This window comes from Copidosoma floridanum, unplaced genomic scaffold, assembly GCF_036245765.1.
Source record: "Copidosoma floridanum isolate Cflo_tuat_1 unplaced genomic scaffold, Cflo_Japanese_pri ptg000004l, whole genome shotgun sequence".
Taxonomy (NCBI): Eukaryota; Metazoa; Arthropoda; class Insecta; order Hymenoptera; family Encyrtidae; genus Copidosoma; species Copidosoma floridanum.
The window spans coordinates 27,599,788-28,670,666 of record NW_028321881.1 but is presented as its reverse complement, the minus strand read 5'-3'; the positions used below and the strand labels follow the sequence as shown (position 1 = coordinate 28,670,666).

General features: G+C 33.7%; 5 protein-coding genes and 2 pseudogenes across 6 annotated transcripts; 4 read left to right on the top strand and 3 right to left on the bottom strand.

Annotated features, from left to right (window-relative positions):
- The first annotated feature begins 68,480 nt into the window (after window positions 1–68,480).
- Window positions 68,481–70,013, top strand: LOC149375799 (uncharacterized). Its single transcript, XM_089596586.1, has one exon. The coding sequence runs from the start codon at window positions 68,481–68,483 to the stop codon at window positions 70,011–70,013; it is 1,533 nt and encodes a 510-aa protein (XP_089452712.1).
- A 150-nt stretch (window positions 70,014–70,163) lies between these two features.
- On the top strand, window positions 70,164–70,601 carry LOC149375798 (uncharacterized). Its single transcript, XM_089596583.1, has one exon. It carries the CDS (start codon window positions 70,164–70,166, stop codon window positions 70,599–70,601), a length of 438 nt encoding a protein of 145 aa, XP_089452709.1.
- Window positions 70,602–71,152: 551 nt separating this feature from the next.
- LOC149375797 (uncharacterized) lies at window positions 71,153–72,376 on the top strand. The gene is made up of 2 exons (XM_089596578.1): window positions 71,153–71,604; window positions 71,935–72,376. Exons 1-2 carry the CDS (start codon window positions 71,153–71,155, stop codon window positions 72,374–72,376), a joined length of 894 nt encoding a protein of 297 aa, XP_089452704.1.
- Window positions 72,377–142,166: 69,790 nt separating this feature from the next.
- LOC149375796 (U2 spliceosomal RNA) lies at window positions 142,167–142,346 on the bottom strand (annotated as a pseudogene).
- Window positions 142,347–143,724: 1,378 nt separating this feature from the next.
- On the bottom strand, window positions 143,725–144,477 carry LOC149375795 (uncharacterized protein T26G10.4-like). Its single transcript, XM_089596565.1, has one exon. The coding sequence runs from the start codon at window positions 144,475–144,477 to the stop codon at window positions 143,725–143,727; it is 753 nt and encodes a 250-aa protein (XP_089452691.1).
- A 5,522-nt stretch (window positions 144,478–149,999) lies between these two features.
- Window positions 150,000–1,039,071, bottom strand: Tdg (Thymine DNA glycosylase). Of its 2 annotated transcripts, none has more exons than XM_089595813.1 (11): window positions 1,037,962–1,039,071; window positions 935,168–935,226; window positions 860,773–860,993; window positions 787,258–787,595; window positions 665,507–665,648; window positions 553,061–553,130; window positions 421,582–421,731; window positions 309,012–309,154; window positions 308,678–308,924; window positions 241,863–242,789; window positions 150,000–151,815 (listed from the first exon to the last, which is right to left on the bottom strand). In XM_089595813.1, the coding sequence occupies exons 1-11, from the start codon at window positions 1,038,114–1,038,116 to the stop codon at window positions 150,965–150,967; spliced, it is 3,303 nt and encodes a 1,100-aa protein (XP_089451939.1). In that variant the 5' UTR covers window positions 1,038,117–1,039,071; the 3' UTR covers window positions 150,000–150,964. The 2 variants fall into 2 exon arrangements, with proteins under 2 accessions (XP_089451939.1, XP_089451945.1); XM_089595819.1 differs by having other exon boundaries at window positions 241,863–242,750.
- On the top strand, window positions 765,543–775,629 carry LOC149375794 (uncharacterized; annotated as a pseudogene).
- Window positions 1,039,072–1,070,879: the final 31,808 nt, after the last annotated feature.

Sequence of the window (1,070,879 nt, the reverse complement as noted above, 5' to 3'; positions counted from 1 at the left end):
TTTTTTTAATTATTGATTAATTTTATATTTAAAAAAAAAATTTGAGGTTTATTGCATTGACTCCTTTTAAATACAGCCCAGATCTAGCAATTTCAGATTTTCTTTGTCCTTTAGCTTTCTGTCCCGTCAAGGAACAGCATTTTAATGTATGATTTGTAAAGCAACCATTAATAAAGCTTTTGCCAAAATCAGTCTGTTTTTATTTCAAAAGTGTTGACGTAAATGTTTGATCCTATCAGTTTTGAAATCTGTTAATAAAATAAACATACATCATATTTGATTTTATAATACTTGACTTCAAGAAAGCACGGTATATTAACAAGGAAGACACGTTATATACTTTTTTACAGCCCTGGATTTCGAGTTGAAAGAATTTAAAAAACAATAAAAAAACTTACATTCTTTTTAATTATATGAGTATGTCGTCTTAACGTTCATTTATTTTTTTCATTGCTGTATTATTTTTTTGCGTTTCTGATTTTAACGGCTAGCTAAGACTATTTCTAACATTGCTGATACCTTTACTTTTTTTAAAGATTGGTAATTTTCTTTGAATTCAATATTATCGTGATTCATTTTCTTGCGCAGTGCCTGAAGACAAAATTCAATTATCAAAATTCTTATATTCGATAGAAAAACAGTATTAATATTACACAATGCTTACTTTATAAGATAATTTAATTCTCACTACAGATTGACTAAAAAAATTATCTTTGTCGTCAGAAGAATTAATGATTAAGTTTTTGATAATGGATATGTCTAATTAAGAAATATTTAATTGTTAGTTGTAATTTAAAATTTGTTATAGCATTATTCAAGAAAAAATGGAGCCCACATTTAGAATTGAACCTTAGTTTCTTTCGCGTTGCACCATGAAAATCGGGCAGCTCGCACGAATGTTATGATAAATCATTATCTTTTGTGTAAATATTTACTTTCTTTACTCGATCTATATTATTTTTTATCATGGATAATTGCTCATTAAATAAACATAAAACTGAGAATGGAAAAAATTAATTTAGTTATATCAATTTCGTCAAATTTGAAGTTTACATGACCATCTTAATTTGTCTATCAAATCAAAAGATCACTTACCTGCATTTGGAAATTCAGGACCCTAACATTAACGAGATAGTTAATGTAAATCCAAGTATAGTTCCTCATGCAACTATTTTCTGGTGTAAAAATAGGCGATACCTCGACATAACTTGATGGCGAAAAGGTAGTTTCATTAGTTGGACTTCTGACTTTTGGTAAACTCTTATCGGTCATCAGTGATTTAACAAAATTCAGTTTCAGTGAAATATTTTAAAAATTAGTACAAAAAATGATAACACGTATCGACATATCGTGCAATCATTAAGTAATAAACGTAAATTTTCTTACATTCGTGATTTTTTCTTTGATGCAATCTCGCTCTGTTTCAACTTCATATATAACAGTCTGTACAAAATCTTTCATCCAGAGATTTTCGTTAGATTTTTTATTGCCATTACTGGGGCTTGGACTGAGATTTTTGTTCTGTTTTACATCTAAAAAAATCTCTTTTTCTAGCATGGCTGCTGGTCACTGCCGTGATTAGGTAGATTTCTAAAATTTTAAGCATAAATTTTAGATTATTTGTCAATAGATGTTTTCAATATTTTACTTACCTTGTTTCATAAATCCTTCAATTCTTCTCAATGTTACCTTTCTATGCTATCTATTTCATTTAAGAGCACATTCTCATCATCTAAATAAATGTAATCAATAAAACACATATTATGAAATTGATGATTTAAAGTGTTCTTTAAACTAAATGAAATTAATACGTACATAGACCCAGTCACGGTCCTTACACTCGAGTGGTGATTAAATCACGAAACGAGAAACCGTTGCAAAACTACTGCGCTACAGTATAGAGTGCAATTGGGTCCGTAAAAAAAATCATCCGCCATTTAAGTTACGAGCTGCGTACAATTTGTTTCCTTTAGCAGATGTTGTCAATAATTTTGATGCCAATCAATACATGCATTAAATATTATTACAATACCTATCTTAATTGACATACGGTTCAGCAGTTCAGCACTTGTACGTAAGAATAAGTAGCCGTTAACAACAGTAGCAACTATGGATGTACTTACACTTTCAGGGGCTTATCGTATGTAGACTAGTATCGGTAGCTGTGGACAATCACCAGATTAAAGGTAAAAGGAAATCATAAAAAAATCGACAACATCACCACACAAACGTTGAAACAGTAGTACCGTAATGCACACCCTGTCCGCTGTTGACAAAGAATTAGAATTACATCATACTAGGAAATCTGAGAGTCTAAACATCAAGACGATAGTTGAATTGTGCGATAAAGGTGAAGGCTCACACAGGACTAAGATCACGTACACTCAAAGTTTCAACTTCATCTGGAGATTGCAGTAAAACGCTAAGAAAAAGAAACCTGTGGACAGTGGGTGCTTGGATACCCAAGAATGAAGTTATACTTCTATAAAGTTATATGGCAAATAATATAATTATAAATATAAGTATACTTCGTATAAAACAGTATTATGTACAAAGGTGGTGCAATTATCGTTAGAATAAGTATACCTATGTTAGTTGGGTGTAGTTTCAATAAATATTTCAATATCTAATAACAAAACGAATATCAACAATATTTTATGGCATAATACAATGTAAACGATATGGCAGCTGGCCAGTACAATACTGTGCTCTTTCATCGAATCTTCCGATGGTTTCAAAAAATCTTCCTTAGAAAATAAGAAATACCCTTATAAAATAGCAGATCGTTTAACTGTACCTTTTTTCGTATGTTTAATTTAAGGAATTTTCAATTTAATATGTAACCTGTAACCATTTAAATGTAAGATCTGTATAAAGCTCTTATTATTTTGTTTGTATGAAAGATTACTATTCGATAAACCTGTTTCATTTCCAAAAAGATATATATATATATATTAAAACACTAACAAAAGGGGCCAAGTATGCGTAAAAGCGTGTATGTAAGTTCATCCTTATGAGAAAAATAATTTCCAGCGATGCAGCATGTATTTGCGCTCCTCCTACCTCTTTAAATTTTGTTCTTAGTTACAAAGGAAAAATTGTAAAAGAAAAAAATACAACAAAAATCACTTACTGTATTTTTACAGTATGGAAATTTTTTTTTTTAATTATGAAAAGTCTGAAAAAATGTGGAAAAATTGTATGAATAATAATTCATTTATCTTGAAAGTAACAAATTAATTATGAATAAATGAAAGTTCCAAATAAAAAAAAACATGTACGAAAAAAAAAACATTTTGTTATACAACCTGTTTATTTAATGCAAAATACAACCAAAAGAATAAATCCACAGTAAATAAAAATTTACATTAAAAATACGTTACGAACTGGAAAACAAAATGAAGTAACTGGTTTTTATATGCTGGGCTCGCTCGTAGCAGAGTGAGTGAGGGCTTGTCAGTGTACAAGAGGACGGGGGTTCAAATCTCCTTGAAAAATTTTTTTTTTTTCAGAAATTGGTTGAAAGAAAAAATCAGTAAAATTGAAAATGTGTTGTGTGGTGTGGTGCAATGATGTTGTGTAGTGTTGTGATATGACATTGTGACGTTGTGAGGTATAGTACCGGAGACCGGAAGAACGTAAAAAGGGACAGGGCGAAGGGGGAGAATCAAAGTAAAATCCACTTCCATTACACTTTTTCTCAAGGTCACCAATCTGAAATCGTTGATTTACTTCGTAGGGCACAATGCGGGCAGAAAATTATTAACGCTCTTATGTATTAAAAAATAAATTATTAAATTATTCGTTTGACAAGTCAGATCAACACCATGTTCCAGGTAGTTTACAAAGAAAATGAATAATAACAAAGTGGAAGCTGTAAAAAATCTTATACTTCAAGATCAATGAAAAATACAAGGTAAAACTTTTTTTGCACTGATGAAAGAAAAATTTTAAAAAAATGATAAATTCGTATTACTTATTCTTATACAATTTTATATGTGAAATGAAATTAATGGAAAAGTCTTACATGAAAATAACAGAATATGTTTACCACCTTATTTATGTGAGAGGAAATTGTAAATAAGGTTTTTTTCAGTGTTAATGTACTCTTTAATAATTTGCAATGCACAATTTATATACAATCTAAATCTAGACTATGCATTCTATACGAAGTCAAAACAAGAAGTGAGCACAAAAAATTATATAAAATTATTATACAAACTGTATAATATATTTTCACACGGAAAAACGTTGATTCTATGCTTGAACAGCTTCATTAATGCTGTTTGTCTAGGAGGTTTCCTGTAAGACTTGATATTTTGCGTTGTCCATCAACATTTTTTTACAAATTTTTCTAATAATAAAAATCATGAATATGAGTTGTGTAATCACTTTAATTATCTTTTGAATGTCCGTTTGTTAAAAAGCTGTCGTCAGTATAAGATTACAATTCATACTTGTTAACTATTTTGTGTTTGCGCATGTAAATAGTGTTAACCAGTTTTAAAAGTCATGTTGTATTCGGATTGTAAGAATACGTAACTGGAGGGCTAGTCGTAAGACCTGTAGTAAAAACTATGATTTTTTGCCATGGTAACAATATTAAAGGACCCCGCACAAATCCTTATGTTTTTGTTTATCAGTCGATTTTAATAAAATTTAAGTATGTTGTGGTTAATGATCTCCTGAACAAAAGTTGTTATGGCCGCAAGCTCCAAAAAAAGACAGATTTAGAGAAAATAATTATTCAACTTGCGCATTTTAGTCAAGGTTACATGACAGGCGATGCAGGATAGTAAACATATATAGTACGTTTCATCTACAGGCACATTGTATATGATGTTTTGACATGTAAGTAAAAAATAACCTGATTGTCTACTGTGGACAGTATGTCCCATTAGACTTAGGTAAAGTAGTGGTGATCTCTTATAGATATGATATTTATATAAATATAACCTTAAGTAATTGTTCAACTATATTGTCTCAGAATGTCCAAGTATTTGTTATTAAATAACACTGGGTTCCATATCACCTACAAAAAAGGCCACAATCTAACCTTGGAGGACGAATTTTTAGTGATAGAATCTTCAGGTGCCTTTACTCCGTCCCAACATTGTAACAGCAGCAATTAAGGTGGCTCCAGCGCCTAGTGCCGTATTAAAATGGGGAGACTAAAAATTAATCATTATTTTCTTTGAAATATGGTATAAAATTATCGTAGAGACTGTTGTAATCCATATTTTACATTTTATCTGTTACTTTAGTGAGTTAATATAAAAAAACAAAAAAGTTTTATGGTGCCCTAATTGATGAACTGTTGCGGTACGCTCCTAAGTTCAAGAGTAGTTATACCTATATATATGTACTCTGCAGAATGCAGACAGCTGAGAGCTGACTTGCACTCACAACTGTATACTAAGTCTCCGCTTATTTAAAGATTTTGTTTGATAACAAGACACTTTTCTCATGTCATCGAAAACTGCGTAATAATATATACAAGAAAGTATGTTTTTTACACCTTACGGGTTATTTATATAAGTGCAGCAGTAGGTTGTATATCGCGTAAGCTTGCATTTCCTATCTAACCCGTCTTAAAACTACGATTTTGTAAGCATGATTTCTTACAATTTTCATCGTCAACCTTAATTTTTTTTTATACGAATAAAAAGATGGGAATTCAAAAAATGTAATTCAACTTTATTAACCACGGTTAGATTAATTATAATTTAAACATTGAGGCCACTGGAGACACCTTAAACAGCCGCCTTCTCAACCTGAGAACGAGGCGTAAGAACAGGAAATCAGGCCGCCTTCTTCTCATCCTATAATACGAGCAACCGCTCAAAAAACGACTTTTCCTACAGTGGGGCCTAGAACATTAAGGGCAATTGCGCATGGTGACTTCTTCTCATCCCAGCTTCAACGCCACGGCTAAAAAAATACCATCTTCATGCCTCCAACCTAATGCAGTAATGCCCATATCTCCTTCTCCTTATATAATATCCAAAGCTTAATTACCTCTAAAACCAACTTTTTCTCTTTCTAGATCTTTTGCAGCATAAGAACAGTTGCCTTCTCTTTACCCCATCCATGGTCCAGAAAAACCACTACGCAGGTCACCTTCTCCCCGTCCTAGCACTATAGCAGTGGCTTAAAAGACACCTTCTCTTTATGTAAGGCTCAGTGCATAGAGACAAACACCCATGTAACCCTTTTACTAACCTGTAGAAGTGTTGTCAAAGTAAATTATAAAAAATATGTCATAATGCTGTAAAAACAGACGCTAGTGTTATAAAATTGTTTTGTAAAAGTCATAATCAGAGATGATAATCAATAAATCTGAAATAATTGAAATATTTCTGTATATTCATGTTAAATTGTCACTCAGAGAATTTTTCGATCGTCAAAAAATACTTTGGTAAGTTCTCGTTTGTCGTAATGATTAGAAAAAGCTCTTGATACGTCGTCGAAGGCACTTGAAAATATGCTTTATCATTAAAACGCGGTCCATATAGCTGTTCATCGTCATGAAGCACTCAGAAGAGTTTTTAAATGTCTAAGAACGCTCGGAGGAGTTCTCAATCATCAAGAAGCACTCGGAGAAGTTATATCCCATCGAAAAGCTTTAGGAAGAGTATTTTTTGTCTAGAAACTCTCAGAGGAATTTTGGATTGCCGAGAAGTACTCGGAGGAGTTTAATACTGTGGAAAAGTGCTCGGAAAGGCTCTTCAATGTTAAAAAGTACTTAAAAGTATGTTATGGCGTAGAAACAAACTTAAAAAAGTTTTCGATTCCCTAGAATCACTTGGAGAAGAACTCGATCGTCGAGAAGCACTCAAAGGAGTTATTGTTCGTCCAAAAGCGTTCCGCGGAGTTCTCGAACGTCAAAGAGCGTGTAGAAAAGTTTTTCATCGTCTAGAATCACTAAGAGGAGTTCAATATCATTAAAAAGTACTCGAAGGAGTTTATAATTGTCAAAATGCACTAGGAGAAGTATCAATCGTCGAAAGGCAATCGGAGGAGTTCTCAATCGTCGATAAATGCTTGTTAAAGTTTTCAATCGTTAAAAGAAAGCCAGAGAAGTTTTCAATCGTCAAAATGCACTTGGAAAAGTTCTTGGTCGTTGAGAAGCACTTGAAGGAGTTCTAGGTAGTCGATAAGCGAACAGAGTAGTTCTTGATGGTCGGAAAGCACTCTGAGGAGTTTTTTAACGTACGGAAGAGCATGGAGGAGTTTTTGATCGTAGAGAAGCCCTTTGAGGAGTTTTTGATCATTGAGAAGCAATTGAAAAAGTTCTTGGTCGTCCAGAAGTGATAAGAGAAGTTTCCGATCGTCAAAAAGCACATGAATGAATTCTTGATCGTCGATAAGCGCATAGAATAGTTCTTGATCATTAAAAAAGACTTTGAAAAGTTCTTCATCGTCGAGAAACGCTTGGAGAAGTTCTTGATCATTAAGAAGCACTTGGAAGAGTTTTCGATTGTCGAGAAGTTAGGAGCACTTGAAGTAGTTCTTGATTGTTGCAAAACACTCGGAGGAGTTCTGAATCGTCTAGAAGTTAGGAGCACTTAGAGTATCTCTCGATCGTCACAAAGCATTCGGAGTTGTCCATCGCGTGATGCACTCGAAGAAGTTCTTCATTGTTAAGAACCACTTTGAGGAGTTTTTGATTGTCGAAAAGCACTCTGAAGAGTTTTTAATCGTATAGAAGAGTACGAAGGAGTTTTGGACCGTCGAGAAGCACTTGGAGGAGTTCTTGATCGTCAAAAAGCACTCAGAAAACGATTATTAAGAAGCACTGTGAAGAGTTCTCGATTGTCGATAAGTGAGGAGCGCTTGAAGTAGTTCTCGATCGTCACAAAGCACTCGAAGAAGCTTCTAATCTTCGAAATACACTTGTAGGTGTTATTGATCGTATAGAAGCAAGAACTTGGAGTAGGTTTCAATCAGCACATAGCACACGTGAGAGTTTTCCGTCACTAGATGCACTCAGAGTTATCGATCGCCAAGAACCACTCAAAAAATTTTTTAATCGTCAAAAAGCACTCTTAGATATTTTTAATCGTATAGAAGACCATGTATGAGTTTTCCTTCGTCAAAAAGCACTTGGAGGAGTACTTGATCGTTGATAAGAACTTGGAGGAGTTCTCGATCATCGAAAAGCACTCGTAAGAGTCCTTATTGTCGAGAAGTGAGGAATGCTTGATGTAGTTCTCGATCGTCACAAAGCACTCGGAGGAGTTTTCGATCGTCACAAAGCAGTCGAAAGAGTCTTCGATCTTTGAGATGGACTTGGACGAGTTTTTGATTATCGAGAAAAAAGGAGCACTTGGAGTAGTCCTTGATTGTCGCAAAGCACTCGGAGAAGTTTGCCATCACGAGATGCACTTGGAGTTTTCGATCCTCGAGAACCATTCGGAAGAGTTTTTGATCGTTGAAAAGCACTCTTAGATATTTTTTGTTGAATAGAAGACCATGGATGAGTTTTCCTTCGTCGAGAAGCGCTCAAAGGAGTTCTTGATCGTTGATAAGCACTCGGAGAAGTTCTCGATCATTGAGAAGCACTCGATGAAAAGCACTTTTAGAAGCGCACGGAGAAGTTTTCGATCGTCGAGAAGCACTTGGTAGAGTTTTATATTGTTAAGTAGCACTAGGTAGAGTTATTGATGGTCAAGTAGCTCTTCGATAAGTTTTTGATTATTCAATAGAACTTGGAGGTGCTCTTGACCATTCATAGAAGTATTGTTCCACAAGAAGATTATTACAATGGTGAATTTTTTAAATTTATATTACCTAATATGAAATTATTTAAAGTAGATTTTCTTGCTGGCAGAGCATTCTATAGGCAGAAAATATTAATATTAACGATTTAAAAAGTGAATTTAATTACTTGGAGAGGTATAAAAGTAAGTCATGTTAACGGCATGTTGTATTAATTAAAATTATTTGATAGCTAATAAGATTTAAGAAATTGTATACATGGCATTTTGTTTTACTGGCAGATTTATAAGATTTTATTTTTATTTGTAGACAAATAGTTGTATTTGATTCTTTTTTGCGCAGATTATTTTCATTAAAATCACTATACAATTTAATTTATTTACACTATTTGACCGATGAAGGAGGCATTATTTTACAATTACAAATTTAATAATAATAATCAATTTATCAAATTCAAACATTTTTGTTCTGAGAAACAATTGAATTTATATTTGTTTCGATGAGCATCCCCTTTAATGTGCTGCTGAGCCACGACGCTTGTATTTTTCGCCACACCTATCGCAGGAGACATCTTCTCCTCCTGGGACACAGGTTTTCTGATGCCGAGATAATTTTCCAACTGTTACTTTAATATTACAACGATTGCATGCAACATCTACCGGTTTCTCATCTATCCTATAAATTGTTTTTAAGTGCCTCATTAATGTAGATGTAGTTGAAAAATACTTATGGCACAAGGAGCAGATATTGTTGTCTTTATTAAAGCTTTCCTCGTTGTGCTGGTGTGCATGCAATAAAGCGAAGTATTTGTTTTTGGCGGTGTATGCACATTGAGGCTTAGAGCAGGGACAGTTCTTATCAACATGAGTTTGCACTGCTGCGTAGATTTCTGGATTACCCGGCACCCATAAAACTGCCGTACCTGAGCAAATACAGGTCACAAACTTATGCGCAGATGACTGCCAAATTAGATTCCCAACATTCTCTGCCTTGCATAAGTTCACGCCAGTATTAATTAATTGGTGGTAAACGTAGTCGCACAGATATATGAGACAGCCAGGGAGTTAAACGACTGTCTCATACGGCAGTCCTTGAGATGCGATGTATGCCGGAGTCAATGCAATATTTTTATGGTGCGTTGGTGTGGTACACCCTGCAATCCACGCACCTCAGTTTTCACCAGAATCACGCAAGTTTTGTATGGATTTGCTCACTTTTTGACTCCATTGGTATGAGTATTGAGGGTGAATAAACGTCCACAACTTATATGCATTGGGTCACCCCCAATGCATAATATTGCATGAGTCTAAAAACTCATCCTCTATGTGCATTTCCGTAATCGAATATTTACCTGCTATGTAAAATGATGGTATGTTTACACCAGCAGATAATTCTATGTCTCTATTTCATTCAATAGAAATGTGAAGAGATATCTTTCCTAGTAACGAAGGGGTCATTGATCCTCGATGAGCCATGTTCATGCAATAAATTGGTGTTAATTGCCCTTCACCGATCGAGTTCAACACCCAATTTACTTTGGCATCAGCTTTCGCTCTGTCAAAGGCATCTCATTCGTTATCTTTTGACCCTAAAAAATAGATATTCTAATTATAATATCAATTCTTACACTTTCTCCTCCCACTACCTTTCCTAATAATTTAATTATTTTTTTGAAATATCATATAATTCGATTTAGTATGTATTAGTTCTGACAAAAATTATTTTTATAACAAATAGTTGAACTTGCCAAAGTAAAGTATTTAAGTCATATCCTAAAAAAGTAGTAATCAAACTTGCTGGTCATATGTTTGTCAAAAAGCCACGAGACACGTTTAGCCTAGAGCACACGTATATGTGTATGTATTTGCTATGTTAGTTGCTGCTAGCCACCTCTAGTGGTTTGAAACGGGTTGAGCTCTCGGAAAAACCATATAGTTCTGTATATAGAATTAGCAAAATCCGTAAGAATGATGTTGCTAAAATCTTAAAGTCAAAGCGTACTTTTGACTAACAATATTAGTGAAAGTTGCAGATAAGAAAAAAATAAGTTTATACGGTCGAAATTAACGAGCATGTATTTATTAATTATAATTTTGTACATGATGATTCATGTTACCAAAATAATGCCTGCAGAACTTTGAACTGACATAAATTGCCCTTGCGCTGCAGATGACAAAGTGGTTCTCAAAGATGAAGAACTCCTTCGAGTGCATCACGTGGTGGACAACTTCTCCGAATGCTTTGTGACGATCCAGAACTACTCTAAGTTCTCCTTACTTCTAGACGATCGAGAACTCCTCCGAGTGTTTTGTGACACTCGAGAACTATTCCAAGTGCTCCTGACTTCTCGACAATCGAAAACTCTTCCAAGTGCTTCTCAATGATTGAAAACTTCTCTAATCACTTCTCGACGACCAATAACTTTTTCAATTGCTTCTCAATGATCAAAAACTCCTCAAAGGGCTTCTTTACGATCAAAAACTCCTCCGTGCTCTTCCGTACGTTGAAAAACTCCTCAGAGTGCTTTCCGACCATCAAGAACTACTCTGTTCGCTTATCGACTACCTAGAACTCCTTCAAGTGCTTCTCAACGACCAAGAACTTTTCCAAGTGCATTTTGACGATTGAAAACTTCTCTGGCTTTCTTTTAACGATTGAAAACTTTAACAAGCATTTATCGACGATTGAGAACTCCTCCGATTGCCTTTCGACGATTGATACTCCTCCTAGTGCATTTTGACGATTATAAACTCCTTCGAGTACTTTTTAATGATATTGAACTCCTCTTAGTGGTTGTAGACACTGAAAAACTTTTCTACACGCTTTTTGACGTTCGAGAACTCCGCGGAACGCTTTTGGACAAACAATAACTCCTTTAAGTGCTTCTCGACGATCGAGTACTTCTCCAAGTGATTCTAGAAAATCGGAAACTTTTTTAAGTTTGTTTCTACGCCATAACATACTTTTAAGTGCTTTTTAACATTAAAGAGCCTTTCCGAGCGCTTTTTAACAGTATTAAACTCCTCCGAGTACTTCTCGGCGATCCAAAATTCCTCTGAGAGTTTCTAGACAAAAAATACTCTTCCCAAAGCTTTTCATTGGGATATAACTTCTCCGAGTGCTTCTTGATGATTGAGAACTCCTCCGAGCGTTCTTAGACATTTAAAAACTCTTCTGAGTGCTTCATGACGATGAACAGCTATATGGACCGCGTTTTAATGATAAAGCATATTTTCAAGTGCCTTCGACGACAAATCAAGAGCTTTTTCTAATCATTTCGACAAACGAGAACTTACCAAAGTATTTTTTGACGATCGAGAAATTCTCTGAGTGACAATTTAACATGAATATACAGAAATATTTTAATTATTTCAGATTTATTAATTATCATCTCTGATTATGACTTTTACAAAACAATTTTATAACACTAGCGTCTGTTATTACAGCATTATGACATATTTTTTATAATTTACTTTGACAACACTTCTACGGGTTAGTAAAAGGGTTACATGGGTGTTTGTCTCTATGCACTGAGCCTCACATGAAGAGAGGGTGTCTTTAAAACCACTGCTATAGTGCTAGGACGGGGAGAAGGTGACCTGCGTAGTGGTTTTTCTGGACTATGGATGGGGTAAAGAGAAGGCAACTGTTTTTATGCTGCAAAAGATCTAGAAAGAGAAAAAGTTGGTTTTAGAGGTAATTAAGCTTTGAATATTGTACAAGGAAAAGGAGAGATGGGCTTTACTACATCAAGTTGAAAGCATGGAGATGGCATCCTTCAAGCCGTTGTGTTGGTACTAAGATGAGGAGGAGTCGCTGTGTGCGCTCGTCCCTCTGTCCTGGGCTACTTTAGAAGACAAGGTGTCTTTCGAGCTGCTGCTTCGGTACTAGGACGAGAAGAAAGTGACCCGCATAATTGTTCTCCTGCACCATGGATGGGATAAAGTGAGAGCAGATGTTTGCCTGCTACAATAGATCTAGGAAGAGGGAAAGTTGGTTTTAGTGATATTTTAACTTTGGATATTGTATGAGGAGAAGAAGAGATGGGCAATACTGCATCAAGTTGGAGGCATGGAGATGGTATCTTCTTAGCCGTGGCGTTGAAGCTGGGATGAGAAGAAGTCACCATGCGCAATTGCCCTTAATGTTCTAGGCCCCACTGGAGGAGTCGTTTTTTGAGCCGTTGCTCGTATTATGGGATGAGAAGAAGGTGGCCTGTTTGCCTGTTCTTATGCATCGTGCTCGGGATGAGAAGGCGGCTGTTTAATTGCTGCTGTTACAATGTTGGGACGGAGTGAAGTCACCTGAAGATTCTATCACTAAAAATCTGTACTCCAAGGTTAGATTGTGGCCTTTCTTGTAGGTGAGATGGAACACAGTGTTATTAAATACCAAATACTTGGACATTCTGAGACAATATAGTTAAACAATTACTTAAGGTTCTATTAATATAAATATTATATGTATAAGAGATTAACACTACTTTACCTAAGTCTAATGGAACATACTGTCCACAGCAGACAATCAGGTTATTTTTTACTTACATGTCAAAGCATCATATACAATGTGCCTGTATACAGAACGTACTATATATGTTTACTATTCTGCATTGCCTGTCATGTAACCTTGACTAAAATGCGCAAGTTAAATAATTATTTTCTCTAAATCTGTCTATTTTCAGAGCTCCCGGCCATAACAACTTTTGTTTAGGAGATCATTAACTCCAACATACTTAAATTTTATTAAAATCGACTGAGATCCTAAAACATAAGGATTTATGCAGGGTCCTTTAATAAAAAGTCCAAATTGCAAGCAGGGCCTGCAGAAGCATATATTTATGAGAGGAGAAGTGATGAATTAGAAGTATACATACATTTCTACTTTTTAATATGCGATAATTACATAAGCATGCGTAAACATATACACACACACACACGAAATAAGTACATGAATTGTATGTTTCCAATATTTTTTTAACATGTATACTAGTTTTTTGCATTCCTTAGTTTCTAGCACATACCAGATAATGAATGGATGCATTAGTGCTTTCAGATACAAATAAAAAAAAATTTCTTTCTTCTATGGTTTTTACGATTTTAGTACATAGTAAAAAAAAAATAATAATTTTTAGGTACGTACCACACAGTAACTTTTCATTCTCTAGTATTATAGATAAAAGCTGACAGTTGACCAATCAGAAATCATGGCTGACAGATAAATCTTCATTACTCCAAGTCGAGTAGATGGCTCAACCAAAGTGCTTGTTTTTAATCTATTTAATAATTAAATAATAACAAAACTCGGTGTTTAAGATGTAAGAAAAGTGTTTTAAAAGATATAAATATAAATGTCAAGAATTTTCCCATTGTTTTATGTCGAAAAAAAATTTCGATTTTTTACATTTAGTTAAAAAAGTCCTGAAATTATTACATATATTTTCAAAAATACTCATTTACGCACGTTTTGCACTGTTAAAAGATTTTTTGTCGCTATTTAGTAGTCAAGGATAGATTGTTAACAAAATAACCCTTTGCAAAAAAAGTTTTAAACCAACTTGCTGCCTAGGTTGATCAGAAAATATTTCTTGAATATTGGGTTCAGAAAACAATTTCAAGTAACATTCTAATAATTAAAACTGATTTTAACAATGTGTTGCAAAAGTAAACATTAATTATTGTTATAAAAATCAATATTTATACGAATAATTAGCCATAATTCTCTAAGCCAAAATAGGACTGCTTTCAAAATAAGTAGAGTTTATTCTTTTTATGCCCACAACAACATGTCGTAACTTTTAGCATAATGACCATAAAAAATACCGTTTAATAAATAAATATACGTAAAGAAAATCATATATTGAATTTTAATGAATAATTGGCTGTAAATTTACCACAAAAATAAGAGAAATCTCAAATTTTGTAAGCGTCATTACTTTGTAGTGTACATCAATCCCTTGGAACTTTTACGCTTACAGAAAATTATTGATTCTTATCATTAAATAAAAAATCGTACATGACCAGCCATAAGTAGACTAATTTTACCAATAATTGGCTGTAAATCTCTAAGTCAAAAAAGTATTAATTAAAAAATTGCTCCCAAAGCTTGTGAAATTTTTTTATGTTTCATGTATTACCATTCCTGATGAATTTTAGGTCTGCAAGAAATAAAAGTTTTTATTAATAAATAAATAATTAGAGATGCCTACAGATAAATTTACAAATATAACAAAAATTTGATGTTACCCTTTGAGCAAATATAAAATGGCTACAGAAATTCATGAAGCTCATTTTTTAAGGCTATACATATAGTAACTTTTACGTGGAAAAAAATACTGTGAATTGCATCACTTAATAAATAGTTATTCATAAAAAACAAGAATGCCTAATTTCGATAAATAAACAGCTGTAACTTCTTTTGCAGTCATAGGATTTCTTGCAGATTAAGTGTACTATATTTATAAGTATTGTAAAATAATCTTTAACTTCTTTTACGTTAGCAAAAAGTTATTAATTTTTATTACTAATTGAACAATTGTATATGACTAGCTGTATGAGTAGACTAGTTTAATAAAAAATGAGCTGTAAGTCTTAAATCAAAAATAGGATTGCTTTTAAAACAATCAAAGTTTGTCCTTTCTAAGTCCATGAAAAGAAGTCTTGCAGAATTATTAGGCATGACAACGTTCAAAAAATAATCATACCTGGAAAAGAACAAATACCTGAATTTTATAAAAGATCAGCTGTAACTTTTTCAAATAACCCAATTCCTAGTAATTTTCACGTCTCAAGAAAATTATCAATTTTCATTTCTAAATAAATAATTGGACCTGACTAGCGATAAATTGACTAATTTGACAAATTATGCACTGTAACTCTTTAAGCAAAGATAGAATTGCTTTCAAAATAAATTAAGTTTATCCTTGTTAAGTCAACAACATATTATAACTTTTTCATTTATAGAATCATAATAAAGAACAACATTTAATAAATAATCATGAGCAAACAACAAAAAATTTTGATTTTTTATGAATAATCTGCCGTAACTTTTTTTACTATAAGACTTCTTCTGAATTTTGTGTACCATGTTATTTTGTAGTGAACAACTATCTCTTGTAATTCCTACATTCGCAGAGAATAATTGATTTTTATTATTAATCAAATACTAAACTTTGTAAAAAACAAAAAATTCCTTATTTTGAGGATTAATCAGCTGTGACTTTCTTACAAATATATGATTTTTTCGAAATGAAGTAAAACTAAGAACACGAATATTTATTATCATTTAATGAATAACTATAGAAAGCCCAACCAGAAATTGACTTATTTGATGAAAATTTTCGCTGGCAGCAAATAAATACTTAATATTAATAAACAAATAGTCAGACTCAATTAGAACTAAATTAACTTGTTTAACTACCAACCCGCGTAGAAAAATCAAGTTTAATAAGCTTTAAGAAAAGTTTTTTTCTTCTTGTTCTGAAAAAGTTTAAAAAAAGTTTTTTCTTGAGACAGAGCGAAACTTGGTCAGAACTTTAAACACAAGTTAAAAAAAAGTCTCTTTGAACTTTGTAAAAAATTTTTTTTCTAAATTAGATAAATTTTTTTGGCTTTTTGTCAATTAACTTTGTCTAAGTTATGAGCAAATGCATCTAAAAAAAAAAAATAATTAAAATTTTATATAAAGTTTAAATAGAGCTTTATCAAAGCTCATACTAAAATGTAAGTGAAAAAAAAGTTTGAAAAAACTTCATTTTAAATTCCAATGGAATTTAATTTGCCTAAATAAATACTCTCATAAAAATTTTTCAAATTGAGTACATAATAAAATTAAAATAGTATTTTTTCAGATCTCTTTATTTTATTCTATTTCCAGATTATTTAACTTTGTTGTTAAGTTCAATTTGTGTTTAATATTTATACAAAAACATATATTTCTGATAATTTTAATTTGAACATCAATCAACTCATTAGTTCTTTGAAAATTGAAAATATATGGAACATAATCATTAAGTTCATGACAATAGAAAGCTTTTTCTACAACGCCCTTTCTTGCAACAGCATAACTTTTACATTCTTCTATGCAACTTTCACAATTAGAAAACTGTGGGCATTCACAGGCAAGTATAAGATTATTTAATAACCCATAATAATAAGTATCATTAATAATAAATGTAACACAAGAAGAAAATGTTTTTTTTTTCGACGCATATGCATTAGTTTCATAATAAATTCCCGAACTCAATAATCTATTAAACTTATAACACTTATTGTTATCAAAAGGGGTGTTTCTCCTACTTAAAAAATTGAAAACGTCCTCTGAAACAGCTTCATTTACTGGACCTATTACATGCATGTCATGGCCAATTTTCTTTAATTTTCGTCTATGTGTGCCTCTCTTTTCAATACTTTTGCAAAAATAATAAACATCAGTTTTATCTTCTAATAGTTTTTCTTTCATTTCTGTAAAATTTAGATGTGTAATAATAGAACAGCAAACTTGAAGCTCAGGACTATTCGAACCATGAACGTACGTTTTTAAAATTCCATTCAAATTCTCAAAAGGAAAACAAGTCATAACCCAGGAAGGACCAAATTTTTCTACCTCGCTAGCTAAGTGAAGTAACGAATACACATTACACGTCATGCTCTTTGGTTCGAACAAGTTTTCAAATTGTCTTATGAATTCTGATAGCAAATTTTTTGCATCATCTATCATTTTTTGGCTTATACTATATGCATTTAACAGACTGATTCCGACAACTAATAAAATGAAATGTTCAAAATATTTTTTCGACATTATTCCTTTGAACAGAGGCAGACTATACGCTAGTAAGAATAATTTCAATTCTGATGCTTTCCAATATTTATAATCATTTACTTGTCTAGGAATTCTTTGAATAAATGATGGCATTTTAATTGTTTTCATTCTAGTAATAATTATGTCAATGTAAACATATAGGGAAGAGGGATGCGTGCAACTTGTCTCATCGAACCAGTAAAACATTAGTTTTTTTATGATCCCTTGCTGTTGCAATGCATCTCGTCGATTGCCGTTAATTCAACATAATTTTTGACAAGTAAGCTTAACGGAGAAGGGCCTTTTATTCCATGTACAACATTTCCCGATTCGTGAGCTTGTTTTGCAAGTATTTTTGTCTCCTCTGTAGTCCTACAATTTAAGTTTTCAACAAATGGATACGTCTGCACATTTTCAACCCTTATAGTTTCAATTGTACAGTTTTGACAGCCATTTTTACCGTTGTATTGCGTCATATTTAAAAATAAAGCCTTAGCTGGTAAATCACATGTGCCACTGATGATAATTTCTCTAACATGAATCGATTTATTACCACGAGGTGTTTTGAAGTAAACGCCATTGTATAATTTTCTTAAATTGTCTTTGAAGACAGATGTAAATAAAACAGGATCAGGTTTCTTTGCACCGACCCAAATTCTAGCAACGATAAAATTTTCTTTTTTAATTCGGATATCATAGGATAATTCGTTAATCATTAATTAAAATGTCCAAATACTTAATTTTGAAGATTTAAATATTGGAATGCCGTCACTAAACCATGTAAATGTCACATTGTTGGGATTTTTTGAAAAACTCTCCGGCAAAGATTTGTATATAGAGCCATCAAAAATATCCTCATAATTTAAATCAACCTCCTTTTGTCTCAAAAACCTGTAATTAAAATTTTGACAGAAATCTTCAAGTAAAAATTTTTACAATAGTAGTGCCGATTGAGGGGATAGTCTATACTAGCGAAAAATTTTTTCAGTTTGTACACGGTTTTGACGCAATTATTCAGCTTAATGTAATGCAAATTTATAAGTGATAATATATCAGCTAAAAGCGATCCCGTAATTTTATGACGAATGAATAACGTAAATATCGAAATAAAACTTTCCCCGAATGTTTTTGGTGCTCCAGCGTAAATCAGTTCGTTTGATTTGTCGATTTCTTCGTCATCACTATCATCAATGTCTGATTCTTCACTTTCGCTGTCGGTCGTTGTTTCAATTGAATTTGATGAAGAGCTTTGTGTTGAAGAGACTTCACTGTTTTCTGTTACATTTATTTATTGATGTAAGAGAGGTAGATCAAATTCGTGGGAATCACTGTCACTGCACGACCCTCGCTCATGCGTTAAATATGCTGCATTCCTCGTAACTTGGTTACTTGGCGTATCCTCATTGTCACTTGTCTCATACTGGTCAGATTCATTTAAAATTAAGTCACAGAATTAAAAAAATGTTATTTCAACACCGAATAATTTTATGATAAAATTTGTATTCTGCATTGCGTGCATTGAGTGTCAGTTGATTAGAGCGTCTGCGTCAAGGAACTGGCACCGATTGGATATGTCGCTCGCAAGCCACTCGGCACACTGCAATAAATGTAAATATCGACACATTGGATTTTGAAGTTGGCTAGCAAGCCTCTGCCATGGCCCCGAAAAGACACTGCGATAGAGCCTGAGCTTTGTGTTGCTCACACGTAAATATCGGCACGGTGGAGCTTAAAGCCAGCTAGCACGCTTCTGCTGAGGCCCCGCAAGCACACAACCTGCGGATAAATTGGCGCGTATGGGCACACTCAACAGAGCTGGAGCTTTGTGTTGCTCATATGTAACTGCCAGCACGGCGGAGCTTGAAGCCGGCTAGCACGCCTTTACCAAGGCCCCGCAAGCGCACCTAACCTGTAGATAGATTGGCGTGGATGGACACACTGCGACAGAGCCTGAGCTTTGTGTTACTTATACGTAACTGCCGGCACGGCAGAGCTTGAAGCGAGCTAGCACGCCTCTGCCGAGGCCCCGCTAGTACACCTAACCTGCGGATAGATTGGCGTGGATGGACACACTGTGACAGAGCCCGAGCTTTGTGTTGCTCACACGTAACTGCCGGTACGGTTGAGCTTGAAACCGGCTAGCACGCCTCTGCCGAGGCCCCGCAAGCACACCTAACCTGCGGATAGATTGGCGCGTATGGGCACACTGTGACAAAGCCCGAGCTTTGTATTGCTCGAATGTAACTGCCGGCAGTGGGGAGCTTGTAGCTGGCTAGCACGCCTCTGCCGAGGCCCTGCAAGCACACAACCTGTGAAAGAATTGCTAAAAAAATTCTAATGCAAGTAGATGTAAGTCTGCACATACCTCTTGAAAGTGTATCAGAGCCACTACTCATGTCACTGCTTTCCAAGTCACTTGGCTCATTAGTTTCTCTCTTCCATTCATTTAGCAATCGATATATATTCGCCCTGAACCATCCATTTAATGGACGCTTGCATTTCACGCTCATCTTGATCAAATTCTATATTGTGAGTAATAAAAATATTTTATTTTACGTACGATTAAAATTTTTTTTCGAATCATATTATAAATGTTGTAAAAATTATTAAAGAAAAACTTACTGACGTTAAACAATGCTGAATGACGAAGCGCGAATAACGATAACGCACAACCGCAAAAAATAACGTATGCTGCTGCCAGCGCATGAGGGATCTTTGTTATCGATATCAACATTCAATTTTTTTAAACAAATTCTGAGGTAATCAACAAACTTTTTTATTGATCGCCACTTCAGAACAAAGCCGTCAGTGAGATGATAAAAATCGTTGTGAATTGAAAAAATAAATGTTGAGTTACGCATTAGTTTTGTGGGAGGAAACAAGGGAGATTAGCACCATCCCAGAAAGCGACGTGTGACAAGGAAAAGGAAAATGGGGAAATGGCTAGTATCCGTGCAAGATCTTAAAGACTAGCGGTAAGCTTATTTTTTCAAAAAGGTTAAGAGTGAAGGCACTGAACGGTATTATTTTAAGCTCAAACCATTTTACTAAAAAAAGGCAAAAATGATCGCCAATAATTTTTACTGAATCTAAGCAAGAGATGCATTTTTTTGTTTTTGACATGTACAACTTTTCAATAGGCAGTATATATAGTGTCTAAGACAGCGCCACAGCCAAGGTGATACTTGCGGGCCCTATAGTTAGTACAGTGTAAGCCACCGTGCCTTCTACACCTTTCGTCGGTTCTAGCTTTGTTTTCTTTGTTCGTTTGGTCAGTTGTAAGTCTGTGAAGTCTGTAAGCTATATCAGTTGTGTTTTACGTCGGTCAGCAGTCTCATTAAATAAACTTTTGTCTTACTTGAAAGTACTCGTTTTATTTTTTGTCGCGCCCCCCCTTTACTCACACCTGTTCAGGTTACGGGCCCCAGACTCGCATCACCGCGCGTGATCTCTTCTTTATTTTTTTTGTGTGGGTGAGTGTGACAAAAGGGAGGATGGTGGAAAGGGCTAAGACAGCAACGGATGGACAAGAGAGTCCGATCGAGGAAGCGGCCGAGAGCGTGACCCCTAGTGACCAGGCCGAGTCCGATGTCGACCAGGCGTTGTCGACGCCGGTCGAGGATAGGGGAGCAACTTTGGACGCCGGAACCAAGATCAGCGGTAGGTCAACATTTTGTTTTTTTCGAGTGATGCCTAGGTTGGACGCTACGACGTCAGGTAAAAAGGGGATTTCTTGTGCATTCTGAGAAATGCGTGGAATTCCAAGAAACACGTGACGTCGGTAGTGCGACACGCACATGCAAGAGTGGGGCGGATTGAGAGGGGGACAACAGATTGCGGCTGAGGAGAGAGTTCGGTCTCTCTCTCTCCCTCTCGTGATGACGCGAGGCTTTTTGACTGAAAATATAGTACGAGGCCGTTTATGTTTTGTTTTCGTGTTTTCTTGCGTCTCTTGTTCTTGTCGCCTCGACTGTTGCGTGCGCGTTACAATATAAATGTCTGAACTGGGAAAATTTGAACGTGTGTCAGCAGAAAATTATATATGTCCTTTCCCGGTGCTTTTAATTAATTGAGCTCTAGGCAATAAATATTCAAGGCGATTTTCAGATTTAGTTAGAAAAGGCTGATATTTTAAAAGTTTACATTTTCTTTTAGACGAGCAAACTATCAATGCTCTGTTGAGAATATGTCGGGGAATTTTATCCCAAGTCAAGTCAGAGGGGTGACAACAAGCTGCCATCTTGTTGGTGGATAAAAGAGGAATAATGGCATGTGTCGGGCAAAGGGATATTCCCGTCAAAGGTGTGTAGACGAAATTATTTTCCGTGTGACTCGCACAGTCACGTTAGACTTGTGTTCAGTCGCGCACGGCTGTGTTAGTGCCCAGCGTGAAATCGTGCTTTGTGTTCGTGCATGAGAACACGCTTCGGGCCACGTTGACTAGATTCGGCTTGCATTCGGTTGATTTCTGGTTGACTCCCTGAAAACAATGTCCGTCTTTTGTTTTAGATTACCTGATCGGTGACGATTACAAATACATCGTTGAATTTCTTTGTAAAAAGGGAGGCAAAGTGACGTTCCCAGAAAATCTATTCAGGGAAGACGGGGAAAGCGAGGAACCTGCTCGTGATAAACCCGAGTTATTTGAAAAGTTGGTCGATGTGTTTAAAATGTCAGATGAGAAAAAGTCCGAAATGTCAGAAGTCCGAAACTTTGATGAGATAAATGTAGACAGTGAGAATCTTTGGCAGAAATTAGGCGGAAATTAGTCTGTACACGAAGCACCCCCCTTTTCCCCGTCGCGCACACCGGAAAATACCCAACTTAAAATAAAGAAAGTGCAAACCATTAAAAACAAATATAAATGGATAAACGTCAGCAAAACGAAGTTGCATATGGAAAAATAAAAATTTTTCAGAAAACATCATGCTGGCCAGGTTCGACTTAATGATGGCTGCGATTAGTCAGATGATCGAAAGGCAGGAGAAAGCAAACGAGGAGGCAAGAAAGGCAGAGGAAGATCGGGCAAGGAAGGCAGAGGAAGAAAGGCAGGAGGCTGAGAGAACAAGGGAGGAGATAATTCTGGTCATGCGCAATTTTGACCAGAGGTTGTCCCGGTTGGGCGAGCGGGTGAACAGGGTCGAGTCATCCGAGACCCAATCGTCAACCGGGGCACCCCTGCAGTCATCAACTCCTCGCAACGACAAAACACGGGTGAGTCTGCAAGACAAATTAAAAACGTTCTTGAATGACACAAAAAAAAAAAATTTGTCAAAAGGCAGCGCGGAACTTCTCGCGACAACCATCAGTCAAATACATAAATTCGGCCGTGATACTCAACACATATACAATTATCATATGTCTAAAGATATGAAGTTCGAAGTTTTCCTCGATAAATTTAAGTCTGAATTCCGGTCTAAAGGATTATTATATGTCATTGATTCTTCGATTAAAAATACGGAATTTATTAACGAAGACATGATCAAAGAAGACAAATTAAAAGTCAGAGATATTTTATTAAGTAGAGTAACGGAAAAAAATCATTTAAGAACTTTTCGTCTGCAAGATCCGGTTGTAATATTGGAAAGTCTGAAAGAACTTAAGAAGGGGAGACGCCCCTTACAACGGCCGCGATTCGTAAAAAATTGCATGAAATTAAATTTTACAAAGGGAAGGTATCAGTTGCCAAATTCATAGAAAAATTTGAGGAACTGGTCTGAAATTATGAGACTATAAGTACGTCTGGTCCTATTTCTGAAGAAGAAAAGCGAGATGCCTTTTATACTGCCGTAATCAGAGCGGTACCTAGCGTGCAGGTGACAGACTTCACGCTTAAAATGCAAAGCAGAGATGAAAAGGGTATGACATATGAAAACCTCATGTCGTACATGTTAAAGGTCGAGTCAGAAGGCCTAGCAGAAGCCACTGGAGGTCGCCCCACGAGGGCAGCTTTGACTGCCTCTTGGCCCCAGGACCGCCTCCGCTGCTTCAACTGTGATGACTAGGACCATATGGCTGACAAGCGTCTGAAGGCAGGTATCGGACTCAGGAAGTATTACACGTGTGGCACGTTCGTGCATGATATCCCAGCTCACAAGAGATGCAGCCCGAGATGTGGAGAGCAAAATAAGTCTGATTCATGGGATTTTAAAAGGCAGGGCCGTGGAAGTCAAGGGAATCGAGGTGGCCGCGGTGGTGGCCGTGGCAGTGGCTAAGGCCGCTCCAATTCCCGAAACTTTGGGCAGAAAAGGGACTGTAGCAACGTCAGGGACGAAAAAGATCCCAAAAGGCAGAAAGTTTCTGACCAGGGCCAGGAGACAAAGGGAAAACGAGATGCTTCAGGGTCAAATAAAGGTGAGTCTCTGACGTTGATCGAGCCCCCCAATACTCTGTTTTTAAACTCTGCAGGTTAGGTAAATAATTCAGAATCGGACGAAGAAAATAAAATTAAATTTGTCGCTGATTCGGGAGCGACTTATTACTTTGCAAAGTCAGAAAAATTCTTTACAAATATTGACAGAAACAAAATTGGTAAAATAAAATGTGCAAACTCAGACTCATCCGCAGACTTGAAAATGGAGGGAGTGGGAAATTTGCTGCTTAAAAATTGCAATAACGACGTTGAGTTGCAGGGAGTGGTGTGTGCTCGCGACTTGATCGGGAATTTGTTGTCGCTGCGGAAATTTGCTGATATGGGCTTGTCGATCTATTTAGATGACAAGGAGATTAGTATTTTCGATCCTAATACTGAAAATGTATGGATATCGGGAATATATAAAAAAGCCTATTGGATGGTTAAATTCGTTAAGTCGGACAACAAAAGAATGAAATTCTTGATGGCTGAGTCAAAAGCACACACTTTTCCTGAAAATTCAACTGCAGATATAAAATTAAATAATAAGTCGGAAAATTTAGAGAGCTCGGTCAGTAAGTTAAATAATGACAGTTTTAAAAATGTATTTCTAATAAATGACAGAAAATTTCATGAAGTCGGAAAAGTCCTGACCAAAGAAATAAAAGACATTCAAAGTCCGTTTAGCAAAAATTATAAAAAATTCAAAGATAACAACGGGGCCATGCTGTGGCATGTCAGACTGGGCCATGCTTCGTTGGGGTATCTAAGGGAACTGCAGGAAAACTATCCAGAAGTAAAAAGTCTGAAAGAAGCCGTATTTGATGATGTGATTAAGACTTGTGATGTGTATTTAAGAACAAAATCCCAAAAACTGCCTGTCTCTTCGGTACGTGAACGAGCATTCCAACCTCTGCAAATAATTTATTCAGATACAATGGGAATTACTAATCCACACTCTTACCCAAAAAGATACAGATTTATTTCGGTATTTATTGATAATTATTCCAAATTTGCAATTGCTTACCCGATGAAAAACAAAAGTGATACGGGTGAATGTTTAGATAATTTTGATAAAGGCTGTAGAAATCTTTTTGGGTTTGAAGCTAAAGTGTGTTATCTAAGGTCTGATCAGGGTACCGAGTACACAAGAGGCTCCGTGCGAAAAATATTAAATGACCTTGGAGCTGAACTCCAACTGAGTTGTCCGGATACCCCTGAACATAATAGTACGTCAGAAAGGCTTAACAAAACAATTCAAATGAAAGTCCGAGCTCTGATATGTGATTCGGGACTCCCGGAAAATATGTAGGACTTGGCACTAAACGCAGCTGTATTTGCGTACAATTGTACTCCGCATCGCTCAAATAACATGAAAATCCCTTTAATGAAGCTGGCTCCGAATAAAAGGACAGACCTAAGTCAGATGAAAAGATTTGGCTGAATCGCGTATTTGAGAGTTCAGAGAGACCGACAGGGTATTGTCTGCTTTGTCCGGATGAAGGAAGGTTTTATGAAAGTTGGGACGTCAGATTTAACGAGCGCTTTGTGTATGGAGACGTTTTCGGTAAAAATTTAATTAAAAACTGGGAAAATGTGACTGTAGATATTAAATTAGATGAGTGGTTTTTTGAATTCGAAAAGGAAAGAGAAGAGACAGTGTCATCGGAGGAAGTGCCCCCGGTGGTACAACGGAAAAGAGGAAGGCTGAAAAGACTGATAGATACAATGGAGGCCAACTTGGTCCAAGAAAGTCATGTAAAGGACGTCAGCTTTGCGGGCCTAGCTCTCGGAGAAGAAGTAACAAAAGACCTAATTTTTAAGAACGGTGATACTGAAACGTCAGGAAATAACGCCATGTATGCGGAAGATCTAGTTTACCACTCTTTGCTGGCAGAAATAAATAAAGATCCAGCTTCATATAAGGAAGCAATGAAAGCTGTAGATAAAGAAGGCTGGAATCAAGCCATCCAAGAAGAACTTGACTCAATGGCAAAGAATCAAGACTGGAAGTTGGTAAACAGACCTGCAGGACTGGTAAATGGTAAACGTATAAATATCATCGATTCTCGATGGGTTCTTAAGAAGAAGGTTGATGCTCAAGGATGTGATAAATACAAAGCACGGCTGGTAATACGGGGTTTTAAAGATAAAAATGAGTATGATCTTACGGAGACTTACGCCCCGGTGTCAAGACTGACTTTAATAAGAACTGCTTTGGCTGTAATCAATAAATTAAATTTAGATACATGTCAGCTTGACGTTAAAAAGGCATTTTTAAATGGTACTCTTGCCGACGAGATATACATGAAGTTACCAGAAGGTTTGGTCTGTTCCGATCTGGAAAAACAAAGCAAAGTATGCAAGCTTCAGAGAGCCCTCTATGGCCTTAAAGTCAGTCCAAAAAAATGGCATGAAAGATTCTCGGAGGCAGCAACGAAAATAGGTCTAAGATCTCACATCTTGGAACCTTGCCTGTTTACTTGGCATGAGGCAGATAAAATCCTGATATTGGTTCTCTATGTTGATGACATGCTTATAGCAAGTAATGATTCTGGCAAATTGAAGCCTGTGAAGGAAAGACTGCAAAGTGAGTTTTAAATGACTGACCTAGGAGAAGTTAAATCGTTTTTAGGCATTGAAGTCAGAAGAGACAGAGAAAACCAAGTTCTTACTTTAACCCAGACCAATTACATAAATAAGATACTTAAAAGGTTTGGGTTTGATGATTCTAAGCCAGTGAAAACTCCTATGGTCACAGGTCACGTGTTAAATCGACAAAAAAAACAAAGAGAGCAATCAGAAAGGCAGATTGACTTGAATAAGTCCAGATCGACTGAAAGCGTTCCCTACCGGGAGGCTGTTGGGAGCTTATTGTGTGCTGCCAAGACTGTACGTCCAGATATAAGCTATGCAGTGAGCGTGCTGAGCAGGCATCAAATAAGTCCGACTAACAAAGACTGGAATGTGGTTAAAAGAGAGTTTCGGTATCTGGCAGGGAACAAATCTTATGGTCTAAGATATTGTGGAAGGCAGCAAGGGCTGGAAGCATTCTACAATGCCAGTTATGGTGACTATTAAGGGTCTGTAACCACAAGTGGTTACGTAATTAAAATCTTTGGAGACTCAGTGTCATGGAGAACTCACAAACAAACGTATGTGTCTTTGTCAACATGTCAGGCAGAGTATGTGTCACTGAGTGAAGCATGTAGAGAACTGATGGCAGTTGATAATTCCATTAAAATCATACTGAATAATACTTTGTGTCCAGCAGATCTATGGTGCAACAATAAGGCAGCTGAGCAAAATGCTAAAATTATAGGTAGTGGTAAATTAAGACATATGACAGAAATTCATGAGCATTATGTTAAAGAATCTGTAAATTATGGCAGAGTAAACGTCGGATGGCTGAATACTAAGGAACAGATGGCCGATATATTCACAAAACCTCTACTGATCGAGCTTCATGAAAAATTTGCTAGCAGAATCGCGAACAGCTTCTGCGACTCTGACTGGTAACTAATAAGTTGTCTCTGTTTCAGATAGGCGATAAAGGAGCCATGGACCGACTCATGGACTACTTGGGTGCATTCCCAGAGCCGTGGAGCCAAGTCAAGAACACACATTTATTTATCTATTTTACAAAAAAAAAAAAAAAAAAAAAAAAAACAATTGTTCTTTGTATCTATTTTATATTATAATTTTTGTTTAATATACTTAGCTATCTTGAGTCGGGAGGAAGTGTTGGCATGTACGACTTTTCAATAGGCAGTATACATAGTGTGTAAGACAGCGCCACAGGCAAGGTGATACTTGCGGGCCCTATAGTTAGTACAGTGTAAGCCACCGTGTCTTCTACACCTCTCGTCGGTTCTAGCTTTGTTGTCTTTGTTCGTTTGGTCAGTTGTAAGTCTGTAAAGTCTGTAAACTGTATTAGTTGTGTTTTACGTCAGTCGGCAGTCTCATTAAATAAACTTTTGTCTTACTTGAAAATACTCGTTTTATTTTTTGTCGCGCACCCCCTTTACTCACACCTCTTCATTTATTAAAGTAAAGCAATTTCGACTCTCCACTTTCGTTTCCTTCTCTTCCGTTCACTTTCCTCTTTTTTTACGCCAGCTTGGCGGTTATTTTTATTTTTAACAGAAAAATGAGATTCTGATTCAGTTTTTCTTTACATGTAAGATTTTTTTTCGGTTTTTTCGTACATCAGTTTCGATTGGTCACTCTTTTTCTTTTACGTTCCACTCATACGTTAAAGAGAACATAGAATGTTCTTCTGTCAACATTGAATTAACAGGGAACAAAGAGTTACTAGACATCTACTTTGTAACCACCGATGGAGATGTTCTCACTGCCAACGACGACTCTTTGAGTACCTCGGTTCTTTTGAACAGAAAAAAAGAAACCTGAACTGAAACCTAGAAACAGAATTAAATAAAAGGAAAACAGAGCAAAGATGCACATCAACAAATTTTAAATGAAAAGCCTGATTTTGAATCTGATGCCTCTGATGAAGATAATGAGAGCTTAAACGGAAGTGAAAAAGAAGATGAAGAGGACAGTGAAGAAAAAAACATTGATCAAGTAGACAGACAAAAAAAAATGGAAAGCATAAGAAACAAAATTTTGGTGGTAATACTGATAAAATTGAGAAAAGTAGCAGCGAGAAGGAACAAATAAGCGATGACAATACTCATGATTACGCAAATCGAAAAAATCAAAGAAGTCAGACACGAATGAGATAGAAAGAAAAGCGAACACGTTTTTGAAAGGCAAGGACCAAAACAGCACACTTTCGGCAAAAAATGACAAGTAAGAAACATGCAAGTGTGAAAAATTGTTAAAATTTTCTAATGAAGACATCGGAAAAATAAGCATGATTCTCGAAATTGTACGAACAATAAAAATAGAGGACAAAGAGCTGCAAGAAAAAATAGTATAATAAGAACCTTGATAAACTCCAGCAGTAGCAGCAGCAGCAGATCTCCGAATGATGACAACGATAACGATTATTCTCATTCGACTACAGAAAAAAGCTCGGTACCATTGGGAGAAAAACCGTCGACTAGAGTCATGAAATGGAAGCTCGACATGTACAAGCTATCGTACTTCAAAAAGCTGCGACAAACGGTTCGAAAATTAATGGATGACATTATTGGCAAGGAAAAGTTAAGAAAAATGTCACCAACGGAAAAAAACGATTGGAAGCTGATACCAGAAGATATTGATGACAATGTTTTTGAATTTGTTACAATAAACACCAAAATGAAAAAATGAATAAATAGAACAGAATATCGACAAACGTTAACATCATATTGCGCCTCTAAGAAACAAAAAAGTCAACATCAAAAAAGGAAATTACGTCGAATCAGGAGATAAAAATGATGGTGAGGGCCAGCAAAAAAAAACAGGTTAAGTGACAAAAAAAACATTAATTAAAGTCAAAAAAACGTCACAAAAAAGATAAGGGTTCAAAAAAAGACTAGAGTTCATTGGAAAGAAGCGATGATTTCGAGATGGCAGAAAAAGAACTGGATAGAAAAAAGATGAAATAGCAAATAAAGCTTCAAGAAGAGCTTGAGAAAATTTAAAACATGAAAAAAAAATCTAATAACAAAAAATGCAGATGGGGATGAAAGGAGTTTAAAAAAAAAAAAATAACTTCAAGTAATACTGTGTTAATAAAATGTATCACATTAAATAAATATATTGTTTATTTCATAAGTTTTAGTACAAACTTTAATAAAACTCCATTTAAACTTTGAATAAACTTATAAAAAAATTTTTTTTAACTTTTTTCTACGCTACATTTTAGTATGAGCTTTGATAAAGCTCCATTTGAACTTTATATAAAATTTTATTTAACTTTTTTTTTAGATACATTTGCTTATAACTGAGACAAAGTTAGTTGACGAAAAGCAAAAAAAATTTATTAAATTTAGAAAAAAAACTTTTTACAAAGTTCAAAGAAACTTTTTTTAAACTTGTGTTGAAGGTTTTGACCAAGTTTCACTCTGTCTCAAGAAAAAGCTTTTTAAGAATTTTTTCAGAACTAGAACAAAAAACCTTTTTTTAAAGTTTATTAAACATGATTTTTTTACGTGGGAATAAGCTTTAACTCTCTTTACAGACATAGTATTGAGTCTTAATGATGTATTGTTTATCTTTCAGTGAAGTAAAAAACAGATGGACTTTTACTTTCAGTGTAGTACAAAACGGAATGCCAGGAAACCAAGAATTTTGATTATGCGATAACTCATCAAAAACTTCTAACAGTCCAATGACTAATTCGACAAACAATAAGGTGTCAGTCTTTAAGCAGACATAAGATTACTTTTAATTTTGATGTCGTCCAGCGTTTTCAAGTCTTCAACAATATCTGATAACTGAAATATTGGCAAAAAAATTATAAATAACAAAACTCACAAAATATTCTTATGTGAAAAACAACAAACCCTAAATTTTAGTTAAAAATCCACTGCAATTTTTTTTTACAACCATTTGCTGAATAACCGATAATTTCTGTTAACAAATACACAATTAAACACGATTAGCAATAAATTGAATATTTCGACAAACAACTGGCTAGATTTCTCAAAGCAAAAATAGAATCGCCTGAAAAATTGGTAGAATTTATCCTTTTTGAATAAATAAATGATACTTAAAAACTTTTACTATGGCAGAAATATAATAAATATCGAAATTTGATGAATAATTATACGCAAAGAACAAAAATAACTTAATTTTAACGATAAGTTTATTGTAAGTAATGTCTTAGTTATAGGACTGCCTCCAAACATCCGATGGTTCATTTTTTAATAGCGTAAAACAATTCCAATTCATCCTTGTATTGACTAAGAACCAGTATTTTTTTTTATTAAATAAATAAACAGACGTAACTAGTGATAGGCTGACATTTTAGGAACACTGGGTTGTAACTCTCTCGGCAAAAAAAAGGATATCTTTGAAAAGTCTTGAGCAAGCCTACTTTTGTGAAAAAAGTTACAGCTAATTATTCTTGAGATTTGAGTATTTGCTATTCTTTATGTACAATCACTTATTAAATATTGTTATGTGTAATAATTCTACCAATGTTAAAGTTATTAGGCGTAGTTGTGAACTTAAAAAGGATAACATCTACTAATTTTAGAAGCAATCCTATAGTTGCTTAAAGAGTAAAGGCCAATTTTTTGTCGAACAATTTAACTTATCGCCAGTCCGGTCTTATTATTTATTTAATAATAAAAACAAATGATTTTCTTATAAGGGTCTGTTGTACCCTACAAATAAAAAAAGTTCACAACGTTTGAGAGCAATCCCATTTCTATAAAAAAGTTACAGCTTATTATTCCTGAGAATTTAGTATTCGCTGTTCTTCATGTACAATTATTATTGAATGTTGTAACCTAATAACATATTAGAAAATAAAAATTGATAATTTCAAGCGAAAGTTTTAAGGTATTCTTATACACTACAAAAGACTGAAGAACATGAAATTTGACAGCAGTCTTATTCCTGTGAAGTAAGGTACATGTAATCATAAATCAAGATTTAGTATTTGTCAGATTCTATGTAGGATAATTTGTTAAATGTTGTTATTTACAATTATTCTTGTGAATTGAAAAAATATGAGATATTGTAGACTTGAGCAAGATAAACTTAACTTATTTTGGGAGTAATCCTGTTATTTCTTAAGGAGTTACAGATAGCTTTCTATCGAATTAGTCAAAATTTTGCTAGTCAAGTCTAGTAATTCGTTTAATGATAACAATTAACAGTTTTCAGCAGACGTAAAATATATTGGGGCAAGTTGTGGAAAACAAAGAAAAGAGATTCATAAAATTTGAGGGAAATCCTATCCCTGTAAAGAAAAATACAACTGACTACTTGTTAAAATAAAGTATTTGTTGTTTTTGAGGTATAATTATTTATTAAATTTTGTTACGTACAGTAATTCTACTAACGTACAGGTATTAACTGTTGTTCTAGACTCAAATAGGATGAAGTTGACTTATTTTTGTGGTTATACTATTTTTGCTTAGACTTGCAGCCAATTACTTTTTTAATTAGTCAACGTACCGCTGGTCATGTATAAGTGTTTGTTTAATAATAAAAATTAACGATTTTTTGCCAACGTAAAAAATGTTAAGGATGGTTTTACACTACTTAGAAATAAGGAACATTTAACTTGGTAGCAATCGTATTTTTTTTAGAAAAGTAACAGCTAAGTAATGGTCGAAATTGAGTATTTAATGTTCTATACGTCTGACTATGTATTAAATATTGTTATTTATAATAATTTTACTACTGTCAGATTTATAAAATGTTGTTGTGAATATAAAAAGGATAATCTTTACTAATTTCAACAGCAATCCTTTTTTGGCTCAGAGAGTTATAGCTGATGTATCATTGAAATTTTAATTTTTTGGACTGTAATTTATGCTTATTTATGCAATATATTGTTAAAAACAGTTTTTTCAAGTCTGTACTTGTAGAGATATATAACATAGCTCTTAAATAACAAAAATAAGGGCGTTTGGGTCATCTACTGAGCTTCTAAGATTTTTACTACTTCTAAAAAAGTTTCAACTTTTTATGACTGTACTTACTTAGAGTATAGTCTTAAGCGTGTTATTTTAATGTTATTTGTTTTTATAGCGTCACAGCAGGTAAAAAAGGCCTTCGGTTAAATTAGGTTGACCAATGAGTGATGTTCTTGTAAACTGCGTTGACAGCAAAACAGTAGGCTTGCACGATGATGTTTTCATATTATTATTTCATGTATTAAGAAATAACAATACAACAGTACCAATCGCATTTTTCTGACAAGTGCGATTGAGTTTTTTGGATCAGTGATAATGAAAGCTCGCATCAGCTACAAAAGAACGCCAAATACAAGTACAAGTGTGACCTTAAGTTTACAAATTTCGCAATTCATCCTTTTGGGGATTTTGCAATCAATTCTGAGTGTTATGAAATAATGTGTTAATTACAATTTTTAAATTAGTATACATGATTAGAAATGAACAATCAATGCGCAAGTAAACTATTAATTCATACATACAATACGATTTATGCATTCATACATGTTACGTACAATTTCAATACATATATCCATTCTTACAACGAGGCTGGCCATGTTATATGTCAGCATTTTATGAAACATTCACCTTAAAGGTAATACACACACACGCATATCAGTGACGTATGAGTTCCAATTGTCATATGAGCTTACTGTACATACACCATACGTCTTGTATGAATTTTACGGATTAATTACGTTTTCATTTGTAATATGATTTATCTGTATTAGCTCAGGATGTAACATCTCCCTTTTTAGATAGTTGGTGCCCTTGGAAACTATAGATTAATTGAGAATTCAGGCGAGGTAATGAGATGAATTATTACAATATCGTTTTAAAGATAAATCCTGCTTTTTTTTGATGGAAAAATGATTGATCAATTATTTTGCACTCCTGCTTTAATCGTAAGGCAGTGTAGATATTAAGTTGTTAAATAAAAATGCATGCGTTAGGTCATTATTACGTGTTATGTTTTCTCTATATACTGTATACATATAAATTGTTTTGTAAGTTTAATGATTTAAGTTCTCCATTTATAGTGTAGTTACAATCTTTTTTAGTAACATGCAGTATATATATCAGTGATAACATTTGCTAATACTGTAGGATTGTGGTTCATGCACTGCTAAAGAAAAAATTGTGACAGTGAGAGACCGTCGAGCCGCTAGCGGGAGGGTAGGTAGGTAAGTAGGAAAAAGGGGAGAAAAGAGTTAAAGGGACTTAGTAGAAAAGGGGTAAGGAAAAGAAGGGGAAAATAAGGAAAAGCCGAGAGAGCGGCAGATTAGCTTGGGCCTGCAAGTGCCTGTAAAGCGGTTTTGTTTTGTTGTTGTTACGCGAGAAGCGTTTTTCTTCGTTGTGGTAGTGTTTGCGGCAACTCATGATATTCAGTGATGACTGCGAGAGTTGATCTCATCAGAGCGGGCGAACCACCACGGGAAATACCCCGGCACTGAGCGGCACCAGGTCGAAGAGCTGAGAAACGACCCCAAGTGATAATTAGCCTTCGTCAGCAGGGACGCCTGCTGAATTGACTTCATAGTCCGTCTTAAGCTCCTCGACGATCAGAGGTACCAGTGCTTTAGTATAGTGGCTGTAAATACCCACCAACAGACAATTGATTGTAAAGGGCAGCGGCCCTTGTTAGTCCACGTACTTAGTCTGCTCGTGCCGAGATTTTGCACCACAAGCACGTCGAGCGCGATTTCTTGACGAGAATACACACACAGATATACACTTACACTCGCGAACTTCGTTGTGTTTTTGTTATATTTATTTGAAATATAATTTCTATTATTTTAAAACTACTCGCGAGAGCTCATTCCTTCGTGTGCCTTATTTTCCCCTTCGTGTTGTGTTACTAAAGTCGTCGCGAGAAGTGAAGACACCTGTAGCCATAATATCTAATCCCAGCGGTGTCTCGAAAGGCGAGACCCGCGTATATACATATTACAGGAAGTGTCACCGAGGGTATCCAGGCAACGCAGGCCCTATCAAGATCTAAATCTCTGCTTCGTTTTTTCGCCTCAGTTGCACCCAATTACAAGGTAAAGAAAAGAAGAGGAGCGATGTGACTAAGTTTCTTCTAGCCGATTTCCTTGTAGACTTTCTTGGCTTGAGATCCAACATTTAAAGTAGTTCTGAAAAATTAATATGGTAATAATGACATTTATCAGTACTGAACCTGTAAGTAAATTTTTTTTTTTTCACGAAATTGATGAACGATGTATGTACGAGAATGACGCTACTTTTGACGAGAGTGTTTGTTTACTGTTTTTGATTAGATATTTGATGAATTAATAGTGACCTTGTACCAGCAAGTAGTCATCTGTTGTTCCATCGAAAATTAGTGGTGCTGGATTTTTCACAATTTTTTGTACTGTTTTTGGTGTATTATGTTGCGCTATAAAAATTTGAGGCTCATTTGATCTACTTGGTTGAGCTTTATATATGAATTGTGGTTAATTAGTAGACTTCTTTTTTAGTTCTACAATGTATGTTACTAAAACTAAAGCAATGATTATTCTAATAGATAAATTTACTATTAGGCTTCCAAAAATCATTGCTGTATTTCGATGATTTAGTTCTGATCCATAGTAGTAAGACTCTGTCAATTCCAGTGTTATAACTTCATACTGGACGTAGCCAGGAGCCTGAGTAATGCAATTACTGTTGAACGTTAGTATTCCCAAACCTTTTAATTTAATTTCAGTTGATTATCTGGTTGATGGGTTATTTTCGCGTAATACTTATGTTGTGGTAGTGTTTAGTGCAGAATATAACTATTGTTTGGTGGTTTTTATTCTTATCCAATAAATTTCTGTGGACTTATATAATTCTATTTAACAAGTTTTCAATGCTTTTGTAGATGGGCTTATAAATAAAGAGAATTCGCAAGAATTATTTATATTATCTTTAAAATTAGGCACATGAGGTCAGCAATATGTAATTTTTTTGTCTTTAATGAAATTACTTAGGAAGCTTTTGTTGGTAAGAAAATAACTTTGAAGATTGCTTACAATCGGGTTACTATGTCGGAGCTCAGTGCTGACATATCATTTCAAATCTAAGTGTAAATTTCTTGGAACTGGAATCGAGTGCATGGCATAATTATAAAGTTGTTCTTTACCTATCAGTGGAAAATTAAGTATAACTGCTAATCTACCTTCTGTTAGTACTGCATTTATTTTGGATAGTGCGTGCAGGCGTTCAAGTATTACAGTTGAATCTTCCCAAGTTAGCGTATGCTTTTTTTTGTATGAATTAATTTTATCACACATTTTTAATAGTTGTTTGTTTTGTATCATAAGCAGATGTAGGGGTCCTTGTGACGTGCTTTCCACTGCACTGACAACGCTTTGTAAGAAATTAGTATGAAGGATTGGGATTGTTCAAAGGAGTAAGTCCACTCTAACACTTATATTTTATGTTTAATTTTTCTATCTTTATTATCAAATCAGCATGCTTCTTCAGTTAAACTTTCCAATCTCTTTTTTACTTTCTTATTAGGTATTTTTTTTCTAATTCTATATGTATTTTTTGAGATTTAAGCGTACAATATGAGTCTGTTTTGCTTCTAAATATGATATTGTTTGTGTTGAGTTGTAGGGATTATTTATATCTGTATTTACCTTATCTTGATCATCCGTATCCATAGATCTAAATATTTATTTTTAAGACCACCCCACAAATTCTAATGGTGCTCGTCTCATTATCATGTGGCTAGGAATAAATTTTACTATATTGCTAGAGTTCGTTACTTTACTACGTATTCATTCTTTAGGTGCAAAAAATAGTTTTAAATCGTTATATGTTAATTTTCTTACACGTAATATATTATTTAACGTGCATCTAGGTATTTAATTTTTGCATTTTTGATTTCCAATTACTCTGGTACATTCCTCGAACATAGTATCCAGTTGTATATGGTATAGTTCAGTTTGGTCTTTTATACTACGAAGATCTGACATAATAGTAATGTGTCATTTGGTACGATTTAGTCTCACTTTGTTAGTGTTATCATAATACATACCTAAATTCTTTACTAAAAGCATGTTGTCATAAGATTTTGCAGGTATCTTTTTCTCAGTTTCTATAATACTAGGCCTTAGTGTAAGCAAAAGCAGAATGGAAATGTTTTAAGTCAATATGTCAATTGGATGAATCTGCAACAATAAAATTATTTTCAATAAAAAAAAATTACCTATATTACTTTAAAAAAAAAATTAATGAACATTTTTTCCATAGGTTGCAGCGATTTACTTTGTCAATATGTTTGTTAATTATTTTTCCATTTCCTGGTTCAAACATGATCTTACAATTGCTATGTATTTCTTTAATTTTAAAAATTCCGTTATAAAATCTATCTAATCTTCCTTTCTTGGATTATTTGAGCACATAGACTGTCATTCCAACCTCCAAGTTCTGTGGCTTTGACTCGTTGTCATAACGTGTTTTTGTATTTTGTTTTGATATTTTAAGTGTGTCACGAGCTATTTCTTGCATTATACGTAAACAGTGGGTAAGGCTACTAGCATATGAGCTGTATGCTTCTAATTTGAATTTGTCTGGAAGTGGATTCGGAGAACGTGACTTTTTCCCAAAGACAAGTTTATAAGGTGTAAAAGTACTATACTTACGCATTGTAAAGGAAACCGCTTTACCCCAGGCATTTTTATTTTTATCGTTAGTTCTTAAAAAATTTTTTAACAAAGGATGGCTTCTTTCTAACAAACCATTTTATTGTGGGTGATTTGTAATAGTAAAAGTTTGACGGAATCCATATATTGCTGAAACGTCTGTCAATACTTGAATAATGAAACTATTTGATCTGTCCCTTAGAATAATTCTAGAAATGTCAAAAATTAAAATAAAATATTTTGACATCACATCGGCAACACTAATTGCCTGTATATAAGAAGCAAGGATGGCAATAAGAAATTTTGTAAGTAAGCATTGCATAGTTAGAATGTGCTTATTTCTAGATGTACGTTGTAAAAAAAAACTTGCTGTATCTATAGCAATTTTATAAAATACTTCTGGTGGTGGGTTTGTAATAACCATAGGTTCTCTGGTATTTGTGTGGACTTTTTTTTCATGGTAAATTTGACATTTTTGTGTGTTTTCAGTAATGTCGTTGCAATAATATTTTTCTCTAATTCGTTTATAAGTTTTTACTATCTCCTATGACCTCCAAATAAGGTCGTATGACATTCAACTAATTCTTCCTTTTTGACTTCTCGGGTTAGATAAGAACATGCACCAAAAAAAATTTTTTCTATAAGGGGGAGATGACGTAATTCTTTGTATAAAATTGATGACATTTCTTCTCTAGGGAAATTATTAATCACGTCTCACTTTTTCTAGATATACGAGATAAACAGTGTTAACTTTCTTCATTGATATAGCATTTGCAAAATTTTTTAAGCATATTTGTAGAGTGCTACGTTTCATTTCGTCCGTAAAGTTTTTTTTCATGACTAGTGAAAATATGTAGCGATTTTAATTTTTTATCCTAATAACATCCTCTGATTTTGATTAAACATCTAATAATTCTTCTTTTAATACGACTCCTATATCTGATAGTAGTTTATTCTTTATTAACTTTAAACCTACATTTTCTCAAATAAATTTGATGTAATTATTCTTGGTATAAGTTAAATTTTTACGAGTACTAAAGAATGTTAATTTGTTTGTTTTTTGAGTTACATTAAATGGATTTTTAACAGGGCTTATATTTGTTGTTACCTTTCCGCTTTGAGCCAAGTTGCAATTTTGCTGTATGGGTTCTAACGCTGCTGTATAGTTTACTTGCAGTAAAATATTTTGATTAAACGTTTTGTTGGTTTCGTAATCCGTTTTATTTCTTATATTTTCTACATTTTCTATATTCTATGATTGAGATAGGTTATCGTCTTTTTCTTTACCGCTGTTTTGTATAATAGGTGATGAAGTTCTTCTGTACAGTTTATCATTAGGGTTTTGTAATTAATTCTGAGTAGGATCATTTCTGTGTAGTTAATTTAAAGATTTTTCTCTTACGAGATTTTATTTGAAATGTATCAATCCATTCATTTACTGTACTAGAAGAGAGTGAATTTTAAAGAGACGATGAAAGTGAATTTGTTTGTTTTTGATTAAAATAACTGCCATCATGATGTTCGGTAGGGGATTAAGGTTAAGATTGTATTTCTGCAAGAACGCTGTTAGTTAATATTTCATCTTTCTCATCGTCACTATCCCGCCATCATGAGTTTTGATTCCATTCTTTAATAAATCTTTCTCTGTCAGAATCTTTCTCACTGTAAGTATTAATTTTTAAATTAGGTAAGTGTTCTTTATTTTTATTTGTATTGTTTACTTAATTTTGTACGAAGCATTCGAAAATAGATTAAAATTTTGGTTTCATTGTAATTAAATTTAAAGTTTTTTCGACGGAACAAGTAGAGTCTTCGTCCACTTAAAATATTACAGATTTTTTATAAAAATCATTAGCTCAGGATGTACTAAGTTTGATTAAAATATTGGTTTGTTTTGGTTACATTCCCACATTTTTTAAAATATTTATTCAATTTCGCTGATTTCTAAGGTTTCATCACCTGAGTTCTCCGTTATATTCTAGAAGGTCTCTTCTGTAAGAGGATTTATTAAACTTGGCTTAAGTGATTTTTCCTGTAATGTTATTGACGCGTTGGATTGTGGGTCACTAAACTGTAAAGTTGACGTGGTGTCAGGTTCAGATGACAACTCTTTTGTTTGGACTCTTAATGTTTCTTTTTTTCGTCTCGGTTTAAATTTTTCTGCTTGTGTGGGTGCATTTAATTTGCCTTGTTCACCTTTGATATCCTGAGGTCCTTTTAATAATGCATCTTTAGGTCTGTTTTTTTTAGTCTAGATGCTGATTGTATACTTTTGAGTGTATCAGAATAAGATTGATTGATTTTAAAAATATTTTGGTGATTCATTAAAATTTTCGTTTTTTTAGGTGTTATTGGTAATAAGGGAGCTTTTAATGATACTTCTTTTTCCAAAGAATTATCTTTATCACTTTCGTCTTTATTTAATTCTATTACAATTGGATTCCTGGATAAGGCGTCTGCGTTAATATTTAGTCTACCAGGTTTATAATTTCAAATATAGCTATAACCTCAAAGTCTTGCTCTCCGTCTATTTAGCTTACTCGTAGGATCTTTGATAGTTTCAATCTAAGATAATGGTTCATGATCTCCGCAAACCGTTAATTTTCTGCTTTATAAGTAATGTTAAAAGTATTTGACAGCTACAACGGCTGCTAAGCATTCTTTTTCGTTATAGAATAATTTTTTCAGCTTTATTTAGAGTTTTTGTCATATACGCAATTAGACGGTCTTTTCCTGGTTCGTTTTGGCTTTATATAGCTCCAATAGCTATATGAGGTGCGTCTGTTGTTGTTGTGAATGGCATATTTAAATCGATGCAAGATACTATAGGTAATTTGCACAATGTTCTCAACTCTTCACAGCTGTTTTGCTGAATTTCTCACAAAATGACGGAAACAGTTAGCTTATCTGTAAAACTGTCTAACATTCGCTTAATTCTTTGGTTTCGAAAATTTTTCCACAGATTCTAATTTTTTTAAAACTAGTTTGACTCCATGACTCTCTATTTTATGTCCTTAATAAATTACTTTGGGCACTAACTATTCACATTTGTTAAGTTGTATCTTTAAATTTGATATCTAAGGTTTTTCAAATACATGAGTAATTTTTGTCACATGATATTTTAAAGTTTTTGAACGTACAATCATGTTATTAAGAAATATCAATAACTCAATGCCTTGCAGTCCTTATAAGATAACGTCTATTGTTTGTCAAAATATTGCAGGTGCATAGCATAGTTCGAACGGCATTCCTACATATTCATAGTTACCATTAGATGTACTAAAAGCAGTTTTATGTCCATCTGCAGAGTCAGCTTCTATTTGATGGAATTCACTGGATCAAATACGGAGAAGTTACTTAAGCCTCCAAAGTGCCTTAATATTTCAGTAATGTTTAGTAGTTAATAAGCATCAGGGATGATTTTTTCATTTAGTTAACGGTAATCTTATAGTAATCTGTATATTTTAGTTCCATCAGGTCCTTGTTTCTTGGGTTCTATCCAGAGAGGACTACTGTGAGGGTTGTTTAGTTTTATGACTGTACCGTCTGCTAATAATTTTTCTATCTAAGTTTTGATTTCTTGATATAATGACTAGGTGTAGTAGTATTGTTTGACGTATTCAGGATGGTCGTCAGTCGTAGGTATTAAATGTGTCATAATACAAGTACAAGAAGTCAGCTCACCTGGAATGTAAAATAGGTGATTGTTGTTTACTACAGTTTTTTTTATTTCTGAGAGACCAGCTTTTGAGTGATCGGGTCTTTTGAGCTTATCGATTGTAAATAAATGCGATCTTTTTATGTCGTTTAAATCATTTCCTTCAAAGTCAATGTAAAAAAAGTCCTTAGATTTCATGACATTAAAAGGCTAAAGTTCTCGTGCAGGAATCTCTCTTTTTCTCAGCTCATCTCTTGTATTTATAGCTATTATATAACAGTGACCATCTTTGCAATCTACTAGTACCTCGCCTATATACACTCTGGGTACGGTAATAGTTGTACGGAGATAAGCATGATCGGCGATCTTATTTTTAGTTAGTTTTGAAAATAACTCTTTCCTTATTCGACATTTTTTTTTTTTAAATATCCATCTGGAATTCAGTATGTTAGTGTCAAGTGGTCTATCCATTACTTTGAAAACTTTATTTTTTTCTTAGGACAGTTTCTCTTCCTCCATAAATCTTTCTCAAAAACTCTTGTTTTTGCTTTGTCTCTTTGTAACTGCACGGATCTTCATTCGCTTTAGCCAGCATTGTATGTCCCTCTTTAGGACTAACTTTAAAGGTCTCTCTGCTAGTTGTCTCTGTAGTATAAACAACTATTTCATCTCTCGTGGGTTTTGTGGTCTCGAGAATGTTCCGATTTTTTTATCTTGAAGGTCTAAGTTCCTTTGATGATTATTCAAGTTTAGTTTAAAGATTCTTAATCTCTGGAAGTGTCTTTTCTGTGAGTATATTCTCTTAAGTCTCTAGCTCATTTTGTTTTAACTTTCTTTTATTTGATTGTGGTTAGTATCTTTATTTAAATTATTTGCTTTGTACACATCTTTGTAAGCTAAATTTTCATAAAACGTAATGTTCCTCGAGGTTGAGAACTTGTTTCTTGATTCCCTTCAATTTCTTAATTCAGTCTAAATGGATTTTTACTCTTTATTTTAATTTGTTCAGTGGGGTATTGAAATCAAACAAAAGATGTTGAATACAATAAAAATTGTAACTACACGTTAACAATTGCGACAAATCATACAATTGCAACACAAAAAATATGAGATTGGCTCTTGATCTAATTATTTTACTTTTAAATAAAATTTTTCATTTATGTAGGATTAGAAGTTCTTTGGTAAGTATTTACTTCTTTTGTAAGATTATAAAAAAAGCACTGACTCAATTAAAATTTTAGATTTCATATTTAACATAAAAAAAATGTGTTCAACTGTCATATAAAAAAATAACTTATTTAAATTTTGCTATGCTAAAGAATAAGTGTTATTATAAGTCATTAAAAGGCTGCATATTGCAAAAAAAAAAAAAAGATTGCACACTAATAGTGCAAAATGAATAACAACCATATGTAACCTTAAACTGCAAAAACCCTGACGATAACTAACATAATTCACGATCGACAACACTAAGAAACAGGAGTTTTAGTGACTGCTGAAAATAAACACCCTTCGAGAGTCCTTACTAATTCAAGCACGATGAATTTGTTGCCCTTTTGAAAAATGTCCTATTTCGAAATAGTATTGAAAATCATCTAATCTTGCAATAATATTAATAAATCAACGTGTTATCTTGTATAAATATTTATTAATGAAAGTCTTATCTTAATTTAATATATAATTTTAACTTGACATGAAATAATTAAAAAATGAGCTAATCTCGAAACAGTAATAACGTAAAACACGCTTTAATGAGATAATTTTTTATTGATTTATATTTTTTCTTTGCAGTTTTATAATTCGTCGTAATTGTTAACTTGCAGTACACATAATTTATGTTAAATATGGAACGTAAGATTTTAATTGACTATGCCTTTTTTATAATTTCATAATAGAAGTAAAGTACTAATATGTTAATGAGTGTACATAAATCTTGTTAGTGTCCTATTAGTGATTACACATTTACAGCTCATGCGACCAATTAACATATTTAACAATAAAGGAGACATCTAGAAAATCAATAATAAAATAATTAATGCTAAAAAACTAATGGGAGTGCATGTATTTTAGTGTATTTGAACAAGATATAACTCAAATTATAAAAAGAAAAAAAATGAATAAATAAATAAACAGTTTTAGTCTTGAAGTCAGTTCCATCGGATCCCATGCCGTAGGCAATACCATCTGAGCTAGTGTATAGCACAACAATGAACGTATTGTATGAAATTGACATATACTCAATGTACGTACGTGAGCTTGTCCATCACATCATTATGTGTTTGACGATTAAATTTGATTGGAAGTTAATATTCTTAAAATAGTAGTTTATTTAGAATATCGTCATTGATTGACTTAGCACTAATAAACTTAATTCTAACTGATTTTTTACAGGTATTCCTCATTTTGTACAATTTAGTGAAATATTTTACGATGTGTCATAGTTATAATGTAATCCCGAAAATTCAATGTGATCTTAAAAACTCTAGAATATTTAACTATCCATCGTTCTAGAGTATATTCCTTGTTCTTTTTAGTCTGATTCAGTCCATTCTCACTCGTTGGTACTCTTTATTCCCCATAGACCTCACAGCTCACTTCATGCATTTGTCTATCTTAGTCCACTTGATAGTTCTCTTTATTCCACGTACTCATCGTTGGTACTCATTTAGAGATTATCGCGGGTGAGATCCCCAGTGCTCAAGGGTGGTGAAGGTACAAACCAGATCTTGGAATGATTAGTCAAGACAAATCACTGCGTTTTTATTTAAATACTAAAAACTGGGAGGTAACTGATAATTCGGCTCACTCGTCGTCAGCGAGACGCGTGACGTCGTCATCGCTGGTCTTGTTTTGAGCTTCGGCTGAGACCTGACGCCACTGGGACTCCCCCTCAAGTGCTGTTTGCAAGAAATGGGCAGAACAAGACATGTGTGATGTTCGTAGATGGTGATGCTCCAGGTGTGGGTTGGGTGGGCAGAGAAATAGATGGGCCGGACAGGGTTGCAGGTGGGGGTAAGGCCCAAAAAATTTACTTTTGTTTTAATAATATTATTAAAAATAAATTCCAAGAATAGTATTTTTTTCAATTAAAAAATATGGGTGCTTAATATTTTTATGCTGTCAGCACATTGATATTAAGATTATATCAAATCCTACAGTTCAAATTGCACCAGTGGCTTTGATAAATGCATGCAATTTTTATAAGTTATTAAAATTGATACATCAATGTCCTTATTTTTATAAAATAAATATTAAATAAATAACTAATGTATGTATAAAAATATTTTTTTTACCTGAATAATACAACAATCTGCTTAAAAAATCAAGAAATTGTCAAGAGGTATGACAACCTCAAAAAGCTACGACGATTTTTTTTTTCCAAGCCATCGTAACAATATGAAAAAGTAATCTTTCTGAGTCCTGAATCATTGACATCAGTCGAAAAGTCTGAGATCACACACATGCAAGCCTACGAATATGCACATAAAGATTTACATGATCTACCAAGTATTAACTTAGTTGTTAATGTTACTGTCATTCAAATTATTACCATTGAAATTATGAATTAGCCTTGCCAGTTATAACTATTAACGTAATAAATTATTTAATAGTCAGTTGTTACGTAGGATTCTATATACGTGACACAGTTTAAAAAATAAAATTTTTTTAACGTGCACAAAAAAAGGTGTTGATAATATTCATAAATTAAAACAAAAGTTACAATAAGAAATTGAAACAGAATACTGAATTATATTAAAAAAAAAAATAAAGAAATCTGATGGCAATCAGAATTAAACCGCAAATTGCCAAAATATGTCACCGAAGGCATAAGCCCTAGCCATCTCAGCTATTCAAACTTCGGATCTCATACAAGCCGAAGTCACATATGTTCATTGGTACCCTCCGGAGCTTGGCCTACAGTTTATAGCGATTATAAGTAAAAATAATAATTTATATTTCAGGTGCTTATAGCCATACTAACGTACTATGAATCTAAAAAAATATTTTAAGCTAAATATTCTTTCAACGTTCTTTGATACGCAGTACTATACAAAAATCCAAAGTACAAGAAGAACTAAAAAATAAATGCCTTAAAAGTCTGAGCTTCCAATCGCGTAAGCATTTATTCGTATGATTTAATTTTCGAAAAATAATATGGCTAGCCTCTCTTCAACATTTATATATTATAGAGAATTGTAAATTAAAATAGGTTTTTTATTTTACAAATATAAGATGTAAAATCTTTTTTTTTCTCTATGTCCCCTTCATTTCTAAAACCTTATTTAAGAAGTAAGTATAGCGAGAAAGACTCGTCACTTTCTTTCGCTATGATATACGTGGTCATATAGTTATATAGCTGTAGTCGGCATTTCTATGCACCACTCCTCTCTCCGTATAGGCACATATTCCGTATACCCCTTCCACGCGTCTCCAAAGCATGTGCCTATATGCCCATTTCCGCACGAATTCGTAGGCACACACTCGGTATATCCCCTCCACGCTTCTCAAATAAAATAAAAAATATGTGCACCTGGTTTGACCGCTTGGCTGCGACAGGGAGCTCGAAACAGTGGCCAAAAGTGAAGTCGCGCCGTAGTATTGCAGTCAGCAATCTCTCTACTAATCTCTGTCCGTGTGACTGCGGATGATATGGCATCGTCCAGATGCGTTTTAAGCCATTCATCTTGGCCAGTTTGGCAAAGAACGCCGATTTAAACTGAGTTCCTTGGTCTGAGGTAATGTTGAGCGGCGTACCACATCAAGCGATCCAGTGTTAATAGAGAGCTCTGGTGATGATCGAGGCCTGCTCATCCAGAATCGGGGCTGCAACTGGCCACCTACTAAACGACAGTCCAACGGTATTGGTTTCTCTTGGTAAGTGAGAGCGTGATGAGGTCAATATGGATGTGATCAAAACGCCGATCCAGTTTGTTAAAGTCACCGAGGGCTAAGTGGTTGCACTGGTGGACTTTGGCACGAAGGCAGGGCTTGCATCAATAAAGAAATAAAGGAAACTGGCCATTTTATAGTGATTGCTCGTGTAGATGAACTATTTGTAAGTGAATCTACGATCTTTAATAAAAATTTAGTATTTGATGCTAAATTTACAAGCTTATAGTCATTTTTTATGTGCAAACTCTTCATCTTTTGTGTGGCTTACGACTTGAAGTGCTATATGTGAAAAATTTTAATCTGAACCAAGTATCTGCTTTAAAGTAGCATAAAGTTTTTAATATTTGCAGTAGAATGCTCTATATTTAAAAATACTTTTTGGTATAAGGTATTATCCATTTGAAGGTATTCTCCAGGCCCACTTTCTCCACTAACTATGAGCGGTTGGTTATCTGAGGAACGACCTGAAGACGAGATATATTTTGGTCAGTGGCGTATCTCCCTAATGAACGGTCTCCGTACACAGAGACTCCGAGGGTAAGAGTCAAGCTATCCACAGCTGGCTCTTAATCATCAAAAATAATAATAAGGAATAACTGTAAATTTCACCACTGGCCTTTTTCCAGGCCAATATACGTATTTACGCTCACTACTAAACCATTAATCTCATCGGTTCGTTTAAGGGCCATCTGAATTCAAACTACCTTGCCAACAAATGCATTCCTACTACCATTTCCGGAAACATTATTCGTCAACTTAAAGACCATGTGAAGCCGGCCACTATAAAACCAAGTCAGTCATTCACTGGCCGACGTCACGAGCAGAGTTGCTCGTTGCAAGGCTGGAAACCCTGGTGACCGACCACCCTATCTTACCCTCTCGACTCTAAGCATTTAACCAGAAATCACCGATCTTCTCCTGCGCTGGGCAAACCTAGCAACCGTGAAGGAAAAAAAAACTTGAGCCAACGGGAGTCTCCAACGGGCAAGCATCACGAATCAATCCCTACCAATCTCTCCACCTTAGATCATCAAAACAACTGAGTCTGCAAGAAAAAGGTGCTTTAGATACCAACGTGTTCGACTTCATACCAGGAGACGTTGGGAAAAATCTCTACAACTAGCTCCAAAGCTTCGGACATTGTAATTTTTCTCCCGATCAGTCTGGGACTTCAACAGCAGGCCAGAGAAGATCACCCTTAATTATCTAGGCAGTCACAACGGCTGTAAACTTTGGTCAAAAAAAAGTTTACTTAAGAAGCTCATCAGTCTTTTGTAGGGCAATTGAACGTCAAACTACCTTGCCAACAAATATATCAGAACTTCACAAAATTGACAGAAAACAGCCTTTTAGGGTCACAAAAGTCTTAATTATGCCAAAAGTCGCAAAAAGGTGAATTAGAAGGAAAACTTTAAATGTATCTAATGAATAAAATCTTAGGCGTCAAGAAACTGACGCAGAATATTTATCGAGATTGAAACAGCAACATCAAAATCGACAAAGTAAGAATCCATAACGTGAGAGATTAGCTTTTCATTTAACACTCACAGTAATCTCTTGAAACTTTAAGGATTTAAATTCAAATTTTTAAATAAGAAAAAAATCTATTTGTATTTTTGTGGCAATAAAAAATGTAGAGATTAAGCTCCAGGACTTTGTTGCTCTGGTAATAAAGTTGTGAGATAAGAGACAAAAAATTTTTTTCAATATGTATTTTTTGGGAGTTTAAAATCTTAACAGCTTTTGAAAATAGCCCTTTTCGTAAATTATATGGGAGAAACTGCAAATTAACGGCTTCTTATGGCCAACTATTATTTTACGGCATAAGGAATGCACGGTACTTTTCAGCATAGTTATATTTTTTTTTTAATTCTTACAGCTCACTATTTGACCACTTAACTGTATGAATTGTGAACAAATATGTTTTTAATAACAAGATTTTTCGTCTAAGGAGTAACAGGAATAAATGTAAAATTTCTAACTGAAAACTTTTCACATTACATGTCAACACACTACGGTGTTCCATTTAGTAAGCCTCGGGTGAAGCCGAGACGGGGGGCCGCTATTAAGTACATTTTTGAATGATTAGTATTATAACAATCTAACATATAGTTGCATGAGAAAAACGTTTGTCAGTGTAAATGCAAAGTTTAAGTAATAGTTGGAAAATATTAGATAAAAAAAGTTTAAAAATAGTTGTATATTATTATAACAAGTATATTTATAATAAAATTCCATAAACATAAGTTCCTTTACCATTAAAGTTTCAGCATGCACTGGTGCGTTGCACTATCTGTGGTCAACTTCAGACGGGTGGATGTATATGTCACGTAAGCAGCTGAGTTTTTCATTCCTATCACAGGTGTTTTAGTTTTTAACAAAAAAGACTGATATGACCTTAAAATTAGGTGCTAGTTTTGTAATACGTATAAATATTCTGTAGCGTGGGAAAGTTTACGTTGGTTATCTGAGATCTCATCCAGGTCTTTCAATATTTCGCAAAACGCTGCAAAGTGGTTGATTATAGTAGACGACAAGGAAAATAAAAAAGTCAGGGGTTGGGAGTATTGTACGATGAAGCGCGTAAAATTTGCAAACTATTTAAAAGTAAAGTAAAGATTGAAAATACGCGAGTGCTTTGTCTTTCCCCCTGCATTCGTAGGTACTGATGCTATTGAATTAATTAGATATAATTTCATAAATTAAAAATGAATATTTTTGGTATTTTATCATTATTTATTGTATAATTGTCAGAATAATACTAGACAAATTTTAATGTTCAATGACAACGATTCATTTGAAATACAAACTATGTTTTAAAAATATGTGTGTAATGAACATCAAAAATTTAACTCATACGAAGTAGAAAATGAGAGTACTGTATAAGAAAACCGTGGCGTTTTAGTTAGTAGCTTTCCACTGCTTATCGAGTATGGTTCCTACTTATTTAAATAAACTGACAGATGCACTATTCAAATCTTAAGAAACCTGTTAAAATTATAATTGTAATATTTAAATTTAAATATAACTTTAACGAAATTGTATAGAATGCCTCATCAAAAGAATTAATAATACCAAAAAAAAAACATTATTACCAAAGGTTCGTACGGAGTTAGAGTGCTGAATTTATAATTTGATTGCACGTCATCAGTCGAAGTCACATATTGCTTGGAGTTACGAATTGATTTGTGACATTAAGGACAGAGACCGAAAAGAAGAAAATGAAGGTAAAGGTATGTTAATATATACATTTCACAAACACCAAATCTTATCTCTCTTCTTTCCCAATACACAAGTAGATAGTAAGACACTCTGCTAGTCTCACGGCTGTGCCTGAAGTGTGAGACTTAGATTCACAAACATCCATTTTTTACAGGATGATATGGTTAAAAAATTGTAGTTAATTATTTTTGAAAAATGAGAGCAGAGCGTAGTAAGACTGTAACTATTTCTTTGCTTATTATATGTTCTCTTATTACCATTTACAAAAAAACCCCATATAGTGCAGTGTGCGCGAACATGTGTATGCTGTGCTATTGCGGAGAGCATAATGTATGCAGCATTTCATTATAATTTTAACAAGAAATAGATAAATAAAAAAATGATAATAGATTAGTAATTGTACAAGAAAAATTTACCGTTTTACAATTAAAAAGAAAAATATAAGATAATATTGTGTACTGAATGATAGTAGAAAAATAAAAATAGTGATCTCTTATACTACATACATAGATACACACCTTAACATCAATTCTGCTGCTAACTAAAGTGGTCTATCTATTCCTACCCTGAATCTGCTCGTCTAAGCAGTTTGTTTCCTAAGTCCTGCTTCAATAGCAGATATTCTAAACCCAGGGTCTGCTTATTAGAGCGATTTTTTCCTAATTTAAAAAATACAATAACACTGTTAATAAATAAAAAAAATATGTATGTTAAGTGATGGCTTACGTAAATAAATAAATTTTTATTCTTATCGTATTTTATTCACAATAATGAAATTTTAAGACTCTTAAAAGAGTCATACTGGATAAAAGTCGTCACCTAACAAAGCTGACTGTGTACTTCGTGGCTCTCGGAAGTGTCAAGTGACAACCGGAGCGAGCCACAAAGCCTAAACACATGAAGTCAGCAAGTACCAGCCCCATAAAAAGTAAGAAAAAGAAGTTTAACTCAAACTTTGTGTAAGATGCATTTCCTTGCGCAACGTTTTTAGTTAGTAGCCCGTTGCCACTCATCGAGTGCAGTACTTCATTAAACAGATAGCTTGCAAAACAGTGACTGACTGTTTTTTTTCTCTCATCACCTTGTATGATCAATTTGTATCTGAATTAAATAGAAATAAATCACTTAACCACAAATTAAATAAAGTGAAAGTAAGTAAAATTATTAAACTAATTTACCAGAAGCGACTATTAATAAAAAAAGAGAAAGAACCGCCGGACGACGCGACGGACTGATAGCAACGAAGTCTAATACAACCAAGGAGAATAAAACCAAGTATTTGACTTTTTATTATTCTAATACGCACACATCTTTATGAACAAATTTAAGATCACATTACACTAAAGAAAGTAGACAACCAAATAGTTGGACATACTGCTGGTCCTGCGGCCCATCAGGGAGCGTGAGACTTAAGTCTACAAACATCCAGCTATCACTGGATGATAAAGTTAAATAATTACAATTAAGTGTTAACAAAAATTGGTAGCAGAGCGTGATTAAGATCTCTAGCTATTTGTTTGTTTATTAGAAGTTCTCTTAGTGCTTTTTTTAAAGAAACAATAAACACCATTCGAAAAAGCATGTTCATGAATGATGCGTAACACCCCACATAGTGTAGTGTGCGCGGACACGCATACACTTTGCCCGTGCGGAGAGCTCGGCATATGCAATACTTAGTTATAATTTAAAATAATAAAAAAAGTAAAAAAAAAAAAGAAGTAAAAAAAAAATTATAAATTTCAGTACGTTAATAAATTACTAGTAAAATAAACAAGAAACGGTAGAGTCAAAATCAAAAGATTTTGTGTTTTGAATAACAGTAGAAAAATAAAAAAAAAATTATCTCTTATACTAAACACTTACAAGGCAGAACAAATACACTATGCTTATCGTGAACCTGCTAAACAGATTGGTTCATTTCCTTTTGTCCTGCTTGAGTAGTAAACATTCTTCACCTAAGATCTGCTAACCAGAGCGATCTTTCTATTCTTACCCTGAATCTGCTAACCAGAGCGGTTTATCACCAATAGTTCTGCTGAAATAGTGGACACTAGATTTGCCTAGATTTGCTACTTAAAGCGATCTATTAAAATAACACATACATATACACAAATATGTTCACACTTAATACTATTCGTTGTTGAAGAAAAATTCTCAAAAATTGAGTAAGGAATCGATATGAGCTAGTCGTTTGACTTATATACATACAATTATTTATAAAATAATATTAAAGAAAACCCCCACCACATAATTGTGCGAGTAATAAGAAAAGTGAGAGCAGTTGTAAAAAATTGTTTGTGCAGGAGCTTACGAGAGAGAAAAATGTTTTAAAAAAAAGATTGGAATCAATTAATGATTAAATACAAAATTTTTATAATTGACACGAATTAAATACTGACTTATCAGAAAGTGAAATTAATAATTTTGAAGCAGAAATCAACAAACAATTCGACAATTAAAACATCTTCGTGGAAAGTAAACTTTAAAAAATAAAAAAGGGAAAATAATAAAAAGTCTGGAAATTTACTAATAATTCGAGACTTCTAATAATTTTCCCTTGCCTTATTCATGATTCATAGGTACATAAATTGTGCGTCGCATATACAGAACACTTAATATTATCCTGTATTAGGTCGCAGTGCATATATTTTAGTAATGTATAACCATAGGAAATAAAAAAAAAAAAATGTGACCAAACACCTTATATGAGCAAGCATATGGGTACTTTGTTAATACATACAGTATTGTTGGCATTACGGCATTAGCGCTTGCATTATCACATACTCTTATAAATGCGTAGAAATACAAGTACAGATACATACACTGTCAACAATACATATGCTAGTCAGTGGCTGAGAGTGAATACAGTGATAGCATATTTGATACGTTCATTCAACGCAGAGAGAGAATTTTCAATCACGCCCTACACGAGGGTGGCGTAACAATTAGGATACATAGCTGCACAGACCATATGAGAAAACCCTGCACCGTATACTTCCTTGCTTATAGCAGATGATATTGTACAAGCGCGCTTGATTACACTGTTTCCCTTTACACAGAGAGTTGGTTTCCTGTAAGTATACAGTGAACGAAATTCGTACACCTACAGATGGCGTGCTGTCCTCACGAAATAGAGTGAATGTCCAGCGTACACTGAGATTTCTCGTGCATGCACCCTACTACTGCGCGCTCGTCTGTGTTCACTGAGATTCCTCATGCATGCACCCTACTACTGCGCGCTCGTCTATGTTCACTTGGATTTTTCGTGCCAACGACTGTGTTCACTGAGATTTCTCGTACACGCAATGACGTAGTTAGTGAAGTAGTGAGCCCGAATAGTTATTCATGAGTTTAGTCGATCATAAAACAGAAAGATTATATATGAATTTTTTTGTTCAAGTATATGTTCAAGTTAACGTATAATTTTGTATTTTTAAATAAATTTTTGTGATTGAATTTTTATGAATTTTATTCGTAACAATAGCCCATAATTTTTTATATTTTATAGTGCAAACGAATGAAAATACGAGATACGTAAGATTCACAAAAAACGATGATACGTGCCAACAGTATTTCACAGCGTTTACGAGAAATCTCAGTGAACACAGTCGTTGGCACGAAAAATCCAAGTGAACATAGACGAGCGCGCAGTAGTAGGGTGCATGCATGAGGAATCTCAGTGAACACAGACGAGTGCGCAGTAGTAGGGTGCATGCACGAGAAATCTCAGTGTACGCTGGACATTCACTCTATTTCGTGAGGACGGCACGCCATCTGTAGGTGTACGAATTTCGTTCACTGTATACTTACAGGAAACCAACTCTCTGTGTAGGTTCTGGGCATACCCATAGTACACTTATCGTTCCGTCGTCAGGCATATACCTACAAAAATTGAAGCAAACTCATTGCACACGCATGCGCCAAACAAACGTTGACAATAGACACACAAACACACGTGTATACATATATATATATATAAACTAGTAAAGCTAACACGCCCCTGCGCGCTCTGCACGCCAACCGCCCATTAACAGATTGTAACGCCATTACTCGTGTATTTATCAATGCAGGCTGATAATTAGTTGACAACAGCAAAATACGTGACTCACAAAGGAGTTTATAAAACATTTAATAACATAAAAATTTATTTTCCAATAGTATTTTCTAATAATATCAGAGAACGTCTTCATTGACGTGAATTAAAATTAAAAATTAGTGCTATAGTACTGTTAATAAGAAACTGAAGTATATCAGTCGGTCTTTGTAATGGCACAAGGTTTAAAATAACAAAATTGTTCAAGTATAATATAAAAGTGGAAATAATAGCATGAAAAAAAAAATCAAAGCTTATATTCCTAGGATAACATTAAATACTGGCACCTTATTATAATTACCTTTTGTCTTCTACAGAAAACGGTTTCTCTTTGTATTAGCATGTTCTATGTTTAATAACAAACCAGAAAAACAAAGTTTCGATTCCTTAGGATTGTATATTAAGAAACTTTTATTCTCTTACGGAAAACTATACGTTGCTTTATGAAGATGTAGGAATCCAAAAAGAATTATTATTCAAATTGAATCCGAGAATAAATCAGAAATTAAAAATATTGCTTAGCAATAAATTTTTCAGTAATTCGAAAATATGTAACTTTGAAGATTGTCACATTTAAACAGACGTATGGTAATTAATAAAAACTATGAAAAACAAATATGTGAGAAATGTGGAAAGGGTTTGAAAAGAACAGATGGGTTAAATAGTCCGGTAGCTAAAGCAATCAATAAGGAACAAATCGGAGATAGCGTCCAAACTTTGCAGATCGCTTCGTATTATGGTCTGTAAACATGGAAAAATAGTTTTGTCCAACCAAACCACGGGCTTCAATTGTTATTAAACAATTAGTAAAAATTTACCATTTTTTTTCTTAGTTTTTCTCATATAACTTTTTTTGTGGCTGTCGGATTGCAAAAATAGCTAGAGATATTTTGTTCGTCATTTAATTATCTACCAATCTGTGTAAATTAGATCATTGGAAGACTTTTTTTCGCGAAGTTATATTGCAAAAAAGTGCAATAATCGTCGTTATAAATTGTCATTTTGAAACATCCATAACTTTTATAATGTATAATGAAAATGCTTTAAAATTTGGTATTCGATAGCTCTTATAAAGATCTTAAGCCATGCTCAAGGCTTTTCTTGTATTATGAAAAATAACGTAAATAAACTATAATTAATAAAAAAATCCATTTGATTGTCCTGATCGTTAACATTGAGCTAGACTAAAACTTTAAAATGGATTTTATTCAGAATACAAAGGACTTCAATACTGTAAAAAAAAAAAATTTTTTTTTCAATTTTTACCCCGATTTTTTTACAAAATTTAATTTTGCAATATTAACAAATTAACATTACTCGATCATTTTTTATTGTGAAGAAGTAGAACTAGTTTCATCTAATAGTGTATATTTTTACACAAAATTACAAAAAAAAATTTTTACGATATGATGTTTTTAACTATAGTTATTAACAATTTAGTGTTTTTTGCAATTGTTTAATTTCTATCGGTTTTTTCGATTTGAAAAAAATATAATAGTATCTACATAGCATCTGTTGTTGTAATATATGATTTACAGATTTTTTAACAAATAATTGAAGTTAGAAAAAATTACTTATTTATACAGTTTTACGTGCGATAACGGCCTGCGTACGGCGGATTGCATATTTCAGGCGTTTCCATACCAGTTCGAAAAATCATATTATTTGATCTTTTACTTTTATTATTGTTTTGTAATAACTAAAAATACATAAACATACATTTTTATACAAAATTTATTATGTGAATGCAAGAAAATACGATGTACATGATATTTGTTGCATAAATTTTTTATAAAATACTATTTCTTATATTTTACGTTTTTTTGTTACTGGTGTGTGATCACTATCACTCTCGGTGTCATCTTCTATTTTGGCGAACAAGATGTCATCAGAATCGTCTTCTAATACTGTATAATTAGGAAAAGCATTTTACTGTGAAGGTAAAAATTGTGCTAACATGGAAGACAGAATAGTGTCTCTTAGTGAAGATGAAGATGATAACGACATATGCAGTACTCAGAACGTAGAGCATGAGCAAATTCAAATCCAGATGAGTGAATTTATTAATATAAGAAGACGATTCTGATGACATCTTGTTCGCCGAAATAGAAGATGACACCGAGAGTGATAGTGATCACACACCAGTAACAAAAAAACGTAAAATATAAGAAATAGTATTTTATAAAAAATTTATGCAACAAATATCATGTACATCGTATTTTCTTGCATTCACATAGTAAATTTTGTATAAAAATGTATGTTTATGTATTTTTAGTTATTACAAAACAATAATAAAAGTAAAAGATCAAATAATATGATTTTTCGAACTGGTATGGAAACGCCTGAAATATGCAATCCGCCGTACGCAGGCCGTTATCGCACGTAAAACTGTATAAATAAGTAATTTTTTCTAACTTCAATTATTTGTTAAAAAATCTGTAAATCATATATTACAACAACAGATGCTATGTAGATACTATTATATTTTTTTCAAATCGAAAAAACCGATAGAAATTAAACAATTGCAAAAAACACTAAATTGTTAATAACTATAGTTAAAAACATCATATCGTAAAAATTTTTTTTTGTAATTTTGTGTAAAAATATACACTATTAGATGAAACTAGTTCTACTTCTCCACAATAAAAAATGATCGAGTAATGTTAATTTGTTAATATTGCAAAATTAAATTTTGTAAAAAAATCGGGGTAAAAATTGAAAAAAAAAATTTTTTTTTTTACAATATTGAAGTCCTTTGTATTCTGAATAAAATCCATTTTAAAGTTTTAGTCTAGCTCAATGTTAACGATCAGGACAATCAAATGGATTTTTTTATTAATTATAGTTTATTTACGTTATTTTTTATAATACAAAAAAAGCCTTGAGCATGGTTCAAGATCTTTATAAGAGCTATCGAATACCAAATTTTAAAGCATTTTCATCATACATTATAAAAGTTATGGATGTTTCAAAATGACAATTTATAACGACGATTATTGCACTTTTTTGCAATATAACTTCGCGAAAAAAAAGTCTTCCAATGATCTAATTTACACAGATTGGTAGATAATTAAATGACGAACAAAATATCTTCAGCTATTTTTGCAATCCGACAGCCACAAAAAAAGTTATATGAGAAAAACTAAGAAAAAAAATGGTAAATTTTTACTAATTGTTTAATAACAATTGAAGCCCGTGGTTTGGTTGGACAAAACTATTTTTCCATGTTTACATACCATAATACGAAGCGATCTGCAAAGTTTGGACGCTATCTCCGATTTGTTCCTTATTGGCTATTTTTTGATGCTTCAGCTACCGGACTAAAAACGACACATGAAATGTCACAAAATTAAGCTAACAGAATAAATTATTGTTTCAAAATCTTAATAGTGTTTGTCTATTTAATTATACGTCCTTCTGAATTCTGTCTTTTTGTTAATAAAGTCCTCAGGTAATCAAAAATTTTTTATTTAGGTAAAGTAAACATGGACCAAAAAGAGATTTGAAATGTAAAAGTTTAATTAAGTTAAACAAATAATGGTACTTCAGAGACATAGAGTGGGTAAGGGGATGTGAATAAATAGAGGGAGATCTTTAATGAGGGACTCAAAAAACCCTAAAAACAAGGTATGACTTGAGTACTAAATAACGTATATTTTTTAACATTTATGGTGGTAAGACATTCTATAAATAAGCATTTTTTGGGGGGAGTTGGAGGGAGAGCAAGAGGGAGCTGAGGGGGAGTTAAGGGGGAGTGGAGGGAAGCAATCGTCGTTCGGAGGTGAGCCCCCAAAGACAGAATGAAACAGCTACACTGAATGTTCCAACGCAAGTAATGAACATAGCAGCAAAATCGAAACAGTCCACATCGGTACGTGCCAGGGACTTAACGTAGACGATGAGCCTACAAGCATAAGGTTGTCAATCCCAGAAGGGAAGAATCGCTTTATCACACTCATGCTCGATAATAGCGCCACCACAAACCTTATTTAATTAGACCAGTTGCACTCATATTCACGTGTAGAGACTAGTGAAATTATTAATCTTACCGAAATTACACCCCACCCAGTTTTAACTAAAGGAACAACGTATATGACTATACAAAGAGAACCTACAATTTTCCATGTGATCCCTAACGATTTTGCAATCAAAGATGGTGGCTTATTGGGTCGAATCTTTTGTAAAGAACGATGAGTTACACTACCGTTTCATCACGATGCCATAGTATTAGATGATGATGTAATGAACCCTATTTCTTTTTTAAAAACTCTTAAAGAAATGGAGCGATAGAAAAGGGATGAAAAAGAACAAAGAGAAATAAAACTTAAGAAACAAGCATAAGGAAGTCAAATTTTAGCTACCACCCTTAATACGAACAAAAAGACAGCATGCTTTAGGTATAAAATTGACCAACTAAAATTTTATGATGAACACATCTTAGGCTGGCCTGAGACATTACATATACCTAAATACGAAAAGTTTGCAGATATTAAAGCTGATTTCCATTCTCGAGATGAATTTGACAAATTGATTTTATCAGAAAGTGGTCATAATTTCATGAAGCCCACTGAAAATGAAACTAATGAAAGTGAGACACACGGTAAAATTAATGAATTAAACGACCCAGATACACTCTAATCCCATGCCATTGAACACAGTAAAAGTACTCCTAGTGTGAAACAACTGGGCCTTCATGAGGAACAAAAAAATTTTAATAAGCTAACTAAATTTACGATCAAGGCTCATACACGTCAAATAGTGAGAATTAGTTCAATTATTACTAATTTTACTGAGGGATACTTACCACGAGTCGACGTAGGGCGTGATGACGTATATTTAGGCGAAGAAATAGTAAAATATGGGAATGGCAAGTGTAACATTATAGCGATAAATACTAATAAAAATGATATTATGATTGAAATAGATCCAAGAGAAATTCTACCCTTTAAATATATTGCACTCAAATTTGATCCTAAAACTAGTAGCAAAAATGAAAGACGACTCATCAGAAAAAAACAAGAAAGAGTAAAAAACCTAAAAGAACTTGTGCGTACCGGTGATCTAAACCTCGAAGAACGAGACCGAATTTATTGACTGATATCTGAATTTCCCGACATCTTCTTATTATCAGGAGACCCCTTACCCTGTACTAATCTTGTTGCGCATGAAATCCCGACGAAAAATAACATTCCTACTTACACTAAACAATATCGTCACATACCGGTACATAAAAAAATTATAGACAAGCACGTAGCAAAAAAGCTTAATGATGGAGTGATTGAGCCCTCGTCATCACCGTATAATTCACCCCTCTGGATTGTTCCTAAAAAACCTGATAGTCATGGAAATCTAAGATGGAGGAAAGTGGTCGATTTCCGAGAACTTAATAAAAAGACCAGTGGTCATGCATATTTATGGCCTAACATCGCAGATATTATGGATCAGTTGGGAGGATCCGTATATTTTACAGTTTTTCATTTAACAAGTGGATGTCAACAAATTCCTATGGCTGAACATGATAATTATAAAACAGCTTTTATGACACTCTATGGACATTACCAATACAGACGGATGCCCGAAGGTTTGAAAAATACACCTGCCACATTCTAACGACTAATGGATCTTATATTAAGAGGTTTATTAAATTTTGAGATATTAATTTCTTTAGATGATACTATTATTAACGCAAAAGATCTAGTAGATCATAACCGTAAAATTATGTTACTTTTTGATCGGTTAAGAATAGCAAATACGGTACTCTACCCAGATAAGGTTGAATTTCTGCGGAAAGAAGTAATAAGATCCGGATCAGCGTTTAATGTGCTCGATGTTTAAGTTTACTGATTATTAATACTCTTTTAAATAAATGCTGCGAAGACTTGATACCAATGCTGATGCACTATCTTGAAATCCAGTAGGACCATTTCTTCATGCGGAAAACTACATAAACAACGAATTACCATTACTACAAGTTATGATGATAGGTCAAAACAAAATAGAGGAAAAAAAGGAAACAGAGTTACAAAATCAGAGCGAAAAAATAGTAAGAACATCTAATTTAACGACGATCAAACCTAAAAAACTAACAACAACCTTGAAAGAGACGGTGAAAATAACAAAACCTGGGAGAGTGGCCAAATTAGAAACAGATGTACCTTATTTGGCCAGAGGTCCGGGACGACCCCTTGGCTCAAAAACAAAAAAGAAACGGCTAAAGTTAAATCATAGTGTGTTTGCTTAAAGGGCACGAACGAAAGCATTTCCACAACTACAGGCACTATCTGCATTTCGACCGAGTACATTAAGAAGTGTCAATAAAAATACATTAAAAGGTTCTATTTCATTAAAAGTCAATTTTTCGAAATCGATGGCTTTAACATCACACGCTAGCGATACGAATACGGAAACCACCGGAATGAAACCTAGTAGTTCCACAAATTAGAAAATGCTACAGTTACCAGTCAGGATATAATTAACCTTGGTGCATCGTCAAGAACAAGTATGTTTTCCAGTAACGATCTAAGTGATACTGAAGAATCGTCAGAAGAAAATACACAACTACCAGTATTTAACCCTAGACGAAGTGGATTACGGCAAAAATTAACTAAAACAGAAGTAGACTCAAACACAGATACTGACTTGGACTCAGACGCGACAAATACTGATATCTTTGTTACACCCATTTTTGTCAGTGAAAGTTTAAATGACGACATCTTTGAAGACCGACCTAAAACTACGATCAGTAATATTAATGAGGTTACACATCAAGAAATTCAAAAGTTAACAAAGAAACTCAACCGAAGCCTTAAAGAAAATTTAACCAAATCTAGCAACGATAATGAAACTGAGCAAGCTGATACGGATTTCTTATCAGTAACTAGATCTTCTGATGGAGATAAGCCGAACCCCAAAATGCAAGATATATTGAACTGAAATGGACACCTATGATCCTGATAATTTTGATGATTCTGTAATAAATAAAAAAATTGCAGATTTATCAAGACATTCAACGGACTTTAAACCTTTATTTGACAAAGATGAAATTTTAATAAAATACATTACGAGTAGAAAATCATCAATTACCCCTCGCATTCAGAAACATTTACCCTTAAGTTCTAGTACACTGACACACATGAGTACTCTATTATTGCAAAAAACAGATGGTCTAAAGTACCAGACTTGGAACAAATAACAAAGAAAACCCCAGATAACTTGAGTGAAAACGACAAACAAATAAATTGCAATAAAAACGAATCAATAAGTCGAAGTATTGCACCTGATTTCATGCTATTATCAGACTTATACCCTTTCTCACCGATTAATCGATAGAAACAACAGTACAGAAATGTGTATGTAAGCTCTAGTGATAGTAGCAGTAGTACTAACAATTATAATAACGCAAATAGAGCCAGGCTTATAAATAACTAGCAGCCCCCCGTCTCGGCTTCGCCCGAGACTTACTAAATAAAACACCGTAGTGTGTTGACATGTAATGTGAAACATTTTTAGTGAGAAAATTTTACACATATTCCCGATACATCTCAGAACAAAAATCTTCTTATTAAAAACATGTTTTTTCGGAATCCATATAGTTTATTCGCTCAAATAATAAGGTGTAAAAATTAAAAAAAATAATTATGCTGAAAAGTACCGTGCGTTCTTTATGCCATAAAATAATCGATGGCTATACGAAGTTGTTGATTTACAGTTTCTTCTGTGTAGTTCACGAAAAGGGCTATTTTTAAAAGCTGTTAAGATTTTAAACCCCCAAAAAATTTATATTAAAAAGAAATTTTTTTTTCTCATATCTCACAATTTTATTACTAGAGCAACAAAGTCCTGGACCTATAACCCAACATTTTTATTGCCACAAGAACAGAAATACATTTTCTACTTATTTAAAAATCTGAAGTAGGATCTTTAAAGATTTCAGAAAATGCTGTGAGAATACAATGAAAAGCTGATCTCTCACGTAATGGACTCTTAAGTTGTCGATTTTGACGCTGCTGTTTCAATCTCGATAAATTTTCTGCGTCAGTTTCTTGATGCCTCAAATTGTATTCATTAGATACATTTGAAGTTTTCTTTCCACTATACCCTTTTGCGACTATTGGCATGCTTACGACTTTTATGACCCCTAAAGGCTATTTTCAGTCAACTTTGTTAATTTCAATACATTTTTTGGCAAGGTTGTTCGACGTCCGATGGCCCTAAAAAAGACCGGTGAGCTTCTTAAGTTAACTCTTTCTTGACTACAGTCAACAGCAATTGTGACTGCCTGGATACCTCAGGGTGATCTTCTCTGGCTTACTGTTGAAGACCCAGACTGATTGGGAGAAAAATTACAAAGTCCGAAGCTTTGGGGCTAGTTGTAGTGCTCTTTCCCAACGTCTCCCGGTATAACGTCGAAGACGTTGGTGTCTAAAGCACCTTTTTCATTTGCAGATTCAGTTGTTTTGGTGATCTTAGATGGGGAAATTGGTTAGTGATACTTGTCCAGTGGAGGCTGTCCCGTTGGCTCAAGTTTTTTTTTCTTTGTATCAGTGATTCCTGGTTAAATGCTTAGAGTCAAGAGGTTAATATAGAGTCGTCGATCACCGGGTTTTCTAGCCTTGCAAAGAACAACTCCGCAGGTGACGTCTGCCAGTAAATAGCTGACTTGGTTTAATAGTGCCCGTCTTTAGTTAATATAGTCTTTTAGTCAACGAATCGCTTCCGGAAATGGTAATGAAAATGTATTTGTTAGCAAGGTAGTTTACACTTAGGTGGCCCCTAAAAAGAACCCATGAAATTGATGGTTAAGTAGGGAACGTAAATACTTATAATGGCCCTAAAAAGCGCCAGTGGTGAGACTTCCAGGCTATTCTTTATTATTATTCCTGATGATGAAGAGCTGGCTAACCAACCGCTCATCGTTAGACGCAAACATGTGGGTAAGCACGTTGGGGACGCAACGACCAAGAAGGTAGCCGTTGTGACCCCCTGTGCCCCTCAGAGCTGTTTTCCCTTGCTTACATTTGTAGCCACAAATTTTCTAACTATACCAGGTGGGATGGTGGGACTGCCACACAACTCTGAAGAGTTGGTGCAGATTGTGCTCTGGATAGATATGTCTCCTGGAATTCTGGCAGACAGCATCGGTTGAAAATGATTTTTTTTTTTTTTATTGCACTCGTCGAGATTCAAGGTGAAGGGACACTTAGGTCCTTTCCCCTTAGAGAAGAGTGTTGTCCGTAACCAGGATACCCAGTTGCAGGACTATCACTAGCATTCTCTGTTCAACTTGTTGAGCTGCTTTAGCACGACTGTACAACTATCGATACGCTCTGGCCTATTATAACCACACTTATTTAATTATGTTGCAGGTAGCTTCGATTTTATGTCGATGCCACCTAGCGGATTTTACTGCACTAAAGTGACAAGCTGGCGTCTTTTTGCAAATCTTTGAGCTCATTTATTGCTATTGTTATTAAATTTTTAAAGATAAAAACTATACTAAAACCATCTAGGAAGTATCATGAATCAGTGTGCAAAATTTCAGCAAAATCGGTTTAGTAGTTTTCGCGGTTAGCGATTACAACAGTTTTAGCGCTTCTGATTTCTATATTAGTAAGATGTTATTTCCACGAGATATTGTCTTACATACAAAAGAGACAATATAATTCATTTTATTGGCGAAGATTGCCAACCAGTCACATCTGTCTCAAGACTGTTGAGATCAATAGGAGCACTCGACTTTAGTTATTTGAAATCAAACAAACTAAAAGTTGGCCAAATACTAATAACATCTCACGAAGAACATTATATACTGTCAATCGTTATTAATAAATCATCTACCGATTTAGTTACTTTAGAAAATCTTGCAAAAGCTTTTAAATCACTTAGGAAGATACTGTTAAGACAAAGTCTTAATACTTTCCGAATTTCAGGAAGGGGATATCTTACAGACAAATTGAAACCAAGATTGATAACAGAAATGTTATTAACAGTTTTTGATAAAACACCCGTACAAATAACTGTTTATTATAGTAAAGTTAATTTTCTAAAAATTCAAGAACGTAATGAAATTATAAAAACACTACATGATAGTTCTGTTGAAGGACATAAAGGAATAAACCAAACTTAACGGAAGTAAGCAAAAGACTTTATTGGCCTAAAAAAAATTATATTCTCTGTTTTACCCGTAAAGGTTTAAACAGTTTTAGAGAAAAATAATGTGTTACTTGAAAAAACCAATGATGAAATCAAACAAAAACATACAGATGCATTGAAACTAGTTTTCTAATAATAGTATCCTTGTAAGAATTATTTTCTACATGTCTTCTAGAAAGAAAAGAACGATGCGGATTATATTGGCCACTTGAATAACAATAGTGCTTGGAAGTTGCGCAGAGTTAAACTATGCTAGTCATAGCAATCATAAAATAAAACCACTTCAAACGAGCCCTGGAATATAATATGAACGAGTTGGTATTACAAAAATTAAGAAAGCTGATTGGAAGATAGTGATATGGCTTAATATTAACAAGTTTAAATTGGAATACACACCTAACCAAGGATTAAATGAAGCCTTCCGATACTGTATTGTACAGTTTAGTTATCCTAATTGCACTCATTACATGAAAATGGACCTCTTAAATATAAAGATAAAGCGATTGACAAATCTTAAAGAAACACTATTGAACATAATAAATACTGTGGGAACTCATGCGGGAGATAACATTATTTTACCACTCAGCATACGAGCAAAAAGACTAACACCTTTTGGAATTACTGAAAGCATTGCTAAAGGACTTTTCGGCTTAGTCACAGAAAACGATATTAACGTTATGAACACTAACATCAACAATTTGCTTACGAATCAAAAAGAATATTTTAAATTGTATGAACAAACTAGTCATATTTTAGTGGCTGAATTTAAAGAACTATATAATACTACGAAACACTATGAGCATATACTAAAACAAGTTGCTGATATATTGACTACAGGTCAATATTTTACTCTTAATAGATATCTGATACATTTATCATCTTACCTTAAAAGAACTTAAGCTACCTTAGATCACATCATTCGTTCTCATGAGAATCTGATCGACATCTTGCATAATCTACAAAGAGGTCAAGCACATCCAAAGCTATTTTCTCCAAATATTTTTAGACCTGTAGCCTAGGGTGAAAAGAACATAGCAGAAAATCTAGAATTTGTAGCACCACTAGAGAATCTTTATGCTGGTGAAATAAGCACTTTAAGCAAATTAGATGTTGTGCATCAAGAAAATAGAACTATGGTAATATTGCATTTGCCACTTGTCGAACCCCTTACAATCTTTACAGACTACATCCAGTCATGATACCTTAACCTGGAAAAAATGGATCTGCCTATATAAAACCATCATATTTTTACTGAGCAGAAGCAGCAGACCATAATTCGTATTTACGATCAAATGAAGTTACATTAAATTAATGTGATGAAACAGTACACGGTTATATATGCTCGGCTATTGGACCATTGAAAGAACCCTATTCTATAAAAGAATGTAAAATTCTTATGTTATTACGACCTGGAACACAAGTATTTAAATACTGTGAAATTATGTTAACACCGAAAACCAAAAGCCAATGGATTCACTTACCAGCTGATAGTTCATGGTTGTTCTCGACACCTTATGAGAAACAATTAACCATTATCTGTTCTACTAAAATGGATGGACAAGAGAGAGTAAAAGAAATAGGTCTTTCACAAATAAGTGATGGATGCACGGGAAAAACACACGAACTAAACTTAACCTGTAAAAATAAGATTATTACTTAAATGCAATATACATATCAAGTAGATGTGAACTTAAACTTAACGGAATTACATGAACCCTTAAAAGACACGAATGCCTTACATGATGATTACACTGAACGCAGAACCCCAAATGACAATAAAACAACCCTAAAAAACACAAACTGACTGTACTTTATGTCGAAATTAAAGGAAAACAAAAAACACCTGAATTACTTAAGACTAGACCTATAATGAAAACACGGAGTTTGATGCTCCCTCGCCATACATCCCAAAAGTAAGAAATGGACTTATAAATCAATGGTAATTTGATACTATTTTCCTTCAAGGCTGTACGATGTACCCCGATTATGGAATAGCAATAAAGACTAGAGCCAACATACACCATTCTTTACGTGAAGTTACTGAACAATTATATAATAAAGGAATTATCAAGAAAATGCATATACTTCCAATTTCATATAGTTATACCCATTGAACTATAACCGCCATTTACAATGGTAATTTGATTCATAAAAAACTTTATGAAACACTAAAAAAAGAAAAGGAAGCCCAAACATTTTTTACTTCTAAAATGAAACCCACTATTTGTCGAAAAAAAACGATATCTTCATCAACATCATCAAAAAGCGACAATGACATACCAAACATCGATCCAAAAAGACTTTGTGTGTTCTACCATGGGATATAGAACGAACGAAAAGGAAAAAAGATTCCTTTAATCAATTTTCTCAGTTTTATACCCTAAAAGATTGTTACGCCTTTGGAGATCGGTGAGAAAGATGATCCCAAAAATGTGTAAAATACATGGATCCTGAAAGCGCTATTCTAGCAATGCAGAACGATGAATTAAAGTATCGTGTGAAATACGCTGAACCAATAAAAAGGAGTGTAAAATAAAGAACAAACAAAAAATGACTCACCCATTATGTCAACAACAAGTTGAAATAATGACTTATCAAAGACATGTGATTACATGCAGAAGACAACACTGTACACAAATTTCAGAAACGAAGTCAACCCTTGCTGTTCGGATTAGAGAAGAAAGAGCAGGCAACAAAGCGAATAGGTAGGAGGGGCTAGGTAGGACTGAAAAGAAAAAGGGGGAAGAGAGAGAGGGAGAAGGGAGAATGCGTGAGGGACGGGCAGTAGCGACTCGAAGTTCGAGCAAGCAGGAGCTGTTGCCGTGTAACAGAGCACCTCGAGATCGACGCGAACGAAGCGTTTCACGCGCGATCGAACTTTCCTGCCATTTTGTGCCCCCGGAAACAAAGAGCTGAACTCTTTACCGTTGATCGGGAGCTGTCCTCCCAAAGAGCTGCTTACGGAGGCTGTCCCTCCTTGCAGAACACGGGAGCTGCCCTTCCGTGTGACACTACATGTGCTGCATAGACGACGCCTGAGACGCTGTTCTTCTTGTGTTAAAGTTTTCAGGCCACGCAGTGGCCATCCGCCATATAACCACACTCTCGAGCCCGAGTGAATTGACGAGCAACGTCCATCTGTCTCTTGGCCAAGCAGAACTCTCAAGCCAACCCGAGCAGTGGTCGTCATCATCATCCACGCACAAGACCTTCGTATACAAGGTACAGGCCGACGCCATATTTCCCGCCGCATCGCCACAGCGCGTGCCCAGGTATGCGTTCCCTTGTCTCGCGCAATTCGCCACTATTTTGGCCAACGTACAAGATACGCGCAGCGATAGCTACGTCCCAAGCGTTTGCGTGGTACAGACTATACATGTATGCGTATATTGCACCTTTAATTTATTATTGTATTTCACCTTGCGCTCCATGGGTGTGCTTTGTGACGGGTGATTATTTTACTATTTGATTCATTTCGTTTGTGTGCAGCTGGTATGTTGCGTTTGAATGCGCTGCGTTACTTTTTCAATTTAATTGTGCCTAATTTTGTTTGCCGGCTATATAGTGTTTTACGTCGGCGCTAATAATAACTGTTGTCACTATTAACCAGATAAGCGTGTGATCATCTCACTTTACGATAAAATATCAGTAAAATAAATGTTATGAATTTGATGTACATTTAATAATGATAAACTCATTCGACCTGTATGCTCTGACCAGTCCTTTCCTTCTTCCTTTTAAACGAACATTATAAACATTTTTTGGTGCCCCAGGTGAGGAACTCACAACTAAAGAACGAGTAGATTCGTCAGGGCGTACCGGGCGTTAGCGTGTGGTTATATTGTGTAACAATTTTCTCGATTCAAGAATATTGGTGCATGGCGCTCTCTCCCTCTCTTATTCGTACGCTTATATTATCTACTTTTACCCCCTTGCCTTATATGTTGTACAGCCCACGTTAAAGTTTATTATTGAATCATAGTCGTTGCCGTATTACATTGAAACCAGGCACAGCATGGCACCCTCTACCTTAAAAAGGCTAGTTTTACTGCAAGAAGCTCGGTTTTCAGAAATGGGGTAAATGAAGGCCCTATTTGATGCGATCGATCAAGAATTCATTACCAAGAATATGATTACATCACGAATAACAGCGCTTAATCGTGTGTGGGACGAAGCTTGAACTGTCCATGCTGATATCGTCGTGCGCGAAGATGCTCAGTCGGACCCTCATGTCGTTACGAAAAAATTTACTTTACAACAGAGCATTTACGAGGGTTACCTCGACGAGTTACTGACAGTCCTCACTGGTTTAGAGGAGGCCGAAGGATCAAATCGCCCCCCACGGAACGACCCCAACGTATTAGTTAACATCGACCCTCAATTAGGAAAATTACCAAAGCTTGCCCTTCCGTCTTTTTCAAGGAAGTACGAATATTGGGAAAGTTTCTCGGGCCTGTTTGTATCTCTCGTTCATGAAATCGATTACATTTCTGATGTCAATAAGTTACAGTATCTCAAGTCATGCCTTACTGGAGTTGCTGCGAATCTCGTGAAGGACGTGACACTCAAAGGGGACAACTACGCCCCTACTTAGGCAGCCTTGCAGAAGCGCTTTTGCAACCCGCGCTTAACAATAAATAATCTCTTGAACGCGCTATATGCCGTACCGCACTTGACTCGAGAGTCTGCCGCGGGCTTACGGTCATTCTCCGATGAAGTGCAGAGAATTGTGAGAGCCTTGGAGAATTTGAAGATGCCAGTGAAGCACTTGAATGTTTGGCTGGTTCACCTCCTTTCCAGCCGGTTAGACCTTGTCTCACGTAAGGCATGGGAGTTGGAATTGAGCGTCAGGGATCGTCGGACACTGACTAGGGCTGGCGATAACCTTCCAAGTAATCTGGATAGATTTTCCACCTTTAACGAGTTCGTCGATTTTTTAGAAAATTGAATCCAAGAACTGTCCATGTCAGGGGCGAAATCTGGCCTAGAAGGAAAAACAAACGCGGTTAAGGCCAGCATCGTTCCTCGCAAGGCGCATTTTTCTTAGAAAACAAATAAAACCCATAGTCCGGTCTGCTCGAGCGTCCATCCAATCTGGAAGTGCCCTAAGTTCAAGTCAAGGTCTGTCCACGAACGAAAAAATGATGCACGACAATTCGGGCTGTGCTTCAATTGTTAAGGCAACCATCACTTTGATGCGTGTAAATCTCTTGTTCGATGCGTAACGTGTAAGGAGAAGCATCACACCCTTCCTTATAAAGATCCTCCAAGGCACTTCGACTCCAATCGACCATTGCCAGAGGGCAAACCTTCCTACTCTGCCACAGGAGGCTCTGGATTCAAGGCAAATACCTTTACAACGAGCCTCCCAATGGTGAACTCTCTTGTGATCCTAGCCACTGCCCAGGTTGACGTTATCGGCCCTAATGGACACACTTCAAGGGCTAGAGCCTTATTAGATCAAGGAGCCGAAACCTCCTTCGTAACGGAATCTTTAGCTCAATTGCTGAATTTACCGAGAACGCTCATTAAGGTGGCGCTTCAAGGGGTGGGAGACTCGCAAACAGCAGTAGCCAGGGCTCTTGTGACGGTCAAGATTCAATCCACCGTTTCTCCCAGTTTCCACCTTGATATTCCGGCGTTGGTTCTTCCTTGCCTTACGTCTTATATTTCAGAACAGGATCTCCCTGAACTACCCCCTCAGGTTCTGGATGGACTAGATTTAGCAGACCCGATATTCATGCGCAAGGGAATTGTAGATCTCATCCTCGAAGCCGATGTCTACGGCAGGCTGCTAAGGTCGGGCCTTAGGAGAACTCCACCCACAAGTTTAACCGCTCAAAACACTAGCCTGGGATGGATTGTATCGGGTCCCGTACGACCTATTGCGGCAAGGCGGGCGGCGCTAATATCCGTCAGCCGTTTCCAAGCCCTGCATGCCACTTATGAGGATACCTTGAGCGATCTGTTACGGAAGTTTTGGCTGGTTCAAGGGTTTTCCGAAGCTCATCAGTCTAGGAAGCCCGAGGACGAAAATTGTAAACACCAATATCAGACCACCCATTCACGAGACATCGAAGGTCGTTACACTGTGCAACTGCCCCTGAGAGAGGGGATTCCCCCTCTAGGCAGAGAAACCAGGAAAACAGCGATTACCGCTCTGTCAAGTCTGCATCGGCAATTCACTAAGGACCCATGGTTGTCCGCCCAATATAGAGAATTTATGAAATGTTACGAAGTCCTTGGTCACATGACTCGCATATTATCCACTGAGATTGGCGACTCACAGGCTTGGTACCTTCCTCACCATGCTGTAGTGACTGGATCCAACGCTCAGCGGAAAGTTCGGATAGTTTTTGATGTGGCTAGGAAAACGCACAATCACTGTCTGAACGACCACCTGCTCCCAGGCCCCCCTTTGCAGACCAACCTTTCGCTTCTGCTGCTCGATTGGCGTAGGTATCAATTCGTATTCACAACCGATATAGTAAAAATGTTTCGGCAGATTTGGGTTAACCGCGCTCATCAAGATCAACAGCGGATCGTGTGGTCCCCGGATCAGGAAAGTAGTCCCATCGATTATCGACTTACCACTGTGACATACGGTACGAATTGTGCGCCGTTCTTGGCCATACGTACCCTGTTACAACTTGCTGATGACGATATTTCCAGGTTTCCCCTCAGAGCTAAGATTTTAAAAGAAAACGTTTACATGGACAATATGTTTGTGGGGGACGATACTCTCTCTGGAGCCAAAAATAAAAGAAACGAGCTTGTCTCAATACTAAAATCCGCAGGCATGGCATTGGATAAATGGGCCGCTAATCAGACCGAGTTGCTCCCGCGAGATGCAGTCGTTCAAATCGACGAGAGCCAAACCGTAAAGACCCTAGGGCTACGGTAGATTCCAGTGAAGGACGAGTTCAAGTTTAACCTCAACCTTTTTGAAGCAACGATGGGAAGCATCACAAAACGTTACATACTGGCTCAAATTGCCCGATTGTAAGACCCCTTCGGATGGGTATCCCCGGTAATTATTAAAGCTAAAATACTAATGCAAGATCTCTGGGTACTTCGATGCGAATGGGACGACCCGGTCCCGGTCGATATCCGTAACAGGTGGAATGCCTATATCAGCTCTATCTCTGACCTATCAGACATAACTATTCCTCGATGGGTTGGGACCTCTCCAGGGCAAGAATATGAGCTACATGGCTTTTCCGATGCATCAAAGAGAGGGTACGCCGCCATAGTGTATCTAAGAGTGACTACGGGGGAAGGCCGATGTCATACCCACTTGTTAATGTCCAAGACCAAGGTCAACCCCTTAAAAACTATTAGCATTCCTAATCTTGAATTGTGCGCAGCAGCTCTTCTCGTCTCGCTTGTTCAGCACCTCAAAAAATCTCGCTTCTTCCAACAGCTGAAGGTCTACGCCTGGACTGATAGTCAGATAGTTTTGGATTGGTTGAATAAGCATCCCCACCAGTAGAAGACCTTTGTTGCAAACAGGGTGGCGTTTATTCAAACGGAGCTTCCGGCTGCCACTTGGTCCCACGTCCCGTCCAAGGAAAATGCCGCTGACATAGCTTCGTGGGGCTGTAAGCCCACTGAATTAGCCAATTTTCAACAATGGTGGTTCGGTCTGAGCTGGCTCGATCAAGATCGGGAGCTTTGGCCGCCAAAGGCTGGACAGGTGCGCGACCACCCGACCAACTCCTCCGGCCCCTCCTGAATCGGATATCCTCACCAGGTTCTCTACCCTGACATGGTTAGTTCGAGTCCTAGCGTACTGCTTACGGCCTTTGAAACTGCTTCGACTAAAAAAGTCCGCTCTTCCCCCTTTACCGGCATTTCTGACGGCAGCGGAATTAGCACAGGCCAGAGCCTCAGCCATACTGCTTTCACAAGCGCATTTTTTCAAGGATGAACTACTAACGCTGTCGCGTGGCGATCACCTACCCAAGAACCACTTCTTGAGCAAAGTAAACCCCGTTTACGATAACGACTTGGGCATCCTGCGGGTAGGTGGGCGTCTTGAACATGCGCCTATACCAGATGATAGGAAGCATCCCCCCAATCGTAGCGGGTCGCTCCGCTCTAGCTCGTCTCTTTGTTAGGCATGCTCACCACACCTGCCTTCACGGAGAGCCCACCTTGACTTCTAGCACCGTCTCTCAGATGATCTGGGTGACAGATAGGAGTCGGTTAGTAAAGTCCGAGGTTCGACATTGTATTACGTGTCAGAAGGTAAAGCCACGTCTTATTCACCAGATGATGGGAGATATTCCGAGTGACCGTGTAACGGCGGCCCGTCCTTTCCAGAACGCCGGTTTAGATTACGCGGGCCCTGTTTCAGTACGACCCAGCAAGATACGAGGAAACTGTACTTCAAAAGGGTACATGGTCCTCTTTGTGTGCTTCGCTACCAAAGCAGTGCATCTCGAGCTCGTGAGTGATCTTACGTCCATCAGTTTTGTTTCTGCCTTCCGTCGGTTTGTCAGTCGAAGAGGTCGCTGTCAGCGGCTTTACAGTGATAACGCCACGACCTTTCATGGGGCAGACAAGAACTTAAGGGCAATATTTCACAGAGCATCAGAATTCTATCGGGCATCAGCGAAGGCATTAGCCAACGATGGAACCACCTGGTCTTTTATTCCCGCCAGCTTCCCTCATTGTGGAGGTCTCTGAAAAGCAGGGATAAAGTCCACTAAACACCACCTTAAGCCAACTATAGGGGAACACGTACTTACCTATAAGGAGTTATACACGCTCCTGACCGAGATTGAATCGTGCCTCAATTCTCGTCCGTTAACCCCACTCAGTGTCAACGCAACCGATCTACACGCCTTAACCCCAGCGCATTTCCTGATAGGGAAAGCTTCGATCCTCGTTCCCGACGAGAATCAGCCTGATCTGCCGCAGAACCGCCTTACTCGGTTCCAGCTAGTTCAGCGGTTGAAAAACGTCTTCTGGAAACACTGGTCCGACGAGTACTTACAGCAGCTACAGGAGCGCAATAAATGGAGGTCAGCAACGGAAAATATGGCAGTCAGCAATATGGTCCTAGTCCGTGACGAGCGCTACCCACCATCGAAATGGCCCTTGGGCCAAATTATTGAAATCCACCCAGGTCCGGATAGCCTCGTTCGAGTTGTTTCCGTCAGAACATCCACGGGTATTTTCAGAAGTCATGTGTCTCACCTCTGTCCACTGCGGATGGAGGGTATCGAAGACCGTGCCTCACCAAATGACATTGTAAATTAAATATTCACCTCCGGTGAATAGGCGGGCGGCATGTTCGGCTTAGAGAAGGAAGAGCAGGCAACAAAGCGAAAAGGTAGGAGGGGCTAGGTAGGACTGAAAAGAGAGAGGGAGGAGAGAGAGAGAGAGAAGGGAGAATGCGTGAGGGACGGGCCGTAGCGACTCGAAGTTCGAGCAAGCAGGAGCTGTTGCCGTGTAACAGAGCACCTCGAGATCGACGCGAACGAAACGTTTCACGCGCGATCGAACTTTCCTGCCATTTTGTGCCCCCGGAAACAAAGAGCTGAACTCTTTACCGTTGATCGGGAGCTGTCCTCCCAAAGAGCTGCTTACGGAGGCTGTCCCTCCTCGCAGAACACGGGAGCTGCCCTTCCGTGTGACACTACATGTGCTGCATAGATGACGCCTGAGACGCTGTTCATCTTGTGTCTAAAGTTTCCAGGCCACGCGGTGGCCATCCGCCATATTACCACACTCTCGAGCCCGAGTGAATTGACGAGCAACGTCCATCTGTCTCTTGGCCAAGCAGAACTCTCAAGCCAACCCGAGCAGTGGTCGTCATCATCATCCACGCACAAGACCTTCGTATACAAGGTACAGGCCGACGCCATATTTCCCGTCGCATCGCCACAGCGCGTGCCCAGGTATGCGTTCCCTTGTCTCGAGCGATTTGCCACCATTTTGGCCAACGTACAAGATACGCGCAGCGATAGCTACGTCCCAAGCGTTTGCGTGGTACAGACTATACATGTATGCGTATTTTGCACCTTTAATTTATTATTGTATTTCACCTTGCGCTCTGTGGGTGTGCTTTGTGACTGGTGATTATTTTACTATTTGATTGATTTCGTTTGTGTGCAGCTAGTATGTTGCGTTTGAATGCGCTGCGTTACTTTTTCAATTTAATTGTGCCTAATTTTGTTTGCCAGCTATATAGTGTTTTACGTCGGCGCTAATAATAACTGTTGTCACTATTAACCGGATAAGCGTGCGATCATCTCACTTTACGATAAAATATCAGTAAAACAAATGTTATGAATTTGATGTACATTTAATAATGATAAACTCATTCGACCTGTACACTCTGACCAGTCCTTTCCTTCTTCCTTTCTAACAAACATTATAAACACTTGCCAAAATGATTGATCTACAAAAAAAAATCAAAAGTAGCAGAAAATGAACTTAATAATTAAATTCTACCATTTAACTAGCCAAGTTCTACGTCAAAAAACACATCACTTAGTTTTGAGATTTTAATTTTGAGCTTTGTAAAATCAATGAGCGAATTATATTTAGTTAATTATTACCGTCTCATATGCAAACTATATTATTGAGCACAGTTATCGCGTAATTTTTTTTTCTTTTTTTAATTGCACTTTATTGTTTAGTTTTATCTATAGGATTTATATGGAGTACGTTTGGTTGAGGATTTCGCATAGTAAAAAAAAAAAAAAAATAGTAATAATAATACAAATTAATGAAAATAACAATAACTAATAATAATAATTATTATTGGTCTTTTAATTAAAAAAAAAGAGCATCTTGCATTTTATAACAGTTGCATGTTACTCTGTTGAAAATTTTTTTTTTCTCTCTTTCCCTTCTCTTTTCTAATGTTAAGCTATAGCATGTATGAAAATAACTTATTTTATTGTATTGTGAATCCGCGAATGTTTTGGCATAGTATGATAAGTAATGATTGTATCGATTCATGTATTCCCTCCCCATTATCCAATAGTTTTATAAAACTATTTTTATTTTTATACTTACATTCTACATATAACCTAAGAGTCCTTATAATTAATAACAGCACGAAATACACTACAACAGTATTCATACATATACGGTATCAATTAGAAATCATTATAACACCTATCATACTTACACTTACAGATTATGTAGAATGGCAAAGATAATAGATACAATCGCCAGTGGACGTTGCTTAAACCTTATGATAAAGGGCCCCATAAACAAACTAGAATTTAAACAGTTGCTACAACGATGTGGTACGATTTAACTTTTACAAGAGCAGCCCCGTGATGCTCCATACACAAGCTATGAAGCCATATACCCTCAACCTTCAGAGGCTACAACGGTAGCAGCTTACCTGACAAACATAGAAATAACCCGAGTACATAATATTTCGGAAAATGGAAGACGAATAGATATAATGATCGGAGGGCCAATAAATATACATCAACTAAAGATGATTTTAAATAAGTTTGGCCCATTGGGATTCTTAAAAGAACCGTCAGCTATCACACCCTACACTGGATGCAAGGCCGTGTATTCCTAACTGGGTGATGCTGCAGTTGCAGCAGCAACTTTTAATAAAACCCAAATCATCAAACTAGAAGGGGGTAACCAACCATTATTACCCAGGCCAGAAATCGATATGACCATCCATGTAAAGAATCCTAACAAAATGATTGAGGACCCCGATCTGATACCAATAACCCAAGCAGCGGTTACCGCCCTCAAATCAGTGTGAATAGCCCTTAAAAGTGAATATACATCTTCAAAAGACCAATTGATTTCCATGCATGAAATTATAGGAATGCCGACATCTATAAAACCCAGCAACCCCAGTAACAAAACAGCTGAGAATTACTCAGACACCTTTTCACTACAGTTTGTCAGAGTTAAACGTAATGGTAAGGCAATACACGTGTTGTTAAAAGAACCTTTGAACACAGTTAATGTGACTAGATTCTTTAAAAGCACATTTGGAGTTGAAGACATCTACTTTTCAAACAAGAAACAAAATAATAACATAACACCAATACATATATACAATGAAAATGAACAAGAAGCCGAAGAAATGCGACCAATAGTAGTATATTACATTAAAACTCAAAGTACTAAATTCAAGCTTGTTACAACGAAAGAAAATGACGATCGTACTTTACAATCACGATTGATTTTGAAAATGCCAGTGAGCAAAACAATACATGAATGTGACGAATGTCTAATGAACTTTGGCCCTCTAAACGACATAACATACATGAGTCTACCATTACAACGGACAGATAATAAAACCATGTATAGGACGTTTCACACTTACTGCAATGAGCCGTCAACCCAAAGAGCTTTGAAAGGATTGCAACAATATAGTGTAAGATACGCCCATAAACCTACCACTCCAACACAAATAAAAAGCAATTTAATAATACATAATGAATGTGGCAATCAAATTCACAAAAGTGATTTACAAAAACACATTACACTGTGTAACATACAAAATGAGACCTTGATCACTTTTAAGGAATGCAGCGATCACATTTCAATTAAAAAATATGATAAACACCAATAAAGGTGCATATAAACAGAAACTATCAATAACCATAGTTTGAGGATAAACATACATGATAAAACAGCAACAGATTCATTGCTTGATGTGGACCATGAAATTCGAGTGTGGGACTTACCACCACCCTTGAAACCTAATTCCTCTTGATTCAACACAATTAATAAACAATTAATGTCCAATAATACTAAATCCTATTATCTTTTTACATTGCCCGATTCCTAGGAACTGTAGTAATTTCGTAGAATAATAGAATATATAACCCTCTGAGTGTAGTACGATGTAAAAGTTACAAAAGGAAAAAAAAAAGAAAAAAAATCACCTTCTTTCATAAAAAAAGCTATGATTATTGCTAATAAATTCTTATTTAAGGTTAAAACAATTTTCAGGAAAAAGGTGAAAAGCGGAAATTTTTTTTCTAAGTATTCAGTTTACGATGATCTATTTCTTACCTTAAATCAGAGTATGTTAATATATGTATATTTACCGAGGACGGCGATAGTTTTAAGAAGAGAAGGCTGTTAAGTGATGACTTGCGCAAATAAACAAATGTTTATTCTTGTTGTATTTTATTTCCAATGATAAAATTTTAAGACTCTTAAAAGAGTCATACTTGATGAAAGTCGTCACCTAACAAAGCTGACTGTGTACTTCGTGGCTCTCGAAAGTGTCAAGTGACAAGCGAAGCGAGCCACGAAACCTAAACACATAAAGTCAGTAAGTACCGGCCCCATAGCAAGTAAGACAAAGAAGTTTAACTAAACCTTCGTGCAAGGTGCATTTCCTTGCGCCACATTTTAAGTTAGTAGCCCGCTGCCGCCCATTGAGTGCAGTACTTCATGAAACAGGTAGCTTGCGAAACAGTGACTGACTGTTTTTTTTCCCTCATCACTTTGTATAATCAATTTGTATCTGAATTAAATAGAAATAAATCAATAAATCATAAATGGAATATAGTGGACGTGAGCAAGATTATTAAGCCAATATACCAGAAGTGACTATAATAAAAAAGGGGAAAGAACCACCAGACGACGGACTTATAGCAACGAAGTCTAATACAACCAAAAAGAACAAAACCAGGTATTTAACTTATCATAATTCTAATACGCACACATCTACATAAATAAATCTAAAATGACATAACACTAAAGAAAGTAGACAACCTAATAGTTAGACCTACTGCTGGTCCCACGGCCCGTCAGGGAGCGGGAGACTCAAGTCAACAAACATCCAGCTGTCACGGGATGATAAATTTAAGTAATTACAAGTAAGTATTTAACAATATTAATAAATGTATCAATGAAGATTCAAAGTAAAAATAATACTGGCACATAATTCTTGAATGAGGACAGATAATGAGGAAAATAAAAGAAGCGGAAAAAAAATTTTACTTACAAAAACTTTTAGCTTAGAAAACTTTTTCTAGAAAAAAAATGTATGTGCTTGTGAGATCTTTCGTTGGCAGTTTTTAGTTCATTCGCTGACAAATACTATTACTCACCTAATTTATGTGCTAGGAAACTTAAACGTTTCATTCTTTGGACTCAGTAAAAACTACTATTACTGACACCTTTGATCCAATGTAACATGCTAAGATAACTTTAGTTGTAATTTGAGCGATGGATCAAAAACTAGAATCCTCCTACAAAAGTCAACAAACTTGAACCGAAACTGATTGCAAGTGCCTAGAAATTAAGAGAAATACTGCACTTTATTTGTGTTAAGAAGATTTTAAAATATTAAATCTGCTACTTAAGGCCTTATTATTAACAACTATGTATAAATTCTTATTTTAAATCCATTGCATCTGTAACCAGATATTTATATCGTCTTAGACTCATAGCTAAGGCATGAAGGTGGTTAAAAATCAATACCAATCGCAACTCTCACAGAAATTAAGAAACCTGATGATAATAAAATAGTTTTATCATATTTTATTTTGTTAAGAGTTTTGTTGGTATTTGATAAGTTTTATGTTATTAGTCCTAGATACCGTCCGCAACCTAGAGCAATAGATAGAAAATTAAATATTGTCTTGATAAGAGCCACTTGTGGTACGATTAGGATCTATTTTTTATTTGACAATCGACCTACAAAAAATAATTCCCCCTTTGTAGAAGGATACCTGCCACATTTTTGCAATTATTTCCTAAAAGCACAGAACTTTTTTAAACGTTTTCACATTATTTTAAAAACATTTTTCCGACTTCACAACTTTAAAAAAATGTTTTTAAAACATCATGTGCTATTAGGGTTTTTATTATTATTAATATACATAAAAACTATTTTTTATCATGAATCAAGATAAAATACCTTGCTGAAATAAAAAATTTTTTTTCAAGTTACAACAACAGTTTAAATCCAAATAATTGTGATAAAAGATAAAATGTTAGTTACTATTGTAAAGTAAACATCATCGCATTTTTTTCGAATTTTTGTAACAATATGGTATATTAAGCAGCAGTAGTTAAGACATGGTATAATATAAGGCATTAAAAATGTATAAAATTTTTTTATTGCTCAACCGAATTTTTGAAGAGACTGGGGTCAAAATTAAAAATAAAAAATTTCTCATACTGTTATATTATAATTCATAGTTTCTGAAGTAAGATATATTTTAAAGATTTACTCTTGCCATATTAAAAGAAGCAGGGTAGCCAAATAAATTTTTTAACTTAGAATAGTTTTAGGACATCTTTTCTAATGTTAGACAATAACCATTGCACGTGGTTACAGTTTCTAATAAAAGGTCTCGATTCCTGCATTTTGAAATTTTTGTCAAAAAATAAAATTTTCTAATGTTGCAAAATACAAATAATAAATTCTGCACTTTTTTGCTATATAAATTGGCAAAATATAGGTCTTAAATAATCTTACCAGCACCTATTGGTAAATAATTGAATAACTAACAAATAATCATCGTCATTTTCTCAATACGATGCTTCTCAAAACACTTATAAGCAAAATTCAAAGAAAAAATCCGGTTGATTTTTACTATTTGTTCAATAATTCAAAAGCTGACACGATAACGCCGAAAAAAAAGATTCTAATCCAGTAAGAATACTAATTCACGGATGTGAATTAGAATCCTTACTGAATTAGAATCTTTACTGGGTTAGAATCCTTGTAAGGGTTTTTTCCCATACTACGTCCACTTTTTACTGTGCACATTACTGCGTAGTGGCAGTCTCTACTACTGTCACCCAGCACCCTACTACCGCCACTCTTTACTGTGTATATTACTACGTGGTAGCACCAAATAGCGCTCTGCTGTTCGTGCAAAGCACTTTCGCTGCTCTTGAGTGTTGAGGTGAAAAAAAAATTCATTTATACAATGGAATAGGAAAAAGTTTAATTAACAAGAAAATCAAAACTTAAATTGAAGTAAGTTACTAAACATAATCTCTTACGTAATAAAAGTCAATTATTTGAGCTTTATAAATATCATTTTTATGCTTTTTATGGACTGAGGCAAATCTAAATAAAACTTTTTGCACAGTGTAACATTAGCATGTGCACAATTGGTCTTGTACGCCACATTGTGATTCAGGAGAACCATGGTAAGTTTTATTCTATCAGTTGGAGGATAGATTGAGTAAGTAATATCATGAACAATGAATGTGAATCTTCCCAACTATTTTTTCCTCAATGAGCCAAATACATACAATTTCTGACAAGCTATTTAAAGCCTTGCATATCAGTTATATAATTTATTAGTTATAAGTGCCTAGAACCTTTAGATGATTCCTTCATAATATCGTTCATTTCACAATATTTTTTCATTTTTTTATTTAACTAAATTGTTTTTTTTTATACTTGATGTTCCCCTTCCTGATGGATTACTATTTTTCATGAGGTTTTTCTGATTGTTCCTTCTTCTTCTGTTCAGTATACATCACATACCTGTCAATAAGCTTTTCGCACTCTTTTTTATCGAACTTTTTTTGTTCCATGCTCTAACCTTGTCCCACGACTGTTGATAGGTAAATAAATAACAGCCTTAGTTAAAACTTTAAATTATCACACGTAGGTGGTAAATTTCGTAATGATCGGCTTGTGCAACATATCGGTAGCTTTTTTAAAGCTGCAACAATTTTTCTGTTTTTATATATTGAGATTTCAGATTTTTTCTGCTGGTTTTTTTCTTTGCTCCAACTGCTACTATTGTTGCTGTGACCTTTATTCGTGATGGTTATACGACGAATAGTGCTAAAAGAGCTAGGCACGAGCCCTTACAGTTTTACCCTTACTATCACTACCATATCCCAACCACTACTTTAAATAATATAATCAACATCTCCGATTATCAAACTGTATTAAGCAATGAGATCGTGTCCAATTAGGTAGTAGACTGATGTGTTGGTAAAATAATTATCGTGAAATTTAAAGTCCGAACTTACATCTACTGAATCATTTTTAAACACTTCATTTTGCTCAAAGCATTTAATAATAATGAGGAATACATGCGATAGAAGGTAGATCTTTACCAAGCATACGTATACGTATCATATCAAAATTCAACATAATTTCTTGCTACATCAAGGTCAAGATCACCTTAGCATAACATTTTAAAACTGAAATAGAGTTTTTCATTCGTTGTAATTAAATGATCAAATAGTAATAAGTTTTCTTTAATTCATACGGTTCCTAACAGAAGTTTTGATGTTGTGAGAAAGAGTGAATATTAATAGATCTTTCGAATTCGGAAACTCATAGTTATGAACTTATATTTCTGTGAATAACCAAACAGATTAATTTCATCAGAATCCAACATCAATACACAAGGTATTTGTCGTTCTAGTTTTAATAATTATATTTTGAGCTCTTTCCAGACTGGTACGGCATTAGCATTTCCATGAGCTACTATCTGTGATTGTACAAATGCATTTTAATCAGTTCTTCATCTCGCAAGTACGAGATCATGTTTCACGTTAACAACAGTCTTGAGATAATACTGAGCAAAACCTAATGCCATATTCAGAGAAATCAAGACATTGAAGTAGCCGTTAATAAGTTGAAGTTGTTTCATCTAAATTTCCAAACCAAACTGCATTTTCAGTCATAACTTCCAAATCAGGAGTAAGTGCAAGCCAATTTCACATGATGGTCATCAGATCCACATTCTTACATTTATCTCTGTAGCATTGATCTCATACCTTATTTCTTTAAATGGATTGCAGATGGTATTGTTCACTAATTAAGTACTTCATCTTACCGTATAACCGTCTGATATTACAAACCACTCATGAACGTTAAAAAAACTGCGTGACGGTAGCCAACATAGGTCTTAAAATGTTAAATCGATAGATGGATTTCATCCCTATTATAATAAGTTGCAGATGCGTACGGTTGATAAGCATGGGTCTCGTAATAAGCAATGGATTCATCAAAGGTGACAGGTGACTGAATAATTCAAATCCCCTCAATGCTTATTACAACAAAAAAACAATATACAAATAAGTTTTTGCCAGGGCCTTTTATTTTTAATCATAGACACCTTGAAAATCGATTGCTTTGATGCTTTAGATTTGAACGATTTAGCTCTCTTCTCTGTTAACGTGTTTACGGTTCGGATGCTTGTTTTTAACTCAGCGTTAGGGTACTTATCGACTTCTTTATATACCTTACATGATTGTAAACGATACCCTTCATAGTAAAAGTTTTATGAGCAACCTTATCGTTATGACTTCTCCACAAAAATTGACTAATCGTCTAATCTGGTTGACTATACGTAATTGTACATGATCTTTAGTGGGTCCAACAATCAGTTAATTAATTATCTGTAAAGAAACTTCAATAATTTTGTATCGTGATGGAACTGCTAGAAAATTTTGTAAATTGTATGAACCTTTTTCTAGTGCATACAGGCTCTGATAATAATGTAACACTAATATCGTAATGTATTTACTTCGAAAATAGTCACAGGTAAGTCTGAATGATAGGTGTCGTTAATTTCTATAACTTCTTGAGTGAAACCTAAGAGCCTTCTTATATAATTTTTTAGTATGGAATCGATAGTATGTTGACACTTTAAAAAATTATAAAGAGTATTATTGTTAAGTTTCATAGTAATATCTTTAATGTTAAGCTGTAATACATTCACTAGAAATGACTTAATATCTTGAATTCTGTAGTTGCCTGAAGTAAAAGCGACCCACTGCTCGGCAAGGTCAAATTTATTATTACCTTCTTTAATATTTAGAATCGAATAAAATGTAAGGTGTTCTACTAAGTCAACAACGTCATTATGCTTTTGGAATTATTAGATAAGCAAAAAATACTGTGCTTCTAATAAAAAAGAAGGATCAGATATACTAAAAGTCAATTTTTTTTCCGTAACTGCTGAAAAGCGAATGAATAATTTTTGAGTACGGCACTATCTTATATACTTTTTAACAGTATTCTCGATAATAATTGCAAGCACAAATGACAAAAGTTGTAAGAATTCAGGTCTTAATTTCTTTTGATGGTTATAGTTAACCTTGTCAACTCCCACGTATAGCATCAAATGCAAAGGTGGCTGCAGAACGTCAAAGCTGTCAGAATAAGTAACATTATTTCCACATTTTTGATACGATACCCAATTAGTTCAAGGTCCTTCTTTATCGTCAAGATTTACAATAGCTTTTTTGTTTTACGATATTTTGGGCCCCAGGTAAGTTATTTTACATGAATACCCCACGAAAATTGGGAACGCTTAGTTTTTCAATATGTTCAAGTTAATAAACGTTGGTTTAAGCTCGATCAGGAATTTTTTTTGATTCATTTTTTGTGTGTTTTAATCTCTTTTAGCGTATAGCTTTAAGTAGACACCATTTATATCGTTAAAGTATAAGACCTTTCTTAAGTGCAATAGCCTCCATATTTTTATTGTGTCTTTAGCATTGGTGTAGCTAGTGTTTAGCAGCTTTACTTTTACTTACAATTTTCAATATTTCAGCTACATCATTATCTATTGCACTGGTTACGCTCAAGCCAGCAAATAAGAGTATTAGAGGTAGTGTACCTCTAGTTTGAAAGAGGAAAGGTGAGATACATGGTATTTTTACCTTATTTTACCACCTGCATTCTTAACTGTACTACGTGACTACTTTAAAGCTGAAGTAAAAACGTTCTGTGAATCTTTGTTTGAAATATTCTTTTTCTGTGATGCAGCCCCAATAACTGTACGCAGAAAAGTGTATGGTCTCTTCGTACTTTAACATCCATACACAATTTACTTTTAAGCCTCATAGTACTCGCAAATACTATAATGGCTGCTTTCTCCTCAACACTTAAATCTCTGGCTTTGACTCTTCTCCAAGCTTTTCCGGCTAAGAATTAATCTGCCAAATTTATAGTTTTAACGTTATAGTGGTTCTAAGAATAAGCAATACTGTTCTCCTTGCATGCTTTGTCTAGTGAATTTATAACTGGATTACCTCTGGCAAGATGTTCCACAAGCTTAGTAGCTGAACCGCAGTACTGATAGCCTAGTATGCAAAGATTAGCAGGTAAAGTGTTTACAATTTTATTCATATTACTAGCAGCCCCCCGTCTCGGCTTCGCCCGAGACTTACTAAATAAAACACCGTAGTGTGTTGACATGTAATGTGAAACATTTTCAGTTAGAAATTTTACACATATTCCTGATACATCTCAGAACAAAAATCTTATTATTAAAAACATATTTTTTCGGAATCCATATGGTTTATTTGGTTAAATAATGAGGTGTAAGAATTCGAGAAAATAATTATGCTGAAAAGTACCGTGCGTTCTTTATGCCATAAAATAATCGGTGGCCATAAGAAGCCGTTGATTTACAGTTTCTCCCGTGTAATTCACGAAAACGGCTATTTTTTAAAGCTGTTATGATTTTAAACCCCCAAAAAATTTGTATTAAAAAAAAATTTTTTTCCTCATATCTCACAACTTTATTACCAGGGCAACAAAGTCCTGGACCTTAAACCCTACATTTTTATTGCCACAAAAACACAAATACATTTTCTACTCATTAAAAAATCTGAAGTAGGATCTTTAAAGATTTCAGAGATTGCTGTGAGGGTACAATGAAAAGCTGATCTCTCACGTAATGGACTCTTTAGTTGTCGATTTTGACGCTGCTGTTTTAATCTCGATAAATTTTCTGCGTCAGTTTCTTAACGCCTAAGTAAAATTGTATTTATTAGATACACTTGAAGTTTTTCTTCCGATCCACCCTCTTGCGAATTTTGGCATGCTTAAAATTTTTGTGACCCCTAAAGTGTGATTTCTGTCAACTTTGTTAAGTTCTAATATATTTGTTGGCAAGGTAGTTCGACGTCCAATGGCCCTAAAAAAGACCGGTGAGCTTTTTAAGTTAACTCTTTTTTGACTGCAGTTAACAGCAATTGTGACCTGGATACCTCAGGGTGATCTTTTCTGGCTTGCTGTTGAAGACCCAGACTGATTGGGAGAAAAATTACAAAGTCCGAAGCTTTGGGGCTAGTTGTAGTGCTCTTTCCCAACGTCTCCCGGTATAACGTCGAAGACGTTGGTGTCTAAAGCACCTTTTTCAATTGCAGATTCAGTTGTTTTGATGATCTTAGATGGGGAGATTGTTTAGTGATACTTGTCCAGTGGAGGCTGTCCCGTTGGCTCAAGTTTTTTTTTCCTTCATAGCTGTTATAGGTTTGCCCAGCGCAGACCTTGGAGAGGATCAGTGATTCCTGGTTGAATGCTTAGAGTCGAGAGGGTAATATAGGGTCGACGGTCACTGGGGTTCCCAGCCTTGCGAAGAACAACTCCGCAGGTGACGTTGTGCGTCTGCTAGTGAATGGCTGACTTGGTTTAATAGTGCCCGTCTTTAGTTAATATAGTCTTTTAGGTGACGAATCGCTTCTGGAAATGGTAATAAAAATGTATTTGTTGGCAAGGTAGTTTACACTTAGGTGGATCCTAAAAAAAACCGATGAAATTGATGGTTAAGTAGGGAACGTAAATACTTATAATGGCCCTAAAAAGCGCCAGTGATGAAACTTCGTACGAACAGCTATTCGTTATTCCTGATAATGAAGAGCTGGCTACGGTTGCTTGATTCTTACCCTGGGAGTCTTGATATATGGAGACTGTGATGGAGGGAGGTACGCTGCTGACCAAAGAATATCTCGTCTTGGGTCGTTTCCCGGATAACCAACTGCTCATCGTTAGACGGGAACATGTGGGTAAGCGCATTAGGGACGCGACGACCAAGAAGGTAGCCGTTGTGGCTGCCCATGCCCCTCAGAGCTCAGAGCTGTTTTCTTCCCTTGCTTATATTTGTAGCAAAAAATTCTCTAACTGCACCAGGTGGGATGGTGGAACTCCCTCACAACTCTGAGGAGTTGGAGCAGATTGTGCGCTGGCTAGATATGTCTCCTGGTATTGTGGCAGAGACGGCATCGCTTGGAATTAATTTTTTTTTTTTATCGCACTCGTCGAGATTCAGGGTAAATGGGCACGTAGGTCCCTTCCCCCTTGGAAAAGAGTGTCGTCCGTAACCGGGATACCCAGCTGCAAGACTATTAGCAGCATTTTCTGTACAACTCGTAAAATTGCCGAAACTCGACTACGACACTATAGAGACGCTCCAGCGTTTTATAACCACACTTATTTAATTATGTTGTAGGTAGCTTCGATTTTATGTCGACGCCACCTAGCGGATTTTACTGAACTAAAGTGAAAAGCTGGCATGTTTTTGCAAAACTTTGAGCTCATTTATTGCTATTGTTATTAAATTTTTTAAGATAAAAACTATACTAAAACCATCTAGGAAGTATCATGAATCAGTGTGCAAAATTTCAACAAAATCGGGTCAGTAGTTTTCGCGGTTAGCGATTACAACGGTTTTAGCGCTTCTGCTTTATATATTAGTAAGATGTATAATCATCACTCTTTGGAGGTTGGATTACGAGGTCCAGAAAACAATATCAGAGTATATAAACAATGTTTTCATCAGTTGTAGTCCAACCGTCGTATAGTGCAGACATCAAATTTAAATATTAATTCTCAAAGTTGTAGATTCCTAACTTTAATGCTGTCATAAAACGAGAAGATTACTGAAATCGACATGATAACTTACTACCTGACAGTATTTAAGCTGTTTTCTGTGATCCGTCTAATTGTGGTAAAATGAACAGTTTATCAAGATAACTTTAATTTAAAAAATGTAATCACATTATGTCAAGATTACTTTAATTAAAAAAATGTGTATGATGATCACATCAATTCTGAAATGTCTTTTAGTCAGTTGAAAGATCTATGCCCAAGCTCATAGAATGATTATAAATATGGTTTTGTTTATATCGACAAGGATAGATTAAAAAACAACGTCTAATACCGTAAAGGTTTCAACAGTTTTCCTTTTAATATAGAACTCATAAAGCGCGAACTAATTTGATTACTCAGTGACATCAAAGCGTTAACATGTACGACAGAAAAAAAGACATTCTTCATCAGCTGGTGAAGGCTAAAGAGGCCGTCAAAAAGAAAAATAGATTAGTCAAGTTTAAAAATAGTTCTTAGTTATATTTTTAATACAATCTCTGATCCTTTACAGCAAATCGCAACGCAAACAAAGTAAGGGAATTTAAAAAGTCATTGCGTGATAAATAATGATTTCGATAATACTCCTACAGCAAAGCTGCCCATAAAATGAATAAAAAAGAAGAAAAAATACATCGAAGGTATAATATTTAAGTTTGTTGTCAGTCGTTGTACCAATAATTATGATGTCAGTAATGTTGATATGAATGTCACCTTTCTTAATTAGACAGATGATGGTAATGAAGATACTTTCAGTAACCCTTTCCTACGAATAATTAACAAAAACCAGAAAGATTTTTTTAATTTATTTCTTTGTACGGGCTTTGAAAAGAAGATAGAAAGTGTAAGTTTTAAAATTTTTCAATAAATTAAGATAACAATAAAATTAGGATCAATGAGATAAGAATTCCTATAACTGTTGAATTGATGGAGCTACCTCTAGAAAAACGTTTTGATATAGCTAGATCTTGCATGATGATTTGGATGAATATTACGTACCTCTGGAAACTTTAAGTGCACATTGAAAGAGATTCAGCAAAAATAGACCTAGAAGAACGTATAATAGTACTAAGTTTAATAAAATTATAACTCCAATGCTTGATCTTATCTGCAATAAAAAGGAAGAATGTTACCTCAATATTAAATTGCAAAGCCACCACAGCAGCATGAAATAGATTATGTACACTACAATGCTCCAAATAAGCTGGTGCATCATCTTCACTTACTTATAGCTGAAAGATCTATATAAAATCCAAGCCATTATAATAAGATGATATCGATGATTAAATAATTACCCGAAGGAAAGTATGTATACTGAGCCATAGGTGAATTTAAGTCAGCATTACAATGAGCTTTAACGTAAGCTGAGTAAGACTAAAGGTATCAGCCAAGATCCTCCTGATATTGGATGAAAAAGTTACTGCTAATGGTTCATATAATTTACAAAACAAAAGATTGTGGAAAGTTGTAGCAACAATAAGCTCAAAGGATTCAAGTAGTGTTCAGAAAGAAAAGAAAATTCTAGTTGACGAGTCAGGTAAGCAAATAGCAATATTGAGTAATTAAAATGATTTGTTTACTAGGAAAGTATCAAATTAAAAGCAGAAAATAAATACTTTAAAAGAGGCGCTAGCTCAAATTTCCAAAACCACACGAGAAGCTAATTAGAGCAAATGAATATACTGATCGTATTTGTAAAATTTTCTTGCATTTACTGACCTGACATCAATGAGGATGGATTTCAAGAAGAAAATTGTAGTGAAGGAGCCTCACAAACCATCTTATCGTAACTATCCTGGTTAAAACTATGACATACGAGGGTTAGATGAAACATGGTCAGCTGATCTCGTTGAAATGATACCTTATGCTAGAGAAAAAATAAAAGTAATAGATACATGCTTACTATATTAATATATTTCCAAAGCATGCATGGACCGTACCAATGGAAACAAAAAACAGAGGATGACGTCACTGTAGCGATAGAGCTTACTTTGAATCGAGGAAAATTACTCAAAAATTAGTGTACCATTAGAGGTAAAGAATAATGTAACAGAAGTTTTGAAGATCTTATGAAAAAGTACAAAATTAATCTTTATTCAACTTTTAGTAACCTTAAAGAATTTATTTGTGGAAGATTTGATCGCACATTAAAGAATAAAATGTTGGTTAAATTCAGTTTAAATAGTAACTATAAGTGGCCTAATTAACTGCCAGATTAAATAACATTCTATAATAATCGAAAACATTGAACGATATCTATAAAACCACAATTTATGTTATTAACGAATAAGGTTAAACCTTTGAAACGCTACACTTCTCAGGGTGAGCCTGAACAAAAAGAATCTGGAATTTGAAATGACTGATAATGTGCGTACAAGCAAAGTAAAAAATATTTTTAAAAAGTATTGTACACTAAATTTGTCTACAGAGATTTTTACAGTTACTAAAATATTAAAAACAAATGTAACTACTTACCATTTAAAAGACTGAAAATGGTAAGGATTCGATAATTCTCATGATAGTTAAAATAATATGTCAGATATTTGATGAAAAAAATAACAAAATAAGAAAAATGAAGTAGAGATGGCCCTTACTAACACCTTTTCCTCTGAAAACAAATTTATCTTTTATTAATTTTAATTTAATTTAATTTTTCTAAATACTTTTTTGTATTATCTATGAGCAAAATAAGCTTAGATTTTTTTTGGCTCTGCTGTATTTGCCCAAGAAAATATTTTACAACGACATTCTTATTTTATCTTACAAAAACAGTAGTGTTATGGGCTTTTAGAAGATCTTGTTATAACCAAAATAAAGGCACTTTCCATGAAAATTTCAGTTTATTTCCGCATTTATATTATGTCATGACTTTTAACAGTTGTACACGTCACTATTTAAGTGGTTAATGTAACATAAATCGAAGATAAAATGCGTTTTGTATTGTAACTGGATAGCGTCACGGCCTCAATGGCAATAAAAAAAGCGTTACGGGCTCTTATAAGATCATCAACAAATCGACATTGTAACGCACCAAACGCAAATTAAACTTTGCCACTGCACTTATATTATACATAAAACAGCTAAATTTCAACTTGCTCCCTTCCAAGTCGATAATCAAGTTCTTCAAAAAGATACATAACATTTCTTCGTGTTACAGACTCTAAGTTTTTATTTTGGGGATACAGAATCTTCAAATTTACAAGCTTGTAGAACTCGCTTATTGGAATAAAAAAATTGGCCTAATTGAGCCACTTCTTTGCCTCTCAACATAAGGGAATACTTTTCTATGATATGGATCCTGTTGTAACTTTAGCAGTGAACATCCCTTGAATAATTTAAAAAGTTTTCAAATCTTTATCTTCTAAAACAACTTTCTAATCGTCTAGAACATGAAATATGCCGTTTTTAGTAGAATAACTTATATATATTTATGTATATATATAGACAAATTTATGTTACATATCCACAAATTTGAACTTATTATTACCATTAACAACTATAAAAAAGCAGATTTTTGAGCTTTTACTCTTAATTTCAAATTCAAAACTTAATTTTTTTCAATTGCTTTAGAGACGAGATCTGGAGCAAAGACTTAATACTCGTCATCGATAGTAATAATGACTTCGAATCCAAAACGGGTGCTTATCTTTCTGAGCTCTATCATGCTACATCTCTTATCTTTTTCAAACTCTGACAACTTTCTTGTTGGTAAGTAAATGTTGTTAGCAATACAGTTTAACCCAGTAAAGTCCATTTTCCAAATCAAACCAAACAGTCAACTATTGTTTGCTATATTTTAGATTATATTACGTAAAAGTAGCTACTCATCTCAAAGTAAAGCTTAATCTCTTGATAGATATAAAGAGTTACAATCTTTGTATCTCACTTAGAGGAGGACTTAATGTGCTCTTTGGCTCATTTGACATTGGAATGACTTCTACAGACTGGTATACCTCGTTATGTAGGGCTAGCTTCTATATCTTGCTTGGAGGAAAACGTGATGAGCTCTCTGATTCGCCTGGCATTGGAATGAGCTCCACAGGCCAAGGTCCCTTTTTTTATAGGGATATCTCCTCTCCAGAAGCTTTCCTCACTCCAGCATCATCCACCTCCATTAGCGGTTGCTTTCTGTATCTTTTACTTCTTTATCTTACTGCAGTAGAATTCGTAAGATTGCTTTATGCTTCTCATTTATTATAAGTATATGCCCACAAGGTAGTGTATCTATAGAGTTCATCAGCGAATGGCGCTTAACGTTTTCTAGATTAAAAACTTTTTTTTTCTATCTTCTAATTTTAACGTCATGGTGCTTGGAAGAAATAAAAAGTTTTATGCATACGATTTCAGACTTATTTAATAAACAATCTTCATAGTCTTCACAACTCATTTTTGTCTTGGTTCTTACAACTCTTCATTTTTTTTCAATCACTTTATCATTTCTTCGAGATAAACTGCAACAATTATCGTTCACATAATCTTATACATAATCGTCTACATAGTCTAATGTAGATAGTCCTTCTTATTGTAATATCTGTTCGTGCAAGCTGTATGATCACAAAGTTTTTAGCGAATATTGTATGACTGTGGACATTTGGCTTAGCAGTTAGGGTCTCCGCACTGCATAGCACCCATGCTATTGATTAACAAGTTTCACGTTAACTCTCTTTCATTCGTTTTTTATTGTCTTTCTATGAAACGTGTATATTAATGGCTTAAAGAAGAGTTTCTTACATTTATTTTTAATATCTATTGATTTCTCAGTAATTAAATCAACTTTGGGCCTTAACCATGCACTGGATTTAATTTCAATGCTCTATATTTTTCACGCAAGTTTCATCCATGTTTCAAAGCTTGCTTTAAATTTTGATAGTGAATGATGTAACGTTCCTTATTGTAGAAAGCAGCCATCGGTTTCTTTTGCTTTACACTGGGTGGTGTCATATGTTCAGAACATAAAGGTGAATTTTTGTGGTTATCATAAGCTTCAAGAATGTTCCAAGTTGACTTTTAACATATGGCCGTAAAAGTAACTGTCCAGAGCATGGAACAAACTTAGTCTATTCAGATCACTCACGCATTCAAAGCCACCAAATAGTAAGGTCTTCATCATAGCTCAACCATAGAGATTATTGGCACCGTAGTACATAACAAATTTTTTCTACAGGATTATAACCCTCGTTAATGTATATATTGTTTGCTTTCACATACCGGTTACAACATCGACTTATACTACCTTTAATACTTCTCTCAGTTAATAATGAAATATTTGTATAGGTGAGAAGCTCTCATTCAACTTGTGTATACTTTAACATGGCATCTCATGTTAAGCCAGGTGTCGTGTAGTAGTGCGCAGGATCAAGTCCATATGCATTGTGCATATCCAATATGCAATAACAGTTGTGCAAAATTTTTCGAAAACACCCACAAGTAATCATTCGTTACTTTTTGAGTATCAATCTAAGTATTGACGAAGACATTTGATGCTGAATGTTTTCCGTACGTTCGAAGCATCATGATATTTATTATCAGAGAGATTGCTCTCGGTAAGTCGGCTATAAAAGTATTCTTTACTTGAAAATAGTACATCTTTGAGCTTTTCAAAAGAACTGACTTAAGCTTATGGGAAAATATCTTCCCTTAATAAAATAAGTACCGCAACTAACTCACAGTAGTTAGTTCGTGATCTGAGGATCTTTTGGTACGTCCATAAATGAAAAAATAAAAGTTCTGACGATTTTTGATTTAATTTTTTACTCTATGTTTTTATATGATAAATTTTATTTGTAAGTCGATGTACAACTATATTATCATCATAATATAATCAGGGAGGCTCTTCTCGTAACAGCCTTTCAAGAGATCTACGAGGTTCGATCAAATGTCAGATATTAAAAAATAAAAATGTTTCTCCCCTTTTTACTAAGTTTGTTTGCACTTATTTTATTTATTTAACCTGGAGCAAGATGCAAAGGTTAATGGTTGCTTACATCATCAGAGTCCTCCTAATCTTTTCTTAATAACAACTCTATTGGATCTTGAGTGTAACTATCTTGAAGAAATGCGCTCGATGTTATACTATATAGATCTAAGTAAGGGGCTAGTTTTTCCAACAATGATGGCATTAATATGAATGAGTCTATAAATCTAAAGTTAATATCACTACTGTCAATACATTTTGTAAGAGATACAAATTTTTTTTATTCTCAGCAATTAAAGTGAAATGACATTAAAAAGTCTATAGCTGTCGACATTTCCTTTATTGTAAAGTAAGAGTCATATCCAGTCAGATTATGAGGTACAACAGGTACATATCTTGAATTTATATAGTTTGTGACATAGTAAACTAGCAACATGTCTCAACACATCACAAGTCCCTTGTCATCGTGATTAAGTGGTAAAAGTCTCGTAGTTAGCTGTCTCTCCATCGGGTGGCTTTCTGATAAGGGCAAAACTCCGGTGTAAGGCCCGGAGAACACGACATTGCAATAGTAACTGTAGGGCCTGATCTGACTCCCCTCCCGTGCTTTCCACCTGTGTCCTTGAAAAGTATGTGTGCCATTGAGGGTATAAATATGGGAACGGCAGCCACAAGTGTGTTGGAGTACCGAGAGGTAACAAAATAATGGTGGCTATCACACAGTGATGTGCTGGCTACTTATACACAGTAGGCTATATAGCGTACAATACGCCTGCTCGCTGGGATAAGAATAAACATATCCGTGGATAAACAAAAACGAAAAAACTTGAGTATGCAACATGTGTGAGTTGAGGATGCTTATTTACAATTTAACATTGTAAATTAGTTATAACTAATACATGCACACCTACTTATTTACTTTAAGGCATTAGTTTATCAACTAATATAATTACTAAGAAGAAAAGAAAAATGCATAACTTGTTATAACTTATCAGAACTTAGTGAGTATTATTGATTTTTATTTAGAGGTGTTACTACTGTTTATTAAAATGCAGCTAGTATTGCTCTTTTTTTACAGACACAATAATAAGAACATGGTTTTTTCAGAGCTGTCAATTCAGGAAACTCAAATAAAAGTTAACTGTCGATGCAAGTTTTAAAAGCATAAATCAGTTTCAATAAACGTACTAAAATAGTAACTGTGAAAAAAAGAAACAAAAAAAAAAAAAAACTACGCAGAACCGATTTGAAGGTACGACCAGCAAAAACGAAAAGGATTCCAGCCCCTCAGCAACGGCGTGTTGTATACGAGGGAGCTTAGATGTAATATACAGGGTGTTTTGATTTTGAGCCCAGAAAACTATACCACAAGATAAAGCTTATCAAAAGCTCTCGAAAGCTTTTTACAAAATTTGCATTCGATAGATACTTAACGAGATATTATTGATTTAGTAATCGATCAATTCCTCCAATCACAGAAAACTTATCCTCAGGAGGTTGGGCCTAAGCATTGTAGAGGGGCGACTACGCATAGCTAAACTCTTTTACGGAAAAGGTGGTAATAGGTATGCCAGGAGACAAGGTTACTGACTGCAGAGATTTAAACAGTTACCATACCAGCGCAAAATTCAAATAGCAAGGCCGAAGTATTTAAACCGGAGATCTGATTTTTGAGAAATGATTACGTACGTCCACTACGATTATTCAAAGCATATTTTTTTCTCAGTAAATTTCACAGAGAAACAATTTAATTTAATTTTTTTGGAACATGCATCGCCTGATAAAAAAAACCAGATTGTGGGAGGGTCTCATGCGTTGAGCTCGAATGCTAAGTAAAACTCTTGATCTTTTGACATTGAACTACTTGGAGATAAAATTTCAATTTTTTGTATACTGTAGAAGAAGCTTATTTCACGCATTAACTTGGTCAAATTTTTTTATTTTATTAAAGTTTTAAGTCCGATTTACAAAAATAAAACAAAAAAAAAATAATAAATAAAATTACAATTAAGCAAGAGATGTGCGTTTATGGGGCACACCTCTTGAACGGATAAGATTTTACTAAAAAAGGATCAGCATTTAATCCATACAAAACTCTATCGTCTGAAAAATTACAAGTTAATTTAGAAACGCAAGAAAATCTCACGCGTTAAGCGCGATTGCTCAGCGCGAATGATAATGCTTGTTTTTCAATCAGTGTGATAGGTCTTAAACCTTTTGGTCACTGGAGTACCACATGACGAATAATTCAAAAAAAGCTTAAAAAACCGTGCATCGAGTTAGTTTATTTACTAAAAATGTTCTCAATTTAGAGCTTTGATTATCTAATTTTTAAACATAACTATTCTTATGCCCTCTAACGTTATAAGCACTAAAAGTTCAAGTAGTCTGAAAGGTCCAACATTGTAAGAGTAATTGACTGGCAGAAGCCACAATTTTGTATTGTTTCCTTTTTTTTTTTTTTATCTATGAAAAAAAATTTACAAAATTTTGAAACTATTTTAAAATAAAAAAAAAAATGTAAAAAAAGAAGAAGCCCATTTTACGCTTCAAGTTGGTCAAAATTTAAGCATTTTGTCAAACTTAATCGTCTAAGAAAGGATCAGCATTTAATTCATACAAAACTCTATCTTTTCAAAAATGACAAGTACATTTAGAAGCGCAAAAAAATCTCACCCGTTAAGTGCGATGGCCCAGCGCGACTGATTATGCCTTTTTTTCAATTTGCGTGTCGATAGGTCTTGAACCTCTTGGTCACTGGAGTAACACATGACAAATAATTAAAAAAAAGCTTTAAAATACCGTGCATCAAGCTTGTTTATTCATCGCAAAGCTCTTACGTTAGTTACATTATTATCTAAGACGACAACGTAACTTTTCTTAATCTATCCAACGTCCTCAGCATTAAAAGTTAAAGTAGGTGGTAAGGTTCAGCATAGTAAGCGTGTTTGATCAGCAAAATCTCTATTTTTCTTATTTTTTACTTTGAAAAAAAAAGATCTTTCATTATCTATGGAAAAGCAGGTTTTCAATAAATTATTACATCAATATACGTTATTAAGAAGTTAGTTATGCTTGTATTTTGTTGAATTGAATGAAGACCATGGTTAAGCTACATTGGTATGATGAAAACTCTGGATTTTTATATCTCATGGTCGAATCCGTTGGATGTCATTTTTTCTACTCGGTACACGAAGTGCCTGTATTCGAATTTGCCTTTAAGCGGGCGTTTATGTTTGTGCAGGTCAGACTGACTTGCTTACAAAAAATATTTTTTTTAAGAATCCGCTAAGCTTATTAGGACATTGTTTTTCATGAAAAATTGATCGTCCTCTTATATATTATTTCGCGCAAGAAGGTTGCCTTAATCTGTTGTGTCTGTTTGTGAGTGTCGTAATGAATCGTGCTCTGCAAAACTACGCAATCGAGGACTACACGCAGATGGTTTATTTTTTTTATCTTGTCGGAGGAAATCTTGAAGAAGCTGCTCACCAATACAGTGCTCGTTGGCCTCTCCATCGTCATCCGAATCTGGAAACGATTGGTGCTTGTCACCGTCGTTTTATGGAAACGGGCAACGTTTTACCATTTCGCAGGGATGCTGATCGCCCAGGTGAGGTTTTAGTGCCAGAAATGAAAGAGATAATTAAAGATATGTTTAAAAATGACCCTCGGACATCAGTTTGTGCTGTCAGACGCCAGCTGAATTTTACCCCTCGCAGATTTTACGCTGTAATAGCGGATACCGGGAAGCACCCATACCACTATCGGCGCGTGCAAGTAAATAGACCTATAAACTTCGAGAAAATCAATAAATTAGACAAAGTAAGTGCATGAGATGCGCTTTTCTTTTTTAAAAATTTCATTTTCATTTCAAAGTAGTTTTAAAATTTTGTAGATGTTGCTTCGTAAATTGAAAAAAAAAGTAAAACAAAATAAAAATTGGTGCTTCTGCTTATCTAACACGCCTACCATGCTGCACCTTACCACCTACTTTAACTTTTAATGCTGAGGACGTTGGAGAGATTAAAAATGATTACGTTATCATCTTGGATTAAAATGCGTTTAACGTAAGAGCTTTGCGATTAATAAATAAGCTTGATGCACTGTACTTTTAAGATTTTTTTCATTCATTTGTCATGTTGTACTCCAGTGACCAAGAGGTTCAAGACCTATCGACACGCAGATTAAAAAACAAGTTTAATTATTCGCGCTGAGCTATCGTGCTAAAAGGAAACAGAAATGAAAATAAGGGCTTCTGCCAGTCAATTACTCTTAACATTTTGGACCTTTCCGCCTACTTGGACTTTTAGTGCTCATAACGTTGGAGGGCATAAGAATAGTTATGTTTTAAAATTAGATAATCAAAGCTCTAGATTTAAAAGATTTTTGATAAATAAAATTACTTGATGCACGGTTTTTTTAAGCTTTTTTCCATTTATTATTTGTCATGTGGTACTCCAGTGATCAAGAGGTTCAAGACCTATCGACACGCAGATTAAAAAACAAGCATAATCATTCGCACTGATCCATCGCTCTGAACGCGTGGGATTTTCTTGCGTTTCTAAATTTACTTGTAATTCTTCAGACAATAGAGCTTTGTATAAATTAAATGCTGATTCTTTTTTAGTAAAATTTTACACGTTAGAGAGGTGTGCCGCATAAACGCACTTGACGCAATTAATCTTGTTTTTATTTATTAATTTTTTTAAATTCAAGTAAATAGAACTATCAAGTTCCAGAAAATAAATAAATTAGACAAAGTAAATGCATAAGATGCGCTTTTTTTTCAAATTTCATTTTTATTTTAAATTAATTTTCAAATTTTATAGATGTTGCTTCATAGATTAAAAAAAAAAAATTAAACAAATATAAAAATGAGGGCTTCTGCTTATCTTACACGCTTACCACGCTGAACCTTACCACCTACTTTAACTTTTGATGCTGAGGACATTAAAGAGATTAAGAATAATTACGTTGTCATCTGAGATAATAATGCGATAAACGGGAGAGTTTCGCAATGAATAAACAAGCCCGATGCACGGTATTTCTAAGCTTTTTTTCATTTATTCGACATGTTGTACTCCAGTGACCAAGAGATTCAAGACCTATCGACATGCTAATTAAAAAACAAGCGTAATTATTTGCGCTAAGCAATCGCGCGTAACGCGTAAGATTTTCTTGCGTTTCTAAATTTACTTGTAATTTTTGAGACGATAGAGCTTTGTATGGAACAAATGCTGATCCTTTTTTAGTAAAATAGTACACGTTAGAGAGTCGTGCCGCATGAATGTACTTGACTCGTTTATTCTTGTTTTTTATTTATAAATATTTTTCAATTGAATTAAATAGAACTATAGAGTTTAAGGACATCAATAAATTAGACCAAATTAATGCATCAGATGCGCTTTTCTTTTTTAAAAATTTTATTTTTATCTCAAAGTAGTTCTATAATTCAGTGAATCTTGCTTCATAGATTAAAAAAAAAAAATAAACAAAAATAATAATTGGGGCTTCTGCTAGTCAATTACTGTCACCATATTGGACCTTTCCGCCTACTTGAACTTTTAGTGCTTATGACGTTGGAGGGCATAAGATTACTTATATTTTAAAATTAGATAATCAAAGCTCTAGATTGAAAAGATTTTTGATAAATAAACTAGCTCGATGCACGGTTTTTTAAAATTTTTTTTATGATTTATTCGTCATGTGGTACTCCAGTGACCAAAAGGTTTAAGACCTATTGACACGCTGATTGAAAAACAAGCATGATCATTCTCGCTAAGCAATCGCGCTTTACGCGTGAGATTTTCTTGCGTTTCTCAATTAACTTGCAATTTTTTAGACGATAGAGTGTTGTATGGATCAAATGCTGATCGTTTTTTAGTAAAATCTTACTCGTTAGAGTGGTGCGCCCTATAAATGCACATGTCTTGCTTAATCGTGATTTTATTTATTATTTTTTATTTTTTTTATTTTCATAAATCAGACTGAAAAGTTTGATAAAATAAAAAAATTTTTCCAAGTAAATGCGTGAAGTAAGCTTCTTCTACAGTATACAAAAAATTGAAATTTTATCTCCAAGTAGTTCAACGTTAAAAGATCAAGAGTTTTACTGAGTATTCGAGCTCAACGCATGAGACCCTCTCACATTCTGTTTTTTTTTAATCAGGCGATGTATGTTCAAAAAAATTTAAACTGAATTGTTTCTCTGTAAAATTTACTGAGAAAAAAATTTGCACTGAGTAAGCGTAGTGGACGTGCGTAATCATTTCTCAAAAATCAGATCTCTGGTTTAAATACTTCGGCCTTGCTATCTAAATTTTGCGCTGGTACGGTATCTGATCAAATCTTTGCGGTCGGTAACCTTCTCTTCTGGCATACCTTTTACCACCTTCTCCGTTAAAGAGTTTAGCTATGCGTAGTCGCCCCTCCACAATGCTGAGGTCCTGCTTTCTGAGGCTAAGTGCTCTGTGATTGGGGGAATTGGTTGATTATATAATCAACAATATCTCGTTAATTATCCATCGAATTCAAATTTTGTAAAAAGCTTTTCGAGAGCTATTAATGAGCTGTATCTCGTGGTATAGTTTTCCGGGCTTAAAATCAGAACACCCTGTATAAAAATGTGGTCTCAGTCGCTTTTAAAATTAAACGTATAAGATTATAAGTACCCAAAAATAACCTAGTTAAATTTTTGTAGACCTAGCTGCGGGAAAAAAAATCATAAGCATTTTACTACTTTTAAGTTTATTACGTAATTTTATAAAAGATGGCAGTTTATTCATAAAAAAGATGCTTAAAACATAAATCACATTTTGGTCACCTCAAAACATTTATAAGGTGCTTGTAGTAGATAAATAGTTTTTATAATAATAATAGTAATATTAATAAGGATAATGATAATTATAATAATAAAAATAATAGTAGTAAAAGTAATAATGATAACAATAATAACATCAGGATCGATCAAGCTAAGTTCACTATGAAAGTTCTTGACACTCTCGGCATGAAAGATAGTAAGACTGTCTCTACACCAATGGCAGCCAGCATTAATCTACAGAAGCCCACGTCACCAAGTTCATTCATGGAAGAGAACCGACTCAAGAGAATACCCTACAGGAGGGCCGTGGGATGTATACTGCACCTGGCGCAGGTGACGAGACCTGATATAGCTCAAGCTGTAAGTGTAGTTAGCTGATTCACCGAGAGTTTTGGCTAGCCGCATTGGTCTGTTGTGAAGAGAATTCTGTGCTACATTCAAGGCACAAAAAATTATGGACTGACCTACTGGCGAGGACTGGGCGATCGGCTGATTGGATATAGTGATGCCAGCTGGGGATCAGACGAACAGGACCCTAGATCGTGAACGAGTTACGTTTTTCTGCTGCATGGAGGAGTAGTAAGCTGGAACAGCCGCAAATAACAGACAGTTACGCTATTTAGCACTGAGGCGGAATATCTCGCACTTAGCAGCACTGGAATCGACGCGATCTGGCTCCAAGCCCTTACCATCGAACTAAAAATAAAGCCGCCTGGGCCAGTGCTCACAACAAAGGATGATCGACTTACACTAAAAAAAACGGATAGTATAGCTCGGCTGCATGGCTACTGTAGTTTGTCAACCCAAGCAGCTACTTTTAGGCTAGGTTAGCCTGGGAGACAAGCAGAATCTGCTTGGCAGCCAACTCCAACGTGCCGAAGTACACAGTGCTCAGTTAATGACCGGTCACATTTGCCTCGGCTGCCAATCACATTCTGCTTGGCTCCCAGACTAACCTAGCCTGAAAGTAGCTGCTTGGATCAACAAGCTACAGTAGACGTGCAGCTAAGCTATAATGGCCGTTTTTTTCAGTGTAGGTCAATCACCCTTTGTTGTGAGCACTGGCCCAGGCGGCTTTATTTTTAGTTCGATGGCGAGGGCTTGGAGCCAGATCGCGTCAGTTGCAGCCCTGCTAAGTGCGAGATATTCTGCCTCAGTGCTAAATAGCGTAACTGTCTGCTGTTTGCGGCTGTTCCAGCTACTTCTCCATGCGGCAGAAAAACGTAACTCGTTCACGATCTAGGGTCCTCTTCGTCTGATCCCCAGCTGGCATCACTATATCCAATCAGCCGATCGCCCAGTCCTCGCCAGTAGGTCAGTCCATAATTTTTTGTGCCTTAAATGTAGCACAGAACTCTCTTTACAACAGACCAATGCGGCTAGCCAAAACTGTTGGTGAATCAGCTAACTACACTTACAGCTTGAACAATATCAGGTCTCGTCACCTGTGCCAGGTGCAGTACACATCCCACGGCCCTCCTGTAGGGTATTCTCTTGAGTCGGTTCTCTTCCATGAATGAACTTGGTGACGTGGGCTTCTGTAGATTAATGCTAACTGCCATTGGTGTAGAGACAGTCTTACTATCTTTCATGCCGAGAGTGTCAAGAACTTTCTTAGTGAACTTAGCTTGATCGATCCTGACTGGCCATTTTTTTTTCAGTGTAGTTAAGAATGCTAAGTTTAGTCCAAAAACCAAGCACATTAACATCAGACACCACTTCATCATCGAGAGTCAAGAGCTGAATGTCAACTTTGTGGCAATAGACGAAATGTTGGCCGATGTGCTGACAAATACGAGTCCACTGCCACATCTTATAAAAGCTGTAAATAATTTTGGTTTATCGAATTAAATTGCATTCATTCCTTTTTGATTATAATTTAATATTTTTTTTTCTTTTTACGATTTCTTTTATACATATATGCTCAATCAAGGGGGCGAGATAATAGTTATATTGCACATACATTTATGCGTGTGTATAGCAGAGCATGCGCATATCAGAGGCGCGACTTGACTACCACGGCAGTATGGCCGGAGTTACCAAAGGTATCGGAACGTGTATAACTCACATATTTGTAGATAACAATTAAAGCTAATTTTTCTGTACCTAGTGTATATACACTTATTGAACAAGTTCCTTTACTCGACCTCTACCCAAAAACACCTGTGGTAACAGAAAATACTTTTAACTATTCTTTGAGTATCAATTTAAAAAATAATTTTTCAACTCAAAAAGTAAGCCGAAACTTAAACAATAAATATTACGTAAAAAAAAGAGTAATACAATTTTTAATTATCAAGCTTAAAGGAATAAATAGTAACCTTTATTTCCTTACTATTGACTTTCTTGATTTTGGTTTTTTCCAAAACTCAAATAAGTTAAATGTTAAGGGCAACATTCATAACGGGTAGTACTTTTTATTAAAATGCAAAAACATACCTTCTGTTAGCGATCTTCTGGCTTTCATTCTGTTCAATTATCTGGTTGAGAACATGATGTTACAAGCAAGAATGTTAGATTGGATTTAACAAAAAAGCGAAAAAAGATTTTATTTAGTCACTTAAATTGGGTCCTTATACTAAATTTCTAGCACTCTTGAACTAAATCTACTAGGAAACTGCTGCAATGAAATTGAAAGTGGATTGGATAGTGAAAACAATCAAGCATAAAATTTATTAAATATTTGGCAATCAGAGTGTTAAAAGGTGTTGGAAAAAGATAATTAAAAAAACAAAAATTTATAAAATTAAAAATTTGTCTAAATCTTATAAAGAGCGTTAACGATGTATAGAATATGATAAAAGACATCATAGCAAGAAAAAGTCTTACAGTTAATAAGTTCTAGCCTTATAATTTAAATATAACTAAAGATGAGCTACGGTGGTTATAGAACACGGTGGTTTTAGAACAGCCCCCGTCTTCGTGGCATGTCCCCCTCTGTGGTGTGCCCCTGCTTCCCATGTGGCCAATTGGTGAGTGGGTCCAGCAGCTTCCCTTTTTTGCATGCGCTGCTTGAGTTTATACGTGCTACCTGCAATGCTACTTTAGTTGTGCACACTGCAATGTGCATCTGCAGCGCTGGTTTGCGCGCACCACTTAAAAATGTAAAATCTTGTGCAGCTTGCACACGCGATAATAATTTGCATTTTTTTTCTATGTAAGCGACTGCGTTGTATGATAATGCGAGAAGTGAAGTGTGAAGAAAAAAGTTTCTAACATTTTGAACAATTAGTTCATTTTAAATTTAAAAAATTTACATGTACAAAACTAGACTCGCAAAATAATTTGTTAAGAATCTTATTCTTGAAATGTAATACATTTTTACAGCTCTTTATTATCATCGTCGTTGTCGTCATCGTCGTCGTCATCAACATCAACCCATTCCATATTTAAATAAAACTTTTTCATTCGCTTGACATTATGAAGAGCACACATGGATCTGTAGACTCCTTTAAGATGAGCACAAGTAGTAACTAATCTTGAGAGTTCGAACGGTGAACAGTTAGTCATGTCAGTGACTTTAAAGCCAAATCTTTCAAGCCACTTCCCTTTTAGATCTCCAATAACAAGTATCTTCGTAACGCTTTCAAGATTTTTTCATAAAATATTTTCTACTTCTGTATACTCGATTTTTTCCGAGTCCCAGGTTAGTCCATGATAGTAAAGTTCAACGTATAAATTTTTACCTTAATATTTTGATGGTAACTGTCACCAGGTTAAGGGTGCTTTAAAAAAAAATACTTGTGCTTCTGCATTAATAGCACTGAGCGGAAGGATAGCCAATTCTTTAAGCATACAATCACTACCTGGTTTCTTGAAACCTTGCATGTCCACAAAATATTCTATTTTTTTTGCTATTATACTATTTAATTTTATTCTTTTACCTTTTCATCACCTCCATTAATACAACAAGATCCTTTATTCGTTAAATACTTATCAGCGAAGTTTTTCAAAAAAGATTTCTTGTTCTTACCATCATCATCCTTAGTAGAAAGCTTTTGATACTTAACATTAGTTGTAAAATTGCTCGCTTTATGCGACATACGAGGTGTGATAAAAAAATAAGGTGACTTTTTTAATTGCGCGTGCTCTTTACACTCTAAGTTAAAAAATTTTTTTTTCATTATTTTGGTACACTAGTCACGATCATATGTTCATAGTTTTGACTATATAGCATGTGTTGTTTTTATGTGAGAGACTTAAGGGTTAGACTCGTGTTTGCCTACTCGGCGACTTCTTTTTGTTGAAAATAATGGAGCAAAGAGTTTGTATTAATTTTTGTGTGAAAAATGGTATTAAGTGCTCAAAAACTCTTGAAATTTTGACAGTGGCCTACGGTGAGTCATCTATGAGCAAAATAAATGTTTATAAGTGGTATAAGTTATTTCAAGAGGGCCGAAAAAATGTTAATGATGAACCTCACTCTGGGCGACCCAGCACGTCAAACACCGACGAAAATGTTCAGAAAGTGAAAGAAATGGTGCTTAAAGATCATCGAATCACGATTAGAGAAATAGCTGATGATCTTAACATATCGTTTGGCTCATACCAATCAATTTTGACGAATATTTTGAGTATGAGACGTGTATCTGCGAACACCATGATAATGCACCTGCGCACAAGTCGTTATTAGTTAGTAGTTTTTTGGCCAAAAACAGTACTTCCATCTTGCCTCAGCCACTATTTTCACCAGACTTGGCCTCTGGAGAGTTTTTCCTCTTCCCAAAATTAAAAAAGCCCATGAAAGGACGAAGATTTGCCACGATTGAGGAGATTAAGGCTTCATCGCTGGAGGAGCTCAAAGCAATACCCAAAATAGCATTTCAGAAGTGTTTTGACGAATGGAAAAAGCGTTGGCACGAGTGCATTGTATCTGAGGGGGATTATTTTTAAGGGCATAACATAGTTTTAGATGAATAAATAAATATTTTTTTATAAAAATGAGAAGTCACCTTACTTTTTGATCACACCTCGTATTTACTCAATAAATTAATTTTTTCGATGAAATCTACAGTCTTTACCTTTTGATTTCCCCACACATTTTGGTTCTCCAATTTTCATACATTTCTTCTCGTTTCTGTTCATAAATTCTTCCCATTCTTGACTATACTGAACGATACGGTCATGTTAAATTAAGCAATAAGCCGATGTATTGGCAGGGAAATTATTATGTGACTCAAATTCTAGCCTCACATCTACTGGAACATTTTTTAATGACGCGTTTTGTTTGGTACAATCAATAAAGATTAAAGGTATTTGATTGAGAAAGTCATGATTGCCTGATGAAGGCGTACAATCTTTGCTGTAAAATGAATTTTGAAAATTAGCACACATATTGTATAGCAACGCATACTGATCACGCGTTATATCGAGATAAAGATCACTTTATGGATAATATTGTGAATGTAAATACAAGTAATTATATCTTTCTGATTTTTTCAGTTTGTTTAAAAGGCTGAGATAACATAACGCGGCTCTTCCAACTAATTAGATGTCTTAACTGTTCAAATATGCTTAGATGTGCTAGGTAACAGGGGATACCCATATAATTTCTAAGTTCGAAAGCTCATCGACACAAATTTATCTTTTTGCAGATAATTTAATAAATGAATTTTGAGAGAATCTAATATTACCACATAAGGCATAAGCCACTCAAGCTTCAATATTACTGTTTTAAAGTCTTCTCAAGTTTCTGGGGCCGCAGGATTAGCAGCATTGGTATTAAACGGAGTTTGCAACTCAGCATTTACATCGTTTTTTGATCTTGTAAGTATAAGCCCATGTTGTAGATTAACAACTATCTCACAATAGTCTTCAACAAAACCTAAAATCATATTCAGTAGAAGTATGATATCAAAGCAGCCGTTATTACTAGTAAGACTATCATCTTCTTCTTCTCCAAAGTCAAGCCAACTGGTGTTTATCATAGTTTTTTTTATCAGGACAAAGAGACAGCCAATTTTTTATCAGGGTTGTTAGTCCAACATTTTTGCACTTGTCTACTTTCATCATATTTATTTTATAGCATTTATCTTATATCCAATTTCTTCAAACGAGTAACAGATAGCGTTATTAATTAATGCGGTGTTTGTTACTACTGTATTTTCATCTGCGTTAACCAATCTTCCGTAAACATGTAAAGAACTTCTGGATGGTAAAAGGTACTAGTCTTTATGTTAAATTGAAATGTGAATTTTATCGCCATTGCCATATGTTGCTGATGCATGTATCTCATAGTGCGCAATAGATTCGTCAAATGTGACTGGAGACTAAATACTTAGAATCTTGTCCATTCTGTATACAACAAAAAAGTATTTAGTTTAGTTTCCACCAGAGGTTTAATTTAAGAACCGAGACTTTTTATGAACTAAATCTTTTGGTGAGTTTTTGATGGATCAATCGTTTTATTGGATGTCTTAATGCTTTGATAAACTTTTTTCTCTGACGTCTCAATGCTTTGAGAGCTTATTGTTGACTGAGTGCTGGAGTGCATATTGAGCGGCCCATATGATTTTTCTGATTATAAACGATACCCATTATAGAGAGGATTTTATGTGCAATCTCATAGTTATGACTTCTCCACAAAAATTGACTAATTTACTATCCTGATCTACAATGCGTAGTTTCATATGATCAATAATACGTCCAACGGTTGGTAAATAAATTATTAATGGAGGAACTTCAATAATCTTGTATCCAGGTGATACAGTGGAAAAGAATTCATGAATCATGTGTACCTTGTGACTGTTTATGTAAGCTCCACTTGTGATGTTACATTCATCTCTTCATGCGTTTATCTTTAGAATTGCTACGGGTAAGTTTAAAATATTTTGATCTACAAATACTTGATTAAAATAAGAAAGATTTTTTAGATTTAAAGTATGGAGTGTAAAAAAAAAATGAGGTGTACAAGCATGGTGATTTGTGAGTATACTTTGAGAACAATCGTATTAAAATAAACGATATAAATTATTCCATGAATCTTGGATCAATGGAGCTACTCATCAAATAGCATTCTAATGAATCCCTGATGATACATAAGGATTTGGAAATATGTTACACAATATTACTAACTTCAAACGTTTATAGAAGATGATTTTAAAAAATGGAGCTATACGAACCCATAATAGTAATAAGTTTAATGAAATGATTGCTCCAATGTTCGATCTCACGGTTCAGAAAAGAGGTAAATCGTTGCTACCTCATTACAAAACTGCCCGAATAATGTAACAAGTAGATGACCTATTAAGTTAGAACATCGTTACGCTTATTAATAGCTTAAAAGTCGGCAGGAAATGCAAATGATTGCTTCCGTATTAGAATGAGTGTCGATGTATTTGGTCGAAAATTGGGTAGGACCGAAAGCAGTAGCCAAGGTCCTCCTGGTATTGGATATAAACTTACCGCAGATGGATAGTATGACTTAGATAATAGAAGACTGTGCAATTCTGGAACACCAGAACAGCCTTAAGATGCAGTTTATTATGCTTACTTAATTGACGTAATTGAAAGGTTTAAAAAAGAAATAGATAGCTTTCAAATTTTTTTATACAAATTGCAAAAAAATTCCCATTTATTTAAGCTGATTCAAAAAAATTAAACCTAGACAGTTCATACATGGAGCAAATCGTTGAAAAACTTTATGAACAACCGAGGCGTAATTAGCCTTACCAAAAATTCAACTTACGTGGTTTAGATGAGACTTGTCAAGTAGACCTTGTAGAGATGTAGCCTTACGCTTGTGAAAATAAAGAGTATCGGTATATGCTCGCTGTAATATGTTTTCTCTAAGTACGCATGGGCTGTACCTGTCAAGAAAAAAACTGGTGAAGAAGTTACTACAGCAACGATTTTGATATTAAAAAAAGAACAAGTGCCTGTAAATATGCAAACTGATCGTGGCAAAGATTTCTATAATGTAAATTTTCAAAATCTCATGCAAAAATATAAGATAAATTTATATTCAACTTACAGCAATCTACAACAACAGATTTGATGTCAAAAAAATTTAGTTTGCTAGGAAATTATAAACGATTAAATTAGTTACAAACAGAAATTAATTTTTATAATAACAGAAAACATCGAATAATTGGTTTAAAACCAAAAGATGTTGCTGCTGAAAATGAAGTTTGAGTCATGAGAAAGTTTAAAAAAATTTGTGAAAATAGCGTTAGTCCAAGCCTAAATTTAAAATTGGTGATAAAGTACGAGTGATCAAAACAAAACAAGCATTTGGAAAAGGGTATACACCAAATTGGTCAACGGAAATATTTACAATCTTACGAGTAACAGCAATAAATCCAAAAACGTATCATGTCAAAGATTACCTAGATCAACCTATTTCTGTAGATTTTTACAAACAAAAACTGTAGAAAACAAAGCATCCTGATGTATCCCTCATAGAGAAGGCCCTTCGAAGGCGTGATACTCAAGTTTTTGTCAAATAGTTGGGCTTCGGTAGTAATTACAATACTTCGACGAATAAATAACTGAGTTTTTTGTTTAATTACTTGAAATTTAAAATCATATGATTGTAATACGTATGAAAAACTGGAAAAATTACATGAAACGTTTGAAATCAATACGCAAAATTTTAGAGAAAATTGTAATTTATTTTTTCATCTCTTTTACACTATGCATAAGAAAATATAATGTGTTTTCCGTTATACGCTATAAACAGTTTAAATTTATTTACAGTATCCAACAATTCTTTGTATAATTCCTTGTTTTCATACAGAGCTGGAATTATTCTGGTGCGTAGAAGAATTTGAAATTCGTCGTCAAGTTCTGCAACTATTTTTTGTTCGAATTTAGTCTACACTTTCCTTAATTTTGACACCACGTAGTTTTGATTGGGAATCAATTCAAAAAAATTTCTTGTTAGGGGGGGACTGCTGTCAGCAATTTACTATTTAACATCGAATTTTTTTATTTCAATTCATCGAACTGTAAAAAAAAAAAAAAAAAAAAAATGGATCGTAAGACCCACAATAGAAGTAAAACTTCAAGTATCAAATGTTAAACTCATTTTATACAGAAAATTATATGAGAAGCAATCATGTATGTTATTTCTACGAGTTAAGATAGACCTACAATTTCATAAAGATAGACCGCAAATACGAATTTGAGGTGATGTAATCATAACAAATGACACCTCAATTTGTGCGTCTCAATATTTTATTTCCCCTTTAGGATACCCGTAAGAAATCTGTATTTTTGGCCTATTCTGCTTCTCCATCGAGATATGACGATTTTTCTTATTTTATGAGGTTATGTTGTCATGAAAACACTTTAAATTTCTTTGCGCACATCTGTATCATTAATATTTAAAGTATACTGTAATTTACTCGCAATTTATAACTCCAATTCCATAAAGATAGACCGCAAATACGAATATAAGGTTATGTAATTATAAAAAATGACACCTCAATTTGTGCGTCTCAATATTTTATTTCCCCTTTAGGATACCCGTAAGAAATCGGTATTTTTGGCCTATTTTGCTTCTCCATCGAGATATGACAATTTTACTTATTTTATGAGGTTATATTGTTACAAAAACCCCTTAAATTAATTTGTGGACATCTCTATTAATTTTCAACGTATACTATAATTTTTTTGCAATTTACAACTCATATGTCATAGGAGTACAACTAAAATACAAATTTGAGGTTACTTAATAACAAATAATACCTCATCACCCACATACACACACACACACACACACATATATATACGTAAAAATTTGTGCATGTAGTAGCACTAGGTGCGACGCAGACAGAAAGGCCGTCCCACGTCCCACTTTACATGTAAATGCACTGCTCTGGTGGCAAGGGGGACGAGGCAGAGAGAGAGAGAGAGAGAGAGAGAGCGGCTGGAGTTGTAGTAGTAGGGATGCCTGTTAGTATAGCATGTAGCGGCAAGGGGGACGCGGTAGAGAGAGAGAGAGAGCGGCTAGAGTGGTAGGGATGCACTGCTAGTATAGCATGTGGCAGCAAGGGGGACGCGGAGGGAGAGAGAGAGAGAGCGGCTGGAGTGGTGGGAGGCTCAGAAATTTCGTGTCGCTCAAAAAAATTCACAACGTGCCATAAGAAGCTTTACTTCAAAAACACTTTCCAACAAAGAGATTTGAACCCACGACCACCTGCATACGAGTCAACTACCTTACCCACGCTGCTACGAGCGCTGCTGACTTATGAATTTCCGTTTCTTGTACTTATCGTGTGGTTCGTAACTTATTTTTTATTTTTATATGCATTCACAGATAATACATTCAATTAATGATAAATTGTTTGTTTGATTATTTATTAAAACGAAGTTCTATATGTCACGTGCTAGGGGGGCTGGAATTTTAAAAACGAAAGATTTCCAAAAAACGGAAGTCGCTTACTAGAAGTTTCTTCCATCGAAAAAAAATTTTTTTTTCATATAATGAATTTAAAAAAACAAAAAATTTAATTAGCATAAATAAGGTTATGTAGATTCAATCGAATAAGGCGCGTTATTACACATTAAATTTTAGTATTTTATGCATTTGATGCATAAAATACCAATTAATTTTTTTGAATCCTGATGGTTTTTTGGCATTAAAATAATGGTAATAATTACTGTAATAAATAAATTATTTGACTGATAAACAAAATTATTAAAATAAACATATAAAATAGAGTTGCAAGCGTATCAATGGTTTTTAAGGGCACTTATTTCGAATTTGACAAACAAATTATGTTACAATGTCACATAATTATATAAATATAGTAATTTATTAAATCAATAATAGAAAAATTATGTAAGATCATTGTATATGTATATTTCAAACTATATATCATTTCAATGGTTTTTAAAGGTGCTTATTTTGAATTTGATAAACAAATAATGGTGAAATGTCATTAAATAATTAAATGAAAATAAAACAAAAACTGTATTGATTGGCTATACAATTGCAAAAAAAAAGTAAGGAAAAAAATAGTTTGAAAAAAATGTATGTACAGAAATTTAATGAAAAAAATTGAAACCAAATGCAATGATAAACAATTATAAATAAATAGAAAGAAAGGTATGAAATTGAAATAAAAAAATTCAATGAAAAAAGAAAAAAAAAAAAAGTATAAAATGGTAAGAAAAATAAAATGGAAAATAATATGAAAAATAATAAGAAAATGAAATCACAAAAAGAGAATGAAATCAGAAAAGATATTAAACATGAAATGAAAAAAAAAAATGAAAAAGAAAATGAAATAAAAATCCAGGAAATAAAATTTAAATGAATGAATACATCGAATTGCATTATAAAAAAAAATTGAAGAAAAAAAATTAATAAAATGAAATATGAAAATCAAATAAAATAAAATCAAAAAAGACATGTAAAATACAATGGAATGAAAAAAAAAGTGAAATAAAAAAGGGAATAACCAAAAAAGATTAAATAGAGAAATAAAATTGAAAAAAAGGAAAAAATAAATAAAAAAAAAACAAATTAAAAGAAACAAACCATAGGGTATAAATGGGTTATGGGACCCACGGTAAGAACGAGGTTCTTTAAACATGAGATTATTATAAAGACATACAATTTCTCAGGTAACAAGAGGGTTTCCAGACCCATAGTAAAACCGAAGCTCTATAAAAATAAGTACTGGATTCATGTAGTTCACTAAAACAAAAATTGAAGAACGAATAAGAAAAAAATAAGAAAATTTAGTTTAGTACTCACGATAGTTGAACTTCTTATCTTATCGTTGACTTCTTATCGTTCTTTGTTATACAAGGTGGTCATTAGTTTATTTAGTTTAGTTTCAGAAGGTATTATATGCTTAGCACAGAATGGTAAGTCTTTATTAGCGTTGTCAAGGGTTTTAGGATACTCAAGATCCATTTCAAGTATATAACCAATTTCAACATCATCAGGCAGATTTAAAATACCCATTGAATTGATGTTTTGAATTCATTTAAAACCTGCGTACAGTAATGGTTGAATTATGGCCCATCCATGTAAGTTATTGATATCATAGTACATAAGGTATTTTTGATCCTTATCTTCTTGATAGTCTTCTTTCTTGCAAGGATTATAAGCTTTTTCATATCGATTGCAATATTGACTGATCTCACCTCGTATGCCACCCTAAATATAAATAACAAAGTCAATGTCCCTTAACAACTCTAATTTTATCTATTATAAAACCAAAAACTTTAATCATAACTATGGTTGTACGTATGCATGTAAGTGAAAAAAATTACCTTTGTATACTTCAACATAGCGTCTTAGGTTAAGCCAGGAGTTGTAAAATAATGAGCTGGGTCGAATTCTTATGAATTATGACAGCTATTCTAAAAATTTTAAAGTATTTAAGTGAGTAGAAGTACATCAGTTTTCAAATGTTAATTAGAATACTCTTTAAGAGTTCTAATATTCAACTTATTCAAAACATTTTCAGCATGCTCATACTTTTCATCAGTACTGTGAGCTTCGTAAAGACTGCTGTAGAAATATCGTTTTGATGGCAGTTAATTTTCTTTTAGTTTTTCAAATAAAGAAGTGTAATTATAAGGAAAAATACCTTTTCTTTTTAATAAATTTATCTGATTGTAAATATATTTATCATCACTTGAGAAATTTGTTTTTATAATTATCAGTTCTTCTAAATATGAGGATAATTTATCAAGAGATGAAGCCATAAATTTAAATGAATCAACAAATTGAAGATTGATTCTTGTTCCTTTAATGTGTTCTGTAAATAAAGTATATTTTTCTTTCGTTTGCGACAAAAGCTGAATTTTTTCTAGAAAATATGTAGCAAGTTCTTTGATAACAAGTGTGAATCGTAACCACCCAAATTATGAGAAATTGTTGGTATTATTCTTGATTCTTGATAGTTAATATTACATTCGTTGTGTACGGGTCCACGATATCTATAAAAAAATCATGTATAGAAATTGATTGATTATCATTACTATTATTATTATTGCTATTATTATTACTATTGAAACTATTATAAAAAAAAGTATACTCAGTTTCCAGTAAGGTGACAACAATCTCTAACCCTTTTATCAACTAAAGTAAATGGTTGGTTGCATATTTGGCACAATGAAGCCTTGTTGAATTGAATTTACTCCTTACTCGTTATCATTTTCAAAGGATTTTTATACAATTTTTCTAGTTTCAGGGCTAGAAAAGAGAGATCTTGAACAAACCACTAAGCAGGTGTTTTTTAATCTTCATCACACTATCTATAACTTTTGCACTTGACAAAATGACCAATACTAAAAGCCTTGAGACATTTTTTTTTTCATTTATGTGACATTGATATGCACGGTCACTTTCGACAGGGTCCAGTAAACATTTAAAGTCTGCATATACAACAAAAAGTACTCTATTTTTATATGTAAAATTTTTAAAGTCGAGTATATGTTTATTCTTTATCCTACCAGGTACAGTAATTTTAGACTTATTAACATTTTTGCAATCAACTTCATGCATTTACTTTTGTTTGGACCAAAAATAGTGAAGGTAACGATCACATAAATATGCAGCAAGCTCATGTTCTGATAACTGTTTACATATTAAGTGAGATAAATTTTTTATTGAAACATAATATTTATGCCCTAAATCATTATTATTGTTTTTTTCTTCTTCTTTTTGATCATCTATGTAAAAGCTCTCAACAAGTAAGAGATTTACGTGGGTTTGTTTTTTATTTGCAGTCAAGTGATTTGAAAAAACAATATAAGTACTTTTTTTTTTTTTATTTAAGTTAATTAAAACATTGCTTTATTTTACAAATTTGTCAATTTTTTTAGGATTTACAGGAAACTCAATTCCATGAAAGTTCAATTCACCTTGATATTCAATAAAGTTCGAGATGCGCTGTGGATTGCTTTTCGCCGGATGTATTGCTGATGTAACAGCCCATTTAAAACGATGAAAATTTCTGCTCATGTCTTTCACACAAGCTTTTCTTTAATGTAATCCAGCAAATCTATGAAAAAACTACTTTGCATAGGATTAAGCTTATTAACATTTACAACTAAATAAAAAATTTTAAATGTAGATCCTTGACATTATCTTTTACTATCACACATTTATTATTATTATTACATGTAGTGGCTTCAGTTAAACATGTCTCAACTGATGTTTCAATGTTTTTATTTCTTTCTCGTATAAAAACTTTAGGCTCATTTACAAATACCTTGACTGCTACTACCACTTCTTGCCCACTATCTGTCACTAAAACTTCCGGTTCATTCATAAATATTCTTTTTATTTATACTACTTCTAAATAATCATATAGTAGTTGTATAACAGTTTTTAGTAAGCCCTCAGCAGATTGGAAGTTTTGATTTTCTGATTTAACTAAATTACTTCTTTGATTGAAAATATAAAATTTCTTAGCAATTGTAAGGCTAGTGTCTATCAATCTTTGGATTTGAGATATATCAGTATCATTATTGATCACTTTTTGATATGATTGCCATATACAATGTGTCACGTCTTTAAAATATTGAAGAGTAGCCATGGCTAGCTTAAAACCAGCAGTTAACTAAACGAACGATTTTGTAGAAGTAAGTGGTATTAGCATTAGCAACTCCTTTAATTTCCCAAGTTTGACAAATACGAGAGAAATAGAGAGGAGGAAAGGAAGTATAATCGCGCACATGTATGTGCGTTAAACTAAAATGTATATATTATAAACCACATTCCGCAGTAGAATTTATTTGTTTGAATACACTTGGCTGAGTAATATCAATTAAATTTTCTTACAAAATGAAATACATTGTAGATTTTCAAGGCTTTGAGAGTTTTGGTAGCAACTTTAGTAGGTAGGCTAGGCCGATTCTGGCTCCAACCACGTGGAGTGCATACCGAGTACGTGATATTTTTATTTTTTTTTTTTTTTCGGAAAAATTAGAGAAAGTGTAGAAAAATTCCTTTCTCTCTCTCTGCGCGCGCTGCTTGCGTATACTTGGTTTAGTATGCTAGTCCAGATTTTTTTTTTTTTTTTTTAGAAAATCATATTTTTATTTGCATACGGTCGGGATTCTGACCGCTCCCATTTGACGAACTATGCGGTGAATAGTCCCTCAGCACCAATAACCAGAGTATTGAGAGGCTGTATTATTTCCATAACATACAAGGCGTTCTCCCAGCTCTTGTTGAAAATTATTTCTGTGAAAATATGTAGTAGGTCGTCTACTATCAATAGCGACAGTGTTTGCTTATTCATCATCTACGTATACGCCAAATGATGCATGCTGTAGCGGATGAGTAGAAGTTTTTTAAAAACTTTTTTATAATTTTAATGAATAAAGTTTTTCTGTATTAACAGCATATACTCTCCTTCCTCCACTACAATGAGACACCTATGAAAGTTTGGACGAATGCTATAGGTATATTAACAATCAGACATACTGCACATGAATTATTCCGAGTTTTTTCATTTGCAAGTAAATATCTTATCTTCTTGTAACAACAAAAATTTAAATCAATAGAGTCGCAGGTTACTCTTGGCGATTCAGTTAAATACTAAATTTTATCGCATACAATTACATTTAAATAACTAGGTGTAAATATTTTTTACATTTTTATTGCAAAATTTATTTTTCTAGCCCTTTCTACCTCTTTTCTATTTATATTGAACATAATGGTCAGGGAATACACTGCCTAAATAAAAGGTATTTTCCAACACGTTAAGTAAATGACTAGTAATACGCCAACTCATACTTTTAGAAAAAATTTTTTCATGAAAATTTTTTTTTTACATTTGCAGTGTGAACTAGTTTTTCTCTTCTTTTATATCTCTACCACTTCCACTACAATGCATTGCAATAGTCAAAGAAAAACAGTCTGAGTCATTAATGTCCCAAAACAATTAAACTGCGTATATAGTGCAATCTCAGCTTTTATATTTTGAAAAATACCTCCTCTCCAATCTTTTAACGAGATAATTCGATGGTTTGTACAAATAGATCTGCCATCCCTGTATAAAATCGTACTTTCCTAAACTCTCAGTACCTTTTCACCCTCAAGATGGTTAAGAAGTCTTTATTAAAAGATGCAGTGCAAGTATCTAAGTCTAAGTCTCAGAAGCCTAGGAAGGTGAATCCTAAACCAAAGTCGTCAACACCCCAGACGTCCCAACCTGCTGCAGGAATTTCTGTATCTCCATCAAACAGTGAGTTTTAGTCTTATTTTGGATTTTTTTCCAATGTTTGTTTGATGATAGAAAGCAAAAAAAAAGTTTTTTTTCTCAAATAATACAAAAAAAAAAAAAAAATAAACTTCAACTCCCTATATTTCTACTAACTTTTAGTAATACATGATAACTTATTATTTACAGATTTAACATTAATGGAATTGTTGAACTCGATTCCATTGGACCGACCATTCCATTCACCAATTGATGAAGCACCAGAATGGTTAGAGGAATTCGAGTTGAGGCATGCAAAGGTGCTGTCACAAAATTTAACAGCAGCAGAAGCAACGCTAGCACCAACAGCCGCAACAGCAGCAACGCTATAAATTACAGTTGCAGCAGTAGAGCAAACACCAGCAACGCTACCATGAACAGCTGCAGAAACGCTATCTCCTACAGCAGTAGCATCTTATGTACCAAAAGGTGGTTGGCGCAACAACCACCACCACCACCCTCACTACCATCACCGCCGCTAAAATCACCAGCACCACCTCCACCACCAGTACCATCATTATCTCAGCTCACTCCAATACCAGCAACAGCACATACAATGCAACCAAAGCCAATACCACGATTGCAACTGGTAAAGGATGAAGTGATCAGCAAAGAAAGAAGAGTTTAATTAAAATCACTTTTTTTGAAAAGTAATGTGGTAAATGAGCAAGTAGAAGGAAAAATAAGAAAAGAAAAAGAAGAAGAAGGAAAAATAAAGGAGAAAAAAAAATGTAAAAAAAGAGAAAAATAAAGAAGAAGTAGAAGTAAGTAACTATAGAAAGTAATTGTTGATATTAAGTGAGGAGAAGGAACGAGAAGTTGAGATTCGTACTCAACTGCAACTTAGTATCATGGAGAACAGGAAAAGGGCTAAGGAAAGGGAATAAATGATAAAAAAAAAAATTAAACAGGAAAAAAAATTAGCCTTGAAAATAAAAAAAGATCGTAAGGCCACAGTCAAAAAAGAGCGTTTAAAAGAAGAAAAGCTTTAAAGACAGCTTAACAACGTATCAATCAAAAAGAAGCAAGTTTTAGAAGATGCTAATAGCTCTTCTGCATTAAAGTTTTTTCATTTAGAGTAGAGCTTTTATCGAAGATGACTACGTAATAAAGCTATGAAAAAATGTTTTGTAATTTTAGGTAATAACAAGTTCAATGATAATGTTAATGTTTTGTAACGTTAATTACTGTTAATATTTTATCCTTATATAGTTGTATGTACAATAAAGAAGAAAAATTAAAATTGGAATTATTTAAACTTTTGTTTTTGCATGCTTTTTACCTAAAAAAAAGCTTGCTGTTTTGTTGACAACGAGCGTTCTTTGTTGTTTCGTTTAAGATAGCAATGTGTAATGTACTACACCAGGCTCATAGTGTTTTACCACTCTCAGCAAAACTCTCCTATATTAATCAATCATGTCTTTTAATCTCCCTCCCTATCCCTGTTACTATATACCTAATAAAACTCTATAAATAGTCCCTCAATCTCACATTTCTATTACTTGACCTCCTAAGTGGTCCGAAGACAAACCTAACTATGTCTACAGCCCAATACTTTAAAGATGCAGCTAAGAAAATTTGGTATTTTAAAAAAAAAATTTTAGAAACAAAAAATAAGACGCTAGTGAACAAACTGATGTACGTGGGGAATGCATATCTCAAACAAGCTGAAAGTTTTAGTCAACTACATGATTTAACTATGTCTGATAAACAGAAATTACAAGCCGCAATAGTTTTAATACAAACTTCTACAAACGTAGTGCTCTACAATAAATTTAGATTCATTCAAAAATAAACGAAACACTATTGAAACAGTTCAAGGTGCATGAATAGAAGCTACAGCATCCAATAACAAAAAAATTCTGGAATTAAAAGTAAGTGGAATTCTGATGAAAATGTATCTCTTGGTTGGAAAGACGTAAATAGGGCTTTTGAGAATCGAATAAGGACTGCACTCATTACGAACGTTAAGCACTTAGACCTCAAAAAATTTTTAAAAGATGTTGAAACACAGTTTTAAAGATATATTCAAGAAATTTTTAAAGACCATAAAAGTTTGAAACTGAATACAGTGCTACCTGCTAAATTTTTTAGTATCAAAGATGATATAGAAAGTTTTGACATAAAATAATTTATCACAAACTTTATGCAATTTATCAAACAACATATTTAAGTAAGTGATTTGATGAAAATGTACGACAGCCAATAGATAAAGATTTAAAAGATTTTCAAGAAAAATAATCGGGTTGGGTCTTGCACTGCATACTAAATCTGGCTGTTAATATCAATAAATACAGTCCTATGAATGGAAGTTCATACATTCCACTTCCAGACTATATAAACAATTAGAAAGCTTGCGTCAACGTAGAAAATAATGACCAGAAATGTTTTAAATGGGCTATCTTGTCAGCATTGTATCCAGTGCAGAAAAACGCATCTCGCGTCTCTCACTGCATTCCATATGAAAATAAGTATAACTTTGATGGTATTGAATTTCCAACAGATAAAAGAAACATAGCTAAGTTTGAAAAACAGAACAATATCTCAATAAATCTATATTTTTTTAAAAAAAGGTAACATTTGTGATGTCTTACCAAGTCATTTGACAAGTAAAAAAGAAGAAAAGCACGTAATCTTTTACTTGTTGAAAGCTTTTACACAGAAGAAAAAAAAATGGAGAAACATAATGTCAATGTAGAATATAAATTTCACTATGTTTGGATAAAAAATTCATCCGAAGTTGAATATAGAAATGTCAATAAATTTGAAATAATACTCCCCGATAAAATAAAATATGAGCATTTACTAGAATTCAAAAACTTTATGTACAAGAACTGTGCACGTTTCGTTGTGTATGCAGATTTCGAGTGTTTACTAAAATCTGCTTAAACTAAGCATGCATATCAACATTACAACCTTTAACGAACAAGCTAAGTTTAAAAGTGCGACTGAATATGATATCTGTAGTAAATCTTTTAACTCAACTGATACAGAAGTGAGAGATCACTGTCATCTAACAGGCAAGTAAGTATGATTGTATGTTTCTGACTATATAAAATTTGGTCTATTTAACAAAAAAAAAGAAAAGTAAAAAATAAACAATTTTTTAAAAATAAATATTTTTTGTCACTATAGATGTCAAGGTGCTGCACACAGAGAATGCAACATGAGTTATCAAGATTCAAGAGTTATACCAGTCATATATCACAATTTAAGTAAATATGATTCTCATTTATTTATAAAAGAACTCTCAACGTGTTTTTCCGGTAGAGTACAGCTTTTACCACAAACCAAGGAAAAACATATTTTGTTTGCGAAATAAATCGAAGGAACTGATATTAAGCTCTGTTTCATCAACTCCTTTAAGTTCATGGCTTCTTCCCTCGACAAGTTATCATCTTATGTAGAGAAGTTCGATACGTTGGAAAAAATATTTCTAGATGACGATAAATGTACAGTAGAAAAGACAAACTTATTTAACAGGAAAGGAGTATTTCCGTATAATTATGTCTCTTCTTTTGAAAAACTCAAAGGATCCCATATACCTTCAAATGACAATTTTTATAACAGCTTATATCAAGCTTATATATCTGATGAAGAGTACGAACATGCAAAAAAAGTTTGAAATGCTTTTAATATCGGAACACTTGGACAATACTCCGATTTGTATTTGTTGAGCGAGATAAACAGGGTGGAATTAGTCAGTGTTGCAATCGATATACAAAAGCAAATAATTCATGCATGAAAGAAGGTTATGAACCTAGTGAAAAAGAAAAGTACATTATGTATTACAACGTTAACAATCCGTACGGTTGGGCTATGACTCAATCCTTACCTCAAAATGGTTTTTAGTGGATGGAAAATATTGATTAGTTAGATATTTCTAGTGTAGATGATGATGCTGAAATTTGCTACATCCTCGAAGTAGGCACAGAATATCCCAAAAAAATTCATAATGCTCATAAAGATTTACCATTTTGTGCTGTCCATGTAGCACTGCCAGGTTCAAAACAAAAAAATTGATGACTATGCTGTATGAAAAAAACTGATACGTGATCCACTATCGAGCTCTCAAATAAGCCATTAGTCATGGTCTTCACATAAAGAGAATTCATCTACAATTCTACAATTAAGTTCTACAGTTTAATTAGAGTCTATGGCTAAAAAAACATATGTATTTAAATGGTACAAAACGTCAAAATGCCAATAATGAATTTGAAAAATTGTTATTTAAGTTATTTAATTATGTAGTTTAAAATGAAAACGATGGAAAACGAGCGAAAACGTGTTAACGTAAAGCTTATTAATCATTGGAAAAGTCGGTACGGAGGTGAGGTGTACATATCCCGTCTTAATTTCCATAGTTGTGATATTTTTATTGAACAATTTGTGGCCATACAGTTATTGCCTAATGAAATTTATATAAGAAAACCAATTTATGTTGGACTTAGCGTTTTGGATTTGTCTACAACAGTCGTATACAGATTTTACTATGATTTTATGAAAAGTTGGGTAGGAGATTAGTCCAAATTTCTTTACACTGATAGAGATAGCCTGATGTATAAAGCGTCAAATATTAATATTTATATATTGATGCAAAGAATATTCAAGAATTTGATACGTGGGATTATGCAAGAGACTACGACTTTAGCATGCCTCGAAAAAATAACAAAACTGTTGGTTAAATGAAAGACGAATACAATGGAAAAGTTGTTTTGGAATTCGTTGGGCTTCACAGGAAAATGTGTAGTATTAGAACACAAGATCAAAAACCAGTGAAAAAAGTGAAAGGAGTCGAGAACTGTGTGGTCAACGCTACTATATGTTTCAATGACTATGTAAGGTGTTTGCGAGAAAATGGAAGCATCTTCCGAGAACAGAGAAATATCAAGTCACGACTGTACGAAATTTTTACTACAAAAGAAGTTAAAATCGCGCTTACTGTGCATGATGATAAACGCTATCTACAAGCCAACCAAAGAGACACTCTGCCTTGGGGACATTTTAGTATAGTTGAACAGAAATATAATGAAGAAGAAGAAAACATTTTGAATCACAGCCAAACTAAACAGTCACATATAATAGTTAATCCATCCCACTTGGAGATGGTGGGAGAAGAAGTGAAGTCACAGTCACTAATAACGGTGGTAAGAGAGAGGAGAGTCCTACATCAAGAGCCATCTCGAGCTTCAGAGTTCATTCCAACGTTCGCAACGTCTCAAGCATAGGTCGATCAACTACAGCGGGGTCTCGTTCACTATAAGCATGCAAGCATCACCGGCTATCAACATCAAGGAGCGTTATCGATTGTCAACGGCAAGCTCGAAAAAGAAAATAGAACATTTCAAACAACTTTAAACTCTAAAATATGTACAAACCTCAAACTTTCTTTTTTATTTCTTGAGTTTAAAGTATTATTAATATTTTCTGATATAATTTCTAAGAAAAAAAAAAACAATTTTTGTTTGTAATATTACAAATGGATCCAGCCGCTTTGAACAAACTTGCAAACAGCGACTTTTTGCCTATCAGAAAAGTAACTGAAATGGTCAAAGGACAACTGAAAAAATAAAGTTTTCTACTGATTTAAAAATTAGGTGGTTGTCGCGCAGTAAGGTGGAGTATTACTTATATATGAATATATATATATATATATATATATATATATATATATATATATATATATATATATATATATATATATATATATACATTTAAATAAGCAACACTATAAAAGAACGTATAAGAAATAAAAAATATAAGATAAGATTGCCACAGCAATGGTGCCTTGATATTAGTTCAAAAATTTACTAAAAAGTTGTATACAAAATATTATTGTTTTTAATTTTTTACATTAAAATCCAAAAAATTGACCAAAGAGAATTGTATTTATTTATGTGGTTCGAGCAAGACTAAAATATAGTTTTAAAACCTTAAAAGGATAGAAGATACTAAGCAAAAAATTTAATTCGTTTAACAAAACAAATAAAAAAAATTTTTTTTCTTATACTTACGAAAGTAAAAGTTTGAAAGGAGTTGTGGAACTAGAAATATAAAATAGAAAATTTAACCAAATTGAGTAACAAAACAACTGCAACAGTTGATCTTTAAAGTAAAAGTGCCTGAAGTGGGGTTGAGAAGGGTCAATTTGATATTGTAAAAATAAAAGGGGGTTGATAAGGGATAAGAATTATTTTAAAAATTAGATGGGCTACAAGAATAGGTATATTATCATAATAAGGGTAGTGAGTGGAGTCCTTCCAAAAATATTATCAAATAAAATTACGGACAAATTGAACTAACTTTATCTTACATTCAGGGATGGCTGAGCGGGAAGCTAGAGCAGTAAGTAGGCTGAGGAGTGATGAAGGAGGCCGTGGGTGGGCATTAAAATACTTAATCCAGCTACAATAACTGAGAAATTAAATGAATCTTACTTATTTTAAGGGAGTTGAGAAGGATCCGAGGGAAGCTAAAGAAAGATATAAGGGGTTGGAGGAAGAGATGTGTAAAATCATAATTTATTTTTAATTTCTGCTTATCTTTATGTATTCCTAAGGTAATAAAAAAATGTTCTCAACTGTGGACCTATAACTTAGTTACACAAGACATTAAAGTTTTTTTATAAAAATAAGAAATAATTTCAACTTTAAAACATAGTACGTTCATCTAATGTAAGTTTAAAGTCAGCTTAGTTTTACTTCTACTCAAGTCTTGAAGCTTTCCAGAGATCATAAATTTTTTTATACTGTATGTATTTACGTTCGATTTGTACGTTCTGTAATTTATTATTACTTATGCATTGCCCCGCTTACACATTAACTAACAAGAATATATAATTAAAGTAAATGATGTATTAGAAAGCTAGAAGTACATATGGTTTTTAAAAATGTTTTTCACTAAGAGACTTCTTTATCAAGTAAGTGATTTAGTTGCTTTTTACAATACAAACTTTAATTAGAAGTTGTAGTTTCTTACGTAAATTATAATGGGACAGTTTAATACCAGATACCTAGCATGATGCTGCAAAAATTGTCAATGGGAACAATGTTCATTACGTTAAGTGCCATTCAACGGTATTCACTAAAGTGTTATTGGCTCGATTTGTTTTTACTGTATTTAACTATCCTACTTCAAATAAGAAAATTATATTGTATGTTTGTACGAACCTCAATAAAGCTGTACTTGTAACATATTTGTTTTGGCCAGGACCGTGAGTGTATTAAGGGATTGGAAAGTTAATTGACATGGTAGGGGCTTCAATATAATTATAACTTCACTAAAACACTGCAGAAGTAATTTGCGAAAATATGTAAACAGAATTTATTCACTAAATAAAACAATCTTGAACAATGAAGTAAAACTAAATTTAAATAATGGGTACAAAAAATGTTGAATCTACCGAAATTACCTATTCAAAATTGTTAGATGTATTGTTGGCGCTCGTAACTGAACTATTACGCATGCACAACAGCAAGAAGACGAGACGCAGTGACGCTGTACTTTAGCGTCAAGTAACTACGTTTTTGTTCACTCTTGCGCAGTCAGCCAGTCTGTTAACACACGCATACTCTGTTTTCGCATCTTACCTACAGTTTATCCTACCTTTTCTGTTCGCATAGCTACCGTACTTAAGATACTAAAGTGTTAAGATAGTTAAACCTAAAGATAGTGTAAATAAACGTGTCCAAGTATAATTCTATATTTCGAGTGTTGTATTTTTATTCACCAAGTCACCTGCCCAAAACCATACTGCTAACAGGTTATGGGCCCTAAATGGTAGTGTGGGTGTGGAATTTGCTCGATTGCGTCTTGTTTTTCTCTCTTTCTTCTTCTCTCCACTCTGCGCTTAAGCTTATCGCGCGTTCCCTAAGTGCTTTCCTCTTGTCTTTTTTACGTGTAAACTTAATGGCAGAAGCAACCGGGAGCTCTGTGTCGGGTAGTGAGCACTTTGAGATGGAAGAGCCTGGCAGTCCTCTCACCCCGACTACCACCGAGATGGCAGAGGGGCAGCCCCAGGAGGCAGCAGAGCAGAGTCAGGATGGAGGTACAACAGCCGAATCACCTCGAGATGCGGACGTCGGCCCTACTTTCGAGGCTTTGGGCGGAGAAATTAGAAAGGTTGAGATTAGGAAGAGAGTGAGCAGCAGTAAGTACTGAAAATATATATTGTTTTAAAGACTCGGTAATTACGTGAAGTGTTGTTATCGTAAACTCAGGTTCGTTCACAGTTTACCATAAAAGATTTGTGTCTTTCCTTAAAATAGAGCAAAACAGCTCACTTAAGATTGCATGATTAAAGTTCCCTTGATTCGAAGGCTTTCCTTTGTTTTTACGGAAATTCGCGGAACTCGAGAGAGCTGGCACGCGTTTGTTTATGTAAGGGAGGGGCCCGCATCGTGACAAAGGAAGCGCGTTTCTCGATAAACCTGCCAGTCATCGCCAAGGGGGACGCATCAAGGCAAGGAGGGGATGCGTGCCTTGGTTATGGCTTGCGTTAGGACGAACTGAGTGTGCGTGTCCTCTAACGCTATGGCTGGTGGCGTGCGTCGTAGTAAATGCTGTTAATCGGCCATTCTAGTTCTCTCTCTCTATGCATGTCACACATGATGTTAGCGCCATTTTCCCTCTCACTTACTCACGCTCGATCTCCGTGTCACTTCCACAAGAAAACTAATAGCCTAACGCGCACGCAAACATAATATAAAATACTTTTGCCTATTAATTCCCCGTTAATTTTAGGTCAAAATGCCATCGATATGATAAATAATGCATATAAAAAGATTGAAGACAATCTAGGAGAACTAGACGAGGTAGTCGTAAATCGTAAAAACAACCAAGCCATATTTTCCATAAATAATAAAACTGTTGCATACATAAAAGGAGATGCACATCACAATTAAGATATGTTACACCTGTTTAACTTAATAAAAAAATGTGCTAAGCAAATTCGACTCATCCCAAAACAGCGCATTCAAAGAAAAGGCTCAAACGATAGAAAGATAAATTTGATTGATACCTCATCTAAAGATAAGAATAAACATTCGAGAGATAGAAAAATAAATTGGATTGATACCTCATCTAAAGATAAGAATAAAGATTCGAGAGATAGAAAAATGAATTAGATTGATACCTCATCTAAAGATAAGAATAATGATTCGACAGATGAAGAAGTAAATTTGATTGATACCTCATCTATAGATAAGAATAAACATTCGAGAGATAGAAAAATAAATTGGATTGATACCTCATCTAAAGATAAGAATAAAGATTCGAGAGATAGAAAAATGAATTAGATTGATACCTCATCTAAAGATAAGAATAATGATTCGACAGATGAAGAAGTAAATTTGATTGATACCTCATCTATAGATAAGAATAAACATTCGAGAGATAGAAAAATAAATTGGATTGATACCTCATCTAAAGATAAGAATAAAGATTCGAGAGATAGAAAAATGAATTAGATTGATACCTCATCTAAAGATAAGAATAAAGATTCGAGAGATAAAGAAGTAAATTTGATTGATACCTCATCTATAGATAAGAATAAAGATTCGAGAGATAGAAAAATGAATTGGATTGATACCTCATCTAAAGATAAGAATAAAGATTCAAGAGATAGAAAAATGAATTAGATTGATACCTCATCTAAAGATAAGAATAATGATTCGACAGATAAAGAAGTAAATTTGATTGATACCTCATCTATAGATAAGAATAAAGATTTAAGAGATAGAAAAATAAATTGGATTGATACCTTATCTAAAGATAAGAATAAAGATTCGAGAGATAGAAAAATAAATTTAATTGATACCTCATTTATAGATAAGAATAAAGATTCGAGAGATAGAAAAATAAATTTGATTGATACCTCATCTAAAGATAAGAATAAAGATTTAAAAGATAAAAAAATAAATTTAATTGATACCTCATCTATAGATAAGAATAAAGATTCGAGAGATAGAAAAATAAATCGGATTGATACCTCATCTAAAGATAAGAATAAAGATTAGAGAGATAGAAAAGTAAATTAGATTGATACCTAATCTAAAGATAAGAATAATAATTCGACAGATAAAGAAGTAAATTTAATTGATACCTCATCTAAAGATAAGAATAAAGATTCGAGAGATAAAATAATAAATTTAATTGATACTTCAGTTATAGATAAGAATAAAGATTCGAGAGATAAAAAAATAAATTTGATTGATACCTCATCTAAAGATAAGAATAAAGATTCGAGAGATAGAAAAATAAATTTAATTGATACCTCATTTATAGATAAGAATAAAGATTCGAGAGATAGAAAAATAAATTTGATTGATACCTCATCTAAAGATAAGAATAAAGATTCAAGAGATAGAAAAATAAATTTTATTAATACCTTATCTAAAGATAAGAATAAAGATTTAAGAGATAAAAAGAAAAATTTTACTGATACCTCAATTCACGACAAGGTGAAAGATTTGAAAAGCAAAAATCTAGATTCCATTGATAGCCAATATAAAGATTTGAAAAGCAGAAAAGATAACCTAAAGAATGAGCAAGATAGCTCACATAAAGAAATGGCGCATGCCAATTATAAACTTAAGAAAGAACTAATGTACAAAACCGGTCAAAATATCAAACCAAAAGAAATTATAAACTTTCGAAACGAAATTTCAAAAGCCTCAAAGAAAGACATCAAGAAGAGTAGGAAGCTGATAAAACATTAGAGGCATCAGCAAGGTTCCTGGATGTCGATGAGGTTTGAGGTTGTTGCATCATAACATAAAAAGGCCCTGAAAAAGGAAAGAAAAGAAAATAGGAGGGCTTAAGAGACGATTGGAGCTAAGTTTGAGCAGCGTCTAGCCACTCAACAAAGAAAGATGGAGGCTCTTGAGCGAGAACTGGCCAGGTAAATAAATTGACTACATCTACTTTGGGACCTTAATTATGTTAACGACTGATTAATCTAAGCTCTGACTCCATTAATGATTCGTTGATGTTGGAACGCGCTGTGCCTAATGATAGTCTAACGATAGAAGTCATTAATAAAGATAGCCTAGGGTGTTTTAATTATTTGCTTACTAATGCAATAAAACTTGAACTATTCTTAAAACAATTGCAGTCAGAACTAAAAAGTGAAAAATTGCTTCACACAATAGATTCAAAACTGGAAGCCACTATGAATATTACTCAAGAAAAAATAGAAGAAGATAAAGAACAGGCTCTAAACGCAATACTAGGAAGGTTGTCCCTAAATTACCGAAACAAAGTACATCACATTACTCATCCATCAACAATGATACAAAAAATTAAAGATATAAAAAGGGGTGACATAAAGATGAGCGCATATCAAATACGTAAAAAAATACATTCCGTTAGATTTGACCCTAAAAAGCAAAGTGCTACTAAATTTTGTGAGTTTTTTGATGGATTGGTAAGAGATTTTGAATAAGTTAGTAAGACTAACAGTTTCCTCGAAGATGAGAAAAGAAATAGTTTCTATCATGCCGTTCTCGATGGAGTACCGGACGTAAAAATAGCCGATTTTAATAGGCTGTTTGAAAACGAGGATGGCTTATCTTTTAAGTACTTAAAACAATATATCCTGAAACAAAAGGCAAAAGGGTCACTTCCACGACCAGCAACGGGTGCTGGAGTAAGCCGAGGTGGGGCGAACGCTGGACTGAGTCGAGGTGGGACCGGTGTTGGGCGAAGCCGAGGTGGGGCAGGCTCTCGACCAGCCACCAACGTAATTACTGCTAACGCGGCCACCGCCAGCACTCTATGCTACGAGTGCAATGATAACGGGCACTATTCGAGGGACTGCCACAAAAAAAAGGGCAGAACCTCAGGTGGTGCTACACCTGCCAACGGTTCGTGCAGAACCTGCTAGAGCACATAGGGAGGTGCAGAGATAATTCTAACAAAAGTAACGATTGGGATTTTAAACGCAACACTGGTGGCGGTAACAATAAGAATAATTTTAAAGATAGTAATAAACGGAAACCTGAAAAACAGCATACAAATCATAACAACAAGAAAGCCAAGGTCGATAACAAGAAACAAGGTGAAGAAGGTAAGAATAATGTAGAAATACCTAGGTCTAATGCATGCAGTGATTCGTTTGCTGTTAACCCCGAAACTTTGCTCTCTACGCGCACGGAGAAAACACGAGATAACGGCTGCAAGAAAGTTGAGTTCGTAGCAGATTCAGGCGCCACAGAACACTTTGTTAATTCTAAACTCTATTTCAAAAATTTTAATGACTGTAAAAATAAATTGATTAAATGCACGAACAAAGATTTCTCCGGGGACTTGAGAGTGGAGGAAGAAGGGTGCGTTTTGGGTAAAAATAATTAAAACAAGATAGTCCTAGATAAAGTTGTATGCGCTAAGGCACTCGCTGGAAACTTGCTGTCGCTTCGCCTTTTTGCTAAAAGGGGCATAAGTTTATACCTCGATAACACAAAGCTAGATTCATTTGATCCGCGTTCTAATGAGACTATAATTTCTGGTGTCTACAAGAGCCCTTACTTAATAGTAGAACTACTGCAAGATGGCCAGAGCACAAGTAATAATGAGAAGTGCAAAGAAATTATAGTCTGCTTAATGGTAGAAAATCCCCCAAAAGCGAAGACTGAGAAGGTTCAGCAAGTCAGCACTTATAATAGGAGCTGCCCTGGAATTTTAAATAATGGATCGGGAAGAGCTAGTCCACACAGCTCTCATCAAAGTGAGTTTAAGAAAACAGTTAAAGATAGAAAAATCAATAATTGTGATGACCTTATGATTGGTGAGATTTGAGAAGCTCAAAGCTCGTTTACAGAAAAGTACAGAACACTTGAAAGAAATAACAGAGCCATGCTCTGGCATGCAAGATTCGGACGTGCCTCAGCAGAATATCTCAAGACGCTGCAAAGAAAATATGCAATATGGACAATAAAGATTTGAATGAGGCCGTCTTTGACAGCCTTATTACAACATGCGAGGTGTGCCAAGTTGCTAAAATCAAGAGATTGCCTTTCAGTACTAAAAGAGATAGGGCAACCAAACAACTCGAGATGGTTCATGCTGATACAATGGGACCGATCAGCCCAGCTACTAATCATAAAGGATATAAATTTATAATCGTCTACACGGATGACTACTTAAGATTGACTATGGCATACCCAGTGAAGACAAAATGTGAAGCAGGACGTTGTTTGGACAATTTTGTGACGAGCGCACAAAAGCTGGTGAGTTTTAATGCAAAGATATGCTATCTTCGAACCGATCAAGGCACGGAGTTTACAGGAGGCCAAACGGTAGAAGTTCTCCAGAGGTTGGGAGCAGAACTTCAGTTGGCCTGTCCAGACACCCCTTAGCACATTGGAGTCTTAGAATAGATTAATCGTACCTTGCAAAACAAGGTGCGAGCCTACATGTATGACTCCGGGCTCAAGGAGAATATGTGGGACTTAGCACTGGGCAGTGCAGTATATGCCTACAATTAGACACTTTACCAATCTGACGATATGATAGCCCCTTTAGAAAAGCTTGCGCCCAATCTGAAGATAGACATAACCCAAATCAGAAGATTTGGCTGCGTCGCTTTTATCAAGATACAAAGAAACACTGGAACCAAATTTGGTCCATAAGGGATACGACTCGTGCTGGTTCGCTATACCCCCACTGGCTATTCTTTCTTAAGACCTGAAGATGGAAAATTTTATGAGAGTCGAGATGTAAAATTCCAAGAAAGACTCGTGTTCAGAGATATCTGGGAAAAGGACAAAATAGCAAACTTGGAAAACCACAAGACAGATATTAAACAAGATGAATGGTTCGTTAAGTTTGATAAGACTAGCCCTAAAGAGTCATTGGAAACGGAGGGAGAAACAGTAGTCAAGAGAAAGCGCGGTCGGCCCAAGAAAGTTGAAGATCCTGGTCAAGAAAGCCCTAAGCAACTCGCTAAAATAAATGATACGAGTTTTGCAGGAGCCATCGACACAAACAAGTTGAATAAATTGCTCCAATCGAAGGGCGATGTTGACTGTTTAATCGCAGAAGTAGAAGATGAAATGTCACATGCCCTGATTGCTGGACTGAACAAAGATCCTGCAAACTACAAAGAAGCTGTCGCATCTCTGGATCTTGATAAATGGCTCAGAGCAATTGATAAACACCTAGAATTAATGTGGAAAAACCAAGTGTGGAAACTTGTAGAAAGACCAACCGTGAGCGCTGAAGGTGGCAAGCCCAACATCATCGACTCTACGTGGGTTTTGAAGAGAAGAATAGATAAAGCCCAGATAAGATCAGTAATATCAGTAATAAATAGATACAATCTGGAGACTTGCCAACTTGATGTCAAGACAGCTTTCTTAAATGGATTTATCAAAGAAGAGATATACATAGAGTTTTTTGAAGGCCTGCTTGATGGTGACAGTTTCAAAAAAGCTCAGGCTTGTAAATTGGAAAAAGCCCTTTATGGACTCAAGATCAGCCCAAAAAGATTAAATGAGCGGTTTTACGAGACTGCATCTAAATTGGGACTATGGTCACATACGAGCAAGCCCTGTCTTTATACATGGAGAGAAGCAGATAACTTTCTAGTCCTGATCCTATACGTAGATGATATGATGATAGCCAGAAATTGTATAGGCAAAATGAATGAAATTAAGACTGGTCTGCAATCTGAATTTCAGATGTCAGATTTTGGCAAGGTTGGCACATTTCTAGGCATCAAAGTGGAAAGAGATAAAAAACTTTATACAATTTCACTTACACAAACACCATACATAGATAAAATGTTAGAGAAATTTAGATTCAACAAGTCAAAACCGCAAAGAACACCAATGGTGACAAATCAAGTTTTGAATCGGCAAAGAAAAGATAGAGAAGAGTCTGAAGATGCTGGAGAGTTAAGCACAACAATAACGAGAGAAAATGTGCCGTACAGAGAAGCAGTCGGTATTCTGCTGTATTTGGCCAACACGATTAGACCAGACATTTCATACTCGGTGAATTTACTGAGCAGACATCAAATTGGCCCAACCGAAGATGATTGGAAAATGGTCAAACGGGTATTTCGATATTTACAACACACAAGAACCCCAGGATTAACTTACAGAGGCTGTGAAGATGGATTAGAAGCCTATTCAGATGCGAGTTTGGCAGACTGTAAAGGCTCAATAACAACAGGTCGATGTCTCCTAAGGCTGTATGAAGATACAGTTGTCTGGAAAACAAGAAAGCAGAATTATGTTGCTATTTCAACCTGCGAAGCAGAAAATGTGGCAATGTGTGACACAAGTCAAGAATTGACTGGACCAGAGCACTCTATAAGTATTATATTGTCTCGCACTTTACTGCCCGCAGATCTATGGAGTGACAACAAAGCCGCCGGAACAAGTGCTAAGATAGATGGTGGTAAAAGACTGAGACACATGGCCGAGATAAAGGCTCACAACGTTAAGAAATGTGTATCTAGGGGAAAAATAATTGCCAAATGGATTCCATTTAAGGAACAACTAGCAGATATCTTTACAAAACCCCTGCCATTTGAACTGCATGAAAAACTAACGAAAGAAATTTTGAATGTTAATTAGCGTAAAAAGCATGATAATTAAATTTGAATTTGAGATAGTGAAATCAGTAAATTGATAATAGATAGATAATGATGGAAGACATGCTGATTAATGTATTTTCTGTGTATGTTTTAGCTTGTCGGAATTAACCACAAATAGTGACCAGAAGCCCACATGCTCCACATCATTGGCTGATTAAAATTCATTTATATTCAGTGTCAATGTTAAAATATATCTTTTCTTTACATTTTAATAAATTTAGATACGAACGGGAGGGAGTGTTAGATGTATTGTTGGCGCTCGTAACTAAATTATTACGCATGCGCAACAGCAAGAAGACGAAGCGCAGTGACGCTGCACTTCAGCGTCAAGTAACAACGTTTTTGTTCACTCTTGCGCAGTCAGCCAGTCTGTTAACTCATGCATACTCTGTCTTTGCATCTTACTTACAGTTTATCCTACTTTTTCTGTTCGCGTAGCTACCATACTTAAGATACTAAAGTGTTAAGATAGTTAAACCTAAAGATAGTGTAAATAAACGTGTCAAAGTTTAATTCTATAGTTTGAGTGTTGTATTTATATTCGCCAAGTTACCTGCCCAAACTCATACTGCTAACAAAAATAGAAAAATTTGTTTACGATAATGTGTTGTTAAAAAGTCTCAGTGCGGTAGAAAACAACTTAAAGAAAAAAAATCAATCCAAACAACCATTTTTAGACCCTTCAGTTATTTGATATAAAGACTAATGGGCAAATGAGTTTTTAATCAGAATCGCACCCAAAAACTGGAGCTGCGAGATAAGAGAATATTAATGACATCTTTCTGCGAGCTATGGAAGAAAAAGACTGGTTCCAGTTGCGCACTAACTTGACGCTGGCCCAAAACTTTTGAGTTATTCTAGAAGAACTACTCGCACACGCACTTATGTGTACTTACTTTGTTGATTTCTAAATTTTGCGATCCCTTAGGTTAGTGCGAAAGTCTTAAAAAATTTAAGGACCACGCACTTAGGGGCTGACTTTTCTAGGTTTAATAATGTAAGAGAACGGAACGAAACTGTAAAGGCAGTTACTTAAAGTAATATATATTTATTACATAATAGTTAGATAAATGAAATCTATCAAATAGAAGTACGTCAATCAACGTTAAATTATAAGACTAAGAGAGAAGTCCTTGAGCCTTTAAACGTACAAAAGAGCTATAAAACTAGTTCTAGGATAAAAATCGCTGTTTTTTTGCAATAAAATCACAAACTATCCATTCTAAGCTCCCTGGTAGTTCGAACTTACATGAGCTTGACTACTAATGGAAGGAGAACTGAGGTAGCAGTACGAATTTCGGCTACTCTAATAGTGTTTTTTGACCCTACGGATACTTTCATTACACGTCTTAAAGGTTAAAGAGTGGGAGGTGTATTTTCGTAGTAGATAAGAACCGAGCCGTATACGTGAATTGATCTTCATTTGAGTCACCACTTTTGACAGGCTTGCCATGTCATAGGGCACTTATCGGGCCATCTCTTTCAGAAATTTTAAAGATAAGAAGAGATAAATTTTCAACGTCTTAAAAAATTGAATTTTTTCTTCTCCAACTGAGATTTAGGCAAGAGAAAGGGAGGCTTATAGTTCAAGAAGTGAGCCAGGGTGAGTAGATTGAGATTGAACGGATCATTAAAACAGGGAGCTAGCGGGCGAGAATTTAAGTACGCCTCTACGTTACACAGAATAGTGGAAAACTCAATTAAAGTGAGTACTTGGTCACTAATCACCCACTTTAATAACTGTTTGGTTGACTTCACTGCAGCTTCCAACCAGCCACCAAAGTGTGCTGCTCACTTACTATCCAAACAGGTCAATCACTATGTTTTAGTAACCAAAGTTCAAATATCTGAAAAACACTTATATACTGACTCGATGGACACTTTGTTCTGAATTTAGTCTATACCATTTAAATGGACAACTTTTATCGTCAATAGGTGCTCGGATATCCAGACACTGATGCCAGCAGCGCTTTGGCATCATGTTAAGAGCAAGCGAAATTTGCCTCGAAGGGTCATGAGCACCACACAGCTCAACACAATAAATACTGATAATTTTGAGCGATGTCACCTTTGTTTTGGCTCTCTCTAAAGAAATAAAGACCTTATTATCCGTAAGTATGCTTACCTAGAGGGCAGCTGCGTAAATTTGTTACGATGCATCAGCAAAGCCGTGAATTTCCACCCTTTGATTGGTAGGTGAGAAATTATTCCAAAGTATAATTCTGACTTGATCAAGTATTTGGACCTTATTAATTCACTTACTCCACTCCTTTAGATAATTATTAGGTAGTTTCTCATTCTATGGTATTTTTAATAACCATAGTTCTTGCAAAAGCATTTTTGCTTTAACTACTACAGGAAAAATCAATCTTAGTGGATCAAAAAATTAGGCTAACTGCGAAAGAACGTAGCGTTTGGTTCAAATGGGATAGGGAGAGGGTAAGCTCACTTAAAAGCTGAAATAATCGAATTCTGAACTCCAGTTGAGACCTACAACTGACGTTATTTTGCAGTAATCACACAAATTTAACGGATTGGATAATAAAGATATTTAAGGGATCCCAGCTTACAAGTCTCTGAAATTGCTGGCCTGTTTCTGCAAAGGAAAACAACATAACTATGTCAGGGCTGTCAATTGACTGATCTTCTGATTAGCTTCTAAGATCGAATGAGGACCGCATATACAATCATCCACGTATACTTCATTATTTAATATATTGGCTCTAAGTGGAAAGGTATCATAGTGAAGAGCAGCTATTTCCTTGAAGACACAAAAATCAAGGAGAGCAGAAGACACTAAACCATACGTCACGATTTTGAGATGATACTTAGGTAAGGGTAGCAATGAGTTTTTTCTCCAAAAACAGATTGAACCAGTCAATCTACGGTATTACCGGTTATCTGCCAGAATATTTTTCAACATCTGTGGTAAAAATTAGCTGACAGAATATTCATCTTATTATGAGATCACACAGAGTAGGTAAAAGGTTTTGACCTCGTTACAGGCAAGCGTTCAATGAAGCTCCTGATTTAATAGTAGCAGAACCGTTAAAAACTACACGCAACTTAGTGACAGAGCCGGACTTCCGTAGTACTTCATGGTGAGGAAAGTATCAGATAGTCGTATACGGGTCAGTTAAACTCATATGGTTCAAGTCTAAGTATTCTTTCATGAACTTGCAGTATAGTTCATGAAGTTTTGCATTAGCCTTGAACTTTGACTCAAGACGCATAAAGATGGCTCTAGCTATATGAGAGGCTTCCTCACGAGAAGCAATCAAAATGTCAGTACAATTCTTAAAGGGCGGAGACACAGTGAAGCGCCCAGAATCATTACGAGTATAATCATCACAGAAAACCTTTTTGCACGTCTGCTCGTCCTTTGGAATGTTAATTTTGCAGCTTAGAGGCTCTTCTACCATCTGCATGGCAAACATTTAGTTAAACAAGTTAATCTTGTTTTGTGCTATCAGGACTTACAGCACCAAAAAGAAGCCAACCAATTGAGGATGTAACAGCTATAGGGCAGTTATAACCTCGTTTGATTATAAGTCCCTCGATTGTAGCAGCATAAGTCACAGCATTGAGAAAAAAGTCTACTGGATTCTTATTGCAGAAATAAGGATCAGATCATTGAACCTCTTTACGGTAGTCTAACTGAATTCTTTTACTGGAAGGAGAAGGAAAGTATGAGGACACCTTCTTTACTATAAATGTTCTGGTGTCCAATGAGCAATTTGACTCACAGAAAGTCCTGATCTGGAATGACACCAAATAAGTGACATTTTCCTTCACCTTCTTTCCAAGTTCCGTCAATATAGTGTTGGTATTTTTTGGTTCCAAATTCAACAATTGGGCGAGCGGCCTTAATATTAACGACGCTTGGGAATGCCGGTTAACTAGAACTCGGACTGTTTGACTTTTACCAGAGGAAGTAACTACCTTGATTTCAGCAGTAGATAAATACATCCCATTAAAACGATAAGCAAAATGAGTGTAAAGAATACCTTTAGGGTTAGAAGCAATCTAAGCGCTAGTAGAGCCGTTCGGATCAACAACTTTAACAATGAATTGTATAGAATCAGAGCCTCAATGCATCAAAGTATAATGCTTTTGTCGACAAATGGAGCAGTGAGTAGTGGAACGATAATCAGGAAATTTGTGGGAGGCTAGATAGTTCAGATACAATTTAGCCTTAGCTTGAACGAACTTTTTAACTGGTCATGGTTTCGATCTAAATGTTTCACAACTGTGAATGTTATGTTCTCTGTTGCAGCAGAGGCATACAATCTTTGTCGAAGTCTTTTAATGTGAAGAACAACTACAGCTACTTTCTTTAGGTCTTTTCTATTTGATATTAGAAGGAAAAAAATAGGTTTTTGCTTAATAATATAAGATCCCAGAGATATAAGGTAATTGTTTCTTGAGTTTCTTAATTGTATTAAGGTAAGAGGGTCAGTGGAGCAACCTAAATTCCTTTGCCATTCTTTGGCAGTAGCAATATCCAACTTTTTGAGGACCATACCGATGTTCAAGTATTCAAGCCCGTTGCTACCGTCCAGGGTATTATTTAATTAATTATTAACTATTAAAATAAGTATTACTTATTCATTTTATCGTTTTACATAAATTCAAGTTTTAAAATGTCGCGCATAGCTCCAGTTTCAATTTTTGCGCTTGATATTACCGCCTTCCACCCGCTAGGTGGCAACTACTAGTTTCTGGCAAATATCGTAAGTAAAAAAGTAGCTTATAGGATATAAGAAAGGCTGCACGACTTTTTTCAATCATCCTCCTGGATCACTCGATCCAAGCCTAAGCCAGGTTTTCGCTTGACGAGACCAGCGCTACGGCAGTGGCTAGAACAATAGTTTATTGTAATAAATACTTATGTATAGAACCACGCAAAAAGCCCTACGTGTCAACATTTATTTCAGCCACTCTCACCATAGTAGTCTGCAACATGTGGTATTGGTGTCCAACTGCTATGAGAATCTGCCCAATACACTGGTGACAGACCCTCCTCGATTGCTGCGAACCACTGCCCAACCAACCACCATTAGCACCCAACTCCAGTGATAAAAAGGAATCTCAGCAAAAGTGCACTACCTCTCTACGTCTAGAGTCTCTAGCACAGGGTGCTTGCTGCTGATCGATCCCGACTGCCGATCGATACCCTTGAAGACGACTCCAGCCACCCTCAACTCTCCCTCTGTAGCCACCTACCTCCCCCCCCCAAAGGCTGCTTATAACCGTATTCCGCACGTTCAAGATTTTCCAAGGCAGTAAGTGGCTTAAGAGTTTGACTAATTAATTGTTTGGGCTCGCTGCAAAGCTATTTTTTATTGACGAAGCATTAATGATGGAATTTTCATTTGCATAACATGAAACTAATCTTATTTCGTTATCGTAATAATTGACTAGAGCAGCCCAAGCCTGACCATAATTTTCTGCAGTAAGTGGAATATTTTAAATCAAGTGTGTCGCTTAACCCTTTACTTGGGTCCGCAAGAAATATTGCCTGACCGTCATAGAGACCTCAACTTTATTATGCACTGAAACTCCAAAGACGTCACAAAAGTGAGGCCAGTTCTCTCTATCTCCAGAAAACTGTGGAAGATCTATGGAAGGAAGAATAGAAGTTTAAGAAAATGGATCGACATCACCATCATGAGTGTGGGGCACGATACTATTTTTAATATTGTCAATAAAATCATTAAAGTCTCCAAGGTTGAAGTAATAATTCTTTTGAGGCGTAAGAAACACGCTGATTTTAATATACTCATGATCCTTACTGAGGGGTCCACTATTATTTAATATATGACTATGAACATTCTAAAATACGGAAAACACGTTGACTAATTGTTTTATATGAGCTGTCACCTGATATAACGTCATCTTATCTTGGCCTAACTTTTTAAAATTGGAGTAAGAATCTTTCAATTTATCAAAGTTATCAGCCTGCATCCCAATAACCCTCCATTTTGCTGCTAGGATATGTTGTACAGCAGCAGACAACGGTTGTTAGAACGTCACCGTAGGTATGTGACTCACAGGGGTAGGCAGTGGCAGTAGAGTACACGCATCGATGTAGTAGTTGACCAGATAGCAGTAGTGGTGACGTTGGCAGAGTCAACCTGTCATAGCAAGTTGCAGCAAAGGTAGTGACGCCCCAGCTCTGGGTGGATTAATTGTAGGTATGTGTGTGTGTGTAACGTCTGCAATGAAATAAATAGAGTTTGTTGTAAACACTTTGTTGACTTAGTCATAAGTCAATAACCACACAAACTAAAAAAACAACAACAAAAATGCTAATGATACATGAAACTTGAGCATCTTAAGTGATTTTTTCGAAGAAAAATATTAGTGCAGTGTAAAGTGGGTTAATAAACGATTAACAACTCCTAAACTGTGCACGATGATTTTGCTAAAATAAATAGCCGCCCTGCTACTCGCAACTGAACTAAAGCAATAGCTGCATGTATAAGCAGCAGTAAGACGGCAAAGATCTATGTGCAGGAGCGAGCGCGCAGGAAAAACGACAATAGCCCGCAACTCTGCATTTGATAGCACTAGTGGTAAAGACGCGAGTGTGTATGTTTATTATTATTAGCAACAGCAACTCAAATACTTGATAAATGGTTTTAGTGCGAGCGAGCTTGGCTGATTCTGGCAACACCACATTTTAAACAAAAGATTATACATCTATACATCTATATACATATACATATGTATATATATATATATATATAGCCATACGTGTGCGACAGTCAGGAACCTACTACATACAGCTTTAATATAGTGGTACCAAAAATTTACAAACAAAATACTCCTTTACGACCAGTAATCTCTCTGATCAAGAGTCTTACTTAAATACTTTTAAAAATAATATAAAAAGAAATAAAACACTGCACTACCACTCCGAAATCTCGAATTAGAAGCAGTTTTAAATTTAAAAATATTTCAATAGACAACAACTATAGCGTAGTTTTTCTAGATGTTAGTTTCTTATTCACCAGTATTTTTCTAGATTTAGTTTTAAAAAATATCGATAGACGTACTTCAACCTTTTAAAACAAAAATCCAAAATACTCATAGAAAAAATCAGAGACCTTATACGGTTTTTATTTAACAATGCCTATTTTATCTTTGATAATAATTATTAAAAAGAAATCTTCGGTAACCCTATGGGCTCTTCAATTTCTCTTTTATTAGCGGATCTTGCAATAGATGACCTAGAGAGTTACTGGTTTATTATACTAAAATAAAAACCTAACTTTAAACCTAATTTTTATTTCCAATATGTTGCCAACATAGTAGTTTGTACAAAAAAAAGCCATGCAGGCTTAGTTCCAAAAGTTTTTAATTCATACTACGAAAAATTGAAATTCATTCATAACATAGAGGACCATACAACTCTCAATTTTTTAGACCCTACTATTATCAGAAATAATAACTGCCTTCAAATTAATTAATTTTAAAAATCTACGCCCACTGTACGACTACTGAACTTATTTTTGGGTCTTCTTATAAACCTAAGAATAAATATTGTATTTAATCTAAGAGATCAAACTATACTACTATCTTATATACGATACCACAAGAAAAACATTGCCCGATTAAAAAAGTTACTCACAAATAAAATTTGTCTACAAGATTGCATTGATAAGAATCTAAAACAGAGATCAAGAGAGATGACATATATAAAAAATAATAAAAATTAAAATAATTGCAAAACCTCGACTTTGTGTTGTAAAATAGGTATACCATACATAGATAAAAACTTATAAATTATCAGCAGTATTGAGACCTTATGATATATCTATATAGTCGATTATACAAACAAAATTGAACGGAATTGTACGGTTCGATAAGGAGAGGATAGAAAGACGACTACATAGTCGATTATACATACAAAATTGAACGGAATTGTACGGTTCGATAAGGAGAGGATAGAAAGACGGGACAAAACAAACCTAGTATGTAAGTTTAAATACAAGTATCCAGGCTGCTCGGTATCATATATAAGGGTGGAATAAAAAAAGAATTAAGAACTCTAACGAATTAATACAAGGATGACAAAAATGAAGAGTCAGTGGTTTATTTGTACCAGCCTTACTACAATTATCTTTTTGATTGGAACAGTATAAAAATAATTAATAGAGAATCAAACTACCAAACAAGGCTTCTTTCAGAAATGATACGTATAAAACGCGATAAACACAAGGTTGACAATAAAGAATGGCATTTTTCTGTTAAGATTGCATATATCCTGTAATATCTTTTGTGATTTCTCTGGTCCTTGGCCTTTTGTACATATATTTCGTGGCTCGATCATTAGTACTTCACTGTTTGCCAACACATGAGCACACAATCCTCACAATAAATATCTATACATATATCATAATTTTAACTATACAATGTCTTTGTATAACTCAGATACTTGTGAATAATAAGGTAAAAACTATTTTATTAAAAATGTTTGCGTCATTGCTGTGATCACGTGCTGTGAAAAAATTGTATACTTTAATACATTATATATAACATGTATTTATAGCCTGATGAGTGGCAGCCAACGGAACATTGCAAAATAAAGATTACCAAACAAAGTAAGTTGATTAAGTAATAAATGTATGTGTTAGAGGAACTGTATGAAAAATATCCTGTTTTTGTCCCCCATTTTCATAAAAAAAATATTTTTAAGCATACCCATGAAACTGGGTTCAATTGGAACGTAGTGTAAACGTAAGAACAAATTAAAAGGTAGTGAGTGGTTGAGGGTGAGGAAGGCACAAAAACCGTGAAAAGAAAATAAGAGGGAGGAGGTGAGCAGGCGTTAGAAGAAGCTGTGGGGAGGTGAGGTGCAGTGAGAGGGGTGATCAAACATTTTTTTGGGTTAATTTTACACCTTAATCAAAACAATTTTGCTTCGTTCTAAGGGAGGGCTGATGGAGGGCTAAAGAGTGGCTAAGAAAAAAAAATGTGTGTTAAGAAAATATATATATATTCTATAATATACTAAAAGGGCTGTACACCCCTGCGCGCTCCCGGAGCTAACCCACAAATTTTTTAATATTAGTAAAATACTTAATTTACAGAAAACGTAAAAATGATATTTATGTATATTAATACAGTAGAATTTTGTTTCTTAACAAAAGTAAACGTTACAAAATGATTATAAAAATTAACCTTATTCGGTCATGTACAAACATTAATTGTATCTTTGGATATTTTCTGAGATTAGAAACCATTAGAAAAATTGTTATGTATACTCATAAAAAAGCATTTATTACTAAATGCTGGGCTGTTATTTATTTGATACTTAGTTGAGCTGTTTTTACATCAAGATCGATTTTTAATGTGTATACTAAAAAATGATTCTAAAGCTTTGAGATACGTGAGAAATTTAATAATACTAAGAGAGGTAAATAAGCAATATTTATACATCGACCATCATATTGGCACTTGTGGTTTTAATGGTTTCAAAAAAGCTTACATAAAAATGCCACTATCTACACACATATGTGCCTATGTAATAATGAATGTATAAATACTGCTTGTATACCTCTTAAAGTAATATTATAATTCTTACTCATCTATAAGCATGAGTAACATTGGTATGTGCTAACAAAACAAATATGTATAAAATAATTATTAAGGGAGTAGTGGAAAGTTGCTAAAGTGGGAGAGAATAAATAGTGGAGCGTTTTTAAGACATTATGTTCAGACATTATTTGGGGGCTGAGGAGGTATTCTAAAAAAATGTAACGAGAATTTGGAGTGCAGGTACAAGAATAAATTCAACTCAAAATGACGTTATATTCGCTATTATTTCACCTCAATTAAAGATGTGGCTAAAGGTGGGCTGAAGGGAGTTCTTAAAATTGTAAGAAGAGCTTATCCAGTTATCTTATTATTAGGTGTAATTGTAAGGGGGGCTAAAGAGGTTGGAGAGGGGCTAAACAAAAATCTAATCCAACAAGTACATGGTAAAAACGGATAGAATTTTATCTTATTTAGAGGTTGGTTGAGGGGGGTGGAGAAAGAGCTGAGGGGGTATTTTTAAAATTGAGCGGTGGGTTGAGGGGGGTGGAGGGAGGCTAATTAAAAATAAAACTTAATAAAAATAATGTTAAACTTACAGTATTTTATCTTATTTAGAGTGGCAGCCTAGGGGAGTGAGGAAGGGATGAGTGGAATGGCTTTTTAAAATTACTTTATATTGTTGGAAAATATTTATGATATGTATTCATATAATTTTAATATGTAAATTGCAAAATAATAGTGTCACCTTTACTGAAACCTGTGTTTAAATTTGTCACTTATAGTACATAGAATCATGGATAAAAAGATTCTGGTTTCTAGGGTATATCTCAAGAACTTTATCAAGTTTATCAACTAACTTAAGACATTATTATCCTAATAGGCTCAAATTGTGCAAGTTTTTTTGAGTTTCATGTGAAAGGTGATGTGTGGTATTCAAACATTTTCGATCTGACAGAAGTTTTGCCAGCATGTTTCGTATCGCATTTTAGAATAAAATAGCAGGTTTTGTGGCTCTTGGTCTTACCACATACGTTTGTGCTTAAAGAAAAAAATTAAAAAAAAAAAACATTTCTTTTTGAAACTACAAATTTTATACAATGTTAATGCTCAGTAAAGTAGAATGGATGTAAAAACCAAAAAAAAATCGTTGCTTGCACGCCAACAACAGAAATTTGAATTCTATAACTAAGTGCTGAGTACAATAGTTGTAGAGCTCATTAAAATCAAACTTTTTTTTAGAAAAGTTTTTACTATAGTGCTGTCATAATATTGTTAATAATTAAAGTCGTTTGAAAATGACTAAGAACTCGTTTTTTAGTACCTAACTTTTCTACATTTCATTTTTAGGGAAAATTGTGTATACAAAAGGTTTGGATCTTTGTACAATACACTTTTCTTGCGTTGACCATTTTCGTTAATGTTACTGTTATATCACTTTATACAAAGAATTCGTTTTGAAATACCAAAAAATCGTAGTTTTCAGAAGTGGGGGGCATACTCAAATCATTAATTATATTATGACTTTTTTTTGTATCATTTAAAGCCAAAATATTCGATGTAAAACTTACAGTTCTTATTGAAATACTCGTATTTGTGTTCGGCATTTCCATCTATAGTATCATTTTAAGACGTAAGATTTAATGAAAACTGGTTTGAAAATGTTAACGGATTATTTTATGGTATGAAATATTATTTTATTATTTAATATTTGGTTAAAAAATATAAAATTGATGATAAAATGACATAAAACTGTAAAAATGATCTCCAACTAAAATCCTATGTTTAAAATTACACTTTTAGCTGTAGCAATCTATAAGTTGGCCATACTTTACATGCAAGATATAAAATTTTACGTACAGTAAGCCTTTGTGTTATATGAGTAGACAGTTTGTTCCTCACAGCATGTGGTTAAAAAAAATACAGTTACAAAGTTATACTATTAAAAAATATGTGATGACGAGGTTATGGTGTTGAAGTTTTTCGTAAGTAAAAGTGTTGTGAGATTAAAGGGCTTAGGTTATGGTTTTTAATGACTAGAAAATTTTATTATCTCTTAGTAGGATGCTATTTTAAAGCAATGTTACGCACTCATGTGATCAACAAGCACTTATTCACCGTATCTTCGATCATTTGTGTGAGGCTGTTACTAGTTCACAGAAAACTGTTTTTTAAACATGTTACATGAATAATTATTGCAATCTTTCGTTTGTTTGTAAGTCACTGTTAGGTCTTACATTATCTGTAAAGGAGCTGTCTTATGTCAAGGCACGTAATTAAGCTGTGAAATAGACTCCACGCAATAAAATGAGCCAATCAGAACCACTTTAAGCTTTTCTATTCATCTCAGACAAAGCTCTCCTTGTCCACAGGGGCAGGGATATGTCATGTGCGGCCCATTTGAGCCCTTGCTGTACTGCAATGCATGGCCGACCCGTGGCAGGACCGGAGCAAGCCCCAGACGTCCCGCCTGTTTTCAAAAATCAGTTCGATATTCTGGTCCCCCAATGGGGGACGTATCAGATATCAAGCTGATAAGAACAGATTAGACGTTTATTTAAGTTAAAGACTTCCTGTCATAGACAGGTACAGTTGTTATTTGTATGTTGTGTCAGTGTGTAGGTGTAAACTTTATACATATATATATAATGATTATAGTATCACATATATTTTCAGTCTTTTGCTTCATTGTTATTATTATCACTTTTTATTATTATTTTTTTTTTCCCTTTCTTTTCTTTTTTTTTCTTTTTTCGTTATAGTATAGTAAAATATAATAAGTATAAATAGATAAAATAAATATATTAAAATATTACTATGTCAGGATATTAAAATATTAAATATAGCGTTTACACTAATTGCACTTTTCTTACTTAAATTTAAATCACAGCACTTGACACTTATCCTTGCTTTGGTATACAGTATAACTTGAACCTGTTATTAGGTTGTGTTTAGTTCGTCACTTGTTATTATTTATAAAACTATTTTAGATTATTGCTAGGCCTACGTTGCTGTTTTACTTTCACCGTTAGATACATAATATTAGACACTCAACACCGATTCACCAGTACGGCCACAACGGCGCCAGCGACACAGCATCACTCCTGGTATTGCCGCACCCCATACATATGCTCCACATATATGTCCCTGGACCACCGGACGGTGTCGCTCACCATGAATCGTCGCATCATCCCGGCGTACCATCTGCCTATGCGGAGCATCTTGAGTACCCTCTCGTTGCGCCCGTCCCACGCTCCGAGTGCACCAACAACGAAGGCCTCCACCTCGACGCGGTATCCCCTCGCCGTCAGCTCGTCGACAATCGGCTGGTACTTGGAGATCTTTTCCTGTCTCGCACGGGTAAACGCCTCCCTCCGATTCTCAAATGGCACGCACACGTCCACGATGGTAACTCGGCGGGCCGCCTCGTCGCGCACGACGATGTCCGGTCTAAGCGCAGCCGCTCGCCCGCGGGACCCCGTGACGGTCTTATTCACGGCAATGACTCCCGCGCAGCGCGTGGCCCTGACGAGGCGATCCTGCAGGTTGTCGTGGCGCCGCCGCCTCGCCGTCGAATGCGGCCCACAATGGCACAGAACATGCGGGAGCGACTCAAGCCCCGCCCCGCACCGCCGGCATCTCTTATCCAGCCCCTGTATGCCTCGGATCGCAGCGTTGACAGGCAGCACGTTGAGGCGGGCTCGGTGTATGAAGCGCCACTCGCAGAAGCGGGTGTTCCTGCCAGTCCTGAGGAAGTGGTTGGACGCTGCACTCCTCCTCGTCACCTCAAACACCTTGCCCTGGTCCCTTTTGGCCTCCAGGACGCCAGCATAATACATCCCAAGACTCGCTCGCAGGGCATGGATGACGCCGTTTTTATTTTCCGGCAGCAACGGCCCAGCCCGTCCGTTCACAATCAGTCCCATCGAACCACTCTCTGGGTATCACCTCCAGGACAAACCCAGCCTTGCACTCAACCTTCCGGTGGACGCTCTTACCTTCGACCAGTACGACGAGCCCGCGCCAGATAATGGGACCCCCATATCTCCGGACAGGTAGCGCGCGATGTCGCTCTCGTTCGCGCGCTTACGGAGTCGCTCCGAGGCGGCTTTCTGTAGGAGTTCCATGGCTAGTCCACTCACAATGGGGTCTTTGGCATAAAGGAGCCTGTAGCTATGTGCCACTGTAAGTAGATCGTAGAGATCCGCCAAGGGCAGCAGTCCGCCGCCACCCTGTCTCGGGGCGATGTGTACGATCTCGGCGCTCGCTCGCTGGGGTAGTCCCATCCACGCCTTGGCCATCCTCTTGATCTCCTTGTCCGCCGTTCCGAGGTACTCCTTCTCGATGCTGGCACCCTGCATAATGAAGTCCAGTCTCGGCAGCAGGAACGTCCCCACCGCATCCAGCTTCTGCCACGGTGCCAGCAGAGATTCGTTGATCTTGCCAGCGTCGGCCACGAGGTCTCTGATTCCCGAGACCGGTGTTTGACGCACCTGGTAACCGGTTGGTATGCCTAGGTGTTCGTAGGCCTCCTCACGCTCCAGCGCGGGCATGCTCGCCCCCTGTAGTTCGAAAACAGTCGGCCGCACACCCCCGTTGCGTCCCCCGATGACGTGTAGGGTCGCACACTTAGTTGGGTTGAATGCTATGCCTATCGCCGTCGCAGCCCTCTCCGCAGCCCCCAGCAGCGACGCCATCCCCTCTGGTGAGTCGGCAACTAAGGCCCCATCGTCGGCATAAAAGAGGTTGTTGAATCTTTTACCCCTCAGCGTGTATCCCTCTTCTGACTACGATACCCTCGCGCGACTACACTTTGATCTTAGCCAAAAGGCCGAGAAGCGATGAGTGCAACTGAGAGGGTTGATGTACTTTTGAAGTTATACTTTTATAAGCGTGTTCTGCCCTATGGAGTAAATCAATGATTTCAGATTGGTGACCCTGAGAAAAAGTGTAACGGAAGTGAAATTTGCTTTGATTTTCCCCCTTCACCCCACCTCTTGACGTACTTCTAGTCCCCAGTACACCACACCATATTATCCCACCTCACCAGTCCACACATTTTGACTTTTTCTTATTTTTTTTTTTCTTTTAACTAATTAAAAGAAAAAAAAAAAAAAAAAATCAGTTTTCAAAGAGATTTGAGCCCCCGTCTTCTTGCACACTGGGTAAACTCCTTACCCAATCTGCTATGAGCAAGCTTGACAATAGAAAACCGATTACTTCTGTTTATATGACAGTTCATAACATATTTCTAATATAAATTTTTATTTACTTTTGGTTTAATTATGCTTAAAATTAATAATTTATTTAGTAAAATGTATATTTTGGTACCCAATTTTTTCCAAAATTTAGAACAGATTACTTTTAGATAAACCTATCTAATTTTCAAATACATTCACAAGTTGGTTTTTAAATAAATTTAGAAAGAGAGAAAGAAGTGTGCGTAAAAGCATGAATGTGAGTACATTCATGTGAGAAAAACACTTGCTTGCATTACTGCATTCATTAGTGTTCCTCTCACTTCTCTGAGCTTTTCCCTTACTAACTATGTGAAGAACGTCCTTAAATCAGAAAATTACTATAATTACGAATGAAAGATTGTATAAAAATAAGACACAACAAAAGCTCATTATTGTATTTGTACAATTTTTTGTACAATAAAATTTTTTGTAATTTCTGAAAATTTTGAAAAAATATGAAGAATTGTGTAAACAGTTATTCAATTATTTTAAAAGTAACAAATTAATACTAAGAATATAAATGTTTATTACAATGTTATATGAAAGCTGCTCTGCTTATATACGTACTAATTTCGAAATTTTCGAAACATGTACCTAAAAAATGTACTTCTTTTGATGAATTATTTATTTATCCAATGTATTATCAAACAAAATAAATTAAAACACAGTAAATGAAAACTTACATTAAAAATAAGCAACAAACTGTACGACTCAATGAAATAATCGAGATCCTCATATCGGGCACGCTCATAGCAGAGTGGGTAAGGGCCTCGACTATTATACAGAAGGTCTAGGGTTCGACTTTCCTTGAAAACTGTTTTTTTTTTTTTTTTTTTTTTTTAGAATTGGTTAAAAGAAAAACAAATAAATTATGCTAAATTATGCATATCTGTAGTAAACTAGGTAGTTTGGAGCATAACTATTTATTCATAATTTATTTGCATCGATCAATATTTTGCTATCCTGCTGACAGCCTCTCAGGATTAAAATCATGTGGGTGCTGAGGTAACACGCGTGATGGACACGTATTGCGCCTATAATTCAGTCCAATAAAAGTCATTTTCTTAAGAATAAAATACTGCTGTAAGCATAAAAATTTTATTATTCTCTAGAAAATGACTTCTATTGAACTAAGTACAGTTTGTATATATATGGACTAAATTATAGGCACAATACGTGTCCATAATGAGTGTAATCTTATCGCCCACATGATTTTAATCCTGAAAACGCTGTCAGCAGGACAGCAAAATGTTGATAGATGTAAATAAACTATGAATGAATAGTCATGCTCCAAACTACAAAGTTTGCATTTCAATATTAAAAAGAATTAAAACTTATAAAATTTAAAATGTGTGGTGTGGTGGCGTTGTGATGTCATGTGGCGTCATGTGTTGTCTTAGAGCATATCGATGGTTGAGAGGAAGACAATTCTAGCGTGACGTCACCCCATTTGAAATAGTACGGAGTGACATCACGCTGGGATTGTCTTCCTCTCAACTATCAGTATATACCTGGAGGGAGCATACAATGCTTCGGCCGCAAGACTAGCAAAGCGAGAGAGGGCCCATAAAGCAGGATACGCTTTCTCTCTCTTATACTTCAATGATTGGCTAGCCCCCTTCCGTGTATATAGTTATAATCATCTCTAAGAGTGGAGCTGGTAGGAGAAGAGAGCATATAGATAGCTATTCCTTGATACCCCTCTACCTCTTCAGCCAATATATGTATAACTCAAGCTCTGGTGACATAAAATTCTTACATTACATCTATTAGAGTCCTAGAAGTCAATGATGATAGCTGAGTGGGCTGCATGAGCCGAATGGTGTTTTTTTTTGCAGCTGTAGACCTGGATTGAGTCCCGACTTGGAAATTTTTTTTTTTTTTTTGTTACAGTGTACATTTTCATTGAAAATTCATGCAGATAGAATTGGAACATTATAAAATAAAATAAAATTCCAAGTGAGGAAAATGTATAAGTACAGATGTGCCACTTTAATTGTTACAATACAAATAATTAACACTGAACAATACTACGACAAATATCATAATATACATGAGGAAACAGGGTATGTACAGGATACTTTGCAGCGTTTGAAATATACCAAATATATTTTTACAGAAACTAAATGTACAGATAAAATTTTAAGACAGCTATCATTAATTTGCTTTTAATGGAACATCATCGATTGCGAAATAATATAACTTTGGTATAAATTCTTCGAATTTTTTTAGCAGCAGTATTTTTTTGTTTTTCGTAGTGATAAATCCTAATGCGTAGGGATGTAGTAATAATTTGTTTAAGTAATTGTCATCCATCTTTTCTTTATTTTTAATGATTTCTGTGAATATAATTTTTTTCCTTTGTAATACATTTTAAATACTTTTTCAACAATTTGGCAAACTGTTACTACATTCAGTGATGGCAAAATATGACGACCTCTATTTTTTATTTCTGTCAAAGCTGAATGACTAGGTTCTGAAGTGAATATCAAAGGACATTGGTTACATTTTATTTTATTTCAATATTAATCGAATAACGAAACCAGCAGAGTAACCCACGACATCGTCTATGTATTTTTTTCTTATTCCCTTACCATAGAATAGTGAAATCGTAACATCATTGTTCAACGTCGTTAGTATTTTTTATCAGCATTTTAACAAAAATGATGGATTTTTACTAAAGTAGAAACTGTCGCAAGACCATCTAAAAAATATTTTTAGTTCAGTTAGAGCTAAAGAAGGTTTCATTATTTGATAATGTTCCAATTGTATCTGCATAAATTTTCAATGAAAATGTACACTGTAACATGAAAAAAAAAAAAAAATTTTCAAGTCGGGACTTGATCCAGGTCTACAGCTGCAAAAAAACACCATTCAGCGCATGCAGCCCACTCAGCTATCATCATCGACTTCTAGGACTGCAATAGATGTAATATATAAATTGTATGTCACCAGAGCTTGAGTTATACATGTGATGGCTGAAGAGGTAGAGGGATATCAAGGAATAACTGTATATATGCTCTCTTCTCCTACCAGCTTCACTCTTAAAGACGACTATAACTATATACACGGAATGGGGCTAGCCAGTCATCGGAGTGTAAGAGAGAGAAAGCATATCCTGCTTTACGGGCCCTCTCTCTCTTTGCTAGTCTCGCGGCCGAAGCATTGTATGCTTCCTCCAGGTATATATGCTCTAAGTGTGTTGTAGAGGAAACCGGAAGTACGTCATGGAGGACGTGGTAAAGGGGGAGAATCAAGCAAAGTCCACTTCCGTCACACTTTTTCTCAAGGTCAAAATGTGAGATCCTTGATTTACCCTCGCGTATAACGTACCTATAGAAGTATAACTTTGAAAAGTTTTTAAATAGCTTTTAATAAAGAGTTTTTTCGTACTACATGTATTTAAGTATTTCAATGTCTTAGATGTTAATACATCAAATGTGCTATAAGATTTAGATTCGTTACTATAATGAATTTTATATATGTTTTTAATGATGCTTTCGTGTACATCTTAATAGTCATACTTCGTGTAGACAACTTTTATTTAACTACTTAATTACTTTCACTAAAGTGCACTAAGGTCAAAAGGATTAATAGAAAAGAGCTCACAAACATTTAGATAGTAAAGCATGAGCAATAGTATTTTTCAATCCCAAGAGCCACAACTTATTATTTTTGAAACTTTTCACTCAAAGAAAATTTGTAGATAACAATGCCTTTAGCACTATCTTGCTTATGGTTATTTAAAAAGTCTAGCTGAATCTGAAGAATACTTTTTGTAGTATTATTAATAAGAAGTAACACACTTCACTTCTTCCTACTATAACTATAGCTATTTTTAGTCTTACGGGTCTTTTTATAAGATAGATAGATGTATTTATATATTACATTCTAAGCTTTCATGGATCAATAATTACAAAAAATTATTTTTCTGAAAAAAATTACAAGTTGTTTCATGATGTCTAACTTTGATTTTGACGTAGAAATTTACATATTTTATTTTGAAAAGTTTTAATATACATTACAGTAACACTTGGTAGCAGCTGGACATTGCAACGGATGCTAATATGGTAAAAGTTATGAAAATCTGAGATGATGTTCCTTAGTGAAAGGGATAAAAGATTTTATTGCAGCACATAACAAAGTAACGGTGGCAACGTACTACTCACTGTTAGTTCTAACTAAGACGTAATCATCACTTATAATCTTCCAGATATATTAACTGTTAAATAAGACTAAGAAATATTCGACATCGATGAAAGTTGATACTGCACGGTAATTGATACTCAGTATTAAGATACATTTTAGTTATTTCAAGAACGTCAGCCGAACTGCCAAAACGGATACAACAGACTGCTGATACTTTTCTTATAACATAGTTTTTTGTTTTAAACCCAATAAAAAAACTAGATACAAAATAATACATTCGATGATTCATTTTACCTGAAATCCTATTTATACAAGAAAGTAATTATAAATCAAGAACTCTATAGTAAAGGTATGAATTTCTCAAAAAAAAGCTGTTTGCTCAAGGATAGAATTTTTTTTACAAGTAGTTTTAGTTTCATACCGGCACAATTTGTAAGAAACTACCTAAATATCAAAGACACTTTTGTAAGTACCGCATAAAGAAAAACTTGATGTTATTCTTTTTAAAAAAACATACGGAAATAGTTTTCCTCAATTTATTTACTACTTTAAGTATTAAAACTTGAATAAACTATCATCTTATATTCACTCGGTAGTTTTTATAAAAAACAACTGTGTAATAATATTTTTTAATGACAAAATAAAGAAGTTTTTACGTATCAGTTCGTGCACAATTTTTAGTGCTACGTAGTAACTGGTGTGCAGTAGTTAGGAAGCATGCAGTAATACAGGCGAGGAACTGTTTTTTCAAATATTTATTTGTTGCGATAACTTGAATGCTCTTAGTGCCAAAAAAATTATTTTTTATTACAATAATGATAGCTATTCATTGGAGAGCTGTATTTTGATATGGTTTGCTTCGAAAAAAATTGTAATACAGCTGGCCAAGGAATATATGCTAAGTGGTGAGGTCTTCTTCCCTAAAGTCGTTTCAATTTTACAATATCCAAAACATTTTTGATTGTAGACTTATAGGCAGAGAACTTGATTATCGCTTACATGTGTAGTATGTAATACATAGTAGTACATAGTATGCAAACTTATAACAGGCCACTTTGAATGAATGTGACAAAAAGAATTTATTTAACAAGATTTTAACAAAAAGTAAAATTATCTAACATGATTCATTGGATTCGTAACTTTCTTTTAATATTAACAAATGTCAGTCTTATCTTGATCCACTTCTGTAATCATTTTTCACAAAAAATTTACTCAGCTATTTTAATCCTGAATAGTACGATGTTCTGACACATCCCTTAATCGAGGGGCCTTAAAACACTGAAATGCAGTACCTATCACTGTTGTGAACAATTAAATAGTCCCTTAAAAACAAACTAAGTTTTTTGTCCACATTATGATTGTGTAAAAATACGCAGTGATAGAAAGAAATGTCAAGTTTGATAAGAGTCCTGGCACAGTTTTACTTCTTACTTCCTTGTCATAAATAATCTATTAACATCTTTAAATTCTTGGCACTACCACAAATGGCATCAACTGATAGTACGCTTTTCATGTACACATAACATACAAGAAAACGAGTAGATACGTATCTATTGCACAGATACACGTATGTACACACATACGTGTGGGTTCGAATAAACACTCATAAACATTTACACACACACAAACATTCATAGAAACACTCAGAGCTTCCAGTGGCTAAGTACAGTTATCGAGTGCATTGCTGGAGCGCTACGATGCACAATTCCACTCGGGCTCACTTGCCGTAAGCTGTGGATTATCAGTGATAAAAGACCATTGACTTCAGGTTCAAATTTGCTTGCTAAGCTGATTATCATACTCCATCGTAAGCGAGGTTTATCGGCTGTCTGCCCAAGTTCTGTTGCTGGTGCATATAGATTGGTGGGGTTGAAGAAGTATTAGGGCTACTAGTGGCTGTGTAGCCTGGGTAGCTGGTCTGTGGTGTGTGGATTCCGGAAGAGTTTGAGGGTGAGGAGATGCTCGAGTAGGGGTCGAATGAGCTGGAATAAGGGCCCGTGCTATAAACATAGGAGTTAGTCATTTGATGCTGAGGACTATGTAGGGATGAATGATGATGAGAAGTCATAGATGGGTAGGAGCGCTGTATTAGACTAGATTCAAGGCCACTGTAGATATAACCAGTTGGTGAGGTACCCACAACGGCAACGGCCGTTGCTGCTGCAGCTGCGGCGGCAGCAGCGGATATTGGCAATGAATAATGAGGCCCTGCGATGATGTTTGAGTAGGTAGAGTGTTGTAGATGCTGTTGCTGACCCATACTGTTAGTGGGTGTGTAGTTGCTTGATGTAAGGTTTTCAACTGTGTAGGCTTTGCTGTGCTGTGATTCTTGCTGTCGAGAGCTCAAGCTGTAAATCGAATTACCATAAGCGTCACTATAAATGCCGCTCTGGGAGAGAGGTGGGCTGTAGGTTGGATTAAGGCTAGTAATAGAGCTAACTGCTCCATAGCCTGACATGTAAGGTTGGTGGTTTGAAGCAGCATCGAGCTTATCAGCCAGCGACTCATCGTTAAGGCCAGGTTGATTATGCTGATGTGGCAGCCGCTGACCACCACTTTCAGCTATGCTGGGTATCTGATCTACCAGTGACTCAAGATCACTCAAGCTCTTGGAGGCTACATCCTGATCCACTGGTTGTTTGAGACCTGCAAGAAGATCAAAAAATATTTAAGCTAAGGGCAACGTAACTGTAACAGTATCAATACTCTTTTAAGACTAAATTTGAATCTGCATAAGACACCAGTCTAAATATTGGTCAAACATTTATAAAACTCCAAATCTTATTTAACACCTTATTTTTTAAGTAATAAGCATAACTAATATGCCTAGACAATCATGATACAGATAAAACTGTGGAAATTATTTTTGTATAGTGTATGGATGCTGTCACACTGTAACAAGTTTGACAAGAAGTATTTGAATTCTCTTGAGATCACAATAGGTGCCAAGCTCAGACTAAAAAGGATAGTGAGGCTGTGCATCTCACCTCGAACTCAAATAACTGAAACGTAAAAAGAGCTCACGAGCATAACTTTTGCAGGGCTCGTTCCGAATAGTGTACTGATAAGCGTACCTCGGTTCGCAAGAAATTTCACATTTGGAACGAGTTTGTTATCTATGTCTAATTTTTTCGGGTTCCAGTAATCTTTCATTTCTTGATTAACGTTTATTTGCTGTGCATTCCTATGGTGCTGCCATAATTATTCATTTTTGTGATGGATAATAATTATAAAGTGATAAGTGACACTACACTGACAAGTGCATAGCAAATCAACGGCACGATGAAATACAGAGCCAACTCAGAAAATTAGTGAAGAAAGTATCAACTCGAATTTGAGTTAAAAAAACAGTCAACTTAGATTTGGATTAAAGAAGCAGCCAAATTGGGAGTAATTTTTTGCATAAAGTTTTGTTGTGGCAGCTCTGACATTCGCAATACATGCATACATTTCCAATCAAAGATTTTTCAATCATCCAATATTTCAGAGAAAAGTGTGTTGTAATAGAGCTGACTATTCTTATTGAATTCTGTAATCTTTAAGTCTGCTGAAGTCAGATGTAATTCTGTCATCAGACTTTTGAGATCATTTATTTCAAATGTTAATTTATAAAGCTTAACTAATTTTTTTCTTAATATTCAATGTCTTGAATAACTCACTTATTGAAACTCCTAATGATATTCTTTTTATAAATTTTAGTATAAAATTGAGTAGCTATTGTAATCTTTTTTTTTTCTACTTATTAAACGCATTAATTTTATATCAATGCTATGTACTATTTTAAATTTGTTTCATAAAAACTGTGATATTCTTGTACAATAGTAACAAGGTAACCACTAATTAACAAAAGTAAACACTGAAATTCCATATATTTGCAAGTATATTTCTGTAATCGTATGCGATATTATAGTCTTATTTTAAATTATTTAGCCACTTCTCTCTCTCCTATGGTCACAGAAGCCTATTAGAGGCCACGATTAAATAAATATAATACACTCTATAACAACAAAATAAACTTTTTTTTTCAAACACTAAATGATTAAAATTCTCTGTTTGCAAACGTATAGATACGTATATTGTGAATGCCAGTGCTGCCATGACGAAACTTAATAAAAAAAATTACTCCCAAGTTGGCTTTTTCTTCCACCTGAATCCAAGTTGGCTACTATCTTAAGCCAAATCTGAGTTGACTGCTTTTTGAAACAAAATTTAAGTTGACTCCTTTTTCACTAATTTTCTGAGCTGGCTCTATTTTTTACTGAGCCATAAAAATAGGTTACGATAGAAACGTTGTCATAACTTATACATATTGAGCGTCATTAAAGCACAAAAACATTTTAAATATAAATGATAGACAGATGCATAATAGAGACAGCTTCTGTACTATTAAATTTACGTTTATGTACTGTGTTGTTACTTGAAAGAATTATAGAAACTTTTTATCGATGTAACGTCTTTAACAGTGATTTTATGGGTGCCTTTTTTAAACTTCCTTCATAATTTTTTTCGTAATATATTAGAACTTACAGTCCCGAAAGAAAACTTATTATTAACAACGAATATATTAGGGGTTTTACTGTAATCTGATTACTTTTCATTAACTTTTCTAATGCTAAGAGATTTTCGCATGTAGAAAATAACTTAGTTATAATGCTTGATTTTTTTTTACTTATTTATTAAAGATTTGATAAATTGACATGACTATCATGTACAAAATTGCGGTAACTCAAAATTGCTCATTAACCGTAGCTGACGGCATCTTAACTGTCAACCAACATTTATTTCTTATATCTAAGGTTTTAAATTATGGATGCTGATCAGTAGCCACGATAGCTGCTATTTGGAAACACTTACTCACAAGTGACAGACCCAGCCTTTACTCAGTAGTTGGTCATAGCGGCTCACATGTGCATGTATTTAATTGTGGTTTGGTAAATTAGAAACTATGTAAAATATTGGTCTTCGTTGCTGAGTAAGTGCATGATTCACACAATTAATCTTAAGAGGTTTCTTAATATGCCAATGACAATAGTATGTACATGGGAAGTAGCAACACAGCAATGCAGAGCTGTTATTCGTACAGCCTATCTCAATAGCTTAAACATATATACTAATCAATAACTAACTCACTATTTTTTAACTACAACTAGTTTTTTAACATGTCAATGTATAATTGACATAATCATTAGTAACCTGTGCCTTTTTAATTTTTGCTTCGTCATAATAATGGAACCAAAATCACTGCAGCTATTGTACAAAATGTTAAAAACAATAATTCCTATGAGTTAGCACTTTCTTCAACCTCAATCTTAGGAAACGCTTTCTGTACAGAAATTTTGGTGTTGAAGCTCTTTTATAGGAAATTTCGAGTTTAAGCTTTTTTGAAAGCTATTAAGAGGTAGCACTTTTTTTCACCCAAGCTTCGATTTTTTTTAAATGCATAGCATTAGATCCACATTATTTTGCAAATATTACATGTTGACGGTTGGGTTAAAGAAAGTGCTAATTCAGAGATGCTTCAACAAATAAACCAACACAAATTTGCCTTGAGAAAAGTTCCAGCTCAAAACTGTCTTCAAGAAAGTGCCAACTTTAAGAAGTACTTTTATTTATAATTTTGTGCTTCACAAAAATTTGCTACTATTTACTCCTTAATCGTATACTCAAATTTTCAAACAGCAAAACTCAAAGTATGCCTTGTGTATTCCATTAGCTGTCAGTGGCTTCGTAGTAAAGCGCTTACTTTCTGTTAGGAGGGCTCAGGGTTTGAGACCCCACTCTACCTCTTTTTGTATTAGTTCATGTTCTGAAGCTAAAAAAAGTACGATTTTTCTGTAATATTCTTAGTAGAAAAAAAAACTAATTCTTACGCAGAATTTCTCTAGAAATACAAAAAAAATGTTTTCAGATTATCAACAGCTGGAAACACTTGCTTGTTTATTAATTTATAAGGAATGCCATATTTTTAAAGTTAAACTTTTATAGGTCCAATTTGCGTGAGTACATCAACGATTTTTGATTATTGACCTTGAAAAAAAGCAAGCCAAAAGTAGATTCTTACACGTTAGTTCTCCTTTGCCCCACCCTACATTGTTGCCGAATCAAGAAAAAAATTTTAAAAATTAATGCTTTACTTAGATTTTTGTTTATAAAAATTGTTTGATAGCATATTTTATTCCTTTCGTTATACTCTATAAGAAACCAAGTTCCTTGCCTGTTTATTTGAATGCTATTTATATATATATATATCTCCCTATATTATATAGTGGTATTGATGAAAGTTAGTCTCAGCCCCCCGCTCCCCCCACTCTCCCTCAGCTTCCCCCGATTAACGTAGTTATTCGCGTGTTTTAACGTCATTTTTAATCAAATTATATTTGAGTAAGCTCTCCCCCGCTCCCCCTCAGCTCCTACTCAGCTCCCCCTCGCTACCCCTTCCCCTCCCACTAATAAAATACTTATTTATCTAATGTTTTACCATCATAAATGTAAAAAAATATACGCAGATTAGTACCTAAGTCATACCTCATTTTTACTGATCATAGGTCTCCCTCAGTCTATTCGCTTCCGCTTACTCACTATGTGTCTCTAAAGTACCATTAGTTGTTTAACTTGATTAAACTGTTACATTTAAAATCTCTTTCTGGTCCATGTCTATTTTACACAAATATAAAATTCTTAATTACTTAAGGACTTTATTAAGTAAATGACAGAATTCAGGAGGAGGTAATATTAAATAGACAAACACAATTAAGCTTCTAAAACAATAATTTATTCTGTTATCTTAATGATGTGACATTTTATGTGTCATTTTAACCCATCTATTCTTTTAAAACCCTTTCCACATTCTTTACATATTTGTTTTTCATGGTTTTTATGAATTAACATACGTCTGTTTTAATGTGACGATCTTCAAAGTTACATATTTTTGAATTCCTGAAAAATTTCTAGCTAAACAATATTTTTAATTTCTGATTTATTCTCGGAAACAATTTGAATAAAAATTTTTTTTGGATTCTTACATCTTAATAAAGCAACGTATAATTGTCCGTAAAAGAATAATAGTTTTTCAATATACAATCCTAAAGAATCAAAACTCTGTTTTTCTGATTTTTTAATAAATATAGAACATGCTAATAAAAAGGAGAACTGTTTTCTATAGCAGACGAACGGTAATGATAATAAGACGCTAGTATTCAATGTCATTCTAGGAATATAAACTTTGCTTTTTTTCTCTCGTAATTATTTCTGCTTCTCTATTATACTTAAATAATTTTTTTACTTTTAATCTTGTGCCTCTACAGAGACCGTCTGATGTACTTAAAGTTCTTATTAACACTACTATAGTATTTGTTTTTCATTTTAATTCGTGTAATGAAAGACTCTCTCTAAAATTATGATAAAATACTATTGAAAAATTAATATTTATGTTAATTTAACTATTTTAAATTAATCATATGTCTTGTTAACTGCTTCGTAAGTCAAGTATTCTGCTGTTGTAAACTAATTTTAAGCCTGCATCGATAAATACACAAGTAATGTCGTTAATTTGTCTACTTAATCTGTTAGTGGGGGGTTGGCGCGCAGAACGCGCAGGGGGGCGTTAGCCCCACTAGTACATATATATGTATGCATAGAACGTCAACATGCTAGTTACTAATAAAATTTCAGTTTTTCATTAACATCTTCGCAAATTTTCAATTAATTAAAAAAATTCTTGATGAAGATTAAAGATTATAAGAAGTCCAATTGGCCGGTTTCGCCAGATTTATCGGTAAGTATCGATTTTACTTCTAACACTAGTAGTGAAGGAGTACACTATTTTAAGTGGTACAAAACAAGTTAAAAAAACTGTTGAAACGAATCTTTATTATTAAAATTAAAACTTTTACAATTTGGTGCCACCTTTAAAAAATTATAAGGATTTTTTTTTAATTTTTCAACTTCCAGCAAAAATCTACAAAATCTAATTCTAAGAAACTTTTTTTGCTACTCTTTAAACAGCTACAACTTTGGAACAGAGGCACTGAGTGAAACAACATTTTCTACCAATCGATAGGGTTTGATTTTAGCTCTAAATATATCTGAGCTAGAAGACAGTGACTACCCTAACAGCTTGGCTACATGCATTAGAAGCAGACATATTTTTTTAGAAAATGGACTAAAATTGAAGTGTATGAAATACCGTGTATCTTTTGATCCAAGAACTTTGTACAGGAATCGCTTCAGTTATCAGTTGAAAGTGGTATTTAAGGTACAACTAGTACAAAAAATAATATGTATGAATGCCTGGGACCCCTTATCAAGCCCATCCTGTAGGACAGTGCCATAACTGAACTTTAGAAACCTCCAAGAAGAGCCTGCCAAGTGACACCATGCGTATATCATAAAACTACTGCATATAGATAGAATTGTCTTACATTATACTTGGCAGTAAATTTACGTCAGCTCGTAAGATCCATTTCTTTCCAGGGGCCTTATAATACAAGAACTTTTGTTGTTACTTATATTAATCACAATTATTTGCAAAAGTTATATTTAAGGGTTGAAAAAGCTGATGGACGCGATCAAATTCTATCGTTAGTTACTTGGATCGATTGTTCACGGAGTAAAGTGAATCCGTAAGAAAAATAACTTAACGAACACTTGTAGTTGCATGATAGTAGGCTTATTATTGTAAACAAAATTTGTAACCTCAGTCTACTTTATTTCATAATAAAGTGTCAAAGAGACGAGGTACACGAGAGTACTCATGGTGATGACAAAAATTAGGCTGCTGGTTTTAACGTTGTAACACAAGTTGATGGTCTTTTCTTTCAGGTTCCACCTCGATTCCTTTTTTAGACGAGTCTACAGTGGTGTGATTTGCTCGAGCTTTTTTCGCTCAGCTTAGTCACCAAACTAAGTCTTACAATTGCTTGAAATGCACGCTTCTAACACGTAGCTTAGTCACCGAACTAAGTCTTACAATTGCTTGAAATGCACGCTTCTAACACGTAGCTTAGTCACCGAACTAAGTCTTACATCCGCTTGAAAGACGCAACAGAACTCACTCTCCAACCTCTATAGTTACTTTGGAGCACTTGATGGAAGATAAAAGGCGAGTATTGTTATGTACAAGGAGTTCTTATACTCTAACACTTAAGGAGGACACGTCGAGTTAAAGATCTGATCGACCAATCAGAGCTTAACCTAATTACTCTCGATTGATACGAGCACAGTCGTGGTGCAATAATTACGCAGTAGGGGGAGACTGGGTACGGTTGGGCCAAAGGACGGTTGTGACAGTGGTCATATTGGTGAAACTGTAGGTGAGAACCACCAAACACAAGAGGGTGGAGGAGTGGAGTGCTCATCCGCTTGTGCTTCACAGTGTAGCATCAGCTGTAGTGTGATATCAACGACAGCAGAGGCCTACATTATTTTTGGGGCGTAAAAAGTAAGTATTTTTATTAAACTTTTTTTTGCTATTATCGGTGTACATGTACAGATCAAACAATGAGTATCTTTCCTCGTATAAAATACACATTAGTGCATCAAAAGCAGTGGTTACTTTACATGTAGGTTATGTTGCGCTTACATGGTAATTTTTTTTCTCGAATGAGTGCGGTGGGTACGGTTGTGACATACTGACTGGGCATGGTTGTGACATATGTAAAATTAGTTTTTTTCCTTTCAGATACCCTGTGAACCTTCCAGGAAGATGGAAAGAGGGTCGTGTAGTATTGAACAGTATAGAAAGGCATACGATGATACAAAGCAGGGAATTTCTATACGAAAAGCTGCAGAAATGTACCAAGTAAATTGCATGACATTATTGCGATACATTCATAAACGTGAAGCAGCCAATGAGAACGGCAATGATGGAGGCAACTTCGGTATAGGTTACGTTGCTCACAACAAAGTCTTTTCTAGCGAGCAGGAACAGCTATTATCAAAATATCTACCACGTTGCGCAGATATATACTTTGGATTCTCCCCAAAAGAGGTACGCAAATTAGCTTTTGAGCTAGCTACGAAGTATAAATTACAACGACCTGATACTTGGTTAGAGAATGAGATGGCTGGAAAGGAATGGTTCCGTGCATTTATGAAACAAAATCCTCCCCTGTCTGTTTGAGTGGCTCAAGCGACCAGCCTGTCAAGGGCAACAAGCTTTAATAGAACAAACGTAAGGGGCTTTTTTTGATACTTGAGATAAAGTTTTAAGCAGGCACGCACTCAAGCCACAAGATATATACATGTATAATATTGATGAAACAGGTGTTACAACTATCCACAGACCCTATAAAGTAGTAGCTAAACGTGGTGTGCACCAAGTGGGAGCTATAACTTCAGCTAAGCGAGGCACGTTGGTTACAAATACTTTTGCTGTGAAAGATTTGGGTAACGTTATACTTCCGTTCTTATATTTCCACGGGTTCGTTACTATGATCGCTTTGTTAGGAGTGGGCCAGTAGGGTCAACTGGAACTGCACATCCTTCAGGCTGGATGCAGCATTCATCATTTTTACTATTTCTTGAACATTTAAAGAAATTTTCTAACGTTTCCTCAACGCATCAAGTCTTGCTATTGTTAGATAACCATTTCTTTCACGTCCATATAAATTCATTGGATTTTTGTAAAGAAAATGGTTTTACATTGCTATCGTTTCCTCCACACTGCTCACATAAGCTTCAACCCTTGGATGTATCTGTTTTTAGACCTTTTAAAACAGCTGTGAACTCTGCTTGTAAGAACTGGATGTGAAGTCATCCTGGAAAACCAATGACTATATACGATATACCAGGTATAATTAAGTCCTCTATGTCTACAACTTTTATACAAGCTAACATTCAGGCTGGTTTTTGCAAAGCTGGTATTTAACCATACAATCACGATATCTTCCAAGAAAGTGACTTTGCACCATCTTTCGTATTTGATATGCCGAACCCTGGAGAGAACGCTCCTTCAGGATTATCTTTTGAATCAATCAGACCAAGTAATGCCATAGCAGAGAACAATGCTCAAAATCCTCACACTAAAGAGACTAGTCATGAATCTAACCATGACACATTCTTATCATCAAAACCTTCATTGATCGAATCTACAAATCCAAATCAAAGCAACGTTAAGCCTACAACATCATCTTCAGCTTTCTTCCAAAGGCTACCCAAAGAAAAAAAACAGGTTGCAGAAATGAAAAGTCCACAATTTATACAGACACGCCTGAGAGGAAGAAAATTAGGCAAGAACATGAAGACAAACAAAACCAGTTGCAGGCTAAGCAAACAAAGAAAAATCAAACCGAGCAAGAAAGAAAAATCGAATCAAAGAAAAGAAAGAGGTCATTACCATCGAATTACGTCGAATATTTTAGTTTAATTTGTGCAAGCGCTTGTACTGAAAGTAGGCCTGATCACAAATGTTATGATGCTTTTAAGATTCTTAAACTAAGTTAAGAAAAAAAAGATCCTTTATGTTTCTCTGAGCCCTAAATTAATTTTTGAGCAAACTTTTTTTTTTATATTTTGAGTTCTTTGTTTGAAGATTAAAATTAAACATTTTTTGATACTTTTTCAACCTATTATTATTTAGTAATCTTGGCAGCTACTACAATATATGAATAAAATCTTCGCTTAATTTTAGAGACTGATTGTAACACACATCTAGATTTGCAACATCTATAATAATAAATAATATTGTTTGAAAGTATATGTAAGCCTTCAAATATTCTAAATTTCATTTCTTTAATTAAATCAATGTTAAATTTTATAAAAAAAAGCTACCGTGACATATTGTTCATCATAAAATGCAATAAAAATCATTTAAAACAATTTTGATGTATTTTTTCAACCTGTCACAACCGTCCTCAGACATTGTCACAACCACCCCTGGGGTGTGGTCGGTTGTCTCATTTTTTTTTTTCAAACAGCTCGTACGTGTAAATGGCTGTACCTGCAGTCATAATTTTTGCAAACGCATGCAGAGGAGTCTTCCATTTATCATGTCCAGTAATTCTCATCCCACTGAGTGTCATACTTTTAAAATCACGAGCTCTCAAGTGAAAGTTGGCACAACCGTACCCAGTCTCCCCCTAATTGATAGTTAAAACTGCTGATCTCTTGGATTTTACTTTAAGAACAAGTTACTGTCAAAATTGTGTACGATAACTTTTTGTAGACATACGCAGTAAAGAATATTGAAATTATGAGTTATTCACAATCTTCGATGAACTACTGCAAATTGATGTTGTAAGATGAGCACTTTATGAGATTGTTGGAGGTTGCGTGGATAATTCGAGTCTTGCAACGGTAGTTTGTTTCAAAAAAAGTAAGTTACATGTCACGCGATTGCAAAAGCAGGTGTGCAGCTCTTAGGTTCAGGATCGCTGAGCTTTTGCTTTTTATAATGTAAAGACGGAACTTTGTATTTCAAAGTAATAAATATCAAGTATCTGACATGGGATGTTACATGTATGTTAAAGCTCAGCTCGTAAGCTTCATTTGCTTTTTTTAGACGGGTAGAAATTTTTTTTTCAATAACATAGATAATATTGACTTTTGTATTATTTTATTAAAATAATTAGAAACGATTTTTTTAAAACTAGATTTATTAGGGTCAAATGAGCAAGGTTTGGTACTAATTATATTGCTTAAAAAATAACTATTACCCATCACTAATTAATGGTACAGCTGCTTTAAACATCTCCGATGCTTTGTGCAGTAACATACACTGGTCCTTTGAACAGTACGAATAAGTTTGTGGCCGAAAAGATATTACGAATTCTGCTTTATTTGATACCGAAACTACCTTCGCCATGCCTCTTTCGTTGAACCTCACTTCTTAGCGTAGTCCGATACTATTTATGATCTTAAAACGCACCTGAGTTGCCTCAAACAACACGTTATGTCTTACGTGAACAAGGTACTCAAGAGTCGCAAGAGTCTAAAGTTGAATGAAACTTTAGAAGACAGGTAACAGTCACAATAAAAGTAGTTTTTTCTCTTGATAATGCACTTTTAAAGCGTTAAAGAATAAAAAAGGCCTGTAAATGAATGACGTCACCAAAAAAAAAATATTTTTGCAGAGTGCGTTGAGATCAAAACAGTAGGTTGACATAATATTGTTACATGTCATAATTTCATAAACTTAATGATGACATTACAATAATACCTGTTAAGATCTTCTGACGAGCGCGATTACAATTTTTCGATCAGTAATGATAAAAGCTTTCATCAGCAAAAAAGAAAGATCAAATTAGAGTTTAAGAGTGACAAGAAAGTTTGAAAATTTTTGCGAATCATCCTTTTAAGGACCTTACAGTTAGTTTTGAATAAGATAAAGACAGTTTCTAAACACAATTAATAAATTGGCATACATTATCAGATTTGAAGAATCGATACTCCAATCAATAATGCATTGATGCAAAAAATACAACAATTGCGTAAATACATGTAACGTACAATTTAAATTCATACGTACATTCTTACCGCAAGGCTAGTCACAATATGAGTCCGCAACTTGTAAGATCTCAACATTGAAGCTAAAATTAACATGTTAATAAGCGGTCTACAAGCTATACTTTTCTTATGAGCTTGTGTATGTACAAAATACGTCTTGTATCAGTTGAGATGTAACGCCCTTCCTTTTAGTAAGTTGCCACTGTGCCAGAAGAAACGAAAAATCAATAATAAATTCACGCAAGTTAATAAGACGAAACTCTACAATTTTATAAAAAACGTCAATTTCCTTTTAAACATCATTTTATTTGTAAGGACAAAAATTAATAAGCCGTTTTATAATTCTGCTATTATTAAAATTCAGTATGCCGATTATACCTATGCAAGTGTTGAACATAAGTTCGTGCTTAAAGCATATATAAAGTTAAATGTTTTACAATAAATGTATAAATGAAAATTGATAACTAGAAGGATAAGTAAAAAGAACCTTATCCTCTAACATAATTTAAATAAAGTAGTAAAAGCATTCGTTTATGCTATAAAATTATTGTAAAAAAGATTCTAAAAAAAAAAAAATGTGCTTAAAATACAAAATGCCAATTTGGCTATAAAACATTCTCAACAAGAAATCAACCATTAAAACCAGTTAAAAATACTAAAAAAAACCTTTTCTTATGTGTTAAATCTCACTATCGTCATCATCATCATCATCATCATCATTGCATCATCATCATCATCGACATTATCATTATAAACATCATCGTCATCATTATCGTCATCATTTTTATAAAAATTATAATCGTCATTGACATCATCGTCATTATCATAATCATTATCATCATCATCATTATTATCCTCATCATCGTCATTGTCATTAATGTCTTCATCATCATAATCATTATTATCATTATCATTATCATCATCATCATTAGCATCCTTATTATCACTATAAAAATCATAATAGTCGTTGACATTATCATCATTATAAACATCATCATTATTATTATTATTATCATCATAATCATCATCATCTTTATCATTATCATAATTATCATCAACATCGACATCGAAATCATCGTTATCATCATCGTTATCGTTATCAACAACTTTAACTTAAGCTTTATCAAAATCATTAAAATTATCATCGTCATAATCATCATTATCGTATCCATCATCATCGTAATTATCTTTATCATTATTATAGAAATTATACTCATCATTAACATAATTTACACTATCGTCGTTATTATTATTATTATTATCATCAAAATTATCATTATCAACTTTATCCTTCTTGTGATCATTATCGTCATCATTATTATTATCATCCACATTATCGATATCAATTTTATCATTATCGTCATCATCGTCATCGTTATCACCATCAATATCATCATTTATATCATCATCCTCATCATCATGATCATTATTATCATCATTGTTATCATTATAACTATCATCATCATCATCAAAAGTATGATCGCAATTAATGTCATCTTTAACATTATTATCATAAACATTATTATTATCATCATCGATATTATCATCATCATCTTCATCCTTATTTTTATTATTATCGGCAACAATACTATTATCATTGTCATCATCATCATCGTCATTATTATCATCATCATCATCATCTCTATTATCATCATCATCTTTATAATCATTTTCATTACCATCGATGGAATCATTGTTATCATCATTATCATTATTAAATTAATTTTGAACATCATCAGTATCATCATCCTTATCTCCATGTTAATTATCATCATTATTATTCTTAACATCATCATTATCATCATTATCATCATCATAACTATTTTTATCATCATTATAATTATCAATATTATTATAGTAACAGTCATTTATTTCATTATCATAATCATAATCCAGATCATTACTATCGTCATTTTCATCATCATCATCATCATGATTATCATCATCATCATCATCATCATTATCGTCCTCATCATTTTTATTGACATTTTTATCATACACCTCATTATCGTTATTATCAACAACATTTTTATCGATATTATGATCATTGCCATCATTTTCATCGATGTGAACACCATTATCTACATCATTATCATCATCATTATTATCATTATCATCATTATAACCATTATTAATGGGCCTATAATCGTCATTCATAGCATCTTTTTTATCACGATCATTATTATTATCATCAACGTTACTATCATTATAATTTTTTCTATCATCATCTTTATCGTAAGAATTAAAACCGTCATTAATATTATTATTATTATTATTATTATCATCGTCATCGTCGTCATCATCATTATTAGAATCATTATTATCGTCATAATCGTAATCATTATAATTATTAACATTTCTGTTGTTATTATTTTAACTGTCAATATCATAACCATCGACAACATTATCATTTATTATATAATCATAGTCACTGCCATTATCATCATTATTACTGTTATCAATATTATTATTAATATTATCATCATTGTCGGTAGCATCATTATCATCATTATTATTAACATTATTTTCATTATTATCATTTCCCTTATCTTTACAATTATTATTAGTTTTGACATTGACATCATCATTATTATTTCCGTTATTGTTGTCACTATTATCTACATAATTCTTATTATTAACATAATTATCATTCTTATTATCATCATCATTATTATCATCATCATCATCGTCATCATTATCATCATCATCATCGATATAGTTAAAAACGTCATTGATGTAATCCTTATTATTACTATTATTATTAACATCGTCATGATAATCATCATAATCATCATTGTCTTCATCACAAAAATCTTCATAATTATTAACATTTTTGTTGTCATTATTTTAATTATCATCATTATCATTATCATTAACATCATAATTATTAATGAAATAATTGCCACTGTCACCATCATCGTTATAACTAACATCAACATTACTTTAATCATTATCATTATTATTGTCAGCATTATTATTATTATTATGATTATTATTATTATTCTTATTATTATCATCACCGCTATCTTTATCATCATCATCAGTTTGACCATTGACAACATCGTCATCATTCTCGTTATCGATATCACTATTGTCAACAAAATTTTTATCATTTACATCATTATTATCTTCATTATCATTATCAACATTATTATCATTATAATCATCATCATAATTATTATCATTATCATCATTATGATTATCATCATCATCGTGAGTATTATTATAAACAGAATCATCATCTTTGACATTACCGTTATCGTTATTGACGTTGATATCATTATCTACATAATTGGCATCAGTATTATTATCCTTATTCTCATTATCATTATTATCACTGTCACTATCATAATTATTATTATTATTGTAATAATTATCATTATCATTATTATCATCATCATTATCATCATCATTATGATCATTATTATTAGTTTTATCATTCTTACCATAAAAAACAACACCGTTGTTATTATCATCATTACTATTATAACCAAAGTCAATGTCATTATAATCATCATAAACATCATTACTTTTTTATGACAGTCAATATCATAATTATGACTATCGTTATCAATATTATCATCATTGTCGTATATATCATAATCTCAATCATTAAAGTTAACATAATTGTCATTATCATCTTCATTGTTATCAGTATTCTCAGCATTATTATAATCATCCTCATAATTATCCTAAGCATCATTATAATTATGATTTTCATCATCAGTAATATCATTATCATTATTATTAACATTAACCTCATCGTCATCATCATCGTTATCGTTATAACTATGGGCAATATTATTATAATCTTTATCATCATTCTTATTATTATTAAAATAATCACTATTATTATCAGATTCATCATCATTATCATTATCATTATCATTATCATTATCATTATAATCATAATTTTCATCATCGTAATTACCATAAGCATCATCACCGTTATCGGTGTCATCGTAATCACTATTATTTTTATCATCATCACAATTATTATCATCATTATCATGCACATTGACATCAACATTATTATTTTTGACAATAATATTATTTTTGTAATTATTATCGTTATTATTATCGTCTTGATTATTTTTTTTATTATTCTCATTATTTGCATTAAAATCATCATTGTAATTATTATTTTTGTCATTATCATTATTACTATTATTATAATTATAAAAATCATTATTGTCATTATTATCATTAATCAAATTGGTATAACCATTATTATCGTTGTCATCGTTATCTCCATCGTTCACATCTTATGCATTATTATCATTATCATTTTTTTTATCAACATTATTATAGTCATTATCGATATCGACGTTATCGACATTATTACTGTCATCGTTATCTTTGTTATAAACATCATCATAATTATTATCATTTTGAACATCATGATTAAAATCATCATTATAATCATGATATTCGTCGTCATTGTTGTCATTATCATCATCATTATTTTTATTATCTTCATCATCATCGTCATTTTTATCACAAGTATAAATATTATAGTCATCATCATCGTTATTCGTATCATTATGGCCATCAATATCTTAATTTTTAATATAATTGTTTTTATTATTATTATTTCAATTATTATAATTATCTTTACCATTTTTACTATCGTTATTATCAATATAATCATTGTCATCATCATTGTCATCGTTATAACCATTATTACTATTATTTTAACTATCATTATCGTCGTTATTATAATATAGAACATTATTTTCACTTAAACCATTATTTTTGTTATGATTCTTATCATTATAATCATAATTATTATTATTATCACCATCATCATCATAATCTTTATCATCATCAACATTACCATCATTATCATCATCATCATCATTATCATTATCAATATTAATATTATTATCATTAAAATCAAAATTTTTATTTACATTGTTATTATTATGATCATTATCATCGTCGTCATTATAATGATTAACGTCATTATCGTCATAATTATCATCATAAAAATCATAAACGTCATAGATATTATCATTAATATTATCATCATCATCAATATTATCGTACTTATCATCAACGTGAGCATCATTATAAACGGAATCATCATTATCGACATAACCATTATCGTTATCGTCATTGAAATCGTTATCCACATAATTTAAATCCGTAATAAAATCATTATTCTTGCCATCATTATCATTATTATTATCATCATTATTATTATTATCGTTACTTTAACTATCATTATTATAATGATGATGATGATTATCTTTATCATCATTATCATCATTCTTATCATGTTTATCATTAAAAACGACACCATCGTAATAATCATCCTTATTGTTATAACCGAAGTTAATGTCATCATAATCATCATCAACATCATTATTCTTATCATAACACTTAAATTAATATTATCATTCTTATAAATCTTGTTATTATTATTAATACATCGTCGTTATTATCATTGTCATTATCATCGACGTTGACACTATCGTTCTTATAATTGTCATCGTTATCAGTATTCTCGACATCATTATAATAATTATTATCATTATTATCAAAATCATAATTATTATTATGATCCTCATCATCATTATTATCATTAATAGTATCATTATTATCAACCTCATCGTCATCATCAGCGTCATCGTTTTTACTATTATTGTATTATTATAGTCTTTGTCATTATTATAATTTTTATAATAATCATTATAATAATCATCACCATCATTATTATCATTATTATTATCATCATTATTATAATTATCACCACAATTATCATTATTACCATCGTAATAACCTTTAGCATCAGTATTGTCACCAGCATAATTATCATCATTATCATCATAATCATCATTATTATCACCGTAATCACTATCAGCATCATCATTGTCATCAGCATTATCATTATCATTATCGTCATCATCATCATCATAACCATCCTTAACACTCTCATTGTTATCATCAATATCATAATTAACATCATCATCATTATGGACATTGACATTATAACTATCAACATTACTATTATTGACATTAACATTATTAAAATTATTCTTGTCCTTATTATTATTATCATTGATCTTATGAACTGCATAAAATTGAACATTATCATTATAATTTTCACCATTATCATTATTACTATAATTATAATTATAAAAATCATTATTGTCATTATTATCATCATCGACATTGGCATTATAGTCATTACTGTCGTCATCTTTATCTTTATCGTCAATGCCTTCTCAATCATTATCATTATCGTTGTTATTATCAACATTATTATAGATATTATCGATGTTGACGTTGTCGACATTATTATCGTCATCGTTATCTTCATCGTAAACATCATCATAATCATTGTCATCGCTTTCTCTATCGTCGAAATCATAATAATCATAATCATTTTCTTGTTATTATCATTATGATTATCTCTATTATAAACATTATCATAATTATTATTATCATTATTATTATTATTATTATTATTATCATCATCATTTTTATTATTATTATGATTATGAAAATTATTGTTGTCATTAATATCATTATCGACATCACCATAGTCGTCATTATCGTCATCATCATTATAACCATCGTTGATATTTTTATAATTATGATCTTTATCGTTATTATTATTATTATTATCGTTTACATTATCATCCTTATTATCCTGAACATGAACATCATAGTCATAATCATCATCATAATAATTATTATCATCAGCATTCTTACCATGATCCCTAATATCACAGTCATTGTTATCGTCATTATTATTATGATCATAGTCGTTATTAGCATACTTAAAATCATCGACATTGACATTATTGTCATCATTATCGTCATCGTTATAATCATGGTCAACATTATTATGATCTTTATTATTATCATTACAATTATCATTATAATCATCGTTATCATCATCATTCTCATTATCATCATTATCATCATCATCACTATTATCCTCATCGTAATCGCTATCAGCATTATCAACGTCATCACCATTATTATTATTAGCATTATCATCATTATCATTATTATTATAAAAATTGTCATTGTTATCAATATTATAATCATTATTATCATCATCGTTATTATCTACATTGACATTATAACCATAAAAATCATCATTATTGACATCAACATCGTTGTAATTATCATCGTTATCATTATAACTATGATCATTGATATTATTATCATATTTATTATTAATAGTATTATTTTTACGATTCTTATTATCATTATCATTATCATTATTATTATATAAATTATTTTTGTTATTTGTATCATCATCGTTGTTATCATTATCATCATTGTCATTGTCATTGCTATATATATCATGTGAATCATAATAATCATGTTTTAAATATTCGTTATTATCATTATTATAATCTTCATCAAAATTATGATCATTATTATGATTATCGTTTTTATCATAATAATTATCATCATGATTATAAAAATCATTATTGTCAGTAATATTATTATTCACATCGGCATTATCGCCATTATTAATGTCCCCGTTATCTTCTTCGTTAACATCTGTATAATTGTTATATTTATCGTTGTTATTATTAATTTTATCATCTTAATCATCACATTTATCATCATCATTTTCAGCATTATCATTATCATCATCATTACTATCGACATTATCATTATTATTATCATTATAACTATAGTTATTATCATTATTATTATTATCGTTATAATTATTATGATTATTATTACTATCGTTATTATAAGAATCATTATTGTCATTAATATCATCATCGTTCTAATTATTATCATCATTAACATCGTGATTGTTTTCTTTATTATCAAAATCATGATAATTAAAATAAGTATGTTTGTTATTTGTACCATTATTATTTCCATAATGAACATCATCGTCATAATTATTATAATTATCATTATGATCATTGTTATCATTCACGACGACACAGACGTTCTCATCATTGTTATTGTTATAACCAACGTCAGTTCTTCTATAATTATCATTAACAGCATTATTCTTCCCATGTCCCTTAATATCACACTTATCACTATCGTTATCATCATTATGATTATTATCATCGTCGTAATTATTATTATGAGTATCATTGTCATTAAAATTATTGTCATTATTATTGGCATTGTAAGAACCATCCTCCACATCAATATAATTATCATCATTATCATCGTTATTATCATCATTATTATAATTCTCATTATCATTATCATTATTATTACTATTATTAACATGAACATCCTCGTCGTTGTTATTACCATGGCCAACATTACAATGATCTTTATTATTATTATTATTATTATTATCATTATTACTATTATTATTAATATATTATCATTATTAGAATCATCATCATAATCATCAATATTATTACTACTATTATCTTTATGATCATCAACATCATCATCGTAATCAACAACAGCATCATCATTGTTATCAGAATCATTATTATTATCATTATCATCCTCATTATAATCATCATAAACGTTATTATCGTTATCATCATTATCATTATCAACAGTATTATAATTATCATCAATATTGATATCATAACTATCAACATCATCATTATCAAAATCAACATCATCGTAACCATCATCATCATTATTTTTATTATCATTAATATCATTATCATTATCATTATTATCTTCATTATATTTATCATTGTAATAATCATTATTCTCATCATTATTATCATGATTATCATTAAAAACGACACTGTCGTTATCATCATCGTTATTGTTAAAACCAACGTCAATACCATCATAATTATCATCAACAGCATCATTCCTACTATGTCTTTTAACATTATACTTATTTATATTGTCTCCATTATCATTATCATTGTTGTTATTATTGTTATCAATATTATAAACATTGACATTATTGTCATCATCATCGTCATCGTTATTACCATGAACAACATAACTATGATCTTTAATATCATTACAATTATCATTATGATAACATTATAATAACTATAATAACAACTATAATAACTATAATATATATTATAATAACTATCGTTATCATGTTTATCAACATCATTATCATTATCATCATCATCATAATAATTATCATCATAATCATAAACATCATTATTCTTATTATCATTATCATCATTTTCATCATAAAAATCAATAACAATAACTTCATTATTAACATCAACGTCGTCGTAATTATTTTCGTCATCATTGAAATCATTCTCAAGAATATTATTATCATCTTTATCATCATTATCATTACTCTTATTATTAATATCATTATCATCATCATATTAAACATTACTAGTGTGATTATAATTATTATCGTTATTATCAATATTATTAGTATCAGTGTCATCGCTATATTTATCATGTAAATCATAATAGTCATGATTTTCATTTTTGTTATCATCATAATTAGTATTTTCATTATAACCATCATCATTATCATTATTATAATAATCATCAGTATCATGATAACCACAATTATCGTCATCAACATTATTATTTTTTCTAATCATTATCATCATTAAGATCATTATCTTTTTTAATGTCATTATGATAATCATTATTCTCATCATTATCTTTATTATCATTATTATCATTATCATCTTCACTATTATAATCATCTTTACTATCGTTATTATTATAACAGTCATTATTATCAACATTGTTATAATCAATGTCATAATTATTATCATTATTATAATTATTGTCATAATTATCATCATCATAATCATCATCATTATTATCATTATTATTATTTACATCAAGATCATCGTCTATATTTTCGTCATCATTTTGATCATCATCATCATTATCACTATCATCATCATTATAATAATCATCATCATTATCATCATCCTTAGTATCGTCATTATCATTATCATTATTAATATCATCATCATTATCATCATCATTATTATTATTATCATTATAATTATCATCATTTTTACCATCATGATCGTCATTTTTTTTATCATTATTCTTATTTTGTCATCATCATTATCATCATCGTCATCATCATCATCATCATCTTTATCATCATCATCAGCATCATTATCATTATCATCATCATTATCATCATCATCATCATCATCATCCTCATCATCATCATCATCATCATCATCATCATCATCATCATCATTATCATCATCATCATCATCATCATCATTATCATTTCTAGTATCAAAATCATTATTAATAAAATCATAATCTCCCTCACTATTGTTATTATTATGATCATTATTATTAATGTAACTATAATTATTAACGTTATTATCGTCATAATTATAATGATAAAAATCATAAGCGTCATATATATTATCATTATTATTATCATCATCATTATCGATATTATCGTACTAATTATCATCGTGAGCATTATTATAAAGGGAATTATCATTATCGACATAACCATCATTGTAATCGTCATTAAAACCGTTATCCACATCATTTAAATTAGTAATATAATCATTATTTCTGCCACTATTATTATTATTATGATTATTTCAATCATTTTCATTATTATTTCGATTATTATTATTATTATAATTATGATTATCTTTATCATCATTATCGTTATTCTTACCATTTTTTTCATTAAAAACGACACCATCGTGATAATCATCGTTATTGTTATAACCAAAGATAGTGTCATCATAATCATCATAAACATTATCATTTTTATAATAACACTTTAATTAATATGATTATTATTATCAATCTCGTAAAGATTATTATGACATCGACGATATTATCATTATCATTGTTATCGACATTGACATTATTGTTATTATCATCGTCATCGTTATCACCATCCTCAACATTATTTTAATCATAATTATTATTATCAGTATCATAATCATTATCATGATCCTTATTATCATTGTAATCATTAACAGTATCATCAACTTCATCGCTATTATCATTGTCATCGTTTTTACTATTATTATATTATTGTCATTCTCATCATTGTTATAATTATCATGATCAGTATTATTATTATTATTATCATTATGAATATCATTATGATTATTATCATTATTATAATTATTACGATAATTATCATTATTACCATCGTAATCATCTTCAGCATTATTACCATCATCAGCATCATCATTATCATTATCATCATAATCATCATTATTATCATTGTAATCGCTATTAGCATCACCATCGTCATCAGCATCATCATTATCATTATCTTTGTCATCATTATTATTTTCATTATTATTATCATTATCATCATCATTATTATCATTATTATTTTTATTATCATTATTATCATTACCATTATCATCGTTATCATTATCATCATTATCATTTTATTATTATTATCCTGATTATCATCATCATTATCATTATCATCATTATCATCATCATTATCATCATCATTATCATCATCATCATCATTATTATTATGATTATTATCATTATTATTATTATTCTCATTATCACCGATATGGACATTATAGTCATTATAGTCATTGTTACCACTATCGTCAAAATTGTTCTCTCCAACTCCATCATAATAATCATTTTTATTATCTTTATTATTATGATATTTATTATCACCTATATCATTATTATTATTATTATTTTTTTTTTGTCACTGACATTATCTTCATTAATGCCATTATTTACAATATTCTCATTGTTTTTATTTCCATTATTATTATCATTATTATCATTCTTATTATCATTAACTTTTTTATGATCTGTATTATTAATTATAGTTTTCATTACTATTGTAACTCTTTTTTACTTTAATGATTATTAGCAGTATTCTTATAGTTGTTTGTATTATTGTTACTATTATTATTAATATGAATATGATCTTCATTATTTCTAATTTTATTACTTTCGTTGTCGATCTTTGTATTATCGTTTTTCAAAGACCGCTTATTGTATTACCATTATGATTTTTACTAGCATTCTTTTTTTTGTTATTGTCGGCATTTTTAATATTCATATTATTTTTATCGTAATTCCAATTAATATTATAGCAAATATTATTGTGATTACTGCGATCATCATCATTAGTGTTATTTTTATTATTAGTTTACCGTCATTTTTTACGTCTTGGTCATTGTAATTATTATTAATTATTATCGTTATTATTGTTATTAATATTATTTTTATTATTACTTTTTTTTATAATTCCAGTTTTAGTCTTGCAATGAATATTATTAGTTTCGTTATTATTGTTATCATTAGTATCAGTGATATTACTATTATTATTAGTAATGTTATGATTATAATCATCAACATTATTATCATTATTATTAGTATTGGTATGATTATAATTAACATTCTTATTACTTTAATGATTCCTTTTAACTTTCCTATTATAGTTGTGATTTTTTTACAATCATTTTTGTTTTTTTTACAATATCTTTTAATATTGAAACTGATATCATTGTAATCATCATTCTTATTATTTCAATTATCATTATTTTCGTAACCCTTATTATCATCGTCATTAGCACCAATACCATCATTATTTATATTATTATTATCTACAATATTCTTATATTAATTATTGTTCTTGTATATATTAACATTAACTATCTTATTATTTCCTATTTATCATCGTTATCATAATTATTATCATGATTATCCTTAAGATCACAATTATTATTGTTATGATAAATTATATGAGTATTATTTACCATATACTTAATATCATTATTATCCTTGTTATCACCTTTATTATTATAATTGTCATAACTACCATAATTATTATCTTTTATACTTATTACCGATATCTTTACTATAATAATTGTTATTATTATTGGCATTACCATCATCGTCATTATCGTTAGTATTATAATTACTGTTTATATAATCATCGTTATTATTGTCAGTATTACTATAATTATTATAAATTTTATTATTTTTAATAATATGATTGTTGTATCTATTACTATAATTTTTCTTCTAATTATTAAAAGTATTATTTGTAATATCTTTCTTGTCATTATTATTATTATTGGTATTTTTACTATTAATATGCTTATACACATTTTTATTATTTTTGTAGGAATTATTTTTATCATTATTGTTATTCTTAATGTCATGAGTTTTGTTATTATACTCCTTATTGTTATTATTGTTATCATTTACATCATAATCATTATTATCATTGTAATCGTAATTATTGTTGTTATTTTTATTTTTATTACGTTTATCGTCATCATTATTATAAATATCATCGTTCGCTAAATAATACTATTATGACTATAATTATAAATTTTTTTATTAGGCTTGTCAATATTATAATTATTATTTACTTTTGTTATCATTATCATCTTTTTTATCATCTTTATCATTATTTCTATTATCATTTGCATTGTTATCATTATTGTTATGATTATTGTTATTTTTATCATCAATATTTTTTTTATTATTTCTACTATCATTACTTTTTATGTTATAAGTTTATTTAATACTGTCATTATTACTACCACCTTTATCATCATTATTATGATTAATATCAGTATCCATATCGTTATTACTATAATTGTAATTATAATGATCCCCGTTACATCTAATAACATCATAGCTTTTATCACAACTCATATTACAATCTTTATTGTTATAATAATAATAATTATTATTATGATGAATGTTATAACAATCACATTAATTATTACTTTTAGTGTTGTTATTATTATTAGTATAATTATACTTATTATTATTGTTTTAATTATAACTAGAAAAAGTAAATTCTAGAATACTATCATTATCTGTATTATTGTTTATTTTCGGTATTATTTTCAAAATTATAAAATTTATAAGTTTTGGTATACTTTATATAATTATGTTTTATATTATCATTATTATCGTGACTGGTATTTCTGTAATAACTGTCAACAATGTTTTTTCATAGTAATTAAAAAAGTATTAGTTTTAAGTTTTATTGTTATTATTATTACTATTATTATTATTATTCTATTATTATTATTACTGTGATAATTATCATCTTTATTATCTTCATCATTATCATTAATATTTCCTGCACTATTATTGTTACTATTGTTATCAGTATTGTAATTATTATTATTATAACAGGTGTCATCGTTATTTCAATCACAAATTTTGTATTGATTCTTATCATTTTCAATCTTATTATCATTATTATTATCATTACTATTGTCATTATTAATATTATTATTATCATTGTCATTAGTATTATTGTCATTATTGTCATTATTATAATGAGTAACATTATTTTTGTCTTCATGGTTATCATTATTAGTAACTTCATTGTTAATGATATTTTTATAAGTATTATATTACTAACATCTCCCAGAACTACTTTTTGCTATTCTTTATGAAAGCTTACATCGTCTTTTTTGTAAGCTGATACTCAGCGTACCTTTGTCTGGCCTCCAGTCTGTCTTTTACCCTTTGATAGAGGCGTCTGTGTTTGAGACATTGATGCCTCAAATCGGCAATTTCCATGTTTCACCAGTAAGTTATGGGTTTTCCGTTCCATCTTTTTTTTCTGAGCAACTTTTTTCACTGGTCGTTCTGCATCTAGCTTCTTAACAGTCCATCCTGTTTTGCGTGCAAAACGTCTTTTGTCTATTGTGTCGGTGATTTTAAAAACGATATATTGGTAATTGCTAACATTTTTTCCCTTAATCACCTGCCATTCCTTCACTTTCCGTGCAAAGTTCTCCAAACCAGTGAAATGTCTGGTATTGATTCACCAAATCCTGGCCTTCGGAAAGTCGAGGTCCTTCCTTCGCTTACAACGACAAGTTCTAGCCTTGATGCCACATCTAGGACTACCCGGCTCTTAGAATTTGTTTTAGGCATTCCTCATTCTACTACTCTTGCAGTAAAGTCTCTAGCGACTATGAGGTTTTCTTTTATGCCATCTCTGATGGTATCTTCAAGATAATTTATTCTTCTTTTGTATTCCTCGATACTAGTGTTTGGTGAAAAGTATAAGATACGTTTTGCCTCTACTTTTCAACCAGACATAATGTCTTTTCAATCTGCTTGGGTCTTGGCGGATTTGGTCTGGTCTAGAACTCAAAATGGCCAAAATATTTGCTGCGTTGCTGAACCACTTAGGCGACTGAAAGTTTCTGGACTGCTCGCTCATGAGCGCTATGCGGCTATCTGCATCGATTGCCCCACTCATGTTTCCTTGTAAAACTCTTACCATTAAATCTGGTCTCTTTTTCTTCTGTCTAGGACCTTTCTAAAGGCTCTGAACACTTGAGATCCAGGCACATGATTGGTGCTTTCTCCTTTATCAACAGATTCACTGCATAGGACACATTGTGGCTCAGCCTTGCAGTTCTTAACTCTGTATTTATCTTTTCCGCATTTCTAGCAGAGGCCTGATCGGTCTAAGCCTCTACAGTCATATCTTATGTGCCCATATCCTAAGCACCTTTAGCATTGCTGGACGATAATCCTGCACCTTAGTCGGCACCGGATCCATCGCACTGCTATCGTCCCTTTTCTTAAGAGGGACAAAGCGCTAGCCTCGTCCATTTTGGCCAGCGCCATTCTTTCCTGCCATCGGTTTGGCAGTAGCAAAGTCACTCCAATTTTACCTGGGTCTTCTCTGGTTTTAGCAGCCTCTTAGATGGCTGCTGTAACTTTCTTTTTATTGGTGACTGCCTCCAAGCCTAGCACCTCCAAGGTAACTCTAGGTTTCTTGGATTGTACCTTTTCTGCGGTACCGATAGCCAGTGAGATGGCCTGCGTCAACTTCTCCCTGTCTTTGGTACTTTTGACGAGCTTCACTAGAATACAACCAACCTTTGTGCTGCGTATCCTAGTAACTTCAGCGCTGCAGTCTTTTGGGTTGACAACGTGACAGAATGCTTTCAGTACTTCCACGTATGACTTTCCTTCTGCTGATTTCGCAAGGACGACCTCGTTTCTTTCCTCTGCCTTTCTCAGCTTCTTTATTTCCTTTTCTGGCCAATTTTTGTATAATTCTCATTTTTAGTGTAATAATTATCATTATTGTTATTATTGTCGTCAATATTATCATTATTATTATTACAATTTTTATTATTTTTTTTATCACTATCATAAGCATTATAATAATCTCAGACGTCATTATAAGCATTATCACAAAAATTTTAATGATTTATACATTTATTTTAATTATTTGTATGAGTATAATTGTCACTATAATTATTATTATTATTATTATTATTATTATTATTATTATTTTTATTACTAATATTATCCACCCTATTATAATTATTATTCTCGTCATTATCGTTATTATTATCATAATGATAAATATTACTGTTACTAACTTCATTTTTTTTATTTTGATTATTGTTATTGTTATTATTATCATCATCATTTTGATCAATATCATTGTTATTATCATTGTCTTTCATATCATTGTGATAATCAATACTATTATTATCATGATCATCATTATCATCATCGTCATTATTGTCATCGTTACAATCGTCATTATTGTAATTACTACAAACATGTTTAGTATCGTTATTTTATTATGGCCATCACCTTTATTATTACTATCATTATTGCACATTACTCTTACTTTTAACATTATTATTATTATTATTATTATTATTATTATGATTACAATGATGATCATTAATATTATAATTATCTTGATTATTATCATTGTTATTACTGTCCATGTCATTATTTTTATTTTATTGTTTATCATCTTTACTATTATTATCATTGTTAATGTTATCAACTTTTTTGTTATTATAATTATCGTGATTCTCTTTATTATTTTTACTATAATCCTTATTATCATTGCTGTCGTCGTCATTATTTTTATTATTACTATTGTCTTTATTATTCTTATCATTATTATTTTTATCATGATCATTATAATCATAAATGTCATTGTTATCGTTACTTTAGCCATTGTTTTTGTTATCATTATTCTTATCAATATAATTATTATTTTCATTTTTAGTCTTGTTATCATTATTATCATTACCCTGTTATCTCATTTTTATTATGATTATTATTATTATTTTTAATATTATTATTATTATTATCATTATTATCGTTATTATTTTTATATAAGAGTATTTTGACTGTCATCGTAATTCTTATGAGGGCATGTAGACAACATGTTTCTTATAATTCTTAAGTATTCGTAGGACTGCTATTCTTATTCTTTAAGCATGAATGCTTTATCAGAAGACTTTTAGAGAACACTATAAATTTTTGTATTTTTCGAACAATAAAGATTTCTTATTACTGTATACAAAGATTTTCAATATACCAATTAAATGTGCACAAAAAAGAGCTTTATTTATTTGTACGGATTGAAATATTATTAGAATATGTACTGGTTTCTTTACATAAACTCTGATGTTGTTGCGTCCTTATTAGGATTTCTAAAATTTAATATTTTTAACATTTCAATAATTTTTTTCATGTCTTTTATGATCTCAGCTATCCGGAAACTCTGGCGCAGACACAACGCCTATTTATTAAGAACTTATCTTTATTTGAATTTATTTATGTAAATATTATAAAAAAGCTTTTTACACTTGTTACTACGGTATTGATATTTTTTTGCGATTGTGAAGCCCTTGGATGGAATCCTTCAACGAAATTTTTTTAGTTACATCCACATTTAACACTTTTCAATGCGCTATAGTCATACGTATAATTGATAGTTTTAAATATTTTTGAGACGTCAGGTTTTTTCCAAGCAGATTTTCACGTAAGTGAACGATCGTCACAGGGACATAACATACTAATATCATTCCAATCGTTTTGGTATAAAAGTTTTTTATCTCACTTGCTCTTAATTTTTTTAAAGTCCCCACATCAACAAACGCATGAACGCTTACAGTGGACGATGGAATGACTGTGTCCTCATTTGACGTGAAATTAAGCAACAAATAACTTTTTCTGGGTCGCAAAATTCCCAACATGAAGAAAAAACTCATACACCACTCGGCCGGAAAAAAGCACATCACAGTCTGCATATTTGTCACCCTGGACTATACCCTGGGTGATAATGTAAACGCGGAGGAAAGCATACTACTTTCCCGTCTTGTAATGTTGTATACTATTTTTGAGCCAGAAGGCAGATCTCAATATACTTCGGTTTTTGGGTCACTAAAAATAAAAAATGGTTTATAATTGGTATTAGTTCTGTTATACGAAAGGTATTCGTCTCAGCTTTTCTTTTTCTTGTGTTTATCTCATGGATTATGTTTGATAACTTTTTTGTTATTTTGGAGGGACCGATTCTTAAAGAATCTAGTTTTTCCCTATTTAGTTTATCATCGTCCTCAATGGAGACTTTTTCTTTTACATTAAATGTGTGATCTTTGCAGTTTCATCGAATAAAAACTTATTGTATGTGTGAGTTCATAGTGGTTTTTTTCTAATTTGCGACCGTTTTTAAGGTTCTTTCCTTTTCCAATATTTCTTAGTTTATCTGATAAGAGTTTTATATCCGTGCCATCCAGTAGATATTTTGGTGCGTAACCAGTTACTGAGTGTTTTGTTGTATTGTATTTTTCTGTACATTATTGTACTATTATTGTCCACAATTTTTTGTTATGACGTTCGTTTATTTTGCATCTTAATTTTCAAGTATCGTTTGGTTCAATCTTTGATAAGTCTATTCGAAAAGGGTGCATTTACTGCTGTAAAGATGAGTTGTACGTTCTTATCTATTAGGTATTCTTAGAATTCTTTTGAATTTATTCGTGGGTGTTGATCTGTAAGAAGCACTTCTATATGATTATTTTTAATTACCTTTTGTGTCAGCTTGATAAAATTATTTGGACTTTGAGTCGTTAGCATTACAATAAAATTGTATCTCAGAAAACGGTCCATCTGAAGGTGTAAATATTCTGTTGCTGATCAGGATCCTCCAAAACCACCGATGGGGTCTATTGATACTATCTTGTGGTCGTGTTGCTGGTCCATAGTATTACATGAATCCAAATGTCCCTTGTCCTCTGGTTTCATTTATTATGCATGTTTCACATTACTTACATATTTTTGACATATTTTTTAAGTTTATTGCAGTATATTGCGAGCCAATTTTTTCTTGCATCTGTTTGATGCCTATGTAGCACTAATTTTCGTGCACTGGTCTTATGAGGTTAATTCTTTTTCTTCACATTTCTATAATAGATGTTATTTTCTTACTCTAAACTTTGGTTATTTTTCTTTAAGTCATCATTTGTCTCTTGGTCTGAAATTATGTCCTTTTATCTTATATCATTTATTATCTTAAGTTACTTATTGCTGTTATATTCTTTGGACTCCAATACTTAATTTTGGCTTCGGCAAACAGCTTTAATGTTTTCTTTGCGTGGTATACATTTTTTTCAAAATCGTACTGCAATAAGTAGTACGTCAACCCACCTAGTTCTTCGTCTGTCCTCGCTTTTATGTTGAGTTTTTCTAATGGCTTATGATCTACATAAACCATAAAATGCCTTACTATAAGCCAGTGTTACCAGTATTTAAATGCTTTTTCTTAGACTAAACATTCTAAATATATGGCTTTTTTTTGGACTTCAGTTTTTTTTTTTTTTTTTCAAATATGCCACTGGCTTATCCTTTCTATCTGGTTGTGTTTGTTTAAATATTACTTCAATACCCTTTACTGATGCATCTGTGTATATTTTAATTGGGAATTCGGTCGCATATTTTTAAGATTGGTTGAGAAAACAACATCTTCTTTATCTTTTTGAAGGCGTTTTTACGTTGCTCAGACCTTACAATTTTTTTTTTCCTTAGAAAGTTATGTAGTGGTTCCAATATTATTGCACTTCCTGATATACATTCATGGTAGAAATTTATCTTTCCAAAAAATTGTTTTATATACTATTGTATTTTAAGTTTTGGGAAATATCATTTAACTATTTATATGGAGATCAAATTCTCTTTCATTGGCCTTACTGATTTATTTTGTATTATGTGGCCAAGGTATTTTGCAGAGTCTAAAGCAAATGTACATTTCTTGAAATTCAGCCTGAATCCTTCTTTTATTATGGCTTCTAAAACTTAGTGTTCTTATGTGTTCTGAATGCTCTTTGAAAGATGATGAGAATATTAAAATATTGTCAATATAGTTTACTGGGAATGTTGTAAGTCTGTATTTTCTTAAGATGTTGCTTAGGATTCTTTGAAAAATTGCTGGGGATGTTTTCAGTCAAAACGGCAAGCATATCCATTGAAAGGTTCTATCCTGAGTAACAAATCTCGTTTTATTCTGTCTATGATTCGTAAAGGGATTGACCAGAAAGCTGAGTTTGTATCTAGTATTGTAAAGTATTTGCAGTTTTTCGTTTTTATCATTAAGTCATCTATTCGAGGGAATGGTTCTGCTTGTGGTACGTTGATCTTATTCAGATCTCGAAAATCTATATAGACCCTGGACTTTTGTTCTTAATCGTTTGTTAATGCTAGTGTTACTGGAGCACCGAAGGGGCTATAAGATTCCTCAATCAAATTTTTCCATAGAAAATCTGCCACTTGCTGTTCAATTTTTTTTTGTCTTCTATTGTACATCCATATAATCTATTACTACAGTACCTGCCTATCACTGAATCTATGCGTGCTTTATAATCTTTTGCTGTTCCTGTATAATATGTATCTCTGGCGAATACTGTTCGGTAATCTTTTATCTTTTTTTCTATCGTATGTTTTTCTTTTTGTCTGAAATGATCGGTTTTAATGTGAGACTACCCTTCGTTTATATTCTCATAAAAATTAACCAAAAATAATATTAGTTTTTCTTTTTTTTTTTTTGTAAAATTTCTAAATTTTCATTTGGAATAATCTTGAGTTTCTTAATCATGTCTAGACCTATTATGAAGTTTTCAAAATCTTTTTTTTTCGATTACAAATATATCCATGTCTCCTTTAGTGTTGAAAATTTTTATTTTTATGCTTGTTAACCCTTTTGTACATTTTACAATATTAGCTGTTTTAAGAAGTGGTTTATTAACATCTTTCTTTTTTAATTTATTTTTAGTAAATCTTGAGTTTATAAACGATATTTGTGAGCCAAAATCGTACAATTCTTTTATTTTTAGTTCATTATTTAATAGAACATTTACTTTGACTAGTGGAGTAATTACTCGTTTTTTTCTCCGGGTTAAGTTCCATTTCAATTATTGTGTTACTTTGTACCATGTCTCCATAATTTTTTCCTTTCTTTGGTTCTATTGTTTTAAACCAACATTTCTCTTCAGAATGGTATCTTATACCTTTCTCGGAGCTCTTACATATTTTAAATGGTTTTTCTTCTTCATTTTTTTTTATTTGATCTATCTTATTATCTTTTATTTTGGTATAGTTATAATTTTTTTTTCTTATTTTGCCTTCATGTTTCCTCACCTTATTAAATAGATCTATACTATTATAATTTTTTTCACGTCATTTCTTTTTATCTTGTTCTTAATAAATTCTGAAAGTTCTAGTACAATGATGTCAATTAATGTAGTAGGGTTTATGGGTTTATTTACCTTCACCAAAAGATGTTCCTTTTTCATTGCGTAACATATTATTAATCCATCCTTATACTTGAAAAAGTGAGCATATGTTACCATGTTTATCCTCTATTAGCAAACGTGGTCAAAAAATTTTCTTTCCGTATAAAACATTTTTTTTACACAATTTTACATTAACATGAAGGTGTACTAGTGGTGAGCTGGGTCTTTCTAAAAATAATTTAAATATTTCTATTTTAATTTTATCCTTTTGTATATTGTATCATGTGCATTCTTTTTTTAAAATATCTTATCACTGCATCACATTAGAGTTTCTACTCATAAACTTTTCTATAATAAATTTTTCTGCAATATGTTTCAAATTTACTTTGTCATCTCTTTTTTTTGTAGAGTCCGTTGATGTTTTGTTTATTTCGATAAATTCTGGATTTTCAACCTGTTTTTATTTTCATTCATTTTCCTCTAAGTATTCATTATCCAACTGTATATTACCCATTTCATCCATGAACACTTTTTTCAAGTCACTTGTCATCTTGGTCCAAATTTTTTTTTTTGACGTGTTCTTGTTAATGTTTGTCTTAGCATCTCATAACTCTCTGTTTTCTTGAATCCTTTATACCACACAATATTTTGTAACTCTAGAGGTACTACAAGCTTTCTTTCACCTTCCGTTTCAATTGTGTCTATACACATTATTTGTCCATTTCTGTGGTTTTCTTGTATCAAAAATTGTTGTTTTATAAGAAAGTTGAATTTCATATGTAAATAAACACAACATATTTTTCTGTAATTAAACGTGATTTTATTTATTGTTTTACTTAACTATTTCCTCTCTTTACTCTATTTACAAATATTATATATTATACGCGATCTTACCTGTAAATAATGAAACGATAATTATTGTTATTCTTTATCCACTTTTCAACTGTCTTGTCCTCTGTTCTATCTCTAAGTCTGCAATGCTCAGCCACGCCTTAAAACAAGCGGCTACGTAGTGCTTCTATGTCTCAGCCTTTCGTATGGACTTTCTGTGCTCCTATTGGGTCACATACTTACTCTACGTTTGATATTCTCTTATCTCCCTATGACTGTATTCTTTAAGTGGGCGTATGGCAAACTAAATTCAAATTAATGAAACGGTTTTTTCTTTGGATACATACACGCATACATCCTTCTATATTATATAGTTAAATCTGTGTGGCGTTTCACATGACCCTCCCACTGCTCCCACTGGCCTTCCAAAGGCCCCTAACAGCTCTCCCACTGTTTACCTACCGACCACTACAAATTAAGAAAAATTCCATCTTGTTTTTACGTTATTTGAACGTAATTTATGTTGGGTCAAACCCCTTCCACTGTTATCCCCCAAACCGCTTCTCCACTGTCCCTTTACATAACTTTTTTTGTTTCCCACTGCCCTGCCATAATTTTCCACACGATTTTTTTATTGTTTTAATGCATCTTTATTGTTCACATTTTTTTTTTTATAATTTGACTGTATAGTATAAACTTCTACCTTACACTTTAATTTTTATTAAATTTCTTACACCACCCAGGAGGAAAATAGACACGTATCTAATACATACAAACAATATACGCAAAAGTAAAGAATAGTTAATTAAATAATTATAAATATTGTAAAAATGGTAAAATAATGATAAAAATTTTTTTATTAGTGAGTATAAAGTCTATTGATAACAACATTGTATAGTTTAATGAGTTGTGCATGCCATATAACTCTCGACTGCCCCCTGCAGCACACAAAACGCCCCTTACCGTCACTCCTTCACAATTTAATTTTATCTTATTTCTACTTGTTTTTCACCCTATTAACATTAGATTAAGCCCTCTACTGATTTTTACACGATTTTTTTTATTTTTAATGCAATGCGATTGTCTGCATATAAGGTTTTTTTATAATTAATTACATATAACATGAACTATTGTCCTATTTTTATTTAGAAAACATTTGCATGTACTTTCTCAAAAAATGTTAGCTTTTAAAAATAAATTATTTATTATGTTAGAAAAACTTCTTTTAGAATAAAAAATTTTTTCATTAACTTCTCCACACTGCCCCAGAAGCAAATAGATGCACTTTATACATACTAACAATATTAATAAAAGTACATAATAATTGATCTAAAATGTCTATGAATATAGTAACAAAGTTAAAACTTTTGTAAGTTAGTATAAGGTACTTGGTGTGCTAATTTTTTTTTGGGTGTGGAAATTTTACCCTATTTATATAACTTACTTTTGCAAACCATATTATAGAGTGCTCTAAAACTACGAAAAATTAATTTTTTAATACCTTTAATTATGAAAAATTACTACAGTTTTTCAATGTTACTTTTTTAACCCCACACTGTACTTGTCCCATTTTAATAGTCGTAAAAAATGATTTAAATATATGTATAACAAAAACTTTAATTGATTTTTACGAAATTTTGGTACAAATGTGTAGTTTACTCAAAAATCTCTTTTCAAACAATGTTTTTTGTAAGCAATCATTCTCTCTTTCTATTTCAATAAATATCTGATTTTTTAACATCTTGATGATGCTACGTAAAGTTGAACATGGAAAAACAAAGGGTTCTTTAAGTATAAGCCAACATTATCAAAACTTTGACCTTGAGATTTCGAGGTCAAAGTTTCAATAATATTGGCTTATACTTGAGATAAAGTTCATAGAATGTAAATAAAAAATTTTAATACTATGTAAACAATTATTAATCTTTATAATAATATTTAATATACATAATTTTGTTACTTCTCATAGAATACAGACTAAACTACTTTTAATGGAAGTTAAAGGTCAATAGGTACCCCTAAATATTAAAGTATTTATGTAAATGAAAAAGAAAATGAATAAAAAATAAAACTCATTAACAATAAACAACAATATTTAATATAAAAGTATCTTTAGTACTAAGGTAAAGTACCCTCTATTCGGACACATAATTTTAGGTAATCCACTATTTCTAAATTCACAAAGAAATAAGCTGTTTTTGCGAAAAAGACGGTTGACATATAGATAGTAAAGAAATTTTTCTGTCACTTAAAAGAAAAAAAATTCATTGTGACCGTGTGATCATTTTTTAAAATAATTATAAAGATTTAGTCTCAAAACCCCTATATTCGGACAATGCATTTCTAAATAGTCCGAATATAGGTCCCGTTACGACGTAGTAAAATGAGGTTATGGCAGATCTTCATATACAGTTATATTTGACTTTAATGGCTTGAATTTGTTAAACAAATGCAAAAAACAAATTATTATTGTATTTTACTACATAGTATAACCATTTTTTTGCACTTTTAAGCAAGTGAATTGCTGGATTATGTGTGTCCGAATATGGGGTACAGTTTGAACCGTAGTATCTAATTTCCGGACAGCAGCCAAACACAAAAAACCTCGATTTGCAAGAAAAACATTTCGTTTAATGAATTATCAAATTAATTCGACGTATGTTGTAACTATCCTAAATCAATTCGATACTGTAGATTACAAATAAATTTTTTCGTTCTGAAATTGTAAAAAAATTATGTAATTATCGCTGCTGTCTGGATATAGGTCCGAACAACACTTTTGTCTAAATACAGAGTACTTTACCTTATGTTGGAACTTATTTTTTTGTGAGTTAAATAATTATATATCATTTACCTTTATTATAAATCACCCTTGACTATTTACCACAGACCCACTAAACATTTTATGACAACCATAATTAACTTATCTAAAAAGTATTAACTTTATTTTTCGTGTAATTATTGTTATTATTTATACAATTTATGTATTTGAATTGAAAAAAATTTTTTTTTTTTAATTTCAAATCTTTTGCCTTCTACCTCAAAGCCAACGAGAAAGATTATAATTCACTAATTGGGGGTTGGCGCGCGAAGCGCGCTGAAGGCAGAGCCTTACTAGTATAAATATATATATATCTCCAGAGTAAATGCTTGTTTGGCACATAATGAAATTGCAGAACGTTTTATAGGGGTGCGCCTGCTAACAGAACCTTTATTATACCATGTGTAATGTCAAGAAACTGAAGTAAGAGAGAGCAATCAATCGCGCATACATGATACCCTTGGTTTTAAGCTATAAAGAGAGTATACGGAGCAGGGATTTTGTATATAAGATGTTAGGCTATATATCTAATTTGCTACGAAAACATCATCTAGTGCACGGTGTATGACGAAAGGCTCTTTCAGCACAGAGAGAGAAAGAGAGAGTATCTGACATATAACTTGACACTTTTGCCTCTTTAAACAAGGAGGGAGCACGATGGTCTACTTTTCAATACTATACTAATAATTTTTATACACTAGTTTAATTGTGAGGAATCTTCTGCCTATGCGTTTATACGTTTTTAGGGCTTTAAAAAAAACTTCTTTTCCACAAAAACAGTTAATTTGTCAAATCGTGTATTTAACTAAATTTAAAGATCATCGCATTTTTGATGAATGTTAATTCCTGAATAGTGAAAATTGTTCCTCTAAAGCGTACATACTGCGTGTTTTCCATGTTTATTATTTTTTGTTGAATTAGAGTTTCGTTTATGTAAATTATAGGAGTGTTGTAATTGGTTATCAATAAAACTAATTTTTTTTTTTTTTTTTTTAGTTTTCTTAGCTATTAATTTTTGTAAGTAAAGTTTTCGGCTACTTCTTCTGCTTATCTTGTTACCCGTCCACGGTAGAGATTTTTAGTGCTGGTATTATTTGAACCTTGGATCTTTATTTATACACTTTTTATTTATTAACTGTGTTATTGTGTTTTTGTCAATTGAGAAAACATCACTCTAATAAGCAGTTGCTAGATTGAGAATATCCACTATTAAAAAAGGACAAAGGTGAAAAATTGCTTTGATAAGCAGATTTAAGCTAGAAATACACTGACCACTTTAGTCAGCAGATCTAATGGTAAGGTGTACATCTGTATGTGTAGTACAAAAGATCACTATCTTTCACTTTTTTACTACTATTTAATACATCTTTGTTATATAATTTCTTATTTGTTTATTTATATTTCTTATGTCGGTGAACTTTTCTTGTTTGCTTTATTGTGTATTTATTTATGTACTAATATTTTTAGTATCTTTATTTACTTTTTTTTTTTTTTCAACCATACCAAAATGTAGCATACATTATGCTCTCTGCCAAGGCACAGCACATACATGTCCACACCCACTACACTATGTGGAGTGTTACATGTAATCCATTAACATGCTTCTTTAAATGGTGTGATTATCACTATCATTTAATCTTGCCTTCAATTAGGGACTGAAGATTGTAAAGTGTAGTTTTATGCTACTTTTCAGACTCTGGGACCAGCAGACAGTTTAACTACTTGTTTGTTACAAAGAAGATGAAGAGAGAATATTGCATAGAATAATTGTGTTAACATACCTTTCTTACCTGTAGCAACTTCGAGTACTGGGCAACTTTGGTAACTGGATTATTGGCAATTATTAACTATTTATTTAAATAACTTAAGCTTTTTTTTCTATTGCTTTTGTATAAATTCATCTTATATAACTTCTACAAAAAAAACCAGAAAAAATTTAACTTGATAAAAAAAGTTAATCAAATTTATCAGAGAAAGTTAAACAAAAACTACTAATAAGCTTTTGCACTTGGTGAGCAGCAGTAGACTACTAACTAAAACGCCGCCCGAAGAAATGCACTTTACGCAAAGCCTTAGTTAAAACTTCTTTGTCTTACACGCTATGGGGCCGGTACCTGCTCACTTCATGTGCTTAGGCATAGCGGCTCACTTTGGTTGTCACTTGATACTTCCGAGAGCCACGAAGTACACAGTCAGCTTTGTTAGATGACGACTTTGATTAAGAGTCTTTAAATTCCATCATTGAGAAAGAGAGAGATAAAATAAAGTAATAAACACAAAGTAGAATAAAATAATATATTTATTTTTTCATGCTAGTCGTTACTTTACATGTACTATACTGGTGATGATAAAATTTAATGTTATTGTTATAAAAGTATGAGTTTTCTACTATCTTCAGCTTTTTTTATTCGTAAAAAGAATGTTTATGATTTCCTAAAAGTTTTAAAACGCATAAGTTATGTTTATATCGTTAAAAGTTATTTTATTATTAAAAATTATGCAATTGCCTTGCTCACAATAAGTATCTTAGTAACAAGTTAGTTTATAGAATCAGTATTAAAAATATATTCATTTCGTGAAATCCCAAAAAAATTGTTGATGACGCATATAAATTTTACATGGAACATAAGTAAAAGGAATAAAAGAAAAATGATTGAATGCATTTATTTACAAAAAAAAAAAAAAAAACACTGCTTGAATGTGGAATTGAGCCCCAAGAATGTAAAACCATCCGCAAAGCAGCATAAGCCATAACTACCTTAGCTATCCAAAGGACGTGTGATATAGCTTTCGAAGTCACATATGTTCATAGATACCCTTCGGAACTTGTCATACAGTTCACAGTAGTAATAATGAATAAAAGTAATAAGCTAGTAGCTATAACCATACTTATCACCTTAAAAGAAAGTTAAAGCTTAATATTTTTCAAAAGTATTACTGGATTTTAGAATTTTAAAAGTACGGGAGGACTAAAAAAAAATGTCTTGATATCATTATCAATCGTGAAATTAAATAACAAGCTTGCGTGTAAGATTGTAAGTATTGAATTCCATTATTTGATTTTCGGAAAATCATGTGGATGGTCTTTCTTGAATTGTCATATGTTCTATAGAACTTTGAAAAAGTAGAATAAAATTTTTCTTAATAAGGGAGTTTACTCGTTAAGAAAATTAATGTTAATAAATTGTTAATATTTCAAGCAAAAATGAATTAGTGGATAAACAACCTTTGATTCAAATTTAAAGTCCCTTTATAGCTTATAAACTGAAATATTGATAATTTGAAGACGATCTGTGGAAGATGTGTAGAACGCCCCATACAAACACGTATATAAAATAAGAACATGTATATATCTTACATAGTTGTATGGAGAGAACTAAGTTTTAGCTACAACCTGAACTGCTCCAATCCTCTTTATATCTTTTTTAGCTTCCCCTTAATTAACGTAGTTGTTGGCATTTATTACGTAATTTCTCATCCAGTTAAATGCAAGCTAACTTTTTCTGCTCCCCCTCCCCAAATCTGCCCCCGACTAAATCTGCCACTCCTCCCCCAGTGCACCACGATATTTTTATTTCTCTTAAGACACTTCATTATCCGTTTTTTTACGTGATCTAACTTAATAAAAATTCGATAATCTCTGCTTTATCTGTTTTTTCTTTTAAGATTAGTTCTTGTCAACCAAATGACAACTTATGACAACTTCATAACCTTCATAAATCCTGTTCAAATCAATACTACCAGTTTGTTTTATATCTTTAAAAAAAAGTAATTCTTAGTTAAAGTGTTAAAAAAATTATTCTATCAATGTAAAGTTTTGCACCTGAAAAGTGATCTTTGTGGGGCAAAAATGTTTATGCAGTTACTAATAACTTTTAACAATTAGTAATCTTTCCTTTAAAAAAGTATTGTCAATAAGATGATACATTAAATGTATTGTCAATAAAAAAAATTTTCTCTTTGGTAATATCTTACTAATCTTATAGATTATTGTCATAACTTGGTAGATCGTCCTTGTATAATCAAATACTTAACAGAGTTGCAAAGAGTTGTGTCATACATTTAACAAAATAGTACAAATTAGTTTACAACAATTTATTTCGTGTACATCTTGATATTAAGCTAAAATTGAGACTCAAAAAAATTACAATGAAAAATATGGTAAAAAATAGCAGTAATCCCTAATAACTTAGATTTGTTCTCTTTTGTATTCATAAACATATACATTTCTCACAATTTGTGTAAGGAATAGTAATACGAGGCAAATAAATAAAGGCTGGAACTAAAACTATTGAGCACATGTTACCAAACCTTCAAAAATTGCAGCCTAAACGACTGTGCTGCCAGTGCTGCAATTTTCCGGAGTAACTTCATGTAAAATGATTTTTTTAAACCATTAGTGTATATTAATATTCCTTAGAACTATATTTTTAATATTAACGTCAAGATTTAAGAAAGACAAAAAAATTTTTTTCTAATATAGCAGAAGGCAAATTAAGTGTGGTACTTACTAAGTATAACAACAATTCTCTATAGATTTAAAACAAAATAAGAAAAAAGAATTAACATTATTTAATAATTTTTAAACTAATAACAAGAGCAATCATGAATTAATTGAAGATAATGCAATCAATATAGTTTTAATGGATCATGATGCTCAAATCAGTGAAAATCCTGAAAACGTTGGATAATTTTTTTTTTTTTTTTTTCTGATAACAATGCAATTCTTTGTGTGATTTTTTTTATTTCAGAAAACATACACAGTAATAAAATATAAAAAAGATGTAAAACTTACTTTGTAAAAAAAATTGTTGTAGGTAAAGAAAACTGTGCTGTTCTGCTACGCATGGAATTTTTCAGTATACTAAGGAGCTGCGCCCCCTGCGCGCTCCGTGCACCAACCCTCAAAATTTAATCAAACATTGATTTTCTGTTTTTTCTGAGAAAGATACAATTATTATATCTTTGTCGTGACACATAATATTGTAATATTTATCAACTTACGGATTAAAATGACTTTTCACTGATATCTCAAAATCTCATTTTCAAATCTACCCACGCTCGATCAGTCTCAGCGAATCACGTGATGAATAAATAGGCTTCATCACGTGAGCCATCGTTTTTTTAAGATAGGAAAGATAGATCATGCTTATTGTTCAATTAACCTATCACAAAAAAAACGAATACCATAACGACGTGACTGATAAAGTTTCATTTTGTGGAATATGACACATAATAACATAATTGTTTGATAGTTGACATATTTCTATAGAAATAACTAAAACAGACAGCACACTTTAATCCTCTTCGCTTCGATAAATATCATGAGAACTAATTATTTAAATAATCGTATAATATAATAATTTAAAATAATAGTTTAAATAATCAAAAAATGTTCACGGAAAGGCTGTTTCCTGAGTAAAGCGTTAAGCTCAGCAGCGGTGCTTGCTTAGACTAAATGTACTACGCAGAGCATGGTATATGTATAAACTCTTATGCGAATGTTCGAGAAGATTTTGTTTTAAGTTATTTCAAACTTGATAAGACTTTATGTAGGCTCTGCAGATAACAACCTTTAAAGAGATCATGAAGGATAAATCTTCTTTGAAGTATAAATGTATTAATGTATAAATGTGACACAGTCTCTAGTGTATTGTTTTAATCTAAGTAACAAAATGTATGAAAGATAAGCAAATAAATTTGAATAACCATCATTCAAAAAATCCTAGCGATTTCGCGTGGCAATTAGATGAACAATAAATTTTACGGCTCATTTTTTAGCATAAGCTTACAGTAAACTGAACACAACATATGACAAGGGGGTATTGTTCACCACATAGGAGCTTATAATATAAACTTATTATTCCTATTCATATATGCTTATTTGTTTTACTTTTTCATAAAAAAGTTAATAAAAATATATTCAATTCGCCGAGTTAAAATTTCAAGAGTTAGCGCGAAGCACCCAATGTGCACTGTCAGGTACGCACAAGAAGCTACATAAGAAATGCACAAGAATTATCAGCGAATATGTATAACTATTAGTGTGCAGAGAGATAGCGCAGATTACGGTGGTGAACTATCTGCAAGTTGGCTATAAAAGGTGCTGACGCGTGAAAAAATATGTTACTCCTTCAGCAAACCTGGGACGTGGAGATCCGCTGCCTACCCAGACCTGAAACTCTTCCATACACTGGTACTAACCGTGACGAGCACGAACCCAGAGAGAGAGAGAGAGAGCAACCACGTAGTAGAGATACTAGAGATAGCGACAGCGCTTCTTGGGCGAAGTATCGGGGTTGATTACTAGAGCTTTGCTCCAGATATCCAAGGCTCTTGAGGACAAACTAGCCCTACGTGACTCTTTTAGGATAGGCATATAGCCCAGGACTAACACTCAGTGGCCCTACTAATTATCTGCTTTAGTACGGTTACTGAATCCTCTGCTTGTATTTTCTTGTTGTTCTTGTTCCAAACTATACTTCAAAGTGTACGTCAAAGAACATTTGTGCAGAAAAATTCAAAAATCCTTTGAAATATAGTTTGGCAAAATTTAAAGTAAAAAATAAATTCACTTTGTCTGTAAGCGCTAAATTCTACCCATCCGAAAGTAATTTATATGCTTTGTAATAAAACAGAAACTCTTTGGTAGTTAATTTAAAAATCGTACTAATTAATAAAATCAATATGAGTTGAAAGCCTAGTGATTAAAAATATAATTTCCTCATTAAAATAAAAGTGAATAGTTTTAAAAAATAAAAAGTAATTGTACTTATTTATATAAACTTACCCCTCTATAGGTCCTCATACTACTTAAAGTTTGTTTAAGCATTAGGTTATAAGTAATTTTTTTTATTTAGTTGACAATTTAATTAATTAGAAATTTTCATTGTTTTATTCATTTCTGAGTTTGCAAGTAGATAAGAAATTGATTTATATAAAATGAAAGTAAGTTAAGTTTTAGAAAGTAAGTTTCCCCGATACAGATAAAATTCTTAGGTTATAATATTAATTAAGTTTAGTTTATGTAAAAACGGAGGTTCTTATTCTTACTTGTGATTATGAAAGATATTTAATTTTCTTATACACACTGTATAAAAAAAAAGATTTTTTTTTAATGGTCAGCTAGTACAAATTATCCTAGTAAGGAGTAGAACGAAAAATCAGACTCATCATAAGGAAGACTCATAATGACGAAGAGAACATGCAAATTTTTCTTTATTTCTTAGAGAAAGGGTTGTAAGGTAACCATGTTAGGACAGTTGGGCTTTAGCAAAAATCGTGATAAGCTTCACTTAAAGCACAGAAAGATGTATATGTACAATTATATCTTTATAAATTATGAAGTAATTCCAGTAAGTTTGGTGATAAGTTTCACTGAAACCCATAATACTGCACTACATGACCTACCAAATACAAGAAAATTGTTCAGTTTCTTTAACATTCTTTAGAGTTAAATCTTTTAAACGCTCGCTCTTCCCCTTCCCCCTTAAACTCCTTATAAAATAAGGGAAAAAAAGTTTAATTTCTTTTTTACTTTTGTGGGATTCAAATCCACTCACATTTTCTTGAGCATGTGTAATAATATCAAATATTAAGAAACATGATAAAAAATCGTGTTTATTATGGACTCTCATGAAAAGGTTGCCGAATCAGCATTAAAATTTATGATAGAATATATGTCAAGAATATTTACGGGACCAATAAAAAACTATTTAAGTTATCATGCAAAGTTTTGACCCGTGTAACAACAGTTTTTACAGATTTAAACATTAAAATGATTAAAATTTCTTAAAAAATCACTCATTCCATTAGTATTTAGCTATGCTTATCGATTTTATTTAAGGTATTGGTAATGTAGTTACCTACCATAAAATGTATTAACTAGGCAATCTCCTTAAGGACATTGCCCAGTTCATACAAATTTTTATGAAGCTACTTAAAACTTCAATGTATGAATGTTTAATAGATGAGAATATTTTTCCATTACTTCAAGATGACAAATTTTTCTTTTCACAGTTTGTGACTCCATGTGTTTTCCCATACGGCATGACATACGGCCTTACTTATCCAAAACCCCTAACGCAAGGCCATATGTAAGGCTGCATGGCTTTCCCGAAGTAATTACACATGGAATTCTGTCATTTATTTTTCAGGTGTCTAGCCTAGTTAAAATTTCTGATCAGAAATATGTGTAAACGTGACGTTTCTAAGCGGGGCAAAAATCTGAAAGTAGAAAACTAAAAGTATATCGATCAAGAAGGCAAGAGTACGACAGTTTTTTATTAAAAAAAAAGAAAAAATCAGCACGTATAAATTTTGTATTTTTTAAAGAAAAAATGTTTAATTGACAAAAAATTATATAATTTAAAAAACAGATTGTTTATAAAAATCTTTTTAAAACTTCGTTTCTCTGATGGGTCCCGTGACCCATAGTTTTTTTAAAAATTTTCTTACTATTTAAGAGGTATTGCTAAAGGTGCATTGAGCTTTTTATTACACTGTATACGGGATTATTTAAAAAACAATTCATTTACTATGATTTTATAATGTAATAACAATATTATAAGATAATGCACGATAACTTAACAAATTTCCAATAATGTTCGTGGTCTTCATCAGTTGCCTTACAACATTGTATTTATGTATACCTTACACAACTCACACGGGGAAAAACAAGTTCGTAATAAGTGAGTTGAAACTTTGTAAAAAATTTTAGTACATCATATGGTTTCTGAAACTCCTTATAGGTGCACATAATTTTTGTTTATTAAACGTTAAACTATTTGTAAAACTTTAAAATAATAAATAATAATGACGATTTGTTTTATAATATAATAAAATAAAATTAAAATAATTATTTATAAAATTTTTTAAATTATTCTTCTACAATAAAAAAAAAAAAAATCCTTATCAAGTTATTAACTAATACAGTATAGTTTACATGGTTCTCACTTCTTTTTTGTTTCACTCCGTGTGTGTATCTCCAATAAATATAATCACTTAAAAGCCATACGTGAAATCAGTGTCTGTATTTTTATAAGAAATTGTTGACGTTTCACCACTCAAGGAAGATCTTTCAAGATATATTTACAATCCTGCGAATATTTGGTGTGAAAAAATTATTTTACTAGACGGTTCTTTGGGGATATTTCTGTTGAGTCCAGCCAAAACATTGATTGATTTCATATGTAGGTTAAAATTTGGATGCCGATTGTAAATTGTGGGAAGTGCTTGAGGTACCTATTCAGGCAGGGCTGTTAATGTATTTTTAAGAAGCCTCCTCGGGTGGAAAACTGTCGAAAATTTTTTATTGAAATAAAGACACATACTTTACGTATTATTTTTTAATTTTTTATTTTTTGGGCATTACAATTCAGTCAAAAACAAATAATTTATATTAGTTGTTCAATTTTTTTTCAACATATCATAAAACAAAATTATTATAATTGTCTGCTATATTTCAATAACCATTTTTGTGCAATAAAAATATCATAATATCCTTACATTGTTTTGAGTAGGTCATTTCTAATGTCTTCGTAAAAAATAAAATATTTTTTCCCATAGTATATACTTAATTGCTTAGTTATCATCACAGTAAATTAAAAATAACATTTTATCTTTTATCTTTCATCGTTAGAGATAATTATTTTTTGTATAAAACAAGCTAACAAGATGTATGTTTGTATTCAAACCTTTTTTTGGTATAAGAATTTGGTCTTTAATATTCTCTTAAGTTATAATTTTGGTTTAAATAATAAATTGAAAAAATTTTGTAATTTCAAGTCTTGTGCCATAAATAAATCATAAGCAATACTTAAATTTGTATGCATAATTAAAATAATAATTAATAGCACTATTTCTGCTCTAATTTAGCTCATTAGGTAATAAATATTTATAAATGTGATTTGATGTTTTAGTTAAAAAATATTAGTTTTTAATCTGTCAATACATATGAAAGTTGCATAATCTATTCTGTAATGGATTCTCATTTGTTTATGTATATGATTTAATCTTTTATTGTTCGAAAAATACTAATATACTCACTATCAGAAGTGATTATAATATTATTTATTAAACAATAAATGTATTTAACTAATGTTTTTGAGCAAACATGTTTTTGAAACACATAGAATTTAATTTTCTTTTCTTATATTATAAATAATGACTTTAAAAATTTCATATCAGTAAAAAAAGTAATATTAAAGTGTAACATAGCATAGATTAATAATATTTCATGAAAGATGAATTTATAACTAGAGAGCAAATGTCAGACAAGATTTTTATACCAACAATATGTTTTCATACGGAATAAAAACTTTGACGACCTTTTGTATTATTTTGTACACATGCCAACAGTCTTCTATCTTAGTGTTTTGTATGACTATTAATAAATCTTACAGTCAATGTTTTCACAACATTGGCTTATATTTATGGAGGCTTACATTTTTACGTAGACAATAATATATAACTCCATTTTGATGCAAAAGTAGAGACAAAATGGTTTTTCAAATTGACTTTCATGTTATACTAGAAATGGAAAAAATAGTTTTAAAAAAATTTACGTTATGTATTTAAATATATGTTCTTCTGCTATAAGAGATTAATTAGTCAATACCAAGATAAGACATTTTTATTGCAGGAAGGTAATTGTAAAATAATGATGGATAAAAATTTTGTTTTTTTTTAAGACACGATGAAATAATGTCATTTGGTACTTCTATGATTTTACAACATTCTTACGTACAATGAAAATAATATTTGATTAGTTATTTTAATTTTTTTTCTGCTTCATTACACATTGTTGTTATGTTTCAGTTTCACAAATAATATTATATGTTATAAATTCGAAAAGTTATTTAATTTACTAAGAATCATTTTTTTTAATTAAATATTGTGTAAGGTTTACGGAGATAAAGAAATTTTAATTGCTACTAGTAGATCAGCATTGTTATTTTTTTTAAAGACTGTACAGGCTGTCTGTCTGTTATTTTATTTGAAACAATTTAACACGCTATTTACAATACCTTATAGCTTGTGTGAAAATTTCGCAAAAAAATGCATATAAATAAGTATAAATTGTGTGTGGAAACCATAAATAAATTAAACAAAATAGGCAGCTGTAATAAACACATGTAAAAAGCCTGACACTTAATTTCTATAAACATCTATATTATACAAACTAGTGGCCCCCTGTCTAGGTTTTGCCTAATCACTAAATGGAACAGCACAGTGTATTGACGTGTGATAAAAAACGTTTTTAGTTAAAAATCTTACACCTATTCCCGACACTTCTCAAAAAAAAAAAAATTTTTATTAAAAACATTGCTGTTTGAAATCCATGCACTTCATTTTGTCAAATAATAACGTCCAAGAAGTAAAAAAAAATATAATTATGCTGAAAAGTACTGCGCATTTCTTATGCCATAAAATAATTGTTGGCACTATTTTAAATAAAAAGAGCTGACAAAAATCATAAAATAAAAAAAACACTTTTTCCGATCTCATAAACAACTTTATAACCAGAGCATCAAAGTCTTGGAGCTAAGTCGCTTGATTTTTTTTTTGCCTCAATAAAAATTAATTCATATTATTCTACTTATTCGAAAATCTCGGAGATACAAGTGATTACTGTGAGTGTTATAATGGGAAGCTGATCTCTTACTTAATGGATTCTTTACATGTGGATTTTGATGCTACTGTTTCAATCTCGATGAATTAAGGTTTTCCTTGTAATTTACCCTCTTACTACTATAGGCATGGTTTGAACTTTTGTGAGCCCTAAAATCTGTTGTTTGTTAATTTTATCAAGTTGTAATATACTTATTATCAAAGTCGTTTGACCACTAATAGTAAGCTAAATTCTTTCTTATCCAAAGTTTCCAGCAAAAGTGACTGCCTGGATACCTCGGGATGATCTTTTTTAACCTGCTGTTGTAGCACCAAACTGATCGTAAAAATACTATAATGTCTGAAGCGATGTAGATAGATGTAAAGCTCTTTACCAACGTCTCCTGGTATTATGCTGGAGATGTTGGTGTCTAAAGCACCTCCTTTTTTTGCGAAGCTCAGTCACGTTTTGGTGAATTAAGCTGGGGAGATGAGTTCGTGATGCTTGCCCATTAGAGACTATTGCGTTTTGCTTAAGTTTATTTTTCCTTCATAGCTGTTAAGCTCACCTATCGCAGACCTTGAAGAGAATTTTTGATTTCTGCTCTGAATTTTTAGAGTTGAAACAGTAATAAAGGATCGTCAGTTGCCAAGATTTCCAGCCTTGTGACAAAAAACTCTGCTCGTGACGTGTGTTAGTGAATGACTGACTTAGTTTAATAGTGGGCGGCCTCATATAGTTTTTCAGTCGACAAATCGTTGCTAGAATTGGTAGGAAACATTGCTTCGTTGGCAACGAGGTGTAAAGTTATGTGGCCCTTATAATAACCGATGAGATTGATGATCAAGTAGCGAACGTAAATACTTATGATGAAAATATTTCGTCTTGGGGTCGATCCTTGGATAATTAACCGTTCATCGCTAGAGAATACCGTCTCTGTGAGCTTACCATTGAGATGAACTCTTAAGCAGGAGGCCATTATAGTAGCCTAAACTCCTTAGGGCTGTTTTTCCTGGCTTAAAATTGTAGCTAAGTCTATTATGTAAGCACCAGGTCGGTTGAAAAAATTGCTAGAGCTGATTTTGCTCTAGCTAAACGTGTCCTGTTATTACACTGGATACGCTGGCATCTAGAACGCCTAGGTATTAGTGGCACTCACCAATCATGTATTACATGGGATACACAGCTGGACGACTCCCAACTCTATGCTTCACGCATTGCCAGTGAACAACTGTAGTGTTTGATACTTTGCTCAGGGATATTATAACCAGATTTACTAAATTCCATTGTAGGTAGCTTCGATTTTATTTCTACGATACCTAGAAGATCTTACTGAACTATAGTGAAAAGTTAGCGTTTTTTTTCAAAACTTAAAGCTTATCTATTGCTATTGTAAATAGTTTTTTTAAAATAAGAACTATACTAAAACCATTTAGGAAGTGTTAAGGATCAGTATGCAAAATTTTAGTTAGATCGGTTAAGTGATTTTTGTGACTAGCGATAACAACAGTTTTTATGACTTTGCTTTATGTATTAGCAAGATATATAGCATCATACGTGGAATATGTTGCGAAGGTTATTAGGAGAGTCATATAGGATGAAGCTTAGGAATTCTACCTCAAATTAAGTAAGGAAGTAATGAAAAAAATTTTTTTTCTTATTTGGAGGGAGGTTTGTCAGGGCGTGTTGGGATCAGAAAATCGTGCTGGAGGTCATGAGAAATAGTTGGAGTATTCGTAAATTTGAGTTCAACGTAAGCATACGAGGAAATAAATGGTGTACTTTCAGGCGTAATGGAGATTGTGGATGGTGTTAAAGATTGGTAAGGGGTAGCTTGTTTTTAAATCTTTCTGAATTACTAAACAGTAGAGGATAATGTGTACATTTATACTCCAACCAAAGTCACTTACTTTTCCCTCCTTTCACTTATTTTGGTTGTTCAGGCATATGGTGAAGGTTGGTTGATGTCGTGACTTATAACGTTACTTTGCTATACTACAGTTGGTTCTCTTTATGCAGAAATTTCTCTAACTCTGATCACAATGCTACTCACACTCTAGTATTGCTTTCGTGCGCTCGATTTTTAGATCTCTATGGTTTGCTCGAAACTCAGTACAATCATATCTCGTATAACTCGTAGTTTAGTGTGTCAAAAACACTGTCAAAATATTTATGACTATTAGTAAAAAATAAAAAAGAGTTTTAAAATAAAGGTTAGTGACAAGTACTAACTACCGCATGGACTAAAAAAAAAGCTTTAAAAATTTAAATGAACATTTGTCATAAGAAACTATTATTCTACAGCTGAATAATTTTTTTATGTTTGATTTTCAAAGAAACTTCTTTTCTGAGGATTTGTTACAATTTTTTAAATTTTAAATAAAATTCTTTGAGTAATTAAGGAGAAATGACTCAATTACAATGCAGGTGCCAGTTACTGCGAACTTACGAAAAAATGAGAAAAATAGAATGGTAAATTGTGCTTAAACATTATAACACATTTGGGTATTAATAATAATTAATCCAGGATCATATTAAAAGTCATGGAAGTGCGACTAGACTTTAAATGAAAAACTTATGTGAGATATTTACGCAGTAACTGGTAATGATTCTATAACCGTCCACAGTAAAACAAGCAAGTGATAACAATACTGAAACAATTACAAAAAAAAAAAAAAAAAAAACATACCAGAAGAACATTCTCTGTTTTAATCGCACAAGGTATTGCAGATAACGATAAAATAAAGCTACTATAATTTTCATAGAAAACTATAAACAAATAAATAATTCAGCACAGTCTAAAATTTTAAAACATGGAAATTGGACCATATACTCTCAGTAATATATTTAACATGAAAGTAGTGTGATAAATTGATAAGTATGCTGCGTGCGAGCCACATAGAGATAAAATAGATAAAGTTAGGGAATGTAGGGTACTACTATTTTGGCAGTAGAAAAAGAAGACAACGGATATTTTGTAGGTCTGTCAATTCTTGACTTATTGTTTACTAACGTCAGTTATGTTAAACGAGTTATAAGGGCAGAGTAGGATGCATGGCAACTGTTGGCATTTTTTCTGTATTCTCTACACCCAAGACATGTTTACTTACAAGAGTTTTTTTGATTTGCATTCTATATTTCTACAACGAATCACAGGCACATGCCTTGATTCTTCGCTGTAATATATAGGCATTCTGGTGTATCATGTAGTTTTTCTCTTTTCATCTTTTCACTTTTAATTTCTTATAATATATTACCGGCTTAATACGCAATTTATTTCACCGACCAATCCAGGAGAGATATCAGCTGCTAATCGTCCATTACTCGTAAAGGTACTGGTAAGTTACTTTTAATATTTTAACAACCTTGAAAATACTGATGAACACAAACGTATTTGCTGTCTGCACATTAAAGTTACGTCGAAGACCCACGACGTAATAATGGGGAGCTTCAAAATTCTATTAACTCACATAAGCAAATTTGAGCCCACTTTTACAGCAAAAAGAAAGCTAACTTTATTAGATTGTTTGACTCATTAACAAATAAGACAAAAAAAATTACCCGACAGTATAAATCTCGCAATCGTCACAAGTGTTTGTTGAGACGAATTAATGATGGATATTTTAAAAGATTTGCTTACTCAAAACATAAATCCCTTAGAAATAATAAGCACCATTCAGCAAAAAAAAAGCCATCGCAGACTTTAACAAAGAAATTAGTAAATTGTTAACAAATGACACAGAAATTACTGGAAATTTTTGAAAGTTAGACCTAAACACCCCAGTCAATCCATACATGAGAGCATCACAGTTCACCAATCCTAATAGAGTAAATTATGAATCTCGATTTTCACTAGACAATAACACAACCTAATTAATTGAAAAAAACTGTAAAGAGCTCGTATAACATGAATTATTTAATTCTGGCACCCTTTTGCAATATTTCTATAAAAGACGCAACCAAAAGGATACCTATGTATAACAGGTCGAACATCCCACTCTCAACCTTTTTAGACGGCTGCAGAAAAGTATGCCACGTAATTCCAAAAAATAAACGAACTTGATTTAGCAAAATTGATCAAAAGGCGACTTTCGGGAGAAGCATTACTTTCCCCGAAAAATAAGATTTTTGACACCATTAAATAGTAATATTTTTTACAAACATTTTCAGATTCACAAAAACATAGCATTAAATTATACTCAAGCAACTTTTCACGATGGTAGAATACATCAGGAACTTTATACACAACTAGAACAGGATAAAGTTAAATATTTTATAAGAGGCCTATACTGGGTAATAAAAGCACGGATAGAAGAGGCGAACAAATTCAAAACTGCTGTAACTCAAGCTATAGAAATCGAAAGAGACTTCACCAGTTATGAGCTCGAACATCTATAAAAAACAGTAAAAATCATAACTAATAGACAAAATGAAGATGCACCAGTAAACTTCATCTAAACTTTAGAAAAATGCCAAATTTGTAAAAGACGAGGGCACACAGCAGGCAATTAATTGCTGGCATTGCTTTAATATTAGCAAAGCCGACACTTACGAAGCCACGCCCTCGTTCAATACTACACCATATACCACCAAACGCCGTCCTAGCCACTTCCCTTTACCGTTATATACTTAATCCCCAAAAAAGGGCGTGTCAGGGAGTCAACCATCACATAATAATTTTTCACCTTAATACCAATCTTATAATTATGCAGCAAATCAATATCCGCAGCAACAAACTTTAAACTCAAATAATTATGATTAAAGCAATCAAAAAACGTGCAAACTATTGCAAAAAATTAGGTCACTGAAAAAGCGAATATAAAAAAAAAAGACCTACTACGAGAAAATTAAGCAAGAGACATCGGGAAACGACTCAGGTTTATTGCAGAGGGATAGCTTAGGAGAAACCAGTGACGTATTACTACTATTCTCCCAAATAGCTAATAGTTAACAAAACCGTCTCACTAAATATCCAAACCCAAATACCTACCGTAACAATCAAATTCAATGAAATCAATCGACCTTTGTCGTTCATTCTCGACACCAGTGTGGAAGCATCACTCATTAAAGAATCCGTCAGTCCACCTACTATCATAGTTTCTCAAGATACCATTCTGCACCTAAAAAATATAGCAAATGGAGAAATTAAAACTCAAGGGTACATCATTTAAAGCTTTCATGAATGCTTCTTCAAATTTCACATCATAACAGATGATTTTTCTATAGAAACATACGGCCGAGTAGGAAACAAGATATTTCGTACTTATCAAGTACAAATTGATTACGATAAAAATTACTTAAAAATCAAAAATTATGTTATACCTATCGAAACCAGAACAAATAACACAAAGCATTCTCAAAAACAGCGTTGAAATTCCATCACATGTACAAATATTCCATACAACTTCTTACTCGTTAAAGAAACAGAGCGTTCTTACTCAGAACCTTTGAAAACTGCACAATCCGAACTCACTAGTAATCAAGAAACAGGAAATCCCAAAATATTTAAACTCTCCGAGATCTAAAACCATTAAATAAAAAACGAAATACCAAAAGCCGAAATTTGAAACTATGAAACGAAAAACGATACCCCAATAGCTAAAATCCAAAATCATGAAATAAAAGCTAACATCACAAACACCGAAATCTGAAATCGAGAAATAAAAAATTATTTTATGAACGCCGAAGTCCAAAATTAAGATACAAAACCTTCTGTAATAAAATCCAACGTTCAAAATCCAAAAAACCAGATCACAAACAACCATGACACAAACATGCAGAACTTCCAACTCAACAACAGTCAGGCATCCGTACGCAAAAAAAAAAAATTCTAACCTCGTATGAAAATATTACGAAGCTGCCGATAATTGCAAAATAAAAAAGTTTCAAATCATAACGATAATATATACGCACAACATCGTGATAAGAAAGAAAGTGACATAGAAAACGAGCTTCTTGAAAGCTTTAAAAGCTTAAAAAATCACTTCTATACGAAAATAAAGGCTACGACCTCACGCAATATTCAAACCTACCTCAAAAATATCTCAGCGCTAAATACCGAGAAGGACCACAAATATTGCAAAAACAGATAGGCACATCTTTCAAAGAACAAGACCCCCAGAAAGTCATACAAGCGAAAGAAAGCGCCAAAAACTGCATCAAAAACCTCAAATCACAAATAAAAGAAAAATATGCTTCAAACATTAAAAATATGAAAATCCTAAACACATCATTAAACTCAAGCGTAACACTGCACGAACAAAAGATTCTAAATTTACTACGTCCCGAGCTCATCAAGCTCAGCAAGCTAACAACCATAAAAGATAATAGTCGATTATGCCAACAGATTTTATCTTGAAGGTGAAAGTTTACCTACTATGGACCTCCTGGAGCTAAAGATACCCACAACAACTAGTACCCACATTAAAATTAAGCCTTTCCGGCAACCTCCCATCTTGCGGGAAGAAACAAAAATACAAGTCAAAGAAATGCTTCAGAACAAAGCCATTGAGCCTTCCATGAGCCCTTACGCGATGGCTGTTTTCTGCGTGCTAACAAAGGCGGGACCCGACGACGGACAAAAAAAACAGTCGTAATAGACTTTAGAAAACTCAATGACGTAATACCCGACTATAATTATCCCATACCCAACATAGCGGATATTCTAGACGAAATAGGCGCGTCGAAATATTTGACAGTCTTCGATTTAAAAATTGGTTATCACTACATAAGAATTGAAAAAAAAGACAGACATAAAACTGCCTTTATGTGTGATCTAGGACTTATTTACCGCAAAAGATGCCCTTTCAGATTGAAAACAAGTGCACTAATATTTTTAGCACTCATATCTGCCTTCGTTTCAAACATTAAAAGAGCAGTTCCTTTCTTCGACAATATATGTATTTACTCCCAAGAATTCGATAAACACTGAAAAACTATTATTTAATTTTTAAAGCAACTGAGAAAAGCAAATTTAGTCTTACAGTTAGAAGATGCGAATTTTTAAAACAAGAGATAAAGTATCATGGTTACATGGTTAGTAAAAAAGGGCTGAAATTTGACCTAAAAAAAGATAGAAATAGCTAAAGAATTTCCTCGACCAAAAAATCCAAAAAACATTTGACAACTTCTAAGATCAGTAGGCTACTACTGTAGATATATAAAAAACTTTGCCAATATACTAAAACCCTTAAACACGCTACGAAAAAAAGATCAGGAGTTCTCGTGAAACGAAAAAACTCAAACAGCATTTGGGATCCTAAGAGATAAATTATGCTCTCCCCAAATTTTAATCAACCCTGACCTTAGAAAAACTGTTATACTTACAACAGATGCTTTAAGCTACGCTATAAAAAGCGTGCTCTTACGAGGAAAAATTAAAAAAAAAAATCCCATCGCTTTCAAATCCCACACCTTGTCCAAAAGTTAAAGAAACTACTGTACGTTCACGAAAGAAGCCCTGGCTCTAATACATTGCATAGAGCAATTTAGAGTACATCTGTACGTAGAAAAATTCATATTAGTGACCGATCATTGACCCCTTGTATGGCTTAATTCGATGAAAGACTCATGCTCCCGAGTCATACCCTGGCGACTTCACCTGTATAAAAAAAAAACCACAATAGCTGCCAAATACCGTATCAGCAGAAATCTAGAAATACGGCATAACGATACGCCAAAGGGCAGGTAAAAGCATCAGCTCCCGCTACAAAGAAGCCCTATCAGTGTTAGCTCCCAAAAAATGAAAACTTGACAACAATAACAACATTAACAATAAACACCATACACCTGGCTCATCTATTTTCAAGCAAGAGCAGGTGGTCTTTTCGATAGAAGTGAGGCAAACCGAAGAAAACTCGCCAAGCACACATCACAAAACTAATAAAAATCAGCAGCGAGACCATCATAACGACAAAGAAAATTTTTTCCCTCCAATACCCTTATGTAAAGCACTAATTCTAAGAGAATGCAAAGAAAATATTACGCAGAATAATAAGAATAACAATAATATCCCACCCACCCTAATAACCCAAAAAAATAAAACAATTTTTTCAAGGGAAAAGATCTATATAAGAAAATAATTATGTTTACTTCACCGACAACGTCGGCTAACCATTAGATGACGGAGCACAAGATTAACGTACAATCAACAAATTACCCAGTTGGAAAAATTGATAATCGGCACACCTTAATTAATTAAACACAACACCAACTTTTAAATAGTTTTACCCATAAGAGGTAAAGACAGAGAAAGAATAACAAGCATAACAACAGTGATAAATAAGACACTTATTAACTCAAATGAAATATTAATGAAAAAAATATATCGACAGTTAGTATCGCTAGAATCGCCAAATTAGAACAAATCGAGTTCCAAAAAATATTACAGATGTTACAAAAAAATATTACACAAACCAAAATAACAATTTGACTAGGAATAATACAGCGTCCACTGCCACAGGAAAGATATAACGTTCTTAAAGAAATGCATAACTTTGCTAAAGGAAAGCATCAAGAAGTTAATAAAACTAACAACAAACTAAGACACAAATATTTTTGGGAACATCAGAAAGAAGACATCTAATCGTACATACAAAAATTCCTTGAATGTCAACTAAAAAAATTAGTGCGTATGAAAATGAAACAAAAATTAATCGTCACCGACACACCTACCAAACCTTTTGCTAAACTTGCTCTAGACATAGTGGGTCCGTTACTAGCAACTCAGAAAAATAATGAGTACATTCTAACGATGCCGTGCTTATTCTCGAAATACGCTATAGCAGTGCCATTAAAAGATCAAACTGCTATATTAATAGCAGACACTTATGTCTAGAAATTCATTTGTATTTATGGAGCTCCAGCAGTCATACTAATGGATCAAGGCACTAACTTTCTAAGTAAATTAATTAAAAGGGTAGCTAGTCGATTAAAAAACGAACAATTGAAAACAAAAGCGTTCCACCCTCAATTGAACGTTTTCCTTGAAATATCACATAACACTCTTGCTGAAAATCTTAAAATATTTATCACAAGAGAGCACTAGTGGGATAGATGGGTAGACTTAGCAACATTTAATTTCAATACTAATAAACACGAAAGCACACAGCACACACCTTTCGAATTAGTTTTTTGAAAAATAGTACGGCTACCTAGCAGCAAACTCCTTGAAGCAGAGGATTTATTTATTACCCACATACTCACAACACATGACAGATCTAGTCACTTAACTAAACAATCTACATGAGATCGCTCAAAAAGAACTAATTATAGCGAAAAACAGAACAAAAAATATATACGATAAAAAATAAAATTTCTAATTTATCAAAATAGAAGACAACGTATGGTTCCTACAGGGCCCCAAAAATCATAATTTTAAAGATCAGTATTCAGGACCTTACTTACTGCTTGGTACATGGAAAAGCGGAAAGATAAAAAATAAGGCCACTTATAAATTACTTAGAACCACTCAATAAATAAACATATAAATAAAAAAAACAAAAAAACCATGCACTTTTACTTACACACGCATGCACCATCTGCAGATACGTATACCCTTTTTGCTAGCTAAAACGCTTGTGTGTTTTGTCGTTATAATTTTTTTAATGTGCTGTGAAGACAACGCTAAAGCATAAGTCAATAATATTAATTACGAACAACAAATTAAAAATTACTCATTTTATGGATAAAGATAAGTCTCTGACTATTTATCTTTTACCAAATCATCATTTAAGCCACCACAACTTTTGGATATGACTGTGGCCAATCTTCTGCCAATTTTACAAATTTCTCTCTAGTCAATATAAGAGAATATGACATTTCAGAACCGATCATAAATTCAACTAGAGTACACGTGTTGCTAATCCAATTAAACGACTACACTTGCACACATGTTCTTCATTGCGAAATCAAGCTTAAAAGAACAATACAATGTTGCGGCATGTGGTTACATAATTCAGTAATAAAAAACAGGGAAATCAAATACTTCAGAGAAATAACACGAGATAAATGCAATAGAATGCATTTACAGAGAAGTACGACTCTGTATGACAACAAAATACAAGACATTTCCATTAACAACATGAAGACCTTTTTCGTAAAATTGGCAGGCTTCGTTGGCTTGAATGGCGCCTGTAAAAACGCAGGATCATATACAGACGCATACGGGGAATATGAAAAAGTATTCGTACAGGATTACGCTACTATCATTTTAGAAGAGTGTTACAATGCTATTGATTTAAGTAATAATAAAATAAAACTCTAATCGGGAACGTCATGTATCTTTGTGGACGATCACTGCATTTGCAGCGTTTGTGGATAAGCATTTTAGACCATAATCCCTATTGACTTATGCGACCGTTATCGCTACGCAAATCTTTTTACAGGATACGTAAACAGGGTACTCAAAAGAGAAAATGAGTTCAAATCGCTGTATGTTCTCGAATTAGATCATGTTGTGTCATACGCATTCAAACACATGGGTACTGTAAATACATGCTCTTTTTCGCTTATTGAAACAGAGCACCCAAAAATGTTTTTGCTGAAAGATCCCAAGAAGCAGAAATTTTCAGCAGAAAAAAATGTCGATATTTATGACATAAATATGTTTACATATGGGAACTCTAAATTCATCTTTATAGAAAAACACTTCAAAAAACAAATGAAGGATCTTTAAAGAGACTCGTACTGTTAAAACAATACGAGTTAGAGAGAAAAGTAATCGGAAATGAACTTAGTATTGCCATCATTTCACCAGATAATTTTGCTTATCAACTTATGTGTGGCCCAGGTTACATGAGCTTTTTGGCTGGGTAGGTAGCGTGTATTATTAAGTGTGTACAAATGGAAGTGCGCATAAGGAAAACTGATGCATACTACCAAAAAGCTGTCAGTTTTCTGGAATGAAAAACTGTATTTTTTAGCGCCATGCACTCACATACTTAAAGAATACGGTACGAAAACAGGATGCCATACAGTACTCCCCGTAATGTTTAATTCTAGATTACGATGGTACAAAGTGTTACCACAAGTTACAACCCAAGATGATTCACAGTTACTAAGGCCAGACACAAAGCACACTTGGAAATACTCCAGTTCTCTTGACTTAACAAATTGCGGTATTTATTCTTACAACGACGTAAAAACATTAAAAACCTACATCTCGTTTTCTTCCAAACGCTTAGTGATTCTTAATCAATAAGCAGCAAGTATAACAGGAAAAAAAGACTTGCACAACAATTTTCACTCTCACAAATCTTTTACAAAAACGCTTGACAAAACACTTGCTGAAAATACTCTGAATGAAATGTGGCAAAAATGCATTTCTTTTGGATTACTAAGTGCTGCTTTTACTACTATATTAATAATTTTATGAACCATAAAATTTATTCTAGACACAATTATTCACAGTTTTTTTCCACACAGCTTTTATGGATTGTCAATTCTTATTCTAGGAGCAGTCTGGAATTCACTCACGAACTTGCTGCTGCATCTGGTTCGATCGTCACCCAAGGGCAAAAACTCAGGTTACTCTATTACAGCTACCACACATCCAAAAACGGACCCACAGTTATATCCTGTAGAACACGAGCCCCAAATTTCGTCTTTAGCCATCCACATTGAAAAAGCAGAAACACAAGTTTAAAAACCATCCAACATAGAGCAAGAAATTAATAAATCTCTAAGCTTAGTTAAAATAAGAAATTCTCTTAACCGTTTAATCGACATCAATGGCGTAAAAACTTAGACAATACAACGTAAAAATATATCAACGATTATTTACTCTCACAGAAATGATCGTGTCTTACAGTTGTATATTAGAGATGGTGAAATAGCGCAACACAACTGTCCAGAGATAACACAAATACCTCAGGAGCGTTAAAATGATCAATAGCTTGTTTTATTAAAAGGCTTAAAGCCCCAGTAGGTCACTACATGTGCCCACCCTTGTACTTTGCAACCCTCAAAGAGTGCTGCCAACACGCTGAACGAGTTGACAATCACTTATGAGGTCCTTAGAACCTAGAACTGCATTAATACCTAGATATAACTACGTAATTTATGTAAAAGAAAGATAGTTTCTCTTTTCTCCCTAAGAATATCTTTATTTTGTTTTCAGATGTCAGAAATATTCTTCAGTTATGTCATAAATAAAATTAGGGGAATAACGAGTGTCGCAGTACTACCTGAATCCCATCAATCAAACTTTAACCCAGCGATCACTTTTTAACAATTACAAGATATGAGAATAATACGCTGATTGTGGTCCATAGTGTCTTACATAGATACTGAACATCTTAAAAAAGCTCATTATGACCTTACCAACATTTAAACCAATCTTAATACTACTTTTCTAATAAGAAGCATTAACAATGACACCTTGTCTTACACGATAGGAGAAGAAGCAATCAAAATTCAAGGACTAGGCAACCTCAACTCTATATTGTATAGATTATTAATATCGTACAAAGTTAACAATTACACAACTCATTCCGAAGAAATCAGGATTTTCAAACATATGTATAGCACCCAGCAGCAAACCATCGCTAAACGCGAAAAATGCATTGATTACATAGACAATGAAATAAACTATAGTCAAATTCAATTTTAAGTAATTGACAGCAGAATCATAATACAATTATTATTTGCACTTGTACAAATGATGACTTTTAAACTTCTCAAATGCATTTTATGGCCAGTATTTCAAAAAATAAATAGCCCCAATAGCACGATCACAGCTTGCATAATACCCACTGCAGATTACTTAGCGCTAACGTATAGTCACTATGAATACTATTTTATTGAACAGTCAGAACTAAGTAAATATCTTTTTATCGACGTGTACTTTTGCCAATTACTATCACGTGACATAAAACCAAACTCTTGCGAAAAAAAATATTCCGTAATCCTAAAAATATCGATCTCTACAGGCGTCATATACAAGAACTTAACGCCAGGCCGTCTTATATTGTTAGAACATGCAACCCGTCTTAGTGGCTCTTTTCAACAGAAGATAGACACAACATCACTGTTCTCTACAGAGAAAATAAACATCACCCACCATTAGTTGGATATGGCATCATAAAAGCAGGCTTCGGATACACCATAAAAGATGCAGAAAAACGCTTTGATTCCGAAACCAATAGATGCGCAAACAGTAATATTATTATTTCGCCTCTCACCCTCGCGATATACGAACCTAAGAAAACTTAAAACTATACTTGTACGTATTCGCCGCAACAGCAAATGTATTTTACAGCTAATTCAAAGACCCAGACGAATATCATCATAGTTGCGATAATACTTTTGACAAGCATAATGCTGGTCCTATTAATTCTCATTATTACGTAGTTTTTACTAAAATGGCTTTTAAAAAACTAATAGCAAAGTTAGACCAAAACAGCATCGGCTATACACCCGTTGGTAGGATCGGCCCTGATTTTCGCTGTGACTTCAAAGGCCCAGCATGCAGTCCAGAAAACAACGTGAACCCTGCAACTAAAAGGACAAAGCAAATTTATGATGTTCCAAACTTTCCTCCTACTAGAGTTGTGAACAGCATAGGATCCCTATATAGTGAAGAGAAATGAGTTACAGTCATAGAAGCAGGCACAAGAAAGGCAGTGCACTATTCAAACGTTCGCAAAGACAATCTCATGATTCTATGATAATAACATCAACACTTTTCACTATAATGGCCACCCGATATACCAAAATTCACAAGAAAAAAGAAAAAAAATCCCAAGAAAACTGAAGTGGCTGCGCAACCAATACCCTTGTCGTTTAATAACATTTTCCAGCAGCCAAGTCATTGGTCCAAAATTTTTCTGAAGTCAAGACTATCTTTTTGGAAAACCAATTGATGTTAAGAAAGCGAAGCTTGTCACGCCCTTTTTTGTATAACATGCAAACAAGGGAGTCCTAAACAGCTTTCAATTGCAAGCACAAAAAATTTTCCATCATTTTTTTGAGTGCCTCAAACTTATAATACCTATTAGTCCTCAACTCTGTTATCTGTTACCCGTAAAGATGGCTTCAATTGCCGAAGGGACACTAACATCCAAAATCTGTGTGATAGTCGTGCTAACTATGTTGGCATTCTGGATATTCATACGAATGGCTACGTTGGACTACAAGCAAAGAAGAAGGATTAAAACTAAGACAGTGAACAGGAGAAAGAAGCTGGCATCTGCAATGACCAACACCAAAAAGATGCCCAAAGATAAATATTAAGACCAGTAGCTTCTTTGGGCCCTTGATTACGGTTTGGGGCAACTCGATCGCGAGGAAACAAAACTGCTGATGGAGGCATTAAAAAACAGAATCTATTTCGTAGTAAACGAACTCCCATATGAGCAGGAGTATTTCAGAAAGATAATCCGGGACACCAGGCCAAGCCGTGAACTAAATAAGGCAATGAAACGAGGGCTTAACAGTTCATGTTCATGCATTGGGAGATAGACGTGTTATCAAGTAATCCGTGAAATGACGCACAGTGCGGTAAAACGGACTTTTTTGTACATAAATAAAATAGCACCAGCTGCTGTAGACCGATCGACAAGAGTTTTTTTGGAAATTGTAGGTAACTGCACAAAGAACACCAGAAACATAGTCCCAACCGGAAAAGAAGATGTGGAGGGGGTCGAAACTACCCTTAAAAATTGAAAAAAAAAGTTTCAAATGACACATAGTTTCATTTTACTTATTTAATTAAGACTAAATAATAAATAAATATAAACATTTTCACATAAGATACCAAGATTTTGACAAATTACATTGAAATGGCTTATTAGAGGTCTCATGAGGGTTAAAATAGTACAAAACTATCACTTAAATTTGGTTTTTCGTACGTTAAAAATACATGAATAATAATTCTGTAATTTAATGTATAATTTATCTCGTATTTCATAAATTTACCAGTTGTGTTGTGAGCAAGTGCTGAAAAAAATACAGCTTAACATTATAAGGGTGAAAAAATTTTGAAACTCACCCCAAAATTGCAATTTTTAGTGATATTTGTGTCAAATTAATAATAATTTTTCGACTTCGTAAAAAATTATTATAGACTTTACTGAGAAGTAATAAACCACAAATTCGGTATCATAAAAAATGATTGGGTAATATTATGGTGTTAAGAGTGAAAAAATTAATAAAACAATCTCTTTAAGAGTTCATTTACAAGTTTTCAAGGTCAAGTAAAGTATGCTTCTTAAAACTTGCAATATATTACTTCTAACAACTAATTCACCTATTCTTTGTAACGAAAAGTGCGATAAAACTACTACAAGAATACACAGGGGTTGAATTAACTTAAAACTACACCCACAATTGATATACATGCATATTTTTTTGATTTTGCACTATTATACTTCGGCGCAGATTGTCATAAATTGTTTGTAAGATAACTGAAAACGAATTTATTAGTACTATTGTCGTGCAGTTCATCATGAAATCATTATTAAGCTGTGCAAGGGTTAAAATAATACAAAACCACCCCTAACATTAGAATTTTCGTGTTGTCCAAAATAAATCAATTATAATTCTGTGATTTAGGCTATAATTTATGTTATATTTCATGAATTTGCCAGTTATGTTGCGAAAAAGTAATGTTTAGTATCACAAGGGTTTAAAAATTTTGAAACTTACCCTAAAATAGCAATTTTTAGTATTTTTTTTCGTCAAATAAAAAAAATTTTTTTGACTTTGCATGAAACTATAGACTTTACTGAGAAAGGATAAACAACAAATTTGATATAAAAAAAGAAAAAACGATCGGATAATATTATGGTGCAGAGGGTTAAGATTAAACAAAACAACCTTCAAACGGCTATTGAACGTATTACAGAGATGAAAGAAATAATGCTCCTTTAAGCTCTTATTACGTTACTGTCAAAAACGATTTTACGTGCAGTTCATATCATTAATTTTGAGAAAATTTTTACAAAGCTATACATGGGTTGACATGATACACAGCTACCCTTACAATTCATGTTTTCTCATAATGTATGTGGCACCTTATATACCTTCAACTTTGTATATATTTGCTCTTATGATTACTAAAAATCAATCCATAAGTAATGCAAATATATAATACATTGTCAAATATTTATATTAAGCTACACAGGCTTTTTCATATCACAAAACCACTCCTATACTAAAATATTTTCGTATTATTTGAAACGAAAGAATAACGTTCTTATAAGTTTGTCTTAAAATATTTTTAATTACGCTTAGGACAAAACAGTCAATGATTTTGTTACCAAATACTGCAGAATAGTATCATTAAGTTTAGTACAGGGGTAAAGTAAGCCATACTAAACCCTTATGTAAAAATGATTTTTGTGTTTTAAACAAACATGTAACATTAAAAGAGAAGTTTCGCAAGTAACACAAATTAAAATGTTTTTTACGTTGCTAAAATAAGATTATCTAGTTATTGGGTTGAATGTACATAAAAAAAAATTTAAAAAAATAATCTTACGTAAACAAAACTCAATTGACAATCAGCTACTTCAAATGCTTGTGATATTGTAAATAGGGACGTTAAAATTATTGTAATCAAACTTCGAGGAATCATAATGATTAGACATTCACAATATGAAAAGAGTTTGATTCAACTATATAAGTGTTTACTTAACCTCTTTATAGCATAACGATACACCTTCTCATTTTTTTCATCCCAAAGTCACTGATGTTTTTGTCTTCATTAACGTTGAAAATAATTATAGTCATACTTGAAAGAATATAATCAATGCAACAAGAATTTTGCATAAAAAATATTTATGCTGATTTTCGTTTTGTATTTTTTGTCCCCTGTATCACTTACTAATAATTTAAGTGACCTGCTTCTCACAAAGACACTTATTAATCTGTTTTTAGAAACAACATGATGCAATCTTAGGAAATATTGATCTTTTAATAAGAATGTCAAAAAAAATTTTAATTACAGAAATAATTTTGTTATACTTTCACTTCTTTGTAGCTCCGTATAACTTTTCTTTTAGTATGTCGTCGAGAAATTACTAGTAAATTTGTCTTCAGTGACCTTATAAATATGTATAAGCCAACTTAAAGATAAATTCCAAATTTATTTTAAATAACCTTAAAAATTGCAATGTTAGTAATAATTTTAGTATGCTTTAACCCCCATTAGGCATAGCATTACTTCTTTGCAGTATTTTGTCACAAAATTATTGATCAATTTGTCATAAACTAAACTATAAATGATTATAGACTAACTTTAAGCAATACTAATCTTTTGTTTAAAGCATCACAAAAATTCTTTAGTTCAGGGGTAGTTTCGTGACATTACGAAGCCTGCATAGCTTTATTTAAACATTCGACAATGTATTATACATTTGCTTTAGTGATATATTGATCTTCACTTATCATAAGAGCAATTACATACGGACTTGCACGAGTATCAAGTGCCACATACATTATGAGGAAATGTTACTGATAAAAGTAGTTTTTTATCATATAAACCCATGTGTAGCTGTATAGTAATTTTTATAAAATTTTTGTCACGCAGGACAGGTTAAATCGTTTTCAACAATAACGTAAAAAAAGGTTAGAGAAGCAATATTTATGTTACCTGTATAATAGGTAAAATAGCCTGTTTATTAGTTGTTTTACGAAATTTTTCCCCTATATAGTGGAGAAGTACGATTTCACTTTTTATCACACCTAATTTCTGATCAATTTGTTATAAGTGTACTCCCTTAAGAACAAATACAGATAAACAAAGAAAAATAGAAGTAATGCGCTTGACGTTATACTAACAATATTTAAGATAGGGCAAGTTTTATATTATTTCAAACCATTCACAGCTCAACAATTATTTTATGATGAACTACATGACAATGGTTCTAATAAATTCGTTTTTAGTTATCTTATAAACAATTAATGATGATCTGCGCCGAAGTATAATAGTGCGAAAAAAAACATATGCATGTATATCGATTGTGGGTGTAGTTTTTGGTTAATTCAACCCCTGTGTATCCTTGCAGTAGTATTATAGCACTTTTCGTTACAAAGGATAGGTAAATTACTTCGCGATTAGCATACTTGGTATAATATACGCCGGTCTTTTGAAGCGGTTTCCATTGGGAGGAAAGTATTACGAGTGGCACATAATCCCTCAGTGATGCAAAATTTGTCTCCTAGACATTAAACCTTTTAAAGATTACTGTGCATGCACCATGTATAATTTCCAAGGTAATGGAGACGACACCATTGCAAGATACCAGCTCGAGTTTCCTGACCCAGTACACCACCGGATCACACATAGTAATATTTGCTGTTACTGTGAGTCCACTTTGAAGAAATTTGACTTCAACATCGTGGCCCAGCGATAACCACCTTTCTTTTCTCCTACTATCCCGTCTAAGTGTCATTATTACTGCGTCTTTACTCCATTAACCTAATACCATCGTAATCTACTGTAAGAATATTTTTAAGAAATCGTACTGACAACATAAACTAAGCGCATTTCTGATGGCTAACAAAATCTATTGCTTAAATGTTAGTTTTGAATACAGCTACATCTAGTAAGTACATAAATAAAAAAAAAAAATAATTATAATAATAATAATGAATAAATAAATATATATATAATAATATATAAAATAATAATTATAATATTTCAAAACACCGCATGTCACTTACTGTATTACTAAAAAATAAGATTGTTGTTAGCTATTAGCTCACATCGTAAGATGAAATATTCATGTGTAAAGAAAACATTGATTGTGAAGGTAAGCTTAGCTATATTTAAATTATGTAAAACATATATCTGTCAAACGCGAGCCGACTTTACCAGGCACGAACTCACCCAGCAACTAAAAACTTATGGAGGGCGTGTCACGTTTAGTGACGTCTACCAACAGTCGGTAAAAAATACTGTACGATGTTCTTAACCTAGCAGCCGTACCCACAAATCGATATCAACACACGCTTGGTTGATCGCATGCTCACCAGCCACTCCCGCTCCCTTACTCCACTTCTACCAAATTCAACATCTGGCTAACGCCTGCAACTGCATTTTTTTCATAAGAATATGTTAATTAAATTTACCTTTACTCCCTGACTTACCACCAGTCCTACCCCCGATCATCGATCCAATTAAGGGTTAAGATAGAACTGCGCAGTGCAAGTTCATCCTCTTTCCTGGAGAAGCTGCTTACAAACAAGCAACTAGCCAGTATTGACTAAAGCGAGTTGTATTATTTAACATTCGTCTGATTGGTTCAATTGTTGTTACAATATTTGTGAATTAATAAATAAAGTTTTGCTCACTATTCAATTAACCTTTTCATTTCTTATAATATATCAACAGCTTAACACGCAATGTACTTAATCGGCCAATCCAGGAGAGCTGTCAACTGCTAATCTTCCATTACTGGTCAATTACTTGTTATATTCAAACTACCTTGAAAACACTGCAGAACACAAACACATTTCGTGAAATTTTCGTTGATACTCGGATTTCTCTTACCCCACACAACCAGCACTTGCCAACGCTCATGATGCAAATTTCAAGTGAGCATCGATATTACAAATTTATTAACCACTAAGACTAGTCACTTAGTCGCTTCCAAACAATTACACATAATTAAGAGCTAGGTTAAGTCATCAAGCATTGTGAGTTGTTAGACGTTATGATTATGGTTTTCTGGTTAATGGTTTTTCCAAAAACGTAATTTTACTTAGGAGTTATGAAAAAACCATTCTACGTCCTTTAAAAAATTGTGTTTTTTATTATTCTCTGCAAGTACTTGTTTAAACAACCAAAACTTGGACATCGCTTATTAATTTTTAGTGAAAAACTATCAGAACTACTTTAGTTTTTGATAAAACAGCTTGACATTCGATAAAAAATGTTATACATCTTTTGAATAAAATCGATTTTGTTGAAAAAATTAAAAGCTCTGATTACCTAGGAGCTGCTTTTGAGCACTTACACAACAAGAGCTTCTGTTATTTTATTATTTATATGATACAAAAATGTAATAAATAACTTCACTAATTGAAAAATAAAAAGTTTTTTAAGCAGTTTTAGTATCCATTAAATTCCTAAGAATCCATGCTCTAACTTTCTTGGCTCTGTCATCTTTTGCCTTCCATTGATTTATCTAAGATTTATATTTGTATTTTACTTAGATGTTTTGACAGCTCTGACGAAGAGTAGCACCATTACGATTTCTGAATATTATTTTTAAAGGGAAAAAACGAATGGTACTTCTTTTTGTTTGTACAATACATATTATCTTTGTGTTATCAAGTGTAGATTTCTAACATTATATCTATAGCCTTTTATTTAAAGTAAAACTACATCTTTAATGATACGTCTTTCAGTACTAGTTTCTTTCCTTTTATAAGTTTTTGTGACGGAATACATGCAAGCGTGTCTTTATTTTTGTAAGCTATTAAAGTTTTTGTTATTGCATTCCATAATTTTGTCGATAAATATTATGTTATTATTCATTTTTGTGTTGAGTATGAAATATTTTTTGTAAATAATAACTTGTTTTGAAATTGAACTTTTTTTTAATGAAAACAGTTGAAATTGAGGAAAATTTATGCAATTAGCATAGCTAACAATATTCATCGTTCAGTGCATGCACAATGAGAGTTGAAATACACTACAAGCAGTATAGTATTATCTTTAACTTTTTCATTTTATGTTTATATTTTTAACAATATTTCTATTAAAACGTCTTACCCTTTAATAATATTTCTGTACATCAAAATCGAACAATGTGTGGGAACAAGCCTGGGGCAAACTAAGTAAAGGATAACGTAATTTTGAAGTGAGCTTTAAAGGTCTTATATAATCTATCAGAAAAAGAGACAAGGATTGCTATTTAAATTTTCACCTTAAAGATAAACTATAAACTAAGATAAACTCACTACATCTTGACCAATATCAAAACTACCATCAGCTTTGACGGCAGCTGCATTAATTAGGATAAAATCCAATTGTTATACAAACAGTGTACGGCCATGTCATATTAAGAAGGTAGAAACTTTGGTCTCGAAGATACAACAAGTCATCAGTGCCTCGCGAAATCGTAGTAAGCTCAATTTTCTTGTTCAATTTTTTCAGCAACGAAACAATACAAGGCCTTAGTAGTGCTTAAAAAACTAATTAATACCTAAACTTTACTATTCTTTAATGACAAGTTAAATGACCAGTTTAAAATTTAATCATATGCAAAAAATTAAATAATTTCTTGTTTTTCTTAGCATACGTGAGCCAAAATGCCTCTATTGTTTCTAAAATAATGTGTTGAAAGCCATTCTAAAAAGATTGAGTATATATATATATATATATATATATATATATATATATATTAGTTGATTAAATAAATAGACTGTCAATAAAGTAGCCGATCTTCACTTTATTCGTTTTTTAAGAAACACTACGGCCGCTTTGGTATCATAGAACATTCTTCAGACATGTATTCCACAAGACTAAATGATATGACACTTATATTTAAAATATGTACACTTACCGTCAAAGTTTTAAAATAACAGAAAATTACATACAAATACGTACATAATCAATGGAGGCACTACTATATACAACACAAATTTAGTAAAGGTAAACTTTTAAAATTTAACATATTATTTAATAGAACATCTAAATTTTTAATTCATTAATCTTTCATTCCTATTATTAATTTATTTTTTTAATTTTTTATACATGACTGCAAAATTTTGAATCTTTTTTATAAGTATCTTTATATTTTATTAAATAATCTACATAACTGGAAGTATCTAAACTCTTTTCATGAGCATTTTAGCTTTCTTTTGATTTACATTTAAAAGCTCTCCCTGTTTTTCCTCTTTATTTTCATCGCAAGATCCTTCGGTAAGTTCACAAACACCTGATTAATTTTCTTTTTCTGTTCTGTCTTTGTTGCTTTTTATTATTGTTTGCAAGCTTTTATACGATTTTAACGCTTCTCTTATACTGCAGTTTTTAACTGCTATTGTATTTTTTGGTATAGTCTTTCAGTGTAAGTAATAACAAAGTACGTATTTTATTTTACGGGTGAGGGTAAAACATTTTATAGCTATTTAATATTTTATTTTTTTAACCATATTATCTACATTGGAAGGATTGTAATTATTATTATATGCTACTTCTTTAACGGTATTTAACTTTTTATTGTAATTTTCAGGATTTTTAGGTATGAGATGAAGTCTATAGATGTAACTATAGTATGCAGACATCTTATGTAAATATGAATGAATTGAATCATTACGTATTGTAGTATCTGTATGGAAGAGTTTGTGAAAAAAACTGTATTCAAGTAAATTATTTACTCTGTGTAATGTTAAATCTAACAAATTTCGTTTTTTATTCTTTTCTATATATATATATATAGCACCCCCCTGCGCGCTCCACGTGCCAACCCCCCACTAACAGATTGAGTAGACAAAATAACGACATTACTCGTGTATTTATCAATGCAGGCTGATAATAGGTTTAAAACAGAAGAATACATGACTCACAAAAGAGTTGACAAAACATATGATGACATAAGTATTAATTTTTCAATAGAATTTTTAAATAATATCAGAGAAGGTGTTCCACCACACGAATTACAATTAAAAATAAATTCTATAGTAGTGTTACAAAGAACCTTAAATAAATCAGACGGTCTCTGTAGAGGCACAATATTAAAAATAACAAAATTATTTAGGTATCATATAGAAGCAGAAATAATAATTGGAGAAAAAAAGAAAACAAAGTTTATATTCCTAGAATAACATTGAATACTAGCACCTCATCATCATTACCTTTCGTCTTCTATAGAAAACAGTTTACCTTTTTATTAGCATGTTACATGTTTATCAAAAAATCAGAAAAACAGAGTTTTGATTTCTTAGAATTGTATATTAAAAAACCTTTGTTTCCTTACGAACAATTATACGTTGCTTTATTAAGATAAAAGAATCTAAAAAGAATTTTTATTCAGATTAAATCTGAGAATAAATTGGAAATTAAAAATATTGTTAAGCTAGAAATTTTTCAGTAATTCAAAAATATGTAACTTTGAATATCGTCACATTTAAACAGACGTATGTTAATTCATTAAAACCATGAAAAACAAATATGTAAAAAATGTGGAAAGGGTTTTAAAAAAACAGATGGGTTAAAATGAACAGATGGGACAGATGAAATGTCACAACATTAAGCTAACAGAATGAATTGTTGTTTTAAAAGCTTAATTGCGTTTGTTTATTTCATTATACCTCCTCCTGAATTCTGTTTTTTTGTTAATACAGTCCTTAGGTAATCAAGAATTTTATATTAGGGTAAAGTAAACATGGACCAGAAAGAGATTTAAAATGTAAATGTTCAATTAAGTTAAAAAAATAACGATACTTCAGAGACATATAGTGAGTAAGGGGTGCGAATAGACATAGGGAGACCTATGATCAGTGACTTAAAAACCCTACTTTTGAATAAAAACTTTTAGGAGGAGGTGGAGGGGGAGCAAGGGGGAGCGGGGGGGCTGAGGCTCACTTTTGTCAATACAACCATACAATATAGGGAGATATATATATATATATATATATATATATATATATATATATGTGTGTGTGTGTGTGTGCGTGTGTGTGTGTGTATACACAAGTAAGACTTTCCTACTTGACTAGAGCAGTAGACAAGGGAGCTACCTTAAAGTAGCTTAGTAATAAAGAAGGTTGAAAATACAAGATTACTATTTACGATACTAACACGTCTGTATACACATCAAGGTCCAAGAAGGATGGTATGATCTCTGTCAGTCTTCCCAAAAGTAGTGTGGAAGGGCGGGCGGTGGTTGGGCAGGGGGGGTCACAAAAAATTACGTGGGGGGCTGTAGGGGGTTTTGAAAAAAATGCAATGTTTTAAAATAAAGGAGGAAATGATGGGTTTTTACCTTATTTTGTGAAAGGGGGCAGTGGGGCGATAGGGGGTAAATAGAGGTCTGTCAGGGGGCCGTGGTAAGATTGTGTGGAATGTCCCACCAAGATAACTATATAATATAAAAATATATATATGTGTGTACTAGCAGGGCTGTGCTCCACGCGCCAACCCCCCATTTCCAGTTTATAATTAAATAGTGAAATGAAAAAGTTCTAATTTGACGTTTTTCTTTATAGTTTTTCATCGAAATGTTACCTTATCAAAAATATAAGCTCATTAAATTTCAAGATAAAATATTAAAATATAATAATTTTTATAATTCAGAAGTTAGTCAGATAATCAAAAACACGGAAAAGTTAGCACTACTTTTGACAAATTAATTTTTTATAATAAGCTGGTCCTTGCACCCTATTCGCATTCTTACCATTGACAGAGATTTGTATGAAATAACTTTAAAGTTCTGCATTATGTTTTTTTTCATAAATTTTTAGTGCGTCTTAAGTGCGTATAATCATTGAACTTGCTAATCGATTTTTTCAGGCGTGATAGTCTGATGTCACACAAACACATAGTCCAGGGATAATGGAGGCTATTCTGCCACTTGGGAGGCCATAAGCCATGTTAAGTATAACTTTTAAATGCAACTTTTTAAAAACAAATATTTTTAATTTAATAAAAATAACGCACCCAAGGGTCTTCAGTAGATATATATACATACGTATACGTATGTCAGTGCTGGCATTCTGCTACTGTCTGTCATTTATAACCATGAGGCTGATTTTCACATCTTTCTTGGCAAATATCTTTGGAAAATGCTCCAGACAATCATTTTACATGACAGTATCAAGAAGAAGAGAAATTTTTTCAGAAGTAAATCATATTTTGTCTGCTCAGGTTTTTTTATTGTAAGTTGAGAAATGCTTGTAAAGCTGATATTTTGATGCTCTGCTATTTAAGCTTGTGTTCAACAGTTTAACTTTAAGCTGAAATATCTTAAGGTTTTGTTCTACTTGAGGTATAAGCAAATCATGTGGTTATTATTATAAATATTATTACTCGTAATCAAAAATTTCTTTCCAAACTATATTTTCATTATTTAAAATGTCTTCTCTATTAGTTGAAACAAAAATTACATTCTTATTCTCGCATCTTAATAAGACAACGCACAATGGACCATGAGGTAATAGAGGTTTTTTCAAATATAATCCCACATTATCAAAACTTTGAACATGAGACTTGTTAATAGTCATACAGTCATAGCGAATGCTACAACTAATGGGTTTTTTTCTGTATAAAATGAGTGGTAATGATGAAGTTGTTCCAGTATTTTATGTTATTTTTAAAATATAAGCTTTATTACCACTTTCTTCTCCCGTACCTATTTCGCCTTCTACGTTATACTTTAACAATTTAGTAATTCACAATCGTGTACCGTTACATAAGCTGTCTGATATACTTAAATTTTAAATTACCATTACAATTGTACTTATTTTTAATTTAAGTTCATGAGCTATTAAGCCTTCACGAATATTGTTTAACATTTTTACTCAAAAATTGATATGAATATTATCACCTGATTTATCAACACCTTTATAGGTTGCATTATTGATGCTGTATGCTGGATACAGCATGTTGATCTTATGGTATTTCCTTCATTATTTCCAGTAGGAGATGTAGGATGGAGTACATATGATCGATAAACATTTTTAACAAAAGAAGAAAATCTTACGTTGCTTCAATGTTACTCATATCGAACTTCCTATAGACGAAATAGTAAAATTTCTAGTCCCGTACTCTATGCTGGAAGATTAACGCAATAATTGGTTTCGCATGCATTTATTAGCATTTATTATGATAGAAAGCAATATGATAACATTAGCAAGATGCATTGGTAATAATACGAAAGTTTGGACGATCTTATTTATTCATTACCGTTACATGTAACCGTAAATAGTTAGAAATAAAGCAAATTTTAAAAAACATTCCTGAAGGTACTACTCCGAATAATATACCGAATAAATCTGTTAGATTATTTCACACAAAATTGAAATTAACTTTTAACAATATAACTAAAAACAATATTTTTAGAAAAGTTACGGCTTACGTTTATAACATTGAATTTCAAAGTAGAGGATTACCTCATTCTCACATTATTGTAACATTGCATATAAACAATAAATTATTGACTACTATGGACATAGATAAATATATTTCAGTGAAAATTTCACTCCATTTACAGATACAAAAATTAGTTACCAAACACATGCTTCATGGACTTTATGTTAAAGACAGTCCATGTCTTACCAGTCATCAAAAAATTTGTACAAAAAAGTTTACAAAAAAATTGACGTTTGATTTTTTTTTCACAAAAATAGATACCTAAATTACAGAAGAAGTAACAAAAGGTGTGATAATTACATAAGTAGAATTAAAAAAAGTAATTAAAAAATTTTAGTTGATAATTTAATACTAGTATCATACAATCCACTTCTGTTAACTCAATATAATTGCTAGATTAATGTTGAGTGTTGTGCATCTATTCAGAGTATACAGTATATTTTTGATTATATTTAAAAAGGAAAAGATAGAGCATCACATAAAATAACGAAAAGAGATACGAGTGATAAAAAAGACGATAAAGAAATTTTTTATGAAATATTAGATCACGTAGATGGCCGCTATTTAAGCCCCATGGCAGCAGCATGGTGATTAAAAGAGCTTCCTCTGTGTAGACGTAGTTATTCTGTATTTTATTTACCAGTAATATTAAAAATACACAATATTTAGTTTTTTAAAATAATAATATGTTTAAAGCTATAGAAAACTCTAAAACAGCATTAACGGCTTGGTTTAAATAAAATAAAATAGATAACTTCCCAAAAAATTAGATACGTGAATATTCCACAATATTACTGTTTTCATTCAACGGTAAGAACTTGGGTTGAAGGAGAAAGAGTTAAACGTAATTTAATAATAGGGCGACTAAAAATAGTATCACCTAAGAACTCTGAGTAATTTTTTCTTTTTAATTATTTGAAATCGCGCTACTGGAGCTGAATCTTTCGAAAATTTGGTAACAGTTGATAACATACGTTACAGTATGTTTAGAGATACTGCTATTGCTTTAGGTTAAGTTAAACACAACTCTCGAATATATAAAATATTTAAAGAAGCTTGTTACGTTATGCTGCCATATCAACTGAGAAAATTTTTCGCATGGTTTTTAATATTTGAAGATGTTTGTGGTAAGTCTATTTGGGAATCACTTCAACGAATTTTCTATTGAAGATTGAAATACGATAAACAAAACAGTGCTTTATCACATTTAAATGAAATCTTTATATTTAAAGCAAAGTCATGTAAAGATTATTGATTACTACAACCAAATGAAACAGTAAAATCTGCAAATATTGAGGATAATAAAACTGCAGTTGATTTAGAAACAAATTTTAAGGATTTATTTGTTAACCTCAACAGTGATCAGAAAATAATTTTTAATTAAGTTATCAACAGTACTACAAAATTATATTTTATTAATGGTTCAGAAGGTTTTGTGAAAAACGTTTTTATATGAAACATTAATTTTTCATTTTTTGTTTAAAAAAAAAAATGTTACATCTATGGCTTGGGTAGAAATTGCTTCAATTTCAATACCTAAAAAAATGACAAGTCATAGAAGATTTTGATTATTGTTAGATGTAATTAACATTAAAAGCTTTTTTTTAGAATACGAGGCTGATAAAATAAAACTACGAGAAGTACATATGATCATTTGGGACGAAGCTTCCACGATCTCTAAAAAAGCTTCGAAAATAGTGGATAAAACTTTATAAGATTTTTGTTATAATAATATTCCGTTCGGTGGAAAATTATTCATTTGAGGAGGCGATTTTAGACAAATAATTTCAGTTATAAAGCATGAACATAAAAGTTTTATAATAAGTGAGACTATAAAGTATTTATTTCTATGAAAACAATTTTTTAAATTATGAAATTAAAAAGTAATGTGCACTGTACAGATTTAAAATTTCCATTATTGTTAATGGACATTGGTAATGGAACAATAAAACTATTCGAAATTCCACAGGGATGAAAAACCGATGATGTATGTTTAGAAATCTATAAAGATGGTATAAATAGCTGCCTAAATAAAGTAATTTTAACAACTCATGACAAACTTATGTATATATTTAAAAAAATTAAAATTTTGAACTATATGAAAGGAAAAGAACATACTTATTACGGCATAAATTATAATAATATTAAGGTAGTAACTGCACTGATGAAAATATTAATCTAAATTTTTCTATAGAAACTCTTAAAAATATACATAAAGATTTACCACCACATGTTATAAATTTAAAAGTAGATGCTACTGTAATGTTGATAAGAAGCTTGAGTATATTCAAAGGGTTGTGCAATGGCACTAGACAACGTATAACAAGATAATTTGAATATAGTTAAGAAGCAGAAATAATAACTGGTGAAAGTCTGGTTCTAAAGTTTTTATTTCAAGAATCACGTGAAATACCAGTAATAATTTATTTTTACCACTTATTATATACAGAAAACAGTTTTAAATAGTTTTACCTTTTTCCATGACAATCAATAAATCGCAAAGTGACAGTTTTGATAAATTAGGATTTCACTACAAAAGACCTTTGTTTTTTTATGGTAAACTATATGTATTGGTATTGAGATGAAAAATTCTGGAGAATATATTTATACAAAATGATTCGGAGAACCAAGCAAACATTAAAAACATTGTAGGTATAACAAGAAAGTTTTGATCGTTAAAAATTTTATTAATTGTTTGTCAAAGTTTATTTCTTATAATTTCTTATGTTTCTCAAAGAGGTTGAGCTTCTTAATGTATTAAATGAATTTTAAAAATTAGTTAAATATTTTCTCTATGGTTACTTTCTTGCTAAGAAATATTAATGACGAAAACTGCTTTTACATATACATTAATAGAAAATAAATACACATATCAAGCTACGTCCTTGGCTTGGTCAAAAAAAGAACGATTAAACTTTGGTCATTCTTTTCAATTGATTACCTTTACATCTATTAAGGATATTAATATAGGTCAAAGTTTTTTTTAGTCCAAACACAAAATGTAATTATTGGGATAATATTGATGATCACAGTGAAGTAGTTTCAATCAAAGAAGGTCTCACTGCGGAGCAAGAAACCATTTTTATGATTGATACCATTGGTACCATAGATTAAATAGAATCTGAAAGTCATATAAACAACTGCATAGAAACTAAACTTGCTTTTCCACGATCAATACCTAACTCTGCCTTGTATTTAGCAGATAAAAAAGAGATTTGTTTGCTACAATCGGACACTTTGGTGGACCAACCGCATTCATAACACTCAGTATCAATGAATTGGAAAAGATTTATTTATAAGAAGCCCTATGTAAATTAAAAAGTAATGGAACTAAGAACAGCAGAAGCCTTGTCAGGGTTTAATTATTTTTAAAAAAGTGCAACAATCAATAACGATGCTGTAACCTGCGTACTTTATTTTAACAAATAAGTTAATGTTTTAATGAGCATTTTGTAGTCAAAAAAATTTTCTCCAGTTGGTCCACACTGAGTTATCCACTATATTAAAAAAATTGAATTTCATCATCGTACTTTGGACGGATAATGCTCTAAAAAATTTTTTTAGCGAAGGTAATCAAGCTCAAACTATTAACATGATTGACACTTTAATATCAGTCTCTGAATCTAACGGTGCTGGAAATATAGCATTTCAAATAATTAACATACCTTAACGTGCTACAAAAAAATTATTGCTAATAATCCCTAGAAATGCAGATTCAAGTCACCATTGATGTCTTTTTAATAAACTATTATATTAATCCTTACGAAGAAAGAGAAAGTATGATTGAAAGAGTATGCCACCCGATATTCTGTAATAAGAACAAATTTATAAAACATTGATTATGATAGTATGGATGGTTTTCACAAAAAATCGCATCCACTCAAATAATGAATACTATAAAATATTGACAGCAGGAATTTGAAGACCACAGTTTAGTACAAACGATTATCCTTATAAAAGTGGCATAATGTATTCAATTCTTTTGTTTTCAGCATTATGGAATTGAATATAGCAACAACTTGGTATTTAATACGAGAGCCTATATTTAAATGTTTTGCTGTTGTTGCATATTTTAACACCGTATGGCCCATCGAGCGACAAAAAATTAGAAAAACGCTCAAAGAAAGAACATTTTTTTATTAAATTTGAAAAACGACCTAAGGAATTGAATAACTTACACTTGCACGGTTTGTTTCAAAACAGAATGAAAATAAAAGAGGGCAATATATTCAGAGAAAAGAGCCAGAGTTATTAGATATGAAAATTATGATATTGGTAATGATCTCAATGATGATAAAAGAGAAATTGCCACTTTGCATATACCATTTTAAAATAAGGACAATGATATTTTAAAAGGATTGAATATTGTTAAAATTTATAATAGAGAAGAAGATTTGATTCTAAATGGCGTCAAAAACTTGAAGCTAATTTAGGTATTGGTAAAAAAATAGAAATGCGTTGCCAGATGTGTCGAGAAAATAAGAAGCCTAATCACGATGACGTAACAGACATAGCTAGGAACAACCTGGCACCTTATCAATTTCGAAAACGGTACAAGAATCCAAATGTAGATTTACATTCGGATTTACGTATTGCCACTTAACATAAATTAAGTGTTATCGCAAAAAAAAAAAGGAAACAATGGAACTAGATACTTTCTGTGGATTGATAGGACGTGCTAATGAAAAACACAAATTTTTTAATGCACGTTGCAAATCATGCTTTGACAGCTAATAACACACCTATATAAATACTTTTTACTGGATCAGCTGGCTGTAGAAAGACATTTGTAATAGAATTGATCATGAAAATAAACAATCAATTTGGTGACACAGGCGGTTACTGTAATGCATATATCACGTGTGCATAAACAAAAAAAACTGTTGTGGCTATAGATAGTACAACTGTTCATACAATATTAAAAATTTCTACATCCAAACTACTTCCACTAGCAACAGAAGTTGTCTAACAATACAGAACATTATTTAAATACGTAAAAATCTTATTATAGACGAAATAAGTATGATTAGAGCTGAACTATTAAATCAAATTGACAATGCATTAAAACAAATTATAGGTAACTTTAAAACTAATTTTGAAGTATTAGACATTACTTTGATTGGTGACTTGCGTTAATTACCTCCAGTTTGAGCTACCGCCATATACAAGCAACCAAAGCCATATGATCAGACCAGTTCTACGGCGTGTATTAAAATATTATAAATCAACTTAAGTAATGAAACAAGCAAATGAACAATTTCCTTCGTTACTCATTAAGATACGCAACGGTAAGGTTCTCAGTGATGATGATATTTTACTAATTGAAACGAGATTTTTTACGAAAGAAGATGTTAACAGGCTTTGTCCTCACGGAATAGGTGTATTCATGACAATGATTCTGTTTTTTGTTATAAAAATCATGTCTTACAAACGTGTTAAGACAAAGTAATATGAACAGCTCATGATACAGTCACCGAATGTCACAACAATGAATGAAAAATCTTTCTTCGACCGAAACTTCGTAAGATGTCGACAATTGATACAGGGGAAACTTCATATGGAATAAATTTCGTACTAAATAAACTTTGTATTTTTACGTACAACATTACCGTTGCCGATGGTTTAGCTAATGGTGCTAGTGTAATAATAGTTTACTTAGAACAAAATAATGAAGAAAAAATTACTAGAGTATGGTTACGGTTTCTAAAAAGAAAACAGAACAAAAAGGAAAGAGAAAAGTAGATGCTTATGATATTGCTAATAATATCATAGAAAAAGGGGTTCTTATACAAAAAAAGTCATCTTTAATCCAATTAATCTTAATAAAACTATTGTAGCAAAAAGAAGTCATTTCCCGTCAGTTTGCAAATGTACAATGATAATTTATAAATCTTAGGCCACCACATTTAAACAAGTTACTTATAAATATTATAAATCTCATAAGATACAATTACTATATGTTGCACTTTCACAATTAACTGGTATACAAGGATTTTTCATAGTCAATAAAAAGGATGACGTGAATTTTCGTCATGGTCAAAGGTTTGATTTATCGGTGGTATCTTTACTACAAGAATGCAGAAGATTATTACTAAATAAATTAGAAACTGTTACACAAGCGATTTTTAATTTTATTGATAATGGAAAAGTTTCATAATTTTTTTCACTAAATTGTCAGAGCCTTAGAAATCATGCCGTAGAGATTACAGACATAGTCAATAATAAAAAAAACTTTTTTCTATTATTAGAAACGTGGACTAGTATTAACAATACAGTTGATATTCGTAATTTTAGTTGTATAGTACAATTTGAACGATCAAATGTCAGAAAGGCAGGTGTTGCTAATTATTAAAACAAAGCAGATATTTCCAACATATGTGCTTCAAGTTTGGACAGTCAATTGAAGGCAACATCTGCCTAGCATACTGCATTTTGGAAGATGCAAGAGAAATCGTCATTGCTGTGGTATATATATATATATATATATATATATATATATATATCACCAAATAAAAAACAGAACATAATTAAATTTTCGCACAGATGATAACTTTCTTACGGGAAAGTTGGTTCCGAAAAATTGGGGGAGCATTTACACACCTAGCCACTAATATTAAGTGGTGATTTAAGCATTTATTTTGCCTTGGGAGATTAGCAACTTTTAATCAGTTTTCTTTACAATAAATTTGATTTGTGCCTAAGTAGGGACCCCCACAAACCAACTACAAAATACGTCACAATAATCGATGCAGTTTTTTCTAGATTTCTAGATACATTTAAATCAAAAGTTTATATCTGTTACTTTAGTTACTTCAAGCTAATTGGATCGTTTGTAAAATATAATTCACATGAATTTGCTAACGAGATTAAAAGCCCTGGAAAGTTACAGTTAACGGTTCTTATACGTCTCAAGTTTTTGATAATTTTAAAAGTATATTTTGCATTTATTACTATTGTTAACAATATATTCTACTAACAATATGATAATTATCTATTTCATACACTTTAATAAGTATTTATCATGTAAAAAGATATTTTAAACACTTCTTTTAAATACAGTATCCTTTATAATTTTTCACTTTCATTCATTGAGAATTGAAATATTTATCGCAACAACACTTAATGACTAAATATCATGATTCCTACACAATAACTTTTCGTAGAAAGTATATTTATATTAATATAATGTTTGCCATACAACGTTATAGACGTATAACTTCATACTTGGGTACCCAAGCAACCACTGTCCATTGACTCTTTTTTATACATTTTTAATTAAATTATGAGTGAAGAGTTAAGTGTTCAAAAGCACAATTTCACTTTCGACTAGTTGTAATTCTTTTATTTTTGTAGCATTTTTGATACTCAAATTAAAATTAAAACTTTTATATAGTATATTCAGTTCTTTATTTGAAAAAGTCGTTTTTCAGAAATTAATAAATCTACTATAAAATTTATGATCCAAAAATACGTTTGTATCACCAGTATTGATACTTGTGGTATTTAACTGTAGATTCTTTTGATATTTTGAATCATATAGTTTTCTGTCGTTATAGAACTTTGACAATAAGTGAATGTATTTTGAGTATAAGTGTAAGATATCGTTTAGTCTTGTTGTACACGTCCAAATAAGGTCTTGTGATACCAAAACAGCCATAACGTTTCTTAAAAAATATATTAAGTAAAGATTGACTATTTTATCAAAAGTCTATTTATTGAGTCAACTTAAAATAGATTTTCACCAAGTGACGACCAATATGATCACATTTATATAAATGTAATAAGTCACAGTTATTATTCTAATAATCACAGACAACATGTATTGTTACAAGGTTTAGGTCTTTGATGTCAAACAAAAGTACTCAAATTTCTCTTCATTTAACAGAGCTATCTATTTGGCATGCAGATGCTACGTTACGTTCTAAAACTGTAATTTATAAATCAATTTTTTTTCAAGCTAATCGATGTGAAAATCTTAGGTCTTGTTAACTATCGGTACACTTGTTGTTTTACTTAGTAGTAAAAGGGTCAAGTTGACAGAAAGAGATTATAGGAAAACACTTCTCTTGGAGTGGAAAGGCTTAGAAATGCTTTTATTTCAAAAATTTATGCAAGGTAAAGTACCCAGTAGTTAGACACTTTTGACAGTCAAAATTTTCTTTGTTTATTCATAAAAAACTAATAAAAAATGATGGTAAAAAAAAATTGCACTAATTATTCAAAAATTTTTTTTATTGAATAGAAAAAAAAATGTCAGGTTAATAAACGAAGAAAAAATTAATATCAAAGAAAAATCATCAAGACCTAACTGAAATCAACATGAGACTTGGTGCCGATAATTGAATACCCCATGTTAATTAAATGAAAAGGAGGTTAGGGTGGACCTAATTTCAAAAAGCTCTCTCACATCTCTCAACTACTCAATGATTACATTTTTTTTACTACATGGTATAGTTTCTAATCACTACACAAGTTTATTTTAATTTTCAACAGTAACATTAACATATAATATTTTGTTATAATTAATAATTTTAAGTGTTTTTTACTGTCCAAGTACCAGGTATAGGAAGAATCGTGTGTTATCGAATGAAAGCTATTCTTAGGCAGAGTTATTTATATTTTTCGATACGTTTTACTCTGATAAACTCAATAAAAATTCTAATAATATGCATTTTGCGAGGTAACTTTAGTTAGAAAATAACTTGAACGTTCTATGCCCAAGTATAAATTATAATTTTTAGCGATTTTTTGCAAGTACTGAGTATAGAAACCCTCCTATGTTATTAAAGGGATCTATTTTTGGACAGCAATCTTACATGCTTCGCATTTAAAACATATTTTTTGACGTAAAAACAAAAAAGAGTTTTAAAGATTAGTTTTTTTATCAGGCATTATTATGCATTGATGGATTATAAATAAATTTTTTTTTTCCTATTTGGAAACGTCGTCAATTCGAAAACATTAATTATATTGAACTGTCCAACTACTGGTGCTATTTTTACTTCTGTCCAACTACTGGGTACTTTATCCTAGGTGGGTCTAATGATAACGTATACTTACGCGTTAGCAGAGAAATTAATAAGGGTACTTTTGCAATGAGCGCTAACTACTCTCATACATGCGGTACTATTGACTGTATGCTTACTTAATCTACATATGTTCGGTAATCACTGTTGTGAGTCCACTATAGAATTGGATTGTTATCAACGTGACCGAGCCAAAATAATGAGGAAGCCACTAAATGCAGTACCATATGCGTTTCATAATTATAAATGCAGTATGCCTTCTACACAACATTATAATCAAATACTTTTGAAGATTCTTTTTTCAATAATCATATGTTTGCAACTTTATAATTCTTGAAGATACTTTAGTGACACTTTTATTCCCTCTCCCAAAAAGCATTGTGTATCTATAGTCAACCGTCACTGTAATAGTGAATAATATCAACAGTATGAATTGAAAAGTGCCTCCACTATGGAGAAATTTATACAAACAAATTTTACCTACCTACTACTACAATTATCTTCTTAAGATAGACACTTGAAATTCTTGTCATAATTGTCTACGAAAGGGCATAATTTAAGTTTTTCAATAAAGAATCAAGGCTAAAGGCAATCGTGGAAGAAGTAACCATAGGTATATTCTTGTCAACCATAATGGTCAGATAATCACAGTCCTGGAACGAGTATCGAGCCACATTGACTTTTCTATCAATCATCATTAGGTGCGGAAAATATACGAATAGAAATAATATGTTAAAGAGATATTAAAGTAAAGAATTTTTACTCAGGTAACAACAACCCCTTCAAAATAGCTTTTTACAAACCCTAAATGTTAGGTGAGTTTGATGTATTGAGTTCATATTTCGTAAGGAACTTCTGAACCTACACACTAGCAGTGAATAGTATTGTTCTTAATGAATCTGTAGCCTTAACAAGTTCTGAAATCAAGATATAAAAACGGTCAAGTTCTTTTTTTGCGCAGCATACATTTTGTATGACATCCGTAGTATAATAATATTTAGTACTCGTACTTTACTGCCTTTTGCCCTAACATTTTTATATACTTTCTACATAGCAAGGCATAATTGTATTTTATGTGAGGTTTGTATGAAATACCAGTCAAAAGTCAATATTCCTTAGTTTGATTTTGTTAAAGTACGAGTACTAAATAGTATTATACTACGAATGTCATACAAAATGTATGCTGTGCAAAAAAAAACTTGACCATTTTTATATCTTGATTTCAGAACTTGTTAAGGCTACAGATTCATTAGGAAGAATACTCTTCACAGCCAGTGTGTATATAGGTTCAAAAATTCATTACGAAATACGAACTCAATACATCAAACTTACCTAACATTTAAGGTCTGTAAAAAGCTTTTTTTAAGGGGATATCATGACTTTTCAGGAAAATACCATTTTTAAATGTTTAATTTAAAAAACTTAATAACAATAAATGCTGCTTATATTAGAAAGTACTGGATAGAAACAAAGTCTGTAAAACATAGCTACGGTGATTTACAACAGTTCTACTTAATTTGTACTAAAATTTGCTTATTTAAAGATGTTTCAAGTATATTTGAATGCAGTTAATTTTTGGAAACAGTTTCTTAATTCACCAAATAAAATAAATTGTCCTAAAAAATACAGTTTCACGATTTTTATTTAAGATGCTCTTTTCTTTTTCTTTTTTTTATCAAACTACTTTATCATATTATTCTTAGCAATTTTTCTTTAAACTTACTACATGAATTCAATTACTTCTTCCAACAGATTTTTTAGATAAAATACTTAGTAACTATTAACATCAAAAACCCTAAGTTCGTCATTGAATCGACTACCTTTAATCATTGTTTTTTTAATATAATAATAAAATCTAAAAATTCTGAATTACAGTTATTTAACACCTGAAGTTTTCTCACAGTAAAAAATTATTTATCACGAAAATACGTACGAAAATCGTAAAAGTGGTATCTAAGTTACTAGAAGTTTTTATTGAATCATTTCCTATCCTACTTGTAAATAAACAATTGATGATTAATGTATGATTATTTACCATGCAAATCGCTAAATCAAATAAGGCTTAGGTTTACAGCTTGTTATTTAGGGCACTCTCGGAAATTATTAGAGCTTCCAATCTAATCGATTAGATTATGCACATTTAAGGCACATGAAATTCAGGGTTAGGATAAATAGGATATTGAAGTATTCTTAATATTTACATTTTTTGCGTTGTCAAAATTTTCCCACGTTAGGTGTGCTACCTTACCAACACCTCATTTTGTCAGTCGTTCGAAAGGCTGGGTACATTTTACATGCTTATAAGTGCGCACATATACATTTGACCTCGATTTGCCACATATTTCGCATTATTTGTATTATTGATCGTTTAAGGGATGATTTTAGTATTAGAGAGTCATATCCATCACCTCCCTTTTCTGAGGCATCATTGCGTCTTCCTATAAACTGCATATCTGCATGCCACGGTGAAATGCTATATACCATTAGCCTATTTATATGATATTCTAGTGATTAGTTTATATTAAAAACACCACCTGGAGAAAGTAACGGAACGGAGTCTCAAACCAGAGCCCTCCAGGTGGGAAGCAAGCGATCTACCACCTTAATCACTGAGAACTCCCAACACTGCATGCTATCATGTACTGTGAATTTATGAAATTAGAGTGTACCTGTAGCTAAAATCACACTGTTGGCAACTCTGCTTGATTTTAAGAACATGCCTACTCCAACTATACACAGGAAAAATTTGGCTTGCAGCTAACTTAACAATAAGACCATTTCTTAGATACTGAGCCTGAAAAAATCTTGTTTTGACCATTTCGAGAAACACATGTCTCATTTTTGTTGTTTTAACGACTTTTTGACCTACATTTTTTGGTAAAATTGTGGACTAGGATCAAATAGACTTAATTAAACCAAAATATATCAGGGATACTGGCAATAATACTTATTTTTCAGTATTTGAAAATTCGAGGATGCAAATCTGAAGTAAATAGTAGCGCGGTCGCTAAGGCTTCGTCTGCTTTCCCAAACTTCTCGTTACGCTCCCGCGCGACTCGATAAAATTATTATTATAAGAATGAGGATATTAATAATATGAATGGTAATAACCAGTGTGGGTTTTAATAAATAAAATAAATCAGCGATTTCTATAACCTTATTCAGATAGGATGGAATCAGCAATCAGCTGAAGGCAAATTAGAAAATAAATTAAATACAACATTTTTTATTTAGTGTTTTTTTTTAGCAATATTTTTTCCACTGCTGTACCTCAAATACACCAGGCTACAAATACATATTACTGACATATACAGCAAAGTCGCTTCGACCGTTGTAATCGCTAGTTTCTAACGTCTCCAGCGACATACCAGGAGACGTGTCTAGCCACAGCAGAACCTGCTGTTGCATTTTGGGATTTCATGCCCATTCTTCCGACCGTTCTGGGACTACGAGAGCAGATTTTTCTACAACAGCAAGCCAGAAAAAACAATCCTGAGGAGATTAAGCAGCCACAATAGTCTCATTCTTAGTGGTCATCCTAACGGCCTACCGACAGGAAAGGTATTCTCCAGGTCCACTTTCCCAACTAACAATGAGTTATTGGTTATCCAGGGAACGACCCAAAGACGAGATGTTCTTCTCCCAGTGGTGTACCTTCCTCCAGCATGGTCTCCGTACACAGAGACTCTGATGGTAAGATTCAAGCTAGCAGCAGCTAGCTCTCAATCACCAAGATTAATAAACAAGGAATAGCTGAAAGTCTTGCCATTTTTTGTGAGCCATTATAAGTATTTACGCTCATTACTTAACTGTCAATCTTGTGGGTTCTTCTAAGGACCACTCCAGGTTAATTTACCTTGCCATCAAATATATTTTTACGACCATTTCCGTCAACAATTTGATGACTAAAAGACTATATAATGTCGACCACTATTGAACCAAGTCAGTCATCCACTGGCAGACGTCATGGGCAGAGTTGTTCGTTGCAAGAATGGGAGTCGCGGCAACCAATGACCCTATATTACCCTTTCAACTCTCAGTATTAAACCAGACATCATCGATCCTTCCTTAGGTCTGTGGTAGGCTAACCTAATAGGTACAGAGAAAACATTAATTTTAGCAAACGGAACCGTCTCTAACGGGCAAGCATCACAAACCACTCTTCCCACCTCAAATTATGGAAACAACGGAGTCTGCAAAGAAAAAGTTTTTTAGATACCTACGTCTTCTCTAACTCTACAGACGTTGTATTTTTCTTCCAATCAGTCTGATGCTACAACAGCAGGCCAGAAAAAATCACCCTGAGGTATTTAGACAGTCACGTTTTCTGGAAACTTCAGGCAAGAAAGAGCTTAGCTTACCGGCCCTTTTAAGGGCTATCCAACGTCGAACTACATCACCAACAAATATTTTACAAATTAACGAAGTTGACAAAAACAGCCTTTAGGGCTTACATAAGTCTTAACCATGCCAAAAGTCGAAAGAAGGCTAACTGGAAGGTAAACTTCAAATATATTTAATGTATACAATCTTAGGCGTCAATAAATAACGCATAAGATTTATCGAGATTGAAGCGTCAGCATCAAAATCAATAAATAAAGGGGTCAAACCACCAGAGTGGATTATCGAGTGACGTCCCGTGTGATGTATACTATTTTTCTTACTACTTCACTTAAAGTTCGTGGTTCATTCACCATTGAATAACAATAAGCTTTAGTAGTAAGTATGGTGATAGGTTAAGTTTTGAGAAAAAGTGACGGGGCTGTATCGTCCGTTAACATTAACGATCCGAGCAAAGTGAGAAAGTTTATATTTAAAAGGATAAATAGTAAAGGAAGACGATTCTTATCATGCTTCTTACTAGAATTCTCGCGCGAACCGGGACATACAACACGTATGTATGTATAGAATATAATTACGTTTACTTTGCCTCTAGTAGAGGTACAGCTGTTGCTTATCTTTTCCTTTTTTATCTCCATACCTATACCTTAGTTTGAGCAAGTGCATCAGTTTTGACATAGCGTAGAAACATACATACCTATAATATATATGTTATATAGCAGCGGGGGGAAGGGAGCGTGCAGTGTACATGCAAGAGAAAGATAAATGGAGTGAGAGGGAGTGCGTAAGAGAGGAGATTGAGGAGACGGCTTAGACCGCAGTGTGGGTGGCTATATTATTTTGTAACGCATATTCCCTCATGGAATAAATAGTATCGACAGACGTAATAAAACTTTTTTTTAAAATCCCAAAATATTCATAGAAAAAATCAGAGACTGCATACGGTTTTTATTTAAAAATACCTACTTTACCTCTAATAACAATTATTGCAAACAAATCTTCGGTACTTCAATTGGCTCTCCAAACTCTTCTTCAGTAGATCTTGTAACAGATAAACTAGAAAGTGACTGTTTAATTGGTCTAAAAGAAGATTTAGACTTAATGCTAAGAGTTTTTAATCCATACCACAAAAAATAAGAATTCACTCATGAAAGAGAGTATAATATGTAATATAAGATAATATGATATGTAAGACGATATAAAGTGTAAGATATAATATGTAATATATCTTTGTAGGCTGATGAAGTTCCCACAACAGCCAATAAAAAGTTTGTAAAATAAAAAACACCAAACGAAGAAAAAAAAATTATTTATTTTCTGATTTGCCTCCAGCTAATTGCCAATTTCATCCTATCATTATGTTGTTTTAACAAGTAAATTGATACTATAAATTTAAAGTTTCAAGGATCGAGAAGTAGCCAATCATTAATTTAAAGAAAAATTATTTGGGTGGTATTGCTGAGCAAGAATGAATTTTCAATAACTTACAACGTTTCGGCCCATACTGTTATAAAATAGCAAGTCCTTTATAAGGTACAAAATACTTTTTACAACACAGTAATTAAAAATAGCATGCAAATTGGTGAATGTAATTTTCGAATCTTTACGTACAGAGGTCTTATATAGGCACCGCTCATACATATCTGTTTTGTATATGTCTTTAAGTTGATCTTGAATTCTAAGTAAGATAAAGGATATCGAATGGTACTATCTTGTAAGTAGAATTTAGGTAGTATTAGATATAACAAATTTACCTCACTCAGGTTTGGCACATTTATACAAACAATGTAGGCTACTGGCAGCAAACTGTTATATTGAGTATTAAGGATTTTAATGAGCAATGACCATAGAGGTAGTACTCTTAACTTCTATTTAGAAACATACGACTTTTACATGTATGAGTAGTATCCATAGAAGATCTGTCCAAAAACGTTGAATATTGCATTAACCACTTCACGCTCTTGCATGCTACTTCCAGTCACTGTGAAATGACGAGTATTTTGTACCTAATGAATGCCTTGTTATGTTATAACTGTGCGGGCTGAAATGTTAATAATTACTCAATATAATTTTTTGATAGCATTACCATTTTATTTCGGGTACAAAGGTTTTATATCGCGTGCATAATTAGCGATCGTATGGTATGGCTATGCATACATACATGTACACTCATAAACGAGCATCGATTTAAATTAAATTTTTTTATCGAAGTAAGTTATTTTGTAAAATAATTAAGTCTATGTCAGGAATACTAACTGATAATATTATTCTACAATGATAAAAACAAAATATTGAAAAAATTAATTTAAAAAAATTAATAAACAAAAATTCAATGACATCTTAACTGAAAATGTGCCAAACGCAGACAGCGGAACTAACTTTTTTTTGCAACAGAAACGAGAATCTTACGAAATCCTTGATTGATCTCAATCGATTAAATAAATAATGAGATGTAACTGTCAGGATTCCTTAACACAATTACACTCACACACACTCACACAAAAAAATAGTGTATTTTCTGTCATTTTTTGTCCGTAATAAAGCTTTTTTTATGAAGGAACAAAATACAAAAAAAATTCTTTTTTGTTCTTTTGTAACTCCTTTAGCAATTGAAAACTGTAAGAAAAGGTTTATAGTTTAGGTGTACCTTTAAATACAGATGACGTATTGTTTATTATTGTTACTTCTGACCAAGTAAAATTTTTTTACTTCAAAATCTATGTTCTTAAGTATATTACTTTTGTACGTACTTTTCTCTTGCATTTAATAGTAATTAAAGAAAAATTCAATAAAGCTATCTGTTTCAATGAAGTGATTGGCTAAATTTTTTGGTTAAAAAGAACACGAGGATCAAGGGCTAAGTTTTTTTTTCACTGTTACAATCAAGCAATAAATCTTACCTGACCACAAACATTCAGAACATTGAAAATATGTTATATCTTTGCGACGAATTTTTTTAAAATTATTTTTGTTTTTATAACAATTTGCTTTGTTCACCCCAACGATTACATTAATATTTTTTGTCAATAATGGTACTGAGGCAGGTCGCGACACAGCGAATATATCTACATATGCATGTATGAGTTTGAAATTTATTAGTATGACTTATACTATTGGAGAAAGACATATATTTACTTACATTGAGAGTACTGTTCGTGAGGATGTGGTGACATTGAGTGCGTTGGTGTATGCTGGTGCGTCTGTGGTGGCGTTGAGTGCGAGTGTTCATCTGTTGTCTGGCTCAGAGGTGTGGATATGCCTTGATGAGATTGCTGCTGTTCATGTTGTTGTAATAGTAACTGTTGTTGATGTTGATGCTGTTGTTGCTCATGATAGCTTATGTAACTGGTAAAAGATGTTCTGGCTGGACTGCCATGTTCTGTGGCACTGTAAACAGCAGTTTGCTGGGGTAGACCTGAGCGATCAAAGTCAGGAGGCTGTTGAATATCAGGTGAGAGGCTTTTGCTTAAATTATTATCTGAGCTGAGAGCTGGGCTCATTTCTGAAGAGAGTTCTGTATGGCCATATCCAAGTTCCGTTGATTTTGGACTTTGGCAGTAGTGTTGCTGCTGCTTGTTAGTTTGGCCAAGATTATAGGTTCCGTCAGACAGAGAATGTCCATAGTAACCTACAGAATCAGGTAAAGGCTGATGATAGGAAACCAAGTTGGAAAAGGTCTTGGATGATGACAATGTGGTTGGTGTAAAAGAGCCAGACATATTACCATAGTCATCACCAAGTTGGCTGAATTGCTGACAGTGCTGGTGATGCTGCTGGTGTTGGTGATGTTGTTGCTGGTGATTTGATTGCTGTAGCTGAAGCTCACGCTCTTTAGTCTCACGTTCAGCTAGCTTTTGTTGTTGATGAATCTTCTTAGGCCGACCACGTCGCTTTTTTATAATCTCACCGTTTTTATCTATTTTTTCGGAATCAGGGACTGGTATTTCTTCCGGATTCTTGATTTTTTTTGGTCGACCACGTTTTTTTTTGCCCACTATCAGGTTTACCTCTTGCTTCACTATCACACCTACGAATTCATTTGAGGCGCTGTAGTATTGTTCTTTATCTAAATGGAAGTTTAAAAAAAAGCAAATATACGCAAGTTTAGAAAATACCACTTGTTATCACTTTTATGTTTAGTATTCTTATCTCGAAAAAGTTATTAAGGAGCCAAAATTGTAAAAATTATTTCATCGTTAGAACTTACAATTAATGAATTAATACAATGAAGTTAATTATACTATTAATTATAATAATATCGAGTAATAACTCTTAAGCTCCGAATTTTCCGACCACTATGAGATAAATTAAAAAAATTATTAACAAATGAGTGCTTGGCATAAAAAAGTAACAATTCTGTGTAGCTTTTGGCCAGTTAATTATGGATGTTACACGAAGGGTGAAAAATTTTGTTTTACGGTCAATACATAGATAAAACAAAGAAATAATAAAAAAAGGCTGCGGAAAAAATTTCAGAACAAGTTATTTTTCTGAATGCTAGATATACTCAGCGTAACCATCAAATATGATGGGCAACTACAGCTTATGTCACCATAAGTTGATAAAATGTACAAGTACAAATGTAGCGAGAAAAAATAAACAAGAAATACATAGCATATGAGGGTCTAAAAATATTTTGATTAGTTTTTCTTCAATATATATTTAAATATACTACCAAACCATAGCTATTATTGATGTAAATCTGAGTGTCATTGAGAAATTTAAACCTTACGGTACTCCCTTGCGGAAATCTACGTAATGACACATGTTAAAATTGATGAATTTTACTCTGCTAAATCTTATAATACCTTTATTTCTGCCTGAAGTCTTCCAAAATCTCAAGAAATTTTTCCTGTTAATTCTTTTTTTCAATATAAGCTCTTACAGAATAGAAACACAAACTGAGTTACACTTGCATTTTCCGACAAAAATAAAAATATTTGAAGAGACACATTATGAGGAAAATTTCCTTTTCTTTTGAATGCCTTTTTGCAAACTGCTGAGAGCAAAGCGTTTTCTTGAGGTATTTGCAAAGAAAGAGGAAACACGTTCCTTCCAAACGGTATGAGTCAGTAATCCATACATCTGTGCAAGTCACCATTTTCTTGTCGCTCGTATTGTGCAGATTTAAAAAAACGAATAATATCAAGTATAATAATCACTAAAATAAGGATTCTTTGCATTCAATAATTCTTGTTTCTTAAGCTATAAAAGATTGATGTATACAAATTAAAACAGCTTAAAAATGATTAAATGAATAATTACAATTGACTTCTGTAAGTACAATCAATAAGTTTTTTTTTCGTCCAAGTACATTATAAACTGGCTTTTTCTACTGCCTCTGAAGATTCTTATCAAAAGTATTGATAATTTTTTCCAAGTACTCGTATATTTTTCCTGCTATCGGTAATAAAATAACAAACACAGTATATGCATCAAACGTAAGCATAAACTTCTGATAGGTATACATATATACTTATAGGTATGTATGCTCCACTACAGCTGTACTTTGGCTGCCTCGAACATTTCTGACATGTTTATTATAAGCTCAAAGAACAATAATTGTTTCAAGAATTATATTTGTTCATAATTGTTGTAAATACTTTTAAGTTAAGAAGATGTAAAACCATACTTAATCATTCTTTAAACGTGATGACACTTCTAAAAAAGTTAGTTGGAATCGTTAAATTAACAAGAAGAAGATTGTACAAGAATTTCGAGTTTTAAGTAGTGTGCCCGCATGGAGCTCTGGTGATGTTGCCTTTTCTAGTATGTTCACTTTCTGATACCTTCATTTTCACCGTGAATTGTGGTCTTTCTATTGTAATATGTCTAAAACCAGCAAACACAACCTAAAAATTCTATACTAACATATAACGTATCAAGTACAAAATTATATTTTTTTTTCATGAGCTTCTCATTATTAGAAGCACTTTGAACCACAAGTCTTATAGTTTTTTTTGAGACCCACCGTAAGAGGCCATGCAAAAAAAAGGTAAAAATTTATTACTCAGCTCACAGCGATTAGATCAGTTTGAAATTTGGTACACTGATTATTAGTTTCACTAAGGTTGTGAGACCAGAAGGTTTGGACCAAACAACATTTTGTGCTTCAAATTTTATTTCATCTTTAAGTTGAATGGAAATACTTCTCGGATTTTTATATCTTAAAAGGGCAATATATAACTGACTAGAGGGCGCCGCGCGCCCAAAACAGGCATGCGGCGCGACCAAGAAAGTGAGTGCACGGCGTGACTGTATTCGGTGGCGCAGGGCGACCAACTTTTTTCCAGTGAATGTATTTTTAGTACAGGGGGATAAATTCAAATTGTATGTCACTGCCTCAACATAACGCTCTCCCAGATTAATATTACAGATGGCAGAAGCGTACCTATAATCTGCAGATGCACTTCTCAAGTAGCTTCTCGTTTTTGGACACTTGTTTGTTGTTACTTGATTTAAATTTTCATTTCTATGAGTTAATGATCCATGTGCAAATTTACCAGCAATATTGGTGACCTTAGCGAATAATGTTGTGAGCAGAGCTCGCAAAAACGCATTGGTGAATCCACCTGGAATCGGAGAATGCTGATAATTTTCTTTTTTTTCGTGTGTAACCACACCATGTACCACAGCTATCACGTTCGTTAAAAACATGAGAAGGAATACTTCAAATAGCAGCTTGTAAATTTTCAGTACCCCCACATTTTAAGCAACAGAATATGAAAAGCACCTGATATATACTGCTTTTGCATGCTAAAAAGTTGATTTGAGATGCCCTTGGACACGTAATTACTATCAGACAATTTGATTATATCATGGTCGCTTTGAGTTTTAAATTTTGCTATGGAGGCACTGTTATTATCTCCACTAAAAACTCCAACTCCAACGTTAAATTCTTCCAATATTTGACTATGGCAAACAAGTTCAACTGCAAGATCATTCTCCATTGCCTTAGCGCTTCCATAAAAATTGAGCCACCAACCATGATCAGAAGCAGAGTACCCAAGATCGCATTTTCTGCACTTTCGATTTATGCTGCCATAATCCAAAATTGTAAGGCTGTACATACCAAATAGACAATGATACCTGTTGAGGCAGTCATAATTTTAGCCAAAACTACACTTTCTATGTGCCACATCATACGACACTGCAATCCTTACTTTTTCTTTCTTCTGCTCAAAAGGATAATTGTGACTTGTCATCAAGCTTACGCCATCCCTGTGTACGGAGTAAATGGGAATCGCCTGTAAAGGATGATTTATTGATAAATTATTACTAAAAATTGATGACAGTAATTCAAATGTCCTCAGTGGCTTGTGTGATTTTACGCCTGGTGCCTCAATAGGCTGAGTAAGATCAGAAGTTGTCAAAGGTGCAATAAGAAAAGGAGAGATCAGAGAAGTACTGTCGTTAGTTGTTGATAATGCACTCTGTTCCAAGTCCATACAAAGATGATCACCATTAATATCAGCAAAACTGGAATCTGGTGCTATAAAACTTGTATCCAAATGCGTCAGCCTGTTAAAAATAGGAAAATAAAAAGCTCTCAGATTTTATAAAACAATTTTATTAGTGTGTGGAGAATTCATAAGTCAGTAAAGATCTGCCCAAGAAAACTGCATATGAAACCACTTTGTTATCCTTGGTATAAATTGATCATTTTCATCATTAAAAATATTATTCAGTATACGTTAGTTGTAAATTATAAAAATACTACATAGTTATCGCACATCGTAGATGTAAGGAAATCAAAAATATAAATCTATCGTAGTCAGTAAGGAATATTTCTGCGCTCTAATATGACAATGACAGTAAAAAAAGATGATAAAGAATTCATAAAATATTAACAGTATTTGGCTTGTTTTATTGATATTTTGGAAAGTCAACTGTTTCTCAAGTTGTATAGCATTATGAAAACTGTTCTTAGCGAAATTTTAGATGATTTTACCAACAATTGGTTCATGCCTCTTGAAAAGATGATGTTCTATCAATAGGATATTGAGCTTAACTAATACTTCATTTGAATGAGTGCCACCCATTATAGTATCTAGTGGTCCTAAAAAATATTACAGTATTGAGTTTAAAACTTCAAAAATTTTGACTAAAAAAAGTGAAAGTTACAACAGCTGATCTTGAGCAGCTCTGCAATTTACTGTATACACTCTACGTTTTCCCTCTGCCTGCTATAAGATGTATTCACTGGTGGGTACTTTGTTGATGAGGAGATAGCCGTCAAAACGAATACTAAAAATACTCACTAATCCGTAACGCTTCTCATCCTCAATCTTTTTTAAGAAAACTGTGTTTTTACACAAAGAGCATAGCAGAGCATTTCGAAAAATATCGATATCAACGATCCATCGATCTATTTTCGGGGAGAATTGCTCCTTGTCAATTTGTTTGTCCAAGTCAGTGTTGGCTTGCTCCAACTTTCTCTTCATTGAGGCACTAAGTTTTGTTCGCTACAAAAATACTTTTTCACTAACATTCCTACTCTTCCACTTGAAATTTTTTTCTTTTTGTATGCTCATAAATCATAATGTAAGGTTAAGAGTAAACATTAAACAGTAAACAACTCATCGAGACAAAAACGAACGGCAAACAGCTGATGTATTGTTGCTAACTATAGCCACACAAAATTTCAGGGTAGAATGACAGCGTTGTCATCGTTCGCACGCAGCTCATATAATTACAAAATTATTATATGTAATATTTTTCTTGATATTTTGGGGCAAATAACAAGACTCATGGTTTTTCTTTTAGCGACGTTTCGTCGACTGAAGTGTTGACCTCTTCAGGCTTTATTAACAATAATAATAAATTTTACAATGACTAATGAATATGGATACATATAGTGTAAAAATAACAAACGGAATACCTTATTGAAAACAGTGACGGAAACTTTAACGTGTCGAGCAAATAACTCACACGCGAGTCAAAATGGCAAAGGTGCATACATTTTAATGACCATCGCTTTTATAGCCAGGCACATATATACGCACATACAAATTTCGCAATTCAACGACCGAAATTTGTAGTTTACATGTCTTTCTTATAAACGAACTAGTTCTAGAAATATACATTTATTTCTAGAACCGTACGGATTTGAAAAAACTTTGATAAGTGTGACTTAACTTATTTACATCTTCTTGTTTATTTATATTGTGACTATTAGAGGTAATGTAAAGCATTTCAGAGATCAAACGTTTGTTGTAATTTGGTTCTTTGTCCAATACTTTGATATTATCCGAATCAAAATTATGATCATTAGAGATTTGGTGTAAAGTTACTACCGATTCCAATTTATAGTTGTTTTGATGTTCTCGTTTTCTCTCTTTTAGCGCTCTCTTCGTTTCACCTGTATATTTTGCTAGACAGTCACTGCATGAGATTTCATATACAACATTTGTATTATCCAAAGTCTCAGTGATATCTTTTCCCAACTGTATAATATTGTTTAATTTTTTGTTTATTCTGGGAATTACTTGTACATTAAATTTTCTTAAATCTCGTTTTATTTTGTCAAAGTTTTGTGGAAAGTAAGGCAAACTTATAATAGTGGTATTTAAATGCAAACGTTCTGTAGCTTTTATTGTAGCACTATTAATTTTACAAAGTCTAATCTTAATGTGTTTATTAATAAGGTACCTCGGATAGCCATTCTCAAGCAGCATCTGTCTCACAATTTCTATATTTTTACTATGGAATGAACAATCAGAAAGTTTAATCGCCCTGTCTACTAGGTTGTAAATTATATTGTGTTTTTGCTGTGGTGTATGATTTGATTCATAGTGTAAGAGTGTGTTGGTAGACGATTCTTTTCTGTACCAATTAGTTATGATTTTATTATCTTGTCTTATTAGCGTCATATCTAAGAAATTAATTTGATTTTTTATTTATACTTCATCTGTAAATTTTAAATTTACGTCATAACTATTAAAAACTTTGGTCACAAGGTCAATATCTTTTTCTCTTATACAAGTAATAGAATCGTCAACGTATAAAAAATAAAAGAGCTGTTCCACATTATGTTCGTTTTTTAAAATCCTCCAACAGTCATTCACACAGTCGTCAAGCACCAATTCCGCAAAAAAAGGAGAAATTGGTGACCCCATTGGGGTACCAAATATTTGTTAATAAAATTTTTTATTGAAGGTAAAATATGTGTTTTTTAAAATAGAAACTTCGTTAACTCTATGATATCATTAAACGGAATTTTTGCACGACGAATGTGTCTTACACGTCTCTGAAGGCTTTTCATAATTAAATCACACGATACATTAGTGAATAGTGAAGTAACTTCCAGGGACACCAACACATAATCCTCCAGTATTTTAAAAGATTTAATTTTATGTATAAGATCCAAACTATTGTTAGTGTGGAATTTTGATTTTGGCTAACATACTTTTAAGGCATTATATAGTATCTTTGAAAGCATGTAAGTTGGACTATTGGTTAGTGAAATGATGGGTCTTATAGGAACATCTTTTTTATGTATTTTCGGGAGTTCATATGCTTTGGCTAATTGTGTATATGTTTGTGTAATTTGTATGTTGTAAAACTTGTATTTTAAAAAATTGTTATTATTAAGATATTTTAAGTGTTCATGTACCTTTTTTTGTAAAACTTTTAACGGATTCTTTTTTATTTCTACATATGTGTCAGTGTCACCCAGAAGCACAGTCATTTTTTTAATATATTTGTCTCTTTCCATACATATAGAGGTATTGCCCTTATCAGATTTTAGAAAAATTAAATCTTGATAATCTTTCAAAAATTGTTTGGAGTAATTGATTTTTTTACTGTAAACTAGATCATTTTGATTTAAATGTGTTTTATTTTTTATGCTAAGATTTACTATTGAACTTATGGTTTGTCTTATTAACTCTTTAGAACTGTCATTTATTTTTGTATTTATTAAACCATGTTCTAAATTTTTAAATGTATCAATAACATCCTTTTTTTTTAAATTAAATGTTCTTTCACTAAAACCTTGTTCAAGTGACATTATTTGGGCAACCTCTTCTGGTATGGTTGTCTGTGTGAGATTAACAAATTACTTTTGGTTATTTTCAAATGTTGGCTTATGTGTTTCTAGTTTTGAATACAAACGTATAAACTTATGTTTAAGTACAAACTTCAAATGATTCTTTAATCTAAAACATTTTTTGTCAACGTTCACTAAATATTGATGTAATTTTTTAAAATCTATTTTGTATTGTATTATTTTGTTATACAATGTATCTAATGATGTCTTTTAATATTTAATATGAATTGAAATATCTTCAATTTCAAATTTCAAAAAACGCACTTGCAGTCCTTTAATCAAATCTGAAGACAGCTTATTACACAAGTTACTATTAAATGAAAGGTTTACACAATTCTTACTGGCATACTTTATGTGCGCTGGAACGATGTCATGTTTCTTACAGTGGAGCAGGAAAATGTTGCGTGGGCACACCCTTGACAGCTTTATTTTCAATCCCTTCCACTGTTTCAAAATTATTGATTATTATCAACGTTAACGTATTTTCACAGATCATAGTCCATTCGAGTATTTTAATATCAAGAAAAGTTTCAATCCTTAATAAACATGAATTTTAAATTATACCTCTTAATTTCATTTCAGCATTACATATACTATCCAGGAAAAGATAATATAGAGGCTGATTACCTATCAAAAATCCTGTTCTGGAATTACATGAAAATTCAGATGATAAATCTGTGATAGAGACAACAAATTTCTAAGTTAAAGAGATAAATAAAGCACTAAAAATCAATTTAAATGAACTTATATTCTAACACGCCTCCTTAAATTTATATAACAATCTTAATTTTAGTATTTTTCACTACTTGACATTTAGCATTTTTTAGAACCTTTTAAAATAATTTTCGCCTTAACCTTTGATAAAAATTTCTAGTATATTTTTTACTAAATCCACTTTTATAATATCGATCGCTGCACATCAGCCTTCATATATAATAATTGAATCATACACTTTAATAACAAAATTAAATAACATATCTCTTATAAATAAATTAATACTACTACAAATTTGGATATAGAGCATGACTGTATTTAAATAAAAATCTAAAAATGCCAATCTTTCAACATCCTTCAGAGATCCTGTTCAGGGCAACATGCTATTAAAGTATATAAACATTTAAATATATCATTGGTAAATACAAACATATCATAAAATAGGGAATGAAGAATACCAATACAAGTGGAAAAATAACACGTAATTATGTTCGATGAAGTGCTCCAACAATAAATAAATCATACACGGCTAATACATAGTAACACGCTGAAGACAGCGATTGGTAAGAAGATTGCTGATTGCAGAGCTACGGAGTGTGCCCACTTTTTTTTTACTTATTCGAGCGCTCCATCGTCGCAAAGTGCTAAACCAGGTGCATATTTTATTTCTCATTTGAGAAGCATGGTAGAGGTATGCGCCTACGAGGGGAAGAAAGGATTTGCGTGGAAATGTCTGTATAGGTGCATATTTTGGAGACTCGTGGAAGGGGTATACTGAAGGTGCGCCTACAAGGTGAGGAGTAGAAATGTCGGTAACGCTTCTCATCCTCAATCTTTTTTAAGAAAACTGTGTTTTTACACAAAGAGCATAGCAGAGCATTTCGAAAAATATCGATATCAACGATCCATCGATCTATTTTCGGGGAGAATTGCTCCTTGTCAATTTGTTTGTCCAAGTCAGTGTTGGCTTGCTCCAACTTTCTCTTCATTGAGGCACTAAGTTTTGTTCGCTACAAAAATACTTTTTCACTAACATTCCTACTCTTCCACTTGAAATTTTTTTCTTTTTGTATGCTCATAAATCATAATGTAAGGTTAAGAGTAAACATTAAACAGTAAACAACTCATCGAGACAAAAACGAACGGCAAACAGCTGATGTATTGTTGCTAACTATAGCCACACAAAATTTCAGGGTAGAATGACAGCGTTGTCATCGTTCGCACGCAGCTCATATAATTACAAAATTATTATATGTAATATTTTTCTTGATATTTTGGGGCAAATAACAAGACTCATGGTTTTTCTTTTAGCGACGTTTCGTCGACTGAAGTGTTGACCTCTTCAGGCTTTATTAACAATAATAATAAATTTTACAATGACTAATGAATATGGATACATATAGTGTAAAAATAACAAACGGAATACCTTATTAAAAACAGTGACGGAAACTTTAACGTGTCGAGCAAATAACTCACACGCGAGTCAAAATGGCAAAGGTGCATACATTTTAATGACCATCGCTTTTATAGCCAGGCACATATATACGCACATACAAATTTCGCAATTCAACGACCGAAATTTGTAGTTTACATGTCTAACTTATAAACGAACTAGTTCTAGAAATATACATTTATTTCTAGAACCGTACGGATTTGAAAAAACTTTGATAAGAGTGACTTAACTTATTTACATCTTCTTGTTTATTTATATTGTGACTATTAGAGGTAATGTAAAGCATTTCAGAGATCAAACGTTTGTTGTAATTTGGTTCTTTGTCCAATACTTTGATATTATCCGAATCAAAATTATGATCATTAGAGATTTGGTGTAAAGTTACTACCGATTCCAATTTATAGTTGTTTTGATGTTCTCGTTTTCTCTCTTTTAGCGCTCTCTCCGTTTCACCTGTATATTTTGCTAGACAGTCACTGCATGAGATTTCATATACAACATTTGTATTATCCAAAGTCTCAGTGATATCTTTTCCCAACTGTATAATATTGTTTAATTTTTTGTTTATTCTGGGAATTACTTGTACATTAAATTTTCTTAAATCTCGTTTTATTTTGTCAAAGTTTTGTGGAAAGTAAGGCAAACTTATAATAGTGGTATTTAAATGCAAACGTTCTGTAGCTTTTATTGTAGCACTATTAATTTTACAAAGTCTAATCTTAATGTGTTTATTAATAAGGTACCTCGGATAGCCATTCTCAAGCAGCATCTGTCTCACAATTTCTATATTTTTACTATGGAATGAACAATCAGAAAGTTTAATCGCCCTGTCTACTAGGTTGTAAATTATATTGTGTTTTTGCTGTGGTGTATGATTTGATTCATAGTGTAAGAGTGTGTTGGTAGACGATTCTTTTCTGTACCAATTAGTTATGATTTTATTATCTTGTCTTATTAGCGTCATATCTAAGAAATTAATTTGATTTTTTATTTATACTTCATCTGTAAATTTTAAATTTACGTCATAACTATTAAAAACTTTGGTCACAAGGTCAATATCTTTTTCTCTTATACAAGTAATAGAATCGTCAACGTATAAAAAATAAAAGAGCTGTTCCACATTATGTTCGTTTTTTAAAATCCTCCAACAGTCATTCACACGGTCGTCAAGCACCAATTCCGCAAAAAAAGGAGAAATTGGTGACCCCATTGGGGTACCAAATATTTGTTAATAAAATTTTTTATTGAAGGTAAAATATGTGTTTTTTAAAATAGAAACTTCGTTAACTCTATGATATCATTAAACGGAATTTTTGCACGACGAATGTGTCTTACACGTCTCTGAAGGCTTTTCATAATTAAATCACACGATACATTAGTGAATAGTGAAGTAACTTCCAGGGACACCAACACATAATCCTCCAGTATTTTAAAAGATTCAATTTTATGTATAAGATCCAAACTATTGTTAGTGTGGAATTTTGATTTTGGCTAACATACTTTTAAGGCATTATATAGTATCTTTGAAAGCATGTAAGTTGGACTATTGGTTAGTGAAATGATGGGTCTTATAGGAACATCTTTTTTATGTATTTTCGGGAGTTCATATGCTTTGGCTAATTGTGTATATGTTTGTGTAATTTGTATGTTGTAAAACTTGTATTTTAAAAAATTGTTATTATTAAGATATTTTAAGTGTTCATGTACCTTTTTTTGTAAAACTTTTAACGGATTCTTTTTTATTTCTACATATGTGTCAGTGTCACCCAGAAGCACAGTCATTTTTTTAATATATTTGTCTCTTTCCATACATATAGAGGTATTGCCCTTATCAGATTTTAGAAAAATTAAATCTTGATAATCTTTCAAAAATTGTTTGGAGTAATTGATTTTTTTACTGTAAACTAGATCATTTTGATTTAAATGTGTTTTATTTTTTATGCTAAGATTTACTATTGAACTTATGGTTTGTCTTATTAACTCTTTAGAACTGTCATTTATTTTTGTATTTATTAAACCATGTTCTAAATTTTTAAATGTATCAATAACATCCTTTTTTTTTAAATTAAATGTTCTTTCACTAAAACCTTGTTCAAGTGACATTATTTGGGCAACCTCTTCTGGTATGGTTGTCTGTGTGAGATTAACAAATTACTTTTGGTTATTTTCAAATGTTGGCTTATGTGTTTCTAGTTTTGAATACAAACGTATAAACTTATGTTTAAGTACAAACTTCAAATGATTCTTTAATCTAAAACATTTTTTGTCAACGTTCACTAAATATTGATGTAATTTTTTAAAATCTATTTTGTATTGTATTATTTTGTTATACAATGTATCTAATGATGTCTTTTAATATTTAATATGAATTGAAATATCTTCAATTTCAAATTTCAAAAAACGCACTTGCAGTCCTTTAATCAAATCTGAAGACAGCTTATTACACAAGTTACTATTAAATGAAAGGTTTACACAATTCTTACTGGCATACTTTATGTGCGCTGGAACGATGTCATGTTTCTTACAGTGGAGCAGGAAAATGTTGCGTGGGCACACCCTTGACAGCTTTATTTTCAATCCCTTCCACTGTTTCAAAATTATTGATTATTATCAACGTTAACGTATTTATTGAATTTTACTGATATTATACTCATTTTCAAACACTTTCAGCCACAAATTTTGTCGTATTAAAGTACAAATAAAATGTTTATTCAGTCTAAAATTTGTTTCTTAACAGTTGGCAACTTACGAACTTTTTTATACTGGAGCATAGGAAGTAGAGCTCTCCCCTTCACCCCCTCAAGCAATGACAGATCAACCTTAAATTGACCTCAAGATAACCGAATTAACTTCCGAGAAAACACCTTAACGACAAAAAGGTTTTAGTTACGAGGAATAGGTAGGAGATAGAGTGAGATGGAGGGGGATTTAATGAAATATAAAAAGACAGCAAGAAATCAAACGAACAACAAGGTATTTTAAGGTAGATGGATAAAGGATTGATGATGGATGGAGGGGGACATACGAGAATGGAGAAGAGTGAAAGGCTGAATCTCCTTGAAACAGCTATTGGGAATATGCCTGTACCACGTGACATGGCGATATGTATATGATATTAAGAGAAAAAGTAGTACAGACCTCATAGGAGAAATTAAGTTTTTATTTTTTGTCGTGGTAGAAAAGGTGTTAAACACAGAAAATTTTGGAGCACATTTTTTTTTTTATTGTAAAAGTCAGGTTCTTTTTTTTGTATGTGATGAAATCGCTTATTAAGGCCAAAAACATCTTTTCAAAGGTACCAAGTGCAGTTTAACCTAACATTTGCTTATTTGCCTCTGAGCAGGTGCAACAGCGACAGTAGCAGCAGCAGAAACGAGTAGCTCAATGTAGAGTTAACTGCACTTCGTATCTTCAAAACGCTGTTTGCGGCCTAATCAATCGATTTCATCGTTTGAAGAAAATTACAACCTAACTCTTATAATTTTCAAGATATGTAATCCAATAACTTTTTGTACTCAACATCTTTTCTACCACGAAAAAAAATAAAAACTTAATTTCTACCATAAGTCCTGTACTACTTTTCCTCCTTATATTCTCAATATATTATAGGAAGATATAGCTAAGCTTTAATTCATCTAAAAAGCCTCTGACTGTCTCTGAGTGAAGTAGCCGTAGCTAAAGACATTGTTTTGGAAAAATTTAACGGTAAAAATTTTGAAACAACTATTTGGCTATGGATGTTTGTTCAGAAATGTTTCTAAGTAGGAATAAATGAAAACAAATACGCTTAAGCATTAGAATTGTTTTGAATAAAATCAGTATTAGGCTAGTTGAATGTTAAGGTAATTCATCTACAGGCTTGCGCCACAGTCGTATAATCAACAATGAAACTGTACACAAAATAACAGTTGAAGCATTCCTTTGTTTCACTTATTAACAAAACTAATGATATTTCGATGTCATGCTGACGTCACCCTCACGGCAACTTATAAAAATGTACAACAACAAAAATTAAACGATTAAAAATAACAAAAATAGCATGACATAAGAAAAATTTTACATGAATACCAATGCAATTGTTAGGACAACACATAACACTGCAAGTAAAGCAAAGAAAGCTTAGTACATGATTAAAAATCAACAAAAAAATTGCTTAGTAAAAAATTTTTCTTTCAGGAGTAACATTATAGAATGTACAAAAGTAAAAACTATATATAATAAAGTAGAAGCATAATTAAACTAAGTATCGCAAAGGTGCATGTACATAAAATTAGGCAAGGTATTCGAGGATGTTAAAAAACCAAGGGAACACATTACACTGTTTACGACATATAACACGTATGATAATGTATAATATACATGTAAAGAAATAATAAGGAATAGTAACGAAAAAAAATTTTTTTAAAACATAGTTCTAATAGCATACATTCTCTCAAAAAAGTTATTTCTTTAACAATGTGTCTTCTAGTGTTAGTTTTAATAGAAATGTGTTCAAGTTGGTTAAACAGGCTCTTAATATTGAAGTTAAGGATATTCACAAATATGCTCATATTCTTATTTGTAGACTGACAAAATGCTCAATTTAGTAAGAAAGAGTTCTTAGTAGATCTTTTGTATTAACTTTAAAAAGGTTTTCTAACAGGATTTTTAAACATTTTTATATCAATTTATTACACAAGATCGATAATAAATTTTTTTCCTTAACCAAATATAACACTCACAACTCTAATAGTAATAATGAACACCAAAACAATGACTTGACATGATGGTGAATTTTATGAAAGCCACTAAAGCAACTGTAGTTTTTTATAAATTAGATTCTTGTCGTTCAAAGATTAGAAACTTTTGTCTTTACATTTTCAAAAAGCTTATTGTAAATAACATGAAGTTTTCTTACTTTGACCAAACTATTAGCAATGACCTAACCTTAACTAGAAGATATCTGAAAGAACATAACGACATATTTGTATCTAATTCGGATAAGGGATGTTCTACAATAATCATCTACAAAACTGATTATATGAACAAGCTTGAATCTTTATTAGGGGATTTCTATCTATTATGAGTTGGTCACTAAAAAAAAGAGCAGCAGAGTGCTTTTTCGGCTAATTAAGTGTGTCAAAAGAGCTGTTGACGTTTATGGACTCGTCAAAGTTCATAAAGCTGGTCATTCTATCAGACTTATTGTCTCCTTCCTTGGCTCACCTTTATAATTAAGTAGTTTTAGTTTTGCAAATTTTTCGACAATTCTCTTAATAAGTCTCCTTTTTCCGTTATTTACTCATATGACGTCCGAGATCGTCTAAAAAATATTATCGTTTTAAAAGGTTTTTCTTTAGTTTCTTTTAATATTGTCTCTCTCCGTACCAATGCACTCTTCAATTTAAGGAGGCTTGAGCGATTTTGAATTAAATGCTGGCTAGGTCTGAAATTCAGAGATTATACAGATAAAATTTGCTAGATTTTTTTAGGAAAACAAAATAGGTAGGTCAACACATTTATTTTCGAGAAAATCGCTTGTGAAAATTCGTCATATTAACACGCAACCTTACGGAACCCGAAATTCAATAGACTACCGTACCCCAATAAAAAGCTGCGGGCCCACACATTCAATTGGTACATGTACTTGAAAGTATAAAGAATCTTTTATTTTGAAAAAAAAATAGGATCAACACGTTAAATTTTGAGAAAATAGCGAGGAAAACATCGAACATGAGAATTGTTTTGTTCAGGTACTGTAAGTGCGCATGCGCTGTACATTCACAAACATACAAGCATAAAAATTTAAGTCTAACAGAAGTATAGGTATATAATAGCAGATGAGAGCAAGAGAGTACAGTGTTGTCAGCTTTATCGTGGCAGGGCCGTCATCTTTACACAAGGTACCTTGGGAAAACTAATAAATTTTTTAATATCGATCTTCCCCATAACTTTCCGCGTATTATTGCTATTTTGTTCACACATGTGTATAATCAAAATGATTATAAAAATAATTTTACAAAGAATCATTTGTATGACAAGTACCCCACAGGGGCCCCTCAATAGATACGATACCAAACGCCCAAGCCTCCTTAATGAAAAGTTGTTTGAGAAAAAAACTGGGCTATTTTATAAATCTTTTAGCCATAAACAAGAAAAATTTATTAATATTTTTTATTTTATAATCAATTCTAATTATTTTACTTTCAACAACTAAGTAAATAGGCAAAAATGAGGAACCTCAATGGGTGATTTTTTCTCTCCATGGGTAGCTGAAAAGGTTTTGCAATTGTTGGACTTAACTATTATTCCAAAATGTGAAATTTCCATATTAGCCTATGTGTGTTATGAAGATGATTGTTTCTTTATTATAAAAACATCACAGATTGAACCTACTTTGAATCTATTTTAAAAGTATAATCTGTTTTTACAGTTCACAGTAGAGAGAGAGAAAGAGAGAGACAAACAACTCTGTACCATTTTTAGACATCTTAATCACACGCATTCCTGACTCTCCACGTGTAATTGACTTACATAAAAAACATCTCCTTCTGGACGTTTGTTAAATTTTTTTCTGATAACTCTGTTAGCAAAAAAAAAGTATTTGTTTATTCTTTAATTGATAAAGTTTTTAAGCTGGCTAATCCTGAGTTCAGGTCCAAAAACATGTGGGGGATTAGAAGGATCCTTGCTGATATTGCATACCCCCACTATTTTGTTGAAAAATTCATCAAAGTTAGGACTAGCTTTTTTAGTAGACTTCTCAATAAATTGAGAAACTCAATTCTTGATGGGGTCCGTTACTGTTCGGAAAATCATAACTTCAGCCCTAGAACACCATTTATTGTACTCCCGTACTTCCAACCATTAGAAAGTTCTTTGCGTAAGATTTTTTCTAAATCAAGAATTGAAGTAATTTTTCCTAATTCATAAGAATTTACTGATATTATTAGATTGGGTGAAGATAAAATTCCTACTCTTAAAAAACGGGCCATAGTTTACTCAATTTTTTGTGAATGTGGTACTTGCTATGTGGGTCAAAGTAAGAGACTACTTGACATTCGTATAAGTGAGCACTTACGAATGGTTAGAAAACAAAATTATACATCTGCCATTGTTCTCTACTCACTTCAATTCAAACATTCTTTTGATTTTGATAATGTTTAAATCTTAGACTAAGAGAAGAATAAGTCTAAACGTGAATTTTCTAAAATGGTATACATTTCTGTTTATAATAATAATATAAATAGACAATGAGACACTAGCAAATTCAATGTTTCTTATAAAAATTTCTCACGAGATATTAAGCAAAAAATCAGTCGTAATTATTCTTAGTTAATTATTTACATGTGTATTATCCATTCTCTTGCGTGTTGTATGTCGTATACATTGTAATGTGTGTTCCCTTGGTTTTTCAACATCCTCGAATACTTTGCCCAATTTTATATACGTGCACCTTTGCGATACATAGTTTGATTGTGCTTCTACTTTATCATAAATAGTTCATTGTTTTTACTTTTGTACATTCTATGATGTTACTCTCGAAAGAAAAATTTTTTACTGAACAATTATTTTTTTTAATTTTTAATCATGTACTAAGATTTCTTTGCTTTACTTGCAGTGTTATGTTTTGTCCTTACACTTGCATTGGTATTGATACAAAACTGTTTCCATATTATGCTTTTTTTGTTATTTTTAATTTTGTAATTTTTGTTGTTGTACATTTTTCTTAGTTGCCCTGAGGGTGACGTCAGCATGACGTCGAAATATCGTCAGATTTGTTAATTAGTGAAATAAAGTAATGCTTCAACTGCCATTTTGTGTTTAGTTTCATAGTTGAATGTTTATTTGAAACAGAGTTGTTTAAATAATAGTTGAAAAAATTGGAATAACACACTTATAGAAACCTTTTTAGGACGAGCCTGGACGGTCATCGCAGATGCATGTAATTCCTAATATTCGATTGACGTATTACTAGAATATGCACTGAAAAAAGAACGAGCTTTTTAAAGTTAATGATATAATGATATTTAGTACTCAAATTGACTCCATATCAATTAAATTGTTAAATTTTGTACAAAGTGGATTGGGAAGAGAATTTGTCCCAAGTATAGAAGATTTGATGTTCAAACTAAAACATTTTGGAAATTTGACTGTTAAGACCATTGAAAGAGAGAATAATAAGATCTTAAGTCAAAAACAATTAAAATTATTTACAATACGTAAAAATGTATGTTAGAAAGATAAATACCACTGAGAACAGAGGTGTGGATTAAAAGATAAGCAAACAACAAATATGAAGAATTATAAAGTAAGAACTAAAAATAATTTAGAATGTGAAAATTTTGGAGCAAACGCAAATCAAACAAAAAACGAACAGTTGCCTTACCTGTAAGATTTAAAATTTATGTCAATAATCCTCGAGCTACAGGTCCATACGATTCTGAAGGTAGTGTTTCTTTAATTTGTGAAAAAGTCTTAACAAGAAAGCAACTTTCATAAAATTGTATGTGGTAGAACTAACCTAAAAGGCATAAATGGATTTAAAAAAAATTAAGGCACTCCTTATTAGAAAATTAAAACTTATTACTTAGAAGGAAGCTTTCCATTTTTCATAATAATTTTTTCAACAAGGACATATTAATGAGCTTAGATTTGATTCAAAATATAAAATTACTCCAAGACGAAAGTTTTAAAGTTACTTTAAAATATTTTTTACAGTAAGAATGGAATAAAACTGGAAAATAATAACACAAAAATAAGCATGATTCAGAGTTAAGTTAGAGAAAATAATAATAAAAATAATATTTAAATTAAACTTAAAGAAAATAATGATACTTCTGTTTCTTCAAGGTTTGATGTAGAGAAAACAAAAGATTATGAAGTCTTAATCAAACTGATGGAATACAAGTACATTTCAAAGAAACCTTACACATGCTTATTTCAAGGTAAAATTGAACTTGAAAAGCAAGTAAGTGAACTGTTAAAAGCATGATTAATTAAACAACCGTGCAGTCCATATGCAGCGCCAGTTGCTGTGGTCTTTAGAAAAGATGAAGAAAAAAGATCTTGTTTTGGCGTAGATTTTTGAAAATTAAGTATAATTTCCGTTTCAAAAAGTTATATTTTTTTAAGGACTTCTGATCTGACATTGCGTGCTAGAAATTGTAAATTTTTTACAAAGCTTCATGTGAATTTGGCTTATTGGTCGATACTGGTACAAAAAAGGAGAGACACAAACTAGCAGTTGTGACGCACCATGGTCATTAAGAATGAGACTTCCTATAATATGGTCTAAAGTCTATCCCAGCTTTTTTTGAAAGAGTTCTATTTAGTGTCTTAAGAAAGAAAGAACTAGATAAGTTCACAGAAAACTATATTTTTACATTGAGACGATATACTAGTATACTTAAAAACTTCTAAGGAATATATAAAACACATAGAGCAAACATTAGGAGTATTAAAAGATTAATGATTTAGAATGAATAAATATAAATGTCAATTTGCTTTCAATTAAGTAAAATACTTAGGTCATAAAATTGGTTACAATTACATTAAATCAATGAATGATAACTTAATAGCAATAAAGGAATTCCCTGTACCTCAGACAACTGGTAGGACAATTTCACGGAAAAATAAGCTTGTATTGAGAGTATATACCACAGCATACTATTTCTAGATGTGGCTATCCACAGCATACTAAATTATATTGGATTTATAACATAATCTGTTAAGAAAAAATGTAGAATTTATTTGTACAAAGCAATATAATAAAAGTTTTTAAAAAGCAAAGAAATTTTTATATTCTGCTTCAGCGTTACCGATATTTAGCAAAGAAGCACCAATATATTTATTTACTGATGCCAGTGTAAAAGAAAATATGTACTATTTCGAAATAACCTCAAGTAGATAAATTACTAAAAATAATCGTTTATTGCTTAAAAAAACTAAGCAAATCACAGAAAATAAAAAAGGTATTTACATTAATGCTTAGCAATAAAAAAAGCTATCCTTTATTATCAATACTATTTAATTAGAAAGAAATGTGTAATTTTCACAGATCATAGTCCATTCGAGTATTTTAATATCAAGAAAAGTTTCAATCCTTAATAAACATGAATTTTAAGTTATACCTCTTAATTTCATTTCAGCATTACATATACTATCCAGGAAAAGATAATATAGAGGCTGATTACCTATCAAAAATCCTGTTCTGGAATTACATGAAAATTCAGATGATAAATCTGTGATAGAGACAACAAATTTCTAAGTTAAAGAGATAAAAAAAGCACCAAAAATCAATTTAAATGAACTTATATTCTAACACGCCTCCTTAAATTTATATAACAATCTTAATTTTAGTATTTTTCACTACTTGACATTTAGCATTTTTTAGAACCTTTTAAACTAATTTTCGCCTTAACCTTTGATAAAAATTTCTAGTATATTTTTTACTAAATCCACTTTTATAATATCGATCGCTGCACATCAGCCTTCATATATAATAATTGAATCATACACTTTAATAACAAAATTAAATAACAAATCTCTTATAAATAAATTAATACTACTACAAATTTGGATATAGAGCATGACTGTATTTAAATAAAAATCTAAAAATGCCAATCTTTCAACATCCTTCAGAGATCCTGTTCAGGGCAACATGCTATTAAAGTATATAAACATTTAAATATATCATCGGTAAATACAAACATATCATAAAATAGGGAATGAAGAATACCAATACAAGTGGAAAAATAACACGTAATTATGTTCGATGAAGTGCTCCAACAATAAATAAATCATACACGGCTAATACATAGTAACACGCTGAAGACAGCGATTGGTAAGAAGATTGCTGATTGCAGAGCTACGGAGTGTGCCCACTTTTTTTTTACTGGTTCGAGCGCTCCATCGTCGCAAAGTGCTAAACCAGGTGCATATTTTATTTCTCATTTGAGAAGCATGGTAGAGGTATGCGCCTACGAGGGGAAGAAAGGATTTGCGTGGAAATGTCTGTATAGGTGCATATTTTGGAGACTCGTGGAAGGGGTATACTGAAGGTGCGCCTACAAGGTGAGGAGTAGAAATGTCGGCTATGTAGCTGTATATAAAGCTGAGCGCACAGCCAAAGCAAGCGATGATACGAGTTTTTCTCTTTTGACCGCAACCGAATATATGCTATATGTATTTAACTGATTCACTTTCGCTCATTCTTCAACGTTGCCTATTAATCTTATTTAATTAAATCGTGGAACTAAATGCTCATAATTATATGCACAGACATTTGATTTCAAATTATTAATTTGTAATCCTCCCATACTTTAAACATTCCAAAGTTCATTAATGTTTTAAAAAAATAAGCAGCTTTCATTATTTCTTAAAAATGTCAGTACAGCTTTAACAATTAATTTATTAATTTTAACACATCCTAACTGCTGTGAACTGTAGGACTGTCTCTGAAGGATATCCATAAACATATGTGACTTCGAAAGAGGATTTACGTGTTCTTCAGATAGCTGAGACAGATAAGGCTTAAGCTGGTTCGAGGATCGTTTTGCACTTAAGAGTTCAAATCCACATCATGAGAGATTTTTTTTTTTTAATTTTATTCATCATTTTGTCTTTATTTCTTTTATTTATGTTTCGTTTCAAAAAAATTTGTGTCGTCATTTTTTTTTTTTTTTTGGATGTATCAAAACAAATACTATTTGATACTTCTTGTTAGTAAGGGGATTTCATAATTTTATAATACTAAAATAACTTTTTAGGATTTGAACATAACTTATGAATTCGGAAACTCCTAAGAAATTATTTACATCCTACTTACAATAAAAAAAAATCGAAGGCAGTAAAAAATTGAAACTTTTATTACAATTAAATTTAATATAATTATTACCAGTAAAATACAACTTACATCTAGTTATGCGTAAATATTTATCTACATACATATATGATATTTTTTGGCTGACATTTACATTCCCTATTGATACCTTCTGGTTGTTACATTGATAAAATTCATACTACATATATGTACAAACATGAAAGCAGATTCTTTAGTCCTTATAAATAGTGCGTATTTTAGATTAAAGAGTCTTACAAAGACTGAATGCACCTTTTTTTATTCAATACATGGTAGTTTCAACCACTTGTAATTCAGGGTATAAATAAAAAAAGAGTTTCATTATATGTTAACAATAAACCATTTTATCTACAGTAAATTGTTATCATTATTTTATAGAGCTAGTGACCAAAATCTTTTCACAGTATGTAAATCATATACAATTAACAAAAATTTTTTTTTTCTGTTTTGAAGGTGGCACTGTACACATTTTTATAGATCAATTACTTTTAAAAATATTAGAATTTCTAATCTAAGTTGCACTTTCAGTTTTCGCAATTGGCTCATTTATCTTACATTTTATGCAATACACAATGTTCTGCATAAATTTATCTGATTGTTTGTAGTTGACAAGACAGCCCTGTTGTTGCGGTCCAATAAAAACTAATATAATTTTATATTAGGATTTTTCTATTGGTTTCTTATCGGTATTTGCACCCGTCAATTCAAATAAAATCTGAAATGGTTAAAAATAGATTTTTTATATCATTTATTGTAACTAGGACATAATTGAACAAAAATGAATTGACAAATTTATGCCCTACCATCCAGCTGGCACACCAAAACGTGGGGATTGAAGTATTTTATATGTAAATTGAAAGAAAAGTTGGTTATTAATTTTTATTAGAATTTTGTAAAAAACACTTTAGTCTCGCCGTTTTGAGGTTGCCATCCGGATGGTAGGACACACATTTGTGTGATTATTTTTTTTTAATGATGTCCTGGTTACATTGAAAATCCATTGTTGACCAAAACAGATTTTATGTGGATTTACGGGTGCAAATACCGATAAAAAATCAATAGAAAAATTCTATTATAAAATTTTGTTGGTTTTTATTGGACCGCAACAACAGGGAGACCATCAGAAAGCACCTCTATAGCTCTACAGTGCAAGGCAGCTAATTTTTTTTTTTGCAGTTATAGTAGCATAGTCGTATTTTCAGTATTTTTAACCACATGACACAAGTTGCTTTTATTGAAAAGCTCGTGGAACTCTCACGATGTTTAGCTTAACTTTGAAATCTAAGAAGTCTTTTTTTAATAGCTCTATTCTTTAATTTTAGAGAATTATAGCTTAATCAATTTATTAGAAAGTAGTAGGCACATAAATATAAAAGACTTGTTTAAATACTTCACTATTTGAAAAAAAACATTGAAGACTAGAATAAAGAATGGGTCGATTTTTTCGAAAACTGTAGATTTTTTAAAGGTTTTGCACTACAAATGTATTTATTGATACTATTTTAACTCTTATTAAATGCTTTTGCAAGCAGAAATAGACCCAGGCACGTTTTTATTAATGCAGGAATTTGTAGTTAAAAACTTTTTTAGTTTTTATAATTCTTGACTTTAAACAATTAGTTGCATAATAAAGAGTCTTTTTACATTAGTACCCATAAAAGAGCCTTTTCAAACTAGATACACGAAAGAGCCTTTAATTTTTATTCCTCCGATTTTAAGTTGGTACAACATTTATGTACATACACATATAATTAAATAAAGCATTGAATCATAACATTATCGTACATCATTTAGTATAATGGGGTGCTTCCTGAGCATTTAGTTCCACGATTTAATAAAATAAGATTAACAGGTAACATTAAAGCAAGAGCGAGAGTGAGTCAGTTAAATATATATAGCATATACTCGGTGGCAGTCAAAAGAAAAAAACTCATGTCGTCACTTGCTTTGGCTGTGCACTCAGCTATATATACATAGCCGACATTTCCATTTTTCGCATCGTAGGCGCACATTCGGTATACCTTTTCCAAGCGTTTCCAAAATATGTGCATGTATGGACATTTCCACGCGAATCCATTCCTCTCCTTGTAGGTGCATTCCCTTCCCATGCTTCTCAAATAAAATAAAATTTAAAAAACGGATTGCGTCACATGTGACGCATCGCAGAAGTGAGAGCTCTAAAAACATGTAAGTAATTATGTTTGGTGCATTTTTCTGTCCGTCTGCGATTTTTGCGTTTTTTAGAATAATTTTTTAACTTATTGTTGGGCAAAATAACAAAAAATACATCCTACAAATTTGTTATAATTTTTCAAATATACTACAATTTTTCCAAAAATTGTCCACCTTGAGTTTACAGAGAAATATTAAAAATACTGTAAGTTGAGGTTATGTCTTTACATAACTCAACAATTTTCTCTTCGTGTGCCACAATGCTGTTTTCCCCTTAGGAAACATGTAATACTTGTTATTGACGCTATATCTGGCTTTCTTTGGAAGTTATGGCATATTTCTCAATATTTAGAGGTTATGTGCACGCATCACCACGAAAACTTATTTCTGCATTGTCGTAATTCTGTACTGAACGTGATATAACTTTTCCCATGATTTTCCCTCTTCGTTTTATGAATATACATCGAAAACATCAAAAATTAAAGATATATTTTTTCATAACTCAACGCTCTTCTATTTGTATGTCACGATATTCTTATTTTCTTAACAAAAAGTATAAGACTCATTATTCTTGCTCTATGTTATTTTTTTTTAAGATAGTTTTTTTTAAGATTGTTTTATTTTAAAGGTATTTTGTAATTTTTGGAGGTCATACCATATCATAAAAATCCCGTTTAATCAACACTATCTGCATTAGTCTGCCATTTATGCAAAAATTATTTGTTAATATACTTTGTTAAAATGATGATGTTAACTCATTTTTATTGTACTGGTTATTATAGTTTGTATAGTACTAGTTTATGTAGTACAAACATGTACACAGTTACACCCTTTCACAGTCGAAGTAGAAAGTACACACGCACTTACTTATCATACATGCACACTTTCATGGTTGCATGGTTACGTTTGCATCCACAATTCTGTTTTTGAAAACAAGTTACACAAACATATATACATGCATGTATACACTATACATTGTATACGTGGACACTGTAAACAGTAACACACTGCACGGCATCATGGCTATAGGAATATGCATAACATAACATGCTGACTTTAGCTATGTATCAGAATCCGAAGACGAATGATGAGACTCGAGTGCCACCCATCTGCAGCATATATGTGTATGTACATATGTATGTCTCTACCGTTTTGGTCCCCAACCAAGGTGTGCCTCAAGAATTTTTCACTTCGAAAAATATGCGCCTCGTTTTTCGCTGGGCCACGACGCAACGGGGCGCTGGCACCAGTCGATAAAAGTGGGCACATTCCGTAGCATTGCAGTCAGCAATCTCCATAATAATCTCGGGTGAAAAACAGAATCGTATAATATGTACATAAAAATTCTTATTTTAGGTCAGGTTAAGGCAGAAACATAGGATAAGAAGCTATACATGTTAAACAATATGTAAGGGACCACAGAGAGATAACGTAAAGAAACTTAATATAAGATGAGATACAAATAATTTTACACATGTAGTACATGAAAAATAAAATCATGCAGTAGTAACTAACTGAAAATAACAACGCTTGCATAAATTTGTGTTTAGCTTGAAGCAATATATTTTTATATACAGGACTTAACTTTTTAGTATCAAACTGTTCATTAACATTATTATCGTAAATTGTAGTATAGATTACTTTCAGGATTTTACTCCTAAATGTATTCTTCTTTTGATCAAAGATTCTTACTTTATTAAAGTCAAGAGAGTGTTGAAATTTATTAGAATTTAAAACTATTATAGATATAGGATAGATCTAGGGTTTTAAACTGATCTAAAATGTTCATTCAAGCGAATATTTAGTCATCTTTTGCTCTGGCTAATATAACAAGCTCCACACTCACAGAATACAATACAAACAATGCCACTAATCGGCCCTTTTTGTGTTATCTCCTTACCTAATCTAAAGATATGTTACCATCCAGGGCATTATTTTATTAATTATTGTATATTAAAATGATCATTTTTCTTAAATTAGATCGTTTCTACATAAATTTGAATTTGAAAATTTCGCGCGCAGCTCTGACTTCCAACTTAGTACTTGATAGTGCTAACTATCGCTCGCCAGGTGTCGACCACTAGCCTTTAGCAAAAATCGCAAGTAAGAAAGCGACGTAAAGTATATAAGACGGACTGTGTGACGACTAATTGGGATCGATTCGAGATATGCAAATACGTGTAATGCATATCTCTTAAGCCACTCAATTGACTTAAAGCAGTGGCAGATAAGCACATATTCAATAATTATCACTGTACCAATATAAGACACTTGTCTATACCTTCTTTTCCCTCAAACCTTAAAAAAAAAAAAAAAAACTAGACACCCACTAATCAACCTGGCAACCAACTCGTGGAGGCCTCTACAAATTACCACTAAATCGCCGCTCCTCTCCGATGAGTTGGATTCCGATGAATCAAACGGAGCCACAACGCCAACAACATTGGAAGCAGTGCCACCATCGTTGTTTGACTTAAAGGGATGGCTCGAGTCACTCGAGAGTGACTCTGATCTCTTCCAACCGCACTTCCCCACTTAAAGTTGGCCAACCCCAACGGCCACTTTTAACAGATATCTGCTAACTCACAAGTGTTTAAAAAAAAAATTTTAATATTGTTTTTGGAAAAAAAAATTTTGAAGATAGTGCTTCAATAGCTTAAAGAATGAAAGTACTATGTAGAGAAGTTTAGTAGAAGAGTACTCTGTGCATGAGGTATAAAAATCTACTTAGTGATTCTTACTATTGGAACCTTTAGATGTTCTATAAAGCACAGTAATCCTAGCTCTAATATACTTTTCTACAAAAAGGAAGAATAGGCATTTAAAGCTAAGGTTCTCCTAACCTCTAAAATGTTCTTCGTTTTTAAACATGAGTCAGCAAGTTTAAATACTTTGTCAATCATAAGAAAAATTATTGCTTTCTTTTGTGGCAGCTATTAATCTCTTATAACTTTTCATTCACTTACACACTTAGACAACGCTACAAACTCAGCCGATTTCAAGGATTTTATCACATTATTTTGCTTCCTAGATTTCCAATAAATTACATTTCCATACATTTATATGACATTACCCGTCATTAGTTTTCTATCAATAATATCTCCTGCCAAATTGGCATCAAGATAGAAATCTAGAACATTATCAGTAGCTTCCTCCCCAAAAACTAGTTTTAAATGTTTTGTTAAGCAAAAATATTTTAAAATTTTCGAAGCATATATGTTATGAACACTGTCATAAAAATTTTGAAATCTTTTTAAATACTCAATACTAAAACTAAAATTAGTCATAGTTTCTTAACTTATGTAAAAAAAGCTCTAATTGAATTTATGTACTTCATTTGATAACGTGTTGATTGCACAAGTTCCGCATTTAAATTTTGTTCCATAGGAGTTACATACAAGTTAGAATTTATTATACTATATTTCTTTGCTGGAAATTAAATATAATCTTCTTGGTCCAATGTCAATTTTGTAATGTATATGTAAACTGAAAGAAGTTTCACTTTTCCCAAATTTTTATATTAGACCTTTTTAACAATATTTTTTTTTTAAATTAAATTATTTGTTATTTTTACAACAAATTATTAGGTCACACACAAAAAGTATTAAACATACATCATTCGTTTTGTCATTTAAGATAGATAAGCAGCAGTCATTCTCGCTTCTTTGAAAATTAAACTTTTTAAATACGTATCAAAACCTTTTTAGCAAGCTTTTGGAGTTTCTCCTAATCCATACAATATTTGGAAAATGTCAAGTTGTGCCCTATGTAGATCAGACGGGTTAAGTTGCGTTTCAGCGATTTTATCTCATGGTTTGTCACGCTGCACTCCTGTACCTGTAAAGAGATAAAAAGAAAAAACAGGGAAGTGGTATCGAAGCCACGGACTTTACGCGTCTCGATTGTCTCTTTGTTGTCCCTCGTCCTCTAGATTTCTGCACCTGTAATAAAAAAGGGGGGCCTGCGTGGAATTTCTCTCTTTCTGAGAAAAGAGAGAATAAAGGGAACAAAATCACTTTTAGGTTAAAGAAAATTTTTAAATCAAACTACTGGGCCTGTGGTACAAGTTAACTCCTCGACGGCACTACAGCGATTCCGCCTTACTGCACGAACTACGAGCGCACGTTCGGAGTTCTGAAACAAGGAGGGGCTGCTGCCCTAATGTGCTCCTAGCCACATTATGCACGCACACACACATTTACGCATGCCCTCACACGCACCCTCTCCCCCTGTTCCTTCCCTGCTAACCACACAATCTTACTCTATTCTTCCCACTGCCCTTTCCTCCTCATCCAGCTGAATTCTTCTCGCACTCCCTTTCTTGCTTTCTCTCTATCTACCAGTAACCTTACCCTTGTCTTGTTTTGACCCTAGTCCTAGACCTCTCTCTATCTCTCTCTCTCTCTTTCTCTCTTTCTCACTCTCTCTCTTGGCTATGCTCCTCTGTCCTGTACACTCAGAACGGAAACGTGTGAACACCCCAAAATCCAACACTCTTGAGCATGCACCCACGACTTCTCGTGCCCTTGCACTTCCTCTCTCTCTCTCTCTCACTTGCGTTCGTACATCCTCACCCTTTTTCTCATTTGCTCTCCCAGTTCTCTCCTCTACTCCTGGACCTTGTCCAAGCGTCCTACCGGCGCTCGCAAGCCCTAGCACGACGCACGAAAACGAGGGGGGGGGAAGTCACGCTACCTCTCAGCTCCTCAAACTCGTGCAGGTAGCGTATTGGCGTCTCGCTGAGGCTTGAGCTGCTGCCTGGTGGTCTTCGGGCCGTAGCTAGTAATTCGGGTCTCTCTTCCTTCCTCTCGTCCAGATCCTCGCATTCTTTCTCTCCTTCTTTTCTTCTCGAAACGACTCAGTCACACACTTTTTCTCTATCACACAAGACAAAAAAACTCTGCTAGCACTTTCCCCTCACGATGGCTTCTTAATAAGTGTCAGCCCATTCCGCTGCAACCACGGAGCATACATCTCGGCCCTTTTTTCTCTCTCTCTCTTATACCTGAAGGCCGCTGCCGCGGCCCAAACAGTGTTGTACGCGCACACTCTAACTCTTTCCTCACTGTTGCTGCTGGGCCCCGCGTTACGTCTTTTTCTTCCCCTTTTTTCGGAACAAAATTCTGGGAAGATTAGCCTTTACCACTGTGACGTCATAGGCATTGCGTCAGTGAGAGCAGCACGAGCCTGGAGACCAGATTTAACCTCCTCACAAACCTTCACCCCCTAGGCAAGAGCACTTCCAGCTGCTCAAAAGCCGATCTTAATCTCTCTCTCTCTTTCTCTCTCTCTCTCTCTCTCTCTCTCTCACGCAACAACAGAAGAAATGAAAGAATATGAAAAGGTACTTACGTTGGCGTAGCGGCCAGTGGTCTGGATATATCGTAGCAGTGTCTTCTTTCTAGCTGGTCCCTCTCTGATCCGTGGTGGTCTTTCACTCGCAGGATGGTCTTCAATGGTACTGGTTCGCTAGTTCTTTGGTCTTCGAGTGAGTCCCAGTGGTTTACCTTCAATCCGCGTCTGGTAGTCCTATTCCAATCCATCCATCTCCCTTCCTTAGTCCTTTGTTCTTCCCCCTTCGTCCTGTCCTAGTCCTCCTGATCAACTCCGCATCCAGTCGTCCTTGCTGCAAGGCCTTTCTAAGGCGTTCTTGACGGTCCTCCACCTCCTCTAATCTTCTTACCTTCTGTCTTCATCGATCTCCTCGGAGGGAAGGCAGAGGGTTGGCTCCCTCGGTCCGTCCCGGCATCTCCACGTCTGCCAAAAGAGGTAGGAGCGTACCAGAAGATTCTACCTCTATGAGAATCTCTATCAGGTGCTCGACTCTTTCTTTTATCGTCAGACCTGAGGGAGCTGGAGTGGGAAGGGGGGCGTCCTTAATGGTCCGGGGTAGAGTTTGCTTGAAAGTGGATTTCTCAAGCTCGTTCGTCACCATCTCCCCAATCTCCGTGCGCTCCAATTCACCCAGCATTTAGAGCTCACCTTAGTTAAAGTCCGGGCAAGTTAACACGGGGGCCGTCATCAAGGCCATTCTTGGTCCTTCGAAGGCCTCCTGTTGCTCATCACCCCATGTCTATTCTTGTCCCTTTCGCAGTAATCAAGGTAGCGAAACCTTTAAGTTCGAGTCCTTATCGATGAATCTTGAGTACCAGCCCACCATCCTTAAGAATCCATGTAACTGTTTCACGTTTGAAGGCGAAGGGTACTGGATAATTCGCGCTACGTTGTCAGGGTCTGGCCTTAGTCCAATTTTGTCCAATAAAAACCCCAGATAGGTTATCTCTGACACATAGAATTTACACTTGTCTTAGTCTAGTAAGCACTATCTCCAGGTAATGGAGGTGCTCGTCAAAGGAGTCGGTGCCGATTGTAATATCGACCAGGCACCCACAAATGTGGAGTTGCAACTCTGGACCAAGGAGTGCGTCAACAAGACGTTGGAACGTCATTGGTGCATTTGTGAGTCCGAAGGGCATCCTAGTAAAGTGCCAGATTCCAGAGCCAGGCATGATAAAGGCCGTATACCGTTGGCTTGACTAAGCCACGGGAACCTGGTAGTAAGCTTGTTTTAAATTGATCTTTGACAAGTACTTGGCATTCTACAGCCTGTCCAGTATTGAATCCATGCTTGAAGGTGGATAGGCATCCCATTTAGTCACCTTATTCCGGTCCCAGTAGCCTATACAGAATATGGACGTACCGTCCGGTTTCCTTATCATCACCGGGGTGCTGGAGTAGTCACTGGAGGACCGTTCGATTAATCCTTCGAGCGATCAACCTCGCGGGTCGCTATCTCCATCATTTTTGGGGACATGTGGCGAAGCTGGTGACTTATAGGTATGAGGTCCTCTGCGTCTATGACGTGTTCAGTCAAAGAAGTCCGTCCCACCTCGTCTTGGGATTTTGCCAATGTGTGCGAGACGAGCTGGTCTACCCTGTCTCGTTCCTCGAGATTCAGCTCATGGATGCCAGCATATTCAGCTACGACTACTGGTAGCCTTATCCGTGACTTTCCTTCAAATTTATACTATAAACCGTCTATTAGTCTCCTATGTTCTTGGGCAGACGTGTTTCGAGTTCAAACGCCCGTTTCAAATCCATTGCTACGATCATGTCCTCTTTAATGTTGTCCACTAGTCGCAGAATAAGGGGCTTGGACACCCTGGCTAACTATGCGTAGAGTCCCAGCAGTCCACAAATTAGGGTAATACCACCATTCACATTTTCAGTCACCAAATTAGTTGTAACTAATCGTGACTGGAACAAATTCACTAGGTGGCTTTCACCAATGGAAGATTGAGCACCACTATAAAACAGTGCTTGAAATCTTTGTCCTCCAAGCACAACAATCATATAGTTTCTGGCCTCGGCTCTTATGTCCTCTACGCGAATTACGTGTACCGTCTCTTTCCGGTATTCATCTGGTAAAACCTCTGGTTCGCTATCCAAGGTAGTACCGGAGCTCTTGACATCGGATGTACGCGCAGACCTGGTTTGACTTCTGATAAACTCTGTATAGTGATCTTTTCCTTCATCCATCCCAATTGAGTCCCCTATCAAGGCCTTTAACAGGAGACGTGGAAGCGTCTATCGAATCGAGTCCACCGCCTTTCCGTTTCCCAACTTCTTCTTTAACTCTTCGCAATTTGGGCACATCTTAAACGTGAATCCGGGGGTGTTGCAGTTCTGACATCTGTCCAAGGTTCAGATAGTCCTTGTTGGGCATTGGTGGGCCAAATGACCCTTCTCGCCGCATACAAAACATTGCACCAGAGGGCACTGTGTGGAGCGGCGTCCTACTTCTTGGCATAGAAAGCATGCCCCAAGAAACGAGCTATCGGATTCCTTTGCGCTGAATTGCGAGGCTGTTCCCATCGTGGAGCTTGTCGCTTGCCTCCACGCAGGCTTGTTAGTCCAGGCTGGTTTGGTTGTCCTAGGAAATAGTCCAGGTGATTGTCGTTGGCTGTTTGCGTGGGCTTGGGCCCTTAGAGCAGCCAATTGCACATGGGTGTCTTCATCAACTGGGTTAAGTAATACGGTGGCCAAGAGCGCGTCCTGGTCCAAGTTCAGGAGTACACTCCCCTGATCATCATCGTTCTCAATGTTACCACTAGGAGGAGCTCAACTCATCCCCTCCAGTCGTTCAGTCACTTAAGTTATTTCTGATATCCTGGTCCATAGCATTGGGTTCAGATAAGCCACCCCCTGGACGTGCATGGTTTTCATGCACGAGGGAGGGTGATACCGTCTATCTAAGTCCTTCTGACTTTCCCAACGCCATACGTAGTTCTCAACAAAAAAAAACAACATGACTCGCCTGGAATTTTTCAAAAATATAAACAGTTACAGTCGTACAGTTTCAAGTTTCTAGACTGCAAGAGAGAGTGCGCGACAAAGGGAGCCCAGATGCGCTGGCAGGGGGAGTCGCCGTTCCTTGCCTTTCTGAATGATACTTTCAAACCTTTTTAAGTTGTCATTAATAAATTATGATGTGATGCTACAATTAAGACGCAAGAGATCTAGTGATATACTTATAAACGTTGTATTTTATTTCAGTTAATGATGTCCATTACGTGCGCATGTGCCAGGGCTGGCATGGAGGCCTATCTGGCCACTCTAATTGAAATCAATCGGGCAGAGCGGCCCTCGTACGAACCTTGGTACATGCGCACATAACTGACATTATGCATCGACGAAAAAAATACCTCTGACAAATTTTTGTACATATTCTACATCTTCTACTCAGTTATTATTACTCTGTAATGTGTAACTCGCTTCGACAATGACTTTTTATAATACTGTTAATACATAACGTTTTAGAAACTTTATTAAATAAACTTTATTTTATAAAAAAGTTCATCGTGCTACCGAACGACGAGGTAATGTTACGAATTAAATTTTTCCTCAAGAAAATCACAACAATAGATTTTTCTAAATTTTTAGGAAATTTCTACTACATATCAAGACAATTATTATCATTACATTCAAATTGTGAATCTGATCTATATAATTACAGTTGTTTAAAACATTTTTATACATAAAAATCAGCGTAATGTTCTACACAATTCTTCAACTATCATAAAATGTACAACATGGACTGAGACTGTAGCTGTGATTTTTTCAATAGTCAAAAGAATTTTTTATCAATATCAGTGTATATTTAATTTATTGATTTACTCTTTTGCTTTTAATATTGGATCAAATGCACACAGTTTAAAGACAGAAGTGACCAATAGCCACGATGATTTTGATAATGTCACTGCTTACTTAATTAATATTTTAGAAGAATCACTAGACGATGACGTGAATTTACCTTAATAAAAATAGATTCCGTTCACCTTAAGGCTCCTTCAGGGTCGTCTGCCACTACTGGACACTAATTTCTAAGGCCCCCGTAGGTGGCGTTACCAGGTGCGTGTCCAGGTAGATTCAGGTGACCTGAAGGTACGGTTACCATATACTGACCATGCTTGGCCCTGAAGGTCCATCTTTAACTTAGAGGTTATAGCTTCTACTCCGATGACTCTAAATTATCGTTGTATACAAAAAAGCACTTTAAAAGTAATAAATAAACGTGTACTATCAATAAAAAGTTTAAATCTCGTTTTTACTGTAAGAAAGTTCAAATGTGATGTATAAGAAAACGGAAAGCCGGAGAACTTGACGAGAACAAAAAAATTCCGTGAGAGATGCAATACACATTCAGAATTTGGTTATTTAACATGAAAAAGGTATTGACGTATATTATTGTTCCGATGAAATACATTTCTTTAATCATATAAATTATGATTTATTCAGTGATAAATCGGAGTTGAGTGAAAGTGTTGAGGATGGACGGGAAATGTTTGCTGATAAGTATCGCTGTGCTCCTGCTGACAATAATGATGACGATGATGATGATAATGATGATAATGATGATGATAATGATGATGATGATGGAAGATATTACAGCAGCTGTGCCAGTGAATATGTTAATAAAGATAGTGATGGAAAAAAATCCAAACAATCATTTATTGCAAAGGTCCTCATAGAATATGAAAGGGTGTGCAAGCCGGCTAATGGATACATCAATTTTATTGATGGAGTTGAAAAAGTATGATCGTACTTCACCCATGTCACACAAAATATCAACATAGTTTTTAATTTATTATATTAGAAAAAACAAATTTTTTTATTCACCTTTCATTGTTTTTGCATGGTTTTATTCTTATTAGCAACGCTATTTTTATGTCACCAACGATTAATGAATTTATTATTTGTTTAATTTGTACTTGGTACCTTACGGGCACTCCACGGTCCATTCCTGGCAATCGGAATCTAAGGAAGCCTGAACCTGCCCGAAAATACACCTGGTAATGGTTTGTATACTGCCCAGAAAGACTGCTGGAAGAGGTCTGGAGACCAGGCTTAAGGAACCGAAGCTGGTCCTGCTACCTGCCAGAATGTGGATTTCTATTCGGGTATCTGTACCTAGTGTACTAGTGACACAGGCTATCGAGTTATTAAACAATTTTTAATTGATATTTCATAATAAATCGTGTACATGTAATAAAAAATTAAAGATTTTAACACTTTTGCTTACAAGTTGGACTTTTTCTGTTATTAAACAGGATTTTGATGTATCAAATATGACAATATTAAATGATCGGCAAATGGTGAAGAATAAAGGAGTTCTACTTACTCTAAATTAAAAGTAAAGTATGTACAATATTCTACCGGTCCTCTTACAAATTAATATTTTAGTTCAGCAATATTTGATATTTTAACGTAATTTTTTTTAGAAAGAAGTTTAGAGCCAAGCACAATTAATTTAGTGGAACAATTTTACCTCTGAAATGATGTTTTTCATACAATGCTCGAAATACTTTATTAGTATTAAAAATAACGATGGAAAAAAAACTAAACTGTGAAAACAATTGCATATATTAAATTTGAATAAAATTTAGTAATTTTTCAAAAATGGATACCCAAGCTTAAGTATTGGATTCAGCAAATTTTGTTCATTCAAGCCTAAACATTGTATGCTTGCTGGAAGCATCGGAAATTACAATATTTACGTCTGTCCACATCATCAGAATGTGAAACTCACGATTAAGGGTTAGTATTATACTTCTGTAAAATCCTTAAAATTTTAGGACTTGTACTATTGACAATTTATGATGTTAACGAAATTCTAAAAAGATGTCAAAAGAATATTTAAATGAAGTTCATTTGAATCATTGCAATAAATTTGAATTCATACATCTTTTCCAACCTAAGAATAATCTTTGTAATATGTCTTATGAGTTTGGAAAAAATATAGTTTGCCCTTGAATAATTTATTGATAATCTTTTACTACTACACAAACATTCAGTAGTAAAATGTATCTCTCATATAATAATATGATGAAATTTTTATGAATTGTAATATTTTTTTTTTGCAATAATAAAAGGATTTTTCGCAATAGTGTGTGGAATGTATATATATATGTGTGTGTGTGTGTGTGTGTGTGTGTGTGTGTGTGTGTGTGTTTATGTATGGTGACTTATGCGGACAATTTTCTTTTGGAACGGTAATTATGAGGAAAAAATAGGAATTATGCGGACGTGCGCATATTTCCCCGCTGCTATTAGTCTATATTCTAAAAGCACGTAAAGTTTGCATAAGTCAATTTTGATAAATATACATGTATATAGTGCGCGGTAGCTGAGTTGGCTAGGTCATGGGTTGGCTCATGGGAGACAGTGATTTGATTCCTAACCAGTGCAATTCTTTCGGGCAAGTACCTATGTAAATTTTTACATGTGCTATTTCTCCACGCAATGTTCCTCAAGGAGGATTCTGGCGAACTTTTTGCAACACAATTTCCTGAATTCTGTTCCTTTATAGAAGCCAGACGTAAAGCACTATAATTTAAAATCTATGTATATATAAGTGGGGCTCCACCCTCCTCGCTCCACCCCGCAGGCTTCTTAATCAGTTAACTACGTCACTTTTTAAGTTTGCTTTTTGGAGTTAAAAGAATTAAAAATCATTGTAAAGTAGTTCAAAAGTCAGTACAAAAAAAGCGTTAATTAAATAAATACCTTCTTGTAGAGTTTGAGGATATTTTTTTGTCTTGTTCTTCATCGCAGAAAGTATTCAAAGAGATACGATTTGTAAAACGTTTTTGATTATTTTACTCATTCTATTGTGTTCCTAGAAAAAAGGTCTAATAGGATCTTCTTACTTTTTTTTAGTTCAACGTCCTAATGCAAATTTCTATTTAAGCCAAATATAGATTAAAGATAAGAATATATACTGAAGAAACACAAATAAAAAAGGTAGCTACACTCTCTAACCTTAACAAATATCTTTGATCGTAAATCACGATTTTCAAAATTATATGTGAACAAACAGATGAAATGTAACCAGTCATATAATATTTCGTTTACCATTAGGCTTAAACAATGTAGAAAGTTTGTTCTAGGAGTTTGAATCTGAAAAAAAAATTGGAAGAAGTAGATTAAATTATATGGTACGAGGCTTCTATAATTTCAAAAAATCCTTAGAAATATTGGAAAGAACGTAATTTATGTGATACAAATATCCATTTTAGTAATAAATTACTTAGTTTAGGACGTGATCGTTTGGTTTTCTAAAACTTAATATTGTCCGATTAGTTTCGGAAGTTTTCGGCCTCAAGTCTTATACGTGAATCATTCAGATTTCCTCAGGAAACTGATCCGAGAAGAATTGATTTAATGGGACATTTATGTAATGGTTTCCCTTTTTTAAATTGTGAATTCTAGATTTCATGAATATTTATTATTTCTCGCAGTAAGGCCATTCATATTTGTTTAATAAATATGAGATCTAATTACTTATAACAAACACGTATTTGTGTCATTTTTTGTACTATATCTTAACAGAATTTAAGACACTTTTACTTATTCTGCAACAGGTTATCAATTAGTTTTAGAGGAGGTTTTTCTGTCCTACATTATTCGTTTATTGGTTGGATCTTAAGCAACGAAAAACTTAAACTGTTTTAATCACATATAAATTTTTCAAATTTTATATAAGATACACTTATTTTATACAAGATTTTTTTACAGTATTCCTTACTATAAATTGAAAAAATCGATGGTTTCTACCTTGTTATGATAAATTTAAATCAAAATCAAACTAAAAATTTTTGAAATTCAAAAAATGATCATTATAAAAGTTAGAGTAAAAAGGGACAAAAGATGTTTATTAAAACCTTTTTTATTTTCTGTATAATGACGAAGATTTCCAAATGACAGCTTCTTCTTTAGTAATTATTCAGGTTACAAATTAACGTCAAAATAATTACGAATTTATAGTAGGAAACGATTATTACCAAAATGGAAAAAGTAGTGATGACTATATTAACATAATGTCAAAGAATCGGACTTTATTTTTGTATGGAAACATTGATCCTGGTGAATATAATATATTAGATCTAAAAAATATAACAAAAAATGTTATTGCTGGTAGCTTACGAAGATCATTCGAAAACAAAAAGAAATCCGTCGTTATAATGATAAGAGTATTGATAAAAAAAAAAATTTAATCCACTTGCTCAACAGTACTACATCTCTAAGAAACGAGTTATATAGAAAAATGTCATATAATGAATAATTTTATTGTTCGAAAAAAAATCTTTCTAAAAATTAGAAATTCAAATCCTCGAAAAATAAAAAAAAATATTCTAACAAAAGTTAACAACTCAATAAGAAATACGTTAAACATGAAACAAACAAAAAAATTTTACGTTAACTTTATAGTTAATCATACTCAACTGAAGCAATTCAAAAACTCATTAGATAATAGTTTATATTAAACAAACGGGAGTATATTATTTAAAACTTTTTTTTGTATGATAAAGTCCATTTTTATTCTAGAACAAGATTGATGATAATAAAAAAAGTCATGAAAAAATAGAACTTTTATGTTCATTATATTATTGGAAATAAGTATTCCAAAAATGTAAGAAATTCTAAAAATTATTTTTAGATAATAATTAGCTCACGAACTTATGGTACATCAATTAAAATACAAAGTTTTGTGTGAGTTTTCAAATGAGTGATTAAACACATGCTTTATGGATCTCATACAGAACAAAGTCCTTGTATGATTGATGAAGAAGGCACAAAAAACTTTCCAGAATGTTTTACTGACGTAACTTCACTTCAAACGAATGGTTATCCTGAATGTAGGAGAAAAAATAGTCCTCCCGAACAACATGTTTATAAACTTTAGAGAAAAGATAAAATTATAGTTGATAATAAAACGGTTGTACCGTATATAAAATTTTTGTTCATGCAATATAAATATTTTATCAACGTCGAAGTTTGTGCATCCATTTAAAGCATGAAATATATTTATGACTATATACATAAAGGTAGTGACAGAGCATACATCAAATTTCAAAAATTGAAAGACTGAGAAGAACTTGCATTCGAAGGAAATAATATTGACACTGTAACAGAAAACCACGAAGAGCAGTTAACAGATTGGTTGAAATTAAATAAACATGATGACTGCGTAATCCATAAAAAATGTGATCATTACAGAATGCTACGTTTTTAACGATAAACTTTAAATTTGGCAACGAAGAAAAAAGTTTTAAAGAATACTGTAATAGGGAGATTAAACATTGTATCTCCAAAAGATAATGGAAGATTTTTTAAAAACTTGTATTAAATTAAATAACTGGCGCAATATTGTTAAAAGATATTGGATTATATAAGGAAGTAAAATATGAAATTCTCAATGATACTGTATATGCAATTGGTTCACTAGACAATGATAAAAAAAAATGATATTTTTAAAGAAGCCATTGTTGTAATATTTCCATATCGATCAAGACAACTATTTTCTTGGTTTCTAGTTTCAGAAAACGTTCAAGGAAATAAAATACGTAATGAATGCAAAGTACTTCCTAAAGTGGATTTGCCTGATAATAAAGATAATTTAGCTAAAGGCTGATAATAAAGGATTTATAAAACATTATTGGAAATTGGAGAAGGAAAAATAAAAACTTACAACATTCCTAAAAACTGGACATCAAATGATGTATGTTCTCAAATATTCTCTAATATCTATAATTGTTTGATGAATAGTGTTTTACTCACACCACATAACGAGTACACCTGTTATTGGAATAACAAAATTCTTAAAAAATTAGCTAAAAAAATACTACTTACTATTGTATAGATAACACAGTTTATAAAGAAGTTGATAACTTGGACGAGAATATATATTACAATTTTTTAGTAGGAATGTTGAACAATATTTGTAAAGGATTTCCACCTAATTAGCTAAATCTAAAAATTGGTTCGATAGTGATATTACTCAAAAATTAAAGTATAACAGATGGACTATGTAATGGAATATGCTTACGAATTATAAAATTATGACAGTATAATATAGAAAGAGAAATACTAACAAGAGAGAAAATTAAGCCTTCATTCTAAAAATAACTTTAGACACATGGAGCTCTTTCACATTACTGTTTATTTTGTATCGTAAACAATTTCCAATCGTAGTGGCGTTTGCTATAACAATAAACAGATCTCATGGTCAAAGTTTCGATAATGTACGCTTGAATTTAAGGAAACCCTTATTTTTTTAGGGTCAATAATAGAATGCTTTTTTAAGATGTGGAAATATGAACAATTTATTTAATAAAGTAAAAAGAGAAAAAATGCAGAAATAGGAAATATTGTTTAAAAAGAAGTTTTTACGTAACTAGTTGTCTTTACGTGATATTTTTTATAGACAAATGGTCAATATTTATGACAGTAAATTAAATTTTATCAAATTCCTCAACATTTTATTATTTATCTAGTATACATAACATTATGTATTATTTTTTTAAGATGAGATTTTTTGTTAAGAAAATGTAATTTTCAATTTTTTAGAATGAAAAATTTTTAAATTTGTTAACAAAATTTATTATAATGTAATAGCTTAGTGTACATGTTATCAGATCACTATTATAGCTGTTTTTGAAAAATTGGGTTAGTTTTATTAACATTGATATTTTTAATTGCAGTTATAAAATTATATTTCGATTCATTGATTTACAAAACTAAAATGCAGCAATATAATTTTACAACACATTAACGTCGAAGGAAAAGGTAAGAGACAGACGGGTTGTTTAAAGTGATGATTTAGATATATATATAAATCATTAATACTTTCAAAAAATGTATAAATTCATAATAAGCATAAAACAAGTTTATATGTATGTATGTACATATACATACATATATATATAATACAAAATTGGATACGGAGAGTTCTGTCTGTTTATGGTGATGATATAGCTAAATTTAATAGGTTATTTACTTAATCTTTTGAAATAAAGAGATATTTTCACGGTTGTTATTGTTTAAGCATTATGTAACGTTTCGATTTGTATATGGCGTTGTATTATGTCATACATACATGTAAGAAACAATAAATATCACATTGTTTTAAAATAAAAGTAACATAAAAAAAGTTGAATGCTCCAAAAACTGTATACTTATGATTGAATTACAATAATTTGTTAATCATTATATTATGATTCCAAATTTATTATTAATTAATACTATTACATAACTAAACATAAATTCTATACGTTATCGATATTTATGCAGTCCATCTATTTGCCTTCTTGGGAGGGTGCAAAAACAGATGAAAATAATCATTTTTGAAACTAAGGGTAATTGAATTTTTTGTAAATAGGGGTGATTTATACTTAATAGAAAACGTTGTAAGGGGACAAGAAAAATGGTATAGAAAGGCTGTGGAAGCACAAGGAAAATGGTGTGGGGGCTATAATGGGGCTGTAGGGGGCTTTGGGAAAAAGTGAGAAATGTTAATTTCACGGTGAAAACGGTCAAATTTTAGTTTATTTGTGGGGGGCTGTGGGGTCTGTTGGGGGATGTAGTGGGGCTATGGGGGGATATTTAGAATTCCCCACAGAGATAACTATATGATATAGGGATGTATATATATATATACATCGTGAAAGTCGTAATTATATGTATGTACATGTATTTAGTATACGATGTTGTAAGCTATTACAATATAGTTCTTTTACGCGGCGTCATACATTCATGTAGGTTAGTATTAATAGATTCACCTCAAAGAGGGATAAGAAGCAATGAGGATTCGTAGGTATAAAGTTAAGTTCGTATTCCCCCAACATGTATTACGAGATCTCTCAGCGGGAGTGTGTAGGAACGTAGTCCGATTCACAATGTTCCAGACTCGTGATACACAACGTCCCGAAGTCTTATGATATTACTATGTATAGATTCTTTCTCTTTCTTGTGTTTCCGTCAGATGTGGTAAGTCGCCAATGTCCCAAGATTGCTCTTCTTCGTACTGCCCTGGAGATCCGCTGGTTCACTAGCTTCAGTATCTAGAGGATAGCTTCGGTTCGCACTTTCCCGGAGATCTGCTCTTTACTCGAGGAACACAATACAGAAGTCACTGGCGGATGGAGAAAACTAGAAGACCGTAATAGCCTCTTCGTCACCCACTAAGCCAGAGTAGTATGTATAGTGAATGGTGTGATATGAAAAGTAGTAATCAAAGATATAGGTATAATTTTGCTATTTATTGCGATACGTAAGATTCAACAGCACTTTGAAAAGCAAAGCTTTCTAGTCAAAGCGCCGGGCTCTTTGCTGATGGCAAAAGTCATTAACGTAAAGTCTGCATATTTCTCTTTTCCCACACACAAGTACACATATATAGGCCTGTGTGTATCCGTGTGTACACATATGTGGCGGGATTATAAGACGAACGAGTAGTGATCCTGAAAAAGGTGATTGGAATATCATATTTTGATATAAAAAATAAAGCGCAATGTTAATATGTTATACGTTCTCAGTATATATGATTATTTAAGCATGTTACCGTGTGTGCGCATGTATGCATACACCTACGTATGTGTCTCTTATTTGCCTCTGAAATCCTACAAGTGTGTGTGTATTGTTGTGTGTACTATCTACTATGTGCATGTGCACAAATGTGTATGTATATGTGTATGTGTAACAAGTAAACATTTTTATTACAATACAGTAAATTCAGAAAGAATTTTGGCATGCTTGCCAAATTAATGCAGACAGCCAGTGTTTTGGATATTTCTTTACGGAATTAAGTTAGAAAATTGTAGTAAAAATTATAGCATACTAGCAAAATTCTTACAAATCTGCACCATAAACTTCTTGTATTTTTGCCCGAACATGACCTTAAAATTTATAAAAAACGCAAAATCACAGATGGAACGATAAATGGATAGACTAAAGAAAATAATGTTTATGTGTGTGTCCGAGTGTGCAATAATAACATTATTTTGAAAAATGACGTTTCTATATTTTATGTAAATTTGGCGGGTTTTTCAATACTATCACACAAAAAATTCAGCGTAGCTCTATGAAGCAACACTTAACTCACGAAAATGTTTATATTGCATAGAATGAGAGCTAGTATTTATGTAGTGCAGCTGAATTATTTTTCTTATGGTATTATTAAAATCTCTTTTATCCAATTTTTTACAACTGGCTGTAATATTTAGTTTTTCCATTTTTAACGTTCTGCTTAGTGCTACATTCTGTTATCAAATTCGTTGTTTAATAATATAACTGCAGTTTTAAAGAGTTATTTGTGCATTACACATGCAAAGTATTCCAGTGCCGTACGTTATATATTATTTATATCATGGAAAGTGCTGAAGTAAAAAAATATGATGCTATTGCGTTGATCTCAGTGGTTGTTTGTGTGATCAATAAATATTTACAAAATATTAAGAAAAATACTGAAAGGTACTCTTATTTTCATCTCTTTATTTTGCTCATTCTCTCTCTCTCTCTCTCTCTTTTTCTCTCTTTTATTCCCTACCTCTCGCTCTCTGAAACTTTCTTCTAGTCAAACTTATTAGCACACACAAAAACTAAATTTTTTGTATATTTTCTGAATATTAGCGTATTTAATAAACGCTACGACGACAGAATTTGCACATCAGACAGACAAACAGCAATTATTTACAGCACATTTTTCAAAAATAACAAATAAGCATAAGCTACAACATCATATTTAAGAGTGGGGTAGTTCACCAATATTTCTAGCAGCAATTTTAAAATCAGAAGATCAGTATCAACGGCTGTACCAAACTTGTAGAAAGGTTACATCAGAAGCCGAGCGTCAAAGATAGTACCAGGCTTGATGAAGGGCTGGTTTGTAAGCAGCTGATGCTAAACCACTTCAAATGCAAACGGTTGTAGATACTGACTGTAGCCAAAATTATTATATGGAAGGTGAAGACAGATAATCAATAAACTTCTGGAAATATATTAATAATAGCAACACTTGAGCGTCAACAAAATTATAGAGCTCAATGGCAAGATTCATCACCAATGTGTTTTGCAGTCTTAAATTGATTCCCTATTTCGTTGATATCAAGTAGTTGACTATTTTAAGCATAATAAATCTCAGCATCATGAAATTCCACATGCACGTATTCTCACGTAATTAAAGATTATGACGAAAGATTACTAGAACGTTACAGGAACTAGTATAAAAAAATTTTTAGCTTTTTGTAAACAGTCAGAAGTATGGAACATTCAGATTAACCTGTTTATTTTCAGTAAAATTGCCTCAAACATAGACTTTAAGATAGTATTAGAAGATTACTATGGCACTGCAGATGTAGTTAACTATGTTAACAAAACCAATAGAGATGATGGCAATCTGTATGGACGAATTACAAAAGCAATAAACGAACATTCTGATTCCAACATCGTTGAGATTACAAAAATTATTGGGGTTAACATTATAAATAAAACTGAACTAACCAGTCAAGAAGCAGCTGGGCATTCATTATGTAAGTCAATGTCAAAAAGTTCCATTGCAGTTACGGATATACTTAAAGTGTTGCCCTTCAAACGTCAACGCATAAAGAAAAATTATGAGTTAGACGATCTTAATAATGAGTCTGCTAATAGGTATATTAGAAAATGATTCTAATGCTTGTCAATAAGTCAAAAATCTAATCTGACTCTAAGAGGATACAAGAAATATTGATACATTTATCATCGTATCAATTGGCACATAAGTGGATGGCAGCACTTCATAAGCTCTTAAACCCATCCTTGTCGTTTCTATTTCAAGAAAATTTTCTTAAGAAATAAATAAGAATGAGAAGAATATCCTCCCCATGTGCAGATTAAGCTCACAACCTTCTATTTACTAGACAGTTCCTCTATCACTTAAGATACTGAGGAGCCGTGCATTCACTTGCACCGAAGGTTGAGATAAGTTCCCATTCGTAATTTTTAAGCTGTTTCACCTCAAGCTCCATTTTATAGGTATATTGGAAAACCTTTTAAAGTCATCTTCGATTTCTGACTTATTAACAAGCATAAGAATCGTTTTCCAATATACCTATTAATATCGGGTTTGAGGTAAAACAGCTCAAAAATTAAGAATGGGAACTTATCTAAACCTACGGTGCGAGTAAAACCATGGCTTCTTAGTAGCTCAAGTAGTAGAGCAACTGTCTAGTTGATGGGAGTAAATTTCAGACAGTGAATTAAGTGTTATACGACTTGACTTCTACAAGAAAAGGCCTTCAGTCTCGTTTGAGCACTCGTACCGATCGCACATTTTTAGCACATGTCCGTTACGCATTGCTCATCTAACTCAGCCTTGAGTATATATTTGGCCTTCATCCTTTCTTGCTCTATGCATCTTAGTCGTGATGTGACATAAGATTTTTGCAACACACTACACCCGTGTACATGCCACCTCCTAAGGTGGCCCTTTCAGCTTGCATTCTTCAAGGGTTCAGCCAGTTTACAGTGACAAGTTTACAGACATTGGCTACCCTGACCAAAAAGTATGACGTGTTCCTTGACAATAACTTTTCATCCTCAAGGATGACCATGAGTGAAAGTAATAGTGGCAGTAAAAGTGAAAGTGCTCTTTTAATTCTTCTCACCAAATGGACTTTCAAGTGTCTTAGTATCTGACCAGACCCTCAAGCAAGAGGGCAACAATCTTGACATTAATAAATGCAATAACCAATAGAAGCTCAGCCTATCTGAGTAAGATACCTCTCTAGTGGACCCTTCTGCCCTGCCACAGATCTTAAAGTACGAAGGAAGGACGAATAATTGAGACCCCCTCAATATTCTTCCATTTTAGAAGAAGCTCAGCTTCCACCCCTGCAGAAGCTTCATCCAAAAAAGAAAGTTTACATAGGTTTCACGAGAATTTTCGCTTCAGGAGCCAACGCGTCTCAAAAATGCAAAAAACTTTAATAAAACCCGACCAACTCTGACAGTGAAACCTCCAACGTGGAGACTGAATAATCGCAAAACTTCCATTTCTTCCACCAAGCACTTCTGAGGCCGATAAAAATTCCTCTGACGGTCACCTTGAGGACTCTGTCAATTCCGATACAGAGAGAAAGAAGTTTGCCCCTAAAATAAAGTTACCTGCCCCAATCACGATCTTGGATCAAACACTGTGACCAAAAATCAACAAAGCCCTTATCATGGAGAACATTCCTGTCCACAGTATAGCTACTATTTTTTAGGGCACTCGCGTATGTCTCAAGAACGTTTACAGCTTCCAATGAATCGTCCGCGAACTTCATGCAAAAAAGGTCAAACCTACCACTTACCAGCTTTAAGAAGATCGTGAAATGGTCGTTGTCACTCACGGAGTTCACATCAGCTACATGGTAGCAGAAATTCTGGGTATGATGATAAGAAAAAGTTCCTTCTGTCCATGGTGTTTATCGCATGATCTAGGGTGAAAAGATCTGATCTCTTCTCACCGTACATCTTGGCGCATCAGATCCTAACTTCCATGCCATTTATAACCTTAGATCTCTAGTTCGTCGGTAGTTTCTGTAGCCTGATCCATGCAACAGCAACCTGTCTGAAAAGGACGCCAACTAAGATACCCCTTGCTACACGAACTACAATGGCTTATATTGCACCTTTATTAAGGATGCTTGAAGCAGTTGAAGTTGAAGCATACTTAACTTCCTCCATCTCCATTACAATAATTTCTCTTTACTCCCCTTCCTAGGACTCTCTTGCACAACCACTTCTCAAACACTTGAATAACCTCTACATTAACATTGAGGTTTCGTTGGAATTAACCCACCATCCCAACATCTCAGATCAGGATCTTCTCTTTTCAAAGTTAGTGATTACTAAACTTCCATTTTTATTTTTATTAATGTAAAATCATTTCTCCTTGATTGTTAATAATAAAACATTATGTTGTTACTTACATGTCTACTAATTACTAAATTTTCATTGACATTTATAAATTGTTATTTATATCATCAAAAAATAAATAAATGAAAGTGTTGCGGTGTGTGGCAGCGTTAGGAATGGCGGCGGGCGCGTAGCAGCCACCAGTGCCGTGCGGTGACTCGCACCTATGCATTAATCGGTCCAATACATAAATACATCAAAAAAATCCCTTTTTTTTTACTGACTATACTTTAGTAAAATTGTCTCATCTTTCGATCTAGATGGTCAAAAAAATTATAAGAATTGTACATCATGAGATTTTACGCATTTTTACCAACATTTGCATTTTTATAGGTTATAGAGTAAAAATTTGTGAGAACTAATAAAATCAGAAAGCTGAGAAAAAAGTGCAAAGCAATTGATGCTTTTGTGATTCTTAAAACATTTTTTTCAGACCCAAACGATGAGATGAAAAAGTTGTCTTTTGCACTCACGTGGCCTGTCTGCGGTGGCACTGGGGCAGTTGAGAAAATTCTCCCCATTTACAATCACACCAAAATTTAGGCTCCTTTATCTTTATTCAAGCACAAGCTAAAAACTGAGATTCGCCCGAATGTATATGCACCCGTCCTCTCATCCTTTTAAGAGCAAGCTGGCCTCCAAAATTCTCTGTCATAATAGTAAAAGAGAAATTATTGTTTGAGACCCCGTTTCAAAAAATCACAGATCCTGCAGCAAAAAAATATTTTCAAACGGAAGTAACCTAGACTTTTAACGATGCGTTTTCAGGAACAGTTAAATATTTTCAAAATATTGTTGAAAAGATTTATAAAATAAATAGTCTTGGTTATTTTAGAATAGCACAAAAAGTATAGATTGTACGAAAAATTGGTTTGCATGTAAAATGTTGCTCTTAAAAAAGTTGTGACGAAGATTTTTCGGCCGAAAGACAGCCGTCCCGTATCCCCTCACAAAATTCTCACTTACGTCACTTACCGTATCCCTACTCACTGGATACCTCTCCTCCAGGAGGTCGGCCACAGGTGTCCGGCTCAGGAACGCTGGACACTCCCTAAAGGAAATTAAAAAGGGGAAAACTGAGGACACGAATTATTGACACTAACACTGATATATCTTTCACAGCGCGCGCGCGCTATTTATTCCTCCTCAATGCTCTCACACTATGCCCGCTCTCTCTCTCTCTCTCGCTCTCTCTCTCTTCTTCTATATCGAATTATGGTGCACTGCTCCCGTCGTGGATGTCTTGGTACGGACGCCTCCCGATCGTCCTCCGCTGGCCTTCACCTTGACCTTGGTACGGACGCCTCCCGATCGTCCTCCGCTGGCCTTCACCTTGACCTAGCTGACGGTGGCCCGTACTCCGACCTCTCACCCATGCGCATACACACACACACTCTCAAGCACGCCTCGCCTCTTATACCCGATACTCACACGACCTCAGCCCTTGAGCCTCTACCCGCTCCTTTACCCGCGCCACTAACACAGGTTATTCTCCTACGCTCACTCACTCTCGAATCGCCCTGATTCTCTGCCCAGTCTACCACCCGGTGCCCTAATACTATAACTTTACCTCCTGATTATCCTCGCTGTTGACTCAGCTGGTATCTCCCGGTCGACGGCTCCTCTGCTCTTCGCGGGTATTGTTCTCACCTCTCTCTGTCTCTTACTCGGCTAATCGCGGTGGAATTCCCTCGATAACGGTGCCTCGATCGGCTCCCTCAGCTCCTCCGTGCAATCTACTTCCTGGACCTGTCACTTTCCTATCTCTTGAAAACCCTTGCTCTCCGCTATCCTCTCTCTATGCTCATCCGTGCCGTACTGACTCGTTATGGCGGTGCACTTCGACAGATGCGCGCGCCCCTCCCGTCTATGCGAAAAATCTCCAACACGCCTAAAAACCGGTAAATTTTTGGAGGTTTCCAAAACTAGGGAATTGACGCGGCCGCTCGGTGCTCACACCTCTCTAACGTGTCGCGAGCCCTCGCCTCTCTCTCCTTCTCTACCTTGCACACATGCTCACCCAATCATACCACACACACTTTCAATCCCTTCTCTGATCTTCGGTCCTTCTCTCTCCTCTGGCTCGTAGTCCGCGGCACCGAGAACACACATTAAGAATGTGTTGTAAAACGATACATATGTAAAATATATACTGTATCATAGGACTCGGTAGCCGCCAATGACTCGCCCAAAAATATAGGTATATAGTGACGTGATAGCTTCAGCTACCACGTCACAAACCCCCCTCCTAGGCTAGACATTCCTCCGAATGTCTAAAGCCGTCTATTATTGGTGACTACCTATATGATTAATGAAAGACGCTTACCTGGGATCTCTCCCCGGATGACTCCTCGTTCCTTATCTCCGGGATCCCCTGGTTATCTGAAATAAGTAATTATTAGTGTGGCCTGGGGTTTTCCCCTATCCGAGGTCTCTCTCCTCTCTGCCTTCACTAATCCTGGTCCTGAAAAATAAAATTATTCTCTCCTTCTCCGTTGGCCTTAATAGTTCTATTTCTTCAGATCTTTCCTTTCTTTCTTTATATCTCCCCTCTCTCTGGCCCTCTGCGCCCTCGTATTCTATTTTCTGGTCCTCCCTAATCCCCTTTATCTCTGTGTCCCTGGCGACCCACACCTCTAGGGTGATGAGGACGACTTCCGGAAAGTCCCGTCCAACACCCGCTGTCTAGTGGTGGACGGTAAATCGTCGATGTGCTCGACCAACCGCAAGGCTGCCTCTAGTCGACCGCTACGGGAATGGAGGTCACGCCTCCTCGAGCGGGATCGGTGACGTCGATGCCCCGAGCACGAGCCCCCCCTTGATTCCGAAGAGTGGGTCACCTCCTCCTGTTCCGATTGTCTCCGAGACTTCCTAGCGTCGCGTCGATCCTGCCTCTCCCTTTTCCTCCTTTCCTCGTTCGCCTTTTCCTCCTTCTTACGACGAAGCTCTCGATCTTGGTCCTTCCTTCTTTTAATATCTTCCAATCGCTTTTCCTCGATCCTTCGCTTCAGTTCCTTGTGATACATTTCTATCTGTCTTAATTCTTCACGCTTCTTTCTCTCTTCCCTTTCCCTCTTCCTTATCTCTTCTTGAGCTCTCGTCTCGTCCTCTTTTTTTCGTGTTTTTTCGGCCATATACTTATTCCACTGCTCCGTCAACCCTCCTTGGCTTTCCCATTCTCTCTTTCTCTTCTTTTCTTCGGATTCACTTATCCTTTTGCTCTGTTTCGCTCTCCTCCTCTCTTGCTCCAATCTTTCTCCTTTCTTTTCCCTTTGCCCTTCCTCTCTCGTCTTCCTCTGGTATTCCATCTGTCTTCTTTCTTGATCTCCTCTTTCTTTCTTCTCTCTTCTTTCTTGATCTTCTCTTTCTTTCTTCTCTCTTCTTTCTTGATCTTCTCTTTCTTTCGTCTCTCTTCTTTCTTGATCTTCTCTTTCTTTCTTCTCTCTTCTCTCTTGATCTTCTCTTTCTTTCTTCTCTCTTCTTTCTTGATATTCTCTTTCTTTCTTCTCTCTTCTTTCTTGATCTTCTCTTTCTTTCTTCTCTCTTCTCTGCTCCTCCGCTTTCTTGTCCCTCAACCTATTTGCTTGTCGTTTTTCCTGGCTCTTTCGCTCTTCTTCCCGGTTAAGTTCCTCCCTTCGATTTCGTTCCTCTTGAAGGCGCCGCTCATAGGCGTTCATCCTCCCCTTCTTTGCTCGTTGCTCCTCTAATTGTTCTCGCAGGTCCGGAAGTTGTGAAGTCTGCTCTCCTCTGATTTCTTGAGTTTTGGCGTCCTTCCATTCTTCCCTCCTTGCTTCGGCTTCCTTCGCGAGATTTTCCCGGCAGTGGTCTTGGAAGCGGTGGGGGTACTCGCCATGATGCAGAGGTGGACTTGGCTTTCCTTCCCTGGTTAGATCTAGGCGCGCGGCCAGATCAGCGACCTCGCCCGGGTTCATTGTGGCCTCTCCTGCCCTCCTCTTTTGCTCTTGCCGTCGACGCTTCTCCTCGATCCCACATCGAGGACAATCCACGATGTCAACCTCCCGACGCCCACAGTTTCGGCAATGCTTCACGGGTGGCCTGGGGCACTTGAGCGCGATGTGGCCAGGCTGCCAACAGTGGAAACATCGGAAGGGTGGGGGGTCTAGGGCGGGGTCAAACGGGATAGGCAGTAGGTTGCCAAAGATGGTGCCCACCGTCTTGACCTTCGTGGGTCCCCTCGACGGCTTTCCAACCGCTCGATTCGGAGGGGGGAATGCCTGGACCATCTTGATGACGGGTCCCTTCTTCAACGGGGCTTCCTCCGGGATGGCCTCCAGCTTTCCCGGTGCCCTTGGTTTCGGGGGGGTGGGGAAGATTACGTCCCAACTCTCCTCTTGCTCGACGAAAAATTGATCGTGGGATTGGATAGGGACATAGATCCGAGAGGCCTCCGCCTCCGTCTTGGTCCTAGTGACTTCCTCGGGGTCCCGGGAACTATCCCTTTGGTCTGTGATCTCCGGTGGAAGTTCCTCGGTGAGTGGGGTTTGGGATACGTTCCTTCGATCCTCCTGACCCGAGCCCTTCTCCTGAGGTCCATTGAGGGCGACGCCCTTGCTCCTTCCAAAACCCTGAGAGGGTGGCCACCAATATCTGCCATGGGTTCCTGTGGAGACCAGCCACCCGCACGAAGGCTTCGTCACCGTGGTGGTCGAGGTAGTGTGGGTCTTCCACATTCCCATTTGGCTCACCAGATTATCGAGCTCTCTCTCCGGGACCGGGGGACGAGGGAGCCTCTGGTCGGGTCCCGGGGGAACTGGGAAGGGAGGGTCGATCTCGGGGTCGGAGTCCCCTTCACTTTCGCTCGAGTCAGGGAGGGATTTGCCCCAAGCTTCCTTCAAGACGGACACTTCCTCGACACTCTCCAATGACCTGCCCAATTCCTCTTCTAGTCCCTCATCGAATAACTCTACCAGTCCATAGTCCTCCTCCTCCCAGACATCATTTCCCCTCTCTTCCTTCCTCCATCCTCCTTTTTCCTCCTCTCCTACCTTTTCCTTCTCTGGCCCTCTTTCCTTTTCCTTCTTTGCTACTACTCCGATGCTTCCTCCTCCCTCTCCCTCCTGATCGGAGTTCAACAGTTCCTTCTCCCTCTCCTCACTTATCTCTTGGAGATCCTCTACTGGACCTGGAGACGAAAGCTCTCTACGCTCCATATTTTGAACTTCCTCGGACTTGCTGACTCTTGTCCACCTGTACAAAGAAAAATTAAAGAACCAGGTTATCCTATCCTTATCTCCCCTTCCGTTTGTTGGCCTCTCTTGGGCACGTATCTCTTGAGTTCTGACACATGAGCTTCGTTGAGACGGCGACTTTTTCCCTCCCCCTCTCCTAACACATAGACCGTCGGCGACTTAACCTCGATTATCTCATAGGGCCCTTCGAATTTAGGTGCGAGTTTCGCCGCGAACTTTTTTGACGCGTCAGACAAAGGGTGGGTTCTACGCAGTACTCAAGTCCCTACCGGAAATCAAACATCTTTCTTGTTCCTATTAAATCGTTTCGCTTGGGTCTCCCTTGCCGTATCTATGTGCTTCGCTACCAGATCCCGCAACGCATCTAACCTCCTTACCCTATCTACCCATACCTCCGGTCCTGTCTTCTCAATCGCCTCTATGGCCTCTACGTCTCTCCGCAAACTCTTCACTGGTCGAGGGTGTCGGCCATAGTTTAAATACGCGGGTGACACCTTTGTGGTAGCTTGGGTTGCCGTATTTATAGCATGCCTAATTTCATGAAGATATTGATCCCAATTCCTATGATCCTGTCCCACGAAAATGGCAATAATAGTTTTTATCGTCCTATTACTGCGTTCCACCGGGTCCGCTTGTGGATGATACGGTGGCGTAAAAACGTGTTTGACCCCATACTCATCCAGCGTTTTCCGCATCAACTGATTATCGAATTCTTTCCCGTTGTCGGTGAGGAAGAAATCCGGAGTTTCCCACCTAAATAACACCAATTCTTAGAATGCTCTCACTACCGACTTCCCGTCCGCCTTCCGTAGAGGTTTCACCTCAATCCATCTAGTAAAAAGATCTTGGAAAACCACCAAGTATTTATGTCCGCTCTTGCTGGGTGGAAATTCCATAAGATCGGCCGCCACCACGGCCCAAGGCCTCTCCACTATTCGCTTCCCCATTAGACCCTGAGTACCGGTCTGGGGCACCTTATACATCTGACACTCGGGACACGCTCTAATAAAACTCCTCACGTCGTAATACATCCCTCTCCAATAATACTCTCGGGCTATACGGTCGTACGTTTTCTCTATTCCCAAATGTCCACTGGAGGGGAGGCAATGTGCCTCGTAAATCACCTTCTCCCGGAGCTCGGCTGGCACCACTAGTCTCCAGTTTTCTTCTGGGAATGCGATAGGGTCCAATAAGGGATCGTAACGGTGCCTATAAAGCCTATCCTCTTCCACTCGCCACCCTTGGAACTTGTGGGGGGCCTCCCCTATTTCCTTAACCAACCTTAAATACTCTGGGTCCACTATCTCCTCAAACGTACCAATCGCCATCTCCTCCTCTTCATATAGTCTGGATAGAGCGTCTGGTACATAATTAAGCGCCCCCTTTCGATGTATAATTTCGAAACTCCACTGCTGCATTTCAATAGCCCACCTAGCTAGTCTTCCCGTCGGTTCTCGCAAATTCCTTAACCACTTGAGAGCCGCATGATCGGTGATAACGGTGAAGTCGTATCCTTCTAAGTAGGGACGTAACTTCTTAACGGCCCAGATCACTGCTAAACACTCTTTCTCCGTGGTACTATAGTTCCTCTCCGCAGGTGACAGGACTCGACTCACATATATGATGGGGTGTTCCCCGTCCTCCCCCATTTGAGTGAGTACGGCCCCCAGGGCATATCCGCTAGCGTCTGTTTGTAGAACGAACGGCTTCGAGAAATCGGGCCTCGCCAACACGGGAGCGGTAGTGAGGGCCCTTTTTAATCCCTCAAAGGCTTCCTGTTGGTCTTGTTCCCAAACCCACTGTTGTTTCTATTGAAGTAGCTTGACCAAGGGTACTTTGAGCTCTGAATCCCCCTCTATAAACCTCGAGTACCATCCCACCATTCCCAAAAATCGCCGCAATTGTTTGACATTTGTTGGTTCTGGATAATTAAGGACCGGCTCCACCTTCTCCTGATTCGGTCTTAACCCTTCGCTATCCAAAATAAATCCTAGATATGTCAACTGAGGCATACAAAACTCACACTTCTCTCGCTTCACTTGTAATTCCGCCTCTGCTAATCTCTCCAAAACTAACTTCACATAATACTTGTGTTTCTCGAACGTATCGGTAGCCACAATTATGTCATCCAGATATCCGAACACATGGGGTCGCAACTCCTCTCCAAATAATATATCTATCAGACGCTGGAAGGTCATAGGCGCATTACTTAGTCCGAAAGGCATTCGCTTGTATTGCCAAAGTCCAGACCCCTGCACTGCAAAAGCCGTAAACCTTCGACTAGTCCTTGCCATTGGTACCTGGTGATATGCCTGCTTTTAGTCCACTTTCGACAAATATCGAGCATCCCGTAACCTATCCAAAATAGTATCCATGCTGGGCATAGGGTATGCGTCCCGCTTGGTTACTTTATTCAGATCCCTAAAGTCGATACAGAACCGATATGTATCATCTGGCTTCTTGTGTAATACGGGAGCCTGGCAATAATCGCTTGCGGACCTCTCTATTATTCCTTCTCGGAACAACCGCTCCACCTCCTCGACGGCCACTTCGTGCATTTTTGGGGACATCCGTCGATACGCATGGCGTATGGGTTTGTCGACCGTAACTTCAATCACATGTTCTGTGAGAGGGGTCTTCCCCAGAGGTTTCTCGGTTGACCCTAAGATTTCCTCTACCATTCGTTCGATCTCTTCGCGCTCCTCTGTCGAGATTTCACTAATACCAGCGCATTCAGCATGAAGGGTGCCTTTGGGTGCGTCCCCCATATTTCTGAACGAGTGCCAGTCTCCTTCGAACACCCGAAATATCCCTCGACCCAATCGCAGATCCATATCAAACCTGTCCTGGAAATCTCGTCCCAAGATCATGTCTTGGTTGATATCGGTGACTGCCCGGGCCTGTATCTCTCGTACATGACCGTCAATCTCACAGCTAATTTTCAAAGTCCCCAAGACTCGTGACAATGTGGCGTTCACACTAACAATGGTCGCATTAGTAGGCTCCAACCTATTACGGAATCGTTCAGCTAGTTTGGATCCCACCAGCGACGTTTGAGCCCCAGTGTCAAGGAGGGCACTATACTCCTGGCCCCCTAACATTACCGACAGATAAGGTCTATTTTCGCTATTGATACCCGCCACATCCTCTCGCTGGATCTCTTGGTTGTTATTTTCTCCATCCTGGTTCCTCTTGGAATGCTCGCCACTAACCTCGGGAAGGGTAGTCCGACTGCAGCCCGACGCTCCGTCCTTCTTCCGAAGAACTGCCTCTGAACTCGTTACCCGAAAATGTCGGTCCTCCAACTGGTCTCCAAAAGCCTTGTCGAAGAAGTCCTGGAGGTCTTCGACATCAATTTGTTGCGGTTCCCCTTCATCTCGGCCCGACACCAATCGCTCTCCCCTCTCTTGTCTCTTGATTTCCCAATCGGTCGTCGTCCGGACATTTTCAGAGTTCGGTTCGATGACTTCCTCGCTGTAACGAATTCTCTCGGTTTTCAAGTCTCGTTCCCTCTCGAAATTGTCCACAATAACGTCAAAGTCTTTGTCAGGACCTGACACTTCCTTGGTATACCAAATCGACTCACTTTTCTCATTCACTTTCCGCTTCCACTCCCTTTCCAGTGACTGCCATCTCGGATCATCATCTTTCCACGTTTGATTAACACTCTTTTCTCTCAGCCTTTCAAGGCTTTCACAAGAGAATTCGGCCGCGTCTTGAACGTTGGTAGCCACTTGCCCGCGCGCATCCTTTGACGGTGCCTTGGACCGTTTATCCTTACTCTTACTCGATGGTTCTTGGAGAGTCCTTCTAGGGACCAAGGCTAATTGGCCATCCCCTCCAATGATCCACGTTTTATCACTATCGATTCTCTTCCCTTCACTTTCCTTAAATGTCACGGAATCTCTTAACTCATTCTCAACCTCTCCTCTATGTCTCGGCTCAATTCTATTATTCTCTAACTCTATCCTCGGACGGAACGCGGGGGTTGCAGAAGTTAATTCGTTTAACTCTGGCCCCCGCACGCCCCGTTTCCCATCGTTTTCCGCCAAAACGCACATTTGGGGCAGGACGAGAAGACTGCTCCTGGAGTACCGCAAACCTGACACTCGACTGTTGGCTTAGGCTTGGGATCCACTAGGGGCTTCCTTAGCAGGCAATTTCGGGCCAGATGTCCCTTGGTCCCACACGCGTAGCAGAGCACCTCTGGGCATTGCGCTGAGCGATGACCCACAGCCCGGCAGGTATAACACGTGGTATAAAACCCGTTTCCCCCTCCAGCTTCATCCTGGCCAGCTGTCCGCTTAGGGATGATCCCTGGTTGAACCCCGGTCACCGTGGTGCTGATCGGCTGACCCCCCTCCTTGACGTTAGTCGGGGTTTGGAAGGCCACCTGATTGTTCCAAGGCATCGGTCTCCCGTACTGGGCCCATGGTGGACGGTTTTGAGCTTGGTTGAAGCTCGCAATCAATTCCGAGGGAAGGTCAAAGAACGGAGATCCGCCCCCTTCTTTACCCACCGTCCCCTTTCTAACCTCACTATCTCTGCCATCTAGCTTATTTCCCCCTTTACCCTTCTTCTTTCCCTTGTTTCCTTCTTTATGGATAGAGGAATTCTCCTCCTTGGATTCCTCTTTATCACTTACTTCCGTTACGCTCGCAATCTTTGCCTTGACCGCTGAAGTTCCGGAAAATCCTGCCCCCGGCACGTGCATCTTGTCCGCGGGTGGTGGCGGGACATAGCGGCTATCCAGCTCCCTCTGCCTTTCCCACCACAAACCATAGGTCTCGATATCATCCAGACTCATGACCAATTTATCGGACATCGCCCGGCGATACTCTGGCAGCAAGTTCCGTCGTGCCAGTTCTACTATCGATCTCATAGAGGGTGGCACCGTGAATCTTGAAACGATGTATTTGAATTTCGATAAATACACCGCGATTTTCTCGATTTTGGCTTGCGTGCGCCGGCGCAAGTCATCCCAGAGATCTTCCTCATCATATTCTCCGATATACTGTCTCTTGAAGGACACCTTAAATCCCTCCCAATCTCCTAACTCTCTCTTAATTGTACGGAACCAGCGGCTAGCCCCCTTTGACAAAACGCAAGGTAGCGCGTTTAGGAGCTCGCGGTCGCTGAATTCCGCACTTCCTCGACAATCCTCCAGTTGTTCTAAAAACTCTTCAGCATCCTCACCTCTATCCTCACCCGAAAACTTCACTCCCCAACCCTTGAGAAGTTTGACCGCCTGAGATCGGGGACCGTTTGTCCTATAACCTTCCGTGGGGCTACTTCGCTCGCTTGGAGTCTCCTCGGCCCTGAGGCTTGGCCTGCGCTGTCCCTGCCCTTCGTTACGCCACTCATTTCCTCTGGGTTCGTACCGATCCTCACGTTTCCCCTCGGGGGAGTTTACTCGTCTCCTCTGGTGAGTCTGTTGTTCGGGCCAAGATCTGGCGTTTCGGTGATCTGGGTGCCCCTTTCCCCCGAGAGAAATTGTGTCACCGGAGGTCCTCTCTGAACGCCTGTTCCTTCCCTTCTTGGGTTTTCTCGGCGCCAGTTTCTTTTGGGCGAGTGGTAATCCTCTGAACAGAGTTTCCTCCGTGCCTGACTCTTCGCTCGTAGATTTTCCACTCGGATTCTCACTGGGCCTAAAATACTCGCGCTTGTTGGGGAAACCCTTCTTCAACTCTTCTTTACATCTCTTCTCTAAATCTCTTCTAATCTTCGCACACACCAACCTGTACTCTTCCTCTGCTTGTTGGCTCAGACCGTTAGCTTTCCCCTCACTATCGTAGCCGTCCTCCTCTGAATTTAAATCATCCGCGTCTACTATCGGTTCCGGGGTGAAATATTCACTTCGGTTTGTTTGATTCCGTAAGGAAAAATCCCGCGCGGGTTTCTTCATAACCGACCGTTGAGCTATTAATTTAATTTTCGGGGTCCTCCCGTATCCCTTAAGGGGTACCTGAGTATCAGTTAAGGTTGCCGGATTTGATTCTTCGATCCCCCTATTGCCCCCTATTTGACCCTGATTATGTCCTAACTCGGCCTGATGGGCCCTCTGGTGTCCCTGTGCCTCCAAGAGAGACCTATCCTCTGGCATCGACCTTGAAGAATTTGTCGCGAGATATTCTAACACCTCCTGGGATAACCCCTGCGGAGCGGAGAGGCATCCGCCAAGGGTGTAGGTAGTCGCACTAAAAGTCTGTTCTCTTTGAAGGCCTGCCATCAGAAACCTCTGCAGGCTAGGATCAATAGTGATGGTTCGCGTCTGTCCCTTCCCTGCTTTGGGTCTATTCTCTCCCCCTACTACTGACGTGGTGACCGGCGTCGTATACGTCGTAGTGTATGTTGTTGTCGTCACCGTTGGTACCCGAGAGTCCGTTAATGGCCTATACCCGTTAGCATCGCTTTCACTCAATCGCCGTGGTCCCGTCTCTATTCTGGACTCGCTCCCTTCCACATTTCCGCTCTCCAATCTCCATGACCCTGGCACGGATGTCTCTCTCGTAGAACCCGTAGTAGTTGGCTCAGGCGGAGGTGCCAGACTCTCCCCCCTCTCGGAATTCGACCTATCCCCCCGTGATAACTCCTTATGTATTAACTCGCCGGCGGTACTGAGTTGGATCGTCAGTGGAGTACTGTGCTCTAATTGCCCCTCCTCCGCTCTCGCCAGCACGTCTTCCTCGTACCACGGTACCCTTTCATTGTCCGGCTCCATCTCTAGCATCAACACTCGAAGAAACCTATCCCTCACGGTAGTTTCTGTTCCCTCTACGCTAAATCCTCTCAGAACTAATTCTCTCCGTAGCACCTCTAGCGGCATTCGCATGGTACTACGCCTGAGGGCACGCAGCTCTCGCGTATTTACCAGCGCCTGCATGGTATCCTCATGTGACGCCATTTTGCTGTCCCACGCTACAATACAAGAAAGCACTAGAAACACTAAACGACTCTACCTAACGAGGATACACTGTTTGTGTATCGTCGCCTACCCGCACTTGTCGCCGACGGTCTCACCCCCAATTCGCCAAAAAAAAATATAATTAAACTTATTTCTATAACCATATATATATATGTACATATAAACAATGAAAACTTTTATCAATAAGAAATAATTTCTTAACTCTATTAATATTCCCTCAGATCCGGCAATCGCTCTCAATCCACACGTACTTTCACTCAAACACTGAAAATTCTATGTCCCGGTGGTCCCTTTCTAATTATGTGACGTGCTCCCCACAAGGGATGCCATTTGTGACGAAGATTTTTCGGCCGAAAGACAGCCGTCCCGTATCCCCTCACAAAATTCTCACTTACGTCACTTACCGTATCCCTACTCACTGGATACCTCTCCTCCAGGAGGTTGGCCACAGGTGTCCGGCTCAGGAACGCTGGACACTCCCTAAAGGAAATTAAAAAGGGGAAAACTGAGGACACGAATTATTGACACTAACACTGATATATCTTTCACAGCGCGCGCGCGCTATTTATTCCTCCTCAATGCTCTCACACTATGCCCGCTCTCTCTCTCTCTCTCTCTCTCTCGCTCTCTCTCTCTTCTTCTATATCGAATTATGGTGCACTGCTCCCGTCGTGGATGTCTTGGTACGGACGCCTCCCGATCGTCCTCCGCTGGCCTTCACCTTGACCTTGGTACGGACGCCTCCCGATCGTCCTCCGCTGGCCTTCACCTTGACCTAGCTGACGGTGGCCCGTACTCCGACCTCTCACCCATGCGCATACACACACACACTCTCAAGCACGCCTCGCCTCTTATACCCGATACTCACACGACCTCAGCCCTTGAGCCTCTACCCGCTCCTTTACCCGCGCCACTAACACAGGTTATTCTCCTACGCTCACTCACTCTCGAATCGCCCTGATTCTCTGCCCAGTCTACCACCCGGTGCCCTAATACTATAACTTTACCTCCTGATTATCCTCGCTGTTGACTCAGCTGGTATCTCCCGGTCGACGGCTCCTCTGCTCTTCGCGGGTATTGTTCTCACCTCTCTCTGTCTCTTACTCGGCTAATCGCGGTGGAATTCCCTCGATAACGGTGCCTCGATCGGCTCCCTCAGCTCCTCCGTGCAATCTACTTCCTGGACCTGTCACTTTCCTATCTCTTGAAAACCCTTGCTCTCCGCTATCCTCTCTCTATGCTCATCCGTGCCGTACTGACTCGTTATGGCGGTGCACTTCGACAGATGCGCGCGCCCCTCCCGTCTATGCGAAAAATCTCCAACACGCCTAAAAACCGGTAAATTTTTGGAGGTTTCCAAAACTAGGGAATTGACGCGGCCGCTCGGTGCTCACACCTCTCTAACGTGTCGCGAGCCCTCGCCTCTCTCTCCTTCTCTACCTTGCACACATGCTCACCCAATCATACCACACACACTTTCAATCCCTTCTCTGATCTTCGGTCCTTCTCTCTCCTCTGGCTCGTAGTCCGCGGCACCGAGAACACACATTAAGAATGTGTTGTAAAACGATACATATGTAAAATATATACTGTATCATAGGACTCGGTAGCCGCCAATGACTCGCCCAAAAATATAGGTATATAGTGACGTGATAGCTTCAGCTACCACGTCACAAAGTCTACATAAACAAAAAAATATCGATTGCAGTTGGTCACTTCGTCTGTCCACAAAGTTAAAAAACTTTCTAAAATAGCATCTTTTTCGATGGTTGATTTCAAATAAGGAAGTCAATTAAGATATTCTTACTACAAATGAAAGTTACGTCTTCATAGCATTAATAAGCGCTTAAGATTTTGAATCGATATAAATGATAGTTATTGGGAATAGATTTTTGCTTATATCAAAGGTGCTTTTGTAAGATCACTGACATTAAAAAAAATAAGCTACCCTAATGACTCTAATTAGATTTTTTTCTTAAAGAACTCCTTTATCAGTTACAATTCTTTATCTGTTGATTTACACAAATTATATTATTTGAAAATGTATTCGAAAAACAGGTACGTTTAAATAGTATAAATGGAATAACTTTTACATTTTTAGTCGAACAACGTTAGGAGTAGGTGCATATTGTAGGTGATTTTTTTCTAATAATAAAAAAAAAATTTTTTGCTCTAACTAACTTAAGTGTCAAGATAGTTGATTTTCATTTTGATTGAGTCTCTTCAAAAAATAAATATTTTTCTTAAAAATTTTTACAGTTTATACATCGATTGATAATCTTTTTACTAAAAAGATTCCATGAAAAAATCACTGGCGATTATTATATAACGGCAATTGGAATAGCAATAATTTTCCAATCGATAAGAGAGGATGTGCAAGTGGAGACGTCACTATCTCTCTACGGAGGTGAACAGATATCTTTCTGTCTAGTAATTGAAGGTAGCTTATAAGCATAAAAACATGTAACAGAATCTTAACTTTCTAAAAACTAGTGCCTAGTATGTATAAATAATTCATGTATTTCAATGAGCGCAGGCATCGTTTTTCTTGCTTCTTATTCATTAAAGTATTACAATTATTCAAAAATTATTGCTTTTTGTTTCATATAGAGCATCAAAAATTAAAAGTGTAGCGTTAAAATAATTTCCAAAAAGTGTTAGGTAGGGCATACAACATATATATTTTATCAGTATTGAATGATCTATTTCTTCCTTTTTTTCGGTATGTATAGCACTTTCCAATTGGTCTTCTTATTCTTTCATTCCAGCACTAGTCCTTGTAAGTATTTCGTTAATTGTTTTATCGAAACGCATACAATCGTTTTTAATTTCTACTTTCATTACGTCCTAGTTTGTGCGTGATTCTCCATGATGGCGAGAAGACAGTAAAGTGCTTTTTAACAAATATTTTTTACAGCTGCATACATTTGTCTTGCACTTTGAAGCACAGTATCATCTTATTTTTTTTCAGAATGATATGGGGAATCAGTTCAGGGCTTGAATATACTGGCATTAACCATTTAATGTTTGCTTCCAGCCCCACTGCAAAGCTCATTTCTCATTGCTCAGCTACTGCTGCAGTTGGAGATACACTCTAACACTATGCTATTCCCCAGCACCTGGAGTGAATATATAGGAGCAATTTTAATACAGACGCAGATTTGTTCACAGATTTTTTAATAAGCCTAAATCACAGCTCAAATAGTTTATACATATATAAATATATATATAAATACACTCACACGATTTTTTGAACCAGTTATTTAACTGTACCATTTTCCTCTAATTTCATTTGTCTTCATCTTATTTACGTTACTGCCTCATTAAAATATTATGTAACTAGTTTTTGAATTTTTAGTTTACTTGTTATGCAATATTTGTTTTAAATTAATAATTCAATTGCAAGGTTCAATAATCATACTAATAATGCTAATAAAGAACCCATAATACTATTTTGAACTAGAACTGAATAGTTAAAACTTTTTTTTCCCCCATCACTGTACCATTTTCCTCTAGTTTCGTTTGTCTTCATGTTATTGACGGTACTGCCTCATGAAAATATTTTAATCTAACTAATTTTTGACTTCCTAGTTTACTTGTTATGAATTAATAACTCAATTGTAAGGTTCAACAATCGTACTTATAATGCTAATGAAGCAATTATTATACTGTTTTATTCTTGAACTAAAAAGTTACAACTTTTTTTTCCGGTAACGTTACCTTTTTTTACATACATTCTTTTTACGTACATACATTTTTTTTAAAGTGACGACTTGTGGCTATCAGAATGCTCTTAATTTATATTTTAAGTTAAAACTGAGTACATGCAATTAAAAACTTTGACAGTTATTAACTTTCACATTTAAAAAATCGATACTTATCGAATAATACCTACTACAACAATTTTTCTTGTACAAATTATTAATGTTTATAGCAGATGGCATACTGGTATGACAGACTATCTGATCTCGTGTTTTCTGTGTGGCAAATTAATACAATAAAATACGAAGACTTCTTTAAAAACAGTTGGAATTGCCAATCTCATTATACCAAGTGTAAAAAAAAGGACAACAAGCACGTATCTCTAAAGTAGAAGATCTTGGTCAATGTTTACCACTCTTGTCACATGAGATATTTACGAGAACCAGCGATTAAGAACACAGCAGTGAAAGCAAAAAAGCCAAGTTAGCAAAAAAGCAAGGTTGTCCTTTTAAAATACGCTATTTAATTTTTATGTTTATGCTTCAGTTGTGGTGAGGATGCGTCTGCCGAGTAGATTGAGAAATGCAAAAAAAACAAGAATCATTACAAGCTGGTACAAAGACCAATTGGTGATTGCTATAGGAAGCGAAAGAGAAGATAACAGATGATTAATTATTTAAGAAATGATAATCGTATACAATTAATAATAGCAATGTGTGTCTTGTTTAATAAATTTGCGAATATATGGATCTACGTATGTTGTACGCCCTACCTAAGAGTTTATGAAAATTATTCTAAAAATACAGTATGAATTTTTTATGCTTCATTTTAAACCAAAAATTTCAGAATGATTGTGAAAGTTAAATAAATTTATAGCGAGAAAAACGACACCTGCATTCATTGGAATATATTAATTGTTTACATATATGTTAAATTTATGTGTTAAATAGTATTATGTTTACAAGAAACTTTAAATTAAAAAAAAAGAAGGTTACTCTATGACCTACGGTTCCCGGAATAATCATATTTTTTATGATCAGTACGGTTTTAAAAAGGACAGGAAAATATCTGCGTACCTCTGTAGAGCGGTAGTGACGTCACCACTTGCGAGTCCTTCCTTATTAATTGGAAAGTCATTGCTATTCCTAATGCCGATATGCAATTAGGGCCAGCAGTTTGTGTAAGCAATTAGTTAGAGAAACTCTTTTTTCTTTTAAATTTTTAGAAAAATAGTGCCTACAGTATGCACCTACCTTTAACGTTTTACGACTGAAAATGTAAAAGTTGTTCGATTTATTTATACCGTGTGAACCTAACTGTTTGTAGTATACGTTTTTGAATAATATGATTTATAAAAACTAACGTAATGAAAATCGCAGTCGACAAAGTAACTTTTCTATAAGAGAATCCAATAAAACTCATTAATGTAATTTTTTTTTTTTTTTTTAATGAGTGATTTTACGAAAACAACGTTTGTTAGAAAAAATGGTTTTTTAAAGTAACTACTTATTATACTAATTTGAAATTTAAAGCATTCATTCTTAATATTAGGACATGTAACTTATACTTATTTTAGAAATGTTTGGTTGAAGGGATAATTTGTTATTAACAATCGAAAAAAATGCTATTTTCAGTGGTTTTTTTAACTCTTGTGGACGAAAGAAATGACTAATTGCTATCATTTTTTTATATTTTGAAGAACTTTTTAGGAGCATCACTTGACATGAAAATAAACTTCTCGTACTATCCATACTTTTGTGCATTATTTGAAAGTAAAACAATTTTTTTTACTTTAAGAATTTTTTTTACAACGTTAAACAAAATTCAGCTGTTCCTGAAGACGGATATTTGGAAGTCTGGGTTACTTTTACATGAACATATTTTGTTTGCTGCAGTATCTATGAGTTTTCATTGAAACTGCGTATCTCTTACAGTGTTAGGTACCTTTTGTCGTCAAGATCATTGGTCCCAGTGGACCAATTCCATGGAGGTTGGTTTTCATTCGGTAGGTATACTGGACACAGTTAAAATTGTGTCCAAAATTCCTTGTATGTTCAGAAACCCTAGAATCATCATTAATTTCTTCTGATTTTTTATTTGTACACTGCTGTAACACTCGTTTCGTTTGTCCAACTTAATTGACTGGGTAGTCACCACAGGAGAGCTTGTAAACGATATCTGCCATATTTTATTTTGCTGTTTTGTCCTTGTCTCATTTAATAATATTGCTGAGAGATGTATAAATCGATGGAAAAACAAGGACATTATGTAAAACATCATGAGTAGTTTTTTTATGTTAACAATTTTTTTATGTTACTGTACGTTACTTGTGTGTTTATAGTAAATAAAAAATTTTGGCTTCATGACGCTGGCAAAAATCTAAGCCAGCAAAACGTCACCTTATATAAATATAGCTGTGTCTGCTTTTTGATCTCTAAGTGATCGTTTATAAACTTATTATTTCTGTTAATATGGAGAAATATTATAATTTAGCTTATTTACCCTTTGATTTGTATAGATATATTTTGACATTAATATCGTAGTACACTTTAAAAATAACGGTGTGCATTTGATTATTTTTGATGCCGATAAATGCAATACATAATTAATAAAAAAATAATTATAGTTAAGGAAGTTTGGGCATTTTTAAGGAGATTTATTTACTTGTTGAAAATAATAAGCGTTGTACTTCAACATGCTGGAAGTACATATGAATTTTTTCAATATTTTTACCTGCTAAATTTTCAAGATAAAAATTTCCGAAATTGCATGATTTCACAAGTCATGAGCAGGTCTTATGCTAAGTGCATGGGAGAAAACTTGGCCCAGCCTTTCTTAAGACTTGAAACTACAATACTGTGCAAAAAATAGCTTGTGTTTCCAAAATTCACAACACACTTTTGTTGAAAAAGTTAAATCTCCTCTTACGTTTTTTAGGCTATTTGTTATCATGCAAACAACATGTTTTCAAATTTTTTTACTCGAACCATCGGGAACAAGCTGCTTTAAAGTAAGCCCCATTATTTGTTCATAACATTTAATGGTTTAACTTTTAAGCACTGATAAGTTGAACACATTTAAGGGAGTTCACTCTCCAAGAGAATTGAAGTCAATATATTGATAATACTTTGAACAGAGATCAATTAGTGTATGAAAATCCTACAATTCAAACTTCAAATCCCTTTATGGCTTATAAAGTATTGATAATTTTATTATTGATCTTTTAACGTGCAGCCTTATGAAAATTAGTACTGTTCTGATACATAACCTGCAATATGTGGATAATCAAGGTCAAGATTTGATTGAGAATTTTGTAGAAAATAGCTAAAAACTTGGTAATTACGTAGCTATAGTCTCATCTTCATTCATGGCTTATGGAATAAGCAATAAAGTAGTGAATAAAATAATTCTCCTTTGACAGCTCTTATATTAACCGTGATGTAGTAGGCGGACATTTTCATGCACAGTTAGTAAAACTAACTTTAACATGGTGTATTATGGGAGCCCCCGCGCACCTACTCAACCCGCTTGGAAAAACGACTAAACCTCCTTAAAGCATTTTTGTACACTACGTTACATACCCAAGAACGCTTTTTTAACTATAAATAACAATTCTAGTTATAAAAAAGCCAAAACTTGGAGGCAGGATGATATATAGCATTGTTATAAAACATTAATCACAGTAAAAAATTTAATGAAACACTTGTTTAAGTTTAAAGTAATGAATAATTACCAAAGTAAAAGTTCATAACATAAAAAAAAAATAATGTGCACAGCATTATGTGATGAATTCTCCTTAAGAAATATTACTAAATAAAATTGATTAATTAGTCAAGGCATTTGTATATCTATCTGCATTATCAGATGTTCTTGACAAAACGACACAAGCACACTACTTTACAAAGATAAAAGTGCTTTATCATCAATCTGCATTATTATTACTGGTAAATTACATAAAGTAATACTAAAATCCTATAAATAGATTTATTTATATATTTTATGTTGCACTTATAACTAACGAAAGTAATTAAATGCTCAACAGTATTTAAAAAAGGAATTTTTATTTCGATTAACATAAATAACTCTTTAAAAGATAAAAACCTTAATCCATTAGGTTATTAAGGTAAGAATTTAAATGGATTACTAGCCAGCCTTAAGTAAAACTTTATTTAGTTTTTTTCTATTTTATAAAATTTATACAACAAACAAATTTAGCCAGTTTGTGTACATTAAGCTTACGATACCGATAACAATCAGTATTTGATGGGGGTCAATATTATTAACTGAGCTTAGCTAAACAAGTATATTATTTTTTACTTAATTCGTTTATAATGAGACATTTATAAAATTTCTTATTATTTCTAAGACCACTCAAAAGGTGAGTGTAACTTAAAAAACTGACTGTCTGTACAGTAAGGCCTTATGCACAAGCTTTATTCTATGGTATCTGCGTTTTATTAGTAAACTGAAAGCTATTATCTTAAATTTCATCGATCTGATGACGATTATCAACGAGTTTGAAAAAAATTTCACGTAAAAAAGTAATTTAGCAAAGTGATTTAGCTAGAACAAAAAAAGTTTTGTGAAGATGTTAGTAGGACAGCTTACCATTACAGAATCGGCCCTCGCCTTCGTTGATTTCACTGGCAAGGACAGGTTTTTTGTTCTCAAGAGCATCGTATTCACGCTTTTTTAGCTTTGTATCAGCAAATACGATATCTGATTCGTCAAGATGTAATATCATTCCGTTTAAGTAGTCACGAAATTTTTTCAGAGCTGCGTAGTATGGCACTTTGTCAGCGGCCCGTGGCAGTTGGGCGCACCGTGCGCTACTAGAAGGCATTACCCACATGTACTGTAAAGTAATGAAGTATTTTGTAAAATTTTTGTAACATGGGCAATTAATTTTCTTTCATCAAAAAAATAACGAAATTTTACTCACTGTATTAGTGCCTTCAACCAAATTAGGTTGTCTACCAAACCCAAATTCTTTTTTACCAGAAAATACTTCGTAAATAAGTTTGCCGTTAAACACTGCTATTTTAGGTCTATACTTCCGCAACTTCTCTAGTAGAATATGACTTCCTGCAAAAAAAAGTTAGATGTAATTTAACTTTTTCACATCAATACTGTTAATCTATAAAAGCTTTGTACAAAGATAAGTGAAATTTAGATTTTGAAAACATAAAATTCTTCCGAAAACTGTCTAGTTGGAATACATCATTTTAATTATTCGTAATGAAGATGCAAAAAATGATGTTTAATTTTGACCAAGAAATGGTTACGTAGCCTTACTTAACTTTCACTTGTAAAATTTTTTTTGTTTGTGACTTGGATGATGGAAAATTAAAAACTCAGTCAAAATTATTAAATACCTTAGTTTCATAACAATAAATATGTGTGGAATCTGATGTTTTCACCTCTTGCCACTGAAGGACTCTACTAATACTGTAATTAGAGTAACTATTAAACATTCACACGAAGCAAACATAAAAATAAATTGTTGCTAAGTAAACAAATAGTATGTTCCGCACCTTGTGAGTAAAGTTAAGAATGTCTTAGATTCCACGTGGATAAACGCTTGAGATGAAGCGACAGGGTGGTTAACGTTCAATCTAATGCATTTCTTAACCTCCGAGCGTGGTACGTATTCTATTATTCATTAATCCTGCACCGAGAGAAGGAATTTTCGTCGAAAGTTCTGACTTTCGGCATAGTACCTTATTAAAACTTTTTTTTATGGCTGATTTAGTAATATTACTGATAAAGACATTAACCTTTAATTATTTCAGTCTATTTTAACCAACTCAACTTTTTTCTGTACAAAGAGTAAATTATTTAACACCAATAAGAAAACCATAATTAAAATACACTTTTCCGTCAGATTATTAGTACGGCTGATAATAAACTATTAAAAATTATCAACTGTGAAAGTAACATATTAAAGTTAACCTATCACTTGAGAAAAAAGGCAATATATTTGTGCACAGGAAAAACAGCTGAAAATGTTTGGTAACTTTTTTTTTTCAAATCTTCTGTTTTATAGTGAAGAAAAGAAAAACGAAAAATAAAAGAAAAAAAGTCTTACGCCTAAAGTTTGATGGATAAGACCGATGATGCCATTGCATAATTGTTTAAAAAAAAAAATATCTTTTGAGTTTAGGGCTAGTTTTTCATATAGAACCTCATTTTACCTGAAAAGTTTGTTAATATAGTAAACAGTAGTCCTAAGTTAGATAATGGAACATAGTAGGACAAAAGTAACATTAACATCTAATAAAATTTTGTAGGTACAGTAAAATAGCAAGGTTAACTGCGATGAAATAACTAGAAACTGTATTTTGACTAGCATAATAATTATAGACTTCTTATTGTCAAGAGCGAAACGTGTGATCAGTTAATATAAAAAGTTGTAGTACTGAAGTAATATCAAAAAAATTCGCAACACAAGGTACGGCTCGGAACACCTACAACAAAAGTTTGACTTTAACTGTAACCATAAAAAAAAGTACTGGAATAAATAATAGAATAAGTCCATAAATTATTTTTAGGGGACTAATGTAGTACATTGATTTCTGAAATTAAATTTAAGAGTTTATCGTTACCTTACTTAATCTGGGCTCGAAAGTGTGACGAAAATAATAAAATCATCGTTAATAACTAATTATTTAGCAGTAAAAGTCTAAAATAATGAGATAAACTCTCAACTGTGTACTTCAAGCAATCAATTGAACACAAACTCGATGCTACTCGTTGCGGTTTGAGAGAGAAAAGTTACATCTTGTGATCATGAAAGAATGTTTTAGTGTGCATAATCTGAAACGTAACTTTTTTTAGAAAGTAATGCATTGAAATACGTAAAATTATTTTGTAAGAGTAAAAAGGTTTATGCTGCCCTTCCAATAGTAGTTTGCAAGTACTTCTTATTCGTAGTATCTCCTAAAAACTTAGAAGTTCAAATTCTTAAATTTTATTCATAGCTGTAGTATGATTCATAAAATTAAAAAATAATTACTAATCTCTTGAACCATAAAATTTAAATCGAGAAATAATTTAGATGGATATATAGTGTACATTAAATATTATTTTTTATTAATTGTCTATTAACTTTGGCCTAAGATCAAATGTTACTTTGAAAAAATCTAATAAAATTAATTACGTAAAGAAATTACTTTTTTCTCTGAAAGACTCTAGCTTCTGTATGTCATGAAGGTTATGGAAGTTTCACAAATCGTCTTTTTTTTCAAACAGGAAGTCAATAAGAAGACTTGGTACAAAATAACTTAGTACAAAATGGCTCATATGGATAAGACTCGATACAAAATTGTCTGTACTCAATCTGTGCAGTTTTTTTTTTTGATACATAACATATCCATGAACTTTCATTGTTTTGCAATTTTGTTTGACATTAAAAAATGCGTGCATGTTCGTAGGTATTAGGTCTTAGTTTCAGGACAAATTAATATTGTGTATTTATACATTAGGTAAACAGTTGTATGTATTATACGAATCCTTGTATCAAGCTTTTATAAGTAAGTTGTTAATAAACCAGCTTAAAATAAAAATCTGCCCAATAGATGTCAAAATTGTTGGATGGCCCATCCTTAATATATATACAGTTTAGCCATAAGCTACGCGGCCTTTAATTACACATTATTACTATAATCAGTCAAATAAATCGTACAACATAGTATAAAGTACTTGGTGCAACTACTTATGTATCTTGAATGTAAGTATCTACACAATGCGGATTCCTAATCAAAGTGTGAATGTGTAAACAAGGTTAGCTCATTTTCTGAAATATTACTTAAGTAGGTAAACCATGGCGGTTCTGGAACCCCCAGCGCCCCCCCTGAGGTGGTGGGGGGAAACAGGCCCTAGCTATAGTTGGGCTGTGAGTTAAGGAGAGGTGATGGTGGGGGGAGAGGCTGATCGGGCGGCGGGAGGAGGGGCACGGCCGGTATAGGAGAGGCAGTAGGGGCGGTGGGTGGTGAGGACTACTCGGGCAGTAATGTTAGGGGAAGGGGCCTGTTCCGGATGCTGTGACATAGGATGGTACTGACGATTCCCACCCTTTCCGACCACGAATCAAGCTTCAACGTCATCAGGATGGGTCCAAAAGGTGTAGGTGACAAGCCCAACGTACAGCACGAGAGGAAGATAATCAAGCACGAACGTGTATTTCTTATCAGTGGATGTTTTTTTTAATTTTCTTCTTTCACTCATTGTTCTAAGAGTCTCAGCGTAATCGTTGTTTTTTTTTGTTCTTCTCAAGAGTGGGCGTATCGATTTGTTGGAGAAAAAATTTCATTGGAAACAGTAGATCGCGGATCCCATTTAACTGCACCTAACGTTGGCTTACTTGATGCAGTACCTTGCCAAGAAATTCAGCCAGCTCACAAATTTAAGTTTGAGATTTTTAGGATAGTATGTAAATAAGTTTTAATAATAACAAAACTTTAAATTTAATACACTTATATTTTTGGTAGCTTCAAAAAAATACACAAAAACTTCATGGTTATTGATTTTTTTTTTTAATATATCATATCCATCTTTATTTAGATAAGAGCGAATATTTTCAGAATAATAATTTCCCTTCACTTTTTGTTGAGATGCCTTAATGTGCTTCTCTATAAGAAGTTTTCGGATATTTTTATCTTTCTCCTCTTCCTCCTTACTAACGCTCTCATATTTTAGTTTGCTAAAAATCAGACCCATGTTGTTGATGTTGACTGCTTAATCATCACAGGATAACTGAAGCAATTCACAAATTTTCATCAGCTCATAAGATGGCGCTAATTTTTTTGTACTACTACACGGCAAAATGTTCTTTAATTTCTTGATCCTAAATTTTATGCTTACTTTATTCTTTTTTTTTTGCCTACACACGGTCATTGTTTTTGATACCAACATTAGTGTTATTTTCAGAGTCACTATCTGTATCAGTATCATTAGTATTAATTCCATCAACAGTATCCCAACTGAGAGGCGTTTTAGAAATTTTTTTCTTATAACTATTAAGCGCGGCTAAGAAACATTCTGAGTCTGGTTCAATGCTACTTTCTACCAAAGAGCAAAGCCACAAATTTTTTTCATGAGCTTTACCAAAAGCGCAATACTGCTTTTTACGTAGACTTTTTTGTACATCATGAGTACCACACATTAACGCCTTTGTTAAATATCCCATAGTAAGAATGTGACTCGATGGTACCATATACTGCTAAATGTTAATCACAGTTCACCTTATGGTTGATTCCAAATAAGTGGCTGTATTATCCTCATAAACTTAAATTCGATGTGCATTTTTTGCTACAGTGTACAAATGTTAATGTAACTTTCAAATGGAACAATCACCTTCCAACCAGTGAAGTCCATGCGTCCGCTTTGACTGAAAGTCGTTGTTTTGGCGCACATCTATAGGTAAGGTGCTCGGGGGCCACACAATCCAATGACTGATTGCTGGTCTCTTAAGCGACACCACAGCCACCAGAGGCCGCCCAAGTAATACAGATGTGGGGGGGCTCACTATATATATATATATATATATATATATATATATATATATATATATACATTTATCTTATTGAGTTGTTCGTATTTTTAAAAAAATATTTAATCAAATCAAAATAAGTGAAAGATACAATATGTATTATTAATTATCATAAACCTTTTTAGTATATGTTAGTATATGTATATACATATTACCTATGCAACAACATACATATAATAACCTTAATTGTCGATAGTTTTTTACGTACTTTAATTGAATTAATCAGCAGCTGTGTAAAGATAAAATTAACTTATCATAATTATAAATTATTAAAAACATATTTTATAATATTTATCTGAAATATAAATAGATAATTAAATAGTTTTACATTTTTTATGGCAATTCAAATATTACTTGTCTTTTAGCATTTTTTAATATAAATTCTCTTAATAATGGATTTAGATCTATGTTTCGTGCTCTTGATTTGTGTACACATAATAGAACTAGATAACTCAAACGATTATATACCCAAAGCGCTCAACGCTTTGTAACCCAACTGATCGAATACCTGCACTGATGAATCATTATTAAATAAATAAATACCAAGTGCTCAATGCTTTGTAACCCAACTAATCGAGTGCCTGCACTGATAAATAATTATTAAATAAATAAATCCTAAGCGCTCAATGCTTCATAACCCAACTGATCGAGTATCTGCACTGATAAATAATTATTAAATAAATAAATACCAAGTGCTCAATGCTTTGTAACCCAACTAATCAAGTGCCTGCACTGACAAATAATTATTAAATGAATAAATCCTAATCGCTCAATGCTTCATAACCCAACTGATCGAGTATCTGCACTGATAAATAATTATTAAATGAATAAATACCAAGTGCTCAATGCTTTGTAACCCAACTGATCGAGTACCTGCACTGATAAATAATTATTAAATGAATAAATACCAAGTGCTCAATGCTTTGTAACCCAACTGATCGAGTGCCTGCACTGACAAATAATTATTAAATGAATAAATCCTAATCGCTCAATGCTTCATAACCCAACTGATCGAGTACCTGCACTGATGAATAATTATTAAATAAATAAATACCAAGTGCTCAATGCTTTGTAACCCAACTAATCGAGTGCCTGCACTGATAAATAATTATTAAATAAATAAATCCTAAGCCCTCAATGCTTCATAACCCAACTGATCGAGTATCTGCACTGATAAATAATCATTAAATAAATAAATACCAAGTGCTCAATGCTTTGTAACCCAACTGATCGAGTACCTGCACTATAGAATAATTTATTATTAAATTAATAAATTCCAAGCGCTCAATGCTTCGTAACCCGACGAATCAAGTGCCTGCACTATTAAATAATTTACTTTTACATAAATGCATCTCAAACGCTTAACGCTTTGTAACTTGATTGATCAAAGTTTTGAGAGCCAGGGATTTATTTAATTCATTATTATTTAATAGTTCAGGCACTCGATCCGTCTAGTTTGAAAGCATTGGGCGCTTGGGATTTATCTATTTAATAATAAATTATTTTATAGTGCAGATACTTGATCAGTTGGGTAACAAAGCATTGAGCGCTTAGGATTTATCTATTTAATAATAAATTATTCTATAGTGCAGGTACTCGATTAGTTAGGTTACAAATCATTGACTTCTCGGGATTTATTTATTTATTAATTGTTTAACAGTGCAGGCACTCGACCAGTTGGGTTACACAGCATTGAGCGCTTGGAATTTATTTGCCTAACGATAAATTATTTAATACGGCAGGCAATCAATCAGTTGGGTTACAAAGCATTGAGCACTTAAGATTTATTTGTTCATTACAAATTGAACGCACCCTTTGATTTGCTTTTTTCATTTTACTTCATGCATAAAGTGATAAACGAAAGCAAAATTTAAGCATGACTGTCTGTCTTTTTTTGTCATTTTGCTCGCGAGCAATCAAATATTTTTTTGACATTTATGTCGGAAACTGGTGGGGGGGGGGGCTGCCCTCCCCAGTTTAAAAGTTGGAGGGGCTCGAGCCCTTCCTGCTCCCTCGCCTGGGTGGCCCCTGACAGCCAATTATTTTGGTAAAAACTGTCAAGAAGTGTCGAGAAAACCTCCAATTTTAATAACACAATCCTCGTAAAAATCCATTTTTATTTTGAAGCTCAAAAGCGTCGTACTAACTGCGATATGAACGCGTATCCGTCTTGTTTAATGCTGTGTGATAAACTTAGCAGCACTCTGCACCGATATTAGTTTGTGTACACGTTAGCGTTGGCATTGCGCAAGTGTGTGATTTATCAGAATGAATCATCGGTTCTTAATATTTTAATTTTAAACTAGTTTTGAGGGAAGAGCTATAAAAATGATAACAACAATATAATTTAATACATTAATTTATGACATAATTAAAAAAAAAAAAAATGTTGTTTCATTGAGTTTGTTATCATACATTTTCTTCAGAATCAGTGACGTCTTTCCATTCCATATAAAAGTCGAATTTTTCCATTCGTTTGACATTGTAAGTGGCACACAGATTTATATGCACTATTATGGTGGGAACATGCAGTAGCTAATGTTGGGAGTTCAAACTCTGGATAATCAACCATATCATTAACTTAAAAATTAAACCTTTTGAGTCACCTTTTCTTCACTTCTCCAATACCAAAAATCTTCTTAGCATCTTTGAGATTCTCCCGAAGAACATTACCAATTTCTGTATAGTCGATAACACCTGATTGCAAATCTAATTCATGATAGGATAGCTCAAGCCATAAATTTTTACGTTTGTATTTATCATTTAGTTTTCACCGAGGCAATGGTGGCTTGAAGAGAAATACTTGAGGCTCATCATCTCCATAGAGTAAAAGAATCGCCAACTCTTTAAGCACATAAAGGTTGTCAGGCTTCGTAAAGCTCTGCATATTCACCATGTACGCCATCATGATAAAGACTGACTTCACTGCTAGTATTTTTTTTTTTTTTATTTTATATACGTGCTTAAGCAAGTTTTCTCACGTCACCACTAATGGGATTGCTCTCTACGATGCGATCGTGTAGAATGAAACAGTAAGCAGAAACATTTTTCGGGAAAGTCTCTCGTGCTTTAAATTTCAAGCGCACGTCCTCTGGCGCACTTTTCAAAGCTTCATTCTGCTTAGAGCAGTTAATTACAATAAGAGGCATGTGTGTAATAAAATCTTTTTTATTAAGCATAGGTTTTGGTTTTTTTCCGTAACAGGTAGCTTAAAAATTCTTATACATATTATATAATGTTGAAAACTGATTTTTATTAATATTAAGATTAAGATTTTCATAAGGATAGTATTGCAAGTTTAATAAAAGCTTCACATTGCTGATATTACAGTGATCAAAGAGACTAGCATTAAAAGCAGGATCTTTTTTTTGCTTATTCTGAAAGCCTAAAATAACAAAATTTGGCTTTACCACCTGATTGAAAGTTTTGACAGTCCACACATGCCTAGAATTTTTTGGCAAAAGAGGATACTCATACAACTTTAAATTGCGGAAACTCATAAAAAAAGGCTTGCCTTTGGCAATAACATCAAGCAAACGAATTTTTCATCTGTCTGATGCAGTTATGTAAGGCACAAGCGACTTAATATGAGTCAATTTAAGCTTATACTTTTCGAAAATTTGATTTTCAGGTACTTGTATAACGGCGCGCACATCATCTCTTGATCTTGTGAGAGTTAATTTATGTTTTGCATTAACTACAACTTTGCGATAGTCCTCAGCGAAACCAAATATCATACTTGAAGGTATTGGCACTTCAAAATAAGAATGATCATTAATAATAGTTTTTTTCTATTCAATGTTTATCCAACCAGCATTTTCAAGCATTAAACTCTGACTGGGAGAGAAAGATATCCATCCTTTTATTAAAGTTGTCAATCCAACATTCTTACACCTATTAGTTTTTATACCATTTAGTTCATATTGCATTTCTTCAAACAGATGGCAGATGGCATTATTAACTAGTTTTGTTTTCTCAAGAGATTGATCATCTCCAGTTGTTATACGTCCAGAAGTACGTAGGGAACTTTGAGATGGTAAAAGACTTAAATCTTGATGTTGAATTAAGATGCAAATTTCATCACTGCTATTAAATGCTGATGCAATGTAGGGTCAATGTGCATGAATTTCGTAGTGTGCAACCGACTCATCAAACACGATCCCAGACTGAATTCCAAGAATCTCTTCCATCACGACTTTTTCTCGTTCGTAGGCAGCAAAAAATAGCCTCGTCCAACTTTACTATTGTTGTAAACTATGCCCATTTCAGTTGAGTTGTTTCAAGTATAGTCTTGTATATAACTTTTCCACGAAAATTAATCAAGTTATCTTCCTGATCAACAATGCTTACTTGAAGATGATTTATAATTTTAACAGCAACGGTTAAATAAATTATTTGCGATGAAACTTCGACAATCTGGTATCCCGGTGGTACAGCAGGGAAGAACTCGTGGATGGTATGAACTTTTTCTCCGTTTATATAGGCTCCACTAGTGATATCACACTCAACTCTCAATGTGTTAACCTTAAGAATAGCAACAGGTAAATCTGAGATGTGAGTACTGGTATCTCTAAGAATTCGTTCAGTAAAGCCTAGAACACGGCCTATAGAATCTTTTGGCCTGAAGTCAATAGTATGACTACACGTTATCACACTGCGAAAAGTATTATTGTTTGGATTCATGCTAATAGCTATATCGTCCAGAGCGCGTGGTGGCTTAGTCGGCTAGGTCGTAGATTGACACGCGGGTGACCGTGGTTCGATTCCTGGCCAGTGCTGCTTTCAGGTAAGTACCTCTGTGAGTCTCACATGTACTTTTTCACCACGCAATGCTCCTCGGGAAGGGTTTTTAGGCAACCTCCTCGCAGCATAATTGCCTAATTCCCCCTACCCCCCTCCCAGTAATGGAAGGCCTCCCATCCCTTTCCTTGTCCCTTTCCCAAGTGCTAAGTGCCCATAGCAGTGCCCTGATTAAAGGAGCCGGACGTAGAGCACTCTAATATAAAAAAAAAAAAAAGCTATATCGTCCAGTTGTAATACGTCTATCAAAAATGACTCAATATCTTAAATTTCGTAGCTGCCAGTTGGAAAAACAACCACTTAAACACCTATGTAAAATTTATCATTACCTTCGTTGATATTTAGAATTTAATCAAAAGTTAGGAGTTCTACTAGACCAATAACGTAATTATGTGCTGGTAACAACTTTATGGGTAAGAAATATTGTGCTTCAAGTATAAATGATGTTCTTGATAAACATGCCTCTTATTGTAATTGACTGCTCTAAGCAGAATGAAGCTTTGAAAAGTGCGCCAGTGGACGTGCGCTTGGAATTTAAAGCACGAGAGACTTTCCCGAAAAGTGTTTCTGCTTACTGTCTCATTCTACACGATTGCATCGTAGAGTGCAATCCCATTAGTGGTAACGTAAGAAAACTTGTTTAAACACGTATATAAAACTAAAAAAAAAAAGAAATACTAGCAGTGAAGTCAATCTTTATCATGATGCAGTACGTGGTGAATAGGCAGAGCTTTAAAAAGCCTGGCAACGATTATGTGCTTAAAAAGTTGGCAATTCTTTTACTCTATGGACATGATGAGCCTCAAGTATTTCTCTTTAAGCCGCTATTTTCTCGGTGCGAACTAAATGATAAATACAAACGTAAAAATTTATGGCTTAAGATATCCTATCATGAATTAGATTTGCAATGAGGTGTTATCGACTACACAGAAATTGGTAATGTTCTTCGGGAGAATTTCAAAGATGCTAAGAAGATTTTCGTGATTAGAGAATTAAAGAAAAGGTGACTGAAAAGGTTAAATTTTCAAGTTAATGATATGGTTGACTATCCAGTGTTTGAACTCCCAACATTAGCTACTGCATGCTCCCACCATAATAGTGCGTATAAATCTATGTGTGCCACCCACAATGTCAAACGAATGAAAAAATTCTACTTTCATTTGGAATGGGAAGACGTCACTGGTTCTGAAGAAAATGTATAATAAAAAACTCAATGAAACTGTATTTTTTTTTTTTTTAATTATGTTATGAATGAATGTATTAAATTATATTGTTGTTATTATTTCTATTGCTCTTTCCTCAAAACTAGTTTAAGATTAAAATATTAAGAACCGATAAATCATTCTGATAAAATACACACTTGTGCAGTGCCTACACTAACGTGTATATAAACTAATTCCAGTGCAGAGTGCTGCTTAGTTTATCACGCAGCATCAAACGAGACAGATAAGCGTTTATATGGCAGTTAGTACGACGCTTTCGAGCTGCAAAATAAAAATGGATTCTTACGAGGATTATGTTATTGGAATTGGAGGTTTTCTCGACGCTTCTTGGCAGTTTTCACCAAAATAAGTAGCTGTAGTGTTGCTTATGAGACCAGTGGTCAGTCATTGCATTGTGTGGCCCCCGTGCAATTTTTTCACCTTACCTATGGATGAGCGCCAAAACAATGACTTTTAGTCGAAGCGAGCGTATGGACTTCGCTGGTTGGAGGGTGATTGTTCCATTTAAAAGTTATGGTACAGTATATGGTCCCATCGAGTCACATTCTTAATATGGGATATTTAACAAAGGCGTTAATGTGTGGTACTCATGATGTACAAAAATGTCTACGTAAAAAGCAATATTGCGCTTTTGGTAAAGCTCGTCAAATAAAATTGTGGCTTTGCTCTATTGTAGAGAGTAGCATTGAACCAGACTTAGAATGTTTCTTAGACGCGCTTAATAGTTATAAAAAAAAAATTTCTAAAACGCCTCCCAGTTGGGATGCTGTTGATGGAATTAATACTAATGATACTGATACAGATAGTGACTCTGGAACTAATACTAATGTTGGTATCAAAAACGATGACCGTGTGTAGGCTAAAAAAAAAAGAATAAAGTAAGCATAAAATTTAAGATCAAGAAACTAAAGAACATTTTGCCGTGTAGTAGTACAAAGAAATTAGTGCAGCCTTATGAGCTGATGAAAATTTGCGTATTGTTTCAATTATCCTGTGATGATTAAACAGTCAACATCAATAACATGGATCTGATCTTCAGCAAACCAAAATTTAAGAGCCTCAGTAAGGAGGAAAAGAAGAAAGATTAAAATATCCGAAAACTTCTCATAGAAAAGCACGTTGAGGCATCTTAACCAAAAGTGAAGGGAAATTATTATTCTGAAAATATTCGCTCTTATCCAAAGAAAGATGGATATGATATATTAAAAAAAAAAAACAATAACCATGAAATTTTGTTACATTTTTTTTGAAGCTATCAAAAATATATGTGCAATAAAATTTGTAAATTCATTTGCTGGAATTCTCAATTTATAAGCTGGCTGAATTTCTTGGCAAGGTACTGCGTCAAGTAAGCCAACGTTAGGTGCAGTTGAATGGGATCCGCGATCCGCTATTTCCAATGAAATATTTTTTCTAACAAATCGATACGCCCGCTCTTGAGAAGAACAAAAAAAACAACGATTACGCTGAGACTCTTTAAACAATGAGTGGAAGAAGAAAATTAAAAAAAACATCCGATGATTAGAAATACACGTTCGTGCTTGATTATCTTTCTCTCGTGCTGTACGTTTGGCTCGTCACCTACACCTGTTGGACCCATCCTGATGACGTTGGAGCTTGATTCACGGTCGCAAAGGGTGGGAACCGTCAGTACCATCCGACGTCACAGCATCCGAAAGAGGCCTTTTCCCCTGACGTTACCACTCGAGTAGTTTTTACCACCCACCGCCCCTACTACCTCTCCTATACCGCCCGTGCCCCTCCTCCCACCGCTTGATCAGCCTCTCCCCCCACCATCGCCTGTTCTCTACCCACAGCCCAACTATAGTTAGAGCCTCTTCCTCCACCACCACCTCAGGGGGGAGCTGGAGGGTGCCAGGACCACCATGGCCTACCTGCTTACTTATTATACGTTTAAAGACTAAGAGAATTGTATTACTTATCATAACCTTAGTTAAGAAAACTTTATCTTAAAATCTAACTAATATGACTATTCACTACAAATAGTCTACCATTGCATAACATATGTGTGATTCTATCTGTAAACATGTAGTATTGTATATGTTTACAGCTACGCAAGTATATTTTAGACGTATGCTTCCTCAAGTAAAATCCTTGCCCTAACACCCACTATCGTGATAATTCGTAAAGTCAGCAGAGTGCCTAAAATAAACTTGCTATTAATAAAAGATAAAACATTTAGAAAAAGATCTCTTTCTCTCTAGTTTATCACCTGGATCCGCTATGTACGTTTTAACTATGTCGTTAGGAACATCTCAAGCATTTGATTTTATAAAATTCTCGATACTATATGTAATGTAGTGGTTGCTAAGATTGAAAAAAAATCACAAATAAGGTGAAAAAAAGACAGATTACGCACATAGTTGCCGTTAATTTGGTCAAACAATATAAAAGCATTATTGCAGAATAATAATAAGGCTGGTGATAATAGTACATTACGTCACTAGAGAACAAAATACAAATATGAGCGCCCGAAAAGCGCAGTTGTTGTATGTTGGTGCCCAAGTCACGTGTAATGTTTTTTTTACCAAGGGCGTAAAGTGCAACTTTGCGCCTGTGGGCACACTTTGCGCCCAAAAAATCACTAAGGCCCCTAGAGCAAAAAAGCACTATGTTCCCGCAGGGTCAAAAAAACTTGCAGGAGGCAAAAAAATAGCCCTAGAGACGAAGGCATTTATCCGACGAAATGGTGATCTTCATCGGATTAGTACCATCGTCTCTGAGACTGTTTGACGTAATATAGCCACGGAGTGAAGGTGCTTATGTGGTGAATCCTATTTTTTCCACTGAGGGCACACCAGCCTTTCAAAAACGCCCATGGAAAAAAAATTATTGAAATCTCTTTTAAAGCAGTTAAGTTGTGAAATAAAATTATAATTTAAAAAAAAGGCAGTATACCAGACGATTTTGAAGTAATCAGCCATTAAGATTTTGATTGTAAGGAGCCCCAGCATACTGAAGTCAAAAATTTCAGTTTAACGTAATTACTAAAAACTCATCCTCTTGGCCGAACAATTACATTTTTGTATGAAAACCACAAAGAATTTAATACACAGTGACAATCTTATGTGTGTGGAATCATGGTCTTCAATTCCATCAAGTCTTAAGGTGGCTCCTCACTAAATCAAAACACTGGAGTATTAAATGATATTTTAAAGGATGATTCTTGAAGGTGCAAGGAGTCTTTTCCCAAAATTTTAGACCTCGTCACCACCAAAATTGTTGAAAAAAACTAACTGGAAAATATAATCTATAACATAGCCTCTTATGGAGGGTCGTCAAATTGGTGGCGCAGGTTGTATGATATCTCAGCAAAGATACTGTAGTTCTTAATAAAAAACTATGTAGCAGATAGAAGAAATCAGAATCTTTCCAACGACATTCAGGTACTTGGACATTACCATGGGTTTTATAGGATATTTTGTGAAAATAGTAGATAACTGTGCAAGTCACGGAACAGATGAAAAGTGTGGGGCGTCTGCTACACCGAAGAGCGGTAGCCCGCGTCGTTTTAATTGGTCAGAAAGTTGTACGTAAAACGAATAGGAGTTGTGGGGAATCGTAATTATAATAAAAATAAATGAGACGCTGAACTAAGAAAATAATTTAATGCGGTGCTGACTTATGTACTTTTTCGACTAATAGATAAAATTAATAGAATATATCACGATAAAGTTAGGACACGGTTGTATTTACTCGTCACTAATAAATAACTTGTAGATTTTTTCTAAAATTTTCTTGTCTTTGGTCACCCGTGGCTTATTATTAACATTTTCAGAGAGTAAAATGCGGAGACCCTCTTTACCGTTTGTGCTGAATGCTTCTTGTAAAACGGTATTAGTAATACCAGTTTCTGCCATTTTATTTATTATTCTTGAAGACAAGTTGTCTTTGTACTGTAATAAAGTACCTTTATTCTGTACTTTAAGTACTTTTAATCTCTTTTCTTCAGCGATAACCAATATGCTTTTTGCGTGACTTTTGACGGTTTCCTCAGACTTTCCAATTTTTAAAAGCAATTTTTTTAACGCTTGTACGTCACTCACAGCATTATGAAGCAATAAAGACGCTTGGTCAGGAAAGTAATTATGTAGCAAAGCCCCTACAGAGAATTTGCTTTTCCGTTCAGTCAAAATTTTTTTGAAAATTCAGAGGGAGTTGGCAAATCCATGTACCACATCGCTGAACTGTTCGTATAATCTATGACATTGCATTAATCGCAATAATCGATCATTATCAAACCTGCAGAAATTGCACATTAAAAAAAAATCTTAGATGATGACAGCATAAACATATTAACTATAGACGTACGAAAAGCCGTTGTGAGCAACCAAAATAATAGGACTCTGGAAGCTCTGCAAATACTCTATAAATTGCTGGCAAGCAATCACGGCTGGAACAGACTGAACACGACTTTCAAACAGGTACAATTCACCAGATATCATCTGAAGACCTGTAACCTGGGATGCAGATTTTGTAAAGGGTTTCGACGGAACGATGTACGTATTGAACGATCGTGTTTCTGAAAAAGACTCCGCTGCAATCTGTGAAAAATACAAATTTTATTTATTATTATGAACAAATCAAAAGTGAGATTGTTTGCATCAATCGAATACGAACTTGTACGATATCATCTTGGAGAGACAAACCAGTCGTTTCTAAATCGTAAATCAATACCTTACATGATTCCAAATTAATACTGTTTGATGTATAGACCTTATTGTTGGGTATGATATGCGACGTATCATTTAATGAATAGCCGCTTTCGTACGTAATACCCTCTCTTCGATCACAGGCAGCATTTTTGGATGATCTGAACTTTTTCAACGTTTGTCTTCTTTTTTTTGTCTCAATTTTACCGATTCGATTTCGCTTTACTTGTCGCCGAGCGTCGATTTTTTTTTTAATAAGCAAACTTTTCTCACTCTGAGAATATCCCATTATTTGAAAAACATGCGTTGAGTATTGAACGCCAAGATTTTTTTGACAAACAGCAGCACTTACTCTAAAATTTAATGACTCTGATGAGGCGTAGTGTCTGGACTTGGGACATTTTGAAGCAATCATGTGATTCAAGGACTCATTACCTTGAGTCGAACCACATTGAGAAATTCGTGCAACATTTGACGCGTATCTATTGATTAGTTCACTTTGCTTGATTTTTAGGTCATTATCAGTCAAAGGTTTCCCTTGGGGAAGATACTTGTGAGTGTAATTCTTGCTAACAGTACCCTCACACCAATCACCGCATTAGGAGTGATCACTAAATGCGTGTGGTACAATGGCTCTCAAAGCCTGTGAGATTTTTTTTTCATCTCCTCTGTTTTGCTTAATTGCAATAGAAAAACATTTACCGAAATATGAAATTAGTGCTGGAGATAATTTCAACGTGTACAAATGACTTGTAAATCCTTTTTTGATATGGTTGTAATCAGACCATTTCTGTACTTCATGTGGGGCAGCTCTCCTTACTGACGAAATCGTGCAGCTATCATCATCTCCAATAACAGTTCGAACTTCAACATTTTGATCAATAAACATTTTATTGTTTGTCAATATTTCCACAGCCATATGAGCTTTCATGGATTTTGCGGAATCTTCATAATTCAACCGGCAATCGTGGTCAGACTGAGGATGACCATTTTTACAAAGGCGAAAATCTTTGCTTCTGACAGCATAAGCAGTTACTTTACCTGAGTAATACTTAATTGCAGTCCCATGTCCTAAAAATGTCGCAAAATACTGTACAAAAAAGTATACAAATCAATGCACAAATTCAAATACTGCATTACCACTCAGGCTATTATAAGAACGACCGTTGCCACGCTTTTTCCAACCACTATCGTGTGCCGCTTTTAGGTGTACCCTCTGGACACTCTGTTGACCAGAGTCAGATTCAACAACAGCTCTGCATTTTATACAAGAAGATAATTTGAGGAGAAGAATGGTATTGGAAGACAAAATAAGGATATTTTCTTAGTGCTTTTTATTTTAAAAAAATTTGTATTTTTGACTGAAGATTCCATAGCATTTATATGTAATAAGAGTAAGCATAAATAAGGAGAGTTTCGTAAAGGTGTAAAAAAAGATCGACGTACAACGATAACAATACACAAATATGTAAATAACTACTCTACGGTATAAATATATCTATGTAAAAATCATTGGTAAACTAATTGATCAAGCACAGATTGTTCAAAATAACTAAATAAAATAAAAACCTTGGCGGAATCTTACAGCTGCTGCTCCGGTTCATTGTCTAATGTCACTTGCTTCTCCAGCTGGATGGCTTCAATGCATGATTGTGCTGCGACTAGCTCTATAGCATTGCCTACTTTTCGTTCATATTTCTTTAAGGTACGTTGTGTCATTGGAGGAATATCGATAGCTGTTAAAACCGTGTTAATGTGTGTTTCACCCACTCCTGCATCGATCATCCCTGAAAATAAGACGTATCGTTGATGACAGACTTCCTAGATTTTTGATACGTATACTCCATATTACCTACAAACACTTACCAAAGGCTACCTTTGAATTGATTAAGTAAGATTTGCTTTCCTTGTTGTACTCATTAGTGTGAACAGAAAAAACGTGGTTGCAATTCCAACATTGCACTGTAAAAACACTAGCTAATCCTTTTTTTTGTTCATCCAGTATATGAGATAGTGACAATGGAAATTTACAACTCTTGCACCATAATTGTAAAGCCAAGGTCTTGATCTCCACAACACGTCTTGAATTGTTCCAATCACTGCTCTGTGGCATTGATAAATTTATTATTAATGCAACTCTTCATTGGAGAGTAATTTTTTAAATCAATAAATATCAATAGTACTTACAAGATCTCGTACAACATTGTTCGACGAAAAATCGACTCCTGACGATGCCTGTGATTTTCGTGCCCTGCTGTCCTCAACAGCTTTTAACAACTTCTCTTGGGCTATTACTACTTTTTTTTCACAAATTGTCCTTTTTTTTTTCCTCTCGTACGACGAGCAGGATGATTTGTCGGGGGCATTGTCTTTTTTGTTAGGTACTTATCGCCAGCTTATTATTATTTACATACGAGGGTTATGTTGTCAGATTTGTATACGTACGTCTGCTCGAGTCACTGTATTGTACGATATAGGTCAACGGTGTAGATGTGACTAAACTTTTTTTGAAGGGACTATAGGTACCTATCCATTTTTAGTCAAGAACCTCCACAGCCAATGAAAAGCTGTGTTGCAGTATGCTTACTCTTCTTGTGGGATTTACAGTGAGGAGCCACTTTAAGGGGGTTAGAGTGGTACAGTTACCCTTAAAAGTTAATTTGGATAAAAAATTATTGTATTTTTACATTATTCTTGATGAACCGTACGATCTATTCTATATCGTACAGTAAAAGATTAATAATAAGTGAGAAAATAAAGAATTAATACTTCAAAGCTCAATACATGCTCAATGTCTTCTGTCTCGCCTGCTGTATACAGATATCAATAGCAATATACAAATAGCATTTTGTTTAAACTTTCAATTAAAATATCTGTCAGTCCGTGACGACAGAATATTTGAAATTTGAATATATTATTCTAATTGTATTTACAATAACACAGTAGTTTTTTAAATGGTTTAAAAAAATATTTTTTAAGTTATTGGTAATAATGTAAGTTTTGGGACAACGTTCTCACAAAAGTATGTGTATATGATCCTAAGTTTGCCATATTTTTCTCTAAAACTGTGACGCTCCGGTTCCTTAAATTTTGTTACGTTGTTAACATAATGAAAGCAAACACATTTTGATTTTTTGGAGACTGTCGTAAGAAATTTGATTTTTGCCCCAACCCCTTTAATGTGTTAGCACTCAAATTTTTAATTACGTAACACAAATCTCTATTTAATTGTAATCATATATAGAGGTTGCTAGACAATGATAACTTTCATTTCTTGGCATGCCAAAAAAAAAGAACTCTCCGAATAAAAGTGTTGAAATAAGCTTTATATCACCAGTGCCAAAGAAGTTTTAAAAAAATAATAAATTTGGTTCGTCTCATGAAAGAATAGTTGACAAGTATCGATACTCAAGAAATATTATTTTAAGTGCTAACAGTTTTAGTAACATAAATGTAAAAATTAGTCACTTAGGTATGGCTATTTTTATCTCAATTATTACTAATATACAATGTAAATGTAATACAAAAAACTTTTTAATTAAGTAGGCCCATCTGTAGTTTACCATTTTAGCCCTTGAAGTAAAAACTGGTTACATAAAAATAGAGAGTCAACAGAAAACATACTACATAAATGGAGCAACTCCTACTCTCCACGGTTATATGTGAATTTCAGAATCAGACTAGCTCAATTTTTTCTCAGTTATACGTACAGTGACCAAGTTTAAAAGAGACCTGTGATTGTGAACTAGTTTGTAGTTATATTTATTTTTAATATGATGCTTGATTTTGTTTTTACAGTTAAGTTTTGCAGTGAGCAATTGATTCATTGAAAAAGTATGACATTGTAACAAACAGTCTTACAAAAAACTGAAAGTATGTACTTCAAAAATTGTTGTCTTTGTACGAAAATAAGTTAAATGAAGTTGACAGATTGTTACTTAATTTTTTTTTAAAGTGATAACGTAACTGAAAATAAGTTTAATAAATATTGTAGCATGCATATGCACACTATACACTTTTTTACGAGTAACAATAATAATAAAAGTAATAATAGAAATGATAATAACAATGATAATAATAATAATAATAACCATAATAATAATACTAATAATACTAATAATCGTAATAAGAATAATATGAATGATAATAGTAATAATAATAATAATAATTCCAGGGCTAAGGCAGTACACCTATGGAATGCGTGCTCTCTTGGTGGCGGATATAGGCAGGCTTTCCGCAGGTGTATGCTTCTGAGGCGCTGTGGCGGTCAGAGCTTGTACCCGCAGGTGGCTGGAACGAAATAAAATAGTTCCATAGGCCAAAACGCCGAAAAGGGTGGACTCCTGAATAATCTTACGATGGGTGACGCTGATGAAAACTCAGTACCCTAGGCGGTAATCTCTCTAAGGAAATCCCCCACCAGTTCCAACCTGGTAAAAGCCTGGGTGACTGGTGTTGGCCTCGGATTTTAGGCGAGGCCATAAAGGCTTCCAGAACAAAAGCAAGGAGACAACCTCTGATAGAAAACACTCACAGAAGAAAACACACTTTACATTCCTGCCCAATCATGGAAAAGACAGGCTGCTAAGCGCTGGAAGTGGAGCGAATGACGTCAGTGCTGCCAGCTTTTTCAGCAATAGCACTGAGATAGGTTTTAAATAAACCAGAAACTCAAGATTAGAATTTACTATGGAGAAGACAGAGGACGATACCATATTCACAAAAGTCGCGGAAAAAATCAAATATATGGTGGAAGCATTAACATCGATGTACACAAAAACAGGAATGCCGAGCTTAATACGAATTGAGAGCTTATACCCAAGATTATATATAATGATAGTGACAGCGGCAAACGTGATAAAGCCAGAAAAAAGAAGAAGGAAATTCTTGTCAAGGTCGCGGAATAGCAGAACTTTGCCGAGGTCCTAAAGAAAATGAAGACTGATTTTAAGCCGAAACAGGACGAGATCACAGTCGAAGGAGCCACTGCAACTGAAAAGGAAGACCTTATTCTTAAAGTTAAAAGAGTAAAGGACAGAGAAGCCCTGGTTATCAGTATAGCTTAGATCGTAAAAGGGCTAGGATCTGTAAAAACAGACGAGAAAAGGGTAACGCTTAAAATCCCGGATCTGAATCCAATTACCGAGAAGACTGATGTCAAAAGAGGCTGATAATAGGCTTTGTAAGTTGCCAAGTAAGGAGAAAGATTGAAGTCCTCAGATGCTACCGGTGTCAGGAGTATGTACACATAGCCCGGAACTTCCGCAAGAAGGGTTGGTCCAAGCTATGCTTTTGATGTGGCAGCTGCAATCATTGTAAAAAAGATTGCAAGGATGAGGCCCAATGGTTCGCTTGCAGAACAGAAGGTTGCCAAATACGGAGCAGATAGTGGCAGCTACCCAGCATTTAGAAAGGCACTAGAAGAGATCAAAAGTAAGGCGCTCACTATACGCAGATAGAGTTTAATACGATGAAAGCTAGATGACCATTGCAGACTCAAGCTGTTCTAACTTATTTAGTCTATCATCATGGGAAAGCAACAAAAATCGATGTTTCCGTAAAATAGCAGATGATCAGGCGAAATAAAGAGAAGGCAACATCAAGACGGTCACGACACTCCGATGGAAGGCCACATCAATGGTCAACATTCCGTGGCACTGGCCCGAAATGTTGATGCGAAAACGGATTCCGAGCTGAGTGTCACAGAAAATAGGTCTTTTTAGTTTAGTGGGTATTCACTTGTAATTGAGAATAACACCGTTGCGAAAAATAAGCATTTATAGGCTTAATACAAGTCCTACACAGAAAAGGGATTCGTACCCCCTTTTATCGTGCATTAATCATTCTAGACGACCTTAGATGAACAAAAAATGAACAAATAAATAATTAAAAAAAACAGATGTGGGTCTCAGGACCCTCAGCAAAAGTAAAACTACCATTTTAAATATTATTAAACTGGATAAAATAGAAACGGCGAAAAGTAGACTACACCTAGTTTTAATGGATCTTTAAGAATCCCATATTAAAATAGTAAAAATTTTAATGTTATTACGTTTTCAAACCACACGTTCATACAATACATGTACCTTAATGTACTACTTATGCTATGATTAGTGCATTCTAAGTATTTTCATGCTTGCAATAATATATGTAATACATGTGTGTTCAACATCGAATAAGTATTACAAACATTAACTATATAGAATTTATATATTCGCGAGCTAGCAATAAACTTTAATATTTTGTAACCAATAGCGTGCGTACGATGGTCCTGCGTGACCACCAATCATAGTGCTCCACGTTTAAGTTACTTTGGCTGCTCACGACTGCTCGCCTGTGAGCATTTAGTCAGTCCGTACCGATCGCTCGTCCAGTGCAACACAGTGTGGTAACTGTGTACACCAACCAAGTAGACATTTTCTCGAGTAAATCATTTTAAATAGAAAGAGAAAATGTCTGGTGTAATTTACTCGCGTGACTTAAACAACATCATTTTCAGTTTAATTGTATTAGTAAAATAACTGTTTTTGAACTTCGTTCAATATCCTTGAACTAGTGCACATAAAACGTAATTTGTTATTCACCACAGTTTTTCAATTTTTTCTCATCAAGTGTTGTAATTTCTGCTGTTAATATACTTTATTATTTTAATATATATAAAAAGGTGTCAGTGTTAATCTTTCAATAAACCCAAGCAATTGTCTCCCACTCTTTTCCCTCGGAACCGGTAAATCAAATCATACAGTCCACAATCATTGGTCCACTTCAGCTTATTATTAGCCACGTGCGAGTTACGAAGTCGGCCATCTTAAGCAACTTCTTCTTCACAAACGACGTGCGGACGCGGTCAGTGCGCCAGCGCGTTGGGCGTATATACTTGCATACAACAAAACTTGGTACCTGTAGTAAGTTCAGTGCTTTTTTCTTATTGACACGAACTTGAGTACAGACTCGTTGGCTTCGTTGCGTAGCTTATTGCTACACTTTTCTCGGGCGATTTGTCGCCATATTTTTGTGCAGAGGCCCTAGTACATACTCCCTGGCCATCTTGTTTTTCCTGCGTTGCGCAGACAGACTTATTTTTTTTTGTTTCGTGCACTGGCTCGAGTACTATTACTCGTTTGCCACCTTTGGTAAATAGCTTTTAGCTTCATATAAAAGCTCAGCTTTTTTTCAGCTGTACTAGCTCGAGTACTATTACTCGTTTGCTACTTTGGTAAATAGCTTTTAGATACATAGAAAACAATTGGCTTATATTTTTAGCCTTGGCCTTCGTAGCCATATATGTATAGTGCTCTCTTGCACTCATAAGCACATCGCTTGTACAGTGTAGTCGGCCATTGGTGCCCTCGATCTTTTAATTTCCTTTGTGTGCCGTACTTATAAACCTTCTTGCTTCACAGAACAACAAGGGTTTTATCGGCAGCGGGCTAACACTTACGGTGTGCTCGCCTGTCACAACAGGGCATTATAGCATTTGAAAGTGCTTCTCATCATAGCTGCAGGCCGCCATTGCCTGCCAGTTCAACGTAAACCATCGTTGTTATTGAGCCACTTCAATGTCTGGATACCCATTGCGTAGGCCTGAATACCTGTGCACATAATCGTCGTCTTCAAGGTCCTGCATACATTCTTCGCACTCAATTAAACAGGTAGCTGATCGCCTGCGTCGTCTATGGCTGCTCCTTCAACAGGTTTTAAATTGCGATTTCTAGTAAATTTAAATAACTTTTAATTACACGATTCAATTTAGCGATAAAAATTAAAAAATTTCAGTTTATTTAAGCACTAGTGCAAGTATTGATTTGCGTTAATTATATAACTAATTAATTTAAAAAATTTTTACCATTTTATTATAACATTTATTTAAACAATTTATACTGTTAAAAGCTAGCTTGATTGACACTGCCAGGTGTAGATAACGTTTAGTCACTATAGATGCATATTACTTAACTCAGCTTGGCCTTTATACCAAAATAAAGAATGCTTTCATTAATTTCAAAAAACTTGGCTCGGCCAAAATGACAAGGGGTCAAGCTGTGGCTTGACTACAACAAATTAAAGATGTGTTTGAACAATTTAAAACGATTCATACTACTATTATGACTTTTGATCCTCTTGATAAACAACACGACTATTTTAAAACTGGCGTGTTTGAGGGTGGTGAAGACCTTTTTTATTCGGCCGTTGGGGACTTTGAGGACTACCTGTTCTTGTTATCAACCGATAATCCAGCTCTTGTACCTCCCAACTTTGCCCTACCTCAAAATTCTGTGCAAAGTTATGCCTCGTTACCTTCTATTGATTTACCAGTTTTTAATGGTAACCTTGATTGTTGGGAGAATTTTAGAGATGCGTATAGAGCTTTGGTACACAGGAAGCAGGATCTCCTAGGTATTATTAAGTTCCAGCACTTACGTACTCATATTACTGGTGATGCTTCAGATTTAATTAAAACAATTTCTCTTACTGAGGAAAAATACTCGCAGGCTTGGGAGATCCTGCTTGCCTTCTACGATAACCTGCGTCGATTAGTGTCCTCATATACCAGCAATATTATCAGTGCCCAAACCATGAAAAATTCTTCTTGCACTGAAATAAAGCGCATTTCTAAGGAGATGTTAGATCACTTTAATTCTTTGACAGCCATGGAAAGACAATTGGGCAACAATGACATTTTCATTGCTCTCGTGACTAGCAAATTTGATTTCCACACCGATAAAGATTGGCAGAAGCATCTGGGGAGTAGTAGTAATGTGCTTACGCTAAGACAACTACGTGAATTCATAACAGCCCAAATTATAACTTTAGAAGCTTCTGCTAGGAAAGACCCGATCAATCCAGACCAAAGGAGCAAACCTAATAACTCAGTTGTCAGTTGTAGTACATCAAACTGCAGCTCATTCTTCTGAAACAAATACACCTAATAAGTCAGTTGTAGTACATTAAACTGCAGCTCATTCTTCTGAAACCAATACACCAAAATGCTTGTTCTGTAATCAAACTCATAAGTTGTACCAATGTGACAGTTTCAAATCAAAGCCTTAGAATGAAAAAAAGAGTTTTGTTGAAAGCAAAAAAATTTGTCTTAATTGTTTTGGTAAACATAGTTCAAATAAATGTACATTAAAATTTAATTGCTTTAAATGTCATTAAAGGCATAACACATTGATGCATAAAGATGAGTTTGATTCTCACAAGGGCAAACCTAATAATGTAAAGAATAACGAGAATTCTGATCCTAAAAACAATTTATGTCCTTATGTCGGTATTGCTTCTGAAGTTTACTTTCCCAGAGCACCCAGAGTTCTTCTTGCCACTGCAGTGGTATACATTGTTAATTCTAATGGTTTGAGTCTCAAAGTGAGATCATTAATTGACCAATGCTCGCAATCATCTCTTATCTCCAAATCTCATTGTGACTTATTGAATTTTAAGAGTCGCAGTACTAACATCTCGTTGTCGTAAATGTAAATGTAAAACAGTCAGTTCAATTCAAAATTCAACCTCATTTTGAATCCAATTTTAGTTTGGAGGTTGAAGCTTTGGTAGTGCCTTGGATCACTTCTTATGAACCTTCAGTTTGTCGTGAGGTAATAAACTTAAGCCATGTATAGGGTCTGCAATTGGCTGATCCCAATTTTTTGGGGCCGGATAAAATAGATTTATTACTTGATGCATCTGTTCATGCTGCAATAATAAATAACTTTGTTAAAAGTTCCAAACTAGGTTGGCTACTGTCTGGCCCAGTATCTTCATCATCGTCGTTAAATTCAACAGACCCAGTTTCTTTACATATCATAGATAATTCTCACCTTTTTGATCTTGTACATAAGTTTTGGTTGATTGAGGAGCCCATATTTAAACCTACGTTAAGTCTTGAGGAATCTGAATGTGAAAAACATTCCTCTAACACTGATTCCAGGCAACCTGATGGCCGGTATATGGTCCGTTTTCCCTTCAAAGCTTCGGCAGACGACCTCAAAGCCGCTAATAAGTTCTGGCATCAGGCTGCATTGTCTATGCTCAAGCAGCTAGAGCAACGATTCCTCAGAGACCCTGAATTGTATAAGGCTTATAACCAGTTCATGACTGAGAACTCAGTCTTGGGGCATATGAGGAAAGGTCATGAACTTAATCGTGCTCAATATTTTTTACCCCATCATGGTGTTTATAAAACTAACGGTGAAACTTTAAAATTAAGAGTTGTATTTAATGGATCATTCAAAAATCGTAAAGGCCATTCGTTGAATTCCATTTTGCATTCAGTCCCCAATTTATTACATAATTTGTTTGAGATCATTCTTAAATGGGGATTTTACAGCTTTATATTCACTACTGATGTAGAGAAAATGTTCAGACAGATAACGGTTCACCCTGAGGATCAGGTCTTTTAGGCTATTCTTTGGCGCTCACAACCATCTGATCCAGTAAAAACTTATTTACTCACTACAATCACTTATGGCCTGGTCAGCTCGCCATATTTGGCTACTCGTGTTCTTCGACAGCTGACAATGGATAGTATTCATTCACATTCAAAAGCTGCCAAAACTATCTTAGAAGAGTTCTATGTTGCTGATTATCTCTCTGGCGCTCACTCTTTTGGAAGCACAGCAAAAGGGCGCTGAACTTCTAGATTTAGCTTAATCAGGTGGTTTTCCTCTAAGAAAATGGTCTTCTAACATGGCAGAAGTACTCTCAAAGATCCCTGATAAGTTTAAGATTAGCAAGCCCAAAAAACTTAAAGACTATGATCAAACAGTCTCTGTTCTTGGCTTGTCTTGGAATCCCAAAAATGATGAATTTCAATTTCAACTAGTCGTTGATCCTAGTCCTCCGTCTTAAACGAGACGATCATTATTGAGACAGTTGGCGAAGATCTTTGACCCTTTGGGATGGTTTTTGCCTGTTATCATTTTGGGCAAAATTTTCTTTCAGTCCCTGTGGCTACTTAAAGTATAATGGGATCAACCCTTGCCACCACCAATAGTCTCTAAATGAATTAGTTGGTTGAACGAATTACCCCAGTTGAACCAAATTACAATACCTCACTGGAATTTCTTTTCACCTGATTTCGATTTCTTTGAAATTCATGGTTTAGTAACTCTCCAATTAGCAAAAACCAAAGTAAGCCCAATTAGGACTTTGAGTATTCCATGGTTGGAACTTTGCGCTGCTCAGCTTTTTGCGAAAATAATTAGACATTTCTCAGATTTCTCAGATTGTTGTCCTGTCAAGGAAGCGCCTATCTACCTATGGACCAACTCTTAAAATGTATTGCATTGGTAAATGCTCCACCTTCTAAGTGGCCTATCTTTACTGCCTACAGATGCTTTAATATTTACGAGCTAGTACCTAAAGCTGAATCGCATCATATAAGGTCTAAGCAAAACTTAACTGATATCGCCTCGCAGGGAATTTATCCAATTTATCCGAGTCAAATGAGTGGACAGAGTTTATGGTTTTCTGGCCCAGATATACTACACGAGTTCCAACCCGAATACCCAAAGCTCAAAATGATCTCCTTGAAGATACTTCGCATGTAAATAAATTAGTGAAGGATAAAAGCCTAGATACTTTTGTCAATGGATTGCACGGACGTTATTCCAAATGGGAAAGACTACTTCGAGTAACTGCCTACTGTCTTAGATTTTTTTGTAGACTCCTTGTCGAAATAATTCGAAGGAAGTCAAAAAATCAAACTGACAATTTTAAACCTAAATTACTTTTTATTTCTGTAAATACTTATTTTAAGTTAGCTTTATTCAACCTATTAATCGAGGAATTAGAAAATGCTGCACTCTTGTTAGTCTACACACATAAGCAACGTTGGTTTTCTGCCAATTTAGCTGTTCTTCGACGAAACCAAAGTCTCAAGCCTGATGAATTTGAACAGCTTTCATCGTTTAGTCGCTTACGTAAACTTACACCAGTGCGTACTCATTAACTTCTACGAATAGGTGGTAGGCTTAGCAACTCGCTATTGGATTCAGATTCTAAACACCCACTGATACTTTATGGTTACAACTTCATCACTCGATTACTGATTGACTCCTTTTATCGAACCATGTTGCATTGAGGTGTCAAAATGGTCTTAGTCTCTCTCAGGAAAAAATATTCGGTGCTACGAAGCCGTGAAGTAGTGCGCGCAGAACTCAGTCATTGTTTTACTTGTAAGCAATACAAGTCAAGAACTTAAACTCAATTAATGGGTGATCTTTCTGATTGCAGAGTCACTCCTAGTCCTCTGTTTCAGAAGACAGGAGCTGATTATGCTGGACCTTTTCCAGTTTGACTATCAAAATGTCGTGAAAAGGACACACTCAAAGGCTATATCATTGTTTTCGTGTGTATGGCAACTAAAGCCATACATTTAGAGATTGTTAAAGATTATTTAACAGAGTCATTTATTGCGGCCTTCCAGCGTTTCGTCTCACGTAGAGGTCACTGTACTGACTTATACAGTGATCAGGGTACAAATTTTGTTGGAGCTGACCACAAACTCAGAAAAATGCTCAAGGATAGATATCAGTCAGATCAATTTGCTGATAACTTGTCGTCATTAGGAACAAAATGGCATTTTTATCCACCGGCTGCTCCCCACTTTGGTGGTATTTGGGAGTCAGCCGTGAAATCAACCAAGTTTCATCTAAAACGAGTTTCGGGTGACCAAATCTTGACTTTCGTTGAATTCTCAACTTTTCTCTGTTGCATTAAATCTTGCCTTAACTCTCTTCCACTCTGCCCCTTGACAGACAACCCACTTGACTTGAATCCATTAACTCCTGCACATTTATCAACCCTGAGAGCTTCTTATTCTGTCCCAGAACACGACCTTCTAGCTAAAAGGGTTTTTCCATTACAAAGATGGAAAATAATATCGCAGTCTGTTCAGGTTTTTTGGAAAATGTGGTCCTCAGAGTACTTCAGCACCCTTCAGGCATGATCCAAGTGGCTTACACCTCAAAGATCCATGCAAGTAGGAGATTTGATCCTTATAAAAAATGAGTTGAAACCACCTGGCAAGTGGCCTTTAGGTCGGATAATAGAGATTTTTAAAGACCCGAACTCTCTAGTCAGAGTTGTAAGGGTTAGGACCAGCAGTACTGTATTAGTTAGACCCATTCACAAATTAATTCTGCTGAAAACTAAGTCTGGATTGACGCCAATAACTTAGAATAGGATCTTAGAACAAGAATTTAATGTTGATTATATAAAAAAAAAGGGAGCATATTAGTTTAAATTAAATACATTTGAAATATAATACCTAGTTAATAAGCCTAATTCCAAATTTTGTTCATATTATTATTATATAATTATCCTTGTAAGTAACAATTTCGCTTCTCTTTAAAAATACAGGATTTTTTCTTGTTGTTAAAACTTACGTTATCCTGTTGTACATATTTAATATTTGACGTATGTTTTTTTACATACATATACACATATGAAAATATAAAAAGGAAAAAAAAAATTTTTTCTTTATTTTTTTAAGACTTCAAAGAGATCAAGTGCCTACAGACAATATATATATAGATACTTATGTGCATGGCAGCGTTTGCTAGCTCGCTCGTTTCACAGGTTTACATATAAAGCGAGCCTAAAAAAGTTTCGTTTCAAAATAATAATGATAATAATAAAAATAATAATAATAATAATAATAATAAAAACAATAATAATAATAATAGTAATCAAGTCAATAAATAAATAAGAGACAGCAAAACATTCATTCAGTCTTACTAATATATAAAGCAAAAACGCTAAAACCGTTGTAATCGCTAACCGCGAAAACTACTGAACAAATTTTGTTGAAATTTTGCACACTGATTCATGATACTTCCTTAATGATTTTAGTATAGTTTTTATCTTAGAAATTTGAATAACAATAGCAATAAATGAGCTCAAAGTTTTACAAAAATACGCCAGCTTTTCAATTTAGTTCTGTAAAATCCACTAGGTGGCGTCGACATAAAATTGAAGCTACCTGCAACATAATTAAATAAGTGTGGTTATAATAGGCCGGAGTGTCTTGATAGTGATGTAGTCAAGACCCGGCAGTTCAGCGAGCAGTATAGAGAATGCTGATGACAGTCTTGCAGCTGGGCATCCCAGTTACGGACGACACTCTTATCTGAGAGGGAAGGGACCTAGGTGTCCATTTACCCTGAATCTCGACGAGTGCGATCAAAAAAAAAAATTAATTTCAACCGATGCCGTCTATGCCACAATACCAGGAGACATTTCTAGCCAGAGCACATTCTGCTCCAACTCATCAGAGTTGTGTGGTAGTCCCACCATCACACGTGGTGTAGTTAGAGAATTTGTGGCTACAAATGTTAGCCAGGGAAAACAGCTCTGAGAGGTACGGGGAGCCACAACGGCTACCTTCATGGTCGTCGCGTCCCCAACGCGCTTACCCACATGTTCCCGTCTAACGATGAGCGGTTGGTTTCCAGAGAACGACCCGAAGACGAGATATTCTTTGATCAGCAGCGTACCTTCCTCCATCACAGTCTCCGTACATCGAGACTCCCAGGATAAGAATCAAGCAACCCATAGCCAGCTCTTTATCATCAGAAATAAGAATAGCCTGAAAGTTTCACCACTGGCACTTTTTAGGGCCATTATAAGTATTTACGTTCCCTACTTAACCATCAATTTCATCGGTTCTTTTTAGGATCCACCTAAGTGTAAACTACCTTGCCAACAAATACATTTTTATTACCATTTCCGGAAGCTATTTGTTGATTAAAAGACTATATTAAATGAAGACGGGCACTATTCAGTGGCATAACTAGGCAGTCAAGGGACCTGGGGCAAAAAAAATTTGGGGTCCTTCATTGAGTAAACCATATATAGATACATGCATACATACATAAATACATACACACATACAGGCATATATATATATATATTCCTATATTATATAGTTAACTCAGTGGGGCATTCCACACAAACCACCCACCGCCCTCCCACCAACCCCCCACAAAATAAGGTAAAAATCCGTTATTTTCTTGCTTATTTTGACATATCGTAGTTTTTCTAAAAACCCCCCACAGCCCCCCACTGACCAACCGCACCATTTTGTATGGCCCCCCACCGCCCCACCACAAAATATTATAAGAATAGTATAGAAGTATGGTATAAGTCTTTATTCAAGCCGTGGTGACTTCAAATTTATCGTATTCCAACATACATCATTTTCTAACAATTACTTTACTGTGTTACTAAAAAAGTCAAGAATAAATAAGAATAAATACACACAAATTGTAAAAATGTATTTCTTATAAAATATTCAGAAGTTAAGGAGTTGGCGCGCAGTGCGCGCAGGGGGGCGTAAGCCCCACTAGTATATAAATATACATTTTTATGTATGTATGTATAATCTAGAGTTAAAAATCTACTATCTTACTTATATATAAAGCAAAGTCGCTAAAACCGCTGTAATTGCTAACCGCGAAAACTACTGAACCTATTTTGCTGAAATTTTGCACACTGATTCATGATACTTCCTAGATGGTTTAAGTATAGTTTTTATCTTAAAAAATCTGTTTCTCCACCCTGAATCTCAACGAGTGCGATCAAAAAAAAAAAAAAAATTAATTCTAACCAATGCCGTCTCTGCCACAATACCAGGAGACATATCTAGCCAGAGCACAATCTGCACCAACTCTTCAGAGTTGTGTGGCAGTCTCACCATCCCACCTGGTGCGGTAAGAGAATTTTTGACTACAAATGTAAGCCAGGGAGAAACAGCCCTGAGGGGCACGGGCAGCCACAACGGCTGCCTTCTTGGTCGTCGCGTCTCCAACGCGCTTACCCAAATGTTCCCGTCCAACGATGAGCGGTTGGTTATCCGGGGAATGACCCGAGACGAGATATTATTTGGTCAGCGGCGTACCTCCCTCCATCACAGTCTCCGTACATCGAGACTCCTAGGGTAAGAATCAAGCAACCCGTAGCCAGCTCTTCATCATCAGAAATAAGAATAGCCTGGAAGTTTTACCACTGGCGCTTTTAAGGGCCATTATCAGTATTTACGTTTCCTATTTAACCATCAATTTTATCGGATTTCTTTAGGAGCCACCTAAGTGTAAACTACCTTGCCAACAAATACATTTTTATTACCATTTCCGGAAGCGATTCATCGACTAAAAGACTATATTAACTAAAGACGGGCACTATTAAACCAAGTCGGCTATTTACTGGCAGACGTCACCTGCGAAGTTGTTCTTCGCAAGGCTGGAAAACCCGGTGACCGATGACTCTATATTACCCTCTCGACTCTAAGCATTGAACAAGGAATCACTGATCCTCTCCAAGGTCTGCGCTGGGCAAACCTATAACAGCTATAAAGGAAAAAAAAACTTTAGCCAACGGGACAGCCTTCACTGGACAAGTATCACTAACCAATCTCCCCATCTTAGATCACCAAAACAACTAAATCTGCAAATAAAAAAGGTGCTTCAGACACCAACGTCTTCAACGTTATACCGGGAGACGTTGGGAAAGAGCACTACAACTAGCCCCAAAGCTTCGGACTTTGTAATTTTTCTCCCAATCAGTCTGGGTCTTTAACAACAAGCCAGAGAAGATTACCCTGAGGTATCCAGGCAGTCACAATTGCTGTTAACTGCAGTTAAGAATGAGTTAACTTAAGAAGCTCACCGGTCTCTTTTAGGGCCATCGGACGTTGAACTGCGTAGCCAACAAATGTATTAATATTAACAAAGTTGACTGAAAATAGCCTTTAAGGGTCATAAAAGTCGTAAGCATGCCAATAGTCGCAAAAGGGTATATTGGAAAGAAAACTTTAAATGTCTTTAATGAATACAATTTGAGGCGTCAAGAAACTGACGCAGAAAATTCATCGAGATTGAAACAGCAGCGTCAAAATTGACAACTTAAGAGTCCATTACGTGAGAGATCAGCTTTTCATTGTACCCGCACAGCAATCTCTGATATTTTTAAAGATCCTACTTCAGATTTTTACATAAGTAGAAAATGTATTTTTGTTTTTGTGGCGATAAAAATGTAGGGTTTAAGGTCAAGGACTTTGCTGCTCTGGTAATAAAATTGTGAGATATGAGAAAAAGAAGTTTTTTTTCAATTTAAATTTTTTAGGGGCTTAAAATCTTAACAGCTTTAAAAAATAGCCCTTTTTGTGAATTACACAGAAGAAACTGTAAATTAACAACTTTTTGTAGCCATCGATTACTTTATGGCATTAAGAACGCACGGTACTTTTCAGCATAATTATTTTTTTGAATTTTTACACCTTATTATTTGACTAAATAAACTAAATGGATTCCGAAAAAATATGTTTTTAATAAGAAGATTTTTGTTCTGAGATGTATCAGGAATATGTGTAAAATTTTCTAACTAAAAATGCTTCACATTACATGTCAACACACTACGGTGTTTTATTTAATAAGTCTCGGGCGAAGCCGAGACGGGGGGCTGCTAGTATCAGCTATAAAGTACAACCGTTTTTGAAGGCATTAGATAGTCTTTTAAAAATAAACACCACTGAAAATATAGCTTACCTCGTCAAGAGTCACAAAATTTTCTATCTTACACAGTAGGGTATTTTTAATATAAAAATAGTATCTGATAAGCAAATATTATTTATTTTCACCATTTTGAATAATTATTTCAAAAAAAAGTGATCTACTTTAAAAATATTGCATTAGGTTTGCTTAAGTGGTAATAATAGAAATAAAGGTCTACAACTGTCGTTGCATAAACGAAAACAATAATCGTAACTTTGTTTTTATTTTAAATCTTAAGAAGTATGTATTAACGTGTTATCAAATAACAAAGCTTAAAACACTTCATGATTCTCTCTTAAGTGATGTAGGGGATGATAGTAAGCTTGCTGTATCATGTTTTTTTAAAAACGGTAGCTTAGACTATCAAAAAACGTAGCATACTATTGCTCAGCATTGGTTGTATTGAAAACGTAACCATATGAAAAAAATGTTTCGATTATGCAGAGTCTATTTTGTTTTGTCGCATGAATTATTTCCTTAGTCCACTGGGATATCAATTTAAATTATTGTTAAACGTAACCAATATAAGCAACTATTTGAAAGATATCGCAGAGAAAAAAAGACTCTCTGATTAGAATGATAAAACTGTTTCTGACATCCAGGGTGGAAAAATGTATAAGTATCTTTAGTAGTTAATGCCCAGGATATAAATTAAATTTAAGTTTAAATGGAGATAGTTTATCTAAAAGTGCAAAGAAGAGTTATCGGCCAATCGACCTTAATTAAATGAACTTCCTTCAGAAGTTCGTTTTTATCATTCTAATATTATTCTAGCTGCTTAGTGACAAACGGAAAAAAAGTTAAGTCCAGAACACATAAAGTAATGTACTTATGCCAGTATTTGTAAAAGAATTACTAGAGTTGGGTGAAATGGTGTTAAGGTGTCAGACTTTAAAACCAGAGAATTTTATGAGCAAAATATTGCGGCTTTTTTAAAGTTATACATCTATCAGCGTGTCATGTGCCCGAGTAAATCAAAATTTTTTGATTGGTGACCTTAAGAAAAATGGTAACGGAAATAGATTCTGCACGTGACTTCCCCTTCACCCCACCTCCCTCACCGTACCACTGCCCACCTTTTCCCCACATCACACCACACCACCACGGCGTGGCATAGCACACATTTTGAATTTTACTTAACTTTTTTTTATTTCTTTTATTTACCTAACTGTAGAGAAAACAGTTTATAAATGGATTTAAACCTCCAACCTCCAAAATCTAATCTCCTGCGCATTAGCCAAGGCCCCTACCCGCCCTACTATGAGCGACGATTTTGATTACTTCTTGTAATAATGTAAGTGGTCTTTCATTTTTTTTGTTGATCTTTATTAACTGGTTTTTTATAAATTTGGTGCAATCATGAATTACATAATTGAAAAAATAATTTTCTTAGTAAACTAATTTTTCTCAAGAAACAACAATTGATTTTTATTACGTTTCATTATTTCACAATTTTTTCGTTCGTGAGTGAGGTGACATTATAACTTGAGCACTTTCATGACATAGTGAATGAGGAAGAAGTTCCGTAAATCTAAGTTACTATCAACAAAATGGCACGAAAAATTAATTTTGCTTTAATATCTTGCCAACAACGATAATGAATCACGTTTCATGCAATACTGCCACTTTTTAATAAATAATATTGGACCAATAAAAAATGATACAATTATTAATTATACAATTTTTGTAGGAAATGTAACGTGCAGTGAAGAAGTACAGCATCTATCTCCAGATTTTAATTACGAAAGTACAAGAGCTTAAGTGTTTAGTAGATGTATTTACAATTTCAAGTCCATTCATACTGCTTACTATGTTTGCAAACTGAAAACTAATAATTCAATTATCCAAACAGTTAGTAATGATATCGTTAAAGTACATAATTTAGCAGTTGTACAAACAGGTTAAATTGGTGGGTATATGTAGATATACGTGATAACAAATTAGATGGGAACAATGAAGAACCAACAGTAAACACGTTTTAAAAGTGTTCAATGAACATAAATTACTTGCGGCTATTGACATGAATCATATCAGGCGAAAAGTCTCAGTCATAGATAATGAAGAACAAAAATATACTTTCTTTTTACGAAACTGTTACGAAAGTCACTGACATTACACATAAGATACTGTTACTTGGAATTGCTTTCTTTGTATTGTTTACGCCCAAATTTTGTATAAAGTATAATAGAATGCAATGGATGTAAAAATATGAAATGATTAATAACAAATTGTATGATACAAAAATTAATGTTGTAAGTTATTTTACTCATTCTATTTTGAATTCAACGGATTGTGACAAACAGTAAGTAATTTTGGTTTGTATCATGCAAAATTTTACGCACTGTTACTAATATTTTATAGTTCACCATGTACGTATTAAGCTAAATGCTGCTAACTCAGTCCTTGGTTGATGATTTAAAAATAAAAAATTACAAAATGAGCTGCAATAAACAATTTGAATAATTTGACTATTTTTTTTTCTTAAAACAATTGAAATATTCAGAATAAAAATTGCAACTATATTGAATTACTGTAAATCATGAGATTAAAGGTCTGTAAAATATACAAATGAGAATATATTTTTTAAGAAAAGATTTTAGCAATGATATAAAAATAATAGTGAAGATAAAAAAATTAACTTAATTGATAATTGTTAAATATATTGTTGGCGCTCGTTATTAAATTATTACGTATGCGCAACAACAAGAAGACGAGACACTGTGACGCTGCACTTCAGCGTCAAGTAACTTCGGTTTTTGTTCACTCTCGCGCAGTCGGCCAGTCTGTTCACACACGCATTCTCTGTCTTCGCATTTCTATTACGTTTAAGCCTACCTTTTCTGTTTCTTTAACTATTGTACTCAAGATAGTAAAGTGTAAAGATAGTTAAACCTTAAGATAGTATGAATAAACGTGTTTAAGTTCAATTCGATATTTCGAGTCTGTTTTATTCGCCAAGTCACCTGCCTAATCCCATACTGCTAACAGGTTATGGGCATTGGTAGTGTGGGTGTGGAATCTGTTTAATCGCGTCTTGTGTTTCTCTTCTCTTTTCTTATTTTTCCGCTCCGCGCTTGAGCTTATCACGCGTTCCCTGTGTGTTTTCTTTTCACCTTTTTTACGTGAAAACGTAATGGTGGAAGAAACCGGAAGCTCTGTGTCGGGCAGCGAGCACTGCGAGATGGAAGAGCTTGGCAGTCCTCTTACCCTAACTACCACTAGAGGGGCAGAGGAGGCAGCAGAGAAGAACCAGGATAGAGGCACAGCGGTCGAATCACCTCGAGATGCGGACGTTGCCTCTACTCTCGAGGCTTCGGGCGGAGCTATAAGAAAAGAGGAAATTAAGAGAAGAGTGAGCAGCAGTAAGTACTAGAAATAGATATTGTTTTAAAGACTCGGTAATTACGTGAAGTGTTGTTATCGTTAGGTCACGTTCGCTTGCAATTTCTAAGGACAGGGGATTGGTGTCTTGCCTTAAGATGGAGCAAGACAGCTCACTTAAGATTGCATGATTCAGATTCCCTTAATTAGAAGGCTTTCCTTGGTTTTTACGGAGATTCGCAGAATTTGAGAGAGCCAGCGCGCGTTTATTTATGTGAGGGAGAGGCCCGCATCGTGACAAAGAAAGCGCGTTTCTTGATAAACCTGCCAGTCACCGCCAAGGGGGACGCCTCTAGGCGAGGAGGGGATGCGCGCCTTGGTTATGGCTTGCGTTCGGCCGAACTGAATGTGCGCGTCCTCTCATGCTACGGCTGGTGGCGCGCGTCGTAGTAAACGATGTTGATCGGCCATTTTAATTCTCTCTCTATGCATGTCACACATGATGCTAGTGCCATTTTCTTTCGCATTTGCTTATGCCCGATCTCCGTGTCACTTCCACAAGAAAACTTATAGCCTAACGCGCACGCTAACAAAATATAAAATACTTTTACCTATTCATTCCCTGTTAATTTTAGGTCAAAATGCCCTTAATATGCTAAATGATGCATATAAAAAAATTGAAGACGATCTAGGGGAACTAGACGAGGTGGTAGTAACTCGTAAAAACAACCAGGCCATATTTTCCGTAAATAACGAAACTGTTGCATACATGGACGGAGATGCACATCACAATCAAGATATGTTAGACCTGTTTAACTTGATAAAAAAATGTGCTGGGCGAATTCGACTCGTCCATAAACAGGGTATCCAAAGCAAAGGTTCGAAAGATAGAAAAATAAGTTTTAATTGATACCTCATCTAAAGATAAGAATAAAGACTTGAAAGATAGTAAAATAAATTTGATTGATACCTCATCTAAAGATAAGAATAAAGGACCTAAAGATAAAAAAAATTAATTCGAGTAATACCTCGTCAAAAGATTAGAATAAAGATTTAAGAGATAGAAAGAAAAATTTTACTGATACTTCAACTCCTAACAAGGTTAAAGATTTGAAATGCAAAAATTTAGATTCAATTGATAGCCAATTTAAAGACCTGCAAAATAGGAAAGATAACCTAAAGAAAGAGCTAGATAGCTTACATGAAGAAATGGCGCATGCAAATCATTAACTTAGGAAAGAACTAATAAAAAAACCGGTCAAAACGACAAACCTTAAGAAATTATATACTCACGAAAAGAACTTACAGAAGCCTCAAAGAAAGACATCGAGGAGATCAGAAAGCTGATACAACAAGAGAGGCATCAGCAAAGCTCCTGGATGTCGATGAGGATTGAGGTTGTTGCTTCACAACATAAGAAGGCTCTAAAAAAGGAGAGAGAAGAAAATAGGAGGGCTCAAGAGACGATTCGAGCTGAGTTTGAGCAGCGTCTAGCCACTCAACAAAGACAGATGGAGGTTCTTGAGCGAGAACTAGCCAGGAGTCGAATAAAACAGGTGAATAAATTTACTACATCTACTCCAGGACCTAAATTATGTAAACAATTGATTAATCTAAACTCAAACTCCATTGATAATTTGCTGACATTTGAACGTGCTGCGCCTAATGATAGTCTAAAGATAGAAGTCATTAATAAAGATAGCCTAGGGTGTTTTTATTATTCCCTCATTAATGCAACGAAACTAGAACTATTCTTAAAACAATTGCAGTCAGAACTAAAAAGTAAAAAATTGCTTCACACAATTGATTCAAAACTGAAAGCCACTATGAATATTACTCAATAAAAAATGGAAGAAGATAAAGAACAGGCTCTAAACGTAATGCTAGGTAAGTTGTCCCTAGATTACCAAAACAAACTATATCACATTACTAATCCATTAAAAATGATACAAAAAATAAAAGATATAAAAAGGGGTGACATAAAGATGAGCGCATATCACATATGTAAAAAAATACATTCCGTTAGATTTGACCCCAAAAAGCAAAGTGCTACTAAATTTTGTGAATTTTTTGATGGATTGGTAAGAGATTTTGAATTAATTAGTATAACTAACAGTTTCTCTGAAGATGAAAAAAAAGAGATAGTTTCTATCATGCGATTATCGATGTAGTACCGGACGTAAAAATAGCCGATTTTAACAGGCTGTTTGAAAGTGAGGATGGCTTGTCTTTTAAGTACTTAAGATAATACATCCTGAAACAGAAGGCAGAAGGTTCACTTCCACGACCAACAACGGGTGGTGGAGCAAGCCGAGGTGGGGCGAATGCAGGGCCGAGTCGAGGTGGGACCGGGACCGGTGCTGGGCCAAGCCGAGGTGGGGCAGGCTCTTGACCAGCCACCAACGTAGCTGCTGCTAACGTGGCAACCGCCAGCACTCTGTGCTACGAGTGCAACGACAACGGGCACTACGCAAGGGACTGCCCGAAAAAAGGGCAGAATCTTAGGCGGTGCTACACCTGCCAACGGTTCGTGCAGAACCTGTGAGAGCACATAGGGAGGTGCAGAGGTAATTCTAACAAAAGTAACGATTGGGATTTTAAACGCAATACTGGTGGTGGTAACAATAAGAATAATTTTAAAGATAGTAATAAACGGAAACATGAAAAACATCATACAAATCATAACAACAAGAAAGCCAAGGTCGATAACAAGAAACAAGGCAAAGAAGGTAATAATAATGTAGAAATCCTTAGGACTAATGCATGCAGTGGTTTGTTTGCTGTTAACCCCAAAACTTTGCTCTCTACGCGCGCAGAGGAAACACGAGATAACGGTTGCAAGAAAATTAAGTTCGTAGCAGATTCAGGTGCCACAGAACATTTTGCTAATTCTAAACTCTATTTCAAAAATTTTAATGACTGTAAAAATAAATTGATTAAATGCGCGAACAAAGATTCCTCCGCGGACTTAAGAGCGGAGGGAGAAGGGTGCGATTCGGGTTAAAATAACCAAAACAAGTTAATCCTAGATAGAGTTGTATGCGCTAAGGCACTCGCTGGAAACTTGCTGTCGCTTCGCCGTTTTGCTGAAAGGGGCATGAGTATACACCTTGATAACACAAAGCTAGATATATTTGATCTGCGTTTTAATGAAACTATAATTTCTGGTGTCTACGAGAGCCCTTACTGGATAGTTGAACTACTGCAAGATGGCCAGAGCACAAGTAATAATGAGAAGTGCAAAGAAATTATAGTCTGCTTAATGGTAGAAAATCCCCTGAAAGCAAAGACTGAGAAGGTTCAGCAAGTCAGCACTAATGATAGGAGCTGCCCTGGAATCTAAAGTAACTAATCGGAAAGAGCTGGTCCGCACAGCTCTCAGTAAAGTGAGTTTAAGAAAACAATTAAAAATAGAAAAATCAATAATTGTGATGACCTTATGATTGGTGAGATTCCAGAAGCTCAAAGCCCGTTTACAGAAAAGTACAGATCATTTAAGAGAAATAACAGAGCCATGCTCTGGCATGTAAGATTCGGACATGCCTCAGCAGAATATCTCAAGGCACTACAAAGAAAATATTCGGACAATAAAGATTTGAATAAGGCCATCTTCGACAGCTTCATTACAACATGCGAGGTGTGCCAAATCGCTAAAATCAAGAGATTGCCTTTCAGTACTAAAAGAGATAGGGCAACCAAACTACTTGAGATAGTTTATGCTGATACAATGGGACCGATTAGCCCAGCCACTTATCCTAAAGGATATAAATTTATAATCGTCTACATGGATGACTACTCAAGTTTGACTATGGCATACCCAGTAAAGACAAAATGTGAAGCAGGACGTTGTTTGGACAATTTTGTAACAAGCGCACGAAACCTGTTATGTTTGGATGTAAAGATATGCTATCTTTCAACTGATCAATGCACGGAGTTTACAGGAGGCCAAACAGTATAAGTTCTCCAGAGGTTTGGAGCAGAACTTTAGTTGGCCTGTCCAGACACTCCTCAGCACAATGGAGTTGCGGAATGGGTTAATCGTACCTTGCAAAACACGGTGCGAGCCTTTAAGTACGACTCCGGGCTCAGGGAGAACATGTGGGACTTAGCCCTGGGTAGTGCAGTAGATGCCTACAATCGGACACCCCACCGGTCTAACGATATGATAGCCCCTTTAGGAAAGTTTGCGCCCAATCTAAAGATAGACATAACCTAAATCAGAGATTTGGCTGCATCGCTTTTATCAAGATACAAAGGAATACTGGAACCAAATTCAGTCCACAAGAGATACGAGTCGTGCTGGTTGGTTATAACCCCACTGGCTATTCTTTCTTAAGACCTGAAGATGGAAAACATTATGAGAGTCAAGACGTAAAATTCCAAGAAAGTCTGGTGTTCAGAGATATCTGGGGAAAGGACGAAATAGCAAGCTGGGGAAACCACAAGACGGATATTTAACAAGATGAATGGTTCGTTAAGTTTGATAAGACTAGCCCTAAAGAGTCATTGGAAACGGAGGGAGAACCAGTAGTCAAGAGAAAGCGCGGTCGGCCTAAGAAAGTTGAAGATCCTGGTCAAGAAAGCCCTAAGCAACTCGCTGGAATAAATGATACGAGTTTTGCAGGAGCCATTGACATAAACAAGTTGAATAAATTGCTCCAATCGAAAGGTGATGTTGACTGTTTAATCGCAAAAGTCGAAGATGAAATGTCACATGCCCTGATTGCTGGACTGAACAAAGATCCTGCAAACTACAAAGAAGCTGTCGCATCTCCGGATCGCGATAAATGGCTCAGAGCAATTGATGAAGAACTGAAATCAATGCGGAAAAACCAAGTGTGAAAACTGGTAGAAAGACCAACCATGAACGCTGAAGGTGGCAAGCCCAACATCATTGACTCTAGGTGGGTTTTGAAGAAAAAAATAGATGAAGATGGAAACATGAAGTTGAAAGCGAGGTTGGTGATTCGTGGCTTCAAAGATAGGAACAAGTACGATCTGCAAGAAACCGATGCCCTGGTGTCTGGGTTAGCTCTGGTAACATCAGTAATATTAATAATAAATAGATACAATCTGGAGACTTGCCAACTTGATGTCAAGACAGCTTTTTTAAATAGATCTATCAAAGAAGAGATATATATGGAGATTCTCGAAGGCCTACTTGATGGTGACAGTTTCAAGAAAGCTCAGGTTTGTAAATTGGAAAAAGCCCTTTATTGACTTAAGATCAGCCCAAAAAGATGAAATGAGCGGTTTCGCAAGACTGCATCTAAATTAGGACTATGGTCACATACGAGCAAGCCCTGTCTATATACATGGAGAGAAGCCGATAAATTTATAGTCCTGATCCTATACCTGGATAATATGATGATAGCCAGCAATTGTGCAGGCAAAATGAATGAAATTAAGACTGATCTACAATCTGAGTTTGAGATTTCAGATCTTGGCGAGGTTGGCACATTTCTAGGCATCAAAGTGAAAAGAGATAGAAAACTTTACACAATTTCACTGACACAAACACCATACATAGATAAAATGTAAGATAAATTTGGATTCAACGAATCAAAACCCCAAAGAACACTAATGGTGACAAATCAAGTTTTGAATTGGCAATGAAAAGATAGAGAAGATTCTGAAGATGCTGAAGAGTTAAGCACAACGATAACGAGAGTCAATGTTCCGTACAGAGAAGCAGTCGGTAGTCTGCTATATTTAGCCAACACAATTAGACCAGACATTTCATACTCGGTGAATGTACTGAGTAGACATCAAATCGGCCCAACTGAAGATGATTGGAAAATGGTCAAACGAGCATTTCGATATCTACAACACACAAGGACCCTAGGATTAACTTACAGAGGCAGTCAAGATGGATTAGAAGCCTATTTAGATGCGAGTTCGGCAGACTGTAAAGGCTCAATAACAACAGGCGGATATCTCCTAAGGCTGTATGGGGATACAGTTGCTTGGAAAACAAGAAAGCAGAATTATGTTGCTATTTTAACCTGCGAAGCAGAATATGTGGCAATGTGCGACGCAAGTCAAGATTTGATTGGACTGGAACACTTTATAAGTATTATATTGTCTCGCACCTTATTGCCCGCGGATTTATGGTGTGACAACAAAGCTTCTGGAGCAAGTGCTAAGATAGATGGTGGCAAAAGGCTGAGACACATGACCGAGATAAAGGCTCACTACGTTAAAGAATGTGTATCCAGAGGAAAAATAATTGTTAAATGGATTCCATTCAAGGAACAACTAGCAGATATCTTTACAAAACTCCTGCCGTTTGAACTGCATGAAAGACTAACGAAAGAAATTTTGAATGTTAATTAGCGTAAAATTCATGATAATTAAATTTGAATTTGAGATAGTAAAATTCATACATTAATAATTGATAGATAATGATGGTAAACATACTGATTAATGCATTTTCTGTGTATGTTTAAGCTCGTCGGAATCAACCACTATGAGTGACCCAGAAGCCCACGTGCTCCACATCATTGGCTGATTTAAGCTCATTTGTATTCAGTGTCAATGTTAAAATATATCCTTTTCTTTAATTTAATAAATTCAGATACGAACGGGAGTGAATGTTAGATGTATTGTTAGCGCTTGTCATTGAATTATTACGAATGCGCAACAGCAAGAAGACAAGACGCTGTGACGCTGCACTTCAGCGTCAAGTAACTTCGGTTTTTGTTCACTCTCGCGCAGTCAGCCAGTCTGTTCACACACGCATTCTCTGTCTTCGAATTTCTTTTACGTTTCAGCCTACCTTTTCTGTGCGCTTAACCATTGTTCTCAAGATAATAAAGTGTAAGGATAGTCAAACCTTAGGTTAGTATAAATAAACGTGTTGAAGTTCAATTCGATACCGTCACCTGCCTAATCCCATACTGCTAACAATAATATATACCACTGAATTTTTGTCAAATTAAATTCAAGTTGATATAAACATTAGTTTTTTCATTCAACGCCATTTGAAAATTTTTACAACTAGCCCAATCTCAATGGGTGCCATCATTTGTTACTTATCAAATATCAAAATTTTATGAGCAAGTATCTAGTAATGACATTTATATGAAACAAAGTCATTGCAAAATTTCTTAACATATTTAAGTAGGAATCTTTTGTGAAACAATTTTCGATAATAAATACGGCTCTGCAGCAACAAATGAAGAGAATTTTGTCCGAGTTCTTTTTTTGATTAAAAAAATCAAGAGAGACTTTAGTAATTCTAGAGTTAACTAAGTGTTACGTTGAAGATAAAATATAGAAGATAAAACTTATATCTTTAGGGTGTATTTTTCCCCTTTCTTAAAGAAGCACGTCTTATTGAAGGTTTGTTGTTATAAAAAATTTGTCAATTCTTTTATGGACGAAATTCTGTCATGCAAGATTTCCGTAAGAATTATTAATGTCTCTGCTCATATTCAATACTTTAAGTACGAACTTGCATTTGTGACAAGTGTTTTTATGTTTTACTTTACCAGACACTTATTAACTATTTGATTTAAGTTAATGGTAAATTATTTACTTTGTAACATCGGCACAACGTTTTCTTTGAGTCTAAGCTTTCGCTTCATAACTCGGGACTCACATTGGGCGCGTAGGTGAGTTGCGGGGCTGAAAGGTATTTATGTTTCTGTTCGAGTATTCGAAAAGGAGTGAGGACGGCTGTTTTGATTAAATCGATGCGGTTGTCAAGCAACAATGCGATGCACTCGTTCGCGGTACGCCTTGGATCTATTGAGAATACCTGGTGCAATGAGTCGAATAGTATTCCGTTCGCGATACCGTAACGAGCAAAGGTAGTTACACTCTAGAGGCTACGCAAGGGGGAAAATGGTTTAAGTTCGCGACCGGTCTAGGATCCACCAGTACCATCCTTAGTAAATGTGATTGCCCTAGACTTTACGTGAGGACTAATTTGTTCATTTAATTAAGTAACGTGGTATTTACCGATACCGAATTTCAAACTCTAATAAAAACACGTCCACGTTTAAAAACAAGAGAAAAAAGGGAAAGAACTTGTCACTTTAGTATTTGAATTCGACTTACTTTTATTTTTTGATACACAAAGTACAGCGGAGTGAGCCAGTGTGAGGTGTTGGAGATCGAAGATTGAAAACCGCACTCGTGGAGGACCGTGAGATAGCAGAGGCGGACTCTAGCTACCTAGTCAACCGTTTGAAGGTAAAATTAAACTGTCACTGTACCTCGCTTCTCAGTAGACTGGATTGTAGCAGAGGCGGAATTTTACTACTCAGTCTACTTTGAAGGGCTATCGTCGAGCCGAGTCGAGTCGAGTCAAGTGCTTTTCTTGGGGTCTCTGGGCCTTTTTATAAGGAGTAGTGGACCTCAACCACGCGCTGGCTGGAAAACGACGCAGGAAAGCTTGCCAGCGAAAATTTTGGGGGAAAAGACAATAGCCGAAGATCTAATTGGCTGGAGTTGCTCTAGTTTAGCCACTTAAAATTGGCACTTCCCACGTCTGGCTAGCTTTCCTACATGCGTCAAGAGAGGGGAAGGTGATTCACTCACTTGTATCCTTCCTTTCTCTTTTACTTCAAGATTTTACAAATTTACCATGTTATTTAATATTAACCTTAGGATAACATATTGCTGAAATTTACTTGGACTAAGCATTGTTCGTTTATTTAATCAAATTTATTGCAAAAAGAGTGGTGAAAATCTTCCAATGTTTGATGTAGGTGTTGACTGAATAATCGTTCACTGCGTTGCTATATTAATAATAGGGTCAGTAATAATAATTTTTACACATTAATAACTATAATAGTTGCTAGAGTTGCCAGATATATCAATTAAACAAGTTGATAGTCGGAAAGAGTAATTGTTAACAGCAGCCCAACCACTTATCTCCGAAGTAGCTGTAGTTGTGGTCCAAACACAAATCAGGTGTTCGTCGTGACCCATTGTTTGTTAACTTAACTAATTTTGTCGGTCATTTTAATTTATTGTTAGCTACGAATATATTTTGAGATATTAATAGTGGGATCAGTTCTTATTTCCCCTTTTGCTTAATGTTTGGAGAGTATGTTGGTACGTGGTGCCCTGGGGACTTGGAAATTCCGTTACTTATATTGGCTTGGTTGTACGACCTCTCTCTCGACATATCTGAGTCAGGAAAAGCGGAAGGAGCTATTGTTGACTCTTGACTCCTTTTTCCCGCTTTTCTTTACACATTGAAAAGTAGCAACATTTGTCCAGATTACAAAAATTACATTTTTGCAACCGGTAAAAAATTGTATGGTGTAAGAGGATAGCTTGGCAACTCATGTATCAAGACTGAGCGAAAAACTAATAATGTCGCTTTGCTAGGCTTACAGTAGTTAACATTATCATTCATATGATAATTCCTTATCAACTATACATTAACTCTATCTTAGACTACTTGTTTTAGTTCTTATCTACCGGCGCAACTGCTCCTAGCTAGCCTTTTGCATCTGTTAATTCTTTAAGGTTATTTTATTATTTTACGCTTTGAAAAGTATTTCATTTGATTTCTTTTCCGGTCAGCATGGGCCAGCTTGCATATATGAGAGTCATGCATGGTCGTAGTACCTTAGCTACGAGCAGTTTTGTAGGTGATTCATCTCTTTTCAGATGAACATTGGCCCCTGCGTTTGGTGTTCTAAAATCGGCACGGAAAGTTTTGAAGCAAAGGAAAAAAAAAAATTAATGTGGATATACCGATGTTACAACTTACAACTGTAACGAATAAATTCTTATTGCAATGAGACAGTTTGTGTTACTTAATAATTTTAAAAATCCATATGTTTTTATAAATATGTTTGAGCTCGTAAGTTTTTTTTAAGATTAGGTAGATCAATTTATTAATCTTCATCCTTGTACAAAAAAAAAGCAATAAAACAGAAAGGCGGAAATGTGAGTTTCAGAAAATTTTGAACGTAAAAGAAAGTAGTTTCATCAAATTTAGAACACCAAATAAATAGTTTAGATAGACTTAGTACAACTGTTCTTCAAACCTACAATAGGTTATCGTTTGAAAAAAATACTACACAAAAAATTACATCATATTGATTGCGGAGGAGCCAAATTGGGTCCCAGATGATAAGATTTCTTAATCCTGTAGCCGAGTTGGATCCTGGCCATTAAATGTCAGTGCTGAGTTGGGTCACAGTCATTGAATGTCAGTACTGAGTTGGGTCACGACACTCGTGGCTAGTGATTTTTGCTTAGTTACTTATTGACTTTTTTAGCAACAGAGAGGGTATTGGATATCCTAACAAACAAAAGCTATTTTCTTACATGGTAAACAGTTAAATTTGAAAAAATATATGCTACTTATGTGATCCAATAACTTGCTTCGCGATTATCAGCTGATTCTGCCCTCAGTCGTCAATGTTGCTTTGAACTGTGATATACTATTATGGCAATAACAAACCAATACTACTTTCTCACATAGTAAACACTACAATTTGTGAATATGTATGCTACATATGCAATACAATTTCTTGCTTCGCGATTATCAGCCAATTGGTCCGATTCTGCCGTTAGTCGTCAACGTTGTTTTAAATTATTATTTGTATTTAATGATGGAATTTTGTACTAGTGAAAAAGGTAAAACTTTAATTAAAGTTGATACCTTTATGTACCGATTTCACAAAAAATTAAGTGACAACGTAGATCGCTGGAAGTGCTCAGTGTCGAAGTGTAATAGCAACCTAAAAATAAGACAAGAATAGATAGTTCAGCATTCTACATCACGTAATCATGTGCAAGTTAACGATTAGTCTGGTAGACAACATAGTATCAACATACCTTTGGCATTTTTTCTTCTTTCCGATAAAAAAACAACATACGAACAAGCTTTTTTCTTTTTAAAATTTTAATTTGAAGAATACACTTTAGTATTCAACCTGATATACATATTTGCAAACTATAAATTAGCGATACATTGGGGTATTAAATAAGTCTTTCCAAGAATCATTGAACGTGGATGTCGTTTCCATGTGGGACAAAGTTGGTGGCATAAAATACAGGAACTTGGTCTCAGTGCACACTAAAAAGACGTGCAATCTGAAATAGGTAAATTTTTAGAAACTTTCTTCAGTTTGTTAAGCCAAATGATGTTAGTGACTGTTTTACCAAAGATTTTCATTCATGACAAGGAGTCCTCTCTGTTGCTGAAAAAGTTTAAAAGTAACTATGTAAAAATTACTAGCCACGAGTGTCAGGATCCAACTTGGTACCGACATTTAATGACCGGGACCCAACTCGGTACCGAAATTTGATGACCAGGATCCAACTTGGTACTGACATTTAACGATCGGGATTCAACTCGGCACTTTTAATCAGTTTAGGACCCAACTCGACATCGGCCATTGATTGCATAGAAGATAAATGTTCGTTTGTCAAGTTCTAATTATTATAATCGATATGTACAAAAGAAAAACAGTGATCTGTTGGAGGCCAATGTGAAAAACAAATACAACACAGTATTACATTTTTCTTATTGATGTATATATGGTGATGTTTCACTGGCCGGTGTGTCAGCCTCATCAGGCTAAATCTATTTAAGACGAATATTAACATCAAAAATGACAAAATTCGCAAGTACAATACATTTAAGATTTATTTAGTTGTTTTGAGAACCATGTATTCTCTCGTCGGCAAATAAGTATAAACTTATTCGCCGACAAGAGAACATGTGGTTCTCGAAACAACTAAAAATTACAGTTTATACTTTCTCACCACCAAGAGAGCAGGTGGTTCTCGAAACAACTAAATAAATCTTAAATGTATTGCAATTACAAATTCTGTCACTTTTAATGTTAATATTCGTCTTAAATAGATTTAGCCTGACGAGGCTGGCACACCGGCCAGTAAAACGTCGCCAAATATACACTAATAAGGATAATACAAAACTGTGTTGTATTTGTTTTTCACATTCACCTCTAACAGATCGCTGTTTTCTTTTTCTGCATATCGACCATTGATAATGGAAGGGGCTCAAAATATTAAAATTCTTTCTAATTATTATGTAAATGAAAAATAAGAGTATCTTCAGTAAGATTTCACTTGAACTACAACGATGCATATTATTAAAAAGTCAGTGAATAAATAAAACTTTTACTTCAGACAAAGTAAAAAAACAGTTAAAATGGAATAAAGCTAATAAATTGTACAAATTTTAGCATTGACCAATTTCATTATTTTAAATAAACAATTTCCTATATTTGTTCTCATTTGTACAATATACAGTATAACATACTATGGTCAAATGTATGATCATTTATGAAATTATTTATTTCAGGGTAGTGCCGTAAAGCAAAGAAATGAAATTGTTGCAAAAATATAATTAAAATAGGAAATTTTTACTTAAAAACGTAATGAAAGTGATATGTATGTCGAGAAAAATGACGCAGTAAATGAATCAAGTGAACAAGAAAATCAAAATTACAGAATTCACATAGAATAAACATATGTTAGAAAAAAATACCCTATCAAAAAGGTCTTAAAAGCATTTGATCTTTCATATAATGAAGCACAGTCAGGTCAACAATGAACCGTTCAGACCATACTGATAGAGCTTCGATATTAAAATACTGTGGTCGATAGAATGAAAGCTTTTGAAATATCAAAGTATACCAAGTCACGCTGGCATCCAGTTTTTAACGCCTCAGAGGTTGAGTTACTATAGATCATTAGATTTGTAATTGAAAGTTATGATTTGTAATTGATAATTAATGTGATTTAATTTGAAAACAATTGTTTGTAAGATTGCATGGCGAATGTGAGATCCTTGCTTAGCTCCCTGTTTTAATCTGTCAATAGCAGCCTCAACATCTGCAATAGTTATCTCAACAGCACTAAGACGCCCGTCCTCCTTGACTTTACTGAATAATTCATTATTGTTTAACGTATTGTCAGTTCGAAAAACTGAACCAAAGATATCTAAAAACATTTTAGCTTAATCCAAGGGGGTCAAGCAATCACTCCGTTGAGGCTAATAGTGCCTGGAACTATACTATTTTTGTATATTATTAACATGTTTCAAGAACAATCAGTTTTAATTACTAAAACTAATTAGATATTAATTATTATAAACTCTTTAACACATATGTGATCGTCTTAAACGTAATGTTCCCAATCTCTTAAATTTAACATAATCACATAAAAGACCAGATTTGAGCCAAATTTTTGCATTGACTTTTTCCTTATGATTCAATTCCTAAAAGCAGGCGAGAATAAAACAGGGTATGTACTGGATCTGTAGTTGTACTGAGGTACAAACCGCTTAAACATGTCAGGAGTGATAGAGTAAAAACTATTAACGTTTGTATTCAATGCTATATTTCAAAAAATTTTATTTAAGTCAGCACAAAAAAGTGGAGTTGTAAATATACTACACCAATAACGTACTAACGTACAAGATATTTAATTAATACAAATAACTGCTCAACATCATCGTCACACTGGACTACGTTACTAACAAGAGAACGATAAATATTCGTAAGTGCACCTCCTCCATATTCTGAAGAACCATCAACATGTCGATTTCTTCTGTGGACTACATAATTCCTATGAATACTCAATACACTATCAAGAATACTGTTATACAAATAATTTTTAGTCATAATAGTCACATTCAGTGTAAAAACAAGTTAATTAACATTATTGCTAAGAACTGTGAGTGAGTCACGAAGACCATTTACATTTTTTTAGACTAGTTTTTTAAAGATTTTATATCCTTATTAATTTTTTTTTTTTTTTTTTGGAGGGTGAACTATAGAGTGTTGGAGCTCCTCTAACCATTTTGATCTTTATTTAAGCACTTTTTCCATGTAATAACTTGGGCTTGTCTCTTAATTTCTTGAAAGACTGTTTTTGCATCAATGTGAGGTCCATGGTCTCTGAAAAACCATCAGGTAGCTTTTTTCTCCCTCGCAGTACAAAGTTAACGGCTTCCTTATTTTGCCCAGTGACTACGATGAGCCTAATTTTTGTACTAGCCTTTTCAACTTTTCTTACATTAGTAGAAGTCATTTTAATAGAAATTTCAAATGTTTTAAGAGTCTTCCTGACCTTGGGAAGACTGAAGAGCTGCACGTTAAATATCTGTCTGGACCTATTTTGCATCTAATTCAGCATATCTTGTATAATATCTTGAGACTAAGCATGATTTGGAGGATTTATGTCCACCTCACTATGTTCACGAAGTTTTTTGATTTTAAAGCTTAAGGACTCAAGATTGCTTTTGAGTTTGTTTACTTTGGCATTAGCTATGGTAGATCGATGGTTGCTGAGCTTAAGGTCATCGAATTCCTGTATCAAAGCATCCATGCATGTCCCGAGATTTTCCATTGCAATTACTTAGTTATTGAGTTTGTTGACAGAATCCTGAAAAACTTAAACCTATTTTGCTAGGCTAGGGTTATCACCATCATAATCACTACAATCTTTACATCCATACATCATCATTGGATTCTTCCTCTTCAGTTCAAGCAATCTTATCTCACTAGATGAAACGCCAGTGCATTTAATAGTCTCATAAAATAGTCTACTAGAAATATGTCAAACAGCAACTATGCTGCCCACCTCAAAATTTTGATCACAGCCAGTACATGTAAAAATAGTTACTTACACAGCAAATTAGCCTACAAACGAGAGCAACAATTTATAAGAGAACAACATTTAAAAAGCAACATCACATAAGTAACCACTACTATCAATTTGGCAGAAACTCCGTAAAAAAAGGAGACTATTTATTCAGTTAAATAACTAGCAAGGAAAAAAACCACTATATAAAGCTGTTTGTTAGAGAGAGGTGGCACACGTCTGCATTCCCACACTCGTGTCATTTTTTTTAAACCATATTTTTTTTAAGAGTCAGATTGAAACTTTAAGCAACTTGAAGCAAGTTGTCTACAATAAGTTACAAACACAATTAAAAAAAAAAGGAAAAATCTGAGGAAAGTAAGAAAAATCTAAATCATAAGTCTGGCTCCCTAAAAAAGATATGTAAATATTTGTTAAGTAGAAAGTTTTTTTGTATCCATTTAAAGGTTCTGTTTAAAACATGGCAAGTTAAGTATATTTGCTTCTACTTGAATATTGCTATGCTCTTTTTTGATGCTACTAAGTGCATATCTAGCATACAAAAGGTAGGTAGAGCATCATAAAAATAATCAAATTCAATGATAATTTTCGTATTGCTAAGCCTACAAGCTTTAAATTCTTTTTTTTAGGTGTACAAAAACATTTTCAAATATCTGTACTGAACAACATATTTACTGAAGAGTTGAATATTAAATGATAATAGAACAAAAAAATAATAAAATACGTTATTTGAGAAGAAAAAAAAAGCTCTACAAGTATAAAACAATAGATTACAAGATAAAGTTTTGTTGAAAATAGACGAGTATGAAAAGTTTTAAGAAATTAACATGTATCTAAATCAGATAAAAACTATTATAAGTAGAAAAAAATGATACCAAACTCTTTACCTTGAACATTTTTTACTGTAAACAACTTAAATTTAAATGAAAAGATTGCATTTAGTTAAATTAATCAAAATGCTTATAAATACACGAATACACGTGTATAATAGAGATTAGAGGAAAGGAGATGCGACGATGCAAAAATGGCCTCCATATCCCAAAAACTCTCGCCAACGTGACATACGTAAATGGAGCATAAATTTGAAGCTTCTCCAAATTTTTATGTTTTTCAGGAGCTGTATATACACTGAAAGGGGGCCTTACTAGCTGAGATGCAGAGACACAGCAGCGCCAGCGGAAAAGGATAAGAAAATGCGAACGCTACTACTAGGATACACAGTAGCTGCTTGGTCGAGTGCGAGCAGCAAGAGTTTTATTTAATTTTTGGGTTCGTTGCGAGAAAAGAGTTCGAGAGAATGAGAGAGAGGTAAAAAAGTTTTTGAGAAGGTATGTAAAGAGTTGAGAGAAGAGAGAGAAGTGTGTGCGAAGATCTAGCAGCTGTTGTGTTCTCCCAGGACAACGAGGTCTCCAGGTTGAGATTGACGGAAGCAGCTCAGACAGAAAGAACGAACGAGGTGCGTGCTCGGAAGTGCCACCATTATTCATACGTTTCACTGGGTTCGTGAAAATAGATAGAAGAGTAAAGAGAGAGAGAGGGAGAAGGAGAGAACGATTAGGACGATGACACGTTAGTTGAGGACGAGAGAGGCAGAGAGGGAAAGAGAGAGAGAGAGAGAGAAAGTAGCTTCTTAAAGTAGAACAGAAAAAAAAGTGTGCGAGTGAAAAGAGCAAGAGCGAGCAGGGTGGAGCAGACGAAGAGAGAGAGAGGATTAGTAGAATAAAGTAGTGTGTTGAATTGTGGACGGAGTGTGAGTGTGTATATGGTAGCGTGGAATTAGGATAAGCAGAAGCTCCTCCTGATCCAGGACGAGTAGGATTTAGTTGACGTGGACTCGTGACTCATATGGTGTGAGGCAGAGTCGCTGCAGCGCATTCCAGGTGATGACTTAAGGCACTGTGTTGTATATAGTGTAAGAAGACACTGCGTTTTACTTGCGAAATAGTGTAATAAAGAAAATTAGAAAAACTAACGTTTTTTTTACATTTTTTTTTTTTCGTCTTTAGCTGCTAGAGATATTCATCTGTTTGTACTTGATAATTTAACTGACATTTTAATTGGATTTGAAAACATAGAAAAAAAAACCTGGTAAAGTAAATATACGTATTACTAAAAGTAATTTGCTTTAATTTTAAGTAGCACGTCGTATTTTTCATCATGACTGGGTTAGAAATTCATCTTTTACTGTTTTGATTGTTATTAAAATCAGGATTATCCTAAATTTATCGTACTACGATCATGCACACACTTGTATTCGCTAATTTCTATGTAATATGTGATTCATGTTTATTTTTTTATTCAGTCATTATTAATCTATTAATAAAATGAAATCGTTTATTCTAATTAAATATTTTATGACTTGTCGCAACGTTATCAAATCAGTCAATAAATAAGAGTAGTCGTTTTCGTCAAACAGCATGACCTTGTTGGTGAAAGTAAAATATGTTTTTTACGTAAAACTTGCAAAATTGTTGTATCATAAGAGTTACATAATTTTTTTTTTACCAGAGTACAAGTATAAATATAATTACTTGTGCTATGCTCTAATTGAAATAATAATTTATGAGTTTTTTCTTACTTTGCTGATTTACTGAGATTTAAATTGATTAAGAAACGGACAAAGAAATGGTAGACAAAGTAGGTCCGAGATCGGCTAATTGACAATGGTTCAGACACATTTTAACAATGTCAATACTAGAAAAAGATTTCAATGCTTTTAAACAATGCAAAACCATAAGAAGTCTACTAAAATAAAATAATTTTAGATATATTGTGGATTCAAAGCATAAATATTTAGGAGTGCATAATTGAAAGCTGGTTATTCATTCATGATTGCAGCTTAGTTAATATAAGAAATAAAAGGATACTCTATGTTTTTTTGTTAGGGATCCTGCTAAAAGTATCATTGGAAGAGAGGTTTTAAGACAGAGTAGCGTGAAAGGACGCAATTGTGATACCATAAAAACTTCTGTGGCCTAGGTCAAAATAGATGATGATAAGCTATTAGCAGTTAAGGCTCAGAATAAAAGTAATGAATATTTGTCTTTTTTATATTTCTTATACACTTCTGTTTAATTTTATACGTTCTATTTATAGTTATTTTTTCCATGGAACTTTCATAAACTATTTGGCCATAGAGCGTAACTTAACATTTATAGATGCTGAGATAAAACTAGGTAATATAAATACTTACATTGTAAGTACATTTTACGATTTGAATAATAAACCAAAGAAAAGTGTAAAAACAACTAGAACAAAAAGTCAAGATGGTAAAGAATTTTAAAAAATTAACAGTATCTTAGAAAAAAACAGTAAAAAACAGGCTGTGGAACAGAGGAGTAGTAGTAAGAATAGTAGTAGTGAAGAAAATACTTCAGAAGGCAGTACTTCAGAAAAAGATTCTTGCAAGAAGATAATGACAAGAAAAACTGCTCTAACAGTCAAATTGAGAGCCAGAGTGATTCAATTCATGGTAGACAAAGCACCAATACACAATAAAAAAAAGTTTTTTTTTAATTAACTTCTTTTCTTCTTTTAAAATGTTTTGACTTATAAGACTACTCAATAATTAACCACTCTGAACAAGACTACTTCAATCTAATTTCTTGAAACTATTTGCTTATTTATTTATAGGAATAAGATTAATTCAAATCCTATACTCAATATTTTTAAGCAGAATTATCGATTTGTGTGTGTGCAAATAATATGACATCCATATGTTCATACGCACTTTTCTCCATCCCAAGGAAGTCTCACTCATAGTAATATGTATCAGTGCAAGTGTCAGTTGTATTCACCTGTGGTTAGATCGATAGCACAACACACTAATGAGTTCCAGCTACCAACCGAGGACGAAACGATTCTCTCCTTTTTTTCTACTGTTTCTTGTTAGCCCTCTTAATGCACTCTGCATTCTATAATAGAGGCACTAAGTATAAAGTTTAACAGTGTGCTTAACTAGCTTGGCACGGGGCATATGTATGTATGGGTGCAATATAACTAGCACACATACACACGTAAATTAATAATCCTGCTTAAAATATCAAGTATACTGTCTTATTTGCTGTTATTTCTATAAATAAATAAGCAAGTGGTTTCAGGAGATCAGGATTTATTATAGGAATATGATTGAAAATACATGCCAGTTTTCCATGTTAGGGTCAATCTTGTCTTCGTTATAATAATACGTATCAGTGCGAGGGTTAGTTGTGTTTGTCTGTGGCTAGATCACTAGCACACCACGCTTATCAGCTCCAGCTAGCGATTGACGGTGAAATGATTCTCTTGCTTTTCCTAAAATTCCTTGTTTGTCTATTTAATGCAGTCCCTGCTCTGTAATAAAGGCATCTAGTATGAATTTTAACAATAGGTTAAACTTGCTTGGCATGGAGAAAAGTGCATTTGCATGTTGGGTGCGAAATAATTTGCAAACATACATACGAAAATCAAAAACTTTTCTTAAAATATTGAGTATCGTGTCTTAGATAATGTTACTTAATAACACATTTGCTAGTCCATGATTCTGATACTTTAAGTAAATAAATTAAAAAGAGTAACTTCCTCGGAACTTCCGCTTGCTCGTTTTTTAAAAACTTCAACACGTTCAAGTAAATGAAACTAATCGAGTTAATTAAAAACAAAATGTATCCACTAAATCATGTTCATTAAGAATATGTGAATAATACATGATATAAATGTTATTCCTAAAGTAAAGCGTGCTGAAAATTAATATTTTTCAGTCTTTTTAGTTGTGTCATGTTTTGTATCTGAAGATTTTTATAATTTAATATTAGTTTTTCACTATAATCGTACTTTAATTTCATACTCTTTTGTCTGACTAACTTAATGATAAAAAAATGTACTAACATAAAAAAACTATTCTGTATTGTTTTTAATCATAATTATTTAAAATTATGTTATGTAACTAAAATACTAAAGAAAAGACTACCGAAAGGTGGTATCAAAGTAATCAGTATTATTGTATCTAGATACATGTTTATGAAATTTCGCTTTAAAGTCTTAATTTATTGAGCTCCTCATCTAGAATTTATTGAAAACTTTCTTAAAAATGCTAAAAAATCTCATTAAAAAATAGTTACTTTTATCGACATATCGCTATAATAATATTACAAGTTGTACTAGAACTATAAACTATAAAATAGTCTTGGTAGGATGTCAGGATTATACATTTTAGAGGCGTACAGTATTGTAACATCAGCAGTTAAATGTTGGAAATTTCTAAATTGCCTAACACACCCACTCTTTTTCACCGTCCTCACTCTCTACAATTTTTATCTATCCACACAAACACTACCAAAAAAGAAAGGCATTTGAAGTTTTTTATAGCCTTCGAAAAGAAACTGTTTCAAAGAAGTCACATCCACATGCAGTGCACCTTTATTGTTTTAGATACGAATTTCCATGAGAACCCGGACGCTGCAAACACGCCAACTTATGTAAAAATTCTAAGATATGACAAACACCAAATGTTGTTTTTAGTCAAATTAAAACGAAGCCACACACCTCATCGGCCTTTGGTGCCCTCCTTACTTATGCACTGGAACAAGCAACCCCATGCCACTACCACCACGTACAACTAAACAACCTCTCTTTTTCGTATCCCTTTCACTCTCAATATTATTAATAGTACGTTGAGAGCACGATTATTTATAAACATAAATAAACAACATAAGAATAATTACTGATAACATTTACGCTTATTTTAATAAATAAGGCTCACAAAATTACTATCATTAATACCAATGTTGTTACTAATACTATTACGTCTGTAATTATTATTACTTTTATTATTATTATTATTACTTTTATTATTATTATTATTATTATTATTATTGTCACTTGTACGATTAGTATTACCACTACTTTTATTATACCCACTACCACTACCGGAACTACTGTTATTATTACTGTGATTCACGATTATTTTGTTATTGTAACTACTACCTCTACAGGAACTGTTGTTATTGTTACTACAAATATAATATTTGCTATTATTTTTTTTTTATCACTGCTATTGCTTCAACCATTATTATTATAACGATTTGTATCATTTTAATTGCTACCGTTACTATCATCATTACGAGTAAGTTCTCAACCATCTCTTTTCTTTATTAGTTGAGCGTGCTTGTTCTTTTATTAATAACAAGCACTACCTTCGCAATAATAAGAATTATAAGAAATGCCAGCTGTACAAAAAGACGGTGGAAAAAAGGGATATTGTCTCCCCTCTCCCTAGTGTGTTGGACTGGGAAGAGGATTTTCTGAAATTTGCAAACTATCACGTGCTCGAGCCTGAGTGGTGGCCCTGAATTATGCAAGGGTGTGACCTCCAAACTAAGCTTTCCTATTTGATGATAGCTTTCCCGGTCGCACTTGGGACCTTTTTCCAATACCCCAACTCTGCGTGTACACAAGAATGGAACCCTCGAATTGACCCATGTAAAACCGTGTATAAGGCCCTAAGCCTCCTACACTAGCCAGTCTCAATAAATCGATTTTTCCATCCTTGATTTTTTTTGGTCAAGATCCTCTGCTTGACTCGTCTTGGTCAAGTTCCTTATACTACTGCTTTCAATTGGTGACACTCTCCCAAATCACCCTTTATTACTTCAGTCGAAACATCGGTCGATTTGGATTACCTCTAGTATTGGCAGACAATAAAAACAGTAAGTCAAAAAGAAAACAAAACCAATTTTTTTTTAATTTCTGCCTACGCACCAATCCTCACGAGCAGCCCTCCTGAACCCTTCAGGCTGCTTGTCTTTGTGCGAAGGAGCAAGCGAGTTGATCTGCTCACGAGAAACTTTGCACTGTCTCGCGAGAGTGGCTGTTGTAGGGTTGCATCTTCCTCACATACCTTACCACCTCGCACTGCGGTCTATCTTCGTCTATCTGACTGCTTGAACAGGAGATATAAGCAAAAAGAATCCTGAGCAACAAGCGAAAGCTTAGCTTAAAATCCTACACATTACACTGACGTAACTTGAATAAATCACAGTCTTTGAGTAACAATGCCCCTTGTTAAAATTTTAATCAATCGTACTGAAAAAACTGATGAAATCTTATTAAAACTGTCACAAGTATGTTTATTGGTATCTTGACATTAAGAAATTAATTCTACTAGAAAAAACATTTAGAAACCAGTGATTCTAAAAGAAGTGATCAGAATAAATTCTAGTGGTGTCTATAGTGATGGTGCTAGTGTTACGTCCAAACTTCTATAAGCGAAGGGCGGAGCTCATGGATTCGTTCTACAAACAAATAAATTTAATATTTGTTCATCAGGAACCAGCCATCAGCCCACAGGCCTTATTTACTTCTACTAACAGTATACTTTTCTTTGAAATCAACGACTCGGTGTTGTGGTGTTAGGTTTCACTGAGCGAAATCTATGGAGTGGTGTATGCTGAGCTGGTATTGACTTACTGTTAGAGTTTATGTTTTATATTATACAGTAGTAGCGTATCTTTTCATCTCACGTCCTTGTAAAGGTCTTTGTCATTCAGTGTCTATTTTATTTTTCCTCGATATTCAATTTATTTATCAAGGTAAGAATTATGTGTTAATTAATTAGAATTATTAGATCTTGAAATGTTTCATATAATTTAGTAATTGGAATGTTTTTGAATTTAAAAAAAATAATGTAATCAACAACCAAGTTATGTCTTAACTGATGATTTAATAAATTTAGAAAAACTAGAAATAGTTAATTTTACAACTAGTATAACAAAGCTTTGGACCCGCATTTAAAATATTATGCAATTTATAGCTTCCTTAACTTAACTTTCTTCCATGATCGTTCGTTAGCCGCTGCTCGCGCGCACGCAGTCGAAAGACCTTACAAGGTTAACCGCAACGATGTTTCTAATCCTACATCAGAGCACTCATGAAGATGACAAAAATTAGGCTGCTGGTTTTAACGTTGGAACACAAGTTGATGGTCTTTTCTTCTGATGTTCTCAGTTTCATAACATAGTGAAAAAGAAAAAATTTAGCAGGGCCCAGCTATGTATTGACCAAAATGTACGTACTTTGGCTCTAGGGCAATGCTGTACTGAACATTGGTCTTGTGTACTATAATAAGTGTATATTCTTAACGCATGCTTATTTATTTCAAAATTTGTCCTACGGATAAATAATTACATGAAGATATATAGAGGAGGGTATAAAACGGACCTTATTCTAAAGGAAGACAGTACAAGAGATTCTTACGTCACATTGTGCAATACGATACAATTCTTGTACTACAATATACTATGAACTATAAAGGGTAGAATTGTATGTATAAAATGTTGTTTAGTTTTTCATCGATTAGCTTTGCTATTTTTTAAATGGAGCGATTTTTTCTCTAACCAGTTAAATATAAAACTGTTTTCTCACTCCGTTTTAAACTTATATTTTCATGTAGTTTTTTATTCTCAAAGTGCGTTTTGCAATGTTTAATTAAGGCAATGTAAGATGAAATCTTAGGTAGTATATCTTTCTTGTATATTTTATTTATATTTATGAACTACATTGTTTAAACTACTTACTGCCTTATTGTATTTTTAAAAGGGTCTTGCTTTTATTTAACGCAATAGGAAAATCACATATCCTTTTTAAAGTTTTTTTTTTTTTTTATGTATGGACCCAGCCTCGATTGCGCTTGACAATTATTCTTCTGCAATTGGTCAGATGTATTCTTTATTTTTAATACTTATTTTTGTCTAGAAAACTACAGGAGTATACAATTATAGTTGATCTCTAATTTTAAAATTTAAAAATCTGCATGAATCTTACACTGTTTAAAAAATAGTAGCTTCTGCTTTACTTTCTTTTAACTTTTCTAGTACTATCACCACTGGCATGTTGTTTAAGTAATATAGTTGAGTTTTAGACAGTAAAAATAGTTGATATAATTTAATCTTAGAACTTGCTCTCACTGTCTAAATTAAATTGCAAACGGAAAGATGAAGTGGATATCAGAAGCAGGACCTTCATTCTAACCAATATATCGGCAATATCCCACTGACATCCTCAGGAACATCTCTCTGTACGGAATTCATAAATTACAACAATAGTAGGAGGTAAAACTAATTATAAGTGAAAATAATGATATAATTACAAAGATAGTGTCTCACTATACGTAAGCATACACACTAAATAATTGTAACCGTATGCACAATGAAGATAACCTAGGTGTGCTTTACTTACATTTTCGAGGAAATGTTTTTTCGAAGAGAATCTTTCAATAAAATAAGTAACAAAATTATGACAAAACATAATAAGTAGTACATTATGTCATGTTACTAGTGAATCACACACAAAATTTTTCGTTACAAAAGTTTGCATTAGGCTTTTAACATCATCATACATTATGCATACAATAGACTTGACTTTTTACTTAATGACAAGTGTTCTATCCATATAAACTGATACTTACGTAAATCAGTAAATGCATGTAAGACTATTAATTCAAAAAATTTAACCAAATTTATTTCTCTGTAAACAAAGTATAAATTTTATTATTCCATAAGTTATTTACAGTATGTATTAATATACAATAGTTCACCTGTAAACAAAGAAACGACAATTAAAGGTTATTCTTTGTCGTATTCTTTATTTACACTACATAATTTTTTTACCATTTTTATTTGTAAATCTTACTTTTATTTTGAAAGACTCGTTTGTTTTATTTTAAGAATCGCTATCTTCTTCGTCTCCCTCACATTTCCTTATCTTACATCCTTTATCTTCTTTTATAAGAGTTTTTTAAACATATCTAGATTACCACAAAATTTAAATTAAAAAATACTTATTCTTTACATCGCTCCCCAGAGGCTCAAATTTTTATAAAATTTTAATGTTTTTTGTATCTAGACACATACATACTTCCCTCCCCCCATAAAATAATAATGTACTTATTAAATATTTTTTGAAAAACTGAGCTACTCTTCTAATGTTCTGTAAGGTCCAACTTCTAATTCATTTAATTTTTGTCTGTTCGGTATATTTTTATTTTGCACATAAACCACATCTCTTGTGCTATATTCATGGTGCTTTCGATTTTAACGAAATAGTTTTTTGTTATATTTCGAAAGTTAACTGTTATACATCAATCTCATTTTTGTTTTCTAGTTATGTGGTAAGATAGTTACGTCCGTGCTATTTAGTAGTTATCTTAGTGCATAATCAGTATCTGTGTATTCAGAATCGTTGTATGAATTTATTCATTCTTTCGCTATCGTTGTCTAAGTTTTTAAATTTCCTTTTTTTTCCTTTGTTTTTACATATTTTTTTATTGATTAGTGTGTGGTTTAATGTTTCGTTCAATCTGTTTGGAAAGGGTGTGCTTACTACTATAAAAATTAATTGTAATTTGTTTTTTTCTAAAAAATCTTTAAATTCTTCTAAATTGGTTTCTAGATATTGGTCCATAAGACTTATTTAAATTTTATCAGTTGTTAAAATAGTTTTTACTAATTTTATAAAATTGTTCAAATTCTGTGGTTTTTAAGTTAAAATAAAATCTTTTCATGTGAAGTCATCAACCAAAAGATGCTAGTATTTTTTTGTCAATTGAGATCGTCTAGAGCCTCCAATTGTATCTGTTAAAACTATCCCGAATGGTTTTGTCACAGGTCTTTATTAGGATAACAAGCCAAATTGTCCTTGTCCCTATGACTTATTTTTTACGCATACTCTGCAGTTTTTACAAATTTTTGTGATATTTTTTGTTAAATTTGTTACTGTGTACATTAAACTGATTTTTTTCTGTAGTTGCCTAATTCCTATGTAACACACAGTTCTTTATGTATATCTTTCATGAGTTTTTTGCTAAATTTTTAGATAGAACTATTTTATTTGTTTGATTCATTCTTTCGTAAGAAATTCTATTTTCTTTAATCAAATTTTGTTTTTCAGTTTTTAATTTTTCATTCAGTTTTCGCTCTTCAATTTTATGTTCCATTTTTGTTCAGTTCATTATCTTTAGGATTTTTTATTGACTTGTTAATATCCAATAAAAGTTTCTCTCTTTTCAAAGCAGAGTCGGTTAGCATTTCTTCTCTGTACTTTAACACTAGAGCATATGTTACTGTATGTCATCCACAACTAAAACTGTTTCTAGGAATCATGCTTTTTCAGTTTTTCCATGGGAAGATTATACTTAATTAAGTTAACATAGAGCTGTATCAATCCAGGTAGAGTTTGTTGAAAAATATTCTGAATATTTTAGTTTTAGATTCATTTTCTACTATATCGAACCTTAAACATTCATCTTACAAACTTTCCATTTATTGCTGGGCATTTGAGTTTGTACTTGTAAATTGAGTGTTCATAAATTTATCTCTTAATTCTTTCATATTTTGATCCCCTTTTTTTATGTTATTTCTACTATTTTTTCTAGTATTTAATTTAGCTATCTTCCAATGTATCAGTCATAATTTCTTTTTCTTTTGAATACATACCATTAGTATTAAATATTATTATCTCTTTCCACATAAAATTTTCTTAATCCTGCTTTCATTGACATCCATATTTTTCTAGTTTCATGTCTGACTTTCAGACTATGTTTGATTGTATAAAAACTTCCAGTTTTTATTATTTGGTCTGATGATTCATAAGCTAATAATTTTCTAGATTTATACAAGTCTTACTTAATTCAGAAAAAATTGCACTTAAAGCTTATATATTTAATGTTTTGTCAGCTATTGCTACTAGTTGAGATTTCAACAAGAGTTTTTTCATTGTTCGTGTTCTTTAATTTTTTTAAGTAGAATTATTGTATGAGGCCAATAATTTAAAGAATAAAACCAAATTAGTTTCTCTGTCAACAAAGTAAAATATTTACTATTTGAACAGTAGTTTACACTATATACTAATATACAATATCTCACCTATAAACGAAGAAACGACAGTTGAAACTTTTTTGAGTATATAGTTATATTAGTCTATTTATAATATTTCTTATTCACACTATGTAACTTTTTTACCATTTTTATATGTAAATCTTACTTTAGTTTTAATAAACTCGTGTGCTCTCTTACGTAATTTCTATCTTCTTTGTCTTCCACACATTTCCCTATATTATTTCCGTTTTTTACCCTCTTCTATCAATGCTTTTGATATGTAAGTTAACCATCATGAAATTCAAATTAAGAAAACACTTCTTTTTTAAATGGATACAAAATAAATTGTAATACTATTTAAGGAAAGGCAGTTCAAAGCCTGAATTAAGAATATTCATTACTGTTACTAAGGGGATAATTTAGTAGGTGAGTTGAGCCAAAATATGCAAAAACGCAGGCACTTAGTTTGCTCGTACGAATACACCTGTATGTACGCGTCTCTGTAGACTCAACCCCTTCTTTCTTATTTTACTGAAAAATTAACTTTTAACTCGAACAACTTGAAACATTTCGTAAGATTTTGTTATGGCTTCTACGTTCAAAGTCCAAACAATATCTGTCAGAAGAATCAGTTTGTCAAATATATCCTTTAATATTTTGTACATAGTTATTACAGTATTGTTAAGATGTTATATATATTTTCATCAAAGATGAGTACTTATTTACTTAGTCCTTCTTTATAGTTATACTACGTGGAGCTTCCAGTTTTTACCCCAGACTCTCTCAAGCTTTATTACATGTTCCTATATGCTTCCCCACAGTTTTACAAAAAGCAGTCATCAAACTGTGTAGTAGAACTAATACACTTATAAACTGTTATCATATGAAAAATGGTCATATGTATAAACCAATGTGCTTATAAAATTATTTCTTATCAAGCTAATTTTAACGCCATCTATGAGGTTCTGATCAGACACATTAAATCACAAAAATTTTTGGAACCTTTGACTTACTATTGTGACAGTTGTAAATTAAAATATTATAGTACTGTTCTGACTATCACTAACATTGTGGCTATAAATTATAACAGACATATGAAATAAGCAAAAGAAACTCTTAAGCCTCAGCATCTATAAAAAAAATGTGTATAGTAAAATAAGTGTATATAATATGTTATGAAATGTTACTATTTTATAACTAAAACTGTAACAAAGAGAACTTAATTTAAAAGATTTAAACTGTTGACAGTTTATAGAAAGTTTTGAGATTAAAACTATTGCACTACAAAACGAATTTAATTTGAAAACTTATGATATTATATATACATTCATCAGTTCTGAAGAAGTATAATAATTTCTAAAAACATTCAAAAGCAGATTTTTAATCAATGAAATAATAAAAAACTGTCTCTATTGTGTTCTTATTATTTTAAAGCTATTTATTGATTTAAGCATACGTAAGAGACAATAAGTGATAATTTAAATATTTCTTCTTCCACAATACTTTTTACTTTCTCAATGTTTTTTAATTGAATTGCTATTAATGCGTTATTTGCATCTTTATTCAGATAAAGCTGAGTACAATTGACCATGGGAAAGCAAAAGTTTTTCAATGTATTCTAACTTTGTTAAAGCTTAGACCTTGTGATTTATTTATTGTCACTCATATTAGGAATAATAAAAGGCAGTGGTTAAAGTATAGTAATATATTGAAAAATGAACTTATTACCTAATATACATTGTCACCTTAACGACTAAAAAGCAACCGCTTACGACAAGAGCTAGGGCTTCACGGACGTTATTACTTGGCACTGCGATTTCCTTTCGTGGTCGTCATTTTCATGTGTATGTGCATTCAGAGTAGACTGTACTAATTGACTTACATTACAACACGCTTCCTTAAATTTACAGTCTTATCCTTTTGTTATGTTACTTAATTTTGAATTTTCTTTAATATTCTTTCAATTTTAACACTCTTTTGTTTAAATGGAATTTTTCTTTATTTAAACTTTTTGTTAACATATCTGCCATATGTTTTTAAATTCAATTTTTACTATACTTATATTTCCATTTTATTAATTTTCATTTGCATGGTTATACAGTACTTCTGGGGAGAATCACGTCAACTGTCCCAGCGCCGCAGTGGACGGCCCGCGCGGTCGTCAAATACGACGTTTTCAACTCGTCGTTTCGGTGTCAAAACTTTAAAAAAAATAATCTAAAAACATATTCTTACGTATTTTTACCTCAGCTTTCCAGTGGTGGCATCAGTTTTTCAAAAATTTGCTCCCATAACCTCAAAAAATGCACTTGTTTGAAAAACACGTTTTATCTCCATGATCTTCAACTTTTGGAATTTTTTTGACAGTCTAGATCGAAAGATGAGACATTTTTACGTAGATATCGACAATAAAAAAAGAGGGGTTTTTCGTTTTTATAACGTATTTAAACGACAAACGAGACGATGGGAGCCGCGGTGGCCGGGCCACGCGCGGCAGCAGCGCGTCCGCCGTGTGTCGTCTGCTACGGTGAGTCTGTTTGGCTATAAAATAACTAAAGTAGTAGTGGCGATGTCAACAACAATTAGTTAAGCAGGGCTTACAGTGGATAAATAATAAATGTTTTGATAAAATTTATTTATATATACAACAATTTTATAATAAAGAAATAAATAATGATTAATATCAATTAAATATTAGATATTTACATAAATAAAGCAAAAAATAAAAACAAATTTGTTTAACTTCGCTCTCTTTTTCTTTGAAGGCATGGTAATCGAAGTGACACTTGTTTTACGTTCTTTCAGTTTCGGAAAAATTTCATACTGGTTACTCAAAGAAGTTTTCTTCAACATTAATTTATTATTCCTAATGAGGATAAACGTATGATAATTCAGTGTCCCTGAAATCAGTTTTGCACTGGAAATTTCGTCTTTTAATCTCAAGGAAGTTTCTTTGTAGTCAGATTTGCTACTAAAAAAACCTTCGTTTCTTTGCAGTAAAACCTACGAAAACTTCGACTTACGATAGCACAACCTCAAGTCATAAAAATAATAAATACTAATATTTAATTAATCAATCGAAACTTGTTGCGAAGTGCAAACCGTCACGGTTAGGTGTATTAGTTTACATCCAGTCAGAGAGACGGTAGCAGACGGCGCGCTCCTGCCGCGCATGGCCCGGCCGCCGCGGCTCCCATCGTCTCGTTCGTCGTTTAAATACGTTATAAAAACGAATAACCCTTTTTTTTTTATTGTCGATATCTACGTAAAAATGTCTCATCTTTCGATCTAGACTATCAAAAAAATTCCAAAAGTTGAAGATCATGGAGATGAAAAGTGTTTCTCAAACAAGTGCATTTTTCGAGGTTATGGGAGCAAATTTTAGAAAAACTGATGCCACCACTGGAAAGCTGAGGAAAAAATACGTAAGAATATGTTTTAAGATTATTTTTTTATCAAAGTTTTGACACCGAAACGACGAGTTAAAAACGTCGTGTTTGACGACCGCGTGGGCCGTCCACCGCGGCGCTGGCAATAAAACTATAATTATAATAACTATATAATAACTATATAATATTTATATAATTATAGAATAATGTAGTTCAAATTTTTCATAAACTTTCCATAGTTGGCAATCGCAACTGCCCCTGAATTATTTTCATAGATATGGATTGGTTTTTCAGTCTTGACTTTAAAATTTTCATTCAACTATATCTTAACAAACAATATTTTAGTAACAGCTTCTGACAACGCTGTATACTCAGCAAATGTTAAACATTTTGTTACATTATTTGCTTACGAGTTTTTCAAAAATAGCATAATTGTACATTCTTGTTACATATCCTGTTGTTGATTTTCTGTCAATATTATCTCCAGCCCAGTCCGAATCTTCCATACAGTTTAATAATACTTTAATCTTTTCATCATAATTATAATTTAATTTCATATCTTTTGTTTTTATTAAATATTTTAACACTCTCATTGCATACTTAAACTGCGTTGCATTATAACAATTCTGAAATCTACTAAGATAATTAACACTGTATGTTGTATCCGGTCTCGTATCTGCGCTTACATAAACAGTTCTCCAATTAAATTTCTGTATTTTATTTGTTCCTCGCAACCATCAAATTTTTCAATTTTCTAATTCGTTTCCATAGGAGTATCATGTAATCTTACGTTTTCTACATTATATGTTATCGCTCGTGACTCTATATACTTTTGTTCACTTAATTTCATTGTGTCTTTTTCTTTATTGTAATTAATTTTATTTTCAGTAAAATTTTTCACTTTACCTTTATCTTTCATTATGAATTTTTTTATGAGTTTCGCTTTTATTTCTTATATTTTATCCAAATCTTTACTGCGTATTAAAAAATGATCAGCAAAAATTAAAATTTACATTAAACTTGATTCATCATTTTTTACACATAAATAATTATTATAATCATCGTAGTTACTTCTAACAAAATTTTAATCGCTTAAAAACTCATGAAATGTATTATACCAAATTCTTCAACTTTCCTTTAATCCATGTAGTGCTCTGTTTAGCTTACAAACTTTATTTTTACCAATTTCATAGAACTTGGGCTTCTTAATGTACATTACCTATTTTATTTGGCCATTTTAAAATGCTGTTTCTACATCCATTTGTTCGATGTATAAATTATTTTGACAACAATAAGATTAAAGTATTTTTAATGTTTGCATTTGACTAACTGGCAAATGTACATTTTTTATGTGATTAGTTTGTTGAAAACCTCATGCTACTAATCTCGCTTTGAATGTGTTTTTATCTTTTCTCTCAAATATTCGTTTCACATATAAAATTTCTTTATTTTTTGGCTTTTCAACAATTCTCCACGTTTTATTTTTGGTGAGATTTTTCATTCCAACATTTGTGGCTTCTTGACATTTTTCACTTCCTTCCCAACTTAGCGCTTCCTCGAAAGTATTTGGTACATTGCTATTAATATTATCAACGTATATTACATGTGTAACTGAATTACCATATCTTTCCAGAGCATTGTTCTTCCTTTCTGATTTTCTAGTAATTAATTTTTACGATTTATTTTTAATCATAATTTTTTTTTTTTTTTTTAACCATCTCATTATTTTTATCAACAGTTTTATAATTTTCGTTTTTAATACTTTCGTTTTCTTCATAATTGAATTCAATTTTTCTCAATTGATCAGACTCAATTGATTAGGCCTAATACCAAGAAATATTTAATATGGTGTTTTATTTTTAATTCTGTTTGCTATTGTTTGATTTTTTAATAAGTTACTGTTTGTATTACTTTAGGCCAAAATTTTACACATTTTTTTGCTTCTTTCATCGAACACCTACCTATATCCATTGCCAATCTGTTGTACCTTTCCGTGACACCATTTAGTTTATGAACGTAAGGTGGGCATGACAATAGTTTGATGCCTTTGAATTCAATAAAGTTAAAAATTTCTTTGTATAAGTACTCTTTTTTATTGCCGCATTGTACCCTTTCAACACTTTTGTTAAATTTATTCTCTACTAAACTTACATAACTAATAAAGCATCCCGCTGTTTCTGACTCATTTTTTGTACAATAGATTTTTGCGTATCTACTGTATTCATCTATAAATGTGAGAAAATATTTTTCTTCAATATTACCAATCATATTATGTGGTCCATTTGAATCAGTATTATTAAGTCCTACAGGTAGTGTGGCTTTTTTCTAACAATTTTCAAATGGTTTGTTTGTCATTTTACTTTTAATACAGCTTGTGCATTTTATTTCATTATTTTTTTATTTGTCTGGTGCACCATTAATCATATTGTATTTAATCAATTTATGTAAATATTTACAATTCATGTGTCCTAATGCCTTGTGCCACTTTTCTTTGTTAGTTATTTTATCATCGTTTATTTTAATATCATTGTTTCTATCAGTACAATTAACGTATTTTTTATAAGAATCATTTAAATGACTTTGTATATAGAATAAGCCATTTTCAAGTTGCGCAATCACTGTAAGCTCATTGTTTGATTTTATAGAGGTTTTTAGAGTTTTTTAACTTAACTTGTTCTATTTTTTCTCGATTAATCATCTGTAATGCTGTGAATTTAGTCGTACATATTTTTTCAAATTTCTCATCATCTTACGGGCCGTTTTGCTTTCTCTTATGTAGTAAAGTTGCCTTTTTAACACTGTACTTGTGATAATCGCTCCCGCTTTAAGGTCACCGTTATGACATGTGGCTTCTATGTCTGCATTTGTTCTGTATGGTAGCTTGTTGTTTACATTCCTTATATTCTAGTAACATCAGAAATATAAATTTCTAACTGCTGAGCTCTTCTCCGTCAAATACGGAAATTACGAAATCGTCGATTATGTCACTATGTCAGCCATTTTGTCTTCTACGTATTTGCTGGACTCTTCTAGAAATTTCTTTATTATATGGACTTCTCTTGTTATTCTTACAAAACTTTTTCTTGAATATTTTATGTCTCTATCCACACTTGATTTTTCTTGTTCGCTTGCCATTTACTTATTTCCACTTTTGCACTTAATTTTCACAACTGAATTACCGGTTACTTCATCACATACTTTGTCTTTACCACTGGATTGACACTTTCATTATCTGTGATTACTTGCATATAATTGCTTTAATTTTTTTGTGTTAGATTGACACTTTTACCTGGACCTTGTCCTTGCTTGATTTTCATGGACCGCTGAAGCAGTGCGTGAAAAATAAAAAAAAAAAGGAAATCCTAACTACGGACTTGGCTACCATGTTGGGAATAATAAAATGCAATAGTTAAAGTACAGTAATATATTGAGAAATGAACTTCTTGCCTAATATACATTGTCACCTTAAGGTGGTTCTTCACGATGGTGCCGTATCAAAGCGACACGGGACCGTGTGGTTTTCTAATTTTCGATTAGCGTATTATTTGCAACATAAAATATGTTGTACTGGCACTTGACTATAATATCATTGCATTTACATACAAATAAACGTGCTAATAAAGTCAGAGTAAGAGTTATGAAAAAAATTTTTTTTGACGCAAGGTTCTGAAAATGGCATGTACGCTCCTACTCAAGCAGACGTTGCCGCCGATTTCCGCATGATCGATAACTGATCACGTTTACGATTAAATATCGTATACTATTTCCCTGATTAGCCCATACTTTTGTTATAATATAAGAAAGCTGAAAAGTTCTTCTTTCACTACAAACTTTTTCTATTACGATCTTAAGTCTACTTTACGAGATATTACATGATATCGTAGTATGGAAAAGTAACCTACATAAGTATACATGTTAAAAGTGCATTTTTTGACTGACTTGTTTTCAAAAATTTGCCTGATAAAGGGACTTGAAATTTTAAGAGAAGATGTCTTATAACTTTAATAACAATCCCTCCAAGTTTCTCTGTAAGTTTAAGTAAATGGGTTAGGTGAAGAACCACCTTAACGACTAAAGAGCGACCGCTTATGACAAGAGCTAGGGCTTGACTGACTGTGTTACTTGGCGTTACGTGTACGCTTCGTGGTCGTTATTAACATGTGTATGTGCATTCAGACTAGACTATACTAATTTATTTACGTTATAACAATTAAAAATGCTAAAACTAAAAGGATTTTGTTAATAATATGAAATAAATTGTAGAGAAGATACATTTTTTATGTTTAAAGTTATTTAAGGTATGGAAACTTTAATCCTAACTTTTTTTACAGTTACAGTTTTTTAAATCAAAATTGTAGTTTAATAACTTGATAATTTTTAGTTGTGTTCTCCATCACATAGACTATCCGTTCTGTTTAAATTATTATAACAGTACCTATTTTTAAATTTAACTGGTGTGATGAAATATCTTATCTAGTGCTACAATGCTGCAGATTAAAATAAACATTTTCATTAGTTTCGTCTACTCTATTTTAAAATATTGAGTGTGTGCGTTCTATTAGGTTAAAAATGATGTTTCAAGAAGAATTTCCTCAACTACAAAAATTACTTGAACAGACATTAAGTTAGCTACTGAACATGTAGTTCTCCACTCAGTTATTTTCATAACGACTTAAAGGATCAGTGCATAAGCATCAGTTAAGAGCTAATCAAGGAGCGACAATAAAAGCTTTAAAATATTTAATGTTATCCTGAGCAATGTTTCGTTCTGATTTGTCAATAGAGCAGTTTCAATGGTGTTTTCAAAAAAATTTGAAGTTAGTTTGAACTCTTCATTTATTTATTTTTTTTTCTGTAGAAACACTCATTGTACTGACATTTTAACAGTTTTAAACTGGTGAATTATTGTTTAAATCTGCTATGAAGTGAAATAACGATTTTTCTTTATTTCTCTGTTTTGTTACTTTTACCAAAGATTTCACAGGAATACTCCAATGAAATAAGTTGTGAATATAAAAAGTATTTACCACATAAGCCCTGAAAAGTTTTGATTAAGCATTTAGTTGCTTACAAAAATCGAAAAAACTGCAATAAAGCAGTTATATTATAAATGATGAATTTGATAACTAAGAGACTTGTATTTCGTAAAAAAAGCTGCTCAGTTTCACAATCAAACAGTTTTATGTTTTACAAAAATGTATTCTTTTTTAAAGCCAATTCTTAAAAAATTGCATATCTTTTTTCTTTAATGTCATTGCAAAACGTACTTAGGCTTATTTCATTCTTAAAGACTTGTTGTACTTATACTTTAAATCAATTCAGAGTGAAATTATTAAGGCAATTCAGATATTATGAAATACATTACAACAAAGTGCCTTATTAAAAAATAAATTTTACCAACAATTTTGACATTACCGATGCAGAACTTTATTTACTGAAAAGGTGCTGTAGGAGCTATATATATATATATATATATATATATATATATATATATATATATATATATATACTTATTTTTTTAGATTCTGACCTTGTTTGAAGTATGAACACTTTATTTATTCAATAAAATATATGTACACGATACAGTAAATAGCAGACAGTATACATCTAATACACTAATAACGTCAAATAGTCTTAAAATTATATCTAGGACTTGAACGCAACGTTTACACAAAGCAGCAAATAGGAATATATGTGTCAGATGCTTAACCTTAGTTAAGTAGATAAAAGTATCATGAGCATAGTAACAATATTTTAATAGAATGCTTATAATAAACTTATAATATATCTGAGGTAACAAACAATCGCAGAAAACTTATGCAGTAAGATTATACGAATTTAGAAAGTTAAATATGATTAAACACCTTGAATGTTGAGTTTCACGATAAGGCATTCGATGGTTAATGGTGGACAGATGTTAATTGTTTTAAGATAACTTACTAAGGGCTGTCTATGATTGGCAAAGAGATAACAGTTTCAGATTACATAGTAGAGATTTTGCACCTTATACCCACCGCTACGCTTAGCATCATTAATAATATTGTTACGGAAATAGCTTTCAGCTAAATTATGATGATGAGCACGCATGCTTTTGAAAGTGACTATAAATGCTCACGAGAAGCCTGATCTATAAATCCATGATTTTTTCCAGAAAGTGCAATAAAATTTAAAGTACATTTTGCCCTTTTTCACGGCCATTTATAATGTCTTTGAATGTATATTTGTCATAATAATCCCAATACAAGTGTTGAAATGAGTCTATATAACTGACAGTTGGAACCACAAGAAAGGGTTAAAAAGTGGTGGATCTAGCAAGCATGTCCACAAAGTCATTACCGTGAATTTAATAGTGAGAAGGGACACAATATATTATAACAAAGTTGTTTAAAAATTTCCTAATGTAGGTAAAAAATTTGCTTTTAATGTCTAGTACGTAGAGTTCTTTTTAATATAGTAAAAGAAAGATAAAAGGTAGATTATGATCCTGAGTTAGTCACTAAATATTACAAAATTAGGATAGGGTGTAAAAATAAAAAAAATCAAAAGCAGCAGAATAGCTGCCGATTTGGCTGAAAAAATAGAAGCAAGGCGTAGAAGACTACAAGTGTATTGGTAGTCGATAGTAGGGCAGAAAACTGCTAACCCTAGACATGGTGAGTCAGAAGACTTACTTTCATCAGTCAAGATGAAAATAGCATCCAGTGCACAAATAAAGTCTGAGATTAGGAGGTTGAAGGAAACAGACAACTTAAAAGCTCCGCCAAAGTAACGATCCGTGGGAATTCGCCGAATTATGGAGTGAAAATCATAATTGTAACAGTATAAGATCTACGATATCATAGTCAAAATTTGTTAGTTGTAGAACAAAAAAAAATTTGTCTCAAAAATTTACATAAAGTCAACATACGTATGCACACAGCAAAAAATAAGTTAAGTTAATAATTTTATATTATTTTTTAAGACTTAATCTTTATTGTTCTATAACATACATTCTAGTTATAATAACATGTTTTTTTAGTATTTATAAAATTACTTAGCAAGTTTTTTTACTATAATTCATAAAAAAAAATTTTTAATTAATTACTAGTTTCTTAATGTTACATTCGATATCAAAAAATTAAAGAAATTTTGATGTCTTTTAAACTGAATACTAAGAAATAGCTTTTTCTAATACAATTTTTTTTTAATTTTTTCAGTATGATGAAAAAAAAATAAAAGAACCTGACAATTAGAATTGAACCTAAGATTGCAAAACAATGAGCTGTTTCATCTGTTACATAATTTCTAGCCATCTTGGTTATCCAAACTTCGAACACGTTACATCTCAAAGCCATATAGTTCATTGATAACCTTTAAAGCTAGGCCTAAAGTTGATAGCGTTATGATGAGTAAAAGTGAATTATAGTACTTAAAGTAGTTACAGCCGTACTGTAAGCTGAGAAAAATAATTCAAGCTGAATACTTTTTTATGAGCAACCTCTGATACACAGTATTAAAAAAATTTTAAGTATAGCAAGAATAAAAAACAAATGCTTTGAAATAAAAAATTTGTACTTATGAAGATAAGCATTTTGTTGTACAATTTAATTTTCGAAAAATCATATGACTTACCTTTCTTTAATTTTTATATGTTATAGAGAATTGTTAAACGAAAAAATAGTTTTTTAATATATAAGCATCAGATCTGCCAAACTTATTTTTTATTATTCCCTTTCTGATCTTGAAAAATTTACTAAAGTATAGCGAGAAAGACTCGACACGTCATCTGGTTAAGCCTTTTGGCCACGATGGAGAGCTTGAAACAGTGAGAAAATGCGAACTCGTGTAGTAGCATTGCAGTATGCAATCTTTTTACTAATCATTGTCTTATAAGTACAATGACAATATGTAAAGAATAGAAGAATATGTACTTATAATTTCAGATAATTGTATATACTGAAATCAATAGGTTATTTTTATTACTAATAAATTTGTTTTACTGTAAAGGAAGTACGACGGAGAATTGATCTTTTTTTATAACAAGTGCGATAAAACCTTTTGAAACATAAATAGAATTTTACAAAAAATTGTTTTTAATCATAACTTTTTTTTCCAACGTTTCTATTTAAGGTTATGATAAGCCTTCTTTTAAATGTACATTTATCATAGATTCGGACATCTTAAAAGAAACACATATATTTGAGTAAGTAAGAATTTTTTTGTCTACCTTGGGGCATTTTTAGAGACTATGGGACATTTACATTGTCCTTGATAGGAAAAACAGCATTCACTATATAATAACTATCTAACCAGGGTAGTCTTGTCATTAGTCGGGACGCTAAATTGCCCTGGTATATTAATAGCATTTAATAAAAGTGACTATTTTTAGTATGATACAACTTTGTCAAAACTTTATCATTAAGGTTTGATATGTGAGTGCATCAATTATAATCTTTATTTGAAGGATGATCAAATATTGATAAAACATATTTAAAATATACTTAAGATATAAAACATGTTGCTTGTTAAGTGAAATTTTATTTACTAAATGGCTTACCCTTTTAAGCATGTAACGATATTCCCAAATCCCCAAATTTGTTTTGATTCGACTAAGACAACTGCGTAAATCATAAACAAGTAGATTTTTCTGAAAATTACTATGCCCGAACCTAAAAATTGTAGGTTAAAGTTTAGATTTAAGGTTTTTCTAATTTTTTTAGAATTGTTTACAATTAGCAGTTTCAATTAAAATCAATTTTAAAATCATAGCAGTAAAATATCATTGGTACTATACATTAAAATTTCTTTAATTTTTTTATATCGAATGTAACATTAAAAAACTAATAATTAATTAAAAATTTTTTTTTATGAATTATAGTAAAAAACTTGCTAGGTGATTTTATAAATACTAAAAAAATATGTTATTATAATTAGAATGTATGTTATAGAACAAAAAAGATTAAGTCTTGAAAAATAATATGAAATTATTGACTTAACTTATTTTTTGCTGAGTGCATACGTATGTTGACTTTATGTTAATTTTTGAGACTAATTTTTTTTTGTTCTACAACAAATAAATTTTGACCATGATATCGTGGATCTTATACTGTTACAATTATGATTTTCACTCCATAATTCAGCGAATTCCCAAGGATCATTACTTTGGCGGAGCTTTTAAGTTGTCTGTTTCCTTCAACTTTCTGATCTCAGACTTTATTTGTGCACTGGATGCTATTTCCATCTTGACTGATGAAAGTAAGTCTTCTGACTCACCATGTATAGGGTTGGCAGTTTTCTGCCCTACTATCGACAACCAATACACTTGTAGTCTTTTACGCCTTGCTTCTATTTTTTCAGCCAAATCGGCAGCTATTCTGCTGCTTTTGATTTTTTTTATTTTTACACCCTATCCTAATTTTGTAATACTTAGTGACTAACTCAGGATCATAATCTACCTTTTATCTTTCTTTTACTATATTAAAAAGAACTCTACGTACTAGACATTAAAAGCAAATTTTTTACCTACATTAAGAAATTTTTAAACAACTTTGTTATAATATATTGTGTCCCTTCTCACTTTTAAATTCACGGTAATGACTTTGTGGACATGCTTGCTAGATCCACCACTTTTTAACCCTTTCTTGTGGTTCCAACTGTCAGTTATATAGACTCATTTCAACACTTGTATTGGGATTATTATGACAAATATACATTCAAAGACATTATAAATGGCCGTGAAAAAGGGCAGAATGTACTTTAAATTTTATTGCACTTTCTGGAAAAAATCATGGATTTATAGATCAGGCTTCTCGTGAGCATTTATAGTCACTTTCAAAAGCATGCGTGCTCATCATCATAATTTAGCTGAAAGCTATTTCCGTAACAATATTATTAATGATGCTAAGCGTAGCGGTGGGTATAAGGTGCAAAATCTCTACTATGTAATCTGAAACTGTTATCACTTTGCCAATCATAGACAGCCCTTAGTAAGTTATCTTAAAACAATTAACATCTGTCCACCATTAACCATCGAATGCCTTATCGTGAAACTCAACATTCAAGGTGTTTAATTATATTTAAATTTCTAAATTCGTATAATCTTACTGCATAAGTTTTCTGCGTTTGCTTGTTACCTCATATATATTTTAAGTTTATTATAAGCGTTCTTATAAAATATTGTTACTATGCTCATAATACTTTTATCTACTTAACTAAGGTTAAGCATCTGACACATATATTTCTATTTGCTGCTTTGTGTAAACGTTGCGTTCAAGTCCTAGATATAATTTTAAGACTATTTGACGTTATTAGTGTATGAGATGTATACTGTCTGCTATATACTGTATCGTGTACATATATTTTATTGAATAAATAAAGTGTTTGTATCTCAAACAAGGTCAGAATCTAAAAAAATAAGTATATATATATATCTATATATATATACATATATATATAGCTCCTACAGCACCTTTTTAGTAAATAAAGTTCTGCATCGGTAATGTCAAAATTGTTAGTACAATCCTATAAGTCGTTATGAAAATAACTGAGTGGAGAACTATATGTTCAGTAGCCAACTTGATGTCTGTTCAAGTAATTTTTGTAGTTGAGGAAATTCTTCTTGAAACATCATTTTTAACCTAATAGAACGCACACACTCAATATTTTAAAATAGAGTAGACGAAACTAATGAAAATGTTTATTTTAATCTGCAGCATTGTAGCACTAGATAAGATCTTTCATTACACCAGTTAAATTTAAAAATAGGTACTGTTATAATAATTTAAACAGAACGGATAGTCTATGTAATGGAGAACACAACTAAAAATTATCAAGTTATTAAACTACAATTTTGATTTAAAAAACTGTAACTGTAAAAAAAGTTAGGATTAAAGTTTCCATACCTTAATTAACTTTAAACATAAAAAATGTATCTTCTCTACAATTTATTCCATATTATTAACAAAATCCTTTTAGTTTTAGCATTTTTAATTGTTATAACTTAAATAAATTAGTATAGTCTAGTCTGAATGCACATACACATGTTAATAACGACCACGAAGCGTACACGTAACGCTAAGTAACACAGTCAGTCAAGCCCTAGCTCTTGTCATAAGCGGTCGCTCTTTAGTCGTTAAGGTGACAATGTATATTAGGCAAGAAGTTCATTTCTCAATATATTACTGTACTTTAACCATTGCATTTTATTATTCCCAACATGGTAGCCAAGTCCGTGGTTAGGATTTCCTTTTTTTTTTGATTTTTTACGCACTGCTTCAGCGGGCCATGAAAATCAGGCGGTTCAGTGATGCTAGGACATTCAATTTGATGTGTTTTAATCCAAATAATGCCTTAAATCAGAAATTTTACAGAAAATATCCAACCCTCTGTACGTTTTCCCAACTTATCGAGTAATTATTAATTCAGAAGATATTGACCTACAAGATAAAATAAATCAAGAGTGGATGAATTTACCAAAATGTGATATAATTAAAAAAATTAAAGTTTGTGACACAGACTCTTTCTGGAACGAGATTAAAAAACATAATGGTCATGATAATTGTACATTTGTCAATCTAGCAAATTTTGCCATTAATGTCTTTTGTATTTTTAAATTGAATGCAATACCTGAAAGAACATGGAGTAAGCTATATTTAGAGAAAAGTGACCTGAGATCAAAATTAAACTATGAATCCACCCATGCAATTATGTTAGCTGCACAGTACATAATAGACCAAGGTAGATTGTGTAAGTTTAAAGCAAATGAAAAAATAATCGATTAAATGTTTATGAAGTAGAAGAAATTGAAATGTTCTAAAAGAAATTCAGACGACGACATTTTTTTTTATGGGGAACTAAAAATAACAGATTCCAACTTACATGAATCAAAAGTTTTCGAAACACTTTATTCATCAAAATACACGGAATTAAATCATGATATATTCTATGAGAGCCCTTTTTCTTTCAATAATGAAGCTAACCAAAAATAATACTCAAGATGAAATTTATTTGACAAAACCTTGTAAAATCATAAAATTAGAAAAAGTTACCGATGACAATGCTTATATAAGTGATCGCTCCGTAACAGAATGTGAATACGACGTGCGCAAAGTGCTACAGCATTGTAACAATCAAGAATCACAATCAGACAGTTTATTAAATTTGAAAATAACAGTCGATAAGATGACTATAAAATCTGCAAATTGTATGAAAATCAAAAATATCGAAGTAGAAAATAATGGAATCTGGAAAGGATATAATCCAGAGTAGAAAATAATAGAAAATAATGGAATCTGTCCTAATGGAAAATGAACTTCTACTTAACTTTCAACATTACAATAGAAATGATTTCCAGTTTGCCGTAGCGAGATATAAAAGTATAGATAATCACCCCTTCAGAAATTACCGTGAAATTGACGTTTACGGAAACCCACCTTCGAATTTCAATAAAAATTATGAGTTTTTTCTATTCTCAGATTCATATCTAACATTCTTTGGCAAAAATGTAAATGATGGGTCAATTGAGGAAAGCGTGATAGATGCATTTGAAATTTATTTGGAAAAGAAATATAATATAACTGTACTTTCGACCCAAGTAACAAACATTCTTCTGGTAGAAATGTCAAATAAGGAACCAGATAAAAATTGGTTTATGTTACATTTACAAGGAAATTTATCAGGTGTGATATTAGCACCATATGAATTTCAAAATCATTGGTGCTACATAAAAATTGATGTTAGTAATAGAACATTGACGCACTATGATCCTATGATTTTGGATTCCCCATACATAAGCAATAGATTAAAAATGTGTGCAGATAATTTTGAAAAATATCTTAAAATTTTTAGAAATCATTGCAAAAATAATATGAACTCAATTACTAACTGAATAAGAAAAGTTGACAGAAGTGGCAGATTCACACAAAAAGAAAATTATAACTGTGGTGTTTTGATAATGGACTATATGGAGTGTGAGGCAAAAAAAGAGAAATTTCATATAAATTTTGATCCTCATAAATTCAGGATGAGAATAGCTAAACTACCGCTCGTGAATTCAGTATGCATGAAGTTCACTTGTCAATTTTGTTTCTCAATACGCACTGATTTTACAAATCCTGAATGCACAGAATTCCAATGTAGTTCTTGCAAAAGATTTTCACATAGACAATGTATTGAAAGAAATAATGTTGCATTACATTCTTTGGTTTGTGCTTTATGCAAATAAAAAGTAGTAGTAAAAAGTAAAAGTAGATATACTTGCATATAAAATACCGACTATTAAGCTACAAAAATTTCAGAAATATTAATACAGAGTAATGTGCTACTGTGTATGTGACTCAAAAATTTGCTGCAAATTGTATGGCTGAGTGATTCGCCGTTAATTATATGGCTGAGCAATTCGCCACAATATATATGGCTGAGTGATTCGCCACAACGTATATGGCTGAGCAATTCGCCGCAATATATATGGCTAAGTAACTCGCGACAACAAAAATTAATACGGCTGAATAATTCGCAATGACAAACGTGGTTAAATATTTAAGTATTGCAAATTTAATAAAATAATTTCTACTGATAATGAGGTAAACAAAAAAAGAATCATTTTTGGATGGGAAAAAATAAGATGCACTGCTTCTGATGAGCGCTAAAATAAATTATGGAAATAGTTTAATCAGAATATAAAAAGAAAACTATTATTTAAACTAGGATGTATCTTAGAGGCTGGCAGAAACTATACATCTTATTTATCCCAAGCGACAAATGCAATATAATCAAAAATTTTTAATGCGGGCATTTAGCTTACAAACTAATAAAATACGTCTCGTTCAACGTTTGGAGTTAATAAAATAAATTTTGTAATCTAAATGACAGTATTAACCCTGTCAACGCAGAGAGAAATCGTTAATTTATATTGCATTGAAAATTATATTTTGTTTTATTACAATCATTTTTGTAGCAAACAATATATCAATATTACTTATCTACCTACAAATTTTTTAATTAATATCATTTTTAATACGTTAAAATACATACAAAGATTTGTCCCGTCAATATTATTAATAGTCTTAAAACATAAATATTGTGTCTGTGCAGTTATCCATGATCAAAAAAGAAACATCAACATATTACAAAGTCACGAAAGTGGCTTGAGAAATTATGAAAAAATTTTGCTTTCCAAAATTATTTTTTGGTAAAAAAACCAAACTAGCCACTTGTCATCGATAGTTTTTTCAATAAATTACAAATTAACAGTTAAAACTATCTCAATACCATTTTTGTAATTGAGCAAAGAGATTGAAAATTTTTAGAAAAATTTGAACATCTAAAATTATTTCAACTAATAAAAAAACTACTTTGATGTTTTATTAACTATACTGCACGAAAAAATATATTTAAAAGTTCAAAAATAGTTTCTTAAACCTGATCAGAATGATAATTAAAAAAACATAAAAATTTTTATACTGTCTGAATGTAATGAGAAAAATCCATGGATCAATTATCTGTAATCACAAAAAAAGTACAACGAAATACATAACGATATTTAAACTTTCTGTATAATTGCGTATGTTTATTTATATGAAAATAACCAAAGCTGTTAAGTGGGTCAGGAGTAGTAGTAAAAAGAGAGTTCTTATTGACCTTCATAAAAAGTATACAGTAATATCTTCGGAGTATGTAAATGCAGATATTAAAAATATTAATACCATGTAATATAGGACTGCCGTAATCAGATCTAGAGAACCATGCATTAAAAAAACTACGAATTAAACAGAAAGGCCAGGTAGCTTCAAATAGTTTAATTTTACTGTCTGCCGACATATGCAAGCATTATTACTGCCTGCCTTAATGCGTTCAACAGAACAAAACCTAAATTATCTACTTAAAAAAATGCCAGCTGAGTCAAGAGCTATCTGGCCAGTTTTTTGGCCCACACACCACTATACTCTTAAGAGCCAGTTATCTCTCAGTGGCTTAACTTGTGCTTCCTGGCCCAATAATTAAGGATTACTTACTCATCAAATTCAACAGTTTCGTCAAAAGCTAGCTGGCCCGTTTGTAGGCCCATGAACCACTTTACTCTTGAGAGTCACTTCGATCTCAGTTATTTAGTTTGTGCTTCCTGGCCCAAAAATTTAAAATTACTTACTCATCAAATAATCCATCTTAGTCAAAGGCTAGTTAGCCAGTTAAGAGTCCCATACACCACTATGTTGTAGGCCCTTGAACCAGTATACTCTTGAGAGTCACTTCGATCTCAGCAGTTTACTTTGTGCTTCCTGGCCCAAAAATTAAAGATTACTCACTCGTCAAGTATAACAGCTTCGTCAAAAGCTAGCTGGCCAGTTTGTAGGCCTATGAACCACTATACTCTTGAGAGTCACGTCGATCTCAGTGGCTTAGTTTGTGCTTACTGGTCCAAAAATTAAAAATTACTTACTTATCGAATAGTCCAACTTAGTAAAAGGCTAGTTAGCCAGTTTGTAGTCTCATAAGCCACGTTACTCTTGAGTGCTAATTATATCTCAGTGGTTCAGTTTGTGCTTCCTGGCCCAAAAATTAAAAATTACTTATCCACCAAATAATTTAACCAAGTCAAAGGCTAGTTAGCCAGTTTGTAGTCCCATACACCACTATACTCTTGAAAGCCACTCAGCTCTCAGTGGGTTGGGTGGTCTTTTATGTGACTCGGTGTCTCGAGAAATGCTCTTTGCACATACATATGGACCACACAAAACACACCAATCAGCCAGTGACTAAGCTTGTACTATAAGTCAAGTTGTTGTAGTTTAGTAGCCACGCAGCATAGCTTAGACCGTTGAAAGCTATATGACTCTCATAACAGTAGTGTGTGTGGAAATTAGTAGTAGTATATGTGGGTAATATATAAGAGATTATACTCAACAAATATACCATCTTAGTTGAAAGCTATTTGGCCAGATTTTAGGCCCATACACCACAATACTCTTGGGAGTCACTTTAAATCTCAGTGGATCAGTTTGTACTTCCTGGCCCAAAAATTGAAGATTACTCACTCATCAAATATACCAGCTTAGTCAAAAGCTAGTTAATAGCCAGTTATCAGTCCCATACACCACCAAACTCTTAAGAGTTACTTTGATCTTAGTGGTTCAGTTTGTGCTTCCTGGCCCAAAAATTAAAAATTATTTACCTACTAAATAATTCAACTAAGTCAAAGACTAGTTAGCTAGTGAGCAGTCCCATACGCCACTAAACTCTTGGGAGCCAGTTATCTCTCAGTGGTTTAGTTTGGGCTTCTTGGTCGATAAATTTACAATTATACTAATGAAATATGCCAGCTTGGTCAAAAGCGAGTCAGTCAGTTTTGAGTCCCATACACCACTACTCTTAAGAGCTAGTGAGCTCTTAGTAGCTTTTTTCGTGATTCTTTGCCACTAAATATAAAACTATCTACTCATGAAAACTGCCAGCTTAGTCGAAAGCTAGTTGTCCAGTTTTTTGGCACATGCATCATTACATTTTTGTGAGCCAGTTAGCTCTCAATGGTTTAGTTTGTGCTTCCTGATACATTCAAAATTATCTACTCATCAAATATACCAGCTCAGTCAAAAGCTAGCAAGCAAGTATTTAGTCCCATACACCACTACTCTTGAGAGCTAGTGAGCTCTTAGTGTTTTTATTTACGCTTTTAAGCTACTGACCTTGTAATTATACTTACTAAATATAGTAGCTCACTCAATGGCTAGTAAATTACTTTTTAGGCCCACATACTCTAGTACTTATGACAGTCAGGTAGCTTTTAACGGTCTGGACTATGCTGCATTGCTACTAAACTACAATAACTTGACTTATAGTACAAGCTTGGTTACTGACTGAGTGGTGTGTTTTGTATGGTCCATATTTATGTGCAAAAAGTACCTCTTAAGACACCCAGTTACATGTCAGTGGTTCTGTTTTTTTCCTTATTGAATATACAACCGTAGTCTGGCACCAGCTAGCTATAATATGTTCTTAGGCCCATGTACTATTACTCTTGAGAGCTGAGTAAGAGCTCTTAGTAGTTTGGCATGTACTTTCTGGCAAAAAACTTGTCATTACTGTCACCAAATTTATCAGCTTAGATATTAACTGAGAAATAATTTTTAAACAAAAAGGCCACCTAAGCCAGTAGCATAACCTCAAATTGTAGTATCGAAGCAGAACAAACTCATCTTGACCGTAAAGTTACGCGGGTATGACGTAAATGACAGTAAGTGACATCTTCTTTATTTTAATAGTTACCATTCGTATGATTTAAGGTTACATTCAATATCTTTTGAATAAAAAAGTTGTGAACCATGAGTTTATTATGTAAATAATTATATTTACTTTTGGTGATTTAAAATATTGAAAAACTCAATGACGCGCAATTAACAATAGAGTCAGTACTCAAGAGCCCTGAACTTTTTCACATTTCTCTCACCATGGGCTCTATGATCGCTGTTCTTTACCCCGTCCAGAGGCTTGCACATAGCGAATATTCCAGCTAAAAATGCTTATGCAAATGCTTTGCTAAAATTTGTATAATATTTATGGAAATAATAATTTCTATAATATAAATGGAAACTAAAATATTTATGTTGGAGTTATCTGACTACTCAGTAGAACTTATAGGATTGATTAATCTCACTTTATCGATCTTATAATACAAGAACTATTTTTCGTGCATACATCAACCATCACTATGCAGCAGTACACTACAAGTATTATTATAAATAATTAAAATTACTATGTCTATTAAAATCGTCACGATACAATTTTTAATTTGTAACATAGTAAATTTTGGTGCAATTATTTTAAAATTTTCCATATTCTAAAGTGTAATTTACCATATTAATTTACCATAGTAGAATTTCTAATACCACTGCTTTGCTATTTAGTATAATAAAAATTACTATGTTTGAAAGTAATTTTATACGATGTTTAAAGATATGCACGCCTATTAATTTTCAAATTTGAGGTTAAAGTAATGTAATTATTACGAGAAATACATTTTCTTTTTTGTAAAGGTTACAATATCCGTTATGTACACCGTTTTATTAGAGAACCGTTTGATTTTCAACTTTATTATGTGTATCATAAACAGTACACGCTCACGTATGTACTTTATCGATACTATACGCTAAGTGACTACCGCTGACAACGCCATCAGTTAACAAGATCTTTGAATAGTTAGGTGATAGAAGGGAGTGACACATACCAAATCTACTGATTTTTTTCCTTTTTTGTTAATGTTCTTCATAGCTATGATGCATGCATATGTTTGCAGTAAGAAAATTAGCGTTCCGGAAATGTAAAACCGAGGCACAGTATAAGTAAAGTTTTTCTGAAGCTTTTGTAACATTGATTGAAAACTACGTAGATGAAGTAAATTGAACACATGAATAAGTAAAAGAGTTGATAGAGAAGGGATTCTCTACTAGGAAGCTGACTTCAATATCTAAAACAGTCGCTGCAAATTAGTTTTTAACAACCAGCAAAATGAGTGGAACCAGTGGATCTAATCGTTGTTGTTGTGTAGTTAACTGTCTTAATATAGAGAAAAAAGCCCGGAGTTAATGTTCAAATTAATTTGTGGCAACTTAAAGAATAAATAACATCCATAAATGTTTCTCAATCTGCTTTTTTTTTAACTTACGTGAATATTACCTCTGTCTTAAAATCACAGTAGTTCGTATTAGTTTCATTGCTCATATAGCACTGGACGTTTCTCTTAATACATGGTATTTCTCGTTTCTATCACCTTACTATTTTAATAAGAATCCATGAGGTAGCACGAATACTCCGCACGAGAAATACTCACCTGGCGTATAGCTGTTGTGTGGAAGTTAGAAAAAACTTCATAATGATTTATTACTCTAAGCGTGTAAACGATTTGTCTTGAATATAATGACGTATTTTATATTACGACAAATAATAATGCTTAGGTGTAGTTATCATTTCTATTAAAAAATGACCTCTGTGCTGAAAGGTAAAACACACAATTGTATCAACACATGTTATTGAATTTTTTTTTTTTAACTTTAGTTGTGTGATGACAGCAAGTTTATTATTAATAACTCTTAATTAGAATGAATAGTTTGTGTGTCACTGATAATATTTATATTGTAACCTGCAAAACTTGCCTTATCTTTTACTTTTGCTAAGGGAAGTTTTTATGGAGGTACCACAACTTTGAAAGTAGAAAAGTGATATAGAAAATATGTTTTTTTTACAGCATTCAAGTAAGGAGACTACTTTACCTTTTAAGGCACATGATAAGAAGCTTGAGTTTTAATATATGTGCATAGAATTATATAATTTTACTGTCTATGAGCTTAAAATGGTAATTGATCAATTCTACGTCAATATCTGCGTGGATGAATTTTTTCACTTGAAATTCGATATGTATTCATAATGTGGGACTTCACATAAATACTTCACGTAAGATACTAGTAGTTTGTCAACATGTATACCTACTTTTATTATTCATTGATTTATAATCACTTATATGTATGAGGCTCTAATGCCCTTTCAGCTGCATTTACCAACTTTCCTTACTTATCAGGGGCCTAATTTACTAACTTTAGCTGCCTTCATTCTCAACTTCATATTCTAGAATAAGTTGCTTTCAGGAGTACGAAATCAGAGAAATTCGATTAATCCGAAGACTTTCTCAGCCTTACGTTAGTATACACACATCAAGCAGACTTTTAATATTGTGACAGTCTGTACATACTATTTTGAGTAACCCAAATGAAATCTATCAGATAATATACAAATATGTTTTTGCAAAAACTAATAACTTTTTCAAGTCAGGGAAAAGTGAGATTTTACTTTATTTTATCCTTTGTACTTAACAGTGAAAAGACACAACATAAGATTCTTAACGTATTAATTTCTAATAGTACTAAAATCATGCCTGCTAAACTACTATTATTTGACATCTAGTGTAAAATGATAATTGCGAATCTATGAAGCCTAAAAATTAACGTTGACATACCAAGCACCCTTCAAGTTATCGGAAGATCTGTGTTCTACGCTTTGGTCTATTCTATGAATTAAAAATGGAGATGCAGACTTTCAAACTATATAAAATGTGCCTGAAATATTTATACTGTTTTGCAGGTGTGAAGTTTCAAGTCTTAGTGAATTTAAAAATAAACCATCTACATCTTCGTCAATTCAAAAATAAGCAAATAAGGAAGAAGTTCTGTTATGAGTCCTTAGATACATAATAATAAAAACCAATGAACGGTGGGTGTTTGGGTATCCAGGGCTAAAGTTATTCTCCTATGGAATTATATGGCAGACAGTATATAAATACAAATGTACGTTCTACGAAACGATATTGTGTACGAAGGTGGTGCAATTATTTTTATAATGAGTATACGTGCGTTAGTTTGATGTAGATTTTATAAATACTTTAGTACTTAATTAATGAGCAGTTACTGACACCATATAACGACGATAAGAATAGCTTACGTTAAAGCCAGGGCATGACGTGCTGCCAGGCTGGCTAGTACAAGTTTTATTATGTTTCATTAAAAACAGTGTCAATGTAACATTTACCTCAACAAAAGAATAATATAAAACTTAATTTATATGACCTGTTAGAATCGCTTCACTTCTTTTGTAAGAAAGATTACTTTCAGGTTAAATTATTAAATGTTTAATGAGATTTACAAGTTTTTTTTTTTTAATAAAACAAAAAACAAGAGGTCAAATATGCGTAAAAGCGTGTACGTAAGTATATCCACATGAGAAAAACAATTGCCTGCATTACTACACATATTTGCGCTCCTCTTACCTCTCTTAAATTTTCCTCCACTAACTTTGATAAACGTCAAAAAATCGTCTCAGTCACAATTAAAAAAATTATTGATTCAAAAATCATAATTAAAATCAATTAACATTTGCGTAGACTACATAAAAAATTTTAAACTGATTTAAAAAAATTTCAAAATTAAAAAAAAGACTTTTTTGATAATTACTTATTTATTATAAAAGTAATAAATTAATGATAAACAAGTACGTATTAGTTACTACATAAGAAAGCAGCTCTGCTAAAAAATAGTATTTTTTAAGTTTTGAAACAAACTATTAAACAAAAAATCAGTTTCTTAAATGAGTGTTTTATTTATTGATGCAATCTATAATTAAACCAAATAAATATATAAAAAGTAAATGAATATTTGGATTTAAAATAAGCTCCAAACAATACCATGGTGAAATGTAACTTAATCTTTTACATCAGGACTACTCATAGCAGAGTAGGTAAAGTACGTGATTGGTATGCAGTAGATTGTCGATACATATTCCTAGAAAAGTTTTTTTAAGTTATACTTCTATACCTGCGTAATGCGTGAGAGTAAATTAACGATTGCAGAAGTCTGACCCTGAGAAAACAAGTGAAAAAAGTAGTTTTTGCATGTTACTCTAACTTTACCCCACCTAGGAGCGCGTCCTCCCTGACCAGTCCCCTCCACACCACACCACGTCACAACATGTATTACTGCTGAAAGTATATATGTCAAGCACTGTCATGTATGGATACAACTGAATGGTAAACAAATATCAGCTGCTTTCACGTACATATTTACTTACAATTTAGAATAAGCTTTTTTGTTACAATTAATGAAAAAAATGCCAATGAAAAGGAAGAAATGTGGAGGAATATCTTTCGAAATACGATTGGGCCTCGCAAAGGCCAGTTTAAAAAAAGTGCGGATCCATCGCGAAACAAAATAGAAAGGTAATAAAAAGATTGTGTGAAGCATATACTTTCGTTAATTATTGTAAAAAGTATAACGAGTAAAAAATTTATTTTTAGTTAAGTGATCTACATCGTTTATAGGAAAAAAGTAAGGAAAGGGAAAATAATGATTTACTGGGTGGAAAAGAGTTGCACGAGCCGAGTGTTTTAGCTGATAAAATGTGGTGTCCCGATTGTTGCATTTCTCTGTCGTTTTAATTCACAAAAATTAAAAAAAAAACAAGGCTTGGGTTTCATTTACAACATTCAGTGTAGCGAGTGCCCAATAATAATAACTGTAAGAACCGGTAAACTTTACCGACAAGGGAACAAAAGTTTAACTGTTGCGATGAACGCAAAAGAAGCTGTTGGTACACATTAAAAGCAGTAAATTTGTCTTTACAAAAATTTGTTGATTCATATTGATAAGCATATTTTGTAGATATCATAGACTCAGGCATGAGTAAAACTCAGTTCAATGCTTTGTTGTCAGCAATAAATGTGCTTCCAATTTCAGACTCTTTGCTGAAGCGTAATGAAAGGATTGTAGGAACACAAATCAAATAAGTTGCAATGGAATCCTGTAGCAACATTTTGCAAGAGAAAAGAAGTTTGACCATGCCGGCTAACAACATAATTTCGGACGAGTAGATTGTAGAAGGGTCATTGTAACTATTGGAATTGTTTTTATGCTTCTTAGATAGTAAATATATAATAAATATGTAATAAATACTCTTGAAGTATTGAGTATAATACGTAGTAGAATCAAATTTTTACCACTGCATTAAAAGATTATTGGGAACGGATGCATGCCAAATTTTATCACCTTTTCTTAAAGATAAATAGCTTTTTTATTGAGTTAATTTTATGAGATGTATGAACATCTACGTCACTATTATACATTGTTACGTGATCGCTTTAATAGTAGATTTGTATGCCCTTTTCATTTGATATATTGTAAGTTATCGAAATGAACCTTATACATTTATTAATCGATAATCAGGAGAAATTTTTTCTACCCTCCAGTTCATAACAATAAAGTTCAATTTTTGATTTTTATACTAAAATACTATTTTCTTCCATCCAAATCATTAATTAATTAATCTGTAGTAATGGTAATAATCTCTTCCTGCACACTGACTGCAGGACAATTCGTCTCAATCTATTTCCTTCGAAAAAAGCCGAACAGGGAGTACAGGTCCATACTAAACCTCAAAAAATTAAATAAATACGTTGAAACACCCATTTCAAACTTGAAAGTCTGAAAACTACCACAAAAATAGTCACTTCGAATTGCTATCTGGCAAAAATTGATCTGAAGGACTCCTAGTTTCTCGTTCCAATTCACAAGAGCCACAAAAAGTTCCTACGGTTTATTTTCGAAACACAAATGTACGAGTTCAACGTACTACCCTTCGGTTTATCAACCACACCCTATGCGCTTACGAAACTAATGAAGCCCATGATGCACGAACTACGAATAAAGGTGTTGTTATCTGTAATTTACATTGATAATATCCTAGTGATAGGAAAGGATAAAAACGAATGCGCAAATAACGTAAAGCAAACAACGGAACTAATAAAATCCCTGGGCCTTGTAATCAATTGGGGAAAAAGAATCGTCGTGCCATCAAAACAGTGTCCGTATATCGGGTTTATAATAAATTCAGAAAACTATTGTTCATACCTGGACGCTAAAAAACGCAATATAATTGCAGAAGCCGTTACAGGCTTGCTTGACAAAAAGTCCGTGGGAATTAGAAACGTCGCACACGTAATCGATTTACTCATCTCAGCCTGCCGTGGGATAGATTACGGCTGACTGTACACAAAGCAGTCGGAACGCGAAAAATTCTTAGCTCTGCAAGCAAATAGGGAAGACTTTAATGGAACGATGGGTATATCGGAATCAATGAAAGCAGATCTAGTCGGATAAAAAACAAAACATCAACCTGCTCGAACTGAAGGCGGCGTTCAACGGACTTACGTGTTTTGCTTCACAACAAAACAACTGCGAGATCCTACTCCGGATCGACAATACCCCAACGATTTCGTACATCAACCGCATGGGGGACATCCAACAACCCAAGCTGAACAAGGTAGCACGAGAAATCTGGCAGTGGTGTAAATCTAGGAAAATCCATATTTTCGCGTCCTACTTAAATACCAAGGACAATCGTGACACGGATGAGGAGTCACGCCGCATCGCCTACCTCCAGAGATGGAATGGGAACTGACGGATTAGGTGTTTAAAGCCACAAAAGACTCTTTAGGTACGCCAAAGGTCGACCTATTCGCGTCCCACGCTAACAAAAAGTACAAAATATTTTTCTCTTGGCATAGAGATCCGGACTCCTTCGGGGTAGACGCGTTCACGACCTTGTGGTCTAACCTAACATTCTACGCGTTCCCTCCATTTACTCTAATTCTATGAGCCCTACGGAAAATGATAAACGATCAAGCAGAGGGAATCATGGTCGTCCCCTACTGGCCAACACAACCATGGTTTGTTTCCCCTATTTATAAAATTGGCATTAGAATCTATCATTACCCTGGGACCACATCACTCATTGCTTCACTCCATTTCCAGAGAGACGCACCCACTGGCCACATCCCTTACCCTGGTGACTTCGAGGCTATCAGGCAGACCTTTATTCTGAGTGGGACACCCAAGGAAGCGGCAGATGTGATGTTATTCAGGGTAACCTCTGGCACGCTAAAACAGTACGAGAAACCCTTAAGGCAGTTCTGCATAAAGAAAAAAAAGTCTCCTTTTAAAGCTAGCACAAAGCCCATCCGCAAGTTTTTCACAAACCAGCTAGACGTTACTAACTCGTACAGCACCCTAAACATATACAAAGTCGCTCTCTCCCTAATCATGGGAAACAGGCTCGGGAAAGACCCGACGATAAGCTGATTCTTCAAAGGCGTGATGAACCAGAGACCAACGAAGGCCAAATACGCAGGAACATGGAACCTGGAGACAGTCCTAGACTTACTGAAAACTTGAAGTCCGGCAAGAGGTATCAATCTCAAAAAGCTAACAAAAAAGTAGCAACCCTCTTAGCACTATGCACAGCCCAAAGGGTGCAAACAATCTCGGTTATAAGAACCCCCAACATTTCAGTGTCAGAAGAATCTCTCAAGATAAAAATCACTGACAAACTAAAGACAACCACTATCAAGAACCAAGCACCAGTCATGGAAATACCAGCTTTTCCTGATCAAGAAGAGCTGTGCCCTGTAAAATGCATTCAAGAATACCTACATCGCACACAAGCTCTCAGGCCTGCGGGAGAAGAAAAACTCTTCCTGACCTTTAAAAAACCTGATCACGCTGCTACTACCCAGTCCATCAGCCGCTCGATCAAAGACACGCTGGAAGAAAGCGGGGTTGACACAAAAATATTTACGGCACACAGTACTCGCCACGCGTCAACTTCAACAGCAGCTCAAGGTAGGGTTAGTATCAAACTCATAAAGAGAATGGCAGGCTGGTCAAGTTCTTTGTCTACCTTCGCTAGATTCTTTAATAGGCCTTTAATTTAAGAAAAACACTTCGCGCATGCAATCATGAAAAAAGATATAAACCAGTGCAAAGCTTCGCATATGCGTCCGTTTTGATATAAAAATCTATGTTTCGTAATTTAATATATTCACATATAATTATACCAAAACCAGTGCTCTTACGTCTTTCACCAGCCTCTTACATGAAACAAAACTGCAAACTACGAAAGGTACTTTAAACATCTACGTGTTTGATCTAGAGGACGAGGCAGAGAAGTACAGTTGAAAAATCGAGTGAACTTACCTGTAAGTGAAACTTGATCAAGATTATACGATCTGCCTCGTCCGAATAGATCAAAACCCTCCCAGAAAAGATTCTCATCCCCTACTTTTGTACTTCGAAATTGCTTTGAAATAATGACAACATGGAGCGGGAGAAGCTGCCAGACTGTTACAAGAGACAGTAACACAGCAGCGCCACCCACAGTGAGCGCCAAAAACCTTTTTTAGTAATTTTAGAATATCCTGTGTTAAGTAGCATCGAACTAACTGGACAAGCGATACTACGTGTATGATCTATTCGGACGAGGCAGATCGTACAATCTTGATCGAGTTTCACTTACAGGTAAGTTCACTCGATCTTTTAATTACTGTATTAAGTTATACATCTTATCTCTCTAAACTATCAACACTGTCTTATAAAATTTATGTTGGTAAAAAAAGGAATAGTCGTTTCACGAACTAAATAAATACATAGACTAAATCTTAAGGAATCCTAGTTTTTCAAAAAAATCATCTATAACTTTGACTTAATAAATAGGATTACTGTAAAAACTAACTCAGCATATCTTTCTGTAGCTTATTGCTCTATCTTGCAAGCCTTACTTCCGCGAAGAACTTGATCATAATCTTATTAAATATGTGAATAGACTAAATTTCTAAAAAAATTTAAACAATAAGATTATTGTAGAAACTTACACAACCAGTTTCTGTGTAACAACCAACACTACCAAATAATAAGTAACAGTTTTATTAAATAAATAAATAGACACATTTTTTAAAAAAATCCTAATTTTTCTGAAAAATTGTCCATAACTGTTACTTAAACACAAAGGTTTCTGTAAAATGTCACATAACTTATTTCTGTAGATCAACTAACACTATATTTAAAATGTCATGCCAGCAAAAACTAGTAATCTTATCTAATGAATAAATTGACGTAATATTTAAATAAATTTTAATTTTTGTAAACTATTGTCTAGAATTTTGATTCAAATAATAAGCATAGTATAAAAACTATTGTAAAATTTATGTTAGCAGAAAAGTTGAAAATAATATCATCAAATAAGTAAATAGACAAAATTTTTTAAATATTTTAAGTGTTGTAACATATTATCTATAACTTTACACAATAAAAAAAAAGATTACGCTTGAAACTTACACAGCTTATCTATGTGTACCTAATCACATTTTTTTATGATTTTGCATCAACAAAAAACTGAAGAATCATCATACTAAATAAATAAATAAATAAAATCTTCAAAAATTCCGAATTTTCGTAAAATATTTTCTTAACTTTGATTCAAACAACAAGATTATTGTAAAAACTTACACAACTTATCTCTGTGTTAAAACAAAAACTTTTTTTTTTAAATTATGTCAGCAAAAAGTTAATAACATTTCAGTTTGATTAATAAACAGACAAAATTCTCGATAACATCTGAATTTTCGTTAAATGTCATGTTACGTACGATAGTATACAGCAATGCGTCCGTGCGCCCCTCCTAGTTTCAGCCCTAAATGATAGAAGAGCAGGAAAGATAAGGACATAGGAGCTGAGAAAGAGGGACAGTCTAAGAATACTTAGTAAGAGAGTCGGTCAAGACTAAAGGGCAGGTCCTTGGCTTTAAACTGTTAAGCTGAACACGCCTCTACTCTCGTTTTTGATATTAATAAAGAACTTGATTTATATATATACATAAAATAACTATAGTTATTTGGTGAGCCTTGGAGGCCATAGAACCCTATATAACAGTTTTGGTGTCAGAAGTGTAATGGTTTTCGCGTAATAAATAATATTTTCTTTCGTCTTTTTTCCACTTCAGGCAAATGCGTACACGATTTTTGGGAAGCACATAGTGTCTTGCCACGAGATATAAAGGATCACACAAGGAGAAAGCGACCGTCATTACCATTGCAGCATAACTGCCAAAGAAAAAAACTTACTTTCACGAAGTAGAAATTGAAGGACAAGGAAGATCAACAGGGGATCGACGTTATCTGGAAAGGACAGTCCAAATCGAGGAGCAGTGGTGATCAAGTAGGATGTGCTTGATTATATTGATGATAATTGTACTTGCAGGGAACACTAGGCAGGTGCCTCTTTTTTACCATTAATTATACTGATACTGTCCCTGGGGTTAAGCGTATATCTAAATAGAAACCGAGGTTAATTTGTTGTGTCCTAAGTTTTTTTTCTTGCAATGTGTTAGAGTCCTTTATTACTTTGCGGGCAGACTCGTAGACAAATTGCTACCTGCAACATAATCTTAGACCTTGATAAAAGTAATTAACATACGTTGAGTAAGAATAAAACTAGGGCTGACAGAAGCACAGTGAATTTAGCCACAAGATAACAGCTGATAAGCGTTTTTTCTTTAATAAACTTTTGAAAGACCACGTCTGCCATTAATAGTTAAGCAAAAAAAAATCAAAAATTATATGCGTTCCGTAGAGAATTTAATGGAAATATTAAACAGTAAAGAAGTCAATATGGACGAAATGATTATACCCGCCCAAGGGGAGGTAAAAACAATGGTGATTATACTTGAGCATGACTCAGAGTCATATGCTCTGTGGAAAGAAGCTGATGAAAAATATTGGTTACTTACGATGAAAATTTTTAAAAACGTGAAAGCCAAAATCTTAGAAAAACAGGAAAAACTGCTACAAAAAGCAATGAGAGCAAATGAAGCCATCGAAAGAGAAAATTTTTAACTATATTAGAACCTATATCAATGGGGGAACAACAACGGAAAAATCCAAATAACTATGGTGGAGATTATTAGTCTTCAGACTGGAAATAACAGTGATACAACAGCTAGAAAAGCAGGGCATAGTGAGGTACACGTAGGGCAACAAGCAAGACAAGCGTTATAACAGCGAGTGGGGATAAACGCTACCAAAAGGGGAAATGCAATAGGGGACAAGCAGGAAGGAATCTCACAAAACACGCTTATAAGTACCAAAACAAAATGGGCTGATAACGAAAGGCCCTTCAGCGTAAACCACAAGGACCCGTAAACCCAAAACCCGTTCGAGGCATACTTAAGAAAGCTTGAAAAAGAAAATAAAAACTTAAGACAAATATATAACTTGTCACGAGATGGGTTTTTCTAACCTCCGTACTAAAATCAAGGTACTTAATATGGTCCACATGTGACAAAAAATAGTTCAACTCAAAAGATACCCAACATAAATCACGACAATCCCTTAAATTTATTCGACTGGATCTTAGATAAGCGGAAAAACAAGCTAACAAGCCCACTTTAAGACCTGAGAAATAATTTTTACAATATTAGCGAAAAACTGGGGATACACTTTTATCTGTGGTCAAACTAACGAATGTATAAGCCACAAACGATCCAAGGGTTCAATTTTAACGTACTTAACCATCTCAACAGAGCAGCGAGCGGGATACCACTATTGGATAGGGACCTTGTACAGTTAACACTATTTGAAAAAACGGTAAGAATGGTGAAATTTGCAATAGCTCCACAATATAAAAATTATTTTACAGGAACTTTGGCTAATAAGTTAAGGGGTAAAGCAGCTGATCAAGTTTGCACACTACTATCTCTCTTCAACACGGTAGACAACTTTTTTCTCCAACTATCACGGTGGTTAGGAAGTAAAGAAGGCACCAATACACTGCTTGCACAACTTAAGCTACTAACTCAGCAAAGCAACGAGATAATCATCCAGTACTGTGGTTTGCTGCAACGGATGATGCATGATGCTAACCCCCACTTGTATAAAGTCAAGTAACACAGCAAACTTACAGAGCGTCAACTATAAAAACGAATTATTCTAGACACAGAGGTACAAAGATAGCTGTAGTAAATAAGATAATGTAAAGTGCTCATATTGTCAAAGACACTAGAAGCCTAGAACAAAGAATTGCAAAAAGTTGTATGGAGATGCGCTAACTGATAAAATAATAAACTCTGATAAATCATCCAATGAACCGTGCGAAAAATCTACTGAAGGAGAGAACAAGAACAGAGCTGCCATCTTATCTTATGCGGTAAAATAGTCATAACTAACAGTAGTAACAATTACTATAAACAGCAAAAAAATTTGATCATGGGGTAACAGACACCCTTATAATAACTATAGTTAGTATAATAGTAACTTTTTTCACAACAATTATAATAACAACTATTATAACAATAATTACATTGGTCAGTGGCCACAAATTAGTTATGCAGGTTATTATAGTAGGTCAAACAAAGCGAATCAAAATTTTGATAATAGGAACACAAATAATAGTACGAATGCGGGTTATTATTATGAGGGGCAGTATTAATATCGGATAAGCTCTAGTATCCACGGCCGACAACGAGAAAACGAGTCTACGCCCTTCAGAAATGAGTCACAAGACGCAAGAATGAGTCAACCCTGCGTAAAGAATTCAAACTTCAACGATGTCCAATGTGCTCTCCGAGCGTTAAGCATCCCCCAATAGGCAATAAAATCATCAGCACGCTTAACGGTAGGAAAAACCACAATGCAGGTGAAACGACGCTCATGAAGGTATACACACGACGGTAGGAGATAGTGGACGTCGACAGTGGTACTCTCAGTGTAGCATGGGCTGCCAGAATATTTGCTGATGAGACAGATAAAGCTAGTACTCAAGTAAGAGTCACTAGTTAGAAATTGACATGTTACTACAAAGGTGCAAGAAAATTATTTGCCTTTAGAGAGTCCTTAAATAGCAAGGGAACGAAAGGGCAATAAAAATGAGCTTTCTCACAAAGCCAAAATAAATTTATTTTGGGCAGGTAGGATACTTCCTTTAGCAACTATGAATAGTCCTTAGTTGATAAACGGAGAAGCGAGACTTTATGCCGATACAGGAGCCAAAATTTTGATTATTAAAGGGGACAATGTTTTTCAAGCATACCTTTTTTTATAGTGTTTTATGTACCAGCTTCTTTAATAATGGCACTACTATGGGTACTTAGCATTTGGGAAAGGGACGAGAAAAGGAATGGGAGGCCTCCCATTACAGGAGAGAGGTAGGGGGAAGATTAGGCAATTTTTGTTGCGAGAAGGTAGCCTAAACTCTCCTTAAGGAGCATTGTGTGGTGAAAAAGCACATGTGAAAATTCACAGAGGTAGTTGCCCGAAAAAGTTGCTCTGGCCAGGAATCAAACCACGGTCTCCCACGTGCTGACCCACAACATAGCCAACTGAGCCACCACGTGCTATCCAAATATACCTATTATTAGAAGGTACACAGTAAAAACTGTAGACGTAACACACAGAAAGCAGAGAACGCTAGGTATTATTAAAATACCATAAAATGGCCTTATGTGCAAGCTGCGTGTAGTTCCGAAAAACTTCCCAATTAACGTGGAAGGCATCTTATGATAGGATATTTTAAAATTTTTTTGTATAAAGGCCATATGTATGGTGCAGGAAATATTCTGGATTTGAGTGGAGTCAAAATAAATGTAATTGAACAAGTGATGTTCAAGATTCTTGCTAGATTAATACTAGTAATATACGCCTACGTGAAAGATGATTAAAAAAATCTGAAAGTAAGATGGATTCCTTTACAAAAATGATAGAGAAGGTATTATTTAGAAATCTTATAGCTATAAATAATTAAGGAAAAGTTTTCGCAGAGTGCATTAACATGCTGTATGAAACAATAAGACCTGTGCCAAAAATAAAATTTGTTAGAATGCGAGATTAGGCAAGAGGCCAAGACATTTGGTGTTAAAGAGGACGACACTTAGGACATTAACGAAGCAATGATTAGATTTTTTGCTACGAGTAGTCAAGAAAATAAAAAATTGGGTGAGATCACACATACCGTAATAGATGGTCAGGGAGAGAACAAAAAAATTGTGACTTTATACAGGCTGGTCATGCTGATCGCTAGTTATATAAAGAAAAATTAGCAAGAGTGAATAAAATAATGCAATTCATTATTGACTTAAGGGCAAGTGCCATAGCACACGATCAGTAAGAGCTAATTTTGGGAGTACGAATGAAAACTCCAAAAAATCAGGTGTTAGTTTGAGCAACGTTTTGTTGGTCTGAACGCCAACCTCATCAGGCTCACTTTATTAACAAAGAAAAAAAAACAAAAAACACAACAATGTTTGTAAATTACATTGTAGGGCCACTGTTTATAAGCATTAATAAGAGATACTCACGTCTATATGGTTAAGACGATCGTTACAGACTATTGGTCACCTTAAACGAGTAACGTTAGTGTCGAACATGTATGTATTTCTATATATACATACAAACAATAAATGTACATTTCTTGCGAATATAAGTAACATGTGTATGTATTTAAAAGAGATTACTTATAAGAACTTTATACATGTTATTGAGAAATAAAGTATCCTCTTTTTTATTTATTGTTTGCTTAGTCGAATGTACGTGTGGCATCTCTAATATTGATCTTTTTTGTCCATTTGGTTCATGATCTAGTATTTGGGTTTAAGAAAAATTAAAGTTATGGTTTTTGAGAAAAATTGAAGTTAAAAAAATCATAGTTTTCATTGATACGCGTCATTTACATTTGATGAACTCCATCTCTTTTAACCTTAACAATAGCTGAACCAAGAAATTTGAGTGAGAAAATCGTTGTACTACTGTAGTACATGTAACTCACAGATGTAAATCTCAATATAATCATATCAAGATTTCTCTAGTGTCCATTTTAATAAAACACTGAAAGTGGTTTACTTAAGTTGGCTGCAAGTCAAATCATTCATCTATAGTATACAAATAAGCATGCTCTTTAAGATATAAGATGCTGCTAACAATGTAAATATGTATATTAACTAAGGTCACAATCCCGTGTTTTTGTCTACAGCAGAAAACTGTACTTTACAGCATGGCAGAAAATTCGAATATGTCCAATACCAAAACTTATTTTGCTTCAGCTATAGAATCCAAAGAATTATCATCTCTTATCCCAATAAAACTAGGGTAAAGCTGAAAAACAATTTTTTTTAACCGTGCTTTGCTTACAATACGATTTTATACAAAGAAAATAAGAAAAATTAACTTTTTAAGGACTGTAGTTACATTTAAGAAATTGTACAATTTAACAGTAATCATATCGAAAAATCATGCTAAATCGCATTTATGTAATTTGTATAAATCTTCTAATTTTAATTTGTTAAAAAGATTATTTTTTAGTAAGCCTGTTCAACTTTTAAATAGTTCAAATTATTGTTTTTTTTTTTTCTTTTTTTTTTGTTTTCATAACAAAAGAAAAAAGTGGTCGAGTCTGCACATCTACATTAGAAAAATAATTGCCACCGTTGCTGCATACATTTGTGCTCTTCTAACTACCCAGAAATTTTTTGCTGCTAACTGTGATAAAGGTCCAAAAGTTCAAAAATCACCTGAATCACGAATAAAAAAAATTAGGAAAAATTAAAACGCAATAAAAATCAAGTCATGTACTAATAGAACACGAAAAAATTTTCTTCTTCATTTTTGAAAATATAAAAAAAAAATTGAAAAATTGTATATTATATTGTGTACTTATTATAAAACTTACAAATTAATAATAAGTTAAGACAAAGTAATTAATACGAATGGAAGCTGCTATGCTCAAATATACTTATTTAAAAGTTAAAAGAAACACATTTATCTAAAAAAAGTTAGTATACTAAGCTTATGCATCAAACAATTTTAGAATAAAGCAAACCACATTAATTATTAAAATTTAAATTAATATTTAAACTAAAAACAAGTTACGTACAGTACCATAATAAAAATTAATCAAGTTATTATTATCGGGACTGCTCATCGGAGAGTGGTGAAAACCGTCTACAACATTCATTGTGGGAGGAGAAAGAGAAGAAAGACTCTTAAGCAAAAAAATGTTGGTAGCAGTACATTGTAGTACACTGGCCGTATTAAATACATATATTAATGGGGCTTCTCCCCTCTACGTAATTCACGCACTAATCTTTTTATTTTCAGTTAAAAATTGATTAGTAAAGTACAAAATTTTTTTTTTTTTTTACAATGTTTTAACGAAAAGTAACCTCATTTAAAATATTGATGCCTTGAACTTGAAAATAAAATATTAAAACACGATAATTTATATAATTTTATCAATACTTTTAAGAAACAAAATATTTATTCTGTCCCAGTCTTTGCGCGCATAGGATATTTTTTTGATATGATTACTGTTAAATTGTAAAATTTTTTATTTGTTACCACAGTCTTTAAAAATTAAATTGATTTTATTTTCTTTGTATTAAATCGTATTGTAAGCAAAGCTGAGTTTAAAAACAATAGTTTTTCAGCTATACCCAAGTTTTATTGGGATAAGAGATAATAATACTTTGAATTCTATAGCTGAAGCAAAATAAGTTTTGGTATGGGACATATTCGAATTTTCTGCCATGCTGTAAAGTACAGTTTTCTGCTGTAGACAAAAACACGGGATTGTGACCTTAGATAATATGCATATGTTGCCAACGTTACATTGTTAGCAGCATTTTAAATCTTAAAGAGCATTCTTATTTATATACTATAGATGAATGATTTGACTTGCAGCCAACTTAAGTTAAACCATTTTTAGTGTTCTATTAAAATGGACACTAGAGAAATCTTGATATGAGCATATTGAGATTTACATCTGTGAGTTACATGTACTACAGTAGTACAACGATTTTCTCACTCAAATTTCTTGGTTCAGCTATTGTTAAGGTTAAAAGAAATTGAGTTCATCTAATGTAAATGACGCGTATCAATGAAAACTATGATTTTTTTAACTTCAATTTTTCTCAAAAAGAGTACTGGCAAGTAAGATCGCCCTATCAACTAAATTAAAAACAATATTTCTCTTATAGCTAACTGGATGACCCGGAAAATTATTTAAGATTCGTCCGGAAGAAGTAGGTTTTTTAAACCAGTCAAAATTAAAATAATTAGAATTTCTTATTATCGTCAAGTCTAAAAAGTTGAGTTTCTTGTCAATCTCCATTTCATATGTAAATTGTAGTTTGAGATGATATGAATTAAAAATTTTTAAAATTTGGTCAATATGGTCAACATAAATAAAAAGTAATACATTATCTACGTAACGAAAATAAAAAGATGGAATAATGTTATAAATGTTTTTTAAGATGGAGAGACAATCATTTTCCAGGTCGTCCATTACAAGGTCAGCAAACAAAGGTGAAATCGGAGAACCCATTGGCGTGCCGAAAATTTGTTCAAATTAATAATAATGAAAATAAAGTTTTTATATTGGAGAAAAAAAAAATTTCTAAAATGACAGGATTTTTTAAATTAATTTATTTATTTATTAACAAGTACACAAATTTTTGTAGGTTGAATAAGGATAAACATGATTAATACCTTTTAAAATACTACATTTTATGTCATAAGAATTTGAAAACTTTTTTGTTAAAATTAATGGATACATACATGTTACTTAGTAAATTTCAACACTTACGTAAAAAATGAAAAAGGTTAATCAGTTGTACTACTCACATAAGGTACTCCTCTAATAACTTCGCAAGCTTTTTTTACTGTATGGTACATATAATTAAAGTTTTGTAATGTACCTTGTGTGCGTTGGACTTCTTTAATATGAAAAATCACTAAACATTGTAGATACATAACTAAAATATTACATGATAATTTTTTTATATACTAATGAATTCAATTTTTCCTTAAAAGACAACATTTAGTAAAATTAAGGCTGTTTTGAAATGAAAATTTTTTTATCAACGAATAAAATACTCTTAGTGTACAAAATCATAAAACATTTCTTGTAATATTTATTACATTTTTTAGCAGTATAAGTTTTTTTTTTTTTTACTTAAATTAATCAGTCATATTTTCAGAGTTATCACATTAAATTTATCTGAATGTCATGAAATTGTAGGCTATACATTAAATGTATACATGAAACACGTTCTTTATACTTTAATTTTTCTATGAAATTTAAGATATTGTAAGAGTCTTACAATGCTCTTACGTATTCCCAAATTATGAAATGTCATGCAAAACCTTACTTGTGTTGCTTTTTTAAGTTTTATAAATATTCGAATTATTTTTAGTGTATTGATAAGTAAATTTTCTTAATATTTCCATGACATTTTGCTACGTATTAAGTTAATTTTTTTTGAGTGCTAATGCAGTCATTTTTTTTTTTTTCAAATAAATTTTTTTAACAACTAGGAGGCTGCACCCCCTGCGCGCTCCGCGTGCCAACCCCCGAAATTCAATTAAACATTCATTGTCTATATTAAAAAAAAAAATACAATAATTATATTTTTTTTGTAACACGCAATATTGTAATCTTTATCAACTTACAAATTGAAGTGACTTTTCACTGATTTTTCAAAATTTTATTTTTAAATTTACCCGTGCTTAGTTAATCTCAGCCAATTACACGATGAATAAACAGGGCTCATCACGTGAGCCATCGTTTTTTTAAGATTGACATATTCAGTGTAAATTTTATACTTTTTACTGCAAAGGCTTACTTCTCTTTGAAAAAAAGCCTCTACCATCAATTTCTATTATAAAGCACCCCAGCACTGGTGTCAAAGCAAAGCTCTGCATAGCCATCCAACTCTTTCAACAAGCCGAAGTATATTCTTCTGCATACATTATGTGCTAGTGCATGATTGTTCTTTTTTTTAATATCTAATTCAATAATATTCACGCTTGATTGGATACAATTCCGAAATATTAATATTAAAAATTACAGCATTACGTTGAACTGTTTAACGATTCCAATGCCAGTTACGAAAGAATTGAGAATTGTGGCAAACAGCTAACTGCATCTACGTACGATTCTACGAAAAATGTGATACCTTTGAATGAAGTAAGATATGTTTATTTAAAAGAGGTGCTGTGACAAAATCATTCAAATTAGAGAGGTTTCCGCCAGCTTAAGGAGCAGTGCGAGAATAACATCGACCCGTCCATGCAGGGGTGGACTATATACAGTAGCGTTTTGTAACTAAGAAGATCAAGCTGTCCCATGGTACCAAATGATGTGTTGCAACAAATAAGTTGTAACTGCTAGAGAGGCTGCAAATCAAAGCAATGAGATTGCAGAAAGCATGGCTTGTTTTGCACTGACATATGCCACACTTGTCATTGACGAGATTGCTTTAATGTTGAACCAATTATTTTTACTGTTTCCAGTAACTCTGTAGAGTTAGATGGCATTGAGCAGGACAACATAGATACATTAGGTGAATCAATTTTTGATGCCAAGGCTCTAAACAATAATACAAGTGATAGTGAAGATGACGGGTCTTCAGTACTATCCGAGTCTAAAAAAAAGTCAAATCTATAGTTTGCAAACGCACTAAGTATAATTAAGAACGAATTACGGATTTTTTTTCTTGTAATTTAATAAACATATTTTTTTTGTATACGTTATAATGGAAGATACTTTTGTACGAGTCCCTAATTAATTATTACTTTGTTTTACAGCATCCCCATCATTTTTTAAAGAAAATCTCATGTGCACAGATTAATAATTTACTGCTGTTAGATTCATAAAAATTTTATTTTTATTAAATGTTAATGCATGGCGTATACGTAATAATATTAAGAATATTAAGAACACGAGGAAAGCGCAGTGGTAGGGTTTACGTGAGTTACAAGTACATAAAATATTTTTATTGCAAAACTAAAGCAAGATTACCTTTATTTTGTCAAGCTACCCTAAATTCATTGGTTATACATATTTGTGTAACTTTGAGACCCTGAGTTATCAACATTTTTCCAGCGCGTATGATTTAAAGTGCCCATGATCATATCACCCAGCATTTGATGACGGTTATTATTACTTTACTGATAGAATTATCATTGACATTATTATTGATTCTTAACGACGTGACACACGCAAGTGATATGCGCTGTTTTTTACAATAAAAATTTAACTATTAAAATGTTACCTCTAAAAATTTGAGTGTCACAGGTTGCAAAATAGAGAGCCAGAAATTCTTATAGAAAAATAAAAACCTCGGCTTCTATTTATCCTAGTGAACCATTTCTTCAAAAATTTAGAGAAAAATCATGGGTTTCTCGTGGAAGAACTCCCAAAGCAATTGTATTTAAACGGATAATGTTATGTCAATGTGCAACTAAGCAGTTTTTGCAACCTATTTTGCATAGTCCCTTTTAAAAAGCAACGAGTCACAATAACAGATTGCAAACGTAACTCTTAAGAAAGAAGATGAGCCCAAGTGCAACATTGTACGAATTTCCAAAGCTGTAATAACTATATTGCAAACAAGTATCCCTTTGATAACTAAATGGCTATTTGTAAAAAGTTTTCAATGAATTTTGTCAAAAACTACAGATACAAAACGCTAGAAACTATAATCTACTAAAGTTCGTTAAGGTTACATTTTTAATTGATCACTCTAAAATTAATTTGGAAAACACAATTTATAACAGTTTTTTGCATTTTGTAAGAAAACAAATAATCCAATTCGAACACATCAGACTTCATTTTGTAGAAATCTTTGGTATTCACAATATTTCCCACACAAATTTTTTTTTTTTTTTAAATCAACGAAAACTTACTGTAACGAAAAAATTAAGTCTTATAAGCTATGACAGCTGACAATAAAAAGGGTACGAAATCAGCTGTTGTACTTAAGGTATATTGTTGTTATGCATAAAAAGAAACTGAAATACGTTTAAATATTGTGGTTGGCAATATTTTTCTTTTTTTTGCACACCTACCTAGTTGACTTTTTCCTAGTTTATTATTGGTGTTGACGACCCAAGATGTCGCTACCCTTATTTGACATTTTTTTAAAACTTGATTTTTTATGCTTTTCTAACATAAAAAACAAGATATGAGCTCAAAACGAAAATATTTTCCCTCAATCTTTCAAATATTTCAAATCACATATTTAACTATTTTTACAATAACCACTTCTAAATATCGTAAACTGTACCGTAAAGTAACAGCCAGGATGTCAATGAGAATAAATTTTTTTTTTCTTAAGATGTTTTATTACTGTCTAGATGAATGATTTCTTTATTATACTTTTGTTAAGACTAGCAGATTAGAAGTAGAAAAAAGATGATAAGCCTACTTTTTATAACTATTATGCAATATTTCATGTTGCTGCAAAAGCGTCGTGTTGTTACCTTGATGTATTTCTTCAGCTTCACTAAAAACATTAGGAGAAAAAGCTGTGAGTTAGAATCTTATTGCATTAGTAACAATGATTGGAATTTTTAATACAAATGTATAAAAACCAGTTTTAACTATTTAATGATTAATTAAACTAAAAACTTATGTACTTTTAAAATTACAAAGTATATATGACACTAGCAGGCCCCCCCCCCGTCGCGGCTTCGGCCGAGACTCACTGAATGGAACACCGTCGTGTGTTGACATGTAATGTGAAACGTTATCAATTAAAAATTTTTAATTTATTCCTGATCCCGATCTCACGGCAAAAATCTTATTAAAAACATATTTTTTTAGAATCCATACAGTTTACTTGGTCAAAAGTGAAAAAAATATATGCTAAGTAGTACTGTGCGTTACTTATGCCATAAAATAATCGTTGGCCTTTAAGAGCTGTTGATTTGCATTAACTCCCGTATAATCTACGAAAAAGGCTATTTTTTAATGTTGTAAAGATTTAAAACGCACAAAAAATACATAATTAAAAATAAGAACTTTTCTCTTAAATCACATCTTTCTAATTTAAGCAACAAAATTCTAGAGCTAAATCTTTACATTTTTTATCACCACAAAAATACACATACATACTCTACCTATTTAAAAATCTGGAAGATTTAAGAGATTACTCTGAGGGTTGTAGAGAAAAGCTGATCTCTTCCTTAATGAATTCTTTATTTATCGACTTTGATGCTGCTGTCATTTCAATAAATATTAAGTGTTATTTTCTGGACGTCTAAAATTGTATTCATTAGATGCATTTGAAGTTTTCCTTCCAGTTTAACTTCTTGCAACTTTTAGCATAGTTAAGACTTTTGTGAGCCCTGAAAGCTATTTTTTTAACTTTATTAAATTGTAATATATTTGTTGGCTAGGTAGTTCGACGTGCGATAATTCTGAAAAGGACCAGTGAGCTTCTTAAGTAAACTCTTTTTTGACTTAAGTTTCCAGCAAACGTGATTGCCTCTATACCTCAGGGTGATCTTCTCTGGCCTGTTATTAAAGCACCACACTCATCAGGAGGAAAACTACAACGCTTAAAGATTGGAAGTTAGTTGTAGAGCTCTTTTCCAACGTCTCATGGTATAACGTTGAAGACCTTAGTACCTAAAGTTTTCTTTTTTTTGCAGACTCAATTGTTGTTTTGGTGATCTAAAGTGGAGAGATTGGTTCGTGACGCTTGCCCGTTGGGGACTGTCCCATGGGCTCAAATTTATTTTTCCTTGATAGCTGTCATGTTCTGTCAGCACAGGCCTTGGAGAAGATCAGTGATTCCTTGTTAAATGCTTAGAGTTGAGAGGGTAATATAAGATTGTCGGTCACCAGGATTCCTAGCTTTGCCACGAACAACTCCGCTTGTGACGTCTGCTAGTGAATGACTGACTTGGTGCAATAGTGACCAGTTTTATATATATAGTTTCTTATTTGACAAATCGTTGCCGGAAATGATAGTAATAATGTATTTGTTGGCAAGGTAGTTTGAACTCAGATGGCCTTTAAAATAACCGATAGATTGATAGTTAAGTAGGAAACGTGAATACTTACAGTGGTCCTGAAAGGGCCAATGGTGTAACGTCCAGCTTATTCTTGATGATGGAACTAGCTGTGGGTAGCTTGACTCTTACCCTCACACTCTCTGTGTATAAAGACCGTGATAGAGCGAGGTACGCCGCTGACCAAAAAATATCTTTTCTTCGGGTCGTTCCCCGGATAACCAACCGTTCATCGTTAGCCGGGAAAATGTGCCTGAAGAATACCTTCTCTGTGGGTATGCCATTAAGACGATCACTGAGAAGGAGGCCACTGTGGCTGCCCGTACTCCTCAGGGCTGTCTTCCCTGGCTTGCATTGGTAGTAAAACATTCTTTGACGACATCAGGCCAGATGGTTGAACGGCCACAAAACCCTAAAGTGTTGGGGCAGCTTGTGCTCTGGCACGACTTGTCTCTTGGTATTTTACTGGAGACGTTATCGTTTAAAATATTTTTTTAATGGTGGCGCTCGTTAATCCTGGTGGTTCAGGGTAAAATAAGACGTAGATTGCTTGTCTATTAAAGAAGAGTATCGTTGATTGCCGGGAAACCCAGCCACACAACTAACAACTTAATTCTTGATGTATTGCTAAAAGACGATTGTAGAAATCTTCGAGACGCTCCAGCCTATTGTAACCACATTTATTAAATTCTATTGCAAATAGCTTTAATTTTATGTCCATGCCACTTACCAGATTTATTATGCAAAATTGCAGCCAGATCGGTTGAGTAGTTTTTAAGGTTAGCGATTACAACGGTTTTAGCGACTTTGCTTTTTATAATAGTAAGATTACACAACCGTTATAGTTTTATAGAAATCCTTTATTACATGTTGCTTAATTTTTGTTGAACTTCCTTCTTTTTTATTTTATTTATTATAGTCAGTTATAGTACTGAAGTAACAGATAAGTATTACAGTTATGATTACAGAAAAATTATTCTTTAACAAAATTAGGGATCACAGGCAAAATATATATTGATAATGAAATAAGCAACATTGCATATTTAAAAATAGTATTCTACTTACTGGTGACAGGCGTTATACTGAGGCATCAATCAAAACTGCTAGAGTTTAATCTGTATGAATACCGAATTGACGTATAAATATATGGTGACGATATGTTGAAAACCTAGAGCACTTCTTTGTGGGATCAGTGGCTTCGCTCATTTCAAGTCAGGAGAAAATACGAGTTGTAGAAGATAACAGCGCAGTTTATACAGCTTATACCGTCAAAAACTGGTATTGTGGTCACTTCCGATTTCAACGGTTACCATAGCCATTGCTATGGCCAGCCTGCTCTCCAGATTTAAATATAATCGAGAATTCATAGCTGGAAATGGTGAAAGATTGGCAACTTAAATTTGCTTAAAATGACCATGACTTCCATGAAACGGTAACAGCAACTGTAGAAGACTTTACTAAGAAATCCAAGTATTTTGAAACGTTGGCTTACTCCATGCCAACACGTTTGGAAAAACTGGTTAAAGTTAAGGATGGTGGTACAAACCATAAAAATGTTTTTAAATTTTTTTTTGAACAGTAAAAAATATTAAGTGTTATGTTGTGTATATTTATTAATTTGAAAGTACGTAAGTTTTCTTACATAATTGATTAACAAACAGTTAAAACGGGTTTTTGTATATTTATGATAAAAATTCCAATCATTTTTACTACTGCCTTAAGATTTTAACTCACAAATATAGCATGAAAGTTATGAAAAGCAGGATTACAAATATTGCAACATCAAAAACTTACTTAAGTATTTACAACAAATTTTTGTAAAATATCGTATCATTTAGTAGTTCATCATACACCAAGAAGTATATTATTAGGATGTAAGTATTTCAAGGTTAAAAATTTGCAAGATTCATTCAAGATTCATTTGCATGCCATCTTTGATTGATCAAGAGAAAGCAATATTCAACGTTGCTATTTAGGGGCACTGCCTAGAAATAATCACTTACACTTTGGAGTACAAGGCACTGCACTTGCTTTCTCCCTTCAACTGTTAGTGTTCCTCCAGAATGCGTTTATAACTAAAATGTACTTTGGTTTCATTAAATAAAATTTTTGATGCTGATATATTAACTGTAGGTAAGACAAATGTTATATCTTTTTTTCAAGCTCTACATCACTATTCAACTTTTCTATAGTAACGTATTTATTTCTTTTTAAAGCCACTATTTTATGAGCCCTTTTAAATTTTTATAACCAACCATCAGAATTTTGAAATCTCACATCTTCAGATCTTATGTCTCTTTAAGTATGTAAGTCCCATCTACGTACATCGCGATCGTAAATTATTAAGCCACTTTTAACACTAGCTTCAAAATTATTTAGTGTATACTGGCAGGTACGTAAAATTTATTCTCTTTACGTGACACCTTTATTAATAGTGTAAGACCAACATTTTAACTGACCTTATGACATAATATTTCTAAATCTTTTTTGTAATGTTCCCATTTTTAAGTTACCGTTTTTTCCTGCTTCTCCAATATTTAACGGTTCTTTGTTTGTACTGTTAACATCTCTAGTATTATGCAGACACTGATTTGTAGGTACAAATTCAGGATCAGTAAAATTATGTTAGACTTCATCCTCAACTGGTTTAGCATTATAATTCTCAATATCTTCCTGGAAGTCTAACGTCTCTTCATCAGTTATATTAACTTTATCACAGTTATTTGTTGCATCAATTAATATTTGCTCCAATTTTCCTGACAACTTTATTTCCTTATAGTTTGTACTGCTGTTTGTTTTTCGTAAAGTTTTAAATATACGATAAGGGATTTATCAGTACATGTAAGAGCTAAGTCCTCATTTTTAAATCTAATAACAAAACTACCTACGATTTCTCAAGTATCCCCCGTTATAGTCTTCTCAAACTCATTCTTCAAATATGAAGGCAGAACTTCACTTTGTACTTTTAATCAATTCGAAATATTCATTGTTGAAGTGACATTTATAATAAGCTCATAAAACTATTTTAAGTGGCACTATGCCAACTTAAATTAATAAAAACTTAAGTTTTGTGTTAGTGTTTTTATCATATGCAGATAATCATAAAACCTTAGAATTATTAAATGTTTATTCAGTAAGTAAATAAAGGTAAAAACTACATTACTGTAAAGATGATACATTAGGTTATTATTATAAAATAAGTTGAAAAATATGTTAATAACTTAAGAAAAGAGTAACCAGCAAACGTTACTCTGGACAAAATCCATGAAAGTGCGAGTGGATTGCAGTATAGTGGCATTTTAACCTTAAATGAAGAACTAAAAATACCAAAACAGTAGAAAAGATACAACAGTGTAATAGAATGAGCCTTTTTGAAATTTTTATATCTGTGTTCTGAGAAAAAACTGACCTTACTTAAATAATTATAATATAAATTTTCACGTTGGACATCCTCAGATTAACTAATAATTTAATAAACTAACGTATGCGCTGTAGAATGAATAAAAAAAAATAAACTGCGGATAAGCCTGAATTATCTAGCTCTGACCACAGAAATCGCAAATAACCATCATTTTGCTAAAAATTGCAAAAGTTCGTAACTATTGTTTTTTTAAAGATAATCCTAAAATGTTTTACCATATTTTGGAGACAGAAAAGCTACACTTTTTGCAAAGCACAGCTTCATTTAAAAAAGTTACTTTAATAAACTAGACCTAAAAAAGTTGTGGTGGAATATATACATATTCATAAGAATACAATACTGTCATAAACATAAAAATTTTTTCATCTGAAGGTTTAGATGAAAAACTTTTTATGTGTATGACAGTATTGTATTCTTGAGAATATGACTTCTATAAAACTAAGTAGAGCTTGTAAATACATGGACTGAATTATAGGCGCAATAGGTGTCCATGATGTGTGTTATCTTAGCACCTACATTATCCTAATCCTGAAGAGGCTGTCAACAAGACAGCGAAATATTGATAGATGTAAATGAATTATGAATAAACTGTCGTGCTCCAAACTACCAAGTTTGCATTTCAATATAATTTGTTGACAAAGGAGCAAGTGAAAAGAGTGTATGTATATATATATATGATTTTTTAATAGTTAATGAACAACTTACTAAGGTTCCAACCTCTTAAGTTTCGTGAAAGTTACTAAAATAACTATCGTAAATATTGGTATTTTTTACTTGGCTGAGCGGCAAACTAAAACATAATAAAATTTTAGCTCTTTACTATTAAAAAAAATGAGAGTTATAAATTTTGAGCAAAATTGATAGTTTTTAGCTATCTGCATGCTCACTGCTAAGTCATTTGGATTCGTTTACAGTTTATTATTGCCGCTTTTTCTCATGACGCGTAAGCTTATTCAAAGCTTTTTTTTTAGAACGACGTCTTTTATTAAGGGTTACGATGGGATATATGCTCCCCGTGTATTTCCTGTGTATAAGGATGGTTGGGAACGGGGACCCATCAGTCTGGAAGTGTAAAAAAAAAGCGTGCACTTCCGTTTTCACTGGCTAGCAAAATTAAAGAGAATTTAATTACAAATAGAATACGAAGAGAATTTTTGCAAACTGATGTTACTTAAATAAATGGGAGCACTTGTTTGGTCGAAACGCATGCGCATATTCTTCCACGCATTGGCTGGTACAGAAACAAGCCAAGGCATTAGTTTTGCTAAACAACACACGGCTTGAGCGTTCTCGAAAATGATCAAGTTTTTGAAGTGAGAACTTCTTCAGGCGCGCCTTGGTTGGAGACTAAAACAGGAGAAATGTACACACACACACACAGAGTGCATAAACACATATAAATACATACATGCACTGCAGCTCAGTAACGCTCGAGGCTGATGGTTCGCCTTAGAATTTCGATACATATACATAGTAAGCATGTAGTGTTATGCATATTCCTATAGACGTGTCGTAGTGCTGTGTCCACGTATACAATGTATACATGCACGTATAAATGTGTGTGAAACTTGTTTACAGAATTATGGATACAACTATGAAAGTGTACATGTATGATATGTGTATGTGAGTGTGTGTACTTTCTATTGTTTTTGTGCAAGTGTGTACATGTTTGACTGCACACAAAAGCATAAAATATAGTAATTAATATTAATACTATATACACTACTTAATATTATTATTTTAATAAAGTAAATTAACAAACAATTTTTGTATGTGTGGCAAGATAAATGCAGATAGCCAGTATTGGTTCAACGGATTCTTATAATATTGTACATTCTCTTAATATAACAAAATACGCCATATCTTTAAAAGGAAGTGAGATAGAGAAAAAATAACAAGTTTCATAGATTTCCTACAGGTAGATTATCATCGTGGCACACGAAAAAAGAGGTTTTGAGTTATGTGAAAATATAACCTTAAATTTTAGTATTTTGAATATTTCTCTAGAAAATCCATATAGAAAATTTTTGGAATAGTTAGACATTATTTGCAAAATTATTACAAATATGTTGGATATAATTCTCGTGATTTGCCCAACAAAAACCTTGAAAATTATTTAAAACATTTTCCAAGCCTTCCATACATAACAAATGTACAGGTAAGACACAAATATATGGCCGTAACACGTGAAAAAAGTACATATTGAACCCACATGTATTTAAGAACATTGTATTTTGCAGTATACATGTGATTTCTACATACAAGCAAAAAATTCGTTTTTATCGGGGGACTCCGAGTCCCACACGCTGATTTTTAAATTGTATCTAACAATGTCCGATGCAAAAAACCGGTTGTAGAAATTCCATTTATTTTTGAACTATCTTGATAACCATGAAAAAAAAAAAAATTACTATTTACAATTATATGAAACTGGAGGCTAGACTGCCAAATTTTATTATGTTAATGCAGCTTTTGAAACACACGACTTGCAAAGTCTGTAATAGCCAAGTTGGGAACTTACTTTCCCGGAAAGATTATGGTTTATGATTTGAAGTCTCGTTGATGTAACAATTACTTTTAGTTGCTGCGTATGACAACTTTGAAACACATTAGTTGTTTTTAATTTAATAGGGACATGATTATATGTACGCAACTTTAATAGAAAATGTTAAGAAACTAAAAAATAATTACTGATGTTACAAAATGTATGTAAGGAAGTAATTTTTTGTTAGTCTTCTAAACAAGAAGAACCCAGTAGTTTTTAGTGTGAATAAATGTCTGTAAAATACAAGAGAAAGTATAAGAAATGGACAAATGTATGTAAATAAATACGATCTAATAATAACAATAATAATTAATTAATAATAATAATGTAAATATTTTTAATTTAAAAATCAGTGTTTCAGGTGTTGTTAATATATCCCCAACGAACCCAACTAACCTTCTTTAATTTCCTTCCTTGTAAGATCGGCACTGCCTTTAGTAGCTCGAGCCACCATATTCGTGAAACCAATGCCAAAATGCAAGAGTTTAAAGTCATCGTCAGCAGTCAATGGCTCAGGTGTTAAACCGCTTAAGTGTAGACACTTCCCTGGAACAAAAACAACAAGGAATTATAAGAAACATCTAAGTTCTAAAATAGAGACTCAATAAAGAAAGTGGATTGAAGTGAGGTTGAAAAAACCAACAAATATTATTGTAGTGAAATACTGTAATACAAAAATACTTATTATCTAGCTACATACAACTTATATCACTACTTAGTAGTTTTTACCCGAATCAACACAAATGATCGGTATTCACTGAAAATTTGTACTAACACATGTGTACTATCATAGAGCGAGTGCGACTATGGCGTAGCATAGTTTATAAGCGACTGGCTCTTCTTGAGGCACGTTTTTCGTAACGTGTACCAGCTCAGCTGGCTACAGCTGTTGGCCGAGACCACCGCATGTAGGTCGCTATAAGTTTGACAGTCGTCAAACTTACAAACATTATATTGAGAAACATTTTCACATTATTTAAGACTTTGCTTGGAGCCTAAAAAGTTATTATTTTCTTCTCAGCTCGAATAATATAATCTATCATTAACGAATTTTAAAGTCTTAAATGGATTTATAAACCATAAATATTTAGACATTCATTGTGATTTTATGTATAATATGCACCTTCAGTTGAACTTTTCCATTTGGGTAAATCTACCAGAGTCCTCTTTAAACATTATTATTTGCTTGCTACTTTTAAAGATAGTTTGCCGTACGAAGTAATCATGAAGTTTAGATATAGAAGAAAGTAATAAGGTATTTAAGCAATTGTTGCTGCAATAGTCTTCGTGGCACAACAACATTTCAGAATTCACTGAAATTATACAAACATAAGACGCCTGTTACTGAGAGTATACCTCACATTATAAAGAAAGCCGTTGCTTAACGGAATAACTTTAAACGAATTTCATGTACAAAACTCCGTAGTCAATTTCACTCATTAGGTCTAGGCTTTAACATGAAAATTTTAAAGTAAGGGTACCAAAACCTTTTGGGCATGGTGTTTAGTTCGAACGAAGCGTATTTACGTTTAAAATTGAAAAGAAAAATTATGGACAGTACGTAAAAGTCTCTTCATTAATTAAAATACGCGTTATGAAACATTTTAACATGAAATGAATTATCTTTCGATTTTTTCAGAAGTTTTTCTGCTAAATCCTAAAAACTATAAGCTATAAAAAAAGTTTCAAGCACAAAAAATATTTGGGAGATCATTAAGCACAATTATTAAAAAATATAGAAAAAAATAAAAAAAATAATTTTCATTGTGTAAACAAGCGAAAAAAGTGAAGTAACTGAAAAATTAAAAAAGTGGCAAAACACACGTGTAATTAGTTTAAATTTTCTAAAAATCAGATATGTAATAAACACAAGTGTGGTAAACATCGCACGCCACGTCTGATCACGAAGTTTTGAAATGCTGACTTATTACACAGGTTTTTATTTAAAAAAAGTACCAATGATATTTGATCTCTCAGAAATAAGAATTTTTTAATAATCAAACGAACCAGTCAACAGTAGATGCTTGGGTACCCAACTATGAAGGTATACTTCTGTAAAATCGAATGACAGACAAATGTAATGATAAAAATAAGTATACCATCTATTGAATAATATTGTATACAAAGGTGGAGAATTATCGTTGGAATGAGTATACCTACTTTAATAGAGTATCGTTATAATAAATATTTCAATGTTTAATTAATGGACGATTATAAAAAATGTATTAGGGTAAAACACAATGCCAATAATATGTAGGCTGGCCAGTATAAGACTATGCACTTTCATCGAATCTTCTGATAAGCTCAAAACAAGTTCCTACTACAAACGCTGATTAGATTTCTAACATCACGCTTACATCTGTCACATACGCTAACACACTTATTCCAAGAACACATTTGATACGCAAAATATAATTGTATCGAAAAGGTAAAGAAAAACTTTCCTGTAATATCGCTTTATTCAATAGAGCAGTGTTACAAGCCAGTGAATGTCTCTTCAGGATGTTCATGACAGATAGATTTTTTGGCAGATCTTGTTTAAAAGTCAAACGTGTATTAAAAATAGCAAAAATAGCATAAAAAAGATCTACAAAAAGTTGTAGTTCATTTAAATGTACCTTTGTTATGTTTGTTTCCCAAAACGTTTCCTTTCAAAAATCTTAATTTTACATGTTATGTTATCAAAGATTTACGTCAAATTTCATTCATATGATCCATGAAAATCTCCCAATTTTTTTTAATAGACAGACGATTTCAATATAAAACTAAACAATTTTTAAATAGATCTACACTTTGGTTTTTAAAAAATTTGAAAGGCGTAGGTAGTACCGTGAGAAAAGCGGGGTGAAGAGGGAGAAACATGTAAAACCCATTTCCGTTACATTTTCTCAAGGTCATCAGTCTATGAATTCTCACGCATACTCTAACGCGTCTACAAAATTATTTATTTCCAGCACCGTATTTCCGCAAATGGTTTATATATACATATATATATATATATATATATATATATATATATATATATATACATATATTTTTTTAGAACAACGTTGTTTATCACAGGTACAATCCCATACTTACACTTCCATATTCGCTGACTAAAAAAAAAAGCCAAAATGAAGAGAATTTGATTAAGAATCGAAGGCAAAAAGAATTTTCGTAAACGATTGTTATTTTAATAAATGAGAGCACTTTCTTGGCCAAAATGCAAACACACTACTCTCACACCCATCTACGCTCAGGCACCCTAATCACAAAACCAGTAGGAAATTAGTGGCAAAATTAAATATGATAAAAATAGAAAGAGTAGGCGAGTACGCGCATGCCAAGTATACTATCGTGCAGTTGCCGTGTCGTCGTATGTTACTGTGTGCAGTGTCCACGTCTACAATATATACATGTACGTATGTATGTGAGTGTAACTTGTTGACAGAATTATGGAGGCAACCATGAAAGTGTGCATATGTGTGATAAGTGTGCGTATGTGTACTTTCGTCTATTACAGTTTTACTGTGCAGGTGTGTCCATGTTTGCCTGCAAAATATAGTAGTTAATAATAATACTACATACACTCGTTAATATTATTATTTTAATAAAGTAAATTAACAAATAATTTTTTTATGTGTGGCAAGATATATGCAGATAGCCAGTATTGGTTCAACGGATTTTTATAATATTGTACATTCTCTTAATATAACAAAATACGCCATATCTTTAAAAAGAAGCAAGATGGAAAAAAAAAACAAGTTCCATAGATTTCCTACAGGTAGATTATCATCGTGGCACACGAAAAAAGAGGTTTTGAGTTATGTGAAAATATAACTTTAAATCTTAGTATTTTGAATATTTCTCTAGAAAATCCATATGGAAAATTTTTGGAATAGTTAAACATTATTTGCAAAATTATTACAAATATGTTGGATATATATCTCGTGATTTGCTCAACAATAACCATGAAAATTATTTAAAACAGTTTCCAAGCCTTCGATACATAACAAACGTATAGGTAAGACATAAATATACGGCCGTAACACGCGAAAAAAGTACATATTGAACCCACATGTATTTACGAATATTGCATTTTTTAGCATATACGTAATTTTGCTTGTAACTTCTGTCATTTAATCAAGTTATTAAATAAATTAGGATAATACATGTACCCCGTAGGGTCAATAAAATCTGAGATACGATGCTTCCACTTTTTAGGTCGTTACGGCTACCCAAAACACTATTTCGACGTCTGATCTGGCTTAATCTCTCCGTTTATGTTGCATAGAAATATGCACGATATTTTGTGGTAATTTCGCAATAGTTTTGGCTAAATTAACTAACAAGGGTGCCAAGACACTGTGCACTCTTCGTGACAACAAAGAGCGTGATGCTGCGCCGGTAGCATGGCATGCACGTGCAACAGCTTAATTTGCGGCTAAACTGCGGCTCGTTAGGGTTTCAGACTTTTAGCTAGACCTTTAGTTGCAAAATTGATTCGACATAAGCAAAAACATTTACCAGGATGCCCTTATGATAATTCCTTCTTAATTTTGTCTCAGCTTTTTAATTGTAATATCTATTTTGCCGTATTAACTGCAATTGACTGTAAAATGCATATTTTTTGAGTGTATGAAACGTAAAAGTGGTAAAATGCTTTTTTCGCTAATAGCAATCATAATTTTGTATGTAACCAACAATTTATAATATTATTAAAATATTCTGATTTTAAAAAGTCTGACACTAGTGTTGTGTATCTTACACTAAAAAAAATAATACATTATAGTGAATTGTACTAGAGACCCGGGAAATAGACAGTACCATTGGGAAATTAAGAAAAAATTATAAAGGAATTGATACAAGTGCATCCTGGTTGATATTTTCGTTAATGTGTAATTAATTGTGCAATGAAAGGTCTGCTTGGAAGTCTGAAACTCCAACAGGTCATGGTTAGACGCAAATAAAGTTTCTGCACAGGCATGCCATGCCACTGGCATCGCGCTTTACTGATCTAATTAAAACTATTGACCTAGTTAAAACAAAAAAAATTTACATGTACGATAAATACAAACAAAAAAATCAAGCCAGATCTGACGTCGAAAAAATGTTTTGGGTGGCCGTAACGAGCTTTAAAGTGGAAGCATCGTATCTTAGATTCTACTGACCCTACGGAATGTACATTTTTTAAATTTATTTAGTTAATCAATGGTTTATTTTTTTCTCAGCTTTCTAATGCAAAAATAATTAAGTCATAAGTATCAAACAACTGACCTTTAGACTGTTTAATAACAGGATAGGTATTGTATTTTAGAAACAACCTTTTTAACGTACTGTTTCCTCATAAAAAAAGCTTTGTTGCTGACTAAAAATTACATATCAAGAAAACATGCTAGAAACCTGTTTTCTAAAGGCTAGAATTAAAATACACCACGCTGGTACATATATCCATAAGTGTATGTGTGTGTATGCACACATGTATGTAATCAGTTGTATCTCACTATTTCCTCGATTTAGTTGAATCTAAATGAGTTTCTTTTATCTCCGATTTTAACAACCATTAAAATATATGACAGAGTTTTACTGTATATTTTTTTTTTTTTCTGTATATAACTTTGATTTTACTAATTTTTGGAACTTGGTTTGTTTCAGAAGTTGATGATATTTAACGTTCATCTTAACTTCTAAAAAATTAATTTAGTATTTGAACATTTAAGTGGTCTGCATATACGACATATCAAAAAAAATTGTGCAGAAGATGGTCTCTGACCTCGGCCATCAAGATTCTGCATGCAACACAAGCACACTTAACCTCTTAGCTATGACGAGATGGGACAAGCAATAATATGAATCGTCTACATATCGTAAGAATAATGAGATTTTTTTTTATGTCATGTTATAAAATTGACTTTACAATTTTTCGAACAAATTTTTTATGTGAATTTATTCAGTGATGAATAATTATACGAGAAAAAATATTTGTTAGTCTATTGTCAAGCATATGGTCTATAATAAACAATATAATTTTGATAAATGTGCTAATTTTATATGTGCTTTTATTATTTTACGGACAGTTAATTGTAACTGAATACATTAACATAAAAATTTTTTTAGAAAAATTTTAAAGGCAATTTTATATAACATGACTTGTAAAAAAATTTTATTATTGGTACGATATGTAGACGATTCGTATCATGGCTTGTACCATCTTATTGTAGCCGAGTGGTTGAGCATGCTTGGATCTCACGCAGAATCTTGGTGGCCGAGGTTTGAGACCATCTCCTGCACGACTTTTTCGCGATGTGTCCTATAAGCAGACCACTTGAATAATGGAATATAAAATAAAATTTTAAGAAGTTTGGATAAACATTGGCTACACTGAAGTCTAACATTTCAGCAAAAATCAAAGTTTGTGATTTTCTTATTGCCCATGTATAGCCAACGTTTGTCCAAATATGAACTTTGGCAAAAAATTGGTCAAACGTAAAAATTTATACGTGGGTCATCTACCAATAGTCTCTTAGGCATTGTAAGCAGGTAGGTAGATAGACAAGTTACTGTCAAATTCTCAGTACTATCATACAAAAATTATTATGTATTGGTATATTCAAAATACTAGTACGTTTTATTGTGTGTCCATGGTTAAATTCATAACAAACTAATTTTTCTCTACGTACCAAGTTTTACGTAATTTTAAACTGAGTCTTCTAATCTTGAACATGGTTATGGTACAAATAAATTGTATATACATTGTAATGTGTCAAGTCTTGCTCGCCTTGCAGTCAGCAGCAAGACGCTGTACATCTAATATTTATTAATAATTATCCTTAAGGGCCAGTAGGATAGGTGGATAGCTGGCATTCAAACACCTACAATTAAGGAAAACACATCTATTTATATACAAAGATAATGCGTTTATTCTGACAATGACTATATATGACATACAAAAGAATGTCAACGTCCAGCCATCCGACAAGACCTATCAACTAACAACTTGGCCCTGTGGGTCCAGCAGTTGCTGTTCGGCACAGTGCTCTCACGGTAGGGACAGGATTAAGGGACACAGGCCTACTGTTAACACTCCTATGGCGAGGTACACCGCAACTTGACCACAGGGCACTGGGAGATCCGTCTGGCAGGTATCAGCACTCGGATGGCACGAGTCCCAGCAGAAGCCGCGTGTATACGCCTGCAACCGATCGGGTCAGCAACAGGTAGCCGTGGCTGCGTCTCCTGTTGTCGCCTGATACCGAGCTCGCCTTACTAGCTTATGCAAAACTCAACCGACGTATATATCAGAGTACGACTCTACGGTGAGCAGACAAGAGAGAGAGTGTCTCTCCTCCCAGCCCGCTGATCCGCGCTGCCTTGGCACCTCAGCCACTTACACAGGTGTGTGTTGTGTTGTTACACACACACACACACACACCAGGTGTTACCCACAGTCGGGAATCGGTTGTGTTGCCCATAGTAGGGATGGATACCTATGTATGGGTTTGGGATAAGGTAGGGGTAGTGCGCACTGTACCGCCTCTCCTCCTGTCTGCTATCATAAAACCGGTATTCTGACTGTGACGGTGACTCGTCACGTCGCAAATCCCCCTTCGCAAACCCTGGTTTCACCCTGATTTTTATGTCCTATAAGGTGTGCGTTTGAATCTAGCTAAATGCTCTATCCGGACGGATGTGTAGGATGACGTAGAGTATTTGTTTGCGTATAGTGTAGCAGATCGTCTACTTCTTTAGGATTCAGCAGAAAATACTGGTCGGCCTAAATTAACGGCCTTGTTGGTGTAACGAGCGGTGTACTGTCACGGTATTGTGTGTGGTGTCAGTGTAAACACTAGTTATTAGCATTCCCTACTGTCAGATGGCATGGTGCAGGTGCACTCGCCTGTGCTTACAATTGAACTTAAAAGTAGTTTACGACAACCAGTATCGATATATTCCTGAGTGTCGGATATTAAAACAAATAAAAGAAACTGACTGCAGCAATAGATAACAGTGCCTTAACTCAACCAAATTACAAATCAAACAACAAAAAAAAACTCTTTTTTTTTTGAAACAGGAAATTAAGAATGCTGTGAAAATTGCGCGATATTATAATCAACAAAAAAAACTACGTGCCTATCCGGTTGGGCAGGATTATCTGTTTATCTCATCATGTAGATGTGTCACAAAAATTAAATTAATAAAAACTTTACTTTTTTATATCCATAACTCAAAAAAAATGACTTCGTCCTTTTTGATTGGACAGAGCCGTAAAGGCTCTTTCCTGCTCCCACCGTCAGTGCTCTAGTGCTATTCGCACTTTAAAATTTCACTAACCTGCCCTTCGGTACCTCCCCGTGCCCAAACTCAGCCAATACCTTGGCTGGTAACATAAAAAACGGGGAAAGAGAGGAAAACAAAAAAAAATTTTCAACTGGCAGTGGCAGGAAAGTAAAGAAACAGGTAGGCAAACGTAAGGGAACAGAAAGATTTCTTGCTATACTAGGTAAGGAAGCCAATGTTGTATGCCGCTGTCTGTTCCAATCAAAATAATTAGACATGAATTCGTTGCGTGATACCGTGCTACTCAGTGCGCTTAAAAAATAATATTAAAATTTACATAAAACAAAGTTTTATTGTTCGTTTATTTACTTCCGTGTGGATAAATAAATTGTGAAGCCTTTATTTTCAGGTTAAAGGACTATATTTAAAGAAAAATACAGAATAATACTAATATTAAAAATGATAGCAATTCGTAGAAGTAATATAAAATAAATCATCCATTTGGGATTGGAATCGAAAGCAAAAAGAATAAGAAAAAAAAAAAAAAAAAAAATTCTCTGTAGGGGTAATCAATGTTCGCTCCTCAGCGTGGCATGTTGGTGCCTGCCTGCCTTGCCAAATAGGCTCGCCTTTCTGCTGCCCAGAGGTCACGACAATGTGGACAGTTTGTGATGCTCACCCCTTTTTTTCCACATTTGTGGCAAAACTTTTTCGCTGGGTCGCGCGTCGTACACTGTGCGTAACAATGCCCCAGATTCCTGCAATTCCAACATCCCAGATTCGGAACAGATATAGCCTCCGGAGTCGGCACCGTCTCCTCTCCCAGGAGGTCCGCTTCTGGGGTGAACGGTGGGGGTCCAGGCATTCCCTTTGGCCAAGTTACCCGCATGTCCATGAGTCGTGGAATCCTTGCCGTTTCCAGAATCACCTGCAGGGATGGTGGTACTGCTCGTCGGGGTGGGCAGGCCGGCGCCGATGCTGTCAGGGGCACGTATCCTCGTTGTGCTAGGTGGATCTGCCTGAGCACCGACTGGATCGTCTCCATGTCCTCTACTGGCCGAGGTCCCTCCGCCGGGGTGTTGGCAATCTCCAAGAGCTGCTCCAGCATTCTAGGGCTCAGTCTGCCTACCGTCTCCGGGTCGGGGTGGATCTGGCGTGCAGTGATTCTGGTTGGCGCCGGAGTCGGGATCGGTGGTGGCAAGTCATACCCTGGGGGAGGGAGAAACCACATCCGCCTCCCTTGGTGTGGGTGGCCCCTTGGCTCTGGGACCTGGTAACTGGCCGTCGGTCGAGATCGGTGCCCTGGGCTGTGGTCTCCTCTCCGTAGGTGGCCCTGATTGGATGACCAATCGTGTTTGGGGAATGACTCTGCCTGGTTGCCTCAGCTCCTCTCCACTTGGCTCGCGGTACAGGTCGTCGAGCCGCGGATCCCGTCCTCGCCTCGATGCGTCTGCCCATGCCTTGCGCCCAGTTGGTTGGCGCTGGATTCGTTGTCCTCTCATGATTGGGGTCTGTAGGGATATAGCTCACTTCAGATTCATTGTCCAATGAATGGCGTGGGGGTGTGTACCGCTTGAGGTCATTAATATGAGTTTTTACTACTTTTCCTGTCGCGGTGTCCCTCACTTCCACTACTACGTCCGAGAGCAATTGAGTTACTAAACAGGGACCCACAAATTTGGGTGCGAGTTTCGCGGCAAATCCCTGGGTCCCTAAGGATAGTACGTGATTTCTCCGCATCACACTGTCCCCCAATGCAAATGATTCTGCCCTTCGCCCCCAATTATAATATTTCGCCTGCTTCTCTCGCGCTAACTCAAGGTGCTTCCCTACCAAATCCCTAATCATTTCTAAGTGGCTTACCCTATCGGCCCATAAGGAGGTATTTGTTAGGTCTAATGGTGCAGTTGGTGTGTCACGTTTCGGAAGGGCTACAGGTGGAGGATTTCGGCCAAAGTTCAGGAACGCCGGGGTGAGTTTCGTGGACGCTTGCTCCATCGTGTTCATTGTAAATGCAAACTCTTGTAGGTGTATATCCCACAGCCGGTGATCCTCATCCAAAAACGAGTTTATCATCGGGTTCAAGGTGCGAATGACACGCTCTGCCGGGTTGGCCTGTGCGTGGTATGGTGGGATGGTTGAGTGTTCAATGCCATAATTTTTACACATTTCTTTCAGTTCCTGGTTGACAAATTCGGTGCCGTTATCTGTTAAGATGAATTTCGGTTTTCCCCACTTGTTCAATACTAGCTCCTCTACCGCTTTCCTGATGCTTTTTCCATCTGCCTTCCGGAGTGCTTTTAACTCTACATATTTCGTAAATAGGTCCTGGATGATCAAGATATATCGGTGCCTATTCTTCGATGGAGGTTTTGGTCCTGAAATATCCATAGCTATAGCCATCCATGGTTGCTCAGTGATTCTTTCCCCCATGAATCCGACAGGAGCTTTTTGTTGGACTTTTTGCTGTTGACACTCTTGACATTCCCAGACATACTGAGCCACATCTTGGAAATAACCCGGCCAATAATAATAGTTGGCGAGACGAGCATAGGTCTTCTCCACTCTTAGGTGACCTGCCTGGGGGGCATCGTGGGCATCGTATAGTGCCTGGACGCGGTGTTCCTTTGGTAGGACGATTTTCCATTCGTCGAGGTCCTCCATTGTTGAACTAACGATAGGGTTTGGTTTGTGGAAGAATAGGGCTCTATTCTCATATTTCCAGTTTGCAAATTTCTGTTGAGCAGCCTGCACCCCCTTGACTCGCTTCAAGAACCATTCATCGCGTACTTGCTCGGCATCGGGAGTAATTACTGCGACTGAATTTTCTTGGGCACGGGATAGGGCATCTGGAACTTGATGTAGTTTACCTTCCCTATGGACAAACTCCAAGTCGTATGCCTGCAACGCAGTGTTCCATCGAGCCAATCTCCCTACTGGGTCCTTCAATCTATTGAGCCATAACAGGCTGCTGTGGTCAGTAATTACTGTTACCCGTTCCCCCTGCAAATATCCCCTTAATCGATCTACAGCCCACAGCACAGCCAAACATTCCTTCTCAGTTACGGTGTAATTACGTTCCGGTTTGCTTAGTGTGTGGCTGACATAACATATCGGGTGTTCTTCACCTTCAAGGGTTTGGGTTAACACTGCGGCCACAGCATAGTCACTGGCGTCAGTTTGTAGGACGAACGGTTGCGTAAAGTCGGGCCTCGATAGGACAGGGGCTTCGGTTAGAGCTTGTTTAAGGCTCTCAAATGCTGACTGCTGCTCCTCAGCCCATTGCCATTTCACGTCTTTGGACATTAGCTTCGTTAGGGGCGATTTCTTTTTGGCGAGATCGGGGATAAACCTGGATTACCATCCAATCATTCCTATAAATCTCTTAAGTTGTTTGAGGTTGGTAGGTGCGGGATATTCTAAGACTGGCCGGACTTTGTCAACATCTGTCCTAAGTCCCTTCCCGTCCACCACGTATCCAAGGTACTTAACCTCTCCACACCTGAATTCTGATTTTTCTCGGTTAATCACGAGATTCGCCTCCCTTAATGCCTTTAAAACAATTCTCAGCCACTTGACGTACTCTTTGAACGTTTCTGTGACGATGATAATGTCGTCCATGTATGTGTATACGTATGGTTCCCACTCCGGTTTAATTATTTGGTCCATGATGGTCTGGAATGTAGCTGGGGCGCTGGTCAGTCCATAAAGCATGCGCACGTATTGATATAACCCTCTACCGGGTACAGCAAAGGCTGTGTATTCCTTGCTGTTCTCATCCAAGAGGATTTGATGATAGGCCTCACTGAGGTCGATTTTTGATATATACCTCGCCCGGCGCAATTTGTCCAGAATATCATCAACAAGTCGCATGGGGTACGCGTTTTTTCGCGTGATTTCATTAAGTTTCCGGTAATCTATACAAAACCGAAACTTTCCGTTGGCTTTTGGGGCCAAAAGCGGATAGCTGCACCACGCGCTTTCCGATTCCTCGATGATATTTTCATGCAACAAACGGTCTACCTCATCGTACGCAATCTGCAGGACTTTAGGCGCATACCGTTGGGGACGTTGTTTAATTGGGGGGTGACCTTGTACGTCAATGCTATGTTTAGCTACGGTAGTTATGCCGAGCTTGTCTGGTCGAGGGAATATCAATTCATCTAGGATTTTCTCTAGCTCGTGCTCCTCAGTAGAGGTCATCGTTACCAATCCCCTCGCAGCAGCAATCGCTGCTAAACGTATTTGATCACCATCCTTACCCTTAAATTCTTGCCAGGGACTTGTGGGGGTACGCCATACATCCTTACCATAATCGATGGTAACTTTGAAAGTTCGTCGGAAATCTATCCCAAAAATGGCTTCGTACTCTAGTTCGTCCTCTAACCCCAATGTTAACGTCTCGGTAGTTCGCCCGATGGTTAACGGAACGCTTACAGTGCCTTGAACAGCCAGTACTTTGCCGTTTGCAACAGAAATTGTTGCACGACAGGGTTGAAAATTCCTCACTCGCCTAGTGATTCCTTTTCCCAGGTAACAGTGCACTGCGCCACTATCCACGAGGGCGTGCATTTTAATACCTGCGACATCAAGCGGTAAATAGTAACGAGGGTCCTCAGCAAGTGCCAAAACTTCTATCGCCCTTTCAGTTCCATATGTCCCCCACCCAAGTCCTCGACTCGTGGCGGACACCTCATCTACGGTTGACGATAGAAAGCTCGGCCATTGCCGCTCCTTCCGTCCTTTGCTTCGGAGATGGGTGTTTTTAAACTCCCAACTTCCTAGGCCCCATTTGTACATACTGTTGGCTATGGAACTGATTCTATTCATCGCTTCGTTTGTCCAGTATATTATCATTGTTATAACTTTGGCCCCGTAACTCATGAAACCCAACAGAGCCATTTGAAAAAATTCTCCCAGTCGATAAACCTGCTGATTACTACACCTCTGTACATTGCCTAGTTTCCCTACTAGCCATGTCATAAATGTCAGTACCGCAAGTCCTATTGCTGAAGAAATTTTCGGAGTCTCCTGTTGGTCTGTATGGTTAGCTGCCTTAATTACTACTATTTCTGGTTCATTTGGAGTCGCGTATTGTTCCAGCGGGGCGGCTCCGACTCCTACTGCCCCCTTCCTCTGGCGTTTCCCGTCCTTTCCGTGATACATTTGGGACACTTGTAGCGCTTGTCCCCTATCTTGCCGCATTTGGTACAATATTCTCGGTAGGGGCAATCATTACGCCAGTGTCCCACATTTCGGCAAATAAAGCACGATCGGTCCCTGTTATCTGTAGTGGTATTTTCACCAGGGGTTTTCGCGTTATTGCCAGTTGACTTCTTCTCTTTAAAAGCTGAAGCCTGCGCATTCTGGCGCCGTTCAGCTACCTCTTGTCTTTCTAGCATCATACCTTTCAACGGAGCTAGCATTTCTTCAAGCTGCTGTTGCACAGTTTTGTGCTGCTTCTCTGTCGTATCCTCCCCGCTTAGTGGGGTATTGGTTGTTGCCGTCAACGTTTTTATATCCTCGACGTTAGAGGTGAGGGTACTTGATACTGCCGCTATCTTCTTTGGTGTATTCTGTTTTCGGGGAATGAAAGATGTTGCCGGGAACAAACTATCCTCAGGTAGCGGGGGTGGGCGGTATTCTCTATCCTGTTTCTGGGTTAATTCAACATTTTTGCCCAACAGCAAAAAATTGTTAAAGTTGTTTATCTGTGCCCTTGAAATTTTACCGCGATAATAAGGATGAAGATTCCTGTATGCCCGATTAATTTGTTCGTAGAGCGGCAGGGGTGGGTAAATTTTATCTAATAGGGTTCGCAGATTGGATAGGTAGCTTGCTATATTCTCATGCGGCGCCTGTGTGCGTCTTTCAGCTTCTTTATTCACCCTACCCTGTAAATCATATATCCCATATTGTAGTTGGAAAGCGGTTATGAATTCGCCTATAGAACGCCAGTTGTATTTTTCCCGTCGGAACCAGTTGTTTGTTTCTGCGTCAAACACTGCCGGTAACACCCTTAATAGTTCCTCTAGTGACAAGTTGTACGTCGTCACGCATTTCCATAGTCAGGTCAAAAAATCCTCAGGATCATCTTTAGCACGTCCGCGAAATTCAACATTCCAGCGGGTCAACAAATCTAGCGTGTACCTTTCGCACATAATTTGTGATTTGCGCTGTTGTGCTGATATTCCCACGCCTGCCAAAGTTAAATTATGTTGATTATACCCTGCGTTAGTGCTGGGAATATCTCCATAAATGCCTCTGCTTTGTCCACCTTGGTTAGCTGAGGTCGAATTGCAGTGATCTTGAGGCCCCGTGGTAAATCGATGTTCGTGAGGAAAATTATCTGGGCTGTGACTTTGTATCTCTACACGTGGATGACTGATGCTGCCAGTTGTCGGTAACTGCATATTCGCGTAATTAAGGAACGAATGTAAAGGTACATTTTGCGTTTGGGCTGTGGGTGTTCGAGTCTTCGGGGGCAGCGAGTGTACCGTTGAGTGCGCTCGGGGCACGTTTGACATATCGTGGGGTACGTGTTGTTGTGTGTGGCTATTTATTTGACGCCTTGCTTCCGTATACCCCATTTGTGCGCTTGTGTTGTGATCCTGAGATGCCAAGCCTTCATAGTTATGGTCTGTAGGGTATCCGTCTGACCACTTTACCCAACGGTCGTTTGCAACACTACCCTCTTTATCCCCCGACGCCAAAGCTGCTTGACGGTTATTACCACTGAGTGCCATAGATGTATTTTTTCCCATCCTTAGATCTGTCCTTTGTTCCTTGTTTACAGTCTCTATGTTTTCTCCAGCAGCTATATTTGCCCCCAAGTTACGTACAGGACCTGCTGCTAATATTCGTAATGGTCTACTCGTAGGTTCCCGGAGTAACTCTTGCGGGGGCCACTCATACGACCCTCTGTAGGGTTGTGATGCTCCGTGTGTATTGGATGGTACGTTTTGTTTATCTCGTACTACCGATTCCATATTTAATTGGTCACTTTGCTCCCTCACATTATTAAGATCGCGACGTACTTGCCCGCTTACAACATCACGGAATTGTTGATTTGCAGGTGACGATGTGGTGGCTCGATCCTCTCGTGTGACACTTGCGTCTGCCTCCGACGATTCGTCGTATCTGAATTGTGTTTCACGGCGTCCCGGCCTATACTCCATGTCTGAAAAGTCTATAGTCAAACTATTTTTCTCTACTCGAGTGACTTCATCTATTTCCTTAGTTTATGTTGCAGCTATTGGTCCTATATATTTTCTGCTCAAGAAACGTTGTAATCTATCTCTAGCTTCCGGCGTGGTTCCATTACTTTTTAACCCTAGCAATATTAAATACTGGAATATTTCCCCGTCTGTGTATAGTTTAATTGTGTCCTCGATTACTTTATTTATTGTCTCATGGCTCAGCGCTTGGAGTTCATCCCCCTCTGTTACGCTTGCGCTGAAGGAGAACTCCAAATCCTCTAGTGAGACTGTCATATTTTGTGTGTAGAACGCTAGGGGTCACGAAATAAACAAAGCCGAATAATCGAGTATACACGATAAGGTCTTATTATATCGCTTGTATGGGTTGATGTTATACTGTGTATTTACAAGTAGCTTGAAATTATTAAGCTACTGTAGGGATTATCCCGAACAAATTCTTTACAACATAATATATTGGTGTTGGTACGCTGCTAACTAAATGTAAACACTACCGTCTTCAACTTTCCCTTGTTATTAAATTTTCGATTCGTATATCATATACAATCTACACTACACAGTAGTTAATCCTGTACAAGGTCGCACTTGAGAAATAAAACCAAACACCTTGTTTCTATTTTACTACACGCTAGCAAAGGTAAACGGTAGGGAAAAATAAACGATCAACTTTCAATTTGATATACACACAAATTATTATTAAGTAATGAGTACTGTTAAAATTTAAACTTCGTTAAAGGAGTAGCACGCACCAACAGCACAAATAATGCGCCAGCAACTAAGTTACAACATAACCATTAAAATGTGCAAAAAAAACAAATTCAGCATGAAAATAATATTCAATACAGCGTGCACACAAAACGGCCGTATGAGAGCACCGTGCCGGACAATTGCCTAAACAACTAATCGAGCGCCATGTGTTGTGTCGAGTCTTGCTCGCCTTGCAGTCAGCAGCAAGACGCTGTACATCAAATATTTATTAATAATTATCCTTAAGGGCCAGTAGGATAGGTGGATAGCTGGCATTCAAACACCTACAATTAAAGAAAACACATCTATTTATATACAAAGATAATGCGTTTATTCTGACAATGACTATATATGACATACAAAAGAATGTCAACGTCCAGCCATCCGACAAGACCTATCAACTAACAACTCGGCCCTGTGGGTCCGGCAGTTGCTGTTCGGCACAGTGCTCTCACGGTAGGGACAGGATTAAGGGACACAGGCCTACCGTTAACACTCCCATGGCGAGGGGCACCGCAACTTGACCACGGGCACTGGGAGATCCGTCTGGCAGGTATCAGCACTCGGATGGCACGAGTCCCAGCAGAAGCCGCGTGTATACGCCTGCAACCGATCGGGTCAGCAACAGGTAGCCGTGGCTGCGTCTCCTGTTGTCACCTGATACCGAGCTCGCCTCACTAGCTTACGCAAAACTCAACTGACGTATATCAGAGTACGACTCTACGGTGAGCAGACAAGAGAGAGAGTGTCTCTCCTTCCAGCCCGCTGATCCGCGCTGCTTTGGCACCTCAGCCACTTACACAGGTGTGTGTTGCGTTGTTACACACACACACACACACCAGGTGTTACCCACAGTCGGGAATCGGTTGTGTTGCCCATAGTAGGGATGGATACCTATGTATGGGTTTGGGATGAGGTAGGGGTAGTGCACACTGTACCGCCTCTCCTCCTGTCTGCTATCACAAAACCGGTATTCTGACTGTGACGGTGACTCGTCACGTCACAACATATATATATATATATATATATATATATATATATATATATATATATATATATATATATATATATATATATAATTGTAGAACTGATAAATTGAATGCTTAAAAGCTTCTTACTTTTCTATAAATATAAGTATACATCTAACGGGTCATTTGAATTAAATTGTGTGTTTTGTTGATTTGTTTTTCTTTTTTATTTAATATTTTTTTTTTTTCTTTTCATCAACCATCTTGCATGTTCATCCTAACTTTACTTACCAGTTATTTGTAATTGCAGATACAATGCAAAAAAACCAAATGTAAATAAGAACTTTATTATAATTTCCACCCTCCATGTATGCATATATATTACCGCGTAGACAGGTTGAGGTGTGCGTAAAATTGAAATCGACATACTCGAGTCCTACTTAACCATAGAACTTTGACATTTACGAAACGAGATTACTTTTTGTAAAATTAAAGTTTCTGCAAGCATTATACATAAATAAGTTTAAATATATACATGTACCTAAAACTGTATTTTTATTATTGCAAAAATAACTTGTTGATCTCTAGCAAACAATATTAAAATACGGTTTTTTAGTATTTTATCATGTAAATTTAACTTAAATAAATTAAATCAATTATTTTTGTACGAATTTCGTTTTCAAGTCACTTTTCTGCAAGTTTACGTATAATAACTTAAAGTCTTTAAAACATTTAGTATCTATTGAACGGTGTAACGAAACTGTCTTGAAGTTTAAATGCAACTTTCTAAGATCATTTTGAAAATCCTATTGGCATTTCAGAAAAATTCTACAAAAAACGCTGTGTAATTGTAATGAATGTCCTCAATACGACCAATTAGTGATTTCTTTAATTAAAAAAAAATTTAAATGAAATAGTACTTTGTTAAAAAGTTAAGACATTCTTGAAAAATTCACCTCGTAACAAAAAGATGATGTGAGATTAGTTGAGTATGCAAAATCAATACTTTTCACATCATCTTTAAAAACTTTCTACTTTTGCAATAAATTACATTTTTTTAAAATGAGTTGTGTAAAGTTTTAAAGTTCAAATCTGAAAACAATCAAGTTCTAAATTATTTTTTAGCATAGAATTTTTTATTTGTATTACGCTGACTTGTAATATTAAATTGATCCTACTCGTGCATTAAAAAAAAAAAACTATTTTATGTAATGCTAACTTTTGATTAATACTAAATGTCAACTTAAAATTACATAGACTTTGATACATTCCTAGCATTTATAATATATCAAACTTTTATAATACTCACGTCATAGCAAGGCATAAATGTATTTTATGTTAAGTATGTAATTAGTACTAGTCAGTCTGATTACAACTACTTAGGCTGATTTTTTTTTAACGCATGAGTAGAAAGCAGCGTAAGACTTTGAACGTCATACAAAATATATGCTGTGTAAAAAAACGAAACAAGCCCTAACGGTTTTCACATTTGATTTGAAAAGTTTGCAAGATTCAAGATTCGTCAAAAAGAATTTTAATTACGACGGTGTTAAGGCTTTAGAAATTCTCAAAAAGTAGCAATTTAACATATCAACCGGATGCGACATTTCGTTTTAAAAATTAATTTTATGAGATATGTATGTACAGAACCCCACCTATAAGCTAATAGACATAAAAATAAACTTTTTTATTCAAGACCTTATACTCTGCTAAAAAACAATTACTATTTCAGGTGTCATAACTTAACATATGCTATTACAACGATAAAATAAAAAAAAATGGATTAAGAAAAATCATTGGAATTGAAATTTAATGGAATGTAGATTTGTATCATCCACTTTTGTATATACAATTAGTTGACAGTTATAAAAGTTTTAAAAAAAATTATACGCCTTTATTTATTGCACTTGATAGAAAAAAACCATGAGAAATATACATTTGTACAGATAATACATATATGCCGACGCACACCTGTCCAAAATTTTTGGTTTTTATCTATATACGTTAGAGCGTGCGGTGGCTCAGTCGGCTACGTCGTGGATTGGCCCGCGGGTGACCGTGGTTCGATTCTCGGCCAGTACGACTTCTTTAGGCAAGTACCTCTGTGATTTTTCACATGTGCTTTTTCACCACGCTTAAGCCCTCGAGGAGGGCTTAGGCGACCTTCTCGCAGCATAATTGCCTAATTTCCCCCTACCCCCCTTCCAGTAATTCCAGTAATGGAAGGCCTCCCATCCGTCTTCCCTTCCTTCTCGAAAGTGCTAAGTGCCCTGTGTAGTACCCTTTATAGAAGCCAGACGTAAAGCACTATAATTAAAAAAAAAAAATCTATAAACGTTATTTGGTATATAAGAATATTAGAAATATGTTTAGATTCATCGATGGGTAAGTATAAATACGTTATTGCTAGAAAAACTGTATAATAATTCTTTTTTTTTAAATAAATTGTGCCAATCTAACAATTATTGGCAAAAAAATTGACTTGACCAGAAATAATCCGTTTCAAAAAATTGAGAATGTAGACATTTAGATATTTTTTCTTTCCTAAAAGCAGATGATAATACATTACGATACTAGTATGCGGGAAAGGTGATTGACGCACGCGTGGCAGTTCGCACACGAGCGTCAGTGAATGACAGTCACATAACCTCTCAGAGGTGTGGTGTATATAAAAGATAGGATTATTCGAGACATGGCAATATTTAAACTGTCACAACAAATTCATGCTTCTTCAATTATTCTATCACATAGTCTTGTTTAACTCTACTTGAGTTTCATGTAAAAAAAAAAGAAAAAAAAAATACTTGTCAAGATCAGTATATATGTATTCAAGAAAATGAAATAAGATTTATTTTGCGCATTGTAATGCTTCATTAAAATGTCAAACAACTTTGTCACGGATTCTACGAATTTGTCTTTTTTCGATAAGCACTGTTTTTGAAGACTATAATCATAGTGTAGTAAATACATAAGGTGGGCACTTAAGCCACCGAACCGATCAGCCAATCAGGAGGCTTGGAACAAGTGACCTTCCATATTGGATTTTCCACCGATGAGCGTAGAGAGCGCGTTGTTTAACTACTTACACTTTATTGCTGAAAACAAATACAACTTACCTTGAAAAGCAGTATTAAATTCAAAGCTTCGTACGTACGATAACGTAAATTAGATTGCCAGAGATGAACAAAAATACTGACTCCTGATGTTAAAATTCTCAAAAAAGAAAAAAATTGTATAATTTGTTTATTAAGACACTAAATAAACTGTATTCATTGTATATGTTACAAATAATCAAAATGATTATATAAAATTATGTTTATACATAAAACAGTGCGTCTAACGAATTTCAAACATTTTATTTATCGAGGAAATTTTTTACCCTATACTCTTGCTTATGTGTAGCAGTAGTTAAACAATCCGCTCTCAACGCTTATTGGTAGAAACTCTAATATGAAAGGTCGCTTGTTCCAAGCCTCTTGATTGACTAATCAGTTTGGTGGCTGAAGAGCCCACCTCATGTATTTTTACACCACGACCATAATCATGTTCTTAGTTTTTTTATGTTTTACAGTTAAGTAACAAGGTTGCTAACAAGATTGTTATTTTTATCAATCGCATCGATGGTAGTTGTTTCCGTTGGATTTTCTAAAAATGAAATAATATATGAGAAAATCCATTGCTAATTTGGATTTACACGTTCCAGAAAAAAAAAAATTTTTTTTGGGGCACACTTGAACCTATTTTTTTGTCATTCTATATACCCTCAGAAATAAGAAAAAAGTTGTGCCCAAGCATTTAAGGGCTTATGACACTGTTTTCCACCCCAATAAAAATTTTGAATTCTGATTTTCCAAATTGAAAAAGCTGGACTGAACTAAAAAATGTCGGAAACTGGTTAAATCAAACCGGGTTTCGAAAAAATCTTATCCTTTCTCATTCTGTGGACGTTTGGAAAAATTAATTACTCCAATCCTATGCATAACTTTGAAATATGAATAATTTAAGGTGAATTTATATATTTAAAGCATGCCCATGAATTTTAGTACAAAAATTGGCGTGAAAATGTATTATTTTACCTCGAGAACTCTTTCTTGAGGATATTAATGGTCACTGATATTAAATTGTAGGTTTATTCGCAATCAGGAGTAGTTTTAACCATCCAAAATAGCCCCTAGTTGCAGTAAATCACAAAAAAATCATAATTTGACCTCCCAAATTATTTCCCTGAGGGTTTTTCAGGTTGCTCATCACAATTCCGAGGTCAATATGTGCGCAGGGGTAGTTTCAACTTCTAAAATTACCTCCACATCCAGAAAATCTTAAAAATTTTACTATTTTACCTTGGAAATCCTCTTTTGGGGAGCCATGGAGAACTTACTCGTGCATTGTTAAATAAATAAATTAAACAGCATTCAAATAACCCATGCACACAAATAGATCTTAAATTAATGATCAGCGATCTTGAAAATCCATGAGAAACGATTTAAGAGGCAAAATTGTGAATTTTTCAGTGATTTCCTCAAAAGAAAATTTATTCTAGGAGTTCCAACTACCCCTGTACACAAATAGACCTTTGAATCACGATAAGCGATCTTGAAAATCCCCGGAGAAATAATCTTGGAGGCCAAATTGTAGATTTTGTAATGATTTACTATCTGCTTGTAAATAGACCTACAATTCATGATCAGTAATCTCAAAAATTGTCAAAAGAGGGTTTTTGAGGTGAAATAGTACATTTTTACACCAATTATTAGTACTATAATTTATGGAGATGATTTAGATGGATAAACGCACCTTAAGTTATTTATGTTTTGAAGTTATGCATAGGTTTGGAGTAATTAATATTTCCAAACGTCAACAGAATGCAAAAAAATGAGATTTGTTTGAAACCCGGTACCATTCAAGCAATTTCCGACATTTTTCTATTTAGTGGTGCTCTTAACTTTAAAAAGTCAGTATTTAAAATGTTTAGTGGGGTGGAAAATAGTGTCAAAGGCCCTTAAAGGCTCACCTACAATTTTTTTCTCGTTTCTGAAGGTATATAGAATGAGAAAAGAATAGGTTCAAGGGTGCCTCGAAAAAACTTTTTTTTTTAGACGTGTTAATCTAAATTAGAAGCAGATTTTCTCATATGTCTTAGTATTTAAACACAAAAAGTGTTAAGAAAAACTAATGTTGTTAAGTTTGTACTTACGTTCGTTTTGCTACGATACCTCATAATTTTTAAAGTATTCTTTATAAGCTATTTGATTATTACCTATCAAAGAGGCGGTTGTTGATGATGACACGACCGTAGCTTCTTGAACTTGCATATTAGACGAAATTTGACTGAAGCCTTTCCTCTTTACCTTCGGTGTCTCATAAGTATTTAGTACTGATGATGCTTTTTTTCTGCCGCTTAATTGAAGATTAAAAATTATGCTGACCCTAAATTTATTTGATAATGTTCTGTTAATGTTTCACATTTTACCTGGTTTTCATCTTAAAGACAATTTTTTTGTGCTTGATTACACTAATTAAAAAAAAGTGTGTTAAAAAAAGAAAGTAATGAATACATAAGATTACATGTTTTTGTTGTTAGACAAAATAAATGCTTATAACATAGTATTTCTGATTCATATAATAAATTGGTATTACCTGTCAAGTTGATAAAATGAGTACTCCAGGCAGCTAATGAAGTTTTGGCTTTAAAAAGTACATTATTTACATCAATATTCTTGCAAGAAGCTGTTAAAGATGATGAGCTTTCTCTGGACAATACAGACTTCGGAGTATTGTTATGTGTGATTCGAGGTGTAATTTTATCCTGTTTCAATGATTGTCATGGAGACTTATTCCAACTTGTGATGGAGTTCTTCATTTTATTAGTGGACGTTGCTTTATTTAATAAAAATTATTGTATTTTGCAGTTAAAAATATTTAAGGTACAAATACTCAAGTAATTCACACATTGGCGCTGATAAGATACGTGTTGTCTAGGAAATATACATTTTTTCGACGTAGCTATTATAAAACAAATTATACATGTTTTTTGCATGTTACGCTACTTGTCTTTAAAACGCGAGAATTCCTTAATTTCATTTTTTTTAAATAGTTTCTCTTAAAAAGACTATTTACAAAATATTTTAAAAATAAGGAGTGTACAATGCTTCTAGTCTTTCATGTAAGCAAAATGTCTGACCTAGTGTTTTCAAAGAATATAGGTGTGTGTATGTAAATATGGACGTGTATATTGAAATTTAGTTTTATGCGACTTCAAATGAAATGAAGTACAATGAAATTTTATGATTTTAAATGTACTTACTCGAACACACTGCTGCCCACTTTAAGCAGGGCCTAATTTTTCTACTTGTTGTGAGTGACTTTAGCAATCACTGTGATAAGAGATAACCGTCCTAGGGGATCGAACAGGCGAGAAATGTTAGGGAGCATGGCACATTTGGTGGTAGCCACAGCTAAGTCTTCTATAGTAGCCATTTGGAATCTAAATGTATCATGCATAGGTTTCATTGCATGCCCAGGGTTTTAATTCATGAATCCTCGTCAATTTGCTTAGACGTAACTTGTTGGGTTGTATTTGGAAGCATTTCTGGATGATTTGATGCCTACTTATTTACTTTTATGCCTGCTAACGCTCGAATTTTAACTAACTTTACTTTTATCTTGACAGCCGTAGTTAGATTATCAGATCCAGCAAATGTGTCATCCACATACGTATCTGACAGAAGGCTTTGAGAACGTAATGGCAACTGTTTTCCTTTCTGAGCTATCAGCTGATGCAAGGTACGAATAGCTAAGTACGATCCTTTAAATTAACCATGATTTGTCCAAACATTTGACGCTGTCAGGAGTGAAGGAAAAACGATATCTACACCTCTTTAGGAGTTTCGAATATAAATGAGCTTGCAGTAGAGGGCCTGGCAATATAAATTTATTTAAAGAAAACTAGTTCACTGTTGGACAAGAGGCGTCAATAACCACCCTTCTTTTCTTAGAGGACGGAGTTTTTGACACAACTGCGTGATGAGGTATGTACCAGGCTTTGCTCTCGCCTATGGCCGCAGGGAGCACTCGCAGCATATGACCTAACTTCTCGTTAGTCTATATGAATTTGCAGTAAAATTGTGAAAGTTCGGGATTCTTCGCAAAACTATGGTGCACGTTGGAGAGTGAACCAAGCATCATACGCCGTGTCTCTGCAGCTAGGTCAGGAGGCTCAGTCCTTAGTGGCAGCCGTACTTCATGTCTACCCTCAGGGTCTTGACGGTACTTCTCACTAAACAAGGATTATCATCTGGTGTCAGACTGCTGATTGGTGACGTGATTTTTTGAAGGTTCCAGAACCACTGAAGCGAGATGTCCAAATCCTGATTTATGCAGCAATGCTACTCTGTAGCACAGGATCCAGTAGAGTTAGATACCACCCACCGTGAAGTCTTGTCATTCAGAATACTCAAAATAATGCAACCCAGAACTACATCCTGCACTATAAACCCTGACAAAGTCAATCTTTTAACACCTGAGCAGAGAAGCTGCCGTAGAGGTCCACACCTATCACCATATCAACTCTTTCAGACTGCAATAACTGAGGGTCAGCTAATGAAAGGTCTAAAAACTGCTTACTATTAACGATCTCTTTAAATCTAAGGAAGGAAGTGATAAAGTTAACTTTGGGAGAAAAAAAAAATTGGCTTCAATCTTGTACGTTTTATCCATAAGAGAGCAGAGCTTCACTAACGCTATGGAAGTTACAGTACTGACAGAGTGAGCACCTAAACTGCGTAAAGGTACATGTGTTCGGTGCTTGCGCAGCCCAAGTAACTGCACAATTACCTCTGATATAAACGAACCTTTTAAATCCTAATCTAAAAATACTCGGGCACTTGTGCTTCTGTCCTTCGGTTCGATTACCTTAACACAGGCTGTTGCTAAAAGTATCTTATTAGATTTGAGAGAAAATGAGAGGTGATGGCAACAGACCCTTGATTCGAGACATGACTAGTTTTTTGTGCTTAAACCTGAGAAGCATTATCATGGGCATAAACAAAAGAATAATGCTTACCCTTCCATGTAATGCAATGGCCAGAAAAAGAATACTTGTCAGCTATATGTAGCCCAAGGCAGTTATAGTCGTAAGCGTTTGACTTTGTCCCTACGATCATTCAGAGACTTTTGCATAAACTTGAAGCACTGTACAGTTTTATAATAATAAAAAATAAACAGACATTTTGAGCATGAGGATGTTTCGTATGAAACATTTTACGTGGGTGTCCTGACTGCAGAGGAGGGGCTATTTTTAAAGTGAAAACTTCTTATGGCGCGTTGGGCACTTTTACGAGTGAGCATTTTCAGCCGTTCTCGTGACAGATGAGATTTCACACAGATATACTCCGCGTGTATTCTTATAATATATGTATACTATATGCGCTCTTTGCATGAGCATTCGTTCGTGCTCTCGTGACAAACGAGATTACATACCTATATGTATACTCAGAGTGTATAGGTATGTGAGAGCGCTGCATGCTATACGCAGCAGCGTTGGTCTGAGCATTATTCCACGCTCACAGTTCATGCTTAATAGCACATAGCACTGCTGCCTGGATCTCACCCCGAACTACTTGGCGCGAGAATTCAAATTCAAAATCGTATGATTTTTTCAGCAGACAGTAGGCGCAGAAATTCAAATTCAAAAGAAATCTTTGTATGTATTGGCTCATTAATGCCTAAAAATATTGGATAATGTTGTATGATTACATACATTAATATTATACCAAGAATTCTTTCGAATTTAAATTTCCACGCCTACTGTCTGTTGAAAAAAATCATACGATTTTGAATTCGAATTCTCGTGCAAAGTAGTTCTTGGTAGGATCCAGTCAGTGGCACTATGTGCGATCAAGCATGAACTGTGAGCGTGGAATAATGCTCAGACCAACGCTGATACGCAGTCCTTGCATGGGCATTCGTTCGTGCCCTCGCGACAGACGAGATTAAGAGTTTTTTATAATTATTTTATAAATGAATATTAAACGGAAAATTTATTTATTCGAATATTTCATTTGACTTGTGTTGCTACTAAGGTATTGTGTTAAAAAAATTGATAAATTTTGTATTTACTATGTACTAATATTTACTCATTTAAATAAAACCACTTTCTCCGAATATAGTTTCTATATTATTATACTTCATGTCCATTCAAAAAGTGCCCACATTGCTTTGATAAACTTGATTTTTTATGTACAATTTCTCATGTCGCGAGCGCACCTAAAAATGATCACCCAAAAAAATGCCCAACGCGCCATAAGTTTAAGTTTTCACTTCTGCCTGCACTCCCGGAGGGCTTATTTTTTTTCCTTTTGAGGAGGCAATGCTTTGTGATTCAGCCTTGTTGTCAAGGAATTGGTATGGAGTCGAATATTTAGGGTCAGCAAACGGCCTGTATCTGGGATCTTTCTCGGACTTTTCTAAAGCTTGATTCTCCAATTCATTAATCTTCTCCTCCTTAGCCTCATGGGTTTCTTGATCTAAGCAGTTGAAGACTACGTAATCCAACCAAGGGTCCCACTGATCTATAGACATTTTTTGGTTAGCTAGAGCACGCACTATCCGTTGAGCCTCGTCAATAAGGGCTCTCAATTTGATGCCAGACTTTTTTTGCAACTAAGCAAAATTTAGAAAGGCTTCAATAACTTTATGGAGACTTAACATTAGATTACGGTAACGTATCTCTAAAGTGACCCACGTAGTAGCAAAGTTGGTGTTAGAAATAGTCGCATCTTTGAGGAAACCAGCAGCCTTTTCTTGTAAGCATTTTTTCAAATAATGCATCTTATACACGTCAGAAATCGCTGATTGTCTCAGTATTGCCAGAAAAGTATCACTTGAGGTGTCCCAACCGTCGTAAGATCCCCAAAAATCTGGAAGCGGAATAGAAGACAGATGGTCCTTACCACCGATTTCTTCACGGGCAGACGAGTTTTGAGACTCGTTTTTACCTCAGAATTCATCAGCTAATTGTACCTCTCTAAGTTTTAAAAGGAAGTTATTGAAAAAGTCTTTATATATAGTTTAAAAATCTCCAAATATGTCTTTTTTAACATAATCCAATTCTGGACTCCTTCATTATTCATACTTGAAAAGTGAAATCTACGGATTTTGTTGTATTTTGCCTTAATAGAATCAACGTGGGATTAAATAGTCTCTTTTATCACAGACTCTGTAGTTTTTGCTCACGAAACTAGCTCACACACTTTCTATTTCAGCCTGATCTTGCCTCATCGCCCTTACAAGATCTCTTAAGTTTTTTAAACTGATACAAAATACCGACCGTCACACTACTATCTATAACTGTAAAATATATCAAGGTCTAAGTCGTATATTTTTTTTATTTCACATAACTTAAAACTCATACCTCATCTTAGGTACCATGTTAACATTCCAGTGAGTTCGATACGTCAATATAATGACAACATTAGAATTAGAAGGATGGATGAGTGAATTTTGTTGTATGAAATAAAAACACACTCATTCGCAAGAATCCTTTTCATTTATCGCTAAGAGAGCTCTGTTACCTCAAATATCGCAAGTCGTCAGTTACAAACCAAACATGCCACAGAACAAGTATCACCGCAATCCAACTGTCATTACCAAATCAGCTGGCTACGTTGTAGAAAACGAGAAAAAATCTCACTTACTCTGGTCACTTCTAAACACCACTGCTCATGGAGCAAAAACAATATAGGTCGAGGTTAAGGCTCGGCAAACAAATCACAGATATCATGGAGGATAATTACGCTACTACATACGTGATGGGTTGCACCCTTACACAAGATCACACTAAGATTACGATCACGCTAACACGCGCGTGATGCCTTTCACCTTCACACAAGATCGCACCAAAATTACGCCTGCCTGGTTCCAAATCGTCGTCCTATAGCGCCCTCTATGCAAGTCACACGCAGCGTAAGGCCAATCGGTGCCTACTTTAAATTTATAAATGTATGTAAAAACAATGCAAACCCAAACTTAAAAGCTATAATGTAAGCGGTAGCGGCATTGTTGTATTATGAGATTGACGATGAAGTTGCGAATGAAGTGCACGGAAAGAGGCGTGCAACTCGCAATTGGAACAATTTTTCTCCGACACGTAACTAATATGTTCTTTTCGCAACAGTGTGCGGAAAACACATTTTTTCGAACACTTATTGCGAAAAAACTTGTACGTAACTCGTACGGGACGATTTCCCGCACTCGTGTGATAGACTCGCACTCGTGGCTGGTGACGGTAACTTGTGCCATGCAATCACACTTGTGCTTCGCACTCGTGTGCTCAACTGGCACTCGTTCCCGTCAACTCCAGCCACTCGTGTGAGTCAATCACGACTCGTGCGGGAAATCGTCTTTTCCGCACTTGTTACGTAAAAAACTATTAATGGTAAATAATCTTTTTGACGCCAATACATAATGACAACACTGGGAGCTGACATTTTAATTTTTTTGGTCATACCATATTTAAATATTTCTTCATCCCTGACAGTAAAGTTTATTATTTAAGTCCATTGAGTAAGACGTAAAGCGACAAGTGTACCCCCACAAGATTTTTTTACGTTCGCTGAGCAAGGCGCTTCTACGAAGTCCGTGCTCTTAAATGCATTCTGAATATCTTTTTATATATGAGATCCATAACAAACATTAGCATCTACACATACATGGTGACGAAGTGTTGTTTTTTTTTTTTTTTTTCAACGATTAAACGCATGCACGCATCGTCTTTTTAATGCCTTCTGCTATCCATCTTTGTCGTTGCGTCGAGTCGGTTTGCGCCTATATTAAGGAACATATTGAAAACATAGACTGGTAGACCAAAAATAAAGTATCGTTTGATAAAAAGTTCTTTTTTAGTGTACTTTGTACAACTATCAAAAAATGATTCTTTTAGCATTTACCATTAAACTATGTGAACATTTTTTTTTAAACAGTTTGGTCCAGTTTCCTCAAGAAAGTATATCTATATCAACTATGAACATATATATACATGCTGAAAGAATTGGAACGACTGCAAAACCAATCACGAAAAAAATGTACCTATTATTGGGCACGTTCAATTATCCATCGTTCGTTCGTTTACACTCCATTCGGACCTTGGTGAATAGGACTAATGCTTATAAGGAACGTATGGTTCACCAACGATTGATTTTTTCCTACGTCAACTAAATCAAACTATTGAGCAAACTTTCCTATACGGGATGACAAAAAATCGTTTACGTCACTCAGCCGTAAGGTGGCTGATGGACGGACTTGTGACATAATGTGCTATTCGTGTACTTCGTAGAAAAGACCCACTACTGGACTTTACAAATCTGTTTTTTATTTTCCTAGACAATCTTAGTGGCTTCAAAGTCTTGGATGTGAAAGTCAATTAATCAATACTGCCATAACTAACTTAAAAGCTATCTATTTGTATGCACATAAATTATCATTCTTATAAAAGAGGTTCAAAAGTAGGTTATAATGGATTGTGTATGGAAACAGATGATATATATAGCAAAACGATTTGATGCCACTCAATTTATTGTCTAATAAGCGATAATATATCAAAGCTTTTGTAGTCATCAGAGCTGCTACAATAACAAATTACAGTTGTATCCTGTCAATTCTAAGGGCTTATCATAACAGTACAAAAAAATTGATTTTATAATATTGTAGGTTATTCAACTCATTTATTTTGCTCTTATTAAAAATATGTAAAATTAACATGTGATTGTCATTGCTGATTTTGAGCAAGTTTACAGACTACAAATTTAATACTGTTGTAATACAGTTTTTTTTCAATAAATATAGTACTCTGCATTACACCAGCTTGCTGCATTACATTAATTTGCTGCCCTAAATATCTATTTGCACTAATTTAATCTGTAATTATTCTTGTCAAGGAAAAAGTATGTTGGTATTCTCTGTTCATAAACTTTGTTTTTTCGTTTATGGTTCAGATATATATATATATATATATATATATATATATATATATATATATATATATATATATATATATATATATATATATATATACATATAAATCTCCTAAAAGCATACAACAGCTGACAATGTGTACAGTAATATTTTTGAAAAAGTCTTGTTTTTTTTTTTTTTTATTTAACCAAATATTTTAGTGCCCACTACAAAATAAATTTAAATGCGATTAAAATCTTTGAATTTTAATAGTGGCAGTAAGAATAGGTTATAAATATGTCTTTATATCTGCACAGGAAAAGATTTTTATACAGGCACTGGATGTATTAATGCATTAGTATTTACATTTAACTGTTTATGGTCTGTAAAATTGTCAAAAGTAATTAAAATCATTTCTGTTTGTTTGACTTGTAATATTTTTATATAGTGCCAGTAATAATTTGACTTTAATGTAATGCAGTGCAGTTTAACATTTGAAAAAAAGTTGAAACAATTTTCTTGGAGCTTCGAATTGTTTTACGGAGTTCTGTTGTAGACTAATGACATGACAGGTTACTAATGAGACAAATTTTGAGTAATAACAATAATTATTAAGAAGTAAGCTTCCTTGTCAAACATGTTACATTTGTACACAGCACTTGTTACCTTCAGCGTTTAATTTATACAAACAAAAAAAAAATAATATAAATAAGTAACTTTTTATTCCAAGGTTTGAGCATAGAATTGGTTTTCCAGGTGTTTTGGTGGCTCTAGATGGCACACTTTCTAAAATTTATTAGCTTTTTAAGTATGAGGAAGCATATCTAAATTACAAACAACAATATTTACTCAATTAGCAAATAGTAAGTTGTGATAAAAGTTTTTGCAATATGGGTTTTTTCCAATACATGCTTTTTAAACTAAATATATACTGTTTTTATTGTTTTTTAGCTTAATTATGTGGATTACATTGTTCTAAATATGAGAATTTTCAACGGGTCAACTCATGATTAGTATGTATGGAACAATTGTGAAGTTAAAGAATATATCGACGGTTGGGTAAAAGACCGAGCCAACTCAGGTAGTTGGTGAAAAAGGAGCTAACTCGGAATTTGGGTTGAAAAAGCAGTGAACTCAGATTTTGTTCGAAAAAGGAGCCAACTCAGATTCAGGTTGAAGAAGCAGCGATGCAGCCAACTTAGTGGTAGTTATTTTTTCGTCAAGTTTTGCAGTGGTAGCACTGACATTCACAATATAAGTACACTCATGTGAACAAAATAAAGATTTTTCAACAATCCAATATTTCAGAGAAATAATTAATGATATTGTAGTAGAGCGTACTATACTTATTGAATTATGTACTTTACAAGTCTGCTGAGATCAGACGTAGATTTATAATCAGACTGTGGACGTTATTAGTTTTAAATATTGTTTAAAATATTAGAAGCTTTTTTTTGTTTTAAAACGTGGTCTTGAAAAAACACCTTATTTTAACAACAAAATATTTTTTAATTTTTTCTAATTATAAGATTTATGAATTACATACTGACGCAGAGTACTATTTCACAATGTTTTTTAAGAAACTGTGATATTCATGTACAAAAGTGATAAGATATCATACGCAATAATTCCATATTTTTAAAGTATACTTAAGTACATGTACGTTTCCATACAACATTATAGTCATATTCATTTATTATTTTTCCTTTTTCCTATGATTACAGAAGAATAGTAAAGAACACAGTTAAATAAATATAGTACGCTCTACTACAATAACATAAATTATTTTTCTAAAACTTGATAAGAAAAAATTACTCCTGAGTTCACTGCTTCTTCAACCCGAAATCGAATTGACTCCTGTTTTGAACCAAATCTGAGTTGACTGCTTTTTCAACCCAAATTTTAAGTTGGCTCTTTTTTCACTAATTATCCTAATTGGCTGTGTTTTTTACCCAACCGTCGATATGTATGGCATACGAGCTCATGAGGAAATTACCGCAGAGAAAGAAAGATATTATGTAACCAGTAAGTTCCAAGATTGTATAATGCATTTCTTACTTTTTTTACGTCTTTACGGAATTCCAAGTATTCCTGGTCATAACCTGAAATTCGTTGGAAAGGATATTTAGATTCAGTTTCTTTGCATAATTTCCTGCAAAATTATTTGCTCAAAATAAATGCACATGTTGCTAGGTCCAAAAGTTGGTCCAAATATGTTAAAACAATTTTTTTAAACAAATTTCGTAAAACTGAATCCGAATCTTTTTTCCAAAAAATTCCAGATTATGAGCTGGACTAAAGAGATACAATAATCATTTTTCTAGCAGACAGCGAGTACCCAGTTTTCCACGTTCTCCTTACACCAGTATTTAATTCTTAGCAAGATATACCATTTGCAAGAAAAGTGATTTCGATTCTTAAAGGAAATATTTCAATGTTTGAACAAAGATAGAAGTTTTCACTATGAGCCTTCATCTGAAACACAAATCTGAAAGGCATGTGAAGTTCTTCATAATTTTTTGCGCCATAATAGGCCAGCACTTTGCATTCTCTCTAAAATATTAATTAAATGAAAAGACAACACTAAAAACTGTCAATATTATTATGTACCATATCCGTGACAGTTCCTCCCAGGAAATTAAAGGATGATAGTGCAGCTGAAGAAGTAGATGAGAAAGTTAATGAAAACAGACTTAGTATTTTAGGACGAGCCACTACAATCAATCAGCATTTTAATTATTTCTCAAGTATTTTGTACCATAGTCGTACCAAGTATGTTGTCCTTTAATTTAAATATGTGTTAATTAAAAATAGTTATGTCTTTTTTATTCTGTATTCACAGTTTAATATAAGATACAAACTAACTAATTTTTTCTACATACCAAAGTTTGAGTTACAGTAAACAAAGTTTTCTATTGTTTAACATCGTCATTATTAATAAAAATGACTAGCACCCCCCTCCCCCCAATCGAGACTTACTAAATAAAACACCGTAGTGCATTGACATGTAATGTAAAACGCTTTTAGTTAAAAATTTCAAATTCATTTCTGAGACTTCTGAGAACAAAAATCTTCTTATTAAAAACGTATTTGTTTAAAATACACAGTGTATTTGGTCAAATAATAAGCTGTAAAAAGTAAAAAGAAAAGTATTATTATGCTGCAAAGTAATATGCGTTCTTTATGCCATAAAATAATCGTTGGTCCTAAAAAGCCGTTGATTTGCAGTGTTTTTTCTTTTATTTCACAACTTTATGAGAAGAGCAACAAAGTCCTGGAGCTTAATCTTTGCATTTTATAATTTCATGTCACTACAAAAAAACAAATAAATATTCTTCCAATTCAAAAATCTGGAAGATTTGAGAGATTACTATAAAGGTTATGGTAAAAAGCTGATCTCTTCTTCAATAAATTCTTTATTTGTCAATTTTCATGCTGTTGCTTTAAACTCAATAAATGTTCTACGTTAGTTTCTGAATACCTAAAATTGTATACATGAGATGCATTTGAAGTTTCTCTTCCAATTTGCCCTCTTGAAACTTTTGGCATAGTTAAAACTTTTGTGACCTCCAAAGGCAGTTTTCAGCAACTTTTTTAAATTCCAACACATTTGTTCGCAAGTTGGTTAAAAGTCCAATGGCCCTAAAAATGACTGGTGAACTTCTTAAGTTTATCCTTTCTTCACTGAGGAAAGTGATAATAGGTTCACAGAGATAAGCTGTTACAATTTAGACGGCAACCATATTATCTCGGTAGAAAATTGTAAGACACCTATCAATAGAACGCGATTTTTCTGTGCGTTTTCAGTTATTTATTTATTAAATATCGTTGCTTATAACTGTTATAAGTATATAACATGACATAGTTATTGGTATTTGGTATTGATAACGCAGAAAAAGCTACTTATTCTTAATCTTTGTATCGTTTAAAAAAATAATTGTTTGAAAGCAACTCTATATAAAACGTTAGCTAAGTCCCTTGACTAATTTCAACTTTATTCAGCAAACTTGACTACCTCTATAACTCAGAGTTATCTTTTTTGGCCTGTTAGTGTAGCACTAGACTGATCAAAAGGAAAACTACAACGTCTAAAGCGTTAGAGCTAGTTCTAGAGCTCTTTCCCAACATCCCCTGGTTTTACGACAAAGATGTTGGTGTCTAAAGCACCTTCGCTTTTTTCAAAGCTCCATTTTTTGGGTATATAAGGTGGAGAGATCGATTCGTGATGCTTGCCAGTTGAAGACTGTTCCATTTGCTAAAGTTGACTTTTACTTCATACCTGTTAAGTTCGCCCAGCACAAACCTCGGAGAGAATCGGCAATTTCTAGTTGAATGCTTTGAGTCAGGAGGATAATATAGAGTCGTTGATCACCAAGGTTTTCTTGCCTTGAAACGAACAACTTCGATCGTGACGTCTGCCAGTGCATTAATGACTTGGTTTAGTAGTGACCAGCTTTATATAGTCTTTTAGTCGATGAATTGTTCCCGGAAATGGTAGAAGAGAAAGATTTGTTAGAAAGGTAGTTTAACCTTAGGTGGCCCGTAAATAAACTCATGAGATTAATAGTCAAGCAGGGAACGTAAATACTTATACGGGTAGTGAAATAGGCCAGTGGTTAATTTTTTAGCTATTCCTCATCATGGGAAAGTGGATTTAGAGAATATCTTCTCTGTGGGTATGCCGTTGGGACGACCACTGAGGTGGAGGCCGTTGTGGCTGCCTGGACTCTTCAGGATTGTTTCCCTGCCTTACTGTTGTAAAAAAATTAACTCTAATAGCCCCAGGATGGTTGAAAGAATAGCCATAAAACCCCAAAGTGGTAAAGCAGATTGCGCTCTGGTTAGACATGTCTCCTGATGTTTTGCCGGTGACGTTATCATTTAAAACACCTTTCTATTGATGACACTCGTCAATTTTTGTGGTTTGGGATTAAGTTTGATAAAAATCGTATGGCCATTAAAAAACAGTCCTGTCGGTAGCTGGGACCCCTAGCTGCATGATTTTCAGCTGTATGCTTCATGCCCTGCTAATGATCAACTGTGGTATTCGGTACTTTACTGAAAAATATAATAACCATACTTTATATATTCTATTGCAGCTAGCTGCGATCTTACTTCCATTCTATTAATCAAATTCTACTTAACTAAAATAATAAATAAGTGGGTTTTTCAACAATTATTAGCTTATTTTATGCTATTGTCAATAATTTTTTAAAGATAAAAACTATACTGCAACCAACTAGGAAGTGTCAATCATGAGTACGCGAAATTTCAGCAAGATCGGTTAAGTAGTTTTTGTGGTTAGCAATAAAAATGGTTTTGGAAACTTTATATATTAGTACTAGCGGCCCCCCATCTCGGCTTCGCCTGAGACTCACTAAATGGAACACCGTAGTATGTTGATATGTAGTGTGAAACGTTTTCAGTTAAAAATTTCACATATAGCTTGACACTTTTCAAAACAAAGATCTTCTTATTAAAAACATATTTGTTCGGAATGCATATAATTTATTTGATTAATTGAAAAGCTGTAAAAATTAAAAAAAATACAATTATGCTAAAAAGTACTGTGCATTCCTTATGCCATAAAATAGTCGTTGGCCCCGAAAGACCTTTAATTTGCAGTTCATCCCGTATCGTCTATAAACAGGGCTATTTTTTAAAGCTGTAAGGATTCAAAGTTTACAAAAAATACATAATTATAAAACTTTTTTCTCTTATCTCACAACTCTAGTACCAGAGCAACAGAGTCCTGGAGCTTCATCTCTACGTTATTTATCGCAACAAAAATACTAATACATATTCTACCTACTTGAAAATCTGGAGGATTCAAGAGATTACTGTGAGAGTTATAGTGGAAAGCTGATGTCTCACTTAATAAATTCTTTCGTCATTTTCTTGACGCCTGAAATTGTATTCATAAGATGCATTTGAAGTCTTCCTTCTTATTTAACTTCTTGTGACTTTTGGCATAGTTGAGATTCCTGTGAGCCCTAAAGTCTATTTTTTTAACTTAATTAGGTTGTAATATATGTGTTGGCAAGGTAGTTCGACGTTCGATAAATCTGAAAAGGACCGATAAGCTTCTTAAGTAAAGACTTTCTTGACTAAGGTTTCCAGTGATCTTCTTGGGCCTGTTTTTGTAGCACCACACTGATCGGGAAGAGAACTACAAAGTTTGAAACTTTGGAGATAGTTGTAGAGCTCTTTTTCAACGTCTTCTGGTATAACGTCGAAGACAGTGTCTAAAACATCTTCTTTCTTTGCAGACTCAGTTATTTTCATGATCTAAGGTAGAAAGATTGGTTCGTGATGCTTGCCCATTGAAAACTGTCCCGTTGGCTCACGTTTGCTATTTTTTTCTTTATATCTGTTAAGTTTTCCAGCGCAGACCTTGGAGACGGTCGGTGATCCCTAGTTGAATGCTTAGAGTTGAGAGGTTAATATAGAATCGTCGTTTACCAGGGTTCCCAGCCTTGCGACGAACAACCCTGCTCATGACGTCTGCCAGTGAATGACTGACTTGGTTAAATAGTAGCCGGCTTTACATAGTCTGTTAATTGACGAATCGTCTCTGGAAATTGCAGTAAAAATGAATTTGTTGGCAAGATAGTTTAAACTGAAGTGGCCCTGAAAAGAACCGATGAGATTGACGGTTAAGTAGGGAACGTAAATACTTATAATAGACCTGAAAAGGGCTAGTGGTAAAATTTCCAGTTATTCATTATTATATTTTTTGATGATGGAGAGTAAGCTGTGGGTTGCTTGAATTTTATCCTAGGAGTCTCTGTGTACGGAGACCGTACAGGAGAGAGGTACGCCGCTGACCAGAGAATATCTGATCTTAAGGTTGCTCTCTGGATAATCAACCGCTCATTGTTAGTCGGGAAAGTGGGCCTGGAAAATACCTTTTCTGTAGGTATACCGTTGAAACGACTTTTAAGAAGGAGGTCGTTGTGGCTACGCATAGTCTTCAGGGCTATCTTTTCGGGCTTGCATTTATAGTTAAGAACTCTCTGATGGCTCCAAGCCGGATGGTTTAATGGCTAAGAAACTCTAAAGTGTTAGAGTAAGTTGTGCTCTGGCTAGACACGTCTTCTGATATTTTCCCAGAGACGTTGACGTTCCGAACGACTATTTTTCCATGGCACCCGGTTATTTTGGCGATCTGGGGTAAGAACCGATTAATTTCGCTTGCCCATGAAAGAAGAGTGTCATTAGTAGCCAGGATGCTGGCTGCACGACTGACAACTCTATTGTTGGTGTATTACTGATGAATGACTACGATTGTTGACAACTCGATGGGGCATCTTATAACCAATTTTCACTATCTTTGATTGCAGATGGCTTTCATTTTACCTTGACGTCACCTAGCGGATTCTACTATACTAAAGTGCAAAGCTAGATTAGTTAAGCAAGACTTGGAGCTTATTTATCACTATTCTTATTATTTAAAAAAAAAAAAACTTTGCGAAAACCATGTTAGAATCATTAAGAATCAGTATTCAAAATTTCAGCAAGATCAGTTTAGTAGTTTTCGCGGTTAGCGATTACAACTGTCTTAGCGACTTTGCTTTACATATAAGTGAGATAATATATATGTATAAGATTAACTGTAGGACTGATTATACAAAGAGCTTAAAAGCTTCTTACTTTCCGTTTGCTTCAAGTAGTTATGACGTATTTTTCTGAATTTTATTTTCAAGTTGTTAACCATTGCATTTCTATAAGGAACTTATTGAAGCAATGTAGAAATTATTGCAACCTTAAAACTTTAGTGAGTATTTTAAGAATTATCATATAAGTCTTTAAGATTATATTGATTTACTGATATAAATCCAGTGGGTCATTTAAATTAATTAGTGCGTATTATTACAATTATTTTTTTAATACTTATTTTTTTATGATTTCTTGAGGTTTTGTGCATAAGCACACGATCAGTAAGAGCTAATTTAGGAGTGAGAATAAAAACTCCAAAGTCAGGTGTTAGTTTGAGCAACGTTTCGTTGGTCTTAACGCCAACCTCATCAGGCTCAGTCTATATCGTTAAGACGATCGTTACAGACTTATTTTTTTACTTATTTTCTATTTACCACCTTGCATTTTCTCTCTAACTTCGCTTACCAGTGTTTTGTAATTGCACACTACAGTACAAAAAAAAAAATTGGAGAGTCTTCATAATGTTCTCCCCCCATATATGCGTATATAAAACTGCGTAGATAGGTCGAGTTGCGCACAAAAACAAAATCGATATACTTGAGCCTTACCTGACCCTAGCACTTTGGCAGTCATGAAGAGGGATCACTTTAAAAAAAAAAATAGTACTTGTTACTGCCTCATATTTTTTTTTCCCTTATCGCTCCCTAATTTCCACCTGCTAACTGTAATGAACGTTCTTAAGAAAAACTGGACCTTATTAATGTCTGTATAAGGTAGCATTATCATAGTTTTACTAAATCCACACCTTAAAGTAGCTTAGAAATGTTAATATCTAATACTTGAATGTATGCTGGTTGAGCGTTAACGAATATTTCAAAACGGATTCAATTACCCTAATGTATACAGGACCCCAAAAAACAATCGGAAGGTACCTTGGACAAGACTAGGTGCACTATATATTTTTTGGGTCGCTAGAAACGAATCCGTGATTTGTTTTCCTCTATCACGTCTGGATTATTCTTGACCTTGACCTTAAAATTCAAAGATTAAACTAATACATTCCATCATTGCTAAATCAGCACGCTATTAAGACCTATCATCTTCATATATCTGACATTATGTAGTGTAAAAATAGATAATTCTAAGTTTTAAGCACTTAGCAACCTCAGCATGCCATGAGCCCATAGTCCATAACCCCATAAGCTAAAAAAAGTTTAAAAAAGACTCATATGCGTTTTAATCATGGATTTCGAAATCTTAAGTAAAAATTTTTTTTGTTTCAACACAGAATCTTGTAACAGCCCCTGTTCAACCCCGTAATTTTAAAATCTAGTGAGCTCATACCACATGATCCCATAACCTAACAACCTAGCAAAAAACAGACTTATACACTTTTCATCTATCAACTTAGAAATTCTTATTAGAATATATTTAATCTGCATCTTCTTTTCTTGTGACTCATGAACCCCACAACGAAAAAATTTATTGGAGCTAAGTTTATCGTTTCTAGTGTTATTATCATCTGTGCTTGCCCCAGGGCACCTCCACGTAGTGATGCTGGACGACGAAGTTATTGTATCATCTGGCAAAGTCCCTGATTAACGGCATACACGCCATCATGGCAGGTATAAAAAATCTGTTACAATGCAGGGATCAGGAACCCCAGTGTCGGCGGCTAGTCAGGGTGCAAAACTGGGCCAGCAGTCGTCATCGTCATATAACCGCAGTTCAACAATGGTGGGCAACTTGGCTATTAATGAGTATAATGCTACAAGGACAATGGGATGAGAGCATGTTGACTGGCTACTGCTGGAACCTTAAAAAAACACAATAGTGACAGGAAATAATCTTAAACAAAAGCCATTAAGAAGAATCTTCGTAGACAAAAGACAATGGTACAGTCAAATGAAAGTAGAGGGAGACAGTTACTGTCATAGAAATGAAATGGTGAGAGGCAACGGGACTCATGCTAATCAAGCACCCCGAATTGTGAATGACAATGGGACTCACACTAATCAAGCACCCCGAATCGTGAGAGGCAAGGGGACTCACGCTCATCAAGCATCCTGAATCGTGAGAGGCAAAGGGACTCACGTAAATCAGGCACTCCAAAGGAAACAGAAGCCTTTTGCGTCCGGTCATTGTTCCTGGGTATGACAGAAGTTAAGCATGCTGAAACTGGCAATAATGAAGACCATCATCTTATATAACTTTAAGGTTAAAGGGTGACTGAGTATTGGAAAGAAAATGATTAAGTTGAGTTAAAAATCTTTATTTTGACATGATTTAAGGTTATATGGCTGTAAAGTCACTGTATCTATATGTTTTAATGTTAAATAAATTTTCATTACAAAACTGTAGGGTTCAAATAAATAGTAGGGTCTAGGATTCTAAAGTTTAATTATAAATTACAATTAAGCCCCGTTTTCATTACGTTTTCAGGATATGGGAAAATGTAGCTATAACGTTACTTGATAAGAAACTTGAGGGGTTAAAGACATATTTATTATACGATTCTAAAGTTGAAACAAATATTCCGATCAAAGTTTTTATGATCCAAGATTAAAACGTGTTCAAATCTACTTTTTACTACGTTTTCAGGTTATAGAATAATCAGGCTATAAAATAACTAATATAGAAGTTCGTAAAGTTAAATAATCGTGTATTATAAAAGAATAAAATCTAAAATAGGTCGAAATTAAAGTTTCTGAGTAACAACAGTAAGACGCGTATACGTCTCTTTTTTACTACGTTTTGAGATTATGGGGTCATATGGTTATGGGCTTACTGGATTTAAAAGTTATAGGGTTGAACAGATGTTGTTACGAGATTCTGTGTTGAAACAAAAAAAATTTTAACTTAAGATCTCGAAATCCATGATTAAAACGCATGTAAGTCTTTTTTTTACTTTTTTTAGATTATAGGATTATGGAGCTATAGAGTCATGACATGCTGAGGTTACTAAGTTCTTAAAACTTAGAGTTATCTACTTTTACACTACATAATATCAGATACATGAAGATGATAAGTTTTAATAGCATATTGGTTTAGCAATGACGAAGTATATTGGTTTAATCTTTGAATTTTGAGGTTATGAAAAATCCAGACGTTATAGAGGAAAACAAATCGAGGATTTGGTTCCAGCGACCCAAAAAACATGAAGTGCACCCAGTTTTGTCCAAGGTACCTTCCGATTGCTTTTTTGTGGTCCTGTATAATTAATTAGACTAGTAATTCTTTACTTTTTTATTTTAATTATTCTACCTCTTATAAATTAATGAAACTCAAACATTTTGAATTAAAGTTATTAAATAATACACCATGACTACAGTCATTTATTATTTAAAACGTAAGAAAACTCTTTCAACAATTTGAGAGTTAGTTATACTTCTACAACGATTTCCTAATTTACCACTTCTAAGAAGTTGATTATTACTGTTTAATAATGAGTTACCAATATTGCTAAGTAAAATGGGCATTGTAAATCCATTACTAAATGAAAAGCTGCATTTAATTATTGCGTTACTTAATCATAGCACACTATACGTTTTGAGAAAAATGGAAAATCAGATTATGTTTGAATCATCTGCCGTATTATCTTTTATTTTGTGTTTTATACATAAAGACCTTAATAACTGTGTGTATATATTCTGCGTACTGTCTCCTATGAACTCAGAAAATGTACCTTTAGCCAACGTCCTCTGTTTCGCAAACTTACAGTGAGAAAAGTGGTGTTGAAAAAAGTATTTCAACTATACTGAGAATTACTATATTTTTTGGGAGGTTGAGATATTTTTTTTCAATGATTTATCACTTTGAAATGTCCCTGGTTCTGAAGTATAATTTACCGTATGACGAAGTGAAAACTTCTAGTTCCACTGCGTAGCTATTCAGTACAGTAAGAATTACGGGGTTCGAAAGTAATTTTATACGACGTTTTTTCGATTGAGTAAAGTAGCAGATTACCTATATATAGGTCACTTAGTTTCACAGAAATGAGCAGTAGAACCATCGCCATTTGATGTAAAATCTACGAGGCGTATTTATCTATACCTATACTTTGCAACAAACAATGAGTAGAATCCTGTATAAATTTTATGGATCGTAACATCTAATCAGCTACTGTCCCGCGTTTTGCTGCTCACTTCCTTGAAGCTATATACGCTGATTTAGTCTTGAATTTAAGGTTATGCTAAAGTTATCATAACGAGAAACGTACTTTTTAATTAATAAGTGTTAAAAATCGATATGTGCTGAGAAATAATTTTGAATCGACTAATTATTGGTTATTAACCTTTTTTAACATCAAGGTCCACTGGAAACCCTTTGATTTTTAACTTTGTATTGTGCGTATCATAAACACATGTTTTATATTGATCCTGTATCGGACATAGTACACTGTGGTCTAATAGTTACGATGCCTAAATTAGAATCCAAAGGATGGAGGCTCAATTCCTGGTCAGAGCGGATCTTTTATAAAACATAAATATTTTTAAAACGTATTTTTATGTTCAATCTTAAGAAAAAAAATCTAGTTACATTAAAACTACATTTTAATCTTCTGGTAGTGACATATATATTGCCTGCTCATAAATAACAAAAATTTATATTTTTCTTCTCTCACTTAAATATAAAAATTATTTCTGAATAAAGGAAAAATTTCTGTTGAATGGTGATTTTTAATCTAGTCTGGTTCAACTACATAGCATAATAATTTTTATAATAAGACAAGTATGTCTCAGCTTTCTAAGATAGTACAGTTATTTTTATCATACTCATAATACTTTTTGTAACACCATTTTTCTCCGTGTACTTTACAACACTCAAGCAATACCAGAAATATATGTCTATACATAGCCTTATTCTAGGATTTTATCTACTGACTCAGATCAAACAAGGTTCTTTTATGTTAATTAGTTTTAATATTTTTTTTTATTATTGATAAAAAATCGTTGTAAATTATTAGACAGTGAGTTTTCCCATAGTCTCGATCATAGAGTCACATTTTTTGAGCATTCATATATAAATTTTTAAAGTGTTATGACTTAATGCTTTTAAATATCGGATGCTTAGGTATTGTTACGGACGTAGCTTGTCTTAACCAGTAAAACTAATGCCAGCATGTTGGCACACTGGCCTACGATTTACAACACAATAGTGCACATAAGAGTGCAATAAATACAGCCATGCTTGACGGCAGTTATGGCTCAGTGGTTATCACGGAGTCTCACGAATTCTTGGTTGATTAGTTTGAGCCACAGCTCTGCCTTTTTAAGTCGAGCTACTTGCTACAATAATTTGATTAAATTAATTCATTTACTTGATATGCTAGAATTTTTTTTTTCCCTAACATTGGTGGCAGCAGTGGAATGTAGATTGGAATATTGCCTCAGGCAGTCAAACGGGTAATTTACGAAAAAAAAAAAAATTATTTGAAAATGCACCAGACACATACAAAAATCATGTCTTCTGGTAAGTTACCACAACGATGATACAAACTCTTGGGCCATCACAATCTACAGGAAACGCAGTAGACCAACAGTAACAAGAATACTTACCTTAAGGCATATATACCTAGAGGCAGCAATCATAGTGAGCTTCAAGGGAGTGAGTAGGAAAGTCTGGAACGGTAGCTGATTGGCAATCATGACAAATAAGATTAACATGGGATTGCACTCGTTGTTTATTGCGAAACACGTATATAGATATATACCCCATGTAGATTTTGCAACAAATAGTGGCGGTTCTGCTACTCACTCTCTTGAAGCTCACTAAGGCTCAATGCGGTAATGATACGTTGGTTAAAATTTTGGTTGGTACCTACTCCTAACCCGGTTTAACTAACCGACCATGTGTTCGCACATGTAAACAAAGGTTAATCAGCTTATCACGTTTTAGCACACTTTGAGCGCTTTTAAGTCCTCTTCAACCACTTTAACTTCAGGTGGGGAAAGGTACCAAATAAAAACTTAACCAACGTATCATTTGCGAACAAAGCCTAAACATTCACTGTTCAGCCTGCAGGATAAAGAGAAAGAAAGAGCACCCGATTGTCCGTACATCTTTTCTTTCTTACACACTTCTTCCAATTGGTTGTTGCTCTGCCATATATGCAGAAATGATGTAGCTATTGCAGGCAAATGGAAGGATCATCGAAGTGGGTGCAGGAGAGTACGTACCAATATAGCAATGATCCTACGTACTGACTGCAGTAAATTTAGGATGACGCTTAACGTATTCATAATAATTAACCTTTTTAAATAAGCGTATTGTACAATTTAAAAAGATTGCAAATAACAAATATACAGTAGAAAATTTATGGTCACTTACGAGACATTTAACAAATTATTATAATAAAAGCTGTGAGTGGGGTCCATGATCATGTTACTTTTGTATCAGTAATAACGTAAGATGGCGTAGCGCAGGCCACTAAGGCTTTGCTTTTAGATCTCTAAGATCTGATTTTTAATCCCTGTCGCATTAATTTTTTTTTAAAACTATTTATAAAAGACGCAGAATAATAAAGTTTGACTAATGATGTGTTAATATTAATCAATTTTTAAAACAAAATTCAAGTTTTTGTTTTAAACTGAATCAAAAGTGGATGAATAAAATTTTGCGATTATTCACCGTTGATGTATAAAAAACACTTGTACTTTTATAGTAGGCACTTCTCTAAGAAATGCTTTGATCACGCTGGGCTGTAAAGAATACACCACGTAAAAAAATCATTTCCAACGTTTTTTGACGATTTCAGATGAGGTTTACTGGTTGATGTTAATCGCAAGTACTAATTCTTGAGATGTGTTACATTATATAAGTATACATATTTTAGAAAAAGATCCACACTAACAGACCTAGTTATAGTTACAAAGATGTAATAATGAGTCCGTCTAATGACAAAAATAGATCACAAGTGTCACCCTTACTTTCATACGTAAAAATTTAGACAAACATTTTTTGAAAAAAAGTTTTTTTCTGTTGAAAATGTAAATAATTTTTTTTCAGTAGTAATACCTGTGTGATCGATGATAAATGAGTGATACAAGTAGATTTAGAACTAAGCTTGAGTCACAAGTATATTTTATAATAATATTATGCACCTATTTTTTGGGCCAAGTCAAAAAAAAAAGTTTTTCTGCTTTAGCATCAATGTGTCCCACAAAAAATATGCTGCTAACATTGATGTTAAATTATTGACATGTTCCACTAACAACGAGAAAGAAACTATTATCGATAGAGAGAAAAAATATTTTGCGAAGAGCTAAAGAAGTATCGTAATTTACAGCAGAAAGTGTATTGCATGAAAAAAGTGAAGGATAGTGTTTCTCTAGTTTCTTACATTCAAAGAAAACAGTTCGGACAAGAGAAAGTTTTTAACATTTTAGAAGAACACAACTTGAACATATTTGTGTTTGTAATTTAGAACTTGGAAAAATACTTTTTTTTAATATTTTTATCCCAAATTTACATGTATTCAATGTAAGTAACGTAGCATTATGATTTATTTTTATTTGCAATTTTAAAATTTTTAAAAATATTGTTATGTTGCACTATGTGCATTTTTTTCTCTTAAACTGAAACGTAGTTCGTAATTTTTTAAGAATTTCTAATAAATCAAGCTATTATTTTAAGTTCATCATGATCAATTACAGTATTATTTCGAGAGTGCTTCAAAACAAACAAAAAAAACAAGGTTTTCTCCTGAGTTACGATCCTTTACCACCACACTTCATTCAAATTCGTCAAAAACGTATATTTATGTACAAAATACATGTCTCCAGTGCCTACCACATCCCCAGACTATAAGTAAACGGTACAAAAAAATTCATTGCATATCTGGAGCTGAAAAAACGAGTCCAGAAGCAGCCGCTAGAAAAGTTTCGATGGAAAAAGAAAAAGATGGCAAGGATGTATTGATAAAATGATAATTAAGAAAGGTGTGAATATTATTAATGGAAAAAAATACTGGTGTATGAATGTAGAGCTTAATAGTGATGCCGATAATGTACTGGAGGCTGAGAAAGTCCTTGTTTTGATGCTTGATTGTTTAAATAGTCACTGTAAAATTACGGTGTCTTACTATTTTTTAAATTTATTAAGTGGTGAAGAGAAATCTGACATCAAACAAGATCTCATTGCATTATATCTGACAGGCGTAGCTGTACTTTTGGTGACATTTAATTTAATAATCTGAAATAAAATGTTACGATGTGTATCATTCTAAATACTGCTGTAACAATAGACGACGAGTCACCGAAATACTTTGACCATCCACTGAGTAATGAACCTGTATACCTTATTTTTGATAGATGTGACGTCATAAAATGAATTAGAAGCGCTTTGGCAGCTTTTGATTTTTAATATGAAAATGAAGATTTAATTTCTTGGAAGCATCTACAAATTCTTGTTAAATATCAAGAAAAGCAAGAAATTCATACTGGTACTTGAATTAGAAGACAACCCCTGGAATTTCAGAATTACAAAATGGATGTTGAGTTAGCAACTCAAATTCTGAGTATAAGTGTTCCAGATACATTTATGTTCTTATATAAGGAAAATTTAAAGTTATTCGAAGGTGATTGCTTTTGAGTTAATTGCTTAATTCTGCTTTCATGTTAATAACGCTTTTGATATTTCAAGTTTAAGATCAGTGTTCCATAAAAATAAAAACAAAGTAGGAATCTCGAAGACAAATATTAAAGACATAAAAGCAAGAGTCAGTCTGATCACCACTTACTTAAAAAAACTGCGATTGTCTGATGGCACACTGGTAACAGATTCTCGAAAAAAGCTGGTTTTATCGAAATAATCGTTTTATTCCAAAACTTTCTCAGCATGTGTAAACGCATAAAACAACCACTAGGAGGGTATTTGCTAACGTATAAGACTTTGCAGGATCACTGAGAAACTTCTTTCTGCACAGTGAGATCAGAAGAAGGTTATAGTAATAATCCCACCTTCAATCAATTTATTAGTATTTTTAAAAAGCTTCTCGTGCATGCTGATGTTAAGGAATTGCAGACTTCCAATTGTTTGAGTCAGGATGAAACTTAACTGTTGCATACTTCTGAATGTCTTGCAGTGAACTTTCAGTAAAATTAGTGAAGAGTATTTCTTTCGATTCTGCCAATTTTTATGGCGTGGGTAGAAATAAGCGTGACATTAATAGTGATGTAGGACATATGGCTGGTTTAACGAACAGAGCTGTTTTTGAAAAAAGTCGCTGCTTTCAGTATCCTTTGCTTTTAACATCAAAAAAATCTCATACTTATTTAACGTCGAGAAAGAATAGAGGTAGATTAATTTTACTTTTTCTAAACGCCGTAAATGTTAAAAAGTGTAAAATAGATAAAAAAATTGTTAGATCCCTGTAAACTAAAGAACCTAGAGTTTTCAAAACATTCATTAAAAGTTAGTAACGAGAGCACCCCAATAAATTTTGTTCCACAAAAAGTAAAATGCAATACTTTTCTTAAATATATTTTATGTAGTTGGTATGAATATATGTGTATCATACCTGCGTAGTATCATAATAAAAATGCGTAAATTTAAGTAGACAAGCGTTTGATACTTTATACTCTTCACGACAAAGTTAAGTGAGTTATTCACATGTTTTGGAAGTATAATAGGCGGCACAATCGTTTCGTTAATGGATTCAATTTAGAACAAAAACTTGAATTTTGTTTTAAAAATTGGTTAACAATAATACATCGTCAGTCAAACTTTATTATTCTGCGTCTTCTATAAATAGTTCGAAAAAAAATTAATGCGACAGGGATTAAAAATCAGATCTTAGAGATCTAAAAGCAAAGCCTTAGTGGCCTGCGCTACGACATCGTACGTTATTACTGATACAAAAGTAACATGATCATAGACCCCCTTACAGCTACTGTTATAATAATTTAATAAATGTCTTATAGATTGACATAAAAGTTTTACCATACACTTGTTATTTGCAATCTTCTTAAATTGTACTGTATGCTTATTCAAAAAGGTCAATTTTTATAAATATGTTAAGCCTTATCATAAATTTACTGCAGTAAGTACGTAGCATCACTGCTGTATTAGTACATACTCCCCTGAAACTGCTTCGACAACCTTGTCATTGCCTGCAATAGCTATAACATACCTGCATGTATGGCAGAGCCACAACCAATCAGAAAAAGTGTGCGAGAGAGAAAAGATGTACGGCCAGTCGTATCATCGTGCACTTTTTCTTGCTCTTTGTCTCGCAGGCCAAAACGTGAATGCTTTATTTAAGTATATACACTCCAAGATAATAACAGAAGTAACATGGTCAACCTAGCAGGTGACGAAGCCAGGGCCATCGGGAACGATGCCACTTTAAGCTTTGCCCAACCTTTTTGACGCACAGGTCACCAGTGTATACAACTGAGTTTTATTGCGTTTGGTAACGTTGCACTTTATAAAGGCAAGTATCTTAAACTTTTTAGGACATGTTAGCATGTTAAACAAATAAAAATGATTTTGAATGTGTCATGCAACTAAAATATTATAATTTTTTAAACGTAAGAAGAACTAAATAGATAAAAATAATGTAGTAATATATGAACTCGTAGAAAAGTTCCGATTTTTCAAAGTTTTTACTTATCATGCTTACAATAACTCTTTTTCTACAAATTATAATGCATACTTGACTTGTTACTAAAAACGAGATAAAGTGAATAATTGTTACAACTGCTAAAGACTTACCATAATTCTCGTGATTACTTCAAATAACAATTGAAATACTGTAGGCAATAAATCTTATGTCTTGAAAAATTTAGATTTTATACGATTTTAGATAATCACTTGCAATTACTTTGTTTTTTATAACTTTTCTTTTTTAATCTGATAATTTAGTAATACTTCTTTACGATTTTTTCCTTAATAATTCCATTAACATCTCTTTCAAACAAACGCTTTAGGCCCTTAGTTAATTTTCTTTGTACAAATGTATTATACTTTCATTAGTAATACCACCAGAAATAATCTTTTTACGCATATTAAGCGAAGTGCACTCTTTCATTCCACTTGATTTTAAAAATTCCTCTGAAAGTTTCGTATGAAATATATCTCTTTTGTAAATATCAGCCCAAGTAAAGAACGAATTAACAATGGTATCCGTACCTATTTGAAGTTTGATCACAACTTCTCCTAATACTCTTTTTCTAATAAATTATGCATTTTAGTTGTACTGATTTTTAAGTAATTACTAGCGAGAATTTTAAGCTTAAAGTTACCTTTTTCAGTCTTTTTCAAGACATTAACTATTACAGGAAGTGTGTCTGTGAATTCAAAAATAAGCAATTAAATCACGGAGCACTACGGTGGAAACAGGGTAGATAATTATAGAAGGGGTAGCTAGCTACTTGGCCATCGGTATTTGCATCCACGGCACGTAACTGGCCAAATATTTAGGATTGGTAAGTTGGTTTCTTTTTAGAAGTCTATAGTCGTCTGGTTGCTGGTAATTTACTAGCGACGCACGACGTGCAGTTTTTAAAAATTGGGTTGGCTAAGAGTCAGCTGTTTGGCCGTCGGAATTTACACCAACCGGCACATAACTTAGCGTTACTTAAATTTTAACAATAGAGGCTAGTTGTTTGGCTATCGACATTTGCATCAACGGGCACACAACTGAGTGATACTTTTTTTTTTTTTAAATAGAGGCTAGTTGTTTGGCCATCAGCATTTGCACCAACCGGTACACAACTTAGTGGTACTTGATTTTTTATTAAATAGAGGCTAGTTGTTCGGCCATCGGCATTTGCGCTAACCAGCACACAACTAAGCGGTACTTTATTCTTTTTAAATAGAGGCTAGTTGTTTGGTCATCGGCATTTGCACCCACTGACACACAACTAAGCGTTGTTTCCTTTAAGATTTTTTTTGCTAATTAAAATTTTCTTTTCACCACCTGCTTGGCCATTATAATCTGGATTGCACGGCACGCAATAGAGAGTGTTACGCAAAAAGAAAACAACTATTAGGTGATGTATAAGGATTAAGTTTAAAAGTATCATTACTTACTTTTATTGAAAAAAAGAAAAAAAGGGGGTACAAGTGGCTCTCCAGGCAAGATCCGTGTGGCTATATATAATTTTAATCGAAATAGTAAACCAAATTCTCCAGGTCATGAATGGACTTTGACCGGATTCTCCAGGTCGTGTATACTAGTCTGGCTACTACTCTTGGTGTTTTACCAAGCTGGCCTGACTATTGAATGCATCAGCTGCGTTCTCCAGATCGTATTCCTTTAGTCTGGCTACTGCTTTAGGTATACTCCCAAGCTGGCCTGACCACTGAACGAATTTTTTTGAGACTGAGCTCCTCGTGAAGAAGGCCATGGGCCTATATAGCCGAAGATCGTGCCTCCTTATTATTGCTACTATGGCCAGAGATGACGAGACGCACATAGGTTCTTAGAATTAGTCTGCATCATCTCGTGGCAGGAAGAGGGAAAGATTTTCTATCTACTTTCCGTCTCCTTTTACATGTGCTGTTGTGGTTTTGGGGTGTTGCTCACTTGCCAAAGAATGTAGTATGGTAACGATACTGGTCCCAGTGTTTGCTTATTGAAATAAGGTCGTATTAAAGTTTACGTTATTTTTCAGCTTGGCGTCTCTGGGTATTGTAAGTATTAGGGAAAGAAAGTGGTAGAAGTGTAGCATGCTGTTGTCAAGTATCGTTGCATGAACGCTGGCTGATGTGTGGATCAACATCCTGGCTTGAGCATCGGCTTATTTACAAATGGTTAAGACACAGAAGAGGAAAAGGATGGAAAATAATTATGAAGTTTTATCAGGCGATGTTGACGCATAAGGAGGGAGGGAGATATAGAATAGTTCTTATATCTTTGTCTTACTTGGTCTCTCCTTGTACGTGTGTCACGAAGCCTTAGCTCCAGTACTTGGTATATGTATAAGTGTATGTCATTAAGGTTGATACGAAAACGCAGCTTTACAAGGAGGATAAAAAAAGAAAGAGTAGAAAAAAAAAAAACGTCGAGCGCAGCCTCGATGTAACACTGTCAACACACAATGGAACAAAAATTAGAATTTATAAAATAAAATATTAGCTTCTAATAATGAAATGGTTTTAACCAAATTATCAAGCACCTGTTACAGTCCTCTAACGTTTGTTAGAATAACATTTATGAACTATATTTATACCATACTAGCGGCCCCTTCATCATAGCTTCACCCAAGACTCACTTAATGAAACACCGTAGTGTGTAGACATGTAAAGTGAAACGCTTATAGTTGAAAATCTTACATGTATTCCTGACACTTTTCAGAACAAAAATCATCTTATAAAAAACGTGTTAAATGCGAATCCATACAGCATATTTTGTCAAGTTAAAAGCTGTAAAAAGTGAAGAAGAAAAAAATATAATAATGCTAAATAATGCCGTGCATTTCTTATGCCGTGAAATGATCGTTTGCCCTGAAAGGCCGTTGATTTGCAGTTCCTTTAATTCTGTCTATAAACAGGGCTTTTTATTAACGCTGTAAGGATTCAAAGCTCACAAAAAAAAAGGTAATTAAAAAATTTTTTTCTCTTATTTTTCGGTTGTAATATCACAGCAACAAAGTTCTGGAGCTTAATCTTAACATTTTTTATTGCCATAAAAATACAAATAAATATTTTACCTATTAAAAAATCTGCACGATTTAAGAGTTTACGTGTAAGGCTTATAGTTAAAAGCTATTCAAGAAATTACCATAAGGGTTATAGTGCAAAGCTTCTCTTTCACTGAATAAATTCTTAATTTATCAATTTTAATACTGCTTCCATCTCGATAAATGTTTAGCATCATTTTCTTGACATCTAAAATTGTATTTATTAGATGCATTTTAAGTTTTTCTTCTAATTTGACTTCTTACATTTTTTGGCATAATTGAAATTTTTGTCAGCCTTAAAGGCTATTTTTTTTAACTTTATTAGGTTGTAATATGTTTGTTAGTATGGTAGTTCGACGTTTGATAATCCTGAAAAAGACCAGTGAAAAACTAAAGTAAACTGTGTTTTGACTAAAGTTTCCAGCAAATTTGATTACCTCTATACCTCAGGGTGATCTTCGTCTGTTGCTTTGGAGCTTGTTGTAGAGATCTTTTTCAACGTCTCCTGGTATAACGTCAAAGACGTTGGTCTCTAAATCACCTCATTTTTTTGCAGACTTAGTTGTTTTGGTAATCTTAGGTGGAAAGATTGGTTCGTGACGCATGCCCGTTAGGGACTGTCCCGTTGACGCAAAATTATTTTTCTTTAAAAGCCGTCATGTTCTCCCAGCACAGAGCTTGGAGAAGATCAGTAATTCTTGGTTAAATACTTAAAGTCAAAAGGGTAATGTAGGGTCATAGGTCACCAGAGTTTTCAGCCTTGCAACGAGCAACTCTGCTCGTGACGTCCGCCAGTAAATGATTGACTTGGTTTAATAGTGACCGGCTTCACATAGTCTTTTAGTCAATGAATCGTTTCCGGAAACGGAAGTAAAAATGTATTTATTAGCAAGGTAGTTGAAACTTAGGTGACCCTGCAAAGAACGGATTAGATTGATGGTTTAGTAGGGAACGTAAATACTGATAACAGCCCTGAAAAGGGCCAGTAGTGAAATTTTCAATAATTCCTTTTTATTATTCTTGATGACAGAGAACCAGTTGCGGGTAGTTTGACTCTTATTCTTGGAGTATTAGTGTACGGAGACCATACTGAATAGAGGTACCCTGGTGACCAGAGAATATCTCGTCTTCAGGTCGTTTCCCTTATTACCAACTGCTCATCGTAAGTCGAAAAAGTGGGCCTGGAAAATACCTTCTCTGTAGGTATGCTTTTAGGATGACCACTAAGAAGGGGGCCGTTGTGGCAGCTCGTACTTTTTAGGGCTGTTTTCCCTGGCTTGCATTTGAAGTAGAAAATTCTTTGACGGCACCAGGCCCATGAAATTGGTTGCCCATGAAAGAAGAGTGTCATCGGTAGCCGGGATGCCCAGCTGCACGACTAATAACTTTGTTCTTGGGGTACTGCCAATGAACGACTACGACAATCTATAACTCGATAGGGCACGTTATAACTACTCTTCACTATCTTTGATTGCGCATGGCTTCAATTTTACGTTGACGCCACTTATCGGATCCTACTAAACTAAAGCTCGAGGCTAGCTTATTTAAAAAAACTTTGAGTTTATTCATTGCTACTGTTATTAACGTTTAAAAAAAAAAAAAAAAAAAAAAACCTATGCAAAAGTGATCTCGGAATTATCAAGAATCAGTATGCAAGATTTCAGCAAGATTGGTTCAGTGGTTTTCGTGGTTAGCGATTACAACGATCTTAGTGACTTCGCTTTATATATTAGTTATATTTTGGTGCAATCAGCAGGATATCTGCATTATTACTGAATATAGTCTTGTTAAATCTGTGAGCGGACTGTATGAGTTGTGCAGCTAGATGGCTTTGACCGTTAGACTGGCAATGAAGGAGTCTTAACGGGGTTGAGGAAATATGATGAAGCTTGGAAAGTTAGCTCGAAATCAAAACTTTTACCTTCAATTAACATATAATAACCTAATTTCAAATAGTATGAATGTATATCACCGTAGATGTTAAGTGCATAAGACAACGAAATTATGGTAATTTAAAAGCAAGCGAGCACGTAAAGGTGCAACTTAGCGAGAAAGATGCCATGTTGTGTGAGGCAGGGCACGGCGTAGGTGCTTGCGTGAGAGACAATACGTAGCATGCTCAACGAGAGCCTGCAGCAGACTGACTGACCATAAGTAAGCAGACGCACGCATAACGCTAGTTAAAGATATGTGTATACACGTGTATAGACTGCTCTACATAGCAGACACACAATGATGCACGCATACTAGCTTGATAAACTAGAGTGCAACAACATTACTGCTACACTTGTGCAAACTAAACTATTAATAAACCTATGTATATCGTACATGTCTCCAAGTTAAAATAAATGACAGAAGGCAACTGACAATACCAAACCTAGATAAAATCATAAAGTTTCTGTAAGTTATAGTGAAAAATAAAACTCTACATTTCTGGCAGTATTTATGAACATCATGGTAACTAATTTATAATTATGAGTAATAAGGAAATTTCAAGTATACTTTTTTTTCAAATCATATCGTCAGATTGTTTATAGTAACTCTATTTTTAATGATGCAAGACTGATTTACTTTTAATCAGGATTCGATCAGACACTATACGTTTTTTGATTGTTTTTGAGAAAGTTTTTTGGTACCACATTAATTAACATACATTTAGTCAAATTTTTATTTATAATACTTAGTAACATTCCTTGCAAATCTTTAACTCAACATCTTTTAAATAATAAACAATTATTAGTTAATTGTATACATAATAATTTGTGAAAAATATTTTTATTTGGGTAAATCTTTTACAAATTTAACGGATTTGAACCTTCACCTTTCTGATTTAGCTGAAATTTTTTTTCTTCCTGCTTTGGTCGAAACTTCGACTTCCCTCCCTGTGTTCATGCGTTGCAAGTCTTTGTTCCTTCTTTAGATATTTCTTCCCTCCCTGTCAGTGCAGCATCTGTAGAGAAAGAGAGGTAGCACTGGTAGCAGTAGCACTACTCTAATCAATGCTGGGCTGTCAAGTCGCCTTGTGTTGTGAAAAAGAGACAGAAGGAATATCGTTTTAGATACCTTGCCGACCGTGACACGCTTTCTTGTCTCTTAATTATTGACAGTAATCAAAAGAATTAAATAAAAGCCAATAATAGTTGTTGTCTTTTTCATTGTTTGTTAAGTGCTGAGCGTCAAGGCCTCGTGGAAAGTTTTTTTTTTTTTCACGTGAAAGTGATAACCATTTTTTATGCAAAATCTAACCTGAGAAAAATCTCGCAGTTTTGAAATCTGAAAAAGTTTATTAACAATGAATTTTAACAATTCTTTAAGTGATGAAAGTACAGACAAAGAGTAAGTTGTTCGAAACTTTGAGCAAGAAGCTCAAGCTGTGATTCGTCAAAAAATTCTACCTGCCAAATCAGCTAGTCGTTACACCTCAGTTTATGATACATTTTTAAAATGGCAAAGGGAAAATGAAGCTGATTCATTTGAAGAGAACATCTTGATATGTTAGTTTAAGGATTAACAGGGAAAAGTAAATCAAAATACTGCATGGTCTTTATGGTGAATGTTGAAAAAGATGCTAAATTTACACCATAATATTGACATTAACAAATACATAATTTTGAAGGCTATTTTGAGGAACAGTAGCAAAGGTCACAGGGCCAAAAAATCTTAAGCTTTTAGCTGAGATTAGATAATGAACTATATGAAAAAGGCAAATAATTATTTGTACTTGGGTGCAAAGATATTTATAATCTTATGAATAAATACGTATACATTCCATTGAGGTTTTTTAAATTTTAACTGTGTCCTACATTCTCATAATTTTTCTTGATTTTGCTGGGGTATAGAATCTGTGGAGCTTTAAGGTGTATTGAATTTGAGAATATGGAATTCACAGATTTTGAAGATACTGGTAGTAAATTTATCGTGTCATTTAAAGATACGAAGACTTACGTCAATAGATCATTTGTGATTGGACCATTATTTTATCCAAAAGTGAAGAAGTACATTGAACTAAGACCTCCAGATGAATTTACGGATAAACTTTTTATCAAATATTGAAATGAAAAGTGCAACCGTCAAGTTATGGGGAAAAACAAAATTGGTTCAACGCCTACAGCAATTGCTTCTTATCTTGGTTCAGACCATGCATCTAAGTAAACTGGTCACTGCTTTTATAGGACTACAGCTACTCTGCTTTCTAATTCTAGTGCCAATATAACTTTACTCAAAATATTAGGTGGTTGGCGGTCAGCCATGGTAGCTGCAGGTTATGTCACAGACTCCATGAGTACTGAAGATTTAATATTTCAAGGTATCACCGGTGAATCTAGTAAAACGAGCCATTTATTTTTGATACCTTCTTCGAAGCAAAAAAATGTTTCTTCTGGTATGGATAAAATCAGTAAGGTTGCTTCATTGGAACTATCATTTCAAGATTTTGAAGATTCGATGGATGTATCAGTGGCAGAGAGTGAAGTAAATCAACTAGCTCCATTACAGAATCTTACCACTGGAAAACGAAAACAGATACCATCCATGCCTTTTAATGCTAATAGAAACAAAATATTAATCTAACATTATACTAACAATACTCCAGTTACAATTGCTCCTTCAGAAAAAAAAAACGAAAAATTGAAGATACAATAGAAAACTTTTTGGATAAGAGTAACCAAGAACACTCAGTTTTTAATAAAGATTCTTATTTTATTTTTGAAAATTGTACCATTAATAAAAACATTAATAATTATTATTGTAACTGTGAGAGTACTCATGTTTAAAATTTTTTTTATACTTTTAAGATATTTGTAAAAGAAATGTACTATTAAAATATAGTACTGTAAATTAAGTCAATTTAATTAAATGGAGAAAAATTTCCAAATGAATCAATATAAATTAATGATATGTAACATGTAAAATAGTACATAATAAGATTATTTTATTTATTTAATCATTTTTTTTTTTGCTCAGGGTTTTGTGTAATCGTTAACCAACGACTCTCGCTTCGCTTGGAACGTAAATGTTAGCAAATGCAAAAACCCTTCACTTTTAGTTCGATGTCAACAACTAATATGTGATCGTGAAATTGACGCATTGTGTATTATATCCGTATAGTCATCATCTCAGCTGTTGACCTGCTCTGGTAGCGATAGTGCTGCCAACCCTACTGAACTTACTCTACAACCGATGAAATCCTGCATGCTTTGCATAAATTAAGCTAGTAGGAATAATTTGGCTACAAAGTTTCGACCAAGTAGTAAGAAAAATAGTATACATTACTCGTGACGAAAATCTATCATCCTTCCCAGTGGATTGCACCCCTCGGCTTTGCTTCGGGGGGCAATTACTCCGCCGGAAGAAAAGATCGACTTTCGTCCCTAGTAATATGATGTACTATTCCAGTTTCTATATTAAAAGATAAGAGATACGTGCCCGAGGATTTTTTTTTGTATTGCTTATTTAAGATTTTACAAGTTATAACAAATTTTATTTGGAGACTCATTGTAAGCAATGTACAGCTCCAAATCCTTAAGAGCTACAAAATTCTCACAAATGGCACTTTTGCAGCTAAAGATTTAGACTTTAAGAAAAAAAAATTGGAAAAAAACGATTAACAAATTAATCTTGTTATTTATAATTTAATTGCTTCAATCAACTTTTAACAATTGCCTCCAAAATGAATCAAGTTTTTATCATTACCGTCGTATTCTGTGTCAAACCTTACGTAAAAATTATATCATTAAAATATGGAGACTTTTTAATCGCTATTGTTGAAATATTAATTTATGTAGTTTGCAATGGTGAAAAAACTGTTTTTTGAGTATTAAATGATATCTGTACCTCGTATCAAAAAAAGTTAAGAATTGAAGTTGTAGATAATTAAAGGATCTACAACTTTTGTACTCACTATTTGTGAGTGTAACCTCGAAATTTTGTATAATCATGCAAAAAAGCGAGAAATCACTATTTTATTAATTATTAAGAGTAATTTTTTACTTGTAAAACGGAGATAAGCAATAATAACTAAAGAAATTTAATTTTATTGAAATAAACTAGTGTAGTAAGAAACCAAGTAACTATTCTGATTTCTTAATATTTATTTATAGATGTAACAAGACTTTCATGTACAAGCAAAACTTTTTTTACAGTTTCATAACAAAATTATATCACTTAAAAATTTTCTCAATATTTGTTTTTTCGTGCAAAGAAAACAGCCTCGCTTCTAATTCTTGACGAGATAGTGGAACCATGCTACGATATTTTAGCGTTTCCTTAATCGTTGTTGCTCTCAAAAATCTCTCTGACACTAATTTCCTTTTTTTTTCGTAATTATCATTTGCAGAATAACGACAAGTAATATTTGGCAGTGATTCTGTGGCCCAATCAAAAAGTTCTCGTGGCGTTCGAATGGGATTGTTAATTCTTTAAAGACTTGCTCTGGCAGCTAGTCGTTTTACAGTCCCACCTATTCCGTCACATGGCCCCTTTCCATGTAAAGTGGTGAAAAAATGCCACTCTGCTGCTATTTTATCGTCTTCAAAGTGATAAGTAAGATTAATAAAGTTCTTTTTTTTCTTACACTGTCCACTTACATCGTCAGACATGTATGTTATTTTATTAACACACGGTAAATTTATTTTAATAAATTTAATTAACTGCTTTTGACATAGATATACAGCAATAGTGTCGTGATGTAGGCATTCAGAAATGCAAACAAAACTTGAAGTTTTTAATTCATCCAAGTCATTTGTATCATAAATTCATTGATACATTCTTTTACCATTCTCAAATCAGAAGTGTTTGTTGTTGGATGTTTGAGATTAAAAGGATTAAAACATCTGTCAGATCGATAACTAGTATTTTGCTTGTCTCTTTCCGTGGCATTGTTATAAAGTAAAAGTTATTTAACTCAAAACTACAATGAGTGAGAATATGTCTTGGTAGTGGACCAAAATAAACGCACAGCTGATCCAAAAGTCAACGAACTTGTAGTACGGGGAATGTACGTGAGTAGCATGGGTAACACTTTGAATCATAGATCGTACTGTAGGCAGGCTTCCCCGTAAAATTTTAAAATTCAAAAAAAAAAAAAGAGATAACAAATATATTTTTTATACAAGAACAGACAATTAATAAAACAATAAGAAGCAAAGTGGCAATAAAAAAATTTGAAGAACAAAAACAGTTTACGTGTTGATGTTACGTTGGAGCATTGTTATTATTTTTTTTGTCTAGTGGTTGATAATTTTTTTTTTCTTTATTGAATATTCGTTCTTCATTATTCAGGAGATTAGATCGTAAAATAAATTACTCATGATTTAATTTTAATGAAAATTTATACTATCCAAATGATAAACGGTTGATCTCTCGCTTTTTTATATGACAATACAAAATTGTGAGGTTATACTTACAACTGCTAAAAACAAAAGTTGTACATCTTTTATTTACATTTTTTACGTTTAATTTTTTTTTGATACCAGGTACAATTATCATTTTATACTCAAAAAACAGTTTTTTTACCATTACGCGCTACATAAATTGATTTTTTAACACTAACAATTGAAAAGTCTCCATATTTTAAAAACATGATTTTAACGTATAATTTGATGTATAATACGATGGTAATAAAATTTGTTTCATTTAGGGGGCAACTATTCAAAACCGATTAAAACAATTAAGTTGTTAATAACAATATTAATTTGTTAATAATTTTTTTTCCAATTTTTTTTCTTAAAGCTCAACTCTATAGCTAAAAAAGTGCCATTGGTGGAAATTTTTGTAGCTCATTAGGATTTGGAGCTATACATTGTTTAAAATAAGTTTTCAAACACTATTATGATATTTGGTATAACATATAAAATCGAAAATAGGCGCTAAACAAAAATTCCTTCGACGCGTATCTCTTATTTTTCAATATAGAAACTGGAAAAAAACTTTCAGCCGAATCGTCGTGTAGTTACTAATAGTAAAGTCTGGTCCAGTATTAACGTCAAATGCTGGATTTTTTGTGCAGTTGCACCAGGACCTACATTTTTCGTGATTGTTAAAACAGTTATCTAGAATGTTTTTAATTGCTGTGGCCATACTTAAGCAGTCACCAGCATTTTGAGAGATGCAGTAGTTAAAGCACTTTTGTAAATATTTTATCACTGTACCAGTTAACTCTTTGTTCTTTCTAAAATTCTTAAAGAGGGCATTTGCAATTTCTTTACTGGTATGGTTTATATAAGAATGTTTAACTATTTCCAAAGAGCTAGAATTCCGTACCACACTGATAAAACTGCAATCGTTGTCGGCAATCATAATTTTAACATACACGTTGTACTGCTTCAGAAAACTATTACTTTGGATCAATTGGGCTGCTGTATAAGGTTCCATAGTCTTAGGAGACCCTTTCAAACTTAGTCTACAGTCATGGCATTTTTCCTTATTACCAATATCACATTGCTCAGACTTTCTGTTCAAAGTTCTGTAAGACCATACTTTCTTGAGAATTATCCCATTATAACTGCTGAACCAGATATACTGCCGTAGGTCCTTTGTATCTCTCTGGTAAACCAACCCATGTTAAAAGAAGCAGTAATTCCAGCTCTATTATTCTCTGAAATACACATATAACTCAGCGTTTAGGAAAAAATGAAATCATTTCTCAGATGAGGTGATCTGAAAAAAAGTAAAAATAATTCAAAATAATTTAGGGACAATGTTTACATTACTGTATCATTTTATTCATTAAGATCATTATGATTTTCGTCCATTATCTGATAAAATTGTTGTGCTTGACTAAGTATGTAAGATGTTTGAATTAAATCCGTATTTTCATAAGTAAAAATATTTTTCCACAAATCATAGTGTATATGTAAAAAGTATACTTGAAATTGCGCTGCATTTCATGATTATAAATTAGTTACTGTGATATTCAAAGATACCACCAGAAATGTAAAGTTTTATTCCTCACTGTCGCTAACAGCAACTTTATGATTTTGTCTTGGTTTTGTATTGTCAGTTGCCTCTCCAGTAAAGTAGCAACTACACAGCTCTTATGAGCTACTTATTTAACAGACGAACTAACTTCTCTTTGATTAGTTTTAAAACAGTTTGATGTTATCCGCGGATCATTGAGGAAAGATGGAGGTTTATTCAAATACGTATATCCCATTCCAACAGTTTCTAAAAATTCAATTAATTCTTAAAATGGTTTCATTACTGTTTATACATTGTAGAGATTGTACATACTGATCACAGCTTTCGTGTTTTTGTTAAAATTCTTCCGTTTAGTAAAGATATGCTGTTTGTGAGTTAGAACTGTATCTGTAAGCATCTTACACAGTTGACAAGTAACAAATAGTATATATGCTTATTCCTAAGTTCTCTTTCCAATAATTTCTTGAAGGAAAAGGATTAATTTATAGCCTCTGCATACAAATTGTTCACCAATAGCTTCCAAAATGCACAATTCTCAACGTTTTGGTACTCGCGTGATTGTACATTTATCAGTCTCCATCGCCTCAGTAGATTTTCTTGTGCCATAAATATTTAGAATTTTATTAACAAAACTTTGATTGAGACGTCTTTTTTCGTACACCTTTTTTTTACTTACTGAACTTTTCTATAGCACCGTTGTTTTGTCTTTTCCCTCATGCTGACACATTCATTTTTTTACTCTTAAATCCCACATTTAAAAATACATCGCTTTGTGTATAGAGTCAATGTTGCCTCTATCGAATCGAAATCTTGAATTATCGATGTATGTAATACATTTTTTTTGCGGTTCAAAAAATTGGCCAAGTCAAGTAAAGTTGTCCAAAAAAATTAAATAAGTTTAGGTTAGGTTAGATAAGATATATATATGCACACATGTGTGTGCAGATAATTATAATGGTTGAGTTCGCGAAAGGCTTAGTTTTAATTAGTAAGTTATTTAAGGTCAGGTGATCTTTGACTATTAGTGCGAGGGAAAAAAAATGTCACCATTTCCCTTGCACTTATGATAAATGATCACGTGACCTAAAAGTGGAAGCAGTAAGTTGATTGATAAAAAAAAAATAAACTTTTTCGTTTTGTTGAGTGGTAAAAAATATGTCAAACAATATTTAAGAAATTTATTCATACTTGAAATTTTTAACAATAATTTTTAAATATTGTATTGTTGTTCGAATTCAATTAAAAAAGTATCGTAGTACAAAAATGCAATTAATATATATTTTTTACATATTATTATTTGTTGAATTACTCATACATTTATTTAAATGTTGTTCATTGAGTTTTTTAAATTCTGCATGTTATTAAATTAAATTCATTTTGATAAAAATTGTTATATGTCTTTTGACCTAACCACTACTATTTAAAGATACCTTTTAAATGAGTATCTAGGAATAAAAGGAATAAAAATTTGTAATTAGTCGGTACATTTGGTACTTTAATATAACATTGAAATCAATTTTTCAACTGAAATAGTATTAACATTTATAAGCAAAATTTTTAAGGAATTTGATTTTCTATAAAATTAATTAGCTGCAAAAAAGCTCGCCGTAACCACAGGGAAGAAAGCGGGAGGTTGGAGTCACAGTCAGACACAGCAACTGCCAGGACACACACTTTTAAACAAATTACAAGCTTTCCTTACATAACTTTAAATCAGCTTTAATAACAAAATTATATTTATGTACACAAATTGAACAGTAACGTGAGCCATTAGCTTCATTAGAATAAATTAGCGAGGTCGTGGCTTCTCTCCAACTCTGCACGTTTGATACATATGTAGGTGGTAGGTGCACGCGCTTGCTTTACTTTGCTACATGGATGACGCTTATACCTATGTGATATTATTCATACACCCGGGTTTGTGCGTCAAAGCCAGTGACATGCACCAAATAACATCTTTTGCTTGAAGCAAAAGTAGTTATCATGATTATACCATTTTTAATTGGTGGTGTCTAAAATGCTAATCATTTTATAAAAATAATAAAATAAGGACTGATGTCCTTTCACAATGTTTTAAACAAAAATTAGTTAAAATCATAGAAAATTTCAAAAAATTTTATTACATCAATAACGAGGTTTGGGAGTAAACTAATAGACTAGGAGACAGATACTTACTCCTTTTTCCTCCTTTCTTGTATATACAAAAAAAAACAAAATTATTCTTTTATTTCTTCCTAGGAAATTAAAAGTACTGATTTTAGTACTTGCTTGGTAAGAACACCATTAGCAGTACGTAACTTTGCTACCCGAACAAAATTATCAGAACCCTTAGAAATCTGAACTATTCTAGCTAAAAGCCAATGACCAGGAGGACACTTTTTTTATTAAAAGTAAATCATTTATATTGATCGACCTTTTCTTTGTATACTACTTCTGGTGGACTTGTAAAGAACTCAAAAATTTAGAAGCCCAGCGTTTCTAAAAGCTTTGTAGAGCGAAAGAGATCAGCTTCCAGCGTCTAAGCGGAGTGAGCTCCTTCTGATTAACAGAAGGCTCAGGAATTAAATGAGCTGGTTTAACGTTTATGAAGTGAGCAGAAATCAAGGGGAGAAAATTCTGAGGATCATCTGAGAGAGCTAACAAAGGTCTAGATTTTAGGCATGCCTCGATATGACAAAGGAGGGTAGAGAAATCTATGAATGTCAGAACTTACTCGTCAATGACTCTTTTGATCTGATAATTAGTCGATTTTACCGGAGGTTCCCACAACCCTCGAAAATTGAGAGCGGAAGGTGGGTTAAAGTGCCAGTTGATACATTAATTTTAGAATTGATTCACAAGTTTGTCTGATGATAGCATTCGAACTAGAGCTTTCCTAAGTTCAGAAGCTGCACCTATGAAATTAGTGCCTTGATCGCTATACAGATCAGTGCATTGGCCACGATGACTTAAAAAACGATGAAAAGTGGCTAGAGAAGCCGAAGAAGAATATAACTTTACTATTTCAAGGTAAACTATCTTAGTTAACATGCACAAAATTACCGCTATGTACCCTACACGGGAACTACACGGGATTGAGTCAAGTCGCTCATGAGCTCCTTCTGTAGTGGACTGGCATACCTTTTGCATTTAATGCATTTGTTAAAGATGGTTTTGACGACTTGACGACCACATACTATCCAGTACAGTTGATGAATAGAGAAAATCGTAGCTTGCACACCACCATGCGAAGTCATTTGATGACGAACTATTAGATTAGTTAAATAAATTTTAGGTACAAGAATAAGAGGATGTTCAATTTCTTCACAGATTTGCATTAAAAAGCCTGCCACCTTCTCTAAGTATACCATCAATGAAGATAGGCCCTAATTTGTTCAATGAGCTGTCTGATTTTACAAGATCAGCTTGATTTTCTACTCTTTCAGAGGCTTGATTGTAAGCCTTATACTCTTGAGGGTAATATATTTTCTGATGAGATCTGACCCAAAAAAACGAGCATTGTCTAATTCAGAATTCACAAGACTGGGAGTGTCTCTATAAAAAACATTAACTAAGTTGATGCAAGGCAAATTTTAAGTTTTCCACACAGGAGTGCCTCAGATATTCTATTTAATAATTAGAGCAGACGAGGAGGCATATTTATGCATCAGCTTAGAAATAAAGCGCATACAATAAGCTGTGATCCTCAGCAACTTAAGCCAACCACTGTATTTAAATTGAAGATACCAAGCCTTACGATTTTCAGTAAGCTGGGGAGCTTGAGATTCGGCAAGTTGACAATTCTGAAGTTCGAGTTCATTTGTGGTTTTGTCAAACTTAAACTAGGGATAGACAATTGCAGTGGAATTCAGGAATTCTGATCCATTGAACCATTGTTTTTCTTTGCATAATTAATTAGGAGTGACTTCTCTCGAGGCTACATCAGCCGGGATTGCTTAGTGGCAACGTGATGCCAGAGTGCTCTGGGAACAAGAGTCATAATGTTGGAGCATTCATTAGTAACAAAGGTTGGCCAATGAAAGGGTATAGCATTAATCGAATGTAGGACGTTCTTAGAATCTATCCAGGTATAAATTACTACCTCACTAATACCTAGTGTGGATACATTATGATTCACAAGTTTAGCAAGGAGATGAGCAGCACACAACTCAAGAGAAAGAATGCTTATAGTTTTGATAGGGGCGACTTTAGTTTTTGCCACTTTAAGGGTCACAAAAACACCGTTCAGTGTCACTACACGTGTGTATATAGCAGCAACATACGTATGCTTTGAAGCGTGAGCAAAACCGTGTATTTCCGTAGACTTTGATTTTGGTTCAGAATTATTCCAACGAAGGATCTTGACTTAGCTAAAAGATGATGATTCACATATCTAATTCGAAGTTAAACAGTACGAAGATGGTTGGTAAGACGATACTTTATCAACTTAAAGAGCATTTACTTCATGCGTGAAATCAGAGCAGTAGTGGGGTTTGATTTAAAAGCCAACCGAGTGCTTAGCGATATCCAACACTTGACCTCTAACACCTGATAATGAAACATTTACCTTTCTCAGAGGTAAGTTCAACAGTCGAGTGAGTGCCTTAGAAGCTAAGGATACTTGAGAGCAAGGATCAATGAGCCCTCTCACATAAATTTGTTGTCCTGACGGAGCGACTGTTTACACTCTAGCTATCGCTAAAAGTACTGATTTTATAGAAATCAATGGTTGAATTGCGAAGACAACTTGAGTAGATGGGCTCTTTTTGGCATCGAGGTTTCACGATTCAGCAGTGTTTTGCTTACGATGCATCAATGTGTGATGCTTTGTATGGCATATATTACAAGTGCTAATACTTTTGCACGATTTAGTGGCGTGATAGCCCAGACAATTTAAGCAGAGGTTAGCCTTAAGCTGAATACTCCTCTTGTCTAACCAATATTTTGATTTAAATACTTTACAATTACAAATGTTGTGATCTGGACTATCGCAGCAAGGGTAAGGCACTTTAGGTCTTTGAACATTTGTTTGATGAGTCGCCATAATGGTCAAACTACTCTCCTTTTTGCTGGGCTTGGCTGTTTGAGCCACAGAATCTGACTGAGGTTTGGGCGTTTAAGACTCTAAAGTCATTAATTGTGTGTTTAAAAATTCTTTAAAGCATGCCAACAAAGAAACTTTAGTGGTAGTATCTAAATGTTTTTGCCGATTCTTGGCAGTAACGAAATCTAATTTATTAGAGACTATCCCTATAAAGAAGTCTCCTAGACCATGCTCTTGTCTATTTGGAGCTTTTAGGGCTGCGAGCGGCCTAACGGTTTTACTCATTAATAATTTAAGTTCGCTAACTAGAATTTTTTTCATAGGATTATTGTTTAAAATCGAATTAACGTTATTAGTTACTAGGAGACATTTACTGTCGCAGTATTCACACAGTGTGTTCCAAGCTTGAACATAGTTATAAGCAGTTAGAGGGAAGTTTTTGATGAGCTCAGCAGCTTCACCGGTTACCTGTAAACGAAGGTAATGAGGCTTGAGAATTAATGGTTTCTCAGTTTTATTATGCACCAGTGCACGGAAGACATCTTTAAAATTCTGTCACCCTGCGCGATCACCGCTGAAGTGGGGAAGGTCTATATGAGGCAAGGTTGACGCAGTAGAACTAATGGTGCCAGCTCCAGGGGGAGTGGTCTGTGTTGAGACCTCTGACTGTTTAAGCTGACTAAGTTTGTTTATAATGTACATTTGGAAGGAAGAAGGAAAGGACTGGTCAGAGCGTACAGGTTGAATGAGTTGAGCATAGTTAAGTTTACATCAAAATCATAACATTTATTTTACTAATATTTCATCGTGAACTGAGATGATCGCGCGCTTATCGGGTTAATAGAACAACGGTTATTAATAGCGCCGTAAAGACTATATAGCAGGCAAACAAAATTAGGCAAAATTTAATTGAAAAGGTAACGCAGCGCATTCGAACGCAACATACCAGTGGCACACAGACGAAATCAATTAAATAGTAAAACAATAAGCGCTCAATCACCAGTCACAATGCACATCCACGGAGCGCAAGGCGAAAATACAATGATAAATTAAAAGTTGCAATATATGCATATGCATAGTCTGTACCACGTGAACACTTGGGACGTAGCTATCGTTGCGCGTATCTTGTACGTTGGCAAAATGGCGGCGAATCACGCGAGACAAAGGAACGCATACCTGGGCACGCGCTGTGGCGATGTGGCGGAAAATATGGCGTCAACCTATACCTTGTATACGAAGGTCTTGTGCGCGGATGATGATGATGGCCACTGCTCGGGTTGGCTTGAGAGCTCTACTTGGCCAAGAGACAGATTGACGTTGCTCTTCAATTCACTTGAGCTCGAGAGTGTGGTAATATCGCGGATCGCAACTACGTGGCCTGGAAACTTTAGGCACAAGAAGAACAACGTCTCAGGCGTCGCCTATGCAGCACATGTAGTGTCACCCGGGAGGACAGCTTCCGTAGCCTGCGAGGAGGGACAGCCTCCAAAAGCAGCACTTTGGGCAGGACAGCTCCCGATCAACGGCAAAGAGTTCAGCTCTTTATTTCCGAGGGCAAAAATGGCAGGAAAGTTCGATCGCGCGTGATACGTTTTCGTTCGCGTTGACTTCGGTGTGTTCAGTTACACGGCTACAGCTCCTGCTTGCTTGAACTTCAGGTCGCTACTATCCCAGTCCCCCACGCATTCTTCCTTCTCTCTCTTTCCTCCCTCTCTCTCTCTTCTCAGTCCTACCTAGCCCCCCCTACCTATTCGCTTTGTCGCCTACTCTTCCTTCTCTAACCCGAACAAAGTTGATCAACTAACGTACCATAATTTGAATAATAGTTATCTTCCCCTGTGCTAAAAGCATCGTCTTTAAAATAAACGTGATTTAAATCAAGAGAAGTAAGGTTAAGGATGCGCAAATGAGTTTGATGAAACTGCTCGAAAGAGGTATCGAGTTATTTTTGCCTTGTAATTGCTTGGCCTTGAGTTATTTTTGCTTGACCAATCTTTTTGAGATTAAAGAACGAATTGTTTATTTTATTGAACAGATCTACATGAGCCCTGAAACAACCTTCCATTTTTTAACAAGTATCACTACCTTATAAAGTATTAAATAAGAATAACCTCTATAGAGAATCTGAAGAAAGAAAGAGTGACTAATTTAAACCTCAACCAAATTCATGAACAGGATGACCGAATGTTTAAGGGCAAACGTTTAGTTGAACTATTTCGCATCATAGAATAGTAGCCTTAGCTAGTATTCTAATAACCAAGAGTAAGCTTATCACTAGCTGTAGATGTTTTTACCAGTTCTACAATTTTATTAAACAAAATTTATATTTTCTTCTTTAAATCATTGCCTACAATCTGAACGGTTATTTTCTCAAGTAAAGTTATTTGTCATTTGTAATGTAATGTGAGCAAAACTAAATGTAAATTAAATTGGCCTACACTAAATATTTAAACAAATTTTCACTCTACTTTTACGAATAAAACGATATTAGTCTTATAGAATTTAATATTAACTATGAGAACCAAGACAAACTGTTGATTCTTAAATAATTAAAAAAAAAGAAAATGAAAATCACAATTCATAACTAAACTAAAACGAGTAATTTACTTAATTGTTTCACAGTTTGCAAGTATTTAAAAAAAATGAAAAAACACTAATTCATGGTGAAAAACAACAGAAAGGTAATGGCATACAGTGATAGCAGCAATAATGGCGTTATCTCACAGCAATATCAGCAGGACCAGGCGTGGAGGGAAGATGGCGGCCACGAAGGCAGTGGCATACAGCAACAGCAGCAACAATGGCGTCAGTTCACAGCAGAGTCAGCAGGACCGAACGAAGCACGCGAGTCCAGATTTCTTTAAGTGTATTTCTATACGTATACATTGTCCTTACGCTCACTCCTCTGCACTGCACGTAATAATAATAAAGATGGATATGTTCTCTTACGCACGAAAAACAAAAAAGAAAATGATAACGTACGCGTGTGTGCACGTGTGAATGAAAGTGCTCCTAAAATATGTAGCAACAAAATTTTAAATGCGTGTGAGTGTGCAAAGGAACCATAGCAGCAATCACACTATGAGAGAAAAAAGAACACGTGAATGTGTTCAATATTCATACTGCGTGCTTGAAAGCAAACACAAAGAAAAAAAAATTTTAAGTGCATGTGAGTGTGCAAAGATACCAAAACAGCAACCACACTATAAAAGAGAAAAACACGTATGTGTGTTTAATGTTTGTACTGCATACTCGAAAGCAAACACAGGTAGAAAGAGAGAGAAGTCTTACGACTTACCTCGTTGACGCAAAAGGAAGATTTTAATGTGTGGATAAATGCAGCCAAGATGGCTGCCAGTTAGTCGCTTGGTCGAAGGCAAGAGCCAATGTGGCTATGATAGAGCTCGGCCCCCTACAATTCAGCTCGAAGGACCATACTTAGAAATATGATTTTCTATAAAATTGATAAGCTCGCAAAGAAGCTCACTGAAACTGCAGGGACGAAAGCGGGAAGTTGAAGTCGCAGTCAGATACAGCAACAGCCGGGATACACACTTTAGAAGAAATTACAAGCTCTTCTCATATAACTCTGAATTAGCTTTAATAACAAACTAATATTTATGTACATAAATTGAACAGTAATGTGAGCCATTAGCTTAATTAGAATAAATTATCTTTGATATTAACACTTGGTACGAGTGCAAAGGAGCAACGAGCAACGCTTTACCAGCCCGAAAGGCTAGCGAGGTTGTAACGTTGCGATTTCGGCCCCGAATCGACATTTTCACGTCGACGCAGAGCCGTCCCGATGCAACGCACTAAAACACATCATATCACGTACGACACCTAAAACAACAAAACTCTGCGACCCAATACTCTCTCGAACGCCTTGGCTTGGCTCAGCTCTGCTCTCTCGATGTAGACTCCTTACCTAGAAGAGGCCCCGCCGCGGACTATCCGTTGGGAGGCGGACAGTTCCCGAGGGAAATGATCAGGATGTGAATATTTCACACTCGTTCAAATAAACACACTACACGAATTTCACTTTTAGACTACTCTTTATTTCATTTACAAGAGATGAACACTTCTAGAGAATCGACGCTACCTCCGGCACTAACTCGCAATTCGCAGTACACACACACACACTTTTGCTCTTATATCCCGCATTCGAACACCTACCTACACCTACACGCACACGCACACCCACGGTTCCCGCACTTGACCTCAAAAGTGGCTCGCTTTGAGGTTACGACTACCCAGTTTGATCACGAGAGTACTTAGCTACAACGACACGCCTTCGATCACGAGCTACCTCACGCATCAACCCAATGACGAGAACATACACCACGCATCCTCTTTTCGTCTGCAGGGTATCCTACCGGCGGCTTCACCAGCTGGTTTACCGAGTCTCAGACAACGCTGCAAACACTCACACACACACACGAACTCTACGACGTCCTACCGCAATGGTCAGCTAGCCCCTCGCCGACTGCCGACACTCGGACAACGCTTCGCTTTCGATACACACACTCACACTCTCACACGCAGTGTTACAGTTTCCCGTCATCTCGAATGCCCTGACTTACCCACTATTCAAGCGATCACGCCCACCAAGCTCTCTTCCGCTACCCGAACGTCTTCCTCTTGAACCAACGCAACAAACTCTCGCTCTCTCACTCTTTAAGCAACCTTGACCCCTCATTTATACTTTTTACTCTACTTCACAACCTCAACAAAGTCCCTCGTATCTTCAACCACACACACTCATCCATACGTTCACTTTTTACCCTTACCCTCGAAACATCCTACACTCACACAACCTCACTTCGGCGCCACATACTATGTCCCTCTCCCTTACTTTTCCACTAGTCTCTAACCTCACCACGCACTACGCGAAATACCTCCAGGCCCCTATCTCCGGGGAGTTATCAGCGTCGTGTCCTTGCGATGTCGCCTACTGCCATTCTGCTCCTCGTGATTGCGTAGTCTTTAGCCAGGCTGCAGATGATGCCTCCCGTAGATCGTCAAGAGCTAGTGACGGACGTAGGTTGAACGACGTCTTGATGGCGCACACGCTCTACATCCTTCCCTCATGAGAGCCCGTCAAGGAGTCTTTTCAGTCTCGCTACTCGCATCCTACTGCCTCGAAATCTCTTCTATCTCTCTTCTTTCCCCTACTTAACTCACACGACCTAGCTTGCGCATGTCTCGCTCTTCCCCTTAACTACACGTATATACACAACTTTCTATATTTCCGGCGAATTACAATTTTACAGAAGACCCGATTCACACTAAAATGTACACGTATATATATCTCTGTGCACACAGTACTAACATAACATCACTTATAGTCCTTTAAAATGCACCTTTCTTCTTATTATTGCCGCTTTTTCCGCTCGCGCTTCTCTTTGCTCGTCTCACTGGCTATATGTCTCCGTCGTCGTCTCCTTTTTCCTCGCATGAAACATAATAAAACACAAACATACGTACCCAGGGCATTAAAACAAGCCTAAAACCTCAAATTTTACATCGAGTCGAGTTTTGGTGTTTTTCGGACTAATATGAAAAATGACCCCGTCATAAGGTCGTGGCTTCTCTCCGACTCTGCACGTTGGATGTATATGTAGGTAGTAGGTGCGCCCGCTTACTATACTTTGTTACGTGGATGATGCTTATACCTATGTGGTATTATAAATAAATTAAGTAAACTATTAAGTCATGTAGTAATTTACACATAAAGATATTAAAATAGAGCATGTCAGGAACCAAATTTTTCGATACGCGGAGTGAGAGAGAAGGCTGCCAGTTAATTCCCTTGTGTCTTTGTCTAGAAGCCATAAACACAGATAGTGAGCAGTTGTACATACTTTGGTTAGATAAAGAAGCAAGGGGACTCATTGGCAGCCTTCTCTTTCATTCCACGTACCACGCCCTCTTATAGGAAACCAGACCTCTGGCGTGCTCTATTCTTATATCTCTATAAATTTACATAAGTGCAAGAGAAGCGTATAATTTTTAGGGTGCGTACACATGGGGTCTTAAACTTCTAGAAGCAGCCTGTATATCCCTGTATGTGTGACAAAGAGGGTATAACGTGTTCTTGCATCTCACTTTCACTCACACGGGCTTCTAGCTGCTCCAGGCTAATTCGCTATGTGCAGTGATCTGAAAGAACGCCATCTGCACGGCAAAAAAGATGCAATCCTAGATAATACGATTACATATAGCCTGTTATGGGCTGAAAACTTTTTTCTGCCTTCAAACATCAAAATAGCACCTTTGCTACTTGATTTTTGGTTCTCAGGCGGAAAAATTGTATACGAAACTCGTTGAAAAAGGCTTCTTTACGAACCCTGTTACGGCCCTTGCCTTAGGCTCGGGCCGTAAACCTCTTGTTTCGTGAATCGAAGCCTTTGGAAACTCGTACGTAATATACTATTAATTATTTTTTGTAGTTTTAAAAAATTTCTGATACTTAAAGTATCAATTTTCAGTGTCAAGAATTTGTTTTAAACAGATAACAACTATTTTTTATAGTTAAAAAAAAAAAACAATGTAAAAAAATTGTTTTCTGTTTAATACCAACTCTTAATACGTAAAACTCGCACTTTAACCATATTGCATTGAAACTACAAAAAACCATTAAAAAAGTTTACAGCCCATAATAGGCTATGTTATCGTGTTATCTACATAGAGATATTAGATACCAATAGAGTAGGGGAGTCGACTAAAAACACGTCCTGTCAGTAGAAAGAGAGGGCCAATGAAATGATTTTCTATACATAGGTATACTTCCGAAGTTTCCATAGTTAGTAATGTCTCTATGGTTATCTAGCATCGCCTCCTTCTTGCCGTCCAGGTGGCGCTGATTAACATTACTGCACACAGCAAGCAGCCTAACTACAGTGTTGGGCAAGGTGAATATGATTTTGCATTTTTGTCACTAGGACCTATACATAACTACAGATCCTAGTAAGAAAAATGCAAAAGCTGAATAGGAGGAGCAAAGAAGCCAGTGGTTGTCCCCAAATGTGACTGGCACACTTGCGAGAAATTCAAATTGGCTATTTGGAGCAAAACGCAAATCTCCAAATAACTTGACACAATTTCATGCACACTAACTCAATAAGCTTATTCCAAGCTATTTAACCCAATAACACAACGGGCTAATAAGCAACCTCGTGAGTTTGAATGATTCATATTAAAATTTATTAATTGAAAACGCAAGTGCCAATCCCCACACAACATAGAATGCTTACTGGTCGCTCACGTAATTTATAATAAATAAAATGATAACACAAGCACTTATCTCCTCACAACCTGGGGCACTTACTAGTCACTTACTTAACTTGTAATAAATAAAATAATAACGCAATCACTTATCCGCACACAACCTGGGGCACTTACTGGCTGCTTTAATTATTTATGATTAGTAAAACAATAACGCGAGCGCCCATCTCAACACAACTTGGGTTGCTTACTGGTCGCTTATTAAATTTATAGTCAGTAAAATAATAACGCAAGCACTTATCCCCTCACAACCCGGGGCACTTTCTGGTCGCTTTGATTACTTATAATTAATAAAATCATAACCCAAGTACTCATCCCCATACAACCTGGGGCACTTACTGGCTGCTTTAATTATTTATGATTAATAAAATAATAATGCAAGCACCAATTAAGTTACTGTGCATAAAATTGTGTCAAGTTATTTGAAAATTTGCGTCTTGCTCCATATAGCCAATTTAAATTTCTCGCAAGTTTTCCAGTCACATTTCGGGAGAACAACTGGTTTCCTTCCTCCTCTTATTTAGCTTTTGCATTTTTTTTACTAGGATCTGTAGCTGTATATAGATCCTAGTGACAAAAATGCAAAATCACATTCACCTTACCCAACACTGGCCTAACATTGACATTTTTCTTGTACTCACGTTAATCTGACGTAAACTATCACAAGATAGCTAGCTATAAATTCATTATAAACACAGTCTTCTTCTTAAGTCTGCATAGATAAAACGTATTTATTAATATTAATGGATAATACAGGTAAATTTTATCTACATATAAAATTCAAAAGATAACATTAAAGTTAATTGTGTTTAACGTGGGTTAAGGGTTAGTTTAGATGGAGACCGTGAATGGGAGTCTGCTAAGCTTCAAGCCAGTCAGGTAGACTTCCAGACTCCATCCAAACTCACCCTAAGCCGTTTGAATTATTTTTCCTTTTTTTTTTAACTGTTCCTCAGTCAATTACACAAAGTACCTTTTTTTTACATATAAAATTCAATCTTTTAATACTATACAATCGAAGTTAACAGCAACGTCGCCAGCAGCAGTAGTCTGCTTTCGTCAAATTAAGAATTATTTTATTCATTTACTTACAACTCATCAAATAAGTCACGAATATAAATGGTTCGTTTCGTTCCGTAATCATTAGATGTTTTACTATTTGCATATAAATTTAAAACCAAGTACTAACGTTTATTACTGAGATGCCGCAAGTTATATAGTACAAAAGGACCGATTCTCATAAGAGCCCACGTTAAAAGTCAAAATGTTAAAATATTAATATCTCCTTTCGTAGGCCATGTAAGTACCTAATATTGAAACAGAAAGCTTACCATATCTTGAGCTATCTTTGTACCAAGTTTCATCAACATTTTTACATAAGGCTGCGTTCACAGTGAGAAAATTTTCTGGCAGCCGAGAATACTGGTACCCTTGAACGCCAAGTGACCCTAGCGCCATCTAGCACAATTTTGTGCTTCAAAAAAATCTCTAAGACTCTAGGTGAGCTAAGCATATCCAAGATCAGTAACTATTTGCAGCCTCAACTATCCTTGACTAGCAACAGATCCTATCGTGAAAGCCATTGCATCCGTATACCTGAGCTTTGCCCGTCAAACCACTGTTGAGTAGGCAAAGCACATTGTTAAACTTTCTAGCCAATTTAGGATTCTTACTAGCTCATCATGGAATACAGCACATACGATATTTATCACCCCCTGAACAACACACATAAAACCAAGCAGGGCATGCCAACGTAGCTCTTGTAAACCCCAAATATGGCACGCATATAACATGAATGACTTGGGCGATGCCTTACTCAACTTGCGTACGCACTTGTAAGCGACCCAATTCCTAGTTAGCATAGTATAATCTGACGGAATTAAACCTATGACTACGCCACCGTAGCTTCCATGAATTTTAATCTTGTAATTATGCATATTGAATTTAATAGTTTTTTATTGGCTTTGAGCGTTACATCAGGTAGGTGGTGGTGCCACCTATCGTGCCCCTGTGTATTATAGGCTATGCGTACTAATATCTCTGTAAAAAACCGAAGGTTGTTAAGCGAATGGGCATGAAAAGGAAAAAGTGTGACTGTTTAATTAAAAATGTTTTAAGCGTTGGCGAGTTTTAAAAAGTTCTTGCCATTAAAAAAGATCAACGCTTCTCAATTTAACTAGATAAGTCAATGGATAATTCTTTGAAAAAAAAACTATGCATTGTCGTTACATGTTTAAATCTGTTAACTTGTAACGTAGTAACTCACCTATGGAGTTTATTATAATTCAACGCAAAACAGTGTGGTACTGGAGAACTTTTTGAAGCTTTCGAAAGTTTTTTTTACTAAAGACGGAATTCCTTCCGACAACATTACAAAATTGGCATGCGATAATGCTAGCATTATGACTGGCTGGAAAAACTCTTTTTTTACTTATTTACCAAAAAAAGTTCCCCATGTTTTTTTTCTTCCATGCATTTATTACTCATCGGCTTTGATCGTGAAAAGAAGTTGCACGAATATACCTTAAGAGTGCCAAATTTTGCTGCAGTCGAATGTGAAATATTTTTGTAGTAGTTCAAAGAGATTCAAGAATTTTGAAGATTTCTAAACTTTTTACGACGTTTTGACAAAAAAAATTCTAAAGTTAGCTAATACAAGGAGGCTTTCACTTTTTAACTGTATTGATCGCATTTTAGATAACTTGACGGCTTCAAAAGCATTTTTCTTTTTCGAATCTACTGAGAATCCTACTGCTGAAGAAAAGAAGAACTCACTTCAGTGTATTTATTCTTCATTAAGTGATGACGGAGTTATTGCTTACTTACATTTTTTGCACTTTGCATTAGTTTATTTCAATAAATTTCATACATCGTTTCAAACAAAAAAACAGGTTATTCACAAAGTTCAGCATTCATCTTCAAAAATTTTAATATTTATGGCCTCCAACTTTCCCAGTAACACAGCAATAGGAGAATTACAAAAAACATTAACTATAAGGTGAACAATGGATATTTTGAGTCTTTAAGCGATATTGCTGTAAGTGATGCTTGCAATTCTATTTTAAGGTCTCTTCCAGAGCAAGACGCTATGGACTTCCAAAAGAACTGCTTGAATTTTTACGTAACTGCTTTTAATAAGATTAAAAAAAATTATTTTAAAAACAATAAATTGCTTGAAGCACTTGTTTTTCGTGAGCCCAAGAAAGTCTCAAATACCGAATTTTAGAAAGAAAATCCGGCATAGTTCAAGATCTTCAGACTTTTTTCCATTTCCCGATATTAATTGCTATTTCTTAAAAAAAAAAATTTCGAAATTTTTTAGTTGCCTTCTTGCTTTAATTTAAATGACTTCAATATTGCTGACTTGGAATTAGATGTTTCTTGGAAAAAGAGTTGTTGATTCACGCTTAAAAACGGAGACTTAGAGTTCCCAAATTTTTTCTTTTAAGAAATAGCAATTAATATCGGGAAATGGAAAAAAGTCTGAAGATCTTGAACTATGCCGGATTTTCTTTCTAAAATTCGGTATTTAAGGCTTTCTTGGGCTCAATAAAATCAAGTGCTTCAAGCAATTTATTGTTCTTAAAATAATTTTTTTAAATCTTATTAAAAGCGGTTACGTAAAAATTCAAGCAGTTCTTTTGGAAGTCCATAGCGTCTTGCTCTGGAAGAGACCTTAAAATAGAATTGCAAGCATCACTTACAGCAATATCGCTTAAAGACTCAAAATATCCATTGTTCACCTTATAGTTAATGTTTTTTGTAATTCTCCTATTGCTGTGTTACTGGGAAAGTTGGAGGCCATAAATATTAAAATTTTTGAAGATGAATGCTGAACTTTGTGAATTACCTGTTTTTTTGTTTGAAACGATGTATTAAATTTATTGAAATAAACTAATGCAAAGTGCAAAAAATGTAAGTAAGCAATAACTCCGTCATCACTTAATGAAGAATAAATACACTGAAGTGAGTTCTTCTTTTCTTTAGCAGTAGGATTCTCAGTAGATTCGAAAAAGAAAAATGCTTTTGAAGCCGTCAAGTTATCTAAAATGCGATCAATACAGTTAAAAAGTGAAAGCCACCTTGTATTAGCTAACTTTAGAATTTTTTTTGTCAAAACGTCGTAAAAAGTTTAGAAATCGTCAAAATTCTTGAATCTCTTTGAACTACTACAAAAATATTTCACATTCGACTGCAGCAAAATTTGGCACTCTTAAGGTATATTCGTGCAATTTTTTTCGCGATCAAAGCCGATGATTGATAAATGCATGGAAGAAAAAAAACATGGGGAACTTTTTTTGGTAAATAAGTAAAAAAAGAGTTTTTCCAGCCAGTCATAATGCTAGCATTATCGCATGCCAAACTTGTAATGTTGTCAGAAGGAATTCCGTCTTTAGTAAAAAAAACTTTCGAAAGCTTCAAAAAGTTCTCCAGTACCACACTGTTTTGCGTTGAATTATAATAAACTCCATAGGTGAGTTACTACGTCACAAGTTAACAGATTTAAACATGTAACGACAATGCATAGTTTTTTTTTCAAAGATTTATTCATTGACTCATCTAGTTAAATTGAGAAGCGTTGATCTTTTTTAATGGCAAGAACTTTTTAAAACTCGCCAACGCTTAAAACATTTTTAATTGAACAGTCACACTTTTTCCTTTTCATGCCCATTCGCTTAACAACCTTCGGTTTTTTACAGAGCTCCTGTATAAAAGGGATCAAGTAATTCACAAATTAGATAGGCAAGGCATGTTTTTTAACAAAAAGTTCAGGTTTTAATTTAAACTTTTCAACTTGAGTATTACATCTTCCACTGGTAAAAAAACAGACAGAACTTTTTTTTTCGTGGCATTTACGTTACTTAAATGTTTTGTAGACACACTGTGCTTTACCAAATCTTACCAGTTGTAGCACGTGACATTAACTCAGCAAAAAGAACAATGAGCTGGTCTTATATCATTAAATGTATCGTGCAAACAGCCAATATCGAATTAATAGATCTAGCAACCAAGCCAAAACAAAAATACAAACTCTTCTTGCTTTTTTCCGTGGGCTGATAGTATTGCTGATTTTTGATTTCCGTTCGGAAGAGGTATTAGATGATATAATAAAAGTTGCATGGCTATAACATTAAAAAAAAACTCGAACTTATACAAAACTGATTTTTATTAGTAGTTAAGCAAACTTCCGTACTAACAAACGCAAGTCCTTTTACTACGTTGAAAGTCAGCATTCAATTATCTGCGTCCTAAGCATGCGACAAAGTATAAGTACACTTGCAACATCAAAAGTAAACTTGAAACTGCACTTATATCATTATTTAACTTTAACATTTACGATAAAAGTACGCTAACTAACTTTACACCGATCTGTTTCCTCCGAAGGCATACGCAGAAAGACAGTTGACAGTTTGACACTGTCGTCTGCGTCTTTGCAAAAGTACAGTATAGGTATAGTTAATACCATAGCTAGCTGTAGAATTAAGACAAACACAAGCAACACGTGTCTTTGTTTTGCGCACGCAAGTTTGTTGCTTTTGCGCCACGCCACCGTCGTTTCAGCATGTGCTTATTTTGTGAGCGCAAACATAAAATTTTTCTTATACCGTACGTACATTATTTTCCGAATCGTGCAAGTTCTACTTATACTTTTTGTTGTATAGTCTCAACCTTAATTGGATAGTAAACTTTTATAATTCGGCAGACCTATATTCCCACTAATTTAAAATAAACACAAACATATGTTCGTCAATTAAAACAAATCAATTAAAAAAAAACCTTCTACATGCATACAATAACAACAACTCTTCTGTGCGCTTTGTGTACTCTTTTAAAAATTAATTTCAACATTATATTAGTGAAATAGGCCCACTGGTGATACCACTAGAGGAAAAAATTGGAGGAATAATTTATATACTTTTCTAATTCTTTATTTTCTTGAATTTTTTCTTCTCTTTCAAAACTTCAAAGTAATTCCATTCTGGCTTATTCTTAACTAGTATGAGAATTAAATAATTCCTTAATTAATTTCTTTCAATCAAATTGTCTTTAAACAAATTTGATCATCGTCAGCTATGTTATAGGGAAATTAAAAAATGTAACTAAGTTGTTGAAAGTGGGCGGAGCTTAAGTTGATGACGGAAAGGAAGTCTCTCCTACCCCAACCTACCTTCATGGAGAGAGAGTAGAGCAATGATGGTTTCAAGATGGCAAAATGTGGTTCCCCACCACTCTTTCATCTAAAAAAAATAGTAGGGGGACTGTTTTCCAAGCCACGTCTGCGAGACAGGCAAAAGCGTCGTCTGCTGAGACAGCGGTTCTCAAATACTAGTAATATATGACGTACCTGTATATACATGTGTGTATACGTGTACCAGCTGATTGTTGCACTATAGTAGTTAAGTGCCCTATAGAGGTTCCGGCCTCCTATACCAGTGCTGATAACTGAGAAACCAAGACCCAAGCCAACGTTAATGCTGGTACTTTTAAGTACTGGCAAAAGGCTGGACCTTTCTTGACCTTTATTCAAAAAAAAGTGGCCTTTTTCACCAAGTAAAGTGAATAGGTAAGCGAAGATACTTCTGTAAAAGTAAGCCATTAACTGGTGACAGTGCCTGCTATTTTGTCGCAAGGGTGTCATCATTAAGTACCTTGACAAATATCAAATGATAACTAAGCAGGTATGTACTGTTTTGACAACCCTCACTGTTTTGATGTATCAAAATGTCGATAGGTTAAAAACCGCAGTTATCAGTATCAAACAAACAATGTAGCCTTATTGAACGATATTTTCCAGGATCAATAAAATTAATCGCTGCATAAACTCCTTTGGAAGCAGATCTGACTAGTAAACTGCAAATTTCAGTTATAAGCCCAATAGTGTTTGGTGAGGTGCACTATTAATTGTTTTTTTTTTATTCTTTTTGATTGTATTTAACCTTACCAATGAATCTAACAGGGCTCTAATGGATGATTGCTGAGAAATAAGAAGTTTCCAGAAGTTTCCAATCATAATGTTGTGATTACTTTTTCTGCACAAACGGGTCAATCTCATTGACTGAAACTATTAAAAAAACCCGATCAAAAACCAAGGGGATACCATTTAAAGTATCAGACCTATACTGTAGTTATGGTAATAGTCCTATCTAGCACAACTTCTGATGATGATAGCGACTTAAAATGTAACAAAGGAAAAATTGCTCATACAATGAATCAAGCTACTGAAAAGGACATCAAAAATCCTGACTTTAACACCATCACTGATTTAGATAATAAACGTGTAAGTAAAGAAAAACCAAGGGCTGATGAAGTTTGATAAGAAAATACTTGGACCTCCAAAATCATCAGATAGCTGTAAATCTTCAGTTGCTCATGAGGCTGTAGTAAGAAGATTGCTTTGAAATACAGATTTTAAATAGAGGTGCGTAGATAAAACTACATAAAACTGTAAATGCGACCTGCTCACCCACAGTTCAGTAGCCTACCAACTTTCCAATATTTCTGGCCGCAGAAAGAGCTGCTCAGCATTTGGATGCTAATTTTAATACTAAGACCAGTTTGACTTTGTATTCTCTCAATCTGGAGCAGCCAGGAGCAGGTATAATAATATGCAACTCAAGATCAGTTTACCAAGGGATCAAAGGTTTCGTCCTTTTTTTACTCACGTACATCTAAAATGTTTGTAGTTTTATAAAATTTGGTAGAATGGTTGTTATTACCAAATAGATTGCACAAAACAGTTTGGGGAGCTTGTAGAACGAATCCAGCTGTATTTATTATAGGTGGCTGTAATTATGAAGAAAAAAAATGATTTACTTTGTTGACAAGATGATGGAGAACAATAGCAACTGTTTAATTAAGAATTTTTGCACAGCTATGTCTTGCTTTAGAAGGAAGTGAAATTCCAATTATTTAAGTATGGGATTAAAGAATTATAACCTCACCATGAAGAATCTTTCAAAACCATCAAAGGGGCAAACTGTTCATCGCCTAGAATTGCCATGATTCTAATCTTCTTCTGAGTTGTGCAAAAGACAATAGAAGTCAGATATTTTAGTATGTGGTAGTTAAATTTCTTTCACAGTGGTTACATGGTGTGCAAATTAGCTCAAACAAATCAGTGAAAATTTAAGGTGTCTTGGTGTCACAGTTGTGGATACTGGTTTTGATGGCCAGGCAATAGTATGCTCTCTTGTAGGTAAAGCTAACCAAGGATCTGCTTTAACTTCAAACAAAATTGTTGGTTCTTTCCATAGCGTAAGTCCATTCTTGCAAATTCAACTGATGATTTAAACAAAAGTACATTATAAGAATAATGCTGTACACTTCCCAGTTTCTGGTGTAATGGTAGTTACCAATGCAAAAAATACAATAGTTGAAGGTATACCTGTTACTCAACTAACAATTAGAATTGGAAACAAAAATGAATTATCACTTGAACCAAATATTATAACAATTAGATTAGATTGCACTGCTGCCATTGATGATAAACTTGCTCAATTCCAGCCACTCCAATAAATGTATTAAAACACTTCAAACTAGTCTTCTCATACTTTATGTAGCTCCACAAGCTTCCAAAGTAACATTTTCTAGCTTGATATATACCAATGTATTGTAAGTTCCTTGAAGCAATTAAAACAGTTACTGCACCGGAATTTTTATAATTAGTTAAAAAAAGTATACATTTTTAATTGATGATATTTTTTAAAAGAGATGTTACTTTTTGACGATGGAGTGTTCATAAAATTTTAACGTTTTGACACTTTAAAGAGGTTTTATTTAGGAAAAAAAATACTTTTTATTACACCTACATCTAAGTTTACTACTTTTTCTTCTATTCACTCATTAATTTACCATAAACAAGTTCTCAACAAGTTTTTTTAATTTTTTTTCTTTTTTTATTTTATTTTTTTTATTTATTAATTTCAATTCAAGTTAGCAATTTTTTTCTCTACATTTTTTCAGTAAATCTATCTTTGTTGATCATTGCATCGCATAATGCAAAACAGATTGAAAAACAATAATTTAGTAAAAGATGAGGTGAATATTAAATAAATATTATGTAAACACCAGCTAAGATTTGCTTAAGGCTTAAATGGCAGAGCTTATACAAAATTTAGATGACATTTGCAATAACAATTAAATTAATTCCTGGAAGAGGAAGCGCTGGATGTAAAAAGCCCTGCTGTTTTTGAGTTCTTAATAAGAAATGAAATAATTCTTAAGCGAGCAAGCTGCAGTGATAAACAGCCAAGCTACTTAATAATTTATTTAATTAATAAACTAATTCTTTAGCAAGCAAGTGCCACTGATGAAAAGCTGAGCTTCAAAGAAGTTTCTTGATTCTTGAAATTATTTCTTTAGTAAGTAAGCACCGGTACGAAATAGTTTCTGTATTTATTAGTTTGTTAGATAAATGAATTATTTCTTTGGCGAGCAGAGAATAAAATAAGTAAATCAGCTACTAAGTAATTCATTTAATAAATAAATAATTTCTTTAGCGAGCAAGTGAAAGTGATAGGTAGCTTAGCTATTTATTTGTTTATTCGATAATTGAATAATTTTTTTGGTGAGCAGGTAATGGCAATAAGTTAATCAGCTTCTTATTAATTCATTTAATAAATTAATAACTTTATTAGCGAATAAGAAATGACTATAAGTAGCTCAGCTTTTTATAAGTTTATTGGATGAATAAAATAAATTTTTGGTAAATAAAAGCAAGGAGGAGCTGAGCAATGTACTAGTTAATTTGATGAATAAATTATTTCTTTGGTGAATAAACAGTAGTGATAAGTAGTTGAACTATTTGATGGTTCATTTGATGGAAAAATTACTTGTTTTAAGAGCGACGACAACGAGTGGCTTGGCTATGTTTAAATTTATTTTATAAATAAACTATTCTTTTGGAGAGCAAACAGCGGCAACGAATAGCCCAGCAATTTATTAGTTTATTCAATTTATTCTTTAAAGGCTTACATTTTCAGACCAGTACAAAAATGTTTATAAAATTTTAGCAACTTACTTACAGCAATTTAAGAAATTGATATCCTTAGTTTTTAGAAACATCTGTTGTTAGTCAAGGTTCAGGACAACCAGCTTTGTAAAACATTAACGTTTAGCATTCTGTAGTGAAAATTTATAAATTTGAAGAGCTTGTGGTACTAGAAAGCATTGACAAATTATATATTAAACAATTTATTTAAATCAAGTTAATTTTCTTCATGATTTAGTAATTACTATTGATTGGTTTATTCAAACAGCTTCTATGAAGATAACAATACTAAGTATAACAAGTATTGAATTATTTTGATTTTTTTCATTATTATGATGACGTGAAACCAATAAACACCCAGAATTTAATTATTAATATAATTATAAGGCTAAGCTTTTAACGTTACTTAAGAATTGACTTTATATATACAAATAAAGAGACTATAGTTTGTCTGTGATATTTCTTTTATAGTCAGAGAATTGAAGTGCTGAGTTTTTTAAGAATCGCAACATACCCAGACTATTTGAAGGATCTCATTTTAAAGTATGCATATTTTTGATTTTCTCTAAAGCAAGCACATCATAAACGTTATAATCAAATAATTAAGTGTTAAAAATAAACCATAGTAACAATAATTATAATAATTATAATAATGATAATAATAACAGCAGTAATGATTGTACTGGTAATAATAGTTATAATAATAACGATGATAATAACAACTTTTATCATTATTATTATAACTGTTTGGAAAACAAAAGTAATAATAACAGTTATAATAATAATAATAATAATAATAATAATAATAATAATAATAATAGTAGTAATAATAATAAAAATAATAATAATATTAATAATAATAATGGTAAAAATAACAATAATAAAAATAATAATAATAATGACTATAATAATTATCTATGATACTCATGAATTCATACAAATAATTGTTTAAAAGAAAAAACGTCACGTACGTTTGATGTTGAACTTTTTGAGAATTTGTGATACCCTCATACAGTAAACAAACATCGTATTTTTGTTTACAAATCATTAAAATTGCATAGTTACTTTCACATTAATTAAAGCAATATTGGTATTTTTTCTGTTGACTGGTACAATACGAAAATCTGTTGTTGAATACATTAACATAATTCTTTTACTTTGTAACTATATACTTATGTGACACTAATGTGCTTAGTGAAAGCTTTATATATTATACAAGTACACTTTAAACCAAAAAAACTTTTTTTCATGTTTATTGCAAGTAAATAAAAAAGTCTAATAGTTTTTATCTTAAAAAGTACTTTAAGATATGTAAAGTTCACTTGCTTACACAATGCAGCTGCTGTGTAATAATAGTTATACTAAATGCTATATAATGTTCCAAAATCATTTAGAATTAAATTGAGTTATGTAGTTCTTATAATATATAAGATCTTTCATATATTCTGTTCGTTACTAGTACCATGGTACTTCGATTGATCTACAAGGTATTGATAAAATCGTAAACATAAGTTATATTTTGTCGATCCAAAAATATATTTATTCAAATTTCGAAAACCATGAGTGCACATGAAAAAAATTATGGATGCTTTTAACTTTAAGTGATAAGCACACTATATTATCGAATATCAGGTATATTGTTTTTTACAATTTATTATGTTCAAAAACTTCTAACAAAACTTTAATCAAAATCAATATATCGTAAATTAAAAATCTCATGAATACTTAAAACTTCGAAAATCATCAATTGCATGCTTGTGAGAACTGATGTATGATGGAAATTCATAGTTTTTAGCAAATGTGTGTGCACACAGATGTGTGTATGTGCGTTAATTTGGCTATACATGTAGCAGAGGTTGGGCAACTCTGAACTTAATTGACTTTTACAAAATCAACCGTACAACCTAAATTAACGATGTTCCATTAAAATAAACTAATTGTTCTTTGATATACAGCTGACTTTAAAAAAATTCTCGTGAATTAGCAATTTTTCACTTAGAAACGGTTTGGACCAACTGAACAGTTTAATGTGTTACTTATTCGGCTAACGTGCATAATTCTCTGCTATTAGAAATCAGCAAGATACCGATTAATAGAAAAATAGTTATGGAAGGATTTTACAATTTTTATTCGTTATCTGTAAATCTCCAAAATCAATTTGCAATTTACTCAGAAGTTTATTGATTAACTGAAAATATAAGACAACATTAAAATAAAAAGTTTGTATTTATCATATTTCGTCACCAAGGCACCATGAGATCTTAGAACTTTACAGTGAGTATATTTGATTATTTAATATACCTTGCCGTTAAGGTAGCTTCTTTACAAAAAACCTAAGAATCAAAATATATTGCATTTGGTAAATTACCATTTGCTGAATCCCATCGTAACTCTATTTACACTCCAAATCACACAAAATCTTGGAAAAGTCCAGCTCAAAGTTGAATCGTTTAACACGAGCTCAAATGGAAGAGCAATAAGATCATAAAAAAATCAGCTTTACAAGCATTTTCTGACTTAAAATCAAAAATCTGAGGAAACATTTTATGATTTACTTGTAGAAAAAATTTTGTTCTTTTCAATTCTATTTTAGAAAATGCTAGTAATCGATCATTTTTAAAAGATATTTGCCAAGAAAGACGTGAAAATCAGTTTCATGGTTATGTGACAGACGGTAGCAGAATACCGACACTGCTGTACGTGTACATATATTATATACCAGAGTTAAATTCTCTTACTTGACTAGAGCAGTAGACAAAGGAGCTACCTAATATTTTTATAAAACTCTTATAGGTCTATCAACACTTGACAATACTCTATTAAAAAAAGATGCGTAGAAGACATGTGTGACATATCTAGCTGGAATGCACATTCTTGCACCCATTTATATGTTATCGTCTACAACCTGTGCATGTGAATCTCTTAAGCAAACAGTCAATATTAATGCTTTGATTGTAAAAAAGACAATTTACATTGTTGTCAGCTATAAATCATTGAACTAGCATAATAAGTAAATGAATAATGCTAATATTTACGAAGTCTTATAGAAAAATGACTATTTAATTTCTACATGCTACGTACGCTTAAATTTTTTTAATTTTATTGTTTAAAGTTTTTAGTACGCTCGGCCCTGTTTTGTACTTTAAAAAGTGGACGAAAAAATTTGCATTTGATTGGTACAAGAAAATAAAACTCAATGCTCCAAAACTATCGAAATGATGATATTGCCATTCGATATAAGTATACTCTCAGCTAATTAAGTGAGTTATTATGCTACAGTCCACCTCCAAAATGAATTTTTGATTTCTCAAATATTTATTGAGATTATTCTTTTGCAAAAAGTATAATGGAGCCTGTGTTCTGACGTACATTAATCGAAATTATGGAAAGAACCAGCAAATAATATAAAAATTCCAAATCACTTTCGGCTTTAGAATGGAACTGTACCACTATACAGATAAATAATTTAACTTTGTAGCATAACCTTAAGTTCACACGTATTAAAAACGATGATACTAGGCTTGCTCAAATTTAGCATCATAATCTCAATCACAATTAACTCCAACATTTTCTTCTTTCAACAAAATCTATAAAAAACTTCCGGAGCAATGCTCTTGCTTTGGACGCCACAGCAGGTCAACAACTTATGAAAGCGTTAAAGACATAAGCAAATCATGGTAGGGAATGATTGTACAACCATTCAAGGAATTTCTTCAAAATTGATCATAGTAGAGCAACGGAGATGTTACTTGATGTTGCTAGACGTAGCTAGTTACGTCAAGCAATGGAAGATGCAGCTTGAAGTGTCTTGTTGTACTATTTTAGAGTTAATATATATCTCTAGTGCATGCATATATTACTGATAAGATTCTGCTGGCTACAGAAAGATACTTCAAGTGCATTCTCTATCGCTTTCTGCTAATTGATATATCAAGAAGTATTTCTGTTGCCCTACTATGAATAATGCCTTAAAATTATATTGGCAATATCAATTGGCTCTTTGCATAAAGAAGTCTGAAAAAACTGCCAATATTTTTGGAAAAACAATTCATGGCTTTGACATTATTATGAAATATATGCTTACACATCGTTATTTATTTGTGATTTTTTTGCTAAAAATTGCACCAGACCCATGTTTCAGCCACCAAGTTCACCAGATTTAGCTCCTTGTCACTTCCTCCAGTTTTTGAAGCTGAACATGGTTAGAGATTTGCTACTGGTGAAGAGATCAAACCTGCATAGCTGGAAGAACTAACAGCTTTGCTAAAAAAAGGTACTTGAAATTCACTTGAAAGTGTGGGCAGTATAAATAAAAAAAAAAAATTTGATGAAAATGACAAGTCTCCTTAGTCTTAAGACAACCGTGACATCCGCAAATAATCAAAGATATTTCAGAATATCTTTTTCTCTATGTACGTAGTCCCAAATTACAAAATTAAATGAAGGCTTCTCTCATACTAACTTTAAACTAGTAGGGTGTCTTGTAATTGTGTACACAATTTATCGTTTTTGGTTCATAAGTTATAAGAGCATCAAAACTTGTAAAAATTTGTTGTATGACGATATACATTTTTATAATAAAAGTCCGTAAAATTTTTCTTTTCCTAAAAAAGCCATACAATACATAAGCCGTTTCTTTAATCATTATAGACACACAATGTTTTATAGCTTTCTAAAAAAGATAGAGTAATTCTTTTAAGCTAACTTTTTCAAGTTAGTTTTCCAATTCGGATGCATAAGATTAAATACACTAAGACAGTTTAATTCAGCAATTTACAATTTTTTTTGCTTGTGTGGCCCAACAAACAAGTTTAATAATTTGGTCTGACGGATCAATACTTATGCATGTTATGGCTCTATTTACAGGATATTTGTGGACAAAAGTTACATCAAAGAGGAAAAAGTTGAATTTTTACTGCTTTATACACCACCTACTAAATGTTAATCATCTTTTTTAGGAACGTTCATCACAGTTAGTGGGTGAAAGCTCGAGAACGGTAAGGGGGTAGCAAACATGTGGAAACACCAACAGCAGCTTCGCTTGGATAAGTGTACCTATTCATACGTACCTCTACATGTTTTTTTTTTATTTCACTGCAAAACTAACTAGTCAGTTCTCCTAAAAAACTTATATAACATTGCTTTTATAGTATTTTATAGTGACATAAAAAAAAGGGTTAAGAACTGAATAAGTCATTTTCGGATGAGTTTAACTTTTATGTGCCTCCTTCTTAAGGTAACGTGTTGAATTGGAGTTTTTTAAATATTAAATATCTAAAAAGTGATGTATTGTAACGATCTCAAAACTATAATGTGACTTTTCAACATTATTTCAAACATTCTCTTGAAATTTCAGGAAGATCCTACAGAAAATGTTATGTGTGAGGAATGTCACAAAGTAATCAATACGTTTTTTATCTTGGTTACACCATTCTAATGTTAGGTGTTAGTATAATGGATGTTTTATGGTACTTAAGCATGATTATTTCTAAAATAATCGACTCCTAAGATGTTGTATACCTTTTTTTTGCCTTATTTGTAAGACTCAGGTAATAATTTTCGATTAAACCCTTTAAAAAATGTTAATGATGAATTAACGTTTAAATAAATCAGAAATTAAATTGTTGATTCTACGTTTATTTTATGTAGAATCAATGCTTATTCATCATAAAATCAGCATTGATTCAATAGAAAGATGGTTATTTACTTTAAAAATTTTTTTTTATGTTAGCGTTGTGGAAATGTGTAGTTTGACTTTCTTACACTTAATTGTTGGTAGTTAATCAGTATTTAAGAAGGTTGGTACATTGGTGCTGATATATATCTGAAAATTTAATGATAAAAGAACAATAACATTGATAAGTGATTTCAGTGTTAATATAGCATTGATATTTAAACAAAGAATTCTTATAATTACTCAACACATGAGACTACATAATTTGAAAATATCATAGTTTAATGTACGTAGATTATTATCACTGTATCAAGACTGTAGTTCGTATTGTAGGGACACTTGAGACTTAAAAAAAATATCCTGTTACACCACTTTATCTTGAATAGAATAGCCAGCTTAACTCGAAAAATTACTTCATTCATCAGCAGAAAAATTTTTTAAAGACTGAGACACAATAAAAACTTAATCATTCATTGATAGAACCTGATAAATAATTTATTAATGTATGTATAGTAAATCAAATATTTCTAAGGAAGTGATTAAAGAAATTAATAAAATAAAAAAATAGTACTTAAATATTTAAATTAAAAATGAGTCACTAACCACAATACCTAAATATGGAAGTGAGAAGTTCCCATAAATGAAACTTAGTTCGTAGCTGAGTGGACATGATGCTTAGTATACAAGAGCTCATCAGAAACTGCTTGCTAACCCAGGGAAAAGTGACTGGTTACAAACCACGAAATGTGTATACTTTGTCACTTTTGCTCGTGTCATCTATCTGCAGCAGAAGAACTACCGAGCTATCTCAGATAATTTTTTTTCCAGAATAGCTGAGCATTCGTAGCAAATGAATATTAGGTCAGGATATCATATACATCGTGCAGACATCATACGTTAATGTGTGGCAGAAAATTCCAGTGTTAAGTCATTCTTGAATGTAGAGTGCTTGTTTATTTAATTAGTGAAACGTATATATACATACTTATTAAATTAGCATTATATAATGATTAGTACCTCTTTGTAGTATATTTATAAGTGGAATGAATTTATAGACCTGATACTGAAAAACACAATACTGATAAACCCAAATATTTATACACTATATGCTCGTACTTGCCATAGAAGCAATCCTTAATGAGCTTTACATATCAACTCAAACACACAAGGCACAGCTAAAGTTTCTACTTCTGCTGTGCGGTAAAACAACTGATGACCTACACATAACTTCGGCTGTACTATCCCTCGCGCCCTCTTTCTTCTTTTTCACTTTCTCTGATACTCCACTCTGCTCTAGCTCTTACATTTTCTCTCTTTCTCTATTCATCATCTCCTGTTCCAAACCATTTACCCCCCTTTAATTTTAGTCTTTCTAATTTTTTTCCTGCCCTAAAATACTAGAATTTAATTCCCTTTTTTTCTAGTATCACAATATAAGCTGTTTGTTATTTTAAAGCGTGCTTGTCTTTGTGTATACTGTTGCTAAGTGTATTTTACAATTTATGTATGTAATTTACAAATGTAATTTATATTAACAAATAGGCATAAAAAATAAGATGTACATTTTAGAAAGTGTCTGGATAATAGTAGCTAAGTTAAGTATAGCTTCCGGTGATTAAACATTATATCGTTGCCTTTTGAACTCTAATAATCCTTCTTTTAACTTTATTCGTTACTCTAGTAAAGAGAAGAAGAAAGAAACATAGAGAGAAAAAAAGAGACACATAGAGACATAAAGCAAAAGGTAGAAAATGTTAAAAAAGAAGAGAGGGAAAGAAAAAGGTAGAAGGAGATAAACAGAGACCACTATCTTCCATACTCGTCCACCCTTTCTCTGGTCTGCCTGCTGCAGTACTGTGTAAGTCGCAGGCTGGTGTAGTTTTATGTATAAGTACGATCGTTTATGTATATTCATAGAAAAAAAAAAAAAAAACTAAAGGAAGTTGCTTACTTAACCATTAAGCATCTCATGGTTTCTAAAGTAACAAGTAAGACGGAATATAGGTAAGAGAGGATGGCGGGTGATAAGGAAGAGAGGGATTGGTTGAAGAAAAAAAAAATTGAGAGAGGGGAAGTAGGGTCAAAATCGATGCAACCTGGCTCCCTCCTAACAAATACCAGTATTGAGAACCAGAAATGCAGTGCGCGCGCTCGTATGTGTGCATGTATGGAACACTGAGTATATGACCGCGCCTGAAAAATCAATTTTTGTCTTTGTAACCCTGCCATGGCTGCTACGAATATACGTAGGGAACGGTGGGGCATACGTGACATAGAAAAAGTAAGTGCTTATCAGAAGCGTAGAAAAAAAATACACTAGTAGAAAGTCTGATCACTCCTACTCGATAATTTACTGGTTAAAATGTCCTTTGCCGTTGCATGGTTGGTTTTTCGTGAGTAACAAAAAAAGGTAGAAACATGACTCAGTCTGCCCATCTAGTGGACACACTTGGCCACCAGATGAGGCATACGTAGCCTGGATATAAATGTCCATTTTTTTATTGAGAAAGTTTCTTTATGATAGTGATGAGACAAATACCAAGAAAATAAATAAACACAATCATATAAGAAATCACAAATGCAAAATATCCAAAAATTTATTCTTTGAATTTTACTTCTGTAAATATTTAATAATTACATACTAAATTTGCTTTAAAAACACTTAAATATTACGAGAATTATTACCAAATACAATCTTAACGAACACATTTATGTATCGTTTATCATTGGATTAAAAATCTCATGGAAACTTAAAGAATTCTACATCACTTTGATTTTGACAAGCATTAAAACATAAGAATTATAACATGTTTATCTCTAGCATCACTTTTGACTTATAATTAAATGAAAAAGCATGTTTATATTTAAGGAGCACTAAACGATTGCACCTCATTTCTTTGAAAGGGAGATCGACGTACAGTGTTGTCTATAAATACTGAAACATTCGTATTTCTGGTATTAGATTCAATTACTAGTGACTGTGTATGTAATTGCTGGATAAGATTCATGTTTTTAATCTGACTACTGAAATAATTGATTTACTGAAGCAGAATTTTTTTTGTCTGTAAGATCTTGAAAAAATCGAATCATAGCCAGTGAAAAATTTTGCGACTACGTACAGGTAGACCAAAAAATAACAGACACTTGACATTGTTAACTTTTTTTATAGCTTCGTAGAAAAATTAGGAACCATCATCTGCTGTGATGAATTCACGTACTAAGATAGAGGACACGAGCGCCGTCTACCCAGTTGTGGATACGAAGGCCTTATATTTAAATTTTGTTCTATGAATGTATACATATTTTTGTTGCTCTTGAAAAAAAAAAAAAATAAAGGAATTAAAAGTTAAGACTCTTAACGTTTGACTAGGTCCACAATACAACTGACTCAAGTGTTGTCTCATGTTTTCCCATCATGCTTTACAAAAAATATGCCACTATGCAACTTTAAGCTTAAAACTTCAACATTTTTTTTTTCATTAAGAATTTCATATTTTGTTGATACTTCGTTCCCTTGCAAATATCTCATGTTTAATGCTTTCAATAAATAAAAATTAGCATGTAAAAGTGTTTTGATGCTCAAAAACTTGAATGGCCCTTTCTAATCACCTAGCTCCATATATCCCACCTTCTCGTACACATCATTTATTTGCTGTATTTGCTGCTGCCAATACTATATTGCTCTTATATTGATATCATGTGAATTACAAAGTGTACAGCTTATATACAACTTGCAATATAAATTGTTATAAATAAGTTATTTTAAAACTCTATGAGTTTTCTAGATTTCCAGAAAACAATTTTTGCAACTACCTTAAGGGGGCTCCTTCACGAAAGTCCCCAAACAGAGATATATTATTTCTTGTAAATAATAGTCTACTGAATTTAATGGTGGTCTAAATTATATTTCAAATGGGTCAAAATTTTGAGAAATCCGAGCTCAAAGTTGTAACTATTAGCACGTGTTCCTATGGGGCAGCGTGAAAAACAATTTTTTTTCGTTTATAATAAACCTAAATTTAATGTCCCAGCAGACTGAATACATACGTCTTGTAGATGAAGTCTTCCTCTGTAATATGCAGTATTAAAAATTGTGGATAAAGGACCATTTTAGCGAGATATTTGTGATAGAAATAAATAAATTGTGTCCGGGAGGTCAGGAGGTCACGTGGGTAGCAGACGTTCTTGTTCACGACATATATATATATATATATATATATATATATATATATATATATATATATATATATATATATATATACCATATACCTATATATTACATCGCTATACTACACCAACACAAGTGGTCTGGTCTGGTGGTGTACCCTCGTATGCACTAGACTGGTCAAAACAATAATTAATTTTTCGTACAAAGTTAAACTACACACATAAATATCATTTTTCTCACTTCATACGTTATTAAAAATATTATAATGATTTTCAGACACATTTGTTTATTGAAAAACAAAACTTTATTTTTTGTTTGTCTTTGACCTCAGCAGTAGTCGGAAGGATCCCCCTTAATAGTAAAAAATTTTCGATCGCTAGACAATCAAATAAATGTACAAGATTTGCAGTTGGTGTCATGTAAGTAAGTTTTTACAAGCGTTGCAGTAAGCAAAATACAAAGAAATTTTTTCCTAGTGTATCACAAAAGCATAAATATTTTACTATAATTTTTAATAATATCGCATGTGATAAACAGGATACTGTGATAAAGGACGTTCGGTAAAACGAATCTCTATAGAGATAGCGTGGGAAAACATATGCAGGGCAAGGGAAAACCAGCGATGAGTAAAGAGTTGACAACGCCGTACTGTACGGGTCTTCAATGTGTTAGTGTTCATGTACACGCATCAGGTGTCCGACTGTCCGCCAGCGATCTCAGAAGTAATAGAATAACTTGGCGGAAAATTTAAATGGGCTATGTATGGCATGACGCGGAAACCCAGATAACACTTTTATGCATAATAAATTAATAAAATAAACCCAAGCTATTCAACCCAATGACCCGGGGCGACTACTATCAAATATCTCAAATAATAAATTGTTAAATTTAAATACAAAAGTGCCTTTCACCGAATGACCCGGGGCGCTGACTAGCAAACGTATTGAATAATTAATTGTTAAATTATTTAACAAAAGCGCCTTCCACCCAATGACCCAGGGCGCTTACTGACAAATGAATTAAATAATTAATTGCTAAATTTAATAACAAAAGCGCCTTTCACCCAATGACCCGGGGCACTTACAAGCAAATGTGTTAAATAATTAATTGCTGAATTTAATAATAAAAGCGCCCTTCACCCAATGGCCCGGGGCACTTACTGGCAAATGTATTAAATAATTAATTGCTGAATTTAATAACAAAAGCGCCTTTCACCCAATGACCTGGGGCACTTACTGGCAAATGTATTAAATAATGAATTGCTATATTTAATATCAAAAGCGCCTTTTACCCAATGACCCGGAGCGCTTACTGGCAAATATATTAAATAATAAATTGCTAAATTTAATAACAAAAGCGCATTTCACCCAATGACCCGGGGCTCTTACTGGCAAATATATTGATTAATTAATTGCTAAATTTCATAAGAAAAGCGCCTTTTACCCAATGACCCGGGGCGCTTACTGGCAAACGTATAAAATAATTAATCTCTAAATTTAATAACAAAAGCGCCTTTCACCCAATGACCCGGGGTACTTACTGGCAAATGTATTAAATATGAAATTGCTAAATCTAATAACAAAAACGCCTTTCACCCAATGACCCAGGGCACTTACTGGCAAACATATTAAATAATTAATGATTAAATTTATTAACAAAAACGCCTTTCACCCAGTGACTCGGGGCGCTTATTGGCAAATGTATTAAATAATTAATTAATAAATTTATTAACAAAGGTGCCTTTTAGCAAATGACCCGCTGCACTTACAAGCAAATGTATTAAATAATTAATTGCTCAATTTAATAAAAAAAACGCCTTTTACCCAATGACTCGGGGCGCTTACTGGCAAATGTATTAAATAATTAATCAATAAATTTATTAACAAAAGTGCCTTTCACCCAATGACCCGGGGCGCTTACTGGCAAATGTATTGAATAATTAATTGTTTAATTCATGAACAAAAGTGCCTCTCACCAAATGATACGGGGCGCTTACTGGCAAATGTATTAAATAATTAATTGCTCAATTTAATAAAAAAAACGCCTTTCAACCAATGACCTGGGGTGCTTACTGGCAAATGTATTAAATAATTAATTAATAGACTTATTAAAAAAGTGCCTTTAACCCAATGACCCAGGGCGCTTACTGGCAAACGTATTGAATAATTAATTTCTCAATTTGATAACAAAAATGCCTTTCACCCAACGACCCAAGGTGCTTACTGGCAAACATATTAGATAATTAATGATTACATTTAATAACAGAAGCGCCTTTCACTTAATGACCTAATGCGCTTACTGCCAAATGTATTGAATTATTAATAAATAAATTTAGTAACGAAAGCGCCTTCTACCCAATAACCCAGGGCGCTTATGGCAAACGTATTAAGTAATTAATTGTTAAATTTATTAACAACAGCGGATTCACCCAATGACTTGGGGTGCTTACTGCCAAATGTATTAAATAATTATTTAATAAATTTATTAACGAAGGCGCCTTTTACCCCATGACCCGGGGCTCTTACAAGCAAATGTATTAAATAATTAATTAATAAATTTATTAACAAAGGCGCCTCTTACCAAATGACTCGCTGCACTTACAAGCAAAAGTATTAATTAATTAATTGCTCGATGTGATAAAAAAAATGCCTTTCACCCAATGACTCGGGGCGCTTACTGGCAAGTTGTGGATACGAAGGCCTTATATTTAAATTTTGTTCTATGAATGTATACACATTTTTATTGCTCTTGAAAAAAAAAAAAAAAATGAATTAAAAGTTAAGACTCTTAACGTTTGACTAGGTCTACAATACAACTGACTCAAGTGTTGTCTCATGTTTTCCCATCATGCTTTACAAAAAATATGCCACTATGCAACTTTAAGCTGAAAACTTCAACATTTTTTTTTACTTTAAGAATTTTATGTTTTGATGATACTTTGTTGCCTTGCAAATATCTCATGTTTAATGCTTTCAATAAATAAAAATTAGCATGTAAAAGTGTTTTGATGCTCAAAAACTTGAATGGCCCTTCCTAATCACCTAGCTCCATATATCCCACCTTCTCGTACACATCATTTATTTGCTGTATTTGCTGCTGCCAATACGATATTGCTCTTATATTGATATCATGTGAATTACAAAGCGTACAGCTTATATACAACTTGCAATATAAATTGTTGTAAATAAGTTATTTTAAAACTCTATGAGTTTTCTAGATTTCTAGAAAACAATTTTTTCAACTACCTTAAGGGGGCTCCTTCACGAAAGTCCCCAAACAGAGATATATTATTTCTTGTAAATAATAGTCTACTGAATTTAATGGTGGTCTAAATTATATTTCGAATGGGTCAAAATTTTGAGAAATCTGAGCTCAAAGTTGTAACTATTAGCACGTGTTCCTATGGGGCAGCGTGAAAAACAATTTTTTTTTGTTTATAATAAACCTAAATTAAATGTCCCAGCAGACTGAATATATACGTCTTGTAGATGAAGTCTTTCTCTGTAATATGCTGTATTAAAAATTGTGGATAAAGGACCATTTTAGCGAGATATTTGTGATGGAAATAAATAAATTGTGTCCGGGAGGTCAGGAGGTCACGTGGGTAGCAGACGTACTTGTTCACGACATATATATATATATATACCATATACCTATATATTACATCGCTATACTACACCAACACAAGTGGTCTGGTCTGGTGGTGTACCCTCGTATGCACTAGACTGGTCAAAACAATAATTAATTTTTCGTACAAAGTTAAACTACACACATAAATATCATTTTTCTCACTTCATACGTTATTAAAAATATCATAATGATTTTCAGACACATTTGTTTATTGAAAAACAAAACTTTATTTTTTGTTTGTCTTTGACCTCAGCAGTAGTCGTAGGAGCCCCCTTAAAAAGTTGTTACATGATTAATATTAATATTATTTTTCTTAAATAAACTGTCTTTAAGTTATTTTAACTCAGTGTGTACAGGAACTTGATTTGTTTTTACACTTAGCAGTTTGTCAAATTCAAAAAGATGAGGCAACTTACTAATACGATCTAAGATAATGAATATTAAGAATATAATGAAGTTATAAAAAATATATAAATAAGATTATTAATGTAAAATAGTTTTAAAACAATGTCAATGTCAACCAAAAATACTTACGAATATTTTCTATAAAAGCTCAATAAATGATATATTTTGTATGTGTTACCAATTCAAAAAAGTGGTACGATTAATTAGGTGCTTGCAGAAAATAGGGGCATAGCCATATACCTGTAGATAAAAGTGTTAAGTAAAAATAATGATGTCTTTTAACATTTTGAATTATCTGGAATACAACTTTTTTCATATGTTGCATTATACTGTTCCAAAATATATATTTTTTTACTGCTTGTGATGTGGTACTCAACAATACTTTTTTGATAAAAAATAATACATTTATTTTTAATAAAAGACATGTTCAGAATTTACCGTATACTTCATCATTCGGAATAAGACATTGCAGTTAGTTGTTCGACAAAAATGATCTTCCTTAAACTGTTTTTCTAATAAATTTAGCACAAATTGAAGTTACAGGATTGCATGTTATGATAGTCAGTTGTAATTGCATGATAATCGAGTTGAAACATTCAGTTCTACAGCTGTTGTGAAAAAATGTATTGACTTCTTAAATGATTTAAAACCTGTTGTACTAATAGCTCATTATGCATTCCAGTAGGTGCTAATGCCTAAGAATTTTTTAAATTACTTACACATGGTACTTGAAATTCTTTTACATCTTCCATGTTCCTAAATTATTGCGTTTAGTGAATTAATTAAATATGATGAATGAATTCAAACAAATTGTTAAAGGATTTTCGAATTCTTTACCTATTTTGAAAATAATGCTTTCCACAAGGGTTTCTTAGAAAATAAATTTCAAGGTCAGTGCTCTCGTTAACGATTACTGAGACGCTACCAGTCTTGAAAGTCCTCACAATGAAGTTGAGGACGTAAAATTCTTGTATAATCTTTTAAGAGGAACTGCAACTACTTTCGGCGTAATAGAAAAAATACATGCACTGTTAACTTTATTTTACAAAAACAACAGAGGGAAAAATGAGAACCAGTCATTGAAAGTACGTTGCTTAAATATAAGGACATTTTATCAACTGGGATGACAAAAAAGCTATGCAAAGCTGGTACAAGCAAAGAAATTTTATTACAAGCTTATAAGAAAAATTGTTTGTTTGTTGTTATTCTTTAAATAATTTATTCACTAATTATGAATAAAATAGTGATTGATTAAGGAATGAAATAGTAAAAAGGTTTTTTTTTCTTAGCATTATTCATAATAATTAGTTGATAGTTAATATAACCATTTTCTATATTTATCACCATTCCTGAAAAAACTAATTGTTCGAGTCATATTTTTCAGACAAAAAAAAATTCAATCCCAATGACCTAAGATTTCACGTGCTTAAGGTATATACTTAAGCGAAAAACCATAACCTACGAACGTACATATTAAAAAACGTTATAACATCAAAAAAACAATGGTGAGGTATTTGTTTTAAAGGCTCATTGGAAAAAGAATATCGAAAACTATAAGCCAGTCGCTTTTTTGTCAAAGTTATTCCTTCCCAAAGAAAACGTGAAACTTGGGATAATGTAAGTTACTTTTCTCATAAGGCCCGTGTTGAATTTTCAAAAATTGATACTGACTTATTTGAACTTTTTTATGGTAACGAGTGCTTAAATTATAAATATAGATTTTTATTTAACTTATTTGCAAGACTTATTTGTATGACAAAATGTAAAGACTGTCAGTTTTTTTTTTTTTTTAATGTGAAGGGCCTCCTACAGTATAATTATTTTTCAAAAAGTAATTCATTACATGAATTTACATTTGAACAGGACTTCTAAAATAATATGACAAACTTTTTAGTATTATTTATAACTAAAGGGTGCTTTTAACCAAGCGAACATCGGAAATGAGCGACAGAACTGTTTTTTAGCAATAACTAATTATAAAGCGTGTGCTTAGGCGAGGAATTATTGGTGATGAGAAGCACTACAGTTTTTAAGTATTATTTATAAGTGAAATTCTTGTGTACAGTTTGGATACAATTTGCATATAAATTATATAAAGTTTCGCCCCAAAAATATTTCTACATTATCTGTACATTAGTTGTACATTGCTTGTATAAAAGTTGTACATAACTTATATCAATTTCTTACAATACTATTTATTTAGGAATATTACAAGCACACAAACTAGCATGGCAAAATGCTTTATGAAGTAAATGTTCACAGATAAAGCTTTGTCGAAATGCTTTTCAAATGGAAAAAAAAAACAAGTAGTCGGGATTGTCGACCGAAACTTTACAAAGATAGAGTCAATGCTATATTAAGTAACATTGATAGACATATAAAACAGATCGTAGTTAATTAAGGACTTTTGGTAGAGAAAGCGGGGGGATATATATATTGTTATTTTCTTATGAGGAGGGGTGGGCGTAATGTACGTATGCACAAACACATATATAAGATTGTATTTTATATAAAATGCGTAAATATCTACGATAATATTGAAATATTTACTAAATGACGTCCCAGAGCATTTTGAATTTTTCGACACTTGCAACGTTGCCATTGCGTTTCTATCGAACTTTTATTTATTTTTTTATACACTCATGAATCAGACGATTGTCACGAAACTTAAAATACATTAAATTCATAACATTATCTATGACATATAAAAAAATTGGCGAATTTCACTGGGCCAATTTGCTTAAAATTAAGTTTTAATCAATCATCCCATAAGCGACCGTGTTGAAATGACTGAGCTTTGAGATTTAACAACTTGAAAACAAAACAGGCGAGCCTCTTAAAGTTTTGACAGGTTTATTGCAACACCAACAAGAACACTTGGTCAAAATTTCAGAAAAATACACTGGAAAATTCTATCTATACCGAACGTCCTTAAAATTCTGATAATGTATTTCATTTCTTACAGCCTTTGTAAGAACGTGGGCCACAAAACAAAAATAGAAAAGTATGGATGATCAAACCGTCAAAAAACGCATGTCCCAGTTTATGATTAAAAACAAAGATAAAGTTACGCTTATCAAATGAAATTTATGAGAAAACTGAGTTGAATTCATGATTTTAAATTAATAATATTGATTTAAATTTGCTTAGATTATGCACGTAAAACTTATGCACGCTGTTGATATCCAATTTACTCAAGGTTACAAAGATCACACATATACATGTTATAAAATTTATGTACTGACCTTATTCTTAAAAAAAAAAAATAGCTATTAAAATTTATTAAATAAGTATTTTCTAATGTTTGTGTGAGATGTATACATAATATTTACAATTACATACAGCTAGTGTAGGATTATTATTATGTACAAATTTGATGAAAGCTATTCGAAAACTATTTTACCTAAAATACATACAGAAAGGATATTTTTAGTACTTTATACACATATTATATACAATTTATATACAATTCATACGCAGATAATGTAGAATCATTTTTGAGGAAAAACTTATTCCAATTTATGTACAAACTGTATACGATAGTCTTACCAAGCAAGCAAAACCCAACAGTTATATGCACTGCTTATCAATAAACTTTGCCCTTAGGCAAGCAAGCATCAGTGATTAGCAATTCAATAGTTTTTCAGCATAGTTAGTTAGGAAAATATATTGGTGGGTGAGCAAACATTGGTGATAAGAAGCCTTACAGTTTTTTAGTAGTATTTATTAATAAAATGTGCCCTTTATTAGGAAATTATATTAAAAAATTATTGAGTTTCTAATCACTGATGCTTATTTGCTTGAAGGCAAATCTTCTTTATAAATAATACTAAAAAAACTATTGGGGCTCAAGTTTAACAATGAATTTTGCTTACTCTTACTGCTACGGACTGATTTTGTTAACTAATTAAGAGATGATTAACAAAATGTATCTCTTTCTATTATTTATATGCATACATCGATATATCGCTAAACTTGAAAAGATGAGAGCCTAAGATAATAATATATCGATTTGCCTTCATAATTGGTAGATGTAAAGTAGCTTTCGGTCACTGTTATTATTCGATGTTGTTGTGGGTAAGAGTAATTTACTTGAAATATAGGTGTAAAATTTATTTTTAATACGATATGTATTATCCTAACCCTCTCTATGGTTCACCAAAATGAGGTAGAAATGAGGAAGAATAGATGGTACCTTAGTGCAACGATTTAGCGTTTGTACGCAATACCCACCAATTAGATAAGAAATCTTCCTTTCTGTGTTCTTCTTGAATATACTTTACCGCAACACATGTAATGATCTGTAGTTCGTGCTCGAGATGATTGAATCCTTCCTCGTGCGATGATCTATCACGCTTTTATTACTAAATTGAGAAGGATAAGGATAAACTAAGAATTGTATTTTAATATTCGAGACCAAAATTCAAGCTCGTCAGTATTTTCTGGTCTAAAAAACTAATTCTACCATACTAAAAAGAAGCATTTAAATTGATAAATAGTATTAAAAAAACTGTAAGGTTTCTAATCTCCGATTCTTGCTAGTTTATGGGCAAAGTTCATTCCTTAGTTTATTAAAAAACCGTGAATATTTCAATTGACAATGCTATATAACCCCCTTGACTCTAAGCTTTCAACGAGGAATTACCGATCTTCTCCAAGGTCTGCGCTGAGCGAACCTAACAGCTCTGAAGGAAGAATAAACTTGAGCCAACTTAACAATCTCCAACGGGCAAGCATCACGAACCAATCTCTCCACTTTAGATCACTAATGTAACTAAGTCTGCAAAAAAAGAGGGTGCTTTGGACACCAACGTCTTTGACGCTATACCAGGAGACGTTGGGGAAGAGCTCTACAACTAACTCTAAAGCTTTAAACATTAAATTTATTTCCCAATCAGCGTAGTACTACAATAACAGGGCAGAGATCACCCTGAGGGAAAGAGGCAATTACATTTGCTGGAAACTTCAGTCAAGAAAAAGTTTACTTAAAAAGCTCACTGCTCCTTTTCAGGGTCATAGGACGTTGAACTACCTTGCCAACAAATATATTACAATTTAATAAAGTTAAACAAATTATCCTTCAGAGCTCACAAAAGTCTTAGCTATGGCAAAAGTCGCAAGAACTCAAAGTGGAAGGAAAACTTTAAATGTATATAATGAAATAGCTTTAGGTGACAAGAAAATGGTACTGAACATTTATTGAGATTAAAGCAGCATGGAAATCGATAAATAAAGAATTTATTAAGTAAGACATCGGCTTTTCACTATAACCTTCAGAGTAATCTATTGAATAGTCTAGATTTTTAGATAGGTAAAATATGTTTTTGTATTTTCGTTGTAATAAAAAACGCAGAGATTAAGCTTAAAGACTTCGTTGCTGTGACTTTGTTTGTGAGTTTTAAATCTTTACAGACTAAAAAAATAGACCTGTTTATAGATTATACGGAAGAAAGTGCAAATCAACGGGCTTTTAGGGACACCAATTGAGTTATAATATAAGGGATACACGGTACTTTTCAGCATAATTATATTTTTTTACTTTTTACAGCTTTTTACTTGACCAACTTAACTGTCTGGATTACGGACAAATATGTATTTATTAAGAAGAGTTTTATTCTGATAAGTGTCATAAATATAAATAAAATTTTCAACTGGAAACAGTTCGCATTACATATCAGCTTGCTATGGTGTTCCATTTAGTGAGTCTCAGGCGAAGCCGAGACGCGGGGTGGAGTGAGGGGTGCTATAATCGAATAGTTTAAAAACTGTTGGATTTTTAATTGATAATGATATCTTGTTCAAGGGCACTCTTAGTTAGTAAATTATACCAAAAATTTGTAGGGACTCCAATTGTTGATGCTTCTTTTCCTAAGGAGGTATTTTAACAGTAAACAATACTCACCGTTAAGTTGATGCTGGATGATTTTAACTCAGCTTAGCGCAGGTATTATTTGAAACAAATAGTTAAATATAATAAGAATTTCCACTGATGCTTTCATTCCTAAGAGAGCATCATATAAGTAAATAATACTAGAAATCTTTTACGTTTCTTAACACCACTACTTAGTTACAAAATGAAGCATTTTGTTGACTAATTAACTATTCTGTCCAACAGCTTCTGAGTATTGTGTATTTATAAAATGCTCTTTTCAATAATCGGTAATTGGTAATAAGCAGTCCATTTTTTTTCTATTTATTTATTAAAAAAAATATATCATTAGACAAGCAATTATCAGTTGTTAGGAATCGAATAGCTTCTTGGTATTAATTATAAATATAATGTGCCTTTAAACAAACAAGCATTGTCGATGGAAATTGCAACAGTTTTTTAATATTATTGATTATTGAAGTTTTTTTCTACCTAAGTAAGCATCGAAAATTATATATTCCTGAGTTTTTCGAATATTTTTGATAATAAAATATGTTCTATTTCAAGCAAGCATCAGTAATCCATATTCCTACAGTTTTTTTAGTATAATTCATTGATAAAGTGTGCCTTGAGGTAAGCTAGATATGGCAAGTTTTAATCCGGTAGTTTTTAGTATAATTAACGCATTAAAAAGGCCCCAATTAACAGTAGTTAGAATTCCCTGCGTATTTTAGTATTATTATTTAATATAATGCTCACTATGGCAAGTTAACACCAGGGATTGGCATTCTAACAGGTTTTTTGTACTATAAATTAATAAAATGTTTCTTTAAGTAAATAAGCATCAGCAATTAGAATCTTTAGAGTTGTTTACTGTTATTTACTGATTAAATGAGCCCCTATGCCAGTAATCATCGGTTATTTAAATTTTCTTAGTTTTTTAAGTATTATTTACTTACAAAATATGCTCTGATCTGAGTTGGCATTAGATATTAATATCACTATAGTTCTTTAGTATAATTTATTAAAAAATATGCCTTTAAGTAAGCTCTTATCAGAGAGTAGAAACCTAACAGTTTTGAGTAATACTAACTTATCAAATATGCCTGAAGGCATGTAAGCCCTGGTGATTTACAATATTCTAGGTTTTAAATATAGTTAATTTCTGAAATGCTTGCTGAAATTATAAGACATTGGTGTATTAGAATCTTCACAGTTTTTTACTATTATTTACTTTAAAAAAGTGCCGTTAGGTGTATAAGCATCAGCGATTAGCAACCTATTAGTTCTTTAGTATAGTTAGTTGACAAAGTATATCATTAGGCTAGCGAGTATGTGTGATTTGAAACCTAACATTTTTTTAAATATTGTTTATTAATAAAATGCTTACTTATGCGAGTAACTACCAGAGACTGGAACTCCCTCAGTTTTAAAGTATTCTTGACTAAAAAAGTGCACCCTTAGATGAACCATCATCGGAGATAAAAAACTCATTAGTTTTTAGTAATTTTAACTAATTAAATGTGTTCAAAGGTGCGTAAGCTTTGGTGATTAGAAAATTACCATTTTTTTTAGTAAAGGGCACATTTCTTCGATAAATAAAACTGAAGCCAGTAGATTTCTTTTGCAAACGCTTGCTTGCCCAATGATGTTTTTTATTAACTAACTATTCTGAAAAACTGTCAGGTTTCTAGTCGCTGGTTTTTGCTCATCTGAAGGCTCATTTTACTAGTACATAATATTGAACAAAAATTTAGTTTTTCTTGCTAGCTTAAGGGCATATTTTATAAATGAACAATATTAGGAAACTGTTGAATTTGTGTGTCGTCAATGCTTACTTGCCTTGGTAAGTATTTTATTAAATAATAATACAAAAACCTATCGTATATTCGTTCGTATATTGAATGAAGAAAGTATACCATTAAGCACGTAAGCAATGGTAATAGGGATATTGTTATTTAAGTATGCCCTTGAGTAAACAAGCATCGTTGATTAAAATCCTTAGTTATTTTAGTCTTGTTGTCTTATAAGATGTGTCCTTCGACAAGTAAGCATCAGTGATTAGAAACTGAACAAGTTTTGATTGTTACTTATTCAGAAAATATCCTCTTAAGCGATAGAACATCGGCAATTAGCTATCCAATAGTAGCTTAGTATTATTTTTCAACAAAATTCACTTATAGCTTTGCAAGCATCAGCAATCAGTAACCCAACATTTTTTTCGGATTTTCTAGATTCTAGAAAACTATGTTCAGTTCACATTGACTACAAATTATACTGGAACAAAGTACATTATCGTGAGCATTTATTTTTTAGAGAACATTATTTTTTACTAACAAACACCTAAAACACAGTAAAAAGTACTTGTTTTAATCACATTTTATGATAAAATAGTTCTAATCCAATATTTTTTGGAAACAAGAATGTCAATGAACTTTAAAAAAAATGGTTTTCGATATCTCAAATTTATGTAAGATGAACTTAAGACTACATTTGCAGGTAGGTTAGAAAATTATTACTTTATTGTAATAAAATGACACTTTTTTCTTTTCCTTACAAAAACTTTACATTCATCAAGACATTGTAGTTGACTTCTATGCCCAGTAGCCAATGGTTTAATCACGTGACTGAATATGTACGAATTTTAATTTGACAAAATTTTTTGTTCCAGTGATTTCCTTAACAATTTAACCCTACGCATAAAAGTCCCCGGCCGCTTACAACCTTCGTAGCAAAAGGGAAAGGTGAAGAAGACTTGTAAGTGAGCGAATGTTCATAGCAATACATATCAGTACACTGGCTGTACGACATGTATGGATCGTTCTACCAAAAACGCTATATTTAATATCCCAGTCAATTACAATATCGTGTAAAGAGATATCGATTTGCGGGGAAAGGCATGTTTTTAGCTAAAATATATTATAATTTATATTACCAAAAGGTATTTCTTTGGTTTAACATGTTAAAAAAAATTCAATTAGCGTTACGGACGCATGTTTTACTCACAAATTTTCAGTTTTTACGATGCCTCCAAAATCATATGAAAGATTTTTTTTATGGCTTTGAATCCCAAAGATTTTAACATAGACAACATTTTCATGCATTATAGAGATCGGAAACAAACCATTTTAAACTGTTTAAAGTGTGGGACCTAAATCTGACATTTAATCTAATATTTCCCCGAACAAGTCTTACAGATAGACAAGAGTCACGCATGAGAGAGAAGAATATAGGCTAGGTAGCCTTGTTTGATGTTTCACAGGCGTTGAGTGTACTTGGGTGTGGTTACTCGGCTACCTGCGTGCGTGTTCATGTTTTACCATTAAGGCAACATTTAGTTCATACATTCGTTTAGTCAAGTAAAGGACTCAATACTCGACCAGGCACCAATACTCGACCACAATATTTATGTCATCTGCACATGCGCAAAAGTAAAATTTTGTCATTTATTCATGAGCAGAAATAAAAGATTAACCTCTATATAGGTAATCGACTTTTGGGGTAAGAAAAGTACATTTGTGAATTCTTTCAGGTGATTAAGTTTTAGAAGACAATTCTTTTTTATTTGCATTACTACAAAGTTAAATTGTTATGCTTATGCTGTCCAACAATTGCATTGCTAAATTTCCATAATTATTTTATTTTCTTGCTTAATTCACCTAAAAATTGTGTGGAGTCGTCGACTATTAGATCTTTTACCTTATCTGCGTCAATTCATGTATGTGGCTATGAGTTTGTAGTTCAAACACCAAGGCTCATTCTCTATTCCCGTGTGCTGCCTGTATATAATGTATACATGTGCAGATACACACCCATACAAGACAAATTTCTCCTCGTAATATATACTGTACGAATGAAATTAGACTAATATTGTGCTGAATTAAATGCAAGCACCAAATTTTTTTGTATATTTTATGAATTTATTCAAATAAGATGTAGTATTTATTTGCAAAACTTAGTATTTAAAACAGACTAAAGTATATTCGTATTCAGGTGAAAATTTCAGGTTACAGAAATCTACTAAGTTTTATCAAAGTTGTTGACGTGATCTTCCATTTAACAGAGATTTACAGGAGAAAGTACATAAATATATCAACTAAATCTAAAGAAAAAACGATTAGAGCGAAATATGGACCCGGTTACTGTCTAGTTACTTGAAATTTAATAAATTCGCCTTTTATGACTAGTCTGAATCAATCAGTTCTTATATGAGGCTCAAAGTGTATTTGAAATTTAGAACTATACACTCTTATGTAAGTGCCCTCAAGCTACATGTATATTTATATTGATTGATAATTTGGACTGGTGTTATTTACTAATGGCTTGGGTTTAGGTGTAGTAAACTATAACAAATCTGTTACGTGCCATATTTAATTATCTGCTTCAAGATAAAACCATTCAAAAAACAAAAGATGATAATCTAAAATTCACTGAGTCAAGTAAAGTAGACGATTATTAAAATGAGACTATAAATAATTAGTTTGTTAAATTGGCCCCTACTCTTGAAACATTATAAAATAATTTAGAACCTACAATTGTGTAAAATAAAATACTGAATACTAAGTCGCCATCTACTGACAACACATGTGTGTGTTAGTATAGTATGTGGTAATACACACAAGTATTGTAAGTCAGTAAGCTGCCAGCCATGGGCTCATCAAGTACACAATAAAGTCATACTTAACGGAACACGTATAAACTACTTATTTAAACGTTACATGGTATCAGAAGAAAACTCAAAAGTAAAAATCTAAAAAAAAAGTGCACTGCTAGGCAACAGTTTAGATGAAGACGACGACCTCGTGGTGTGCCCAGTAAGAGAGAGTGAGACAGCACTACGAGCTCACTCGATTAAAAAAGATTGGTATGAAAGAATTGAGGTCGGTAATACAACATTTAAAGCTAAGTTAGATACAGGCTCGCAGTGTAACGTTCTTCCAATCAATATAGCTAAAAAAGCTTGAGCATTTATTCAAGTCTCAAGCACTAAATGTTTAATTAGCTATTCGGAAGATAAGATGAAAGTCGTGGGAGAAACTAACCTCTCATGTAAAGTCAAAAGAGAAAAAACAAGTGTGCTATTCAAAATAGTAAACGAAAACGTGACACCACTGCTTGGTCGTGAGTCTTACGAGAAATTGGGACTGAGCGTTAGAGCTTAAAGCATCGATGAAGCGAACGAAAAAGATAAATTTAGCGGTGTTGGATGCTTCAAGGATACGAGTATGACATCGACTTGATTGAAAACCCTAAACTAAAAATGCATTCTGCAAAAAAGTACCGTAGGCTATTAGGGATCAAGTAAAACAAGAAATAATTAGGATGTTAAAGTTGGATGTCGTACGACCAATTACTGAGCTTACGCCAGCAGTCAGCCCCATGGTAGTAGTTAGAAAAAACAAAAAACTAAGAATCTGTATGGATCCTACAGATTTGAACAAAAACTTACTAAGGCGTCACTACCCGCTCAGTACTTTGGAAGAAATAGCAGCGGAAATTTCAGGTTCTCGCTACTTTACGGTACTAGATTGCGTGAAAGGCTTCTGGCAAATAAAGGTGAGCGAAAGAACTCAAAAATACCTAACTTTCGTGACTCCGTGGGGCAGATTTGCATATAAGCGAGTACCCTTTGGAATCTCATCAGCTCCAGAGATTTTACAAGAAACAATGTGCTTAAAATTAGGTGGCATCCAGAATATTAAAGTGGCCAATGGATGAAATCTTTATACATGCCAAGACACTCCAAAATTAAAAGCTAATAACAAGTGAGATGGTGAAAATTCTGCAAGAATCAGGATATAAATTAAACAAAGAAAAGTGTGTTCTTAATTAAACTAAAGTGAATTTTCTAGGACATGTTATATCAGCAAATGGATTGGAACTTGATCCTGATAAAGTCAAGGCGATAAAGGAGCTCAAGAGTCCTACAAGCAAACAAGAATTGCAACGGCTGCTGGGCATGCTCACATATCTGGGAAAGTTTGTACCAAATCTGTCAGAGTTGACTGAACCACTCAGATCCCTCTTGAAGAAAAACACAGTTTTTAGGTGGAAAGTTGAACACACCAAATCCTTTGAAGCAATAAAAGCAGTGCTCTGTTCAACCCCAGTGCTAGCACTGTACGACGTAAACAAACCAGTGACCTTGTCAGTAGATGCAAGCAGCAAGAGCCTGGGAGCAGCTTTGCTGCAAAATGGTTAACCAGTTGCTTACGGCTCAAGAACACTAACCCAAGCAGAACAGAATTATCCACAAATTGAGAAAGAGGCCTTAGCTATACAATTCGGCTGCAAGAAATTTCACGAGTACGTGTACGGCAAAGAGCTGTACATTGAATCAGACCACAAGCCACTCGAGACCATCTTCAAGAAAAACCTTCAGTCATCACCAGCCAGACTCGAGAGAATCTTACTAGAGTTGCTTCGGTACTCACCTAGAGTGACCTATAAACCAGGCAAACAAATACCACTGGCCGATATCCTCAGTCGAGACTACGACTCAGGAAATAACCAAGAAGATCTAAGTAAACTCGAGGTGATGGTTGTCCTTCCAATGACCAAAGAAGCTAAGGACAGCCTCGTTGAGGTCACCAAAACCGACAAAGAACTACAAAAGCTGGTCAAATTAATTCTCGACGGATTTCCTGACAAGGTGGAGAAGATGCCAGCCAAGACCAGACACTACTTTAACTTCAAAAAGGAATTAACCTTTTTCAAAGGTCTAGTATTTAAAGCAGAAAAGATAGTGATTCCCAGGTCTCAAATCCCTTGAATGCTAAAGTGCATACACCAAGGACACCTTGGCATACAAAGTTACGTTAGAAGAGCCAGGGACATTCTTTACTGGAAGGGGCAATACAAAGACATAGTAAACATGGTCTTAAGCTGTGCTTTCTGTGAACAAACCCAGAAAGCTAACATCAAGAGCACAGTAGTGGTTACGGAAACTCCCAAACTTCCTTGGCAGATAGTTGGGTCAGACATCTTCGAGTTCAAAGGTAAATCTTATCTGGTCATTTACAACAGCTACTCTGGCTATTTCGACTTCAAACAACTAAAAGGAAAAACTTCCCTGGAAGTCACAACGCTATTAAAAGAGTGGTTTGCTACTCATGGCATCCCCGAGCAACTTGTGACGGACAATGGAATGCAATACATGTCCAGGGAGTTCAAAACTTTCCAGAAAGACTAGGGTTTCTTCCATATAATCTCCAGCCCTCATCATCACCAAGGAAACGGGTTAGCTGAGCGTGCAGTTCAAACTGCAAAGAACATCCTCCAGAAATGCAGTTTGGATCAGGCAGATGTTCAGCTCGCTTTATTGAACTGGCGAAACACCCCAAGAAATGATAAGCTGGGATCGCCAAATCAACGTTTGTTCAGTAGGATTACCCGATCACAAGTACCTACTGCTTAATCTAAGCTCCACCCCAAACTGATCAAAGATGTTCCAGCCAAATTTCAACGTCTCCGGAACAAACTAGCAAGATACAGCAACCGCAGTGCCAAATACCCTAAGCGTCTGAAAGTTGGTGAGCAAGTACACCTGCAAATTGGACACTATCAGTGGAAAGGAGCAAGAGTTGTAAAAGAGCACTCTCCGAGGTCAGTAACAGTCAGAACGGCGGATGATCAGCTGCTTAGAAGAAACGTGGAACCTCCATCCAACCAGAGCCAGTCTACCAGCATCAAGACATACAGTACTTCCTAACACCCAATCTGATGTACCACCACAAATGCAATTAGCCTCCAATCTCCAAGTTGAGTCACCAGTCGCCCCAACGGCTCCAATAGCAACTGACAGTTCTATTTCTCAATTAAATCCGAATACTACTAAACCGGTCAGTTCAACACCACCAAATACAGGACATCAACAGCCAGACACCGGACAACGCACGAATCGGGAAGATTGGTTGTACCACCCAAAAGAATGGACCTGTAGTTTCGGCAAAGCTGTTCAGCAGCATTCCTCATCTAGTTTTTTGAACTCAAGATTAATACCTTTGATCTTAATTATACTTAAACTCTAGATTTAAAGATTATACCCTATAAGTGAAATATTTACAGTCATTAGTTAAAATATTGAGTTGTTTGGTTTTCTGCAGTTTATTGCAGTGTATCCTTATAATATCTGTTTTATTATTAAAAAAAAAAAAAAGGGAGATGTAAAATAAAATACCGAATCCTAAGTCGCCATCTACTGGCTTATGAATAACACATGCATGTGTAAGTATAGTATGTGGTAATACACACAAGTATTGTAAGTCAGTTAGCTGCCAGCCATGGGCTCATCAAGTACACAATAAAGTCATACTTAACGTAACGCGTACATACTACTTATTTAAAGGTTACAAATTGAACGCAAGCAAATTCGAAAGAATGTATTTGAGAAGTGGTGAAAGCTCAAGCAGATATTAAGAACTTAATTTTAGAAAAACTCAAAAGGAAATCATCACATGCTGGAATCGAAAAATCATCACATTCTGCAAACCTGTGTACAACAATGTGTGATAATACTCAGATAGCAGTACACAAACAGGATTTCCTTAATTTTTTACACCTGACTATTAAATAAACACCAAGTTCTATCGGAAAACTTTTGAAAACTTGTAACAGTATTAAAAAAAAAATCATCAAGAAGTAATTAAAGTCAGTCTTTCACAAAATTCGTTAAATTAATTAACGTTGAGCGATAAAAATTTAATTAAAGTAATCTGACGTGAAAGTAATGTACGGCGTAATTATAAACTAACAAGTTAAGAGAAATTCAATGATTTCATGAATTTTTTTACATTGGAATTAAGATCTTATAATCTGTTACATGTAATTGATTTAAAATTTTTGCGTGTTAAGTCTATAAATAAAGAAATACGCGAGAAACACGAATTTCGAGTACGGGACATATGCATGAATTGTATTGCTAACTCATATCACATAAATATTAAATATAATTCTCAAAAAGAAGCCACTTTTATTTTTGAGGATGTATTCAAATAAAATGGAAAAATTAGAACAGTATAAGTTATCCTGGTCCGTTAAATGATGCTAAAAACTGCGATATGTTTTATCAAGCTGTCATAATAGCAGTACCTCAAATACAATTCCCTTGATTTTTTTCACCATGTGAGCAACGATGGAAAGAGCTTTTCTTATAACCACCTTGAATCTTACATTGATAAATATAAAGCTAATCAAGAACCGAGTATTGGATGGATCTTCTTTCCAGGTGATTCGAAATTATGATCGCAATATGAAAGGCTATCTATGCAGTACGTACGGTCACATATTTAATAACTATGCGTATTAAGGCACAATTATTTAAATATTACCAAGGCAAACATATGGTATACCATAATTTTGATCAACGCCAGCAGCGACTGAATCGTAGTGATTTGTGCAATGGTGGAAGGGGAGCATTTCATCTAAACCGAAATGGTTCTTCAATTTAAGGTGAGAAAAGGCATTCAAGCCTGGTTTGGCCCCTGGTGCTGCTGTGTTTGCATATAACAAGACCGTACGTGAATTAGACAATACGATAACCCTGAAATTTTCTCCAAATTATAAATTTGATAGAAATCAAATTCGACATTCTGGCTACTTGGCCTACATTAAAGTGCAGAGAAAAATAGATCCCAAATTGAGATCCAGAAGTAAAAGAGTTATTGAAGAAGAATAAGAGTCTGTATGCAAACATAAAGTTTAAGAGCTTGTAGATAGGCCATAAAATTTGACTGACAATAAACAACCAAATATTATTGGCTTGAGATGAGTATTTAATAAAAACTTTGATAAAGATGAAAACGAAAATAATAGAGCTCGATTGGTTATTGGTAGTTTCAAAAACATAAATGTTTATGATCTTTTAGAAACATATACATCAGAGTCTCGCTTGGCATAGGTTAGAGTAGTAATAGCCATAATCAATAAACTTGACTTAGACATAGTACAACTTAATGTTAAAACTACTTCTTTGAATGGAACTTTTAATGAAAAATTTTATACAGCAATTTCTCTAGATAGTACTATACAGAAATTCAATAAACAAAGATTTTTTAATTACAAACATCTTTGTAGAAGTTAAGGATTAGTCCAAAAAAATGGGAAAAGTGCTTTACTGGACCTGCTACCAAATGTGATTTGCCTGGTAATCTCTCACAGCCATGTTTATTTATCTGAAGATGAAAATAAATTACTAATACTTCTTTTATATGTCGATCATATGACAGTCACCAGCATGCTGCCGTTCTAACGATGCTGTAAAAGTGACCGATGAAAAAAGTAAATTGCAAGGAGAATTCCAAATGACAGATCTTGGGGGAGCAAAAAGCTCTTTCTTGTATGACCATCAATAGAAATCAAGATAAAAAATTGACAACCATGTCTCAAATTAATTATGCTAATAGTATCTTAAAAAGATTCTGTAAGAATTATTAATTCGTAGATTCAAAAAATAAGCAAACTGTGTACATTTAGATTACACGCAACTATTATTTAGATGCAGATACAGGCATTACTTCTAGGTTATAAATAATGAACAACTTCTCAGTGCCACATAGTGACTACTCTCAGTAAAAGTACACGAGCAACTAACTCAATCCAGAGAACATTGACGACTGTGTTCCCATCTTACAATAAACAGAACTTGTACATAAAAGCATACGTATATATCTTAATATGAAGTAGGAGACTGCACTAACTTATTTATATTATAACAAGCCTCCATAAATTTACAGTCTTGTTCTATGGACTCAATTTTTTTTCCATTATTTTTTTGCTGCAATAACTTGGTTTTCACAAACTTTCCTGTCGCAGGATACTCTTTTGTAGAAAAAAAATTTTTTTACTTCTTTTATTTAATATTTTAAAATCTTACTATATAGTTACAATGGAATTAAAAATTTTATTTTGTTTTAACTACAGATAAGCAAGTGCTTAGGATAAGCTAGAAAAATATAATTCTTCAAGTGAAAGTAATATGTACAGGAAACAAAAAGTAAACGCTAGGTCTACTTGTACCCAATTCCAAATTCGTGGATAATTGGATAATATTGTACAGAACAAAAAACATCTTAATAGGTGTATGGATAGAAGTAGTATGATCGACTTTTATTTATAAGGATTGTATCCACGTATTCTCAATTTTGTACAAATAGACACCACGAAAAATATATGATGTGGTAAACAAAGTTAACATACAAAAAAAGGCTACTTAAATAGACAATTTTAAGAGAAGCTTGGTGGAATGTGAGAACCATAAGGATTTTTTTGGATGTTAGGCTACAGATATTGGGGTAGTACATAGAACAGCAAACATAAAATTTAATGAGTAACTGACACACCCTCGCATATATCTCTTTATCTGTATACGTGTGTAAAAGTTACCTGTACAGGATCAACGACAATTACTTCATCGCCGTCGCTGTAAGCAGAACATTATGAGAGTTCATTGTTAGGAATATGATCTGGATGATCATAATCCGTTGAACTTATAGTTGAAAAGGGATAAGACGCATGCAATTTCTTCTTTTCTTACACAAACAAGGAGAATTGTGAAAAAAAGGAGGATACCATCAGAGCACAACGAAATTTCTATTTATATTTATAATAGTTTTAATATTTCTTTATTTATTATACATTTTTCTTTGTTTTAACATCTCGTTGAAATGTCTGCTGAATTATGCTCAGAAATTTCTAGTATATCAATATTTTTGTTTTCATTATTTATTATTTTCGTTTTCATAATAGGGCTGCACTTCAATGTTCTTTGAATTCTATTAATTTTTAAATATTATGTAATCATACAATTATATTCCTTATTCTGTAGTCGATTTTCTATCAACGTTATCTGTAACATAATTTGAATCTACCATGCAATGTAAGACTTCATTTTTTGAAACAAAAGTTGAATTCTTTTTTTATCACTTTCCTTTTAACTTAATATCTTTAAATTTGCTTGGCATATTTATAATGCCTCTTTTAATAAAAATTTTTAAATCTGCCAAAATATTTAACTCTGTATGTTACATCAGGTCAAGTACCAGCACTTATATATGTAAGCTCTTCGATTAAATTTCCATATTTTATCTGTTTATTGCGATATTTAGCTTTTTCTAACTTTGAATTTGTTTCCACAGGTGTGCCATACAATTTTTCACCTTCTAACGTTGATTTTTTTTGTCAATGATTCAATATTGTTCTTGACCTAATTCCTTAACCTGCTTTTTTTCTCATAATTAATGTTATTACCAATACAATTTTTAACTCTTTCCAAATCTGTCATAATAAATCACTTCACCATTTTTTATTTTATTAATATTATCTTTTCAAAATCCTTACAACAAATAAGTTAATCATCTGTAACTATTAATACATCAATTAAATTCAATCTTTTCTTATCCGTATGAAGACAGAAGTCGTAATTGCTTCGTTTACAATTTGATTTTTTTTTTAATTCATCAAATGTTTCGTACCATATCTCTAGGATTTTTTTTTTAATTCATACAATCGTCAATCTAATTTAAAAACTTTGTTTTCATTAGTTTCACATCCTTTAAGTTGCTTTACATATATTTAAGATAAAATTTTTCCATTGAGAAACGGTATTTCGATATTTGTTTGTTCGATAAATAAGCCCTTTTGACAACAGTATTATAACAAGACTATTAAAGTCTGCACTTTTCCTACCGGTAAATAAAAATTTTCAATACTTTTTTTCGTTCAAAACCTTTTATTACTAACCTAACTTTAAATATATTTTCACTTCTCTTCTTGTATAACTATTAAACAACTAAAATTTCTTGATCTTTCTGTTTTTTGATAATTTTCCATGTACTATTTTCATTTTAATTTTTTTATTTCCAGAATCATAGCTTAGTTCTATTTTTTACTCTCCTTAGAATTAATGACTTGCTCAAATGCTTTAGGTCAATAATCGGTAGTGTAATTAACATATGCAAAGTGTGTAACTGAATTGCCATGTTGTTAAATGTCACTGTTTTCTGTCTGACCTTCTGAATTGTAAATTATTACTTCTGTCAAATTGTTCAGAATTTTATTGTTGTTGTTCATTTTCATTTTCAATTAAAGTTTCATTGTCATCGTATTCGCATGGTTGTTTTAATTATTATTTCCTTCTTCAGATATATTTTTGGAAATTTTAATATTAAAATTCTCATTCAAACAAATTATCATAATTTAATCTGAAATGACGTAACAACTGTTCTACTTTTTGAGTATGCAAACCTCTTGCCAGTATTGTAGATTCACTCGTGCCTCTTTTATGAGACATGGAACCATATCTATAGCTGACCTATTATATGTTTCTTTCTACAATACCGTTTAGTTCATGAACGTGTAGTCAGCATGCCAATAACTGTTTTTTTTTTTTATATTTAATTGATTTATGTATGTCTTTGAGAAAATATTCTTTTCCACTATCACAATTCAATTTTTTTACCATTTTACTAAATCGATTTTTAACTTCATTGACTTAGTCAATACAGCAATCAAAAGTATTAAATTTTCTTATGAAACAATAATTTCTTTGCACATTTGATGTTGTAACGTTGCTTAACTAAAATTACTAAGAACCTTTTTCTCCGCTCATTTCTTAGAAATTTTTCATGTTGTTTTGAAAGTATTGGGAGCAAGGACCCACGTGCGTCTAAAAAGAAGAGAATCACCAGCAAATTACTTGTACCTGCAACACAATGATGATTCATATGCATGCATGCTGGCCTACGCTGACCGGAAATGAAAAATAAAAAAAATATTTTTTGATACATAAAAATTAAATAATTGTATATGCAAAAGTTTAACTGGGAACAGTTCAACTGGAGTGTAATATTAAATGCGAATATAACTTTAGATTATGATTAAACGATATCATTCTATATATTAGAATAACTTAGAGTTAATACATATAGGTAAGCGGAGATAATAGTAAATGCCAGAACTGTCACGTACAGTTAGAAAAAACTCGTACACACTACAGTGTTAGCAAGCAAGAATATTACACACTAACTACATTAAACTTAGTAAAGCAACCTTATGAACTATCAAAGAATTATATTCTACATTTGTACAAAATACTACATCTGTACAAAAAACCTAACAAAATGCAACGATAAGGGGATGTGGGTATTTAATGATCGTTTGTAAGCAGGATACACTGGACGAGTCTAAATTTTGTATGTGCATATTTCCTGATAATGAGTATCAGTATGTATATTTACCCAATTATGTACACAGTATCTAAACTTACATGGCCTAAAGTAAAAAAATAAGATTTTGAATTTACGTGAGAGGACGTTTCACTAAGTGCACGTGAGGACAAAAAAGAATATTGTTTTCAACATTTCAACATAGCACATACCTTTCTAGAAATAGCTCATATGAAGCAATAAATAACAAATGTATTCAATATATATCTGTGAAGATGAAGAATATCAGCGTAAGCTAATTCATAACATGGACGGCAGATTTGTGCTTATCATTGTACCCTTCATAGAAAAAAAAGAAACAGTATTTTTATTTATAATACAACATTTTGAAGTAGATGGAGGTACAAAATTACCATGGTTATCAAACGTAGTACAATGAATTTTACGATTCTAAGTAAGAATAATTCATATCGAAAAAGATCATGTAGAAATAAAGGATGATTAAATAATGTGAATTCACGGTAAATAACCGGCAAGCATGTCAAGAGCAGTGCCCAATCAACTTTTTATTTATTGTAATACATGTTAACCATGTATTGTTGGGGATACGTTTGCATCTTTATTACAAATAGTTAACTTGGATGCTAAATAAGTTTATTTTCGTAGTACAAACATCAAGAAGTATACGCTTGTTGCATACGTATCCCTTCTTTATAATAGATTTTATATAATCGACATAGATATAAAAGATCAATTTGGTAAACCAATAGCGTTTGAGTTAAGGATACTGACAGTAGTGTTACATTTTAGGAAAATGTTTTTTTTCAAATTCTTGTACAAAATAAGTTTTTACGATGTGTGTCATTCTCAGTACGATGGTGGAGATAGAGGTGTCAATCATGTGTTTGCTAGTTCGCATGGACAGAGAGGCCATGGCTTAGGCTCTTTTTTTACGGGGCTTTTTCTCACAGCTATGCCATTTATAATAAAAGTTGCATGTGCTATTATAAATAAGGTTTCCAAGCTGGTATAAATATAATTGATGACATTGGTCAACGTGATTTGCCATTTGAAAATGCATTGACAAAACGTGCATGATAGAAAGTTGTTGTTAAAAAGAATTAGAGCCAAGAAAGAAAAAAGAAGAATAGTAAAAAAGTTAGGAGTGCTGACCGTAAAAAGAATAAAAAGTTGCGGAAAAAAAAATCAAAAGTGACCGATATTTTAAGTTAAATTTTGATAATGCCTTTTTGACAAGCTCACACTGATCCATGTCTCAAGAGTAAGTAGGATTTATTTCATCTTTTTCTTACTCAGACAACGTTAGAGGTAAGTGGATGGATTTATTATAAACCTGTTCCGTCACTAACTAATAAAAGTCTAATAGAGTTTGTCAGAAACTCTTAAAATAAGTATTACTTAGACCTCGTACACACAATGCTGAGAGGTAATGTGAAGCTTATACCTTACGACAAGAATACAGATGTGTTGGTGACTCTAGTAAACAATTTATTACAATCTATATTTAATTAAGTTGACGAATATTTCAACCAAAAACTAGTGACACCCCCCCCCCTAATAATGTGTACCCGTACAGAGCATACATTAAAATATTAAATTACGGATCTGCAGCAAAAACTTTTCATTTGTCTACGAGTCTTTGGAAAACCGATGCAGCTGGTGAGATGGATGAACTACCTGGATCAGAGAAAAATGTATTTCTCGCAAAATGTCAAGAGTATATAAAAGATGGTAGGATGGTGGACTTAATGGATCATTTTCATCGCGACGAGTTTAATCAAGACAAACTTTTACTAAACAGTGTCGAAGTTTGCTTACGTCTTGTTCGTTTGATAGATGCATTTTTTTCATATATATGCATCTACAAGCAATTAAAGTTTTTGATGGGGACGGAAAACTTCACCCATTAACTTCCAAAATTATTTTATTAATTTTTTGTCATTGCATGTTGATGGGGTATGAATTCCGAACAAACCATTACAACTTACTTTTACAGAAATTGTATCTCTGTGCATTAAAGCTCATCATAGATTATTTTCTGGCTCCAGAACACATAACATGAACGAAGGAAACAGCATACACAGAAGAAACTACTTAAAAAGGTATTGTATTTTTGCTGTTGATCTTACACCAGATTTGTTCACGCTCTTTGTAGGTAATTGGAATTCAGTAAAAAAAGGTTCCGTTGGAATAGAAGTACGATTTGAGACTTCTTCGACAGAAATGATTAATTGCGTTATTCACTCAGAGTTTGACAACGTGTTATTAATAGACTTAAATCGTCAGGTAGTTGTGGATTTAAATGCCTCAAAAGAATTTTTTGGTCTCTTTTTTGATTACATTTCTTATACCACTACTACCACCATAGCCCCTATTTCTTCTTATCTCATATTTACTAAAACTTTTTAAGTGCTGTTACAAACCTTTTTTTATTCATTCCGTAGTCTCCAGTCTTTCGTTGAACGATCAGCATGCTGCGTACCATTTAAGATAGTAGACGCGGCTGTTCAAAATAAACCATGAAAAAAGTTCATTTCATCGTCAACTTTAAAGGACTTTATGATAAAAATGATGATTTTTTACCAAAAGGAATCAAAGTGGTGGGTGTTAACTGTAAGTATGGTTCACATTGGATTATCAAACCACTCTATAACACTATGGAATTGAAAAAAGAACTAAAAAAATTGACGTCAGGGCTTTTAGCAACAATTAGTTATTGAAAGTGTTATTTTCATGGACTTGAGTCGTTTGATGGTAAAGCTAATATCAAGGATTCATATAGTGCTCTACTTGACATAGCAAGAGTGCTCTTCACATTTCCACTCGAGGTTATCAAAAGCAAATATGACTCGAGAAAGTTTTGGGGCTTCAAATAATAAATCTCGAAGAGTATTTTTTTTCATCTTTTAACAATTTTTTTCACGATAATGATTGCTTTTGCTGTTATCATGGTCACGAGAAGGAAGCTTTCAGCTGTGCTGTGGGTCGTGTTTATAAGTTTCGAACCTGGATCAACAAGACAGTGCATTCTACAGAAGTTTTTCCTTCTTATGCAACATGAGATAGTGCCTTATATTTAAAAAAAAAAGAAAAAAAAAATCTAAGAAGCTGATAATAAGACCTGCACGTTTAAACCAGTCATCGTCAGTCTCTGCTGCTACTACACAAGAAATTGGAGACGTCATGAAAAGCATTAACTTTTGGTAATCTAGAGAAAGTCGGGAAGCTACTGCATCTGTGTATGCCAAAATAAGAGAAGATAAACTCACTACAAGTACACCAAGCGCTCAGGCATATTTCAACATCTATAGTCAGGGTATTTTCAGCAGACAAACTGTGGTTTATTTGGATAAAACCGTGTGCCCTTGGAGCTTATAAAGATGAAAGCACAAAACCCAGCACGCATTAAGTTGCCTTCTATGTCAATATCAGCGGTCACAGTGTCTTGTTTGACAGTTATGCGTTGTCCGCTCTCTTACACCATGTTAATTAACTAAGAAGAAACTGTATTAGGTACGATTAGAACGTACAGCAATTGCAGAGTATTGACTCTTGAGTACGTGGTAATTTCTGTATCGATTTTTGCTTTTTATGTCGCATAATTGTACTTTGGGAATTTTTTGTTCAAATAAGTGTAACTTTCTATAACAAAGTTTCTAGACTGCAAGGCTCTCAAATTATCCTGGACTATGCTGGATAGGGTTTGAAAGTCTATCTTATAAGGTCAACAGAGGATTAGAAAATTTTATTAATTAAATGCAAATATTAGTTAAAGTAATCTATTATGTATTGTTTATTTAAATATTTAATGCAGCGTTCCATGGATAAGACTGAGATGTGACCGTTACGCATCTTAACAAAGTACTTTTACGCGTAATCGGAATTGGTAAATAAACAAAACAGCCTGAATTGCTACCGTAAATAAAGAGCATTTAAAGCAAACTAAAGATCACTTATTTGATTCATTAGTAATCTAACAGTATTCTTCATCCAAAAACTAAGGTCCTAATTGTTACGGAAAACGCGCAGCGCTCTTTCTCTATTCACTTAACATTAACGATCGACCAAAACAAAGCTATAATACAAAAAATTAAAAGATATAACATAACGTTATTCAAAAAACTAAGGAAAGTATTAAAGAGGACGTAATTTCGACCTTTCCACCATATGGGGACGACACACAAAAATAATATCGAGTGGTAAATGATTGGATTATATCCTAGTCAATCTCCCGAATCCGATGGTTTCTTAGACCCGAAGTAGCGAACAAGTGATGAATCGGAATCGAAACCAATAAAAATGAGTACACCCCACTTGTCCAAATAGAACAAAAACTTGAAAAACGTTACTAAATAACTACACAGCATGGGTAATGGTTGGCAATACACTTAACACACAGGACTCACAGGCTTAAAACCACAGAAACGTGACTAACTATAATCCAGGATAAATCATGCATAAGAAAATCAAAACATCTCTCTATGCAAGCCAGCTGGATCTAGGGACACTGCTCAGTCAAATGAATTAAGCAGCCGGTGATTTACACCCACTCACCTTAATGACACCCTAAAGCGTCAAGATCTTCTTTGCGAAGAGAAGAATCGATAATCACGATTCTTATGAATTTGACGATCAAGCACTTGGCCCCTGTGGACCTTCGCAGAGAACTTTTTGATCGTCCCACTGGAGTCAAAACTAAACTTTTCATTTCACTTTCTTGCCCAGCAGGGCTAAGATTTCCCACCAGATTAGTGTTTATTGGGCTGCCATACCGTCAAGCCTTTTGCGCGTAATGATATTCGCGTCGCGTCTGCGCATCAAACCTCAAAATTCCAAGAAGAGGTGATGCTATTTACCAAATATAACACATACCTCTTACGAGGGCACTAAACATATATATGGTAACTAGAACTACCCCACAAGATGTTAGAAACTAGAAAATAGGCGCGTTATACATTTAACATGTAATAAAAATTGTAAGTCTAGAAATATTTTACTCTGAATAATTTAAAACATCCCTGCATTAAAATTCATCACAAAAAACAATAAACATCTTGCGTTATACTTATCACTTATGTTGTATGAAACTATAACCTCTTAGATTACCAACACTGTTTGTCAGTGACAACTTGAGCTATATGTGTCAATACTATATCATTTTGCATTTTATACAATAATTAATTATCTTGAGTTCTTACATTGCATTCGTATCACTTTATATGTTGCTATGAATGAATTTTGTCAATCCCATTCCAGACAAATTTATTATTTTTACCTCTCTAAATCCTATCCTTACCTGAGGATTTCAGCTGATTTTAAAAACCGTGCCACTTTTCGGAGGCCCCAAAAATCCACAACTAGAAGCTCCTCTCCTTCCCCTCCTTAGCCGGTCTCCCTTCATTCAATAGCACGACCAAATACTCACCCCCGGCCCTGACTACTAATCCCAGGAGGTGACATCAGAGGTGTCTGGAAATGACTCACCCTTACTACTGACCCCAACACCTTAGTACACACGTTCATGTTTACAGATCACTTGATTTTTGAATTTATTTTATCAGAAAACTACAATAAGACGTAAGCCCTTAAAAAAACTACTACATACTTGTATGTTTGTTAGTAAACATTTTCTGTTTATTCTATTCATGTTCATAATATAGTTAATATAAATGTATGTCGTTTTTCATTGTCCACTGATCCCAAAAATACTAAAATTCACTTTTAAATACGTATTTTCATGAATATTTTTTTCAAAAAGATTAACTGTATGCATACAAATTTTTTAGGAGTAATTTATGTATTTGACGAAAAGTAAGATCAAAATAAATTTTTCCTCCTTCTAACCGTAAAGTAGTACCTTACCCTTTTAATTTTACATTCTCAGGAAAAAAAAATAGCCTCGCTTTCGACTCGTGCCGTAAAACTCTTGGTTTGTTAATTAAAGCCTTTGTAAACTTGTGCGTAATATACTATACTAGAGGCCCCCCGTCTCGGCTTCGCCCGAAACTTACTTAATGGAACACCGTATTGTGTTGACATGTTATGTGAAATGTTTTCAGTTAAAATTTTACATTTACTACTGACACTTCTGTTCACGAGGGAAGGGGTTTTATGCTGCTCCCAATCCAGTTCAGTCGTGTAGAGGTGGAAGTGGTTTATGGCGGAAAATAAATGTAACGCAAATGTGCAATAAAAATATATACAATATATTTACAGTGCTTAAGTTATGAAAATGTGCTCAAGTGAAGGCAAGCGGAGAGAAGCTTTCTCTGCCGCCGTGGCGCGCTAACTAACATACTATGCTCGCAGAGCAATATTTATAGAGACAAAAGTTAAAGTAGAAATTCTAGTACATTGATAAATAAAGGTACAAGAGTAAAGGTAAAACGGTCTCTTGGGCATTGCAAATGTACGCGATGATAAAGGCGTATGATCGGAAAATTACTTCAACTTTAATATAAGAATAACGAACGTGACGCAATTTGAATTTAGAAAAGGTTTGTCGGCAAATATTCAGCTACAAAACTGAACAACTTCTCAGAACAAAAATCTTTTTATTAAAAATATATTGGTTCACAATCCATAAAGTTTATTTGGTCAAATAATAAGCTGTAAAAATTAAAAAAAATAAAATTATGCTGAATAGTACCGTGCATTCCTTATGCCATAAAATAATCGTTGGCCATGAAGAGCGGTTAATTTACAGTTTCTCCTGTATAATTTATGAAAAGAGCTATTTTTAAGGGCTGTTAAGATTTTAAACTCCCAAAAAATATATATTAAGAAAAATTTTGTTTCTCTTATTTCACAACTGTATGGCCAGAGCAACAAAGTCCTGAAGCTCAATCTCTACATTTTTATTGCTACAAAAAAAAACAAACATATTTTCTACTTATTAAAAAATTTGAATTTAGATCCTTAAAGATTTAAGAGATTGTTGAGAGGGTAAATTGAAAAGCTGATCCCTCACGTAACAAATTCATTATTTGTCAATTTTGACGCTGCTGTTCCAATCTTAATAAAATTTCTGTGTCAGTTTCTTGATGCCTAAAATTGTTTTTATTAGATACATTTAAAGTTTTTTTTCCAATATATCCTCTTGTGACTATTGGCATGTTTCCGACTTTTGTGACCCCTAAAGGCTGTTTTTTGAAAACTTTGTTAAGTTCTAATATATTTGTTGGCAAGGTAGTTCAACGTCCAATGGCCCTAAAAAAGACGGGTAAGCTTCTTAAGTATACTCTTTCTTGACTGAAGTTAACAGCAATTGTGACTGGCTGGATACCTCTGGGTAATCTTCTCTGGCCTGCTGTTGAAGCCCCAGACTGATCGGAAAAAAAATTACAAAGTCCGAAGCTTTGGGAGTAGTTGTAGTGCTCTTTCCCAATTTCTTCTGATATAACGTTGAAGACATTGGTATCTGAAGCACCTTTTCTTTGCAGACTCAGTTGTTTTGATAATCTAAGGTGGAGAGATTTAAAGAGATTGGTTCGTGATAATTGCCCGTTGGAGAATGTTCCGTTGGTTCAAGTTTTTTTTTCCCTTCATAGCTGTTAGGTTCGCCCAGGCAAACCTTGAAAAGCATCGGTGATTCCCAGTTGAATGCTTAAAGTCGAGAGGGTTATATAGGGTCATCGGTCACCAGGGTTCCCAGCCTTGTAACGAACAACTTCGCTCGTGACGTCTGCCAGTGAATGACTGACTTGGTGTAGTAGTGGCCGGCTTGACATTGTGTTTTAGTTGACGAATCGTCTCCAGAAATCTTAGTAAAAATGTATTTGTTGGCAAGGTTTTTGAAATTAGGTAGCCCTTGAAAGGACTTATAAAATTCATGGTAAAGTAGAGAACGTAAATGCTTATATTGGCCCTGAAAAAGGCCAGTGGTAAAATTTCCAGTTATTCCTTATTATTATTCTTGATGATGGAGAGCCAGCTGCAGTTAGCTTGACTCTCACCCTCGGAATCTCTGTGGACAGATACTGTACATGAGGGAGGTACACCACTGATAAAAAAATATTGCGCCTTCGGGCCGATCTCCAGATCACCAACCACTCATCGTTAGTCGGGAAAATATGGGTATGTCGTTGGGGACACGACCACTGAGAAGGAAGCAGTTATGGCTGCCCATGCTTCTCAGAACTATTTTCCCTGGCTAAAATTTGTAGCCAAAAATTCTCTGACGGCACCGAGCCAGATTGTGGTATGGCCACATAACTCTAAAGTGTTGGAGCAGGATATGCTCTGGCTAGACACGTCTCCTGGTATTCTGCCAAAGACGTCATCGGTTAAAATAAATTTTTCATTGGTGGCACTCATCAATCCTGGAAGATTGGGGTGAAAGTCGACCCAGATCACTTGGCCATTGATGAAGAGCGTCATCGGTAACCAGGATACCCAGCTGCAACTATCATCTTCATTCTCGATGCAGTTCGATGAACTGCCAGTAGACGATTGAAAAACTTTCCGTGACGTTTCGGCGTATTATAACCACACTTATTCAATTATGTTGCAGGTAGGTTTGATTTTATGTTGACGCCACCTAGCAGATCCTACTGAACTAAGGTGAAAAGCTGGCGTATTTTTGCAGAACTTTGAGCTTATTTATTGCTATTGTTATTAAATTTTTTAAGATAAAACCCATACTGAAACCATCTAGGAAGTGTCAAAAATCGGTGTGCAAAATCTCAGCAAAATTGGTTCAGTAGTTTTCGTGGATAGTAATTACAACTGTTTTAGCGACTTTGCTTTATACATCAGTAAGATATCAATTCTGTTTTACTTTATTTGTAAGTGTAAAGTTTTTTGTGTGCTAAGCTTTTATTGGTCCTATTGGTGGTAAACTATGAAAGACTTTTAAGCGTCTATTTGTCTTTAGATGACATAATACTAATACGTACAATAATTTAAATAATACTCTGCTATAAAGTTAAACAAATCCTATCGTGGTGGCTTATTGTTATGATTTAACTTACAGAACTATTCAAGTTGATTAACATCTACTGTGCTGTTAAATTTATTTGTATTTATGAGAAAGTTTTGTAATTTACCGTATTAAACGTAGAATATAACTAGAAGGAAAAATTTCTCAAGTTTTAAAGGTAACATATTTAAAACATGTATAAAAGTTTTAAGCAGCTTGTTCATTTACAACGGCTCGCTAATTTCCATTAGAATTTTAATAATTAGAAGAGAGTTCTTTATTCAGAGTATATTTTTGAATGTAGGAGAAGAATGTGGTCAAAGAATGAGGTAAAAAATACATGCAAAAAGTCTCTTATGATTGCACGTATTTTGAGCAAGAACTGTCGTGTGTTGCAGTAATACTTTGGTAACAAGGCAATGAAAATATTATGATAATATGTAACAAGGCAAAATGGCCTCCATGTTCTAAAATGCTCTCGCTGACGCAACGTGTATAAAAAAAAGCAGAATGTCAAAGCTTCTCCAAATTCGTTTGTTTCCGGAAGCTGTATATACGCTGAGAGGAGGAGAAGAGGACGCCAATGGACAACCAGCTGAGATGCAGAGATACAGCAGTGCCAGTGGAAAAGAAAAAGGAAAATGCGAACAAGCTACCCAGACACAGCAGCTGCCAAGTCTGTTGAGAGTGACTGCGAGAAGAGATACGTAGCAGCAGCAGTGGCGGCGGCCATTGCTCGAGCGAGAGATCGTGAGTCAGTCTGGAGTAGAGCCTCGAGCTGTATGCTTGAGTGCAAGCAGCGAGAGCTTCAGCGGTTTTGCGGGTTTGTGGCGAGAGTTGAGAGAGAGAGAGAGAGAGAGAGAGAGAGAGAGAGAGAAAGAGTTTGGGTTGACGAGACGAGGTATACAGGAGACTGCGAAGTACATGCTTAGGAGTGCTGCCATTGTTCAACCCTTTTTGTCGTGTGTAAGGGTAGATAGTAGAGTTAAGAGAGAGAGAGAGAGGCATCGTCGAGCAAAGAGAGAGAGAGAGAGAGTATAGCAGTGTGTGAGATTGGGAACGGAGTGTGAGTGTGTACATAGTAGTGTGGGTCTAGGACGAGCAGAAGCCCCTCCTGGTCCAGGACGAGCTGAACGTATGCTCGCGGCTCGCGTAGTGCAAGGCGGAGTCGCTGCAGGGGGCCTATCGAAGCAACGAACGCGCACGTGAGTGAGCTAGTGAGCGCGCGTGATCGAGCCCGTGGGAGGAAGCAAGCGCACAGTTGCGTTGAGTACCACAGGCCAAAATCCCCCACTGACGGAACGTACACTGCGTGAAAATTCAAAAAGGCAAAAAATATTAATGTTTATCCCAAGCTATCAAACCTCAACTCCTAAATCACATAATCCAATGGAGTATCATCTAACCTCATAAAGGACAGCCATATAATCAATCGGTTATTATTGTTAAATCAGTAATCAAGTTAATAAATAATTATTGTGACTAACAACTTATATTATAGTCCTTTTTTGTGGTTCTCCTAGTTGAAAATTGTAATTAACAGTGTAAGCCACGGTTGAAAATTATTTGACAACGCCTACTCAACAACATAATGCAAAAATAATTTTGCGAGCATACCTGCACAATGATCTATTTTAAAAATTCTTAGTCATCCTAACCTAAAATACTAGATTATAATGACCCAGGGTACAGAAAGTTTATAACTTGTTAGTTATTTATTTGCAAATAATTTGTTGGAAAAACTAATTTACATAACGACTGATTCTATAGTATTTTTAGTTTGTATTGCGTAGCAATTATCACTGACAACTTGGAGTTGAAAATTTTTGTTAAAAATATTGTTGAATTAATATAGAACTGGTGGAAAAAAAGGAGAAAATCATGACACTGATAATGAAAATTAAGCTTCTCCTTTCTTGACAACAATAAAAAAAGTGTTAAGAAGTAATAAAAATTTGTTTATGAATAAAAGGAGAAAACAGAGTGAAGATGATTGTTAAATAATATTGGATAATTGTGATAAGGCAAGTGCTTTATTGTTGATGACTCAAAAACTCAAAAACTTGTCAACTATAAACAAGTATTTTGCAGACAGCTTGTGTTGCTACAGACAGTAAGTCATTGCTTCTGTCTGCTACGTAAGTAGACAGAAAATAACTGTTTTCTGGCCAAGCACTAACACATAGAGAAACTTATTTTAATTCACAATTAATTACAAGTCTTAAAAATTTAAGTTATTATTTTCATAATAAGCTGTCCATTGAAACCAATTAAAACATAAAATAAGTACGTATTTTAAATACTTTTTAACAGTCATTTAAATCCACTGCTGTAATAGTACTTTCTTTGAGAATTTTTCAAAACATGTAATACGTTGCTTAATTTAACTTAACAAAGAAAGAAAAATTTTGAACTGTCTTCGTACATACTAGTAGATACTAGTATATAAACGTTTTATTAACAACGGTATTTATGTTATCTGCGATATCCTGACGAATGTTTGTTAAAAGTATACTAGTAGTATATCGAAACAGTTCCGTAGTAGATCAATTATTATAGATATTAAAATTAAGTCTAAAATCATAAGCATCTTAAACCAAGCAACCCTGCCGTTTTATTATTAATAACATAAGCACCCTTAACCAGGTGACCCAGGGCAATTACTGATTTCTTTATATTGTTAATAAAAATAAGTAATTAATGACATGAGCGCTTATAACTATGTTACACGGGGCACTTATAGTAGCCACTTTGTTAATTAAACGAACATTGAATAATAACACAAGACAATATTTTTGAATGTATGAGCATATTTCATTGTACTCGTTTTTCATTAAGGAAATGTTTTAATTTGTTTTGTAGAAATATTCCTCCTGAACATGAAAACGACGATCAGTTAATAAATGGTGTGCCTGACCACGATGAAGAAGCAATAATAAATGATAATTATATCGCAGGTATAAGGATTCGTCAGAATTTTGCTTAATTATATTTTTAGTAACATAATATGATTAGAATAGTACGTAATTTTTTATTATTAACTATATTATAAATTTTTTGTAGCAAACGAAAAAAAACCTGAATTCCTTATTAGAAAATTAATTTTTATTATCAGTGTCATGGTTTCTTCCTTTTCTTTTACCGTTTAGTTTCTTCTAGAATAACTCTTGATAAAATAGTTGCAGCAAACAAAAAAAAAAAAAAAAATTCAATAATACTTTTAACAAAAATTTTCAACTCAAAGTTGTCAGTGATAATTGCTACGCAATACAAACTAAAAATACTATAGAATCAGTCGTTATGTGAATAAGTTTTTCCAACAAATTATTTGCAAATAAATAACTAACAAGTTATTAACTTTCTGTACCCTGGGTCATTATAATATAGTATATTAGGTTAGGATGACTAAGAATTTTTAAAATACATCATTGTGCAGGTATGCTCGCAAAATTATTTTTGCATTATGTTATTGAGTAGGCGTTGTCAAATAATTTTTAACCGTGGCTAACACTATTAATTACAATTTTCAACTAGGAGAACCACAAAAAAGGACTATAATATAAGTTGTTAGTCACAATAACTATTTATTAACTTGATTACTGATTCAACAATAATAACCAATTGATTATATGGCTGCCCTTTATGAGGTTAGATGATACTCCATTGGATTATGGGATGTAAGAGTTGAGGTTTGATAGCTTGGGATAAACATTAATATTTTTTGCCTTTTTGAATTTTCGCGCAGTGTAGATTCCGTCAGTGGGGGATTTTGGCCAGTGGTACTTAACGCAACTATGCGCTTGCTTCCTTCCACGGGCTCGATCGTGCGCGCTCACTCGCTCACTAACGCGCGCGTTCGTTGCTTCGATAGGCCCCCAGTGCTGTTCAGAGGACGAGGTGAATCGTTGTGTCGTGTATTGTGAAAAGAGGTACTGCGTATTAGTGTTAAGTATTTTAAATAAAAGAAATAGTGAAAGATATTTGTTTGTACGTTAATCATTAGTTCTCTCCATAGAACGGGAGAACTCCCGCGCCAATCCCCGTTTTTCAGGAGCAGAAACCCAAGAGGTGAGAGGGAAAAAGGTGACGAACATGATCGAGATATGCTAACGCTGCGTCGGTATTGCTACATTCGCCAACTCCCCGTTCTGTATGCATAGGTTAGTTCTTGTAAAAACACAAAAAGTGGTGTTTTAAAGCATCATAAGATATATTTCGAAGTGTTTACAGACCCTTAACATGCTATTATGATATAGTTATAAATTTCTTATTATATTATTTATTATTATAATTAATAACTTAAATAATTCTCCCTTAAACCCAAGTTTTTTTACACTATGGAATCAATTTAAATTTAAGATATTTTAGTATAGTATAATATTCTGTAATAAACAAATAGTCTTATCGATTTTAAAAATTTTTTAATTTGTTTTTTAGGTTACCTTGTAGCTCACACTTCAATACATTTTTTGCTTACGTCAAACTTTTTTACAGCAAATAGTCCCAAATCTTTTTGGATAGCAAATTGAAATTTATGTTTGGTTTCTTTTTGCTCAATTTTGAATTATCTTGTGTCATTTAACACATCCTAATCTTCTGTTGCAAAATTATCAAAGAAAACACTTGTTTTATTTATGATTACAGTAGTCTTTTGACATTAATACGTTTATTATAGTTAGTCGGGGAAAGGTTCTGAGAGGTAAGAGGATCACATCATAATGCAGCAACGCTAGCAATTATTTTTCTCGTATGGATTTACTGACATACATGATTTCATGCATGCTCCACCCCTTTTTCCGTATGTTATTAAGAAAAATAGAGATACAGACATTTCTGCAAATAGCCATCTTCCCAGTTAGACATTGTACCATTTTAAATAAATATTTCTTCACAATTGTTAGAATGTATCAATTTAATTTATTTAAACACTTGTAACCTATCCCGATTTGATATTGCAAGCGAACTGTCCGATATACATATGATTTTGAAAGAACGTGTATACTATAATAAAAAACGTATAATACTATAATAATTTTATTGCTACAAATACAATGCAATTCAACTACCTTTCTGTTTTATCAACAGTGAACATACACTTGTGAGTCGTAAGGGGAATTTTTGTTGGACGACCGATGATTTTTACTGGGCGTAACGGTAAAAATTATTAAGCTTAGGTAAAAAGTCCGGAGTAACGACCTAGTCCCACGTTTACCATTCTGCACGGTAATTTTTACGGAAATTTACCATAAAGTTTATCGAAAATTTCTCTCACTGTATAGATTCTCTTATCTCTTCCAACTTGATTCTGTGTAAATTTCTTCTGGATGACTTCAGGCTCTTTCTGAGTGTGAAAGAGATAATGACGGCAACCTTTGAGTCCCAGGTAGTGTTGGTCGGTAGATTCGTTTAATCATAAACTTAAGAAAATTTTATAGGAAATTTAACTCATGAGAATTCGGTAGCTGCTCTGACTTCAAAATACAGTTAGGTATCATAAGGTAATTGGAGACCCCGTATAAAGAGTACCTTAATGGAGTATCCCCTTCATTGACTAGATTAATTCACTGTAGAAAACTATAGTACGGGCATAATTTTTAATATGTTGTATACATGTATACATGAATTTTAACCTAGTTTTTTGCTTGTTTTTTCATCTATTAGTAATTTTACATTCACTAAATGGTTATTTAAAGAACACTAATGTGATCCTTGAATATATTCTTCTTCTTATAAAACAATGTTACCTCAATCTTGACGTTATTTATTGAGATATAAACAGATGAAGGGAAAAAAATGCGTACACCTATTAAATGCCATGTTAAGTTAAAAGATACATTTTCATTAATAACTCGCTTCCAAAACTGTGAACTGTCTTGAAATTTTCACTGCAGCTTTATCTTGCAATTATAAACCTACATTTCAAATGTTACAAAAATCTTGACGTTATGATACATAGGGGGGATACTCCCTTAAACTTAAAATTCAAATCTCATTTAATAGCTCATAAGGTTTTTTTGTGTCTAATAAAGTCTAGTTTAATTTATTAAAACATAATGAATACTGTACCTTTTTTATAAATAACAACAAATTTTTTTTTTTACTTATACTGCTAAATTAGTTCTGTATAGAAAACGTACGTATGACCATAATGTACTATTAATTATTTTGATAATATTTGCCGTGATTATTTTTAAGATGCAGTGAAACGTCCTGATTTGCAAGATTTACTGCATTATATATTAAATACGAGTGCAAATAAACATTACAAGCTAACAACAGCTTTGATAAAAATGGTAAGATACTTTACAGCAGTTAGAGTACATTCTGTGAGCTAAAGTATAATTATATAAATACATGAGTACTTTTTTCTGGATACTCACAAAAATGGTTGCCTGGGCCGGCATAGTGGTGACCTTTGTATGCAGCAAACAGCCCAGGATTGATTCCAATCTGTAAAAAAACATTCGTGAAACGACAGTAAGAAGTGCAAAATAGTTATCCTATAAGAAGATTTAGTTTTATTGCTGAAAACGTTTTAGAAATCTTCTATTACAGAAATTAACCAAAACACACTTTATACCTAACAAAAAGACACTAAAGGATACGAATACTCGACCATAATGCATTGGAATCTATTGGAAGTTTTCAATAGGAAAGAAAGAAAAAACGCATAATTGTACATTTATAAGATTTTAGTTACAAATTATTTTATATGGGTCTTTCCATAAAACATGGAGTGACAAAAAAATTGTTTTTGAACATATGGAAATCGACAGTGCTTGTCGAGAAAACGTTACACAAATATTTTCAGACTTTTTGACTAACATCGTTACTGTCTGTGATGGTCACAAATTTTTTTTTTTCATTTCAACACTAAATTTGTGATTTTTTAATGTATATTAACGAAAATAAAAAAGTTTCTTAAATTAATATTTTAATAGTATTTTCTCTGAAAAATACGATAAAAGTTTCCACCCTTATTTGAGGGATTGAAAGTTTAAATCTCAAGTCCCATGATTTCTTTTTTTTAGTATTCCTTTTTTCTTCTATATTTATTTTCTATTTGATTCATGACACTTCCTGACTTTGTACAGGTCCAAAATAGGGCATTAACGTAAAAATCTACGGTTAATATCACTATAGTTTGGTATGAACAACTGTTGAATAAAAAATTGTCTTGCACTTAGAGGTTCCTAGAGTCACTGAGTACGAATCCGAGGTCAGATTTTAAAAATTTAAAAATGGTGAATCCAATAAGATGACTAAGATTTTTCAAATTTTAGAATTTAGAAATTAAGAAAATACCATTAAATTATACGCAAAATTCTTATTAGAAATAAATTTTTCAAAATTTGTGTTATAATCTCATGTAGTTAAAAAAAATAGTTAAAAGGACAATTTTTAGTTAATTGCATTCCCATGCAAACAAAGCTTTAACCCCTACATTATCATTATTTCGTAGTTAGTGACAAATGTCGGATCCAAAGTGGTGACAAACATTTTTTAAGTTTTTTAATTTTAAAAGCTTAACAATACTATTTTATTATATGCAAAATCTTATGGTCATGATTTTTTAAATTGATAATTAAAGTAAAAGATTGTGAGAAAAACGTTTATAAATTTTATTTTACTTAAGGAGGTTCAGGAGTATGCAGAGATCACAATAATATAAAGTTTTCTTGATAGTCTAGAATACGTAGAACTTAGATGAATTTTTTCAATATTTGTTATAGGTCATTTTTAAAAGAATTAAACAACATTAAATCATGTTATTTATAACGTCTCTTGGGAAAAGTAACTTCTTTGTCTCGCTTAAATGGACATAACATCTCGAAAAATGCAAAGGTATTAAAAAAAATCTACCTCCGAGTTAATTATTGTTTAATTATTCAGCGAGTAAAATTTAGAAACATATTGTAGTGCATTTTGAACAATGCAAACGTTAAACGTGAAGAAAATATTGAGTTTGTGAGGTGCAAGGGTAGGTGCGCGGTAAAGGGGGCCAAGCTGCGCGGGCAGAGGGGGCTCCCCCTTTCTTGTCCCTTTAAATGATACTTTTAAACCTGCTTAAATATGGGTATCTATAATAAATAATTTGGATCATTTGTCTTTCAGCATACAAGACTTATAAATCTGTAATAATTATTGTCATATCAATGATGAAAGCTTAAGGAAGTCCAGAAAGAAAGTCATGTCGTTATTTGAATAAGAATTAACAAAATTAAAACATGATTTGTTTTTTAACTGTGAAATGAACTTGCAGCTCACTGGGTTACTGTATTAAAAAGTTTGGGGTATTAGTTTTTCTATTATTAAATCAATAATTCTATTAAGTTGTGTATGATTAAGTCTGGATTGTACATGTAAAGTAATACGTTTACTATTTGTGTACTACATCAACTATTAAGTACTAAGCTTTATTTTAGTTTAGTACCATCTCATGCTTAGAGACTTTCTGAAACGATGGCACTGCTGATCTGACATGCCTAGTATTTTGAGGTGCATCTCACATCTATAAATGATTTTCCCATCTTTCTCTCGTGTTACTTTGTGTCCTTGTGTGCAGGACGAATTTTGTTACACCTCTTTTGTGATGCATACGCAAGTGCAATTTTAAGCATTTCTTGAATTTCAAGTATTAATTTGTGCTTCTCAGAGTAACGTACGATAATGTCAAGCTATACAGCAAAAATGCATTATGATTTATGCTTAATGCTGCAATCTATTTTAACTAAATTCTCACAGGAAACAAAAGAGGTTGTGTAAGTCATGACAAACGGCAAAAAAAGTATTTATCTTAAGGTTTAAAGTGATATACATTTTTAATTTAAGCAACTTAGTTAATCGGTTGATTTGTTTCTTTTTTCTCAAGTAAAATAAGATTGAAAATAAGTTTTAAAAAATTTGAAAACTAGCTTTGTAATTAACATCAGTTTACGCAGCCTATTAATAACAAATATGATAATTTATACAATTTAACAAACAAATAACGTTTTGTAAAATACTTTAGAGTAGTTAGTAAACATTTCTATGTCCTTTTGTGTATTTTTTATGTACTTACTTTTGAAATTCAAAAATATGAAAAAAATTGGCAAAAGTTTCAATTTAGAGTAAATATGCTGTTGTGTCGCTCCACCATAAACGACTCCAAAAATTTTTTTTTTACTATTATAGGATTGTACAATGTAAAAAAGAGCAATTTGAAAAGGGGAAAGTATATTACAATAGGTATCATTTAGTGTAACAGTAACGTTTTGTTACGAATTTGTATGTTACTCACGTGCGCATGTGCTAGGACGTGAACGAGGGCCGTTCTATGTACAGAAATACACACTGCAAAGCATTGACATCATCAGCTTTTGTTTGAACTTTGTGTCACTTTTGCACACGTAGGTAAAATAATTTAGTGATCACGATAAATACGTATAAGATAAAGGTTAATAAACGTCAATGTAGTTATTAAAGATACTTAACATTAAAATCAATATCAGCAAATAAACTTGAAAATGTCTTTTTCTACATAAAATTTGTTATTTTTTATAAATGTAAATCAGCCATTATCGTACAAAAATTTTAAGACACATTGTAAGGTGAAGCCCCATTTCATGCCTATTTGCCTCATTTGTAACTCAACAAAAGTTTATACATTTTTTACTTATGATTTAAATATTATTTACTTAAAAAGAACTTTATTACTTAGTAGTTCATTGAGTTGCACATTGTATGAACCATAATAATTGTTATTAACTAAATATTATTCTGAAACGAGCTATAACAAGGCAATTACTTAAATTTAACAATATTTTATTACTTATGAATTCATATTTATTTAAAACTGTAATTATTAGTTAGTAAATTATTATACTTCCACATTTTGGTTATTATGTCTTATGAAATGGGTACAGAATACATATTTAAGTTGCTTTAAAATATTTTATTAGTGTGCATATTACTAAAGTCTAAATTAAATAAATAATTAATTTTGTAATGCTTAATGTACACTTACTGAATTTCTTTCAAAAAAAATTTTTTGGAAAATGTGACGTAAAGTTTAAGGTGAGATTCTTTAGTAAAGTTAAAGTTCTATTTACACTCATGAAAAAATTTATTTCATTGTACTTGTATATTATAAACATTGTTAGTGCACCTACCAAAACTTCTAAAACTTATACTGAGCATTTAAGATTGGCAAATGTTATCGGTAATTTAAGGGCAGAAAGTGTAAAGGATCCTAAATTGTCAGTACCTGTAAATTTAGTAACTAATGCCTTACAGTTAATGAATTATTTTAAATTGATGTACTATGTTACCTCATGCTCTAAACAGAAATACGAAATACTCAGTTTTTTGACAAAAAAACAAGCTTGTTCAATTATTCAATTTCATTTTAATGTTTTTAAAAAAATTTTGACGAGTAGTAGCAGAAAAAAAGATTTTATTTGTTCTGAGTAAAAAAGGAAGTACATAAGAAAAAAGTTATTGTGATTTCTTATTTGTATAATCCAACGAATATTTATTGTTTACTGCAGTTCATATTGACATTACTTCATCAATAAGGATTAAAATAAAAATTATGAACATCACAAAATGTCTGTGATTATGTATTCTAAAAATGTTTTTTAATCAACAGCTTCAAATATACAATTTCTCACAGTTCAATTCGTCTATGTAAGATGGTAAAAAATATTGTTACCCAAACATCTTAACAATTATTTATCATTCATTTATATAATATAAGCATTGTCTTAAATTAAACGTTTTACTACTATCCATACATTAACAAAAGAAGTTTAAGTGAAGATGACATTGATCTCGTAAATTAATTTATGTTAAAAACGACGTTTCTTCGCAAGCGTCAGTGAAATCGTTTCAGAGTGTTCTTTAACACAAGATGGTACTACCATGTAAGGGTACTACACTTAACTAAAGTCAAGTAATCCATGATCAATGTAGTACACGTATAGAAAGTGTATTACACTACACGCATAATAAGGATTTGATCGTGTATAACTTTACAAAATCATTGATTTGGTTGATTTTTTAATTACATAAATGATTGATTGAATTACAACATAACTTTTTTTCTGGACTCTCATAATTTTTTATCATGCGTATGACAAGAATTATTACAGATTTATACATCTAGTATGCCTAAAGACAAATGATCAAAGTCTTCTATTATGAATACGCGTATAAAAGTAACAGAAAATTCATGAACGCTTGTCTCGAAAATTATTTCTTTAATTGTTACTTAAAAAAAACTTTAACTTAAAACTTTGAGTAAAACAAAATGGTATTATTCAACATTAGAAACTCAATATCAAGAAAACGTTGGCCACCATATTGGATTTGCCATTTGTATGTTTAAAAGTCTTATATTGGATTCGTTATCAGTGGCCCCAAGAACTACCAAATAATAAAAATGTTGGTGTTAGAAATTGTTATTTTTCATTTATGTAATAAAAATAAAATTAATGAAAAATCATCCTTTTGATTATTTTTTTGAACTAGGTAGAATTATAAAAAAATTAAAAACAAAAAATCATTTTTAACGTAAAGTTGAACGCTTAATTAGGTTGTTTTTTTTTTTTTTTCAGGAAATGGTAAAATTTTAAAAATGTTGGTCACCATATCGGACCCACCATTTTTAATTTTCAAAACATGACCTCTGGTTTGTAGTCAGTGACCTTAAAATCCCAGAGTGTATAATAATTTTCTGTTTAACAACTTTTTATGTCCAGATAAAGTGGTAAAACTGTAGATTTATACATTAAGGTCCTGAGCTTGTTTGAAGTCAGCCACTATCATGAATTAAATATAAATGAATATAAAAGAAAAAAGAAATTTAAAAAAAAAATCTCATGGCAGGCTTTACAAAAATTCAGATTTTAACTTTTAATCCCAAAAATAAGAGAAAAAATTACCCTCTGCAAGATCAAATATAGTTTAATCGTATTCTATGGAAAAAGACTAACAGTCAGTCGTAACAAATAAAAGTCAGAAACTTATAACTATCACAGACGATAACAATGTAGATCGAAGTATCTAAAAAATGTATGTAACACTTTCTCCACAAGCACTATCGATCTCCATATGATTTGAAAAAAATGTTTTTGTCACTCTATATTTACATGGAATGTCCCATGTACATTAAAGTGGTCCTAAGCAAAGGTGGTTCTAAATTTCTTGACTCCCAGAGGCTCCAAAGTTTCCAAATTGATAGAAAGAAAATTCTTAAAAATTTAAGATTCTTACACTAACTCTAAGATAGTCTGCATTTTATTCTATGGTTCTTATGAATCTCACACGAGGGAATTTGTTCTCCTTATTTAGAATCTTATAACTCCAGGATAAATGGATCTGTAATAATATTACTTTGACAATACTTTCATACAGAGTTTGCAGAGGCTGAAAAGTATTATTTAAAAGAGCAAGGAAGAAGGAGTGGGCAGATGTAAACTCTTTATAGTGCACCTACTCATGCACTCTACGAACTTAAAACTGTACATTCTAACTGATTTTATCTTTAAAAAGTTCCCAGCAAGGCTTGATTTTTTTTTACTTTACCATCTTCCTTTTGTCCTAAGGTATCTGTAAAAACATTTTGTAAGTTGTTCTTCTGTATGCGTGTTCTGCACTATGAAGTAAACCGATGATTTTAGATTTGTGAGCTCGAGAAAAATTGTTACGAAACTAAACTTTTTATCTTACCTCCCCCTTGACCCACCCTGTTTCACCACACAGTTATAAGATCTCTATACTAAACCACGAAAAAATAAGACAGAAAACACTTTCTACGAGGATTGAACTAGTGATCTTCTACAGATTCTAAAATAGTGACGAAAATTTTTCTCATATTTTTTTTACAAGAAACTTAGGTTCAAATGTGGACTACTGTAGATTTAATATTAAGGGCTGAAATTTCCAGAGTATTTTCCAGAGTATTATTTTTTTTTAATTTTAAAGCATTTGAACCTATAGGAGCAAAGAAATTTGAAAACACCTTAAAGAATCACCCTTTTATACGTTTTTCTAAGTAAATATCATTTTAAGTTAGAAATAGTTTAAGTTAGAATATTAATAAAGAACACTTGTTTTTTTTGGAGTTAACTTCTAAGGCTGACTGTACCGCTCTAACCCCTTTAAGAGCAACTATAGAACTTGGGCTGACTCCCCTTCCATGCTTCCTACCCGTATTATAAAGGGGTGTGTGTGTGTGTGTGTGTGTGTAATGTTGAGAGTAAAGATCCGTGAACGGCAGCTATTATTGAGACGGTATCTTCAAAGCACCGAAGCGATAGGGCATCGGCAAAATCTCGCCTGCTGAGTGACAGCAAAGCCAAAAAATTGAGATTGCGTACCACACACACACACCATCAATTCCTTACATGGCCATGCAGGTTCCACGGTACCCTTGACGCTGATAGCATCGTCGAGCCAAGATCAACGAGATCGTCACCAGAAATGTCCTGGTAGGTCACTATACCTAATATTGGTGTTGTGTGTTGTAGAATGTAGAAGTAGTTGTCCCATATCACCCAACCCTAATATCTTCGAGTCAACCCGAGTTTCTTATCGTGAGTGCAAAGAGAACGCTAAGTGTAACTGCGTATAACTATAACAGCAAGCCACGACGCTGTGGACCGTCACCTTTGTGGTGTGCCGCGTCTATACTGTTATTTAAGTGACTGCTATTAAAATACGAAAATATACGTGATTAATACAACAAGCTTTTCTTGTGATATTCGTTTGCCCACTATAGCATAAACTTAAGCAGCAGCGTTATTGTGACCTAGAGTAAAATGGTGTTAGTAAGTGTAAACATTATAATTAAAAAGGCTCTTCCATATTGTTAACCATACGATACTACAGGTTGCTGCAGTTGATGGTGCACGGGACGTTAAGGCTGCGTATAAACGCTGCAGAAATTCACGCAACGGAACTCTGGCGTCGGTACATCAAAGCAAATCCCTTACCAACAATTATTTTTTCACACTGAAAAAAATTTTCTGGTACCCTTGGGGTGATTTCTGTTACGGAATTCATCACTTACATAACCTATAAATACTGAGCTAGTGAGTTCTTGATATTTAATTGTTTATAACTATCACACAACCAGTGACTCAACTCTTTTCAACAAAATTTTTCAGATTGTATGCATCAAAGAGTCTATAAAAATGTGTGAGTACATTGGTCTCTTGTACATTTTGATTTGTTTTAGTATGCACAATTGCAATATCGTTTTTTAATTCATTTTAGCTTTTTCAGTTGCACAGTTGCGCGATACAGATATATAAAATATATTCAGACGACGACATTTCTGCGCAAAATTTCAAAGTCAAGGGACCCCTCGTTCACATGAAGCGGACAATTCTACAACGGAAACTTCATAATCCAATCAGCGTGGAGCTTAAGAAGAATCTACCAGAAGAGCTGTGCTCTGATTGGTTTATGAAGTTTCCGTCGCGGAATTTTCCGCTCCACGTAAATGGGGGGTCCTTCACCGTGTGGAACATAATAATCGGTGGTAAGAGATTTCCTCTAATGAACCGATGCCAGAGTTCCGTCACGTTAATTTCCGCAGCGTGTATACGCAGCCTACACGATTAAATCCCCTTCCCATTACCCTTAACATAAAATTACTTTATTTTAAATAAAAGTCAAACACACACGTCAGTCGCAATCCCTGGCTAACGTGTCACACCGTATATTTCACTTTCTAACTTTTTATGGAAATTAGATAGTGCATAAAATTTACTATCTTTAGTCACAGTATTTGTTATGTAATTTACTTTTCTTTCTAAACATTAATATTTGTATTTATTTGTTTTGTATCAAATGCTAACTAAATGCAGAAATATCTCTATCAATGGTTTTCTGTATACCTTAGAAATTCCAAAAATTAAAGGAGTAATAAAAAAAAAAAATTTTTATTTTTAAAACTAGAATTAAAATTAACAGAATATAAAGCCATAATATAATTATAGGCATACATAGGACCAGAGTATTAAAAAATATGCTTTGTTAATTTAGTTGATAAAAGTGAAAAACAAAATGCTGTTCTAATTGTATACACTCCAATTCGGAAGCTGGTATCTTAGCTCTGATTACTAGCCAAGATGTCAGACGAAAAAAAGTAGGCCCAACCCTTTCTTACCTCAATCTAGTTTTTCTGTAGAAATTGGTTTACTTATAAATCTGCTTCAATATTAACCCTCAGTTTCATTTTTTTTATAAACAATAAAGTAAAAAGTCTTGGTTTTTTCCAGTTATATCATTTCTCCTCTTCGATGTTTAAATATGTACATATAGACAGTATAAAATTCTTGAAGACTAAAATTTTTTATAGAATGAGATGCGCAGAGGTATTTTGTGCTTTATTATTTACTCTTCAATAGCGATAACAGTTGAATACGTGCATTTTTCAAATATTCATTAGGTCAAAGATAAAATCAAGTGCAAGCTTAAAATTTTTATGAAATGTTACTATCACTAATGTTAACAGGTGTACTAAATTTTTAATCTCTTACTTCTTAACTTTTTGACTTTTTTAGTGGTCAAGATTTTCTTTAAAGCTTAGTTTTATAATGCATTAAAGTTTTCATAATCGTCTACCTAAGTTTGTACTGGTCTCAAGAATTGAAAAAAAGTATTTCACTACATTTTTTTAGTTTGCAAAAAAAAAATAATTTCAATCGATTCATAAACTATTTGTTAAACAATTATGGTTTTCTATACCCCCACAAGACTATATAACTGTTTTTTCTAAATAGAGCTTCCGCTAATTTATAGCTACATAGCTGTTACTTACATACAAATAAAAAAAAAAGAAAAATAAAAAAACACCTGTCACAGCTTGCTGGTAAATTATTTTTTCTAATCAAAATAATTATGATTATTTGATTTGTCTCCTTACTCTAGATTTTGTAAATAAAAGTTTTTTGAGGTGAAGCAGAAGCCGAAATATTTATAATTTTTCAAGTCCAGTTGATACATAACTCACTTGTTCAGTTGCTATGAAGCTTTGCTCTCTGAAAAACTGCACTGGTCCACTGCTCTCTGCGCCTCTACTCTGGCACTGTCATCAGTTTCAGTACATCGAGTTATAATGCTTTGAATTCACTATATTTTATCAATGGTTGAAGGCCACCAAACAATGACAAATAATATTTTATTAAAACTTAAGGATCTAGGCTGCATTTTGTGTAAATTGAGTTGATAAACAAACGTTTACAAATAAAAAAATCATTCCAGCTACTGAGTATGCTACAAAAACATTTTTTTTTTAATTAGTAGACAAATAACAATAATTAAGCTACAAAAAGCGAAAGCTTGTAAAATCAGTGGTGATTATCTTTTTTTGTCATTGCAATGGAATTTTCTAGAAGAATAGTTTTTTAAATCATTAAACAAAGTAAAATCTTAACTGGATGATCACAGATATTTGTATGTGTTATGCAATCAACCTTTGAAAAAAAATTTGATCCCTAAAAACTTAGAAAGTTAAAAAAACGATCGTCATAATTATAGTGGATTTGTTTTATTTAATGATAGCAACATTTTTTGAAAACTTCAAGCTTACAGGTTAGTTTATTTTTAAGTTATTAAATGTTGATAAAACAAGCTTTTTTAACTTGAAAATCGCTATTTGCAAGTAATAAATGGTGTATTAAATATCGCTACGTATTCTGTTTAAGAGATCATTCAATTTGTTACAAACTTACTATTGATAGTAGATATTGAGTTATGCATGAGAGAGGAAATGTTATGGAAAAAGCTAGAAAAAATTATATTTTGTTTACTTTATAATTGATAAAAAAAAAAACTAGAGAAATAATCTTACATCATACTTCGAACATTTTTAGATGCTTCTAACTGAGCCACTTACTACAGAGAAACTGGATTCAGGAAAAAAAAATCAAAGTAAATAAAGTAAAACATAGAGCTGAATCTCTGCTGAGAGAAGAGATCGTTCGAAAAAGTTATACCTATGATAAAAATTACTACATTTTTTAGAGAACCTAAGACAAACTCGCCATATTATAAAAACTACCATGTTCTATACTAAAACCAGATTATATTCGAATTTGCTATTCAACATAGAAATTTTTACTTCGTTCAGAAACAATTTTAATATTTAAGAAAGAGAAAAGTATATATTTATATTATTTATGTGCAAGAAAACTGTAACTAGCAGAAGGTTGAGATATAGTTTTTATTCATACAGATATTTTTTTTCTTAAGGTTATAAATATAGATGCATTCAAAAAATATATTTATTTTAAAAAGATTTGCCCTGACAGGGAATGGACTTCCATCCTTAAACTTTCAAATCAGGCTTCATAAGCACAAGACAGCGGTATGCTATGTCCTCATCAGCATAGATGAAGTATATGTAAGAACCTGTACTGTTTATGGTACACACAATAAAGTTAAGAATCAAAGAGTTTAATGTAGACCACGGTGTTGACCACGGATGATTAGTTCATTTAAAATTATTCATATAAATCTGTTGTTAACCCTCGTTAATCCAAAAATAGGTTTCTCATCACATGTATATTAATATAACTTCAAATTTGAAACTTAATAGGTGTGAAATTCATACGACCAATGATATGCAAGCAAATGTTGATACATCTAAATCATTGCATCAAAAGGTGCATATGCATAGATGGCAGCACTTTCAATACAAGCACTCTATATCCTTCATACATGCCCTTTTTTTCAATATCCTATATACTTAAGACTCATAATATCAAACCACATAGTTTCTTTTTAAAAAAAATTTCTTAAAAAATTAATAAGAATCAGAAAAATATTCTCCTCGGGTGCGGATCAAACACACAACCTCCTGTTTACTAGATAGTTGCTCTACCACTTAAACTACCGTAAAGCCGTACATTCACTCGCACCATAAGTTTAGACAAGTTTCTCATTCCTAATTTTTAGAGCTGTCTTTCACCTAAAGTCAATAAAGTAGTTTCGTGACTCTAATGCTTGTTGGTAAATTAGATGTATCAACATTTGTTTGTGTACCATTGGTCGTATGAATTTCTAATTTACCGACAAACATAAAAGTCACATAACTACTTTATCGGGCTTTGGTGAAAGACAGCTCTGAAAAAAAACTGTACATGTTATATGTACAGTTAAGGTTTTTTCCCAGAATTTGGGCAAAGCTCTAAGTCTACACATAGTTTTCACCCCGAGTGGCTAAGTACCCACTTGTTTGGTGTACGATAAATAAGAGAAACCATAGTCATACGTTAGCTCTGCCATCCCAGAGATGAAAGTCGTTAAGTGACATCTTAGTAAAAAATGAGTTTTTTGTATCAATCGATTTGTAAGGTGATTTCCAATTTAACTGTGTTTGTTAAAATCATAAGCAGTTTTTCAATTATTTGTATTAATTTATTGAATGTTATTGAAGTAAGGAAGAACTTTGATCTGACACGGAAAAAAGGGTGTAAGTGACATGAAATTTGGAATTTGCGTCGGCAAGAAGGCGTAAAAGCACTTAATGCCCTTGTTACTCCGTAAACTCAACGAGAAAGCGCATGGATTCCAAAATAAAAAGTCGTTATATACTTAAGTAGGTTTTTGCTCTGAAAGTAGCATGAGCTGGGGCTTTGCTTTTAAAGAAAGAAGGCCGTACGTACAGAGCAGATGATGACTAGGAATGTGATTGTACTTGATGACTTTCTTGCATTGTAAGCGCATTGGTTTTCGGGGGGTCTTTGCAGCCAAAAAAAGTCGTTAAGTGCACTTAATGCCTCTCTTTCGAAGGAAATTACGCTGAGCAAAAGGCGTAAGTACAGTTTTTTAAATTTCCCGTTGGAAAACTGTCTTTTTTTGGTGATCCATGCAAAGACCGTGCTATTTTTACCCCAGAATCATCGCTTCTGTTGTTAAAATATTTCGTTTTTGTTATAGTTTGAACAATACTAGTTTTTTTCGATTTTTTCAGTTCTAAATAAAGTGCACTTAACTACTTTCTTCCCTAGGACGGCAGAGCTATGGCTACTATAGTTTTCTATCTATTCGTTTACTTTGTTCAATATGTTTCTTACTTTATACAAAATAATGAAGTGCATACTTATATATATATTAATATATAAAAATTATTTCTAATTTTTTTCATAAGCTATTAAGTTAAACTCAAAAAAAAACAATGTGTTAAGTGCTGCTACATTTTTTGTTAATACTAGAAGTTGCTTAATGCACGTATTAGGCGTGTGGGCTTTTTTTGGGATTGTTGTTAAATGTGTGGGGTTGTTCACTAATGCGATTATTGATACTTATATATACAATTTAAAAATGTAAATAATACATATTATTGTCTTTTTTCTAATGCATAATAAGAGACTACCAAAAAATTGGTCATCAGAGGGCACGCTGGTAATCAGCTTGTTAAGCACAGTTAGAAATCGTTAAGTATTGGCCTTGAGCACAATTTTAAAACAGCGCCCACCTTAGTAGATATAAAAATAATTGGTTTTAATTAGAATATGGTAGAATTATAAAGCAATTTACGTAAAAGTAACGGAAGAGTGTCACAGGACGAACTAAAGTTGTTATTGTGAATGTTTACATTGAAAAAATGTCTTCGGATGAAAGTTGAACGCTGTATTATTGAAAGGAAACTTCTCATGTTGGGCTGTGAGCACCCACGTGAGGGGAAAACCGTTACGAAAGTGTGTTACGTATATGTATACATATAAACACGTATATAATGACTGAAACGTGCAACTTATATATATATATATATATATATATATATATATATATATATATATATATATATATATATATATATATATATATATATATATATATATATATACTAGCAGCCCCCCGTCTCGGCTTCGCCCGAGACTTACTAAATAAAACACCGTAGTGTGTTGACACGTAATGTGAAACATTTTTAGTTAGAAAATTTTACACATATTCCCGATACATCTCAGAACAAAAATCTTCTTATTAAAAACATATTTTTTCGGAATCCATATAGTTTATTTGGTCAAATAATAAGGTGTACAAATTCAAAAAAATAATTATGCTGAAAAGTACTGTGCGTTCTTTATGCCATAAAATAATCGATGGCTATAAGAAGTTGTTGATTTGGTTTCTTCTGTGTAATTCACGAAAAGGGCTATTTTTTAAAGCTGTTAAGATTTAAAACCCCCAAAAAATTTATATTAAAAAAAAATTGTTTTTTCTCATATCTCACAATTTTATTACCAGAGCAACAAAGTCCTGGACCTTAAACCCAACATTTTTATTGCCACAAAAACACAAATACATTTTCTACTCATTAAAAAATCTGAAGTAGGATCTTTAAAGATTTCAGAGATTGCTGTAAGGGTACAATGAAAAGCTGATCTCTCACGTAATGGACTCTTAAGTTGACGATTTTGACGCTGCTGTTTCAATCTCGATAAATTTTCTGCGTCAGTTTCTTGACGCCTCAAATTGTATTCATTAGATACATTTGAGGTTTTCTTTCCAATATACCCTTTTGCGACTATTGGTATGCTTACGACTTTTATGACCCCTAAAGGCTATTTTCAGTCAACTTTGTTAATTTTAATACATTTGTTGGCAAGGTAGTTTGACGTCCGATGGCCCTAAAAAAGACCGGTAAGCTTCTTAAGTTAACTCTTTTTTGACTGCAGTTAACAGCAATTGTGACTGCCTGGATACCTCAGGGTGATCTTCTCTGGCTTACTGTTGAAGACCCAGACTGATTGGGAGAAAAATTACAAAGTTCGAAGCTTTGGGGCTAGTTGTAGTGCTCTTTTTCAACGTCTCCCGGTATAACGTCGAAGACGTTGGTGTCTAAAGCACCTTTTTTATTTGCAGATTCAGTTGTTTTGGTGATGTTAGATGGGAAGATTGGTTAGTGATACTTGTCCAGTGGAGGCTGTCCCGTTGCCTCAAGTTTTTTTTCCTTTATAGCTATTATAGGTTTGCCCAACGCAGACCTTGGAGAGGATCAGTGATTCCTGGTTGAATGCTTAGAGTCGAGAGGGTAATATAGAGTCGTCGGTCACCGGGTTTCCCAGCCTTGCGAAGAACAACTCCGCAGGTGACGTCTGCCAGTGAATGGCTGACTTGGTTTAATAGAGCCCGTCTTTAGTTAATATAGTCTTTTAGTTGACGAATCGCTTCCGGAAATGGTAATAAAAATGTATTTGTTGGCAAGGTAGTTTACACTAAGGTGGCCCCTAAAAAGAACCGATGAAATTGATGGTTAAGTAGGGAACGTAAATACTTATAATGGCCCTAAAAAGCGCCAGTGGTGAAACTTTCATGCTATTCTTTATTATTATTCCTGATGATGAAGAGCTGGCTACGGGTTGCTTGATTCTTACCCTGGGAGTCTCGATGTACGGAGACTGTGATGGAGGGAGATACGCCGCTGACCAAAGAATATCTCGTCTCGGGTCGTTCCCCGGATAACCAACTGCTCAATTGCTCATCTTTAGACGGGAACATGTGGGTAAGCGCGTTGGAGACGCGACTACCAAGAAGGTAGCCGTTGTGGCTTCCCGTACCACTCAGAGCTGTTTTCCCTTGCTTACATTTGTAGCCACAAATTCTTTAACTACACCAGGTGGGATGATGGGACTGCCACACAACTCTGAAGAGTTGGTGCAGATTGTGCTCTGGCTAGATATGTCTCCTGGCATTCTGGCAGAGACGGCATCGGTTGGAATTAATTTATTTTTCTTTGATCGCACTCGTCGAGATTCAGGGTGAAGGGACACTTGGGTTACTTCCCCCTTAGAGAAGAGTGTCGTCCGTAACCAGGATACCCAGCTGCAGGACTATCACCAGCATTCTCTGAACAGCTTGATGGGCTGCCAAAGCACGACTATACAGCTAACGATGCGCTCCGGCCTATTATAACCACACTTATTTAATTATGTTGCAGGTAGCTTCGATTTTATGTCGACGCCACCTAGCGGATTTTACTGAACTAAAGTGAAAAGCTGGCGTATTTTTGCAAAACTTTGAGCTGATTTATTGCTATTGTTATTAAATTTTTTAAGATAAAAACTATACTAAAACCATCTAGGAAGTATCATGAATCAGTGTGCAAAATTTCAGCAAAATCGGTTCAGTAGTTTTCGCGGTTAGCGATTACAACGGTTTTAGCGACTTTGCTTTATATATTAGTAAGATATATCTAGAGCACGCAGTGGCTCAGTCGGCTAGGTCGTGGATTGACACGCGGGAGACCGTGGTTCGATTCCCGGCCAGTGCGACTTTACGGGCAAGTACCTCTGTGATTTTTCACATGTGCTTTTTCACCACGCAATGCTCCTCGAGGAGGGTGTACGCGACCTCCTTGCAGCATAATTGCCTAATTTCCCCCTACCCCCCTCCCAGTAATGGGAGGCCTCCCATCCCTCTTCCCTTCCTTCTCCAAAGTGCTAAGTGCCCATAGTAGTGCCCTTATTAAAGGGGCCGGACGTAGAGCACTATAATATAGAATATATATATATATATATATATATATATATATATATATATATATATATATATATATACACATATATACACACACATGATGATCGATGGTCATATATATACACATGAGTTGCACGTTCCAGTCATAATATACGTGCTCATGTGTATAATTGTATATAAACATACGTGAATAGAGTATTATATATGTATTACGGGACAACCTTACTTTTGAAAACAAGAAAAAACGCTGTACCTTGACAGGAAAGCCAAATTGGCTAAAAATAACAATTTTTGCGGGTTATCCAAAGAGAAACTACATGGTCAAAGTACACAAATATAGAGGAGTAGGACTATATACAAAACACTACCTTATTTAATTTTTTTTGTGACTGAATCTTGAAACAAATGGGTCAAATAAATTTAATTTTTCTATGTCATATTTGGAAAATTAATATGAACATTTACAAAATCTTTAAAAAATTTTTGTTATGAGATAACCTTCTAAAATTCTAAAAACAGTTACATCTTAAAAGAAAATCTGGATAGACTGAATGGAATTTATCGTATACAAATTAATTATAGAGGTGCAAAAATGTATGTTACACGGATTCATACAAACAATCGCAATAATTATAAGAATAGTAAGCCATATCTCAAACGCAAAACTACATCTTACATATCCTCACTATAAATTGGTTAATTTTTTATTATTTATCATATATTATAAGAAAAATTGTCGTGGGATAAAAACTTGTACTCTTGTTAATAATTTTGAGATTCGTAGAAATCAGTTAGAAGGAAGTGTAAATTTTGATATTAAATAAGAAATAGTCATAGAAAATGAAGTGAATAAGAAAATACAACCTAAAAATGGAAGATAGCTATATGTTTCTTGTTTTCCTTAATGTCAATAGTAAATTATTTTATTTTTATAGTAGCCAAAATTGAAAAAAAAAAATTTCATTCGTCAGATATACACAGATTCTAACAAGAAGTGATAGTTCATATACTTATTATGTCATATAAAATGCACAAATTTCGTAACAAAAGTAATTTTTGTTCCGTGCAACTGGACAAAAGTATCTTTTTCGGGGCACTTTGGGGAAAGTTTCTGTTTTGTTCTGCATTACATGACCATAAATTCTTGAGTATATTAAAATGCGTATATCATAGCAAACATAGAAGTACTTAAAATGTTTAAGTCACATGTTACATAAGTATATGTATTTTATGCACACGTGTACTTGAATACGTAATAATTATAAAATTAAAATTTTTTTTCATATTGGATTCTTAAGGACCTTTTAAAATTAGGTGTTATCTAATTTTTTCAATTTGTGTTATACTGAGTTTAATCAAATTTCAGTTGAAAGTTTCACTTCTGCCGGGGGTTCCGAGATCTACACCTGGTTTTTCATACATCAACCACATCATTGTCAAGTGTATTAAGTGATAAGTCCATTTGCTACCTTAAAGTTAAATGGATTAAACAGCCAACGTAGGAAAATGTATATTTGTCATTTGATAGTTTTTTAATATGATCGTTTATAATGACAACTTCAGTTTGTCAAAGGACTCTTGTTTATCGCATTTATGTCAATAGTAAATTGACTTTCATATGATTGCAGAAATTTGTCGATTAAGGCTACACTACCTGGCAAATAAAGCTAGAAGATTGACTTTACAGTACTGTCCTTTTCTAATCTTGCACCAATCAATCTTAATGTTTCTGATGGCGTCACTGTTTTAGAATGGCGCTTGAGGCCAATAGCCGAACAATGTACTTAGATACATAGTAATAGCTTATGATCTAGTCATATTTATATATATAGCTCTAATTTTTAATCAAGCCAGACAAGGTAATCACAATTCTGCTCTTTGGTAGCCAATTTTTGATACTCTCTCTTTATGCTGTTACTGTACTGTAGTGAAATACTTCGCCGAAAAGGTGGAGCAGAGATTTAAATCCATTAACTAAGAATTCGTGAAATTTTACCCTGACTACTCAGCCACGACTCTACGGTGCACTCTACTGTGTGGTCAGTTATACGCCAGTGTGCCAACAGCCGGGCGTTGGTTTGACTGGACTAAGCCACGTCCGTGACAATGCATTAGAAGAGTGTAAAATTGTATCCATACTTCGTAAAAAAGCATAGATTTCATATACGAACCACGCATCCAAACAGAGAACAAGTAGCTAAAATTAATTTTGGAAGTAGAAAAAAAGCCAAAGGTATACCACTTGATTACTGCAATCACATCATAGCGATATAATCTTACTAATATATAAAGCAAAGTTGCGACAAACGTTGTAATCGCTAACTGCCAAAACTACTCAACTCATTTTGCTGAAGTTCTTTATACTGATCCCTGACACTTCCAAGTTGGTTGTCGTATAGTTTTTATCTTAGAAAAATGACTAACAATAGCAATAAATAAGCTTAAAATTATGCGGAAGTACGCTATATTTTTACTTCAGTTCAGCAAGATCTAATAGGTGGTGTGGAAGTCAAATCAAAGCTACCTGTTATAAATGTAAGTTAATCTAATCATTAGATCATATAGCTATCGATGACACTCTTCTCCAATGGCCATGCGACTTACGTTGAACTCCTTTTCGAACCACCAAAATAAACAAGTGCCACGAATAAAAGGCATTCTAAACGCGAACATCTCTGGCATAATATCAGAAAACATCTAGACAGAGCACGATTTGCTCTTATAATGAGGGGCTTTATAGTCGGTCTTCCAACTGGCTTGATGCTTCAGGAACAGATTTTGCTATAAAAACGAAAGCATTTTCAGCTGCTGGTACATTTTTTAAGTCTACATCTTTTTTTGCAGTTGTGTAGCCATGTTCTTCACCACTGATATTGTCAATATTCTTGCTTGTTTTATTTCATCAAACATTGAACTGCATAAAATTTGTTGATCAGCGTTTTTCTCTTTCTCTGTTTGGACCTTTCTCAAAACTCCGTCAATACTTAGTTTACTTATACCTGATGTACATGGTCAGTTTGCATGCCATTCAGTTATCGTATGGGGATGCAGTAAGTGTTTCATAAATTTTTCACGTACATAGCTATAAGCATTAGGCAAGTAAAAGTGCAACGTTGTTGCAGAAGATCATAATTCCAACGGAAATTTTTATTTGCGCTTTGACCTATCCCACACTCTCTTGATGACGCTTTTCGTTTCAATAGGTAACGTGTCCTGCAATATGTATAAGAAATGATGAACCAAATTGAGGGACTGAATAAGGCTTCACTTATTATTAGGTACATTAAACATCTTAATGTGTTTGATACATATTTTAAAATCAGAAAAAATGTTTACTTTTAGATGAATTGTCGTGATGTACACGTTACAGCGTAACAAATACTTACTTTTGCTGTACTTGAGATGGAATTAGTTAATAACAGGGAAAACCACCCTGAGGAGCTTGAGCACCCAATTTGGCTGAAAATTCAATTAACCTCTTCTTTAGCAGCTCATCCCATCAGCATACCCATAAAGGTGTATTCTCTAGGCACACTTTCCCAACTGATGGTGAGCAGTTGGTTACTCGAAGAACGACCCGAAGGCAAGATATTCTTTGGCCAGTGACGTACCTCCCTCCAGCATGCTTTTCGTACGCAGAGACTCCAAGGGTAAAAGTAAAGCTACCCGCAACTGGCTCTCTATCATTGATAACAATAATAAGGTATGACTGGAAGTATGATTACTGGCCCTTTTAGGGCCTCTATAAGTATTTACGTTCTCTAATTAATCATCAATCTCATCGGTTATTTTTAGGACCATCAAACATAAGCTATCTTACTAAAAAAATCATTTTAACGACCATTTCAGTAACGATTCGTCCACGAAGAGACAATATAAGGCCAGACACTATGAAACCAAGTCAATCATTCACTGGCAGATGTCACGAGTAGAGTTTTTTGACTCTTAACTCTTATCATTTAACCAGAAATCAGCAATCCTCTCCAAGATCTGCGCTGGGCAAACCTAACAGTGAAGCTATGAAAGAAAAATCAATTTTAAATAAACGGAACGATATCCAATAGGAAAGTGCCACAGACCTATATCCCTACCTTGGATCACCAAAATTACTAAGCTTGGCGGGAAAAAAGGTGCTTTGGATACCAACGTCTCTAGCGTAACACCAGAAGACGTTGAAAAATAATACTGCAACGAGTTTCAACACTTAAGAGCTTTGAGGTTTTTCTCCCGATCAATCTGATGCTACAAAAATAGGTCAGAGAATACCACACTTGGGTATTAGGGCAGTAATATTTGCTGGAAACTTTAGTTAAGTGAGAGTTAAGCTCACTGGTCCTTTTAAGGGCCATTAAATATCAAACTAGCTTGCCAACAAATACATTACTACTTAAAAAAGTTAACAAAAAATAGCCCTTAGGGCTCACAAAAGTTTTAACCATGCCTATAGTCGCAAGAGGAAAAATTGTAAGGAGAACTTTAAAAGCTTTAAATTTATACAATTTAAGGTGTCATGAAACTGACTAAGAACATTTATTAAGATTAAAACAGCATTTTATTGTAACTCTGACAGTAATCACTTAAGTTTCTGAGCTTTTTAAATTGGTACAATAGTATATATTTGTATTCATTGTAGCGGTGAAAATAGAGAAATTAAGCTCCATAATTTTGTTGCTCTGGTAGTGAAGCTGTGAGATTAGGAAAAACAATTTCTTAATTAAATTTTTTTTGTCAGTTTCAAATCTGCCAACAATTATTTTATGGCAAAAGAAACGCATGGTACTTTTTGACATCATCATATTCCTTTTACTTTTTGCATCTTATTTTTGACCAAATAAATTGAATGGGTTCTAAAAAAAATGTTCTTAATTCAAAGTTTTTCGTTCGTAGAAGTGTCAAAAATGTATGTAAAATTTTTAACTAAATACATTTCACATAACGTGTCAATACACTATGTTGTTGCGCTTATTAAATCTCGAGAAAAAACGGAAAACTGCTTATTTATTATATACTACATCCCCTTTCACCTATTTTTTCCTTCCTTAAAAGAGAGACGGAGCTGTCTTGGAAAAAGATAAAGATTCTCTGCCCTGATCACCACTCCCAAGGTGTTGGCTGCACGGAACAAAATTTCGAGTTTTCACAGCTCAAATGACCCGCGAGAAAATCAGATAACTCTTTAAAATGTTAACATTATGCTGGCAAAACAAAAAGTCGTACATAAAGGGCCATGCCGTCAGACCATCTCAGGTAAGTGTAGAAAACTATTTTAATTGCATGTCATATATGGCATACTATAAAGTCATTCAAAACGTGACACAAATTCTTTCAATAACTCATCTGTTAAATCTAATATTTCCTTAGTGATTTTTCCACTAAATACTGAGTAAATGGAGGCACATTGGGTGATTGAAGTAGTCATCATCTAATACATTATCTCAAACAATAAATGCACGAAATTGAATCCAGTTTCCAAATTCAAATTCTTTGTAATAGTGCAAGTATGTTTGAATTAGTTTAGGCCATCTTGTAGTACGTGATGGAGGTTTAATGGAACATAAACGACTGTCATCTAAATTTTTTATGATTTTTTATTTGTAACCAGAGTATATAACACATACAGAGCAATAGAAACATTTGAATTTCCTTGAAACCCTGCAGATATGAACAAATACCTATTAACAGGCTAGTTTACTTTAACTTTAACTGCAGTGTATACAAAAAAAATCATAAAAATCTTATAACGCAATAATGATGAACTAAAGGGCCAGTTCAGCTAATATCCAAACACCAAAATAATACTATGCTATTTATAAGAGTTAACGAAAAATTTCATATTTTACCATTGCAAGTGATCACATAACTGTTTAAAATAGAATCAGTATATTATAAAAGCTTACAAGTGCACATTCATTTTTTTATTTAATTTATATTTTGTCTTCTTGTAATTTGTAGTAAATCGGGATAATTTATTAGTGCACTAAGTAACTTCATAGCATATGTGTAAGTGTTCTTATGACTCATAGTTTTTGGAATTTTTAGTGATTGTATTAGTTTATTCTCGTTACATTTTTTGAAGTATTATATTGTAATTGTAACTCACTATTATTAATCAAAATAGATTTAAAATAAAAAGATTTTTTATACTTAAAGGTTTGTCTGTTTTATTCTTATTTTTATTTACAATTTTTGTAAGTTTGCTTTGTATTTTTTGTAGAACATTAACATAGGTAATGTATGCACCATCAACAGCATTTATACAATAGCTTATTATGCTGTGAAACAAAGCACAATATATAATTTGAAGTGTATCACAGCTCATGCACTTAGAGATCTTACGAAATTTTTGTACTGAATCCTTGGTTTTTTTTTTTTTTTTTATTATTTTCAGTATAATTGTCCTATTTAAAATTAAAACTAACCTCAAAAATGAACAAAAAACTAACCTCGAATACTCGCAATATTTAATGCTTTTTATTTTTTTTCTCTAATTGTAAAATTTAATTTTCGTGGTATGCTATCATATGAGTTTCCAAATGTCACAAAAACTGTTTTATCTATATTAAGTAAAACTCGTCTAGAGCCAGTCAATCGACTGTATGTGTAAAATATTTTTGTATATTACCTTTGACTTTACTCCAAAAGTATCCAACAAAAGTAATTGCAGTATTGTCAGCATAAGACAAATACAACCATTAGACATAGCCGTTAAAAAATCATTGACATATATTATTAACAATAAAAGACTATATTTTTTCTTGTAATACCCCAGTAATAATTTTCTTCATACCACTTTGATCTTGTCCCATTCTTACACACTAAAACCTATTGTCAAGACAGATTTCGATAAAGTCTGATGCATTACTTTTTATACTGCAGTTATACAGTTTTTCAAACAATATAGTATGACTCACAGTATTTAAAACTTTTGCCAAATCAATAAAAATTATCAAATTATCCTACTTTCATCTGAGTTATTACATAATATTTTAGTTAAATAATTAAGCACATTCTTAGATCCTCTTCTTTTTATAAAACCATATTCATAATTAGCAATGATATAATTGTGAAACATCAATTTTATAAGGCTGTTGTAAATTTTTCTTTCATATATTTTTGCTACGTTAGATATCTAGTGACATAGAGTGGTAGTTTAACATTTTTTTAAAACGAAGTTCTTCATGTCGCGTACTCGGGGGGCTGGAATTTTAAAACCAACAGACTTTTTTTTTGGAAACGAAAGTGGTTTACCCAAAGTCTCTTCCTCTCAAGCTTCCCCCTTACCCCGTCCCCCTTACCTACTGTTCTCCCCACTATATATGTATCTCTGCCAACCGTGCCGTGTTACTCTACTACACACCTTTGCCCACCATTCCCCCTTACACTCCCAAGCAATTAATTTGTAAAAAAATTTCAAATTATTTTCCCTCTATGATTTTTCTTTAACTTTAATTTTTTTCTTTTACAATTCTAAAAAAAAAAAATAAAAAAAAACACTTTCCAATAAAGATATTTAAATCTTCGACTTCATGCATATCAGTCGGGTACCTTATTCACTCTGCTACGAGCGCTGCCATCTATAGGAACTAGGTTTCTTGTACTTATCGTGTGGTTCGTAACTATAATATTCCATTTTTATAGGCATTCATTGATAATACATTTAATTTACGATAAATTGTGTATTTGTTTTCTAAATAATACATCTTAGAAAAAAAAAAAAAAAAAAAAAGTAGAATAGAGTTGAAGAACATATCAATAATTTTTGAAGGCGTTTATTCCAAATTCAACAAAAAAATTATGTTACAATATCACATAATTACATGAATAAAGTAATTCATTAGATCAATCATAAATGAATGATGTCAACATAATAAATCATTATATAAATATAATTCGAGTTTTATATCATTTTAATGGTTTTTAAGGGCACTTATTTTTAATTTAATAAGCAAATAATGGCACAATATCATTAAGTAATTATACAAAAATAAATAAAACAAAAATTGTAATGATGGGCTATAAAATCGCAAAAAAATAAGTAAAAAAAAAAATTTTTTTTTAAATAAATGAAATAAAACATGAAAATAAAATGAAATAAAATTACAAAAGACATAAATAAATACAATGGAATGAAAAAAAATGAAATAAAAAAGGGAATGAAAAAAAAAAAAATAAATATGGAAATAAAGAAAGAAATACAAAAAAATGAAAAAAATGTAATAAAATGAAATATGAAAAAAAATGAAACAAGAAATGAAAAATAAAAAAATAAAACAAGAAATGAAGGAAAAAATAGAACAAAAAAAAAAAAAAAAAAAAAAACAAATGAAAAAATTATAAACGAAATTAAAACAACAAACCAGGGGGTAATAATGGGTAATGGGACCCACGGTAAAAACGACGTTCTTTAAACGTGAGATGAGTATAGATACAATTTCTCAGAAAACTAGGGGGTCGCCAGATCCACAGAAAGAACGAAGCTCTGTAAACGTTAGTACTGCATTCATGTTGTTTACTAAAACAAAAATTTGAAAAACGAATAAAAAAGAAAAAAAAAAATAGTTTAGTACTCATGATGGTTGAACTTCGTGAGAACGTCATGCATAAATACAGTACTCATAAAGTTCAACCATCGTGAGTACTAAACTATTGTTTTTTTTTTTATTCGTTTTTGAAATTTTTGTTTTAGTAATCAACATGAATGCAGTACTAACGTTAACAGATTTTCGTTCTTCCTGTGGGTCTGGCGACCCCCTTGTTATCTGAGAAATTGTGTCTATACTCATCTCATGCTTAAAAAACTTCGCTCTTACCATGGGTCCCATGACCCATTAATACCCCCTGGTTTGTTGTTTTATTTTCCTTTATAATTTTTTCATTTGTTTTTTTTTTTTTTTTAATTTCTTGTTTTATTTTTTTCTTTATTTCTTGTTTTATTCTTTTGTTTCCAGACTTATATACAGGTATAACATTAGCAATTTCAAGTGCAACTGGTGATATTGATTAATCAATGCACACATCAAAAATGGTTGCTAGTACATCCATAATATTCTCTGATCCTAACTTTTGTATTTATGTAGTCATTAAGTACTCTGTAGTTGTAATGTCTTATCTGTTTGTAAGCTTTTAGACTAAATTTCATCATCATTCTAGTATAATTCTTCTTGTTAGTTTAACATTTTTGTAGTACTTCCCTGTAACTGCATGATTACTAAAATTTTGTACGTTAAAATCTTTTTCAAGTTCTTCCATTTCCGTTTTATTTGATTAGTCTATCCGAATTATTTGATTTTTGGATTGTTAAGTTATCCAATCTTCATTTTACACTCTCTTTTAAGTGACTTTTTTAATATTCATTCTATTTCATGTATACTTTTACTATTCATGCAGTTTATCAGTAATTTATTGTTTTTAACATACACATTTTTTTTTGTATACTTTTAGTATCAGACATTATTTGTGTTATTTTATATTTTATATTGACATTATTCTTATCATGTTCATATGTTTTTATTATTATTTAAGAAATTCTTGTTTTACAAGATTTTTCTCTACTTACTGTATCAGTAAAAAACTTATTGGTGGTATTTTTTACATTTTCTTCTGTTTGTCATTGAATAACACTCTTTTTTTTTCTAAATTTTTATTAGTTCTTTTAAAATACAATTTTCTTCATTCATCTTTCTATTTAGTTGTTTAAGTAGTAAATTCTCTGTTTTTATTCAAGCGTTCATCATTATTTGAACTATTCAAGCCATTATTAACAAGATAAATGCAATTGGGATACTGAAAATGTTTTATGACATTTACTTTCGAGTGTTCAAAAAATTTTTTGAATCTATAATAACTAGTAGGATGGTGACAAATGTATGTTGTAAAGCTCAATCCAGAGGACACCTTGACCCGCCAGTTCTAATTTATGGATGTATTACATATCTGTGAATAGAACTGTCAGTACGTGTGTGTCAACACTGTTAATGAACGTGATGATTACGTTACCACGTTATGATCGGTACCTAATGAATAGTATATACGTTATTTGTACACTCACACGGATGTAAAATAGATGTGTAAATCAGGACTGGCAGGTCCTGGCGCCCACTTGATTAAGCGTATTTCAAAATGCGGGCGCCTGGGGCGTCTGACAGGTTCAATTCTGAAACGTTTTAAATCTCCAAAGTCAGGCGCTCGTCCTTACGTTACCAACTCTGTATGTGTGCGTGCGTGCGTGCGTTTGCGTGTGCGTGTGTGTGTGTGTGTGTGTGGAATAGCAAACGAGAAAATGACTTAACAGACCTGCACTCTAGCACATTTGGAATTTATAAGTAACCACATTAAAATTTGCGAGTAATTAAATTTATTGACTTTCCCATCCAGTTCGAGATTGCCAGGGCAACTCAATTTTTTCAGTTAAAACTACAGATTTTTAGAAAAGTTGTAATACGTAGCAGTTGAAAAAAAATGCCACCTTGACCAGGACTTGAACCTGAAACTCTTTTCTTACCGGGAAAGTGTGTTACCAATTTTGCCATCGAGGTCTCGGCGAGTCGTCTCCTCAATTGCTACATTTTATAGTTTTTTGGCGATTTTTCTGTCAACGCCTGCTCATATGATACATAAGAATATTCTCAATTAATCTAATTTTATCAATGGGTGTGTAATAATGCAAGTAATTAAACTTATCGACTTGATGAACGATCGATGAACCTAGGGCAAAAAATACATATAATTCTTTGTACTATTATTTTACAAAACAAATCATTCACGAATCATTTTCATTACAGTGAGATCAGTACTGGAATTTAAATTATTATTGCTACAGTGTTTAGATTCATACGCCGATTAGTATATGCGATTTGTTACATTAGAAATACATATATACATTGGCCAAGAGACCCTATTATAAATATCCAACAGTTTCATAATCTATATGGATTTTCAGGCACAGTTGGAGCAGCAGCCGAAAGCCACATAAACATCCCTTTGTACCATGATAGGGGTCACTATATCAACTGGAAAAATAATGCATCAGTACAGTTGCACGTAGTGACAAATGCGAATCTATATTTCATCCATGCATACGCTAGTCAAATCAGATTGGTACATGACGCACGAGTGTTTGGACTCTCTCGTATTCAAAATATATGCAATAAGGTTTTTTTTTTTCCGAATAATAGTCACTTGATAGGTGATGGTACCTAGTCAACTTAAGAACATTTATTTAAACCACTTCGAAGTAACAGGCATATCTCTGACGTGCAAAAAAAATTTTACAAAAAACTATTTAGTGCAAGAATGGTAGTTAAAAGATCAATCGGACTCCTTAAGAATCACTTGAGTAAAATAATGTTAAAATTGTCAATGGTAACCTTTGATTTAGTTCCTCTCTTTATTATGTCTTGCTGTGTGCTCCACAATGTTTGTATTCTAAATAATAATATCTTTGAGTATAAACACCAAGAGGGTTCTAAGAACAGCGAGGAATGTATAAAGACGATAAACAAAGTTACGGGCAATGCTTTTCAAATTTTATTGTGTCGTGACAACGTTTCGACTACACGTTGGCAGTCCTTCTCAAGTCTAAATTCGACATTGACAAAAATATTACTGAGCAAAGTCAATTCGTATCTTACATCTTTACGTTACATCTTTTCTTGCTCGTAAGATGTAACTTATACGAATTGACTTTGCTCAGTAATATTTTTGTCAACGTCGAATTTAGACTTGAGAAGGACTGCCAAAGTATAGTCAAGTAGTCATGACACAATAAAATTTGAACAGCATTGCCCGTAAATTTTTTTATTGTCTTTAAATATCTATGAGATCAATGAATACAGAAGACCCCATAATGTGCACATAATTCATAATAACACTATTTCTTGAGCTTCAAAAAATGCGGGATTAACGAAATGCAATTCAATTGCAAATAAACTATATCGAAATTTATAAAAATATGCTTGCAAATACTCATCACTGGTTAACTTGCTTAGCACAAATTTATTTTTATTCATAGTAGTTTTGTTATTTAAAATATACAATTTTTTTTTTTTATATAATGATTGTCCACAAACATTTTCAGTGTCTTCGTCACGTATTTCAGAAGAAATAACTGATTTAGGAGTCATGTACACTTAATTTTTAGCACGTCATCCAGTTCCTCAATCGATTTATAATATACAATATATATGTTATGCGTGACCAATTAGTGTTGATTCAAAAAATTTTATTACCTCGTAGTATTTAAAAACTTTTTTGTCGTTGCCTTTTTTTTTTGTGTTTCTTAATTAATTTATATTAGTCCTTCTACTTGGTAAATTTTTTTCGGCACTGTTCTGATGGCACATCGTATGAAAAACTTTGCATAGTTTTAGCTACTTTTTTCTACATTTTTGTTTTGTTAGAATTTGCTAAGCAAAATTTTAATTGGTGATTCTTATAAATGCGTATCAAAATCAAAATCATAGGCTTAGTCTTATTTTTTTCTCTTCTATATTAAACAAATAAAAAAAAGTTATCTGTAAAACATTTATGTACTCATACAAATTACCAATAATCTTACACATTTATAAGTATAATAAATATTGTACCTACCTGTGTGACTAAGTGAATTGGAGCTTTTTCGTTTATTTGAAAATTTTATTCTAGTCAAGGCACCAGAGCCAAAAAAAATTGAGAAAAATAGTGGTCCCTTATAACACTACGATATTCAGCTTAAAATTAAGATAAAAGAACTTTGCACAACATCCTAAATCGTTCACTTCGACGGAGATACGCGTGATTGTTTTTTATCGCAAAATAACTTTCGTTGGATAAATAAAAAGTGTTTGAAAAAAGGAGAAAATTTTTTCTATTGTTTAAGCGAATGAGAAAGCTGAAAAACGCAAAAAAAATTAAAGTGCATGGAAATACATGTCGCAGTATTCAGAATGGAATGAAAAACTATGCTTTATCAGACAATAGTATAATTTTTATTGTACATCAAGTATAATAGAACATTTTAAAATGGCGGCCTATTGGACAGCTCTTAATTAAAAATTTAAATTGTGCATAAAATGTGTCACAGGCATGGCGTCAATATCTATTTGGTTTGTATCAGTGAGAAACAACATTACCTTTACTACCTAAAAAACTACACTTATAAAATAAACAAATAAAAATATGTTAAATATTAGCAAAAAATGTAAGTACAAGACTGTATTGTCTGCAATTTTCTACTTCGACAAGAGTAATTTGTACAATTAATCACGCTTCTTTTCACATGAGTTTAAAAAAAAGTTGCTCTAGGACCAATATAATCCGAAATACAATGCTTTCAGGCATTCTGGCTGTTATACTTGATTTTCAGAATTAGGAGTGGCGAGATTTTTTAACTAAAGGTTTATTGTACCGAACAAAATTCTTTTCCAATAGAATTGGCTAATCATTTTGAATGTAACGACTATTTAAAGTAGTGTTAAATAGTGCGTGAGTCGCGGTACTTGAGCAGCTGCAGCCAGTGAAGCATCGCGCATGCACAGTAACTCAAAAAAATCTTTTGTAGAGCCTTTCGGCGTCATACCTGGATTCTTAGTTACACAATTAACGCTTTTCAACCTCCTGCACATAAACGATGCATCGCTTGCTACAGCTGCTCAAGTTCAATGGCTTACGCGGTATTTTATACTACTTTAGTTAATCATTATATGTAAAAAGATTGACTAATTCTATAGGAAAAAAATTTTGTATGGTATAGTAAACCTTTAACCAAAAAATCGTGCCAGTCCGAAGTCGGAAAATCGAATATAACGGCCAGAATGCGTAAGAAACTGAAAGTTTTGCATCTGTCTTCTATTTGTCCTAGATCAACTTTTCTTTTAAAATTTATGTAAAAATAGGCATAATCAATTACACTTAATTGTTTTTGTCTAAGTGGAAAATTGCAGAAAATACGAGTTTGAACCTTCGTTTTTTGTTAATAACTTTTTTGTTGGTTTATTTAATAGGTCAAGTTCCTCAAGCAGTAAAGGTAATGTTGTTCTTGCCTGATTCGAAAGAATTAGATATTGATGCCGTGCCCGTGATACATTTTATACCTAATCAAAGTTTTTAATTAACAACTGTCAAATAGGCCACCATTTCGAAATTTTGCAATCATAATTAGTGTACAATAGAAACCATACTAATATCTATTGAACTTTCATAATTTATTCAATTTTAAATATTGCAACGTGTATTTTCATGAATTCTAATTTTTTTCACGATTTTCGGCTTTTTTACTTGTTTAAACAATAAAAAAGAATTTTTCAGTTTTTTAGAACACTTATTTCTTACGTATAATCATCAGGTCAACATTTTTTGTCATTAACATTTTGCTTTAAAATCAAATCTTTCTAAGATATTTAATGAAAACTGAGAAAAAGCCTTTTTTGAAGTTATTTAACGACAGAAAACAAGAACACGTATCTCCGTTGAACTTAACGATTTAGGGTGTTATGCAACGTACTTTTCTTCAAATTTCAAGCTCAACATCGAATATTATAAAGGACTACCACCTTCTAATTCTCTGGCACCCTGACTATTCTTTGTAATATGTAATTTACTTCTTTTATTATCATTTTTATCACTGGAGTACCAATACGTGTTTAGTTGATTCTCGCTAGTAGTACTAACTCCTTCAGACTTCGTTAATTCAGCTATATAATAAGCTACATTATTATCACTATCCCAACATTCAAAATCTGTTTGTTCCATCCTGAAAGCGTGTGCTTTGAGTTATCAATGGCTGTAGGTTTCTCGTCTGTTGAGTAATCTGATAAAATATCTTCTTTTGCTTTTTTGAATAATTTAAAACGGAATTGTTTATCCTTATTAGAAATCATGGGTAAGAACAAAGTTTTTTAAATACGTCATGAGTACAAAGACACACAATTTCTCAGGTAACAAGGGGGTCGCCAGATGCAGTCCTTATTTTTATAGAGCTTCGTTCTTTCTATGGGTCTAGCGACCCCCTTGTTACCTGAGAAATTGTGTGTTTTTGTACTCATGTCATGTTTAAAGAACTTCGTTCTTACCGTGGGTCCCATGACCGATTCATACTCCCTGGTTTGTTTCTTTAAATTTTTTTACTTTTTTCTTGTTTTTTTATTTTTCTTTACTTTTTCTCATATTTCATTCCATTATTTTTTCATATTTCATTTCATTATTTTTTTTTTTATTCTTTTTCATTTCTTTTTTTGTTTTTTTATTTTTTTTTTTTTTTATTCCCTTTTTTATTTTATTTTTTTTCATTCCATTGTATTTATTCATGTCTGCTTAAATTTTATTTCATTTTATTTATTTATTTATTTTACTTTCTTTCTCATTCATTTTTTTGCAATTGTGTAGCCAATTAATACAATTTTTGTTTTATTTTTATATAATTACTTAGTGACATTTTGCCATTATTTGTTTATCAAATTTTAAATAATCGCCCTTAAAAATCATTGAAATGATATGTAACTCGAAATATACATACATAATGATCTTACATAATTTGTTTATAATTAATTTAATAATTTACTTTATTTATATAATTATGTGACATTGTTACATAATTTATTTGTCAAATTCGAAATAATCGCCCTTAAAAACTAATAATACGTTCTTCAACTCTATTGTATACGTTTATTTTAATAATTTATATATTTATTAAATAATTTATTTATGACGGTAATTATTAGCATTATTTTAATGCCAAAAAAACATTAATTTAAAAAAAAATTGGTAGGTATTTTATGCATCCAATGCATTAAATACCAATAATTAATGCGTAATAACGCGCCTTATTCGATTTAATCTACATAATCATATTTATGCTAAATAAATTTTTTGTTTTTTCAAATGTATTACTTGGAAAAAAAATTTGTTTTAAGAACCAACAGACTTCTAGTAAGCGACTTCTGTTTCATGGAAATCTGTCGTTTTTGATGTTTCAGCCCCCCAATCACGTGACATAAAGAACTTCGTTATAAAAAATAATTAAATAAATAATTTATCATTAGTTGAATGTATTATCAGTAAATGCATACGAAAATGAAAAATAAGTTACGAGCCACACGGTAAGTACAAGAAACCGAATTTCTACAGTCGGCAGCGCTCGTAGCAGAGTAGGTAAGGTACTTAACTCCTTTGCAGGAGGTCAAGGGTTTAAATTTCTTTATTTGAAAGTGTTTTTTTTTTCTTTTTTTTTTTTTTTTTTTTTTTTTTTTTTTTTTTTTTTTTTTTTTTTTTTTTTTTTTTTTTTTAGAAGTGTAAAAGAAAAAAACTTAATGTCAAATAAAAATTATTGTGGGAAAATAAAATTAATCTGGTTTAAGAATTAGTTGCTGTGAAGTGTGAAGGAAAATGGTGGGCTAAGGTGTGCAGGAGAGTAGCATGGCACAGTTAGAAGATAGAGGGTGGGGTGAGGGGAAGTGTGGAGAGGACTGACGGTGAGGGCGACGGGGTAAGAGGAGAAACTTAGAAGGAAGAGACTTCCGGTAAGCCACTTCCGTTTCATCAAATCTGTCGTTTTTAAAATTCAACCCCCCCCCCCCCCGAGTACGCGACATAATTAACTTCGTTCTAAAAACAGGCATTATTGTCGTATTTATTTTATTATAATTATAAGAGTATAGCAACGAGACATTAAAATTAATTGTTATAATAAAAGATGCCATTATTACCTTTTGGGGCACGTTCTAAGACTTTAGCTGATACTTTTATCATAACAGTACTCTCCTTTTCATCACTTAGTTCAAAGTCAATATCTTCTGAATGAAACATAAGAGTTTAAAATAAATCTTAAAATTTAAACAACAAAAACAGCCATAATTTTCTTAACCTATCTGTCACGCACGCTGAGATGTACATACCCACGTGTACATATCTAAAACATGCAGGTCTGTTAACTTATAAGCTTATTTTCACTCAGTTGGTAAAAGAAAAATGGGCACCTGACTTTGGAAGTTAAAAATGTCTTAAAATTGAACCTTTCGGGCCCCCCAAGCTTCCTTATTTTAAATGACACTAATTACACTATACATTCCTTATTAAGATGGTTTGCGAGTGGGTTTGTTTACAGTAGTAGCAACTCAATAAACTCACATACACATACATGCATTACATAGAAGCCTTGCTGTCTCGTTGTGCACATGTGCAAGTAATGTACTCTGGATTGGGCTTTACATAATACATCTCACATTGTGTGGTGTACTACGAATTTTCGAAATTAATCCTAAAATGTCAGTTATGCTTACATCTTTCAGTTTAAAACGCGATTTAACTGCCACCAAACGAACGATGAATTCGATAGCAGTTATGGGAGATTCAGAATGCAATTTCTTTTTATCATCATGTGCGTCTTTTGTCATTTTATTATAAATTTCTTTAAGTTCATTTACAGAGATATCCATTTCACCAACTGCATCGTCATAATTGTTATCGTATTCTTCAGGTATTCTATCTAACAATTAAATTTCTTAATGTTAAGCTTTATGAAATAAAAAAATCGAAGGTACTTCTGGAAAGCAGTCATGGCTCAAAATTGTTTGTAACTCAAAAATATTCAAATCATGAAATATTGAATACAACTGCCTTAACTCAGGTAATTTATAAAAATATGCTGCAAAACTTCGTTACAAATTTTTGCAGCAAGTAACCCAATCTCCATTAATGAAACATCTTCTTATGTATCAGTTGCGCCGATTGCTACTGTATTAAGCTAGAACTAAAGCATGAAAGAAGCCGCCCTATCACAGCTTTAAGTACTATAGATTAAAAAGTAAGAATCACTGTAGTCAAACTTCGACTTACAAATCATATTTTGAAAGCTGACATAGTTCTAACGATCTATGGACTCAAAATCCTTTTCTCTTTGGGCTGCCATAGAATTTACATGTTTGACTGTAACATTAACTATTGTTAAGTTGATTATTTCTAGCTTCTAGAATCGTTTTTTTTACATCACAAAAGATGTTATTAAATATATTTGTTTTAAAATGTAAAGTTTAAAAAGTATTTTAAATTCTTGACTTATTGAGTCTTGACATATTAAACTTTACCCCCCATCTAAAGTTGTTATATCGTGAAAAAACTTTTTTATCTAACTCTTTATATTAAATGAATAGTCTTCATAATTTATTACTCTTTTTGGCATTGTCAGACTAAAACTTTTTTCTTGTAAGCTATTAAGGTTGTTCAGCTGAAAAACCAAACGATATGGATGTGCGACTTGAAGTTGATCGGTGTTTTCAGCAACTGACAATCACTTAGTTAAAAAAAGTTTTTAACCAAGATGATAGGTTATCTTAAAATATAAAGATGCATGATCTAATTTTCTGGATCAGCAGCAAAATTACGAGTATCATCTCTACTGATGATCTGATACCAGAAAAAAATGAGGGAGAAGAGACATGGGCTTGTTATGCTAAAGTCATCAAAAAAATTGGTGAGAATTTGCTACGATCATTTGTACGTGTATAATAAGTGTGACATAAGTATAAACATTGAAGTTTGTTAATACCTTACGCAGCCGTAAGGGGATCGCGATCCGTAGCTAACAAGGTAGTATGATTGCTGATTGACATTACTGAGTCAAGCTGGACTGGGATGTGTTTACCGTGAACTACCTTTACGTTAGATTTTAGATTTGTAAATCATAATTTAACTTATCAACAACACAATCAGCCAACATTCTCTGCTTACAGAGTCTCGTTCCAAATTAGAATTACTCGGTTCTGAAAAAAATCAAGATTCACAGACTATTGACACAGCAACAGCAGTAAGACAAAAAAGATACTAATATAAGAAAAAGTGCTGAGAATTGAGAAGGAAAACTTGGCCTACAAAAAAGGTCTCCAAGTTCATAGGAATATAAGGAAAATGGGACACTTAGAAAGGCACATTTTAATTTATTTGTTTGTTTCTCACAAGAAATTCTTTTAACCTACTTATTTAAATAACTACTTTCTTCTTAAAAAGGAAAAACAACATTAATAATGGTATCATCAGATTTTTTAGAAAGTAAAAGGGTATTTAATTTATGAAAGTCAATTACCATAACTAATTTTTCAAGCCAATAATAAATAATTTATAGTCCTATTTAACAGATTGGACCATCTAGGTCTAGTACTGAACTGTCAATTTCTAACTTGGAAGACTGTTAGGTATAAAGAAAAGGTATAATACAATAAAAACGAATTTCATATGAAAAAAAAGGAATAAGTATAAAAACTGATAAATATGTTGCTTAAAACAAAGTTTTGAATACTTCTACATGTAAACAATACCAGAAATTCTAAAGTTTCAGTTAGTGAAAATGAGGTTTATATTTTTTCTTCTGAATTTTGCAATTAATGCGCAGCTTTTCAAGGCATGTATAAAGGTTTCTCCGGTATTACTTTACCAATTTCCTTAGAGGCTAGTAATAGTTTTGTAAAATATTTGCATCAGAAACGAAATCTACTATCTTTTAATGTACAGCTTTGAACCAAAAATTGAAGACCTTTTCTACTCGTAGGAGCAAAGTAATTACTTTGCGCCATTGGCAAGAAAAATGACGCTCACAACTTAGGCACCAACGTACGATATTTGTGCCCTGTGAACTGTAACGTTTTTCTTTGACCCTTAGTGACAAAAATTATGATTTTTTATTTAGTGCTGTATGATTCTATGTTTTATGGCAAAAATATTTTTCAGACTGATTCAAAAATCGATCTTTTGGTAAAAGTTTTGATAGAAAAAAATTTAGCAACGTTAACTGAAGGGTTATTAGGCTTAAGAAAAATAAAGAGACGACTTCATATATTGAATATTACGTAATAGTTTTATTTTAGACTGACTTATTTAAACGACTTCACAAACTAAAGACGACTGGCTTGACTACAACGGAGTTTTTAAATACACAGACTTGTTTTTCGAAGAGAGCTAAGTATAACGTGCACTTTTGACTACGGTCAAATAAGAACTGAAGCAGGCCTGACTGGTTCTGTTTATATCTCTACTTAAACACACGCTCACATACAATCACACAAACCTACAGCCTATTGATGCAGTCGTGCACTTCAACACTCACTCCCAATTTGAGATAGCTAATAAACTATAAAAGTACAAAAATAGACATAATTTTGTTTTATAAATTTAGATTATATTAATTTTTCATTTTCTATGGCACGGAAATCAAGGTTCAAATAGGCCGAGGATCGCAGTAGCCCGGCGAACACCTTACTTATTGTTGAAACAGAATATGTCATATTAATCATTTATTTTGGTCACAGACTTCATTAAAAATATGGTTTCTGAATTTTTTGTAGAGTTTGATAGTCAAGGGTTTTGTAAAAATGTCTGCCGTTTGTTCTTTAGGACTCAGCCATCTTAAAATTTACTTGGCCATAATTGACACATTTTTTGACATAATGTTCATGAATTTTTGTCATGTATATTTATTTCCGACTTCCACTTATTTCTGACTTAAGTTCTGCTGCCTTGTTGTCACATCCATAGGTCAGCCAGAAAATAAGTTATGTTTAGGATTATTTTAAGAAAATATTTTACTGCTATCAGTTCTCTAGATGCTTCATTTAGTGTCACGTTGTCAGAGAACCTTTGCAACTAGCATCTAAAAATGCTTTCAAGTTATCCTGCCTTCGTAAGTACCTCAGACCAAGAGACTTAGTACCAGCTAGGTACCTGAATACTTATTTGACCATATTATAGTCTTCAACAGTCGGATTTATTTGATGTCGACTAAGTACATTTACAGCATTCACCACATACAGCAATCTGCCCACAGCCTCCCGGTAACAAACATTTTCCGTCGATTTTGTCTCTCATACGTCACTTTGCCCTTGCGATTGTTCTCTTTGTTTTCTTTGTTGATTCAAAACATGGCCAGTGACCATAGAAATTCTTACGGGTTTTGAGTTTTCAAACTCAAATTGAGTCAAAATTTTGTCTATATAATTTACCTTAGTCAGGGTTAAAACCTGTCTCCCTCTTTTTCTTCTAACTTCAATACCCAGAAAAGACTCAACTTCGCCAAAGTCCGTCATTTTAAATTCACTTTGCAGACTTTTTTTAACAGACTTGAACCCGTCAGGATTATTACTCGCAATTAGCAAATCGTCAACATACAAGACCAAAATGAGAATTTTATCTGCCCCATGCCAAGTAAACAGGCATGGTTCCAAAATGTGCCATTTCAGACATATTTTGATTGCTGCTTCCAAGAATCTTTCATGTCATTTCTAAGGACTGATCTTTAGACCATATAAAGCCTTATGCAATTTACAGACTTTATTCTGACGTTCTTGGTCCATGCATTTTAAGCCTTTTAATATCTTCATGTGTATTTTATCATCAATGGTACCATTTAAGAACGCAGTTTTCACGTCTAGTTGACAGGTGTTCAAATTCAGTTTATTGACCAGAGCTAGAACCATTCTGATCAATGTCTTGACACTGGGGCATAGGTTTCTGTCAAATCGTATTCATTTTTTTTTTTTAATTACCGTATTACCAGCTGTGCTTTGTATTTTTTTTACCCTTGGATATCAACCTATTTCTTAAGCACCCAGCAAGAGTCAATAATTTTTGGACGTCTGCCGCTTATAAGTCCCACAGGTCTAACTTTAAGAATCCAGACATGATTTTTCACTGATAAGTCAAGCTTATATTGTATCGCTCGAATCCAGCCTTTCTGATCTGCTGTCTTTATTGCTTCTTCATATGGAGACGGATCTTGTTTATTTCTGCAAAAAGCAGGTAGTGAGTGAGATCTTCTGCTAGTGTATCCTTATCTGCCATGTTTGTTATCACATTTTTTGAAAATTATATTTTTTATGAAATCGTCAGTAAGAGCTAAATCTGCGAACCTAATGTCCTTAACTGAATTTTTACAATGAAAGTTTGTATCAACCATATTTGCTTCTGACTTTATTGACTTTTTCAGCCTTTCTAGTTTTCTTCATACGACTAGGGGCTCATCCTCGTTATCTTTTCTTTTTTTTCTCAAAGATCAAAAACCACTCATCTAGTTTTATATGTACTGTTACATTCTCCCAGTTTTTAATTAAACTTTTGCTGTATACGTCTCCATACATAAAACAGTCATTGAATCTGACATCTCTACTCTCGTAAAATTTCCCTTCCTCAGGGCGAAGCAGGTGATACCCTGTGGGCATGTAGCCCACCATAAATGCTCACTTTCTTTCAGCCTAGAATTTCGTGTCTGTATTTCTCTGAGCTCTCATGTAAGAATTATAGCCAAATCTTTTCATCTGACTTATATCTATTCTTTTGTTTGGCACAAGCTTTGCCAAAGGGTTTTTCATTTTATTTGAACGGTGTGGAGTTTGCTTATACGGAAACACTGCCACGTTCAAAGGCAACTCCCACATGTTTTGCGGAAATCCTAAATCACACATAAGAGCTCAGACATTCATTTCAATAGTTTTATTCAGTCTTTCCAACGTGCCCTTTAATTCGGAGGTATGAGGACAGCTCAGCTGGAGTTCCACTTTAAGACTGTCTAACTTCTTTCGGGTGGATTCTTCTATGAATGATGTGCCCTGGTCTGGCCTTAGGTAACACACCTTAGTATCATATTCTAACAGACTTTTACAGTCTTTGACGACATTTTCCAAGCATTCGTCTGCATCACTTTTGTTTTTTATGAGGTACGCCATGGCAAGTCTTGAGAAATCATTAACAAACACTGAGATAAATTTGTACCTTTGTGGAAAGGAAGACCGACTTATCACTCCCATCGTGTCAGAGTAAATCATTTGAAAAGGTCTGCTTATCTTGTGGCTTGCTCTTTCTCGTACCAAAGGAAAATGCATATTATGAGATGTTGATTTAAGGCAAACGTCGCAACTCTTTATTGTGTCACTAAAAATAGCCCCCTTCCGACTTTTTATCTCCTAACGTGCTTCATGCAATTCTCTGGGATATTCAAATGACGCATATCCCAATCTGACAAGCCAAGATGTTGCTCCGTTGTTATCTTTAAATGTTCTATATTTTTCGGTGAAAGGGCTTTGCACTTTGTTTATTAACTTAGTTTCTACTATTTTAATATTGTAAAACTTACTAATTTGTATCAATAACACATTATCAAAAGAACTGTCACCTTTATCAATCATTCCAATCGAGCTTTCCGACTTATCAGTTATACTAATGTTTTTCAAAGCTAACATTTCAGGACCAGTTCGTGCTTCTGACTCTGCCGTTAGAATATTATTTCTTTCGATATTTCCAGTGTGTGTATGATCAACCTTTCTTATTTCGTCCAACTTTATAAATTCAACTGTCCAGTACGGTTTTGAATAAATTCCTGACAGCCAAAAATTTTCTGTTTCAGGATTGAGAGTGCTAATTTCTTTACCATCCAAACAGATGGACTGACCCATATCAGCAAATTTTGCGCAAAGAAAGTAAATTTTCGACCAAGCCACGAGCACAGACTACTTTATTTAACTCAACTTCATCATTTTATTTTCAAGTAGTAAGTTTCCCACTCTCTCCGTTCTCAAATCTGCGGATGAGTCTGAATTTGCACATTTTATTTTTCCGAGTTTGTTTTTGTCAAGATGTTTCAACAGTTTTTCTGACTTTGTAAAGTAGTTAGTTGCTTTCTAATCAGCGATAAATTTAATTTAATTTTTTTTATCCAATTCTGAATTGTTTTCCCAACATGCAGAATTTGATATCAGAGTTTTGAGGGGCTTGATCAACGTCAGAGACTCACCTTTATTTGTTCCCGACGCGTTTTGTTTTTCCTTATTTCGGCCCTGGTCAGATGCTTTCTGCCATTTGAAATATTTTTTATTTCTGACGTGACTGGAGATTCTTTTGCGTCCATAGTTCCGGGAATTTGAGCGATCCCAGGCTACAACCACGTCCACGGTCACCATGATTTCCTCGACTTCCATGCCCCTGTCCTCTAAAATTCCATCAATCTGACTTATTTTGCTCACCTTATCTCAAGTTTCACCTCTTGTGAGTGGGTTTGTCATTCACAAAGGTGCCACATGTGTAGCACTCTTTGAGCCTAGCTCCAGCCTTTGGGCATTTATCCGCTATGTAGTCTCAGTTTTTGGAGTTGAAAGAGCGAAGGCGATCCTGGGGCCATGATGCAGCCAATGCCATTTTTGTGGGTCGGCCTTCAGCGGTTTCTGCCAAAACTTCCAACTCAACCTCAACCAAAAACGCATCTCGCTTTTCTTCTCCAGAAAAGGAACCAGCCGTACTTATGCTCTCATAATTTCTTACTAGTTCTTCAAATCTTTCAATAAATTTCAAAATCAATTCTTTTTCTTTATTAAATTTAATTTTGTGCAGTCTTTTGCGAATCGTGGCCGTAGTGATAAGTGTTTCTCTTCTTTTAAATTCTTTCAGACATTCCAAAATCGCCACTGGGTCTTGCAGACGTATCATTCTGAGATAATACCTCTCCACAACTCTGTTTATCAGTATGTCTCTGACTTTTAATTTATCATCAGAAATCGCATCTTCACTCATTGACTCTAAATTTTTAACTGAGGGATCAACAATGTGCAATAGTCCCTTTAACCAGAGTCTTGACTTCAATTCATCGCGAAAGACTCCAAATTTATCACCTTCAATTAGGCTGTAATTAAAGAAATTATGAGATTCACGTTTGAGTCTGGAATTAATTTGATTCAAGATAGTTGTAGCAAAAAATTTCATGCCATTTTTAGAGATATTGTCTGCCTTTGTTTCATCTAAAAAGATTCTTGCCTTGCCTTTGCCTGTGCTTCAACCAAAAACGATTTCTGATACTTTTTTCGACATATTCTGAATTCTCAATCCTTTACGTACGAAACGAAGTCGTCTTATTTCACTTTCTCGTCACGTTTTCTGCCATTACCGATAGCATTGAGAGCTTTTATATCAGATGTTTTACAAGCTGACTTTATCTCAACTGTCTTATTCACATCATCCAACTTTTCAAACAACCCGAGTTCATTGCAACCCAATAACCCAAATAATGATACAATAAGAGCCCACGCTTCACTTGAAAACTGCCAGTGTATGCAAACGGTCATTGAAAGATAGCATTTTTTTTGCTTGTAGAAATTAACAGTTTAATAAGTAAATTAATTTATAAAAAATGACTGTAAGAATATGTGTGTCTTATTCCTGAAAAATCTGGGTCTTAAAGCAAATGGTCCAGATAACGGTGTTAGAGCCAGACTTTTAAGCGTAGCATTAGCATAAAAAGCTCCATGTACTCCTTATATTTGTCAATTATTTTATACTAACTATTAAACTTTTCTTGTCAAAAGACTTATATTATAGCTGAAATTAATGCTTTTATGTAAAAAACACCATTTCAAGGCATTAAAATTTAATCCATAGTACTAAAGCTGTAAATCGTTTACTCTTTGGATCGTAGCAAAACTGTAGCATTAAATATATTTTACATAATCTTTTAGGACCATTTTTTATGCTGTTCAAACTTATCGTATATAGATAAAAATATCAAGCATAATGAGTATGGTGTTTCTTTCACTTTTAATAACTTATTTTTATCAAACCATGTTAATAGCATTATTAAAAATCTTATATTTTGTAAAAAATAAGAATATTTGGATAAAATTTGATACAAAGTAACATTTCCTAAGATTTCTATATCCTTGAGAGATGTCTGTTACCTCAATAGTTAAAAGAATATTATTTTTCTTATTGTAAGCAACGAGAAACAAAAATTTACGTAAAATAAAACAAATCTTTATAAAATAATGTTTAACTGATAATTTTTATTTTATTTAAATAGTTTCTTAATTAGCTTCATCATATGTACAAACTTATGTTTTAAGAATTTCTTTACTTTTTTTAAGTACTGCATAAATAAGTGAAGAATTTTGTTTCTTGCTGGCACTCAATTCATGGCATTCTGGAGAAGAGCTTCCTTTGGAGCGGATTGACTTACTCTGAAAGACTGAACGTCTGATAACTCTTCTTTTCTTTTATAATTGCTCTCAAGAAGCCCAACCACCTGGACTTAAAGTCTCTCACCTCTGCTCGGTTTCATCTTTCTTGTATTTGTAAGTAGAAGGGGTTGCTTAATATAGAGGATAAAACAAGTTCGTAAACTGTGTTTGTGATGATTCATCGTCATTGAAGCAGTAAATCCCTCATAGTAGATTCCCAAAAGTACTCATGCCCAAAAGTGACGTCTCGTGTGATGTATACTATTTTTTTACTACTTCGGCAAAAAATTCGTGGTTCATGAGCCATCAGATAGCAATCAGCTTCAGTGATGAGTATGGTAATTGGTTATGTTTGGAAAAAAAGTGAGGGACCTGTTTCATACGCTATCATTTACGGCCCGAGCGAATTAATACAGTTTGTATGGTCAAGTAAAAAGCTGTAAAATGTAAAAATAGTATAATAATGAGGTAGAGAACTGTACATTCCTTATGCCATAAAATGACCGTTGGCCCTAAAAAGCAGGTGATTTACAGTTTCTTCCGTATAATTAATGAACTGGGCTATTTTTTAAAGCTGTAATGTTTAAGACTCACAAAAAATATATCATAAAAAAAATTTTTTTCTACAACTTCATTACCACAGCAATAAGGTCATAAAGATTAATCTCTACATTTCTTATCATTACAAAAATACAAATATTTATTCTACCTATTCAAAAATCTGGAAAATTCAAGAGATTACCAAGAGTTATAGAGAAAATCTTATCTCTCTCTTAACAATTCTTCATGTATCGATTTTAATGATGCTTTAATCTTAATAAATGTTTAGCGTCATTTTTTTGACGCCTAAAATTGTATTCGTTAGATGCATATAAAGTTTTCCTTCCAATCTGACTTCTTGTGACTTTTAGCATAGTTAAGACTTGTGTGAGCCGTTAAGGCTAGCTAATTGGGCTTGTAGGCCGAATGACCCTGGAAAGGACCGGTGAGCTTCTTCAGTAAACTTGTTTTTGACTAAGGTTTCCAGCAAACGTGATTGCCTCTATCCCTCAGGGTCATCTTCTCTGGCCTGTTATTGTAGCACCACACTGATCAGGAGGTAAACTACAATGTTGAAAGCTTTGGAGCTAATTGTACAGCTCTTTTTCAACGTCCCTTAGTATACTGTTGAAGACGTTGGTGTCTAAAGCACCTACTATTTTTGCAGACTCTGTTGTTCTAGTGATTTAAGAAGGAGATATTGGTTCGTGATGCTTGCCCGTTGGAGACTGTCTCGTTGGCTAAGATTTATTATTTTTTCATAGCTGTTAGATTTTCTTAGCGCAGACCTTGAAGAAGATCGGTGAATTCTGATTAAATACTGAGATTCGAGAAGGTAATACAGGGTCGTCGGTCATCAGGGTTCCCAGCCTTGTGATGAACAACTTCGCTTGTGACGTCTGCCAATTAATGATTGTCTTGGTTTAATAGTGGCCGGCTTCACATTATCTTTTAGTCGACAAATCGTTTCCAGAAATAGTAGTAAAAATTTATTTTTTGGCACAATAGTTTAAACTTAGGTGGCCCTTAAAAGAGCTGATGAGATTGATAGTTAAGTAGGGAATGTAAATACTTATAACGGCCCTGAAAAAGGCCAGTGGTGAAATTATCAGTTGTTCCTGATTATTGTTCTTATTTGACTCTTACCCTTGTAAGCTCTGTGTACGGAGACCATACTGGATGAAGATACGCTGCTGACCAAAGAATATCTCGTCTTCAGGTCGTTCCACAGATAACCAATTGCTCATCATTAGTCGGGAAAGTGTGCCTGGAGAATACCTTCCCTATAGGTTTACCGTTAGATAGACCAATAAGAAGAAGGCCGTTGTGGCTGCCTGTACTCCTTAGGGCTGTTTTCCCTGGCTTGCATTTAAAGTAAAAATTTCTCTGACAGCACGAAGCCGTATGGTTAAACGGCCACAAAATTCTGAAGTGTTGAAGCAGGTTGTATTATGCTCTGGCTAGACACGTCTTCTGGTATTACTAAGGAGACGTTGACGTACCAAAGGCCTATATTTTTCCGTGTCACTCGGTTATCTTGGTGATTCGGGGAACCATCAATTTATTTCGCTTGCCCATAAAAGAAGAGTGTAATCGGTAACCAGAATGCCCATCTACACGACTAACTACTCTGTTCTAGGTGAACTGCCAATGAACGACTACGATAATCGACAACTCAATGGGGCATCTTATAACCACTCTTTGCTATCTCTGACTGCAGATGGCTTCAATTTTACCTCAACGCCTTCTAGTGGACCCTACTGAGCTAAAGCGCTAATTTACCTTATATTAAAAAATTTTCAACTTATTTATCCCTATTGTTATGAATTAAAAAAAAAAAGAGCTATGCGAAAACTATCTCAGAATTATCAAGAATCAGTGTGCCTAATTTCAGCAAAATCAGTTGAGTAATTTTTGCGGTTAGCGATTACAACGGTTTAAGTGACTTTGCTTTATATATTAGTAAGATATATTAGACTCCCGGGCATCGCGCATCGGTTGCTGCAAAAGTGTCATGTTGGACCACTTACATGATTTTCTAAGAATCATTTCATAATTGTTTTTATATTCTGATTAAGGTTACAAATTTACTAAGTAGTATATTACCGAAAGAGATTACATGCATTACACGAAAAATTTACAGTCATATCTAAGTTAAATGCGTAATCTATGAAAAAGTTTTCTCGCAGCTCGAAAATAATAAATAAACGCAGAATAGATAAATATCTCCTTAATATACTTATTTATTTTTACAATTCTGCTTGCGCTCTCTCTATCTGTCTCCCAAACAAGGAGAAGTAGGGAGGAGCAGTGGATCACTGCTGCTCTCTCTCTCTCTCTCTCTATCTCTCTCTTAAGCAAAGAGAATTAGGAAGCAGGAAGTATTTTCTTCCGACCCCTCTACAAGATATAGATGTCACGTCTATAGGTAAAGTACATTGGCATTCGTCCCTAGACACTGCCGCCGAAACTCGAATTTTTGGATGAGGTGATAAGAAAACTATTTTTCTTTAGAAAAAAAAATTCGTGTAAAGTTTTAGTGAAATTTTTAAACGAAAATTAGTTGTATTATAATTTACTCAATTTGTTATTGACTAACGTGCTAACAGACACAAAACAATATTATACGTTCATTTTTATAGTGTGAATTTATGAATAAGGTTACCAAGGCGATAAATGTTAATCACAAAATGAAAAAAGAACGATAGTTTCAGATGTCCCTCATTAGGACGCTTTCACGACATCCTATTACATTTTGTGTAGCATATCTTGTAAAATATCTTAAAGGAAAACTTGCAGAAATTCTGTTATGGGGCACGTGTGTCTTTATATATATATATACGTAGAAAAAGCTACAAGTTATGGTGAGCTGAGGCTCAGGCTTCAGCTTTTTATATTTAGAGGGCATTCACAGTGATAGCAGAAAATATAAGGCAAAAAGCATACTCAATCTTTGTCTATATCTGAAAAAACAAAACTTATGCTTTATGGTTTTATTAACAATAGCTCCTTAAGTAAAAACCTAATAAAAGAATCGGAATAGTATTGCATGTTTTGAAATTACGTTAATCTTTTTGTACCATCTTAATGAAAATCTCATACAATGTGTAGGTAACCTATTTTTATGGCAAATGTCTGTATTAAACATTTAAAAATTAAATGTTTGAGAAATAAGTTCAACGAAAATTGTACCGTACTTAAACAATAATGCACATTTCGACTAATAGAAATATTTATAGTTTAAAACACTTTAATTAAAAGAATCTTTAATCGCTCAGAAGTTATTGAAATCATTAAAAATTAGTACAAACAAGGCGCTTTTTTGTAAGGCACGGAAATTATTGAATTGGGATTACCAGCCGACTTAGTGATCTCACTTGTGCTACTTGGTATTTTTACTTTAAGATAAACTGATAAAATCTTTAAAATATTTTACGCAAATATTATGTGAAACTAAGCATATCAACGTACTGTCTTTTTTAAGCCATACTTTTTAGTAGAATACCTTTGTCAACAGCAACTTTGGGAAAAGCCTGTTATCCTTGCGCTTCTGTTGTTACCATTATTACAAAAGCTGAATTAATGATTTCTTTTTTAATGAAAAATAAGTAAGTTTCTAAGAAGTATAATGTTATTCGATTAAGAAATGCTATCTCTCCTGGTTGATCAGTAGTCAAAATCTTATATTTAGTCCATGGCCCAAGGGACTATTAAATCTTATGCTTTCCAGTAGAGAAAGAATTGGTCATTTCGTCAAGTTTAGGTTGCAAAATAAAGTTATATGTAACACACGTGCAAAAGGTTATGTAACTGACAAACGCGTGTCTCCAGACTTGCTGATGCTCACGTGTGAACTGCCACACGTGAGTCAATCGCTTCCCCTGTACACAGTGTTGGGATATAGTTCCGGCCAGACTTGGGAATTCTCTAGGACCCAACCACTCTCACGTCGGAAATCACTAGATTAAAAAAAATAGTACCAAACGTGAGGCGCGAAATTCAGATAAGATCCAATAACACAAGGACCTATCACAACAGCGCCAACTAAAAAGATCTTTGTCGTACTTGACAATCAATTAAAATTGTAAATTGCTTACATATGTTATTAATTAATTCTTTATTATTTAATTGTGTCTCTAATAAGTGTCCTAGATCATAATGAAAGGTGCTTTACTTATTTATTGATGATTATTTATTTACTAAATTTGCAATAAGCGCCCCAGGTTATCAGTTGATAAGCGTTGTGTTGTTATTAATTATTTATGTGATAGAATGGCCAGTGAGCACCCCAAGTCTATGGGTGATAAGTGCTTGTGTTATTTATTAAAAATTACGTATGAAATAGGGTGACCAGTAAGCGCCCCGGGTCTTTGGGTGATAGGCGCTTGTGTTATTTATTAATAATTATTTATTTAACAGAGTTGTCAGTAAGCGCCCCAGGTCCTTGGGTGATAGGTAAGATATATAATATATATAAATTTTATATATTAAATATAATAGATGAAATATACATACATATTGTGAGCGGGCACTGCAGACTGCGGACACTTGCACATGCTATTATGCGAACATACATGATATGAATAAAATTACGAGCTGACATCTTTCTCAAAGATTAGAATGTATTCGGTGTGGGCAAGTCACTGGAGGGGGTTAGAAAGAACGACAGTAAAGCCCAGGGTGAGAGGAAATTGCAGACTTGCAGAATTTTTGAGCACCTAATTCACTGTCGATCATACATTATTAAATTTTTTAACCACTTTTAGTAGTCAGACATAGTGATAACGATAACTATAACGAACGGTAAGCATCACAGTTTTTTTACTGAAAAGAAATTAAAATAGATAGTTCTATATTGAGTAAGAGTTAATGAAACAAAGTCAGGAAAGACTATATTTACGGTCACTGACGTCAGACACGAGTCCTTTACAGGCTAGCTTAGTGCTTTCTGCTTCGATGCTACACAATAAAGGTTATGTTACCAGATTTTATGTCATCCTTACTCCGTTAACATAGATGTTAGTATTTTGTTTTGATTTTGTACTGTACACTAAGTGTTACTACAATTATCTTAGTAGTTAAGATTCACATAGTTTTTACGCCAATTATGATAACTTTTCGGTAATTTTGAGTTACTTGTGGCTGACAAGTGTTATGGAACAAGTTTCGGGAATTCTCGTGTAGAGAGGTAACACATCATTCCAATATAATAAATAAATGGACAAAAGCGTCTGAAATACTGTAGTAAATTCTTCTGCCAAACAAGCGGAGCAGGGGCTCAAATCTGTTAACAAAAGATCAACGAAACTTTACGCTGACCGCTCAGCCACGACCGCCACCAAGTGGCTGCAATAACTGCACTCTTAGATGCACTCTATTGTATCGTCAGTTGTACGTCAGTGTGCCAACACACGGGTGCTGGCTTGACTAAACAAAGCCACATCCGTGACACCTCCTCAGTTTAATGGGCCATCATCCCCGATGACACCTCTTGTTACGTCGCCTGCTGGGTATTTTTTTTCTACATTTGACAACTGTTTCTAAGTCTTTTCTTACATATTTCTTAGTTGTATCCATTCTAGCATCGCTTACGTACTGTCTTCTCATCGCAATATCGTTTCGTGATAAAGTAGCTTGATTAGTGTACTGACTGACCAGGAGACGTAGTTTTTATCAGCCACTAGAGGTAATACAGACTTCTTCCAATTTGGTAATAGATGTATCCACTGTACATTCGAGTAAATTTTTGCGCAAATTACCCACTTAATTATCTAAGGCGATATCCCAATTAGACATCCCACCGCTGTTGCAAAATTACGCTTGTTACGAAACAAGCTTCGAAGATTCTCATGTTGATGGGAAGCAGGTAATTACAATTTATTAAATGAATGGATTGAAGAGTCCAAAATATTATAGTGAATTGCTCCGCTAAAAAAACAGAGCAGAAGCTCAAATCCGTTAACGAAGGATTCACGAAACTTTACGCTGTACGCTCAGCCACGACCGCTGTGCTATGTTCTAAGACGATGGCAATGGAGGTAGCTGTGTTGGAAGTGTAATATCTCCAGTTAGAAGACACTTAAAACAATGAGTTTTTCATTTATTTGTAGGTTCTCGCATAAGAAATGTAGAAAAACTATAGCTCAAAGGTGTGATGTTCTCCTCACCTCATAAATAAAAAAGTTCTCGTAATTTTTAATAAACTGGTGATACTTGTCTTATTAAATGGACGATTTGTTTGTATAAACATTTACAAAAAGTGTTATAGTTAATATTGATTCAAAAAACACATAAACAACCAATTGAAAAAAGTCAAAAATGATTAAACATAACCTCAAACATTGAAGTTTAAATAAAATTCTAAGCTACTGTATTTTTCAGGGATAAGATTACGGAGAATACAGAAAAACTATCGTAAATTATAGAATGACAAATCCTAACGTTCAAGTTATAACTTAAGAAAGAACTTTTGAAAAAAATATTTTAAGAATGGCTGAACGCCCTATCTATAAAAAGTTTCTTGCATACATGGTAGTATTATGAGAAAAAATTTAATTATGCACCCTGGCATAACCTAAAAGCTAATATATTACTTTTTTTAATGTTAAAACCTTATATTTTTGGTGGGTGAAACGACATCAAAATATTATCGATTAAGTTTTAAAGGATGGTCAATACAAAGGTTAAAAATAAACTGTTACGTTCTGTTAGTTACTAAAGTCAGTTAAGGAGAATAATGAGCCATTTTTATACATTTTTAGGCCAAGGTGTTACGTAACTTTGATGATTCTTTTAAAGGCTTTTCTGAGTGTAAATTTTCTTTTTAAAATATCAGGTTTCTTTTAATATTCTACGTTTAAAATTTAAACTTGAAATTTCTCGTAAGGTAGTATTTTATTCAATCTACCATTATAAGTAGAATATTCATACAGGTATTGAAAAATAGAAAGGGAATTCAGGCATTTTTATACTTCTGGAAAAAATTTTTTTAAAAGGTTTTTTTTCAATTTGGATATTACAATTTGATATTCGTCCTATTTTTCCTATTCTTCATCATCTTAGTCTGGAGCACCACAAAGAATATTCTAAATTCATCTTTTCTTTTTACAGATGTGAGGTTTTCGACATGGATGTTTTGAACTTTTAAACTTTAAGATAAACTTTGGTGTTATTTACTTAAATTTTGAAATGTAATAATAACACATGTTTAAGAAACAAATGATAGGAAGGTAATCTAAGATTTTTTGAGATATTTATAAAAAAAATTTTTTTTTTTGAGATTTTTTCTAAACCTAGAGATTAAGATTAGAAATTAATACATTCTTTACTATCGTAGTCTATCTTCCATTATCTCAGATTTTAGGAAATAATAAAACATTTCAAGACAATGTTTTCTTTTTGACACATTGAATTTTTAGAATTAGATGCTAGGAAGTTTTAACTTAAAGCTAATGTTAGTTGGTACTTAACACTATTTTTTTGGTACAGAAGTAACATAAGTTTGATAAAAAAAATTATTTCAAAGGTTCTCTAGTCATTTTTATGGTATGACAAGAGAAAAAAAATTGTTTTTTTTGAGGTTTCCCTTTATTTTAAGGTTAGAATTGGAAATTTAATAACTCCTTATAGTTATTTTACTGTACATATAATCTAAGGTCCAAACAAAGAAATAAAGAAAATGAAAAAAGTGAAAAACTTAATGTTTCAAGGTTTCGCTAAACAGTCATTTCAAATACATAATATATCTTGGTAACTCGTAAAAATTTATTTTTTTTTTTTTTTAAATCCATAAAGTTAGATACGACGTATAAAATAAAGTTGTCAATAAATTTTTGAACCGCTTATGTTGAAGTTCTATACTATTTTTCATAATCTTGATTTTTAAAGCAAACACTGTACTCGCTTCAACAATATTATGATTCGGAGTTTGTTTTTATTAACATATTATCTGCAATTACGTTAGTATACAAAACCTTACCACATTAGACAAAAAATTTTTATACATTCAAAAGATACTCTTTGTAGTGTTAATATAATGTTTATCATACCATGGCTAAATCTACCTTTTTTTGTTTGTAAAATTCAGTATTTTTTTCTTTAAATCAGCACTTTGAAAACGCTTATTTACTTATTTAATTGAAACAATGGAATATTTTGGGCAATTTCACTGCAAAACAGTCAGGGATTTAAGGTATCAAGCGTTAAAAATTAAATAGCTTCAGAAGGAAGAAGTATATTCATAGAATTACGTTTTTGGTTTAGAGCTAAGATGATACAGATACGAGAAAAACTCTAAAGAGTTATGAAATGTTAAATCCCAACCTCAAAATTAAGGGAAACTTCAAAAAAAGATAATTTTTTTTTTTGTAATAACATAAAAATGACTAGAGAACCTTTTCAATATTTATTTATTAAACTTGTGTTTATATTATATAAAAAAATAGTTAAGTTGAGTACTAAATAACATAAGCTTTAAGTTAAAAGTTTCCAGCTTCTAATTCTAAAAATCTAATATCTCGAAGAAAAAAAATTATCTTGAAATGTTTTGTTTTCTGCTAAAAGCTAAAATAAAAAAAAATAGAGTATGAAAAAAAGAAATTTTTCTGATTTTAAATCCTCATAGCTAGGTTTGGAAAAAAGTTCGAAAAAAATTTTTTTTTTCAAATATCATAAAAAATGTTAGATCACCTTTCCGTATTTAATACCACTAAAGATAATTAATCGTAAAAATAAAAATTTTGAATCTTCTATGTCGAATATCTGTGGAAGAAAAAGATGAACTTAGAAAATCCTTTGCGGTGCTCCAAGCTAAGAAGACAGAGAATAGGAAAAAACTACAAAGATTATAACGAAATTTTTCATTATTTGCTCTTCTATACGTTTTTCGATGTGCAATTTATTGATATAAATTTTGTTTTTTTTTTTTTGCATTACTATAACAGCACTTTTCGGCAATACGCTCACACATGTACGTAATGTATTTTTCTTACTTCTTTAAGAAGGGAAAAAAGCGAAATAAGCGACCAAAGTGCGCCAAGTGAAGGAATGTTGATAGAGCACGGCAGTCTCAGTGGAACTGTGACACTAGGGTAGATGTCTCTATTATCAAGGGTCTAAGAAACATTTTTCAAAAATAAATGTTACTATCAACGTAGATTGAACTTTTTTGTCGTAATTTGAGTACTAATTGGTTATTAGCTAATGACCTATACGTGAGAATTTTTCCATGGTAAAAGACTAATGATTACATAACCTGTCATTGTAACGATACAGGGTAACGATTTACTCGATTACATTACCTACATTCTAAAGTTTGTTTGTATGGGATGTCAATTTATAAGCGTTTGTTTGTAAATAAATGATACATACTTTGATTCATCTTGCCAGGACTGAATACAAACAAAGTTAGCAGCACGTTATGGTTAGGTTACAGCTACTGGCGACGCTAGCGCTATATATACGTATGTGAGGCTTAATATTGGGGGCTCGATGTAAAAAGTGCTCCTATTATCAACTTTGCTGACAATAAACAAAATAGGAATGAAAAATTTAAAAAACAACTTGTTATCGCGTAGTAAAAGGTATTACGATATTGCCGTTAATTTAATGCGATGTATTTATTAAAGGTTGTAAATTTCTTATGCGATATTAAAATATGATTTTTCTTAAACTATTCGTTAAGAGATCTCACGAATTTAGGACCTTGATGATGCAAACTCACTTTTTCCATGTTGAATACTTCAAAAAGTATAGTGATTTAAACTTTGAGAGTTTTGTTGGCTACATTATATAATAAATTTATAGGAAAAAAATAGTTTATGGGTTTTCTTTAACTTCTTACTTATAATTTCGTAATTATTACTCAGATCTTTGATAATAGGGACAGGCTTGATAATAGGGACATCTACCCCTATGCAGTTGGGCTAGTACCCTAACTCTTTTAGTCCATCCTCTGTGACTCTGCCAAAGGCCAGATATTACTTATAAGATTTATATGTTCATTGAGATTGGTATGATACATTAGACAATTGTAATAAACATATATTTAGTAAATAAATTGATGTAAACATAATTTCAATCCATCGTTATTTTTTACTGGCTTAAGGTATGAACAAATGCAATTGTCGTAAGGATGGGCTTTAATCTCGAACATTGAAGAACGCCTTTCCGATTGCATTTCCTTTCCTCATTATTTAGTGATATGAATTATTAACCGATACACACCTACGGATAAAAAATCGCCACATATACATACATATATACATATCAACAATTTGGTCTACTGAAGTGTGTATATACGATATATACGCTTACGCATAAAGCTTTGAATAGAACCTGCACAACGTATACGTATGTACACTGCATGTAGTGCGGGAGTAAGTACAGTGGTTTTGATGATCGTATTGAATTAACAGAATTAACTGTGTACGTACTGCCACAACTGCAGGACTCTCCAGTGATAGCCGCAACATGGCGCCATACAGTGATCAATGTGGCCAACACTGCCGTTTCATCAGTGTTGCTCTGATACGGCTTTGCAAGTTTTTTAGTGTAGAACGAAAAAGGTTAGGGGTAACAGTCTAATTGGAAACCATTCTTTGGGGCCAAGGGGGGAGAACCAAGCAAAATCTACTTGTGTTACACTTTTTCTCAAGGTCACCAATTTTTAATCGTTGATTATTTCTGTAGGGCAGAACGCGCCTATAGAAGTATAATAGCAAAAAAAAATTTAGTATTTAGCGGTACTTATCTCTACAGATATTAAATTACTCATTTATAAAGTGATAGATAACCAGACATAATAACTGTTGAACATTACCAATCGCTTTTGAGGGAACAGCACATCAGAAAGAAATTTAAGTAGTTACACATACATTTGAGACCTGCAAGCTGCAAGCGTCCAGAGATAAGAGCTCAGGCCAAAGGCAGCCAGTGTATACGTACAAAACATATATGTATCTGTTAATAGATATAGCCATGTATACAAATTTATTTTCTCTTTATCTTCTAGGTACACACATTACGCATTTTTTAATGTTTCCTTCTACTGCTAAAACGTGCGTATAAGCTGGCTTGTTTGCCGTGGCGGAGCATTTATATGAGTGTAAAAAAGTGACACATTTACTTTTTAAGGTACTGGCATTCTTTCTGTTAACCTCTGTGTATGCTAATGTAAAAGGTTTGACAGCCCTTATAAAGAAAATTAAGGTATGTGCACCCTTACATAACCTTAAAGGTAAAATTTTTTTTTTTTGAATGTTAAAATCTTATCTTTTAAGAGGTAAGAACAATGTCAAAATAATATCAATAAATTTTTAAAGGGTGGTCAATATATAGCTTAAAAATAAGCAGTTACGTTCCGTTGGTTACTAAAGTCAGTTATAGAGAAAAATGAGCCATTTTTATACATTTTTAGGCCAAGGTGTTACGTAACTTTGATGATTCTTTTAAAGGCTTTTCTGAGTATAAATTTTCTTCTTAAAATATCATGTTTTTTATTATTTAAGGTTCAAAATTTAAACTTGAAGATTTTTGTGAGATAGTATTTCAGTTAATCTTTTATTATTAGTAGAACATTTGTACAGGTATTGAAAAATAGAAAGGGAATTCAGGCATTTTTATACTTCTGGAAAAAATTTTTTTAAAAGGTTTTTTTTCAATTTGGATATTACAATTTGATATTCGTCCTATTTTTCCTATTCTTCATCATCTTAGTCTGGAGCACCACAAAGAATATTCTAAATTCATCTTTTCTTTTTACAGTTGTGAGGTTTTCAACATGGATGTTTTGAACTTTTAAACTTACATCTTACAATACTTCTTTCTTTCATCTTAAATACGTATAGGTACACAAAAACGTTTTGTATTATACGCATATGCATACATATATATATATATATGTATATTTTTTAAAAGAAACATAAGGGTGTAGAAATCAACGTGAGTTTGACCTTCGATCGATCGGTGTCTGATTATAACAGCACGAGCGAAACATGTAGTAATATTGAACTTGAACTGTGATACAGCATGCGTAATGTTTTGATATGGTAAGGCTATCTGTTTACTTAGAGCGGCTTAAACCAGTCTCTTATATTGATAATTATGCCCACCCTTGTATCAATTTTCCAGAAAGTGAAAAGGAAACAGAAAAACATGGGATTGATCTGCTCTTAGTACTTGCGGTGCAAGCCTCGACACGTGAGCAATATCGGAAAGGTGTAATAGATATCCTCTCATTAATATGACAAACTTTAGTTTTTGCCGTAAATTCAACCTGATTGTCCTTTACCGGCTTTCCTGGAAGATGACCTCTGTGACGATAATATTTAATGGTGATACTAGTTGGCGATTTTTTATCCGTAGGTGTGTATCAGTTGATAATTCATATCACTAAATAATGAGGAAAGGAAATGCAATCGGAAAGGCGTTCTTCAATGTTCGAGATTAAAGCCCATCCTTACGACAATTGCATTTGTTCATACCTTAAGCCAGTAAAAAATAACGATGGATTGAAATTATGTTTACATCAATTTATTTACTAAATATATGTTTATTACAATTGTCTAATGTATCATACCAATCTCAATGAACATATAAATCTTATAAGTAATATCTGGCCTTTGGCAGAGTCACAGAGGATGGACTAAAAGAGTTAGGGTACTAGCCCAACTGCATAGGGGTAGATGTTCCTATTATCAAGCCTGTCCCTATTATCAAAGATCTGAGTAATAATTACGAAATTATAAGTAAGAAGTTAAAGAAAACCCATAAACTATTTTTTTCCTATAAATTTATTATATAATGTAGCCAACAAAACTCTCAAAGTTTAAATCAATATACTTTTTGAAGTATTCAACATGGAAAAAGTGAGTTTGCATCATCAAGGTCCTAAATTCGTGAGATCTCTTAACGAATAGTTTAAGAAAAATTATAATTTAATATCGCATAAGAAATTTACAACCTTTAATAAATACATCGCATAAAATTAACGGCAATATCGTAATACCTTTTACTACGCGATAACAAGTTGTTTTTTAAATTTTTCATTCCTATTTTGTTTATTGACAGCAAAGTTGATAATAGGAGCACTTATTACATCGAGCCCCCAATATTAAGCCTCACATACGTATATATAGCGCTAGCGTTGCCAGTAGCCCACATATTTTTTTTTTCAAGAAAATTTTCTTAAAAATGAAATAAGAATGATAAAAATATCCTCCCTGGGTGCTTAAGTGGTTAAGATAGCTAGCTTAGGTGATTATATCGAGCTTAGGTGAAAGACAGCTCTCAAAAAAAAATTAAAAATGAGTAACTTATCTAAACTAACGGTGCGAGTAAATGTACGGCTCCTCAATAACTTAAGTGATAGAGCATTTTTCTAGTAAACAGGAGGTTGTGCGTTTAACAAACACCTGGAAAGGATATTTTTGTTTTTTTAATTTATTTTTTAAGAAAATTTTTCTAAAAAAGAAGCTATGTGGCTTAGTATAATGAGTCTTAAGTATATTGGATACTGAAAAAAAGGGCACGTATGGAGCATATAGAATGCTTTTTATTAAAAGTGCTGCCATTCATGCATATGGGGCATTCCATGTTAACTGAGACAAAAAAAAAATTTTTTTCTCCAAACTTTGGCTATAGATAGCACTCGGTGAGCTGACAATACTTCAATTTTTCAAGATTTTTTGACACACATAAAGGCCGTCAGTGACGGTCAGTATATTGTAATTATCGCTGGTACCGGTAACTTGTTAATTTTGCTGTAAAAAAAATGTAAAAAATAAAAAATTTTAAAAATAGCTATTCAATAGAATTTTTTTCGTTAAACACGATGAAAATATTTATAAAATTTTTTAAGTTATGTTTCACCATTTTTTCGGCATTTTTAACTTTTAAATCGGAATTACGTAATGATTGACACGTTTTTTGTTTTGATTATTTTTTTTTTTTTACCTTTTTTTACCCTACTTCCAACAATAGTCGTCCCGTTATGGAAGTCGGATGGAAACAGGCCTAAAAACGGGCCCAAAGTTAAATATCCACATTTCTTTTTTTTTTCATCACTACATAGTCGTAAGTTGTGATATAAAAACCAATTATATGATTTTTTGTGTCGCTGAATACGAATCTGGGTTCAAAATGCCGAAAAACAAAATGGCAGATTCAATATGGCGGAGAATTTTTTTTTAATTAACAAAATTTTCATTTTAAAAAATACCATCATATTATACATAAAATTTTGAGTCAAAATGTATCTTGCCGCATTATTTATTAAAATTGCTCTTTCCGATAAAAAATTCATGAGTTTAACGTTTAATGGCCTGATAGCATCGCAAACCGTAAAAAAATTTTTTTTTAATAAATCGCAACCTAGAAATACGTGTAAATCTTAGGTCATCCTGCCGAAAAACAAAACGGTAGATCCACTTAAACGGACATTATTTTTCAAATCAATGTATTTCATATAACTAAAAACCGTAAAAAGTATTTAGCGTTGAATTATAAGTCAGAGGGTCTTTTAATTAGTAAGATCATCTAATCATTAGTTTTAAAATACTTACTGTCATTTATTACATTATCTGTTATTATTACATTCATACGAAAATTACATTAAAAAAAACCAAGAAGCTTACAAAATTAGGATTAGGTACTTTTTCATAACTATTTATACAAATTCTAAATTAAAATTTACTAAATTTGATTATCGCAATATGTGGATGAAAGAGAAAAAGTTTTGGCTCTAATGCAACCATTTTTTAAATTTATTAAACAATGTTGATTTTGTAAATTTTTTATCCGCAAATTATTGCTAAATCTTTTGTTTAAGTGTCTCCCATTTTTTTTACACATTTTTGTATCACAATATCTAAAGCTTACGTTCGGTAAGCGCTCAGTATTACTTAGCCATTTGTACAACTCTACAGGAGTTAAAATTATTTCTCTAGATTGCAAACAAGCTCCCACAGCACTCCGTTTGACTGTTGCCCCAAGACCGTCGCATGGTCCTTTTCCGTGAGCTGTGGGGTAAAAGTGCGATTCAACATGTACATTGAAGTCATTGTAGTGATGTGTGAGGTTTAGAATATTTTTGAAGTTTTTGTACTAAAGGTATACTATACGTACATACCTATATGTACTGATTCACTTATATGTACAAGTACACATTACAGTCAGACTTGTGAGCTGGGGTTCGATCAAGGTAAAAAATTTGACATCATGATACGACAACCGAACACACTTACTAAGGCAAGGAGCGTAGGAGGAGACTGCCGGGTAAGACACCTTTATAATTGTAGGTTAATTTATCTTTCGGTATTTTGACGTCAAATCGCTACCTCGATCAAACCCCTAGACCATCAAAGTTCAAAAATTCGATAAAACACAATTAGCTAAATAAATTGATATTTATGTACATTGCGAATCTGCTTTTATTACAAATTTGGGTCTCTTACTTTTTTTTAAAAGAAAAAAAAAAAAGCAATGATTAAAGCGATTTATATGAAATTATAGGCGCAAAAAAAAATATTATCTTTAATTACTTGATTTATTCACATTTAAATTTGTGCACCACTTTGCGCATTCTAATTGAATGGTGACAACTGAGTGATTGACTCTGGACTCTTGACTACGCGTCTCTTAGACCAGATGTTTAATCGAGTGCTCTGATATACTAGACCGAGTTCGAAATTTGACAGTGACATTACCTATGACGTATACGAAAAAAGTGAGGAGAATATAACAAACAACCCTTCCCCCGCAACCGTACAACGACGGTCAAAGTTCGTACTCGCTCGCGTATATCGAAACATTCGATTAGACCACTGTATTAATATAGTGTCGTCTGCTTTGTACATCCAAAGAATAGTGCATTACGTTTTCGGTCCGTTAGTAGATTTTTATAGTTTTTTCCAAAAAATTACGGTATATTTACCATTTGAGACTTTCAGAGTTATAATCAGGAATGGGTAGATGTAAGAAACTAAGAGTTTTTGACGGTATGTATACATGTCGAAAACGTAGAAAATTGTACAAAACTGTGTATAAAACTGTATAAAACTGCTCCAAAATGGTTTTCGACAATTTTATACACCGTTTTCTACATGCATGAAACTACCTTTTCGACACTGCAGTTTTGTAAGTACCCATTCCTGGTTATAATCAAAAGGAATACCGTACTTTTCGCCCCTTATGACGTTACTGACAGCAGTCGAAAGCAGTGGTGAATAGAGATCTTATGCGAAGTTGAAAATTATATTAACGAATTGTCAGAAATTGATATAAATTACCGTAAGAATTATTTAATTTTCTACATACGCGAACTTATTACTAGTATAAAATTTAACGTGAGAAATTGTTAATTTGTTGATGTTTCTCATATTCCACTTCCTTTATTATGGCCAATTTTGCGAAACTGTACAACTTTCGGTAATTTATATCAATTAGTGCTCACCGTTCATCACCCATTATTTATATTATTAGTATTGTCTACTAAACGCCACTGTTGTCAATTTAACTTTGGTGTTACGACTTCCGAGTTTATGCAGTCTTGTGGTAAGGAAAAATGAGCTTGCATAAGACGCGTTTATTATTACATTAACGATATAAATGACACGTAGAAAATTCAGAAATCGTGTTAAAAACCCACCACTATTAAACAGTCCATGGTATACAAAAAATTTTTGTACAATACTGATATAACTATGTGCGAGGCGAAATTAGGAAATTCCATTAAGCTTAAGAAATGTCATAAGCTCATTAATTTTTTTTCTTGGAAAGAGCAATTTTAATAAATAATGTGGCAAGATACATTTTGACTCAAAATTTTATGTAGAATATGAAGGTACTTTTTAAATTTAAAATTTTGTTAATTAAAAAAAAATTCTCCGCCACATTAAATCCGCCGTTTGGTTTTTCGGCATTTTAACCCCAGATTCATATTCAGCGACCCAAAAAACCATCTAATTGGTTTTTATATCACAACTTACGACTATGTAGTGCTGAAAAAAAAAAAATGTGGATATGTCACTTTGGGCCCGTTTTTGGGCCTGTTACCATCCGACTTCCATAATGGGACAACTACTGTTGGAAGTAGGGTAAATAAAGGTAAAATAAAAAAAAAAAAAAAAAAAAAATGTGTCGATCAATACGTAATTCCAATTAAAAGTTAAAAATGCCGAAATAATGGTGAAACATAACTTAAAAAATTGTATAAATATTTTCATCGTGTTTTACGGAAAAAATCCTATTGAATAGCTATTTTTAAAATTTTTTATTTTTTATATTTATTTTACAGCAAAATTAACAAGTTACCGGTACAAGCGATAATTCCAATTTTCTGACCGTCACTAACGGCCTCTATGTGTGTCAAAAAATCTTTAAAAAATTGAAGTATTGTCAGCTCACCAAGTGCTATCTATAGCCAAAGTTTGGAGAAAAAAAATTTTTTTTTTGTCTCAGTTAACATGGAATGCCCCATATACACTTCTTGATACAATGATTCAGATGGTTCAACATTACCTTGTATACTATTAGTCGTTTGAATTTTTAGCTTACTCACAAGCATTAGAATCACATAACAATAGAAGTAAAAGAAGTTGTTGCTGTAGCAGTAGCAGTAACAGAAAAAAAAAAAAAAAACATTAAAGGCATTAGAAGATCGAAAAGTGCATCCAGATCTTGGACCTCTAATGTCACCTTTTTGTTGCTCATTTTGACAGTACCCTGTCCGGCTACCGACTTTTCAATTTGCTATGAGAATGCAGTAGCATTCTCAACATCTTTAGCCATAATAAGTATGTCTCTTTTTTTTGTAGTGACAACACTTTGAACTGCCAAGTTAGCCTTATTGGGGTCAAAGTTTGCCTTCATCGTCTTCAGCACCGTTGCAAACGTCTGTCCTTCAGCCATCTTTACTACTACTGTTGTTGTGGCGTCCACTTTTTTCTTCTGGCTTGTTTTGTCATTCAGAAGAATTTCTTCTTGTTTGCCACTACCTGTTTTTTTTTCTTTTAAGACATAGTCTGCTGGCGTTTCTCAGGGCTGTCCGATTGGCTCCTGTTACTTTTACTTCGTTTTTTTTCTTTTAGTGCAGTATTCAGGATTTCTTTCTGTATAAGCCGTCAATAATTATCTCGCCTTTGTTCCCTCCTCTGCAGGCATACAAATGATGACTTCCAAGCGTTGGTATACACATCTTCTTTAGTAAGACAACCTTTTCTTAGCACCTCTGCCTCTGGAAGATGCTTAAGCGCCGCTTTGAGCCCATTTTTAACAGCGTTCGCTGCGTTGCCGTACTTATCGTTAATCATTTGTAGCATCACTGTTATGTCTTTTGTTGTTGACTGGACTTTATCAGCAACTTGCTGTCACTTTACTCTGAGCATAGCGACACTTTCTTCTATAACGTATATTTTACATTCCCCAAGGTGACTTACCGTTGGAGAGAAAATATCGAAATCATTCTCTCTCGTACGTCTCTACTCGATGATTCGCACTCTCGACTCTTCTTTCACTGGATCTATCTGAAAAAGGGATTCGCGTCTGAGTCAAATGAACGACATATAGTGACTTTTACTTTACTTCACGTATTTATTATAACAACTACAACACATCTCTTTTGGTCCCGATTACACTTTCGTAATCCCTCGATCACAACCACGACGCCAGTGGTGCGCTCAGAGAGACATGATGTTCGCTTACGCACTCCCACACACACGCACTCTTATTCTCTCTTTCTTTACCACACGACTCTTGGTTGGGGCCAGGCCTCCTCGACGCGGCTGGCTGTACGTGCACACATACACCCTCACTTGGCCCGATCTCTAGCCCACGGAGTAGGTCACCGTCGTGGCTCGTAAAAGCCACGGTGACGTCCCCCTAGAGGTGCCTCCGGCGATTGCTTCGCGTCTATGCCCCTGCCTGTACCTTCTCTCTCTCTCTCTCTCTCTCGGTTCCTGTCCCTCCCTTCCACACTTGTTCAACGCGTCCGTCCTCACGTCTCGACGGAGGCCCGACCGTGGCACGCAAAAATCACTGCCCCAAACCCTGATCCTTTCGCTCCGGCTCTCGCATCTATCGCTACAGCCGACGATTTCACCCACGTCCCCGCGTAACCTACGCACTGGACCTTGGCGAATTCCGTGCTTCCTAACGGTAAGACCAGTCCACCATGAGCGTCGAGGGTCGCAGTCCAGGAAGTCGAAGATGTATGATACCTGGGCCTCTCTCGCCTGCTGTCCGGTACACCTCTGACCTCGGGCTCAGCTCGGGTCGTCACGGGAGGACGCTTCATCTCAAGATGGCCGCCGTTCAGGGTCGGATGGATTGGGATCAGGCTTATTTTTCTGGTTCCTTCTTCCCGCTCACTCTCTCACTCGCTCTTTTTCTCTCTCTCGCACTTCATATTCACTGTACACTCAGCTCTCTTGCTCCACGTACTCTCTTCTACACTTCACGCTCGGTGGTCTCACACCCACTGAACTCATCAGTTGCGTCCGTCCCCAACTCGTCGCTCGGTAGGTTAACTGACTATCTTTTGACCTACCTACCCGGTTCTTACCTTATCTTCCGGATCATTCTTACGTGCCGACGCTTCGACACATACATCACCACATTCACTCGTACGCACGCTACATTTCTGGTCTAGGTGTGTGTCTCCTTCTCAGGCTTACCATTGGTCGTTTCTAAAATACACGAAAATTTCGGTTATGCGAGGATCCCATTAAGAACACGAATTGGTTTCAGAGTAGGAACGTCGACAGTGACGTGCAAAAATTGTGATGCAAATTCTGCCACGTCACACTTCTAAAGAGGTAAGCTCCTCCCGGGTCTGGTTGCTAAATACTGACACGTTGCTGTCCTCGGTGTCGTTAGTGCCTATACTGGACAGGCTTCCTCTTCATCCTTTGTCTGTAAGAAAAGGCCATGGAAAATTTAGCAGTCCCTGTTGGCCATGATACACGTCTTTGTGCCCCCCCCTCCCATAAACTGTAGGGCCTGCGACAGTCACCTGGAATTTTACCAGAACGGAACTGCCGGCGGATTCTCTCAGAGAGATTACCGCCTGGGGTACTAGTTTTGCATCAGCGTTTTTCATTTTGGCATCTTTTTTAGTGTCATACTGACCCTCGAAGGACAGCACTACCCCTTTTTTTCTAGAAAAAAGTATTCGGAAAGGATTAAAAACAGGGCAGCAGCCCTCTTTGTTACCAGAGAGAACCGCTACTTGCTCGAGCTGGCCGGGAGTCACCACTCTCCCTTAGTCCCACCCGCGGAGACTGCCGTGGCGTTGAGTACCAAGTGTAAGAATGGTGTTCGTGTGTAATGACCTCCTCAGTGGTAGTAAGCCTAGATTAGTTGGCCCACCACGTTTTTATTGTTTATGAGGCGTACAGCCATATCAGATGTGGTTACCCAGACTTACCTGGGCCTTATCGTCCGGCTTCACCCGCCGCCAGGCCTCCAACGCAAGCCCAGGAAAGGACCCACCACCTGCAACCCGGAACAATCCGTAAGTATCCCTGTGTTTGTTTAGTGAGAGTGTGGTGCATGTATCTGAGAAGAAGGTTTTAACCACCGCTTACTTCTATACACGATGGGGGCTTGTTTTTGCTGGCCCGCATCAAGCAATGGAGTGCCACCCACGGCAGCAGCAGAAAGCGAAGAACAAGAAGCACAAGCAGAGCCAGCCCATGCATCCACATCGGTAAAGACAAGGGGCACTAGTCTCCAGTCAACACCGCTGCAGATACACATGCCAACGCCACACATGCCTCCTGATTCACGCCTCTGACCACAACCACAGAGAGCCACCTCAGCTGCCCATCGTCATCTCATATTTTAAGAGGGCGCCCCTATCCGCCATCTGGGAAAGTGCCCGGTATAGAGAAAATAACGAGAACCCTACCCGGGAGTAGTAGTAGTAGTAGTAGTAGTAGTAGTAGTAGTAGTAGTAGTAGTAGTTTTTTTTTTTTTTTTTTTTTTTGTGGAGGGAGGGGAAATGCATTAAGGCACACCGCAGGGACAGCGGTAGTGTGGGACTCGGTGGATTTTTTTTTATTAGACCACCCATACCCACTAAAACCCCCCCCCATGCCGCGTGGCTTTTGATCCACCCCGGAACCGCGTTAGCATTACTTCAGGGTGGAGCCACCAGGGAGACCATCGCGTCTCACAGCATTAACGAGCTAACTCGCCACCATTTGCTAGAGGTGCTGATGCTCTCGAGTCCTGAAAAGGACTCGGGGTCCCTGAGGACCAGCACCTTGTCTAGCGCTTCATAGTAGGCCGCCTACTCAGCCAGCACCACTATAAGCTTAATGCTTTCCCTTGCTGATAGGTAAAAAGTACCCAGCGCAGCGTGGGTCCACATAAGCCTGTCTTTCCACTGAAGGCCTTTCTGCCTTATTTTGACCCTGCTTGGGCCTTATCCCTGGCCTCTTTCAGGGCTCTTCTGAATAAAGGGCAGCTTCCGCTGCCTGCTTCGTGCTTGTTGTCCGTTGTTGGGCAAAGGAAGCACCGTGCTGGACCTAGGCACTCTTTCTTCCGGTGGTTTGAGCTTCCACACCGGAAGCAAAGCTTGGATCTGTTTTCTTCCTTACAGTTGCCCGAGACGTGTCCATATCCCAGGCATTTAAAACATCTTGTTACTTCGATTCTTCTTCGAATTCGGCAGCTTACAAAGCCAACTCGTAACCTGCCTTCCTTTTCTACATGTCTGGCAGTTGTTTCGTCCACCTTGATTAAAGCAAGCCTCTGTCCTCTGGCATTTGGCTTTAAGAGAGCAACTTCTAGCTCCTGGCTCTGATGTCCAAAAGTCCTAGCGAAAGCCTCTTTCACCTCATCTTCCTCTACAATGGCATATAGGTCTCGGATCTCTAATGTCACTTTTCTGTCGCTCATTTTCACGGTACCCTGTCCGGCTACCGACTTTTCAATTTGCTGTGAGAATGCAGTAGCATTCTCTACACCTTTGGCTTTAATAAGTATGTCTCCTTTTTTTGTAGTGACAACACTTTGGACTGCCACGTTAGCCTTATCGGGGTCAAAGTTCGCCTTCATAGTCTTCAGCACCGTTGCAAAGGTCTGCCCTTCAGCCATCTTTACTACTACTGTTGTTGTGGGGTCCACTTTTTTCTTCTGGCTCGTTTTGTCATTCAGGGGAATTTCCTCTTGTTTGCCACTACCTGTCTTCTTTTTCTTTAAAGACATAGTATGCTGGCGTTTTTCAGGGCTGTCCGATGGGCTCCTGTTTCTCTTACTTCGTTCTATTTCCTTTAAGGCAGTGTTCAGGGTTTGTTTCTGTACATGCCGACGGAAATTATCTCGCCTTTTTTCCCTCCACTGCAGGGATTCAAATGACGACTTCCAAGCGTTCATGTACAAATCTTCTTCAGTAAGACAGCGTTCTCTTAGCACCTCTGCCTCTTGAAGATGCTTAAGCGCCGCTTTGAGCCCATTTTTAACAGCGTTTGCTGTGTTGCCGTACTTATCATTAATCAGTTTTAGCGTCTCTGTAATGTCATTCGTTGCTGATTGGACTTTATCAGCAACTTGCTGTCGCTTAACTCCGAGCCTAGTGGCACTTTCTTCTAAAGAGGCAAGCTCTTCCTGGGTCTGGTTGCTAAATACCGACACCTTGCTAACCTCGGTGTCGTTAGTGCCTATACTCGACAGGCTTCCTCGTCGTCCTTTGTCTGAAGAGAAAGGCCATGGAACATTTAGCAGTCCCTGTTGGCCATGAGACACGTCTTTGTGGCCCCCCTAGAATCCGTGGGGCCTGCGTCAGTCACCCGGGCTTTCACCAGATCGGAACTGACGGCGGATTCCCTCAGAGAGGTTACCGCCTGGGGTACCTGTTTTACATCGACGTTTTTCATTTTGGCATCTATTTAGTTTCGTACTGACCCGCGAAGGCCAGCACTACCCTTTTTTTCCTAAAAATAAGCATTTGGAAAGGGTTAAAACCAGGGCAGCAGCCCTCTCTGTTACCAGAGAGAAATGCTACTTGCTCGGGCCGGCCGGGAGTCGCCACTCTCCCTCAGTCCCACTAGCGGAGACTGCCCTGGCGTTGAGTAACCAGTGTAAGAAGGGTGTTCGTGTGTAATGTATGTATTTGTTGGTACACAACGATCATCCCAGCGAGACGAGCGGCAGGCGTACAGTCCCGAGACCACGCAGACAACCCAACAAAACGGGCTGGCGTAAGGCACTAAGGTGCCGCCATATAGCCTCCTCAGTGGTAGTAAGCCTAGATTAGTCGGCCCACCAGGTCTTTTTTGTTCATGAGGCGTACAGCCATATCAGATGTGGTTACCCAGACTTACCCGGGCCTCATCATCCGGCTTCACCCGTGGCCGGGCCCCCAACGCAAGCCCGGAAAAGGACCCGCCACACGCAACCCAGAACAATCCGTAAGTGTCCCTGTGTTTGTTTAGTAAGAGTGTGTGATGCATGTATCTGAGAAGAATGTTTTAACCGCCGCTTACTTCTATACACGACGGGTGCTAGTTTTTGTTGGCCCGCATCGAGCAATGGAGTGCCACTCACGGAAGCAGCAAAAAGCGAAGAACAAGGAGCACAAGCAGAGCCGGCCCATACATCTTGTAGTAGTAGTAGTAGTAGTAGTAGTAGTAGTAGTAGTAGTAGTAGTAGTAGTTGTAGTAGTAGTAGTAGTAGTAGTAGTAGTAGTAGTAGTAGTAGTAGTAGTAGTAGTTGTAGTAGTAGTAGTAGTAGTAGTAGTTTTTTTTTTTTTTTTTTTTTTTTGTGGAGGGAGGGGAAATGCATTGAGGCACACCGCAGGGACAGCGGTAGTGTGGGACTCGGTGGATTTTTTTTATTAGACCACCCATACCCACTAAAACCCCCCCCATGCCGCGTGGCTTTTGATCCACCCCGGAACCGCGTTAGCATTACTTCGGGGTGGAGCCACCAGGGAGACCATCGCGTCTCACAGCATTAACGAGCTAACTCGCCACCATTTGCTAGAGGTGCTGATGCTCTCGAGTCCTGAAAAGGACTCGGGGTCCCTGAGGACCAGCACCCTGTCTAGCGCTTCAGAGTAGGCCGCCTACTCAGCCAGCACCACTATAAGCTTAATGCTTTCCCTTGCTGATAGGTAAAAAGTACCCAGCGCAGCGTGGGTCCACATAAGCCTGTCTTTCCACTGAAGGCCTTTCTGCCTTATTTTGACCCTGCTTGGGCCTTATCCCTGGCCTCTTTCAGGGCTCTTCTAAATAAAGGGCAGCTTCCGCCGCCTGCTTCGTGCTTGTTGTCCGTTGTTGGGCAAAGGAAGCACCGTGCTGGACCTAGGCACTCTTTCTTCCGGTGGTTTGAGCTCCCACACCGGAAGCAAAGCTTGGATCTGTTTTCTTCCCTACAGTTGCCCGAGACGTGTCCATATCCCAGGCATTTAAAACATCTTGTTACTTCGATTCTTCTTCGAATTCGGCAGCTTACAAAGCCAACTCGTAACCTGCCTTCCTTTTCTACTTGTCTGGCAGTTGTTTCGTCCACCTTGATTAAAGCCAGCCTCTGTCCTCTGGCATTTGGCTTTAAGAGAGCAACTTCTAGCTCCTGGCTCTTGTGTCCAAAAGTCCTAGCGAAAGCCTCTTTGACCTCATCTTCCTCTACAATGGCATCCAGGTCTCGGACCTCTAATGTCACTTTTCTGTCGCTCATTTTCACGGTACCCTGTCCGGCTACCGCATTTTCAATTTGCTGTGAGAATGCAGTAGCATTCTCTACACCTTTGGCTTTAATAAGTATGTCTCCTTTTTTTGTAGTGACAACACTTTGGACTGCCACGTTAGCCTTATCGGGGTCAAAGTTCGCCTTCATAGTCTTCAGCACCGTTGCAAAGGTCTGCCCTTCAGCCATCTTTACTACTACTGTTGTTGTGGGGTCCACTTTTTTCTTCTGGCTCGTTTTGTCATTCAGGGGAATTTCCTCTTGTTTGCCACTACCTGTCTTCTTTTTCTTTAAAGACATAGTATGCTGGCGTTTTTCAGGGCTGTCCGATGGGCTCCTGTTTCTCTTACTTCGTTCTATTTCCTTTAAGGCAGTGTTCAGGGTTTGTTTCTGTACATGCCGACGGAAATTATCTCGCCTTTTTTCCCTCCACTGCAGGGATTCAAATGACGACTTCCAAGCGTTCATGTACAAATCTTCTTCAGTAAGACAGCGTTCTCTTAGCACCTGTGCCTCTTGAAGATGCTTAAGCGCCGCTTTGAGCCCATTTTTAACAGCGTTCGCTGTGTTGCCGTACTTATCATTAATCAGTTTTAGCGTCTCTGTAATGTCATTCGTTGCTGATTGGACTTTATCAGCAACTTGCTGTCGCTTTTTTCCGAGCCTAGTGGCACTTTCTTCTAAAGAGGCAGTAGTAGTAGTAGTAATAGTAGTAGTAGTAGTAGTTTTTTTTTTTTTTTTTTTTTTTTGTGGAGGGAGGGGAAATGCATTGAGGCACACCGCAGGGACAGCGGTAGTGTGGGACTTGGTGGATTTTTTTTATTAGACCACCCATACCCACTAAAACCCCCCCCATGCTGCGTGGCTTTTGATCCACCCCGGAACCGCGTTAGCATTACTTCGGGGTGGAGCCACCAGGGAGACCATCGCGTCTCACAGCATTAACGAGCTTACTCGCCACCATTTGCTAGAGGTGCTGATGCTCTCGAGTCCTGAAAAGGACTCGGGGTCCCTGAGGACCAGCACCTTGTCTAGCGCTTCATAGTAGGCCGCCTACTCAGCCAGCACCACTATTAGCTTAATGCTTTCCCTTGCTGATAGGTAAGAAGTACCCAGTGCAGCGTGGGTCCACATAAGCCTGTCTTTCAACTTAAGGCCTTTTTGCCTTATTTTGATCCTGCTTGGGCCTTATCCCTGGCCTCTTTCAGGGCTCTTCTGAATAAAGGGCAGCTTCCGCTGCCTGCTTCGTGCTTGTTGTCCGTTGTTGGGCAAAGGAAGCACCGTGCTGGGCCTGTACACTCTTTCTTCCGGTGGTTTGAGCTTCCACACCGAAAGCACAGCTTGGATCTGTTTTCGTTCTCACAGTTGCCCGAGACGTGTCCATATCCCAGGCATTTGTAACATTTTATTACTTCAATTCTTCTTCGTATTCGGCAGCTTACGAAGCCAACTCGTAACCTGCCTTCCTCTTCTACTTGTCTGGCAGTTGTTTCGTCCACCTTAATTAAAGCCAGCCTCTGTCCTCTGGCATTTGGCTTTAAGAGAGTAACTTCTGGCTCCTGTCTCTTAAGTCCAAAAGTCTTAGCGAAAGCCTTTTTGACCTCGTCTTCCTCAACAATGGCATCCAGGTCTCGGACCTCTAAAGTCACTTTTCTGCTGCTTATTTTGACAGTACCTTGTCCGGCTACCGACTTTTCAATTTGCTGTGAGAATGCAGTAGCATTCTCTACACCTTTGGCCTTAATAAGTATGTCTCCTTTTTTTGTAGTGACAACACTTTGGATTGACACGTCAGTCTTATCGGGGTCGAAATTCGCCTTCATCGTCTTCAGCACCGTTGCAAAGGTTTGTCCTCCAGCCATCTTCACTACTACTGTTGTTGTGGCGTTTACTTTTTTCTTCTGGTTTGTTTTGTCATTCAGGGGAATTTCTTCTTGTTTGCCACTAACTGTTTTCTTTTTTTTTAAAGACATAATATGCTGGCGTTTCTCAGGGCTGTCCGATGGGCTCCTGTTTCTTTTACTACGTTCTATTTGTTTTAGGGCAGTGTTCAAGGTCTTCTTCTGAACATGCCGTCGAAAATTATCTCGCCTTTTTTCCCTCCACTGCAGCGATTCAAATGACGACTTCCAAGCGTTAACGTACGTTTCTTCTTCGTAAAGAAAGCCTTTTCTTAGCACCTCTGCCTCTTGGAGGTGTTCTAGCGCGGCTTTTAGCCCATTCTTAACAGCGTTCGCTGTGTTGCCGTACTTATCGTTAATTAATTGTAGCGTCTCTGTTATATCTTTCGTTGCTGATTGAACTTTATCAGCCACTTGCTGTCGCTTAACTCTTAGCTTAGCACCATCTTCTTCAAAAGAGGCAAGCTCCTCCCTTGTCTGGTTGCTGAATACTGACACGTTGCTGTCCTCGGTGTCGTTAGTGCCTATACTCGACAGGCTTCCTCTTCGTCCTTTGTCCGTTAGAAAAGGCCATTGAACATTTAGCAGTCCCTGTTGGCCATGAGACACGTCTTTGTGGCCCCCCCCCAGAATCCGTTGGGCCTGCGTCAGTCACCCGGGCTTTCACCGGATCGGAACTGACGGCGGATTCCCTCAGAGAGGTTACCGCCTGGGGTACCTGTTTTACATTGACGTTCTTCATTTTGGCATCTTTTTAGTTTCGTACTGACCCGCGAAGGCCAGCACTACCCTTTTTTTCCTAGAAATAAGCATTTGGAAAGGGTTAAAACCAGGGCAGCAGCCCTCTCTGTTACCAGAGAGAGATGCTACTTGCTCGGGCCGGCCGGGAGTCGCCACTCTCCCTCAGTCCCACCCGCGGAGACTGCCCTGGCGTTGAGTAACAAGTGTAAGAAGGGTGTTCGTGTGTAATGTATGTATTTGTTGGTACACAACGGTCATCCCAGGGAGACGAGCGGCAGGCGTACAGTCCCGAGACCACGCAGACAACCCAACAAAACGGGCTGGCGTAAGGCACTAAGGTGCCGCCATATAGCCTCCTCAGTGGTAGTAAGCCTAGATTAGTCGGCCCACCACGTCTTTTTTGTTCATGAGGCGTACAGCCATATCAGATGTGGTTACCCAGACTTACCCGGGCCTCATCATCCGGCTTCACCCGTGGCCGGGCCCCCAACGCAAGCCCGGAAAAGGACTAACCACACGCAACCCAGAACAATCCGTAAGTGTCCCTATGTTTGTTTAGTAAGAGTGTGTGATGCATGTATCTGAGAAGAATGTTTTAACCGCCGCTTACTTCTATACACGACGGGTGCTAGTTTTTGTTGGCCCGCATCAAGCAATGGAGTGCCACCCACGGAAGCAGCAAAAAGCGAAGAACACGGAGCACAAGTAGAGCCGGCCCATACATCCACACCGATAGAGGCATGGGGCACTAGTCCCCCGTCCACATCGCCGCAGATACACACGCCAGCGCCACACACGCCCCCCGATCCACGCCCCCGACAACCACCATAGAGAGCCACCCCAGCTGCCCATCGTCACCTCTTATTTCAAGAGGATGCCCCTATCCGCCACCCGGGGAAGCGCCCGGTATGGAGAAACTAGCGAAAACCCCACCCGGGAGTAGTAGTAGTAGTAGTAGTAGTAGTAGTAGTAGTAGTAGTAGTAGTAGTAGTAGTAGTAGTAGTAGTAGTAGTAGTAGTAGTAGTAGTAGTAGTAGTAGTAGGAGTAGTAGTAGTAGTAGTAGTAGTAGTAGTAGTAGTAGTAGTAGTGGTAGTAGTTGTAGTAGTAGTAGTAGTAGTAGTAGTAGTAGTAGTAGTAGTAGTAGTAGTAGTAGTAGTAGTAGTAGAAGTAGTAGTAGTAGTAGTAGTAGTAGTAGTAGTAATAGTAGCAGTAGTAGTAGTAGTAGTTGTAGTAGTTGTAGGAGTAGAAGTAGTCGTGAAAGTAATGGTTGCAGTCGTTGAAATATTAAAATTAGTAATATTAATATCAGTAGTAGTGAGAGTAAAAGAAGAACGGAAAGAAAAAGTAGCAGCAGTAACAGTATTATATATAAGGGACACCGGGCAATGAGGATACCCAGGGCGAGCCAACAAAAACTAGCTACCTGCCGTGTATGGAAGTAAGGGGTGGTTATAAAATTTTTTTAAGATACATGCATCACACTCTGACTACACTAAGATAGGTATAATCACGAGTTGTTTCGGTTTGCATGTGGTGGGGTCCTTTTCTGGCTGCCGTGGGGGGCTTGGTGGCGGGTAAAGTCAGATGATGAGGCCCAAGTAAGTCTCGGTAACCACATCTGATATGGCTGTACACCTCATAAACGAAAAAGACTTGGTGGGCTGACTAATCTAGGCTTACTACCACTGAGTAGGCTACATGACGGTACTTTTTGTGTATTGTATATACCAGCTCGTTTTGGCTGGTTGTCTGCGTCAGTTGTGGGATTGTATGCCTGCCACTAGTCTCGCTTAGATGACTGTAATGTATCAACATATACATACACTGCAGACACTCACTTCTTTTACACTTCTTACACAACGCCAGGATAGTCTCCGATGGTGGGACTGAGGGGAAGTGGCAACTTCCGGCCGGCCTGAGCAAGTAGCGTTCATCTTCGGTAACAAAGTGGGCTGCTGCTCTGGCTTTCACCCTTTTCAGATGCTTATTTTTGGATAAAATAAAGTGTTGGCTTTTACTGATCAACAGGATTTCAAGAAAAACTTAAGATACAAAACATCAATGTGAAAAAAGTACTATAGGCGGCAACTTCTATGAGGAAGTCCGCTGGCAGTTCCGATCCGGTGCAAGCCCGGGGTCCGGCCGCTGACCCCACGGATTCCGGAGGGGGGGGGGCACAAAGACGTGTCTTATGGTAAGTGTTCCATGGTCTGTTCTTACAGATACAGGACAAAGAGGAAGCCTCTTCAGCATAGGCAGTGATGTCAGCGGGGGTGGTTACGTGACAGACGATTTCAAAAGATTGAGCAAGTCCAATCGTCAACTATATAAATTCAAGAGACGCTTAAGGTAGTTAATGATTAGTACAGAAACACGTTAAATGCTGTTAAAAATGGTGTCAAAGCTGCACTGAAACACCTTGAAGGAGCAGAGGTTATAAGAAAAGGCGTACTTTTTTAAGAAAAAATGCTGACAAAAAGTTGGAATTTGTGCTTTAAAACTCTGCAATACAGAAAACAATCAAGAGACAATTTCCAAAGGATCTTCCGGAGGCATTTAAAAAAAAAACTCAGAACACTTTCCTGTAGGAAAGAAAATGAGTTAAAAGGAATAGGAGCCCATCAGACAGCCTTGAAAAATGCCAGCAAGCCATGTCCTCCAAAAAAAAGAGAATAGGCAAAGGTCAACAAGAAAAGGTTTTCCCGATCGACAGAAGAGCCTAGAAGAATAGAGTAGACGCGACGACGATAGTATTAGTAAAGATGGCCGAAGAGCAGACCTTTGCTAAGGTGCTGAGGTTAACAAGCTTTGACCCTGACAAGGCCAATGCTGCAGTCCAAAGTGTTGTCACCATAAAAAAAAGGCATATTTATAAAAGCCAAGGGTGTAGAGGATGCAATTGCATTCTCACAGCAAATTGAAAAGTTGGTAGCAAGACAGTAAACTGTCAAAGTAAGCACTAGAAAAGTGACATTAGAGGTCCGAGACCTGGATGCTATTGTCCAGGAAGACGAGGTTAAAGAGACTTCTGTTACGACTCTTGGGTTAACTAGCTATGAGCCTAAAGAAGCTCTTTTAAAACCAAATATTAGAAGACAGAGGCTGACGTTGATAACGGTAGACGAAACAACTGCTAGACAAGCAGAGAGTGGAGACAGATTAAGAGTCGGCTTTGTAAGCTGCTAAATCCAACCAAGAATGGAAGTAACAAGATATTACCAATGCCTGGGATACGGACATGTCTTAGGCAGCTGTAAAGAAGAAAATAGGTCCAAGATTCGCTTTCAGCGTGAAAGCTGCAACCTGCAGAAGAAAGAGTGTACAGGCCCAGCACGGTGATTTCTCTGTTTAACGACAGACAACAAGCACGAAGCTCGCAGTGGAAGCTGCTCCGTATTCAAGAGAGCACTAGAAGAAGCCAGAAAAAAAGGATTAAGCAGGACGCAAACAAGGCTAGAAGGCCTTGAGTAGAAAGGTAGGCTAATGTGGACCCACGCTGCACTGAGCACTTTTACCTATTAGTAAAGAAAAGCATCATGCTTATAGTGGTGCTTGCTAAATTAGCAGCCTGCTGTAAAGCGCTAGACAGGGTGCTGACCTTCAGGGACCCTAAGTCTTTTTCAAGACTCAAGAAGATTGGCACCTCTAGCAAATGGTGGCAACCTTGCTCGTTAATGCTGTGAGACGCGATGGTCTCCCTGGTGGCTCCACCCTGAAGTAATTCTAATGCAGTTCCAGGGTAAAACTAAAGCTATGTGGCATGGGGGGGTTGAAGTGGGTATGGGTGGGCTAATAAAAAAAATCCACTGATTTCCACACTACTGCTGTTAACACAAAAAAAAAAAAAAACGGCTACTGCTACTGTTACTACTACTGCTACTGCTACTGCTACTGCTACTGATTCCGCTACTGCTGTTGCTACTGTTACTGCTATCGCTACGTAGTTAGAATTTACCTCTGCTGCCTCCCAGTCTACCACGTAGTAAGGACAGAGTCCAGTTTTACCCTCAAACAGTCAAGTGAACAGCTAGAGTCTACCTTTGCTACCATATTGTTCTTAACAAGTGTGGTTCAGTTTTGGTTTCAAATACCTCGCGCTTGTTTGCCACATGTATAAGCGTTTAGTTTTTTTTAAATAAAACTAAGTGTTAAATTTCTATTTCATTTTTCTCATTTCTTTTTTTTTTTTTTTCGGCGCACGCATAATTTCTCACTCGCACACTATTACTCGCTACAGTAGTGGTAGAAACAAGAATATTACCTGTAAAGGTACTGGTAGTTTTTAGATCGCCAACGGGACACTATTCGGTACGCAGCACCAGCCAATATCAACAAACCTTAGGCGCGTTGTGAGCAAGTGCATCGGGATACTGTACAGCAGCTGTTTGGAGTCGTTTTAAAACAGTTATAGCCTCTTTGTAAATCTTGTATCGTTCGATTTAAATTTAAATATTTTTACAATTTCTTATTTTGGTTGGAAAAATTTCATGTCTTGAAAAACAACATTTAAATTTGATACAGGTCATTGTTTATTACATAAATGGGGGGATAAGAACAAAGAGTTTGCATAAAAATTGGAAAATCATCAATGAGTATAATATGTATTAAAAAAATCTAAAATTTTTAATGGAGCAGTACATATTTAGAAACCACGTTAACTTTTTCTGCGTGGCTGTGGCAACATGAGTTATTTAAGTTGTAAAAATGATAATTCCAAGGGCAAGTTTCAAGAACGGACACGAAATGGAGCTTACGATCTCTTTACTTAATTTGTCATTTTGTCAAATAAAAGGAACACTTTTGTATTAAGTGGTATTTATCTGAACAGATATATAAATTACTCCTTGAACGAATGATACATTACCAGAAACAATAACTGTTAACGCCAAATATGGCTTTCAAGAAAGGAGCACATCAAAAACAGATTGAGGTACATATGCTGTAACGTATCATTTTCCAGCCCTCTCGAGGATTTCAAGTCAAAAAGAAGCCGTCCTACTGCAATGCATTAAAATACATATGAAGCATCGATTACTACCTAAAATACCAAAGTTTTCTGACTTAATACACTATTCAACACAATTGCTTTGTTCAGATCTGCTTTTATTATAGAAACTCCTTACTTAGAGGAGGCTCCTAAATTAACTTTAAGTTTACTCGTTTATTTTATTGACAAAAGACAAACACTTCTAGAGAAATGACGCTACCTCCAGCGGTAACTTGTAAATTACAGATTTATATACAAACTTCTGCACTTATACCTCCACATCAGCACACCTACACACACGAACATGCACACAAAACCCCACGCGCTCACACACACTGTGATGTCCTTCAGTAACTGACAGCTGGCCCCTCGTCAACTGCTGAAACTTAAACGACACACAAAAATTGGGTCCTCCCATAGTAGACAGCCTACCTCTCCTCAACTGCCAAGACTCAGTTAACACTACTTTACTATACTATGATATACCTCTACAACGTGCAGTGTTACCACTTCTAATTGTCCTTGACGCATTAGCTCGTCCATGGTTCAAGTTGTTACGTCCGCTAAGATTTCTTCCCTGATTTGAATGTCTTTCTCTCGGACGACCTGATTTGCACCCATACGCACGCGTTTCTCAGTTACTTCGACTTCACTCACACACTCTCTTTATCTCTCTTTCTCTCTCTTTTTGTCTTTTAGCGATCTTGAACCTTAGTTTACACTCACCACTCCTATCCTCAACAACAACTAAATTCACACATGTTTCAATTACACACGCTTATCTACACGCGTACTTTTGACATTCACCCTTTACACAAATCCTACACACGAGCCACTTTACTCTGGCACCCCCTACGAATTCCCTCTCCCGCACTTTTTTACCAATCGCCAACCTTACTTCGCAAAACGAATGTCATGCCGTAGACAATGCCTTTCCTAGATTGCCATGTGCTGGTAAGTTAAACGAGGTTAGACGACATCTCGATGGTGCACATGGTTGATATCCTTTCCCTTTAATAGCCTATGAAGGAGTCATTTCAGTTTTGCTGCTCACAGCCTACTCCCTCCGAAACCTTCTCTATCTTCTTCTTTCTCGTAATCCTCTGATACAATCAAGTCCACACATACGGCTCGTCTCTTTTCAACTGTACATTGATACACACAGTTGTAATTTTTTCTAGGGCAATACAATCAACAAATGGACCAGAAAATAAATACAATCAATATTTTCGATAACTGCTACAAATTAGCAGCTCATTTCTTATAATACACATTTCTTCTTCATATTTTCACCTTTTCCTCTCGCGCTTCTCTTTACTCGTGTGACCACTTTTATTTATCTGTCTTTCTCTTCATGTCCCTCACATAAAATATACCAGAAAGACAAATAACATGTACATAGGCATTTAAATAAGCTTTATGCATTAAAATTAGTATTCAGTCAAGTTTTCGTGTTTTTGGCTCGGAAAAACCCCGTTACGATGTATGTGAAAGCTACAAGCTGTGAGAGTCAAGAGATCAGAGCTCAGGCTGAAGTTAGTCAGTGTGCACGTAGGAAATATATACATAGCTGTATACAGGTATATCCATACAAACAAATTTATTCCCTGCTCGTCTACTAGATACATACATAACTCAAATTTTAGTATTCCCTTCCGCTGCAAAAAACGTGCATATAAATTGGCTGGTTTGCCACGACGAAGCCCTAACCTTTGTATATGCTTATTTAAAAGGTTTGACAGTTCTTAAGATAAAAGTAAATGATAATTTAATGGCACACACTTTTTCTCTGACTGGCTGTTTTGATGCAAACAATCTATGCTTGAAGGTTTTCAAAGTTTTGAGAACATGATTGTATGGTGTTTCAGGAGGCTCTGGCAAAAAATAATGAATGATAGGTAACACTTAACTTAAACACGTTTTTTGTAAGGCCATTAAATGTACGAAAAAATTTTTTCAAGATTCTTACAAGACGTTTTTTCAAGAAAAAAATCATTCATTTTTACATAGGCTCTTACGAGAGTTACTAAATAACTTTTATTGAATGAAATTTTTATGAAGCTTGTAGGTAAAATGTTTTTTTTTTATTTACTTATTATCTTTTAATAAACTAATTTTGATCCTTAAGACATTTTTTAACTACTTTCAAAAGGTTTTTATTTATTGAAAGGGTAGTATGAAAACGAGTTGATTACTGCTCCTCACAAGAGCCTACAATAAATTTTAAAAGTGAATGGATTTTTTTGCCCATTATATGCTGATAAAAGGTGTGTAAAAAAAGCACATTGTATCTTAGGAATACACTTTCAAAAAGTAAATGTATTTTTTAGTACCCAGGAAACCATAAATTCATAAGATGTAATTATATCTGGGCCTTTTAGTACAACTCTTATTACAAGCTTTCCTAAAAATTCACACAGATTTTTTTTTTTTTAGTTAAAAAGGACCCCTCATGTAGCGGTACCCGCTCATATTTTAAAGTTAAAAAACAGAGGAATTCAGCAGGCATACCAACATATGTATAACACAAGTTAACGTGTTAACAACGAAACAATAATGATTGCATGAATTGATTGGACCTTTTTCTATGATTATATCAATTTTTGTTTGCTCTCGCATATTTTTAACAACATTATTTATAAAATAAAGTTATAACCTAGAATATATTTATACTTAAAATACCTGACACTTTTGATAAGCGTTAAATAGCCTTAATCTTAGTATATCTGCCATAATTGCCCTAGTTGGAACAGCAAAAAAGTAGTTTAAATACAAGTTGATTACTGATCCTTATAAGAGCTTAAAATAACTTGTAGTATAATAAAAGCAGTAGTAATAGCAATCCTGCAAAAAAACATAATGATAAGCACAAGGAAAAGTTTAAAATAACAAGATAATGTTGTGCCTGATTATATCTTGTTTTTCAATCGTCAATTAACGTCTCGAAAATTCAACAAAATATAACAATAACTTAACTTGATTTTGAGAAATGAAATATTTTTTTCGAACGCTCAACTACAGAATCTTATTATAACAAGACCGAATTGAAGATGTTAAAGTAATTTTATAAAGTGATAAACAAAATGCGTATACGATTTTTATTCTGATGAGGTATAGTGGTGCCTGTTTATCAAAATTTATCATATTTATAGTCTACGTAAAGCATGTCTGTTTTTTATTTAATTCTGTTCAAATATGCCACAGCTTCCAAAATTTCTATGTAATGTATGTCACGGTTTTCAAAATTTTTGCGCGAAAACTTTGCTTGAACATTCTAAATCTCTGTATCATTTGCAATGAAAAAAGTTCTTTCGATTTTAATAGGTGGAAACAGTGAACATAAAAAAGTTTTTAACTTCCAAAATGATCATGTCTACCACCGTCTTTTGTACTTGGAGAATAAAAGCAAGTTATTTTTCAATAACTCTAACATTACACTTTTTTCAAATTGTTTAAGTAATTGGGTTTTTAACAAAAAGTACCACTTCATGCGACTTTTAAAGAGAACATCTGTATTCAGCAGCAAAAATACATAAGATTTCATAGTTTTGTAGAGTTAGTAAAAACGCTAATCAATTCAGCACCCGAACAAGCACCACTATACCTCATTAGAAAAACAGTCGTATACGCAATTTGTTTATAGCTGTATGAAATTAGTTTAACTCATTCAATTCGGTCTAGTTATGATACGATTCTGTAGCTTAGGGTATAAAGTAAATTTTTAGTTTTGTAGAATTTGTAAATATTAATGTTGAAAAAGGTTATTATATATAACACTGCAAAGTGGATCAAATAAGTGATCTTTTCACCTTAATTAATTAATAGCTTTTGATGCCTTGACTTTTTGTATGCAACATGTACAGGATTTTTTCTCGTTTTGAGCCATATTTGACTATCAAAACTTTTTCCACACATAGTTTTGCAGTTTTTTTATTTGTTGAAATAGTTGATTTTTAAACAGAATACCACTTCCAGCGAATGGTGAGCAAAATATTCGTGTTATTTTTATTTTTATACATTAAAAAAACGGGTTACAATATTTGATAGGCTCAAAGCTAAATCAAAAGACGTAAAATTTCATGTTATTTATAAGCTGGAAATAGCTAATAGAGCGCTTGATACACTCTTTCAGAACCAAGTTATAGAGAAAGGTGAGAAAAATTGAGAACTACCATGCCAAGAATTATGCAAACTTGCAGAAAAGACAAAAAAGACAAATTTTGTGACCTAAGCATACCACCAGCACGAACATTAGAGGTGTAAACAAGAAAAAAAAATATTTAAAAAAATAAATAAGAAAAAGTACGTAGAAAAATCGGACTCAGAGGACTTAAATTGACTGGGATAAGAGGAAAAAATCATGTATAAAAGTCATAGCTTACGCAAGTTAATGGTAAATAAAAACAGTGAGGCAGATTCAGAATCAGAGCAGTCAATAATAAATAGAACTATAATAAGTGAGACAGTAAGGCTGCGTAAAGTTCATAAGAAAAGAGCTAGGCCACGAAGATTTTAAACACGGATCACACATAGTAAAGTAAGAAATGCAATTTCACCCACACTCGTGAGTAGTGTTTAATAATTGATTTATATTATAGGGCTCTGTCAACGAAAAATTAACACACATGTGTAAGAAAAAAAAATGAAGAGAAATGTAAACACAATAGGAACGCCATGTATAGAGGTATTCCCCCAACAGGAAAGATGTCGCAAGCCTTATAAAAGCCAATTAAATACAATGCATAGAAAGTCACCGGGATTTTTAACAACACTACAAGTGAAAATAAAATTGTTACCTATATAGTGAGCTACCAAGGTAGGTAACAGAGCAGCCACCAATATATCAGGAATGTAAGAAAAAAACGTAGTTTTTCTGATCCCCATTTGCTATGCTCAATATATTTTAAAAAAAGAGAATGACAAAAAGATGGATTACTCAACACTATATGAACAAAATGCTTCGGGGAAAAAGCACAGAAATTTCGTAACATTTCCTTTTGTTTACATCAAAACATAAAAATTCTCGTCGTACAAAAAAAAAGATTAATTAATACACTTTCCTAGTGTGCAAAGATTTTAAGAAGCATGATAAGAAAAAGTATGCATACTAGTGGGGCCTCACCCATCTGCCCACTCCACGTCCCAACCCCCTAAATTTCGAATTTAGTTAAAAACTTCATTCTTTTAGGTCAAATTATTATACATTGACCTTCTTCCTTCTTAATTGCGCTATGTATATTTCTTATAGAAACGTCGTGCTTATTTTTAGAGTGAAAATTGCTGGAGTGCGAAAAACTTAGTTAATTAAAAATTACAAAGCAGTAAAAAAAAGTTATCTGCTTTAGCCAGGAGTCGAACCTGGGCCTTCTTCTTGCCGGAAAGGTGCGTTAACCAACTTTGCCATCGAAGGATCAGCAGACACCCTTCTCCACTGCTCTGCTTATGCGTGTCTTTAGGTCGAACGCCGATATTATAGATATTAATGTTATCACTCGATGGGTAAGTATTTTGTCAAATAATTATACATTGATCTTTTTCCATCTAAATTGCGCTATGTATATTTCTTATAGAAACGTCGGGCTTATTTTTAGAGTGAACGTCGCTGGAGAAAATCGTTTGTAATTTTTAATTGACAAAGTTTTTCGCACTCCAGCAATTTTCACTCTAAAAATAAGCACGACGTTTCCATAAAAAATATACATAGCGCAATTTGAATAGAAAGAGGTGAATTTTTCTAATATATAAAGCAAAGTCGCTAAAACCGGTGTAATCGCTAACAGCGAGAACTACTGAACTGATTTTGCTGAAATTTTGCACACTGATTCATGATACTTCCTAGATGGTTTTAGTATAGTTTTTATTTTAAAAAATTTAATAACACTGGCAATAAATGAGCTCAAAGTTTTTCAAAAATACGCCAGCTTTTCACTTAAGTTCAGTAAAATCCGCTAGGTGGCATCGACATAAAATCGAGGCTACCTGCAACAGAATTAAATAAGTGTGGTTATAATACGCTGGAGCGTCTCGACAATTAATGCAATCGTGCTTCGGCAGTTCAACGAGCTTCATGGAGAATGTAGATGATAGTCTAGCAGCTGAATATCCCGGTTACGGACGACACTCTTCTCCAAAGGGGAAGGGATCTAGGTTTCCATTCACCCTGAATCTCGACGAGTGCGATCAAAAAAAAAAATTCCAACCGATGACGTCATAATACCAGGAGACATATCTAGCCAGAGCACATTCTGCACCAACTCTTCAGAGTTGTGTAGCAGTCCCACGGGTCCCACCATCCCGCCTGGTGCAGTCAGAGAATTTTTGGCTACAATTGGAAGCCAGGAAAAACAGCTCTGAGGGGCACGGGCAGCCACAAGGGCTACCTTATTAGTCATTGCAACCCCAACGCGCTTACTTACATGTCCCCGTCTAATGATAAGTGGTTGGTTATCTGGGGAAGATCCGAAGACGAGATACTCTTTGGTCAGTGGCGTACCTCCCTCCATCACAGTCTCCGTACACAGAGACTCCCAGGGTAAGAATCAAGCTACCCGTAGCCAGCTCTTTATCATCAGAAATAATAATTAAGAATAGCCTGGAAGTTTCACCACTGGCGTTTTTTAGGGCCATTATAGGTACATGCGTTCCCTACTTAACCATCAATTTCATCGGTTCTTTTTAGGGGCCACCTAAGGGTTAACTACCTTGCCAACAAATACATTTTTACTACCATTTCCAGAAGCGATTCGTCGACTAAAAGATTATTAACTATTAAATATTAACTAAAGACGGGCACTATTAAACCAAGTCAGCCATTCACTGGCAGACGTCCCTTGCGGAGTTGTTCTTCGCAAGGCTGGAAAACCTGGTGACCAACGACCCTATATGTATTACCCTCTCGACTCTAAGCATTCAATCAGAAATCACTGATCCTCTCCAAGGTCTGCGCTGGGCAGACCTATAACAGCTATGAAAGAAAAAAAACTTAAGCCAACGGGACAGCCTTTACTGGACAAGTATCACTAACCAATCTCCCCATCTAAGATCACTAAAACAACTGAATCTGCAATTAAAAAAGGTGCTTTAGACACCAACGTCTTCGACGTTATACCGGGAGACGTTGGAAAAGAGCACTGCAACTAGCCTTAATGCTTCGGACTTTGTAATTTATCTCCCGATCAGTCTGGGTCTTCAACGGCAGGCCAGAGAAGATCATCCTGAGGTATCCAGGCAGTCACAATTGCTGTTCACTGAAGTCAAGAAAGAATTTACTTAATAAGCTCACCGGTCTTTTTTAGGGCCATCAGACGTCAAACTATCTTGCCAACAAATGTATTAGAACCCAACAAAGTTGACAGAAAACAGCCTTCAGGGGTCACAAAAATCTTAAGCATGCCAAAAGTCACAAGAGGGTGAATTGGAAGAAAAACTTCAAATGTATCTAATAAATACAATTTTATTTAGGCGTCAAGAAACTGACGCAGAAAATTTATCGAGATTGGAACAGCAGCGTCAAAATCGACAAATAAAGAATTCATTACGTGAGAGATCAGCTTTTTATTGTACCCTCACAGCAATCTCTGAAATTTTTAAAGATCCTACTTTAGATTTTTAAATAAGTAGAAAATGTATGTGTGTTTTTGTGGCAATAAAAAATGTAGGGTTTAAGGTCCAGGACTTTGTTGCTCTGGTAATAAAGTTGTGAGATCAGAGAAAAAAATTTTTTTTTAATATGAATTTTTTGGGAGTATAAAATCTTAACAGCTTCGGAAAATAGTCCTTTTTCGTGAATTACACGGGTAAAACTGCAAATCAACGGCTCCTTATGGCCACTGATTATTTTATCGTATAAAGAACGCACGGTACTTTTCAGCATAATTATATTTTTTGAATTTTTAAACCTTATTATTTGACAAAATAAACTGTATGGATTCCGAAAAAATATGTTTTTAATGAAAAGATTTTTGTTCTGAGATGTGTCAGGAATTTTTTGTCAAATTTCCAACTAAAAAGGTTTCACATTACATGTTAATACACTACGGTGTTTTATTTAGTAAGGCTCAGGCGAAGCCGAGACGGGGGGCTGCTTGTGTATAATAATTTGACATAACACTTACCCATCGAGTAATAACATTAATATCTTTAATTTTTTTTTAGTATTCCTTTATAAGTTAGAAAAATAAGAATATCTTCGTAAAATAAATCAATGTCAAATTAAACAAAGTGTTAATTCAAAAGCTATTTGAAATGTCTAAGACAATTTATTTTTAATTTTTTATTAATCACAACTTTCATATTTTAATCATCGAAAATAATTTGCTACATTAAAAGACTACCTAAACTTTTTTGAGTATTGTGAGACTTCTGATATGTAAAGATAAACAATGTTAAAGTTTTTTCAAAACCAACACAAATTCATGCGTAAGATAATGATAACTATAACCAAACGTTTTTTTACTGGAATACATAGTTCGGTTTTTAAATAATAATGTGAAGATTTTATCACAACTTTTAAAACTAAATCGAAGCAAAAAAAGTTTTTTTTTCGATTGAATATACTGGTATAGCACAAATATTACTTCTGAATAAAATAACTAGTCATAAGACATTTAGTTTACCATTAGACTCAAACAATACAGAAATCTTGGAATTTCAATCTGAAAAACACTAAGTAAAGTCGATGATGGAGACAGGAGGGTAATCTTAATCAAAGTTTTTTTTCATACATTAAAATAAATAGAAAAAATCTTATCGTCATAAATGGGACTACGAGCGAGGTCCATGGTTCACATAATCTGTTCACTCATTCGTTGTTGTTTACTTGATTACATATAAACCATATCATTTTCTTATACATATCCATTAATATGATTATTGAACTAACAGGAGTAAAAAGAGAGCGGCGTTAGCTCAGTGATTAGCGTGCTTGTTACTAACAAGTAGCACTCCGGGAGTGCAGGCAGAAGTGAAAACTTGAACTTATAGCGCGTTGGGCACTTTTTTGGGTGAGCATTTTTAGGTGCGCTCGCAACATGAGAAATTGTACATAAAAAATCAAGTTTATCAAAGCAATGTGGGCACTTTTTGAATGGACATAAAGTATAATAATATAGAAAATATATTCGAAGGAAGTGGTTTTATTTAAATGAGTAAATATTAGTAAATAGTAAATACAAAATTTATCAATTTTTTTAACACAATACCATAGCAGCAACACAAGTCAAATGAAATATTTAAATAAATAAATTTTCCGTTTAATATTTATCTATAAAATAAATATAAAAAACTTTCAATCTCGTCTGTCGCGAGGGCACGAACGAATGCCCATGCAAAGACTGCGTATCAGCGTTGGTCTGAGCATTATTCCACACTCACAGTTCATGCTTGATCGCACATAGCGCCACTGACTGGGTCCCACCGAGAACTACTTCGCATGAGAATTCGAATTCAAAATCGTATGATTTTTTCAACAGACAGTAGGTGCGGAAATTCAAATTCGAAAGAATTTTTGGTATACTATTTATGTATGTAATCATACAACATTATCCAATATTTGTAGGCATTAATTAGCCAATACATACAAAGATTTCTTTCGAATTTGAATTCCTGCACTTACTGTCTGCTGAAAAAATCATACGATTTTAAATTTGAATTCTCGCGCCAAGTAGTTCGCGGTGAGATCCAGGCAGTGGCGCTATGTGCGATCAGGCATGAACTGTGAGCGTGGAATAAGGCTCAGACCAACGCTGCTGCGTATAGCATGCAGCGCTCTCGCATACCTATACACTCTAAGTATACATATAGGTATGTAATCTCGTCTGTCGTGAGAGCACGAACGAATGCCCATGCAAAGAGCGCGTATAGTATACATAAATTATAAGAATACACGCGGAGTATATCTTTGTAAAATCTCGTCTGTCGCGAGAGCGGCTGAAAATGCTCACCCACAAAAGTGCCCAACGCGTTATAAGAAGTTTTCACTTCAATAAAACGCTGTTCTAGGGGTCATGGGTTCGATTCCCGGTGAATGCAGATTTTTTTCGAAAACTGTTGTAGTCGAGAAAAGTTTCTATGTAACTCTGGCTGTTTTAGGAAGGATTTTTCCTTGGAATTTTATTTCAGAGTAACTTCAGGCTTTTTCCCTTGCCTCACAGGTCTTCAGGCCTGGGTGAATGTGAAATAGTGTTAGGGCTATAAGAAGGGATTAGTAGATACGATGCCAGGCGTCTGGCAGGGATAGCCGGCCATACAGGCGAGGAGTGGTCCCTTAAACATGGAGCTTAAATTACACTGATGTTATTTTTGTTTGTTCTTACAAAAATGCTTTGAGAAAAAAAAAATAAGGGTGCAGCAAATGTAACACATGACAGAAGTGAGTATTTTAAAATTGTTTGGAATGTGTACGAACTTCCACAGATAACAAGAGTTTCTAAGGAAGAAAATACGGGGTTGAAAGTTATGGATGTTTTTCAACATGTCTTTCATGTGTGTTTCAGAAAGTGCATAATAGTTATAGAGCATCTTTACAGATCCAGTATTGTTTTGAGTGTATTCACATTTATTATTAGTAAAATTGTTTATCTGAATTTCACACAGGCACGTACATATAAAGATAATCATTTTTAATCTATTTATCTACCTTGTTGTTAGCATTTTTAGGTTTTTCAAATAATTTTTAGCCCGAAGTTTTTCACCTTGGTTCTATAAAGAAATATCCAAAACACTAGAATTTAAGGTAATGTTCGTACATAATCCACTATATCCTTATTTGTGCACCACAATGGTCTTTTTTTTCAGGAACCCAAAAAAATTGTTATTTGTCTCTTTCTTGCTTACATTTGAAGATATGGCATGTTTTTCAATATTTGGAGGTTTTATTGTGTTACAAAAACTCGTCAAATCAATACTGGCTTTTTTTATCGATCGTTCATGCATGCAAAATTTTTTTGATAAATTACTTTATTAAATAAATAATATAAACGAGTATAAGTGTATTTGATACACACATATACGTGTGAATTCACTTAATAGGCAGTATACACACACTTACATTCATGAACACTATCATACACAAGAACACAAGCTACTCACACATACATACGTGTATAAATATGTGCATACGCTACGTCCACGACAATATGCATTCATAACAGAATATACTGTTTCTATATATGTAGCGGTATCTAAAGGCGAACGATGAGAGTTATATAAGGTTATTTACTTATTATTTTCAACACATTAATTTTTCTGGTACTTAATGTACTGACCCCCTCAAATCGTAACTTGCGAGTATGTAGTGTACATGGGTGCCCTAGCAAACTTTTAAGGGAGTTGTATCGCACTCAAGGGGGCTAAATACTAAAAAAAAACAACTGCTGGTATAACCGACACCAGCTACTAAAACAGGAGTGGCACCACATGCAGTTAGGTGCACAGCTATTTTCCATAGCTAGCACAACTGCCGACGACCTGTGCTGTTTCTGCATTACTCGCCAACAGTCATTTGTACTGTTGTGCCCTGAAATATTTTTATGTCTTTGCATGAAATTTTTCCATGAACGAATTTCTTGATAATTTGCTGTCACCTTAGGGCTCATCTTATTTAATTCGAAAATTTGAAGGTTTGAGGACTCATAACATTGTTGATCGCGCGTTATTGAGTTTTTGAACATTTTGAATCACAAAAGGTAAATATAACTCTTATCATAATAAACTCATGGTCCATAATTTGTTTATTAAAAAAGATATTAAATGTAATCTTCATCATTGTAAGCTAGATTTAGTGCTCAATAAATGATATAAGTATTATCGTTATTAATATTTCTTGTAGACCAAATTTTGATTGACGAATGAGCTTTGGTGTCAAGTAGTCAGAGTTTTATTTTTATAAGCATTTAAAAAAAAAAAATATTGTTTGGGCAAAGTAGCTTTGACAATCAGTAAATTATTAAATTTTATTTTGTCAATATATTTAAAAATAATGTTTAGGTTATCCAGTTTTGGAACACATAAGTAGCTGAAGTATCATTTTTTTGATTTATCCTAACAAAAATAATATTTACCCAAGCAACCACCACTGCTAAATAAATAACATATCTTTTCATAAAATATTACCTAAAATATTATGAGGTAAGCAATTGGTGCTCACTGACTAAAGCATCATTTCAATTAATATTATTTACTAAACATATCAAGCAAGCTAGCAGTGGCGATGAATACTTAAATTATTATTTAAACTAATTTTTTCCATGTAAATAATAATATGTCAAGCAATCCTTGCCACTGATATCAGTTTCATAAATATTAAAAAAAAATGTTTTTTCTCTTAACCTTATTGTCCTGTTTTCGAACTTTATAAAAAGTTATAATTTTTGACCCAGAGTGTGCATGAATATCTATAAAGTAATATGTTACATGTTGACCTTAGAACAAAAATCTTCTTATTTATTTGTGTTTATAAATATAACTACAAATCTACTATTTTTGCACAAATATTTTTCTCTTAATAAAAATTTTCAGAAAATTTTAAATTTTACTTACTGGTCTCGAGCACCCAGATTATTTTTGTTTGCAGAACACTATTGGGTTTCTGCTAATTTGTTGTTTTTATTTAAAATAACAACTTGTTCGTGTTTTTAAGTCCTGTTTAAACAATGTTGTTTAAAGAAAAACATTCATTTCAAAAATTTATGATAAACTTGATTTTATTTAATAGGCGTGTTGCATATTTTACGGTTTGGGCTATTTTTTTATGGATGATAATGTTTTTGATTATCAGATAAACACTGTTGTTAGATAGACACTAAGAGAAATGAGTGTATTTTTTCAAGAGTTTTACACGATTTCATCTTCAAGTACAAACAATTTTAAGATACAATGCCAGATTCCAATAATCAATTAAGTAAGGGTGGTTAGAATATATCTTTCCGGGCATTCGACAATTTTTACTGTGTATCGCAGTAAGAGTTGAGTATGTGAAGTAAAAATCTCATGGTGTTACTATGCCCCCACGCATTATTATTAATACGGTAATTTAAGAAGGAGAAATTACAATAAAAATCATAATTTTTTTTCACGTTATTCATGTTTTAGTTTATAATTCTCCAGCTTGACAGTGGCATTACAAGTATCACGTCAGCGTAACCATTTATTTTAAAGTCTAAGCTTGCGCTTGATGACTCGAGACTTACACTGGGCGTGTAAGTAAGACGTGTGGCTAGAGGGTAGTTAGATAAAAAAATGGGTGTTTACAAAAAGGGACACAGTTATTGTGCAGTATCCCGATGCACTCACTTGCGGCACGCCTAAGGTTTGTTGAAGTCACCTGGAGCGACGTGTTGAATGGATGGCCGTTTGCAGACTAGAATCTACCAGTACCGTTAGGAGCAAATGTATTGTTTCCAGGGGTCACGTATGGGGGCTGTTAGTGTTTAAACTCGTGACCCAACTAGAATCTACCAATACCACCACGAGTAATGGTATTTGTTCTAGCTTACGTACAGTTTTGAAAAATTATTTAATACCCAAAGTTTAACAGGTAACACTACAGCAACGAGTAATAGTGTTCATGTTTATTTATTTATTACCTAGTATTTCATGCGTACCACTACAGTAACGAGTAATAGTGTTCCCATTTGTTTAGTTAAAGACCAGGCCGAAAAAAAGTGAAAACGGGAAAAGAGGGAATAAGAAGAATTTGTAATATAAACTTTAGCACTTACTTTCATTTAAGTATAATATAGGAGTACATGGCAAACCAGTGCGAAAGAGACGAGTGACGTCCGATTAAAAATGGACCGCGCTTGTGTAAGACTGACTACACTAGGAGAAGTGCACAACTCATAGCAGCATGCTACGCCATCTATCTTAAGGTAATATCACGTTACAGCTACGCAAACTACTTAGCATACTCTAAGAGTATGACATGCACTCTTACCACTCTTACAGCTAATGGGAAAAAAACAGCTTTGCAAAGAGTGACGATCATTGCTACTGTCCATTCTATATGTTACAGCCGTGCTTCTGCGCTTGCTAATCGTATTATTGTATCTGAGTTAAAGTTTTATTGTAACATGCTTCTACTTTTTTTTTCTTAAATTACTTAATTGAAAGTATTGACTAAGTATTAAATGACAAATTTTTGTTGTTTATTTATTTTTTTTATTTTACTGAGGTAAGGCATACGTTTATGGTTAATATAACTAATCATACGTTCAAAATTATTACAAGTGTAGAGTAAACGTTAAAAAATGCTAATTTTGTAAATTTGTTGCTTGGAGTTAAAAGGAAAAAAAATATGAATCAATACATATTGCAACTAAAGTGCGAATTGTACCACAATTTGAGATACTGAAGAAGTGACATTCAGCAGATAACTTATGTATTTAGTAATTTTGTAAAAGATATTTACAATCCTTGAATTTTAAAGAAGCTGAGTATTAACCTTAAACAATGCTGTAAGCAAAGAAGTATCATCCTAGATATTAAGTACACTTTTGAAATGTAGTGATCCTTGTAAACAATTTCAAAGTGATGATATTCGTTTAAAAATATACGAAAATTGTGGGCTTTTTGTTAAATCTAAAAAAGTAGTGATCAAGACTATTTAAAAAAATAAAATTTCTAGAGAAAAATAAGTTCATTGATAAAACTGTTGAATCTTAAATAGTACATTTATCGATGAAAAATTCATTCAGATAACTACTGGAAACCAAACAGCATTTTTTAAGGTTATTATTCAATTTTTTTAAATGTAAGAATTGTAAATATCTTTTATAAAATAACTAAATAAAAAAAAAAAAAAAAAACCAACATGAATACGACTTTGGATAATAAGTTTGAAGTTATTTAATACTTAGTCAATACTTTCAATTAAGTAGTATGAGAAAAAGAAAGTAGAAGCACGTTGCAATAAAACCTTGACTCAGGTACAATAATACGATCAGCAAGCGTGAAAGCACGACTATATCATATAGAATGGACAGTAGCAATGATTGTCACTCTTTGTAAAGCTGATTTTTTCCCATTAGCTTTAAGAGTGCAGTGGCACGAGTTACTGTCAACTCTAATAAATGAGTAATTATTAATAAAAAACACAAGCACCTATCACCCGATGGTCCGCAGTGCTTGATGGCCACTCTGTTAAATAATTAATTATTAATAAATAACACAAGCACCTATCAACCAACGACCTGGGGTCCTTACTGGCCACTCCAGTAAATAAATAGTCGTGAATTAATTACACAAGAGTTGATAAGCTATGGCGGTTCAAGCACAGCTGTGCTAAAACCGCCTGGCGGTTGCAGCACATCCCCTCTTTGCTGACATAGTAGACTGATCATTTAGGGGTACTAGCGTCTGTCAGTTATAGCGCTGTGAGCGCGCTTTATTTAAATTTGCTGATGTGGAATGGTAAGTCTAAATGTAAGAGCAAATAAAAATGAAATAAGTATTGAAATAAATATTGAAAATTCTAACTGCAAAAGCTATTGAATGTTGCAGGTGTGGAATTATAAGTTTAAATGTAAGTGCACATAGTAATGTAATGAACAAGTATTCAAAGTTTAAACTGCAAATTTAATAAGAAAATTTTAGCACTGGTTTTTCGCGCACAATTTGAATGTGCAAAATCTTGCGCAGCTTGTGCACGAGATGGATGCATACATTTTTTTCTTTATGCGAGTGCGTTACATGATAATGTGTGATGTGAAGTGGTAGGAAAAGAAATTGTTAAACATCTTTGTTTTATTTTGCTTAATCATTATAATAAAACGAAAAATGTACATTTACAAAACTAGACATGTAAAATACGCATAATTTACAAAAGGATCTTATGAAACATTATATTCTTGACGTATTACTATCTTACAGCTTTTTATTGATTAATTAATTTATTATTCCAGTTAAATGAGAGCCTACGACATACTTTTTGTTCTTTAGGTCCAGTTAGAGCACTCTCACGTCTTTTTTTCCCACTTATACAAGTCATCTCATACACAATTTCCGGGCTATTATCAAGAATTATGGGCGATGTTGAGCAGGTTGGAGAAGTTGTTGTGGCAAGATCCATAACAGGTATTGTTGCTAGATCTATAACAGGTATTGAGGGGGCAGCAGACGATGTTGAGTAGGTTGAGACAGGTGTTGTTGTGAGATCCACAACAGGTATTGAGAAGGCAGGTGTTGTTGCAAGATCTACAACAGGTATTGAGGGGGCAGCAGACGATGTTGAGCAGGTTGGGGCAGGTGTTGTTGTGAGATCCACAACAGGTATTGAGGGAGCAGCGGACAATGTAGAGCAGGTAAGGATAGGGGATGTTGTGGATATCTTTACAGTTAGAATCGATACATTGATGACAGCACCTATTGGTGATGCAACTGCCAAGTCAATTGGTGAGCCCCACTCGACCGTGCTGAGTGTCTCCAACTTTCACGTGTCTGAAAAAGTTGGAGATGTTGCTGGTGCCGGCGTCCCCAATTCTTCAATAAAAGAAGAATGTGGCGAAGAAGTGTTGAACTCATCTTCTGAAAAATAATTTTTATTTTGATTAGAAATTGACAACAACTCGAAATCCATTAAAATTTTAAAAAATACTCACCGAAAAAATTTCTCATTTTCGATGGCGACAACTCCTCAAATGGCAACGGTGATGGTAATTGTACTTGCCCCTCCGTTTCAGCAGTACATATAGACCATAGAGAGCAAGAAATAAAGTCATTCTCAAAATCTTAAAAATATAATAAATAATGATTATCATGAGTATTTTAGTTTAAATTTAGCTTTTATTTAATAAATACTTACTCAAAAATCCAACCATTTCCGATGGTTCGACTGTTGACACTGCTACCAGTGAATTGGCTTCTACTGCAGTGAGCGTCTCAAACTATCTCGAGTGCGATGAAGCCAAAGATAGAGGCAATTCTACTACAACAGCAATGACAGGACCATGCGGTTGTGGAGGAAGAGTAAGAAAATTACCCTCTGAATCTAAAAATATTATAAAATTAGAATTTTTAAATTATGATTTAAATTTTTATTCAAATAAGTTCTTACCAAAAAAAGTAGTTGGTTCTGATGGTGGTTGCTCGATTGGTCACCTTTCCGTTTCATTAGGTACCGCGTCAAACATCGCCGTAAACAAAGACGTTGGTGAAACAGGTGACGAAATGGTTGAAAAGTTTTGCCATGGTGAAAGCGGAAAATGATCGTCTTCATCAGAATCCTGTTCAAACATCACGTCCGTTAAAGAAGCCAAATCCTCCAATTCCAACCATGCGGCATCACTCATAGATTTTTCCATCGAATGTGTAGGTGCCATTTCAGTCGACACTGAGATTTTCACTGGATGTATATTTTATCACAATGAAACTATTTTTCAGACTGATGTTTTCTGAGCTCAGCTTGCCTTTATAAAACGTTGAAATTTCACATGAAGTATGGGGGGAAGAAAAACTGCATTACGCATACCCTTTCTTACGTTTACTCATATTTTCTCAATATTAGAATAATTGTCTAAACCAATAGGAACTCTAGAAAGGGCACAATAACCCTTTCTACCATATCTATCTCTGAACTACATCTTCCCACTTCATTGCATTAGTTACTCCAACCAATAAGAAAGTTAGAAAAGGACAACAATAATTTTGGTCACTCAATTCACTTATGCAAAGTGAGGGAAGTCGAATCTGCGCATATAGAATATTTTCTGCTATACATTGATGACTCTGCCCTTCTTAGCCAATATGTTGAGGAGAGTGACCATGAAATTCACCTCGTGCCATAATTAACTTTTACATAAGCACCAGTGGAGGATCCAGCAAGTTCAACGGTAACAAGGAGTACAACGCATCGGTCAACGATTTCACTCTTCAAGGTATTTTTAAAATCGTTTTTTTTCGTGTTCGGAAATGTTTTTCTGCTTTCTCCTAACAAATTTTTTTTTTTTTTCATATCATACATCTTTACACTAGTTCTCATTTCAAAACGCAGCAATGATGTCTGTACTCCAGACGCAGCAATGATGTCAATCGTGTTTTTTTTTTTTTTAACTCTTTCCACAGATATGATGGGAAGAGTTCTATAATTATTTACTTTTCTCTATTTCTTTCGTTAATAAATTCCATGTATACTTTTAAGCTTTTAGAAATATAGCATTAACCACTTAATATTTTAGAAAACATGGTGGAAAAGAAGAAGAAGGGTGATATCAGAAGATACCAAGAACGACTTCTGCGTAGAGCCTTAAGTAATTTTGTTACAAGTTCGGAACCACCAGCACCCGGAATGGATAATAATAATGTGATAGAAACGCCAGAAAGTTTCAAGGATTATTATGCAGAGGTAAAACTATCAGAACTCAAAACGTTGAATGACACTATTGTAGTAGCAGCAGTAGAAAATGGTAAAATTCAAATTTTTTTTTTTTTAAAGTGCATACTTGAAATTTTTTATTTTTTTTATTTTTCATATAGTGCAAGCACAATTTAACTTTCTGATCACTACGCAAGCAGATTATTTTATATGTGGGGAAGAAAAGCGGCTTCTTTCGTGTTACTACGTATGGGGAAGAAGTCGCTTTCTCCGACATATCCTATGAGAATAAACAAAAAGTCTTTCAAGTCACGTACATATCGCTTCAGGCGTTAAGTGACTGTGATCCGAGAGAGATTCTTTACTTTTATTCCTTGGTGTAATCTACTATTCACCTCTGTGTAGCATAAAATTATATATTCATAGCTTTGACAATTTGACTCATGTAAAAGAAAATAAAAGTCAACTGTAAAATTATAGTTACACAATTCTTGTTTAATTTTTCTAGATGCACCAATGCAGCCATCCCAAAATGAATGGTTGAACTGCAACATTAATTTCTCTGCACCATTTTCTCCATCAGTATCATGGCTGCTAGATGATTGGAGTGGATTATTGGAGCCATCGCAAGAAGCAGAAATAAAAAAAAATGAAGACACTATCAAACCATGCACACCAGCTTCAACCTTAAGAGTTGAAGATATACCTCTTCCGCTAAATACCGCTCCACCACCAACACCACCGCCAGAAAATAATTTTTTTTCTTAATCCAAAAATTTGGATACTTGGTCAGAAGAAAAAAAAAATGAATTTATGTTAAGAGTACAAACTATTTAAAAAAAAAAAAAAAATGAAATTAATAGCCAGGGAGAAAAAAAAATGATAAATGAAAAACAAAAAAAATTTTTAAGGTTTTCAAAACAGGAGGCTCTAAAAAAAAAGAGAACTGAAGGTGATAGAGAAAAAAAAATCGGAAGAGAAAAAAAATGAAAAGCAGAAAGCTGCTTTATTGAAAAGAAAAAAAAAATGAAGACCCTTTTGAAAAAGAAGGTGTTGAATGTAAGTTTCATAAACGTAAAAATCGATTACCACAGAAATGGCTGATTTAAGCAATCATGTTAAGGTACAGTGTTAATATGATTTTCAACAACCACCTCTTTGTAAGCTTTATATTGTAATAGAATAAATGCATTGAATTAAGTTGTATTACATGTGTAAAATAATAAAAGAATTTTTTGAATAAATTGTTTGTTTCTAAATACTTTTGTATAATTAAAACACATTTTGGAGCGTACATTGAAATTTTACAACTCCATTCATAGAAAGATCGTTGGGAGAAATAATACAACGAGGTAAGTTGTTTTTTGACAAAGGCTCACTTGGCGATTGAGATGAAAAAAAAATCAAGGTTTCAGGGATGCGATAAAACAACTTTTATTTAACGCAATCTAACGTCTGAATAATTTTGATTTATTTACTTCATAACTCTTCTCAAACTTATGTTCAAACTAATGCGTTAACTTTGTTAAATTATTTAGAAAGTGAGATCATATGTATACAGAAATTATCAAATAATGTCTAACAATATTATTTCTTTGTGTACAATAGCTAATTGTAGTGATAAATAATTAAAAAATTCATTTGTGGGTAAAAAATTTTTTTTAGTATAAACAAGTTTTAATGTTAGTTTTAGTATCAATAACAAATAAAATTATTTATTAACGTTTATACAAATGGATGGTCCTATATGTAACATTTAAAATTTCATACTTTAAATTATTTTGAATCCAGTTTTTTATTGCTACTACATTCTTAACAGCACACTTTGGATCGATGTGAAAGCTATGATGTTTACATGGTCTGTAGTCACGTGTGAGATTTGTCAGAGATCGACACCCATGCTCCTCGATATTGGTAACTCTAAAATTAAATATGCAAGAAATTTAAAATAATACTCAATACTCAATAAATTTATTATTATTTATAAGTGATTCTAAAAGACATACTTTCATAATAATATTCTTTCCACCCAATTTTTCTTTTGACGACCCTTGACGTAAACCTCTTCAACGTCTACCATCATGCGTTGAAAATTATCGAGTCCTTCTTTGTAAGAAATGTTGCCAAAATTCCATTGTATACCATGAAAATTAGCCTCCAACCATTTGTTCAGACCTTGATCTTTTTTTGACAAAAATTCTAACGGATAAGGTGGTTTGAGCACTATAACATTAGGCAAAGCATCTTTCTTTAATTCGATAAAAGAAGTCTCCTTAAATATAAAAATATTGCCAAAACTCTGGAAGCCCTGACAGTCTACAATGCACTTCATTTTAATAAAAAGAAAACGGATTGATGTTAAACTCATTAACAAGTGGGAGGGGCGATATGGTGCAGAGACATACATTGCATGATCGAATTTCCACAGCTGTGACATATTTGATGAGCAGCTTGTGGCTATACAATAACTACGTACATATGTCTGCATAAAAAAACCAACATATGTTGGCTTGAGCATCTTAGATTTATCAAAAACAGTTGTATACGAATTTTATTATGATTTTATGAAAAATAAAATACGAGACCGATACAAACCTTTGTACACAGACACTGATAGTCTTGTGTACAAAATAACAAATCAAAATATTTATAATGTAATGCATAAAAATATTGAGAAATTTGATACTTCAGACTATCATTTCAATAATGAGTTTCATTTGCCTCTAGTTAACAAAAAAATTGTTGGTTTAATAAAGGATGAATGTAATGGAAAAATCATGTTTAAATTTGTAGGACTACGAAGCAAAATGTACAGTGCGAAAATTCAAGATCAAAATCCAATAAAGAAAGCCAAAGGTGTTAAAAGTTTGGTTGTCAAGACTACAATAACTTTTGACGATTATATTATATGTTGGTGTGAAAACACTAGTATGACACAAGAGCAAAAAAATACAAGATCGCATCATCATCAGCTTTTTACTGAAAAAGAGACGAAAATTGCGCTAAGTGCTCATGATGACAAACGATTTTTGCAACCTGGTTGTACAGATACCCTACCATGGGGTCATTACAGCATAGTGGAAGAAGAATCATCTAATAAGAGAAAAGGATCGATAAAAGGGGTAGCCAATCAGGTAGGAGAAGCTGCAAGGGCTATTACTGTATTGGATCCCCAAAAAATAGACCGAACACAAGCAGATGAGCCTAAAGTGGAGGGATTGGTGCTATATAAGGAGTTGTCTCAACCAGACAAACTCATTCTACACTCCAGCAGAGGTTTCAGTAAGGTTAAACTTAATTAATAGAAGTTGGCATCACCTTCAAGTGAACCGCCGAGTAAAATATCTAAATATAGTCAAGGCGATATATTTTTATTTATAGTAAATATTTGTGCATATTTACTCAGCATGTGTAATGTATGAATATTTTTTGTTTTAAAAGATGGATCTTGCAGCACTCAACAAAATCGCTGACAGTGATTTTCTTCCTACGAAAAAACTTTCCAAATTGATACCTAATCAAAACTACATGGTGTCAAAACTAAAAAAAGTGTATACTAAATTTAGACCTAAGATAGTTGCAGAACTTGACAATGAATTTGAAATTTTTCTGCAGACTAGAATAAGCTCAGCTCTATTTAAAAACAAAGAATTTTATAATGAATTGTTGGAGGCTGTAAATAAATTTAAATTATTTATAGTGTACAACGGAAAACACATCATATTTTCTTATACATAATGTAAAAAGGTGAAAAAATAAATTACAATTTTTTCTAAAAATTTTGAGTACTTATTTAAAACATTGTTTCTATGTAACATTTTCATTATTATTTGATACATATTAGAGTCTTATAATTTTTTTAACTCAAAGTAATTTAAAAAAAAGATCTTATTTATTCGTCCTACTATTATGAGTACTGTCAAAACCCAACCATTCGACAAAAACTTGATTGTCACGTCTTCGAAGAACCTTCTCTATGAGGTAAACATCAGGATGCTTTATTTTCTGCAGTTCTTATTCGTAAAAATCTCCAGAAATGGGTTGATCTTGATAATTTTTGAGGTGATACTGGATTTGTTGCTGTTACTCGCGTGGTAGTAAATATTTTCGTCGACCAATTTGGTGTACATCCTTTTTCAAATGCTTGTTTGGCTTTGCTCACTCGTATTTCATCACCAATTTTGAATTAAGGCTTAGACTTACTGCTATTTTTACATTTTCTTTTTAACTTCTCTAAAATTTGACTTCATTTTCAGCCACAACATCTTTTGGAATCAAATCATTTGTTCGGTGTTTTTTATTATTATAAAATTTAATTAACGTTTGTCACAAATTCAACCATTTATAATTGCCTTGCAAACTAAATTTTTTCCACATCAAATTTTTTAAAGTACGATTGAATCGTTCACATATAAACGCTTTCAGATTGCTGTAGGTTGAGTATAAATTTATTTTATAGTTCTGCATGAGATTTTGGAAGTTTGCATTATAGAATTGTTTGCCATAATCAGTTTGCATGTTCACGGGCACCCATCCTTTTTTCAATATCGATTGCATTGCGGCAGTCACTTCTTCACCAGTTTTTTTCTTGACAGGTACAGCCCATGCGTACTTGGAGACAACATCTATTACAGTGAGCATATACCAAATATGCTTTGTTTTCGGAAGCATAAGGCTGCATCTCCACAAGGTCTGCTTGCCCAGTTTCGTCTAAGCCACGTATGTTGAATTTTCGGCAAGGATAGTTACGCCTGGCTGCCTTATGAAGTTCCTCAACGATTTGCTTCATGTATTAATTGTCTAGGTTTAAGTTTTTGAATCAGCTTGAATAAATGGAAATTTCTTTTGCAAGTTGTATATAAAACTTCGAAATTCATCTATTTTTTTTCAAGTCTTTTAGTTACTTCAACTAAGTAAGCATAATTTATAGCATCTTGAGACTGTTTCGGTGTTCCAACATTGCAGAGCCTTTTATTATCTAAGTCATACTGTCCATCTTCGGTAAGTTTATATCCAATACTGGGAGGACCTCGACTACCACCTTCGGTCCTACCCAATTTTCGACCGAATACATCGACACTCATTTTCATACTGAAGCAATGATTACATGCATCAATATTTACATCCTCCCTCACGAAGCTTTTTGATGATTGATACAATTTCATTGTTATGACTTATATTTCCTGCCGACTTTTCAGCTATTAATAAGCGTAAGCGATCTACTAACTCATTAGGATAATTCCTGTGTGTATAATCTACTTGTTGCATTATTCGATCAGTTTTATAATGAGGTAGCAGCGATCCACCTTTTTTACGAACCGTGAGATCGAACATTGGAGCAATCATTTTAATAAACTTATTACTATTATGGATTCATATGGCTCCGTTTTTTTTAAACCCTTTTCTGTGAAGTGCAGTTTATTAAAAGTCTTGGTCTAAAAATAAAAGGCCCTGGTGGGAACTCAATTGGATATTTTTTTGTTGTATACAAAATGGACGAGATTCTAAGTATTCAGTCTCCAGTCGAATTTGACGAATCTATTGCACACTATGAGATTCATGCTCATCAACCGTATGCATCATCAACATATGGCAATAGTGATAAAATTCGCATTTCAATTCAACATCAAGACTTGTGTCTTTTACCATCCAAAAGTTCTTTACATGTTTACGGAAGATTGGTCAAAGCAGATGAAAATACTGCAGTAACAAACACTGCATTGATAAATAACGCCATCTGTCACTTATTTAAAGAAATACGATATGAGATAAATGCTGTAAAGGTAGATAAGTGCAAAAATGTTGGGCTAACAACCCTGATGGAAAATTAACTATCGCTTTATCCTGATCAAACAAAATTTGTGATAAATGCAGATTGGCTTGGCGTAAGAGAAGAAAAAGATGATAGTCTTACTAATAATAACGGCTACTTTGACATCATACTTCCACTCAATATGATTTTAGGTTTTGCTGAAGACTATCGTAAGATAGTTGTTAATGTGAAACATGAGCTTATACTTACAAGATCAAGAAATGATATAAATACTGTGTTGTGAACTCCGCTCAATGCTGCTGATCCTGCTGCCACAGCAACTTGGAAAGACTTTAAAATAGTAATTTTAAAGCTTGAGTGGCTTATGCCCTATGTGGTGATGTCAGATTCTCATAAAGATCGTTTATTAAATTATCTGCAAAAAGATAAGTTTGTATCTATGAGTTTTCAAAATTGGAAATTATATGAGTATCCCTTCTTACCTAGCACATCAAAACATATTTGGACAGTTAAGACATCTAATCAGTTGAAAAAGCCACGTTATTTTATTTTAGCCTTTTAAACAAACCGAAAACATCAGAAAAACGTAAGCACTAGAATGTTTGATCACTGCAATATAAGAAATGTGAAACTCTTTTTAAATTCACAATATTATCCTTATGGTGATCTTAATTTCGATATAACACGTAATCAGTATGCATTGCTTTATAATATTGCTTATTTTCAAAATTCATATTATGGCCAAAAAAAACGCCTTTATTAGGCAAACATCACTTTTTTAATCGGATACCTTTAATCGTCCTTGATTGTTTCAAACGAAACGAGACTTCAAAAAATGCTCCAGTCGATGTGAGGCTAGAATTTGAGTCGCACAAAAATTTTCCTGCCAATACATCAGCTTATTGCTTAATTTTACATGATCGTATCGTTCAGTATAGTACAATGAGTAGAAATGTCAAGAAACTCATCTAAAGCTATACAAACCCGATTCATTGGCTCTGCGAGCATCAGTTTATTCTCAACCATCATGGATAAAGGCCAAAGTAACAGCTGGAGTAAAAAAAAAAACAGAAAATAAATGGTGACAAGAAGAGTGGGAAAAATTCATGAAGAGAAACGAGCAGAAGAAAGATGTAAGGGTTAAAAAAACAAAATCTGCGGAAAAATCGAAAGATAAAGACTGTGTAATTGTTTGAAAAATCAATTTGTTCAATAAGACTTTGATCAATATGTCGCATAAACTGAGTACAAGTAATTTTACTACTAGTATTAAGTGTCAAAAACTTTCAACCAAGGACAATGATGACAAAAACAAGAAATCTTTGCTGAAAAACTTCATTGATAAGTATTTAACCAACAAAGGATCTTGTCCTAGAAATTAAGGTTATAAAAAGATAAAAAATAAAACTAATATTATAAAGTGAGGAAAATGAAGTATTTTGTGGACATGCAAGGTTTTGAGAAACCAGGTAATGATTATGTGCTCAAGGAATTGGCTATCCTTCCGCTTAGTCCTACCCAAGTAGAAACACAAGAATTTCTTTTTGATGCACCCTTCAGCTGGCAAAAATTTCTACCAAAGTATAAACATAAAAATTAATACCTTGAACTTTACTATCATGGATTAAGCTGAGACTTGGGGAAAATTAAGTACATGGAGACAGGAAATATTTTACGGAAGGATCTTAAACATGCTACTAAGATATTTGTTATTGGAGATATGAAACAAAAGTGGCTCGAAAGATTTGGCTTTCAAGTCACTGATATGACAGACTATCCGCCATTTGAACTCCCAAGATTACTTACTATTTGTGCTCATTACAATGGAGCCTACAAATCCATGTGTGCTCTTTATAATGTCTAACGAATTACAAAGTTTTACTAAAATATGGAATGGGTTGATGTTAATGACTATGATGATGACGATTATAATAAAGAGCTGTCAAAAAGTACTTAAAAAGAAGATGTTTCACGAAGTCATTTTCTACATTTTTCGTCTTACTATAATGATTAAGCAAAGTAAAATAAAAATGTTTAACAATTCCTTCTTCTACCACTTCACATCCCACATTATCATGTAACGCACTTGCATAAAGAAAAAAATGTATATATCCATCTCGTGCACAAGCTGCGCAAGATTTTGCACATTCGAATTGTGCACGAAAAACCAGTGCTAAAATTTTTTATTTAATTTGTAATTTAAACTCTAAATACTTATACATTACATTACTATGTGCACTTACATTTAAACTTATAATTCCACACCTGCAACACTCAATAAGCTTTTGCAGTTGGAACTTTCAATATTTATTTCATTATTTATTTCATAATTATTTGCTCTTACATTTAGACTTACCATTCCACATTAGCAAATTTAAATTTAGCACGCTCACAGCGCTATGAGCAACAGACGCTAGTACCTCTAAATGATCAGGCCACTATGGCAGTGGAGAGGGGATGTGCTACAACCGCCAGACGGTTTTAGTGCAACTGTGTTTGAACCGCCATAGCTTATCTACTTACAAGCACCTATCACCGAATGACCTACACTGAAAGAAATGCACAGCTCATAGCAGCATGCCACGCCATCTATCTTAAGGTGATATCATGTCACAGCCACGCAAACTGCTTAGCAGACTGTAGGAGTATGACACGCACTGTTACAGCTAATGGGAAAAAAGCAGCTTTGCAAAGAGTGACGATCATTGCTACTGTCCATTCTATATGATATAGTCGTACTTCCGCGCTTGCTGATCGTATTATTGTATCTGAGTTAAGGTTTTATTGTAACGTGCTTCTACTTTCTTTTTCTCAAACTACTTAATTGAAAGTATTGACTAAGTAGTAAGTTTTAGTGAACATATTTTTCACTGCAAGTCGTTCGAGAATAAGTCTTCTCGTGGTACCCTAGAATATCAGAAATTCTATTACCCCTGTTAAAGGCAGGTGTACGGACTCTCTCTCTCTTTCTCTCTCTCTCTCGGCATCTCTGAGTCACGAAAAGAGGAAGGTTTTCCTTTTTGTTTTTCTTTACATTCAGAAAAAGTGTTAGCCATTAATCTTATTACAAATTAGACTTTTGCAGTATGTTGATAAAATTAATAATGCAATGCAAAAGGGTTACTCTGTAAATCATGAGCTCGCCAACTTGAACATTAAAAATTGGGTAATTCCTTGATAGTTAATAAAGTTGTTTACCAAGCTTATCGCAGTTAATATGTAATGTAGTTGCTTGCTGGTGCTGTAGTCTAAACTGGTTGTTTTTAACTATGTGTGACAATTCTGGCTTTTACTATTATTTTTTTTTTTTTATACGTATTAATTCTCTCTCCTAAAATTAAACTTAATTGCGAACCCTAGACGATGAATTTCGCAACTTCAGAGAACAAGAGACATTCCTCAAGTTAACTAATGGACTGTACGACGAATAAGACATCCTGAAGATAGATGATAGCAAAGCCAGTGTGTACTTTTTTCAAGAAAACACCAACAGTAATACCAATAATCACTAATCCAAGGTTAAACAGCTAGAAAGACTAATACATTTAAAATCTTTTGATGCGAGAGGGCTGTTAGTTTCTCCCTCGGGCGCTGCATAATATGTGATCAGTTCACTGTCAGTGGGTTGTTGCCTTTTTTGTATCTTACACTGGACCCTATCACCTTGTAAGGTTAACAATTCATTACTAAAATTAATCTTAATTTTATTGCAAGTAAAGAACTTGGCTCCTAAGACTTCTTTGAAGGGTAATTTCCCTTTGGAAACACTTGAAATGTAGTTTCTAAAACTCCTTAGCTGATGACGGTGCCTCCAAGCATTTCCATTCTTTTTGCTCCAAAGCCACTAATTACCCTCTTGTCGTTTGCGTTCATCCGGTACCCTTCAAGAGCTTGGCTGTTCTTAATTATACTTACTTTCGATCTAGTGTCTATCAAAAGCTGCCTGGTTAGCTTATGTGTATCAAAATACAAAAAGTTTTCAAGCAACTTATAAATGTTAGAGCAATAAGTTTTGCATGGGCCTATATCTAGATTTCGTTTAAATATGGTAACGCGACCAGGGAACTTTAGTAGTTGGTGCTCGAAGGTAATTTCACACTTCGTGTCTACAAGAAAACGTACTCCTAGTAGCCGTCATAGAGGATTTAAAATTTTTTCTCTATAACGTGGAAAGAAACCGCAAAGTCGATCACCTTTAGTGTTTTTGTCCCGGTTGACGAGGTAGTGTCACCACCTATGCCATAAAATTTCATTATTCCGTTTGTATCGATACAGACATTGGCGGGGACACTTTTGGACTTTATCAAATTTTGATGGGAGCCTAAATCGATTATGTATAAGTTTGATGCCTGAAGGAAAGTGTAAATAGGGCATATACTTTGGCTTGGAGTTAGACTTTAGAGCATTAATTCTTGCAGAATTTGACTCGTATCCGCCGAGTGAGTTAATGCTTTGGGGGCTTTCAGAGCTGCACTTATTACTTGGGCATCAGAAGAATGTCCCTGTTTCATCCGTTCGTTACATTCACATTTTCTACATTCTTATATGGTGTAGCCACGGTTAGAACAGCAGGCACAAGTTTTACAATCTGCTGCAAGGTGTCCTCTGTTTCGGCGCTGTGTGCAACGTAGTTCATCGTTAGGTGGTGGCTGGCGCTGTCTACAGTGGATAGCTGCGTGCCCAGCTAACCAATATATTTGGCAGACTACTTTGCTCATTAGGCAGTGAATCGTCACACGATCCTGTCTCTTGCAAATAAAGCAAACTATCGGATTTTTGGTCATTTTTGCCCATCTTAAGACAGTGTGACCTGTGGTGTTACACAACTGACTTGTTACCGGTAGCGCACTAGCTCCTCTAATATTTCTTTGCTCTAAGTATTTAAAATACTTAATGGCTACGTGGCCTCATTTCCCGCATACTTAACGAATAATAGGGATTACTTTACTAAGTGTTGTAGGGGATGGTTTGCACTTATCAGCGGTGTTACCTTCCTGCTTACATAACTGGCGAATGGTTCGAGATTCACAGTCAGCATCCATATAGTTATTGGATTGATTTTATGGGCAGTATAGGGCGTAACGCCGTTTTTCTAGTTGTAAATCTACCCTACCTGGCCTTTTCATGCCTGCCCCGTTTGTAGTGCTTTTTCTACCTTAATGGCTCTTTTAATTAGGTCATGCAAGATTTCATTGTCTAGTGTCTTTAATTTGACTTCGATTTCTGAGTTGAGTCCGTTCTTGAAACATTCTATCACCCCAGACTGTAAAAACGTGACGTATGTGGCTGGAACTACTCGATCATTCTTCAGCCTTTTTACTTCCACTTTTGTTGTAAATCGCATATTCTGCTGGCATAGTTAAGCACTATTTATTCAGGTTTTTGGAACTCATTACCCATTATTTTTTAATTCTTCGATATTTCCGAAGGTTACTCTACCTATGGCAATTTGTGCTTCTCCTATTAACTTACATTTAATCAGTTTCGTAAGATTGGCATCATCAGCTGCATTTATTATATTATTTGCTTTATCGGAGAGTTCTAAAAACATACTTAACGGTATGTTGTTGCTGCTAAACTTTGGGACTACCTTTAGAGCGTCTTTTAAATCAATTGCTTGTGCCATTGTTACTGCTTTGTTCACAGACGGGTTGCGCCGAAGTCAATTTTCTGTACCATCTTGATTCAGGTTATGGACACTGGGGGGAGGGGCCTAAGTTGATGTGGTATAATTAGGTCTTTGTGCCGATTTGTGCTTTCTTGAGCGGTATTTATTGTATTCTCAGTACCAGCTGTAGCCGTCTTCTTGGGTTTGACAAGATTGTTCAAGGGTGGCTCGTTGTCAAAAGGGTAAAAGAACTTATTATATTTCGGGGGTCTACTTTCCTGCATGGCATGTGCTTAAGACTTTGACAATAATATTTTGTTTTGAAATAAAAACATATTGTTTATTTACTTACTAATTATTATGTGTATAAATATATACATATATATTAGTATAGACATGTATGTATAATTTATTTGAAAATTGTTAGACATATAGAAAAAAAGGAATTTTAGGTGAGTGTCATGTGTTCAAATTTGATAATTATATAATAAGTTAGTGTAAAATTTAATTTGTATGGTTTTTATTTATTTCTTACTTTATTCACTTTTTTTTTTTTCTTTTATTGGTGAGATAATTTCTTTGGTTTGAAAAAACTTATTAGTGACGTGCGATACGCAGGTGTCTGGGGTAGGCAACCACATTATAACAAAATTTTAACATGTCCCGATTCCTGTTTTTAAATGTCCTCTGGTCACCGTTGGATTTTGTACCACTTCCCTAGTGTAACGGAGAGTTCTAATACGGCCCGCGACTGTAGGGGTGAAGGCTCTTCTTCAAGCTCATCCCAGGTACCCAACAAAGCGGTCCTTTGTTCTTCTAAAACCTTGAGCTCTTGCCTGACGTTTGCTAGTTTCCCGGTTATGGCGCGTTGCTCTAAATTGTATGAAGCTGCAGTCGATGCAGCTAGAGTTGCTTTTGCTGATTTCGCTGGTACGTGGGTGCGTAGCAGAATATCGCTGATGATGAAGGGCTTGCTTGGCGGCTTCTTGGTCTCTTTCAAAGTTAGTTTAACTCCATGATGCGATGGAGGTACTCTGATGCCATGCGCCAATCAAAATTCTTTCCCCATGGTGGCAAGTGTTCTTCTATTAGCTTGCAAAGGTACAACTGGTAATATTTTTTCGCTCGGTATTCTCTGTTCACCGCATTTCGCCAGACCTTGCACTAATACTTCTGTCACTTCCTCCTACTGGTCTCAGACGTCGCATGAGAGATCCGCCTGTAAGCAACTTCTCGATGTTTACCAAAATCTATTGGAGAAGAGAAAACAAGAGGTTAGATTTTCGTTCCTAATTTAAAGAAATACAGGAGGAAGAAAAATTAATAGCTACTTTGCTCAGTTCCTTGAAATAGAGGCTACGAGTTCCCTGGGAACGGGGTTTAAGCGCTCTACTAAGTCTCTCTAGAAACTTGTGAGCTTGTTAGTACGGGTGATGGTTCGTCCCTGATAACTATATTCAAAGGCTCTAGGTTACCCATAAGGTCTACTAACAGTGGCTGGTTGACAATTACTGGTCTTCGTGTGGGTCGGACTACTTGGGTAGGTCGTTCGAGGATGTTCGAACTATTTAACTTTTTCTAAACAGCCCCTGCCTTCTAGCGTTTTTGAACCTTTCCAGATCGATGAACTGCCACTGAGAAAATTGAGTAGAGTAAAAAACGTAAGAAATTATTCTTAGTTATGTGACTACTCAGTCAAACTTTAACTAGCTATGCACTAACAAGAAAGCTGTGACGTGCTTTTGATGCACGTATTTTTTCAGTGTGGTCTAGATACATAAAAATGGATTGAATAAAAAAGCTCCACTAGACTCGGTAGCTGCCCAATCAGTCAACTCTCAACAAAATAATGCAATTCAGGGGCACTGTTAGGGGCTCCAACGCACGTATTTTGTTAGAATGGGCTAAGTATGGTTCTGTGTACTGAGAATAAAAAATAGATAAAATAGAAAAGCACCACTAGACTTGGTAGCTGCCCACTTAGTTGACTCTCAACAAAGAAACGCGATTCAAGGGCACTGTTAGGGGCTCCGACGCACGTATTTCATTGAAGTGGCCTGATTGCGGTTCTATGTACTAAGAATGGATAATAGAGGAACACGAATAAGAAAGGTACTATTCCGATGCCCGTGATGCAGTACAAGACCATACAAGACCAGGGATATCGCTCCAGAGCCTCCAAAATTTTACTGATACGTTGGCACGACGATTTATTTTTTAATTCTAGTCTTGCACTTAATGACTCAGGACTCATACTAGGCCCGCAGATAGGCCGTGAAGCTAGGGGATAGTTGAATTATCAGACTGGGGGTTCTCAAAAGGGGACACGGTTGTTGTGCAGTAACTCGATGCATTTACTCGTGACGCACCTAAGGTTTGTTGAAGTCACCTGGAGCTTAATATCCAAAGTTCCACAGGTACCACTACAGTAACAGGTTATGGTGTTTACATTTATTTATGTATTACTTGGTATTCCATGAGTACCACTTCAGTAGAGAGTAATGTTGTTCACATTTATTTAATTATTGACTGGGTCGAAAAAAAAAAAAAATGGAAAGAGAGATAATAAGAAAAACTTGTGATATAAACTTTAACACTTACTTTTATTAAAGTGTAATAGTGACGTCCGATTAAAAATGTACCGCGTTCGTGGAAGACTGAGTGATAGTAGAGGCAAACTCGAACCATTCAGTCCAACGTTCAAGGGTAAAAACAAAACTAACTGGTTTTTCTGGAGCCCCCAGACCTTTTTATTAGAAGTAGCGGATCCCAATGACGCCCTGGTTTAATAACAACGCAGGAAAGCTTGCCAGTGGAAAATGTTGCAAAAATGACAATAGCCGAAAATCCAATTGTCTAGAACTGCTCTAGCTTAGCCACTAAGAAATCAGTACTTCTCACATCTGGTTTACTCTCCTTTTTGCGTCAAGGGAAGAGAAAATGATTTACTTGCTCATGCCCTTCCTTTCCCTTTTACATAGAAATTTGACAGGATTTCAGTATGACTTAATATTAACATAAGCACAGAATATTAATTATATTTACTAATACTAAGCACCGTTCATTTGTTTAATTAAAATCATTGCAAAATGAGCCGTGGAAATCGCTTAATAACTCAATCAATACTCAGATGAATAAAATGTTAGTGTGCTACGATTTATAAGTTAATACTACTACTTAAATGCTAAAACGGTGGCTGCTGCCATAATATCTTATAATTATAATATAAGTGGTACTAATAATAATAATAATAATAATAATAATAATCATAATAATAATAATAATAATAATAATAAAAATAATGGTAATTCTTATAATAAAGGTACTAACAATTGAAATTGCAGTTGTAAGGATAATTATAAAAGTAATTGTACTTTGCCTGTCGCTAGTTAACGTAATTAGATTTACGGGAAGTTTTAATGTTAATAACATTGCGAAAATAATACGGAATGTTGGTAGAATTTCAGTCAACATGTTTTTCGCTGCTAGTTGTTAGAGAATGAGTCCTCTCGTGGTACCCTAGGAGATCAGAAACTCTGTTACCTCTACTAAAGGCAGGCGTACAGGCTCTCTCTTCCTCTCTCGGCATTTCCGAGTCAAGAAAAGGAGAAGGTTCAACTTTCCGTTTTTCTTTACATTAAAAAAAAGTGTTGGCAATTAACTTGATTACCAATTAGGCTATTGCAGTTATTTATAAAATTATTAATGCAATGCAAAAGTGTTACTCGATAAATCATGAGCTTGCAAACTTGAACGTTTAAACTTGGGTTATCCCTTGAAAGTTATTAAAGTTGTTTACCAGGCTTGTCGTAGCTAATATGTAATGTAGTTGCTTGCTAGTGGTGTAGTGTGTACTGGTTGCTTCTAACTATGTGTGACGATTCTGGCTTTTATTTTTATTTTCGCTTATTTATATGTATCAATTCTAAGCTATCCTAAAATAAAACTTTATGATACTTAGTTCTTATCTAAAATTAAGTTTGCAATCAATGTTACCATTAGGTTCAACTATTTTGAGTAAAATTTTTGCATCTACGATTATTGAAAAATGTTTTATTTTTTAATTTCGGTCAGCATAGGACAGCGTGCATGTACATAAATCATAATTTTGCTGCAGGTACGAGTAACTTGCAGGTGATTTACCCCTTTTTAGACGCACGCTGGTCCTAGCTCAAGATACTTTTAAAACAACTTTCCTAAAAAATAAGCAGGGAAAAAAGAATTTTTGGTCATTTTAGTTTACTGACATTACTTAAGAATATTTGAAATAAGAAGATACCTATAATATGGCAAACTGTTTTACTAAGACTAAGTAGTTTGTGACAAGCTTAAATAATTAATGTGTAATGTACGTAACGAAGCATCATTATTCGGCTTGTTAGTTTTTCATGCAATTGAATGTTTAAATATACAAATATCATAGCCGTAAATTGTAAGGGGGGTTTTGCAATTTATAGAGGTAAAGTCACCTAAGTTTACCCTGGAACTATTTCGATCTTTTGAATGCAGACCTCTACTGTTGGTTTTCCTAAGGTAATAAAAACTTTTTCTGACAGTTTTCTAGTGTTTATTTATTTTGTAAATAGGATAGTTCAATGGTAGCTCAATACTTGCGTTGTATTCAATAGTATATCAGATCTTATGGTTTTTTTAACTTCGTACTACAAAATTTTGCCTGCCTTTTTTTAGTCTCAATTTGTTCTTACTTCTTTAACTGTCTCAGTTAATTTCTTATCCCTAATTTTTTTCTGTTATTTTTATTGCTAATTTATGACTTGAACATACATCGGAGTTTACATAGGGTGCATTTATTGCAAACTTAATACATACGAGACTTTGATAGTTAATTTCTCTTGCACGCATATAATGTTTTCTTCCTTACTGTTTGTTTTTACCTCAATGACTAGAAAATCCCTTCTTCTCCTATTCCGAACATTTTGATTCTGATTTGATTTCCATTCTTACACCCTCTGATCGCGAGTCAGTCCTTAAATTTCATACTATCATATGAGTTTTTCTGTTTAGAATCCATCAATAGACGTTTTCAATAATGTTAAGTTAATGTTTGTTTTATAACTCAATGTAAGCATTATTTATTTCAGGAATGTGACTCTGATGCTTGTCGGTAAATAAGAATTTAAATACGGCCAATAGGTATACAAGCGAACGTCGATACACTTTAATCATTGTATCTATAGGCGCATATGTATAGATGGCGGTACTTTTCATACAAGCACTCTCTATTACCATCCATACATGCTCTTTCTCAATATATAAGGTATAGAAAATGCTTATAATACAAATCCACATAATTTCTATTTCAAGAAATTTTTCTTTGGAGAAATAATTAAGAACGAGAAAAAATCCTCCCTGGGTGCGGATCGAACACACAACCTCCTGTTTACTAGACAGTTGCACTACCACTTGAGCTACCGAGGAGCTGTGCATTCACTCGCACCGTAAGTTTAGATAAGTTCTCGTTCTCAATTCTTAAGCTGTCTTTCACCTAAGCTCGATATTATAGGAATGTGACTCTAATGCTTGTCGGTAAATTAGAATTCAAATACGTCCAATAGGTATACAAGCGAACGTCGATACACTTTAATCATTGTATCTATTGGCGCATATGTATAGATGGTGGTACTTTTCATACAAGCACTCTCTATTATCGAGCTTAGGTGAAAGACAGCTTAAGAATTGAGAACGAGAACTTATCTAAACTTACGGTGCGAGTGAATGCACAGCTCTTTGGTAGCTCAAGTGGTAGAGCAACTGTCTAGTAAACAGGAGGTTGTGTGTTCGATCCGCACCCGGGGAGGATTTTTTCTCGTTCTTAATTATTTCACCAAAAAAAAATTTCTTGAAATAGAAATTATGTGGATTTGTATTATCAGTATTTTCTATACCTTATATATTGAGAAAGAGCATGTATGGATGGTAATAGAGAGTGCTTGTATGAAAAGTACCGCCATCTATACATATGCGCCTATAGATACAATGATTAAAGTGTATCGACGTTCGTTTGTATACCTATTGGACGTATTTGAATTATTATTTATTTTACTTTACCACTTTTGTCGAAACAATTGTTTTTTTTTCTTGTTATAAAATGTAACTCGAGATTCTCGGGGTTTTGTACAATTGGCCTTTTTCGCTACATAGACGCAGAAACGGTGGTACTGCTTCCAAAGTTTGTAGCCAAGTGGTGCACTTTATTAGGTAGCTTAATTTGGGCTAAAATAAAAAAAGAAGCATAGTCTTAATAATTAGAACAAAAATCTCTAAATTTTATGCCTCCAATTAAAAGTTATTGTGATTTTATGAAAAATAATAAAGTTTGGCCAAAATCACATTAATGAGATTGATGCTGTAACTAAAATAGCTATCCCTTTTGAATAAAGGCACTTGATTGGAGAAGTAGTAGTTTTTGTCTTAAAGTGCAAAGCAGGGCTCGAGGGACGTAAGGTAGCCGCGGAGCGATGACGCTTATGGGGCAAATCCTATTTTTCCTACCGAGGGCACATCCAACCCTCAGAAACGTCCGAGGTCAGAAATTTTTTTTTCATTGATAGGTCTTGGTCCCAGCTTCTATTTGAGCTCAGTAACAATACTTGAACTGTTAAAGGAGCTTAGCTACACGTGTTCGAAAGAGATAAAATATTTTTAAAACCGATGAAAATTGACTTTTATAAAATTTCGTATAACTTTTAACCAGAAAATTTTGTAGTTGCATCACTTTAGATATTTTTTACTGTTGTTGTGTATAGTAGAAATACCATAAAAGAAGATTGTTTAAACCAATTTTTTTTAAAACAATTTTTTATGGTGATCTGAGCAAGTTAAGGCAGAATTACTCATATGCGACATATCGAAAAAGTTGTGTAGGAGATGGTCTCGAACCATGACCACTGAGTTTCCACGTGCGACACAAGCACGCTTAATCACTTAACTATGACGAGATCGTCAATACGTAAATACAAATTGTGTACATATTATATTAGTACCATACGATACAACTAATTGTATGTAAATCAATATTTACTTAGAGTCTTGTCGAGCGTATAATCTACAATAAAGGTTTTAATCATGTTAAATATGCCAATTCCAGGTGTGCTTTTGTTGTTCTACATACATTTAATTGTAACTAAATAAATTCACATAGAAACTTTTTTAGAAAAATTTATAAAGTCAGTTTTTAAACATATTTAAAAAAAAATTATAGTATTGGTACGATATTTACTGGATTCATATCTGTGTATATAAAATTTTGTCATAGCTGAGTGGTTCAGCGGGCTTGTGTTGCATGCAGAATCTCAGTTGCTGAGGTTCGAGACCACCTTCGGCCTGAATTTTTCGATACGACATGTATGCAGACCAGTAATAGGTTAAAAAATTAATTTAATTTTTAAGAAGTTTGGATGAAAATTAGCTTATCTTAAGTCAAATATTTCAGAAAAAATCCAAGTTTGGGATTTTCTCCTTTGCCAACGTTTGGCCAAACATGAACTTTGGCATAAGTTTGGCCAAATGTAAAAATTTTTTATGCGGGAAAATAACGAATTTATGCAGTGTGTGTAAAAAAGTTCTGATACAAGATTTTACTGAGAACAAAGAAACTGATGCCAGTGTAATGCAAAAAAAAGTGTATAAAAGAAATAATCGACTATTGAATTTTTGTCCCTAGCTTTGTATCACTGTGACTTAAGTTCGAAGAGCTTAGTATTATGATCATTATAAACTTACTAAGAAGTAATATAATCAAACCCTTTCTCTCAATAGGTGGATAGCTGTCAAAGGAATACATACATGTAAACTAAAATAAGATTATGATAGAGCTATTAATGTAATACTTACTATAATAATGTCAAGATCATTTGTGAGATGGTCTGGAAGCACGCGCTTGCTCACTTCCTCTTCTGGCATGCCGTCAAATCTGTCATGTTTTTTTCTTTCTTTGTACGTCTTGGCTCGTTTTTTTGCCTCTGCTAGTTCAGCCCTACGATCAGATAACAATTTCCCATTTAACTGGTCATTGAATCTTACCATCTTGGTAAAGTACGGAATATGTAATAATTAATAATATTAAATGTAATAGTAAAATTATAAACTTGAGTCACCTAACGTTATGTAAAATTTATAAAATAGTTGTAAAAAGTATGGTTTTTCAAATATCAAACTTTATTTAATGTCACATTTTGTCTGTCCTACAACATTAGCAAAAGTCTATGACGCTCTGAGACGTCAAAGGAACTTCCCCGAAAAAAGTTTTTACGTTTTGCGATACTTTCGTGAAAGTTCATACTTGACCAAATGTTAGCTAAACATGGGCAATAAAAAATTTAAAACTTGGATTTTTGCTGAAATATTTAACTCAAGTTTAGCTAATATTTAGCTAAACTTTATGGCAGAAATAGTAAAACTTTTATCAAACATATAAATTTAAAACTGAATATGTAATAACCTTGTGTCAATATACATATAATTAGCACATAAGACTTGGGACAAAAGTTATACAGAAGTTGGTCTCGTACCTCGGTCACTGACATTCCATGCGCGACACAAGCACGTTAACGACTTAGCTATGACGAGATGATTCATACTGTACTACAGATGTTCTACATTTTGTACCAGTACTATAATTTTTTTTATTCATGTTATATAATTTACTTTATAATTTTTCCAAGAAATTTGCATGGTAATGTATTCAGTTACAATATTTCACATGTAAAACAAAATCTTTTTAGTGTGTTCTTAATATTATAATCATCAACAAAAGTTTTAATCATGATAAATCTGTCAATGTTAGGTGTATTTTCATTGTTTTACAGACATTCAATTGTAACTTAATACATTGACATACATAATTTCTTAGAAAAATTGTGTAGCTAATTTTATAACACGAAATTAAAAAAAGTCATAGTAATTGTACAGTATAAAGACGATTTGTATTCTCTAGAAAAATGTAAGAATTCTTACGCAGGTTAATAAAATTGATCTTATTTATGTAAGTAAAACCTAAATTAATTTTCAGTTTACATGCTACTAATTTGTGTCTCCACACATCTCACTTCATTCGCAACTGCTCCTTACGTTCGAGGCCATACCGTTCTCACCTTCGAGTAGTCCCAGCCCCCAGTGCTTCGTGCCTCAACCCCCAAAACTTTTTGTTAATCCACGCTTTTTTAGGTAATAACAGCTATATTTATATAGAAGACGCATTTGCGCAATGTAAGACAACTCTTTATAAGAATACGTGTAGTACTAAGAAACTGTATGCATGTGTCTTCCATTTTTAAGACTTTTTTAGATTCTGATATTCCTTCTATTATAGTATAAGGAGCATTCTTTGATTCTATTCTCCTCCCACATTTAATGATATACTCTGTATAAAAAATTCTCTTCCCCTTGATAAAATTATGATGGGGATTAGTAAATAGTTTTCGAATTTACTTACTCCTTCGGGCTTTATGTTCATGTTTATAATTATTTAACCTTTAAAAGATAGAACAATTTTTAATGTTATACATTCTTTAGAGTACAAACAATGACAACAATTCCTTATAAACATTCATACATCCAACAGCAAACTTAATATTAATCAAATTACTTGACTGGCTGTGTATATTGATTTATAACAATTGAGCCCTTATGTCCTGGAGCTGTATTAATATCCTGTAGCTACAACGGAAGAAAATAAAGGTGATATTTTCGAATACTGTATGGTGTTTAATTTAATGATTGCCAGGATGACAATCTAAAAAGAGGAGGAGGTAACGTACGGTGCACGGTTAAAAAGTCGTAGAACGTACGAGTTGCTACGTAATCGAAAATGCTGCTGTACGTTAGTAAGTGTTGTTGTTAACTAAAAAAAAAGTAGTTTACTTAATATTGTAACCTTAAGCTGCTTACATTTGCTCATTTCTGTTAATAAAAGCTTGGTTATATTTTGTAAAGTTATTTGTTTCTCAATTCTTACTGATAAGCGTAACAATATTATACGTAATTTAAGATTAAATACATTTATATATTTATATCATACGTTTTTTGATTCTGTGCATAGCAGCAGTGCTACGCTGCGATATATACATTTGTTTTAGATTGCCACTTTTGTGAATAAAACCACTGGCCTACCACCTTAAAGTGAAATATTGTAAAACAAAATAAATTACACAGAGCCATCAATGGTGATAGTGAAATAAGAAAAAGAATATTGCCTTTTTATTTATTTATTAACATTAAATTTTTTATCACCAAGAATATTTAAAATTTGAATTAAACATCGTAAAACGAGATGGTTCATCTCGTTTTTACAGCAACGGCTTCCATCGATAAGTGGCTGTTGATAAACCTTGCTAGCAAATTAGCAATTTTCAGGGGTTAATAAGGCCCAAGCATCTATGGATATATATTTTATTTATGTTTTGATTCACTCAGTGCAATATACCAAACTTACAAATCAGTCTCCTTTAGACGTCATACTTTTCATCGACTATTCAGAAGATGACCAGTGCCCAACCTGATGGTTAGATTTCTCACTTCGCTAAATCGACAACAAAGAGCACAATAAAACAATAAGCTAAAAACACTTTTACTTTCTCTCCTTTATACAACCATGAAAAATACTGTCAAGTAAGAAGGAAGATACTAGGAAGGTTCTACCTGGCACTCTTACACTTCTACAAGTGGTTCAGGTATCTAAAGCTTTTTTTTTCCTACATAGAGTATATATCTTGGGCACAGATACCCAGGATATTCCAAAATAAATACAATGGTGGGTAAATCTTTCATTTACTAAGAATACAAGTAACACCGTTACGTATACCTTTCGCTACATAGTAGCTTTATTAGACCATCGTGGTGACCGTTCTACAACTGAACTCTTACGGTTAATGTAGGAGTATACATACATAATACATTGACAAATAACAATGAGTAAGTCGTAAAATAAAAACGTATTTAAAAGTGTTGACGTAGTAAAATCCACTTGCAAGTTCAGAAGTATGTCTGGGCTTACTTTCTTAATTTTTTCGATTTTTACTGCTTCTTATAAGTTAAATCTATTACTTTTATTGCAGAAGTGTAACTCGTGAAAACTGTCGTTATATATATGGTCATGTTAAAGTACATGGTTTGTGAAATTTGATTTATCAAGATGATTATTTATAAAGGCACTTTTATGATTCTTACTTTTAGTATCAAAGTTTTCAGCTCTTTGTCCTACGGATATGTTTTTAAAATTTTCTATACATGATTTCTCACATATGCTTGATTTCTTATTTCTCTCTGTTATTTATAGATCTGTATAATAGCTTTGGAACATTTATTAGTTTGAAACGCTATCTGTAAGTCATATCTTTCAAAGTGTTAGGCAGTTTTGTCTGAATTTTTACCACTGTATGTAATAGAATAGAAAACTTTTTAATTATTCGTTATAGTTAGAGCAGACAAAGTATAAAGTTAATCAATAGCTAGTTCGTATGTTTTTTTGTTGAGTAAAACATCTTTTATGTTTGAATCATAATCATTATTGTATGCTACCTACTTTATCCAGTTGAATTATTTACAATTATCGTCTAGTGATAGTGGAACTAAAAGCAATCTACGTAAATAACGATGAAACGAAGCCATTTTATGAAAATATAGATGTAATGAGAATCTGTTAATAGTGGCATCTGCATTATTAAATATAGTAAAGAAAACTCGATGATCTATGTTTTTAAAAAATACACTAAAGAATTCATGATACTATTAGTTTCTTTTTTTACAGTAAAGTTTATATTTTTCCCAATTAAATTCAAATTTTTTAAGAAGATATCAAGGTACATATTTGAACCTGTTCAACAAGCGAGGATATTATCAACGTATTAATACCAGAAAAGTAAATAATTATATCGAGGATATTTATAATGTATTTTTTGAAATGGTTCATAAATTTTTTAGTTGGAAGTTAATGTAATGGACCTAATATTAGTCTATGTAAAACTAAGAAAATTTTGCCATCAAATCCAAAATAATTTTGTTCCAGAGAGATTTTTGAGACTTGCATGATATCTTGTAAGATAAGTGAATCAACTATTTTTCTCGTAAATCATTTTTAAATGTGTAACTTTACTTTTATGATTAGACTAGACAGAAATAAATTTTTCATATTTAATGATAGCAACATTGATTGACCATTTAGCTGAATATTACTTATTTCAAAAAAAAAATTTTTAAATTATTAATGCTGTGTTAGGATTTAAGCTGATTAATGAAATTGATAGTACTTGTTGACTTTTTTAAAATTTAATAGCAGATGCAATGACTGATAAAACAACAAATCTAAAAGAATACACGACTTATGCAATTTTACTAATAAATATAATTTAGGTGCTTGCAGGCTTATATCACTAATGAAGCTGTACGGAATTCTATAAAAAAATGTCAAAATTCGCTAAATCCTGCTCAAATTCTTTTTTGATAAACATGTGTGGTCATATTGTAAGGTTGAACTGGTGCGATGTTTTTGTCATAGTAGTAAGTTAGTGGCCATGTGCTTTGTTTTTTCTCCGTTCCCTTTTGTTGCCAGAGTGGACACAGTTCTTTTTTACGAAAAACTCACGAGTGTGATCTTTGTGGCATACCTGGTGCATTCATACAGGATAATGTGTCTGTTGGGGAGATTCGTGATTCTAATCACGTTTCATAAGAGACTCTCATTGTGCCTATACATTACACTAAAAATTGATGAAACTTTTGATCTGCTAACGCACGTTCGTGTTATTCTTATGCGTTGACTCGTTTATAGAAGTGATTTAGTTTCATTCAGTTTAATCATTTTCTATTGTTTGATCTCCACTCTAGGATTCAGTGTTGTTAACCTATTCAAATACCATAGTAAACAAAATTATTCTTTTATACAATTCTTTTAGTAGGTCTGTTAACGTATTCCCTCACATTCCATTGCCCACCACACCCCCAAAACAAGAAAAAATTCTCTATATTTCTTTGTTAATATAGCCCAAAAGAAAATGACTAAGGCCCCGATAACCCCCCTTGTAAATTAAGAGCCCCATACATCTTTTATCATTCTCTCCAAATAAAGGTAAGATTTTTTTAATTACCACGTTATCCTAAGATTATAAATCCCCCCCACACTCCCAATAAAACTTAGAATATTTGCAGAATACATTATGATTATGTTATTACTTTAAGTTCCCCCCCCACTCACACCTTCATAGTTTCCATACAACACCCAACAAAATAAGTAAATATTCTCTACATTTCTAGGTGATTTTAACCTTACACCAAATGTGTAAGACCTCCACTCACTCCTTCCCCGCAAACTGCTTCAAATTTTAGGTGTTTCTTGAACAGTTTTCACACAGTTCCCTGCCCCCCCAAAAAAACTTAGAATTTTTTTGTAAAAGTATGTTATAGAAAGTAATACATTGAATGATTTTCCTACCTCTTTACCCCCCCCCCCCTCCGCCCCCACACCACCCACAAAAACTTACAAGATTTTGTGAGGATGCTTTGTCACAGGGTCAATATGGATTACTTATCCCCACAGTTTCCTCACACCTCCCCCCTGCAGTAACTTATAATTTTTCTGGAATAACCTAATAATAGCTTAAAAAAGGAGCTAATCACTAACCTCCTTTTATTAAAAATAAGAACTTTTCTTAGATATCCGTTATTTCTTTACTTGTCTGCACCTCACCTCCACTCTTCAATAACTTTAATTTTTGTTTCTTCTGTTTCATAAATTCTTATCTCAATAAAAATAAAATTGACAATAAATCAAAACTTTTTCACGAAGGTAGGGAGAACATCCTACTTTTTTTTAACATAAGTATACCTTTATTTTTATATTACCTCACGTCTTTTAAAGTTACGAGGTGTCATTGAAAAGTAAGGTGACTTTTCATTTTTATAAAAAAATATTTATTTATTCATCCACAACTATATTATCCACTTCAAAATAATCCCCCTCAGATACAATGTACTTGTGCCAACGCTTTTTCCAGTCATCAAAACACTTCTGAAATGCTATTTTGGGTATTGCTTTGAGCTCCTCCAGCGATGAAGCCTTAATCTCCTCAATCGTGGCAAATCTTCGTCCTTTCATGGGCTTTTTCAATTTTGGGAAGAGTAAAAAGTCGCTGGGGGCCAAGTCTGGTGAATATAGTGGCTGAGGCATGATGGAAGTACTGTTTTTGGCCAAAAAACTACTAACCAATAACGACTTGTGTGCAGGTACATTATCATGGTGTTCACGGATACACGTCTCATACCCAAAACATCCGTCAAAGTTAATTGGCATGAGCCAAACGATATGTCAACATCATCAACTATTTCTCTAATCGTGATTCGGCGATCTTTTAGAACCATTTCTTTAATTTTCTGAACATTTTCGTCGGTGCTTGACGTGCTGGGTCACCCAGAGCGAGGTTCATCATTAAAATTTTCTCGGCCTTCTTGGAATAACTTACACCACTTATAAACATTTTTTTTGCTCATAGTTGACTCACCGTAGGCCACTGTCAACATTTTAAGAGTTTTTGAGCACTTAATACCATTTTTTACACAAAAATTAATTCAAACTCTTGGCTCTATTATTTTCAACAAAAAGAAATGGCTGAGTACGCAAACACGAGTTTAACATTTAAGTCTCTTACATAAAAACAACACATGCTATATAGTCAAAACTATGAGCATATGATCGTGACTAGTGTACCAACATTATAGGAAAAATTTTTCAACTTAGAGTGTAAAGAGCGCATGCAATTCAAAAAGTCACCTTACTTTTTGATCACACCTCTTATATGGTCTGATATGTATTGTGACTTGGAACATCATATTCCTTGTTAGCCTTATAGAATAAAAAGAAAAATCAACAACTTCTTTATCTTTTTTTTCATACAACTTCCATTAGGTAAATAGACAGGTGCACTGACTTTTTTTTGTTGTGATCATTTATATATTAGTATACCGATTTTTTCCTTTACTACGTACAAGTAAGCAACATGATATGCATATGTGTTTTATGATTTAAAATTTATGTAATGATGTAATAATAACAACCATAGAAATCATTGCTAACTAGTCTAGTGCACAATCTTTGAAAAGGTCATACAAAGAAAAATATTAGAATACATGGCATTTAATTTCTTCTACTTGTTGAATCTACATATTTAATGTATACGTACATATAAAATAAAATTAATGTTAGTTGATATTTGCCTATTCTTATTAATATTTTTAGTAAATGGTCTTATTTCTCTTATTTTTCTCATCATTTTTAGTAAAATTTTTGATAAGAGTACTTTTCTGATAAGATAAAAAAAAAAAAAATAAAAAAAACATAATTTTCGTTCAGTGTTGTCTACTGTTTTTACTTTTTTTTATTGGAACCTTCTTACAGATCATATCATAATATTTTAAAAAGCCATTAAAAACCTAGAAATTCATTTTATCTAATTATTATTTACTTTTAATATAAGGGTTGTCAAACCTACTAAATAAGCATACCTACTTTCACCAGTAATCAATATATGATCTCATTTATCTTATGTATAAAAAACAAAACTATTTAAATTATACAGTGCACTGCGAATGTAGACTGTGAGAACAAGACCTTCTCATAGTGAGATGTATACTTCAGGGCATATTTAATTTTTTTTTTACTGTTTAATAATATTTCATACTGTGTGGTAACCGAATATTTTGATACCATAATCTAAAACTAGCACACTTAATGAGAGCTTTTCCTTGCAGCTTTATATGTTGTCCACCATTTTATATGTTGATAGAATTCTAATACCAATAGTAACAGACTATTCGCAGTTAGTAGAATAGAATTAGCAAAAAAGCATAGTTATTTTCGAAAAATTGGTTCTAGCACGAAAAAAATCTGTGTGGCAGTTAAGTGGTTTCAGAACAAATCTAAATAGTCTCAGACTCCAAATTGTGTCAGCCAACACCCCAAAAAAATAGTAATAGTGGCCAAAAATGGTTTAATGCATCCAAATAAAAACTGGAGAATTGGACGAAAAAGTTATAGTGGTAAAAAAGATTTGCAATTTTAAGATGAAGAAAATAAGCTCCAGTGATATCAAATCAGTCCAGCCATTCTTTCGCCATTTGCAAAAAAGTGCTACATAGGACCGTTTTGAAAAAATTTATAACTCGCATTCCTTTTAATATTAACTTTAAAATTTAGTACAAGGTATATTTTGAGTCCCTTAAACTTTGGAGCTCTGATGTGAAAAAAGGGCATCGCTTACGGCGGCGGCTCGTGGTGCTACTTCATCTACGGAAAATAGCTGTTTTTTACATCGATTTTTCACGTACTTCTAAAATGCCAAACGAAACAACATTGCGGTAGGTTGTAGAATAACTCTTTACGAGTACAATACCGTTTACAAAATGGCAATTTATTGGTTAACTAGCCACGTTCAACTTTTTTGCTTCTTTCAGCGGTTTGCATAAAGTTTACAACTGATCGTCTTGAAATTTGGTGAGGGTATCAAGAGACACAAAGTAGACCTGGTATTCAATTTTTGAATTTCAATATTTAAAGGACACGAGTTATAGATTTTCAAAAAATAGTCCTACGTAGCACTTTTTTGCAAATTCCAAAAAAACAGCTTGACTCATTTCAAGTGACCAGAGCTCATTTTTTTTTGCCTTGAAATTGCGCATCTTTTTTACCTGTATAACTTTTTTATAAGACCATCCAGTTTTTTTAAGACGTGAAAAACCATTTTTGGCCCCTGTTACCATTATTTTTGAGGCGTCAGCTGACACAGTTTAAAGTCTAAAACTATTTAGATTTGTTCTGAAATCACTCAATTACCGCCCAGATTTTTTTTAAGTTAGAAGCAATTTTTTAAATCGAAGAGCTAATTCTATCGTCCTATGTGTGCAAGCCATTGAAGAAGGTAAAAAAACATCTGTAGTCATAGTGAAAGAAAGTTTTAGACTTTCTTGATTTTTTAGGCACTCAATGCACTATTTATTATACAATAGTGAGTTTTCAAACACTTCAATCAATCAAACGGCCAGGGAAGAGACCTGCGCAGTTTGGCCCCGTGTACCGTGCACCTTCTCTTTCATCCAACATACTTAAAATGTCACTTACGTTTGACGTAGAGATTTAAAAAATGCACTTTAAGATGCCTTTAAGTTTTACTTACTGAAGTATCAAACAATAAATAATCTATCATTAGATTCCTCTCCATACCTTTATATTTCAAAAAAATTATTGCCCTCTTTAATGTCAAACTTAAGGTTACGACCCACAAAAACTTATGTGAATAACATCGTTTTTATTTGTATAATTCTTTTTAAAATTGCCTATAACAAATATTTAAAAACTTTTTGTAAGTTCTACTTATACTAAAATACCTATAAAAATTAAATATCATTGTGATCTCCACATTTTTTATTACACCCAAACCTCCTTACAAACGTTTACATTATTATATCACAGTTAACAAACTCCAGTAACTCTTTTGAACGGATAACTGCATTAAAAAAACGTGAAACACATCCCAGAAATGAGAGAAATTAAAATATGTATGATTTCACAGAGAAGACGAAGGTTTGAGATAGAAAAGTAAAGGGTTAAAAATTATTATTATCTTTTTGTTTTTCTATCTTTCTTTTTATAAGCAATTTTATGTTTTTCAACATTATTTTTGAGTTTATGTTTAGTCAAAAAAACAAAAAATGTTTTTCTTAACATTTGCTATGATTTTTCAAATATAAAATAATTTTTTCTAAAATTTTTTACTACCATTTTATAAAAAAATATCAAAAGCACGTATACTTAAGGTTATGTCTTTACATTACCGAAAACCTTACTAATGATGGGCAGCGATGTTTTTTCTGTATAAAAAACCCGTAAAGAGTTATTATATTTTGGTTCATCTATCTTTTGTTTAAGATATAGCATATTTCTTATTATTTGGCAGTTACGCAACATTCTAAAAATTCACCAAATTAATAATGACTATTTGCAACTTTTTTGGTAATCAACTTAATTAAAATAATAATCTGAATTATTGTATAAGTGTTTCATATTCACGTGTGCACAATGAACATGCACATTGCATACAGTAGATAGTATGCAGCCATACACACATACACAATTCTATACACAAGAACACAAGCTACATACATATACACACGTACACGATTATCTACGATGTAAACCCACCCGTAGCACTGCTCTCGTGACAATGCAGTTAAACGATCGTCCATTTTTTTTACTGCTGATTTTTTGTAGGTAAGTAATATTAGAATCTTCATAAATAAGGTGATTAAGAATTTATATCTTAGTTCTCAAATAATTAAAATTTTAAAATGCAAGTGCATTTCTTTACTGTTTAGATTAGTATTACTTTAAAATTTTTTTTTCTCAAGCATTTGCATATCTCTCATCCTTTAAAGTCGTTTTATTATACAGATCTGAAGTGTACTACATGTCATGCCCAAAAGTATATTTTTAAATATATGTTTGTTGTTAATCTTTTTTTCTGTTGATTACGTTTTTCTTGTTTTTTTTTTTTTTTTAATGTGTTATTTTTTTTTCATAGAACCACATTTTTTCTTTCCTAATTTCTAAGCGTAACCAAACGATTTTGTTATTATTATTTATGTCCCGTATTGCTTTTTATGATAAGTTTTTAAGGGTTGCGAAATGTAACTAATCATATGTCTGCTTACGCGAACGTTAGGTGCACAGTTATTTACCTTGTGAAAAAAAATTTTAAGTTAAGTATTCTTCTGATTTTTTTCTTTTCTCTCTGAATCAAATAGGGGATGATAATGTTTCATAATTAATCGTAATTATTTAACTTTGTAATCCGATAAAACTGGATATTCATGGATTTAGGTCTCACACTCCTGACGGGCTGTGGAACTAGTAGACTGTCCAACTATTTATTTGTACATTAGGAAAAAAAATGTGCTAGGCTGTCAAAAATATGTGTGTCAACGTTTCCTTTTTTAGCATGTTCAATTCTATATGATCCTTGTTTATTGTATTCCAGGATTGGACTAATAATTAAAGACCGTACTAGATGAGCAGTGGCAGGCTACTCACTAAAAGACCGCGCAAAGAAATGCATTTTAAGCGAAGCTTTAGTTTAAAGTTCTTTGTCTTACATGCTATGTGGCTAGTACTTGCTGACCTAACGTGCTTAGAATTAGTGGCTCGCTTCACAGCCAGCGTTGTTAGGTAACGACTTTTGTTAAGTAGGGCTCTTTTAAGAGCCTTAAAATTTTATCAGTGAGGGAATACATATATCATAAAATAGAATTAAAAAAATTATTTATTTACACAAATTGTCACTTAACAGCCTCTCTGTCCTAAAACTATTATTGTCTTATGTGAATATATATATTAAAACAATCTAAAGTAAAGTAAAAAATGGACCATTGCAAACTGAATATTTTTTAAAAATGGAAAAAAAAAATTTTTACTTTTTACCTTTTTTTCCTTAAAATGACTCTAACTTTAAAATTATTACAGTTATATGGGAGTGTTCCAATTGGACGGATAATAAGTCTTATTATGATTAGTTATGATTAATGTCTTCACTTTTCTTCTTGGTTCTTGGATTTTTTATTATTAACGGTTAATCTGTTAAGATTATCAAGGTTTGCTGTAACGCCTGTCTCAAGGTAAAGCTTGTGCTACCAGTCGTACTTTACTCAGCTGTCATCTTTTTGTCATAATGAGCAAATCTTTCTTTGATTTATCTGCGTTTTTCATGAAAGACTGTATACTTTGAGGTCACTTTTGTTTATCAAACTTCTACTCCATGAATGTGTTTTTGTGTCACGGGTATTTTCACTATTCCTGAATAAGTATTTTGCCCCATACATTTTAAGTCCTTCAAAGACTTTTGCTGTCAATTTCTCGTTACAATAAGTAGTGAGTCGGCGCTGCATTTAGCGCAGCTGTCAAAACCACTGCATCACACAATTGGTAGTACTAAGCATTGTACCTGGTGTGTGGTATGATGCATGGTTGTTATTTGTTAACTTTTTAACCAAGGGATCTTTTAGGGCCCTGTTATCTGTCCTGTAATCCTTTAAGGTCTCTTATTCTATCTTATTTGTTTTTGATAACTAATCTCTCATATTCGCAACTAGTATGAGGGTTGAATTCAGGTGCAACGTATTCGAAGGGTTTAATTTTTCTTGGATCTATTTCAATCATAATACTATCTTTATTAGTGTTCATTACCATACATTGAATATTCTCGTTTTCTACTATTCTTTCTCCTAGATTCACGTCATCATGTCCTACGTTGACTCACGGCAAGTATCTGTCAGTTAAATTGGTATTTACCTAATTAATTCCTACTATTTATCGTGTTTCAGTCTTAATTGTATATTCACTGAATTTATTTGTGTCTTTTTCGTTTCTTATTGAGGCAGTGTTATTCTACACTTGAAGTGTTTTTACTTTGTTTAATAGCATAGGATTGGAGTGTATCTTGGTTGTCTAATTCATTATTTTTACTGCGTACGTCACTTTTGTCAGCTTTGTTGTTAGTAGGCTTCGTAAAATTATCACTCCTCTCTGATAAAACCAATCTTTCACATTTATATAAAAAACACATATCAGCTTTTACATCTCCAAATGTTTCGCACTTAGGGATATTTGAGTTTTCAGACTGGCCTCCCATATATTTGTTAGAAAATTTTCTTGGTTGTTTTTTTCCCTAGGACACTCTGTTTCTTTGTTCTTATTAAGAGAAGTAGCTGAAATTTGATATTCCTGTGCCTGTTTCTTAAATTGTATAACTCTCTGCTTCTTTTTATTCCATTCCTATTGCTCAAATTTTGGAAAAGTTAAAAAAAAAAAAATGGGGTTCATTACGTCATCACCTAATACTGCAGCATCATGATAAGATAATAATGGGGCTCGTTGGTCTTTACAAAAATTTCGACCTAATAGACTGCCACCTTTGATGGAAAAATAGTTGGGAATCACAGGAAAACTTGTTAGTTTTTCTTGTATAGTTGTATACGTTGTTTTTTTTAAGTTAAAACTGGGTAGGGTAAAATTCCAGTAAAATTGATAATTTTACTAGTCTCTACGCATGATTATGAGTGCAACTGGTCTAATTAGGTCAGGTTTGTGGTGGCACCATTATTGAGGATGAGTGTGATAAAACGATTTTTCCCTTCTAGGACTGTCAACCTTATGCTTGTAGGCTTATCGTCTACATCAAGTCCCTGGCACGAACCGATGTAGACGGTTTTAATTCTGTTGAAGTTTTCATTACCTGAGCCGTAGTACTCGGTGTTACGTTCTAACTAAAATGCTAGGGGCTCACCTTCATACGACGTTAGTGGTAAACCACCTGCGAGTTCAAATGACGTGGTGAATAATTGTCTTTTTGCTGTTGATAAGTCTGAAAATTTTGTCTCTGATAATTAAAATTTAAATTTCGTCAGTTGTTATTCTTGTAATACCACGATTTTTATTTTGGGTGTATCTATTATAATTATTTGTCTGGCCTTGTTAATCAGATTGGTTATTTCTAGAATTAAAATTCAAAATTTGTTATGCACTATAACTATTAGAATTCTTGGTGTTCTATTGATTAAAACTGTTTTGCCCCTAGTAATTACTATTTTGTTAATTTTTATGATATTGATTTCTTACATTTTTTCTGAATGTTCATTGTTTCCAGATTATTATTAAAGTGTCCATTAGAATTATAATTCTAATTGTTGATTTAGTGCTCATTTACTTGTCTTATTTGATGCGATGATGGCTCTCCAATATCAATGCATACTCGAAGGCAACGGCCAAGGAAACAGGTATTTTCGCATCTACCTGCTGGCTTATTGCATGTGCTATCTCTTTCATTAATATGTCTAGTGCCATATCTTTTATGGGCATCATTATATGCATGTTGTACGCATTGCCCTTATCTTTCATCAAAGTCTTTTTAGCACCGCTCAGCAGTAGGTTTACATAATTATAATCTTTGCCCAAGGATTGGCCTTGTTGTTGACGCACTTTCTGCAGCTGGGTTTGACAGTAAGCAACGGCTTTTCCTATACTACATCTGATTTATAAATGTGTTATAAATACCTCGAGATTTTCAAAGTCTTGGCCACTTACGCTTATACCTGCGGCATTTTGCAGATTTTGCAGTACTGCTCTCTGATATAAATTTTTTTGATTATCTCTGACCCAACTTTCTTCGTTCCTAATAGCCTAAATAAATTCCTTGAGCAGAATATTTTTTCCATTAATAATAGCAATTGATATGATTGAACGTTAAGACAAAAAATTGGCATTAAGAGACTCCATCAGTGCTTTAGTGACTGTTATGTTAGCATCAGCTAGATAATCGTTTTTGTTGACCATTTTCACCGTTTAATTATTATCTTTATTACATAATTCAGGTTGTGCACGTGTTTTCTCTTTTTTATCCATTTTTATAGTGTATTATATCTTTTTTTTTTTTCTTCAGTTAGATTTGATTACGTTCAAGAGAAAGATTTATTATTAGGTACAATTTTTTTTTTTTGCTTATTGTTTCACGGAAGATATTCTATTGGGTCCCTGCCATTTAACATAAACGACACAAGTAATATAAAAGTTATTAGATACATATATAAATAAATAAATAATATTGACAATTATGCATTTGACGTGCTGCACGTAATAACTTATTGATAACAAAGGTATAATATCTTTTTTTTTATGTGTCTGTACCACAAAAAAGTATATATATACATACTTTTTTCAGTCTCAATTTTTGTTCGGTGCATGCACTTTTAATAAAATTAGAGTTTTTTTATAGGTAAGCACCTGGGATTAAAACGATACGTATACTATTTGTAATTTCCAGAAACTAAAGTAAGAAAGAGCAATCAAGCGTGCATATTGTACCCTCTGCCTTAGGCCAGAAAAAAAGTGTACGGCTCATGGATTTGAACTTACCATGTATGGCTGTATATGTTAATTGCTATGCAAGCATGGTCTAGTGAATGGTGTATGATTGGAGGCTCTTTCTCCACAGAGAGAGAGAGAGAGAGAGAGAGAGAGAGAGAGAGAGAAAGTATCCGACTTACAAATTTCCACTTCTTCCTCTTTAGATTAGGAAGAACCACGATGGTTCACGCTTGAACACTGTATTAATAAATTTTATATATATTTGTATCTTATGAATATTCTTCTACTTAGGCATTTGTACGTTCTTTAGAGCCTTAAAGAAACTCTTTTTCCACGAAAACAATTAATTCATTTAATCACGTATTGAGTTAAAGTTTAAAATTATTGCATTTCTGATGAACGTTGATTTTTGAATTGTAAAAATTATTTTTCTGAAGCGTACATACTACTTTTGTTTTGTATTTAATTTTTTTTGATACATTAGTGTTTGGTTTACGAAAATTATAGTCATGCTGTAATTGGTTTTAAATAGAATCAAATTTTTTTTCTCGAAAAATTTTCTTAGCCACTAGTTTTTGTAAGTAAAGTTTTTTGCCATTCTCTTTGTCTTTCTGTTTACTCAACCCCGTAGAAAATTCCATGTGCTGGTATTATTTGTACTTTAATTCCTTATTTATATATAATTGTTATTTACTTACTGTGAATATAATAATATACAATAAACAGATCCTAAATTAAGTATACCTGCTGTTGAAGCAGGACTCAGGAAACGAATCGCTTGGACTAGCACATTAAGGGTATTGGAAAACAGCTTTAATTATTAAATCTGATGTTAAGGTGTGTATCTGTGTGTGTCGTATAAGATACGACTAATTTTTATTTTTATACTATTATTTAATACATACTGTTATCTTATTTTTCCCTTTTGAATTTTATAACAGTGAACGTTTTTTGTTAAGTTTGTCACTTATTTATTTATGTGTTGTTATTCATTTATTTCTTTTTTTTATTATGAAAAAATACTGCCCATATTATGCTCTCCGCAAAGACACAGAATATACACGCCCGCGCACACTGCACTTTATGGGGTATTGTATGTTATCCATTAACGTGCTTCTTTGAAAGATGCTCATTGTTTTTTTTAAGTAGTAACAAAAGAACATATCAAAACAAACAAATTGTTGAAAACTAAACTATACTCTGGAATAATTTTTGTTAAATAATAAGTGTTAAATTTTTGACTTTATTATAGTTAAAACTAGATGTTTGTGGATTTAGGTCTCACGCTCCATGACGGACGACGGGACTAGTAGACTACCTAACCATTTATTTGTATGTTGGGAAAAAAGTAGTAGGCTTTATAAAATGTATGTGTCAACGTATCTTTTCTTTAAGCAGGTTTAACTTTATATAATCCTTTAGTTCCACTTTTTTTGGTATTATTATTTTTATTTAGTATGAACTTATGAGATTCTTGCACTATTTGTTATACTAATTTCTTTTTCATTTAGTATTATGATGAATTATGACAACTTGGATCAAAGTATTAAGACTTTTAAATTGTATTCTATGATTAAACTAATAATTAAGGACCTCACTTGATGAGTAGTGGCAGGCTCCTAACTAAAATGCCGTGCAAAGAAATGTATCTTAAGCGAAGCTTCAGTCAAAACTTCTTTGTCTTACATGCGATATGGCCAGTACTTACTGATTTTAAGTGCTTTGACTGAGCAGCTCGCTTTAATTGTCACTTGACACTTTGAATATCCACGAAGTACACAGTCAGCTTCGTTAGGTGACGAATTTCATTAAGTATGACTCTTTTAAGAGTCTTAAAATTTTATCAGTGATAGAATAAATATATTAGGAGATAGAATTAAAATAACAATTTATATATTTACGCAAGTCATTACTCAATGGATAATAATAATATAGTTAATAATAATATAATAATAATACGTCTTATTGTAAAATTTTTTTTTTTTTTGTTACATTATTTTTCCAGTGTGCATATGTGTGCTTCCATTTGTTTTTTTCGGCTTTACCGTTATACTTCGTAAACTTGCTTTAGTCTGAGTATATTCTTCTGTAGCACATCCGATGGGCACGAGAATAAGAAATTTTTTTTTGTAAGTGTTTTATCAAAATCGTTTCTTTAAGAAGGGGAGGGGGTGGTTAGCCTAAATATCTGTTGGTTACACAGTTATTAGTTAATTTATATTTTCTCTTCATAAAATTCGTTGTTTCCTTGTGGCTTGTGCAAGGGCCACGAGAGAAAGGGAAATAACACTTTTCCCTGTATACTCATACACATATGTTTTTGTGTATCCTATCTTCCTATGCAATACTGTGTTCATATAGTAGCTTAATCATTTTTATATTTCGTATTACTCTTGTTATTATTTTATTATTATTATGATTGTTATTATGATGATAATCATTATTATGATTATTATTATAATTATTATTTTGATTATTATAATTATGATTATTATTATGATTATTATTATTATGATTAGCATTAGTATTATTATCATTATAATTGTTAAGGATTCGAGAAAGTTCTCGAAGGCTCTTGCCAACCCGGCGTTGTACAGTTGTCTGCTGACTACTGTACGAGTGAGAGAGAGTATGTATGCGTGTGTGCGTGCGACTATTCCGGCCCTTTGTGTAGCGCCGAGCCGCTAGTCCACGTCTGTCCGCTCAAGTAGTCGCACCGCTTATAGTTAAACCGCTTATAGTTAAAACGCTTAAAGTTAATTTGACTTTGTAAAGTACCCGTGCGATGGGACTCCGCATTAACTTTTCATTTCTTTGTTAAATTCATTATTAATGTTTTCCTCTTTTCTTTATTGTAATATAGTTCTTTAATAGTTAAAAGTGTAGTGTTTTGTTATAACGAGAAGTTCCTTCCATGTGCTGCGCACCTGCAACTTCCATCTTCCTCTCTCCTTTCGCTGCAAGTTCGGCTACAATTTAAATTATACAGTCCACTTAATTGACAAACAAGTCAATCCGCAACATTTGGTCCTTCGAGCCGGATATGTGGCGTCGGGAGGGAGCTGTTAGCATTAGAAAACGAGCCTTCTCGACATCTTTCTCGCATCGTGATCGCTAGGCGGCCATTTTGACGTGGCCACGAGGCATGTTCGCCGGCCTGCCTTTACAACGCGGCGACTCATCGTCTCGTCTCTCTCACTCTTATACTAGTAGTTCGTGCGCGTAGTGTGGCTCGTGCGCTTAGCGTCTCTCGCGTTCACTATAGTGTGTCGCGCTTAGTCAACTTGTTTACAAAACGCTTTTGCCCCTGTGGAGCCGAGCGCTGGTTGCATCTCTCTTGCTTCTATAATACATTACCTAGTCAATGTTGGTTCGTAGTTTATTGTTTATAGTATTGCGCGTTGCTCTCTTTAGCTACTTAGTTTGTAAAGCATTCGCGTGTGCTCGACAGACGTGGACTCAGTGCGTGGCTCACTTTATAGCCTGCGGCCTTGTGCGCCATTATTATATATAAACCAAGCTCTCTGCTTTCGTCGAGCCTGCTGCTGCAGGCCATCCGCTGCGTCTGCTACTGCAGACTTCCTTGTCGTCGCGCCTGCTGTTGGCCACCCGCTGTGTCTGCTGTTACTGTAAGACACCATAGTCCTTCCGTTCAAGGTTACGAATAGAAACTCAGTTATTGAAATCTGTTTGTATCATCTACTTATTCGCGGAGCTTGCGATTATTATTATTCGAGTCAAGGTCACGAATAAAGAGTTTGTGCGAAATCAACTCGTACCAAAATAAACATAAACTAGTCGATTTCTTAAATACTTGTTATTAGTTTATTGTATAGATATTTTGTTCGTTTTTGCGATTTGAATTGTTTATGCGTTCATCGAGCTCGCGTACTTCCTTATAGATTTGTATGATTTAACTTAGTTTACTTAGTGCGTGCGTTTACTACATAGCGTTGATAATAGTATTAGTAACGCATTAACCCTGCGATAGTTGTCGTATTAGATTTAAGTCATATGCTATAGATTATTAGTTGTGTTTGATTATCTCGCTAAAAAAAAAATTAGTTACTTTTATAGCTTAATTGAATTCCCAAATTCAAGTTAGAAATATGGAGGCTCTTTACATCGAACAACTTAAGCGCCACAAGAGAATTGTCAACGCTTTCGATACTTTCAGGAAGCTTGGTAAAGCTAATATGTAAAAGAGAAAGCGCTCTCTTATCATGTTTTGTGAGTCTTATTTTAATGATTTTTTCTTTTTGTAAAACTGCGCTTAGTGCTTAAGAAAAATTGTTAGTTTCTTTTATTTTGAGTTTTGAGCTATTTTGAAATTGGTTAAAAATTCTAACCATAGTGTGCGGTATTTTCTTTTCCTTTTCTTTATCTAATTTTCTTCGATACCCTAGACTGTTTCTTAATTCGTTGCTTCCCCTTCGGTTCAGCAAGGTTGGGGAGAATGTTAAGGATTCGAGAAAATTCTCGAAGGCTCTTGCCAACCCGGCGTTGTACAGTTGTCTGCTGACTACTGTACGAGTGAGAGAGAGTATGTATGCGTGTGTGCGTGCGACTATTCCGGCCCTTTGTGTAGCGCCGAGCCGCTAGTCCACGTCTGTCCGCTCAAGTAGTCGCACCGCTTATAGTTCAACCGCTAATAGTTACACCGCTTATAGTTCAACCGCTTATAGTTGAAACGCTAATAGTTACACCGCTTATAGTTGAACCACTTATAGTTGAAACGCTTATAGTTAAACCGCTTATAGTTAAAACGCTTAAAGTTAATTTGACTTTGTAAAGTACCTGTGCGATGGGACTCCGCATTAACTTTTCATTTCTTTGTTAAATTCATTATTCATGTTTTCCTCTTTTCTTTATTATAATAAAGTTCTTTAATAGTTAAAAGTGTAGTGTTTTGTTATTACGAGAAGTTCCTTCCATGTGCTGCGCACCTGCAACTTCCATCTTCCTCTCTCCTTTCGCTACAAGTTCGGCTACAATTTAAATTATACAGTCCACTTAATTGACACACAAGTCAATCCGCAACAATAATTCTACTTATTAATATTTTAAATATGACTATAATTATAGTAGTATTGCTGCCAGTTAGTGGCTTGCAGTCAATTTTGGAGGCTAGCGGTGGTAGTGGTAGTGGTAGTGGTGGTGGTAGTGGATCAGGAGGGGACTCTCGATTAGCTTCACTACTTTCTGGCTCTCTCTCAATCTTTTTTTTTTTTTTTCTATGTTCTGTATGTGTTTTTCTATAGAATTTCTCTCGTCTTTTAAAAGGTTATTCTAATTCTTTGAATTAATTTTTTCTTAAGACAGTATTTTGTCACTGCATTAATTCTGATACGTTTCAGTGAATCTTTTAGTTTTTGATCCCTGGTATTATTGGATTTATTAGTTAGTATACTTGCTGTGTGCTTGCTACTATGACGTACTTGTGCATATTGTTGCTCTACCTGATGTCAACTAACTCATCGCTTGATGGTTCCTGTGACAAGATTTCTTTGTTAATGTAATAGTTAACTGCTGCTTAAGTATCATTCTTCCTTTTGCTTATTTGCTCTTTTGTTATTTCCTGGTTAAATTGTAAGTCTTCCTCGCTGTAGCTGCTAGTCCTTAATGTATGCTCATTCAATTTACATTTTCTGGAACTTTGTTACATTTCTTTCTCACCTGATTTGTTTAAGTCTGATGCTTATATTTTATCTTTTTTCTTCTTTCTTTTAATATTTTTTCGTCTTCTGGTGCGAATTTCATATGTGAGCGCAAGTGGCGCGTTCACGTTCTCGTAATTTTCTTTTTCCTGTTTTCTGCAAGCTTATACAGCTCCTGGCGTAGTAATTTTTGGGTTTTTCCCTCTTTTTAACTGTCCAAATTTTCTGTCTATGTCTATAAGCGATACAAAACTTGTATTTCCGGAATTCCGCCTTTAACCTTGTAAGTCTGCAGTCGAGTTTCATTGATGTGTAAAAGAATTTGAGCAGTTCGTGATCTATCATGACTGTAAATTTGCGACCGAATAAATAGCGTCTAAATTACCCTTTGGTGTACATTATCACTAACAATTTTTTATTTTATGTTGGATATCGTAGTTTACTACCTTTCAAATACTGAACGCGTATTTATAAGGGTAATGTGTACCAATTTTTCCTTGTCTTAAAATTGCTGTGATGATGTAGTTGGATGCGTTGGTTGTGACTATAAATAGTTTACTCATACTTAGTGGTAAGTATCAGCTCACTACATAAAGCATGTTTCAGTTATATAAATGCCTATTTCTCTATTTCTCCTTACTTAAAATCAATAGTTTCCCTTGTTAGTTTTTAAAGTAGTTGGGCTATTTTTTGGAACGATCCTAGCGATGCAGCTATGTATCAATTTTGATGGCTCGATTATACCATCGTTTGGTAATTTGTCTACTTTTATTTGCATTTGTTCCCTCAATTTTAAAGAGTATCTAGACCTTTTTGCAGTTATGGGTCCATCTGTTATTGTTTATATCCTGTGTTTTAATAAAATAGTCACCTTTAGAGGTTCACTCTCCAGGGCAAAAACGAAAGGGTAAAGCTTTTTCTTATAATTGAAATTTTGAAATTTCATAACTAGTATCAGCGTAAAATTTTGCATTATTAACACGTAGTTTAGGGCCACTTAAAAGTACTGAGTTTGGTGTGCGTCTTGTACTTGATATTCTTATTTTTGATTTATAAAGAAATTCTTTGGAATCTTTACTTTTAAGACTTTACATTTGCAAAGTGTGCTTGAGACAGTTATTACTATTCTGTATGCTCGTAGTGTAAATGTCTGTCTTCCATTGCGCTCTCTTTGTCTTATGTCATCGCCTGCGTTTGTGTCGTTGATAACGTGCAGCTCAGCTTCCTTTTTTCCTTGTGACTCCTGACTATTACCTGCTGTCTCTACCCCTTTCTTGAGCATTCTTATCTCTCCTTTAATACTGATGTCATCTACTTGGCGTTTGGGGAGCATGGCGAGCGCCCTGTCAGTTCAAACGTTTTGTACGCAGGATTTCCATTTTGTTTGCAAGTTTATTGTTTATTTTGTAAAGAGATCATCTGTCTCAATACTTAAAATTTTCGTTGTAGTTTCTATTACTGTTTGTTATAACTATAATAGTTATTTCTTAGGGCTTACATTAGCAATAAAACACCACTTGATTTTTTTGAGCAAAATTTTTTCATTTAAATACTTGTCTATATTTTGTCTCATCATAGAGACTTTTCTAAGACTCATATTTTTCTCCACAAAAACGTCAAGCACTATAGTCCAACAGTTTAAGTGCGTGAGGTATTTGGGTAAAAAGTGAGAGTCTTGAAAAGGTCTCCATGATGAAATGAAATATTAACAAGTATACCAATAAAAAATTTTCGCTCAAAAAAAACCAAGTGTTGTCTTTTTGTTTATGTGAGCCCTAAGCATTGTTCAAGTTATCAAAAAATGAGGAACAGGAAGTTCTGAGAAAGTTGTTCTTTCTAAAATAATTATTTTTGTTATATCTATCGTCAATTCCGTTGTAGCCTCAATTGCTTTGATGAATTCCGTTATTGCTATAATTATTGTAATTATTTTTACATAATGCCCTGTCATTTTTGTTATAGCCTCAGTTGTTTTAATTTATCCTATTGTTGTTGTAATTATTATTGTTGTTGTTGCTAAATCCATCATTACCCCTATTGTAATCTTGATTGTTTTGATTGAATCTATTGTCATTATAATTATTTTTATTATAATAAATCATTATTATTATCATGATTATTATTATTATTATTATTACTATTATTATTACTAGATTAATAATTTTTCACGTATTGACCACTGTTGTTTTAATTGTTATTATCGTAGCAATTATTATAATTATTGCCAACTTAATAACTGCCAACTCTGTTGACACTCCCGTTATAACCTTGGCTCTTCTGATTCTTCCTGTAGTCGTTATAATTATTATAATTATCTCTGCTGAATTTGTTGTCGGTCCAGATGTAATTTTAGTTGTTTTGATTGTTCTTTAACAGGTTTTGCTCGTCGTAAGAATTCTCTTCTTTATTATAATTACTGTATTGATCCAACGAATTGCTTCAAACTATTGTTCGTCATCCCTCACTAACGTGCAGCACTTGCTCGTGCTGTGCTCCTCTTATCTAGAGTAAGCACAACTCGTAATTAAATTTCCGTGTTTCTTGTTCTGGTCAAACTTTAATTGAGTATCGTTACTTGCTACTATGTCGTATTTCCATTTATCTCAATTTTCTGTTTTTCTGGCATCTACATTGAGTTGAAATATTTTGCACTATTCCGTCACATGGTCGTGCCTGTTGCAAAATGAGCAGGGATCATAGTTTGTCTTACTTATTTACCATTTTTGCATGTTTTATATTTCCACCTAGTTTTACATGTACGCACTTTTCTCCATTTTTTGTCCCTACTTCTGTCATTCTTGTGCGTGCGTTACACCACGTTAGTACATCGTAGGGTAAGTTTATTTTGCTGCCTTTTCTTAGTGCAATCACTATTGCTTCGCCCAATGTTTGTAGGTTGTGGAAAGAAATTTGGTAGATGTATAGGGCCTGTAGCCCATAGCAAAATTGCCTTATTTACTTTTTTCTGCATCTTTTTTTAGCGAATTTTTGTGTGTTGTAGAATAAATTGGGTTAGAGTCATAAAAGGTTATTATAGACATATATATATATATATATATATATATATATATATATATATATATATATATGTACACGATAGTTGTGCTAATCGGAAAACGAACTTGTCCGCCCAGTTTCATAACTTGCTTGCAAGGTTTCCAATTAGAAATTTTCCGTACAGTGATCCTACCGTGAAAGCTACAGTTCCGGTTATTTGTTCAAATAATGAGAGTTTTACTGGGTTACCACGATGATTAGTATGTTGTTGGCGAGATAGCTCCATGTAGATAGGGAGTTTTGTGATCAACGTGTGTGAGTTCGATGTAATGTGTGTTCCAGCGGTTCTAGGACGTGATTTTTTATGTCTTTGTATCCATCACCCATTTGCCGTGAATAATGTATATGTACGAACTCGCATGCAGCCGTTCTATTACCAATCTGATGATTTTCAATAAAATTGTCATCCTTATCTTGTGCACCATTGCTTTGAGAATATGGGAGTTGCTCCCAAGTATTCAACTTAGCTCGTGTCTCTTTCTGGGTTGCAACTGCTGTCAAGTCGTGCATAGCACTACTTTTGTTATTTTAAGTCAATTATGCTAACGGATATATTGTTTTGGAGATTGCTTCACATTTCGCGGTAGGAGTAATTTTGCGTTGTACTGCATCCACGAAGATTCCCTGATTTCTGGGACTTGTTTTCGGTCTTACTATGCTTGGTGTAGTTTTTTCATCATCTTTATCATGAACAGCTTCTTTTTTTCACTAGCCTCTTGCCACTTTCCCCTTGATTCCAGATCATGTTCTAGCTGAATTTGTATCATGACATCATGTATGTCGTCCTTTCTTATTTCGTACATCTTCATGTGCCTGTCGTCTTCTCGTCCTCCTTCCTCTGATACATTGTTCACTTCTACAATGCTCATTATGTTAGCCTCTGTTTTTTTACATACGGCTGGTTTTGTTAGTTTGTATATTTTTGTGTTTAATTTTGAGATGCTTTCATTGTTGTGTATTTTGGATTTGCTCCATAAATATTTGCACTCTCACTTAGCGTAATAACTACTTGTCTTATTTTTCTACTAATTAAGGTGGTTCTTCACGATGGTGCCGTATCAAAGCGACACGGGACCCTGGGGGTTTTCTAATTTTCGATTAGCGTATTATTTGCAACATAGAATATGTTTTACTGGCACTTAACCATAATATCATTGCATTTACATACAAATAAAGCTAATAAAGTCATAGTAAGAGTTATAAAAAATTTCTTTTTTGACGCAAGGTTCTGAAAATGGCATGTACGCTCCTACTCAAGCAGACGTTGCCACCGATTTCTGCATGTACCTATATATATAATTTTATACAATCGTCGAGCGTCGTCTGCCGCACAAACGTAACCCCTTCACTTTTGTTTTTATTATCCGATGTATCCGAAATATTGATATGCTTCTTGTTATGATTACCTTATGTACGTTTTTAACACAAAAATAAACTCTAATTTTCATTTTCAACAAATATTAATCATAAAATAATTTTACTGATTGTCTTATTACCATATTAGTAAGTGAGTCATTTTAAATTTGCGCGCGCGATCCGAGCGTCTGCTCGCTTACACGGCAGACATTTCGCTCTCGCTGATCAATAACTGATTACGTTTACGATTAAATATCGTATACTATTTCTCTGATTAGCCCAAACTTTTGTTATATTATTAGAAAGCTGAAAAATTCTTCTTTCACTACAAACTTTTTCTATTACGATCTTAAGTCTACTTTACGGGATATTACACGATATCGTAGTATGGAAAAGTAATCTACATAAGAATACATGTTAAAAGTGCATTTTTTTAATGACTTGTTTTCAAAAATTTGCCTGATAAAGAGACTTGAAATTTTAAGAGAAGATGCCTTATAACTTTAATAACAATCCATCCAAGTTTCCCTGTAAGTTTAAGTAAATGGGTTAGGTGAAGAACCACCTTAATTTAAATTTTTTTTATCGCATACTTATCACTTGTATATGAGGTATCCAAGTATGTTTGTTCAAGCAATTATGTGTTACGACCAATGTCCTTAAAGCTTCTGATTTAGTTATAATATCGATGTATAAGAATTATCTTTCTGAGCACGTATTTTCCTCAGGGGTTATAAGTAAAGTATATGAGAAACAATAAAAATTTACTTACCAGATCTCTATCACGATGGTTAGTATAATGATGATCCTGTGTATGTCCATGAGTTGGCCCTTTTATCCCTTAGTGAATTGACCTGCTACTGTTGTTTCTTGTTGTTTTCTTACCTTAAATAATGTATTTCGTGTCCCGTATGTGGCTGCTGTCCAGGCTCAGTTAACCATGTCCACTTTTCGTCCATATTTCTCTGGGTTTAGTGAATGGTAGTTCCCTCTAGTGTTCTGGTACATAAATCTGCAGGCCTAATATGTGGTTTCTCTCTCTTATTGCTGAACTCATTTTACAGCAGTGTTGAAGAATTTTTTTGATTATTTCTTCTTCTTTTCTGCCACTTGCTTGAGTTCTTTTATATTGTGGTGCTTGAAACGCTGAATTTGGCGTCAGGCACTTATGGCACTTTTTTTTAGTAAGCGATGTATACTTTTTTTTTATTACACTGATTGATAGTAAAAAAAATCTGCAAAATCAGTATGTTTAAATATTGTAGTTCAACCTCATGAGGCCAACGGATGTTGGCAAAACCTTGTCAATCACATGAACATCATTACTAACATCAAGTAATTCAAGTATTTACGAGAGTATGAAAAACGTATTCGGAGTTTTACAGTAATTTTTTTTTGTAGTCGTGTTTTTATTTAAAATAGATACATAATAAAGTTGTACATTTTTATTTATGTCCAATAATGGCTTAAAAAAATTTTTTAGTTTCTGTAATGTCACTTCATAGTAATGATCTTTTGTTTTTGGTGTTTTATGTGAAGTTTTTCATTTGTTGTGCCGTTCACACCATGTGTTGGATCAAATCGGTAATGCCTTTTAATATAACAAGAACTATGAGCAAATTTTCTAGTCATTCTTTCTTTCTTACCAAAATAATAGCATAACTTTAGTAAATTATTTATATAAATAATACACGTAACTCTACACATGAATAAAAGTCTTATCTCTTTTCCAAATTGTTTGCTTGAGCTTGGTATTAACTCAAGATCATAGATATTGACTTTCAATTCCTTACTATTGCAAGAATGTATGTGAAATGATCAAAACGTTTTAATTTTCCTTTGGTACGATAATAGCCATACTCTGTGATATGCCTTAATCTTCTTGTAATAATTCTACGTGTGAGACTGTATTTAAACTTCGTTACAAAGTCCTAATAACTATACGTAAAACTCTCTATTAAATAACACTGATTCTGATCTGCATTTCCAAGACATTTATGAAGGAAGAGAAGTAACTCCTTTTATTTGGGTTACAAAATCTTTAGGTACTTGTTTAAATTGAGTATAGGAATCAAACAAGTCAGTCAGTACCAGAACCATTAAGTTTAGGAAATCTATAGAAACACATTAATTATAATTTTCTTCCATTTTATTTGAATTCAATTATAAAATGTTGGTTTAATATGAAGTATTTACAACATTGGAGAAATTTAATGAGAATGAACAGTGATTTATAAGAAATCGAATAATTTATGGGGAATTAAACAATTTTTTTTCTGAACGCTGTATTTCAAAGTCAATGGAGGTTTTGGAGTATCACTCAAAAAGACAAGAAACGGGAAGTCCCCCTGAATCGTACTGATGTAACCCTTTGACTACGCATCTCCTCTTGCACTTAACAAACGTAAATTTGTAGGACTGTAATAAATTAAATTTTTTTTAAATGCCTGGCGAGTCTTGAATTTTTTTGTTAATCATCTTTCTTTAATACAAAGGTATCTATAAAGATATTTTTTTTAGATCGAACACAAATTTATAATATACCCTAATTTTTAATTCTAAGGCAACCTAACTTTGTTTTTTTATAAATAACTGTGTTTAATTGTCAATATTTAATAATTTTTTCTCTTACATTTCTCTACTAAAAAATCTGAAGAAATGCGTGTGCACTCTTGACATGTTCAAATGTAGTTAACATTTTTTTTGGCACAATTCTCCATTTTGAACTTCTTTCCCAAACCTCCTTAAATAGATAAGAATAACTTGTATATCATTAAAAAGATCTGGGACTAGTTTGCATACATTTTTTTGCATTCTTATTTCAAACATCAGTTGATATACTTCATCCCATGATTTTTAATCATCACAGTCTTGTTTTCTTCCTTATAACATAAAATATCATTAGTTCGTATTAAGGTACTAAGTTTCTTGTCTTTGTTTGATAAAAATTATTATGCTTATTTAGCCAGTAACCATTGTGGGTTGTCCATTTCAGAAATTTATAGGAAATTTTATAATTTTAAATCATACATTAAAATGTAACGCGCCAAAACGTCAGGCAGAATTTGTGCAAGTCATTATTGTATGTAGATACACTTTAATCAACTAAACATATTCTTTTCACACAGAATTTCTATTTTTAGGATAAACCTTTCAAAAAAATAGGTGATAACAAAGGCTCATAGGTACAGAGTGAGATTCCTGTTGTCTCTAACACGTATGACGAGCAACCTCTGTGCGGGTCTTGGAGAGCTTCTCAGTGCCCTTGACCCACGGTACTAAATTGACGGGGATTATTTATAGCACTATGTACAAATTGTCGACAGAGATAAGTAAAAAAGCATGCCCACTTTTTTCCACTGGTTTGAGCACCCCGTCGTGCCTAAGCGCCGAACTAGGTGCATTTTTTTTATTTGAGAAGCATGGTAGGGGTGTGCGCTTACGAAGAGAGAAGTGGATTCGCGTGGAAATGTCCTTATAAGAGAAGTAGAAATGTCGGCTATATAGCTGTATAGTTAAGTGCAATGCCAAAGCCAGTGATGACACGAGTTTTTCTCTTTTGACTCTGCAACCAAGTACATGCTATGTACATTTAAGGTGGCTCCAGTGGCCTCAATGTCAAAATTATAAATAACCCAACCGAGGTTAATAAAATTGAATTAAATTCTTTGAATTCCCATCTTTCTATTCGTATAAAAAAAAACTAAGGTTGACGATGAAAATTGTAAGGAATCATGCTTACAAAATCGTAGTTTTAAGACGGGTTTGATAGGAAATGCAAGCTTACGCGATATACAACCTACTGCTGCACTTATATAAATAACCCGTAAGGTGTAAAAAATATACTATCTTGTATATATTATTACGCAGTTTTCGATGACATGAGAAAAGTGTCTTGTTATCGAACAAAATCTTTAAATAATCGGAGGCTAAGTATACAGTTGCGAGTGCAAGTCAGCTCTCAGCTGTCTGCATTCTGCAGAGTACATACATATAGGTATAACTACTCTTGAACTTAGGAGCGTACCGTAACAGTTCATCAATTAGGGCACCATAAAACTTTTTTTTCTTTTTATATTAACTCACTAAAGTAACAGATAAAATGTAGAATATGGCTTACAACAGTCTCTACGATAATTTTATACCATATTTTAAAGAAAATAAAGATTAATTTTTAGTCTCCCCATTTTGATAAGGCACTAGGCACTGGAGCCACTGGCTCCCGCTCTTACTTCAATGTTATCTATAAATTTTATTTAATTGAATTGTAGAACTAAATTCTTATTAGTTATATGCACAGATTTTTGATTTTAATACATTATTTTTTAATTCTCCCGTACTTTTAAAATTCGCAAATCCAGGAATGTTGAAAAAAAAAACATTTCTAAGGTCTTCAGGACAGCTTCAACCACTAATTGATTAATTTTACTCATACTAACTGCTGTAAGCTTTAGGTTACAGCTTTAGAGGACATCCATCAACGTATGTGACTTTAAAAGACGACTTCCATGTCCTTCAGATAGCTGAGATGGATGAAGTTTATGCCAGTTCAAGGATCATTTTGCACTTTAGAGTTCAAATCCACTTTATGGTAGATTCCTTTTTTTTTTTTTTTTTTTTTTTTATTTCAATTGATTATTTTGTTTTTATTTCTTTTATTTATGTTTCAATTAAAAATGTACATGTGTCGTCAACAGTTTTTTCCGTATACATCAAAATAAATATTGTTACTTTGATACTTCTTGTTACCAAGGCCATTCCATAATTTTATAATACTAAAATAACTTATATAGATTTAAACATAATTGATGTATTTTGAAACTACTACGAAATAATGAACATCCTATTTACAAAAAAAAAAAAAATCTAGAGGCAGAGGAAAACTCATATTTTTACTACGATTATATCAAATATGATTGTTACCAGTAAAGTACAGCTTACATCCAATTATACGTGAATATTTATTTACATACATTTATTATATTTTTTAAATTATATTATTTGTTATTAAAACTTTGTAGTTATTATATTGACAAAATTCGTACTATAAATATGTTCTAACATTAAAGCAGATTTTTTAGTCTTTTTAGAAAGTGCGTATTTTAGATTAAAGAGTCTAACAGAGGCTTAACAAAGCTGTTTTTATTCAACACATACTAGTTTCAACCACTTGTAATTCGGACTATGTATGAAAAATAAACAATAAACCGTTATATCTACAATAAATTGTTATTGTGATTTTACAGAAATAGTTACAAAAATCTTTTGACAGCGCGTAAATCCTAAACAGTTGACAAAAATTTTTTTCCTCTGTTTTAAAGGAGGCACTATGTGTATTGTTATAGATCAATTACTGTAAAAAATATCAGAGTTCCACCATTTAAATTGCGTTTTTTGTCCTTGCAATTGGTTAATTAATTTTTCATTTTATGAAACACACTATGATTTGCATAAATTTGTCCGATTGTTTGTAGTTGATAAGATAGACCATCAAAAAACACCTGTAGCCATACAACGCAAGCAAGCTAACTTTTTTTGTAGTTATAGTGACATAGCCGTATTATCGATATGTCCAACCACGTGACACAGGTTGCTTTTATTAAAAAGCTTGCGAAACTCTCACAACGAGTAGCTTAACTTTTAAATTTTTAAAACGTCTTTTTATAGTTCTACATAATAATTTTCGAGAATTATAGCTTCATTAATTTATCATAAAGAAGAAGGCACTTAAATACAGGAAACTACAGTTTGAAGACTTTAAGATTTTTAGAAAAAAATAGAAAACAAGTGTAAATAATTGGTCGTTTTTTTCAGAACTTAGCAGATTTTGTAGACATTTTGCGTTATAAATGTATATATTGCGCCGCCTCCGACGAAGAAACGTACTTGACAACACGTTACAATGCTAATGTAAAAACAGGTAAATAATTTAAAAATTAGATGTATAAAACAGAAGAATTTCCAGAAAAGCAAACACAAATGTTAAAGCAACAAATTAACCTAACTTTTGTCTCAGACTGTATCACTGTAAAGGTCTTCTAGTAACATTATCAATGAATTTCAAACTGTTATATTTTAAAAACAGTGAAGCTAGGCTTTCCCAATTTTTGTATACTTATTTCAACTATAATAAACCTTGACATATTTGCTTTTTAGAAGATTCTCAAAAAAGTTTCAAAAGTCATAAGTAAAAACGTGCATTTTCCAACAAGTCTTTTATGATACTAAAACATACCTATACAAATTTTTTCAGAAACTTCTTAAGAAAAAAAAATATCATGACACACCCTTAATTGTAAATTAAAGTTTTTGCCACCTGAAATAGACCCTGGCTCAGTTTTTATTAATACATGAATTTTTAGTTAAAAAATTGTTTTTGTTCTCGTAATTCCTGACTCTAAATGATTCGTCAGGTTGACATAATAAAAAGTTTCTTCAGAGTAATATGCATAAAAAAGCGTTTTTAAACTTAATACAAGAAAGAGCCTTTAATTTTTATTTCTCCGATTTTAAGTTGGTACTACATTTATGTATGTATCAATAAATAAAGCATTAAATCATAACACTATCGTAAATCATTAGGTATGATAAGGTGCTTCCTGAGAATCTTCATGATTAATACAGCATTAGTTGATAACAGAAGCGCTTGTCACCAATTAACATGGGGTACTTACTATCCACAACAATTATTGGTTAGTAAGCCGTCCACGGTACCTGGTAGTTTAAGCTTGTGTTATTACTTAATGCTTGATTAATTTAATCACTTGCTATTGAGCACCCCATGATATCCAGTGATTGATGATAATGTTACGAACTAATGCTTTAGTAATGGATCTATGAAAATATATACATCACCACCTTAAAATAGAAGTGAAAAAATTTGTGAAAAAAATGTCTTTTTGTTAAGCTTCTCGTTTTGCTCTTCAGTATAGAATGAACGTGTGGATTTGTACAGAGGTACAAGATTAACCGAAAGCTGGGTGAGGAGCAAATAAAAATTTAAAAATTTTGGTGAATAATCTTGAGCAATTCTTCTTTGGGCTTAATTGTACCAATCGACGCCGGCTTACTACACCTCAGTGTATCTCTATACAAAAAGTATTACGATGCTCTTTCTGCGTTTAATATACATAATTAAACTTCCTTAATAATCTTTAGCCTTAAAATAGCTTTATTTTAATTCTCATCTTAAAAGGTGATTAGTTTTTTTTTTTAAATAAAATACTACATTATTTAAAAAAATATTTGTCTCAGAATCTTGCCAAATAATTTGAATTCCTCATTCATCGAACTGTTCCATTCATCATTATTCTTCTGGCAGTCTAAAATTAAATAAAAGTAGCACACCTTAATAAAGATTCGCAAACAGTTTTAAAATTTCTATTAAACGGTTTTTTATTTTTTTTATCAAATTCATGTACTGAATAAAATATCAACACTAAGTAAATAACGGTAGACGGGCGCTGATGATTGTACTCTTATTTAAACTTCTGCCTCCGGCTTTTTTTTGTGTCGTAAATATTACTGTTAAAAAAGTTCTTCAATTAAATAGATATTGAAGAGACACTAAGATGTGTAATTTCACAATTTCAATCGATTTCATAATTATTTAATAGCAATATGTGTGATTTAAGAATTCGTTGATGCAATATGATTTGTAAATATTATTACTAAATATCATAACAAACCTATTGAAATCAATGAAAAACTATTGTTATTTTATTCATTGAATAGTAATTCATTATTAAATAGAAACATAAAAATGAAAAGAAAATTTTTATATTCGAGAGATATATACGAGCCACTTATAACTGAAATTTTATAATTACTATTAATATACATGTTAAAACATTTCATAAAATTTTATATGAAATTTCATATTTCATATTATGGAAATTAATGTTACAGTCTCATATATCGACTAAAAATGGATGTTTGCCACTGTGTATTAAATTTCATATAGACATCTTAAGGTTTCTATAATCCTTATATAAAAGTTTGAAATAAATCTAATAAGAAAAAATATATACATGTTGTATTTAATAATAATATGTGTAATTTAAAAATCTGTTAATGTAGTATGGCTCATAAATATTATTACTAAATTTTATAACAAAACTATTGAAATTTAAAGAAAAATTATTGCGATTCTATCACAAGAATGGTAATTTATTATTAAAAACAATTTTAACTCAAAAAACAGTTTAATAGATTGCTTAAATCAAAGAGACATTCGAAAGCAACTCGAATCCTAGTTTTTGACATTTGTACACTTGAAATGAGTCTGTTAAAAATATTTATGAATTGATAATTTTTCCTCATTTTAACATGCTTTTACCACATGTAAACACATTACAATACATAATTGTAATAATTATTATAATAAGAATAATAATATTTATATAAATAACCATAGTAACAATAATGTTATTATGGTAATAATAATAATAATAAAAAATAATAGTAGTAGTTGTTACAACACTTCGGCCCGTCAAAACAAGCCCCCACCACTCGGATAGTATTCGCATGTAAGTATTTGTGAGGTGGAAGTATGAAAAACTGTCGAGCGGAGGGGAGAACATGCGAAATCTAAACGTCACGGAAAGAGAGGAAGAGAGAGACAGAGAAAGAGAGAGAGATGGAGTAGAGTAGAGTAGAGTAGAGTAGTTTTATTAGGCTAAGGACCAACGGTCCAAAGTAGCCTTGCAATGTATACATAGCTGTTTCTGACAGCTTACAGAGGTTTAATAAGGAGCAAGTCCTATAACATTGTGTTCGCAAGTAATATCACATACAGATGAGTAAATTGTTAGTTAGACAATAAATAATAATAATAATAATAGTACTTAATAATAAGATAAATATCATGCAAACTATACGTCGTAGATGCTGAATTAATACTGAATATTAAAATTGGAGCTAGGCTTATAAATAATTGATGTGGATAAATTAAAACTAAAAGAAAGATAGTTACGAATTTAAGCGGCTGTCTTGTTCTTTAATGACTTTTAAGAGTCGGCTTTTAGTCCAGGTGAGCGGTGGGCGAACAGAGAGAGAGAGAGAGAGAGAGAGAGAGAGAGAGAGAGGCATACGAAATCCTGGAGATGCGGAGAGCGATGATGTGTTATATAATAAGTATTCTATTACCTACGAAGTACATTGCTTCGACGCGCGCAAATTGATCTCGCAATTTGTCTCTGGATTAATTTAGTGAAAATGAACGAAGTCACACTGGGTATTTTAAATTTTATAAAAAAATTTGAAATTTGTATGAATACATTTTATTAACAAACATTGTTGATTACAAGAATAATTTTACAGGTCTTATTTTATCACAAATATTAAGTATCACAACACATAATAATAACCAATGGACATTGAAAATTTACATAACACCTCACTTCCTTTATTGATGCTACAACTATAATCTATTACCTGTTATGTCCTCGTAATATACCAATCTTGCAGCGTAGATATTACACGTGGCTTTTAATCCACCCTGGAACTGCATTAGCACCAGGGAGACCATCGCGTCTCACAGCATTAACAAGCCAGCTCGCCACCATTTGCGAGAGGTGCTGATGCTCTCGAGTCCTGAAAAGGACTCGGGGTCCCTGAGTACCAGCACCTTGTCTAGCGCTTCAAAGTAGGCCGCCTACTCAGCCAGCACCACTGTAAGCTTAATGATTTTCCTTGCTGATAGGTAAAAAGTACCCTGTCTTTCAACTCAAGGCCTTTTTGCCTCATTTTAATCCTGCTTAAGCCTTATCTCTGGCCTCTTTTAGGGCTCTTCTAAATAAAGGGCAGCTTCCGCTGCCTGCTTCGTGCTTGTTGTCCGTTGTTGGGCAAAGGGAGCACCGTGCTGGGCCTGGACACTCTTTCTTCTGGTGGTTTGAGCTTCCACACCGGAAGCAAAGCTTGGATCTGTTATCTTCTTAACAGTTGCCTGAGACGTGTCCATATCCCAGGCATTTGTAACATCTTGTTACCTCAATTCTTCTTTGAATTCGGCAGCTTACAAAGCCAACTCGTAACCTGCCTTCCTTTTCTACTTGTCTAGCAGATGCTTCGTCAACCTTTATTAAAGCCAGCCTCTGTCCTCTGGCATTTGGCTTTAAAAGAGCAACTTCTGGCTCCTGGCTCTGATGTCCAAAAGTCCTAGCAAGAGCCTCTTTGACCTCATCTTCCTCTACAATGACATCCAGGACTCGGACCTCTAATGTCACTTTTCTGTCGCTTATTTTCACGGTACCCTGTCCGGCTACCGACTTTTGAATTTGCTGTGAGAATGCAGTAGCATTCTCTACACCTTTGGCTTTAATAAGTATGTCTCCTTTTTTTGTAGTGACAACACTTTGGACTGCCACTTTAGCCTTATCGGGGTCAAAGTTCACCTTTATAGTCTTCAGCACCGTTGCAAAGGTCTGTCCTTCAGCCATCTTCACTACTACTGTTGTTGTGGCGTCCACTTTTTTCTTCTGGCTTGTTTTGTCATTCAGGGGAATTTCTTCTTGTTTGCCACTACCTGTCTTCTTTTTCTTTAGAGACATAGTATGCTGGCGTTTTTCAGGGCTATCCGATGGGCTCCTGTTTCTCTTACTTCGTTCTATTTCCTTTAAGGCAGTGTTCAGGGTTCGTTTCTGTACATGCCGTCGGAAATTATCTCGCCTTTTTTCCCTCCACTGCAGGGATTCAAATGACGACTTCTGAGCGTTGGTGTACAAATCTTCTTCAGTAAGACAGCGTTTTCTTAGCACCTCTGCCTCTTGAAGATGCTTAAACGCCGCTTTGAGCCCATTTTTAACAGCTTTCCCTGTGTTGCAGTACTTGTCATTAATCAGTTGTAGCGTCTTTGTAATGTCATTCGTTGCTGATTGGACTTTATCAGCAACTTGCTGTCGCTTTACTCCGAGCCTAGTGGCACTTTCTTCTGAAGAGGCAAGCTTTTCCTAGGTCTGGTTGCTAAATAACGACACGTTGCTAACCTCGGTGTCGTTAGTGCCTATACTGCCTGCGACAGTCACGTGGACTTTTACCGTATCGGAACTGCCGGCGGATTCTCTCAGAGAGATTACCGCCTGGGGTACTTGTTTTGCATCGACGTTTTTTATTGTGGCATCTTTTTAGTGTCGTACTGACCCGCGAAGGCCAGCACTACCCTTTTTTCTAGAAATAAGTATTTGGAAAGGGTTAAAACCAGGGCAGCAGCCCTCTCTGTCACCAGAGAAGACTGCTACTTGCTCGGGCCGGCTAGGAGTCGCCACTCTTCCTCAGTCCTACCCACGGAGACTGCCCTGGCGTTGAGTAACAAGTGTAAAAATGGTGTTCGTGTGTAATGTATGTATTTGTTGGTACACAGCGGTCATCCCAGTGAGACGAGCGGCAGGTGTACAGTACTGAGACCGCGAAGACAACCCAACAAAACGGGCTGGCGTAAGGCACTAAGGTGCCGCCGTATAGCCTCTTCAGTGGTAGTAAGCCTAGATTAGTCGACCAACCACGTCTTTTTTGTTCACGAGGCGTACAGCCATATCAGATGTAGTTACCCAGACTTACCCGGGCCTTATCATCCGGCTTCACCCGTCACCGGGCCCCAAACGCAAGCCTGGAAAAGGACCCACCACACGCAACCCAGAACAATCCCTATGTGTCTCTGTGTTTGTTTAGTAAGAGTGTGTGATGCATGTATCTGAGAAGAATGTTTTAACCGCCGCTTACTTCTATATACGACGGGTGCTAGTTTTTGTTGGCCCGCATCAAGCAATGGGGTGCCACCCACGGAAGCAGCAAAAAGCGAAGACTAAGGAGCGCAAGCAGAGCCGGCCTATGCATCCACACCGATGGAGGCATGGGGCACTAGTCCCCCGTCTACATCGCCGCAGATACACACGCCAATGCCACACACGCCCCCCAATCCACGCCCCCGACCACCACCAGAGAGAACCACCCCAGCTGCCCATCGTCACCTCTTATTTTAAGAGGATGCCCCTATCCACCACCCGGGGAAGCGCCCGGTATGGAGAAACTAGTGAAAACTCCACCCGGGGGTGCCTATAGTAGTAGTAGTAGTAGCAGTAGTAGCAGTAGTAGAAATAGCAGCGACCGTCGCGAGGATGATGGTAAACATTATGAGATGCATTATTTTTCCTAGTTATTTTTAATATTCAAAATGTTTTTTAAGAATAACCGTTGCAGAATGGCAAAGGAGATCGTCCACGTTTTATCATCGAAAACATAACAACTAGACGATATTGTCGATTTAATTATGAAGGACGAGAAATTCAAGGTAGATTGGCAATACTACCCCCAAATGTTAATATATACGCATGGCTTAAGGATTGTATGAACGATTTACATAATCATTTGCTCGAAAAAAGTAATCCTGAAGACTCTATAGGTGGTACTACAAATTCTCATATGTTTCATCACGGGCCATTGTGGATATCTTTTAGACGTACTGGAAATTTTATTGTTAAAGATTTATGGGATGTTTTGTTTGATACCGTCCAGAGTTCAAGTGACTTTGAAATCGATGACAGTTTGTCAATTAATTGTGCCATTATAAGTGGCATCAGTGGAAGAGAACGTGTAGCCTTGACTGAGAACAACATACGAAAAAAATCAATATTAACCATCAATAACAAATCTGTGTATTATTCAACAAGTTTGTAATGCTTGTTGCAACGTACAAGATATTTCGATAAGCTACGATCATTGCGGCATTTGAAAATATATTTTTCAAACTAATCCAATCAAACAGTTGGTTGATCTTGCTTCGGATCATCAAAAATTTTTTAACAAGATCATTTGCATAGCTCACAATGCACAAGGATTCGATGCTCAATTTATTTCTAAGTATATAGTGGAAAAACACGGCGAACGTGTAGTACCATCCGTTATCATGAACGGATCAAAAATAATATTGATGGAGTTTATAAAAATAAAATTTATCGATAGTCTTAATTACTTTAATATGCCTTTAAGCGGCTTACCCAAGTCGTACGGTCTGTTGGAAATTGAAAAAGGTATTTTTCCACATTTTTTTAACAAGCCCGAAAATCAATCGTACATGGGTCCTCTACCGCCACTTGACGTATGTTCATCCGATAGCATTCACACGAACGATCGAGATCAGTTTTTAAAATGGTACAATGAAAAAGTAGAAGATAATTATATATTTTACTTTAAAAGTGAGACTATAAAATACTGTAGGCAAGACGTAAAAATTTTAAGATTAGCTTGCTTAGCTTATCGAAAAACTTTTGAAAAATTCGAGGTGGACCCTTTTGGGGAATGCACAACGATCGCTTTGACCAGCATGCTCGCGTATAGAAAAAAATTTCTGAAAAAAAATCAAATTGGTATAATACCACAAAAAGGTTACAGAATGACTAACAATCAATCTGAAATAGCTTTAAAATGGCTTTATTGGATGGAAAAACACGTTTTCCAGTGATTTATCGAACACGTTGGACACTGCCAAGAGAGACGCTTACCAGAAGGTATCCTCGTCGATGGCTACTATACTCATCTAGATGGTTTGCATGATCATCGTGGAGTCGTATTACAATTCCAAGGTTGCTTTTGGCACGGTTGCCCACGTTGTTATCAAATAAACCGAGTTACCATTTTGATGAGCAGAGATACAATGGATGATAGATATGAGAAAACTTTTATGATTAACGAAAAGATAAGAATGTCAAATTATGAGTTGATAGAAAAATGAGAATGCGACTTTAACCAAGTAATACGTGAAAACGAAGAACTTTCAAATTTTATTCGAGAAAATGAAAACTATTGGAGTAGAAAACCATTAAATCCACGTGATACATTTTTCGGTGGTCGAAAAGGAAATACTATAAAAATGTACGATTGTCACGATGGAGAAAAAATTAAATACGTTGACGCATGCTCTTTGTATCTATATATTTTCAAGCGAGGTGTATTCTCTGTCGGTCATCCAACATTATACTCTAACGAAGGAGAGTGTAAAAAAATAATAGGTGACAATGATATTTCCCAAGTGAATGGATTAATCATGTGTGATGTTCTACCTTCTAGATACTTGTATCATCCTGTATTACCGGTGAAAATGTGCGATAAGCTTATTTTTTCTTTGTGCCGTACATGTTGTGAGAATATGCTTCAAGAGCACTGTACCCACGACGATGAAAGAGACCACATTCTAAGAGGTACGTGGGTATCCGAAGAAGTAAAAGTGGCTGTTTGCGTAGGTTATATCGTTAAAAATAATTATAAAATATATCAAAATCAGGTAACACAATACAATCAAGAAACGGACCAAAAAGGATTATTTGCATATTGTATTAACGAGTTTTTTAAACAAAAAACACTAGCTTCGGGTTACCCACCTACCTGCAAATCTAACGAGCAAAAGGAATTCTATATTGACGAAATCCGTAGAACTGAAGGAATAAGTCTCAACAAAAATGAGATAAACCTCAATGCTGGCTTAAGATCCGTTGCAAAATTATTAATCAATTCTTTGTGGCGTAAATTTGATCAACGTGGAAATTAGACAAAGACTGAAGTGGTGACGGTCCCATAAAGATAAATGGCATTACTTTCAAGTGCAGAAATCGATGTAAATAGTGTTTTACCTGTCAAAGATGATACATTGTACGTTAACTGGAATTTTAAGACTGGAACTTGACGTAATTATTCTTAAGTAACGTTGTGGTTGCTGCTTTTAGCACAAGCACGCTGAAAGCTTTTCGAGCATTTTATAGAAGAACGTTCTCTCTATTACGACACAGATTCCGTTTTTTATGTTCCCGTTAGGGACTGGACGATTTACCTATTGGCACAACACTTTGCAGTCTCACTGACGAATTGACCGATAAAGGAGTTGGCGCATACATTTCTTCGTTTTTATGCAGCAGACCAAAGTTTTACGCGTATAAGATTAAAAAACCCGATGGTAGTAAATATCATAATTGCAAAGTGAAAGGTATCAAATTTAATTACAGCAATAGTCAAAAGATAAATTTTGATACGATTCGTGAGCTTCTTATGACTAATATTATGGAAATAAAATTGTCAAACTTTTCCATTCGTCGCACAACTTTTCACGATGTAGCAACTCAACCGGAAATAAAAACATGTTAACCAGTCTATAAAAAAAGATATTTCGACAGCATGACAAAAAGTTATCCATATGGTTACCAACATGATGTCGCAGAAAAAGGGACATAATACATCAGAGTAGGGGAAAATGCTCACTCGGTTGAGGTACGACAAAGCTATTGGTTGGTTCATTTCCCTTTTCACAGCCGATACATCAACGATAAAATGGGTTTGAAACATAGCAAAGCAAACGCTACATCAACGAGCTCTACGAACGATGATGATGATGATTGTCGAAAACCGCTTATAGAAAAATTATTTGAAATAGAGAATGAAAAATACGTTTCCCAAAATAATTTTCTGAATCCAAAAAAAAATGGATAGACAGTCATAAAAGATAGTTGATCCAATTGCAAAAACTGGTACTTTTCAGGACCAACACATTACTTATTAATACTAGGTAAAAAAGTGATTGATTACCTGATACTCGTATCGGTGTTGCGTCAGATGTTTAATGAAATACGATACATATTTCAAAAAAGATGATATCAGCACATTCTTCACCACGAAACTTAAACCATGAATAGAAAAATCATCCTTACGTACCGAAAAATGTATTTGATTACTTTATACTCACGTCAGCGCCTTCTTGAAACCGTTGCGACCAAACGTTTGATGAAACTTGAAACATATTTCGAAAACTGTGACATCAGAACATTCTTTACCACAAATCTTTAACCTTGAAAAAAAAAATCATCTTGATGTCAGTTACTCGTGTGACTTTAACCTCAAAACTGCCACGAATAAGGAGGAAACTTTGTAATAAGGTAATCTTGATCATGCACAATAGGTGCTCCAACCGCCGCGACGTTACAAGCCGATTGGTCGCCATCCATAAGCGATGGTCGGGCGCGGCGGCAGTGGCGGTGGCGGCGGTTGCGAAAAGAGCTCGATTGGCAGTTAAAACGAGCTGATTGGTCGCGCGAGTCGCCTTTGTGCTAGCGTTTCAAAAGCGCTTGCGGTTTTGCGAGCGGTCCGTGGAGGCCCCCACCGCGGTCAATCAGCTTTTCGACAAAGTTTAGTTGAGCAGTATGGATACGCGATGGCAACACCCGTGGACGTGTACACTGAGTGGACCCACAGGTTGTGGTAAAACCGTGTTTGTCAGACGGTTTTTACGATACAGTGTCCGTATGAGTGATACTCGATTCGAGTGGGTCATTTTTTGTTATGGTGAGTGGCAGTCTGGTTACCACGATCTCGGGAGTAATATTGAGTTTCACGAGGGATTATCACAAAACAGCGATTGGGTGGGCAATCATAGATCAAAACTGGTTATTATTGACGGTTTGATGCGCAAATCATCCGGTAGTAGCGGTATCGTCGACTTATTTACTAAAGGTAGTCATCATAACAATATAAGCGTATTTTTTATCACGCAAAATATATTCCATCAAGGTAAGGGTCAACGCGATATATCGTTAAACTCACAATACATTATCATCTTTAGAAATTTATTAGACCACGCAAATACAACATCTTTCGAGACAAGTGTGTACGGAAATTCCTTGGTTCTTGCAAGAAGCTTATTGGGACGCTACTGTCCAGCCATTTGGTTACCCTTTCTTGGATCTCAAACAAAATACACCGGACAATTGTCGATTTCAAACTTGTATTTTTCCGGATGACGAGTATCTGTACGTATACGTGGCTAAGAAACAGATGAAAGGAAGCGACACGGCGAACCATGTTCCAATCGTATCGTTGTAATGGCACCAAAGTCACGTTCATCGTTTGATCAAAAACACGTCGCCATTTTGAGAGCTCTTTATCATCTTGACACTGAACAACAGAGAGCTCTGTTGAGCAAAGCAGATAAGACGCTAATTAAGCACATTTGCGAGTGTGCATTGAACATTCCCGAAGGAAGCGTTTCACTAACTGCGGCGCAAAAAAAAAAGCTTGCATACACACATTATCAGCGTTCTCAGAAAGCTCGCGAACGCAAAAATTCATCCGTCGTCAAAGAAAAAAATCATCGTACAACAGGAAGGAAGTTTTTTACCTGCTTTGTTGAGTTAACTCCTCGGAACAGTGTTGCCAATGCTGTAACAAACATGAAACACCCAAAAAAAGTGATTCTTCTGCCTCAAGAAAGCGTGGATCGATTGCGAAGCGCATTCCTCAACGATGGCCTGAAGCATGTGCAAACGCTGGGCACAACAATGAGTCGGCTCGACGCAGAAATGAACGACATCTTGAATTTACCGTACACCGATGAGCAAGAAAAGTGGAAGAAATACCAACAAATTTTACAATGATATTTGCACCTTACAAAATGGGACAGCGAAAGAAACGACATGCTGACACGATCACAGAGAACACCAAGGTATCGCAAGATAACGATCCCTCTGACAACAACGTCGACGAGGACGATGAGAAGCGTAAAGAGGAGGAAAAGCAGGATACTGAGGTTATCAAAAGCGTACCGAAAAAGTTTTGTCGAAAAGCTGCACTTATTATACGATGATTGTGCGCTACTGGTAACTTTGAGTGGAGCAATGAACATACCGTCATCATAGGTTAAGTTCGCAAACCACAGTTGAATATTCTCGATCTGGTTAATGATGCCTTGAGGAACAGGAAAAACGCACACCAGTGGGCCGTGATCAGTTTACAGTGGCACTTCGTATGGCAAACATTCCGCAAGAGTGTGTCGGAATCGTTCAAGTATTAAAATTGCTGATCAATGACGACGACGACGATGACGATAAATCAAAATCACCATATAAGAGTCCGAGATCTACGTTGAATAGTGGAAGTTTTCTCGATGAAAGTGGTACTGAATCATTCGTCAAATCAAGTACAAACATGGCGTCGATTAAGCGGAAAAGTGACCAAGGCGAAGAAACAGAAGTAAAACTCGAGGAGGAGGAAAAAAATAGTGCTCTTGTCGCTTTAATCGACTTGCTACCGTTTGAGATGCATGTACCTGGATACAAATTTTGCGGTCCTGGAACGGAGCTATCGAAGCGTATTGAGCACGGTGATGTGGGTATAAATCCCTTGGATGAAGCATGTCGTCAGCACGATCTTGCCTACGCTACGGAAAAGAAGGGTCAACGTCTAAAAGCCGATCAGGCGTTGGCTGAATTTGCTTTTTCGCGTATGCTTGCCGGAGAAGCACCGCGGGATAAATGATCAGTCGCTTTATTGACAGCATGCTGCATGTGTAGCAAGGTTACATTTGAGAAGTTTTTTTGGCGCATAAAGAGAGCCATTGGCTTTAAGTCTGAAAAAAAGGAGAAGAAGAATAAAGAAGAATACGTAAGACTTTGCAAAAACTTTACTACGAAGCGGACGACCAACTTCATACGCTGGTGGTAACAAACTTGTAAGTACTGTAAAAAATAAATTTTTGCGATCGAACGTTACCAGTTGGCTAGAGAGTCAATATACCTATAATTTACATAGACCTATAAGAAATCGCTTTCCCAGAATAAGCTATAACGTGCGTTACTTTGACGACGTGTGGGAAGCTGATTTAATGGACTTAAGAACCTTAAAAACTTACAATAATGGCTACGCTTATGTTCTCGTTGTCATTGATGTCGTCAGCAAATACGCTTGGGCGGTACCTATCACGGATAAAACATCGAAAAACGTCGCCAAAGCATTTCAACGTATTTTATCAAGAAGCGACGATCGTACACCAATGTGTCTCCAAACGAATAAAGGTAAAGAATTTGTAGGTCGTGAATTGTAATCCATTTTATAAGAAAATGAAATTGAATACAGAGTAGCATGTAGTCCACAGATAAAGGCTGCAATAGCCAAATGTTTTACAAGAACTATTCAAGAAGGAATGTGTCGATACTTGACACACAAACAATCGATGATTCATAGACATTCTTCCAAGTATGATAGAGTCATACAATCGCTTAAAGCATTCGTCAACAAAGATGGCACCAGCTGACGTGACTTCGCACAATGTTGCACAAGCACGAGAAAACATAAAGCAACGTTATGATAGGCATATTTATAAGAATCCAAAGTACAACGTTAGAGATTTAGTTCGTATCAGTAAGACGAGAAGTGTCTTTGCCAAAGGTTACGAAAGCGATTGGACTTTAGAGTTGTTAAGAATTATACGTATCTCTTGCATGCAATGACCTCCAGTTTATTTTCTCAGACATTTGGCTGACGAAGACATTGACGGTTTCTTTTACAAGAAAGAGTTAAGCAGAGTACGAAAGGAATTGAGCGAGAGCTTCTTCGAGGTCGACAAGATATTGAAAAGTCGAGGTAAAGGACGTTCTAAAGAATTTTTCGTCAGCTGGAAGGGATATCCTGCAAAACTTAATTCCTGGGTACAAGTTTATTATTTAAAAAATATAAAATGAAGGACGACTCTCACTTTGTGTCACCTAGCAACAGTAGCATGTAGTATTATCCTGATAGTACTACTACGCACTACGTGACAAGATTACCTCAGCAAATTAGTTTGCAAGGTCAACAGAGTGTTGGTTTAACAGAGATTCAATTACCGTTGACGATTCAACATGCGATAAAAAATAACGAAAGAAAAATTGCCGTACAATATATACCACGACCACACAATAATGTACACACAGAACGTCCTGTGATTCATGTAGATAATTACATACAACCCGGTCTATACACAAATATTGAAGAAGTGATACAAGAAATCAATAGTTTCGATACCACACGAGATCACGAGATTTTCAGTTTGGAAAGGGGTGGTAACGTAGTGGCCAAGGTAGTCTGTTCGGAAACAGCGTTCAGTGAATACATGAATCGCTATTTAATATTGTCCAAAAATTACGTAAAATCTTGGGCTTTGAAAGTGCAACGTCTTTTCTTGGAAAATAATGAAATTCAATCCATTCATGCAGCAAATCTCGTCAATGCCTTACCGTTAATGCTCATGATTTACAGCGATATCTGTGAACCATATATTGAAGGAGACGTTCAATCGCGTTTGTTGCGGGCGGTGTCGTTGGATCTTCAAGGTTACGCGTACGGTTGTGTTGAAAATAAAATTTTCTCACCACCTATGTATATATCATTATTGTTTAACTCCTTTTACAACATCGAAATCGATATAAAGGACCCGATTGGTCCCCCCATACCATTCGACTTTGGGACGCTGATGGTAACGCTTCACTTTAAAAAAATCGATTAAAAATTATGGATCCTTATGAGGACTACTTTATTGCACGAATTGGTGGTGGTGGTGGAAGTCTGACCACAATTTATGGAAACAGTGGAGAAGGTGTTAGACGCATTTACGTTGGGACCCCCTATCAACGAGAACACGAAGGTATTGGATCGTTTCTTGCTGGAGTATTTCAACCAGTTTTACCACTCATTAAACGAGGTGCCAAAGCTATTGGCAAAGAAGCTGTCCGTGCCGGTATGAACATTATGTCTGACGTCACTGCTAAAAATATACCTTTCGAAGGGACATTCCGCACTCGTGTGATGGAGTCTGGTAATGCGCTGAAGAAAAAAGCCGAGGAAAAATTGGAGAAGCTGATGGAAGGTTCGGGATATAAACTTGGACGGCTTGACGAACCATTTCAGTTGCAATTGCTTCGTAGAACTGTGCAGTCAAGAAGAAAAAGAGAACAATAAAAAAAAAAAAGAAGAAGGGACAGAGAACTGCAGGAGATATTTTTGAAAGTTAAATTTTTAAAAAATGGCTCTTTTTACACAGTCACTCATGCGAGTGCTTAAAGTCTGAGCTTCTTTTGTTTGATACTTCACCGACTTAAGCAATTATCGAGAGATCGCATAGGATTTAATACAAGCTGATATCATCGCTCACAGATGATTCACCGATCGAATTTGTCGTACCAGGTAATGGTAACGAGTACATCGATCTCGCACACACGATGCTCAGTCTTCGTGTCAAGTTGGCCGTCAATGAAGATAAAGAATTAAATACTGACGTAGCATCTAAAATCTCAAAGATGGGACCAATCAATAATTTTTTGCATTTATTGTTCAATTAAGTCGATGTGATTTTCAATCAGGAACCTGTATCGCCTCCTAACAACACGTACGCTTACAGAGCGTATTTGGAAACCTTATTGAATTATGGTCCTGCGGCAAAATCATTCCATTTAACGAGTGCATTATGGTGCCAAAGATAGACGATGTGTTGGATGCCAACACGGGTTTCGTCAAGCGACGTACACTACTACCAGCAAATAAATCGATTGATCTGATTGGTCATCTTCATTGCGATGTATGCAATAAGGAAGAATTACTCATCAATTGCGTCAAAGTAAGAATGCAATTAGTAAGATCTCATGATGCATTTTGTCTCATAGACAATTCCAACTTGGTTTCCGTTCGTATCGAAGAAGCAAATCTTTTAGTAAGATGCGTTAAAATAAGCCTATCTGTTTTATTAGCCCATACCAAAGCTCTGTCAAAGAGTTCAGCAAAATATCCGCTCACGCGTGTCGAAGTAAAAGCTGTGACAATGCATAGTAGTATTCATGGTGAAACTTTAGATAATATTATTTTGGGCCAGTTACCTCAGCGAATAATATTTGGTTTCGTGAAAAATCAAGCTTACAATGGCAATCGTACTATGAATCCGTTTAATTTTTATAATTCTAATATAAATTTTCTTTGTTTGTACATTGACAGTGTTCAAGTTCCTTCCAAATCCATACAGCCAGACTTTAAAACGAATAATTTATACGTAGATGCTTATCATACCTTGTTTTGGAGTGGATTTTGGATTACCTAGGTTACGTTAAATAGTACGATTTACATAAAATAGCTCTTTGTCGAGTAATAAATTTAGAATACGAAATTGGCTGTCCACATTTGAATTATTTGTCATCAATGGTGTATTGTATGCATTACGCATTTAAATCAAATCATCAAAAATAACGGTGTGCCTCAAATAACACTTATAAACTGAAATCTTGGCTCTGCGAATGTAATAGACACCCAAGAAATACTGCAGATCCTGTCACAAATCACAACGCATACCACTGATGTGTTCCCAGCCGATCAGATCCCATGGGTGTGGACGAAACTGACAGTACTTGTCATCAACACTGATGATCACACAAAACCAGGTATGCATTGGGTTGCTTTATACGTTGATGCACATTCCAATGGTTTATATTTTGATAGCTATGGTATTCAACCTTATGTACTGCAGCACATTAAAAGGTTTCGTAAAAATTGCAAAAAACTGCGTTGGAATGTCAAACAGTTACAAAGCATATCTTTAAATGTATGTGGTCAGTTTTGTTTGATGTTTTTGTTTTACATGAGCAACAATTTAGGTTTTCAAAAATTTCTTAACAATTTTCTCGCTGATTTAAAAAAAAATGACGAAATTGCCAGACGTTTTATGACATTGAGATGTAGCAAAAAAAATTTGAGAAGCTCGGTGTCGGTCGGCAGTGGTTGTCTGGTAAAATTTTTACAAAAAAATTGCAGTAAAATATCTTTGATATAAGTTTATCCATCAATATACTAGTAGTTTGCGCATTTTTGAACATATAGTCATAGATACTAATGTAACATCATTATAAATTCCAAAAATAAACGATGTCAGCGTTTTGCGACCCTACCTCTGAATGTTTATAGTTTGTAAAAAATGTCATACGCAGCGTTTTTTTATCCGCGCGCGATACACAATCATATTTGCTTTAATTAACGTTATCCTGAATGTGCTGTCAACGCAATTTTTCATGCTGAAACGTAACTTACCACCTCCAAACGTTTTTCACACTGTCTCTTTCGAGCTACAACTAGTATATAAAAGTCGAATTAGTCGTTAGTTTCTGCCTGCTCGTCAATACAATTAAACAGAAAAATGGAGTTCCAGAAAAAGAGGGTTGGGGCGTTGGTAGCAATCGATTTCTCAAGCGCAAAACAGTTTCAACAGTCATCTCTACAGATTTTTTGCAAGCTTTATGAGTTAAATAAGACATTTTGCAAAAAAGTCATAGTTGGTCTGGAATATAAGAAATTACTTGACAACGATTGGGAACCTGTAGTTTGTCTATTAGGCACAGATTTCGAAGGGATTCCTTTCAAAATTTCAGATTGAAACGAATTCAAATTGGCGTTTACAGACATTGAGAAGTATTTTACCACGGACGATAGCAACTTGCAGGACATCAAAATTTATGGCTCTAACTGGTCTCTAAAGTTTACTGTAAGTTATAATGACAAGGCTATTGAGCTTGAAGAAGGACGAAAACAAGGTGGTAGTGGTAGTATCGTGAAGCAATATCGTCATAGTTTAGTTTCAAAAAAGGTGACCCTTGATCATTTAAGCGGATTTATTGTCAAACGTATTGATAGTAATTTACGTGTATTGAGTGATTTGTCGGATTTGATGCCTACTGTTGTACAGAAATTTGTAGATTATATTTCAGAAAAAGGTAGTAACATGTATAAAGCGCAAATCGATTATTATAGATCCGATATTGTAAAGAAAATTGTAAGAGATATGAATGATTCAGATTTAGAGAGCGTGTATGAAAAAGTCATGTCTACAGATATGACGAAATGCGAATATTTAACAAAAGAACGTGTATGCGATTTTATATACCATTTTGCATTATTTCATATAATTACACTTGTAGAGGCTTCGAACTCTAATGTGTGTCTTCATCTTGCACATGCACATATTTATGTATTCGCACAAGCTCTTCACGCTAGCTAGTAGAGAAAGAGGGAGAAAGATGGGGTGAAACAAACAAGTATTTTGGACGTTAGTCATTGATTTGTCCAAACACGCGTGTATTCGTAACTACAAGAAACACGTGAAAGGGCAACGCGTACTGTCAGCGTCATTCCTGCAAGATGATGTCCCCGGTGAATTTATCCCGACGGTCGCAAGCACTCTTTCTCAAGAGCACTAATCACGAGATTAATCAGGTATGAGGAGGGTAATTTTAAGGTATTTTTGTTTTTGTCTCTTTTTTTTCAGTCAGAACTAAAACGTGACCCGCGTGTACGCACGTGCGTGCTTTTTCCATTTTAACGTGAAACCACTGTCTTTTAGAAAAGTGCCAATTTATCTTTAAACTTAAGCAGTGCCATCAGAGTAATCGTTTTTATACATTGGAACCCGCAACTGTGATGAGAATAAAGAAAAAGTGAATGAAATCCGTGATCTACATAATATCTAATGCTACAAATTAGAATAGCCATACACGTGCAGCTGTTTTGCTTGAATAGCTCGTCTTTCTTCAAAAAAATAGTGATTAAAAAATAATCATCCCTACTTTTCAACTTACAGGTAAATGATGTTCTTGTTTCTTCATATTTATGTCACTCATATACGTTCCTTATCATAAGAAGAATACATGTTCTTTCCTTGTATAATTGAAAGGTTTAAAGCGCCAGCACCTCAAGCAGATAAGATAAGGCAGATAAGACGAAACTTGTCATAAGCACGTGCTGCTTTGATCATTACTATAGTGATATTCGTAAGGCATGGGAGGGATCATCTTACAATTACAGAAGCGCCTACCCACCATCTACTGACAAGTTTGCTTGTTTGCTTGATAGGCCTGATATAGGCAACGCATCTTGCTTGCTTGCCTAATTGTGCAAACAAAAAACCTAACTCAACGTGTGTTTGTTGTTTGTTTACAAACAAAACTTTTGAATCAAATATTTACATCCAAGACAGGTACATAGTTTATAATTGTTTATAAAAACAGGTTCAAAAGTTTTGAATAATGTTATGAATTCACAGGAGCGAGGAAATAAGTGTATAGGTCAGAACATAAAAATATGGAAGACGAAGTAAGAATTATTTATAAACACGAAAGCAAGTTTATAATAGTCACCGACAGAAAAATCGCTAAAAGCGTTTTACAAGAATATCTTCCGAAATATGGTTATTTAACGTACAAAGTTGCTGATGAAATTTTCATGCTTCATTATGATAATGGACAGCATGTATGCTTACACCCTAAAATTAACACATACTTTTATAACATTCAACAAGCTTTGAATAGATCGGTATGTTATTCAAGACTCTGAACATTAATTAAATGATTTACCATTCAAGTTGACCAAATTAAATTTGATTCATATTGTAGGTTGATGCAGATAGAGTAGTTATTTACAGCGTAATCAAAAAGTATATTAAAAAGTACGACTCCTACAAGGTCATTCTGAAAAAACTAGAAAATAAGTACAGTGTCACTATGTCTCCCAGAACTTTAGAAGGATTATTATGCAAACGGAACCTGCGAAAAAAAAACATAACAGAAAGTTCAATCATTCAGATTATGCTTACAATTTCTCTGGAGCTTGAAGAAAGTGGCTTCAATTTAGGCTACAGAGCCTTGTGGATAAAGCTACGATCAACATACAATCTAACAGTTAAACAGAAGACAGTCTTGCAGCTCCTTAAGAAAATGGATCCTGAAGGTGTTGAAAATAGATGCAGATATACGTTAAAAGACGAGTATATTCAGTTCCTGGTCCTAATTTTGTTTGGCATAATGATGGGCATTACGAATTAAAAAGGTTTGGTTTTGCAATCTATGGATGCATTGATGGATTTTCCCAGGAAAGAAATATAAGCTGTATATCTTACAAATAAATGTTTAGTAATTTTTTTTTTTTACTCAATTTGCTTCAATCATAACAGATTTTGTGGCTAAAGGTTGGTACTTCCAAACACAATCCAGCTGAAATAGGATACTATTTTTTAAAATGCATACAAAAAGTGAAATTTCTACCATCCATTATCAGGACTGATAATGGTACAGAAGCTGTGCTGATGGAAGACCTTCAAAAATGCTTGAGATATTACCATAAAGATGATTTTGCTGGACATAAAAGTTTCCTCCGAGGTAAAACTACTCAAAATCATCGCATAGAAAGTTATTGGCGACAGTTTAGACAGCACTTAAAGGATTTTCACCTAAACCTTTTTAAATAAATGGAATTGGATAGAACATTAAACATCGGCAATCCGATTTATATTAAATCTCTTCGTTACTGCTTTGCACCACTCATACAGACAGATATAATAAAAACCAAAAAGGAATGGAATCAGCACCGAATGAGGAACCAGAACTCCAGAAATATTGCCAGTGGAATACCCAATGAAATGTTTCACTCTCCAAACGACTTTATCGCTTCAGATTGTAAGAAACCTGTTAATCTGGAACACGTTAGAGTACTTTGAAATGATTATTGTGTTAAGAGCAAATTGTACTCCAGTGACTTTGAAGAACTCGTTAAAATGATAATGCCTGAACCCATAGTCCCAACTTGTGCTGAAGAAGCTTATGGTAAGTACTTGTATATAACTAATGTTATAGATAACTATGAATATTAAAATCAACAAATGTTTTGCCACTAACTTTTATATAAGACGTCAATACAGGGCCCTTAACCCTTGAAAAAATTTTTATTTTTGTTTTGTAATAATTTCTCATTGATCTTAATGATGCCACTGACTTTTTTTTTTTTTTTTTTTTTACAAAGAAAAATTTTAATCAGGATCTTAAAGGCGCAAAAAATTAGCAATATAGTATTTTAAGAAAATTTCGTAGTCAAATGATAGAAGTTTTATTTTGTACACTATAATTTAACAATAAAACAAGTTTGTCATAAAAAAACCACATTTATCTAATTATAAATCCTACATAGTAATTCTTTTATTCCTTTACAATAACATTTTTACTTTTGATCAACATTTTAGAGGGCTTAGTGCACTACTCCAACAACAGGTACTCAGATTCACAAAAGTTTAAAATTTTAATAAATTACTATTTTGTAAAAGTTCGTGCATCACATATTTGTTACAAACGTTTACACATTTAATATAAAATAATTTAAGGACTGTGTTGGTCACCTATTAATAATCTAAAAGTAATCACATTCTTTTTAATAAATACAATAAGTGATATTAACAAAAAAACAAGAGCCAATGAAAAATCTGCACACATGGTGTAAGTTATTCAACTACTGCTTTGAAATAATTTGAATAACATACTTATTTCTGGACTTTTATTTGGTTCATAACTAAAACACGATTGTAGCATTGGTTTTTAAAATATTGGGATATTGATAAATTTTAGAATGGTGCTTTTTTAAAAAATCATCACAATTGATAAAATATCTAACATCTGCTTTTTATGCCACATTTCTTTCTTTACTGAATAATTCTACAAGAGTACACCCCAAAGCCGAGATTTTGGAGTACGTAGTTGCTTCTTTTTTATCCAATATTGCCTCTGGAAATATAAATACTAATATACCTCAAAGGGCGCCAACACACGCAGAATTAAGATTATTATCTCAATCCCCACATTTTCCAAGACCTAGGTCACACAACTTTGTTTTATAATTTTTAGCCACCAAGATACTTCCTGGCTGAACATCCCTATAAATAATTGGTCAAGGCTGATAATGCAAGTAGGCCAATGCAGAGCACATTTGTGCAGCTATATACTTTTTGTTTTCAGGTGATAAATCATATTTTTTCTTAACTTGATCATTAAAAATAGCGTCAAATAAAGAAAATGACTCAAAGAAGTCTGTAACAATGTGAAATTGCATCGGAGTGTAACTGAATGCCTGTACATTAATAATACCAGGATAACGTACCTTCTCTAAGAGTTTCAGTTCCTTAAGAAAAAGTTTATCTCTGGTTCCTCGTTGCATTGTTTTTATGTCAACATAATTGAACAAATACCTTCCTATGCGCACGATACCTTGAGCTCCTCGTCCAATTTTATACAAAAAAGTTAGTTCACTTTCGTCAATCTGTCAAATTGTAACTGAAAATCCAGAAATCTTTGGCTTTTTTTCAAGGGCACAGTAGGAGTAGTAAAAATTTTATCTGAATGATGTTCTCATGAACTACCCGTATTTCCAACATTATACAAAGAGTCGTTTTTAATAGGAAAAACGGTCGTTTTGGATTTTATTTTTTCGTTTGAAGCTTTACAATTTTTCAAAAGATCACTGCATAAAGGTAATGCAATTATACTGGACGTTAAATGCTCTACAGTTCTGTCATTTCGCAACTCACTATCGGTATTATCTACTAGAAGGCTCTCAGTGATGGCTTTCTCTTTAACCCTCAAATTTTCATTCACAACATGATTGCTCTGATTCGCAGTTGCTATTTTTTTGCATGGAACCTTATCAGAAGTAGTATCAAAAACAAAGTTTGAAGGTTCCATAGATGTAAAGTGTTTAGCTGCAGTTCGTATTTGTTATTCTGTCGTCAACAGGCAAATATTTAAATTGTGTGCTGCATTTCTGAGATATGTAATAAATTTCCAAAATGTGCAGAGATTGTTTTGAGCATTAATAAAATGTAGTATAGGTATACCTTCAATAGTACCAATTTCTAATAGTGAATTTTCAAAATACCATCGGTTTTTGTCATCAATATATTTTGACATTAAAAGAACTCTTAATTCTTCAACAGAATAATTTTTCGTTGCCATTTAGTTAGATGATCATTGTTTACGTATTTGTGCTCCCATAAATTCAAACGTAATCGAATTTACATATTGATATTTCCAAATGATGTGTACATTCCTTTTAAGTTCCTTTTTTAGTGGAGTGAGTTTCTTAAGTGCTGCTTCTTGTTTTTTATACATGACTTTTTTTGCTGGAATCTATGCGATAAAATGTTTTTTCATACGTACATCAATATAAATATAGCAATAAATTATTTAAAAAATCAAGTAACCTCAGTTGTGGGCTTATTATCACAGTCTTTGATGCTGCCACCAATTTTTTCCAAGATTTCCAAAAATCTTCCACTTGGTTTCTTTATTGGATTTTTGACAGCTGTAATACGCATATCGTCTAAAAATCAAAGGATGTATATGACTCTACAGAGTTATGATAGTGTAATGAATAAAAATTATTTAGTTAATTTAAATACCTTTTTTGAGTTTCTACTCATATTTATTTATGTTTGGTTTCAAGTATATAAATGCTTCATCACAAACAAGCATGAAAGTTTCAACAACAACTTGATAGGTTAACATTACACCTTTTGGATAGTATTTTTCTAAAATACTTTTAGCAAGTTTTCTATTGGTGATGAATAAAAACTTGCTTTCATTTTGTAAGCAATTTCAATTTCGTTGTCTTTGTCTTTCACGTCCTCCATTTTTACCTGTGCATTTATTTCCTAGCTCCTGTACATTTATAGCAAACTTCAAATTTGTTTCGAGGAACTTGGTTCAAATTATGCATAAATTATAATATTCATCTGTTTTAACTTTAATAATGTGATTGATTACACACTTTTGTTAATAAACGAAAAAAAAACACGTGCGTCAGGTTAGGTTTTTACTGCACAGCTCAGCAAGAAAAGCCAGATGCATTGCCTTGTTGTCTATTTCAGGCCTATAAAGCAAGCAAGCAAGCAAACTTGCCAGTAGATGGCGGATTGGCGCTTCCGTATACAATACCATCAGGTAAGAAAATAAATTGTCTTAAGGTGGCTCCTCACTATAAATCCCACAAGAAGAGTAAGCATACTGCAACACAGCTTTTCATTGGCTGTGGAGGTTCTTGACTTAAAATGGATAGGTACCTATAGTCCCTTCAAAAAGAGTTTAGCCACATCTACACCGTTGACTTATATTGTACAATACAGCGACCCAAGCAGACGTATGTATACAAATCTGACAACATAACCCTTGTATGTAAATAATAAGAAGCTGACGATAAGTACCTAACAAAAAAGACAATGCCCCTGACAAATCGTCCTGCTCGTCGTACGAGAGGAAAAAAAAAGGACAATTTGCGAAAAAAAAAGTAGTAATAACAAAATGGCAGAAACTGGTATTACTAATACCGTTTGACCAGTAGCATTCAGCACAAACGGTAAAGAGGGTCTCCACATTTTACTCTCTGAAAATGTTAATAATAAGCCATGGGTGACCAAAGACAAAAAAACTTTAGAAAAAATCTACAAGTTATCTATTAGTGACGAGTAAATACAACCGTGTCCTAACTTTATCGTGATATATTCTATTAATTTTATCTATTGGTCAAAAAAGTACAGAAGTCAGCCCCGCATTAAATTATTTTCTTAGTTCAGCGTCTCATTTATTTTTATTATAATTACGATTCTCCACAACTCCTATTCATTTTATGTACAACTTTCTGACCAATTCAAACTATGCAGGCTACCGCTCTTCAGTGTAGCAGATGCCCCACACTTTTTATCTGTTCCGTGACTTGCGCAGTTATCTACTATTTTCACAAAATATCTTATAAAACCCATAGTAATGTTCAAGTACCTGAATGTTGTTGGAAAGATTCTGACTTCTTCTACCTGCAACATAGATTTCTATTAAGAACTACAATATCTTTGTTGAGATATCATACAACCTGCACCACCAATTTGACGACCCTCTATAAGAGGCTATGTTACAGAGTCTATTTTCCAGTTGGTTTTTTTCAACAATTTTGATGGCAACGAGGTCTAAAATTTTGGAAAAAGACTCCTTGCACCTTCAAGAATCATCCTTTAAAATATCATTTAATACTCCAGTGTTTTGATTTAGTGAGGAGCCACCTTAATATATCAGTTTATGCATCATTTTCCGTTGTCATAAACCCCACTAATAGTAGAAGTTCCTTATTCCAATAGTTATTTTTAACAACACATTTTAATATAAGAATTATTTTAATGATCTATTGCTGACATTTATTATATTTAATGAAAGTGTTATTTAATTTAAGTTCTTTTTTTTGTAATATTTAAAACACTTCTGTATTAAAACTTAATATCTTCATAACAAACTTAACCATTGGCTTTTAAGGTATTATTAAGATCAAAAGAATGAAAATAATAAATTTTTTAATTAAAGACCATAATCAGACAAACTCTGTTGGCGATTTTTCCACAAAACTACATACACGCGCTATGAAAATTTCTTAACAAATTAGAGAGCTACAGAGATCTGAAAAATGTTAAATAGTGCTAAAAATAAAATGAAATAATAACGAGAGCCAGAATGTATTAAATTTTATAAAAGTGTTATAAAAATTATGTCATCTAATTTTTATACTCATTTTCATGCATTGTAGTTCAAAACATAAAAATAAGATTTCCCAAATCAAAATGCTGAATTGTAAAATTAAGGAGAGTGATTCTTTTTAAATTTATTAGTAGTCCGGGTCGTAATCTGGAATTCGTGGGAGAAATTATTTGGATAGGATTTTTTTGCATGATTTTACGCAAAATGATCACCTAAAAACGAATTTGCATGTTGCCAGGCTTCAAAATTGTAGGAAAAATGTTTAAACAAAATTTTTTAAACAAATGAAAAATATTGTTTATTTTGCCCTGGAAAAATTTTTTTTAGGTTTTTTGAACAGTTTAAAAAAAAAAGAAATCCTGCAAATTTTCTCTAAAATCAATACTTTTCGACATATTAATTGTACAAAGTTTAAAAAACCGTGAAAATCGCCACTTTCAAGTATGAAAAACAACAATAAAAATTAAAAATTTTGATGTTGCCAAAGTTCTCAAATATTCTTCAAACATCCCTTGACAAAAAATCCTAAGGCCTTTTCGGATGTTATTTTATTGCAAACCCTTCATTTTTAATTTACAATCAAGCGTATGCATCGTTACGGTCGGCCGCTGCTGGCCACGGCTCTCATGCTCCGTCTCTTTCCCACTCACGAGGAGTACACGGAATTTACTGGCACTCATATTTGATTTTAATGGTAAGTACATTATTCTTCTATAGAATTCCAGATTACGACCCGGACTTTAGAGAATGTGTTCAAGAAATTAATTACATACTCCATAAGATTCTCAAAAAATGCTGAAAATAAAGTAAAAGTGAAAGCTGATATCCGTTAAATTTAATGAAAGGGTTATTAAATTTGAGCTCATCTTATTTTAACATTTATAACATTCCTGCATTAAAACCTAAATGTAAGACTTGAAAATCAGCTTTGAAGATATTATTATAATTTAAATATAAAAAATAAAAGATTGCTTACTTAAAAACAGTGACTTTCCGAAACTTCATTTAAGAATTTTTTAATAGTATGTTACACACACTATAAAATTTTTCTTACGAATAAGAAAAATTCAAACAATGTCTAATGATGCCAAAAATTAAATAAAAAAAGCCTAGATGTGAAGAATGAAAAGTGTTATCAAATTTAAGTTATCTTATTTCAATTTTAACAACGGTCATACATTAAAATTCCATACCTTGGTGTAAAACTTAAAAGATATTTTTTAACATGTTGATAAAATTTTACAAATAATAATTAATAATCGCTACATTAAGGACAGTAATTTTGCAATTTTTTGTTACACAACTTCTCCATCAAATGAATTTCATACACTATGTGAGTTTTCAAACAAACTATACAGATCCATGCAAAAAAATGTTATAAAAAAATAACGAGAAATGCGATGCATTAAATTTAACTTAAGTTCTAATAAATTCGAGTATATTTTAGTGTATCATTTACATCATTTATGTATTGATGTGCAATAACTAGATACATAATTTACTTTCATGAGATTTTTTGGACTTATTAGAAAGGTTAAATGATTACTTAAACATGTCTTATATGAACCGACATTGTAACGAAGTGAAAGTGATTATCCCATGTGTCACTTCTTCTTATTGTTAGAATTCAATTGTATGATTTGACAACACTGTTATTAAAACTATTTATTATTATCATCATGCTTATATACAAATTTTCAAGCTAATCTTATGTTTTTTACCCATTTAAACACTATTTAATACTTGAGTTGCATATTTTAGCATTCATGCTCATTTAGCCAACATACAGCAACATATTATTAAATTAGGGATAAATACTGAATTGCATGTATGTTATTATAAATTCAAGTATGCAAAGTTAAATTAAATCTTACTAAACATAATTAAATATTAATTTTAGATTACAATGTATTGCTGCGTTTTCTGTAGCCATGAAACAGAGTTATTAAAAAACCGTATAGATCATCACAAACTTCATCGCAATATATTCAATAAATTTCATTGTGGTTTTGAAAGATGTGCATCTAAATTAAAAAAAAAAACTTATTTAAGAACTCATTTAATTCGATGTCATAACAGATTAAAATCGAAAAAAGAAGTCGTTTCTGAGTCCACCGTTCCTGCTAACGATTAAGGCAAATTTATCTGTGCTGTCAACATATGTCAGAAAGAGCTCGATAACTTTAATTTTTTATTAAAATATATCAAACCGCATATGTATAATAAACAAATGGTGTAATGTACTCACAATAATTGCAAAAACAAGTATTCTATTGTATCGTCTTTGATGGGCCATATTACAAATTCACAAAATTGTTTACCATGAGAGTGACACAGTATTTACGGAAAATTCCATTATTTGAGAGGCAGATGATTCTGATGTTTTATTAGAGCAAAATAAGAGTGATGTAGTAACAGTGAATTCCGTAACTAACAAAACCTTAAAGTTAGAATCAATCAAGGATGCTAGCGAATCCGGCGATCTTAATGTTGTCTACAAAGAGTCAAATTTATATTTAAAAAACATTGCTGAGTTCTACTTAAAATTAGAATGCCACTTTTATTTACCTGCAACTACTGTGCAATACGTTATTGGAGAAGTAAGCAGTATTCGTGGTACAGCTAAAAGTCACGAGAGGAAAAAATTAAAGAAATTTTTAGTTGAAAAAAATCTTTCCAATGAAATAGTAGAAGAAGTATTGGACCAAATTTCTTCTAATGATTTACTATTCGAAAGTAATAGATTACTTGATTCCAACTATAAACGAAAAAAGTTTCATAAAAAAGAATTTAACTACGTTGATCCTGTTTTAATTAATATAGAAGACAACAAGCGTTTTTCATACGACATACCGATTACTCAAACATTACAAAATGTGTTTTCTGATGCATCCGTACAAAATAATTTAAATTTTAATGTAACAGTTAATACATCCAATGGTTTTCTCGAAGATTTTACTGATGGAAGCATTTATAAATTAGATGTAAGATTAAAGATAGATTGAAGATAGAATACAAGTGAACTAATTTATTTTAATCTAAATCTATACCATGTATCGATTGAAACGCAATAAAAAAACGTATAACAGTTAGCGATCTGCAACAATATCAAAAAGTAATATGAAAAGGTATAAGGTATTTTCACTTGTGACGTCATTCCAAGATGGCGCGATCACTGGGTTTTTTTTTCAAATTTGCACCAAATGTGCAAAACCAGCTGTGAAATTCACGAGGATGTCCCAACTAATGATAATGCGTTTAAAAACTTCAGGTTTTAATAAGCTATCGAATGAACACTAAACTTTTTACATCTTCACTTGGTAAGCAATGCAAAAAAATGAATGAAATTATCGCGGGCATAAAGTTGATTAGAAAAACATTTTATTTTTTGTGCTTACCATGATCCAGTTATAACGAATTTGAAATATAGTCAATAGCGATTCCCGATGCATTAGAGGAAATTTTTCGTTTGTTTGCCAAAAGTGTAGTTTTAATGAAAATCAGTACAGAAAAAAAGTACTGCAATCAGGCGGATTGTACCCGTCTAGTATACATATATATGGTTGCAAGCCTCCTCGCCTCCGCGATCATAACAAAGTCCCATAACCTCTGACGAGCTGTCAAAATTGAAGCAGTGTGTGGCAAAAAAAAGAATATAAGTTGTTGTGTAAGTGGTTGTCACGATAAATCTGCGAAATGTTGTTGTCTTTTCAATTTTGACAGCTCGTCAGAGGTTATGGGACTTTGTTATGATCGCGGAGGCGAGGAGGCTTGCAACCATATATATGTATACTAGACGGGTACAATCCGCCTGATTGCAGTACTTTTTTTTCTGTACTGATTTTCATTAAAACTACACTTTTGGCAAACAAACGAAAAATTTCCTCTAATGCATCGGGAATCGCTATTGACTATATTTCAAATTCGTTATAACTGGATCATGGTAAGCACAAAAAATAAAATGTTTTTCTAATCAACTTTATGCCCGCGATAATTTCATTCATTTTTTTGTATTGCTTACCAAGTGAAGATGTAAAAAGTTTAGTGTTCATTCGATAGCTTATTAAAACCTGAAGTTTTTAAACGCATTATCATTAGTTGGGACATCCTCGTGAACTTCACAGCTGGTTTTGCACATTTGGTGCAAATTTGAAAAAAAAACCCAGTGATCGCGCCATCTTGGAATGACGTCACAAGTGAAAATACCTTATGGAGTATAAAACAGGTTATGTTATTGCCCTTTATCAGTATAGTTACCAACATGATATTGTTTTTGGAAAGATTTGCTTTTTTCTGTATCATGGTAGCAATGTATTTATACTGTTCGAAATACTAGATAATCAATTTGTACCCTATCTTGGTGCATACAATGTAGGTAAAACAGTATCATATGAATGCCATCATCTTGATGATATTATTTACCACAAGCCCCTATACATATACAATACAGGACAGAATTTATATTTAAAGCCATTTCATGGTTTTGTATCGCATAATATAAGTACCAACCATTATATAATATTTTCTGCTTTGCACAATTTGTTTAGTATCTAAAATGATAATTATTCATTGTAAGACTGAATACAACTTTAACGAGCAAAAAACGCTTATCTACTTTCCTTAAAGGTATTCAAAACTCAAAATAATAATAGAGTAGATATTAATAAATAGATTTTATTCGATATACGTGTTTTTTGCTACTTTAAATATTTCTTCTTGAAAAGTTCTGCGATGGACGAAAAATCGGACGTGAAGACAAAATTTTACACATACGATTTTCTGGTCATCAAAAACGGCTTTTTCAATCGATTGAGTTTTGAATACTGACGTTACGGAGCTATAAGATTTTTAAAGTTTAGTTGATTAAAAACTTGATATGTTATGAGATTTAAAACTGAAGTTTTAAAGTTAAGAGATTATGATGAGATATGTTTTTCTTACAGTTTTAATATTTCTTGCAAATTTTTTAATGTATATTGTTGGGTAGGTAATTTACCAATAACTAATCTATCTTTTGAGTTTGTAGGTTTCATTATTTAATTAGATCTTCCTGGTTTTTTGATTGATTTATTATTCTTGACTAATATCTTTTTCAGATTCTACGGCAACTGCTGAAGCGTAAAAGATTTTAAGAATTTTTTACAAATGCATTTGTTTAAGATACGATCACCATCCTTCGCAAAGTACACGATTAAATCTGACACTGTATTAGAAATTACACTGAAAGCTGTAGGCAAAATAAAGCTACCTGCACTGAAAAAAAAATTTCGTCAACTGAAATAAATGTATTTATTTGAAATTAAGTTATTTGAACCGAATAAATGTTTATTTGAATTACATTTTTTTTATTAGTATTGATTGAATAAATAATTGGTTAGACAATGCGATTTATTACATAGTCAAATATTTAAGTGAAATAATTTCATATTTAAAATAAGAAAATATTTATTTACTTTGACTAAACACTAAAAAACTTATTACTTGATTTAAATAAATATTTTTTTTGTAAGTATTCCCCTTGATTGATGTTATCCTAAATATACACTTTTTTAGTCAACTAAGGGTGTATTTGAACTGATGAAATATTTATTTGTATAGATCCAAATAAATAATTATTCGATTCAAACACATCATTTTGAAGAATAGAAACAAAGAAACTCTTTAGTTCGATCAAATAAGTACTGGTATTGAAAAGATCCGCATATTTAGTTGGTCAAAATAAATATTTATTAACTTCGACTAAACACTAAAAAACTTATTACTTGATTCGATTAACTAATTTTTTTTGTAAGTATTACCCCTGTTTGTTGCTATCCTAAATATACACTTTTTTTAGTCAACTAATGGTGTATTCAAACTGATGAAATATTTATTTGTATGGATCCAAATAAATAATTATTTGATTTAAACACATCATTTTGAAGAATACAAGCAAAGAAACATTTTAGTTTGATCAAATAAGTACTGGTATTGAGAAGATCCGCATATTTAGTTGGTCAAAATAAATATTTATTTACTTCGACTAAACTCTATAGAGATATAAAATATAATGTAGTTAACAAGGGCTGAGTACATTAAAAAAAAATTTTTTATACATGTATTATATGCTCATAAAAGTAAAATTGAATGAGTGCGTCTTTTTTAGTTCATTTTCGAAAATGATGGTACCAAATTTGATGACAATGAAATCCTCTTAGAATATGCAAAAAAATCAAGTGAAACTTTAGTTTTAGTAATTATACCTAAAGATTCTGAATAGAAAAATGATAGCAAAAAAGAAAATAATACTACTGCTTTAAATGTTATTGCCTCAAATACAGCCACAAGTAAGTGCACGAGTTTTCATTAATACTCATGCTTTATTATTGCAATTCACTTAATGTTTTACTTTTTTTAAAGTTCTAAATCTGATAATCAAAACAATCTCTTAACTTTGCAGTCAGAAGTCAGAGTTTTAAATTTTGATGAAATTGTATGGAGGAAAACTTCAGACGAGATTTATCAAACGTGCAAAAATAGTTAAACATTAGACTCGAAAGACAGAAAAGAGATCATTCGCTGCATTAAAGATTATATGATAATTACGAAAGACACAAGTCAAAAATTAGCTAGGAAATTTGCAAAAAAAATTTGCAACACCTATCCAGAAACTTTTTGTGATAGAGTTAGAGGGGACAAAAATAAAGACCTGGAAGAAGTATGGGGAAATGGCGTTGAAACTTTGACGATTCAGATGTACAATTGTGTCAAATATCAAGAAAATTTATCAAAATCAAAATCACGTGAGCGTATAGTAGTTTCAGAACACGATATTGATGATGACGTTATCAAAGCTCGTGCAGAAGAAGAAAAAATATCTGAAAAGTGGGATGAGTACGGGTGTGTTGCATATGCTCCTGAGTTACCTAAAGATAAAACTTCTGTCTCTTAAGATTCAAAAAGACTCATCTTAAAACAACTATTTAAAGATCCTCACTCAGATATGTCAGAAGTAACACGATTAATGGCTGAAACGTATTGCACTCAGCGTGCTGTAATCAATGAAGTAACAAGAGATCTGAACGATTTCGTCATTGACTGGCCCTTTTTTGTAAGCCTTATCTGGTTCATAGAACATGCTACTAAATTGTTAAGCAAAACCGTTTCTCAAGTGTGGAACAAGACATTACACAAAAAATCAATTAATCAGACTCCACATGAAGACATCTTAGACCATTAAAGATGATCAGAAAGAAAAAATAACTGATGTTTTTAATAAAAGCAAAGAATTTGTTAATCTCAACAAAAGCCAAGTTTACAAGACACAAGTAATATTTCCACTTTTAGCCATTGCCTTCGGTGAAAAAATTAGAAGCTTGTACAAGGTTGTGGATGTTAGTTAAAATTATCTATTTACAAACTATAAATGGGTGTTTGAAAATGCATCCCTCATTGTATATTAAGTATTTGTTAATTTTATTTAAAAAATACTATTTTCAAACGTTTACTTAATGAAATTTTTAATAGACTACATCGTAAATTTTTTCTCAATAAAGTAAATAAGGATTGAAACATTAAATTACTTATTTCTACAGAGCCATGATGATCAAGATGATAATGGAGAGGCTAACTTTATAAATGGATATCTTTCATTAGTTATACAAGGTATATACTAATGCATAATCTGAGTTGTAATTTACATTTTAAAATGTATACTAGTTTAAAAACGTGTATCACTGTTATAACTTACAGGCAAATCTTTGTATCAAGAAAGTTCCAAGTTTTCTGTAGTTGTCAGCAAAGGAATACGGGTGAATTGCACGCATGCTCTCCAACGATTACTGATAACATTCTTGATTTACTATGTGTTTGGATTAAGTTGTAATCCGGTGGTTGAAAGAATCTTAGAATTTTTACAACTATAAGAAGATTTTAATAACTGAAAAGTTCTTCAGTTACTGTCATCAATATGTAATTAATGCTGAATATTAATTATATATTTTTTCCAGTTTTTTTCTTAACATACATCCAAAGATGGGATCGAAAAAAAAAAGTAAAAGAATGAGAAAACCTTGCGACCAAGCGGTCTTTAAGTTAGTAAAACAACTAGCCGAGTTTTCTTATGATTTTAAAATTAAATTAGGACAAAAAAAAACAATTTTAAATTGAATGCGTTTTTCTTTATTTCTATATTAATCAATCAAATTTTATTATTTTTCCATTTTTGTAATAAAAGCAAACCAAGGGGCATTAATGGGTCATGGGACCCACGGTAAGAACGAAGTTCTATAAATATGAGATGAGTATAGACACAATTTCTCAGGTAACAAGGAGGTCACCAGACCCACAGGAAGAACGAAGCTCTGTAAACGTTAGTACTGCATTCATGTTGCTTACTAAGACAAAAACTTGAAAAACGAATAAATAAATAAAAAAACAATAGTTTAGTACTCATGATGGTTGAACTTCGTGAGTACTGTATTTATGCACGACGTTCTTCGTTTACAGAGCTTCGTTCTTCCTGTAAGTCTGGCGACCCCCTTGTTACCTGAGATATTGTGTCTTTACTCATCTTATATTTAAAGAACTTCGTTCTTACCGTGAGTCACATAACCCATTAATACCCCCTGGTTTGTTGTTTTAATTTCCTTTATAATTTTTTAATTTTTTTTTTTTTTCAATTTCTTGTTTTATTTTGTTCTTAATTTCTTGTTTTATTTTTTTTTATTTCTTGTTTTATTTTTTTTTTTATTTCTTGTTTAATTTTTTTTTATGAATAATTTTATTACAATTTTTTTAATTGTTTTGTATTTCCTTTATTTAATTTTTTTTTTCATTTTCATATTTTATCTTTTTTTTCATTTCTTTTCTTATTTCATTTTTTTTCATTTCATTGTATTTATTCATGTCTTTTGTAATTTTATTTTATTTTATTTTCATATTTCATTTCATTAATTAAAAAAAAAATCTTTTTTTTTTCCTTATTTTTTGCGATTTTACAGCCCATTAATACAATTTTTGTTTTATTTTTATACAATTACTCAATGACATTGTGCCATTATTTGTTTATCAAATTCCAAATAAGTGCCCTTAAAAACCATTAAAATGATATGAAACTCGAAATATATTTATATAATGATCTTACATAATTTATTTATGATTGATTTAATGAATTACTTCATTTATGAAATTATGTGATATGGTAACTTAATTTGTTTGTCGAATTCAAAATAAGCGCCTTTAAAAACCATTGATTCGTTCTTTAACTCTATTCCACATGTTTATTTATTTATTTTTTTTTTTTTGTATTGTTTGGAAAACAAATACAAATATAATTTATCATGAATCAAATGTATTATCAGTGAATGCATATGAAAATAAAATATTTCAGTTACGAACCACACCATAAGTACAAGAAACCGAATTTCTACAGCTGGCAGCGCTCGTAGCAAAGTGGGTAAGGTAATGGACTCCTTTGCTGGAGGTCGAGGGTTTAAATCTCTTTATTGAAAAATGTTTTTTTTTTCTTTTTTTTTTTTTTTTTTAAAATTGTAAAAGAAAAAATTTCAAAGTTAAATAAAAATTATTGTTAAAAAATAAAATTAAAATTTGTTTAGAAAATAATTGCTTGGGAGTGTGAGGGGGAATAGTGGGTAAAGGTGTGCAGAAGAGTAACACGGCACGGTTGGCAGATATACATGTATAGTGGGGAGAGGGGAAGTGTACAGAGAACAGTCGGTGAGGGGGACGGGGTAAGGGGGGAAACTTGAGAGGAAGAGTAAACCTCTTTCGTTTAAAAAAAAAAAAATTTGTCGGTATTAAAATTCCAGCCCCCTGAGTAACGCGACATAAAGAACTTCGTTCTAATAATTTTTCTATAGTAAGATGAAAATTAAAATAATTAGTATAATGAACATTTAGTTGACTTATTGAATAGTAATACACAAAGAGCTTTAAAATTTTAAGTGTGAGATCTCTAATTAATCGAAAATGTTTTGGCTGCATCTAAGTAGTCCGTATTTCTAATCAAAGCCATTTAATGAATAAGTGATTAAGACTGACTTTTGTAATATATGTCAAATTAAGACGATTCGTTCGATATATCGACGCTTCATACAAAGTTCAGCACAGTTTAGATTTTCCTGCTTAAAATAACATTAAAAAATCTGAAATGTGCTAGTCTTCGTATAATGTGTCAATATGTTAACACTGTAGTGCAATACTGCAACAAGATTTTAAGTCATGTAACGACCAAAGATTGTACATGAATAGTACATGAATACTCTTAAAATGTGAACGGTAAAGCTGTATGGTCATATAAATATTTATATAACCATATGAAGATTTAAAAATGTAATGAAACAAAGTATTTCTTAAAGTGAGGATTTGAGTTAAGTGCCACCTACACAGAAAAAAATTTGGTACTTAAACAGCCTAGGTGATTGGACTGTTTGAGTTCAATCACATCTTTGAGGTATAACAGTCCTGAGCTTAACTTTATACAGGCAGAAGATTGCACTGTATGCGTTCAATACAGCATTGAACGGCAACGCGTCAATCGTTGGCGCCACCTAACTCTGATGGTAGGCTCTCTACAGTTTAGTGGTAGCATTAAACGTTCAGAAGCTAAAGAGGGGGAGTGCATGAGCTCGAGCCATGGGACCATTTAGGCACATTGGAAGGGCTCGGCTTCTTTGTATATATATATGTGTACCTATAGGTATACTTTGAGCATTTAATTTGCTCGAAATTTTATTTCTATCAACTGTAACACATTTAATAAATATTTATTTGAATCCTAAAAGGAGGAATGTATGGGTTTAAAGTATTATTATAAGGTTTAATTGCAATAATAAAAAGGCAAAATACTTAATTTTATAGAAACATCAACAATTTTGTGCAAAGATAGTTATGAAATTTAAAATAAAATTTTATGAAGTTGCTTACTTCTCTTTCATTACATTTCTCTAAATTTTTACGTAATTTTAGTAATACTCCATCTGATAATTCAAGAATCGATGTCAGAATTCTTACAACTTGTTCATTCATTTTCGTAGATCGACTATCTGATTTTAATATAAATATCTTTTAAATGCCAAAAAATGTTCTTACTTTTAAATGAGTTGCCTTGATTATTTATGAATAGGTAAATGTCTTTTAAGAAGAGAAAATATTAATAAATAAACAATTAAAAAAAAATTTCTTAAACTATTTATTAAATTTTGAAAGTTAAGGTATTAATATTTCTGATTTCTTATTCATTAAGCTTTATAATAGTATTTAGTGTATTTAATGAACATTATATAAATTAATAATTTATTTATAAAATTTTTGAATATAAAATCTGTAAAATTCCATACGTTAAAAACAATTTTAATTGATGTATGTGTAAACTAGCTCATTAGGTTTTACACAATGCTAAACAATTATAAGAATAAAATTTATTATACTTTATAGAAATATAATTAAATTAACACATGCTTCCTACTTGTTTAATTTTATTTAATCCCTAAAGCGCAAAACTATCCACGAAGCGGCATAAGGTTTACCCATCTTAGCTATCCGAAGGACACGGGAATCCTCTTTAAAAGTCACATATGTTTATGGATATGCTCTGGAGCTAGTCCTACAGCAGTTAGAATGTGTAAAATTATTAAATTAGTGGTTACATCTGTACTAAAAACTTTAAAAAATAGTTGAAGCTGTTTACTGCTTAAAAATATTAATGGATTTACAAGTGTTATAAGTACGGCACAATTAATAAAGAATGTATTGAAATTGAAAGTCTGGGTATGTAATTAAAAATTATTTAGTTCTACGATTTACAGATAACATTGAAGCAAAAGCAAGAGCAAGTCAGTTAAATATATATTGTATATACTTGGTTGCAGAGTCAAAAGAGAAAAACTCGTGTCGTCGCTTGCTTTGGCTGTGCGCTCAGCTGTACAGCTATAAAGCCGACAATTCTACTCCTCTTCTCGTAGGCGCACATTCAGTATACCTCACATTTAGTCTCTATGATATGCGCCTATTTTCCACGCGAATTTACTTCTCTCCTCGTAGGCGCATACACTTACCATGCTTTTTAAGTAAAAGAATATACGCCTAGTCAGCGCTTGGCCACGATGGGGCGCTCGAACTAGTGGAGAAAGTGGGCACACTCCGTTGCATGGCAGTCAGCAATTTCCCTACTAATCTCTGTCGCCGACTATTGAATGGTAATTTTGCGTGCAATAATTCGCTAATGCCCCGAGATCACTCAAACTTACACCACCGTAAAGATCTACCAGTCTAGTAGCTACCTTACCTACAGGATAAAGTAAGTTCATATTGCTACGAAGATCCATTACTCGTGTAACAGGAGAAAGTGGCCACTGCTGATAAGAAAAATCAATGAGATTGTAACAGCCTCTTTGTTTCCTTTCATGCCATGATAGTATGTACTGCTATAAGTATGAGGTAAATAGTATACAAAAGTGTATAGGTATAGAAATTACTATTTATTATAATAGAAATTTGTACACAGCAGCATTTTAAAGAGCATAGCTCGCTTGCTAAGGTGCTAGACTTACTGCTTAATGCTAAAGTAATTATCACGTACTGGCATGATCCTTCTATAACTGTCTGAGGGGCAGTGGTGTTCATGCGCATTGTAACGAATCCGAAAAGTTAATCTCAATAAACCAAATAAAGTTAAAGGTGTTTAAATAACATTTTACCTGTAACTACTTAAGTTCCAAGCAGCTAATTCCCAGAAGCTTACTGCGCTTACTTCTCTGCAGTTTTGTTGACTTCCTGAATAAACAAATTCCAAACCACTAATCTCCAATAACCTCTTTTTTGTCTGTACTTCTGTTTATTTTCTAAATAAACGAAATTCTAAGTCACCAATCTGCAATGACCTTAATTATATGCTTGTTAGTACTTTTGTATGTTACATTACATAAACTATGTCCTAAGTATTCCAAATTACCCAATGCGCTCTCTTGTTTGAACTTTTGTTTATCTTTTAAATGAATAATATTCCAAACCACTTATCTACAATGACTCAATGCGCTTGCTTGTTCGTACTTTTATATATTAACTAAATGAATCCAATCAAAAGCATTTAATCCCCAAAAACCAAATGCACTCTCTTGTCTGTGCTTTAGTTTATCATCTAAATAAGCAAAATTCCAAGCAGCTAAAACTCAGCTACCCTATGCGCTCTTTTCTCAATAGTTTTTTGTATAACCCGAATAAACAAAATCTTAAGCAGCTAATCCCTGGCTCCTCAATGCGATCACACATCTAAGTTTGTTATCAATTCAAACATAAAAACTCAACATGTAAATTTCTAGAGTCCTGATGCACTTGCAAGCCTGGACCTTAAAGCTTTTCTTTGTAAGTTAAAATAAAGTAAAACATTCGTAAGTAAAATACAAACTGTGCTAAATTAAAAGTGAAATTAAATCATTAAAAGTACTTACGAGTAAAAGTTAAACTATAGTACGTACTATGAGCAGATGTAAATTCTTAGAACCTTGATGCATATAATTTTTCAGTTTAGTTAAATACTTTCATTGTTTTTGACCCAAAAGTTATAAGTTTGAGACTCGATGTCACTATTTTTCTTATTGTTTTTTTTTTTCGTTTCACATTTAAGAATATTAAGATATTTATCAATTAATAAATTATTAATTACAGGAAAGCATGCATGCATAAAAATCTGACTCGAATAACCAAATACGCACGGTCTGCACATTTTTGAATACACTTATCAATTTAAATTTAGAGCAGTTTGTTGCTAGCCACGTAATACGCTATACTACTTGCGCTTTTGTTCACTTAATAAATAAACAAAATTTCAAGCAGCTCATACCCAGTAACCCGATACGCTTGCTTGCCAACATGCTATTTTAATTACTAAATAAACAATATGTCAAAGATGTAAATAACCAGTTAGCTGAAGCTCATTTTTTTCCATTTTACTAGTAACATGAAATGCTCACTGCGTGCTTTCATTTTTTTACACTAAATATGTTTTAGAGTTGTGTAATACTCCTTAAAAAAGTAAAGGCGCAAACAAGCAAGTGCTTCAAATTATTTAGGATGACGCTCTGAAAGTTCAAAATACTGACTTTAAGGCAATGATTTTTATGAATACATTTATAATTTCCTGTCCTAAAGATAAAATTTTAGAACCCATAAAAAGTCATTCTTTAAAAAGTTGTCCCCGAAAAAAAGTCAATTTATTATGGGTAAGTATCAGAGCGTACTTAATAATTCTAACGACACGTATAAGATTGGGTTTAAAAAGACTTGCTTAAAACTCGTTTTCTCCCATAAACAGAAATCGTGCTTCATTTGACTGTCTGGGAGTATCTCGACTTGGTCTATGACATAATAGTAATGCCAAGCCGAAGCGTTGGCTGACATGCAGTGTAAGGTGTATAACGCAGAACGGCCTCGTTACCTTATGTGCCTTCTCTCTACAAGCGTTACTACAACAGCGAGGTATTTGGAACGACAGTAAAGTTAAGGCATTGTATACGTTCTCTCTCACTATTATAGTTCAAATTGGTTGCTGCTGGTAGTAGCAACCGACGCAATTGCAGTGGTAGCAACGGTACCGATAAAAAAAGCAGGTGTGGGTCTTGGGACCCCCGACAGATGTGCAACATTGAAAAATATGTTATTGAACTCGGTGAAATTTGTTTGTCTATGATAAAAATAGTTGTTTTTATTGGATAAGTGCCGTCGTCTTTGGGTCTATTTTACAGCCCGACGGACCTACGAAGACCTTACGAACTTACAAACACGTTCTTTTATCAGTGAATATTGTAGATTACGATAAAGAAAATGTTATATTATATTATCTTTTTATTATTTTAATTCATTAACATTGCAATAATGAGAACAACAAATAATAAGAATATAAGAATAGTAATACGAAGAGTATCTATACTACTTACTGGCACATAGATACATACATGTTTAACAATAAGTTTGTGTGCATTACTTTCTGTGTCTCTCTGTCTTTTTTCGGATACCTGTGCGTAGTTGTGCATGTGCGCAAATTTCATTGGATTCTCTCTATACTAAAGACGAGTTAAAATAGAGTTTGAATAAACACACTTTGAAGACCCAGGGAAAACTGTGCATTATGTTGAAATATTTATATTTTAAAATAATTCTGTTTACAAAGAAGTAATTTCTAAGGAAAGATTAAAAAATAATACTAGTTCTAATAAAAATTTATCATTTTTGATATGTGCAAACTATTAAGAGAAGCAATAAAAATGTTTACCTGCATGAGCATAATGAAAAGGGAGCAAGCGTGACAGCAGACGATTGATGGCACTCTCTCTCACTTACTTCAATACGTACTGCCAAAATGTCCTTTTATTTAATTCCAATTAAAAGTGCTTACTGATATAAAACTTTTTACCCTACATTCTGATACTTTTTTTCTATACATCAAACCGTAAAAAGATATAAGCAAAACAAACTTTACAACATGATTTCAACTATTAGATCACTTAAAGATAATTATAATTATATGATTTTAAATCAGCGGGAAAAATTGTGTATAATATAAAAAAGTACCCAATTATCGTTCAATTTCCTAACTCAGAAGTTTCTCAGTTGGTATCCATAAGTACTAAGAACAGAGAACAGATCGGCGTGTTGTGTAGCACAATCGATAAGGTCCCTGACTACGAATCCGAAGAATGTGGGCTCGATTCTCAGAGTTAGTGAAATTTGGAAATTTTATTTACTCATACATTAATTATAATAAATACACATATGTTACATATGATATATTCACATACGTTATACATGGTATATACACATATTTAATATAAAATATATGGGCACGTATGTATACGATGCTATTTATACAATACACATATGCTATTTAATCATATATGTACACGTACACTTCTATATAGCTGTAGATATGGGTAATACACTTTACAAAAGATACGTAAACTTTGAACCAAGCGATGCTAAGAACGTTTTAGATATACTAATATTGTATAAGGTACAAAGGTTTGGGAGCAACGATAAAATATCTTTAGCCGCTTGATACACCCTCTTTATTTTCTCTGACTATGTGTGTGCGTGTCTGACTACGCGTGTACGTACGTATGTGTAGACATTATACTTCTATAATCTATAGCTATACCTGCTGTATGTGCGAACAGTAAGAGACGGGATGGCAAACTCCCTGGACGTATTCTTCGATTTCTTTTACTCTCTCATTCACACACTTATCCTATACAGCATACCATGTATGCAATGTGTATCTATATATATTTGTAACGCTTTTTCGTTACGGTCACCACGCATTACTCACGTTTACTCACCATGCTCACGCGCTTCTATAGATGCTTCACATCGAACAAACAATATTTAATGTAGCGTTGCAACTCATAAAACGAAAAATGCTAGAACTCCGTGCGTCTCTCTCTCTTCCTCTCACTCTTCCTCTTTTTCACGATTGCATTGTACCTTGACACTTGCAGCGATGTTATGAAACATAATTATAACTGCTTGTGATCGTTCACGGTCAGCGCACGACTACTTTTAAGCGCTGGCGTAGCTAGTATTTGCTAGAATATGTTTGCATGTGCGTTTAACTGATCGCACGTAGTATGGTAAAATTAGTTTTTTGGTTCAGAAGATTCTGACTAGCTCGAAAAAATAGAGTAATAGTTTTAATTGATGGTAAAAAATTCATACAGAATTTTACAAATAGAAATGTCAGCAAGAGCCTTAAAAAACGATAGAAATGGTTAAAACATGTTTTTCACATCTTGAAGAAAATCCAAGAATTGCACATAAAAAAGTGTTTGCTTAAAAAGTTGTACAATTTTCAGACTAACAAAATTAGCCACGAGGGGCTTACATCAGTTAAGCCATTTCTTCGCCAATCGCCAAAAAACTGCCATTTTGAGCCATTTTTTCGAAACTCAATAACTCGCATTATCTTACAAATTCATATCAAGCAAAGTCACTAAAACTGTTATAATCCCTAACAGTGAAAACTACTCAACCGATTTTGCTGAAATTTTGCATATCAATTCCTGACACTTCGTAGGAACGGTATGTTTACATTTACTTACAACTGGTAGATTGGAACAGCTCCAGCGGAGAGCAATCAGTTGGGAACTTTCAAGCGACAATTGAAATTTCAACTGCTCCACGTGGCTTGGCAAAGCAGGACAACTCGCAGGCGCGTCTACAACTCGCTACGGCCGAAACTCAACAGGCCGAGCCGTACGGTGCTCTTTTGTTCTCGAAGAGCCGATACCTATACTATCAATCCGCGAGAACAGAGCGGGGAGCACCCACACACCTCGCCTAGTCGTTAGAACAATTAAGACGAAACTAAGACTTTGTGTGTATGTTGAGGATTCTAATATTAAACTTGTGACCATATTTCATCTCGAAATATTGTACACTAGTGCTCCCCCCCCACTGAATAGAACACCAAAGTATGTTGATACGTAATATAAAATGTTTTTAGTTGGAAATCTTACATCTATTCATGACGCTTTACAAAACAGAAATCTCCTTATTAAAAAAAATAATAATTCAAAATCCGTGCAGTTTACTTTGTCAAATAAAATGCTGTAAAAAGTAAAAAAAATACAATTGTGTTGAAAAGTACCGTTCGTTAGTTACGCCATAATAACAGGGCAGTTAATTTGCACTTTTCCAAGTTATAATAAATGAAATGGGCTATTTTTTAAGACTTTCAATATTTAAAAATGACAAAAAATGTTTAGTAAAATAATTGTTTTTTCCAATGTTACAACTTTGTTACCAGAACAACAAAGTCTTGGAGCTCAATCTCTTCATTGTTTACTGTCACAATAAATACAAATATACATTATTCTACCTACTTAAAAAATTTTTAAGATTTAAATGATTTCTGTCAGAGTTCCAGTGAAAATCTAATCTTGGGAAGTTCTCCTTCCAATTTGTTTTCTTGTGATTATAAATATCGTTTAAATTTTTGTGAGCCCTAAAGGCTGTTTTTGTGAACTTTGCTTGTTTGTCATATATTTTTTGGCAAGGTAGTTTGATGTCAGATGGCCCTTATAAGGACCAGTGAGCTCAATTCTTTTTTGACCGAAGTTTCTAGCAAACGTGATTGCCTGGATTCCTGAGGGTTATCTTCTCTGGCCTGCTTTTGTAGCAGCAGACTAATTGTGAGAAAAAATACATCGTCCGGAGCGTTACAGCAAGTTGTAGAGCTCTTGAGATCTTAACCAACGTCTCCTGGTGTCATGCCAGAGATGTTGGTGTCCAAAGCACCGTTTTTTGCAGAGCTCAGTCGTTTTAGTGATCTTAGGTGGGGAGATTTTTTTATGATGCTTGCCCGTTGGAAACTGCCTCGTTTGCCAAAGATTATACTTCCTTTATAGCTGTTAGGTTCGCATAGCACAGACCTCAAAGAGCATTGTTAATTCCTAGTTAAATCCTTATAGAGTCAGGAGAGTAATGTAATTTAAGGTCGTCAGTCAACGGGGTTTCCAGCCTTGCGATGAACAACTCTGCATGTGACGTCTGCCATTGAATGACTCACTTGGCTTAATAGTTGCCGGCTTTATATAATTAGTCGGTGAATCGTTGCCAGAAATGATAGTAAACATGCATTTGTTAGAAAGATAGTTTAACGTTAGCTGGCACTAAAAAAACCGATGAGATTTATGGTAGACAAGGAAAAGGAATACTCAGAAAAGGAAAAGTAGCTAAATTTTTAGCCATTACTTATTATTACTCCTCATGATGAAGAGCTGGCTGTGTGGGTTGCTTGATTTGAACCCTTGTAGTCTCTGCATACGGAGACCGTGCTGGAAGAAGGTACGCCAATGACCAAAGAATATCTTGTCTTCAGGTCGTTTCCCAGATAACCAACCGCTCATCGGTAGTCAGAAGAGTGCCCCTGGAAAATACCGTCTCTGTAAACATACCGTTCCTACGAAGTGTCAGAAATTGATATGCAAAATTTCAGCAAAATCGGTTGAGTAGTTTTCACTGTTAGGGATTATAACAGTTTTAGTGACTTTGCTTGATATGAATTTGTAAGATAATGCGAGTTATTGAGTTTCGAAAAAATGGCTCAAAATGGCAGTTTTTTGGCGATTGGCGAAGAAATGGCTTAACTGATGTAAGCCCCTCGTGGCTAATTTTGTTAGTCTGAAAATTGTACAACTTTTTAAGCAAACACTTTTTCATGTGCAATTCTTGGATTTTCTTCAAGATGTGAAAAACATGTTTTAACCATTTCTATCGTTTTTTAAGGCTCTTGCTGACATTTCTATTTGTAAAATTCTGTATGAATTTTTTACCATCAATTAAAACTATTACTCTATTTTTTCGAGCTAGTCAGAATCTTCTGAACCAAAAAACTAATTTTACCATACTACGTGCGATCAGTTAAACGCACATGCAAACATATTCTAGCAAATACTAGCTACGCCAGCGCTTAAAAGTAGTCGTGCGCTGACCGTGAACGATCACAAGCAGTTATAATTATGTTTCATAACATCGCTGCAAGTGTCAAGGTACAATGCAATCGTGAAAAAGAGGAAGAGTGAGAGGAAGAGAGAGAGACGCACGGAGTTCTAGCATTTTTCGTTTTATGAGTTGCAACGCTACATTAAATATTGTTTGTTCGATGTGAAGCATCTATAGAAGCGCGTGAGCATGGTGAGTAAACGTGAGTAATGCGTGGTGACCGTAACGAAAAAGCGTTACAAATATATATAGATACACATTGCATACATGGTATGCTGTATAGGATAAGTTTATAGGATAAGCTTTGGTGGAATGGACCAGCCTGGCTGTCGCTTCCGGAATCCAGCTGGCCAACCAAAGTTCCACTCAATCCACATGCCGACGAGAAAGCGCAAGTACTCGCCGCCTTGGAAATCACCAAAGATGACGACGCAAAGACCGGACCTGGATGCAACTGTTTGCCATTGTTTCAGCAGTTTTCAAGTTTCCACAGGATTCTACGTATTCTGGCCTATTACTGCTCTTGGCGATCAAGAGTCAGCAGCAGGATCCTGCGAAGAATCTGTTCATTGACTCATCGAGATTGGGCTCTCGCTCGCACTTTATGCTACAGGGCCATTCAGCAGCAACATTTCAAGGACGAGTTTAAGCAGCTTTCTACTGGCAAGCTCCTTGCAAAGAGAAGTCCACTAGCTCGAATCAACCCTTTCATCTGCGAGCAGGGCTTGATTCGAGTAGGAGGACGTCTGCACCATTCAGTGCTGCCATACAACGAGAAGCATCCTGTGGTGTTACCAGGCAACTGCATCATCGTTAAACGTCTGGTCGAAGATGTTCACAAGCTGACACTGAACGGGGGAGTGCAGCTAATGCTCTCCCACATTTACCGATCACTCTGGATCACTCGCGGACCAACTGTGGCATCTGGAGTCTACAGGCGTTGCGTGAGGTGCGCAAGATTCGACGGCAGAAGAGCCCACCAACAAATGGGCAATTTACCTGCCAGTCGAACCACTCCAGCAAGGCCTTTTGCAATCACCGGCCTTGACTACGCTGGCCCGTTCCCAGTGCTGTTTTCCAGAGGACGCGGCGCAAAATCAACCAAAGGCTATGTCGCAATTTTTATTTGTTTTGTCACCCGAGCGGTGCATATAGAGATTGTTTCAGATCTGTCGACAAACGCCTTTCTAGCAGCTTACTCCCGTTTTTGTGCACGCCGTGGGGTGTGCCAGACCATCTATTCGGACAACGCCACCACTTTCTCAAGCGCTGCAAAAGAGTTGCAGGCGCTGTTCAGCAAAGCATCGCCATTCATAGACAGCGTAGCATCAACAGTGGCCACTCAAGGCACTGAGTGGTCATTCATTCCGCCTCGAGCCCCACACTTCGGAGGCCTATGGGAGGCCGCCGTCCGAAGCTTCAAGCACCATTTCCGCAGAGCTATTGGGGACGCTAAGCTCACGTTCGAGGAGCTGTATACTCTGGCTGCGAAAATCGAGGCCTGTCTCAACTCCAGGCCACTCTGTCCGTTGAGCACTGATGCCAACGACGCCGCGGCGCTCACACCCGCTCACTTCTTGGTTGGCTCGTCTCTACTCAGTTCGCCAGAGCCTTACAATGAGACCAAGGAGCAGATCTCACTCAACGACCGCTGGAGACTCATCAGCAGCATGCGAAACGCCTTCTGGGCACGCTGGAAGAAGGAGGTACTTCACCACCTACAGGTTCGCAATAAATGGATGAATCCTCAGCTCAATCTGCGAAAAAACGATGTGGTATTGCTAGCTGATGAGCTCTCTCCGCCCACCCAATGGCGACTCGGCCTAGTGGTCGAAACTCATCTAGGTGCCGACGGTCTAGTAAGAGCTGTCACTGTGAAAACTGCCACTGCAAACTTTCGACGTGCTGTGGCTAAGCTGGTTAAGCTGCCGACAGAGCCCGAATTATGCGACATCTACAAACAGCGCAATTTAAGATCCTTTGTCACGGCGGGCGACCAACCACCTTAAAATTGTTGTAAAGAAAGCGTGTAGTACATAAGTTAGTTTTAGCGTACAGATTAGAGTAATTGAAATTTGCTTAAAAAAAAAAAAATGAAAGGTTGCTGAATTATATTCGATTTGCTCACAGTGACATTCTTGTTGATGATTGTCTTATTGTGCTTAAACTTCCATGTGTTTAATGCAATTATGTTTAAAGACAAGCTTTAAGTTTAAACGTTTAAAAAGGAAATTTATGTTCTTTAATTTAATTTTGTAAGCAAATTTTCAAGCACAACCTAGTCATACGTTTATCACTTTATTACATTTTTTTTGACTTGAAAATTGGTCTTATTTGTTCATACCATTGTAAAGCTGATATAAGCGATAGTAGTTAATTATAGCGTCTACTCGATGATTAGGCTTTTCTATCTCGTTACTGAATACATGAAGTTGACGTCCTTTGTAGCCGTCAAGGCGGGCGATATGTTCGGTTGGGTTTAAGTTTTTACCATCTGATAAGCTGAACCCAATTATTCGTTCGAGATAGAGGAGTCAAGGAGTATGAGCACTCACACCCGTGCGATTTCTTAATTGTTCTAACGACTAGGCGAGGTGTGTGGGTGCTCCCCGCTCTGTTCTCGCGGATTGATAGTATAGGTATCGGCTCTTCGAGAACAAAAGAGCACCGTACGGCTCGGCCTGTTGAGTTTCGGCCGTAGCGAGTTGTAGACGCGCCTGCGAGTTGTCCTGCTTTGCCAAGCCACGTGGAGCAGTTGAAATTTCAATTGTCGCTTGAAAGTTCCCAACTGATTGCTCTCCGCTGGAGCTGTTCCAATCTACCAGTTGTAAGTAGATTTTCGGCTGTTAATACCTCGACAATTCGGAGGCCTTTTTCACGTGCTAAGTCGTGCCTTTTTTTTTCCATTGAAAATCATTCCCCTCAAGCTATCAGCTCATCTTTGAGAGCGACAATTTATTTAAATTAACTAATTCTGTAATATTTCTTTTTGTAAGAATAAACATTATTGTATAGCTAGATCAGCTGTTAACGTGTTGTTTTTTGATTTGGTTGTTTTATTATCTGGCGTGAATTTACTTTGTTGTTCGACAAGGAGCGTTAGATTCATTGTTCCCATTAAAATTGCGTATGCAAATTTATTTACGAGGTTCCCATTGAACCTGGTTAAATTTGCCCTCGCACAAAATCGTTCAACATTTTGGTAGCAGAGCGTGCTTCGCACAGCTCGTCAGTCGGTGCTTCAATTTTACTCGCTACAGCTAAAATCGTTATCACGAACTCTTTAGGTCAGTCTCTTACGGTTCGAGCTCTAATTGATCCTTGCGCTGAGCGGTGTTTTATCACGCAGCGCACGGTACAGCATCTCAATCTAGAAACCGAGAAAGCATCGTTGTCTGTTATCGGAGTCGGAGCAGGAAAGACGACTTACTGCAGTTCAATTGCTCAGGGAATCTTGCAGTCAAGGGTTGATAGCAACTTCGCTATGGGCTTCTCAGCTCTTGTTTTGAGCGAGCTCACTCGTTGTCTGCCCAAAGAGAAATTCGCTAAAGGGCACTGGCCTCATCTCGATGGGCTTGAGTTGGCAGATCCTCAATGCACAGAGCCTACAAAAATCGACTGCATTCTTGGTGCAGATGTCTATCCAGCTCTGATACTGGATGGCATAGTGAGAGGTCCTGTTGGTACCCCTCTCGCTCAACAGTCCGTTTTTGGTTGGCTGTTGACTGGAGCCATTACTTTCACGACTCCAAGCAACTCTACACAGCCCGTTCGGATGTATCATACATCAACGGCAATGTTGCCCAAGACTGAGGTAACGATGACTCAGACCGAGGTAATATCCACTCTTGGAATCAAATGGCTTCCTAATGACGATTATTTCACCTTCACTGCTGCAGCCGCTCCGCAAGCGACTCAAGTGACAAAAAGATTAATTCTTTCGGAAATTGCTCGGTTGTTCGATCCTCTAGGTTGGTTGGCTCCGGTGATTGTCACTGCCAAGATAATCATGCAGGACTTGTGGCTCAACAACATTGATTGGGATATACCAGTCCCAGATGAGATGCTGACTCGTTGGACGCAGTTTCGAACGGCACTCACAGCAGTCACACGCATTCAAATACCACGATGGCTCAACACGTTGGAGAACGACGACTGGCACCTTCACGGGTTTGCTGATGCATCGCAGCGAGCCTACGCAGCAGCTGTCTACGTCGTTGTTTCAGGACGTCAACCAATGCTGCTCATGGCAAAAACGAAGGTTGCGCCCACCAAGGTGCAATCACTTCCACGACTCGAGCTCTGCGCTGCTACGCTGCTGGCTCGATTAATTTCCCACATCACGGACTCGTTGCTGCAACCAGCATCAATTAATGGCTGGTCGGACTCGAAAGTCGTGCTGGAATGGCTCAAGGACCATCCCTCAAAATGGCAGACGTTCATCGCCAACCGCACGAGTGAGATAATCACTCGTCTCCCCACAGCAACGTGGAGACACGTGAGGTCTGCTGACAATGCAGCGGATTGTGCCTCACGAGGCCTCACTCCAGCAGCTCTCGCCGATAAACTGCGTGACAGAACGACTGATCTTGATCGGAGTGAAAGGTTCCAACTTGAACTGTTAAACAAGGACTCAGCGTCCTGTTACGATTGTAAATTAACTCCTCAAACAAAGAAAGAATTGTTTCTCGAAAAATTATTTTCAGGATTAAAGATTAAAAAACTATTGTACGTCTTGGATGATACCGTTGAGTTTCCCACATTTCTGTCTGCCAAGGAATTAGATGATCACAAAGAAAGGGTACGACATGTTATAATCAATCACATTGATGACTTTTACCATCTGAAGACTGCTCATTATTCCGATCCCAAAGAACTGCTAAATAAGATGAAAGAAATCAAAAGAAACAAGTCAAACCTATCGTCAAATGAAATCAGACGAAAACTGTACACTTTTCGGTATTTCCCCAATAAAATGGCAGGGTCCGATTTCGTTGATAAATTTGAAGAGTTTTTCAGAAGCTACAAAAATTTACAGGGAAAACAACCCTTGTCCATAGAAGAAATACGTGACGCATTCTATAATGCCGTCGTTAATAACGTATCACAGATTAAAACCATCGACGTTGTGATTGAAGATGCGCAAGGAAAAAGAGTGACTCATGACCGATTGAAATCTTTTTTTTTAAAGACAGAGTCGAGACGATAGAGGACCAGAGCTGCTTGGGGAACTGCTCCTGCAACAGCGCTACGGGTGCACCAGCCCAACTCAACCAACGATAATGCCCGGTGTTATCGGTGCGATGACTACGGGCACCATTCCTATAACTGCCCGGTCGACGCAGGAATGAGAAAATGCTACTCCTGCGGAAGGCTTCAACGGAACCTTATGGAGCATAAGAAAAATTGGAGAGGTGCCAAATCAGGTGAGAAGAAAAATTTAAATTGGGATTTCAAAAGATGGAAAAACAAAGATGGACAAGGATAAAAAAACTCGACAAATAAAAGGGGAAAAAGGGAGCATGACAGTGAAAATAACAACCAAAATAAAAAACAGAAAAGGGACAGTGACAAAACGAGTGAAAATGAAAGTAAAACATAAGGACAAAGTAGACACACAAATGACAAGAAAGGTAAGACTGTTTTTAAGCAAAGCGACATTGCCTCTTCGCTGTTTTTAAGTTCTGCAAATAAATTAAAGACCGACAACCACAATCTAGTTAAATTCATCGCTGACTCAGGAGCGACCGACCACTTGGTCAACTCTCAGCTGGTATTTAAGAGCTTAAATTATAATAAGACAGGCAAAATTAAGTGTGCAAATAGTAATCCTCTGGCAAACTTGAGAACGGAGGGAGAAGGCATCATCGTCGGTAAAAATAATAACCGCAATCTGACACTAAATAATGTGATCTGCTCTGAATCCTTGTCGAAAAACTTACTTTCTTTGAGAAAATTTGTGGATTCAGGCCTGGCTATACACCTCGATAATAACAAAATTGATATATTTGACCCAACTTCGAACGAGTCATTTATCACAGGAGTCTATCGACAGCCATACTGGCTTGTTGAGTTAAATGTTCACAATAAAGATAAAAACAAATTTAACAGGAAACTTGCATATCTAGTGACAAATGGCTTGGATAAACCTCGGTATAATACACGAAGCAAAGCTGTAACAAAAGACAGTGAACAAGACAGAGACTTAAGTAAAAATATCGAGCAAGAGGAAGCTATTGGAAATCCGTTGGCACTACATCCCATGGGATCTTGCTTTGACAACTCAGTCAATGACCGTAAGCTTCTGAATCCAGATAAAATAAGCGTGGACAATACACCCATTAATGACAGCTATAAAACTGTTGAGAAGACAAGCCCCATCGACGCGGCCATCCTATGGCACGTGAGATTAGAGCATGCTTTCCTTGCTTGTCTAAAGGCATTTCAGAAGAGATTTCCGAATTGCAAAGATCTAAAGAAAGTTACATTTAATGACAGTATAGCTAATTGTGATGTATGCTCCAAGGCAAAATTCAACAAACTTCCAGCTAAGGCAGTTAGAGTGAGATCCACCGCTCCCCTCTAAATTATTCATTCGGATACCATGGGTCCCATAAGTCCAACTTTATACCCAAAACGCTACAAGTTTGTGTCAATGTTTGTGGATGATTATTCAAGAATGGCCATGGCATATCCAATGAAAGCTAAAAGTGATACAGGGATTTGCCTAAAAAATTTTGTCCGGAGTGCCAGAAACATCTTGGGGTATGACGCCAAATTCTGCTATCTTAGGTCTGACCAAGGTACGGAATTCACTGGTGGCCATACCCGAGAGGTCTTTAAGGAACTGGGGGTCGAACTGCAGTTAGCCAGCCCGGATACACCGGAGCACAACGGGACGGCAGAACGCTTCAACCAAACAATCGCAAAGAAGACAAGAGTCTACATGTTCGACTCCGGTCTCCCAGAGAACATGTGGGACTTGGCTCTGAGTGCAGCAGTTTATGCTTACAACCGAACACCTCACAGGTCGAATGGAATGGAAATCCCGTTGGTAAAATTTGCACCGCATAAAGATCTCAATATCGAACAACTGAAACGTTTTGGGTGCTTGTGATACATAAAGATTCAAATAAATTCCGGTCCGAAGTTCAGTCCGTTAGCTCAACGAATTGTTCTAGTGGGATACACTGTCACAGGATTTATCCTGATGAAACCTGAAGACGGAAAATTTTATGAAAGCAAAGATGTGAGATTCAATGAACGACTGGTATACAAAGACAGATACCTAAAAACCGATATAGTGAATTGGGAATAAGTTACAAGGACAGTTGATAACGACAGCTGGATCCTGAAGTTCGACAAAGAGACGGCAGAGAGCACAAAAACTAAGGGAGGAATCGTCAAACGAAAGAGAGGACGACCGCCGAAAACATCTGGTTCAGGAAATACGGAAGAGCTTCTACCAGCGAAACGACAGAAGCTAATACATGATACTAGTCTTACAGGACTGCAGGTGCCCCATGATTCAAATAATCAAATCAGCTTTGGACAGGAAAATTTTAATAAAGAAGACTGCTCTGTAGATCAAAATCAGGATGAAGTATATCATGCATTGTTAGCAGAAATTTTCAAAGATCCAATCAGCTACCAAGATGCTCTGAAGAGCAAAAACAGCACAGAATGGCGGAAAGCTATAGAAGAAGAACTGAAGTCGATGAACGACAACTGCGTTTAGAAAATTGTAAATAAACCAATGAGTGATAGCAAAGGCAGAAAACCAAACATAATTGACTCCCAGTGGGTTCTGAAAACAAAAGAAGACAACTCTGGAAACATAAAATATAAAGCCAGGTTAGTGATCCGTGGATTTAAAGACAGAAACCAATATGATCTGTTGGAAACTTATGCTCCAGTCTCAAGACTAGTTGTAATTTGAGTCTTACTGGCAGTCATAAACAAATATAACTTGGAAACACGACAGCTTTATGTAAAGACTGCCTTCTTGAATGGCACATTGAATGACGATATATACATGGAAATACCAAATGGTGTTCCATGTGCCCAAGAGTTAAGAAAAATCAAAGTTTGCAAGTTGGAAAGATCCCTGTACGGTCTTAAAATTAGTCCCAAACGTTGTTATGAGAGGTTTTCAGAGACTGCTACAAAAATAGAACTCCAAGAACACCCAAGTGAGCCCTGTCTTTTCATATGGAGATGTGAGGACAAATTTTTATTTTTGATTCTGTATGTGGATGATATGCTGATGGCAAGCAACGATGTTGATAAACTTACAGAAGTGAGTGATAAGCTTAAAGCCAAATTCGAAATGACAGATCTAGGGGAAGCAAATAATTTTCTAGGAATACAAATCGATAAAGACAGAAGAAATTAAACCATTCGTTTAACCCAGGACAAACATACGAACAAAATACTGCAGAGGTTTGGTTTCGACAATGCACGACAGTGCAAAACAGCCATGGTGACGAGACAAGTCATAAATCAGCAACGAAGAGACAGAGAAGAATCTGAAAACGAAGAAGAGCAAAGTGTGAATAGGCCAGAAGATTTCCCATATCGGGAAGCAGTCAGCAGTTTGCTGTACTTAGCAAACACTGTTCGACCTGATATATCTTATGCAGTGAACGTATTAAGTAGACATCAGATCAATCCCACAGAAGAAGACAGACAAATGGTCAAAAGAGTTTTCCATTACCTCAATGGTACTAGAAAGAAAGGACTGACTTTTAAAGGAAGCACAGAAATCATGACGGCTTATTCGGACGCAAGTTTTGCAGATTGCAAAGATTCGCATACGACGAGTGAATATGTCATAAAATTATTTGGCGACTCTGTATCTTGGAGAATGCATAAACAAACTTACGTCTCGTTATCAACCTGCCAAGCTGAACATATAGCTATGAGTGAGGCATGTCAAGAACTCATGGCTCTAAGAAACACTTTGACAGCTGTGCTAAATATCACTTTCTATCCTAAGACTGTGTGGTACAATAAAGCAGCCGAAGCCAGCGCCAAGTTCTATGGAGGAACTTAACTCAGACGCATGTCATCTGTGCGAGATTATTATGTGAAAGAATGTGCTAAATATGGGTTCATAGAAATCAAGTGCATTGCCTCTAAAGAACAGATTGCCGACATATTTACTAATGCTTTGCCGATTGAATTGCATAAGAGAATGACTGCAAAATTACTAAATGACTGTTAGAACTACACGACAGTTAATTTCGTTTAATCATTAGAATCTAATCCTTATGGTTTGAATTCTGTTTTAGGTAACAACCATGAGTCAGCAGACTCCAAAGATCCAAGGAACTGCAAGAATAAGGCTGACTCATTGATACATTTTATTTATTCTTTTTATATTACTTATTTCTTATAACCGTCCAGAGATAGGCGCTCCATTAAACTAAGGGGAGGGTTAGAATAAGAGTTTATATATAGAGCCTGCTGTACACGTATATATGTACTATGCATACGCGAGCCCCGATGCTGCGCATTAGGCTAGTTCAGTTGATCGCTAGTCTCTAGCCAGTAAAGACTTATTTGTAACAACAGCTTGTAAAGATGGTATAACGACAGTTTAATATAAATAATAAAAATTCTGATTTCTCTACAAAGTGTTAAGTGCTTTTCCCTTCTTGTTATCCTTCCTGGTTTTTTCTCGAATCCTGAGAGCCTTGCACAGTGGACTTAAAAGTCAATACTTACAATATACATTAAAATATTTATGATAATCGATAACTTCCGGCTCTACCAAATTTATTAAATCATAAGATAGGACTTTACTCTGTTTTTGATTTAGTTTATATTCTTAGTTCAAATATTTTTAGATGAAAAATTTTAATTAATTAAAAAAGTCTTAGTTTTATAAACAAATTAAATACCAAGTAAAAAAACGGATAACATTTTACACATTTACATCAGCTTATGCGTACTACTTGGTAATACCTAACACTACAATGCTGAGTCAATGATTTAAGACAGAACTATACTGTTTGTGAGAGCACGTAAGGTCCTTGGACCGACAGCTGGCTCCTGACGAGCAAGACTTTTTTTAATTGTAGAATGAACCTACGAGTTTTGTTCTTTACTTAGAAGTTCAGATGTAACAGTGTATTTAACTGTTAAGACTAAAACCTAAAAGTAATCGAAAAAATTTGGAAAATTTCAAAATAAGCTTTTAATGTATTTATTTTTTGAAAACGATTATTAAAAGTTGTATTCATTATTGTTTACATAACAGTTTAATGTTTAAGATGTAAAACTACTACGAAGCATTAAGAAACAGTAGTTTTTAGTTTTTTTTTATGAATTAAAAAAATTAAGAATGCTTACTTGGACATTTAACGTACTAATACTCATTTGTTACGCATAAAGTATAGTAGGTAGAATAGGCAGGTTGTGGCTTAAATGTGGGAAAGAAGACCACGTGGAGCTCATACCGGGTACGTGAAATTTTTTTATTTTTTGTAGAAAAATGAAAAAAAGCGTGAAAATATTTCTGTCTTCCTCTCTGCATCAGCTGCTCACGTTGTCAAGTGGATAGTGTATACTTTGTTTTGTACAAAAGTCTGTTTTTTTTTTCTTTTTTTCAAAAATTATATTTTGCTCCGCATGCTGTCAAGATAGTGATCACTCTTATTTGACAAGCTGTGCAGCAAATAGTCCCTTAGAGACAGTAACCAAAGTACTGAAGGACTGAATCATTATTGTAGCATACTAGGAGTTCATCAAATTTTTTTGTTTGGAAAAACAAATGAAAGATATTTATACAAATCATCAAAGGTTCTTACTTGCCTAGTAAAAAATGCTTACTTTAGAGAACATAATCGAATAATTTTTGAAAATCCAAATCATAACTGAAAATTGGAATAGAAAGCAGAAAATACAACGGACCATATGTATAATGCACACAATTTACAGTTGGTGCAGCAAAAATTTTATTATTAATTAATAAGTTTATATATTTCTTCTAAGAGTTAATAAGGCAAAGATATAAAAAGTTGATTTGAATGAAAACCAACAGTACGTATCAGGTCCAGAAATCAATTTTATATACGTTCATGAGAATATACAGTAAGAAATTTTACTATATTCTTTTATAATGTTTCACTTATTTGATTACATCGTGGCCACTCATCCACGTAGGCTGTTGCTTTTGACGTCTAAGGCATTTATATACTGCGTCATATAAATTGTTGCCTTGCTTTGATGACTTAAATGGTGCGCTCTTAATGAACCATTGTTTTAATAAGTTCGCTTTTTGTAGGGTACAAAACAGCTTCTTCTTTTTCCAAAGATTTGACCCGTATGTAACATATGCAAGAGAAGAGAGTTTACCCTCGAGATGGTTAAAGGGTTAACATGTTTAAGAAAAATCGTAAACTTAACAGGCCAGAACTGAACTAACAAACTTAGTTTCATTACTTCCTTACGTACAGATTCTTTTCTTTGAAGGTGACCTAATTATTTGATGTCCAACAACGTTTCCTTAAAATGAAACCACTGAAAATTCTTCCTGTGTAAAGTATCTATTAGCAATATGGAAACCAAGGATACTAATGACAAAATCCATGAAGCGGTTTGATGAGTATTCATAAATTTTTAATGTGTAGGTGAAAAATTACTTTTGTCTGTGTCACCTCCATTTGACGAGCAACCTTGCTTCTTCTACTTGTGCTACATTGGTAAAACTGAAAAAACAATAAAGTACGAACAGTATTCATAGTTTCTCTTTATCAGAGCTAGTGGAACCTTCCCATTTAATGTTGTAATGAAAATTTTTCATGCGCCCAACGTTATAAAAAGTACACATTGTTTACAAATAGTTACTGTTATTGAAAATTCAAACAATGGATAGTTTTACGTATCAGTTATTCGAAAGCTAAATCTTTCGAACCACTTTCATGTTAACTCCCTCATTGCCAAAATCTTAGTAGTGTCTTTCAAGTGTTCATACAGAAAATTTTCAATTTCTGTGTACTAAATATCACCTAAATCCTAGATTAATCAATAATGGTGAAGTTCAATATGTAAATTTTTTTATTCTCACATGTGTGGTAATTTACGCCAGGCAAAAGGTGGTTTGAAAAAAAAAAAAAAGGTGCTTTACCATCATTAGAATGTAGAGAAATAGTAGCTTTTTTTACTACCTGATAGATGCACGGCTTTTAATAGCCTTGCATATTCACCACATACTCAATTTTTTTTCACATTAGCTGTACAATTATCTTGAACTGTCTTCCATCCGCAAATAAAAAAAAACAATAAAACTAGCATGTTATGAAATTGTTGGTAACAAATAACCCCTGTAATCAAACACTTTGAAGACAAGAGAAAGTTGTGTATTTTGATGGCAATAATCAACGCTTAAAACTTAAAATCGATACAATTAACAGTTATTGTGAAAAGTTATTTGTTTATAACACAGGTGTTTCCGTGAAATTGCTGTCATTTTTTCTTTTTCTTTACGTGTTACACTTATGATAAAGATTCAATTCTCTTCTTAGACGGTTACTTCATCAACTACGATTCTTATTTTATTAATTTTTGCAAACTAAACTTTTAAAATCGTATTCGAAAAACAGATACGTTTTAACATTACAGGTACATGGAATAACTTTTACGGTTTTAGTCGTACAACGTTGGAAGTAGATGCATATTGTAGATGCTATTTTTCTACTCGCTTGAAAAAAAAAAAAAAGCTATAACTAACTCAGGAGCTGAGATAATTTTTCTTTGGACCGAAGATCTTTATGTGGCGTGCTTGAGGAACTAGAATCTTAAGAACGACAAATTTCTATAAAATGGAAGTCCCTCACTAAAAGTTGTTTCCTTCTAAATAAAAAAAAAAAAAAAAAAAAGTGACCGGGAGTTAATACACGACCTTTTGATTGATAGCCAAGTGTTATTACCGCAGAGCCATCGAGGTTATACGTTTACTGTAATTCTTATTGTCCTTATTAAGCATGCTACTGGAAACCCAAATATAAATAATTAAATTGTTTAATTGACCTTACAAAAAATAAATATATTTTCCAAATGATGAATTTAAAAAAAGTTTTATGAGAACTTACATGGTTATGCAGATAAAATCGAATAAGGCGCGTTATTACGCATTACATATTTGTATTTTATGCATTGGATGCATAATATACTGACCAATTTTGCTTAAATCTAAGTTTTTTTTGCAAAAAAAAAATGCTAATAACTACTGAGATGAATAAATTATTTGATAAATAAATAATTTATTAAAATGAACATATACAATAGAGTTGCAGAACGTATCAATAGTATTTGAGGGCGCTTATTTCAAATTGGACAAACAAATTATGTTGAAATGTTACACAATTATATAAGTACAATAATTTATTAAATTTGTAATTAATTGAAGGGTTTTGGGTGAGGAAAATGAGGAGACGACTTTATTAATTTATTTTACGAAATTATTTATTTAACTGACTTTACAAAAACCAACTGATGACTGACTATAACTGACTTTCTATATGCACAGACTTATAGAATACAAAGGAGAGCTGAATGTTATACGTGTGCACTTGACTATGGTCAAATCAGAACTGCCTCACACTCGACTGGTGCTGTACGTGCCCCTCCTCTAACACAAACACACATACGCTCGCGCAGACGCGCATGCCTACAGCCTATCGATATAGTCGTGCACTTAAACACTCCCTCCCGACTTGAGATGGCTAAAGAGTTATAAAAATACAAAAAGATAGATATAAATTTAAACCACACAGTATTATTATTTTAAATATCGATTTTCCATGGCACTGGTAACAAGGGTCAAACAGGCCAGGGATTATGGTCGTCCAATGAGCACCTTACTTCTTGCCTGAAACAGAGTGTATCATATTAATTATTTACTTTAGTTACAGACTTCATTAAAGATATGATTCTTGAACTTTCCATGGAGCTCGATAGGCAAGGGTTTTGTAAAAATGTCTGCCGTCTGTTCTTTGGTACTCAACCACCTTACATTAACTTTTCCATAAGTCACACATTCTTTGACATAATGTTCATGAATTTCTGTCATATGCCTCAATTTCCCACTTCCACTCATTTTTGAATTTAATTCTGCTGCCTTATTATCGCACCATAGGTTAGCTGTACAAAAGGTTTTGTTAAGGATGATTTTGAGACAATTGTCTACTGCCATCAATTTTCTACATGCTTCACTTAGTGCCACGTATTCGGCCAGATATGTTGACAATGCTACGTAGGTCTGCTTGTGAGTTCTCCAGGCTACAGAGTCTCCAAAGAGTTTGATGACATACCCACTCGTAGTCAGAAAGCCTTGCAGTCACCAAAACTGGCATCCAAAAAGGCTTCTAAGTTGTCCAGCCTTTCTAAGAACTTTAGCCCAAAAGATTTAGTGCCTGCCAAGTACCGGAAGACTCTATTTACCATGTTCCAATCTTCATCAGTGGGATTTATCTGATGTTGACTGAGTACATTTACAACATAGCTGTTGTCTGGATGTACAGTGTTAGACACGTATAATAGACAGCCCACAGCCTGTTGGTAGAGAACATTTTCTATCGATTTTGTTTCCTTTAAATCATCCAGCCTTTCAGATTTTTCTTTTTGTTTTCTTTGTTGATTCAACACATGTCCAGCGACCATGGGAGTTTTTACAGGTTTTGAATTTTTGAATCCAAATTTAGCCAAAATATTATCTATATAATCAGTCTGAGTCAAGGTTAATACCTGCCTCTCCCTGTCTCTTCTGACTTCGATACCTAGAAAAAATTCTACTTCACCGAGATCCGTTATCTCAAATTCGCTTAAAAGACCTTCTTTACCAGACATTAACCGATTTGGATCATTACTTGCAATAATCATATCATTAACATATAGAAATAAAATTAGAATTTTGTCTGCCTCGTGCCAAGTAAACAGGCATGGTTCTAAAATATGTGACTTCAAACCTATTTTAATAGCTGCTTCCGAAAATCTTTCATGCTATTTTTTAGGACTGACCTTCAGTCCATACAAGGCTCTTGGCAGCCTACAGACTTTATTCTGACTTTCTTGGTTGGTGCAGTTCAAACCTTCCGGTATCTCCATATATATTTCATCATCAAGATTACCATTCAAAAAAGCTGTTTTTACGTCTAGCTGACATGTATTTAGATTTAGTTTATTTATCAGAGCTAGAACCGTTCTGATCAAGATCAGTCTCAACACCAGAGCATAACTTTCTGTCAAATCGTATTTATTTTTGTCTTTGAATCCTCGAATTACCAGCCATGCCTTGCATTTTTTCTGCCCTTGAGAGTCAATCTTTTTCTTAAGTACCCGGCGGGAGTCAATTATATTTGGGTGTCTGCCGTTTATAAGACCCACAGGTCTGTCTGTAAGAATCCGTACATCATTTTTTGCCATTGAATCAAGCTTATTTTGTATCGCTCGAATCCAGACTTCCTGATCTGCTGCCTTTATTGCCTCTTTGTATGAAGACGGGTCTTTATTTATTTCAGCCAGAAGCAGGGAGTGAGTGAGATCTTCTGCAGACGTATCTTTATCTGCCATATCTGTATCATATTTTTTTTTTAAATTAGATTTATTATGAGGTCGTCAGCAATAGCCAAACCCGCAAAACTAACATCTATAACTGGATTTTTACACTTTAGGTTCCTATCTGCCATGTTTGCTTCTAACGCCGTTGACTTTTTCGGCCTTCCTAGTTTTCTTCGTACGACTGGAGGCTCTCCCTCCGATGTTGTCATCTCTTCCCTCTCTTTGTCAAAGATCAAAAACCACTCATCTAGTTTTATGTTTACTGTTACGTTCTCCCAGTTTTTAATCGAACTTTTGCTATATATCTCTCCATAAACAAAGCGTTCATTAAACCTGACGTCCCTACTCTCGTAGAATTCTTCCTCGTCAGGGCAAAGCAGCCAGTACCCTGTGGGTGTGTAACCCACCATAAATGCTCTCTTTCCTTAGGCCTGGAGTTTTGTGTCTGTATTTCTCTGAGCTTTCATATAGAAGACTCAACCAAATCTTTTCATCTGACTTATATCTATCCTTTTGTTTGGCACAAGCTTCGCCAAAGGGATTTCCATATTATTTGAACGATGTGGAGTGCGATTGTACGCAAAACTGCTGCGTTCAAGGCCAAGTGCCACATATTTTTCGGGAAGCCCGAATCATACATGAGAGCTCTGGCTTTAATTTGGATGGTTTTATTCAGCCTTTCCGACGTGCCGTTCAACTCGGGGGTATCTAGACAGCTCAACTGGAGTTCCGGTCCAAGACTATCTAACACCTTTCGGGTGGATCCTCCCGTTAATTCTGTATCCTCGTGTGACCTTAGATAACATACTTTAGTGCCATATCCTAACAAATTTTTACAGCCTTTGACGAAGTTTTCTAAGCATTTACCCGTATCACTTTTGTTTTTCATCGGTTACGCCATGGCAAATCACGAGAAGTCATCAATAAATACAGATATAAATCTGTACTTTTTGGAAAAGATAACGAACTTATTACCCCCATTGTGTCTGAATGGATGATCTGAAGTGGTCTGGCTGCTCTGTCTCGCACGGAGGGGAAAGGCAATTTTTGAGACTTTGTTCTCGGACACACGTCACACGTCCTTATTGTATCACTAAAGAAAGCCTCCTTCAGACTTTTAATATCCGGGTATACTTTCTTCAATTCCCTGAGATATTCTAGTCCTAACCTGACATGCCACAGCATAGCCCCATTATTGTCTTTAAATATTTTATATTTTTCAGATAATGAACTCTACACTTCGTTTATTAACTCAGTTTCTACAATTCCGACATCGTAAAACTTCCTATCTTGCATCAAGACCATATCAAAGAACTGTCACCTTTTTTAGTCATACAAATCGAGCTTTCCAACTTATCAGTTATACTGTATTCCGAAACTGACTTTTCAGGACCAGTCTGTGCTTCTGACTCTACCGTTAGTATTTTTATTCTTTTATTACTTCTGATCTGTCTTTTGTCAAACTTTCTTATACTATGAGACCTTATGAATTTGACTATCCAGTACGATTTTTGGTATATTCTTTATATCCAGACGTTGTCTGTAACAGGGTCGAAAAAGCTTATTTCTTAATCATCTAAATAGATGGACAGACCCATGTCAGAAAATTTTCGTAAGGAAAGTAAATTCCCGAGCACAAACTACTCCGTTCAACTCAACCTCATTTTTACCATTTCTAAGTACCATCCTTCCCACTCCCTCCGTTCTCAAATCTGCGGATGAGTCTGAGTTTGTACATTTAAATTTCAATTTTTCTTTTGACAAGTTTATTTTTTTTTTTTTTTTTTAATAATTTTTTTTCGAGTTTTAAGGGGCTTGATCAATGTCAGAGACTCACCTTTATTCGATCTCAACGCGTTTTTTTTTTTTTTCTTTTTTTTTATTTCGGCCTTGATCAGACACTCTCTGCCTTTTGATATCTTTTTAATCTCTAATAGTGCTAGAGTCCCTTTTATGTCTTAAGTTCCGGAAACTTAGGCGGCCACTGCTATAACTACGTTTGCAGCCACCTTAATGCCCTTGGCTTCCACGCCCCTGCCTTTTAAAATCCCATGAATCTGACTTCATTTTCTCACCACATCTTGGACTGTACTTCTTGTGGGCTGGTATGTCATTTACAAAAGTACCACAAGTGTAGCACTTATTAAGCCCAGTTCCAGCCTTCGGGTATCTATCGGCCATATGGTCCCAGTCGTCGCAGTTTGAAGTACTGAAGGCGATCCTGGGGTCATGACGCTGTCAATGCCACCCTCATTGGTCGGCCTCCAGCAGCTTCTGCCAGGCCTTCTTAATCAATCTGATTTCCTTAAGGTCTTGACGTGGAGTGTGAGAGGGGACTGGAGTTGGCCAGTGTCTCGAGTTTTACGAGCCTCTCATTCCACATATTCAGCCTTTGGTCGTAATTTAATAGGACCGCATAAAATTTCTCCCTTGCCCGCTCTCCTTCCTGCCTTTCTTCTTCCGTCTTCTTTCTCTCCTCTACAGCCTTTCTATTATCTCCCTCCTATCCTTTTAACATACGGTCGAATTTGGCCATCAGGTTTTCCAGTCTTTGCGTTGGACTGTTTTCTATAATTTTTGAAAATTTATTTTCGTCTGACGTCGACTGTCATTCAAGCACTGCCTTTGACTATTTATATTCATTTGGCACCGTTTCTGTGTTCTTTATACTTATTCACGGGGTTTCACTTGTGCTTAGTTGGAGAACGGTTTCTGCTCGTTTTTCTGACGTATTCTTAATCCCTGCCATTCTGTCTAATTAAATTTCTCGTCACGTTTTCTGCCATTACCGATGGCATTTAGAGCATTAGTATCAGACGTTTTATAAACTTACTTAATCTCATCAACTGTCTTATTCACATCGACCAACCTTACAAGTAACCCGGGTTCATTTTGAGCAGAATTTCTATTTTAGAAATCTTCCTTCAAAAGAACTCCTGGTAGTGTTAGTTTTCCGCCCTTAAGGTCGAGAAAGTTCAGCAAGTACAAAATGTCGTTTTCAATCAGGAATTCTAAAACATAACAAATATTAGGAGTCTTTAAAGAGTTAACCTAGACCAACTGAGCACATGTCATAGCTAGTCACTCGACCCGGTGCACACAAACGTGCTCGAACACAAAGCACTATTGTGTGCTGGGCACCTACACAGTCCTGCGTGACCGAACACAGGCCCTACATGACTGTGCAAGCCACAGCAAAAAGTTCCAAAAATATCTGCCACACACCTTTGACATTTATAGTATTACATGAATACAGCCTTCGTCCGCCGATACAATAACCTTCAATCCTCACACATTTTGCCCTACGCGCAAACAAATGCCTTGGCAAGCTCCAGATAGAGCATCGAATGTCCACTCATCTGAAATATTTTTGCTGCCTTTTATCTCGAAAATATTTAACGAACTATCTCTGACTTTTATTTAATATGAAATATTTGACTTTGTTCTACCGATCCCAGAGATTTGATGTATCAGCCTTTCTGCTTTTCTTTGAGGCAAAACAAAACACCGACCAAGCGTGCACACGGTTACTACGCCGGAAACCGAGAGAGAGAATAATTGTTGGTTAGAAATTACGCATCGCTGTTCAATGCGCGCCAGGGCATATAGTCTCCTGTTAGTAAGACAGAGACCGAACGCTTTCTCTCTGCTCGTTACCTCCCCCTTTCTTTTTCCCGCACATTCGAAAACAACCGAGCACGCACCCGTGGCGCACTTGTTATCACGTGCGAGTAGACAGTCTTGTTATTTCCAAGTTCTTCTAGATACTCGCTGACCATTTCTTGTTTTTGACTGTTTCTCGCCGTAGCTCTGTCTCCGAGATTCGATACAAAACACTTAATTATATTGCTCTCTTTTACCAACATTTTGTACCTCAAAACAAGCTGTGTTTGTTGCCTCGGAAGATCCTGGTAGCAACACCATCGCCGCGGCCTCATCCTCAGTCTCGGTCACCGTGAGCTCCTCCTCAACTGAAAGCGCGATCTCCTCGCTCTTCTCCTCTACCAGAGCTAGCTTCCTGTTCACCATGTTCCCTCCCGAGGACACGAAAAAGTAAAACGCACAAAAGAGAAAAAGCGCAGTGGAAGCGTGCTGGGCCCATAACCTGAAGGATTTTTAGTGAGGAAAATGAGGACACGACTTTATTAATTTATTTTACGAAATTAATTATTTAACTGACTTTACAAAAACCAACTGATGACTCACTATAACTGACTTTCTATGTGCACAGACTTATAGAATACAAAGGAGAGCTAAATATTATACGTGTGCACTTGACTATGGTCAAATCAGAACTGCCTCACACTTGACTGGCGCTGTATGTGCCCCTCCTCTAACACAAACACACGTACGCTTGTGCAGACGCGCATGCCTACAGCCTATTGATATAGTCGTGCACTTTAACATAAATAAATTATGTTAGATTATTATATATAAATATATGAAGTTACATATCGTTTCAATGGTTTTTAAGGCCGTTTGTTTTTAATTTAATAAACAAATTGTGTTAAAATGATAAGTCATCATATAACTTATTTAACAAATTAATTAAAAAATATCGAAGAATCATTGTATTTAAATATATATCAAGTAAAATATGATTTTAATGATTTTAAGTGTGTTTATTTCGAATGTGATAAGCAAATTATGTTTCAATGTTAAATAACTATACTAATAATAGTTTAATTCATAAACTATTTCTGTAGCATCATTATATATGTATATTACAAGTAATGTATCGTTTTAATGGGTTTTAAGGCCACTTATTTGAAATATGATAAGCAAATAGCTTAAACATTTTAAATAATTGTATAATTATTTTTATCGAATTAATCAATACATTCTGAAGGATGAACATATAAATATATATATATATATATATATATATATATATATATATGTGTGTGTGTGTGTGTGTGTGTGTGTGTGTGTGTGTGTGTGTGTGTGCGCGTGTGTTGTGAAGCAATTTAGGTAAGCAAATGATTTATTTGTATTCTTATATATATATATATATATATATATATATATATATATATATATATATATATATATATATTATATATATATCTACATCATAAAGTTGTATTGACGAAAGTGAGTCTTAGCCCCCCCACTCCCCCCACTTTCCTTCGCTCCCCCTCAGCTCCCCCTTGATTGACGTAGTTATTTGCTTGTTTTAACCTCATTTTTCATCAAATTATATTTAAGGGAGCTCCCCCCACTACCTCTTAGCTCCCCCACAGCTCCCCCTCGCTCTCCCTTCACATCCTCCCCATAAAATACTTACGTATCAAATGTTTTACAATCATAAATGTTAAAAATATACGCAATTTAGTATCCAAGTCATACCTCGTTTTTAGGGTTTTTTAATTTACTTGATTAAACTTTTACATTTTAAATCTTTTTCTGGTCCATGTTTAATTCACCCAAATATGAAATTCTTGATTACTTAAGGACTTTATAAACAAAAAGACAGAATTCAGAAGGAGGTATGATTAAATAGACAAATATAATTTTGCTTTTGAAACAATAATTCATTCTGTTAGCTTAACGTTGTGACATTTCATGTGTCGTTTTAACCTGTCTGTTCTTTTAAAACCCTTTTCACATTTCTTACAAACTTGTTTTTCATGGTTTTTATGAATCAATATACGTCTGTCTAAATGTGACGATTTTCAAAGTTACATATTTTTGAATTACTAAAAAATTTCTTGCTAAACAATATTTTTAATTTCTGATTTATTCTTAGATTCAATTTGAATAACAATTTTTTTTGGATTCTTACATCTAAATAAAGCAACGTGTAATTGTCCATAAGAGAATAAAGGTTTTTTAATTTACAATCCTAAGGAATCAAAACTCTGTTTTTATGATTTGTTGATAAATATAGAACATGCTAATACAAAGGGAAACTGTTTCCTATAGAAGACAAAAGGTAATGATAATAAGGTGCCAGAATTCAATGTTATTCTAGGAATGTAAGCTTTGCTTTTTTTTTCTCCCATAATTATTTCTGCTTCTATATTATACTCAAATAACTTTGTTATTTTTAATCTTGTGTCTCTACAGAGACCGTCTGATATACTTAAAGTTCTTATTAACACTACTACGGCATTAATTTTAGATTCTAATTTGTGTGGTGAAAGACCCTTTCTAATATTATTTCAGAATTATATTGGAAAATCAATATTTATGTTATCGTATGTTTTATCAACTCCTTTGTGAATCACGTATTCTGCTATTGTAAACTAATTTTCAGCCTGCATTGATAAATACAGGAGTAATGTCGTTATTTTGTCTACTCAATCTGTTAAGGGAGCGTCAGCCCCACTAGTATATATATATGTATACATACATATATATAAATAAAATTCTGTGTGAAATGTATTTCAAATCTTTTTTTAATGCCCGCTTAAAGTTTTTTTGGCTCTCTTATGGTGGCACCAGCTGTCATCAATTATGAACTACGGCCACAACAGGCTTCTAAAGACATTTCTCCTGTTTGATAGAGGACTATCTGACAGTCGTTTTTGTAAGGAGAAGCCGCTTTAAGTGCTACGTATGAAGCATGGGTATTTTATTTTAAGGTAAATTTTCCTTGTGTTGAAACGTGTCAATGACTTGACTGTTAATATTCTGTGATTTTCTGTAGCTGCAAAGTGCGTTTTAATGTTTAGTTTACACGTGTAAGCAATAACTACATTAAAAGTTTAAGAATCTGATTGTTCTTCAAATTCAGTTAAAATGAGTTCAAGTCCTTCAAAGTTAAAATCGAAAAAGTCAAAGTAATTGACGAAAAACAAATTGACTAAATCTCCTCATAATGTAAAACAAAGTTTTAATCCTCTTGAAGAACATAAGTATGCCAAATCACAAACTAGTCCATATTTTGACACCTCAAACAAAAATTTTAGTGTTTCTCAAAGTAAACCTAAGATAAGAGGAGACACGAGTCCATTTTTTGATTTTAAAACATCAATTTAAAACAAATCAAGTTCTGACTTTCCGTATAAATTGTTGAGGCTAAACTAAAAACATACAGGAACATTTCCAGAAAATGAAAATCGGCAACAAAATCAACAGCAAAATATGCATCAAATAGCAGTAAAATGTAACAACAATATTTTACAATCATGTAATTCAACAAAAACAGTAAGGGAATTGAGAGAACAACGTATGTTTCAAGTAAAGTTACCGAAATCTTATGATAATGAGGATAAAACAAGACGCTAATATTTTACAGGAAAACAAAGTATAAAACTTTTTTTAAATTAATTAGAGGAAACACGTACAGAAAAACTGATATAACAATTACGTACGCCTACATTACGATTGTTAAATTTACGAAAACGATAATCTGATGAGAAATCTGACCAGTAAGTTTTAGTTTTGTACAAATACTTTTAAAGTACATTTTAACAACGTACTTTTTACTTTTCTTAGTATAATTGTGAATGCTTGATATTGTTAAAGATATAGAAAAAAACTTAAATTACAAAAACAAATGTCTGAATTTAACGATGCATTATCTTCACAGAATTATGATTTTTTAAAGTATTACATGTTATACTTTTATATTAACTTAAATTACTGTTATATTAACTTGAAGTTTACAACAAAGAAATCTTTAGTGTTTGCTACAAATTGAGAATTAATTTATCAACATAATAAAATTTCAATTTGTTTTAATTTTTATTATTAAATGGAAATCATACTATTAGTTTTTAATTATTTTTTTTTCTTTCCTTTTTTTTAGAGAAAAAAAAAACAAACAATCAGGAGCCAAGACAAAATATATGTACAAATTTACACACGAATGCCTCGTTACATGATGATCCATGCTCAATATAGGACTCTGTCTGTGTACCAACAAAATTTGAGAATACACTGTATAAGTATAGTGCTACAGGTGCTGAATCAAATTTTATTTTAAATTACAACAGCGATATTTCATCTAAGCCAGCTGAAAATTGTTTGTTCTAATGTTTTTTAAGAATTTCAAATCTTACAGTTACACCTTTACAACTAAGTTGGCTACTGTAACAATCATCTTTTTTATGTTTATGTTTAAATCCCGAAAATGTAAATAAGATACTCTCTAGTGACCACAAATACGGAGACATGGACTAAATATTTATATTTGAAAGATTATATAATACAAATATATGAATACATTATCACTTTATTGATTTGAATATTAATATGGAAAGAAAAATCTTCGCTCCTTTTGAAGTAAACGATTCTTCGAATTTCATCCATTTACATTGAACAAACTTGCATTTCACACTATTAATTTCAATTTCAAACATTATTTTACGAAACAGAATTGATTTAAAAAACATTCATGATCCTTCAGATAATGTCTTGGAAACTGACGTTGACTTGGAAATAGATAATAATAAAGTTGTGGTGAAATATACGAACTATGATCAACACAGACAAGCACATTAAAATTTTTTTAAAAATTTTCTACATAATACTTTTTGTCATTTTTGCACAGTTTGCGATAGACTTTGATGGAAGAAAGATTTGAGATTGTCATCTGCAGCACATGAAAATATTTTAAAAACAATTTTACGGATAAATAATCTTTTTTTTTTCATTTATACTCTTAAACAAATTTTCATATATAATAATTATTTATAATTTAATAAAATTTTGTTAGCAGCATTTCTGTAGTGGCTATTTGATCTACGTGTGAAAAATCTTTGGACAAACAAAAAATTCTATTATTATCCACATACAACAGATTTTCACATCCAGTCATTCCATTACATGTACCAGAGTTAAATATTATTGAACAGTGACTTACTTCTCGAAGAATCCCTTTTATGCAAATAAGAAGACTTAGATATGTTTATGGCCAATCCAGTATTTATAAAAATATTATTAATGTTCTAATTGATATTAAAACAACAGTCGATAAACTTCCAAGAAATATTCAAGATTACCATTTTTCTTTACGTACACATTAGAAAAAAGTTAATACATAAATTGAGATACGTTAATGGTCTTGTAAAAAAAAAAATTTTATGGACTGGTTAATATATTTAAGCTACCAGGGAACTTCGACGAACCAATCGTCGGGGTGTCGATCCACAATATCTTTTATATTTGGCTGTTAAAATTTTGAGACAGCGAGTTTGAAAAGCTGTGACTGTAGCTTTTAATCATATTGGCCATGATTAGGCCAATTAATCTACGAAAAAGATGACATTAGTGTTAACAGAAAACAAAAAATACGTTTATATAAAAGAAAATGATTCAAGAAACATAGCGTTTTGTTTTTTCCGTTATTCAGTGGCTGAGTTAACCTAAAAAATTCGTGAAAGTCCGAAAATCACTTTTTTCACGTTTGAAAAAAAAGTTGACCTCCAATGCCGAAAAGTTAAACAACAAAGTTGTAGATCTTAAAAAACCTATCGATTGACGCGCGTTGGATATAATTTGAATTCGTAGTTGCTGAGAAAACTTGAAAAAACCATCGAAAATCGTCTTTTTTTAATTTGTTAATAACTTTTTGCTTTTGAGATTTTAAAGTTAGTATTTGGTCAAATTATAAGTTCTTGGTTCACACATCTTCAGTTGTTTTTTTAGCGAAAAATGCTAAAAATTTTTCGAAATATCGCATTTTTTCGAAAAAAAATACCTTTTGTAAAAACTTCAATAGACGTCAGGAAATAATGCTGGAGCGATTTTTCAGGGCTTAATCTTTTGGTCTAGACTAATTTTATCATGCATTGTATGAAGTTAGTAAAATTTTTTAATTTTTGATGCCGAAATCGGACTCCGAAAAAAGTACTTTTTTTTTCTATCGGTTGTTTGCATGTTTTATACGTATTTTGATAATTGCACGTATATAACTAACTGCAATGCATTGTACTTATTTTTTAACAATTTTTGAAAAAAAAATTTTCATGATACGACCATGTGAAGCCAAGTTAGGTTTTTTTTTTTTAAAAATCCCTATGCGACGGTGAAAAGCGTAGAACTCTGAAACTTGCACACTTTACTAACAAATACCCATTTAGCATTAAAAAAATTATTCGCAATCGTTGACTTTAGCGGAACAATGGGTATGATAACGTTACAGTTGAGCAGCTGCATGAGGGGAGAACATCTTTCTCTCACTACTCCGACTCCATTTCGGAGCCATATCGGAGCGCCCGAGTAAGAGCAACCAGCCAGACACACCTCATACCAGCGGGCAGTCGATGCGCGACGCGCAAAAACACTCAACTGTAACGTTATCATACCCATCGTTCCGCTAAAGTCAACGATTGCGAATAATTTTTTTAATGCTAAATGGGTATTTGTTAGTAAAGTGTGCAAGTTTCAGAGTTCTACGCTTTTCACCGTCGCATAGGGATTTAAAAAAAAAAAAAACCTAACTTGGCTCCACATGGTCGTATCATGAAAATTTTTTTTTCAAAATTTGTTAAAAAATAAGTACAATGCATTGCAGTTAGTTATATACGTGCAATTATCAAAATACGTATAAAACATGCAAACAACCGATAGAAAAAAAAAGTACTTTTTTCGGAGTCCGATTTCGGCATCAAAAATTAAAAAATTTTACTAACTTCATACAATGCATGATAAAATTAGTCTAGACCAAAAGATTAAGCCCTGAAAAATCGCTCCAGCATTATTTCCTGACGTCTATTGAAGTTTTTACGAAAGGTATTTTTTTTCGAAAAAATGCGATATTTTGGAAAATTTTTAAAATTTTTGGCTAAAAAAACAACTGAAGGTTTGTGAACCAAAAACCTATAATTTGACTAAATACCAACTTTAAAATTTTAAAAGAAAAAAAGTTATTAACAAATTAAAAAAAGATGATTTTTGATGGTTTTTTCAAGTTTTCTCAGCAACTACGCATTCAAATTATATTCAACGCGCGTCAATCGATAGGTTTTTTTAAGATCTACAACTTTGTTGTTCAACTTTTCGGCATTGGTGGTCAGCTTTTTTTTCAAACGCGAAAAAAGTGATTTTCGGACTTTCACGAATTTTTTAGGTTCACTCAGCCACTGAATAACCGAAAAAACAAAATGCTATGTTACTTGAATCATTTTCTTCTATATCAACGTATTTTTTGTTTTCTGTTAACACTAATGTCAAATTTAACATTGAGCCTTCGTAGATTAATTGGCCTAATACTCATATTATAAAAGAGCAAATTCAATCGGAAAATTATAAAAACAGTTGTATTGCAGGTAACTTTGCTTTTCTTCTATGTACACCTAATTCTACTTGGTATTAAGCTGATTAAAAAAAAGATCTTTTTGCGATTATTAGACGATTCGGTGCACCAACAACTTTTATGACTATGAGTGCAAATGAAGTTGGATGGTAAAGTTTATTGAAATTATTATATAAATTGAAACATAATGAAACTGACGTTTCTGATTAATTTTTTGCAAAGCAACATTATGTCAGAAAAGCTAAACTAACCAATGACGATGCTATTACATGTTTTATTTATTTTAATAAATAAGTAAATTTTTTAATAAACATTTTGCAAAAAAAACAAACAGACCATTTGAAAAATACTGGGTGCTAGATTATTTTAAAAGAAAAGAATTTCAACATCGAGGTAGTCCTCATGCTTGTATTTTTTTGTGGTCACATAATGCACCTGAAAATTTATTAAAAAATGACGATGACGTGATCAATATAATCGATGAATTAGTTTCAGTAGCAGTATCTGAAGCCTCTGGAAATATTAATATTCAAGGGCATAAGCACACCTCCACTTGTTATGAAAAAATGGATCCAAAAAAAAAAGAAAATTGTAAATTTGGAGTACCTTTCATGCCATCAAAAAAAACTGTGACATTTATACCAATGAAAGATACTGACTCCAATTTTTCTGAAAAAATTTTAATAATTATAAGAAACATTACAGTCTGATTCAAACAAACTTATAAAATTTTGATGACGAAGATTTTGATAACTTTTATAGCCACAATGGTATCATGTCTGACGAATATTATTACAACATTATCCGTGCTGCCATTACTCAGCCAAAGTTGTTTTATCGTTGAACGGCGTCGAAAAAATGGCACAAAACGTTCAATCCATTTGTTTTGCACCATTTAAAATCTTATATGGATTTTCAAACTATTCAAGATGATTATTTTTGTGCTGGTTACGTTGTCGAGTACGTTATCAAACACAATCGAGGTATAACTAATTTACAACGACAAATTATTGGAATTATGGCTGAAAATTCCGAGCTTGATATAGTTTAAATTACAAGAAAAATGAGTGTTAACATTCTTAGTTCTGTTAAAATGTCAGCACTACTGCGAAGCTGCTTGGTACTTATTGCACGAACCAATAGCTAAATCATCTTTAGCAGCCGTTTATATATCTACTCTTCACCCTACAAAACGGATAAGACTAAGCAAAACTATGAAAGAACTTAATGAAATGGATGACAATTGTGGAGAGAAAATGTGTTTGATAAATACGAAAAAAGACCTGACAGTCTCGAAGACGATACGTTGGTACAGTTTGTTGCTGAATAATATTTGAATAATAAAGGAGAATATATTTAAAGGCAAAAGCCTAGAGTTATTAGGTATCGTTATTACGATATGTCTGAATTTAATGATCATGCACGAGAAATAGTACTGTTACACATTCCCTTTAAAAGCGAAGAGAATGATATTTTAGCTGAAAATAAGTTCATTTAAATATATAAAGACAATGATGATCAAATTTTGGAGCGCAGAAAAGAGTTTGAATCTAACATGGATATAAAGAAAACTCTTGAAGTTTGCAAGCAGTTGCATAGAAAAAATGATGAAAACGATGTTCAAGACAAAGATTTACAAAATTAAGCTAACATGATTTTTGAATCCAACCCGTATAAAAGATTGCTTTGCGATCCTGAAGGTGCTGTTAACACTGATTTGCAAGGTGCCTCTTTAAATAAACTTAGCGTCATAGCAAAAAAGAAAAAATTCAATGTATACTGAACAGTTTTACGATTTAATGAGATCTGCAAACAAAGAGTAAAAAGAACTCTTACATATCATTATTGATTATCTTCAGAATAAACATGAGTCACCTTTTCAAATATTTTTGACTGGTTCTGTTGGGTGTGGTAAAACATTTGTTTTCAAATTAATTATAGAATTATACAATAGGCTCACTGACATTGATAGTTGTTGCAAAACTAACATAATCTATGCTTCTACTGGTAAAGCTGCTGTAGCAATTGACGGTACAACCATTCACACTGCTTTCAAAATTTCTCTTTTAAATCTATTACCGTTATAATCAGAACTTTTACAACTACACAGATGTCTTTTTGAATACGTTAAAGTATTTATCATTGATAAGACAAGCATGGTCAGTGCATTACTCGTGGTTAAGGTTGATACGGGTCTAAAACAAATTACTAAAAATTATAAAAGTCATAACATTGACGTTATTTTTATAGGCGATTTACGTCAACTTCAACCAGTTAGATTAACGCCTACTTACAAATCAATTAAAAATTGTATGGTTGGGCTTTATTTATGGTAAAAATTGAAATTTTACCATCTTAATTAAGTAATGAGGCAGGCTAATAAAACGTTTTTTTCTATATTAACAAAAATTAGCAACGATGAAGTATCATTAAATGTGAAACTTGATATTCTTGAATAGAGATTTTTCACGAAAGCTGAAGTTCAAAGATTGTGCCTTGATAGAGGTTATTTATATCTTTAAAATGTAGATGTTAATAGTAACAATAATAAAATTTTACAACAATTACCACACAAAATAATTTCTACAGCTGATAATGTCATTGTTAGATCAAAAGATGCTTAACAGGAAAGTACTTTTAGACGAAAAGTACACAAAATGTCAGTAACAGATACAGGTGGTTTACCTTACGTTAATACTTTTGTTAAAAATAAGTATTATCTCATCACTTCAAACATTGATATATCTAATAGCTTAGCCCACGGCAATATTAGTAAGTTGGTACATTTAGATTTTAATAAAGACAATGTTTTTTCCGAGTTTGGCTAGAATTTCCTAGTAACATTAAAATTGGAAAAAAATCAGAAAAAAAGCTGCTTCATTTGCTATAAAAAATGGGATTAATAGATTTGCCGTACCAATTGAACTACGAATATCGAATTTGTTTAAACAAGAGACAATCAAGTTACTGTTAAACGAAAACACTTCCCCTTGAAAGCAGCTTGTGCTATGACAGTTCACAAACCTTAAGGTGGAACGTTCAATGAAGTTTTTTTATTGGTATAAAAAATTGCATTCGCAATTACTCGCTTACGTTGCACTTTCTCGTGTAACAAGTCTTGAAGGATTGTATATTGTAACACCTGATTACAATCCAACTCAGTTTAAATTTTATCATAACCATCGATAAGCTGCTTTGACTGAAAGTTTAGTAGAAGAATTTCAAAGGCTCTCTTTAAACTCTCTAGAGACTAATGCTCAAATGATAACTAATAACATTTCTGGTAGAAGAAATATATCTATATTAAGCTTTAATATTCAAAGTCTAAGGAAACATTCACTTGATTTGAATAATACAGTCACTAGAAAATGTAATGTTTTAATGTTGACTGAAACATGGATTAAAAATAATCAACAAATCGATGTACCACAATTTAACTGTGTCATCCATTTTAAACGTGTTCATGAACGGTCAGCTGGAGTTGCAATATAGCATAATATTAGTGATAAGTGAATATCGTTGTTCCAAATACGGATATGACTGTACGAAATACCCATGATTCGAATGTTGTAACAAAAGATATTGCAAACATTTGTTTAGCCATATCTATAATGGAAAATAATTAAAAAATAGTAATAGTAGCCATATACATTTTACCTAATCGAAAGAGAGAAGATATAATTGATACAATTCACAGAATAATACTGAAGTATACTAAAAGAGGTGCATAATTGCTTGGCCAAGATCTTAATAAACTTCCACTTATTTAAGTTAGTGATTTTAACATAAACTTTGCTCATAAGAATTTCGAGCCACTGACCAATTTCCTCTTCCAAAAATTAAACTAAACTATGAATAATAATCCTGAAAAGTACACAACAAGGTATGGGACCACGAGAGATGCCGTTTTTTCTCAATACATAAATAAAATACAGTAAAAAACATACGTATCTTATTTTTGTTACCATCAACCCATAGTTTATATGGTAGACTGTGATTTATTTTTATATTTAGTTAATAATTTGGAATAAAATTAAATATGTATATACATATGCACATTTTTTTTCTTATGTTATAGTAATAAAAATGTTTACAGTTAATTTCATATTTTATTTCTAATTCACTTCCATAAAAATATCTTATTTTTTGAAATAAAACAAAAGTTATATTAATTGGCTACAAAAAAAAAAAAAAATAAGTGAGAAAAAATTAATTTAGAAAAATATATATACAGACATTAAATGAAAAAAGTCAAAACAAAATGCAATGACAAACAATTAAAAATAAAAATAAAGAAAAAGGTATAAAATAAAAATAAAAATTCAATAAAAAAAAGAAATAAATAAATAAATGTGAAATGATCAAAAAAAATAAGCTGAAAAATGATTTGAAAAATAGTTAAACGATAAAATCAAAGAAAAAAAATGAAATTAGAAAAGACACTTAAAATTAAAATTAAAGAAAAAGTAAAAAATAAAATAAAATAAAAATGAAGGAAATTAAATTAAAAAAAAAATGATAAAAAAGAAATAAAATAAAAAGAAGGTGATAAATTAAAGAAGAATATAAGATAAAAAAGTAATTAAAAAAAAATAAAAAAAAATAACATGAAATGATTGATAAAAAAGCATTAAAAAAACAGGAAAATAAAAAAAAATAACAAATCAAAAAAAAGATTAAGAAAAATTAAATAAAAAAAAATTTTAAAAAGTAGAAAGAAGCAAATCAGAAGATTTAGATAGGTCATAAGACCCATGGTAAGAACGGAATTCTTTAAACATGAAAAAAGTGCCAAAAAATAATTAAACATTAGATGCGTGTCGAAGAACATCATAAAATGAAGAAGCACAATTTCTCAGATAACAAGAATGTTGTGAGATCCAAGGTTAAAATGAAGCTCTATACAAATAAGAACTGCATGCATGTTGTTTAGTAAAACAAAAACTTGAAAAACTAATCAAAAGAAAAAAAAAAAAAATTAGTTCAGTACTCACGATGGTTAAACTTTTTGAGAACTGTGTTTATGCTTGACAAAATTATGTTTCTCCATTTTATCATATTTTGTGACATACATCTCATGTTTCATTAATTTTCAGCACTAATCTCATGTTTAAAAAACTTTATTCTTACCGTGGTTCCCATGACCAATTAAAACCCCCTGATTTTTTTCTTCTTATTTTTTTCATTTTTTAAAAAGTTTCCTTTATTTCATTTTTTTGTAATTTTTTCAGTTAATGTTTTTTTTTATTAATTTTCTTTTATTCCATTGTACTTTTTTATGTCTTTTTTGATTTCATTTTTTTTTTCTTCTTAATTTCCATTTCACTACTTTTTTTCCTTAATTTCTTTAAATGTATGATGTTTTTTTCATTTAATAATTTTTTTTTTTTTTCAATATTATTTTCTTTTCTTTAGTTTCATTTCCTTTTTAGTTCTTTCTTTAATTTAATTTTATTTGTGAATATCTTTTTTAATTTTATTCGTTTTCCTCAATTTCTTTGTTTAATTATTTTTTTATGTTGTTTTTCATTTTATTTTTGTTATTTTTTTACATTTATTTATTTAGTTTTTTTTTTTATTTAATTTTTTTATTTCGATTTTAAACCTTCACTTACATTTTTATTATTGTTTGATTGTATCTTATTTATGAATGAAGCTTTTTTCTAAAATTTTTACAGTGTACACATCGATTGCTTGTCTTCCCAACAAATAAATTTTATAAAAAACTTGCTGGCTGTTACTGCATAACGGCATTCGAAATATTAATGATTTTGCCATTTATAACGAAGGATTTGCAAGAGATGACGTCACTACCGCTCTACACAGCTGTGCAGATACCTTCCAGCCAACTTCAAAAACGAACCAGCCATTAAAAATTACATTATCTCGGGATCCATAGGTTGTAAAGTGACATTTTTTTTTTAATTTCGAAAAGCTCGTAAAAATAATGACATTAACTACAATTTTAACTTTCTAATAATTAGTGCAAGATATTTATTTTACATTCAGTAATTTTCAATGAACGCAGACATTGTTTTTTCGCTAGAAACTGATTTAACTATTACAATTATTTAAAAAATAATGTTTGTTTTGTACCGTGGTGTATTTATCACTGTGCTACTTCGTAAATATCGTAAAAAGCAAGCCAATTGCAGTACTTAAAAATAATGAAGATTTGAAAAATGCCACTAAAGTGTTTTATGATCCTATGGCCAGTTCATCGACAGTTGCTACAGTTAGTAATCAAATAATTGTAAAACTCTATTGCATATAAGGATACTTTACTGTACATAAGGATGACCAGGGGAAGCTAAATGAGCTGTGAATCATGCACTTCAAGAAATCTGTGAGCAAATCTGCGTCCGTATTGTAATCGCTGCCACCTACAGCGGGTACTGGTAAACAACACAGTTATAGAGTGTATTTCTAACTGCAGCAATAGCTACGGAAACGAAAAATCGGCTTTGCATTTGGGCATGAAGCAAACACCAAATGGTTTAATGCCAGTTTATTAAAGCTCTGAACTGATTGCTAAAAGCATTTCGAAAAAAATAACATGCCACTGCGCTTTAAAGTTCAGGTCAAATGTATGCAGCTGTAAAAAACATGGATTTAAATGCACTTGACTGTGTTTTGGCTGTGATGGAGAATCATGCACAAACGAGGACATAGTTACAGCAAAGGTTAAACATGATTTCATGCATTACGATAAAACTATTGATGAAATACTTGCAAATAGTAGAGCTGAAAAAAAAGAAATAGAAGAATATTTGGAAATAGCTGTAGATACTGTGAAAGAGGAAAAAATTGATAAAAAATTATTTATAAAAAAACACTTTCTCAAGACTAACAACAGAAATGTATACATTAATTAATAAAGTTGCAAATGTATGTATCTACATGTTTTTTACGCCCTACGTAACATTCTATAAAAATTAATTTCACACTATACTAAAATTTTCATGCTCCATATTGTAATGATAATGTATTGTATTGTATAAAACAAAAAACGTAATTTTCTAAATAATTGTAATAGATGGATCAGTTTTAAGCGAGAGAAACGATGTCTTTAATCATTGAAAAATACGAATAGTTAAATTAATACTCGGCACTAGTTTTTAGAAAGTTGAAATTGTGGTAAATATCATTGTTCCTACGAGTTACCCAAATTTAAAAAAAAAATGTTACTTTACAATCTATGGTTCCCGAGATAACGCTATTTTTTACGGCTGGTTTGTTTTTGAAGCAGGCTAAAAGATATCTGCACACCTCTCTAGAGCGATAGTGACGTCATCTCTCGCGAATCCTCCGTTATAAATGGCAAAATCATTAATTTCTTTAATGCCGTTATGCAATAACAGCCAGCAACTTTTGTATGAAATTTATTCATTGGGAAGATAAGCAATCGATGTGTACACTGTCAAAATTCCAATGTCGGTGGTGGAACTGCTGCTACCGCTGTTGCTATTGGTGGTGGTGCTGCTGCTATCACTGTTGCTATTGGTGATGGATCTGCTGCTGTTTCTGCTGATGATAAAAAATTACCACTAGTACCTGCAGTGGACGTGGTAGTGTAAGAAGCGTTTCCGTTTTTTTTGCTATCACTGTTGATGTCGCTGCTGTTATTGGTAGTTGAGCTTGCTTCTCTGCATTCTGTAGTCTAAGATCCGTATACATTATCTTGAAATCTTTCAACCACTAATGTGTCAGATATATGGGCGAATGAAAAAATGGAACATTATAAATTAACTTTAATAATTCCGTTAACGGCAGCTGTGTACATAGTTGTTGAGCATATGTTTAAAATTAGTTAAGCATATGACAGTTGGAGGAAAAATAAATTTTATAACAGTTCAGAAAAAATTAAAAAACGATTCTTAAAGGTATTTCTAAAATACCTATAACAGAAAGAATTAAGGTGTATTTATATGACTAAATAGAAAAAATTTCATTTCGAAAGCTTATTAAGTACTACAGTTTACATATATACACACCTTTAGTGCAAATTTCTTGATAGATTTAAATATGGATTTTTTATAACGTTATGTAAATGGGCTTTATTTAACATAGAATACCTGCAAATGAGTAAGTGAAAGAAGTTCATTAATATTTGTAATAAAATATCTAGTTCAATAATAATTGAAAAAAACATTTTTTGACAATCAGTAGACATAGTTACAAGTCTTTTCAACATTTTTCTTTGTATTTAAGTTTTATTTTATTGCAATTCTTAATGTGATCAGAATTCATGGTTCAAAACTCACCATTGAATGGTTATAGCACTACTTGTATCTGCCAAAGATCAGAATGACCCTGAAGTTAACGAGAGAAACTACAAAGTGTGCTTGATACTTTTTACATTTTTTTAACTTGATTTTCTTTTTATCTCACACTGATTCCTCTACACTAGGTTTCAGTCTAATTTCAAAACTTTCAGTGTTTTTCCAGACACATATACACGCATGTGCACGTGTGTGCGTGCATGTGTGTGTATGAGTACGTGTGTTATACGGTTGCCGCTGGAAGCATAGCCAGGGCCTGCTTTTTTAGAGACGTCACGTGACTCGGCTTGGCGAGCGATTTAAACCATTAAGTCAATAAGTGGTGCACAGAAAAATTTGTTAATAATGGTGCGAGATTTTACCCTTAATTAAAGTATAATAATCAACACTGTCTGGTCAGTAAAAACGAGTTTTGAAAAAATTAGAAACTTTTCATTCTTACTGACTTACAAGATTATATTATTACGCAAAAAAAATCGTAATTAAAATAGAAATGCAAGTTTTTACGAGTGAGACATATGATCTTTTGCTGTTGGTAGTAAAAGACCCATAACATTTTTAGAAACAGATTAATTTTTAATTGAAACATCACAAAATTTCTTTACAGCTTTTCTAAATAAAATGTTTGAAGAACTTCTAGTATCGTCTTCTTATGACTTAGTCTTTTAATGCTCTGTTTTCTGGCATTGAGGGACTATTCACTGCAAAGCTCGTAAAATAGCAGTGGTCAGCATCCTGATTCGCATGTGAAGTTAAATACAATGTTCCAAGAGGAAAAAAAAGATGCATACTTGCATACAAACCAGAGTATGAGCTACATCAATGCAAGCAGCTATGTAGATAAAAAAATTCACCGTATTTAGCACCAAACGCCTAACCATATTAGTTGATGAAACCAAAGATTGTAATTAATTTTTATTCATAAACTTATGAAAAACGAGAGTTATTAAGTCTAATTTTCTGCAAATAACTAAGTTGTGAGTTAAAAGAGGTACGGTCTTAAGCAACACGTTCATTAAAATTGATTTTTAAGTATTTTTACGCAAAGTTAACATTCGACGAATCCAGAAAATCAGGTTTCAATTCGTCTTGAATTATCAAGGTTATGAACAATCAAAATTATAACTTACTTAGTCCTGGTGTTGATTCGTCATTTTTGATTACATAAATGTGAACACATCACACTGACTTTTCTACCCATCCCATGTCATGATAAGACTTTTGACGCACTTTCAGAAGACTGTATAACATTTTATTTTTATGAAATTGAAGGCACTTATGGCACTTTAAGACCCTGCAAATATTAGTATTTCCTGATATTTCAAAAAAATTTTTTTTTTCTTTTAACATTGTTTTTAAATATTTAGTCCATATGCATTATTATTAGCTGGATAACTCTCATTTAAAACATTTTCTTTTCAAAAAAATTTTTTTTTAATATCAACGAAAAGCCAAAACAAAATATTTTGCCATAAAACTATAATTCCCACTTCACTTAATTATATGCCAAGACTTTTGGATGTAATCATATAATATTTATATATTTTTTTTAAATTTTATATTAAATTTCGTAACGATAAAACAAATCTCGATGTTTGACTACTGGTGCTTTGACTATCACTATGTTGAAATTCATTTTATTAAATAGGAGACATAAGTATTTTAAAGCTTATATGTTTAATTTCATTACAATATCGTACTTTTAAAGTGAAAGCTTACAAATGCGTTTAACACTTTTAATCTTATATTGTTCACAATATTTATTCTAGCCTGTATTGGTAAAAATTTTTAAGAAAGTATAATTCCACAAACGTTTAATGTTTGTCGATTAATTGCGTCATCTCCTTACAAACTAATCAGTTGTCTGGATGTTGTAGAATATGATGGGTGATATTATATTATATTAATCATCTCTGGAGTACGAAAATATTAATAACTGCATAAAGTCCTACAAGTTCATGCAGTTGACATTTTATAAAAAACAAGCTTTATTGGAATAAATTGAGAAAACTGTTCTTTAATACTGGAGAGTGATACAACAAAGTTGAATTCAGAAAACTTTATTAAAAATTAACCAGACAATGATATATTATCTAGTAGAAAGCTAATGACTCATATCTACCCACTTATGTCTATGCCTATGTTTTAAACCTATTTTACAGACATCCAAAAGACAATTCAGGAGGAGTTGTCAGAAACTCACATGCATAGAGTTAACTAAAAAATCATTTTATTTCTATAAATAACAATTTCAATAATAAAGACGTCAGTAAAATGGGTCAGCTGCAGGCGGGTAATGTAAAGTTAACGTTTACTTCATACCATGAAGTAAAATCTTTTAAATTAAATGAAAGTTATCTAATATCGAGAAAAATCATTCCAAGCGTCAAAAAGAAAGATATTGCACAACAGTTATTATGCATAGGCGCACTTTTTTAGGGCTCACATAAGTGGCTAAATGTATACATGAAAGAATTCGCTGGAATGAGCGCCTAACCATATTAGTTGATAAATGCAAAGATTCTATTGTTAAGAAGTTAACTTTATTAGTTGTAAAGCTGACGACTAAAAAAATCATTGAAGTCTTAAGCGTGGAAAAAACACTTAAAGAAAATTTGTATCCTATACAAAAAAATGTGGAAGGAAATCTTCAGTCTTTGATTAATAACGTACTTTTGAATAATTATTTTAATATCGTGTTCAACATTTTTTTGCTTTGATATACTTGTAAAAGAAATTTATTGAAAATTTAAAAAAAATGAAACTGACAAAAGTATGGATTCTTAAATCTTGGAAAAAATTTTGTTTGTATCACTTTTTAAAGTATTTATGTTTATTAAATGTAAAATATATAATAATCAGCTCAAATTGTGTAAAACTAAGAAGAACAAAAAATATCTTGCATATCGAAAACTGCTATAGGTTTTTTAATGTGGTTGTAAGTTTAAACAAACAAATAAATCTTCTGATACACTTTGTAACAGTTTTTGTCTTTATGTAATTATTTTTTTATGTGTTAGTCTGAAAATATAACATGTATATAAATTATTATTCCTATTATTTTTTATTGACAAAAGCCTTTAAAATCCGCATAAATCTATTCCATTTCCTTATGATAAAAAAGTTAATATGAGGCTTCCTAAAAATAACTTAATAACTATCTTTTTGTCTTGTTAAGATAAAGTTTTTGTTTTCACTGACTAACTAGATTATAAAATTATGCTAATAAAATTATAAATGAAATATAAATGCAAGTTACGAAGACTTCAAGATAAAACTAACCAATTTTGACCAATGAGATGGTTAACTAACTAAGCTGTTAATGACTTACATATTTAAAAAAACATACAATAAATTTATACACAAGCGCTTAAGTTCCATAAGTTTCGTTATGCATTTTACATATTAATTGTACGAAAGGGTATAACAATCAGAGTCTAATCTAAAGCATTCCAACAAAAAATTTTTGCTTTGGACTATTTTGAACCATTGATGAAAGTTAAATGTATCTCGTCTCCATATAAGAGCTTAGAAGTCAAAGTTTAATACGGATTTAAAATTTTGATTCATCCAATATAGCACGTATCACATGTGCACGCGGGTGGATAATGAGCGAGGTAGATCATATGCTGCTGTTGGTAGTAGATGACCTATCACACATTATGAGAGACAGTATAATTTTCATGTCAAGAAGGCCAAAAATTCCTTAAAAGCTTTACAAAATAAAAATTTTGGAGGACTTCTAGTATGCTACACTAATGACTTAGTCTCCTAATACTCTGGTTACTGGTGCTGAGGGACAATTCACTACACAGCTCGTCAAATAGGAGTGGTTAGCATCTCGACTGACATGCGAAGAAAAATATAATTTTCTAAGGAGAAAAAAGATATATATGGACTCGCATATGAAACTGAATATGTGCTATCTATTCGTCAACGCAAGCAGCTCACCAAGAGAGAGAGAGAGAGAGAGAGAGAGAGAGAGAGGAGTATTCTTACACTTTTTTGTTTTTATAGAAAAAAAAAGAAAAAAAATACTACGTACCTGGTACGCACCCCGCATGGTTTCCACCTTTAAATTTGAGCTAGAACTGTACTTGCCTACCTACTAAGTATTAAACCGACTAATAAGAGACACTTAATTATTAAACTCTTAAAAGAAATTAAATTAAATTTCTAGCATTATAAGTTTTATCTGCGACCGTAAACAGCATTAAGCATGACTACCAACTATTATTGTTATCGTTACTGTAAAATTTATTAAACATTAGGAACTAATCAGTAAAAGTATATTTTCTTATTAAAACTTTTCGATTTTAATACGTACAGATTTTTCTGAACACAATTGTTGAATCTGGTAAGTCTTCTGACTATTGTTGTTATTATTTTACTGAATATATAAGTAATACAAATATATAAGTGAATTGGTACAGTCTAGTCCAAGTGCCCATACGCATGTAGTTTACAACCAGGAATCGTGCGTGCACTGCCAAGTGAAACAAGCAGTCAAGCCCTAGCTTTTAACGTGAGTGATTGGTTCTCTAGTTGTTAAGGTATAGATGTATATTTGATGGTAAGATCATTTCTAAATATATGTAACACTTTAACTACTACCTCTTATTATTTTCAGTATAGTAGTTGAGCACTATTCCTTTTTTTTTAATTTCTTAAGTGGACCATGTAAGACCATTGGTAATAATAAAAAAAAATATTTCTTAACATTTATAATTTAATTAAGTAAATGTGTAAGCTTCTATTGTATAGGAAATGAGTCAGGAACAGCGAGATGCTTTATCGATTATATAAATTTAGTAGAAAATAAATCTAACAAAGGGGTTGAAAAGTTTTGATGTGACAATGAAAAAGAGTACCTAAATAAAAAAATTTTTCACTTAATGAAAATTAAAAGTGTGTTACTATTTTCATACCCACGTTATGTAGGTAAACTAAACAGTATTGCAAAAGAATATAACAGATCGGCAATGGATATGAAAAGGTGTTAGATGAATGAAGAAAATATAGATTTGTTTCGGTCTAAAGTAAAAAAAAACAGTGGCTCATTGAAAAATTAGATAATAGTGATCACAATTAACAATGAAACACCACCTTAAACTATTTTATACGCCACAATAAGGTTATAGTAGCTAGACATGTTAAAGTAATAGAAAATAAAAATTAAAAGTAAAGTCAGATCCATTAAGCAAAGGTCAATTTGATTATAAGAATGAGCGAAAGCATTAAAAATAAAAAAAATTAAACTAGTGATGAGAAAAACTAGATTATGAATTGAAAGGAAGAAAACTTAAAGTTTACAATAAATTAAAAAAAATGAGATTCTAGAAAATCAAAAAGAAAAAAGAATCCTGTTAAAATAAGATATAAATGCATTTAGAGCAAGACTATTAGTAAAAGGTTTTCAACAAACTCAGTGCATAGAAAATGTATGTTTACCTGTTTCTAAAATGCAAACAATTAAAATTATGTTATCGTACTGACTTCGAAGTAAATTGGTAAACATAAAAATTAAAAACTAAATTAAACATTAAATATTTAAAAAGAAAATCCAAGAATTTAATTCAATACTTTTTATAAAATTTTGTTACAAGTTATAACGATTGTTGTTTATTCATAAAAAAATGATAAATCAAATCAAATATAGTTTTCATCTTATTGTTGATGATTTATTTATATGCAGTAATAATTTGATAAGATAAAAAAAACAAAAGCAAAACTTGTGAAGCAACTCGTAATTAAAAACATAAGTAAAGTTAAAAATTATATCAGGATAAAAATCAATAACAAAAAAAAAATGTACGTTGCAACGTATAATGAGTATCTAGAGTAACTAGTGATAAAATAAAAGCTAGGAAATATAATATTATATGATATTTCTATGAACACAAGTTTAAAAGTTAGGAAATTTGATAGTTGCGAGGAACAAATAAGGTTCAAAAATTTAATTTTTAAGCTGTTACAAGGAAGCAGAGGCACGAAACCCGATTAAACATACGTTGTAAATCATCAAAGTAGCTTTCCGAATTATGATAATGCAACTCACAATAAGTATGCAACGAGAGGGTTAAAATATTAAGTCAAGACAAAAGATATAAGGTTGATTTATGATTTCAATAATAAACGTTAAGTATTTAACGATATTGTAGATTCGCACTGGGCCGAAGATAATTGTTAAAAGTAAATGAGCCTGGAATCATAAATACTTTACAACATCTTCTAAAATCGATTTTAATTTATTAATATTAAAACTCCATGTATTACATGATGCATCTTTCCTCAGCAACGGTGACCTAATCACTGAATATACTGTTACGTCGGCGCAACGTATTATTTGAGCCTAAGCTTTCGCTCAATAGCTCGGGATTCACACTGGGCGCGTAGGTGGGACGCGGGGTTCAAAAGGGTAATTCAGCTTAAAGACGCGTTACTCAAAAAGGGGTACAATTGCTTTCAAGCGACTAAGACTGACTGCTGTGCAATATTCCGATGCACTTGCTCGCGGTTTTCTTTTGTCAAGAGCGGTGTATACCTCGTTCACGATCTAAAAACAGTTAACACCGTCACGAGTAAGGATATCGTATGTAATTTGACCTTGACACATTAATATCACGGTAGGCATTTGCCTTAACTCGATCGTTCGTTGTTATTCTAATAGTATTATTACCACGGAGGGCAACGGATTGTCCTTGGCTAATTTGATATTACCGATGACCGAAGGATGCCAATACTGTGGCGAGTAATGGCGTTCGCGAAGAACACTTTATACTGAAGATTAATTTGTTATTACCGGTGACTGAAGGGTGCCAATACTGTGGCGAGTAGTGGCGTTCGCGGAAAACACTTTATACTTCCCAGTGATCCACAGGTGTTAATATGGCATTCGCGAAAACAAACACTTTATACTTCCCGGTGATCCACGGGTATTAATATGGTATTCGCGCAAACAAAACACTTTATACTTCCCGGTGATCCACGGGTATTAATTTGGTATTCGCGCAAACAAAACACTTTATACTTCCCGGTGATCCACGGGTGCCAATACTATGGCGAGTAATGGCGTTCGCGCAAACAAAAACACTTTATACTTCCCGGTGATCCGCGGGTATTAATATGGCGTTCACGCAAACGAAAACACTTTACACTTCCCGGTGATCCACGGGTACCAATACTAGGGCGAGTAATGGTATTCGCGCAAAAGGAAACACTTGGTCAAAAGAAAGAATATGATATGTTGTCACTTACTTTTATTTAAACGTGAAAGTTGTTATACAGACGTTGAACCAGCGTGAATGTAAGTTGCTCTCGAGGAAGATCAAGTGGCAGTAGAGACGGACTCTGGCAACCAGTTGATCGTACGAGGATGGTAGCGAAATTCGACAGTGTCCTCGCTTTGCAGAAGACTGGGTTGTAGCAGAGTCGGGCTCTCACTACTCAGTCTACTTCGAAGGGTATCGTCGAATTTCGCGTGCCGAATTAAATTGGTTTACCTCACTTCGCAGTAGACTGGGTTGTAGCAGAGGCGGACTCTTACTACTCAGTCCACTTTAAAGGGCTATCTTCGAGCCGAGTCAAGTCGAGTCAAACTCTGAACTACAAACTGCAAACTGATTTTCCTCTGGGCCTACGGGCCTTTTTATTGCGAGAAGCGGACCTCGGTCACGCGCTGGCTCGAAAAACGCAGGAAAGCTTGCCGGGGGAAAATTTTGAAGAAAAGACAATAGCTGAAAATCTAATTGGCTAGAACTGCTCTAGTTTAGCCACTCAGAAATTGGCACATCCCACATCCGGCTTGTTCTCCTCTGTGCGTCAAGAGAAGGGAAGGTGATTCACTTACTCATGCCCTTCCTTTCTCTTTTACATCAAAAGTTGACAGAATTTCAATATATTTTAATCTTAACATTACGACCAGGTATTGTTAATATTTACTAATGCTACACATTGGTTGTTCGTTCAGCTAAGTTCATTGCAAAAAGAGTGGTGAAAATCGCTTAACAATTCGGTTGATGCTAGGGTGAACAAACGATTGGTGAGTTGTTAGTTAATACTACTACTTAAGTGCCAAAACGGTGGCGGCGGCCGTACTAACTTATAATTAGCGGTGGAATTTATAATAATAGTAGTAACAATAATAATAATAATAATAATAATAGTAATAATAATCATAATGATGATAATAAGAATAGCAGTTGTTAGAATACTAGTGCTTTGCTTGTTGTGAGTTAACATAATTTGTTTTACCGGTAGTTTGAATGTTTATAATGTTACGAAAATAATGCGCAATTTTGATATAATTTCGGTAAACATGTTTTTCTGCTGGTAGTAGTTGGAGAGGAAGTCGTCTCGTGGTACCCTGGGGAATCAGGACTCTGTTACCCCTATTGGAGGCAGGCATACGGACTCTCTCTCCGAGTCAAGAAAAAGGGAAGGGCTATTTTCCGTTTTTCCTTTACATTCGGGAAAAGGTGTTAGCAATCAACTAGATTACAAATTAGACTATTGCAGTATGTTTATGAAATTATTAATTCGATGAAAAAATGGTTACTCTGTAAATTATGAGTTTGCTAACTTGAATGGTAAAAATCGGATAGTTCTTTGAAGGTTACTAAAGTTGTGTACCAAATTTGTTATAGTTAATATGTAATGTAGTTGTTTGCTAGTGGTGTAGTACGTACTGATTGTTTGTGATGATTTTGGCTTGTAATAATATTTTCGCTTATTTCTATGCATTAATTCTAAGCTATCCTAATGTTCAACCTTATGTTTATCTAACATTATATCTGAATTTAATATTTCAGTTTAACTGTTCCCAGTTAAACTTTTGTATCGATGGTTGTAGAAAAATATTTTATTTTGCATTTCCGGTCAGCGTGGGCCAGCGTGCATGTAAGTGAGTCATGCATGGTCGTAGTACCTTAGCTACGAGCATTCTTGTAGGTGATTCACCTCTTTGCAGATGCACATTGGTCCCTGCGTTTTGTATTTTAAAATCGGCACGGAAAGATTTGAAGCAAGAGGGAAAAAAATTAATGTGGATACACCAATGTTACAATACGTATCGTCCTCAAACATGTATCAATCATGTGACTCGAGATCTTCTACGAATGCTCAATGCCTATCGTCCTAGCGTCGAGCCCGTAATTTCAAATTAACTCATATTTTAAGGATAATATTAAAAGAAAATAATGAACAGGACAGGCATAAACAAAAAAAAAGTAAAAAAATTTTTAACAATTGCAAAGAGTACAGTGTTGGTAGAAACTGTTATTGAAATATTGTCTGTAAATAATTTGTTTATTAAAATTTTTACAGTGAAAATTAAAAGTTCAATAGATATCTATGAAAATAATTCAAGGGCAGTTGTATTTGCTACGTGTGGAGATTTTAAAAAAAATTTTAAAAACATAAACGTACTTATTCCTAGTCCATTTTAAGTATCCAAAATGTGTTTATATCTGAAAAATTGAGAAACACCGAGTCATAGTACCGCTTTCTTCAATAACGTAGTATTACACGCTAGTGACTGTTGCTTTAGGACGTTCATTACACATTAATTTATTTTACAGATAGTATTTAAACATCTAATGGATATTAAAAGTATCATGAACAATACTTAAAAAAAATGCAGATTGTTTAATCTTCCCTTTTTTTTATATGTTAAATTTTAAAAAACTGCAACTCACCATGAAACATTATGGAAAAATCACACAAAGTTATCTTTAGATAATCTGTACGAATCTCCCAAGTTTGTATGAAATTTTATGTTTAGATAAGCCTATTTAATTTTTGGATGGATGCACAAGTTGTTTTTTTTAACAGCACAAAAAAGAGAGCGTCAAGTAGGCGTAAAATCAAGTTTGTAAGGTCATCTATTTGAGAAAAAGCATACTACGCATTAGTTTGCATAGGATTCGATTTACGAACCAAGAGGTTTACGACATGAGCCAAAGGCGAGGGCCGTAACGAGGTTCATAAAGAAGGGTTTTCGAACGAGTTTTGTATATTATTTTTCCACCTAAGAACCCAAAATCGAGCGATGAAGGTGCTACTTTGAGGTTAGAAGGTGGAAAAATAAGTGCCAGCGATGCTGCATATATTTCCAACCCTCTCATTTCTTTGAAGTTTCCCCCTGGTAACTATGTAAAGAACGTCCTGAAGTTTAAGACTCACCTTGATCACAAATAGAAAAATTGTGAAAGAACAAAATGCAATCAAAATTAAATATTGTATTTATACAGAACAAGAAATTGTTTTTTTAATTTTGAAAATTTGTAAAGTATAAGTTTATTAAATTATATTTATTAGTTTATTTTGAGTTTATTACATAAATTATTTATTTATTAATAAAATTTTTTTTAATAATCGAATGAATTCACAAACAGTAAGTAAAAATTGACATTAAAAGTAAGTTAGTGCTGGTATACTTATTCCCACGATAACTCACCACCTTCGAACATAACGTCGCTTTATAGAAGGCATTTTTATACTCAAAATTATATTGTTTGCTGTATAATTTTATAGAAGTATAATTCTGTACTTAGGTACTCAAGCACCCACGGCGCAGTGGTTTTGAAAAAAAATTAGTTAAAAGAAAAAGAAAAAAACTCATAAAACTTAAAAAGTGTGATAAGGTGATTTGGCGTTGTGTGGTGTGAAGGGGACAGGTGTGGAACGGCATAAGGTAAGGGGGGCAGGGTGAAGAGGGAGTAACATGCAACAAATAGTTTCGTCACACTTTTTCTGAAGGTCAAAAGTCTAAAATTGTCGATTCACTCTCATGCATAACGCACGTATAGAAGTAAAACTTCGAAAACACTTGTCCTTTAGAACTAATTTTATACATGTGTACATCGCAAAATATTTCATATAGTATTTTTTTATACTCGTTTGAAAAGAAAATGTAAGACTTACTCTTCTTGTGTTAAAATCATTTCACTTTTCTTCTTGCGTCCACGTTTTTTTGGTTGGGTTTCTATTTGTGGACTAAGTACACTACTTATTAGTTGTAAGCTCATCTGAAGTTGCTGATGTTGATGATCTTGCTGCTGTGGCTGATGTTGGTGGGACAGAGAACATATAGAACTGGAAGACGTGGAGGTAGTCGTTATGAGGCTACTTGGTTGACCACCAACATTGGTCATGCCACTCAAGTTGTTACCTGGACTACTTGCCGATCTTATTCCCCCAATTGTTATTTCTTCATCAACGAACGAGTATGGATCAACAGGTGTTTTGCACTTCATTGGCACCTATAAGAATAAATTAATTATAAAATATCAACCAACTATTAGCAATTTAAAATTTTTATGAAAACTATAAAAGTCATGAAATCAATAGTAAGGTGCACGAACAGTCCAAGAACAAGAAGCTTGTTCTTATAAAAAGATTTTTATTTGTATTTTATAAGTTTATTTTGTGTCAAAACGAAAAAAAAAATTTTTTTTTTTTTGAAAAATACTTTATTACTTACTTCACATATAAAAGGCAAAGGTATTGACATGTCAGACTAGTAGATAATACATAGTGATATAGATAAAAAGATAATGATAAAGAGAGCTGTTACATGGTGCTTTCTCTCCACTTTTATTACCTAGTAGCCACTCTATTTTGTATACTATTCACATGTGCAATGACTTTTAAATGTATTAAATGTCCTGATTAAAAATATTTGCATGTTACTTTGAAAAATAAAAATTTTATTACATTTGTAATAATTTTTTTACATATTGTTACATCAATATGGATGTATACGTCTGTGCGTGTAGTGCAGTGCAGCAGTTGACAGTCAACAGTGTTGACACTATAGTACAAGATATACAGGTTGTCTCATAAATTTTTAAACATTTTGTATCATTTCCATTTTCCCAGGTATCGCATAGGAAAAGAACACCAAGCAGACGTAATAGTATAACTATACATGGTAGTGTTTGCCAACACTGGTAGCAAAACTGTATACTGGTGTTGAGAGAAGAGGGTTCCTGCAGCAAAGATTACGGTCAGTAACATAAAAGTGACTGTCACTAACATACCAGTCTATAGAGTGTTGTAAAAGCTAATAGGCAGCAAAAAAAAGGCATTATAGAGGTGCTTATTGGTGCTCCCAATTGTGACTGGTGAACTTGCGAAAAATTTGAATTAGCTATTTAAAGCCAGACGCAAGACCATAGATTTCTCTTTGAAATTTCACACACAATAACTTAACAAATTAATCTCAAGCTATTTAACCTAATAATCGAATGGGCCATTCAGCAGCATCATAAGTTTTATTAATAAATAAAATACATAAAATAATAACACGAGCTCCAATCACCACACAACCCGTAGCCCTAACTGGTCGCTTACTTGATTTACAATAAATAAAATAATAACGCAAGCGCCAATCACCACACAAACTGGGATGCTAACTGGTCTGCTTAATTATTTAAGTAACATAAAATAATGACGCAAGCGCGAATCACCACACAATCTAGTAGTGCTTACAAGTCACTGCAATGATAAATAAAATTTATTAATTTTCAACGCAAGCGCCAATCTCTACACAACCTAGAACGCCTACTGGCCGCTTTATTTATTAATAAATTCAATATAATAACGCGAGCACTAACCACTACACAACCTGGGACGCTTCATGGTCGCTTACTTAATTTATAATGACTAAAATAATAACACAAATCCCAATTACAACACAACCTAGATCGCTTCCTAGCCACTTACTTAATTTATAATAAATTAACTAATAACGTAAGTGCCAAATATCACCTATAAACTTTAGGCTTTGCGACATGGTTTTTCGTGGCACAGAAGATTATAATATTTATTTTTAAGAAAATTCTGTGTAAGCAAGGACTTGTACTGCCTTCTTAAACCAGCTGCTTTTTTTAATTCTGTACAATATCAAGTGTCTTTTTTGTGAGAAATCTGTCTTGATAATTAATCTAGACTTTTTTCCACAACAGAACCTAATTATTAAGAAAGTGACGCTAATACTATAGTTTTCAACTAAATAATATGCAAATAACTTCCATTGTATTTGACTTAAAAAAAAACATTACTAAAAAAGTTTATGTTGATAGTTTATCATCTTACATTAAATATTGTACATAATATTGAAAATATCGTAAAAAATAACTACAGATTATAATTAATTTATTTATCAGACATCACAGTCATTTCCTAGTAGTCCGGTAGTAAAAGCACGAAAAAATGGTAAATAAGAAAATCTCTGCCTCCTGCAAGGACATCGTTTTAATCACTTGCAAACTTAATATAATTGAATTATTGGAAAAAACATTTTTGTTTAACAAAACTGTCGGCTTTAATTGTTATTAAACAAATGTTATAAACAAATTAGTACATTTTACGATTGTTCAATAATTATTGAATTTTAAGCCAAGAAATTATCTAATTTTGTCTTGAAGGTAGTCTGCTGGTATTATTTACAAATTGTTTATACGCATGGATATATGTATATTTTAATAATCAATAAGTCCTAAAACTTAAAAGTCTTTCAGTGATAGGTAAGTAATAAATGACATGCATTGATGCACCAATGGTCATGCCTGCCAAGAGTAAAATAAAAAAAAATCGATTTCATGATATATTTAATACAATATTGATTTACAAATAATTTTTTCACAAAAGTTTTTTCTAATTAATAAATTAAAAAATTATTTAACAGCCGCAAAAAAAGCTAATTTGTTTGTAACATTGGCGACGAGCATCGTATCAAAATCATTTTTTTTTAAAAACGTAGAAAACTACTTATTTTTGTAAGAAATTGATTGCGTTCTACTATACTTAAATTAAACGAAGTTGTGAGCATTTATATAATTGCAATAATTAATGTTAAAAAAAGAAGTTAAAACTAGAAAAAAGTTTTTTTTTATAGTATTGACGTTCTTTATATTCTTGATAAAATTCCATAGGAATTTTGGGTCTAACTTCTTTTTACGCTTTGAGAGAGCTAATAAATTTTTTAAATTAACAATTTCATTGTGATGTCGTTTTTTAAAATAAGCAAGAAGCTTGTGCACGGTAAAATATACTTATAATAGGTACTTAATATCAAGTTTTCAATCATTTTTGTCAATAAATAAAAAAACTATAAGTTCCTAAAAATTGATTTCCAAAACAGGAGATTTTACGCTTTTTTGCAACTTAACATTGCAAAAAACGAATTTTTAAATAATTGAAAAAACCACAATCGATAGAAAATTTTATCACTAACAATTTTGCTTTGATACTTTTTTCAATCAGACCAACAGAATAGAAGTTATGAGCCAAAATGCTAAAAAAATTTGATTAGTTTTTTCAATTTGTTAAATTACAATTAAAGTCGTTGCTTCTCTTAGACAAAAATATTTTTACTAATTATTAGACTATATTTGTAAGAGATTAAAACGATTTCCTTCGAGGTGGCAGAGATTTTCCTTATTCACCATTTTATAGCGCTTTAACTACTGTACTACAAGGAAATAACTGTGATGTCTGATCAATGAATTATTCATAATGTATAGTGGTTTATTATGATTTTTTTAATGTTATGTATAATATTTAATGTAAGATGATAAAATATCAACATAAAATTTCATAGTAATGTTTTTTTTTAATTCGAATGCAATGGAAGTTATTTACAAATTTTTCAGTTGAAAACTATATTATTAGCGTCACTTTCTTAATAATTGGGTTCTGTTGTGGAATAAAGTCTAATTGAATTATCAAGTCAGATTTCTTACAAAAAAGACACTTGATGTTGCACAGAAAGAAAACAAGAAGCTGGTTTAATAAAGCAATAAGTCCTTGCTCACACAGAATTTTCTAAAAAATGAATATTATAATCTTCTGTGCCATTAAAAATCGTGTCACAAAGCCTAAAGCTTATGTGTATGTAAATTTGGATTGGATTTCTTTATATACGCATATTAATTTTTAAATTTCAGGTTATACTAATGTAACTATTAAGAGAAACATATTATTTGATTTATCAGGGTTAAAAATTGATGCGTGCTGACAGTTTTGAATCGCCTAATTATCCGTTTTTTACACCTCGGTCTACAGGAATCCCTTTGATTTTTTAACTTTATTGTATGTATGATAAACAGTACACGTTTCCATATGTACTTTACTCACACTCGCGCAGACATTATGTCCCGCGGTTGTGTAAAAATTGGCGTTAGTATTTCATTAATAAATAAAGCAACCAGTAAGCGCCCTAGGTAGTGTAAGCGTTGGCCCTTGCGTTATTATATTCATTTCACTATTGAATAAGGCGTTGAGTAAGCACCTCGTGTCGTGTGGTGATTCGTGCTTGCTTTATAATATTTGTTTGATCAATAAATAAAGTGACCAGAAAGCGATCCAGGTTGTGTCAGAATTAGTGCTTGTGTTGTTAACGAATTAATTTTATTTATTATGACAGCGTTCAGTAAGCGCCCCAGGTTGTGTAGATATTAGCGCTTGTGTTATTATTCTATGTATCAAAAATATTTAAAGCGGCCAGTAAGTGCCCTGGGTCGTGTGGTGATGGGAACCTGCGTTGTTAATTTACAAATTTTATCAAATACTACAGCAACTAATAAGCACCTCAGCTTGTATGGGATTTAGTGCTTGCGTTGTTAATTAATAAATTTTATAAATCATCACATTGGTTAGAAAGCCCCATGGGTTGTGTAGAAATAGACGCTTGTCTTGTGAATTATAAAATTTTATAAATTATTAGAACGACCAGTAAGTGCTCTAGGTTAAGTGGAAATTGGCACTTAAGTTATTATTTTTATTTTATTAATAAATTATATGGCCAGTAAGTGCTTCAAATTGTGTGGAAATTGGTACTTGCGTTGTTAATTAGCGAATTTTGTTAATCATATCAGTGATTAATAAGTACCCCGAGTTGTGTGAGGATTAATGCTTGCGTCATTGAGTAATTGAGTTTATTAATTATTGAAGCGACCAGTAAGCGCCCTGGATTGTGTAAAGATTAGCGCTTGCGTTATTATACTTATTTGATCAGTAAGTAAAGCGGCCAGTACGCACTCTAGATTGTCTGGTGATTCACGCTTGCGATATTATACTTTTATTTTTCATAAAAAAGCGACCCGTAAATGCCCCATGTTGTGTGGGGGTTTGTGCTTGCGTTGTTAATTATTGAATGCTAGCAATTACTACAGCGATTAGTCAGTGCTCGGGCTGTATGGTGATTAAAGCTTCCGTTATGATTTTATTTATCATATATAACTAAAGTGGCCAGCAAGCTCTCTGGGTTGTGTGGTACTTGGCGATTGCGTTGTCATATACTAATTTTTAATAATAACTATAGCAACTAGTAATTGCCTCAGGTTGTGTGGTAATTGGGGCTTGTGATATTATATTTATTTTATCAATAAATATAGCGGCCAGTGAGCGTCTCGGGTAGTGTCAGGACCGGTTCTCACGTTGTTAGTCCATAAGTTTTATGAATCATTGCAGTGACTAGTAAGCACTCCGGTTTGTTTGGAGATTTGCGCTCGTGTTATTATTTTATATATTATACATAATTCAAGTGACTAGTAAGCACTCTGCGTTCTGTGGTAATTGGCACTGTCGTTATTATTTTAAGTACTTTAAATCATTAAAGCGACAAGTAAGTAAGTGCCTTAAAGTGTGTGTGGTGATTGGTGCTTGCGTTGTTCATTAATAAACTTTAATAAGGAGGCTCTATTGTCTACTGCGGTAGACAATTTAGTGACGATCGATGCAATGTCCCTAGACAAAAGCTTTCTTTGATACTAGTTGTATGTTAGTAATGAAGTTTGTTTTATTTTGTACTGAATTCACCTGCTATTTTATATAGTTTTTTATATATTTGTACAGTCAGCTGTCAAATAATTGAATATTAATGATTGCCATAATTTACTGCGTTATTACCCAAAAAATAAATTAAATTTTAAAATCATTACAAAAGTTTTCGTGTTATTTTACGAGTTTAAATTTTTTTTATTGCACGTACTCTCTAGATCAATATGACTGGCAGTGTTTGTCACTGCACTCACCGAACGTAACTGTAGACCAAAGTAGTATTTAAGCTATTTTGTCAATTTTTTCATTCCCAACGCCTATAAAGTCACCCAGTTTCTTAAAGATAAGAATTTCAGGGATTCGGTAAGTATGTTTTTTTTGCTTGTACATTCCATTTTAGTAGTTTAATTCATGGTCAAAAGTTTTCTCCAGGCCGTTGTCCATAAGAGACTGTGTTAAGTGAGCTCGAAGATTGCTGACTTTGAATTGAATTATCTCCAGATTTCGATCGCCAACCCATAAAAATAAAGATACCGTTGGATTTAACGCGAGCTCAACTTTACTAATATATCAGTCAAAGTTCTTGTACATTTCGTGATAGAGCTTCCTTAATTAATGCAGCGATCAGTTAGCGCCCTGAATTGTGTTGGGATTGTTGCTTACCTTATTGAGCAATAAATTTTAGTTATTATTAGAGTGACTAATAAGTACCCTTGATTATTTTAAAATTGACACTTGCGTTATAACATTTATTCAATTAATAAATGAAATGGCCAGTAAGCTTATCAGGTTGCATGGAAATGGGTGCTTGTGTTTATAAATAATTGTTTTAATAGTTAGAGCAACCAGTGAGCACTGCAGGTTGTGTGGGCATTGGCGCTATTGTTATTATATTTGTTTTATCAATAAATATAGCGGCCAGTAAGAATCTCGGGTTGTGTGGTGACTCGCGCTTGCGTTATCATACTTTGTTTCATACTAAACAAAGCGACCCGTAAATGCTCCAGGATGTGTGGGGATAAGTGCTTGAGTTGTTAATTAATTTATTTTATTAATCGTTAGAACAATTAGTAAGCACCCTGGGTTGTGTGATGATTAGCCCTTGCGTTATTTATTTATAAATTTTATTAATTATAGGAGCGACCAGTAAGTGCCCTAGTTTCTGTGGGAACTGGCTTACGTTATTGTATTTATTTCTTAATAAATAAAGCGACCAATAATCTTCCTAGGTGGTGTAAGGGTTTGCGCTTGCGTTATTATACGTATTTTCTCAATAAATGAAGTGGAAAGTTAGTGTCTTGAGTTGTGTTGAAATTATTACTTGCGTTGTTTATTAATAAATTTTATTAATTAGCAAACTGAGCGGGAAGCACCCTGTATCGTGTGGAGATGGGCACTTGTGTTGATAATTGTTGAATTTCTTTACTAGTTAGAGCGACCAGTAATTGCTCGAGTAATGTGGGTATTGGCTCTTGCATTATTATATTTATTTGATCTAAAAATAAAGTGGCCAGTAAACAATCTGGTTTGAGTAGTGATTCGCACTTGCGTTTCAAAATTTTTTTTTTTAATAAATAAAGTGGTCCGTTAATGCCCCAGATGGTGCGGGGATTAGTGCTTGCGTCGTTGATAATTAAATTTTATTTATTATTACAGCAATCAGTAAGTGGCCGGGGTGTATGGTGATTGGTACTTGCGATATTATTTTGATTATCATACATATCGAAAGTGGCCATTAAGCATCCCGTGTTGTGTGGTAATAGGCACTTGCGTTATAATATTTGTTTTATTAATAAATAAAGTATCCAGTAAGCATTCCTGATTGTGTGGAGATTAGTGCTAGCGTTGTAAATTGATTAATTTTATTATTAATTACAGCGATTAGTAACCACTTTAGGCTGTGAGGGTATTGGCACGTGCGTTATCGATTAACAAATTTTACTAATAATTATTAGAACAACCAGTAAGCGCCCTGGGTTTCGTGGGGATCAGTGCTTGTGTTATTATATTTTTTTTATCAATAAGTTAAGCGGCCAATAAGCACCCTAAATTGTGTGGAAATTGATGCTTGTGTTGTTAATTAATAAATTTTATGAATTGTCAGAGCGACTAGTAAGTGCCTCGGATTGTGTAGGAATTGGCGCACAGAAACTCACTTGGTGCCGAAGCTAACTTCTGGTAGCTTTAAAAAGACAAAGTGAAAGACGTTTGGAGTTACTAAAACACGTTTAAGAACATAAAATTTTATCAAGAACACATTGCGAACAGCGTTAACTGAAACAAGTAGAATCGTGTATTAGTTGCTTACTAGAATGCTGAGTGTGAAATTTTTTTACAAGCTATAAACATTTAGAGGTTGGATTACAAAAGCGTTAAAATTTTTTATTATTATTTATAGTAGTGTAACATGAGCATCTACTGCTAGACTTTAAGAAATGCACGGAGTACAAATTACAAACATAAACATAAACACACTCATATCAAAGATGTTTAACTGCAGATTTTTCGTAAACATAATACCGGACAACCACTGTTACCTTGTACCAAGCCACTCAATTTTTTTTGGACCATCTACAATGAAATAAAACGTCTGGCAATTTTGTCACTTTTTTCCGAATCAACAGAAAGTGCATCGAAAAATTTTTGGTAACCTAATCCATTGCTCATACAAAATAGAAACAGTAAATAAAACTGGCCTTTTGCGTTTAAAGGTATGTTTTGTAACGTATATAGCAACCCAATACATATCTAGCTTTAGACGATCATCAGAATTAATGACAAGTGCTGTTGGTTTTGTCCACATCCGTAGAATCTGAGCTATTGGGACTATATTGGTCGTATGCAATGTTATTTGCGATAGAATTTGTAATATCTGCAGGCTGTTTGTTACGTTCACAGAGCCAAGATCTTAGTTTAAGCGTTTCGTATAAGCGTTCTTCATGGTACATCAGTATTTTTGATAATTTGCTTCAATGCATGATGTATACTATACGCTTTCGATGATAAATTTTTGAAAAAGTAGTGGGTCAATTTTGTACTCCAAATTTATAACTTAAAAAAGAGGTAATAAATGTAAATAGAGTCCCTGACGTTAATATTTTTCGCACGTCTTCTAATATCATTAAAAATTTAAAAACTTCGTTTAGTTATTCAGTTAATTTATGGCAGTGCCCTCGTACTATACTTTCGTGAATAACAAGTTACCTTTACCACCCAATACGTGAACAAGTCATTGTTTGAGGCAACGATGGCAACTTTTAGTACCGTTACGTCTTATTTCATCGTAAAATACTGAATGTCCGTTGCCTATTTAACGTGGTTGAACGTACCAACAAGAGCTGAGCAGATATACTGACATGTTTAAATAGCAAGCGTAAGTGTATGTAAATAGTGGCATAATATAACCATTGAAGTTGATTATAATTTGAGGTCATACATTAATTTCAAGAATGTTCTCGTACTAGCTCGTTGGTAAATCAAACGTCCAATCCCACACTACCATGTTGAATCAGACTTTTATTGGATCATTCGTTGGCTGATGAATCTGATACTAAATTGAAAGCAAGGAGAAAGTAACCGTGATAAGATTTGCTATCCATGTGGTTTCCTTTCTTTACAAAGTAAACGCTAATACCTGAAAATAAGGTACGATGAGCAACTACGTATAAATTATTAGTTGAAAAGTCTGGTTGTAACGGTTTAGAAGGGATTTTAACGCCGTCAATAGACACACAATGAAAACTAATATTAAAATAATAAAAATCAAGTAGATTTATAGTGTGAACGCCATTATAAGCTTGACTTTAAAAAAAACCGACGATTACTTGTTTAGGTAACTGGCTAAAAATGATACTGTCTAAACTTTTGACATGACAACTGCTGTGCATTGTAACAGCTTTTACTTCGACACGCGTGAGCAGATATCTTGTCATGCTCCTTAACATAGATTTAGTATCGGATAGAAAAACAGATGTAATGGTTTTGACGCGTCTCACTAAAAGATTCGCTTCTTTGATACAAACGGAAAAAAGTTCAAAGTGTCTATGAGATAAACTGCATCACGAGATCTTGCCAATCACAACTCCATCTTGACGTCATTGATGAGTAATTTTTCGCGAGACAGATAGAATTTTGTTATTTTATAAGAAAAGGCTTGTGACACTTTAAAAGCCTAAAATTTTTCGTAATTTTTCAGATGGCAGTAAGCAATACATGTATTCACTGTGCACTCATTTAGAAAGGACTAACTTAACAACTATGTCACCACCTCTTTTCAAACTTAAAATCACGTGATGTCGTATAGTATAAAAACTATTAATTTCTCGTACCATTCTATAAATATATGCGTATAGACCGGGGTGTACGCAATAATCTTCATAAGCCATAAGATTTTTTTTGGGTACATTATCGTGTAGTAACAGTATGTCACAGTAGTCACAGCACTAAATCTCCAAAATTGTACTTTGGTTTTTTATAAATGTATCAACCATAACGCTGCTATACGTTTACACGTGCTTGCACAACATTGGGTAGGGTAACACTGGCTGGCACCATCTTTGCCAACGAATACTTTATGCCATTGTAAGCCTTTATTATACTTTAAAGAACATCTATGAAGCAACGATTGTTTGTGTGTGTCAAACATCGTCACATTTTATTTTTTAAATAGTTTTCATAAGATATTCAGCTATTACAGTCTTCGCCAATAGACTACGTACTTCTCTGTATTCAACTTTACTTTCTGATAAAACAGATTGCATTTCGTGACCTACAAATTCTATACCTTTATCTGTTGAGAGACATATAAGTATACGATTGACACTTTAAAAAAAAATATGTTGAAGTGCTTTGGAGACGTTTTTCAATGTTTGATTCTTGACAGGGCCAACCCAAGCATATTTGTTGACGATATCGATGACAACGAGAATAAAAGCTTAGTCGTCATTGTTAGTTTGTAAAGCTTCCAAGTCCATCAAATAAGGTATAGCTTCTTCTGAAAAAACGATTTCTTATGGTTCTGTGTAAATTATAGTTATCTTGACTTTTCAGACAACTAATGACGTTTGGTTGCAAATATTTATTTTTTACAGCTCTTGCGAGTTTGTTACCACTTGCGTATGCAGTTGCTCACGTTGGTTTGTGGTAAAGTTTTTTTTTTTCTTTTTCCTCCTAAACTGAGACCCAATGGCTCAATTATTGTATGAAAAAAACTTTTGTAATGTAATCTTGCTACACATTTAACATAATGCCATAAAGCGACTGTTATTTGGTGGTATTTCTTCAGCAAGCATACGCAAGAAGAAACGCATCAACCAACTCTCGATCAGCTTTAAGATGTGCATCCTTCTTCTCCGTAGTATAGACATGATCGTGCTGACAACATGTTTCGTCCAAGGAATGAATGCCAACGTTCTCCATGCGGTTCGATAGCTTCGTAACCTCAAAGTTTGTATCTAGGTATATGAATCTCAAACGGCAGCCTGTCAATTAAAACTTCGAGAGCACTGTTTTTTTCCCCTGTTCGAGTTTTACCTCTATTTTTTCACTTTGGTCATTTTTACGCTCAATGACAGCATGTTTGTACTTATTTCAAACAAAAAAGTCAATGTGGAAGGCTACTTGTTTCCACGCTGTTATTGGCTAATCATTTGAGTAGAACAAAGCACACCTTGTAATAATTTCTATCACCGTGGTTTACAGTGTCACTTCCTTTTATCTATTTGTCATCCACACATTTGTACATACACTCGTTATTTGAGAAAACGCAAATTTAAAATTAATAATTTTTTAGTGTTCTTTGCTTGACATTTAAAAAAAAAAAAACAATTGGTCGTGAAGTAGCGTACCAATACGCTTGTTGGAGAAAACGAGGATTTTTCGGACACACTTTTCTCGAAAGACGTATTTGTGCGTTATCGCTCAAATTCCTAAGGATGACAATGTATTGTGAGTTTAACGATATATCACGCTGGCCCTTACCTTCATGAAATATATTTTAAGAAGATAAACTATGCCATTTCCGGGTCAAACCCCCAGCTCCTCCAGAGATAGTGGTGAGGGAAAAACTAATCAGGCAGTGGGTGAGGGAGAGGTGGTGCATGGTGGTAGGTAAAGAGGCTAAAGCTATAGCACAATTGGGAGATAGGTGTGAGACAGGTTTTAGGGTGAGGATTAGGCCACTCGGCAGTAAGGAAGCTTATGCGGTAGGTGGAGAGGCTGGACAGAAAATTTAAAATTCATGTCGTTCTTGCTTTATTTCAAGGGTTCCTTAGCATTTTTTTTTCAATTCCAATTAATAAATCATGAGACCAGTAATTCAATAAAATTTATCTCTACATAGAAAAACCTTAATATTAATGTATACAATAAAATGCTTTTTTTTGAGATCAAAATATCCAAGTAACGTTTTTATGCAGTGAAGGTCAGGATATCATTTACAAATAAATGCAATACTACGAGAAATTGATTTTTTGAGCTGATTCTCTTCATGTTTTGTTAAATAATTCTGTTATTTTTTTAGTCTTGTGCCCTGACAAATTTATCTGGTATACAGGAAGTTCTTCCTAACAATGCAACGGCATTAATTTAGAAATTAAGTTCATGAGGTGAAAGACTTTTTCTAGAAAAATTCAGATATTTCATTGCAAAATTAGCGTAGACATTGTCGTCACTTATAAAATGTGTTTATAAATTGCATAATCTATAATGTTACAAATCCTACTTTTTCTGATCACTTCTGTTGAAATTGGATCATTCAAAGTAGATATATGCTTATCATGAAAGATAAAAATAATGTAATTTATTAAGGAACTATCGACATTGCTAAAATTTTTTGAAAAATATCGCTTGTTATCTGTTTTTCTCAGGATTTTAATGACTTATTTATGTACCTTTACCTAGTTTTTAAAGTAATTATAAAAAATTTTTGTTAATATTTTACTAATGGTTTGTGTAGCTCATGATATATTAAATGTATTAATATGATATTGTTTACATTATTGAAAAAAAAAAAATTTATGGAAAGAATATAGAAATAATTTTCAATGACATGTATACAAGGTCGTTATATTAATATTTAGTTTTGTTAAACGAAATTCAAGTAATTTTTGGAGGATTGTTATTAGTTAGGACAAATGTTCTTTACAAAATAATTTATTAAGTATGAATCTTTGATTCATTTATAAGAATTATTGTGAAAATTATGTTTATTAATAGAATACTTCTTTTAAACAATACTTCCGATTATTAAATTATTGTTTTTCTCAACTGAAATAATACACTATTTGTTTTTGCTCCTTATTAGGGCTTGGTATAATTAACCGTGAAAGAACAAAGTTCTTTTTAGATATTGACACTTGTTTATGGTCATAGCAAATACCACATCTCTGATGAATTCCTTACTACACAAAATAAAATATAGTGTAAAAAGAATTTTTAGTGTTAAATGTGGTTCATGGAATAACAATATTACGTTTTAATCTCATCCAAGTTGATCTGTTTCCAGAAACGTTTTCTTTTAATAATTTTGTTATTCCCAATTATGTTCTGTTACAAGACGTCTTATATCCTTTAATTCCTGAATAATATTAAACTTTAGAGTGAAAAATTAACACTAATATTATTGACTTACTTATGAATTTTATCATTTAGAAATTGATTTACTTATATGAGCAGAGAGTATAACACTATTACAAGTACATTCTTTACAATCAGCAAAATTTTTAATACATACATTGTTTGTTATATATATTTTCTAGAAATGTTTTGAGTTTTATATCTTCTTTTTCAATTTTCTACAATAATTCAAAGAAATGTTTATAACTACATCAAATGCTAATTTAATAGTCTGAAATTCAGAATAAAGTCCATAAGTTTGACGACTTAACTTTTTGCAATTCAAACAATCTTACAAAAAATTATCCTGACTACACAAAAATAAACAATGTCTTTGTCAATAATATGGAGAGAATGAGAAAATTAGATTTATAATTTTTAATGAATAGTTTAATTGTTGTTTTTCATAATAAATCCTTATGAACTAAACATAAGAGTCATGTACATATTAAGTACTATAAGAGAGTACGAAGTATAAAATACATTTCTTATTGCATTCATAAATTTAATAATAGGGCATTATGTAAGTTTCAAAAAGTAAAAAAAAAGTCCGAATATTTGTCATAAAATTACAATACACTGTAACGGGGAAAATATAAATCTCGTAGAAGCTGAATGGATATAACAAAAACTTCCCACGTATGGCGAAAGTTATAAAGTAACTTATTCACCAGTTGATCTTTAGAGAAAACCAGAAATTATTTTTAAAGACTAAATTTTAAAAAATCTATAAATAGTAAGGTAACTTCTGCAACAGCCTGGTTGAAAAAAAAAAAAAAAGTTAACGGCTCAGCAAAAGTCATTCAATGTACAAATATTTCAGACTTCAAAAGTTATGGAGTTAACAAAAATCAGAAAAAACATTAATAATACTCCTAATTTCTGCAAAAAAGTTTAGAAATCACCAAAAAAAACTTTCCATAAATGCAAAATGTAAGCATACTTTTGTGCTTACAAGTTCTTATACAGATGTTTTTGATAAACAAGGTAAACAGTTATTTAAGAAAATAAACTAATACTAATAGTGTGTCTATTAAATTTTTGGCTACAAAGTCATAAACTTAATAGGCAACTGACATGTTTCAACCGTTACCATTTAACATAAAATCTCAGAAGTAATTTACTATTTAATTTAAGTTTGTAAGGTTATTAATTTTGAATGATTGAAAAAATGTTTTTTATAGAATCTATTAAAAAATTAATATATATCTAGTAAAAAAAGTTTTTTGCTAGCAATATTTGTAAAATTTAAGCAACTGTTACCAAGAATTTTTTTAAAAGATTATTAGAGCTGTATCGTGAATAATTATATAATTATTTTGCAACTTTTTGTTTTTTAATTGTAGTTCCAATGATGCACTTCTAATTTTTAGTAATGTCTGGCTTTTATAAATATAGTTAACAGCTGTTCTGACGATTATGCGTAAAATGGCCTACCATTTTTTTGTAACTTTGCGTATATTATTATATTCTATTGGCATTGATAAATAAAAAAATTTACCTTAGATTCTATCATTAAGTCAATCACTTACACAGCAATTAGGACTTGTTGGTCCTTATGACTTTCGAACCATCTAACTACAGTTCAGAATACGCACAGTGTATAACTATAATCATTATTTGATTGTTATCTTATATTTTATTATTTCCTTAAGGTTCAATCTAAGTTATAAATTTAAACTTTGTAAGAAAACTCTTTAACTTTCACCTAGATGGCCTATAAAAATATTATTGCGCTTATTTTAACATGCTTAGTATCTTAGTACATGATGATATTTTTACTATTTTTCTACTTTGGGTACATTATTTGTGTTATTGCTTAACTCCCTTAATCTTACATTTACGTGTGACGTGAAACAGAGATTTGTTAGGAGGTTTGTCGCGAAAATAATCAAAATTTATTACCTAAAAGATCTTTATTTGAGATATGACATTTATAAAGCAAAGTTACACGTGTGTTCTCTCTTAAGGCTCGTTGTGTACTTCCCCGGAAGACTTTCTCCTTGTTCACTCTTCCTTTCTCTTGGCTCTAGGACCCCTTTTTATGAGATCAAAGGAGAAGAAGCGTAGATTCGCACTCATACTTCAGTGAGTCACACGTCCGAGGCCACGATGTTATGGCCCTCGACAACGCTCACTTTTCAATTTATAAAGTGTTTTATTTGTATACTTATTCAGAATCGTGTGTGTGTGAGGGGGGGGGGGGGGGTGCTGGACTATTTTATGTTGTATGTATTGTTTATGTTGTTTAGTATTCCACACGCATTCTTCGGTTCAACTAAAATTGTATTGTATGTAAAATTGACGCAAATTGGGCATCTGCTTAATGCTACTTTACATTAAGTGTTGTTTTACATACAACATAAGATATTGGAATTATACATGACATTATTAAGCGTGGAGCTTCTATTGAAAAACTGCACATATGCTTACATGTTATTTATAAATTTATCCAAAAAAGTTCCGTACAAATTTCTTATTACCAGTAACAAAGAGAAAAGAAGATTCTTTTTTTCTTTTCGTTTTACGGATTACACCTTTCAATACAGTTAAGCAACTCCCGGCGCTCATACCTACTTATTTTTATATTTATTTATTTTGTATAATATAATCATAGTAATTTATTTGTATAAATTAAAATTAACATAATTTTATTTTTATGACGTATTTTGAAGAAAAAAAAAAAAAAATTCTTTCTTGTCTTTATCATATGGAGTGAGCTCCCCGATACAGTCGAGTGACTCTTGGCGCTCATTCTTGTCTGCGTATTATTGCTGTTATTGCTGTTATTGTTACTATCATTCTAATAATTATTGTTATTTTTATAGCTTCAGTTATCATGTTTTTGTTCTTTTTTTTTTTTCTTTTTTTTATTTTTTTTTACAATGAAACTTGAAATAACTTCCTTGATATTACATAATTTAGAAAGAAATAGAATTTCTTTCTTAGTCTTGTCCCACGGACTGCAACCCCCAATATAGTCAATTGGCTCCCAATGCTAATACTCGTTTTCTCGTGGTTTTAAATCATGTGTTACGGCCAACGGCAACTCTATTACTCATCTAAAAGGTTGCAGTCTCCTTTTTGCTCGAAGTTCTACTAATGTCATGATTTGAAATCTTGCCAATTTTCGTGCTTCTTTTGCAGCTGTCTTTTTTGTGCTTCTTCTCATACTTTCCTGTAATCATTCTATAACATTTTAATACTAGGGCCCCCGATGAAAAAAGCAGTTCTATATGAAATAGAATGTCCCATTTCCATGATTGATAGTCCAGCTATAAGGTTAACAAGCCATTTAAAATCTGTAACTTTTTTTCATGTTTGTTGAATTCTGTCGAGCCCACGAGCCTTTTTAATAACCTCGACTAAGAGCTAGTGGGTTGGTCCTAGAGTACCCTTCCCTAATTATTAACTTAAGTTTCCGATGTGCTAATGACACCATCTGTAACTCCCTTACATTTTAATGTTTTATCTAATTCTTTCAATATTCCATTGATGATCATATTTGCTAATATAAAGTAGGTACAATTTGCCTTCCCTCAACATATGACGAAGTTGTCATGCGTACATTCGTGTTGTGAGTGGCGCAGCATGTATTTAGCCATAGAATGCTCGTGCTTCTTAGTAAAATTGTTCTATGGTTAAAGCCATAGCACTCTATAAGTAGTGGCTCCTCTGGTACTGCTGTAAAATCCCAAAGTTTGCTGCATGGAATCGGGCCCAGTACGTGTCTTTCAGTTCAACGATTTTAACCAAACATTCTTTTCAATCACATATGCTGTGCTGTACTATAAGCCGTGCTTTGCACAAACAATGTTGCCTTATCTCTTTTCTTAATTCCGTATGATCGCAGATAAATAACTCACGCAATTTCTCATAGCTCAAAATCTCGAGAGCCGTTATTTCCTTTTATATATTGATTTTCTCATTCATCGTCATACATTGATGCTCTGGCCATATATAAGCATAAGTATTTGAACTGTCTAGGCCTTTCTGCTATACTGGTAGAGATAATATGTAGTAAAAACGGCGTAGTCTTTATCTGGTAGCGAGATGCTTATGTTGTTTATTACTGTTATGTACTTGTTTATTGGAGTTATTAAAAATTGCAGGCGATACTAGCCTCAGATGTACTAGTTCTCTTGCCACAAAAAGTGCAATTATTATAGAGTCACAGTCTACCATATACTGCGTCATGCTTCCAGCCAGTGTATTTATAGCTGCAGTTGTCAAACTAACTATTTTCTGTAAGTCATTTATTTTTTCTATCCTCTTTATATCCACTTTCATTATTTACACCCTGTCCTCTACATCGCTTACTCTGTTCGATAATAATTTTGTCTGTGTAGCCAGAAGTTTTGCTGTATTATGTGTATTGTTTTTAATTAAATTCAGCGAATCTGCTAATACTTTATGATCATCTCTGTCTTATGTTCAAAGTATAAATTGTAGAATAGCTTCCCCCAGAACATTATTGTTCTTTTACGTTTGTTGTTTATTCCCTGTAGCAGGTTTGTCAATCACTTTTAGGACTGTATAGCTGTTATTATTTCATTACGTATTGTTTATAGTATGATCCTCTGAGCCGTAGGTGCTAATGGTACACTTTTTTTTCTACAATTATCTACATATTGATTTTAGTTTGTGTCCAAGCAGAAAGTGGAATGATGAGTCTATTTTTTGTATGATTTTCCAATTTGCGCTGGTTGTAATCAATAGGGTGATCTTTTCCATGATTAATCCTGAATTATTTTGTATATGTATTATTAACCACTGTAGCTATCCTGGTATCTCCGACTGTGCCCTGCAATACACAAAATTGTTAGCTATACATTGCGAACCCTGGCTCCTGCCTACGGGCCCACGCTTCAGTCTCTGTAGTAAGTACTTATCCTAACACAATTGATACTTAATCTATAGCTATCTATTTAAGTCTATTACTATATATACCTTACCCTTTCTCTTATCTTCACCCCCCTTTTTTTTAGTTTAGCGTTGAGCTGCTAATGTGGCTCTTGCCTTACATATAAAGTATTTAATAATAAACGTATCTTTTTATTCTCTTGCTTTACCTTTTTGTATGATTATTTAACTTTACTTTAGTATTTTGTTTTATTTTATTATTAGTCAATGTGCGTATTTTTGGCTTGTTTAAAAATTCTCTATTGTAAATATTTTTTTATTACGTTATCCTTTATTTAGCATCACCTTTACGTGTGCACAAGAGTTGGGTATTAATTTTGTGAATAGCCGGTTATAATATTGTGCGCCCCATCTTACCTGTGGGGTCGTATAGCATACTCAAGAATACTGTAGAGTTGGATAGTTTTACGATTGGTCGTCTTATATTTCATTCGTATTTTGATTAAAATGAGCTTGGAAGTATCAATAAACAAATCGTTGTACGGCATTATATCTCACATTTACTATTTGACCTGTATCGTAACATTTACCTAGTACTTATAACTCTTGCATTTCTGATATTGTGTTAACCTCCTACTTCTCTTTCTTCTCTCGTAGTGAAGTTTATGATAGGGATTACATGAGAATTTTTTTTTTGCTTTTACTTTTAACGCCGTACATGCATTTACTGATTTTGTTCGCTGCTTTTTCGCTGTTTTTCCCTAAAACAACAAAATTTCTATTTTTTCTTCATGATGTCTCGAGAAAGTGCCCTTTATAAAGAGATCGCACCACTGTTTGAGTTTTCGAAGCTGAGTCTTGATACAACTCGTGTGACAACGCAATTTCTTACACCAGGATGACCTTTATGTGTGATTTTGGTGGACGCAATTTTGCAGGAGCAACTTTTGTGTGCTGTTGCGCAATGTCGTCATGTAAGTAATAACATTTTCAATACTGGGTATTAACCAGTCATCCAACTGATTTATTATAAGCTTCCCTTACATGAACTATTAAGTACTGGTCCATGTAATTTTTGCAAAATTAGGCTTTGTTCAAGGTGGACGGTCTGATAAACTGTCTGTTTAATGCCCTGGACATGGCAGTTGATTCGATTTCTCATGACGACTGTATGTGTCGTTTCAGGCATTGTGGTTGTCAGCAGATTATGACGGCGAATTCTTTTTGATGGAGAACGACGGACGGGCTTGGAATTCCTGAGCCAGACACCTAAGGCAGACCTCATGGACCAGAGGAATCCAGTGTGTAGGGACTAGGTAAGTGACGTATGAGCGAATTTCTGTGACAGGATCCTGGTGGCTGTTTATCGGCCACAAAAATCCTCATCACAATACTTAGTTTGCGGCGCGTTTGGGGGACGTAAAAAACCTTATCGTGAACCTAATTAGTCCCTCTTTTCTGTTTTTTTTTGCGTTGCATTCAGGGGCCGCACAAATTTAAAGCGCAGTTAAATGTTTAAGTCTTAACTTCCGTGTCTCTTATCCTGCTTACATATTTTGAAGGTGCCTTTACCATACATGCATTTTTTATTTTATCAACGTGGGATACTCTTATTTCGTTGCTCCTTTTTAGTTTTACGTTTTTTTTTAAATATAATCAATACCAGTTATTTCGTATGGGCCCTCGTACTGCGAATTATATTTACTCTCCGATGGCACTTTCAGCACATAAGCATTTCTCCCTCTAAGAAATACCTTCTCTTCAGTTTGCGGTCGTAGTAATACTTTGATATATATTTTGCCTGTAATAGTTCATTGCTGTAATAGTTCTGATTTTAGTCAGAGTCCCAACTAACCCTCGAAATATTCGTTTAAAGTTTGGACTTTGAATGGCAGTTTTATACTAAATAGTGTTCTTGGTCTTTGTACAAAAACAAGTTCATGTGATGAGTACCCCGTACTCTGATGGCCCATTCTATTGTATAAGTGCATACACAATGGTTAATGTTCATCCCACTGATTATTTTGTCCTACGTAGGCCTTGGTGTACTCCAAGGGAGTATGATGCATACATTTTATGGTACCATCTGTCTGTGAGTGGAATGCTGTGCAGCACATTTTTATATTTTTAACAACCTTACAATTTTTTCCCATGGTTTTTTTCATAAAATGAGTATCTCAGTCTGATAATAAATATTTCAGTGGCCCAAAATACACTTTAAACTACTCTGTTTTCATTCTTACCGTCTCTTCGGCTGTTGTTCATATGGCAGATGCGAGGATGATTAAATTTGTAAGCCAATTTTGCATCGATAGGATAGTATGTGTGTGTACTAATTTACTGAGGGCTTACTGATGGGCCCGTAGAAGTCTATGAAAATCTTTTAGAACAGTCTACTCAGTGGATCATTGATAAGCATGGCTTGTTTTATTTTAATTTGCACAAGTTTTTTTCTTTAGCATCATGCGCATCCCAGAATAACTTGTCTAACATCTGGGCTCATATTCTTCCAGTAGTAATCCTTGGCAATACTATTATATGTCTTGTTAGTTCCCTTATGTCCACCTATTACCACTTCATAGTGTTCTCTGATAAATTTCAATCTTTGATTTGCTAGTGAGATTACTAGGGTATTCGTGTAAAGTACCGCTGATAGTCTAATATCTATAAATATTTTCTCAAAAATTTTACTAAATTATCTCTACTAGGTTAGATTGAGGATTACTAGATCCCTTACAATCCCAATTCTTTCTATCTCATTTGCTACTATTACATTTCTAAGGATCTTGATACACTCTTTGATGTTAGATCCAAGCACCGTTTCATCGAAATGTTCCTTTACATATATGTGCATAATTCTCACTCTTTTTGCATTTGTCATCTTAGCTTATAATGCGGTTCTCTCTTTGTTGTTTGCGAGTTTTGGCTTAATATATTCTCTTTTATGTAGCACATCTATGACCTCTGTGTTGGATACTGTTTCTGTTTTTGTTATAAACACCAGATTGTCTAAGTACTTAAATGGGTGGCCCTTGATCTTGTTTAGTTTTTGTAGAAGAGATAAATTCTTTCCCTCCCTTGGTACCCACAGTAGAACATATCTATACTTTACTGTCGATGGTGGGTGTAAGACCGTCTTATTCCCTAATCTTTCATTTTTGCTGTTCGTTTCACAAAGCCATCCATTTAAATCATAACCACTTCCTCGTCCTGTACTTCGACGTGGTCAAAGCCGTCTTCTTTCTCTGTTGTCGATTGTATGCTTCTTTTTGTTGGTTCTTTAATGTGCTCGTTTAGGCTTACTTCTTTCTTACTTAGTTCTCACTCAGTTCCTATTAGATTTTTAACATTTTTTTCCTATTATCCCCTGTCTACCCTTTTACCTTTTTTTTTGTCTTCCTGGACTTCCTCACTGTTGCTTTGGTAATTTCCAACTAGCCCTTTTCCCGGCTCAAAATTAGGATTCACTTTATAAGGGACTCATATAATAGGAGTAAAGTTTTGTTTTGTTGCAATACAGTGTGCGGAAATATAACTCCCATTAGTAAGTGCCAGGTAAACACAAATATTTTCGTGGAATTCTTGGGAAAAAAGATACATGCAATCATCATTCTCGTATGCTGTTTGCGATTCTTATATTTCTGTTGTCTCGTTTGGCAAAAAATTTGAATTGCGCAGTATTGCTCACAGTTCACTAGTAAATAGTTTGAGACCAAATAAAAATAAAATACTGTGGAATAGACAGTCTTTGGGTGGGTTAAATTGTATTTCAGACATATTTACCATGATACTACGAGGTTGTGCGCATTTACAAGTTTCCCTTCGCGTTTTGTCTCTCGGACATTCCAACCATCTATCTGGTTATATAGCGGTCTCCAATGGCCCAGTGGGTCCATTTCTTGCTCGGTTTTTTAACTCATTCGACTTGTTGTCTCTGTTTTGCCTGTGTATGATGTCATCCATCTTCTTTCTTATCTATGGTGCCACATCTTCTACGGCTTTGGTCTTGTTAGGCTCCCATACGTCAATCCTCATTCCTAGCCTGCCTTCTACATCGCGTCTCTTGATATCAATTATTATTTGGGCTCGAAGTTGATCAGATTTGCCTTTTTATAGATCGTGTGTATTCGGTCTTTTTTGTGCTCTTATATCTATTAAAGGGTCAGTATTCTGTTCCGTAGATCATCTTCCTTCCTCGCTGGTTTTTTGTTTTCCGTTAATAGTTTCTGAATATGTCTCTGTTCTGAATGTGTCGCGATTCACTATTATTATTTCTTTTAACAGTTCAATTATTTAAAGCGCGACTGAAAATTACAGTGTTATTCTGCGTAGTGTATCAAGCTGTCGTTCATGTGGTTTCCGTAGTTTCATTCGTCTTTCCAGTATTGTGGATGTACTAGTGGCCTTTATACCCCTCTTGAATTCTTCCTTTTTTTATTGAGTATCCTCACTTTCAATCTGTTGGCCCTTGTAAAGTTAGCTTCTCTCTTCTCGTGATATTTAGTGCCGTTGTGCAATTCTCGTCGTTTGACATTTGCCGACACCGTAAGTTTTCTCTGTTCGGCTCCTTTGATTCTAAGCAAGCACCCCCTTCTAGAACTATAAAATCATGTATACTGTCCTGGTTATTTGTGGGTCATTTCTTTGTTATTACTGTACGTTGTAAGATGCTTTTGAGCTCATACATTAATTTCTCATTTTTTTTGGTTGTCCTTGGGTTCTTTCTTTTCTTACTGCTCAAGCTTTGAAAACTCTAGTCAGGGATCCTTTGCTATTGCCTTCAGTGGCTCTTTTCTCAGAACAGGAACACATATTGTTTTTTGGGCCAGATTAATACATTCTACAATTACTTTCTCCTTATTATTTCTAGCTATATAGTTACCAAACAATATTTCCTCTTTTATCTTTTGGAGGGGTCTCCAACCATTTTCTGCATTATCTCTTCTTTTCTTAATCTGCGCATAAATAACTGGTTTCGATCTTGCAGGTATTTAAAAACACTTCAGCTTTGACAGTGGTATTTTTACGCCATATTATCTAATCATATCTTCAGCGGAACTTATTTGGCCCCCGTACTGCTTGGAGAAATCCTACCCAATAATTTCTTCCATGTCAGTTGGAAAGTCATGGGGGATGACATGAAGTGTGCACTCTAGTCCATGCAATTGAGCTTGTACTGTGCCCAACGTTTTGCGTGCTCCATGAGTCACGCCGATAGTACCTACTTAATATTTACTGTCTTTTAGTATGCCTCTGTTAAAAAAATTTTCCTTTATAATTGAAATCTTCGCGCCAGTATCCATATGGAAGATAACCTTTTCATTTCTTAACTGGACCGATGGTAGCCTATGCTCTGTTCTCACAAGTTTGATTGGTATTTTGGGAAGTTGCGCTACTTCTTCGTCACACTTTGAAAGCTTAGACTCGTTATTCTCTACATGTGTATCCAGCGCCTTTATCCAATTACTCTTCTTTCAGGCTTTTCTGCCTTTTCTTATGCGTTTGTGGCTCCACTGTGAAGCAGTGTCCTCGTGCTCTGCTATAAAACGATCTATTATTTCCTGTACTGCGTAAGTACTTGGGCTGTTACGGTGAGTTTCCATCTCCACTGTTCCTTGCTTTAGCATCTACAGCCTCTCTCTTACACATTTTTCCTTGCTGGACACGCTTTTCTCTGCCTTTATCTCTAGTTCATGTTCGACGTTTGGGTTGCCGAACATCCTGAGAGTTTAAGGCCACAGGTGGATCTCTTCTGTTGCCTAGGACATATGCACCATTCACCTACTGGAGTGGACCCATGTCCTATGGTGGCCCATTTTTAATAGAACCCCTCTTACAGCTATCACTGCTATTTTGATTTTTACAGTCTTTTCCGTCACTGTTGAATGTGTTTCTTTTGTTATTATTCTATGCTTCTTTATTCCCGCAGTTACCGTTACAACCATAACCTCTGGGATTGTGTGTGTTATACATGTCAATGTAATTGTTGTTTCTATTATATGGCACCGTTGGGCCACTATTATTATAACCCTGGTAATATCCATTCTAGTTGTTGTTATTATAATTTTTATTCCTGCCCCTATGGTTACAAGTATTCGTGTCAGTAAAAGTAGTATTGACAAGTTGCTTATGCACCTTGTTTACCTGTCTCTCATCTTTCATCCTGTCTCGCTTTGTGTGAGCTGCGATCTCTCGCACAGTGATCCGGTTGCTGACAATAATAACAACTTCCCTTTAGCTTTCTTTCATTGTCTCTCAAACTTTTTTTGTTGTTCATCAATGCTAGTAACTTTTGGCATTCTTTGACTGAATGCCCGGTTCGGCCGTCACAGTATATACAGCGTTTTTTATTTGTGGCTGCTGTTCCATGTACCCCACTATTGATTTTTGTTGTATTATCTCCTTTTCTTGCCAGATTTACTAGTAGCCCAGCTCAGTTGTTGCCTTATTGTATACGGGCAGCGCACTTACTGGTATTGCGTGTCATAAACTAAGTTCACTTTAGATTTTCAGTGCCTGTATAATTGCTTTCCCTAGTGTTCTCCGGTTAAAGCGTACCATTATCCAACTAAAAGTTGGAAGTAATCCATACATAAATTATTTTATCACCTTGGATTCCAGGTTTGCTTTCAGTGTCTGTTTTTTAGTTGGGAAAAAGTATAGGTTCGAATCGTATAACATTGTTAATCTACTGTACAGTTGTTGTACACGTCCATTATAGTTGTCTATTGCTTTGCTGTCTTTTTGGATTATTATTTTTAATTTTGCTATAAGCAAGTCTGCATCGTTAATGCTGCAGTATCTCTTCTAGATTTTCTAATAAAGTGTCTAACTGTTAAAACAACATCCATCTTGTAGCAAAGTGCTTCGCTGTTTTTTTCTCTCAGTCTATTTGTGAAGGTGTCTAAAAAAAATAACTCGTTTCCTGGTCCTATTGTTTATGCAACTATTTGCATAATTCTCTCAAACAGCGGTAGGTTCATTGGATCTCCATCAAAGAAAAGAATGTTGCTCTTCATTTGGCTGAGCATGCGCAGAATGTTTTGTCGCGCGTTTTATGGTTTGTATAGGTGGTTACGGTTGCCTATAAATTATACATTTTTTGTATACGAGGCCATAATTAGTGTTATATTATACCGTAGTTTCTCTCTTCTGGTATTAAAATTGGCCCAATTCTTGGGTTTTCTCAAATATATTGGTTCGACTCACACAACACCCTTTGCTCCTTTTTGAATAATTCAGCTAACCCAGAATCAGCATAGTATAGTGTGAATGCGTTGGTTTACTGTATCGGAGAAGATGATGCTTAGAGTCCCTCTTACCAGTGCCTGCTATGCTATATATTACGCCTGGGTCCTGATATTTGGTCACTTTTACCTAGCTGTCGCAGCTAAGAGAGAACAAACGGTAGAGAGAGATTCCCTGCTTGATCCAATTAATGACACTTATTCTGTCCATTAACACGCTGTACTGTTTTTTCTCAGGTCTCGTCTTATAGTTTAATCGACGTGTTCTTGCGGCACTGCACTATGTAAGCTTTTCGGCAGAATTTTTTAAAACGAGTAGTAAAAAAGGAAAAAAAAATTGACTCTTACCGTACCCTACACCTAGTACCAAATCTAATACGTAAGAAAGAGATTGGTAAGAAGGTGCGTTGCGAGAATAATGAACACTTATTACCTCTAAGACCTTCATTCAAGATACCACATTTATAAGGTAAAGTCGCACGTGTATGTGCAGTAGTTTTAAGTGGTTCCTTAAGATTCACGAATGAGTTTGTGGCTAGTAAGAATTTGCAGCTTATGCTTCTCTGCTATCTCTGAAACCACTTTTGGCAAGCCTCATTCAATATGCGTCACTCCTTAGCGTAGTTCAATACTATTGATGTTCTCGAAATGCACTTAAGTTTTCATAGCCAACACGTTATGCCTTATAGGTACTTGTGAGTCACAAGAATCAAAAGTTAACCAACAATGAAGCGTACAGGTGACAGACATAAAAAGAGCGATCTTTCCTCTTGACGACGCCTTTTTATAGCGTCAGATTGTTAATGATTTATCTATTTTTAATATACTCTAGTGCGAGCTATTCCTTGGATTATACGTAAACAACGGGCAAGGTCAGTAGCATATGAATTGTACGTTTCTAGTTGGAGTTCGTCTAGAACTTTTTTGTTTTTAACGTTAGTCTCGAATGCAAGTACTAAAAAATATTAATTCATAAGATTTATAAGTTGCACTGAATTAATTTTCAGCAGGATATATATGTCTTGTTATCTTTCCCCTACGAGCCGAGCTCCAATTTTACTGTGTCAGCTTTAATGCTGCTATATGCTTTGCTTGCAGTAAAATATTTTGATTAGAAGTTTCATTGGTATTGTAATTCGTTTTATTTTATACTTTTTTAAATTAAGATACGTTGTCGTGTTTTTCTGCACTACTATTTTGTTCAATAGGTGATATAGTTTTTCTGTACAGCTCATTCTAAGAGTTTTGTTATTTATTTTTGATAGGAGCATTTCTGTGTGGTTTAATTGGAGATTTTGCTTTCATAGAATTTTTGTTTGCAATTAGTTTATTGATCGTTTCATTGTAGGAGATATTTAATTTTAAGGTGATAATAAAAGTGGATTGATTTGATATTGATTTAAGTAACTGCCCTTATAACGTTTGGTAGCAAATGTAAGTAAAGATTGCATGTCTCCAAGAACGATGTTACTTGGTATTTTATTTTCTTTATTGTTACTATCCCACCATAATGAGTACTCATAACATTTTTTAATTAATTTTTATTACTGTAAGTTAAAAATTTTTAAATCACATAACTGCTTTTTATTTTTATTTGTAAAGTTTATTTGATATTGTACTAAACGTCAAAAAATAAATTAAAGTTTCAGTTTAAGTGTAGCTAAATTTAAAGTTTCTTCGTCAGAAAAGGTTAAGTCTTCGTTTTTTTGAAATGTTATGGATTCTTAATTGACGTCACTGGCTTGGAGTGTACTAAAGTTGATTGGAATATTAGTTCGTCTTGGTAAAAAGCTTTCAATTTTTTTATTATAATCTTTAATTACACTGATTCCAAAATTTTTATCGCTTGAGTTTTTCTCTATATTCTGACAGGTCTCTACTGCAAGTGCATTTGTTAAACTTGGCATTTGTAATCATCCTTGTAATCGTATTGGCGCGTTGGATTGTGGGTCACTAAGCGGTGCAGTTGACGTAGTGCCGGATTCAGAAAAAGCTCATACTTTTACTGATGTTAATTGTTTACCTACCATGAACACTGAAGAACAGAAAATCTGAGATTAGAAAATGGCATCACTTATGTGTTCTTAGCCAAAATTAACTGAGATCCGATCTCATACAGTAAAGCCTTCAATTCAGATGACAAAATAGAGTGGTTACAAGCTATCAGAGAAGAACTAGAATCTATGAAAATAAATAAGGTGTGAAAGATAGTAAAAAGACCATACTTAGATGAAAATGGGGTGAAAGTACACACGATAGATTTGAAATGGGCGTTTAAATGAAAAGTCAGCCTAAATGGAGAGCTTATTTACAAAGCACGATTGGTTATCAGAGATTTTAGAGACAAAAGGAAGTATGAACTCAGAGAAATCAACCCTCGCTTCCAGACTAGTGGTAATAAGAGTGGCTTATACCATTATTAATAAATATGTTTGCCACATGGATTTGAAGCCTGCGTTTCTTAATGGAACCTTGGGAAAAGACATTTTTATGAAAATTCCAGATGAAATTGACTGTGGTACAGATGAGCACAAAGGCAAAAAGGTATGCCTGCTCAAAAGATCAATCTATGGTCCTTATATAAGTCCCAAGAGATGGAATAAACGCTTTACCGAGGAATCCCTAAAACTTGGTCCTGAAAGAGATATTTTGAGCCCGGTCTACTAACTTGGAGGAAAAATAACCAAATGGTGATAGAAGTGTTTTTTGTTAATCATATTTTACTAGCTGGAAATTAATTGACTAGGATGAATGAGATCAAGTTTAGCTTAAGTACAACTTTTTAAATAAAAGATGTGGGAGAACCCAAATATCATTGGGGCATGGTAATTTTCAGGAACAGAAATCAGAAAACTTATGTCCTTACACAATCAGAGTATAGTAAGAGAATTTTTATGCGATTTAACAGGAATGAGAGCAAACCCCAGAAAACTCTGATGGTGGCAAGACAAGTAAAAAATGAGGAATTGAGAAACTCAGAGCAAGATAGCCAGAAGAAGCGCAGCAAACTATAGCACCTTATGGAGAAGCTATAAGAAGTCTCCTTTACTTAGCAGAAGTAACCAAACTAGAAATATCCTTTGCACTTAACTACTTGTTTAGGCGACAGTTAAAACCCCCTGAGGTGGACTGGAAAGAAGATAAAAGAGTGTTTTGGTATATTAAAAGCACTCATGAGTTAGATCAAAATAAAAAGACGAAAACATAAAAGCTATGACTGACGCTAGCTTTAGAAACTTAAAAGATTCCATGGCATTAGAAAGTTTCACCATTCAGTTGTTCCAGGGCACTATACATTGGAAATGCGAGTCATATGTTATACGTTCCACTTGCCAAGCAGAGTATTTAGCCATAAGGGATGAGTGTTAAGAACACATTTCTCTAGACAAAGCCATCCAAACTATGATAGGAAATACTATGTACCCTGTCACAATCTTGTGTGACAATTAGTCAGCGGTTAACTGTACTCAGATGGATTGATGTTACAAGTTGAAAAACTTTGATAATGGCTTGGTATCTGTTCAGAGACAATTGTCAAAAAAAGAAATGGCTAGCACGGAAAGTATGGTTTTATTTATGGTTTTGAGTGTAAAAATTTTGATAAACATTATGTGGGACAAACTAGTAGAACTGTTGATACTCGAACGAAAGAACATGAACGCGATTGTATAAACGAGAAAGATTCGTCTGTAGTGTATACACACATAAGAGATTATGGCCACACTTTTGACTTTGATTCAGTACAAGTACTGGACCAAGAAATTTGTTATTACCGACGTTTAATATCAGAAATGGTATACATCAATAAGTTAAATACTGTAAATAAGATGACTGACACGAATAATTTAGGTTCAGTACTTAAATATTAAATTAAACATTGTTTAAAATAATTAAAAATTCAAATGGAGTTTTATCATGTGTTTGAATTCGCGCCGTTTTATACATGTATACAATCTTACGATATTCATGTGTGTCGTTACTTACATGTACCTAGTCCTACTTTAGATTATATTCAGACAGCTTTAAAGCTAGTCGGTTATATTTAAAGCAGATATAGATATTATTTAATATTGAGTGGACGTAGCTCTACATAATTTGTAAGATTATTTATTCTATTTAATTGTTTACACTTGTAGCTTATGGTAACTGTTGTAATATTTATTTTCGTTACAATTACTTTAACTCAGAGACTTGAAAAGGAATACCTTTAGTGCAGTTAAAACGTCGTAAACTGAATAAAATACTAAATAGTCATGGTTAATAGTAATACTTATTTTTGTATTTATGTTCTTTTTCACAAGCCACCATTTTTTCTTTATATTAGTGAATGGTATAGCACGACTTTCATAACTATTTTTAGTTTTATGTCATACCTTTTTTAGATAGTTGGTTTTGTTTTCGTATTCATTAAACTCTGTTTAGTTATGTATATTTTTTTTTGTTTTCAATGTAATGTATTTTTCGGTCTTACACAAATTTACCATTTTATCTTTCATCCAAGGCTTTGCGTTTGCGTTTTCACTTATTCTTTTACTTTTACAAAGTGATTTCTCTACACATTTTCCAACTTTCGTAATTTTTTTCCTCACTGACCAATCAATATTACTGTCATAAATATTTTTACAAATGTCTGACCATTAAACTCAATTTTTGATTTTTTCAATAAGACAGTCTTATCCAAAGATTGGTAAAGATGGTATAATCACGGTCAGGTTCCAAATAAGTGGTGTGGGGAGGCGGTAGAGGCCATGAAAAAATTCGCAGGGGTCAGTGGGTGGGCCATAGGGGGTAGGTGGGTGATTGTGGGATGTTTTAAGAAAAAATACTATACAATATTTCCATGTGATTTGGGAGTAATGTGGTAATAGACTTTAACACATTGACAGGGCTGGCAAAATGCAACGTTACAAAATGCTAACGATAAAGGTCAGTTCACCAAAAACTTTATGCTTACAAAGAAACCAAGGGATACAGTAAATCGAAATACAATTGATTGCATTCAAAATTAGCTGATTGTTGTATTGTGCAGTAATCTGTTACTATTTAATTAAATATAAAAACATACATTGTTCTTATCCCATGAAGCCATACGTGGTTAAACCCCCTGGCTTACTGGCTTAAATAAAGACTTATACCATATTTCTATACTATTCATAAAATATTTTGTGGGGGGCGGTGGGGGGCCATAAAAAAATGTGTGGGGGGTCAGTGGGAGGGCTGTGGAGGGTCGGTGCGGGGCTGTGGGGGGTTTTGAGTAAAACTACGATGTGTCAAAATAAGCAAAAAATAACGGATTTTTACCTTATTTTGTGTGGGTTGGGGGGGGGGGGGGTACGGTGGGGGCCAATGGGGGCGGTGGGGGGTTTGTGTGGAATGCCCCACTGAGTTCACTATATAATATAGAAAAATATATATTATTATACACATTATGCTTTTTTTTTCACAAAACATTCCTACATTCTTACGAGAATTGTTCTAGAATACTTTACAGAAATCCTATAGAATGTCTTACAAATCCAGTAGAATTAGCGCACATAGGTCTTATAAGATTTCTAACAAAAATTTACGCACCAATTTATGAGATTTGAAGAGTAAGTAGCGGAAATATCTGTAAAACGTCAAAAAATTTTAAGTTTGTGAAGATATCCAACATCTCAGGTCTTAGTAGCTCGATGGCTATACTAAAACATGCAACTCAAGAGTTTCGTTTTAAATTGAAGAAAGCTACTTTCATAAAATAATATTTTAATTTAATACAAGACTCTGTTATCCCCCAGTTTTAATGTTGCCATCCAGATGGTTAGGCCTGCAATGGCAAATATTTTTACGTATTCCACAATTTTTCTCTTTTTGCTGATTTTTCAGCGACTTGCTCTTTTAATACTATAAGAATTTGTAATAATAGGTTATCAGAGTTTCTGTTACATATTGTATAAGACTTATGAGCAAAATTCCTACGGAAAAGAAAGTGTTCGGGTTTCATAGGTTAAGCATAAAAGGTTCTCAGATAGAAGTTTAAGTTTCATGAAATAAGCCATTGGCCTGTCTGGGATGTTTTTGATAGCTATTGCTAGTAATATTTATCGTATCTTTTGAGCTTCCTTTTGTAACAAAGCTTTAAAGAAGTTTTAAGGCTGTTCCTGTTATTCCAAACGTTTCTTACTTACTTAACAGTATATTCTTATGTAAAAGCCTTACTTAAGCCGATAAGGACTATTACAGTAGGCATTGATACACTAGGGTGCTTTTTTCTATAGTCATTAAGTTATGCTGGAGCATTCATGCAGCCCCTTTTTTTTAGAATCCAAATCGATTTTTTTTATTACAAGCTTGTTCTTCGTAAAAAAATCTTTTATTCTAGTACAACTTATCCTTCAAAAAATTTCTGCCAAATTTGAGATCAGTGATGTTGGTCTACAGTTACTTATATCGTATTTATCCTACTTTCGTTTGCCAGTATTATGCCTGCTCATTGAAAGCATTTATGACAGTAAACAATTTTAATTTATCTATTCAATAAATTATTGAGTGAAACAGCAAAGTGGTCCTTAGCCTTTTAATCATTTTTGCGTGTATTTTGTATGTCCATTCAATTTTAGTCTTTAAAAACATTATTCTTCTTAGAACCTCATTTTTATTACGGATATTAATATACGCAAAGTTCTCTATGATAAGATAAAATATTGACCTACATAAATAAAAAATGTTCGCCCAAGAAAAGTAAGTGGTGTTTTTATGCTGATGTAAACTCTTAATTATAATAAAGTTACCAAAAAACGGGCAAGTGAAAGTTCTGAAGGAGGCATATTGTCTGATTGATATACATATTTTTTTAACAGTGTATCTTGCTCTCTTAGGTAGGCTTTATTTATTTGTTTTTTTTGTTATGCTTTCTAAAGTTGAGGTACCCATATAGGCAAAATAGTCCTTAAAAATTTTAGCAATTGAATTTAGGTTTTAGGAAACTTTTTTATCATATTTATAAGATAAATAGTCAATCAATAAGAGGACTCCAAAAACAGTGAAATTGATACGAAAAATTAATAAACTCTAAGGGCTTACTGTTTAGTCTTTTATTCAGTTCATAATGTTTCGACTGCACATAAGGCAGTCCTTTTCAAGTCTCTGAATTAAAATAATAATAATGAAAATGAATATTACAACAGCTACCATAAACTACAAGTGTAAACAATTGAGTAGAATAAATGAACTTACAAATGATGTAGAGCAACGTTCACCTAATATTAAATAATATCTATATCTACTCTAATATAACCAACTGGCTTTAAAGCTGTCTGAATATAATCTTAAGTAGGACTAGATACATGTAAGTAACGACACACATGAATATTGAAAGATTGTATACATGTATAAAACGGCGCGAATTCAAACACACAATAAAACTATATTTGAATTTTTAATTATTTTAAACAACGTTTGATATAATATTTAAGTACTGAACTTAAATTATTTGTGCCAGTAATCTTATTTACAGTATTTATCATAGTGATATACACCATTTCTAATATTAAACGTCTGTAATAAAGAATTTCTTGGTCGAGTACTTGTACTGAATTGAAGTCGAAAGTGTGGCCATAATCTCTTATATGTGTACACTCTACAGACGAATTATTTTTCACATTCACCTGTATCTTAAAAAATGAGTGTCGTCTTTCCCTTGGTTGACCGTGCCATTAAATTATCTGATGAATCTTTTCACAAACAAAATTTAAAAAAAGTTTCTATTATTTTACAGGCTAACAACTATCCGATAAAATTTATTACGAAATACACAAAAGTTCGTTTGAAAAAAATTAAATTCCAATCTACGGGCGAGACCGTATGTGATAATGTGAATTCTTACCTAAAGATTTTGTAGTGTTACCATACATAAAAGACTATGATAAAATTTTTAGAAAAGGTTTTAATAAGTTAAATATCAAAGTAATTTTCAGATCTGTTTGTAAATTTAATTTTTTAAATAATTTAGAAAAAAATAACGATGACACCACCGACGAAGTGTGTTCCTAAACCTTCGACAGGCTAAGAGCCTTTTATGCTTAACCCATTAAACCTGAACACTTTCATTCCAGACAGGTCAATGGCTTAATCCATAAAATTTAAACCTCTATACCCTAGACGGGTTAAAGATCTGGCATGCCTAACCTATAGAACCCGAACACTTTCTTTTTGTAAGAATTTTGCGCATATATCTTATACAATATTCAACAAAAACTCTGATAACCTATTATTACAAATTCTTATAGTATTAAAAAAGCAAGTCGCTGAAAGATCAGCAAAAAGAGAAAAATTGTGGAATACGCAAAAATATTTGCCATTGCAGGCCTAACCATCTGGATGGCAACTTCAAATCTCATAAATTGGTACTTAAATTTTTGTTAGAAATCTTACAAGACCCATGAGCGCAAATTCTACAGGATTTGTAAGACATTCTATAGGATTTCTGTAAAATATTCTAGAACAATTCTCGTAAGAATTCATGTAGGAATGATTTGTGAAAAAAAAAGCATAATGTGTATAATTATATAAATTTTCCTATATGATATAGTTAACTCAGTAGGGCATTCCACACAAACCCCCCACCGCCCCCCATTGGACCCCACCGCACCCCCCCTAAATCCCCCACAAAACAAGGTAAAAATTCGTTATTTTCTTGCTTATTTTGACACATCGTAGTTTTACTCAAAATCACCCACAGCCCCCCACCGTCCCTCTACAGCCCCCCCACTGACCCCCCACACATTTTTTCATGGCCTCCCACCACCCTCCACCGACCCTTACAAAATATTATATGAATAGTATAGAAGTATAGTATAAGTCTTTATTTAAGACAGGGGGTTCAACCACGTATGGCTTCATGGGATAATAACAATGTATGTTTTTATATTTAAATAAATAGTTACAGATTACTGCACAAAACTACAATCAGCTAATTTTAAATGCAAATAATGGTATTTCGATTTACTGGATCCCTTGGTTTCTTTGTAAGCATAAAGTTTTTGGTGAACTGACTTTTTTTGTTAGCATTTTGTAACGTTGCATTTTGCCAGCCCTGTCAATGTGTTAAAGTCTATTACAACATTCCTACCAAATTACATGGAAATTTTGTATAGTATTTTTTCTCAAAATATCCCACAATTACCTACCTACCCCCTATGGCCCACCCACTGACCCCCACGAATTTTTTTATGGCCCCCACCGCCTCCTCACACCACTTTTTTGGAACCTGACCATGATTATACTGTCTTTACCAATCTTTGGACAAAAGTGTCTTATTGCCATGATTTATTTAATCGTCAAGAAAAAATTTAAAGTCATAAATTGATTCATAGGGGGTTGTTGCGCAAAACATCATTATTTATACAACTAAGTACGTTTAAAAACCATTTTATATGGAGTTTACAATGTTTTGACACTAAATTCTATGTACACATATGTTGGTGTGCAAAATTATTATATCATCATCACTTATATAGTCCTTTATTACACAATCTTTTTTTTTACATACATAAGCTTGAGTTAAATTAAGAGTATCATTAATATAAACAATGAAAGTTTCGTATCACTTTATAAGCCATTTTATAAAGCCTAATGAAACCACAAAGACTTACGTCCATATCTATTTTTTTTTTAATCAATGCTGAAATTGGTACAATAGATAAACACGATACACATTTATGATATGTAATATTAATTAATAAATTTCACCCATACATGAAAAAATAATTATTAAAATATGTTATAAATATTAGATACATTTAAATATTATCATCTGATTCATTAACACCTTTATTTGTTGCAGTGTCGATGGTGTAATAAGTTTTAGTATTCCCATGTAATTTACTTAAACTCTTTTTGTATAAAAAAAAAGTATATTTATTATGTAAAGTTAGTATCACGTTATTGTCAAATCAGTTGCTGTAATTACCAAATATTTTAGTACAGACATCATTTGATATCCAGGATTTAAGAATGATAAATGTTTCTATGCCCCCTTCTCCAATTCTTAACACTTATTTTGGAAATTCGTTATTACTAGAACGGATATTATTGTGTAATCTTAAAATTTTAAAGATGATCCATAAAAAGGATAATTCAATAGTTTCTTATATTATAATAGTTCTATTACTGTTTTTTATAACTGGAAGAATTTGTCGAAAATCTCCTCCTAATACTATTAATTTATCACCAAAGCAAAGTTCGGTATTACACAAGTCTCTCAACGTTCTATCAACGATTTCTAAAGCTTTTCTTGGAATCATAGAAGCCTGGTCCCATATTATTAAATCAACTTCCCTTAATTTTTTTTTTTCAGTTTCAAATTCTAAAAATACACTTTCAATATTATCTAAGTCTAAAGGTAAACGAAAAGTTTTATGACTGTTCATACCTTTTGGTAGTAATACACACGCAATCCCTGTCCAAGCCATTGACAAAATATTTTTACCTCTAGAAATAAAGTAATAAATGAGTGTCTTATATAAGTAGGTTTTTCCAGATCCACCAGGACCATCTATAAAATATATTTTTTCATCTTGTTCACAAATAGTTTTAGAAATTTTCCTTTGATCTTCATTTAAATTTGTGTACATTACATCGAACATTTTTTTACTAAAAGATATTTCCTCAATATTGCAATTATTTATATAGTTCCTAATGGTTGGTGTCGGTAAACTAAAAGACTCACATGATTTACCTTCCGATACCAAAATTTGATTAATATGTACAATTATTATTATTATCATCGAAGTCTTCCGTAAAATATTTTTCATATTTTCTCCATATTTTATTTCCTTGAATGTTTTCTGAAATCAAAAACCAAGCAAAAAATTGTCTTAAGTGGTATGGAAACATAATTGTTATGGCTTCTTTAAAAATATTGTCGATTTCAGAATCATGTTCTATTAAACCCATTGCAATTGCAGTATCCCTGAAATTTTTATATGTTATTCCATTATGTTTTTTAATGTCTTTAAACGATGTAGCCCCATGTCATTTATTTAAAATAAGTTTAAAAAAAAGTGTTCATGATCTTTTGGAGATACTATGTTTAATGATCTTTTGGAGATACTATGTTTAATGATCTTTTGGAGATACTATGTTTAATCAGCGTTTTAATTAATTTAAGTGTTCATGATCTTTTGGAGATACTATGTTTAATCTACCTATAGCAATATTTTCCAGTGTAACTTTCCTTTTTTCCCAAATTTTAACTTTATTGTCGAAAATATAGTGTCCTGGAATGTTAACATATTTCAGTGATTTTGCAAAATCATCTACTTTATTTAATTCAAACCAAGCTGTAAGGGGTGTTTGATAATTTTTTATTACATTTTTGATATTATTTTCTTCGAATATGAGTTTTTGTTTATTTTCAAGATAAACAGCTAGATTCACAACTGTATGACTTCTACCACAAATTGGATATCCTTGAAGTCTCCAAGCTGCTTTCATTGGACTTAAATATCTAGCATCCACGTAACTACTAATTTTATTTACTATTTCTTTATTTAGTTCGTTCGATTTTCCCATTTTAATGTATGTTTAATATCATTAATTAACATGAATAGAATATTGGATTTTATTAAAAAGTTTACGTGTTTTTTTATTTTAGATAATAACTTGAATGTTTCAAGATAACTTAATGTATCAGGAATCACAAATTCCCACTTAAAATTTGACGTGGTGACGTTCTAATATTTATCATTTTCCAACAATTACTTTACTGTGTAACTAAAAAAGTTAAGGATAAATAAGAATAAATACACAAAAATTGTAAAAATGTATTTCCTATAAAATATTCGAAAGTTGGAGGGTTGGCGCGCAGTGCACGCAGGGATGCGTAAGACCCACTAGTATGTATATATATCATCCTATATTATATAGTCGTAAGAGTTAGAGCGAGGTTTTGCTTCCCCCGTCCTCCCCCCCCGGCTCCCCCCCAGCTCCCCCCAAAATAAGAAAGTTATTCTTTCATTTTCTTACATTTTTCGAGTAATCCAACTTTTTGGCTAGCTCCCCCCCGCTGCCCTACAGCTTCCCTCCCTTCTCCCCCCCAGCTCACCCCCAACTTCCCTATACATAATGTCAATATATTCGTAAAGCCTTATATATTAACTGTTACAAGTGGTATAATTTTCACATTTAATTTTATTTGACCATAACAAAAAATTTTGTTACAATTATTTTACTTATGATGTTAATTTTAATGACATACTCTTAAATGTCTTTTTAGGTGCTCTGCTCTTACATAACCTTTTTCACAATTTTGACAAATATTTTTTTCAACATTTTTGTCATGACTTTTTAAATGTCTTTGAAAGTGAAAATTACTTTTAAAACTTTTTCACATTTAATACACTTACAATATCTTTGAATGTTTTGGCATTTCTTTGTGTGACGCAAATAGTTTTCCTTGTCTAATATTATAATGCTACACAGATCACATAAAAAAAATTTTTCTTTGTAAATTTTTTCGTGTGATAATAAACGCTCTTGATTTAAAAATTTTGAGTTACATTTCTCACACTGATAAAATTTTGCATCCATGATGGTGTATCTGAAAAGATATAACAAAAAACGGATTGCTTATGATTACATAAATCTGGGTACAAGATGGTACTAAAATTTGCTTTTTTAATAAAAGAAACAATTTGCAAAAAAGTTTGAAAATAGTAATGAACTATAAAATAGTTTTTTTGTTATTTTAAAATTTTATTCCGAACAATATTTGTGATTACAAATTTGTTTTCTGATTCAATTGGGATAAAAATTTTTTTTGGGTTTCACATCTAGACAATGCAACATATAATTGCCCATGAAAAAATAATGGTTTTCTAAGGTATAATCCTATGGCATCAAAACTTTAACCTTGAGATTTATTGATAGTCATAGAAAAAGCTAAGGTAAATGGAAATTGTTTTCTGTACAATATAAATGGTAGTGGAGAAGAATTGTTTGTTTGTAGTGTTATTCTTGTAATAAAGACTTCATATCTTTTTTTTTTATTGTGATTATTTCAGCTTCGATGTTGTATTTAAACAATTTTGTAATTCATAATTTTGTATTGTTGCGAAGTCCTTCAGATATGTTTAAGTTTCGTATTAACATAACAATAGCGTTAATTTTCAAATTCAATTTATGTGGAGGAAGACCTTCTTTAGTACTATTTAAATATTTTGTAGGTAAATTAATATGAATATTATCGTCTTATTTATCTTCTCCTTTGTGAGTTGCTTTATCAATAGTATAGTACGTAACTAATGTTCCTACCATATTATTTAAAATTTTTTGTTAAAAAAATAAGTGTATTCATTGTGAGATGTTGATATAGCTTTACTTATAAAAAAATCATCATCATTAGTAAAAATTCTAGAACATACATCATTTGTTTTACATGTCTGAACAATTATAAAAATTAAAATTTCGTCTCTCCTATATCCAGTAGCAATGAAGAAAATTTTTTATCAATTGAACGTATATAATTTTTTAAATAAAAAACATTAAATAAAGGCCAAAAATAAGAAAATTTGATGGTTTCTTGTGCAGTAGTAATTTTGCTTCCATTTTCTACTACTGGAAGAATGTGACGAAAGTCTCCACCTAAAATTATTATTTTATTTTCAAAAGGTTTATTACTACTAGATAAATCTTTTTAAGTCCTATCAACGATTTCTAACGCTTTTTTTAGTATTATCGAAGCTTTATTCCAAACAATTACTGTTACATTACGTAATTTTTGTTTATCTGGCTCAAATTGGAAGAATGCACTTTCTATAGTGCTTCAGTCTGAAGGAAGTCTGAAAGTTCTGTGAGTGTTCATTCCCTTTGGGAGCAGTATAGTAGCAATACCTCTGGGCAAAATTTTTGGTTTTAAAAATTTAAAAGAAGAAAAATAATCAACTAATGATACGGTTAAAACAAAATCAATTTTTGATTCTAACAATTTTGTTATTTTGTAATTTTTGACGATATTTAAGATCTTTTAATACGTTTTCGTTTTAAATATAAAAAAATTAGGCATTAGTCAGGGAAAATAAAAAGTGATTGTTAAAAATTCATGTAATTAATTATGATCAATATACATTTATTACATATATAAAATTTTAAGTAACAATTAATATAATTCGCGTTTTTTTCCATACTTTGTAAATCTAATTCGCAATTACGGGGGTTGGTGCGCAGAGTGCGCAGGAGACATATGTAGTTGTAAGAGCTTAGAAATATCCATTGACACATACAGGATAAACAGCTCATTAAAAAAAGGGAGCTACAAAAAGAAATAATAAAGCTTACCAACAAAAAGTCAAGGGCACATCTCTCTGTCTATATAAACTTTACTACTTTTATTTGAAATTAGCAGCTTGTTCTTCATATTTTCTAAAAATCAGACCAGTAATCATTCCCCAGCCTAGAAAATTTATTCCTAAGTATTTTTGAAAAACGACACAGTCTTCCGAATTCTGTAAAATATACTTTAACATATTATTTTCATACTAACAAATAATTTTAGCATTTTTTAAGGCTTTAAAAAATATTAATACAAACCTTATTTTGAAAAAATTACACTTATAACACAATAAAATGGGGGGTTTGGTGCGGAGCGCGCGGGGGAGCTGAGCCCCACTAGTATATATATATCTATATATATATATATAGTCGTAAAAGTGAGATCAAGATTTTGCTCCCCCCCGCTACCCCCACCTTACTTCACTTCCTTGCCACTCCCCAACGAATAAGGTAGTTTTTCTTTTATGTTATTGCATTTTTCGAGTAATCCTACTTTTCTTCTAGTTCCCCCGATCCCTATACCTACCCCCCACATTTACCTAGCTCTATCATATTTGACGTAAATAAATTTTTAAAGCCTTAAATATTAACTGTTACAAATAGTCTTATTTTTACATATAATTTTATTTGATCATAACACAAAATTCTGTTACAATTAACTTACTGACGATGTTTCTTATGTTTTCATACTCTAAAATATCCTTTTAGGTGCTTTGCTCCTACGTAACCTTTCCCACAATTTTGACAAATATTTTTTCTAACGTTTTTTTCATCACTTTTCAAATGTCTCTGTGAGTAATAATTTCTTTTGAAACATTACTCACATTTAATACACTTAAAATTTTTCTCAATGTTTTGGCATTTCTTTGTGCGACGCAAATAGTTTTCTTTCTCTAATATTATAATGCTAGATCACATACATAAAGTTATTTTTTGTGAATGTTTTCGTGCGATGATAGACACTCATGATTTGAATATTTTCAGTAACATTTGTCACACTGATAAAACTTTTTATTTATTATGGTGTATCTGAAAACATGTTAAATAAGACGGATTGTTCATGATTTTATAATTTCAAGTACTAGACGGTACTCAAATTTGTTTTTTTTTATGAAAGAAAAAATTTGCAAGAAAGTATAAAAATAGTAATGAACTATGAAATAGCTTTTTTGTTACTCTAAAACTTTATTCCAAACAATATGTTCAATTTTAAATTTGTTTTCTGATTCAATTTGGATAAAAATTTGTTTTGGGTTTCAACATCTTGACAATGCAACATATAATTGCCTATGAAAAAATAATGGTTTTCTAAGGTATAATCCTAAGGAATCAAAACTTTGACCTTAAGATTTATTGATAGTCATAGAAAAAGCTAAGTTAAATGAAAATTGTTTAGATATATATATATGCATGTATGCATGTATGCATGTATGTATGTGTGTGCGTGTGTGCGTATGTGTACACACACAACAACGGACTTCTTATAGCAAATTTTTAATTTTTTTTTCGTGTGTATGTGTATGTGAGTATGTGTGTGCATGCGTGTTTGTATGTGTGCGTAGGTGTGTGTAGGTGTCCATGTATGTGTGTTTTTGTGTATATTTCTATGTGTGTATTTTATGGCTTAAGCACAACAGGCCTTTGGACTATTTAAGTCTTAGGTTCTAGGGGTTTGGATGTGTTTTATAACAGATTGTATGCATGGTCTTACTTATAGCTAATTAAAGAGTTATACATTCATAAGTAATCGTTTTCAAATGAGAAAAATATATGTTAACTTATCTTTATACTCTTGAAAAGTTGATTAGATAAATGATTTTTAAAATAATTAATTCAAATCTTTACTGTTAAAGAAAGTTTCTTGGATGTGTCTGTCATACTAGATCCGCCATTCTAAAAATCTGATCTTAAATTTGAAATCAGAGACCTTGAGAAACCCTGTATGTAAGTTGTGTTGAAACTAAAAAGTATGTTTTTAGATTTCTATGCCATATCGGATCCATTCTATTGAATTTCCAAAATATGACCTCAAATTTCATGTCAATTAACTCAAAATTTTTTATTTGTAAACTTCTTTCACCTGTGAAACCAAAGCTTCACAACTAGAATGAGAAATTATCTTGTTTTATATTTTTTTAGTTCTTTAGCTTTTTAATTTTTGTTTTATGAATGCGAATATTTTAATTGGTTTTCTATAGTATATTTAGCTTCATTAAGTGGCTTACTTTTATTTTGAAGTATCAAACATTCAGTTCAGAGAACTATTTTATAAATTACTAGATTTTGGGGAAAAAAATCTCTAGTTCAAATAAATTTTTTAAATGAGGGAGACAGAAGATAAGGTTTTTTTGTTTTTTTTTTTATTTTTCATTTTATTACTATTAAGCTCTACAAAAAATAATTGTTGTAATCACCAGCGTACATGCACTAATAAGCTCTTGAAAAATTTATTCTTTTAATTATGACTGTTTATAAAATATTTGATTTTGAAAAAAAAAAAAAAACCCTAAAGTATCCCACTGTTCATCGGCTGCTGAGAGCACTTTGCCATGGACAATCCCGTTGCCTGTGACGATGCTGTACGATATTCGCATGATAGTAAGGTGGGGCACGTAACTTATTGAAACAGCTCTTAACTATAGCCACGAAGTTTGCTTTTGAGATCGTATGGTCGATGTCACGAAAAGACAGTTCAGGTCACTTTGACATGCAGCCGAGGTATCTCTCTTTGGCCGCTCGTAGGTCACACCGCACGGCATATATGGCGATCCCTCTGATATTCGCTACGGTAAGTTTTAATAAATTTCCAGAAATAGTAAGCCAGGTAAAAGGGTATTGTTTACGTGTAGGGTGTGGTGTATCTGTGTCATGTTCACCCCAGCCCACAAGCCAGAGCAAGACAACCGTCAACTTGCAAACTCCACCCGTGCGAGAGAGTACCATCTTGAATGCACTAAAAGTGCTCTCCATAGAGTCCTTTAATGGCCGATTTCTAGAGTTAAAAGACTGCCGCTTCTTTTTCATATACGAGCATCTTAGTTGATTAGCCGTAGAGGTATACAAACCTTACCAGTTACCACATCCAGTCTTACCTTCTCTCATCCAAGCACAGGGTTTCAAGTGGCAGCTAGCCCTCACAGATGGTCTTAAGTGTCCATGCCATAGAAGTTTTTCAGTGTTAATGTATCCAAGTGTTTATAGAATTATGTTCAAGGATTGAGGAGCTTTAAGAACTGTAAGAAATACCATTATCTTAAAATACCATTAGCTTAAAGGCTTCTCACCTAACGTAGGCTGCAAGTAAAGTCTTCGATTAGCTTATGCAGTCCGTGGAGCAGAAGTAGTAATAGTAGAAGTAGTAGTTGTTTTTTTTTTTTTTTTTTTTTTTTTTTTTTTTTTTTTTTTTTGTGGAGGGAGGGGAAATGCATTGAGGCACATCGCAGGGACAGCGGTAGTGTGGGACTCGGTGGATTTTTTTTTATTAGACCTCCCATACCCACTAAACCCCCCCCCATGCCACGTGACTTTTGATCCACCCTGGAACTGCGTTAGCATTACTTCAGGGTGGAGCCACCAGGGAGACCATCGCGTCTCACAGCATTAACGAGCTAACTCGCCACCATTTGCTAGAGGTGCTGATACTTTCGAGTCTTGAAAAGAACTCGGGGTCCCTGAGGACCAGCACCTTGTCCAAGGCCTTTTTGCCTCATTTTGATCCTGCTTGAGCCTTATATCTGGCCTCTTTCAGGGCTCTTCTAAATAAAGGGCAGCTCCCACTGCCTGCTTTGTGCTTGTTGTCCGTTGTTGGGCAAAGGAAGCACCGTGCTGGGCCTGGACACTCTTTCTTCCGGGGGTTTGAGCTTCCACACCGGAAGCAAAGCTTAGATCTGTTATCTTTCTTACAGCTGCCTGAGACGTATCCATATCCAAGGCATTTGTAACATCTTGTTACTTCAATTCTTCTTCGAATTCGGCAGCTTACGAAGCCAACTCGTAACCTGCCTTCCTTTTCTATTTGTCTGGCAGTCACTTCGTCCACCTTTATTAACGCCAACCTTTGGCCTCTGGCATTTGGCTTTAAGAGAGCTACTTCTGGCTCCTGGCTCCTAAGTCCAAAAGTTCTAACGAAATCCTCTTTGACCTCATCTGCCTTTACAATGGCATCCAGGTCTCAGACCTTGAATGTCACTTTTCTGTTGCTCATTCTGACATTACCCTGTCTGGCTACCGACTTTTCGACTTGCTGTGAAAATGCAGTAGCATTCTCTTCAGCTTTGGCCTTAATAAGTATATCTCCTTTTTTTGTAGTAACAATACTTTGGACTGCCACGTTAGCCTTATCGGGGTCAAAGTTTGCCTTCATCGTCTTCAGCACCGTTGCAAAGGTATGTCCTTCAGCCATCTTCACTACTACTGTTGTTGTGGCGTCCACTTTTTTCTTCTGGCTTGTTTTGTCTTTCAAGGATACTTCTTCCTGTTGGCCACTACCTGTTCTCTTTTTCTTTAAAGACATAGTCTGCTGGCGTTTCTCAGGGCTTTCCGATGGGCTTCTGTTTCTTTTACTTTGTTCTATTTCTTTTAGGGCAGTATTCAGGGTTTGTTTCTATGTATGCCGTTAAACATTATCTCGCCTGTGTTCCCTCCACTGCAGGGATTTAAATGACGGTGTCCAAGCGTTGGTATACACATCTTCTCAGTATCAGTAGTGGTAGTAGTAGTAGTAGTAGTAGTAGTAGTAGTTGTAGTAGTAGTAGTAGTAGTAGTAGTAGTAGTAGTGGTTTTTTTTTTTTTTTTTTTTTTTTTTTTGTGGAGGGAGGGAAAATGCATTGAGGCACACCGCAGGGACAGCGGTAGTGTGGGACTCGGTGGATTTTTTTTATTAGACCACCCATACCCACTAAAATCCCCCCCATGCCGCGTGGCTTTTGATCCACCCCGGAACCGCGTTAGCATTACTTCGGGGTGGAGCCACCAGGGAGACCATCGCGTCTCACAGCATTAACGAGCTAACTCGCCACCATTTGCTAGAGGTGCTGATGCTCTCGAGTCCTGAAAAGGACTCGGGGTCCCTGAGGACCAGCACCTTGTCTAGCGCTTCATAGTAGGCCGCCTACTTAGCCAGCACCACTATTAGCTTAATGCTTTCCCTTGCTGATAGGTAAGAAGTACCCAGTGCAGCGTGGGTCCACATAAGCCTGTCTTTTAACTTAAGGCCTTTCTGCCTTATTTTGATCCTGCTTGGGCCTTATCCCTGGCCTCTTTCAGGGCTCTTCTGAATAAAGGGCAGCTTCCGCTGCCTGCTTCATGCTTGTTGTCCGTTGTTGGGCAAAGGAAGCACCGTGCTGGGCCTGTACACTCTTTCTTCCGGTGGTTTGAGCTTCCACACCGAAAGCACAGCTTGGATCTGTTTTCGTTCTCACAGTTGCCCGAGACGTGTCCATATCCCAGGCATTTGTAACATCTTATTACTTCAATTCTTCTTCGTATTCGGCAGCTTACGAAGCCAACTCGTAACCTGCCTTCCTCTTCTACTTGTCTGGCAGTTGTTTCGTCCACCTTGATTAAAGCCAGCCTCTGTCCTCTGGCATTTGGCTTTAAGAGAGTAACTTCTGGCTCCTGGCTCTTAAGTCCAAAAGTCTTAGCGAAAGCCTTTTTGACCTCGTCTTCCTCAACAATGGCATCCAGGTCTCGGACCTCTAAAGTCACTTTTCTGCTGCTTATTTTGACAGTACCTTGTCCGGCTACCGACTTTTCAATTTGCTGTGAGAATGCAGTAGCATTCTCTACACCTTTGGCCTTAATAAGTATGTCTCCTTTTTTTGTAGTGACAACACTTTGGATTGACACGTCAGTCTTATCGGGGTCAAAATTCGCCTTCATCGTCTTCAGCACCGTTGCAAAGGTTTGTCCTCCAGCCATCTTCACTACTACTGTTGTTGTGGCGTCTACTTTTTTCTTCTGGTTTGTTTTGTCATTCAGGGGAATTTCTTCTTGTTTGCCACTAACTGTTTTCTTTTTTTTTAAAGACATAATATGCTGGCGTTTCTCAGGGCTGTCCGATGGGCTCCTGTTTCTTTTACTACGTTCTATTTGTTTTAGGGCAGTGTTCAAGGTCTTTTTCTGAACATGCTGTCGAAAATTATCTCGCCTTTTTTCCCTCCACTGCAGCGATTCAAATGACGACTTCCAAGCGTTAACGTACGTTTCTTCTTCGTAAAGAAAGCCTTTTTTTAGCACCTCTGCCTCTTGGAGGTGTTCTAGCGCGGCTTTTAGCCCGTTCTTAACAGCGTTCGCTGTGTTGCCGTACTTATCGTTAATTAATTGTAGCGTCTCTGTTATATCTTTTGTTGCTGATTGAACTTTATCAGCCACTTGCTGTCGCTTAACACTTAGCTTAGCACCATCTTCTTCAAAAGAGGCAAGCTCCTCCCTTGTCTGGTTGCTGAATACTGACACGTTGCTGTCCTCGGTGTCGTTAGTGCCTATACTCGACAGGCTTCCTCTTCGTCCTTTGTCCGTTAGAAAAGGCCATGGAACATTTAGCAGTCCCTGTTGGCCATGAGACAAGTAGTAGTAGTGGTAGTAGTTGTAGTAGTAGTAGTAGTAGTAGTTTTTTTTTTTTTTTTTTTTTTTTTTTTTTTTTTTTTTTTGTGGAGGGAGGGGAAATGCATTAAGGCACACTGCAAAGACAGCGGTAGTGTGGGACTCGGCGGATTTTTTTTATTAGACCACCCATACCCACTAAAACTCCTTCCTTGCTGCGTGGCTTTTAATCCACCCTGGAACCGCGTTAGCATTACTTCAGGGTGGAGCCACCAGGGAGACCATCGCGTCTCACAGCATTAACGAGCTAGCTCGCCACCATTTGCTAGATGCGCTGATGCTCTCGAGTCCTGAAAAGGACTCGGGGTCCCTGAGTACCAGCACCTTGTCTAGCGCTTCATAGTAGGCCACCTACTTAGCCAGCACCACTATAAGCTATATGCTTTCCCTTGCTGATAGGTAAGAAGTACCCAGTGCAGCGTGGGTCCACATAAGCCTGTCTTTCAACTTGAGGCCTTTCTGCCTTATTTTAATTCTGCTTGGGCCTTATCCCTGGCCTCTTTTAGGGCTCTTCTAAAGAAAGGGCAGCTTACGCTGCCTGCTTCGTGCTTGTTGTCCGTTGTTGGGCAAACAAAGCATCGTGCTGGACCTAGGCACTCTTTCTTCTGGTGGTTTGTGATTCCACACCGGAAGCACAGCTTGGATCTGTTTTCTTCCTTACAGTTGCTCGAGACGTGTCCAAATCCCAGGCATTTAAAACATTTTGTTACTTCGATTCTTCTTTGGATTCGGCAGCTTACAAAGCCAACTCGTAACCTGCCTTCCTCTTCTACTTGTCTGGCGGTTGTTTCGTCCACCTTGATTAAAGCCAGTCTTTGTCCTCTGGCATTTAGCTTTAAGAGAGTTACTTCTGGCTCCTGGCTCTTAAGTCCAAAAGTCCTAGCGAAAGCCTTTTTGACCTCGTCTTCCTCAACAATGGCATCCAGGACTCGGACCTCTAAAAACACTTTTCTGCTGCTTATTTTGACAGTACTTTGTCTAGCTACCGACTTTTTAATTTGCTACTAAGAAAAGGCTTTCTCTACAAAGAAGAAAAGTACGGAAACGCTTGGAAGTCGTCATTTGAATCCCTGCAGTGGAGGGAACAATGGCGAGATAATCTTCGACGGCATGTTGAGAAGAAGACCCTGAAAACTGCCCTAAAACAAATAGAACGTAGTAAAAGAAACAGGAGCCCATCGGACAGCCCTGAGAAACGCTAGCATATTATGTCTTTAAAGAAAAAGAAAATGGTTAGTGGCAAACATGAAGAAATTTCCCTGAATGACAAAACAAGCCAGAAGAAAAAAGTAGACGCCACAACAACAGTAGGAGTAGAGATGGCTAGAGGACAGACCTTTGCAACGGTGCTAAAGACGATAAAGGTAAATTTTGACCCCGATAAGACTGACGTGTCAATCCAAAGTGTTGTCACTACAAAAAAAGGAGACATACTTATTAAGGCCAAAGGTGTAGAGAATGCTACTGGATTCTCACAGTAGAAGTAGTAGTAGTAGTAGTAGTAGTAGTAGTAGTAGTAGTAGTAGTAGTAGTAGTAGTAATAGTAGTAGTAGTAGAAGTAGTAGTAGTAGTAGTAGTAGTAGTAGTAGTAGTAGTAGTAGTAGTAGTAGTTGTAGTAGCTTAATTCATAGTAACAGTAGTAGTAGTATCAGCTTATGTCGTAGTTTTTTTTTTTTTTTTGTGGAGGGAGGGGAAATGCATTGAGGCACACCGCAGGGACAGCGGTAGTGTGGGACTCGGTGGTTTTTTTTTATTAGACCACCCATACCCACTAAAACCCCCCCCATGCCGCGTGGCTTTTGATCCACCCCGGAACCGCGTTAGCATTACTTCAGGGTGGAGCCACCAGGGAGACCATCGCGTCTCACAGCATTAACAAGCCAGCTCGCCACCATTTGCTAGAGGTGCTGATGCTCTCGAGTCCTGAAAAGGACTCGGGGTCCCTGAGGACCAGCACCTTGTCTAGCGCTTCATAGCAGGCCGCCTACTCAGCTAGCACCACTACAAGCTTAATGCTTTCCCTTGCTGATAGGTAAAAAGTACCGAGCGCAGCGTGGGTCCACAAAGCCTGTCTTTCAACTCAAGGCATTTTTGCCGTATTTAATTCCTGCTTGGGCCTTATCCCTGGCCTCATTCAGGGCTCTTCAGAATAAAGGGCAGCTTCCGCTGCTTGCTTTGTTTTTGTTGTCCGTTGTTGGGCAAAGGAAGCACCGTGCTGGGCCTGTACACTCTTTCTTCCGGTGGTTTGAGCTTCCACACCGAAAACACAGCTTGGATCTGTTTTCGTTCTTACAGTTGCCTGAGACGTGTCCATATCCCAGGCATTTGTAACATCTTATTACTTCAATTCTTCTGCGTATTCGGCAGCTTACGAAACCAACTCGTAACCTGCCTTTTTCTTCTACTTGTCTGGCAGTTGCTTCGTCCACCTTGATTAAAGCCAGCCGCTGTCCTCTGGCATTTGGCTTTAAGAGAGTAACTTCTGGCTCCTGGCTCTTAAGTCCAAAAGTCTTAGCGAAAGCCTTTTTGACCTCGTCTTCCTCAACAATGGCATCCAGGTCTCGGACCTCTAAAGTCACTTTTCTGCTGCTTATTTTGACAGTACCTTGTCCGGCTACCGACTTTTCAATTTGCTGTGAGAATGCAGTAGCATTCTCTACACCTTTGGCCTTAATAAGTATGTCTCCTTTTTTTGTAGTGACAACACTTTGGATTGACACGTCAGTCTTATCGGGGTCAAAATTCGCCTTCATCGTCTTCAGCACCGTTGCAAAGGTTTGTCCTCCAGCCATCTTCACTACTACTGTTGTTGTGGCGTCTACTTTTTTCTTCTGGCTTGTTTTGTCATTCAGGGGAATTTCTTCTTGTTTACTACTAACTGTTTTCTTTTTTTTTAAAGACATAATATGCTGGCGTTTCTCAGGGCTGTCCGATGGGCTCCTGTTTCTTTTACTACGTTCTATTTGTTTTAGGGCAGTGTTCAAGGTCTTCTTCTGAACATGCCGTCGAAAATTATCTCGCCTTTTTTTCCTCCACTGCAGCGATTCAAATGACGACTTCCAAGCGTTAACGTACGTTTCTTCTTCGTAAAGAAAGCCTTTTCTTAGCACCTCTGCCTCTTGAAGGTGTTCTAGCGCGGCTTTTAGCCCATTCTTAACAGCGTTCGCTGTGTTGCCGTACTTATCGTTAATTAATTGTAGCGTCTCTGTTATATCTTTCGTTGCTGATTGAACTTTATCAGCCAATTGCTGTCGCTTAACTCTAAGCTTAGCACCATCTTCTTCAAAAGAGGCAAGCTCCTCCATTGTCTGGTTGCTGAATACTGACACGTTGCTGTCCTCGGTGTCGTTATTGCCTATACTCGACAGGCTTCCTCTTCGTCCTTTGTCTGTTAGAAAAGGCCATGGAACATTTAACAGTCCCTGTTTGCCATGAGACACGTCTTTGTGGCCCCCCCCCAGAATCCGTGGGGCCTTCGTCAGTCACCCGGGCTTTCACCGGATTGGAACTGACGGCGGATTTCCTCAGAGAGGTTACCGCCTGGTGTACCTGTTTTACATTGACGTTTTTTATTTTGGCATCTTTTTAGTTTCGTACTGACCCGCAAAGGCCAGCACTACTTTTTTTTCTAGAAATAAGTATTTGAAAAGGGTTAAAATCAGGGCAGCAGCCCTCTCTGTCACCAGAGAAGACCGCTACTTGCTCGGGCCGGCCGGGAGTCGCCTTTCTCCCTCAGTCCCACCCGCGGTGACTGCCCTGGCGTTGAGTAACAAGTGTAAGAAGGGAGTTCGTGTGTAATGTATGTATTTGTTGGTACACAACGGTCATCCCAGCGAGACGAGCGGCAGGCGTACAGTCCCGAGACCACGAAGACAAGCCAACAAAAAGGGCTGGCGTAAGGCACTAAGGTGCCGCCATATAGCCTCCTCAGTGGTAGTAAGCCTAGATTAGTCGGCCCACCACGTCTTTTTTGTTCATAAGGCGTACAGCCATATCAGATGTGGTTACCCAGACTTACCCGGGCCTTATCATTCGGCTTCACCCGTCGCCGAGCCTCCAACGCAAGCCCGGAAAACGACCCGCCACACGCAACCCGGAACAATCCGAAAGTGTCCCTGTGTTTGTTTAGTAAAAGTGTGTGATGCATGTATCTGAGAAGAATGTTTTAACCGCCGCTTACTTCTATACACGACGGGTGCTAGTTTTTGTTGGCCCGCATCAAGCAATGGAGTGCCACCCGTGGAAGCAGTAAAAAGCGAAGAACAAGAAGCACAAGCAGAGCCGGCCCATGCATCCACACCGATGGAGGCATGGGGCACTAGTCCCCCGTCCACATTGCCGCAGATACACACGCCAACGCCACACACACCCCCCAATCCACGCCCCCCAAAGCCACCACAGAGAGCCACCACAGCTGCCCATCGTCACCTCTTATTTAAGAGGATGCCCCTATCCGCCACCCGGGGAAGCGCCTGGTATGGAGAAACTAGCGAAAACCCCACCCGGGAGCTTATGTCGTAGTAATAGTAGTTGTAGTGGTTGTAGTCATGGTAGTAGTGGTAGTAGTAGTGGTAGTGGTAGTAGTACTAATGGTTGTAGTGGCAGTTATGCTTATACGAGAAGTAGTATAGTTAGTGGTAGTAGTGGTAGTGGTAAAAGTGGTAGTAGTAGTGGTAGTGGTAGTGGTAGTAATGGTCGTAGTTTTTTTTTTTTTTTGTGGAGGAAGGGGAAATGCATTAAGGCACACCGCAGGGACAGCGGTAGTGTGGAACTTGGTGGATCTTTTTCATTAGACCACCCATACCCACTAAGACCCCCCCCTCGCCACGTGGCTTTTAATTCACCCTGGAACCGCGTTAATATTACTTCAGGGTAGAGCCACCAGGGAGACCATCGCGTTTCACAGCATTAGCGAGCTAGCTCACCACCATTTGCTAGAGGTTCTGATGCTCTCGAGTCCTAAAAAGGATTTGGGGTCCCTTAGGACCAGCACCTTGTCTAGCGCTTTATAGTAGGCCGCCTACTAAGCCAGCGCCACTATAAGCTTAATGTTTTTCCTTGCTGATAGGTAAAAAGTACCCAGCGCAGCGTGGGTCCACATAAGCCTGTCTTTCAACTCAAGGCCTTTTTGCCTCATTTTGATCCTGCTTGAGCCTTATCTCTGGCCTCTTTCAGGGCTCTTCTAAATAAAGGGCAGCTCCCGCTACCTGCTTCGTGCTTGTTGTCCGTTGTTGGGCAAAGGAAGCACCGTGCTGGGCCTGGACACTCTTTCTTCCGGTCGTTTGAGCTTTCACACCGGAAGCAAAGCTCGGATCTGTTATCTTCTTTACAGTTGCCTGAGACGTGTCCATATCCCAGGCATTTGTAACATCTTGTTACTTCAATTCTTCTTCAAATTCGGCAGCCTACAAAACTAACTCGTAACCTGCCTTTCTATTCTACTTGTCTGGCAGTTGCTTTGTCCACCTTTATCAACGCCAGCCTCTGCCCCCTGGCATTTGGCTTTAAGAGAGCTACTCCTGGCTCCTGGCCTTTCTCGTCCTTAGCACCTTTGCAAAGGTCTGCCCTTCGGCCATCTTCACTACTACTGTTGTTGTCGCATCCACTTTTTTATTCTGGCTTATTTTTTCCTTCAGAAAAATTCCTTCTTGTTTGCCACTGCCTGTTTTCTCTTTCTTTTAAGGCATAGGCTGCTGGCGTTTGTCAGGGCTGTCTGATGGGCTCCTGTTTCTCTTACTTCGTTCTATTTCCTTTAAGGCAGTGTTCAGGTTTGTTTCTGTACATGCCGTCAGAAATTATCTCGCCTTTGTTCCCTCCACTGCAGGGATTAAAATGACGACTTTCAAGCGTTGTCATACAAATTTTCATCCATAAGACAGCCTTTTCTTAGCACCTCTGCCTCTTAAAGATGCTTAAGCGCCGCTTTGAGACCATTTTTAACAGCGTTCGCTGTGTTTCCGTACTTATCATTAATCAGTTGCAGCGTCTCTGTAATGTCGTTCGTTGCTGATTGGACTTTATCAGCAACTTGCTGTCGCTTAACTTCGAGCCTAGTGACACTTTCGTCTAAAGAGGCAAGCTCTTCCTGGGTCTGGTGGCTAAATACCGACACGTTGCTAACCTCGGTGTCGTTAGTGCCTATACTTGGCAGGCTTTCTCGTCGTCCTTTGTCTGTAAGAAAAGGCCATGGAACATTTAGCAGTCTCTGTTGGCCATGAGACACGTCTTTGTGGCCCCCCCCCCCAGAACTTGTGGGGCCTGCGTCAGTCACCCGGGCTTTCACCGGATCGGAACTGTCGGCGGATTCCCTCAGAGAGGTTACCGCCTGGGGTACTTGTTTTGCATTGAAGTTTTTCATACTGGCATCTTTTTTAATGTCGTACTGAACCGCGAAGGCCAGACCCTTTTTCTCTGGAACTAAGTATTTGGAAAGGGTTAAAAAGGATTTTTTTTTTTTTTTTTTTTTTTTTAGTAATGGTCGTAGTGGCAGTTATGGTTGTTGGTGAAGAAGTATAGTTAGTGGTAGTAGTAGTGGTAACGGTATTTGTTACAGTTTTTTTCTTTTTTTTTTTTTTTTTTCTGTGGAGAGAGAGGAAACGCATTGAGGCAGACCGCAGGAATAGCAATAGTGTAGAATTTGGTAAATTTTTCTTACTAGATTACCCATACCCACTATGCTCCCTCCTAATGCCACGTGGCCTTAGATCTATCCTATTCTCTAGCCCTTTGTTGTAGGCTACATTATTTGCAAGTGCCACTCAATGCTCAATGCTTTCACTGACTGATAAGCACATAAACTCAGTGATCTGCGTGGGTTCACATAAGTCTACCTGTCGACTTGAGGCTTTCTTGCCTTATTTGTGCTCATCTTGGGCCTTTTTTCTAGCCTCTTTCAGCGCTCTCCTAAATACGGGGCAGCTTCCACTGCCGACTTTGTGCTTGTTATTCGTCATTGGACATAGAAAACACCATGCTGGGCTGGGACATTTTTTTTCGCTGATTGGAGCTTCCACACTGAAAGCAAAGCTTAAAACTGTCTTTTTCTTGACATTCACCTGGGACATGTTCATATTCTAGGCATTTGTAACATCTTGTTACTGCGATTTTTCTTCGGATTTGGCAGCTTATGAAGCTAACTCTTAATCTCCCTACACTTTTTTCTTTTGTTTCTTTATCTACTGTTATAAACACCAATCTCTGACCTTTAGTATTAGGTCTTAGAAACATCACTTAAAATTTCTGGCTACTGACTTTTCAATTTTCTGCAAGAGTGCAGTCTGGTCCTTACCACCTTTAGTTTCTATGAGCATGTCTCCTTTTTTGGTAGTGACAACAATTTGGAGCGCAACAACAGCCTTCTCCGGGTCAAAATTTGCCTTCATTGACTTGAGCACATTAGCAAAGGTCTGCCCTTCGGCAACTTTTACGTAGAATTTCGTCGTTGCGTTTACACTTTTGTTTTTGCCTATCTGTCACTCTGGACAACTTCTTCTTGTTGGCTTCTGCCTGTTGGCAGTGGTACAAGCGGTAGAAGTGATAGTAGTTTTTTTCTTTTTTTATTTTCTGGAGGGAGGGGAAAAGAATTGAAGCACACCACAGGGATAGCAGTAGTGTCGGACTTAGTGGATTTTTTTTAAGACCACCCGTACCCACTCAAATTCACCCCCCCCCCATGCCACGTAGCTTTAGTTTCATCCCGTAACCGCGTTAGCACTACTTCAGGGTGGAGCCACCAGGAAGACCATCGCGTCTCACAGCATTAACGAGCAAGCTCGCCACCACTTGCTAGAGGTGCTAATCCTTTCCTGTCCTGAAAAGTACTCAGGGTCCCTAAGGAGCAGCACCCTGTCTGGCACTCTATAGTAGGTTGCTAACTCAGCTAGCATCACTGTAAGCTTGATGCTTTTCTTTACCAACATGAACAAGTACTTAGAGCAGCATGGGCCCACATTACCCCATACTTTTACTCAAGGCCCTCTTGCCTTATTTGTGTCCTGCTTGTGCCTTTTTTACTGGCTGTTTCTAGTGCTTTTCTGAACAGCGAGCAGCTTCCACTGCCCGCTTCGTATTTGTCGTCCGTTGTTGGACAGAGAAAATACCATGCTAGGCCTGAACACTCTTTTTTTCGGTGGTTGCAGCTTCAACACCAGAAGCAAAGCTTGGACCTTTTTTCTTCTTTAGAGTTGCCTGAAACATGTCCATATCCTAGGTATTAGTTACATCTTGTTACTTCAATTTTTCTTCGGATTCGGTAGCTTACGAAGCTGACTCGTAACCTGCCTTCCTCCTCTGCTTGTCTGGCAGTTGTTTTGTCCACCGTTATTAACGCCAGCCTCTGTTTTCTGGGATTTGGTTTTAAGAGAGCTACTTGAGGCTCCTGGCTATCTAGTCCAAAAGTCTTGAAAAAGCCTCCCTAATCTCGTCTTTCTTAACAACAGCATCCAGGTCTAGGACTTCTAGTATCGCTTTTTTCGTGCTCATTTTGACAGTTCCCTGTCCAGCTACCGACTTTACGATTTGTTGTGAGAATGCAATTGCGTCCTCTACACCTTCTGTTTTTATTAGTATAATTTCTTTCCTTGTGGTAACAACACTATTAACGGCGGCTTTGGCCTTGTCAGGGTCAAAATTCGCCTTCATTGTCTTCAGCACATTAACAAAGGTCTGCTTTTCAGCCATCTTGACTAGTACTGTTGTCGTCGGGTCTACTCTCTTTTTTGAAACTTTTTATCATTCGGAAGAACCTCTTTCAATGGCCTCTGCCTGTTTTCCTTTTTTTAGAAGACATGGTTTATTGGTACATTCCAGGACTGTCTAATGAACTCCTGTTTCTTTTAACCCACTCTATTTTGTTAAGGGCAGTGTTCAGGGTTCTTTTCTGAACATGCCATCGGAAATTGTCTCTTCTATTTTCTCTGTATTGCAGGGATTTAAAACACTCTTTCCAACTTCTCTTAACATTTTCTTTCTTTCAAAGGATGCTTGTTCTAGTCAACTCAGTTGCTTCCAAGTATTTAAGCACAGCTTTCAGACTTTTTTTAACGACTATTGCAGTGTTCCCATACTTTTTCTTAATTGCCTCAAGCATCTTCTTACTCTCTCTTGTTGCAGATTAAACTTGCTCAATCTCTTGCATTCTCTTCACTTTTAGCTCAGCATTATCATTTTTCAGTGAGGCGATTTCATATTGCGTCTGGTTGCTGAAGACAGTCACGTTACAACCCTTGATAAAGTTACTGCTTATGCTGGAAAAGCTTCCTCTTTGTTCTGCAGCTTTAAGAACAGGCCATGAAACGTTAAACAGTCCCAGTTGGCCATGAGATGCGTCTTTGTGCTCCTCCCTCCCAGAATCCGTGGGGCCAGTGGCAGTCACCTGGGCTTGTACCGGATCGGAACTGGCGACAGATTCCCTCAAAGAGGTTATCGCCTGGGGTACTAGTTTCATATTGACATTCTTCGTGTTTGGTTCTTCTTGAAATCGTGTTGACTGGTGAAAGCCAACAATTTTTTTTTTCCGAAAATAAGTTTCTGGAAAGAGTGAAAACCAGCGCAGCAGCCCATTTCGTTGCCAAAAATAGGTGCTACTTGCTCGGGCTGGCCAGGAGTCACCACTCTCCCTCAGTCCCACCAGCAGAGACTGCCCTAGCGTTGTGTAGAGAAAATATGAAAGTGGTGTATGTGTGTAGTGTATGTATATATTGGTACACTACAGTCATCCCAGCGAGATGGGCTTTAGGCATACAATCCCACAATCAGCGCAGACAATTTGTCAAAATGAACTTGCATATAAAGGCACCTCAAGTGCTTCTATGTAGCCTTTTCAGTGGTAGTAAGCCTAGATTAGTCAGCCCACCACGTTTTTTTTATTCATGAGGCGTGCAGTCATATCAGATGTGGTTCCCCACTCGGAGATCCAAGCAGCTCTCTTCAAGCTCTAGTCCCTCTACGCATACACTACTTATACTCTTATTCATTTTTTATAGTTCCCCTTTTTTTGTGTTTTGTTTCGTTTTTGGAGAAACTAAGTCCCTCACGAATTCAGACGAATTATCACCTATTTCTTTAGAGCCTACCCCATCACAAGCCAGGCATCCTAACCAGCTTTAACGTCTTGCAGCCCCTAGAGGGTAGGAAGTGGTAGTAGTGGTAGTGGTTGTAGTGGTAGGGGTAGTAGTAGTAGTAGTGTTTTTTTTGTGGAGGAAGGTGACATCCATTGACGTACACCGAAGGAGCAGAAGTATTGTAGGACATGGTAGTTTTTTATTACTCGACCACCCATACCCACTGCAACCCCCCCTCCTTCATGCCACGTGGCTTTGTTACCACCTGAGGACTGCGTTATAATTACTTCAGGGTGGAGTAACCAGGGAATACATTGTCTCTCACAGCATTAGCGAACATGTTCGGCACTAGTTGCTAGAGGTGTCAATCCTCTCAAGTTCTGAAAAGGACTCGGGGCTCCTGAAGACTAGTACCCATGTCTAGTTCTTTTTTGTTGGCTGCAGTCGTTGCAAATGCCACTAAATTCTTGGCGTTTTACCTTGCTGATAAGTAGAAGAACTCAGAGCAGCACGAGCTTACACAATGCTGTCAGAGAGTCGGTTCCTCTCTCTTTTTTTCTTTGAGAACCGTTCAGGCAAATCTGTCAACTGCCCTTCATGCCTCAGCGTCACTTAACATGACGTCGATGATGTTTTAGAGCGTAATGACTCTATCTTAACCGCTCTTCAGCTGCTGCTACTTCTCCCGCCACCTCTTACACTGAAGAAAGGTGTGCTCCACTGTACTACTCTCTCAAGGGTAGTAATCATCATTAGGTGTTGGTCTTAACGCCATGCGGTGAAGATATGCATTAATCTGCCCATGTCCCGAAAAAAGCTGGGTTACGTAATAGTTGACCTCGCCATGGCTACGCCCATCTGCCCAGACCTACGTACCATACAGCATCACAGAGTTTTCTACCGATGTAAGAATTATTCTCTTCGACTCTCGCGGCTTACTAATATTTGGCATCAGTTGCAAGAGAGCCCCTGTTACTTTTAGGACCTTTTTCGTGGTTCTCCTAATGTACTCTCCGAATGTTAGTTGAGAGTCAACCCACACTCCAATACAACCGTAACGCTTATATGAAAATTATCGCCAAACAATCGCTGCCTAATGAGGATAATCATCTCTAGTTTTTGGTCAGCCAGCTCAAAGTTGTGATCCCCCAGCCACCCTTGAGTTTTTTTAAATGCAGAAGCCTATTATACATGAGGTTCCAGAAGTCTGATCCAAAGCAGAGCCCTAAACAACCTTCGACGTCAATTTCACGTCCTGTGGTCCCTCTGTTGTGTTAGACCAAAGTACACTATCCTGGAGATACTTGTCAAGGACCTTTCTTAAATACTCCGGTACCCTTTGTTTACATAGTGCTCTTCTTACATAAGACCATCTTGCCATGTTAAAGGCCTTTTTAACATCTAGGGTGGTCAGGACACAAGCATTCTTTGTCTTATGCGAAGACAGGCTAAAGACTTAACTTATAAAATTTGACCACCTAAGCACCAGACAGGCTGAAGTCTCAACCCATAAAACCCGAACACCAAAGCCCCAGACAGTCCAAAGGCCTGTTGTGTTTAGGCCATGAAATACACACACAGACACATACTCGGACAGCCCCCATACACACACGCACACACGCGCACACACACACACATTTTTACATACATACATACGCGAGCACTCATGTACACACACGAAAAAAAAATTAAAAATTTGCAATAAAAAATACATTGTTGTATATCGATACACATTGTCTTTTTATCGACAAAACATTCCTACATGAATTCTTACGAGAATTGTTCTAGAATATTTTACAGTAATCCTATACAATGTCTTACAACTCCTGTAGAATTCTTACATAGGTCTTATAAGAATTCTAACAGGAATTTATGTATCAAGTTATAAGATTTGAAGAGTCAGTAACGAAAACATCTGTAAAACGTCAAATATTTTTAAGTACTTGAAGATTTCCAACATCTCAGGTCTTATCAGCTAGATGGCTGTACTAAAACGGAGAGCTCAAGTGCTTCATTTTGAATTGAAGAAAACTACTTTCATAAAATAATACTTTAATTAAATATAAGACACTGTTGTCCCCCCGTTTTGGTGTTGCTATCCAGATGGTTCGGCCTACAATGGCAAATGTTTTTATGTATTTTACGATTTTTCGCTTTTTGCTGATCTTTCAGCGACTTGCTCTTTCAATACTATAAGAATTTGCAATAATAGGTTACCAGAGTTTCTGTTAAATATTGTATAAGACATATGCACAAGATTTCTACGAAAAGAAAGTGTTCAGGTTCCATAGGTTAGGCATGCCAGATCTTCAACCCGTCTAGGGTATAGAGGTTTGAATTTTATGGATTAAGCCATTGATCTGTCTGGAATGAAATTTTTCAGGTTTAATGGGTTAAGCATAAAAGGCTCTTAGCCTGTCGGAGGTTTAGGAATTCAGGTTTAATGGGTTGAACATAACGGGCCCTTTCGCCCGTTTGGGGTTTGTTCATTCAGAAATATACTTTTGTATCCGGTCTTACCTTAAGAAGTCTTAGGTCTGAATTTTTTATTATGACGTCTATTACCTGTTTTGCGATGAATTAAAGTGCATAAAAACGGCATAAGTACAGCATGGTGTTTTCTTCGCAAAACAGAAGATAAGAAACACGAAGCCGATGAACAGTGTTTCTGAATGAAGGAAAAAAGTGTAAAAGTTGATGTCTAATCAAATTCAATCTTAAAAAAATCGTTTGAAAGCTTATGTTGTTCTTTTTATTATGCACTATGGAAAATCCAGTTCTTTGCCAGTGTATCTAAATGCTATACATAATTGTATAGCAAGTCAACATACAGATTACTGATTAAATTTCAGTTTTTCTGAGATTTCTTTGCGAACTTTTCACTAAAAAAAATCATTTTTAATGAAGATTGAAAATAATAAGAAGTCTTATCGCTAAGAAATTTTTATTTATTTTTACTACCTTATTTAAATTTTTAACTGCTAACCATTACTTTATAGCCCTAAGGATTTCTCAATCTTATGGTTTCTATTTAAAATAAATTGGTCATTCCTCTTCAGAATTTTTTTGGTAAAACAAGAAAAAACAGTTTTATCTCAATCAACATTTGTCTTCATTTAGTTATTTAACAATTTATGAAAAAATGCCAAATTCTTATTTTGTTTTTTGCTTATATCTCTGCTTCTATTACGCTAAAAAAAAAAAACTAGGTGTGGGTCTCAGGACCTACGATTTATATGAAACATTAAAGAATATGTTATTGAACTTAGAAGTATTTGATTGTCTATGATAAACATAGTAATTTTCATCAAATAAGTACCATCGTCTCTGGGGCTATTTTACGGCCCGAGAGACTTAAGGCAGCCACGAAGCAATGGTGCTTTTGTGGCGAATCCTATTGTTTCTACCGAACGCACACCAGCCTCTTAAAAATACGGGAGAAAAAAAAAGTGTTCATTTTTTTGACAGTTAAATTAAAAAATTTTCATTTCATGTTTTCATATTAAAAAGACAGTTTATATATGAATGTGTATTTTTATAATTGAATATTCAAAATAAGAAAAAAGTCAATCATGTTTATATTTTTTTTTAATGAACAAATAAACAACAAAAATGAAAAATAACAATAATACACGGCGAAGAGTATTTACCTACCTACATAAAGGTACGTCCTTGGGTTTAGCAAACGTTTGTGTGTATTACTTTTTCTGTCTCTCTGTCTTTTTTCAGATACCTATTGAGTGTGCGTGGTTGCGAACGTACACCAATTTTGTTCTCTTCGCTAAAGACAGGTTAAGATGAAGTTTGAATAAATACAATGAGAAGACCCCGGGAAAACTCTACGTTTTAGTCAAAAATTAATTGTATAAAATAATCCTGTTGACAGAAAAAAAATTTGTTTAAATGTAGAAAAAATAATACTGATTCTAATATGAATTCATCATTCTCTACAAGCGCAAAATATTAAAAAAAAGCAATGAAAAAGGCTCTATTATAAGAGTACAACAGAGAGAGAGAGAGAGAGAGAGAGAGAGAGAGAGAGAGAGAGAGAGAGAAAGAGAGAGAGACAGACAGAGAGAGAGAGAGAGAGAAAGAGAGAGAGAAAGCGAGCGCGACAGCAGACGATGAATAAGCAATGGCTCTCTTTCTTTAACTTACTTTTATAGGTACTGCTAAAATGCATTTTTAATTTTTTTTTCTTTACAGTATGCGCTTGTTGAAACGAAATTAAAAGTGGTTATTGATGAAAAAATTCTTGCCCCACACACGGATTTTTATTTTTTTAGTATATCAAACTAATAAAAGATATAAGCAAAACAAACTTTAAAATGCAATTTAACACAACTTTGACATTATCAGACCAGTCAAAAATAATTAAAACTATTTTTTTTTAAATCAGCGGGCATAGTTATGTATAATAGAAAAAACGCCCAATTATAGATCAGTTTTCTAATTCAGAGGTTTCTCGGTTGGTATCCATAAATAATAAGAACAAAGATTGGATTGGCGTGCTACATAGTACAATCACTAAGATCCCCGACTACCAATTCAAAGGATGTAGTTTGATTCTTGGAGTCAGTAAAATCTGAAAATCTTATTTACACATATATAATATATAATACTTATGCGTACGTATGTAAATGCTATACATACCATACATTTATAATATTTAATTATTATGTACTCTTTTATACAGCTATCTATAACGATAGTTCACTTTACAACGGGAGAGGGATGGCAGTAAGCGTGCGGAGAAAGACAGACAGCCGAGCCAAGCCGAGTCGAGACAAGTTTAACCAGAGATCGTACCATCGCACGGGTCGCTTCATCGCGTTGGTCTAACCCCCAAGCGCGTCAATAGATGTTTCACATCAAAAATTTCTGACCACCAATCTCTTCGTCATCAAATTTTATATAGAAGTGGAAGTTTTCTATTCTTTTTTAATTTTTAGTAACACGTTACTGACAAAAGTGTAGAAAAAAGTATTTTAAACTGAAAAACTGTAGATGGACGTGAAAAAAAGAACAATCATGTTTATTTAAGCATAACTGTGCTTTAATATGAATATGAAGCTGTATATAGCAATAAAAACAAATAAAAAAAACAAATTTTTGTGAATTTCAATGTATTGCCAGCAATAATTGTATTTTGCAACTTAAACACTCTGAAGTCGAGGTACAAGAAATGGATGTTACTACAATAACGGGCCAATAGTTGAATTTTTTATTACAAAGAAGTTTGTGTATCATCTTCACGTTTTTCTACATTAGACTGACAGAGCGTTTTATTAATTTCATCGAAAGGGAAGCTAAAAAAATCAAGGAAGTCACATTGTAACAGCCAGGGCAGTTTAGCGCTCCCTTATGTACTTCTTTCTTGTGATTAGATGGCCGACCAGTTACAATACGCATGGGGTAAAATTCGGGATGTAGCTGGCATTTGAATTTCAATGAGTTGTTTTGCATGAATTTACAGTTACAAACGTAGTATTTAACATTAAACATGATCAGTTGACAAATTAACTACAGAATGTGGTTGCAATGAGAAATATATGTTTATTCAAATTTTCATGTACATTAAGTTTTAGCTGTTTTTGATACATTAAAACTTTGTTTTTTCTTATGATAAACATTCGCAACAACTATTGTCAGTCTACAAACTTTTGCGTTACATTAATATCAATTTTGTTGTCCATTTTGTCCGGTATTTTGTGTGGAGTTAAAGATAGTTTCGATAACTCGTCGTCTATGCAGTCTAATTCATTATTCGAAATTTCACGGTGCTTGATATTGGAACAATTTTTTTTTAAATATTACTTATTTGTTTCTGTTTGAATTAAACTATTTAATATTACTGAAAGATTTTTTTTAAAAACGTATGAAAAAAAAAGGGGAAAAAATGCCAACTCTACTTTTAAGTGCCCACTGCATCATAAGAATAAAAATCTTTATTTTAGTGCATCAATTTTTGTTCTGGAAAAACAATAAAGATATACTTGGTAACGATTTCTTAATTAAGCATGTTTGATGTTGCATAGGACCTTTGTAACTGTATAATAATTTAAAACAAATTATTGAAATTCAAACGCCAGCCGTAGTCCATGTTTTGATACATGCGCACTACAACTGGTCAGCCACCTAGTCGCTAGAAAGGGGTACAGATAGGAGCACTGAGCTGCCCTGGCTATTAAAATGTGACTTTCTTGACTTTCTTTAGCTTTTCTTAAATTAAAATTTATAAAGTGCTGCGACAGTGTAATGCATAAATACGTTAATATGTTACACAAATTTTTTTGCAATCAAGAATTCAATTAGTAGTCCATTATTGCAGAAACATCAACTTCTGATATCTTGGCTTCAGAGTGAATTATAGAAATTATTTCAAATTAAAAATTTATGCTCCTTATGACTTATTCTATAACGTTTATTAAAAAATATATGTAAGAGAAAAAAAATATGAAAAATTGACTGAGATACTTGCAATTGTTCAAGTTGCAAGATACAATAATTGCTGGCAAAACGTCAAAATTCATAGATACTTTTTTTTTATTTATTATTATTGCTTACATCAAATACAATATTTTATTTAGGCAACATGTCAATAAGCCAATCGTAAGGTTTGTAATATCAATTCAAAGTTTAACTTGAAACATTAATTAACAAAAAACTAGAAACTATTTTTGCAATTTTACAAATCGATATTTGTTATGAAACCCAATATCTATGTTTGAAAACAGTTCTGTTCTAATTAATTTTTTTACCCCAATCTAAAGTTTTTCAATAAAAAAACTTTTTTTTCGCACTTTTTTGTCAGTAACATGTTATTCACAAATAATAATGACTTTTTAAAAGTAATAACTTTATAAACAACTAGCGGCTGCCCGTGTCGGCTTTACCCGAGACTTAGTATATAGAACACCTTAGTGTGTTGACATGTAATGTAAAACGTTTTGAGTTATAAATTTTACATCTATTCCTGACTCTTCCTATAACAAAAATCTTCTTATTAAAAACATATTTATTCATAATCAATACAGTTTAGTTGGTCAAATAATAGGCTGTAAAAAGTAAAAAAAATATAATTATGCTAAAAAGTACCGTGCATTCCTTATGCCATAAGTTAATCGTTGGCCCTATACGGCCGTTGATTTGCAATTTCTCCCACATAATCTACGAAAAGGGCTATTTTTTAAAGCTGTGAGGATTTCGAACTTTCTAAAAGTAAGTAGATTCTTTATTTGTCAATTTTAATGTTTGCTGTTTCGGTCTCGACAAATGTTCTGTGTCAGTTTATTGATGTCTGAATTTGTATTCATATAACGCTTAGATGCATATAACATTCTTCATTTAATTCGCCCTCTTGCTACTTTTAGTATGGTTAAAACTTTTGTGGGCCCTACAAGCTGTTTTTTGTTGACTTTGTTAAGTTCTAAAATATTTGTTCGCAAGGTAGTTCGACGTCTGATGGCACTAAAAAGGACCAGTGAGCTTCTTAAGTAAACTCTTTCTTGACAAAAGTTTACAGCAAACGCGACTGCATGGATACCTTAGGGTAATCTTTTCTGGGCTGCTGTTGAAGCCCCAGACTAATCAAAAAAAAATTACAAAGTCCAAAACTTTGGAGCAAGATGTAGAGATCTTTTCCAATGTCTTCTAGTTTAACTTCCAAGACGTTGGTGTCTGATAAATTTTTTTTTTTTGTAGACTCAGTTGTTTTGGTGACCTTAGGTGAGGAGACTGGTTCGCCATACTTGCTCGTTGAATAAAGTTTTTTTTCTTCATAGCTATTAAGTTTGTTCAGTGCAGACCTTACTGAGGATCGGTGGTTCCTGGTGAAATGCTGGGAGTCGAAAGGGTCATGCAGGGTCGTTGGTCATCAGAGTTTACAGCCTTGCGAAGAATAACTCCGCCCGTAACGACTGGCAGTGAATGACTGACTTGGTTTGATAGTGGCCATCTTGAGTTAAAATAGCTCGTAACATAGTCTTTTAGTCGACGAATCGTTTCCGGAACTAGCAGTAAAAATGTATTTGTTTGCAAGGTTGTTTAAACTTAGGGGGCCTTGAAAAAAACCGATGAGATGGATAGTTAAGTAGGAAACGTAAATATTTATAACGGCCCTAGAAAGGGCCAGTAGTAAAACTTTCAGCTATTCCTTATTATTATTTTTGGGGATAAAAAGCTTCCTGTGGGTAGCTTGACTCTAACTCTCGAGGTCTCTGTGTACAGGGACCGTAATGGAGGGAAGTATGCCACTGACCAAAGAATTTCTTGTCTTCGGTTCAATTCCCAAATAACCAACCGCTCATCGTTAGTCGGAAAAGTGGGCTTAGAGAATACCTTCTCTGTGGATATGCTGTTGGAACGACCATTGAAAAGGAAGCCGTTATGGCTGCGTGTCCTCCTCAGAGCTGTCTTTTCTAGCTTGCATTTGTAGTAAGGAATTCTCTGACGGCACCAGGCTGGATGATGGTACGGCCACATAATTTCTGAAGTGTTAGAGCAGGTTGTACTCTGGCTAGTGATATCTCCTAGTATCACGCCAGAGACGTTATCGGTTAGTAAATTTTTTTATAGGTATCACTCGTCTACTTTAGAGGCTCAGGGTGTAAGTTGACCTAGGTCGCTTGCCCATTAGAGAACAGAGTCGTCGACAACAGGAATACCCTGTTGCACGACTAACATCTACTTTCTCGATGCGGCTCGATGTACTGCCAGTAGACGACTGCAGATAATTCAGAGACGCTCCGTCCTATTATAACCGCACTTATTTAATTCTGTAGCAAGTTGCTTCGGTTGTATGTTGACGCCACCTAGTGTATCCTACTGAACTAACGTGAAAAGCTGGCGTATTTTAACAAAACTTTTAGCTCATTTATTACTATTGTTATTAATCTTTTTAAAATAAGAACTTTTCTAAAAAGAAGTTTTCCTTCAAGCTTGATCATCTTCCTCTCGCTATACGCTGAGCTTGCAAGTAGCCTACACCTATCGTTTCATCCTAACGTTAGGGCTGATTATTCTTAGTTAGATAAGAAGAAAGTCAATAGTGATACAATCTGAGACACCAAAGTAATGAACCTAAAGGAAACATCTGTTAATACGAAGTTCTTCTTTATACTTAATCATTTTCTTTCTCCTATATATGCTGAGCTTGTCAGTAGACTATACTTCTCGGGCTATCATGACGTTAGAGCTGATGATTTGCAGTTGGAAAGGAGGTAAGTTGATCTAATTATCATCTAACATCTTAACTACCAGCATTTAGAGTGCTAGCTAAGTTCCTATGACGTTACCACCCAAGTAGTCATCACTACATACCACTATAGCCTCTTTACTTACTAACTATTTTCCACTCACTATCACACCAATCTGGAGGGGTATTAAAGCCCCCATAGTTTATCTACTTTTGCTTTTTTTTCGTGCTTCTTTTCGTGTGTACTTACTGGATATTTATTCGTTAACAATCCGTAACTATAAATCAAGTAAAGATTCCATATAGTTTCAGTCCTCAATACTGTAACTTTGTGTAAGTCTCCTGGAGAAAGTAGCATGTTTTATAAGCTTACATATTTTCTCACAAGTATAAATGCTTACATTACAACAATGTAATAGGGATGTATCAAGCTACACTAGGACCGTAGATGGCTTAGTGTTTAGCGCGTTTAATACAGATATAACACTAATCTAGGGGTCATAAGTAAAATTCTTGGAGAATGCAGATTTCTTTAAGAATTGTTTTTATCAGAAAAAGTTTCGATGAAACCCCGGCTGTTTAGGAACGGGTTTATCCGTGGAATTTTTCTTCTTAGTGATTACAGGATGTTCTCCTTATGTCAAAGATCGTCGGGCCTATGTAAATGCGGAACAGTGTTTGTTTGGGCAATACGCAGAGATTAGTGGAGCTGATGCCAACAACAGGCAGGGATCTCCAACATTACCAGCAAGGAGTGATCCGTGAAATATGGGGCTTTTCTAGGGATGCTAATTAGCCTGGATTCGAATATTCAGCAGAAAGCCCCAGCTTAACTGACGAAGAGTAAAAGTTCTTGAATATGGAGTCTGATCCAGGGAAAAGGGACACTGTGATGACTGAACCAGATGCACCAACAGTGCAGAGAGTGCCAGCATGACTAGCAAGGTATTTCACCAGAGATATTTCCACTATGCCCATAGTATGATAGGCGTGACGTAAGATGGGTGATTGGTGAAAATAATGCGGCAAAGCACTTCTACACATAGATGGTAAGTGATGGGTTGACGTTTTAATTTGGCCAGTAGGCTAGTGCCGTAACCCAATGAAAAAAAAGAAAAATATCAAACTATATTTTAATCTAAAAACCTTCCATATATTTTCTTAAATAAACAAACTTATAAACTTTTAATGAAAATGATGTAGTAGTTTTGTACATGGTAAAATAAATTTTTCCAAATGCATACATTAATTTGAATATGTTTTTTATGTTACTTCTACAAATATGACATTCACATGCTGTCATCATGTATATAATTAATTTTTTACCAGCAAGTTATGTTCTTTTATAAAAAAATGAATTTAAAGATAAAATAAAATGTATATATATTTGTGTGTGTCGGGGTATATGAAGATTAGTAGGGGGTCAGGAAGATTCCCTAAAAATGGTGGAAATGGTGTGAGTCTAAGAGGGTGATTGTAAAAATGTAATCGCTGGGGGCAGTTGCCATGTTCTTATATCAAACTAAGAACTTACGCACACTTTTGCGTAGGTAGTCTTCCATTCAACAAGTATCTGAGTGTCGTTCAAATGCCTCAAACTTAAAGAACCAGCGCGCAAAGCCCAAAAACATCAGCCTCAGTACTTAAAAATTTATAACCCATCTCGCTTAGTTCCAGCGCACTTATTTTTTTATTTAAATAAAATCCCAAGCATTAGTGATCTGGTACGCTTATTGCCAGCACGCTTACATATTTAAATTGAATTCCGACCAGAAAATCCCCAACGACCCAGCGTGCTTACTGACAATGCATTTTTTTTTTTAATTAAATAAAATCCTAAGTATCTCATCCCTAACAGCCTCATGCACTTACTACTAGCATGCTCATTTATTTAATATAATTTATTTCCACGCATTTAACTAGCGCATTCACTGACAGTACGCTTATTCTTTTATTTTAAAAAAATTCTAAGCAGCTTATCCCCAATGACTTGGCACGCATACAACCAGTGCACTTATTGATTTAATACAATGAAATTTTGCGCAGCAATCTCTAATAGCCAGGTGCGCTTACTGTCAGTGAGATTTTTTTTATTTAAATAAAATCTCGAGAATCTTATCCTACACGACCTATCACACTTACAGCTAGCTATAAAAAATGATGGTTATTTCACTTTCAGTGATTTTTTTATTTGTTAAACGAAATTTTTATGTATAAGCAAACAGTATATTGAATTAAAAATTTTCCTTCGTAGATACTCATAGCCACGAGTTTTGTTTGTATTGTTGTTACATAATTTTTTTCATTTAATTAAAATAAGAATACTATTTCTCTGAAGAGCAACTTAAGGTAATGCTTAAGCTAAAGTTGAAATTTAAGCAATATTTTTTTCCAAAAAGCCTTGAAGCCATAAAAATCCCAAAATTTTATTCCTTGGTTATTCTAACCTAATAATAATACAATCACTAGTTTGACTGATATGGAGTTGTGAAAACTTAAATAACTACTTGTGACAGTTGACAACATGTTGCTACAATTTATGATATATATTTTACAATATAATTTTTAAAAACATCCAGCGCTTAGTGAAGAAGTGACGTACTGATTGCTTTTTTATTCGTTAGTTCATTAACCACGAAAAAACTCTTACTTGTTCAGCATTTGAATGAGGTACAGAAAATATTTTTTCTATTAGGCATGTTAACACAGAAAAAACATATTTAACTTCCTTGTTTCTTAAATCCATTCTTTTACTTCAAAACTGTTGCATATAATGAGTAATCTAAGTTTTTTTTTTATCTGCGTCAAAATGTGTACATAAGGTACGCCACTTAAAAGCTATTTAATCGAAATAAAGGAATAAAAAAGTATTTTTTTATAAAAGTATATCAATCTGGTAAATGTTTTCTGCTCAATTTATCTAAAGCTATCCGGGAATCAAGAAAATCTTGGTTTATAAAAAGGTGTTTTTTTGAAGTAAACGTTTACTAATAACTGTAAATGCAAATACGTAAAATTTCTTCCAACTAATTGAAACTTTTCCAATTTGTTCAACTGTCATTTCTTTTGAAATTTCAGGACACGTGAGTCCCATAAACATATTATTTAAAGGCAATAGATTTTAGTAAACATTAAAAGAAGTCAAAAAATGTTCCTTAGTGATTGTGTGTTTATAAAATTTGTTGAGATATTTTTTAACAAACTCTGCACCAATTTTTAATTTGATCGGTTTTAACATTTAACTTTTAAATTTTGCAACAAATGAATTAAAATAATAAACATCAAGTTTTTAAAATGTGAGTAAGCTTTACCCGTAGGATCGTGCAATAAATTTATTATTCTTTTTTTTTTTTTTTTTTTTATTCTGGCTTGTCTTTTCATTGCAATAAGCTTGTTTTTTTAAAAACTTATACTGTAAAAATATCTACAAGCAAGAGCCACATGCTCCAAAAATAATTATAACATCTGTAAGCTTCAAGTCATCTTATTCCAAAATACTGTACGGCTTTATTATTAGGTAAATCCAAATACTCTGTATTTTTTAAAAGTTTCTTAGTTTGTTTTGGACTATACAAAAAATAAAAATAAAAGCTTCGAGCAAGATCTCCCGCTTTCTTCAGATTCGAATTACAACAATTTTTTGCAATTATTGCGGCAGTGTGGCAAACATCATTTGAAAGAATTAAGTTTGGAACTGCATCACAAAGGTGGTTCTAAGACCCTTCATTTCCCAATTATTACACGGGTGTCATCGCAAGAAAGAGCTGCTATATTCTTCATACTAATTGAGTTGTCATAAAAGAACTTTCTAAAAGTGTAGAATAAGTTCTAAGCATTACCGTATCTTGCATAAGCTTCTAATAATTGCAAAAGATGTTAAACAGCAGACTTCGTTTCATGCAAAAAGTACTCAATACAAATACAAAGCAATTTGTTGTTACTCACTCGTATGTCTGTGCTCTCATCTACTATGACTGAAGAAAATCCATTATTAAAAATTTCTTTAAGCTTCGAAAACTCGTAAGGGTATAAAACATTTAAATAACCTCAGAACACTTGTCTAATTTCATTAGCATAGTTTTGATAATTTTAACATCTTGGACGATTGATTTCACATATCGAACTAAATCATTTACTAACTGAAAACTAATGTTAATTTGCGTGATAAACAAGCTCGTTCGTATTTCCACTACATGATTTCTTTCTTAAAAACATAGACCCTCATTTATCATGTTTTACTAAGCCGTTTTACTAGGATTAGCGCTAATGTTTAGTCATTGGGTATTGTTCGGTGGGCCATCACGGTTCGAAATAAATGCACCAAAGAAAGATCGCAGTTGCAAAAAAAACGAAACAAATGATAACAAAAATTACCAATGGCAAGACCTTTTTTGGAAATTTTCTAAGTGAATTGTAAACAAATCGATTGAGCTTCCTAGGAATGAAACTAAAACCATGTTTTAACAGTATAATAACCTATTAACAATAAAATACCAATAAAAAAAAGATATGACGTAGCTACTCACAGTTTAAACGTGCTAAACACTTTTCAAAACAAAAACAAACAAATTTACTGATGAAAATCTGCAATAAAGCTGCAATAAAAAAGTTGCAAGTAATATGCAACAAAAGTAATTATCCCTTCAATCCATGCATAAAAGTTGTATCTACATGACCCGTTACGTGATGTCAATACGGCCTTACAGGATACGGTAGTACCTGCTGTACTATAAATATACAGCCATATAACTGGGCAACTGACACAGTGTTGTAAATAAATATCTTTTTATAAGCAAATTCGATTGTGAGTGATAAAGATCTCAAGATATTGTTTAAATAAAACCAGTGGACAGTGTGTGCTTAGATACTGAAGTATAAAGTTATACTTCTATAAAATTATATGACAAACCATATGATTTTGAGTATAAAATTACCTTCTATAAAACAATATTGTGTATAAAGGTGGTGAAATTATCGTGAAAACGAGTATCTTTATGTTAATTGAGTATGGTTTCAATTAATGTTCTAATATTTAATAAATTAACGATTACAAACAATGTATAAAAGCAAAATCGAATATTACTAACATATAGGCTGGCCAGTTCAAGACTGTGCCTTTTTTTTAAATCTTTCGATTATTAAAGAATAACCTTCTACTGCCTACACTAAGTACATCTCTAACTTAATGCTCACACACTCATTTCTAGTCTATATTTAATACCTATTATGTAATTATATCCAAAAGATTAAGAAAAATCAGTCTGTAGTACCGTATTCTTGAATAGAGAAGAAGTAGGACATGTTAGTGAATGTCCCTTGAAGGTGCTCATCACACATAGGTTTTTTTAGATAGGTATTACTCACATCAAATAAATCTTTTAACTGTCCTTACGGAAAAATCACGTAAAATTGCATCCATACAATCTGTAAAAATCTCCTAATTTTTTTACTATCAAAGATTTCTTATAGATAAACCTACTCAATTTTCAAATAGATTTACAAGTTGGATTTTAAGTAAATTTATAAAGGGGGAATCAAGTATGCGTTAGAGCATGTATGTACATTCACATGAAAAAAAACAATTCCCAGTTTAGCTGCTTAAATTAGCGCTCCTCTTACTTCTTTGAACTTTTACTACGGTAACTATGGAAATAACGTCCTTATCAGGAATGGTACAATTGTAAAAGAATAAAACACAAAAAAAATTAATTATTGTATTTGTAAAGTACAAAAAATTTTTTTTCCGTTTTTGAAAATTTAGAAAAAAAAAAAAATTAAACAAATAAACATTTATGTAGTGTCAAAGTAACAAATAAATAATAAGTAACTATAACAATAAAATAATAAGTAATTAAATATTTATTTACATACAGGAAAGATGCTCTACTAAAATAAACTAATTTTTAAGGTTTCTAAGAACGTTTATAAAAAAAGATTATTTGATTGAATGAATTGTTTACGAATTTAATTTATAACTTAACCATATAAACTAATATAGAGTCAACAAAAATTTAAAAAAAGTTGTGAACCACAACGTAAAATGCAGTAACTGAATATCCAATAGTGATACTGCTCATAGCAGGGTAAGGGTAAGGGCCTCGGCTAGTGTATAGAATGTTGGCGGCTTAAATCTCTTTCAGAACTATTATTTTATTTCATTTTTTTTAGGTTAAAAGAAAAATATAATTAATTCTAAATATGTGGCATGGTGTAGTAGCGTTGTGTGATGGCATTATGACTGGAAGTGCGTCACGTGGGTCAAGGGGAAGGGGGAGAATCAAGCAAAATCTACTTCCGTCACATTTTTTCTCAAGGCCAAAATCTAAAATCGTTGATTCAACCTCACGCATAATAACACACCCATAAAGGTATAACTCAAAAAATAAGCGCGTTGGCAGTAAGCGCACGAGGTCATTAGAGATTATCTGCTTGGGATGTAGTTATATTAAATGACGAAGCGCTCCAGATTATTAAAGATAAGCTGCTCAAGATTTAATTTTATTAAATAAATTAGCATAGTGGCAGTAACCGCACTTGATCATTAGGAATCAGCTACTTGGCATTAATTAAAATAAAAGAATAAGCGGGGTGAAAAAAAACATGCTTGTTCATTGGAAACGAGATGCTCGGGATTTTATTTAAATAAAAAAATAAGAGGTCTGGCAATTAGCAGGCTGGATAATTGAAAATTTGCCACTTGGGTTTTTAAATTTTACCGAATAAATAAGTACGCTGGCAGTAAGCACACTGGGTTCTAGGGGCTCAAGTACTGAGGTTGATGTTTTTGGGCTTTGCGCGCTGGGTCTTTAAGTTTGATGAGTTGGAACGACGCGTTAGTGCTCGGCTAATGAGAGCCACTTACGCAAAAGTGTGCATGAGTTGTCAGTTCGATATCGGAGCCCGGGGCAGTAGGAGGTTAATGGAGTGTGTGGAAATGTAGGGGGTCTCGAAAAAAATATTAAATGCCAGAACAATGAAGAAAAAAAACGAAGTTTTTCCCTATTTTGTGAGGGGGGAGAGGGGGGGCTAGCGAAGATTTGTTGAAGCGATTGTGTTGATCACCTCATACTAACTACATAATATAGTATGAGATACATTTATACATACACATGGTTTTGGAAGAATAATACGCGTCTCAGTGTTTATTAAATTTATGACTGAGTGATTACATATCGACGGCTCTTACGAAAAACAACGGAAGTCAGAAATTTCAATGTTATTTTAAACGGGAAAATCAGAGTTCCGTTGTTTTTCGTAAGAGCCGTCGATATTATGTGAGTTTTTGACACAACATTTTATGAGAATTATGATAAACTTTTTTGACAACAATCTGGACAGTTAAATTGTATAAATATTATTATAAAAATCTTTATTGCAGTGCTCTACAAAAATATTATTACAGAAGTCTTCTTATATCAGACTAGATAACAAAAAAATAAAAGTGAATAATAAAATAGAACAACTAGCGTTAACTTTTATTAATTTTAATAAGTTGAGTTACTTGAGAGTCGTCAAACTTTTTAGTCTATAAATAAAGAAAACAAATATTGTTTTGTTTTGCAAATAATTGTATAGAAGCGACTGACTCATAGCTGTAGATATATGACATAGACAATACAATTTTTTGACAGGTGCATGATAAGCTTAGAATGATTTGAATTATGGCTGATTGAGATAAGCTTCTAATTGGAGAGTTAGAAAACTGATAAAACTGGTCTTATTAAGGGATCAAAAAATATGAGTATGTTAAAATACTTACCTGCCCAAGAGTTGTAGCTGACGAGCTGGGTTGCTGAGGCTGGTGCAGTGCAGCAGAGATGGGTGTCAGCGGCGTCTTAGGAGTGTGGGGCATATGAGGCGTGTGTGGTGTCAGCGGTGTATGATACTGCAGACTGCTAATGTTACCACCATAGCTGCGTATTTCTAGATCTGGGCTTGTTTCATAGCCATCATCACACGCCTCTTGTTTTACCAGCAGGCCTGTGGATTTATGTAAAGTACATGTACACACGGGTTTATTATCAAGAATACACTTTACAAACGTATTTCTATTTTTTAAGGCATGATTTAAAAGAACACTATAGAAAAAAAATGAATTGTACAAAATACGTGAATGAAGGTACTTGATATAAAAATAGACATTGAGCTACTGATTCAAGAAGAAAAAAATACTTTCACTCAGAAGGTAATTTTTGTTCAGTAATAATAATTTATACTAGAAAAGTATCTTATCCGCAAGAAAACAAGATTTTCTGTTCTTTTTTAACCATAAAACTTTTTCAACTGAAAGTCCGATCATAATTAAAATTCTTATAGATTTTATAGTGCAGCAAGTTTTTATAAAATTTAAAAAATTTTAAAGTTTTATAGTACTAAAATACAGGTCATTAAGAGCCAGGTTTCAATTAGTATCTTATGAAGAATCATTTAAGTTTGTACAGAGCCTAAGTTTATTTCCTAATACCTTAGCTATCACTCATGAATATAATAATTTTAGGTTATAACAATAACATAGAAACAAAGTTTAACAATTACTATAAAATCAGTTCAGATTGCACTAATTGCTTAGCTAAAACTTTATATACGCCAAATTATGATGTTCTGTATGTGATGAATTTTTTTTCATGTTCGTCATATAAGACACTTTCTCTGTAGCAAAACAAGTTTGATAAAAATATCAGCTTAACTACACAACAATGATTTAAAGGTCTTCTTGTACTTATAACTGTTTTATATGGTTTGCACTTCTTTAAATTGATACTTCAACATATGTAAATACTTACATATATTTTTTTCCAGTACCAACTACATTAGAACAAAATTTATGGGATTTTGTTACGTTAGAAGAAATTGAAATACTTATTGTGCAAGTTGAACTAATAGCTTTTATGTAAGAGTAAGATTTATCATAGGTCTAAATGAAGACTTTTATTTGCATCAAGCTAGAAAATTCTAGGCTCTTACGAATTATTTGTATAAAGTGCAGAAAAGTATTTACAATATGATAACTTTTTTTCACCTAAAAGCGTTTTGTTATTGTACTCTGAGAGATTAAATTCTAGTCAAAAATACACTGGCCTATGTAATCCACTTTTTTGCAAACTGTCAAAAGAATAATTTTATTAAATGTGAAACAGAAAAGAGTACCAGCAAAATATGATCTTAATGCAAAATCATATTAAGGACGATCCTACAGAAATTTTCAGAATTTATATGAAGAAACAAGTAAAAAGTTCTACAAAATATGATAAGAATTTTGAAAAATCATGCGTCGGTGGGGTGGGCAGTATCTTTCGTAGTGTCCTTAGGAAGATCCAGGCTTATAGCGCTATAGTGAAATAAAATTTATCTTAACAACAAACAAGATGATAGCGTTATGCTAGCACGTAAATTTCCTTCTAATAAGTAGTTAGCGTTCATAAGAAGAGGCCCAAAATATCTAAAAACTTTCACGTGGATGTATAAAGGAAAACGTTATATGATTTTTCTAATCAAGGTGACACCTAAATTACAAATTTTTACCATAACTTTATCCACAATTTCTCCGTGATGTCTTCCTAGCAATGAAAATTTACCATAATCCACTGTTATCAGCAAAGTAATGGTTCTTCAATGTTATCTTAGAATATCCAATGTTTATTACCATCAGCAATCGAATTTATATTCTTTATAAAAAAAAGGTAATGTACGTTTGTTTTTTCAGTTTTTATAACTAACAGCATTTCAATTAACAGTTGCATACATTTTTATACTTGACAAGAATACAGGTTACAACACTTTTTTTAACTCTTCGAGGTGGAAATAATACTGAGTACATGCTGTAAAATTAATGAAATAAATGAAACTCATTACTTATAGATATCAGATAAAAAGTTATTTGCATAAGTTTATCAAAATCATTAAAAGAGTTGTAAGGTATAACTTATTTTACAGACACGTACTCAGTTAGGTCAAAGTTCTTGCAAAAGTGTTCTACTTAGAGCCCAAATTTCTATTAAAATTAGCAGAGCCATTTTAGTTATCATTTTTAGTTATGTAAGGTACAGGTTACTTGTATGACAGATACTCTAACAGAATAATCTATAATTTAAAAGTATCAGAAAATATCCACAGTAATTTTTATGTTATATCTCGAGTTAATACAGACTAATCATATTACAAGTAAAAACGCAATTACGGAATTGAAATAACTTAAGCATCAACCAAACTTGGAGAAATTATACTTGAATATGAACTTAATCTTCTCTTCAAATTTGAAGCTGTATTGCCACGAAATTTTTGAAAACAAATCTCTTAAAAATTTATGTGTAACTTGGGCTTTTATGGAAGGCTATACAATATTAATTAAAAATGTTACGATATTTTTAAAAATATATCTCAACTCTTTGTATACAATTAGAAATTAAAAGTAAAAATCATGAGATTCTCAATAATATCGAAAAAATTTGGGTTTTCTAGGTTATATTTTGATATGTGCTATAGAAAAGATGATTATGTACGAAAAGACACAGGTTACTCGTGCTACGACAGCGTCATGATCGGATGTTTGTAGGTCTAATGGTACGATGTCACGCAATTAGACAGGACAAGTATGATAAGCCCCCTTACATTCTTACAAGACTTACAAGACTTACATGTTGTGTACATACACAAGCTTATATGACAAGTGGGGCTTATATGCCACTCACATGTTGTGTGTGTGCTTAATCTGTAAGAAGAATTTTTCGTAATATACTGACTAGGGCTTCACAAGACCATGACAAGACCAAGATTAGCATCATTCTTGTATTGATCTTGAAAACTCTCGAAAATGGGAAATATTATCTTGGGCTTGGTAATTGTACTCTTGTCTTGTTTTGGTCTTGTCTTGGTTATTGGCCAAAGTACTATTGAGAAAATTACACACACATTCACACACATACACACACACATTATACGAGGATGGATTAGATCTACTGCCTATCTTTGATCCTAGATCCAAGGCATCAAGTAGAAAGATTTGATGCGATTGATTAAGGAAAAAATCTAAAACAAACAAGTGTAGAAAAATTCGAAGCTCTATTCAAATCTTAATATTGTGAATCAAAGTTTGTGGACTTTTCCAGTGAAGAAAGCGATTCCGTCGATATTGAAGAGGAGTTCTGAAGTTTAAGCAATACTTTGTTAAATACTCAACTAAGTGGCTGACCCTGGCAAAATGAATTCCAAAGCTATTACGAAGCACTAAGAGCTACAGCGGAAATCAATGTAGTAGATTGGTGGCAGGACAACAAAAATTTATACTTATCTTTACCAAGAATGACACGTGATATTTTAAGTATACTCTCGTCATCAGTTCCAGATAAACGCATATTTTTGGAAGCTTCACTAATAATCACTAAGAGGAGAACCCCGTTAAGGTGGTTCTTTCATGACTCGCGAGTCAAAGGTGTTACTGTCGAGTTGATATTTAATACTGCTACTTAATTTTTAAATGATTATTTGTCAACATTGTTTATTGAGGCAAATTAAATACTGATTCTCAATTTTAGATCATAATATACAATGTAAAAGTTTGTAAGAATGATTATCTTAAATTCACCATGAACCTTAAAATACCAGCAGTGGATGATTGCCTATGCTTTTAACAAAGGAAACGAAAATGTATGCCTGTATTTTTTTTAAATCTTTTGATTAGGTCTGTGAACACATATTTTGAGATAGCAGTATGTTTGGAATCGCATAAGCCTTATTGAGTCAGTTTTTAACTTAATTATGTTCAACAAATAAATAGCTATGCTACAACTTCAGTAGAAAATGTTTAGTAAGATTTCATACTATTCTGTTCAGAATCATTTTATGAAAGAACCACCTTAAGGTGTCAAAAATTTCGCAGTTTGCTGTGCTTGAACTCGTGGGTTAAAAAAGATTTAGTGAAAGATATTTGTGGAATTAATTTAAATATTTCGCTATGAGTATTATTTTGTTTGTATGCATTAAATCACACCAGTTCTATCCTAACTTATTATCTCTTATTTATGTACATTAAACTTTGATAAATTTGTGTAGTTTTTTTTTAATTGGCTTACATAAACTAAATTATCAGTAATGAATATACTACATAATATTATAAGATTAAGTACCTGTAATGAAAATACTATATTATAGATATAAGATTAGTATTATATATATATATATATATATATATATATATATATATATATATATATATATATTAGTTATAAGATACAATATTAAAGTTATAAGATTAAGTTACACAAAATTCTTGGTCTCCTAACTCTTGGTCTTGCCTCGAAATTTTTTTTTGACTCTTGTCTTGACTATTGTGTCGAAAACCAAGATAATACCAAGACAAGACCAAGATAACTCTTGGTCTTGCGGGAAACCCTAGTGAGGACTACTTTCCTAGAAGACAAAAGGGTACAAGAGAAGAAAGAAGAAGAATAATAACGGAAAATTTTGAAGGCCAACTCGCTCTCATAGGGATAAGAGGAGGGGCACTTACACATCTGGGCAAAGATCGAATCTTGGCTTGTGCTGAAATAGAGTTAGAGAAACTTAAATTTGGTGTAATTGTGTGTGTGTGTGTGTGTGTGTAGATGTGTGAGTCTGCTGAATACTGTGTATTATGAAGCGTACTTGTGATTAGTTTAAGTGTTGTAACAAGTTTTGATGCAAAAGTTGTATTGTGATGTTATGACTATTTTCAGTGTTATTATAAGTTACAAAAAAATGTCAACTGGTAAATGTTGTTTCTAATCTTTTTTAAAACAAATGGAATATCGGGTGTCAAAAAACGAATTAAATAAAAAATATATTCCCGGAGATTTTCAACAAACTGAATATAGTCTAACAGTAAAACAAAGGGTCATGTCTGATGAAGTAAAGATATGAGATATAATGTGCAAACTCATCCTTAAAAATTTTATTACTTTTACACACAGGCAGAGTTTCTGTCATTTCATTAGTGACGAATAATTTTTTGCCTGAATATCTGTGAAGCTTGTAGGAGTCTATTATCAGGTTGATTTACAAAAGGTAGTGAACTCATGTCATTGTAATCGTTTTTCAACATCGTGCGATTAAATATTTGTCCCAGGTAAGAGACAGCATAATGATAAAATTAACGGCTTACTTCTGCTTGTGCGTACACATATACAATATGTGCTAATGTCATACTGCCGTCATTAACATTTCTTAATTAGAGACTGTCTTTTCATTTTTATTTTTTTTTATTTTTTGCATTTCTTTGACTCAGTAAAGATTTTGGGCCATATATATACAAGTAGAAGCACATAGCCTGAAAATACTATGGATACGTTTTTCAAACAACATTTGCATCTTGATATTAAGGTATTTTTAAAATATAAGTGCACCTAACTAAAAACACAATCTATTGTTTGCATGCTTGCAGTATTTTACATTGGGTTTTCTTATCACTGTCTTTTTTAGATCAAAACGTATGAAATGAGAATTTTTATTTAATAGGCAATCTTAAATTCCTTTGTCCGTTAAGTTATAAATTCAGTATAAAAGTCACATTAGACTTTATTAGCTGTTATAATGTTGGAAAAGAAAAATAAATTAGAGAGAACGTGGTCCAAGTAAGCAAAATTTTGAAAGTTATTAAAGCTTACAGGATACTGTTAAACACACATGCGATATTACTAACGAGAAAATTTATAAGATCTGAAAAAATGCGAATGAGATCGATGTAGATGATGCTTATAAGTCGTATGTATGTGAATTTACACCTACTGATTCTCAAATACAATTAGTTTCGCCAATCGCTTCTCCAAGTATCATCCTTCCCATTAGTCCACGCATTAATGATAATCATGTATATAAAACTATGATTACTATCAATTGTAACTACCTCTGCTAACAATTGTAACACTCTCTCTTTACATAATTAAAGCAGTGAGTAAATTTATTTAATTTGACGAATTTGTCACTTTAGTAACTGGAAAGAATTAATTTTTTTTTTTTTTTTAATTATTGCATTGTACAACTGTACACTAGTGTAGTTCAATCATTATTTTCTGTAGGTAACGTTGAACCCAATACTTTAAGTAAGTACCTTAGAGCTTCAGGTAATGTTGTGGGTAATCAAGACATATACAAAGACGAGAAAGACATAAATATAGTAAATAAATTAATGAGGCCTGTCTGAAGCATCAACGGCAAGTTCTTTTACAAAAAAAATAAAGATAACATTGATTTGTTACAAACATATTTTTAAAGTTTCCTCTGTCTTGCTCCACTACTTGGAGCTACTTTGGTATACATTCAATTGTATTAAGATTGTGACGTCTTCAGTTGAATCACATGTGAAGCATAAATTGTTCATTTTTTAGTTGCAACTTGATTTTTATGCTTACACAGCTGTGCTGTTGTAAAATAAGATTAGTAGTGATATAATGTAAAAACAATACCCATTACTATTTACTTCAGCGTCACTGCTTGTTGCATCAAAAATTTTAAAACATTTGAAGAAGCTAAGCAAATCAAAAGTCCAATTGTTTTTTAAGAAATACAGAAAATCAATGGCAACTGGTACTCATTTTTACTCTGGTTTTTGTGTAAAGGTATATTGAATCTACACATCATTTTATATGCTGTAGAGAAAACATTTAAATATACATACAATTACTGCTTTTGATACGTAAGTATAATAAGAATCAAGCTCTGCTTTTATTACCTTTGTGCATGAGTGTGCGAGAAAAAAAAAAATAATGAAGTTGTCCCGAAAATTCTGTTCAGTAAATGCTTTGTTTTACATGTTGAGGTAAGAAATTACTAAGGGTCGTAAATTTCATTTAACGAGGTATTAAATATTATACTTAATTTAGACAATAAAGGACACAGACGCAGCCCGTAAAGATTTGTAAGAGTATTTAAACAATCATAAATATTCAGTTTCACCTTACACAATGATTTGTGGCCCCGTAGATGGTATTTCAGAGAAATATGTAGTTAGAATATGTTAGCAAGTTACTTACAAGTTACTCATAGTGATAGCGTTATGCAACCGGCCTAGTCTATGTGATTATGTTTATTTATTTATACAAAGCATGGTGTATACAGTCGAAAAGCCCTTTAAAAAATTTTCTGTAGTAATAAGCTCAAAATTTGCTATTGAGCCACGTGCAGTTACTAATGTAAAACGCTCGTCGATTAAGAAGAAAAATTAAAATTGAATTTTTTTGTACCTACGACTTGTAATTAAATTGATATTTTTATACATACAATATATAGCAGACTGATACTTTGGTACATCACAACGTTTATTTTAGATCTACACTGTGAGCCTAGATATCCATAAAAGTTTGTGGAAACAATAGTTAAACATATACACGTATTTATAAAGAAAGCATTCTTGCCGTCCATTTCCGTCCAAGCTTATAATAAAACGAATTTACTCTTTTACCTGCAGTTTGCTCAATATTGAGATTGACGATTGTTATGCACATGTGTCCGTTCTTAAAAGAAATATTTTTACTATTGGACAAATAATAAATAATCTACATCCTAACAGTTCATTAGTTCAAAGTTTCATAAGTAGTATATATTTTAACAATAGACAAAAAAGGCAGAAACTCAATCGTACATATAATAAAAAATTTTTATCAATACAAAAGTCATGTAACCAGAACCCCTACAATAATAACAACAAAAAAGAAAAAATGTTCCGAAATCTAACAGATCTTGATGTACCGAAAAACGTAAAAAATTGCGTAGTTTTAGGACCACAATTTGCGTTAAAAACACAATCTTTGTCAAATAGTGAAATTATTCAAACAATTAAGAATGTAGAATATAGCTTGCGGAAAATCAACGATCTTAATAGTGAATTAAAAAGTAAAATAAAAACAAAAATCACACAAGCCATGAAAATTTATAATAACAAAAAATTAAAACTTGACAACGTTGAACATTCAAATACTTTCAATTTAAAATGTACAAAAGCGTTCCTTAGAGAGAACAAAAATATTATGTTTACTCGTTCTGATAAGGGAAATGTGACTGTTTTCCTTGACAGAAACGTATATGTGCAGAACATGGAGTTGATGTTGAGTGACAACACTACTTACATAATGATAAATAAGAATCCATTACACTATTTACAATCAGATGTCCACAAAATTTTAATGAAACTGAACGACAACGAATTTTTAAATTTTAAATATCATAACAATCAATTAACGCAAACCAATACAAATTTACCTAGATGTTATGGGTTGCCAAAAATACATAAACCTTCCCTTTCATTTAGACCAATTATTTCATCCATTAATTCTCCTACACACACACTCGCCTCAATTCTCTATAATTCTCTTTCTAAAGTATTTGAAAAACCTTCTTCACATTTGAATAATAGCGTTGAACTTATAAAACAAATTGAAAATCTTAAAATACCGGAAAATCATATTTTTATTTCTTTGGATGTTATTTCTCTATTTACCAATATTTCGTTAGAATCAGTCATAAATAGTTTGGAAAAAAGATACATGCAAATCCACAGATTATCAAAAATTCCTTTTCATGAAATTATAGAATGCACAAAATTTTTGTTCAATAATGTTTACTTCACCTTTCATAAAAAATTTTATAAACAGATTTTTGGTAGCCCTATGGGCTCTCCTGTCTCTCCACTATTCGCTGACTTAGTTTTAGAAGATCTTGAGACGGAAGCCCTACGCGTGTTAAAAGAAAATCATGATTGCGTTCCCTTCATATATAAAAGATACGTCAACGACACTCTCATATGTGTACATATAGATCAGGCACAATTATTTTTACAGATTTTTAACAAACAGGACAATCACTTAAAATTCACCTGCGAAGTAGAGAAAAACAATTGTATAAATTTCTTAGACATAACAATTACACATAAAAACTTAAAAATAATCACGAATTGGTACGTCAAGCCAATTTCATCGAATAGATCAATTAATTTCAATTCTAACCACCCCCGATCTTTAAAAGTCAATGCAGTGTACAGTTTGGTTGATCGAGCTATTCTTTTGTCTGATAAATTATACCACAGGAAGAATATTCTCATGGCAAAAAGAATTTTACGTGATAATGATTATACTGAACTTTTCATACAAAAATATATCAAGAAAAGACTTCACCAAATAAAAAATACTAATAATGATAATAACAACCTACTAAATGACAATCTACGTGATAAAATAAAAATTTCTATTCCATATAACCCATTATTCTTTAAATTTTGTTCAATAATTTTGAAAAAATTAAATATACAAATTTACCCTATTATTCAAAATAAATTGGACAGTGTTATCATTCTTGGAAAAGACAAGATTGATAAGCTCGATCAAACCAATGTTGTGTATCATTTTGCATGTGATTCTTGCTCTGCATCATATGTAGGTGAAACAAAGAGAGCATTGAAAAAACGCCTGTATGAACATAAAAGTACCAAGAAAAATGAACTTGTTGTCGCTTCACACATGAAAAAATTCAACCATAATTTTAATTTTTCTCAAACATAGATTCTAGACCGTGAACCTAATAAACAAAAAAGATTAATATCTGAAATGCTATACATACACTTTACTAAGCACACTATTAATAAGAAAGAAGATACCTTATTTCTCAATAACATATATAAAGATTTTATAAGTAATCTTTCTAAATAATACAATGTAGTGATGTACTGCTGTTATCTACATTCGTAAGAAACGTACATTTACTGTTTATATGTATATGCGTAAATAAATACATGTTTGACATTTACGTTATTCGTTCGAGGCGCCCAACAGTCTGTAACGATCGTCTTAACGATATAGACGTGAGTAATTGTTCAATTTTAAAATTATTTATATTACTATTTTACTCGTGACTACTTACTTATAATTAATTTTGCATTAATGTAGATATTTGTAAACATTGGCCCTGCAATGTAATTTATGAAATTTGTTGTGTTTTTTCTGTTAATAAAGTGAGCCTGATGAGGTTGGCGTTAAGACCAACGAAACGTTGCTCAAACTAACACCTGACTTTGGAGTTTTTATTCTCACTCCTAAATTAGCTCTTACTGATCGTGTGCTTATGCACAAAACCTCAAGAAATCAAGCTTATAATATTTTACAGTAATACAATATACAAAATGATGTTATTGAGGAAATTATTTCATGTTCCAGTACAGGATTTGTTTGGATTCAGTACTGTCTTCAATGAGAGATATTTAATGTAATGAAATTCTTTGAAATAAACATTTAAACGATAGTATTTTTCTGAAAAATTATGATATCCTCATAAAAATACCCTTAAATAAAATAAAAAGTTGGGTTAGTTTGATGTAATAAGCTAACATTTTGTATAAGGAATTTCTAAAACTTTTATAGACTGGCAATGAATAGTATCCTTCCCAACGAATCTATAGCTTTAAAAAGTTCTGCAATTAAAATATGAAAATGGTAAAGTATTTTTTTTTTTCGTATGTAACATACATTGTGGATGAAACTCATCGTACAAAACTGCTTAGTACTCGTTCTATAACAATATCTAACCGTTATATTGACTTTTAAACGGTATTTCAGGCACACCCTACGTCAAATACATTAATGCCTTGCTACGTCAAAGTATATACAAATGTTAGGGCATTTTTTCAATCGATTTAATCAAAGGTTAATATACAATACCAAACAAAAGTCAATATTACTTAGTGTAATTTTGTTAAAATACAAGTACTAAACTGTATTATACTACGAGTATCATACAAAATGTATGTCACGCAAAAAAAAACTTTACGGTTCTTATATTTTGTTTGTAAAACTTCTCAAGGCTCCAGATTTGTTCAGAAGAATAATACTTATTGCCAGTGTCTAAGGACTTGAAAGGTTACTTACAAAATATTAACTGCACACATAAAACTTATCTCACCTCTTTATTTTGTTAAAAGGTATTTTTATGAGGTACTTTTTCACTAAACGGTGTCACTAGCAAGTGCCCTGAATCACTACGTAATCAGTCTGGCTCAAGCGCTCGTACCGAATGCACGCTTTCTGCGCACGCCCGTTACGCATCGCTCTTACTCAGACTTGAGCTCTCTCTAAACGGCCCTTTTAAGGGCTACTTATTTCTCTTTCCGTAAACGCGACTTAGTCGCGCCGCGCGACTGTGTTTCCGCTAAATTCTACACCCACGTACACGCCACCCTCAGAGGTGGCCCAATTGGCTAGCCCTTCACTAGGGCACAGCCAAAAAATGAGCACTGTGGATAATCCACAATTTCAAGACAGTGTGACCAACTCTTTCGACGCGCTGTTAGAAGAAACAGACTCATCATCTTCCGAGATGTCCACGCTAAATGGTGCAAGTGTCAGTGCTAGTACAAGTGACTATCGTGCACAGTTCCTGACCCGCAGTGTCTGACATGACAGTCAGCCATCCAATGGACCAGCGATCCCTCGAGCTGAAGAACCGAGACCTCCGCGTCAACCGACACAACTCTCAGCGGGAACGCAGCCCGCTCTCCCGTGGCGATACACTGGCGAAAATCGCAGCCGAACTCACTAAACTCCGGCAGCGGAACGAGTACCTCGAGAAGATTACGAGTGAGTACTCTATCCAGCTGGAAAAATCCAACCGGCACATTGCTAAACTTGTCCAATTCAACGAGATGAAGGACAATATTATCGCGGCTATTTATGTTAATTCCCCCCGCGCAGCGGAAAAAACCCTGGTAAAAGTTCCGGATTTCATCTCTCCATCACCCGCAAACCATGACCCATAAAACCTGCTAAATCCCTCCACTTCAGGAACAAAGCAGCCCCCTTCCATGCCCAGCCCTAGGCCAGTGGAAAATGTCTCTACAAATTTGACCGTCAAGAAACCCGCCACAAAGAGAAGGCGTACAAAACTAGTGACCAACGTGTCACTCTTTGATTCCGAACTCTCCAATATGGAGTTTGAAGAGTCTCGCGAATCTCAACCCCCACCAAGCTCCTCCTAAGCAGGGAAAAAAGCGTTCGACGGTCACCTCGAGGACTCAGTGTCCGGACTAGAGGGAAACAGAACAGTAGCACGATAGATAGAGACTTCACACTACTTAACTGTAACAAGAACAGCATAACACACAAAACGACTAAATTTTTACACGTACTTCAGACCAGAAACATAGACCTTGCATGCATAACCGAGACACACGTAGACAACACAAAGTCACTTTACATACACAACTACATGGTCCACAGAAAAGACAGACGCAACCAATCACATGGTGGAGTGGCTATCCTTGTACGCAAGGGCATCCACCATTGAGTCATAAGTACGGATGCTGCCAACTGCGAAGCAGGATCATCTCCCTCTATTCTCCTCCAACGGATGATCCAAACCTCCAATGCATAATCACGCTGTTTGACTCCAACATCCCTACGATAGTTGCTAGTGACTTAAATGCTTAGCACAAATCGTGGGGATGCAAACACAAAAATCCTAAGGGTCGTTCCGTCCTCAAACACTTGCGCAACCTCAATATCAACATTGAGGTTCCGAGTGAACCGACTCACTACCCCAGCTCATCAGAGAAAGACCCAGACATCTAAGACATATTCCTGACCAAAAACTTGACCATCCCTACGGAACCACGAACATCCCCAGACCTCCCTTGCAACCATAACCCAGTCTACCTAGAGATACAAAGATCCCTTCTCATTATACCCGTCACCACCAGCCACATAGACTGGGTCCACCTTACGTATAATCTCGAATCATCCCCATTTAAATGTCGTCCCATCAGGTCCCAAACGGAACTCGACATTGCAGTAGACGAATTCACTGACGAACTCAACAGATTCACATACGAAGCCACCACAACAACCACAGCTCCCCAACACACACTTAAACTCCCTCACGACCTCCTGCGTCTCATCAAGGAGAAGAAAAGAGTCCAGAAACTCTGGCAAAAAAGGAGAACCCCCGATCTTAAAGTTCATCTTAACTCCCTTGAAAGGGGAGTCAAATCCGAAGTCTTCAAATTCCAAAACAAGGAATTTAACAAATCCATAGCCGAGGCAGAGTTCCACCCAAGAAATGCTTGGAGAGTCGTTAAAAAACTCCGTAACAAACGGCCTTTCCTCCCCCCCCTTCAACAAGGGAACAAACTCTACTCACTAGATTTGGACAAAGCAGAGATCTTTGCAGATTTGCTGCAAAATCAATGCTCCCCCAACGTTAGCGCTAAAAAACTAGCGCAGGAACACGCGAGGAATACCCACACGGTGCAGCTACAGGTCCTTGACAATCCAGATTTCGAACACTGCACACCCTTCGAAATCAGAGGCATCATCCGATCCCTAAAAACTTGAAAAGCCCTTGGAAGTGACGGTATCTCCAATAGTGTCCTGAAAATCCTCCCTCAAAAATTCATCACGGCGATTTGCAACATTACCAACGCCATGATGCGCCTTTATTATTTCCCAATTGTGTGGAAGGTGGCTACGGTCATCTGCCTCCCGAAGCTGGGAAAATCCCTTAGCAACCCCGCGAGCCACAGACTCATTAGCCTACTCTCATCGCCCAGTAAAATCACTGAAAGCGTCATTCTCACCCGCCTAAACAAGCACGCCACAGAAAATAACACCCTTCCAGACGTGCAAAATGGTTTTAGAGCCAGACATTCGGCAGTTCACCAGCTTCTGAGAGTCACCGAAGACCTCTCCGATAGCCTCATCCACAAAAACTTTACCGCGATAGCTTTTCTAGATGTACAGCAGGCCTTCGACAGAGTTTGGCACAAAGGCCTCCTGTATAAGCTTATTCAGTTAGGTTTTCTGCACTACCTCATCGGCACCGTCAAATCTTACCTCTCAAACAGATTTATCCGCGTTAAAGTAGGTGACTCCCTCTCCGACCTCCGTCCAATAACCTTCGAAGTCCCCCAAGGCTCCAAACTTTCACCCACCCTTTTCAACATTTTTTGCCACGACCTGCCCCAGCGCGAAAATATCAACACGTACGTCTATGCAGACGACATCGCGGTCAGCTATACGTCAAAACAACACTCTCGATGCACCACCTTTCTAAACGAGCACATCATCACTCTCCATAACTGGTATAGTCTTTGGAAACTGGTCGTAAACAAAGCTGACTATAGCCATGGTCGTCTCCTGGAAAAATCCAAGGAAGAAGCTGCAGAAGATAAAGGTCAACGGAGTAGAAATCGACTAGAGCTACTCCACCAAGTACCCTGGCGTAACGCTAGACCGTCAACTCACGTACGTTCGGCACATCAACAGCACCCACGGTAAGGCATATGGAGCCTTCATGCAACTAAAGCCCTTCTTTAACAACAAAGCCATCTCCCAGAAGACCAAGCTGCGAACCTTCAACGCCATCATCAAGAGCATTAGCACCTATGCGATACCAATGTAAAGTGCTGAAAAGGGAAACCGACTACAGGGCATCCAGGGCCCTTTCATGAAGATTCTAAGGTCGGTACTGGGATTCCATGGTACATCAGGAATACCCAGATTATCAAGGAGTTTAACATCGTCTCTCCAATACAAGCAGCCCTCGTCCTTGCGTCTAAAATCTGCGCCTCAATTACGGACCACCCAAACCCCACCATCACCGCACTTGCGAACCTCCAACCCAGTCGCTTCGACCTTATAAGACGTCCCTCCGCTCTAGCACAGAACCCCGAGGACCCTTAATATACTCTAGATCTTTAATCTTTCCTGCTTCCATCGGATGCATCATCTCCATCTCCATGATCTCGACGAAACGAACGCGACTTCAATTCGTGCGCTCCCTTCAATCCGCCGTATCCTCTACGGCCTCAACCCTATACAACACTTACACTAATCACAAGTACGCTTCCAAATACACAATATCCAGCGGACTCACACATCTACACACACACACACATACAATAACACAAAATTTAAGCTTCTCTAACTCTATTCCGGTGCAAGTCAAGATTCAAGCTTCGCCCAGATGCGTAAGTGCCCCCTCCTCTCATCTCTTCAAGAGCGAGTCAGCCTTCCAAATTCTCCGTTATTTTCCTTCTTCTTTCTCCTCTTATGCCCTTTTGTCTTCTAGGGGAGTGGTCCTCACAGACCTGTCTCATGCGGGGAGGTTAGTTTTTAGTCGGTAGGCACACCGGGTAAATTCGACACTACCAGCGGATTAGCTGGAGTATCTATGAAGATTTTCCCCGCCCCACTCCATAAAACAAAAAAAAAACAAAAAAAAAAAAAAGTCACCACGTGATATATACTAGTTTTTTAAATTAGTTTTATATTAATAAACAAAGTGGCTAGTAAGCGCTAAGGCCAGGTAGTAGGTGCTTGTGTTTTCAATTAATGCTCAATTAATAAAAAATGTGGCCAATAAGCGCTCTGAATTATCTGGTGATGGGTGCTTGTGTTGTAAATAAATAATTTATTAATCGACAATGTAACCAGTAAGCACCCTGGGTCATCTGGTGATGGGCACTTGTGTTGTTCATAAATACTTGAACAATTAACAACGTAGTAAGGGTCCTGCATCAACTGATAAGGTGCACCTGTATTTTTAATTTATCTCTAATTAATTAAAAAAATAGACAGTAAGTGCCTTGAGTCACGTACTGAAAGGTACTTGTGTTATTGAACAATGTTTCATTAATTAATAATGTAGCATGTAAACGTTTTGGGTCATTTAGTGATAGGTAGGTATAAAAAAGTGGGTAGTAGCATTAAATGGAATAAAACTCAATTTTAGAACTAAAGGTAAATAACGCTGTTTACTCTTATCAGCAGAAGTCTTGGCTCCTTACTGCCCTATGCTTAAAAGTCATCAGTCACCACCTCTATAGGGTTATGTTGTTTAAAATTTTTAGTGTACAAAGTTATTGGATTAAATTGCTGGAGATTCAGTTATTTGGTTCTAGTGTGCATGAATTTTTTGCTAGGCTTTGTTAATTCTAGCCACAGTGATACTCAACGTAGCCGTGTGCTTGCTTCATTACTCCTCATTCACCTACTTGTTTGCCTGTTCGTTGCTTTAATAGCCAGTCTGCATGAGGCTTTTCAAATGATCCCGTAGTTACAGGCTTTGTATTAAATAGTGTTATTCAAGAAGGAATCTTAGGCCGAGCACCAGCCTAATCTTACCACTTTTTTAGGCTTGCCCATAAATACCGATGTGTGAGCGTCCTGAGCTTGCTCATAGCTAAGCTATCTACTCAGCAAGTACCTAGATGGGAACAAAAAAAAGTGGATTTACTTTGCACGTTTTTAAGTGGGTGTATCACTATGAGTACCTAGAAAGCACAGCGCTGGTCAGAGTATTAATAATATTAATTAGTGAATATCAGCACTATCATTCAGTGGTAACACCCCGTTACAATATGTTATTTATACATACTAGTAGATCACATGGCTATCTGTGTAATTCACGTGCTGACTTTCTATTTGCTTCAATTAAAGTATACTTTATAAGTGTAATGAGATTAATGTATCTACTTTTTTATTAAATTTTAGTTATCATTTGAATGTACAGGTAAGTTATGTTGACTTAACTAAATTTTAATGCGAATTGTCAGATATTTATAATAGGTTTAAGGATTAAAGCCCTTAATTTATTTAAAAACCTAGTCTTGACAATAGCAATTGAAAAAATCTTGAAAGTAGTGCTCTTATTTAAGTTGAACTGTTGATTTTAATTTATCTGTGTAAAAAATTATAGGAAATTACAAATTTCACTAAAAAAAATATGTTTTGTTCTAGAACCTTTTTTTTTATGAACAAGTATACAAAGACTTATAAAGATGCAAAACTCAAAGTAGGATGCTCATGCAGATTGAACGTAAAAATAATTTAAAAGTTGCTAGGGTAAGAAAACAAATGTTTAAATTGATATAAGATAGTTTTATTAAAAATAAAAATAAATAGTCAATTAAAATTCATCATATAAATTGTACTAGCTTTGTCAAATATTTGTATGTTAAAGTTTCCAAAACTCATTGGAGCCACAATTTTGATTCAACATAACTATCGGTATTACTTGTTTACATAAAACTATTCTTTTTTTTTCTTAGCAAAATCAATGCATTTTTGTATATACTTTTAATATGAATTAAAAATTAAGAATTAAACACAAAAAATTTTTAAGATTTTGTTCTAGAAATCTTATTTTATAAAAATTATAGTTATGAAAATTATAGTAGTAAATATAATGATGATATTTACGTAGTAAAAGGTTGTTTTGTTATACGTTTACATTAAGAGGAATGGGTAATTGATAAACAAGTTTAAAAAAAAAAATCACAATGAGCAAATACATAGCAATTTCAATAAGTTTACGTAATTTGAAGAAACTATAATAAGTAAATACGTAGCTATAACAAATAAATGTTATTTCTTTCTGAGTATGCTGGCAATAACCACCACGTTTTTTTTTTTTTTTACTGCTCGACTTTTAGTAAGTACAAATGGTCGTATAACGTTGTAGAATTGCACGTGAGTATTTAGAACTTTAAGCATGAAATAAATTGTAAATAAATTGAAATACCAAAAAAACCTAACGCACTTTAGCGTTCATACTTAAAAAAATTTGTTTAAAGTTTTAAATATAAGAAAAAAAAAATAATAATTTTTCAACACAGCTAAAGACAATCGCAGTTTCAAGTGTATGTTATGGAGGACCTGGTAAAAAACATACAAAAAACTTTTATTAAGTTGAACCAGCGAACATATCTATTTAGTTTTCTGAGAAATTTTGGGGGTGTTGAAACAGTGGCATGTATTCCAAATATAATGTGGGAGGTGGTGGAGGTGCTGTGGGGGACACTTGGAAATTCGCAGGGACTTTAAAAATTGCGTGAAGGATCCGTGAAAAAGCAGGGAGCCTGGTAGTTTCTACGTATAATTCAGTTGTGTTAAAGCAACAGCGATAGTAATCAAATTTTTCTTTATTTTTGGGTGATTGTTAAGAAAGTGAAAGTATGATATTAAGGTCAGTGGAGGTTGTTGAGTGTGATAGTGTGAAAAGCCCTACCCTAATATCTATATAATATAGAAAAATATACATACATAACAAGCGTTTTATACAGTGGGTAAGGCAGGTTATTCACAAATTCCTGCTCCACATCTCTCCTAAGCCACTTCACCCCCTTAAAATAATGAAAAATAATTGAATTTCTCTATTCTTTTTCTCTTAAAAGTTTTCCTTTATGATTTTTTTGTTTCTATCTTAGCCTTTCCTCAGCTTACCTGAATTATATGTAAGACAAGTTTAGTTTGTCCAAGGATTAATTGAACTAAATTTTTTACACAACCCTACTTTGGCCGTACCCTTGCCAACTGTTACTTTGACAGAACACTTAAGTACCCTTTAGCCTATTTTCAGTTAATAATTTAGTTGTTTATTTATTTAATAACAAACGGGGAAAATGCCGAATTAAAAAATTAGGTTATATACTGCTATTGAAGTTTCTATAAGAAACATGATGATGGAATATGACGCAGTATCCCCAAAAGATGACACTATTTTCTCATGTTTGGAAGCTGGACTTGATTTACTGCATGCCCAAAAAATTAAAATAACTAATTTTATATGCTCGAGGATGATTGATTTGTGGGGCGATCCGTAAGATAAATACTTATACATTATTAAATATATATTATATACTTTTAATGAATTATCATGTAGGTATCCAGCCCACTGCTTCAAAATTAAGGTCGCACAACAAATAATAAAAGAATATCCAGCTTTAGCATGTGCAGAATATCGCGAAGGGTACGTAAGTAATATTTATATACAATACTTTACTTCAGATCTTATAATTTTTTGTGTACGTAAGTCAATAATTGCAGTAAATTAATATAGTATGCAGCCACTACAGCACAAGCACGTTTGAATGCGCTTAGTTTAAGTTCACTGGCATACAAATCGTTAATTAATTTACTGTGCGTTGTAATTATTTGCACTAATCGTCTAAACTATTACCTTTTTTTTCTCATGTTCATTGAGTAATTAACTTAAATTTTTTTCATCACAATTTTTTCTCTAGCCAAATTGTTGACACAAATAGGGAATTTTTTGTGTATTATTTAAAAAAGTTATTCGTGCACACCTAACCATTTTGACATTTCGTCAATAAAATATAAATGTAATTGTAGGTAACGAAAATTGCAGTATTATACTTTGAAAGGAAAAATGAACGATTTATGAAACAAAAAATATGTCTTGATAACTATATGATTAATTACAATTCTGTAAATTAAGTAAATGAAGTGCTAATAATAATAAACAGATATTTTTTATTAACCGTTATATTTCTGTTAACCAAAAAATACTGTTTTAAAAATATAGTAAACTTCTACTAGAAAAAAGTCTTTCATACTTCAGAGTAGAACTTTTATAAAAGTAGTGTACAATATTATAAGTGCAAATGTATTTTATACATTACATTAAAAAAAGTAGATATACAGAAGTGGGATTGTGCGTTATCAAACGGTTTCTATTTGTGCCCCACTTTGGTACATTTCCCTAAAAAAAATATTCTTCGGGATTGTTGTACAAATCGTGTATAATCGTGCTTCAAAACCTGTATCTTTGTCAATGTCTGTTTAGCAATAATATACATTGTTAATTATCATCGTCGAAAACTGACAGCATCGGTCATGAAAAAAACAAAAATTAATTTTCTGTTATTATCAAAAGTTCTTCTTGCGCACTTATCAGTAAATTCAAAAATTTTTTTAATGTATATAGAAGTAATTTGAAAGCAGTACATTGCGTGTAATTAAGTTCTATTTAAAATTACGTCTAACATAAATAACTTTAACAAGTGGGATTTAGACTTTCAGAGGTATAATTATTTTTAAAAAATACATACAAATGAGACTGTCAACTTTTAAAAGTGAAGTCCTGCAAGTGGTATATGACAAAATTTTTAGTTTCTTTTGTTTCTATAAACTTAGAAAGTAGATCTCATCACAGAATTACGCATATATATATATATATATATATATATAATCTAGATTTATAATCTATATTTAAACTGTATTATAATCTATATACATATATATCTGTGTACAAGGGTTTATGGAGCCCTTTCACAGTTATATATCGGTCTATGGAGCCCGAATTGGTTTAAGGAGCCCGGGCTCCATAAAATATTATTATACCCAGGCTTATGGAGCCCGGGCTCCATAAAAATATCGATCGTATATGTCATACAGAATTATGGAGCCCGGGCTCCTTAAACTTAAGAGTTTTATATAAAATTTAAGATTATAGAGCCCGGGCTCTATAAGAACTACATTGACGTATTATTTAACATTATTAGAGTACAGACATCTTAACAATCTTTTATTTACTAAAAATACTTCATTAAAACAGAGCACAGTAAATAGTTTAAACTAATATAACGTATTTGCCTATCAGTGATAAATGTTTGTAAAAAAAAATAAAAAGTTTCTAAGTGAAAGTAAAAAGTAGTTCGTAAGTATGACATAAAGAAAACGGTTTAACACTTTTTACAAAAATAAGTTGATATTCTTATAGTAGTAATAGTTAGTTTCAGATTAACTTTCAAGATATTTAATGTTTAAAACTAATAATATCAGATTTAAAGTATAAAATATCTGTTTAAAAAATCGTAAATAGGTATGAGAAAAAATTATAGTAAAAGAATAAAAATAATCTTATTCCAATTTACACAAGTGGATAGTAGTATGCAAAAACTTCTTATAAGATTTTTGATAACAGTAAATATAATATCGTCTATTAATAAATGTAAAATACTCTAGTCATTATTCTAAAGTAAAACTGCTAATTTATTTTTAAAAAATCTGCCAACATCTTCCGAGTCGCAAAAAGATGGTATAAAGACATTCATATTATTTTTCATGCTAATATTGTATGCAGCTATTAATAATTTGATATTAAATTTTGCTATAACTGATAAGTTTTGTGTGACTGAATGGGAAGCAACGAATAAACTATCTGAAACCCTATTACACGATGTATCAAAACGTATTTATTCACAGAACGTAATATTGCAAAAAGTCACTCTTATCGTTATACATGTAAATTTCTTCTGATCCTGTAAAATTTATAAGAAAAAATAAGACATAATATAATTACGTTTATCAGTAAATGTAAAATTTTCTTATTATTATTAATTTAGCTTTAAAAAATCTGTCAACATCTTTTGAACTACGAAAAGGGGGTCTGGAGAAAATCATTTATTTTTTTAAATTGAATATTGATGGAAACTTTTCTAACTTCAAGATAAACAAAATTAATTTTAATTATAATTGTAGGATTTATTATTACTCGCAAACATGCTAATATCAAAAAAAATTGAAGTTTAATTAACATAAAACGAAATTTCTCTTCCCCAAAACTAAAAAATGTATTTTATTTTTTATAGGAACTCTGTATGCAGAGGTCGAAGCACAACAAATTTTAATCGTCATATGTATATCAAGATTATTTATATGAAACTATATAAACAAAGGTAGGGGGTGTTTGATTTCTGCTGTTTATTGCTCTGTTTTCTAATAAAAATTGTATGCTTTCTACTCTACTTTCAAGAGATCATATTAACGAGGGTATCCTTAACACTGTAAACGGTGATCAGCGCTAAGATGAGTTAAGAAAGTTTCAAAAGTAAATAATAAACGGTAAAACCCTTTTTACAACTTACTTCATTTGTCAAATAAGGCACGTGTTTTCATACCATAGGGTAAAAAACGTATGGCTTATCGATATACATAAAAGTTTTTCTTGATCTTGCGAATCATAATAAAGAAATAAAAAAAATGTACATCTGTTTATCAATAAACATAAGACTTAATAGTCGAAATACTTGCGTGAAGCTAATTATTTCATTCAAAAAATGCTGCCAAGATAATTTAAGTTGCAAAAAGGTGGTATAAAATGATTTATATTATTTCCATACTAATATGGTTAGTTTATTATTAGAAACTTAATATTAAATTCTGATATTACTCGTTTTAATTATATTACTTTACGGTACGCATCAAATAAATGATATAAAACGCTAGATGAGATGTTTAAAGAAGCATTTTCCCACACAACGTTAAGTCACGAAAGGCCTGTCTTATCGTTTTATAAAGATATTTTTTAAACCTGGAAGATTAATGAGAGAAAAAAAATAAGATTTGTATACTCTTGATAATGAATTTCAGATATTCTGTTAATTATATTTGAGTAAAACAAAAAATTGATAGTGACAAAATCTACCATCGAATTTTGGGTCGCAAAAAGGTGGTTTTATAAAAATTTGAGAATTTTTAAGTTAAATATTTTTATCAGCTATTTCCCTCTCTTTCTTAAACGTTACCAAATACATACCAAAATATATTTAATTATATTAAACGAATAATTTAGCAAATAAATTTTCGTTACCCAACTTTACAGTTGGCTTGAATTGTTTAATAAGGCTAATATTTACATACCGCAGGGTCAAACATCAATTGTCTTATTAAAACTTTAAATTTTGTTAATATCACGTGAAAGTTATAAAAAAATAGTAATGATATATAAATATGTAATATACTAATTCGTACTATGTAGAAACTTCCAAACATAAGTATTAAGTAAAACTAAAAATTTAATTTCATAAAATACGCCAATATCTTTTGGATCGCAAAAAAGTGGTACAAAGAGAATCATACTAGAATCATACTAGTATTGTTAATATTTATTGAAAACTTAATATTAAATTATGCTATTATTAGTTATCATCATATGACTAAAGAGTATGCATCCCATAAATAATCTCAAACACTAACATACGATGTATAAAAATGCATTTTTCCAAAAAACGTTAGGTCGCATAAGGCCTGTCTTATCGTTTCATAGCTATTTTCTGACCATCTGAAATGTATGACAAAAAAAATTATATATCATTATTATTATATGTTAAATGTTCTGTTAATAATTCTTGAGTGAAACAAATAATTTTTTTTTTTTAATTCTACCAGTGTTTTTCGGGTAACGGAAACGCGTTTCTATAAATATTTGAACATTTTCAGAGTTAAATATTCATATCAGCTATTTTACTTTCTCTTATTACCGTTGTTGAATATATGTTAAAAACAATTTTATTAAAATATACAAATCATTCTACAAAAAACAATTAAATGGCTAACTTGAGTTGTTCAATGAGGCTGACATTAACATACCTTTGGGTCGAAAAGAGTTAGTCTTATTGAAACATAAAACTTGTTTTCGATCCTGTAGTATTAACAAAAAAATATAAATAATGTAGAAATATGTTTATTCATACATAAAAAAACTTTCAAACATACTTATTAACTAGAACTAGAAATTTAGTTTTCAATAATCTGCTAATTTTTTATGGGTCGCAAAAAGGTAGTAAAAAGAGAATAAAATTTTTTTTACATTAATATTGTTAGTAATTATTAAGAATTAAAAGTAGAATAAGGATATTACTATTCATTACTATATGACTAAAAAATACGCAAAAGTAAATATTGAACGCTGTCATAAAATGTATGGAAAAACATTTATCCGCACAACGTGAGGTGGCAGAGAGCCTGTCTTATAGTTTCATAAAAATATTTTCTGACTCCGTAAGATGAGAGAAAAAACATTGGATGATTATATGCTTATTATTAAATGATAAATATTATGTCAATTATATTTGAGTGATACGAATACTTACATTAAAATATTCTATCATGGATTTATGGGACGCAAAATGGTGGTTACTTAAAAATTAAATAATTTTTTAAGGTAAATATTCATGACAACTATTAAAGCTTTCTTAACAAACGTCTTCAAATACATACTGAAATAAATAACATTATAATATGCAAATAGGTGGTTTTAAAGAAGTTTGAAATTTTTAGAGGTAAATATTCATATCAGCATTTTAACTTTCTTTTATAACAGGGATCCACTACATACTAAGAACAATTTCATTGAAATATACAAATAGTTATGCAAAAAAAACTATTAGTGATCACATTTTACAGCTAACATGAGTTGCTTGATGATTATAAAATGTATAAAAAAGCATTTCTTCGCACAATGTAAGGTCACAAAAAGCCTGTATAATACTTCATAAAAATAATTTTTGACTGTATAAGATGCATAAGGAACAAAAAAAAAAGTATTTATGCCTAATAATAAATGTTAAATATTCTGTCAAAAGTTCTAAAGTAAAATCAGTAATTTTTTTTTTTTAAGATCGACTACGTTTTTCAAGTCACAGAAAGGCGGTTTCATAAAAATTTGAATGAATTCTAACTTACATATTTACGTAAGCTTTTTCACTATCTTTCGTAACAGTAATTAGATACATACAAATTAAAGTTTCTTCAAAATATATTAATAATTAGGTCATTAACAATTAGTAAGCTAATTTTCCTGCTAACTCAAGTTGTACAACAAGGCCAATATGTGTAACTGTAGAGTCAAAAAGATATTGTCTAATTGAAACATAAAATGTTTTTTCTTTGCTTGTGAAATTAATAGAAAAATGTTAATAATGTATTAATATGCTAATTCATACGTAAAAGAACTCTTTGACGCTATTATTAACTGAAACTAGAAATTCAACTTCTTAAAATCTGGCAAATTCTTTTGGGTCGCGAAGAGGTGGTATAAAATTAATAATATAATTTTTATATCAAAATTATTGATATTTATCAATATCTCTATATCTGATTTAGCTATAACATATTCTTTATATAATTATATGACAAAAGAGTAAGGAACTACTACATAAATTTATACGCTAACGTAACATGTATGAAAAAGCACTTTCCCGCATAACGTTATATTAAAGGAGCCTATCTTATCGTTTCATGAAGATATTATTTGGGCCTATAGGATGTATAAAAAAAACTAAATCAGATAAATATATGCTTAATTATAAATGATGAATGTTTTGTCAATTATTTTTAAGTCATGTAAATAATTTATATTAAAAAATTCTACAAGCGTTATACGGGTCGCAAAAAGGCAGTTTCTTCAAAATAAAACAATTTTCTAAAATGAGTTCTCATGACAGATATTCTACTTTTCTTATAACACGTTCTCAAATATAAACTAAAAGTATGGGTACAAAAATAAAAAAAATAATGTATTAATACGTTAATTGATACATATTTAAACTGTTTAAGCATTATTAACTCAAACCGGATTTTTAATTTCAAAACAACTGCCAATATCTTTTGGGTCGCAAAATGGTGGTGTAAGAAGAATAATACTATTTGCATACTGATAGTTTTAGTAATTGTTTGAAATTAAATTTTTAATTATTTGGCTGCTTGTAGTAATATAACTCAAGAAGGTGCATACGATAGATAATATAAAATGCTAGAATAAATGTATGATATAGCACTTTTCCGCATAACGGAAAGTCACATAGAGCCTGCCTTGTCGTTTTATAAAGATATTTTTTGACACTGTAAAACGTATGAGAGTAAAAAACAGAGATTTTCGTATGATTATTGATAAATGTTATATATTTTGGCAATTATCTTTGCGTACTACCAATAATTTTTAGTTATAAATTCTACTATCGATTTGTGGCAAAAAGGTGGTTTGTCCATAGTAAACAATTTTTTATAATATTATCCACGACGGCTATTTTGATTTTTTTTTTAATTCGTTTAAAACATGTGCTAAGATAAATCACATTAAAATATACAAATCGTTAAGCAAGTAACAAACAGTGAGCGAAGTTTACAGCTAACCCCAGATTTAAAAAAAAAAAGATATGTATATACCGCAGTGTCAAATATGAATTATCTGATTTGAATATTGAATTTTTTTGTATCCCCGACACTTAGTAGAAAAATATAAATAATTTCATTGTAGGTTAACAAATACATGTACAAAATCTAAACATCAACTTTTTCTTAAACTGCAATTTTTAATTTTGTCAATTTAGCCAATATTTTCAGAGTCGCTAAATAGTGGTATACATTGAATAATATCATTCGCATACTAATAGTGTTAGTAATTATTATAAATTTAATATTCTATTATTCTGCTTCAAGTAATAATCAAACTACTGAAAACAAGACGTATCCGATAAATAGTATTAGAGGCTATCATAAAATATATGGAATAGTAGTTTCCCGCACACCGTTTGGTAACAAAAAGCACCTTTTTATTTTATAAAAACATTTCTCCACCCCGTAAGATGCATGTAAGAAATTAAATGAAACTCATGTATAAGTATAAAAACGTAAAAAATATTCTGATTATAATTTTTGGGTTAAAAAAATTAACTATTTTTAAAACAATCTTCTATTGTGTTTTGGGTTGCAGATAGGTAGTTTCATAAAATCAAAAGAATTTTTAAAGTTGAATATTTATATCAGCAATTTATCTTTCTTTAATGTCAGTGATTTACAACATACATTAAACAATTTAATTAAAATATACAAATAATTAATCAAAAAACAATTAGTGACCGCTTTTGACAGCTAACTTAAACCGTTTAATGACGCTAACATTAATCTACCATTTTGCCGGTAAGCGTTGGTCTTATTAAAACATTGAATTTTCTTCTAATCCTGTAAAATTAATTAAAATAAAAATGCACATTTTGCACAAATACCTTGATTATTACACGCATAGACTTTTCGATTTAATTATCACCTAAAATTATAAATTTAATTTCCAAAAATCTGCTAATTTCTTTTGGGATGTAGAAATTTGGTACAAAGACAATGAAATTATTATAATACTAATCTTGTAAGTAGCTTTTAAAAATTATGTATCCAATAGAACTTTTATTTATGATAAATATGAGACTAAAGTTCACTTAACAAATAAATGATATTAAACGCTATTATAGAATGTATAAAAAAGTGTTACTTTACACAATGTAAGGTCAGAAAAAGCCTGTATAATCGTTTCATAAAATAATTTTTTAACAGTGTGAGATGTATAAGGAAAACAAAAAAAAATTATTTATGCCCCATAATAAATGTTGAATCTTCGGACAGGAGATCTTGAGTGAAATCAGAAAGTTTTTTTTTTAATATCGACTTCGTTCTTCGGGTCGCAGAAAGGTGGTTTTATAAATATTTGAATGGATTTTAATTTCAATAATAACATAAGCTTTTTAACTGTATTCGTGACAGTGATCAAATACATACTTATTTAAGTTTTTTTTATATATATTAATAATGAAGCTAATAACAATTAGTGAGCTAATTTTTCTGTTAACTTTAGTTATACAACAAGGCCACTATTGATTACCATAGATTTAAAGTAATTTGGTCCGATTAAAACTTAAACTTTTTTTTCGCGCGTAACATTATGAGAAAAATATAAATATTGTATTGATGTGCTAATTTATACGTAAAAAAGGATTTAAACGCTATTATTAACTGATACTAGAAATTCTTTTTTTTTAAATCTGGCAAATGCGTTGGGTTGCACAAAGGTGGTATGAGATAAATAATATGGTTTTCATGTTAAAATTATTAGTATTTATTAAACATTTAATGTTCAATTCAGCTATTACTTATTATTGATATATTCATATGAAGGAAGGGTACGGAACAAATTTATCAATTTATACGCTAACATAACATGTATGTAAAAGCACTCTTCCGCTCAACGTGATGTCTAAGGAGCCTTTATCGATTCATAAAGATAATTTTCGACCCTGTAAGATGTAACGAGAATAAGAATAAGATTAATATATGCTTAAATATAATAGATAAATGTTTTGTCAATTATTTTAAAGTTATACGGAAAATTTACATACAAAAATTTTATAATTGTTATACGGGTCGCAAATAGGCGGTTTCTTTAAAATTAAACAATTTTTTATAATCAGTATTCATGACTGATATTCTACTCTTCGAAAAACACGTTTTCAAATATGAACTAGAAGAAATTTTACTAAATCGTTGTAATAGTTATGCAAATATTAAACAGTGAGCAAAGCTTACAGCAAACCCCAGATTTTTTAAAAGAATAATGTTTACATACCGCAGTGTCAAAAATAAATTATATTATCTAAATATTAAAGGCTTTTTTTATATACGAGTACTAAAATAATAAAAATAATAAGGTAATAAGTTGATTTATACATATTTCAATTGTTATACATAATAATTACCTAAAACTAGATTTTAAAATTTAAAACAACTGCCAATATTGTTTGGGTCGCGAAAGGGTTGTGAGAAAAGAATCATATTATGTGTATACTAATCGTTTAAGTAATCATTTGAAATTGAATATTTAATTATTTTGCTGCTTGTAGAAATATAATGACACAAGAAGGCTTATACGATGGATAATATTAAATGCTATCGTAAATGTATGATATAGCACTATTTCGCACAACGTGAAGTCACGTAGAGCCTGTTTTACCGTTTTATAAAGATATTTTCTGAAACTGTAAGACGTATGTCTGTGTAAAACAAAGATTTTTTATATGCTTTCTGATGAATAATAGATATTTTGTCATTTATCTTTGCGTACTACTAATAATTAATGTTAAAAAATTCTACTATCGGTTTATGGCAGAAAGGTCGTTTGTCCATGTTAAACAATTTTCTATAATAATGTCCACAACAGCTTTTTGACTTTTCCTAAATAGTCGTTTAAAATATAAACCGAGATGAATTTTATTAAAATATACAAATCATCAAGTAAATAACAAACATTGAGCAATGTTTACAGCTAACCCTCGATTCTTTTAAAGGATGATATTTATATACTGCAGTGTTAAATATTAATTGTCTTATTCGAATATCAAATGTTTTTATATCTCCGACAATTAGTAAAAATTAAAATAATTTTATCAGAAGTTAATAAATGCATGTACAAAATGTGATTATCATTTTTTTTTAAACTGCAAATTTTGATATTGTCAAATCTGCCAAGATCTTCAGGGTCGCTAAATGGTGGTATAAAAAGAATAATACCATTCGCATACTAATAGTGTTAGTAATAATAATAAATTGAATATTTCACTATTCTGCTTCTAGTAATTACTATACGCCCGAAGGAGACGCATCCGATAAATCATATTAAAGGCTATCATAAAATATATGGAATTGCAGTTTCTCGCACAACGTTTGGTCACAAAAAGCGTCTTTTTATTTTATAAACACATTTCTCCACCCCGTAAGATGCATGTAAAACATTAAATAAAACTCATGTATAACTATAAATACGTGGGAAATATTCTGATAATACTTTTTCGGTTAAAAAAAAGTAACTATTGTAAAACAATCTTTTATTGTGTTTTGGGTTGCAGATAGATAGTTTCATAAAATCAAAAGAATTTTTAAAGTTGAATATTTATATCAGCAATTTATCTATCTTTAATGTCAGTGATTTACAACATACATTAAACAATTTAATTAAAATATACGAATAATTGAGCAAAAAACAATTAGTGACCGCTTTTGACAGCTAACTTAAACCGTTTAAAGACGCTAACATTAATCTACCATTTTGCCGGTTAGTGTTGGTCTTACCAGAACATTAAAGATTCTTCTAATCCTGTTAAATTAAATAAAATAAAAATGCACATTTTGCACAAATATCTTAATTATTACACGCATAGACTTTTCGATTTAATTATCACTTAAAATTATAAATTTAATTTCCAAAAATCTGCTAATTTCTTTTGGGATGTAGAAATTTGGTACAAAAACACTAAAATTATTATAATACTAATCTTATAAGTAGCTTTTAAAAATTATGTATCCAATAGAACTTTTATTTATGATAAATATGAGACTAAATTTCACTTAACAAATAAATGATATTAAACGCTATTATAGAATGTATAAAAAAGTGTTCCTTTGCACAATCTAAGGTCAGAAAAAGCCTGTATAATCGTTTCATAAAATAATTTTTTGGTGGTGTGAGATAGTTGAGAAAAACGAAGAAAAAATTATTTATGCCCCATAATGAATGTTGAATCTTCGGACGGGAGTTCTTAAGTAAAATCAGAAAGTTTTTTTTTTAATATCGACTTCGTTCTTCGGGTCGCAGAGAGGTAGTTTTATAAATATTTGAATGGATTTTAATTTGAATAATAACATAAGCTTTTTAACTTTATTTCGTGACAGTGATCAAATACATACTTATTTAAGTTTTTTTATATATATATATTAATAATGAAGCTAATAACAATTAGTGAGTTTATTTTTCTGTTTACTTAAGTTATACAACAAGGCCACTATTTGTTACCATAGTAATTTGGTCCGATTAAAACTTAAACTTTTTTTTCTGCGCGTAACATTACGAGAAAAATATAAATATTGTATTAATGTGCTAATTTATACGTAAAAGAGTATTTAAACGCTATTATTAACTAATACTAGAAATTTTTTTTTTTTAAATCTGGCAAATGCGTCGGGTTGCACAAAGGTGGTATAAGATATATAATATGGTCTTTATATTAAAATTATTAATATTTATTTAACATTTAATGTTCAATTCAGCTATTACTTATTATTGATATATTCATATGAAGGAAGGGTACGGAACAAATTTATCAATTTATACGCTAACAAAACATGTATGTAAAAGCACTCTCTCGCTCAACGTGATGTCTAAGGAGCCTTCATCGATTCATAAAGATAATTTTCGACCCTGTAAGATGTAACGAGAATAAAAATAAGATTAATATATGCTTAAATATAATAGATAAATGTTTTGTCAATTATTTTAAAGTTATACGGATAATTTACATACAAAAATTTTATAATTGTTATACGGGTCGCAAATAGGCGGTTTCTTTGAAATTAAACAATTTTTTATAATCAGTATTTATGACTGATATTCTACTCTTCTAAAAACACGTTTTTAAATATGAACTAGGAGAAATTTTACTCAATCGTTGAAATGGTTATGCAAATATTAAACAGTGAGCAAAGCTTAGCGCAAACCCCAGATTTTTTAAAAGAATAATATTTACATACTGCAGTGTCAAAAATAAATTTTATTATCTAAATACTAAAGGCTCAAGTATTTTATTTAACAAACACATTAGATTCACCTGTTGTATCTGTATCATTTAAAGCTGCTGATGCCAGAAACTATTTAGATTGTGAACTTTATGAAAGATATAATTCAAACGTTCGTTGACATATGGTTGCCAAGAAATTTATTTTCACATAGGCCAATATAGTACACTGACTTTTCGTACTTCAGACATTGATGTACTCATACAACTTATCAGAATAATGTGAAACACATAATGTTAAAAGTATAAAAAGATTAATAGTTAATAATTATAGTTTGAAAACGTCAAGTACTGTATCTCACAAGGATTAAAAGTATTCCAGTAAACAAGTACTAAGCAATAGTAATAAGATGCATCTGTTGAAGTACATGTAATATTTTGTATAGAGAAAGTTATAGTCTTAGTTTCATTTATGTTCTTTAAAAGTATTCCTTCATTTTGCATCACACTATGAGAACAACAATATACGAAAACAATTGAACACGTAGAATAAAGTTCTTAGACACCATATTTTTTTAAAATTCTTTTAAAGTATAATAGCTAACTATTGAGTTAGAGTCGAAGTAATAGTATTCAACTCGAATCCTATAAACTAATCATATTTTGATCACTCCCACAGTTTTTTTTCTTCTTTTTTTTGTTTGTTTGTTTTTTTTTCTGTCAAAATAATAATTAAATGTATTAAATGGAAAGAAAACTTTTGAGATAAGATTTTATGCTATCTTATAACTAATATGTTGGTTGGGCTCCATAGACATGTAATATAATAAATGTGGGCTCCATAAATATCTACTAAATATAATTTTACGATTTCGTCTGTAACTTTAATTGTGCTACATATATACAAATATTCTTAACGGATTCGTCATTGAAATGATCAATTTCACCAATATATGATGTTAAATTCAAACATATGTCGGGCTCCATAAGCCATACTACCTAAATATATAAACATATATAATCTATATTTAGATCCGTAACGTAGTTGTATGTCAATATTATTTACTTTAATGTTTGTAATGTACGCTTATAGTTAAATACTACGAGCTTCGTACAAAAGTATGCTGCGTAAAAAAAATTGACTTGTAGATTTTGATCCGCAAAGCTGACGATTTATTTGAAAGAAAACATTTAATTGACACTGTTTAACGCTTTTAACATTATTTCAAAACATATTATTTGAAAAAGACCAACATACCTGACTTTTTATTTATTAAAAGATAAATCTTATTGACTTTAATCAACTTTTGACAATAGATAGTAGGATCTGCTTGATGTATACAGTAAAAATTTGTATTAAATAGTTATAAAAAACGTAACTGCAGGAAGCATGGAGTAACGGTAACTATGGTCTCATTGACAATCGCTTAAAGTATTTCAGAAAGTCCCGAGTTGAAGACAGCAATAAAAAGTACAAAAAGAAAGGAAATAATGATTTTGAATTACTAATAACACCTGAGATGTCGGAAAAAGAAATTTACGAACGTAAGGTAATGGTACTTGAAACTATTAAATTTGTAATTATTGATGTAACCTGTACATACTCAAGACTTAAACTAGAATTAGATAGTGTCACTCCTGAGTAGTGGCTCACTACTTAAATTATTTATTTTTATCCCTTCCAATAAAAAAACAATTCAGAGAAAATATTTTAGTGCATAGAATAATTTAAATTATATTACTTTTTACTGTACTATGTAAACAAAAATTCTACAATTTATTGTGTGAAATCCAGTACAACCTAAAATAATGTTTCGTCATTAGGCAACAGCTACAGTATTTTCGTAATTTGAAGGATTGACAAATTTTTTACCATTTCAGGAGAAAAATTAAAATTAAAGCTAACAACGATGATAAAAATAAAATAGTGAGACTTATGATGGAAACAGTGGATCTACGAAGAGACGTTATAAATGCAGAGAAACTGAGCCCTGCTTTAATAATTAAACAGTATCCTCATGTGTTAAGCTACAATGGGTTGTTGGTATGTAACATTTCAATATTACAATCATATTCATGCATGTATACTTATAAATCATGTCTTGAAAACTTTACAACTTTGACTGGAACTAAATTAAAATGATTCTGATGAGTTGGTTCGATGAAAATAGCAAAATGCGACTGATTTACTCTATAATATACTAGCATGCCAACTGTTAGTTATTAAAGTGTGTAAATCACGTTCACGTTTGTTTAGTATTTTAAAAATAGTATGTATCTGTCCACATTCAGTACTAGTTAAAAAAAGAAATAGTGTAATCACTATCATTCGAACGGGGTATTAAAAACTTTGTATTAGCGAATCATGATACAATTATTACAATTTCAGTCAACTTGTAGGAACCTTGAGATTATATTTAAACGTATATCGATGCCTAAAAAAAATGTCAGTTCAGATTCTGACAAAGAAAGGGTCAACCTAGAGTATTGAATGAAAACGATGAGATCCCCTTGATTTTTGACATTAATAATTCCAGTCCTTTGCGTTCAGATAAAAAATATGCCATCCTATCGCAATTGGACGAATAGGATGCCAGACCACCGCGTTTTGCGAGCAAGCATCAGTGATTAGCAACCCAACTGTTTTATAGTATAATTTATTAATAAAATGTGCTCTAAGGCGAGTAAGCATTGGTGATGAGAAATCCAACTAATTTGAAAAACAGCTAATTAAAAAAATACATCATCAGGTGAGCAAGCATCGGTGATAAGCTATCTCATTGTGTTTTAGTGTAGTTAGTTACCAAATTATATATTCTGATGAGCGAGCATCGGTGAACAGTAACCCAACTGATTATTAGCATTGTAAATAAATAAAATGCACCCTTGGGTGAACAAGCATTAGAAAATAGCAGCTCAAGTGTATGTGCTTTTTTATAAGTAAATTGACTATTAGGATGGCAAGCATGGATGATAAGTAACGAAATACTTATTATGCATTGTTTTTCTACAAAAGTTAACTGTTGGGTGTTGCTAATCACCAATGCTTGCTCATTAAATGATATAATTTGTTAACTAACTTGATTAAAATACAGTTGGATTGCTAGTGATTGATGCTTGCTGGCATAAGGGCACGTGTATTAATAAATAATTGTAAAAAATAGTAAGGTTGCTGATCACCGTTACTTGCTCTCGCTAGGATATATTTTGTTAACTATACTAAAAAAAAGATGAGCTTCTAATCACCGATGCTTGCTCGCCAAGCATGGTGGCGTAGTATCCTTACGTCATATCACGATGGCATCATTTTCATCTGAACGCAATGGCATGTCATTGTTTTTGTCCTAATGCGAAGGGCTGGCATCAATTACATCTGAACGTATAAGCTGGTATTGTTTTTCTCCAAACACGTTGAGCTGGCATGAGCGAAGCAGTAATTGTAATTAAAGTGAGTAGTTAATTATTATGATGTTTTCAAGCTGAAATACTTCGTATCGTATTAACATTTTTTGAAGTTAAATAGATAAGAGATAAGTTTACTGTTTATTGGAAATTAGTAGAATAATAAATTAATGACACCAATAAACGCAAATTGAAGTTTGTATATTTTGTAGATTGAGAACGAGTACCAGCATGTATTTAAAGACAAACCAACCAGCATACAACATTATATCTCCGACGAGTTAGTGAAAAAAATTATGGTCCTGTGTAGTACACCTCCTTTGAGCGATATTTTGAGCACCATAGATGATGTCACTGATGGTGACTGACCAAAAATAATTTTTTCTTTACTGTATAGGTTATTGTTAAATTAAAATTTTTTAAAAATAATTAATAATTTTTTAGTTACAACAAGCGCAATTATAATGCTGACAGTAATCTTTGTTGATTTACGATTGAAAGGGAAATCAACCAAAAAAAGAAAAGTTGAGCTCGTCATTCCAAATGAAAAGATTATAAAATTTCTTCCTGTAAGGAAATTTTTTATAACATTCTTTGTATGTATGAGATGGTGTGCATATTAACCATATTCAAATTATCCATTCACAGAGTTCTGATTTGTTGGAAAAACAAGCAAAACAAAGAACAAATGCTCCAGTGTTGGTCTGTGCAACGGTAAACGATCATCGATCAGGGGATTATTTTCTTTGAGTGGCAGAAAATTTACTGCCAGTGAATAGCCTAGTACACGGTTTGGATTTAATAATAAAGTTCCGTTTACTGTTTTCTATTCCTTTCGCTGACCTAGCTAAAGATTTTTATAATTTTTTTTATGTATTTTAAACATTAAAGAATTGACACCACTAGTTGACGAATTTTTTAATATTATAAATAATACCCACATTCCAATAACTGTTAATAACGCAGAAGAAGAAGAAAAAATATAGGTTATTTTTATACTAAGAATTATTAAGTGTTCATTATTCTTGTATAGTAGTAATAGTAGAGAATAAAGATCTTAGTAAATTTCTGAGTATCAAATTTCATTAAGTGTACTTTGTTGATTCTAAAGCTTTGAAATTCGGACGCTATACATACTACTCTTATAATAAAAGCTGTTTTTATAAGCAACATTCTTTGTGTGTACAATTCAAATTCAATATGATATATTTTATAAAAAGTAATGTATTGTAATTACTCTTAATAAAAGTAAAAGCATTTATATTTGTAAAGATATAATTTACAAGTCACTTTTTTGTTGCAACCTAATCAAGCACTTGTAAAACGGGAAGATATTTTATTTAAATTCAAGTTAAGATTGCGTTAGTCATCATCCGTTTAAAAGATAACTGTATCTTTGAATTTAAGTATAAGTTGATAGCCTCATTGCTGTAAAATAAATTAAGCAGGTGAACGAAATGATATCACAAGTTTTAAATATATTTAAAAAAAGAATTATAAATTCTAAAAGCTACGTGCACTTTTTTCACTTTTGTAAAATAGAAATTTGTACATGTCATGCTAATAACGTTCTACCCCCGTAATTTTTTGAGATTGTTTTACTTATATAAGTATAATAATATATCGCTACAATAATTTGTGATAGCTTTCAAATATAAATGCATTTATTTCACAGTGTAAGCGCACATAAAAATGCATCAGGTTGCTGTTTAACACTGATACTAACGCGACCTGTTTCATAAAGGCATAACTAGCACATTAGCGAAAACGTCAGATCCGGTCATCCAAACAAATATAGTGGAAAATACATTCCTTATCATTTGCTTATGGTATAACAACAGATATCTCATGCATAGAGGTTCAAGTACGCTTTTGATTTCTTTTACAGCAATAAAATTTGCATTTTACTCTCATGGAAAGACGAAATTCACATTTCACTGTTTTGTGAAGAGTGATTCTTGGGATTATATCTTCTGCAATTTTATACACTCTTATTTCTGTAGAGTACCGCAATTTGTATTAAACTATTTTATAAAGATTTTAATTATTTGACTATACAATTCTTAAAAACAAGAAAAGTGAATTTTAATTTTTTACTTTTATAAGATAAAAAACAGTGTTATACTATTTTGAAAGATTGAATTATACGTTTTCATCTTTTAAAAGAGCGAATGTCAGTTTTCTACTTTTTTAAAGTAGGAAACAGTGTTTCGCTCTTTTGTATAGATTGAATTATACCTTTTTATCTTTTAAAAAAGTGAATCTCAGTTTTCTACTTTTATAAAGTAGGAAACAGTATTTCGCTCTTTTGTAAAGATTGAATTATACGTTTTCATCTTTTAAAAAAGCGAATCTCAGTTTTCTACTTTTATAAAATAAGAAACAGTATTTTACTCTTGTGTAAAGATTAAATTGCGCAGTCCCTTCTCTAAAAAAAGTAAATCTTAGTTTTCTACTTTTATAAGGTAACAAACATATATTTCGCTCTTTTGTAAGGACTGAATTAAATAATTCCATCCTTTAAAAGAGCAAAACGCACATTTTCTACTTTTGTAAAGATTGATTTTATAGATTCGCTCTCTGCAAAGTAAGAATCAACCAAATCGATCTTTTACAAAGAGTGAAACAGTTAACTTAATCTTTACAGGGCCAATTTTTAATCTTTTAGCTTTAGAATGTAAGTATGTAGGTGAATTCATTGAAGGGTAACGTGCGCTTTTACTATATGAAATAAAGTAAATTAATAGTGATATAAGTTTTTTTTTTTTTAACGAAGTGTTTTTTCTCGCGTTACAAGTTTTAGTCGCATAAAGGCTAGACCAAAAAAAGTGTAACGAGATTTTTTTTTCACCTCGCTATAGTAATAGAGCCACGTAGAAAGCTATATACATTGCTGCAGGCCTCTCTCTCTCTCTCTCTCTCTCTCTCTTCATGCGTGCGCACCAAAGGACCCGACAGCTCTCTTTTGTTCGGCCTTATTTGGTTGTACTCGACCAGTTGCTCATCCTCCCGTTACCACGCCGCGTACCATCAGCACTACCTATACACATTTACAGAGGCCGCTGTAAGTATATACATAAGGCTTGACTCGACAAATAACGAATTAGTCTCTCCCCACTCCCGCACTCTGCGCTATTGCACCAATTTTACAAGCTATAAAAGTGGCTGTTTAGTTTATTGCCCAAAAACAAAAAATACTATCTAATTCCATATTTTTTAATAAAAAAAAAAAAATTAATCATTTTAATACAGAATTTTCCCAGGAATACGAAAAAAGACGTTTTGACAAAATCCGAATTTGACATCGTTAATTTATTTAAAAATTTATGAATTGCTGCAGGATTTTTATTTAGATTTTGCCTTTTATCTCTACTCCTATTGCTAGTAGAATAATCTTACGATTACCAATCTTTTTGCCGTGAAGTTTTCTACAAACTTGACATTTTTATTAACTCATTATTTGTTATTATAACACAGTTATGGTAACAAAGGGGAAAAAAAAAATTTTTGAATCGAAAAACTTTCAATTGGTGTAAAAAAAAAGATAACTAACATGTGAATTTAGAAGTAACCATGAAAAAATATGGATATAACATTGCACAGTTAAAAGATATTCTTAAAATTAGAGAATAGTTACTAGTTTTTTTTCTAATTTATTTTTTAATGTGATTTTTTGAAGTGTTGTTACAAACTTCATTGTTAGTTTACAAAAAATAATTATGCTGTTGCATTGACACAGTCACAATTCATGTTTTTAGTTTTTTCTAATTTCGTAGGACATGTGTGTGATCACCAAAAAAAATTTATTACTGTTCTCAAACCTAACACATACTCAAATTACTAATTCACTTAGTCGATTTACTCTTAATAATGTGATTTTTTTTTTTAATGTTGCTATTAGTTATCTTTATTTATCACATAAACAATAAATGTATTTTATCGATGATTTTTTTAATTTTATAAACTTAAAATTTTATCCTAAACATCATGACTGTAAGAAGCCAATGACTATAAAAAAGTGAATGGAACCACGCTTCTACCAGGGGTTCATAGACCCCTTACGACTGGTTTTTTTTATTGCAAGATGGCACGTAAGCTGCTGTTAATTTTATGTTAACTATTTTAATCTGGTAAATTTTAAATGGTTTAGTTCATCAGACTTGTTAATCTAGGGATAGGTGAATTAAATAGATAGTTTTCTGTATGATGCTTTTGAAAACTGTGCAAGTGTTTCTTGAATTATAAGAGATAGATCGTGGAAAGAAGACTGATTTGAAAGTATGTATGTATTATTTCAATAGTATATAGTAGTCGAGATCTAGAATTAACATTGGGCAGTTAGTCTTATAAGAAGAAACTTGAAGTGCGCGATGTAATACTTTGTCTAGCTGCTAAAAATCAGAGGGTGCATAAGGAGACCAGATAATAGATGCAGAAGTAAGATGTGGAAGAGCTATACTATAGATTCTGGTTTGGTGAAATAGCGATAAGCTTTGTGTATGAAACCAAGATTTTGGAATGCTTTAGAGGTAACTTAGGTTAAATGACGATTAAAAGTCCAAGCAAAGAGAATAACACCAAGATATTGAATCTACAGAGTTGACAGGAGTATCAAAAATTGTATAAATAAACGATATCAGTCTTTTGCTTCTATGGATTTGTAGAGATTTGCACTTTTTGTTGTTCTCTGTAAATCTGGTATTGGTGCACCATAAAACTGCTACAATGAAAGCAGTTTGTAAAAGAAGAACATCATTGATATTTGCAATGGTTCTGAAAATTTTGATGTTATAAGCATATAGTACGCAAGATAAAGAGTAAAAAATTGAAAGCAATTCATTTATAACAAGAGCAATTAGTAGCGGACCAATATGAGAACCTTGTAGAACCCCAGAAGTGGAAAAAAGTTCATCAGATATTGCTCATAGTAAGCTGACTCTTAGTTTGCGGCCTAAAAGATAAGAGCATATCTAATTATGCAGACCATCAACTATACCGAAAGATGTAATTCTAGTCAATATAATATTGTGTGGGATACTATTGAAAACTTTGGTCATATCTAAAAATATTGTATCTACTTGACAGCCAGCTTCTAAAGAAGTTGTGGTATAATCTCTATAAGAAAGTGAATTGGTTACAGTATAATATCCTGCAGTAAAGCCATGTTGTGAACAGATCAGGGTAGAGACGAGTTTGGACAAATGTTCATGTGTAAGATTGTCAAGAAGTTGAATAAAATGTTGAAGTAATACAAAACTTTTATTTACATATTATTAATACATATGTTTTAAGATTCTTAAGCCAATGTATAAATTCTACAAATAAATATTTTAGAAGTTAATCGTTAAAGAAAGAAATAAAGATAAAAAATGATAGTTTAATTTACTCAAGAAAATATATAAAATTTATTATTACTTACAAAACGCGGTTAAATGCTTGTTTTAATGCACGTTTATCTGAATAGTATTCACTATTGCATAACTCAGTGCATAATGATAGATGGCGTATACTTTAAAACCTATACTAAGTATTGTTTGTAAAAATTAAGTAACTTATTTATTTGTAATTGTGTCAAAACCAAACAAATTTTTAAAACAATACTTTTTGTATCTCGATTATCACCATATTATATTTTTTTATTCATTCTACTTTTACTTTTATATTTTAATACCATGATTTATAACTCATTAATAAAAAATAGTGGTTTGTTAAAAATAAGCACATTTTTTCAAAACGTTAACCTTTAGATTGGTTAATAGTCACAAAAAATGCTGAGACTTAAATGAATTATTATCTTAATAAAATAAAATGTAATCAAGTTACTTTTTCTATAGTAAAAGTCATTTATGACATATAACTTTTATTAACATTTTTTTCGTTTGTATATTTGTGCTTGGTTAAAATTTTTAGGTAAAATAACATTGTGATGATATTTTTTTTTTGTCCAGAAAATTATTTATTTTTGTGTTTGATAACTAACTTTATAGTTTTAAATAACCTAAAGAATTGTGGTTGCAAATTTTTCGGGTAGAAGGGATATTTATGAGACGTCCAAATGATTTCGTATTAAATGCTATAAATCATTTTTTTTTTTTTTAATTAGACTTATGTTATTGCCACCTCCATCAGAACATTTCGAAGGTCAATTAGCTAACAGGTTCACTGCAGTTTAAGAAAACTGTATTGAAATAATTACAATAAAAGAAAAGTAAATGAATACAAAATCAAATAAGTGTACGTAAAATAAGAAAATTATGAAGTTATATTTAATTTTTTTGGACAATGATTTAAATATTTTAGAATAGTTTTTTTTGTAAGAAAAAGGAAATAATAAAACACCAGTATTTAATGAGTGCTTGGAGATCCAAGTATAAAGTCTTGCTTCGATAACAGATATATTAAATAACCTTCTGTGATATATTAAACGTGATACAATGATTCTTGAAATTTGGATGTATGGTTGTATGTGGTTTCGATGAATATTTTAATGTTTAATGAAACAAAAATTATTGAAACGAATTTCTTAAATACGTTGTTAGACTCAGTAGATTTCTAATGTCACACTCTTACCTGGAACATACGCCACACTCTCATTCTCGGTTACGTTTATAACACTCCAATTCGTAGTGAAAAGATGGGCTACAAACAAAATAATAACTATTTTGATTAACAAATGTTTATCTATAATACGAAATAGATGATTAACATACTATCAATAGAATATATTCCAAACGTAATAATAAAGTTTGCATGACAAATAATAAAAAATAGAATTAACTTTAAAGTTTCATACATAGTCATTAAAATAATTTTAAGAAAATATAAAATAGATGTGGAGGCAACTATCCATAAATTGATCTTTAAATTGAAAAATTCATATACATTAAATGAATATTCATAAATCACTGCTACAAAAAATTTTTTTTTTAAGTTTTTAAAAAGTTATTTATTAATGCGAATAATTTATCAATGTATACAATGTCACAAAAAAAAATTAATCAAACATGTATCAGAAAAACACGTTTTCTCATGGATCTGCAAGTTGGTTTTTTAATAAAAGAGAAAAAAGTTGTCAAGTATGTGTAAAAGCGTTGCTGCACATTTGCGCTCCCCTTACTTTTCTGAACTTCTCCCTTACTAACTGTGACAAAAGTACTTAATAATAAAACAGTTATGAACGAAAAAGATGCCATAACTGTAAGTTAATGTTTTAATGGATCCTCATATTAATAAAGCATTAACGAAAAAAAAAAAACTAGGTGTAAAACTTTCACGGTTCTTCTTTTTTCCTTTATCGCTCCGTGTATGTATCTTCAACAAATGAAGTAATTTAAAAGCCATATGTAAAATCAATGTCTTTATTTCATTTAAAAATTTTCTTAAAAAAAGTTTATTGAAATGAACTCAGTCAGACCACCTATGGCTTTTTAATTATTTTATTGATGGAATATATGTAAAATTGCTTGAATATGTTTTAAAAAAGTCGAAAAATTGTATGAAAATTATTTACTTAGTGTTAACAAATACATAAAAATTTACATTTATCTGTAATGAAATAGAAGCCTTGCTATAAAAATTATTCATTCCAAGTTTAAAAAAAATTATTAAGTTATGAACGTGGTTCATATCAACTATCTTTCATATCTACTAGGCATCACTGGTCTACGGCTTTTCTCCCCTACTAAGTCTGCTAGCTGATCTGGCTCAGAAAAACGCCTCTCTACTACTGCTACAGTGCTGGCAATTGACACACGATACTATGAGGCCCTATAGCTAACTTGCTGTTTTTTGTATGTTAATAAATACAAGTAATATGTTACTGTTTTCTAATTGTAGCATTATTTTTCTATATATAGTTATTTTATTCTCTTTGGATCCAACACTTTTTTTTATAAAAGACAAGTAATTTGTCAATGTACATAATAAATCATATATTTAAAAACAAATTGGTCTGAAGATGAAATTGGAGGTCGTGAGTTCAAAGCTAGTAAAAATTAAATGAAGGAATGACGATTAAAAATTTACCATACTTGTAACTCTGTTTTTTCTTCTCCTCTGAGCCCCAGGACAAACGCAAGAGTGAAACTTTACTCTCTTTACATATTATTCGAGAAAAAAATTGTAAACCGTTGTTCTACTCTTACGGAGAATGCGTCTATAGACGTGCAACATCAAAACGAATTCTTCTAGATCTATCTACGTCTTAAAATTTTTGTACTGTTCTATGACTTATAAAGATGAACATGCTTTAAAAATCAACAGAAAAAATAACTAGAGATAGAAATGACAATGAAGGCTAAAAAAAAAATTTCATCTCAAAACAAACAAAAAGTAGAAAAATATGTATATCAAGGAATGCATTATGTATCAATTATCACGTAAAATACCAACACCACACTGCTAATATCTTGTATCTTATGAGAATAATTAAAACTTTAATGGTTATTATGAAAAGACTTTTGCTACAAGAGATTAATTTAAAAGGCACCTTAATAGCGTGAATGAAAAGTTAAAGCTGTTTACAACTATATAGAATTTTCCTAAAACACTTATTACTTTTTTTTTAGTTACTGACGTTTTGCAACATTTTAATAAGTTGACGTAATTTAAGAAATAAGTATGTTTATTATGAGTTGTAAGTAAAAAGCTGTGGGTTCATGAAAAATCATGTTCAAACATTTCTGTACAGTATCTTTTATTTTTCAACTCTTTAGGACATTACACATTTTTAGATTTGTGTTTCTAATTTTAAAGAATAATTAGAAGAGCTGTTTGCTATAGAAGCAAATACTAACGTTTGATTTTAAAATACAAAATGAAAACTAACGAAAAGGTAACTTAATTGTCTCTTTAATAGTTATGCTCCTAATAATACCTCTTTTTAACACAACAATAATTCGACAAAATATTGTTCTTACAATATTACGTGGCAAGCCAACGTCACAGTAAGAGTATGCGTTTACCGATAGGAGACAAGAGAAGAAGCGGTACAGTGCATGCGAACCCTACCTAATCCAAGGCCCCTGTACCTATACCAATCCCTACTATGGGCAACACTGCCAATACTCGACTGTGCGCAGAAGTTCATATGGGTGTGTACCAAAACATGCAAGTAGTTGGGATACCGAGGCAGCCCGAATCGGTGGGCCAGCAGGAGAGTCACTATCGCTCTTGTCTGCTTACCGTCGGAACGTAAGATTCAGAGGCAACAATAGTGTATATATATATATATATATATATATATATATATATATATATATATATGTACATATATATTGAATTGGTCGTGTGTGTATGATTGTTTTGTAACTTTGTTAGTTTGTACTTCCCCGTTGGACAACAGGAGACGCGGCAACGACTACGTGTTGACGATATGGGCTGCTGCAACTGTCCTCACATGCATGCTGTCAAGAATAGTACCGTCCAAGTGCCGACGCCTGCTTATTGGATCTCCCAGTGCCCGCATCTAGTGCTGCAGCGAATATGCTGATAGTGGTAAAAACGGTAGGCCTATTTCCTTGTATCCCATCCTTACCGCAAATGTATCGTGTCGAGCACTAATTTTTGGTATTGTTAACTATTAGTCTCTGATCATTTGTATAGTTATGATAAAACCGTTAATGATTATGCTTTTTTATAGATCTTAGGTAATTTTTCTCCAAAACAACGTATTTTTACTTATCTCATTTAACATTTCAGATGTACAAATATAGAAAAACATTAAATGTATAAAAAACAAAGGAAGAAGAAAAAGTATGTTTGACTAGCGGCCCCCCCTTTCAACTTCGTTTGAGACTCACTTAATAAATCACCATAGTATGCTAACATGTAACGTAAAATATTTTCAGTTGAACATTTAACATTTTTTTCTGACACTTTTCAGAATAAAAACTTATTCGTTTAAACGTATTTATTCAGAATTTACACAGTCTATTTTGTTAAATAATTAGCTGTGAAAAGTAAAAAAAAAGAAAAATTATACTGAAAAGTACCATGCGTTTATTATGCCATAAAACAATTGTTGCTGAAGTTTCCAGCAAAACAGACTGCCTGTATCCCTTAAGGGGGCTCCTACGACTACTGCTGAGGTCAAAGACAAACAAAAAATAAAGTTTAGTTTTTCAATAAACAAATGTGTCTGAAAATCATTATGATATTTTTAATAACGTATGAAGTGGGAAAAATGATATTTATGTGTGCAGTTTAACTTTGTACGAAAAATTAATTATTGTTTTGACCAGTCTAGTGCATACAAGGGTACACCACCAGACCAGACAACCTGTGTTGGTGTAGTATAGCGATGTAATATAAAGGTATATGGTATATATATATGTCGTGAACAAGTACGTCTGCTACCCACGTGACCTCCTGACCTCCTGGACACTATTTATTTATTTCCATCACAAGTATCTCGCTAAAATGGTCCTTTATCCACAATTTTTAATACAGCATATTACAGAGGAAGACTTTATCTACAAAACGTATATATTCAGTCTGCTGGGACTTTTAATTTAGGTTTATTATAAACGAAAACAAATTGTTTTTTACGCTGCCCCATAGGAATACGTGCTAATAGTTACAACTTTGAGGTCGGATTTCTCAAAATTTTGACCCATTCGAAATATAATTTAGACCACCATTAAATTCAGTAGACTTTTATTTACAAGAAATAATATATCTCTGTTTGGGGACTTTCGCGAAGGAGCCCCCTTAAGGTGGTCTTCTCTGGCCTGTTGTTGTAGCTTCAGCCTAATCAGGAGAAAAGCTACAAAGTCGCCAATATTGGAGCTCATTATAAGGCTCTTTTCTAACGTCTCTTAGTAATACCTTGGTGACATTGGTATCTGAAGCACCTTATTTTCTTGCAGACTCAGTTTTTTTAAGTGATCTAAGGGGAGATTAGCTCGTGATGCCTGCCCATTGGAGATTGTGACGTTTGCTGAGGTTTTTTTCCCCATAGCTGTAAGGTTCACCCAGCGCAGATCTTGATGAGAATCAGTGATCCTTGTTTAAATGCTTAGAGCCAAAAGGATCATTTAGGGTCGTTGGTCACTGAGGTTCCCAGCCTTGTGACAAATGACTCCGCTCGTGACGTCTGCCAGTGAATGACTGACATGGTTGAATAGTGGCCGGCTTTATAATATATAGTCGTTTGGGTGACAAACTAGTCCTCGTAGAAAAAACGTAATTATTGGCAAGGTTGTTCAACCTTAGGTGGTCCTTAAAAGAACCGATAAGACTAATGCTTGAGAAGGGAGCATAAATACTTGTAATGGTCCTAAATAGGACCAGTGGCAGAACTTCCAGCTTCTCCCTATTATTATTCTTGATGAAAAAAAGCTGGTTGCGGGTAGTTTGACTCTTACCCTCGGATACTCTGTATACGAAGAGCATGTTGGAAGAAGGTATGCCGCTGACCAAAGAACCTCTCATCTTCCGGTTGCTCCCCGAATAACCAACCGCTCATCGTTAATCGGGAAAGTGGATCTGAAACTTCTTTTTCTGTAGGTATGCCACTGAGACAAGCCACTGATAAGCAGGTTGTTGTGGCTGCACAAACTACCCAGGATTATTTTTCATGGCTTGCTGATGTTATAAGATCTGCTCTAGTAGCAATAGGACGGTTAAAAAAAATGGCTATATAACCCCTAAATGATAAAGAAGATTGTGCGCTGGCTAGACATATCTCCTAATATTCCAGTGGAGACGGTATCGTTTAGAACATCTTTTTATTGGTGGCGCTCGTCAGTCCTAATAGTTTAGGTAGCGTTTGACGTAAGTCGCTTGTCCATTAGAAAACAGAGTTGTCGGGAGCCGGAATACCCAGCTGCACGACTCCCCGCTCTATGCTTCGTGCACTGTCTGTGATTAATTGCGGTATTCAGTGCTTTGCTTAGGCATATAATACACAGACTTACTTAATTCTATTACAGGTAGCTTAGATGTTACTTCTACGCCACCTAGTAGATTTTATTGAACTAACGTAAAAATCTATCGTATTTTTACAAAATTTAAAGCTTTTTATTGCAATCGTTATTTATTTTTTCAAGATAAAAACTGTACTGAAACCATCCAGGAAGTGTCAAAAATCAGTATACAGAATTTCAGCAGGATTGCTAGCGTAGTTTTGGCAGTTAGCGATTACAACGGTTTCAGCAACTTTGCTCTATATATTAGTAGGATTATTCTAAATAAACTTAATTCACTTTAAAACTAACATCGAAACTTTTTTACTGGTGTCTGAGGGTTAGCACGCGTGGGGTTACGCCCCATTTGGGTAAATATACACTAGTTAATACTTGCTTTTCTGTATATATAAAGCACACACACACATATATAAAAACACACATACATAATGAGCTAACATAATTATTCCAAAATAACTTCCTACTGCCTACATCAGTTACAATTCTTACGTCATGGAGGCAACTTTCACATACATTTGGGTACTAGTTTTAAGCCATGAATATGATACTTACAATATATGTCTAAGAGCTGAGAAAAAACATCATGAAGTTACAGCTTTGCTTTTTATAAGATAGCAGTACATGCAGTACATGCCAATAATTGAAGCGTAACTTAAAACAATCACGTTATTCACGAATAACGTTATTTTACAAGATAAGACAAAATAAGAACATCTTAATTCGTTCATAGAATCTTGTATAAATTAACTAATAACAATAAAAAAAAAAAAATTACAAAAAAAATTTTTATGTATGTCAACATGAACTTTCTTCAAATGCATGCTTGTAAAGATAAGATAATTTTTATGTTATTGTCAAATACAGAACATAATTTTATTCGAAAAATCTCAGTACAATGAAAACTTATTTGTACCACGAAAACATGGTGAAAGTTTTTTTACACATACTATGCGAAGGGTAAATAAGTCAAGCTGGCTTTTAAAATAGGATTAGCAAAAAATAAATGTGTGGGCTAACTAATAGTTAGAATTCATACATAAGTAAGAGAGTATGAACTAACAAAGGAAAGAGAATTTAAATGTCATTGTCATTTAATAGGGTTTCTTATGGTTATGCATAAAAATGAGCCACCCTAGCAAGGCAATACTTTCAGGATTTTTATCACGACAGAAAAAGAAAAATTATAGAAAGTTATATATTTATTAACATTATATTATAAGAAAACATGTAAAAGTTAACGTTCTATACATTATTTGACAATTACATTAATAAAAAACACTTCAGCCCACGAGCAACTATGTATTTACGAATTGATTAAAATCAAAGAAATGCAAACCAATTTACAATGAAAATGTGACGTAAAACCACTTATTTGCCTGTTGGATTTTAAATATTATTTAAAAATAAGTCCTTATACGTACGAGGTCTGTTGAAAAAGTATGCCAGATTTTGTATTTTTTACAAACTAATCATTTTTTAGGAATATTGTTTATTTCTCTTCGTTTTTTCCTTTGAATATAATAAACTTTTGCTTTTTTTCTAATTCACAAAATAATTAAAAAATGTAATGTGTGTATTTTAATTAATCTTTAACTCCGATGACAAATCTTCTTAAAAAAGGCGTAGCGTCATCTTTTTATAGGCCTCTTGAGTTTTAAAAACCGAAAAAAGTCACAAAGGTCAGGTCTGAGAAATACGGTGACTAAAGCAGTATAACTTTATCATTTTTGTCCGCCAGTTTTGGTACGAGTAAAAATGTGTAAAATAGAACAGTATCATAGTGCGATGAAAAGTTCTGATCTTTCTTAAATCTGCTTGTTTTTGGTGGATTACTTCGAGCATTCTGTGACAAAAGATTTATGATGGAACACGCTTCTGCAATCGAAGAAAATTGTGTTAAACCCTCGCACCTGACCAATTTTTAAATTTTTTTTTTGGTCTTTGCTGATGTGGCAACTTTAAATATAATCGAAAATTAGAAAAAAATATCTTGTAGATGAGTAAAGTTTTGCGATTTTCTTAAAAAAAAATGTCGTACACACGCACCGGTCATTATTAATACATTATCATTGGAGTTGCCAGTGATATTTTGGTAAAAATATCAAGTAAGAAGGCAGTGTTTGCAAATTTTTAATTTAATAATATACGTTTTTAAGATACGTGATGTCTGTATAACTTCCCTTATGAAAGATTTGGGAGGTAGAAACGCACAAAGTAATTATTAAATTGAAACTTGATGTATTAAAACAAACTAGAAAAAAATCCTTATTACCAAATTTTGAGGTCCTCATTCCCAGTAGGTGTGGTGTTACTTAAACACATCAAATAATTTTCTGTGTTGCATAAACTGTAAAGGTTGTACGTCCCTAGCCATATATGTATATAATATAACGTCTGCTGCTGCTGCTTCTGCAGTTCTGCTACTGCTGCTCCTTGTCACACAATGTATAACTATATATACCTGCACACATAAGGCAGGACTGATATGAGGGTTTTTTAAGCTTGAAATCGGGTCAGATGTAACGAACTTTCGGCGCAGATGTAAGAAAAAATATTTAAGTTCAGTGCAAAGCAGATCACGGAATTAAAAGAAAACATTTTAGCATAAGTATGCAAGTAAATTATTGTAGCAACATGCGAGCAACAACAAATGGTTCTTAGTCCATTCGAACATTCACAGTAATGACCCATTATGCTACTGAAACCAATTGATTGTAGTTGGTAGTCAGTGTAACAATATTATGCTGTACTATAGCACAGTTTACTTATAAGTATACTTATATGTTAAGTTCTTATTCTTGCTTTAATATCTTAAATCTTAAGTATAGGTACCAGCTTGAGATAATTGGTATGATCCTGTAAAAAATACATTTCAATCTTATTCCATCATCTCTAAAAATTTTAATGTATGAAAACAAACTGAGTGAACAACATTTTTTTTGCTCTATCTACCATTGGCTACTTATATTGTAGATGATGATTGTATAGCTGAGAATTGTTAAGCCAATGTTAAAGCAGTTTAAATTTTCAACCTACAATACCGTGCACCGACCACCCATCAAAGGACAGTGACTAAGTGTGAGTGATTTGTGACTGCTGCTGTCACTTACTTTTGTTTTCTTCTTACAAAAGGCATAAGTGCATACTAGCTGTTGTTTTTTAATTCCTCTGCCAATCCACAAAAACCTTTGTCCAACACAAAAACATCGTTTTCTTATAGTAAATCGTATAAGTCACTATTATTAATAAACAGTTTTCTCTAAATTGTAGAATTATTTTCATTTTCAAAATAACAATTAATGCATTAGTTATAAAAGTAAATAGTAAATAGCTAACTAAGAGGTAATTTTTTTCCCAGTGTAAGATTTTCATTGATACTCTGTAAGATGGTCTAAGGATTCGGTAAGAGGTGTGCGTCTCTGAATAGTGAAAACAAAGATAATACAAAGAGTTCATATTTTGAAGTGAAGTTTCTTATGGAGCTCTCTGGGGCTGAGTGTATAGCTGCTGCTGCTGTAATATTTATAGTTGGTCGTACAAGCTTGGACGCGGTTGAGTTTTGCCATCTCGAAGTCCTTCTCTGATCTCTCACCAACTTCGAATTCGCATTACTACGTCTTACTATATATTGTATGTATATTTATGCGGCTATATGTTCCATGTAAACTGTTTACATGTGTGTGTGTGTATGCGTACAGTGCAACTCGCCAATTCTGATGAAGTTATTATACAAAACTAATACTTTACAGGTATATAATATTTTACCTTTTTTTAAAAAACCAGAATTAACGCATCATGAGATTAACTACAAAAAAAACAATTAAATTGATAGATATTTGTCCCAGAAATATATGTTTGCAGAAGTGTGTGGTTAAGTTAGTGTGTGGGCAGCTCAGCGCACTCAAAAGTGGCGATCAAACTTGCAGAAGATTCCGATTGGCTACATGGAGCAAAAAGCAAATCTCCAGATAACTTGACGAAATTTTATACACAATAACTTAATAAATTAATCCTAAATTATTTAAATCAATAACTCAATCTGCCCATTAGCAGTCTCACGACCTTAAACAATTAATGGAATACATTAAATAACGCAAGCGCCTATCACCATACAATTTGGGGTGCTTACTGATCATTTTAATAGTTAATTACGTTTATTAAATAATAATGCGAGTACCAATCACAACACAACCCGAAGTGATTGCCAGTCGCTTTTTTAAACAATAAAATAACACGAGCACCAATCACCACACAACTCGGGGCATTTTCGAGCTGCTGTAATAATTGGTAAAATTTATTAACTAACAACGCAAGTCCCAATCACCACATAACCCAGTGCGCTTCCTGGCCACTTACTTAAATTATAATAAATAAAATAATAACGCAAGCGTCAATCACCACTCTTCTTGGGGTGCTTACTAGTTGCTTTATTGATTGATAAAGTAAATGATATAATGCAAACACCAATCACCAGACAACACGGGGTGCTTACTGGTCGCATTATTTGTTATTTAAAAGCATCAAATAATTAATCAAGTGCCAACTAAGCGCCTTTCGCAGTGATCAGTTAGAGCTCTGGATGGTCTGGTGATGATTACTCGCGTTATTACATAATAAATTTTATCAATTATTAAAATGATCAGCTAGAACCCCAGGTTGTGCCATGATTGTCACTTGTCTTATTTCACTTATTTGATTAATAAATTGAGTGACCAGTTAGCACCCTGGGTTGTGTGGTGATTGGCACTTTGTTGGTAATTAATAAATTTTATTAATTATGATAGTGATTAGTAAGAACCTTGGTTGTGTTGTAATTGGCGCTCGTGTTATTTTATTCATTTTATTAAAAAAATAAAGCGACCAGAAAGCATTCAGAATTGTGTGGTGATTGGCACTTGTGTTATTTTATTTAATAACAAAGCGACTAGTAAGCGCAGTGGGTTGTGTGGTAATGAGCACTTGCATTATTAATTAATAAGTTTTCTTAATTATTTAAGTGATTAGTTACTGCCTCGAACTGTGTGGTGATTGGTACTTGCGTCATTTAACGTGATTCATTAATTATTAAAGCTTGTGAGACCACTGATAAGTAAGTTGGGTTATTGGGTTGAATAGTTCGGGATTAATTTATTAAGTTATTGTGTATGAAATTTTGTTGAGTTATCTGGATTTCTGCGTCTGGCTACATACAGCCAATTTAAATTTCCCACAAGTTTGATAGCTACTTTGAAGATGGGCGCTTGCGTATGCTTCGGCATGTGTATGTATGTGTATATTCATATACATTATTCGTAAAATTAATGTTAGAGAATATTTTGCTGTCATGTATATAAGTCAGATTAGTTTGTGTCAGGGGTTTCAAGAGCCCTCACACTTGATTTTTTTATAAATTGAGAACTAATTTAGCGGTCATCAAACTTTAAAAAGGAAATAATCTTATTTTGAATATCTGAAACATTAAAAAATGTAATCTGCTTTTTCTGTTATCGCCGGAACATTTATATAATTATTCTAATCAACGACATGGTTTGCCTCAAACATATAAACAAATTTCGTACCACTCAAGACTGGCCAAAAATATAGTTTTTTTTTTCAACTCATAGAATACTATTAAATAAAGAAAGCTCAATTCTTATATCGCACGTACAAAAACAAAAGAAATAACTAAGAACAGTAATTAAAAAGAGCATCAAATGTTGCTACATAACACTTAATTTTCACAGTGTAGTTGATAAAATGAAAGTAAAATAACAAAATAATACATCTTGTATTCAAAATTGTGTAAAAACATGAGTCAAATAATTAAGATCTATAGAAATCTTAAAATTTCGCATTGACTCTTACCCAAATAAAATATAAGGCAACTGTGCAAGATATGAAAGAATGACTCCTTTTTCCTTTATCAATGTCATGTATGCCACAAATTCTACCATTACATAATCAACAAATTATAAAACAAAACGAGAAGATTTATGCTTTGCAAACTATTTCTTTGACTAACGACTACTTCCCTTATTGTATAAAATTTAAAATGCAAAACTTTTAAATACAATACAAATAACCTTTCCCATACATTCAAATCAGAAACGAGATGAACGGCAAAATGCACCATTTTTCCGGGAATCCGAACATATACGCCCAGAAATACGATGACCACCAGATTCACGAAGGGCAATTAAAGATAATAAAGAATTAACGAACAAAGCAAGACACCATTGATTGAGTTGAGCTCCGTTGTTGAGACCACCGCCGGAATTTTACTGCTCCGGTGATGAAGAACTACCTTTTTAGGCAAGTACTAAGGGAAAACTTTTTCCAGACAGTTTCATAGATATATGTCATATGGCAGGCATAGATATATGTCATATGGCAGGCATAGATATATGTCATACGGCTGGCGCCGTGGGTGTTGTCGGGGACCGTTTTTCCCGGGCGTCACATGACGGGGGAGGCGAAGAGAATGGACCAATAACTCAATATGAGTTTCGTGCGTAATTTAAATGTAATAAGCGACATTGGCTGGTAACAATAATTTTTGCACGCGATCCAATAAGCCAAAAAAGGCACACGTAGTTTAAACGTTGCTAGGATGGTAACAACATTTTTTTCTTCGAAGAGAAAAAAATTAACGTCACCGACATTACTTTGTCGGTAATTTTCTTTTTAACAGAGTGAAAGTTAAGGGGCTCCTCCGATTATCAGCTGTACCTATGAAAATCCATAAATTGAAAAGTGTGAAAATACGGCAAACGCTACTTCTATTTTTCTTGATAAAAATTTAAAATTATTATAAAGGTAAAGGTAGTGCGTGGTGAGCAAGGTTTCTTGAATAAAAACAATTCAAATTTATATAATACATATATTCTATAAAAATACACCTAATTAATAATATTTATAAGCTGAGAAGCGATGTAAAGACTTTAAAAATAGTTTTGTTTAAATATTCTACAACATTATCTATTCTATTTAATTTAAAATGTATGTCGATTGAAAATATTTCCAAACAGTACGTTGTCAACTCTTAAAATACCATGTCAAAATTTGGTTCCTAAAAAAAATTATCAATTGCAGAATAAGAATTTCCTTTGACATATTTTCGTAGATTTGAGTAATGTTCTTTAATCAGCTTTTCCAAATTTGATACACTGATTTTATTCACTAAAGTGATACTTTGTAGTAAAACAGTGAGCTCATTCACTATAAATTCCTTGCACTTATTAACTGACGTTTCTGCACCCTCGATATGGCGTAGTCTTTTATCCACACATAAGACAGCTTGAGTGAGTCCTAAAAAGGTACAGTGTTGCATGATAATGGTTGAACCGTATGTTTTCTTTTTTTTCTTATTTCCGTCTTGTCCATCGTTACTTCCATTTTTATGAAAGATTACTGCTTTGATTCCGTAAGATGATGTGAATATCAACTCGATATTACCAACTTTTATGCGTTCCATTTGATCGATGTTTTTATTAGTAAAGTAATTATTTATAGAAGCAAAATAATCTTTCAACTGCTACATACATGTAAATTAATAACACCTCCTGTTAACTGACATTTGGAAAGCTGCAACGAAGACTCGAAATACTGACGATTTACATTATAGTGAAGTCCCACGACGATTTTTTTCATACCCGTCTTGTTGAGTGGATACGAATGTTGTAACACCTTTACCGTAGGTATTTTAGCACTTTTATTGTCTTTTTGATTTTCTATAGAATTAATAAGATCTGATAAATGTTTAGAGATTTCACGTGATACAAAACGCGTTTGTCTTGATTAAACATGAGCCATTTTTTACAGTCTCGTACGACGTAGTTAAATTAAAAATCTTTTTACCGACAAAATTTTGCAGGGGCTGCGAAAATTATCTATGTAAATCGTTATCTAAGTTGTGAGGAAGACTAACGGGTCTATAGAAAAGTGAGACCCTCACGTTTGAAACCTAGTGTAGCAGTTGCACTCTCCGCTCTCAAAATTTTTTCATACGGTGCAACCCTCCCCACTCCAATTTTTGGCAATATATGATTCATAAGCAGAGATAGTATACCCTTATTTTGTCTTATAAAATTCTGTGGAAAAAACATGCTCAAGCCTGAAAAACCCTCTTATTTAGTCACCCGGAAAATATCTGCAAACGGCAGTAGAGAAAAGTAAGTGACGACAGTGAATGTGAGCAGTTGTCCCTCAGCTGCAATAATTTTAATCTTTTTCAAAATATGAAGAAGGGTAAGTAACCACTGCGGAAGTGTATCATACTGTTACTGTAGACTTTTAGAGACTATGACTAAAGTGTACCTATGTGAGTAAGTACTTCTTTTAAATTTATTATACGTTGGCCAAAATTTTGGGCAAAAAGGGGGGAGAAAAAATATAGAAGTAGGTAGGGTAGAAGAAGAAATTGTAAAAAAAAATCAGTCTTAATCCGACACTCTCAGCCACATCACAGTCTTCTTACTGATACGCTACTACAATTTTACGTGTTACATCTTGTTCGAAATCTTTTACATTTTCAATTGATTTCAAAGTTTTATACAGCGTATTTTTTCCGTTTGCTTAAACTTGTTTCAATTCTATATCAGTGTATCTCTACGAAGTGTTGCAAGTTCATGCTAGCTACACTATTTTAATTAGTTATTACGATGTCTCTTTTTAACGTGTTACAAGTTTTTTTCTAGCTACACCGTAAAATAAACAAGAAATAAAGAAAAAAAAAAAATAAATAAAAAAAAAATAAAAAACCAAATGAAAAAATATAAAGAAAATCAAAACAACAAACCAGGGGGTATTAATGGGTCATGAGACCCACGGTAAGAACGAAGTTCTTTAAACGTGAGATGAGTATAGACACAATTTCTCAGAAAACTAGGGGGTCGCCAGATCCACAGGAAGAACGAAGCTCTGTAAACGTTAGTACTGCATTCATGTTGTTTGAACGTCATGCATAAATACAGTACTCACAAAGTTCAACCATCGTGAGTACTAAGCTATTGTTTTTTTTATTTCTATTCGTTTTTAAAATTTTTGTTTTAGTAAACAACATGAATGCAGTACTAACGTTTACAGAGCTTCGTTCTTCCTGTGGGTCCCATGAGCCATTAATACCCCCTGGTTTGTTGTTTTAATTTCCTTCATAATTTTTTCATTTTTTTTTTTTTTTTTTTTGATTTCTTGTTTTATTTTTCTCTTTATTTCTTGCTTTTTTTTTTCATATTTCATTTTATTACATTTTTTTTATTTCTTTGTATTTCCTTTATTTTTTTTATTTTCATATTTAATATTTTTTTTTTCATTCCCTTTGTTATTTCATTTTTTCTCATTCCATTGTATTTATTCTTGTCTTTTGTAATTTTATTTCGTTTTATTTTCATATTTTATTTCCTTTATTTAAAAAAAAATTTTTTATTTTATTTATTTTTTTGCGATTTTATAGCTCATTAATACAATTTTTTTTTCATTTTTATATAATTACTCAGTGGCATTGTGCCATTATTTGTTTATTAAATTCAAGGTAAGTGCCCTTAAAAACCATTAAAATGATATGAAACTCGAAATATATTTATATAATGATCTTACATAATTCATTTATTATTTATACGTTCTTTAACTGTATTCTACATGTTTATTTTTTATTTCTTACATTTTCTTTTTTTTAGATGTATTATTAAGAAAACAAACATAATTTATCATGAATTAAATATATTATCAGTGAATGCATATAAAAATGGAATATTATAGTTACGAACCACACGATAAGTACAAGAAACCGAGTTCATATAGTCGGCAGCGATCGTAGCAGAGTGGGTAAGGTACTGGACTCACATGCAGGAGGTCGAGGGTTCAAATCTCTTTAATGGAAAGTGATTTTTTTATTTTTTTTTTATTTAGTATTATAAAAGAAAAAAATTTAAAGTCAAAAAAAAAATATTTTGGGAAAATAAAATTAAAATTTGTTTCCAAATTATTTGCTTGGGAGTGTGAGGGTAAATGGTAGGCAAAGGTGTGCAGAAGAGTAACACGGCATGGTTGGCAGATATACATACATATATAGTGGGGGGAGGGAAAGTGTGTAGAGAATAGGAGGTGAGGGGGACGGGGTAAGGGGGGAAGCTTGAGAGGAAGAGACTTCGGATAAACCACTTCCGTTTCAAAAAAAAGATCTGTTGGTTTTAAAATTCCAGCCCCCCGAGTACGCGACATAAAGAACTTCGTTTTAAAAAGCGGAAAAATGGAAGCATCTAATATCGCAGCGTTGTTCAAGGTAGTTCGTTCTTGTGCGCGATACGCGACTATCGTGTCGGAAGATGTGCGTGAAGCATACCCTGATAAGTGGTTTAGCGAGAAGCTGCCTGCATACTCAGTTTTCAAATTAAGAGGAGTATTGCAGGAGCTTTTCACCGTTTATCTGGAGGACGTGCACGCTGTCGTGTTATACCCCCTTTATCTAGTGCGTAGTCTTATAGCTATACAGACTGTGGTGGAATGTCTACCGTCTAAAGCCTGAAACATCGCGATGTTAAAGAAAATGTACGAGTCGTACGATAGAAGTGGTAAGTGATATTAATTTATGAAATTTTTTATACTTATAAAATATTACATGATGAGAAAAATTAAACGAAATTTTCTTTTCAGTTGGCAAAATATGTTTTAAAGATAGTGGAAATCTTTCAAACGTTGACGGCACCTTAAAGAGAAAGCTGGAGGACTCCTTGGTCTATAGTATGCCTGGACCGTTGGGGGAGGAGGGACTTTCTTACAAGAAGAAAAAAATATCTCCAGGTAAATTAAAATCTTTACGGACATGTCTTTTTCCATCATTTATTTTACCTTTTCAATTATATTTATTTTACAGTATTGTGAAGAAAATCAGTCTGACCACTAACAGGAAGCGGTGTCCGAACCGACACTCGGTCCGTAGGAGTTAACTACGACACACTACACCAACACAGGTAAATTTAAAAATAAAATTTTTTCTTCGTATTTGTCAAAAGTCTTAAATTATATTCTAATGACTATTTTTTATCTTACAAATGGAGTCGATAGGCTTGAGAGAACTCCTATTTAACAACCTCAGGAGCAGCCGCCTCGCGAACATCAACATGGAAGAGGTGTTGCAAGCGTCGCCATGCAGACCGAGGGTGAACTGGACATAACGAGAGGTATGAAATATATCATACTAGAAAGCGATAGAGAAGAATTCATTAAATTTTTAAAAACAACGTGTCGCGCTATAAGATTTAAAATTACCAAACCTACGGATGCAGCAAATACTTTGGAATGGCTTAAAAACGGATTTCAGGAACTTATTAGTGTTTTTAAAAAAATTTACACTATAAGTAATTTTTATCTTACATTAATAATTATCTCGTAGGTATTAATTTGCACTCTGACGCGCTAACTATAGGATCAGCTAGTGTATATTTCAAATGATTAAATCAAATTAATTTTCAAGATATCTGAGGCTTCTGCGAAAAAATCAAACTAAGTAAGCGAATAATTGACATCGCGAAAACGTTAGTAGTTAAGGTGACTTATGTTAAATTACCTAAAGGGTGGGTGCGCTGAAAGACGTAATAAATAGTTTAAGTAAAAAAGGTGTTTTAGTGATGAATAATAGAGATAACCTATGTTTAGCTGGGGCTCTTGTATGTGATAAAGTTTTGACAGCAAAAAATTGCTTGCGCACGTGGACCCAACAATGGGAGAAGATAAAATCAGAAAATAAACAAAAATCAGAGGCTGTAAAACTAATGCAAGAGTGTGACATTAAAATAAATAATAAGCAAGGGTATGAATATGCAAGGTTTTCTCAATTTCAACAGTATTATAAACAACATAATATACGTATATGGATATTTGATTACGACACTTTTGGCGATGAATCTTCTTTAATTTATGATGATAATGATGACGATGTGGTTGATAGTTGTTCTTTATCAATAAATATAATGTATTACGACAATATTGATCACTATAATCTAATTAAAAATATGTTACCTGTAAAGTCAACTTATTTTTGCATTACGTGTATCAAATCATACAGTTGTGTAGGAAGTTATGAATGTGCATCTGTCTGTTCTGCATGCAATTGAAACCCCAATTGCAGTAACATAAATAACTTAGAAAAAATAGTATGCACGGATTGAGGGTAAAAATTTTATGGTTGAAAATTTTTTGATAATCATAAAGCTAAAGGTTCTCTTTCGACGACCAAATCTCCTAAACACGCGAAAAAAACCATTTGCGAAAAAATAAAAATATTGAATATCTGTGATAGATTAATAAATTTTATCAAATGATCAGCAAGATTGCGGAAAAAAATATTGCAAAGAGTGTAAAAGTGTTTATGCGTTTAACACACAATATAGCATGCAGCCTATTACATTAAATTATTAATTAAATTATAAAAAGAATTGTTTTATAATTTTATTGAGTCGAGTGTAATATGAAAATTTTAAAAACCTGTTGAAAATTGGGACTTCAACGATGAGTTAAACACTGTACCATATAATAAGCTATTAGATGCGCATGTTTTCTCAAATATTTTAACATCGAAACTCTTACACATAATCGATACAAACATAATTGTAAAAAACCAGTTTCATAAAGTTCGGCATTTGGATGAAGAGCATTGTGATGTCGCATGTCGGTGTAAGTTATCAACGCCACAACGGTCATTTGATTAAAAGAAAATATTACAACCAATGGATTGACATAATTAAACATAGGCGTAAACTAAGATTATTAGAAAATCAATTCTAAAGATTTTTTATTTTATTTGTATTAATTAAGTAAACTAATTTAATACTTTAATTTGTTTGTTATAGATCTCTCACGTACTATTCAAAACTAATGCTCTTCATCAAAAAAATGTTCATGTTTTGAAAACGTTTATAAATTTTTACAACTTTTCGCCAGACATTGCAAAGTTCATTGTGGCACTCGTTATTTCACACACTGATAGAAATAAAAAATAAAATGGAGATACTCGCCTATAGACAATTATATAAAAAAATGTACAGTATCCAAACAGGTTTTAATATGTTATTCCACGTAAAATTTATTGGACAATTTATAACTTTAACTATAATAAATTATTATAGTTCTGAGAAAAATCACGATAATATTTAGGAATTGGAAAATATAACGATTGCTGAAACCCTATTTATTACAAATACAAACACCGTAACAGATATTTTTGTAATAGCTGTGCAACATGATGACTGTCAAAATGAGTGGTGTGCGTCTGTTCGTATGCATTTGTAAAAAAAGATAGTGACAAAATACATTGTAATAATTATGTAAAAGTGTAACAATCATGCATATTGTTAAATTTTATAATGTAAAGAAATTGTGAGGAAAATGTTTAAACAAATACTGTTGTACTTGACAAAAAATTAAACCACTTATTTTTCCCTCATTTTATATTTCGCACATACATTATATACCAACTCTGTAGAAGAAGAAACTACGATGGTTATATGTGTGAAAAGGTGAGTCACTTGTTTCGTTCATCTCTTTTACTCATTGCATGATTATTTTAATCATATTTTTGAAAGGGTTTGTTAAGATGAAGAGAGAGAAAGAGAGAGAGAGAGACGGGAGAATGGTTCTAACACAGTTAAATATATATCCGCATTAATGATGATTTTCTCGAACGTGTAAAAAAGATGTCACTACATTCGGTTAAAAAAAGGTATTATAAATGCATGTTGTAACCTGTTTTTTACTTAGTATTTAACGATGTCAGCGAGTAGCAAGAAGGAAAAAGATACTATAGAAGAGAAGACCCCTCTCTTTAAAAGGGAGGAGGACGAGGAGAAGAAAAATAAATCGCTATTTTTATCGGTGAAAAAATTCACGACTGATCGATTCTCCAGTAACCAAAAATGTGGTCCAGAGAATAAACATTTCAAGAGAGTGTAGTGGTTCACCATCATAGATTTTGTCGTAGATATTCAAGGTTTTTACGACTCTGACAGACATTTTATACCTAAAGAAGTTGCAGTGGGATCGATACAAGCAAATGTCAGAGGTCACTGGTTAATTAAACCACCCCGCCAAAAAAGAGCAATAATCACCGCACGCTAGAAGTTTATATTATAGAGCGGTTTGACGGGGATATCTCAACAAATTATTAAAAATATTGTCTTATTACACTTACTAAAAATCTCAAGAGAATTTTTGATGATCATTGATGATTAGAAGCTTTTTAAGATGTGGATCGTTTGAATAATCTGAAGGTTTTGACAGTCCGTCACAAAATTCAATTTGCTGTCCATTTTTCAAATAATTTTCACTTTTATAATCATCCTGACACTCTGCATAGTAAAATAAAATACAGTCAAACGTAACGCTAGACATTTGTTCTAAATTATTTAAAAATCTTAGAGGCAGATATATCTGAAAGATCAAAAATTTGTACAATAGGCATATTAAGACGCAACAGCTAAAGGTCATGGTTATCTTATGATTGATTGCAATCAAGACACTTCGGATAAGTTAAGATTCCGTGCAAGTATAATTCCCGATGACGAGTATCACTGTGTTTACCTGCCAAAATATGCTACGAGTGCATTTGCGTATCTGGGTTGAATTAACAGATAAAATAGTTAGTAGTAACGCTCAGCTCTCAGTTTTCTTTTAACTATAAAGCCATTAACATCGAAAAACGGGTGTTTTTAACGACCCCCTCGTCATGCAGACGAGTCTCGCAAAGCTCCGTTCAAGAGACGGTACATTGCAATTTTAAAAGCTCTCACTTATTTAAGCAGAGAACAGAGAGCTGCATTGTTAAAAAAAATATACAAAAAATTAATCAACTGCTTGTACGAGTGTATTTTAAACGTTTTTAAAGGTGTTGTTTCTCTGAAAAACAGTCAAAAAAAAGTTTAAAAAAGTTTAAAAGTATTTTACGTATATTGATTGCTTAAAATAAACGTAAACATTCGTGGAAAAAAAGAGAAAAATTATAGTTAAAAAAAGTAACGGTTTTTAACCTTATTATTACAACTTATTCTAAGTGAAATATTATCAAAAATACTGTAAAAATAATAAAATGAAAATAGGGAAAAAATGATTCTACTGTCTAAAGACCAACTCGAAAGAATAAAAGAAAAAGCACTACCGTAGGGGAAGACCCTGGTCCTTCTACTCCTACAGCTGCAAGTAATTTTTTCACACATTCTATTTTTCAAACCACACAGACAGCCGGAGATAACTTAAGTCGGTTAGACGACTCGATGAAAAAAGTTCTTGATTCAAATTCGTATAGCAATGAATACGATAAATTGAAGGAATACTTAGGAGTCTTACACAGGTATTTCTACTTTATTGATGAAAAGCGTAAGCCGATTGCTGAAAACGAAGTTTAAAATATTACTACTATTACAGATGATTATAAAATAAGCAAAGAAACGATTGTCAGTACTGTACCTAAAGTGTACCAACAAAAATCTATGCTACTTTCAAAACATTTAAAAGGATACAAAAAAAAAAAATTAGGTAGGATAGTACAGGTACAGTAATTTATAAAGGTAAAAAAATTAATGGGTCAAATATTATCGATTTAATTAATAATGCTGCAAGGTGAAGGAAAAATGTAAAATTGGTGAAGAGAAAAATTTTTGCTAAAGTACTTCGGGAGATAAAAACTCCTCAAAAAATCGTAAGAAATACAGACCTCTTGAAAATCGTAGATCGTGACAGCTCAAGCTTGCTGTTGGATGGAACGAGTAATATAAAGTCGCTCGGAGAAGACGAAGAAACATTTCAACACGAGACTTTTTCCTCATCTTTGGAAAAAACTGTACACGATAACAAATCTAATGATGATAAGAATGTAGTACATTCATCTACTCCAAAATCAAGCGGTGTTAAACGTTGGTTCCGCTATTAATAAATAATGAATGCGTTAGAGAAAGAATATTTTACCCCTCACCATGAAGCAGCATTTTCTGGGGCCCGCAATTTAATTAAAGTAAATAAGAACAAAATCTCACCCGAGATAATCAAAGAGTAGCTGCAAAAGCATGATGCTTATACTTTACATAAGTCTATTCGGCGAAAGTTTCCACGGTTGTTTTACGATGTTAATGCTGGAGACGAATTGTGGGAAGCAGATCTCATTCAACTGACGTCGTTAAAAAACTACAACGACGGAGTATCTTTTATTTTAATTGAAATTAATGTATTTTGTAAATTTGTATGAATGCAACCTTTAGAAGATAAAAGTTGTCGTAGTGTAACAGCAGGCTTTAAAAAAATTCTTGAAAATAGTCGATCTCGCTCGCCCTTTTTGTTACCAATGGATCGAGGGACTGAATTTTTAGGCAGTGAATTTCAGCGCTTTTTGAAAGACAATGTTATGTAATTTCAAGTTGCCAGAATCCTGATGTTAAAGTGGTCGTAGTAGAGCGCGTCATTTGAACGTTTAAAGAGCGTATGTACAGATATTTTACATACAAAAATACACACCGTTACGTAGACGTCTTACAAGATTTAATAAGTGGTTACAATAATACCCCCCACTCTACAATAAAATTAACACCTAGCAGCATAACAATATATAATGCACATGTAGCAAGACAAAATTTAGTCAATTCGAGAAAACCTCGCGCAAAACATAGTCACAGTGAAAGTAAAGATAAACATAAAGTAGGTGATTATGTACGCATAAGCTGTGATAAAAATGTGTTTGAAAAAGGTGCAGTAAAAACTTGAAGTGAAGAGATATTTAAAATTACTCGAATTTCGGAAAGACAAAATTTACATGTGTATGAGCTCAACGATTTAGATGGTGAAAAAATTGAGGGGTTTTTTTACTCTCAAGAACTTAACCCTGTTCACAAGGAGCGTGTCAGCGAGCAGGAGCACAAAATTGACAAGATCTTGAACACTAGAGGAAAAGGAAAAAACAAACAACACTTTGTTGGTTGGGTAGGATATCCTGAAAAATTTAATTCACGGGTAAATTCAATGGATTTACAAAACAATGCGTCATAACGTGCTTACGATTACTTTACCTAGTAACAGTAGTATAAAATATTTTACGAGCAACACAACAACAAATTTTTCTACACAGTTACCCTGTGAAATCGAGCTAAGCGGTAAATGGGAGGTAGGAATTTCCGAGAATTACGTATCATTTACTATTTTGCATGTTCGACGAGAAGAGGCAATGATGAGCGAGCCAGGTGAAGGAAAAAAATGTTGTATTCAACACGGTACCTATGACTTTGTACATAGTTTATGCGAGGAAATAAATAGAAAATGGTTGGAATATTATTATAAAGATAAGAAATGTCAGCAGCTTACTTATGATCATTGAGGTGGGTTTGTATTTATTGGTTTTCCAATAACAGGACCTAGACGTACAAGAACGTGTGGAAAAACCTCTGATGTGTCCACTACAGTGAAACGTATTATTGGGTTCGAGGAAGGGCTGACCAAGATCGAGCGTGACCGTGCCGAAATAAGAGAAGATTACAGGTTATTGTCTTACGGTAAACAGCCTGCAAGCTTATCAAGAGTGGTACCTGATCAACTGTTTATCTATTTTATATATGTAAGCCGTGTGTTGTTGGTGATACATTAGAACTTTTGCTGAAAATAATAAATTTAGCCTCTCAGGAAATTTATTTCGGAAGCACAATTGTCAAGAGGTATACTCCACCAGTCTATACACCCTTTCTCAATAATGGATTTCATACAATTGATATAGATATAAGAGATCAATTTGGTAAACCAATATCATTTGAGTTTGGGACACTGACCGTGGTGTTACATGTTAAGAGAGCTTTCTTTTAAGCGAATCGTTACAAAATGGTTTTTTACGAGGGGTATTGGTATCACACACAGCACGGGAGCGAAAGAGGAGTCAAGCATGTGTTTGCGGGGTCATATAGACAGAGAGGGCACGGATTAGGCTCTTTTTTCACTGGACTATTTGGAAGTGCTATGCCCTACATAGTCAAAGGTGCTTGTGCCGTTGAAAAAGAAGCTTTACGAGCGGGAGTGAATATAATAGACGATGGTGGAGAGAGCCAAATACTTTTTAAAAACGCATTCAAGAATCGGATGAACGAATCCGGTAAAATTTAAAAACGTAAAGCTACATAAGAAATTCTAAAATTGATGGAAAGATCGAGATATAATGCTTTACCATATAAAAAAATAGCATAGTGTCGACGTAGAAGCGGTGGTGTAAACACCTCATTAGAAAGTGCGAAAAAAAAAAAAAAAAGAAAAGGTCGATCGAAAGTAGCTAAACAAAAAATAGGTGCACGTAAGAAAAATAGTAAGAAGAAAAAACCAAACAGAAAAGTAAATAAAGTTGGTCGTAAAAGAAATAAAAAGGCTGTAAAAAATAAAAAATCAAGACCTGTAGATATTTTTGGATAATCATGTCTTTTCTACATGGTCACACGGATCCTTTTTTAAAGAGCGAGTTGGATTTATTTTTCGTTCTTCTCACGCAGACAGGATTAAAAACTAATCGATCGGTGCATTACAAACCTGTTTCGTCGTTTAGCGACGAGAGTCCCATAGAATTCGTTATCAGTTCTCAAAACGAAGATTACTTTGACTTGGCCCATACGCTGCTCAGAGTGAATGTGAAATTGACATCTTACGACAAGGATGGGGATGCGTTCGTAGCTCCATTCAACAATTTTTTACACTCAATATTTAATCAGGTTAACGTTCATTTTAATCAAAAACTCGTGACTCCTCAAAATAATGCTTACCCATACAGAGCATACATTGAAACTCTTTTAAATAACGGTCCTGCTGCAAAATCATAGCATTTGTCAACAAATTTGTGGAAAACAGATATTGCTCGTGAAATGGACGAATTACCCGGTTTGAAAAAAGAATTTAGTTCTTACTAAGCGTCAAGAATATTGATAAAATGGAAAGACCGTAGACTTAATGGGTCATTTACATTGTGACGTATTCAATCAGGATAAATTATTATTAAATGGCGTCGAAGTTCGTTTACGTCTAGTGCGCTTAAAAGATGCTTTTTGTCTCATGGATGCTTCAACAAAAATTATTACAGCAACAATATTACAACAAATTATTCCGTCAGCATTAGTGAGGCTGCACTTCTCGTTCGGTGAACGAAAGTTAGCCCTACAGTTTTTATTGTGCACGCAAAAACTCTGGCAAACACTATGGCAAAATATCCAATTAAGCGCGTCGACGTCAAATCTTTTACCCTATATAGCGGTGTAAATGGCGACTCTTTTGATAATGTTATCCTCGGACAACTTCCGAAAAGAATCATTTTAGGTTTTGTTGACAACGAAGCCTCCAATGGGGATCGAAAGATGAATCGTTTTAACTTTCAAAATCAGTCTATAATTTTTTTGTCGTTATACGTTAACGGTGTAAAAGTCCCTAGTAAGCCACTACACCTGACTTTTACAGGAAGCACACCTATGTACGTGGAAGCATATTATACTTTATTTTCAGGCACCGGGATCTATTACATGAATGAGGGAAATAGTATTCAGAGGAAAAACTATCCCAACAGGTATTGTCTGTTTGCATTTGATCTTACGCCCAATCTTTCGGCACATTTTGCAGGTCATTGGAATTAAGTAAAGAATGCTACAGTACGAATAGAAGTACGCTTCGAGACAGCTCTTACGAAAACTATAAATTGTGTTTTATATGCTGAATTTGACAACATGTTGGAAATTGACTCTAATCGTCAGGTAGTTGTGAATTTCAACTCATAAAAATTTATACACCATTATTTATGGACTCGTTGCAACTACGTAGATCTCTTTGCAGTATGCATGCAGCAACGACAGGAGTATTTACTGCATATCAGTTACCTTTTGTTTGGGCGAGACCGTGCGCTCTTGTAGTTAACACCGATGAAAGTTCTAAGCCAGGCGCGCATTGGGTAGCTATATATGTCGATATTGAAGGTCATGGAGTGTACTTTGACAGCTATGGTATGCCTCCCCTGGTACCTAAGCACATTGATAGATTTAAAAGCAATTGTGTTACCTATCATTGGAATGAACAACAGCTTTAAAATATTAGTTCTAGCGTTTGCGGAAATTACTATATTGATTTTCTGTTTTTCATGTATAACAACTATTCTTTAGGCTCGTTTTGTTCATTTTTTTCATCAGATACTCTCACCATCGATAAAATAGCTGTAACCTTTTTTAATCATATTACTAGACGTAAGAATTTTTAAAATAATCGCATTGTAAGCAACATATGTGCTCAAACTAGCAAACCTAAGAGTGATCATAGAATAGCACATTTTTTTAAAATTTATATCAACTCATATGTAAACCTTAAGGCTGTTTTTTTACAGTATATGTATTAAACAAAATTTAAATTGTTTTTATGTAAATCCGGGCATACCATTCATTCCTAATAATCTTTTACGATGTACATTGATGAAAAAATAACTTAAAAACTGTATTTTTTGATTTTCGAAATTTTTTACACCACTTCAAATTCAGCTAAATGTTATTGAGAAACATAAGCATTAGCTGCACGTGCTTAACTCTAACCGACGCTCGACTTCAAGCTGAAACATCTTGCTAATCCCTACAGACTTATGACTAATAAAGTGTTTACTCGTAATGTGTAACTTCTCCATTGCTCTTTGGTTTCTCTAACCCTGCTTGCTGTACATTAAGTTTAAGTGTATTTACAAAACTATCATTCAGTGCTCAGTCAATCGGTTAAAACGGTTAAAATGTGTATAAATATCGCACGTGTTTACTTAAACAGTTTTTTCGAAATTATCATGATGTGGTGCTATGAAATAATAGGTTTCGGTACATATTTTATAAGCTATAACTGGAAATGCTTTTTAATAAACATCGTGAGATGCAGTTGGGAAACATTAAGTTACGACACCTACTCATGCTGTTACAAATCTAAATGTTTTTTGATAAAAGCGATGACTTACTGTTACAAAAAGCTGGAAAAACCTCTTATTTATAGTGACGCAAAAGACTACAGTTTACGTCTTAAAATGTCAGACGAAGAATTAGAAGTGAAAATGAATTGGAATAATTTTGTTAAAAACAAACTTCAGTTCCGAAAGTTATAAATGTTAGCGGTTAGAGTGTTTTCTTATCATAAAAAACGCCACTGCACCAAATTAATAGATAATTCCACGGGCATGTCTTCAATGCATCCAGAGTTGAGAAGGACTTCATGTACAGCATACCATCTCATAGAAAAAGCTGAGAGAGCTGGAGTACCTGTGGAACACATAGGCATTATAGCATTTTTTGAGCTGTTGCTAAGAAAGCAATATGCTTACGAATGTAATATAACGCAATCTGACATAGGACATCAACAATGGGAGCGAATGTTCAAGGAAACGAGTCGTCACCTCCAACTTTGGGATGGCTGTATTAACGAAGTAAATTGTACGGAGGCAAACTGTCAAGAAGTCAAGAAGCTGTTGTGAGTACCAGGGCCGGTTTCATGCACCTGGTGAAATTGTTGTTTTAATTCAGTGGTTGGAGTATTTTATATTTGAAATGGGATTTTTAGAGTTAACAAAGTACTGTTTAGAAATATTTTTAAACGACATACATTTTAAATTAAATAGAATAAATAATGTTGCAGAATATTGAAACAAGACTTTTTTCAAAATTTTTACATCGCTTCTAAGCTGATGAATATTATTAATTAAGTGTGTTTCTATACTATATATGTATCAAATAAATTTAAATTATTTTTATTCAAGAAACCTCACTCACCACCCACTCCCCTTACCTTCATAATAATTTCAAATTTTTAGCAAGAAAAATAGTTGTAGCGTTTGCTGTATTTTTGTACTTTTGAATTCATGGATTTTCACAGGTACAGATGATAATCGGGGGAACCCCTTAACTTTCACTCCACTAAGAAAAAATTACTGACCAAGCAATGTCAGTATTATCAATTCTTTTTTCTGCAAGGAAAAAATTGTTGTTACCATCCTAGCAACATTTAAACTACACGCGCCTTTTTCGTCTTATTGGGTCACGTGCAAGAATTATTGTTACCAACCAATATCGGTAATTATATTTAAATTACGCACGAGACTCGTATTGGGTTATTAGTCCATTCTCCTCGCTTCGCCCGTCACGTGACGCCCGGGAAAAACGGTTCCCGGCAACCCCCCCTGTGCCAGCCGTATGACATATATCTATGCCTGCTGTATGACATATATCTATGAAACTGTCTGGAAAAAGCTTTTCCTTACTACCTAAGCAGTTGGCAAGCCAAACTCTTCAAATCTGAAGTGACAACTTCGTATTACTTATGACTAACTTAAAATCTTAAAGCAAAAGAAAAAAGATGCTGCACCAACTCTGCCTCGTGAGTTTTAAATTACATCACGTGGCAACAGGTTGAGTGTGACTTTCCTTGATTTTCGACTTTCTCACCACGATTGTCCAAGGAAGAACCAAACTTTTTCCAGCTTTCTTTTCGAGTATTTCCTGCATTATATCCTACCATGGCACCTTTTTCCAACCACGCAACTACCCCTCCAATGTGACTTTAAATTCCTTGCCTTATTCAGCAGCCCTTAGTCTACAAGGCACCGTACGTGTGTGGTTGCACCCTGCAACTTGTTATTTGCACTTGTTTGATTTCTTAAGTAAGTACTATCAGCGATCAAAACCAATTAGTCTTTTTTAACATTAAGTATTTTTATTAATACTCATTATTTGCACTTTTTTGATGTCTTTTATAAGTACCATGAGCGGTTAATACCAATTAGTCTTCGGTAATATTGTTTGATTTCTGGGCCAAGTCTGTCGTTTTATTTGTACTCAAATAATCTTAAATTAAAGTTTTCTATCTTACTTTTGAAAATCTGAAACTTGTTAAGGATGATCAAAGCCAAAAAAAGCAGAAATCACTTTATTTGTACTTCCACTTTTAAGTTCAAACAAAATATGACATAGGTTTGTGTGATTTAGTGCCTGAATTTTCCAAAGATGTTATTATCTCTTTTGATCTTTAAGTTCTAAATTAGATGATACACTAAGGCTTTGACAGAGTTCTGATAGATCCTGTACTTGTATGTTGCTTATATGGGAGATCACGTCTAATTTGAAAACTTCCTTAGTAAAAAATTTTTTTTATTGAATGACTTGAGCAGCAACGGCCACCAAGTGGTATGAATATTTATTTTTCTGTAAAAGCTTGTTTTCGTGCTTCAAATGGTACATTTATTTATATTGGAATGCATGTCATAAAAAAAACAACTTATTTTTCGTAGCGATCGTTTTTTGAACACAGGTATATTTTAACAATAGCAACCTCATAACTGGCACATTCATATATTTTAAATGATGGATCATCACCTAAACTTCATAAAGACACTGACGTAGAGTTTGATTCTTGTTTAACTTTTACTTCGTTCTTTTTTCTTAAACAATTACAAAGAGATTTGTGACACTTTTCACACAAAATGTCAGTGACAGTTACTTTGTTATCTGAAAGTTCCGATACACACTTGGCTTCATCATTCATGTAAAAATTTTTAACGAGATACGAGCCAAAAACTTCAATCCAGTTATTTTTTTTATGTAGTACCATAACGAACTTTTTTTACAGTCTAAACTCTCTAGGAACTGCAGCAGAAAATCAGCATTGATAAATAAAAAAGGTTTTCAAGCCAACATCCCTTTACAAGACAATAAAATTTGCAAAATGGACTTTCACTGACAGAATGACTTATTGATATCCCTGTGCCCTTAACTTGCTAATCTCCTACTACCTAAATTTAAAAAAAAAAGGTTTTTGAATTTGATATATCAAATAAAAAACACAAGTAACACTTGTATATTTCGTACTACAATATAAAATGTAAATTTTCATGAATCATTATGAATAGATCAAGTTTTTATAATATGTAAAGATTAAGTGACCTTACCAGAAAAGTTATTTTTTGATTCGCCTTATAAAATAAGCTGTAGTTTCACATCAAATTTCTTAATAGTAATTTTCGATATTCAGTTAAGAGTCACATGATTTGAAAGTTAAAAAAAAATTTTAGTTGTTCGATGTTTGATTGGACCACACGGTTATAAATAAATATAGCTTACACCATAACTTTATTATGGCCATCATATCCTGATCATGTTCATAACACGTTTTGTGGTTGACTCATTCACTATACTTAATTGATATAACAAAGTCTCATTCCTTATGTATTAAAAAGAAACTTAAAAATTTAAAAGAGTATTTATAAAGTATCTGAAAATATCTCATAACATACTGGGTTCCTAATGTTTTCAAATTATTTCTGAAATAATTTGAACAATTATTTATCACTACACCGTATGTAATAAAAAGAATTTTATTTAACAATCTTCAAATGTGTAGCATCCAAATTAATTTTAAAAAATCTAGTCAGAAATATAAAAAACATTAAAAAATCAAAGTATGTTTGTGACAATCATCGTTTTTGTTAGTATTTTTGGGTCAACCAAGATTTTCTAATAGGATCGATTGAATAAAAATATATTACAACTAAAAAAACTTAAAATTTATTAGAGTATATGTAATTTCAAATACAGTTTGGCGAATTTTTTTAGTAAATAAAACCATAAAAAATTTTTAGTTGTTGCAGACTTCGATACTATTATGGCACTACATTGCGCTGTAATTGGTTAATTATTTGCGTGTCTGTTTTTTTAATTTTTACGTATAAAACACATTTTGTAGTTTGTTAATTTGCATATTTTCGTAATGGATGTTATTTGACTTATTCGGCCTTACGATGAAATCAAAATGTCGAAATTTTTCATGCATACATTTGCATCAAATGCCTTAAAATGAAGCTTATTTTTGACTAGTGACAAGTGAAAGTGATGACGACAACAACAATAAGTATGATAATATTGATGTTTATGATAATAATAAAAACAGATTAAATGTTCATCATTCTGTTATCAAACATCAAGGGCAGAACGACGTGGTACATTTGTACGAAGAGAGAACAGAAAATAATTATAAGCAAAAGCCGCCCTTTTTCTTTTTACTTTACGTATTAATCATAAGTTGTCCAGCTGTCACTAGAAAAAATTTCATACTAATATTTTTTCTCATTTGTTTCTTTATCTTTGATATGAGTATAATTACAAATCTGATCCCTGCAAAACTTTAAAATGCAAATATCTGTTTTTTTTTTTCTAGTACGTTTCATCATAATGGTCGATAAGTTAATATTGGAATTTCTATTGTTGCAGTACGATATATAAAAAGAAATTTTCTATGCAAAAAGTGACGTCGTGATAAAAGTGGTTACAGAGGCCGATTTGTGTTCATGTGAGTATTTTCCTAGGGGTTATTTAATAAAAATAAATAACATCAGAATCCTCCTCTTTTTCTTTTCTCAGCAGTCCTGCGATTTGGAGGGCTATACAACTTTTAAATATTTTACTTATTTTTAATACTATCTACTATTACATTGTTATTAAGTGAATGTTTTGATCTGGGTCACTGCTATCCGATGTGTCTTATATCAAAGCTAACTTTTTACGCAGTAAACATATTACCAAGTAGCAGAAAAATTATAAAAAATTGTAAAAATCATTTTTTTAGACATAAGATAATAGGTCATTATTCTAGAAACTCGTGTGCGCTTAGATATCTATGATCATTGTACAAACTACATGAAGGCAAGATTTTCGCTCTTGCGTGCAGTTCAGTTCAGGGCCAGGTCAGTTAAGGTGTAAGTATCTGTAGTTTAATCCAGAGATAGTTTAGGACCTGAAAAATCTAGTAGTATCTGCTCTGGCAGACTAACTATATGACCTGGAGAAGATGGTCAAACTGACTGTATAGTCAGAGCAGTTAATGTGCAAATACACAAAGTAGTTTCTAAATTCTGATTCCAAAGAATCTGGTAACATATACTCTCGTAGCAAGCTTTTCTCATGACCCAAAGAAGTCGTATCTACCTACGTGGAAGACAAAGCTCGTGATCCAGAGAAATTGGTCAAACAGACTAAATTCATTATCCGAAAAAATTTTCCGTATCTGCTTTCATAGTGGACTAAGCTTACATTCCGGAGAACCTAATCAGACCTGATCGTGTAGCACACCAATAAGCTTATTAGAATAACATTTGTTAATGTTTTTAATTAAAGTAAAAATAAAAGTATATTAATATAATTATACTTATTAATAGTAATAGTATTAGAAAGTTACTAATTTCATACCGTGTTATTCTAAATAAAAAACGCCACGCTGCATGCTACTCAGTCTGAATGCTAATGCACAGTAAAATAGTTTGCGTTAAAGCTCTTCAACTCAATTCAATCAATTTAAGATTGAGTTGTATATGATAGTCTGAATAAACTCTGATGACTAAGAAACTAGACGCAGTCAAAAATTTAATTTTAATTAAAATATTAAAATAAATTTATGGGTCAGTTATTTGAGCTAGTTAATAAAATTGTTGATGGCAAAGCAACAAGCTTAAGGTAGCTCCCTTGTCTACTGCTCTAGCCAAGTGGAAGAGTTTCACTTGTGTATGTATACGTATATATATACATATGTACATACATACACGTATACGTACGTCAGTGTAGGTATTCTGAAACCATCTGTCATTTATAACCATGAAGCTGATTTTTACGTCTCTCTTGGCAAATATCTTTGGAAAATGCCCCATTACCAGTTTTTAATATAACAGTATTAAGATGAACAGAGATTTTTCTACAAGTCCATCATAATTTGTCTACTCAGGTTTTTTATTGTGAGTTGGAAAAAACCTGTAAAGCTCATATTTTGATACTCTGCCATTTGAGCTCGTGTTAAACAGTTTAACTTTGAGCAGAAATATCTTGAGATTTTGTTCCACTTGGAGTATAAACAAGGACACCGTTGGATTTAGTAGATTGAAATCTATTGAATGGAACATATTTTATTTCGTAGGTTGTCGTATGAAGCTACTTTAAGTAAAGGTGGTTCTTCTGTGTAACAGTAAGTCCTGTTTCCACCACAGTTGTTCTATTTTAATATTTCTTATTGTAATGCGAGGTCTAAATGTCTACCTGCTCTCTTGTACTTACGCGTTACTGGATGCTGTGATGGGTTAAAAATAAAACAGCCTCAGCTAACTAAAAATTTTTGGCACTATTAAGCCATTTATGATAGTATCTCCTACCTCATGCATTTATCTCATACCTTTTGTAATAAAAATGTAGGTAAATACATGGGGCTTCGTAGTCGTATCATACACCTTATATAATGGCTTTCCTTCATACTTCTCACTTTGCTTATACTTTAAACATCCCTATAAATTTTATTATTAAAATATTATCCTAATCATGATCAAAACAACTAACTTTGTCTAGCATAACAATATAGAAAAACAAGTTAAAAAAGTTACACATGATGCAGGCGCAGCTGCAGAATTAAAGACAAATAAATAGTTTAGTGGTATTGTAGTTTGAAAATGCAGAAATAATAAAATTTTGTGCATTATGCCACTAATGATGAAAAAAAATAACATTCAGTTTAACTCTCTAAACGTAAAATAAACAAGTACATATCCAACTTACAGACTAAAATATTTTTGGCTAGTATTTATCCGTTATTGTTTGCTAAGACATCTTCTAAAACTGTGCGTGATAAGTATTTTTTTCCATTGTACGTAAAATATCCGATGAGTCTTTTACAACTTAAGTTTATTCTATGGGCATCTAGAAATGCTAGTAATAGAAATTTTTTTTTAAATATAATTATCATTATAAAATTTAATTAATTTTATAATATAAATCTTTTTTTAATAAGATCAAGTAACGAACTCATTCATTACCATTAAAATACATATTAAAATTTTCTTTTTCTTTTGTAGAAGCCTTTCTTTATTATTTTTTTTTGGAACAATTATTATTTCTTACCTGAATTGTTGACAGTTCCATCATTCTGAACACTACTTGGTTCAGGTGATGAGTTGGATCTGAAATCAAAATAATGTATGAATCTTCTTGTTTAATTTATGTTATTTTTAATTGTATAAGAGCCGTACAATAGACAATAAATTATGGCCGTATAAAAATAATAATACTTGGATATTCTTAATGTGTTTTGTCACACACCCTTAGCTATAGATCTAAAAGCTTTTTAACATGAAAACTATCAAACAAAAAAATATTCATACACATTTGTGTTAAGAAAGAGAAAGCTGAACTTTTGATAAGAAAATATACCTAATGACAAAAACTACTAAATTATTTTTTTTACTTTGCCACCAAAAAAACATTTTCATTATTAATTTCAAGCGAAGCAAGGAATAAAAATAGCATTGAAGATAGAGTGCGTATGTATACAAAATAATTAGAATAATTAATATTGCTGCAAGCAGAGAATATGATAGATTTACAAGATTAAATACGTTAGGCTCGCTAGTGGCAAAGTATAGTGTGATAGAATTAACTGGGAATCCATTGAAACTTCAGAAAATGAGTAGTAGCACTGAAAATTTCTTATCGCTTATTCGATATTTGTTTATCAAATTTTACTATTTTTAAGTACTTATGAATTAAAAAAAAGCCCCTAAAACGGTAAGAAAGGCCAAAATTGATTTTTTGATCTAGAAGAAAAACTCAAACTTTAATTATTTTTAGTTTCTTAAAATTTAAGTTTAATTTTTCAATAACTTGAAAATGATAAAGCTAACCATTATGTTGGTATCCGTCAGATTTAACATTATATTCTATGTGTAGGACATACTTTTTAATCAAGTCTTCATGCTGAAACATATTTTTCATTTAAATTGAATTTGTGTATTTTATGGAAAAAGTGTCCAGTATTCAATGTAGTGTTTTAAATTGCACTTGTGTTCAAGCAGCAATACATAGAGTAACAATTTTTTCGCGTCATTAAACCTAACATACGATGTTGTCTTAATAGTACTATTTAGTACTTTTATGTTAAGATACAAACGTCTTGGCATAACTAAACTAAGTGCATGAATATTGATATAAAAATAAGTACACACAAGCTTAAAATTTTGCGTTGGCGTTAAAAAATAATATTCAAAAGTGAAATCATACAAGTGCACTAAAAAAAACTTACTTATAGTTATGATCTTTGTGCAAAAATAATTGTTTTCATTATTTTTTCTAGTATTACTCTCGTGAACATCATAACTCTTATTGAAAAATAATTTTTAATTTATTTTTAATACAGTAAGATTTTATAACTTTACTTATTAATACGTAATCAAGCAAAAAAATCCATCCTCATGATTTTTTAATTCAGCCACTAAACAAAAAAAAGCGTTACTTAAAAAACAAAAATTGCACTGTTGTCTCGCAATACTTTAGATTTCTGGTAGTTTTATCGATTCATGGCAAAAAAAAGGACTTTGTATAGCTCGAATAATTATCAAGCCTAAAAGCCTGTTTTATAGCAACACTCTACTTACAGTATTTATTAATATTTTAGCTTGTTATGAAATAAAACAAAATGAGTATTTTCTGTTAGTGACTAACTCATGATGAATTAACTTTTAATTTATAATAAACATCCTCCTCCTGCTACAACACAACAATACACTGGCAGTCTTACTTCCACTATCTGAAGTTGGAAACTATTACCAGAAATCTCACGATCATTTACTCTCTTTTATTACTGTTCAGATGGTAAATTATCCTCCAAGATTAGGATTAACTCTTCTTTTATTAAGGGATTTTATTCTATGAGCTTTTTTACATGGAATCGGTAATAGATGATACATTTTTAGTCATCTGCTTCAGAGGTAGTTTACATGAAATTACGCTATTAGCCTTTGTTTGTTTGAACACGAAATTTGAGCACTGCATCGTTCAAAAATAATTTTACCTTATGATGCTCAAATAAAAAAAATTATAACGTGTGAGAGCCTCATTTTTTCGTGGGTCTGAAGATACATGGATCAATGTACGTGAGCTTACACAATGTTTGATTTCAGAAAAAAAAATAGTATATAAGACCTCCTCGTTTGCTTATTACTCTTTTAAAATTAATAGAAGAAACATTTTTACAAATTGAATTTGTCACTTTTAAACTGTCATGTATGTGGAGCATTTGGCAGATTAATTTCTTTCAATAACCTTACATGTAGAAAATTCTTGCAACTTTTTAGAGTCAAATTATTAAAAAAATTGTACTAACTCTTTGCTTATTCCTCTGAAATTAGTTTCATTGTAACAATATATAATAAATAAAAGGTCCATCTTTTTGTGTAATAAAGCCATTCAAGGCCACCATCGAAAAATCAGTGAAAAGACTGTTGGATATTTTAAAACAAATTGCTCTGGTACTCATACAAGTCAATAAAACTCCATATTTTTTTTCTATTTATCTTTTGACTTCTACTCATATGAGTCTAAAATAACTAATACCATGTGTAAGAATATACTTAAATGATAAGCCAATCTTGCGTAATTTTGCTATATTAGAATTAAATGTTTTGGTGCGAAAAATAATTTTTCTATTAAATTTAAAATTATTGCAAATAATAGTTTTTCAACGATTTTGGTAATGATTTATTTGGCTCGACTATTTTCTGACTGTCTTTTTGAAGAATTCTTGATAGGCCAACAAATTTTCATCTAAAAAATTCGGTACTTAAAGCTATCTTCTAAACTTACTTAGTGAATCTGCAGTATAACAAGTTCTGTCGTCACAGGGATTTTATTATGTGGGTACCTATTGTCATTTATATTTATTTGTTTTTTTAAGAATCCCACATAATTAGTTTGCCAACAATGTTTTATATTCAGGAGAATTCTCTGAAATCCCATATACAACTGTTCTAGTATCTGACTAAATAACACGTCGTAATATTTCAATGTAGTGTTCATTTCTGATAATTTTAGTGATTGAAACGGCTATCAAGGCTTATTAAACTTCCAAGCGTGAAATTGACGTTTCTTTTAAAAAAGTTCCAAAACTCTTAGCCATAATAAAAGACATTCTAAGATTTCCACTTCAAAATAAAAATCTTTCAGAGACACGGTAGAGCCGTGATTAAGGCTCCAATATTCTCACTGTTCAATGTACTTGGTAACGCAGGTTAATCGGGTTCTAGTCTCTGTCTTTTTTGCTTACACCTCTGAGAATCCATTTTCTTATGTGTATATTTCAAGTATGGTTTGATGATTTAAAAGCCATGTGAAGTAAAGTTGCCTTTGCTGTTGTAGTAATAAGTATCACAAATAAATCTGAGGTGATTCTTATTTATGCCAATGACTGTAACAAAGCATTACATAGCCTGTTGGGCACAGTTTTTAGGAATGGCTGTTGAATATACACATGAAAAAAAAGATCTTTGGAGCTTGTGTCACTTAAAATTTGGCTATTTTTCGGGCTATGTTATAAATAAAAAATAAACATAATTAATACCAAAAGTTGTCTTTTTGTTAAAATGACTATCTACACAATTCCTGATCTATCATGCAAAAATAAGTATTTAAAGTAAGCTTATCCGAAGATTGCATTAAATTAAAATCCAGAGTTTTTTGCCTTTGCTAGATTTTTTGGTTTAATTATATTATTATTAAATTCTCCTTAGATTCCTTTAACGCTTACAAAATACTAATTTTTTTGACTTTTTTTTGGACCTCTCTCTCACTTTATACGTCATTAATTTAAGTAGAATAAGTCAAAAGGTAAGTATGGAGCCTTTATCTATTATTTGAATACATGTGAACGTTTTGCCGTTTAATTAAATCACCTCAGAACATAGCAACGTTCTGTAGATATTGCATTTGTATGTTTATTGGTTTATTAAGCTTTCTTTTAGAATAGTTATTGTCTCATAGTCTATTTACTTTACTATGATACAAGTCAGCGAATTCATGGTCACTATGTGATTTTTTTGAACAAGATGTTGCCTCTTGAGAGCAATGGAACGTCGAAATTGATATTTAAATGTAACATAATAAGCCCACTTTTCAAACTTTATTTGCACATGTCAAAGTATTATCTAAAATTGTTTTTTGCACATTTTTATTATTATCATAGGTGTTTTTATAAGCTTCTGTCTTTGTAGATTCTTTACCAAAATATGCTTTTATTTTTTTATTAAGATTATTTTCTAAAGTACATGTTTCTTAGTGAATCAACAAGTTTTTTTTCTCGTATTAATTAGGATCCAATTCACTTACGAGATATTTTAATAGCTATTTACATTGTGCACGGATCAACTTACTGAAAAGTATATCAATAATCATTTCAACAAATTGTTAGCCCTCCTTGTTTAAAACAATAGTGCTCCAAGTTTTTACTATTAAAAAAGGCAAGATTGTCGATGACTAGAAAATTTTCGGTATTATAAGTTGACATCTACTTAGTACAATTTAAGCATTTAGTTGTTATTTTAAAACTAGTCTTGTTATCAGCAAATAAGCTGGAACAAACAACTGCTGCGCAAGTTAAAGAAGAACTAACGCTACTGCTATTTATTCGTATTTTCTTTGATTTTTTTAATTCAGAATTACAGTAGCTCGATCGTCTAATAAAGCTTTAATTAGCTCATTCGTCTCAACATCATCCTAGCTAAAAAGCATACCTATACGATCCATGAGTTGCTGGTCAAAAGATGACCGGAGAAAATAGTTAACGTCACAAACTGCCACTTACGTCTCTGTAAAAAACAAGCCACTCGTTGTATTGACAAAAAAAACTCATACTGAGAGGTAAATTAGAAAAAAAATAAAATGATAGACCTTGAAAGTCTTAGGTATTTGATAAAATATCATCCAATTATAAAATTTTTTGAATATTTTGACGTATTCTAGAAAGCATTTGTGACGCGCTTATAGACGCTCACGCACTAATTAGTAAACGTCGTGTGAGTCGTGTCATCGCATGCGTCAACTGCTTCATGCAGTGGTCGAAGCTCACCTCAAACTCAATTGATAATGGGGTGTACGCGAGAAAGTACGACCTGGGCTGTGTTGTATCCTAAGGACTAGTATTAAGGAGCATTAGGATATAAATGTCTCATCTCTCAGATTCAAGAACATGCCACACAGACGTTGGCTTGATGAGCAGCTTCGTAATGTTCGAGCGCTTTGCCGATGTCAATAGTAACTACGAGGAAAGTTGAAAAAACCTTGGCTTCAGAGACCAGCAGCATAGACGAGTGATTACAATGTTATTGTTCATTACATAAGCTGATGTAAGCTGTTTTTTAGTTGCTGGAAAAATGACTTGAAGTATAATATTTAATACTATTCACTAATTTATATGATTTGACATTCTCAAACGTTTTTTTTTTTTTTTTTTTTAGTTTTGACAATTGTACATCATATTTTTGTTCACCCATTTTCTCGAAATCGCTTTAATAAATAAAAAAAAAAAATTTTGTAAAGTCTTCCAGCTACATAAATATCGTAACCCACAAAAGAGTCCGTGCCTATACGCTAGGTAACTAACTAGGGTGTGAAATGTTCGTGCCATCTCACAGATGTATTTTTCTATAGAGAGGAGAGAAGCTGAATGGGTATGTGATAACCATGTAAATAGAGCAATTTTATTGAAGAGTTTTACGTGATTATCGGACGTTAAAAGTTGTAGAAATGTTTGTGACAGTAAAATTAGTCATCTAAGAATTTAAAACAAGAGCATTTTAAAAAGACAGTTTTTCTACGAAGTCAGAATTTTATGAGCTGTAAGGATCTATTTGAGCACGTGAGAGCAAAAAAGAGAGACAAGCATACCTGACCTCTCTTTTGCTCTTATACGCTTAAATTGATTCCATATAGTCAGTTTATTTCATAAGATCTCAGTTTGTATACTAATTGTTTTTAAAAACACACTTGTTTTTACTACTCAGATACCAAATTCAACCATGACAAATATTCATACCCCTTTCAGCATCCTATAATCACGTAAAATTGAAAAATCAAGTTACTCTTTGTAAATAGTTATCTCGTACCTGTTTAGCTTTTCACTCCCCCCTATTAAGGCATTTTATTGGCCTTTTCATTTACCTGAGTTTTTGACAAAAATGAGATCTGTAAATAAGTATGAGTTTCTGAAATCATAGTTGATAGTTTCAGCTACAATTTTTTGGCAAGCTACCTCATGGTATCACAGTGCTTCTGTAACCCTGACAAGTTTGTTGAAATTCAAACCAGTACAAAGTGTTGTTTAGTATAAGTCATAGTATGTCCTAAGCCCAAACCTAATTACCCTTAAAAACTCCTAGCATATGTTAACAGTTGTGAGCGTTATTTTAACAAGTACTTCGTTTCCGCTTGTAATCATAAATATTGCTGATAAACTTACTTGACAAAGATTTTCTCCTATTGAATTTTGTAATAAGCCAATATACGTCACTTAAACGACATTTCTTCTTTGCATAAATTAATTATTTAGTATACATATAGTTTATTTGTATTTTTATGTTGGCAAAAATTTTAAAAATATCTGTGTTTTGGGCTAGCGGATATAAGACTCTTCTTTATGATTTTTATGGGTCCTCGATTCTATTTTAATGAACAATTCATCAAAAAAGTTTGTATACTAATCTTAAAAATTAGTATACTGATTTTTATTATAAATTACGAACGAATTCTTAAGTTTGTCAATGTTGTGAAGTAGACAGTAATTTTCGTCATATTCTTATCAGCTAATTGCAATGATAGTGAGAAAATATTTAATAGTTCTTATGTACTAATATAATGAGCTGTTAATTACCAAAACCGAAAAATTAGTACAACGATTAAGTTAAATGCTATCGGGCTCTGTTTTAGTAATGACTATTTATCATGATGAAATTGTTATAATATTTATCGAATGTATAATTACAGACGATAACAAAACAAGCACATTTTATGAATTTATTGCATGCAACATGATTATGGAAGAGTAACATTTGCTTTTGAACCCTCCTCAATTTCTTAGATGCGTTTTTTGGGCGGTTCGTGCATTCAAGCTCGATTTTATACACTGTACGGTGATGTTAGTAGTTAATCTAAATAAAATATTCATATTTCTATTCTTTTATTCTGTACTTATTAGTCAAAGGCTATTGAATTTTTTAGTTATAGTAATTCAAAATAAGCTTTATTTCTTGTTATTTATTAACTGATTATTATAATTTCTCAAAATAGAAATTTTTAATCTAATTATTAGTAGTTCCCTTAGTCATAAGTTAAAATTCAATAAGATTCGTTGGTTAAATTTTTTAAAAGCTAACTTTCTTGGTTGCTGCTCGTTTATTTGTTTATTTGTTAATTATAACCTGATAAACTCCTGATAATGATGATGAAGAAATATCTGATGAACTTCTTACAACTTCCAGGATTCTACAAAGTTCTCATATTGGTCCGCTACTAATTACTCTTACTAATTACTCTTGATACAAATGAATTGCTTTTAAGTTTTTACTCCTTATCTTGTGTACTATATGCTGATAACATCAAAATTTTCAGAACCATTCCAAATATCAATGATGTGCTCCTTCTACGACCTGTTTTAACTCGAGTAGTTTTATGGTGTACTAATACCAGACTCACAGTGAAGGACAAGAAGTGTAAGACCCTATCAATCCATAAAAGTAAAAGACATATACCGATTATTCATACAATTTTTGATACTCTTGTTAACTCTGTAGACCTAATATCAGACCTTGGTGTTATTCTCGATTTTGCATTACCTTTCAACCGTCACTTGACCTAAGTTACCTTTAAAGCATTCGAAATACTCGGCTTCATACACAGAGCTTATCGCGATCTTACCAAACCAGAATCTATAGTACACCTGTATAAATCTCTAGCTCTTCCACATCTTACTTATGCATCCGTTATCTGGTCTCCTTATGCCCCTCTGATTTTTAACAGCTAGACAAAGTATTATATCGTGCACTTCGAATTGCTTCACATCAAATGAGCTGCCTAATGTCAAATCTTTATCATGACTACTCTACGCTACTTAAACGATTAAACCTTTTTACTATTGAAAAAATAGATACATACTTTTATGGTCTATTTCTCTATAAACTAACCAAAGAGGCTTCTTGCTTGTATTTACATTTATAATCAGGTTATGTATACCACAATAGAAATACTAAAAAAAGTAAAAAATTTAAAAAATGGTGAATTTGTGGAAAAAATAGTAGCAATCAAAGATGCTTAAGCTTTCTAATCTATGACAGAAGCAAAGAAAAAGAAAGTATTAGAGTGGTTAAAGAAAAAAAGGATCTCAATTGTAAGGGCGTATGCATGATAGAGCATAACGTTTTAGCTAGAAATCTAAAATGTTCCAAGTGTCAAGATATTTTGAGTTTACAAAACATTATTGGAAAAAAGTTTATTGGAGTCCAATCTATTTTAACAATCCAGTGTACAAAATGTGGAATCAGTACAACAATGCACAGTGCAAAATTGGATCATAGTATTTTATGCGTAATTACGTCGGTGGTCCTTGATAATTTTTAATTCTTATTATTGTTCTAAATCAATGTAAAAATTTAATTGGTAAATAATAATTATCAACGTATTTCATGATTTTTAAAATATTTATTTAAGGAGCTGTGCATTCAGGCGTTAGTCAGACAGCTTTGGCTGAAATTTTGGTTTGTTGAGAATATCCAACTGTAATCAGTGTTTTACATAAACGTTATAAAAGTATCATTGGAAAAGCTATAGAAGTAGCTTAAAATAGCTGTAAAAAAGCAGCAGTGAAAAAATGTAAACTGGTTATATCTAAAATCAAGAAGTTGTGTGAAGATTCGTAAGATTTTATTTTTTTGTAATGCTGACTTTTTCAGTAATAATTTTATTTTATTTTATTGATAATGAGGGTGACTAACGAGTTTTATCGTCACATTGATATTGTTTATCATACGTGCTCAACTATGATTGTTATTTCCAAATTAATTATGTAAACCAATTTATTTTATACATACGATCATGTAATTTACATTTTAATCTAGTCCAAAATGAAAATAATGTATGATACTTCAAATATTCTCAGCTTTAATACAAAAAATGTTGCCTATTATTATAATATCTAGAACAAATTCTTTTCGAACTTTCTAGGACTCTAATGGACTAGGACTGAAATTTCTGCTGACATCCATCGAAACATGAGCACACTTGATGCTTCTTTATCTCTTACGAGTGGGCTCAATCCAAATAGTTCTCCTTTTAGTTCAGCTTTATCAAACAAAATAAGAATCATTGTTTTGTATGACATGGGGTGGAGGAAACGTGGGACTAGCCTCAGCTACGATAGCTTAAACGTTCATAGCGTTATCATTAGATTTCTTTCTGGAAAAATACTTGACTATGCTACAAGGAATAGGAAATGCAACAAATGTGCAGAAGGCCACCAAAAAAGTAAGCGCAACTGTCACCTCAATTTTCAAGGCAGGGCCAAAGCCATGGAAGCGGATGCTGGAGTGCCACTAATAAACTATTTAAAGATTTTTCATGATGCTGGTGTGCAAAGCTCGAGTCATTATTGGCGATAAAGACAGCTCGATGATTACAACTGTAAAAAAGACGATCGAAACACAATATTTTATAAACTAGCAGACAAAAATCATTTGCCAAGAAATCTTAGGAACGAGTGATACAAAATACATAATTTAGTGAGTCAATGAAACAAAAATGAAGCAGTTGTGCATATAATAAGAATTATTAAGTTTGATATAAATAAATGTTTTAAACATGCCGTATCCCAGAACGAAGTGTAAAGTGAAAATTTGGCTAAAACTATAAGAACATTGCCAGATAATTTATATGACAGACACGAGACTTATAGAAAGTGGTGCAATTTAATCGAAAAGCATACCAAACAGTTTATAGATAAAGCTTCATACATAGCGCTAGTTTATCTTTTCGCAGAATACTTGGCCAATTTGCATAAATTCTCAGTGACTGCTTGAAGTTAAGCGAATAGAAGCTTCAACCATATAAGTAGTTTTACACAAAGCCCCCAATAATATATGCTTAAGTAAAAATACAGCTTGTGATGTTAGAGTTGCTGATAGTGTGTGTTTAAAAAATCATGGTGATAACTGTATTATTGTGTAAAAAAAATTGTTAGGCTTGCCAAATAGTCACGACACACTTACTTACGTGAAGAAAAAAATAGTTTAAGGAAATTTAAGCGTGCAGAAAAACAGAGAAAAAAAAACTCTTAATTAAGAAGAATAGAATTACGAATAAAATGAGAGGGTTTCAGAAAAAATAAAGAGAAATCAGAGGGTATTATGTACAAAAGTGGAGTGGTTTTGCTACTTACATCAAAATAGTGTGTCAGCGGGGAAGTCGAAAAATTAATTCGAAACGGCTGTGATATCATCTACTTTGATCTTGAAACTACTGGATTACAAGGCAATGCTTTTATATTGCAAATTGCTGCAAAAGGAAAAACAATTGATGTAACGTATACGTTCACATAATAAAAAAAAATTCTGTTGGTACTTCGAAAGCTACCGGCCTCGTTCATAAAAATAATAATTTACATTTACGAAATCAACGACTTGAAACTGCGGCCATTAACAAAGCATTGAGTTCATTTGAAGATTTTTAGAACAAAGTTCTTTATGTCACGTGCTTGGGAAATTTGACAGTTGGAAAGCTATGGCATTTTTCGAAAATACTCGGGAATACATGTTCTACGTTTGAAAATGATTACTGGTCTGCTATTAACGAAATATAAAGAACAAGCTGCTAGTTTTAAATAAAAGTGATAAAGTATATATAGATAGAGAGATGTGCCCTTAAGTTTTTTTTGGTGAGCCTTATTATTCCTTTTAGTGGCCCCTTTTTTTATGAGCTGTCTATCCTATATGTGTCAAGATATATTTCTAAGATCTGATTTTAAACTCTTATAACTATGTCTGCCTCCTGCGCGCTCTGCGCATTAACCCCCGTAGTTGCAAATATCGATATACGAAGTATCGAAAAAATACGAATCAAATTAATTGTTACTTAAAATTGATATATGTAATAAATGTACATGGATCATCATTAATTACATGAATTTTTAACAACAATTTTTTATTTTTCCTGACTAATGCCCAATTTTTATGTATTTAAAACGACAATGTATTGAAATATTGCAAATATCGTCAAAAATTAAGAAATTACGATATTCTTAGAACCACAAATTAATTTTGTTTTAACAGTATCGTTAGTTCATCGATATTTTTTTTTTAATTTTTTATAACTAAAATTTTGGCCCATTAATGTTTTTTTCTTTGTTTACTTTTGCTTCGTTAAATTTGTTTTAAAAAAGTTACAAAATGTCTAAACAAAAATGTGACAGTGAATAAGACTCCCAAACTGCAACGAAAGAAGATTTTTTTTTTTACATCTACATATAACTTAAAGTATAAATTTGATGTTGGAAATAGATCTGTGTAAGAAAATTATTACCATTACTTCTATTTTTCAAGAAATAAAAAAATTAAAAAAAAAATTTGTTCATCGATGGTCCTGGTAGATCTGACTTAACGTTTCTATATAAAACTTTAATTTATTATTTAATATCAATAGATAAAAAATTTCTTTCAATGGCTTGAGCAGGTATTGCTTTTACTCTTCTTCCAAAGGAAATGACCACTCATGGAACTTTCAGACTTCCTTAAGACTTAAGCACTATAGAAAGTGCGTTATTCCAGTTTAAGCCAAATAAACAAAAATTACGTGATGTAAAAGTAACTCTTTAAAATGAAGCTTCTATGATACCGAAAAAAGCGTTAGAAATCGTTGATAGGACTTGAAAAGATTTATCTAGTAGTAATAAACCTTTTGAAAATAAAATAATAATTTTAGGTAGAGACTTTTGCCGAATTCCCCGGTAGTAAAAAACGGAAGCAAAATTATTATTGTTCAAGAAACTATAAATATTTCTAATTTTTGGTCTTTGTTTCATATTTTTTATTTAAAAAGTAGTATACGTTCGATTAATAAAAAATTTTCTTCATTGCTACTGGATATAGGAAAAGGCAAAATTTAAACTTTTAGAACTCCTTAGACATGGAAAACAAATGATATGTGTTCTCAAATTTTTAAAAATAATGATAATTTTTTTATAAGTAAAAATATATTAACATCTCACAATAAATACACACAATTTTTAAACAAAAAAATTTTAAATAATATGGTAGGAAAATTAGTAACGTATTAAAGTATTGATAAAGCAACTCACAAAGGAGTAAATAAATCTGACGATAATATTTATCTTCATATTTATTTCCCTACAGAATATTCAAAAAGTGTTAAAGAAGGTCTTCCTCCACACGAATTAAATTCTAAAGTTAACGCTATTATTATGTTAATACGAAACTTAAACGTGTCTGAAGGTCTTTGCAATGGTACAAGATTACAAATTACAAAATTATTTGAATACAAAATCGAAACTGAAATAATGATAGGTGAAAAAAAAGGAAATAGAGTCTTTATTTCAATAATCACACTAATTACAAACAATTTTTTATCGCTACCATTTATATTGTACAGAAAACAATTTCCATTTACCTTAGCTTTTTCTATGGCTATCAATAAATCGCAAGGTTAAAGTTTTGATGCCTTCGGATTATACCTTAGAAGACCATTATTTTCTCATGGGCAATTATATGTTGCATCGTTTAGATGTAGAAACCCAAAAAAAGCTTTTATCAAAATTAAATCAGGAAAGAAATTGGAAATTAAAAATATTGTTAAAAATAAAATTTTAGAGTAACAGAAAAAATATTGCATAGTTCATTACTATTTTTATACTTTCTTGCAAATTTTTTCTTACATTAAAAAGCAAATTTCAGTACCGTCTAGTATCTAGGTTTATGAAATCATAAACAATCCGTATTATGTAATATGTTTCCAGATACACTATTATGGATGCAAAATTTCATCAGTGTGACAAACGTAACTCAAAATTTTTAAATTAAGAGTGTCTATCATCCCACGAAGAAATTTATAAAAAAAAAATATTTGTATGTGATAAGTGTAGCATTATAATATTAGAGAAGAAAAACTATTTGCGTCACACACAGAAGTGCCAAGACATTGAGAAAAATTTGAAGTGTATTGAATGCGGAAAATGTTTTAAAAGAAGTTATCACTTACAGAGACATTTAAAAAGTTATTAAAAAAACGTTCAAAAAAATATTTGTCAAAATTGAGGGGAAGGTTATGTAAAAGCAGAGCACCTAAGCAGACATTTGAGAGCATGTTATTAAAATAAATATCGTAAGTAAGTTAATTGTAACAAAATTTTTTGTTCTGGTCAAATAAAATTATGTGTGAAAATTGAACCATTTGTAACAGTTAATATATAAGGTTTATAAACATTATACGTAGGGGAGCGGGGGGGAGTGTGGCGGGGAGCTTAATGGAAACAGAGGAGAGGTGGGGGGCGTCGGGGGAAGTTAAAAAAAACGGGATTACTCGAAAAATGCAATAAAATAAAAGAAAAACTACCTTATTTGGGGGGGGAGGTTGGGGGGAGCTCAACCTCACTATAACTCTTACAACAAAATTATATAGGAACATTTATATATATATATATATATGTGTGTGTGTGTGTGTGTGTGTATATATAGATACTAGTGGGGCTTTGCCCCCCTGCGTGCTCTGCGCGCCAACCTTCTACTGTGTAAACTTAAACAAAGAGTCTTTGAACTTCATTTGTTAGTGGGGAGAGGTTGGTGCTCAGAACTTCGGGAGGAAGAAGAGTTATTGATCTACATTGTAAAGCATTAGTTATATATTAATCAGTAAAATTCCACACCACCCAGAAGATACTATTGTGGAACGTTCAGAGTTTTTCTTGGAACTCTCCATTATGTTTAGAGAAAAAAGGTTTACATTATTTTTTTACTGATTGAATTCCTAACAACGAAGAGTTTAAATTGCTTTAATCACATAAAAATAATTTAAATTTTATATAACATATACTTTATATAATTTTTATTACTATTATAAATCATACATTTTATCAATTGATATAAGTGGTTAGAAAAAGTTTTTTATCTTTAGATTCAATGTTGAAAATAGTTTTTTCACAGTAGTTCACACTGTAAATTACAAAAATTGTTTGTACTTTCCACAATTAAAATTTAATTTAAAATCAATATAAGTAATATAGAAATTTTTAAGAATGAACAATATAAAAGTTATCGTGAAAGGGGACGGAAATTATTTTTTCAGCACTTTTTTTTATTTTTCGTATAGTGACGGAAATTTCCACGTTAGAGCTCGTTCTTTAGTTATTAATAATGTTGCAAAATTATTATGAATTTACAGTTGGAAACGGTTATTTTAAAAATGTAAGAAGTAGTGATAAATATATTAACATAATGTCAAAAAATGGGACTTATGGTTCAAGTATTGGAATTAAAAGCTTCTCAGATTTATTTAATGTTTACGTTATAGTTAATTTCTTGAACAACGATTTTTTAACATATAAGAATTCAAATAGTAATCTTGAACTAAAAATTAATCTTAAAGGAAAAGTATAATAAGAAATATTGCAATTGGTGGATTAAACATTGTATCTCCAAAAGATTATGAAAGATTTTTTTTCAAACTTGTAGTAAATGAAGTAACTTGTTTAACATCTTTGAAAGACATTAGAACATATAAAGGATCAACTTATAAAACTTTGAAAGATACTACAGTTGCAATGGGTTCAATAGACAATGATGAAAAAATCAATGACATTGTTAAGGAAGCAGTTTCTGTTATGTTTCTATTTCAATTAAAACAATTTTTTAAAGAAAATAATATCAAAAACGTAATAAAAAATTATCATACACCCCTTATTTGATTTAAATAAAATAGATGGTTTTGCGAAAACACTAAAATACGTAAACATTCCAGAACATTACTTTTTTGACAATTAACTTAAAATTTGGAAAAGAAGAAAAATTAAAATGAGAAATATTGCTATAGTTAGATTAAACATAGTACCTCCAAAAGATCATAAGCGTTTTTTTTTTAAACTTTTTTAGAATGAATTACATGGGGCTGCATCATTCGAAGACGTTAAAAAACATAATGGAATAACATATCAAAATTTCAGGGATACTTTAATTGCTATAGGTTAAACTGAACTTGATTCTGAAATTAATAATTTTTTTAAACAAGCAATAACGATTATGTTTACATTTTAGTTAAGACAATTTTTTGCTTGGTTTTTGATTTCAGAAAACTTTCAAGGAAATGAAATATGGAATAAGTATTACAAATATTTTACGGAAGACTTCGATAATGATAATGATAATTGGGCATTCAACATTTTAATCAAATTTTAGTATCAGAAGGTAAATCATGTGAATCTTTTAGTTTACCAGCACCAACCATTGGCAACTATATACAAAATTGCAATATTAAGGAAATATCTTTGAGTTAAAAAATGTTTAATATAATGTACATAAATTTAAATCTAGATCAAAAAAAATTTTTAAACTATTTGTGAACAAGAAGAAAAAGCATATTTTATAGATGGTCCTGGAGGATCCGAAAAAACCTACTTATATAAGACACTCATTTATTATCTTCTTTCTAGAGGTACAAATGTTTTGTCAATGGCTTGGACAGAAATTGCATCTGTACTACTACTATAAGGTATGACCAGTCATAGGACTTTTTATTTACCTCTGGACTTAGATAATATTGATAGTGTTTTTTTAGGATTTAAAACTAAAAAAAAAAAAAAATTAAGGGAAGTTGATTTAATTAGATGGGACGAAGCTTCTATAACTCCAAAGAAAGCTCTAGAAATCGTTGATAGTATGTTGAGAGACTGGTGTAATACAAAACTTTGCTTTGGTAATAAGTTTATAATATTAAAAGGAGATTTTCGATTAATCCTTCCAGTTATAAAAAACGGTAATAGAACTATGATAGTAGAAGAAACTATTAAATCATTATTTTTATGAAAGTATTTTAAAATTTCAAGACTACAAAATAAAATTCGTCCTAGTAATAAAGAATTTTCGAAATTATTGTTAAGAATTGGAGAAGGGGACAAAGAAACATTTAACATTCCTAAATCCTGGATAACAGATAATGTCTGTACTAAAATTTTTAAAAATTTCAACAACTGTGTTGGTAATAACGTTATTCTAACTTCACATAGAGAATATAATTTTTTTTAAACAATAAAACTTTAATAAATTAAATAGAGAGACAAAAACTTATTACAGCATCGGTACTGCAACCTATAAAGGTGTTGATAAATCAGATGATAATATTTATGTATATTTTTCTGTGCAAATGTTAAGCAATATTTGTAAGGGCTTGCCACCTCATTAATTTCAATAAAAAATAGGTACAATGGTAATGTTAATTTAAAATTTGAATATATCAGACGGATTATGTAACGGTACACGATTGCGAATTACTAAATTGTTGCAGTATAACATAGAAGGCGAAATAGTTACGGGAGAAAAAATTGGTAATAAAGTTTTTATTCCTAAAACTACATAAAATACTAAAAATGCTCAATAATTATCCTTTATTTTATATAGGAAACAATCCCCATTAGTTGTAGCATTTGCTATGACTATGAACAAGTCTCAAAGTCAAAGTTTTGATAATGTAAGATTATACTTGAAAAAATTTCTATTTTCTCATGGTTAATTATACGTGGCTTTATCGAGATGCAAAAATAGAAATGGAATTCTTATTTAAATCGATAGAGAAAACATATAAGATATTGAAAATATAGTTTGGAAAAAAGTTTTTGATTATAAGTAATAATGTATCAAATAGTAACAACATGATTTTGATATTCCTATATGTATGGACAAAATTTATTACTTAATAATACATCCCATAAATCTATATTATGTTGTACCAGTTGTACCAATTGTAACAATTTCAACATTGATTTAAAACACAATAGGAATAGACCTAAGTCTTCATGGTTTGATACGGCTTTATGAGTTGACACATAAAATAAGTCATCATAATGCGAAACCTCCACGGTTTGTAATAATGATAAACTAAATGTAAGTTAAATTTTTGTATGTATTGGTATTATTCAATTGTATATTAAATAATATAATACGTACGCATGAAAAATTTTGCATATAGTTTATCATAAATGCTAACAAAAAAAAAGATTAAAGCACCATGAACCTTATACTTAAAAATAAATGGAAGTACAATGGATATAAATTGATTTGTGGTCCTATTAAGTTTTATAAATGAAATGGTAATGAATTATTCGTACGTATGAAGTCGATCTATTTACCTCCTGGGTGGTGTGGACAAATACATCAAAACAAAATATATTGTATAGGAAGCAAAACATGTTCCTATTAGTTAACATTCTTTACAAATAAACATTTTTAAGATACAAAAATATGTATGACACATTATTTGTATGACATATTAAATTATATTTTTTTTTTTAAAGACTCTGAGTAAAACATAAATGACTTAATAATCCTAAAACTCACAATATAAATGGTTTTATATGGTAGAACTTTGCTTGGAATGCCTGACACAGTGAACTATATAATGTAACAGTTAACTTTATAATTCAATATATAATAATAATGATGCTTTAATTTTATCTTGACGATGAGATAAATAGTGGTGATGAGACAGTTTTGTCTTAAAGTAATTTTACATTAAAGCAGATTAAAAATATTAGACTAATCCATATACGTACACGTCTGTATACACATCAAGGTCCAAGAAATACGATAAATACGATGTGATTTACGGTCTCCAAAAGAAGTATGGTGGCTGGTGGGAAAGCAGTGGGGGGTCATGCAAAAAAGTGCGGGGTGGCTGTGGGGGGCAATGGGGGGTTTCGAAAAAAACTTCGATATGTCAAAATGAGAGAAAAAATGACAGGTTTTTACCTTATTTTGTGGGGGGACAGTGAAGGGTAGTGGGGGGTGAATCGGGGTGGTGAAGGGGCTGTGGAGGTGTTGTGTGGAATGCCTCACCGAGATAACTATATACTATAGGAAAATATATATATATATAGAGAGAAAGAGTTACACATGACTTTATAGATCGTGAGAGTGCTTACTTTAAATTTGATAAGCAATTTAGGGCAAAATGTAAATAAGTAAAATAGTAAATATATACATATATACATACATATATATAATATTCTATGTTAAATGTATTTGAAATAGTTTTAAAGTACACTTGATATTACGTAGCATTATCCAACGCTACGCTGCGCTCAATTCTTGGAACGCATCGCACATACACTACCACAGCAGTTATTGCCAAAATGGGCTGAGAAATTGTGCTTGTTTAGCCAAGCATTTGGGTATCGGTTAAACGCTCGAAACTCCAACACACAGACCGAAAAGCCCAAGAACATAAAATTCCAATACCTAATCCTTAATAACCCAGTGTGGTTAGGGCTTTTTTAGGCTATTAAATATAAAATACGAAGTGTTACTATGCTTAAGTAAATAATTTCAAATAAATAATTAAAATTAATAGAATTTAAGTGATATTCTACCTATAATAACTTTAATCCCAAACAGCTTATTCCCAGGAACTCAATGTGTTAGCTTTTCTTCAGTTTTGTTTATTAACTAAGAAACCAATATCTTAAACCACTAATCTTTAATAACTTAATGTGTTTGATTGTCTCTGCCATGGTTTAATTTATAAATAAACAAAATCCTTATTCACAAACCCTAAAAATCGAATGCACTTTCTTGTCTGTTCTTTTGTTCATTTCCTAATGAACTTACTCTCAGACCACTAATTCTTTTTTATCAAATGCGCTTACTGGTTTATACTTTTGTTTATTTTCTAAATTAAAAAAACCCGAGCAGCTAGTTTCCAGTTACTCAACGTGTTACTTTCTGAAGTCCTGATGCAATTGCACGCTCACGCTTAAAAGCTTTTTTGTATTAATTAAGGACAAGTAAAACATTATAGTCAGAATATCTTGTGGTAAGTGAGATTATAATCAAATTAACAAAAAAATTTACTGCAAAGGTTACGCTAAGAAGAATAGTGTTAAAAAGTATTGTAACTGTACAAAAAATTAGTATATTTTTAAAAATGCTTCGACATAATCCCGTGATGACGCAAACAATTAAGTTTAAAATAATTTCTATTATACTATAAATAATGTTCATAACATAGGTGCCCTACAAAAATTATTACACAGCATAATAAAAATTACTATGTCCAACCTAGTAAAAATTATGATGGCATAATTTTTGCTGTACAACACAGTAAATTTCATTGTTATAGTTTCTATATCCACCCCATTCAGAAGTAAAACTTGCTATGTGACATAGTAAAATTTCTGAACTGACTGAATTTCTACTCACTGTAATAAAATTCACTACGTTCGAAAATATTTTGTGCGATGTACATAAGTATACACGCCTATTGAGTGGGTCAAATTTGAGGTTATACAAATGTAAATATTAAGACAGACAAATTTTTCCATTTATGAGATTTAAAAACTGATATGTACAGACAATTAGTTTGAAGTAGTCTAAAGTTCTCACTTAGCCGCACTTTTATCCATCAACTAATTATTTTTAATTTTAAAAGCTTCATTCCAAGTGTTTTGAGAAGCTTCGTTGTGTGCACTTTTATTTATTAAGTGTATTAAAAATTTTAAGAGCTTAATCTCAAGAAACTTAATGTGCTTGTTTGTGTGCGATCTTATTTACTCATCAAGCTCATTAAATTTTGAGATCTCAATACCAAGTAATTTGAAGCGCTTGCTCAAGTGCACCTTTTTTCATTCATGATCTTAAATTTAGTAAGCCTCATACCAATAAACTCATCGTACTCGCTTAGCCACGCTTATATTTATTTACTGTTTGTTCAACATCTTGAGAGCCTCATCCCAACTAAATTAAAGCACTTGTTTATGTGCAAATTGGTTTTATTGTTAAGTATTACACAACTTTAGGGCCTTATTTCAAGTTACTTAAAGTGCTCGTTTGTGTGTACTTTTGCTGATTTATAAAATATTTTTAATTTTGAGAACCTAATATCTAGGAACTCGAAGCTCTGGTTTATGTGCACTTTTGTTTATTCATTGAGTATTCAAAAGCTTGAGAGCTTAGTTTTAAGTCACCTGAAGTGCTTGCTAGTGTGTGCTTCTATTGACCTAATCAATCCTCTTGTTAAAAACATAATTTCGTCGACTGGAGTGTCAACCTCTTCAGGCTTTATTAACAATAATAAGAAATTTTACAATGACTTATGAATATGGATACATATAGTGTAAAAATAACAAACAGAATACCTTATTGAAAACCGTGAAGGAAACTTTAACGTGTCGAGAAAATAACTCACACGCGAGTCAAAATGGCAAAGACGCCCACATTATAATGACCATGGCCTTTATAGCCAGGCACATATATACGCACATACAAATTTCGCAATTCAAAGACCGAAATTTGTAGTTTACATGTCTTACTTATAAACGAACTAGTTCTAGAAATATGCATTTATTTCTAGAACCGTATGGATTTGAAAAAACTTTGATAAGTGCGACTTAACTTATGTACATCTTCTTGTTTATTTATATTGTGACTATTGGAGGTAATGTAAAGCATTTCAGAGATCAAAAATCCATTGTTATTTGGTTCTTTGTCCAATATTTTGATATTATCCCAATCAAAATTATGATCATAAGAGATTTGGTGTAAAGTTACTACCGATTCCGATTTATAGTTGTTTTAATGTTCTCATTTTCTCTCTTTTAGGGCTCTCTTCGTTTTACCTGTATATTTTGCTAGACAGTCACTGCATGAGATTTCATATACAACATTTGTATTATTCAAAGTCTCAGTGACATTTTTTTCCAACTGTATAATATTGTTTAATTTTTTGTTTATTCTGGGAATTACTTGTATATTAAGTTTTCTTAAATATCGTTTTATTTTGTCAAAGTTTTGTGGGACGTAAGGCAAACTTATAATAGTGGTATTTAAATGCAAACGTTCTGTAGCTTTTATTGTAGCATTAATAATTTTACAAAGTCTAATCTTAATGAGTTTATTGATAAGGTACCTTGGATAGCCATTCTCAAGCAGCATCTGTCTTACAATTTTTATATTTTCACTATGGAATGAACAATCAGAAAGTTTTATCGCCCTGTCTACTAAATTGTAAATTATATTGTTTTTTTGCTGCGGTTTATGATTTTATTCATAGTGTAAGAGTGTGTTGGTGGACGATTCTTTTCTGTACCAATTAGTTATGATTTTATTATCTTGTCTTATTAGATTCATATCTCAGAAATTAATTTTGTTTTCTATTTCTACTCTATAAGTAAATTTTAAATTAACGTCATAGCTATTAAGAACTTTGGTCACAAGGTCAATATCTTTTTCTCTCATACAAGTAATAGAATCGTCAACGTATAAGAAATCAAAGAGCGGTTCCACATTATGTTCGTTTTTTAGAATCCTCCAACAGTCATTCACACAGTTGTCAAGCACCAATTCCGCAAAAAAAGGAGAAATTGGTGACCCCATTGGGTTACCAAATATTTGTTGATAAAATTTTTTATTGTAGGTAAAATATATGTTTTCAAATAGAAGCTTCGTTAACTCTATGATATCATTAAACGGAATTTTTGCACGACGAATGTGATTTACACGTCTCTCAAGGCTTTTCATAACAAAATCACACGATACATTAGTGAATAGTGAAGTAACGTCCAGGGACACCAACACATAATCATCCGGTATTTCAAAAGATGTAATTTTATTTATAAGATTTTAACTATTGTTGGTGTGGAATTTTGATTTTGGTATACATACTTTTAAGTCATTATATAGTATCTTCGAAAGCATGTAAGTTGGACTATTGGTTAGTGAAATGATGGTCCTTATAGGAACATTTTTTAAATGTATTTTTGGGAGTCCATATGCTTTGGCTAATTGTGTATCTGTTTGTGTAATTTGTATGTTGTGAAACTTGTATTTCAAGAAATTGTTATCATTACGATATTTTAAGTGTTTATGTACCTTTTTTTGAAAAACTTTTAACGGAGTCTTTTTTATTTTTACATATGTGTCAGTGTCACCCCGAAGCACAGTCATTTTTTAAATATATTTGTCTCTTTCCATACATACAGAGGTATTGCCCTTATCATATTTTAGAAAAATTAAATCTTAATTATCTTTCAAAAATTGTTTGGTTTAATTTTGAATTTTTTTACTGTCAACTAGATCGTTTTGATTTAAATGTGTTTTATTTTTTATGCTAAGATTTACTATTGAACTTATGGTTTGTCTTATCGACTCTTTAGAACTGTCATTTATTCTTGTATTTATGAAACCATGTTCTAAATTTTTAAATACATAAATAACATTACTTTTTTTTAAATTTGATGTTCTTTTACTAAAACCTTGTCCAAGTGAAACTATTTTGGCAACCTATTCTGGTATGGTTGTCTGTGTAAGATTAACAAATTTCGTTTGGCTATTTTTAAATGTTGGCTTATGTGTTTCTAGTTTCAAATACTTATAGTTTAACAAGTTTTTCGTTATAAATCTAAAATAAATATGTTCGAAAACCAGAGCAAAATTTTTTTTACGTTCTGAATGATTTTATTTTAGAAGATTAAAAAAACGTTGTTCTAATTAGTCATTTGTAACTGTTGTTAGTCTATCAAATTTTTCAATGGTTTTTTAATACTTAACAAATCTTATAACTGATCTGATGTGCTATAACAATTGATCATTATTTTTCTTCTAAGTTTTGTTCATATGCGGCTTTGCAATTACTTTTTCAATGCAGATATTTCTTTCAATTTTTAAAGATCTCTCTGTTTAAAACCATCCTAAAGTTTTTTTTGTGAGTAAGTGTGTGTGTCATCAGTGAGTAAATTATTGTTACATAATAACTATAATAAATTTTACTTTTTTCTGTAATAGTTAACTAAAAACATAGGAAAATATAGTTAAAATAAACGAACAGTAAAAAAATTGACTTCATGCTTGATAAAAATAACAAATACTTGTGGAATACTAAATAATAAAAGAATAAGGCAAACAAGTAAGCATTTTAAATGACTTGGAATAAGGCGCTTGACATCTAAAACAAATAGTTAATAAATAAAAGTGCAGGAGAGGCAGTGTATTAAGGTACTCCATAGTAGGCTTTAAAAATTCAAAATATTTATTAAATAAATGTAAGCGCTTATAAACGACATCTTTAAAATACTTGGGATGATGCTCTTACGATTTAAAATTTTTCGTAGATAAATAAAAATGTGGTCAACTGAACACTTCAGATTACTTAGTATAAGAATATGACCTTTAGCTGTTCAATGCTTAATTAATAAATTAAAGTGTGGCCAAGCGAGCGCTTCGAATGACTTGATGTCTGAATACGCTGTTGAAATGCAAAATTCGTTGTAAATAAATACAACAGTAGACTAGCGTCTACTTCAAATTACTGACTATTGCATGTCTGACTTGTTGCTTATTTACTTAATTAAAAAACGTCTAGACAACTGAGCGTATTGAGTTACTGGGTATAAGATACTTAAAATTTTATTCATTTAATTAATAGATAAAAGTGCAGGTAGTGAAGCGTTCTGGGTATCTACCAATAAATTTTTTTCCATTTAGATCACTTGGAATATTTCAAAATGTACGGACGGTGTGTATTGGGTTATTGGCGTAAGATTTTCATGCATGCAAGTTTTTCCTTGCGTGTGTTCATAATATCTATCATAGCTTATTCTTTGCTTGTATATGCTGTTATTGATTACATTTTAATTTTTAATCCGCACAAATTGTACTTTTTTGGATGCTTAATTTTTTCTCGATGTATGAAGAAAAACTTATAAATTTGAGCATGCAAGTGCGTCAAGACTACAGAAATTAATATGTAGAGTTTTTATAATTCAATTAATAGAAAATCAATCAATGTACAAATAATTTATAATACATTAACAAAAACACTTTACTGGCTCGTACTTCCATTTATTGCATACAATAGAGTAGCATTTTCGTTAATTTATGTAAAATAACTATACGTTCCCCCAAAAAGGCTGAGCCCTCAATTATATTTCAACAGCTACTCCAAAAGATGCAAAGAAAATTTTGTTGTTGTTGATTCGTTTCTTTAGAGAAGTTTAGTAACAATTTTTTTTTCTTTTGAATATTTAAATGTTATTTTTATTTAAACTACTTTTATAACTTTACATCTTTCATAGTCAATTTTATTTCCTTTTAGTGCAAAAATTCATTACAATGATATTTTAAGTAAAATATCCAAGAAAATATTTCAACCAACGTTAGTGTATTGCTATAAAACACTGATTCTTGTTTTAATCTTAGAAAGAGTGTAAACTTGTCTAGATTTTGAAAAAAGTTGCGGTGAAAATGTTCAGGTTAAATACAAAAAAAAATTTTTTTCCTTTTTGTTGTTAAAGGATGGTTTTTTTGATAATTTAATACCTAAATCTACATTTATGGCTTATGGTAAAGATTACAATTTATTCATTTTGCTTAAGTTATAACGACAGCTTTCGAAATTGGCTTGTTTTAAGAGCAACTAGGAAAATTCACCTTTAAAATTCACGAATATCACCAACAAAATGGTCATTAAAAAGTTACATTATTGTTTATGATTTGAATACTTCTTCTTGAAATAAGCCAGTTACAACCGAAATTGACACTGTAAACGATTAATTGACTTTTTAACAAAATTTTAATGTAAGTAGTTACACGTATTGTTTTATACTCATACAGCTTTTTTAAGAATCATACAAATCTTACTCATGTATCTAAATCTACTTCTTCCTTTTTTTATTTATTTTCATTCTTTCAAAACATTTACATTAAGGTAAGTGACCCTATTACCGGACAGTACCTATAACTTAACACTCATCAAATATAAGCTGATTATTTATTAAATAAGGATTGCACACTAAGATAAAATGGGGTATAGTAGGACACTTTTCAAAAATATTTATTTCTTATTTTTGAAGTTCCACCAATGCTTATTCAACTATGTTTTTTTTCAAATTAAAAATATCGGTGTTTACTTAAGGAAACAATATTTATTGACTGTGCTTATTATTATCCGTTCAATTAAATAATTTTTTAAATAAGTCATGAAATCTGCAGTAGTGGGACATAGTCTTTGAGGATTATGGCAGTAGTAGGACACTGTATGTGATAGTAGTAGGACAGTATATGACAATGCTATTTGCATATGTAAGAACACAATTTTTGATTTGTAAGAGGTGAATTATTACTCTTCATGATATATAAATATTCAAAATAATAGATTTATAGGGATTTCTCTTTTATATACATTTTTTTCAACGATATTAAAATATTCCTACTACTATGTCCGTTAGTAATAAAGGAAAAAATATTTCGTAATACACTATAAACTAAATGATATAATTATTAATAATACAAACTACAAAAATAATAGTGAGCACAAGTTTAAAATAAATATTAGTTTTTAAAGTCTTAAAATTCTTCTTTTTTTCTTTTTATTTTGCTCTGCAATAAATAAACTTCACACGCACTTTATGCTTTTTCACTGTTTTCTGGTTTTAATAAGCATTTCTTCATTTCCTGTACTATTAAGTCATTATTCGCATTCTGGCTTTCTTATTTAAAAATTTTTTTTTAATTTTTAATTTTCATTTTTAAGTTAATTTATTCTATGGTTCTTAACAGTTTTCTTAGTCTTTTAATTTTTTTTTTACTCTCAAGCGTTTTTATTTTTTCTTTTTCTTGCTTATAAACTAAGACCTTCCGTTTCTTCAATGTTTTTTTTTTTTTTTTTTTTTTTTTTTTTAATGTATCAGATAAATAAATTTTCAACTTTTTTTTTTAATGTTAGTATGATGAAAATTAATGATTAAAAATGTATATCATTTTCTGCAAAGTTTTTTTTTACATTGGGTAGGAGGGATTAATAAAGATTAATACAGATTGAGGTTAAGTTTCAGATTATGTCTATTTACCAGGTAACAAAATGCTCTCATTCACTTAACTACCAATCCAGAAATATATTTGAGTCTTATTTTGCTATTAAAGATTAGACTGATGACACTTGCACGATTACTATATTGAAGAGCATGAAATCACAGTAGTTAAAAATAGAATTTGGTCTCGTCAAGTACTTGTCCCACTACTACTTAGTTTTTAAAAAAATGATGCAGTAGTGGGACAGCAATGATAAGCCTTGTCCCACTTCTACATGGTGTTTGCAGAAAATTAGGGTATACTAGGACTTACCACAATCAATTGTGGGAATCTTATCTAGTTAAAAGATAAAGGAATATTAGGAAATTTTCTTAAGTAAATTTTTTGACAAATGAATTAACCAGTTATGATTTTCTCCTCCTGTCCCACTATACCCTGCAATTTCTGCGTTGTCCCACAACACCCCATTTTACCACAAACGCGAGGTAATAGATACAGTTTTAAGACTTATATCTAATAATTTGAAGAGCTCTGTATTAATACAATACTATTTTATACGAACAGTCTTACTTAAAATATGATTGCTTGATACTCGATCGCTTAACATTGGCTTGCTTAAGCCGTATACTAAGAATCACTGATAACTTTTTAAGGCTCTTATAAACATTCTATTATATTTGTATGTAAATGAATCATACTAGTAGTATTCTGTAAAAGTGTGGAGTTATTCAAGAAATTTTAAATTTTGATATTATTAACTTTTTCATCACTAATGTAGGTGTTTACTTTACACGCACATGTGGGTTTGACTTAAAAGTGAACGTGTTGATCCAACGTGAGAAACTAAATGTTGATAAAAAAAAACCATTACTTAATTCAATCTTCATTTTTTAAATGTGAGTCAAATCTATAATTACTATTATTCAGCTACTTGGTGTTGTGATATGTAGAAAAAATTGCTTATTTTTAATTATAGTGCACTCCTAACCTAATACTACAGTTAACAATGCGAAAAATTAAAAACAACGAATTGATAAAAAAAGGCATAAAAACTTTTCATGGAAGGAAAGAAACATGTTACGTAGGATAAAGAGACTGGTAAGGAGGTGCGTCACGAAAAGAACTCAACTCGTTAGTCAATTATTTATTAGCTTCTTAGAGGCAGAGGCGTGTGTGTCTCGCGCGGTGTTTTCAACTTGTCGTTCGGTCTCTTGCCTAAAAGACGCTCGAGTGCTCCGATTCGTGTCTCACAGGGCCTTATATAAGCTTGTTTCCCCTATTGGTGTTCTTTACTAGCGTAGGCTTGTAGGGTGAGTCAGTATGATATGCCCAGCATATCGTACGTAACACGTCCGAGGCCGCGACGTCGTTCGTCCTCGACGACACTGACTTGTGTCTGGTGGCCGTTGTACCTATGATTGTGTGTGTGATGCGTGTGTTATGTTGTTTGTGTTGTTTTTCTCATATACGGTGGCTCACTCCTCCTTTCATACTTTTAGAAAACCGCCGTTCTCTGTACATTTTCACATTCAATTATCCTTTTCATTCTGTACTCGAGTATAATTGTGTATGACAATTCTGTTTATGTATGCGCTCTGCCTTCTGTTACATTTTTGTTTAAAAAAATTTAGTGAATTAGTCAGCTGATTACTACTAGTTTACATTTAATGATGTTTTTCGTACTTAATCAATACATTTATACTTTACATGTTCGTGTTTGCTTAAGTATCTATCATTAGAGATTTTTTTTTTTTTTCTTTACCTATTTTCCAAACTACTTGTCATTTTGTAAAAAAAAATTCTTTATCCTTGTCCTACGGACTGCGCCCTCTGATATAGCCGAGCGGCTCCCGGCGCTCATTCTCGTTCTCTTATTATCATGATTGTTATTATAATTCTTATCATGATTATCATAATTATTATTATTACCATTACTGTAGATTATGATCAACGACAAATTTTTTTTTTTCATACATAATTAAACTTAATACATCTTTCTTGTTATTACATATTTTAGAGAAAAGAAAATTCTTTCTTAGTCTCGTCCTACGGACTGCGCCCTCCGATATAGTCGAGCGACTCCCGACGCTCATTCTCTTTTTCAAATTAAAATGGTATTTGTGGTTATTATTCTTATAACATTACTATTATTATTATTAATATTATCACTACAACTACCAGTTTTTTTTTTGACCTACAGTGATTTTTTTGATACTACATATTTAAAAAAAAATTCTTTTATAGTTTCATAGTTTTATCCTTCAGACTGCGCCCTCTGATATAGTCGAGCGACTCCCAGCGCTCATCCCCGAGGTTCAAGAATTCTAATTTTGTATCACGGTCACCGGCAATTCTAGTATCCGTCTAGAAGATCGCAGTCACCTTTCTGCTCTGAGTTTTGCTGTCGGTGTGGTTTGAATTACTGCCAATTCTCGTGCTTCTTCTTGAACCTTTTGTTTTCCTGTGAACATTCTATAACATATCAGTAGTAGGGCCCCCCCGATGGAGAAGGCACTTATACATAAGAAAAAGAAGCCCCATGCCAAATTTATTAATCCTGTAATATATAAAGCTGTTAGCTATTAGTTGCCAACCCTGATTTCTGTGGTAAATACTTGTCCTAACACTACTTATACTTCATCGATAGGTATTTATTTAAATGTTTTACCGTATGTACCTTACCCTTTCTCTTATGTTTCCCCTTTATTTGGTTAGCGTTGAGCTGCGAGTGTGGCTCTCTCCTCACATATAAAGTATATAATAATAAACGTATATCTTTTAATCCTCTTTCTGTACTTTTTTTGTATAATTATTATAATTTATTTTAGTGGCTTTGTCAATGTGGATATTTTTTTCTTAGTTAAAAAAACTCTCCATCGTAAATATGTTTCATTACGTTATCTTTTATTTCGTATCAGCTCTACGTGCGCATATAAGTCGCTTATTGAGTTTGTGAATAGTCGGATATAATATTATGCGCTTCATTTTGCCTGAGGGGTCATATAACATAATTAAGAACACTGTAGAGTCAGGTAGTTTGACGATTGGTTGTCTTACATTTCACTAGTATTTTTTTTTTGGCCGAGACAAGCTTGGAGGTATGATTAGAAAAAATCATTTTCTGGCAGTGAAGTTTTCACCCGTATCGTACGCATTTCGAATACTTTTCATCCATACATTTTTTTTATATAATGTTTCCCTCATACTCCTCCAATCTTTTTTCTTATGTGGTCAGATTTAGGAAACGATTTATAAGGGTATTTTTTTGTCAACTACCACTCTCGACGCCGTAGACGTATTTGCTGAGTTAGTTCGCTGCTTTTTCGATATTTTTTTTTTTTTTTTTTTTTTTTTTTTACAACAACAAAGCTTTTATTTTTCCTCTCTAATGTCTAGAGAAAGTGTACTTTTTAAGATGTTTGCGTGGCGACTGAGTTCTCAAAGCTGAGCTTCAACTCTACTTGCGTCACAGCGTGATTCTCTTTCTTTTTGCGCCAGTGGAATCTCCGTGTGTGGTCCTTATGGATGCAATTTTATTTTTTTCTTTCTTGCAAAAGCAGGAGCTGCTCGCGTACACTGCTGCGCAATGTCGTTATGTAAGGGACAGCTTATGTGATTGCAAGCGTCTTTATTTTTTTCCTAGTTAAGCATGCGGGTTGTAGATTCGTATGCCTTCTCTCCAATATCGACGACCCTGTTTTAATGAGGGTGGCCTAGTAACGTTATCCTTCGATGGCCAAGTTCTCAGAAACACTGCCGCACACTTGGTGTGGTCGGTTATTCCTCTCGATCGTCGAGCGGTGATCTGGGTGCATTATTTTTAGTCTCCCTTACATGAACGATTAAGTACTGGTCCATGTAGTTTTCGCAAAATTATGCTAACTTTGAGGTGGACGGTTTGACGAACGGGCTATTCGTTAATTTAGACATGTCAGTCAATTCTATATCCCGTTACGATTATGTATGACGTTTCAAGTGTTGTGATTATCAGTATATCATCATGGTAGGGGTGGGATTGTTTCTAATGGAGAACGATAGAAGGAAATAAAAAGAGGAAGTTTTATCTCTCATACTCGACGTGGGCTCGTGGGCCTTTTCAAAAAATGGTTTTATTTTTCCTGAAATTGTTTTATTTTATTTTTTATCATTTCTCTATGCTCCTCTCTACCTAACAATGATTGCTAAAATTTTTATTTTTTTAAAAAAATTCTTTTTTTACAATAATGAAGTCAATCGGGTAATCAAGAATAAAATTACTTTAATTTACAAGTATATGTCAGCTTATACGTCTGTTTTTTCTTTTTTTTTGTCTTTACCATCCATAATTTTTACATTCGGGCTGTGAGTTAATTCTACTCCTATTAAGTTCGTCTACTCAGTAGAGAGTGCCACACGCGCCCCTCATTCGCTTTGCTTTTCTTCATTCACGTTACAACAAATTACAATTGATTAATATTATTAATGCTTTGTTCATGCGTACCTTTCCATTATAGTTGTTGTTTTTTTTTCGCAAATCTAAGTCTAACGTATATAAATATTTAGTTTGCGGCGCGTCCGGGGCCACGAAAAAAGTTTTATCGTGAACCTAATAAATCCCACTCTTTTTTTCATATTTTCGCGCTGCGTCCGGGGGCCGCGAAAATTTTAGAAATCTGAATTTTTGTACGTATTTTTAGAATAGTCTATCTCCACAAGGGGGTGGGTTAATTTTCAGAATATCTGTTGGTTGCGCAGTAATCACTTATTTCATATTTTCTTTTCGTATGATTTGTTGCTCACTCGCGGCTCGTCCGAGGGCCGCGAATTCATGAAAACTAATACTTGTCGCTATATATATGTATTATACACGTATGTTTCTGTTCATCCTGTCTTCCCATACAATATACTATGTCGGTATACTAGCTTTATTTTTCTTATATCCTGTATTTCTTCTGTCATTATTATTATTAATATTACTATCATTATTATTAATATTATTAATATTGTAATAACTATCGTCGTTGTAATCTCTTCAGTCAATAGCTTACTGTTGCTTTAAGGATCCGGTGGGGGTGGTAATTCAGGTGGGAGCCTTATGCGCTTTTCGTTGGGCTCCCACAAGTCAATCCTCATTCCCGGCCTTCCCTCTACATCTTGCATTTTCATGCCAATTATTACTAGAGCCCGTAATTCATCGGACCTTCCCTCTAATAAATCATGTATGTTTGGCTCTTCTTGTTTATTGGACTCCATTAGATTCCTTACATGTTCTTTTTCTTCCATGTTGCAACCAGCTGTGTCTACGAGTTGCATTATTTTATTTACCCGTTTTTGTTTCTCTAGCTCCCCTTCGTTTTTTGTAAAAATTTTAATTTTTTTCTTGTCATCTCTTTTTTCTTTATTAAATAATCTTATCATTGCTTCCACCAAGCTTTCGACGTCATCCCCTTCGACGTTTTCTGCGTTTTTCCGGTAAATTTCCTCATATTCTAGCAGCTCTACTTCCGGAACAGGCACATATTTTATTTCGTCACTTGTATTAATGCACTCTGTGACTATTTTTCCATTAACACTCCTGGCTATAAAGTTCCCGAACAGTGTTTCTTCCTCCATTTCTTGGAGGGGTATCCAGCCATTTTCTGAATTATTTTTGCTTTTTCTTATTCGCGCATAAATTATTTGCCTCGATCTCGCAGGTATTTTAAAACACTCCGGCCTTACCAGTGGTATCTCTACGCTATAAAATTAAATCGTATTCTCGGTGGCGCTTATCTGGCCCTGGTATCGCTTAAAAATATCCCACCCTATGATTCCTTCCGCGTCAATTGGGAAGTCATGGGGGACTACATGTAATGTGCACTCTAATCCGTGCAACTAAGCCTGTACTGTGCCCAACGTTTTGCGTGCTCCGTGAGTCACGCCGATAATAGCCACTCGATACCTACTGTCTATTAGCATGTCTGTGTTAAGAAAATTAACCTTTACAATCGAAATCTCTGCGCCTGTATCCGCATAAACAGTCGCCTTTCCATTTTTTAACTGTGGTTCCTGTAACTGGACCGATGGTGGCATATGCCCTTTTCTCGCGAGTTTTATAGTTATCTTCCGAAGCTGCTCTATTTCTTCGTCGCGCTCTGAAAGCTCGGGTTCATCATTATCTACATGTGTGTCCGGCGCCTTTGTCCGATTACTCTTCTTGCGGGCTCTCCTGCCTTTTCTTGTGCGTTTTCCGCTCCGTTGTATCGGAGTGTCATCTTGCTCTACCGTATTACTTTCTATTTTTCCTTGCGCTGTGTAAGTACTCGGACTGTTGTTGTGCGTCTTCTTCTCTACTATCTCTTTCTCCGCCTTTTGCGGCCTCTCTCTCACACATTCTTCCTCACCGGACACACTTTTCTCTATCTCTTTCTCTAGTCGATGCTCGACGTTTGGGGACCACGTCGAACATCTTGCGAGTTTCAAGCTACGGGAGGGTCTCTCCTGTTATCCGGAGTGTATGCGCCGCTTTCTCGCTGCTGTGGGCCCCTCTCCTGTGGCGGCCCGTGCCTAACTAGATCCCTATTATAGCCATCCCTGCTATCCTGATTTCTGTAGCCGTTACCATAGCGGTTGAATGTGCCTCTGCTATAATTATTGTACGCGTCACCGTTGCCACGGTTGTCGTAATAATTATAACCTCTGGAGTTATAATCATTATACCTGTAATTGTGATTGTTGTTACTATTGTATGGCTCCACTGGGCCATTGTTATAACCCCTGTCGTAATTATTATAATAATTATTGTGGTTATAGTTATCATTCCTACCCCTGTAGTTATAGGCATTACTGTCAGTAGGAGTATTATCTGCGGGTTGGTTACGCCTCTCATTACGCTGTCCCTCTTCTTCCTCTCTGTCTTGCTTGCGCGAGCAGCAGTCTCTCGCATAGTATCCCGGTTTTTGACAATAATTACAATTGCCCCTCAGTTCCCTTCCGTTTTCTTTCGAAGTTTTTCTATCACTTATCACCGCTAGTAGCCTTCGGCATTCCTCAACAACTGAATGCCCGGTTCGGCCGTCACAGTATATACAGCATTTTTCTTTTACTGCTGCTGTTCCTTGTACTCCCTTAGTGTTTTCTGCTGTTTTTTCTTGCTAGGTTTACAAGTGGTCCCCACTCTGTTGTTGTCCTATTGCATGTGGGCAGTGCGCTTACCAGTATTGCGTGCCGTAAACTAAGGTCACTTTCAATTTTTAACGCCTGTATTATTGCTTTCCCTAGAGTTTCTGGGTTAAACCTTGCCATCCTCCAACTAAAAGTTGGAAGTAATCCGTAAATAAATTGTTTTACCGCCTCGGATTCTAGGTTTGCCTTCATCGCCTGTTTTTGAATTGGGGGAAAGTATGGGTTTGAATCGTACAGCATTGTTAGTCTATTGTATAATTGTTGTACCCGTCCCCCGTAGTCATCTATTGCTTCACTATCTTGCTGCGTTATTATTTTCAATTTTGCCATGAGCGAGTCTGCATTATTAATACTGCAGTATCTGTTTGAGAGCTCTTTGATGAACTCTTCGACTGTACTAAACTGCGTCAGTCTCGGGGCAAAATGTTCCGCTGCTTTCCCTTTTAGCCTATTTGCGAGGGTGCCCAAAAAAAAATAGTTCGTTTTCCGGGCCTATTGTACGTGCAATCATACGCATCATTCTTTCAAACAGCGGTAAGTTGATCGGGTCACCATCGAAAAACGGGATGTTGTTTGTCATATTGCTGAGCATGGACAGAATGTTGTGGTGCGTATACTGCGGTCTGCGTAGGTGATCGTAATTGCGTGTCTCTTGTTCCTTCTCTATGTATGGGGTCATGGTCGGTATTATGTCACCCCATCGTCTATCCTTATTCGCGTTAAAATCTACCCGATCTGTATGATAATTAGTTGGTGGTGGTGCCGTTGCCGTACGCGCGGCTTTCATCATTTTTTCGTGTTCTTCGCTCGTATCCTTTATTCTATCCTATAGCTGTTGGTTGTGTAAGTCGCTTGCCCCGATTTTTCTTGACTCATCGTTTTCGTACTGTGATGCACCGGAAATCGGCCATTCTGGTTTCCCCGGCATGCCCCATTGTATCGGTAGGGTGTCTACTCTATCCGTTTGAGCTCCGCGTGTTTACTCGGCCCTTCTTATATTGCCCCCAATGGCCCGTTCGCCGGAGATAAGACTCACTTCTTTATTTGCAGGTCCTATGCTTACTCCTACGTCGCGTTGTGTGTAGTCAAAGTCCCTATTTGTCGGTGACAAATTTTGGATGGGCCCTGCGGTCGCTGTGAATGGCACGCCCACTTCCTCTGTCTTCTTTAGCTTTGCACTAATTTTCGAAAACAGGCCCATTACTATTGCCTTCGTTCCTTCATCGAGGGCGTCTAGTTTCTCGCACCCTTCTGGTTCGAGTTCTAATTCTAACATCTGTTCCACCATATTTTTCTTATGCTTTTTATTACTAGGGTCTTGCCTGCACGTGTCGATTATCGTGTTATCTAGGCCTTCGTTCTCGCTTCCTGACTCATGGGTAATGCCGCCAAGATGAATCATTTTTTTCCTACTTTTTTCCTCCTTTTGTATGTACGTGTCGCGAAACGTATCTTCTTTTTGATTATTGCAAAGCTTATGTATTTTCCTAATTACGGGGCGACGTTTAATTACGTATAGAGTGGCTTTATAATAATCGCGCGAAAAGAATAGTAAGAGGCGAGACAAGAAAGCAAAGGAGCAGCGTGTGTCTTTTACTCGGTTTCTTTTAATTTCGTACTCTCTCTTTGTTTAGTGATAAAGAGGACAAAATATTCTTTTGGGAATATCTGTAGTCTGTTTTTGTTAATAAAAATTATAGTATTGAAAATAGTGATCTATATAGGTGCGGGTTATTATTATTATATAATTATTTTCGAATATTTCCTATATCTGTGCAAGCCCACTAATAAGATCCCTTTGTTTTATGTTTGTTACGCAAAGTTTTATATATTTTGTCCCGGGGTCAGGGAAAATAAAAAACGATATAAAAATTTAAACAACTCACTTACCAAGTCAACAGTTCTCCCATTGCCAGAATGATTGTGCTGAATATCATCCTTCCCTGGTTACTACTCCCCTTTTTGGCGTTGAGCGTCAGGAATACGGATGTGAACTGCTACCTTCTTGCTGGTCTTTCCCGAAGTTGCTTTGACCTTCTGTTTGTAGACTTCCCGATCGTTGATGTCGAGAATCGCTCGTATGAACAGCTACCCGTTTACCTCTGTCCTGTTTGGGTCCGTTCCGGCACTCAAGTTCGATTTTCGTGGCACTGCACTATGTGTGCTTCTCGGCGGAATTTTTTTTGGAAACGAGTAAACTAAGCGAGAAAAAAAAATTCCGACTCTTACCTTACCCCACACCTAGCACCAAAACTGTTACGTAGGATAAAGAAACTGGTAAGGAGGTGCGTCACGAAAAGAACTCAACTCCTTAGTCAATTATTTATTAGCTTCTTAGAGGCAGAGGCGTGTGTATCTCGCGCGGTGTTTTCAACTTGTCGTTCGGTCTCTTGCCTAAAAGACGCTCGAGTGCCCCGATTCGTGTCTCGCAGGGCCTTATATAAGCTTGTTTCCCCTATTGGTGTCCTTTACTAGCGTAGGCTTGTAGGGTGAGTCAGTATGATATGCCCAGCATATCGTACGTAACAAAAAGCTTAATTAAGAAATAAACCGATTGCAAAATCAAAAAAAGAATTTCCAAACAAATAAACAGGAAAAAAATTTATTTATTTAAAGTAGTTAGGTTTCTGTGCAATTTAGCTATAAAATCAGTTATACATTCTTCATATATTTAAAAACACATGTATAATTATGTATATTAAATATAAATTATCTATACATTAAATTTATTTGATAATTTTTCATTCCTACATCATAAATCTTTTTCCCATAAATAGCATGTTTAACTTAAGGTACACAAAATTTAAACTCAGGGACACTTTCTTTTAACATTTTCAGATATAGGTACGGGGGGATCGATATGAACAATAACTCATTTATCCTTAAACTGAATAGACAATCATTAATTAACGTTGTAATCACTTAATCACATAGCCAGTTATCATAAGATTTGAAAATAAGCGCATGTTGTATCGTTATTTAATTTTTATTCGTCTTTAAAATTCTTAAGGTGCTTAAGTGCTCAGTTACAGGGTCACTTACCTTATTCATTTAATTTTTAGCTATCCAAAAAGTTCAATTTTGGTTATACTTTCGAAGGAAAAGAAGTTCTTTAGGGTTTCGCAAGTTATTACGTTATGCATTTGTCAAGTTCTAAATAATGTGGCTTTCCAAACTTAATTTCATATAATATGCAAAAAACAGTTCTAATTATTTGAGAAAGAATTTCAATTTTTTTTACGATTATGAGAGAAAATTTTTAGTTTGTTAAAAAACAAACTTTACTTCTTATTTGAACTAACATACGATAAAAATTTTGCTCTATTTGTTAATTTTAAGTGTCAAACTCTAGTTTGTTTTCTTGTTGTTAATGGAAATATTAAAGTTGCATACTTTAGTAAGGATATTATTTAAAAAAACAATGGTAATAATTATTCACAATCATTTTTTTTAAAGTTAAACATTGTACTAAAGTTTTATTAAGTAGTAGAAAATTGGCACTCAGAATGAAAAAAAAGAAGAAAGCCCCACAGGACGTTCAACAAAAATTCCTTAAACCCTTACAGCCCGTCATTGAATACCCATACCTCCTACGTAGATCCATACATACCACTTATGGCCACTTACAAAGTATTTCTTGACACGTTACTATAGATCTGATATCTAACTGTTACCCTACTAATCTTCTAAGACCTAATAGAACCTACCTAAACACATACACGTATACGTATTATTTCAGATTTAAATGTAGTTTATTAGCAAAAAACAGTAAAACGCATTCCTTAAAACTGATTTGAAACATACGTGTATGTATATTAGTTGTTAGCATTTGCTAGTATTATATACATACATACATATATATATATATATATATATATATATATATATAAATACATCATTTATTGATGTGGCAGATGCAATGTGGACGTCACTTTCGTTCTTCTGACTTTTAGTATTTTCCATTAAAACACCCTTTCACCCTCTGTCGACATCATCAACTCTAAAGTAATAACTTATGATAAGTTCATGTATTCAGTTATTTTCTCATACCAAACAGGATGCAAACAGGTGGATTTCATTTGAACAAATAAGTAATTAATAGATTTATACAACAAACAGTGTTCGAAATCGAACTCAGTAAGATAGTGGACTGTATATTTTTTATATAGCACGCCAGATTTGGGGGAGCGTGGAAAAAGGATGTAATAAAAAAACACAATAATAAATGCACAACACTTTTTTGAACACTTTAGCCGTTTATTATAAAAAACAATCTCTCTATTTAATTCTACTTTAACAAGTCATAATACTTGCTTACATGCAAGATAAAAAAAGGCAGAACTAATTTTTGAATCAGACAGAGAAATTACGTGTCAATCGAAATTGTGAGTCGTTTTCGTTTCAATAATCTTACATAAAACGATACACGTGAAAATTATAAAAACGAGCGCAAAGCGACTTACTGAAAAGGGCGTTTGAGGCTGACTAACGAAAACCGCAGCAGCAGTAAGCTGCTGAACCAAGGTAAGTATAAACAGAGTCTATTGGTGTATTCATAGACGCGCGCACGCTTATGATTGGCCCTTATAAGTAAGAAAATATCCTAAAGCGCGAGATTTGAAATCTCATAAACTAAATTTTCTATTTACATCAGTACAATGTTACTGATGTTGCACATAGTCCCAAGGTTGATAGACAGAAGTGTAACGAATGTATATCAATAACAAGTCTTAGAAGGACAAAAGGGTGGATCGCATTCCACTTACAAAAATTCGAAATAATGAAAGTTTTTTTTTTAATATAATGACATTCAGCCGGTAACAATCAGTAATACTGATGTTTACCATAGTCCCAAGGTTGATGGACAGGTGGATGGAATAATTTACAATTAAGTACCGTGTGAATAAAGCAGTGGAACGCTTTCCACGTACAATAGCAAATAATTCGAAAAATAAAATAAAAAAAACATCATAAACAAATTACTGATAATTTTATATATATTTTCGCAAGGTTTGTAACTTTTAGATATAAGATTTAATAATCATAATAGTAAATGAAAAAAATAAATTGATCTAAATAAGACTAACTATTATTGTGTCCTGACTCAAGCTCAGATACGGTACGCAATGATATGAGTTTGTGTATTGGCCTTACAAAACTAGATGAAACGGTTCTAATCTTGGCGACTCTGACGAGAGACTTGGCATCCTTATATACTTCAACAACCAAGCTTAAAGGCCATTTACCAGGTGAAGAAGGCTCGTTTTTTATGAGCACGAGGTCACCAGGCTTAACCGAGCGTTGAGGATTCAACCACTTGCAACGACTTTGTAAAGTAGAAAGGTATTCAAGTGACCACCTTTTCCAGAAGACTTGGAGAGATTGTGTCACTAGCTTCCAGCGTTTAAGTGGCGATACCTTTTCAATAGAAATATCGGGCTGTGGCACAAGAAATGAAGATCTCATGATCAAAAAAATGAGCAGGGGTAAGAGGTTTAAGCTCAGAGGAATCATCATTAAGGCGAGCCAAGGGCCGAGAGTTGAGGCATGCCTCTATTCTACACAATAAAGTAGAAAATTCAACTACTGTCAAAATCTGATCGCCGACTACACGCTTCAAATGATGTTTAGCGGATCTGACTGCTGATTCTCATAAACCCCCAAAATGTGGAGCAGAGTAGAAATAAAGTGCCACTGTGTACCTGAGATACCTAATTCATAGGCAAAATTAGGGTCACGACTACGTTGTACCAACATTCTTTTTAACTCAGTATCAGCACCGATGAAATTCGTGCCATGATCACTGAATAAATCAGTGTAGTGGCCACGTCTAGAAATAAATCTGTGAAAGGCAGCTATAAATGCCTCCTTTGTATAATCCTTCACAACTTCAAGATGTACTGCACGAGTAGGCTACCCTTGAAGGTTCCTTTACCATTGTGTTTTGACAAGCGTATTGGAAAGGGGCCAGCATAATCGATCCCAGATTTTTGAAAAGAAGGACTCTGGAGTAACACGAAAACAAGGCAAGTCTCCTATTAACTGAGTTTGTGGTTTGGACTTATATCTTTCACAAGTAATGCAACGAGTAAGCTCAGCTCTTACAGTCCATCTACCACTTCAATCCAGTACGTTTGACGGAGTGTAATAATTGTCAACTGCACTCCACCATGTAAAGTTAATCAGTGATAATAGTCAATAAGCATAAATGTCAACTGATCTCTATCTGTTAGTATCAAGAGATGTTTGGCATTATTATCAAGTAGGGCTCTACTCAATCTACCCCCAACCCTTATCAATCTGCAGTTTATAAACGGCGTAAGATTAAGCAAACGGCTAGATCAAAGTAGTGGTAAGCTATCTTTTAAACTACGATCTGGATTTTGAGTTAGTACCTTGAACTCAGCGGAAAAGTGACATTGTTGATGCTGATAAACTAGACACAGTCTAGCACAATCAATTTCTGATGTTGAAAGGTGAATCGAGTCAACTTCAATAAAAAAGTACAAGTCTATAAACTGCAAACTAGCCTGTAAAGGGGGCTTAAGATCTCCAGCTATAGGTAGATATGGATTCTTTTGTTTAACTTTATGTAAACAACGGTATGTAAAACGAAGGCTATGCTGTTACTCTTAGCAACTGTTCCCACTTGAAACAACGAGTTAAAAGAGTCATATAAAAGGACTCAGAACTATTTACAAAACTATTTACAGAAGGCATTGAACTCTTTACATTTATAGAGGTTGGGGCAATCATTTCTACTCCAAACTCTGAATAATCAGGGTGCAATTCATGAAAAATCTTAGGTCCCTAAAACCATCATACTTAATTTAGCAATTGGCCCGGAAGAACACCTCTAGAAGCTACATCAGCTGGATTTTTCTTTGACGTAATATAATGCCACTTAGCGTATGGAGTCAATTCATGAATCTTTGAACACCTATTAGCTATAAAACTGGCCATTTGGAAGGAAGTCCATTAAGCCAATATAGTACATTCCTAGAATCGGACCACATGTAAACTAGTATTTCTTTCAATGAATTAACATCAACGAAATGACTAACTACTGTGGATAACAATTCTGCAGCACATAGCTCTAGTCTTGAAATACTTAGCGCTTTAATCGGAGTTACTTTTGTTTTGGCTAATTGAAGATGTACAAAAATCTCACCCTTGCGTACAACGCGTAAATAAACAGCCTTTACATAGGCGTTTTTAGAAGCGTTGGAAAAACCATGAAGTTCGAGAGATTCACAATTTAGCGAAAAATGATTCCATCTAGGTATTCGAACTTCGTTCAACAAAGGTGTTTTATTTAACCAATGAGTCCAGGTTTTAACCAAATCAGGTGACAGAGAATCATCACTTGCAACAACCAAAAATATTGAAATAGTATTTTAGCAAAAATTATCGTTGGAGCCAACCATCCTAAAGGGTCAAAAAATTTTGACACCAGCGCTAATAAAGTACGTTTGGTCCAGCGAATATGTGTGTCAACATTTACTGTAACGCAAAATCGAAACTCGTCACTACTAGGATTCCAATACAAGCCTAAAACAGAAACAATTGGTTTATTATCACTTAGGATCTTTGGTTTACTAGATTAATGGCTTACTGGTAACTCAGCTATCAACTCAGATGAATTTGCTGACCATTTTTTCAGTGGAAATTGACCTAATTCACACAATTCAATTAGTTGCGGACATTTAATCTTAGCATCTTCTAACGTATGGCTACCAGACAAACAATCATCTACATAGAAGTCTTCACAAAGAACTTGAGCAGCTATAGGATGAGATTCAGTGTAATCTTTGGCAAGTTGTCTTAAAACACGTGTGGCCAGGTAAGGTGAACTTGTCAAACCATATGTAACAGTGTTTAAGACGTAAGATCGAATAGGTACAGATGCATTAGGTCTCTATAAAATGGCCTGAAACTCATGGTCTTCAGGAGCTACCAAAACTTGTCAAAACATTTTCTTAATGTCAGTAGTAAAGACGAATTGGTTAAATCTCCATCTGATAATAATATCAAATAAGCTAAGCAACAAATTTTCTTCAGAGTGTAAAATAAAATTGAGCGAGGAACTAGAATTACAAGAAGCTAATCCATTAAAAACTACTCGCAACTTGTTTTTAAAAACTCCATGATGAGGTAGATAAAAAGCTGCTAATTTGTCAACCGGTAATTCCTTCATATGGCCCAAAGATATATAATCAGACATAAATGCTGAATACGCATCATGTAGAAACTTATCTCTCACAAACCTCCGTTCTAAATGGTGAAAAACTGCCAACGTTGATTGGTACGATTGTCTTTGTAGTTCAGAAAGAGTTTTAGGATTAACTTTGAAGGGAAGCCGTACAACATACCTGCTGGTAGAATCTCGAGAGTGTAAATTGATGAAAATATCATTACAGGCTATCTCGTCTTTACTTAAAATTTTTTGAGGCTTCAGAGGTTCCTTAATAATCCAAAACCACTGAACTAACTTATTAAGCTGAGTTTCCTCAACATTAACCATAACTAATGATTTTTGTGACAAGTTGGATCCTGAACCAAAGGGCATCCAACCCGATAACAACCAACCAATTTGCGAAGCAGAGGCAATTGGGTAGTCAGGGGCTAATTTGCGAACTTTCTGACCGATAATAATTGCATGGACAGATGCATCTAACAAAATATCAATTTTATTCAAACTGTAAAATTCTGGATCTGCTAGAATTACATCCCTCCCATAATCTAAATTTGTTAAACGACTACCTAGAGGTGGTTCGTAGAAAGAAATTTTTGGCACGAATAACGCATTAACAAAGTGCTCAAAACCAGACTCAAAATGAGACCTAAATTTGAAAGCAACTGAATAACTAGCGTCCATGGAAATCAGTCCACCCACTCCTGACAGAGTCGTACTTACTAAACTCGGTTTCAAATGCAGCATATCACAGAGAGATTTAGTAATAAGACAATTCTGTGAGCACTGATCAATGAGAGCTCGTACCAATATGCGAGATCCATCAGTGGCATACACGAAAACACGAGCAGTAGCCAAAAGCACCTTGGGTAAGACGATTTTTTTACTACTACATGACTGTACATTCACACTAGACTCTGAAGAAATCTGAGCTTGGTTTTGTACAGTAAAGGAGTTTGACAAGTTATTTACAGATTTTGTTTGCTTATTTTTAGCAGAGACAGATGTAGAGCTGGACTTATCCCTTCTGTGCATAATGGTGTGATGCTTTTGGTTGCAGTGTGAACACTTACTATTACCAAAGCACTCTCGATTAAGGTGAGGACCAAAACAATTAACACAAAGACGATGGGACTTCAGAAATTTCTATTTATTGCTCCACTTTTGTGATTTAAATGAATCACAAGAGACAAGATGATGTTTTTGATTACAAAATTGGAAAACAATGAAATCTGAAACAACTATCTGATGTGCAGTAACACTAGATATAAGCTTACTACTAAAGGATCCCATATTTTTAAATGGAGTAGTTGCACGAACATTTACAATCTTATTTACATGTTTACAAGGAAACGATTCCATTGTAATAATTTGTGCTGAAATAAAGTCTCGTAGTTGACCTAAAGTAGGAGGATTACTGCTACTACTTAACATTTTTTGCCAATCCTTGTTCGTTTGAAAATGAAATCTACTAACTACAAGAGCGATAGATATGTCAGCATCTCCTACTGCTCTCTCTAAAGATATCAAGGAATCAACAAAACTTATCATCTCCTTAGATATGCGCTTCATTTTCAGAGCAAAAACTGCCTCTCATAGCTTGACAATTGAGAATAGTAGTTGTATACGTATTAATGAGACGACGTTTACTATCATAATAACGGGTTATGGTATCCCAGGCCTGTATATAACTCTCTTCAGACAAGGGTATATTTTTAATGAGGTCTAAGGCTTCACCCTTTAGATGCGCCCTCACATGTTGATATTTAATAATAGCTGGTAATTCTTGCTTCGTATGGACTATAGCCCTATAAACATCGCGAAAATTTTCCCAACTAGCAAAATCACCATCAAAGGATGGCAAGTCTATTGGAGGTAAAGAAGACAAACTCTGAAACGAACTACCATTGGCATTAGTAGGAGGTAAGGTGCCTGTTGGATTCGAATGATCATTAAGCGAATTGAAAAAATCGTTAAAATCACCCTGAACTGAATAAAAAGTATCCTCTCCCACTTCAAAGCACTCATTTTTAAAATAATTATGAGTTGTGGGTAAAGGTTTTATATTCATAATATCATCATGAGTAGATTTAAACTGTTCAAAAGTATCTCTGAGTTGTTGAAGCCTAGAGTCAGCCTGACCCCTGGTCATTTTCACCTGGCCAAGTTTTTTAAAGTTTGTAAAGGAACATTTAACTTTGTTAAACAGTTTGACTTTTACCTCATAAAGGTTATTCATTTTGATAAGGTAAATTTCAATTCAAGTAATAAATATTCAATAAATAAATACAAACCGCCCACAGTAGCGAAACTTGAGTCAGACAAAGGCTAACTAATCCAACAATAACGCTACACGACGGTAGTGTTCTTAACTTTTACAAGTACTTACATAAATTAAAGTTCGCAAAAATATATTCAAGGCAATCGGTAAACAAAAAAACGAAAAACCATAAGGAACTGATGATACAAACCAAAAATATACAACTTTACAAACCGTGTAAACAGGACCAAGTATTCGTAGTTATGTTCAGTTCGAAAGACCTGCAGGACTTGACAGCAGCGGTGCCGACTCAATATCCTGCAAAGACAGGCAGCAGCACACGCTGACGACGAAAGGACCAGTAAAGCCAGCAGCAGCAGTGATGTTGTCTCAATAGCCTGCAGAGGCAGGCAGCAGCACACGCTAATGACGACCAAAGCACGAGCAGTAGCAGCGGTGTTGTCACAATAGCCTGCAGAGACAGGCAGCAGCACACGCTGACGACGAAAGGACCCGTGAAACCAGCAGCAGCAGGAGCGGTGTTGTCACAATAGCCTGCAGAGGCAGGCAGCAGCACACGCTAAAGACGACCAAAGCATGAGCAGCAGCAGCGGTGTTGTCACAATAGCCTGCAGAGACAGGCAGCAGCAAACGCTGACGACGAAAGGACCCATGGAGCCAGCAGCAGCAGCGGTGTTGGCACAATAGCCTGCAGAGACAGGCAGCAGCATACGCTGAAGACGACCAAAGCACGAGCAGCAGCAGCGGTGTTGACACAATAGCCTGCAGAGGCAGCCAGCAGCACACGCTGATGACGACCAAAGCACGAGCAGCAGTGAGTCCTCAAAATAAACAATGAACTCGCTCGCACCCAACGACAAACGAATAAAGAAAAGAGAGAAAGAGATATGGCTATAAGTGTATGTGTGTGCGTACGGACATCGCGCCGGTGCGTTGACCGCGTCAGCGTCGTCGCCCGAGAAGAATGTTAAAAGAAGCCAAGATGGCCGATAAAACGACCACGTGTCTTACACAAAAGGAAAATGTCCTACACCTATATTTCACCTACCTACATTCGGCTCGAAGGACCATGTTCGAAATCGAACTCAGTAAGATAGTGGACTGTATATTTTTTATATGTATATTTATATGTATATTCTACTTTAACAAGTCATAATACTTGCTTACATGCAAAATAAAAAAAAGGCAGAACTAATTTTTGAGTCAGAGGGAGAAATTACGTGTCAATCAAAATTGTGAATCGTTTTCGTTACAATAATCTTACATAAAACGATACACGTGAAAATTATAAACACGAGCGCAAAGCTACTTACCGAAAAGGGCGTTTGAGGCTGACTAACGAAAACCGCAGCAGCAGCAAGCTGCTGGACAAAGGTAAGTATAAACAGAGTCTATTGGTGTATTAATGGACGCGCGCACGCTTCTGATTGGCCCTTATAGGTAAGAGAATATCCTAAAGCGCGAGATTTTAAATCTCATAAACTAAATTTTCTATTTCCATCAGTACAATGTTACTGATAATGCACAAACAGTAAGAAAGAGAAATTTTTATTTTTTGTCATATGACATGATACTAATAAATATATTGATTTCTATAACACTCAGTTATGCAATAACACAAAACGTGGAAGTGTTGCCTCATTAAGAAAGCTCATTTGTATAAGTCAACTTACAGAAACAGAGTAGTAATTTGAACAATGTTTATTGCACTGTTTTATAAATACATGCTTATAAGAAAGCTTACTACATACTTTTATTATTTAGCTGACGCGTGCATAAATGTATACGTAAGCATGAAGCAACAGCAATTACAGCTATTGCGTATTCTCACTAGTAACGAGTCCTAAGCTAAACAGAAAGAGACCCGTAGCAGAAGTACTGAAATAAAATATCCTGATGCGTTGTCACAAGCGTGCGTGCATGGACAATCGCGGATAAATTTATTCGTAGTATTTGCATAGTAGTACGTATGTCACCGTACAGCGTCTGCTTGACAACACGGGAGTAGACTGAGCTTTGCTTAGCTATACTATTTTACATGAATGCGGCGGTTGCTTCTCACTGAACTTAAGGTGAGCGCCCTATTCGTGAAATGAGGCTCTATTTGGAACATAAAAATTCATGTATTTGTTCGGCAACGTGACTGATAAAAAAATTAGGTTAGTTGTATATTTTATTTATCTTTATACATTAAAAAAAAAGGTTTTATTATACATACTATAAATAATAGATTTAAAACAGAATTACATCAACAGGGACAAGGTTGAACATATCCTATCTTTAAAACTTAACATGTTATGGTACTGAACTTCAACGAGTAAATTCTACAATTTTCATAAATTAATTAACGTTAAAGTTATTTCTGTTAAATACAATAGTGTTAAACTAGTTAAAAAACTCTAATTGTCTTAAAATATAATACTTAATTTGTTTTTTTTTAAGTTATGCAGATAGTTACATAATTTTACAACAATAGGTACACTATTTTATAATTTTGTACATTTTAGTCTTATAATTGTTTTATAAACAGAGTAATTCAACAATTGCAAGTCATATTTAAAAATTTAGAATAATAATGGTAAATTTACAGCACACCAGTAAAAACAAAGATGTTTTACATTGAAGATCACAACAAGGAAAAAATATTAAAGAAACAAGTATAATAATTTAGGATCATAATAGAGACATTAAAGTTACTAAACGTCTGCTATACATATTTCTCTTTGTATATCTCCTCCAATCTGTACGTCTTTATTTTGTTATAATAATTCACTTTTTTTCCGAAAACAATGTGTACTTACATGTTTTACAATAAATTGTTCGATATTTGTTACAGAAATATGTATATATATGTGAGTGTGAGGGTCAGAAGGTATATAGGCGCACGCATATGCTTTAGTGTGTATATATGCGTGAGTGTATTTAAGGACATTATTAGTATAATTTATGTCGGATAATGCTTTGCTGACACATATGTGAGGCTGCTTACCTTCTGTCAGGGGTCTTTATACCCCTACCACTTGGTGATTCAAAATACATTACTTGTAACGTACCCTAAAATTAAATATTTGTATTAAATATCCTCATTATAATGTAACACAGCAGTTTAAAAGTTGTACACTTTTTTTATCAAGTCAGTTTTCAGTAACTCATCGATGAGTCATTAATATTCAGTTACACTTTTAGTACAATGTATTAATTTTTTTTACATTAGACATTAGATAACTGAATCAGGCCCGTTGATTTTCTAATTTTTTTTTTTTGTTTGTAACATTTTAACAAATGTTAAAAAATTGTTAAGCAACTTTGTAAAAGAAGGAAAAAAATGTCTATGAGAAAAGTAAAGGTTTTTCATGAAACCATTTTAGATACTAAATGTTAAGTGACGATTTGCATAAATAAATTTTTGATTTTTGATCTATTTTATGTTACATTAATTCCTCATAACAAAATTTTGAGACTCTTAAAAGAGTAATATTTAACGAAAATTGTCCCTTAACAAAGCTGACTGTGTACTTCGTGGCTCTTGGAAGTGTTAAATGACAATCGAAGCGAGCCGCTAAGCTTAAACATATAAAGTCAGCAAGTACCAGCCTCATAGCAAATGAGACAAAGATACCGAGCTGTGCACAACATTTTATTTGTTAAAATTTGATAAAGTTATTAATATCAGAAGAAGCAGAACTGAGTAATCATATTAAATTAAATAAAAAAAAGGAAGAGATGGTATGAGGATATTTATATTTTACAAAGCTTAACTCTCTTTTTGTTTATTTATATTTTCTGCTTTTCCTTTCTCCAAGATACAAACGATTGAATAGTTAGACTATCTGCTGTCGTCCACAAACTTTGGTTTTAAACCAAAGGCAAAATTGAATTATATTAATTATCATGTAACAAAAAATGGTAGCTAATCGTGGTTAATGGTCTCTAGCTATTTGTTTGCTCACTACAAGCTCTCTTAGCGAAACAATAAGCACCATTAAAAGAAGCATGTTCATAAATGATGCGTAACACCCTATATAGTAAAGTGTGCGCGGACGCGTACATCCTGTGTCTGTGCAGAGAGCTCAGTATATGCAATACTTGTTTATAATTAAAAAAAAAATTTTAAATAATTATACATTAATAAATTAATGGTAAAGTAAACAAAAAAGGTTGCTGTTATAAAAATAAATTAAAAACAAAAATAAAGTAAGAAATGAAATAGTATTGTGTTTTAAATAATAGTAAAAATGTAAAAGAAAAGAAAAGTGATCTCTTATACTACATACTTACGAGACAGAACAAATACACTATCTTTATCCTGAAACTGCTAAGCGGTTCATACCTTTAGTCCTGCTTGAGTAGCGGACATTCTATAGCCAAGATCTGCTGACCAAAGTGGTCTCTTCATTCCTACCCTAAATCTGCGAACCAGAGTAGTTTATTCCTATTAGTTCTGCTAAAATAGCGGACACTCTTCACCCTAGATCTGCTACTTAAAGCGATCTATTCAAATAACAAACACATATACATAAGCATATTCGCACTCCATATTGTTAGTTGTAAGAGTAGAATTCTCAAAAATAGAGAAAAGATTCAATATTAGCTAGTAATTTAACTCACATACATACAGTTATTCATAAAATAATATTTGATGAAACCTCTGCCACCTAATTTTGGGAGTAATAAGAAAAGTAAAAGAAAACGTAAGAAATTTTTTCTGCAAGAGTTTATGAAAAAGAAAGATGTTTAAGGAAGGAAATTAAAATAAACTAATGATCGAATAAAAAATTTCTATAAGTCACATGAATTAAATACTGAATTATTGGTAAGTAAAATTAATAACTATAAAGCAGAAATCGATGAACAATACGACAACTTCATTATCTTCATGAAAAGGGAACTCTCAAAATTAAAAGAAGTAAAATAACAAAACGTCTGGAAATTTACCAATACCTTACCAATAATCTAAGACTTTTTATAATCTTTCCTTTCCTTATTCATAAATCATAGGCACATAAATTGCGAGTTGCACATACAGAACACTTAATATTATCCTGTATTAGGTCACAGTGCATATATTTTAGTAATGTACAACCATAGTAAATAAAGAAAAACAGGACCCAATACCTTATATAAGCAAATATATCAGTACTGTATTGATACATACAGTATAATTTTCAATACACTGTGACATACTGTGATAGCATTTTTAAACGTAATAGAAGTTGAATACTTCTATTCGATGCAGAGAGAGGGTTTTACATCACACCCTATATTACGGTGGCGTAGCAATTAGGATATGGAGCTGCACAGGCCATATGAAAAATCCCTGTGCCATATAATCCCTTGCTTAAAGCAGATGATATTATGAAGCGTACTTGATTACACTCTCTAATTTTAGTTTAAAGGCATACACATATTACCTTTATTGTTTTGTCAGCAGACATATACCTACAAAAATTTAAGTAAACTCATTGCACATGCGTCAAACAAACGCTTATATTAGAGACATATATGTATACACATATATACATTTAATTATTTCTTTATTACTTATGGCTTCTACGATAAATGTCAAGGATTTAATAGAATAATTTTCTGAAACAAATAAACAGAACGAAGTAGTAGTATAATTTTTTTTTACTTTTTTTTAGTATACATACTTATAGAATATAGAAGAAAAATAAAAAGTAAGAAAAAAAAACACTTAAAGTAAATTATGCCACCAAAAAAATAGCCAATGAAAACGATGACGCTGATATTACAGTAGCCGAAGCGCTAACGAAGTCCCTTAATGCCAACTTCTCATTTCAGCATGCGATTAAATGCATTCCTGTATTCGATTGGAAAATAATTCTGCTGAAGAATTATATACAAGATCTTAGAAATGGAGAAAGCTGGGTCAGAGATGATCAAACAGATTTTTATAAAAGAGCAGTATTGCAGAATCTACGAGGTGCCGCACGCATAAGCGTAAATGGCCAAGATTTTGAAAACCTCGGAACATTTATGACCCATTGGAAAAAAAAATATTTGACAGGGAAAACCGTTCCTTATGACCAAACTCAGATACAAAAAGTTCGCCAACGACAAGATCAATTGGTTGGTGAATATTATAATTACGTAAGCCAACTGCTGAGCGGTGCTTAAAAGGCATTCATGGAAGAAAAAGGCAATACATACAACGTGAATATGATGACCCCTAAAAAAATATGGCATTAGATATGTTTATAAAAAAACTAGCACCTATGATAAGCCAGCCGGTAGATGCCAAAGAATCTCCTTCTCCAGCCAATGCCTTAAAGTATGCATTGAGATTGGAGAGCTTAATGAGAGCGGGTATAATCCTGGATACACGATACCAAAGACTTCCTCGCAGTTTTTTTAGAAATGATCTTAATAACCCATACCCCCAAACAGAATAGATACCCTGACCAGCCCTTTTCATTACATCGAATAACACAAGTTAATGAGCAACAGATCAACAATCAGAATTATCACGCTAATAGGCAGCATAATTATGATCAAAATAATAATAGACAATGTCAATAATATAGTAATAGACAAAATTACCGTGAAAGTTATCAGAATCAGGGGACAGATCGGAAGTTTTTAAATCAGTCGAGAAACTCTAATTATTATCAGAACAATTTTAGACAATATAGTAACGAAAATCCTAACGATTATAACACTCAAAAAAATGCTAATTTTAACCCTAGGAATAATCAAGGATACCGAGGCAGAGGTCAGAATTGTAATGGATACTATCAAAATTATAATTATAATGGTAATAACCAACAAAGGTTCAGTTCTAATTATCAGAATCAGAATTTTCAAAATCAGTACTAATTAGGAGATGACCATTTGCTGCATCATTTAAACTTCTAGGCGGCTTACCCCAACCGTCATTTGGAAGTAAGCCCCCAAAGACAGAATTCAACCTTTACACCGAATGTATCAGCACAAGTAATGAACATAGCCACAGAATCGAAACCGTCAATATCGGTACGTGCCAGGGAATTGGCGTAGACGACAAGCCTACATACATAAGGCTGTCAATCCCAGAAGGGAAAGATTGCTTTATCACACTCATGCTTGATAATGGCGTCACCACATACCTGATTAAATGAGATTAGTTGCACCCATATTAACGTATAGAGACTAGTGAAATTATTAAGCTTACCAAAATTACACCCTACCCAGTTTTAACGAAAGGAACAACGTACATGACCGTACAAGACAAAACTATAATTTTTCATGTGATCCCTAACGATTTTTCAATCACATTATCGTATTATCACGATGCTACAGTATTAGATGACAACGCAATAAACCCCATTCCATTTTTAAAACCTCTTGAAGAAATTGAGCGATTGGAAAGGAATGGAAAAGAACAAAAAGCAATGAAACTTAAAAAACAAAATTAAGCTACAACTCTTACTACCACTCTCAGGGAGACAATTTATTAACCAAAATTGTATAGTAAATACATCGTAGGTCCACCCAAAAGGTCAAATATACCTGAATACGAAAAATATGGAGACATAAAAGCTGATTTTGATTCTCATAATGAATTTTATAAATTAATTTTATCAGGACTATGTGATAATTTAATGAAGCCCACTAATGATGAAAGTGATGAGAGTGGGATACACGGTGAAAGTAACGAATTAAACGACCAAGATACACTTGAATCCTATGCCATTAAACAGAGTAAAAATCCACCTAGTGTAGAAAAACATTTCCTTAATGAGGAACAAAAAATCACAAATAAACCAACTAAATATACGATCAAGGTTTGAACACGTCAAGTAGTAAGAATTAATTTAGTTCATACTATTTTAACTGAAGTATACTTACCACGAGTCAATTTAGGGCGTGATGACGTGTATTTAGGAGAATGAATAGTACAAAATTAAAACGGTCAATGTAATATTATGTCAATAAATACTAATGAAGGTGATATTAATATTAAAATAGATCCAAGAGAAATTCGACCTTTCGAATATCTTGCACCTGAGTTCGATCCCGAAGCTAGTAGCAAATATGAGAGACCACTTATTAAAAACAAACAAGATAGAATGAAAAAACTAAAAGAACTTGTGCGTACTGGTTATTTAAACTTAGAAGAACGAGACCAAATTTATCGACTAATTCTCGAATTTTCAGAAATCTTTTCGCAACCGAGAGACCCCTTACTCTGTGTTAATCTTGTTGAACATCTTGTTGGACAATCCTGATGGAAAATAATATTCCTATTAACATAAAACAATATCGTCACCCACCTGTACATAAATAAGTTTTAGAAGAGCACGTATTAATAAAACTTAATGATGGAATAATTGTACCTTCGTCATCACCGTTCAATTTACCACTCTGGATTTTTCCAAAAAAACCTGATAGCCATAGAAATTCAAGATAGAGGGTAGTGATTAATTTTCGAAAACTTAATAAAAAGACTATTGGTGACGCATGTCCATTGCCCAATATCGCAGATATTATGGACCATTTGTGAAGATCCAAATATTTTTTAGTTTTCGATTTAGCAAGTGGATCTCAACAAATTCCTATGGCTGAACATGATAAGTATAAGACAGCAATCACAACACTCCATGGGCATAACCAATACAGACAAACTTCTGAAGGCTTGAAAAATGCACCTACCACATTCCAGTGACTAATGGATCTCATATTGAGAGGTTTATTAAATGTTGAAATATTAGTGTATTTAGATGACATTACTATTTACGCGAAAGATCTAGTATTTTATGATCGTGAGATTAGGTTACTTTTCAACTGGTTAAGATCAGCAAATATGGTACTCCAACCAGATATAGTAGAGTGTGACGTGGTAAAAGTAACGAAGTTGCTTTTCAGCCATCCCACCAACGACTCCATGCGAGTCGACCAGTTAGAAATGTATATATATGTATAGTCATGCACGCGTGTTCTTCTCTTGTTTGTTGATATATATGTGGCTTCGAGGAAAAATAAGCGGTTGGACGAGACGAGGGCACGGCAGTGACGGACAGATATAGATATGAAAGAATGCACGCCCACGTATATGCTGTGAGCACTGCAGCGGCAGCGCCGAGAAAGAGATATAGATACAGGGAGTATATTTCCATGCGCACGATTGAGCCATTCCACAGCGGGCCACTACGCCAAGAGGTACGTTAGAAAAATATCGAGTTTTTGCACAGTGTGTGTGTACGAAGAAATTTGCGAGTTATCGGGGTGTGAGAGAAAGAGAGAGAGGGGAAGTAAATTGCCGTCGGGAATAAGAGCGTCCAGAGATCGACCCAGACCGTGACACCGACTGCCCAGCTGTCGTGCCATCTGCTGCCTTGCCACACCACCTCCCGTCACCAAGACCTGCAGCAGAGGCCGAACGAGAGCCCGCCATCGAGTCAGCAGGCCACGCCAAGCTCAACCGCCTGCCCAGCAGCCGGGTCCAGGGTGCGACACGGCTACGAGGGCCAAGAAGTGACACCTCCAGCGGAGTCAGGGGAAGATAGAAGGAGAGAAAAGGAGAGAATTAGAGCCCCCCGAGAGGGCAAGAAAAAAAAGGATTAACCAGCTCTTGTCGGGACGCGGCTCGTTCTCACGTGCGTACTTTTAGCCGTAAGGTACGGTGCCTATAGCTATAATTGTATTATCGATAGGTAACGTGGTGTGAAAGGAGAAACAGAGATGGATTATTTCGCGGTGTATGTTACGGGAGAGTGATATTCGTGCGGTCGTTGAACGTGAGTGTGTGAGAGAGACAGAGGCAAATAGTTGGCTATCGGGGGAATAAGTATATGGACGCGAGGGTGTGTGTGTAAAGAGAGAGATATGTAGATAGGACGCTATAGGGCGTACCCGCCTCAGAACAGTAAGTTAGGGTCGAACATAACAAGGAACGGGCCGTAAGCGTGTCTCGAATATGGGCACGAGGCGAGCCTGCTACTTGGTCGCGAGAATATACCAACGCGGAGGACAGGGGTATACGACAGGACTAGGGAAGGAGCTGTATCAGTGTATATAGACGCCAGTGCTCGCAGCACGTCGAGCACGGCAATGCTGCTGTAGCAAGGCACTTCTGTACATGAGGACGAGCAAATATATGTGAAAGTATAACTGTATATGGTAACCGAGTCTGGCTGTTAATCCATTATTTCCCTCACCTCCCGGGCTGGGGGGGAAAGCTCTTCGAGAACCTCCTTTTGGTTTAGAATGATAATTGGGACTAGGAGAGGGGCAGACGTACGTGAGAGTTGAGACCTGTACTTCCGGGCTGCCGACAAAAATTGGCAGGAGTACAGTGTAATAAAATGGCATCCCTGGTGGGGAGTCACAACGAGCACAACCAGGGTTAGGTGTAGGTTTGAGAACGCGGCGCATGGTGGTAAGAGCATTTAGATATTGTGCGTTTCCTTTGTTGTGACATACCTTGAGATTTTAGGTTAAGGGCGTGCTCGCGTTGTATATATGGTTCGGTGCATATGCGTGTATTGGTATGTGGATGTAGGGATGTAGTATAGATATAGCGTGTTTTTTTTCTCGCGACACATTTTAAAATTTTAGGAAGTGTGTGCTCACGTGGCATACATGGGTCGGGGCATATACATGTAGAGGTACATGCATATAGGCATATGTGTACGCAGGCATGCATATATATAGATGCGACGAGAATGCTCGTTTGGTGACGGGGTAGTAGAAGTCGATAACCAGTTGAGTTTATAGTGTGAATAGGAGAATAAAAAAAAAAAATTAAATTTAAGACAATACATAATAACCTAAAGTAAAACAAACAATTAATATAAAATATTTATACTAAGTAACAATCAGGATGAAATAAATTACTGTTTAGTTGACAAAGAAGTCACATTACGGTTAACAGCGGTTAAACTCTCAAAATATATTGATAATAATTTAAGTTTTTTATATTTATACCTATAGATAACATAACAATAAAATAGATAACTTGGAAGATTCTTTTGGCATTCTCTCATAATTAACCGGGGGAATAAGGGTCATCCTACAGTCGGTGACTATAGTGACGATGGGTTGACAACTAAGTGTCCTAAGGATAACTAAAAGTTAACTTAGGTTTTATTTCAAGTGAGGAAAACAAGCGGGATATACGTGCGAGTGCGGACGATTATTAATAAGTAAATAAAATAATAATAAATATAAAATAAAAGAATCTTAAAATTTTGTTATCATAATAATTATCTTTCGTAAATAACCTGAGGAACTTCTTTAAAATTTTGGGTAAGTTTCTCGAACTTTAGACAAAGGGTTGCGGGACTGAAGGAGTAAGGAGTCAGACGTAACAAAAGGGTCTGAAACTTATTAGGGGTACTAGGGAATACGACTACCTGAGCTCGAGTGAGATTACGGTAGTAATTTGCTCTGCAGCTCGGTATCCCAGAAATCAGACAGGTTGTCCTGCGGGTAAGGGATCATGAAATAGGCTCATCTACGTGACCGAGGCAAAGGCTAAGTTGGTTTCCACCACAAATTTTACTGAATGAGACAATACGTGAGCCCCAGTTAGAAACTGTGTAGAGTTGACTACTCATGCAGCTCCGTAGCGGGAGACGAATCTGCGGAAGGTTGGTCAAGCTCTTTGGTACAACTGAAAGGAAAACCCCGCCCAGAAGGAGTCGCATACAACGATATAGCTCACTTCACCAAGCTTATACCGATTGTGTGTTGTTAGGACAAGCCTGAGGTAGGGTTAGCCAGATTATAGTGATCAACCGTTAATAAAGACCCAGGCTACGTGAGGAGAACATGGATGTGTGGGCGCCAGTAGTAGATAGGATGCTCCGAGAGTCGCGTGAGCGGAGGGTAGTGAATCGCTCAATCTTGGCACTCCCACTTCGTGACGTAGAACGGGAGTTGCGCGTAAGAGGGTTAAGTGTGCATGGAAGTGAAGAACAGTTGAAGGATAGATTGCTGCGGCACTACTTGTGCGAGTTAGAACCAGATAATGATGAAATACCGGTGTATGAAGATGATTTGCTGCACTCTTGCCTACGAGCTAGTCTAGCGCGACATGCTAGTCAGGAACTGGACTTGGAGGAAAAAAAGGATTTAGGAAGTATGGACCTAGGTGCCGAGGGGGTCTCTGATTGGACTCGGCTGAAAAACTTACGAAACGCACCATCTGACTCCAAACTGGATGGAGGTGGTTCAACGAGGAAGAAATTGGTACATGGGAATGAAACCGTGAAGGAGACGCGGAAACGAGACAAATTGCGTAGGGAGGCAGAAGAAGGTGGCGACCGAGAACAAGACGTTGCTGGTTTTCAAGTGGATAGGGTAGATGAACGGATTTTCGCACCCACCAGAGTATCTACCGCTACGACAACGACTCTAACTACCACACGTTTCTCGACACAACCAATTATGATCACGACCTGGGGAAGGACCGCTTCGAGTACACCGCTCGATCAAGTAAAAATACAACGCAGCCCTTCGACGCCGCTAGTGACACCCCGGGTTATCAGCAATATTCCGGCTCCAACGTGCCTGGAATTCTTTTCCTCTCAGATGTGGAAGGCATATACTGTACTACACGAAGGAGACCCCATGTCAAAGATGCGGGTAAGGTTCAATCTGGACGAAGAACTTAAGCGCTTGGCAACTCCTAAGCCAATGCCGCGTACGAATGTACTCGCTCAACAAATCAAACCTAATAATGACATGCCACTAGAACGAAGAAGATTGGAGATCTTGGAATCAGACGAAATGTCAGGTGAACGACGGTTTATACTCGTCAACTCGAAAAAGGACGAAGGAAACAATACAGACGCGACTATTTATAAGACGGCTATGGGGGAGGATAAGTCTACCCGCTTGGAAAAACCCGAGCAAACGCTCAGACGAGAGTAGGAGGAAGAAGTACGAGCGGCTAGGGTGGATGGAAGGGTACATGACCGTCAAACCGACAAACGATACCAGCCACTGGACCTGTGGGATGGCTGGGAGGGGAGATACTCCTCAGAAGAGAAGACCGATTACCTTGGGATGCCGCAAGATAATTGGGACATACCAAAGACAAAGGGCAAAGGTGACCAGCAGGAAGGGAGAGGAAACCCGGGTAAACCAAAAACGAAAATCCAGCTCAATCCTTCAAGAATGAAGGGACTGGTGAAAGACACCCAGTTTTTCCAGGAAGATCCGGTCTGGAACCAAAACCCGCTTCGGAAACCTACGGATGCGAATGCAAGAAAAGACGCGAGAGAACGGTTGGAGGCTTTTAACCCATACTGGAATGTCACCGGTAGACAACGTGAGAGTGAAAGTGAAGGATCCATCGAAGATGAACGTTACTCCCGTAAGAAGACGCGCTGACACCAGGAAACTAACGTAAGGCCTAACGAAACGAGAGACCGAGGCGGGAATCAGGCCCAAGCTGTCAAGATGTTGCAAAGCTGGGGCCTGCGATTTACCGGTAAAGATAGAGGGAAAGATTCTGGTGAGTTCCTAGACCGGTTGGGAGATTGTCAGAACGGCACTGGTTTCAGTGACAACGATCTGCTTGGGGCCTTACCGAGCATACTTTACAAAAGGGCCGCCAGATGGTTCCGAACTATTAGAGCTGACTGTCGGTCATGGGAAAGTTTCCATACCGCCTTTCGAAGGCAGTTCGGTTGAAAGTACGAGGAAGAGGATCTGATGCAGGACCTCTTCACCCGCACTTAGGGCAAGACTGAGAAAATTTCGGTCTTTCTCACTAATTTCCGTTACATAGCGTCAAAATTCCAGAGACCTTCCACATAAAAAAGACTGGCATATCACGCTTTCCGGAATTTTTTACCGGAATATCGGCGGGCTATGTCGGACAAAGTCATTTGAACGCTTGACGATATCGAATTTTATGGTAGACGCTGGGAAGGACAGAAGGAGTTAGACGGGTGCTACAGGCTACCTCCACCGGCAGAAATTATGCATGTCCCGGGGGCAGCATACGCTAACCCGGGTACCAGAACCAAATACCAAGGGTAGCCATAGTGCAGGAAGTAACCGAACAACTAAGTGACGTAACGTTTCAACCAAAGAAGGTGAAGGGTAAAAGCCAGGCAACCGCCAAGGTCAAGGAGGAAGCCACATCTGAACTGACAGCAATCGCACAGCTCTAGACGACACCAGACGAAGAGGAGATACCGACCTCTGCGGTGGCTGTGGTCAGAAATTTAGATAAACGGAAAATGGGAGGAAACCCCAATCATCCCCCCAAGAAAGCCGGTTGGACCAATAGTCTGGTGTGTAGACAGAGACCAGGGGAGACGTCGGGGAACCCGATAAAAACCGAAACGATCGGGGAACAGAGCGATAATTTGTATGGCCCCTGTATATCTGCAGAGAAGTGGGACATCGAGCAATAGACTGCTCAGAGGCCAGGTGTTTTGCTTGTGGAGGCAAGGGACACCAGGCTCGAAACTGTCTAGGGAGGCTTAAACCCCCGACTTCTAGATGTCTAAACTGCGGAGAAATCGGAGTAACATTTGTGGACTGTCCCAAATGCGAGTTCCTGAGAAAACTCCTGGGAAACGGGGAAGTGGGGGTCAGAACAAGTAAGCTCTTCCGACCCACCCGGTTAAGTACATGGAAAAGAAGAACTTGACTTGGACTTGCACTCTCTGGTAGCACTCGATCGAGGAATAAACACCTCAGGATCTCGAAGCACACTGGAAGCGATGCAGTCACGAGAGACGACACGGGACACCCTCGTAGAGGTGATAGAAGAGACAGACGGGGTACAACCTGACTCACCCTCTCAGCAGTCGCTCGGTCTAGGGGTCTCCGATCCCGGACTTCAAAGCGCGCGAGAGGACATCACCCCAGTTCGGGACGAACAAGGAGCTCTGATCGCTGCAACTCGTCAGAGTCAAGTTAAAACTCTGGAACCCTGGAATTATTTAACGGTGGTGTTAGAAGAAAGAGAGTTTAAGGCTCTGTTTGACAGTGGAGCACAGGCGTCAATAGCGGGACCTGAAGTCGGTCACATGTTCGAGGACCGACTCGAGGCTAGTAAAATGGTTACCGTAAACGTAAATGGAGGTATTACCCCAATCATGGGGATACTCAGGATGAATTTTGAGTTAGAACATTGGACCTGGCCTATTACGTTACGGATAGTACATAACATTAAGGAGAGCCTAATACTCGGGATGGACTTCATACGGGCGTTTGATCTGGAGACAAAATTAGCCGAGGGATGGTGGCGAATTGAAGAAGGCACTTGATACCGGTTCGAGGATGAAGCCAAGATTAGGATATCGGCGGTGTATGCCGAATGTGCTGGTATGAGGAAAATCGGCCCCGACGAAAGAAGTAGGGTAGAAATGACAGTGACCCAAGCCTGGGCTGGGACTGGTGAACCAGTGGGGTTGACCCCCTTAACGGAGCACGTGATTGTGGTTACGGACCCTACGCCCATACGACACCAGTTACGTAGAATGTCACCTAAGATGCTGGAGATAGCCACCGCTGAAGTGGAACGCCTGGCTAAAAAGGGCATTATAGAAAGATCGGCCAATGATTATTCCAGTGCGCTGGTGATGATAAGGAAGCCAGACGGCACGTATCGGTTTTGTATAGATTACCGAGACCTAAACAAGGTGATGTAGAGAGACGCTTACCCACTTCCAAGTATGGACTTGATATTGGACCGTTTACGAAGCGCGAGATACCTCTCCAAAGTGGACTTAAAACAAGCCTACTATCAAGTACCTATATCCAAAAGTAGTCGAAGGTGCACAGCCTTCTCCATACCCGGGTCAGGCCTGTGGCATTTCAAACGCATGCCCTTTGGGCTGACCAATGCACCCATGACATTTCAACGACTCATAGACGCGCTGTTCGGGCTGGAGTTGCAGCCACATGTCTTTGGATACCTAGACGACATAATTGTCGCAACTGACTCCCTCGAAGAAGATCTCCACTATCTTAGTTTAGTGTTAAGCCGACTGAGGAAATCGGGCTTAGAGATAAAATTAGATAAGTGCAAGTTCTGTGTGTCAAAAATCACATACCTAGGGTATATTTTAGATTGGGACGGGCTAAGACCGGATTCAACCAAGGTTGAACCGATCCTTGACTACCCCGCACCTCAAAACATCCGAGAGCTACGCCGATTTTTAAGAATGATTGGCTGGTATGCAAGATTTCTGACCAATGACTCGGATGACAAGATTTTACTGGTAAAACTATTGCGAAAGGGGCAGGAGTGGACGTGGGATGCAGAACATCAAGAAGCCTTCGAGAGCCTCAGAGAAGCTCTTGTGAGGGCTCCCGTACTCGCTAGACCAGACTTCAGTAGGCCGTTTACACTGCAGACAGACGCCAGCGATTTCACTTTGGGAGCAGTTTTGACGTTGGAAGGGGAGGACGGAGAGCATCCAATAGTATATTCAAGCCGGGCGCTGACTCAGGCCGAGAAAAATTACTCGACGACGGAGAAGGAGTGTCTAGCCGTCGTCTGGGCTATCAAAAAGCTAAGACCGTACCTAGAGGGATATGAGCTTACAGTGATCACCGATCATCACTCGTTGAAGTGGTTGTTCAAGATGCCCGAGCCCTCGAGGAGAGTAGCTAGGTGGATAATGGAGCTCCAGCAGTGGAGCTTCAATGTAGTACACCGGAAGGGTGCACTCAACTATGTACCTGACGCGCTATCGAGATTACACGGGGAGGAGATAGACGAAGTGTCGACGATCACCTTCGACACCCTGGGAGATCCGGAGTATGCTCACGGAGGTAGCCGAGAACCCTATTAAATATCAGAATTGGATAATTGACGAGGGACGACTGTATCGTTTTATAAACGATTCCCTTCTAGATCCTGTCCTCTTCAGGGAAGAGAACTGGAGATTAGTAATCCCTACCGACCACAGAAAACAAGTATTAGAGGAGGCGCATTGCACACCCTCTACTGGACACCTCGGGATCGAGAAAACCTACGACCGAGTGGCACGAGACTACTATTGAAAGGGAATGTACTACGACGTACAACACTTTGTGCAGAGATGCAAAGTTTGTCAACGTTATAAGGTATCACAAGCGGGTCCCCAGAGGCTGATGGGTACTCGAATTGTCGAACGACCATGGGCCGTAGTAGCAGCTGACTGTATGGAGTTTCCACCCAGTAACGGAGGTTTCAAGTATGTGGTGCTATTTCACGACCTGTTTACCCGTTGGATAGAAGTGAAACCGTTGCGAAGGATAGATAGGAAAGCGATACCCAGAGCGTTCGAGGAGCTGATATTATTTTGTTGGGAAACTCCAGACTATTTATTGACGGACAACGGACGAGAGTTTGAAAATCAACACTTAAATCAGACGCTGAAAGAGTATGGCGTCAAGCACGTAACGACGCCCCCGTATCATCCACAGGCAGACCCAGTCGAGCGAGGTATACGTACCTATAAATCCATGATGGCGGCGTTCGTAGGCGGGAATCATGGAAATTGGGATCTGCACTTACACGAAGTCCGACATGCGATGAACACTGCTGTTCAGGCTACAACGAAGGTATCGCCCGCCTTCCCAAATTTTGGAAGACATCCCAGGCCAGTTAAAAGCCTCCGGAGACAAGTAGAGGGAGAGAGACCGGTACAAAAGATCGACCCCAAGGACTGGGAAGATCGAATAAAAAGACTGGACGCCCTGCGAGATTTAGTGATCAAACACATAGATCAAGCAAGGGAGAGACAAGGGAGGCAGTTTGACAAAGGGCGCAAAGACGTTCATTTTCCGGTTGGCACCAAAGTTTTGAGAAGGACACACCCGATTTCGGACGTCTCAAAAAAGTTTTTGGCAAAGTTAGCACCAAAATACGAAGGGCCTTATACCATCGTGGAAGTAAGGTCTCCAACAGTATACATATTGTTTGACCCATCCGGAACGAGTCGGAAAGTAAACAAGGCGCACGTATCAGAGCTGAAAAAGTACCTAGAGCCTAGAGGAAGATGGCGAGAAGAAAAGTAGGTAGGGCCCTACTTAGTAATAATACTAATGCAACTGTAAATTTCAGAGATTACGACGATGATGATCCAGCCAAACCACGACGACGACATGGGTGAAGATGCTGAAGAGACCAAGCCTGAGACCACGACTGTAAATGCCACCGATGACGTCACCGAGGTGATGATGCCAGCGTACAACTTGCTGGATGTTTCTTCAGACGGGCAATGCGGGCTTCACGCCCTGATAATCACAGCCCAGATCCAAGGAGTAAGCCAGGCGATCAAAGAAGCGCTGATACGCTTAAACTAGACCAAGATACCTCGACAACGTCAGTGAACCGACGAGGCACTTGGGGCCATAGCAATCGAGGCAGGGCAACGCCTGGTCATATATAACGCTGACGACGCCTACGGCGCGAGCGACGGGCAGACCTCAGACCAAGGTGCGCTCTACCTGTACCATACAGGTAGGGGATTGGGAGGACACTACCGTGGGGTCCAGCTGGGAGGAACCTAGCCAAGCTTATGGTTTCCGACAGCACATACAACCTCGGAAGATCCTATCCAGGTCATGGCTTGGATGACAAGGCTGAGCTCCGAACCAAGACGCCGAAAGAGACAAAGTCCCTACCCCAAGTGCGCCACCAAGTCAACTCTAGTAACCATAGGAGAGGAGATCCCGGGCCTTGACGAGATAGCGTTGGTGACTCAGAGGAAGGAGGACGAACTTCTTCAAACTGACGACGAGAATTGAGTCTCTACCATGGCACCGAGTGAGGTGGACGCGATTGAAAAACTAATCGACGAAAAGCAAGATGACCTGAACCTAAGGACAGGTTATGCTCGAGGGGATAGATCGCCGTCAGTTGGAGAGACACGGATGATTGGACTATCACTAGACAAGAGATATGCGCCAATGGAAACCAAAACCACAACAACCGTGGACGCCAATGAGTCGTATCTCCTTAGTGTTTCAGCTTGCTTCACGGAAGGGGACACGCCTGTCATATCCGAACGTGTGGAAGCGCTGGAACCTGAGTCGGAGATCCTCAGACAAGAGAAGGTGACCAGAAAACGACAGGCACAATCGAATGGAGACATAAAAAAAATACAACGTTATTATTATTATAAATTTAATGAAGGTGAGTCATTCAAATCTAGCCGACAATTAAGTAAGCGGTCAGTGTTTTTCAAATTATTATTCTTGGCTGTTTCTGAAGAATCCAATAATATACCTTTAGAGGCTACACGCAAAACTTAAAAATCATGATTAAACTCATGATCAAATTCTAACAAATAAGATGCAAAATTTGATTTCTCTGTACCACCGACAAAAGCCTTCCTATGTTTTTTCAAACGTTTGTCAAAAGACCTGCCAGTTTGTCCTATGTACACTTTATCACAAGACCCACATTGCAAACTACATACACCTGACTTCTGAGACTTTAGTGTTTCACTTTAAGTATTTCTTATTTATTTTTGTAAGCTTTTCTGTCTTTTAAAAGCAATACACAATCCATAAGATTTTAATTCCTTTCTTTAAAAATTAGATACTTCTCCGAAAAACGTGCAAACATAAAAAAAGTCTTTATCTTGATTTACTAATGGATAAACATTTTTAATTGCGATTTTATATTTTAGTTTCTTGATAATTCCATCTATTAAATTTTAATTATATCCGTTACTTTTAGCTAGTTGTTTAATAATATTTAATTTTTTTTTATAATTATTCTGTGACATTGGAACTGACAGCAATCTATATACATGACTATAAAAAGCGGTTATTTTATGCGAGTATGGATGAAGTGACTTCTTATGAACACACCTTGCAAAGCCTGTTACTAGCAGAGATTCTTATGAATTCTTTAGAAAATAAAAGTATGTCAAATCCGTTAAATGTCAATCTTATGTGTTAGTATAGATATGTGGACGATGTATTTTGTATTTTTAAAGGATCACAGAGACAGTTACAGTTATTTGTAAAGTTCATTAATAAATTACACAAAAATATTGAATTCACAATATAAATAGAAGAGAGTTACTCACTTAATTTTTTAGATTTAAAAATTAATAGAAATAATAGCCATTTAGAGTTTAGTATTTTTTATAAACCAACACATACAGATATTTTGATTCATAAGAAGTCACTTCATCCATACTCGCATAAAATAGCCGCTTTTTATAGTAATGTATATAGATTGCCGTGGGTTCCAATGTCACAGAGTAATTATAAAAAAGAATTAAATATTATTAAACAACTAGCTAAAATTAACGGATGTAATCAAAATTTAATAGATGGAATTAATAATAAAGTAAAATATAAAATTGCAATTAAAAATGTTTATCCAATAGTAAATAAAGATAGAGAGTTTTTTCGTGTTTGTACGTTTTTTGGAGAAGTATCTTATTTTTAAAAAAAAGGAACTAAAATTTTATGGATTTCGTATTGCTTTTAGAAGACAGAAAAGCTTACAAAAATTAATAAAAAATAACAAAAGTGAAACACTAAAGTCTCAGAAGTCAGGTGTATATAGTTTGCAATGTGGGTCTTGTGATAAAGTGTACATAGGACAAACTGGCAGGTCTTTTGATAAACGTTTGAAAGAACATAGGAAGGCTTTTATCAGTGGTACAGAGAAGTTTAATTATGCATCTCATCTGTTAGAATTTATTCATGAGTTTAATCATGATTTTAAAGCTTTGCATGAAGCCTCTAAAGGTATATTATTGGATTTTTTAGAAACAGCCGAGATTAATAATTTGAAAAACACTGACCACTTACTTAATTGTCAGCTATATTTGAATGACTCACCTTTATTACATTTATGATAATAATAACGTTCGTAAATAGCTTTTATAGGGGACGTTGTACTGATGTGTATGAATATAATATGTTGTAGAACCAAATAGAGTTTAGTTTATAAACCTCTGTGTGAGAAAGGTACAGTGTACCGAAACAATTGGGACACTAATATATGACAATAAATTGTGACGATTTATTTATAAACTCGTTTTTCATTTGATTGTAATATAATATAAAAGGCTCCTTTATACTTGCTGTTGTTCTCTGCGTATTAAAAGAGACCTTGTTTATAAATTAAATAAGTATATTAGAAATCAAACACAAATATCTGTTTTTATATTATGCTTCTAAAATAAAAAATTTTTCACAATTAGTCCTATTTTTATTAAAAATTGCATTTTGCAAGGGTGGTGAGGGTGTAGCAACACTACCCATGCTATCTCTCTATGCCTCCGCACTAATCCTAATGTTTCTGAGGTTGGCAGAAACCAAACGAACAGTCTTCTTTGTTATGTGAGGTAATCCTAAATTATAAGTGATCAAAAACACTAACGCTATCTTGCTACAACCCTGCACTAAACCGAATACCGAGGTTGGCCACCTTTCCGAGGTTGGCCAAAGTCAGCCAAATAGTCTTTTATAATTTTCAGAGGTAAACTAAAGAGTGATTGCCACACGTCCTTGCACTCATCCTAGTATTTCTAAGGTTGCTGAAAGTCAGTCCACCCACACAATTCTCCTATGCCCCCAGACTTATAAAAACATTCCCAAAGCTGGCCGAAGTCAACCAAATGTACTTGCTAACTTTTTTTGTACAATCAAAGGTTAGCTCTTATAAGTTTTGATAATGCACTAATTCATTTCTTATGGTGTCAATACAAACCTTTTATAAAGACGTTATAAATGCTTCATTGCAAACATACAGGGTCCTTGCTAAGAAATATTTTACACTGATAATTATGAATCCGTACTTATTAGAATAGTGTAAACATATTTTTTTGGCCACCACCACCACCGTATTCAAGAATGAGCAATCTTATACAAAAATTAATGTAATAATAAGGTTGGTTGCATGTATAATTATTACAGGAATTGTTTTTTGCAAAATTTTCATTTTTATTTCTCATTTAGTACGGTTAGTTGCGGATGGTTAGTGCCTTAGTTTTCTTGATTTCAAAAGCTTTCAATAGTTTAAAAAATTTTAACCAGACCAGGGATCAAGATAGATTATGATGAAGATTAGGACGACTTTAATAACAAAAGGTCATTTAAAATTACTGGGAAAAAATCAGTCAGACGTAAAATGGAAATTGCTGATCAAAAAAATTTAAAATTATTCGTTCAATGCGGATTAGACGTAAATAACGAATTACTGATTAAGAAGGCCTTTGCAAAGTGCATGGTAAGCTTATGTATAAGTCAACTCTAACCTTTTGACATACAGATTTTATTTTTCGCGATTGTGTTAGTTACATGTAGGGTATAGTATGATTTTTGCAATTGTACTAGTATAGGTTACATGTATAGTACAATATGATTTAAATACAAAAAAAATATATATATAAATGACGTGGGCTACAGCTCATAAAAGTATGTATGGACTTACCTATGTACATAAATGCATACATAATAAGGATTAGGTTCACGTTTGTCATCCTAGCTCTCTTGTATGTTATGGTCTTTTAAGTGCTTAGTACACACACCTTAGGGCTCTTTTCTCGCATTTTTTTTTACCCTTACGTAGGAGACAAGATAACAATGACAACAGTGGATGGTGTATGTGTAGTAAGTGAGGGGATCAAGTTCCCCTTAATGTGTACTATATAAATGCTTGATAGGCTGTGAACCTTTGCACGTTGCATGTAAAAACTTTCTACCCTTCTACTTTGAAATAAGAGTGAAAAAAGGAAGCCCTCTTAAATTTCTTTTTTTTAACAAATTTTTAATTTGAAAATCATTTTCTAATTCTAAACAAACGTAAGCTTTGTTCGTTTGACATCTTAAAAAAAGGAGCATAAAGTTTTTGTTGTTGTTCTGTCATAGATCGACTCCACAGGTCAGCACATGCGCAACCACATATAGGTAGGGTATAAAGAGAGAAAGAGCTGTAGATGCGTCGCGTTTTTCCTTAATTTCTGCGAGTGAGTGAGACCAGATAACAAGCAAGAGAAGTGAGCAAGCATGATAAGCTGATCCTTGTTGATTTTCGTTGGTTTTGTGTGCCGTGCACATTTTGTTCAATCATCAAGGTATTCACCAGATTATTTTTGGATTTCTTGAGTAATTTCATTGAAAGTACTTAATTTATGAGCATTATATCATGTCTCTTGATTCACACGATCAGACAACACATGCAGGCATTCATTCACGAGAATTTTAGTGTCTCTTTGAAGTTTGTAATCAAGATACTTTTAATAAGGAAATAGCGCAAACGTAAGCTATTGTCATTAGTGCATCAAATTTTCTTTAAGTGCGAGAATCGTTTGCAATTGTAAATGCATAAATAGTGTTTATCTTGGTTAAAGTCGTGCAGCGATTAACTAGTGCAATCTGCTTTATGGTTTACGATTGTTATTGAATCGTGTAATAACGTTACATGTAGTTTAATCGGATTCGTTGAAGAACGTTTGACTTGGCAACGTGGTATGTGCTACAATAACGTCATATTTAAAAATGGACCATAATACACAAGTCATTCTTGCTTATCTACGTGGATGCATAAGCAATTCCACGAACGCTTTAGTTGAAACAAGTACACGTGCATTGGCGTGCGTTTTCGTGCGATCATGATCGTGGACTTTCGTTTCACACACACAAAATAATTTATTCGGGCATGAAGTAATACACGTGTTCAGTATTTAACTATGCAAAAAGCTAATATATCTTTTTTGTAATTAGACACAATTCAGGCATTTGGCCTACATAATTGGTAAAAGCATAACTGTACCTCACTTCAATTCATGCCCATCAGGGTTGTCAATGAAGGCATTAAGCCTACATATTAAGCAAAGATACATCAGTCACTTTAATCCAAACTAAGCTAATCAAAAAAATTTTCTAGTTGTTAGTGGACAACAGTCTACGTGACTTAATACATGCCTATCAGGAACATTTTGCAGTCGTTAGTGGACAACAGCCTACGCGACTGAATAAAGGCCTTAACGTATACAGGTAAAATCCATGGTATTTATTGTTCAGTTCTTCAATTCAATGCGTTATAATTACATTTTTATGTTTGACTTGCATACATCGTAAACTGTTTTTTTATTTTTTATGAGATTCTGTTCAAAATAATGTATGAATTGTATCATTTATCTTTCTTTGACTTGTAACTTGTCAAACAATGAAAAGGGTTTGTTCAGAAAATTAACACTTAGGAAGTTTGGGTTTCATTAAAAAATTTTAATAAAATAATAGATTAGACAGGAAAATTAGGAAGGAAAAGGAAGTATTTATAATATGCGAACCATTAAGAGGTAAGCCGCTTCGGTTCACTGAAAATTCATACAATACAGTTGTTTTTATGATTGTTTCAATAAGTAGAGGTATAAAGTGAATATGTCAGATTCAATTTTAATAAAATGTTACCTAAAATATTTTTTTGAAAAGCTCATCAGTTATTGAGTTTCTTTTTATATAATATTTAAATAATTCGTGGAACTATCTTAAATTACTGATTAATATGCCTATCGTTTTATTTTTTAGTTACAATTTCTTCGTAGAAAGACATTACGAAAAATGTTTTAAATATTTCGTAGAAATAAATGTAATTGTGACCATCTGTAATTGATAATTTAAAAGGTTGCTTAAAATTAACAATCGAAAAAAGCAGTTTCTTCATGAATAAAATGCATAATATTATAAATTTAGAAGTTTGTTATACTTATTACGTGTGAAAAGAATCGTTTTCTTTGAATTCATACCAAAAATATTACAACAATTTTTTTCAAACTTTTCATTTTGCAGTGAAACTTGTACTTATAATTCAATTTTATTTGTTGAGTGGTAAACGTAATAATAGTTTTACTACTTAAAAGATAAGCTGAAACTATCAAAATAAGTTTGAATTGCATGACTTGCACTTTTATGAGTTTCATAAGTTCATAGTCTTATTTCAACTAGATTAGAACGTAAAAAGAGAGAATATGTAGTACAAGGTAGCCCTGTAATTATGTCTGTTGTGTGCTTAAAACAGTTACTATGACTGGTCTTAAAAAAGTTGTTTTGAAGTGCTGAAATATTGGTTGAATCACACAGGACCACAAACCCCAAAAAAAAGATTCACGCACATACTGTGACGTATTCCTTATTTATTTTGGACCACTGGATTCAAATCCGTGAAGCATTTTGCTTCATCACGTCATTATTTTTTAGAAATCCGGAAAATATGTAAAAAATCAATTTTTCCAGCTCACCAGAACGTTACTCTAATTTAAAACAAAATAAATATGTACTAAACCATTGAAGTACAAGCCATAAGTAAATAAAAACAAAAACCACACAATTCTTATTCCAAGCAACCCTTAGTGACCCACTCTGCTCACCCCTAAGCAGGCTAAACCACCCAACCCTGGGAAAAACTGGATTTTTTACTTCAATTTTTGAAAAAAATGGAGTTTTGAGCCATACACAGGCTAATTCTCCTCATTCCAACTGCATCTATCCTTTAATTACCTCATCATTGCTCCAAGCAACTTTTACTGACCCACCATACCTACCCCTAAGCAGGCTAAACCATCCATTCCTGGGAAATGCTGGATATTTCTCTATTTCATTCTTATGTTCAGCAAAGCAAGAAACTGTCAACTTATCTAACTTTTTGGGCATTATTATAATAAACTTTATCTATTTGTACTATTTCATTGTTCATAGTTTAGTTATTTTAAGCAAATTTTATTACAATTCAGTAAACTTGCTCTTAGTCTAATTCAGGAAAAACCAACGTGAAGGTGGCGAGTGTCTATTTCCTTATTGTTTTTTTTTGTTTTTTTTCTGTTCTCATTTTATATCATCACTTTTTTTTTTTTATTTTAATGTATTCATTCCTAGAAATTTTAAACAACATTTCTTTTACATTAAAGGAAATAATGGATGGTGAAAAAAGTTTAACTGTAATTAAATAATATTCTTTTTTATTGGAATAACGTTTTTTTTTTTTTTCGAATGATCTTCGAATATCTTTTCTCTTATGAGCTATATTGGTATCTCGCTGTAAACACCAGCAGTAGTCTGCAAGCATGTTTTCCACACTTCCTGGTATCATCTTTCAACGCTTATAAGATCTTGATGAAATCTCTCACCCTGTTCCTTACTGAAATAACCTTAATTTTCTGAAAAGTAGTCCACGTGAGAGTTAAGAAAATGCTATTTTAAATTTATGAAGCACCCCATATCTTGAAATGTGGTAATCTTAATTCTTACTATCTCTTTGAATTTTGAATTTTTTTTGTTACCTAAAAAAGATATGCATACCTCTTTGTAGCTTTGCCAAGCAACTCTTTCCTTCTCTGTCATAATATCTTTGAAATTGTCGTCATCAAGAAGGGTTCTGATTTGTGGACCGTCGAATACGCCTTCTATTATTTTTGCATTAGAAGGACTAGGGAACTTTTGAAAAATATATAAAAATGCATTAGTATTTTCTTTTTTCATGGCTTTTACCAATTGCTTTATTAAACCTAATTTGATATGAAGAGGTGGAAGTAGTACTTTTTTAACAGGTAATAAATTTTCTTTTATGATATTTTTAGATACAACTTTCAAATTGTTTCTTGCAGGCCAATTTTTTTTTACCTCATGATCCTTTCAAGCACGACTGTCCCATTCACATAAAAAGCATGGAAATTTTGTAAATCCACTTTGATATCCTGGTACGATCGGCGATATTTTTGAATCTTCACATAACAACTGTTTGTGTTAATTGTATTGCAATTTAGTCAAAATGAACTTTAAACTTTTATATTATTTTTTTAATATAGTTGAATGTGCGACTTGTACAAGAGCATACTTATTTACATTATGCAATAAATTTGCCTTAAAATTCCTGGTAGATGAGTCGAGAAAGAGCAGCCATTCCATAGATGCTTTATGTTTAAAACATTTATATTCATTGCTTAAATTTGTGACATCATTGCAATAAACAAAATCGTTTTTTGTAGAAAAATATTTTTAAAAAGGAATATCTCTGTCACGATAAAACAAAACTTTTGTTCTTTCAGTTAAGCAATTTTTTTCTTTAAATCTTGAAGCCAAAAGCTCAGTGTTTTCTTTGGAAAGTCCTAAATCTCGACATAGGTCACTTAATTCATCTTGATTAAATTTTCCACTGGCTGGATTTTCTTTGTCTGATAGTTTGAATTTAATTGTATGCGACGCTGCAGTTGTTGCATCACCCATTTTTAATTTTTCCTGATTTTGAGAAAAATTAGATGATTCTGATTCAACCCGTGGATTAAGATTTTATAATCTATTAACTTTAGAAAAAAAGTTTGAACTCCTATTATTTCCAGTTATTAGTATTGGAAAAGTTACAGACGATACTTTTGGATACACAATATTGCCAATATTTTTCAAATTGTAACCGAAAATATTACAGGAACAGAAGTAGCAATCTGTCAAATGATTACTTGGATTTCTCCAATGCATAGGGTTATTGGTAAGCTGAAAAAGGTTTAACATTTATATTCCCTTTTGCAACCTTAAAAATTGAATTATGACAAATACTGCATATAACATGAAAAGTCCAGTCGTTAGCAAAAGTTTCCTTTGAAATTCCAAAGCATTTTTCATAATTTTTTTTTACACCTGCAGTGCATGTTTTCCTATTGGGTTGTAATGTGTATCACCCACATACCATGCAAGAGCAATCTCTATTTTTACAGAGAGACATGGTAATCAAAGTATTTTATAAGTAAAATAAATAAAAAGAGTAAAATTTTTACACAAAATACTAATGTATTTGTAGGTACTATTTAATAACCCTCAAATAAAAAAGAAGCACTTAGTTTATTTTGAATCAACAATTTAGAAAACTTATAAATAAAAAAAGTAGTTTCATGACATTATAACGTTAACAAAAAAATGTTCACAAATAACGAAAATACAATATAAGCTTGCAAACTCAAATTCTTCTAATCCTAAAATGTAAACCCTAAAAGCTCAAATGTATCAGTCACTCTAAGTCATAAGCACTTACATTTGTTAAAACTAGATATAAGAACGAAATTTTTAATTTACTTACATAAAATCGAAAGAAAGTGCATTAAGCTTATGGTAACATATTAACGCTCACTTAAGCAGCTCAAAACATCACAGGTTTCTGACGAAAAATAAACACAACCCCCAAATATATTAAAGTCATATTTACCAAGTATCTGCACCCTTCACCTACCCATCCCCAGTATACTTATAAAATGTGTTCGGTAAGGATCAGCTACTCATATTAAAAAGTTGTATTTTTTAAACAGAAAACCAACTAACTCACCTTGCCTAGAATCAGCTGGATTAACCACTTAGAATTGTAAAGCAAACAGTTTTAGCTTTCAACATTACAAATTTAAGTGTAAAAAATGACTTTCTCCAGGGTTAAATATAAGTTTAAGGTTAATACAGATACTTTAAGAAGATAACTAAACTTAAAATAAAGTCCTCGGAAAAATAGATATGGTCCCCTAAAATAGCCTGCTTGTAGCTAAAGATTCGTGTTGTTCAAAATCGTAAACAAATAAAATTGGTAAAAAAAGAAAATAAAAACAAGTTTTGCCCAGCGTTCTGTAAGTAAGCATGTTTAGCGTAGCATAGACTGAGTTAACACGGATGGCTAGAAGTAAAGATCAGGTGTTTAGAGCGTCAATATAGTTAAAAGATAAAGGGTAGGCATGCTCAGGATTCAAACATAATTTCAATAAGAAGTACTATATGATACACGAGTGGGGTAAAAGGGAACGTTAGTTCAGACCTAACAATAATGCAGTTTATAGCAATCGTGAGATATGGGATTACTTGCTTTTACCTCTAGTGCAATATACTTATTTTCGTCTTCAGTAGATTTAGAATTACAACGGTCCCATTTCACTCCGAGAGTGAAGTTGGCCTATTGACGTGACCATGACGAAAAAAGACATGAAAAATTCAGCTTTTCTCAGGGTTAGGTGATTAAGCCTACGTAGAGGTGAGTACGGTGGGTCAGTCAGGGTTGCTTGGAGTTATAATTAGGTAGTTAGAGGCTAGATGCAGTGAGAATAAGAAAAATTAGCCTGCTCATAGCTTAAAACTTATTTTTTCAGGAACAGAAGTAAAAAATCTAGCTTTTCCCAGGGTTGGGTGGTGTAGCCTGCTTAGGGATGGGCAGAGTGGGTTAGTAAGAGTTTGCTTGGAGTAATAATTAGGTGGTTAGCGGCTTGATGCAGTTGGAATGAGGAGAACTAGCCTGCTCATGGCTCAAAACTCCATTTTTTTCAGGAACAGGATTAATATCCAGCTTTTCCCAGGGTTGGGAGGCTTAGCTTGCTAAGGGGTGGGTATAGTGGGTCAGTAAGGGTTGCTTGGAAAAAAAGTTAGGTAGTTAGAGGCTGGATGAAGTTATAATTAGGAGAATCAGCCTGCTCATGGCTCAAAACTCCATTTTTTTCAAGAACAGAAGTAAAAAATCCAGCTTTTTCCAGGGATGGATGGTTTAACCTGCTAAGGGAAGGGTATGGTGGGTCAGTAAGGGTTACTTGAAATAAGAGTTATGTGGTTTTTGTTTTTATTTACTTATGACTTGTACTTCAATGGCTTAGTACATAGTTATTTTGTTTTGAATTAGAGTAACGTTCTGGTGAGCTGGAAAAATTAATTTTTTATATATTTTCCGGATTTCTGAAAAATCCTGGAGCAAAATGCTTCACGGATTTAAATCCAGTGGCCCGAAACAGATAAGGAATACGTCACAGTATGTGCGTCACTTTTTTGGGGGGTTTGTTGTCCTGTGTAATCTTAGATAATACAAGCTACACTCAAAAGCTGCCTTTTTCATTAATAACTATGCGTCAAAGTGCACATGGAAGTCACAAGAAGTTTTTTGTAACATGCTACGGTTAACTTTAGTTATTTAATGTTTTCGTCTATTGCGGATGCCTCGAGTGTCTTGCACGCTCCTTTTAGCTCACATTTTTTTGGCCCTTTAAGGATATTTTGTAAACCTGATGAACCTAGCTTTTATCTAAATTATTTTTTATTAATACAATTGATACATAACCTTTACAGCATAAGCGAAAGGTATAAGTATTAAAATAATATCATAAAAATGACTGAAAATAAAATATATGTAGATGGTACGTACTCAATATTAGCGATATTTTTAAACAGGCCTTGTATACATGTATTTTTCTACACTATAAAAATTTTTTGGTGGAAATACCCCGTCAGATTTCCTCCCCCCCCCCTCCACAGTCGTTATTTACAAAGTAAGAAAAAACTCCCTTGTTATCCATTTTATTTAAATAAGGTCAATCTGCTTGTAAGCCTCACATATCCCCCCGTCAAATTTTAAGACCCCCTGTGCCCTATAAACAGACCCTACCTAAAATACTATTCTATCTACTCTCAAAAATTTACTTAAACTTTTTCTTAAAGCTCCGTATTATTCTTCATAATATTTTTTAAGGGAATGTATATTTCTTCTACAATACAAAGTAGAAGAGTCGGTTAACATTATTTTTTTTTTTATATGTACATGTAAAAAGATTATATTTATACATAAAAAGTTAAGATGCATTAGAGTTTGTTTGATACTAATACGTTATTAAATTATAAGATAAATTAACTTTTTTACATTACATGTGTTATAATACTAACAGATATCAACTTGATAGTATAAGACAATAGATAAAACCATCCTATTTATCACTAGTAGCCGTAGGCATACACAGAAAGATGGATCCCCAGTATAGCCAATGAAAAAAAAATAGCAATCATTACAAAAAAAATGATTTGTATTTATAAAAATACAAATTCGCTTAGAAAATGTATTTATTTAAATTAAAATAATTTCAAAAACGAAAAAACTACTTCTTCACCTAAAAATAAAAAGAGGCACCAACGCAGCATTGCTGAATCTCTTTCACGTACGTCACTTTTGTCCCTCTTACACAAAAGGCTTCTTATTCTGAAAAAGAGGGATGCACGCAAGAGTTCTCTCGTTCTATGGGAAGAACTATGAAATCAACACAAAAGAATACCTTTAACTATTACTTTTATTCAGCCTCTTAACACTGATACACAGTATCTCCACACACAATACACGACCCAACGCTTCACATCGTCCTCTGGACTGTGCTGCAGCGACTCAGCCTTGCACCACGTAAGCGGCAAGCACACGTTTACCAAGTCCAGCTCGTTCTGGACTAGGATTGGATTCTGTTTGTCCTAGACCCATGCTACTATGCACACATCCACACTCCGTCCTCAATTCCACACACTACTAGATCCTATATCTCTCTCTACTCTGCCCTACTAGCTTTTTCTCTCCACACTTACTTACTCTCTCTATTTCTGGTCTCTTTCAAGAAGCTACTCTCTCTCTTTCTTTCTTAAATCTGCTATCTATCCTTACATACGACAAACACGCGAACAATGGTGGCACTCCCGAGCATGCACCTCGCAGTCTCTCGTACACCTCGTCTCGTCAACCCGTACACAACTTCTTCCTCTCTCCCTCTCTCTTTCTCTCTCTCTGCCTATGCTATACTCTCTTTTTCTTCCTCTCTCTCTTACCCTCTAGCCTCACTTGCTGGTCAAACGTCTATGAGTCCAACCTAGCGCAATGTCATCCAGGGTCCTTGAGCGTGTCGTCCGTCCTACGGCTTCACTCTTTCTTTTTACTCCCTTGTACCTTCTTTTTTTAATCTGAGCTTCTTTCGTAGTTCTCTACCTGGAGATCTTATCATCCTAAAAAAATAGAGCAGTGGCTAGACTTGCGCTTACACTTCTCTCTTTTTTCTTAATTCTCTACGCACTTTCTCAAAAACTCTTTTAACTCTCTCCCTCTCTTTCGCCACAAAAACATGCAAACCGTCGAAACTCTCGCTGCTCGTACTCAGGCGTACAGCTCTTACGTATCATCCCTAGCAGTTACTCTCGACATAGCAGCAACTATGTATCCTGGTAGTCGCATACGTACTTCTTGTCTTTTTTTTCTGGTGCTGCTGTGTCTCCACAGCTTGACTGGTTGTCCGTTGGCGTCCTCTTCTCCTCTTTTCAGCGTATGTACAGCTTCCAAAAACCAACAAACTTGAAGAAGCTTAACATTAAAGCTCCTCGTTTATATATGTCTCATCAGTTAGAGCCATTTGGGACGTGGAGGACTTTTTGCCTCGTTACAAAACATATCAAAAAATTTTTTCTTATTTATCAATTTTAAATTTTGAGAAAAACAAAGACATCGAAAAAAATACATTATTTATAAGCGCGTAAATGTACGTAACCATTGTTTCATGTGTTAAAACAACTATTGAAAGAAATTAGTTCCATTCACAAAACTTTTGTATGAAATTTTTATGAGACAAGAAATCTACTAATGTAACTGATATGAGACATACAAATGTAGTCAATCAGAATTCCTTTAACCACATTTATTTCAATTATATTCATAAAAAATTCCATTATATTGTTATGAGATGTTTGAATAACGTCATTTATTATTTTGACCAAATTATAACAGTACCGATAGAAAAACTTTGGTAATCAATCGATTATTAGTTTTTTATTTTTAAATTTTATAAAAAAGAGAAAGGTGACAATTTCCGTTTCTTCAATTATCACTTTTCAAACTTTACTTCTTCCAAGCAATAGGATTGGGTAGAAATCACTATCTACAACTATTGTTTTATTATTACATAGTTTGACGGTATTGGACATTTTATTAAATGTACAATTAACAATTTCTAAGGCTTTTTTTTATAGTATTTTTTTTTTTAATAAGATCAGTTTAACAATATTTCTTCAGTCTGATTATTCATTTTTAATTACGCAAATTTAAAACAATTTTTACCATCAGGTTCTCACGTGTCTTTAAAGTATTGTGATATCCCATGTCATGTACTTATTATTCATCACTTAGAAGCACAGACTCTCGTTTTAGAATTATAAAAAAGAAGATGCTCAGCAATCTCCAACCAGTGAGTGATGCATCTGCTTTTGAAATCGCATGACGTATAGTTCACTTCTTCCAAAATAAGCTACTGCCACAAAACTTTAAGTACGAGTGCAACCTCTAAACAATTTTATAAAGCGCTTATGTTTTAACATAAAATTTCACTAGTACATCAAAAAATGTGAATAATCAACAATTTAAATATTCTTTAATGCGTATGTCTATAAGAAATATACACAATTTTGACAGTAACTTGTACTTAATGTAAGACCCGAGAGATTAGCAGTTTTAACCACAATTTACTACGTAATTATTGCAGCACGGCTGTGCTTGTGCCAATCGAGAGTACTTGGTTTAAGTTCTTATGCTTCGTTTGGATCCTCAAGCTAACGTGTCTTTCTTAACTGCAAAAGTATAAAAGCGTTTTTTGCTCTGAAGTAACTATAAAAGTTGAAGACAAAGTTCTGTTGCGTTTTTTAAGCAAATGTAAAACTTAGTTCAGTGACTTAGCTGCATGTCATAAGTGTGCATTTTAAGCAAATGTAAGACTTAGTTCGGTGACTTAGCTGTGTAAGAAAAGTTCGAACAAACCAGGCCACTGTAGACTTGCCTAAAAACTGTACCAAAGAGGAACAAGAAAGACGGGACCATCAACTTAGTTTTCAACGTTAAAAACAGAAGTCTAATTATTGTCATTGCCACGAGTACTCTCGTTTAGGATAAGGATTATCGTTGCGGTCAATCATGTTAGATATCGTGATAACGTGCGCGCAAGTAGTGGCTAACCGCTGATCATAGAAGTAAGTTAAACTAAAGAAATATTAATTTGTTAAATTATTTTAAATGCAAATCTCAAACTTTGTATTTTGTATTATTTGTAAAATCGAGTTTTTCCAGCTTTACTAAATTTATGAAACCATCAGACTAGACGCAACTTGGTTGTTAATTGAATTAATTTTCTTAATTAAAATATTTCAATTACTAAATTTCACGAAATATTCTAGATTTACGAATTCTAATGTATAGAAACATAATTCTTTCTTCAATAAATGAAGTAAATACCAAGAAAATTTGCAATAGATATCGTATGACAAAGACTTTAAAAAGAATTTCAGATGAAAAGACGAATGACATACGCTACAAATGCATTACACAAAATATAAATTCAAAAAGTAATTCAACGCCAGCTCAGCACACAACATATTACTACTACTTCATACATATCGGTTGGTGAAACCTAACATCACAACGCCAAATCAACGATTTAAAGAGAAGGTGTTCTATAAGTAAGACTTAATAAGGCTTTTGGGCCAACGGTTGATTTGTGACGAACGAAAATTAAATTTGCTTGTTTGCAAAATAAATCTACGAATTCTAGCCTTTACTTATAGAAATTCAGATATAACAGTGTACTGAATACGCTGCACCTCAGTTGTGCTAAAGATATAATTTATCTGTATGTAGTTATATAAATTTTTGGCTCTTTCCAAGATATTTTTCTTAAAAGTCTTTTACAGTGAAGAAAAACAGTCCATAATACACTCTAAGTAAGTTATTGAAATGAAAAATGCGTTAAGAACTAGCTCTATATTTTATTTCTTTGATATTCCTAGCGTTACTGCCATATTTATTAAAATTATGTCTATTTATAATTTAAAAGTCAAACTTTTAACATTTCTTGGTTGGAATGGAATCTTGACATTGAAAAATAATCAAAAAAATTAATATTAGTCTAACGATATAAGTAAAATTCTTAAATCTCATTCGAAATCACTGTTTTTGTTTAAAACAAGAGTTTAACTAAACATTTCTTAACTTTTTTAAGGATATAAGTATGTCACGGCGTTGGAGACTACCTTAAATTATAAATAAGAATTTTCTTATTACTATAAACTGCGTGTGCATCATTTTTGTTCTTATTAACTGTCAAAAAATTGAGCTAAGAGCTTTAAGATCAAGAAATTTATTTACATTTTGAGGTGAGAAAATAATAATCTTCTTCCATGATTTTTTCGACGTAGATTTAAAATTCGAGAACCTAAAATGCATATTTTTATGATTATTTTATGTGAAGAAACCCATTTTTATATCTCATATTTTTGCAGTAACACATTTCTTGTACGATGCTAGGTGACATCACCCATATCTGTCATGAAGAATAACATTTTTTTATAAAGAGACGCTGCGGAATAAAAAGGGTAGTCAAATACCTATTAAATGATCAAAAAAAATTTTTTTTTTTTTGAACTTCTTGGACAGGGTCAAGTTTAAAAAAAATTTCTTGTATATTTGTATACATGTACACATATAGCACCTTATACTGTATAGTCATTTAAGAAGGGCTTTTCACAGAATCTTTTCAGCCTCCAAATAAAGCCCAAGCCCCAAGCCTTGACTAATCCCAACTGTTCACATTAACTTCAAAAAAATAAGAGGAAAATTTTTTTTATAATTTCGATTTATATAACTTTTTCTCCCAATTATTACAGCATCCGCTTAACGACCTTCCAAAACCTCCACAGATCTTCAATGACTCTTCACCAACACCCTACACAATTTTTTTTGAGACCTACCACCCTCCCTTAAAGATCTCCCACCGTTCTTTCACCGACCCCCCACATGATTGTTAAACTTTCATTGACCCCGTACTAGTCTTCACAGTCTTTACTATTGACATACTATAAGCGAAGTTATGTAGACCTAAAGATATTAAAAAATATATTATCACATTAAAAACTGTACATACTGTCAAGATACTTAATATCTTTATGAAAATATCATTGGCTTTTTCAAGGAATAGAACTTTTTTGATTTTATATGGCGAGCAACTATAACAATAATACAATGATGTTGATGTTTATTATCTGAACCTACAACGTTTTGCTAACAGCTGTTTGGCTTTATCAGGTTGATCTATTGCGATAAAATATGGACCAATCAGAACTAAAAGAAAAATATACAAGACTTATTGCAGATGAGAATATAATGCTGTGTAGTCATGTACAGTATGTGAGTATGTAAATTAGTTTTCTAATTACTTATTTACAAGGGCATTGAAATATCTGAGGGTTACGTTTTTGATATAAATTCTAATATTTCTGATGACGTTATGTTGATAGTTATATTTCTTACTTGTGCTGTCAAACTTATAAATAGTTCATGGAAAATGCCTATTATTTACATTGATTTCTTAAGATTAATAGAGTATATAGTTAGATAAAAAATTTTAAAATTACCAACATAACTATCGAATAAATTTAATCACAGAACTCTTATTCTCAGTTAAAATAGTGAGGTTTAGCCTTCAAAGTGCCTAGAGGGGCGAAGTCCAACTATTAGTTATTTATTAATAAGTCTCCTTCTGTACTTTTTTCTTAATTCATGTTAACATCTGTATGAGTATAGTAAGCTCTAAATACACTAGTGGATCTTCGTCCTTCTCTGCTTTCCACACTCTAACCCCTGAATATATACTTTTAAGTATTACTATCACCTAATTTATTTCAAAGTCACTTATTAATTTAATCTAAAGTTAACATTTATGAATTTGTAAATATAATTAAGTGAACATAATTTGTTAAAATAATTATCTCATTTTTGTCCTCATTGTAGTAATTTGCAGTTTTGTCTGACTTTACTTTGTAAACTTAAATTTCCGTTAATTAAGTAATAGTATGTTTTAAATTATCTATTGATAAGTATTGGAATTTTTTTTCTTTTTTTTTTAATTTTTAAACCTCATACGTACCCATTTAAAATTCATTATCATTTAAAAACAGTTTAAATATACTTTTTATATATGTTATTTATTTTCTTTCGTTATCAACGACTTGAACTGACAATTAGGCTCATTAGTACCATTGCTATTTGCTTGTTTAATTTACGTTTACTTAAAATAAACTGAATGAGAAGAATTATTTGAAAAAATGAGTTTTATTGTTTAAAAATGTGAATTACTATTATTCATTAAAAAAAAAATCATTGATTGATAACGAATTTAAAATCCGTTTCATTTTATTAAAAATTTTTTGTTCAATGAAAAATAACACTTGCCGTTGTAAAACTTGCAGATTATAACAGGAAACTTTAAGTCAAGTTTTCCAAAAGTATCAACCACCTATACTTTATTAAAATTTGCTTAAAATTACAACTGCTGCCAACTTATATTAAAATCAACTGTAGATACAAATCAACTGAAGCCACTGCAGTGGTTCAAAAAGTATACAAATTTTGGCTAAATTTAGAACTAAGAAAGTGGTATAGAAACAGACAATTTATTACACCATTTAGAATTGTGACTTAGTAAGCTTGTAAAACTCTGCCGTACTGTAGAATTCGGGATACTTGACAACGAAGAAAGAGAAATTTCTCAGAAAATTTCATCCAAACATCGTCTTACACATATAAAGGAGCTACAAGAGCCACTAGAAAAATAAAGCTTATTGGAAACAATATTTATTTTTCATTCTTGATTAAGATTTTCAACGAAAATACAGTACTAAAAAAAAAGAAAGTCAGTTATTTGTGTAAAGAACACAAAAATACCACATGATGCAAAATTAGTGTCATTCGGTGTAGTAAATTTGTTTCCTTTTATTTCCACAGACAAACTTAAAACCATAGTTAAGAACATAATCAGCAATAAAAATTCTTTATATTTAACTTCCAAGCAAAAAGTTCTACTATTATTAAATAAACTTTTTTTTTTAAACTAAATAACATAACATATCTTTAAATTGTCATGGATTTTCAAACAAATACTACATGAACATAATTCTATTTATTAGCATTAAATTATTCATTAGATTTATTATAAATCTAAAGCAGTATTTATTTATTATAATTGTTAGCTTATAATTTTTGTTCTTAAACATACGTAAAAACAAGGCCTAACGTACTTATAATTGTTTTACAAAATTATTTTAAAAAGTTTTAATTTGCTCACATTACATGCAATGCATAACTTAAATGTTAATGTGCAAGAGTTGTCAATTAAGTTGTGCAACTTCGAGAAACCTTTATATATACAAGAAAATGCATTATAAAATTGAGGTCCTCATGTAATTTCAGTACTTTTATTACTCTGAAATACGAAAATTACATTAGAATTTCAATAGAACTGTAAATTACTAAGCAATGTTAACGTATTAGGTGTAGAAAGCAGTGATGGAGATTTATAAATTTTACTAGACACATAATTCAAATAAGAAATTATTAAAAATGTTGACATCAATAATTCTTTGCGTCTATGGTTAGTAACTATTCAACTTTGAATGTTTTAATTTCTGTCAAATATGGAGAATTTTAAAAGTAACTGATGAGATAACAAAACTCTTAAAAATAACTTTTAACATCGCAATATAAAAAGGTTGTATGATAGTAAGAGCTGAGAGGGAGTAAAGACAAGCGTCAAGGAACAAGGAGGTGGAGTGAACCAATTTTGGTTGGTTATAAATCATTGAATAACTACTAAATAACTGTAAATGTTATTTATTTGAGAAGGAGCCAAAGAAAACTCATAGAGGAGGAGTGAGGAGAAGCAAGGATGAGCAAGGACGATCAAGGAGAAGGGAGGATTAGATTTGATTAGATTTATACACTGAGGCTTAGGACATAGGATCCATGATAGTCATGACTATACATAATGCCTAATTGATAAGCAACGTTAGTGAGCAACTGGGATCACTAACAACATGCTTTTGTCATACTCTAGCAGTAATAAAATTAAAAATTACAAAAAATTTTTAAAGGAAAAATAATTTTCAAATAAAATAAAATAATATGAAAGTCTAATAAAAATAATAATTATAAGTAACCAACAAATAGTAACACTAAAATCAACTTTAAATATATTATTGTAAAAACATTCGTGGCAAAACGCTATTTATGCAGCCAAGTCCCTGAAGCATGTAACAATTACCTGAGACATGGATCTTTTTATACATTTCTGTTTAAGCCCATGGGAAAATGAGACCAACAGAGCTAGATCGCGTCAAATAAACAGCATTCCTAGGTTTAAGACTCAAAAGCCGTTTTAAGTAAATAGGAGCATCTATGTAGGGGACAGAGACTACCAAATAGACAACCATGTAATAAACCCTATTTTTACAACTAAGGATATAATACTTTTTATAAACTGGTGAAATATGCTCCCATTTTTAGATCCTCTCTTAATAAATTGGAGAGCTACATTTGAACATCATCCAGTTTAAGCTTTATCTTAGCCAGAAATCCCAGAAAAAGAGCAGTGCAGAGTACTTTATGTGTAGGAAAATAAGGAATTTCATACAGAGCAGACACATACCTCTCGGCTAACAGTCGTAGCATCTCCTAAGACATGACGAGGCACCAAAGCATTATAGAAGGAGAGTCTAACTCATGCAGTGAATTAAGATGACAACAAGACCCAAACAAAGTGGTCCTTGTCTTCCTTTGATTATTTACTAATCCATTATCTGTTGACCCAGAAGAAAAATTAATAAGAATGGTATCAACCTGCTTCGCAATAAGATGAGCATTTTTGACACTAGTAGACATACAAACACACGTGGAAGTTATTAGCTTACTAATGTACATTTCCTCCCATACAAACGTTTATTAGTGAATTTACGAAAAGTAAAATCATCAGGGGACTAAAGATGCTGCGATGTGGGAAACTGTACCTACGGCAAAGCCGCTGCCATATTTATCCATTTGAATTATAAATAATCTCAGCTTGGTCAGTCAAGTAGGATGAAATCCACACACACACACATTGAGTAAGAGAAACCAATGGTACTTAGCTTTTTGATCAGAAACTGTATGATTACAAAATTAAATGCACGACAAAAGTCAATGAAGATAAGTAACGTAACCAGACGTTTTTCCATTGCAAGTGTAATGTCATCTATAACCTTTATAAGATAATTGTTAGTACTGTGCATCCTATAAAATCTAGACTGATAATCACTTAAAAGAGCACCATTCTCAATAAACGACATCATCTGTCAGAATGTCACTGTTTCAAGCAGCTTTTCCGAAGTATCAAGGGCACTAACAGCTGCTTTATTTCAATGTGCTATAAAAATGCTAGTTTTTAGTGACCTGTTAAAAATATCAATAAGCACAGGGAAAGTTATTGGCATACTTAATTTGATAAAGGATAATAGCAGATTATCAGGACGCAACGTATTAGGATGAGAGGAGGCAATAGCCTCCACTAGATCATGGCAGTCTATGAGCCAGTGAATCGCAAAGTGCGCAAAGTAGGATGAAGGTTATAAATAGGAGCAAGGATGTCAGTATCTACAGAGTGCTTTTTAATAATTGTGGGAGATGTTAGTAGTACCGATGTACATCTATTTTTCCTTAAACGTCCAAGGCCATCAGTTACTCTCTAAGCCTCTGCAGGAGCTCTAGAGATTGATAACCTGTCACAGTAGTGAAAATATTTAGCATTGCAAAGGGTAAGACTTAATAGGTTGCGCAGTGTCTTGTCTTCAATGCCCATAGCTTGGCTGTGGATCTGATGATAATGTCTCCAAGCTACGTTCCATCTACAAATGAAGCCCCTTATATTCTTGTTCATCCTTGGCAGGCAGAAGCCTATTTCTGATTCTGACATCCAGAAACAAGGTATGATGGTCAAGCACAAAAAGCAGAGTCCAAGTGAAGAGTTTAACCTTATCATGAACCGTAGGAGCTTCCACCACCATTCTCCAATCACTCTACTGAAGATTCTCAACTACTGACTTCTTGCATAATTCCCTATAGCATCTTTCAGACAAATAATTGTTTTATTGACTGCAACATTGACATCAAATTCAACAAAAAGAATGTGATATCAAGATATACGAGGACCACTGAGCTGACTGGAAGGTATAACTTTATAAGCACAGCTAGTACATACGTAGTCAATCATTCATTTAGATGAGTCAGTACGGTCCGTGAAACCTAATGAAACCTTTAAATTACCAGGAGTATTTAATCATTGCATAAGTGTACAAAGATTAGTATAGTCCATAGCCCAATTTACGTCAAGGTCTCCTTATAAAACAAGATTTTCATAATTAATACTGATGTTTATGATTAGTTCCTCAGCTTCAGCTCAGTATTCATTCTTCGATAGTTTTTAAAAATTGCCCAGGAAGTACCTGCCAAGTATCCACCTATTACCCAGAAAGTTTCTTGTAAGTACCTGCCAAATAGCCCAGAAATACCCGCAAAGTGTCCACCAAGTACTTGGAAATTACCCACCAAAATGTCTACCAAGTACTTTTCTACATTTTGTTAAATAAATGCCATAGGCCCTTCAAGTTCTTGCTTACAAACCAGTTACGCCAAAGAAGTACATGCCATCAAATGTTTACAACGAACCCTTCAAATTTCCTATCGTACGCTCAATGTCTGAAAAGCTCACGCAACGTAACCAGAAAGTGTCATCCAAGTTGCTGCTATGTTCTTGCAAAGAGCCGAGGAAGTGCCTGGAAATTGCTTGCTTCCCTGATTTTTTTCAAGTCTCTAAACATACTAAAAAAACATATTTCTTTAATTTTACTTTGCATTTTGTATGATAGATGTTTGATTTTTTTATTTCATTTGTTCCCATTGCTTCCTTAATTTGATTTAATTTAATTTGCATATGATATATGAGATTTCTTATTTTCTTAGTGCCAATTGAAATGAATGGTTATAAACTAAGTAAGGAAGTACATTAACCGTACATTTTATTATCGTGATATTTTCACGTAATTATTCGATACATCGTCAAGTATACAAAATATTTTGAATAGATGTTCTTTTTTTTTTTATATGCTTTTCACAAGTCTTCCTTTTAACTATACTGTTCAGTAGTGTGACACATAGGTGACATTATGAATCTTATTAATTCATTGGTTATAACTACTTTGCACGATGAGCAAATACATAGCCTCACATTTCCTCTTGTGATGGTATATGGTATTTTGTCTTTTAATAGTGCACATCGTAGTTACATACAGTAAGAGTGAACATGAACATTTTATGCTAGTCCTTGCTTGATGTATAAGCAAGTGTTATAACCTTAATTTGACTAGTAGTAAGCAGACGCTCTGGCATGTGCATGGACATTCCCATGTATACAGTTCTCACTGCTTACCGACTCAGTTCAATAAAATGTGGCAACACCATGCGTTAATGCAGGTATGCCATAGCCTTCCAATCCAACTAGGGGTCGTTAAAAATGTATTTTTAATCACATGTTCGTGAGAAGTGCCACCATCACATATTAGTCTTAAGATACAGCTATTCGACCTTTACCACTTACATCTTGATTTTTTAAAAGCAGTGAGTATACATCAACAGTAATCTGTGAAATACAAATGTCGTGTTTTAGAAATGACTTACTTATACTCAAAATGCTTACACTATTAATAATAATTATGCTGAGTACATTTTCAGAATGCACAGTTGTGGATTGGTTATTTACATGGCCAGTTATAAGGTTTTATCTAACAGCTATACCTATGCTACTCACCATAATCAATACTACATGTTTTGCGTTCAATTTTAGTATGAAAACTTTGACATAAAGCTGTGCCAAAAGTGGTGTGAGATACGCACGTCTTTTTACTTTTACAATAATTGACACACGTGACTTAAAATTTTTTCTACACAGCTCAAACTTTTGCAGACCAATGTAAAAACCACGCATAGCCTTTTAATGACAATTATCAGGCATAGGCCCAAATCCCTGATATTTGTAGAATTGCAGCATACTAACATGGTCTCTAAAACGGCATTGGAGCCAACCTTATCAGATGTGGCTATTTTTGAAGATAAAAGAACGAGCAGCAGTAGTAATCTGAAAATACATGATATGTACTTCTTTTTACCAGCAAGATATACGTACACCAATTCGATGTCAGCAAAAGTAGCCTTAGTCAAATTCTCGCTGATAACAGCTCCTACAATCTCGTCTTTAGTAAAGCTAACAGGTATATCAGACACTATCGTACGAGATAGTAACTTGTTATTGGACTTGACCTCAAGCCCCATTTTACGTATAGCTAAATAATGAATCAAAGTCAGTAGTCCACCATTCTTAACAAAAAAAATTTTCTGGGACAGCATATTTACTCTCTCATCTCTGACATGGAGCTTATGTACCATAATATTTTCAAGCAGTGCCCTTTTACTACCGTGTAACAAGCACAACTTATCAGCATTGTTCACGCAAGAGACTACGATAATTTTCTCAGCTTTGTTAACAGGAAGTATTTTACACTTATTTAGTATTAGTTTACGATTACTGACACCGTTGCATGCCATAAATTTTGCAGAGGACCCCCCCGCAGCAGCACCTGATGGATTTACAATTTTTGCTGTCACAAGAGACACAGAGTGACGTGCCTTTTCAAATACACTCATACATAATTAAACGATATTTTTTTGTGCCAGTATCGTCCTGTAAGCAATCGATATAGTAAATATAATAAAAAAGAAAGCACTTACTGCATCAAAAATGGCCTGCACTTGTTGTACAACTTTTTCATTCCTGTACACTAAAAAGAGTGCCTCGTGGTAAGCACTAACACTCAACAGCAGCAGCACAACCTCCTCTTTTAACAGATCAGACTTAGGGACGCACACTCTGCATACATTTATACTAGTATAAGCTAATTCTCAGTAGTACAGGCACCTTATTTATTATAACACAGCAGCAGATCATGTCAACAGTCAACAGCCTTACGACAAGACCACTGCAGGATCCAATGTAGCAAACAATATTCTATGTTGGTAGAACTATAGAGAGTTAGCAGACTAATAAACCAGAAATCGCTTGTTATGGCAGCACTGATGGAATAAAAGTGATTATTCCAGGTCCCAGGAGGTCAAGACTATCAGACAAGCATGATGTGAGCTATTCTGAATTCCAACTGTATGCTTCCATAAACATAACTACAATTGGACGTATGAGTGATGATAGACGAGGCAAAAACTAAGAGCATGGTACAAATACTACTCGTTGGCTGCTCACTTAAAGAGAGAAAAAGGATCAGAGAAAAAAAGACAAGACCCAATTGTAATGATGACATTTAAAAAGGAGCTTTAGAGGAGTACGGGTGAGCAAGAAGGAGTAGAAAGAGGTAAAGAGGAGCAAAGAGAAGCTAGGAGAAGGTGAATGACGGTTAAGTCACATACAGATATATGATACAGAAAGATATAAGTATGTTAAAAAATAACGTATGCACTCCATTATGCTGTTTTCCGTGGAAAAGGTCCATGGCTCGAAGTAGGTAACTAAAGTTCTTCGATTACCTCATTTCTCTCCAGATCAACTTCTTTAGCATTACCTGGTACTAAAAAGAAGCTTGCACAAAGACCCTGACAATAATTATTCCACAACAAGATTTAGAAGTAACAAAATTTTTGAACTTCCTTGAACCGTTCGACAGTGTTGAAAATTTAACGGCAATGGCACTGGTCTTCAGCCACTATCGCACAAGCTCTTACACTCGTTATATCCTTAAGTTGTAAAGCAAACATTTTACAAGATGTTAACACACTCCTGGCTCTCTAACCCAAAATGCGCTGCACTCGTGCACTCTCTCTCTCTCTCTCTCTCTCTCTCTCTCTCTCTTTCTCTGATAATCGATCCCACGTTGCATTCGTCCTGACCCATATACACCTTGTCACCATCTCCCGCTAATTCCGCGTACCATTCACACTACCATTTCTTTTACTTTCTACTGCTCTTGTCTGCACCTTCTCTAGCAGTTCTTCGTCTGCTCTACTACTCCTCCCCCCGCCTTAAGAGTAAGAACACCATACTTCGCCTCGACGTTGTCCTGAGCGTGGACTGTTCTACCCTTGGCTTCTTATGCTGGGCTCACTTCTCTTCCTTATTCTGTGGTTTTAATGTTAGCTTATAGACCACTTTTTTTTCTTTGCTTTTCTTTTGCTAGTTCACGTGACCTTGACTATCCTGAACACTGACATCTGTTTCTTGCATCCTTTCTATACTACTCACAACCTACCCAATACCTGGCGCTATCTCCACTTTACCCACCAACATCACTCTCTCTCTCTCTCTTTCTCTTTCTCTTCTGTTTATTATCTATCTCACTTAACATGTTCTAGCTTTAATTGCTTTGCTCTTAACTCAAGTAAGATCGCATTATCTACCCTCTCCACGTGGCCTTTCTTTCCTTTCTTTCTTATTTCCATTATCCTACGTACTGCTGTTGCCACGTTCCTTTTGGTCCCTGACAACGCTGCACTACTTCGTTCCCAAATTCGTGCACCCACTTTGGGGCATCCTTCCTTTTTTGGTAAAGTCTGCATTATTAATCAATTCATTTATAGACTGTTAGCATGCATCAGAATACATGTAAGTGTTTTTATGTGTATATGAACACCAGTATTTCTACTTGCTCGTTCCTGCTTATGCTGACACTCTACAAATAAAGAGTTTATTCATACAGACTCTTTCAGACTCATACTTGCTGACTGCATCTTAAATGCATATATATTAAAAGCACATAGAGTTTGCAGAGGTAAGTTCTTACATATACATTCCCACACACACATGCTGTCTATACTTCAAAGTTATTTGAGTGTGAAATTATACAAAAGCCCCTACCAGCCTCTTATTACACCTGCACTAACTCCAAGCTTTTGCCCAACAGGCCCTCAATAAATTTTCTGTTAACTTAACACAACGAAGTTATACCCAAAACCACTCACTGACCTTCTACTATTTCTCCACTTCCCCCACCTTTCCCGTACACAGTATTTACTGTTCCATTACGAGTCTCCTACGTGTTCCCACCAATTCTTAATTATATCAAAGAGGAGGCAAAGGCTTTATTCACTGCCCCCCCCCCATGGCTGTCATCCCTGAATCCTGTATATAGGTAAAAAGATGGCAAAATCAATTAATAACCCACTTCTCCGTCAAATTTCTCAGTAAAATCTACGCTTAGCCCCAAATTTTTAAGTACATAGAGAAAGCTCGTGATGTTAGCTATGAATGTGTCATTTTTATTTTATTGTCGTAAACGTTTTTATGGTTATATTTATCTGGTTTGGGAAAAATCCATTACCATTCTTATGTCAACTGGCTTGTAAGTAAAATTTTCGTAGAGCTTTTACGCCGAATTTGTCATGCTAAGCGGGTCTAAAATTTTGAGTGTAGGTACATTGGGACTTTTATAACAACCTCTCAAACTTTCATCCAGTTCATGAGACATTCAAGTTTACTGGTGAAACACCTTAAATCATTATTGGTGAAAGGGATGTTTTCTTTAAGAGCCTAATCTAGGAAACACTGAAAGCAGTTTTCAAAAGAAAAAAGAAATGATAAAATAAAGATAGAAATTTAGTTGCAATATATTCATAACAAGTTAGATTTTTGCATACAGATTAGCTGACTGAGTAAAACGTTCATCTCTGCAGTGATATCCACTCAAGTGTGATCTTAGACTTTTGCCTGAGAAATCCAGACTGGGCCACAAAGAACTTTTTTTTTTATATCTCGAGCCTGACAACAAACATAACTACAGTTTTGAGCATAACTGAGAAAAAAGTGAATTGCCCTCTGTCCTTCAGGTGGTGCAGCTGAGCTACCACACATGTTGGGACGAGAGACGATCCAGTAGTCTGGTAGAATTAGCTAAAAATCATAACGATATCCCCAAAATTCTGGCTAGCTGAAAAGAAAATAGGGTAGTAGTTTCAATGTACTATAAATTAAAATGGGATTTAATAAGTAGAAATGTCAGCAAGAGCCTCGAAAAATGGCAAAAATGGGCAAAACATGTTTTCCATGTCTAGAAAAAAACCGAAGGATCGTACACAAAAAAAGATGAGCAATTTTAAAACGCACAAATGCAGACGCAAAATGAGCCACGTTAAGTTTGGTTTAGCCATTTGTTCGACAATCGCAAAAACTGACATTTTGAGTCATTTTTTTCGAAATTTAATAACTCGCATCTCGGACAATATTTAGAGCTGAAATTCTAATACAAGGCCGATATTATAACCCTTATAATACACACAAAATTTTTATTTGATTAGTATTAAACTTTTCGTGAGCTACAACAAAAACCAAAAAAGGTCCTCTTGAAAAATGGCCGTAAAAAAGTTGTTAGCCAACATAGGTACATTTTTCATACGTATTTCGCTTGATCTATATTTACTCTCCATTTTTCTAAAATGCCATTCAGCTTTGCCAATTAGAAGTATCTTAAAAATTAATTGGAAAAAAAGCACATTTTGTTTTGAACGCGCTTTAGGAAAGCATGAGTTCAAAATGGATCACCTCATCACCAGCTATCCCATGGCCTGGGTCGGTAGGTCTATGTTACATTAGTACTCGATACAGCCGTGCGAGGATAGATGGCATCTCATTTTTCTCTCAGTGTACATGAGGGCTGAAGCTTGTATGCAATAGGTCTAAAAAAATGGTAAGAATGGCCTAAACAGGTTGTTTGCTTTTACTGGAAAAGCCGTAATACAGAAAAATAAGCGCTCTGCATGAAGAAGATGCTTAATTTTAAGACAAATGAAAGAAGCCATGGTAGACCTAAATCAGCCTCAGCATTTCTCTACAAACTGCTAAAAAGTGCCAATTTTGCCCTATTTTTGATAGTTTGTAACTGGCGTTTTAACAAACATTTTAACTTTAAACTTTAACAAAACATAGATTTTGTGATTTTTGACTACCCCACTAAATTTTGACAATATCATCATCCAAACGCATATGAAAACAAAAAGAAAAACAAAGCTATAAAGTGTAATTAGTTTAATATTATTTTCGCAGCAGCTATGCTTATTGCTAGAATGTTGATGATCCGTGCAATCTCAATATTATCACGAGCTACCTCATACTAAAAAAAATTGTTAATTTATGATGCTTAGATCAGGAGACATCAATAATTTTTTCAACCGCATCTTATCAGCTTAAAGCAACTTGCTAAACAACACGTCAACACCACTGCGAGAAAGATGGCGTGGCCTGAATCGGTGGCGCGCCTGTGCCAACAACGCTGCTGGTACTTTGCAAAAAAATTGTTTTTGCTATACATATTTAGGATACTGACGAAAAAGATAGAAACACAAAAATTTAACGAGAGTTGTATTAACAACTTACTAAGAGAATAAATTGTTATAAATGGCCCTATATAGTCTTACTACTTTCTTAAAGCCATTTTTTGGAATGACTGACGTAAAAAACAAGGCGAATTTGGCTCTTTTTGGTAATTTTTGGAAAAATGGCAAGGCCAATTTAGGCCCATAAGGGCTCATTTATCTTGTCTTTAAATTGTGCATCTTTTTCATGCAGAACTCTGTTTTTTATCTTAATTACGGCTTTTCTAGTAAAAGTGAAAAACCTGGGTTGGACCTTTTTGTCTTTTTTTTGAGGATACTCTTCATTTATCACATAACGATTAAAAAGGCTTCAGCCACGTAACAATGGATCTTATAAACTAGGATCTAATTTGGTTAATAACTTTATTATACTTGCAAATGTACTCTATAAATCATACTACTATCGATGAAGTAAAAACTAAAATAATCATTGTTAACTTACACAACGATTTTCAATTTCTTGTATTCGATCTGTCTTTTCCATTTCAAGCAATAAAAACAACACTTAAAAAATGTATGATTTTCTTGCACTATTTTCTAAGCACTTATTTATATTACTCTTAGTCTAAACTACAAAGTAACGAGTGAGAATTATAATTTGAACTTCTTAAGCAGTGTTTGACCTAGAAAATTCAACAAATTTTTCGGGCGTTTTAAGTTTTTTTTATATAGGTTGTAAATGCTGTTGTCTTTAGAGTAAAGATTTTTTATGACGCTTCTGATAATTTTGGTAAGAATTTTACAAAAAATTTTTTTAATATTAAATGAACATTTATTTAAAGAGGCAGTTAGAGGGAGCTCATCCATTTTTCAAGGTATAAGGTAAACGTACAACAGAATAATACATATTCGCAAAAATATGTATCGATATAAAACAAAAAATTTTTTTAAACAAGATTAGGCCTATGGCTATCGTACAGCATATGTATTGTCATCCATACGATTAAAATAACTAATAAAATTGTGTATCTTTTAAGAATTTCATCATGAGACATTCAATACAATATCCACACATTGACTATGAAAATAGACAAATTACTTTTTTACTATTAGTTTAACTTGCAAATAAAAAAACGTTACAGACAGCTGAAAAAAGACAAAAAGATACAAAGTACTAGCAAATACAAGTATTACCGTCACATTACCTAAATGCAACTTATTTTCATAGTATTTTTTGCGCTTTGTTCTGTAAAAAATTTAATTATTTTTTTTTTAGATGCGCATTTGGACTTACTTATTGTTTAATAATAAAAAAATCACAGAAACAAATTTTGTAACATGATGTCATATCTATTATAATGAACCAAAATCATCCAAGGTGAAGTTGTGAAAATCTGAATGATACATGGCAAGTAGTTTATCTATTGACTTTTTAAATGCTTAACTTAACGTTATTGCAGTACATCTGTGAACTTAACAAATGATTTATAATTTCACTTGTTACACATTAACATAAATAACTTTATAACGTATATTTTTAAATGACAGAAAAACAATTTCGTACGAATTCGGAGCTCGTTTTGGCCATGTTATTCTTTACGTATATTTTTGTTACATTTTTTTCTGATAAAGAGTTTTATTGGTATTTAAGAAGTGTCATGTAGTAAATATTAGTAATTCATATCAGAAATCAAATTGACAGTAATTTTAAGATTAAGAAAAAAGGGAAAAACGATTTTTTTTTTTCGTCAGAAATTCAAAACTGTACCACTTATCTAACACCAATGTTATCTACAAAGACTTATGTCAAATGAAGATAAGGCATTATAGATGAAAAAAGGACGTCCATTTTTCATGTTTAATTCCAGGGAACAAATAAATTTTAATGTTGCTGCTAATGGTTCTTTCATGTAACAGCTTATTAAACTTTATCCATTGTTCTAGTTCTGGCTAGTATAAAGTCCTAAACAAATGGCTTTTCTTAAATACCAACAAAACTCTTTACCAGATTAAAATCTGACAAAAATGTTTGGGATCTCCGCTAACCATAAGGTTCCTTTATTTCTGTGAGAGTTGTCGCTGACAATAATTGTTGACTTTAACTTTTGATCCAGATTGCTTTCTCCATCTCTCTGCCACCTTTTATTCTTTATTCTCTCTTGCTTTCTCTTACTCCCTCCTTTTATTTCACTTTCTCTCGCATGTACGTGAAACGAACAAATAACTTTCTGCATCTTTCTGTCACCTGACATTCTTCGTCTATACTTCCATCTCTCTCCATTTCTCTGCCATATAAGTAAATGTAACATTAGGTTGCGTTATATTAAAAGTAAAAAGAAGGGATCATATAGCTATGTCTGCCTTGTCTGCTCTTAACACACTTTTTACTTGCTGTAAGTCAATAAGTCTGTCACTTTTTTCTCTGGTCTAATGGAAAAATCCTTAAGTGAATCCTGTACTTTTCATTTGCAGATGCACGGAATACGATGAAAACGTGACTACTTTAACGGAAATTTTTTACCTTAATCTTTAGGGAAGGACAAGCCTACATTCTTAAAGTAACCATAAAGTCGCACGAATATACAAACGGCATGATTTTCCCAATTTGACCATGTAAAATCAGCTTAATATAGCAAAGTGGGTGCAGCTCTGGTATCACCGTCTACTTCTCAGTGCAGTGCGCTTGTTCTATATGATATGTCTTTGGCATTACTGTGCACATTAGAAAACATTTTTTATTTAATAGTCCAAGTTTGATAAGAACTTATTCTATAATAATAATGTATAATATATATTATATACTTATAACAAGAACGTTATAAAATAAAGTATTATTTGTGCTTGAAGGTCGTAATACTTTTTTTGCTACCTAATTTTTTAAAATTATTTTCTACACGGAACAGGCATGAACCGTAACCAACAATAGTAATTCTTTTATTTTTCCGCTACACAAATTTTATTGTTAATTAATAAAGACGTACGAACATTTATTTATACATATACATTCAGAGATATTTATTTTTACAAGTATATTTTATGTAAAATTCCATGTTGTGACAAACGTGTTACGAAATAGAAATTTCTTTGCATTTTTTTATAAACTTTTTTTTAATTACAATGTACAAAAAAATCATTCCTTATTTTAATATTATAAGCGCAACAGCTGTCCTCGGAGCATTTCTTTTCATGACGACTCCTAAGGGGATTTTAAACTAAGTATTGCACCACGAAAAAAAAAAAGTATTAATATACCGGAATGTATAATGCGTATGTAACATCTGTCTAGACCCTTCTAAATGAATCAATGCCAAAATAAGTCGTAAATTATATCGATTCTGTGTTCAATCTATCTTGAATCTATATTAATTGACGTTAAATCGCCTCAGTTGAAAGAAGTTTACTCGTACCCCACCTTTTTGGCGCATAAGATCAGCTGTTTATGTAACCTCTATGACTATATATACATATATAACATGATGCACTAACAGTAGCTGTTAAAGGAAAATTGTTTTATTCACTAATTTATTGCTCATTCCATAAACCATGAATGAAGATGACACTATAGATACGTAATCACTAAGTTTTTAGCTATTTCCAAAAAAATTTCCAATAAAATTTTTACGTTGATTATCCAGATATTGCAAGTTATGTATCAAAAAAGTACTGATTCTCATAAAACTGCACGTTAAAAAAATTAAATTACCAATACTTCACTTTATGAGCTATTAAGGGACTTGGAATTTGAATCAAAGGTTTTTCTTACACTAATTTATCTCTATTTGAAGTATTATTAATATATTGAGGTTAATTTTCTTAGCAAGTAAACTTCCTTAAGTCGGTGTTAGTAGTTCACCATGTAATAATTCGAGGTGTTCTCCGTGGCTACAGTTGTAGTTCTAGTTACTGCCGCACGATGCTTTTTTACGTAATGGAATGGCGCAAAATTTTTGCACTTTTTGAACACGTGAAATGGTTATGGATTTAGTTTCAGCTTTAGCCACTTCATTTACTTTAAAACGAGCTCTTAAACACTAATAGTCAACACTCACCCCAAATAGTTCTTCCATATAAGCGTTGTAGTTACAATTGAAAAACTTTTTTTCAAAGCTTGTAATTTTAATACTGTTAAATTAATAATGAGAAAGTATTGATTCAACGATAAATTAGTAATAACTACTACAATATTAATAAAGAATCAACAATGCAATTAACGACTGATTTAAGCATTGAATAAGCACTAATATATTTCATAAGGAAAGTATGGTGAAATTGCGTATGTAAAAGTATTTTACACAAGGATGTAACTCTAACATCTATGAATAAATATTGGTTATGTAAAAAATATTACAAAAACTCAATCTTTTACAACTGTGTCATAAAAGCTTCTCTCTTGCCACCCTGTTTCGAAAGAAAAAATTGATGCCAACTTTAATCTTTGTATAGGTAGTACTTTTTTTTGGTCTGGAAAGATAATGCAAGTATCACATTTTATTTTATTTTATCTTTTACGCAGATTTTTGTACATATGATTATGTGTGAGCATATGGTACAAACAAATTTTCTTAAACATTTTGCTGTTCACTTATCATTGACCATGCTGATCTGGCTGTGGAATTTGAGTAGTTTTTCAACTTTATTATTTTGTTTTTATTTAATTGAATCACTTGCCTGATCGTAAGGAGTCTGGGCGTGACGGTAGGTAGGAGAACTTGGGTCCGTAGGGGTCACAGAGAAATATGCGTTTTCTTTCATTTCATAAAGTACACTGCATCTGAAGTTAATTTTCTTACTTAGTGTCATATTAACGTAACGCATCGATTGATCATACAACCATACGAATTAATTTTTGGTTAATAATTATTTCATTGATTTAAGTTTTGCTGGAAAAAATTTAAGTTTGTGTCATGTCTTAAGAAAAATATGAAAAAATTTTCTTGTACGACTTAATAAGTTTGATTACAATAAAGTGGATGTGACACATTAATTCCATGCCTGTAAAGAAATTAATTTTTTTTTTTTTTTTATAATAACTGGTGTTTAAATTCCACTCCTTTATTTAACTCTGCTAATAGTTCATATAGCTCCCTTGCGAAAACCTACGGAGTTAAATATGTTTCATTCAATAGATTTTGATCAACTGAATCTAACGGAGTCCTCATTCATACCTCAAGTGGAGCAAAATCTTGAGATATTCTAGCTTAAAGTTGAACTGTTTAATACGAGCTAAAATGGTAGAGCATCAAAATGTCAGCTTTACAGGCATTTAACAACTCACAATAAAAAATCTGAGCAGACAAATTATGATGTACTTGTAGAAAAATCTCTGTTCTTCTCAATACTTTCATATAAAATGCTGGTAATTGGGCATTTTCCCAAAGATATTTGCCAAGAAAGACGTGAAAATCAGCTTCATTATTATCAGATAGTAGCAGAATACGAACACCGATGTACATATATACGTATACATACCCAAGTGAAACTCTCCTACTTGACAAGAGCAGTAGAAAAGGAAGCTACCTTAATCAAAACCACGAACGAGACACAAAAGATTGTAGAACAGGCACACTGATTATGATTTAAGTGATTATCGTGGATATTAGATGCATGCAGGTGTTGTGACGTTAAGAGGTTTTGTCTTGCTTGCTCCCTATCTTGTTAAGCCAGTTATAATGTTATGAGAAACTGAGTTGTGTGTGTTCAAGCACGCACAGTTGGTAGCGCCCGCTGTAGTTCGCTTGATGGGGAAAGGAAAGAGGCTGCGATTATATGAACCAAAAGAATATCATGAGCTTGTCACATTCATGTCTAAACTTGACGTAAGACACGAGTGAGACAAGTCCGGGATATTTTTTTGGTTCATGTTATCGCAGCCTCACGAAGGTAAAGCGAATGTGAAAGACGAATTTCGCACAGTTTGGTTGGGGGCTTTATGGGTCGATCAAAACAGGTTGAATGAGCTACAAAAGCTGGTAGCTCCTCTCAACACAAACACATATATATTATATATTTACGTTATTCTCACCTGATTAAGTTTTATTGCTTACCCTGTTTGAGTGACAAAAGAAATTTTACAATTGTCAAATTTTTAATGTGAGAAAACATGAGGAAAGCCGTAAGTTTCGTTTCCGCTAATGGAAAGTAATAAAGTACTAAAGTACTGAAGAAGTACTGAAGCGTAACAAAAAAATTTGACATACTGCGTAAAAATGACGAGAATTAAACCAAAAATTTCCAAAAAAACTGTTTGAACAAATAGATAATCGTTGAAACCAGGTACGTATTATGTAAAAAAGTTAATTTACTAACTTTTTTTATGAGTTTTTAATTGCTCCATTTCAGGGTTAAGACAGTAGTAGACAGTCTGTTAATAACTTTTAAAGTATTTATAACCTTGACGTTGTTACAAACAATTTAATGTTTCAATTTATCTATGGAGCCCCTACGAGAAACTCTGTTAAATTAGTAATTATTAATAAAAAAAACAATTTTCAAATAGCATGAAATTACTGTTGTTGCATGTCTTGTGATTTATTTTTGAACAGATGCATATAATTTATGACTTAAAATATGTACGTAATAATACATAAGCTGTATGATTTTACTATCACAGGTCTAATTTTTAGTATAACAATTATTTGTTTGATTTTATTACATTTTTTGTCACCATTCTACTATTTGAAGTTATGTTAAATTTATGTTGCTGAAAGTAACTTAGTTCTTGTAACTGCCAGAAACATCTAAAACAACTTTAATTAAAAAGATACAAATATTTACTACCTGTTTCAAATTTTAGACAGGTGAACATTGTACTAAAACTTTCTTAGAAAATGATCGTTGAAAAAATTCTGCTTATGATTTTGAATCATTATTTACTAAGAAAATAGCTAGCGCAAGGAAGTCAACGGTCATTGATTTCTTGTTAATATGGTCTCAAATAGAAAAAAAATTAAGGATAAGGAATTAAAAATTGTTTGGTAGGTTAATAGTGGCAATTTTATTATCTATTTTTACTATAGAATTACGATTAATGAAGAACATTTGCGATGATAATAAAATTACTAAATGAGCCTAATCCCATTTTGGAATTTCAATTGTTACGTAGTTAAACGAACGTACTATAAAGCTTTTTAATCGTTATGTTATTGGTTGAGACTAGTCACATAATTTATTTAGCAACATTTAGAAGTAGTCAATTGCGTTGGACATAAATGCTTGAGATTTACGAGATTAATATTCTCAAATTCTATTAACTTACAATTTAGGAATGCTATTTAATCAACCATTCACTTTTTCAGGTAACATTAAGTTATATTGTATGTCATATATTTATGTTATTTCATTGTCATTCCTAGTAGAGGTGAGTATTTTTTTATTTGAAGTTGAGATTTAACAACTATTACTTGATTATATAAAAAATTATGTAATACATGCAGGATTCATTATAAAATAAGTATTTCACAATAAAAATGTAGTGCAGTTGTTTGCAGAAATGAAGAAATGAAAAAACTGTGAGGAAAGTATTGTACTGTAACAGATTTTTGTAAAAAATGCTAATAATATTCTTAATCGAGTTAAGGGCACCTTAATAGTTTGAATTCAAAAACATCAGATTTTTGTAAGCAACCATGATTATACTTTTATTACAGATTAGGCATAGTAACAGTGTAAGATAAGCTCTTATTACTCAAAATCATGGTAAACTAATTGGGTAGTTCCTTGCAAAAGTTTTGTTTATCGTTGATAAGTAATTACTTTAACTAGTCTTCTTGAAATTAACGTAGTAAGTTGAACATAGACGACTATAAGTGTGAGATTTTTTTAAAGAAATAAACTTATACTAAAAAGCATTATTATCCGTTTGTTTAGATGTTTATTATTACCGGTACGTTAATACTCTATCTAACACTACCATAATTTGCTAACATTGCTTATTGTTCAGTTTATTTTTTTTGTCATACCTGTCTCAAACATTATGTTCTTACATTTTTTCTTAAAAACCAATAACAATTAGTTTTAAGATTGTTATCATTAATTCAAATTATCGTCATTCGTAGTTACGTCATTGTGAAACATGTTAAAACAACAACTTTTTTCTGTGGAAATGTACCCTTTGTAATTATTTTGCTAAATTTTTTTTTAAGTGAATAAATGATAGTTTATAATAATTTTTAGTGAAATAAGTCTTAGGTGTCTCATAACAATTTACACTTAACAAATTTCTTACAGTTTGTAAAATATATACAAAATAAGAAAAATAAAAGTTAGATCACCATTGTCCTTGCAAGTGGAAATCTCATTCTCGAAATAATTATTGTACTGACTTTCTGTACTATGATTTTCATTGAGAATCGCTACTTGATTCTCATTTCAAGTATGAAATTTTCCTCCATAATTTTTGAATATACTTATGAATTATTATTTGCCACACTGAGAAAAGTTGCGTTGAAAAAAGTGTTGCACCTATTTTAAAAATTACTATATTTTATAGAAAAGCTGAGACATTCAGACAGTGCAATAGTTTGAAAGAGTGCCACCACTGGTGACAGTCGGAGTCACTGGACCAGAGATAATGCATGAAAGTAAGTAACAATTACTCACTAATAATTTAATCTTACAAATTTATCGAATTAAAAGATGTTTGTACAAGTAATAATAAATTTTCCATAGTCTCTGATAACCTTATCCATTTTTCTGAAAACAAACATTACAAAAAATATATAATCTCAAAGCGTATGGAAAAAAACAATAAATTAGTCAACGAAAAATTTATTCTTACTTGTATCAACGTCTTCTAACTCGATATAATGCAACTATTGTTGAGTACGTATGAAAACGTGTACTGTTCATGATATACACAATAAAGTTAAAATCAAGGGATTTTTATTTTTTATTTTTATTATTTTTTGTTTGTTTGATGGAATTCATATAACCTTAAAATTTTACCACTCGACAGGCACATATACCTATAGTTATCATAGAAAATTACTCTCGAACATAGTAACTTTTACTATACTGAATGGCATTTCAGTGGAATGAGAAATTTTACTACGTCACATAGCAAATTCTACTTCTGTATGTGGGACATTTTAAAACGATTACAATTAAATTTACTATGTCGTATAGCAAAAAGTATATGATCACAATTTTCACTTTATTAAGACATAGTAGTTTTTAGTATGCTGTCCAATTTTTGTAGGGCTGTTCCAGAATAAAAATTATTTAATATATAATGAAAATTATTCTAAACGTAATAATTTTCGTCATGAGGTCAGTATGTTTTAGCTTCCCTGAAAAATATACTCATTTATAGTATAGTTATAATACCTTTTTGTACACTTCTTTTTTCTGTGTATTACCGTTTTACCCTGTTGAAAAATATTTTGCATAAATTCGAAAGTTTTCGTTTTATGTTAGAATGTAGTTCTGTTCTTTTAGGCTGATTAAAACATTTACTGGTACGTTGCTATGATCATACGTAAGCTCAAATCTGACTTAAATATTTACAAATTCTAGAATTATTGGACAAGTACATACTACTATAATAATTCTTGAGTTTAGTTACCATGACAAAGATAAAATGTCTTATAAAAACATCTACAAATGTTGCACGATGGTATGTCGCTGCAAAGATTACAATGGACCTTATCAAATAAAATACATCTTAGATGTATTATAGCCAAATTAAATATTTACTACGACTCTGGTATTTTAAATACTTGCTAGATCAATTTAAGACTAAAAACTTTTATAATTCTACGAAAATAGTTCCAAAAGAACTAGAAAAACTTCAAAAAATCATTGAACAATTTTTTCTCTTCTTTTTACTGGAATGGCTAGAGTACGTCATTAAACTTTTTTTTCTTAATTACTCAAAAATGCTCAAAGCAAGCACTCGAAACTTCAGACTCCTAATTTAATGGGCTTATCATATTTTACGTCTAAGTACACAATGATAATAACAATTACCATAAAAAATTACCATAAATAGTATACCATACGTATATCGTCATCAAACCAGTGCTACTGAACGACTGTCTAAAAAATATGTAGTTTTGTAAATGAAGCCATACATCTCCTGACTTTTTATTTCTAGATTTATGTTTGATACATAAGAAATCAAACTTAAAGATTAAAAATTCGTGCTATTAACTTTTTAGTGGAAAGTCACTAAAATTTCATTAAAATTCGCTTAAACTCAGTAAAAGACATTTTAAACTTAAAAAAAAAATTTCTTTAGCACAATACGTTACAAATTTTTAACGTTTTCGATGTTTTAGCACTGGTGCATACTTATTTTGAAAGTGTTTTTATGATAATGCATCAATCGTTGGCCACAAACAAAAAGGTCGTTAAGAATGGCTAATAAAATACTTTTTATCCATATAAATTTCTGCATTAGAAAAAAGATATTAAGCATACCTATTTAATTACATAATTTCGTTCTAAGAGTGAACTTGATTTGCAATAATTACATACTACATATGCTATATTATTCATTTTTATCAATATTTCCCACATCAGATACTTACACTTTTTGTTATGAATATCATCCTCACTAACCCATTACAAGCCATAAATATACTTAGATTAACTATCAAATGCAGGTTGAAGCTTCTTTTGAGTTTTCGGTTTCTAATACTAAGGTTGCGACAACAACTATTTGAAAAATGTATTTTTTTTAGAACTGAAAGAGCCTGTTATCCCACAGTTGTACAAATTCGTGATATCATTACAATAAATTTGTTTTATTAATGAACAATATGGTTGATCTGCAAAAACAATCTGTTAAAACATTTGAATGATCCAAAACAAATCAAACTCTCTATGTGATCTTAAAAGAAATGTTTGAGACGAATTTTTGAAACAGTACTATTTAATATCTCTATCGATTATTAATAATTATAATACTCTATAGTGATATCTATGTATACCACTATTTCACTTGAATATATCTTAACTAAATCTGTACTAATGTCTGGACACACCTCGAAAAGTTCAAACTCCCCCAAACTACGCTACTAACTCAAAAAAAAAGTAAGTATTTTCAGTTTTTATTAAGTTCTCAATTGTTTTGTCTTTGTTAATGACATCCATGTATTTCATTTCACAACTTATGGTTTTAAATATTACTTTATAATTATATTTTAGTACATAAATTGTCAGATTTTTTCCCTAAGCCTTAAGCTGAGTAATTAATTATTCTAATGAGATAATAATCAGTGCAAAAAAATAAAACTGTACAACACCTACGTTTTATACAGATGGTGCATGTGCTGTCCATAATCCATAGATTGATGCTGCAACTGTTGCTGGTGATGTTGCTGTATTTGATGGGTCTGTAAGGTATCTGTGCTTGAACCACCAAGCAAGTTGGCGCTTTCTCTAAACAGTGTGGCAACTTGCATCCTGACTAACTACTTGCTTCTGCTTACCCGTCAGCAAGGAGTCTGTCTTCATAAAAGCTTTCCACAACTGAGAATTTGAGTTTTTTTTGTCTATGCTGCAAATACGTATTACTGTAATTGAGCCAAGAGCTATAAGTATGGTTGCTTCAAGAAATTCTAGTGGGCAAAAATAACTCAAGAAAATTACAGAGCTGTAATACAGTTGTGAAAGTATGTTGATGACTAACTCAACCAGGTAAGAGGCATAGTACTCTAGCCTTTACTCTTAGTGCTAGATTCATTTTATGATCGTGCGTTTGTCTCCTATTTTTCAGCAGCTCACAAGGATTAACTTCTGTGTATAATAATATTAAAGATTTTTTAAGTTTAACTCACTAGCCACGTAACATTCGACTGGGCGAAATATTTTTATTACTAATTAAATAGTTAATCTCTACCACAAGATTAAGAATTATTAAGCTCTCAAGTAGAGTACTCACTAACTAACCTAAGCTCTATTGCCACATTCAACCTCTCCCATAAGTCACTGAACACTGCACTAAGTTATTTACACTTGGATTATCACAAACACAACGACGGCAACAGCAACAAGATTAATCATTAAAAATATGACAACAAAAAAAGTCAGAAGACTAATGAAAAACAACAAAATGAGGAATACGTAAAGCTATGTGCAGAGGAACTGCTGTTTAACACGCGGATATAGGTACCTAGTGCACGCGCCCTCTTACCTTGGATTACACCTTTTTATAATTTTCACTTCAATGTCAGTGATGCTGCTGTACTATGACCAATTTAGTCACAGTACTTTATCTACAGTGTATTAGTAATTCATGGCATAATATTTGATAAGGGCTTACGTTTGAAAACAGGGTCAGGAAGACCGGCGTTTTATTAGAGGGTAACTAATTCTATATCTCTCAAAAAAAGTTTGGCATGACACTAAAGGCAACGAATGTAATACAGCGTACCTCTTGTTAGTGGTGCAAGCATTGGTAGCGACGCATATGGCCTTCTGTTCGTATTACTCGGTCCTAATCGGCCAGTTTCGGCATGCCTCGGATACTCTTTCCTTTGCCATCAATACATCAAAGCTAGACTTTAACTATACTTTTCATGCAGCAGTCAAGCTGCAGAAAAGATCTGCGGAATGATTCGTTGCGTCTTAAAAGCACGAGAAAAAGGTTCTCTACTCGTCTGCAAACGGATTTTATTTGACAAAATTGTATTTTGCTTATGGTAATAAAAAATAGAGTTCCCTGATACATCCAATGAAGACCATGAAGGTCTTTTATCACAGTTAGCGAGGGAAACTAGAGAGTGGAAAGGGAGGAGGGTACATCATTTAGCATTGGCAACTATTTTGGACAGACAAGTGTATACCTATACACATTTACTTGAACCTGTTTTTTAAAGTTTTATTACAAAAGTCCTAAGATCAGCTTTTTCAAACGATTTTCTCATTTTTCTCATTCCCACTACCAGAGTTCTTGTAAATACGTATCCTAATAACTCTTGTTATTAAATATATGCCAACACATTGTTTGGCTAAGTATACATGTTATGATTATCTATTGAGGACAAGTAGCTCACCTACGACAAGTAAACAGCAAAATAACCAAAAATAATACTTGAAAAAAACTTATCACAGAGGAACGTATTTCCATTAATAATTTTTCATTTTATTTGCCGCTTGTGTCATTCAAATGCACGTATCATAAAATTAGTTTAAAAAAAAAAAGTAAAAAAAATACTTTTCAATAGAAGCTGTAATACAACGTTTTTACTTTTTTGCTTAGAGTGGCCAACTAGAACAGTTTTTTTTTACTTTGGACCTGGTTTGCACTCTACCTGGACCTGTATTGTACATGCACAATTTCTTCTGTTAAAGCAAAAGCAATAGGTCTGGCTCCAAGGGCATCATTACTGCCAAGGTAGTTATTGCACAATCCACTCTCTAAATTTGAAATAGTATAGATTTCACTACTTACGAAAGTGAACGAGGTGTTCATTTTTAAAATAATGAATATTAACTAATATTTAGGTTAAAAATATTTTCACTATTTCAAAACGTGAAAAGTCATAGAAATTCCCTATTAACAAAGCGAAAATCACTGGATTTACTTTTTTTCGAGTTAACAGCTCAGTCATGTGTGTGTCACTGAACAAGCAACGTTGAACCTGACCGTGTGTGTCTTTTAACAACTGTTTTGATGTTATGAAAAGTATGATGTTACGTTTGCATATGGTGTCGTGTATATTATGATACAAGAAATTTGTTTTAGATTTTAGCATCTAATCAAGAATTTAAGACCGTTACTGATGTTGTGTTGCTTGTGAAAAAATGTTATCCTAAGTAAAGTTTTGAAAAAAAATGTTCATTAAGTTAAGTTATCTTATGAACGTTATTTTTATGAAAAAAATATATAAAAGCTAAAATTTCATCTGAGCTTGTAATGAATTGTTTATTTGAGCACAACTGAGATATAAGAAATGTAAGAGGGCAATATGACGAAGGTGCTAGTATTGTGCTTGCATGGGAGAATCACAGGCCTTCAAACTCGTGTGCATAAAGTAAAACCAAGAGAATGATACATTGCTCTGCTCATTGCTGAATCTTATACATTCAAGATGCTCTTGAAGGTATATCTTCGGTAAAAAAAACACAAATAGCAAAGTACGAGATCTTATAAATTTTGTTAGAGATTTTCCTAAAAGATTTAATGAGTTTAGAGAGAAGAAGGACAACGATATCCATTTTTTGTCACTTTTTTACCCTATAAGGTATGTTTGATAACTCATTATTCATTGATGATTGATTTCTACTTCTTACAAAAATTTTTATAACAAAAGATATACATCTGTGAAAAAATTTACTTATTTTTATTAAAGTGCTATAATGTTTGCGTCTCATCTTCATTTTATTACAAAAATAAAAAACACATTTGTGTTATAGGTAAACAGTCCGTATAAAATTGCTAAAATCACTATCTAAAAATAACTTCCTGACAATTAATTATTCTAAAAATAAGTCAATTGGTCCAGAAACAGATTCTTTTCTGTCTGCAAATGCTTGAAATATTTCTGAAAGCTTAGCTTTGTTTGAATTTTGCCTCACATTGCAAGATTTAATTAAAATTTTTGAACAAATGGAGACATTTAATGCTGCTTTTCAAAGAATGGATCTATGTGTTGAAAAATCATACGTTTGTGTCGATCTTGTAAAAAGTACTATGCGAGAGAAAAAAAAATTTAATATCATTTGGAATTAAATAAATAAGAGTGCTTAAAAAAACAGTATAAAAGAGCCTATTTTAAAATAATCGCGAAACGTGCCAAAGTGTACAAATTACAAGTCAAATAATCAAAACTTTGTGTTTTCTGATTTAAAATATTACTATAAAAAAATGTATTTCCAAATCATCGATCAATCCACATATTTTTTAGACAGAATTTACATTTATCCTAAGAATCAAACTTTTTTTACAATAAGTTTGTCTACAAAAACCTGTCCACTATTGTCCAGTCCATTCTTGCGTCTAACTGATACAAGAACCATATTTAAACGTCCATGCAACAAAGTACGATGATAATAGTCAACTGACAAGTAAACCTACCCAAGTGTCAGTCACCAATTTTAATAAAACTTTGCATAGTGCTAGAGAATCAAAAAATCAATAACAAGTGTTTTTTCTTATCAGCGGAGAATGGTTCCTAAAAAAGGTGAAATCCACCCTTAAGTTTTTACCCATAAAACACACATTCTGTAATATTTTCTTTTAAACTCAATATTTTTCAAAAAAATTATATGAAAATTGTTCCCATCAAAAAATACTTATGATTTAGGAAATATTTTACAGTCAGGGTTGCATCCCCTTTATTTTAAGGGTTGAGACTATGTTTTTTATAGTAAGTTTTTTTCCCGAAAACTCTAAAATTCGTTGAAAATTAATCAAAAAAATGTTTTTGCATGTTACATAACATGTGCAGTTAATCAATATTTGTATTTTCTTTACAAAATCCCCCGTAGGGGTGAACAACCCCTATTAAAAATAAATTACTAGAGCCGTTGAAGACAACAAGTTAAACATAAAAATTGATATACCAGGATTTTTCGGGACGCTGATTGCGTATTCGTTGTCAGGTTTTGGAAATTGAAAATAATAAGTCTAATATGGCGGACCACAGATAAAAATTCAACACTTCAAGGACAGCGAGGGAGTAGAAATTATAATTTTTAACCGATTTTTATACTTTTCAATAATTCATTCATAAATTCTCTTGGTTAATACAAAATACATAAGAAATGTTTTTTATTAAAAAACTAATTTGTTTCTTCGTGGTTTACCGAACTTTATTTTTCTTCAAAATATCTTCCGTATTTTTTTTTAACATTTTTTTTACTTTACTTGTATTTTAAAACGTACGGAAGTTCTTTTTTTGCTGTACAACTATACAATGGATAACTTTACATAAATGTTTAATGAGTCCATCAAAGTAGAATTTCCAAAATTCGTTTTGAAAAAAAAATGTACATTGTCAGAAACGATTCAAATTTATATACTGTCACTAAAGTGTGTACTAATATCCTATAAAATTACTCCTTACTAAAAAATAACTACATATAAAATTCTAATGTATTATTTCATTGACGATACTAATGTACGCTGAGAAAAGTATTGCCACATAAGTTGTCTAGGTTCTCCGCAAAAATTCACAAAATTTTGAAAAATGCGTTTTTGCAGATGTTTGCTGCATATGGAACAATTATTATTTAACGTTAAGATAGCCAACCAGTGCTTAAAATATGCATTGAACCTTGTTCTTATTCGTATTCAGTTTTTGTATCTCATTTGTATCCAGTGAGCCTTAAACGTACGAGGTTTTATAAGTATTTAACACGTGTATTCCCAGGTGCTTAGGTTCATTATGTATAAAGGTATAGATTACCCGTATTGTATGCACGTAAGAACTCCGTAGGTTCAAAGTTTACTGGTCATAAAATAAAATATATTAAGCGGGTCATCGTTGACGTATTGTTTAATTACAAGGTTTGATAATTGGGATTATGCATGGAAAAAAAATTTTTTTTATTCGGTCCGTCTTGTAGAGTTTTGAAAAATAGCCAACACGTAATTTTTTTTCCTACAAAACAAAAATTGTAAAAGATACAGTTTCTTAAAGTTATGATTTTTAGATAGTTACAAAAAACGCCATACATATGTGACGTTGTAAAGCATACATTACACATGTATATTTTACGATCAATTACGAAAGAAATGAGATGCCTACCATCAAAATGGATTTCAAACTTTCCAAGATACAGCGATTTAAAAAAAGTAACAAATGGTCACCTTACGTTTAATAACACGGAAATGGTTAAATAAAATTTGTTCAAAATTAAACTATATCAACATAATATCAAATTCAAGTATTCTTGAAAGTTAAAAAAAAAAATATTTACTTTTACTCAATTTATCGTGTAATTGTAACGTCACATGTACAGGAAGTGTATCTATAGCTCTGAACAAATGAGAAACTTGAAGGTACTATACCTTTTGATAATTTCATTTTTTTAAAAAAAGAAAAAATGCGTGTCAACAATTTTTTAAAACTAAACAAGACGTACAAAATAGAATTTTTCATACATTATGCTGATTATTTTAACATGAGTACCAGTTTGCTGTCAAAACGTTAAGTAACTATTGTTTGGTATGCAGCTGAAATTTTCAAAAAACAAGTTTTTTTTAAACTTAGCCAATGTTTGTGGGAAACCAATGGATTAAAAAAAAATGAATAAGATCTTTTCAACATAAGATAAGCCGAGGAATCAGAAAACGTTCATATTTTGTTAAAAACAAAATTCTTTATATTGTTTCAGGGGGGGAGTTCATATAGTAAGACTTTTAATTTTGGGAAGCTCGTTTGTCAACCAGATCAACTTTGGCGCATAGATGAAAATTCAAGCTATTAGCGTGGTGTCAGTTTTGGTACATGGTTCGTACAAAAATCAATTTTGTTTCGGAATTTCCACTTTTATACTTTTATTCGATGCCATTAACAGATTAAATAATGAAATTAAATAATTAAATAATCAAATTCAGCACTGTCAAAACTTACTAGATGAGATAAGTTTTTAGTGTTTAAAAAAAAATAACTTTTTCTACAACCATGAACCTAAACTGACACCACGCTAATAGCATAAATATGTATCAATATGCCAAGGTTTTACTAGCTGTCAATTAGGTAGTATCGTTCATAAATTATTATATTACAATTCCGTACTTGCTTATTTTAAAGTCAGGAAGACGTACCTTTATGTACACTAAAGTAATTGTGAATCAATACGAGTTCTTTAGAACCTCTGTTTCATATTTCATGTTAAGTGTTTTTTTTCTGTTTTGATTCAACTCACCTAGCATACAGTTATACGAGTATGTGTTTGAAACAATCAAGAGAAATACTGGTATGCAAGTACTTTTTTATGGTTTCATTAATTAAAAAATATTAAATTTAATTGTAAATCTTAAATTCATAGCTACATACATAATGTTCATGAATGCGAGAAATATTTTAAAAGTACTAAGTCAAAACTTTATGGATCCAACTTTTGATGTAAAATCTGTTACTACAAAAGAAGAAATATCGATTGCTCTTCACCTAGAAAATTTGATGAAAGATGCGGTTAATTGTCAAGTATTTGTTGATACTAACGATAGTTTATGCTTCAACGATTTTAGTGCAGTACCTGAACCTATTGCAGTTAAAGATGATGAAGACAATTACTTTGATGATGATTTTACGACTTACAACGATAAATCTAATAAGCAGATTGATCTTAAGTATAATCAGAAAGCAATACAGTTTTGGCGTTTAAGAAAAAGAAAGATAAGAAGTTTTGAGTCAGTACAACAAAAATTCATGAAAGTTTTAAATAAGAGATCACTGTATAGATGGGAAAAACAATTGAACGAGGGTGGTAGAAGAATTGATAAATTGTGTCATGTATCAGAGTACGTTTTGGAAAAGTTCAAGGCAGCATCTAACAAATCTGTCGCTATATATGATATCGATTTAAGGCGATGGGCTTTGAAAGCCAGAGAAGATGTTAGGTTTTCTGCTGATTTATTTAAAGCATCATCTAAATGGTTGCATGCGTTTAAAATACAACATCAAATCGTATCCAAAAAAATTAATAAATTTGTGTCACAAAAACAACTATTAAATAAAGCCGAACTTACAGAAAGTGCTTCTAAATTTGTAGAACATGTAAAATTGGAGATATCGCAAATCGGAGCAGCAAATGTGTACAACACCGATCATTCAGGTTTTAATTTAGAAATACATGCAGGTCGTACACTTTCAGTAAAGGGTTCATTAAAGATTGAATGTGTCGCGCAATCGTTAACGTTTTTAACGCACAGTTATTCAATCCAACCTTTGATAAATGCAGATGGTGAGTTGAAATCACCTTTACTCATTGTTCTGCAAGAGACAAACGGTAAGTTCAGACCAATAGACAAGAAAAACATACATCGATCTGAAAATATTGTTGTTTTCCCCTCCAAGTCGGGAAAATAAACCTCTGATCTAGTCACTTAATAGTTCAAGAAGGTATTCGTACCGTATACCAGCATACCGACAGCCAGGAAGAGATCGATTTTGTGTCTAGACTCTTGGACGAGTCAAAAGGAGAAGATATTTATGAACATTGAAAAAAACGATAAATGAATAAAAGTTTTTACTCTATCGGCTGGAACAACTGGTCTTATACATCCACTTGATGTATACACTTTCAGACCCTGGAAGAACTTTATGAAGTTTTTGTCAGACCTCAACTTTTTGTATGATTACAATATTGACTCCCGCTTGAGAAACAATATTCTGAAAATTCAGTCACTTATCTACAATCAGTTCTTTTATCCTCTATTCATAAACATGTTCAAATATGTATGAAAGGAGAGTGGTTACATTCCAGATAAGCCTGGTCCTCTTGAAACACCCGGTGATTTTTGTTTCAAAAACACTGGTACAAACCGTATGTTGTGTAACGAAATCGCAATCAAGAAATGCTCGTAGTGTACTGTATCATTGTGCATACAACACTTCTTTGCAGTAGAATTGAATAAAAATCCACCTCATTATTGTAATCAGTATACGAAATAATAAAGAGTCATCATTGGTACCCAATGAAATGACATTTTTCTGTTGTTACAAAATACGTACATTTTTTCTTGCCAACCCCTTACTTATCGTTAGTTAAAGTTGAAATCATAATAATTGTTCTATATGCAGCAAAAATCTGCAAAAACGCATTTTTCAAAATTTTGTGAATTGTTGCGGAGAACCTAGACAATTTATGTGCCAATACTCTTCTCGGCGTACATTAGTATCGTCAATAAAACAATACATTAGAATTTTAAATGTAGTTATTTTTTAGTAAGGAGTAATTTTATAGGATATTAGTACACACTTTAGTGTCAGTATATAAATTTGAATTGTTTCTGACAATGAATATTTTTTTTTCAAAACGAATTTTAGACATTCTACTTTGATTGACTCATTAAACATTTATGTAAAGTTATCCATTGTATAGTTGTACAGCAAAAAAAGAACTTCCGTACGTTTTAAAATACAAGTTAAGTAAAAAAAATGTTAAAAAAAGAATACGGAAGATATTGTGAAGAAAAATAAAGTTCGGTAAACCACGAAGAAACAAATTAGTTTTTTAATAAAAAAAATTTCTTATGTATTTTGTATTAACCAAGAGAATTTATGAATGAATTATTGAAAAGTATAAAAATCGGTTGAAAATTATAATTTCTACTTCCTCGCTGTCCTTGAAGTGTTGAATTTTTATCTGTAGTCCGCCATATTAGACTTATTATTTTCAATTTCCAAAACCTGACAACGAATACGCAATCAGCGACCCGAAAAATCCTGGTATATCAATTTTTATGTTCAACTTGTTGTCTTCAACGGCTCTAGTAATTTATTTTTAATAGGGGTTATTCACCCCTACGAGGGATTTTTTAAAGGAAATACAAATATTAGTTAACTGCACATGTTATGTAACATGCAAAAACATTTTTTTGATTAATTTTTAACGAATTTTAGAATTTTCGGGGAAAAAACTTATTATAGAAAACATAGTTTCAACCCTTAAACCAAAAGGGAATGCAACCCTGACTGTAGAATATTTTTTAATTTATGAGTATTTTTTGATGGTAACAATTTTTAGATAATTTTTTTGAAAAATATTGTGTTTAAAAGAAAAAATTACAGAATGTGTGTTTTAAGGGTAAAAACTTAAGGGTGGATTTCACCTCTTAGGAACCGTTCCCCGCCAATAAAAAAGAACAATTGTTATTTATTTTTTGATTTTCTATCACCATGCAAAGTTTCATTAAAATCAGTGACTGACACTTGAGTAGGTTTACTTGTGAGTGATATGGTCGTGCCCATAGAGTTTCAAGAAATGTTTTTAATCTGTCTCTAATAACGAGTTCCTAAGTTGGTTACCTACTCGGAAAAGTTTATTACTTAAAACAGACGTTAACTTACGCAAATGACTGATAGATGGAAGTGGCTATTGCTCATCTGACAAAAAATTACTAAAACAACAGAAAACCAGTGTTGCTGGTAAACGTTAATCAAGAAATAGCTACCATTTTCTAACTTTTTGACTGTTTAACTTACAGAGAACCCACAAAAATATCTGTTTATAGAGATAAATGACAAATCTAACTTATAAGAGAGCTTTTGGTCAGAAGAATATAGTGACCTTTTTCAAATAAGTTTCCAAACGCACTTACATACAAATCGAAGGCAGCATGCCGTCGTTACCCGACTGAACCTGTCCCACTTGGAATAACGTTCATACAAATCATTAACAAAGGTTTTTATACCTTTATGTTCAACCAATTAATTTACCCTACACTAGTCTTCAAGTATCTGAACTTTAAGTCTTGGGTATTGAGGTTGGAGCTCGTACAAAATATCAGGTTCCATATACCATTAACGTTGTTTATTAATTTAAGTGAGACTAATACCACGAGAAGCAATGTCCACTGGATTCTTATTGGTCCTTATATGGTGCCAATCAGCCTTGGTAAATAATTTAAATACTGTACATTGCAATTTTTTTTTGCTACAAAAAATGGTCACTTTGAAGGTGGCGCGTTTAACCAATGCCAGACATTCAGCAAATCAATCCACAGATGAAGCAGAACGTTTCTTACAGGACAGCAATCTAAAAAGTACCTGACAATTTTCGCAGTAAACTACAGCAGCGTCAGCTGACTCTGACACGTCTGCAAACCCATATATTTTAAAGGACTCAAAATCAGGCTAGAAAAAATTCCAACGAAAGAGAGTGATCTGACCTAATTAGGGTGGTACCTCTTACTAATAAGTCTAATTAGAAGCAATAAACATTGGCAATGGGTCATCCCATGTTATCTTAAGCAGACAGAGTGACTGAAAGATAATTTTTCCAAAGAGTATAATAAGAGCGAAACCTAACCAAGCGAATCGAAGAAGTTTCCCAATTGAGTAAATAGAGATTGCTTTGTCCAGAGCTTGGCATATGGACGAAAAGTAAGTTGAAACTGAGAAGCGTCGCTATTGGAGTTCCAAGAGAGGCTGAGAAGAGAGACCATAAGATCATCATCCTTGAATTCTATGGGCTAGTGTACTTGAAGTTCCCTAGGCACTTCAGAGAGAACCTCAATAGTTTTAAGACCATTTTCTAAGAGAGAAACCATCTAGTTCAGCTACATCTGAAAGCTTCTTACCCTTAAGTTTCACTTCTTCTTGAGAGAGGCCGCCTGAGAAACAGTCATCTACATGAAACGAAGCTTATTGGCTTACCAATTTTGCCTACTCTAATCGAGCTATTGAATATTGCTGCATGAGCTGATGCGTTGAGCAACAAATCTATTTAACCAAAACCAGGAAACTCTAGATCCGATAGTCCTAAGCCCTTTAACTAAATTAATTTCAATAAATTCTGGCATTTCGAAGGCTTGTAAGGAGTTATCTTGGTTCAACCAGAGCGTCAACTTTCAACCCAGCTTTGATTTAAAATAAGGTTGTACCTCAAATCACACTAAAATTTTAACAGTTACTGTCTTATCTTTAATTCTAGTCAATAAGACATTAGGACTACACTGTTCTAAAAATAATAGGTCACAAAATAACTTGGGAATCAGTGAAGACTGAGAACCCTAATCATCGGACGCTTTTACTCTGATGCCTATACTCTAAGAATTCACAACCTTAATTGAATCAGTAGCAAGAAGAACCCTAGGTGCCTTAGAAAGACTGAGACTATGAACAACCCTGACAGAAAGACATGAAATTTTTCTAGGACTAGTCTTAATAGGATTGTCAGAATTATTATAAGCTCTTTTTTCCTTGTTTGCGTAGGCATCAGACTCATCTTTATGCATAAATGATGCTTCTTTTGATACGTTAAACAAGTAATTTTTAAATTGCTCTTTCTTTTATTATATTTGCCAAAGAAATTAAGGCAAATTTTTTTATTATCAAAATATCACTTTTTTCATCCCATGTTTTCGTTTTTAAGCCCGCATGTTGATGCAAGTTGATGCAAAAGATGGGATTGGGACCATTTGTCTCAGAAGGTTCAGTTGAGGTTTGATGCACAACAAGAGACTTAATAGATTTAGTCTTTATATAAACAGCGTCATTTGTCCTAAGCTTATGAGTGAAAGTTTTTAGGGTAATTATTTGTGCAGTTATAAAATCACGTCACTGCTGTATGGTAGGTGGATTGATAGTATTCCCTAGATGCTTCTGTCAGTATCGATTTGTGTACAAATTGTATTGGCTTGTAAATGGAGCCATAAACACATTTCAGTCACCAACCTGCCTCCCTAGGGGTATTAAAAAGTTAAAAGGACCCAATATATCCTAAGATAAGTGCTTCATTTAACCACAAGAAGCATTTTTCATGGGTAACAATCTCACAATAGAATTAGTATACGAAGACATTAACCGACGTCGATTATTATGAAAGTCAAGCAGGATCTTCCAGGATTGCGTATGATTCTCTTCAGTGAGAGGGATATTTCTTATAAAATCTAAAACTTCACTAAAAATGTAAGTTCGTAAGTACTGGTACTTCATAATGCCCGCAAGATTCTGCTTCGTATGCACTAGAGCCTTGAGGATGTTTCTAAAATTCCCCAATTATCTAAGTTCTCGTCAAAATCTGGGAGGTTGATTGAGAGCAAAAAAAATAAAAATTATTGAAGCTTTGACCAGGATTTTGCGGGGGAGGAGATGCGGGTGTTAGAATCATTGAATAAATCTCGAAGTGTCCAACTCCTGAATGATAGCTGTCTTCTCGGATTTCAAAGACCTTGTCCTCAAAATATGCATTTTCATAGTACAAAAATTCTAACTAAAAAATTTAAGAATTAACAGCTTTGAATTTTTTAAACGCGCCCTTCACCTGCTGTGAGCTTGCCCCTTTGTCATTTGAGCTACACCAGTCTTTTTAAAATTCATGCACTCATTTTTCATCTTTGTATAAAGGCCGAGCTGAGTTTTATAAACCTCTTTTATTATGCTGAACTGTTATCATCATCTGAAAAGTAAAATGGTTTTTTTAAGCTGGATAAGAGCTTATTATTTATATTGAATTTTTGCTTATTTTTCAAATTAAAAGAATTGGTCTAAATTCGAATGCACTTACAACAAGTTCTTAAACAAATTTTATATACTTAATAGTTTAATATCAGAATTCTATAACCAATTCTAGTTTATAATATTTTTTTTTAAATGACAAAGAATAAACGCATTAAATTTGATAGTAAGTACTAGCATAAATGAACTGATAAAATTTATAAACAATCACTTTAAGTCATTATAAAAATCACAGTCATCTTTTACGTACTTACTGATTAAGATACAAATAATAAGCAGCAGTACCAGTAAAAACCGCAGATGAATAAAGTTTACAGTGCATAGAAGTAGCAAATGTCATCAAAGGCTTCTCTAAACAAAGTTATACTTGAGCCAAATCCGCACGATCCAACGTAACAAGCTCAATGGCGTAACGTTGCAATGGTGGTTCACTTGAACTCACCACATTGATCACAAATAGCGGTAAGGAATATGGTTGTATTGGCTTGGCTGGTAGTAGTGACTTGCATCAACATCAGCAGGCTATACCAGTCTGCACTGTAGTTTAAAGGTGGACGCGCAGTCTGAAATGGCTTGTAGCATCCAAGGAGGGCCTTGTGACTTGAAAGCAAAAAAATCTATAGGTAAAGAGCACGAGAGCGTTATAAAATGTACTAATAGCTGACTCAATCGGAGCCATGTGTGAACGTGCAGAAAAGAGCACTGAATATATGTATATATGTTTAGCAACGAAACTCGTGGCAGAAAACGAGCCTAGTGCTTAATGAGCAGTGTACTAGAAAAAGAAAGGAAGTTGATTCTTATTCAGTGTGTACTTTATATCGATCAGCAAAGACACATGTAACTAACGATACCCACAGAGCTTACGAGTTAAACTGACTCGAGCTCGTGCAAGAGAGAAAGATGAGGTCTTACCTACAAGAACCACCAAAGTTATACATATCTATGTATAAAAAACAGTCAACGCACTAGTGCTCTGACTGCGTCCACACGGTTGCACGTGGTTCTCGTGAAGAAGTCAAAATGGCTTACTTACTTGTTGGCACGTGGCCCCATAAAGAAAAAGTTACTACTTGCATCAAATCTAGCTCGAAGGACCGAAATGTTTGAGATTAAACAAAAAATAGACTATAGAATTTAGAGCCATGTGAGAAGAAATGAGTGGAAGTTGAAGCCAAGGTGTAAATATCACACAAAAAATAATTTCACTTTGAACAAACCAAAGATTGATTTTGTATTCGAACAGACGCAAAATGAACGTAACCATACTAGATTTAACAAAAAGTATTTGCTAATTTTTTGGTGCTTGGATAAATGAAATATATTTAATAAGTAAACGAATTGCTCGAACTTTAATTAAAGTTGCGTGGAGAGTCAAATAAAAGACTATAAATTGTCGGAAAGAGCGACTATCTAAATTTTTTAAAGGAACAGAGCTCATGCTGCGGATCAGCCTGTTTTCAGCTCAAATGATCGGTGCAGACTGACTACGATGGTAAAGCATAGTTCATGCTGAGCGCTATAAGACACTTTCCGCAGTGAGTGGTGGTCACGCAGGATCGTGCAGACAATCCATTGGTCACTTAAGGGCATTCAGTATATAAGCTGGAGTTTCTACTTGACCATTATCTCTATTGTGAAAAATTTCGGTTAGTAACTTATTATCTAGCTATTTAAATCTAAGATAAGAAAAAGAGCCCCAAGCTGTCACTTTGACGAATCAATAGAGCCCAAGTTCAATGCAATTTGTTGCGAATCAAGAAAGAAAGGTTTCATTTCCTTAGCATGAAAGACTGTGTCAGTGTGCACAATCGGAAATGTAACTTTTTTCAATAAATAATGTATTGAATTATCTGAAATTTACACTGGGCCTCTAAGATAAAAAGGTAAACGCAGCTCTTCTCATAATTTTGCTACTATTGGGCTTTAAAAATCGATTTTAATCGTAAAAGGGTAAAAATAATACATAACCTATAAATCTGCATGTGTTAAGTATTTCGTCGTAAGTTTATATTTTAAACTGTATATTTTCAAACACCATAAGTGAACCAGTGTTTGCCTTTGTATTTTAGAGGCTTTGTTAAAATGTCAGATAATTCAATGCAATAGTCGTTGAAAAAAGGTTACATTTCAGATTATGCATACTGACATCACAGTTTTTCATGTTTAGAAAATGTAACTTTTATCTCTCAATTTTCAATGGATTGCATTTAATTTGGGCTCGATTAATTTCTCAAGGTGCCAGCTTGGAGGCTCTTCTCCTCAGTTCAGGTTAAAACAGCTAGATGATTAGTTATTAACTATTATTTCCCACCATAGAGACGTTGGTGAAGTAGAATCTCTGGCTAAAATACTGAATATCCTTAATTTTACATTACTTTCTGTTGTACGAGAATAAAATTTTAAAAGCACTATTTTGGAGGTCGTAACGTTTTGATGTTGTACATAGCACTTATGACGTTTCAAGTCACAAAGCATTTAGCATTGGTTATTTTATTAAGTTTTTATATAATGATATTGTATCAGAACATAAAAGCCTTAGAAAAAGTAAAGAAGATGACACCTGTTTAGTGGTTTAATTGGACTCTTTATTCTCTTGCTCTGAATCTAAAAGGATCATATAAAAATCCACTGAAAATGATTGATTTGACTCTTGGAGTATTGGACTCTCAGATAATTGGATGTTTAGCGCAAAATAATCTTTTACTATGGTATTGCGATATATTTGTAAGCACTGCTGTAGCTGTTATTTCACTTCATGAGTTATCATCATTTTTGTCATCCATGCATAACATAATATTAATTATGTAGCAAATGTAACAAGCACGTGCACAAAATGTAAGTTTCTACAGATATAAAGCACGATGTATAGTTATACTCAAACCTATATGTCAAGTGTTGACACTGTGGAATGTCGAGTGCTGCTCTGCACTATATACACGTATGTATACACGCACATAAACACACTTGTTTTCTCTCTCTCTCTCTTTCTCCTCTCTCTCTCTCTTTTTCCTCTCTCTCTCCTCTCTCTCTCTCTCTCTTTCTCTCTCTTTCATCCCGCAGTTAGCTGCTTCTTCTCTGTACTGATGTACATATATATGCCTTGTTCCTCAGTTTCCAGTAATGCTGGCCTGCACTGTGCTATAAGTACCGCGCACGGCGCTCTCTTACTCATGCACCATCGGCTCTGCTCGTGGAGCACGATCCGATACATTGGTGAATACATCAGTATACTTATATATATTGTAACGCAAAATGGGCTTCGAAATGACAGTTTTCACTTCCCAAGGGAAAAGGTCTAGGCCCCACGAAAGATGTTTTCACATCAAAAATAAATAACAATTTTCTTCGAATTCATATTATTTATTTAAACACTCTTTCTTTGTAACACTTTCATTATTATTTAATACATACAACAATCTTGTTATTTTGATTTTAAAGTGATTTACAAAAATTTGATTGCCACGTTTTTGGAGGACCTTCTTTATTAAGTAAGTATCTGGATGCTTTGTTTTCTGCAGTTCTAGTTTATAGAAGCCTACAGCAATAGATTGATCTTAGCAATATTAAAGATAAAATGTTGTTAGATTAGTTACTGCTACTCTAGTGGTTGTAAATATTTCCGTCAGCGAATTTGGCGTGTACCCTATTTCAAATGCTCTGTTGGTTTTGGTCACTCCTACTTTATCACTAATTTTAAAGTTAGGCTTTGACTGACTGCTATTTTAACATTTTTTTTCATTTCTTTAAAATTTAACCATTATTTTTAGCCAAAACATCTATTGGTTCCAAACCGATTGCTTAGTGTTTTCTATTGTTATAAAATTTGATTAATGTTTATAACAAATCAAACCATTTGTGATTGCATAGCAAACGAAATTCTTTTTACATTAAATCTTTTTACCTATGATTTAATCACCCGCGTTTAGACGCTTCGAAATTGCTGTGCGTTGATGACTTTCTTATTTTTTTTTAAAGAAAAATATCAGCTTTACGGGTTCTCATGAAATCTTATTATAACTGAAACAAAAGTGCTATCCGTAAAGTTTTATTTTATTTTAAAATTTATGTCATGTACTTACCAATTACAGTCGTATCATTTACTATAAAAGTCAATAATTTAACATTAAACGAAGATACAAAGCGATGCTGGGTAGTGCTTCGGGTTCTTAGCAAAAAAATGCATTATGGGCTATTATAAATTTGTAGAAAAATCTGTACTGTGACGCATTGAATATAAATTCAACTTTGCTGTTACAATCACATCATATACAACACAGTTTTATTTCAACCCACCACCTTTCAAATTAATAATTACAACTCCTCGCAAAGTAACGTGACATTCGTTAGCGTAAGAGAAATTTAGTTTTTATTTTGAGGAGATCAACTTTACAAATTCGCAAGCATGTAGCACAGATTAGTTATATAGAAAAATTAGAGAAATTCTTACAACATCTTCAATTATTGTAGAAAGCAAAACGTCTGAATGTCAATTCCCAAATTTAACTACGTCAAATTGCGAGATCATTTATCGTGAGAATTTTAAATTTTCCAAATCTCTACTATGCAATTTGAAACAGAATTTTAGTCTTGTATCAAATTTTTGTTGTTATTTGAGATAAGTAATAATCTTATTTGCTACAAAGTCCGCATCGTATACAGTGTGCCTGCGCGGTGAGACAAGGACAGACACTTGAGCTTGCTGCGAGGCTGGCACCGGAGCATCACGGCGTGGCCTCAGCCGACTCTCGCCTGCCGGGTTACTGCAACGTCGTGAAGCCATGACCCCAGTGCCATACACACACACGAGCCAGCTCTCACACGGTCACCCAGGTTCTCTGGTGCCCTCGACGTTTGTAGCATCACCCGGAGCATCACCAAGCACTGCACTGGAGCAATATCCTGGTGTGTAAATAAATATAGGGTTGGTGCTGTGTATCACGTGCATAAAAATAGTCGTCCTTAGTTTTCCTTCTCTAATGCCATATAGAGTTAGCCCGAGTCCCCTATCGCTAGTTATCAGGTGAACGACACCACGATATACTAATTAGTGGAAACAGAAAGCCAAAACTAAAGTATCGTTGCCTTTGTGGTGTGCCACGCCATAAGTGTCACCTCAATGACCGTTGTCGACATAAATAAATGAGCAGTTAATAGTTAAGGGTGTCTTGTTATCGTGTTTCGTCTTGAGCAGCACCGAGTGCAGCTGTGATAGGTTGGTGCCTCAGTGTTTGATTAACAAGTGCTTCTAAGTAAAGTAAAACGCTATCTAGTTGCGATTGCTGTACGGCACTACCTGTTGCTGCAATTGGTGCTGCATAATACTGGCCTAACCTGGTTCTTACTCAATCCACGTTAAAAAAAATTTGCATGGCATAGCATTAATAAAAGTTTAAAGAATAAGTAAAAATTACCACACACGTTAGTCGCAATGCCCGGCTAACGTGTTTCAAGGGTGTGTTTATGAATAGTCAAAAATTTAGAATCAATTTTTACATACAGATTTAGAAAAATTTTTAGTTAGTTAGATTAAAACAATTATCGGATTGACTGACTATTAGGATACGACCACGTACTCGAACATCAACTTTAGTGATTTCAATACGAACTGCCTAGTCAGTGATAAAGATATGTTTTTTTAGTTATTGCGTCGGGATTAAAAGGAGGAAAAATAACTTAAGCGTTATCGTTTAATTTTTCCAGATGCATGAGTAGGTGATTTAAATAGTTCCACAATATGTACGATTCATTACATAACTAATGAATATTCCGGGATCCTCGTGTTGTAATGAGCGGAGTTCTTTCATATTGTTTCAGCTTAAAACATATTTAAGGTTCACTACGACACCAGATACACTTAATTGGATAGCCATTTTGCAAGTCCATAATCACTTGACTGACAACCTTGATTTTTAAAAATTTTTGAATAATTTTATTTTAAAGAATTTAACAAGCACTCTCTAGTTTTCGCACTACGCCAATGATAAAAATCCAATTTGGACTGTATAAAATCTTAAATCACTTTAAAATCAAAATAACAAGATTTTTGTATGTATTAAATAATAATGTAAGTGTTACAAAGAAAGAGTGTTTAAATAAATAATATGAATTCGAAGAAAATTAGTATTTATTTTTGATGTGAAAACATCTTTCGTGGGGCCTAGACCTTTTCCCTTGGGAAGTGAAAACTGTCATTTCGAAGCCCATTTTGCGTTACAATATATATAAGTATACTGATGTATTCACCAATGTATCGGATCGTGCTCCACGAGCAGAGCTGATGGTGCATGAGTAAGAGAGCGCCGTGCGCGGTACTTATAGCACAGTGCAGGCCAGCATAACTGGAAACTGAGGAACAAGGCATATATATAAACATCAGTACAGAACAGAAGCAGCTAACTGCGGGATGAAAGAGAGAGAAAGAGAGAGAGAGAGAGAGAGGAGAGAGAGAGGAGAAAAAGAGAGAGAGAGGAGAAAGAGAAAGAGAGAGGAGAGAGAGAGAGAAAACAGGTGTGTTTATGTGCGTGTATACATACATGTATATAGTGCAGAGCAGCACTCGACATTCCACAGTGTCAACACTTGACATATAGGTTTGAGTATAACTATACATAGTGCTTTATATCTGTAGAAACTTACATTTTGTGAACGTGCTTGTTACATTTGCTACATAATTAATATTATGTTATGCATGGATGACGAAAATGATGATAACTCATAAAGTGAAATAACAGCTACAGCAAAGCTTACAAATATATCGCAATATTACCTTTTTTTAACCTTTTTTCAACGACTATTGCATTGAATTATCTGACATTTTAACAAAGCTTCTAAAATACAAAGGCAAACACTGGTTCACTTATGGTGTTTGAAAATATACAGTTCAAAATATGAACTTACGACGAAATACTTAACAATGCAGATTTATAGGTTATGTACTATTTTTACTCTTTTACGATTGAAATCAATTTTTAAAGCCCAATAGTAGCAAAATTATGAAAAGAGCTGCGTTGACCTTTTTATATTAGAGGCCAAGTGTGAATTTCAGATAATTCAATACATTATTTATTGAAAAAAGTTACATTTCCGATTGTGCACACTGACACAGTCTTTCATGCTAAGGAAATGAAACCTTTCTTTCTTGATTCGCAACAAATTGCATTGAACTTGGGCTCTATTGATTCGTCAAAGTGACAGCTTGGGGCTCTTTTTCTTATCTTAGATTTAAATAGCTAGATAATAAGTTACTAACCGAAATTTTTCACAATAGAGATAATGGTCAAGTAGAAACTCCAGCTTATATACTGAATGCCCTTAAGTGACCAATGGATTGTCTGCACGATCCTGCGTGACCACCACTCACTGCGGAAAGTGTCTTATAGCGCTCAGCATGAACTATGCTTTACCATCGTAGTCAGTCTGCACCGATCATTTGAGCTGAAAACAGGCTGATCCGCAGCATGAGCTCTGTTCCTTTAAAAAATTTAGATAGTCGCTCTTTCCGACAATTTATAGTCTTTTATTTGACTCTCCACGCAACTTTAATTAAAGTTCGAGCAATTCGTTTACTTATTAAATATATTTCATTTATCCAAGCACCAAAAAATTAGCAAATACTTTTTGTTAAATCTAGTATGGTTACGTTCATTTTGCGTCTGTTCGAATACAAAATCAATCTTTGGTTTGTTCAAAGTGAAATTATTTTTTGTGTGATATTTACACCTTGGCTTCAACTTCCACTCATTTCTTCTCACATGGCTCTAAATTCTATAGTCTATTTTTTGTTTAATCTCAAACATTTCGGTCCTTCGAGCTAGATTTGATGCAAGTAGTAACTTTTTCTTTATGGGGCCACGTGCCAACAAGTAAGTAAGCCATTTTGACTTCTTCACGAGAACCACGTGCAACCGTGTGGACGCAGTCAGAGCACTAGTGCGTTGACTGTTTTTTATACATAGATATGTATAACTTTGGTGGTTCTTGTAGGTAAGACCTCATCTTTCTCTCTTGCACGAGCTCGAGTCAGTTTAACTCGTAAGCTCTGTGGGTATCGTTAGTTACATGTGTCTTTGCTGATCGATATAAAGTACACACTGAATAAGAATCAACTTCCTTTCTTTTTCTAGTACACTGCTCATTAAGCACTAGGCTCGTTTTCTGCCACGAGTTTCGTTGCTAAACATATATACATATATTCAGTGCTCTTTTCTGCACGTTCACACATGGCTCCGATTGAGTCAGCTATTAGTACATTTTATAACGCTCTCGTGCTCTTTACCTATAGATTTTTTTGCTTTCAAGTCACAAGGCCCTCCTTGGATGCTACAAGCCATTTCAGACTGCGCGTCCACCTTTAAACTACAGTGCAGACTGGTATAGCCTGCTGATGTTGATGCAAGTCACTACTACCAGCCAAGCCAATACAACCATATTCCTTACCGCTATTTGTGATCAATGTGGTGAGTTCAAGTGAACCACCATTGCAACGTTACGCCATTGAGCTTGTTACGTTGGATCGTGCGGATTTGGCTCAAGTATAACTTTGTTTAGAGAAGCCTTTGATGACATTTGCTACTTCTATGCACTGTAAACTTTATTCATCTGCGGTTTTTACTGGTACTGCTGCTTATTATTTGTATCTTAATCAGTAAGTACGTAAAAGATGACTGTGATTTTTATAATGACTTAAAGTGATTGTTTATAAATTTTATCAGTTCATTTATGCTAGTACTTACTATCAAATTTAATGCGTTTATTCTTTGTCATTTAAAAAAAAATATTATAAACTAGAATTGGTTATAGAATTCTGATATTAAACTATTAAGTATATAAAATTTGTTTAAGAACTTGTTGTAAGTGCATTCGAATTTAGACCAATTCTTTTAATTTGAAAAATAAGCAAAAATTCAATATAAATAATAAGCTCTTATCCAGCTTAAAAAAACCATTTTACTTTTCAGATGATGATAACAGTTCAGCATAATAAAAGAGGTTTATAAAACTCAGCTCGGCCTTTATACAAAGATGAAAAATGAGTGCATGAATTTTAAAAAGACTGGTGTAGCTCAAATGACAAAGGGGCAAGCTCACAGCAGGTGAAGGGCGCGTTTAAAAAATTCAAAGCTGTTAATTCTTAAATTTTTTAGTTAGAATTTTTGTACTATGAAAATGCATATTTTGAGGACAAGGTCTTTGAAATCCGAGAAGACAGCTATCATTCAGGAGTTGGACACTTCGAGATTTATTCAATGATTCTAACACCCGCATCTCCTCCCCCGCAAAATCCTGGTCAAAGCTTCAATAATTTTTATTTTTTTTGCTCTCAATCAACCTCCCAGATTTTGACGAGAACTTAGATAATTGGGGAATTTTAGAAACATCCTCAAGGCTCTAGTGCATACGAAGCAGAATCTTGCGGGCATTATGAAGTACCAGTACTTACGAACTTACATTTTTAGTGAAGTTTTAGATTTTATAAGAAATATCCCTCTCACTGAAGAGAATCATACGCAATCCTGGAAGATCCTGCTTGACTTTCATAATAATCGACGTCGGTTAATGTCTTCGTATACTAATTCTATTGTGAGATTGTTACCCATGAAAAATGCTTCTTGTGGTTAAATGAAGCACTTATCTTAGGATATATTGGGTCCTTTTAACTTTTTAATACCCCTAGGGAGGCAGGTTGGTGACTGAAATGTGTTTATGGCTCCATTTACAAGCCAATACAATTTGTACACAAATCGATACTGACAGAAGCATCTAGGGAATACTATCAATCCACCTACCATACAGCAGTGACGTGATTTTATAACTGCACAAATAATTACCCTAAAAACTTTCACTCATAAGCTTAGGACAAATGACGCTGTTTATATAAAGACTAAATCTATTAAGTCTCTTGTTGTGCATCAAACCTCAACTGAACCTTCTGAGACAAATAGTCCCAATCCCATCTTTTGCATCAACTTGCATCAACATGCGGGCTTAAAAACGAAAACATGGGATGAAAAAAGTGATATTTTGATAATAAAAAAATTTGCCTTAATTTCTTTGGCAAATATAATAAAAGAAAGAGCAATTTAAAAATTACTTGTTTAACGTATCAAAAGAAGCATCATTTATGCATAAAGATGAGTCTGATGCCTACGCAAACAAGGAAAAAAGAGCTTATAATAATTCTGACAATCCTATTAAGACTAGTCCTAGAAAAATTTCATGTCTTTCTGTCAGGGTTGTTCATAGTCTCAGTCTTTCTAAGGCACCTAGGGTTCTTCTTGCTACTGATTCAATTAAGGTTGTGAATTCTTAGAGTATAGGCATCAGAGTAAAAGCGTCCGATGATTAGGGTTCTCAGTCTTCACTGATTCCCAAGTTATTTTGTGACCTATTATTTTTAGAACAGTGTAGTCCTAATGTCTTATTGACTAGAATTAAAGATAAGACAGTAACTGTTAAAATTTTAGTGTGATTTGAGGTACAACCTTATTTTAAATCAAAGCTGGGTTGAAAGTTGACGCTCTGGTTGAACCAAGATAACTCCTTACAAGCCTTCGAAATGCCAGAATTTATTGAAATTAATTTAGTTAAAGGGCTTAGGACTATCGGATCTAGAGTTTCCTGGTTTTGGTTAAATAGATTTGTTGCTCAACGCATCAGCTCATGCAGCAATATTCAATAGCTCGATTAGAGTAGGCAAAATTGGTAAGCCAATAAGCTTCGTTTCATGTAGATGACTGTTTCTCAGGCGGCCTCTCTCAAGAAGAAGTGAAACTTAAGGGTAAGAAGCTTTCAGATGTAGCTGAACTAGATGGTTTCTCTCTTAGAAAATGGTCTTAAAACTATTGAGGTTCTCTCTGAAGTGCCTAGGGAACTTCAAGTACACTAGCCCATAGAATTCAAGGATGATGATCTTATGGTCTCTCTTCTCAGCCTCTCTTGGAACTCCAATAGCGACGCTTCTCAGTTTCAACTTACTTTTCGTCCATATGCCAAGCTCTGGACAAAGCAATCTCTATTTACTCAATTGGGAAACTTCTTCGATTCGCTTGGTTAGGTTTCGCTCTTATTATACTCTTTGGAAAAATTATCTTTCAGTCACTCTGTCTGCTTAAGATAACATGGGATGACCCATTGCCAATGTTTATTGCTTCTAATTAGACTTATTAGTAAGAGGTACCACCCTAATTAGGTCAGATCACTCTCTTTCGTTGGAATTTTTTCTAGCCTGATTTTGAGTCCTTTAAAATATATGGGTTTGCAGACGTGTCAGAGTCAGCTGACGCTGCTGTAGTTTACTGCGAAAATTGTCAGGTACTTTTTAGATTGCTGTCCTGTAAGAAACGTTCTGCTTCATCTGTGGATTGATTTGCTGAATGTCTGGCATTGGTTAAACGCGCCACCTTCAAAGTGACCATTTTTTGTAGCAAAAAAAAATTGCAATGTACAGTATTTAAATTATTTACCAAGGCTGATTGGCACCATATAAGGACCAATAAGAATCCAGTGGACATTGCTTCTCGTGGTATTAGTCTCACTTAAATTAATAAACAACGTTAATGGTATATGGAACCTGATATTTTGTACGAGCTCCAACCTCAATACCCAAGACTTAAAGTTCAGATACTTGAAGACTAGTGTAGGGTAAATTAATTGGTTGAACATAAAGGTATAAAAACCTTTGTTAATGATTTGTATGAACGTTATTCCAAGTGGGACAGGTTCAGTCGGGTAACGACGGCATGCTGCCTTCGATTTGTATGTAAGTGCGTTTGGAAACTTATTTGAAAAAGGTCACTATATTCTTCTGACCAAAAGCTCTCTTATAAGTTAGATTTGTCATTTATCTCTATAAACAGATATTTTTGTGGGTTCTCTGTAAGTTAAACAGTCAAAAAGTTAGAAAATGGTAGCTATTTCTTGATTAACGTTTACCAGCAACACTGGTTTTCTGTTGTTTTAGTAATTTTTTGTCAGATGAGCAATAGCCACTTCCATCTATCAGTCATTTGCGTAAGTTAACGTCTGTTTTAAGTAATAAACTTTTCCGAGTAGGTAACCAACTTAGGAACTCGTTATTAGAGACAGATTAAAAACATTTCTTGAAACTCTATGGGCACGACCATATCACTCACAAGTAAACCTACTCAAGTGTCAGTCACTGATTTCAATGAAACTTTGCATGGTGATAGAAAATCAAAAAATAAATAACAATTGTTCTTTTTTATTGGCGGGGAACGGTTCCTAAGAGGTGAAATCCACCCTTAAGTTTTTACCCTTAAAACACACATTCTGTAATTTTTTCTTTTAAACACAATATTTTTCAAAAAAATTATCTAAAAATTGTTACCATCAAAAAATACTCATAATTAGACTTTCAAATACGGAATGAAAGGCTGTCCTGTCTTCTGATTTCGTACAATTAACTTTCTATCAGAATTTGAAATTTTTAAGATAAATGTCGAAGTTACAATATGCATAAAAAGTTTTGTTATGTGAGCATTTACTTCTTTTTTATGGTATTACTTTCTGTATATTTTTACTTGTTAAAGTTCTAATATTCAAGATGCATTCTATATATTTGAAAAACTTTATTTTTTAGAAAAAAATCAAAAATTATAAGGAATAAACTTTACAAAACAAATAATAAAATTTTTAGGGATCAGAAATTTCTTGTTATATAATGTTTTCAATGTTTGCTTAATTTTCCGATTTATTTTAGATCAATATATTTTCAGGACTCTATCACCTAAACACCAAGATGTATAGTTAACCATGAGAAAACAAAGGTCCTTCGTAATAAAATCCTAGTTTATCAAAACTTTAACCTTGCGATTTATTGATTGACATAGAAAAAGCTTAAACTATTAGAAATTGTTTTCTGTATATAATAAACAGTAAAAACTAATTATTACTGGTATTAACCGTAATTCTTGGAATAAAAAGCTTATCACTAGATGTTACACTAGTGATAACTCTAAGGAATACTTTCTCCTTCTGAATAATATTAAAATAATTTTGTCATACGTTGTCTAGTGTCATTGCACAATCCATCAAATAGACTCTAGTTTTTTATCAACATAATAATTGCATTTACTTTAGGATTTAAAACATGTAGCTGTTATTCTTCATGTATATTACTTAGAGTTTCTATAGAGAAATTTATGTTTATATTTTCATTATTTCAATCACTACCTTTATGTTTCGCATAATCTATGATGTATCAACTTTGTTTTTTTCTTTTAATGAAACTCAAAATTTTATTATTAAAAATGTACGAAAGTTCGTTGTAAGTTCTTGAAAGCACTTTGTATAGGCAGCTATTTGTACCATCTCTACAAATTTTTTTAAAAACATCATCAGTTTTCTATCGCTGTGGAATTTTGCTCCATTTTCAACGTCCATTAACAATAATGAAAATGTTAATCTGTACACCGCATTTTGTTTTTTAATTTTTTATTGATTAGTGCTTCCATGGAAATGAAAACCTTACAGTTTTACTTATTATAGAATTTTTACACTTATGTTTTATCACTTTGTCTAAAATAAATAATTATTTACCAAATGAAATATTATTATCACATAAATCTTTCAAAGTCTTATTAACTATTACATTATCTACTATACAAAGCTTTTTAAAGATCATTCGAGCTACGTCCCAAATAATAACATTTACTTCTCGTAACTTTTTTCAATCAGCTTTGTTTTCTAAGAGAGAACTTGTAATGTTATTTACATCTTATGGTAATCAAAATGTTCCATGACTTATTATTTCTTTAGGTAATAATATCAAAGCAATTCCAGTCCAAACAAAAAAAAATTAAAGTTTTCTATAAAAATGTTTTTCCAATCAATTACAGTCTTATTGTTCTCAATGTTTTCCGACTTGACTGATTCATTTGGTTCTGGTCATCCATAATCGTTGCATGAATTTCCTTCAAATTTAAGAATTTTGTTTAAGTGTCATAAAGCATTATTTTATTTACCGTCTTTGAAATCTTCAATGAAAATTTTATTAAATGATTCCCAACTAGACTTACTGCAAACGTCTTCACATACTAAAAATCATGCGAACATTTTTCTCAGTTAATATGGCAGCATAACGTTACAAGCTGCTTTGTAAGTGTATAACCTAACCTTAAGCAGTACCAATATATCTAAACGTATTGTAATGTAAATTATCAACTGTTTTCAAATTTTTAAAAGATTTACCTTCATTCACCTGAATTAAAATTAACTAAAAAAAAAAAAAAAAACGCTCAGAGTCGTAAGGTGGCACTATGTTTAGTCTCCCTATTGTTTAATTACGTCTAGCTCTTTTTTTTCTAATCCAAGCTTTTACTGTTGAATTGAAACAGAAATATTTTGGAATATTCACGTAAATAATTTTTTTGTGAAACCATTTTTTTTAATCAAATTTCAAACAAGCCGTTCTTGTTGTTTTAGAAATTTTTATTGCTTTAAACATATTATTTTGTTAAAAAACTATTTTTTTGTATATTTTCAATATGTACTGATAAATTAAGTACAGAATGACATTTTATTTTAATAATGTAGTAAATAATATTTTCATTGAAAGACTTGGAGTAAAACATGAATGAACAAATAATTATTTAACTTCCAATATAAATGGTTTTGTATAGTGAATTTTTGCTTGGAATACATCACATAGTTAACTATATGATACAACAGATAACTTTATCATTAAATATATAATTATAATGACGCTTTAAGCAACGACCCCCTATAAATGAACTACAACCCTCAACTTCTTCTTAGTGCAGAGATGAGTAGGGAGATTGCTAACGCCAATGCTGCGGCGTGAGACAACTTTTTTCCACTGATCGGGGCGACCCGCAACGGCCAGCCGTTGAACCAAGGCGCACATTTTTCGAGAGTGCGAGACTCGTATCGAAGAGCGTGCGCCTACAAGAAGAGAAGTGGATTCGCGTGGAAATGAGCATATAGGCGCACATTTTGGCGACACGTAGAAGGGGTATACGGAATGTGTGCCTACGAGGAGAGGAGTAAAAATGTTGACTATAGCTATATATCTGAGCACACAGCCAAGGCAAGCGACAACACGAGTTTTTCTCTTTTGACTGCAACCGAGCATATGATATATATATTTAACTGACTCTTATACTCTCTCGCTCTTGCTTGAATAATATCTATCAATCTTACATTCGATTAAATCGTGAAACTAAATGCTCATATAATTATATGCACAGAATTTAGTATCAAAACATTTTTTTTTTCCGTACGTTAATACTTAATTTGAAATCTAGTATTATTTTGAAAAAATGATCAGCTTAACTTTTTTTAGGATAACAGTTCAGCTATAATCACTGGTTAATTATTTTTCCTCATCATAACTGTTATGAACTGTAGGACAAGCCCCAGAGGTTATCGATGAACATATGTGACTTTAAGATCTCCTTCCCTCGAAGTTTCGATAGCTAAGATAGTAAGGGCTTATGCCACTACTGATCTCGTTTTGCTATCTGAGGATCGATTCCAACTGTCGGCAAATTTTTTTTTTTCAAAGTGATTCATCATTCTAGTTCATTTTCTTTTTATTGATGTTTCATTTATGTTTTATAAATAATATTAACAAACCCTTTTTTCCCTATACATCGAAATACATTTTTTTAATACTAATTATATTAAATAATTTCATAAGCTGATACTTATCGTTAGCATGGCCATTTCGGAATTTATATGAAACACGATGATGATGGTACACGTACCATCTGTATGTACTTCAAGGTCCAGAAAAGACTGTGTGATCTCTGTCAGGATCCCTAGTAGTAGTGTTGGGCTGGAGGAAGGGCGGTAAGGGGCCACAAAAAATTGCGTGGGTGGTCTGTGGGGGGAGGGGTGTCGGGGGCTGTAGGGGGTCTGGGAAAAAACAGCTATGTGTCAAAATAAGGGAAAAAATGACGAGTATTTACCTTATTTTGTGGGGGGACGTAAGAGGGTAGTAAAAGGTGAATGGTGGTATGTGAGGGGGCTATGGGTGGTTAAGTGCAAAGTCTTAACGAGATGACTATATAATATAAAAAGATGTAAATATATCTTGGCACCCCTGCACGCTTAACGAGCAGACCCCCCAAGAATATTCGAAACTTAAAAATTTAATAACATCATATAACAGCAATAAAGATTACAGAGCTCTTTAAAATGCTGAACGAATTTTTGAATCAGAAGATAACTTAAATAAATGCTTGAATTTACCCACACCAAAAAAAATGGAAGAAAAAAAGAAGACATAAATAAAGAAAGACGTTTCAATAAAGAAATGCTTAACTCAATGTATAAGAGTTTTAATAAAGACCAAAAAAAAATATTTCATATTATTTGCAAAAATTTGCAAAAATTTATTATAATAAAAAAATTTTTTCAATGGCAGGGACTGGCATAGCATCAATTTTGCTTTCAAAGGGGATGACAATTTATAGAACTTTTAGATTTCCTTTAGATCTCAATAGTATATAAAATGCCTTTATAGAATTTGAGTCTGATAAAAAAAAATGCAGAGAAGTTAATTTAATTATTTAGGATAAGGCTTCAATGATTCCAAAAAAAGCATTAAAAGTAGTTGACAGAACGTTGAGATATTTATGTTACACTGAAAAATATTTTGGCAATACTTTAATTTTTTTAAGAGATGATTTTTGTCAGACTATAGCAGTGATAAAAAACAGTAATATAAAAATTATAATTGATCAAACTATTGAATCTTCATTTTTATGGAGCTCATTTCAAATTTTAAGACAAGAAGTCAATATTTTTTCTAACAAAAAAGGAAACTTTGATATCAAATGATGTATGTTCCCAGATATTTTCTCATGTCTATAATTGTTCGATGAATAGTGTTATACTTACATCACATAACGAGTACAGCAGTTATTTAAAAGAAAAATACTTAAAAAATTAACTGGAGAAATTAAATTTACTATGGTATAGGTAACGCACTTTATAAAGGAAATGATAAGCCAGACAATAGTATTTACTTAAATTTTTTGACGAAAACGTTAAACAATATTCGTGAAGGATTACCATCTCATAAACTAAATCAAAAAATTGGTGCAATAGTAATGCTACTTAGAAATTTAAGTATATTAGATGGACTGTGTAATGGAACACGTTTACGAATCATGAAATTATGACAGTATAATGTAGTGGGAGAAATAATAATAGGAGAAAAAATTAGAAATAGAGTCTTCATATAAAGAATAACCTTAGACACAGGAAACAGCTCAACATTACCTTTCATTTTGTATCGTAAACAATTTTCAGTCGTTGTGGCATTTGCTACGACCATAAACATATCTTAAGGTCAAAGTTTCGATAATGTAGGTTTGTATTTAAAAAAAATCTTATTATCTCATAGTCAATTAAATGTGGCTTTATCAAGATTAAAAAATAGAGATTATTTATTCATTTGAGTAGAAAAAGGAACTAATATAGAAATAAAAAATGTTCTTTGGAAATAAATTTTACATGATTAATTAAATTTACTTAATGATGTTTATAAATAAATAATAATTTTGAAGGAATCGATAAAATTTATGGCAGTAAATGAAAAATAATTATATTTATAAAGATGTCCTGGTTAAACAATAATACATGACATAACGTCTATACTTTATATAATAATACTTTTTGGTTTTTTTAGTTTAATTTTTAATTTTTTAGAATAAAGAATGTGTAATTTTTGTCACGGAATTTATTGTTATTAGTTAGCTTAGTATACATGTTAGAAAAAAATTAAAATTTATCACAATCATTACTAACAAAATCAATGTATAAATTAGTGATATTTATAAATATTGTCAGTTATTTTTCTAATTTAAAATTGGGTACTGGGAGTTCTGTCTCTTCGTGGTAATTATGTAGCTAAATTCAATGGATTATTCACTGAACCTTTTTAAATTAGGCGATACTGCCACAGTCATTATTATTTAATAATTATGTAACTTTCTAATTTGTATATCAATTTATATTATGTCATACATGTATATGTAAGAAATGATAAATGTTTCATTGTTCTAAAATAATAGTAACAAAAAAAAGCTGAATGCACCAACATGTTTATACTTGTTTATGGATTAAAATAATTTCAAGAGTATTATATTACAACATATTATTTATCAATATTAATACGAAATTCAACACGAGTTCTATATATCATCAAAATGCATGAAGTCCATTTGTTTGCCTCCTTGGTGGTGTGGAAAAATAGATTACAATTGTTTTTTTACCATTATCGAGAAAAATGGTGTGCGGGCTGTAGGGAACTGTATTGGGACTCTGGGGGAGTTTTAGAAAAGAAGGACAAAATGTTGAATTAATGGTAATCATAGTTGGATTTCAACTTATATGTGGAGGAGCTATGGAAGGGGGGACTGCTGTGAGAGGCTATGAGCAGGACATATTGAATTCCCCACCCAAATAACTAGATGTGAATGTATATATATATATATATATATGTTTATAGATACTGACTTATGTGGAATTCACGTGCTTCTAACATTTATATCAACAACATGGTAGAATTATGTGGACGGTCGCATGATTCCACTTTTGTCCTCATAATTACCCTTCCATACATGTGATTGTCCACATAAGTCACCTCTTCATAAACACATATATATTTATATAAGTGGCGCTTCGCCCTTTTGCGTGCACCACACACCAACACCCAATTTTTTTAATTAGGTAAATACTTAACTATTAAATGAATCCTGTTGTGAAGCTTAGGAGTAGTGGACAGTTGCTGAAGGAGGCTAAAACTTTTTAACTTGGTAGAAATCAAACAAAAAATTAAAACAATTAATTTACATTTTATGACCATCGTGACGATCGGTGCGTATAACGGCTCTGCACTGCTGTGTTACTATGCACGTATATACTATCGTCATTAACATAGTAAAAAACCTCGTTAGATTTGATTATGATATCAATCACTTACACAACTAATGGGTGCGTAATCTTTTATTGAGTATGGTATAACTAAACTTAATTTCACGTCATTGCTTGGCGTCGTATTAAATATACATATGCCAGTAGTATGATATAGTACTTCACAAACATATGCTGCCCTCTGGTAAATAATTTTTTGATTCTCACTTGTTGTGGACCACACCTCAGCACTACTCAATACTACTTTTTCGCTTGGTAACGAAAGTCAGAGAGTGAGCATGTATTTTGAATAAAATAGAGGTTAGGAGACTTCTTTCTTTTTCTGCTGTGACTCTGGCTACTTTCACTGCATGTAACCGTAGGCTTTTTGCAGTTAACAGGGTCCTATTATAAACATTATTATAGTGTTAATATTTTTATATCATCAAGCTGCGATATATATTAGAATTAATAGGTATAAAGGGATCTAACTACTACTAAAGGTAAGTGAATATTGTTAACAAAAATTTTATTATGTATTAATTTATAATTAAAATCAGGTAACTGAAAGTTCTAAGCTTCGAGGTTTGGAGAAAAAAAATTTTCGACTGACAGCTCTGTCTTAGAACCTGATTATCAAAACCTATATACATTTTAAGATTACAAAAAAATATTCATTCTAGTAATAAAAGATCTTCAAAATTATCGTTGAGAATTGGAGAAGGGGACATGGAAATATTTAACATTCCTAAGTCGTGGAGAACAGATAATGTCTGTACAAAATATTAAGTAATTACAGCAACTGTTTTGGTAATAACGCAATACTTACCTTATATAATAGATACACTTGTTTGTTAAATAATAAGATTTTTAGTTAATTTAATGGAGAAACTAGAATTTATTACAGCATTGATACTGCAACCTATATAGGTATTGATAAATCATATGATAATATTTATGTACATTTTTCCATGAAAATGTTAAACAATACTCGTGAAAGCTTGCCACCTTATGAACTTCAAATAAAAAAAGATACAACAGTAATATTAATTCAAAGTTTAAGTACATAAGACAAATTATGTAACGGTAGACGATTGCGAATTACTAAATTGTTGAAGTATAACGAAGAAGGCGAAATAGTTACGGGAGAAACAATTTTTTATAAAGTTCTTATTTCAAGAA

Bases quoted from the DNA above. Each gene is read 5' to 3' on its own strand.
- LOC149375799 (XM_089596586.1), top strand. From the start codon at position 68,481: ATGGTGAACTCTCTTGTGATCCTAGCCACTGCCCAGGTTGACGTTATC.
- LOC149375795 (XM_089596565.1), bottom strand. From the start codon at position 144,477: ATGGCGTCGCTGCTGGGGGCTGCGGAGAGGGCTGCGACGGCGATAGGC.
- LOC149375798 (XM_089596583.1), top strand. From the start codon at position 70,164: ATGCAAGATCTCTGGGTACTTCGATGCGAATGGGACGACCCGGTCCCG.
- LOC149375797 (XM_089596578.1), top strand. From the start codon at position 71,153: ATGCGCCTATACCAGATGATAGGAAGCATCCCCCCAATCGTAGCGGGT. The intron at 71,605-71,934 runs GTTTGTCAGTCG...AACCCCACTCAG, and splicing joins TTTGTTTCTGCCTTCCGTCG to TGTCAACGCAACCGATCTAC.
- Tdg (XM_089595813.1), bottom strand. From the start codon at position 1,038,116: ATGCAAGTTGCCACACTGTTTAGAGAAAGCGCCAACTTGCTTGGTGGT. The intron at 787,596-860,772 runs GTAAGTATTTTA...TTATTCTTATAG, and splicing joins CAGCTACAACTCTTGGGCAG to GTGCCAATGAAGTGCAAAAC. The intron at 309,155-421,581 runs GTTAGTTGGGTT...TTTTTTTTGCAG, and splicing joins AAGGAAGGAAATTAAAGAAG to GAAGTCATATTCTACTAGAG.